Here is a 1,153,433-nt window from a genome sequence, read left to right as displayed (position 1 = left end):
TGACTGACAAAATATGGTAAAATACATTAGAAAAATAACTAAACTATTTCTAAATCTACTTTATAAAAAACTTTCCATAAGAAGTGAGGTTTAATAAAAAAACCCAGCAATTGAGACTGTTAATACCAAAATAAAGTGTCTGTAGGAAAGACTTAATCAATTTGTTTAAAACTATCTGGCAGCTTCAGTTAACAACTGGACCTTGGGCGTCCTCGTGTCATTTCTGTACGCATATATTGTCCACAATTGTGCCATCAGTAGTTCAATAAAAATTTCACCTTGAACCCAGCGCTGTATTTTAGTGGGAAACACACTTAAAACATCAATGGGCACAAAGACAATATTCCCATTTGGTTTACACAGCCAGCAAGGGGAAGATCTGGCTCAGTCAGTTCAGACAAAATGATTAACTACCTGTGTAGTAATGACATTATAAGTAATTTTTTAAAAAAATACCATAATACCATGTGTAATTTGCCTCTGCCCAAAGAAAAGTCTGAAAATTACTGTTAAGCACTTAACTCCTCCTGATTTTCCACAGGAATTATATTTAGCTTAGCCCCTTTGATTCTGTGTTTTTCTTTCCCTGTGTTGAGGTTTATTGCCAGCTGCTTGGCTTCCTTTGCCTCTAATTCCAGGCTATTAGTGCCCTTATCCCAGTGCTGGAGCAGCCACGTGATGATGTGCTCACCTGGAAGATGACTGGAATCTTTTTGCATATTCCACAGCTCTCTCAGTGATAAGGATCAGGTGGCCACTGCCTCATTTTTGAGTTTGACCTCTTCCTCCTCCTCATGATGGCCTTGCTTTGGAGTGTTCTGCCTGCTCCATTCCTTTCTCTTTCCCCTTCTCCATAGAAATTTCTTCTTTTACTAAACAAGCTGAGCTTCTCATCCAGTATTTCTTGTGTCCAGGGGTGACTGACACCAGCCTGAGCTGGTTCTCTGGTTCAGGTGCAGTGGAATTCCCAGGGTGACAACATAGTTTTTTCCAGATTTTTTACTTATTTTTTCAGGATGCACTTGCTCAGGAGCAAAATTCCAAAACGCTGGAGATGCCAAGTGTGATAAGAGCTTGCCCATACTATCACCCACATCCTGCTGCTCACATCTATCCAGCCTCGAGACAGATCTCTAGGGGATGTTCTTAAAGAGTTCTTTAACCTTAAACAAGGCCTGGCACACACTCAGGGACATGGCAAAAGGCACATGCTGTTTGGAATATGCCAAAGATATTCAAAATTCTCTGTTTTAACCAGCCATGAAGGGAAGGGGAAGAGGAAGAAGAAAAGGAAGGTGAATGAGCAGGGTAAATTGTCCCTCCTTGTCCCCACAGATTGGCTCTCTGTGGAAAAAGGGTAAAGGGTGCAATTAATAATAGTTTCTGAGAGTTGATTCCAAGAGTACAGAGATGATGGCAGGTCTGGGTACAAACACCAGATTTGTCTGACAACCACCAATTTTCTGATATTGTGAGCCAGTGATACACAGCACAGCAAAATGATAACCTCAGCTTAGCCCTCAGAGACAGCAAACCTCACCATAGGGATGTTTATTTGTTTCAGAAAATATACACAGCATGAAATTATAAATAAAATAAAAATTAATAATAATGCCATAATAAAATATATAATAAAAGGAAGGTGCTGCACAACACAACTGTGAGAAAATATGCAGCAACTCTGAAAGCAAATAAATCAACATTCTGACCAGGGACTATTCAACTAATACAGTAAATGTTTGCACCTGCTGTGTTTTAACATGGTCAGATCAGTTGTTATCTAAGTCCTTTATGGTCCTAGTAGCTGTTGTGGATCAGAACAGTAAAAGTAAGATAATTTATGGGTTGAGATAAGAAAAGTTTATAGGAAGGAAAGGGAAGGTTTGGGAAGGGAAGGTTTGGGAAGGGAAGGTTTGGGAAGGGAAGGTTTGGGAAGGTTTGGGAAGGGAAGGGAAAGGACAATAGATAGATAGGTCCGGTGTATAGCACAAGCTCTGTGGTCTAGATTTTCAAGATTATTTTTTTTTGTGTTTATAATGATGAGCTACAGAGTTTGGATCTTGGTCTGACTGTCAAAGGAAAGAGAGAGCATTTTGATAAAATTCTGCTTGAAATATATATTTATCTCTTTCTAATGCATTTTAACGCACCTTGAACTTACTCAGATGGCTAATTAACATTTGCCAGGGAAAGTAATTAAGGGCTATTGGCTAGCTTTTATTTCTGCAGGCATAGAAATGAGTGGAATGTAAAGGAAGAGAAATAATTAAACAATATATTCACTCTCCTTCAGAGCCTTTGACTGGATATTGGAGGGTTCTCAATTTCTGTAGTCAAAATGACAGTAACAAAGATATCTGACCCACACCAGATTTTCTGCTACAAAAAATCTTGAATTATAGCTTTTATTACTTACTTCCATCCCTTGCTATGACGGTACCGTTTGATGCGCGGATCAGTGTAAGGACATCAGTGTATCACTGAGTTTCAACAAATGTATCATTCTGGAGTGTCCATCAGCCCAAAATAATGCTGTTGGGATCCATCTATTGCGGAAGCTGCATGATAGTATATAAAAGTGTTTAGGACTTTGGGATATTTATTTTCTAAAGAAAACAAGGGAGGATTTTTGTTTTGTTTTGTTTTGTTTTAAATTAAAAAGAACTTACTCCCATAATTTACTTCTAAATATCCATATATTAGCATCCAAATAGTAACAAATGGCAAACTGTAGCTGGAAGAGACTCCCATATCTTCTCTCTGTTCCATAAGAAGCAGAAAACTAACTTAGAGTACCTCTGTAAAACACTTCAAGTAAGTAATAATAACGTTTTGTCACTAAGATTGTTTTTTATTGTAGCCTGCACCACTGAAAATGCAGACATAAATCTTTTATAATGTTTATCCAAGTGACTGAGTTAAATATTCTTAAGCTCCTTAAACAGTAAATACTTTAACAATTGTCCATGGAGACTACTTCAGCCTCCAAGAGCAAGTTCCCAAAGTCCTCCTACACAGGGCAACAGGAGGAGAAAACACTCTGCTTAGCACTAGAAATACTCTTGTATGGAGTGTTTCTCTCCCATATCTCAGGAACAATGCCAAATTGCCCTTTGAACTCTCAAATTTATGAGCAACTCTTTCATGTTGCTTGAATAAGAGCAGACTTTAACATATTTGATTCTTGGCTTCACAATGTTAGGCATTAGCAGCTAACCTGAAATTAAATTAATTAACAAACAAGTCTTTCAGGTACAGAGTTCATCCTTCAATGAACCTCATCCTCAAAGTTTTACTCCCTTCAAAGATAGCTTAGCAACATTCCTAGGATTACAGCTAGATATCAGGCTCTTTTCCTGCATGTATAAATACAGGTTGTTATCTATATTTTCTTATACAGCAAAAGTGATGCCTTGTTAGACACTGACATCAGTGAAGACAAGATATTTCCTTATCCAAACTCATTGAATTTTTAGAGGCCTGGGAATTGCTTTCTAACCTGGGTGATTGAACTTTTCTTTTTTAGCTTTTAGAAAATATGTGTGATTCTCAATTAATTATTCAATGATAGGAAAAAGCATATAAGGTTTTTTACAGATAAGTTTAGGAAAAGTTTTCTTCTTTTTTTTCCCCTTTTCTTATCAATAGCTCCCAGGTTACACTAATTAATTGCTATTAAAATCTTCCATAATCTTTTAATATCTTCTACAGAGCCAGTATTTCTCCTTTTATTGAAAGGACTTAAAGTTTTGTCTTTATTGAGCTGCAGGACCTGGGAGGGGAGATGTTTATATGTGCTTTTTGAGACTTTTTGGGGATGTGGTGTTACATAAGCTGAATCTGTTACATGATATGAAGAGTCTTACAGTTTCCACATACACACTTTTGATTAAGCAATATCCTTTATAAAAAACTAATTATGGTTTCTCTTTCTTTGTTTTTGTGGCAAGCATAAGCTCAGTACAAGAAAAATCAAATTAAAAACTTCACCCTTCCTTAAAGGAATCCATTTCTCTGCCATCCAGGGGAAACCTATAAACTAGGACAAAATGGCATCATAAAATTAATTAAATTAATGGTTTGAAAGAGATTTCTGTACTAAAAATCTTCATACCATGTATTTCAGTGGTTTATGTGGTCCATGGGAGCATGTGAAGGTAAAATGTTCAACTCAGTATAGAAGGGGAAAACAAAGGGCAACTCCAAAAACAAAACAAAACAAAAAAAAGAGTTGGAATTGTCTGGTTCTTTTTGTACTACAACATGGTTAATTTTTGCAGAATTGTGTGACTAAAAGATGAAGAGATAAAGTTTGATGGTTATTTCCATATTGCTGACTGCACATGACTGCACACTGAGAAATCATTATCCCTCTGGCTTTTTGTTGTAGTTTTTTTTTCTTTTTTAAAGGAAAAGAAAAAATGTTTAACAGGAAAAACACAAAAGGAAAGTTGGATTTTGGATGTAAAGAAAACAAGGGGAATTCATAGTTTATGTTGTCTCAGTTTGAAGAGACTGGAATGTTTGCTAAAGAGGATGAGTTATGAGACAAACCAAACTCCTCTCTCTCAGCAATTGTAAATTCAAAATTAAGGGGCTTTAATCAAGGAAATGTGAAAAAAAAGAAGAAAGAAATAACAACCCTTTATTAAAAGATATATGTATACTGGCAAGAACAGTAACAGAACATGAGAGAACTAAACAATAGTCCTGTACCCAGAAGACCCCTTCAAACAAAAGAAAAAGTCTGAACACTTCTCTGTCCTTCAGCGCAGTTCCAATCACGGCCGGCAGGGGGCGCTGTTGGGTCACTGGAGGTGCAGAGCCTGCAGTGCTCTGTGTTGGCCTGCAGGGGGCGCTGTCGGGCTCTGGCGGTCACCGCGCGGGAAGGGGTCTGGGGGGTGGTCTCGGATCGCGGGAGAAACTGAAGAGAAAATGGGGACCCTTCCCCCAGTGGAAGAAAAGGGGAAAAGGAAAGCAGTCCACCCCCACAGGACTCCCTGTTGTTCTCAGATGACGGCACCTCAAGGCTCCTCCTTTTCTCCCAGCGAGCACAGACCTCTCCAATGAAGACACAGCAGACTCGAGCTGGAGACAAAGACAGCTACCCCATCTCCGTCCCAGAGAGAGAACCCAGCAAACTGACCTCTCCCTTCTGAGAAGAGCCAGCAAACCCCCTCCCCAAAAACTCCTCCCCTCTCCCCCCAGCCTCTGATGGGCCATCTGTTAGGAATGACCAGCTAGGTTCTTTTGTAATGCTAATCACCCTCCCTTTCCATTCAAACTCTGTCTCTCCTACAGTGGAGGCAGGAGGAAGAAAAATTCCCCCTCTTGGATTTCTAACCTATAACAATGTTCACTAAGAAGACTAACAGATGATAAGTACTGAATGTCTGACAGAGAAATGTGCAGCTCGTAACTTGCCTCATCTACACTAGTAAGGCGTATCTGTATGATGCTCTGTTATTTGACTTTATGACTGATGATGAAGTTTAATAATCGCAGTCCAGAGCAGGTTGCCAGTTTAAAACAATGTATAAGATTTTACCTCTAGCTTCTCTACATTCATATATTTTTCTCAGAAATAAAAAATCCTGAAAAAAAACAAGTAAAAACCTCTTCAGAATGAGAGAACCTAATGAAGAACTACCAGTAAAAATTTAATGTAGATAATGTCATGGTGAATGGCCTGTATATCAGAAGTTCTTTCCTCCCTTCCATGATGACTACCAGGATCTAAGCAAAAGCCTGAGTCCTGTTCTCAGACAAACAGTCCAGGCTAGACACATAAACAACTTCATTTCCAGCAATGCCATCTATTTTAGAGCTTGGTACAAAAATAGTGATCTTTATTATTCTTTATTATTATTCTTTAGGAAGAAGGTCACACAAAAAAACAAACCAAAACAAAAAACCTACCAAGCAAAAAAAAACCCCATGAAAATCAACTAAACAAACAAATAAAAAACAAAAACAAAAAGCCCCAAAACCACCAAACAAACAAAAACCTTAACCAAACAAATCAAAACAACCCAACAAAACCAACATGAAGCCACCCCAAACAAACAAACAAAACCCCAGAGAAACTTACATTTTAAATCACTTCTTTATGTAAAAACTTTAATGATTCCAGTTTCCTTGTTAAAGGTAATAGAAAATTTGGTAAATTTTATACTTTACTATTTATTATAGACAGAACTTAGCCAATGAAGATTTTTTACATTCTCTTCTGCCTTTTGTTCAATAAACAAAGCACAAACCCCTTAAGTATTTGTTTACATATTTCTTAAACTGTGTTTAGCATTCTCTCTGTACTATTTGACAGGACATAGCAAAGAACTTTAGAAATCATTCACCAAAAATACATTGATTAAACATATAAGACAGCTAGACAGGGAGAACGATGTTGATACTAATGCATGAATCTGTCACCATTTTCTTCTGTGAAAGGAAAGGTCTCTCAAAGGTTACAGCCAAATTTTCTGCTATAAGCTTCCTTCATATTTCAAAATATCATTCTGATGAGTAACATCCATGTGCTAGAAATAGCAAAAAAATTTGAGTTTCATTCTAAATTCAACCTAACAAGTTAAGGGTATTTCAAAGAAACCACCAACTGAGCATTAATACCACTTAATTTTGCACTAAATAAAAATATATGTCCTTTTAATGTGTCTTGCCAGATGCTTCTTTCAATTCAGTATTTGACAATATTTACAAGGTTTTTCCTCTTTCTGCCTTGTTCCAGTCCTCCTAATATTTTTACAATAAGTATCCATGAGAAGGTACTTTTGTGTTTCATTTAATGTCACTTCTGAGAGTCTCTGCTACACTGTTACACTGCAAAGATCTTTGCCTCGTCAGGAATCAATATCATTCCCATTTACTAAAAAAAAAAAAAAAAAAAAAAGAAAACAGAATAGCCACATAGAGGATCCATTTATTTTGCCCTTTTGCCCAGAGCAGGGTGATTTGGGAGCATGGTGCAGCACACTGATGCTTTTGACAACTATTGTGTAATTCTGCACAGAATATCCTGTGGGATATGTCACCTTGGACTGAACTATCAGTGCATCAGGAGCATGAGTGTTTGCCTCTGTTCGGATGTGGGATGTCTTCCTACTTTGAATTGCAGCATTTCCAGACCTCCTGAGGGGTCAGATGATGATGCAGCATTACTACACTTTTCACCCATGTATCCAATAATGACAGTTTGCCAGGAATTTGGAAGGAGCAGCCCGTTAAGGAGCTTTGTGGAAGAAGTTCTTGGAGTGCCAGGGCAGGCAGAAGGGAGAGGGAGAGTCACAGTCACTCCGTTTTTAACACAGCTCAAACACTTCCAGTCTGGGGACCTGGTAAAAGCAAAGTGAATCAGCTGAGAAGTAGCTCTAGGAAGGTATTACAGTGTATTTCAAGACTAAAACAAAAAAAGAGTGAACCGGAAGAGAACCAAGAATTATTTAAGATTGTCCTTGAGGGTACGTCTGTAATCAAGTTAATAACAGAGGAAATTGTAGGATGTGGCTCTGTAAATGTAACAGGGAAAGTCTGGGATACAAAGCTAAGTTCCCAGCCCCCAACTACTGTAAAATGTCTATAAGGAAAGAATTCTGCCTTTAAAACCAAAAAAACCCAATCCCAAATACCCAACAAGCAGCTAGTTAGGTACCCTAAAAAAATATGGCATTAACTTATTACCACCATCTAAAAGATTTCCATTTAAGAGACAGTTTTGTTAAATTATACAACTGGGAGACTGTAGAGTGGCACGTGTCTTTATGTAATAAAGAGTATATATGCTCTCCATGAGGTGGTAAAACAAAGAGGTTTATTTCAAATATGGCCCTGCTTTTATTCCTTAAAACCATGTGACTTCCTTGACCAATAGGGTTGTCTATATCGGCGCATGCTCCCTCAGGCACTCTCGCCCTGGTACATTTCCCCGTACCTTAGACACGCTCTCTACATCACCTACCTCTTAATTATTTAAGGAGGTCACGAAAACAGTGCAAAAACAACAGTGCAAATAATCAGAACAGTACTTTGTAAACCACCAAAGCTCGCAATGACCCAGCACATCACTTGCTTTGGCCTCTTATACTTCTATTGTAAACCTTTTAAAACTTTCTTATATTCCTAAAGGGTAGTGCAACTTGGAGAAATAACTTTATTAACCTAGGGGCCTTAGCCCAACCATGTATAAACTTATAACCTTTATTAATCTGAGGGTTTTTAAATAACTGGGGAGTTCAACTTTATTTAAGAAACAGGCTAAGCTTAGCAAAACTAAATTCTCTTAAAGTGACCTTGTGGTAGAGGTAATGTTATTTTTGAGATGTTTTGTGTCTTAATATTTGTCCAGTTCAAACAACTCTCTTATTTATTCACTCTTCTCATTCACCAACGGCCATCTTTCACTCACACTCACACATGCACAGATACTTTGCAGACTGCTTTTCACCACATTGGTTGTCCCTTAATGTAAACCTGAAACATAAACATAACTCTTTTATAACTTCTGCATTACTCTGGTTCCTGTTGCTGTGATTGTGTACCTAAATAGGGTTTTACACACCTGGAAGGAATCCACCTAAGTTCTTTTCCTGTAGCCACGCAGGCATAGCTTCTCCCCCAAGTCACAAGATCTAGGGGTCCCATCCACTGTCCCGAAATCAAATCTTTAACCATGACTGGTGGTTTGAGAGAGGCTGACGCCTGAGGTCTATGTTGCCTTTCATACTTACTTCTTTCAGCACTGTTACAATTTAAAAAATTGATAACATATGTGGCTTTCCACAGACGCTCTTGTGGGCTATACAGGTTCCCTCCTTTTTTCTGTCTAGCTAACATTTCTTTCAGTGTGCGGTGTGCTCTTTCTACAATTATTGTTAAAGGCAGAGTGTATAAAAGGAGAAACAATTCTTGTGTAGAGACTGGGAGTTCATGATGTACTGGAATGCAGTAGAACTGAATATATCAAGTTAAAGTTGTAGGAAGCATATATTTGATGTTGAAAGCTCGGTGTATCACAAAATGCCCTTCCTTCTTCAGAATAATTCAGGGGTTTTAACAATTTTTCTTAATCTTGTTATCCTATAAACTTATTTCCTGTATATAATGCTTTCATGGAAAAAGGGAAGATATTCACCACACAAAATAAAGGAGAATAAATATGAACCAATGAGCATTGTTTTACAAGGATAAAACAGATTTTAAAAAAATAAGAGATAAGATTTCATTATGCTGTGTGGGTTTATAGCCAACATGGAAGAATGTCTTTTGCTTTTATTTATGTATTGTATGTCTGCCAGAAACATCCTCAACTTTGTCCAGTGAAAACAGGCTATGATTTTCCACATTGTTTGCATTTGGTTTTAATTTGACTGAGTGCTCTGCACACATATGTGTTAGGATCATTTGTGTGTGGATTAAGAGATTACAAGATACAGGCATGTTAAGGGAGGTTATCAGCCAATTATCAATCAATCAATCAATCAATCAATCAGTCAATCAGCCTTTCAAAGAACAATAGAGATAAAAGGCTGGCAAATTACAGGTGTTGGTAAACACATATCCTCTATTCAACACATTTATTAGCTTTCTGCCTTTAAAAATTACTTAAGTAAAATCAGGTTTTTGCTCTTCATTATTCCAGCTAACTTCCATGGTGTTGAATGAAAATTAATTGCCTGTGCTTAAATTTCAAGGAAGTATTTTGACCTTTTTTTACTGGAATATCCATCTCTTATTTTGGGTTTTGGCTTGCTTGATTATTTGTAATAACAGATGTCTCTTTCTTGCAATCAAATGAAACAGCATTTTTAAGTTTCAGTGCTTGGAAAAAAAAAGGATGAAAGATGTTGTAAATGCCCTTACAGTTTAGGCGAAAAAACCCAAATGCGTTTTTCAATTTTTTAATTGAAGAGACTATCAAATTATCAAAGGTATCAAAGATGGGAGGAAATTGCTTTTTCATTGCCGTTGTGTATGATACTGCATGTTTTAAAAGACTGGTTTTTGCTTGGAGCAACCTGGTCTAGTGGCAGGTGTCCCTGCCCTTGGCAGAGGGTGGGACTGGATGATCTTTAACGTCCATTACAATCCAAAGTATTCCAGGATCAATGATTCTATGAAACAGAATCATATAAAGAGGAAATATTGTCTTAAAAGAGTGAGCTCAATGGGTAACTTTTTTAAGTTGATGGAAACGAGAGGTAATAAACCCAAAAAACAGGCTGCAAACTGGATGTATAAAACACCTGAAGTTCAACCAGAACATTAACTATGGAATCCAATAAATGCTGGTCATCTATATTGTTTTTGTTAGAGATTATATCAGCAACATTATGTGTAGTAGTTTAGTCTTTAAAATTGCTGGCTAAATGTTTATTTCTTGCAAGTCATCAAAGTGTTAATGTTAACATTTGCCCATGTCCTCTTTTGTCACTGTAGATAAAAACAGAGAGAAAGGTTCATTTTGCTTTTTCTACGACCAGTAACTCTATTTACCAAATGTATTACATTTCCTTTTCAAAAGCATCTGCATTAAACACCAATTAAAAAAAGAATTCCTTTGTAAGCAAAAGGACTAATTATGCTTAGTTTTCTGCATGTGTTGTGGGGTCTTTTTGTTGATTTGTGAAAATCAACTGCAGTGTCTGCATGATGCTCCATTCATGATGATCTCTGTCCTCTGCTATAAAGCCAGACTGCAGGACCAACAGGTCACTCCCTTCCAATAATTTATTATTTCTCTCCATATCACAGTATTTCAGTCTCCTTTAAATTTCCTCCCCCTTTTAATTTCTTTGGTCTTTGATGATATTTGTAGTTGCTTTCTGTGGCCCTTCAATTAAAAGGAGCCTATGATTTTTCTCCTGCTTCCCATGACAATATCTACATTTTTATTTTTATTTATTTTTTATTTTTTTCTTTTTCATGGAGAAAGACCTCCTTACCCTTACTCTGATTATTCTGCATCCTCCCACCAGTGTGAGAAATTGCTGACTAAATTATGTGTATGTTTTTCTGCCTGTGGAGAAAAAAAAAAACCTTTAGTTGGCAGCTGATCTTCCCAGTGTTCTAGGACAATCATCAGGTCTCAATCTGACGTTGGGGCGCCAATTAACGGATCTGTGTGCGAACTCTCTGCTGGTTTCCCCAGAGTGGAGCTCGGCCACGCTGCCCCCTTTGGCAGGGGGAGAAAAAGACCAAGCTTCCCTGGTGTGTTCCATGGCAGAAAGACCTTTAATCTTAAACTCGCGCGGTTTATATGAGTTCGGGGGGAGGGCAGGAAGGAGGGCTGTGATTGGGTCGAGGTACGGGGGGAGGGGAGTGGCTTGAGAGCCCACTGACCAATGGGAGATACGGGATGATCGTGTTCCAGTAACGGACAGGGATCTGGGGAGAGGCGGCGCAACAAAATCCACGATCGGGGGGGGGGGGGGGAGGGGAGACCGCATGGTTCTGAGTGGGGGGAGCCACATGGACCAGGGGAAGTACATAACTCAGGGAAAAACCAGTACAGTAAAAATGCAAGGAGTTGTTTTTTCTGCTTTGCTTGGTCTCAGGGAGCTGCCGCTGTAATGGGTCTGTTTCTAAAGCTGTTCTTTCCAGCTCTCATAGTCCTGCCGTTCACCCACATCAGACTGCAGAAGTTATTTTAAATTGTTGGAGAGAAAAGTCCCGGAGTTACTGTGGGAGCATGGTCTTCCAGAAGTCTCATACCCAACAAGAAAATGGAGTAAGAAATATGTGTTAAAGGAATATGTTTCAGCATCTTGTTGAAACAAACAACAGTACAAAAAAAACCACCAAAAAAACCCCAAAGCGAAACCCCAAACCAACCAAATCAACACACACACACACACACACACACACACGCACACACACAGAGCAAACGAACAAACAAACCAAACTACAAAAGGACTGAGGAATTTTGGAGGAATAAAACTTTGGGTGACTTCTGGGCACGATTTGGTGCCATTCAACTCCAGATTTTCTGAAACTTAACAAACAAATTCTGTGTTTGTAATCCAAAACAAATAGGCTAAACCATGTGATCTTTTTCTTCCAAAAACTGAAAGGAGTTTATTATTCAGAACATCATTTATACATGACAAATATAAAAATATTTACAAATACTGTGAACTAGAGAGATGCAGCAAATTTCCCTTGTACAGTTCAGCTTTGGGAGTCTGATATGGATCAGGTACGAGAGTAGTTTTTACTCTCTCTAATGAGCATATGTGTCATTGCACCTCGGTGTAATGGGGGCATTTTTCAACCTCATAACAAAATAACAGCATCTGTAGATCAAAATCATGGAATGGCTGGGGTCGGAAGGGATCTCTGGAGATCATCCAGTCCAACCTCCTGCCAAAGGCAGGGTCCCCTGGAGCGAGTGACAGAGAGATGTCTCCAGGTGGGTCTAGGATGTCTCCAGACAGGGATACTCAACACCCTCCCTGGGCAGCTGTTCCAGGCTCTGCCACCTCCATGGAAAGATGTTCTGCCTCATGTTGTGGGGGAACTTGTTGTGTTGAGTTTATTGCCATTGTTCCTCATCCTGTGCCTGGGCATCACTGAACAGAGTCTGGCACTATCCTTTGACATCCCTTGGGGATATTGGTGTGGATTGATGGGATCCCCTCTCAGTCTTCTCCTCTCCAGACTAACCAGCTCCCACACTCCCTGCTCATCAGAGAGATGCTCCAGACCCCTCATCATCTCCGTGGCCTCTGCTGGACCCTCTCCAGTGTCTCCTGGTCTTTCTTGAACTGTGGAGCCCAGAATTGGACACAACACTCTAGATGTGGGCTCACCTGGGCAGGCCAGAGGTGCAGGATCCCCTATCTGACCTGCTGGACATGCTTTACCTGATGAACCTCAGGATCCCATTGTCCCTCCTGGCCTCCAGGGCAGTGCCAGCTCATGGCCAGCTTGTCATCCACCAGGACCCCCAGGTCTTTCTCCACAGAGCTGCTTTGTAGTAGGTCATCCCCAACCTGTGCTGGTCCTTGGGCTCGTCCCTCCCCAGGTGCAGGACCTGCACTTGCCCTCCTTGAACCTCATTAGGTTTTTCTCCACCCAACTTGTCAGCCTGTCCAAGTCCCTCTGAATGACAACACAGCCTCCAGGTGGATCAGCTCCTGCCCCAGTTCTGTATCATCAGATATGATCAGATAAACAGAATGAATAAAACAAAGGACTGGTGGGTTGGGGCACTCCTTTTATCTCCAAGGACTTAAGTTGCCAGAAACAGGAATGATATGTGAGTCAACAAATAACATTTGTTATTCAAGCACGAGTCTTCTCTGCCCAGCTGATAGAATCTGACTTTTCTTCAGGCTCAAAGGCCATTTTTTTTTTGTTTTTTATTTCAAACAAAATATTCTTGTGTTACTCTGAGGACTATGAAAGTGAATTTAAACCTTGTCTGTGTTGAAGAAGCGGTTTTGACACAGAAAAAATCTGTGTGTAAGTGGGCCATTTTTTGGTTGTATGCATATATATGGTTGACATGCTGCATTTTAATCACCAACTTGTCAATGCTTAGTGATCAAGATCTTTTAAAGTATTTTTGTAAAGTGTATCTTTGGCTACTCTTGTCTGCTTCTGCTTTTTTTTTCCTCTCTCCTATTCCCACCATGAAAAGAAGGATTTTAAGAATTAATATTCTTTTCTCCATGGCTGCAGTGCTCTAATATTGTCTATTTAATTAACAGAGCTACAGAATCTTATTGTTCAATGGACATTATACACCATTACAGCCCTGGTGAATGAGTACACCAGATTTGTAAAAGTCAGTCTAATTTACAAAACACTAAAATATTTGACTCCTTATATTAAAACATAAGTTGACACATAATAAAATTCCATATTATATCCATCCGTAATTTATAATTGAATTTTATAGCAGGAATTAATCTTTCCTATTAGCTGACTGGAACCAAAAGAGTTGAAAGAAAACTATCTTTGTGAAAATTCTGATTCTTGAGTACATTTAAATATAAAACTTGTTTGCTATATATTCCTATACTTAAATATATGTCTGCTTTCTGAGTTTCTCTTTATTTCCTTTAGAGGAATTATTATTATTATTATTACTACTACTACTGCTACTGCTATTATTATTATTACCACAACTACTATTATTATGGTTATTAACATTATTTATATAATACTTTATATAATAATTTATATTATTATATTATATTATATTATATTATGTTATGTTATGTTATGTTATATTATATTATATTATATTATATTTATTATTAGTATCAGTATTATTAAAATACTGCAGCACCCTCCTGCTCCAAGGAGAAGTGAATTTTGCACCCCCAAAAAAGAGATGATGTTGCTGGTGCTCCAGGGCCTGTGAGAATACAAATGTCAGTCTAGGGTTGAAGGAGCTTTTAACTCAAACCATCCAATCCAACACAACTGACACCACAAACAGAGAGAGAATTGCATGTATATGTCTTATTTTTTCATAAAAAATTTTTTTATACTTATTCTTTTTCCCATTCAATTTGTTTCTCTACAGTAATTTGTGGCTTTGCCTGCAATCTTGAACTGGGAATTCTCCAGAGAAGGGCCTATTGCTGTTGCACCCGATCTTGTACAGCAGCTGCCTGGAAAATATGCTTTGACTGTCAGTAGAGATAAAATCAAGTGAAACAAAATGAAGATTTCTCAAAATGATCGTGAGAGCCAGAGTACTCACTGGAAAAGTGGAGTTCCCTGGTGGAAAGGAAACAGTCAAGATATTTAAATGATATACCAGAAACCCAGATGAAGAGGCTGCATTGCCTGAGCCAGAGCATGGGGCAGAATCTCAGCCTCTTGTGTCAGGCAAGTTTTCTGGCTGCTACACCGCTAACAACCTGAAAAGAAAAGAGGATCTCGTCTTCTTTAGATGAGTGTGTCCTTTTCCATCTCACAAAAAAATGTTCCACCAGTCAGGAAAAATGTTACCTTTCAGAAATTTAACTAGAACTAGCACATCTTCTTCCCTGTTAGTGTTTTTTTTAGAGATCTCTGTGTGATGAATATCAATTTCTAACACACAATTGCCAGGTCTTAACCTTAAGACAAAAACAGCAACAAGAACAAAATCAACCAACCCAATAAAAAAAAACCAACCACCAACCCAAGAACACTTAAGAATAATTTTATATGACAAAAAATTTTTGTCATACACTGAGGCAGCATGGCTCTGTCAGTTCACTGCAGTACCACAAAAAATTATTTCTAAAATCTCTCACATTGTCAAATTCCAACATGAATTACCTACAGACGGTCATGTTAGACTGCCAGGTATCAGCAGATGGAAGAAACAATGTTGGTTAGTTGTTCTTTTGATTCGTACAAAACTAATAATTGAAATCTGTCACATGTCTGTAATGTTGATTTGAAATGAATTCCACCACAAGAGATCAAGAGCCAAACCTCGTTGCTCTAATTATATTCCCTTATTTTGAAATCATGAGATTTTTGGCAAAGTTTGCAGTTGAGTCTTTGAGATGCAGATGGCACAATACCATTAAATACTTTATTGTGGTGTATTGTAATGGTTCCTCCCCTGGGTTCTGAAATTCTGTGTCGATGAGTTGTTACAACTAACTGTGCTGGAAGTTAGTGCTGAAAGTAAAACAAAGTAATTCCTAAAATTCCTAAAATCATGTTTCAGATCTTTTTTTCTCCCTCAGAGTAAAATAAATTAGCAACAACAACAACAAAAACCAAAAACCCCCCACCTCTTCTTATTTATTGCAAAGATATGCAACAGCGCACAATCTCAGACACGCTAAGAACTCCTTACAGCTTAAATGGTTGAAGCATATTCTTGCTAAGATGAAAATATGTTTTGTGGGTGTTTGAAATAAACTCTTTCACCAAGTTCATTCATGGTGTTCTCCTTAAAGTTCTAAGTAACAGTAGGATGCAGAGCTCAGTACAACATGTTTAACTTTGCAAAACAGCAACTTCAGCATTAAAACCAAAACAACACCTTGGTTGTTACAAATTTAATGTGGGAACTTCAGACTTGCCTCTGAAGAGCTGTATTTGGAATTTTATCAACTTTCTTCCAGCACAGCCCTTGTGCAGTTTGTAGAAATTCAGCCTGATTTGGTCAAGTCTTAGGAAAAACCAGGGAACTCTGATTTCTGAGACCGCAATACATATTGAAGAGAAGGAATTCTTGTGTCTTCTGCAAACCTGGATCACTGCACTGTGCTTCAGAGATGTGTCTGCAATGATTCAGGGTGGAAATATGTCCTGATATTGAGGCATGAGAGTCAAGGCCAGCTTTGTTAGAGATTTCAGAGTTGTTTGGCCCCTTTTCCCTAAACAGCTCTTTAGAAAGGTGTAAATGTTCCAACATTCCCACTGATGATGGTGATTTGGCTTTGCTGTAAAAGGCAGCACAAGAAAACCTGTGGGGAAGAACAATCTTCAATAGTCCAAGGCAGACACTGTGCAAGTGGAAAAAAAGGGAATTGTGGGCCAGTGGCGAGAGACAAACTGGAGAAGAGACGTGTATGTTAACTTGGTTCTGTAAGGAACTGAGGTCTGCTCAGATAGACAGTATCTCTTCCACTGACTGATTTCCTTTCATATTTGCATCTGGAATACGTAGGCCATGGAAGGCATGGGAACACAATATCTGAGATACCAGTCAGACTCCTCCTCACCGTGGAGTGGAAAAGCATTTTAAAAACTGATGTGGGTGGCAAAGTGTGGGAAGAAGCAGTGTCTCAGACACTCAGGTCCTCATCAACCTCTCACAAATGCAGGTACCCCATAGTCCTCTGGCCAAGGGATTTGAGCTCAGCTGAAAGCAGGCATATCTCAACATCACTGGCAGCATCACCACTCGTTGGCATAGAGGCCTAAGCAGAAATTTTGGGGGTCCGAGATGTCTTTCTGGACATCCCCCAGTTTGGGATCCCCAGAGGTTTGGGGAACCTTTTCACCCCTGATTTGGGGGTCACAGAAGTTTTTGGAGACCCTTTCCCCCCCACATCCCCAGTTTGAGATTGCCAGAGGTTGAGGGACCCTTTCCACCCGTAATTTAGGGGTCCCAGGTGTTTCAGGGGAAAATTTGCAGCCCCAGTTTGAGGGCCTTGGTGTCTTGTAAGACACTTCACCCCCCATTTGCGGTTTCCAGGTGGTTTTGGAGACCCTTTTTGCCCACATTTGGAAGGTCTCAGGATTTCAGAGATCCTTTTACCGGTAATTTTGGGATCCAATATGTTTTTAGGAACCCTTTTCCTTCCCAGGTTGGTGTCCTGGAGGATTAGGGACCCCCTTCAACCCCAATTTGGGTTTAGGGAACCCTTTTCATGCCCAATTTAGGTGTCCTGGGGGGTTGGGGAATGATTTTCATCCCCACTTTTGGGGTTCCAGTTTGGCACATGACTTTACCTTTTAACCTTAATTTCAGCCACACAGAGGAGTGACATTAATCCTTAGCTCAGATTTCTGACGTACTTACAAAATGGAGGTGCAGGAAATAAATAAGGCGGTTTTATTACAAGCAGGGGTTTCCATGGGTACCTCGTATCAAGATACCTAGAAGCCATTTTGTTTGAAGACTTAGGGAGCCATTTTGTGGTCGAGGACTGCTGAAAGAATCCACAAATCTAAATTCCTTTCACAAATGGGCAGGGAATAATTTCAGCTGAAATTAATTAGTTCCTGGTTCCGCAGCCTCAGTGGTGTCCTAAAGGCTTTATATAACAAAACATGGGAGTACCTTGTTTCAGGGTTTGTGCTCACACCTTACCCTGTGGACCCTTCTCCTCTTTTATGTTCTTGTGGGCATTACAAGTTCATCTTATGGGAATAAAAGGATTAATTTTAAAACACTCTCAGACATTTAGACAGGGTTCTTTAATGTAGTCCTCTGTAGACAGTAAAGGTCTGTTTTCAAAATAAAAGAAAGGTAATCAAAACCAACTATGACACTGATTTTGTTGGCTTATTTCTATAAATAGTAACAAAAAAAAGTCTGTCCTGCAAAAGACTGAAGGAAAAAATACTTTTTTTCTTTTTTTTTTTTAATGGAGTTTGAGTGTTTCCTTGTGTTGCACATCCTCTCTCCCTTTCCTGTGATGGAATATTACATGACAATGCTTTTGAACCAGAGAAGTTTGAGGGAAGCAGGATCTTCCACAAAACCCACGTTTACTTTAACAGGAAACCTTTCATGTTCAAGAAGTGGGGGATCAGGCTGTGTTTGGGAAGAGATGAAAGAACGGATTGGTCCCATTTTTAGAGGCAGTGTCAACCCAAAGAATAATTCTGGCAGCGCTGCTGCCCTGGTGACAGACAGATGCATTATCACTACTTTTCTCAAATACACAGCAAAGGCTCGCAGAATCAGAGCAGCCGGTTGTGGTGACAAATCCCCCAAGAACAAAGTGCATATTATTAGAAAACATTACGGGGAGTTCTGCAGCGTGCAGCAACGGATTTTATAGCCCTAATTATAACGGAGGTGGCAATATAATCTCTGCCTGTGCGCCTTGCTCTCTGAACCCGTCCTGATCTCTCTTTAAAAAGGCTCCAATCTGGCCAGTGCTGTGATGGCAGGTGGTGATAAAGCTAATCTCCTAAACAAAGCCCGTATCCAAGATACCCTAAAGGTGTTACAGGGTAATTGGCAGGTTACACTTACCCTGTCTAGATGACAGTTAAAATCAGCAAGAGCTTGGCAAACAGTAAGGATTAGCTCTTACTCTGTCTCTGCTGCAGCACAGGTGGGAGTTACTTGGTTCATCTTTTGTGTAACAAGTGTTAGACCTGATGTCATTACTATTGAACATTAACCATTATTCTGTTTCTTATGCTAAAAACATCTTCATGTCACACTTTCAGATCTGTTATTCTTGTTCCTTCACTGATGGCACTTTATATAAGGGCACTGTGGCTGCCTATATTTCTAATGGATATAATTTTTTTCTGTTTAATATACTGCAGGACTTCAAAGGGTTAATTTGAGCATGTGAGGCAAGATAGAAAATAATGCAGGAAAAATAAGCTACTCACCAAAGAAAGATGGAGGAAAACACTAGGGACATTAGCAGCCATGGAATAGCTCTTTCCCAGTTGAAAATATTGGGGGTTTGCCTTAGATAAATAGCAGCTGATCTGTCTCTCCACTCTATCTCTTCTACTCCGGAAGGTCAATAGGGATCCTTAGCCTAAGGGAGGGATGTTGCAGATCCCCACGGCAGTCCCCATGGTCCCTTGTCTGGTAATTCTGTTAAGCAGAAATTCCTGATTAAAAGTGCTTAAAAAGTGTTGATCATTTAGATGTAAGAACAAAAAAATGGGTGCACAGGAGTTCTTGACCCTGAGTGACTAGTAAACAAATAAAATAAATATTTGGGTAGAAAAATGCAGCTAAGTAAAATTCAGCAGAAATTGTCCTGAAGAGTGGAAACAGTTTGGAAAATGAAAAGTAGTCTTCATGTCCTATGTTCACACTATGGATGGCAAAAAAAGGAAGATAGGATTATTAAGGGTTAATATCTGGCAGCTCTTGAGCCCACTTTGGTCTAAAATTCCAAGACATAAAGTACATCATGAATTCAGATGACTGAAGGAAGAATTTTGCCTTGCAGTTAAATATAAAAAAAACCAAATATAAAAAAGTGTTTATGTATTGAGTACAAATATTAATGTTGATATAAAAGGTGAGAATGTCAGCTTCAGCTGCAATGGTTTGTGCCATCCCAATCCCATCTTGTCCATATTTCAGCAAAGTGCCTTTACTGTTGGGAACACAATAAGGATTTGCAGACATGTAACAGAATAAGGGAAAGAGAACTGTCAGGATGCCTTTGGTCTTGGGGTTTCCCCCATAAAAATGATGTTTGCATACCTATAGTATTTACAAAGGACAGTCACAAGGCATGTTTTCCTGCTGTCAATGACGCTATTGCTTCAAGAAAAGCATACTCTAGAAATGGCAAATATACACTCTTTCTGGACTTGAGAGGACAATGAAGGATGTCGGGTCAGCTTCTTCACTGAGAAGGTCAGGTCAGGGACTGGCCACTGTAGAAGGAGAGTGCTGGGAGATGCTGCAACCACAACAACCCTGATGACAATATTGGCTATGCAGCACTGAAGAACTGCAAGCCCACAGGACAACAGTGAAGGAATTATTGGGTGAAACCCAGGCTAGAACAGTAAGTAGCACAGTTTGGCTTATACATATCATGAAATCCACACTAAGAAAACCTAGGTACAAGTCATTACTACATTTGATTTGTGAGGGACAGTCTGCACCTCGGAGCCATCCTCACAGCGCTGAACTGGAGCTGGGTGATGTGTTGCCCTGTGCTAAGTAAAGCAAACGGCATAGAAGGAAAGTGTCAGATGAAGGAGACCTCCTGCAGCAGCCCCCAGCCAAGGTCCTTCCAGGAACACAGGAGAACAAGCAGGAGGAAGCAGCACATAAAGAGAAGCTCAGCACAGTGTGGCAGCAAGAAAGTTGCAGGAACAGTCTTATTACTATGAGGTGGGGAAATGGATTTTATTGAATAAAACTGACTGAAAATCTGAAAACAAAACCACATTGCACTTTAGGTAAGAACCAGACATAAAAGCCTTTTGTTGTTTCATCCCTTTTGGCTGAATAAACAATGCCTGGCTTTGAAGAAAGTATTACTGTGTCATTTTAATCAGCTGCACAGGGCTCTCAACGGAAAAAGGCTTCCCAGTACGGAGTGTAGTTAGGCCCTTTAGATTTATCCTAATTGGAGGAATAAAGAGGGTGCATTACAGGATTATTCCCTCAAGAAAAATAAAAAAAAACCAGGCAAGTCTGCCACTTGGGGGTGCAGGCATGCTGGGCTGCCACAGCAGCTATAGTGCAGCTTGCCTTGCAATTATGACAGCTGGATTCTTGGTTGTAAAACAGAGATAAGCAGTAAAATTAGCACTGCTGTGGAGAAACGATGCATTAATATCAGGAGGTTTGTTAAGGCTTCCTAAATTTCCACTATCTCTGTATTGACAGCAAAGCAACCCTCGGGGAGAAATAAAAGTATTTTCCTTCCAGACAGCAGTTCTTCAGGGAGATCTCTGACATGGACACTAACATGTAAAATCCAAGTTGCTGTGGAGGTAGTGATGCAATCGTAGGCATGACTGCAGCCCACGTGAGTGCTGCCAGGTGAATTTTCCACATTATAGTGAAGACGGTGGAAGTTTTGGTGGATGTTACAAGCTACTGAGTGTCCACAGAGAAACACTGGTTTGCAGCCTGTGAAAAAGTATCTTCTCCACCGGCGTGGGCTGAATTAATGTAGAGGAGATTTTTTTTCCCTTTATCTGTCCTAACTGGATGGATAATTCTGCAGTGCCCCACCACTGCTGGCTGAGGGCCACTGGAGAGGCCTGTGCCCTCATGAAGGGTGCAGTGCACACTTGCTGTGTGCACCACTGGTCTGCACGCAAGCAGAAAATGCTCTGGGATTCTGGATGTCAAATGCTTTTTATGAAGGTGTGTTATTTCTGTTAATTTCATAGTTTAACCAGCGCAAAAAAGCCTGATCCTTTTAAATCTTTACTGACAATGCAGTGTGTTGAAATCAAAACACTTTCAATGTCAAAGAAAAATGCGATTAATTGCTAGCTGAGTTGTAAAACCAGAGCTTTAGGGAAGGGCTATCACCCTGCCACTGACAGGCGTTTAATGGCAGACAAAGGGGTTGCAAAATGAAATGCTGGAATTACTTTGAGGTGCCAGCCAAAATAACCAACAGATCAAACGACTTAACGGGTCGTTTCCACTCCTAATTTCACGATCTCTCTTCTTGTTGTCATGCAACCAGCCCACAGCTTCTGCCGAAATGCTTCTTAACAACGCAGTGCTGTTCAGTACATCCTTCTCACTCGGCAATTGCATTATATCTTAATATAATATTAATTTGGGGTCTTTTGCTGTGAGGGAATGTAGAGCAGATGCAAATTACAGACGTAAAATGTCTGAAGAGATTTTTGATGACCACTGGGCAATTAGTTTTGGTTTGGTTTTTTTTTTTTTCACTCTTGTAGCTCCATATACCCACCTAGGGAAAAGAGATAAGAATAAAAAAGTGCATAGTGGTCTGACAGCAGACCTTCCCGTCCTCCCCTTGCACTACTTCTGAAATTTCACCACGTCTTGCATTTTTGCTTTAACTTCCTCTCAGTAACGGGCAGGACAGCATCCTACCGGGGGAGGGAGAGGAGTGAAAGAATAGACATCTTCTGGGTCTAGTGGAAAGTGTCCCTGCACACGGGATGTGATGACTTTTGAGGTTCCTTCCAACTCGAACCATTTCATGACTGTGATTCTATCCAAGCTCCCTGTCTAGATGTTCAGGAAGAGTTTTAAGCTGAGACAGTGCATGACTTGGACAGCACCTACGGGACATCTGTGGAGGGCAAAACACCTCCGTGGAAGGCAAAACACCTGTGTGGAGGGTAAAACACCTGCGTGAACCTCATAGAAGAGGGCAGGTACCCGCAGGGACTAAGCCACGGGAGGGGAACTCCAAGGATACAGGGAGCACAAACAGGGCGCTGCGGGAGCATCCGCGCGATGAGCCAGGGGTTCCCATCCCTATCCGGGCGCTCCATTCCGCATCCCTCACCCCACATCCCACATCCCACGTCCCACACCGCATCGCGGGCGGGGAGCGGCCGGGGTGTGTCCCGCGGCACCGCCCCTAGGAGGAGGAGGAGAAGGAGGGAGAGGAGGAGGAGGAGACAGGGCCATGCTGGCGGCGCGGCGGCACCTGGCGGGCGCGCAGAGCGGGCGGGCGGCGGGACGGGCTGCGCGCCGCGCATAGGGCGCTGAAAGCGGCCGTGGGAGCGTAGCGGAGGCTGCACTGGGCCGGGGAACCTGGACCCTCCCTTAGCATCCTCGCAGCGCAGCGCCGGGCGGAGGCACCGCTCTCATCCCTCGGCAAAGGCGGCGGAGAGGAGGAGGAAGAGGAGAAAGATGAGCCGCGCGGTGCTGGCCTGGTTGGCGCTCTGCGGGAGCCTGGCGGCGCCGCGCCCCGCCCGAGGTGAGCGCCCGGGGGCCGCCGGGGATGGAGCGGGCACGGACCGGGGATTGGGGTCACACCGGAGCTTCCGCAAAGTCCGAGTGCAAGTGCGGGGAGGCGGCTCAGAGCCGACTACCGCCCTCTGTTCTCTCCTTTTTTTTTCTCTGTAGATAAGTATGGGGTTTTTTTTAAATATCTGCGTTTGAAACACAAGCCGGAGGAAGATCCATCCTCAGATGCGTTCTGGTTTTGAAACTATGCTTAAATAGAGGGGAAAGAAACGGCGTGAGAGCTTAAATCTTCCCAGCCTCTAGTCTGGATTACGTTTAATATCCGCAGAGCTCTCCACGTCTCTTTTTCCCTTCCTCCCCTCGCCAACCCTCCCCAGTCACCAGTCTTCATTGTAAATTTGGAGGCTGTTGAGCTCCAAGACACATATCCAGCAAACCGCGGAACACTTTGCGAACACGTTCGGGGGCTTCAGCATCTCGTCAGCAGCGAGTAGCTCTTGCCAGGCGACCCTTTTGCTGCCTCCTAATTAGGGCATCTCCACCTAAAACACCAACGGCGCCTTCTGGGTGTCTCACCCCCTTCCAGGGGAAAAAAAAAAAAAAAAAAAAGAATTAGAAAGCCAACCCTAACCCAGAAAGATAACTTTAGAGCTCTTGGGATTTCTCTTTATTATTTATAATAATTAGTTAGTGCGGGCTATGAGGGTTTTCCCTCCTCGCATTAAAAAAGTTGTAGGAGCTCATCTTGCGACGAGCTGATGGAGGGGGTGTGAGACCGGTCCCCCCGCAGCAGAAGGGGCCGCCTGGGGCGGTGGGCGATCACGCACTGCCCATTCCGTCGCATCACAGAATCAGTTAGGTTGGAAAAGACCTCTGACATCATCTAGTCCAACCTATGACTCCCGCTCGGACACCTGCTAAGGAAGGGGCTGGGCTGGGCTCCGGGACCACCCTGGGTTCCCTCGGAACGATCAAGGGTCCTCTCCTGTCCCCTGCGTCCCTCCGCGGGGCCTTTTCCTCCTCTGCGACCTCCGAGCGTCTCTTTGTGCCGCGGATGTTCTGTCCCTCCCTGGGATTCTACCCGGCTTGGAGACCTTTTTATCCTCCCACTTGTACCTTTCCCGAGCTTAGAAGAACAACTGTTGTCCTAATGAATATTCCCATTGACTTTAAACCTGCTCCCCTCACTTTTTTTTTTTTTTTTAATGAAACCAGTGTATCAGTAAAGCTGAATATTTTATTAGACCTTAAATTCTCAAAATCCGATAACATTCATACAGTTACCGTGAGCACGTGATAGCTTATGCAATGTGTCCTTGTACCTGCAGATTATTCCCCAAAGTCTTTTTTTTTTTTTTTTTAAACAAAAGATAGCTCTGTGTGCCACGAAGTCTAGACTTGTCATAAGTGCTTTGCATCGGGCTTCTGTAGGACTGTAGTTCACATCTGGGACATTTTCTCATTAAATTCTACAGTTTGTCACGGTTTTAGGTAACTTCAGAACAGAGAGAACTTAATAGATTTTCTAGCAGGAGTGAAATAGGAAGGAAAAAAATCCATTTGCTCTGTGATTGCTTAAGCTTTTCAGTTGAAGGTTTGTCCTTGGCTCTTCAAATGAAACAGAAGAAAATTATACAGTCTTTTCTTTCTGCTGAAACAGAGCAAAATGTTGCTTGACAGGTCTGATATACTGGGTTAATTTTGCAGGCTGTCATAACGTTTACTTTTAATAGATCCTTTGAAAGTTACAATGACTCTGTAAGTCAAAACTCTTTAGAAAGCAGGTTTTGAACAATACAAAACTTGCCTATACATTGTTTCAACATCACTTACTGGCGAACCCATTAATGTAATAATGGTGTACGATGAAAATCTGTGGAAGTGCAGTGGCTGGTTCTTCCCCACCCTTTGGGGTAAATTCCAAGTGCAGATCAAAGTTAAGTCATAGACTTCATTACTGACGTGCATTTCAAGCCTACTGTTAAAGAACAATACCAACTGCTTTTTTTGTTGGGGCTTTGCAAAGTAATGATGGAAGTCAAAATCCTATTTACTCATAATGTCTTAAAAACATCTTTTGCTTTTTGTGTTTGGTACAAATACATAGTATATCAGCAAGTCTGGGGTTTTTTTGTCTTGTTGTTTTTAAGGGAGAGAGAAGGATGAGAAAATTGAGAGATAATGATGATGTTGAAAAAGTCATCTTAATGGGAGACTGTAATTTTCTTCTTCCTGGCCAGTCTAATAAATTTGCAATCTCATGCACTGTAACAGGAGCCTGATCTTCAGAGGTGTTTATATGCAAGTACATGATGAAACCGGGCTTCAAGGGTGCAGTGACTTCTACCCCTTAGTTTGCAAGACAGCTGTAGGTGCATTTTTAATAAGCAATGTCCTTTTACAAATATTTCAAAACAGCTGTAAGCTTTTGCATTTATTGTTGTTGCTGTTGTTCCTTGGTCAAATTTGAACGAGAACCACTCTGGTGTTCTGCTCTGCAGTGGATGAGACAGAAACTACCAGGGTGAGTACATAGACTACAAGAGATTATTTCAGGTGGAAAAAATGTAGTGTATCTCATGTACTGTAATACAGGTTCCTTAATCCCCACCATGTATTATTTTTAGGGACAAATAAGCCAATACCTTTCAGAACAGTCAGTAAATATTGCGATCAAAGGAAAGGAAAACATAATTTAAAACCGATGGCTGTTTCAGTCTCCAGATTTACCTCAGGCCATAGGGTAAGCTGATCAGCTATGGTAATGATGCTATGGTAAGTACACAGAAAATCAGTATATCCCATGTCTTGGTGATAAATGGCTTTGCAACAGGACCTTCTGAAAAATTACCATTTGAGTCATCTTTATAGTGAAGCTGATCCCTAAGTTGTATCATCCTTTTCCACTTAGCAGGCTGCTGAATTTTTATGTGTGCTGTGTCTAAAAATGGTGTTGACATTGCCAAAACCAGTCAAGCCTAGTTCTTTATTTTATGTCTGTGTCCTGTCAGCCCAAGACAAATACTTTGCAACTTGGAAGGAGCAGTTTCAAAGATGTTGCTTTTTCTCCATTTCAGTGGGAACCTTCACTCTCTCTGAGGTTTAGAAGTTTCTATAAAGCCTCTTTCTGCAGCTGGAATGAGCTGCAAAGAGTAAGAGTGCTGGAAAATGAGAGGTAAACTGTGGCTTTGTTCTCATGTAACTATACTAAAAGGCTGAAAAGATCACAGAGGCTTTTAAAGACCAAGATTCTTCTGTTTTACTAAGTGTCTTTGCATCTTTGGACAGCAATTGCTTCACCACAAACTGCTGACAGTGTGACCCTGCATAATGATTTTCACTGTTCTTTTAACAAATTACATTTGTATTCAAATTGATTTTCCATGACTGCTTGTATAGCCTCCAGAAAGCGTATAGAGGATATACTATTGCATTCTGTACGTGTCTGGTCAGCCCAGGACAGAATTTGGTGTCAAGCCATGCATTATTATAACTGGAATTAATAGTTTTGGTATTATTAGTTAGGTTTTTTTATTTGTCCAGCTACCTGTTTCACTACCCTTTATGTCCTTATCCTTTATGTCTTTTTTCAAGGGGTACACTTCATACAAGATTGTGTATCAATGGCAGCATAGTGAAAAGGGGTACTGTCTTATCTTCCCTCCTCCACATTTTTCCAGTTATCATCAGGTTCAAAATCAAGGAAATGATACACTTTGAAAATTATTTCAAAAAACAATGACCTTCTATTAAGAGGGTGATTTTTATGCCTTAAATTAACTGTTTATGCAGCACGTGTCCATACAACAGCAGTAAAAAATTCACACCCTGATACCCTTTCAGAGTGAAGATGTCCGGGGAAGTGGAGTTTAAGAAACTACAAGAGTCAGGAGATAAGTCTATGTTATTCTGAAATTTACTGTGAGTCACATAGGAATTAGTATGTTACTTTTTTAATCCTCTTGTGTTCTTAGATGTTTCACACTCAGGTAAGCCACAGAGCCAGGAGTATTTGTGGAATCTCAACGGATGGTTAGTGTTGTATTAGAAGCAAGATTAGATATTAGAAAGAAATTCTTGGCTTGAGGGTGGTAAGGCCTTGGCACAGGTTGCCCAGAGAAGCTGTGGCTGTCCCATCCCTGAAAGTGTCCAAGTCCAGGTGGGATGGGGCTTGGAGCAACCTGGGCTAGTGGAAGGTGTCCCTGCCCATGGCAAGGGTTGGAATGAGTTGATCTTTAAGGTCCCTCACAACCCAACCCATTCTATGATTATGTAATTCTATGATACTGGGCTTGTTTGTAGCACACTTGAAGCCCAGATTGAGTTTGAATAAATATGAGTTGAACAACAAACGGGTATTAATTTATTTCAACTTTCAAAACATGTTCACAGTGAAAATACAGTGAAACCTTAGTCAGATGATCCGTTAGAAAATAAAAGATGAGTTAAAAAAAGATTCAAACCCAAAGAAGAGTTGTAAGAACATCAACATCTGCAAAATTAAAACCTCTGGAAAATGCTGTCTTATACTGGACGACCTACACACAGTTTTCACTTAAAGTTAAGGGGAGAACCTAGGGGAAAGGCAACAGGACCCTAAAGTCAGTGTGTTTTGTCAACCTGAGGAATAAGTGATGATGGGTCTAGGTTATTATCTTTATAGAAGACTTGGATCTTATGTTTAAGGGAGAACTACTTACAGTGTGTAGTGACAGCAGGGTACGGCTGATTTTCTAACAATATGTGTAGACGGTTGAGCAGCTTTTGTCCATTTGCATTGCAGGACCAGAGCATGGGTCTATCCAAAAACAGTAGCGCAGTTGTGGACCAGGGTGCTCTGAGAGCAAGGATTTGAACTGTCACGTGGTATCCCACAAATCTGGAGGCACAGAACCTGCACCATCTCCTCATGCTCTGAGGTTTTATCAAATCCCAATCTTGCTGCTGTGGGAATATACCGGATATATTTGCAGGGTTTTCCTGTTTGTTTTTTTGTGGGGGTTTTCTTCCCTCTAATTAGCAAGCTGTGTTACCTTTCATCACAGCGGGGGTGCTCTTATACTTTAAGTTTTAAAAGCTGAGAAATGAAGCAAACTATGATTATCTAATAAAGTCTCCAGCTAATCTAGCTAATATGTCATGTGTGTGAATGCATTATCATGTGAAACACACCTGAAAACATCTTAATTTTACATAATGTGTAGTGGCTGTCTGCATACATACTGTATTTTGAGTATATTTTCACTTTAGAGAGTTATATCCAATTATTTGCCTCACATCTGGTCTGATACTTAGAAGTTTTAGTAATAAGATCTCTTCATCCTGTGAACTCAGCTTGCAGAGCTCTGTATTTCAACTAAAAATCAGTTTTATATACAACAAAAGTATAGTTATATACAACCGAAAAGAGCTTTGGTTTTTTTTGAGAATAACGATAGTATTCCTCACTCTGCTCCCTTAAAACTTTTTAATAAGGGACCATTTGTAGGCAAAAAATTGAGTGTTGTTTGTTTGTTTGTTTGTTTGTTTTTAAGGCATAGATAGATGTAAGAATTTGGTTAAGTTGTCTGAAAATAGAGAAGAAAGTACTAGTTCATCTGTGCCGTTTAAATAGAGAATCCTGGACTATCTAAGCTCATCCACCTGCAGCAGCAGAACATCAAATTTTCAGTTTTGAGAAGTTACAATTTATAAACACAATATTTAAAACAGCCAGCTGGAAGTGTGCAGATGACAGCAGGGAGGAGCAGCGGATGGATAAGCAGGATCAGGCAGATCAGCGCTCCTGGAGCAGAGCCAGGGCTGGGTCCTTGGCACATCCTGTCAGGAAACCAAAGGAGCAAAAAACGTGTGCATTGTGTGAAACCCTGGAGACCACAGGGAGCAGGGGAGGGAGCCAGACCTCCCCCAGGGGAGATAGGAGATTGGATATGTTGGATGTGGGATGCTCTCTGTTGTCTCTGGTCCCAGGTGGGTGTGTGGAAGTCTGGGGTCAGATCCAGAGGCACAACCCACCCAGGATGCAGTGTCTGCATCAAGTGATGACTCTTGGTTAAAGCTACTGAGAAAACTTCTAACAAGAAAATACTTTTATCAGAACACTATAATTCTGTACATGCAAGAGTTTAAGCAGTCAACAGTACCTTGCCCACATGGAACGTGGAATGCACGTGTTGACTATTAAAGTGTTTTGTACCATGAATTTGAACCTGAGAGTTCCAAATTTTTAATTTAAATACAGAGCAGGAGTTCTTTTTTAGTGTTTTTGCAGATAACATTCTTTTGTTCTTCTTGTCCCTCTCCACTTGCAATCTTTTGAGTATTCTGGTAATAGTAACTTTTTGACAGACAAAAAAACCTTGAAAGAGATGACTGCTTTGCCAATTTTTAGCTACAGTAATTTTATTTGCTGTGTAAGTAGGCTGACAAAATTTCTACAAAAACTGCTTTTTTTTCTTATCATTGTCAAGATGCTGTGTCAACCTGCGTAATTATGGAGAGCTCTGACAGCAGTGTATAAATAACAGTAATTTCTGCCATCTGATTACCCATGTCTTGGGTTTCTGCAATTGTGAAGCTACAACAGACAACACAAGAAATACTTTTGGATAGGACTTGCACACACCAAGCATGAGCATGAAAAATAAGAAATAGGAGATGTTCGATTTATTTTTTGTTTAGCATTTACTTCTTTCAATCTGTCCCTCCCTCATCTACAACGACTTCTGTCACTGCTGGTTATTGAGTCCACCATCACCAAATTTGCAGATGACACTAAGTTGGGGCAGAGTGTTGATCAGCTGGAAGGCAGGAGGGCTCTGCAGAGGGACCTGGATAGGTTGGAGAGTTGGGCTGATTCCAGTGGGATGAGGTGCAACAAGGCCAAGTGCTGAGTCCTGCACTTTGGCCACAACAACCCCCTGCAGTGCTACAGGCTGGGGACAGAGTGGCTGGAGAGCAGCCAGGCAGAAAAGGACCTGGGAGTTTGGATTGACAGGAAGCTGAACATGAGCCAGCAGTGTGCCCAAGTGGCCAAGAAGGCCAATGGCATCCTGGCCTGGATCAGGAACACTGTTGGCCAGCAGGACCAGGGAAGTGATTCTTCCCCTGTACTCAGCGTTGGTGAGGCCACACCTGGAGTGCTGTGTCCAGTTCTGGGCCCCTCAGTTCAGGAAGGATATTGAGGTGCTGGAGCAGGTCCAGAGAAGAGCAACTAGGCTGGTGAAGGGACTTGAGCACAAGTCCTATGAGGAGAGGCTGAGGGAGCTGGGGCTGTTCAGCCCAGAGAAGAGGAGTCTCAGGGGAGACCTCATCACTCTCTACAACTCCCTGAAAGGAGATTGTAGCCAGGTGAGGGTTGGTCTCTTTTCCGAGGCAATTATCAGCAAGACAAGAGGGCATGGTCTTAACCTGTGTCAGGGGAGGTTTAGGTTAGATGTTAGAAAGAATTTCTTTAGAGGGAGGGTAATCAAGCATTGGAATGGGCTGCCCAGGGAAGTGGTGGATTCTCCATCCCTGAAGGTTTTTAAGATGAGACTGGATGTGGCACTGAGTGCCATGGTCTAGCAACCGCAGCGGTAGTGGATCAAATGTTGGACTTGATGATCTCAGAGGTCCCTTCCAACCCAGCTGATTCTGTGATTCTATGATCATTGCATACAACCAGACCCTTTAATCCAAGTTTCCTCCCTAATTATTCTCTGTTACAGTCCTATAGACCACAGCGCTTTAATTTCTTTGTCAGTTGTTTTTGGTTTTCTGTTTTTCTAGTTAATTATTATTATGTTTCTAGACAGTGTGTTCTAGACAGGGCTCCAAAATGTATTTTTTTTTTTTTTTACTCCTTTTTCAGCTCAGGCTTTTGAAATACAGATGGAGAAAATATTATATGCAATGTAATTTGTCAGACTCCTTACTTGTGTGAGGAATTGCACAGGATTGCCTCACAAGGTTTTTTCTAGGTTAAAAAGTAAGACCTACTAGCTGATTGCTTTCGGATACTATTCTGGAACTGTTTTAAACCCACAGAATGCTGTTTATTTGAACAATTTCAAGGGAATATTAGATTAATACTGTGAACAGTGTACAGTGTGGATGGAGGAATGATGTATTGTTGTCACAGGAGGTAGCTAAAATGACCTAGAGTTCTCTTCCATGGTGTGTTTTAAATATGTTCCTTCAATGATGATTTTGTCTAATTTCTTTGATGTCTTTTTTTATGGCTTAGCTTCTGACCTGTACAAAATTATGCATCAATTATAGATAGTCCTCCAGGATAAAGAGGAACCTTTTAAACAATGGCCTTTATTTTCCTGGTTGTGATCAAGCCCATTCTATTCTAGCATCTTCGCTGTCTTCACCAGACTTCTCTTAAAACTGGTGTCCTTATTCAGGTATATTTTGCTTTCAGAAGTTTCTCTTAGAAATGCTGTGTTTTTGTACTGTTCTTCAACACTATGATTCCTTCCTATGGCAGTTTTACTTAACCTTAAACTCTTCTCCAAATGTGGGTCTTGTAGTTCAGCCCATCACTGAAGTCATAATAAAAAAGAAAAAGAGGTAACTGAAGAAATGTCAGGCATACTTGACAATGCAGTGTCAGATGTATCCCTTCTTTTGTGAAATCCTTTAAGAAGAAAAAAATAATCAAAGCGACATTCTGAATGAGAATTCTGAAATCAGCTGGAATAAAGTGTGATTGACTATGCATATTGACTTAACGTTAATACTACATCTGTATGGCTTTACACAGCAAGAGCAGGGATCACTCCAGTATGCCTCAATGTCTTTCACTGTATATGAATAATTACATACAAATACGCATTTAAAATCATTGAATCATGGAAGCACAGATTGATTTGGGTTGGAAGGGACCTTAAAGCCCATCCAGATCCCTGCCACCTTCCACTATCCCAGGCAGGGATAGTGGCAGGGACACCTTCCACTATCCCAGGTTGCAGCAAGTTCTGTCCAACTTGACCTTGGACACTTCCAGGGATGAGGCAGCCACAGCTTCTCTGAGCAACCTGTGCCAGAGCCTCCCCAACCTCACAGGGAAGAGTTTCTCTCTGCCAGTTTGAAACCAAAATGCTGAGTTGTGAATAAAATTGGAAAAGTAAAAGGTGCAGCTCTGACATGTGGCTCAGAACATCTTGGACACAGAGGAGTGAAACAAGTGTCTGATCTATAGTAAAATTCCTAAATCTCCAAATTCTTTTACTGCCAGACGTGGCTGAGATGAGTAGCTATGCCCTGTAAGATCTGACACTATGGCCAAGCCCATCTAATTCCTTTGCCAATGACTTCCCCCAGATTTCAACACTGCTGATGGTCTTATGCAAAGCAGTAAAATTTCCTGGTATTTTATCTTGTTGGGATAACTCAGGTCAGGACCAGCCAAGTGTCACTGATGGTGCAAGGGAAAGGAAGTGGGGACAGGGAGGAGGGAGTGGACTGGACAGCGCTGTTGGACACCAGATGTGTCCTCACCTGGTTCCCTCAGAGAAGAGGAGTTACAGATAGTTTTCTCAGTGACAGTTTTACACATGTTTTTCCAAGGAATAGATTTCTGGACTGACCCTAAGGCATGGAATGCCAGATTTCTTCCTGCCTTGTGTAGAGCTCTGTATGTCCCACTGTGAAAATACGCTGAGAGTTCAGATCCATGAGTATCCATGGGTTCTTGTCTGCATTTCCTTGGAGGGATGAAGGCAGAGGAGCAAATTCTGTATTTCTTCAGCCATCTCCCAGTCCTGAGTGGCCATCTTCCCATCCTGGGGCAGATTCAGTGTTGGTTAACTAACCTAGTAGGTTATTTTGTTGAGGACAGATTACTGTGTTTTCCTTCCCTAAGTATTTTGCTGCAAATATTCATCCAGTGGATAAAGATCCCTCCTGGGCCTTGCAAAGCAGAGGAGGCTCCAGAGCTCCTGTGTACTCTCAGTGGAACAGGAGGAGCTGCCTGTCTTAGAAATTCTGCTCTGGCTTATTTCTAAGCACGAAAACTGCTTTAAAAGTACTGGTGAGTCAATGTGGTTCTGGCTCCTCCACTCAGACCAGCTGAAGGCTTACCAGGAAGAAAGAATAAGCGAAATGAGTAAAATTATTGCATGCTTCAGTTACTTCAGGAGGATAAAAAGAAAACTCTTCAAAATGTCTGAGGCTAGTGATTGACTAATTTTGACCAATTAGTTTTTTGTTTGTTTTTATTTTTGTTTTGTTGTTTTTGTTTATTTGTTTTTCCTAATAAATATTTTTAAAAAAATTTCCTGTAAAAGCAATAAATAATTAAAAATAGGTACACTGGTTCCTTTTCCAGCAGTAATGAGTTGTGGTTATGGCATTAATACTTGTAGAAAAACCTTAACAGAGTTTTAAATGCTAACAGAGTTTTAAATACTAAGTATAAATTTCCTTTTGAGGCAGAGGAGGGAAGGAGGACTATTCCAAAACTGTATCGCAACTTCACTGGAATAAGGCTCACTGAGCTTTAATTATAATAATTGTTCTGAACTTTTTTTGTAGTTATTGTCTTTAGAGAGGCAACATTTACAGAGGTGAAGAATTGTAGCAAAAAAACATTTTTCATTCTTTAATGATTTTTGAGTTTCAAGAAGCTCCACTTTCACCCTATGAATGGTCCAGTCTGGCAGATAATCATGAAGCCTTGTGCTAGCATCTTTCATAACAATCTTTTGTCTCTTGGGTCACATCAAGCTTTTTTGTGTTGTTGTCCCCCACCTTATATTCTTGACATGTCTGTACGCCCCAGACTATACAACCTGAAATCTGAAAACAAAGCTCAATGCATCACTGGAAAAAGGCATCTACTTTTAAGAGGAATAATGAGATTTGATGACTTATGTCTGCTAAAATCTGTAGTATTAGATCCCCTGTAGTGCCAGCTCAAGCACAGCAACTGCTTGCATATACATCTCATTGTGTGTGAGAGAGAGAAGCGTTAGAATAGTGGAAATATTTACAAAAAGAGTTGCAGGTCTCTCATAAACAGGGAATCATCTGGAACTGCTGCTTCAGGAGAACCCTGTTAATGCCATTCAGTATTATTCTCAGTCATTACTGTACATGCAGGAGATCCTAATTTCTTTTTCATTTTCAAAATGATGTGCAAGAAGCTCTTAAAATTGAAATTGCAAGTGCCCAATCTGTTTATAGCATAGTATATGTCTTCTGTAACGGTTGCCTTCTGAAGCCAGCTGGCAGCTGGCTTCTGGAGCTTGTAGAAAGAGATAAGAATCTGAATAGCCCCCTTGTAATCCAGGAGGGAACAGTTAGCAACCTGCTGAGTCACTTGGATCCCCACAAGTCTATGGGATCAGATGGGATCCACCCAAGAGTGATGAGGGAGCTGGCGGAAGAGCTCGCCAAGCCACTCTCCATAATTTACCAACAGTGCTGGCTCACTGGGGAGGTCCCAGATGATTGGAAGTTCGTGAATGTCATGCCAATCCACAAAAAGGGCCAGAAGGACCTGGGAAACTACAGGCCTGTCAGCCTGACCTCAGTGCCTGGCAAGGTTATGGAGCAGATCATCCTAAGTGCAATCACACAGCACCTTCAGGATGGACTCAGGCAGCATGGGTTTAGGAAGGGCAGGTCCTGTCTGACCAACCTGATCTCCTTTTATGGTCAGGTGACCCACCTGGTGGATGAGGGAAAGGCTGTGGATGTGTCTACCTGGATTTCAGCAAAGCCTTTGACACCATCTCCCACAGCACACTCCTGGAAAAGCTGCAGCCCATGGTTTGGACAGGGGCCCTCTGTGCTGGGTTAGGAACTGGCTGCAGGGCCGGGCCCAGAGAGTGCTGGTGAACGGTGCTGCATCCAGTCGGCAGCTGGTCACTAGTGGTGTCCCCCAGGGATCGGTGTTGGGCCCAGTCCTGTTTAACATCTTTATTGATGATTTAGATGAGGGGATTGAGTCCGTCATCAGCAAATTTGCAGATGACACCAAGCTGGGGGGGAGTGTCGATCAGCTGGAAGGTAGAAGGGCTCTGCAGAGGGACCTGGACAGGCTGGAGAGTTGGATATTGGGAAGAAATTCTTTACAGAGAGGGTAATCAGGCATTGGAATGGGCTGCCCAGGGAAGTGATGGATTCTCTGTCCCTGGAGGTTTTCAAGATGAGACTGGATGTGGCACTTAGTGCCATGGTCTAGTAATCACGGCGGTGTTGGATCAAGGGTTGGACTTGATGATCTCGGAGGTCCTTTCCAACCCAGCTGATTCTATGATTCTATGACTAATTTTTAAAAACCTTTAATATAATATAGGATCTCAGAACAAATTTTCTGTAGAAAAAGCAGTTTTGGAAAGGGTCTAGTTTTGCTCTGCCCCATTTTTCTGTTAAGATACAGAAGAAAAACTACTGAGGATTTTAGACATATTACACCTGTTCTTTGAATTTCTAGTAGATTACAGGCTGCAGTGTATGTCTGCTGAAATTGGTCTTATGAAAGGTGCCGCTTCAAAACTGATGTGGTTTAAAAATAAAACACTTAGTTCTTTTGACTAGTACCCTCCCTGAATCACCCTTGCTCTTTAGCTTCACCTGGAGTTTGGGCTTTGGGGAACAGCCAGAGGTTAGCACCATTCCACAGGTAGACATCATTCCACATGTAAACATCCTTCTACCAGTGACTGAGGAAGGAATGGGGTCATTCCTGTGCCATGTGCTTCCTATTGCTGTAAGGGGAAAAAGGAGAGTATTCAGTCTTGATGCTCTCTAAGGAACAGCAGAACCCTTATTTTCCTGGTGGAAATGAGGACTTTGAAGAAATTACACCTCTGTAGAATTTGTAGTGTATTGTCAATGCTGTTCTCGGAGCAGCATGGATGTGTCACCACCTGATCCTGTCAGATCTCGTGGTAGTCTGGTTATAAACAGCAGTGCATGAATTGTACAAGGATGTATTATCTAGGGAGGATGAGTCATTACTGTACTACCATGTAATATTTTTGTTGGTTTTTGGCTTTTTCTAACACATCTCTGAGTACTAACATAGGGCAGGTCATTATATAGTATTTACATTCTGCAATATCCATCAAAAAGTGAAGAGTGATGGGGATGTTTGCAGGTTTCTGCATTCAGTACAGCTATCTCAGGCTGTCAAAAAATTTCCAGGGAATGTTTTCCTGCATTAAAAATAAATATATTTATCCTTGGTATCTCTGTAGTGATCTAGTTTGTTTAGCACTAACTACCTTGAATTTTTAGACTACATCTACTGTTGTCTGGGAGAGTAAAGAATAAATTTATTTATTTATTCACATATTTTGTGGGAAGAGGTGTAATTCTCTTGTGTTTGGCTGGATTTTTTTTGTTTCTTGGAGCCTGAGGTTTTCATGAGGTCCTAATTTCACCCTTTGCACAAAGGCTTTATATGGAGTTTTTATTTTGTCCAGGAACTCTTTAGATAATTGAAAGCCTTCTAATAATTCTGAACATTAACAGTGTTACAAGTCATAATGGCCAAGAACTAGAGTTAGCTGCAGCTGCAGTACATTCAGGGCAGGAAATACAGACAAAAGGCTCCACTGTGTCAAACATGGTGTTATTTGAAACTGTTTTCAGGTTTCAGCTTTATGTTATACCTTAACCCGGTGCTTCTTTTCTCTGGACTATTATTTTATCTCTTTTCATTTTATTTTCTTTTTCCATTTGTAAATTGAACTGACTTGGACTTGGGGATTTTTGATTTTTCAGTTGATGGTTCGAAGACCAAAGGCCCTGGTACGTGTTAATCCAAACTTGATATTGAAAGTAGGTCGTTTTTCAGATATAATTTTTTAAGGAATATGGATTTTTGTGTCTTCTCTTGATTTTAATAATGCAAAGACACCTCTTTTGAATACAGCAGAATAACTTTACCCCAAAGCTGTCCCTAGATTAATGTCTGCAGCTTTGCCAAAACTATTATCTGTATTGCAAGCTGTCACTTCACGTCCAAACTAAGTTATTAAATCTTCAGATCAGATGTGCAATTTTTTATTACTATAAACATAGTTTAGGATTTTATAGTTTTAGAGAACCTTCAGAAAAAAAAAAACAACCAGATGTATTATAGCCTACTGGAGAATGGGATAAAACCTATCTGAAATTTTGGGCTGTTAGATTACATATTCAGGTTTGGATTCGTGTCTCTCGTGCGAAAACAGAGATGAAAAACTGCCAGCACTGCATTAGGTGTGTTGTGCCTTAATAACTGAGAATCTCTTTTTGATCCTATCTGGGCCCCTTAATCTGGGTTGCTTGTTAGCAATTATATAAAATATTTATCAACTTTTTCTAACACAAAGTGGCCAAGTCGTCCTTTTGCAACATACCTGTTCAGTAACACTGTATCCAAAATGAACTCCACCGTCTTTCAAATGTAAGTGTTGCAGAAGGCTGTTTTCTCCTGCAAGAATATTTATATGTTGATGTGCCAAACAAGTCTGGCTCTGGCATGGGCTGGACCATCTTCCCTGGAACACCAGAGACCTCGAAGGAGGATGCTGCTGCCTCAGCCTTCGGCTGTAGAGATGCCCAGGGTGGGGGCAGTGGTGCCTGTCAGGATGTGCTGTGTGACAAACAGGAGACTGACAGGGTCTTGCAAAGACCCCACAAAGCCAACAGCTCACTGCAAATGAGGAGAGAAGTCTAAGGCACAATCCCCAAATGAGCTGTAATTAGAAACTTCCATGATGGGGGAGGCTGGAAACTCATAATTTCTGATGGAGGAGGCTGGAAACTTATCATTTCTGATGTCACATCTCAGCTCTCTTCCCCACATCTGGTTTTTCAGTTACAGGTACTAACCAGGTGAGAGAGCAAAGGGGAAAAAAAAAGAAGGAGGGTGATAGTTAAAGAAGACTTCCCTGCAGGAAACAAAGACAGGGTGATGTCTTGTCTGGGGCACTTAAGTTTAGGGTGGTGCAAGGAGACTGTGGTCAGTGATGCTATTGGGATGGTCTGACAGAGAAAATGTGGGGTGGTGTGGCAGTGGGTGTGGAAGGAACTAACCACTCATAGTGGCAGAGTCCTCCCCAGCCAGGCCTTTGTGCTTAGAGAGGTGGGCCAAGGAGAGAAATAACCAGCACTGGGTGAGCATCAAGCTGGGGTGGCTGAGACAACCTCACCCTGGGCCACTGGGCCAGTGGCTGCATCCAAGGGTGCTGGGAGCTGGACAGTGCCTTTGCAGAGAGGGACATTTGGAACCTCTGGGAGGTCCAGGGAGGACCCCCGTGACCAAAGAAAGGCAAGTGTTGCATCCGTATCCCATGAAGTCAGAAAGGCTGGCTGAAGGAGGAAGCTCCAGGCTAATTAACCTTGCTTGGTTCCTGGGAGAATCATGGAGCATATTTCTAGGAATGTGATGGGCAAGGTACCTGGGAGCTTTCAGCGTGGGTTTATTGGGGTAAATCACACCCAACCTGCCTGAGGGCCTTCTGGGAAGAAATGGCTGGGGTGAGGATGGGAGGAGAGCAGTGGATGTTGTGCACTCAGCCCCTCTGAGTGCACTGGTGTTTGTGTTTTTGATGCCCAGTTTAGGAAAGGCCTGAGTAACTGGGGGTGAGGTCAGGGAGACCATGTGGGGACTGGCTCCCCTGCCCTGCACACAGAGGAGACCTGTGGGACCAGGGCTGTATCATGGACGGGGCAGGTTCAGGGGCAAAATGCAGCTCCCACTGCCTGCAGAAGGGGGAGGTTGAGGAGACAGAGGCAGACTCCTCACAGCAGTGCATGGCAGGAGAGTGAGAATCACTTTCTCTGTAGATATGATGCTTACTGGGGGTGAGGATGAAGACTCATGCCCCTCATAACCCCCATTTCGAGTGTCTGTGTGAGCTTAAAGCATTGTTCAACTGCCTTATGAAGAATAGTCTCTCCTTTCAACGTAAAGAATAGGATTGCATTTCATATAGATGCTGGCAAAAAAAAATTTAAGACATACAAGGTGCATCCGGTGTTTTTTTGGTTTTGTTTGCTCATTTGCTTTTTAATTGTTGCTTATCATTAATAAAGTTGGCTAAGCAACATTAAACAAGCTGTGATTTTCAGTTTTGTGGGGTTTTTTGTTTTGCAGTTTTCGCTTTATCATCTTGGGCTGGCAGCAAGAACCCCAAAACAAAAGATTTACTTGCATTATTAACTTTCCTTTATGTTTGTTTATGAAATACAAGTGAAAAAAAAAAACCACTGGGTAGCAATATGTGGAGATTCTTCTTGAACGTTTTTCTCCTGGAGGTGGTAATATTAGAAATATCCACGTTCCAGACTGGTACAGAAAACCATGGCCTTCAAGCACATTAGAATGAAGTTATGAGCCTGCATTTTAAAATGCAATGTGGGTTCGGCTCAAGAGACCTCGGATGAAAACCTCCTGCTGAGGTTTATAGATTTAAGATTCAGTGATCATGCTAAGAGTTTAACAACTCTGCTTATATGAGTGTTAAGGGAAGAAGTTAAAATGAACTGAAATGGCGATTCATTTTGGTTACACTCTGGGGGAAGAGCAGACACTTTCTAATAATTAATTATCTAATTTAAAATGTCCCTATTTCTTGACTGAGGTAAGAAATGAGGTATTTTGTGTAATAAAGCAGCTGATCTTTAAAACTAATGGAAAGTGCTGTTATACTTTTCACAAAACCTATGGGCACTTTAGTTCACTGGGCTCTGCCTCGAGAAATTAGTTTCAAGCAAATTAGCCAGTAAAATGAATGTACCCTGCACCGGTCTATTAATGAAAGCAGTATGTAAACATGGCTGATCACTATATGGCAGAATCTGCATAAGAAGATAAATAAAAATATGCATAAATTTAATGGTCCTGATTACTGACCATTGATCATGAGTTATGTTTCCCTTAGTTCAGTCTGAAATGCTTCTTTTGTTTGAAAAATGAGAATGTGTAGGTTCAATAAGCCAGGCAGTTTTCATTGCCTCTGATTGCCTTCATTACATATTGAGAGCATTCAATAGGACTTAGAATTTTTAAAAAAAAGGTGTAATTTTGCAATTTTGGATTTTGGAAAATATGCTCTGAGACATACCATTTCACCTTTTATCCCAAAAAGCCATCAGCTAAGGATTGCATTCAGGATTAATGCTCAGATTTCTGCATTTCCCTCTAATGCTCACACAAGGATTCTCTCCCAGAAAAATGTGCAACAGGCTAAGAGTCCCAAATGTCATGACCCATTTGGTAGGGGGCATGATGTTAGTTATAAATTCTCATCAGCTTGAACAAAGACACCAGTCCATGTATCAGGGAACTCTCATGCTTTATGATATAGTTACATTCTCTCTGGCAATTAGACACTATTTAGTCTCAAAAGTGCTGGCTATCAAACCCTTAAATTTTACAAGCTCCAGCAAGGTCCAACTCCTGCAACGAACTTCAAGTAACAATAGCTCTCAGCTTTTACAACTTTGACAAGCTCCTAATCCTCTTAACAAACTTTTGGTATGGAGTAAGAGGTAGAGTATGAGAGCTGCACTTTGCCCAGACAGAGTAAGACAGGAGAAAGATAAAGTGGAAAAGAAAAAGAGAAAGAGAAGGAGAAAAAGAGAGAAAGAGAAAGAGAAAGAAGGAGAAGAAGAAAGAGAAAAAGAGAAAGAGATCTGTCTAATTCTGTTCTCACGGTGACTAGGGACATACTGGCTGGTACCACAGCATTGTGTTAACGAACCACACAGAAAAATGAAAGAATCTCAAACATTGTAGCCTCAGGATAAAAGAAAATGTTGCTTGGGCAGCAATGGAGCCTAATGAAATAAGAGGCTGTGATGGTCAAAGTGGTCATAGTGATCTCCTGGTGTAACTAAAGGTCAGGGATACCATGTGACACAGGGAGCTTTAAGGATGAGTTTTGAGAAGATGAAAGGCAGCTTTGTTGAATTTCTTTTTTTGCTCAGTCCTGTAGAAAAAAATAAAATGGCAGAATACCTTTGTGGAAATAGTGATAGCAGAGTCTCAGAGGAAAGGAGCCACAGAGGTAGAAGTAACTTAAGGTTATTTATGCTTTTTTCTCCATATCTTGGTGTCAGCAGTTGCTGTTTACAGAAGTAGCCCTGCTTGCTTCTGGTTGAAAGCCAGAGTTCTGTAGCATCTCTGTCCTCCACCAGCTGAGAGTCTGGCTGCAGATTTTTGACAAAAATAGCACCTTAAAGCAACTGCTGCTCCTTTCCTCTGTTTTCTTTTATGGCTCTGAGTTGTGCAAAGTTCTAATACATGCAAGGAAGTAATGTTTTGCCAGTGTCTGCTTCCCATGGTTATTTGTGCAGTACCATTTCTGAGCATCTGTCTAACTCATAGGTAATAAAAAACCCCAAAATTATAAACAAACACTGTGTTCAAATAATTTCATGTAACCTTAAAAAAAGGGACTGGAAATAGGTTGAATAGCTGTAGAGCATCAAGGAGTAGTATAATAAAGACAAGATGCACTCGAGTATGATGATATTGGGAAGTCTTACTGTATGAGTAATGTTTCAGGCAACTAGATATGATATTCACTAATATCAGCTTGCCTGGAGAGTTTCCTGCTTGGGCTACATTCCCTGTGTTTTTTATATGGCTCTCTGTATGCTAGCTTCTTGGTCTTCTAGTAAGGTTACAGCTGAACTTGCTGTAACTCAAGTGCCAGGATACATTTGCCTGTGTCATTCTTAGAAATTAGCAAAGGTGAATTTTGATTTAACAGTAGATGAGAGGAAAGCTGTGGCTTGTCATTAAATTTCTGGATTCTTTCTACTCATAAAAAGCTGATTTTATCAGTAAATACACTGCTTAAAAAAGTCTTACTTTTTCAAACATGTTTTGGGCAAATTGTGTGACTACTCTACATTCTCATGGAGCAGGAGGGAGCAACCTCTTTTTGAGGTCATCTGTATTTCTGATCAGAAATCAGGATTGTGTTCGTATTAGGGAGGGTTCGAAACATACCGAATCTTGAAACCATGACACCGTTAAAAGCTTAACAAAAACCAATATTTATTACCAAGAGGTGGCCAACAAAATGAACAAACCCAAAAGGGAGGAAGGAGGAGAGAAATAAGCCCCCAGCACGACCTCCCCAGTTACCCAGCTGTTGCCCATAAAGTTATCTTACTGACCTAGCATACCTATAATTACCCATAGCAGAAGCTGCATCCTTGGAGAGTCAGTAAGTTCACAAATTGGCAGGCGGCCCTGCCAAAAGGCAACGTTGTCCTTGAGGTAAAGCTAGCTCTCTTCCAAGAAAGAGCTATCTGCTTTTTGTACAATTAACTGAGTGACCACAACCTCCCAGGTGTGGCCAGCACCGCCCTGCCAGAGGCCCTCAGTTTCACCTCCTTGGTTATGTAAGTGCATCTCTTCTGCGCACGCGTGGCTTTCCCTGTGCCTGCGTACTGTACTCAGGGGGGTCTTTTCCAAATGAGTCTGGGGGCGTCCTTCATCCTCCTCCTCCTCAATCCTCCTTCAAGTGACCTTGGAAGACAATTAGCCAATCACAGAACACCAATTAAAAGAGTTTACACAAGAAGCTCTCTTCAAGGACAATTTTCCCATTTATCAGTGCTTGTTTTCCCATAACTTGGCAGGGAAAGAGCAAAACTTTCACAGGTGGTGGGGCCAAACACAGACTAAAAGTATCAGCATAATTAGTCCCTGATACAGTGTTCATAGGAATTTCACTAAGGTTATTGAAGCCATGCATTTCAATAAAGAAAAGAGAAATACAACCTTTGGTTCATCCAGAAGAAGGAACTTTCTCCTCCTTCTTTTTGAGTTTCTGGTGATGTTCCTCCCAAGCCACCAAAGTCAGTAAATCCAAGTAAAACCACCAAATTGCTAGATACATGTGACAGTTCCAAGATTAACTCCTGAAGGGGTTGTTTCTTGATCACCAAGACCTACCTACAGCTTTCAAATATTTGTCCTTCAAAGTCAGAGGTTTCAAACACACTCCATTGATTTCAGCTGTTTTATAGTAATTTTTAAGCCATTTCCTATTTCTTTCATTCACTTCATAGCTACTGAAGTTTTTAGGAGCAAGAAAATAAATCATGCTGATTACAGGCTTCCATTAAACAGAAATAGTAATTTTGTGCACTAGAATTACAAGCATTTTTTCATGTGAAGATACTTAGATGTATATGTTGGGTCAGCTTAAAATTTGCAATTAGAAGGACTGAGTAACATAATAGAAGAGTTTCTTGAAGCAAATGAATTTCCAGACTTCCACAGCTATCTGTTGAAGAAAATGAATATATATAGTATGTATTTTCTTACAAAAAGATGAAACTGTTGCTCCTCATAAAAGGCAGAGAGAGAGAGAGCAAAGAAAAGATGAGAATTCATATTGGATGTGCCATGAGAATTGGGGTATTCCTGAATGTAGTGCCTAGAATAAAAAATCTTACTGTCTCTCACTAAGGTCTTAGTGACTATCAAGGTTGCAACTTTGAATATTCCTCAAGTGATACAAACCTATGAAAATTACTAATATCTGAGTGTATTTAATCCTAAAGATAAGCACATATATTCCTTCTCATATTTATGAAAAAACACTCAGTCACTCCAGTATTCCCCTTGTTGTTTTTTGAGATGGAAGATGAACTTTTGACTGCACTTCAGCAGTGGCTTTTTTGACTTGACAGTTCCCCAAGTTCAGCAGTGATGTGGAGATCTGAGATGGGGAGGAAGTGTTTTCTTTCACTAGTGTTGTCACAAGAGGATTTAAATCATCTGACACAATTTCAGTTGAGGACTATTCCGGTGGAAAAACCCAAGGACAGCAGAATCATCAAAATGATAGACTAGGATAGAGAAGTCAAAGGGAAAAGAGAACTTAATAGCATAGACAACAACAGAATCATTTTGAGCATTTAAAGAGTAAATCAAATGCTTTCTAACCAAATGCAGTTCCTTAAAATGTGTACACTGGGGGTTTTTTTGACTTTAACCAGAAAGAAATTTTAGCTACATGTTACAAATACATATTTGAGGATGAAACTAAATCTGTTAAGAAAAAGAAACTAACATCACCAAATGAGTATATAAATAAATTCAATAGGAAATGAATCTGTAAACAAATTTGATGAGTCTGTACTTTAGACCTCCTGTAGCACCTCCCTATATTACAGTGAATAGCTTCCTCATGTTCATTAACAGCAGGAGACGGGGATCAATGTTATGCAGCTTTTACAGATTTTAGGAAAAGTAAGGACGTTTCACTTGTCAGGTGTGACTGCTTGTAAAAGTGGACTCTTGCCTGAATAAAAGTCAACTCAAACTGAAGCATTCACACCAGGGTAATTGGTGAAAATGCCCTTTCCCTTATCCTGGGACTCCAGATATTTGTTTGCATCTGGGAATACTTTTTGTTTTGTATTCTTAGAGTATTTTTCATGATGAAGACCTATTTCATGAATAGTAAAGTATTTTGACAGCTCATTACCCAGAGCAATAGATATGCACAAAACTTCCTGTGGCTCCCTGTGGTCTGTTAAGGGACTGTAGGTTCATTCACTTTGTATATAATTTCGATACCATGGGGTCAAATTTTCAAGAGTATAAACTCTTGGATCTCCTTATACAAGTTGCATTTCTTGCTCCTCCTAACTCTAGTGCCTTGTGCAATATCCAGCTTCTTCACAGAGAATTCGGTGGTTTTGAACTCAAGATACTGGTGTAGATATGTGAAAGTGCAAGAGGAGTGAAACAAAGTCAAAAAACCCTTTTCTTGACAGACTTTGCCAAAAGTCTGCACAAAGAGATTAACTACAGATGGTAGGAATTTTTGGTCACTATTTGAGGTTAGTACTGGCTACCCAGCACATGTTGCACTGTGATGCCATGTGGTGGTACACCTGCACCACACCAACACAACTTGAACTGCCCTGCCCTTGCTCTTTTCAGGGCTAGTGTGGATTTTCTTGCTATTGGATTTACATGAGAAACTCTGAGCAGCACAGACCTTCTCTAAATATTTTCTGATGTGTTAAATTAAAATTGTCCAATGAAAACAGGAAAATAAACTGGGAAGTATAAATAGCATTTTCTGTCTCTTAACTACATGTAACTACTGCCATTATCTAGTAACATCTGGGCAAATATTTGTTTATATTCAGCTTGCTCTTTGACTTATGCACAACTTGCCTGTTAGTTAGCCAATGACATGGAAGATACCAATACTGCAGGGTGGTCACGTCTGCAAACAGTCTGTGTGGAGCAGGTCTTTACTTAAAACAGAGAGCTGGTGTGTCATGGGAAGTTTTGAGGCAGTTAGATTTCTTGAGTTTGCTGTGTTTTTTTTAAAAGAAATCAAGGTGTGTGTGAAGACATATGCACACAAGAGTGGATGAAACTCTTCATTACACACGTTGAGATGGAAAACTCAAATTTGTCACAGAGAAACAGCCTCACACAGGGTTGTGTCATCTGCAAAAAGCGTCCCAGTGTTGCTCTTAGCCTGGGGCTCTGCCAAAAGGCACAGAACACTGTCAAGATTTTGTGTTCTGTAGTTTCTGCTCTCTTGTCCCTTTTCTTCCTTTTTCCCAGGTTCCTTCTCATCACATGAACATACACACCATTGGCTTAGTAATGAAATGTGAAGGGTGTTAACTGGGACAGATGGAGCTGGAATAGCATCCTGGGAGGAAATTTGAAAGCTGCCCTTTTGCCAAGTGCTTATAAGCCATGAATCAGCAGAGGGGAGAGAGGGTCATAAAAAGATCACCAGACTCTTTTATCTGTGTAAAATCAGAGATGCTTGTCATGTTATCGAACAGCCAAGTGTTTGCTGTTAAATCCTAGAGTGTTTTGCAAGGTATTGTGTACTTAGAAACTGTACCACCATATAAAATATCTAAATGGAACTGGCCATTTTTATGTAAAATGACCTTTTTCTTGTTTCTTTTAATTATCCATTTAGTAAATACTATTTTTTTTCCTGTTTACAGCCATGTTCATGATGAAAAAATTAAATTTCACAGTTACTGCAGATTGGTTTCTTAATTTAGAAAAAAAATATTTAATCTAATAAATGCTAGTTTGAATTATTTAGTTCTTCATAATGGAGCAATAATTTTGTCTTTTTGAACTCACTGTCTTGGTTTTGCCCTTTCAATAAACTGATAGTCTTGGTCACCTGGGGTTGAGATGTTAAAAACTGTGAGGAATTTCATAATCTGACCATCCTTCTCACACAGTTCTTCGGTAACATGTGAGAGCAAGTGAAGCAAATAAAGTAAAGACTCAGTAAAATTTTCCACTTTCAAGCATGTGGGATTTCTTGGTGGTTTTTTATGATGGAAATCACAAAGTGAATTTTAGTTATTCCTGTTAGTCATGTCTGAAGCAGAAATATTGTTTTAGACATTCTAAGTAACTGATGAGTAAGCTAAATAAGTAGGTTTTTAAAGTGTAAACTCTCTAAGCATTATTGTGTACAGTATTCCAGGCTGTGATAATGGGTTTGGCAGAGCATCTTTGTCTATTTTACAGGTTTTGGTGTGCATATGGAGGATGGTAATGGAAATTACTCTATTCAGTGATTGCCTTGTGTCAAACTTCAGGTCTTTCCTGTGCATTCTGCCATTTTGTTTGGACAGAGTGAAATTACTGTGGGAGCCAGAATTTTAGGAAAAGTACAAAGTGTCTTGAGCTGCTTTGCCATCAGTCCTTAGATTAAAAGGTAAGCCATGCTTAGAAGTTTTAAGTAACTCACGTGCCTTTTTCTCTACTCCTTTGCAGTTGTAGAGGTAACAATTGTCCATACCCAGATGGGTTGTTTATGAGCCAAAAAAACCTGTGAATGTGTGCCCTTGATCAAAATCAACAGGTTTAGGGAAGATTGGGAAGGTGTAAAAGGCATATGTATTACATTAAGCTGAACATGACATGGGTGAGTTGTGGACACCTTGAGCAGAGCAAGTCCATGTTCTCTGTAATGTAAAATAAGGGCTGTAGTACCTGCGCTGGATATATTTCTCATACATGGCTACCAGCTGCCTGATTAAGTTTTCTGGGTTTTGGTTGTTTGGTTTAGTTGGTTGATTGTTTTTGTTTTGTTTTGCTGGAGGGGAGCTGGGAGGTTTGTTTTGTTTGTTTTTTTTAACCATAATTTTTGATGCACAATAAATACAAGCTTAGGGTTTTTGGTTCCACATCTGACCTTCCCACCTCTGGCGTAAATGGTGCTCTGATAGACCTGCTCCTTTTGCCAGTGTGTCACATAAATTGTGTATCATTTGCTCTATTTAACAGAAATACGTTCATTCCTTCGTTTGATTTGGTTAAAATGTTTACTGACTAGTAATGCAGCAGTTCCTAAGCTGAGTATTAGTAATCATCGAAGTAATATGCAAAAACCTTTTCCAATTTTCAGACTGTTAAGTATGAATAATTTACATACAGGCAGTCAGTAGTGGTAATGGGTCCCTTCCACAGATTATTCTGTGATTCTGTAAAAGAAACATGCAGGGTAAACATCAGGAAAGAACAGTGGTTGAAATTAATCAGAATGTGGTGTTGGTTTTTCCCCACTCTTATTTTCATGTTTGCGGTAAGCTCTTTGCTCCTCTGTGTGTGCTTAAATTCACTTTTTATCGGTGACCATGACTGTTTGTAATGGTCCAGATGTGAGCTAAGTGAGATCTTCAGCATTATACTGAGGTTTTTCCACTTCTACCAGAAATATTTCACCTAATACCACCTCAACATGCCAGTTACCTTCTTCATGGAGTAAAACCAGCATGGATCATATGATAGATTAATACGATTGACTAGCTCTTTGAGCGTGCAGCTCAGAGGGACATATTAATCCCAACATATTGAGAACTGGCATGTTGCTTTTGTAAATGCTGTCTTATCTGTATTACTACATTGAGTCCATCCAATTATTCCTCTGCTATGCTAGTGTGCCTCGGTTTTGGTAGCATTCCCAAGCTTTGTACCACCAGCAGAGTTGCAAATGGAAACACTAAAAGACCTATTCAATGACAAGTTTCAGAAACAATGCGTCTCTTTGCTGGAGTTACTCTTTTCAGGGTGCTCATTATCCATGCAAAGTCTAGATTCACCTTGCATTGTCTTTGCTAATGATGCTGACAGGAGGCCCTGCTAGCACAGAGCTGGTGGATATAAGTCTTCCAGCATGTTGCGCAAAGAGCAGCAGGTGCAATTAAATTATATGGAGAACAGGGATGTAGTTGACCTGTTGCGATAATGATGTATTTCTGTGTCTGTTGTAAAGATGATGGGTTTAGACATGCATTAGACTCATTACAATTTCACTGCACAGCATCTGAGTCCAGTAAAGTGACACTTCTAATTAAGCTGGGAGGCATGGGCAGGATGTCTGTTGTCATAAATGCTGGCACACCTGTGATAGGTGGAATGTGTGAGGCAAAGCTGAGGATTGCTGATGACTCTGGGAGAGTCATATTCATGACATATGACTGTGTCTCCAGGTGTCCAGTGCAATTATGGCATCAGCCTCAGAATTGGTAGAAAAAAAAAGCAAAAGGGCAACACAGATGTGCTCATAAATGCTGTTGTCATCTACATTTTTGTAGATTATAATAGGTATTACTATAAAGAAAATTATAACAAATGCATGTGCGGTGACGATTACATTGTAGATTTGGTCATCACCTAAAAGGGTTCCTGGTTGTCCTAGTTCTGCTCGAATGAGGAGACTTAGGGCTGTGCCAATTATACCAGCTCATGCACTGAAAATAAGGTAAAGTGTGCCGATATCTTTGTGATTGGTAGAGAATAGTCAACGGTTGATGAAAGTCATAGGTAAGATGGCTGAGTGTTGAAGCGTTAGGCTGTAGTCCTTTTTACAGAGGTTTGATTCCTCTTCTTATCGATTCTCCATCAGAGACAGTTCCAAGGCTTGATGTCAGAAGAAGCCTTTTGATTCATCTCTGAAAAGACTGGCAGGTTGAGAAAATCTGCTTCTGGTCATTTTAATAAAAATGAAGGGTGGGTATTAAGAATTCTTGTACAACCCTTGACTGGCACCTAACAGACCACTGACAGAGAGCTGTTAACCAGCCACAGTATTTGTTTTGAGCTTACATGGACTTCAGTTGCTTCCTTTAGATATCAACAGCATATCCCCTTCCATTCAAATAACTGTATCATTTCAGATATCATTTTGTGAGCAATAAATGTGAATAGATTATCTAGCTTCCCCCCTCTATTTTTAACCAACTTTTAATGTATTTCTGTGTTGCCACTGTAAATCACATTTGGCTTGTCAGAAAGGGTTCTTAAAATATTTTAAATACTTCTGTAAAAACTTTTCTAATTATGTATTTTTATTGCAAGAACGGATTTTAAACTGCTACTGGTATTTAGCGTATTTATAAAGTGGGCTGCCTGATAACTGATGATGTATACTTGGGCTGCATATTTTGGCATGGGGATGGGATAACGTGTGAAATAAATTATCTAGAGCCATATACTTTCACAAAACTCCTAAGAAGGTAAGTATTTTGAATTTCTTAATATCCGACTAAGTAAATTGATGTGTATTTAAAAATTAGTTTAATTAAATGGCATATATCTTTTTGGTTAGAAAAGCAGAAAAATAAAGTCCTTGGAAATAAGAGATGTGCAGGGGTGCCTGACCAGTCATACTGAAGTAAGGTTCTATTTATGCCTGGGAAGGAAAACATGCAAGAGGAGCTGTAGATCTGAGGTCTAGACATTTGTGTGGACAAGGGATGTTGCACAAGGCACGGAACCAACTCTGTCCACATTGCCCTTTCCTTTTCACTTGAGAACTTTCAAGAGTAGCTTTAGTCTGTATAATCATAAAAATATGTCCAATTTCCCCATCCTTCTTTCATCCTTCAGGAAGAAGAGCTATACCTGACAGGACTATATAGGTTATATATTTAGGTTTACTGGCAGTTTAGCCCTGGGGGAAGAGAGAGTTGGAAGGTAGAGATGAACAGTATAGGAAGAGAGGGCACATCTTTCTGTAGTGTGCTCTGAAACAAAAGGGAACATCAAAACTGTTTTTTCCCCAGCTTGTATTTGATAGAGGGAAACCAAGAGAGAGTCCTCCTTATTAGCAGGGAGATGTGCCAGGTCTGTGTGAAATAAATTTCTGCCTTTGAAACCTTCAGAGAAATTGTGCAATAAAGGAAAAGCCCTTTCAAAAAGTCGGAGCTGGGTTCGAGCTACTTCTCAAATTTAAGTAGAACCTATTAATCTATTGAAAGAATAGTTCACTTGTAAGGAGCCCATAGTGATATTTGTACCTTCCTCCCTCCTCCTGCTGTTCACTGTCACTTTTATATAACTCAGATAATACTTCTTGCTTGGTCATAGTGATAATGGTGCTTCATTAGACTTGGTCATAAATAGGGTTAAGAACATAAAATACAAAACTTTCTCCTTCACAGTAAAGAGGATCATGACCACACTGGGGACAAAGTCCTTCCCAAACAGGTCTTGTGATGAATAATATTTCCCGCTGGAATGGGAATGAGAAAAAGTATCATTTGGAACTCTGAGAATAGTTTTAACTATCGTTCTGTTAACTTTAAATTTGTTTTCTGATAAAGAATGCAATTACTTACTATCAGTGACTGCAGTGGGAATCAGAGTTTAAAAATTCACTTTATTATTTTAAAAGGCTCTGATAAATAGACAAAGGTTGCTTTATTTTCTCTTCCTGAACTGCTGAAGTTAATAGCAAATGCCTTCACACAATTAGCAGATTAATAATCAAGTCTCTGTGTTTGCATAACAACCTACTGCTGTTTTATCCACAAAGAAAAAAGTTCTCCCAGAGACTCCAGACAGACAAATATTTATCTTAGCATCAAGGGATGTGAGTATAAGAGCATAGAGAATAGGGAAAGACTGTTGTGTGTCTCATCATGCTGAGGAGTTCTCCTCACATAAACTTTTATAGCAATAGCTCTTATAGATCAATCTGAAATGGGTGAAATTGCCCATGCTTGGAGTTATCTGGGAATACCTATTACAATTAAACTCATGATGGATGTGCAGTGGACAAACTGCAAGCTGTAGCAGTGGAAGTGATAAGTTATCTCTTAAAAGTGAATGCAGTGAGGATTTCAGGAAGGTGATGTGCTGTGAAGAAGGAAAAATGATATTTAGATAAAGTAATCATGAGAGAGTCTGGCTGCTTCATGAGTAAGTGTCAATCAAAACCACATTCTGTTCTCAGATGGCAATGCAGAGTGTTGACATAGCTGTTATCCATTCAGATGTAGCACGTACCACTCTGTCTTACTAATTTCCAAGGGATGCAGCGAGCTTCCAAGATAAAAATGAGAATATGTATGACAATCCAAGAAGTATCTCAGCTGAGAAGGTGTCAATTTTAGAATAAAACTAAAGACACAACAGTGTCAACCAGGATGAATTTCCTCTCTTTGACTGGTGTAAGACTCAGGATTGAAAGGGTTTCTTGTATACTTTGGTACTACCACTACTACCAAAAAAATCAGTTTGCTGTCTCTGCAAGGGAAAACTTGAGCATAGATTTCCTTGAAAAAGAAAAGGTGTGCAAAACATACAGAAAAAATGTCATTTGCTTAGTGCAGATAGGAAAGAGGGAAAAAATAGTAGATATCTGGAAGCTTAAGGTGTGGTTTCCAACATAGATTTTGTGATAACCTCTAAGGGAGAGGACAAGTGTTCCTTTGCAAATGCACTTCTTTCTAAAAAACCCAGCAGGCAAGGGCAGAGCAGGTAATCTGAGGGGAAAAAAGCTAACAAAGCATTTTTCTTTCCTCCAAGGATTTTGCTAATGTCTGTTTCTCTTGAATTAGATGTTTAAGGATTCAGTCAGGGAGATAGAGAGATTCTACTCTTACTCAGTATTCTTTCTTCCCCTGCACTGCTGAGACCTTTTTTGTTTGTGTCCCCTCATCATTTTGTCTCTGGTGACAGGAGGTGCCCAGACAGGAACATGAGAATGACCACAGTGGTTTGTCGTCAGTTTTTAAAATCAGCTTACCTTGCAAACACCGTCTTTTTTCTATTCTTTGTGTTCTTTTTTTCCTGTGCCTTTTCTCGTCTGTGTAAACAGCAGCTCTGCCCATCCTACCTGGTAATCCAGGACAAGGGAAAACAAGAAGGACAGAAGCAGTCTTCTTGGGGAATCAGCAGGAATGGATCTGAACACTTACTTTCCTGGACTTACTCTCCAAAGGGGTAGTTTTGGGTGATTCAGTGTTTAACCCACAATGTGGACAACTGTGTAGAGATTTCAGAATTTTTTAGGGCATAGAGAAGTGGGAAGGGGGTCAAGCAAGGCACTACTGACTTTGATGAGAATTCTGTTTCCAATTCACATCTTGAGACCATAACAACTGCAAGATTCAAGAGATTTGGGAAGTGCTCACAGAAATTTTTACTTAATACTTTTTTTAATCTGCCGTTCATGAATTTTTCATCACACAGAACCGAGGATATGACTTAAATACAGAAGAAGATTTCTAACAATATCGTTATTCAGATGACACATTTTTAAAAAGCAGATGTATTGCAGTTAAGCTCGTATTCTTGAAGAGCCAGCAGTGTTAAATGTTCACAGTAAGAACTTGAGAGGGAAAATTTATATGACAAGTAGGGAGTTCATGGGTGGATACAGTCACAAGTACAGTTTTGACCACCACAAGACAGAATTTAAATTTCTGGAAGTGGTGTCTTAATCCTAAAATCAAGACTTAAATGTCCTGGAAGACTCATTTTGAAAGACAGTTAAGCTATCGCATGTGCTTGAAAGTGTTGTGATAAAAATATGTGTTAAGAGCTCAGAAGCTATTTAGACACAATTAAGTGGCAAACACTAAGACCATTTTTATGGTTTGAAATTTTTACATTTTCTTTCTCTTACTTTCAGCTACTAACATGTGAGGAAATTTTAATTAATTTGTCATATGTGGTCATATGCCCCACATTAAATATTTGTTACCAGGAGTAGCTAAAAACCTCAGAGCTCCTAAGCCCAGAATTTTCTAATCCTTGACTTGTTGTACCTGTCTTAAATTGATACCCCAAAGAAATAGGATTTATATCCCAAAGACATGATTCAGCATCACGTAGTTCCTTCTTTTCTCAGTCTGGTGGAAGTCTCTTATCGGTGTTCTGTGAGCATCTGTTGGTACAACAGCAACACTTTTGAAGCTCTTAAAATGGAAACTGGATCTCCCAGAAGACACAATCAGTACAGATAGCAAAATATAACCTAATAAAGTATGTAATCAAATTTTTACCTAAAATAGACTGCAGTTTCTTAGAAAACTGGAAGCACTCATCGGTACTTTTCTGTCCAAATTTCAAAGGTGACAGAAATTGATCCAAAGCACTAACATTTTTACAACTTCATTTCTGAAGAACACCTTAAATATCCTATCTGTTTGGATTTAGCATCTTGATATTAAGGTGCTTGGCAACAGATTTGAAGTTGCAAAGAAAAGGCAGAAAACACAGGGTGGTTGTGTGTGGAAATTTAAAAAAAGATATATCTGAGCCTCTACTCTACTGATCTTCCAACTGAGGAAGATTTTTAGAATCGAATAAAGGTAATATCCTGGGGTACATGAGGAAGAATGTGACCAGCAGGTCAGGTAGGGGATCCTGCCCCTCTGGCCTGCCCGGGTGAGGCCACATCTGGAGTGTTGTGTTCAGTTCTAGGCTCCACAGTTCAAGAAAGAGCAGGAGATACTGGATAGGGTCCAGCAGAGGCCACAGAGATGATAAGGGGTCTGGAGCATCTTCCTGATGAACAGAGACTGCAGGAGCTGGGCCGTGTTAGTTTGGAGAGGAGAAGACTGAGAGGGGATCCCATCAATCCACACCAATATCCCCAAGAGATGTCAAAGTATGGTGCCAGACTCTGCCCAGAGATAGGACGAGGAGCAAAGGCCATAAACTCAAACACAACAAGTTCCCCCACAACATGAGGTAGAACTTCTTTCAGTGGAGGTAGCAGAGCCTGGAACAGCTGCCCAGGGAGGGTGTGGAGTCTCCTTATCTGGAGACATTCCAGACCAACCTGAACACATTCCTGTGTCACCTGCTTTGGATGACCCTGCCTAGGCAGGGAGTTGGACTGGGTGACCTCCAGAGGTCCCTTCCAACCCCAGCTAGTCTGTAATTCTGTAAATTCAGGCTATCGACTTTGTCAAATGCTGGCTGAGAAACCTGAAATCATCTGGCTTTATTCTACCAAGGGGTTGTTCTCCTTACGTGTCCCCACACACTTAGGACCGGTCTTGAGCTTTACGGCTCTTATGTGCTGGTTTGTCCTTCTGCTGCCCAGTAAGTGCTGTCTTGCACTTACTACAGTGTTTTAATTGATTACTCATTCTTCCTACCCACCCATTCTGATTCCTTGTTGGGTTTTGTGGCTGTTTTTTGATGTTTGGGGATATTTTGTTTCTTTTGTTTGTTTGGGGGTTGTTTTTGTTTTATTTTGCTTTCTTTTTGGTTTTTTGGGGGTTTTTTTTTGACTGGTGTTGCTGATATGAGTGACAGTAAGACCAAGGAAGAATAAACGATAATGATTTCACTATCAAGTATTGGACTGCTACCCGCTGTTCACTGGGTGTGATGCGGACTAACCTTCCTCTCTCTAAAATCTTCTCTCCCAAAAGGAATGTGGAGTGCTCCTGGATGGCTTGTTATTTCTGCAGGAGACAGAAATACTGTAAAATTGACTTACTTTCTTTCCAGGAGAAGCATTTTTTCAAATATGTCCTTAACTGTACTGAAATAGGATGATTAGGAGAAAATGGATGAGGGACCAGTGAATCCACTATCAGTGTAATTCCAAAGAAATGACTGTGGCACAGAAACTCCTTTGTGTTGCATATCTGTTGAACTCAAGGCATATTACATTGGAATTAATGTCACCAATGCATCAATGATTTCATCTAAATTCAGTTTTATATTGTTGTCTGCTTATATCTTCATGTTTATGTGTTTTCTTACAAATGACAGATTGAAAGATTGAAGTTAAATCATATCCAGCTGTTTGATTTGTATTTGTCTATACTTTGACCAGTCATCTGAAGACTGTTATGGAAAGTCAAAACATTGAAAAATATTTTATTGACCACACTGATAAAAATAAGAGTTCAGCACAGAAGTATTGTTTATTTTTTGACTTTATAACACATAGTTCCTCTAGCAAGTACTGCCATCTCAATGCTGTTCCTGAATGTATGGTTTGGCTTTCTTATGCCATTTGTATCCTGTTGTTGCTGCAAGGTAGAAAAAGTTGTATGCACAATATAATCATCAAATAAATGGATTTTTTAGATTGCTGTAACTGCAGACTTATTTTGACTGGTAAGAATAACCCTGAAAAGTCTCCTGAAAAGTCAAAGCAATGTTGCAAATATAGAGTGACATAGCTCTGAATCTGCACTTTTGAGAAGGTCAGACATCTCAGAATTTTATCAAGTAGGAACTTCTGGAGAGAGATACAGGTATCTGTCTTGAATCTTAGAATTCTGCTCATACTGCAATGATCTTTAGGAGTTTCTGTTGGTAAAAGAAGTTTTTGTTTACTTTTGCGGCCATACTCTTTGATAGTAGTTACTTAAAAAAATGCATGAACCTGAAAGTCAGGCAAACCAATGTGAGATTTAAAAGGAAATAATCCATTTTAAAAGCTTTTCTAAATGACAGCAATAACAATAATTAAAAATTGTGCATCAGGGAAGCTATTCCAAGGCTTTGTCCTTCCTTAGTCCTTCCTGAGGTAGAGTTGTTACACCATTTAAGTCTCCAAATATCCCTGAATAATGCATAGTTCAAAAAAGGACTTAGTAGGAATTGCATTTACACATAGATGCAGTTTTATCCACTAAGGTAAAATGATGTTGTGCATACATTTTATGAATATTTGTCTGTTTTTAAAGCTGAAAAATTGACACAGAATACAATCCAGCTGAGTATCTGCTAATTAAGCTGATTTATGAAAGCCTGGAAAGCTCCTAGGGAGAAGCTGGTTAGAAGTTGTAGAAAACTAAAAATAGAGAAGTGAGTCCAATCTCATATCCTTAACATAGGTATGGATAGTCACTGGTTCCATATGACTCATGAATTTTGATTAGGGTACATAATTATTACACCTTAGTTTGAAATATTCAAGCTTGTACAAGTTTAGCAGATTTGTTGTTTTAAATGCAATGTAGCATTTTAAGGCATGTAACATAAGTACATTTCATATGCTAATATTTGTATGTCATTCAGGAATTGCTGCTAGAGATATTTGAAAAATAATTTCTCCACAATCATTACTTGTAATGGCTGAATTTTATTTCAAATATGCTTTTTCACATTAAGGTAGTAAGAAAATGTTTAGTATCAAGTTAAGATTAAATTTTCTTTTTGTTTGCTCTCACAAAGTTGTCACCCAGGATTTTATGATGGATTGGGTCATACTTGTGTGTACCCTTTTTACTTCTATCTTGCTGTTTTTCACCAGTATTCTCGGTGGAATCTAGTCACTTCCCAAAAAAGAAACATTTTTCAAATATGGTTTATTTATAGGTAATATATAAACAGATAGCATTTAGTTTTCCTTTTGTCAATGCTGTTGCATATCTAAAAATTAAAAAAGGAGTTCTTATTTATTTGGTACCCATCTCAGAGTTAATATTTAGATCTTCAGTTACTTAAGTTTTTGTATATTTTTTCTTTTATTTCCTATGGAGCATATTCACACAAAAGTAGCAATTTAATCTCTAGTACAAAACAACAAGTACAGTTTACATATTCAATATTTGCTGAGCACCTGGGACCTAATTTCACATTACAGTGCAGTGTTTGCCTACCTGTATGCAGCTGCCTTAAGTTAGTTACACAAATGAAGGCAGCTGCTCTAATAAACGTTAGTTTTCTAACTAAAGCAAAATAAAAGCAGACAAAATTGAATCAAGGGAAAGTTTTTGTAATCTTTCATTGTGTATCTGACAGCATAGTTATGCACGGATTTGGTGCAATTCATGGAATCACAGAATCCCAGAATGGTTTGAGTTGGAAGGGACCTTAAATATCATCTTGTTCTACCCACTGCCATGGGCAGGGGCACCTTCCACCGGACCAGATTGCTCCAAGCCCTGTCCAAGCTGGCCATGGACAATTCATTATTGTAGCTTCAGAACTAAATAATTTTTAAAGGCTCACAAAAACCTTTTGGCCCAGAGTAAGTGATGATTTTTGGCTTTTTTGGATGTTTTTTATGAGCGAGGCTGTCACAGACAGAATGCTAGGCTCTACTCTGAGTTTAGTTCTGCCAGAAGATTCTGTGCAAATTGTCGGATTTACTCTAAGGTTCTGGAAATAAGCTTTTGTTAATTGAAGTGTTTACACCCAAACAAACAAACAGAAAACACCACAAAACCCCCAAAACAAAACAAACAATCAAAAAACCCCACCAAAACGAAAACAAACAAAAAAGAACCCCCCCCAAAACCAAATGGAAATATATCTAAGTTACAGTAGATAAATCAGTTGAATTTTGCAGCTGTTTTTGGTTGCAAAATTTAATTGAGGACAGAACATAGCCAAAGAATTAGCTGCAAACATGATAGCAAAGACTTTTGAGGTTAGGTGAGATGGGTAGCATTCCTACCTCTCTTACTATTTTCACTAAGTGAGAATTTTCCTCAGTTCCACCAGAAGGCAACTTTAAATGGGTGTAATCTTTCAGGTTGTCTGGTGAACTGGGAGAATTTGAAATAGTACTAGATTCTAAGATTTAGGAGGCCTTTGTTTGTGGAGAATTGCTCTCCAACAAAGTTACATATGTTAAGGTTTGTTGGGTGAGAAATCATATATTTAAAATTACCTCATAAACCATCTAAAGAGGAGGGTGAGGTCAGAAAGTCAGGCATGATCCTGAGCATCCAGATCTATATTAATATATTAATTGATTAATGCTTTTTTAGCTCTTGTGATGACACATAAAAAAACTTCAGATCAATTCCTTATTTTGCGGAAATATATTTCATATCTTGAAAGAATTGTTGGAGTTTTCAGATGGAGTTAAATGCAGTTCTCCCTTCTCCACTGAATTTCAGAACAATGATCTTCGACAACTATTTCCAGAGTTTCTTTGAACTGCTTTAATCCGTGCTTTGGTGACGGTTTCAAAGACGTGATGAGGCACTTCTAATGAGAAAATCTGCATAATTCCATAATGCATTTTTTAAAATGGTGAGTGCCCATACCAAAATAATAAAAGTCAGTGAATAACATCTGTGGATTGTCCTGCATGAAATTGTGCAAAGTCCTGATGTTCTGACTGTGGCAAATTTTTTCCTTCCATTGAGGTGTAGCACTGTCACAGAGATGGATTCTGCTGCTTTTGAGTTTCTTTGTTGGGTTTTTTTCTTTAGTTTTGGTTTACTTTGTTGGGGAGGTGTTTGTTTTGGAAAAAGACACTTTAATGGTGAATTAATATTAATCACCTATTAGTTTGGGAAGTTTTTCAGAAGGTATTTTGTCCAGTGTACTTGCAGGCTCCATTTACATTCCAGTCAGCCTGTGGAAGTCTTTAGATAGCAAAAAAATCCCATGAAGTGGTATTTACAGCAGACATTTCAAAATAAATGCTGTATCATAGCATGAATATACAGTATTTGTATTCATGTGAGTAAGCTGACTTCATAAGTAAAGACACAGATGCCTGAAATTCACTGTAGGGAAATAGCTTTGCGAAGGGGAAGATACAAACTTCAAAGCAAGGTGGCACTAAACCAGGCTGATTTAAATGTCAGGTGCACAATCATAAAATCCAATCTCTAAGTTTGAAGCCTCGTCAAAACCTCATTAACTTTAATGAGACTTATAACACACATTCGAGGAGACAGACTGTAGGGTTGAGGCTCAAATTAATATAGAGTTGTTGTATGACAACTTACTAATAACATTAATCTTTCTGCAACCTATTCTGACTGGGTATTATGTGGAGGAGACAGGACTTCATTCTTTTTTTCTGGGGGAATTTTTACCATGCATCTGATTGCCTGGGGAAAATGTGTCAGATTAACTCCTTTGGGCCTGTGGAGTTGCCTGTCTGTATCTATCTATCCGTGTGTGTAATTCCATGGGCTTTGTTTGCCACAGAAAACATATGTCCCATGAAATGAGTTTCCTCCTCCTGTCAGTGCTGGCTCAGTCAGCTGGACCCCTCTTTATGATGTGTTTTGCCAAAAGCTAAATGTGTGTTTTCAAACAAAAATCAGGACTTAAGAACTGAGTAGAAACCTGCACATTAATTGTGTAATGTATGTCATGAACCAAAGTAACTCAGCCGAAACCAGCACAATGTAACATACGAAACGAGGTGATTGAATGAAGGCTTCTACTTCAGCTTTCTGTAAAATGAGATCTATTTTTTTTTACTAAAAGTCAAGTTTTTTATATAGAAAGTCAGCCTGCCTGATGTATTTTAATACTGTCTATTTTTACTTGCCACTTTATCAACCATACTCTTCCAAGGAAGGTAGGTGGAAGCGTGGTCACTACAAGTGGGGAAACAGAGAGGATGAACAAAACTTCTAAATTATATTTTGGATATAGATGAAAATAGCAGAATATAATTACAATATTATAATTTTTCCCCAGAAACTCTAGTAATATTTTGTACAAGTTTCGAGCTGGCTTCCCGCCAAGTCCCCTGAAACTCGACAACAAGGACCCGCCTCCCAGAGACGGAAAAGAAAAAAAAGAAACAAAGCAGCCAAAGTTATAGCAAATATATATATATATATATATATATATATATATATATATATATATATATATTTTACATATAAGACAGATACACAAAAGGAGAATACCACACACTGGGGGGGGGGGGGAAAGGGAAGGGAGAAGGACAAAAAGGGGCAAGGACTGAACAAGTCAAACAGCCAGCCGAAGGCAAACTAGCAAAAATCTCACCACTTCCCTTCGAACAGGCAGGATGGCCAGACACGGTCCTAGGCTCTCCCCTCACGCGTGGCAGATAACGGCAGTCACTGTAGGCCTCGGCTCCAGATAAGCCCGACTGAAACAGGGACCCACCGTTCTTGAACCTCGCCGGAGAGGAAGAGAGAGAACTCTCTTATCAATGCCTTATTTATACCCTAGGTTACGTAAAGGAATAGCATGGAATGCTTCCTTGGTCACCTTCCTAGTTCCTTCCTGGTTACAAGCTGGTTTCCAGGAAGGCCTAGACTGAAACCATCACATATTTGCAGGATAATTCTTAACTCCGTATCATCAATCCCAAAGTGCCTTTTGTAACTTTACAGTGAACTAAAATATGGACCCTATAAGGATCATCAGTATAAGACTTAGAAGTCTGGATGTGATCAACTTAAAAATTCTCCCAGTTTTTCCTTAGAGTTTTGTTTTGGAACCTCTGGTTCAAAATGAGAATTGCTAAGCTGAGTAAGCAATCAGTGCGACTGTCAGTTATTTAATTTTAGTTCAAGCATTCCTTTTTTTTTTTTTTTTTTTTAATTCCCAACTCATTTTTTTTCCTAGTCATTGACTGGAATGGTGATTATTTGTATTTTTCAATCTGAAGAGAGGAAGAAGTGTGTTCTGTCCTCCTTTAATGCAGTTTCAGCAGTGTATTTGCATTACATGTTTCACATGGCTTCTAAATTTTAAAAAAGATAATCATTGTAAATAATTAATTGCTGGCCTGTTGTAAAGCAATTAATAAGAAGCAGGCACCCAGGAATATCTCTGTGTTGTGAGTGTCACTTCTTGCTGGTAACCGTAACTGATGCTGTATGACATTCCCGTATTTGTTACTTAATGGGGATGGATGAGCTCTTAGATAAATTATATTTGTGATTGCTTGTTTGAGTCCTTAGGCCCTTAGAAAACACACCAAGTAAGTTTCAGAAATAATTTTTCTTTTCTACAAAAAATTAATACCCTTTTAACTTTAGGAGTTTGGGCTGGGTTTTTTTTTTCCTGCCCCTTTGGTACATGGCTGCTGTCACACTGCTGCTTCTTTCTGTGTTTAATTAGCACCAGGAAAGTTCAGTCCCTACATAATCCATTGTACATCACCAATTTTTCTGGTAAAAACTGAATATTGTAATAGAATGGCATTGTCTACATTAGTGTTTTTGAAAAAACATAAGTTTTTCTACACCATGACTCAAGCTTAAGTCACATTGTACTTTCCTCCTATTGAAAAGCAGAGCCTTTTAATGCACCTTCGATTTTCTTTAATTTCTTGATTGTGCTTATGATCATCTCTGTTTTCCAAATTCACATATGAGCTATGAATTTAATTTTTATGAAGCCTACTACTTGAGAAGGACACTTAGTTCCTTGCTTGTATTGAGGTACTTAAAGAAAACAGTAAAACCTCTAAAATTTGGGACAAAGACTCTTGGTGGTGCTGTGTGGGAGCACAGTCAACACAGCAGGCTCTCATTGTTTTGCATAACAAAGAATTGAGTCATGTCTGTAGTTCAGTTTTGGCAAAGTAGTGTTTGGAAGTTGCTGTGCTTGTTTGTTTGATAATTGCATTTTCTTACGATGTGGCATGAGTGCGGTGGGATTTTTTTTCATCCAGCTGCACCACTTTCCAGTTCTTTAAAACAAGGAGTTTGGCTGAAGGAGACAGTTAAGATAGGCTCATCCCAAAACTTATGATAAATTTATACTAATGCAAAAGCTTTCAGTGGTAGAATCATGTGTGAAAAAAATATAATATAAAGGTCTAATATTGTTGTTTAGAAGTATATCTAGGGTAAGTGGACTGAGAAGAAACGGATACCATTCTGGATTCCTACCTGTCTTTTGGGCTAGATGGCACTGGACTGACAATAAAAGAGCTGCATATTAACATTAGTAGTTCACATACTTTGGGTATGATGGATTATCAGCAAGAATCATTCAAATGCAATGCATAACTGAGGTTAGATCATTTCTTTATGTGTTTTCAGAAAAAAACAAACAAACAAACAAAAAACCAACCAACAAACCAAACCAAACCAAACCAAACCCAAAACAAAAACAAACAAGTAAACAAAAACCAAACTCAAACTCTGTGCAAAATCATATAGTTTGAGAGCTCTACACCTGTATCCACAAAATGCCATTGGGTGTGTTATGGAGAATTTCAAGGATTAGGAGCTTGTAAGAAACAGTTTGAATAGCTTAAAAATGTAGTTAATGCTGTGCAATCCTCTCACACAGCAGGCTTTCATGTCAGCCCTGGAGAGTTATGAATTTCATCATAAATTACCATGATTCATCATACTAATCATATTTCATCATAAATTGCCATGATTGTTCATTATTTCAGATGTAGGTTATATGTTTTCTGGACTTCACTGGAGATGCAATTACTTACAGACCGTCAGTTGTCACGCCCTATTGTATTAATGATAAATGAAATTTTGGAGTCATTGCAGTGATTTGTTTTTACACTGGCTACTCTTTGTAGAAAACTAAGAGATTGCAAGTCCCCATAGCCTAAATCAAAGCCAGATGTTTGCATCATAAAGGATCTTACTCGAATAGCTTAGACACAAGGCCAACGTTTCTACATTCTCAGAAGCCATATAAATATTTAAATACTATTCCAGTATCAGTTATGTCTCACAGTGATGAAGTTTCTTGTAAAATACAATCTACTGATTGAAATGGTAAATTGGTTAGTTTCCTTGAAAATTAAACTAGCAATGTATTTATTTGCATAATTACAAATAAATATATATAATTATACATTTTATAAATGCAGTGTATTTATAATACAGGTAAATAACCGCTCTTTTGATTGCTGTGACAGTTTGTGTTTTTTACATACCAAGGGTGATTTTCATTTAATGAATTTCCCAACAAGGTCATCTAACTAAATTTCCAGCTAAAATCATCTCACTAAAATTTCTTCCACCACTTGTTGCCATGTTGAGTTGGAATTAATAACAACATCAACACAAGTTCCCCGTGAGACATTCTGTTGGGTTTTTTTCCTAAAACCACAATGTAGTAATGATAACTTAATGTCAAGTTTAGAGGACAAACCCTGTTTTCCAGATCATTTCCATGCAGGACATTATACTGACTGTGCATGAGATACACCAAGCAATACTGAATTGAAAACAGAAAAATTCAGCAGCTGAATTAATATTATATTTATGTTGTGTTGTAGCAACATTCATAGCTGTGCCAACACAAGATCTCAGAACAAGCTACCAGTCCCCAGTATTGGCTTCTCCCACACGCTTCTGTGTAATACACCGGTAGTTTCATTTTTTACTTTTTTTTTTAAATAATCTTCATTGACCTTTTAAAGGAACGGACAGAACAACATGATCTGATCGCAAAAAGCAAACACTTCGGAATCTATCCTTAATTGTGGGTCAGATAATCTTTTTTGATTTTTGCCATGGAGAGGGTGATAATAACAGCAAAACTGTTAGATGACTGAAAATCTCTTTGTACTCAGAGTTTTGGTTATCTAGTGTTATCTTTTACTGCCTTCTGCTTTTTTCCCCCCCTTTTAATTTCTATGTGCTTGAAGAAAAATTGAAATCTGAGATAGGACTAGAGATGAAGGAGATGTGTTATGGGGGAAAATGATTCTGTTGGCTCATGACATGAGGAGTATACAAGGATTATTTAAATAGGATTTTTCATAGTTTAATGTTCTGTCTGGCAAGTGTTGTTGGAGGGACTGAAAATAATGACCAGGTGAGTTATTTACATGGTAGTTATTTACAATAAATATGTGCTTTGTTACACTAGTGAACATCTCATTTTCTTTGTAAGTTTGAAGAGAATGAGTTCAGTTATTTTCCTCATACCACATTTATTCCTCAATCAACACTTTCTGGTGACATTGATGTGATTTTTCACATTGTATTTTGATATAGAACAGGTGAAAATCAAGGTATGGGTAAGTATGGAAGGTATATATATCTTTTTACATTCTGAAAGAAAAAAAACCAAGGATTTATATTGCAGACTGAAAAAGCATTCTCCTTGCGTTTTTCATAATTGAATAAACATCCTATTTACTTAATTAAACCAACAGTCTGTGGCTTGTAGGTATGTAATTAAGGAATCACTAACCAGTCAGCAGTGCATCCCCATTTTTTTTTTATTTTTTTAATCCCTTTGGCCTTGAAGTGTAAAGTAACAAGAGGCTTATGAATCTATCATGTATAATTAGCACGTCCTGAATGTGAATAACTTTTTTCACCATCTAACATAAAAATGCATCCCATGGGATTCGTGATTACTGAAAGAAAGTCTCACAACAGCATTGTTATTAAAAAAAAACAGTTTCAAGAGAATCTCACAAACTCTGTAGTCTGTTTTTAGTCTCTTGAATAAGCAGCACAAACATAGGCACTGACTTCTCAGTGCATTTCATATTTAGAAACTAAAATTATCATGAGTTCTCACATTTTTTTATTTTTTTAACATACTAATCATGAAATTCCAGGAGACCCCAGAGGAGAAAATGTTATTTCACACCTACTACCTTCTACTTGACAATGAGAGGTGTCAACATTTAGTTCTCTGTAAAGGCGTTCCTCTGGTTGCTGGTGGCTTGACAGAGTGCTACTCATGGCCCGGGGGCTGGAATGTCTCCTCTGCATCCCTGTGGAAGGCTGGGCAGTAGCAGACACAGAATCAGCCACTGCTCTGCTGGAGTTTCTCCCAGCATAATTTTTTTAGTGTCAGTTATCACACATTTATATGGAATATATTCTCAGATTGCTGCCTATTTACTACATGGGAGTAGAGCATTGCAGATTAAATATGGTGTGGAATTCTCTCTCAGAAGGGGGAATTAGATAGGAAGATCTTAGAAATTCAGAACAAACTCTTTGTGGAAACACCAGTGTTGTAAAATGAATAACCAAAGGGCAAGGTCCTTGTTGGATTCAAGCTTGAATTTTGCATTTGGTTAATTTTGGCATTCTAAATCCACTTTGGAGTATTGCAGGCAGTGTGAGCTGTGCTGCTGACACACCACCTGCCTGTTCTCTGTGGTTCCTATTTGGGCTGCTGGGAGTTAAGAAAGCAAAGAGAAGAGCAGGACACAGGGACAAAGATGAGGAAACAAGTGTGTTCTCTCCAAGCAGCCTCAGATACAAGGAGAGACATATGCTTTATTTTTGATGATGCTGTTAATGACTAATCTATAATATTGCTTATCAATTTGTTACTCCAGTACTACTTTTGGTTTTGTAAAGTGAAGTTCATAATACAGTCCAGCTTAAAATAAGCAGAACATTTCAGGTAGACAACTACTTTCTACCTAATAGGAGGGTGGAGCCAGGTGGGGGTCACGCTCTGCTCCCGGGGAACAAGGGACAGGATGAGAGGAAACAGCCTCAAGTTGTGCCAGGGAAAGGTCAGGTTGGACATCAGGAGGAATTTCTTGCTGGAAAGAGCTGTCAGGCAATGGTAGGGGCTACCCAGGGAGGTGGTGGAGTCCCCATCCCTGGAGGTGTCTAAGGAACTACAAAACATGGCACTCAATGCTCTAGGCTGGTTGACAAAGTGGGGATCAGGCACAGGCTGGACTCAGTTGGCTGGGAGGCCTTTTCCAACCTTATTGATTTTGGGATTCTGTGAAATATGTTGGCCGTGTGGACATTTAAATCAAGTCTTGGCACATCCTGATAGTTTTGTTTATTTAAAAAGAAAAAGAGAGGGAATGCAGGGAAATGAGGGGAAAAGTTTGTTCCTTAATACGCATGAGCACATTCCTGTGTCCAAACACCTAGGGAAGGTAGTGGCATTACCTAAAGGGCTTGAATGCAAAAAGGATAATAAGTACTAAATTTCTGCAGAATTATGAATTTCAGGACTAAAATTAACTATGTGTATATAGAAGTGACTTGGGAGTACCTGTAATCCTGGTTCCCACATAATTTGGTGTCCAAGACCTGGAGCACAAAGCCTGCAAGACACTCAATTCAGTGAGGCTGCTTAGTCTTGGAAGAGACCCTTTGATGCACGTGTAACAGGCTGTGCTTTAAGTCAGGTAAATCTTTAAAATGTTAGGATTATTATAACCCTTCTCATTCAGCAGATCTGGAAGTGGAAGTTAAAATTTAAGAATCATTTATCTGGCCATTCTATGCCCAATTGCCAAGGCCTCTAAACTTGTTGAAGTGTTTTTTCTGAAAGGCTGAACTCCAGACTTTCCTAAAACTGTATCTCAAATAGCATTCTTTGAATAGCCAACTAGCATAATATATGCTTGATTGTTGTTGTTGGTATTTTTGTCTTTTTTTATTTTATTTTATTTTCTCTGCATTCTTAGCAATTGATAAGATCTTTTTTCCTGTGTGGATTGCAGCAGGGCAGTAGTCCATATAAATGTGCCTTGCTATGGAGAAGAATGGGAAGGTATTGTATTTTCCCCTTACCTTTCTTAATAAAAAAAGAAAAAAAAAAAAAGCAAAAAAAAGGCAAAAAAGCGGGGGGGGGGAGAAGACAAAAAAAAAAAAGCCTAATAATCCCCAATCAAGAAACAAACCAAAACCACCCACTACTAATGAAAACGCCCCCTCAAAAAAAAAAAAAGGCAACAAATCAAAATCAAAATAAAACAAACAACTAAAAAACCCCAAATTAAATAAACCCAACTGACAAAAAAACCTCAAAAAATTTGTTAATACTGCCAAAGAACAATAGTAAAGTTCAGTCATCATAGTTTAACCAAAAAACTTCACTTTCTTGGGTTGAAATGAGGACACACATTAGAGGTGTTCTCAATGGTGCCCTGTGATCTCCTTTCCTTATGGCTACTGACATATTTTGGTTTTGTTCTGCCCCAAGAAATGGCCTGCTTAGATTCTCTGCTGTAGTCTGTCATTGAACAGATGATTGTTAAGCTTCTGTATTATGCTCACCTGAATTCTAGACCTGAATGTTAACAGTGAAGAGCAGGCAGAACACAAAACAAAACAAACCCCAAGCTAACAGAAAACATCCAGGCATTTGCCAAATTTGCTTAGAAAGGAAAAAAAACCACAATTAAATCTCATTAAAATCTATGGGTTTCATTAGCAAAAGTCCTTAATACACTGTTACAAGAGAAATGTAGGGAGTGTCCCTTCATTATAACAGCAGCAGGAAAAACTGGATAAAGAATTGTGCAATCATAGAATCTGATACCACAGAAAGGGGATTTTTGATGTGCACAGAACCTATGTCACTCATAAAAAAATAGGTTCATTATATAGAACCAGGCATAATGCTATCGCAGCCTCTACTGCTTAATTCTTGATTCTCCTTGATATAGCTTGGGTACATCACCTATCTTGGGTATATCAGAGGTTTATCAGCTCTTGGACAATGCATGGTACTGATTGGAAGACAGTGAGATTTGAAGACTTGGTGTCGGAAAAATCCTTCCTTTCAATTTATGAAACAGTAAAAAATACTTGCAGGACAAGGAAAATTGCAGCAAGAAATCCTTTATTGCAGCGCTGGATGCAATCCCAAGTCACATGGCCTGGAAAGCACATGTGGTTTGAAAAACGCACTCTTTTTGTACCCTCTAGATTACATAAGATGTTAAATATTCAACAGGTAACAGGTATTTTACCTTAAAAGGTAATTTTTCGAATTCGGGAGGGGGTGGCACCCTCCCTCCTGATTGATTGATGATGCACCGCCCTGTACGTGTACAGGGAGCTCTCTCTGCACACAAAGGCCAGCCACGTGGCCAGGGTATATTTTCCATTTTTATATTTTCTCCCTGTCCTGACCACGACGTTTTCCTGGAGTCAGGCCCAGATGGGCCTTTCACCTTACAGTCTCCATGAGGCACCCAAAAAAACCTTGGAATTAAATGAAAGAAAAGTCCTGCCACCCTCTGTTTTTCCACTAAAATTATTTTGCTTATAGTAAAACCAGGTTATTTATTTCTCATATTGGTAATAGACAAAACTGGATGAGTCACCTATGGGGACTCATTAATGGGCCTCATTACGTTTTGGTAGATTTTTTTTGTTGTTTTGGGGGGTTTTTTTTGTTTGTTTGGTTTGGTTTTAGGATGGCCAAAAGCAGAGATGTGTTTGCTGTTTCCACACATCATTTTTTTCTGTTTACTCACGTTTCTATTGCGGCAAGATCAGGGGTTCTTACAAAAAAAAAATCCCAAACAAACAACACCAATTAAAAAAAAAAAAAAACAAAAAAACCCAAAACAACCCAAACCCCCAAAAACCTAAGCAAACAAACACAAATCCATAAGCTTTGGACCTGATCTCTTAAAAAGTATCTGGTTTCTTTAAGACCAGGTATCTGGCGCATTTGTGAGGAAGAGGATGATTATGGAGGTACTGATAATTTTGCAGTTAAAAACAGAAGCAGTGCAGTACCCCAGAAACTAAAATTTCATGCGACTTAGATTTCATGCTGGTGAATAGATAAGCATTTCCAGAAATGCTTACAGCTATGATTTTCAACCAGTGATTTTGACTATTAGCACAGAGATCTCTACTAATGATAAATATTATGGTTTCTATGTTGTTGTTTTTTTAAACTACTTTCATCGTGGGTTTTAATCTAATTTATATGCTAATATGTTTTATCTGAGAAGTCCTGTTGTCTTCACTGCACTTCTGATGGTGAAACCTACCAAATTTACTTCATGCTTGCTTTTCTTTATTCATTTATAGCATGTTTCAATAGGACTGCAGTGGAGTGAAGTAGTGCCTGGCTTTGATCAATAATGACCCAAGATGCTTTCTATTGTCATGCCTTGTAGATTACTTTCAATTGTTGAGCTTTTCAGACAGTGTAGGCTTCCTTGGCAGCTGCTGAAAGGAAAATATTCATGTCTCATTGTCTTCCTTTCAGTCACATACCAGGGTAGTTGTATAAAGAAGAACAAGGTTGCAAAATGCTGAAATTGTTGTCTTGAACTCTCTGCAATATCCCGATACTTCAAATGCAGCTTTCATAAACTAAATCACTTTATTTTTGAATAATATAGGAGGAGAATTCAGTAAATACCTTTGTCCAGTGTAATAAACGCCTGACTCCTTTTAGGGGTATTTTGTTTAAAGTTTATTTATTGGTTTCCCTAAATTGTCTTTCATACCTCTTTTTAGTTAGAGGAAGACTAGCAGGAGCTATTTGCAGCAGTTTTTGGCTTAGTAACCTGTCAATTAGGAATACTACTGAGATAAAATTGATATGCCACTAGAACACTCTAAATGGCTCGAGAGTAGATGGTTCTTAAAAATAAAAGCTTTGAACTTCATAGCAAGAAAGTTGTAGCAGATAAGTAGCAAGTAGAAAATCATAAAAGGCTGTACACGACTTGAAAAACACTACTGACTGAAGCTGAAATAATAATAAAAAAATCAATCTGGCTAAAAAGTGAAGAACTAATCAGAAAAATATGAGAAATAGGAAATGTGGTTTAAACATTGCTGGACTGAAAAATGAGACAGGAAATTGGAGGAGAGGACAGAAGCTATACCGTGAGGAAATTAAATCCTAAGAAATTGTCTTAAAAATTGTTTTGGTGGTTAAATTAAGCGATGGAGAAAAAAATTCAAATACAGATGCTGTTGACAATATTGGACAGGAATAACACCATCAAATTAATGGATTTAATTTGGCCTGGCACATGCAGGTAGCCTTTGGATTTAAACTGATTCTGCTGATCTTTTTAAAAGCTCTTGTATAACAGCTCCTGACATAGCACCAGGATACTGATCCAGCTTTCTGGAAGAGTTTTTTACTTTTTAACTTCTCTGGGAGATTTATTAGTCCTTAAAACCTGCAGGAGCGCCAAGTGTTGTGCAAATAATACTTTTATCATCCAGGATGTTCAGCACTGCTCTGCATTATGTACTCCTTCTCTTTGCCAGTAATGAGGCAGGATCATCAGGGGGAGCAGTGCCTGGGTATTGCTTGCTACAGGGCTAGTGCCAAACCAGGGAGAGAAAACTGAATTTAGAGCAAGGATAATGTCCCAGCCCCACAGTGGTGACTAACTCTGGGTGGAACTGTCTCATGGCAGGCAGTGGTCTGGGCCAGCTCAGTGAAAAAATGTGTTTTCAGAAAGTTAGTTTGAGGTCAAGGATATCAAAGCAGAGAAATGGCAGCAGTTAACCCATTGTGATTCTGATTCACGGGTCCTAGAAATACAGAAGCCTGCACAGGGCTAAGGACAATAATTTGACCTTGGGAAGGGGAACGACCAGCATCTATTTAAAAAAATAAATATCTAAGCCTGTACTGAAACAAATAAAAAGCTCCAGTAGCAAACACACAGCTACAGCATGCTCAAAATAACAGGTGATTCTCTTAATGAAGGTCACAAATAGAGGGAAAAACAAAGGAATTCCCCAATGAGCCTCTGGGTTGTCATTAACACCTTCATTTGAGAAGAAATATGTTGAATTCCAGGCTCCAATATTATAATCTATTTATCAGTCTTTATTATTGTAGTGCCTTTGTTCATCAAGATCAGGCTGCAGAAATCTATTTGTGCAGTCACAATAACTCCTTTATGTGTTCTGGTGGTGAATAATGAGGCTTCTCTAATCACCTGGTTGTGTTTGGTTAAAGAGAGAAAGAAAACTGAATAAAGTTAATTCTATGAACACATGGGAAATAAGCTGAAGTACAAGGACAGTAAGAAGTATGAGCTTGGTGGTGATTATATAATCATGGAATGGTTTGAGTTGGAAGGGACCTTAAAGATCATCCAGTTCCACCCCCTGCCATGGGCAGGGACACCTTCCATTAGTCCAAGTTGCTTCAAGCCCTGTCCAAACTGGCCTTGGACACTTCCAGGAATGGGGCAGCCACAGTTTCTATGGACAACCTGTGCCAGGGTCTCACCACCCTCACAGACAAGAATTTCTTTCCAATATCCCATCTAACCCTGCCCTCTGGCAGTGTGTAGCCATTCTTCCTTGTCCTGTCACTCCAGGCCCTTGTAAATAGTCTCTCTCCACCTTTCCTGTAGCCCCTTCAGGTCCTGGAAGGCCACAATTAGGTCACCCTGGAGCCTTCTCTTCTCCAGGCTGAACAATCCCAACTCTCCCAGCCTTTCCTCACAGCAAAGCTGCTCCATCCTCCTCATCATCTTGGTGCCTCCTCTGGACTCGCTCCAGCAGCTCCATGTCCTTGCTGTGCTGGGCCCCCAGGGCTGGAGGCAGCTCTGCAGGTGGGGTCTCACCTGAGGGGGCAGAGGGGCAGAATCCCCCCCTGCTCTCCTGCCCCCACTGTGGGATCAGCCCAGGGCATGGGAGGTTTCTGTGCTGGGCCGTGTCCAGCCTCTCCCCCACCAGCACCCTTAAATCCTTCTCCCCAGGGCTGCTCCATCTGATCATCTCCAGCCTGGATTGATCCCGGGGATTGCCCTGATCCAGGGGCAGCACCAGTCCTTGGCCTTGTTAAACCTTATGAGATTTCCAGAGGCCACTTCTGGAGCTTTTCCAGGTCCCTCTGGATGGCCCTGTCCTTCAGGTGTGTCACTGCACCCTCAGCTTGGGGTCACCTGCAAACCTGCTGAGGGAGCTCTCAGTCTCCTCATCTATGATCTTGGCCCATTATGTGGAACCTGTCTGGGGAACTCACAGAGCTTTACACTTGTATACAAAAGCACATCGTCCCCAAAGTGTGCCCTTCTACATTCAAGCCTTATGCTTTTATGTACTTTATCTGCTTAGTTTCTGTAGGTGCCTGAGCAAAAGGATTTATGATGAATTTAAAGAGAGTATTTTAAGGTACCTTATCTATAACAGTGATAGCATGTGAGAGAGAGAAATTGTCCTCATTAGAAGGCAAGCTTTACTTCTCAGGAGCATGCCACAAACAGTTTTTGTGTCTGTACATGTTGATTTGCTGAAACTGGAAGTCTTCATAGATGTATAATGCTTCAGTTTTTATTAGGAAGTGTTTTATTATCAGTGTCAGAAACTCAAATGTGTCACTACAAAGTGTACTGAATTTTCGTTAGAAATCTTATGTAAATTTGAGATTAATTAATTTTTATTTTTGTAGAAATAATTACCATAAATATTTACTGATAATTAGACAATAAACTCAAGTACAATTGTGAATGGTATATTTGAAAGTGTTGACGCTCAAGCTCTTTCAAATAATGATATTTCTGTATTTTACAAGTTTAAACACTCTTTAGAGATAAAATCTAGAAATACTATTTATTAAAACTTAAACTAGTGCTCTTATCTGAATTATTCCTTTTTTTTTTTAAATCTCAGTTTACTGTTCTACAGCAATCCAATGGCCTGAGCATCCTTACACAGCAGTATTCTAATACTTTGTTTTTAAATGTAATAAATTTAAACTACTTATATCTCAGACTTAATTGAGAAGTAAAATCATCATTCTTTCATCTTTTCAGCTGGAAGGGCTTTAAAGTTTTACAAAGCAAAGTGATTTTTCAATGATTTTTTTCCATTCCTATCAGAAACTGTTCTCAAATGAAGTCTTCTGACAGAAAAGATATTCATGTCCATAAGTGTTTTCCATTCTGGATCCTTAAACTACATTTAGTTGTGTTATATAATTTGATTTTGTATACTTTACATTTTGTATATTTTGATCTATGTTACAAGCATATGTATGTACACATGATACGCATGTTGTATGACTGTGGTGCTAATATGTAAATCCATGTAAAGTCCTCATTCTTACTCTTAAAAATTTACTGTCCTCTGTTGTGGCATCCCATGTTCACAAATTATAGGAATGTGGAAAAGATCAGAAGGCATTAATATACAGTGCCAAAGGTTTATGGCTTTATTTTTATCTATTAAGCTGTAATCACCTTCCTCCCTTTGTTCCTCTACACTGCATGAAAAAAAGGAATTAACTTGCATTGTGGGTCTTTTGAGTTTTTTTTGTTTGTTCTTTTTTTTAAATAGATTAGATTTATTTATGTATATGTATTCATAATATCCAGTATTTTCAGCTCCTTTTTAGTATTTTTCCCTTCCTTTGGGATTTACTTTCTACTTAGTCCTGTGTTTTAAAAATACATACTGTGCATGCAGACTCAGGACTCTATTAAGTGTGCAAGAACAGCAATTGAATTTCAAACAATACAGTGTGGGCATTCTATACAAACTTAACCATGTTAACATTGCATTACACTAGTTACAACTACATGATATTATCTAGATGCAGTTAAGAAAGAAAAGCTGCAGATAAACCAAAAAAAACCCCAAAATAGATAGGTTAGGTAAACCCACCTTGTGTTTCTTCCCACTAGTAAGACAGCGTGGGAAACCAGCTTTCTTTCCAGGTCTCCTCCAGGCATGCTGTGGCATCTGGGGTGTATCTGGGATGTTGAAGGGCAGGTAAGTGACTTGGCCTTGAGATTAGAAGCAGTTATAATGCACTTCACTCTTCCAGATAGATATTTTGCAATGGCAGATGAGAACCTCTCTAAGAATGTTTTTCTGTATTCAGAAGCTGAAAGAGGAGAGTTATTTAGCTTACTAGTCAAGGATCTGTATGTATCATTATTAAAATAACTGTTAAGATCCTCTTACATTAAGTGTACTAAAAGCATCACAATCTCAGTCACTCTGTGAACATCTTTAATTTATACTGTTCTCTGCCAGACTTTATCCTTTTTCATTCTTTTTCAATTACTGTTCCCAGCTCTTCATTTTCAAATATTGTCCATAAGTAGCAGCAAGGGCATACAAGCTGCTACCCACATTTGTTTAGCTTTAGTTTACAATTTACAACAGATAAACAAAAATTAAATTAAAAACTACTGCCAAGAATGCGGTTTGTTACTGCAGTGTGGCCACAGTGAGATGGAATTTGTCATAATCCAATTTACCACCTTGGCTAAATCCTTGTTTTAGATGTCTGTGTGTCACATGCTGCTGTACAGATTATAGAATCTATACAGGAGTCTCTATATGTGTGAAAGTTTCAGATTTTATTCTGCTTGTAGAACAAGGTGAAAGCAATAACGTAAAAATTGCGTCTGTCCTTTCCAGAGACTCTTAGCAGAAATGACCTAAAGGATTTTCATCATTCATCCACATGGGATGCTTACATGCTACTGCCAGCTGCATTGTCCAGAATAAACAGAATCACTTCTTTACTGTAGCTGATAGCTGTAATGTCCTTATTATTTAATATCCCTCACAGGAGGGGCACATATCTGCAGGGCCTGATTAATTCTGAGTGTGATCAGTAGAATCACCTTCCTATAAAGCCAGAAAGTAAATTATGAAAATCAAAAATACTGTTTTACCTTCTCAAGTGACATATCTTTTTTGATGGTGACAGGACTTTGGTGGTGATGGATCTTAGTATCCATGGGGCCAAAAATGCATGAAATAAATGCAACAAGTCTGGGTAATTATAACAAGGGAAAGTTACAGAATATTTTGCTTTATTCTCTTTAGCTGCAGGGTTTGGTGTAAGAGAAGACGTCATTTTAGAGGGTGTCTGTGTGGGAAAGCATGTTCAGTGCTGGTGTGTTTGGTAAAATGGTCATCTCATGTGTTGGTGGGCTTTGGAAAGGAATCCTTTGGTTGCCTCCACATCCTACACTTGCTTTATTCCTACCTGCAGAGGGATTTGGATTTGGAGGAGCTTGATTTAATCCCAAGGACTCAACCTAGAAGTTGAGCTTAAGTGGAGACCCTAATGCTTACTGAGCCTTCTCAACTAATACCAGGTCATCATGGCACCTTTAGGATCACATGGAGGGAAACGATTAAATCTGAAGCAAAATCCACAGATTTCACATAGTGTAGATTCATAAACTGTGTTTTGGATTCAGAACCATTTCTTCAATAGTGTTGGCATCTGTTGTAAGAAAATATCACCAAAGAAGCTAATTAAGAGTGGATATCCAAAAATAGAAGTAACTAGAGGTCAGTGAATACTTTTCAAAGTGTAGTGAGAATATGTTTAGAATTTGTGTTCTACGGTATTTCATTTTGGTGAAGATAGAAGGGTATAATGAAACATAATCAGAGTTTTGAAAACTGTTAATGATGACTTTTTAATTGCTCAGCTCTGAAATTTGGATTTGCTTAGGATGGGAAAAGATAAATTCACCAGTGTTGAGACTAATAATTGCCTAGCAACCAGTCAATGGGTACATCCAATATAGGGAATACAAAGGTAGAACAAACCAAACTCATTTCCATATATATGAAGTACATATAAATATGTAAGTATGAATATATATGTGTGTTTATGTATAAACATAGACACACACTCTGGTGCTTCCCAGTTGCTAACCTCAAATGCTGTGGAGCATAAAAAAAGAGGAATGGAAAGGAAAACTGTGGATGAAAATTGGGAATATTTATTTAAAATTGATAATTCCACAATAAGCATTTGGGTTCTGTTTTAAATAATTTTGTTTCTCTGATGAAGCAAAGGTAGAAACTGGAGAATAACTGTCAAGATCAGTATGAATATGTGTATGAATGCTTTCAGGACAAGAAGGATGGGAAGGTCATAAACTTTAAGATTGTTAATTTTAAAGGACACTCTTTGGACTGTGATGCTGATTAGACTGGGTGTGGATTGTTTCTCTGTGGAAAACAGAGGATGGGCTAGAGAGAAGCTGCCCTGCATCTGAGTTCTTCCCTGATCAGGGGTTTGAGGCATTTCCAGAGCCTTGGGAACCATGAGTACTTTAAGTAAAGATTTAGGAAAAGATGATGACCAAAAGCTTAATGTAGATTAAGTCAAATAAGAAATCTAGATTTCTATATGGACCACCTGGTCTGGATATAGAGGTGGAGCCTACTAAGAGCTAGCAGAGAAGCATGGAGAAGTCCAGCAGATTTTTGGCAGAAACCAGTAAAACTGTTTCAGGAGATCTGCAAAGCTTAGTAATTCTTGCAATAAATGTAAATATTTTATTAACTGAGAAACTTCAAGGGAACAACATAATGCTAAAATCTCCTGACCACCTTTAAAAGCAAAGGACAAGTGACAGGAAATGATGTTTACATCCTGACTCAGAATCTCTTTTGAAAGATTTAATTGAATGAAACAAATTAATGACAGTTTAGCCTAAGTGCCTTGTGCAAGAAGTCTCAATTTAAACTCTTATTCTTTCCTTTTCATAACCTCCTTTCATCCCACAGACCTGAACAGATGCAGAAACTCAGGTTTACCCACCTGAGTGTTAGCAAGTGGCAAATAACAATGTAAACAGAGGTGATGTCTGTGACAGCCATAAATCAAAGGAGTACCTGCAAGGAGTGCCTGGGTAATTTTTTGCCAGCTTTGCTGAGCATGCGGAGAGAAAAGATGTGGGAGACTGTGTTGATGGGAACTGGGGTATCTTCATTAAAGGCATTTATTAGCTCTCTCCCTTCTCGTGTGGGAAGTATCACTGCTGGTGGTGGGTGCTGGTGTGTCACTGGTACCGTCAGCTGATCAATCAGAGGGGGAATATATCTCTTTTTCCTTTGATAATGCAGTGTCTAGTCTGGTGACAGCTTCTCCCCAAATCCACATGACAGCATGAGCATGAAAGATTTCCCACAAGCTGTAAAAATACTCAGAAGTGTGTTATATAACCACACCCCCGCCCTTTAATCGTTTTTGATCCATTTTATACTAATAAAGATGTGAGATGACAGGAATACTTCATCTTTTTTTTTTTTTCCCTACAGAGCCTGTTGGCATAGAAATGAACTCTCTATAACCCATGAAAGAAAGAAGAGTTTACTTTTTAAGCTGTTTTCTGTTTCTAGTTGTGTTTCATATTGTCAAATATCAGATACTATAAAAATCTGTAACAGCAGGTTGAAGTGCAGTGGCCTACTGCACTTTCACATTCAAATGAATAAACTAGCTCATACTGTAGACCTTTGGAAAGGGAAGAGATTATATTTTTTTAAGTCAAAAGGGGATTTATTATAATAGAAATTAATCTCTGCAGATATTATTTTAGAGCTCTATTCTAACTCTTAAAATGGAGACACATTTTTACAGTATTGTACTATAAGATTAAATCCAAAGCTTAAGTCAGCATTTCATCTTCACCCAGGATTAATGTTTCAGCCCAGTTCCAGAGTGGGATACAAATGATAATTCTCTGCTTAGAATAATCTGATTTTCTTTTCATGCTATCAGATCAGGGTTTGAGAAGTCAGCTGGTGCATCCCCTCAGATTACAAGACCAGAAGTAAAAATTAGAGAAATTTTTTGCACCTAGTTTACACAAGCACTTTTCAGTTCTCCACCACAACTACAAGCTACAGCTTATTCAAGCACATACAGTCTCTTGTGATCTTAGAGGCTTTCAGAAGTAACTACTTTGATTTTTGTGAGACTTGTGATAAAATCATGAACTTCTTACTCCAAGATTAACAATCTCATGTAGTTTTTCTTTCCAATTCATGGGTAGACATTAAGGATTGATGTTACCTGTTCATGCATTTTCTAAAACCGTTTAAACAGTGTGCCATTATTATTCTAGTTAGCAAGTTTGCTGAACTTTTTACCTGCATAGTAAGCAAATCAGCCTAGAAAACAAGCAGAAGGAAGTGTAGATGAGCTATTGGTATATAGAAACTTTGTTTTTCAAATAATAAGGGAGATAATTTAATTATTCCAACCATCTTTTTAACTTAGGAAAAAACAAATTAGCTGTCTCATCATAAAATCTGAAAAATCCAGCTTACAAATTTCTTTAAAAGAACCTAAGAACTCATTTGTTTCTATGTTCACATTTTGCATCTCTTCACAGGTACATATTCAACATGATTAATGGTTCTTCTTCTAAGCAGTAGTTTAGCTGTGGAGAAACATGTTTGAACTTGGGCACTGGACAGATGATTCTGTAAATCAAAAAACTAGTAAAGCTCTCTTCCTGAAAATTGATTTTAATGTGAAACTGCTACAGGTAGCAAGTACTTTCTCAGTCTTCTGCAGAAGTTTAGGTGCTCTTCTGGGCTTCATAACTGAGGCTCATTTTTACTGTCTCTAGACCAGATTTGACTGGCTGTTTTCAAGGCTGTTCTTTGATGCCACCTGGAGATTTCTTCTTTGGAACTAGTTTTATCCTCATGAAAGGGAATGGTTATTATTTTTATTTCTCTTGAAAGAGCTTTAAAAATAAGCCTTATTTCCATTAGCCATGTAGAAAATTGAATGAAAGTATAGCTGCTTTTTAGATAGGAATGATGGTCCACCTCTTCCCTTCAATGGTGAAACCAAATGCCTGAACTTTATAACACACATCACACAGCTTACCAGTAAAGAGCATTGTGTCTGCCTAAAAACTTGTGTGGCTAACATCCTAAACTCATGTCATTATGTTTGCAAGTACAATACCAGTGCATTTAGCTGAGTATCAGCTACTGTAAATTTCACTGCCTCATTATGCAATGCATATTAAGTGTATTCATATTTATATTAATGTACATTATATGAAAGCAGAAATAGGGTCGAATGTTTTCCATGTACACTTTCTGTTTCATGCAACGTTCTCTGTTTTTGAATTATGTAAGCAAATCTGGCCCGAACACCTGAATGGTCTTTCTTCAGTCACTTCTTTCCTTACAGTTTTGAAATGTTGTGAATCCACAGGACTCTTTAAAGATGTTTCTTTCTTTGTTATCATGTCTGTAGTGGTTTGGACTTTGTTTTTCCCCCAGAGGCTAAGAGAAGTGGTAGACCCCAAGGGGTGGAAACCCCTGGAAGTTTTGAAATTCTGTCCAATGGGCGCTCCTGCAGAAATGTAAACATATCACAAGCTCACCGGAAGAGATGAGTTGTAGTTTGTGTTGTTGGAGAGATGGCCATGTTGTAGAGCCACGAGGTAGGGACTCTGAGCCCCTTGGGGCCTTTGGCCCCCTCCCAGACCCGGCTGGGGGGCTGCAGGGACCTGGAACAGCATAAAGCTGGGCTAGGTGCCTGTAGTTATGCCGGGAGATGTTTTCTCCATGGGCGCAGAGCAGCAGCCGACGCTGACCAGAGAAACGGTGGCAGAGAGCCAGAGATAAAAACCTGAACTGGAGGAGCAGCAGAAACAACATGCAGCACCGGAGAGAAGACTCCTGGAAAGGGAGGAGAAAGAGAGCCAGCAGCTGAGAGACAGAGTTTGGGGTAAGACTGTACCAGCCCCCCAAAACTCCTTTGAGATCCCTCTGAGGAAAGAGGGAGATGGACTCCTATTAAGGAGAAGAGTTTTAGACATGCAGCACCGGAGAGAGAGAGGAGCTAAGAAGCTCAGAGCGTCCCGGAGCTGGACCGGGACGGCCAGACGGAATGCAGGGGGAGTTGACCTTGGCTCCCCCCTCACACTGCTGCCACGGTGGCAGCCTGAGAACAGGGCACAGAGGCCCTGCAAGAGATACCAGACCGTCACGAAGACCCCCCTGTGTCTTCGTGATATGACGTGGTGAAACGACCTTGTCTGGGGTTACGAAGCCCACGGAAGACCCCTTTGCCTGCGTCAAGGGGGCCGAGGGAGTTTTGGATACCTCCTTCATGAGTGCTGGCAGAAAGCCAGCTATCAGCTGCTGCATGTGGAGAAGACAGACAGAACCTGCTGCCTTAGAAGATGCTGCTGCTTAAGGACTGGAAGGGATCTGTCCTTCTTTCCCTCCTGGACTTTTATTTGGAGGGGAGAAGAGATCTAATCCATTGTAAATACATATGTCATGGTAGAGATAGTTGTGATCGTGTGTATAATGTGATATGGTATTTATTTGTACAGTCATTGTAATATATTCCCTTTTCCCCATTCGGAGTCTGGTGTGTTTTTGTCTGGAAAAACCCATCTCACATTAGGTTGAGATGTGGGAGGGGGAATGAAGCTAGGGAATTGGATTTTGGGGCTATCTCAAACCATGACAATGTCGTTGTCTCGAGCAGATGTTTCTTACAGCAACACTTCTGCCAGAAATCCTAGTAGTTATCATTCTAGGTGTTATAAGATAGCTGAGGGAATTTTTTTTCATATTTTTCATTGACAAATATTAGTGAACTGCAAATGAATTAGTGTACAGTAATGGTAGCTGGCTGTTCTCTGTACTTTTACAACAAGGAGTGCTTCGTGAAAATGCAAGTGGTTGTGGGATGGAACTTCTCTCTTTACCCAGTGCATCTTCTTCAGCCTTCATACTACAAAAATTGTTTCCATAAACTGTGAATTTCTGATCTTGACAAGGATTGATGGGCTAACTGTTAACATCTTGGTGTGCTGCATTATTTATATGGAAGACTTGAGTTCCTTTTTTTCAGGTTGTCCTTTGCTGTCAAGTAAAGGATTGCATTCCTCAGTTAAGAATCATACAATTTTTGTGGCATTTTGTAGGACAAAATAATATGTTATATAAAAGCTTAAAGTTCAACAAAGACTGGGTTTACAGTTTTTCCCAGCTCCTCACCATTGCTTGCTTGTGGAAAGAAGTAATTCAGTATTTTATTGAAAAGGATGTGGTTTAAGAGTGGTTATGTGAAGGTACATCATGGAGTCAAATGGACTTAAAGAACAGTTCTTCTCCAAGTGCTTCTATAAAAGAGATTCAGGTTCATTGATTGTGTTATTCACTAAGGACAAAAACATTGTGGTCTTAAAAAAAATTCTAGTTGTTATTAGAGAGCATTTTATTTGAGTTTTGCTGTATAGTTTTTCCTGAGTTTGGAGAACTGTGGGGGGGAGTGTCTTAATTAAAATTCTAATTTTTGAGTATGTGTGGATCTCCACTTTAATTTTATTCTTTTTGTCATGCTCTTTTTATTCTTAACCAATTGCTGTTTCCAAAGAGAGGATGAACAATTCACTCGAGGATTTATTTGACTTAAGAAGTTCTGAAGAAATAAACAATGTGAGGAAAAATACTAATTAAAAAAAAAATCCCCCAAATTTAGTATACTCTGATCCTGGGAATGTTTTGTCTGCCCCTCAATACTTGAGCCTTGAAAACAGCCAGTCAAATCTGGTCTAGAGACAGTAAAAATGAGCCTCAGTTATGAAGGTCTGTGATAATGCAGATTGCATTTCTGGCTGTCTCATATTGGCCTTTTTAGCCACCAGTGCGTTTGTAACAAACATGGGTAGAGCCCTTCCCAAATCTTCGTTTGTGAAGCCTAGCCATGAGTGAGTGAGTGAGTCCATGAATTATGTCATCAAAAAGGAGGAAAAGTGTATGTATATACATACATAATTTAATCTATAAAATAAACTTCATATATAACATTGATTCAAAGCAAGCATTCCCTAAAAGAGGTAAATTCAAAGTGGTTATGAGTTCTACCAGTCCGGGGGCAAAAAGGTGAGGGTGCGTGAGTTCATCCTTCACTGACTCTGCTCCACAAGTCCCTGCACTGACTCTCAGTAGCTTTGATGCAATGAGGTTTTACTGTCTGAGAATTTCCCAGGGATGACATGAAGGCAGCAATAGCTGTAGCACATGGTTTATGACAGTCTTGAGACACACTTTTACACTTGAGTAGCCACTTAATGAAAAGTGAAGGGTTAGTCAGACATAGGAAAGAAAAAGTATGAAATATTGTTTTTATTTGACACTTTCATCTTACTGGACTCCTTTCAGAGTGTCTTAATTATGTACAATAATAATTTTTATTTTTTATTTTTATTTTTAATAATTGAGTTTCTTTTAGAGTGTTTGTTTAATTTACAGAAATTTGTCAAATTACACAGTCTGTTACACAAATAGCACATTGCCTATCACTGCGGAAAGTCATCAGCACAGAGCACAGTTCTGTAAGAGCTACTGTAAAGGATATATTTCTTTGTGTTTATTTTATTCTTCCATTCACAATGGTTCTCATGTGAAATTCTAAAACCATTGTTGTGTTAAAAGCTGTGTTGCATTTTAATGGTAACAAATCCCTTCATCGGTTGTGTTAAGACAAAGTGCACCCATATAAGCTCTTCTTATTAAGAACAGCCTTCAAAATCAAAATCTGTTCATCAAACTCAGGGAAATGTGTAACAAATTAATTTCAATATTTCAACATGAACATCCTCTCAATAGGCACAAAATGTAGATCAAGGGGAATATTGTTGATTCAAAGATGATATTTATTTTGTTCAGCACAATTTCACAGACATTAAGTTATATGTAAGGGAGATAATATTTTCTGTGATTTTTTACTAATTTAAGTATCAAAATTTGCACAGCCTCATACCTTGTCTTAACTAGAATTGTGCAGCTTCTCATTTTTCTGACTGCAACATATTTGATTTCATACCATAGTGTATTTTAACCATTCCCTCTTTAGTCCTGTTTAGCATAGTGAGACAGGCCAGGCAATTTTTTTTTGTTGAATCCTTTTGTCCCTTGTGTTTTCTTCCTTTTTTTGTCCCATTGTGTTTAGATGTGTGCTGTATTCATATTGTTTCTGTAACATGATATAATTGTATTATAAAAATTATGCCCATGAATGACAATCCGAGGTGGTGTGTCTAAAGATCAGTTAGTGCAGTTATTTCCTGAACAAGGAAATAAATGACTGTTGACAGAGGACAGCCTCTGCTTTATTAGTCCCAAACTGCAGGTCAGGTCACTTTATTTCAGACTGAAAAAGCCAGCATGGATTTTCAGAAAAATTAAAACTACACAATTAAGTGTGCACACTTTGGTCATTGTAGGAGATTTCAGTTTCTGGAAATATAGTGGAAAACAGAGTATGCAATCTGCTTGTCAATTAATATAAAATTTACAAATGGAAAAAGTATTTGTCTTTTTATCTTCCTTTTTTTCTTTTTTTTCTTTCTCAATAGCATAATTAAAATCAGAAGGACACTGAATTGGGAAATACGTAGCAAATATGTCCTCTCTCATTTTAATCAGAATATCCATATGGATTTGCATAATAAGTGTTCCTGCTCCAGATGCTGGTTAGTTTATTAATTTAATTAGAGGTATGGGAATATAGTTGTCGGAGCATTTGTTTGATATTATCTGTTCTTTCACAACCAAATGTCTAAGCCCCATAAAGGAATAAACAAGCATCCTTTGCTACCTCAATGATGCAACAAAAGGAGAAAATGAAAAGTCTTGACTTATTTAGATTTAGTTAGGAAGACAAATAATGTCTGATCCTCAGACAGGTAATGTTTTATGTCATTTACTATTTTCAGATAGCTTTGCTTCTCCGTCAGCTGGGCAGTCTTCAAGACAAAACTGTTAATTCCAAGTACGTAAGCACATTACAATTCTCTGTCTCACAAGGGCAGATTAAAGCAGACAAATTAAAATTAAATAAAACTAAAAGTAACCCAGAACAACTAAAGTTTTTTGCAACTGATGCATAGAATTTGTAAAGGCAGTTTCATATGTCAGTTGCATTTCTCAAGTGATTGTTAAAATTGAAGCACTAATCTGAAGTTTATGTGCCTGAAAGATGTTGAAATACTGAGTTCCCTTACTACCACTATAGTCCAAAACATGCTATACTGTCAGTACTACTCACATAAACAAGGGAATTTTTCTAACTCTTTTCAGTTACATGGCTAAAGGACTGGCAACTTTTCAATTTAAAAAGCATGCAAAATAATGTACTTATTTTTTAAAAATTACCAGATCTTTCTTTAAGATGCATTTACTGCACAAATTAGTAGTATTTCTAAAAGCAATGCTGAGCAATTGAGAGTACAAATTTGTCTTCTAAAACGAAGTTTGAGTTAAATAAAAATGCATCTAAATATATGTTTGATTATCTAAGAAAAAGCATTAAATTGAAACTGAGCAAAGTCTAGGGCATTCTTTAGGATTAATTCCACTTATCCTATTGGTGTGAGGATTCAGTCCTGCATTTCTTTGTATTTGTAGAATTTTAAAGCAACTCTGTGATGCATCTTTAAGGATTTGCATCTGTTGATTACTTTGATGCTAATTGAACAACTGATGTGAAACATAGCTTTGTTTCTTTTTATTTTTTTTTCTGATTCTGCAGTCAAAATGGATTATGGAATAACTTGTCAGACTTCTCTGGGACATGGAGAGCATTGCTGAGGGGCACTGAGGGACTGTGGCTTCTCAGGTTCTTTTGCCTCCATCCCTGCAATGGAGTTGGTGGGTCTGCTGGCCTGAATTCAGTGACTGATATGAATCAAAGCTGTGCCACTGAGTTTCTTCAGGGTGTGTAAATGTGGAGCACATGGTGATGTAGCCACAGCCACAGTTGTTTGCTCACAAACCAGGTGATAAGCCAATAGCCTGAACTGAAATCACCTCTCAGCTTTACAATGAAGAGAAGTAAAATTCTGGGTAAATTCCTTTCCGAGGCTATATACATGCCTTTACACAAGAGAAAGCAAAAGATTACCTTTTGCCATTGTATTTGTAAATGAATAGCTGTCATTGAGTCTAAGGGAATCAAATTTTATGAAATGGAAGACTAGGGAAAGATGATTACACAGAGGTGTGCTGTTAAATAAATATAAAATTGGATTAGCCAGAAGTTATTCAAGGGACATGGAGTTTCTCATTCCTTTCTCTTTTTGGCTACAAGTAATCTGCCATATGTGGAGCTTGTGCATAACTTTTGGTGACTTTTATAACAAGAACCTTATTTTTTCTTCCCCTTTATCCCACAGCAGATGTGTGTGACTCCAACCCCTGCCAGAATGGTGGCATCTGTCTGTCAGGGCTGAGTGATGATTTCTACTCCTGTGAGTGTCCTGAGGGTTTCACAGACCCGAACTGCTCTAGCCTTGTGGAGGTTGGTAAGTGAAAACTTTAAACTCTGAAATAGTTGTTTTAAATACTCCATTAATCTGTGACTGCCCAACCAGTGATCACATCCATGGCATTTTCTATGGCAATGGGTTCATTACATTATTTGTTTAACCTTACATCTGCATCATAGATATCTACATAATAATCAACAAGCAGTTAAAACAGCATTTGAGACTATCTGTAGAATTCAGGAAAGTTCAGTGCTCTACTTCACAAAAAGATCATAGTGGTGCCCCATAGATACTCCTATGTATCCTCCTGCAGCCAATGGCTATTTAAAGTGCCATTTCTGATAGTTTTATGCCAATGTCCAGAGTAAAGATTAATTACTTAAACACGAGAAGTGACAGCAACAGCACAGGAGAAAACAGAATAACACTTAGTAGACACTTGTTTGAATTTCAAAACAGTTACCCATCTGGAGGCTGTAATTAATCATTAGATGAGTCCATAGAGTGCAAGGCAAAGGTACAGAAATTCTGTGATGTGCATTTGACTCAGAGTAAACCTAAATATGAGTGGTAGCTCCAAAACACCTGGCAGGTCAGGTGTTTTCTTAAGAAAACTTAAATCAAAATTTAAGGAAAAGATGGTAGACAGATCATTGCAAGTTGACTGAATTCTTATATTATCCCAAAGATGTATGTGGAGCAAAATGCTTAAAATGTCACAGCTGGGCTCAGCACCTCTCTAAGGTTGCAACTGTCCTAAATCCATGTGGTTCTCATTTTTTGATAAATAAATAAAGTCTACACAGGCACAACCTGAATATGATGCTCTGAGGATTAAGTATATCTCTATCATGAGAGACAGCAAGCAGAACTCAGTCCAGGAACCCAGGGTTATTCTGTTTATGGGTTTTTTTGGGGGTTTCTTTTCTAAAAATGATGCTACCACTGTACTGAGAGTGAATTCTAAGTCTCCGCAATGCAATTTTAAGGAAGTTTGGATTTAGTTTGATTTGCCTGAAGATAAGCTTTCTACAAACAAATGGAATTAATTCCTGTGATTGGCCAACTTTTGTCAGACACCACTGCACTTTTTTCTGTCTCTAAAATGTCTTTGTAGCTGGTTACTATCTAACATTTGAATTGCACAAGAAAGTGCTTGTTCCCTTAGTGCAGCCATACAAGAAGCCAGAAGATACTGCAAGAAAATCCCGTTTTGCATCCCTTTCCCTATCATTTTTATGAGTGCTTGAAGTGCCTGAAATTATCCTACAGGTGTAGGTCATGCTACCTTAAAATGGCCTTGACATGGTTTTACTTCAGGAAACTTTTGGATTTATTGTGTGCTTGGTTGGCAGGAAATTGCATTGCACTTAACTGGGAGGATGGCATGAGTGAATCTCAGATAAAAGGGTACTGTGAGAGCTGCCACCGTAATTAACAAAGGAGTATTAACAGGGCTTTAAAAAATACACATATACTTGACTAAAATCTTAAGCACTTCAGCGAAAACTCAGTTTGGTAAACAGAGTAAAGCATAAGTAAACACATTGACAGTATGTGGTAATCACAGCACTTACACAGGCAGTATGTTGCATTTCTAGTTTGAAATCCATAGGGAATATCTACTGAAAAAGACTGGTTAAGTAAAGAACTTACTAATATTTCTATATTAACTAAAATCCAAAGTGTTGATGTTGCTTCTATTTGTCTTGTGTGATTATGCTACATGTATGGATTCACAGTCTAGCCTCGTTAAAAACTTTAAAAATAAGTTTTGAAATATTTTCTTACTTTTAGTAAAAGGATATTCAGCATTATGTTCCCCTAGGGAGTCATATAAGTCATTGAAAAAAATGGTGTTTTAAGATAATATTTTGATTTTTTCCTATGAAAATCATGATGATAAATGTAAGCTATTAGTAAATTATACTCTGTTAATTGAAACATGGGAGTGTTTCAAGTAAAATAACCTGTTGAAAGGTGGGTCTGTGAGGAGTCCAGGAGTGCCAGATCCTGAGTGATCACTTTTAACTAGGAGTATTTATTGGATGAAAGATTTAAGAAGGAATGCTCTCAAAGCAAAGTGTTCTCATTAGAGACTCCACTACTGGACTCTATTCAGCCCTGGTGACAGGATATAATGTTGATCTCTGGACACCAGCTGGAAAGTCACAAATTTTCAAGGGACATACCTTAAAATATGAGGATTTCACAGTAAAAGACAACAGGGATTAATTAATGCATTACTCATGCAGTAATGTGGGTAAATAAAAGGAATCCCATTCAGATAGGAAGTTATGAATTCATGTAAAGGCTGAATAGATTAACAAAGACTAAAGACAGTTTGGGAGCTGTATGAATATTTCAAAGTTTGAAAATGTAGCTCTCCTTTGCTATCTTAATAGAACTAAGATTTAAAATAATCTGGCCTGATCATAATACCTTATTTCAGTCTGAGAATATTAATTATTGCTGTTTTTTTACACATTTATCAATGAAAAATCATGAGTTTTCTGCCATACTCCATATTTTCTGATCCTGTAACTTTGAGTGTATCTAAAACAACCAAAATTTTTGTAAAATGTTTGTCATAGTAATTTGTATGTTTGAAATTGCTAATCCTATTCTGATCCTACTCTTTCTCTAACATCAACTCCACCTTATTTCCTATGTTTTCTTATATTATATACTGTACCTAGTCATGCTAAAGGAGTTGAGATCAGGCGTCAGATCTGTAATATCACCTTATTTGTGCAGCCAGGTCATTTCAGTGGTCAGTGTATCCTAACAGATTCTAAATATCTGACAAACCAACAGAGAATAAGACAGAGGCAGATCGGAAAATGTACATTGTAGTTCTTTTTAGTGTAGCACATCCTCCAGCAAGGTAGAAAGGGATTTAGCTGAACAGGTAAGAGTAAAAGGTTATTATATCAAGCATCCCAAATAGCAGGATGTTTCCCAAAGATAATGAGAATGCTATGGCTTGAGTTAACTCTTTAGCAAACATCTATGTAGATATATGGAAGCATTAATTTTAAACTAGATTGAAAAAGATTTTCAGTTATTTAACATTAGCATTGAAATGCATTACAGAGAAGTTGACAGACTTTACATCCTTTAAGTAACTCGTGAGTAATTCTCAGGAATTGTGTAAATTAGAGAAATACCATAAACAACAACCGTTACAGACAATTAGAAGTCTTTAATTAATATTGTTTAAAAAAACTCTTAATGTGCTTCCTGATCATCATGGGTAGTTGATGAAGGAAAAACAGCTTAGCCATGGACAGCACATGGGGGGAGCAATGATGATGTGTCTGTAAACATTGAAATTATATGGGTGGAAGGTTTTTTGACATAGAAATTATTCCAGTTTTGTTTAGTGTGTGCACAGGGGAAAACGGGGACAGAAATACATGATCGATGATGAAAAAATAGCAGCTAAGTTTAGTGTACTGTAAGGTTACTAGAGCTCAGACCATAAGTGATGATGTTGTTCACTTTTGAAAAATAAGCGTCTTAAAATCACTCAGTTTTGATCTCCCAAATCTGAAATTCAGTAACTATCTGAGAGAATAAACTGGCAAGCATGTTTGGTTTGTGTAAGTGGAGAAATAAATTATGGAAAACGACAAGGAGGGTAGAGGAGCCATGAGCATGTTAGAGAAGAGGTGGGAACGCTCTCCCAAGCCAAATAGGCTGTTGGTGTCCTTTTGGAAAGTGTCTGTGCCTTTTACATCAACTCTCAGTACTTGCTGAGAGGAACTTGTTGTTGAAAAGCATGGTAAAAATGTCTGTGTGCATTTTAGAAGGATGGAAAGGCAAGTTAATGATCTTATAAAATGCAGGGAACGTGGGTCTAAGTGCAGCTGAGTGAAGGGAGGAGAGCTGAAAGGTGAAACAGAGATGCCAGCTGATATCTTTATTTTGCCAAATGATTAAGAAGTGATTGTGGGTTCCTTGTTTATCATATTGCAGTGTTTCCCGTATCAGTTTATTCTTTCCAAAATCCAAAGGAAACTGTTTCTTTGACAGCTGCTCTCTCTGAGCCAGAGACGCAGGAATCAAAGGAGTGCCTCCCTTTTCATGCTGCTAAATAAAAATTCAGTGAGATGGATTAGACCCAGAGTGCTCTGATCTGCTTGCTTTGTGTCTTTGTTTATACAACCCAACTCTCTGTTTTTGCTGTCCTGACCTCTACACTGACAGGAAAAGGGCTTCTGAAAAAAATTAGTACAGATAAAATTCCTGTCATTTGTTTCCAGTCAGTATTGCAGATTCTTTTTAATGCTATGAGCAGAAATGACTGAGTGATTTCAAAGATTTTTTTTAGTCTTAAAATACGTGATTTTTCTTAAAGAAGGAGGGTTGCTTGCACCACATACTGAACATATGTACTAATGGATTTTCTAAGGTGGAATTAGTGAAACCAAACCATTCTAACAAAAGACTTCTAATAACTTCTTGTCTGTCATGTGAAGCTGGTGTGGAATTGATATGAAAGTAGCTGCTTTACTTCTAAATTAGGCAGTCTGAAATAATGCAAATTAAAGCACTGGCTCACAAAATCAGAGTAGTTGAAGATGTGAGGTACTCTGGGAGGTCTGTAGTCTAACCCCCCTTCTCCATGGATGATCCAGGGGTGCAGGTTTCTCAGTGCCATGTGCAGTTGTGTTCTGAATATTGCCAAGGATGGAGACTTTGCAGCTCGTCATGGCAATCTGTGCCAGTGTTTAATCACCTGCACAGTGAAAAAAGCAAGGAAACAGCAGACAGACCCAAAACACCCAAATAAGTTTAAGAGGAGTTTTGTGAAATTTAGTTTCTTCTCATTGTCTCTTGTGCTGTCACTATGGTAGCACTGAGAAGTCCTGGGCTCTGTCATCTTTATTTCTGTGAGACTTTTCTTCCCACGCTTGACAGTCTGACTTCAGAGAAATAACCACATCACCTAGCCTGTTGGCAATGTTCTCCCTAGTAGAATACAGTCCTAGGTGCAGATTGACCAGGATATTGGAAAATAGAGTTTGGACTCCAGATTTCTGCATCTGTTAATGTGTGATGTCACCCAAATTGACTACATTTATTTCTATAGCGACAGAATCTAGGTAAAGACTTATTCACCACCTTTCTTACTGTCAACAGGGAGATTTTATTATAAGGCTGTGAGTTCTTCTTCAGTGAAGTGTCATGCTCCACTCTTGATTTATTATTTGGAAAAACAGAAAAGGAGATGACTTTCTGTTTGCTTATATTTTTATTCTTAAAGATTGTTTCAGTGGTTCTATTGGTAAAAAAAAGGTACATCATCAGCTTGGTGAGGTGGACCTGTGTTTATTTGAACTGAGGAGGAATAATCAGGTTTCATGGTCAAAGGTTGGTCTCTTCTGGGAAAAGAGTGAGAGGGAGTGGTAGAGGAGGGATTGAAAAAAACAAACTTTTTCCTGCTGGACTCTCTCTGTGGTGTTTGTTTCAATTCTGTGCTGATTCTGTCTTTCTTTGTGGGCAAAGCACGAAAGCGTGAGTGGTTCCAGTTCTGAGCAATGAAAGTAAAGTGGAGCCCTATCAGTATGGCACCCAATTAAAATGGTTTTGTGTGAATCTGATTTCTGGTTTTGTGTTTCTGGTGGGAAATATGCCCAAGGTATTGAAAACCACTTCTGTGTTACTTTCGTTATGATTAGATTCTGCAGTATGAATATGGACTGGTAATATTCCTCCTAGTAAGTCTATAGCAGTTGAACATTCAGTATGTTGAGGGCATTTCTCAGTATTCTATTCTGAAGCCTATAGCCTATAGTTTCACATTTCTGTTATAGAAGTGTTTTATGTGGAATTAGCTACGAACCACATATTTTAAATAGAATTTATCACATAATCAAGATGTTCTTAAAGGTTATGAAATGCTGTTAAAAGCAATCAATACAAAATAATAAAAATAATTTGATTAATTAAGCCCTAATTTTTAGTTTCCGAGTAGCCTGAAGAGTGCATAATGCACAGAAATTTAAATTGAGTAATCTGAATGCATGCAAGCAGAATGGCTTAATAAATGACATTGAATGCATTGCAGAAAATGTTGTAAATCATAATTCTGCAATGTTTCTGCCAAAACAATTGCCTTTGGTGTTGATTGCCTGTAAATCTGTTGGGAAAACAAGGCCTCAAGTCACAATTAGTGAGACTGGTTCAATAATGTGTATTCATAGAATCACAGAACCCCAGGTTGGAAGGTACCTCAAGGATCATTTGGTCCAAACTTTTCTAGCAAAAGCTCTGTCTAGACAAGATGACCCAGAACCCTCTCCAGTTGAATCTTAAAAGTGTCCCATGTTGGGGAATCCAGCACTTTCTCAGGAGATTATTCCAATGGTTGATTGTTCTCTTGGCAAAAATTTTCCTCCTGTGTTCAACCACAGGCTGCCTAGGAGTTATCTGTACCCATGACCCCTCATCTTTTCCACGTGATTCTTTGTAAAAGGGAGTCTCCATCTTCTTTGTAGCCACACTTTGAACAGTGGAACATGGTGGTGAGGTCTCCCCTCAGCCTTCTTTTCCCAAGGCTGAACAAACCCAGGTCTCTCAGCCTTTCCTCACATGTCAGACTTCTCAGCCTCAGATCATCTTCATGGCCCCTCTCTGGACCCTGTCCAGCCCATTCGCATCTCCTTTCCACAGCAGAGACCAAATCTGAACACACTATTTCAGGTGTGACCCAACAAACAATGATTAGAGTGGGATAATGATTTCTTTATCTCTGCTGAGGATGCCCTTATTGGTGACTCTGTGTGAAAGTTCCTTCTCCATCTTTCTGGGCTTTTTCTCCAATATGTTCTTCTGTCTTTTGTCCTGGAGGAGCCCAGAACTGCAGATGTGTCTCATCAGTGCTAAGCAGAGGGAAGGATCACCTGCTTTGACCTCCTGGCAATGCTCTGCCTTGTGCAGCCCAAAATGTCATTGGCAATTGAAAAAAAAAAAAAAAAGGTGATTAATACACTCTTAAGTTTAATCAGATTATGTCTTTCATAGAGCATTTTGAAATACATGACATACCTTAAAAGCCTACATGATACCATTGATCTTGATATGACCATACACAGTGTTTGTAGGTAGTGAGAAGTTTAATATTTTAATGAAAAATAGCCCGTCAAATAAACCCTGTGCTGAAATTCATATAATATTTCTTATTTTTTTCCATTTACAAATTTGTTATTTGAAAGTACAAACTGGCAAGGAATGAGCAGTTCCAGTCACGCACTGGAGTGTTTGACAAAGGAGCAGTGAAACACACTAAAGGAGATTTTATGCATTTTTATGCATCTAATTAAAAGGACAAATGGAAAGCATCCAGCCTCTTGTTGCCAGGCCTACTGATCAGGATGAGGCCTTGCAAAGATAAACAGGGTCTGTGAGCACCCGTTTATTTGCAAAACATCTCCAGCCCCTGCTTTCAATCGGAGAGATGAAGGACTAAGTAGTACATCATGTTTTGATTAAGAGCTCCAACACTGCATTTCCATTGGGTTTTGCCGTACTTTGTAGGGTGAAAAAGAGACAGAGGAAAGCAGAGGAAGGAATAGGAATTAAAAAAAAAAAAAAGAATAATTTTCCTAGGAATCTGATGTATTTGTGGCCTTATATATTTTAAACCAGCTTCAAAAAAAAGGTAGGTAGAATAAACCAGTTGTGTTTTGCTGGATCTGCCAGTGAAATAGGCGGCATATAAAAACCTGGAGAGCTTATATTGACAGACAAGGGAAATTGCTCTTTGGATAGGTGCTCTTAATGTTGTCTGGAAAGAGAACATGTGAATAATTAAACCACTTTGAAAGAGTGAGGTCTTGGTGGGCAGCAGCTGTAGCAGATTGAAACAGCAGAGTACATGACATGCCAAAGTCTAATGAAATAAATATTCTGGTACACAACTACATGCACATTTCACAACCACAAGTGCCTCTGAAGTGGTCCAGGTGCCTGTGAGACTCTCTGACACAGCTGCTGGGCTGTTTGTAGTGATGTTCCATGGTGTGTTGGCTTTGTACTTCAGTATCCCTTTCCTGGTGTTTAAAATAGGTCTCTCACCACCTTTATTATTGTTATTGTTACTATTGTTACTATTATATTTTACTGTTATTATTAAGAATAAAAACAACAATAATAGAAATATTATTGATGTTATGGTTATTGTGATCATCATAATACTATTATTTTTTTAAATAAACATGGAAAACACACATATTTTATTATTACTAATTGGTTTTTAGTGCCCTTCAGACAGTTTCTTATATTAGACTTATTTTTGTATGTTTGCCACTATCTTTGCAAAATATTAAAATAAGAGTTTCATATATCTTGTCTGACTCTAAAGAAATGAAGCATTGCAAGACTTTTTATACTTTTAAAATACACTGCTCATTAAGAATTAATAATTCTTGATGATTAGGGATAATTAAGTATCATCATGCTCAGCAATTAATTACTCTTCTTTTTTTGCCAGCAGTGGGGTGATAGTTATAGTTTCTTTTTCTTTAGTTTCTTGGCTAATGTTAAGTAACTGGTTTTGGTGTTTTTGAAGAGACCAGACAACATAATTTGCTCATAAAATTTAGACTTAAGAAATATTCTTAAAGTTCTGCTCCTGTTTATGTTCCTGTTTTATATAACATAGTATTCTCCTGGATTTTTGTGTAGAAGGATGTGACTGAACAGCACGGAAGCTACTTACGAAAATAAAAATTCCAGAAGGAAGCTGATTCTTTAGCTGAAAAGGCAAATTGGTCTTTAATGAGTATTAATTCTGGCAACCTAGGAGATTCAGATTAGAAGATTTTAGTCTTAGGGAAAAATTATCAGATCAAAAACTTGCTGGCGTTCAGGCTAATACAAGTTCTAAATGCAGTTTCCAGAATAAAAGAAAAAAAATTAAAAGCTGAATATTGAAACCAGAGACAGATGGACATTATTGTTTTTTCTTTCTTTTCCCCTTTAAGTTCTTTTCCAGCTTTTTTTTTTTTTAAACTATTTATATAAAGGGATCATTAAGCTGAGCAAAATTCATCATGATTTAGAATCACTTCTGCTTACCTTTTTCTCTCCATGTATGTTTACTTGTTTTTAAATGATTGTAATGGTTTGAGAGCCCCAAAATCCAATTCTCGAGTCCAAGCCCCCTTCCCTCATCTCAACCCAGTGTGAGATGGGTTCTCCAGACAACACACGAGACTCAATATGGGGGGAAGGAATTATATTACAACGACTGTACAAATAAATATTATAATACATCAAATACAATCTTAACTATCTTTTCTATGATAAAGCAGTATTTTCAATGGATCAAATCTCTTCTCCCTCCAAATAAAAGTCCAGGAGGGAAGAAGGAAGAGATCCTTTCCACTCTCAGAGCAGCAGTGTCTCTAGAGTAGCAGTCTCTCTCTCTCTCCCATGCAGCAGCTGTGGCTGGATTTTTTATCATTACACGGGAGGGAGGCCTCCAAGCCCCTCTCAGCCCTTTGACTCCAGGTGAGGGTCTTTCTCTTCCGTGGGCTGCGTTCACCAGGACAAAGGTTGCTTCACCACGTCATATCAACGAAGTGCAGAAGCCTTTCTGACGGTCCTTATCCTCAGGGGATTCAAACTCCCTTGCAGAGCTCCCGTGCTCTGATCTCAGGCTGCTAGCTTAGCAGCAACAGGGGGGGCAAAGCCCTCCCCTGCATTCCGTTCTGGCCATCCGGTCCAGCTCCAGGATGGAGCTTCTCAGCTCCTCTCTCTGCAGTGCATGCTGCATTTTAGGACTTCCACCCAGTAGGAGTTCACCCCCTCCTCTTTAGGAGGGATCTCAAAAGGAGTTTGGGGGTTTTGGTTTTCAGTTCTTACCCCACAGCTCTGTCCATAGAGATTAGTTCTGCTCTGTGCCAGCTCTCTTTCTCTCTCTCTCTCCTTGCAGGAGTTCTCTCTGTGTTGCTGCATGCCTGTCTTTGCTGCTTGTTCTTATCTCTTCTGGCTCTCTGCCATAGCCTCCGGTCAGTGCTGTTTCTGCCACTGCTCCTTCTGCCCACTCACAGTGGAGAAAACTCCTTCAGCTTTCTAGCTACAGATACTTAGCCCAGCCTAACACTGTTCCAAGTCCCTGTAGCCCCCCAGCCGGGGGCTGGGGGGGGGGCATAGCCCCTTCTCCTCGTGGCTTTACAAGATGACCACAAGGGGGGCTCCTGCCTCTTCTCCTCATGGCTTTACAAGATGGCCACTCTTCTCCAACAACTACTACAACTACCTTCTTTTCCAGTCTGGGTGATATGTTTATATTTTGCAGAAGCGCTCATTGGCTCAACCCTAAGGGACACCACCCCCTGGGGGGTTACCACTGTATAACTCCAGGGGGGAAACTGTTTTTTCCCCCACCACAGTGATGAATTAAGGAAATATTTCTTTGATCCTAAAAACAGATGCAATAGTTCATAAATCCTTTTTATTTTCTCCAGTAACAAAAATACTTATGTTCAGAAGTAGGAGAATGAGAGTGCCCAAATGTTTCTCTGAATAAATTTAGTATTTCTAACTGGGAAAAGTTTCTATGAGTATCGCAGAAATTTCTTTCCAGGGTGTAACTGTGTGATCTGATGCTTTCCTATGCTTATCACTTTTTGATTTAAAATCTCTGTTAAGTCATTTGCTTAAGGGTCTTTGCTGTTCATCATCCAGATGCAAAATTCCTTTAAGCATTTAAAACAGTGTAGAATAATTTATCTACTTTCTTATATTTTTTTTTCTGTGCAGTTCCAGCATACTAAATGATTTTTTTTTTAGATTTTAAACTGGAATATATAAAACTAGTATTATCTTGAACAAACATACCTTATTCTTAAGTATGCTGAAGAATGAGAACTGTTGGTTGAAGTGAGCACAACTCTGAATGTACAAGAATTGAGTGGCACACACCAAAAGAGTTTTTTACTTTTTTCAGCATATGATTCAGTTGTTCACAGAATACCATTTTACTTAGGTAAGGGAAATAACTAGATGTTTTAGTTCCTAATTGGTTTGGTTTGTTGTTTTTTAATTTTTTCTTTATTTTTCTCTGCCCAATGTAAGTGTAATCACAGGACCTGCATAATAAGTTTGTGGGTTTACCTAGTAAATTAACTGGGATGGTTGTTTGGGGTGAAAAGACACTATATGCCATGTGCTCATCTTCCTATACCCTCACGACTGCTGGATAATGAGGACCTAAGTGAAATGCTGACTATATGAGGCATATGAATAATTTAATTTAGAGATAATGGGAGTTTTTTAGGTTTTTTCACAGATGTACAGCTTTCTCCAATTTGATGATGCTATAAAATAAGGTTTAAGAGTTATTAATTTATATTTATATTATATTAGTGACCAAATTTATTAAGGCATCAGGTTTTATGCTGAATTATGGTTGCAGAATGAGTATTTCACATGTATTTCTTGAGCTGAACACCTGCTTGAGAATTGCTATTGCACCATGAGTTAGAAGAGTAAATATATTATTTCTAATGTTAGAAGAAAACAAGCAATGAGATTGAAATTAATATTTCAGCTGGTCCTCTGTGGTTATATCTGTAATATTAGAATACTGATTTGAGGTAAAAACTTTCCAGTCATCCATACCATCTTCATTTTGATACCACTGTAAGTCAGGCCATTCTGAAGTCTGGAAAAGCATGTGCAAGGGGTGGTTGATTTGGACATAATCTTAGATTTTTTGTCTCTGAAACTAGGAAAAGAATGAGGTAGAATTTAGGCTTCATGATTTGGTGAAATCACACTTCAGATTCCTTGGTATTTATGATTCTATTCAGTTTATGTGTTGCTTCATGCATAATTGGTGCAAATATGTGTATTTTCACTCTTCTGATCTATGTTTTCGACAGAAATCTAATTCAAATATGCATGAACACATGCAGGGTTTTGGTTTTACAAATGGATAGGTACAAGACATGCATATACAATCTCTTTGTTTATCTGTCCGTATCCATGGACAGATAAATTACTGAATGGTTGGGGTTGGAAGGGACCTTAAAGATCATCTTATTTTATCCCCCTTCCATGGGCAGGGACACCTTCCACTAGTTGTTCCAAGCCCTGTCGAATCTGGCCTTGGACATTTCCAGGGATGGGACAGCCACGGCTTCTCTGGGCAACCTATACGAGGGCCTCACCACCCTTACAGCCAATAAATTCTTCCCTAATATCTAATATGAACCCACTCTCTGTCAGTCTGAATCGATATTCTCCCTCCATCTTTCATGTCAGTTCCTTTCAGGTACTGGAAGGTCACAATTAGCTCACCCCAAGGCCTTCTCTTCTCCAGGCTGAATAATACCAATTCTCTCAGCCTTAATGATGTCCTACACTTATTTCCTAAGGAACTAACAGGGCTGGTCAAAATATCCTGGAATACTTGTGTTTGCCATACAAGCATTTTCTGCATAGACTACGGGATACAAATGCTGAGACTTCAAATCCCCATGGAGATGTTTCAAGTATTGTGTTTCAATCTGAGTAATGCTTTTTTTTATTCCTTTTAACCACCAAAAAGATCATGGGTTGCAGTTATTTATCCTGTGTAGCATTCCACCCTCTGGATGGTAGGGTTGGGAGTGATGCACCTGTGCATGGATTCAGAGCTTCAGAGGGAAAGTCCAGGATATCCGTAAATTCCTGAGTCCTTTCTCTAAATCCCAGCCAGTACCTTTTGTAGTTCCTCATAGCTTTGAACAGCAATAACTATTTGGCTTCTGTTGACTGTGTTCGCTCAACTGGTCTTTCTAGCTGCAAGTGTAGGGAAAATTAGAGAGAAAAGAACAGCTGCTGCTGTGGTAACTGCCTTAGAATTAATTTTTCTTCTAAACATACTTAGCAGTTTTCATGGAGTCTGGTGCCTTCCATGATGTAAACAGAAACAAGAGAGAAGTTCCTCATTTGTAGGAAATGCCTTGGTCTCATTTCCAGCCTAGTCTGGAAGCAACTTCAGCTTTAAATGCATATTTATTGCTATGAATCAACAATTAATGTGTTTTATAAACCAGACCAACAAAAAAACCCACAAAAAAAAGTAAGATAAAAAGTGTGTTAGTCCCCAGACTGTCAGATGTATTGTAACAAAAGCCATCAATGGGGAAGTGCCAAGAAAGGAAGATCCTGAGGAAAAAGTAAGATGTTATTAGAAATGTACCAGAACAGAAGAACTGAGATCTTCTATGTCCAGTTCTTCTAGGTTGTGATAGTAACATATATATTCATTAAAAAATGTTTGTTTCCTAGTTTTTTTATCTCTTAAAGTAACTAGAGATTTAGAAAGGGTGAAAAGCTCAGTTCCAACAACTTGCACTTAATTAAGATGACAACCTAAAGTGAGTACTATAGGGCTCAGTAGAATATACTTGTCTAAGTATTAATGTTGTTTAAAAGGCACCATAATACCTGAACCATGCCATTCTCAGATCTTCAAAACCATTTTTTTGTATTCAGTTCACACAAAAAACCAGTTCTTATGGTAGATGAGTCCTTCCTTTACATTAACCATTTTTCTCATGTTGGGACAATATGAACTAAAAACATTCCTACTGAGGCAGTTTTCATCGTTAGTAAGGAATCTGTGCTACACAGATACACCTGAGAAAAGGTTCTGAGGAGTTGTTGCAGCCCTGTGTTATTACAAGATCTGCATAGGCACAGGCAGTGATGAGATCAAGGCTTGTAACAGGATCATGATTGTGGATCAAGATTAAAGCCCCAAAAAAACAGGAAGAAAAACATTTTTTAAGAGCTAAATCTCAGTGTATTATATTCCTGTTATCTAGAAATATAAAGCAGCATACCCATTTCTGGCAAATTCAATTTGAGTTGGCAACAAATTTTATTTTTTAAACAAAAAACGTTCTTGAAGGTGTTCCTTAGTTTCTCCATTTGCAAGAGGAGGGCAGTAAGGGTGTGAAAAAACATGAAGATAGAGACATGTCAACATACTTAAGTACAAATATGCTCTTGCTGGAATTGAGAGAAAGAGGCATGTCTTGATTAAAAATTCCTATTACTTTCCTCACCTTCTTAGGCAGGTCAACTTTTTAATCATCAGTTATTCATTATGAACAGTCTAATGAGGACAGAATTTAGTCCTTTAAGATTAATTTTTGCAGATAAGAAAACTGTCAGTGTCACTTGATTTAGTCAAAAATATGACTGAATGGGCTGTAATTTATAAGGGGAACAATGGCAGTCATAAAAAAGAAAATATTTAATTTTAGATTCTGTTTTTTCTGGCATGAAATAAGAAACATCTGCAGGAGTCATTAGCTTGTAACTGAACAATACATTAGCCTAAGTCAGCAACAAAAACGAGCAGTGGATTAACTTTGTCCTCACTAGTGGTGTCTTTGGGGTCAGCCTTGGTTACATTAAAACAACATATCCTGACCAACGCAACATAAACAAAGTAAATAAATATATCAGGTCCTTCTGAAACATCAGTATGTTCATCACTTGCCCTCTCAAGGTGGAAGAAGGGACCTAAACACTTCCAAAGAATCAGTAATTCAAAATGAAATAGAATAATTATATTTCAAGTATTGTAGCTGAATATATGAATGCCCAAAGACCATGAAATAAAAAGTTTACTAAAATAAAGAGTGTGAATATTAAACTAACAGGCTATGAATCTTGATACTGCTTAGAATTGGGATGTGTTAAGCATTTCTTTCGTGCATCTCAGTTAAATACAGAAAGAATTAAATTATACAGTTTTTCTCTGGCCTTGCAGAAATCAAACTGATGGAAATACTTTAGGAGAAATATCTGATCCTTGCTTAGCAAAAATATATATTAAAACTACAATAATCTAGTTAATCAGCATTGAATTAAATGGGGTATTTTTTATATAATTTCATTTTCCACTTAATTTAATTTCATACTCTGTAACAAATAGTGTTGCATCTGTTTCTCATGAACTTTGTTCATTCAAAAGTGGTCCATAGTGGCTGCACTGTTCTGCTTTGACTTGGGAGCCCTAAATCTCAGCCCTGTTTGTTGCCTTTCTTTGCAAAGTTTCTTGTCTACTTCAGCTCTGTAGGGCTGATTGTTCTGTGAGACGTGGTGTTGGCAGAAGCCTTTGTCCAAGAAGAAAACTACATTTTCTTTGCTAAAGTCACTTATCTTGGTGTGACAGGTCTACCTGGAACCTGAGAAGTCTATAGGTGAAGTGGGGGAGGAGATGGGACTTGTGGGTCAAGACTCAATAAATCTACTTTGTTTGCACCTCTACAGTCTTCACAACCATATTTGAATAGTAAAGAGACAATTTAGCTTTATAAACACTGGATTTTTTTTTTTATGTCATTACCCAGTGTGGCAACAGTCTGTCTGGTGAGAACTGGAGCAGCAAAGAGGATGTGATTAATAGAAAACCAGAGTGCAGTACAGTGAAACATAACAGCAAGGGCCTACCTGGTGAGATCAAAGTGATGAAGGGAACCTGAATAAAAGGCATCAAAACAACCTAATAAAGCAGCTCAGCAGCATCACAAGAGAAGGGGAGGGAACTGATTCCACAGCTCAAAAGAAACTCCAGGAAAATTAAGTTTCTTGCGGTTTAGTGAGTGGTGTGAGTGATCTGTAGGATTGTGTCATCTGTAGGACTGTGTCATCTGCAGGACCACAAATTTCCACTCTTTGGGAGTACAGAAAACTCTTAGGCTGCAGATGGGTTCCCAAACCCTTTGTCAGGGCAAAATGGTGATAGAGGGGCTGAAAATACAGGTGCCATTCTTCAGGGAAAGAAGAACAAGTTAAAAAAAATCTTAAAAAATAATCTATCTGCCCTTTAACAGGTGTTCAGGGTTCATTATTCACAAGCATGCAACTTGAATAGAGTTAAATTTCTGACTGGCTATGAGGATTCATCAACATTAGGACCAGAATACGGCCATTAGGAAGTGCAGTTTGACCTCTGTAAATCCCAGAATGTCATCACACCCAAATATTGCTGCAGGCAGCCCAAAGAGCCCAATAAATCTTCGCTTTCTCAGGGAACTTACAAGTGGGATACACCCAGAAAGAAGAGAGGATTTCAGAGTAGGGAGTTTGATGAGGTGAGAGAAGCCCAACTGAAATAGTTGGTAGTCTCTACTCTAAAAGTAACTGGAAAATTGTTTAGATTATGCATATTTCAGAGTATTTTTTCCCTGACCCTTTATATGGCTACCTCTGTAGTACAATATACAGTTACAACTTCATGTAGAGAAGTCACTTCATATGTTGAGGTGGATGTCTCCAATTTACTGAACTTTGTTATCTTTACCAGCATAATATGTTCAAAAAAAAAAGGGGCAGCTTTTCAGCATGGTGTTTATTTTCTATATATAAATTCTGCCCAGGTGCTGCTCTGTTTATGTTTTCATCACCTGAGTGACAGAATTCTCTACCCCTTATTTCTTATTATATCTAGTGTTTCCTCTTCTGGCAACATTTGTCTTTAATTTTTTTTCTTTCTTCAGTATTTTCAAGCTTCTGCTGAAATGTAGACACAAGAACTGGTTACTTTAATACAGTCTGGTTTAGCGGCATGACAGGAAACACCAAAATAATTTTATATGTTCATTTTTAAAACCAAATATTAGCAATGGCTGTTATCCAGTTATTATAGTGTGCCCCAAATGAAATTGGATGAGAAATTTTAATTTCTCCAGTACCATTGATCATCTTCAACCCATAAGTATAATTTTATTGCAGAATAGCAGCAGGTGACAGGCTCATACTTCTGAGTGGTGATGCAGACTACAGGATGTGTATGGAAAGCTGATTAGAATTACCCTTTAAAGGCTTCAGACAGCCTAAGAAAGGGAAAAGAACTTTAAAAGGCGAAGGAGAAGAAACATGGCCAGAAAGCATTTTGATTTTGTTGTTTCCTTGTTTCCAGTTTGCTGGTTCAGTTTCTAGTGTATAACATATTTCCTCCTTAATGTTATTAGGAAGGAAACATCATCTGCTATTTCTTGGATTTTACCAAGTTGCTCAGTCCCCTGTCACTTTTTAAGTTGCCTGATAAATCAGGTATAAGATTATTAGAAGAAAAAGAAAGCTCATTAATTTGAGCTGAGGAAGACAAAAGCTTCTGGCAGTTAAAAAAAAAAAAAAAAAAAAGAGGAAAAAAAAATAATCCCTCTCCTGTGACCTGACTGACCAGGTTGATGCACAGTAGCCAAACACAAACCAGCAACTATAAGACCTCACCCAAATTTGTGGGGCCACAGATGAAACAAAGATTGAAGATGTTTTGGAAAACAACTAGAAAGAACCTCACAAATCTCTTTGCTCATTGAGGTTTGTGTTTCGTGTGGCAAAATTGTAGCAAAATTTACATTTACATAATTTTCTGCTGGGAAAACTTGACCTAATTACATAGGAATTAATTATCCTGGAGCTGTAAGCTCAAATTTTGTCCTGACTAGACTACACTTTAGTGATATCAGTGGATATCTGCAATATATAGGTCTTAATTGTCTGTCCCTGAGTGGTGTGAGGGGACATTTGAATAATTCTCAAACTGCAAGATAGTACAGTAAAAGAAACACAGCCAGTGGAAGGTAAATATAAATGTGTATTTTACTGATTTATTCCAGGTCAGCAGGAGACAATAAATTCAGTCAGTCACTTTTGCATTTATGAAATGGATCTTATGTAAAGAGCTTTGTGTGGCACAAAGAATCAAGAAGAAGATACATAAGGGGAGGAAATTCAGTCAAATACCGGCTATTTTGCTTTAGCAATAAGACACTTTGCTCTTTCAGCCTACACAGAGTAGGAGTATTTGCTTCTAAGTTATGTGCATGTATTTTTTTAAATCTATACCATGTCACTGTGTCTTTTTAATGCAGAGTCATGGATAAAATTCACTAGATTACAACATGGAATATTTATGAAGCAGAAGGATTTGCTCACCAGATGAATATTTCATGACTACTATATTTTATGTCTTATTTCTTCAACATATCTTGTACTTAGTCACAATAATCTTCGATGTAGAGTGTGATTGCAGAATGCTGCACATAGTGATTAACACAGACTTTAAAATACATGGTTTAAGGTAAATTTTAATATTCTAATTTTATGTTCTAATGCATTTTCTTAAGAGGATTATTTTCTGTTGGGTGAAGTCATCATAAAATTCCTGGTGAAAAAAGGTTTTGGAGGGGGGAAAAATTAGTGTTGTTTGGGATTAGTTTTTGACTTTTTGTCTTTAATTTAAGTCTTTGTTAGATTTAAATAACTCCAATGACTTAGTAAGTCAGTATTTCATGTTAACATTAATAATGCTGTATAAAGTTGAGCAATTGACAATGCAATAAAATTGCATCTGTTAGCATTTAGATCACCCATCTCTGAACCTGAACTTTTCTTTGCATGAATATTAACTGGAAAATGCCACAGGGGCCATGCAAATTATTCATGCGTTCATGTTAAATTCAGAAGGAATTTTTAACTTTAAAAACAAAACATATCTTTGACCTAAAAAGTAACAGAAGAAAAGTTTACCATAAAAATTTAGGAAAATATTTAGGAAAATATATTACTGAATTTCGCTTTAATTTTTGTGAGACAGTGTTTGTTGATGCCTAATTTTGAATTTTTTAAAAAAATATTCCAAGTGTTAAAAAATGGTCAAATTTTTATTTTGTTTCTTGAAAGGATTGAAATTAAGATGAGATGTTTCACTACAAGCATGGAAATTTTTGATTGATCCAAATACAAATAATTTCACTTCTGCTTAATATATGCTGGTTTATATATATACATATATATAAATATATATATAGATAAATAGGGGGAAAAAACCCAGGAAAACAAAAAACAAAAGATTATTCTTCAGGTTCTGTCTTGAAGCAGTTAATGATGGAGAAGAAAAGCTAGTAATTTCTTTTTTGTTAGTGTACCTAATTGTAATGAAAATCAATCCAGTTCCATTCCAGGTTTTCTTAAATATGTGATATCTGCCTGTCATTTTCCCAGATCTCCAGTATCACACACTTAGAGCACTCAAATGTATTTACCTTGAATGTTAGAGATTATTCCATCACTGTATTTATAATTAGTCATTTAAATGTAGCATATTTCAATAATCATATAATCAGAGAATGGTTTGGGTTGGAAGAGACCTTAAAGGTCATCCATTTCCAACTCCCTGCCTGTCCAGCACTTTGACAGCCCAACAAAAAAGTGCCACGTCAGCAGATAAGAGGTAAGATTATGGGTTTTCATAGAATCACAGAATTATCAAGGTTGGAAAAGATCTCCAGTATCATCAAACCTGATCTATTACTGAACACCACCATGCTCACCAAACCACAGCACTAAGTCCACATCTACTGATTTTTTGAACACTTTCGGGGATGATGAGTCCACTTCTGTCCTGGGTTGCCTGTTCTGATGCTTAACCACTATTTTGGTGGAGAAATTTTTCCTGATATCCAACCTTACCCTCCTTTGGTGCAACTTGAGGCCATTTCCCCTTTGACTTGCTTTTTGCCACCTGGGAAAGTTGCTTTGTACTCAGTGGTTCATCTTCCTTTGTGCATCCTGCATTTCCTGTATGCCTTTTTATGAAAACAAGGCATTACAGAATGCAGGAGCAAGGATAAAAGTGTTGATTGTAACTATTTTGACCTGAAACATCCCAAGTAAAAAGCATTTCCAACATTTCCAGTGCCAAGAACAGATTATAAGGGTGGCAATCCTTGTTTTTGTTGTGGGCTGCAGTGGAGATGGAGATGTGTGGAAGTACTCTAAGAGGTTTTGCCATCTGTTTGCAGAAAGGAAGAGGGGAAAATGAAAAGGAATGAAAGGCAGAATTTTAGCACAGCTCACCAAGAGCCCAACAGCTCTTATTTCTCTTGGCAGGAGGTGCTGGTTGGGAATGTTTCCGAAATGCATTCACCACAGAGGGTGCTGAGCATCCTTTGACAGCGCAAAACCCTATACGGAAAATGAATAAATCTGCTCTGAGGAATGTATGGGAAAGTAGGGGTGAGGTGGGTCTCAGAAAAATCCATATACTGGAGATGAAAAAAAAATTCTTAAAAAAAAAATAAAAAGCTCAAAATCAATAGGCCTAACTCCTACATTAATGAAAACTGAAAGGCATGGAGGAGCACCAGAGTGCTGACTGATGACTGCTGTGAAAATGTTTCTTTCGGGGTGAATTCAGAGGCTGATAAACTGTTGACTTCTAGTGGCTTTATTCACTAAACAAGAAAAATCAGTGTAAATTATCTTCACTTGTTCATGAGAAAAAGCCTTGAGTATTCAATTTTTAATTATTTTCTGAAAAATTAGGAATGGTATGTAGATAACAAATTAAGGGCTAGGAACATAGCATTTCTGAAAAGAATAAAGAAATCTCACACCTGGTGTGATTTTTTACCTCCTATCACAGTGTTATCTCTTGCCTTGTTTGCATATAGCAAAGTCATGTTAGTGTCAACAAAACGTCTCCTTTTACACTTGTGTTTAGGCATGTTTCCCTTTTGGAAATTTCTGTTCGTCGAATTACAGTTGTCAGCAAAGAAGTTGGTGTGCTAAATGCACAGCAATTTGTACAACCTGCCTCAGGTTTAAAGTAAACACTCTTCATCAATCATATTTTAGGGCAGAACAGTGTGCTAGTTTTGGAGAGGTCCAGGTTCAATAGACCTCTGCAGATATCCTTAGACAAATTGATATACGACCCATTGTCACTGTTGTTAACAGAGTTATGTGTTAATAAATTCTTTGAGATCTAGATAAGGGCAGTGTTTTATTGAAACTGGATATTATTGACCCTGTTTTGCCACAGTCTACATCACACATATTTTTCAACACACATTTTTCAATACTAAGCAATAATGGATTCAGATGTATTTAGGTATTTATTGTGATTGTACTGGAGTTAAATATAAAACCAGTATTAGATGCAAAGGTCATAGGATCTCCTTTTGTTTCTGTCCAATTAAAAAGAGATTGAAGTGAATACTGGTGTGTCTGTTATTCCTCAAATGTATTCCAGTCCCCAAACTTTGCCTTAGCAATGAAAATACTGTCATTAATTTGAAAATATCTGCTTTGCTTTTCTTACACCAGGACTCAAGTCTTCTCTTTGCCACGTCTGTGTTCATGCCCTGTACTTTTATGGTGGGGTATTTTTTTCATTCCTGAAGTCACCAAAAAATGATTAAAACATCCACTGCATCAGAGCATTATGTCTCCCTGCATGGGACTCCTTAGACACCACATCTCTCATTTTACCTGCCATCTGCTCCTCTGAATTCTCCTCTTGACACAATATGCCATTTACAGTTGAAGTTTCCCATGATGAATGTTGTGTTGCATGGAAATCACCTTGGTTAAGCAGAATGCAGGCCCTCAGTCATGCTGAACTGAGTACTACAGACTTGGATTTAGGGGAAAAAAAGAAGTTAATTCCTTTGTAGGGCCTGTGAATGAAGTGAGTAATTTGCACTGAGAACTGTATGTCCTTGATTCTATGCAGTTTTATTTATTATGCTGCATTTTCTATGAAACAGTGACTATTAAGTGCTTTCCATTTTGTCTGGTAGCAATCTAAAGGCTTTTCGTATCATGACTCAATGATCTTAGAGGTCTTTCCCAGTCTTAAGGATTCTGTGATAAAGTTGTGGCCTTCTAGATGGTTTATATAGCTTCATTCCCCAGAAAGGATGGCAGAACGATCTTTACAACTGGTAAATTAGAGAGTTTGACAAAATCCCTGAAATCACTGAAAGTTGCAGGATACATATTTATCCTGAAATCTTAGTATTTGAAATCCATTGGGTTTTCCTGTGTGTTTATTGAACTTCTCAGTTATGTATTCCCACGAGGCAAGATGGGCAGTCTAGGTGCAATTCGTTGGCAGCAGGAACAGATGGTTGAAGTCATTCTGGGGTGAAATAAGAACAGATAGTGTCACAGAAAGTTCAGGTATTAAAGCTGCCATCTGATGTTAAGGGCTGCAGGTTTATTTAACTGCAATTTTCTGATTCACTTTGAGCATTTTTTTATTGTCTTTTAACTTATACTGTTGGATGTTGGATATTGGAGGATCAAGTGGTGTGGTAGTAAGCACTTGGGTACAGATCAAGTCTTCAGTGAGAGAGCTAATCCAGACTCTAGCACCAGTCAATAACCAGACTCAAACACTCTGTGAGCATCTGAGTGGGGATTTTATGGTATTTTATTTCCCAAGTGGGAGAATATCCATAAAATAAAAGAAAATATTATCATCATTATTACTTTGCAGTGTGGTATATGATGTTACTTTAAAATTCTCCATTCATATAAGAATAGCTAGTAAAATTTTCCCTAGAACACACAAAAACAATAAAGAGAAAAAGCTTCAGGCAACTGACTGAAATGTGAAAATATAAAATTGCTTGACTTGAAAGGTAAAGTTTTCTACGTATAACTAAGGGTATATCTCAGGTAGGTTTTCACATCCATAAGTGTAACAGACACTAGCAGGTACCTACTTCCATAAGTATATTTTACTGCTTTTTTTAGCATTTAATTTTAAGAGCATGCATTTGATTGATGGAGAATGTTCTTCGGCATTTAAAGAAACAAAAGTTACTGTACACTGATTTATAGTCTTATTCATTCAGCTATCTGAGTACACTCATTTTGGGGTGTAAAAGTTCTAGGACATTTTCTCATTACACTCTCCTCTCTTTTGTGACATTCACATCTTCTCACACACAGCATATGTGTGTGAGTCTGTGTAAAACTGTGTGATATTTCAAGTCATGGCAGACTACTCCTGGCTTCAGAATTACAACTTTTAGTACTATCATGTCTTTGGCAGCACATGAATCCTTGTCAAGAACTGCAACTGACTAAGAACTCAGGAATTGCTTTAAAGCTAAATAATTTTTTACACTCTTTTCCTTATGAAGGCCATCCTGCCAAATAGTAGGTTCAGAGGGCCACTCCACTGACTGCCTTGTTCTACAGGGGTGTAAACATGAACGCACTTACAAAAAAAAATCATTATCTAATCTTGTCTTCTGCAAAATGCAGACTTTCACCTAAATAAACCTTTTATTTCATGTTTAAACATGTCCTCATTCAGCACGGGGCCCCGATGCTTAAAAAAAAAAAAAAGAAGACTAATGAGAATGAATTAGACCGCCCTTATTGGCTTTTCTAACACTGTCATTTTAAGATATTAGTATTCTAGATTTTAATAATACCTGAAGTTTTGCTCAGATACCAACTTCTTATTAAAAATTTTATTTTTTGAAATAAAACAATGAAGAAAGAGTAAGTTTTTCATAGGCTTTGAGTTGATGTAAACCCATGAAGAGTGATACAATTCCTCTACTAAGTTCCACAGGCCTAATTCGGATTTCTTAATTAATATACGTGTTTTCCATATAACATCTGTCACCCAGGCAGAGTTTTATCAGTTCATAGTGAATTATCTGTCACATGCATTAGAGCGGTTCCTGGTGTGTTCTTCTTGTTTTGTTTTTATTTGTTTGGTTTTGTTGTTTTGTCATTTAGGTTTTGTCTAAGTTTAACAAAATCACAACTTTGAAATTAAGAGGCTTCAAGTGAAAGTATGGAAAAGGAAGAGAACAGCTCTTTATTAACAAACTCAAATAAACAACAAATGGTGCAACCAAAACTTTCAAAAGAAACAAAACAAAGTCCTAATTGCCCCAAGAGGAAAGAAGCCCACAGCAAACCTGGGAGCTGAGGATAAATTGTCCTCGGCAGCTCAATAGCTGCTCGCAGCCACGTGAGCAATCAGCAAAAAAAGGAGGCGGCCCCTCTCCTAACTCCCCCCATCCTGGAAGAAACAGACTGAGGGGAGAGGGGGCAACACCGGGAAAAAATTCCAGCATCTATTGTCAAACCTATGACAGGTTTTTGGTTTTGGTTTGGTTTGGGATGGGTTGGGTTTTTTTGGTCTATTTTTTTGGGACTTTTGTGTGTATTTTTTGTTTTGTTTTATTTTGTTTCTCAAGCATAATTGCAAGCACAACCTGGCCAGCTGAAGACAGAAGGTGACAACCCTGTTCCAAGGCCCTCTGAATGCTGCAGGTTGTCAAATGGGGAGCAAGTGAAGAGACAGTCTTGTTAAACACATATTTTCAATGAAACATCTGTAGCATTAAAATCACACCCTTAATGACTGATGTTGAATCTTTATAGGAAGTCAATCAAGTCAGTCTTTCTGGCATTGCAGGCCCCCTGAGATTCTGAGATTTGATGATGAGCAGCATATAATTCATTTTCGATGTCACATGCAGAAAAAATGTTACTTGTTCTTGGATCTTGCTGTTCATTTGGGTAATATTATAGAGCTCTTGCCTAGACTTTCCCATAGAGATGGTGCCATATATCTAAGTTTATTCTTTTATATATGAGACTTACATTTTATTTGAATGCTAAAGGCAAACATATTGCACATTAATATAAAATTAACGTAAGCTTCAATATAACACAAAACTAATGTAATATGTCATAAGATATAACATAGTACGGGAGGATGTTATTAATGCTTCAAATTTCTTTTTTTTTTTTTCCCCAGGCCCATCAAGGCTTCTACCACAGTAAGAGAAATAATCAGGAATCTGGCATAGATATTCAGATACTACTCAAGCATTGCTTTCCTGTATTATCTCTCTTAAGCTAATATTGGGTGATATGTGTCCTGGTATAGGCTTTGCAAACTTGCCCGTGTCTTCATGGCTTTTTTCCTCTCACTAATGTCATGCAGTATTATTCACCTCTAAGGAAAAAAAGATCAGCTTTTCCCAAGTGAAAATCAGATTTTCCCTAAGAAGATAAAATCTAATGTTTCTGCTGCCATATGTCTTATTATATTTTGTCAATGATGCATTAAAAGGGGAAGAAATATGATGTCAAAAATGCGTTGAAGCTTCAGAGAAGTTTACATTTTAAGGTCACGCAGTGCTGTTATGAGACTTGATGATGCCTGTGACTGTTTGGGGCACTTTTTTATTAAATAAGTGCCTACTCTGTGTGAATCTCACCTCTCTGAGGTCAAGAGGAAAACACCAGGCTGATGGGGATCCACCACCCACCACAGTGAATCACTAGCCTGTGCCATCCCACTTGCTCAAGGCAGTTCCAGCTTACTCCCTCTCCACTCCTCTGGAACGAGTAAAAAGTAAAATACAGATAATTACTATGGAGATGAATGGCTTTTAAAAGTAACTTAATGCTTTAAATCACTGCTGATGGAAAAAAAAAGTAATGTTGCGTAGGAAATTTTTGGTGTGGTAGTTTAATATATTTCCTTAATGAATGGAAAACAAAGTGCTGACATTGCATTTGAGCTGGTATGATATAACAAAACCAGTGTATTTTCTGAGCATTCAATAGCTTTCTGAAGGCTGTTTTTTTAAACACGGTTTCTAAAGCTATGGGAAATGAAAATATCCTGTTACATAAAGCAAGAGATTAAGTTAATTTGATTTTTTATAAAAGTTTGTATTAAGTATGAACAAGTTCATAACTGCATTTTCATATCTGTTTTTGATATCCATATTTAATTTCTGTCTGGAGTTAAGAAATATGGTATTGACAAGAGAACTTGGGCTTTTGCAAAAGCAGTTCTCAGCAGCTCAGACAAGAAAAGAACATAGCCTATTCCTGAAAGACCTCAAACCAACAATTAAATAGCCAATATAAATTAAATAAACAGAAAAGTGACATTATTTGCTTAGCTGTCTTGGCATCTGAGCAATTTATTCAGCTGAGATTCAGCTATACTGTTTTATTTAGATGTGTACCTAATCACAGAGTGGTCCCTCTGAAACAACCATCACAGTAGTAACAGAATTCAGCTTTGAATTGCTAATGCTGGTTTTCATCCCGAAAATTAAGTCTAAGAATATTATTCAAATAGCGGTCTGAAGAAAATGGTTCCTGGAATGAATATTCTTTGTATAATTAGGCAGTTTTGTTTAACCAGTTTTAATGCACAGTCTCTAGTAGTTTGAATTATTTGCTGTTCAAGCAGCAGTAGAGCTTGCAACTAATACAGATTTGGAGCATTTGTAAAATTTAATAATGGAACTTCCAACTTTCATGTTCTGTTCTGTTCTGTTTGTGTAGTCCTCCCTTCCAGTGGCACCTTGACAAATTACAACCTACTTTATTTACTTAGTTTGTAGTTTGTTTATTTGTGGGTGAGTGCCAGGATTACAAAACCTGGAAAGAGCGGCTTTAGAAACGCGTCCATCACAGTGGCAGCTCCCTGGGACCGAGCAAAGCAGAAAAACAACCACTACTTGTGTTTTATTGTACGGTCTTTCCCTGAGTTATGTATTTACCCGGTCTGCGTGGCCCCTCCCCCACTTGGAACCATATTGTCTCCCCTCCCCGAATACAGCCCTGTCTCTGCTCAAACAGGATTGGCCGTCTCCCCAGTCCTGAGCTTATTATGGGACCTTGGTCCTTCTGTTTCCCCTATTGGTTAGTGGAGCCCTCAAGTCACTCCCGTTCCTCCGGACCGTTGCCCAATCACATTCCTCCTTCTAGCCCTTCCCCCGAGACAATATAAGCTGTGGGACTTCTGAATAAAGGACTTTTTGCCCCGGAACTCAGAGAAGGAACTTGGTCACTCTTTCCTCCCGCCAAGAGGAACAGCGTGGCCAAGATTAATCTGAGGAACCACGGGCAGGGAGTTGCCTGCAATCAAATTCTGTTATTTATTTACTTCAGATTCTGTTGTTCTGAGATTCAAATATTCAGGTGTGGGGGTTTTTTGTTTATTTGTTCTGTGTCTGTGTAATCAGCTGTCATGTTGTTGAATTAAAGATTATCTGATTGGTTCTATTTAAAAACAGTAGGACAGTATTTTTCCTTCTTTCTTGAATTGTCTTGAAATTCTACTACCACAAACAGATTTTACTTAAATTCAGCAGTTACACTGTAAAAAAAAACTTGCTGAAAGCTTAATGTGATCTTTACATACACTGCATAACGGATTAATCTAGTTTCCGAATACACATTCAAACATTAAATAAGGAGTTACAAAAGCGAAGGCTTAGCTAAGCGTCCTATTTAGGCCATTTTAGATTATGTACTTCATAATGTTGTGTTGTTGTGTACCCTTCTTCATGGTTTATCTGAACACCAAGCTTTAGAAATAAAAATCACCTATTTGTCTCAGCTAGAGACAAGATACTTGGCTGGTGCTTTAGACAGTAATTTATGATTTTGTCTTGATTAGACTTGACAGTCCACAAAAGGACACCATGCTACTCTGCATTAGGAATAACTGATGTGTTCAGTGTTAGTCACCTCATACAGTTGCATATATAGAATATTGTACTGAATTAACCAAGATTTATTACTGGTCTCAAACACAGTTGACAAATTCTCAGTAAAAAGAGGGAAAGTCTTCCTGATCCTGTCCTGGTTCCTCCCTGCACAATAGATGGGGGTGATAGTGAAGGAAAAGAAATTAGTTTACCAAGCATTGTGGTGGTCTTTGAGAAAATGTTTGAAATCTTTATCCATGCCAAGTGCAAGCTTGAGGGCTGTCAGGATGGGTCAGTGTTTGTCATGGCTGTGGGAGTATGGTTTGAATTGATTCTGCAAGAAATCAAGGAGAAGGAGCTTCCATTGCCACTGGTAGAAGGTGTTTGTTAAAAGAGAAAAGAAATAAAAGTATGGATACACGTGTTTAATATCTCAAGGGGGCCTCTATATCTTATCTATGGAGAGTTCTCTCACCTCCAGGTTCTCTTATAGTATGCAAGTGAGAAACACTTGAACGTGGCTTTTGCTGTCACAGAGAAATTTGCAAGACTGTGAAAAGAATGTTTTTGTGATGCATGTGTACACAAAACATCCTGACTACAGGAAGGAAAAGAACTCGGTCACTGACCTACTTTTAAAATGCAGTTTTACCGTGAACATGCTTGTTCCCTTCTTTTGAATGTGCTGGTTATAGATAGTTATCTACCCATAAAAGGGAAAGGTATGAAGATATGGATTTTTATCACTTTCCACAGACAGCTGGAATGGAGAGTCCAGTGGGTAACTGTGTCCCTGACACACCCCCCTCCCACCTCAAAACTGCCTCTTTTGCTCCCTAACTACTCAATTTCAGAATCAGTAATTCATTGCTGTCACCACCCCATCGTGGTTGCCAAGGACCTGAAGGGAACAGAAGGGGTGTGGAATGGAGAGAATAAAATTTTTTATAATACCTACTTATATTAAAAAACATAAATAATATAACAATTAAAACTATATGATTTCTTCATTTGTATTTCTCTCTCTCTCTCTTTTCTTCCTGTCTCTTCCCTTTCCCTTCCTTGTCCCTGGCACCCTTTCCATCCCTGACGCCTTTTTGCACAGCCTCAATTGAAGAGGAACCAACCTCATCAGGTATGAATAATTTATATTACATCTGGCTCACAGTAAACATTTCTTGAGAAGCACCTTTATTATAAATCATTTTAAACAGGTTTACTTCATGTATAACATGCTAAATAGACATATCAGATTTGGGTTCTTTCTTCTTCTGTCTGGTCCCACTTCCTTTTGTCTTTTTTCTCCTCAATTTGAGAAGAGCAGGAGATATTCTCCTCCAGTAGCAATTAAAAATCTTCTCAACTTCCTTCCTTTTTGTCTCTTCTTTGGTTAAGCTGGCATATTCACTGGGCTTCAGACAACAAAACAGGTCAAAGGCAATCAGGAATTAAAAAAAAAAAAAACCAAACAGGTTTTTTGTTTTGTTTTGCTTGTGGGTTTTTTTTGTTTGATTGGTTGGTGGGTTACGGGTTTTTTGTTTGCCATTTTTGTTTTATTTTCTAGCATTAGTTTTTCACCTGTCTTTATCCTGGGGAAACTCAGCCATCCGCATGACCCCTCAAAACTGACATCCTTAAAAGATAATAGGGAAAAAACCAGTGAGGGAGGGGAAGGACAGCAGATGCAGGAGCATCCTGCTCAAAGAAAACATTCTCCAAATGATGGCTTGGGTATCTGCTCAGAGAACTTTTATTTCCATTGACAAGCTGCCAAGGAGTGGGAATGGTTGCCATCAAAGCCATAAAAATTAGTTTAGGAGCTCCTCAAGACTCACAAACATGTAGTGTTTATTCTAGAGTGAAGATTTACTATTTCTAATTAATTGGCAATCCATTAGCTGGGGAGTATTTAAAGGAAAAAAGAAGACAATGCACCAAACAAGAATGCCACTGAGCAGCTTAACGTTTTTGAAACAGCATTGAGTTGTACAAACTCAGTGAGTTAAAACATCAAATAAATGGGGAATCACTTTACAGTGGCTTGTTAAAAGAAGGAAAGGCCCCCAGAGGGCCAAAAGAGAAAAAGTAAGACAAGTGAATGAGGAGATGAAGATGGCAAGGAAGGACTGAACATTGTTTACATGCTAACCTACAATGGGGGAGCAATATAAATAATTAGGGTAGAGCAGAGAATAATAAATGAAAGGATGGAGAGCAAAGCGAAGAGTAGGATATGAGAGAGGGAGAATAGTGAAGATTAGCACTGAATACAGAAAGAAGCAAAAGAGAGCTTTTAACACAAGTGTAGCAGAGGAATGAGCAGGAACCAGGATTGAGATGAGAAAAAAACCACTGTGAAACCGGGAAAGGGAGAATTTGGGGAAGAACTGAGGAGCACTAACACAACCCCATGGACCACACATTATAATTTCTGAGCATCAGCTTTCAACTATACATTTCTTGAGAGATCTGTCAGTCTTGAAATTTCTATGGAAAATATCTGAGTAGAAACCTATTGCAGCTGTTCAATAGAAGTGCCAGTCAAAAAAGGAGATGTTTTTGCACAGAAAAGAGCAAAAAACCCAGCCTTTTTCCCTTTATGGAGGTGATTTAAATGCACATACTTCTTAGAGATAGAGTTGCTATGGTTGTGTGTTGTAAAGCCATCATTTCTGTTGTGATTAGTGGATCATCTCACGAAGGCATGGCCTCCGTCTCTGCATTTTGAACATCAGTGATGTTTTTCTGAAAGCCCATAACTGTGAGCTGGCCAAGCTAACCAGACAGATCAGCTGAAAATGGGTAAATGGAGGGAAGTGGAATTCTTAAGACAGCCACTTGAATTCCACTACAGATATCATCTATTCTAGGAGATAAATCTATGAATAAAGTACAACCTAATATTAATTTCTGTCTTAAAATTTTAGAAACAGTACTAGCTCTTCAGATGCTTAATAATTTATAGTTTCTATTGATTTTGCTATTAGATGTTGCTGAGTTGAAAGTAACAGATCAGTGCATTCTTACAGGATTGTTTTAACACAACTTATTTCTCAGTTTGTATTGACATTTACAAAACTGTGTGTTCTGCTTAAAGCACATTCCTCTTCCTCAGAGTTGAAAGGCAGCCATACAGTCTGGAATTTGTAGGCATGCTGAAAAATAAATAGAAACTGCATCCAAAGCCTCATGCACTTACCTAGAGACTTCCACAGTAATTTCAGGGGGATGTGCCTGGTACAGGCCGTTCTACCAAATACTAGATTTTGCTCTTTTCCAAAAGAAATTTTAAAGAAGAGCAGAAAGTTTCCTCCAGTTTCTGAAATGTATCTGAGTATTATTCATACACATATTTTTCCAAACAATGCCTTTACTTATGAAAGAACATGAGTTGGGACAAATTGCAGCAAATAGCTTTACGAAGACTATGAATATTATTTCTGCATCTTATGAATATTATAAACTTTTAATTGACCTGTCATCAGGATCAAAACTAGAATTACTTTTCCTATTTTATCAGAGGGGTAGAACAATGTTATTTTGCATACTCTGCTCTTTTTGATGGTGTCCAGCTGCTCTGACAACATCATCCAGGAGGAATCTTGTAGAAGTGAAGTTACTAAAATTTTACTCTGTGTTGTAGGCACTAGATTGAAGTTTACTATTGAAGGTTACTATTGAAGGTCACTAATCCTGTAATAATAAATGCCCTGTGGTTCTCTATAGAAATGATATTTCACAGGATATTTCCATCAGAATGTTTCAGTCTAATTAACTGTAATTATAACCCATCAAATGTGTTTCATCCAAGATGCTTTTTAACAAAAGATAAACAGAGGAGCTTTTCAGATGATCCTCATCGTTTCAACAAGGTTTTCCTTAGTATTTCTTCTGCATAAGCATTGGTCTAGACATCTTTTTCCAATGTAGTCTTTTACAGTGTGAGTTTAATATTGTTTTAAATTAATTTAGTTGTTGTAGAGGTTAAGGATTCAATATATGACAGAAACTTCTTTTTTGAAGACTTTACTTAAAAATAATCCCTACAAAGACCTTGTGGCACAGTATGTAGGTGTATGTATGTGTATGGACAGCTGCATTGAATATCTCCAACCAGTTTATTTTTTCCCTTTAAAAATAATATGACTCTTCTACAATTCCCTGTGATATTTAATCTGTTCCCTTTTTATTTAGAATTTCAACTTTTATATAAAAGTTACTATAGCATGTCTTTCCTGAATAAGGAAGTAACAAGGGATGATAGACAATCCCTTTTGAAACCCAACAAAAGCTGAAAATGCCTTGAGACTTCAACTGGAAAAATCTCTAGAATGAAGTCTAATTCAGAAAAGAAAATTAAAGGAATTTCAGAAAGGCATTAGAATGGAAAAGCACAGTACCAGAAGTTTCAGGATAAAAGTTGTACCAGACATAACACTTGAGAGTTATCAAGGTTATGAAAAATAGATGTCTAAAAATTTTAAGTGCCCACTCTCCTTACTCTAGGAGCATGATATGAACTAATATCTGAAATAAAAATTACTTATAAGTTATGTGTTTTGTTTTGTTTCTGTTAGAAAAACTCCAGGTTTCTTTATTGTTTTGCTTTTTCCCTGGATTTCTTGTCTTTAAGAAGCCTTTTAAAGAAGGGCACCACAGTGTATTGTCTTAGTGTTTCTCTTGGAACCTACTTACAGAATAAAAAAAACTATGGTTTGGAGAAAGAAAAATACATTGAAAAAGATGAAAAATTAAAAGTAGTTATAAATTACTTTGGTCAATAGGTACTTCAAAGCTGACTTACTGAACAGAGGCTTTGATTCTTATGAATTATTCTTATGAGGGCATTTCTCATTATATTCTTGGTTCCTCAGAAATAACTTTCTTCCTGGGACATGGTGAGTTTAAAAAAACCCAAACAAACCAACAAGTAAAAACAAATAAAAAATTGAATTTATATTATAAAAATGTTATAAAATAGCCACAGTTTTGGCAAAAAAAGTGCTTTTTCTTTTTCTAAATATCCTTCTATTTAAAAATTCACTGAATTATCATTTTAAAACACTGGACATAATATTATTAAAATCCTGGGTTTTACCTTGTACTGGTTTAATTTCACTTTGATATTCATAATATCAAATTTTTATGGGTTTGTTTTTCCATAACTATTTGTGATGGAAGTTAGAATGGTTCTACTTGGCACCATTCTAGATAGCTTTATATTGGACAGTTTAAAATAATTTTATATTAGATAGTTTGGAAAATGAGTAGGTTTTAATGGGATATTGGGAAGAAATTCTTGGCTGTGAGGGTGGTGAGGCCCTGGCACAGGTTGCCCAGAGAAGCTGTGGCTGCCCCATCCCTGGAAGTGTTCAAGGTCAGGTTGGACAGGGCTTGGAGCAGCTTGGGGTAGTGGAAGGTGTCCCTGCCCATGGCACAGGGTGAGGCTGGATGATCTAGGACCTTCTGGGATTCTATGATTCAAATATTCAATAGGTCTTTTTCTTGAACAGATTAATATTGTAGCCAATTTTTCATTGTCTTTCCTTCCTCCATGTCAGAAAATGTTTTTACCGTTTGTTGCTGCACTGCTCACCAAAAGGCAGATAAGATCCATTTGGTTAAAGTTCTGGACATGAGTCAGTGATTCTCAGAGTCACATTATGACTTCAAATGACAGCATTTGAGATCTTACTGACATTGATGTTTACACAGGAATTATCCATATATCCTTGTATAATAACTATACCATATGTATGCTCTACAAATACTCAACTGATTGTGAGTTTGAAACTAGATTTCTTCCTGAAAATAATGTCATTTATAATGGCCTTTATTGACTGTAAAAAAAGTTGAAATTAGAATTTCTTTAATGATTACTGTGATGGTTTTTGGAGCCAGGTGATCTTGAAGGTCCCTTCCAAGCCAAACCATTCTGTGGTTATCAGAAAAGAAAAACAACAAACCAGATTTTGTTTATAAGTCATTGAAATGAAAATTAAAAAGAAAAAACCTACACATGAAATACTTAATCTGCTTTCTGTGTCACCTTCAAAACGTCAAGGATGCATCCTGTTCAGTCTCAAGGACTTCAGTTTTCTGCCCACTGTAGAAGCGTTGTGGTTTTGTGGCAGCTGTCTCTTGGGTCACAGTGATTTTGCTGTGGTGTGCAAAGCTATTTCTATTTAACACATTTCGAAGAGGAAAATCATCCTTCAGAATTATTCCAAGGGAAAGGATCTGCCATTCTCCCAGAGTTTGTAGCAGGGACTTGCTCTCTTGCTGAACTTGGTTTACGTATTTGTAGCAATTCAAATTCCTCTTCTTCTTCTTCTTCTTGAAGTGCATATTCTGTTTTTTTTTCAGTGCCTGAATCTAACTTGTTAATTACTTTTCCATCTATTTCAAGCAAAATATAGACTAAATCAGAAAATTATATGGATGTGGATGTGGTCTATCTAGACTTCAGCAAGGCCTTTGACACTGTCTCCCATAATATACTCCTGGAAAAGCTGGTAGCCCATGACTTGGACAAGTGTATCCTCTCCTGGATTAGGAGCTGGCTGGAGGGTCGGGCCCAGAGAGTGCTGGTGAATGGAGCTGCATCCAGCTGGGGGCCGGTCACTAGTGGTGTTCCCCAGGGGTCTGTGTTGGGTCCAGTCCTGTTTAACATCTTTATTGATGATTTAGATGAGGGGATTGAGTCATCATCAGCAAATTTGCAGATGACACCAAATTGGGAGGGAGTGTCGACCTGCTGGAAGGCAGGAGGGATCTGGATAGACTTGAGAGATGAGCTGATTCCAATGGGATGAAGTTCAATAAAGCCAAGTGCCGGGTCCTGCACTTAGGCCACAACAACCCCCTGCAGTGCTACAGGCTGGGGACAGAGTGGCTGGAGAGCAGCCAGGCAGAAAGGGACCTGGGGGTGCTGATTGACAGGAAGCTCAACATGAGCCAACAGAGTGCCCAGGTGGCCAAGAAGGCCAATGGGATCTTGTGCTGTATCAAAAATAGCGTGGCCAGCAGGAGCAGGGAAGTGATCCTTCCCCTGTACTCTGCGTTGGTGAGGCCACGCCTTGAGTATTGTGTTCAGTTCTGGGCCCCTCAGTTCAGAAAGGATATTGAGGTGCTGGAGCGGGTCCAGAGAAGAGCAACAAGGCTGGTGAAGGGACTGGAGCATAAGTCCTATGGGGAGAGGCTGAGGGAGCTGGGGTTGTTCAGCCTGGAGAAGAGGAGGCTCAGAGGTGACCTCATCACCGTCTATAACTACCTGAAGGGAAGTTCTGGCCAGGTAGGGGTTGGTCTCTTCTCTCAGGCACTCAGCAATAGGACAAGGGGGCACGGGCTCAAGCTCCACCAGGGGAAATTTAAGTTGGATATCAGGAGAAAATTCTTTACAGAGAGAGTGATCAGGCATTGGAATGGGCTGCCCAGAGAGGTGGTGGATTCACCATCCCTGGAGATTTTTAAACGCAGATTGGACGTGGCACTGAGTGCCATGATCTAGTAAATGGACTGGATTTGGACCAAGGGTTGGACTCGATGATCTCAGAGGTCTTTTCCAACCCAATCGATTCTATGATTCTATGATTCTATATAAAGGTCATATTAAATCCTATTTTGATGGAAATGAGGCATATGCAGTAAATATATTCTGGATGCCAGGTGGTACTGAGGGCCATTAGAGTAGCATGTTGCATTTAAAACCAAGAAATCTTGCTTAGGTCAGAAATGGAAATTAATTAGTATTTTCAGCATATCCCTTAGTGAATGTCTGTCCAAAGATCATAAAAACAACAGTTTGGCTAAATGGCTCTACTTCTTTTCAAGATTGACAAAAAGGGAGCTAGGAGGTTAAGGTTAGCCTGCAGTGCTGGCAGATGTCTGAGGAACTCATACATGTGTTTTTTTCCATAATCTGCATAGTTTTTGAGAGTTATATTTTTGGTAGGTATAAAATATTTATCCTAGTGTACAAATAAAAGTGGAAGATAATACAGTATCCCGCAAGATAGAAACTGCTTTATGTCGTTGAATTTTTCTTTGGATTTCTTTTCACTTTCTCACCTGAATTTTGAGACACATGTTTTCTAAGATGAAGTTTTTCATACCAGGCATCTGCCTCAGACTGAACTTAGCTCAGATCAAGGCCCGGCTGGATGGTGGTCCAAGCACTCTGGTCTAGTGGAAGGTGTCCCTGCCACAGCAGGGAGTTGGAACTGGATGAGCTTTAAAATCCCTTTCAGCCCAAACCATCCTGTGGTTCCATGATTCTCTTAAACCATCTGTACATAATATTTATTGATACCAGATCTATATCACAGGTTAGCTTTACTTAGGTGCTTTTCCATCTGGAAGCAGTGTTCCCCAAGCAGAGGCTTTGCAGGTGCCTGGACCTTGTTAGGACAGACAAAAAGAGGGGAAATAGCAGTTTGAGAGACATGATTAAAGAAATTAGAGATTAATATTTGATGTGTATTGCTTCATCCTCTGAAGATGGAGAAGGAATAGGCAAGATGAACAAACTGCTGTTCCTGTTGCTGTAGGGATCTAAGTGTACTCTGCTGCTCCTTGAGTTGCCTGTGCTTCTAAGAAGACTACAGGAGAATTAGGACAAAAAAGCACCTCTTTTTTTTTGAGCACAATTTTTTGGACGTGTTCAAGAAATGATTGGATATGGCACTCAGTACTCTGGGTTGGGTGACAAGGTGGAGATCAGTCACAGGTTGGACTTGATGGTCTGGGAAGACTTTTCCAACCTAAATCATTCTGTAATTCCGTGAAAAGGCTAAGCATGGCAGAGAACAGATAACAAGTTACAAGTTACAGGACAGATTTTCCTCTGAGAAGTGTTGCAAACTGAGACAAGAAGTTCCTGGGGAAGGAAGTTAACAGGCAAAAAAATGGGATCAGTGAGTTGAGTATGAGCACAGAGGGGAGTGAGTCTGAAGATGTGCAAACAGAGAGAGAGGCAGCAGTGGATTATCTGCATGGATCTGGCTGCCATTACGAGTGTTGTTTCCTTCACATCATCCATTAATTTTTTGTCCCTTCTTCCAGCACATCGATGCTTTCTTCCTCTCTCCTCTGTGCCTGTGTTAGCACCTGTGTTGAGCTACATCAGGTTTCTGTTCCAGTTGGAAGTACCGCATCCGTAATGCAATTTCTCTGATAGAGCCAGTGTTCATTTGGTTTAGCATCTTGATCTATCTTGCTGTGAAGTCAAGTGTTTGTGCGCTCAGTGGAAAAGGGAGTTTGGTGGAAATGTGTGGTGAAAGTTAGAGTGAAGAAAAAAAACTCAACAGCCATCTTTGGTGAGATGCTATAATTAAATTGGATTGAAGCACTCAAAGATTCCCATCCAGGAATTAGATGTGTGGGAAGTGAAATAAAAAAAGGCAAATACTAATGAAAGCAAACCAAAGAAGAGTGGTGGTTGGTTGGGGATTTAGAAGCAGGTTAACAAGCTTGATGAAAAGGACTCTAGTCAAGAAATAACATCACAAAGAGGCTTATTTTGTGCTTACGTTAAAGTCTTATGACCGTCTTAAAAGCTTTAGATTGAATGTAAAAACAAAGAGTAGTGAGGAAGAAATTTTATTCCTTTACAATACAAATTTAAGTGGTTTTTAGTTACTAAGGCTTTGTGTTGCACATCAATTCAGGAGGCTATGGATGTATTTAATAATGATCCATTTGTGGAATGACTGGTTCTGCACCAAGATAGTACATGATAGCAAAGTTAAAAGCTGTAAATTAAGTGTGCTCTTAAAGATGCTAAGTATGTTTTTCATATGTTTGTCATATTTTTGGACAGCAAACCAAACCCTTCCATGACAGATGTTTTAATCCAAATAATAATATTAATTACTGTAAGGTTTTAGTGGTAGAATATATGTTTATGAGTGTTAGTTTTGGCATACATACGGATTTGAAATCCTCACTATTGGCAGTTGTGCATTTGGCACTAAATTGTGACAGAAATGTTTGGGCAGTAGTCTTATTTTTGGAAGGCTGAACAGCAACAGCATGCATAGATGTCATCTCATTCTGATTTCCTCTTCAAGAGTGAAGAGTCCAATTTATGTCAGTCTTTGCAGCCAAAGAAAAGAAACACAAACTTGTAGAGGATGAGTCATCCCAGTAAGCTAGATATTTAAAACAAAAAGAGCAATTATTCCCTACATGTAGTTATTTCTCTACATGTAGATGTAGTGTATGGCTATAGGAGTGTGTTTGGTTAATGTCAACTAGGAAGAAATTCAGAATTTAAGTGAATCTCCTTTTCTGGTTTCTCTGGGAAGGACTACAAGTGAGTCTTGAATTTGTGTGGCCCAGTATTGTGGTGTCTGTGCACATATGAGTATGCACATATTTATGATTTGTATCCTGAGGTTTCTGGATCTCACTTTTTGTATAGCTGCTGCTTTCTCATATTTACAATCTGGTTTTCCTCACATTAGTTTGTGGTATCTCCTTTCATTATATATATTTAGCATGTTGATTGTTCTGTGCTTCAAAGTTTTTGAGCCTACAGAAATATGGATCCTTGTAGAGTTGTACTGTTGGTTGCTAAAGATCAGGGTGCTAATAATTCTGGTTATATTAAATAAACAAGAGTGGCTGTGATGAGGTTTCCTGAAATTTAATGGTTTTGAGATGGGAGTTGTATACTCTTGGTGCTGACTACTTCAACATAAGATTTGTAGATTCTGAGCAAAGTGAACCAGTATGGATCTTGCAAAAACCCTTGGTATGGCTGCTGTGCTCCAGTGTCATGTTTGAAGAAGGGTACCAGAAAAGCCTTAAATTGAGAATATGATAAAATCAATTAAAAAAATTAGAAAATTAATCAGGTTAGAAATTAATGTAAAGATTTAAGTATTGCGAGCTCATGTTTTGTGCTGTCCAGTGCAATAAGCAAGATAAGAAAAGAAACGAAGCCCAGTATTTTAAACCAAATTGTCACTGTATGTTATCACTATTATTGTTCCCTATGCTATGAAGTTAAACAGCAGGACGAATGGGAAACCTCCCTCTCTAATAACTCCCTTGGGAATGCCTCTATTGCATAAGCTCTACAGTTTTGTGTTTGGGCTGACATTCTGAAACAGCCAAGAAAACCTTTAATGATAAGTTTAATCATGTGTCTTGTATGTTTGTTCTGGCACCTTTTTCTAACATTTCATATCTCTTGTCATTAAATAAATTTATTTTTTATCTATAACTGTTGTCTAGTAAAAAACAAGCAAATGCACAAAAATCTACTCTGATCCCTGAAAAAAAAAAAAAAGAGAGAATTCTTATAACCATACCTTTCCAGTAATTCATATTTTGTCAGGGTATTAAAAGAACTTATGCATATGCCTAAGCTTGAGCAGATTGGATAACTGCTAAAGCAAGTACAGAGGAAGTGCCAAGGAAAGCTCTCTGCAGGTGGCAAAGTAGAGACAGCATGGCTGAACTGAGAGAATGTGATACTTCAGTTAAATTCAGTCTCCTTTGAGACTGATTGTATAATCAGGGAAAGATGTGAATTCAGGATCATTTTCTGGTGTGGGTTCATACGTTGCAAGAGAGCTGTGAGAAGCAAAGGTTTGTAGCACATCTTATTGAACCAGCTGGTAGGTGAAATTCATAAACATCAGAAAAAATGGATAAATATCAGACAAAAGAGTATTTCTTCATGTCTGAAGCAGCAGTATTTTATTGATCATGATCATGGATATTCGTAATACCTTACATTGGTGTGGATTTTTAGTGCATCAAAGCCCAGGAATGTTGTAGCTGGCAGATAATGGAGTTATCTGCAAGGGGAATTAAGCACTCTGGAGGACCAAGAGCAGGGTTTAGAGTAGCTTTGACATGGGCTGTTTTCTTCCATCTGGTCTAGGTTATGAATCTCTGCCTCATCAACTGCTGATCTCGTGCCCAGTTCTCATCGAAATGAGTTTCCCCCTGCACTGCACCATGTTTTACTGCTCTTCTGCCTATTTCTAATGCTCCCAAGTAAAAAAATCCCTGCTATCCCAAACTGTTTTGAGTCTTTCACCAGTCTGTACTGATCCATGAGAAACCAGCTGAACTCTGGGAGTATCACTGTGGTTTTGAGAAGATCTTTAAGTCTGTTTTTGTTTTCCACTGAAAGTCTTTTAAGATAAACAGTGCTTTACCTCAGAGCATGAATGTCCATTATAGGCTGAAAGAAAGAAGGACATCTGGCATTCAGCTGTCTTCTGAGGTATTGTGTTTCATTTCATCACATCTATACAATTGTAGTAATCAAAAATATTATTTTGGAAACAACTTTTTTTTCCACCTATATAAAACTGTTACCTTCATTAGTCTTCCTTACAAATAAATACTATGAGACTTCAAAACAAAGTCATAGCAAAATAATTTGCATAAGATCCACTGAACTGCAAAGTAACAAAATGCTAAATGGAAACTATCAGTATGACTAGAGGTAAAGAAAAGGGCAAAAGCTTTCACAGTCCTGTGCAGAAATATATTTTCTTTACTTATTTAAGACAAAACTTCCACTGGCCACCGTGGAGTTTGTGTCTGTGTGACAACTGTTGTGATAAAAGTAATAATTATTAAAATGTAGCATGTTCCCATGAATGTCCAGTTATCTATTGTTTAAAAAAAATGTTAAAATGAATTCTACCTTTATATACTTTAGAAGTTATTTGAATCGTGTGAAATAAGCTGAGAAATAACTTGGAATTCATAAGTTTTATTGGAATGGCTATCTGCAATGAATGAGCCATAGCTCAGGAACAAAAAGGTCTGGATAGAGATTTATATGTTCAATTTGCCTGCAGCACCATATTTCAACATTTACTTGCAAAGCATGAATTAACACTCCACAGTAATACTACAAGTCAGTGTTACAGTTATTCATGAATTTCATTAGTTTCAACTTTTCAACAGTATTTCATCCTGTTAAAATTGCAGAACAGTTTATTTATTAATATACTCCAAGGGAAAGAGAGACAGCATTTCAATATCAGATTCTTAATTTTTCCATGTTGACCTGGAATTTCTCAATTTTCATTTTTTAATCTTGCCTCCTAAGTAAGAAAAAAATCTTTCTACTTTTTTTTTTCCCCCCCGCAAAACAGTGGGTACTGGGTATTTTTTTTTTGAAAAAATGCAAATCAATGATCCTGTCAGGTGTGCATTCTGCTTTAACCTCCCATGAGCAGGGGGAGGGGCAGAAGATGTAAAGCAATGTATTTATCATCAAGTCTTGTTCCCAGCTAAAATTTTGATAGCAGAATACAGATAATATGTCAGGAAATTCCAAATAAAGAACTTGCCTCAAAATGTTTAATTCATGTACCTAGGTTTGTTTTCATAGCATCTCCTACTGGTCTTATTCCTCATCATTCAAAACCCAGCTGCATATCCACATTTTTCAAGCAGACATCCTTCTCTGTGCCTGACTCCATTCCATAACCAGATGACTAATATTATGGGTCCCCTCCCCTTTCAGGAACCATGTCCAGCTACCAACTTGACTAGATTAGAGAGACAATATTAGCATGCACTCAGATCATCCATCCTGCGGTGAGGGGAAGTTACTCATGCCTAGTTCATGTCCTCATCTTCTGGAGTCGCTCAGGTGAATAATGCCATCATTATACCTGCGCACAGATCCCTGCATCTTGCAAACCAGGGGACAGATGGATGTGCCTGATGAGCTACACAGCTGACAGTGGGCACCAGAAAAGACTGTGTGGCTCCAGAGGAGCTCTGCCATGCCATTCCCTAAAGGAATATATTAGTGGCCTTGGGAATGCTGCAACTTATGCCCCAGCCCTTGCACAAGGCTCTGTTGAAGGCAGAATTTACCTGTGCAGAGAACTGTACTTGGACTTGTTATTACAAACTATTACCTTGTGTGCAAATAACACAAATTGTCATTTTAAATTGAAGCATTGTATATCAGAAACTACCAATCTCCAGTATTGCTGAACAGAAATTGTTACCAGTACCCACTAAAACAGGTCAGTATTTTCACCCAGGTACAACTAACTCAATGAGGACCATATTAATCAGGAACAATTAACTTATATTTGTGCTGTGGATGTTGCTGGTGCTAAGGAAACAGATATCTTCCAGTCTGAAGGCTCATGAATGCAAACATGGGTTGTGATTTTTAAATTGGGATTCTTAGTCAGCGTGTGGCTTTCTGAGTTGACAAGAGACAGATATGAAGCAAGAATGGGAGATGAGAAGAAAAGAGAACAATGATCTACCTCAGACAGAAGTAGGAGTTAGAGAATAGTGACAGAATCTGGAATTCAGAGGGATTTATGGTTAGATTTTTACATTAAATTGGAAGGTTTTGATGACAGATTGGGAAAAAGATGGAACAGGAAAGAATATATTTCCTCTGTCCTACATCCTCAGGGAAATAAATGACTGGAGTGTAAGTCTTGTCTATTTCCTTTGGTTTCTGCTGTGGACAACTTTATGCCCATTTGGGCTATATATATTTCACATTTAGTGATTCTCTTTCATCACTTTTTAATAGTATTTCATATCCTAAGGATAATCACCCTCTGAGATTCTCTTCTGCTGTTTCTGTGTCATTAATGCAACATTAGTAATTAGGACCTGACTCATACAAATATGAATAGCCTAAGTTTAGGCTGTTGCATTTTTTAGTTCCTGCTGGAGTGCTCATCAAGAGGACTAACTGGATTTTAATCTATTTGCTGTTATAATTAAGGTTCACATAGGCTTTGTAGGTTTTTTCTGTTTTCCAGTAATTAGCAGAACATGATGAAAAAGAATGGAAAGTCCTGATCATTGGCAGTTTATAGTGCAGTGAAACAATGGACTCTGACACCTTCATATACGATGACAAGAATTATAAAGATAAAAACAGCACTGTTGCACAGAAATCCAATTAGCATTGAGATTCTGCGTTAGGCACCAAACTGTGTATAATTTCCTTATTGCTGGGTCTGTTTTACTTAAACAAAATACCAGTGCAATAAACAGAGATATGAATTTGTTTCAATCACATAGAAAATGGATTTTGAGAGTTTATTTTCATGTAGAATCTGTAGACGTTAGGGTTGTCAGGGCTGCTTTTTTGAACTGAATCTCTCAAACATCCCACCTGAAAACTGTAATATTTCTCTCAATGTTCCAACATTAAAAATTCAAGTCTTTGAAATTCTTCAGCAAAGTTTTTTACAAAATGAAAGATTCTCTGTATTTGGACAGTTGATTTTTCAGAAACAACTGAAAAATGAGTTTGCAAAATATTTCTAACTTAAGTTGGAAAATTAAGCTGGCTTTAACAATGGTACAAAGTGAAAAACAAAAAATGGAGTGCAACAACCAATCTGCCACACTTGGGTCAGCAAGAGCAAAAGTCATGACAGAAATAGGATCATCTAGGAAAAAAAATAATGATGCTGCTGCCTGAGTGTAAAGCTAGAGCAGGAGAAGGAAAAGGCCCTGAACCCGTATTTTCTGTAAACAGAGCAAGTATTCTCTGGGGAGGTAAAATCCTCCTGTGGAAGGTGATGCACAGATGCAGAATAAGTCACACAATAACTTGTTAAGGAGATTTGTGAGAGAGCTGGTGGGGTAAGAATACTGTGGGCATTATTCAGAAACATATATTTAGGTGACAAAGGGTATAAAGAGGTGAAAAACAGCTTTGAAGACGAGGAAGGAAAGTTCTCAGGTTTGGAAGCTGAGGAGTATGGGGAGAAATAATGAGAGGCAACTTGGGGAAAATGTCTTGTAGTGCATTGAACTCTTTCTCCTGCTTTTAGAGAATTGCCATGTCTCATCCTCTGTGGTATTACTACACCGCCTGCTACACTGACCGTGCCTCAAATTTGGGTATAATCTGCCTTTCTCAATCAATGACAGAGTAAGGTGAGAAACTTAAGACTATTGAGGAAGGCACTGTGCAGTCATCAAGTTTAAACTGCATCTTTTCAGAAAATATTCTAGTTATTCAGTTAAAAAAAAAAGGTTGGGAGATGGCTGGACAATCATCCTAAATTTCTTCCCTGTAACAGAATTCTACAGAGTAGAATTAGAAGGGAATGTGCAGAAGTGACCTAAAGCATTTTGCACTCAAGGGGTGAACCTTAGCTTTTGCTGCATCCAGATAAAGACACCTTGATCATTATAATCAGCACACTCCATTTCCTGTATTAAAAACAAGATAAATATTTAATCACAGAGCAATTAAGTCTGGATTGGTGCCATTAGTTTATAATGGGTAGACAGAATCTAATACGATACTAATTCACTTATGAGCCAGGCTGAATAGATTTATTTATTTATTTATTTTTGTTTCCAAAGCTGGTATCTTGAGAATGTTAATGAGATAACAGTTTTTGTAGCTGCTAATTGTTTTACTGCTTACATGCATTAACTGGAATAACATATAGCTATCAGTTAATGTTATCAATATTCCACATAAACTATGAATGGTGTTCTGCAGTGCCTACTGTTAAAATAACCAAACAAAAAGCAAGCTGTAGGTCTAATACATATTTATTGACACAAAGTACATTCGTATTCTAATAGTAAAATAGAATCAATGGTAGCAAATTCGAAAAGGAAATCATGCAAAATACACTGATGCGTAGGAGCTACTGTGGCTTGGTTTATTCCTTTATCTCTTTGTTTCACAAATATTCAAGTTTACTGGACAAGCAAGAATATAACGTTTTCAGAAGATTTGAGGGACGAGATAGTTCAAAATACATCAAGTTCAACTTCCATGGGTTTTAGTTAAACCAAGAGACTCCTTTATTTTCTTAGAACCATGTCATGATGCACCAGTATAACTGGAGCCGGGCCCTAAAATGTTTGGATGTTTATTTAAGAAAGAACAAATAGTGCACTACAGCATATTCAATCGTTGCTGCAGATGCTTCACCCTTAAGTGGTAGAATAAGCATATTTTCTGGAAGACATTTTCCTGATTGCAGTGCCTTCTGGCAGAAGGTCAATAGCACATCTGCTGGGAACATGTTCTTCCAATGCCCTCAAAGCTGTGCCCTACAAAGCAGGCAGCTGAAATGTGGTGAATAAATATGCTGTGCTTTGGACAAGAAGAGTGGTCTTGGACAATGGTAGTTTTCTTCTATATGCAGGTGAAATCTACAAAATACCTAAGCAGAAGCTTAGTCTTAACCACAAAGGTGGTGCAGAGGCTCAAGGTGCAGGTACAGGTGGGACCTGACTCCTGCACTGCATTGCTGGAATGGATCTGTGTCGTTGTGTGCTTGAATGTATAGGCAAGATGAGATATAAGCGCGTGTCTTGGTATGATTTATTGATCCCCAGAGCTCAGCAGATGCAAGATCATTTCTGTCAAGTTGTTAAAATAGTCTCTGAAGCATCACAACTCCCACGCAGGAACACAGCTGGGGGCATTCAGAACCAGCCCCTGTGTCAGGTAAAGCCTTCACTACAAAGCTGAATTATTAGACAAAGTAGTAAATGTGGGGAAGATCAGAGACCCTCACAAGCTTTTGTTATATTCCTGCCCTTTATGTGCAATAAAGCAGTTTTCTGTTAGAACCTGTGGGAACATTCCTGCTGAATTTGAATGTGTCTCTGTGGAAGACAGTCTCTTTTGAATAGGATTATGTTGTATTTTGGATTTGTGTCTGCTGAAGTGTGAATTCCATAATCTCACATTTGAAAGGGCAGACCTTTCAAAAATTCATTTTGAGTTTTTAAAAGGGTGATGAGGAAAGAAAAAGGTCAATATACTTCGGAAAAAAGGTGGCCTATCATCTGTGCGTATATAAGTGGTATGATTTTTAACAGTGTGAAAAAAACATACATGTTAGAAAATTATGTCAAATATAAAGACTCAGAGCTTAGGCTCATCTCAAGTATTTATGAGATATCTAGTGCAGATTTTCACTCATTCCCATTGCAGGGCCCTTCATCTTTGTTGTCAGGGTGCAGGAACTGATAAGCAGAAGGGGTAGAGTGTTGGATTACCTGGACACTGAGCTTAATTCAGTGTGATAATCCTTAACTTCTTCCTCATGGGAAGCCTGGGCCATTCTAGCTCCAGCAGCAGGGAGGCTAATTCTGGCTGCTTTTGCACATATTGATTTCAAAATACAGGAGCTCTTGCTGAGTTGAGTGATCTCTGTCACAGCCTATTTTGAAGAATTTTCTTTGTCAGAGGGAGCATCTAAAGAATCATGTATGATCAGAACATAGAGGAAAACTTCAAACTACTGATGCTATGTGAGAGCTCTCTGATGAAGATTCAAACTTATCAGTGGGAGGAAAACACCTTCTATGACATTTGTGTAAAGCCAAGAGGGACTTCAGATAAGCTAGTGCTACAAAGGCAAGCAGCTACAGAGTGGTTTTGTTTAAAATGAAAACCAAAATAATTTGATACTTTTTATTAGTTTGATGATAACTCCCAATATTTGTTTTGATGGCATTTGTAGCTTATTATATCATGAGAGTAACATTATCTATTAGTCCTACTTCAGTACTATTCCACAAAATAAATGAAGCAATTAGCTCTGTTGTTAACAGTATCTTCATCTTGATGTATATCAAGGTCAATATCAAATTTAGTATTTTTCATAAAAGTTGCATTATTTCTATATGAAGAGAAAATGGATAGATAAATACTATCAAAAGTGTTAACATTTCTATTTCACTGTCTAATTTTACTTTTAAAAAATGTAGTGATTTTGCATGTTTTACTCCATTGGAGTACATATTTCTTTTTTTTTCTCTCTTTATATTTTTCATATTCATTTAACTTGACTTAGTAAGAAATGATCGGCTTTTATGTTTGATCACCTTCCTGTTTTAGCTCACTTTCAGTTACGGGGAATAACACTAGGAGGAAGATGTGATTGATGTAGATTTCTTGTTTAATAACATCCTCTGAAACTGCCTGGTGTTTTTGAATGTCTTCAAAGCATCAGCAGATTTTATATTTAGCAAAAAAAAAAAAAAAAAGCTTATACTGTTTGTTAGAAGCATGAGAAATGGGTTATTTTACAGATGACTATCACTGAACTGGTTTCTTTGCTTTCCTGGCTTTTTTTGCTAAAAGCAAACTAATGGTTTCTCTCAAATATGTAATTTGCACTTCAGTATTGCATGATACAAGATTTTCTTATAAAATTGACCGTACTCGTCAGAGAAGAAAATAGATAACATGATTCTGTCTTAAGCCACTTTGCAACTCTATTGAGGATGTATTTTTTGATTCATACATCTATAAAATCTCAGAGGTTTTTGATGAGAACATCTAAAATTTAAAACCTGCTATGCTGTAAGTTAACTTTCAATATTTTTTTCAAAAACAGCATGAGATTTCAACTGAATAAGAGAATGATGTATTTTGGACTCCACTTATTATGTTGGCTAATACCTCTGGAAATGAACAAAGTACTGAAAAGAACAGCGAAAGTGAATAGATCTATTACTTTGAGTGCACAATTAATCTTGCTGACATTATTTTATATGAACACAGATAAAAATGCCTGGAAACCATACCATTGAATTCCTTTGCTCATTAATATTGATCAAATGCTGTTCTCTTTGTGTTGGAAGCCACTTAAAGATTACCTGTTAAAGTATTGCAACACTATTGATTTTAAAAACCCAGTCCCTGAAGTCCACTGTTGTTCAAAATTATTTGACAGGTTTGAATTCTTCTTTTGTTGGTTTATTTGAAGGGGTTTTTTGTGTTCTTGGGTTTTTTGTGTGGTTTTGGTTTTTTCTTTTTGGTTGTTGTTGTTGTCTAAAAAAAAAAGGATGGGTTTGTACTTGCTGCTATAGACCTGAGTAAGAGAAAACATTAATCAGATGGTGAGGCAATTAATTATACTGCACTCAATACCATGTTGTTTAAAAGCCTACATATCCCTATGGAAGCTAACTGGAACCCCTCATATCTGGAAGCTGTGGCTAGACCTTACATACCATTTTGGGGTCTTAAATGGAATAATGGCAGGATTAGGGCCCAAATCCTTCAGGACAGTCAAAGCTGCAGAACTTGTATCAGGGATCTTGTACACTCAGTTAAAAAAAAAATAAATCATATGTTTGGGTGTTCATGCAATTTAAATATTCTGAAGATGTGTGAACTGAGAGGCTAGTTCTCTGGAGAATTAGGAGAAACAAGGTAGGATGATACAAGCTTTTTAATTTTCAATCATTGCTTTAGAACACAGATCAGTCTAACCCATGTCCTTATTAATAAATGAATGTTAACTACTGAAAGTTAGGTGATTGTTTTTTATTAATTTCAGTACATTTAATGAAGATGTTTTGTTGCTCTAAAAATAATTTTTGAACTACCAGTTTCTATTAACAACAACAATAAAAGGAAACAAAAATACCTAAAGCAAAATACTTAACATTGACATTGAAAATAATGTTATTATTTATCTATAACCAAATAACAACCATAATTAGGGGAAAAAAAGTCCATATTGTTGCTGTGGGGTTTTTTTTCCAGAAGGAAGGCATCATAGAAGACAAACATTAGTTAAAAATACTGTCATGCACCAGTATACTTATTACTGTGCACCTCAAATGACCTTTTAAGCCTTTGTACTTTGGACTGATCTGAAAAAATGCAAAATATAAAGAAAATCAATGGAAGTAGGCTGAACACGTACTTAACAAGCTGTATGGACAAAGCAGCAAGCAAAATGAAAAAGTAATCATTAAAAGATTTGTTGTTCTTGGAAGATTAGAGATCTGCTTGCATAGAAACTATTAATATATGAGGCTACCTGCACCTACTCCCCAAATTGCAGCACTGTGATAGGGGCTTGAAAAAAATCACACAGTTTATAATCATTGGGAGACAAAAAGTACAGATTATGGAATATGATTTTTCCCAAAATATTCTGAAGGAGAAAGACCATGAACAGAAGCAGTGATAATTGAAACACACAAGCCTTCCTAGACCTGATGATATATGTTGTCTAGAATTAAGAATGTAGTGTACCATTACTTTTAAAGTGTAATGCAGAATGTGGATGGAGAAAGGCGAAACAGGCAGCAGCCAGGGTGCTTGTTTTCATCTTCATGATTTTTGCCCTTTTTAACTACCAGCTGCATTTGGAATAAACTGCTGTATATTCGTGTCCCCTGTTTTTTGAGTTCAGTGAGACATATCCTGTGTTTAATGATGTAAGCAAAGCATAAATTCTTCAGGGATGTGTCTTGGCTGATGACATAACTTGTAATAGAAATGTGCACCTGGATGTCAGCAACAGCACTGGCAATTATAACTTGGGAATATACCGTCATTCAGTTAATTTTTATCTTCTGCAAATTAATATTTTCTTGGAGAGTGTGGTTTTCACTAATGTAATGTTTGATGAATGCTGCTGCTATGAACATCTCTCAGCCCACAATTTGTAACTGAAAACATGAACTAATCAGCAGACCTTCAGAAACACTAAACTTACAGCTCTTTTAAATTTAAATCACTCAATTCAATCATTCATTGGTTCAATATGATGAAGTGTTGGGTCACAACATATAACCGCATGGAACACTCCAGGTAGGGAAAGAGGGGCTGGAAAGCTGGAAAAGGCCCTGGGGTGCTGGTGACAGCAGCTGGACATGAGCCCAGGTGTGCCCAGGTGGGCAAGAAGCCAATGGTCCCTGAGCTGTCCCAGCCATGGTGTGTCACAGGCCCAGGGCAGTGCCTGTCCCTGTGCTGGGCAGTGCTGGGGACACACCTCGAGTGGTGGGGGCAGTTCTGGGCCCCTCAGACAAGAGAGACATTGAGGGGCTGGAGTGTGTCCAGGGAAGGGAACAGAGCTGGGGAAGGGTTTGGAGCACCAGGAGTGGCTGATGGAGCTGGGGAGGCTCAGCCTAGAGAAAAGGAGGCTCAGGGGGGACCTTCTCATTCTCTGCAACTCCCTGACAGGAGGGTGGAGCCAGGGAGGGGTTGGGCTCTGCTCCCAGGGAACACGGGACAGGACAAAGGGAAATGGCCTCCAGCTTTGCCAGGGGAGGGTCAGGTTGGACATTAGGAGGAATTTCTTGCTGGAAAGGGCTGTCAGGCATTGGAAAGGGCTGCCCAGAGAGATGGTGGAGTCGCCATCCCTGGAGATGTCAAAGGAATGACTGGACATTGCACTCAGTGTTCTGTGCTGGGTGACAAGGTGGGGATCAGGCACAGGATAGACTTGATGGGCTGGGAGGGCTTTTCCAATCTCAGTGATTTCATGACTCTGTGATTCTGTAATTCCCATTGCTGATTTTCAGTAAATTATGTCATAGAATTCTTTTCTGTTTTGTTGGGGTTTTGGTTTTGTTGTTTTGGTTTTTTTTTTTTTAAATAAGTAAGCAGTTGAATGATTATGAGATTGCATTTCAATAAGCAATGAGTACCATCTTTCTGTGTGTATTGCAAAGGTTGCAAATAACATACTTTATATTGAATTCACAAATCTTTTCACACACAGACTTGTACATGAGGTTTTCTAATCAATGATTGCCAGTTTTTTGTAAAATGAGATTGGAAAAAAAAAATCACCAAAATGCCAAGTGTTTTCTCCTGGTAAGAGTCATATTGCAGGTGATATTAATAAGATAATAAAATGTAAAAAGCTTGTAGCATGTGCTGTTAAATGAGTAAACTTTAGACCTCAGGCCAAAAAATTCTGTTATTTAAAGGTATTTAAGGTTATAGCAATTGTAAACCTAACAAATTAGATCTCACTGCTGAAATTGTATGTATCCTAGCATGTGATTTGCTGGGGAAAAAGAATATTTAGTCAGTAGAGCTTTTTGAAATCATCTTGATGTGGATGTGCTACAAAAGCACTTAGTGGAAAAGGAATAGCTGGTTTAGTAGCTGCAAAGTGCTGGCCCAGATCATCACATATTCAGAAAGTCACCCAAAGCCATAGCAAAAATCTCCTCAGACTACTAACTTGCAATGTAGGGATCATTCAGGGACATTGTACATATCACTCTGTACATGATAAGCATGTTTGATTAATACCTATCTCCTCAGTGGTGTAAAAGTTAGAATGCCCGCTATCTTTAATAGGAGAGCAAGATTTAACTTCTCTATCTCCTGTCTTCTCTTACATTAAAAAATAATGCTGTGATTAATGAGTAATGATATGCTTCATATTTTTTCTTGTTCATAAAAATCTGTGCTGGCAAGTTATCTGAAGTAAGTGAAGGGAGTGTTTTAACTGGGTTAGTGGAATGATGATGATGATGATGATGATGGAATATAAAGCTATCCATAAGGCATTTTATTTCTTTAATGAATGCTTATAAATGACTGAAATTATTATGCTTGTTACTATGTGTGTATACATTTTTCTCTTTTTTATTCCCCCCTCTCTTAGGACCCTGCATTCCTAATCCATGTCATAATGGTGGGATATGTGAAATTAGTGAAGCATACCGAGGCGACACATTCATAGGATATGTTTGTAAATGTCCAGAGGGATTTAACGGGATTCACTGCCAGCACAGTAAGTTCCACATGGTAAATTTTATTGTATTTATAGATAGGAACTTTTTTATTGTCTGTTAAGGATTAACATGGAATCTGATTTTCTGAAGTATATCAAACTTTACCCTTTATATTGTGAGTCAGCTAATACCACTAAATACTACTGCTGCCTTCAGAAAATGACCTACCTACCTGCTGGACACAACAGTGCATAATTTGCTATGCATACTTTAGAGCACAGCAACAACAAAGTAAACACATTTTACATGGATTTAATGGAAAAGCATATTTGAAATAGTAGAGATCTCTTATCTCAATATTGTTTGTGGGTTTGCTTTGATTAATGCTAGACAAAAAGAAGAAAGAAATGCTGAAAAGAAATTTCTGAATAAATAGATCTTCTAGATCTTTCTTTACCTATGTCTTTATAATTAATTAAGAAATGTTTTAACTCGCAACACTTAAATTCAAAGATAGAAGCACTAGGTTTAAATTGAATGTACATTTAATCCTGTCTACAACAGAGTTTCTAGATCTCTTTCTAATCCTTACCACTTATTTGAAGAGTATTTCTTGTTTTTAGGTGAGAATCCTAGACTAACAGTGTGTAGCTACAGAACTGAAAAGCAACCATACAGGAAAAGAAATCTCGAGTGTGCTGGATTTGGCTGGAGCAGACTTAAGTTCCTTCACAGTAGCTGGTGTGGGGTTGGGTTTTGAATTTATGCTGGAAACAGCATTGCTAGTTCAGGGATGTTTTAGTTACTACTTGGTAGTGCTTCCACAGAGTCTGCTTCTCACACCATCCCACCAGTGATCAAAACCAGTTAGTAAGAGAGTTCATCTGCAAGTGACTGATCAGGTCACATACTAACCTATAAATATAACCTGCATTATCTGTCAGTTGAATAGAACCTGGGGGGTTTTCCATATGCAAGACTCATTTAGAATAAGTGCTTGCCTAAGGAGAGACTCACAAGCCAAATTTTTGGGGGTTTATTTTGTGCATGAGTTGGTTTTTTAACTAAGAGCAGCGTAGTTCTTAAAATCTCAAATTATTGCTGCATTTGGAAGCCAACCATTACTCAGAAGATAAAAACTCAAGTAAAACTCAAGAATCCAATTCCATTTGCATGTGAAAGATTAGTTCACTCATTCAGATCAGGGTGAGTAAGTACTGAATCCAGCCTATCTGTATTAATTGCTCCATTTAGATACTTGTCTATAATTTGGAGTGTCAGGGACTAATGCAGTCCAGCTCAACTAACTACTTAATGCTCATTATGTCCCTTAAATACCCAATGGAAAGTGTCCCCAAAGACATTCAATTTCATTAACTTTGGTCACTCTCTCAGTTAATTACATAGGTAATGTAGGCAGTTCCACTGAGTTAATCTCGTGAAAATATTATGGAGTGATTTTATCATAGTTGTTTCCTGGGTCACCAGTATCCTTTCAAAAATATTGAGATATGTAACAGTTAGCAAATGATCCTGGTAATCAGCAAAGTGTATTTATATCAGCTTCAGAACAAAGTAAAGCTCTCACACAACTGATCCAAGCTCACTGAGGGGAGACCAGAACCCATGGAGGCAGCTAAAGAAATTTGAGAGAAGACAAGTTTAATGTGAACAATTACTCTTTGAGGGACAATGAAAATCAGCCCTTTTCAGAAAATCTGATTTAAGATCTGGTAATAAATCAGATGCACTATGTAGGTATTCAGAGGCTCCCTAAGGATGTGAGCTGTGAGAAGCAGCCAAGGAGGTCTCAAAATCAGGGAGAATTATGGAATTTTCAGTGGTGGACTTAATATGACTCTTTTATGTTATATCACTTTAGCTCTATTCACAGAATTCCTTTGATACAAATTCCTCAGCTTCATAAAGTTTGGTAATTCAATTCTGAGCTCACTGTAAATCATGTAAGAAGTCTGTCGAATTTATCATAAAACGATAAATTAAAATTACTTCATTGCATGGCACGTCTCTTCTTCTACACATCAAGAATTCCAAAAATCACATTATCATTCTCTTGAACAAGGCTTTTTATCTTGGATTTCTTCATATCTAATGTTATGTTGTGAAATCAATTAAGGTAGGTGATTGATTTTGCAGGAGACATATTCCCAAAGCTATTATTTTATTATTCACTTCAACAAACATCCTGTCAATATTTCTGAGATTTTTTGACCTCCTACCCATGTAAATAATTAATATGTGAATTGTAAAAGAGATCATTAGCAATTTCACATATTCTTGATTTAATACAAAACTGATATTAATTGGCAATGGTTGTCTGAAAAGACTCTGATTATCCAGTGGCAAAAAAACCCACAACTTCCCATTTCAAAGCTTATAAAGTAACCAGGATTTGGAGAGGAAAGTCTACCTCAGGTAAAAACCTGGGCAGGTTTGAAACCTAGGCAGGAGGTTGGGACTAGACAATCTTTAAAGTGTCTTACAACCCAAACCCAAAACATCCTCTGATTCTATATTAAAGCAGCCTAGAACAAGACAAAGTCCATGGTAATACCCTGAAGAATGAAATGGACATTTTTTTCCAGAGGAAATAAAAAATAAATCCAGAACACTGAAAGATACATACAATATGCATTCTTGTGATTATCAGACAGAGATTGCCAGCTGGAAAAAGGAGGAAATTGAAACATTAGTCACAGTATATATTGCTGGCTGCCACTCTACTAGTTGAGATGACAGAGATCCTACTAGGAAAATTCAAGTTTGAAACAATAAAGAGTTCAGATTTAGTGGTTTGATTTGCATGTGGGTTTATATTCTGAGGATCATTAACTCTGTCAGACATAACTAAATGGCTTGCACTCCAAGAATAAAGGTTATTAATCAAACACATTTAAGAATGTAAACAAACCGTTCCCAATGTTTGTACTGAGTTCTCTGCTTCCTACCACCACATCATAGATGGCCTGTGATATTCACATCTGCTACACAAATGTGTTGGGAAACTGCACAGGTGGAGGCCATGTGGCAGAGCACCCACTCACATTTTGATTGTGTGTTGAGGCATCATCCCAACTATTCATAAGACAGTTGCTTTTAACTGGAAAGGCCAGTGGCCATAATATTTCAACCAGTTGACATGATGCATCATCTACAGCTTCAGCTCTACCAGCAAAGTCAAACCATAGAATCATTGAATCTCCTGAATTTGAAGGGACTCAAAGAATTATCAAGTCCAACTCCTAGCCCTGCACAGGACACCCCAACAATCCCACCCTGCCCCTGAGAGCATTGTCCAAACAATTCTTGAGCTCTAGCAGCTTTGGGGCCATGACCACTGCCCTGTGGGGCCTGTTTAGTGTCCCACCACCTTCTGGGGGAAGAACCTTTTCCTGAGATCCAACCTGAACCTTCCCTGACACAGCTCCAGACGTTCTCTGGGGTCCCGGCACTGCTTTCCAGCACCTTATCGCTAGCCTGTCCGCAGACCTAGGCTTGCTCCTCCCTGGTGCAGAATTATAGTGACCATAGTGACTTTTCAGGAAGAAATATATGTGGAGAAGGTGCAGAAAGTCCCGTGATGTGGAATTTGTGTGTTGCAGTGGCTGAGTGCTCCTGCCAAACCATTCCTCGCTGCGGTGTGGCGGTACAGCACTCCAGAAACAATTCCCCACAGATGGTGTTCATACAGTCTTATTTTGAAGGCTAAAATCAATTGTTATCTCACACAGATACAGTTTGTTCCAAGCCAGCCATCACAAGAGCCAAGTGGGCAAATTTAATGTACTGGGCTGCGTGCAGTTGCACCACACCAGGTGTTCATCCCATGCCTCTGTTGATAAACACTTACTATGGTTTCTCCATTAGAAAGAGTTGTCTGTTTGGGGCAGTGTAAATTTAACTCAGGTGTTCCTTTTTATTTTGGGGAGAGTGAGGGTAATTTTCGTAGAAATTAGCTCTATGCATAGTTTTAACAAGTTATATTATCAATAAGGTATTTGATAGTAATATCAAATTACTACTATTTGAGTAGTAATAAACTGTATAATATAGTAGAAAGTTACATATGTAAGTAACTAGGAAGCTTGTTCCTGTAAGCATTGTAGAGATGAAGTCTGAAAACTATTCTTATGTTTGACCAGGAGCTCAGATAAGAAATGAAGGAGGAAGGAGGTACATCGATCTTTTGGGAACCTTCTAGAATTTTGCTTAATTTAAATGTGAGAGAAGTGGGTAATTTGAAAGACACCTAAGGGAGATCACCAATAAAGAATAAAACAAGCAAATAGCCATCAAAGGCTATTGGAAGAAAAGTCAGTAAAATGTTCCTAAAATAGAAGTTGTGTAAAGGGACTAAAATAGAAGTTGTGTAACAGTGCAGGAGCACAGTAAATGTTTGCCCCATTCACAAAAGAAAAAAAAAAATTTTGTGGAACTGCCTGGAAAAAACAAAGGCTCTAATGAGGTAAAAAAATTATGGGTTTGTCAATTGAAAACAGAGAAAATTTTGTTCATGAATCTTCCTATGGCAAATGTGTGGTGAGATTGAGCAACAGTGACAACAATTTTGGGGCTATTGGAAAAGGATGTCTGTTTTCCTTCCGGTCCAAATAAATATCTTGTTAAGAGCAGTAGGCGATTGAGCTGAGGTTACATAAAGCCTAGAGAGGAAAAAGATTAAACCTTAGGTAAGAGAACAATATTGGATACGTCTCAGAAGGGGTCATGAAAAGGTGGGGCATAACTTGCCCCCTACTTGGAAGATTCTATTTCATTCAGTAAGAACCAGAGATTGGCTTAAACTCACAGGTTGGAAGTATAATATCCGTGCCAATTTTCTTTCACTCTTCTTAGCATTTGATTGTATAGCACTGTTTAGTCTTTTTATTCATACACTCTTCAAATAGCTTTTTTTCTTGATGAACTACTAATCTTAAAAATTTTCTCATGCATTGCATTGAGTTTCACAGTCTAATTTTGCAGCAGATTAAAAAATATCCCTTTTCAATTTCAAACCTGCTGTCTTTCAGCTTCTTTAAACATTTCAGTCATTGTCTGTTATAAGATGAGAAGAAAAGCAGATTTTGAATACCTTCTGTACACTGCTTATTATCTTGCAGACATTTGTCATGCAGTCTCTTACTTCTACGCAACTAATTAAAATTGTTGCCTTTTCTGTTTCACATGATAGTTTTTCTCATACTTTTAAATGGTTTCTTGGTGTCATTCTCAAAATCTTTTTTGTTCTGTAGTGTATTTTGCTGCGACAATGACCTGTCCTAAAAATAAAGCAGTATCATTTATTTGTTACAAGATTCTTACAGTGCTTTCTATATTTTTCATGTGGCATTTTTTGCAAGTTGCTTTATTATATTTCTTTTTTTTCCGTATTTTAACCAGAACTGGATATATAGCTGAGGTTTTTATTAAGCAGCCTTTGGTGATGGCTAACTTTCTTTCATAAGGTGTAATAGTGGGAGGAAATAGACCTTCCAGATTGCTTTTACGTTTTATGGGGATATTGAGCAGAGGGCTGTATTTCTTATGACACACTGACTGAACTATTTAATGAATTGTGCTTTTAAGAAGATGTATGTTTGTATGGTTAATAAGTCACTTAGGTTGTCAATAGTCATTATAAACTTCTTTTGTAGGTGGGTCCCATTAATTAATTACTATAGTCCTTAAGGATTAGTATTTTTTTTTATGATGGAAAGAAATTAATGTTCTAAAAATACAGAAATTACTGTTTGATTTTGGAGGAAATTAAATTCATTCATATTCTGCATTAAAAAGGTAGCAGATGAAGATACTTTGCACATACAAACTTATATTGAATAAATAATGAGTCCATTTCAAATTCAATAATGGTTATCCAGTTGTAATGTCTACATCATGCTTTCTTCCTTTTATAAGATAAATATTGTAATGACTTGCTGAAGGTACACTGAGTCCCAAGCAATTGATAAACCATACTAGAGACATGGATGGTTAGAGGAAGAACACATGAAAACTGCGGCTGGACAAAGTATCTGTTTTGCTTCTTCCCACTTTTTTTTGCCCATTTAGGTGGACACAGAAACTTATAAGACAGTTGCAGCTATTGTGGTGCTTTAGGATAACACAGCCACCCCACAATTTTAAAGAGAGAACTGCTTTCAGTCCCTGTTTTGCCCATAGGTTTTTTACAGATATTCCTGTGAAAAAGATAATGAAGATAAATTAAATCTTGAAATTAAATCTTGAAATGAAATCTCACTGTTTAATGAGAAAACACTCATCATTTAGAATTTTGTCGCACAGTGGCGTAGTCTGATCCATCTGTGTAGGAAGCAGCTGTTAGAGAAAAAAAAAAGAGGAGATTTGTAATTCAGATTTTTTTCTTGTTAGTGTAAGAACTATTGTGCTCAACCATCCCTATGTATAGTTGTGTCAAGGACATGGAACTAAAACATTATATTTGTGTTAGGAATTCATGCTGGCTTAAGGCTGTGCAGTACCCTGATACTGTTTAGAATATTGATATCTCCACTGTTTTGTTGAACTAGCTAAAAATCCTATGACTGACTTATTGTTTGGAACTTGAACAATTCACATGGCAATTTTTCTGAAAAATGAAAGAAAACAAATTGAGTCATCAGAGGTTGTTTTTATACCACAGACCAAGTGAGAAGTTTGAAAAAGCCAAAGAACTTTTTAGAAGGAAGATCCAGAGGTACATTCAGTAGTGTAGCTACTCCTTTGAAGTTATAAGCGGTATTTTTTCATGTGGATACACTTTTATGATCAAGTGTTATACAGAGGTAGAGAAGGATATTGCATCAGACTCACTGCCTGTGTGTGCAAAACCTGAAAAAACACTGCTTGGGCCTGAAGCTCAATATAATGAGATAATACTCTAATATACACTAGTCTGCATTACAAATGAATCCCTTCGTATTCATAGAATATCTCAAGAAAACTCATAGTCCTGTCACATTTGTATATGAATACCCAGGATAATCTCCTGGATTGCATTTATTCTGATGTATTAAATAATATACAATTATTTCTGTAGGTCATCTGGATGAGTGTTTTAGTTTGAATCAGGAGTGTATTTTTTAAAAAAAAAAAATCTCTTGATCATCTCCACTTACAGTGCTTTGCTTTGTGTGACAGCAGTCTGAGAGCACAAGAACCAGATCCCTTTGGATTAAAATAATCTAAAAGAAAACAGTCTGGCAGTCTAAAATTCCGAGGACTTGACATACTAGAAATTTATATAAAACATTCCAGTGGGCAAATGGGCGTTTTGTAATCTCGTCAGGTTTCATTTTACCTTCTACGAAAGGCAGTAAGGTGGCGTCTGGCTCTGAAAATGTATTCTATGTTATCCTTTCATGTACCTAGCAGAGCTTTTTACGTTTACAGTCATTACTCTCATGAAGTTTTTAGAGTTTACTTAAAAGCAATATTCTTTTCCATACCAGCAGTTTTCATTGTTAGAGAGAAATTAATCTGCTCTCTTCTCATCTTTTCTATTTGTTTTGTCAGTGATACTTAATATTTAAGGGAGCTTCAGAATAATACTGCAAAGGCATACACCAAAATTAGGAAAAGAGTGAAACGTGAAAAAAGCCTTTGCCCAAATCTAAAATGAGGAGTTTACAATGCTTAGTTCTGGTTTCAGTGCTCTAACAGAGAAAAAACTTCCTCTTATTTCTCAGCAAAAATGGAGATTTTTACAGAAATTGTAGCACCCACAGCTCTAGATTATAGTACAGATTATGAGTGTAGACTGGAAGGCAAATCCTTAGCTGCTAAACATAGTTGTGGAAAATGCACAGACCTGTTTGGATAGGTCTTATTTGATGTGATCGTCAAGCAAAGGTGGCATTGTCTGGATCAGCTGCCATAAATACAAACTCCAGTTCTAAGACATGTTTTTGGTGCAGGGCATATAACTCTCTGTCAAACATGAAGAACGACCTGAGTGCATGTGCCCTGAGATAATAGAGCTGTCAGATGACATTGACCAACTTGTAGTTTGCCAGATCTTTTCTCTTGTTCTTCTGCATATACTATAAACAAGTGTATGAATATTTGGACTAAGGATATATGTATGGTTATAATTAACATAGTGATTTCTATAGTGAATAACAGATGTTCAGTTAATCTTTTATTAGGCCATCCATTCATTATTAATCCATTCTCCTGTTTACAGTGCTAGTTGTTCCTGTGATCAAATCTAACAAGATTCATTAAGTGTAAAACATGAATATATTTATCAGCAACTATGAGTGTGAATTTGAAAGTTATTAGCAGAGAGTAGGAGTTACCTTTATGTAGTACATGTATGTGCACTTATGCAATGTAACGGCACTGGAGTCCCACAGACAACTTTTTATGATAGTTTAAATGGGATTTATATAGATGGGCCATAATTGAATATACTTCACCCTGTGTATGTCAAATACAGACATGTAAACAAATATAACCATCTGTTGTCAGCATTTTAGAACATCCAGAATCATATCCTCCAAGACTTGTTGGTCTAAAAACATTTTTAAAAACATGTGCCATGACTGTTTACTCACATGAAAATAATGTAACCCTACACTCACTCTATTTTGAAATGCATAAGCAACTGCATTTTGAAAGAATACAGTGATTTGGGGTTATGTGAAGGAAAATAATGTTAATTTACTGATTTAGGTTCAGACTTGCTCAGAAAATAATTGGACTTCTTGCCACGTGCCCACCTACACTATTTTAACAAATCAATCATTAGAGATTACAGTCTAATGCCGGATAATTGAAGCTTACTTGTGAAGCTGAGGTTTTTGGAGCATTGTTTGTAATGAAAAATGATTCACAAGTTGATTCATCTTCTAGTAAGATTTTTTTTTCAACTAGAGTTTAAAAATTATTTGTCAAATGCTTGTTATGTAAATAGACAATTACTTTAATAAGGTTAATTGGAAACATTAGGAATAGTCATCCTGAAGATATGCTTCTACAGTGTAAAACTAAATGGTAAGCTACTCAGTGGAATGACGGTTTTCATATCAGTATTCATTAAAAGTAATTAAAAATGAAAAATCTGATTCAATTTATATTAAAACTTCTAAAGTACCAACTCTTCTAAAACTAATAAGAAAAGGGCTTGGCTATGTTATGCCAAAATTATATTAGATTTAAATTTCAACAGATGAAAAGCCATTAAATATGCTTTTAAACAGGTAAATAGAACATCAGGAAATACTGACGTAGTCCAGTGTTGGAAGTGTGACTCTACAGAGAAAATTGTAATAACTTTTCAGCAGCTATAACAAAAACAAAAATATTTTGCAAGGCAGGCTGTAGACACCTATGCAGAGTGGAACTTCTCTGCATCATCTATTTTAAGAGTTTTCAAAACTGAAATAGGGATAGAAAATATCTAAAAATACAAAAAAAAAGGTATGAAAATAATGTCACAAATATCACTGTGAATGCCACATGATACTGTTGCAAAGATTCTTGTAAAGCCCCTAGCCTATTTAAAATCCTCTGAAGTAAAGAAGCACCTTTATATTCTCTCTAGAAGCTTCCATTAGACTGTGACGAAATTGATCTCATAATTCTTTTACTAATTTTCTATTAGTTTCTAGGTAAAACAATTGAAAATAATTTTTTAGCCTAATAATGCTCTCTTGATGGAAAACCACCTTACAAAAGTGTGCATAGCACATAAAGGATTAAAGACATGTATGGGATTGATATATAAACTTTACAGTGTAAAGGTTGCCCCTGTACTTTCCTCTCACAGAGGCTAATGATGTTATTACCTTTTTTACTGGCCTTATTTTAAAGTGGACAATTATTCTGCAAAATACTTAATCGTGCTTTATTCTTGATTTTTTTTAAATTAGTTAATCTTCGCATTCTGAAAACTGTGGTTATAGTTACTACTGTATAGAAATGTACTCACTCCAAAACTTTAAATTTAGTTTTGAATTTTTCTTTAAATGAGGGTTGTGTAGGCAAAGTGCCACTGCAGAACACAAAGAAAGGTGGGGAAATGTTATAGGTAATAAATCTATTTTAAACTGTGATTTTATAGATAGACGCCACAACTCATTCACTGAAACTATCATGGCTGGGCTTCGCGAACGAAGATTTAGGAAGGCTCTATCCACATTTGCTACAAGCACGCTGGTGGCTTATGAGGCCAATATGAGATAGACATATCTGATTGCAAAAGGCACAGCAGAAAGACTCCTTAGATGGTGTATCCAGCAGGATACGATTCTTTCTGCGCTGTCTTTTCTCCTCGAGAGTGATCCTGCGTGTGTTCTCAAAGGAGACAGCTGCGTTATAGATGGTGTGTCTCCAGACCTCCCGATTGGAGGCCAGAGAAGACCCGTTATGATGATCAATATGGCCAAGGCTGAGATGTTGTTTCAGGGAGTCCTTGTATCTTTTCTTCGGGGCTCCTCTCTTGCGACAGCCGGTGGCAAGTTCACCGTAAAGCAAGACACTGAAACTATACCAGATTAACATAGAAGAGAAATGTAAATTATAGGTGGAAAAGATGATAAATTAGCTGTTGGAAAAAGAAGTCATAATAAAAAATGCTTTGTCAATAATAAAAAATGGTTTGTCAAAATTAAAGTTTTTACTTGCCACATTAAATTTAAGAAAGTGTCAATTAAAAAAAAAAACAAACAACAACAAAAAAAAAAAACCTTCAAAATACTTTTTCCTTTTCAGTTTCTCAGAACCTCTGATTTCTTATGAATCAAATTAAACAGAATTATAGATATATATTCCAGTTTCTCTTGAAACAAGTTGACCTAACTATATTTCAGAAATACTAGGATGGGAAACAACAATGGATTGTTAGAAGGTAGCAATATTTTTTTATTTTTTTAAGAAGGCTAGTTTCATAGGCATACTTAAAAATGTGTAAATTAGTCTATAAAAGCCTAAAAGGAGATAAAATTGTTTGAAAAAAATGATGTAAGAATGCTTAAGAGGCTGTTTCTGAAGGAACTCTAGATAGGAGCAATTGAATTTTGTCCAAAGTTATTTTTGTTATGTATTTAGGTGTTAATGTATATTGCTGATTACAAAGGTGTCTCAAACACTCATGCACCATCAAGGAAAAAAATCTGAATTATGTCCAGGAATTATTTTTATTTCCAATGTTCATTTAATTAGAATGTTTCTTTTGAGTTCAGAACACAGCTTTAGGAACTCTCTTATCTGACTTACTCTCTTCCTAATAGAATCACAGAATAGTTTGGGTTGAAAGAGACCTTAAAGCTCATCCCATTCTACCCCCACCATGTGCTGGGATACCTTCCACTAGACCAGGTTGGTCCAAGACCTGTCCAACCTGGCCTTCCAGGGATGGGGCAGCCACAGTTTCTCTGGACAACCTGTGCCAGAGCCTCAGCACCCTCACAGACAAGAATTTCTTCCCAGTATCCCATCTAACTCTGCCTTCTGTCAATGTGAAGCCATTCCCCCTTGTCCTCTCACTCTAGGCCCTTCTAAATAGTCTCTCTCTGTCTTCCTTGTAGCTCCTTCAGGTCCTGGAAGGCCACAGTCAGGTCACCCTGGAGCCTTCTCTTCTCCAGGCTGAACAATCCCAACTCTCCCAGCCTTTCCTCACAGCAAAGCTGCTCCATCCCCCTCATCATCTTGATGCCTCCTCTGGACTCGCTCCAGCAGCTCCATGTCCTTGCTGTGCTGGGCCCCCAGGGCTGGAGGCAACTCTGCAGGTGGGGTCTCACCTGAGGGGGCAGAGGGGCAGAATCCCCCCCTACCCTGCTGCCCTCACTCTGGGATCAGCCCAGGGCACGGGAGGTTTCCGTCCTGGGCCATGTCCAGCCTCTTCCCCACCAGCATCCCCAAGTCCTCCTCTCCTGAGCTGCTCTACCTGCTCATCCCCAGCCTGGATTGATCTCGGGGGTTGCTCTGACTCAGGTGCAGCACCAGCCTTTGGCCTTGTTAAACCTCATGAGATTTGCAGAGGCCACTTCTGGAGCTTGTTCAGGTCCCTCTGGATGGCCTCATCCTTCATGTATGTCACTGCACCCTCAGCTTGGGGTCACCTGCAAACCTGCTGAGGGTGCCCTTGATCCCTTTGTCTGTGTCATTAACATAGATATTAAATAATACTGGTCCTCGTACAGGCTCCTGAAGGACACCAGTTGTCACTGAAGTCCACTGGGACTCTGAACCATTGACCACAACCCTCTGGATGTGACCAGCTAACCAATTCCTCATCCACCTACATGGAATCCATTCTTTCAATTTAGAAAAGGATGTTGTGGGGCACTGTGTCAAAGGCTTCACGGAAGTCCAGATAAATGACATCTATTGCCCATCCCTTGTCCACTGAATGTTTCAGGAAGAATTCTAGTAGATAACCTCATGATGGAGTACTCTGGAGGATATTTACCACAGGATCTTGTACCAAATGCTCGCAGGTCGAGGAAAACTATACGTAGAATTATTAGAGTAGGGGTATTGCAATGTTTAGCCTCTAAGGGTGGGGAGCAAGAGGTTTGTACTTTTTTGTATCAAGTGTAAAACTATTCTCATTTTGAAGATCAGATAATAAGGATATCTGAACCATGAGTTCCTTCAGTATGACATTATACTTCAAGTTTCCTGCAGGTTTTTTGGCACAGTGTTTTCAGAGCCTACTGTGGTCAGGAAACTACCTTTGAAAAAGCAATCAAATCACTGAATTGTAAGAGATGTCTGTGTTGTGTTGAATGTGCATTGAATACATCCAGATCAGATTTAATAATATGTACTAACTTCACATATTTCACAGGAATATGCCCCGGTTCTTTTTAAATGTTTCATGTCGGGATTGAGCCAGTAATATACTAATGCTTGTCTTTCTATAATCCTGGTTAAATCAAGGAACAATAAATCTGAAGTATTGTTTACACGAATTACAGATAAACACTTATTCAGAAGTAAGGTTAGAAACTTTCTTCAACTTATACTTAAAAAGCGTAAAATAAATTATCATGTTAATTACTTATATTTTCCATATCTTTTAGTCAGAAATTTGAAGGTTGTCATGCAAATTTTTTTCTGATGATTTTTTATTCTGTTTAAATACATTTATTTACTTATTATCTTTTGAGAAAAAACCACCAAGTTTAACCTCCTTTAGGAGACCTTTACGATTTAGGTGGGTTTTAATAATCTATAGGAATATGAGAGAGAATGCTTTCATTGTTTTTTTTGTTTTGTAAATAATTTAACACAATCCTCCTACTCTTATAGAAGATATGTCCTTCTATACATGAATTGCTGTAATCTTTCAAATTTTTCATATCACTGAGTAGCTCGCTCTTAAGATAGTCATATTAAATTTTGTTGTTTCTCTTGAGTCAGAATAGAACCAATATAGTTTATATTTTTTTAATGGAGCTTTATCATTTAATGTTTCGTAAAAATATTAAAACTGGTACAAATAATAAAAACATAATATGTAAGCTGACTTTCATGGTATTTAATAGGAAATTAATAATGGAAAATTTGACTGTCGGAAAGCTCAAGTTTAAATAATAACAGGTTATTACGAAGTTCTGCAAGCAACATTTTGTGTGACCTTACTGAGATAGGACTTATTCATGTAAATAACTTAAATCATTGAGGATCTATATGCAATAAAGAAAAAACACCTAGAATGCTTTTTTAAAATCAATTGAGAGCCATCAAGCATCTCTGAGAGTAGTCCAGACTAAACTCCAACTAAAAGATAATTATTGCATGCTACCTGTTTCTCCACCTTATACCACACCAGTTTCCAGAGATATTTGAACATATTGTTAGTTATCAACAAATTTATTTTGAAGTAGAACCAGATAGGGAAGTTTTCTGGTTTTCTTTAAGAATATTAAAATTTGGGGGATAGGAGGGAGTGTCAAGTTTCTCAGATTATGACTTGATCTTTATCCAGTGTACGGTTGTGGGTCCCCACAGAAGCCAGTTAAGATACAGAGGTATCTGTATTCTATATGCTAAATTGACTTTATTTTGGGGAAAAAAATATTTGCAATGTTAGTAAAGCATAAAAGTTATGTTTAACCAGTGTTTTCTTTAACGACCATGCTGACTTCCAGTAAGGACTCCTGAAGTTAAAAGCTGTATGTATGATGGGTCAACAATTCTATCCTATAGAGGACTGACTTAAAACATGAGTAAGAGCTGAGAGAAGCAGACCATGTTGATCCAGAAGCCAAAAAGAGTACCAAAATCAAAGAATAAGGAAAGAATGTGCTTGTTAGCAGGAGGGAACATCAGGAAGTCTGTACTGCAAGAGGCAGTCCTGGATCAGAAACAAGCATCCAGATGGCAGGAACTGGGAATTTGGGCTGAGTAAAGGACAAGCAAGCAGGGGACAGGAACAAGGCACTGTTGTGTATTTGCAGCCAAAACACAGGATGTGTTGGAAAAAAAACCCACGCGGGTAAATTGAGCTTATTGGTCTCTTCATTATAAAAAGTCAGGTTTATACCAAGTAGCTTGCTAAAGAACCTAAATGACCGTAAGTAAAAGTTAAAAGTTTTATTATAACAGTTACATAATTTACATGCTCATTCCATGTGGGATAATTTTTCAGGAAAACACATATGACTGTATTGAATAGGTAAAGTCCAAAATTAGTGTTAAATATTTCTAATTATATTACATTTGTGAGTACAGTAGTAGGTTTTATTTATGTTATATTAAATACTTAGAGGATATATTAAATATATATACATAGAGGATATATTAAATATATATACATATAGAATCCATCAAAGGAAGACAAAAGGACAGAAATCTGCCTCTTGATGATTCTCAATCACTTTGTGATATAGCCAAGTTCTCTGTTACTTTCCGAGTTTCTGGCAGTATATTTGTGTTTCAGGGTGCACCACAGCTGTGCCTCAGATAGAAGTGTCCTTAATGGCTTTGTAATTATGGATTGATCTTAGGAGACAGGAAATGTAAATTTAACCCTCTTCAGCATAAAAAGAAACCTCAGCATAGCCTTTACTTCCTAATCATTTCTCTTAGCTCTTCAAGCTGTTATTCGAGGAACAATCTGTTTTCAGAAAATCATCAATGTTTCCTTTTTCCTGGATCAAATCAATCTCAGAATCCACCTTCTGTACAGAAATCTTGGGGGTTTGGGCATGGGGGTGGGGGTTTTATAGTTTGGAGTTCTTTTGAGTTTTCTTTTACCTTCTTTTTAAAATTTTTTTCTTTTTTTTTTCTGATTGTTTGAGATTTGGGTTCTTTTTATCTAACCTGGACCCCACTTAGAAATCAAGACTTTACCTCTTAACGAGTCTATTTCACTCAGTATTTCTCCGTTACCTAGCTGCCTCTGTGAGGAACTCTGATTTCTCTGGCAATACATAGCTCTCTGTGTTTTAGTTACTGCAATGTATTAGATTTTTACCTGAACAACACTTCAAAATCTGATCTGAATCTGCCCTGAACTAAAACCAAACCTTGTGTCTCAGTTTGAAGAGATTGGAATGTTTGTTAAAGAGGATGAGTTATGAGACAGACCAAACTCCTCTCTCTCAGCAACTGTAAATTCAAAATTAGGGGCTTTAATCGAGGAATTGTGGAAAAAACAACCCTATATTAAAAGATATATGTATGTTGGCAAGAACAGTAACAGAACACACAAAAAACCTAGACAATAGTCCTGCACCCCCCAAAAAAGTCCCCTTCAAACAAAAGAAAAAGTCTGAATACTTCTCTGTCCTTCAGCGCAGTTCTAATCGCGGCCGGCAGGGGGCGCTGTTGGGTCACTGGAGGTGCAGAGCCTGCAGTTCTCTGTGACATATTTGTTTGAACTAATTGGGCTGAAGTTTCTGAAGTTACTGGGAAAAAATCATTGTTGGAGCCAAATAACAAATATAGTAATGGAAAATTTCCATATTTCTCCACTGATCATTGCTAGTTACTCCATGGGGATGAAATATGAGGATTACTTTGAGAGTACTGGTACTTCCAGTTCATTTTATTTTCTCCATCACCACACAGACAGTATGAAATATTCTGGAAACCGGTGTATTTTCTCCTACATATTTCAAAATGCAAATTAGGGGGGAAAAAAAACCAACTCAAGAAGATATTATCTTTACACAGAAAAGCTTGTAAGAGGATAAATTACCACCTGTATCTCACCAAGGAAGAGATAGTTCATATGTTCATATAATGTTTTTTAGTTCCCTGTGACCTTGATATTTTTTTCCCCACAAATATATTAGCCTATATTAAAATTATTAATAAGCTAATAAAAATGTAAGGCTAATGGGCTTTGCTTAAAAAGGCAAATAGGAAGCTGAAGAATCTTATTAAATTTTATAAATACATATGAAGAATTTAATTTAGAACTTAGCAGATCTCTTCTTCAGTCATTTCCCTTGGCAGATTTTATTTCTTGCACTCTAAGCTATTACTCCTCTTCTTCCTTTTTAATTGACAGAAATTCAGCTAACTCTAATTTTTTATTAAGCCATAATATCATATCTTTATAAGCAAGAAATATTAAAACATTCAGAGACTAAAAAGAAGCTCAGAGATAAGTTGCCATCATCAATTTTGGTATAAAAATCTGAATTTTTTCCAGTTCAAACAATTGGAACTAGCCTTCATATTTAGCTGAAGTTCTGTTTCTGCATTTCTGTTCACAGAAATGGGAAGCTAATCCTATCGAGTGTATTAAAACATTGAGGTTTTGAACATACATGATTAGTAAATGAAAAAAAAATCAAATTGAAAGTACAAACGTTACATGCTCAAACTACCAGAAATGAAGCAACTTTGTTGACACAATTGAATTCTGCTTCTTCTGCACAAGCTGAAATGTATAAGATTTAGACATTTTTTTAACATTTTCTTTAGTTTTTGTGTGTGTAGCACAAACTTGATTTACATTTTAAGGACTGAAGCAACACAACAACACAACAACAAGGATTATGACTTCAATTCATAGGGCATTTTGCTCACCTAGTATCTACTATATTATCTACCATATCATCTACCATATTGCAAGTATTTAACAGCAACAGTGCAGCCCTTTGAGGCAATGATGTATAAAATCCTTACAACTGTTTCTACTCCATGCAGAATAAATGCAGAGGCTGAGGATTTTATTTATGGTATGGCATTATCCTTCACTCTGCTTATTTATGGTAACTGAAAAATACCATATCACATTTGAAAGAATCTTATATTACACTTCAAGTTTACTACACTGAAGAACACCAGGACAGTGTTATTTTCGCAGTGTTTCACAAAGTGTGCTTGAAGAGAGAAACTCAAGTGAAATTACCCACCTTTTCTGTCTTTTGAACTTAACGAAATTTGCAAGCTTCTAGATGGAGTTATTAGTTTCAATTTGCCCACCAACTCATGCACAGAAAGGAAATTTTTTAGACAGTTAAACAACTTTGTCAATTACACGTTTAATGAATTAAGATGAACTGAGAGACATTCTTAACTGGCATCTGTTGATAAAGAAGTAGCTACACTTCTTGAAGTTGGAGGGGTCACTACTAATTAATCCATTAGAACTACTGAAGTTTGTCTTTTTAAGGCCAAACTGTGACTTTTGCCCTCATATCCTCTTGGCAGTTACAGTGGAAATCCCTGAGCAAAACACTAAATTATATTGTATAATGGGACACAATAAAGCTTTCTTTTTTAGTTCTTTCAAACATGTGCTTACCGTTTTTACCTTTTCTCTGTTAATGCTGACATTATCCCATGTACCTCGTGCAGATGTGAATGAATGTGAATCTGAACCCTGCAAGAATGGCGGAATCTGTACAGATCTTGTTGCCAACTATTCCTGTGAATGCCCAGGTGAATTTATGGGAAGAAACTGTCAACAGAGTAAGTACAGCATATTTGTAAATTCTATGTAATAAAATTAAATATAATATTTTATTTTTGCAGAAGAAACTTTAATATACTATGGAAATATGGAAATATTTCTCTACATTACAAATGCAGAATACTCAAAATAGCCATCTTGGTTTTTTCAAAATGGAGAGAAATTCAGAGACCTAATCTGAATTCAAGTAAAGCATCTGATATTGTGGAAACATTTGCAAAATGAAAAATCATTATCTAAAGTCAAAGAAGGAGGATTAAATAGTGTAAAGTAGAAAAATTCCAACAAGGGATTCACCGAATATCCTGGCTTCAACAGTAATTATTAGCAGATATCAACAAATGTAAGAACAGGGCCAAAATATAAATTATTTTTTCTGACATGTCTATAGTCTCTGAAATTTGGACCATTCATTTATGGAGAAATCATTTATGGAGTTCCTCCAGGATCTGTCCTGGGACAAATCTCATATGATTTTACGGTAACATTGACTCTCACTGCACCATAAAGGTCTGATTCCTAAAGTTGTTACTACAAAGTTCTTCATGTGTGATAGACTAGGTAATCTTGAAGACCAGAAATAACAGACATAGAATAAACTGCCATGGAATGAAATGTTATATACCTTAAAAGTTAATAACAGATTTTGAGTTTGAAATACTGTAAAGAAGAAAAAAATGTTAGAAGTTGAATACTAAACAAATTAAACCACAACAAAACTGAAAAATATGATTCCTTTTCCTGTGTTCACTTTGTGGATGTATGGGAGAAAAGGAAGACAAAAACAGGATGGAGAAATAACCACAAATGGCAAGATGTGAGCTTTTTTTAAGTAGCTTCAATGAATTCCCAGATTTGCATACCACAGAAAAAAAAAAAAAATATTTGAGGCCCTAAACATAATGTGTACATAGTCCTAGAGAGAAACAGAAGATTAGGATTTGCTTTGAGTAGTTCAGGGATCTCTATGTCTACCTGAAAGAGTTTGTAAAAAAAATGAACATCTATTAAAGTTTTCTTCAAAATTTGCTGTTGAAGCAATTCATACGTTTCCTTACTAGGTGCAACTGAATTGCCATTTGGAATTCTACCAGGAATCTCATCCATCTCTTCAGAGTTTATCCCTTCTATATTTTGGCTGCATCATGAACATTGCTCAGATAATAGATCACATAAATCCAATCTCCTGTTATGCTAGAAACGAGGAAGGCAGAGCTGTTACTTGAAGTGATCATTGCATTTTCTGAAACATCAACTATTATTTTATATTTCTAATTTTTTTATAGATGTATATGTAAAAATAATTTCATGCATGGAGTTTCGTATCTTATATATTATACTGAATTTGGGTTTTTTTGTGTGTGTGCATATATATATATAGACACACACATATTCCTGTTTTTGAGAGAATATAACAGAAAGTGTATATGTACAAAAAGTAGAAATTTCAAGTTTATTGAAACTGTGAAAGAATTCTGCTATTGAATTACAAAATGTATGTCTACATATTTCTATTTTTGAAAGAAAATTTTCTGTAATTCAAAATATCAACTCAAAATACTGATTTTGTAATTGAAAACACAGCTACCTACAATCTGTCTTTCTGAGTCATACTTTGGAAGAATTATACTGGCACAAATATATATGTATATACAATATACATATGTATGGTCTTTCTGGAGATAATTCTGTAGAGAAATGCTGGCAACTGTGACCCAGCACTCCATTGTCTACCACATGCAAACACCTGTTTGTACGGGTTGTAATCACTGAGCTGCCCATGTTCAGGAAAGTTAACACATTTGCACTAACACTATGGCACGGCTTCCAAGATTTTAGTTAATTCATCTACTTTTAGGGTAGTTTTAGCACAGCTAGCATTAAAAAGGGAGACTTGTGGGTTTATGCCACCACTATAATTGTGCACTATACCATTTTCTATGTCAGGGCTTGTAAATATCCTATTTTTTCCCATTAGAAATTTGGATATGTCATCATACTTAATTATGTAATTACAAGTAGTTATTACACATTATAATTACGCCATTAGAGTTTTACACATATTTACAGTAATCATATAATTAAATACTGTTATGCTAATTATGTAAATTACTGACTGCTGTCTCAGAATTACCTCACAAAGCTCAAAGATTGCTAAGCCACATCATAGAATATGTAAAACATCCTACATCTAGAATAAAAAAGGAAAAAATGCATCGTGCAAACTGCATTTTCTAATAGTTTGTCTAGTTTAGTATAGCCCAAATACCAGTGCTTTGTAATAATGACTTGTCATGTTACTCAATAGCTTCCAGTAGTTTATGCCAGACTGTTTTTCCTAGTGCTCCTGCTAAGTTTTCCCTCTTTTTTTTTTTTAATTCTACGCTTTACTTCCACCATTTAATTCCTTTTAGCTAATCTTCTAAATAGTTCCCTTCCATTTTATCTCACATGTGGCACTTTTCAGGTGTGAGACAACCGTTTTGTTACACTCAGGTCCTGAGACCCTTGTGGGATATCCACCCAAAATCCTTCTGATTAGTCCCAGGACCTGAAATAAGAGGGAAAGGCTTGATTGCTTGATTGCTTTCCTTCCTTCTTTCTTTCTTTCTTTCCTCCTTTCCTTCTTTCTCTCTTACTTTTGTTTTCTTTCTTTCTTCCTTCCTTCCTTTCTCGCTTCCTTTCCTTCTTCCTTTCCTTCTTCCTTTCCTTCTTCCTTTCTTTCTTCCTTTCCTTCTTCCTTTCCTTCTTCCTTTCTTTCTTCCTTTCCTTCTTCCTTTCCTTCTTCCTTTCTTTCTTCCTTTCTTTCTTCCTTCCTTCCTTTCTTTCTTCCTTTCCTTCTTCCTTTCCTTCTTCCTTCCTTCCTTTCTCTCTTCCTTTCCTTCTTCCTTTCTTTCTTTCTTCCTTTCTCAGTTCGTTTCCTTCTTCCTTTCCTTCCTTTCCTTCCTTCTTTTCCTTCTTCTGTCCCTTCTTTCTTTCTTTTTTCCTTCTTTCTTTCCTTCCTCTTTCTTCCTTTCCTTCTTCCTTTCCTTCTTCCTTCCTTCCTTCCTTCCATCCTTGATACAGCTGTCTTTAGCAATTCAGGCATAAATTCTCATTGCTGGAAAGCAGGGGATGAGACAAAATCAAAGTGGAGTGTGAGACCACCGACAGCCTCAAAACATACTCAGCCGTTCTGGAATAAGCTTATCACCCTTTTAAGAGATACTTCACAGGATATCTGGTCTCCACAGAATTTGCCTGCAAATGTTTAGTAAACATGGAATGGGAAGAGAGCACCTTTCCCCATCCTCTGAATGCAAAATCTAAACTGTATTAATTCAATATTACTTCCCACATTTCTCAAGGCCTCAGCATTTCCTTAATGCAGCTGCATCTCCTTCTGTTCTTCCACTCCCTGAACTAATTTCTTGCCTCTGTGGTGAATTTAAGCCATCAGTTATGATTATCTCCATTCCTTAGTTCTGGATTATCCATAAATAAAGTATTGCTTTCAAGACAGATTCTCCTGGGGCTGGAGTTTTTGTTTTGTGGATCACAGAATTTTCTTACAAGCAACAGGGGGCCACTTTCATCAATGTCAGGCTGTTTGCCTCATTCGATGCAGATCTGTATTGTTAAAATCTCCCATGAGTAACATGGGTACTGAATTGCAGTAATATGTGAGCAGTTCCACAGGTAATTTTTGATCACTTTTTTTTTCTTTTTCTTTTTCTTTTTTTTTTTTTTATTATTTCTTTTATTCTAACAGATTGTACTATACAGTGGACACCCTATAGTATCATTACTGTGCATTTTGGAGCTTGTGGTTTGCTAGATGCCAAGACTTGCTGCCATTAAAAAATATGGCAAACTTTCTCATGCTTTTTTCTTTAAAGATCTAGATCAGAATACTAACTGTAAATATTTTTTTTTACATATGCTATGGCCCCTTCACCTCCTTTTCTATGTATTCAACATGTCCATATGTAGAAGGATACTGAATTCAAAGCATATGCACCAATTTATTTGTCTAGCATGTCAGAAATCATGCTAAGCAGTGTACCTCCACCTTATTTTCACACTATGAAACACTTTACCTGCCAGGAATCAGCACAGACTCAAGTTCCCTAAATTACTGATCACTGTTACAACCTCTTTGAATGAGATTTAGGATGACCAAATTTTCCTATAGCTTAAAATATCAGTTTGACTAATTCTGTGAATAATGCAATATGAAGTTTGGCTTTAAGCATATTGTTGATTGTTTGGAACATCTGCCAGTTTTATGAGCTGAAATACTGGTGTTATATATAAAGTTGGAAACGGCTGTAAACCAAAACTGGACACAGAATGAAAAAAACTGGCCCAGGGAAAAAATAATTAAAAAAAAAAAGGTAATTAATGACACACTGATACTGGGCTGGTACAAAAGAATGGCAGGGGACAGAGGCTGGGCATGAAATCAAGACTCAACAGCAGTTAAAGAATGTTAATTTGGCTGTGGTCTAATCAAGAGAGTAGAAAGTGTTCTTAATTCATATTTAAGGCAAAGAGAAGAGTTTGTTTTAGTTTTCACATTTTTCCTGCTTTATTTTGCTTTAAAGATCATAAAATTTAAAAGCTAGAATTGTCAGCTCACTCACCAAGTGTACAACATATAAAAATTCAGTAAATATGTATATTCATGTTTATCCTTATTTAGATGACAAATTTAGGACTTCCATGGAAAAATTAAGGAGATTTTATAGGTCTGCATGTATTACAAACTGTGGAGAAAATATTTTTTTTTAGTTAATGTCCGACAAAAGGAAGAATGGAAAAAAATTTGTGCCTAAAAGAATTGTGTCCATTTAATACAAAGCTAATAGTAATACTTGATTTGTGAGCTCCCTGGATTACAGAAATATCTCAGAACAGAAATATATCAGAAATACACCTTGAAAGTGCAGGAGGAAAAACTTTCACATGTCTAATCTGACTTTAGGCCATGTAATTCAACTCAATCTTGGTAATTTGTCCTTTTTTGAACATGTTATAAGAATAAAACCAAAAATTATTTAAGAAGTTAAATTAATGCTGAAAGAGATGCTAAATATCAGTAGTAAGAATGAAGTACATATTTATATAAATTTTTAATTATATGCATTTATATTTTTTATTTTATATATTTATATATTTTAATGCGCATTACATATTATATATTATATATGTTATATCGTATCTATAATATAATATATATATTTTATTTTATGTGTATTTATATATTTAATGTATATAATTTTTAAACTATTTTTAATTATATTTAATATATTTTAAAATATTTAATATATTTTAATTATTTTAGCTAGTCATAGATGGAACACAGTTTCTGTATTTGCATTGGACAAAACCCATCTTGAATCCCTTACTGAAAATGATGAGTTTTGCTGAGTCTGCACTATTTTGTGAATGTTGTCTGTCAGGCATTTTAGTGTAGTGTGTTGGTGTGGAAGTACCAAGAGGCAAAAAATACTATAGAAATGACATAACACATTGTTAACACTGAAATGTTCTCCCAGGCATTTCAATGACCTAGTGGGAAATATTAATTAAAGTTTTAACATTTCTAATATTGAGTCTTCAAACAAAGCAGACTTCAGCTCTCCTGTTGCAGACCATCTCTGTCCAGGCATCCCATGCAAGGCACAAGGTTGGGCTCAGCAGATCAGAATTGTAGTTCTTTCTTTCAGCAAGAACGGGAAAATGAGACTAATCTCTCAGTGTTTGATGTTAAAACAAAGTCCTCAACCCTGAGCCTTTGGGTGCATTTTCATCTTGCTGCAGTAGTACTGCACAGTAGTGTCTCCCTTTGAAAACTAATTTCTCAATATCTTGTTTTGATTAGGCAGTGGAGGACTCAATATTTGCTGAACACGCCTGAGAGAATCTCGTAAAATACTCAGGCAAGCCCTTAAGGTCCAACACGAATATTTTACACATTTAAATGTCTCCAAACTGCATGAATCATCAAGTGTAATAGTAGATTTTGGGTTGTGTCAATAACCAAAATATTAACTCAACCCTGTATTGTTGACTTTAGCTTGAACCACATTGTTGTAACAACTTTCTTTCTACAAATCTGCTTTTCTCAGGGTTTGTGTCATCCTTGCCTCACAGTATCCCTCAGTTACCCTCAGTAAAGAGGAGCCAGGAATTCCTTCCACCTGTCTTCCACTTGTCTGTTCCTGCTACTGAGGAAGCAGCATGACCCTACCTTTTCAGGAACATAGAATCATAGACATTCACAAAAAACATAGCACTTATCTGATAAATATTATCCACTGTTCCTTTGTTGGGAGAATTTTTATGTGCATTTTTATGTGTGGCAAAGCCTGTGACAATGAATATTTCAGCATTTCTAAGCCCTGAAAGAAAAATTACAGCACACAATTATTATTCTCAAAGTAGCCTCTAAAGCTCTTAAGTTCCTGTCATGGTCAATAATTCGCATTCTTTTTTTTATGTCCTCACAGAAATGAAAATAATTTGCAGGTAAGGGATTGGTACTATAAAAGAAATAAAGGCCAGCCTGTAGAAGCAAGCTCAAAACAAATCATAGCTTTTTATGACTGAAAATCACTTAGAAGTATGGAATGAAAAAGCACTGATAACTATAATACATTAAAAGGGTATATATTACATATAAATATGTAAGGATATATTAAATATATAATTTACAGCTTCAGTAGGTTTAACAAAGGTTGCAATAGCCAAACCGCAGGACTATTTTTTCTGTTTTGGCTACTGGTAAAATTGGGAAATACTTTATTTCAAGACTTATTGTTTATATGACTTAGGTTACTTATTTCAAAATAAAATCATGGATGGTGGTTGGCCAGATGAGTCAGCCTGGTCTAGTCTGCTGCTTCCCTTTGGTGGACATAGGAATGAGCAATGAGAATAAAATCATCTTTAGGGCTGTACAAACTCCTCATAATGGAATTGTCTTGAGGTTTGCAGCAAACCAGGCACAGAGTAGAATTCTGAGTGAATATGGCATAAGCCTTGCAGAAGTTGGAAGTTTGAAAGTTGACTCACTCTTTGGAGTTTCATTTAGTCTTGGAATCCAAGCCAAGCTGAGAGAGATGAAAAATCCGTGTGAACTAAAGAAAGAAAAAAAAAAACAGAACAAAACACAGTTACATTAGCCCTAAATGAAATAAAATCTCCAGGCTCAGCACAGCTCTCCCACCTGCAGTTTTCAGAAGAAGTAAATGTAATATGTTCAGTGATCAGCTTCCCACTGAGGGATGATTCGCAGCTTCTGCTGCTTTGGACAGACGGAAGGTCCGGCAGAGCTCCCGTTGCTGGTGCGGTGACATGTGAGATGCGTGGGAGGGGAGAACTGGTGCTGAGAGGTCATGGCTATTTTAGTCCCCAGCCACCACCATGATCATTTGTTGCATCCCATTAGAGGATCCGAGGACTTGCAAGGAGATGAGCAGGTCCAAAAAATTCAGTGGCAATGCAACAGGGAGAGAGAAAGGCTATGCAGTGTTTTGGTCATGATGATTATAAACAGGGACTCAGAAAAGTACAAGTGACTTTTTTAAAGGAATTAGAGTTAAAACTTTAAAAATTCATAACTATGATAGACTATTTTGTCAAGAAGAGCTGACTGAATTACTCTTGATTTGATTTTCCTTTGTATTGGTGATTGTTTTCTTGTATTAATGCTAAATGTCTTGTATTAATGCTAAGTGCTCTTAATGCAGTGTAGTTAGAAATTTTCTTTAGAGAAAAATATCGCACAAAACTTTTACCCTTTTGAACTGATGGGTACATTAATATCCATTACTGACTCAGCAAAACCTGTTCGTTAGACCTCACCCATAAACATGATTTTCCTTTGTCAGCAAATCTGTATATTTGATAGTAACATTGCATGCCTTAACTGAAGATCAGTTTCAGTGCGTAGTTTGTAATATAATATATCTAATATAGAATATTATCATTTTAATAATATCAATTTCCATTTATGCTCCTGTTGCTGAAGCCTAATTTTGTAATTACTCTGTTCCTATTTTTACGCAATTCAATTTTATCTGTCTACATTTTCAAATTTTATCCTTAGGTGTAGCAGAATAACTTTTTGTGTTGTAATTAATTATGTCAAAGTTAGATAAAGGCAAATAATGCTGGGAAAGTTATAACTTTGAAAGCAAATTTGAATCTTCATGTCCACTATCAGAAAATAGGATTCTTTCTTCTTCTTCAGTGTTCCTGAAAAATGTCCTTGTTCTTCTGCAGGAGTAAAAGTCCATACAGGAAGCTGATTAGGAGTTTTATTGTGATTGCTGAAATCTTTTCCTCTTCTTTTCTTACTCCCTGGTCCTTCCACAATTTCTTTCATAATACATTTCTCTTCTCCATCAGGTGAAAATTTGAGTAAGTATAGGGTTTGGTCCCTTTTTAACCATAGGAATTTTTTTGCCTTGATAAAAAATATCAGGTGGAAAATCCTCAAGAATTAAATTTCTTTCCCAAAGCACACTATGGAATCTGCTCAGCCTCATCTCTGCTGAATGTAGGGTGAGTCTTCCACTGAGTTCTCTACAGGTGAGATGAGGCACAGGTTGCATGATATCCTTTAAAAGCTGTGCTTTAGCCTTAGACATAAAATGGGATTTATTCATGAAGTGTGGTGTGTTTGCCCCCTTTGGCTAGGTTACATTTCTCTAGCATTAATTACACATTGATTTAAATATTGAAACACTATTTTCATGGGGGTTTAATTAGCGGTTAGTGAGGAAGAGCCCTCATTTCAGACACTTTTTGCACTTTTTTTTAACTGTGGGGTTTGATTCAAACGTGGAAGGCCTTTAGTCATCACCTACACTAGTGATATTGGTGTCACCTTTGCTACAGCTGCAAAGTTTAAGGAGAATCAGACCCCAAGGAATTTCACTTGGGGTTAGTGGGCAGGGAGTTTGACAAGATAGGCAGTATGAAAAATTGGAGAAAAGTAATTTTTCTGAAGAGCAAAAGCGGTACCTGCCAACTGTGCCCATTTGTAAAAAATGTAATGCAGAGGAGTGTTTCCTCTCCGGAAAGCTGAGATGTCACTGTCCTGCTCTGTGATTGGAGGAGGGGCCTGAGGAAAACCAGATTCCAGACTCTGATAGAACTGGCTTTTTTACACACCTCCAGATTGAGAGTCACAGCCAAGGATTCCCAGTGCCCTGGGAGCTGGGGCAGGAACAACATGATTCCAGATTTGATCAGGGAAGGAAGGAATTTCCTTCTCTAACAGTTTTGTTCACTTAAACTTTACAGGTCCTGAAAGACACATAAACCTTCAGCTCAAGCTCCTCCATGTTCCAAACTTCAGTTCATCCTTTGCCATCTTGTTTAATGCAAATAAATGCCTGCTGAAGAGGTACTGTAGTTATGTGCTCATAGTCCTCCTCCTCAATGTCAGTTTTGCCGGAGATTAGGTCCTCCTACAAAAGACAAGACCTTTTGAGAAACAAATTTCCCTGCTCTGTCAATTCTATTGCAGATGAATTAGCAAATCGGCATCCAACATTACAATGCTGTAGTCCAGGTTAAGACAAAAGGATTGGAAACCACAAGAAATTTACCTAGTGAGGCTTAGACAAGAAAGACATTAGGAATTTTCAGGGATCATGTGAGCTTTTTGCACTGGCACTGAGAATTCTTGGGGTTTTAAACTGTAATGTTTAATTTTTTTTAACATAAAGTTTTTTGATACGTCATTATGGATAAATAATATCTATTATAAATAATGCTGCTATTGCTACTTTATAGAATCAAAAGAACCAAACAGCTTGGCTATGGTAATTGCACTGCAATTTTGTCTTGTGCAGTTTTATTTGGAATTTCGTAATGCAGACATTGTCAGCAGAATAAGGTCTCCTGGATTCAGCCATCAGAGTTTAATGAATTAAGGAGAATTAATGCAGAGAGTTGCACCTATTTATTTATTACTGACAGGTAGCTTCCATTTGCCTTTTGTTATAATATTTATTAATAGTTGTCTTTACATAGTTATAAAAGAAAGTTGCAAAGTCAATCTGTACTTCTTCAAACATCTAGGCCCTTTGTAAATTAGATGAGAAGACTTTTTCCACAATAAGTTCAAATATTTATTCATGCACTACTTGTGCAAGAAAAATGCTAAATTATTTGGATTTGTCTGACTACATGATATTCTCTAAAACCTTCCACCTCTTCTCCAAACACCTGAAATGAAAAAGTCATGGTTATCTAGTGCCTCTGTTGACCTTGTTTATTTTATTTCAGGAAAGGGGGTATTATTTCTTTATTTGTCAGCTTAGAAATACAACTCTCTTTGTGGTAATCCCCTGATTTTTTTTTTCTATTATATAGTATAATATTAAATTATTGGATAAATAGTTTTCCTATAGAACTCCAAAAGACTATAAACAGTACTAAAAGGAAATGCTCTCTGAAATAGTAGCTTTTTAATGTTTAGTTTCTATTCTAATTAAATTGCTGTATGTATTCATTATGTATGTAGAGTGTTTTCTTGGGGAGTTTGTTTTTAAATAGGCTATTTACCTGACTAATCTGATTCTTAGTTAAATTCTACTACCATGTTAGTGGTAATTTCTTAAGAGCATAAAACCCCATTGTATTAGGTCAGATAGTCCAACAATTTGGTTGGCTTAACCTTTGACTGCAGTATTGACAAACATATTTTAACAGGAATATTAAAGGTATATCTCTCATCAGTCTCTTTAGCATCATCCATGAAACTATTGTGCCTGAATCTTTTTGAACCCTTGGGTGCTGTATCTGTCTCAAGAATGCTCCAGAAGATCACTAGCCACTGTGCAAAGATCTACTTTCTTTCACATGGGTTAAGCAGATTTCCTACGAATTTCTGTGCATGCCTCCTAATTTCAGTAGTGTGATGAACAGTTCTATATTCACCTTTTCTTATGCTTATGTAAAGTTCAGTTGTATCCCTCCTCAGCCAACTTCAAAAATCCTAGGATCTTACTTCCTTCTCATGCTTTTTCCCTTTAATCATTTGAACTGCCATGCTCTACACTTTCTTTAGCTCCACATCTTTTTGGGGTGCAGAGACCTGAACTACACATTGTGTGTGGTCACACCCACATTTCATATACCTGTAAAATAACACTCCTATACCTTGTCCTCAGTGTCTAAATTTTTATTAGTTTTTTTGTCTGCCACTGCATTTTGAGCCAATTACTTCAGAGAGCTGATGATGGTGACTCTGAGAGCTCTTCTTGCAGTTGTAATGGCCACTTACAAGTTCAATACAGCATGGGAACATTTTAGAGATTTTTTTTTGATAAGTGCTGTATCTTCCATTTGTGTGCATTTCATCCTGAAAAGCCAGTTTGTGTTCTTTAATTAGACTTCTGTCTATAGCAGGGCCTCTCCCTTATGCCCTGGCAAGAGCTTTTCTTGTGGAACCTTATCAAATGCTTTCTCAAAATCAAATATGCTATTTCCACTGTATTTCCTTTATCCCTCTGCATATTGTCTCCATTAAAGAACTTCATCAGCTTGGGAAGAACTACTGTTTACAGGGGACATGTTGGCTCTTTTTAAAGTTTTTCTTAGGTTCTTAGTGATCTTAATTATAGAAGTTTCAGCTTACAAGGTGACAAGTGGACTCACTTGCCTGTAGTTTCCCCAATGCACCCTAGAGCTGTTTTTTTGGAGATGAGAATGGGGCACTGATCTATCAGGAGAGCTCTGTAGTCCCGAAATCCATCTGCTTCATCTAGGCACAATTCTTGAAAACACCATGCCATGAAATAACCTCACCAATAGAAAAATTCGTTAAAAAAAAAAAAGTCTGAAGGAAGTCTGAAATACTTTTTCTTCCATTGTTTTGGAGGGTTCAGGAGTATGAGGGGGTTGTGTTGTTTGTTTTTTTTTTCATTTCAGACTACCTAAGAGTTGCCTAATGTCCTAGTTAAAACAGCTAGGACCAGTTCATCACTGGATGGGTGTAACCCAAAACTGTGTATTCTATAGCCTTCCATGCCATTTTCCAGAAATTGTTATCAATAGACCATTTACACCCTCTGCCCAGAGCAGCCTGACTCCTCAGGCTATAAACTAGGTGTTAAGAGGCCTGCAAGATGGGAGGATGCCTCCCGTCCTCACACCCTTTGTGGAACTTCCCGCCCTGAGGGAAGTACTGGGCATTCCTGCCTGAACTGGATGATATATAATCTTGGAGCCTTGGGACTTTTTTAACCACTCGTGGGATCCAGAGGAAGACTGCAGATCACCGCTCTCAACCAGACTGCAGACCAGTACTCTCAACCAGACTGCAATCACCACTCTTGACCAGACTGCAACAGCACTCTCACCAACAGGTTTTCCCCTCTCCTTTTACTTTGGACTTAGGGGGCCAACAAACACCACTCTGTTCATGCCCCAGGGTGCTGGGTTATACATTTGGATTTTGTGGGTTAAAAGCAGTTGTTTCTCTGTATAATCGTACTTATCGTATTATTTTATTAAATTGTTATTCTGGTTTATAATCTCTCTTTTGAGTTGGGTTCATTTCCCCTGCTGGTTTACCTTTAAACCAGCACACCTAATTTTTTTTCAGTCTGTGTCTTCATCATGGAGCTTGCAGAGTAAAGGCCAAAATTTAATTTTATGACCTTACTATAAAAGTATGACGACAAGGTTTGATAATAGAAGCACATGATAATCACTTAGTAGTAATGGCACTCTTGAGAAGTAGAACATAACATCCAATTTCTTTGTATTTGATTTATTCTGATAGCCGTTGCTTACACACATGTTGACCAGTGTGATAACAGAATAATGCGTTGCTGTTGGTGGAGATGCTACCTTAGCACAAAAAGCATTTAATCTTTTTGGACATGTAAGAAAATAGGTGGCGTTTCTTCCCATTACTATCTGAAAAGCTGTCTTCTGTTGCATGAAACATAATTAATTACTTCATTTTCATGTCACCTCCTGCAGACCTGAAGCTTAACACAACATCATTTGAAAAGTTTACTTGTCTGGAAGTGTCTGTGTGTTCATTAGCTGCTACTGCTGCGAATTGGTGAAGATGTTGCCTTTGACATACATTATTTTATGTGAACGCATGAAACAAGATTAATCATATCCTTCACCTCAGTGCTGCAATACCACACTGGCTACTGACTGGTTTTAAGTCATACTTCAGAAATCAAAATGTTAATAGGTCAAGAAGATCCATTTTGTTTTGTTTTAAATCTGTGAAGCAAACTTGTGGAGATAAATGCCTCCTGTTAATCAGATTTCAGAGCTGAATGGCTTTATAAATTTAAGAGATCTCGGTGAAAATGTGTTTTTTCATTCTGTAGTTAGAAGTCACCTTGAAGTTACAAACCTTGTGACTTTCATTTTTATCTAGTAATAGACAAAAACTGTCTGAAATAGTCCCTGGCACTGTGTATTCTCCAAGTCTACTGAAGTTAAAAAAAAAATTAAAAAGGGGTTTGCAAATTCCATTTTATGGTTTCATTTTGCATTGTGATGGACTAGAAAGAGGAACGCATTGTCTGTTGCCTTGTCTCAGTTGCCTTGTCTCAATGGAAATGCTGATTAATTCCTTCAGTAGGAATGAAAGCATTAGAATCATAGAATCATAGAATCGATTGGGTTGGAAAAGACCTCCAAGATCATCAAGTCCAACCCCTGATCCAACTCCAATTACTATATCATGGCACTAAGGGCCATGTCCAATCTCTTTTTAAAAACCTCCAGGGATGGTGAATCCACCACCTCTCTGGGTAGGCCGTTCAAATGCCTGATAACCCTCTCTGTAAAAATTTCTTCCTAACATCTAACCTAAACCTCCCCTGGCAGAGCTTGAGCCCATGTCCCCTTGTCCTATTGTTGGTTGCCTGGGAGAAGAGACCAACCCCCGCCTGGCTATAACCTCCCTTCAGGTAGTTGAAGAGAGTGATTAGGTCGCCTCTAAGCCTTCTCTTCTCCAGACTAAACAACCCCAGCTCCCTCAGCCTCTCCTCATAGGACTTGTGCTCAAGTCCCTTCACCAGCCTAGTTGCTCTTCTCTGGACCCGCTCCAGCACCTCAATATCCTTTCTGAACTGAGGGGCCCAGAACTGAACACAATACTGAGGTGTGGCCTCACCAGTGCAGAGTACAGGGGAAGGATCACTTCCCTGCTCCTGTTGGCCACACTGTTCCTGATCCAGGCCAGGATCCCATTGGCCTTCTTGGCCACCTGGGCACACTGCTGGCTCATGTTCAGCTTCCTGTCAATCAGCACCCCCAGGTCCCTTTCCGCCTGACTGCTCTCCAGCCACTCTGTCCTCATCCCGTAGCACTGCAGGAGGTTGTTGTGGCCAAAGTGGAGGACCCGGCACTTGGCCTTGTTGAACTTCATTCCATTGGAGTCAGCCCATCTCTCAAGTCTATCCAGATCCCTCTGCAGAGCCCTCTTGCCTTCCGGCAGGTCGACACTCCCTCCCAACTTGGTGTCATCTGCAAATTTGCTGATGATGGACTCAATCTCCTCATCTAAATCATTGATAAAGATGTTAAAAAGGACTGGGCCCAGCATTGACCCCTGGGGAACACCACTGGTGACCGGCCACCAACTGGATGCAGCACCGCTCACCGCCACTCTCTGGGCCCGGCCCTCAAGCCAGTTCCTAACCCAGCACAGAGTGCCCCTGTCCAAGCCATGGGCTGCAGCTTTTCCAGGAGTATGCTATGGGAGACAGTGTCAAAGGCTTTGCTGAAGTCCAGATAGACCACATCCACAGCCTTTCCCTCATCCACCAGGTGGGTCACCTGATCGTAAAAGGAGATCAAGTTGGTCAAACAGGATCTGCCCCTCCTAAACCCACGTTGGCTGGGTCTGATCCCTTGTCCATCCTGTAGCTGCTGTGTGATTTCACACAGGATAATCTGCTCCATAACTCTGCCAGGCACCAAGGTCAGGCTGACAGGCCTGTAGTTACTCGGGTCAGCCTTGCAGCCTTTTTTTATGGATTGGGGTGATATTTGCCAACTTCCAATCATATGGGACCTCCCCAGTGAGCCAGGATTGTTGGAAGATGATGGAGAGCGGCTTGGCAAGCTCTTCTACCAGCTCCCTCATTACCCTAGGATGGATCCCATCTGGTCCCATAGACTTGTGAGGATACAGATGACTCAGTAAGTCACTAACTATTTCCTCCTGGAATACAAGGGGACTATTTGGTTTCCTGTCTCTGTCTACCAGCTCATTGATTTGGTCTTGCCTGTAGGATTAGTCTTCAGGACAACAATTAACATGAGTTGCTACCACCAAGTTGCTTAATACTTCTCAGATCAAATATTGGATTGTGGAAAAAAAGAAAGGACCTACATGGAGTAAGCAAACAATGTGATCAGCTGCAGAATGACTGAAATAACCAGTAGCTAAAGCATACTACATTACGACCACCAGGATTCTCCATAAAATGAGGTGCTGAATACCAAGCCCAAAGCACCAAAGCACCACCACACTTAAACTAGAGATTTTTAATTATGGGTAATGGTCTGATTAACTAAACCAGATTTGTAGCTCATGTGAATGCAGTATTACACCATCACTTTTGAGCAGTGATGATTTTAAGTTCATTTTATGTGTCTACAGAGTTTGAAACTTTAAAAACTTAGTTTTCCATATACAGCTCTTGCATAACTTGGAATTATTTCCAAGTGAAAATCTGCTTCTGTGCAGGAGGATTTAGGCTTTGGTTGTATTTAAAAGTGATGTTTTAACAGATGATATAAGAAGCAATAGCTGGTAGCAGAGGAAAAAAAAACTGTTATGATCTCAAGAGCAGATGAGATAGCAGTGAGAACATGCTTGGCCAAAAAAAAAAAAAAGGAGATCAATACATTAAAAAAATGAGTTTGTAGGAATATACCTCTCGTGTCTGTGTCACCTCCAGCTGTAATCAGTGCTGGTGTGCTGTAATCAGTGCTGTTGGACTGAAGCAGAGCCATGACACAGTTAATTGCATTATGATCTGAGATACATGACTGTCCTTCACAATACCTCCACAAAATATGTGTACAAGAATGACTGAAGTAAAATGACTGCATGTACAAAGCCAAGCCAGTACTTCAACTGCCTTCAGATTTCAGCTCTTCTTCAGTCTGTCGTGGTGTAAGTTCACACATATGATCTACACACATATGCAAAGACAGCATCTTCTGGCAAAATGAAAAGTCTCTTTGGGCCTCTACCTTCTGCTATGAAGATGTAATTCCTACAATTAGAACAACTTCTACTTCTTAAAATATACCAAGTATCCATGCAGCTATCAGCAAAAATTTGATGCGTTATAGGAAAACAAGTAGAATTTTTTGTTTGTCAGGTATCATTCTAACAAACTTGGACAAGTTGGGACTGAACTATATGAATATATGAATATATGAATATATTCATATTTAGATTTATGCTAAAAAGTTGGGACTGCGAGCACATCTGTATAACATGTTCTGCTTACTCACGGAACCCAAGGAAAAAAAAACCCAGAAAAAACCCAAACAACAAAACAAAACAGAATAACAACAACAACAGCAAAACCACCAAATAAACCAAACAAAAAAAGTTCCTACAAATAAAAGCAACCCTGTTTTCTTGTGTTCACATTTCCCATTTTAAAATCTTTCCGGAAAGCCCAAGTATGCTAATTGTCTAGTAAATCTGGCTTTTCAGAAAAATAAATGATCATGTCTTTTTAAAGCAATGTTTTCAAAACTCATTGGATTCACTTCAATTAATTTTAGCCTCTCAAACCAAGGCTCTAAATTGAAGATGGTGCTCCAGGTTTATTCTTGTTTAGTAGATACAAAAAGCTGATTATATCTGTGTTAGATGCTTTCTAAAGAAAGGCTGAAATAATTAAAATTGTGGTTTAGATTTGTGTATTACCTCCCACAGATATCAAGCAGAGCCTGAGCAGTTAGTTTGGCGTAGATAAGGAGCTTTTAGGTGGCTGAAGCTGGGTTGCATGGATTGTATTCCTTATGGTTGCTTTGCTCAATTAACTATTGCTCAGTTTAAACACTTTGGAATAATGTTCTTTTTAAGGTGAAAAGAGATGTTGATAAGAAAAAAAGATAAGAGTATACACAGAAAACTAAGGGATATTAAAAAAAATCTAGAGTTACAGATTTATGCTTAAAATACACTGTGGAGTCACAAACATATCATCTCATTTTACTACACTGTTATACTAATGAAAGAATTCCACTGCATGTATAAAAAGAAACCTTTATGAATCTTTGCCATGATTTTCTTTTTCCACCCTAATAAAAGTGCATGACCTATCAATTAATTCTGTCTTTTAAACAGGGCTTCAAGCCTTGATCCTTAAAGCTGCTTTACATGAATATAAGGTTATATCTACATCAAATGGCTTCTAGGAACAAGATCTAAATGCAGATATCTGAATTTCCAGTTACTAAAAAGTTAGATGTGTTGTAGAACAAGATGGAAACAGCTTAGAGACCATAAGAGCAGCTGTTTCTGTGTAGTCAGATTTAAATAACAGTTGTTTGCATGCAGTTTGTGTCCAGTATTGTGGATATAGCTCATATTTAGCACATCACTTCAGCAATATATTGTAGGATATTCCCATCTTTTTCCTTCTTTCTGAAGAACATGTAATGTAGAATTCATAGTAATATAGAATTCATATTAGTACCACTGGTAATTTTTAAGCAATTTCAATGAACACATCTTGCAACAAGTAATATTATGATTTCTAGAAACAGTTGGTGTTCTTAAAGGGGGAAAAAAAACAAACAGTGCCAAACCACAAAGACAGAAAGAACATCTCTAGGCAGCAAAATAAGAACTGCCTCTTGAAAAGCACATACTCTTCTCCTGGCAAATGAAGATGCTCATTATCGGGCAGGCTGGCGGGAATACTAATTACACTGGTGCTGTAATCCCACTGATTCCTATTGTAGACCTCCTACAAAAATGAAGATTGTCTTTCAGTGTGACTATATCTTGCTGTTTCAGTCTCACTTCCAAGACAAGGTTTGGGTTTGGGTTTTGTTTTTTTCCAGAGCTGCTTTTTCTAACAGGCAGGTTTAACAGGGAGCAATCATTGAGCATATGGATGCATGTGTCATGAGCTACCTTCAAAACGGTTGTAGCTGTTTAGCTACTTTAGGTTAAAATCATGATTTTTTGTAGTAGTGCTGCTTTATGTCAAAAAAAAATCAAAAACAAACAAGTCCTTTAGAGTGAACTTAGGGGTAGGAGAGGATACGCTACATTTTCCACATAGGTAAGCTTTTGTTTTTGTTACATGCTCCATAAACAACAACAAAAAAGAAACCTACACATCACTAAAGACATGTGAATGTAAATATAAAACCAAGAAACTTTGAAAGAAGTTGTCTGCAGCTCTCCTGAAGTCAGGCTAAACTTTCTCAGAACACTGTGTCTAAATAACAAATTTCCTAAAAGAGCTGGAAAGCTGTTGAGTTTTCTTGTATTCTTTGAAGAAATACTTCTCTCCATACCTAGGGAGGGGAGAAGTGCATGGCCAGTACAGGGTTCAGCAGCAGCAAATAAAGGAGATTATTTTTAAATCCAGTTGGTTCCTAATTTTGTTTTTAAATGCCTACGTTGTGCTTAAATTGTTAATTGGCTGTAGCCTGTGCCATAACCATTTGTAATCATTAGAAATAAAGGTGGTAATTAATAGATCCACAGCTACCCAAATCTCCTCCACTCATAGGACTCTGCCCATGTCCAGATCCACTAAAAAATCAGAATTCAGAATCACATATCTTGTCATGTCATTGCAACCTAAGATAAAAATAATAATAATTAGTTACTCTTATGTGGCGATTAGGAGCTCTGGTTTCTGTGTCTGTCATCCCTGAAGTGTGTAAGTATGGCAATTACTTTACAGGGTGACTTGAAAACTACTATGAATTTACCTTCTATAATATGAATGCAGTTTCATTCTTGTGAGGAGGTTTGGTTTTTTCAGTGTTGCCCCATAATTTCTTTTATTCAGATTAATTTTAGTAGTAATTAAGTGACTATGAGTTATGTCGATGGTTAATGTCAATACTCCAACATGGTAGAAATGTTATTTTTCACAGTGCCAACTTTAAAGGTCAAAATAATTTTTCACATAAAGATTGAAGTATTTCTCTATGAGAGTTCAGAAGCAGAGTTTGGGAAATTAAAGTCCTCACTACAAAATAATTTTTTTTCTTGCAAAAATTCATATTTGCTGCTTAGCAACAAAATAAAATAAAGGTAATGTGTATCAGTAAATTGTTGAATGCTGGGTTATGCCTCCAGCTAGCCAGTAACCCACAGAGCAAGGAGAATTGTGATAGTTCACAGCTGGTGCTACATCATGTGCTTGGTCTAAGTTGTGACTTTTTGGCATCCCCCAGGTAAATCAGAGAGTAGGACAGGAGACACATACTCTAAGCTATTTTAAGAGGACATTTTTGTCCACATTCAGAGAATCAGGACAAGAAATAACAAATGAAGTAAGAAGGATTCAGGTTGGATTTACTCAAACACCAAATGGGGTTGTTGAATGTTCACTACTGGATCATTTCAAAAAAAGGTATTCAGTAAACATTTGTCAGAATGGTGTGGCTGTAATGTAATTCATGTTTCTTTGGATAGAGACTTTTCCAGATGGTTTGATGCTGTGGTTTTCTCAGACAGGGACACACAAACAGCGTGTGTTCATTCTGTGAGTCTTCTCAGGCCAGCTCCATTAAAAGCATTTTGAACATGCCTGAGGATGATGACAGTAACATTAACATGACAGAGCTCAACACAAAAACAATCACTTCATATAGAAATACTTAAAAAATTGTGATTTTTCTGATTACAGCTTTGCAGATATGAGGTTTTAGATGTACCCTTCTTTTTGAGCATAGAAATAACCATGCTTGGTCTGGTGACAGTCCAAGAGTCCTGTCTTAGACAGTGATCAGAAGTGAATGCTTGATGAATGAGTGTAAGAACATGGACAAGCATCAAGTAATGATTCTCTCATTGTGTTTTCCCAGCTTCAAGTAGTCTTCGGTTTAAGTAGTCTTCAGTTTCTTCAGAAGCTGTATCTTCCTTTAATTTTACTCCTGTTGTATAGGTCCCTTTTTCAACTGTGCTGTAGGTTGCAGTTCCCCAACATTAATCCCTGTGCGTTTTGGTGGGGAATTTGCAATCCTATCCATCCTACTCAAAGAGCAGAATGGAGAAATTACCAAACTAGAACTAAGCAAATCAGTCCTGAATAATGACCGTCTTATTTCAATCACAACATTGTTTAAAAAAGACATAATCTGCTTTTGCTGTCTGAGCTATCATCTCCATATGTTTTTGTTCTATGTTGGAGACATAATTTTTTTTGCACACTTACTCAAGGTAGAAAATCCCTCTGAATGTCCATCAGAGGGAGGTGAATCCCAGTGTGAGAAAATGCTTATGGACAGAAAGCTGAAGTCTCTGTGTGAATGATACAGAAGAAATAGGTTAAAGACTAGATTGTATGTTTAGTTTATGCAGCATTAATTTATATATCAGCATTAATTAATGCAATGTCTGTGGTCATGAGTAATCCCATTGTTCAGTGGTAAAGTTAGCAACTAGGAACTGTCATGTTACTAAAAGTCTGTATCCAATCATCTCCCTGCAAAAGCACTTTACTTAGGATTTATAAAAAAGATTTTAGCATTATCACGTCATGGTTGTGAAAAAACAAGCCCTGCAAGAACATCCTATTGCATATTGGTGGGCACTTTGATAACAGACTGTTAATTCCATATCTATATCCACCTACCCAACTCCTAAGAGTCAAACTCACTGTTAAGTGAGAACAGCTATCCTTGACAGAACAAACTGGGAGAGGATGTGTGCATCCTTGCAGGAGGAACAAGAAGAAAAAGGAGGCTGGGATGGCATGGTGGGGGCAGCATGAATTACTGTTGTACCAGAGGTCATCTGTAATCCCATTCTCAAAAGCTGCATTCAACACCGTCACCAGGCCGTGCCAAGCACAGCCAGAGTAGTCTCATTCCAGAAAACTAGGTGCTGGGAGGAAGGCATGATTGCAGATGTCTAAAGAAGATTTGTTTTCCACCTGCCTTCAATTTTGCATCTGTTTGTTTTGGTGATATTGGCTAGAGGCAGACCAACTGAGGGAATGAAAAGCAATATATTCTTGCTGCAAAATCAGGCATGTTTCACCATCAGTAATGAGAAGTCTTTTCATTCTGTTTGCAGAGGCATAATCCTCACATTTTCAAGCAATTTTTAAACCATTTGGAGGTTTTGCTTAGTTTGTGGACTGACATAAATGTAAAAGTTCAAATTGAACATACTCATGTTTACCCAGCACTTTCTGCTTATTATCTCTTAATGTAGTAACTCTTTATCATAAAAGGCTTTGTCTTTTCACAATAAAGAGAGAGATTCAATGACTTATTTCCCTATTTCAATTTTCTCCTGAGGAGATATCAATGTAAAACTGTAAGCTGACTGTCATCTTCTGCTTCCTTTTACACCAATATTATTGTTCAACCGGAGGGATTTATTGTTGTCAGAGATCAGAGTGGAAGCATAGAACTCATCCTCTGTCTGGGGAGCTGTTTGATTCCTATACTCTCAGCCTACAAGTGAAATCTGGACTAACAATCAATTTTTTGTAGTTCCAAATGGTACATGATGTTTCTAGACCTAATTAAGTTTGATATTGTATAAGAATCCTTCAAGGCAAGTTTATAACCATTGCTGTCTTCATGTGAGTTGGTGGGGAATCTTAGGAGAACTGGAAAGATTCACTTTTCCTATGTTATTAACTTTTCCCATGTTATTAGCTTTTCCCATCATTCTCTGGCTCCACTCACATTCACTTAGTTGTTGGTATCTTTGCATTCTGTTACCTCCATGGACAGTGAGGTTTTATGGATATAGGATATAAAGTAAATTGTGTTTGATGAGAACAGGAGAAGCCTTAAAGGGATTTTATTTAGTGCATAAGAGTAACAGTCACTGTAGGATTAAAACCAGTATTACATGAGTTAGTATCTTGCTTTTTAATGACACTTAAACAAAAGTTCCAGATGACAAAATCTTCCTTGTGAATCTGTATAATGAACCTGTCAGGCAGCTTTTTATTGCTTTTTAATTTATTTTTTTTAATCTTTCTTGCATCAAGTGTATTGTCATACCCCAGTGTGTCAGCATTAACTAATAAAAATGGGCTTTTTTATTTAGTAACTAATGTTGACCAGTCTAAATTGCACACTGTAGTGATACTATTGTTTGTCAAGCTGTCATGATTTTTGTTAAATGAACTATGGATTTATTAGAAGCAGGGATATAACAATAAAATATAATCCAGCTGTACTTGCTTAAAATGTGCATCTCAGTTTTCCTTAAAAAAGAAACAATCTGAAAAAGCTGTTGTTGCTTGTTTTCTTCATTGTTAGTGGTCAATGGCGTATCACAGCTCTTAAACACTTAAAGAAATAATTGATACCTTAACTTGAAGAAAAGTATTGTTTGTGTCTGAAATTTAATATCTTATGCAGAAACTAGTCTGTAGCCAGTCCTTTATAGATAAAACATTTGATGGAACCAGAGATAAGTCATTCATCTGAGAGTTTTCAGGAAAGGTGAATTTCTTGCGAATTTAAAGAGTAGTAGCCCCATTAGAATTTTTATAAGAAGAAAGAATGACTTGCTAATCTAGTGCAGTATTTGGAAGAAATTAATGAGCATATGGCTAAGAGAAGTCCATTTGCTGTGGTATTTGACTATCCAAAAATGTGTTCAATATTTCATTTTAACTGATAAAATAAAGTAAATTGAAAGGTTTTCTTGTTGAATACTGTCTGATTCAAATAAAGACCTAAAGGGTGAGTAAAGGGGCAGGTATAACAGTGGTAGAGCTTACTCACAGTATCCTAATAAAACTTCTGCTGAAGTCCCGGCTGTTGAATAAATTTTAAAAATACCAAAAAGTTCTGATTTAAGAAATGTACTTATAATTATAATATTGTTTAGAAATTATTATCCAGTCTTGTACTTCCTACACATCACATGTTGTAATGCCTGAACTGAACACCAAAATATCTCTAACGTGGTGGTTGTAACTTTTAAGAGTGATAAATTTTGTGTTTAACTCACATTGAAAAAGTCACAAACATGACAAACCATGACTGGAGCTGCAATGAAAATAAGGAGCTTGTACAATAAAGTGCCTATTCCCTGAAGGTAGAGATTTGCTTTGAATTTCAGGAATAATCCTCTTAATGATAAGGAAGATAAACACTTCTGAGCATATATGGTCAAAGTAAGAGTTAAGTGCTGTACTTGGTAATTAAACTGCCTTCAATTTGGAAAGGAAAATTCAACTTTCTCTTGTAAGGATTTCACACGTTTCAAAAAACTTTTAATGCATCTCAAACAAGAGATGTACTAACACACCTAACACCTAACACACCTAACACCTTCAACATGTCTCCTTTTTAATGTCCCCTTGGAGACCTCTCCTGCTTTCTTACATCTCTATTTTTTAATAATTATCAATCTATGACTGCAGCTGTTAAGGGTGGTTAATTTCATACATGTATCCTGTGTGCGTTGTGAGCTGCACATACACATAGACACATCCGTGTGCATTTCTTTTCCATTTTGGAATAGCAAAGGTATTTTAATAAGTAAATATAGGAAACTTTTGAAGATATGCACTTTCCTTAAAAATCTAAAGTTATTTACCTCTGACTTGCAAGCAGATATAGCAGTTCATATACCAAAGAATTTTATTCTGCTTCAATGGAAATATTTCAGAGGCAGAGCTAAGACTTGGAATAGGTCTTTCAGTTCTTAAGTAACAGCATGATGAAAATACAATGAAGAATGATGCTTTTCCAACATATATGGGCTTTTTGAATACATTCCATATTGAGCCTGCCTGTGCTGGTGACAAAGGATTTGTTTTCTTGTGGCACTACTGCATGCCTGGCACAGCAATGGGAGAGAGCTGTGTGTTGTCATGTTCTGAGCACCGTTATTAGTCAAGTGCTGGATGCAAAGCCTTTGTTGTTGGCTGATAAAGAAGAGTAGATTCTAGCCCAGCTTCATGGAATGTTAAAAATATGTGTGAAATCATAGTGTGGTGCAAGTCAGTCGTTAATTTCAGTGGGGCCAGGATTTCATTTAGGGATATCCTGGAAGTTTTATCCAGGCTTTGCGTGGAAGGATCACACCCTGAACCCCACCCTTATGGGAGGTTTGGTTTACCTTTTTTCAAAGCACCAGCAAGTGCTTGTTCATGGCACTTCCTCCACAATCAGCTTAAAACTTCAGTTTAGTTTATATTTTTCTCCATCATCAGTGACACACAGTACCTGGGGACTGTGCTACCAGTGGCTCCCTGCACTGTCTCCCTGGCAAGAGGAGCAAATTGCAAGAGTCACTTTTTCTTCTCTGTGCCTTTAAATTAATGAGGAATTAAATTATTTGTGACTTTCTGCCCACGTGGGCATTTCAGAGTTCATTCTTGGGTACTACTTGAGGTGAAACACTGCAAGGTTCCTGAGAAGATCTGAAATGTGGGTAAACATCTGTCATGTGGTACCAAAAATTGACAAAGTGTAGTTGACCTACAAAGCAGAAGATCTTTTGGACAACAGACAAATATTGGCTGCCAGAATAATTCCCGAATTTACCTTCTCTTTAGATTCTGCATTGGAATTGAGTAAAGAAAAATCTCATTTACTTGGAACTGGTTGGGGGTGTTGAACAGTAAATAGACTGACAATAAATTTGTATACAATGAATTTTCAACATTTTCTCAGTTTGGATTGTTCACAATAACTGAGTGTTTTTCTTCCTGTACTCGAGTGGCTTCAGAAAACAATGTTAGCAGAATTATCTTGATTTTCTAAAATCTTATGTCTACAAGTATTTCTGGTGAATAAATTAATGATGAATACCACACATGAAATTATGAACACCGGGACATTACAGTCAAGTACACACTTAGTGGTTGCTGATTAAATGTATAAGACCGTTAAATATTTTTGGTGTAACTGAACAATAATGTGTCTAGTTTCCTATTTCTAAAAAAACCCAGCAATAACAATTTGTGGTATGTTGGCTAAATGCTAACCTCTGGGACAAGAGCAGCAATATGGAACTTGGCAGTAATTGCAGAATTTCAAATTTGCTTTTAGCAATCATTTCAATATTTGAATCTGAGGATTGTTTTTTTTAATTGTGTCCACAAAACTCAAACTCTCAACTCTTCAGATAGAGCAAACTAAAAGCTTAATCCATTACATTAATTTTACAAGGAGAACAGTTAATTAATTACCAGAAGTATTTTTTCCTTTTTTTTTTTTAATTTCTACAAAAACAAGATTAGTTGAGTATTTTAAATTCCTTCTAAGCTGCGTTTGGCATGACTTTTTGGATCTATTTCTATGATATTGCAATTACAGCCACTTGGGGCTCAGAAGAGCGGATCATTTGAGTTGCATTCATTTCTTTTTTCCTTTTGCATTTGCAGGATGCTCTGGCCCACTAGGGATAGAAGGAGGGATTGTGTCAAACCAACAAATCACTGCATCATCCACCCATCGAGCTCTTTTTGGCCTCCAGAAATGGTACCCATACTATGCACGGCTTAATAAGAAGGGTCTTGTGAATGCCTGGACTGCTGCAGAGAATGACAGATGGCCATGGATTCAGGTAACAGATGGAGCTGAGGGGGAAAAAAATCTCCTTGACTCAATTGCCAGTGTCACTTAAGAAACTGATGAAGACAAGTGGTTAATGAACGGGTAGATTCTTATTCACTGTCAGAAACATGGCCTAGGCTAAAAGGGACTATTTAGTTGCAAAACAGTGATAATCTTGATTTTACAAAAGCACAAATCTTTTTATTTAAAAATGTGCATGTGTTCCTTTGTGGTTCTAAACTGTGGAAAGCAGGTTTATAAAGGCTGCTTTCAAAGAAGCTACTTTCCACAGATGTTACATTTCGTAGTTGGGTCCTTAGAAGCACATCACAGCAATATCTCACAGTGGAGATGTTTTGACATGTGCAGTCTTCTGTGGGCATCTTTCTAGAGAGCTTTAATGTGGTTTTGGCTGTACCAGAGCCTGCAGGAAGAGCTGGTCCTCTCTGGTGAGCTGCTCTGGGCACATAGGTTAAGTATCATCTGCATCGTAATGGAAGTAACAAGAAGTGTTTTAATTAAGGCTGGAACAGCTGTTAGTTCAGCCACATCCATGGGGCTGAAAATACAGATTTTCTCATTCCCACTCAAGGATGTTATTGCTGGAATGATTCAAATGGCAGTGCCCTCATTGTGAACTGGATTTCTCTGCGCCCAACAAATGATTTCAGTGGAAGCAGTGAATATGAGGTCCTGTGGCAGTATTTTAATGAAGATAATAATTATCTAGTGATTGCTGTAGCTCTTTGCTTTTATGAGGTTTTCATGATATATGAATTGGCCTAAGCTTTGGCAATTTCAGTTGTTGGTTAATAAAGGTTAGTAAGTTAGATACTTAAGGGAAAACCTTTTGCATTAATTGGAATAGTCAATACGTGAAGAGGATGCTTCCCTTCCAGTGAACATAGGATTTAGCTAAACATGGTATTTGAGCATCTTGTCTGTCAGCACTGAGTTGAACTGTCCATAATGTCCCTCAGGTGTGTCAGACACACTCTACTCCAAGTTACCTTTGTGAGCATGTCATAATATTTGTCACATTCAAGTTTTTGTCCTGACTACGACTCATGATTTTTCCTGAGCGGCTCTGGGGAAAAAGCACAAGGGATTACCTGTTCATTTTTCTCGTTTGGAGAGCAGACACAAAGTGCTGTTTGATGAAGTTTTCTGGAACTGGGGTGATGAGAGTGCTGAATTTTGTCAGTTCTGGAAAACGAAGCCAGTGTTACTATTTGTTATTTATTGCAGAGTGAAAACACAAAGGCCCTTCAATGTATCTTAAGTCAGTTTTCATCCGTAAAGGCCAGAGGGATTAGGAAGTCTAAAATTTATACATTGAGAAAGAACTGGAAAAAGTAAGTCTAAGGGACTCAGACAGAATTATTTCTGCAGGAGCAGAAAGCTAATGTGACTTTAATGGATAATGAAAATGTCAGCATTACAGTAGCTTTTGGGCTTCTTTAGAGAATGGGCTTTATTAAATGAGCTGGGGAAAAAAATTAAAAATCATTTAGTACTGAACGCCTAGACACATCTTTTTCTGGGAGATGAGCTGGATGGGCATGTCTGATGGTCTCATGCTTCTACTGATGTTTGCACTTGTCAAAGCCACAACCCACAGTGGAGGCAGCTCCCAGACCCCTGTGCAGGTGTGTACCCAAACCAGACTTGGGTCTGCCTTGGGCTCTGCTCCCAGGAAAATCTTCCCTTTCCTCTTACCTCGGAGGGACATTGGGCTGATGGAGAAAATGTGTCTATAAATCTCAGCCCAGGGCATCAGATCTGAACAATTTGTTCTTTTTTTTTTTGAGTCAATGAATCAAATCTAAGTAATTCCTATCCCATACAGGTTATTCTGTAATTTTGACAACTATAGTGTGTAAGGATTTTCTAGAAGCGTTAAGTGATATGATTAATGTATTCTAAGCAACAAGCCAACAAGCAGTTCCTTCTTTTTCTTCTCACTTTTCTTGCATAATAAACTTGGTCTATAATTTTCACAAAACCTGCCAAAATTTTTTTTTTTTTTTTTTTTTTTTTTTTTTTTAGTTCACAGCAAAATTAAAAGTAGTCTGTAATTTCAGAAGAGAGCTTTAAATCTTAACAGGATTTCTTTCTTTCCATTTCTGAAGACTTTTCTCTTTAAAACACCTGGGACCATAAAATATGGAATTTTTAGGGGAATTATACTTGCAGGGAAAAAAGTGCTTTTTAGTGTTCTGCAGGAACCCTGTTTTGATTTGGCAAGGGAACAGAGCTCCACACACTCACACTTTATGCACTGCATAGTAATTCTTTACATCAGAGAACTGTTCTTCAAGCATAAAATGAGCTCTAAGAGGCAAAAACTGCCTGACCCTTATGTGGATGAACAGTTTCTGTTGAGGGAAGAGGAGAAGCAGAAATCCTACAACTTGTTTTTGCACAGGTTCTGTGGTAGCCAGGGAGACACTTCATCAACGTTTGTGGAGGGTTGCAAAACAATCAACCCGCTCTTGATTTGGGCTAAATTACCAGCTACCTTCCTTCTGGTCTGGTGGGAGAAAAAACCTCTGACAAGTACCTACTTGAGTTTTTACTTTATGCTGTCACCAGCTCCTCCCCAGACCCTACTGTGAGCAGCCTGCACATGACAGTGCAGGCTCCCAGTGACAAAGAAGCTGGTCCAAAGGAAAGCATGAAAAATGGTGTGAATGTTTGGCAGAGATAAAGTGGGAAAAGTTACAAAATCAGAAAGTCTCTTTTTGGGAAATGTAAATGAACATTTAGCTTAGTGAACCTGAAGCAATAACCTGTTCTTGTAGTTTCCAATGCTAGATAAATTCTAGGGGAAACTGTGTATAATTGGCAAAGTCAGGCAATGTATGATTATGTGCAGGTCTGTAGCTATTTTTGCCTTGATCCATCATTATCAATTTTCTTTATCATTTAATTTCTTTATTTATATGCAGCCTGGCAAATAAAAGGTTTGAGTGCTTTGCTTATAACTCACTTGTAATGAGTGCATAGCTTTTTTGCTCTAATCTTTCAGGTGTCTGATATACATGAATTAGTATTCAATTTCATTTTCCTGCATTCTCCCAATGAACTGAAAATTGAAATTGCCATTTTAAATTTACACTCTCAGTATGTAATTAGTAATGGCACTACAATGCTTGTAATTGGCTTGTGATTTAAAGGGTCAATGTCCATGTTTTTGAAAGAAAATTAAAGTCAGTCATACCTGCCTTTTAAAGTTCTGCTGGCCTCTGTTTCTCCTCACAATTTGGCTGGAATAAAACAGCACCTGTGTACTGCTTACCACTTTCTTAGTGGTATTAAAATCCCATGCTTTTATTGATGCCAATATTTTACCCCCAAAAAGGCACGAACAGAAAAACTGCTTAGAGACAAAGTTTGTAGCCTTAAGTAGCGAGGTATGTTTATTTCACGGGCCTCCAGAGTGCCCAGGGAACGGTCAGGTTGTCCTGGAAAAACCGCTCCACCTTCCCGGTGAAATTACAGGATTTTTTACAATTTTTACGAGTGATTGCAACATATTTACATACATATTCATATAATTGCAACATCTAGTTATAATATTCATGATAGGCGGAGTCTAGGCAGAGTCTGTGGTGTGGTCTTCAATTTGGGGAGAATCTAGGAGGGTCGTTCCTGTTCTTCATCCTTATGAGCCCCTGGCCCAGCCTCCATCATCTTCATGAACTTTTCAACTTTCTTGGTTTTGGCAGACTCCATGGTGAATTTTGCAAGATTCTTGGACCCAAGCCCCCATTTTGCCCCTTATCTTACTTAAGTTAGATGTGTGTGCATTCTTCCAGTGTACGGTACCACCTAATCTCTAAGTTCTGGCAGTACATCCTAGCTAAGTATTGGCAAATTCTTTGTGCTCTTGTTTATACCTATATTCTGATATTAATGCTCTACCTGCTTTCTAGGCCTTGTCTGGCTTCATTATTTTTCATTACTTTGTCCTGAAATATAACCAAAATGATCACTTTACCTTGTCCAGTAATGAGTCGTTTTTGTCAACTCTTTTTTTAAAAACAGCATCTTCTCTTTTCTCTTTTATCCTTTTGCATTTGTGGCTTTAAAATGCATTGGTTTGTTTCATCCTGATTTCACTTCATCCCTACTTATTCCTTGCACACATCTTTATTTTTATATTAATATTTATTTTTATTTAAGGCAGTATGAATCAGAATAGATATCTCCATGGTCAGGATTGTTGATTCTGTTATGTCTGTATCATATCCAAAATCATGAATCATGAAGAGGATCCCTGCCTATAGGGTGGGTTTTTTTGTTTGTTTTGGGTTTTTTTAAGAGACTACCACCTCTTCTTTTTAAGTATTTTGTAGTCTTTTGGACATGGAAATTGTTTTTACAAGGTGTTAACCCACAGCCACCGCAGATTTGAGCACACCCTACATTTAGAGAATATTAAGGAAATGCACTTACTACAGTGTACCCTGCCATTGTGTAAGAGATGTGATTGAACACCTGAACTGTTGTGGGAGACTGTTGGATACAAATGTTAGTTATTAAATAGAATAATAAGAAATCTATTTTGTTATCTTTCATTAAAATAGAATAAACTCTTTCTCTAGAGACATCAGTGTGATTATGAATGGGTTTTTAAATAAAATATTCAAACATTTATTTTATTATTTTGATAAGTAGAAGGACTCATTTACAAAACAGCTGGACTGCTCGGTTTGGCTGCAGAATCAAAAAGGGGAAGTAAAGTTAGTTCAGGTTGAGTAGTTAGCTTTTTTCCTCTAGTTTTTATTGAATACAAGAATATCCAAAATAATTGAGTTTGGGATTTTTTTTCTCCTCCAAGAATTCATCCCTTTCCAGGTCTATTTCACATTTTTGTTCTTTTCCAGGGTCAGTTAATAAAAACAGGTGATCTGGGATGGAAAGGAATCTACTCCAGCAGCTTCAAGGCAAAATATTTCTAAAACTTTTGCCTAATTTAGAATTACTTTATTTAGTGTTTTGTTGTTATTGTTTTTGGTTTTGTTGTTTTTCTGTTTAGTTGGTTTCTTTTTTGGTTTTGTTTTTTTGACGTGATTACTATCAACAATTTTTTAAAAAAAGCCTAAATATCCTGTAATATTATTTCTGGTTGGTAGATTTATATTTTTATTCTCTCTTATTTTGGTTTTTACACAACTGTTTCCACACCACTTTTGGTTTCAATTCCACTTCTGGTGCTCAGCCTCACAATTTTTGGGGCTTGCAGTCCCATGGTATAATTAGATCTGTGACTATGAATATCACCAACCTAATCATAACTAGTGTAACACAAAAAAAAAGGTACTTGTAATAGAAACTTTCTAAGTTCCATCATTGTTACCCTCAAGCAGGAAACCATAAAGTACTGGGTGTTTTTTTAATCTAAAAAAAAGGCAAGGAAAAAAAGATTAACAGCTTCCTCATCAAGAGCTTCCAAAGAGCAAGTATACACCAGGTGATAGCCATTTGCTAATGAAATGATAAAACCGAAAATACACAGAGGTCTTGCAAAACATTCATTCAGACATCTGTTGATGAGAGCTCTAAGCAAGCTGCCATCTGTCAAACCATTCATTTTGTCAAAGTTCATTTCTGTGTTCATGAGTACTGTTGTATCAGCCTCCAAAAATACCTGTTGTCACAGCTTGAATGTTTAATATTACTTAATATAGCTCTCGTCTTGGTATAATGTGGCCAGTGAACCTTATGACACACAATGTCAGAGTCATTGTGTATGGTGATGCCCACCACATAGGAAGACTTCACCTGCTAAGTTAGACACTGAAAAAACTGTTAAAAGTTTTTTGTCAATACTCCAATATTTGACTTAATATCATTGAAGAATTTCCTTGGAGGATATTGAAGAGTGTCAGTAAGTCCCTGAAAGCCCTTGACAGTAGAGAACAGAAACTAATAATGCAAGTGAAGTTGACTTCTCTCAAAACTATCTGTGCAAGTTTAGAGCTGGCTTGCCGCCAAGTCTCCAAAACTCAACAACAGAGCCTGGCTTCCCAGAGAGGGGAAAAAAAAAAATCAAACAGCCGAGCCATAGCAATATATATATATTACATATAAAATAGATATATACAGTGAGAATACTATGTACCTATAACCCCAGAAACCCCAAATAGCTTCCTGAAAGGGAAGAGGGGAACGGAGAAGGGAAAAAAAGGACAAAAAAAGGATGGAAAGGGACAGAAACAAAACAGGTATGCACAATCTAAAAACCCAGTAACCAGCAGACTACCATCATGGCTGGGCTTCCCAAACGAAGATTTGGGAAGGCTCTATCCACATTTGTTACAGGCACGTTGGTGACTTATGAGGCCAATACGAGATAGACGTATCCGATTGCAAAAGGCACAGCAGAAAGACTCTTTAGATGGTATATTCTGCAGAACGCGGTTCTTTCTGCGTTGCCTTTTCTCCTCGAGAGTGATCCTGCGTGTGTTCTCAAAGGAGACAGCTGCGTTATAGATGGTGTGTCAACAGGCCTCCCGATTTGAGGCCAGAGTAGACCAGTTATGTTGATCAATATGGCCAAGGCTGAGATGTTGTTTCAGGGAGTCCTTGTATCTTTTCTTCGGGTGACTAAAGAACTGGCAAAATCTCATCACTTCTCTTGAGAAAGCAGGACAGCCAGACCGCGGCCCAGCACTCTTCCCTTATGCGTGGCAGACAACAGCAGTTGATACGGGCCTCAACTTCAGATAAGCAAGACCATGTAGAGACCTACCGTTCTTGAACCTTGCCAGAAGAGAAGAGAGCGAGCTCTCTTATTTATACCCCGGGTTATGTAAAGGAATAGCATGGAACACTTCCTTGGTCACTACCCTTGTTCCTTCCTGGTTACAAGCTGGTCTCCAGGAAGGCCTAGGATGAAAACTATGACTCTATCCCATCTTTGAACTGCAGGAGTTAGAAGAGGTGGTCAGCTAACCAAAGCCTGCCATAGATTCAGTGACTTCACTGAACTCAATACCAATGCCTGCTCTCAGCATCTGCACACTTAGCTTACAGGCCAAAAATATAATTTATGTACTCAAAGAAGGAGAGAAAACAAAAAGGATGGGGAACCTATTTCTTAGTGTAATCATCCATAAACTCCCTGGAGTCCTATATCTTGATATCTATTTCATATCATATCTCCCAGTTTCATTCCTCGTACACACAAATGCCCATGCACAGACGTATTCAAACAACTTTTGATTGAAGTTTCAGGTACACAAAATCAGTCAGTTCAGAATCAGCATCCCCATTGCAACCGAGATTTGATGCTGTTGTGAACACATCCATCACGTGCTCTGTCAGCTCTCCTTAATTACTCCCTGTAATGTGGATGAAGGGCTGAAGCAACAGGACCTTTAAACACATTATTTCCTGCATCTGTGACACCATCCATTTCAGCTAAATACTTTTTTTTTCCCCACATTTGCCATCCTGATATTAAAAACAACCAAACCAGAAAGTGGTAACACACTGAAATGAACAAATGTGTCTCCACCTGGTTTCTTGCATCAGTAAAAACAGATGCCCCAACACGTATGTGGTGGTGCTGTATGAGGATCAGAGTCCCCCTGTTTTGGGGACAGGATCTAAATCTGAAAAATGATACCATGTTGATAGATGATAGTCAAACAGGTCATCTTCTAAACACTCCCTTTCAAAACTGGCTGAGCAAAGGGTCCTCACTCTTAGTTACTTTCCTGCTAGACTTGACTTCTAGAAAAATGCTGTTTCAAGCTACCTCATTGTAGCTTAGGTTCAGGAAACAAAAGTTCAAGAAAAAGTTAAATCATATGACAGTATATTAGAATTTTTTTTTTTTTGGTGCGGTACAAGACATCTATATACAGAATCCCAGAATGGATCAGGCTGGAAGGGACCACCTCCCTGCTTCAGCAGAGTCATCCCTGATCTGCTGGAAATTCTCTTCCCAATGCACCCCAACATCCCACTGGCCTTCTTAGCCATAAGGACATGTGGCTGGACAGGGACAGTTGGTTGTCCACCAGGACCCTGAGGTCCTTCTCTGTAAAGTAAACTCATGCTCTTGGCCTCCCCTGGAAATGGCAGCATGTGTTTGTCATCTCAAAGACCACTTAATTTCAGTCAATCATCAGTTCTACGGACTGAAAAATAGGAGCATATTTTAGTCTTGCACTCTTAGAACATTCTTCTTCCATGAGTGGTTAAGATAAAAAGACATTGTTCAGACCTTGAGTCTTTCAAAGAGACTTTTCAAAAATTGTCTATCACAAAACCAAGAAATGTTTCATGTTTTCAATCTAATCTTTTCCCTGACAATTTCTGTAGAAAGACTTTTGAGGAAAAATGCATAGAGAAATAAGGGAAGTCTCATGGAAGGGTAACTTTTAGTTATAGACAATAGACAGAGAAATTAATTTCTTTTGTCCTTTAATTCTTAATTTCAAAAGACAATGAAAAATATTTTATGAGTATGTTTGTCATTATTCAACAAATACTCAGCCAAGTACTTTCACTAGATTCAGGAGACATTCATCATTTGAGCCAACCTTTTGTGTTCTGTAACATCTGAGGATGGAGAAATTGTTTGAGTGGCATAATCTTTTAATCCATCACAAAACCATCTGTCCCCTGTGTGCTTACTGATCTAACTTGTCACTTCTCTTGTGTCCATCTCAAACCTTGGCCTCTCTCCCTGCACAACCAGTCTCATAGCAACTAACAGATTATTCTCAAAGATGGCAATATATGTGGGAAGGATTGTTTTCATACACTCCTGCTTTGCCACTTGTCTTTCTCCCACAAATTTTGTCGTGTTGTGGGCACAGTCTTAACAGTCCTAATTATGTGTAGCATTCCCATCTCAGTCAGAAGTACTAATTACATCTGCAACTTCAAGATCCTCTATAAACTGACAACCAAAAAACCCAACAGTGACTAGAAAAGACACCTGCAGATATATGGGAAAAGCAAAAGGGTGGCATGGACAAGGATAATAGGCTGCTGTGGTGGCCAGGCTCATTGGAAAAGACAATTTTAAATAGGTAAACATTCATTAGGATGACTTTGACCATGGAAAAAAGGGAGTAAAGTTGTGTATTTTAATACAGGTTGTGCACCATTTGGGAGCACTATCATCACTTGCTGAGTTTATTCTGGTTGAGGAACTAAGTAGTTTCCCACTGTGTTGAGATAAGCTGGGTATGTGCAATGCTGTCTCACAGTAGGGATCTTACATGGACAGGGAACTCTGAACTCCTGCATGTTCCCTGCTATTTTAGTTTTTGCTTTAGCCCCCATCTTTCAAAACTAAAGCAGATAATTTCTTCATCTGTGCAACAGACTTGTCATTTTCTGGCACATTTCCTCCTTACTTACCATCTGCTTACTTACCCGAGGGACATGGAGGGGTTCAGTCTGAGGAAAAGGAGGTTCAGAGGGGCCCTATTCTTTAAGATTCTTTAAGAGGAACTGACTCTTTTAGAAGTCTTCTAGACATTTTGAGGAAATTCTTTCCAGAAGACATTAGCATTCCAGAGACAGGAAGAGTATTCACAAGTTCAAAGTATATGAAGAAATTAATTATAGCAGTAAATGACCTTGGTGTTTCTTAGCTAAGCTTAGATTTCAGATAGTTATTATTCATTTAATCAATACATTGGATGTCTTTTCAAACATTAATAATTCTATAATTCTATGATTTCTTGGTCTAAGAAGGTCCATAGGACCTAGATGAAGCCCAGTGAAATCAGATTTGGAAGTTTTTTCAGTTGTCCATTTTAGCTTTGAGAGAAGGTGTTATTTGTCACCAGAGTTGTTAGCAGAACGCATCTGCCAAAGTGCCATAAAAGTAGATGGAAAGTATGTTAGATAAAGTACTTCTGATATTTAAAATTATTGCACAACCATTTTCATTGTGATTTTAATATTGTACCTCATGAATTCACTTCTTTTCCCTGAAGAAGGGGGGTTTCATGTAGCATTAAAAGAAAAGTATCCGTTTGTTTCTGTGACCTGAGTCTGACATCCTGTCTTCTAAATCCTATTGATCAAAGCTATTTTACAAGGGGAAATACATACAGATATTTTCAGACATTCTTATTTACATATTCTTGGACTGATTCTTTAAGAAGTATTATAGACATTCTTGGGAAATTCTTTCCAGGAGACATTAGCATGCCAAAGACAAGAAGAGTATTCATAAGTTAAAATTATATGAAGAAACTAATACTAGCGATAAACGACCTTGGTGTTTCTTAGTTGTCCTTAAATTTTAGATAGTTAATACTCATTTAATCAATATCTTGTAAATAACATGAAATTTTACAGGGCTATAAACCTCTAAAAGACAAGAGATTGATTATGGGCCTCTTCTTGAGATGACAGTCTCCACATGCCAGTATTTGAATAATTCATGTCATCCAGTTAATTGCATTCATAACAACTACCTTTGGGGACTAAAATAATGGCTTAATAGTAAGAAGCAATGGACTAAGCAGTTTTTATTCTGTCTAATTATGTAAGCTCTCTGAGGCATAAATTGAAAGTTCTCAACAAAAGCTAAATGAAATAGGTGTTTTTTGATAATTCCCATAACATATGTTCCTCCACATTAGCATTGCATGGGCCAAAAATCTTTGTATTTTTCTTTTCCATACAAGCAGGGTTTAACCTATATTCTGATCTTTTCACAGAGAGACAAATTAAATTAGTGGGTCAATTTGTGTCTCTGATTCAGCATGCCTAATTGGAAGTATGTAAATAAGTCTTACTGAAGATGGCAAAGGTGATGAGTGGCTTTTAGGGGGTTGACTGGGGCTGAGATGTGGTTGAGTACAGTAAAGTTGTGAGAATGTTTGTTGTTACCTTGAGGTATGACAGACTGAAAACACCACCATCAGGAGGATGAGTTTGCAGAGGATCTAATAGCAAAGTTATGAAAAGGCTTTGCTGGACCCACGTCCAATTAAATGAGACAAAATCGTTTGGGATCAGAAACTTTTCTTTAAAGTATTTATATATTAAGTATATATATTATAAATATACACAGTATTTATATAAAGTAAATATATATTAAAGTATTTAATTTGTTTTTCCTCAGGTACAATTCTACAGTCGCATTAGGAATTATTATTTGTAGCAAATGACCCTGTTAGTTCTCCTAGGCTATTAGAAGTCAATACTTTACATTGCAATGCGAATATTAAAAAGGTAAAACATGTTGGCTTTTCTCCATGCAACTGTCCTCCTTCCAGTATGTCAGCAACAACTGTGGTGCTACCATGGATAAATCACTGTGTTAGCTGAGCTGGGCGCTAGTTAAAACATGCATCACTGCCACTGTACTGACTGCGTTAATGCTCTCAACTAAATTCAGAGCAGCTCTGCTGACAGTGTTGATTAGGAGAGTATCAAAAAGCCACAAACAGGCAAGATAGATGAATACCTTGTGCTCGAGTGTCAGCAGGACTTTGCAACAGGGGAGTCAATAGTAAGTGACCTGCTGCTACCTCCCCACTCCTTATCACGTACAAGTCCAGCTCTGCAGCTCCTAACGTGGCATTAGGGTGAAACAGCAACATTCAGCCCTGTTCAGGGGCTCCAGAGCTTGGAGATTGAAAAGGAAGCATGAGAGGGAGCTTTAAGACACACTGAATTTCCCAATATTGAAGGAATTTTCTCAGGTTGTTCCTGTCCTGAGTTTATTATAAACATTTCTATTGGCAAGTGTCCCTATATTTCACCACAAAATGCTTCCATGGGTGCATTCTATCTAACCTTGTCAGAATTATGACTTTAAAAAAAAAAGGAGACAAAAAAATTAAACTTCAATCCTTCAAAAACTGATGAGATCATCAGGGAAAGGTTGTTTTAATGCCAGTATAACCTTGATTTCTTATTCAACCTTATTTTTGTATGAGTAATGGTGAGTAGCAGTAAAAATATATTTACTTTGTGCTAGAAAAGATGGCGAAATATTTATGGCAATGCTATTCTATCTCATAACTGAAACAGGTAAACACCCTAGTTCTCCATAAAATGCATTCTGTTTATGAATCTAAAACTACATTTTAAGTCTCAAAGACCCAAGATTTCATGAAGGTTTTAATTTGAGCATTTCTAGCAAGCTTGCTCTTAAGGATTACTTCAGACAAGCCTGTTTCATATGAAGTGTTAGTGGTGTTGTTACTAACAGCGTGATAACAAATGAGGGAAAAATGGTTATGTATTCTGTACAGGCACATCAGATAGGGTGTCTTCCTAGAGGCACTCTGTCTTCTCATCCCTCTTCTCTCCATTACGTAATCATATAGATAAGAGAGGTGCAACTGGGTGTTTTTTTTATTTTTTTTTGTCAAGTATATAGCTTCTGCAAACTGAATATATTGATATTTGATCACAAATTGAAGAGGGGGATGAACATCTTCCACCTGTCCTGTCCCTAATCCCTACTGTTCCGTTTAATTCACATATTATGACAGTGAATTTTGTCTTTTTTTTTTACAGTTCTGAGGTTTGTTAAGAACACTGAGAAGTTATTTATGGTCTCTGTTTTGTGGACCCCTTTGTACTCTTTAGAGAAAACAAGCTCCCACATTTAGTCCCAGCTACAAGTCAAGCTGCACACACAAATACAGAGTTGCAGGACTGGCTCTGAATTGCCTTTGAAAATGGTGCATTGCAGTCAAAAACATTACTATACCATTGAAAATTCGCTAATAGATAATTAATCCTGTAGAATCAGTGCTGACAGCAGTAAACATGGCTCACTGGTTACTTTTTCTCCTCCTTTTGGGAAAGGCCATGACTCTGTAACCTGCTGGGATTGTCAAAGTTGTCTAATCACTGAGTTGGGAGGATTGGGCTGGCTGAAAGGAACGAGATTTGAAGAAATTTCAGGGACTTCTTAAATTAATGGGAGTTGATTTTATTCCCCAGTTCTTGGGCACACCCTGCACTCTTGGGTGAATTAGGTCCCGTGGAAGTTACTGGGTGCAGGAGACTCCTCTGAGCTGTTGCTGAACAGGGGTCCATGAACAGAGGTCAAGTGTCAAGTCCAAATTCATTGCTCTCAAAATAACCCTAAATTTTAAGTAGGGCTGATAAAAGTGATCAGAGTCTTTTTTTTTCTTTCTTTTTTATTTTCTTTCAGTAGATTCTTCAAATGTCTATGCAAGTATCTTCTTCTTGCAATGTCTTTACTGTGCATTACTGCCTGAATTACTGGGGTAAACCTCTCAAAACACTATTGATCTTCCATCATCCTTGATTTTTGTCCTGTTCATTTAGGTAATGATAAAGGATCCTTAATAAGTAAATAAGCTATTACCTTTTCTGAAAAGATATGTTAAGCTCTTATTCTTGTCCTGGTGACTTTCACCTCTTTGTTTTAAAACACAGTCACCTGTGTAATTAAAATATATGACTTTCTATCCCAGATCTGAATCCACAAAGCAGAGCTTTCTGAACTGTTTTTCTTCACAATGGCCACAGGAAAACAACTTTGGAAAGCTTTCACTGCTAAAAGAGGTAGTTCATATTTCTTCACAGCTTCCTACTGAAGTACATTAAGTAAGGAAGATTTCATCACCTACTTCATTGTAGTCATTGCCACAGTTGTAAATATTGCAATTTTTGCTGTGCTCTGGCTTGAAAAATTTAAAACACATAAAAGAACCCAAAGGGACAATTAATTCCTGGTGTATCCGTATGCACTGAAAGGAGCTACCAGAGCTACCACGAACGTGAGATTAGTCTAGTGGGGACTTCTATATAAGCAAGCCAAAGGTATCTGGAAGCATTTCACACACCCCCTTCACTGGGATTTTCCTTGGAGGATGGGTACTGATCAAGAATTCCTGTGAAAAGAAAGATTCTCTTTGTATGTTTATCCAGATGAATATTAAATGATTATTTAAAAATTAGATTTTTTTTCTTTCATTTTCATGATTATCTGGCCAAATCTTCCCTTCATTCAGTGTGACTTTTTTTTTTTAGAGTTTCAACTACAGTGTGAAATTCTTTGACAGATTACTTTTGGGTGGGTTTTTTCGTTGTTGTTTTGCTTCTGAAGTGCAGTGGTTTATTTGTTGTGCATTGGATGGAGACTGGAGTGTGGAAAGGAGCCAATGTGGGAATAGATCATCCAGTTGTTAAAGCCATGGTTTCATTACAAAATTACTCTCTATGGGTAAACAAGGGGGAAAAGAATCCCCATAAGTTCTCATCCGAAAAAACTCCCCAAGATTATCATCTGGAAAAAGAAAAGTTTGTGGTTAATATGAAAGAATATTAGTTAAATGCATCACTGGATCAAATAAAATTTATTTGGTGTTGCGTGATACCTTCCTTTTCCCATTAAGTGAAATGTGAAGTTACTATCAGTCAGCAAATAATCAATGGCTGGTTTCTGTTTGAGTGTGCTTTCTAATTTATTTTTGGAGATGATATTCACTTCATTATTAGCAATTTTGTAAATACATGAAAAATTGGTCTACTTACCTATTTATTAATATTCTGAAATTCCATATAGAGAGTGAAATATGCATAAGAGACTTCCATAAATCTTTAACTGTTTACTATTCCATGTTAAATATATATTTTTATGTAGTTATGGGACTGATAGTCTCTATAGCTGTCCTTTTACAAATATAACATATTTGTTTGGGTTTGCTTTCCCCCCTGGGAGACCAGTAACTAGGGAAAAGAACGTTTCCAAGACTATAAAAAGTCATGGATCTTTTCTAATTTATACCTGTCTAGAATCCTGGCATGAGTCCATTCTCCTCACTAGAACTGAAAATATTCCTCAGCTTTCCCTAGTCTGTGTGGGAAAGATCCTGTAAAAAAATCCGATCAGTTTTTCAGAAGGTTTATGAGTGTTTATTAATTTCTTATGGGGAGAGCTATGGTAAAACTACACCAAAAGCCAACTATTTCAGAAAAGCAGCAGAGAAATAGCCAGACTTCCTCCCGTTTCCCACTGTGTGCACAGTGAGATATTGAAACACTGAAGTCTGGTAATCTTGCATCCTTAATAGAGGTTAGATTATATTGCCAAGGGGAAGAAAGTCTTCAGACCACACTGCAAAGAATAAAGAGGTTAAGGTGTTTGGACAGCAGATACCTGATCTGTCTCCAAGTCCCCATCTACCTGTGCTGGGACTGCTATTCCAAACAGTGGTGATTGCACAGGGCCAGCTTCACTAATTGGGGAGCAGAGATAAGACTCATTTGGAGGAGGATGTTTGGACATTTGGAGTGCTAATGTTGTTCAATCATTATTTACCTGGGCGTCGCTCCCGCGGTTCTCGCGCGGCCGCGGGGTCGCTCCCGCGGTTCTCGCGCGGCCGCGGGGTCGCTCCCGCGGTTCTCGCGCGGCCGCGGGGTCGCTCCCGCGGTTCTCGCGCGGCCGCGGGGTCGCTCCCGCGGTTCTCGCGCGGCCGCGGGGTCGCTCCCGCGGTTCTCGCGCGGCCGCGGGGTCGCTCCCGCGGTTCTCGCGCGGCCGCGGGGTCGCTCCCGCGGTTCTCGCGCGGCCGCGGGGTCGCTCCCGCGGTTCTCGCGCGGCCGCGGGGTCGCTCCCGCGGTTCTCGCGCGGCCGCGGGGTCGCTCCCGCGGTTCTCGCGCGGCCGCGGGGTCGCTCCCGCGGTTCTCGCGCGGCCGCGGGGTCGCTCCCGCGGTTCTCGCGCGGCCGCGGGGTCGCTCCCGCGGTTCTCGCGCGGCCGCGGGGTCGCTCCCGCGGTTCTCGCGCGGCCGCGGGGTCGCTCCCGCGGTTCTCGCGCGGCCGCGGGGTCGCTCCCGCGGTTCTCGCGCGGCCGCGGGGTCGCTCCCGCGGTTCTCGCGCGGCCGCGGGGTCGCTCCCGCGGTTCTCGCGCGGCCGCGGGGTCGCTCCCGCGGTTCTCGCGCGGCCGCGGGGTCGCTCCCGCGGTTCTCGCGCGGCCGCGGGGTCGCTCCCGCGGTTCTCGCGCGGCCGCGGGGTCGCTCCCGCGGTTCTCGCGCGGCCGCGGGGTCGCTCCCGCGGTTCTCGCGCGGCCGCGGGGTCGCTCCCGCGGTTCTCGCGCGGCCGCGGGGTCGCTCCCGCGGTTCTCGCGCGGCCGCGGGGTCGCTCCCGCGGTTCTCGCGCGGCCGCGGGGTCGCTCCCGCGGTTCTCGCGCGGCCGCGGGGTCGCTCCCGCGGTTCTCGCGCGGCCGCGGGGTCGCTCCCGCGGTTCTCGCGCGGCCGCGGGGTCGCTCCCGCGGTTCTCGCGCGGCCGCGGGGTCGCTCCCGCGGTTCTCGCGCGGCCGCGGGGTCGCTCCCGCGGTTCTCGCGCGGCCGCGGGGTCGCTCCCGCGGTTCTCGCGCGGCCGCGGGGTCGCTCCCGCGGTTCTCGCGCGGCCGCGGGGTCGCTCCCGCGGTTCTCGCGCGGCCGCGGGGTCGCTCCCGCGGTTCTCGCGCGGCCGCGGGGTCGCTCCCGCGGTTCTCGCGCGGCCGCGGGGTCGCTCCCGCGGTTCTCGCGCGGCCGCGGGGTCGCTCCCGCGGTTCTCGCGCGGCCGCGGGGTCGCTCCCGCGGTTCTCGCGCGGCCGCGGGGTCGCTCCCGCGGTTCTCGCGCGGCCGCGGGGCCGCCCCGGGGTCCCGCGCGGGGCCGCCCCGGGGTCCCGCGCGGGGCCGCCCCGGGGTCCCGCGCGGGGCCGCCCCGGGGTCCCGCGCGGGGCCGCCCCGGGGTCCCGCGCGGGGCCGCCCCGGGGTCCCGCGCGGGGCCGCCCCGGGGTCCCGCGCGGGGCCGCCCCCGGTCCCCTCCCCCCCCAGCGGGAAAGGAGAGAGGGAGCTTCGCCGGCGTGACCTTGTGCCCTCGTGCGAAAGGAGAGAGGAGAATTGAAGCCTCGGAATACACAGAGGTTTGCCGGTCTGGTTTGGGGAGGGGGGGGTAACAAGGAGGCTGTAGGGGTCCTCGGACTGGAGGGTGGTCAGGCAAGTAGTGCGTGGGAAGATATGAGGAAACACGGTGGGGGGAGGACAAGATCAGAGTGGATAATAGTTTCCTCTGGGGCTTGGAGATCTTGGTCGGGCTGGGGCCTAGAGAGGGCCTCGAGCCCTAGATGGGTATGGTGGCCAGAACAGTTTCGCTCGTTTGTTTGTTTTTGGTTCACCCGTGGCTACTGCCCAGGTTTGGTATGTCCTGGATTTATCTGTTACATCCTGTAAGGTTGGTCAGGACAAAGGGCTGATCCCGGGTGCTTCCCTGGGATTGAATATAGACAGATGGCAGAAAACTAGGTAGTGTAAGACTTGGCCTAATCGTTTTCAATAGTAAGAATGCAACCTGTATACCCCTATGTGGTTGCGAGCTACGCTGGCGATGGTACATGCCTTTGGTAGGGTCGCCCATGCCAGACAGGTCAAAACTATAGGGTCAGATACAATAAATCTGTGGGTAGGATGAGCTCATTAGCCTTCTGGCAGTCATCCTAGGAGAAGGACAACTCTAATCCCAAACCCGGGCAGATGGAGCTCGCTTAGCCCTGTAAGGCCATCCATCTAAGAGAAGGTCACTCTAATCAAACCTACATCCTGAGGACCTCACTGCCACCGTCCAAGCTCGCTCGGCCCTGGCAGATGAACCTCAGGACTAAAGGGTGGGTTCAGTTCCGCGCATACTGCATCTCACCTAAAAAATCCATTGCGCAGGCTTGAAGGCTTTACCCGCATGCAAAAAGTCCTGTAGCGACGGGCGAGGGTCGAAACGGCAGGTGAAAGATGCACTGGGAGCCGCAGACTCAACCCTGCATGCAGGCGGTTCAGGATATTGGTCATTTGAGACTGACCGGAGATGACAGTCTCTTGAGGCAGCACCCTGAACGACCAAGCAGCCTTTCCAAGGACAGCACTGCTTGCTCCACTCGGAGAGGGGCCTAGAAAAGGTGGCCTAAACAAAGCTCATCTCCACTTTCACCCGGTTGGTTAACCGCAGACCAACGGGCATCTTCCTCCAATGCGGTCGCACAAAGAAAAGTCAAAGGCACGCACCTGCCTCCAAAGGTGTACCTAAATTAACTCTAGCATGTTGGAACATCAGAACCATGCTCGATTCTGCAGATAGCGGACGTCCTGAGCGTCGGTCTGCCCTAATTGCCCATGAGCTGGCTCGTCTCAACATCGACATTGCCGCTCTCAGTGAAGTTCGCCTTCATGAAGAAGGCAGCCTCAGAGAACATGGTGCCGGTTACACACTCTTTTGGTCAGGCAAGCCCAGAACCGAAAAACACCTCTCAGGAGTCGGCTTCATGATCAAAAACTCTATTGTTCCTAAACTCGAAAATCTGCCGACAGGTCACTCTGACCGCATTATCTCCCTACGCCTTCCACTAAACAACAAGCAACATGTTGTCATCTTTAGTATATACGCCCCAACTCTCCAAGCTGACCCTGCTGAAAAAGATAAATTTTACACTGACCTGCGCCTCCTTACCCAAAAGGTCCCTGCAGACGATAAGATCATTATCCTTGGTGATTTCAACGCCAGAGTAGGCAAGAATTTTGAAGCTTGGAAAGGTGTATTAGGCAAGCATGGTGTTGGAAACTGCAATGATAATGGTCGACTTCTGCTAGAATTCTGTGCAGAGCAACAACTCACCATCACTAATACTATCTTTCAGCAGAAAGATAGTCTGAAGACAACCTGGATGCACCCCCGTTCTAAGCATTGGCACCTCATCGATTATGTCCTGGTGCGACGGAGAGATGTCCGCGATGTCCACCATACCCGCGTGATGCCCAGCGCAGAATGCCAAACAGACCATCGGCTGGTGCGCTGTAAACTCAATTTCAAGATCAAAATCAAACCAAAAAGGGGCAGCATCCCAAGGAGAAAACTCCAAGTTAACAATCTCCAATCAGCCACAGTAAGAGATAGTTTCCAGGCAAACCTTCAAACTAAGCTCGATAACATTCCCAAAAATTCTGCAGATTCCTCTCCTGAAACAATCTGGCATCATATTAAAAACAGCATCCTGCAATCCTCCGAAGAATCCTTAGGGTTCTCCCTCAAGAAGAACAAGGATTGGTTTGACGAAAACAACCAAGAAATCCAAGACTTGTTGAGGAAGAAGAGAACCGCCCACCAAGCACACCTTGCACTGCCATCCTGTCACGCAAGAAAAGCAGCCTTTCGTCTCGCATGCAGCAAGCTCCAACAGAAACTCCGTGACATCCAGAACAAATGGTGGATTGACCTAGCTGAAAAAACTCAATTATGCGCAGATACAGGTGATCACAAAGGCTTCTATGAGGCCTTGAAAACAGCATACGGGCCTACATACCAGGTACAAAGCCCTCTACTCAGCGCTGATGGTCAAACACTTCTGACAGATAAAACCTCCATTCTGAATCGATGGTCTGAACACTTTCAGACTCTTTTCAGTACCAACCGCACAGTCCAAGACTCAGCAATTCAGTCCATCACACAACAACCAGTAAAGTATGAATTGGATACTGCCCCCACTTTAGGAGAAACCCTCAAGGCCATACAGCAGGTGAAAATTGGCAAGGCAGCTGGGATTGATGGAATTCCACCTGAAATCTGGAAACATGGGGGCCCTGCACTCCACACCAAATTCCATGAGTTCGTGGTGCGCTGTTGGGAACTCGGCGAACTACCATCTGACCTTCGTGATGCAGTCATCATCACCTTGTATAAGAAGAAAGGAATTAAATCTGACTGCTCAAACTATCGTGGTATTACTCTGCTCTCCATTGCTGGCAAAATCCTGGCAAGAATACTCTTGAACAGACTAATACCCACTATAGCAGTAGGTATCCTTCCTGAAAGTCAGTGTGGTTTCAGAGCCAACAGGAGCACCACAGACATGGTATTTGTCCTCAGACAACTGCAAGAGAAGTGTAGGGAACAGAACAAAGGTCTTTATGTAACCTTTGTCGACCTCACTAAGGCTTTTGACACTGTGAGCAGAAAAGGTCTGTGGCAGATTTTGGAACGTTTAGGTTGTCCCCCTAAATTCCTCAAAATGATCATCTCACTCCATGAGGATCAGCATGGCCAAGTCAGATATGGCAACACACTTTCTGAGCCCTTTTTAATTAAGAATGGTGTGAAACAAGGCTGCGTTCTCGCTCCTACCCTATTCACCGTCTTCTTTAGCATGATGCTCCAAAGGGCCACAGCAGACCTCAATGATCAGGACGGTATCTACATTCGATACCGTACTGATGGAAGTCTATTCAATCTAAGGCGACTGAAGGCCCACACTAAGACCTTAAACCATCTTGTCCGGGAGCTGCTTTATGCTGATGACGCCGCCCTTGTTGCCCACACAGAAGCAGCTCTGCAGCGTTTAACATCCTGCTTTGCAGATGCTGCTGAGCTCTTTGGGCTGGAAGTCAGCTTAAAGAAGACAGAGGTCCTCCATCAGCCTGCACCTCAGGATGTCCCCCATCATCCTCACATCACCATTGGTCAATCAGAGCTCAAATCAGTCCAACAGTTTAATTACCTCGGTAGCCTCATCTCCTCAGACGGTAAGATTGACGGAGAGATAGACAACAGATTAGCAAAGGCATATAGTGCTTTTGGAAAACTCCATAAAAGAGTATGGCGTAATAAACACTTGAAGAAAAGCACCAAGATCAGTGTTTACAAAGCCATAGTGTTGTCTACTCTCTTATATGGATCTGAATCATGGGTCATCTACCGCCACCACCTGCGTCTCTTAGAACGCTTCCATCAACGCTGCCTCCGTACAATTCTAAACATCCACTGGTCAGACTATGTCACCAACACATCTGTTCTAGAGCAAGCAGCTATCACAAGTATTGAGGCCATGCTGATGAGAACACAGCTGCGTTGGGCAGGTCATGTCTCCAGGATGAAGGACCACCGCCTCCCTAAGATCTTGCTTTACGGTGAACTTGCCACTGGCTGCCGCATGAGAGGAGCCCCGAAGAAAAGATACAAGGACTCCCTGAAACAACATCTCAGCCTTGGCCATATTGATCACCATAACTGGTCTACTCTGGCCTCAAATCGGGAGGCCTGGAGACACACCATCTATAACGCAGCTGATGCCTTTGAGAAAGCACGCAGGATCACCCTCGAGGAAAAAAGGCAACGCAGAAAGAACCGTGTATTGCAGAATACACCATCTAAGGAGTCTTTCTGCTGTGCCTTTTGCAATCGGATATGTCTGTCACGGATTGGCCTCATAAGCCACCAGCGCGCCTGTAGCAAATGTGGATAGAGCCTTCCCAAATCTTCGTTCGCGAAGCCCAGCCATGAATGCATGAATTTACCTGGGCCCAGTTGTTTGCTCTCCAGTATTTGCATTCACCTCCTCTTATCACACACCTTCACTCAGCTCTCATGACGTGACAGCTCTTTGTTAAGCTTTATTTGGTGCAAAAGTTGCAGATCTCAGCTGCCCACCAGGGGTAGAAGTGCAGCTGCCACAAATTGGCTCCATCACAGGGACGAGACTGACGGTGACAACATTTTTTGTTTTGAATACCACATTCTGAACTTTTGGGGAATATAGTTGACTTTCCATGTCCATAGGTGGATAAAGAAGTCAAAATTAAGGTTGGTGGAATACTGTTGAACTCTTCATTTGTTGATTCTGAACATCTTTATTTTGTCCTTCAAAGTATTGCCATCAGCTCAGACAAGTACACAGGGCATGTTCACATCCACTGATTGATATTTTGCTATTGACTGTTTTAGGATTAGCATTACAACCTTGATCTGTAGATATATGAATTTTCAGTGAGAATCAAGAAAAAGTATACTTCTTTGCTTTCAGAACTTCCATGTATCTTCACCGTCACAAAGAAATTTTGCCTGAATTTAACTTAGGATCTTTTGTATGGTATTGTAAATTGGCTTCTAATAGATCAGAAGATGCAGCCTTTGGTAAATTATCACTTTATTGCATTTACTTTTCAGGAAGGAAATATATATAGCAATATCCCAGTAATTCACCAATAATATTCTGTATAACCACAATATATGTATATATATGTGTGCACACATACACATGGAATAAGCATAGTCCAGGCTTTTAGTTCAGTTTTTTCCATTCATTGTGTGCATTTGTGCATCAAATTAATGAAAGACAAAAGGAATTAATGCAAGTATAAAAGCAGTAATTTAAATGCTACAGCTATGCTTTTTTCTGTCATTTAAGAAAGGAAAGAAAAGAAGATTCAAAGGAATCAAGGATCAGAATTGTGCCTCTCAGATGCTTAGTGATGGAAATGTACTGTTATTTCAGATAAACCTGCAGAAGAAGATGCGAGTCACTGGAGTTATAACTCAAGGTGCCAAGAGGCTTGGGAGTCCAGAATACGTAAAATCTTATAAAATTGCATACAGTAATGATGGGAATTCTTGGACAATGTACAAAGTAAAAGGCACAAAGGAAGATATGGTAAGATTATGTCATCTGTATCTGAATATCTATTATGTTTTAGCTGCCTTTAGAAGTATGAGGTGTCAGTGTTACATAAGCCTAATTGCCTGGAAGCATGATATAGGATTCATTATCATTATTTTTCTCTGAATTAAAAAAAAAAATAGCATCAACAAATTTACATTTTCTGTTTGGTAAGAATTTCTTATACTTTAATTGATGGTTTTATAAATACTATTTCCCCAAGCTAGAATAATCCTGTTTATTACACTTAACTGATTTTCATTTTAATTAGTTTACCAGTAATTACTCATTACTCTGTTTTCAATTTAGTTTTATTACAATGGCAGATTAGTGTTAACCCTTGAAAACGTAGAACCCATTCATCAATGCTAATCTCTATGCTGCACAAACAGTATCATCCAGTGGGATGTGTGTGTATACAGTTTACAGTTACCAATTATTTTTGATGGAGTCGTGCATACAAAGGAGCAAAAAAAACCCTTTACTGTGTAAGCTTACGTAGAACTACTGCACTGTGAAGCATTGCACATAGCTTCTCTATTAGGAAATTAAAATGCTGTGTGAGGAGGTATATAATGAGGGAAGAAAACACAGTACAAGGATATCTGGTTAGAGTGAGGAGTGAATAGAAGAATGCTGATAGGTTTAATTCAGGCCCCCCCTGTGATCAGTGGGAGGGTTACAGTCACTTCAGTGAGAGCTGGATCAGGTTCTTGAACTCGAGGGGGAAAAAAATAAATGCCAATCAGCATAAATAATTGCAGGCTAGATTGAATTGAGACTATTTAATACACTAATTAGAGAAGAAGGCATAATTTAGTTGCATTAATAGCTTCAGCTTCTGGGACTGACAAGATAGAAGCCCTGGTTCAAAGGTGTCATGATGTGACCCAAAGGCAGGACAGTTTGCTTAAAAATTTGTATCAGGCGCTAGAGATGCTGAAACAGCTGCTATTTGGGAAAAGCTTGCAGGGGCAGTCAAAACAGACGCTTTTGAGGCATGAAAATTAACTGAACGTCCATCAATCCTCCTGGCATGTTTTTGTGAGTGTGCTATTTCGTCACAGGTGTTCCGTGGGAATGTGGACAACAACACCCCTTACACCAACTCCTTCACCCCACCCATCAAGTCCCAGTACATTCGGCTGTACCCTCAGGTGTGCCGGAGGCACTGCACACTGAGAATGGAGCTCCTGGGCTGTGAACTCACAGGTGGGGTTCCTGCAGTCGTCAAGCACCGGGCAGGTCTAAACTGTGCACTCGTTTTGTCCCCAGTGAAACGTAGTTTCGTTTGTGCCTGAGTTTGTCCACACAGTTACTCACCTCTTTTTGTGTGCATTATACAACCAGTAACACTTAGCTAAGCGATGTCAGTGACAACAGTAGGGCAGTAATAGTAGTAAGGCAATGTTGTGTCAACCTAATAACACTTGGTAAATTTTTCTGTGCACCTCCAGTCATACGTGACCTAGGCAAGCTCATTTATGACAGTTTTAGTGAGTGTCAATGGATATCAGTACTCGTAGTGCGCCACACTGAGCAGACCATGAGACAGGGAGTCTCTAACTCAGAGGCGCACTCAGCACAGCCTAAACTAAGGGTTGAAAATGGTTCCTGAGACTCTAGAGCTGGTTGTACAGTGGAGCAGCAGGGATCGAGCCTGACGTGGGTAATTCCTCCTCGCTTCTGGGTTACACCACCAATGCGCTCTGTGACACCCTCCAGGGGACAAACATGCTTCCACTGCCTTCCAGGACCACTCAAAGTGCAACAAGAACCATTTGACTGGGCTGCTTTAATCAAGATTTCAGTTTGGATTTGTTCTGTGGATTTAGCAGGAGCAGGGATTGCGTCTTGCAGCTAAAAGTAATGAACAATTGGAGCCAATATAAACCCTCTTAAGATTCGTAGTGTGGGTCTGAAATGTAAAGCCTGACCTCCAGCCACTCTCTACATGAACCATGTTCTCTTACAAATTCAGTAAAGCATGTAAATTTTTTATATTTTTCAAGAGATAAACCTTTTACTGGTAGGAACACTCCACTGAATTCATTTAGGAATGATTTTTTATGTGGCTGCCTGCTTATTGTACAAACAATAGTCATCCAGTTCACGAATGATACATCAAAACAGCTGGAGTTAAATAATTCTCAGTCCTCTAGTGGCATCAAAACCAGATTCAGAAATGAAAAGTTAATACATTAATCTCAGTGTAGCCCTTTTCCAATACAGATAGGTTTAAAAGTAAATAGAAATTTCTGTCTAGCTGCTTTAGTCTATTAGATTTATTTTTTTTATGTCTTCCATTTCTGGAACCACAATTTAGAGTAAGTCCTTGCCAGAATGACCAGGAATTGTTTTGCTCAAAGAACTGTGAAAGCCACTGCAGTGAATTCATTTCAGTGGTGTCCTAACAGTTTCAAGGTCATCATTTCTTAAAACTGTGGGCAGCCAGCGCTCAGCAGAACAATTTCAGCCTTACTGAAAGAAGAGTAGAATTATAGAGACTAATTTGCTCATAATTCCAGGTGGTCTGTCTTGGACAGAAAAGCATTTTGAGAGCTCTGGCTTCTTTAACATGTCGTGGTGTTAGAGGAGAGGGTCACTGCTGAACAGAGGGAGACTTGAAACACCAGATCATCATAAAAACTAATTCTTTTTTTAGGACAAACTTCAGCAAAATATTCAATACAATCTGCTTTAGTCTCATAAATAGATTTACTCACGAGGACCCACAGTCAGACCTTATTGAAAACCACAATCAATGCTAGTGGAGTTGGCCATCAATAAATTAGACATTAATTTTCATGGCCTTGTGTTCCTGCCTCGCTTGTGTTTTGCACATCTCTGTGTCCTAAATTCCCTTCCCTACACAGAGTATTGATGTGAGGAGAGAAACAGATCACAGCTACTGTTTATTAGAATGCCTTTATTCATTAAGCTGTTATTAACAGCTGCAGCATGAAGCTGCTGTTTTAAAAACAGATCACTGTTCGCACAACACAGTTGCTTACTCATGGATTCAGTCACAAATTCAAACATCCATGTTCATGCAAGCAGTCCCTACCAAATGCTATTGATAATCATGTCTGTTAGTGCCTATGCACCAATTCAGCCAACTCTTGGTGGTTTGGCTTTCTCAATTCTTGCAGAGGTATGTTGGTCCCCAGAACTTGAACATCCTTGTGACACCCACAGCATCTCCTGAGTGTGTAACTTTCATCTTCTTTGGGCATGTTGTTCCCTGGTAACTATTTCTCTGTCTTGACAGTATTTATAGGTACCATTTACACAAAGCTCACACAAAAGGGGACTTCGTAACACCTGCATTTAATACCACATTCCCCTTTCCTTGTTTGTCCTCAGCACTATCTAGTCTGAAAAGGAATCCTATGGTCATTATATCAAGGCCAGGTTGGATGGGACTGCCTTGGCAGGGGGGTTGGAACTGGATGAGCTTTAGGATCCGTTCCAAGCCAGGCCATTCTGTGATTCATTAACATGAAGAAAAACTGTAAAATCTCTCAATTTTTAGAAAAGAAAAATATCACAGTATTAATCAAAACAAATTCACCTTTGCCCTCAAATAATTGACATATGCTGCTTTTGCCAATACTATGTGAATTTTTGTCCAAGATGAGATGTATGCAGACCTTTGCAAGCACATCCCTCTGTGAGCTTGCCTTCATTGCATTGAATATTTAAGATTTCCTTCGAGGGTTTGAGCTTTCTTGAAAGAAGAGCTAGATTAAGGTCATGGTACAGAATTCAGGCTGAAGAGTAAAAGATTGTACCCTTGGGAGAGTCAACAATCCACACACTACAAAATTGAAAGAATTGAATTCTTTCAATTTTCAGATGCTAATCCACACTCATCCTCATTAATCCCCTGCTTCTGTTTCCCCAAGCCAGACCACATAAGAAGTATAATAAGCTATACCTAGATAGAATTAAACATACAGAGGTATCAGGTATTATTTATCACAGATGGAGACATCCAAAGCATCTCAAACATTCTTAGCTAAGATGCTCCACTGGGCATAAGCCATAAGTATGTCTGCATGAGCTCTCACAAACTTTAACAGGTGACAAAAATGTGAGTGGAAATTGAATTGTCATGTCACAGGGACATGGCAAAGCAAATTGAAAGATGTCCTGGGAAAACATGAGCATTATTGTAATTGCATTTCTGTGAGATATGACTGTCTGTAGACACAAAGTAGACCATCCAAATTGTCATTGTCTACTGCTGTTGAAGTTGGGAAAAGACAGGGTGTGCTGTTGCTCTCTGTGACACAGCACCAAGGCATTTTACTACCATGTGCATCATGTTTGTCTCTTCTGGTTCCTGTTGCTCTTCTCACTTTCTCCTGTTACCTTTAACAACTGTCTTCCCACTCCCTCTGGGGCCACAGAGGAGGCAGGCAAGGGTAAAATCCCATTAATTCATGCACGCATGCACAGGCAGACACAGCTGTTGGTTCATAGATCAATAATAGTGCTCAGAAAAGATAGAACTATTTTTGATGGTTTGGGCCAGCACTGAAACACAACTTTGACAGCCCCTGTTTTTGTGTCAGGAGCCTCCTTCAGGTTCCTGGGATGAAACATCTCTGCTGACAGCCCTTGTGATCCTGGAGTGATACTTCAGAATTTAATAATAAGGAAAGTCCTTCTCTAAAGCAATAAATTAGCCTGTCTCATTTGTATTATCAATTGCTCCCTCCCACTCCCAGGAAAATTGTTTTGTTGTTGTTTTGAACTAGGCAGTCCATTCTACAGACAAGGCTGTGTAATTTCATTTGTGCACTGAGAATCAGTTCTGAAAGACTGTTTTTTTAAAAAAAAAGTTAACTTCGTTTTCTCACATTTCTAATTTCTTTGTTTGACTTTTTAAAAAATTTAATACAAAACATCAATATTCAAAATTTAAATACAGGATATACTGCATTAAAGATATTAACATAATGTTAACATTATGTGTCTCTAGTAATCTGTATTTGCTCCTGCTGTTAGCCGCCTACGAAGGGCCTATGGACTTAAATTCCTGATTGAATCTCTTCATAATTCCACTTAATTCCGTGTATTAAACCTATGGGAGAAACACAATGTAGAGTCTTTGACTACTGGGGCAGGAAGGAAATGAGAAAACAGATTTTTTTTTTTCTGTTTTCATGGAGAACAGAGAAAGGAGAAGCCTAAGATCAATATTTTGCTACAACCAAAATAATTCAATTATGTGGGACGTCCACAAACAAATAAGCCATTAACTCTTGATTTCTCTTAAGTTATAATTTCCAACTATTCTTCATCCTTCACAGTTGTTTTTCTGTGGCCTTCTGCTCCTTCAGTAGGTTTTTGTGCTTTCTAGAATTTTAACCAGATGTCAAGTAATTTAGAAGTGTAAAAAATCTCAGTATTGTTAACATTTTACTTCAGCAGTAAAAAAAAATTAATATTTCTTCAGTAGACAAACACATGGTTGAAGCAGGGTGACATAAAAGCATGAGAAAATCAAGCTGAACAAGGGGAACAATAGGAAGCTGCTGGATGGGAAAATAAAAGCAAGATAAGCAGAGACAAAATTGTCTTTTCAGTTTGTTTGTCTTCATAAATTTGTGCCAGGATAAGATAAGTTGAATTCTCTATCTTAGTTTTGACTCACCCAAGCAATTGTTGAAATAAAGTGCCTCAATTTGGCTATTTTTCATTTATTTGTTTCTTCAACAATAGTCTTGATTAAATCCTTTTCTTGGAGAACTGCAGGGTTTTTTTCCACAACAGAAAAATCTAAACCACTCGCAGAGATAAGTAGATAGTGCCCCTGACCTTATCTTGCTGTTGCAGGTTGCTCTGAGCCCCTAGGGATGAAATCAGGACACATACAGGACTTTCAAATCACTGCCTCCAGTGTTTTCCGTACGCTCAACATGGACATGTTTGCTTGGGAGCCCAGGAAAGCCCGGCTGGACAAGCAAGGCAAGGTTAACGCCTGGACCTCGGGCCACAACGACCAGTCACAGTGGCTGCAGGTAAAGTTTCATGCGCATTTTCCCAAATATTTGTCTCCTTTGTGTTTCAGGTATGGGGACGGTTCTCTGGTTTAGGGTTATATCCATATTCTTCTGTTTCTGAGTGTAACCATCCTAACTCTGCCACATATAGGAAGCCCAATTGATCTTCATGTCTCTGATACCACAGTTGCAGAAAACACTGCTGGGGGAATGCCTCTACTCTCCCCAGCAGCCACAAATTTTCCTTTTTTAATGAACAAAAACAGTTGTTGCAGATCTGTTTCAATGAATTTTCCTCTTTTGTTGAGAGGCACTAATTTTCTTTTCTTCCCTTCTGTCCTTCCAAAGCTCCTTGGAAAAGCGTGTTTACTTTCAGCTTTTCGCACCCTAGCAAATCCTGCTCATAGAAATTATCTGTGTCTAACTGAGGCTGCTCAAAACCACCTCCTGACACGACTGGGGCCAGAAAGGCTGATTCAGCACACAAATTCATTATAAAACTGTGCATGGGGTTGTTTTCAGCCCAAGAGTGATTTATACAAGTCACTAATGTGAGAAATTGCAATAAATCACTGGTGTGGAAGCCTATTTGACCAGTCAGTGACACATTTACATTTTTTGAACTGTGGAAGATGGCAGTGTTTTCAGTCAGCTGCCAGTTTGCAGTGCAGTTCTCGGTGGGAAGCCTCAATAGCACTAGACATGGCTACAAATCCCTTGCAATCTTTCCACATATAAATTATGACATATTAGCTTTTCTACCTACAGTTGCTAAGCAAGTCAGGAACACTATTACTATTTTTTTTCTCCCAAGTTTACAACATTTTGCAGAGAGGAAGCAGCAGTTGCCTCGTCTGTCTAACTGAAGATCCTGGAATTTACCAAAAGCTTTTTTTAGAGCAGCTTGTTGAAACAGCAGTTAGCAACTTCTGAAGAGAAGGAAAAATTTATTTTTGTGTTTTATGGTGGAAAAGCAGATGAAATTATTCTCCACATGAAAGAGAGACAGTTGTCTCATATTTAGCCTCATCAGGGAAACCAAGGGTGTACAGAGACTCGACAGAAATTTCCTGCTGTGTGTTCTTGCTCCTATGGGTAACAGTGGGTTTTTAATTAAGTACAGATGGCAAGGGCCTGTAGAGTTAATCCTTATATTCTAAAATTCTTCATACTGTTCTAAGTCTTGCTATATTTGAATTAGTCTGAACCTGCAAATTTAATCTGAGCACTTGCACAGTCTCTTTGTGTCCTTGAAGTGTCAGGAATACTACTTATTTTCTGGTCAAAAAGAAAGCTGTGAAGAAATACTCATCTCTTAGTTAATTTGTTATATGGCTGTGTACTCAGTTCAGTAACTTTGCAGGAATATGAGCAATTTACCTTTTCCTGAAGATCATTCTGCATAATGATAATTCAGAGGATCCTAACACTTCTTTGAAAAAAAAACAAACCCCAAAAGATGCTAAAACTACTTGTTTTTTCAGTGCTTAAGCTGGTCATTAGCTTCTACTGTAGGCTGCTTATTCTCAATTTAGTCCATGGGTAAAGATGGTCTCACATGCTTCAAGTGTAAGTAATGATTCTATAACAGAGACGTGTCTATCATTTGAATTCATCGGTTCCTTTTTGTTCTCTTTGTTGGTAGTTCTCTGTTTTTTTGTTTGTTTGGGTGGTTTTTTTTTCCTTAAAACACAGTGGTTTGTATTACAACCTTTTAACACATTGACTGCAAATTTATCATCATGCTGTTTCTACAGAGTTTGATCAAAACACATCTGTAAGAAAAAGGAGGTGGAAGCAAACTTATCTGTATGCCCTGTTCCCTCAGTCATTACATATTGCAAGGAATTAGCCCAGTAGTGATTCCATGGTATCCTAAAATAGGCTTAAAATAAGGCATTTAACCCAGATTTCTGGATTTTGCTAAAGTAGCTGGCCTAGTAATATGATATTTACTGTGTTAGCTTTCCATGCCTTTTGAATGTTCTCCACATGTCTTTCTTGGTTTATATTTTATAATTTTAACTAGAAAGACTATAAAGTTGGATAAAAGCCTACTGACTGCCTTTAAAATTACTGTTGTGTTATGTGGACAGCTTGAAAAGATCTGTTCTCACTAACAATTTTTGGGAGATATCCTTGCCTAAATGTCTCTGCTATCTATTATTCCTCTGTTTAAAAGCTGACATATATCTCAGGGCACCTGCTGTGATAATGGTTGCTGAGAGGTGATGTTTGCGTCATGCTTAAATGCCACTTGCACTAGAGATAAATTCTTCTCTGTCATGAGTTGCGGTTGTTTTACTCAGTTTTCTGCCAAAAAGGAAAACTCTGAGTCCTCCATGTATTTTAAAATGAAGCTATTAGCAAGCAGGCTTTTTGTTTTAAAGTAGTTTGGGTTGATGCATTCATAATTTAGCTTCCAAGGCAGGAATATGAAGTATTTTGTGTCTCCATGCACAGACTGTGCATTTTCAGGTACAAGAAGAATACTCGCCTGTATTGGTGCTGCAGTTGTTGAAAATCTGTTTTGACCCAGGCTCTGCAAATTCCAGATTCCCTCGACTATACTCCTTTACCCCAAACACTATCACTAGTGATGGAAGAAAGTATTTTTTTGATGTGAAGGGAAAGTGAAATAAATGAGATGACCAAAATGGTAGCTCAGTTGTAAACTGGGGATGAATTCCCCCACATGCTTCCTCAAAGACACTCTTGTTCTTCTTTTAAAGATGATGCTGCTAGTTTTTGGAGTGCTTAGAGTCCTTCTGGGCACAATCCAGGACTGTTATTCCATGTAGTTACCTCACTCCCCATTTCTTCAGTATTTGACATGAAAGGAAGTGTTACAGAACTTTCTACCTTAAGCCCAAAAATGAGGCACTGAGTCTATAAAGATTATTGAAAATAAATGCTACTAATCTTTCAGATGCTTGGAGACTGCTCTTGTAAATGGATTTTTGCCATTCCATATCTCATTTTCCTAGCCCAGACTGTCATCCAAAAGAGTTAACATTTTCCTCCAAACCCATATCCACTCTACTATTAATTTTCTTCTCCCCCCCCTCCACCATCTTCTTTACATATTTTTTTTGTGTGTTATCCTAGTCCCAACTTTACAATAGTACAACGGTTTTGTTGTAGTTTATCTTAAAACTGGTGATATGGTGGGGTTTTTGAGGGCAACAGCAACATCATGATCTAATGTTTCTCCTGCTGATTGTGTGTGATGGGATCAGCTAAGCACTGTTAAGAGAAAAAAACAATTGCTGATAAAGATAACAGATTGTTTGAAAATGGGCAAAGCAACCGTCATACCTACTCATTTTAAAAATGTTATGATTGCCAGCAGTATAATAGATTTGGGTTGGGTATTTTCCTGCCAACCTAAACTCCAGTATTAGACAATATTACTGAGATTTTTTTATCTACGCCATTGGAAAAGAATTGTCTCAGTGCTGCAATCAAATTAGTCTTTCAGTTTAATACACAACCATCTTTTTTCACATCAAAATGCCTCTTGTTTGAAAACAAAGGCAAAATTATATTCCAAATAATTATCCTCTTTTTGTTATACATTTACGAAGCCATCTTTATCATGCCATCATTGGATCTACTCATGTTCATTTTCTATCACTTATTTACAGTGTTTAAGCTTCTAAGTGATCAAATGAGAAGGTTGTTAAAATGCTGAGCCAGACCCAGCTTCTTGTCAGTTTGTTTTGGGTTTTTTAGAGAGGACTTTACAGGACTGGAAATGGGTCTTTACTCTGTCAGCCACAGAGAGAGATGGACAATTATTTTAAGCTAGGACACAAATTTTTGAAGGAGGAAAGTTACAGAAGGTGAATATTTCCTTTTTTAACTATTGGAAGAGAAGGTTATTTTTCATCTACTATTGGTTAGCTGAGCTTATTTTAATGACAGGTGTTAGCTCTGTGCCTAAAAAAATTGTTTCCTCTTTCTCATGGTATTTGGTTCTTGTCTGTTACTGCACCTGACTCTTTTTCCTCCTTTTTGCTGCATTAACCGTATTTTGCTGTTTATTCATAAAGAATTTTAGAGGTTTTTTATATAGGAAATCACTATATTGATTCCTAAATTATGAAAACAACTCCTAATGAGAAAATTCTGTGGATTGTTTAATTATCTTTTGAATTGTGTCATTAGCAAAGCACATATTACTACCAGTACTGTTTAAAGTAGTCAAATAAGTGATTTAAGTCTGGCCACCAGCTTAAATTGTTTTAACGCACTGTAGTGGGTGACCCTGGCCAGATGCCAGGAACCTACTAAAGGCACTCTCTCGCTCTCTCTCTCTGCAACCGGACAGAGGAGAAAGAAAAAAAATCAACTAAGGATTCATGAGTTGAGATAACAGCTGGGAGAGGTCAGTTACTGATTACTTCATGGGCAAAACAGACTCGAAGTAGGGATAGTACTTAAATTTATTGCTAACAGGATAAGAGCCAAAGACTGAGAAATAGTCTTAAAAAACACCTTCTCCCTCCTCCCCCTCAGCAGTGCAGGGGGACTGGGAATGGGGGTTATGGTCAGTTGTTGTTTCTGCCGCTGCTCAGGTAGAGGAGTCCTTCCCCTGCTCCAGTGGGGTCCCTTCCATGGGAGACAGTCCTTGATGGACCTCTCCAGCGTGAGTCCATCCCTCAGGCAACAGTTCTTCCCAAACTGCTGTCCCATGGGTCACTCCTCCATGGGGTGCAGTCCTTCATGAATGAGCTGCTCCACCGTGGGTCCCCCATAAGGGCCACAAGTCCTACCATGAAAAACCTGCTCCAGTGTGGGCTTCCCTCTCCACAGGCTGAAGGTCTCCAGCAGGACCCTGCTGCATCTTGGGCCTCCCATGAGATCACAGCCTCCTTCCTGCATCCACCTGCTCCAGCATGGGCTCCTCCGTGGGCTGCAGGTGGGTCTCTGCACCCCAATGGTCCTCCATGGGCTGCAGGGGCACAGCTGCTCCACCATGGGCTGCACCACGGGCTGCAGGGGCCTGGAGCACCTCCTGCCCCTCCTTCTGCACTGACCTTGGTGTCTACATTGTTGTTCCCGTGTTCTCACTCCGCTCTTCCCTGGCTGGAATTCTTTCTGCTCAACAACCTTATGTTCTTAAATATGTTATCACAGAGGCGTTACTATTACTCCTGATTGGCTCGGCCTTGGCCAGTGGCAGGAAGTCCATCCTGGAGCCGGCTGGCATTGGCTCCACAGGACCAGGGAAGCTTCTAGCAGCTTCTAACAGAAGCTACCCCTGTAGCCCCCCCGGCTACCAAAACCCAGCCACAGAAACCCACTACATCCCTACACTCTGGAGGGAAAAAAGAAAAACAAACAAACAAACAACAACAGGAAAAAAAATCAACAACAAAAAAGCCCTCCAGAAAATGCTTAACAACAACTTAATTAAATATTGACTTGGAAGACAGAAAATTGGAATAGGATGAAATGTTCATTTAAGACCAATCTAGTAATTAACATGATGAGGTAATTGTATGACTTCTTGCTTGGACTGCTAAGACATTCATCCTGACTAGTCTTGGGAAGATACAGTGTTCTGTAGGAGATGTGAACTTAGATTTTAAACGAAGGACATGTATTTCTCTGCAGCTTCAATAAACCGCAGCCATCACCAACAGGTCAGGAAAGGAATCTGTGTCTATTAGTGGAACAGCAATAAAAGTTGTCTGGTTTTTTATCAGAATTTCTCACAATTTTAATATTCTCAGACTTCAGATGACAGAAGGGAAGTTGTGCAGAAATCGGCCTCCCTTTGTGCTTTTTACTGGAATACAGAAAGATATTTACAGTCAACAGTGGTCCTGTTACCTCTTCACTGCAAAATCACCTTCCTTTTCTTCCTGTCCTTGGCAAGGCAGCTATCATTTCTTCTTGAAGGATTTAATTTGGGTCCTTGGTTTGAGTAGTTTCACAGGGTGATACTCTATTAACAATCTGATAGTTCACAGGATACAGCAACACCTCAAGGCAGATTGGGAAAAAATTATTGATACTTTAGTATTTTCTTTCCCATATTTTGCCAGAAACTCACTATAGATAAATTTTCTTATTAAAAGAAACCTGTAGTGGAATAAGTTAGTAATGGTCAAAGAGTTCTGAGTCAGACAAAAGCAGATAAAAAGTGATGCCCACTTCTAAACTTCACACTGCTGAATTTACTGATTTTGCACTACCTAGGCTAGAATGCCAAACAGGTCTCTTCATTCACTTCTTCACTTGCCAATAAACCATAGACTTAATTTTGAAACTAGATGGTCACTATTTGTTTTTAAGACAGCATGCAGCTCAAGATGATCAGCAAGCTTTTTTTCATCTTTTTTTTTAATTCTCTGCATATTGCCAATGTGTTTTTAAGACTACTAACAAAAACATATTTTACAGAAGTTGTATGCCTACTCTCAGTTATCTTCCAGCAGCATTTGATGGCCATTTCAGAGGTCACACTTTAACCCTATTTTTCCCCCTAAATCATTTCAAGTTAAATACATTATTCACATTAATAATGTAACTAAATTATGCATTTCAGCATTGCCCTTTCTAAATTGCTTTTGACTTTGCAAAGCTTTCTTCTGCAATTCATTTTATGGAAATGTTTATAGTAGTAATTGAATTTAAGCCCTGAAATTAAATAAGACAGCATAAAATCTTGAGTTATTTTGCCTTTTCAATGCTTTATTTAGGCTGTATTTTATCATTTAGGTAGCAAAGTCTGGAGCCTCAGTAGAATCATTGATTTTACTCTGGCAAAATACAAAGAGATTATTAGAAGGACAGGCAGACTACAAGAGCTCTTTGTTGCAAGATGTCCAGGAAACAGGTATAAGATAAATAGAGTATCTCTATATCCTGTGATCAAAATTTGTATGATGTCACCTTCATAGAATCGTAGAATTGTCAAGGTTGGAAAAGACTTTTAAGATCATCAAGTACAACTATCGACCCAGCACTTCCACTAAACCATGGACAGGTACAAAGGAAGGACCCTATCTCACCTGTAAATTAGCTGTGGTTAAGATTTTGTGGGAGGAAAATGTTGTATTGCACAAAGTCTGTTCATTGGATTATATTCCGTACTCTTTCTGTTAAGCCCTCAGTAAAATCTAAGGAGCTGAACCAGTGCTTCAGAACCACTCTTTGAGACATAAGAAATTCATCATCACTAAGAAAAATTACTTGAGAAGTTTCCATAAACAGGAAACTAGCTCTAAAGAATTGCAAGAGGATACTGTCAGTTTCCTTACTGACTTGTAGTTTTTCTCTGTGTATCACTCCCCTGCAAATGTCAGTTAAATTGAGTAATGACCCATTTCCTATTACAATAACAGGTTTTGATCTCACTCTAGAAAATCTGAGAGTGTAAGCAAAAAGTCCCTGGTTTTTCTGAACTTTGATGTACACAGGATCTGAGTTTGAAGTGAGTTTTTTTGTTGCTGTGTATTTACAGTGGAAATTTTGATATTGCTTGATGCCCGTAGCAGCATCTTCTGAGAACACCACCCATGAAATTTTAATGGAAAGACATTAGTTTTCCACTGTTTTAAATGCCTGCCTGTTTTACCAAGCTATCATTTTCACTGGTTTGTAATAATGTTCTGTGTCTATTTTTGAAATTAAAGTGTATTTTCCTTGTCCTTCCTTAAAGTAATGAAATGGCTACAAAATTGTCTAGGTAGGAATATAGAAGAAAAAAGTGTGCAAATCTGTTTCTTATTCATGCCCTTTTCTTCCATGGCAATGTTTCAAAATAGCACCTACTTTTTCCTAATAAAAATGCTTGTTTTCATAGCTACCTCTGAATTAGTTTTAGACTCAAGCACAAGTGGTCACAGTTGTTTCCTTACAATACTTTGAGTCTTGACAAGAAAAAAGGATGACAAAGAAAATACAGATGATGGAGAGAAGCGAGGCAATCTTGTCAAGATCAAGTATCTTTAAGTAGCAAAAAATACTTGATGGAAGCACAGATGAGGCAAAAGTCAGTGCACGGTGAGAGTGAAACAATGGAGTGGAACTGAATCTAGTTTTGTTTTCCAAGAGCTTGGTGCTTTATTAACCAGAATATGATATTTTATTAGCCCTGAGCTTTTTTTCCCAAATATTACTTCTTGACTAAGCAAGATACTTAATATTTTCTTCAAGTAGCTGTCAAGATCTTGTAAGTAAAATATACAAAAGTCAAGGAAAGCTATTCTTCACTGAATAAGACTCAATTCTGCATTCTTTTTATGCTACTTTGAGAACAAAAGTGAAGCTTTATTGTGAGATCCTAGTTGACTTTTTCAACTAGGATTTTTTTCAACTAGACTTTTTTCTTCACTTTTTCTGTTTCCTACATAAAGTACATAGAAACAGATTGGTTCCTAGCATGGCAAATGGGGAACAGAGGTTGTATCTTTTAGCTAAGTAAATAATGAAATTAAGACTTAAACACAAAGAAGGAGTGGTGGCAAAGGAACTTCAGATTAATCCAAATTAGAAAGCAATAAACTACATTGCAGGCTTCTTCAGAGGAGGGGAAAATGTGCTTAACCAGGCTGACATTTGCTCAGCGGTAAGCAGAAAAATTGAACACTTTATCTCAGCACATTAAAATAAATCTGAACATTTCTTTTGCTGTTTCTGAATCTTAACCTACTCGTTGGTTTCATCATGTGTTTTTCCCTAATAGCACCCTATTCATAGTCTAGTTTTGGTCCCCGCAGAATATTTGTCTTTTTTTTTAGTTTTGGATTCCATGTTAACTCAGATGTGTCTGGACAGCAACGTTCTGTGCGAGACTCTCTTTCCAATCTACTTAATATCATTCATCCTACTCCATTCTCAAATAACGAAAGAGCAGTTTCCCTGTCAGAAACCATGACATGAAAGACAAATCTGAGCAGAGGAGGTGAGAAATAATCTGAAAGGGAAACCTCCACAGACATGAAAACATTGTAACTAAACATTTCTCCAATTATCTGGGTCTTGTTCATGAGCACCTTGAGACTTGTAATATACAGTATCAAAACAGGCTTTCATCAGGACATTCCTACTGTTTTTTGGGCTTGTGTCTCTGTGTAAATCTACTCGGTCAATCAACAGGCATAAAGACAGAAATGGAGGCAATTTTATTCAGAACAGAGCAATATTTTTTAATCTATAATTCATATGTGACATTAGGACAAAGCTGAGGAGATACCTGAGTTGGCAGTGTTTATTCTTAAATTTGATAGTTTTCTTTAAAACAAGACAGAAAATAAGTTATTTTAAAGGAATACATGCTTGAAAAGTTGGTCCTTGGGATTACAAGAACTTCCTGCTTAATTATGTGCTATACATAACCAAGGCTTAATTGCTTTTGTTGTTGGAGTGATCTCCTTGGAAGCTTCATGTTTAATTAACCACAAGATGTATTAATTCTATTTCAAGCCAGCCTTTCTTTGTTGTATAATTAAGTAGAAAAATATTTTCACAATTAGAAATTAATTCTATATATAGATAGTGAAAAGAAAACACCTTCATAAAGAAAACACAGATCTGCATTTTCCAATGGCAAAAGTAAAAATATTTAGGCCCATCTTAATGAGTCATCCTTGTTAAGAGGTAACGAGACTTATAACTGTCTTCAGCTAAGGAGCCTTAAGAAAAACCTAACAGAATGCTTTTTGAAGACCTTGTGGTTAATGAACTCCCTTCCAGTGCCTAAAGAAGCTACAAGAGAGCTAGAGAGGGACTTTGGACAAGGGATGGAGTGACAGGATAAGGGGGAATGGTTTCCCACTACCAGAGGGCAGGGTTGGATGGGATATTGTGAAAGAATTATTGTCTGTGAGAGTGGTGAGGTCCTGGCACATGTTGCCCAGAGAAGCTGTGGCTGCCCCTGGAATCCCTGGAAGTGTCCAAGGCCAGGTTGGACAGGGCTTGGAGCAACCTGGGATAGTGGAAGGTGACTATTGATAGAGGGTTGCATGGTGATTAAAAAAAACAAATTGCACATTCATTTTGCTCCTTAGACAAGCTTACCTGCTTCTTTCCTGCAGGTCTGCCTCCACTGGGAGGACCACTTTACTCAAAATACACCTTAGAGCTGCTGTAAAACAGCTGCCTCTTTAGTTATTACCTTAACCATTTTTCACGGCATCTGCTCCCAAACCGTTTGTTCTTTTCACATCCCCCAAATGTACACACATATAAATTGCAGGACCACAGTAGGATTTGCTTTGTGTTCTGAAATACATCAGAGGGGTTGTTTTTTATTTGAGAGGAGCTTAGAAGTCTTGTTTTCCAAGGTTCACAGTAATAATTCAGTCCTAGAGAGTCTTTGGATATTAAAGATTAAATCTCTCTTTTATGAGAATTTAAGAGTTATTTGGGAGTTATTAAGAGAGTCTTAACATTACTCCCTTTATTGTCTTTATTCCCCACCCTACTGTATGCAATTTTGTGTTGCTAAGGGAATCTGATTCTACATATATGAGCAACATGATCTTTTTTTGTAATTCTAATGTAATTTTCCATTTAAAATATATACCATAGACAAAATACAAGAGAATGAAGGAAGGGTCTTTTAAGAATTTTGCATGTCTGAGTTACTTTATATCTCTGCAGATGCACATTTTTTTCCACTATAATTTTTTCGATTTTCTGATTGCATTGCACTCTTCTGGTAAAATGTCATAAAAAGTTATCTGTTTTTAGTTTCAATGAAACAATAATGACACCCTCTATTACAGCAAGAGAGGATGGGTAGAGAAGGACCTCAGCACTGTAATTTTTTGACCCTCTGAAAAGTTAAATTTCAAGTGGAATAATAGCATTCAGGGGAAAATGGAGCAATTGGAAATAAATGCTGTCATGTTGAGTAACATCCACCGCTGTGGATTTAAAAAAAAAATCTGTCATCTATTATGGTATCTCACTTGGAAGGTGGAAATTGTGGCTAACCAATTTGCATTGCAGTCCTCCCACATTGCAGGAGTCTTTCCTTTTCATTTTGGCTAAAACACGAACTGGATTGTGGGAAAATTTTATTTCTTCCATTAAAAGATATAAGCAAGTTAAACTTTAATATGCAAGAAAATAAATGAAAACATTAAAATTAATTATTCAAATGTAATCTGTTCCTTAGTTTTACAGAGACCTGTAAATCTCATTTTAGCATGGCACTTGAGCCATTTAGTCAATGTGGTCTTTAAAACTGAAATAGAGACTCTGCGAGGAGCTTTCTAGACAATTTGATCATCTGTCACCTTGCGTTGTGTCATCGCATTATTTCACAGATTAAAGCGAAGTGCATAAAAAGAAATTCAATGCCATGACTCTAAAAAGGCATCGCTTGTAAAAATACATATCTCTTTGCTGAGCTGCACTTGATTCTAGCTGTCATGTAGCAGGGGTTAAAACAAAAAGGCAGGCAGTTTGGTCGTTTTGTTACATTAATTAGTTTATCACACCATCTTCAGGGTCACATTGCTGCGGGAGCTATTTTGGAGGATTTTTACAGCTCAGGAACTGCCATTAACTAACACATTACAAAAAATGTTGGGCTTTTTACAGAAAGGTCAATATTCAACATAAACAATGTCTACTATTAGCAGAGGTAGAAGTAGCCAGCTAGTGTGTGTTCACGTGTTGGGTTTTTTTCGTTCTCAGTCAGGTCTTCTAAGTTTCCTGTATGTATCATAACAAAAAAAATCAGGAAAGAATACGGAATAAGAGTTGGTTTGGAATGCAGTATGCAGCATTTCTCACAATATAAGAATTATGTGGGGTCACAGGAGATTAGCAGGTAGAGTTTTATACAAATAAAAGAGAGTATATTCACATTAAGAGCTAGCATTGAGCTCACTACAGTGCTGATAGTCCACGCCACCAGCCACCTACAGCCTCTATGAACTCAGGATTTAGGAATTTCATGCTTTCTGCTCCTTCTTTTCTTCTCTGTACTGCCTGTAAGTCAATAATGAGACACTGCCTGTTGTGCATGGATAGGAGAAGTACAACAGGAACTAGAGAATATCAACAGTCAGGTTTTAGGGGTTGGTTTTACACAGCCCATGACAGACCAGAGAAACTCCAGCAAATGATTCTGTGGCTGTGAGAAGATGATTTGAATTCATGGGGAGACTGGACACGATTTCATCCAGTTCTGATAGGAAGAGACCCATTAGAAAAATTGCTAAATGGACAGAATAATTGAGGCTCAAGAAACTCCCTTATCTGAAAAATGAATGAAGAATACATGTGTATATACATATATGTATGTATATGTATATATGTGTGTATATATATGTATGAATGAATAATGTTTGTATGAATATATACGTGTGTGTGTGTATATATATATACATTTATACATATATATATATATACACACATTTATCCATATATTTTGCCTTTTGTATTTTTTGTTTGGTTGGGTTTTTTTAGATGTCTGTGCAATTCCATTGTTAGCAGAATTGATTTCAAAAATACCTCTTTCATTTAGCTGGAAGTAAGTACTCAGTGTATCAGACCAAATCTGAGGCACATGTGTAGTCTCGACAATCAAAACAGTTTTCTCCACTGTGCTGGCATAATGGGATTGACTCTGGAATAATGTCACAAAACTAATTTTTGGATGCCACTCAAGTTTTATAGAACATTCAGGTTTATTTCTGCAACATCATATCCTGCAACTGTTGCTCTGGTTTTCGGTGGGATGTTTCCTGGTTTATAATCCTGTAAAAAGCTCATTTTTGTATGATTCTTTACTGTGCACAGGTGTGGCTGCATTTTTCATAAATCTCTTTAGCCAAATCTAAAGAAATTATTGGCATTCCACCTCCCTAGTCTCACTTAAACAGAGTCAAAGAGCAATTGCTTGTTTCCTGAAATGCCTCTGGGAGATAAAAAATGAATATCCTGTTGTGTCCATTGACTCTGCTGGGTTGACGTGGTTAGCTTTGTTTAGGTCCTTACCTTTAAGAAAAAAAGTCTCCCCCCAACTTACCATTCAGTATTTTTACTTGAAGTCATTTTAATATAACTATTCAACTGATTTTTTTTTTGTTATTTTTAAGCTAATAACCCAAAATATATCCCTACACAATAATTTCAGTGTTAAGAATGGTATTGGGCCACCATCATACCATGTCTTGAAGTTAACTCATGCCTTTTCCAGTTATCCCTTGGGAAATGGAGAAAATCCAGGGCCTGGAAATCAGATAACCTGGTTGTGTGGACAGATAGCACGAGGTATTTGGAACTTGATTTTAGCAGATCTACTGTTTTCATCCACATCACTGAACTAAAAAGGTCCCTCGGGCACTGGCCAGTGGACAAAGAGGGTGATAAATACCTGACAAGGGACTTCCTTATATCTTATAAATCCTCTGTGTTTATGTCTTCCTCTTTGGATGTCTACATACTTCCTTTCAAGCTCTGTGCTGTATTTTCTGTTATATAGCCGAAATACCTTCACCATACAATGAATTACATACATAGCAATTAAGCAAGTAGTCAGGAGAGTGACACATTTATTGTTATTACCTAATTAGTTTCATTATCAATATTTCTAAACTTTTAAATTACCATTATGTGTGCTGGTGACAAATGACCTTTACAATATTCTTTCTGTTACTAAGCAAAACTGCACAGAGGGGTTTACACTTCATAAAGGAACAGAAAATTATTGTGCAAATTGACAAAAGGTAGTTTTTCACAGAAGAATTTGGAAGTGCTTCTGATGGTCAGTGAAATTTTAAAAGTACTGTCAGCAGCTTTTTATACAAATGATGTTAGTGTTCAGCCTGTTTTAAATTATTATACTATTAAATTGAATTATTAGGGAATAGGCAAGATGCTGATAACAAGCTATGTACAAAAAGCTTAATTTACTGCAACATCCAAACATGTTTGCAGCACATTGATGAGTAAATAACCAAGGCATAGACCGTAACTGGCTATATCCACTATAAATGTTAGCAGGGGAACAAAATAGGGAGTTAAAACTGAATCCTCAACTCATGGTCTGCAAGAGTTTCTTGGTATCAAAACCACCAAATTCACCTGTTTGTTACATGTAAAATGTGTTTGTCAGAACACAGTGTACAGATAAGGATGACACACAGGATTTAGTGTTGGATTACAAGCATCACAGGAAGCATAGCTGAGTGTATTCAGAAACGTGAGCACTGTAGCAAGGTACTTAAGGGTAACTTCACGCAAAGAGAGCTTCAGTATTTTTTTTGTGAGAGCTCACAGGAGTCTCTTGCTTGTACAGAAGCTGAAAGATTTTCCACTCTGTTCAAGATGAAAGAGCTTTGTACTAGCTGAAGCTTTCAGTAAGTAAGAAAAATGAGTGATTTGAGCTAAGATGTTGTAAGGAAACCCTAAACGCTTGACACTGCATCATAACAATACAGACTGCTCTGAGGGAACATTATAGGGAACATGAGAAGCATTGGGAAACTGGCATAGAAATAAGAACTTGTCCACCCACCAAAGAGCAAGTGTTTCTGCACTGTTTGTTCTTGTCATCACCTGAAGGAAGAGGAAATGTTGCCTGTAAGACATACTTTTTCTAGGTCTGGTTTCCCCCTCACCACCCTGTGATGGTTCACTTTGTACAGTGGCTCAATGGATACTGCATGGATGCAGCAAATTAATATTTGAATGCCTGTTTAGATAACTTACTTTATAACTTTATATTTTCCTCATATTTCTTTTGTGCTAATTGTTGTACAGGTTTCCAAATTAGTACATATTTGTGCAATTATACATTTTTACAAATTTCATAGAATCATGGAATCACAGAATGGTTTGGGTTGGAAGGGACCTTAAAGATCACGTCATCCCACACCCATGCCATGGGCAGGAACACCTTCCACTATCTCAGGTTGCTCCAAGCCCTGTCCAACCTGGTCTTGAACACTTCCAGGCAAAACAATTATCAATTAAAATTACATGTATATATAAAAATAATGACAGGTTAAATATTTCTGCAAGTGTTTGAAGGTTTGGGGTTTTTAAATTATCATTATCATGTATTTTCATTTTATTTTCACTGAGTTTCATACATATTTAACATGAAATGTGTTGCAAGACCTGAAGAGCTGCACTTGATTAGCTGCATCACAAGAGCTGAAATGTTGACTATTGTTTCTGCAGAATCCACCTGAAGCCCTATATGGTGTTCAGACTCATTGATCTGAAGCAGCACTTTAGATTGGATGGTACATTGCAGTCATGCACTGGTCATACTGCCAGAATAAAAATTAAATCAGAATTACCCTGGGGTGGTAATGTCACTAATGGTGTCTGGATTTCTTTCCAAATTCATGGGGAGATTTGGCTCAATAGCTGTAATCCACACCTTTCCACTGCTGTCTACTATGCTAAAATTGTGGGATTTAGCAAGCTGATAAGGGTATCCTGAGATGCATATTGATTTTATAATGTAAGTATGTCACTTTCAAGAAAAAAAAGGCAGGATCTTTTAAACATTTTTCCAATTTCCTGTGGCACAGGTGCCAGACTCATGTTAACTTAGAAGTTAAGTGAGCTGTACTACAGAAATATCCAGTACAGCCTGACTACCTTGAAAAATAATTCATATTAAGAGAACTGTGGTGTCTTGAAACAGATAATTGTGTTGTCAACATCCCAATTTAATTTTCTTGTGCATGTTTTATCCCCTTAAAAGGATAAAGGTTTGCATTTTACACATCTTTACCAACTGTCCTTTTGCCTCCCATCACTTCATCCATCTCAGTGATGCTGACATTTGGTGCGGATTTGTGTCAGTCAAAACTTTAAATATTCTGTATCCATATCCATTTAGCATTTATACATCAAAAGAGGGGCAAAATTATGAAACCAGAGAAGTTTCAGCACTAACTACTCCGACACAAGTAATTTTAATATCAGGCAAACCAATTGCAGCATGTTACATCATAATTTATTTCCCTTTGTATTTAGGTTTGTTACTTTAATGATCAAATGCAGTCGTATGTATTTAATCTCTGGCTGTGTCAACATATTTCTAATCTATGTTTAAATTCAAGTGAGTGCTTTAATAATCAGATCTCTGTGGGATAGTTTATGCTGATGAGCATATTATAAGTTAAATTTGAAGCAGTAAGTCAAAAATAGTGAATAGCACTTTAAAAATGCTTTCCTTTAAGAAGTATTCTGCTGGTTTTACTCTTCAGGGATAAAAAAAAAAAATCACATTTTATTTTTTAACATAACTAAGCAGACTGCAATATGGACAAAGAGGGCTAGGATTTTGCACAGCTACCTTTCATTAGTAAAATAGTTTTGGAAACAAATTATTAAACAAACAGTCTGATGAGAATACTCCTAATCGAGCAGCTGTAGGAAGCTTAACCTTCATAGTTTTTGCCAGTAACTGGTGGTGTAGCTGCTGCAACAGCTCCCAGCCTTGTTCCAGGCAGTGGAACAAGAGAAGCGCAAGGCTAATTTGTGTGCTTTTGGGAACTGGGAGTGGGACACAATGTATTCCCCTTTGCAGCCTGTGAAAACCACACTAATTTAAGCTTTGCAAAAGGCAGAAAATGGTTCATGTCTCATGGTTCCTTGCAACCTAAAGCATAGTTGATATAGGTACAACTTTGAAGTGCTACTGTTTCTAGTTTGCAATGGATGAATTGCAATTTCTTAGAATTGGTCTGGCAGCACATCAGCTAAACTTGGATTGTGTATATAGCTATGAATCTTGTTTGCTTGCATGCAAAAATACCTTTAGAAAAACTAGGGTGTAGTTTAGTAAAGGTAACATTAGTAGCATTTAGGAAGAGAAAACCATATGTCACATTGCTTCGTATCGATTTGATATCCTGTTTAGAAAAGGCTCAGCTCCTGAAGTTTGTCCAGATAAAAATACATATATTACAGAGCTCTATGTTAATGTAGTACATAAAAAGTACTGGCAAGTCTCATCTCATTTATTTTAATTCAGGGTTTCTCCTCAGAAAGGTTAGTTCCGTATTTCTCCAGGATCATTACATTTCATCTGCTGTATAGAAATAAACCTGACTCCTCTGATATGCTGCCTGAGAAATTATGCACAAATAAAACACGGTGTTCCATATGCAATATACTTCTTAACAGTTGTGGTGGTAAATTTAAGATGCACGGAATGTAACTTATGTGTAACAGTGCACTTCTCAACAGTCTAAAGGCAATTTCAGTGCCCAGTTAAAATTTATGGAGTCTTCTTTGTATTATTTTGACCTAAAATATGTGTGTTAAGTTTCAGAAAAGTCAGTATACTTGTTTATAAGAGTAAGGACATGTAAACTGGCACAGGAATCAGTGATAAAAGAAGGCTATTCCTATAATATTCCAAAAATATTTAAGAAAGTGGTGATGTGCATAATAAATAGCATATCACTTGCATGCATCAGTGAGAATGCAGCTGGGGCAAGGTTTATAGAGAAAATAGATATTCCTTATGTGGCCAACTGATATGTTTTCTGTGATAAACAGGTAGATCATGTTCTTAATTTGGCAAGTATCCCCTGCTTTCAGGGATACAGGACCTGGATAGAGAGAGTTGGGCTGATTCCAAAGGGATGAAGTTCAACAAGGCCAAGTGCCGGGTCCTCCACTTTGGCCACAACAACCTCCTGCAGCGCTACAGGATGAGGACAGAGTGGCTGGAGAGCAGTCAGGCGGAAAGGGACCTGGGGGTGCTGACTGACAGGAAGCTGAACATGAGCCAGCAGTGTGCCCAGGTGGCCAAGAGGGCCAATGGCATCTTGGCCTGCATCAGGAACAGTGTGGCCAACAGGAGCAGGGAAGTGATTCTTCCCCTGCACTCAGCGCTGGTGAGGCCACACCTGGAGTGCTGTGTCCAGTTCTGGGCCCCTCAGTTCAGGAAGGATATTGAGGTGCTGGAGCAGGTCCAGAGAAGAGCAACAAGGCTGGTGAAGGGACTTGAGCACAAGTCCTGTGAGGAGAGGCTGAGGGAGCTGGGGTTGTTCAGCCTGGAGAAGAGGAGGCTCAGAGGAGACATCATCACTCTCTACAACTCCCTGAAAGGAGGTTGTAGCCAGATGGGGGTTGGTCTCTTCTCCCAGGCAGCTATCAGTAAGACAAGAGGGCATGGTCTTAAGCTGTGCCAGGGGAAGTTTAAATTAGATGTTAGGAAGAAATTCTTTACAGAGAGGGTAATCAAGCATTGGAATGGGCTGCCCAAGGAAGTGGTGGATTCTCCATCCCTGAAGGTTTTTAAGATGAGACTGGATGTGGCACTGAGTGCCATGGTCTAGTAACCATGGCGATAGTGGATCAAGGGTTGGACTTGATGATCTCACAGGTCCCTTCCAACCTGGTTGATTCTATGATTCCTGGTGGGCTAGTACAGGGCTAAGTTTATCCTATTGCTCGTAGATTTGCTTTGAAGGACTTTCAAATGTAGGTCAAAAATGAAAATAATTGAGGAAATGGAGAAATGGAGCTGCACTGACAGGTGATTGTTGGCTTCTAGTAATATTGAGCTGTAAACTCACAGAATGGCTTGGACTTGTCAGGGGAGGTGTCACCTGTCTGCTCAGGGCTAGAAACTGCCTTTGTGGATGTTCTCCAGAAGGTGTTTTCCACAGTGAAGCTCTATGGCTCAATTATTGATCCTAGTACTGGAAAATACAGAAATAGTTAAAAAGCTTGTGCCTATGCACAAGTATTCATCCAGAACTTACAGGAGGAAACATCACTTCAGAATAAAAACAAAAAAAATAATTTAAATGCATGTTTTTAACATTTCTCATGGCTTTGGCAAAAAATATTAGGGACTTAATATCTTCCAAAATGTCCTTGGCACCAAAATGAAACTGGAACTTCTCATGCTATGGATGTAAGCTCTTTTCTATAGCTGCCCCAGATACATCAGGCACACCATCCTACAGAATTTTATTCCCATTTTTTCATAGTGTCTCCTAGACTTTGATTTCCTCTACTGTAAGAAATTAACTTTTCCTACTTGCTTTCAACAACGTTTTTCTTTTTAAAACTTGCTCTTCTTCTTCTATGTATTTTCACAGATCTCACATAAATTTATCATAAATACATTTATACTCCTATATGTATATACATATATATAAATACATTTAAAAATCCCTATCTATTTCTCCCTGGCATAGGGACACAGAGTGCTGTGTTAGGGATTAGTCTTAGTGTGCAAATAGTTTAGAAAATTGATGGAAAACTGAATTAAGGTATATTCTGGGGAGAAAGCACAACGAGCAACTTCTCAGATTAGGAAAACCATTAAGAAAAAATTGCCTAAGTTTTACATATGTATTTCTGCATATTTAAGTATATATACCTGTGTGTTTGCACCTGTATCTATAGATATAGATTAGAAATAAATAGGAATATTTTTATAGTAGTCCACCCTGCATGAGTCATTTGTGTAGTGTCAGGACAAAACTGTGTTCCCTGTACCACTCACATCTGTGATGTTTTGAGCTGTAGACAGCTCAAGAGTCTTTACAGGGTACTCTTCCCACCTGCTGTCAAGAGTAGGTGCCATCTTACAACGTTCCAAACAAAAGCTCTTTCAAAAACCCTGCAGGTGTAAAGACCCCAATTGGCTTCTGTGCAATCAAAATACAGTCAGACTGCTGCTTGCAGATAATTTCACTGCCATCCCAGTCAATGAAGCTTTCTGTGAGATGTCCCAAGAAAATGGAAGGGATCATTTGGGGGATTTTTTTATTTCCTTTCTAAAAAGCCACTGTCCATTTCAAATGTGAGTTATTTATACACAGAAAATGAATCTGCTTTTCTTTCAGGTTCTGTTTTGGAGTTGAGTGTGCCATCAAAAATGGAAGTAGGGAATGCAGAAAAGATAATTTTAAAAGCATGAGTGTTCCTCTCTGATTTAACCTCTGACTTTTATGCTCTTGTGCATACAACCTGATTGCATACAACCTGATTACTAATTCTGGAAATACTGATAATTAGTATATCATCATGTTTTTGTTTGTTGTTAATTTAGAAATTATTTGCTTGCTCTGCAATATTACAAATAAAACCACTACTTTGAACAGGCTATTCAATTTGTATTGAGAAAAGAATGCTTTTTTGTAATAGATACTTTCTCTGTTTTGCCAGTCTTCCCTGTTTCTCTTGTTCAGAATATGGACCATTTACCATGAAAAGTCACAAAGTACTTCTAAATCAGGGTAAACCTTAAGGGTATATAGAGTCATGGAATCATTTAGGTTGGAAAAGAGATCTGAGATCATTGAGTCCAACAATTCCCCCAGCACTGTCAAGGCCACCACTGACCCATGTCCTCAGGTGTGACATCTACACAGCTTTTAAATCCCTCCAGGGATGGAGACTCCATCCCTGTCCTGGGCAGCCCTTTCAGGGAAGAAATTTTTCCTTCTATCTAATCTAAACCTCCCCTGTTGTTAAAACCAGAAGTATCTGTAGGAAAAATCTTTATCTGTCTCGTGAGTGGCTTTGCAGCTTAAAAGGACTGAAATACCCAACTCAGTAGTCTTGGAGGATGATCTGTATTTTGGGATGAGACTCCTGGTCCATGATAGAAGAGGTCAAGTTCACTTCTTGTGAACTCAGGAACTCTAATGCATGTACCTGTGCACCTGTAGCCAGGGTTTTTGCTGAAGCTTATGGGGATAACTCCATTAGCACAAGTGCAGGAGGTTAACCAGCCCCTTTTTGTGTGTGTTTTGTGCCTAAAACAAAGACACCATTTAATCCCAGCTGAAACACAGTGCAGTGCTTGCTCCAAGCAGAACATCCACCCTCAATTCCACAAAGCCCTTAAAGCTGATTAGTTTAACGTGACATTTGGGGAAAACACAGCAGTTATATTCCCTTTGGAAGGCAAGGTAGGCAGCAAGACCTTTCTGCAAAGACTTGCTGGGAATCAGTCAGTGAGGAAAAATATTAAAGAAGCTGCTGCTCAAAATATATGAATTTTCTATTAATGCCTGTGCTTTTTGAAATACAGTTTTCTGTGAGAAAAACAAACATTTTCACTATTGGATGCCGTAGCAAATTTGAAAATTATGTTTTTTCATTGAGCCATCTGATATAAGCACAATAATCTGCTTCAAGTCAAGAATTATTGCTGATTTGTGTTATAGTAATAGAGGTATATTTTCTGCTGCCTACAGAGCAAATACTTAGGGAACAGTTCACTCCATGGAGCTGCAATGCATGAGTGCGAAACATCTACTTAAAGGCAGTAAAGAAAATATAACTTTTTACTTGAATTCTTGATGAAAAACACTCCTTATCAGACAGTCTGCTACAACAAAAAAACCAAAGATCTTTTGTTTCTGTCTGCCAGACAGTGTAGTTCTTTGCTTTCTACTAGAAGTTAATCTACATTCAGACATGTTTTTATTTGGACTTTTTGCTGGTACGTGCAATTGGTAGATATTCAAATTTATTTCTCTGAGTTATACATCTAAAATAAAATTTTAACCCCCCACAGATGAAAGTGGATGTGTCACAACATTTCCCACGTGCTTCAAAGTTGACTGAAAAATTCTGGTTTTGAAAATTTTGATTGACTGAAATATTTGCTTTTCAAAATGGTGCAGATTCCTTGATGGTAAACACTGGGTTTTAGTAAATTAGATTTACACCCACCTGGCAGAGCAAGGGCTGCAGGAACCATTTAAAAGATTAATCTTTGAGAAGGCAACACTAAGAACATGAGAGAAAAACAAATAAAGGGAAGAAATGCCTGATGGATCTGCAAGAAAAATGCATTACCCAGAGCTGAAAATATGTTTTTTTTCAGATTTCTTAAAGCTATGATTTCATAGACTTCTCTGTGTGTTGCTGTTAAAAACTTTTAAGATTTCAACTTTGTTAATAATTTATCATCTCCTATCTTTTTGCTGTTTTACAGCAGAGCACACCTCACTCTCTGTAGTGTGTACAGTTCCTTGTGAGCTGTACCAGGTGTCAGTAGGGGTTGGGTGGGTATGTGCAAATATAGAATTTGCAAATACTCTGCTTCAGATATTAGTTTCTTTGGGATCCAGCCTTGTTTATTTTTAGGACGCAGTTATGTTTTTGCAAGGATTTTTTATGCCTTTGCAGCCATAGCTATACATTTCTCTTTTGCTGTCTTTGTTTCAAAAAAAACCCCAGTTGTATTCTTCTTTTTCAAAAATGTTAGTTGTTGCAATTAGTTTTAGCCAAAATACTCCTGAGGAATCTTTGGCACTCATCATATATTGAAAAATAAATGGGTTTTACTAGTGTGCTCGGTGAGAACATGGCCTATAATTTGCTGTTACCTAAATCTTTATTATGTTAAACGTAGAAAGCAGCAATGATGATTGGAACATACATATAGTTATTTATACTGGAAATGGTGGTAATGTTGTTTCATATCTCCAACAGCAACTTTCAGGTGTCATCTCAATGATGACATCCCTATAGCCATTAACAACCTTTGAGTCCATTCTATGTATTCCAGAAGGGCTTTTAGAGGCTTTATATGTAGGAACTTGCTCCAGGTTGTGTTTAAGTTGTAAAAAACACAGTCTCTTTTTTTTCTATAACCCTGAAAGTGGTTAGACCAGTGTTCTTTGTGTGGACTTTTTATGTGTGTTCTTTTTATGTTTCGTCATGGGTTAGAGTGCAAAAAGAGTGTTTTAATTTTACAAAACAGAAGAAAAAATAATTTTAAAAACAATATCCAGGGCTAATATGAGTTATAGGGGCCATTCATAGTCAATCAGTTCTCTTCCTAATGAAAATGGTCTACTGAGGCATAAGCAGAGATACTTAATTCCAAAATAGACATAACTTCAAACACTATGCTCCATGTCCACAAACCTCCCCTCTTCTGTGTTGTTTCCTTTTTCAGACTTAGAAAAGTCCAGATAAGCTTAGGTAGTTACTTGTCTCCATTGATTTACCTTGTTGCCTTTGCACTAAAGCACCCCTTTGATTAATTATTCAATAATACAAAGAACGGAATAGCCGTCATTTCTATAAAAAATTACAAATCTTTCAACAGTCTCTTCTCATTTGTATGAAAAGAGATGAAAAACATTCTAAGTGAAAATGCAGCATTTTAGGTTTTGCCATGAAATTCAAGATACTTCGGAGTTCATATTTTTACTTTTATACCTGTCCTTCTGAAAATGAAAAACGTTATAGATAATTTTGAACTTCCAATAGAAATGCATTCTACTATTGAAATGGTCAATCACAAAACTTAGTTTTGTGAAAACTAACATTCACATTGCAGAGATTTTTTATCACTTCTGAATACTAAAGCTCTGGTCACAGATCAGCTTTATTTAATATTTAATTCAATATAGTGCAGTTTGAATTAACTGCTAGAACATCAGTGGGTTCCAGTTCAAAATTTTGGGTTGAACTGTTTGGAAGTTAATTCAATCCAAGTTTCTTGTTGAAAATTCCTGTGATAAGTCCCAGTTAATCAGTTTTTGTGGAACTTCCGTCATGAAGCTTTAGAATGGAATTTATATTAAAAGTGGTAATAAAAGTTATTCAGTTGTTACTTTTATCTGGAACATTTAGAAGTCCATTCTCATGGACCTTCTTTTTTTCATTACCTGGAACAGAAAGTGCACCTGGGCCAGTCAGACCTAATGGCCAACGTGTTAATCAGCTCTTTGAAAAAAACTTCTTCACCTTTCATCTCTCATGATATTGAGGTTTTACTGTTTCGTTTGGGTTGGGTTTTTTAGCTGATTTTTTTTTTTTGCTTGCTTGCTTGCTTGCTTGTTTGTTTTGTTTTGGAGAGAGTTGGTGGTTTTGCTTGTTTAGTTGCTTGGTTTTTGTTTTTCTTATGTGGATTTATTTATTTATTTATTTATTTCTGACAGTATATAGTGACTTCTTTATTTTCTTTTTAACTCTAGGGAACAGGAAAATATTTTACCATTTAACTCCAGGCCTTGCCAACAGTTTTAGCAGAGCATTAATCCCATAAATCAGTCATGCCTTGTGCTCTCCACAGGCTCTGCAGTTGGTGAACAGCAGATAAGCCCTTACAGGGTGTTCTGAAAGCCAGGGAAATACATCTGTGTCAGATCAAAGGCGGAGCTGAGTTCCAGGGTTGGATCTGTCCTGCCAGTAGCCCAGTCTTGTTTTGACCAGAGGTCTGTTTGTGAAGCTTGGTAATAGGGGCTCCAGGGTGTCCTTTTGACTAATAACAGATAATCTTTCTTATGTCCTGCAGAATGAAGATTAATAGACCTTTTAATTGTATTCAAGCAAGTACATTATGAGATTATCACCTCAGAAGTGCCAAGCCATTTAGCCTAAAAGGGAAAAGAAACCTGATTTCTTCTGTAAACCTGGAAAAATACTTTTCTAGCTAAAAAAAACCAAAACAAATTTCTATACTGTAGTGCACTGATTTTGTGCATTTCTGCTGGTTATTAACAGTGTATCACTGGAATTAAAAGCTTGTCCTAACATTTCAGAGGGGAACACACAATGAAAAAAAAAATTAAACTTAGCAGTTTCCTGTTGTTTCCAAAGTCTAGTATCACAATGTTGACATTTTTAGCTTACAGCTACAGCAGCACAGCTGTATGAAACAAGTTGTCACGGTTTGAGAGCCCCAAAATCCAATTCCCTAGTCCAAACCCCCAACAACTCAACCCGGTGTGAGATGGTTTTTCCAGACACCACACGAGACTCAAAATGGGGGAAAGGGATTATATATTACAATGACTGTACAAAATAAATACTACAATACATCTTAGCTATCTCTACCATGACATAAAAGTATTTACAATGGATCAAATCTCTTCTCCCCTCCAAATAAAAGTCCAGGAGGGAAGATGGAAAGATCCTTTCCACTCTCAGAGCAGCAATGGCTCTAAGGCAGCAGGTTCTCTGTCTCTCTCTTCTATGCAGCAGCTGTAGCTGGATCTCTGCCAGCACTCACGAGGGGGTATCCAAGCCCTCTCGACCACTCGTCTTCAAGCGAGGGTCTTCTTCCATGGGCTGTGTTGACCCGGACACGGTCGTCTCACCACCGTCATATCAATGAAACTCAGGGGTCTTCGTGACGGTCATTATCTTCAGGGGATTCAAGCCCCTTTGCAGAGCTCTGTGCTCTGCCTCAAGCAGCAGGGGGGCCAAGGTCACCCCCTCCATATTCCTTCTCTGAGCTTTTCAGCTCTTTTCTGCAGTGCTGCTGCAGTTTTAGGACTTCCATTCAGTAGGAGTCCATTCTCTCCACTTAGGAAAGGTCACAAAAGGAGTTTGGCGGTTTTTGATTCAGTTCTTACCCCAGAACTCTGTCTCTGTCTGTAGAGCTTAGTCTTGCTCGCTCTCTCTGCTGCTGGCTCTCCTTCTCTCTCGACCAACTCTGTGTCTTCCTTGACTGCATGCTGTTTGCTGCTCCTTATCTCTTCTGGCTCTCTGCCACCGCTCTCTGGACGCTGCTCCTGCTGCTTCTTACAGTGGAGAAAACTTCTTAAGCTTTCTAGCTAAAGGTACTTAGCCCAGTTTTACACTGTTCCAAGTCCCTGTAGCCCCCAGCCGGGGCTGGGGAGGGCCACAGCCCCCCAGGGGGGCTCCTGCCCTTTCTCCTCGTGGCCTCAGAACATGGCCACCTCTCTCAACAAAAACTACAACTACTTTCTTCTCCAGTCTAAGTGTGATATGTTTATATTTTGCAAAAGGGTTCATTGGCTAAAAATCTTCAAGGGTCACCACCCCCTGGGGATTTACCATTTTATAACTTCAGGGGGAAAAACTGTTTCCCCTCACCACACAGGTTATGCATAACCTGTGAGAGATGGGCAAAGTCATTCCTAAAAAGAATGGCTGAATGATGCTGTCTTGGCTGCATTTCCTGTGAAAGTAAGAGTTATGCAGTCAGAGCTTTTACAGCCAAGGAAGAACTTTCAGCCTTAACCCCTCTTATCTTCTAGGCAGATTTAACTTTTCTTACAGGCAGGTTTTTGTTAGTATTTCAACAGTGCAGTAGTTATATTAATTATGAGTTGCTTTACAGCATCTTGTGTGCAAGCCTGTCTCCAGTTTATTTGTTGATCTACAGCCCAGATACTCATAGATTATTGGGACATTTTTATTTGCTCCAGAAAATATTTGCATCATTATTAATTGCCTGAGAAAAAAAAACCAACCAGGTAAATAATGAACTTCCATATTGCCAGTATTATTTTTCAATTTAAAAACCAAAATGAGCTGATCATGTGTAGGTGAGCCCATTTATGATCCCAACATTTTTACGAAGATATCTACTAGCCCTCCAATAAAAAGTGTCACATTATCCTCCCTACTGAAGACCGAACAGAAGTTCCAGTATTTCATTTGTAGGGAAGGATTTTTGTTTTCCCAGACATTGCATCACCACCCTTTGATTTCAGCTTAAAACCCATAATCTGCCAAAACCCCAAGACAAATGAAACCAGAGTTACCTATATTTCTCCTGGCTGGTTTTTGAAGCATTGTTATAAAATGTTAACTTACTCTTCACATTTCTGGCTATTAAATGTCATTCTGAAATTTACTGTTAAATAACCCACATCTTCCCTGCTTATATTCCAAATTTTCTTCTCTCTATTTTAGTCAGTATTTTCCTGCTCTTTTACCCACTCCAACATTCAAGGTTCCCTGCAGGGGTCCTTAAAAGAAAATTAAGGAATCTGCACTGGGACTGAGCCCACAGAACTGGTACACAGTAAATCTTACTGATAAATTTCCTCATCCACTTGAGATATATTTTAGTAAAATAAGGAGAGGTAACAAAATTATCTTGCTCTTCTCTATGTCTGAAGAGAGTAGAACATGCCCATCTAGCATCTCAGCATATTCCTTACTCATATATTAGAGGAGAGAAAAGCAAAAAAGTAAAAAGCTAATTTTTTTTACTATTGTAATTGTTCTTTTCTGTTTTATTTTTACCTTTACTCATAGCCAACACATTTGATCAAAACTTCTCACTATTATTGTCAGCACAGCAAGAACTACTCTAAATTAGGTCTTCAAGAAATTACACTCCTGAAAGCTACTTCTTACTGTCATCCATTTTTATGCAATTTTTTTATTTCAAGGGCAATTTTTTGCAATTTTTTCTTTTGTTTTTTTACTGCTATGTAGAGAACTGAATGTAAATTAATTTTTTTTCCCATTACCTTATCTATTTCTATTCATAACTAGGTACTGGGATTAGTGAATTGCACTGCACTGCTGGTAATAGTGTTTGACAGAAAAGCAGCAGAACACCATCAGCATGTTGTGTCAGGAACTACTCATGATCTATTCATATTTTTTTCTCTCTGCTTTATTTTAATGGCTAAGTATTGTTCTGTCCTTGGCTTTTCCATAAGAAAATTGATTGACCTAAAACAGACCATTGTTCCAGATTTTGTCAAGTATTGGAGTTTACTAATGCAGCTCAAAGGCTTCTTTTAGCTCCACCAGATGTCTAGACCTGCTTAATCACTGGTAATTTAATTTTTTAAATTTTAAAAATTAAATGTTTAAATCCTCTAGCATTCTCAAGGACTGATAAGCTTTGAATATTTCATAGCAGACAGAGAGATTGATGCTGTTTTATTAGTGGTGCAGTCAACTATGACATTTCTACAAAAATCCTCTAATCATATTTACAGTGAAAATACTTCTGTGCATAGATGTGAAATATTCAGTGTTAGGAGGGAAGGTTGTAGATTTAATCATCACTGATGTTGTAATTTCAAAATTCTGAATTTTCTTTTACTTCAGACCTGACCAAGCCTGGTACTACCATTTCCCTTGGGAATATTGGTACTCCCTGATAAGTTGTGAGAGTTACCAAGACCCATAGGAGTTATTCTGGTTTGCAGGATGAGTATGAAAACAGTATTATCTTGTGTGAGCTGCAGGCAGGATTTACCAGGGTGCTGACACAACCTCAGAATCTCAGCGCCTTGAGGTCACATAGGAAATGGACGACGATTCCCCTAGGCATTTTTGAAAATCCAGACCTTAAGGCTAAAATTTTCATTTTGCCTTTTTTTTTTCATTGAAATATCAATGAAATATGATTTTTCAGGGCTTAGTAAAATGTAGTAATGAAAACTTGCTCTGAAAGAAGCAAATACTGCTCTAAAAATGGCCACATGGTTATCATATACATCTGATTTGACTGAATTTTTACTAAAATGATGAAAAAATCCTATAGCAATTCAACTGAGGTTTTTCCCTCCTTTTCCTGTAATATCTATATAACAGAGATAACTAAGTATATAAATAAATTAATGAAGGATTCACACAATCTGTACTCTTTAAGAAGTAGCTGCTACTCAAGAAGTTGCTTGCGGAAATCGAGTGACTTGTCAGCTTATTTTCAGCATATTGGCCTAAGAGATATTTTTTATGGTCCATGAAGATTTCAAACAGGGTTCACTCTCCAATTTATCACTTTTAAATTGAATTGGAGACAGCTGATGGCACATGGTATTCTTTTAACTTATTTCTTTAGTGCAGTTACTGCAGCCATAAAGTCATTCAGAGGGAAAAACAATTAAGAGTAATAAGAAAATAGGAGCAGTATTTATTATCTTACCCTAAAGGACTAGAGACATTAAGAATATAGAGACACAGTGTTAAAATCATGCTGAAGGTCTAATCTTAAATGAAAAAAAAAGCCAGGAAAACACATACCACATTTTTAAAGAATAAAAAGAATGACACTCCAGTCTTATTTTATCTGAAAACAACCCATCTCTACCTGGGTTCATGAGAAGTTTAATTTTAAACATATGCTAGCTAATACAGACCCAATTAAATGCAAATAAATATTATTTTATTTTATTTTATTTATTTTACCTAGAAAGCATTAAAATCCTGTATAGTAGAATATTGAACAAAATGCTTCTTGCTATCAAATTATTATGGTTTCTTCTAGAATAATTCCTTTTGTCTCATACTTAATTTCTTCTTGTAATTTTTTCAGGTTACATTAATAAATATTTACCCTAGTAGTGTATATTTAGGTGACTATACTAAAAAAGCCTTCCTATGTAAGAAGTTGTGATGAAAATTATATTTCTCTACAAGGAGCATATAGTTGCTTGGGGTTTTTTTTCCTTCAAAGTTTTTAGATGAAATTAGCCATATAATTGTTTGGGTTGGCTTTGCCTTTGATGCTTTTGTTTTTAATATGAGCATTTGGAAAACAGCCTGAAATGCTGAGCTCCACAGTTTGCAAACAAGAAATGCTGCTGAAACATTGTTAGAAACATATATATGTTGCACATCTGCAGGAAGCCTTACTGTGCCATCACTGATTTTCCTGTATCTCCAGAGTCTGGGCATGGAGGAGAATGTAAAGTACCTCCATCTGATGCAATAAGACAAGGAGAGTTGCCTTTCTGGCCTTTATGATGCAGACACTGCAATCCTGCCCCTCCTTTTCTTAGGCTTGGGTGCAGGTGGCAACTCTCTGAGTGCACCAGTTTGCCCTTTGAAAAATCAAGGGAATCACGAGGTCTTAAATGAACAGTGAATAACCTGCTCAGCACAGGTTGTTTACCTGTTAAGTACATTGGACTCTCTTGGTGGGATTCAGGTGCCCATCCATAACTCCCTGCCATTATCTTCAGCATCCCAAAACATCTCAGACCTCATTGCAAGACCAGCATATGTGATCTTGATGATCTGGACCTTGGTGAATTAGCAGCTGGAGACTAGGCCAATCTTCTTTTTTTTCAATTTCTTAAGGGTGAGACACTCAATTTCTTAAGGGTAAGAGCCTTAAGCCACCAACAGTTTTCCCACTTTGTGTTGGACCAGGTTTTTTATTTTTGATCCTGGTGCTTTTCTATTGGCCAAGTACAGTACAGCTACCCAGAATTCATCAATGTTATCTGACAAGTGATTTAAAAAAAAAAAACAGTCTACAAAATCAGAAAGGTAAAATAAAATAAAACCTGGTGAAAAAATGGCACCTCTAAAATAACAGAGAAGCTGAGCATAGAATTAGCTGTACTGGAAGCAGCAACATAATTATCTGTATAAGGAGAGGAGTAAAATGAGCATTTTAAATAATCCTAAAATGAAGAGATGAACAGCTGAAGGTCGAGTGAGCCATTTCACCATTATCTTCACTGTGAAATAGGGTCTGGTGCTCTCTGTATACTTGGGGTCCTTTCTTCTGCTGTTGCTGCCCTGTAAGTGTCCAAGGCCAGGTTGGACCAGGCTTGGAGCAACCTGGTCTAGTGGAAGGTGTCCCTGCCCATGGCAGGGAGTTGGAAAGGGATGAGTTTTAAGTTCCCTTCCAACCCAGCCTTCTGGGATTCTATGACCTTATCTAACCCCCCCATTAATGTGTGAGGTCATGGAGACTTCTGCCATTTGTGCCTTCTTGAGGCTCGTCTACTCCTAAGCCAGAATTGCAGCATGGCTCTCTGTTTCCAGGAGAGACTGTGTGAGCTGTCTGGTTCTTCACCTTCCACACATGACCTCATGAAAGATGCTCATTTCTTCTCCTGGGTCCTGTCCACACATGGCTTATTATTCATGTGCTCTCCTAGACTACAAGTCTGATGACAAGCAGCTGAGGGAGCTGGGGGGGCTCAGTCTGGAGAAAAGGAGTCTCAGGGGGCATCTTCTCACTCTCCACAACTCCCTGATGGGAGGGTGGAGGTGGGGGGGGGGGCTGGGGCAGGGGCGGGCAGGCTCTGCTCCCAAGGAACAGGGGACAGGACCAGAGAAAACAACCTCAAGTTGTGCCAGGGGAGGGTCATGTTGGATCAGGGAAAAATTCTTCACTGAAAGGGTGGTAAAGTGCTGGAACAAGAGTTCACCATCCTGGAGGGATTTAAAAGCTATGTAGCTGTGGTGCTTAGGGACATGGTTTAGTGGTGGACTTGGCAGTGTTAGGTTACTGTTTGTACTCAGAGTTCTGTTAGTTATGGTTTATTAGCTCTGGACTAGGCAAGGCTTGCATGTGACTGTTTCCATAATCATGGAATTGCAAGACATTTTGGGTGGAAAGGGACCATCCAGTCCCGCCCACTGCCATGAGCAGGGACAATTTCCACTATCCCAGGCTGCTCCGAGCCCTGCCCAATCTGGCCTTGGACACTTCCAGGCCAGGGATGGGACAGTCACAGCTTCTCTGGGCAACAGAAGGGTCATTCCTCCTGATCCAGAAGACCTATTTCCAGTACAAGTACTCATCACTACAAATCTAACTGCACAGACACGGGATTCATGCTGCACATCCAGGCAGTGGTTCGTTAAAAATGTTTCATAGTCAGGTGGATTTATCTTTGTACATTTTTTAAATTAATTCTCCTCCAAATCACACAGAATCATCCGTAATATCTGAAACAAGGTGGGAAAAGGGAATAGTTATAGCCTGAGAGGGTTCTTTCAGACACAAGATGTTAAACTGCGTTTTGATCAGCTCCTTGTAGAAATGTACATTAACTGTAAACCATGGTTCTTCTTGTAAGCAGGTAATGATCCTATCAGTTGCAGACTAATTGCCCCTACCTTGTTCTAAATTCTGCTGCACTGAAAAACCCAGAGTCACATTCTAATCCTAATCACATTCAGCTTTGAAGAATACATAGTGGTTGTGTGTTAATTCAGCTTCTCTCCCCAGTAATTTGTTTGATTGTCTGTTACTTGCAATCTGCACTAACTGAATCAATGTGCTCTGTGTCCTGATGGGAAGTTATGACTTTCATTTAAGCTACTTTAATGCAGATGTTTTGCCTACAAATGGTGTAAATTCTTCTCACCTTTCTGTTCTATAGTTTCAATGCACAGAATGAAAAAAAGCATGTTAACCATTTGTAGAAGGTAATAAAGCAACAGAGCAAAAACTGTATTTATTTAATACTGGGTTAATAATGATCTTTGTGGCTTGAAAGTGTCACATCAGCTTATGAATAAATAAGTAAATAAGGGTGCTTAAATATGAGAAGGAGAAGGTGGTGCTATATCCCTTATTCTGTTCCTCCATCTCCAGTAACAGGTATTGTCTGTATTGTCAAGACCAGGAACAGAGTCTATCTTTTCATACTATTTTTTTCTTTCACATTTTTTTTAATATAATACACACACACATATATTCTACATAGTCCTATATAAGTCTTTTTGAAAAACACTGAGCATATGCTAAATTACCTTCCAGCTTCCCACATAATTTTCCTGAACAAGAGAAAATTGTTCAGGAAAGTACAAGGCCAATGGATACGTCCTATAAGCACAAAACAATCATTAGTAGGACATTTTTATTAACACTAGATCATGTGATAATAGAGATTTATTGTGATTTTACCTTTGGAATCCCCTGAATCTTAATGAGATTTTTTTTTCTCCCTGTTCTGAATTTCAATGAGAAATACTCCAAGTGTCATGGCCATGTTAAATATTTGTGAAAATCTTCCAGCTTACTTTCAGCATTTTAAAAATAAACAACTGGTTTTGTGGAGGCATTTTTTCAAGTTAACAGAAGAGACATTTACTTTTAGCACAAGAAGCATTCTCTGCTAAAAAGAGGTTACACTTGTAAAATGCTAATGTCTAAATTATTTATAAAGAGAATCTGAAGTTGACTTTCAAATGTTTAGTTCAAAAGCTGCCTGAAAGTGTTGACCAATTAGTGATTTCTTACCAGATCAGGCTGGGGTTGGGGTTTTTTTGGAAAAACAGACTATTCATTTAAACTCCAAAATATTTGGAAGGAAGGTCTGGAAACCTGATGTTTATTAATTCATGAAAGACTTATACTAATTAGCAGTGTTCATTTCCCAGAGACATATTTAGGCTGCAGAACCAAGCCCTGCTGCACTCCTTATAGAAAGAAAGAAGTCCTATCAGGCCATCCATAAAAGCATCCAAAACTGACTACTGCTCTGAGAGAGTTCTTCTCTCTCTCTCTCCATTGAACAAAGAGAACACAGAAAGAGTTTTGCCTCCCAAAGATACTTTCCTCATATCCTAGGCTGCTTTCCCGAGCAACAGTGCTGCTACCAGAGGGCAATAAATTAGTTAATTCTGGTAAAACCAAAATTCTTGAGACATCTGTGGACACTGACATTTTCTGGTTAAGGTTGTGGTATCTCAGTATTCAATATTTTTAAGTTACTTCTTTTCTTAAAAGGATTTACTACTCATTATTTTCTACTCTTTGGTCAAATGTTGGGATCTCTGTCTGATTTCTCCAAAGAGTCATTTTTTCCTCCTCTGTTCTTATAAATGCACTCTTACACTTTTCTGTGTTTTCTTCTTTATAGCATCATAGAATCACAGAATGGTTTGGATTGGAGGGACCTTAAAGCTCATCCCATTCCACCCTCTGTCATGGACAGGGACACCTTCCACCAGATCAGGCTGCTTCCAAAAAATCCAACACTGGATCTTCAGCATTTGGATCAGTCAGAGATTTTTAATTTCTTCACATTCTCTTTTTAGTATTTTTTTTCTGTATAAACATATTAATCTTCTTGTCAAGGAATTTAGCCCTCCTCTCATTTTTCTGTAATATTTGTACTGTTAGTCTCTCTTGCCAGATTTAATGGACAATATTAAAAATGCCAGCTGCTTCACAACCATTTATTGTTTGAAATAAATCTACCTTTTTTTTTTCTTTTTTTTTATTGGCTTGCCACATTTCTAGGGGACACAGAAGGAAACCTAAGTTATACTCTCACATTTCAAGAAAATGTCAGTGTTGATAGGGAATTCAACTCTTCATTCTTCCTCTGAAAATACATTAATAGGTCAATTTACTTATGTTATTGTATTCTTTTCCTTGATCATTTTAATCCAAGGCATCTGGCCCAAATCTGTTATATTCAGTTTTGGTTCTGGCTCAAAAAAAACTGATTACAGATTGGCTCACCCACACGAAAGGCACTTGGAAGATAAGATTTTATTAGGGTTTAGGATTCCTGCCTTGCATTTTTAAAAGTCTTGTGCTAAGATTACAAAATAAAGAACTCAAAAAAAAAAAAAAATTGAAAATCAAGGAATGAGAAAGTTTGAGGTCTTGAGATAAAAAAGAAAGAAAAGCATAAAGAAAGATGAAATTTCAGCAGGAAAAGAAGAATGATAGTAAATATTTTAAAAACCTTAGTAAAGCATGGGCTCTGGGTCTGTAAAGGAAATTGAAAGGCACTTGGGAAATCTGATTATTGGGAGCATGTGGGAACACTTTTTAGCTACACATCATTCCCAGTGGTGCTCGCTGTTTTGTTGGGAGCGTGTATGACACTCAACACACTAGAAAGTGGCATGAGGTTAGCTCTGTTGCGCCGTTAGGAACTAAAAACAATAAGTACAAAAAAATGAAAAACTAAATAAATTGGTTGACTTAGAGCTTGGAGGAGGAAAATTACTGTCTGTGGGAGAGCCATGGTGAGAGCTGCACCATTTTGCTTTGGTTTGGTGTAAGGTCAGACTGCAAACAGAAGCTGTTCTAATGACATTCTCCTCTATTTTGTTTATTTCTGTTCCATTCAGGTCGACCTGCTTGTTCCTACAAAAATCACTGGGATCATTACCCAGGGAGCTAAAGATTTTGGTCATGTCCAGTTTGTGGGATCCTACAAGCTTGCCTACAGCAATGATGGGGAGCACTGGAAAATATACCAAGATGAGAAGCAGAAGAAGGATAAGGTAAAGCACAGACAAAATTGGTATTTGGGTTGTGTTGACCCCTCAGTCTGTAGGTTATCGCACACTGCCTTGTTTATGGGGTTCCATTTGCATGGGATCGCACAGATAAAAGTCAAGGTGGATAAAAAAAGAATCATATAACACCATGACATTCACAGTGCAGCAATATTACACCTATCAGTGCAATGCACCTGACTTAATGCTATTAAATATGGGACATAAAACTTTGCAGTTCTCCATTTATTGGAATTATTTCTTTATTTAACTCCAAAGGGGAAGGTGTGTAAATAGCAGTATATTTGTATATTCAGAAACAGTGTTTGAGTGCAAATTTTAGTAACCATGCACTATTTTCAGTATTTTTTTGTGAAGCACATCTTTAGTGTACCTCATTACCTGTAGCCATTTTGGACTGATTTTCTCGAAATTAATGGGTTTCAAATAACCAATGAAAATATTATTTTTATTACACTGTAAAATGAATAAAAGCATTTTAAAAAGTTTCACAACTTCCTTTGCCAATGTTTAATGAGCAGCATAGGGAAAGTATAGGTCTGCTGATTGATTTACCTGGAAACATTTAACTTTCCTTTCCTTATTCATTAATTTGCTTTAAACTGCATAACACTTTCATACTGCAAGTACCTCAATTCACAATATCATGTGTTAAGAAAAATATTACAGCATATGCATCACTTAAGGGAAAGTTAAGCAAGCTGACAAAATGTGAATTATTTATTAGTTATCTTAGTGGGGTTATGTCTTATTGAAACAGGAGGTACATTTATTGAAATACCAGATGGCTGATATGTCTGATAACTTCTCAAATCTGGGTATTCAGGTTGATAAATGTTCCCATTTGCACTTGTATTTTTTAATATAAGCAAAGATTCTTCAGAAAAAAAAAATCATATCCACAACATTGGTCAATTAAATTAATTTAAGTAGTGAGAAAGCTTTTGGTATGTATTGACATGTGTTGTGTGAGTACAAAGAGATCTAATGATAAGGGTTTAGACCACTGCACCTTCTAAATTTCTCTGATTTTAAAAGATTGATCAAATATATACCTATTTATTGGGTGAAAGTGTCCTAAATTACTGGGTTAAATATGTACATAGCTGTATGTCCTGTCTGCATTGTCAAGTTATGTTTGTAAGATTATCACCCAAAGATGATGGGTGCCTGATCTGTAAAGTCCCACTTAAGAGCCAAATGTCAAGTCACTGTGGTTTTAACTCACACTGACATTTTTCCCTGTGAAATTCTAAGGCGTTTTAATATGGAAAACCAAATCAGTTGTTTTAGCCAGGACTTTCAGTTTAGAAGGTCCTGACACTGATGATTATTGATGTCTCTGATATAATTGGTTATCAGATAAAAATTGAAAACAAACAGCTCACCTTTCATAGGAATTCCATAAATACATTCAATATAAATGACAGTCACTTCAGTGCTTTGTTCACATCCTATTTTAACTCCCTGTAATTTAAAAAGAGAAGGGAATGTTCTACTGTGAAAGAAATGTCTTCTCCAAGCCAAACTTTTGTTAGTGAACTATTGCACTCATTTTATTGTAAAGGAAAACATGCATCCAAGTCCCCGGTGATAAATACAGTCACAACCAAATCTAAAAGAAAATGCACTCTGACTTAACACCACTGTTCCAGTCTACACTAGTTTGTACCATTTCCCAAAACAACTAAATTCTTTTGTTTTCATCACCATCTGTGTTGTTAACTACTATACACATATTCTGTTAGGAACAATGGAAAACTCTTAATCATTCTCCCATTAAAACACATCACATCCTATATTAATTAACATCCCTAAGAGTAAAATAGATGCACATTGTTATGATTCTTTAACAGATCAAGAGCAATTAACAGCAGAATAAGACCAAATACACTTTGCTGGAAAGTAGAAGTTAGCATTCCTGAATCTAAATTTGTACAAAGTAAAGAAAGATCATTTAGTAAGAGTCAAGACCTAGGTCTTTGATACAGAAACACAAATCTACAACATCTTTTCTATTTTTAATTTTTCCCATATCACAAAAGTCTGAAAAAGTCAAAAGTCTGATGGCAGACATTACAGAAGTGAGTGAATTTGGGAAATAAGTCTGTTCAATTCTAGAGCTAAGGCTTAATTCAATTATTTGTCCTTGACCTCATATAAGACTCATATCCTGCACTATTCTCCATCAGATTATTATTTAATATGTTCACAGAAACAGATATTGATGAAAATTCTACAATGTAAACAGTCAACTCCAGTGTTTAAATATCCTTAAAGGTGGAAAGTGGCTTATCCCCCTCACACCAGCCCTGCCCTCAGAGGACAGAAAAGACTGATTTTATCTCAATTTTTCCAGTTTGTTTTGGCTGGAATACTTTAACCTATTTTTTCTTAGTTTGTTCTTGGGGAAAAATCAATCTTTTTTCTTTCAGTCTTCCCTCAAAGTGTTTATTTTCTCAACATCAGATCATTATTTTGTATTCTGATTGGAGCAGCTTTTCCTGAAGTGTGTTTTCACAAACTTGGTGCAATCTTTAGCACAGAAGTACTGCCTGTTCCATCATTCTCCATAACCTGTGACATTGGTTATGACTTCCTAAGGTTTGGCTTGCTACTCATCATTATTAAATTGCAATATTGTTCTTTCTCCAGTTTGCCAAGACCACTCCGAATTTTGATCTCACCTTTTGAAATGGGAACAAGCTTGATCACATCTGTATTCCTAGCAAGTAAATCAATTTCCATTGTCCATTTCATTACTGAGAGTACATAAATTTCCTTGGCCAGGGGAAAGGAGCCCATTAAACCCAGCAAACCCTCCTAGTCTGACACCAAACCACAACAATGCTGTTGCTCACCCATGAGAATCAGGGGAGAAATAGCATCACTGGTCCTATCTGACAGTGTCATCTTCACACAGGATCCACAACAATTTCCTTATCTTAAGGTGAGACACAAGATTTGTTCCCAAATGCAGGAACACTGTAGAAGAAACCAAGTTTTTGCAGCAAAGTGAAACTGTTGTGAAATGTTTCAACTGTATTCAAGAGATAGAGAAGGGAGGTAAAAGGTAGATACTGACAACTATCAAAAACAGCAAGCATAAATTATTCATACTTCACCCTTATTAGCTTCTATTTATTAACTGAACGTCTTGATTTGTTCTATGACGGATAGAATGTACAGATTCTTTATTTCTTCTGCAGGTGATTTACTCATTCTATACTCATCCTGTCATCCTTGTATAATCATCCAAAAATTTTAGAGAAAGGTGGTTCCAAAACATTTCAGGAAAAGGAAGACAGGACGGAAGAAAAAAAAAAACCAACCAAAAACAAACAACCAAAAACCTTATTTTTAAAGTCCCAGACACAGAAATTAGGGAGATATTCATAGGCTGGCAGTAATGACTTGTGGATGAATATTGTGATTTTAATGCATTTAAGTGAGAGCTTAGAACTTAAAACTGTCTGGTGCTGAGCATCTCACTATTCCTCAGTTTATAGGATGAGTCCTACATATCAAGAGATCTCACTGAATTCCTGAGGCTGTTCCCTTTTCCCTCTTCGTCATTTGTGATGTGATTTTACAAAGGAAAAAAAGTATTGGTCTCTTGTATTTTACTGTGTAAAATACAATATGTTGTATCTTGTATATATCTTTGTATAAATATATAAAATATTGTATCTTGCACACTGTGTGCAGCCTGTGTCTTTGATCAGTCTGTAACAAAATAGTGGTTTAGAGGAGAAGTAAATACAGTGTTCAGTTTTCTTCTTTGCACCATTTCAAATGGAAAAGCTGCTCCAAGAACAACGTCCCCTCCAGCTCCTGTTTGGCTTCTGCTGTTTTAATGGCCAGTCATTTCATTTCACATCTGTGCTGAATTTCTGTGAGTACAGACAAAAGTTTTACTGGCGCATAAAAAAAAATATATAACTTTAGAAAATGAAGCCTTTCTCATTCATTTTAAATGGTTTGATTGAGTTGCCTGGAAAAATATGAAAGCTTTACCTGTTGCCTCCAAGAAGTAAAATGAACTATGTTGCAGGCTGTCTAAAATATATTTTAGAAACAGGACCAGAGCTAATAGCTATCTTATTTTTCTCAACTAGAGGTCAGTAGCTCACTATGCTTCCAATGCTAAGGACATCCAACCCAAATCTGACCTTTTTTTTTTTTAAATTCACATTCCACATGTGATTTATAAATTGCACATCCTGCTGCAGGTAACTCAAGGCCAGCCGCAGTGTCAAATGGCATTTCAAAGGCTGTTTTTTACAGGAAGATGAGAACATTTGAAAGTAGCCTAAAGGAGTCTGGCAGTCTGCATCATTGTCAGTCATCATCAGCCATCAACAGTGCAATTAGCTACAGGTAGACAATATCCAGTATGCAAATGGCCACTGGATTTGGGTACAGAATGATGGAATTAGTTATAAGTTGTATGCTTTTGTATGTGCATTATATTGCCAGAGAAATAAAAGACAGGAACCTACTTACAAATGGAAAGTTAGATCATGTCAGATTAAAAAGTCTTCCTGCTAGATTTGCTAATGGTTTTTCTGATGTTGTTTAATTATTTAATACCTGGTTTACACTGGTAGATTTCATTCCTACATATAATCTACATACTTGGCACAGGTAAAGAGCTTTTGTTTTAGTAATATTATTATTGTTACTATTTAATACTATTATTTACAGTAATACTTGTAATTTCTATTCTAAGTGACTTTTTTCTGCACTGGTTTAAATTGCAAATGAATTCTATTATTTTCAGCAGTATTAAGATGATTTCTGTCAGATGACAACCTTGTTATACTCATTCTAGGTATCTGTCTCCCTCATACCACACCAAGAGCAGAGGGCAGACAAAATGCTCATATAAACAGTCTACCTTAATTTCTGGGGGGACGCTGATCTTCAAAATATTTCTCTTTTTGACTTTGAACCTCCTATAAACTATGAACAGTGGACTAAATTCCCATTTTATTACCATCAGTACATCGATTAAATGGGAAAGATAGGAAGAATGTGATAATATGTTTCATAAGTTTAAAGGTTTTATCTGCTTGTATCTATTCTGAACCTCAAGAAATAATAAAGGTCATGTAATATATAATCATGTGTATCATATATAAATACACTTTATATATAACAACAGAGGGAAAGGATGAGTTTTTTCTTCTCTTAATCACTCCAAAATACACGTGCACACACTTACATGAGTGTGTTTATATATCTATATATGTCTATTAAAAAATCCTTCACCAGTCTTTTACTGTGGAAAGCATCTTCCAAGGGATGTAATATCCCTATAAACAGTAGCTCTGTTTCTGGTGAGGAATCAACACCTCTTTCGCTTTGTGTAGTCCACCTGTGGAAAGGTGGTGAAAAGGTCACTCCACCAGCAGCCAAAAATTTCAAAGTAACTAATTGGACTCCTCAAATCTGCAGATTCCTTCCCTTGCTTAAGCAAGTCTTCTTTGGTGAATAGTAATCAAATATAAAATGTTACTAAAGTAAAAGGAATATGGCTGTCAGAAATTGCTTTTCATGCAAATTCTTTTTAGATTTTAAATGAATAATGTCCCCTTTATTTATATGAACACTGAGATGTTCTGCACTGAAGTAAACTCCAAAGTCAGGTGAGACACTTTATAAAACATTCTTCTTCTAATATGGGCAGGATTAACTGCTCCATGAGATGTTTAAAATATTCTGCTCAGAGTGAAAAATATGGTTAAGCTAAAGCAGACAACATAGTGACTTTACCATCTCAGAACTCATTATTCAGTCTCAACTCAGCCATTATTATAAATAGCAGGAACCAGTAACACTACGGGTGATGAAGACATTTCATGTAAATACAAGTTTCTGTGAGATATGAGCTCCAGAAAGGCTGTCTGTGGAGAATCAGGCTCTCTGAATTTTCATCCTCTGTGAACATCCATTGGCACAGCGCCACAGGCTATTTCACGCGCTACAGCCACCTATTAACAGGTCCTGTGGATGTACCCTAAATACAAGTTTGGAGCAAACCAAACATCAGTGGTGATTAATTCCACTTTTCTCAATCTGGTAGTCTTCAGATATTTTTCCTAAATTATTCTGTCTTAAAACATAGAATAGTTTTCTTTTTTAAATTCTAACCAACTTAACATCGTCAGTATTTGGATTTACTGCTGATGCCATAAAACAGTTCTGTTGAAAAATCTCAGTGAATGTTTGAAGTCAAGACATTCAAATTGTTTGTCAGACACAAGTATAAACAAGAATTGCTTATAATTCAGAATTATTTTTTTTTTTTGCAGAGAGTATCAGTACCTATTTTCCAGGTTTTCATTCTCTTTTGCATAAAATGATCATGAATTAAGTTATCACATTTAAAAGCACAACAGATGCATTTTCTACATTTTTTTTTTAGTAACAGCTGCAAGAGACTAAACTACAGAGGAACTACACATGGATGTGGGGTCTGTATCTGTAAAATTGCTGCAGCTGCTGAGTAAATGTTTTAGCAAGTTACACCTTTTAAATATGCAGACTGACATAAATAGATATAGCCAGTATAAAATCTGTAACATTCTACAACAGAAGTGTCAAAAAACAGGAGCTTTTTAGTCCATTTTTACCAAAAAAATGCACCTTGCAATGTGCAGAGTCGCTGGCTGGGAGGAGGCTGAAGCTCTGTCCAAAGGAAGGAACATCCTGTAGCAGATACAGAAAATTTAAATAGTAGGGCTGTTATGCTTCCCTGGTGCACTTTCCCAGCTTTTGGCTTTTTTTTTTTTAATCTGTGTCCTTACTAGCCCCTGCTGGCTTTGCCCCTCACAATTTATCTGATCTTTAACAGAGGTTAAAGGCTGTGAGAGTTGTGCCACAGTTTAATTATGTGTTGAATGGGGAGCTGTGACCTTTGGGTGGCCCAGGATGACCCTACTGTCATTACAAGAGGACAGTGCAATATTACCTACTTTCTATTTTCCTCACACCACTTAGGGTTTTATAGACATCTATAATATTTCCTTTCAGGCTGAAGGGACTTATCTGTTTAATAATTTGCAAAAGGACATTCTTCAGTGCTTGTGGCTGTCTTGATGCTTCTCTCTATTTATTTACCATTTGGGATAAGGCAGGAGCAGATCTGCACCAACACAGAGCTCAAAATGAAGATTTTTCGCTGGCTTTATGCTCTTACGCATTAATAACTCACATTCTGTACTTTATTCAGTCACCTTCTTTTTTTCTTTTTTTTTTTTTTTTTGTCAGTGAGCATATTTTTACATACAGCTATATGTTGTAATTCAAACATCAGCTTTTCGAATGTTGGTAAATCATTACAGCCTTCAGAGGTAGTGTATCCTGAAAAAAACTACTCAGAAACAAATTTGAGGAGTGGTCATTGAGAGGTACCAGCTCTTCAAGAGCTTTCAATTGCTTAGGTGGTTTATTTAGAGTTGACTGTTTGGGCATAAAGCAACATAAAGTTACTTTTGGCTACACAAATAGCTTTTTTTTGATGTCAGATGTCATGTTTTGTCCTTAGTCCTCCCTGCTCTTTCCAAGTTCCTTCACTCCATTAGTGAATTGAGGCTGAAACAAAATAAAAAGTGACAAATTTTTTTTTTCTATGAGAAATTTGCCATTTGGCCACAGCAAAAAAATCCAGTACGTTTGTCTTAGAATGTTATATATCGGCTGATCACATTGGCCGATGCTGACAAAGTTTCCCTCTCTTTCTGGTAAATTTGTTTCCCTGAAATCTGTTTTCTGATCTAGCACATTTAGTTATTCCCTGAAACCAGATTTGAATATTGAGGGAAAGTGAATCGCATATTTGCATAAAAGTAACCTCTGAAACCGATGAGTTTGAATTCAAGTGGTAATGAAGTTATGTATAAACTAAAAATAAAATTTAGTTCTTGTTTTCCTGCTGTAAGTAAATTATATAATCCTATCTTCTTCAGGTGAATTTGTTGCTGGGCTTGCATTACGTAATTTTATTCATTTTGCATAGCTATATTATGATATGAATACTGGGGCTGTAAAGAGATTCTCCTGGTAAACCACTTTTTTTTTTTTTCTAAGCCTTCATTTAAATGCTATCTTTGAAATGCATCTTCCATAGGGGGAATGAAGTAGTGAATAAAATTAGTTTCCAGTAGTTCTACAGCAAGAACTGTCTGTATTTATGCATTGTTTATCATCTAGCTTGGTAAAAAATATCAACAAATATATCACATGCATGTGCAAGAAGTCACATATATATAAAAAAGCTATTTTTAAGCTTTCCAAGCTGGGGATGCTGGGGGGTTGCCGCTCCGTAATTTCAATAATGAGCTTACTGCCTTTTATTGTATGCTACAAATGAAACTCAACTTCAGGTGCAACCTTGTTAGCTCAGACTCCAGCTGATTTATGCAATCAACACTGTACTCAGGCAGAAAACAATTTTTTCTGTGGTAAATACATATTTTTTCTCCTTAGAGTCACAACACTGGTGTTTCTGCAGTCAGTCTCTCTGCAATTTTATCCATCTTATCTGAACTGCTACATATTTTAATGCTCCCATCTCCATGTTAGTGAGATGCCAGACAAGAAGAGGAATTCATCACTTGTGAAAGAGCATCACTAATGGAGGGCACATGTTTCATTTGGGGTGCTAAATTTATAACACTGGAAGGAGGCTTCCAAAATTCAAATAAGACGTGCAGCATAGAGATCAGAAGCTGTGTAAACATGTTACAAAAGGGCTAAAATAGTAGATCAGCCTCTTCTGAACTCAAACTCTAACATTTTCCCAAGAACTTCTAGGAAAGTTGTAATTCTGCATTAATTCAGTCGTATAAGCACACCTCCAGGAGGTCCATATATTCTTCTCTGCATGGTGCAAACAACAGCCATTTGTTTCAAGTTAAAAAGCCACCAGACTCAGTTTTTACCAATGAGAAGTGAATTGGCTGACATTTTAAGAGAATGAACACTTTCCATAAAAACTGAAAATTACCCAAGGGGATAATCTGATCATTTTGCCAAAAATTGGTGTTATGGCCTTTGAATTTAAATAGTATCTGTCAGGGGGAAAAAATCTGGCACTGATTTAACACAGACAGAAGTTTGGGAACTCATGTGTTGCTTAAGCAATACTAGTGGAAATAAGATCATAGCATGCGCTGTACTGTGATAGGATTTTTTAATTTGATCACAACCAAATCCCCTTAATTCATCTGCTGACTTTTGCTTGACATGAGAAGAGTATCCTTGATAATCACCAACTTTACAAAGGCTTTGTGTAGTTACATCCATTCATAAGTGATACAATAAATTTCTTCTTAATTTTAATTATTGTTATTTTCTTGGAAACAATAACATGATCTCCTGAGATTAATTTGAGATGATACAAATGCCAAGTAGAAAGACATTTAATTTTTTAAATGTTAATGAATTTTATGCAAATTTTGGGGCCAGGCCCTGAGTGTTGGCAGTAGATTAAGCTTTGAATCAAGGAGGGGCAGGCACTGATCTCTTCTCTGTGGCGACCAGTGACAGGATCCAAGGGAATGGCCTGAAGTTGTGTAAGGGGAGGGTTAGGTTGGATAACATGGAAAGAGTTCTTCCCTCAGAGGGTGGTTGGGCCTGAACAGGCTCCCCAGGGCAATGATCACAGCATCAAGGCTGACAGAGCTCAAGAAGTGTTCAGGTGATACTCTGGGTCACATGGGGTAACTCTTTGGGATGGTCCTGTGCAGGGCTGAGGGTTGGACTTCATGATCCTTGTGGGTTCCTTCCAACTCAGAATATTCTGAGATTCTGTGAATCAAAAGCTTGTATCTGCCACAGTGTGTCATTACATGCCATTGAATCTCAAAGTCTTAGTAAAGGCAGGTGCTCTTTGCAGCATCACTTCATAGAATCACAGGCTTGGATTGGAAGGGACCTTAAAGCTCATCCAGTCCCACCCTGTGCTATGGGCAGCGACATCTTACATTAGCCTAGGTTGCTCCAAGCCCCGTCCAACCTGGCCTTAGACACTTTCAGGGTTGGGGCAGCCACAGCTTTTCTGGGCAACCTGTGCCAGGGCGTCACCATCCCCACAGGGAAGAATTCCTTCCTAATATCCCATCTAAACCTTGTCTCTGTCTGTTTAAAACTTAAGTTCAATGCACAGATGATAAAAGTTGATTGCAGAGCAATGCCCATGGGTGCATCAGGGGCTATTCCTCAGCCCACGCACTCCTAAATCTCCTTGTTGCCTCCCTTCAGGTGTTCCAGGGGAACTTTGACAATGACACACACCGCAAGAACGTCATCGACCCACCGATCCACGCGCGGCACGTGCGGATCCTGCCTTGGTCATGGTACGGCCGGATCACACTGCGGTCAGAGCTGCTGGGCTGCACAGCCGAGAACTGAGAGGGTCCCACTGCCACCGAGGGTCCCTCTGTGGAGGAAACAGTGCAAAGCCTGTAGGATGCTGAGTCGGTGTTCCATGAACCAAGTGCTCGCTCATTTTATGGTAGGCCGCTAACTGTCTTTCGCACGGAGGTCTAAGCCTGCCCTTTAAGTGATCCAATCCAATTTTGTCCTTGAAATCTGTTAGTCTTATCCCTTCTGCTGTGGAATTATCTTCCTAGTTTTCCTTTGAGTTGTTCACACCAGTTGAAATGTATTAAGGGAAAAAAACCAACCAAACAGCAGCATCCTTTTTACAAGGGAAGAGAAATGGTGTGACGACTCTTATTTGCAGCTTTAGGAACATTGGGCTGACGAGTTCTCCATAAATCATACTGTCATCTTACTTGCAAAAAGTGATACTGCAGCTTTTAGCAATAAGTTTACTTGGGGATGACTGCATTATAGTAATTGTGCCTATCAAACACTGTCAGTACTTATGATATATATTTTGGAAGATACTCCTTGGTACTGCAGAGCGCAGTACCTGTGGTGTTACAAGCTACCTTTCATCACTTTCATCTGGACAGCAGAGTCCATGCACTTAGAGTGTTTTCCTGATTAGCCCCATTTTCCTCCTCTATTTTGCATGCTATAGAACATGACCTCCATCTTTTCTGTTTAGTATCACTGCTGAGGTTGTTTTCCTTGTCAGAGGTCACCTGTTTGCATATGTAACCAAATCTGCTCTCAGTGTATTATGAAATTAATGAATTTGCCAAAGTTTCTTCAATTTTGCTTGAGATGTGCTTTTTCAAGGAGGCAGAAATGAGACACCATGCTACTTGTGGTGTCTCATCTTCGGTGCCCATATAGGTAAAGGCACACGGTGCATCAGAAATACCATTTCATTACTTGCCCAGGGGTGACCACACAGCCCTAGACAAAGCTGCCCGCCTAGTTACTGCTTTTCAGAATCCCCCTGAATTTCTGTGAGGAGGAAAATGTGGTGAAGGAACCAGCCGCTAAAAGACACACAAGAGGAATGACTCCCTTAATTCCAGGAAAACGCTCTCCGTGTGCTCTTCTTAAGGTCACAGCCTTCCTCCCAGAAGGCGAGAGGTGTCATAGGAGTGCGTAGAAAACCTTGGCCCTTGTCACCCTCCACTCCTACAAAAGTTCTTTCAGACACACACCAGTGAGCCACATGAGGAGGTTGGTTTCTACCATGCCTCACCATGCCCCATCTACAGAAATGCTTTGCACATGCTATGCTGTTTTAGCAGTGTTATAGCAACCCCATTTTAAAATTTTAGTAGCTTTTAGAAGAAAAAATGGAGCAGCAGTGGGGGTGTTCTCCCTTATGACTCAGTTTCCCCTGTTGATGGAGGTAACAATGCCAAGCTTTGAAGAGCAATCCGAGTTTCCTTAGAATAAAGTGTTCTGTGACTATGTCAAAGTATCACCTAAGTCTAAAAAAAAAAAAAAAAAATCCTGAGACAATGGGCCAGGGACCTTTTTATTTCTTACTTGAAATAACAGCATTTGTGATTACTGCCAACCTTTTAATTTCATAACATGCTGACATGGAGAGAGAGAATGAGAGGAAGAGAGAGAGAGAGATGCAGCTGCATGTTTTAGCAAATGTCACTGGACTTATCCTTTTTGTCACTGTTACATTCTCACCAAAATTCTGAAGTATGAACCTGGGCATTGCTTCCCAGGCCAACAGCTAGCTGGCCCACAGTCTGCAAAGTGCAAAGTTTACCTTGGACACAAAATGGTTTGGATTTCAAAAAAAACTGCATTTAATCACACATTCTCCACCACAGACTAAATATATATTATCCATTGAACTGTGAAAGACTCCAGAATAGCAGCCAGGAATTTTACATACAAGAATTGGGGATATATTGGTGGCGGTTTTCTGATAGTGTCATTTAAACTGTCACATTTTAGCGAACAGAACACCCTGCCTCTATAAAATGACTTAATCCTTAAACTGTATTTATACAAGTATTTATTTTATAAGGCTTAGACATTTAAAGACTTCTAAAGAAGAGTCCTGTAAAGGTAAAAGTATGTGTAAGAAATGTTGAGGTCCTGTGCAACACTGCTAAGTTTGTTCTTTATTTTTTACTTTGTGCTGCATAACAAAAGCCACTAGACTGTTACTGTCTTGTTTGTGACTGTGTTAACAGCATTCCTTAATGATGTATATATGGAGTGGTCTTCAAGCATAATGAGCGATTTTAAAGAGAAAGTCAATCATGGTGGTGCTTCTAACCAGCAAAAAAATCTGAATAATGGAGGACAAGTTTATCCCCAAATTACCTACTGCCCCATTTTTGCACTTTAAGCTCTAAGAAAAAATAATAATAAAAAAAATTAGTAATATATATCTCTTAAAGGCACACACCATTCTTAAAGAGATTCAAAGGCATTTTCCTATTATGGGAGAGTAATTGACCCTGAATTTAATTACAGATATGAAGAATAACATGTAGCTATTTCTCTAGTCGACTGTATCCAAAAAACAGAAGGCCATTTCAGAAAATTAGGCTCCCTCATTTAACGACTTGTTAAATGTTACTGTTATTTTGAAATGTTTTTTCTGTCTTCTTAAGTGATTTGTTTGTTTGTTTGTTTGTTTTATCCTTTGTGACTTCAGTTTTGGTTTTGAATTAGTCTTTCTTCATTTAGTAATTTAATTGTTATCCCTTCATCTGCATGTACAGTTGTCATGGTATGTAACATAGTAATTTTATTTTGTATTAATTTAGTGTTGAATATTTTCATCCTGATGTCCTGTGCCAGCTCTCACCTACCAGCAAACTTCACATCCTACATACCTTGTGATAACACTCTGTGATAATTTACAAAAGAATCATACGTGTGATCCCCTTACAATTTCAACCTACGTGACATTATTCCTCAGCTACCAAAAAGCTTTCTTGGAATGGCATTGTGCAGCCATAGTACCAAATCTACTTACTCCCAGTGCCAGCAGCCTAAGTCTGAAATAACTCTTGGTTTACATGAAATACTTGAGATTTAGCACAACAGATAAGAATTAGATTATGGTCCAAAATAAAGCTTTTTCCCTTCAATTTTATTTTGTGTCCTAGGTGAGCAGAACACCATTGCCATAGGAGACAAGTTATAAATTAACATGGCTGTTCTCTCCCAGTTAAAGTAACCAGCATCACAAAACCAGAGGTGCAGGATAGTGTATGTCCCTTTAAGAGGGGCTGGAGAAATGCTCTGAGGTGATCCTTGACTTCTGCATTAGTTGTAACAATGATATTGAACAAGACTAAAAATGTTTTCCTAATTAAATTTCACCCCGAACCAGTTAAGTATTTGTAGGTAGGCTTCACCTTTATGTAGCTGGGTAATGTGCTACGTTTATAGCCTGGGAAATAAAGCTCTGTTTTATCTGTGTTAGAGGCTCATCACGTTAACTGGCTCCGGTTTTGGGGTTGACTTTCTCTTTTGGAATGGCTGCATACAAATTAAGTCTCAGTTTTGAAGACTTAAGGATGAGTGTATCTTTGCTATACAACAAATATGAACTATAATATTCAGTGCTGGCTTCTGATGTGTCAGTAAGTACAGAAGTATCTCGGACACAATGATCTTTGAAACCTTTCAAGCTGTGTGATATTCAAGTGGTTTTGTATATACTTAAATCACGTGGAGCAATGTAAAACCAGTACGACCTTGTCTAGTCTTCAAACTTAACAATAAAACTTTTGAAAAATGAGGTCGTTTTTTGAAGCACTTATGTTGCAATACCTTGAAGGAGATACAACTTAGCATCACTGGCTGCAAATGCAGAGTAGAGATACAACGTGGCATTTTCCTGGATTCATTAGTGGGGTCTTTGCGGTAGGTAAGTTTGTTTCTTGAAAAAATCAACGGTGGTGCTGTGCTCACTTCAATGGGTTCCCTTTGTTCTTCCACATAAAAGAGCAAAGGTTTCACTGAGCCTAAAAATACTTTTTCCCCCCCCCCGTCTTACTTCTCTCTGAATGAGCACCAGAAATGTAAAGTGACAATTTCATTTCCTGTAAGTCAAATTTTCGGGTATTCATCAGTCGTTATCCTCTCTTCTCCACTCCTGCATAGGCAAATTAATTTCTGAGAAGACAAAGAAGAGCTGCAGCCCAAACCTGCTATGAGATGCCAAAATAGTGATGGTTCTTGCTCATGCCTCTACCTCTCTTCTCTTTTATTTGCTGTGCAGCCTGCTTCCCAAAATTTCCTAGGCTAGTTAACTATGTCATTTCAATTTCTGAAGAAGCCTAGCAGTTAAAGTGGTACATGGAAAGGCATTCATGCCCAAATTTAAATAGGTTTTTTTTGCTTGTTTGTTTGTTTGTTTGTTTGTTTTTTACTTAAAGGAGATGGAGCTTCAGTGGTTGACTCCTGGAATAAGCCCATACATATACATACTTGTACCCTTTCACTAAAAATGGTCTTTTAGAGACAAAAACCCCTCACAACCATGCACTGGTGACAGTGTCTGCCAACACTCAAAACAGCATATTGTCTTTCTACAGAAGAGTCACAGAACTGCAGTTTTTCCAACTTCTGACAGTAATAAAAATAAAAAAATAACACTGCACACACAAAAAAGAAAAGGAGTACTTTTGGAGAATGATGGATGAATATTAGCACTTCAGCCATAAATTTCTGAAAATATGCGTCTTGAACCTTTCTGACCTTTAATTGTAAATTATGACTGTTTCATGAAACATGGGGAGTTTTCCTGAAGAATTGAAAAGTGGGTTTTCCTCTCATTCTCCATAACGTATAACCCCAGGAATTCTAGAGGAGACAATGAGAGAAAATAATTAGTAATTCTCTTCAGAATAGCAACTATTTATCAATGCCCACCCTCACATACCTGCTGCTAATGAGCTCAAGGGATTGACATGCATATCAACACTCTACATCATTGCGAAAGAAGTAGTCCTTGATGCTTCTGTGGTAAACACAATGGCACTTGCTTTGTACCTTAGATTCAAACAGCAGGAGACCAGTCTGTTCACTTAGTGATCACTAAGTGACCTGTGATCACTTCCTAAGAGCAAAATGGATAAAAAGAGAAGGTAATTTTAAAATAGGACTATCTGGGAAGCATCATCTCCTCGGATGGTAAGATTGATGGAGAGAGAGATAACAGGTTAGCAAAGGCATATGGTGCTTTTGGAAAACTCCATAAAAGAGTTTGGTGTAATAAACACTTGAAGAAAAGTACAACGATCAGTGTTTACAGAGCCATAGTGCTGTCTACTCTTTTATATGGGTCTGAATCATGGGTCATCTACCGCCACCACCTGCAACTCCTAGAACTCTTCCATTAATGCTGTCTCCGCACAATCCTAAACATCCACTGGTCAGATTATGTGACCAATACATCTGTTCTAGAACAAGCAGCAGTCACAAGTATTGAGGCCATGTTACTGAGAACACAGCTGCGTTGGGCAGGACATGTCTCAAGGATGAAGGACTACCACCTCCCTAAGATCCTGCTCTATGGCGAATTTGCCACTGGCTGCCGCAAGAGAGGAGCCCCGAAAAGGAGATACAAGGACTCCCTGAAACAACATCTCAGCCTTGGCCATATTGATCAACATCACTGGTCTACTCTGGCCTCCAATTGGGAGACAGGGAGACACACTATTCATAACGCTGCTGCTTCTTTTGAGAACGCATGCAGGATCATTCTCAAGGAGAAAAGACAATGCAGAAAGAATCGTGTCTTGCAGAATATACCATCTAAGTAGTCCTTCTGCTGTGCCTTTTGCAACTGGACCTGTCTATCTCATATTGGCCTTTTTAGCCATCAGTGTGCTTGTAGCAAGAATGGATAGAATCCTTCTCAAGTCTTCATTCGCAAAGCCTAGCCATGAATGAATGAATGAAAATAGAAGATAATTTTACTGATCCAACGTCTTTTTAATTTGCATAATTTTCTTAATAGAGAGATACTTTAGGATGCAAAAGACTGCTCTAGATTAAGAATATAAAAAAAAAAAGATTTGCAAAAAGCTTTGTTGTGCAACATTATAATTACATTTATTGCAAATTATCTTTCAATGATGCATGTATCAGTGCCAGGTGAGCTGTAAATGTATATATATTTAAATTCCTCTGAATGTAAGAACATGGAGACAAGTCTTGGTCTCGCTGATGGGTTGTGGTTATTTGAGGCCACACATTGGACACATCAGGTCAGCAGGCACATTTCTGACTACATGAAGGAAATCAGCCCTCAAAAGATGGTAGGAAAGGTCACTAACCATTTGCATTCAACTGAAAAATCAAAAGCAGACTAAATGAACATTTTAAGATGTGTTTGTTTTCCAGGATGCTGTGAGAGGTCGGTAGGAGTTGTGGAGAAATATATTGCCTCGGCCACGATAAATGCAATCAAGTACAAAAACTGCTGGACATAAAATATGTATGTGATCCATTGAAGTGGGATAAAAGGCCCCTTAAAAAGTGATACATGTTATTTTCTTGTGAAAGTGTCAGATAATGATTTAGACACCATAGACCGATGCACAATGGACTTGTACAAGGTCTGGCTGGGACTGATTTATCCTTCTAAAGTTTCTGGGGAAGGGGAACCTCAATCCATTCCACTCTGACCATTTTGATGCCAGTGCCAGTAAGAGATGCGCAGAGCCTGAGCAGGGTTGATAGATCAGCAGGAGAGCACCTGAAGGGGATTCCCCAAGGGACAAGGGAATTCCAGCCACTCTGGTCAGTGAAACGGCTTCAGTGGGGACCCAAACTAAATGTCCCTATGATGACACATGGGGAGTGGGGAATAAACAAGAGGAGATGGAGATATGTGCACATCTGCAGAGCTTTGACTTTACTGGCACCACAGAGATGTGGTGTGGTGGCTCCTGCAACTGGAGTGTTGGAATGAAAGGACACAGGCTCTTTAGGAGGGACAAGAAAGGGAGACAAAGGAGGGGGTGTCACCCTATACGCCAGAGACAAGCTGGAGCTGGTTCATGGAGCTGTACCTGGGGATGGAGGAGGAGCTGACTGAGAGCTTGTGGGTCAGGAATAAAGGGAGGGCAAGGACAGGGATATGCTGCAGACTGCGGGAAATCTGAGTAGATGACACCCTCTATAGACAGGAGCAGCCTCATATTCACAAGCCTTGGTCTTCATGGAAGTCTTAATCCACCCCAGTATAGAATCATGGAATCATAGGTTGAGAGGAACCTTAAATCCCATCCAGTTCCACTTCCTGCCATGGGCAGGGACACCTTCCACTAGCCCAGGTTGCTCTAAGAGCCATCCAAGGGTCTTGGACACTTCTACGGATGGGCCAGCCACAGCTTTTTTGGGCAACCAGTGTCAGGGCCTCACCACCCTCACAGGGAAGAGTTTCTTCTCAACATCTAATTTAAACCTACCAGGAGTGGCTGGTGAGGAATATGAAGCTCAAGGGCAGCTTGGGCTGCAGGGACAACAAAATGGTGAAGTTCAAGACCCTCAGGGAGGAGGGCCTGTGTGAATGGACAAGGAGCTCCTGGACCAACTCAAAACAAAAAAAGAAAGCCTGTAGAGAGTGAAACAATCACAGGTAACCTGGGAAAAACACAGAGAAGTTGTCCAGGCAGCCAGGATCAGGTTAGGAAAGCTAAAATCCTGGTAGAATCAAATCTGTCCAGGGACATTAAAGGCAATAAGAAAAGTTTCTATAGGTATGTTGTTGGTAAAAGGAAAACCAATGAAAATTTGGCTCCACTCTGGAAGAAAGCAAGAGGTTCAGGATACGGAGAAGGCTGAGGTACTCAAAATTTTTTTGCCTCGGTCTTCACCAAGAAGTGCTCCAATTATGCTACCTGAGTTGCAGAAGGTGAAGGCAGGGACCGAAGAACTATGTACTTGAGGCCATTTAAGGAATCTGAAGGTGCACAAGTTCATAGGATCTGATAGGATGCAGGTTGTGAGGAAACTAGCAAACTAAGACACTATCCATCATATCTGAGAAGTCATGGCAGTCTAGTAAACATCCCACTGCCTGGAAAAGAGGAAACATGCCGCGGTCTGAAGGGAGGATGGGACCGTGACACTGCATGGGTCCGGGACACTGCAAGTGTCTGGGACACAAAGGTGGGATGCAGGTAGAATCCTCTATTCATGCGTGCATGCAGTCTTTTATCAGCTTGGGAGGGGAAAGGGCCAGAACATAGGGCAGAGCACGAGACAGACAAGTGGGGGGACAAACCAGGATAGGGACACGGGCAAAAGGGGGAGGAGCGGGGGAAACAGGGAGCAGGCAAACTCATGGCAAGCCTGGGCATGTCCAGGCTGTGCACTGTGTAGTGGAAATACAATGAAACCACATAATAACAGTAAAGTCCATATAATAACTGTAAGGTCCATATAATAAAATCCTGTCAATTGCTGTATGTTTTTCTCCATGCCTGGAACTGTTCCCATCACAGAAACGAATCTGTCATTTTTAAAAACGGAATTAAAGAAGACCCAGGGAACTACAGGGTGGTCAATCTCACCAGTGTACCTGGAATGAAAGAGCAGATCCTCCTGGAAACTATGCTGAGGTACTTGGAAAATAAGGATGTGATTTGTGACAGCTTCACAAGACTTCACTGAGGGCACATAGTGCCTCAGAAATTTGGTGGCTTTCTACAGTGGGGTTACAGCATTTGTGAACAAGGGAAGAGCAACTGATGTAATTTTCATCTCCCTATTCTCTACCCTTTCCTGCCTGTGGAAGAGAGTGAGTCAGCAGCTGTATGGGGCTTGGCTGATGTTTGTAGTCAACTCAACACAACTTTAAATGCAAAACATACGTTATTTTGGCACCCAGAATTATGCACACTGAGAAATAATCTGTCTGAATCTTCCCTCCTCACTTTTTACATCTGTTCTATTTTTCTCTCAAAGGATGTGCCTTTGCTATTTTTGACTTAGAGAAATTTCTTTATTACATGTGACTCATGTTAATAAAACAGATTCACAGCTTCTTCAGAAAAGACACTAGTGGAGAATTTTTTACTAAGCAAATAAAGCATGCATTGCTTATATAAATATAGTGTGTGTATATATTTATATAAATATATATATGTGTGTGCACTTTCTACATGTCAGTGCCATATATGTCATATTACATCTGGGAATACAGAGAACAAAGAGGAGCATTCCAAGGATGGTAAATAGGCTCATCAACCTAATCTAGCTCTTCTTCTTATGTATGCCAATATAATTTTCTTCCATTTAAGCAAAAATAAGTAGAGATGAGGGGAAGGGTGCTTGTTTGTAGGTATTTTATTTATGTCCCTGGTTTGTTTACCAGAGAATCAAAGAATAGTTTGACTGGGAGGGAACCTTTAAAGGTTATCCAGTCCAGCCTCCTGCCATGAGCAAGGACATCTTGAACTAGATCAGGCTGGTAAGAGTTTTGTCCAACCAACCTTTTCAAAGATGGTGCAGCCACCATCTCTCTCTGACCAACCCCTTTCAGTGTTTAACCACCCTCATTGTATAAAACTTCAGGCTTATATCTAATATAAATTGACCTTCTTTCAGTTTAAAACCATTGCCCCTTGTCCAGTCACACCAGGCCCTGCTAAAAAGTTTGTCCACAGATATCTTGGTTTAGAGGCTCACAGGGAAGTGATGTTTTTTCCACATGGAAACAGGCAGTAGTGCTTGAAAGTCAGAAGTGCTTCCTTGTTTTAAAGCCATTTTTCCCTTTACTGAGAGATTTGCAAGTGGTTCATTAAAAAAAGCTATCATTGCCCAGTGACCAGAATAAGTAAGAAGGCTTTCTTGTTCACAAAGACATTCAGGAGTCCGAGTGGCTTCCAGAAGAATCTGACCCTATATTTATACAATACACATATATAGCACATCACTCACCATCTGCATTGGCTCCTCCACCTTTCCCATTCCTTTCCAGTTTCTGAGACTTAACAGAAAGTGTTGTTCAGCTGTGGGAATGAGACCCATCTATTCACAAATGACTTTTCACTGAAAACATGTTTTAACCATAACGGTTGCATTCCCTAAATATTTCTGGGAGTCAGAAACCAGACTTCCAAACCAGAGCAGCCCAAGAAGAAGGTGTGATGAGGTTGGAAGGAAAATTTGCCCTGTCCCAGTGCAACAGCTGAGCTGACTGAATGGCTTGCACAGTTTACATCTGTAAACACAGAGTGAGGAACAGAAATGGCTCAGTAAACATGTCCTAGTTAATCCGTCTGTGGCATAAAAGACTTCACTTCAACTGAAACCGCTTGAGCATTTTTAAACATTCAGCAATCTTTTCCCCAGCCCCTACCACAGGCATTTGCAGTTAATTTCTTCTCCAATGGGTTGCTTTCTGTTTGTATTCGTGTCTGCCAAGCATTTAGACTGCCTGAATGGACTAATACACTCCTGAAGTCAGATAATGGACTGCCAAAAGTCCACAACAAGCTGTCGAGTGTTGCTCTACTATTCTCATTGTACTAAATAGAAGGGCTGCTTGAAACATCCTTGATGCCACCAGCCCAGTAAATGGTCAGTCAACACCTTGACGTCAAGCAACAGTTTCACAAAACTAAGGACCTTGTTTAGGCTGAAGGAAAGTGAAATGTGTGAATAATGTTCCAGTATAGGAGGTGCTGCAATTTCTGATGGGTGCCATGCTCCTTTAAGGCACACATGCAACAGCTCTGTACCACCAGGGGTCAAATGAACACTCCCTGGTTCTCACCTGACATCTTTCACAAATGATGGTGAAATTGTCTTGCACTGCCCTGTAAAAACCTCCACTGGTACACAGTTTGTTGTTTAACTACTGAGGAATCTGACAGAGCTGCCTTTTTTCTCTTACTGTGAGGTCTCTGTACATAGTGATGATCTTTTTGTTTGTATTCCAATGTCACAATGAATCAACTGAAAGTATTGACACTTTTGCAGACCAGACCATTTCCTGAAATGCAGCAAAGCACTGTTTTGATGGAACAACAGGCAAAGACTTATTAGGATTGCTTTACTGCCTCAAGACAGTCTGGATTTGCTTTCCTAGCCAGTGTAACATGACTTCAGACCAGGGAACATTGAGGAGAATCACTTTGATAACCATCCCTTCTTATCTTCTTCCCCAAATAAGAGTCCTTCCCTTTAGCTCCACAGTAGAATGGTGATGGGCCAGGCCTGATCCCAGTAGATCTTACACAGATCCTTGTGCTTGCACTTTAACAATGGAGAAAGGAGAGGTTCCAGCTGTCCTTCCCCGGCTGTGCAGCAGTAACTGAGCTCCCATCAGTAGGAGTCCAGGCAGAGATTTTAGGACCAAGTAAGCAGTGCTGGTAAAGTCACTCTGAGGATGACTCCAACTCCCACTTTGCCTCAGAATCTCTGACACGGCCCATGATGTAGACTTACCATTCTCTCTGTGGTTCAGAGCACACAGAAACTGAAGGTGGAAGGAGACGAGGGGAGGATTGGATGGCCCCTGCATGCATCTGTTTCAACCATGAGGCTCTATGAACTATGAGCATCACTGCCAAAAATAGCATGGGCAGAGTCAGCATCTCCCGTTCAAAAATGCTGCTTCAAGTTTATGCAGCAGCAAATTTGGTTTTACCAATTTTTATCCAAGTTACTGGGACTGAATATTCATTGTAGAGGGACAGGAAGGGAAAAGGGTAGATATTAATCTGAACTAAATTTCCCAGGACTTCTGTGACTCTCCAGGTTTTCCAGTCTCTGAGAAGTGTACTCTGGCTTTGAACAGTTGTGTTACCCTTAACTAACTTAAACAAAATTAATTTTATACTCAACCTCCTTGGAAGACTAATTCATATGACACAAGTCTGGCTAAAATAATTTCAAATGTCGATGTTGTCTTAATACACATCTCAACTATTCTACAGGGGCTTCTTCTTTATCTGTTTTCATTGTGAGATAATCTGAATACATGCAGTGGAATTGGTTGCTTTGAGAATAGGAAAGATCATTCCTGTGAATACTAATTCACAGCTTTTATTAACCCAAAGTTAAGGGGTGGAGGAGTAGAAGGAAGAGAAAAAAGTGAATGTGCAAGCCAGAATCTGAGATTTATTTGAGAAGAAGGAGGTAAGAGGCATTTTTTTCTCTGTGATCTAAGGGCAGCACAGCACCACAGATGTGTGTGCATATGTGATGGACTTTAATCACAGGTGGGTGCACAGATTTGCATGAGACTCCTGCACAGACTGCACTGTGCAGAAGCAGAAACAGCTGCATGACTGGCATCCTTGCCTGCATCTTCACCATTACCTTTTTTCTATTCCTATTGCACTGAAGTCTCTTAACTAATTATGCAGGATCTTAGCCTGCTGTGTGATACTGTTACCTTAGTCATAATTGCAAATGAGACACGAGATCTCAGCTGCACTGCTCCTTACAGGGGCACTACATCTTTGTCTCGTGCTAATTATTCCTTGCAGCTGACAATGAAACAAAGACCAGAGAGATAATTTTCAGTATAATGAAAAATCAGTATATGCTAATACGTTCTGTGTTACTTTGCTTATTTACCTAGGAAGTGCTGTTTGGTTTTGCAATGTGAATCCTTAAAAAAAAAGCAGTCAATAGATACATGGTGAGAACACAAGACACAAAGAAAACCATCAGATTTGTTTGCAAACCAGAGAGAGGACTTTCCATAAGCTGTTCTCAGGGAAGGTGGCAACTGAGCACGAGCTTTTTAAGGGGTTTTCTCCCATGTCCCTATGGCTTTGATGATGCCTCTTTCTTTCCACAGTATGTGGCACAGAATGGGCAGGTGTGTGACTGACCCAACAGAGAGCAAGGGGGATGGAGGCACACTCACAACACCCTTCCTAATCCTCCTCAAGAGCCATGACAGAGGGAAGAGGGAAATCTGCCCTGGAGGGAGATGACTACCCCTTCTCTCTGCAGAGGGCCCAAATGGAGCACCCCAAGGGCACTGGGGAGACCCCAACCAAAACCCTGACAACACAGCAAAATAGATCCCCTGGTGTCAGTGAAGCTGTGAGCAGATTCAGCCCATCACATGAGGAAAGAGGACTTATGAGTTATTCCTCCATTGTGGTACCTGCCTTGGTCTCATGAGTGAAGAGTGCAAGTCACCATCTAAAATTCAACTGATTCTGAAATACAGTCAAATATGTATTTTGCACATCTGTAGGTGTTCCTTTTGCTTGGACTTCACCATCAAGCTCAGCCTTTCTCTGCTTGTGCATTGTTTAGATCAGGATTTTTGCCACACCTAGGACGCGCTCATAGACATACAGGTCTTTTTCCACTAGCCTCTGCAGTGCCATCAGCTCTGTGTTCACCTGTGGATAGAGTGGTCTCTTTTGTCCCACTTGTTTTCTGTCCTCATTCCATTAGCTTGTATCTCAAATTCAGTACATGCTGAAGTGTTTTAATGTGTTGTGGTCCCTAAATAGTGTTTGTTGATCCTAATCCAAATTAAGCAGGAATTAAGGAAGTGGAACTATTAGGTATCACCTTATAGCAGCCTTACAGCACCTAAAAGGATCCTGGAGAATCACAGTGGTACACAGTGATTGAATAAGGGGGGATTTGCCTTAAAATGAAGAAGAGTAGATTTAGATTATAAATTAGGAAGAAAGTCTTTGGTGTAAAGGTGGTGAGGCCCTGGCACAGGTTTCCCAGAGAGATTATAGACTCCCCATCCCTGGAAGTGTCCAAGGCCAGGTTGGACAGGGCTTGGAGCAACCTGGTCTAGTGGAAGGTGCCCCTGCCCATGGCAGTGGGTGGTACAAGATAATATTGAAGGTCCCTTCCAACCAAACAATTCTGAGATTCTGTGATTCTAGAACCATATTTTTTCCTGAGAATATTGCCTTGGAGTGATGCATCATTCAAATGTACTAATAAAAAATAAAACATGTATCTAATTCAGATCTTTCTTTCACTTTCTGTGATGTAGTTTAAATTCATAAAGTCTAACATTTTCCAGTCAGATATTATGCAGACAGCTAACACTATTAATTCAGAGGGTGACTCTTACGGTTTTGTGGAATGCCATGTGATGTTTCAGGACAAGGTTTACTCAGTCCCTCTTATCGAAGTCATTCCTATTCTTCCATCCTTATGCAGCCATATTTTGAGAGAGAAGAAAAATTAATGTGATAAATGAAGAAAACAATTACCATCAGGAGAGAGGTTATGCCTTATCCTCGCAGTCTGAAGGAAGACAAGGAATGCTGAACCCTAGTTTTTTGTAGCTTGAGTCTGTAATCGAGGCAGTATTTTGTTCTTTATAAGATATGTGAAATGCAGCTCATAAAATTATGTTCATTATTTGAAAATAAGAAAAGAAGTAAAGAAATAGTCAACGCACAATGAAAAGCACTTAAAAACATCTTCTCAAGGTTAATTTCTATAGGCAAAGTTTTATAAGATTAATAATAGAAACTAGGGGAAAAATAAGTTCAGATTATTATATTCCTCTTCTAATCATTATTATTAATCAAATCATTTTCAGAGGTGTCTGGGTATTTCACATAAAAATACTGAAGACTTCTTTGGAGAAAGTATGTGTTCAACATGAACTCTTTTCCCCTTGTTTCAAATATATTTTTAATACAACCAAGTGCTACTCCATTTCAGTAAATTCAAGCTCTACCTAAATAATAATGAAGTGTATATTTTATTTTTTGACTATTTTAGTCTGTACACAATTTATTGTTCTGGAGTCACGAGGAAAAACCCTCCTCAGAAGAGAAGCTTAACCCAGAAACAATCAGCATTTGTTACACTTCATTATTTCCAATACTACATTTTTTTTTAATTATTAAATATTGAAGTATTCCCACATGGCTGGCTGAAAACATTTCCCTTCAAAGTGTAGAAAATGTCTAGCATCATTTGCTTAATATTTTCATGCACAGTTGCATGTGAGGGAACATGATTCAGGATGGGAACAGTTCTGGGCGTGGAGAGAAGCGTGCAGTGATTGGCAGGACTTTGTCATGTGGACTTTGCTGTTATTATGTGGTTTTGTTGTGTTCACACTACACAGTGCACAGCCTGGACAAGCTGAGTTTGCCCCCACTCCTCCCCCTTTTGCCAGTGTCCCTATGCTGGTTTGTCCCTTTGCTTGTCGGTCTCATGCTCCGCCCTACATTCTGGCTCGTTCCGCTCCCGAGTGGATAAAAGGAGAGTGGGCACGCCTGAATAAAGAACTCTGCTTGAACCCTTCCTTGTGTTCTGTCCCCCCTTTGGACCGCGTCAGCCGCACTTTCACAAATACAGGCATAAACTCAGGGGGGAGGCAGGGCCAGAAACTCCTCTGTCATGAAATGGACAATTTGTGAAGGCTGTGGGACTCTCAGAAAAATAGGGACCTATTAAGCAAATTAAACTTTAGGCTGGTGATTAGGAAAATGTTCTCAGCACCCAGACTGGTTGGTCCATGTGGGCACGACAAGTTCCAGATATGGAGGTGGAAATTGAAGACTTTATTGGCCATGTTACCAACTGGTTGGTTTGAGTTTGGGCAGGACACAAATGTCACACCAAAAGGAAGAAAAGTCAATCCACACAGGACAGGTAGCTTCTTTGTTGTGCTGAGGGCTCCATGGGTAAGAAAAATGTACATCTGCCTTGCGTCAGTAGGCCCTGATTTACATGGCAGAATATACCACCTAAGGAGTCTTTCTGCTGTGCCTTTTGCAACCAGACGTGTCTATCTCATATTGGCCTTTTTAGCCACCAACGCGCTTGCAACAAACGTGGGTAGTGCCCTTTCCAAATCTTTGTTCGCAAAGCCTAGCCATGATGATGATGATGACATGGCAGGTGTAATTACTGATGAAAAGTAGTTAAGCTATTTTACTTCAGAGAGTTTCATTCTAAGGCAAATCCAGCTACATCCCAAGTGGCTGCCAATTCATACCTCAGAGTGCATGACAGAGAGTGTGTTTCATTCTCCTGAGGTGTGTGGCACTGCCAGGCTCTATGAGGCAGGAGGCAGGATGCCATTATACTTAGCTTGGGCTGGCAGTAGTCAGTGACCCAGGCTTTCTCAGAAGTCCTACAGCTTAAGAAACACAAATTTACCTCCCTTGACCTTCTCTGCAGCTGCCAGACTGAACAGCAGTTTTAAAAACATAAATTAACTTAGTGACTCCTTCAAAACAGAAGTAATTCAGGAAGTACAACAATGGATAACTGCTTCCTCAAAACCTCAAGTCATCAAACAAATGCACAGGAGACTTTTAATTCAATGGTTTTTATAACATGATTTAACTAATATAATAGAGACTCGAGCCAGGTCATTTCAAACACAAGTAATCCAGTCTGAAGGTGAGTACTAAAAAAAAAAAATTAGCACAAAATCAAATTTCCTCATGGAAAGGGAGTGCATAGGTTGTGAAGTCAACAACAAGAACATGTACCAATTTAGTGAACATCACAGTTGTCTGAGAGATCTATGGATTCTAAATTTGTGAAGAGTTTGGACTGATAGATATGTGTCACCTTAGATGCACAACTATAAACCCTTTTATTAAATAGTATTAAGAAGGCAAAGGTGTAAATGCTGACTCTGGCTAACTTACCTGTTTTAGACAATGTATGTCGACCTTCAGGCTTTTCCTAATTAATGGAAGGTTTTGAAATGAATAGCTTATAAGCACTTAACTTTATATACGTGGCATTGCCCAAATATAGTCACAAACAGTGAGACTATAAATCTTATTTAAACAGGCTGTATAAAAAAACTGAGTAGCTCAAGGTTAATACTGCAAAACAAGTATGTTTGTTCTTTACAAGAGCTTCCTTCAAAAATATCCATATTAACATATAAATTTTTCACCTCTGTCTTAGGACAACACAGTCTTGGAAATGGCAGGTTTGGGAGGCAAATTATGGGTTTGCTGACAACACTATCACCCTGACCCCGGTGACAAACCACACCCAAAGTACAATGGGCAGGCAAAGAGAAGTGACCTTCATGCATAATGCAGGGTCCTGACACACATCTACAGCCCCTGTGGCTGCAAGCTCCCAGTTACACCTGGAATTCCTAAAATACCAGCTGGAACTTCCATCGGCTCAAAGGAAATGTGGTTTTGCCATTGAGTTGCTGTGGGAGCCATGAGAGACTGGGACTGATGTGTACCTGTCAAAATGCCACGATAGCAATGCACAGCCTCTGGCATTGGTTTAAGAAAAACTGAGCTTCTCTCAGTGTTTTAATAGTATTGAGTTTGATAGTCCCTTAACTTGGAACAGTTTTACATCAGGTTCTAACTAAGCAGGCTTCACTGGCATTATTTTAATGTTGTGCTGATATTTTCCTTCTGATATTTCCCTTTTCCAGACACAAAATGGCCATGTGGACAGCAGAGGAAAGAATAAAGGCAGGTTTATGTTTGTTTGCTTTTGTTTTATCGAAATTGAATTTCTGGTTTGGAGAATGGGTTAGTTTTGCTTGATCTTTCCTACCTAATGTTGAGGGTAATTGCTAAATATGTTTACCTTGAAATCTTTATGGTATTAGAGTTCACTTTGCTTTATTCTCCCCAGCCCCTAAAGACAAGGAGCTCAGAAGACACACTGTGCACTGCTTGTTCTTTGACAAAGAAATGATGCAGCACAGCTTGAATGAGACTACTGGAAGAGATGCAATTCAAGAGATCCTTTCAATTGTCAATATGATCTCCTTTTACATGAATACATTATGCTTTTAAAATCTTTTTGGGAGATAAGCGTATAATTTAGAACTATAGGCAAGTAGAGGTGGAGAAAAATAAAAATAAAAGGGATGAGGGGAATGCTGGAATTTCAATACAGTGGGATTTTGAATAGTAATTATATGGATATGATTGCAATGATATGAATTCATTAGATGAATGGTTTTATCACTAAAATTATTCTATAGATGATGAATAAGTCTACGACATGAGGGTAAAAGATATGGCTCTCCAGTTCATTCATCCATGTAAAGTCATTTACATCTTTGTATTCTCTGTCACGTGCTTTATATTTTCCATTCTCAAAGGGAGCATCTTTCTTTCAGTAATTTTTTTCTGCATTCTGGACAAGATACAAAAATGCCAGAGCATATTTTAGCCAAAGCAATAGAAAGAGAAAAGGTCCTGCCTGCACAAAGCAGTTGCAATCATAAAGTGTATTTATTTGGATTCAGTAAAAGTCTTTTAAGACTGGGAAGGATTTGCAGGATGGCTTCTGTTTTCTGCTGGAGCTCATCATAGCACGTGGCATCATGTTTTTTCAGGTACAAAGGAGGACTGGAGGTGGTAAAAGACCTTGAGGGTGTTTGCCTGCAGGTTTAACCTTGTCATTGTGCCAGGCTGTTGAACTTCTGCAAACCTACTGAAAGGCTTAAGTGCATCAGTAACAATGCTGAAAAATTATGCACTTTTCTGTAAAACCCTTTTCACCTTATCATGATGAAGGATGAAGTAAAAATCTAGATATTTTGACAGCTTTCTTGTCCCACAAAAATTATGTCCCTGCTGTTGATGACAGTGAACCATGTCCCTTGCCCCTTGCCGAGCTTCTTAAAATTAAAACCACTTTTCACTTCACACTTTGTTAGTAGTTTTGGTAGTATGTCAGCACAGAATCAGGTGTAAAGCTCCTCTGTTATCCTGTTGCAGCATGAAAATGGAAAGGCTGTTGGCCATGATTGTTTTCTACAACTTGAATATCTGGGTGCAACAAATCTAAGGAACAGTGTTGACAGATCCTCAGATGATGAGAAATAACCCTACTTTGGTGAAATTATTCTTGGGTGTGCAGGTGCCTCCCTAGCTACTGGCAATGGGGACAGAAGAAAGACTGAGGTTAACAAAACTGATTACATAAGGAATTCAAGATGGAAAGAGAAGTGAACATTGAATCACGAAGGTAATGATCCCATGGGCAGCACAGTGAGTGCAGTGGGGGGAGACTCGGTTTTGATGTCAGCCACACAACACCAGAAATGATTCACCACCTCTCTTTTTGTAATTCCTTCTTTAATGAGTAGGACCCAATTTATATATTATACACTCATGTAAATCACCTGTCTGTCCATCTGTCTGAATCTCCATCCAGCTCAAACCTGTTTTTCCTTTGTTGTTACTCACTGTAAGCTGTCCTTAAGGCTTCCATTGAAGCAGAACATCTCTGGGTAAATCGATATATTTTAAGGATGAGCCTTCATGCAAGTGACACTAATTATCATGACATAACAAAACTGTATCATTAAACCACCTGACCATACATTCTGTACTGTTTTATATTCCATCATCCTCCGAGTGCTTCTGCTGGTTCCAGTGGGTGGGTTGTTTCTGTTTTCCTCACTGTTCCCAACAGATAAAATTAAACTGTCTCAGTCTGAGAAAAATTATAAAATCTGCAGTAATGAATAATCAGTCCTTTCAGACAGAAGCAGCTGTGGAGACATTTTAAAAGCTTTTAAAAAATTGTCACTTGCCAACTGTGGTGACTTGCTTTACACACAGAGGAACCAGCAAAGTATACCTGCTCTGTTTTCACATATAATCCCATGAGATGGGTTTTGTCAGAAGCAGAGGATTACTTTTAGCTTTATTGTCAGAGCCAAAGACAAGGCTTCAATATTACAAAGGAGAGGGTAGTTTTCACTGATGGCACTGCGCTAATTGCTGTCAAAGTCGTGTTTTTGACAGACAGAAGTAGCTTCAGAAGGAAAATAAACATGAAACCATTTACCTATTGATAAATTGCTGCTAAGCCAGAAGGTTTACGTACTTTGGACAGCACCCTCCAGCCACTGGGAGGGCTTTGCAACGTAATATCACAAAAATATTTGCTGTATAAATATAAGGGAGAAAAAAAATTGCATAGAACCTTATAAGGGAACACAGTGCATATTTTTGTGTTTGACAATAAGTATTAATCCTTTTGATATCCCAATAGCAACCTTCCAACATCCCAGAACACTACTGTTTATCATGGTATTTTTATTGATCCTCTGGTAATTTTCTCTTCGTGATTTTCCCAACTGACCTGAATTATATTTTTCAGGGCAAATCTTAAGAGCTATTGTATGAAATGCTTCACTAAAGTCTTTACATACAATCATATGATACACTTCTTTGCATTATTGAATTGTGTACTTGCTAATGCACACCTTTCCTCATTTTTTTTTCATGCCAATTGTCCATCTGTGACTAATCATCCACTACAAACTAGAGATTAAAAAACCCACTGTCCTGATAAATTTCAAAAATCGCCTCAAAAGGACAACATCAGTCAAATGAAAGCAGGTAATTTCCTTTTCTTAAAGGCTGAGCACATGAAATAATTCTCATTTAATGTCACGTAGCTATCTTTCTGTGCAACCACCTAGTTATACACTCTACCTCAGGCTCACCCATACTGTGACCACAGGTGAGGTTACATCAAAAAGTGAAAGAAGGCAGGGTTAGATGGGATACTGGGGAGGAATTCTTGGCTGTGAGGGTGGTAAGGCCCTGGCACAGGTTGTCCAGAGAAGCTGTGGCTGCCTGATCTCTGGAAGTGTCTAAGGCCAGGTTGGATGGAGCTTGGAGCTTGCAGGGATAGTGGGAGGTGACCCTGTCCATCGAAGGGGGGTGGAATGGGATGATTATCTGTAAGGTGTTGTTTTAAGAGACTGCAGAGAAAAAAAAGACTCCCGGTCAATTTTGTGTAGGAGATAAGACAAAGAGAGTAGGTCCTTTAATCTCAGGCCTGAGGCCCGGGGAATACACATGACCCTCATGCCCATGTCCAGGAGGTTCCACAATTTAAGGTATTATCCCAACCAATCCCAGATCTATCCACCCCCCCCAGATCCTCCCCCTGGCACATCCCTCTATAAATTGAGTTAGGGGCTCTGGGACCCCCTCTTCCCCATCTTCTTCTTCGTCACAGCACATCCAGTCCTTGGAGCTCCTCCAAAGTTCTGAGTTTTGAAGGATGCTTTGACTATGATGTATCTTGTTGTTCAAGCCAGGTTGCAAATGTTCTTAAACAGAAAGAAGGTCTACCTTGAGGGAAGTCTGAACAAGATAAGGAATTTAGAGAGATTGATAAGGAATGGGGTAACTACTATGTTAAGGGTAAGGGATATAATACAGATACATTAAAATCTACGTTCACTACACAACTACTTCTAAAATCTACAAAAGTTAAAAAAGCCAAAAAGCTCTGAGGCATCAGTGTCCCTTCCAGCCCAAACCTGGTTACATAGCTACCTCTGGAAAACAACTTCTTCTCTGCTGCAGGTTTTTCACCAGGTCTGGCATTAATAACCATCATTAGATTTCATAAACAAATCAGAAATATTCAAACAATTATTTATGGCTTCCTGCATGCTGAGTAAGGTGAAATATAACCTTTCAAAGGAAATAATAACTGGCATCTTCAAGACTGGGCTGGCCAGGGCATAGTAGGGAACAGATCTGCCAAAAATATAAATGGACTGAAGGTCTCAACAAATATGACTTGTATTTTAAGCCTATAAGTCTTCGGGTTTCTTCTCATCATGCAGGTGACTGTCTTTATCCATGTCTCTGAGTAGAAACAAAGAAGAAATCCTTATTGTTATTTTACTGATTTTTTTCTCCAAGCATTTCCAAAGAGCATTTCACTGAATGTACTGAGCATCGACACAACAGAAAGTGACCAATGTTTTCTGGATTGCCATGTTCAGTTTTGAGCTCCTTGGCTCCCTGGAGGTAATTAATCACTAACAGTGTCTCACTGTGATGTGCCTGAAATTCATGAGGATTCATCACCAAAGTGATATTGCTGCTGTGAAAACACCCTAGGAGATACTACATAAATTCATTTTTATGCAGTGTCTTTATCGCCAGGAAAACAAACACAAAACAAACAAAATAATCCAGGCCCAAACTCCCGTGTCTTCACAGAACACTGAATGTCAAGAGTTTAAACTTCTTCAGAAGTTTCTGAATTTGCATTCTTCAAAAGCCACTTGCAGATATTCAATATAATGTATTTATCAGCCCATGTGAACTACTTCAGCAGATATAAAGAAATTGCCTATTATGTACCAACTTACAAGTTCATTTCACATTAGTCTGTGATTTATACCATGTAGCTTTAGTGGGATGGCAGAATAGAAGGAAAAAAATTATGAGATTCAAGCTTTAAAATGTATTATGAAAGGGACCAAACTAATAGTAGTTAAAAGATGACTTTAAAAATATCTTCCAGTCGCTATGCAAAGAAAAATTGAGATATAAAAAGAAGTATAATTGTAGTCTTTCATTTTAAACTTGATTGCCCCTTGTTTACATTCTCCTCCAAAAACCAACATATTCACTCTTTATTCTCATGACAGCTAACAGTAAAAGGACAGGAAAGTTGATATTATTATTGCTCATTGCTCAGAAAATTGCAATGTCTTGACAATTCAGAGTTTTCAGAATTTCAGGGTTTTTTTCTGTAATAATACAATAGCTGTGAAAAGCAATGCTTTTGTTATCCTGGTCAAATCTGAAAATGCACAGCTGTACAGCATAAAGAGAATACTGTTAATAACACCAATGATTAACTTGCCCATGTCAATGTGACCAACAATGTTGTTCTTTTGAAATCTCACATTTCCCATATATCTTGTCCTTCACAAACTTGTTTACCATAGAAAGTTGCCAGGAACACAATCCATTACTCCCCTCATTTATTCCAGATTTTGCCATTTTTGTACACATTTTTATCTCTCACACAAGCAGCAATTACACTACATCATATTAAATTCTGTTAAACTGATATCATCAACTGTGCAAAAAAAAAAAAAAAAACAACATTAGCAGAGGCCACTGGTTAAATCTTAGAGGCTGTAAAATGTGTATGCATATATGAAAAAGTAAATGTATTGTGGAATATTTCTAATGGAATATTTCACTAAAGAATAACTATTTGTCTTGTTGTATTTGGGATCTGATAAAACACTAGAACAAATCCCCTATCTTTGTTAATAAGGACTTTTAAACACTAGTAGATATTTTCTGCTACTACATTCCTTCTCCCTGAGCTTCTATGTTATCTGTTTCTCTTTGGCCAGACATGTAAAATTTTCAGGCTAAAGGGATATAATACATAATTTTAAATGTCTATGACCAAACCAGTGGATACGGATTTCAGTCTGTTTTCCACTGTAACACAAAAAGAAACACAAGATGCCGTTATTTATAAGCACTTCAAATAGGTAATGCTGTATTCACAACATACATCCTCTGCAAGCAAATTTCTGGGCTGACAAATGCCTCAGTCTTTTGGTGGTCAACAACACAGGAATAAATTCCACTCAACTCTTGTGCATAGGAGAATATCCTTAATTTTCAGATGCTCGTTGGAGCACTCAAAATCCTTAGGAAGAAAACCTACCCCTTACAAATATATTTAATTTTTTTTCCTCAAGGAGGAATATGGAGGAAAAGATCCCTTTCACTTACATGGCGTCATTAAATAAAAATATACATGACTTATCTTCTACAAATTACTATATGCAAAAGATGCAATAGCAATTTTGAATTATTAAGATTAAGATTAAGATTAATTACTAGGACTTGATAACAAAACAGGAAGCATGACTCTAAAAAAAGTTGCCTGTAGGCATTAGTATTTTCCATTTTCCAGCAAATCATAACAATAAAAATATTAATTACATCTTAATTTTTTTTTAAATAAACAAACACCAGGGAACAACACATTTTTTAAGGCCCCTTCCGACTCAAACCATTCTGTGATTCTATGATTCTGTAAGAAACAAAGTTGCTGGGACTTTACCAGGTAATTCCATTCTTCTATAGAAACAGAAGGAATAATTTTGCATTATGGGGTGTTTCCCACAAGTTCAGGAATCACTCTGTTACTGCTGGTTGGGAACTGGTGTGGTTTTCAAGCCCAGTTACCTCAGCAGATCCAAGTGTCTTCACAGGATGTGTATCTTTCACAGAGGTGCATCTTAGAGAAGTTGTGCAGAAAATTCTGTAAGTCCAGCTTGGGGGGATAAAGTTTGAATTAAACATAACTATACCCCTCTAGGCACAGAAGTATCAGCTACAACTTCCTGAGGCAATAATTAATATTAAATTAATGCATAATAAAAATTCATTTTTATTAATGAATAGCACATTAAGCAGGCATTAATATTACATTAATTTTAGATTTTAAAAATCAGATAATATAAAACTTAAGAATGTGACCTCTCCTTTATTTCTTTACAGAGGTCTGTGTGACCTTAAACAAAAAATAAAGCATTTGAGGAAGAGGAAATATAATGTTCCAAGGAGACTACAACTGACCATTTTTAGACAAAAGTCAAGAATCACGGATAGACACTGAAAGAATAGTAGTGTAGTTAATGATAAAAAGCATTTTTTCTAGTAATTTTTGGTAAAATTTGTTTTCTGAAAATCATGGAAAATCAAGGTGATTTGAGAAACCTCCAAAACCACCAAGGAGTTTGCTGTATGGTAATGGGCAATAGTACAATAAAAATCCAGCCCAGTATTAAGGTAGTTTAATGGATTAATGATAGAGCTCAGCAATCACTTTTAGAAAAAAATTGTGGATTTTTCCTCTGTAAGAATAAAATGTGGCTCAATGCGGTTGTGTGTCTTGGCTCATCAATAGCAGTGCAGTGGAGCAGAGGATCCAACTAACTGACCAATAAGGACCATGGAAAGAAGGACCAAGAAAACTATAAATGCACTCAGCATCCTCAGCAATGCTTATGAAAGAAAAATACTAAAAAAGGAAAAAAAAGATAGAAAAGTAAAAAGGTAATAAAAGATATCAAAAAAGCAACAGCAATTGTGAAGTAGCAAATAATATATCAATTAATTTGGATCACCTGGTGGTTCACACAGTGTGCATTACGTCTCATCCAAAGGCAGGAAACATCTCCAGCAACAAAGTGACCTTGTAGCAGACCTGTGGGTCCTGTTACCTGTAGAGCACAGCCATTATTCTGGAAGCCCAGAGGGGCAAACAGTGCCTAGCCTGATGAATAAGCAAGAAAAACAAAAATTGTGTGAGAAGGAAAAAATTTTTTTAGCTCCGTGTGTGACTATGTGTTCGAATCAGCCTTGCTGCAAAAACGTATGATTGGGAAAATGATTGAATAGTCTGGAAATGATTGAGATAATTGCAACATGGAAAGCACAGTTTGAATGGGCTTGCTGCTAAATGGTGTTTAAATGAAGGCTTAAAAAAGGCTTGATGATAGTTTGAATTTAAAAAAGTGAAAAGTATATTTTTGAAAGAGAAGGACCCAGAAGCCTACTGTAAAAGAATATTCCATTGGTGAAAAAAGCAAAATAAACAAATACAAGAAGGAGAAAGGGACAATGATGAAATTATAGTATTTAAGTACTTGGAAATATGGAAATGTTGAAAATATAGAAATGTTACCATTCTTTCACAAATATACATATTCGGAATATTTCTGCAGACTTCCGAAATGCTGATTGCAGTGTAAATAATAAATGTGCGTAATTAAGAGAGTCCAACCTGCTCTTAGCTCTGCAAAGTCACACATGAGCCATTTGGCAGGACAATACCACAGTATGAACTGGAATAAGGGTTTCAAATGTGGGGTTTGTTATGTAGCTTTTGAAAAAAACAAGCCAGAATTGTAAGCCCATATAAAGCTGCGGTTGGAAGTTTTTCATAGCCATGAAATGGGTTAGAAGTTCCTCTGACCTTCTTGAGATTTGATCTTTGAAATATACATCATTTTAAAACAAGGACATGGGACTTCTACTCTTTCATAAGTTATTCCAAAGTACTCTACTTAAGCTCTGTTTTACAGTTGCTAAACACCAAATCTATTTGAGTCAGACAAAATTTGCCCTGTATGACTTCTGTACTGAAGTTGAGGAGCTTCTTACAGAAAGGTTTTTAGTGCAGTCAACCAAAAAGAAACATAATTGGCTTGTAAATAACCACTTTTTTTATGAACTATAGCGTGACATGACCAGTTGCACTCCCATCACATGCAGCAGAATTTGAAATACACAATGCTGTAGCATCTCACAGTTCACCTCATTTACTAGATTTTCAAGTGCAATTTTATGTTTCTTTATTACAGCTGGGAACCATAGTTCTTCACAAGAAAAAAAAAAAAAGAAGAAAAAAAAGAAAAATAGAATAGAAAAATAAAAAAAATATATGAGCTATATGAACGCTGGCATCACTCAGCATTCACTGAAGTCAATAACATTTCCAGTGGGAGCAGTCTAAGGCCAGTACTTAGTGCTTTCAAAAACCTTCTTCTCAACTATATGTATTTTCTTTTCCTTCTATTTTTTTTAATTAACCATATTTAACCATGTCCTATGCAAGTTGTTTTTTTTTTCCTCTGAAAAGTCAATACAGTAAAGGCACAGAGAAAATTGCACTGCATTCTAAAGCATATTTTGTAGAGTTTACCTTAGTATGACAGCTGAGATTTTTAGGCTTAGCCAAAAAAAGGAAAGGCATGAAAGCAGGAGCTCTTTTTCTTACAACTATCAATTGTATAGAGTATATAAACTCTACAAAAATACCTTCTAAGCTACTAGAAAATAATCTCAATATATAACTTCTCCTACAAGAGATCATTCCTTTAAATGAGATGTTTTGATATATTTTATGCAAAAAAAATAAGGTGGTATAATTTTCTTTATTTGTAATCAAACCTCATGCTCACAACAGCCACATAAGTAATCAGGAAAAAATTGCAGGCAATTTTTTGAGGGGTATGAATGCAATAATGTGTTCCTTTATCACATGGGAATATCCTTCTTCCCACCACCAATTCCCAACCCCAAAAAAAACACTCCAAAACTCCCAACACATAAACAAAGCAGCTAAAATAACGTTAATTGAACTAGTGGTCATAAAATTAACTACTGGGGGAGACAGACTGTGTGGATTCCACTCCCATATTCCAGTATGCCCAGTACATTTAAAAGCAGGACTTATATGAGTATTTAAGAAGCTAAAAAGTAGGAATGAATAAATCAACACTTTTTATTAAGTTTAAGTACCAGGACAGACAAGGAAGCAACTTCTACTACTGAGATGTTTCACTAAAAATTTTTCTCCTGGGAACTAAGAAAATATCTTCATCAAACCAATATTTAAATAATTTTGAGGGGTTTCTCTTCATGAATGAGAGAAAGAATATACACAAAAAAAGAAAAATTATTGTGGGACATGCATGCAACCCCAATGAGGATTTCTAGGAGTTGAGAGTTTTCCTTGAAGTTAAGCCATAAAGCATGAAATCAATAAAGAATTGTTAAGTACTGGTCGTGTACTGAATTCACCAACCGAACAAAAGCTTCATTGCATCACAGAATACATGTGGGACCTTAGCTAAGACCAGGTACACTATAATGTTTCCATTACCTTAGGAATATTTGGTTACAGGAAAAGATAATAGCACAGCACACCTGAGATTGGAGAGAGTAGAAACTGAAAAGCAGCAAAACTACACCAGTGAAAGTGATGTTGGCTGCCCATGGGGACGACTACAGGATCCCACTGATGGAAACTTTTTCAGAAATTATTTACTTGAAAAAAATTAATTTTCAGTTATCTTTCTGATAATACCTTTTCAATTTTATAAGAAATAACACATTGTTATCAAAATATGTACATATTTATCTATATGTGTTTAGTTATCCACCCTGCTTTTTACAGGCACCAAACAATAATACAATTGAAGACACTTTAAGCTATTTATGAGCTTTAAACGGCTGAAATATGCTGAGCTTAGATGAATAACAAACTGATTTTCTAATGGTTGCAGCCCATGTGTTACTAAAACCACAGTTAATTCTGTATTTTATTTAGAAGGCTGTGTTGTGAGGCATTCTTCCACTGTCTCCAGGGAGTTGGCCAATCACACCGTGGGAATATGAGGACATTCAGATGCCAATTCATCACTCCTTCATGCTCCCAGAAAATGTTCCAGTTCTGAGCTACTCGATATCGAACCATTTAGTCCTGCCCCTGCCCCCTTTCTACTGCTGGTTTCCAGCAGTAGAATCCCAATCTGACACAGGTAACTTCATAACAGGTGAGCATGTCCTTGCAGTTCTGCCCTTCATAGTTAAGAAAATGTTATGACTTGAATCAAAATACACTTTTGTGGATGTGATGCAGTCTCTGGAGGCTGATGAGTTGGGAAGAGTCATGGAAACACTCATGGAGACATCATTTACAGTGGTTCATGTGCATGTGGTCCATGCACAGTGGTCCATGTGCAGCATCTCATACCTGGAGGACTCCAGAAGCCAGGAGGCATTTTAAGAGGCAACATTATTAAGATATTTTATTGTTGCACTGTAGCAGGAACACCTTGCCAAGATGTACTTTCCCCAAAGCTCTCTTACATGCCAAAATCCTCAGCTGTCAAAATCTAAAGCTTTTCATTTGAAACCTGGTGCAATTTTATTATTTATGTGTTATTGACACAAACTTCTTCACCATCTCACTCTCACACCTGGGAGCCCTAAGTGAAGTGGACTCAGTTTAGTTTAAAAATAAATTTATAAAATGAGTTAATAACAAAAGATATCTACAAAACAAAATCACATCATAACTGATGTGGTAATAGTATAGTAGTCAAAAAAAGTAGTCCATTTTCCAGCTGCACCTGATCCTGTGGAATCCGGATATCCAAATACCTTTCACGCCTAAGTCTCTGCATTCTCTGTGGTCTTAATCATGACCTCTGGAGCATTCCATGATTTTTAAACTCAAGCAGCCACAATTCAACCTCAGACTCAAACCATGTAATAGTGCCATGTTGTGGCACCAACTGGCACTCAGACACCAATTTCAAGTTTGCCACAGTGTGGTTAACACCTATTTTCTCCTACTGTTTAGGGTCTTCCTCTTCCCTCTCTGTACTCTTCCCCTCTCTCCTTGTTCTCTCTTCTGCCCAAAAATGAAAGGGGAAGGGGAAGAGGTAGAAGGTGGAACTGTTTCATTTAACCATCACCATGTCAGGGGAAAAGAAGCAGTATCTTCTTCCTACGAAAAATATAGAGTTATTCTTTGATTACAGACTGAAATCTCATAACTTTTTTGCCGTGAGGCATGAAACTCATCCTGTCAAAAGAATAGAACCTTTAGTTACTAAATATTTATTTCAGTGGCAATGTTCTGTGAAGCTCAGATTGAGTGCTGCTCCCAGGCCTTTTCCTCTTTATTGATCACATTAACACTTTTAACACTCCGCCTCTGTAAATGGTCACCAGGGACCATCTATTCAATGCCTTTGCATTGAGCAGCATTATGTTTGCACATGTATAAATCAGATGAACTGTCTTTATTCAGCTGGGCTCACAGATCCTTGAATGAACTCTCCAGGCAAAAGAAGTGGGGTTTTTCTGCCTTTCCCAGAGCAATTTTAAAATCTCCCTAGGACCTGCTGAATATCTTGTTTCAGGCCTATCAAGAAATTAAAAGAAAGGATGTAGATCACATCTCCTGGAGCAAAAAGTTGTGCTCAACACAGCTGCTTGCCAGGAAATATGTCTTTTTAAATGGAGGTAGATTAAATACTTTCAATAGAAGGAAATTTTATGGAGCAAAGTCTTTTCACACACATATCAGTAAGGATGAAAAAGTTTAAGGAAGATTGGAAAGACAGATTTCCTTAGTCTGCCTTAAGGTGTGAGTTTCTCATGGTCAGATTTAGCGTGAGCTGTGAGCAAAAGTGTTGCACGAACCACAGCAAAGCCTCAACCCTGGCTTTCCTGTGTATACGACCTATATGTGTCCTAACCACCAGTGTGTAAAGACTCAGAATAATTTTGAACAAATGCCACCAGAAATGTACTTGTCTCTCAAAAATGGACTTTTGAGACAAGTTGGACCTGATTGGATTTTTTAACAAGAAAGTTGGCAAGAGTTTGCACTGTGACATCCACATGGTTGTCTTGGATCATCTCAGGGCCCACGGGATGGCACTGTGCCACAGAAGATGCAATCACTCTGAAGATGCTAAAATGAATGTTGGATAGTACAATTTAGTAACTTCTCTTTATAAAGGGAATAATTGCCATTTTAGATATCAAAGAGAAAGAATTGTTTTCTTGAGTGATAATGCTTTTGCCTTCCTTTTAGTGCTCATGCATTGAGTTGAATATAATAACTTTTTGTCACCTAATGTGATAAAAAATATTATTCAATATGATAGACCACTTTTTATTCATTGTTCTTGGCAAGGAATATTTAAATTAAAACAATAGGGACTTAAAGCTGTGAGAGAAATACATACACAAAATAAATTTTAGAAAGTGTCACAAGGCTGGGCAATAGTTTGAAACTCTGTAAAACAGTAAATTAAGTGGTTTGTACAGAAGTCAGGATTTTGTGCTCAAAAGGCTGGCCTACAAATTGTACGGGTTAAAGACATGTTATAAAAACACTTATTCCTATAATAGCCAACAGCCAACTCAACCCATTTCTTTATTTCCCTATAAATGCGATTTCCAAGATCTGGTTTTTGTTACAAAGCAGAGCAAAACAAAACTATCTGGAACCTGTTCAGATAAATTAAGCCTCATGATAAGAGGGAGTTCCGAACCTTCCTTGAGAAAGTCCTCATGAATTTAATATGCCCATATAATCTCTGCACAAATGTGCTGCTGCTTTCATGAAGACTAAATACCTCAGGAAATGCTTGGGATGCTGCTCTCCAACATGTGTTATCATGCCTGGCCCCTATCAAGATTATTCTCCTTGAAACTTTCAAAACAGCTTCTTCATCATTTTACAGACCACCCATATGGGCTTATTTGGAACATCAAATGCAATTCAAGTCACTTCCAGTCAAAAAAAAGGTAAGCTTCAGTTGGACCTGTATAGAACAGGACTACCAGAAGGATAACAGGAATGTATAATTATCCCTGTGGGAATAACAAAAGTACATTTGAAACCCAAAAACTAAAGGAAATATGATTAATCACTTACAGAAAGTAGATGTCAACTGAGAATGGGGTAAGGCTTTTGCTTTCCTTATTAATTTGTCTTTATCTTAATCCAAAAGTTTTCTCACTTTTAACTTTGTAATTCTCTCCCCCATCCCAGCACGGGGGAGTGAGGGAGCGACTGAGTTACCTTCTAGTGTTAAATCACAACAAATAGAAAAGTAACACAGAAATTTAGGTACAGATTTTAGAAAGGGCATTTGGGAGCAAGAAACCTACACTTCAGGAAAATGGTTTGATAAATTCATGTGCAGAAGTGACAGCAGTAAATACATTCTGCACCTTTAAATGTAATCATAATACGTTTGTAAGGTATTCACCATTAAATTTTCACATTATAGGTTCCTGATAACTGTCTTTAGGATCATGGAACAATTTTCTCTTTTCAATAACAAATTCTAGGAATTTTTCAGTACCAAGACCATACTTAGGCTTTGATTGTATCTTTGGTTGTGCTGCTGCAATTCCCCAGTTTGAGAAGCTTTTCTCCTGTTTCACTCCTGTGCCTCATTTATGCACTCAGAATTATTCTGTTCAACAACTTTTGTGATCAGGAAGAAATTCCCAGTATTAGAATACATCATTTTGGACATTTCTGTCTTGCTCTGCAGTTTGTTTCCTCTCTCTCTCCTAGTATTGCCTTGAATTTTTAAGGCCTTCAGACTTTATCATTTGCTATTTTTACATAGTGTATGGTTTGAGGATGTTTGTGGCAGAAAGAATGTTCTTTAAAAGCATTGCAATTTTATTTTTGACTTTATTACCAATGAATTAATACCTGCAGTAATGAGGAATGTGACTTGGTGCCTTTACATTACATTCCTCTTTGGAAATAGCCAAAACTTAATTTAACTTTTCTGTAGCACCAACATACTGTTCCTCACAAGACTCCTGAGATTCCTCAGGTACAACCTCTGTGGACTAAGCAGGCCAATTTACTCATGTGTATGCTTTCCATTCCTTCCTTTAAATCCAATCAGATGTTCTCCTCACCCAGTTTTATGTTTATTTCCCAGCTGCTCCCTCTTGTTATTAATGCCAGGGAGGAGTCCCAGCCATGAACCATCATTACAGTGCTCAGAACTAATCAAATACCAAACAAAAAAGGCATCCTGAAAAGCAGAAATTACTGTAACTTTCTATCTAGAGTTTTATCACAAACTGCTGTTCATCTGTGAACATCAGCAAAAATTTGAGAAGAAAGCAAGTGTTCATTCGCTACCACTTGGCCATAAATCTCTACCACCCGTAGGAGAGCATTCCCCTTCAAAATTCATAAGACACAACAAAACCAACTCTGCATTCCACTTTGGTGTAGAGTTTTCCAAAAATCCTGGAAAAAGGAAGTTTCCATAGACAGAAATGCAAAAGTCCAGATCGTGTCTATGTGGAGAGTCCTCAGGTCATTCTTAGACACCTCATATCTTTTATAAAGAGCTTTCTTTATGTGGCAGGAACAATGATCTCTCTCCCATTAACTTGAAACTCAAAGCTGGTGGTGCCTAATGAGGCCATAATTAATTAATTTAGTGAATATTTATGAACGAGGAGGCTAAATAAGAAAGTTACAAGCAAAAAGCAAACTGCTGCAAAACAAGTACCTGAATTCTTAACTACAGGGGAGCTGTTCAACTTCATCCACCTCCATCTGTTATCCTTCCTTCATGACCTCCAAGAGATCTCCTCTTTTTTTCCCCTTTTCTTTTATTCTATTAAGCAAAAATTGTTAACAAGACTCCATACCATGCAAAACAAACACATCTTTTTTTTTTTTTTTTTTTTTTTTTTCTGATGAGTCTGCAGGGTAGGTTCCTCTATTTTTTCATGGTATTTTAATCTTCATTTCCCATCTTGTTTGTTCTTAGCTTTTCTCTCCATTGAGCTTGTTGCCCCAAATTTTAAAGCTGTGAACATCTGATTATATTTTACTGGGTTTGTCATGGGGAAATAGAAGAAAAATGGGTTTCTATGGATACTTTAACTTCTTTCCCAAAAACAATTTGCATCTGCAGGGCCTTGCCTTTGCCACAGTAGGAACCACACTCTTGTTTTACATCATCTCATAGCTATTCACTCCTGACCTCCCATCCATAGTAGCCAAGGTTGAATGAAGGTGCCTCTCTTTGTGCTGCTGATTAACTGGGAGGAGTAAGAAAACAGAGATCTATCCATTTGCATAAAATGGAGGTGATAAATACAAACCAATAAAATTTAGGTTATTCTCAGAACTCCATCACATGGGGTAGGATTTAATTCCCTTTTCAGTGAAAACAGCCCAATTGCTATGTGAGAATCTAATCAGGATTATATCCCTAATTACAGATCTAGCTGGGATAAGTTACACTTAAAATTTTGTAATGGCAAAAAAAAAAAGTAATTCAGTTAAAAAATCAAGAGTAAAATCAAGAGTTTGTTATTAGGATCATAATAGCCTAATAAAAGAGCTGTTATTATATTTGTCTTATATAATATATAAGAAATTATATATTTCTTATCTAATTATTATAGATAAGAAATGGGATAAAAAAGTAAAAGAAAATAAATAGTAATTAAAAAAAAATAATAATCCCCAATAAAAACAATACAGTTAAAATTTTATACACATTTCTAGATTCCACCTCTTTTCCCAGCTGTTTGCTCATATTTTCACCACTTCCCGGAGTCCTGAAATGAGATCTTCAGTCTGGCAAGGAGCACAGCAAACTGTCAGCATCCCAGTCCTTCACTTGGAGCAGATTCAAGATGGTGAGACTTTCTTTTTCCTTACTCTAGGATCTGGTTGGGGGTTATTTTATATTTGTTTGTGTGCTTTGGTCTTTCTTCATTAGTGTGTAAGTCACATTACATCCAGATTTACAATACACATGGGGACTTTCGCAAAATAAATAGTTGTTCTTTGTTCACTTGTTACCCCAAAAAAGCTGACTTTACCTGGTCTGCACTTGTTTAACTGATGAGTGATGAATTGTTTAAACCCATAAGCTCTCCAGTGTGCCTGTGCCCATGACTGCTCCTCTACTTCACATCCCCATTTCTCAAGAGCTCTACAATCATATCAGGGCTGTATTTCTCTAAACCACATCACCATCTCAGTCAAAAGTATTTCATTCTACAGAGAATAATGGCCTGTTACAGTTATCTACATAAACATTCTGGTTGTATTACACAAAGACTTTAAAAAACTAAAATAAATTAGGTATAGTCATCTATAGAAAAATTACTGATGCAGCCATACCACAAAAAAACAAAGCTCCAGGCAGTCCAGGAAAGGTTCAGACAAGATTAGCCTAAGAAGCCTTAGTCTTGAGGCCTTGCAGTAGATAGACCACTTCATTTTTCAAGGCTGCCAGTCTTCCACTGCCTCCAGCACTGCATCAATTCCTCTGCAAAATGCATATACCATTGTGAAGCTGGTGAATGTGTAGATAATGACAGCTTATCTCATAAATTCTACTATTCGTAAGGAAAACATATCGTGAGAAATCTAACCTTTATTTTGAAAAAGTGTTTAGTTAATTGCACTGCAAAGAATCACCTCTGCATTTTGACTGAAAGTGTAGAACAAGGGGTAAGACACAGTCACAACCAGGAACTAATGAATCAGACTGCCAGAGCTCAGGGAAAATTTGGACAGTGCTCTCAGGCACATGATGGGATAGTTGGGGTGGCCTGTGCAGGGCCAGGAGTTGGACTCAATGATCCTTGTAGGTCCCTTCCAGCTACAGATATTCTGTGATTCTATGGGACACAAATATGCTGCAACCAGGAGTCTTTGTGAATTTGAGTCTCCCTAGCAAAGCAAGAATCTTTCAGCAAATATGGTTGCAGCTCTTGCTTTTTGTTTTACCCGACCTTGACAAAGCAGCAGATACTTTTGCGCTAAAGGCAAAAGAAAATTCCACTTGTTCCAAGAATGAAAGATTAAACACACAGTTTAATGTGTGTTTAATGAAAGATTCTCCTTGCCCTGAGTAAGATTAAAGAAATGACATAAAGTGAATTTTTTTCAGAATTTAAGATCTAAAACCAAAATCCTGAAGACATAGCTCATCTCTAATTATCTCGAAGAAACCTAATGTTGGCCAGATTGGATATCATTAAAATGCAATAAACACACAGCCTTAATTAGGCTGCAGATCTTGAGCATCTTCTTCAGTCTCACCTGCCACTCGGGGCAATGTGTCCTCCCAGGTGATGTAGAAGAAAACCCTCCTAATGAAGAGGACTTTCCCAGTGAAACTGAGATGAATTTTGCTATCAGATTTGTCTGGAAAAGAGCATCATAATGATGAAATAAAATAGTGGATTTTGAGCTTCCCAAAATTTTGCAGTCAACATTTTTATGAATGCCACCATTTATGACTTTTCATTTTGAAACCCTTATTTTTTACTGAAAGCTGAACAAAGTGGTGAATAAAAGATTATATAACCCAAAAACTACATACCTTTTTCTATTTGAGAAAATATTAATATTTCAGATTGAACTAATTTATTAATTTTTGTTACTTAATTCACCAAAAAGCTGGAAAAAGACTGTTTTATTTTTTCCGGTATTAAAATTGTATCAAGTTTTAAACCCATTCACAAAATCTAAAAAGCTTATTGATTTTTGATGTTTTCTCAAGTAACAAACCACATGTTCTACTTGCTGTTTCCTCTTGTTCCCATGTTTCACCTATATTTTTTTCTCTGTAGTGATGTGATTACACATAAATCTGATGTGCTAGTGAAGTTAATTGCCTAAAGCCTTACAAGCTCAGATGATTCCATGTATATTCACCAATCTGTGCATTAAGAGTAGCATTTACATGGTATTAATGCATCATCTACTGATGATAGAGTGATAACACAGTATGGGCAACACCGTATTTTGGAAATATGCCTCTGTATCAGCAGCTAATGTTACATCAGACAGATTTACATTAGCAGAAGGCTAGCAAATTCAAACAGTAATCAAATTAACTATCAAGCCCATGGGTTATGGGCAATCCTGTTGTGGTGTGTTTACACTCAGTAGAGGCCTTGGTGAGTGAAGTAGTTCATTAAAGACAGACTCCATCCTAAGTGGGAGGCTCCAACGTGGAGAGATGATGCCAGATGGATGTGGCTCATTACAGGAACTTGGTCCTATCTCTAACAAGCTTGAATCCATCCTGTCATCTCTTGGGCACACAAGCAGAGTGGAGGCAGGAATCCTAGCCAAGTACGGCTGGCTAATAAGGTATGTAATTGCCTTGTTTCTTTGCATTTGCTTTCCAAAATCTAGCAACTATGTTGTTTACTTTGTCCTTTAGTAGTTTAAAATTAATTTTGCTTCTCATCAGAACCTTGTGTTGTGTTCAGAGTGATTTAACTGAAGGCAAAACATAGACCCTTGGCCAGCGGTGCCTCTCACATGTTCTGGTACCCAGTGTCTAGGCATCAATCTACTGAGCTGCAAGGGCCTGATACAAGGTGCTGCCCATGAGTCTTCAACAGTAGAGAGGAGAGGAAACCCCCTTTATGAAATGCTGTAGCCTGCAACAGACAAGGAAGCTAAGTGTATCAGTTTGGCCTGGCTCTCCTGCCAAGTCCAAGCTGTCTCCCCCCTCCGCTCTCTCCAAGCGAGGAAAAAAAAACGAATCACAAGAAAAAAACTGAAAGAAGTTCAAATGAAACAGGATTATATCAAATATGTATATATTACATATATTTACAATTATATATACAATTTGAATATGTTATACACAACAGGGAGCCCCCAAGGGGGAAAAAGGTTAAAGGGAGGGGGAAGAAGGGATAAAAGAACTAAAAACAAATATCCTCCAAATATACCCATTCTTATAGAGCTGTGGACGGCAGGAGTTCAGAAACAAACACAGATGATCAGTATGATCAGTGATGCCCAATTTATTATTTAAATGACTTAACTTTTATACAGTTTAGTTTGTTCCGGTACATGCTTACAAAAAGGTGATTGGATAGCTCAGTCTGTGCACACATCTCATGCTTTCAGTTTATTGGATCTGAAGCTCTGTCCACGCAGCCTAAGATCATACTTGGCATGCAAAGTCCCTTCTATTGATCCGCCCTTAGGGGTTTTCCAAGATCTTGCAGGTGTACCTTAATCTCCAGTTTCTCAAGGCTTTCTTACTATAAACATACTATTTTCTCAAACCTTATAACTAAACACACAGCTAACGAATATAAGCATTGCATAGTTTCACACAGCCTGTAAGTATAAACATCACAGCTTGCAGCTTCTAAAGTAATGTCAAGCAAGGCCTACAAAATGCAGGAAAAATTGTTCAGTCTTGCTCTCCCAACATAGAGCTAGTGAAGAAATACAAGAAACAAATTAAACACTTCCCTGAACAGGACAGTAGAACTGTGTGAGGCAGCAGCCAACTCCCCCACGCCTCCTGGAGAGACTGGAGATAACAGCAGGTCTGAGCAGCAGGCCCTGGCCCATACAAGCAAAGACCGTCTTGCGGAGAGTCGTCTTCAGCCGCCAGAAGAGAGAAGAGAGCGAACTCTCTTATCTGCGCCTTTTTATATGTTGTCTTATGGAGAGGAATGATATGGAATACTTCCTTAGATCTCTGACCCCATTGCTAAGGAAGGCCTAAAAAAATCCAAAAAACCAACCCATGTTCAAATATCAGTTTATGGCAATCACCCTGTCAAATTCCTGTGTTCTGAGAGTCACCTGTTCCACAGAATCACAAAATGGTTTGGGTACACAGGGATTTGGGAAGGGGGACAGCTGACCCCAACTGACCACAGGGATACTCCATATGGCTCCATGCTCAGCACATAGAGCTGGAGGAAGGGGTGCTTGTCTTCCCAAGTCATGTGACCTAGACCAACCTTCCTGGGATGGCTGAACACCTACCTGACTGTGGAAAGTGGGGAAGGGATTCTTTGCTTTGCTTGCTTGTACAAACAGCTTTTGGTCTACCTATCAAGCTGTCCTTAGCTCAACCCATAAGTTTTATCACTTTTACCTTTTTCTCCTCCATCGCACTGTGGGGAGTGAGCAAGAGGCTGCAGGGAGCTTGGCTGCCTTCTGAGGTTAATCCACAACATAGTTCCAACCTCCCTGCCATGGGCAGGGATGTTTCTTCTGAAGCACATCTGGTTAAGGAGAGGACATGGTGGTGCATTCCCTTCCCCGCTCCTGATCTGCACTATGATCTCAGAACTGCTCGTTAGGCTCAGCTTTGCGAAACAGCATCTGGGCTGAGCTCCTCTTGAGCTTATTAGAAACACTGTTCCCAGGAACTTGATGCCTTAAGCCCCTATTAGTTTTTATTTTTTTAATTTTTGTAATCTTTGTACGTTTTATAAGTAGATTTTAAAAGCAGCAGCCCTCACTCCCTTTCCCTGTCATACAAGTAGTTTAAACATTCCTTAACCCTCTTACCCCATTCTATGCTCCCCGTATCAAATCTACCCCTGAATTCACTGGCAATGTTTAGTCTCTTGTCAAGTCAAGGCCTATACTGTTTAGAGAACACCCATATCTAGGCCTGAACAACAGAACAGAGTCAAGAACTAGGTGACTATGTGCTCTGAAGATGGTGATGGTGATGAAAAGGTGGCCCCGAAATACACTCCAGACTCAATTCTAAAGGGGTGGACCCGGGGCAGACCAGAGCAAAGGCTACAGGTTGGACACACTTGGGATTGGACAGATAGCATTATAAAATGTAACATCCCAGGCACAGCTGTGCACACGTCTTGTAACATCTGTTGCCTTGGCACAATTAAACCCTTTCCTTATCTCACCCCTAATTAACTGCTCCTGAGTTTTTTTTCTTTAGCACTGGCAGAGCAGGCATCAAACTGGTGCTGTTTTAATGAGCTCCTGTTTTTTAACGAACATCCTTGGAAAGTTATTTTTCTTGCCTGAATAACAACCCAAATGGAATAACAGTTTTTGTTATTGAACTTTCAAAGGCAGTCACCGACCTGAATTGAGGCCAGGATGGAAAATTTTTATGATTAAAGCCCACTCTTGTGACCCTATAAACAGGGGTCAAAAATGAGACCTTTGAGCTCTCCTGGAGGACCTGGCAACAACAGTGACGCCTCAAGGCTTAACTCTTCACCTGCTGAGAAGGTGCAAAAGCACCAGTGAGTCCTTCATTGAATTCAAGAGCAGTTTTTCACAGGTATATACCTTGTATACACCTTTAGGTCTGTGAGACTGCAAGTGTGATTATGCCATACCAAATGTACAATGAATGTCACTCTCCTGGATTCTTAAGCACTTCAGATTTGTTAAGTCAGGCCTGCAAGTAAGTTACCGTTGTGCTGTAGTAAATTTTGTATGAATCCTTTGTTAAATTGTTTAACTTAAGCTATTGATTAAGTGCTCTTAAGTACTGTCAAACCTTTAGGTTACACTGTTGTACAAATCCTAGGCTCAGTTTAGCAAGGAGGGTTGTGCTGGTTTAAAAGTTAACCAGCAGGGGAAATGAACTCAACTCAAAAGAGAGATTATAAATCAGAATAACAATTTAATAAAATAATACAATAAGTACGATTATACAGACAAGCAATTTGGTTTTAGCCCACAAAACCCGAATTTATAACCCAGCACCCTGGGGCATGAACAAAGTGGTGTTTCTTGCCCCCCTCCCCCCCCGGGTCCAAAGTAAAGGGAGAGGGGAAAAAAACCTGCTGGTGGGAGAGCTGTTGCAGTCTGGTCAAAAGTGGTGATTGCAGTCCAGTTGAGGGTGGTGAGCTGCAGTCTGGTTGAGAGCAGTGAGCTGCAGTCTTCCTCTGGATCCCACGAGTGGTAAAAAGGTTCCAAAACTCCAAGTTTATATATTCTCCAGTTCAGGCAGGAGTGCTCAGTCCTTCCCTCAGAGTGGGGAATTCCATAAAAGGGTGTGAGGACAGGAACATTTACAGGCCTCTACTGCTAACAATTTCTGGGAAATGGCATGGAAGGCTATAGAATACACAGTTTTGGGTTACACCCATACCATGATGAACTGGTCTCAGCTGTCCTAACTAGGGCAAGCGTCTACTCTGAACCTTGTGATTCAACAGGATTGTCTTATTCCTTTTTATCCTCGCTCTTTCTGCCCTTACCCTTTTCTCCCTCCCAGCCTCCAAACAGATAATTTTTGGTTGATTTTGTGTTTAGATTGATTGATTTTAGGTTTCTGCTTGCTGTTTCTCTGTGTGCTTTAACCGCCTAGTAAGTAAGAGAATGAACCTTGCTAGTGAACTTTGTCATGCTCTCACTTTTATATTAAACCCACTTTTATCAATATGTTTGATTCTTTAGCTGACCTTAAAAGAGCCTTATTTGCAAAAATTTCTCTGCTCAGCACTGAAGGAGAGGACTCAGTCACTTGGGATTTCCCTCTAGGCAGAATCATAGACTTGTAGAATAGTTTGGGTTACAAGGGACCTTAAAGATCATCTAATTCCCATGATATGTTGGAAGACGTCACCTAAAAATTGTATGTGGTAACACTCAGCAACTGAAGGAACATTTTTTTTGTAATTTAACATACAATATCTACTCTTCTCAGAAGCAGAGAGGTAAAGGGTGGGCACTGCTAGGAATTAAGTTTTAATTTTTTTGGGGGGAAGCAAAAGGACACCAAATATCACTACTTTGCCAGAAGGTAGAAGGGTAGCAGAGAACACATGGCACATCCAAGCTGGTTAGATGTTTTTCTCAATTAACAATAACTTTTTAAGTGCCAATTATGTATCAGACTACATAGCTGCAATGAAAAACTAGGAGAAATCCTTCTGCTTTCAAGCTTTACTCTGACTCTACAGCAATCGTTCTTCTTTGCACTTTTCATTGTACCAACTACCATCTGCTAAACACACTCCAGCTATTCCACTAAAATCAGGACCTTGTTAACTGAGGACAGCAGATTCACTCTAGTGTTGAAATGGTTAATATCACAAGAAAAAGCAAAAAAAAAAAATCTGATTTGGCAGAGAGCTGTAAAGCAAAGCAAGTAGAATTATTGTCATTTAAATTTTATATCCCATTGGAACAACTATTTAGTGCAGAATCTGCTTCAGACATAGGGATTATTAGAGTCTAGTTAAAAATAATTATGGGAAGAACTGAGAGCAAAACTAATTCCTGGAGACAGAGTACATATTATTGTAGCCACTGCACTGATAAATATGAATCTGATAATCTTATGATTAAAACGTGCTCAAGCGGACCCTGGTAAAATCAGCTGCAACAGATTTAAAGAAAATTTAGATGTAGAAAAATGTAAAAGTGAAAAGGGCTTTTCACAAATAAGTGCCCCATTAGAAGACCAAAGGAATGCATTGGCACTAGGAGCTTACATGAAATCACTTTGGCCGCTGTGTCCTGATTTCTACAAGTGCTGTGATTCTCCACATTTTTTCCTTACTTTCTTTATAGTTTTTTCCTTTTTTTCTTTTTTTTCTGTGAGGAAAAAGAGAAAATCTGACACAACTTTAGCTAAGCTATTTTGGAGTAATATAAAAGCTCTGACTTAGGCTGACAAATGACCTCCCTGTAGGGATCTCTTTCTCTGCACAAAATTTGCCATTGAAAAATATTGTAATCAGACATGGTGGTGATTCTATTGGAATAAGCTTATTCATTCCTGTTGGCTGTCAAGCAAGTTTCTGCATGAATCATTTATCAAAAAATCAATAGGAGGCTTTTGAACATCATTTTTCCTGAAAATGTACAGAAATACCTAAGCTTCATAAATGTATTGATGTGTGTCCCTGTGTGTTGAGGTGAGTGAAATGAAACTGTGGCTGGACAATGAAAAATGATAAGAAGCTCTAAAGTTCCCTTAGAGGAGATCCCTGTGTAGCAAGGAAATCCTAGGAAAAACTTTCCATTAAGGAGGGACAGGTCTGTGGAGATTTCCCAAAGCAATGAAACAAATAAATGAGCAAAATTACTTCCTGAAATGTGAAATGTAAGATAACTGTGGTGACAAAAAATGAATAAAAAATACTCCAGGAATTTCTAAAACTCAGATTCATCCAGAGAAAAGAGGAATCCTCATCATGTCCTAGTCTTACTGGATTCCCTGTTTGAGCAGCTGCTAAAGACCAGGGTCAAAACAAGGGATATGTGCGAGACTTTTTTTTTAATGTTTTAGACTTATTAAATGTTTTATGTATAAGACAATAAAGGAGAATTTGTGTAATTTAAATATATGTTAACAAAGTCTAGTTGTGTAGACAGAAATAAGTAAAAAAAATTAGCATTCATAGTATGTATATGTAGATACATTTGCTCCATAAGACTCTTCGATATTCAAAAAGGCATCTGGAATCAAAAGTTCTCATCATTTTCTTTAAGCTGCCACCACTCTTCAGCTGCCCAGAGCTGACATTTCAAAGATCACAGGAATCTGTGCTGATTCCTACAGCTTGGTTCTGCAACCATGACAGGTTTTTAACCCCAGCCCACAGAAGGACTTTGGCCACAGGGCTATTTTGACAATACTGATTTTAGTTATTGTTGAGGCTTACCAAAAAATCTGTTTGATAAAAGCAGATGGGAGTACATCAAATAAATACCCTTAAATGGGTAGTGGTGCCATCTATGCATTAAAAAAATGGTGATTTAACACATGCAAACTAGGTGTGCAAAGAAAGAAAGGAGATCTCATCACATTCCTTTCTAATGGTGTGTAGGGAAAGGCTCTCCATTTCCAGGCACTTGGCAGGGGGACAAAGTTTCACAGGAGACCTCACCTTGGGCAAATTATGCATTTTGCCTGAATTTGAGGCTCTGTCAAAGTTTCAAAGAAAGCAGCGGAGAGATATGCATCCCAGTATTTTCACCTTGTATGCTGAGTTCTTTTCCATCCGTGGATGATAAATGATCACAGACATTTCATTCAGTTTGCTGGCTGAGAACTGTGAAATGTGGTGTGTCAGTAAGAGAGAGAACATTTCTGAAATGACACAGATTCAGATCTGCTTAAGTATTTGGAGAACTTAAAAAGTTCTCTGATATCAGCAACTTTATTATTTTCTAAGTTCTAACTATAACATATGAATGTGTATTGGATGGACAGATGGAGAAAAAGACAGCTGTGATCTCTATATAAGATTATAAGAGATAAAGGTAGGTCAAAATAAAGTTATGATGTTTGCAAGGAGGAGTGCTGAAACAAAAAAGGAGTAGCATGGTCTATCTGTAGTAGAAGATGTCAGAATAAAGCCATTTGTTTCAGCGTGACTGATAAAAAGACAAGGAATCACACACATGAAAACTAAAAAGGAAGTTAATGGAGGTTCAAGAAACATTTTTCAGGCAGGGAATCTTAGTACTCCAGCTTGCATTCAGGAGCAAATTGTGAGACAAAAAGATATGTGGTAATTCAAGAAAGAGATATGTCATGCTGTTATGCTGATTACTGGATAGATTTATGATATAAACTTCACAAATTAGAGTATATAGAGTGGAGAGGCGGAATAAATATTCTTTCTAAAACTTAATCACCTTCTAACATGGCAAAGCTACAAGGTGATTCTACAGAGACCAAAAAAGTAATCTGCAAAAGCATTACTTTTTTTTTTTTTTTTTACTTTATTTATTTGAAGAATAAGCCTAATAAGAGGAAATTGTGGTATTCAAAACCATCTGAGACCACAAAAACATAGTATTAGCAGAGTAAATTACTCTCCTGTTCAAGCTGCCAAAAGCAATTAAGCCTGTATGTAGAAACAAAATCACAAGATTAAATCAATATGTTTTCCTCATGTTTGTGGAGAAAAGATAATTTATTAGAATAGCAGGTCCCATCTATACTAATGTACCATTCAGTATCTGACATCATCTCTTCATCTCTGAAATGAACACCAGCTCATAATATTCACTTACACACCTTTTAATTACTTCACTTTGTAGCCAGAGAATGGAAGGCTAACTCATTAACCTTCTTTGTCTTTCAAGAAGGTTGTTAATGTTTATGCCTACTTGCAGTTATTCACACAGGCTGCAGAGGTATCTATTAGCAAACCTGGTCAGCTGCAAGTTCTCTTTCAATGCTTAATATATTCAGCAATCTGTTCATCCTGATTCAAACCCATACTCTGGTTTTATCAGTAAATAGAATTTCTATAAATTATTTTTTCCTGTTTCTAGGTGTGAAGCAGTTTTTGCAAATGCTAAAACTGTTCTATAAGTTGCTTTGTTGATGGCAGAAGATTAAAAAAGGACCTGATAAACAACAATACAGACCAATGATTTAAAACTGAGACATTCCACTTGTATCAAGCATTTTTCTTGACTTATGAGCAATGACTCCTTTTTAATGCTTTGTTAGTGCCTTCCTAAGGCAGAAGCATCAATGTGCCAGGAAGAAAAGAGGAACAGATTTTCTGGATCATTGTGCAATTTTTCAAAGTCAGCATTACAGGACTAGATAAAGACAAAGAAACCTGAATTAGAGAAGAATCATCAGAAAGCAATATTCTATTTTGCTCAGGAATTTTAGTTTATTTTCCTTTAAAAAGATATAGAAAAAGAAGAGAACCTTGAGGTATAAATTTCTCTAGAAATTTAAAACATCTTTGCAGGTTGAAGATGCACTAAGTTTAGTTGTATCATGGATGTGAAGAAAAAGAATCAGAATTTTTGTCATACTCCCCCACCTCCAAAAAGAAAAGTGCACAGCCATTGAGAGGCAGCCACAGAGGACTGTGACTGCATCCAGTTTTGGCAAGTAGCCGGGATAAGCACAAGAGAACAATTCTGCACCTCAAAGGAAGCTTTAAGTGATAACAGGTTAAAACCTTCTCTATCTAATCAGTTATTTAAATACTACTAATTACCCGGGTTATTGCCTAGCTCAACACCTATAATTTGAGGGTCCTAAATCTTATAAAGTACAAAGGGTCATTTTATACTCAGATCAGTGATTTTTATGTGCTTGCAGGTTGCACAAATGGACTCCAAGGAAAGCTTATGTAGTGGTTTAGATTTTGTTTTCCCCCAGAGGCTAAGAGAAGTGGTAGACCCCAAGGGGTGGAAACTCCTGGAAGTTTTGAAATTCTGTCCAATGGGCACTCCTGCAAAAAAATGTAAACATATCACAAGCTCACCGGAAGAGATGAGTTGTAGTTTGGTTGTTGTGGAGAGGTGGCCATGTTGTAGAGCCACGAGGTAGGGGCTCTGAGCCCCTTGGGGCCTCTGGCCCCCTCCCAGCCCCGGCTGGGGGGATTGCAGAGACTTGGAACAGTCTTAGACTGGGCTAAGCGTCTGTAGTTATGCCGGGAGATGTTTTCTCCATTGGCGCAGAGCAGCAGCCATCACTGACCAGAGAAACGGTGGCAGAGAGCCAGGACAGATAAGGACTGAACCAAACAGCAACAAAGACATGCAGCACCAGAGAAAGGACTCCTGGAAGGAGAGCAGGGAAAAAGAGAGCCAGCAGCTGAGAGACAGAGTTCTGGGGGTAAGACTGTACCAGCCTCCCAAACTCCCTTGGAGACCCTCTTGGAAAAGAGGGAGATGGACTCCTATTAAGGAGAAGAGTTTTAGACATGCAGCACCGGAGAGAGAGGAGCTAAGAAGCTCAAAAGACGTCTCGGAGCTGGACCGGGACGGCCAGATGGAATGCGGGGGGAGTTGACCTTGGCTCCCCCCTCGCACTGCTGCCACGGTGGCAGCCTGAGAGACAGGGCACAAAGGCCCTGCAAGAGATACCAGACCGTCACGAAGACCCCCCTGTGTCTTCGTGATATGACGTGGTGATACGACCTTGTCTGGGGTTACGAAGCCCACGGAAGACCCCTTTGCCTGCGTCAAGGGGGCCGAGGGAGTTTTGGATACCTCCTTCGTGAGTGCTGGCAGAAAGCCAGCTATCAGCTGCTGCATGTGGAGAAGACAGACAGAACCTGCTGCCTTAGAAGATGCTGCTGCTTAAGGACTGGAAGGGATCTGTCCTTCTTTCCCTCCTGGACTTTTATTTGGAGGGGAGAAGAGATCTGATCCATTGTAAATACTATATGTCATGGTAGAGATAGTTGTGATCGTGTGTATAATGTGATATGGTATCTATTTGTACAGTCATTGTAATATATTCCCTTTCCCCCACTTTGAGTCTGGTGTGTTTTGTCTGGAAAAAACCCATCTCACATTAGGTTGAGATGTGGGAGGGGGAATGGAGCTAGAGAATTGGATTTTGGGGCTATTTCAAACCATGACAGCTTACAAGTTTACAACTTCTAAACCTTAAAAAGAGGCTACACAATGAATATCTAAATTGCATGTTTATGAAATCACAGTTTCATATTTTAAGAAAGCTTCAAGCAGAGGAAAACAGCCTGAAGCCAGGAATGCGGCAATTAAAGTGTGTGGTAGAAATGTTAATTGGAAGTTCTTATGCAGGAGGGCAGAAGGAAACTACCTAAGTGAACTGCCATAAGGCCAAACCAGTAATTCTGCATTAGTCTTTCTACCTGCCTCTTTGACACCCATCTGCACCCTGTGTATGGTCCCATCTGCTGTACCTGTACATCTGCTCACGCACCTGAGCAAGTCTGCCATATGGGATCTCCTTGCTCTGAAAAAAATAGTCCTTTTCTTATTTATCCCAAAATAAACTTTGCTGACTGCTAATTCCATGGCCTAGCTTGCCACATGATGGTACAAGAAGTTGGACAGGTGCAGAAATTAAAGACCTTGGAAAAAAAAAAGAAGAAATTTTTTATGTTGATTCTCATATTACCTCTGCAAAACAGAGCCTAAGAAATGAGGGAGCTGAACTCTCATTGGGAGAGAATAAAAACTTTTGTCATTTCATTCCAGTGTGGAGAAACAGCTGGAGACTGAGAGCACCAGCACCAACAACCACATTTAATAAAAGCAGCAGGAAGATTTGGGTTGGGAACTGAGGGTGTACAAGAGCCCTGGGGCTGTTTGCAGGAACTCATCAGCCACCCTCACAAGACAGGTGAGGTTGTGGACCAAGGGAGACAGAAAGGTAAGACTAATAGTGGTCTCTGTTTTTGTAATATCAGCAACATTCTTCCATTTTTTATCAAAGGCTTTTCACAGAAAATTCAGAGAGGCAAAGACTGGCATTTTCTGGAAGCAGTAAAAGTTTAAGGGACAATCCACCAGTGATGACAAAGACTCAAGAATAAAAAGGTAACAAAAGCTTCCAGGATAAGATTCAAAGACAAACTCCTAAACATCTGGAGATCTTAATGTTCCCAGGTGACTGTGTTATCATCACACAGGCTTAGGGTGGTGTAACCCCAAGTACTCTCGAAAGGATGCAGGAGTGAATCAGCCTTAAAGCCTGAGCCTCTCAAAAGGATGGGCCCACTTTAGGTTCTGTATTTTATTGTTGCTATGAGGAAATTTATCATTTTCCATCATCCCAGCACCATATGCAATCAAATATTAATGATTAAAATTGGTGTTCTGCATTATTCACAGCAGGCAGCAATACCTATCACAACGCCAGTAGCAGTAAAAGCAAACCACAAGGAAAACTAAATATCTTATAATATTTTCAGGGCAAAAATAAAATTCAGACCATGTAAGATAGCAGAAAGTCCAGGAAAATCCAATGGGGTGTTACCAAGCCATAGAGAGCTCAAGAGAAAGCTGACAAGGATGCAACTCATTAACTTGATGCCCTTCGAGAACCAGGAAAGAAATTCTGTTCCACAACCAGCTCAGAAATAAAAAACTAATCCCCAAATTAATGCTAAGGACAATGGAGAGAGAATCAACCAGGATAGCACAGTGGTATACTCCAGGAGGTGGGGATGTTAACAAATACAGCAGGACCCAGTCCAAGTTGGTTTTACTAGACTGTCAGATGTTGTAGGGTACTTGTCGGAGGCCTTGGTCTGTAGGGGAAGAAAGACATGCAACACACACACACTAGGATGATGAGACACTAGCATGAGCCAGAGAGATGTCTGCCTGCACAGCGCAGCAGGCAGTTTTTTTATTCAGTTCTCTAACTTCTATTTTCCCACACATATATAAACATATTCTTACAACAACATCCAGGAATGCGACACCTGCACTCAGCCACACAGCTCAAGGCTGTGTCCATGGGAACTATCTAATTAGCTCCACTGCTCTCATGGAAAACGGCCCAACACTTTATAATATTCCAAAACCCTCAAACTTCAGTTGTGGGGCTGTGACTTCGCCCCACAGTCAGACTCTTATTCCAGCTGTGGCCATGTAGTATGTGGAGATCACAGAGGCTTATGATGTAACTCATTTCACTTTTGGCTGATGAACTTTGATTTAATTGGCTGCGAGTTATACCAAAGGACCTTTCTGCAGTAGCCTGTAGTGAGATTCCACTCACTGCAATCACTGCTGTGACCTTATGCCTAGTCACAAAGAAAATTCATGTTCTGTAATGCCTCTTTGAATCAAAGTGTCAGGATTTAAAAGTTTTGCATCCTGTAGGGAGGGTTAAAAAGGTAGAACTAAGTAATGACACTTCACTAGTACTTGTTTATAAACGTTGTACCATGTATCACTCCCTTGATTATTTCTAGATTCAAAAGCTTTGCTCAAAACCCTTGACACAGGACTTCTTTTCCTTGGGGATATCACAGTGCCTTCTCTACTTGTGTTTTAGCTTTTTTTTTTCCCTATATCCATGTGGGAATCTCATCTCTCCTTTCACAGGTGCACATGCTTCCACCTGTGTTCTGGCTCTGCTTTCCACTTTAGCATTCACCAAGGAATAATTTAGTAATCCAGAAAAACAGGTAAAAACTTTCCTCTTGAATGTGAGCGTGATTTCTTCATCAGTCTGATTATGGTGGGGAATTTTCCCTGCTCCCCCCATTTTTTGTTTATTTATTTATTTATTTATTACTTATTCATCATCATGGCTAGGCTTCACAAATGAAGACTTGGGAAGGGCTCTACCCATGTTTGTTACAAGCACACTGGTGGCTAAAAAGGCCAATATGAGATAGACAGGTCCAGTTGCAAAAGGCACAGCAGAAGGACTACTTAGATGGTATATTCTGCAAGACACGATTCTTTCTGTGTTGTCTTTTCTCCTCAAGAGTGAACCTGCTTGGATTCTCAAAGGAAGCAGCAGTGTTATAGATGGTGTGTCTCCAGACCTCCCGATTGGAGGTCAGAGTAGACCAGTTATGTTGATCAATATGGCCAAGGCTGAGATGTTGTTTCAGGGAGTCCTTGTATCTTCTCTTCGGGGCTCCTCTCTTGCGGCAGCCAGTGGCAAGTTCACCATAAAGCAGGATCTTAGGGAGGCGGTGGTCCTTCATCCTTGAGACGTGTCCTGCCCAGCGCAGCTGTGTTCTCAGCAACATGGCCTCAACACTCGTAACCGCTGCCTTTTCAAGAACAGACGTATTGGTCACATAATCTGACCAGTGGATGTTTAGGATTGTATGGAGACAGCATTAATGGAAGTGTTCTAGGAGTTGCAGGTGGTGGCAGTAGATGACCCATGATTCGGATCCATATAAAAGGCTAGACAACACTATGGCTCTGTAAACACTGACCTTTGTACTTCAAGTGTTTATTTCGCCAAACTCTTTTATGGAGTTTTCCAAAAGCACTATATGCCTTTGCTAACCTGTTGACTATATCTCTGTCAGTCTTACTGTCCAAGGAGATGAGGTTGCCTAGGTAATTAAACTGCTGGACTGACCTGAGCTCTGATTGGCCAATGGTGATATGGGGATGATGGAAGACTTCCTGAGGTGCTGGTTGATAGAGAACTTCTGTCTTCTTTAAGTTGACTTCCAGACCAAAAAGCTCAGCAGCCTCTGCAAAGCAGGAGGTTAAACACTGCAGAGCTGTTTCTGTGTGGGTGACAAGGGCGGCGTCATCAGCGTAAAACAACTCACGGACAAGATGGTTTAAGGTCTTGGTGTGGGCCTTCAGTCGCCTTAGGTTGAACAGGCTTCCATCACTACGGTATCGAATGTAGATACCGTCTTGATCAGCGAGGTCTGCTGTGGCCCTTTGGAGCATCATGTTGAAAAAGATTGTGAATAGAGCTGGTGCAAGAACACAGCTTTGTTTCACACCACTAGTTATTAGAAAGGGCTCAGAAAGTGCATCGCCATATCTGACTTGGCCATGCTGATCCACATGAAGTAAGATATCATTTTAAGGAACCTAGGGGGACACCCTAAAAGTTCCAAAATCTGCCAGAGACCTTTTCTGCTCACAGTATCGAAAGCCTTGGTGAGATCAACAAGCTAAAGCATGTTAATAGGTGAAAGTGCTCTCAAAGACAGAGTCAGAATTCAAAATTATATCCACAAAGAAGTTCTTCAAAATCCAGGAAGGAATTCAGCCTGGCAGAGGACCCTGAATTCACAAGTACCAAATGGGGGTTAAGCAACCACCATGAGTCAAAGCGGCAGAAAAGGTCCTGGGAGTTGGCAGAGCACCAATTTAAAATTATGTTATATATTAACAGTGCATTGATTTACAGAAGATATAGAAAACAATTACTCTGCTCTACAGTCATTAGCAAGTTCTCAGAGGGAATGTTGGCTGTTGTATCATGCATTAAATGTGATGCCTTAAGGTCTATCTGTTTTTTTGATTTTTCTAATTTTTATAAGCTCTATAAGAAGTTATATAGTAGAAGTAGATTTAGAAGCAGCAGCATTTCATTCCCTTTCCCTTAGCACAGAAACTCTCCAACTCTATTACCCCATTCTATGTTCCCCATATCAATTCTGCCCCCTGAATTCCAGTAGAAATGTTTAGTCTCTCTTTAAGATAGGCCTATTCTGTTTAGAGAACACTTGTACCTTGGCCTAAACCGCAGAGTATAGTGAAAATTTGGGTAACTATGTGCCCCCTGTACCCCGAAGAAGATGAAGATTGATGAAGAGAAGGTCTCAAAAAGCCCCCAGCCCTAATTCCCAGGGGGCGGGATGGGGGTGGATCAAGGCAAAAGCCACAGGGAGGGAAAACCTTGGATTGGACAGACAATATTATAAGTTGTAACATCTGTACAGGGAGAGGTGCATACAACTTGTAATCTTATGCCTAGGCACAAATTAAAACCCTTTCCTTATCTCACCTTCAAAACTAATTTGCCTTGGAGTTTTTTCTCCCTGAATTTTCTTTTAGGCATCAAAGGAGAGGCAGACACATCTCAGAACATGAACCACTACACTGTGGCGGGGAAATACCTGTCTGAGGAGGCTTAAATAACTTTAGCTAATCTCAGTGTATGGGAATAGGCTGTATGCCTCCTTGAACTCATTCTCAGCCCTTTGTAGACTTGAAATTACACACTGTAAATTTAAAAAGACTAAAGGTGGAAAGAAATGTCATAGAATCATAGAATCATAGAATCATAGAATCGATTGGGTTGGAAAAGACCTCCGAGATCATCGAGTCCAACCCTTGGTCCAAATCCAGTCCATTTACTAGATCATGGCACTCAGTGCCACGTCCAATCTGCGTTTAAAAATCTCCAGGGATGGTGAATCCACCACCTCTCTGGGCAGCCCATTCCAATGCCTGATCACTCTCTCTGTAAAGAATTTTCTCCTGACATCCAACTTAAATTTCCCCTGGCAGAGCTTAAGCCCGTGTCCCCTTGTCCTATTGCTGAGTGCCTGAGAGAAGAGACCAACCCCCACCTGGCTAGAACTTCCCTTCAGGTAGTTATAGATGGTGATGAGGTCACCTCTGAGCCTCCTCTTCTCCAGGCTAAACAACCCCAGCTCCCTCAGCCTCTCCCCATAGGACTTATGCTCCAGTCCCTTCACCAGCCTTGTTGCTCTTCTCTGGACCCGCTCCAGCACCTCAGTATCCTTTCTGAACTGAGGGGCCCAGAACTGAACACAATACTCAAGGTGTGGCCTCACCAACGCAGAGTACAGGGGAAGGATCACTTCCCTGCTCCTGCTGGCCACACTATTTTTGATACGGGACAAGATCCCATTGGCCTTCTTGGCCACCTGGGCACACTGTTGGCTCATGTTGAGCTTCCTGTCAATTAGTACCCCCAGGTCCCTTTCATAGAATCATAGAATCGATTGGGTTGGAAAAGACCTCCGAGATCATCGAGTCCAACCCTTGGTCCAAATCCAGTCCATTTACCAGATCATGGCACTCAGTGCCACGTCCAATCTGCGTTTAAAAATCTCCAGGGATGGTGAATCCACCACCTCTCTGGGCAGCCCATTCCAATGCCTGATCACTCTCTCTGTAAAGAATTTTCTCCTGATATCCAACTTAAATTTCCCCTGGCGGAGCTTAAGCCCGTGCCCCCTTGTCCTATTGCTGAGTGCCTGAGAGAAGAGACCAACCCCCACCTGGCTAGAACTTCCCTTCAGGTAGTTATAGACGGTGATGAGGTCACCTCTGAGCCTCCTCTTCTCCAGGCTAAACAACCCCAGCTCCCTCAGCCTCTCCCCATAGGACTTATGCTCCAGTCCCTTCACCAGCCTTGTTGCTCTTCTCTGGACCCGCTCCAGCACCTCAATATCCTTTCTGAACTGAGGGGCCCAGAACTGAACACAATACTCAAGGTGTGGCCTCACCAACGCAGAGTACAGGGGTAGGATCACTTCCCTGCTCCTGCTGGCCACACTATTTTTGATACAGGACAAGATCCCATTGGCCTTCTTGGCCACCTGGGCACACTGTTGGCTCATGTTGAGCTTCCTGTCAATTAGTACCCCCAGGTCCCTTTCTGCCTGGCTGCTCTTCAGCCACTCTGTGCCCAGCCTGTAGCGCTGCATGGGGTTGTTGTGGCCAAAGTGCAGGACCCGGCACTTGGCTTTATTGAACTTCATCCCATTGGAATCAGCCCATCTCTCAAGTCTATCCAGATCCCTCTGCAGAGCCCTCCTGCCTTCCAGCAGGTCGACACTCCCTCCCAATTTAGTGTCATCAGCAAATTTGCTGATGATACACTCAATCCCCTCATCTAAATCATCAATAAAGATGTTAAACAGGACTGGGCCCAACACTGATCCCTGGGGAACACCACTGGTGACCGGCCGCCAGCTGGATGCAGCTCCATTCACCAGCACTCTCTGGGCCCGACCCTCCAGCCAGTTCCTAATCCAGGAGAGGGTATACTTGTCCAAGCCATGTCCTTACCAAACAGTGTTTTAGCCATGGCTCCACTGCTTCAGGATCAAGCCTTGGCAGCTGCCAATTCATATCAGTGGAGATACTTCAAAGAAAATTGAAAGTATCTACAGACTGTCTTCAGCTCTAGTCAGAAAGCACTCATGCCTTAATGCTTTAGGTAAGATGCCAGTTTCTTCTGTTTCACCATTCACTGGGGTGGGGTAGCTGCAAGGCTCGAGTGAATTTATTTTTCTTGCCTTCAGTGGGGACTCTGTGAGTTTTCTGACTGCTATGAAGAGGCCTTTTATGACTACAGTGGCTGAAGCATGTATTTATTTGGTGTTGGGAGAATTCCTTTTGCCAGGTATGTATAGCTGAGTTCTAGAGGAGCACAGTTTATCACATAAAATCTGAATAAACACATACTAAAAGTGTTTTGGTGTTCTGCACTAACTGAATTTTGCTGCATGTTCTTTAAGGAAACCCCTGACACTGAAGTATGTTTGGTCAGCCTTGGAGAACAGTATGAGAACAAATTCATTACTGATTAAGAGCTATACATACAGTCTTTGATAATGAAGGTCATACAGGTTTTTCAAAAAAAGAGAAAGCTCAAACTATGGGGGGAAATTGACCTCACCTTAGAAAAATAATTTTAAAAAGGCCTAAATCAGACTCAAACAGTTATTTCAGAAATGTCATTTTTACCAATTTATTTCCTTTTTACTTAAGCTGAAATAAGAGCCTGGCTATTTAAGTATCAACAAGAATGAGTGTTATTCCAGGCCATTATTCTCATCTTGATGCAGAAGACTTAATCATTCAATCATAATGATAAATGCCCATTAGCTGCTGCAAAAATCACACCACACACCAGAAAAGTGTGTGACCTCCATATGCAGTTTGAATGAATTTATTCTGATCAGCTTTAATCAACTATCAAATTAATTCATAGTGTTTAGAGTAGTATTATTGAGCTCCTGGAAACAAAGTTCACTGAACAATGTCACATAGTCATTGCCTTCTGAAACATAATGAAAACTAAAGTGCTAGGAAATATGGTTATAACAGGGATGGAAGTTGACACTTTCCTCACCGAAAAAAAAAAAAAAAAAAAAAAAAGCAGCACAAACATACAAATCTCCTCTTTATTATCTGGAGCAAGATTTTGGCTTGAAATTCAATGCCAGAGGCTGTCTGTTTTCTGCTGTATGTTCCTCCCAGCCTGCAGGGTGGACCATGGAGAAGCTTCATGTTTACATTCCCAGAGCAGGTAACACAGCTGAGCTGATCTGACAGCAGAGGTTAGTGAAGGAGGATGTTTAGTCCTGATACAATTCATCACAACCAGGGCAAGAAATGTCTAAGAAAGGCATGAAGAGCCCCCTTATGTAAGAGGTGATGCAAAACTCCTTTTCCATGTAACTTGGTCTGCTGAACTGTAGGTTCATTTAAATCTGCAAGCTTAATTGTTCCATGTAGGAAGAGGAGTGGTGACACATCAGGAAACCTTTCAGAAATAATGTGTCAAAAGACGTCCTTGGGATAATGTTACCTTCTCACATTTTCTGAATGTTGCTATTCAAGAAACTGCTTAAGTATCTTGCCTATTTGTTCCAGGAAAGCAAAAATGAATACTTGAATGTTGCTATTCAAGAAACTACTTAAGTATCTTGCCTATTTGTTCCAGGAAAGCAAAAATGTTTCATTGGATCACACTCATTTTCTGGGTTTAGCCAGAATTCTTTTTTTGCCTTTTTTTTTTTTCTCTCTTGGTGCAGCACAATATTTTAGCCCTAATCCAGCCCATCACCTCACAGAGCTGATTTTTCCAAGGTTACCTTTGAGGTTCCTCAGTGGCTGAGTGGATTGTTAAAGTAGGACTGCCACATCACAGGGTAGGAAGTTTTATCTATAGCGCAACATGGCCAGCAAGCTCCAGTTTTTCCCATAGACTGGAAACTCAGGAACACTGTCAAGATATGACATTTTTTGTCACATTTACCTTTGCAATGTCAGTTCATGCCCAGATTTGAGCACAGGAGAAAGAATGGGATTTTGTTAGAGTTTTTCCTCATTTTAACTCTGCTTGATGTGAAAGTACAGATTCATACACACAGCTACACGCCATTTGGAGATGAAATATTTTTCATCAACCCGAAAAGCAGGAAGTTTCTGAAAAGTGTCATAATTTTTCAAATCTGTCAATAGAGAGCATAGTACATCTGATATAAGACCTCGCCTTGTGCGTTTGTCACGATGAAAACAGCAACAGGTCCTCAGGGGACCTTCTTGGTATGTTCAGGTCCCCTTTGCCCAGGGATGAATTAGTGCATTTAAAGGAGAGAACAGAGGCTGCTTTCTGAGGTTTAGGCCTTACTTTGTTCTTGGCCACAGCTCAGCTCACAGAAAGCATCATTCACATGCACAGACACTCACAGGCGCAGGTTTATGATTAATCCCACAGTAGTGTGTTCATACCTCTCCAACCAAAATGGCCCCTTTGTGGAACCTGATGAATTCAAACAAGGCGACAGTATATTCAGGGCAGGGGTTTTTTTGACTACTGGGTAAAAAGTTCAAATCCAGCTCCAAACTGAAGGATGACTTAAGTTTCATGTTTGGACTTTCTGAAAATTTTCTCTAAAAACAGTATGTGTGAGAGAGTACAGTGTACAGGAAAAAGTGATTACTGAAGACGAGAAGGTAAAGAAGGAGCACATCCAAGAATTCTTAATGCATTTGCACTTCTTTTCATAATAGCACATGAAATGTCACTTGAGCTCAGCATGTAATTGTTCTTTACCTCCCCTATGTCTTGTGGCAACATTCCCTTCAGCACTTCACTTTTGTTATTTCTAAGCTTAAAATGTACCAGCACCAGTAATTGCCTAAAATTTGGTGCAGATATCATATGGCACTGTACAAATTTATTATGGTGAAACGACAAATTGGAATTAAAAGCTCTAGGCAGCCCTAAATCAAGGCTGCAGTATTTCTTCTCTGAGCACCAGGCACAGAGTGGGGAGGAACTTCCCAGCCACTTGTCAGTGCTGATCTGCACGAGGCTGCTTTTCCCACCCCTGGCCTGGGCCTTACCACAGTGCATTTAAGCTGCTGGTAAATTTCCTGGCCCCACCCCAAACCTCTTCTTTCCCTGCCTCTGGATGAGAGTTGTTCTGCCCTGGATACAACAGGACTACTCCCTGGACATCCTAAACCCCTGCTCTGTGGAGCAAGGTTTGTTACTTCTCATCCTGCAACCCTGGACAATCAGCTCAAAGGTACCTGAGACTCAGAGACATCACAGTGGAACTCATTGATAGCGGAACTAAGAGTAAGACAACTGTGATAGTTTTACTGTGTGAAGCTTGTTATTGATAAGTTCATCATCCAAACCCTGTAGAGTTTGGAAATTTTTAGTGTTTGTTCTTGACAACTGAAAAGTTACTGCAGTGTGGCTGCCATGATTTGCACTCCTCCTACAAACAACCGTGGATTTATACACCACTATACATCTTTAATTATGATGCTGAAGGGAAATGGATTATACAAGTATTTCAGTGAATATACACATCTTCACCAATCATTTTCATATTGTGAACTCTGCTAAGATAATTATTGTTGTGATTAATGAGCTGCTAACTTAAGACCAGAGGTGTCAGTTCTTGAAAGAAAAAGAACAAAACAATGACAGTGACAATTCATACTTTGCATACATTTATGAATATATAAATTGACTCTGAGAAAGAACAGAAGTGGAGAAGCACTGGATGGTGTATGAAATGCACTAAGAATCATGAAACATTATTCTTCAGTGTTGCAAATGAATGACTAAATGCATAAATAGTTCTTTTAGTGTCAGTAGAAAGTTTGTAACTTAGGTGAAGCTGCAGCAGTTGCTGAAAGAGATTTTTGAATTAGGGCATAAGGATCTTTAGTCACAGAAAAAGTTATTGCTGAACATCAGTAACAAAGGCTTGTTCTGAGCCTCAATTTGTATCTCCTCTAAAAATAGCAGGTTGAATTTTATTTAGTTTCCCACAGAGCTTCTATACATTCAGGGCAATGCCATAGAGTGACACCAGTTTATTAATATCTGAGCACAAAGCAGTTCTGTCAGTTCAGCCTGTGCTTTCTGAGACAGGTAGACACTGACTTGTAAGAGGCTGGCAGAAGAGTCAGATTCACTTCTCAGCAATCCCATTTAGTAACCATGACAGCTCCAGTTTAGGGAGAAGACTGTAAGGATCACAGCCACGTTTTGCTGCTCTTTTTCACAGACAAGTCCTATTGAATTCAGGGGAAGGTTAGTACCTGGAAAGACTGTAGATCTCAATTCTCTTTGATTAATCTCTCACAAGCACTTGTAGTCAAACTAATCTCTGCTATAACAAGTGTATCCTTGCTCCCGTGTGGATATCCCACTGATTTTTTCAGGATGCCTGTGTGCAAAAAGCTAGTATGGCTTAGCCTAAAATAACTGTGAACAACTTCACTTCTCACACTTTTTATTCTGGGACTCTCTGAAGGAAAAACTGTGTGCTTCTCTTAGGTGGTGATTCTGCACTGGTGGTGGTGGATTGGATTCCATGGGCTTCTGTGCCACTTCTCTCCAGGTTCAGCTGAGATGAAATGACAACAAAAAAGCTGGGATGTTGCTGTGTCTTTTTGATCCTATCATACTGAGCTGGTGCTTGTGTGCTACGCACAGCTGGCAGGATGAAGCACTGGCCTTGTGGCCATCAGGGACATTGTTTTACAGCTACAACCAGAGCTGACACTTGGCTATTCTAGAATCAGACCAAAAGAAGAAAGAGGGAAAAAATCACCATATGAGGATTTTTTTCACAATATTTGTTAAATGCAGGTTAGCTTTTTGTCTGGTATAAAATCTGTAAAGTTATATTTACACTATAAATGTTTTACTAAAAGCCCTCAGGATCCTCCACTGATTTTAGTAATTTCTGGAGGACCATTATCCATAATTATCTGGATTCCTAAAAACACCAAGAGGCACATGAGAGGGTCTACAAAAGCTACATGCTGTTTAGCTACCTTTAAAGGACTTCCAGTAGGCACTAAGATAAAACTTCAGAAGTCTGAAGACCTTTGTGAGGGAGGTCACAACCTTAAAGTGATGCTGAGGCTGAATCTCCCCAGAAGCAGCAGGTGAAGATCAGAGGAGATCAAAGGTTGTAACTAAGTGACCAAGCATCTCAAGTTATTTACCTGAATTGTTTGTGATTACTCGACTCTTTCACTCTGAAAAGAGACTTTTATTCTTTATCTGTCGAAGTTCTGGGTACTTGGGCTTTGTCTCAATTAAAGATCAATTCCTGTAAGTTTCATTGATTTATTATTTTCAGCAGTTTTCTTTCTTTCAACTAGCAGATGTTGAAAACAACATTCCACTATTATACAGATTGACTTGATTGGCAATATTTTTCCCTACCTATCAAAATACATTAAGGAAACATAAAAGAAAAAATCACCACCTCTTTATCTCTGTGCATCTGCAGAAAGTTGAAAGAAAATGATGAATGGCAAAATGTGAGAGCAAAGGTTCCCAAAATGAAGGAAGTGGCGTGATTATGTTCTGTATTTTAAATTAGAAGTAACTACTCTGAATACATAAGTAATCAGACATCCATTTATATCCTGGTTAGGATCTGAAGTTTTATTAATTGCAGTGGAATCACACACAAAATGAAGACTTCCTCCAAAAAGCCAGGCTCATTCAAAGAAGAACTTGATGACAATATTTTCCATATTAAAGTCCTGGCCACGGCTAAATTATCATGGATAAACATACATATATTTAAACAGAGAAAGGATACACTCTTTTAGTCTAAAAACTGAGCCACAGAAAAACCACCAGGATGAATACTGATTATTCATATGAATCATTAGTCAAACAGAGGTGAGAATGAAAAAAATGTGAGTCACTATTTCTATTTATAATGTTCAGGTTTACGTGGCATTTCTAAAGGCCTTTTTGTCACACCCAATTGCTTCATGTTGTTAGAAATAGAGATGAAAACTAGATCAAAGGACAGTCTGTGTTGCTACTACTCACCTAGTAAACATCCAGTCTCCTTTTCCTTTCAGTCATATTTTTTTTTTTACGCTAAGTAAATCTGTGCTGATTCCTGTGTTTTTCCCATTTAGGTCATTACATGATTTCCACTGGAGGATGCGCCAAAATGAAGACAAATACAAGATGGATATTCAGCAAATCTGGATGAAGCACTGAATGTCTCCTAATTCACTGAAAAAAAAAGAGTTCTACATTTTATCACTTCATGAGGCCACCTATAATTTATATGTTCTATAATATACATTTTATGAGACTATTTCATATTCAAGAGAAACATGTACTTCTTATGACGAGTTATACAGTGTGATCATTGCAGCAGTTAAGCTGTAGGAAAAGTGGATTAAAAATAACAGACGCTGCTAAGCCATGTTAGCAAGGAATATGGTTTTTAACTTGAATCTTATAGAGGTGCAGTATTTCTTCCTTGTAATCCTGCCTGAAGTTTGCAGAGGATGATTCATTCTCCACTCACCCATTTTTGCCATAGTCACTTTTTTTTTCCAATTACAAATCCCACATAGCTTATGCAGGAACTTGGGAGAATCTAGAAAATAAATCTGCACTATGAGGAAGACAGAAATAGTAGAAAAATTGAGCTCACAATAACAACAAAACACTCATTAAGTGACAAGCCAGACCTCGACTGCATCTTCATTCACCGCTCTGACAGTGTGGATGTCTTTTAAAATAAAAAAGTGTGCATAACTGATGTCCTCAGCTGCAGCAAAAATTTTTCTATTTAACAAAACTCCTTTGAGTTCATGCTCAGCATGTGCCCTTAACAAAAGCAGTCTCAAAATGACCCTTCCACAGTTCTCATCTTGATAATTTTATTGTTTGCTACCCTCTGCTGGCTTTTTTTTCTTTGTCACATTAAACAGAAGCTGCTGATTTTCACTATGTTAGCTGTTTGTGAGGTGACTAATAAAGTTCATCAAATTATTTCAACTCCACCGGCATGGACAGGGATTTTCATCTAGATCATCAGTTTTTGGTGAAATCTCTAAAAGCCATGAACTCTCAGGAATGTATCTATTAAATTTGCTCAGCTCTCCTCTGCAGTGCATATTCATTGAGTCTAGTGCTTAAATACAGCAACTATGCCCATTTTTCTGATTTCTTGAGTAAAATCACAAAACCCCTCCACATATTTCCCCATCATTTCAATGAGAGCTCTATGTGCCTTTGATCTCCACATTCCTCTGAAATGTTTTTCTCATTCATAATTTGTATGGATCTTGGAGGGGGGCAGGAAGGGGAAGTGGACATCTTATAGAAAATAGTGGACACGTGCTAGAAAATCTTATAGCAAACAGACCTTTCCATGCAAAACTGCAGAGGGAAAACATAGTTTGTTTTGGAGGTGAGAATTATGAGAATTGAAAAGAGAGCTCGAATTCAACATTCCTCTGGAAGAAGAAAACGCCTTATAAGCTGAGGAGGACTTTTATGGACTCTTTAAGAATATGTGATTCAAGTTTTATGTTGTGTTTCATATTTTACTGTATAATTCCCCATATTCTGTGCTTTAAGTTCTTGTACTTTCCTTTATCCCTCATGGCCATGAACCCTGTTTTCCCATTGGCTAGTTTTTACGGCATTGCAGTGGTTTTCCCTTTATGGTTTCACCACACCCTTGTTGTGCATACTCTGCCCTTGCTCCTCCCCTGTTCCACCCTCATTCCAGCATGTTCTGGTCCTACCCTATATAAGGCAGAAGCAATTTTCAATAAAGGTTCTTTGGGCATTCTTCTCACCATCACCCTGAAGTGTGCAGACCCTCATTTTTTCCACCTCTGGCAAGTTTGCAGTTGCAAATACATCACACTTGAAATCACAGGTAAAATCATTTCTCTGTAGTATGTGGCTGTTCTCAGAAAATTGTGTTCAGTCCTGATGCTCTCATTGTCAAGAAGAGTTGTAAATTTGAGAGAGGTCAGTGCAAAGCCACTGACATGATTAAAGTGGGCTAGAGGCACTGACTTATGAAGGAAGATGAAAATATTTAAATAAACATGGTCTGGCTGTGGAATGCTTTAAAGGCATCAAGATAACCATTAACAAATAGCTGAAGGATATGAAAACTAAGCAGAGAAAAGAGATATCCCAGGTAGCACAAAGGAGAATAGCCAAAAATAATAAGATGAAAATTAAGAAAGGAAAAATCTAAGCCACATGTCTGGATAAATTCCTGGAAGTAGAATGCATCACTCCATGGAGCACTCCCTTGGGTGTAATGGAAATCCTATGGGCTGAGACAAATAAAGTTGGAGAGACAAAACTGGAGTGTCTGTACAATGGGTTTAACCCTGTCTTTACAGAGAGGGAGGCCAAAATGTACAAATAGGTCTTTACCAACTCTAATATATCTGAATTACTGCTGAGATAACTCAGCTGTTAATGCCATTCCATCATGAATGAATCCTGCTTGTGACTTGCAGAAAAAGTGTGGAGTCTGTAAGCAGTGTGGCTTCAGACTGCAGAAGTTCATGGCAGATGGACCTGCCACAGGACAGACACACAGTCCTGGCTTGTTTAGATCTTTGGAGACCCCAGAGATTATCAGTCTTCACACAACCCTACCGACTTTTTAGGGCTAACAGTCATGGAGCAACTGTGGACAAACTGATGAAGACTTTAAATCTTCATGAGTAAAATCTTCAGGAGCAAAAGAGGATGTGCCTGGAACAAATTTCATGTAAGATAACTCTTCCTGTGGTCATTGAGAAAACCTGAGCTGGAAAGTGTCTACTGCTTCTTCTTCCATTTAATCCCAGTAAGGAGAGAAATGTAATCAGAGCATTTTCTGTTTGAGGGGCAGTCATAATTTTATGAAGGCTAAGCAGGAAAAAACCTTTCAGTTTTTGTGTTTTCAGCTGCAGTCACTGACATCTCTGGCTGCAACAGTTTTTATCCTTTTGGGAGGTTTCATGTGCTCCAAGGATGCAACTATAACCTGACGTGATAGATAGGCTGATGGTGCTGGGACTCCCCTGCCTGTGGAAGGGTAGGCAGTCCTCACAGCACCAAGATAAAGATTATTGTATAAACTGATGCCTGCTCATTCAAACAGGCCAAATCTCAGACCTTAACTTTATTTTTAAATTGTTCCACATTAAAAGAATAAGCGACTAATGAGAAAGACTTTTAAGGAGAGTTAATGTGTCTGATAAATAAAATTTCTTATTGATATTAATTATAATAACCTTTCTCAATTTGCATTTTTTTCTGAGACTGTTTCCCCAATTGTATTACATGTGTATAACATCAGTTTTGGCAAATCAACTATAAAAACTCTCTAGTCTGAAACCCTTGTACCTGAAATTTCAGATAGAGAATACTTTTTGTTCCAAAATTCAACATTTTCTATTCTGTTTACTTTGGTTCACTTTAGCCCTTATCAATCCCCCTTTCTGTAACAAATCAAAGCTAATCTCTCCCTCAAATGCAGAGCTTCTGGAATAATATAGGCAGGATTAGAGACAAAGATGTATACAGTCATGGAATCACAGAAAGTTTTGGATTGAAGGGATCCTTAAAAATCATCTAGTCCAATACTCCCTGCCGTGAGCAAGAACACCTTCCACTAGTCCAGGTTGCTCCAAGCCCCATCCAACTGGCCTTGGACACTTCCAGGGATGGGGCAGCCATTTTCTGTGTGTCACCATCATCATCATTATAAAATTCATTCCTTATGTCTAACCTAAATCTCCCCTATTTCAGTTTAAAACCATTACCCCTTGTCCTGTCACTATAAGCCCTGCTAAAATGTCTATTTCCATCTCTCTTATAAGCCCTTTTAGACACTGGAAGGGGCTACAAAGTTACCTCAAAGCCTTCTCTTCTCCAGGCTGAACAATCCCAACTCTCCCAACATTTCCTCACAGCAGAGCTGCTCCATCCCTCTGATCATCTTGGTGCCTCCTCTGGACTCGCTCCAGCAGCTTCATGTCCTTGCTGTGCTGGGCCCCCAGACCTGGAGGCAGCTCTGCAGGTGAGGTCTCACTTGAGGAGGCAGAGAGGCAGAATTCCCCCCTCCCTTGATCTTCTGCCCTCTCTGCTGGGGATGAGCCCAGGTTGGTTTTCTGGGCTGCAAGTGAGTGCTAATAGCTCATGCCCAAGTTTTCATTTGCCAGTGTCCCCAGTCCTTCTCGCCAGGGCTGTTTTCCATTCTTCCCCCAGCTTGTACTGGCATTGGGGATTGCCCTGACCCAGGGGCGGGACCTTGTACTCAGAGTTTAAAGGTACAGGAAGATGAAGTCACTTCAATGGAAACAACGGACAAAGCATTTGTGATTTTGGGGTCATGGGACTCAAACACTCAGATTTACGCAGAAGCGTAACTCCCAGTGTTTCCAGTCGTGTTATGTCCTTAGAAAAGTCTGACATCCGTGAACTGCCTAAGTTCAGGTGTGCAGCCTGTTTCAGTGTGAGAATTTGAGAATTAATCTCCCAAATCCCAACTCCCTGATGGAGCCACTGGGCTTCCCTCTCTTCATAATGAAAGACTGTCTTGATCTGAGTCCCAAAATGTTCCTTTTAGTTTCCTTATTATGCATTATGACTGTCAAATTAAATTTTTATATCAATTATGTGAGATGAATTGTAGTCTCCTGGTTACAATGACCATTTGTGCTATGATCAGCTCAATCCCTACTCACTTTTCGACAGGATATCTGTTTTGAAAGCAACACATTTCAAATGCAGAATCACAGAACCAAAGGGGAGAGGGGAAAATGGCAATCTGCCAATTGGATTTAAAGAAAAAAAAAATGAAAACCCTTATCTGTTATGTACTGAAGTCATTATCTGTTTTACAGCTATAAAAAGTACATTAAAATGTTCCAGCGTGCTCATAGCAGGGTCACGATTTGTTGGTGCCTGAGAGGCCAGCACAGAGCAGTCTAACAGGTGTTTAGGTCAGGGTGAAATACGACATCCATGTTCCCACTTAGGAGCAGGTACCAGCTCTGGATGATTTGCCAAATGCGGATCTATTTGCAAGGTTTCGGTTTGACAGATAAATGGCTCATCCGAGATTTTTGAGTGCTAGGGCATCTAAGAGATTGTGCCATTTATGGTGCTTTCTGCAACCTAGAGGCATTTGCCAGCTTTTCTGGCATTTTAGCAAACTGAGTTTGCCTTGGGTTTCTCAAATACTGAGATCTGTACACATCTTCAAAGCAGAAACCGAGAAGAGTAAAGAGAAAATGCAGAGTCCCACAAATTTCCCAGAAGTTATGCACAATGAAACTCTCCCAGAGTAAAAGGCAGAATAAAAAGATAATGAGATCATGCAAAAACCAACAAATTAATTAAAATTTTATATGTTCAGTATAGATTAAGTTTTAAACTTTCAGTCCTGGTGCATATAAGTTCACAAAATCTACTCCCCCACAGACTGATCAGATTCCCAGTCATTTAAGTCTCCTGCCTCTTAAATCTAACACCCTGAATGCAAGGTGGGAAGCTTTGAAAAACATGAAACACCATTTAGATTAGAAAGTACAATTCAACACTTAGTGGAAACCTACAACAAAGTATTTGAATATGCATATAGAATATCTGTTGCTATAGTGCAACGTGTCCATGAAATGAAGATTTCTTTCTATTCCTAAAAGGAACTGGCTTGGTAATAAGAAAAAGATGACATTTGTAATGTCACACGGTCATTTGCCATCATGTTGGGGCATCGATCTCTTGCTGAAAGAGCAAATTATCAACTACAAAGGACAGCTTTGTTTTGATATTTTTTAAATTAAAAATTTCAAAGTAGTGATGAGTATTAGGCTTACTTCCTAAACTTTCTGTGAAGAACAACCCAGTGAGGGCTTTTTTTAATCTCTGCTTTCATTTGGAGTTATTGGTAGATGATCGGTAAATAAACTCAAGTATCAGCTCCCAGGAAAAATTACATCGAGCCCAGTGTATTAAATACCTCAGTTACACAAGCAGAGTTAGGAAAAAAAGGGAGAAAAAAACTTCTCAGTCATGATCTTGGTTTTTATTTTAGGGGCTTATGAACCCTGTTCAGTGCCATACGAACCACCAAAGCCCTCTGAGTCCTATCATCCAATCAGAAATTTTATCTGTCTCACTGTCCCTCCACCCAGACCATCACGGCCCAGCTTGGATGCGAGAACAGCGACAGTGCAAGGCCCTTTTCCCAGCCCAGGCACAGGACACCCACTGCTCTCTGCTCCTCCTCAGCCCAGCTATTTCTTCCCAGAAGGCCCTCGGGTGGGTCAGGTTTGATGTGCCCTCTATAAATCCACATTGACAGCTCCAAATGACCCTTCTCCATATGCCCAGAAATATGTTCCACAGCTTTCACGTGGACTGAGACAAGGCTGATCAGCACAGTTTCACACATCATCCTTACTGCCTTTTTGGAAGACAGAGGCAATATGTGCTTCTCTATAGTCGCTGGGGACATCCTTGGATCTCCATGACTTCCCAGAGGTTCCACATGTCTCTCCCTGCACAGACACTGGTCTACTCCTAGCGCCCTTGGATGCAGCCCATCACATCCCACTGGCCCAGGGTGAGGTTGTCTCAGCCACCCCACCTCGATGCTCACCCAGTCCTGGTTATTCCTCTCCTTGACCCACCTCTCCAAGCACAGAGGCTTGGCTAGGGAGAACTGAGGCAAAGGCAGGGTCTGACATTGTCTTTGTGGATGGCCAGGTGCATCAAATCTGTGTCTCTCCAGTTTGGAGATGGGTTGCCCAGGGAGGTTGTTGATACCCCAACCCTGCCACTGTTCTAACCCAAGCTGGGTAAGGCCTTGAGCAACCTGGTCTAGTGGGAGGTGCCCCTGCCCATGGCAGGTAGATTTGGGACCAGATGATCTTTAAGGTCCCTTCTAACCCCTTAAAATTCTATGATTCTATGAATCTGTGATTTAATACCTCTGCCTTCTGTGCATGTTGTCATATTCAATCAATTAACATCTTAATCACAGCATCAATAACCGAGCTACAGAACAAATGAGACTGCAGCATGTTTATTTCTCCCTCAGAAACAGAGGTTAATAATAATTAAATATTTTTTAATTAAGGAAACTGATTTTGGGATGGAGGTGTGTTAGTCTCATTACTGGAAATAGAGTAACAGTACAAAGATACCCACTAAAACCACTAAATGGAGAAGATATAGATCTGAATAATTTCTGAACAATTCTTATCTTCAGTTTACTGTATCTTGCATCATTTGAGATGTTATTCCTTAACTAGTACCCTTGTATATTTGTCACATACTCACTGAGCTGCAATTGCGGAGCAAAGCTGCCTGAGCCTGACAGGAACTATGGAATTGGTGAGCACCAAAGGCACTGCTTCATGTACCCCTGAAATAATTCTATTAACCTCTCATTTCAGAACAGTTGATACTTGGCCTGGCTGAGTGAGCCAAAACTATTTATGAACTGAGTTCAGTGATATTCTTATAAAGCAACAGCTGGGTTGCTGCAAGACCAGCTGAGCAATCAGCCAGTTCTGACCGAAATTTAAAGCCACGCTCATCAGCACATCTGGAGCAAGAATCTCTGATATGCTGGAGTTGGAAACTTTCAAAGTTTAGAGACTATCGGCCTTTCTATTCAGGTCATGAGGGGAATCTTGAAGAGAAGATTCCACTGTTACTACTACCACCACCACAACAACAACTACTACTACTACTACTACTACAACTACTACTGCTAGCATTCATTACTTGTTACTTAGATTTCCTGGATCAAGAGCAAGCTTTAGGTTTCCGCTCAGGTGAGGTGATATTAATATCACCTTTTTCTAGTCACTGGTATTTTGGGACAGTTCATCTACTTCATATGTTACTTTTTTTCATTGATTCAATTTTAAAATATATTTTTTTTTTACTTTGAAATAGTCCTGAAGTTGTCTTTCCACTGTCATTTCTTTTCCTCCACTGTAACACTTAAACCCTACTTATTTGCAATGTCCCCGTTATAAATTTAAAACAACACTTTTTCATGGAGAATAAGCCTTCATATCTGTAGAAGTTTAATTACTTCATTTTATGTCACTTGACTGACTTTTCTGAATATAATTTTTTTTATGCTGTAAACAAATTCAAACTTGGGGCTAGCAGTACTTTTAATGTCATCCTGGCATGACAAATTCAAAGTAATTGAATTTGTTGCAACTGACAGTTAGCATGATACGACATTTGCCATGATGTGTCAGCACTACTTTATCTGCCTAATAGAGCTTCTGATCTTCAGATTACAGCAGTTGCTTCTTACTATTGATACAACTGCCTTCCATGCACAGCCTACCATGTACAATCCAATAAACATTTATAAATACTAATTCCACTTTTCCTTTGTTAAGGGCACAAAACTGCTTGCTCAAAACACAGAAAGGCACAAATAACTTGTCTCGAGGTGATTGCTCGATGCTGATTTCTGTAGTCATTTTGAAACATCAGAGGAACATTTTTCCCCCCTGTGCTTGCCATTTGCTCTGTAAACTGGTGTGTTCTTGTCCCTCCCTGACCTCCTCTCTGCCCCCAGGTCTTTATCTGTTATCTTCATTAGGATCTCTTTGTTTTCTAACAGCACCGGCAAGAAAAGATACACTGCTGCTGCTCTATGAGGTCTTTAAGGAGTATCAAGTACATTGTCAAGGTAGAAAGACAAACTGGGAAGTCTTCGGTGTGTTTTCACTTGGGAAATCGAGGACAATGAGAGACTCCAGGGGCACATCCGCCAGAAGACTTACAGAAAGAAAGTATACTAACTCCACGACAACAGGTCACTGAAACCACCAGACTGGGACAAACAGCAGAAATAAACCTCTTCTCCCCTTCCACTCCTTGAAGGTATGTGCAGGGAAAGGAATCTGTGTGAGATGAAGTGTTCCAGAACTGTAAACAGCACTGGATGTCTCGCCTTTGGTTCCTCCTGCAGTGAAGATGGAGCAAGTCCAAAACTACAACTAGCTGAGGTGGATCAGTTTCCATGGGGTGTGCAGTTTCCATCTCTAATCCTTGGCAGTATCTACTGCGTTGGCAAAGGTGCACAAATTTCAGGGAGAGAACAAAGTTCTCCCTGGCCGAATGAAAAATGCTTATGATTTTAGGCAGTCATCCTCACCATAATGGGATGCTCCCAAATGATAAGAAGGAAAAAGTTCACATTTTTCCTCTCTGTATTGATCACCAATGACTTACAAATTTAGCTTTTGTCCTCAATATGTAAGGACACAATTCTGCCACACGTGTTCTCTGTGAAATTATTGCTCACAAAGAATTCCCAGACTGAAATATTTAGTGCCTTTAATGACTAATTCTTGATAATATGGGTAGAACTAGATCATCTTGAAGGCCTTTTCCAACCTGAACGATTCTATGACTGTCCTGTGAATTTTCCAAAGAATTAACTGTGTGTAGAAACATATCTCTAAGTGTGATGCAGAAAGTCTGAGCACAGAATAGTCTTTGCTCAAATCAGTCCGTCAAGCTCCTTGCCAATATTCCTGGTAAACTCCTAACAATAAAACATATATTAAGTAATAGACTAAAAAATATAATAAGTTATAGATTAAGAAATAGCCCTACAATAAGCACTCAGTAATAGGTACCATGGCAAACTAATGCACCATACACCTAAATACTACACTTAAATACTGAAAGACTCAGCCTTGTTATGGCTGAGGATGGATAATCCTCACAAGCATTCTGAAGAGCAGTATAAATATTTCTCATTATCTCTAGGTTTGACATCATTTTTTAACAGTGCAACAGCCTTATTAAGCTGAATCTCCCTTGTTTTTTTTCTGAGACACCCACCACTACAAAAACAGCAGGAGGGAACTGTGTTTCCTCTAAGTCTAAACACTGTACAGAGTTAACAGGAAACAAGAGACAGCGAAGAGATTTAGTATAAAGGGAGATGGCTCTTTCCTTTTCATGTGGACCATAGTGTTGTCAGCCAAACATCAGATCATCCTGATTTCCCTGCTCCAGAGTATATTAAGACATTTACCAAGAAAAATCTCTTCTTTCATTTTAGGTAACTATCAGCTGCTTCAGTTTGCATTAATGTATTTTCCGTGTGCTTTATAAAAGCTTCTTTTCTAATTATCTTTCTTCTTGGGGAAAAAAAAAAAAAGAAAAAGAGAAGACCGGCCCATGAGTAGACACCATGTTGGAGAACTCCTGGGTGTTTGTCATCTTTTCATGTCACTGAGTATCCCTTAGTTCTCCTGCAAGAGAAGGACAGAGTCTGAGCTCTCTGCATTGCTCCATCTTTTGTTTTTTTTTTTATACTATTGCCACAATTGCTCTACACATTCAATAATGCAATTTTTTTTCCTTTGTTTCAAGCTTTCTTAATAAGAAAAACTCTCTGACATCTCAAATAATGTGCTTTGCGCTTGAATCTTTATTTAAGACAGGATTACTTTAATATATAGATTTTTTCTTTCACTTTCATTTATGATAGGGCTATGAGAGTTAATACTTGTTCAAGCTTTAAGCACTATTTTTATGTAATGAAAACAAGGGTATAAATAAAAATAAAATCAGCTGTCATTTCTCACCTTAAAACCAAAAAAAAAAAAAAAAAAAAAAAAAAGGGTAGTCATCAAATACGAGGCTTCTGTACCTATAGAATACCTGTATTCCCTGACATTCTGGAATTCCTGAAGAATTAAGCACAGGAATAAAGATAATGCATCTATACATGTAACAGTAACACTGAAATTTCAGTATTGTTCTATGCAGTTTTCCTAATATAACCCACTGCCTTCTTTGCTTCTTTGACCACCATTGCACACTGAGCAGATGTTCTCATTGAGCTTTCTCCAGTGAGGCTCATGTCTTCCCCCAGAGTCATTACAGCTAATTTATAACCCATCAAGGTATATGAAAAATTCAGATGGTTCCTCCCAGTGTTAAGAGGTCTTCCAGAAGCAATGCCTTTGGAATTCATCTGAGAACAGAACTGACATTATCTGATATTTCAGTGCCACATTGCCAGCAGCTGTTTAATATTTTCATATATGCCATTTGCCCTCATTAGAACATTAGGCTTACACTTTTATGGTCTAATTACATAGGCTTATGTTTTGATTTTTTAATATTTCAAGGTAGTCATTCTCCCATAGGATCTGTTCTATTACTAAACTGATGTCACTTCAGTACCTTCCTACAAACTAAAACTGAGACATTTAAAGTGCTGTAACAAATTCTGAAGTAATTCCAAAGAAAGAAACCAAAGTACTTAGTTTCTGGCAAATCACAGATATACTGAAGTCTAGCTATCAAGACAAATATTGGAAACTATAGCATGAGCCACATGAGGTCATGTAGGGTTCTTCTAAATTAATGAAGGCAAAAGGGGTATTTATGAAGTAAACAGTCATCCCCATGAGAATAATTGTCTCAGTTTAACGAGACAGAAGAGTTTGCTAAGGATGGCAGGATATCAGGAAAACCAAACTCCTCCCTCTAAGCAATTGTAACTCTGAAATTAAGAGGCTCCAGTGGAAAAGGTGTGAAAAAGAAAAATAACAGCTCTTTACAAAAGAATATACGTGTACAGGTAACACAGCAAAAGAAAACAACAGTCCCGCTCCCAAACTCCCACCGAAACCACTCCCGTCCTTTTCGCCTTCCGGCGCAGTTTCTGACCGCGGCCAGCAGGGGGCGCTGCTGGGCCCTGGCCCCGCGCCTGTGGGGCCCGGCGGGGGCGGCGGCCGGGCGGGCCCACGGAGGGGGAAGGGGGAAGGGAGGAGGGGAAGGGGGAGGGCGATTCCTCCTGTGCACTCGCTCTGTTAAAGGCTCTGGCTGGAACTCCCGTTCCTCGTCAGCGGGTGTAAACTGCCACTGGCACGGAGAAGGAGGAGTTGGGGGGGAGGAACAGCCCTTCCCCTCAAAAGTTCCTCTGCAGATTGGTACCGGCTTTTCCGATGAAATCCGAGGCAGGTCCGGGCCGTGGGCAGAACAGGGCGTGAGGGAACGGAGGCGAGCCGGGGCCAAAAGCAGGATGACCCGCAGAGCTCTTTCTCTTCACACACACCCTCCCTAAGTCCGGCACAAAAGTGAAGTCTCCTCCCCAGAGGAAGGAAAAAAAATAAGAAATAAAAAATAAAAACAAAAGCTCACCTCCCCCCACAGTCTACTGAAGCCATTAGCTTGGAATGTGGGGCTTTTGTGTGTGTGCTCACTCTAGCCATCTCCTCCCGCCGGCAGCCTCTCCAGCAGCCCTTCTGCTCTCACCTTTCTTTCACAGTAGTAAAGGGGAAAAAAAATTCCAAGCAGGGTTCTTTTTTTTTTTTTCTTTAAAACAAGAAAACCTATGTCAATGATGAAAGAAGGATTCCCAGGAATGGTTTTGGGAGAGCTGATGAGCATGTGTAACACAAAATCTAGAGTCTGGGAGATGGGAGATGACAGGCAGGCTCCTAGCAGAGCTCAGCAGGTTGGAAAAGGATTTCTTGGCTGATAATTCGTCATATTTTGTGTAATGGGGAAAGAGGTCAAGGTTGGTGCTCAGTGAAAGCTGAAGAAGGGCATAGTGTCCAGTTAAAAAATATGGCCTCAATTCACTGGGTTTCCACTCCCCATAACCACTCAATGTTAGTCCAGTGGCCGATGCTTTCAGGTTAAAAAAATTCAGTTTCCTTCTGTGACTGTGAGAGAAAAAACACTGGAGCTCTGTCCTTCTTGTCATATCCATTCCATGGATAATAATTAAACATAAATGATTAAACATCCACCAGAAAAACACCAGCATTCAGATGTTTCACCCGAATACTGGGTGAGTCAGGCAAGTTTTCTATCTTTCAGTGACAACCACTAAAACTGGAAAATGAAGGCAGATTCACACCTGGCTCTGTGCTATGTGCATAGGTGGAACTGGTTTTATCAATGCACTGTGATTGTTCTGACACTGTAATGCTCCTCTTTTCCATGAAATACTTTAGCAGTTGGTGAGAACAGACATGTGACTTGTGTCTGCTGTGGTGAGAACACTTGTCTGAGAGGTGTGAAAGCTTAATTATTTATTCAAAGCAGTAGGGCTTCATGGGAGACTTGAGAAGATTGTTCTCCCTCCTCTCCCCTCTCTCTCCAAAGCACATTACAGATATTCATCAGGGAAATGCAGATTCACATCCTTCAGGGAATAAGAGAACTCCATCTGAGCAGTTCCTCTAACCCAGCAGCACTCTGGTTATAAGTGGCACCTCCACCTGATGACTTCAACCCACATTTCTTTCTTATTTTTATAAGACATATTTGCACTCCATAAAGTTGTTTTGAGAATACAGAGCTTTTTTCTCCAAGAAAAAAAGTGACAGATTATGTCTTCATTTACCATGACTTGTTTTTTGCTCTCATACCCATGCAGCGCTACAGGCTGGGGACAGAGTGGCTGGAGAGCAGCCAGGCAGAAAGGGACCTGGGGGTACTAATTGACAGGAAGCTCAACATGAGCCAACAGTGTGCCCAGGTGGCCAAGAAGGCCAATGGGATCTTGTGCTGTATCAAAAATAGTGTGGCCAGCAGGAGCAGGGAAGTGATCCTTCCCCTGTACTCTGCGTTGGTGAGGCCACACCTTGAGTATTGTGTTCAGTTCTGGGCCCCTCAGTTCAGAAAGGATATTGAGGTGCTGGAGCGGGTCCAGAGAGGAGCAACAAGGCTGGTGAAGGGACTGGAGCATAAGTCCTATGGGGAGAGGCTGAGGGAGCTGGGGTTGTTTAGCCTGGAGAAGAGGAGGCTCAGAGGTGACCTCATCACCATCTTTAACTACCTGAAGGGAAGTTCTAGCCAGGTGGGGGTTGGTCTCTTCTCTCAGGCACTCAGCAATAGGACAAGGGGGCACGGGCTTAAGCTGCGCCAGGGGAAATTTAAGTTGGATATCAGGAGAAAATTCTTTACAGAGAGAGTGATCAGGCATTGGAATGGGCTGCCCAGAGAGGTGGTGGATTCACCATCCCTGGAGATTTTTAAACGCAGATTGGACGTGGCACTGAGTGCCATGATCTAGTAAATGGACTGGATTTGGACCAAGGGTTGGACTCGATGATCTCGGAGGTCTTTTCCAACCCAATCAACTCTATGATTCTATGATTCTCTATGATAAGAAGTCAAATTTAACCCTACCACTACTCTTTCTTCTTCTACCCTCTCCCATTAAACTAGCAGAACTGTCTGCAGTTTTATTAATCACAATTAAAATCTGCTAAAATATATAGAATTTACAATCAAAAATAATTTTTAAGGATAGAAAAAAAGACACTTTGTAAACTCCATGTTATCTACATGAAGCAGATCAACAACAGGGAGCAAACAAGTGGTTGTTCTGGGTTCAACTGTGAAAGTATAGGGGGAAAAAAGTGGACCCAGAGTTTTTGCAATCCAAGTAACTGCAAAGAATAATTCTAGGATCTGCAGAAAAAGTCATGGAGGATGCCTGTGAAAAGCCTTAAGGTATGCAAACATTAAACACCATTTTTAACGGCAATTTGCATTACATACTCCTTCTATTCAATTTGTACACAAAATGTTAGTAAAGTGACAGCATGTGCAGAGGGAGAAGGGAAAAGGGGGGGTAACTTCAGCACTGTATCAATTATTTAGTAACCACTAAAGGGAACAAAAGAGAGAAGGGGAAATGGTAGGAAAATCTCTCTGACTGATAGTGAAGTGCATCATGTTTGTTGCTCATTAGTATTTCTCATCATACCCTCCAGGGTGAACCTAAGACAGCACCCAAACTTGGAAAAGCCTCAAACATTATTGTCTAAAATTTGCTATCTGACATAAAGCAGGAGCTTAACTGCAGCTTTGAATTTCTAGAAGGAGTATTCCAGGCACTTGTAGTTAGACAGAGATGATGTCCACCCACACAGATACCCATGCCAGGGATGGACATGTAGCACTGTCTCAGAACACCCTTCTTCAGATGTTGGAAGAAGTTTAATTACAGAGTTCCCTCCTAACCATTATTACCTCCACAACTGCACAGAGAGCTTTTTGCTGGTTAACATGATCAGCTCAACTAACAATGAGTCCTCAGAAGGTGCAGCTGAATGAGCTTCCCATCACACTGCAGGGTGGCTGCATCTTCACATCCATCCACGAGTTCACAAAAGCAGCACTTAATTTCACTTACTTCAAACTCTTGCTTCCCCTCGAATTTTTCAAAATGCATCCGTTCCCTCAGAGTTCACTTTGCTAATTCCCCTCCAAAGAAAGCCATGGGACTGAAATGGAACAGACAATTCTGCTTAAGAATAAGCATTTCTCACCATTCACCAGGTAAAGTCACCTTCAAACAGCTTATCTCTTGAGAAAATAGCACACCTGTTAGGAAGTCTATGTTGGCTTTCAGCTGTAGCACCCAGCCCTCTTTTGATCTTTCCTTTTTTAAATCAAGTCATTCTTAATTTCTTACCTATAGACCACAAATTTCTCATAATACATAGTCCAGACTAGATAATTTCCATAGGACAAACATTTTCTGATATACAGAGATATTAGATATTGTGTTTTCTTAGCTAAGGTGTCAATTTGGTAGATTTTCTTTAAGTGCATTTAAGGCCATGCTTTGGAACTTTTATTCAGACTGAGTTTCTCATTCTGTGAAAGCACTAAGTTCATTTTCTTGTGAAATAATTTTTTCAGAATGTGAACCTGTGTACCCAGCAAAAAGGGTAGATATCATTAAAAAAAAAAAAGGGGGAATACCAATCTAATCTTATCAACCCTGTACCAATTGCTGGTTTTGCCTTGAAAGAGTGGAAACCAAATTTACAACATTTTATTTCCTTGGATACTTAAAAATGACAACAGCAGTTTGCCCAATACCTTAAAAAAAACCCCACCATATGAAGAGGGGACATTTTATTCAAGATTAAATGGTAAAGGCAAGTTCCAAATCAATACTGTAGGTCCACAAATAAAACACAGGTTAAAAGTAGGCAGCTAAATTCAAGACCAGATGCTCTAGGTGCCAAATTCTACCTTCTCATACCACCCTTCTCAAGCCAGGACCCTCATTATGACTTTCTACTGCCTAATTTAAGTATCCTGAGGGATCCCCTTTTGGATCACATCACAGAACTTACCAGTAAATCTATAAAGGGTGCATTTCACTCATTATGTATTCTCAGGTTTCTGCCTGGCAGAAGAAACAGCTGCCTCTCTCTTTACTGTGAATCAGCATCAAATTGTGCACACATAGGTGCACTTCCCTGTATATTCAATGTTATAACTTTCTAAGCACACTGTACAAGAAGTTAAGTGGATTCAGAAGCACAAACTTGTTTTTAATGAAGAAATAATTAGATAAATCTGCAGAACACTCAAACATTTTAGATTATGTGTGCAAAAGTACCAGGTTTTTTTGCTGCTTGGGATCTGATCTGCCCATAAAATTCAATAATCCTGCTGCACACAGTACCTCATAAACACCTCTTTTTTAAAAAGCATAATTTTCTGGTTCTCTTAAAATGGAAATTAATAAAGGACTTCTTTAGTAACCTAGGATTTTTTTCTTTTTTTCATTAAGGCTCATCCTTAATATTGGAAAGCCGCCACCAAGATCAGCAAGTATTCTGCCTAAGGGAGGCAGGAGAATTTTATTTTATTTTATTTTTATATTAAAGGAATGTGTAGAATATAAAATTCAATATCCAGAAACCTATTTCTTTCAAACTGAGTTTCTGTCCAGTGAATTGAACAGATGCCTTGATCTGCATGGCTCAAAGTTTGCTGACATGCAAAAAATAAAGTAATATTTAAAGTATTCACAAAATACTTAGAATAGTAAGAGTTTACTGTGACCATGAAATTTTTTCACTGCTGGAAAGAATTCACAAATTGCTTCAGTGATGTTTTCCTGTTGTAAAGGCACCCATAGAAAATGCTGAAAGGACTGAAAAACCAACTGTTTAATCTCTGTTGGTATTATCCAATAATATCAAGCACAAAGAATTGGACAAAAATAGAATATACATATGATATAATATTACATTCCTGAAAACTAGTATATGGCACAGCAAAGAGCTAAAGAAGTTTCTTTTAAAGACTATGACATGTTTCACAGAACACTTCACTGGTGAGGACAGAAATACTGTCAGATTTATCAAAAGACGTGCACACACATGCACATAGCAATTATTTTTAAAAGTACAAATAAGACAAAAATAAAAAATGCCTTTTAAGGTATTTAAGGAAGGTATTTAGGTATGAAAACATCACTTTGATTATTCACTTCACTTCCTGACATAAGGCAGTAAAAGACCAACTTTTTTGTTTGTTTGTTTTGGTACAGTTTTTTAAAATCTAAGCAGTTATTACAGCTTATTCTGACTGGTCAGCTAAGCCAGTTATTTGCCTGCTGCTTTTGGTGAATGGTTAGTGGTGAAACTTGAAAGGAGCAAAGGCTCTGAAGATAGGATACCCTTTCCAAATACCTCTTTATAGATCAGAGGAAGGGTCCCTGTGTCTGGAGTTGTGAAGGGATATATTCTGAACTTCTGTTTTAGTTTGAATCCTCCACAAATGACAGAACCCCCTCTATTCATTCTGTCTTTTGGCCAGCAAGTCTTCATCACATTTTTTTTTATTTTACCATTTTTCATGTGTTTACCTCTGCTTCCCTTCTTCTAGATTTTCTACAGAGCAGTAATGGATCCTTTAAATCAGATAAATCCTCATGTTGCTAAGAATATATTTGCATTTGTTGCAAAAATATGAGGAAAGCTGGGCTAAACCAAAAGGCTTTTACTATGTAGGGCTCAACTTTAAGTAATGTAGCACAGCTCTCGACTATAAAACTTCAACATTCCAAAAACATTTGGTTCCCCTCATATGAATGGTTTCATAGATTATAACTCAGAATTTATGCAGGTCAAGTTAATTTCAACCCCAGTGAATAGGATTTTTTCTCCCATCTAAATTGTTTTTCTTAAATAACCATCCTCATTTAAAAAAGGAAAAATTCTTCAAATCTGGTCTCTTTAAGATTCTGTTTCTAACTACATTCAAAAGACATATTTCCATATGAAAAGGTAATCGTTTTCTTATTATATTGATTTTCTACTTACAGTAACTGCAAAGATTTTCAGTCTTCCTAAAAAGAAGGATCAAAGTCAACATATTTTTTATAACCTGATGAATATTTTCCACACTGAATCATTCAAGAAATGAAAAATAACACTCTATAACATTTAAAATCACAGTGAGAATACACTCCAATGTACAAGTGCTGCACTTCAAAATATTTAAAATTATTGAGTTCTTGGCAGCCATAGCTTACATGTGTATATGTTTAATGTCTGTTTAATCTCTGACAGAGATTCCACTTCAAAATACTCTACCAGATAGGAATCAAAAGATGGTATCATAAATGATTTGCTGCATCTTGTCAAAAGTTAGACAAGCTTTTGTTCCCTGTGGCAATTTTTCCAAAGAATAAGTAAACAGGAAATGAGAATAACTACATCCAGATTTCTGTCTTGCATTGGTAGGTACAGCTGTGCTGATGAAGCCCTGCAAGGAGGACTGGCAAAATTATCTGTATGGGCATATACATCCTGAAATAATAAGTATTAATTCTACCACTTTTAGAAAATACTACGAAAGCCACACATACAGGTAAAAAAAAATACTACCATCAAAAAAGGAGCATTCTGTTACAACAGAACAGAAGGACAGAAACCTTCCTGCAGAACACGATTTAATAGACTCAAAAGACAAAGTGACTCCTTTCTTTTTAGAGAACCATGCAATCCATAACTTTCCAACAGCAGTACAAATAAGTTCCACAAGCTGCTGTGCAAGACAGCGGACATGGAATTGCCAAAAAGACTCAAAAAGTCACTGCTACACCACTACCCCCAAAATGCCCCAATCAGTTCTTTAAAACAGAGATACAAGTGGCTCTCGCATTCTTCTCTTTCACCAGCTCATGACAATCCATCAGACTGTTTGGAGGAAATATTCCTTTGTATCTAGGACACAAAAACATTAGTAGACTTCAAGACAATAGTCAAAAGAAGAGCCCTTTAAATGATGCAAATGGCAAAACCTCTGAAATTTATTTCTCTCTCATAAAATACTTTTGAAAGATTAACACCTCTTATTAAGCAGTGCTTAAATGAGGAAGTGATATCAGTGCTTTGCATGGTTATTAAAAGATACCCTAGCTATAACTGAAGCCAGAGAACTACAATCAAGATGATCCTTATTAAAATAAACAAATGAGATTTGATAGAATATTAATTTAAGCCTAAATACCAACAATGTCATGCTGTCAGCAAATGAAATATATTAACTGAAAACTGTTGCATTTGATTTAAGGCCCTATCATGCAAAATGAGAAAAGAGGTCACCCTGGACCTTCAGGGAATCTGTTCTTACAGAAATTTTAATTTTGTTCACAACCCCTGTGAAGGGAAAATAATGAACTGCCTTGCTCAGAGATGTGAGAGGTGTACCAGTCACACACCAACAGCATTACAGTTCATATTAGCTCATCTACCTATGCAAAATATTCAGCTAAAAGTGCAGTGATGATTGGGACTAGATAGTGTGCTCCTTTACTCATACTGGAAATCCTATTTCAGTGGAAATGCTCATCTGAGCAAGTATTAATTTTCCTTTTCCCTGAATAAGTGCTATACCATACCGTTCTCCTGTTTGAGTCAGATGCAGAAGGAATGGGTTTTGTGTATTTTAAGTGTAATAAAATAACTCCTTACAGAGCATGAAAGCTGTAAAATAAGGTAGGGTGAGCCATACACTCTTTAAAAGACTCTCTGGATCAGTTGCTGACAGCAACTTGTAAGTGCAGAGCCTTTTGGATGCAGTTTGGATACCAAAAATATTCACCCATCCAAACCTTGTATTGCATCTGAAAACCCAGGCTATGACGTGCAAACAAAAAGTGTGTGACACAGTTTCAGTCACACACATTTCTAGGCCAGTTGGCCTCAGAGCATGACCAAGAAGCCTGAAGGCTCTGCCTCTGGACATCAGCTGGTCTTTTGCCCTGGTGTGCACCATCTGCTTGACAGCCAAGTTGTTCTGGCTACTGGCTCCTGCATGGACTCTGTGGTCCAAACTCCTCCAAAGCTAAAATTCTTGGAGGCACTACTATTTTAATTCAACTTCCCACATTTCCCCAAGCCTCAGAAAACACCACTTAGCAGCACAAAACAAATGCACTGCAAAGTGGCAACCTTTGCAGCACCATCCTAGTTCAGAACAGGTCCCAGCACAAGTCAGGGCTAAATATCAGTTACCCAAGGTCACTGGAATGGTCTCTACCTGCAAAACATATACTTTGAAATGTGCCATTGGGAAGCTGGGCTGCCTCTTTTTTATATTTGTGCAACCAGCTGATTGGAAGTTGCACTGAGGTTGCACAGAGGACATTTTGAAGACTGGCCAAAATCTTTTCTTCAGCCCTTCAATGCTGCTTGGGAGGACAAATAGGCAAGCAAAGAAACCTATTGCTAGTGGCTTGGACAGCCTGGTGGTAATAAAAAGTGTCTTCTCCTGTATGAATAATTTGAGAGATGACAGCACAGTCAGGAATTGTGCCTGAGTTTAGCAGTGTTTTGTTGGTAACGGTTCAACACTCAATAAAATCTGCCTTAGTTTTCCATGTAAGAAGGCCACTTCTCAGGCTCACTTTTTCTGTTTTTGAGAACTCTACAATGGCCTGAAATCATCTCTTTCATGAAAATACCGAAGATCAGTCATGTTCCTACTTACTGAAAAGTGTTATCTAGTTTGTGTGGAAGAGTACCTGACATGAGATATTCATCACACAGAGAGAAATCACTGACTTTCCAACAGCCACAGTGGACATTCATTGACTATTTCTGAGGGTCAGTTGACACTGGAGTCGTATGTATTATTTTAACAAATGAGAGTGGTAAAAGCAAATCAAGTCATATACAGGAAATGATGATTTTTCTTTCAGCTTAAAGGCAATCTGAAAAAAATCAGCATTTAAGATGACTAAGTTGGTAGTTTGGCTTTAAAAGTATCTTATCCACTACTGAACTTGCTGTTCAAAGATTACCTTCAGTATTTTTCTTATAATTTCCTAAGGCATATTTCAAGGGTTGGGTTGGGGTGTTTTTCTATCTAATGGAGTAAAACTGCTTATTTCTGGGGTGTGCAGTGCAGGAACACTTGTGACACCAGTGAGATCTGCAGAAGGTATAGTGTAAGTGCAAAGTATTTTGATAACTTGCACGCTGGTGGCAGAAAGTTTCCTGCTTCTGCTTATTAATGACACTACAAAGTCTTATTTCTTGTCTTCCTACTTTTCTTCCCTCTTTGCTGCATCTTGTCAAAAGTTAGACAAGCTTTTGTTCCCTGTGGCAATTTTTCCAAAGAATAAGTAAACATCCCACTCTAATTCTGTCCCACCAACTCATTTTCAGGGTCTATATGGAAAACAGAAACATAATTAAGAGTAAAACTTGCAGAGCTTACAGAAGATGAGAAAAGAAAAAACAACCCACTTTTGTTCTGGTATGTGGAAGAGGCACAACTACTTGTGAGATACAGTATTAACAGCAAAAGGATTCTCAGAGAACCTTGGACATGGCCCAAGTTGCTAATAAGTCAAATCAAATTTCAAGGCAAGGATAACGTAGTTCAAAAGAAAAAAGTCAATGAATATTCTGGAGAGAAATGTGTAAAGATTTTGTGATGAAGTGCTAAGTCAAAAGTGCATTTATATGAAAATTATTCTCCTGATACAACCAGGCAAAATGAAGACCATGCAAATTTTGCAGAGCCAATACATCCACCTCCAGAGAAAGTGATGCTTTTTTTTTTTTTGGTGTTCCATTTCTTAAGTGGTAGAAATGAGAATATTGTAAAAAAGAAAAGGTTATGTAGCCAGGAGTATTAAACAGCTATGACTGCCTCACTGAAACAACTAGTCTGAATAAAACAGCTTCGAAGTGTAAAAAGCCCAACTTGTAAAAAGAAAGAGAAAACACTGTAGACTGAGAATCTATAAATAATCTCAACTGGAAAGCTGGCATTCAGCAGGCATAAAATAATTTCCTTTATTTTCAGTCAGCTTGGAAAAGTAGTGGGGGGGTTATTATGTATATTTTTAGTGGATGTTCCTTAATTTTTCACTGTACTTGTATTTCTCTTCAGAGGATTTGGGGTTTTTTTCAGTAAAAAATTTGCATGAGTGTGTAGGCATTGTTTGGTTTGTTTGGTTTGTTTTGGTTTTTTTGTTGTTGGTTTTTTGTTTGTTGGTTTGGTTTTGGGGGGTTTTGTTGTGGTTTTTTTGTTTGTTTGTTTGTTGCTTTTTTTTTTTTAAGAGTATGTTCTGCTGTTTTTTTCCTGTAGATTTCTGTAGCTTGGTACCAGTGAGTCATCAGCATCCATCGTACTGAATTTTCCAAGTGGAGGAAGTACACAACGCACATTTTTCATCCTATTATTAGCTTTCACCTTACGTCTTCTTCCTCACTGGGATCAGGTGTGCTTCATTTCTGCTGCCAGGCTGAGTCCTTCTCTTTTTCTGGATTCAGACTGAGGAACTCCCTGCAAATAAAAGTCATGGTGAGTGACCACAAACAGAACTGAGGCAGTGTCTGAGGTGCCTTTGGGACCAGTGTCACTTAGCAGATCCATTACTGATCTGGAAGATACATGTAAGAAGAATGATAGTGAAATTTGAAGAAGACTGGAAATAAAAGAGCACTAAGAACCAAAAAGTTGTGCAAGAAGAATGGACTATGCATTTCTCATAGGCCAGTAATCTTGCAGAAAGATGTCCCTGGCACTGTTTCCTAACACCTGATTTTTTGGCAAATCCTAAATGGACTACATTGCAACAGTGAGGAACCCTAATTTTTATATCAGTTATGTATGTTTATTGTTTTAAACCCTTCTCTCCCTCCAAAAAAAACCCCAGACAGGCACCAACTACTGAGATTTGAAAATTTCTAAGAAGGATTTCAGGATGGCATGACTTTTACGAGCTTTAAAAGAAAGAACTGAACAACCCAAAATCCAGCAAGTGATAAACCTGTTAAAAACAAAACCCTGAAACTATTCCTCTCTTGCTTTTTAGGTTTATAAGAAGACTGTGTTTTAGCTGCTGTTTTCCCAGTATCCTTATCCTCAAATCCTGGAAAATAGCCAATTTTAAGTGGCACCAGTGGGAATTTTCAAATTCCTTTCTACAGCAGTCCAATGCAACATGAATCATTACTTTCACTTTTGCAGAAAATGCCATCTTTGCATCCATGTTAAAAACTGAAAATTCAAAATCTTTCATACAATGATACTGAATGTTCTTTTTTTTTTTTTTGTTACCATGGTCTGAGGTGCCAGGAATAATAATCAGCAGGCCTATGAAGTTGATCATCATGACAGTGTCCCCAGGTAAAAGCAAAATGTAATATCTGTTCATCTTGTCTGACCTGGGTTTAAGCAAACAGCTTTCATTCTGCACTGTTTCATGGTCAGATACCAGGAGGGGAAAAATATTAAAATCTAAAGTGTGCTTGTGTAGTGGTTTGAACCAGGTTTTCCCCCTGAAGCTAAGAAAACCACCAGGCATGGTGACCCCTGGAAGTTTTGAAGTTTTGTCCAATCTGCACTCCTGCGAAATGTAAACATACCACAAGCAAACGGAAGAGAAGGTTAGTTGTAGTTGGGTTGTAGAAGTGGTAGCCATGTTCTGAGGCCACGAGGAGCAGAGAGCAGAAGCCCCCTGGGGGTGCTTTGTCCCCCCAGCCCCCAGCGGGGGCCTGCGGGGACCTGGAACAGCATAAAGCTGGGCTAGGTGTCTGCAGGTGAGAGCTAAGAAAGTTTTCTCCACTGTGAGTGAGCAGAGACAGAGCAGTGGCAGAAGCAGCGTCCAGAGACTCTGGCTAAGAGCCAGGACAGATAAGAACTGAACCAAACAGCAAACGGCATGCACTGCAGAGAGGACTCCTGGAAGGAGAGCCGAGAAAAGAGAGTCAGCAGCAGAGCTACAGAGTTTTGGGGGTAAGAACTGAACCAGACCCCCCAAAACTCCTTTGAGACCTCCGAGAAAGGAGGGAGATGGACTCCTATTAAGGAGAGGAGTCTTGGACATGCAGCACTAGAGACAGAGAGGAGCTGAGAAGCTCAAAAGCGTCCTGAAGCTGGACCGGGACGGAGAGGAATGCAGAGGAGGGTGACCTTGGCCTTCCCCCGCCCTCGCCACTGCTGCCAAGGTAGCAGCCTGAGACAGAGCACAGGAGCTCTGGTAGAACTCTTGAGGCAAAGGCTTGCAACTGAATGCTGCCCAAGATGTTCTGACTCAGGGGTGAACCCCTGAGGAAGGGACTTTCACGAAGATGCCCCTGCACTTTGTGATATGACCGTGGTGAAGCGAGTTTTGTCCCTGCTGACAGTCCACAGGTGAGGCCTTCGCTTGGAGTCGAAGGAGAGCCAAGAGGGGTGAAAGGAGACCCCCTTGTGTCTTGAAGACCCTTTGTTTGGAGACGACAGGCCAAGGGGCTTGGAGATCCCCTTGTGTGTATTGAAAAGAGATTCAGCTCCAACTGCTGCATGGAAGACATGGAGAACCTGCTGCCTTAGAAGATGCTGCTGCTCAGAGTAGAGACTAGAAGGGATCTGTCCTTCTTCCCTCCTGGACTTTTATTTGGAGGGGAGAAGAGATCTGATCCATTGTAAATACTTATGTCATGGTAGAGATAGTTGAGATCGTGTGTATAATGTATTATAATATTTATTTATTTGTACAGTCATTGTAATATATTCCCTTTCCCCATTTTTAGTCTCGTGCTTTGTCTGGAAAACCACATCTTATACTAGGTTGAGATGGGGGAGGGGGCTTAGACTAGGGAATTAGATTTTGGGGATCTCAAACCATGACATATTTGGTAGCAGAGGATGGTTTCAAACCATCGAGATAAAAAAGAGGCAAATAAACATCCTTGATCACTATTATATATAATGGTTACTGAGTGCTTCCCAGGGATGATTGATGTGCATGGAGCAGTGGTCTGCATGTGGAGCAGCTGGAGTTAAACTGCATATTTCTCTAAAACCCTCCACAGGATTGATACAGAAACACCACTATCAAGATATGCAAATTAGGCCCCCAAATCTGACAGAACCATATGAAATCACTTTTTTTTTAACCTTTGTTGAAGGCCAATCAGGCAAGTTGCAGTGCACTAGCTCATGCTGTGCTGTGCAGAGCTTCTGGTTTTAACCCAAAATTCCTGCAGAATCATGTCTGTCTCATCAAACAAAACTCACAATTAACATTTTGCTTGTTTCAAACCTACATCTTTGCTCAACAGAATGACAACATTTCACTATGACTTAATACATGGAAACACACTTATTGCCCCAAAACAGTGTTCATCTTGCTCAGCATCTTGCTCAGCAATATTCAGTCTTGGGAGCCTGAAGGATGACTATGGAAAAAGCTTCCATTCATATATCCTCTTGGTATCCAGGAACCAGCAGCTCAACACTGTTCTAATAACTAGTCTTCAAACCACGCTAAGGTGCCAGAATTAATTTTAAGATACACCAGAAGGCTTTATGATAATACTCTTATGATGTTTCATCCTCTTAGTTTACCTGCACCTGACATATAACTGGGGAAAAAATGAAACCCCAGAACTGTAAAAAATTTATGAGAACCCAAAACTGTGAAAAAAAAGTACAATGAGAACCCACACAGGTTCACTTTGTGGGACATTTTTGTTCTTTCTTTGGGTTTACTATGTCTAATAAACCAAAAATAGGGCCCCTAAACCAAAGATAGGGCTCCTCAAAGACCAACCCCACACCACAGGGCGTTGGTGTAGAAGAGCTGGGAGTCTCTCAGCTCAAACCCGCTACACGTAAAACAAATAAACAACCTGAAGGAAAGAGGGATGGGGAAATAAATACCAAAAAAAACCAATGGCAGGTGGAAAAACTCGGCGAAATGCCCGTTTCGGGTCACTTTCGCACCGCTGCCAGTGCGGGGGGCGGGTCCAGCTTTTCCCAGGGGCATCCCAGGGTATACCACCATGACTGGGAGGGATAGAGGAGGGAGAAGGGCCCAGAAGAGGGGACCAGATGGGGCCACCGGTCTCCTCTATGTCCCCGGTGTCCTCTCAACGCTGTGCTGAGGTGCTGAGGTACCGCGCCCCGCATCCCTCCCGCGTCCCCCCCCGCCGCATCCTCCCCGCCCGCGGGGCCCCGCCGGCTCCTCCTGACGCCGAGGGTGTGTTTTTTCTCGCCGTGCCCCATCAAAGCCCCCTCTGTTATTGAAATATGAGGCCGTTTCCTTCCCGGCAGGGAGGGAGCGAGACCGACGGGGTGGGCCGGGCACCGCCGCCCCGAAGAAACGTCCCTTTGTGAGGGGCAGGAGGGGCCGGTGCCGCCCCACCCGGGGGCTCAGGTGCACCCCCCGAGCTCTAGCCCCGGCTCCGAGGGGTGTGGGCAACTCTCCACCGACCACCGGGGTGCCCCAGCACGGAAGGATGCAATCCGGGAATGGGCACCCAGCCCAAAAATCCTCCCCGTGACCACCAGTACTTCCCTGTTTTACACCGGGGAAATGCATTGCACGTCTTTTTTTTTTTTTTTTTTTTTTTTTTTTTTTTTTCCCCACTTTTATTGATAGCCACAAACCCTGATATTTCTTTCTCTCAGGCACTCAGTATTCTCTACTCCCCATTCTCCTGGGTTTTTTTACAATTTTTTGTAATTCACACAAGTGCATTACAGAAGGAAATAATAGGTTAAAATTAAATGAAAGTGCTTGTTTTAATATGGAATATGTCAACAGAGATGGTATTTTTGGGACTGTCCTGTGCAAGGTCATGATCCCTGTGGGTCCCTTCCAGCTCAGGATATTCCACGATTCCAGGCAGAGGCCTGTTTATTTGCTTGGGGCTTGTTTTGTTTGTGTTTTATTTTTCCTTCCAGTGGCATGTGCTGTGAAGTAGCCGCTGAGACACAGCAGTGGTGACCCCTGCTCAGTGACACCGCCGAAACTGATGTCCCTTCAAATGTGCTTTTGCACCAGGATGTGTCAGGCTCTGGCATTTCCTGATCGAGGAGGATTGATGGGCTGCAGCCTCCTTTTGATGGTGCAGGCTGAGAGTTTGACACCAACAATGATAAAAGCTTAGCAGGGTCCAGACTGAAAAATTATGTTGGAGAGTTGCAGTGGGTGTGACACAGTTACATTCTTCTGTTTAGAGGGGGGAAGGATAAAATTAATCCACAAGACTAAATTGCCTGGGCTACCTGTGTTTTTTAATGTAGCAGATTTTAAAGGTTTAGAATTCCACATACATTTCCTACTGTTTGGAAATGAGGCATCAAAAACCCTATTTTTTTCAAGTGAAGGAAAGTGACACGTGCTTTAAATAAAAACATTATTTGAGCCCAATTTGCCAACCTGTAGTACATCATTAAGGTCTGGCCTTTTTTTTCCCCTTTTCCTTTCAACTATTGTTGTTTGATTTGGGGTTTGGTTTTTGGTCAGTTGCTTTTTTAAATAAGACACATTTATAGGTACAACAATGTCAGTACCTTTTGCCTACAGTCGTAAGAGGGGAGACTCAATCCTCATGCTTTTCATTCCATGGCATTTAGGGAGCTAAAGCCACATAATGCATGGGGTTTAGCAGACTTTTTTGGGGTTGTGTGTTTCATGATGTGAAATGGACACCAATCCAGAAATTTTTGATGCTGGAGCAACACTTTGGCCTGAGGCGGTGTTCAGAAATTGCATAAAGACTCAGAGCCAACAGTTGCCTGACATTAGGAAGTAGTGATATCAGTGCCCTGAGCAAGGTGTGGTCTGTATTTGGGGTGTAACAAGAGAAGCTGGGTTTGTTTCCTGGATTAATAATTCGATTGGAAATTGGGGATAAAAGAAAAACAGACTGGGATCCTGTTGGGTCCAGCTGTGTCCTCCCCACTGCACACCCCCTTCATGCATCACTTTCTCCCTATCTGAAACCAAGTTTCCACCTTCAAAGTTAATGCGGGGTGGAGAGGGTGTGAATAGGGAGCGGGGGCAGGGAATGAGCAGAGGCAAGTGGTCAGAAGTATCATGTTTCTCAGGGTGTCACACACCCTAAATCCCTAAATTCAATGATCCCTTCATGAGGAACACTACCAACTTCTTTTTTTTTCTCCTTCCTTTTTAATTCCTTCCTCCTCCCCACCCTTTTTTTATGTGTTTTGTTTGTTTGTTTGTTTGTTTGGGGGTTTTTTGTTTGTTGGTTGGTTGTTTTTTTTTTTTAGCTCCATGTAGTTTTTAGCTCGGGACTTGTGTGCATACCGAGAAGCTTTTTTAGGTGTGGATCTAAGAGGGCTGGACCTAAGGGGTGAGGACAGAGATCTGGAGGGAGAGGGCAGCGCGCTGGGGCGGGGGTGGCTGAGTGTGGGTTTGTGAAAGAGAGGGAAACGGCATGTGTGGGTTTATTTTTTCCTCCCATTCCTGGGTTCTGAAGGAAGCACATTGAGCTGTAATTAAGAGATCTTGGAGGCGTACTTAACTCATGACGTGTTGCTTTTCTTTTCCTCTCGGTGAGAAAGTGGCTCTCTCTTCCCTGAATCAGGTCCTCTGCCACCCAGAGCCACAAAGAGACACTCGGGACATAGACACACACACGCATACACTGACTTAAGGTGAGCTCCAAAAACTTTCTCCGCACTTCGCTGCCCTCCGTCCCAAACTGCTGGAGAGTTCTGAGAGCATCTCAAGTCGGGAGCTCTGCGCAAGGTAAAAAAAAAAGAAAATCAACAAACTAACCAAACTTTTGGAAAAGTTTGTTACTCCTTTGCTTCTCTAAGTCGGATGGGGATCCAGTGAGCAGAGCCCGTGGCATCAACTGCAGGGCTGCACTGGAGGGATTTTTGAGCGATCTGATTTGGCAGCTGAGGCGGGGGGCGATGGTGAAAGACGGATTGAAACTGGGTACCTTCAGTGTCTTTGACTTTAAGCGCTCTGTATTACCAAAGGAGAGATCAAATTGCAGCTGCAGATTCCGACTGAAAGACAAAAGCTGTGTACCTTTTTTTTTTTTTTTCCTTACGTATTTCTCCATCCATTCAGGTGCTTTTAGAAATTTTTAGGATGTAGGAAAAAGAGGATGGTAGACTGAACAAACATTTCACAGACTGGAAGTAGGTCTGCACAAAGTACTGCCCATCCCGTTCGAATAAGAAGATTTTGATAAGATGTGATATGTTGCATGCTGATGTCATGTTTGGCTATTTACTGTCAGAGAAAGCCTGAATAACATTTGGCACAGGTTTCTGTACTATCTCCACTCACCAAGAAAGTTTGATGCTGCAGCATTTAACATGTGTAGCTGCACATTAGCTGATCCATGGCTGTGGGAATTGTATCATTTTACTGTTTGTTTGGGTTTTGGGGTCAAACACATAAAAAGTTGTCATTCTAAATGTTTTTCATGGCAAAACTACTTGTGTGGTAGGTATAGATAGAAAGAGCTGGAAAGCATTTGTGTATTTGAATCAAGGAGATTTATTGCTATTTGTATGTAATTAGTGAGGGTTTAATTACTGCTGGGATCTTCCAGGGCAGAAAGTGCTGCCATGTAAATGGCTGTGTGATGTCATGTAAATGATATAACACCTCTAGGAGGCTCTGGGAACCTAGCAATGTGTCCAAGAGAATCATATGGGTAATTAACAGCAATGAGTTCATATTAATTGCTACCAAGGCTGTTTTAGTGCCTAAATGTGGAAAGAAGCAATCTGGGAAGGGTCCTGTTTTGTTAGGGAAATATTGCTAGAAATATTTATGATGTGGTAGCTGAGAACACAGATGCAGTGAGGCTGTGTAACTATGGATACACACCCTCTCCATAAACACAGTATCTAGAGGCAGGTTATTTTCAGCATGTGGAGAAATTTATCATAAGCAGGAAAATTATCCTTAGCTCCTGTGAAGAGGGAACCAGGAGTCTGTAGCCTCGTGTTAAGGCATGTCATACAGGATGCTAAATCTTTGTGCTGCACAGAGATAGCTCATGCTTCCTTGGATTTTCATATCCAGTGAAGCCTATAAAGCATAGCTAAGTCAAGTTTCTCGGGGTGTGTTATCTGAGAATCCAATCCTCGTATATTTATGGGTATTACATTTGGTGTCAAGGTGAAAGGGAAGAACACAGAATGTAGAAAGGAACAGAAAGAAAGTGAGGGGAAAATATCGATTTGTGATACTTTCCAATGCAGTGGTTAGAGCAAAGTAGGGACAGAAGTATAGAAAACAGCTTTTTCAAGTTAAACAAAAATAAAAGTCAGCGTAATAATCAAGACATTGCCAGTCTGCACTGAAATTGTGCCAAAAGGCCTGTCTTCCTAATGAGAATCCTGAATGTCTAGGCAGATTCCATTAAGAAACACCAAAAAAGCCCTGTGTCATTATGAAGAAAAGTATCATCCACAGAAATGTCCTCTTCAGAGAATTACACTGACAGTGTAAATCACAGCAAAGCATCCTTTCACTATAAACATAGCAGGTTCAGTTTCCCCTCAGCTTCAGTGAGCATGGTTAAAACAACCTACTAAAAAAACCAACCAATCAACCAAGAAAAACCCAAAAACAAAACAAACAAACAAACAAAAAAACCTAAAGTTTTGAGGCAGGGGGAGAAGAGGTTTCAGAACCTCTTGAGGCAGAGTGGAGAGTTTTCTGTTGCGTGGTGGAGTGCATTTTATTTTTAAAGTTTGTAATAATGGTACGAAGAGCTTTTTCTACTGCAAGTCCCCCGCCTTTCTGATTTTATGCTCATATGTGACTAAAAGTAATATTTTTACTCCACAACCTGGAGCCAAAAGAACCATTATCAATACTTAATGAAGTTGTTCAACTTCCCTGCCCCTCAGTAAAAGCCTGGAAATAATATGGACCACTCTTTAAAAAGTGTTTTTAGGATCTTCAAGTGAAGAGAGACTTTGCAATTGCTTATATTTAAAAATATTAAAGGTTTTCCAATTCACTGCAAGGATTAAAGTGTGAGAACCAAAATTAATATTTTCTGCTTTTCATTTGCCTTTTCACTGAAGCAGTACTTAAACTATCTTTGCAAGTTGAAGTATTTTGCATTTCTGTTTCATTGTAAACCTGACAGTGTATTTCATTGCTTAAAACTCTATGGAAATTAAATTTTTTTGGGGAAAAAAAAAGTTATTTTCATATGACAAGCTGCTTCTGTTGGTTGTGAGGAAGTATTAGACATTCTGTCTCTGCTGTTAGTAACTGTAGTATACAGTGCTGCACTTGAAAAGGGAGTTTGTAACTTGTAGGTAACAAAATGTTCTTTGGGGGAAAAAAATAAAAAAGCCTGAATATACTTAGGATTTCAATCAATCGTGTTTAAGGAAGATTAGAGGAAACAGCTGGCTAAACAAATATTAGGTGTAGAGTGGATGCAGTGGTATAAATTAATAATGCAGTTCTTTATCTGCTGTATGAATGGGAGGTTTTGTGGAGATAAGGCAATTTAACACGGTCACCACATGCCACCTAGTGGATATTGACGAGTCTTTTGGCAGATTTTTCTATTATTCACAACATCTGTAACTAATTCAGGTGCTATTTAACTGTAAGTGATTAGTTTTTTCGGGTTTACTATTAAAAAAATTATCAGCTGGGTTTTTTGTTTTCTGGTTTTCATTTTAATAGATTTTTACGGGAGGTTATTTCTGCTTTTTAAGTGCCCATTAGACCAGACAAAATCAGTTCATCTTTTATTTATAATTTGCCACTAACATCTATTTCCAAAGACTTGTTAAATCACTCAGTGATAAATATCCACAACTTAGCACTTGGTTGGATGTACTGAGCTGTTGTTGCAAAAGTGGAAGGATGTCTGTACAAATATTTTGTCAGCAGAAGTTTTGTTCAGCAGTCAGGATTTCAAAGCTCCTTCCAGAAAAAACTCTTTTATTACTTAGAATGTGCTTTTGTTAACCCCACTTTTGTTTTATCCCTGAATATTTTGTCAATGATAGCCATGGATAAAGAAAATGTTGTATTATTTCTGATGGCTTATAAAAGGTCATAAACCCTCCCCATCTTTTTCCCCACCTGCCATTTATCTCCACCTCCTTCAGACATTGCACACACTCACAGCTTAGACTGTCCTTTCTCTTTATTAGGCAAAGGAAAATTGCCTTTTTTTTTTTTCCCACTGGATTGTTTATTTGCTGGTGGATCTTCAGGTGCTGTCATTTCTTATATCTCTAAAAAGAATCCCATCAAATTACAGAGTTTTAAGCAGGCAAACATGCATTTGGACATACTTTGTGATCAGCTTACATGCTTCTACTTCCTAAGCTTTTTTAAAATGTCACCATCACCACAGCTTCCACTGCAGTCATACTCTGGGTAGCCAATGTAGGAGATGAATCCATGGTTCTGACACCACATTTTTCAAGTAGGTGCCACAATGGCTACTGAAGCAAAGAAATACTAAAATACATGTCGAATTCAAGCTTCCCCTGATTTTCATCATTGAACAGATTTTCATCATTTAACAGTCAATCAAATGGCAACATTACACTTAGCAGAACAAACAGTTTCTATGTCCTGCTCATTCTCTTAGCTTTGAAAGCATTTCTTTTTTTCTTTTAATTAGGACAGCAGAATTGATGTCTTAAACAGTATCAATAGCTCTGAAAACAAATATTTAATACGTGCATTAAGAAGTCACACAGCAGTTACCTGCACTGATTCTCTGAAAACTTTTCTCAAGGTTTACACAACATTACCATAGGAGGTTGTTAACACGAGGCACAAAGTATCAGATAAAGTGAGGGAAATCTACTTTTCCATTAATCAGGCAAAGTTTATGAATTAAAGTCTAGGAAGGTAAAATACCAAAGCAGCAAATGGGCTAATTGGCTGGATTCTCTGCTTCATAGGTGACTTACCTGTCTTTTTAGCTCTGATACTGTGAATCACAAGAGGTGCTAATGCAGAGAGATGCAAACTGTGTTAATGAGAGTCTTTGCAAGGCCTCAGATTCTCTCCTAGGACAAATCTTCCCAGTGGTGTCACTGGCACACAATGACACTACCACTTCCTAAAGCAGGGCACATCAGGGCAAAATCTGCATCCTTAATTGTCTGGCATAATAGAAATAAAATCATGAGGCCAGAAAAATGTCCCTGGACATATATAACTCTTGCTTTGAAAAATGTCATTTTGGCATTTGTCTAATGGCAGGAGACCATTATCTTGAGAGAGCTTTCCATTAATAATATCTCCTAATTACCTTAAAATGCTTGCAGTCTAAAGGAACATATGGGCAACCGAGACAGGTTAGACTGGAAATGTGTCTGATAGAAATCTAAGTGGTAGAAGACAAGCTACTCCAGTGTAGAAAGAAGGAAAAGTGAGAATCATGGAATGGTTTGGGTTGGAAGGGGCCTGAAAGGTCATCAAGATCCAACATCTATGTCAAGGAGTTACTTAGATATAGTTCAGATTTGGGTTTGATCAATTTTGTTCTGTGTTTTTGGGAGTGGATATATTAAGTTTGGGGAGTTTTTGGCTTTTTTTTTCTTTTTATTTTTTCTGCATGTCATATGTTAATTTGCACTGCTTATGTCATGATATCTGGTAACTCGTCATCTAAATTGTATCAATAAGTACTAGTGAATTATATCATGAGATATACTTACATCTATTGTGATTAACATTTTTTTATGTCCAGAATTCCTTTCCTGCATTAATGCCTACACATACGCAGAAGTGGCAGTCTCTGTGCATCTGTGGGTATCTATAAGTACTGCATTTTAATGTAGGTTCAGCTCTGATCAAATCAGACAATAAATCTCACTACACTGTGAGATTCTGATCTAGGTAAACAATATATAAGCAACTTTACTAACATCAGTAATTCAGTGAAATCAATAGCAACTCAAACAGGCCTCGGTGAATAAAACTATTTATCTATTTGCATCCATAATATCAAATGTTTGATCAAAAAGCAATGCATAAAGCTCCTAACCTGCAAATCTCTTTAGCTTTACAGTGATGTCAATAGAGCATTAAGTGCACATTCACTAAGAATAGAGGAATCAAGACCTGCCCCTATGGAATCTCTAGGCAGAAGTAGGTGATTAATGTAAGAAAAAAAATGACATTAATTGCTAAAATAGCTTCCCAAACTCTCCAATCAAAACTGAATGACTACCTATCTATTCATTAACATTTGGGAAAATACGTCCAAAATATTTATGTGATTATTATTTTCTTTTCCATACATATATTTTCGAGCAAAAAAAAGAAACCCATCCCTGAGTTACATAAAAATAATACAGCCTGGAAATAGAAAAAGCACCTTGAAAAATATGAAAACATTGTAGTGTTGGGCCCAACCAAGAGAACTATATCATAGAAAGATAATGTTGCAGTAGGTGTGGTGGTTCTTTTACTGAAATTGCAGTGATACTTGTGGTGCAACTATAACAGACCATAACGGTGCCACCACTCTCTGATCACACTGCTTGTGGCTTAAGGTAATTTTTTTAACAGCCAAAGTGATGTACATGCAGCAGTGAAGGTCTGCATTTTTAATTTCTTGCATAATCTGAAAGATTTATCTGCACGTTGTTATTTTCAAACTAAGTTTCCAGATTTCCAAATGTCTGAAGCAAAATGTAAAGTCTTACTAAGTGTTTGTAACTTGTTTCTCTAATGGCTTTGATTATACAGACATAAAATGAGTGGGGCAAAGCATGACAGCTTCTATTAGCAAATCTTTCAAGCAGGCACATTTTTTTTTTTTTTGGTTTGATTATTTTGTTCAGATGTTGTTGAATATATTCTTTGATTGGTTTCATTGGAACAGATTTTCACTGGTGCACTTCAAATACAGTTGGACTTAATGATCTTAAAGGTGTTTTCCAACCTGAATAATTCCAAGAATGTATTAATGCAGTGACTGTGTATTTGTCTGGTTGTGGATGTTGTGGTGTGCCTGGTCACAGGTATCATGCCATGTTGCTCTAATGTACTTTGGGGATTTAATGGTCATCTCTGTGAGCCAAGAACCAAGGAGAGACAATAAAAGTGTTGATATATCAAAGGGTTTCTAGATTTTGCCCAGCAATTATAGATGCAATCAGTGTAGCCAATGAATGGGTTGTTGCTTCCCGTTTCCAGGCATTTCACTCTGTTTTCCCTCATGGGCAGGCTGAGAGAAGCAGCCTCCATATATGTTTTTTTTAATGTAAGTTCAGCTCTGATCAAATCAGATAGTAAGAAAAACTTTCAAATCCGGTAGGCCATTCTCCAGCAGGATGGGAGAATAATAGTGGCCACTTTAACATCCTCATAAACAAGCCAGGGTGATATTGTCTTGATTAAAGTAGTATGACATGTTTTCAAAACTGATTAGGAAACAAATAGCTCACTGTGGAAACAGAAGCTCATTTTAAATAGCATTTTGCCAGGACTAGTCAGCATTGATACTCTCAAGGTTTTCATTAGTAACTTGGATAAGTGGATAGAAAGTATGCATAGGTTTTTAGAAAATGCAAAGTAGGAAGGGACTTTGAAGTTAAAATTTTTTTGCCAGACTGGAGAAAAAAATAGGGGAAAAAGTTTAAAAAACCAGAATGTGGTAAACTGTGGCAGAAATAAAACAACCCACAAAGATGTTTTGGCATCTAAAGAAGCAGAAGAGTGTTTAACAAAATCCGAAGAGGTTAATGAGTGTTCACAATTTGTGGGTCAAGACGGTAACACTTCCTTCTTGAACGTAGAGATTCAAATACATTATCTCTGCAGACACAGTTCAGTCCAGTCTGACTTCAAAACTCACCTGGGTGCACGGAACTTGGCAATTACTTATTTTCAATCATGTACTGCAAATCTGAGGCAGAAGCAGCATCCTTGCCTATGCATATCACTGTTCTGAGGGATAGCTGATAAAAACTTTAGATTTACTGTTTCTCAAGACATATCAAGCAGCAAAAAAATATGCAGAGAGTCGTGAGATAACTTCGCTTGAATAGAACTTAGCAAAGGAATAACGAGCATCTATCAGTAAATTAAACTACCACACTTATGGAAAAGTGTCAAGAGAAAGCACAGACATTTATTTCCAGACCAGGCGACGTAGATCTTGTAAGGGTGACCTCTATTTGGTGCATCTGATGATTGATGGAGATTCTGTTGTTTTATCTGAGGAATGCTGGTTCAGGACTGCACCATGACTGAATTACTGCAATCAGTTTGTTTCCTGACATTGTACTGGGGAAATGTACTTTATTTCTAGCTGATTATGTGTTTCTTCAAAACTGTATTTATTTCTGTGACTTGTAGTTTGCAAAATAATCATGTCAGAGAACAACCCTCCTTCTGCAATGATATTCATTGACTCTTTATTATTACTTCAGAAACTGCTATGGAACTTTGATTTATAGGTTTTATGGCTTTTTAAAATATATATATGTATATTAGTACCAACTGTCCAGTTTATATTGAGTTTCCCACTTAAAAGGAAACCAAAATCATATAGATATAAGTGTAGAAATGGTGACCACATGTTGGAGGGCAAGAGCTCACCTTATAAACATCCAAAGAGAGGGAGGTAGGTGTCTCTAATGTGAAAGCACACCATCTTTTAAGTTCCTTTGATACCAAATAGCCAATTTAGCATATTTTTTATGTCAGGCTTGAATATTCCCTAAACTGTCACCCCAAGTTGTCAGAAATCCAGAATCTTGGTTCAATAAATCTTAGCTCTTTGTTTATGCCACCCAATTAAATGTTTTCAAGTTCAGTTTAAATGTTCAAATAAGTATGAGCAAAAGGAAAATTAAACACTCTGCTTGTCAACAGATGTAACTTTTTATTCTCATGTTTTTAGGATGCATGTTGTCATTTTAGGAAATCGTGAAAAAGGCAATTCTGATTCTCTGTGGGTACATAAACTCTTCCCAGACTTCAGTAAGTACAATAGAGCACACAGGAAATACCTGTGGGTTTACCTCAAGGAGAATTTGGTTCACACTCCTCTGTCGTGGAAGCTTAAATATGGCAGATGGCCTAGAAAGCATAACAGTCTACTCTTACAATTCCCACAACGTTTTTTGGGTTTGTTTTATTAGGTCATCAGTTTTGGAGTCATAATTTTAGATAACAGTCTTGACTCCCAGTAAGAAAATCTTTTGACCTTTGTGCTTATAATGGAAAGCTTGAATATGTGAACTGCAGAGGCAAGTTAGAGAGAATAAAGAAGAAAAAAGGAGAAGATATTACAGAATTATGCCAAACCTCCAGTCTAGCATCATTCCCTGTTGCCTTTTGAGGAAAAAGGAAGAACAAAAATACTAGGAAAAAAGGAGTGAAGTTAAACTAAATTGCACTAATTGCTTTTCCTGACACAAGAACAGAGAGTAGGAAGCTCCACTCTTCTGTGCAGGGTAGCTACTGCTGTAAAATGTTGAACAGGCCTCCTAGAACTGTGTTTAGCTGAAGGAAGCAAAGAAAGACAGCATACAGAAAACATGAGACTCATTTACACTGTGTTTTTCAATTGAGTCTTCAATTTCCTATCATGCAGCCCTTAATTGCTCTTGGCTTTGACCTTTAATGCAATTCTCCAGCACTAAACTGATCAGCATCTCTAGATTGACTCAGGAAGCTGTGGCTGCATCATGGATGATTCAGTGCTAGAAGAGCCTTTTGAATCGCTATCTTTCATCTCAAAATGACCTAAGATATATCCATATAGTGCATTGCTTGGACAGTGAGGAATGAGCCAAGAAATTTGCCTGTGATGCTGACCTTTGCTTTACTCTTTCTCAAATAAAATCACAGTAGGAGATAGCCAAAGGTCCACAGGCACAAAATAGACCATTACCAACAAGTTAGTGTTTGTTGTATGCTTGTGATACAGTTTGTCATTTCACTGCTGCAGGAATTCTGGTGTGATTACAAGTCAGGCAACTCTATTGAAAAGCTGAAGACCAGCACCTCACTGCTTATATCTCGCTGCCACTCAAACTGATAACTTCTCAGTTCATAATGGAGTGCCCACAGAGGACTTCCAGGGAATCACTATTGCCATCTTAGTTCCTTTCTGTTTCAAGGGGAGAACTATGCTTGCTGTATTAGCAGAGAATACATCACAACATTGATTTGAGGTTGAGGCACCTGAAAACAAATAATAATTGTTATCTTTTAATTATGTATTACTTGCAACATGGAAGAAAGCATTGCTGAGCAGTTAGAACATTTTACTGTAAAGATATTTCACTGTGGATTATAATGAAGTCCAGAGGAACGGCGTGAAGAGTCCATATCAATCATTGACCATTGCTCAGTTGATACAATATCACTGTTTTTATGCAAGCTCAGAGTTCCAACAGGATTTATGAGTTTTACTGAATCACAGCAAGCCAGTCACTGAGCCCAGAGCAACAATTCCACTAGAAGCTGGAATAATTCTCAGCACTCATATTGATTTGGGGCTGCCATTGTCCACAGTACTTCAAATAGTGATTATTCCAAATAGAGAAGAGATGTTAAAAGTAAATGTGATTAAAATAAAATAATCTAGGCTGCTGAGAGTACTGGGAATTCTGAACGTTAAAAAAAAAAAAAGGAAAAGGTATTAATTTGCCCCAGAAACTTTCCAACTCACTTCTAGAAAAAAAAAAAAAAAACCAAAAAAACCTACACAGAGAAGATGTAAAAACAACAATAAAACCTACAAAAAATGCCTACAGCTTGTCACTTATAAACGACACATTTTAGTGATCGAAGTTATAACTAAAAAAATACATGTAGTAATAGAAATTATATATGGAAATTTATGCAACTTTTTTCAATGCAATGGAATCCCTGATATTCACCTTGTTTAAGATACATTGAATGTCAATGCCATGCATTTACTTTACAATGATATAAATATCTGCACAAGTAGAAGACAAATAAAAATCTGGTCAAAAAGTTTTGAGCAATGAGGTTATTGTTCTATCTGAAGAAGACAAAAAAAGACAGCTCTGGCCCATGCTTTGTTGAAAATAATCATACAACTTTCCATTATTTACTTTTCCAAAGGTTAATACAGCAGCCTAAAAATGTTAAATAATTAAAGTGAAGGTTGTCGATGGTAATGTCTTCTGACCATTGACTCAGAGGCCAATAACATTCATTTTGATTTCTTAACTTCATTTTCCTTTTAAAGTATCTCTAGCTTCTGAAATTGTTAATTTATAATTTTGTAGACATAATTGCAATACTTTTAGGTACATTTATTCAGAGCAGGTAAAATTATTCCATATATTGACCAACAACATCATCTAGCCTGTCAATGTGTCTTGTAGCACATCCCCTCTCCTTGAGTTGGATGGATTGCCACTGTTTGTAAAGGGTTCAGTTACCAGAACACATGATCTCCTCTGCACCAAGGTATTGGAAAGTGGCTAATCCAAGACAAAGAAAAAAAATTCAAGACCAAGCAAAACCTGGAAAGCCACTGCATTGGAAATATACCTCACATCATCACCCATGTCAACTCTTCATTTCCCTCTTATTCAGCCCAGTTGGTGCGATGCCTCTCGTATTTATTTCATAAGGATTATGGGGGCCAGGGCGCCATTATTCACACTGTTAATTGCACCCCCAAGTTACTTTGGTATTAGTACACTATGCTCACATTTTAAGCTACTTATTGCATAAAGAAGATACTAGGGATTTTAGATAATCTTGTGTATTCAAGGTTTTAGCATGAGTACATTTCTGACTTTGGAGTTTCTGTTGGAGGAAAGCCAGGGTGAACTTGGACATACAGCTGAAAAAGATGCTTTCAGAATCATGATGTCTGTCTGATCTTATCCTTGTTGTGGGCAGATATGGTGATGGTCTTTAGGGTCCTTTCCAATCCAAACCATCCTATGTGTGATTCTATGATTCTCTCTACCTGTTCACTGTAGTTCATTTAGGGGAACTGAATGATTCTGCAGAAGCTATTACCCATGAAAGTGTTAATGGTGTTGTATTTAAAGAGGAATTGCTACACTTCTGACACTATACTTAACTTCTTTGAAACAAATAGGAGCTGTGAGCTTCCCTGAGAGAAGCTTTTCCAGGCACAACATTGCAGGTTCCTCCAGGGACCACAGAGGTTCTTTCCACAAGCTCATATTTAGCAGGTTTTCTTCAGAACCATGAAAATAATTTGTAGTTCTTGCAAATCACTTCTCATCCCTACCTCTTAATTAGCATTACAGAGATAGCAACTTGCATGAAGCCATTTGATACAAGTGGATGTGAATTTAAAATTATACATATATTTATATTTTTTTAATAAAAACACATTCAACAGTTTCAAAGCAAGGAGAAATCTTCTGGGTGTTTCTTGTACACATCCATTGTGCAGAGAATTCTGCCTGTGCCAATATGCACAGATGGTGACAGACTCAGTTTGCAGTATCTGTGCAGTGACTGTGTCCTGTACACTGCTGAGAGGTATTGTACAGTCACCACGAGACTCAAGCAACAGACCAGCAAGGAACACTTTGACAGAAAGCATTTTCAGGTCAGGGTGTTTTCTCGTCTACCCTGCACTGCTGAAGATGTTTCTCAGATTTATAGCATAACACTGCAGTAAGATGTGGATGTGTCTTCTGGAATTAATAACTTTGCTTCAGTGACCGAGAAGTAGAGATGATGTTGTTTAACCACTCCTCTTGCCTGCTAAAAATCAAATATTTATCTTTGACAGTACCCACTACTCTGTTTTGCCAGTGCCAAAAAGTTGGGTCACTTTTCCTTTTTTCTGATGGCCAGCAAAAGGAAAAGTGGGCCTGCACAGTTACTATTGTCTTTTTCTTTATCCTTGTAAAACATTGAGAACCAGAATTCTCAAATGCCTTCATATGCTTCAGAAAGGTTTACCTTAGTTTTGTTGGGGTTTGAGTTTTTTCCCTGGTTGTTTTTTGTTTGTGGGTTGTTGTTTTGGGTTTGGTTTTTTTTTTTTGGGGGGGGGCTTGGGGGAGAATTTCTTGTATTTTGGTCTGGAATTTTGGGGAGGGATTTTTTTATATTTTTTGATTTTGTTAATTTCTTTTACATAGGTTTTTGGGGGGTATTTTTTCAGGTAGTAGCATTGTCCTAGGTGTTCTAGAACATTTAGAGGATCTATTTCTAGATGTCCTAGAGAACACTAGATAGTTTGATTTTATCCTTTTATATTCTGACCATACAAACACAAGGAAGGGGAATTTTGAAGCTGGAGGGGAACACACAGGTGGAAAGATAATAGAAAAAATTTAAAACTTTTCACTGAGGAAATGAAATCTTCTGAGGAAAGGTAAAAAAATATCACTTTAGATAAAATCACAATTGACTGAGAAAGTGCAGATGCTTAGAAGTTTGAAGTGAGCACAGAGAGGTTAGATACTGGATCATAGTCCTGGGAGTTCTTTCTTCCTGAGATTTACTGCTTGTTATGCCATGGCACAGCAGGGAGCTGCAGGATGTCCTCCCTGAGCAGCAAGTGAGACCTTTCACTGCAAACACATCTTTTATCCCCAGATTGAATAACAAGACAGAAAATAGTTTCTTACAGGATTTTATTTAAAGATAAATAAATGCTAAATAAATGTTAAAATTTATGAAGAATTATAAAGAAAGAAATCAGCTGAAGTCCAAATATCACTTCTGAATTCAGAGCACACAAGGAAAGTCTGTGTTGTAGTCCAGGTGCTGCTATTTATAGCTTATACATTCAGAGTTTACACTAGAAATGAGTTTATAATGGAAAATATTTCAAGTTATGTGTGCCAGTACCTTTTTTCCAACGAAATCTAATTTGAGACATTTAAACAGAGGTGTTTGGAGCAGAAGACTAGTGGGAAGCACTTTTTTTTTCTTCTTTTCTCATGACCAATTTGAAATCCTTCAGAAAATATGTGTGCCAGTCCTTTTATAGTAATAATGAGGGGGATTTCTTGGCTTTTAAATAGCACCTGACTTTAGAGCCTTTGATATCCCAGTTGCAAAATAGAGGTCACCCACTAACTCACACAGTAATTGTGAGGAACTGCTCACAGACACAGCATTCTAGTTTTGGTTTTCTCCTTTTGCTCTCAAGGGATGTGACCTGTTGCAACCATTTAGACCATAACTAGAACTGAAGTCCCAACCAGATCCTCAGCCAAAAACTGTTCCCCTCAGCTCCTCGCCCCCATTCTTGGAGAAAAAAAAAAAAGAACTTCTTTTTTTTGCTGCAATTTCTGTCCCCTTCCCATGGAAGAGAAGGTATCACATTCCTTTAATTGATTTTCACTGCAGCACATCTGAGAAGCTGTGACTCCCTGAGACTAAAATGCCTCTGGTATGTAACGGCAGGAATTGTGTTCCTCTTGACACTGACAAAGATCAAAGATAAATGCCTCGAGTTAGTCTAGAAGTGCAAGGCAAATGGTCCTCACTCTACATTTGTGTAAAGCAGATCCATGACTATACCTCAAAAGCTGCGAAGTGTAAATTTCAGATTAAAACAGCAGGGTTCAAAGGCATTAGTTCTGTATAGTGTAATCTCTTAGTGGCATGTTGGAGGTGCAAAATTTATCTTCATTAAATGCAGGGTTTATATGAATGCTTTTATGTCTATGTCAGCTTTAATTAGAGCACTGATCTGATATTTAGGAAGAGACTTCTACTGTCTACAGCCTTTTCAGGGAGACTGAGTTATTAAAGATCTCATCTATTATATTTATTTTTCTCAGATTATTTCATTTTGATGCTCAAGAAACTGCTTTTTAAACAGTATAGATTCCTCAAATTAACCAAAAGAAAAGGGTGTTTTCAAAGATTGCTATCATGTGACAGCAAATGAAAACATATTTTTTAATGTGCTAATGTCAATGACATTTTCTTTACTAATACTTTTTGCTGTATTAGCAGCTATGGCCCCTAAAATGAGAAACTTCTCCCTTTGGATGTGTGGTTCCTGTGAGAGTGTTAAAATAGCTGTTCTACATGAATAACCCATTTTAGAAACAGATTAACCACCAAATAAGTATGAAGGAGGGGTGGGCATAGAGGTTGCATCTGGGACCTGCTCATGCCCATCCTGTGAGATTCCATTCCCAGAGAACAGCAAGTTAATATTTTGTGAATATTAATTTTTTTAATGTCTTGAGGATTCAAGAGAGAAAAAGAGAGACAAATTGTTTCATTGAAGGTTTCATGTTCTGTAATTTCTCTCCTTGTCTCGAATAGACATCTCTGGAAAGAGGATGACAAAATTTCTGCAAAATAGGTAGTCTTATCAGCTTTTACTGGTGCAACCATGTCAACCAAAAACACATCTTGCTTTGTCAGAGTGTGTTCAACAGTCAGAATTTGAATAATGGTCATCCACATATACGTATATATACATATACACACACATATATATAAAAATATGTGTGTATATATACACAAATAGCAATGCATATGTGCAGTGGAGCACATTAGAAGGGTTTCAGCTTTTTTCCTGTTATATCTTAGGCAGAGTATCTGCTCTCCAGTTCACAGTAGTAGCATCCACTGCTGCGGTAAGTACCCCATTGTGGCCAAAATAGATGGAAGTTCCTGGGCTGGTTCGAGCAAAGCAGCTTGGCAGGTTTTTCTCCAAGACAGCTATGGGTGCAGGAGAGTAGGACTTAGGGTCTGTAGTTGCTCCACAGGTCATTGGTACCATGGCACAAGTGCAAAAAACCTGTGCTTTTTATAATAAGAGCTCACTTTCCTCACCAGCTGCTACCAATTATGCTTTGGGAGGCTTCCCCCCCCCCTTACAGCTATCCCTACACTAGGACTGACCTGTCAGCATTGCTCTACCCATCTAACTAAATCAACAAACCTTCTTTAGTGTAGATTAAACTTAATTAAGGATTAGCACAGCTCCCAGTCTCTTGTTTGGCAGCCCTCAGGCTGAGAGGTGGAGCTCTGCTAGGGTTAGTTTATGGAGGCCTCCACAGGGATAGGTTTGGGAATTTGGGGCTCTTTTTCTTTTAACTTCTGCTATTTGACTCTTTAAAAACCCTGCCCTGGCAAAACAGCCTGGAGAACAGCATTTATGCTGCGAGCCTTGACATTTGGATGTAAGTGGATCAGTGCATTTGGCCTCTGAAAAAGAAATGAAACTGAGCTGACCCCACAAGATTTAAACTCCGGGTAAGTGAGAGATCCTAGAATAGTGTCCTATGCCCTGTATGCTCTGCATTTTATATAGCTCAGGAAATTTCTACATGTCACTGAGATGAAAGCTGGCTTAAGTAGAAGCCAGTAACTCAATTTATTTGATAATTTATAGTCCCAGTCGAAAATCACAATCCTAACTTCAAAAAGCAGTAAGGAAATGTTAAACCTTGCTGATGCACAGATCCCTCATGGTCTGACAAATACTTAGGGTAGGTGATGCTGCATATGGTGGAGAAAAATTACAACTGTTCCATAGTTCAGTCTGTGGAGCATTTGAGAAGAAATGAGAAGAAATATCAACTTTCCAAGGCAATCCTCAATAGATCTTCCTGTTCTCTTTTCTTCCCTGTGGGGCAGTGAAGGCTTAGCAGCAACAATCCTACTATTAGCACATCAAAGGGAAAACCAATCCTTTTTCCATTATCAGCACTTTGGGGCAGGGAATGTCCCCTCAGACAGTTTTGGAGATGCCCTGTTTCCCCTGCTTTTCAGTCCTTCACCACAGGCCAGTTTTAACACCCCTGTTTGCAGTCAGTGAAACTTATTATGGAAATTTTCCAGTTGCCTCTGAGACACATACTTGTGTGAAAGTATCAGTGAAGATTTAGTGACTGAAAAAAAAAGAACTTGAGAAGGGCCAAACTGTGTCAAGGTAAAAGTTTGCCTTGCCCTCTGTCCAGTGATCACCTGCACTAATTGCTCAGGGAAAGAATATATGTTTAAAAATAAAAAGTAAAAATGGGCAGGAAGAGTGTAAAATTATCTTGTGTTTCCAGTACCTTTGTAAGAGATCCCTGTTTGTGGTACAGGACTGTTCCCACCACCCTCCAGAGTGTGGCAGGAGTCCTTGTTTTAGCAGCACAGCTTCACCTCATGGGTGAGGGTGTGGGTTGGATGACGCTGTCTGGAGGGTGTTCAAAGGTGCTATTGAAATAATGTCTGTGGGGCTGAAATACCCTGCATAATCCCGAGGACATTAAAACACAAAAAAAAGCCCTGCATTTATTCTGGATGACTGTAGAATTGCTGATCCCTGTAATTAACTTGGTTGAGTGGAACACTGAAAAAAGGAGGTGAATCCTATTCATTTAAATTGACATCTTTGAAACCCCATTGATTTTCAGCCTACCAGTGTTGTGGGCATTCTTGTTGTTGACTAAGCAAGGATATGGCCTTGTCTGGCTTAAACAAATCCATACAATCTCCTTCTTAACTGAGCTTTCCAATTCAGAGATTGTCAAGAAAACCTGTTGGTTTTTTTTTTCTGAAACCTGCACAGGTTTACTTTACTTGAAAGAAAAGACCATAAGCCAGCAGATATTGCTGGCAGCCAAAAATAAGTCTTAGAACAGTTCAGTTAACAATTACGCGGATTTTTTTTTAAATTATCTTCTGTTTCATGTCATATACCTATGAATTAAAACCAATCCTTAGACTTTGGTTCTCTCAGTCTCTATATTAGTATGTACTAAACTCAACTATCTCCTGTCTGTGGCTTTCCATACGTTCTTTTTCTTAATGTATACGTTATTTTTCTGATGCAGAATGTAAGTATTTCCTAGATATAGAACTTCAGTCACATCTTCCTACATCTGAACTTAAAATACAACGTACTTTTGTTATTGTACTCGGTACACTAAACTACACAAGTAAACTGCACACTCTGCAAGCTCCTTTGCTTACACAGCCTAAGAGAGTTTTGTTAACCATGATATGCTGCATCATGATTTTATCAAGCAGTTGCAAATTATTCAGTTGATCTTAATTCTCTGTTTTACATTTTCTGAAATTTCCTCAAGCCCTTGTGCTTTTTCATTATGAGGGCATTAAACCAGGGAAAAGTGTTTGGAGGACCTCCTGCATTCTTTTTCATGTTTTGTCTTTGATTTACAAGTATGTGTTAAAATTATCTTTATTTTCACAACTTAACATCTCAAATCACTCTCAGTGGTCCAGAGTGGGGATGGAACTGCCATTTTGCTTGCTTTCTACCAAACCCCTGCAATGTGAGGGCTGACTTCTTCCCATTTTGCACATAACCACTGCAGCAGACAGAGAGAAACCTTCTGTATGACTAAGCATTTCAAGAGGCAGACCATTAAGTCAGCCACATGTGTCTCTATTTCATTTGCAGATATTTAATGACCTGTATCAGGCAGAACGGTGTTGCTATTAGAGCGTGGAGTCCATTTAGGAAATTACTGGAGTCAGATAACCGTCAGAGTATTAAAAGCTGCTTTGAGGTATCTCTTGTAAGAAGTCCCAGTGATGAGAAAGGTGCTTTGCTACCAGTGCTGAGTGTTACTGGGAGCATGTTGGTAGCTGTATGTGGATCAATAGGAAGCCCCATCTGATTGTATTGAATCATATCATTAATAGCAGGAAGCAGGAGAGTCTGTGCCTGTCATAACAGGGAAGGAAAAAATTCTGCTTGAGATAAGAATTGATTAACCTACTTATATTAAGGCTTTTGCCAAAAACTAGGTATCCAAGAACAAAAAAAAGGGATCCCCTGTGTCATAATCTAGTCCTCTCCTATCCACGTTCCACTTCATCCCAGGCAGTTTTTCAGAGAGCAAGTTATGATTTAAAACTAGCTGTGTTTCTTTCCTCCATGCTAAAATGTGATTTAAAACTTGCTGTGTTTTTTTCCGTCATACTAAAATGTCTTCATGGAGGCTGTGACATTTTTCTACAGCTTAAAATCATGTAATTTCCAGTCTGAACTTATTTACAGCCCCACTAGTTCTGTTCCCAAATCTTAGCTGAAATGTTCTTTTCCTCCTCTGACATTTACTCTGATGTATTTATAGAGAGCAACTATATCCCTCCTCAGCTGTATTTTGCCAGACTAACCGAGACAAGCTCTTTTGGTCTGTTTTTGTAAAATGGGTTTTCATTTTGTCTGATTGCCCTAACAAACCCTTACCTGGATGTGTCATATTCTGAGCTACTCCCTTCTGATCCCAGGGGACCAGGGATGTGGGCAGAATGCCTGAAGATGTTGCCAGTGACATGGACTGGGAAAAGAGATTGTCAAGGTGATGGAGATATACAGTAGTCAGCCCAGCTCTTTGTTGCACTCTGGCAGCCCTGTTGCCAAAATTTCCATTTTCTGTTGCAGTCTTTCTGGAGACCATCAACCCAACCATCCACTTATTTTATGATTCGCTTCCTCGAACTCATCTGGTGATGCTCTGGGGTATAAATTTTGAGGTTTAGCACAACTGTGCCATCCACATTTTTTAAAAATCTTTGTCTCCTTTTATAATAGTCTCTTCCTTCTCTATCCTAAATAATAATTTCCCATTTTGCCTCTTCCTCTTGAATCCAATAAATGTCTTTTTCTGGTTCTGTTGCTGTTAAATTCCTTAGTTCAAAGTGCAGCACTGAAATCACTGTAAGTCAATATCTGCAACTGGTAGATGTGCAGTCTGGACCTTTGAATGTAGAGTAATTTTTGGCACCTTTTTACATCTGACTGACCAAGGGTGTCATGCAAGTCTCTGTTATCATTACTGCAAAACAGAAAACAATATTTTATTTGCTTTTAATAAATGATCGAGTGCATTTTTGAACTCAAAACAAAAAGTGGTTTTCAGACAATAGTTTGAATTTGTTGTATTCTCACTATTGTTGGTTGTCTTGAAAATCAAAACCAAATCAAACAAAAAGTGTATGCATAAGACTGAAGTGACATCATTTAGTTTCATTAAAGTTTGAAAGGGTTGCCTTTATTTAGAAAGATTTTTTTTTACAAATACACACAATCTTAAAAAAGTTCACGTGTTCTCAATAGAATTCAACTAATGAGATGTTAACTAAACAATCATATGACTCATCTGTTTTTCCAATGTTCTTAGGCTTAAGATATTGCAATGAAAAGATATTTAAGAAAAACGTGAGGAAACGTGTTACAAGTAGATATCTGCATGTTTATCTGTGTGTATAGATGTGGACAGCCATCACAGGGAGCTTCAGAATGTGAAAATGTGTGCTGTTTTTTAGTGATGGCCTTATGAAGTCCCCTTCTGATCTAGACACTTACATATCTCATTACAGCAATGTGGCAGCTCCTTTCAATTGTAAATATATTCATTTCCACAGTACCCTTTGAGCAACAGAAAATATGGTCATGGTGTCACTGACAGTGAGCTTAGAAATAGAAAACCAACCCTTTCCACCACTTCCACATTCCCTTCAAAGTCCTACACAAGGGGTAGAGCGGGCAGAGTTGAACCCATGTCACACAAAGTCTGAACTCATGGCATGACCTCTAGACCTTCCCCTTCTTTAGAATAACTGATCTCAGTAGCAAGTATGTTTTGCCATTGATTGCAGATAAATTCAGTTAAAGTATTGCTGAAAGAATTGTGCTTTTACAAGTGATCTCCATATGGCTTTGATCTGGCTACACCTGCAGCCAATTCTTTGTGAAGAAATATCCAAAGAAAACTTATGTATCATTGCAGTAAGAAGCAGATGTTTGATGAAAACGGTGCTGTTGTAAAATTAAAGTGTTTACCTTCTTAGAGACAATGATTCAACAGGGACTTACACTGGCAACGTGGAACAGCAATTTAAAAATATGCAGAACATTATATCTCTGCTATTATTTCTTGAGGAAACTGAATAACTTGTTAAAACTCATTCTCAATGAGATTAAAAGTGCAAACAGGGCAATTCTCAGATGACAAAAAAAAAAGAGGGAGGACAGGACCAGGTTCTCATGGCTGGCTGGGCAAGGAGTCCTGTTTTATGCTTTGCACCAGGATCCATGACAAAAATGTTATACTTCCGGTAATTCCTTACAGCAGACTGGCACCAGCACCCACTCAGGAAGTCTGGCAGTGCATCTGTTCTCTCCCAGAGTGGCATCCTTAAAGGATATGAAAGCACTGTTAATGTTTTTAATTTTAATTTTTATATTGCTGGTACCGTCCTCTTAGCTGGCAAAAGGGAATGAGAACTCCATCAAATTTAATGTGGGACAGTCACAATGGAGATGTTGCACCTCCCCCTGATAAAACAAATATCATCTGACCTATTCCATAGCTCATATTGTTATCATTTCATGGACTGTTTCCTAGCATTACCATCCCTATAACTTTAAATATATTTCCTGAGCGAAACGTCTAAAGACTAAATTTTAAGGGGCAATTAGATCATTTGGTTTGAATGACTTATCAAAAAGCTTGAATAAGTTTAAAAACCACCTGCCTGCAGTGACATGGAATTTCTACACTGAGTATCAGTAGGTGATTTTCCTAGCTTCTCTTGAATTCATTCTTTTTTGCCATATTTACAGAAAAGAAACTTTTCTTTGTCCTTATAGGAAGGGTTGTGTTTGGGGCTGATTTTGTTTTTCATGTGCAATAACAGATTTTCCGCCAAGTTTGTACATGTACTTGATAGAAATTGGAGGAGACTTAGATTGTGTAGATGCATCTTTTATGTCTGCTTCAAAACATCATCATATTTTAAGTGGCTGAGAGCATGGAAGGTCTCTTGGGGGAGACACGGCTTGAGTTACAGGAAGGATGAGCAACCATTCACTGCAGAGAATTATGAAGTAAGTTTACTAGTTTAAAAACCTGTTTCTTGTCATCCTGGGCCCTGCATCTGAGAGAGATTAGAGGCAACAAATGTAGTACTGTTTTGGTGCTTAGTAATGCGAATGTCCTAGAGCCTCTCTGCCCAAATGTCCCAGCCTGAATTAATTAAATGTGAAAATGATCCTAATTAAATAAATGTCAAAAAGCCAACTCACTTGGGTTGGCTTTGGGTAAATTCTTTGCTTTTTCTCTGTACACAAAAACCTCAAAAATTCTGTCTGACTGATTTAAAATGGTGCTTAGATTGGACTAAACATTCAGTTAAGAGCATGAAATCTAGCACTACAGGTTTAGATACAGAAGGTAGTTCAAATTCCCAAAAACAGGAAAAAGAAGATACAGTAAACAAGTTAAAAAACCAGATTTTAAGAACCTAACTAATTATATAAACTGCATGAGATTTATTTTTTCAATTATCTAAAGAAGACAGGCATCCAGCTTTCATTTACCTTTGGTAGAGTGACAGAACACTAGAAATTTAAAATGTTTGTGTCCCTGTAGAAATCCAAGGATCACAAAAAGAATGGGTAGAACTGGAAGCGTCAATAAGGGTGAAAGTTAGAGAAGCAGAAAAAAACCCTGGCAGAACTTTCCCAAAGTGGGTGGCCTTGCAGAAATTATGCAGGGCACTGGGAAATATAACTCTCACCAAGAAAGTATCTTGAAGAAGAGTTTTAGGTGATAGTAATGGACCCAGAAAGCAGCAAGGGCCTGATGAAAAGCCAGTTTTGCAAATATGACCGAAAGGCAAGAAAAACGGAAGAGGGAGATCAAGTTATATAGTTCATTATTTAAAAAAACAAAAACCAAAACCAAAAAATCAAAATCAAAACCAAAGAATTGAATAAACAAAACTCCAACAAAACTAAGAAAGAAAACTACTCCAAGAACTGAGTAGTCAGTACTCCATCAGGGAGTCCTTACAGCACATTTTCTGTACTCCTGTTTGTATCCAACCTAGAGTACCAAATTTTCTAGCCTTTAGTCCTAAAGCCAGACCACATGACCTTGGCTATACCCTATGAATAAAGTCAAAAGTACTGTTACCCTCCTGCATCTGGAATAAATTTCATATCTAATGCAAGGCAGACACTTCAAAAACCATAAAGACATTTTCTTTCTCTCTACAAGCAATTTATCAGCATTCTTCCCAGGGAATTAATAGTCTGCAGGGGGTTTCAAATGCCTTTGAATGGTCATGCTTCTTTTGCACTGAGCTGTTCTGCCCTGGGTTAGAGAACTACTCTGACAACCTGCTCTCCAGACAGCAGCTGTCTGGACTTTGGATGGCCCCAAGTCTCACACAGCCTCACAAATTTCCAAATTACCTTAATTAATGAAGTGTCATGGGAGGAGCCCTTGAAAAGCCAGCTATAAGTCATTCTAATAGAGAATGTAGACATCATCATTCTCATGCTACCAGTTGTTCTTTCTTCTTGCCGTAGCATCAGCAAAATTTCCTATGTGGGAACCCTTCAGCTTACGGACCAGCCTGCTGGATCTGTCTTGCCTTAATTCCATCAGGCTGGGGGACTCTTTCACCAAGAAAAACTTGTTTTCCTAGCAAAATGAGTGAAAAACAGAATCCAGAGTAGATGGTGTAAGGGCAATCGTGACAAGAAGTGTATTTTCTTTTGATTTTGTGAACTGAGTATCTTACTTTTATCTTTGGAGAATGGAAGATCTTTGAAGGAGATAGGAGTAGTTACTCAAAGACAAAAATTATTAGACAAAAGGTATCCTGGGTCAGTTAAACACACACCTACCTTCCACCTACCACATTGGTTAGATATAAACTGACCTTAACAACAGTTTGGACTCCTAGTGAAAAGTAAATGTTTCACTTACAGACACAATAACTTAAGTGTCCACAATCTGTAGCCAAATTCCATTCTTATGGTTTGACTCAGCTGCCTCAAAACCCAGGTGTTTATCCTTGTCTCTGAAGTATGATCTTTAAGAGACTTGGGACAGACCAGAAATCTGTTTGATCAGCTAGATTGAAGTATTTTTCTCCAACTTCCCGGTTTTAGGAAAAGCTTTTGAAGAGAGTGAGTACTGCCTAGACTGGTCCTCCTACTATTGTGTTATCTACCATCAGTGTCTAAAGGCAAGAGACCCTTCATTACTGCAGCTGGCTCCATCTCCCTGAAAATACACATATTTTATTTCATTAGCATTAATTTCTCTCTGCTTAATGCCAGTTCTCAGGTGGATCAGAGCTCCACAGAGAGTGGGCCTGTAAAGGCTTATATTATACAGTAGGTTTGTGCATGGATGTGAATAGCCCAAAGATTTGGGGGCTGTTTCAATTATCAAAAGTGATTTTACTGATTCTGTTGCTTGGTTTAGATATCATTGCTCCCTGCCTTTACTGGCTTTATGAGTTAGATAAAATCCATTCTATGACAGTATCAGCAGCTGGAACATAGGAGGTGATGGTTGTACCACCATATCCTCTTGTGCCATTGTGAGTTCAGGCAGTGAAAAGTCCTTTCTTCTCAGGGGAACAAGCATCACATATATTAATATATTAGTATGTATATAAGACAAAATTAACTCCTGTGAACAAAGGCATTCCACAACAAAGGCTATTAACTACTACCAGAGAGAGAATATTGAGTTAGGTGGACATTGTCTTCACACAGTGGATTCTCTCATATTCTGTAGCCAGAGAGTAGTTGCAGGAGTAAATAAGAAATATTTTATTAAGAACAGACATTGGTATGTAATGCTATTTTTCAGTATTCTGCCTTTCAGAGAAATGCCTGTCCCTTATGCAGTTGAATTACCTCATGGCATTCTGTTAATTTTTGGAACGTTATGTTAAATAATATTTAACATAAACACAAACATTGGTGTTTTACAACCTTTTAGTTTTGCCAGTAGTAGATGAATTATGACTGGGTAAGTGTGACAAAATGGTAGTTACTGTCAAAATTTCAAATTGTGTGCGAGAATGGAGAGTTCTTTAGAATTTAAACACTGAAGGTACAGTGACCTTGAACACTTCCCTGAGCCTTGAAGTCTCCCTTTAAAAACCACTTCTCAGCTTCTATGTGTCCCTGTCCAGAGAGACAGCAGATTCATAAACTGCAGTAATTGAAACTAGTGTGAATTTCTTAAGTATGACTAATCATTACCATTTCTTACAAAAAAAAAAAAAAATCATTCTTCCAGCCAAGATTTTATTAATTTTAATATGGAAACATCCACACCTATCATGTCTCCCCTGAGGTCTTCCCAGACTGCTGCAGAAATGGAGCTTTGGCTAGAACTGAGGATGTGAATTCCTATGGCTAATTGCTTTTTGGATAATCCACAAAACACCAGGGGTCAGATTCTTGGCCTGGTAAAGTGTCTCTGGCTTGATGCCGTGGCTCCCATTGTGAGGAATCCCAGGAGAAGAGTGGTACAAGGTTGTAACTCACATCAGATACACATATTTTCTCAGCTGCTGTTGCACTTGGCATAATCTGTGCCTATTAACAAATCTAAAGCACCACCATCTTGGGTATATTGCTCCAGAAAAACCACAGAATCAAATGTGTCAGTCTGTAACCATAAGGTTGATTTTGTCCATATCTGTGGCATGAACGGTATAAAACTGTCCAGCCACATCTAGGATATTTGAGGAAAAGGAAAAACAGATCTTCAAGTCATCACTGACCTATCACTCATCCTGCCTGTGTGATGCTGTCACATAAACTCTGTAGAGTAACAGGGTATTTGCTTGAAGGTACAGGTAAATATCACTGAAAGGTATATCCTGCTGCCCTCAGCGCATCACACTCAACCTGAAACTATTTGTTCTGACAATCACCCCCTGATGGTGCTACATGGAGGAATTTCCCCCATGAGGGAGACTTTGACAAGGAAGGGAGGCATATGTGGATTTCTCCATCCATGTAACCAGGAGGCAAATCTTACTCCTCAACAGAGCTTCACTCCCTGTGCATTTAGAGCTTGGTGGAGATGGAGATGCCGTCTCCAAGAAAGGTCATATAATATGGTTATGTGACTATTTCTTTTCACTACTGCCACAGAAAAGAGCAGGTTTATGGTGAGAGGTAGAAGCCAAGTGTTAATGAGCAGTTAAAGCTCTCCCAGGGCAGTTCTGCAGAGCCCCTGTGGGCTTTGCTCCTACTCACTGGGCCCAGGAGAGAAAGAATTAGATAGGTAAATTAGATAGATATTAGTCAACAGCCAAAAAACATAGACCCCAAACCCAAAGCATTTTTGACTCTTGGAGGAAATACATGTGTGGCTGGTATGGGGTTTGTGAGTGACAGAGCAGTGTGTCTTTACCCCAGCATGTCCTGCCCTCCCAAGCAGCCAGGCCAACAGTCCCTAGTGCAGGAGGAACACCCAGCTGCCTTTGTGTGACCCTTCAGACAGCCCAGGCTCGTTCTGGTGTGCTCTAGAGGGAGCCACATATGTCCTTGCTCTCCAGAATGGAGGTCACCAGCCTCTCAAGCTTTCCAGGAAAGAGGGAGTGGCCTTAAGTTACTGAGCGTGGACTACCTGGAAAACAGTGTGCAGGCAGCACTTGTGCTGCCTCTAGACACTCCACAGAAAGGATTAAGGGATGCTGAATTGGCTTTGATCTCCCTCCCAAACTGGTTTTGAAGAAATGGAAGGGCAGGCAAGTAACAGGCATGTTCTGATATGAAAAAAATGGCAATGACATTTCTGCATTTCAGTCTGTAGTAGGGGTTGGTTCATATTACAGTATTTGGATCTAGACTTGAAACAATTCACTGCTTGTGTCTGTCTGGGGACAGGGACTGTTTGTGAAGCTCACACCTTGAACCTGGTTTTGGCTGAGTACCCTGCGCATTTTATGTGTTTCTAAATCTGATAGAGAAAATGGGGGGAATATTATCTCTGCATTAGAAAGTATATTAATAATGCTGCCATTATCTGATGATTGGGGGAAAAAAAACCCTAGTCTCTTGAAAGGCAAAGCTGGGAAATAGCTCTCTTTTATTTCAAGAAATAAGAGTAATGAAACGTATAGCTATAAAACACACAGCAGTCCAAACCCTCTACATAAAACCAACCTCTTGTATTTTATGCCTCCTTTTCTATATCAGGTCTTCATTTGCCTAATTACTTCTCAGAGGCTGGCAGAGATTTTCCCTGCAGCGCTGAGCTCTGCTGACTGCAGAGACCCTACCTGGCACGCTAAGTTAGTGCGTCAGCATTCTAGGTAGAAATGAATGAGAAATCAATCAGGGCAACTGCAGTGGCAGCATATACAACACTAACCTAACCCAACTTTGTGCATGGTTTCAAACATTTCATTGTGTAACTTAGGCATCTTTTAAGATGGTAAATGGATCTGAAATAAAATGGATCTTTCTAGTCAGCCTAATAAATGTTTTGTCATTTTACTACTTAGTTCAAGCAACCTTGCCACCCTGACAGTTAAGTTAAATTGCAGCCTTGATTGAATTGCCAAATCCTACAAGAAGGTTGTTTTAATCTTGAAAGTCTATCACCAGCAAATTACATCATGCAGTGGATATAGATACAGTGATACAGCTTTGATTGTTTTAATTGTATGTTCAGACCAGGTCTAGAGTAGGTCTGGAAAAGCAAAAGTACACCAGAACCTGTTTTGAAATGCAGATACTGCTCAGGTATGGTCTTGCAAGGAGTTTGGTTTAGGAATATTTGTCTGTGCACTCTCATTTTTTTGTGCTGTATTTCTGCACAGGCAGAGTTAAATATGGATTGCCAGTTTCATTTGATTAAAGTCCACAATAAAAAGTCTAACCTTCACACCCAAAAAATTAGCAGATGTTCTAACAATCTTAGCTGAGTGGGTTAAATACCTTACAAACCCTCATAAGATCACTGCTCTAACAAATTGTGCAGTGCAATACTGCAAAGGTTTCCAAAAATTCACAAGCCTCCCCTTATGTGATGCCCTTACAGTGAAGAAGATTCTTTTGGCTTTAAAGATGAAGAATCTACTTTTTCTGGTGCTGATTTCTGTCTGCTGGGCTGAACCTCATCCTGACAAGTCTAGTCTGGAGCATGAACGAGTTGTTCACATTCAAGGTAAGGAAACACATGAGAAAATACCAGTATCTTCATGTTGTTGAGGGAGACAGAATAATATGCTTAATGATTCATTATTTATTATTTTTTTATGCTGCCACACTGTTTTTAAGTATTATTATTGCTGATGACCAAACCTTTTCTTTTCTGGTACTGTTGCATTATTTTTACTCCTAAGGAAAGTAAAAAAAAATGAAAATTGCACTGTTTAATAGCACTTAGTCAAAACCTTGCAAATATTAGTGAGTAAAGTACAGCATGATTTAAGACAAAGGCAAAAAGCATGCATCCTAAAGTAACAAGGAACTGCAGTGGGTTGAAATACTTAAGTTTATTGGGAAGTAGATTTGATTTTAAGACATCTGCCATACATAGTTCTTCACAGTACAGAAATTTATTGCTGTGTATTATTTAAAAAGGCTCAGCACATTTGAGATCGTATTTTCACAATTTAAACCAAAAAAAAAAAGTAACTTACCCCAATAGAAATGTGCCTTTCCTCATACCTTTAATTCACACTAAATATTATCCTGGCCTCCTGCACAATCCTGTTTGGTTCATGTTTGAATCCCAGAGCTTATAGCTGTAGCAGGATTTGAGTCTGCAGCAAAATGCAGCTGTTTTTTAAAGTCCCAGCTTCAGTCACTGAGGGTCATCCTCTATAAGAAAAAATAGGGGGTTTATGCTGTTAGGACAGGCAGAATGAATAGAATTTTCCTGCTTTCACTCCTGTGTTTCTCAGGGCTGGTTTAAATAAATTCTGCAAAATTAAGAAGCACAGAATTATTGTTCCCCCCCCTCCCTCTCTCTTCAAAATTTGATTCTTTCTCTCAACAGCTGGCAAATTTTGTTATTTGAGTGTTTGTGGAAATATGAATTACCAAGGTCGAGCAGGTTACTGGGGAAGGCTGAGCATTTAAAAGTTCACAGGAAAGTCATAGAAGTTAAAGCTACCCTGCACTTATTAAAATAAGCGCTGGCATTGTCAAGGTCAAACAAGGAATAAAAAGGAGCTGCCTTCCCTCTGAGTAAACTCTCAGGATGAAGGTCAAATGAATGTCTTAGATCAAAATGAAGACATACAACTGTTGTGAGATGATGAACATTTGATCCCCAGGGCAAATTTCAAATTAGACATCAATCTCTAATAAACATACATTTTACCTTTCCTTTGTATAATGCAGCTTCTCTTCTCTGAACTTTATCTCTTTTGGAGGGTTAACTTAGTGGACTAGTCAGCAGTTCAGTGTAATTCACAAGTCATACATTCACTTATCAGCAACTCTTCAGCATGTGTACAGTGCAAGTGCCAAATAGTTCAAAACTGACAGAAGTTTCAAGATGGACCTTTCTCCTGGTCCATGGAAACTCACCTGTACCTCAGGAGTTTCTTCTTACAAGGAAAGCTGGATAAAGCCTTAAATTTGGGCTCTACCATAAGCTTTGTACATCGTCGAGTTCAGGCTCTGAAATACACAGACCACAAATCAGAGAGAAAAAAGCTGCCTGGGACTTGCCATTTTCACATGTAATTTTTGTTATTCCTCTCTGCATTGTGGAATTCCATCAGGGTTGGGATTCCTCCCTCCCCAAAGCTGCATAAACACAATATTCTACACCTGGAAATGGGCTGGAGATCAGGGAACACTGTGGAACATATGTGTTGTAGCTTCATACAAAAGGTATTTTTTATCACATTAACAAGTCTGGTATCCCTCTCCTCATCTGAAATCCAAGAGATGTGTAGCTAGTCTACTCCTGGATTGCATGCCTGGGAATACCTTGGAATTACAAAAGGTGTGGGTGAATGTTGTGTAGTTAATTCCTACATAGAAATCAAAGAGATTTCTGGAGGCAGTGAAGGAAACTCTCTTATATTCCCCATTCTTTACCTCATGTAATCTCCTGCAGGCTAAGTTTAATTTCATAAAAAAGGTTGATTCAGATCTCCTGACTGCACTCGGCTTTTCTGGTATGAAAAATACTCTCCTAATTCTCCACGTTTATTGTATGGCCTTATGCTTCCCCTACTGTTGTTCTTTAGCTGCAAATAACACTTTGTCTTCTTTGATGTTCACTTTAAAATATTAATAACACCATATCCTAACAGCTATCGTTTGAGTATACTTTTTCAAATTCTTCTCTAAGTGTATAACCTCCAGATTACAATTATAATTTGATATTGTGACCTGAAAATGTTAGCAGTTCATCTCTACACTGGTTCTTATTCAAATCCATATTCCTTGGGTGCACCCAGCCAGGATTTTATTCCAAATAAAATCTTTGGCTGCCTTTAGTATTTTTGTTTTCCGGATAACAATGCATTGTTCTTCAGACCTTGGATCAAATTTGCATTCTTCCCACCTGCACTGCAATGCTGGTTAGTAATCTCTTGTGATAGACAGTATTTAGCAGTCAATGTCCCTCACTGTCACTTGCAACTAACAAGCAGAAGCTTTATATCAACAAGTCTTCATACTGGGGCTTAAAAATCTAGACTACACATTTCGCGTTAAATGTTATCATACTTTTTTCACCCTTCTTTCTTCAGACTTTCTAAATATCCACTCCCTTCCCTTCGGTGTTGTTTAATATGCTATGTGAAAATTTAATTAATTCAATAGTCACGATTATTTTTTAAGGTAAAATTAGTGGAAATATTAAAGACTCAGATATTATACAGGAGACAGTCCACTGGCCTTTTTCATGTATTGTCCATTATCACCCTGAGCTGCAGGCAACTGATATATCACATTTCCCTGGACTTATACATTTATTTTTAGTATATAGCTGATATCAAACTAGTCTGACACCCCTTGGTAAGTATCTACTGCATTTTATCCCTCTTTCTAGTACTTTGTATCTGTTCTTCAACAATTTCCCTTCAAAGATTGTTCTAAGGCCCTGAATGCTGTTAAAGTTGGACTAATCAAATTGTTAATAGTTGAATTACTTTTCTTACATGTATTTGTTATTTTACTGCCATGTAGAAATATATGGTACTGTCTTAAAGTGACAGATGAGGTCATACCTCTACCACCAGGTCTACTTACCCCAATTTGCTGTCCCTCCATTACTGTTAAAAACTCCTCCCATCTCTCTCAAACTTAGCATTTGTGAGTCAGAATGAACTGCTTTATAGACTGTATTGTTTTACCTCCCAGCTTTTCACAATATTCCTTTCAGCTCATTTCCTCTGGCCCAATTGCTTTGTTTCTATCTTCTTCTTCTTTGGTTTTATTCCAATACTGAGGACAAAGTTTATAAAAATATCTTAAGGTGCATTTTATCTCACCTGTGACTTGATTTTCCTTGCTGAAGCCAGTGGTGGATTTCATGGTTTTGGTCAGGCTGCTCTGTTATCCCAGGCTGCCTGACCATATCTCCTTCCTCTGGTAGTTTGTCTGGATAAAAAAATCATTCTAGTTTCACTTTTTTTAGATAAAAAAGTGAGAGTACTGAATTTAAAGAAGATGTGTTGTCCCCCTCACCCCAGAAAAACTCTGTGTGCCTTAGGGGGATACCAGTTCCACTCTTTAGAAAAAGTCATAATTATAAATGAAGAAATCGTTCGGTGAATGAAAAAATGGGATTAAAGTATCCCCTATCTACTTAAATGCCCACAACAAGAAAACACTGCTCTAAGCATATCAGTGCGATTAGAGACTCATATTTTCTTTTGAAGACAAGGTTTTTGGAGGACTCTGTGACACTTGAGAGAGGACAACTCTTCCCAGTGCTCACTTTGTGTATCTCCCTAAACTATTCATGGTGCCACTTGCTGACCAATTACCCAAAGAGGCAGAATACCCTTCACAGATAAGAGCATTCCTTCTGTGTGTAGCTGCTCTGCAACATAAGCAAAGTTGACCAAGACATTGCACTAATTGCTAAGTCAATTACCTGAGGTGAGCCAGAGCCTAGAAATTACTCCAGTTTTTTCTGGTTTTAGAAATACAACAAGAAAGGGCGGCGATGAGAACACAAAGTTTGGTTTGAGAAGGATCAACATTTAAAATTTTAGCTTTTCTCTGGATATGAGACATTTGTATTATGCAGCGTTTCTTTACCTTTGAGATACAAGAATGCATCCCTTTGCCTATCAAGACCTCTGCACACACCAAAAAAGTGTGCCCACATGGAATGGATGGAAAACTTTCTAATACCACCCTATTGAAACAAACAATCCCAAAACACACACACACACACAAACAAAAAGGTAAATCAAATAATCAATAAAAAAGGAAAAATAATTGATTAACTTGTTCTGCATTATAATGAGCCCACTTCCCTTTTTACAAAACAGGCCAGCACCAACAGAGAGAAAGAAGCTTCATAGACTTTCTAGACTAGCCAAAAAAAAAAAACATGATAAGAGATTAAATGCACTATTAAAATGACCTCTTACACTAATTCTTGTCTTCCCAAGTTTTATGCTTTTCCACTTTCCTTTAGGCTTCCTTCCTTTGGCCCAGATTTCTGCATTTTTCCTTTCTTCAATGATTTTGTCTGTCACTTCTTTCCATTTTCTTGCCTTTATCTTTTCCACTTAAAATTTCTTCATAGTTTTGTTGCCATTCAGGACTGTTTAGGTAATGCCATGATCCATTGTGCTTTCTCTTCTTGTAACTGAGCTGCTCCTTTGACATCCAGACATCATGTTTTGCTCTACAGATTGTGGTCTGTTGCACCAGCAGGTGATAGAAATGACAGCAAAGAGCAGCCTCACCTCCTATTTTCATAGCGCTTTTATTAAAGGCATTCAGGATTTCATGTTCAGGATCAGTCCTTAAGCAATAGGTATGAGGATATTTGGGTTGTAAAATATTATTACAGCAGCAAAACTATTTACATGAAGCATAAATTTAAATTATTAATTTGCCTTTACTTGTTTCATCAGTCTAATTCCATATTTTATATATATATATATATATATATATAATTTAAAGTTAATTAAAGAACTGGAAAACCTCCTCAGCATTTATGTGTAATATTTTGGTTTTGTCAGTCTTAATGCCACCCCTGAAGATTTACTCCTGTGCGGAGACATTATCATGATTTCTGTTCTGTTCTGCTCTATGAGCCCTGATCTTCATGAAATTTATCTATACCAAAGCAAAACATACTTAAATTTTATTAGAGGTAGTAATTTAGAGGAGCTGAAGTTTGTTATTTCCCTGATGGGTTTATGTGCTCTTAGGTCTCCCAGAAACATAAACTTGAGTTAATATGGCCTCTTTAACAGTTCCTCCCAACTTGTTACTCAAATTGAGTAGGTGGAATCTGCTTAAAAATGTTTTATCTCAATCTTGTAATGTCTTTGTTATAAAGACAGATTTCTTCTCCGCCATTTATAAAACAGGTATTTTTAGCTGTACTATTATTTGGAAACTGAAGTTTTTAACTAAGATTTATCTAATATCTCTCTTACCAATTAAACTTAAAAGGAATGTGTAGGGAGTATTCTGTCCTGTCAGATTAGAGGTAAGAATACGGAATTTGGAGCCTGTTTTTTTTTTTTCTCATGGCACAATCAAAATGACATTAATCCTTGAGCCAAAAAAGAACAACTTTTACTAGTTTTACAGATGATATACAAAAGTTCTTACATCTTTTTTTCCCAAAAACAACAGTAAAAAGTTAGTTAGTTAAAACACAGATAGAAAAAATGTGCGAGAAGTATGTGGAAAAAAGTGTGTGTGTAATTCTTCCTCATGTTCTTCCCTCAGGATTCTCTGAATAATAGATCCATATACAACAATATCAATAATGCGCTTTCTTTAGATATTATAGCAAGTGGGAATTATTGTTATCACATAAATTATTTATGGCTGTTACGTAAGCATGTTAGGATCACAAGATGCCAGTGCTATGGGAAGAGTGAGGATATTTTAGCGTGAGAGTTGTGCTCAAGACCCTGGTAACACCACAGGAAAGCAAGAAACAACTCTGTGTTTATTTAAGGTAGAATGGCAAACAATATTATCAACCTAAGGGCTTGCTAACAGTGGGAACCTTTAGGCAATACATTATCTGACTAAACACATCTATGATGTGACCTTATGATTTTTTTTCCCCTGTAAAAATGCGTGTCTTGTTCTCTACCACCACTTTTTAAGTTGTTCCATTAAAATGTGGGAATAATCAAGTTTCGTAGCCAGGTCAGCATAAGCTTGTGGACATTACTGGTGGATAAAGTGGATAAGGCTATTTGCCAAGGGTTGTGGTGTGACCCATTCCCTCTGCCCCACACTGTGTTCTTGGCCTTACAAACCTGACTCGCTATCCTTCTTGAGTACAGAAGCCAGTTAAGAGGGAAAAATTAAAAAAGGAAAAAGAAGAAAACTGCACGGCAAAGAAAAACCCAAACCCAAACCAAAACCAACCCGCTCAAACAATAATAAAAAAACCTGGCACAACCCAAAAGTCACCACTGAAAAGACAAAAAAAAATATCTTAAAATGTGTCCAGCACTAAAATTTGGAACTAAACCAATAAGCCAAGGAAATAGAAAGGGAGAGGATAGAACAGGTGGACAGTTTGCTGCTGCAGTGCCTCATTACTTAAGGCTGTAAGATACTCTTTCACCTGCAGTATATACCTGTTTGATTTGGCACCACTGAGTTACAAAGGAAGTTTTTAAGTAACTTTTCATCTGTGGGACACAGTTTTTCCCTGGGAAAGCAGCTCCCAGAGTTGCGTGTTATCCTGCACAGCTGGACATCTTCTACAGCTTGGACAAGCTCTCTTTTAGCTGGCTTGGCTGTATCTGGATTATGCTGCCTTCGTCATCCATCTAATCGTACCACAAGAATTAACTAAAGGCCACAGCCTGTCAGAATCCATAGTAGGGAAGCAGGAGTGGAAAAAATACAGCAAATTAGTCACGAGTGGTGCCTAGTCCTGTTTTAACAGCTTAGTTATTGCCTGTCTTACAATGCAAAATACACCTGGAAGGGTGAAAGCCCGACCTGGGAAACCTTTCTCATCCTGCTTCTGCCCTTGGAGCTGAAACCAGAGCCAATCACCAGGCTGTTGCCACCTCTGGTTCCCAAGAGAAGGAGCAGCTGGAAGTTTTGTAGGACCGTTTGTCCACCCTCTGAGGCTCTGAAGTGGCCAAGCCAGTGATCTGCCTTGTCTCCAGCAAGGATCCAAACCATCCTGTTGTAGACAGCTCCTGTTAAACAGGTTAAAACCTCTTTAATTTGGGGTTTTCAGAGCTTACAGTTGTTTGGCCATTCACCTTATAAATTCTCTGATGCTACTTCTAGGGAAAAAGAACTGTTATCTTCTTCATGTGACATGCTAGACTTTGTGACAACACTCATGTGTCCCATGCCTTCCTTCTTGTTGTCTTTGTTTAGATATTCCTGCCATTTAGAAGCAAAAATAATTTTATTCAGGAGGCAGAGACTTGTCAGAAACACCATGAGGAAATCAGTCAGGGAGCTACTCTGACAACCCTTCAAAAAAGTGTTAACTCCATCTTCCATGACCAGATCACAACAAATCAGTTCTCATTGTATTAAGGATCCCAGGAAGTAGGAGTCATTACTCATTTGAGCTGACTTTCACAGCAGTAAGCCAGAGAGCTGCATCCAGAGTGCTAAACATATTGTAAATTAAGAGATTCTGTTTTGCTCTGTCTTTGGTTTGTTGTGATTTGATGTTTTGGGTTTTTTTAATTCATCAATTCCAGGAAGACCGAGACCATTCTTTTTGCCACACCCCCAAAAATGTGCAGTTAGGTCAATTTGGCCCTGCTTCTGACTGGCTACGGCACAGTAAAGACCTCTTGGCCTCTTGCCAAACCCCAATCATCTAATTTTTAATCCTGAATCCCTGCTGTTTGCGTATCCTCTAGCCCAAACAGAAGCTATGCATCATTCCCCAGTCTGATATTTTCTTTGCCTCGAAAGCCAGAGATTCTTCCTCTCCTCCTACATCTGGGAGCAGCAACAATATAATTTTCTGCCAGAAGGGCACATCATCTCATTTTGTGTAAAAAAGAACTGGCTTTTAGAACACTCGAGGGCGCAGGCATATTTCAACTGTTGCATCTCCCTTGGAGTCTCCAGGGACTTGAGAGATGATCTGCAATGAGAAAAGCCGGGTTTCTCTCTCCTTTCCCAGGTTGTCATCAGGTAATGGCTGCTGCAAAGGGCCAGAAGAGCTGGGAAACACCACCCCGTTAGGATCCTGACAATGGAATCAGAGATGACAGTGCTCTAGGCAGATCTCCACGCCTTGCTGGCAGAGGAGAGCTGTTGTTAGAAAGACAGAGCATTAGCAGCCTGAGTCAGACTCTCCCTCCTGCTAATATGTATTAATTTGACCATTCCAGTATGAAAGACCCGACATAGTTGAGCTCTTATTCGGATTTCTCGGTAATAAGCACCCCAAAGCATAACATTTCTCCTCCCAAGGTGTACAGGAGTCTGTGGAATGTCTTTGTCCCCAAGGAAACAGGAAAATTCACAGAAAAACTGTGCTGGCTGTCTTCACTTTCCTCCTTCTCCTCCTTCTGTGTAAACTGTTGGTAACACTTTCCATGGTGTCTTGCCTCACCTCTCTCCTTGAATGCTTTCCTCTGAAAGGGGGAAGATGGGTTATTGGAGCAGTCCTAAGCCTCTGGGAAGAAAGGCAGTGGGAAAGAACACCAGTTATATGTGGCTGCAGGGAATCTGCTCTGCAGCAATGATTTTTCACTAGGCGGAAGGCCACTCATCCTGGTAAAACACCTTTCAGTGCTCCAGCTTGTTCATTCTTGAGGAAGCTGGGGCCTTGTCCCACACAGGCAGTAGAAATGCTCCTGACACAGCACCTCCTGACAAAGAGCTATACCTTTGTCATACCTACTTTTCCTTAAGCAGGTGCACATTTGGACACAGAAAGATTGTCTTTGCAATTATCACTCCTGAATGTGTTTGTATAACCATAAAATACTGCATTACCCTGGTGTCCCCTCTGCTACTTGGTGTAGTTAGTGTGGACAGGGAGTGAAATCCATCTGAGGCTGCAATTTAGGTGAATATATTATTCAGCTGCAGACCTGTCAACAAGGCTCAGAAGCCTGGGACTGTCTGGAGATACTTATGAGCTACAGATCTGAACATCTCCCTTTAACCCCTGCAGCTGTGGACACACCAGCAGAAAATTGCTGCTGGCCTTCACAGGATCATTCTCTCAGCGGCCTCTGCTTCTGGGAGCTTATCCCAAATGTTTTTTCCTGAATTTAGAGAGAGACAGACTGAACGTCAGAGCCAGGAATCACGTTTCTAAGCAGTTATACTTACTTGCTGAAGGCACATGGGGGATTGCAAAGTCTTTCTTCACAACCTGTTAACGCAGACTGTTTCCCCAGTGAGCTGATTCATTGCTGGTTTCAGTCAATGTCTCAGTGGTCGAGGGCAGCAACACCAACAGAATCACTGAGCTTGCTGAATCAGTTTTGCAAACTTTGCATGAGTTGAAAGGCAAGAGTTACCAAAAGTTCCCACTTTTGGACACTTTTGCTGACTGCCATATGAAATCTGCATTTCCCAGAGTTTTCCCTGTAAAAACCCCAGAGACTCAGGATTGGAAGCGAGCACCTGCTCCAGCTGACTGTCATAAGTGTAATAATTTCACAGAGCAACATCTGCTGTAGTGACCTAGTAGGGAGAAGGAAAGCAGGAAGTCTGGGGTGAGAAGAAGAGCCAGAGCCAGACAGTTAAATACAGGTTTGAGTGAAAAGCGAGATCAAAATATCAGAGATAAAATAGTGATGAGTAGGAAGGAAATCAGAAAAAACAGATGAGGAAAAACCAAGTGAGATGATGAAGAAAGTGGGCAACAGAGGATCAGATTTTACATTTGAAGATAAACTGAACTTCCTTACTCTGGTCAGAAGAGGAAATCATGCTCAAGAGTTAGAATAAAATACAAATAGAAAATGTCTAAAATTTTTATTTAAGAATTATGCTGACACTTTTCATCAATATAAATAGTGTTGTTTGGTACTGCGATGGTTTTTCTGATTTATGAGTGGGATTCACTGCATCCCAGACTGTGAGGAGGTTTATATGCTGTTGCCTGACTAAGCTGAGTCCATGGAGAAAAATTAAATAATGAAAAAAAATATACAGCATTGAGACACAGCTCTTGAACAACCCACAGGAAAACACGGAAAGTTTGTGTGGAGCCTTTTATGGATGATGACATTCATCCATCAGCTATACAACTCTGTAAATATATTTACACAACTCCATCTTCATGACTGTGGGGTGTATAGGATGTCCTCTGCCTGTGTGGGGTGGGCACAGACATATTTACAGCTAAGTAAATAATTATTTACAACTGCTTTACCCACACTTCTACTGCATAGGTAGAAAATGACTCCAGACCTAATGACCCTGCAGACCTAATGTATAACATAGCTGATGATTTTTATGGCATTGATCACAGCCATTTTGTAAAAGGAAAACTAATTCTTGGGGGGGGTGTTTTCCCTTGTTCTTCTCCTTGAATCCCAGCAGAAAATGGACCCCGTCTACTTGTGGTAGCAGAACAAGCCAAAATCTTCTCTCATCGGGGTGGCAATATCACACTGCCATGTAAATTCTACCATGAACACACATCAACAGCTGGCTCAGAAGCCCACAAAATCCGGGTCAAGTGGACCAAACTCACCTATGATTACCTCAAGGAACTGGATGTTTTTGTGGCCATGGGGCACCACAGGAAGAGCTACGGGAGCTACCACGGGAGGGTGTTCCTGAGGGAGAGCAGTGAGAATGATGCCTCCCTTGTAATCACAAACATAATGCTGGAGGACTACGGGAGGTACAAGTGTGAGGTGATTGAGGGACTGGAGGATGACACGGCAGTGGTAACTCTGAATCTGGAAGGTAGGTACCACCTGAGTTATACCCTACGTCAGATTTACACTGTGTTAAATACCTGATTTATTATTTTTTTTCTCCTTGTTCTGATGATATTGTATTATCAGTGATAACAGCAAGCTGAGGAGCAGAATTCACTATGCTCTGGGGAATCAGCCCATGACAACAATCATAAATTAGAAGAACATTAGAGCTGCTCTAACTTATGCAAGCCTACAGCATATTCAGCTTCCAGTGAGACTTTTTGTAAGAGGAGCCAAAAAAGAATGAGCAAACATAGTGTGAAGAACTCCACGTGTTTTTAATTTGCTCCTGTCATTTTGTAGAAGTCACTGGATCTTTTTACCTAGGCAAAATTACATTAAATTTTCCCCTAATGGTGATTTTACAAAACTTCAGGACATTTTAAATTATCAAGCAAATACAAATCTTTCTTGCAAAGATGAAAAAGTAGTTATCCAGAGACAAGCAGAACAAGCCAAAATCTTCTCTCATCGGGGTGGCAATATCACACTGCCACCCCGGTTTTGGGGTTTTTCCATCCTTGCACTGATGCAAAATAGATCTGTATTGTCTGTCAAGACAACTCCTACGTGTAGTCTCTAGGCATTTCCCTCAGCAATATTCTTGAAAACAGTAGAGCATAAATCATTTGAAAAATTAGGGAAATAGGTTCAAAGAGGACCAAAAATTTAACTTGTCTTCCTTCTTGTGAAATTCAGGTAAGTGTTATGTGTTTCAATGTATATAAATGTGTTTCACCTTTTTTTTCCCCAAAGCACTGCATTTAACACAGGAGTAAACTACAAGTTTCATGAAGACACATCACTTATACTTACCTTGCCAGAGGGATCCTTATAGAAAAGGAAAGGAGAGCTTGGTACAAATGCTAGTGCACACACAAGAAATCTGTATCTGAAAGGCAATATTTGATTGATTATAGAGTAAGAAAGAAATGAGGAATCTTTACTGCATAGAATAAGGCCAGTGAAAAAAAAAAGGAGACCTTCTACCCTTTTTACTGGTGGTCTTTTGTAATACAGCACCAGCCCATTGGATACAAGGTCAGGGTCCCTCCTCCGAAATAAGAAATTCATAAGGATAGGAGGAATGATATTTCTTCAGCCAAGTATGTCCCAATCTACATTCAAAGGAAAATTTATGTATTTTAACTAGTGTCTGGCTAACACAAGATTTAAAAGATTTTTGTCAGACATGTGAAAGATGTATGACTGTTCCTTTCTGACATTATGGAGTGATGTTTCTTACACTGGCAGGAACATCTCCTTTGCAAAACCTCATGGTAAAACTTAACCTTTCAAGTGAGATAAGAGCAGGGAGAGTGTCAGTCCTGCTTATGTCAACTAAATCCAGTGATTCTGGGTCTATAGTACACTGCAGTTTCCTAATAAAATGGTGAGTATTAAAATGTACTAATATTACAATGGATATATATATAGCTGATGGAATATATCCCTCTGTTTGCATGGCACTGTGCTTATTTTTTTAACTCATCTGCACCTTTACATAGTGCTGGCATCAAATACATTAATTTAACGTATTTGAGCAAATTTGAACAAAAATTAAAATATATATCAGCCCATTCCAACATTCTATGTCTGCTGTAAATAATCAGGTTAATCTCACAGTGGAAGGATTTGCATCAATAGCCTGATGTCCTGAGATGTTGGCCTTAAGGATGTTAATTGACAGCAACACAATGCCATTTACATATAGGAATGCCCACTAGCAGTGCAGAGCAGCTGATGACTCCCATGTGAGGTCCCTGTACAAGCAGCACAGCTTTGGCTTGATGGAAGCATGTTCATGTATCAATATGAAAATTGTTGATCTCTACCTCACTGGACCTTTTTTCTTCTCCCCCTGTTGTGGTGCTTTATTCTTACTAGATTTGAAGGCCTTCTGGGGTTGTCATTAAATTAACTGTTCAAAATAGCTAAGTACATTTAGCTTTGAAAAAATGTTGGAATTAGATCCAATCTGTGTTTGTCACATTTTTGTTGTATGTTTTCTTCACTGTTATTTAATACAGAATACAGAATTTCCTCCTCCCCCCCACTTCTGAGGCAGTGCTGCCTACCAGCAAAAGTTCAGAACTAGAATTCACTGCAGTTTTACACAACCAGTAGCTTTAAGAACAATTCAGTCATGCCACGATTATCATCCTGCTTGTAGCCTGAAGTACAAGGACTGATCTAAGTGCAGGAGGGTTGGGCTGGGCCCAAGAGCTGCAAGTGTCAAGTACTGCAGAAAGCAGAACATTCTCTGCATTGACCTCCTCACCAAAGCCATTTTCTCTCTGAAATGGTCTTTCTCCTCTCCTACACATAAAAAAAATGGATCATGAGTTTTACACTCTCTGTTAAATATTCTGAAAGTCAAATACTTCACAAATTAAAAGGTCTCCAAGGGCAGGCATTCCTGTCAAGAGTCATAAGGAAAGAAAGAATTCTCAGCTTACATTACATTTCATTTATGATGATGTTTTACTGTCCTACACTAAATTTTCTTTATGTTAATGCTTTTCTAGTTTACTTTCTTGCGAATGCTTGGCACTGTAATGAATCTCACTACATCACAGTGGTATGTCTGGCTTCTCAGGCACATGAAAGCTCCAGCACTGGCTCTCGGGTGTATTCCTCAGGCACAGGTTGAGTGTATTGTTCCTTCATGAGATCCATGGGAGAGGTGACAAAGAAAGCGATACAAAGCTAAACTGCTAAAGGCAAATTTTTATTCTATTAAACATTTTTTAATAGTTTCTGTCTTCAGAGAGAGGTGATGACTGAACACACTAAGATTGCAATACAGGCTATAAAATAATTACTTTTTACATCCACACTGACAGAAATATGAAGATCTAGATAGAGTCTTCAAAACCTCTGTAGAAAGCATATTCTAGATAGAAGTTAACTGTTTGTGTAGCTCTCCATGAACCAAAACCCATCAGCATTTATGATCTTGCTTAGAGGTATGTTAGCCTTTATATCCAAGGGAGAAAAAAAAAAGGCATCCCTTTCAAAACCAGGCTTTGTAGTTCGAAATAGCTCAAACAAATCCATAAGCTTCATAAAAACAAATTTTTACAAACTGTCAAAACAGTCATTTTCTAAAGTAGTGATTTGGTCTTCAGGTCACTAAAGCAAGGGGGAATTCAAAGCTGAAGCCAATATGAAACCAACCCCGTGCTCTCAAGAGCTGGAAAAATCAGATTTAGCCTAATGCTGTATGTTGTATTTGTTTCTTCTGTGTGTTGCTGTTACATTCATGCACAAAAAACATTCTCTGGGTGATAATCTGTTCTACTCTGTTGAAAAACTGGTTTTATGAGACACACTTTGTTGATCCCTAGAATGGAGCAAAAACTCTTGCAAAAACCAGCTGGGGGTTGACAAGAGTAAGTCATGACAGACTGACAGTAATTTCTTCTGTGACAGGGTAACAAGTCCTTGCAGACACAGCTGTGTTTGCACATGCTGTGGGAAATCGTCCTTGAAAGATGCAGGAGAAATAAAATTTCAAAAAATTATCAGGAAATGATGACCCAAAAGGAAAATGCTGAAAAAATTAGGGCTAATATTAGCCCAAGAAGAGCAAGGGAAGACAACAATCTTCAAATTTTGATAAAGGCTGTAGAAACATAAGGGAATAATATGCCTTAGGCCAGACGAGTCTAGTTCCAATGCTTTTATATGTCAGAAATAAGCAACTCACTGACAGCATGGTTATGGGATGCTGTGGGCCTCAGGGACAGTATTTCAACCCTCAGTTTCGTTTTTAGGGAGCTTGATACCTGCTGACAGCTGGCAGCCCACCCTGTAGCTGAGTAATCAGACATCTGACAGCCCTGACAGGCAAGAAAATGGAGACAGTCTCCTCGAAAATGAGGGACTTAATAGTTTTTACAGAATTTTAGGAATCTAGCATGGAAAAATTTTGCCATTGAGTGTATGATCCTGCCAGCATAAAACTGTACCCTACAGTATAGTATATAGCAAACCCTACTGTTACCCCTTGTTTACACTGGCTACAAGAAAACTTACTTTTCTGCTCAGGCTAGAACTCAAGGAAGCCCATTTCTTTACCCTGGCTGTGGAAATACCTTTCCCCCTCCCCCCCCATATGGATCAACAGAAATTTCTGTTATTTTGTCCTGCATGTCAATACTCTTAAAACTGCTAATTGTGTGTGGTGTTGGCTTAATAGACACCTATAAATTGTTACAGGAGTTGAGCTTTCTAAGGTCCTTGCACTGACAGTGTGTCTGAAGCAACTGAGTAATTGCACCAAGTTTTAGGGGTTACCTGCATAGAAGACTCTGAAATACAAATGACTTACAGAGGACACACAAATATGTTACCCAAAAACCACAGTAGCTGGAGCAAAGTTGTAGGTTTGTGCACTTGAATGTAAGGCATTCATGGAAATACAGGCATTCCTACGGGGAGGATAAGCTGTACATCCAATTTTTATGTTCTGATTTGGTTGAAATCCTAATTTCCACTACAATATTAATTTTCTGAACTACAGTTGCTTTGTCACAGGTGCCTCCAGCAAGCATCACCTATCCCTCCTCTTTCACTAACAGATTTATTCTACTTTGAGTTGATGTGTCTCATCTTTATTTATCTTCCTGTTTCTTTTTGGAGTTAAGGAGGTCTTTCCCTAGAGCACCATAGGTTTGCGAGAGAAGCCCATACTTTACCATACCCACTCAGGCTCCACATGTCACTCAGCTGCTTCCTTGAGGAAGGGAGAGGAATCACAAAGGTCAGGTTAAAGCTCCTCAGCTCCCTCTTCCCACGAACTAACCAGATTTTAACCTTCTGGTGCTAGAGGATTTGTCTTCCTCCATTTTTTAAACTGAGTTTGTTAGCATTTGGGCATGAGTGTTTTGTCTAGTGGCAGAACAAAGGGCTGGAGTCAGGAGTTTAGATTCAGTCTGCACTTTAGGGAACTATAACAAGCTGTGGAACAGCTTTTGTCCATTCAGGAACAGGTGGGATGGATTATCCCTTGATGGGTTTGCAAGATCCAAGACTGAACAAGGCGCCCTGTAGTTAACAAAAGTTCAGCACTGATAAAGTGTAAGGAAGGGAAGATGAACAGTAAGATCTAACCATGAATTTCAGCTAGGTTTCATAGGGGAATGAAAGGGAAAAAAATTAACAAAAAAGGCAAGATCATGCAAAGCTGCACAAAACACACACACAGTCAATTTTCCTCTGCAAAATTGCCCATGGCCACCTCCAGCTGTAGAGTGAAATTAATGCTAATCAGTTGCAGGTTTGTACTGCAGATGAACTCAAACAAAAAACGGGCTTCTATGCTGTCTACTCAAATATAACCCAAAGCTAATATTACAGTTTAATGCATATTTATGTTATGAAAACATCACATCTCAAACTGTCAAACCCAGATTTGTAACACCTTTATATACATGCTTAACCCCTTTTAAAAAGTTGTTTGGGAAATCTTAAGGAATCCAATCTGTTTAAATAGTTTTCAATTAATTCTTGCTCAGTTTTTAGAAGTATGCAAGCTTATATCTTGATTAAAAATTACCCACCTCTGCTGATTTTAGTGGGTTTTTTACATGTATATGCAAATCAGACACATGTACTGTACAAGGAATTGGTTGTCTGAGGAAATGTAGTTCTGGAAAAATAGTAAGTATTGGATTTCCAATAAAGTATTAAAGCTTTGACTCCTATGACATTTGCTAAATTTTTATTATAGCCAGTGATATTTCTGTCTACTAGCACTGAGGAAGAGGGAATAAATTTTTTTATACAGATGAAGGAAAAAACAGAGATCCAGAAAAATATGGAACATCTTCAGCTTCTTGTTTATGAAGCTACAGTTGACACACATGTTGTGTTACATTACATTCATGCTTTACAGCTCAGAACAGCTCATAACTGAAACGCCCTTTAACGAAGGATTTACAAAAGGAAAAGGCTGAAGCAGACTATTTAGCTAATTGCTGAAGGAGAGTAAAATATTGTTTATTAGTACCCTGCCAAGTTTACATTTGCATGCTTTATTTTCTTGGACCAAGTCCCTGAGGTTTAGCAATAACATAGATTTTTATCAAAAATAACACTTCTTGGACAATAGAGGGGTGAGGGAGAGAAGAGAAAGAAAGTGGACTTTAAGATATTGGTGGAATAGACACGGAGATGGGTTTGAACGTCTGGAAAGAAGAGTGGCTTCATGCCATGGTGAAAACCCTGTGTGACCACAGTGTAATTTCTCTGTCCTACTCCTCACTGCCCGAAGGACAAGGAAAATGTCATAGGCACGAGGATTCATCAGCAGGGAGAAAGCAAAAATAAAGATATGTTTATACCAGTGTAAAGTTTTTGGCTCATGTGTTACCTTGTCTTCAGTCCCTCTACATCCTACAGCACTTAGTTCTACTTAGAGGTTTGAGGATAAGCAATTCTGAGCTGGATCTTCTCTGATACCATTTTATTTTGGTGTATTATGAGACTGGGCTAAAGCCAACTGTAAAATTTAGATCTGGGTTAAGTTTCTAAACCCTGTCAAAGATTAAAGGTGTCTGATCCAAACCTTTGTTTCAAGTCTTTCTCTTCTCTTTTATCAAAGCCATCTGGGGAGGTGGTTCCTCAGTGTTTCCTGAAACATCTTTCCAAGAAGTAATGTTTAACTTCAGATCTTTTTTATAAAACAAGCAGAAAATATACTGTAGAAAATCTGTCAGATAAGAGCAATGTCTGTGATAAGATGTTACTTCCAAAGCAATTCTAAAGCATTTCCCATGTCCTCTTGGATGTCCTCTGTTGTGAGAAGGTCTCTCCGCCATACCTGTCTGAAATGCCTCAGCAATAATGAGCATCAGAAAGGGCTCTGTGATGGCCTGTGGCTGGTCCTCCAGGATGGAAGGAAGCATTTGTCAGGTCCACAAGCAAAAAGACAACTGTCTTGAAATTCTCAGGAAATATTCACAAGGGCACATGCCAAGAACAGAACACAGCACTCTTTTATGTCGATCAAAACATTTCATTTTAATGTTTATGAGTAAAAAGAAATAATTCATAGAAATAGTTCAACAATTTCTTTTTTATTTTTGTTTTTAAATGACTACTAGGAAATCCCCAAATCCCATTAAAAAAAAAATTAAAATTAAAAGTATAATGATAAAAAAGTAGAACAAGGCTAGGGTTTAATTGATTTTTTAAAATGAGACTTTTATCTTGCAAGGGATAAACTGGAATTTTCTGACAAAAAAAGAAATGTAGTTGCAAAATTCCATCCTGCTCTGCTCCTCTTTAAGCGCTGTGAGAGCATGAGGGTGAGATTACTGTGTGACAGCAAAACTGGGGATGGGAGCAGTGTCCAGACCTGGAACAGTTCCCACTGGGAAAGGAATGGGGCTGTGGGGAGATGAGCCAGCTAGGTGAGGCAGCATCCCTATTCCCTTCCCAAACCCAACGCTGATGTGCTGCTGACAGAGTGTTTTCCCCTAGCAATCACTACAGTCCTGTAGTTTAAACTCCATGGAGTTTAACCTTTAAATTCTCCTTCTGGTGGCTGTAAAACCTGTTTCCTCTTACAGTGCCTAGTGATGCTCCCTCCTTCCCCCCACTACAGGTGTGGTGTTCCCTTACTCCCCACGGCTGGGGCGGTACAACCTGAATTTCTACGAGGCTCAGCGGGCGTGTATGGAGCAGGACTCCGTCATCGCCTCCTTTGACCAGCTCTATGACGCTTGGAGGTCGGGGCTGGACTGGTGCAACGCTGGCTGGCTTAGTGATGGATCTGTGCAGTACCCCATCACCAAGCCCCGGGAGCCCTGTGGAGGGAAGAACACAGTGCCTGGGGTCAGGAATTACGGGTTCTGGGACAAGGAAAAAAGCCGATATGACGTTTTCTGCTTCACTTCCAACTTCAACGGTAAGAGCTTTCTTCACCCCCACCTCACAAATGACTCTTTCTGTGCTTAGGCAAGAAAGTCTGCTGGCAGAGAGTGGTATTTGATTTGTCAGAGTTTATGTTGCGCTTGGAAGATATTGCTGTTGAATTTACGGGGACACATGTGCAGAGTAAAGTCCTCTTTGCCCCGTGCTCACGTAGGTCATTTTTACAACTCAAGACTTGTACTGGCAGGAGTGCCTAATATTTCCACTTTCACCTCATTAAAATTTATATGTACCCTTTCAGTGTTGATAAGTGCCCAGTTTAATTCAGTTAAAGTGATGAAGAAACCTGCAGTTCATTAATTCAACTTTCCTGTTGAGTTCAATTACAATTCAACTCATATTGCTTAAATATATCCTCAAAACAAAATTCTAACCATCACTTCATCTGTACTGCAGTGTCAGGCAGCTCCTGCTCATGTACTAGGTCTAATATGACTAATACTTCCTTATCAGAAAACCTATTTCTAGCTTTATTCCTTAATAATTTAGGTTCTTAATCTTAGCACGTTGCCAAAACCCCATTCACTTTTGCTCTGAGGTTGGACTGCTGTAAACCTTATTTTAACAACTGCAAGCTTCTTTTGCTGTTAGTAGATGTTACTTTATGTATGAAATGAAATTAAATGGTTTGCTCTCAGCTTGCTAGCATTTCAGGTTTTATCTAGTGGCTGGAAAGGATTTAGAGAGCATTGCTGTAACTGAGAGCAAGGCTGCAAGCACACATGCATAAGGAGTCTACAATCCTCTACAGCATCCTACTTGTGGATAATTCCTACACAAATTTGCGTATGTTTGGCTTGCAGCCCACCCAGACCATGGGACATGGCTTTTTTTTTTTTTGTTTATGCACAGATTTCTTATCCACAGTGAAGCAGTTTTGTCCTAGAGCATAGCAAAAAATAAACATAAGCCTTACTTTCAGAAGATATCTCTAGTGCTAAGTCTGCTCCACTCTCTCTCTCTCAAAAAAAAAAAGAAAATCCTGAAGCCAACAATATTAAATTAGGCTGGAAGTGATCTGAAACAAAAGTTTAGCTGATTTTTATCATGCTGCATCATTCCATGAGATATTCGCTCTGTTTTTTCTTCCTTCATTTATCCAAGGTGAAATCCTGCATGAACTCATCTTTTATATGCAGATTTAACCCTGTGGTATATAAATAACTAAGGAATAAATAATCAGGGAAAAATAATTAAAATAAGCTGTCTGCACTGTTTATAATGCTTGTGACTACTGCTCACCACCCTTTTACACACTAGAAGCTGGACAGTGCCTCTTAAGGAAAGAGAAGTATAATTTCTGGGGGGAAAAAAAAAAGAAAAAGAAGTACTGACATAAATATTGTCTGTGCAATGACACAACAAGAAGAGAGAAAGAGGGAGAAAGAGGAATGAGGTGAGGATAAGGTATAAGATAGGAGGATAATCAAAGACAAGACACTGAAATGAATTTCAACCTTGGTAAGTTTGTTAGACTGATGTGCAAGACAGAACACTACACAGCAATAGGGTGAGATAGCTCTCTCCCTCTCTCTCTCTCCCCCTCTTTCTCTCCCTCTATCTCTTAATATGTATATGTATATATATGTGTGTGTGTGTGTGTGTGTGCATGTTCCCCACAACTCAATGCCATATCACTCTCAAGAAATCAGCAGAAAATCTGGACTTCTGCTTCTCTCAGCATCCATTTCCTTCACTCACCATATCACATTGTCCTCACACATCCCTGCTATGCTCTTCACTATTCATGTCCCAAGCTCACCTCAGAACCTAAAGTTAACCCAGCCACGCTCTGAAAAACCTCAGCTCCCTATTTTCAGCTCAGCACTTCAAATAGCTTAAACATGTGTTTAATGGCATGTGTTGCCTTTCTCAGTGTAAAGAGAAAAGCTGTATAATAACCCATTTTGCCACTGGGTTGGAATTGCCAGTTTTCAAAAATAGTGGCTACAGGCAAAAAAAGCTATTTCTGCAATACCCAATATCGATTCTCACAGCTCAGGAACAGCCAAGGAAAATGAGAATTAATCAGAAGACCCTGCATTCTCAGCAGTGGCAGTGACTGCTGGACTCTCCTGAATGTATGAAACAGAGGAGCCTTCAGCTTTATGTAAGGGAGCTGGGAAAATCCCAAGGTCCCTAGGATCAGGGAAGTGAAAGATGAGCTCAAAAAAAGTGTTAATTGTGAGAGCTTCTATAAAAAAAAAAAAAAAAAAAAAAAAAAAAATGTAGTCAAGTGAGGTTTAGATTTCTGTTAATTGGGTTCTTTTTAGGGGAAAGAAATCCCCCAAAAACCTTATGATCTCAGGGATCATTAAAATAAAATAAATAAAAAAGAAGGGTTCCATTCTAAATAATTCAGCAGTAAAACTAAAAAAATCTTTGTCTGAAATGCATGCAAAGCTTGTTTTTTACCTGAAGAAGAAAGGTAAAAAAGAAAATCTATATTTAGCCATTAAGATAATTAAATGAAACTGTAGTCATCAATGCAATGAATTCAAATTCAGGCTCAGCATTTTCACTCTGGAGCTGTTGGATCCCCTCTGTGATGAGCTGGATACACAAAACCAGGCTGATTAAAAAGTTTCACCATTAATGAAAAATTCTACTTACATTTCTGTTACCTGCACGGGGAAATTGTTTGAGCAAAACTTGTTTACAATATAATATAAAATAATATTTTTATTTTATGATATTACCCTCTACAGTGTCTTTTCTTAAACTAAGGCAAATGCAATACTTGTACATTCTTTTTCTGCCTGTATAATTGGTTTATACTCAAATTTTTCTGTTGTTTCATAGAAGACTCGTTCGTGTTCTCTGCCCAAAACCAGGAAAATGTTTCACGCCCTTTATATCTAGTAGTACCAGCAATTTACCAGTTTATAAGAATATTTAGAGACGTGTTTCACCAAACAATGCAAAGAATAACATTTAACCTAATGTTATTTATGAAATCCATCAAAATATTGTGAAATAACATGATTTTTTTTCTGCCTGCATTGGATGGCAATGTTTCCCCATCTGTTTTTACATGCCTTTTGTTAATAAAGGCTGTTGAAAATGAATATACACAGCTGGGAAGTATCTAACTTAACTGTGAAAATTCCAAAATTGGAACTCTCAAATTCCAAATTGGAATTTCTTGGTGTCTGAGGACTCAGCTCTGCTCCCTTACAGACAGTTTCTCCTTCTCTTGTCCTTCACAGTGAGAGCCACTTTAGTTCATGTTGCCTTTAGAAAAGCTGAAGGTTCCTGACAACCTGCCATGGTCCAAAGTTTTGCCAAGGCTGCAGACTACCCTAATTTATTTTCTTGCCTTATCCCAAAGAATGGGGGTGCTCCCCTTCCATACAGTTTGGGGGAATAAATGCAGATGAATCCTTTTGTTACAGTCTTCTCCAGAGAGCCTAAAAGGCATAGGAAAAGCAATATATAATGGAAGAGCTGAGTGCTTATTCTTTGTTTAGTTTCAAAGCGCGTCTGAAGGAGAACAGCTGTTTTTTTTGAAGGAAAAACCATGAGACTGTTTTGCCCTGAAAAGTGCTAAATGAGCTAAATGAAAACATATTTATCAACTCCTTTCTAATTAAGCACTTTCAAAGAAAAAAAACATAAGGTACAAGTAGAGATTGCATCACACTTTCTGCTCATTAACATGCATTTTGTTATATACTTTGCACACAGAAACATGGTTCATAATTGATCGTCCATCAGCTCTAGGAGATCCAAGTAAAAATCTCATGTTGACAGGGAATACAAGGAATAAATTTTAGGGATTATGTTAAAAGCACCTGTTTATTACAGTAATTCATGCTAAACACCTCTGCCATTTAAATGGGAGAAAGGTGTGGGAAGTCCTACCTGCATAATTCTCATTTTACCATTGCAGAGTGTTTTATCACTGGGAACATGTAGCCTTTGTTCCAAAAAAGAGAAACAAACCCAAAATAAAATTACATACCCTTTGTTAGAAGTGGATGCTCCTGAGTTGGTATTGGAGCACTTAATAAAATAATATTCCCACATATTTAATTCAAAACCAGCTGTCTGAGATGAACACTGGATATCAAAATACTCATCAGATCTTAACCTTGATTCTTATTTTCATAAGAAAAACTGACTAATAAATCTCTCAATTTAGAGCTGAGCTTGGAGAAATTTCCAAGGATGGATCATCCCTCAAAATCCCACAGTAACAAGGGTGTGGGGTATTTAGGTCAATTGCTGGTGTTTTCCTCTTTAAGCTGTTCTGCTACATGCAAAAAGCTTAAAATAGCTATTCTAGGAGGTTTGAGGGATACCTCTGCCCCATGAGTTGGTTGTGAGAAGAAAAAACAAGCAATCCCATCCTCTGTTGGAGTGACCCAACTATGAGGTATTAATGAGAGAGAGAGGCAGCTAATTCCTCCCTCTCCTTCCACAGCAATTAATAGATACTAAGATTGAACAGTTAGGAGCTCTTGTCACTGGTTGTCAGGAGGCAAACTGCAAATCTGTATGGAGTTTACTAAAGGAGTAATCTGGATACACACTGTACTCTTGTAGGGTTTGCTATTAAATTTCTCTTATTTAAGAAAGGGGCAGCGTATTAGAGTTTTTATTATTGGTGTCATATATCAAAAGCCAGACCTCGCTGCAAATCCCTAGGAAATTACATTCCATGGACATATGGTTTGAAGAGGAACTAAGTAAGCTAGGTGAAGTTTACATACTATCAGTCTAGATCCCTCTTCCCCGAAGTCTGAAATTCTGTTTGTTTTGGGGAAACCTCTTAATAGCATATCAGTAGCAGTTTTCCACTTAATATTGTTTTTACCTCATAAATGCTCTCAACTTGCCGAGATGGAGTTGAGAAAGTGTTTTACAAAGGGATAGATTATCTGTTCTCAATGTAGAAATACTGTAGATATTGTCTCTGACAGCAATGAATTTTTTTTAAAATTTCTCCTCTGCCACAGCTGCAATGTAAATACCTTTTGTTAAAATGTTCTTGTCTTGGTATACAATTTCCAACCCTTAGACAAAGTTAATTCCATTGTCTTTGTATTGTCATCTGACCAGAATTTTTTTCACTTAGGAAAAAAAAAACAACCTGTGTGTTTTTTACAGGAATCTGAAGCTTACACAACTCTTAGCTTGCTCACCACTTTTTTTGTCACTAAGAAGTAATCTCAAACTGAGCAGAGTTTTGTGCATTTGCCTGGGTTTTACCATTCAGAAAAAGGATCTTGTTCTGGAGTACATTCTTAATTAAGAAGTAGAGAGTGTGCTCTGGAATTAGAAGATCCCCACATGAATAAAATCCTTCTTTTTTTCATCTAACTTGCCTCTTCAGAAACAGATTGAAAAGTAGTGAATTTATGTGGAAATTATTATGCCTTCAAAAAACCCCACTATTCCTCTGCAATCCACTTTGCGTCAAATCAGTGATGATAAATAACCCCAAGTATAATCAATGAAATGCTTACAGTGAATGTTTATTGCCTTGATAAATGAAATCAATATTATTGCTGCTTATGGATTAGTAGGGGAGACTTCCTTCTTGAGCTTTATTTGCTGATATATATTTTCATTACCTTGAGACAGAGGCACATTTTCCTTATCAGCACTATCAGTTCAGTGCTGTGTTAGAGTGAGCATGTACCCTTTGGTGCTTAAAGAGAAACAGAACTGCAGAACTGCTCATGAAATCTTTCAACAGCCATGATTTTGCTCTAGCACAGGCTCAAACTCTCCTTCTGAGAAGCTGTTCAATACCCTGGCCCTTTTAGAGAAAAAAAAATTGTGCTTGTTTTTCGTCAGAAACAAGGTCACCACCCTGTCAGAGAGCAAATGACATGTGTTGCCTCCAGCCACCCACCCTCAAAAGCTAACAAAGGCTGAATCTTGCTGCCAAGAGGAAAACTCACAAGTTTTTTTGCTATTTTAAACTATTGCTGGGATCATAACATAGACCTGCACTGCTTTGGGTATTTCTGATTTGCCTCTCTGACAGTAAAATACAACTGTAGGAGATCAGCTCTCCCTGAAAGCTACAGGGTTCCTCAGATGCTTCACTGCACTGTCATTGTCATCATGTTAGTAAAAGCATCTGGTACTATAAAGTTATATGAAGAGCAGGGTCCCTCTGCCAAATCTCGCCATCCTTCTTCCCTGATATTTTTCTTCCTGTTTTTCTACCTCTGAGGATGAAAATTAGAGAATCAGAGAATGGTTTGGGTCAGAAGGGACCTTAAAGCTCATCCTCCGCCATGGGCAGGGCCAATTCCTACTAGACCAGGTCACTCAGAGCCCCATCCAACCTGGCCTTGAACACTTCCAGGGATGGACAGTTCAGTTACCACTGGGCACAAGTACAGGTGGGGATGCCATACTTTGATATCAGCAGAAATACACATAGTCTACATTTTTTTTTCAAATGGTCTGTTTTCTGTACCAAGGTTGGTTTTTTTGCTTTTTCTTTTTTGTACTCCTGGTACTTATCAACTCACCATAAAAAATAATCATGGCATTTTTAACAGTGCAGAATCCAAACAGCACAGTCCAAAATCAAGCACTGTTTGACATGATTCTTCAGTGGAATATCTTCAATTCTCCTCAAAATTCACCATTGCATTATCAACATCACTGTACTCACAGAATTGTTGCCTAAAATCAGCTCTTAAAGAGACCTCTAAGACCCAGTTTGTGAGTTTTAGAAGTCAGGCTTTCTTTATTTCGGTGTACTGGGTGCACTGGCAATCATTTTGCCAAATTCATGATATGTCAGCATTACATGATTATTCATTTTTGTTCCCCACATTCCTGTTACATATTCATGACATTTCCCAACACTTATTAGCATATATACACGTATAGGGTCTCTGAGGGGCTTCATTGAGGGTTTCTGGTGGCCGTTTCTGTCTGGAGCCCCCAGAATTCTAAGTTTGGGGGCCAACATTAAGTTCTTAGACCAATTCTTAAGTTCTAAGAGTAAATTAACTCTTAAGTTCTAAAACAGATTTATCTTCTTTAAGATAATACCCTTGGTTATAGAGCAACTTGGTGTTGCTTGGCTGCTTTAGTTCCCTTCTTCATTGTTTCTTTACTTTACTTGACTGGTTTCTTTAAATCACTTGTCTCAGCTATACATAATTTTCCATGGTACAATCTGTTGCAAAAAATATTAGTTCTTGTTACATCTCCAAACCCAGATATCAGAATCATTGAGTCATTGACTCATTAACTCATTCAGACTCATTGAGATCACCAAACCCAACCTTCCCACCGCCAACAGCTCCAATAATGCCTTAAGATATTAAGATTTGTAGCATATAGGTTTTTAATATAGTTGTATTATAGTTTCTGACACTTTAAAATAGTGGTTAACAGCTTCTAAACCCCTTTTCTCAAGCTTTGTGCCAAATTCTCAGAATTCTTCAAGTTTTTGTTTAACATTCTTTTCAAGGAAAAAGATTTTAATGATTACAACTTGTCTGGTGTGCTGGTTTAAAAAGTTAACCAGCAGGGGAAATGAACTCAACTCAAAAGAGAGATTATAAGTCAGAATAACACTTTATTAAAATAATACAATAAGTACAATTATACAGACAAACAATTGGTCTTAACCCACAAAAACCCAAATGTATAACCCAGCACCCTGGGGCATGAACAAAGTGGTGTTTCTTGGGCCCCCCCCTGAGTCCAAAATAAAGGGAGAGGGGGGAAAAACCTGCTGGTGGGAGAGCTGTTGCAGTCTGGTCAAAAGTGGTGATTGCAGTCCAATTGAGGGTGGTGGTCTCAGTCTGTTTGAGAGTGGTGAGCTGCAGTCAGGTTGAGAGCAGTGAGCTGCAGTCTTCCTCTGGATCCCACGAGTGGTAGAAAGGTTCTGAAACTCCAGGTTTATATATTCTCCAGTTCAGGCAGGAATGGTCAATCCTTCCCTCAGAGCAGGGAATTCCATAAAAGGGTATGAGGATGCTCAGAGCGGGGAATTCCATAAAAGAGTATGAGGACAGGAACACCCCCCCACCTCGCAGCCCCCCCCCCCCCCCCGACAACAGTTTCTGGGAAATGGCATGGAGGGCCATAGAATACACAGTTTTGGGCTACACCCATCCAGCGATGAATCAGTCCCAGCTGTCCTAACTAGAACATCTGGGAACGGACATGTACCTAGAAGGACATAATGAGATATCATTGTAGTTAAAGCAACCTAGAAGGCCTGGAAAGCTTGGAGGAGATCCAAAGAAGACTGAAGAGGATGATGGTGGAGAAGGAAGGGGTCTTGAGACCTCCAGCTTGATTCCAGGGAGGGGCAGACCTGAGGGAGGTTCTAGGGGCAGACAATTCTCGGACTAGATGTATCCATTAGATATGATAATTAATTAGTGTTATAAAATTGTAGAAGCCCTATGCTGTATCATGGCATTATCTCTTTCCCTTCTTCCCCCCTGCCAGGCCGTTTTTACTACCTGATCCACCCGATCAAGCTGACGTACGATGAGGCGGTGCAGGCGTGCCTGAAGGACGGGGCCCAGATCGCAAAGGTGGGGCAGATCTTCGCTGCCTGGAAGCTGCTGGGGTACGACCGGTGCGACGCGGGTTGGCTGGCAGACGGCAGTGTGCGCTACCCCATCTCCCGGCCCCGCAAGCGCTGCAGCCCCAGCGAGGCTGCCGTGCGCTTCGTCGGCTTCCCTGACAAGAAGCACAAGCTGTACGGGGTCTACTGCTTCAGGGCCTACAACTGAGAGATATAAAAACCCCTAGAGCATGTAAAAGTCTTTAAAAAGTCATCAGGAATGTGTTTGAAAGATTTTTCTTTTTCAGTATGAACTCATGCAAGTTTGCCAAAACTGTGATAAACTTCTTTTACTTATTGTAAAGAGTTGTTTTCATAAACCCAACCCAATAATCCGTTTGGTTATTTAGTTTGGTTTTTTGGGGGTTTTTTGGGGGGTTTTTTTTGGTTTATTTGTTTGTTTGTTGATTTTTTTAATTTTAGTGGTTTTGTAAAATTATCATTCCATAGATATTTTAAATTAATATAATTTAACAGAAGCTCTAGGTAAGGAACTTTTAAATTCAAATTCTTTACAACTACGTCATCCCAACAAAATTTCTTTTTTTTTTTTTTTTTTGTGAATGGGGCATGCAATAGAGCTTGAACAATTGCTAGGGCACAATTATGGAGTGTAAGGCTACTCAAAGCAGAAGCTTTTAAAAGCACAGACCTTACATATTTGTACCAGTTTGAGAAACACTGCAAATTGATTATATCAGGAATTTTAATGTAAGATAATCTTTCTGTTAAAGGGGATCAGTGAGGTTTCGCAAAGAAACCTCACAAAAATATACGTTAGCAAATAACTGTTTTCACTGGTTCACATGGGAACAACAGAGAGTATAACAAAAGCAGCTAAAACAGTCCTCCAAAATAGGACTAGTTTTACAATTTAAAATCTTGCCTTTCTGAAAAATAAGCTCGTGGTCCCATATATAGGAAGAAGCACAATTAGTTCTCCTGAACGTATCAATTGTGGTTTTGTTGTGTATAAATAAATGAGTGAATAATAACTAATGAGAAAACCCTGTTTTCTTCTTAACTTCAATTAAAGATGCCTGAGAAGTGTTGTATTACCTTTGAGTAGCTTTACCGAGCTATTTTTAAACTCTTAAAGGCCGTTTGCTAAGTAGCATAATAGCATTTACTCAGGGCAGTTGTATAAATGAACTGCTGGACAGAGAAATTGTAAACTTTAGCAGCTTGGTTTTACATTAGCCTTTGAAATGTTATTGTCTTAATGGAAGCACATTACAATATTTAATATTTCTTAGTTATTTACATGTCATGAGAAATAAAAATTAGAAAACAAATATTTAAGTCTGAAACCAAGACTATTAAATAAAACCTGAAACAGACATCAAGTTTTAGAAGAGAAACACTTCATTTTCTCACATCTTATTTCTATCTAAAGAGTACATTTGTTTTTTAAACTACCAGTGAAAAATAAAAATAGTATTACTAGTCCTGAATTATTTAGTTAGTCCTCCTTAGAGTTAATGAAAAATAAAACTATTGAAATGCTTCTTTTCACTAAATTTGCAGTAGTGGAAGATGTTTACCTATATCTGCCAGTGTCAGAGATAAACACTCACTCTGCATGGTGCCTAGGATTTTCAGAGCTGCCTAAAGTAGTAGGTCCTCCCTAAATACCAGTTTGAGGGAATTTGGATTTCTAATGCAAACCCATTTTTCAATGCAGCAATTCTTGGTGCTCAACTTCAGATACCTTAATGCAACCAGTTTTTCAGAGAGCAGGTGCTCAAGGCTTTCTGAAAATTTACTCCACTTACAATGTCTCAAGCTGGATATAAAAAAAAAAAAAAAACCAAAAAAAAACAACAAAGAGGCCACTGACTGAAAGTATCTTGGTCTTGGGTAAATCTCTTAAGCAGTTTTTGATGTTCTCTATCCAGTATTGGTTCTACCACTTAAAAATGGAGAACTCTTTTTCCTACTCTATGCTTGCTGACTGTAAAGATTTCAGAGGACCAACGTTTGTATTCACGCAAAGTTTTATAGCTGCCCATTGTTTCCATAATTAAATGAGAATATAATGGTATTTATCCAAGTAGGACACAATCTGTATGCTGTCATGAATGGTTTGGTGTAGTTATTTTCCCATGGATGTGAGCAAATAAATCTCTTTCCCAGAGTAGTTGTGGTCCTGTTTTAACACACTGTGAACAAACCAGGAGCAACATATGGAAAGGAGCCACAGAGCAAGAGACACTTCATTGGAGTTCATTCCCATCGAGCTCAGAGGCAAATTTCCATCCTTCTGAGGACATTTGCATCCTCTGTGGATATTTCCTCACATTGCACAGATGGAGCAACCTCAGTGCCAAACCCCCAATTTTTGTAATCCACTAGGAATTGGATTGCCTTGAAACACTGTCCTTTAGCTATAAATAGACTTACGATAGGTTAAGCCCCCCAAACCATGTAATCTTTTTTTTGAACAGCCATTTTTTAAATTGGTGTCCACTTCACACATTTTCTCAGGCCATTCAGAACCTTTTCTGAACCCTTTAGAGAAACAAATGGAAGAGGAAAGAGAAATGTCAAATATCCAACCAGGATATTGAATGGGATTTGCAGGAGTGGACTATGGCCATGAGGAATACATGTTATTCCCACATCCAACCTTCAGAGAATTGGAAAAAAGACACAGATTATTTCATAGTTCTTTTCTGAAGCTTGGACAGGGAGGTTGTGGGATGGGAAAAGCTGTAAGGAATGTCCCAGTAGTTACCCCAGCTAGATCCAGAGTTGCTGTAAAGAGGGGAGCCTTCTACAGTTGGCTCTATCCTCCCCAAAGTCCTGCTGGGTCTGGAGGAGGCTGCATGGTTTACTTATTGCACAGAGGTGAAGAGACCCTCATGAAATTTATTTTTTTTCTTATTTTTTTACCTCTCCAGGGAAAACTCTTGCAGGGTTTTTCACCCAGACACATCTTCTTTTTTTTTTTTTTTTTTTTTTTTTTTTTTAGCAGGACTGGGGATTATATTTTGCCTGCATTAAAAAAAGAAAAAAAAAAAAACAACACTAAAATTAAATATACACACCCAACCCCCTTAGTGGGGCTGGCTGAAGTGCCCTCACTGCTAGACCAAAGGCACTGCAGAAAAGGCAATTTCAGCCTTTCAACAAACTCTGTAACACTCTGGAGATGGCTGGTCAGGTCTTAAAATCACAGCAATCTCAGGCTTGCTCTAGCTTAATGCTTTCTGTGTCCACACCTTCCCGGGGCTGCCGCTGTGACGGCCCGACGCATAGCATCCCCCTCAAAACTTACCCTTGCTTTGTGCACCCCCCAAAAAAACTCCAGGCTGGTGGCTGAGCAGGCTCTGCACCACCCAGGTGATCCCTCCCCAGCTTGGCAGCACAAGGGTTTAGGTCTGCAGAGAGGCGCTGAGCTGGTGTGTGTGTGTGATCACAGAAATGGCCAATTTTATTTTATTTAAAGCCTGTAAAGTCCGCGTCAGATGATGTTGCTTGTAGGAATCATGTGTCTGTGTACAGAGTCACAGCTTGTGAACTCACATCATGTTGCTTAGGAGGAGCTCAGTAGTTCTAATCTGGGACCAGACCAGGCTAGGTTTAGGTCTGTGTGTTGATATACAGCATTACATATTGTTATAACACATACGGCTAATTGAATAATTTGATGAAAATATGTTTGTACGAGGAAAAAAATAAGCATGAAAAAATAATTAGTAATGTAAGCAGGCATATAAAAATAAAAATGTATATGATTACCTGAGAAGCGGGCACACATAGACAAAAAAAAGACACGAGTTATATTTATTTTTTACAGCTACTGACTCCATTTCCTTTTGTAATGTCAAATGTCAGGATGTTTTTCTTATTTTGGACTAAGCTAGCTAGGTGCTTGAATAAGAACTTCAAAAAGCAGCTTAAGAACTGGATAAAGTCTGTGCTATTTTATGTTAATGAGAGAATATCGTTAGTATCATGTTCTCTGTCATTATCTTCTATTTCTCAATGTATCAAAATTTTAATGCCCATGAATTAACAACAATTAAATCATGTTCTTCTTTTCAGTGTGATGATTGCTCCTTATTGACTGACCATTCTTCTACTTCTGTCCCAGAAAATACTAAAAGCAAAGGAATAGGTCAAAGTATGAAAATATTTACCTTGCCATAGTAAACAATATAATTACAAGACTAAGAGGGATGGGGGGGGTGGGGGAAGACTACACTATGAATATGATTTACAAAGAAAATAAAGAAATATGTCTTCCAAATCCTTTGCTTTAGGCTTCTTTGAAGCATTTTTAAGATAGAAATGCAAGTACCAATTTCTTCTTTGTGTTCTCTGCCATCTTCTAAAATAAAATAAAACATAAGTAAGGAAGGCATGTTTTTAAATTATTATTTTTACTGTTATGGCTGATGTTACACTGTATATGCATCACTGGAAATTGGATGTAGAACAGTGTTTCATGTATGGGAAAATTTATTATAACCTTCAAGACTTGGAATTTGAAACTCAACAAAAATCACTCTTTGTAATGTGAAACATTACAAACAAGAAAGATTTCCAGTGTCAAGCAAAGAATTAATTATTCAAAGCACTGGGCCAACTTTTGGGCTTCTTTAATCACACTATTTCTGCATTCTTTTATTGATCTGTGCCGGACAGTTAACCCAGAAAGTTATCTGCACTGCATCACTTCACTGGGAAATACTAATATTGCAGAAGGCTTCCATGTATTGGCCATGCTTAAAAACAGGGGGAAAAGAGCTTTGGAAAATTTGTCACTCAGAATAAGGGAAATTCATGTTATCATTAATGCATGGTTGAGAAGATCAACCTTCATTTTCCAGCAATTTAGTTAAAACAATTCCAAAACTATTATGATTTTCACTTCACAACGTTACTAAAACCGCCTCTGGTAGAAACAGTCATTCAATAATTACAATTTTAATTAATAATAGCGGCTTCCATTCAATGACATCTCACTGTTCAAAACAGAGTCACTGTTGCCATGCCTGGAAGTGGCTGGATGTAAGAATTGATGGAACTACCTCAAAGCAAGAAATGTGTAGATTTTCACCTAAATACTTAGCAAATGAAGTAGTATCTGCCATCTTCTTTAACCATTCACTCATTTAATCAAGAATGATACCAGCAGCTTTCTGTTCAACAAAAAAGTTGGTCTTCTTGTAGGTTTTAAGTTGATTCTTACACATTTTTTAGCCATTTTCTCCCTTTTTCAATTACAAAAGATGAACAAATATTCTATGGAGCAGTAAAATTGCAATTCCAGGTAATTTGCTATATAAAAAAGACAAGATTTCCCTGGGTTGCAAACTAAAAATAAGAACAAAAAACCCCCAAAATTAACAAAAACCGCCTCAAAACAAAACCAACCTCCCCCCCCCCCCAACACACACAAACCATATTAGTTTTAAGAGAAAGACAAGGTAAACTGATGAAAAGTAATTACTGCTGAAAATGACAACAACTACTGAAACATAATTACTCCTCTTCCCATGCTAGGAATAGGGATGGTCCCTTTCAAACAGGGATGTCCTGGAAAGTTCTTTAAGAAGAAAAAGGGTTTGTTGTATTTTGCCTAATAATCACGAAGACACAGGTCTAACTATATAATTAAAAAAAACCCAACAGATTTATAACAAGGGTTTGGAAGGAATTTCTTCTTCTTCTTTACTAAGCCTCAATCTAGAATTGGAAATTCTCATTAAAATCTTTTGAGTATTTTTCCCTTTATTTTTTTTTTAATCTGAGAATGTCTCAATGTCTCAATCCATGAAGCCACAATAGAGTAAAGCCCATCTATTCCTTCAATATTGTGCCAGAGGCAAGCAATTGTTTTTTCTAATAATAACAGCCCTAATAGGGGCCTCAGCTAATGCATTATGTACTGGTATATTTTCCAGTGTGTCCAGTGGGTATTTAATGGATTCAATTTTTTTATTTTTTAAATGACACCAAACAAACCCAAAATGGCATGTCCTGATACTGTTTGAATAAGAACAATCTGGGTTTTACCCTTTACTTTAAAGATGCATTGTAAGGCACTTCAGCTCCTTCCTTCCTACACTGATGTTCATTTGCTTCCACGCATGATGCTATTGGCTTTTTGCTCAATTTCATCCTGATTTCTTTAATGGATAGATGAAAATCAAGTTTCTTGTTTTCTTTTATGTATAAAAATATTAGGTTTAAAAGTTTTTGCTTCCAACAAATACAAGATAGACAAATTGAGAAGTCTTCTTTCACCAGAACAGGCTTTTGAATCCGTGTCTACCATTAATTAAAAAAATCACAGCATAAATTTATATTCTGTCTTAGCAAACATGACCCATAAGTGACTGTTCCCTTTCCTGACTTTCAAGGATGTTCTTTATAATGTTTTAGTTCTTTGCTGTGTTTATTTTCACCAGAAACAAGAAAACCACACCATGCAAAAACCAGAGGGAGAGGATGACAGGAAGAACCCAACAACATTTCTGTCATGTTGACTTTCATATTTATGTTATTTATGGTCTCTAGTGGAAAAAAACACTTAAACTGATCACTTGACCCTGCTTAGCTCTTCCTTGAACTTAAACATCTGCTAGTCAAGGATTTCTAAACTTGTGAATATTACAAAAATAAGAGTGATTTCTTTATTTAGATGACAGTTTAAATGCTGTGCACACAGGCTGAGGTCACCCACATATGTAAATTAAGAAAACCACTGCTACTAATTGGAGGTTATGAATGTATCTTCTGATCACCTCCACTTCTTGCCTTCTGGCCTGTTTTATTTGGTAGTTTTGGTGGGTGTGATTTAGGTTCCCTTTGGAAGAAACTAAATTTGAAGTTCAGGGTGAGATGGAAATCAAATGCTTCCCATCCAGGAAGGGAATCCTGAACCACTGCTAAAGCCTTTGAACAGACACCTTTGAACCACATCTATAGTATGCATTTTTGTTTCTGGGTCCAAAATAAAATTCAACCTGATGAGAAAAACCCTATAACAGGTTTGAGAGTGGCTTTCAGGCTTGTCAGTGTCCCAACCCAATAACACCAAACTGCAATCACCCTGTTTTCATCAAGTCATTATTACAACCTAATCAGCTCTCAAAGGTCCAAGTGATCTGGTTTCTGTCCATCCATCACAGGAAGCCAACAATACATTGCTTTGTTTGGTGATCAGTGTAGCACAGCATTATCAGCATGCACCGAGTGTTGCTTTTGGGCAAGGCCACTTAATATTTTATGCTGTTACTGGCTGCAATCAGGTATAGCTGAGCTGTACTGCATCATCTTGCCTCAGGGTAGTTTTTTTGGGATATTTAGTTTTGGAAAAATGCAGTACTCTCTGCATCTACATTCTATAGTAATATCTTCAACTTTATTACACCAAGAGGTAACATCCCAATGCACAAGCATATTCTCAAAAAAACACAGACCTATGAAAAAGGTCTTCAATTCCCACAGCTTCTCCAAACATCAAATTGTCTCGAGGATAGTTATCATAAAAGGAGTGCATCACGGATTGCACCAGGAAAAACTGTCTTTCCCATTTTTTTAAAACATAACCTTCAAGGCTGAATACTTCCAGAAAAATTGGAATCTACATTCATAAATTTCAAAAAATAGCATAAGTCGCTATCTTCTCTTGAAAAAGGAAAATGATTTGTAGTTAAATCCTAAACAAAACAAAACAAAATGCTCTACAGAAAAAGAACACTTATAGCACTTCTTTATAATATTTCTTAATCACAATTAACATTACTTATAGAGGTGTTCATCCTCCCAATGCATTTTACAAGACTAAAGTTTCTGCGTTGATCCAGAAAATAAATTATTTTGATCATTTTCAGCCAAGCTTATGACAAAGTCTTTAAAAAGGCTTTGCTTGGCTCTGTGTAAGCTACAGTAGCAATGCAATAATCAATCATGCAAGGTTAACTGTACATGGAATTCAGTCAGGCTGTAAGGGGGGAAATTTTTATTTCTTACAGACCAGTAGATTTTTTTAAAAACTTTATTTTATTTTAGTTGGATTTATTATTACACATATGGTAGATCAAGAAACACATCAGTTATCAAATGCTGAAGAGAAAAGCTCTTAGACAGCTTCATTAACAAAAAAATTAGATAAAATATCTGACATAAATCTATTTGTTAGGTTTGGATACAGATAAATTATGGTTTTACTTAAAGTACAACTAAAGCAAATGGAGTTGCAATGAACAGTGAGGATGAAGTATTTCCTCATCCTAAATTTTTTCAAAACCTCATGGCCATAGGAGAATAAATTTTAAAAAACCTTATCTGAAAGAGAGACAACAAGCCATTCAGCCCAGAAAAAGCTCCGTCGCTTGATTTGGTGCTAAAAGGTAACTTAATTTTTCGGGTTTTTTTCCTAAAAATCCTGTGCCAAGAAAAAGGGAGCAAAGAGTCAGAGGGACAATCACTCTGCACTGAGGGGACAAGGGTAGAGATGGATGGGCACATTCATGCATGCACATATTGCTAGTGCTGGGGCTCTCTGCCCAGCCACTGTACTTGGACAGAAGGCCAAGGGAACATTTTCCAGTCGGAAGAGAAGGCCATGGCCAATCAGCAATTCATATCTACTCTCTCATTGCTTTTTAAACTTCATTTTCATTACAAATTAGGCAATTATTTCAGCCCAGCTTCAACACAGTAGTCCATTTAAGTCGCATCCTAAAACATAAGTACTTTTGTAAAAGTCTTTGCCCAAATCATATTTAGCAGACTAAAAATTATATCCAGAAATGTGACTTAGATTTATGAACAAGAATTCTGAGATCAAGTATCTAAGCAGCACTGCAGAATATTTCCATAATGGCAGGGACCAAAAGTCCACATTAATAAATCCTCCACATTTCCGAAATGCAAAATAATGATTTATTAATGGGAAGTCTTTAGTAAAAACTTGTTGCAATGATTTGTCTTAAAGCTGTGACTTTGCTCTGGTGTTTAAAGATTCCCTATCCATTTGGTAAGTGCCTATTTATAAACATTAAAAATGTAAAGCAGTGTGTATATTTAATTGTTTCTTTCTCTGAAGCTGACCTAACTTACTGAGGGAAACCAAAGAAACTCAAAGGCAAGGACTCTGAGGTATCTCTGCCCCACCAAACTGTATTCCTGCACAAATTACTCACATTTTTAAACATTGATGCAACCAAGGAAGTTGCCAGCCAGATTGGAGAAAGTCAGCAGATGAACTCGAGAGACATTGTGACAGTCACATTTCACTGCCCAGTTGTCCAGCAATAGCCCCAGAGTCAAACTTTTCTCCCCAGTCACTCCTATCAGAGAATCCTTTGGGTCCTGGACGGACCACAGATTTTTTTGAACCAGAAAAGTATTCAAGATGTTAAGTCCTCAAAAAGTAATTTTAATGAACTAAATTTAAAACAACAACAACAGCAACAACAACAACAAAACCCAAAAAAACCAAACCAAACCAAACCAAACCAAAAAAAGAAAAAAAAAAAAAAAAAAAAAAAAAAAAAAAAAAAACCACCAACGAAACCTTCAGGTCTTCCAGGCTGGCATTGCATTTCAGCCTGCTTCCAGGAGCCACGGTGGGGGATGTTGTTTTTCGTGTGTTGTTTCATGGCAGTGCAACCTCTCACTCTGCACAGAGAAGTTGAACAGAGACCTTCAAACAAAACAAAAGATGCTGCCTCCTTTTGGGATGACATTATGAACATCCCAGTGCTGTTGTAGCTCACGGAGAGCGCAGATAGGGACAGATGCTTTAGGGCTCGCTGACAGCCGCTAATTGGTTAATTACACAGAGCAATTAGGGGCTGACTGGTGGCAGATACGCTGAACTGCGGTTTCCTAACAGGGAGAGCACACAGGATAACTGCAAAGTGGTACTTTCCTACAGATTAGGGGGACCGGGGAATTTAGAGAGAGGCTGGTGTTGCCCAGTCCTTCCCAGTCATCCAAAACCAACTGGGTAGAGGAGGAGAACTGGGAGAAACGTGCCAGATTGCTGGAAACCAACACCTCTCATATCATAAAGCTGTGGGCTTTGTTAGACCTTTTCCTACAGTTTTTCTTTAATTGTCTAAAGCATTAAAATTTTTGTCATTGTATTAAATACATAAAATAATATTTAATTTAATTTAATTTGCCTCTGGCCTGCACTTACAAAGCTTCTGGCCTAACTCTTCCGTGATGTGTCTACCCCATAGAACCAGCATCAAAATAGTGACGACAGTTGTAATGACGATGACAGAGTGAGAAGAGATGCCTTTAATTCTTTACTCCTTAGTAATTCCTTTACTTCTCAAGAGCTTAACCAGGAACAGCTCCTGATAAGTCACTGTGAGGACATCATACTCATGGTAATACAGTGAAATGCAAGTTTCCTTGCACAACAAAGACAAATTTCACTGTTTTTAAAGGGTGCCTCTGTTCACTTTCAGGTTAAAATTCATTAGCTTTGTGTTCTCGTTTTCAAGTTGGGAGAAAATCGATTTAAGTAGGTAGCCAAGCAATCAGCTGCTATCATTTATAAATTAAACTGGAAAGGTCCTATAGGACACCTCCCATTTCTTGCAAAAATCAGTCTTTTCTTGACTTTCTGTGTTTGTGACAGGGTGAGTGGGGCACTAGGAAAGGAGAATGGAGTCTCGAGGGTTACCTGCAGCAGGAGGGCAGGTAAAACCTGGGCCTGTGATGCTGGGCAGGTACCTGACACAAAGAGAGGAACTAATAGCAAAGCCGGTCCACCCATGTGGAGTTAAGTAGGGTAAATCCAGGGCAGGGAGGCCAGCAGTCAGTGTTTGCAAACCTCAGCTCTGTGTTTATAGAACAGTGAAGTCTCTAACTGAGGCACTTGGGGATGAGGCACTTGGGGATGGGTCACAGGATAATTATGACTTTTAACCTAAACCAGCACGGGGAAAAACAGGTACAGGTCTAAATCTGGTGCTCAGCTCAGCACTGTTCCCCAAGTACCCAGTTCCCAGTTTAGACCTATTCCTGGTTTTTCCCTTTGCTGAGTTAGGAGGGGACAGCACTGCCAAGAGCTGGTCCATCTGCAGCAAGCCCAAATCTTTAATCTTCTTACAAAAGACCTCTTTATTTTTGAAAAAGGTGCTTGTCCTATGATCCCTTATACATCCCCTTTTTGTCTGTGATGCTATGTATTTTTTCCCCCCTCAGATAGGGTGTCCTTTCACTATTCTTCTGCTTTTCAGTGAGGAGGTAGAAAAGGACAGCAGACTTATTTAATGTGCTCTCCCGAGGCAGTAAAGCATTTCCTCCTCTCCTTTTCCAGTGCCTGGTGAGTAACAGAGACAGTTTGTGAAGATTTAGTCAAAAAACTTCAGGGTTTTCTGTAGGGCTATTTGTTTGACTCAAAACCCACCATTTATGCCAAGCCCATGACATCGTGCCCAGAGCCAACAGTTTAATGGAAATTGTTTCAAGTTTTTATTTCCTGCCACAGGCTTTCTGAAGCACTCTCAGAATTTTCCCTTCAGGTTCAGCTAAAGCTGTTCTGTACAAATATTTATGTAAGGGTGTGAAGGGGGAATCACCTTCCGCACTCCACCCAACAAAAATGTTGGAAAAAATGATGCATTTTTGGTAGTCCATTTCAAACATTTGGACAAGGGTAATCTTTGACTGTACTTTACTGACTTTCTGGCTGGCATCCCTAGCAGTCTTTGCCAAAATCAAAAAATAGAGAAAATATTATATTTTTTAGAAGCAAAGGGAGAAAACATTTTCTATGATTCCTTAATTTTTACTTTTTTTTCACCTAAGTTTCAATGTACAGCTATCTGTAAAAGTATATCTTCTGCTCAGGAAGTTGGATCTAGACATGAGGAAAACACTACCTCAATCAATTAAAAGAGAAATGCCTTTCAATGATGTTTCCAAACCGGAAAAATAAAATAGGCTGATTCAGTAACATGCTACAGGGATTCCTTTTTGCCTGTTTCTTTCTGATTTCTCAGAAGAACACACGGAGTGAGAACTCATCATTAGGGGCTACTGGGCTAAGTGTCTTTTCTGGTAGGGGAAGAGAAACCAGAGGCCAGTTTTGCACATATTTTCACTTGAGCTCTGGGGAGTTCAGGATCCTGACATTTCTGTCTCCATACTTAACTCTTAAACCTGTTTTACCCTTTACTTTTTTTAATTTTAAAGCATCACATTGGGTTGACTTCAGCTGGCTCTTATTCTGACATTTAACCAGAGGAGTAACAGAGTCCCAGTAGCTGCTCCAGTCTCTCCTACCAGACCTGTCCAACATTTTTCACCCACAGGGAGAGGGAGAGACACATGCATTGAGCAAAAGAATGAATGAAAACTGAGTTAGGATGTGCTATTTAATTCCTACACTTCATTTATTGGCTTAATTTCCTTTTGAACTCGCACAGCTAAAACTCAATGCCAGTTCATACCCATAATGAGTTTAGATCGGTACTTAAGAACTCACTTTGGACACATTTGGAACTCCTGTTATGTTAAGTTTATATTGAATTAGTGACTGAATTCCAGTGTAAAAAGTAATTACAATGAAAACCTGGCAGTACGAAACCAGAGTTTCAAAGCAAAATTTCACAAAAGAGACTGTTCATTCTTCCTAACTCATCCATAAAAATAAATATTATGTAAAAAAAAATTCTAATATTGTTTCAATCAGGTTGAGACCCATCAGTTTGATGGAATTTGTCATTTGTGGAAGTTCTCCATCAGTTTGAATTAATTTCCTAGCCTTCAAATCAAGACCAGATGACTTCTTAACAAACAGCACTTCACAAATAATTGGGATAGAACTGGAAGTCACTAGATGAAATTTACAGTTTTGTGGAGTCCAAATTCTACAAGGATGATAATGGAAACTGTCCATTCTGGATTGAAAAGAGTCCCCTGGCCCTAATGGCCTTCAAGAAGGAATTGGGTATTTGTCAGCTGACATTTTTCTGACCAGCTCTGGAGCTTTCCAGCCCTGTCTGGTATCCCCAAAGACCAAGGGCAAAATACAGTGGAAATCTGTCAGGATTGGGCAAGAAGAAAGGGCCTCAATGACAAGTAAGGTCTGCAGGGTAAAGTGACCACATTAGAACAAACAGTGTAACTTCATTACTGTTCTAAAAGTTCCAAAATAAAAGTCTAATTCACCCAAGCTGCATCCATGTTGCCATTACTAGTATGGGCATTTTGGGAATAGGTGTTTCTTTGCAATGACATTTCTTTTTCTACCTGCCTCAGGTGTCCTGCTGTACAGAGAAAACCTGAGCTGGCACAGTCAGAAAGGGCAAAAAAAAAAAAAGAAGCCAGGTTGGGATGGGGGTGAAGACTCATAAGTCAGCTTGTTTCATTAAAAACAAAACAAAACAGAACAAAAAACTCCAAACCAATCAAAACAAACAAACAAATAAACCCCCACAAGAAATAAAAAAGCTATTTCTGTTTTCAGGAATAATTAAACTTTTCGAACTCCAAATTTCTCTCTCCCCTCCTTCCCCTTTTGGGAATTTGTCATAAGGGGGGGAAAGGATTCCCATAACTTCTCCAGTCCATTAAGAAGTATATGTTTGCTACAAACTCATCTGTTTGATGGCATCTCCAGATTTGTTATGCTGATTCTTGAACAGCCTTGGAAGGACTTGGAAGTGAGTGTACACATTTTTATCTCCCCTGGCTGCAGAGGATGTTCCTCATTTCCCTACTGGAGCACGCTCATGCAGAGGTTTGTGCTCCAGGCTGCACAGGGGGGTTGAGCAATGTCCAAGCCTTTTCCAAGGAAAAGAGGGAGGAGGAAAGGGACAACAAAAGCATGCATTTCACAGCATGAGGAGCACAGCTGAGGTACCCTCACAGCTAATTTTACAATGGCCATTTGTCACCAACTTGTCCTTATGTCAAATTTAATCATTTTACCTCAAATTAGAAACAAACATAGCCAAATATTTCCATGTGATTTTTCAAGGGCATATTTTTCCTGCACAATGGGCATAATTTTGTGCAGAAATATCCTTGTGGAGCAACACAGCCTCATGCTAGGAGGGCTGGTCCTGAAGAGAGACAGGGCTCATTGCCTGTGATGGAGCATCCTGCTAATGAAGCAAGTCCCAAATGAGTTGTGCCTCCACAAAGTGCTATGTCTTTGTCTCTGAGGGCCCACCACCCTGCACTAACTCAGAGATCTTGCACAACCTCGTGCTGTGCAGTACAGCCAGAGTGCAGAAAATAAACACAAAATTTAAAAACCAAACAATCCAGGGTAACTTGTCAGCAGTTTGCACAACAACGTCCCTAAAGGCAAATTCAATGCAGTAAAGCAGAGTTTCCTTGCCCTGGTGCATCCAGTCCACAAGTTTGGTTCCTTTGTGAATGAACAGAGGTGCTTCCCAGCATCTGGTTAGTATGGATTTACCTTACACAAAACACTGTGAGTCCTCTAAATATTTTTATTTAGACGTAGGATGTGACACACATCACTGTCAGATATCTGACACAGAGTGTAAGAAGTCTTGAGCACAAACGGCAGCAAAATATGTCATTGTGTGGGACAACCACGTGTCTACCAAGGTCTCAGCTGAACCCCAAATGATTCACTGCACTGTGTGTGTGGCTCAGTTTTTGTTGGCACCTGCATTTGGCTGAATGTTTCAGCTCAGTAGATCATTTGATGAAAAAAGGGCAGTGTAAGTCATCTCAGGATTGTAACAAAGAAAATGAGAGGGAAAGCCAAGGAATCTTTAACTTTTCACATCTTTGAGTTAAAAACTACAGAGCTCTTGACTCTGAAGTAACAGCTGCTGTGATGCCACTCGCAAAAAATGCAGCAGCATTTAAGAATTGGGCACCTGTCCAATGAAGGTAGCAAAGACCACCCATTTGTGGAAGAAAACTTGAAGCCTTGGAAATTCAGCAGTTTCCTGTTACTAATACCATCAAATCAAGTGCATTCATGTGTCTTATCTTCTATCAAGTGACTGAAGAACAAAATAAGATAAAGAAATCGATGTTCTCCTGATCAGCACAACATCAAGAGTTTGGGAGATAAAGCCAAACCATTGTCCTGAGAAGGGTAGAATCTCCTTTTTAAATGTTTAAATACTTTGTGCTCTGTTAACAGCACTGCTGACAGGGCCTGCAAAGACATCGTAATAAGTTTACTTAAGAAAAAAATTCAAGACCTTTGAAGCAGAAGTGGTATTTGTTTTGAACAAGTCTCGTGTTGGTCACGCTTCCAGGTTTCACCTGCTCTTTTATCGTACTCAGCCTCAAAACGGATGTGTCTGACTGGTCCAGTCAGTGAACTGACATGCAGAGGACAAGGGACACCAGCTGTCAAGTTACTTCCACGTCTCCTAAGTTTGTCCTGATGATATAAAACAAGATGGTTTATTGTCTAAGTCCTTTAAACTCTTTAGAAGTCACAAATCAGAGTCAAGATTGCTGCTTTAATTACAAATATCCTCAAGGTTTAATGATGTATGGCCAAGGACTTTCTGAAAGCCACACAGTCCCAGGTTTCTTTGGTATTTTATGGCCATGAATTTGGAAGGACTCCAGGTCCTGTCCTGGTCACCTCCCTCACCTTGCTCCTGGGAAAGACACGGGGATCCAGAAAGATTCTTCACTAAGTCCCCCAGCATCATATAGATTTTCCTGAAAGGGTATTTCCCCTGTTCTAACCTGAAATACTCCATTCAAAACTCAGCAAAAAGACCTCTTTAAGAAGTTGGGGGATGTCTGCAACACAACACACGCTCCAGTACTGCCACAGCAACAATTTCCTCCCCTACCAAAAACATCAGGATCCACTGCTCCTCTGCCAAATATTTCCAGGTTAGGTCACAGTGTTGTGCTTTAATCTGCACAAACATAATGAAAAAAATAACAAGGGCCAATATACAAAAAACACAGAACAAATACCCCCCAAAACACATCACAGAAAATTAATACTTCCTGTTGCAAAATTTCAAACACTGTCTATTCCTCTCGAGTTTTGAAGGCTCTGAAGAAAGCTGTCAGTGAAATGACAAGCAATAAATTTCATTGGAAGCCACCCAATAAACGCTTCACTTTGGATTGATTTTTTTGTGAGTGCCTGCCACTCCATCAGCAAATCTTCCCTCTTTCCATGTGGTATCTCCTGGAATGCAGAAGCATGGTTAGTGCGGGCAGTTCGGATGGTTTTTTTCTGAATTCAAGTATTTTATTCAGCACAAAATGCTGTGTCATCTTACACACCTCATTTCTGTACCTTTTGTGTGTGTCACATGTGAAATGCATATAATTTTGCCCTGCTTCATCTGGTTTGTTATCACATGTTCAATAATCCATAGCCACTCTGCTTTGCTAAGATATATGAGGTTCAGGATGGTAGGTACAAATTATCTGCTAAGAAACTTGGAAACTGATTTTTTGCACTTGAGTGTGAAAGGGAAGTTTCGAGAGGGCCCTTTGGATCTCAGATTTCAGAAGGAGGATCAAGGGCCATTCAGAAACCAGAAGAAACTCATAAATCAGACAGAAGAGGACTTTGGGCCCACAGAGGCGAGAAAAGAGAGATCACTAAATCCTTCATCTTAAATGTTGACTTAGCCTGGTTGACTGGACACCTCAAGACAAACTACCTGGCATCTTTTGAAGAGACAGTCCTACTGCTTACTGTTTCTTGCCAAATCAGCAGCTTTTGTCTGCATCTCAGCTGGAGTTCACAGCTGTGGTCACACAAGTCGTGGAAGTATCTTATCCAAATATTTGTTTCATAGTTTAGCACTTTGTACAATGCCTGAGAGTACCCTTTGCTGCTGAGCTTTCAGCTCCACTGCCACACAGTATTGCCAGGCAGAAATCAGAAGTATCTTCCATTGAATTCTCTGCTTGTTCAATTCTTTGACCCATCAATGTATTTCAAGCTGTGTTTTCTTTACTGCTGGATGGGACTGGAAAATAGCCGTGGCCCACAGCACCTCTGCTGTGGTCACAGTATGAGGCTGAGATCTGCTCATCAGGGTTTGGGGAAACACTACTGACCTCCCAGGGCACCTGGTTTTTTCCAGGGTGAACTCTACAAGGTCTTGGACTGTGCAGATCTCTCCTAATTGGTTGTGAAAGCTGCTGTTTCCAACAGAGAACAAGTCTGGTGTGTGAAGCTCAGGACTGTGACCAGGGAGAGAAGCCCACAGGAGCACAGCCACATCTTCCCCATCACCACCTCCTGCCCCCACTTTTTAATGAGAAACAGCCAATGCTTCTCATTACTTGAGTTTCCTTTTACATGTACTCCTACAATGCTGTCCAGTTTTGAACAGTTATAAATGCACTTCTTTACTGTTTGAACTGAATTTTGCCTCTTTGACCCACCATCTCCAGGACTGGAAAAGGATCTGAGCTTGTGTTAATTAAATTACAAAAAAAAAAAAAAAACAAACAACAACCAAACCAAAACCAAGCAACACTCACAGACACACAAAAGGAATCTAATGAAAATATCTTCCAGCCATTTTACAGTAAACAAAGTTTAGATAAATAAATTTCACTCTGGAAGAGATTTCATCTAGAAAAAGTAAACTTTGTCTCCAGGACACTGGTGCATTTGACATGCCCAGAATTTGGGTTTGATCCTTAGCACTACTCCAAACCTTCAGTCAATGAAAAGTAGATGGAAAGCTGACTTGGATTGCATTAAAGACATTGCTCTTGCAGAAGGTGTGCAAATAACTACACATTTCCCACTCTTTGTCTGTTCGACCAATTTTGAGCAGAGATTTTGAGGATTGTTGAAATGCAGCACAGACTGATGATTTTGTTGCTCTTGCAAGCTAAAACACCAAAAAAGCCACTTCTCAGAGCAGACCCAGTATAAAGTGAAGTATCCTGATTCACTTTCCACGGAAATATTTTATTCTACAAAAGCACTGCTTTTGATACTTTTTTGGAGACATGTTTTTAGAAGAAATAAGAACACATGTGAAAGTTGCAGAGGTCTGTATCACTGACAGAAGAAACTATACAGATGCCATTGTTGATAATTTTTGTTCTAAGCTGCCTTCATGCCACTTTATTTGGGTAAAATATTGCATTTTTTCTAAATTAGGGTTTGTTTCTGACTTGTCCAATTGTCTCAGTTTGAAGTGACTGGAATGTTTGCTAAAGAGGATGAGTTATGACACAGACCAAACTCCTCTCTCTCAGCAATTGTAAATTCAAAAATTAAGGGGCTTTATTTGAGGAAGTGTGGAAAAAAAGAAGAAATAACAACCCTTTATTAAAAGATATATGTATATTGGCAAGAACAGTAACAGAACATAAAAACAACTAGACAATAGTCCTGTACCAGAAGTCCCCTTCAAACAAAAGAAAAAGTCTGAACACTTCTCTGTCCTTCAGCGCAGTTCCAATCACGGCCGGCAGGGGGCGCTGTTGGGTCACTGGAGGTGCAGAGCCTGCAGTGCTCTGTGTTGGCCTGCAGGGGGCGCTGTCGGGCTCTGGCGGTCACCGCGCGGGAAGGGGTCTGGGGGGGGTCTGGGATCAAGGGAGAAACTGAAGAGAAAATGGAGACCCTTCCCCCAGTGGAAGAAAAGGGGAAAAGGAAAGCAGTCCACCCCCAACGGAACTCACTGTTGTTCCCAGATGACGGTGTCTCAAGGCTCCTCTTCTCTCTCCCTCAGTGGGCACAGAGCTCTCCAATGAAAACACAGTAGGCTCCGGCTGGAGTCACGAGGCAGTGTGCAAAGCCAGCCGAGACCAGTGATCCGGCTTCACCAGGGCGAGAAGCCAGAAAAACAGGCCTCTAGGCCTTTTCCCCAAATGCACCCACACAGACCCCCGTCTCCATCCCAGAGAGAGCTCAGCAGTCTGACCTGTCCTGTGTGAGGGCGGCCAGCAACCCCCCGTGAGCCGGGCCAGCTACCGAAATCCCAAACTCCTTCCCCCCCCTCACTCCAGCCTTCGATGGGCCATTAGCTAGGAATGTGGCCGTGCTGGCTAGACTTTTTGTAAAGCTAATTGACTCCCTTCCCCTTTCCCTATTTGAACTTCATTCTTCCCACAGACGAGCAGGGGAAGAAAAATTCTACTCCTGGGATTTATAGCCTATAACACCAATTTGCTGCCATACTGAGGAAAAAGTCAATATTGAGGTTTAAACAAATTCTGGAGCAAGGATGGGGGTAGGTGTGCTAAAAAGAAGATATGAAGAGAACAGGGAAGAAAAAATGTGTCCTCCAAACAGAAGGATATCATCAAAATATTAATAACTTGAAGTCAAGAAAAATAATTAAAGCATAACTCTGGAGAAGAGGAAGAAGAGAAAGCAATTGCTTTGTTTCTAATATTGGACAATTTTTTGGTACTGATTAATAGTAGGTTGCATCCAATTGGGTTTCAGTCAAGGGTTTCCAAGCCCAAATGGGGTTTCAATCATGTGACCAGACAGCTCACTAAATCAATACATGATTTTAGTTTGTTTTTTTTAAATTCTAGATATAAGGAAAACTTTTTTTACGCAATTAAATGAATGAGCAGATTCCTTTAATTTCTTCAGCATAAGATGGAAAAAGCTAAGCACAACCAAGCCATTATTCACACTGAGAGTCAGATTTGCTGAGTGATAGAGTTCCAAGCTGATCCTCAGGCTGATCCCATCCCACCTGGGCACAAACAGAAACACGCAGAACAGCACTGGCCAGCTCTCAACAACTTATGAAAAGGCTTTTTCTCTCCTAACCCAGCAACAGTCCGTCACTCCGTGGCTATGCTCATTCCAAGGCTGGATTCTGGTTGGGACCACAGGAGAAAACAGCCCTCCCCTGGTTGGCTTTGCCATTGGTACCTGAGCCCATGGCCACCATGTCGCAGTTCCACTGCCAATGGCTCTGTGGAAAGTTTTGTTACAAGATGGAAGAAGTTCATCCCCAGCTCCCTCAGAAGCAGCACCACTGGCACTCAGGGGACCAGCTTTTCCAGGATGAGGAATAAAACCAGTATTTGGGTGAGGAATAACTGGTAAATCCTGCAGAATGCCATGAGCAAGTAGATGGAGCATTAACTCCAAGGCGATATTGTAATAACCTTTGAGCACTGGTTGTGTATGGGTTGTTTCCTTTCTTTATGACTACTTGAATCAGCCCCATTTAAGATGTCACTGAATTAACTAAATTAGTGAATTAATGAATTAGCTAAAAATTAAAAAGATAATTTCCATGCTACTCAAAACACTCCAAAATCTTGGGCGATCATAGAAGAAGACAATTGCGAGAGTATAGCTCTCCAAACTTAGACCTTTCAAAAAAGATCATTTAGTTATAAACCAAATAGAAAGGTCCTTCTGCTTCCATTGATCCACCCTGAACTCTACCACTGCCCTTTCACACTGATAGCTTTATTCCACTCCACACAGTGCACAATTCCCAGGCACTTGTATCATGACACACTGGCTATGAATTATTTATTTGATTAAAAAGCTGACATTACTTGGCAAATAAATACCTCTGCAGTAATGGATCTGAGTGCAGACTCTCCGCTGGTATTCCTGGAGAGAGCTTGGCTGCGCTGTCCCCCTTTTGGCAGGAGGAGAGAGAGACCAAGCTTCCCCGGGTGTCCCGTGGTGAAAAGACTCTTAATCTTAAACTCGCGTGGTTTATATGGGTTCGGGCGGAGGGCAAGAAGGAGGGCTGTGATTCGGTTGAGGTACAGAGGGAAGGGAGTGGCCTGAGAACCCACTGACCAATGGGAGATACAGGAGAACCGCGTTCCAGTAACCAAGACAGGGATATGGGGAGAGGCGGGGACAACAGGAGTCTGTAATTGGGGAGGGGAGACAACACTGTTCCGAGTAGGGGGGCTGCGTGGACTGGGGGAAGTACATAACTCAGGGAAAACCCATACAATAAAAACACAAGTAGTTATTTTTCTGCTTCGCTCGGTCCCGGGAAGCTGCCACCGTAATGGGCCTGTTTCTAAAGCTGTTCTTTCCCAGTCTCGTAATCCAGCTGGTCACCCACACTTCAGGGCACTGAGGCAAGAGACATTACTGCCTAGACGTTTCATGTGACATCATAACTCAGGAATAAACTTTGTAATGCATGGACACAGAGTCCTGTAGCAAGGAAAACAAATCCCAGCTCCTCCCAGTGATGCCCAGCAACAGGACAGGAAGCCATTGACAGATACCTACCTAAGCAAAAGAAAGCACTATTTTATTGTCAAACATCAGGTGTCCCAAGAGGCTATAAAGTCTCCCTACATGGACATACTCAAAACTCCTGGTCAGCTTGTTCTGCCTTTGAGCAGGGAGGTTTGCACTGGGTGATCTCCAGAGGAGCCTTCCATCTTCAGCTGTCCTGTGATTCCAAGAAAATGAAGGTGTAACAGTACCACACTTCCAACAAGACATCACATAAATACAAACTCCTCTGCTTTGCTTTCTTTCATTGCATATTCCTCTTTGAGTAATTAAACCACACTATCTACAAGGCAACATCTCGTTCTTCCCCCAGAAACCAACTAACTGCAAAAAGTCATGATAGTTTAAGATTTTAACTATTCCAGTCACAATTTTCTACATAATTCATGACCATATGATATTTATCTCTCTATTGATGATTCGAGTAACAAAGTATATGAATTTAAAGCCACAGGTTCTGTGTTCCAGGCATAAATTAATAATTTAGAATGATTACTCAGTAATAAAAGCAGCCAGACTGCAGATGAAACTGTAGTGGGCACTGGGCAACTGTAGTGATTTTAATAGAAATAAGAGACATCGTTGATAGATGTAACAAGACACAGTTGTCCCCCTACCGCAAAAAGTCCCCAAAGATTAAACGATAAAAGGATTGCAAATGTGATTTGTAGAATTCTGCATAATTTGGGGAAAGTTTAAGGCTCATACTTTGAAGATCAAATTTTAACTAATAAACTACTGAACTTGGCATCCAGGAAAAAGAAAACTTATCAAAAATGAGATACAAACCCAAACTTTCACTGTTCTGGTCATTATATATATAATGTGGCATGAGAACTGAGGATATTAATGAAATGAGAAGATGAATAGTCAAAAATGAGTCAGACAGCTCTCTGTGTAAAGAGAAAGTATGTGATTTATCTGAAGGAACTAGTGCAGTTTTGGGTTAATTTGAATTTCCCCTCATGGTCCTTGCAATTGTAACAAGAGATGGAATTTCTACAGCAACTTCTACCAACAATCCCCAATATTTGAAAACACAATTTTAAGTAATATTCACCTGCAAATGGCAGTCTACTCTCTTCAGAGTACACTAAGAACAACTAAATTAAAACAGAGTCACTTTGAAGTCTAGAGGTCTGGAAAGAAAGTGCTCAAACCTCAGTTGATGGTCCTGTGACAGGAATATAAGATTATATTCTCCTTAGAATAACTTGTGAAATGAATTGGTTTTATTTTCTATAGCACCTGACATTCATAGTGCCACTGGTCTATCACAAGTTAACCCGAGGCTGCTGCTGAAAGAAGTGAAAATAAAGTAAAAAGGGAAGAAAAAGAATCTTTCCTTAGATGCTGTTTCCCCTCGCAATAACCCTCCTCTATGTGACATCTAGTGTTCGTTTACTCAAAGGACAAGCCAGTGTGAAGCAAAGGAAAGAAAGAGAAAGAGCCTGGAATCATCCAAGTCATCCCAACCGTGCCACCCGGGGGGGGGGGTGGGTGGAGGAAGGTGCATCGTTATGATACAATTATTTGATAACAGGTATGAAATTGCTTTACCTGTTCTAGCGAGATCATTACTAGTAATGGACCTGAAACGAATTAACCCAGTTTATTTCATTTAAAGGATGAATAAAACAGCCTTTCTCAGGTGTTCTCTGGGTAGTGCATGAGGTGGGTTCACAACCAGAAATCAGTTAAGGAAATAAACTTCACTGAGTGAGCTTTAGTGCTCTACAGAGTTACTGACATTTGTAATCTCAGTCCTTGTCAGTGGACAGGTCATATAAATAAAGCACAGAGGAGAGGCTTTTCAGAGGGTCCTGAAACAATTATAAGGAAAAAAGCTGGACAGTACTTGCGTCCCTCAATCCTCTTGATACTATTGTAAACCCACTCTCAGCTTTGTAACTTCTTTGGAATCCCAACTTTATCAGGGAAAACACAAAATCCTCAAGAGCCTTTCTTGTTGACTGGATGATAGGAAAAAGAAATATGCTTTTAAACATGTGGTTTGTAGTTTCCATTTAAAACAGTATTTGTGGCTTAAGATTAAATTTGCCTTTTTTGCCAAGCCTGTCAGCGAATGTAACAAAAGGCAAAGGTTATAGGAAGGTAGAGGATTTTTCATTCCTTTAACTGATCTAGTTGAGAAAATGACATTTTTACAGGGAAGGGGAAAATGGAAACCCTTAAATCCTCTGTTACAAGAGGAAAACCGAGAAAGAGCTGCTGGGAGTGCAGTGCTTTCTTTTTTCCCCTTAAACTGCAGATGTCTGACTTGAATCTGCATATCACCACATTTTTGCAGTCCATCCATACATAAAAAGTATCTTGCACTGCACCACAGCTACACATCCCTGAAGAAAGCTGTCGTAAAGTCCAAGGATATTCGTACTCCATGCAGGAGGAAACACACAGCACATTTTCTCTGTAAAAAAGCAGAAAAAAACATCAATTCACAGGCCACATGAGGTCACTTTTTCTCATTAACTGGAAACAACAGATGGAGTACTGGAGACAGTTTTGGCCGGGAGCTGCCAGAAACCAAATCAGGTTATCAGAGAGGCACCTGGAATTGCAGAGGACTGTAACTAATCACAGAGCTCATAAAAATAGCTCTGCCCATACTCAGCTACTCACAGGGAATAAAACTCCAGAGGAGTAGCAGGGAATCAGATACCTGGGAAGCTGATTTAGAAAGTCTTGGCTTATAAAGCACTGATATTTTGATTCAAAACCCACCACCACAGTCTGCATGATTAAAAAAAGATAACATAACAACCCCAATATCAGTGGACACTAATCCTTAGGTAGGATCTGTTAAATTACAAATCCCTATAAATCTCTCTCAGGTGACACATCACAGAAACTCATTTCTCCTCCTTTTCCCTTAAATCACCTACTGAAATCCTTAACCACACTTGCCTTTTTATGCCTGAAAGGGAAAGGCTTTGTGTGTGCTTTCTGTAAAGCTCTTTAAGTTTGACAAAACAGCCCTTAAATGGATCTTGTGCTTCTTCAGTAAAATACATAGGGAAGAAGGAAATAAAAGCTGATGTTTCAGGAGTGTTGTTGTACAAGGACAGGCTAATAGCTGAGAGCTTTATATGCTGCACAGTGTTTGTTGCTGAAGAGGAGGCAAACATTGCACCCTCTCACTTCAAGGTTAAATCTTAAAACTGGTCCTAATATGGTCAGAAATGCCAGATTTCTCTTGAAGCAATCAACATATGAAGGGGTGGGGAAACAGTATTTTCACTGAAAACACATATTTTAACATTCCCATTAGTGTTTCTTTCTTTTATAAGGGACATGCATTGCAACCATGAAGACTCGAATAGCACAGGAAAAAATATGGGTTTTTTTCCTTTCAGTTCAAGAAATTTTAACAGGAGTCACAATGAAAAATATGATAAAGAGCACTGGATTTTCCAAAGTTAGTTCACCATAAGATTACTAATAAAACACATAGAACATCTACTTTATGTCCCAATATTGACTTTTTGATGTGTCTGTGCCTGCGAAGCTCTTTTTTTCAGTATCCCATGGAGGCATCAGATTCAACTCTTACACCACAGGCCCTGTAATATTTCTGGGTTCCCCAATCATTCAACTATACAGAATTCATCAAAATGCAAAAATGTTCAGCCTGGTAGTTTCCAAGCAAAACCTAAAGCAAAAACAGAAACGAAACAAAAACGACCAACCAAAAAAAAAACCTGAACAAACAAACCAACCAAAAAAACAAAACAAAACAAAACAAAACAAAACAAAAAAAAAGGAATTATTAGCATTCCAGCATTTCCAAGGTTAGAAATGAATTTTTTAAATATGACAAGTTTAAAACAGAAGGCTGAGACAATCATCATGACACCAGAGTCCTCTGAGCCATGTGTGATGCAATGCTGAAGCCTGGAAGAAGGATAGAAAATTAGCAAATAATGCATAGAAAATCTGGCTGTGAGGGTGTTTGGAAAACCCAAGCGCTGGAGGTTAATAAAGGATTTGCAGACACACAGGTGATGCAGGATCTCTCTTCCTTTCCCAAAGTCCTCTCTAAGGTGGGGTCCAGCAGCTGGGGAGATTCCTTGTGTTACTTGTAAGCCTTAAAAACTAAAAATTGGCCTCTGCTTGCAGCAAACAGAGTTTTCTCATTATACACTTTCAGCCTGAAAATTTGGTCTTGCAGATACTCATGTTTTGCAGCTTCAACTCTACCATTCTGAACATGCTCCTGAACACACAGAGAAGCAAATCACGCACATTTCACAGGGGGTTTTTTAAGTTGTCTTTGGCTTTGTATTGGCAAACGTTGCCTCTGGGCCTAATGCTAATCATACTGCAAAATCAGGTACTGTGTGATGATAATAAATTTGAGCAAAGCCTCACATCCCAAGTGTACTGAACTATTTTCTGTTGGAAATTAGTTTGCACAAGCCCAAATCTAAATGAAGAGTGAGTGTGTGGAGACTTAAATTCTTGTAAGAGCAAGTTCTTTATGTTCATGCACTTCCTCATGATGTTTGAATGCAGGTATTTCCATTCAGAATGATGCTATAAAAGTATGTCTTGTTGGCATTGCTTGATAAGCAATGAATATATTTATTTACTTCTTTTATACTTGTTTATTATATAATAAACAATTAATACACTTACTTTGTAATCTATCATCTTTTTTTCTTTCTGACTCTGACCCATGTCAGATCAGATTATATAAAACTAGTAATGATACAAAACTGACATTGTAGCCACCCAAAGCAATTCTTTCAATAGCTGAACAGCAATATAAATTATTACTGACCAAAAATATGTGCTGTAAATTTGTAAAGCAGCTTACAATTTGGCCCTTCCTTGATTAGTCCCCAGCAACCAAAACTCTCTCAGTTACTAGGGAATCCATCATGAAGAAGAACAATTTTTTGAGGTGAGGAATTCTCCCTAATGGTATAAAATATTTCCTCTGTTCAGGTAATTTTTCTCATTTTGAGATTTTGGGGAAAAAAAAAGTCCTGATTAGTTTTCCCTTTTTTCATTACTTTTCAAGGCTTTTTTCTCCTGCTTTTGAACTTTCACAAAGCAATTGCACTTTTAAATAAATAATACAGAGAAGGAAATAAAGCTTTTTCACCTCCAACTCCCCTAATGACAGTATCTCAGATGTTAGGCAGCTGCAGGACAGGTTCTAAGCAGAGAGATACAGCCCCGTAAAATGCAAAAATTTCCATTCTGCTACTGTCACCCATTGCTAGCTGTTTCATCCACAGCTGTTTTGCCCTGGGCCATAACTATATAGATTTAATTTTTTGACACGTGTGAAGTTGAAGAAGCCCATAATCATTAATAAAATCCAGGTAGTCCAATTCTCCTTGGAGTTTATCTCATTCTTGAGCGTGGAGAGGCTGATCTTGGAAGGAGATTTACTAATATCCACCAAAACTTAATCCCAGATAATGATTTTATTTGTAATATTTCTCTAGTGTCTTGTTCTCCCTCTTTACCCATTCATGCAACAGATACGTATCTATTTGTAATGTTTGTGCTAAAACTGATGCTTTTCCACATTGTTAAGGAAAGACTGAATAAAACGCCTCCTTGTGGTTGCATTCTATAATTTCATAGAAAAGAGAATTTGGTTGGAAATTACCTCTAAGCTAATTGAATTCAAGCCAGCACTGCCAAGCTCACCACTAAAACATGTCCCTGGTCGCCACATTACATATTTTTTTAACACTTCCAGGGATGGTAACTCCACCACTGCCCTGGGCAGCCTGTGAGAGTGCCTGACCACCCTTTCAGTAAAGAAATTTTTCCTATTATCCAATTTAAACATCCCATAAGCAACAGAGCAAAACAGAGAAAAATGGGTTTCCTTCACCACAAAATGTGGGTTGAGGGAAAAGGGATGCAGGGGTTTGCATTAGGTCTTGGTGATGTTGTGCTCCAAGGCTAAAAGCATGGGAATAGCTCCCAAAGGTGACTCCAAAACTTCGCAAAGTATAAGTGCCCACCCAACAAGCTGTGCAGGTAGGTCAAGCTCTAAATGTACCTGCCATAAAACAGCTTAGAGGTGTGAAACTGGGTATTTCACATCCAAATTCAAGTGGGTATCAGTCCCTTGATTTAGGAAGCTTCTTTTTTCCTCTTAACTGTATAATTAAATCCTGATTTATTAATTCATGTTCTGGCCCAGGTTTCAAAGATGTTTAATTACCTCTGCAAAACCAGGTTACTATAAATCACTGCAAAGGATTCCTTCTCCACCTGGTCTAGTGGAAGATGTCTCTGTCCATTGCAGGGTTTGTAACATAATGAGCTTTAAGATCTTTTCCAACCCAAACCATTCTGTTATTCTATCATTCTATGAATGTAACTGAAAAAAGGTGAACTTGATTTCTCCCGTTCTAAGAATGGAACATGCCTTTTACTCCAGATTGGATCTGTGTGAAATAAGTACTTTACCTATTTTGAGAACAAAGGTAACAAAGTGAGATTAAGGCTACTAAATATTTGCGCTTTGTCTTTACTCTGGGAGAGATTCTTCTTACTATCATGATGATCAATTATATTTAAAAAAAATTGTCAACATTTATTAATTTATGGAGGTTGGAGACCATTAATTAAAGAAACACACTTCTTGGTGAGGTCAAATGATACCTGTTGATCTATATTGGGATAGGAGGTTTAACTCTTCACTGTGAATGGTCAGGGTAGGATATTACCATTGTCACATCTGAAGATACACAGGTCTCAAAAACATCTATTATAAAGAAATATATCATAAAAAGTAAAGATATGACATTTCACTGCTACTAAGACTGTTGCTTACGTAAATAGTAATACAGCACAGGTGAGAAAGGAAAGTAGTTTTTTGCTACACAAAATTCACTTGTTTCCCTTTTGTGATCTGTACTCAGCATCCACTGAGCACAAGTTGAAAATTTACAGCCAGAAAGGATTATTGCTTATGTGATGTGAGATCAGCTGGAGCCATGTATACATTGGCTATCACAAAAAATATATTTGGGCCAAGATCCAAAGAGGTGTCTCTGCTTTGAGGAATTCACAGAAGTCATCGGGCAGACCTGGTTTTTCAGGTGCAGATGGCACCATACTCTTGTTAAGAAGATAAGGTAAGTGAAGGAAAATAAAACAATGTGTTAATGGATTTCTGTGATTTTATTAATCTCTCCTTTGGAAAATACTTTCTCTTTCTAAGGTTTTTTCTGATGTTGTTACTTGTGCCTTGGACTCCCTATATTGAACCTATGAAAACACATATCTCTGATTTTTTTATCCCTGAAAAGTAAATATTTACTATATACAACTATAAAACTATGTCCTAAAAGGTAAAAGTAGTGTAATTCTTTGTGCAGTCACATGTTAGTATCCAGTACGCTGCCAATCTCGAAAGACTTTTGTAGACTAAACTTCAGGTTTTTCCTTAGCTTTTGTATCTGGAATCTCTTTTTCAGGAAGAATCTCCCCCTCCACTCCCAAGAGCAGCATAAAGTGATGCTGGACATCCAAAGCTCTTATCTTTAGAAGTCATTCCACTCCATTAGTATGTTAATGTCACTTCAACTTGAAAAATCCCTGTGTCAATGCTGCCTGTCACTCTAAACTCAAATGTTTGGCTTACAAATGCAAACAGCTGTTCCTAACAATTTTCAATGACTAGAGAGCGATGGGAAGTGTAGCCCACTAGCACAAACACAGGCTAAAAGGCCTGTCTTAAATAAGGCCTTGAAGGATTGAAGTAGCTTTTTAAAAATAATAAAACACCTGTCACCATAGAATGCAGACAAAAACTAACACAAAGTGCACACACATTTAGGCCAGGTTATCAAAAACAGAATAGTGTATGTTTTGTATCATATGTAGCTGCTGTACTGGTTTGTGTTTGCTGCGAATATTACTGTCTGATTGGTCTAAATCCATTGGTATAAATTCAAATTCCTCCCTAATACAAAGCTAACCTAGAATGATTTTCCATTTTCAAATCAATACTCTTTTACTTTTCCTCTCATAATTCTTTTGAAATTCACCAAAATCCACAGGTTTTGTTAATAGAGCATGGGTTCCCATGGAAATGCACTTTTGGGGAGACACAGGGCCTGTTACCCTGCCATGTACTAAAAAAGTCCATGTACTTTGGGTTTTTTGATCCTTGGTAATCCAAGAATTCTTTTGATTCCTGGATTTTGAATCCTTGGTAAAGATTTGAGCAAATCTGGAAGCTGTCATTGTTTAAGCAGCAGTGGAGGAAGAATTGGGGCTCCAGGGAATCAAAAGGATCCCTCATTCAGCAAGCAAACAGCAGTCAGCAACATCTGGTGCTTCTTGCTGCCTTACTAAGCTTATTAAGAATATATGTTTTGACAAAGATGTAGCACATGGTTGAGCCCAAGGTTTGTTCTAACCTGAAGAGAGCAAACTGGGATCCTGCTGCCATTGGAATTAAATCTTCCATTACATGCTTAGAAAAGTCACTTCTCTTTTTTTTTTTTTTTTTTTAATGTGAAAGAACAGGGTCTTCAGTGAACACAAATTCCTCTCTCAGGTCTGCTGCAGATCTTTTTGTGTGACCTCTGCCAAATCACTTAGGAACAAGATGTATGATTATCACCCCAAAGACTATAAAAAACACAGGACCAAAACTCCTGCCATTCTCCTGCTAGTGAAGAAAACTATACCATTTATTCCCTTTTCCAAATGGATTACCCTCCTGTCTTAATACGGACTTTTGGTGCCGTGCATTTCTCATCACTCCATGATGTCACTTCCAGAGCCTTTAATTACTCATCATCCTGTGGCATCTATGCAGGATGCATCGGTATTTGCCTTCCTTTCATCTTCTCCACTCTTCCAACCACCACAGAAATTCAGCTACAGGACCATTCTCATCTTGAATCCATTTCTTCTAGCTCCGGGCAGCTGGCAATCTAGAGGCATTCTGGTGGTGAGTCCACTCCTGCCTTTGCAATAAATTCCTCACTAACATACCTCAAGGTTCCATTTCTCTGTTTTATCTGCATTCACACAGCAGCAGAGCCTCTGCAGCAGTTATAGCCAATGGCTTCCCCACTTGAAAATATTTGCTATGAAAAACAAAATTTGCCAACAAATTGCACTTTACAAGATCTTAAGCTTCCTTCCAGTTCTACTGGTGAAGTTTTCAAATGATGCACCTTTTTCTGGGTGATATTTCTGTCTTTACTTCTGGGGTCCACCATGCCTGATGTGGCCTTCAAGCTTTTGTCCATGCTTTATCCAAACATTATTTTCAGGAAAATCAGGGTGCTCATAGAGTCCTACACATGTTTCTGCTTACAATCAGTAATAGAGTTGTATATTTTCTCTGGAAAAAAGAATGCATTCATCTTTTTGCACCAGCTGTTGCATTTTCTCTTCCCACTGCCCAGGGACTGTCTCTGCATATGCTCAGAGCAGAGATGTTGCCTCTAGAAATGAAGACATCTCTCCTAAGAACGTGTCACAGACATAGATCTTAACTATAGCCACAGATTGAACCTCAGTGTTCTTCCAGCCACTGCCCTGGCAAAGCAATTTCTTACTGAAAACTCCTCTTGGCAGCACATCCTTTCAGCTGGCAGCCTCTTACGAGCTCACCTGCACCTTGCTGGCCTAGCTGCTGCAATTCCTGGGACTTGTGTCTCCTCCTATTGTTGTTCCTCCATCCCTAGTAGCTGATGAGTTATGATGTCTCAGGCAAGGGGTCCCACAGAAACCAAAGTATATCCATGAGTTCTGCCATCAGGGAGCTATCTTTTTCTCTGTTGTTTCAAAGAGTTTGTGCATCTTTTTGGGTGTAGCTGGAATTCATGAATGTTTCCACTGACCCGCATCTCCTCTTGCTACTTAAAAGCTCTCCCAGAAGAGTAGGCCTGACTTACTCCTGCCCTGTGTGGTGTGAATCTGTGCAGGATTTGAGCCCCGTGCCCTGGGGTGCACACCAGCAGTCAAATACTGTCAATATCTGCAGGGACAGGAACACATTCAGAGCAGAAACTGTTACTCTCAGGGATTTTCATTGGCTCACAAAATGCAAAATCAGTGTTCAAGTCATGGAATCATGGAATCATTGAATGGTTTGGGTTTGAAGACACCTTAATGATCATCCAGTCCCACCCCCTGTCATGAGCAGGTATACCTTCCACTACCCCAAGTAGCTCCAAGTCCCGTCTAACCTGGCCTTGGTTACTTCCAGGGATGGGGCAGCCACACCTTCTCTGAGTAACCTGTGGCAAGGCCTCTCCACTCTCACAGGGAATGTTCTCAATATTCCATCTAACCCTGCTCTCTGGCAGTGAGAAACCATTCCCCCTGTCCTGTCACTCCAGGCCCTTGTGAGATCTCTAGTTCTCTATTCTCTCTACTCCAATTCCACTACACTTCCACAGACTGGAGTTCAGAGATGTTCTACGTAAAGGAATCATGGCCCTCATGGTGGAATTGCCTGGGATTCACAGCAGAGCCAACTCTGTGACATGAGGGTGTGCTTTTTGCAGGGAGTTGGTACTGGAACACTTTGGAGTTTACACCACAATTAGAAAAAGGCTCCAGAGCTGAATAAATTACCATTCTCTGTCTAAATAAACAAGCATGGGTGACAGGGATTTTTAGCTTTTGTTGTTGTTGTTGTTGTTTTTAATAAGGAATGTTGTCAGTCTTATTTTATTATGCATAATAGAAGGTGGTGAAAAAAAATCGATATAAGCTCTGAATCTAACCTAATTAAAACTACAAACACAATGTTATTTGAATGACTTACAACATTGTTTAAATCCAACAAGTAGACAAGAAAACAACAAATCTATGCAGGGGTTTTTATACATATGGTGAAGAAAACTTGCAAAGTGTTAAAATATATTTTCTGTTCTGTATGTTTCTGGTACGAGGAAGTGATGTGTGGATTACTGTATAGTTATGAACAGAGCCTTGACTTTTACAAGCAATAATCAGCTTCAAAACATACAATGTATATCTAAAAATATCCCCTAAAGCTGCTCATACAAAGTCAAATCCAGCACCTACTAAAGTTCAGCCAGCCGACTCTTTGACTGGGCGCTTGACCAGGCCCATGGTAATTGTGAAGTACCTGACAGTCTAATTGTATTCATATGAAAAAAATCACATTGCATAGATTTAAACAGGAAGACATGCAATAACAAGACAAGTCACAGTATAGCAAAAAACCTTGTTTCTTTGGTGAAACAAAAGCATATATAAAAGTTACAAAGATTTTAGACTTTCATTCACAAAAAAAAACCCCAGACATTCACATTATACACTATACAAGATAATAATATAAATAGAAAAAAGTATTATGTGCATTGTTTGGGGGCAAAGGGTGGGCAATGAACCAGCCAACTGTGTTGAACACATGAGGGTTGAGCAGCCACTGCCTTTTCCTAAGGGATGTTGTCTGAACTGTGATCCCAGTTCCCAACCTATGGCCTGGTCACTCCATGGGCAGCTCTGCCATGTTAGCCGGCTTTCAGCTCTTATCCTTTCCTTTCCAACCTTTTTCATTACAACCCCACATGAACACAAAGGTGTCAACCTCACATCTGTGTGTATTTGTCATGTTGCTTTAAAAGGTACATCTTAAGGAACTTACTGCTCTTCATTTTCATTTTTTTTCCTTTTTTCCCTTTTTTTTTTTTTTTTTTTTTTTTTTTTTAAATCTCGTGCCCAAAGGTGTGCAAGGCACTTGGCAGGAATAACAGTCCCTTCTGTGGAGAGATCATTCCAAATGTTAACTTCTACTTCACTGTACACATCAAGGCCAGTTATCGCACTAACCAGAGTAAGAAACCATAACAGAAAACTCCTACCTACACACTGCACCAGCTACAACCTAATCATCTCTCTGTGCACACACTTCTCTCTAGAAAGCCAAGATCCTGATTCTTCTGTAAGTCACACAGTTCTCACTCATTTAAACTGCAAAACAAATGATCCTGTTGAGCAGGAATTTTGCTCTCTGGGGAAAATAGCAAGTTGAACTGAAAGATGGTTCCAAAAGCGGAGCTCAGGGGCTAATACTGCACTGGCGAGCTCTTTCAATCTTCTTTGTATGGGTAAAATAACATCCAATAAATTAAATCAGTATGGCTTACTTCATTTATTTATGTACGCTTCACAGCTGCAGCATTCATACACAAACATTCATTACTTTATAAAAAGGTTAAAAAATGGTTATATATACAAAATTATTTACTTTTTTGATTTTTGCTTGTTTTTTACAAAAAAAAAATCCCCCAAATACCAGGTCTACCTCCATTTTTGGAATGCAGAGACCTGTAATATAGACCTTGTGGTTAATGTCGTGAAAGTAATTTTTTTCCTTTCTTTTTTTCCTGTTTTTTTTTTTCTTATCCAAAAAAAAAAAAAAGTAGCCTTGGTTGATAAAGTTAATGTATTAGCACTTGGAATTTTACAGGCTCTCCCTGTCATACAAAACTCCTCCACGCAGTCCTTTCTCATGAGTGGTGAAGCTGGAATGGAGAGCAGAAAAAAATGTTCCATATTGCAGTCCCTAGTTCATGCCTCATGCCACTTTTATGTGCTCTGTCTAAACTTTGCATCTCATGGGCACAAACTGTACCTTGGATGGGAATTGGCACAGTTCTCATTAAAAAAAAAAAAAGTCATGTAACTTGTGTGTTTATCTTCACCTGATAACAGCAAATTTCAGTCAGTGAAGTCATTATTTCAACCATTTCCAGCCTAGGTAAACAACATAAAAACAACGTCATAAATGACAAGACCTCTGAGGTCGTTCTAACCATAAATATGCCTGAAATTAGTGTGACTTTTCATTTTATATACACGATTTTAAAAACAACACACAAACAACATTAAAATCATCTTATTTACATTTTCATTGGTGCTAAAATCGAGCTGTTTAAATATTGCAGAAGGCTGGTACATATCATTAAAATGGTCCACACCGATGGCATATAGAAAACTAATAATCTTTACAGGCTGGAAATGGTTTCCTTTTATCCCCATAAGCACTTCTCCTCTTTTATTTATTTATTTATTTATTTCTTAAATTTTATGATAAACACCATATCTTTTTTTATTTTTTTGCAAAAACACATTGTGAATACTGCAGTCCATAGTTTTCAAAACAAGTTGATAATACTCCTATAAGTGATAGAAAAGGCACAGGAAGTTATGACTTTGGCTGAAATGGTGGAGATCCCCCGTTCACCATTTAGCTCTCAGCGCCTTGAGTCCTGCCACGTCCTCATCCAGCGGTGGTAGTGCTTCGACGAATTTAGTGATGTTCCCTTCCCCAGTGAGGAGTGTTTGTAGTAGTATTTCTTAGAGTAAGTCCTTTGGTATGTGGATGCTGCAGTGAGAAGGAGGAAATTAAAAAAAAAAAAGGGAAATTAGTTTAAAGTTCTTTAATTGACTACATTTCATGACACAGGTCTGTTAATTCTTGGTTAATTAGAGAGTTATGCTATGACTGCTATGACTATGAGTGCGATGACTGTGTTACAGGCAGGAGAAGCATCTCTTACACACAGTGGCAGAAAAAATCGTTAGTGATATTAGGAACCTGTTGATTCCAGAAATTATAACAGTGTTATTGTTTATTTTTAAAGAATCTCAGTGCCTTCTGTAAAGACAGAAAGGAAATATTTTCATTAATATTTTAGTAGTTTTGGAGGGTTGGTGTTCTTTCCTGTGGACAGAGCGAGCAGTGCTGCTGTCATAATCTTTCATACCACATTTGCTCTTCTCTTATTACTTATTAATTACTCATTACTTATTGATCATAAATTATCCTACTGTTTCTGGTCTGGCACCGTTTTGGTTTCAAAGAACTCACGATTCATGCAGGTAATTTTGGGCATGTCCCATCTTCCATTCCCTTGGCATCGGATGGTTGGGATGTGGCGCTGGATGAAACCGTCTTTGCAATGGTATCTGATGAGGGAGTTGATCTCGTAGCGAGGCTTCATCTTTCCAAAGGTCTTGGCGTTTTCCACAACAGGAGGTTGACCACAAGCAACTTGAAGGAAGAGAGAACAACACCCAAAACATCACCCTGCAAACCCACTTTGAGCTGGGACTGCCCTCTGAGCCCTAGCTAAGGGAACGGGTCAAGGGACCTCAGTCAGACCCCTAAGAGGCACATCCAGACAAGGACAGGGGGGTCAGTATTTCCTGTAGTTCTCCAGTCTTGTAGACCAAACACAGTAGTGATGTAGATTGGAAAATGGCAGATATTGTAGTTAGTATCCCCTTTCTGGTTTAAATTGTGATGTAAATTAGAGCCAAAATTGTTGGCACAGTCACACAAAGAAGGGATTTTTCAAAAGCCTGAAAACCAGTGAAGTTACTACAGGCATTTAAAAAAAAAAAGTCTCATTTTCAATATTTCTCATGTCTTCCTCAATGACACTATTTAAAAGGACTTAAAACTGAATCCACCAAGGCCCAGAGAACACGTTAATACAAAGTTTTGAATGCCAGTTTAGAGAATTATGCTTTTTGTCACTGGAAAGTTTGTACCTGTTGCTTTCTTGCAGGTGTAGGTCAGGTGATAATTGCATGGTACATCATTCCACTGCCCATTCTCGTGCCAGATTATAACAACACAGTCTTCTCCAGCAGAAAAGAAGCTGTCTGGCTGGTTTGGTCTCCAGTTCTCATATTGCTGCAGAGAGGTGAAGCAAAACCATGATCCCCAGTGCTGGAGAACATTCACATTCCATTTAACAGAAGTGCAACTTTGGTGAACAGCAATCTCAATTGTTTGATTGAGGCTGGACTAAATAAAGCTAGATTTATGAAATGCTCCCAGTCTATTAACAGGTTTTCTCGATGGGAAAAAAATATTCTGGTCTAACACCTCATTTACTGTAAACTGATGTCAGGTGAACAAAACAAAGAGACACAATTCAGCACAAGCAAAACCAGATCCTAAGTGTGTCAAAACTACTCTTTCCTACATAGACAGACATGAAGTAGAATGCTAGGAAATACAGTAAATAGCCCATAACCCTCATTAGTCCATATCTACAAAGTGGTAAATCACAGACTGGCTTTTTAGACTCAGATTATTTATTCTCTGACCTCATTTAATGAAGTCACTCAATGAGATGACGTGCAGAATTAGGTGAAACATAAGTGAATGTTTCCCCAGACCATCCCAGACTGATGTTTCCATTAAAAATGCTAGGTGGCAGACTGAGCACAGACAGCAGCCTTTCGGCCTTAGAAATGGGGATTCAAATACTGCCCTCTGCAGAAGAGCTGACTTCAGGTATCTACGAACATATATACAAATAAGAGCAGAAAGTGGCAAACTGGTTTTAGAAGTAGAAATCCGGTTGTTGGTATGTGCAAAACAAAAACAAAAACAAAAAAAATCCCACAGAAGAATCTTCAAATGGCTGTAAAATATCTGCACAATGTCTTTTTTGGATGAAAATTTGGGAGGATTCAGTCTGTTTTTTCAATCAATCAGGAGGAAAAATAGCAACATAGGGAGTGTCACACCAACTGAAACCTGTGCATCAGTCCTTGTCAGGGACATACAACTTCCTCCCCTAGCAGTCAGTAGAGGTGGCATAATCCTGATCCCTTTTCTCCCCTAACCTTGTTCCCAAACAAAGCACAGTAATTTGAGATTTGCACAGAGCAAAGTGAGAGAAGATTTGGAAACCATTCCTAGAGATTTTCGTTGGGATTTCTGTTGTCTGACTCTGAGAAGAATTTAATGAAGGATAAAAATAGATATCTGTAAGAGCTGGAATTCACATAAATGCCAGACATTAACCAGGCAGCTAGCCCTTGTATGGTCAAAATTACACAGTTTCTAGAGTGCTTATATTTTCCTCAGTGCTTACATCCTTCTGTCTAGAGCTGGCCTATATAAATGTCATAAAAGTTTAGCTTTCTATTTTTTTAACTTAATTACATAACCCCCATTCACTGCCTGGGTGAACACATTTTAAAAATAAAGTTAACATGCCCCACACAAGTAGTATTTACCTTCCAATGAATCAAACTACGAAAAAATAAATTAGTTAAGTACTTAACATTTTCCTGCCATGTGTCATCTTACTCATCACAGGTTTTAATTATCCAGGCAGTTTAACCATCACAGTCTAAATAAATTTGTTCTGCACTGAGTTTATTACCTCTAATAAACTTCCCCCTTTTTATGTGGAACTAACTTAATTCCATCTTGACTTTCCAGTGTTTAACAATTCTAAACTACAATGAACACTAACTCATTTACCCAGGTCCAGAATCCATTTGCTTTCAAGAACATGCACAGGCACACAAAAATTGAGGAAAGCAGTAAGTCTAATGGTAGAAAATCTGATCAATAATTGAGAGCAAAGGAAAGGCTGCAACAAGCTGTTTCTTGTGGAAATGACACCAGAGAGCTGTTTGCTTCAGCAGGAATTGGAGTGTGGGAATGGAGGATATTTGATGGCTATTGGGGGCGTGTGAGCTGGAGGCGCTCCCACCCTCAGCACACAGACTCCATATGCTCTTGCCTCAGCAAAACGACTCCAAAATATGCATTTGCTTTGCTGGCAGGGCTGCAGTGTAATGGCAAAGGATTATATCTGGGCCCTGTGGCTTGTTTAAGAATGTCTAATATCCTCCAGCATAACTTGCTATTACCTCACATCTGATATCATAATTGCACAGATTTATTTTGGCTGAGGACCTCTGATTTTTGCCTAGGTTTAGTGCCAGAATTGCTTAGCAGAGGAAGTTCCAGACTTCTGAATTGCTTTCTTAGGTCTCCACCCAGATCTTCTGTAGTTTTTCAACTCCTTATTTAGCCACTGATAATGGGACAATGATACAAAGAGATTCTCCCTGCTTGAGTGGAATAAACAGCTAGACAAATAAACTAATATTTTGCTTTCCTTTTATGGATTAGATCTTTGCAGGATCATAAGCGTGGTTCTGATTTTCACTTACACTAGTGTAACTCAGGTGTTACTGGACCATGTCCAGTAAATATATATCAGCAAAAGAATTAATGGGAAGAAACCCTTGGCAACGCTCTTAGGTTTTGAGTCTATCTAGTTTTGTCTTATGAATGATACAACTAGGTTAATATGCTAAAGAAAAGCTGATACCACCCTTTTAGTCCTCAGCAGAAATACTTACACCGGGTGATTGCACAGTGACCTAAAAGCTATCACTACCCTGGCTTTTAAGCAGCTTTACTACAACATTTTTTTCTCTGGATTAAAATATAAAGTACTTCCAGACTGCACATTTTTGGACATATAACCTTAATTATGTACATGACTCAAAATCAGAGAGGTTGGCTCAAGACATTTTTCTCCTGCAGGCTGTGGAGAGGCAAAGCAACAATGGAATGACAGAATGGTTTGTGTTGGGAGGGACCTTAAAGCCCATCTTGTTCCCTACCCTGCCATGGATAGGGACACCTTCCACTACCCAAGCCTCATCCAATCTGCCCTTGATTAAGCCTCAGGCTCAGACAGACACTACTGTACCAGCCACTCTGCAAAGCTTTCAGCACCCACAGTGGCAGGAAAATTGGGGCTTTTTCGTAAAAGCCTAAGGTTTCTCTGTAAACTCGTAACTGCAGAACCTAGCCCTGGGGACAGGATTTTGATTCCTGTTACCTCCATTTGGTCCTTGGGGAATCAGTAGTCTGTCTTGCCACCATTTCAGGCTAAAAATTGGAGCTCTTGTTATGCTCTTTATGTCTTTAATTATTCTGTAATAATTAATCTTCCTTGTAGATTTTTTTCTTACTGTTGTTGAAATCAAAGCCTACACTGTCACATTGGATTTACTTGTTCCAGCTTTCTCTGCTAAAGGGCCCTGAAAATTTTCCTGCAGGCAGAGAGTGGATGATCCACGACTTAGAGATGGAACTGAGCTGGAATTCAGCTCTTCAGACTTTCTGCGTTGCATTAGACAATGCACTTGGCTGGCCATTCCCAGTCCATGAAGTGGACTCACAGGGGGAGTTTGGATAGAATGGTTACAAAAGCCCGTGAGGGCATTTTTTTTAAGTTCCACATTTTTGGGAAGGATTTCCTTATATGGCATGGCATTAAGTCACAGCCATGTGGTGTGACAGGCTAGCTTGTCACACAAATCGAGCTAAAGAAGCCAGGATTACAGCAAGAGCTGTAAAGTAGAAAACTTTATTAGCTAGTCACTACTTATTCTCATTCAGATGGCCGCTAATTAAAGAGGAGCATAATCTTCCCATAATGAACAAGATCTCACCTTGAGGGAGATTTGTTATTTAAATTCTCAGATAAGCAACCTTCCTTGACAGACTCATTTCCTTAATAATGGGTAATCCACTCAGTTCCATCAGGTGTTTGCACTGCCAAGGTGAATCTGGGAGTAAGCAGAAGCTCAGCTTTGTGACACTCCAGAAATTTCAGCCATTCCTTTATCTCCAAAAGGCCCATCAAGTGGCTGAGATAATCACTTGGATTTTGCATTCCAAAACATTTAACAAGCGCTGAGTTTAATGAAAGACAATAAAATAAAGTACTGGTGCAAACAAAATTTTACTGCTTGACCTCAGTATTGTGTAAAGACCAATAATTTACCTGAAATACTCCTATTTAGATTTACAGGTTAAGGCTTTTGCCTTTGCCTTTCTGGGCAAAGGAAGCTTGTCTTCAGCATGTTTAGATAACCTTAAAGTACAAATAAAACTGTCTTGGCATTTCTTGGCACTTGTTATTGTGATTTTTATTTTCTTTCATTCTGGCTGCTTCCCTATCTTATTCCTTCTTAATGCAAGACTAATGAGGCAAATTTAAAAAAACAACAAACAACAGTGAGAGATGTAGGGATTGGCTGAGTGGGAACTACCTGTGCCATTTCATCTGAAAGTGAAGCAGCATTTCCTGCCTGGTATTTATGACTAAGCCGAGACCACCACTGCAAACCTCATTGGCCATCATCCTTTTTTTTGTTGCTATAACAGGAATACACTTTTTTGTTTTTTTTCTTCACAATAGCAGACAAAGTCTTAGAAATCTTTATCAGGAAATCCCCTGAAAGAGACCCTCACTGTGGAGGTTCTGCTATGATTGAATATCTCAACTAAAAGTTATATCTCACTTTCAGACAGTCCTGGTAATTACTCAGTGGCTGAACTTCGGCAAGATCAGCTTAAGGTTACAATGAGTACATAGACTCCTCATTTGTGGCTCATGCTATTATAGAGCACTGCTGCTGTTACATGAGATATTTGGAAAGTTTGAACAGGATTGAATTTTCTCTAAAAAAAAAAAAATCAAACATATTTCTATGAAGATTTGGCAATGTCTGAAATACTTAACGTCACCTGGTATTTAAATGCATTTATACATTGGGAAAGACAGGAAACTACCTTATAGTGTAGACTCTGTTTCACTAAAGTTCACCCCAGTCCTGCAAAGAATTTTTCTATTTAATTTTATGAATGGGAGCAGTCTGACAGAACTCACCAGAAGAATTCTTGAGACTAAAAATTCCATTCAGTGACTGCTTAAGCACGTACCTTGATTTAGAGGCATAGGTGGTGCCTTAAACTCTGCAGGGAAGATCAGATGCCTGAGAGAGGGACGAAGTTAAGGGTATGTGTAAACCTTTGCTGGGAGAAACTCAAATCAATTTGAAGACAACTGCTGTATTTAAACTTATCTACAAGTACACACCAAAATCACATGTCATGATCCTGATGATTTTTTAGGTCATAGTTGAATAGCTTCCCTCTACCTCTTAATCTGAGTTTTGTTTGCATAGGATTTGGGAAACTGGCAGGGCTTGGCCCAGGCAAGAACCCAACACTCGCCATGACTGAGTCACACTGTGAGCAAGACAAACTCCTGAGAAGAGCTTTGCTAAGGACTTTTGCAAAAGATTTCACTTGAAAGGGTTGGGGTTTTTTGGTAACAGAGAGATGGGATGTATTGAAAAACTCTCTGAGTCCTATGTAGCAGCTTGCAAAAAAAAAGGGACTCTGGAAAACATACACTCGTGTGTATCTATGGATATCCAGAAGCAGTGATTGCAGATTGAATAAGCAGGAATAATGCAAAAATAAATACTTTGGGAAAGAAATGTAATAAATAGGAGTTAAACTAGTGAAAAAACGCCAGCTGATGAAGCTGAAATATAAAAGAACTGTCAATTCTACATTTTGGGAGGAGCCAATTGTGAGGTGGAGCAGATAACCAGTTGACTTTTTTTAAAATAATACCACAGTATGACATTTTTTCCATGAAAAGTGGAAAACAGTGAGCATGGCGATAAACCCCCACTAGGTGACACTGTCTACTCATTGCTGAGTCCAAATACTCACTGGAGTACTCCAAAATTATAATTATTCAGAAAAGACACCTCTTTTATTAACTCGTTCAAAGCTAAGTGAACCCATGGACTTTTATCTGCTCTGTATCATGGTTTTGCTGATTTTTTTTTTAGAGTAATAGCTTTAAACATGGTTCATACACTGTACAGTTCAATTTTGAGGGTATGCTATGTGTGCTGGGCTTTTGGAAGTCACTTCAGTAAGAGAATTCACTTCAAAAGTAAGTGGCAAAGAGCTGGTGAAGTTCTCTTGGTACTGGGCACATGTTTTACTGTGGAGGAAAGGTATGGTAGGGTGGTAAGTGTTGGTTGGTGTAATGTTCTTTGGGAGTCACACTGACATAATTATACGTTCCCAAGTTGTATAGGGTGTGACTTATTCTTTTTGTGCACAGCTACCAGGAGAGCCACGGGGAAAAAAAATTTATGTCATTTATGTCAACAATTACTGCAAATTTGAAGCTGCTCAAGATTTTTAGCCCAGAGCCAACAATTATAAGGCTCTGAAGTAACTGCTGACCCCCTTGACAAAAACAAGATAAAACCCCACTTTGTCCAAGAGGACCTCCTATACTGCCTACAGCATCCTGGACCGAAAATATACCTGTCATTAATAACATTATATAGTTCTCCTCCATTTGAGTGCAGGTCAAATGAGCATCTTAAAAAGAGGCCGTAATGACTGACTGCAGCACAGAACCAAAACATTTGGTAGGTTTAAATTCTCCTTCTCCAAGGACCCTGTGGGACACGGGTACAATGAGCTTTTTGTTTGCAGCTGACTACAGCACTTTTTTAGTTTGTTTGCTTTATTTAACCCACAGAGGCAGGCTCCTTCCCTACAATACTCTGTGCCTTTTTGAAGGGGTTTTTTTTGTGTTTGTGTTCAATGAAGTTACTCTTTCTGAGAGAGGGGTGCGGTTACAGATTTTTTTTTTCTCAAGTTAAAGCTTTCTGATTCACCAGCCAGTGAAGGAGGGAAAAGAGAAGGCTTTGTTTTCACCAGAACTAAACTTCTGGTTGTTTTCTTTTTTCTTTTTTTTTTTTTTTTTAAACGTAGCTACCTAACACTGACAATCTGAGCACCAGCTTTGCAGAACACAAAGCATAAGTGCTCCTGTGATGAAGGGAAGGAAAACCAGCTCAGGTTCTCTAGGCAGCTTTAAAAGTGGCAATATGCCCCATTACTTCCCTGGCTGGCAGCACTCTCCCAGTGACAGACAATCTGGCCACAGACACTGGCCAGTTCCTTGTTGCAGCACTAATCTTATGTAATGGGGGTGAGCTCACCACCCTGCAAAGTTCTAATTATCAGCAGCATTTTCCAGAGGATGTGAATAACCCCGCTTGTGAGGCACCACCCCAAGTAGCCATATGGGCTTAATCCATAACATGAATAACTCCTTCTCTGCTGTGCCTGTTCACAAGGGTCCTTAGCAGGGAAAACCTAGCCGTCTAAATACAAAGGGGAAGCTGCCAAAAGCAACACTAGATTTTTCTTTCTTTTTTTTTTTCTTTTTTTTTTTTCTGTTTGGATGGGTGTGCTTTACAGCTGTAAAAGTTGGTATTCACAGGCCTAAGTGAACTATTTAAATTCAATTTTGCCAAGGGATCTTTCCCAGTGTCACATTTTCTTCTCTTTCCCTTTGATCAATTATTAAATGTCTCCACTGATGATGTAAGTTTTGGTGTTTTGTAGTTTGTATTGCATCACATTTAAAGTATAAAAAGATACAAATAGCATGGACAAATTTCTCTGTCCACATAGTTGTGACTGTTTAGGTCTCTGTGTTTTTCCCAAAGTTGTTTTTATTGCTCAGTGCTTTCCATGATAATTGTGGGATGAAGATTGCCAATGATACAACCTTAAAGAGTTGTTCACTATTCAAGAAATGCTGGGAACAAAGTCTACAGGAAAGTGCAAGAATAATTTTGATTCTGTAGTTTTCTAAATGCAAATGAAGACAATATTTAGCCATTTTCACTCCAGTGCAGAATATAAATCAGAGGAAAACTAATGTTTCTCCCAAACCAAGAGCCAACAGAACAGCCCTGTAACTACCCTGCAACAGAAGGAAAGAAGAGCTAACAAAATATGCTCTTAAAAATACTATAAAATTCTCTTCTGCCTCTTCAGTCTATCACTGTAATCATACCTGAAATGGCTTGAGCAGAAATTGGCTTGATTTTCAGTAAATAACAAAGGTCTAAAAATGTTGGGGTGTTGCGAGTTCTCTGAACACACTTCAGTACCTGCTCTCACTGCCTTCACCTCTGAGACAAATTATCTGAACTCAGGGACTGAGCAGATAAGCCAAAGTTTTCAGTTTACAAATTCCCTTCCTGCTGCTCCACACAATTTTGGATGCTGCTCCCAGTCCAAGCCCATGACTGTGGCAGTGGCCCTTGATCTCCAGCTCTCAGTGAACTTGCTCCACATGTGAGGATCCCTGAGATTTCCTGAAAGAACATTCATTTTTTTATGTTGTACTAACACAGCTGCCATTAGCTTCTTTCCCTTTATACAAAAAGGGAATGACTTATGCTGCCAAAGTGGTTCATCAGCTCCAGAACATGAATCCACCTCTCCCAACTATCAGAAACATTGAAAAATTATTTCTTTCCTAAACAGGAAAAAAAAAAAAAAAAAAAGGAGAGAATTAAAAGAAAGACAGCAGAAACATGCTGGGACAAATTTCTTCCTGCCATGGGGATACAGTACAGCAAATCAGAACAAATCAGATACGTGGGAGTGGCCAATGGATCCCACAGCTTAGTATAATTATAGCTTATTTTATTCTGCTTATTGGCCTTGGCTAAGCTCCAAGCTTAGCCAAGGAGCTCTTTGAAGATATGCTCTGACCTTAACCAAGAAGCTCCCAATTTTAATTTTTTTTTAAGAATCTACAAAAAAGACAAATATAAGCAGATTGGTCTGACCAATGAAATCCAGTATAATGATGTATCAGTTACCTGGAAAGCAATTTCTTTATGAAAAAGTACCGCCTGGACTGACAATTAGACTTGAATGCATGAGAGGTATGACACAACTACATTATTCATGTAATTTTTCACTTCTCAAGCCCAGTCTGTGTTTGGGATTTAGTGGATAAAGAATGTTGAAAAAGTGTGTTTTACCAGCATATGGTGAGACTTCATCTACACCACTCAGCTCCTTGCACAAGATTATGTCACTTTGCCTTAAAGGCAGGAAACTGCTAAGCAGTTTTAAATAAAAAAAATCATCAACAACAAAAACCCAAATCAAAACCCAAAACACTTTACAGTTAAGAAATAAACCTGCCAAAACACCCTAAAAATACCCAGATAATGATGCATTAGGCGCTTCAGTGAGGTAGATCTAAAAGCCTCTTCAAATTCTCTCTGCAGTAGCAGATCTGCAATACTGTGATTTAGGAGTGGACCAGTGGATAATTTTTTTTGTCTTAAAATTTTTTTTGAATGGAAAACAGGTAGACTCAATGCAGATATGGACAAAAGTCATGTGGGCCAAGAAGTATTAAATACTATTTCTTGCTTTCTCACTGAATCTGTACTTGCTTCATTATTCAAGACACCAACATTTTTCTTGGGGAATTCTGAGAATCAGAGCATGTATTTACTCTTCATTTATTCCAAGACTTGTTTTCTGTCATCATTTTTGTTCAGCATAATTCCAGTTGATGCATAAAAAGCATGCACAGGAATAGAGGGGCTTTTTTGACTGCTGCTGGTTTTGATGAATTGCTAACAGCTAGTACTTTCTAGAGGGGTTAAAAAGAATGAATTCCAAAATATCAAGGGTGTCTGATTATTTTTTTCCACTACTATGCAACTAAACAAAAATTTTCAGTAGATCTGTGAGCCTGTCAAAGGTACTCTACATTCAGTGTACGTTTCCCAGTGAGAACCTTAATTCTATATTCTCATATACATGCTTTGTCCCACTATCATATTTAATGGTGGCTGGCATTTGGCCTCAGTTAAAAGGAAAAAAAAGGAAAAACAGAAACAGGTATAAGCTGAAAATGTCAAAAAATTACTGATTTCCCTCCACTGAGCTCATTGGTTGAAATACCTTTTAGGGGTAAAGTTAAAAAAAAAAAAAAAGGAAATGTATTTGGGTATTTGATCCCTTTTCCAGAAATTACTAAACAAATACATGCCACCTGGCAAAAGAGTTCCTGTCTATGTTCTGCGTATTCCAGTTGGTTTCCTCATGTTTGTGGCAAAGGAGTGATGCAAACCTTGTTCCATAATCTTCAGTAATGGCGCCTGTGGTTCAAGGATTCACAATTCCAGGGGCTTTTTTTTTTTGTTTGTTTAAGAAAGAAAACTCATATGAAAGAGAAATCACTAAAATTTATCACAGTATGGCGTAAACAATTCCGTCCATAACATGTTTTGCTGCTGCTGCTGTTGTTGTCAGTTTGCTTTTTCTTTGAAGAAAGAAAGCATCAGAACAGTGTGGGGTTTTTTTCAATCCAAAACCTCATAAAATCGTGTAATCATGATTTGTGGATTAAGTCAAGATCTTATTGGAGAAAATTCAAAGTAATATCAAGATAAAGATGAAAGTACATAAACTTGTAGATGCCCAACCAGTTTTCTGATAGTATCTTCAAGAAAACTATTATCATGGGGACCCTCAACAGAATTGACAAATTTTCCCTTATGCCAGAAGTGTTAAACAGAATTGTAGATAGAGAAGAATATTTTGGAGAGCACATCAAGCTGGGAAACAAATTTAGAAACAGATGAAGTACAGATGCATCCTGATATGTAAAACATATGAAGGCTATTTAGGCTTTGACTGTAGGGAAAACCCATCCCTAAACTCAGAAATTGAAGTTACAACCTGAGTGTTGATGTAATAAGTCTGATTTTTATGATCACAAATTGTACTAATGCATTTAACACTATCATGAATACTACTCAGCTGCAACTACATAAAAGAGGCAATTTTTTTACCTACATAGTATTCAAATTCATTGCAAATTTAGAACATCATCAGGGAAATACATTTGATGCATATATTTAATTAGGTCATCATTTCTGTTAATCATTAGAGAGGTTATAAATCACTATAACCAGAACTGTGATTAGAAAGTATGAGAAATGAGTTAAAAGCCAGGACAAAGGAACAAATGAGGCAGTTGGTCAGCGCCACAGGATGCAGAATCCATATGGAATAAATTACGAGGGAAATCTATTGAAGCAGTGAACATAATTGATTTCAAGAGACACCTAAATTGTTTCTGAAGGAAGAGACAGAGGGAAGTTGTTAAAACTGAAAGAAAAAGAAAGTGAGATAAAAAAAGATCAATCAAAACAGAAATCTGTTGGACAGATGCTCTTATTCTGTTCCTAGAAAATCTTAATTTCTTAAAATTGAAAATTACAGTAAAAATATAACACCACATTTGGTCAGTAGCCTGAATTAAGAAGTAGGATCTCAGTTCTAATTTCAATTTTAATTTGCCTGCCTTGCCCCAGGTGTCTTTCTACATAAGTTGCAGCAACACATGCACATATGTGTCCACAGGCTTTCTGATTTCAAAATTCACAACTGGAAAACAAAATAATAAACATAACTAGTTTGGGGGTTTTTCCTTAATGTAATTTTCTTCAATGGGTGCTAAATAGCAATAATTCACCTGCCTCTTCTACAAAAGAGATGGGCTTGAGTTGGAAAGAGCTTGATCACATTCTGCAATCACCAGCTTTTTGATTCTCCTTCTGCTGATTCTCCTTCTTGTTTTAAGGCAGAAAGAGGTATCAACAGCATCCTAAAATGTTATGGGTGAATTATTGGTTGCAGGCCCACTGAACCACCTCAGAATGGCTATTTCTCCACCCCAGCTGTAGAGCTGCCACATAGAACAGGCTCCAGCAATACCTGGGAGGCTCCTTTGTGCACTCCAGAGACCCAGCAAATGCAACAGCTTGAATGCCAGATCCTCACCCAAAAAATGCATCCTGCTCCATGTACAGATGGTCGGGGAACTGCTACACATGCCCTTGTGTAAGACAAGAAGTGCCCAAAACAGCTCCACCAGAGACCCTTAAATTACTACTCTTTGAAATCCTTGAGATTTCTCACACATACAAAAATAGGAAGTAAGAACAAGACTTCGGAACTAAACCACAAAATATTAGTTATCCCAAAGTGATTTCACTGGCTGTTTGCTTAGGTCCATATTTGGTGGCAGCTTGTTTTTTTTTTCTCCACACAACTTCTCTCCTTGCTGGTGGGAATTTGCTAAGCTACCAGAAAAAGAAATGGATGAGTGATTTCATTTCAAAGGCATCTTACCAGTGGGCTACCATCAGTCCAGCGGAAATCACGCTCAAACATCTTGTCATTGAGGCCAATCCACTGGTAGTCGTGCCCAATACCTAGGGAACCAGAAGGGTATTTTCATTAAGCTTCCCATAAATGGAACAGATTTCACCAAAGAAAATAATTTTACACAGACATGAATCAGACATCCTGTCCTTAAGATTCTTCTACTCATTACGCAAACAACTGTTTTACAGACCCTTTGTCAGTTTTGTTTTGTTTTGTTTTAAATTTGGAATGTCTATAAAAATGCAGATTCTCATCTAACATTCTTAAACAACCCTGTCTCTTCACTTCTGCTGGTGTTTCAAGGGAAACAGAATTAGTTTTCTACCTGAGCGCATATGAGGGGGAGAAAAAAAAAGGCAAATAAAATATTAAAATAACAAAATCATGTATTATAATCTACATTTTTCAAGTTTTGGTACGGCTGTGACCTGTGTTGTATAGACTGAGCAACACAACACAGTGAGACTATTTCTGTATGCCAAACTAATACAATATATGATGGTGTGGGCATTGATATCATGTGCACCAAAAGATCTTAAGCCTCCAGAAAAATAATATTTCAAGAATTTCCAGTGTCAACATTAAAGTTCCTATCTTCTTCCCCCCATCAAAAAGTGCCCTCTTCTCCCCCAAAAAAGTATTTTCTATGCAACAAAAAATAACTTAATAGTGACAGGGAACTTGTAAGAAGTAAACATTAAGAACACAAAGTGTGCCTTTTAAACACACTAAAAGTATATTTTAAGATGGAGTTGTAAAAGCTGAGTAGTCAGCAGGGTATTTCGCCAGCTCTGAATCCTCAGTGACCAGAGTCATGGAATATCCTGAGTGGGAAGGGACCCACAAGGATCATCCAGTCCTGGCCCTACATAGGACCATCCCCAAGAGTAACACAATGTGCCTGAGAGGATCATCCAAATGCTCCTTGAGCTCTGCAGACTTGGTGCTGTGACTGCTGCCCTGGGGAGCCTGTTCAGTGTCCGACCACCCTCCAGAGGAAGAACCTTTTCCTGACATTCAACCTAAGCCTGCCCTGACACAACTTCAGGCATCCCCTGGGGTCCTGTCCCTGCTCACACAGAGCAGAGATCAGAGCTGCCTCGCTGGAGGATCTGCAGGCCCCCATGAGGTCTTTATATCCTTCTTAAACTTTACCCCCCCCAAAGCTGGAGGCAGAGGAGCCCTCGGAAGAGGCACATACGGTTGACGAAGATCTGCTCCTCATGGGACAGGATGCTGGTCAGATGAGCCCCCTGGAGCCGACACTCCCGCTCTGCCGTGTCCCACGTGCGCCGGTGCGCGAAGTACTTGTAGCACTGCCCCTGGAACTTGTGCCAGCCATAGTCACAGGTCTCTGTGTCTGTGGCAAACAAATAAACAACTTCTCTGTCAGTGGGTAAGAAACATAGGGAAGTTTTGTGCAAGCTGATGGATTTTCTGTAGGGCAAAGCTCCAAGAAAAACACCCACCTTTTAAGTAGTACAAAAGCAAACATTCATCCATGAGACCTCATTTGCAGATAGTTCTGTTTACCCAGTTTCAGTAAAAGCTGCAAGAATACTACTTATCTAAGGAGTATAACTGCAACTGGAAACTTTGTGAGTTTCCACTGATGGAACTAGGCTCTGTTTGGGCCATCTCAAGAGAACATCATCCATCACTCTGGATGAACGAAGTGCCTGGATGTTCAACTGCGGTTATTCTACATCTCATCTGAGTTTTCTGAGCCTGTATATGTGAATGAGAATTTTTACTTGCAAGGACAAACAGTTCTTTGAGTTAATGTACTGAATTACTGAATTACTCTCGGAAGAAAATTATGAATGAAAATAATACAAAGGAAAATTACTGTGATTGTTCAGCCCACAGAAGCAAAGACGCAATATTGTCTTTCTGAACTTACACTTCCAAATGCTGCCCCAAAACCTATCTTCCTTGACAAAATCTAACTTAATAAACTTTAGGCATTAGCTTCTTGGGAAGATTGCAAAGCAAAGAAATTGTACGTTGTCTGTGCTTCTCTGAGGCATAGTGCTGATAAGAAAGAATCACAGACAGGAGTTCACACCAGCCAGTATGTCCTTCCATCTAAAGAGAAATAAACTTGAACCTTGGAACAGGAACAACCTGTAGATTTGATGTTAATTATTTTCTTAAGTTAGGCAGCTGTAAACAGAGTAGATGGCAATAAACTGCACCTTTTTGGTTCCAAGTTTGCTGAATGAATCACAGAAAAAAGTCAACATTAATAAGAGGGACAAAACAAATGTGATGTCTGAATGTATCTGAGCTGTGCTTGAGAACAACAGCAACTTGCCACTGATAAGAGAGAGTTTTAGGGAGGAGTGGGAGAAACAACAGGGAAAACACAGACAGTTTTGAGCTATGACAGACAAAATGGCATCATAAAGGACACTTCAGCACAAGATTACAGCCTGTTCCAACCACAGCTATCTCACCCTGAGGGGGCTCAGTGGCAGGATGCTGAAGAACAGAATCACAAAACCTGACTTCCCACATCGCACCCACCCACCAGGAATTTGCCCCTTCCCACCAAGTTTTATCAATCCCTGAACAAAACTGTGTCTGAAAGCAACTCTCTGGCCTTTCCAGAGGTACAAAGGCGTCCTGGGTATGAAACTGGATTTCTTATTTTCAGTAAGTCAATATAGTCAATGGTCAATAACAAGCTTTGGTCAAAAGGGCTCTTTTTGCATTAGTACAGAAACAGCCAATTATTGCAGAACATGCCAAGGACAGATGACTGAAAATGCCTTAACTAAGACATTACTTAGCTTTGAGATGCTACCACAACTGTAGAATAGTTTTTCGCAACCCCAGTCGGGTTCTCAATTCATAGCAGGAAGAGGCCACTCACATTCTGAAGCAGAAAAGTGTCTAATTTTATGAAAAAAATTTAAATTCCTCATAACAGAAACTACACTTTTAGGTGTATATAAATGGACTTAAAAGTGCAAATATATCACATCAAAGGCTTACTATAATTCCTCTGAAACTGGTAACACAGCAGTCATTGTCTTAGGAATTTGGTACCAAAATAATTTCCCGAAAGTCATTAGTACTGACATAAATATAATGAATGCAAAGGCATAATAAAGTTTACACTGGTTATCTTCCTTTTATTTTCAGAAAGTTGAACTGTAGGAAACTGCTTGTGCCTTGAGTAATCTCAGTTACGAAAAAAGAAATGTAATCTACACTACCAACTTGCTAGATTTTTTTATCTTTTCCCTCTTTGTATTCTGTGTGAGGTACAGGATGTAGACACATCTTTAATCTCTGATATCTAGGTAATTTTAAAGCTTAGTCTGCTTTTGGCCTTCTAGAACATTTCTTTAACCACACGAGGCTGACTAACAGTCCTATGTCCTTTGTGAAAGCTCTCCAGGTTTTATTATTTATCTTGTTCAGGGACTCCTTTGTCCCACAGGAAACAAGTCAGATAATAACAAGTAGGTTTGCATGCTGAGAAAAACATGGCCAGAGAGGATTTCCACGTTATTCTAATCAAGCCCTCCCTGACCTCTCCTAGGGAAGGAGTGAAGAATTTGAGAGAAGATCTGCTGAAAGACAGGTAGAGGAGGTAAAGAGCCCTGAAAAAAAAAAAACCTGAGAGGACTGTGTTCAGAAAATAAGATACAATGGCCTGAGTATCAATCATAAATAACACAACTTCTCTTCTTAAGACAGAAAGTGTCAAACAGTGACCAGAGTGCTCTTTATTTAAGTGCATGCACTGCAATGCACATCCAACTCCTCCCTCCTATACAAAATAGTACATTGCCTTCCAAAAGAGAAATGTTAAATAACTTCTTCTGCCCCTGTTGGTAACCCAAAAATCTAGAAAAGCAGAAAAAGACAGGACTGATGGCCATAAAATACATAATGTTCGCACATGAAGGAGAAGAGGGTATTTCTGTTTGGAGTTGGTGAGTGGTCGGGGTTTGTTTTTTTTTTTCTTGTTTTTTGCTTTTGGTTTGTTGGGTTTTTTTTTTGTTTGGGGTAGTTGAGTTGGTTTTTGTTGTTGTTGTTGCTTTTTTTTATTTTTGAGAGGAGAGGTTGATGAGAAAAGGGGAAAAATGAACAAGGAAAGGAAGATTCAGGAGGGCAGAGGATGAAAAATGCAAAACCAGCCAAGTAAAAATGTGGGGACTGTTTCGTCCCTGCACTCATCAACATCTTTGTCCTCAGCTCACGTAACTTACCAGACAAAGAGAGCTGCAAGGCTGACAGAGAGGTAAGGGTTCCATATGGGTATAAACTTTTAGTGCCTTTACTGAACCAGTAAAGCCTAATTGCAGGTGGCTGTAAATTTTCTGACTCAGTCACCTGCAAGTAGAGTAGGTGCAAGCACTTACTCCACATTCATTGTGTACTAAGCCAGGGAGGCAATCACAGGTCTCTGTAACCTTATCCCAGAATGTGATGGAAAGACTTAAACACTCATATTTATGGTGTTTTGAAAATTGTCTCACTAGCGTTAAGATTTATGACAATTTACGGGAGTATTTGGGTGATGTGTGCAAGGAGTTATTTTCGCAGTTTCGTCCCTCTGTAGCTGCAATTGTACATGTGTGACAACATCTCTAAACTCTGCATTAAAAAAAGAGTTGTCTGTAGGTTTAATACATAGAAAAGTACTGCTTTTTCAATAGCTGCAGTAATCTGCTGACAATAGGTCCCTTGTCTTTAAAGAAATACCATAAGGGGCTTAAAGAAAATAAAGACTGACACAGGTACTAGAACATAATGAGAGTCTTACTCAGCTGTGAATTTTATCTATGACTCTCTGCCTTCAGCTAATGAACAAATGCCAGAGGCTCATTAGCCCACACTTCTTGAGGAGAAACCCATTTTTCTCGTAAATATTCAAAATAATCCCTTCTCAGCTGAAAGACATCAGTAAGAGACCATCTGTTTTCAGAAAGTATCTTTGCACTAAGCCCTTCTCAACTACTTCAATCCCCAGCTACCAAGTCCTAGGAACAAAGTGAATTAAATAAGACTGGAGTAATCACAGACACTGGAATGATGAACTTGGGTTATTAAAAAAACCATTGTTCCTAATATGATAATTAAGAAAACCCAGTTGTCTTTTCTTCGAAACCTGGAAGAGAACAGCTGGTTGTACCATCCTGAGGAGCCTCATCCTGTACAAACAGGTGTTTTGGGGATATTTATGCATTTTAAGTGATGTTCAGATGTCACCAAGTGTCATGCAGAACGTGCATCTGTACTTTGAAAAGATACAGGTGGTGGGCAAAACAGGGTCTAAGAGAGGTACTCCACTCACTTTTGATCTCATCTGAACCAGAAGTGATGCTACCTGACTGAGCTAACAATCTAGTTTAAAAGTGAACAACTTCAGCTGCTCTGTTTATAAGACAACTTTAGCTCTCTTCAGGAAGATGTTCCTGGGCTCAGACTGTTGAACTGTTTCCACCTGGCAAAAAAAGGGGTGCCAGGGAGCCAGTCCCATGGCTGAGTCTCAGGACTGATTTCCCTCATCCAGACTGGACCTCCCAGAAGGTTCCTCTCACTCCTACCATCCCAAGCTCCCTGATATGCAGCTGTGATGTCCCCCACTCACATCCCCTCCAAATGCTGACACAGGCACGACACCTCAACTGGAGATCCCTTAGAATTGAGCAGTCTCACAGGGGCATCTGGGTGAAATTCTGAGCTCTGCGTTTCTTTCTGCACCAGTGGTGCAGATGTGATGGAATCACCTCCTACTTTTTGAGCCTCATTTCCAGAGGAAGCCCATGCTCCCTTCTCCTGTTCCCTGGCCCCCCATGGCATTTTGAATGCTCAGGAGTGTGCCTAAGAAAGCCCTTCAGCTTGACTTTTTTTTTTTTTTAAGTTTTATAAAATGAATATTATATTTGAAGGGAAAAAAAATAATGAAATAAAATCTCAGTGTATTTTTCTGTGAGCACCATCTTTTCTGTGGCACCGAGGCAACACATTCTATCATCCTGGCTGGTCTTTAAATCTAGTGAGGTCAGGACTGGTGCCTTGAAATAAAGCCTGCTTGTCAGACAACCATGTCTGAATCACCAACACAGTTTTATTTTGTCTGGTGGAGCGGAAATTTGGCACTAAAACCTTTTCCCAAATCCCAAACCACTGCAGGACTTTAAGCAGAGGAAATTTAAATTCCAAAGCTGAGAGAGCACAGCTCTGGTTCTGATTGACAAACTAGGAAATGTTCCCATTTACCACCTGAAATGCACTCTCAGGTCATAAAAAGGAGCTTAAAGCTACCATGGTACTCAGAGCCACTCACTGCTATGGATTTGCTGGAATGAAGGGGAGGAGGAAGGGAGTGAGAATATTTATTTCTTTTGTTGTGAAAACACTGTCAATTTATAATTTGGGACACAAGATTCAGGAAGTCGTCTCAAGTTGCAAGGTTAGCCAGACTACTGAAAAAGGTTAAACCTTGAAAAGTACTGGTCAGGTCTGAGATTTTTCAGCTCTGACAAACAAATCTCTATAAATTGAGCTGGAAGAGTTTGCAAACTGCTTTTCACTGAAGCTGAGAAACAAACATGAAAATACACAACACTAATTAAACAGATCCAAAGGTTTAGTTCATTCGCCTGTGACCAAAAATATTCAACTGAAGAAAAAGAAAAAAATATTTTCGTGAGCTGAGCAAGTACATTTTAATACACCATTTCTTTTCCCATGGAAATGCCTTCATTAATTTTATTAACAGAATAGATTTTGCTACCCTAGTCCTCCTCCTACATATTGAGTAAGCATCTCATACTATAAATGTTTCTTGTAAATACAGTGGCATTTCTTGCAGAGAACTTTCTAACAATTACAGAGACATGGGTATTTAACCTTATTTCATCTGCCCAGTTTAGAAAGCCTCTTACAACTTACTTGTATAAGTAACTTACTTGTATAACTATAAATCCTCTACCTACTTTGGCTGAAATAACTACAGAACAAGTAATTTTGAAAATTCTGGGATAAAGCTGTCAAATCTATGGCTCCCAGTGGATGAATACATAATCTGAATTATTCAGTAGAGTATTCCTACATGACTGATGTTTATTGGAGGTGAAGGGTTCTGATATGTCTTACAGTGTGCGTAATTTTTTAAGACAGAAACTCAGTCAGTTTAGGAGGCTTTGCCTAGTTACTCCAGAAGGGTGTTGGAATGGAAAAGGACAAGCTCCATCACCACAGGCTGAAGAACACACCTTACCTTGCTCACAAAGAGCACCTATGTAGCTTGGCAGGCACAGGCAGGTGAAGGTATTGAGGCCATCAATGCATGTGGCTCCGTTCCTGCACGGGTTGGACTGGCACTCATCAACATCTGCAGCAAAAAGATAAGAGTGGTTTTACAACCCACCCAGCTCCCAGAAGGTAAATGCTCTTCAGCCTTAGTCACACTGGTGACTGGGACTTGTTCAGCACAGAAGAATAAAACACTGTGCAAGATCCAAGTGGTCACTGTGTGGATGAGAAGAAATGCTGCACCATGCAGCATTTTCCTGTGCTGGTGGAAAATTTCACTTTTATATGTGACCACAGCACAAAAACTCTCATTAAGCACTGAGGACCTCAAATATCTTCATGAAACTCAAATATTGGAAATCTTATCACGTAGCATCAAACACACTGCTAATTTCAGCCTGCAAATCAGCAGGCACTGGCTTGTTGTTGACTTGCATTTCTCATTTCTTCCTTGTCTAATCTTATCAAGATGAGGACAAAGCACCATAAAGGCCATATCACTTAATGACCAGTCAGATAGTAGCAGTCTTGCACAATAAATAAGTAACAATTTCTGTCCCCCACTCCTCCAAGGCTAAAACATCTTGTCTTCACCTTTTAAACTGGAGCACTAGTTCATTTAAAGTAATTACTTTGTACATGTATTCATATAGTTTATAAGCTAGTCTATCTTTTCATAAAGATCATATGATGATTTCTAATGAGTTCTGTTTCTCTGAAACAATCACAACTTAAACTTTAATGCAGATTTTGTAAACATCTCAGTCCAAAGTGAATTGCTGGTAATGATTCACTCATTGAAACATAAGACAGAAGGTAGATATATCTACAAACCAAAAAACAACAACTAGGAATAATTGTTGCATCATGAGGAGGGCTTTTTTTAAAAATATTTCTATTTTAAAATATACTCTGTTCAAATTTTTGCTAGGTCTTACTTGGTCCAGTCATTTGGAAAGATCTCGAGGTAATATTTTAGGCTTTGTATACAGAATATCCCTGAATACAAGGGCTAAAAATGCTGAGGTTTCCTTTCTTAGGTATCACAAAACCTATTTCTACATGGCAATGGTCTGTGGAGAGTCACACTCCAATTTTTGGATAAGCCTCTAAAAGTGCTAGAGGACACAAAGTGCACAGATCCTTATTTTATAATTATTATACCTGACCTATGTTTTGCAACCAGGGGATGCCATATTCCTTGACAAAGATTTAAGATGCAGCATCTAAAATGTGATCTCTACCATTAATGAACTAGTGAAATACCAAACTCATCAGGATGAGCTAGGAAAGCAGAGAACAATATTAACTATTTTTTAAATCACATACGAAACACAAATTTGTCTTACAGAACACAAATAAAACCATATTAATCCTGACAGCTATGCTGCAGTGATTTCTTCAACCTTTGGGTGGAGTTGAGTTTTTTTCTCCCAACCTATATATGATGAGTTAAACTCATTTTTTTTCTTTCCAATTTGGCAGGCAACTGTGTAACAGACAAATCCATGGTATTTATCAGGGAATGATAAATAGTCTAAATTATCTCTGCACTAAACAGCCAACCTACCACTTTTACCATATTTTGGTTAGATTTCTGGAAGAAAAACTGGTTATTTTACACTGTACAGGTGAGTCTCTGGAAATCCACAGTCACAGCAGGTACTCATGGATGTCACAGGCAGCTTGAAGAGGTCCTCAGGTAGAGTTGTCACAAAAATACCAATCTATACCAAATATGCATATGATTACCATAATATTTACAATTTCCTGGGAAAAAAAATATCAGACTGGCATTCAGTACTCATCTTCCCAGTCACTTTTAAGATAAATTTATTTTACCAGCCTTCCAAATAATTACTCCAGGCTCTTAGAGAACTATCCCAAATATTAATGCTTGTTTTGTTTTATTTAGGTATTTTTTAACTTAGTGTTCTGAATTTGAGTTCCTGCACAGCTCTCTCAACCTTTCTGTGCACATATCAGTGCACTTTATGGCGAGAGAGATAAGAGAGGACCTCCTCTATTTTATTGCTCTTAAGGGACTCACTGCAGAATTTTTCAAATGTCTGTTTATTCTTCAACTTCAAAACTCAGCACTTGTGCAGATCTCATGTATGAAAACTTTTCTTAGGCTTCATCTTACCTAATTCACACTGCTCTCCACTGAAACCTGGAAGACAGGTACAGATGTAGAACGAACCACGAGAGTAGCAGGTGCCACCGTTGAGGCAGGGGTTGCTCTTGCAGGGATCTTGGCCTGTTAAACAAGTAGAAAAAAATGAATTTGACTCCACAGTTTCAAGGAAATAGTATATTTTCAATTTTTTGGAAGAAAAAAAATCTTCATTGCTGCATTGATGGTGCAGTTTTACTGTGATTACAGAAACTATTAACACTGGAAGTAAGATAGTTTTGTAAAACAGCAAAGCTTGTATTCAGGCATCACCATATTTTAACTTTAACAACAAAATATGGCATTTACTAAGAACTAATACAAATTATTTTTAGAATTATGCTTTTTCACAGCAATTTGCACTGTATTTGGCAGTCATGATACTCTAAGGATTTAGTTTGCATGACATGACGCTTAATTATAGCTGAAAACAGTTAAACATATGCACAATGAATGAGAAATGCTTTTCTTTTGAACAGGGTTAGTTTATGCAGAATGACAGGGTACACAGAACATACTACTGGCTGCTGTTGGTTCAGGTCTTTCTTTTATCTAATCAAACAATGCCTGCAAAGTCTTTCTTAGAAATACATTTGAAGAACAAAAATAAAGATACTGAGTACATTTGTAACTGAACTAAAAAGTCAGAGAAAAGCTTACCTGATATGAAATCCTTGGTTGTTACAGGAGTTATCATTTAAATAGCTTTTCCTTGCAGAACTTTATGCCTTCTAGTGGTGTTTATTTCCACTGAGTTTAGATACCTAGGTATTTTCATTTGAGTTCATGCCTAGGAGAACTCATTCACACAAACAAGTGCACACTAAACCATTTCTAAGTGTTAACTTCTCAGAGTTAGAGGGAAATCCTGAGGACAGTCCTTCTAGGGTACAAAAATAAAGCCCTGGCTTTGAAAATTTACGAAATGGTTCAGAGATTTCTGTAAACCAGAGAAGTGAGAAAAATTAAGATTTCTGATTATATTTTCCACAAAAAAAAATCTGATTATGGTCAATGGAAAAAAAAAAAAGGTAAATAGCATCTATTTTACCCTTGCAAACCGGACATTCGGTCTTCCTAAAGTACCAAGTTCCCTGTCTAGTCATAGGAATGCAGAAAGTCCAGCTGAAAGCCTCCTGAGGAAACTCCCATGTACATAAGTTTGGGAATATAACTAAATAATTAGGGATTTCACCTTGGAGGTTTTGAAAAGGATCTGATAATATCCATACAAGAGGGTGTTTGTTTTAGGACTGCTTCACTGAATGTCACAAATGTAGGGCTGCTAATGATGTTTATTGTGTGCTTGCTGTCGCTTTGTCCTACTGCAGACTGGATATTTTGCCAGTAAACATTTTCAAGTTGACAGCTACCTGGATTGTTTGAGGAAAAATAATACAAACCCCTATAAAATTAAGCCCATTCTTTACTCAGCTATATCCAGACAAAAATTTGGATTGAAGTTACAATACTCATAGAGACCCTACCTGCATCATCCATGTATTTGGTGAAATGGTGCCTAATAACCATCATGAAAAAAACCTGTGTGGCAAGTGATGTCTAATAAAAAGTTCTGTAATTTTTAAGAGGCAGACACTTTATCAACCAGTTAAAGCTACAGATAGGCTGAAAACAAGGTCTTGTTTCTTTCTTGTGTGGAAAGTTATCCTGTAGGTTAGGAGGTGCTAATTTTTGTGAAAATTCTGATCTTAAAATGTGCATGAGGGTTTCTTTTTAAGTCAACTGCAAGATGTTAAGAACAACTCTACCTGCAAACCAGTTTTATGAGTACTATCTTCACACTAGCACAGAAGAGCTATCAGACAAATTATCTGCTTGAAATTGGAAAATTTAATAATTACAGCAGAATTCTCTACCACAACCAATGTTACTTTCCTGCCTTCTAGAATTGGCTTGTTACCTCAAGTCTGATCCAGAGCTCCATGATGCAAACACTCATGAAGAGCTACTGGGCTGGAGTTTGGGAACCCCCATCCTCCTCCACTCTGCACGGGTTACACCCACGCTAATCTCACAGCTGGAGAGTCCCAAGAGCTGATGTTATTTCACAGGATGCTCTGGTAGTCACACCTCTCACCAGAGCTAAGACAACACTTTTACAGGTGTAAACACACGTAACACAGTGATCATATTTGGGAGTTACCTGGGATTTGTACTGCTGTTCCTTCAACTGAACCCACACTGGTGCCAATCACAAAATCTGATCCATTAGTGACTTCAGGAAGGGAAAATGAGGAGGTTACAACTTCAACAGTGTTTGGCTCCTCAGAGCTCATTGTGTACTGTTCATTCTGGTAGGGACGGTTGCCAGGAGCAATGCCGTGTGTTGCAATGTTAGAAGAAATTGTTGTGATCTCCCCTCGACCAAACAAAGCTGATTGTGTTTCTGTGCTTCCTTCCAGAAGTTGGGAAGGTGAAGTCAGCTTTGTAACTGCTCCCTGGTCGCGTTTAAATCCTTCACTTTCAATGCTGTTGGGTGAGTTCGGTGTGGAAACGAGTAAGGGGTTCTCTCTCTTAGTTGTCCTGTCTTCTTCCTGGTGGGAATTACTCACTCTCCCCGAGAAAGCTTCAACTTTTGCTGTGCTAACTTTTGGGGCATCTGTGCTCACTCCTTCTCCAAAATTCAGAAAAGCAGTAGGCAAGACATGTGTTGATGAAGAATCTCCAGAAACTGTAGATTCTTCCTCAACAGAAAAATCAGTGACAGGGGTTTCTGTCTCCTCTGTCCTGCCTGTTACCAGCCTGCCAAAGCGAGGAGTACTTTCCATAGCTGTGCTTTCTGGGAAAGACTCAGGAGAAAGCTCCAGCAGAGAAGACTCTGTTGTGTCGAGAAGGTCTGTAGTACGGGGTTTGTATGTTGCTGCAATATCAGAACTAACCTCTTTGAAGGATCCTTCTGATGAATGATTGGGCTGATCTGAATCCTTTGTTGATGATGATGATGTACTTGGAATGATTACCTCAGGATACTCAGACACTCCATTAGCTAAATGAACAGTTACTGAGGATGTAGGAGTTTGAGGGATAGAATGAAAACTCTCAGAATCTGTTTCCTCATACTCTGCTGATGCTGACTTTGTGTTTATGTATACCACGGTGTGATTTTTTGCATTTTTGCTCGGTGATACAGTCACGACCTGGGATGCATGCTGTGTGGTGACAATACTCAACTCAAGCAAGTCAGTTGTCACAGGCTTTTCTAGCTCAGTAGCTAAAACTGTTGTAAGGGAAGGAACCACAGGCTGATAATCGGTTGGTTCTTCTTGGCCCATTCCAGAAAAGTCAGACACAGAGATTGTTTCACTTGGATCTGCTATTACTCTGTTGTTTGCTGAAGTATTTGGCTCATAGCTGTCTTCTGTGCTGGTGGTTACAACATGTTTAGACTCATAGGGCACCTGAGGGATTCCCAGAGATGGTACTGTAGGAAGGAAAATGCTCAGTTCAGAGAGTTCAGTAGTGGGGAGAGTTTCTGTTGCAACATTCATGGCATTCCCTGAACCCAAATCCATATCATCTGGTTTTGGTCTGTGCCCAGCTGTTACCGATTCTCTGCTTGGTGGACTGGAAGTAATCAAAGAAAGACTATCACTGGATTGAAGGGTCTTCTCTTTGGTTATGGAAAATTTGGGTGTTGAATCATATTTCTCTCCTTTAGCTGTCATACTATCATCATCACTGCCATATGTTGACTGTGTAACAGGATTTGGCATTGTCTGCACACTTATTATATCTTCAGGCATTGATTTTGAGTGATCCATGTCTATAATTGTTGTGTCTTCTGATGGGATTTGAAATCTCTCTTCAATTAGAATGATGTCACCATAAACAGAAACGTTCAATAAAGTGCTTTTTTTGTCATCAATCATGGGAATAATTTTCTCATCTATCCCCGTGTCGCTTGCTAGTTCTTCTGATGTAGCTGCCTTTGGATGAACAGTAGATGGATTTGACACAATCTCTGTTTCTTCAGTAAAAAGGGATGCTTGTCCTGTGATCACAGTCTGTGACCCATCTGTCAGTGCCTCTGTAGTCATAACTTTGGAATAAATATGCCCAGGAGCACTAGATGAAGCATTTAGTTCTGCTTTTGATACCGGGGGTATTGACAGATGAGTAAACTTGTCAGAAGAAGATGAATCCAAAACAGAAACCCAGCCAGATCCTTCTCCAGAGCTTTCAGGTAATGCTCTGCCTGGCATTTTTGTTGTTGATGTTACAAGACATTCGTCTGCTTGAGGATTGGGAGTTCCATTCAGTATAACAGACCCAGGAGTTACTCCACCTTTAATCACAAAATGTGAAGTTTCCTCTCGTGAAACAGCTTTAGAAGTAGCTGTTGTCCTATCTGTTTCATTTTCTCCTCTCCTATAACTAGTTTCCCGATTCTGAGGTTCTTCAGTTGCCACAAAATAATGGGTCATCTCTTCCATCTGTTTGGAGATGAAGCTCTTGGAGCTGACTTCCGTTAAAGCTGGGAAACTGGGGAACACAGAGGTGGGGAATTGGTCTCCAGTTTCTGAGAGCAGCTCAGTCACAGCATTTGAAACTTCTTCATTAACTTCAGTGTTTGCTTGGGTGCTTCCTCTTTCAAAGTCTTGTGTCTTTACAGTTGAAAGTTCAGGTCCCATGTTTGCAGGATGAGAAGTTGGAGGACTCTTGATTCCTTTAACAACAAATGGCACTATAGAAGGAATTACATCAAGGTCATCTCCTGATCCCTGTCCTGAAAATAATGGATCATTAATGAACTCATTATTTGATTGTTTTTCTTCCTGAGATGTCAGCAATGTTCTGGGAATATCTTTTGTAGGGAAAATGTTTTGCATCAACTTCTTCTCTTGTTCTATATCTGTAACTGGAGAGCTTATGTATTTTCTTTCAATCCTTATAGGTTCAGTTACTCTGTCATCATTAAATGGCAAAAGTACTTTCTGAACAGGTTTGGTTTCTAATTCCTTTTCTTCTGAATGACTGACAATCGGAACATTTGAAAATTCCAGATGTTCATGGGTAGCCTGTGTACTTTTAAAGAATGGGTCTGTTGCTGCTTTTTCTTCAGAAGATTCCATAGCTTTTGGCAAAATTTCCCTTGGCCTGTCTTCCCCAGAATACAAATCTTCTACCAAAGGAATCTTCATTGAAAAAGTTCTCACTGTCAATTCATCAGTGGTTTTCTCGTCCATTCTCAGGTCAGTTACAGTTTCCATGGTGGTTTCGTCAAGTTCAGGACTTGTGACTGTCTCATCAGGGTTAGTGGTGAAGGCAAGATTCACAGATGATGTGCTGACAACATTGTGATTGTCATGCTTCTCCCATGTTTCTGGGCTCCCAGTAGGTGAAAATTCTGTTTTTGCAAATGATCCAAAGAATGTGTCTGGTTCTCCAGACCCCTGATTAGTGAGTGAGAAACGATCCCCAAGTATTTCTTCAGTAGGTCCATTAAACATCAGTTTTGTGGTGCTACTGTCGTCTTTGAATTCTTCTCCAGAGCCACGCTCAATCAAGAGAATCTTGCCCAGTGAGGCAGCAGAAGAACCAAATCTTGCATTTTTGCTTTCTATGGATTCAGCTACTTCTTTTCCACTGCCAGTACCACGTGTCACCACATTGTCATGAGGGCTGTTATGAACCATGGATTCTGGAGATGGCGTGACTTCACCTGATTCTGAACCTTCTGTTTTAATTCCTGGTGCAGTATGAGGTCTTACCTCCTTTATAGAACCAAATATTATGTAAGAAGGAGCTGTGTAGGTTGGTTCTGTTCCCATGTTTTGTTCTCCTGGCTTTCTTGTACTAAACACATCCAAGGATGCCTCACTTGCTCCTCCAGACCCCTCTGTCAAGCCATCTGACCCAGTACTTGAAACTGTTACTGCAAATTCACCTGTTCTTGCATGTTTCCCATATTCTGTTGTTGCATCCTTTGGGGAAGCATCATCTGTGTTGTAAACTTTTCCTTCATGCTTTTCAGTATATGTTTCAGTGACAGGCCTTAATGGAACTGAAGTCAAAGTAGCAGACTGAATGATAAGGTCTATGTCACCAGAACCTGGACCAAAAAATGGGGAGTCAGTACTTACCACTTTTCTTGTGGGACTCCCTGCAAATAAGTCTGCTGGTTCTTCTGCTGATCCTTCATTTATAAAAAGCTCCTTGTCTCTCAAGAAAGGAATGGAGGTGACCTTTTTGGTTTCAGAACTTATGGTACCTGGTACTCTTTTACTGGGTAAGCTGGGCTCCTGAATTAAAATTCTGACTTCACTTGTAGTGCTCTCAGATTCATTCAACTCCAAATTTCCCTCTGCAGCAGTAGCTGAATTTTGGTGACCTGAGTAAAGAGTGGTCTGTATTTCCTTTTCATCATCAATATTTTTTTCAGTTACATGAGAGATAGAAACTACTTTTTTTGTAATAAACTCAGACACAGAATTGGTGGCAACAGGTGCTTCAGGACTTTGATCAAAAGCAGAATAATGAGTTATACCCCTGAGCAAAGCAGAGGTGATTCCTGAGGCAGTTACAGAAACTTCTGTTGGCATTACTGTGCCAGAGCCCAAAGAAATACCTTGCATTGAAAGTGTTTCTGTTACTGCTATTTCCCCTGTTGTTACAGTGATGTCTTCTTTTTCATCCCCAGAGCCTTCCAGAATCATAAAAGAAGCAGCACTCATCTCAGGCTTTGCTGTAGCATTTGTTTCCAGAATATTATCGACAGAGGAATTTGCACTAAGTTTAGCAGTTGATTCATAATGACCTCCTGGAGCAGAGGTTGCCTCTTCTGGAATAGGGTCAGTCACACTTTCATGTGCTGTGGCAGGAATAAAAACTGCATCCAGAGAAGAAGTTACAGCAGAACTTTCCACAGTAAATGCATCAGGAACAGAAGTTACACCAGAATTTTTTTTGTCATCTTCCTTTCTTGACATTGTCACAACTTCTAAGGCAAAAGTGGATAGATCAGACTCCATGGAGCCATCTCCAGAAGATTCAGTAGTATCCAAAAGCAAGTTTTTGGCACCCTTAGTAGAGCTCTCCTCATTTCCATGCCATGTTATGAACTCTTTATTGTTTTGCAGAGACTGCTTGTGTGAAGAAGTAATGGCTATTGATTTATCTGTTGTGACAACTTCTGACTCACCACTATAGACAGGCTCTAACATTGCAACATCTGCTGTTGGCTGAGTACCTTCAAACACCCCTGTCACTTCTCCAGCTTTGCTTGGTTGCATAGTACCAGAAGCTTCAGATTCAGATATTATAAATGTGTTTGTTTCATTGATTTGAGCAAAGGTTAAATTTTTGGAATGTGCAACACTTTCAATTTTGTCACTTCTCGCTTCCTCAGCCTTTGTGCTCTTAGGGGCACTGGTAACCTGCTGCTTCCCATTGATGAATTGCAAAGCTGGAGGAGCTGTAACGTCAGTAGTATTTTCACAGTCTTCCTCTTCCTCAAATTCTATATAGTTTGGAAAGAAAGGATCCAATATTAGAAATTCAGACGAATCCTGCACAGAGTCTGAGGTACAGGGTTCGGTCTGAGCTGACTCTGCATCAATGTGGGTCTCATCTATTGCATGGGGGAGCACGTGGCGATTGAACAGATCCAAAAATTCATTCACCGGATGATCTGCAAAAAAAAGAGAGCTTTTCATAATCCCTGAGTGACAGCAATAGTTGTGCATTACAGTACACACATGAAGTACAAGCAACCTGTCAGAGAAAAAAAAACAAAAACAAAAAACAAAAAAGCCTTCAAAATTAAACAATTTTTTTAAATTCAGTGTGTTCTTCTGTTGACACAAAGTTAAACTCAGCCATGATGTGTGACTTTCTAGTTGAAGCCTTTCTGCATATTGAACACAATAATTATTTAGTGCTGTTGATTGTCATATGTATTTGACCCCAAACCCACACCCAAGTCACGTTGTCCTATTCAGGAGAGATGAGAAATGGACAAGATGAAAATAATTTTTTAGACCAACCTGTTGTAACTGCTTCCATGGATTTAGACACCAACTGACCTTTACCAAAAACTAAAGTTAGACAAAGCTAAGCAAGGTAAAGTTTAAAATAAAATAGGACATACAGGCGATACCTATGCATCTCCATTATTGCTTAGCATAGAGTAACTCAATTACTAGGAACACCATAAAAACTACATCAATTCCTCTGTTCATTAGACTTGGACCCTAGGTCAGTGAATGAAGTATTGCTTTACAAAGTGACTGCTATTTGGAATTTTAAAGCATTATGAAGCAAATATGAAAAAAAATCACAGATTCAAGAATCAAGCACCACTCAGCATAACATGAGTAAAGTCCAGTAATTGTCTTCTGGTTACCACTCACTCCAAGGTATTTACACACTCCCACAGGTTGCAAACATCTCGGATTTTTTTCTAAGTGGCTAAGCAGAAAAGGAGGAAGAAAGAAGATCTAAGAAGGCAAGATTTTAGCTGCAGAAAGCCTCATGAATTCCTCTAATATTCATGATCCCAAACTCCATAGACACTTTTTAAACTTGCCCTTTCAGCACAAACATTACTGCAAGCCTTCTGTTCCAGACAATAGACGCTACCCCCGTTAAAACGAAATCAAATAAATAAGTAAAGAAATAATTTTTTTTTAAAAAAAGAATACAACAGACTTAGTAAAAAAAACAAAAATATCCACATTTCAACCTTGTCCAAGTGACTCTGAATTGGAAACCTTGAGCTGAAATCTTATTCTATGAGAATTTCTTTCTTCTGAATCTATCTTTATAATCATTTTGTCCTCTGCAAAATTACTTTTTGCAGCTGGGGCACCCAATGGAGCTTTGTCCACATCTGCCAGAGATGATCTGAACTAATTAATGGCACTCCTGCCTTACTGTGTTGTCTGCATTGACTGATCCTCAAAATATATTTACAGAATATGACAGAGCTCATTTTTTTTAAGCAAAACTTCCCCATTAAAACTATTTATAAGATATAGAACAATGAGAACCTGAGTCAAGGTACTTCACTGTTTCAAAGTAATTCCCCTACCTGTGAAGATCATTTAACCTCTATGACTACTGAGTCATTAGAGAAAGAGTCTTCAGGTGATCATTCTGGAAAAGAATGTATTAAGTCACATTAAACTGACACACAGCACCGCGAAAGGCTTGTGATTCCATGGCTTGGGCTGTTCTGTGTGTGGATATTGACAGCAACTTGGTTTTGAAAAGGTCACTCCAACTCCATTGAGAATTAATGTCCTAATATCTTATGCTGTATTTACAGCTAAACTCATAAGTGTTACTGAGTCTTATCTTTGCTAAACCTCCAGCTGAAGAATAGAGAAAATAAATCACCTTCAGCATTATTTATTTCAATCACAGTGTTCCATTTGTACAGCACTAAGCTCAGCACTCCCAGTGCTATGAAATAAAGGTTGTTTTTAACCTCAATTCTGCCTGGCTGTTCTACGTTGCCCCAGTGAAACCTGGTGTTTACTTTGTGCCATGACAGCTGTATTAGATGACTACAGAACTGAGATTTCTTCTTGCTTCCCTCACCTGCACTTTTTGGGAGTTATTTTATGCAATGCCTGTAAAGGAAGAATTTCTTTCTCCAATAAATTGAAAATATTTACAGAGGCTGCCCGAAACCACAGAAAAATAAAGTTTTGTTTGAGCTTCCCTAGATCTCTGTGAAAAGCAAGAATTTGGTAATCTGTCCAAGACTGGCAATATGACTTCAAGTGTTTAACAACATCACTTGCAGAATCCACAAATTATAACAAACAGCACCACCAGTCATATTGAGAAAACATGTTTTCATAAAAGTAGAAGCTCTAAACAACACAGAATTGAATACCATCCTTTAGAAATTGTGAAAAAATATGTGGAAATTCAATAAGCAAAAGAATAGCCAGGCAAAGCTACCATGGAGCTCTGATAGTTTCTGATTCTCAGTAATTTTGCTAAGAAGTAACCGTACCCACACATAGGACCAGAAAACTACACCTAAAATGTGCATGGGCAAGAAAGATGTCTTGTACTGCATACACAGCTGAGGGAAGAATATGTACAAATAACCTGGCATATAGACTAGTGTGCCATAAAGATCAATTATAATTTCATACACAGCAGTTGAGTTTGTATGACAAAGCCTGTAGCATGCTTTTGCACAGAACTGTACATTAAAAGAAATAAATTAAAGCCTGGATGGGGCTGTGTAGGCTATAATTTGTAGGAGGGTGCTCTGACTAACAAGTTCTGACCAGCGGTGTAGTATTTTTGCAGCAGTGCACACCTGAGAGTCCTTCAAATTACTGACTCACGGGAAGTCATTTATGGTAGGTAATAAATTTAGTGAGTAACATCTGTTCCAAATTCACCTAGAAGACACACACAAATTCTTACATATGCAGAGATCTCTATCAGACCCTACTTTTACTTTGTTAGCTTTTTCAAGATCTCACATGCCACAAAGATCCACATAAAAGAACGTTAGCTAAAAGTATGGTGTTCCAATAATAAACTTTCAGGAGGCTCTGTCATTAAATAATAAGTGTCTTTGGGGATTTTGTATTTTCTTTTTCCCCAAGGCAAAAATAACCAGCTTTTAGGAAGATCATGTTGCCTCTTCCAGCTGCAGGTAAAGACACACAGACCAAAGACTACTAAAAAGAGATGAAATTAGGACTTTAAGGGAAAGGAGTTCAGCTACTAAACATGTTTATCAATAGCTCACACGTTGTCATGCAAAACCAGGCAAAAGAAGTACTTGTTCAACTTGTGCAAGTTGTAACTGACTCCAAGAAAAGGAAAGTAAAAACAAGTAGCTAAAAAGGAGTGAAGCCAACGGTTGTCAGCTCAGAGAGCTAATCCAAACAAGCCCTGAGGAAGATTTATCAGTAAAACCTCTTTTTTTGAGGGAAGTGATGAAGTATGCACTGGAATAGAGATGGAATGGATAGATGGATGAGTGTATATGCAGCATAGATTGTTTCTTAGTCCATCTGTCTAGATGTTTTAAATTACCTCTATGGAATAGGCATGTACCTCAACAACGGTAGCTGTGAAGTGGAAATCCCTCTAGCTACAGGGTGCTTTTTAAACTGCTACTACAAAAAAACCACAGAGCCACTGCCCGAGGTGGCACCAGTTTTCATTACAACCCTACTTCTAATCAGTCACAACTGGTTCCAAACCCACTCCAGTTTTTCAGTGGATCAAAGAGAAAAATTCCCTCTCTGCTCCTGATGCACAAGCCGACTCCTGTATACATCCAAATATGTATCATGCAGTAATATTTTCTCTTCAGAAGACTTAATATTCTACAGAGAGCTTTTCCAAGACTATTTTTTGAGGGGGCAGGCAGTAAAAAGCATTTTTCTCTCTCCAAAGCAATCAGATAAGCAGCTGAAGAAGAATTAGCAGGGAATTAAATATAAAACATGCTCTGATGTTTTCCAAACTTTCAAAACACAAAATATTTCATTCAGTAGACATGGATTTAGAGCAATTTTGTGACAGTCTCATTAAAAAGGAGACTGTTAGCATCTAACCTGGCATCCTGCAGATAACAGAATTTCATCTGCAGATTTCAGCAGTTTGTTTGTTTATTGCTTCAGAGCAACATGCTGAGTTTGTGAGCAATACCAGAGTTCAGTCTTTTATAGAAGGGTTAGAGGTCTGATAAACCCATGAAATTCACAGAAAGGGTCACAAAATGTTCTGTGGACTTTAAATCAGGTCCTGTATTTTGATTAGAATAGAGCTAAATAGAAAAAAAAAAGATTTTATGAATAAGAACAAAACTATTTTGGACTGCTCATTTGAAAAAGTATTTCATTGCACAATGTGATAAATGTGATACTATCAAAAAATCTGTTATATTCACTACAAAGAACCCATAGTCACAAGACAGGGTTGCATGAAAGATCAAAACAGTTTGCATTAGTCAAATTATTTCCTGCACTTGATAATCAGAAGTTTATTTTTTGGCTTCAATAGAATTATATACAAGTGAATTAAAACTAAAATGTAATTAATATTATCGTTGGATTGAGGAAAGACTTAAACAGCTTTATGTCATATTCTGCCTCCCCTGAAGTTGGCTCTGCCAGGGACCAGATTTGCAGTCTGGGTGGACTCGAGCAGTTTTATGACTATGCTTTGCTGAAAGTCCTCCAGCAAAAAAACCCCAGCTTCGACCAATTCCACAGGAATGTGCCAGTCTTGTTGAATATATTTTGTTTTAAAGGCATATTTAGGAGGTAAAAAAGGTGATTTGACAAGCTGTTCCCATACAAAAAAAACCAAACAAACAAACAAAAAACCCCCAAACCTTCAAATTTAGTGGGGTTTTTCCCCCTTAAAATATTAAATTGGAACAGAAAACTTCAATTTTACAGAAATAAACCAATTTGATAACATCTTTAGGGCTGTTCCATAGAAAAAGGTTTTTTTTAAATGTTCTTCTTTTCATCTCATTTCAAAAGAAACAAGATTTTGAAATATGGACATTTCCTGCTGAAGCAAAATTTCAAGTGTCAGCCTCTGGTACATGCAATTCCTCCAACTTGTGCCATCTTGTAGCATCATTAACCTACCTAAGCACAGTCAAAGTGCAACAGTGCTCCAGGCATATCCCATCTCCCCTTCAGGAAAAGGTGGGAATACTGCCAAGGAGATAGTCTAAGGCGTTAAAGAAACATGGCTACTAATATATATACCTAAGTTAAAAAACCAAACCAAACAAACAAACAAAATGAACAACAAACAAAAACAAACACAAAAAAGTCCACTAAGAAAGGTCCAGAAAAATTAAATTTTTGATACTTTTAATCCTTCTACTCATGTTAACATGACTACTATATATGATGAGGTGTAGTAAAACCCAGTTTTTGATTACTGCTCAATCTAAGTAAACAAAAGATTTTATTTAGTTCACTTTAAAATGTCTCCCAGTTGGCTCTGTATTCCTAAAATTTTTGATAAATTTGGCTCCCTTTACAACTGCTTAAGGTTGTAGGGCAGGTTTCAATAGTTTGGGGATTGGATTGGGTTTTTTTTAGACTTCTAAATTTTATCAAAATTTATGGCTTTGTTATCCCTCTGAGAGTCAAAAGAGACAAATGCATTTTAGATAGATAGATAGATAGATAGATAGATAGATAGATAGATACATAGATGCATAGATAGATACATACATACATAAACACACACACACACATATAAATTTACCTTGCATAAAAATTTCAATGACTCAGGTAAACTTCTGGAAGAAAATCATTGTAAAGGGTGATTTTTGCACAGCTGGCTGAGTAGAAGTTGAAAGAAATTCAAGGTGGGTGGTCAGCCTTGCCTACTGAAATTCACTTATCCAGTCATCTGCTTCACCATATTTGGGGGTTTCCTTGCAAAATACAGCCCTGCTGGAAACCTGAGCATCAATTTCTGGCATGTTGCTAAATTGCAGCCTTTTTTACAGCCACACCAGTCCCCCCAGGCTCCATCCTAATGGAGTTTTTGGCTATGACCACAGGCACCTGTGGAAAGTGGAGGTCACTGTGGTGAAAAACTGCTCTTCACAAGGCTTTTGGGATCCATGGATGTGCTCACACGTCCCTACCAAACTTTAGAGTGATAGACATGATGATGCAGAAACCATGTCAGAAACAAACTTTTCTATTTCAAGAGCATCTCATGAAGACTTCTGGCAATCCTTGGTGTTTCCCTCAGCCTCATGGCTTCCTTCGTTCCTCCCCCTCAGGCTGAGGGAAATGTCAAGTTGTTAAAAATTGCAGTGTCAAGGATAAGCCCCAGCAAGGGCTAACTTAAACCTTCCCTGGCACAATTCTAAAGCTCCGTAGGACTAAACAACCCAAACCCAAGCAACTGACACGCAGTAAATCATTTTCCTCCAGGTGGAATCACAAACAAAGCAAGGAGATGGACTGTGCAGCTGCACAGTGTCTGATCAGCTGGTGTGTCTGGGTGTGCACAGGGGGAAGTCCAACTCGAAAGGGAAGGGAGAAGGGGAAAGGGGGAAGGGAAGGGAAAGTTGGGAAGGGAAAGTTGGGAAGGGAAGGTTTGGGAAGGGAAGGTTTGGGAAAGTTTGGGAGGGTTTGAGAAGGGAAGGTTTGGGAAGGTTTGGGAAGATTTGGGAAGATTTGGGAAGGTTTAGTGTTTGCACAAGCCCACTCTTCGTGAAGCCAACACTCAAAATCACACTATTTGGCTGCAGTCCCTGCTTCTTTGGGAGAGTTATTAATCATGTAGCAACATATAATCATTTGTCATAGCAAATCTATTTTTTTAAGCTTAATTTTTCTTCGGTGAAATACCACTAAAGCTTTGCTGGAATAGTTCATTGAGGCCCAAAACACCCTTGTCCTAGACCCATCTGCTTCTTCAAAAATATTTGAGTTGCTACAGCAGTGTCAGTGATAACTCAAACTATTAGAGGATCTTCATGACATCTTAAAGTCAAATATATCTTAGAATACATAATTAGGGTGGTTATATACACAAATATTGACATATATGGCACATGGATTTTTGCACATAGATCTGAGTCTTCTGCTTTTCAACTATTACTCAGAAGACACAGGGTGGATTCAGTAATTGCAATTTTAATGGCGTATTATTAACATCACCCTTTGACTTCTGAAAATAATAAAAAACACAAAATGTTTTAAATTTAGCTATAGGGGTTAGGAAATGAGATTGCTTTGGGTATTAAGAAACCAAAGCAACCCAGGGATAAACCAGATTCTCAGTTAAACCAGCATAAGGCTGCAAAAAACCCACTGCTGCAGACGGAATAACACAAGTGTGACTCTCTTTCAGACACAATTCCGTATAATGCATACAGAACATGAGCTTCTTTTTAGCCATATAATCACACGCATTTTGCTTTTAAAAACAGAACTTTTTTCATCCAAGGTTAGTTTTTTTCCCCTTGGCAAAACTGAAATATTTGCTTTGAAAAAATATTTATTTATTTTCAGAAACACTTAGGATTTTTTTAAAAAAGACCTTTTTGTTGGACAATACCTGAGAACAAAGGTTTTCAGTCAACTGCAGATGAAAATAGATGCCTAGCTGTGGTAAGCCCAGGACACCAGTAAAAATCAGCAGAGGGGGAGGTATTTTTGACTATGAACCCATTAGCACAAACTCCATCCTGTACTAAAATGATGACATGACTACAGAATTTGTTTACTTTTGAGAAGTTCTGTATGTGGACAGAATAAACTGAAAAATGTATGTGAGTCAAGAAGTCAAAAAATTCAATTAAAGTATAAACAAATATATGTTTGAGTAACATTTTGGGTTAATCCTTGCCTGTCAGTTGGACTAAGTGTCCACAGCATTTCCAAAGGACTCATGAATTTTGCTTTTAATGCTCAATATTTGGCTAAACACATCACTGGAACTCCCTACAAGTCCTTTTACTGGAGTAGTAAATATACAAGTAACCCCAGAATCATTTTAATCATCACTTCCAAGAAAGGAAAAAAATGTTTTAGACAAATGCCACAATAAAATATGATCAAAAATCCCTATGCTGCTCTTTGTGCATATAGGCATATTGTTTCTTGCTACTTTGGAAAAAAAAATAAAATTCCTCAGACACGGAAATTCTTGTCCTAATGCCAAAAAACCTCCCCCTAAAACTATGGAACTCTTGTTTGATGAAGTATTGCATGAAAAATCCAAGATTTTGGTTGAAAGTTAGAAAATAATGTTTCTTATGCAATCTTTGAGCTAATGCTCGGTATCAAAAAGTTAATGAAGTGCAGCAGAGGTAACACCAAAGCATGGAAGATAAGATCCCTCCTGACCAGGAATAAAATTCCAACTACATTTCTCCTCCTCAGGAAGTAGAGAGTTTTCACACTGAATTCTCCTCATTTAAGCAAAAATAGTAACACACCACTGGTCAGAAAAGTCCTAATTCAATGAGCAGTCAAAAAAAAAAAAAGACTTACTCCATAGAAAACGATCAATAACTTCAGTGGCATGTTCCCAAAGGAAATAGAAAACATGCAGCAAATATTTTGCACGCATTCTCACTTGTGCCAGGAAAAAATCCACAAGTATCCTGAAAGACACTACGGGGTATTTTGTATATCATTGATTAAATTTATCACCCAACCACTTCCAAAAAGAGGGAGATAGAAAAAGACTGGCTGGATTAGCAAGGATTAATTCAATCAGTAAATCTTAAAAGGTGAGAAGAACAACTGCAAAAAAAAAAAAAAAAAACAAAGACCACTGAAAACTACATACTCAGAAAGTTACAGTCTGGATACACTCAGAAAACTTTGGTGCAGAAAACCACTTTCCTAAAAAAAAAATTAATTCATGTTGCATCACCATGTAAAAGAGAGCTCATCTTTTCTGCATTAGGAATTCTTAAGGCTTTCTCCACGTGCAAACAAAACTTCTAAAAGGATTCCTGTTCCTTAAAACAAAAGTATGAAAAACCACATTGTACCTATGACTAAAAATCCTTCATTTCTCTCATGAATAAACAAAGAGCTATAAGAAAGCAAGAAATGTGTAATCCCTATGTCTAAATCTGAGATGTTTCCTTGGATACAGTGCAAAAACAGCAGGGAATGTGTAGGCATCCTCTGAACAGTGTTTAATGTGAGGGCACTGTTCCTTGGAGGTCTAGAAAGGAATGTGGAAAAAGAAATTATCGTTCTATAATAAGACTTCAGGAAGAGCCAGAAATAGTGGCCTGAAGATCACTTATTAATTCAGTCTTAGCTTCTTGTGAAACTTTCTAAGTATCAGGTTTCAGCTCTGTTGGATATGGGGCTGGGTTTTTGGTTTTTTTGTTTTTTTTTTTTTCATTTTCCTTTGTTTTGGAAAAAGGAGAAGTGTGCAAAAAGCTTGAATTTACTACAATTACCTGTTTATTAGATCTTGCTTTCATACAGGGCATCATTGCTGTTGTATTTTAAGTATGATTTATATGAGATGGTGTACAACCTATTTTAAAAAGCCCTCCACAGCACCGGTGAAAAACAAGTGTTCTAATATAGAAAAACTCCTACTGGTTGAATTAATCAATGGTTCTACCAGCTTGGGTTAAAGGTGTGACTCAAATGTGGTCTAAAGAAAAATAATCGTAATCATAAATAATCATAAAAAAATGATGATCCAGGAGCATCAAAAATGTTATAAAGACATTCTGATACCTACTATCCTCACATCCCCACAGCAATTCTGCCCTCAATCACCTCATTGGAATTACTATGGTGTAATTACCCTTGGGAAGATGATATCAGAATCTGGCCATCTTAGTTGGAGTTTAACACTTCAGTTGCTTGAGACACAACAAGAGGAATGTGGCTGTCCCTGTGACAGGTTTTGTGAGTAACATGGAGAGTCTGGTCATTCAGGACATGAAAATTACTTCAATGCCTGTCGGACACTGATAAACCTGTTTCGTTTGAAAATTAGAGTTAATAAGGAGACAAGCCCAGCCCTCCATTAAACATATAGGAGATTTTATGTTTAAAAAGATGGGAAATTGGCTCAGCCCACATGAGGCCACTCTTACTATTGCTTCAACGTCCCACTAGAAATGAATTCAGGTCAGCCTATAGCATCTTTCCTCACGGTAAACCTTGATTTGAAGTAGGTTCTATGAATAAACAATAGCCTTTCAGTAGCACATGCTCTTCATTTGAGGAAAAAACAAATGGTAATTTCAGCAAGTAAAACACCAAGTCTCCTCTCCTTCAGCAGAAGTTTCTCTAACACTGTAAGTACTGCTTGTACTTTTTGAAAAGTACACCAATAATTGCACCTAGCCCATGTGTGTACACCACAAAGTATGATATCCAGACAGATTATTTTCCATAGGACATACATAAAATAATTTAAGAGAGAACAATGTGGGTACAGGTGCAGACAGACCCATGCTCCAAGCTTTTGAGTTGTCTCAATTGGACATGAGGAGCTGTCTGGAAATGGCATTTTGAGCCACACTTCTCCTGTCCCTTCACATCCTCATCTGCTCTAGTCATCCCAACACCCTCAGCCCCCAGGACAGAGCCAGAGTCTCTCCTCCCAGCATGGTACCAGTGCATTCCCACTCTCTCACACACATCCCCCTCAGAAGTGAGCAAAATGAAGGCTGAAAAAAGGGGACGTGGTTATTCTTTATGACTGAACAGAGAAACAAAAGTACCAAGGGATAAGTGTCAGGAAGAAAAAAGACCTATTCAAGCTAAAGACAATGCTGGCAAGAATAAACACGGGTATAAACTGGCCAAGAAGCAATTCAGGCTAGATGTTAGAATCAGGCTTAAAGAGAGCCATGACGGTCTTTGACAGTCCTCCAGAAGGAACTGTGAAGACAACAGGATTAAAAGAATTTTAAGGCAAGGCCTAAGATGGACCTGAAAAGACTCCATTCTACCTTCTTTGTTAAGGTTTATAACTATGACTCATTACCATTCTACATTTCATTCAAATTTCACATGCCCTCTCACATTGCTAAGGCAGAAATATGCATGTCAGAGAATTACATGTCAAAATACAAAGGTTTGTAACTTCTTTCCATAAAATTTCACATCTACAAAGCACAAGTTCCTGCAATTTCATTCTCTTCAAAGCTGGAAGGGACAAGAAACCAGACAGAGCTGATGTGAGTCCCAGGGTTCAATAAGCACTTTGAAACACATTTCCCTAAGTAAAGACTTAGTAAAGACTTTTAAATGTCTCCAAAAAATGCAGGTGTGCAAATTACTCCTGATACAGATGGGAGTTATGTTTCCAGCATCCCCTCAACCACTGTTAAACAACACCCCCACAAGCATTTTTCAGCTCATAAAAGCTTTATGAGCTGAAAAGTTTCTTCAGGTTTGGGTTTGGGTATTTTTTTTTCTTTTTTTCCAGCTGCTAACCTAATACCTTCCAGCACCAGCATCAGTCCTCACCACCACAACACACGAAGCTATGAGAATACAACAGGGCACAAGTTGGCAAGTTTTGCATCCTCGCAGTGAAAGACTAACTTCTCTGTCACCTCTGATGACATGGAAAGCTGTTCAGGTGGTAACACCTCACAGTGCAGGGGATATTTTTCTTTCTCACTTCCACAATATGGTCATAATCCCAAGGGAATAGCCTCCAGTTCCACCCAAGCAGATGAAAGTCCCAAGCTCCTTCCATTATGAAACATGTCCTTTTTGTGGCACAAAAAGAGACATTTCCCCGTGTACAAATATATTTTCCCCATTAATTGAAACACCTGCCCATGTGCCACAGGCTGTCAGAGAAAACACATCTTATTACCCTCATTAATTTGTGCACCTGTCTTACACTTGACCACATGGAATTGCAAGGATTGATTGTACAATACATTTCCTCAGTGAAAACTGCTGTGTTCTTACACAAATAAGCAGCTTAATCTATTCAGCTGTGTGTTCTTTCTTATCAGCACTTGAAGGCATTTTCCAGAATTTAAGCTAATGAGCTTGACCTTCCACCAGGACTCCAAATTACTTCTGTTTCCAGGGTATTTATTTTTTTAATCTAAAAGTAACTGAAATTTCCTTTATGAAAGTTTTAATTGATTGCAAGGATACATTTTGAAGGCCAGGAGTATAGCTATTTACCTCTTGGATAAGGAAAGTAGTCCTCTAGGAGAAACTCTTTCTGGTCTAATAAATGTAAGGGCTTAATATGCTAAAGAAATGAAAATATTTAATATTAAGTTTCAGTTCTATATTGTGCACTTCATACTAAGGAGGATGTGTGTCTAAGACAGACTAATATCCTTGCCACCATATTTAAATCAATTTAACCCAGTCAACATTCAACAACTATCCAGTGCAGCTTGAGTCTACAGCAATAATGAGGAATAATATATCCCCCACATTCCATACATCCATAACATATTCCATACACCAGTAGCACATTCTAGGCAAAAACTTGAAAGCGCCTCAGCAAAGTTGGTGCCAGTTTAGGGAGGGTTTGAGAATGAGAAGAAAGGCACAAAAAAAAATCCTTCCTACTTCTCCCTCTACCTGTGCATGGCCACAGGTGGACTCACCGGAGCCAGTGCTGCTCCCCCACACTCCACAGGAGGTAGGACACACACCAAGAGCAAAGGGGCCCCTATTCTCCATGAGATACACTCTGTCCTGCTTGCTGGAAACTGCTAAATTGTCTGCAACCCTCAAAAATCCACCCATTTACTGAGACCCTTCGCTCCCACGTGGAATATAAAACACTGCTCCTGACTAAGAAAGCCTAATAGCACCTCCATGAAGCACTTAAATATTATTATGCCTGAGCTACAGATGGCAAATGGAGCTGCAGAGAGCAATATTCAGCTGTGCTGGTGTAACAGCAAGTTTTTGCTGTAATTGAGCGACACGGCTGATAGGAAACAAACCCCGGTGCTGAATTTCTGTTCCACCATGAAACTGTTCCTCCTGGTAAAAGTTGGATAACAAGGAGGGGAAGAAAGAGGGGGAAAATTAATCTCATAAATGCTTCCAGCACTTGTGCATACACAGAAATGAAATTATTATATTAATTTATACGCAATACCATCTATACTGCATTATTATTCCTATTTGAAATAGTTGTTTTTTGAAGGGCTTTGGAAAGCAAGCTATCTTTTCTCAGGAGGCACTTTTGGACTCTTGACTCAAAGATCAAGAAGACCTTTGCATATAACATTCACTAATTAATTTTAAGAATGCTATATTACCTTGAAACACGACAAAGGAGGAAAAACCTTTGTTTTATGAGAGAGATGCAAGGATGAAAACCGTATTTCTAGTTCTCATCCAGCTGAGAATAAAAAGCCAGAGGTACAGTTTATGTAGTTCCTTATGAATGAGGAGCAATTCTCAAATAAAGAGTGATGGAATACGAAGTTAGACCATGTCCTAGTGAAAAGCATATATAGTAATATTTGCCAAATTTGCTCCTCTTCACCACTTCCTATACACATTTTCTTCAGCACAAAGAAAAGTTTATGGACTGAGGAACAATGAAGCGAAAATGAGCTTGACAGGATTTTTCAGATGCAGGCTTTCATTTCTGTAGAAACAAAAGAAAACACCAATCCAAATTCTCGAACAGAATAAATCTTTGGCCTCTCTGACTTAAATTGTGGTAAGTAAGTAGGTATAGGGTGTCTTTTCTTTGTGGAAACATAAGTGGTGGAATTCTCACTGATGGTGTCTGAAAACAGAAAAATAAAGAAAACTTCATTTTAACCTTGCACTGGATACAGGAAGTTCCCTATGTTTACAGAGAACACAAATAGTGCCATATTGAGACTTTAATAATATTTCAAGAAAATAAGGGGTTTTTTCTGTGCTCATAGACTAAATAATTTTTAAAGGTAGATTTTTTTAAGGATGTATAATTTAGGTCTGCTTAAAAAGATGCTGACACATAAGCACATATGTAGATGGGAAATGTATGCACAGTTTTGAAAGTTTGTGAAGATGAAGAAAACAAATCCTGGAGAAAGTTTCGCCTAAAGACCTGATCACCCAAGGGAAAAGCAAGAGTAGTTATGAAGAGGATTAAAGTATTGATCCACTGTCCCTTAGATAATCCATTTTGAACTAAATCCTGATTTAATGAATCACAGTACACACATAATTCTGGAAAAAAAAAAGTGTAAAATAAGACTGCCCTTGATGTATATGCAGAGAAATCCTACATCCACATCCTTCCAAATCATCCTCCTTCTCTCCATCTCCTTGGAATATGCAGCTGCCCAGTACAACCCTGTGGTGGTTTGGGCTAGGCCTTCCTTGGTGACCAGTTTGTTACCAAGGAAGGGTCCAGATTTACCCAGTATTCCCTACGATTTTTACATAAGCCAGACTATAAGAAGAAAGGAGGAGAGGCCTTCTCTTTCTTTCCTTCCGGCGGCTTGGAGGTGCAGGTTCCCTGCTGTTGAGTCTGCCGGGTTGGGGAGCGAGGCCTGGTTAGGCCTTGTCGGCCTTGGGAGACAGAGGTTGCCGGCGATCATTCTGGAGCAACTCTCGGTTGTCCCAGGAGAGTAGTGAGCTATTTTCTTTGCTAACTCTTTTAGTTGTTAGATATTGGGTCACCAATTGGGATATATATATATTTTATTTTAGTTTTTGTTCCCTTCCCCTTCTCCCTTCCCTTTTCCCTTGTGAAATTATATATTTTAATTGTATATAAGTGTAAATATATTTATATATCTCACTGTGGTTGTCTCTCTCTCGTTTCGGGTTTTCTTAGTTTTTTTTTTTTCTCCCTCTTCTCCCTGAGGTTTGGGGGGTGGGGGGGACTTCTGGTGGTAAGGTTTGGAGACTTGGCAGGGAGCCAGCTTCAAACCATATCAAACCCACTCTCCCTTTTACAATAAACCATAGTATAGATAAAAAATCTAACAGGAAAAACACTACACAGTGCAACTATTCATTTTTAAGTCAAATTAATCAAATTTCCATGGGTACAAAAGTATTTATCATGTGGCTTAACTCTAGTCTTCAGAAGTTCCCCTTCTGCTCTGACTTACAGGACTTGTCTCACTTCAAGACACTGATAACACATAAAGCTTCAGACAAAATAATGATAATATACCACAGAAACAAAAGGAGCGTTTAAATGTTAAGACAACAGAACTATCATTTTCTGAAATAGAAGGTTGTTGATATAATTTGTGCAGATTTACAACTTGTAAATATAAAGTGGGATAAAAAGCATCAAGTGAATAAAGATACAAAAACACTGCATGAAAAGTCCAGCCAGGATATGGCATATCTCAAGGGAACCACCGCTGATTTTTAATTTCTGAATGGAACTTTACCAAGCCCAAACCTGACAAAATCATCCAAGACTCCCATAAATTATGGATTCTGCTGGATGAGTTCTTTAGAGAACCAGTTAGAAAACAGTTTCTTACATAACCATTCAAAAGCAGTGCATGTGGTTAAGGTATATAAGACATAGGATCCATTTTTACTGTCTTCCTTAAAAAAAAAAATATTATGCAGCTATAAAATAATTAAACAGAATAAAACATTTAACCTAACAACATTCTGTGCTTTGTCCTGCTTGTCAGTTCTTTTACATTTCATTTTAAAAAATAAGGTTTTACCAAGACCTTACCTACTACTTAAATAGTAGTCAGTTAACAGGCTTCTTTATTGTGAAATTGCATAGCCTTCAGCTATTGCATTATGGAGATATAATCAACATAAAACCCAGCAGTTCATTACTACTTTAGAAGTTTCTGTTCTGGATACCCATGGAATTGAAGCTACATACACATGTACAGAACCATCAGCCAAAAAATGAGGCAGAATTAAAAATTATGTCAATTTGCATCACATATTCTCTAAAACCAATTTTAAAAAATACCATGATATGATACAAAAAACATGAAAAAAAAAACCCTTTCCCCAAATCACAGGAGGCAGTATAGTGCTTTAACCATTTTTTAGCTGACTCCACTGTACATGGCATTGTTAATTGCTACAGACTAATGGAATGTTAAAATAATCTGGCACTTTGTTTAGGACTAGTAATGCATGGAATGGAAACCGTGAAATTAAAATGCTTGTTTCACAGATAGCTGAAGTTAAATCAGTGACTTGACAATGTTAAATAAGAAAACTAGACTATAGCCATCATGACTTTTAAGAGAAAATACCAGAGTTTCATATTCATTCTTACATAGAAATTAATCTTACTGCAAAGCAAATGTAACATACATTTGTGAGGGCTTTTTATTGGATAGGAAAATAGACCTACCAATATTCAGTAAGTTGCTGTCTAGATAAAACTGGTACTTTGCATCCTTCAGTGATCCAAGCAACATCTCCAATATATCCTAAAGGACACCTCTTTTTTATGACAAACTGTCCATTCTGGTGGACTGCAGGTCTAAAAGGCAAAATCTTACCTGTGTCATTGCCTGTGATTTGAATAACATACATTCTTATGTCATTGTCAGGGTGTGAAGTAGAAGGAGACACCTCCCGATGTTGCAAAGCCTCTGTGGCCTCCTCCACCCTGGGTGGTGCTGTTGGCCATACCACTGCCGTGGCTGTGGATGCTGTGAAATATTCCTTGTCGATCTCCGGCTCTGACGTCTTTCCTGTCAGATCCTCATCAGCAGTGGCTTTACTGGGAGAAACAGACTCATCAATGATGATGATGTCATGGCTGGTTACCTCCTCTTCTTCCTCAGGGATGATACGAGGGGACTTTTGAGTGACCAAATGTTTGGATGCCAATGTGGGCTGAGTTTTGTCTACAGCACTAGTGGAACGTGTTACACCGGTGAGGACTGTAGCCTTATCTGTTGCAGTAGCTGCAAATACTGGCTTGATTTCTTCAGGTTCCTCAGTCATTCCTGAACCTTCTGTGGTTTGGCTTGGAGAAGCTCCCAAGGTCAGATGAGTGATGCTTTCCACAGTGGAACGGCCTGTCAGCACTGTATGAGGGGGCAACACAGGTTCCCAGGTCACTGCATCCCTGTCTACTTCCCTGCTGGGAGTTCCTTGGCTTTCCTGGGCACCAGCTGTCATGGGCATTACCTCAGTGACCTTCTGCTCTTCATCAGTAGCAGTTTCAGCTTTTGGAGACACTGTGAGGTGCAAGGTCCTGGTGCTGGTTTCATCAGGTCCCAGAACTCCTCCATGGTCTGTGAACTCTACTGCAGGCACTGGTACTTCTGTTTCTGGGTATATCTCATCATAGGCTGAACCTGTCTCATCCTGCTTCTCATTAACAGGTGTTGGAGATGATTCAGATCCTGGTGATGTCCTTTGTTCATGTGGTTGGACAGATGTCACAGATAAGGTTGACTCTCTGGCAGTTCCTGGCTCATCTTGATCTTTTGTGGAGGCTTCCTCTGGGAACACCTCCCTGTGTTTTGCAGTTGTTTCTGATGCTTCTGTATGAAAGATACCATCAAAAGGAGTCTGATCAGTAACTGGCATATCTCTAATGACCTCACTCTCTACAGTAACTGGAACTAGGGAAGCATCATGTTCTTTCCATGGGATTGCAGTATCTACCTCTGTTACATCTGTAAATACAATAGTTCCATTTGTCCCTGATGTTTCATCTCCTTCATGCTCAGTTACCCCTACAGTTGTGGCCATAGCACTTGGCCATACGTTTGAGGAGCTAAAGGACCCTGTTGTTGCACTACTTTCTTCCACCGGTATTTTGGATACTGTGGTCATTTCCAAATCCAAAGAGCTGCTTGTGTGGGAGACACCTGTAGTATGTCTACTCTGACCAAAATCAGTTGATACCACTTCTTCATCATTCGTGGTCTCCCCTGGCTCCATGCTTGTCTCAGTTTCATCTGTAACTGCTGAAATTGGAGCTCCTGGGTGCACTGTATATTCTGCAGTCTGCCCTGAAAATGCTGTAGGCTCCATTCCAGAGACACCCTCCTCTGTACCTAACTCAAGGATTCCCTCAGTGTGAGATGACTCCTCTGTCATATACCCCTGATATTCATCTGTTGGCAGCCATGTTTCAGGAGCTGGAGGAGCCTGTGTGAATTTCTCCCTTACAGAACATCCCTCAGACTCTGCTGCAGCACAGGGAGGGATGATGGCTGTGGCAAGAGGGGTCTTAATGTCCGTTGTTCTCATTTCTGGCTCCTTTGTTTTTCCCTGCTCCTCTGAAAAGGCTGATGCTTCCATCTGCTGAGATGAAGAGATAACAAGTTTGCTTTCTCCCAGGCTTGGTGGGGGATCAGTGCTTCCTGAGGCAGCCTCACATTCTGTTTGACCAACACATGATACAGAAAAGGATACAGGTGTCCCAGGTGACAGGGTAGGCTGCACATCTCTCAGGTCCTCTCTGCTTCCTTGGGCCGATGCCTCACTATCAAATGCCATTGCAGAACTAAATTTAACAAGTGGTGTTGACCCACTTGCTGAAGAAAATTGTCCAGTGGTTACTGCATGTTCATCTAAGAGTGTCTCTGATGCAGCAAACTGTTCTGATTCTGGGACACTACCTGTAGCCGTGCCAGAAACTCTGTCAGGCACAACAGTGTATGTGCTCTCACTGCCCTCCCCCTCTGCAGTAAGATCATATTGATCAGTGAGCAAAGCTTTAGGGATTACAACAGTTGTAAGTTTCTTGTCAGATTTTGCCTCCATTGACTTTTTGGTGGGTTCTCGTGTTGAGTGGGCACCATGATACACATTCTCTTTTGTTAGTGAAAGTGAAGTCCCTGACCTGGGAGACTCTTTCCGGGAAGTCAGTAACAAGCTATCTGTAGCTGTCATCACAGGGCCCACTTCTATTTGCTCAGTTTGATTATCAACATCATGTTTTTGTGCGTCTCCTGTGTCAGCATCTTCCCAAAAACCAGTAGAACTCTTATCTACAGCTGTGCTATCCTGAAAAATTACAGAGGTCAAGAAAGCGTCCTCAATGCTTTCAGACCTACCTTGTTCCTCAGGCAGTTCTGCTTCAGAGTAAGTGTGGTCCAGCTCCAAAGCTGCAGATGTGCTCTCTGTTAGCTTGGGGAAAACATATTCAGTCCTTCCCAGTGTATAGTAAGTGCTTATTTCGCCATCTGTAACAGTCTGAGGTAGAAGGGTGGTTAACTGAATGTTCTCCATAAGCACCTCCATCTCCCTTTTTTCTTCAGCCAGTTCAGTAGTCATTTCTGTGTCTTCCTCACTCTCAGGGGTTGTTTCCTCCCAGTCAGGGGCCTCTGTTTGGGTGTCAGGCACTTCAGTAATCGGAGTCTCAAAGACAGGAGGTTTGAAGGTAACTTCAGCAAGTAGCGATTTCACGCTGTCAGTTTTCAGAGATGTCACGGGCTCAAAAGTTGTAGGCTGTGTTGTGACTTTTTTACCTTAAAAAAAGGGGGGGGGGAAGAGTTAAGGAATCATTCAATCAGAACACAAATGACTGTTACATTAATTCAGTTTGAGCATTCCCAACAAAAACTAAATGCCACACTGAGAAATAAGTGTAAAGGTAAAAGGCTTTAGATAGTTGCTAAGAGCTTTGAATGACACACAATAACACAATATTAAGGTGCAGAACATCTAACTCAAAGTCAGATGAAGTGAGAAGAGTAGCAGTATTCTCCATATTTTTTTACTTATGTAATTACTTCTGGGAGTCCTTGTGCTACATGAGTACCCATCAGAGAGCTCAATGCTGATCTGGGAATATAAAACTTTATTTCATGATATCACGAGTGAGTGGAGCTGCAAACCTATGGGTTTTCTTCAAAGTTTGCTGCAGCATCCAACCCAAATGCATAAAGGGACTGTAAAATTGCTTTAGTTTATTTTCAGCCATAATTACAAATTGCAAAAAGGAAACCTCACTGGAGTGAGAGAGTGGCTAATCAGTAGGATCAAGCATGCCATCAAAAAGTACTGCATTTAAATTCTGCTGAGAGAAATTTATTATGGGGAAAGGTGAGAATGGTAAACCAGCCATTAAGATCATAAACTTAATACTATAATGATGTTGATCTTTCGAAAACACTTCAAAGATCTGAAGTGTTCTGAAACTACTCCACACACAGAAATGCTTCTATGGGAGTGCTGGACATGAAAAGGCAGAGTGTTGAACCCTCTGGATGGTGGCCAGAGTAAGGGGTTAGCTGTCCTAGACCCACAGGAGACACAAAGGAAGGTCCTTCAGTGAACCAAATTGAGATGTTTTAAAGAATCTTGTTGCCTCGCTCCTTGTCCACTCCTTCTATCCCAGATTTCCATTACTATCTGAGGAGGAAATGTGTGCCAGCACTGCGAGGCCTGTCAGCAGATTTTAAATTCCTGAAAAAGGTAAGTCTGTGCTCTGAAAACAGGTTTTACTTAGGAAAAGTCCAGGGTGGGAACATCTTCCTTCTGCCAGTCTTCCAGATCAGGAATCTTCAGAGGGGCAATAGGAGCACTCAGGTGGAAGATGTGAATGTCTTAAATAAGTGCTGTTAATTGCTAAGTGACTGAGAGCCAAAAGCCTTATAAGGATTCAAATAAAGAGTAAAATATAGTCTCTAAATCACACTAAGCATATGAAGAATGTTTTAAACAGGTCATGTGTACGAGGACTCACTGCTTACCAGACAGACACAACTACACTACAACTTCTTGAAAAACAAAATATTGTTCAGCTTCTAAGGGAGCAAAGAACTCTATTCCAGTCACAGGCAGAAATCAGAATAATTCCACTGTTTTACAATTTATACTCAAGCATAAGGAGCATGTATGCACAAATCAGTTCTTTTCACACACCCGTGACTCATTAAGTGTCCCATTGACAACTGTAGATATGAATTCCACACATGTAAGTCAGAGTCACACAAATATTTGTTTAGTTTCATGCACCAAGCTTTGAAAATGTCACCTTTGCAAGAGACCTGCTTGATTTACCCTAGAGTAGAAAGGCTTGCCAGAGAAAAAAGAGTTGATATTTCAACTTTTATGCATGAGAAGTGAAAGTGAAAAGGAAATTATGAGGGTAGGAAAATATGACATTGCTATGTTTAGAAGTGGTGGTGGTCTTTGCCAGCAGAAAGGAGAATGGATTATTATCCCTACTATATGTTAAATCTTGTTGTGGTTTTACAAAGAAGACTTAGCTACTTATATAGAGAGATTTATTTTTCTCCCCAGTAAATAAAAACATTCAGTTGAGCAAAAAGGAGTAAAATTGTTGAAATCCCACCAAGCAAAAGCACAGCCTTAAGACAAGAGATTTTTGTGTTTTGGGGTTCTACCACCTCAAGTGGATCTTTGTTGTTTTCAATGCCGATGTGATTCAAGTACGAGATGGCGCTTCCAAGAATCAAGAAATCCTTGCAATTTTCCCCCCCCCCCCCCGCTTGTGTGAGGCTGGTTTAAACCACACAAGTTTTATTTCACAGCTAGGGAGCAAAGGGTGTACACAAGTGCTGTGTGCTACTGTAGCTCTTAAAATTTCTACCAAAGAATTCACCAATTTTTTTTTCTTTAACAGCTATTTTTTTATGGCAAAATGGAAAGGAAACAGCCCAGTCTCAAACTCTCTCTTGTAATCATGGGATCAGTTTCCTTAATGCAGATGGAATTGGTTTTGCAGCCAACACAAACGCTCATTCAGACCCCAGTTGCCATACTCTAAGTGACTATCAAGTTCACTGTTTGAAGGAATATGAAAATGTAATACCCTCTCACAAAGCTAGAAAATGAGGGCATGGGAACAGACTTTAAAACCTGCAGAAAAAAAAAGGTAACTTTATTTCATCACTACTGGGAAGTTGTGTATACTTACTCACAGCCACTTATGTTGCTTCCAAATTTCCAAGAAATGCTTGTAAGTCCCAAAAGTTCACATACTTATGCCTGAGATGCAGTTTTTTATTGTTCATGACTCATATTTGCCAATTATTTAACAAAATAGGTGTATATTTATTATGCAAACCTGAAAAAACACTGAGTGCATTTTATTTGCTTATATTAAGAAATGGATAAATAAATATTAGATTTATATAGTAGTAAGAGGCAAGCCCACATTTGCTAAGAGATTATCAATAAACAGCCAAATTTTCTCCCATGGAAACTGTGTGCAGTTCAACTCTGGTTAAAATCAACTACAGGACCTCTAAAATCACTTTGTCATAAACATGACATGTAAGTTTTTTTCATAGAGGTTTGCAAACTTATTTGAGTGAATAAAAAAAATTGTGCTGCTTCAATAAGAAATCTGTCAGTGTTATATTTTTTTTTCTGTGGGAAAAGAAAAACAAAACAAAGAGGAGGTTGCTTTTTTAATAAGCAACATGAGTTTGAACGCTGTCTGCTCCATCCAGATGTTTTGCATTACTGTGCTCATTGCCACATGCGTGCAATGTGCTATCTCCTTTGTCCTCCTCCTGATTCAAGACATGAGGCAGATTTTCCTAATAAATTTCATGAACATATTAGCAGCAAGAAAGCAAATTATCTCACCAACAGCTGCTCATATCAAAGACTGTCTTTTCTTTCTTTTTTTTAATCGAGTCCTTTTATACTGAACAACTTGCATGAAGATGATTTTGGAAGGACTACATGACTTTGCAGAGATACTACATTTTTTTCTCTGCATTTATTTATTTTATGCTTTTATTGTATATAGTTTTCTTCCTCTGTTGTTTAAATAAGGATTCAAAATAATGAATCAATATTAAAACAATATTTTTTCAAGGAAATCAAGCTGCCCAACTTTAGACAGGGTTTTACTTCGCAATTACCAAGTAAGGATTTTAATACGTTCTGTGCTGTTTAATAATAATTTCAAGATATATAGGTGTACTTTCTGGAGGAGTAATGCTTATCTTTAAGACTATAAATATACTATGATTTATATATATGCTTTTTCAACATTACCAATTCTAAAAAATCTTTACTCATATACTTTAACTTGAACCACTTGAGCAGTTTTTCTGCACTCAGAAATATTGTTTGCATGTTTACATTCAGGTATGTTCCTAAAAACCTGGCAGAAGAATATAGACCCCATAGACAAAGATTGCTCTGAGTCATTGCCAACAGCCAAAACAACAAAAATTGTTTTAAGTGGGAACAAAACATGAAAATAGTGAATTCTTCATGTGAATTATAGACAAAATAAATTATTAGAAAATAACAGTCAAAAATAATAGTTTAATATCTTCCAGCCCAATTTGAGTATGATGCCTATGCAGAAATCTTCTCTGCTTAGTTTTTATGTATTTTTTTGTGTTAATTTGTTGAGTTTGTTCTGTGTGTCTGTCCCTTCCCTGCTACCAACCCTAGCAGAGAGGACAGTCTTGAATGTTCCCCTGACTCCAAGAGTTTTGCTAACTGGAGTTTAAACTACTGGCAGAACCTTCCAAACTGGACAAGTCTAAGATTAAGAACAGATTAAAAAACAAAAATAAAATAAAAGAAAAGAAAAGAAAAGAAAACAAAATCAAACAAAATAAAATAGTGCTCTGAGTTACAGACTGAGCAAGAAACCTCTGATTATGGTACCGACTCAGTACCTGCTCCTTCACGCCTTTCCAGAAGCAGGTTGGTGCACAGGGAATGTGGAATTGTGTTCATAAATAGTGAGACCTTTGGTAGAATAACAAGAATCCAAAATCTGACCCTGCAGCTGTACGAATTTCTCTCTAACTCCAGGTGTATACTTCCACTTACCTACACTGTGTTTTTTGATGTCAAATCAAAAGCCAAATGTAATGGGAAAAATATGAAAATCTAAATGCAGTGTCCATTGCACAAAATATGTGCAATATCAGAGAAAAACCAGTAGGATTCTTATAAAAATACAAATTTGGAAGCTATCAGTCTATCTTATCTGTAAGAAAAAGACTTATAACGAACAGTCATGCATTCTCTTCACACCATTGCCCAAGGCCTTTTCTTCCAGCTAACAAAACAGCAGAGGCAGCAGCTCTTTTAGCTCTAGTGAACACAAACACTCTTAAGTAAAACCACTTGCTGTTTCATAACATCTGAAGTCAGATTGTTAAAGGGGAAAAGATATGTTATCTCCTGGTTTCCCCACATGCAAGTATAGTTCTGTGAACGAATTATAACCTGCCAATCTACCCACAAAGGAACAATAGCAAAAAAACCCAACATTTCTCTTTCCTCATTATTTATAATAAAACTGCCAAAGAGGACAAAAAAAAAAAAAAAAAAAAAAAAAAAAAAGAATAAACCAGCAGGCCCCTTTAGTCAGCTCTTTCTAATTAAATCTGTATCCCAGCACCAAATCAAAGCAACAATCTTTGCTTCATGATTGCAAAAAAACAATTGAAGGACAAAAAGAGCCAAGATTGTCACTTGAGGAAGAATTGACAGCAAAATTCTTGCTGCTTTGCTTTCCCCACCTGGTGTGAAAGGAGCAAAATCACCCCTAGTGGTGTCCAGTCCCTGCAGCACAACCAATTTATCTTTGCTGCCCATGAACACCTAAAGGGATGAATCTTTTGCTTCTTCACCTTATTGCTCCTAATCCTGTCCTTGTTACCTGACCCATTCAATGACCTGAGGGAACAAAAGGAAAATGCCTCCAGACGTGTCTTCTTCTCTTTCCTCTCTCCCTCTGGCCAAAACATTTGCATTTAGAGGTTACTCTTAAAGCACCCAGTTTTGAGTCACTCAGATAAAAGCAAGTTCACTTGCTCTGGCAGAACTCCTCAAGCGCCACCTCCTGAGGCTCCCAGCAGTTGCTCCACACATGTCAGTTAGATTGATAAATTGGGTTTTCTGTGTTCCTACATTTAAAAGCTCAAGCTGCACCTGACCACCTCCTTCTCAGGGTGAGGTACTAGAGAGGTGTTATAGCACAGTCGTTTGAAGTGGATTGAGATTTTTCTTGCCATTTTCAGCATGGTTTGACTGACTTCTCAAAATCCCAAGGCAGAGTGAGGTGAGAAACCTGCAGTGAGCTGTCAATGTACACAGCCTCTGTGCCTGTTGCTATGAACTCAGCAGGGACCTGCAGGGACTTATTAGTCCCACACCTAGTTCAAGGTATTACTGTGGATCTCTATATATGCAACTATAACTGCATATCTGACAGAAGCACAGAGATTTGCCTTCTTAGGAAAGTAATAAAGGGCTGGAGAGTTGTTATGGTTGATGCTACCTGTCTCAGTAAGGTGGCTTAATCTCCTTGCATACCTTCACCTTCACAGAGGGGAAAGGCAGCTAGAGCAGAGCCAACAGCCTTGTACACACTGTGGTCAGTGCCATGACCTCAAGGTGCTTGTCTGTTCAAAGGCATCTGCCCATTCTGATACTGGGTTGTGAAATGGTGGAGCACACTGGCTTTATTATGCCCGCATTCTACTACCTTTCATATAAGATAAAACTTCTCCTTTTGGTTTTCTTCCTCTCTTCAGGTCAGCAATTTTGCTCCCTGGGTATCACCATCACACCCTAGGTCTTCACTGTTCTGTGGTTATTTCCAAGCTGATCAGAAATCCACAGATCCCCTGTAATGCAGTTCCTGACATCAGGCTGGAAACAACTCCCTCATCCAGGAAATAGCTGGGACACGCAGCTACTGACAGTTGCTGCGGAGAAGAACAGGACTGCCCAGTTATTCAAAGTTTTCCAGGCTAAGTCACATGCAGGAAAAGGGAAGACAAAGTTTCTTTTGCCAGCTATTGAGCTGTGCTTAAGAGTCTTATCCTTCCTGCTGCCAGACAAGTGGAGCACTGTGGATGATTCCTGAGGCTCTGCCTGCAATTGTGGTGGCTCTTCCTGTAGGACCTCTTGAAACTGAGGCTACATATTATGGAGATCATCATTCCATATATTTCTTCTATAAAATCATGTTCTGATTTTGAGCTTTAGGTGGATGAAGTATCAAAGCCAGAGGCCCTCAGTCCCAAATAGTTGTTAGCTTGGATACACCCTTGATGATACTGTGTTGGAACAATCAGAACAACATGAACTCCATTCCCAATGAACACACATGGCAATATCATCCTAGAACTGGAATTTCACAATCCACAGCTAAAATTAAGCCATGGTGCCAAACCAAAGTGGTATAACCAAAGAGAAACAATAAAGGTGTGCGAAACTGAGTCAAAACAAAAGAGCAAAATGTCAGAGGAAAATGGGACAAATCCAGAGCGAAACGATCAACACATGTTTTGAGTCAAGTAAAAAAGTGTTTTGCTGAAAGGTTTGCCAAGATCAATACAGGTCTGTGAAACAGTTCGTAAATCAGTGTTACTCAGCAAAATGGGGATTTACATATCAAAAATTCAATGACTTCTGTGTACAAAGCTCATCAAGTTCAGTTTTGTTGCAGGTATGTAAGGAAAAAAAACCTTGCATACATTTTGATTAGTGCATTTCTGGAGTGCAATTTGTCCTGCAGATGTTGTAGGACAAAGTGGCCCATCCAAAGTCAGCTGAAGTCTAATTTCTACTCAGACCAGTGAATTAGGTCTGGAAAGACTGGGAGGCTGAGGGATTGGATTAAACAAATACACTATAGCTTTAGGCAAGAAGTATTAAATAGGTACATATTAAAGAGGATTTTTTTATCATAAAATGCTTTAACCTCTTAAAAATTAACATAGGTGCTCAGCACAATTGTTCTACTTTTTTCTAAAAAAAAAATTACATTAATATATATTACAAGTCCTATATGTTAACACTTGAAAAACCTTCTCTCTGATGATGCCTCCAAGGAGCTGCAAGTACTTAATCATATGTCTAACATGAATCTTTTTCAGGCCTCATCAGATACAAGATTAGTTATCTCTCAGGAAAAAAAAAAAAAAAAAGTCTGGCAAAAGCCTTGGAGGGATGAAATTAAACACACAGATGTTTCAGAAGCTCAGAGCCGTGTGGCTTCTGCAGAGTGAAAAGCACTTGTGATCAAAGAGATGAAGTTTTCAGGTTTTCTAACAAGACTTTCTGATTTTAAATCATGTGTTATTAGTCTGGGCCGCTCTTATTTTCATAAAGTCAAGACACTTCATACCATGTAATTTTGTAACCAAAACACTGCTGAAGTTAAAATCCTGAACTTAACTGTGCTTTTAAAAGTTGCCCAGGTTGGCTGCTTTACTGAAACTAGTGCATATAATTTTTAAATTGAATTTACTTCCTGGATCTATTGTATATTTTAATAAATATGATTCCTTTCTAAAAAGTAAGCAAAATGTTCAAAATATGGATTGAAGTTTCTTTCAACTGCAAATTAAAATTAATATTTTGAGATTTTTTCCACCAAAGAGTCCTTCAATCACAGAATAGGGGTGAAGAGTTTAAGCTAGGATGAAGGAGGAGATATTCCCCTTCTTAAATACATGTTTTGTCTTTGTGATGACTAATACAGGTGCCTGGTTTGCCACAAATCTGTTGTGGTATGACTGGGAGTTCAGGTGAGGAGGGAAACAGCAGTGTAATGTGAGACACATAATTAAGGGCTATGAGCACTGAATTGGGGTTATAGGGAAAGCCAAGGGCTTTGGGAGCATAGTTTTGTTGTCAGGCACTGTGGAAATCTCTCTGTAAAAGCTTCACATTGACCTAAAAGCAGCCAGAGCTGGGGAATGGTGGGGTTTGTGATGGACTAACGCACCAAAACTTTGAAACAGAGATAATGAGAAGCTTTGGAAGACACTTCTAGACAAAAGATGGTTTGAAACAAAGACTTTAAATTCAAGCCTTCTGCTCTCACGCAGGACCATTTTTTTCACCCTCTCCCTTTTTCTGCCCCAAGAGAGGGACTGGTTCCAAGGCTCCAGTAGGAGAGAGTGACTCACTCCAAAGCCACTGCATCAGGCAGCTGCTGGAGATGTGGAGGACCACAATGCCGGGAACTGAGTCTCATTACTCACCACATGCATAAATCTTTTAGCAAAAGCAGTGAGGAGTCACAGCTGGTTTCTGTGGGGTCCCAAGCACCTTCTGAGAGGGGGAGACAACTTTCAGTAACTTCTGAAATATGCAATAGACAGGCTCCCTGAAGGAGGGTACAGCATTACACTCCTGCATTTCCTTATGTAAAACCAGATGTATGGCAAAACCTGAGTCATGTAGCTAGGGGTGTTTAATTAATTCTGATGTAATGTTGCTTGTAATTAAAGTTGCTAGAGAGCAGCTCACTCTTTATCAAATTGTATTGGTCCTGTTTAGTCTTATTGTGTCTCATAAAAGGGTTGATAGTTCTACACTGTCTACTTCCTGGGCTGCAAAGTGATGAAATATTTATTCTTCACATATCAAGGGCAAGAGTTTGCAGAAAAGGCAACAATCCCATACTTAATCAAGGGTTTTTTTAGAACAAATTGTCTGTTACTAAAATTTGCTAACTAAAACTGCTGGGAACAACATTGTAAAGGCACACGCTGCTTGAAAGGGGTGAAATTCCCAAAAACAAACAGTAAGTTGGAATTTGTCCTAACTAAAGACTAGGTTACAGGCAAAATTTCCAGTTCCTATTCCAGTCTTTTAGAGGGACTGATGAAATTCACCCCCATTAAAGACTGTTTTATCTGCAAGAGTTTAAACAGACCATAAACAATTTCGAGGAGGAACAGAAGCAGTGATATGACAAAACTCTGTTCTGCAGAATTGAGCACAGACCCCTGAACTTAACTAAGTCCTTTTTCCTGTGTGCAGTTCCCTTGAAGTCCATTAGTACTACTTTCACATGCAAAGTTTTAGAACATCATACCCACAAATTATAAAGGAAAATTAAAAAAACAAAACAGTGCCTGAGAACAGCCAGACTGCAACAGATGTTGGGATTTCCTATCAAACAGTTCATAAATAGGTCTTCAGTTCCTGAGCTAGAAAGATCAGCAGCTGCAGTTGGTTCACCATCCACAAAAATGGGGACAGTACCAACTGCACATTTCAGGCAGTTCTGAGTTGGAGGCACAGGACTGAGTCCAAAAAACCAAGATATTCATAGTTACAACCAAGCTCTGCACTTTTAACTCAGCACAATGTTAATGTCAGTTGTGCTATTTGCAACCACAGGAACTTCCTTGAGCAGAGAGGCCTGTAGGAAAATTGCTGGGCTCTCCAACCTCCCTGTGCTGCTGAGGGAAGTAGGAGATTCAGCTGGGAAACTGGTGAAGTTTTGGGACAACAGGAGCCTGTGCAGGGATAGGATGCAGCATAATAGCAGAGCCAGGGAGCGATCACTGGAGATAGATGAGGTTGCAGGGGAATATTGAATCTCAAAGGAAAGCTGAGAGGTGTGGAGGACATCTGGTTTAGACTGATGCAGTCTACCATGTGACTGTGGCAAGTGCTTGATGTGCCTCTGAAAACACCAGGAGGGAAACAAGCAGCACTAAGAAAGGTAATTTAGACAATTCACGGGGACTGAGCAAGTAAGAGAAATATTATGACGGGATAAAGTGTCTGGGATCCAGAGATAGCCCCAAAATCAGAGGCATCTCAGAGACCTGAAAGTGACCAGGCTTGTACACAGCCTGTTAACAACCTCTCCTACTGCCATTCCTGGAGACAGAATACCAAGTTAGATGACAGTCATTCACCTGGTCAAGTAGGACATTTCTGTTTTTATCACAGAATCAGAGAATAGCTGGGGTTGGAAGGGACCTCTGGAGATTATCCAGTCCAACCTCCCTGCCAAGGCAGGGTCACCTGCAGAAGGTGACATAGGAACATCTCCAGGTGGGGTTTTGAATGTCTGATATGTCTTGTGTCCACTGACATGACACAAGTATATCAGGTTGCACTCAGACATCAAAAAATGGAGCATCCACAGACTCAGGGTGACTATGGGCATGTGAAAACACTGCTCAGGCTGACATCTTACCTTAAAACCTTGCCTGTCTTCATCTGCCAGCATTACTTTATGATGTTTGCTTTAGTTTGGCTTTTCTCTTTTTGGTAAAGCAGTAGTGATAAAACCAATTCTTTTAAAAAAACACATGTGCACAGCAAGAACCAAAATAAAACAAATATTTAAAGAAAACAGGGTAAGCACAACAAAAATAATGACTGAAAAAAACCTGCTTACGTTCATAGCAGTAGGCATCAAACTTGCTATGTGGGTAAGGGAAGCCTGTCTGGTTCTCATAGCGATACAGGGTTCTCACCCCAAGCAACCCTCCTCCGCACTGGGGCCGTGCCACGGAGGCCGGGTAGCGCACACTGCCATCCGCCAGCCACCCGTAGTCACACTGGTCAAAACCATTCCTCCAGGCCACGTACAGGTTCCCCACAGAGGCCAGAACACCCCCTCTTTCTTTGCAAAGCTCCTTGGCTTCCTCGAAGGTGAACTTCTCAGGGGCTGAGACATGAACCACTTCATCTAGGGGAAGAAAAGAGAAATAACAAACACCGTCAACTCAGCTTAGTTCTCCTCTTCCAGTCAATATCTGCAAGGTTGGATTTTTTTCCCAAATATGTTTTTCCTTGAAAGAAAAAAAAAAATCAGCTAGTTGGAAACCAAATGTCCCACATTTGATTTTGAAAATTAACCTACCTCAAAGCACGAGCATTTGTAAGCAAACTTCATGTCACAAAGTGCACGGTGGTTGGACACTGAGTCTCTCCCTCAGTTCCTGAAGCTTTGTTAGACTTTGTTAGACTCCTCTGTTAAGCTTTGCAACTCAATTGAGCTAATTAGGCCCAGCTCAACACAGTTTACTTTCTCTGTAGAACAAATCTTTTACATTTGCAAGCATCTTACCTAATCATTTAATCATCACTAGAATCTCACTTGAGACACCCCCTCAAAAACAAAACAGGCAAATGTTCTGCTGTTCCAGAGTAGCTTCTAGGGTCAGATTTCTGCCAGTCTTCACCTTGCTCCACAGGGAAACACAGGTGGGGAAATACAACAGATATGTTTCATATACAAAGCCCTTTTTGTGTGAAGAAAAGCTGAATTAGTCTAGAATGTTTTTAGTATTGTTTAGCTTCCATGGACTAACAGTTTGTGAGTAATAGCCGTTCAGCTTGAAACTGAAACAAAGCGAATAGCATGTGTGATATTTTACTTCCAAGCTAAATCACCCTTATGCAGTTGTCTAGGTTGCCTCATTCACCCAAGCACTATAAAAAAAAAATAAAAAATCAAGCCTCTAATGTTCATGTCCTGGGAATGAAGCAATAAACTGACTCTTTCCCAGTTTTTGCTCAGACTTCAAATGGAAATGATGAGACCTAAAATCAGTATTTTCAAATCAACAGTGTAAAATTCAAAATATTTTTTACAAGACAGCAGTTCCCTTCCTCAGATGGAGTAGGCCAGAACACAGCAGCCAGTGTTGCAGGAGACCACTGCTTTTTCATACTGATCATGCAATCTCTCCTAGCCCTGCACTAGTCTGAAGGGAACCCAGAAAAATGCAGACAGAAACTACATCACCCCGAGCAGTTCTATTCACATCAATATTACACTTGTTTGGGGACTGAAAGGAATGTAAGTGTGAAAGGAGGCAAAGTGCCAAATTTCTTTTTCTTCCCAGGTAGAAACTCTTGATTTGTTATTACAGCTGTAATTCCAATTCCATAGTGTAAGTTTCTTTATACATGTTGTGTGGAGCTCCCAGCTCAGAGGTAAAGGGCCAGAACATATCTATGGGAGAGGGACAGATAAGGAAAGCAAGGAACCATTAATCCTCAAAAGCACCAGAATACTTCATTCAGCTCTTCAGACTACACAGACAATGAACTCTTCTTTTTATTAAACCATTTTGCAGAAGGCAGCTTTTTCTGCATCTGCATACCAGCTCTGGTGTCATGGCCAGCACAGAATGATGGATACAGTTATCCCACAATCCTGTCCCAGCACCAGTATCATGGAACAATGGGGGGAAGACCTCTCCATAGCAGGCCCATTCTGCTCTGAGGAAGATCACTGATCCTCTCTCACAGCAGCTATGATGTTTATGAAAATTAGCAGTTACAATGCAATTAAATTGAAATTATACAGCAGTTATCAGTCCAATTAGATAAGAAAATGAGACAAATAAAGAAGAACAATGAATTGTCATGATTTCTAGATGAAAAAATGGATCAAAACCAAAATAATGTCAGACAATCTGACAACATTCTTTCTGGGAGAAACTCACTGAATAGACAGGAAAATGAGTAAACATGAAAGATTACTAGAAAAGAAATTTTTCCATCAGCTGATCTGGCTCACTGGCTCCGAGTGTCACTTGTGCATAATGTCATTAATGTGGGTGTTATTTATTCCTCTGAGCTGTCATCTGTACTCAGTTAAGGCAAATAAACTTAGGGAATGGTCATGTCTTTCTGTAAGATTTCAAGATACAAGGTTCTTTAAGAGAGGTCACTCTGCAGAGGAATTACTTATCTAAATTGCACAACAGCATTTCTGTATGGAAGTCTGCCTCAAATTTGCCTTGGGGTTTGCCTGTATATGTAATATTGATAATCCTGGACATTTAAAAGATGGGTGGCATATCTTTCTTTGTATTGAATCTATTCTATTGACCCCGCACATATTTATTTTGTTCATCTCTTAAAAGTCATCAGCTGGCATACAGATACTATCTTTGTCAACGGCTGTTTTACAAAAAAAAAAAAAAAAAATCATAAAACCCCCATGTGTCTAAGGCAAAATGTATCCTAACCAGAACAATCCAATTAGTGAAATCCAAAGTTTTTGCCACCTAACTGGTATATTAAAGAATTTGTGCCAATAAACTCACAAAGAAGGCAAAAAGGCAGCAGAGGAATCAGTAAAATTCCATCATATACCAAGTAAATATTCATTTATTTCATGAATTCTAGAGATAAGATAAAGCATAAAGATGGTACCTTAAACATGGTACCTTGCAATTGCTCTAGTTAAAAAGCATTTTTCATTGATTTCCACAATTATTATTTTTTTATAAATCAAGTAAAGTGCAAAAGTCAGATTCCAAATAGCAGCCATTTACTCTAGGAGTTATGGCTCCACAATTTGTCTATCCAGTCTGAAAATAAATTGAAGTTCTGTGTGATTGAGTGTGCACTTAATGCGCATAATAATTGTTGGAATGAGATGTGAAAAATAAAGCAAGAGTTTAATAAGGGCCTTGCTTGCTATATAAATCCAGAAACACTTAGAAGTGGTCATGCAATCTTCTAAAAACACCTTACCATAAAAAAAGTCTTATTTTTTTCTTGAGTGCATTCACTTCCAGTACATGACTGAAACATCCTGACTCCTTCAAAGTACCAAAGAGAAAAAGACTCAAAACTTGAACAGAAGCTTCTTTTAAAGTGCAAGAAAAATAATGCTGAGGCTAATAAAACTTATTTAATCCATGAAATCTCTAAAATTTGCTCCTATTTTTGAAAGCACAGCAAGTTCTACATTTAGCAGAGGGACTGATCCTGTCACACTCTCACAAGTGTTTTTGTTATAGTGACTGAAAGCACCTCAATTTCACAGCCAAAACACTGAAAACAAGGAAATTAAGAGAGAAAATTTTTCTGTTTGATAAACAAATGACATAGCCACAGCACCAAGCAGGGCAGATCCAGTTCTGTGCCTGTTAAAGGCAATGTTTTTATAGCTGGAGTTCACTACAAGTAACTGAACAATATTACTCAGATAAACCCCAGGGCTTAGACCAGCAGATGAGGAAAAACCAGCCCTGCAGTACCAGGAGGCAAAATGGAGAACATGACAAGGTTTAGACTGCAGACAATAATGCAGGGTATTTTTGCTGGCTCCTATCTAAAACCAAGCTCCAGGCTGATGGACCAGTCTCAGCCATCACAGCACTTGAAGAATCCCCAAGATTTTCCTGTCATGTCTGCTTGTTTTGCTTGGTTAAAAGAGACACCTGATGAAATTCATGCTTTTTCCATCTCTTTCCAATACATTAGGGCAGAAAAAGAAGCCAAGTTTTCCTTTGGAAGACAGAAACTGATTCACTACAATCCCTAAGGAAAAAGTTTAATATCTACAGGCTTATCAGCCAGTTTTACAGCAAGTTTCATCCCTTTGATTCACTTACTCTCTCCCATCAGGAGGAGTCTCGCTGAGTTGGGTGTGTTTTTCAAATATGAATTTCATGAATCATACATCTTAAAAGCAAGATGGGAAGCGAGGCAGGCTCAAACCATGGCCAGGGTCAACACGTACTGACCGAGGTAGACATCATGAACCTGGATGCAAACCTTTCAGCGCAGACCTTGCTAGTAATGTTTTTTTTCCACAGATGAAGTCAAAATCAAGGGATTAGTGGGCTTCTACCTCCTATAGGACACTTGTGAGCCTGACTATGTGGCACTCTCCTCCCAGAGCAAAGCATCATCTCCACAGCTTTGCTTAGCACAGTGCCAGGCACAGGAAAATGAACCACAAGTCCCTTGTGGAAATTAAGGAATTACATGCAAGTCTGCAACAAAAGCTTTACAGAATGATCCTCCGAAACCGCAGAGAAGTTCAGGAGGTAACCTGTGAATCTCTGGCCAGATGCTTTTAACATTTTTTTGACCAACTGCTGTGGATGGTAACTGATGAAGCACCTGTGCAGAGTCCTTGCTATTTCTCACTCCATGTGAAGGGAATGAACACATAAGGTTTGCAATATTTTTAGTCTCTTTCCCTGTTTTGTTCTCTAAGAAGCCTTTATTAGTGCATGGTTTAACGGTGAATGTAGTGGTGGTGCTGGGTTGGTGGTCAGACTTGATCTTAAAGATCTTTTCCAGCCTTAGTGATTCTATGATTCTGTGATTATTACTGTCCCATCTGGAATTTGGTGTTCACAAGCTTCATCTTGTACTTGGGTGCTCAGATTCCACAACCTTCACTACCTTCAGTGTCAACTAAAGAAAGACATTAAAATATCCAGAGGGATATTAAAGACACGAAAATCTAATCATTTCTGTAAATGGAAATGCTTAACTCTCACAGTTTTAAATAAAAACAGCCCAAACAAAGTTCCAGTGCTTTTTCATCTTAGCTCCTTGGTGGAGTTCTTATTTGACGAGAAGAAACATTATCTTCCCACTAAGAATTTGGCAGCTCTCGTTTTTTTTAATGTGTCTATGTTGAACTCCAGACTTGTTCATTAGCTGCTTCTGAGAGATGGTGGAACCCACCAAGTTTCATAAAGCAAAGATGCCCTTTTGGGGGTATTAGAGCTCCAGGGTTCCGTGCCTGCAGTAGCAGACCAGGATGCCCTGGGTCAGTTATGAAAGATGTCTCAAACTGACAAAATATCATCTTTTCTGGCGTTATATAGAGCATTCCAAGGACATTTTCCCACCTGCGGCTGTAACCTGCTGTTTCTTCTCCTCATAAATGTTTGGTCACAGCCACATGGTTGGCAGGTCAAAGCTCAAGCAGTGATGAGGCAGTGCCATCATGACTTTTACTCAGAAACGTGGAATCTGCTCAAAACTTCATTTCTAGGACACTATCAAGTGTGCAAAGAAGCAGAAATACCATGAGCACTTTGGGGACTAAAGCATTCACCCTTGCACCTTCAGGACCACATGTCCCAAGAAATTCCATTTCCTCCTCCTCTCTTTCTCTGCTGTCTGTGTTCTCTGACACACCAGAGTAATAAAGAGGTGTCCTTAAAAAAGGCACTAATTAATAGGAAACACCTTTTAGGAATGGAAAATCACAAACCTCTAAGAAGTTTGGTTCAGCCTTAAAGCAGAAGGCTAGACAAGGTGAAGAAGCCTTTTTTTTTCCTCCAAGTGAGTCGATTCCTTTTGATACATATCAGCAATGATTTAATTAAACTCTCCTGAATGCCTTGAGTCTATTCTGTGCAAACCTGTAGGCTGAACAGGAATCCTCTTGAGAACCCTTGGATCCATGAACCCTGCATGAGGTCACACAATCCTAGGCTGGATAAGTCTCCTGGATAAGCTAATGCAAAGGCTGTGACTCTACCACAGGCCCTGAACTAGAAAGAAAAAAAAAGGTTCTCTTCTCTGTGTCCCACTTTTAAAATCTAATCCAATTGCTGCAGCAGAATCAGAATGGATTCCAGAGAGGATCTTTAGCTGCCCCAAACACAGAAACAACATCTCACCTGAAGCCGTATTTTAGACTATGACATCTTTAATTATTATTATCAGTCCCACAGAAATTTCCATGACTGTGGCAAAATCGCATGAGGGTAGGTGGAAAGTATTCAAAGGACATCTGGTTTTGTTTCTTGTTTTTATTCCGTGTGCTCACTGTAGGGGGTAAATGGTGCAATGGAAGGGAAGCTGTATAATCTTCCCCACAGACACCCCGAAATAGCTTTCTTAGCGTGAGTCCCCATCTGCATACGTTATAGGTTTGTTAGGCAGATATGGGTTCTCGTGGCTTTGGCCAGGAGACAATCCTGACAGGCTAGTTTGTGCCTTGGCTCAGCACCAGACACCCCAAGGCCCTCACTTGGCATTTTGTCTCTGTCCCTGACACCACAGCACTGTCAAATGAACCACACACCCCCTTTGTCTGAGGGCAGGATGGAAACTCTTCCTTCCCCAAAACCCACCTCTGTCCAAGGGATTATTCCATGGATATTGGTGCTGACACTGCTTCGGCTGGAGGTGTTCAGAGAATCTCAAGAGTTAAACTGAAACCTCTGCAGCTCAATCACTTTACGTTAAACTCTTTAATAGCAAGTCATCTCCTGCAGTTAAAAGTATCCTAAATGTTTCTGTTAATGAAGGATGTAGATCAGTTTGCAATAAGACACCACGCTCAGCACCCTTTTAATATTTTGACTCCAGATTCCCATTTTTATCACTAGGAACACAGAAATTTTAAATCCTTCCCATAATTATTCTTCTGAGAATTTTAGCAAAGCTCAATATTTAAATTAGGATTTTACAGCCTTTAATCTCTCTGGCTTTCCTCAGAACAAGGAAATGGTAAGAGTTAGCCTAGATAACTGGTTTTAATTTAAGCTAATCATTTGTGCTTCAAGGAGAAATCCACGTCTCTGGCTAACTTCATGATTTTATATGGCTAGAAAGGAATAAAACTGAAATGGAGTTGCTCCTACAAATCCTCAGTGCAAATACCAAAATTAGTACTGTAAATTCAAGGCACATTTACTTTGAAATGTATTGCAAGAATTCCTACCACCATTTATGGCCTTCTGAGTAACACACAAATAGCAGCCAACAGACCAATAATTGTTCAATGGCTTCCATCCTCACAATGGACCAGATTTTAGATATCATTAATCAAGCACCATCTTATTCCATGAATAGTCATTCCAATGATACAGACTCTCCAAATAAGGACCTATTTAATGCAAGTAAGTCTAATAGTTTTGATATTGAACAAGAACAGGCTATGCAAATATAAGCTTTCAAATTTGCATGGAAAAAGTCATATTTAAGCCTTGTTCTACAGTATCCTCAGTGCCATGGATGTCCTTTGTTATGAGTTAAGTGTTGGGAGTGCTCATTACAAGAGAAAGGTCGTACCTTGCAGAATCAGCCTTTGATGGACAGGGCAACCAGGAATTTGACATATGCTTAAATTTTTAACTGCAAGTTTTCCACCAGCACTGCAATCTAGTTTAGTGCAACCTTCACCTTGTAGGAACTTCACTGACATTTTGTCTAAATGTCTGTCTTCTGTGGGTGAGTGGCAGTGAATTATAAACTCATTAATGTTTCGTGACTGCTATCAAGCTCTTCATTCGAAATTAACCTTTTTTCTCACAGAAACTGCTTCTGTTGTACAGAAAAAGCCACCTTGGCTCCTTAGTCCCAACTTAAAAGAGAGTCTGGCTCAGAGGCTCACATTTCTGTGAAGGCACTGAGGAATAATTTATCCTTCACTATTTCATGATGTGTCTTCCTAACAAGCACCTGTTTATCTTCATCCACACAGAGTAATTTAACCTCTCTGCATCCCACTATAACATGCCTACACCACTCCTGTATCCCATATCTGTAAACAATCGCTCCTTCTGGAAATCACAGAAGTTCTTTCCACACTCCAGATCACTTGAAAACTTCTGAGAAAATAGGAAAAAAAATGTAATCACACACATGAAAAAAGGAAAACAAACAAACCAGTGGAGAAAAAAGGGGGGAGTATTTTTGGCTAAATATTATAATAATCTAGCATTAAAATTGATCAATAAATGAATGTTCTTATTGCTACCTGAGTTCATAGACCAAATATTCCCTATATTCTGTCCTGGATTATATTTCTTAAATGCTGAATGTTTCATATCCAAGCAGATCACTTTACCACAGTACATTTGATAGGCCACAACAACAGGCATATGCTTAAGCAAACCATCACCCACAACAATAGGACAGAAATTTAAGTGTATCCAGAGAGGAAATCCAGCTCAGAAGTCTTGGTAAATGAAATTTTATAATGAGGAAGAACCAATCAATACCCATGAGAAACTGAAAATCTATGCATATGCATCTTCACCCAAAGACTGTGCAAAGACTGCACAGTCATTGTAATTACTTTGAGCCTCGCAGCCTGTTTCCAGATTGTTCCATGCAGAGACCATAAGCTTCAGTGAAAAATGCTTCAGTTTTTTGGCTTATTTTAATTTTTATTTTGGAAAGCTTAGTGGGAATATTTGACCCTGAGAAATTGCTGGCTCACAAGCATCCAGGATGGGCTTCTCTGTATTAAGTTACACTCCTCTGTTCTTAAAGAAGGAAAGGATCAAAGAACTGCCCTTCATCCAGGAATGAAACAGATTAGTCAAAAGGTCTTTTTGTAAAGTAGGAAAGACCCAAACTGAATTTAACACTCTTGGATCAGAAGTGATTCAGAATTCAATCCCATCAAGGACTGATGGAGGATCAAATGTTACGAACTGTAGATGTCCAGGAGTGCTGCTCACTAACATATATAAATGGGACATAACTAAAATTAAGGCAATGAAGAGAACTAACAAAATTCTGTCACTTAATTTTCAGATTTCTCAAGTTTATATATTTTTTGAGGCTTTGCAAGACTTGTATTACTTGTACTTTATAACTCTCCAAGCTGAACATAACTTTGGCCAGATCTTCAGCTGCTAAAAGAAAAACATTTTTTTATTTCAGTGACTAAGGCATCTACAAATCATCAGCAGGAGAAAACTTTGCATGATCTAAGCTATTCCTTCTCTAAGACAGATTACAAACACTGAGCACCTTCATTTTGCAATTGCTTGCTGCAAATATATGTACAGAAGCCATGAGTGATTTATTGTTCTGCTGCCTGCAAGAGCACCAAATGAAATGTATAACTGTCAAGGATCTTCCCAAAAGATATTTAATTAGGAACTATCAGGGTTTCTTTAGAAAGGAACAGTGAAACTGGTATGGAATATAAACTCGCAAAGGCAGAAGAAGTGTGACACTCTCAGATCATTGTGGTAAATTGAAAATTTTCTGCATTTACATTTTAATTCTATGTATTTAACTACTCATAGTAATGTCTAAGCATAAGGATATTTGATGCCTGGAGTGTATCTATGGGCCCACTGAAAAGATATAGTTAAATTCACTTCCAGAAGGGAGATTATAAGAAATTATTACATCATCACACCTGTAGTATGGAGATTTGTTCACATGGGCTAAACTGCTTTATTACAGAAAAATTTACCATATTTTTCTCTTTACCATCAAACCCTTTCTTGAATAAGGACTGATCATAGATCCCAACAATGGATCACAAGATACCACAGGGTCCACAACATGATCCGTAGCTCACAGTCACCATGTGGTAGAATCATGATCACCCTCATGAGCCCCTTAAAGAGTAGATTTTCGAAAGACTATAGTTCTACTGTGAAGTGGCAGAGAGTTTTACTAAAGGAGGTCCAGACTTCTCACTAGAAAGTTTTTTTTTCTTGTTCCTTTTTGATGCTAAAATGCCCCCCCTCAAAAAAGATATTATTCAAATTAGATGGCAACTCGATACCTGCTTAATTTTATGTCATAAACACATAAAAAACTTGTTTACATACTCTATGAACTATAATACAGCCAGCACATGTACTATGTCTACCTTTATATATATATATATATATATTTATACACAGTTTCTCAAACATTAAATGTGTTTCTATGAAAATACTTCTATAACATTCAAAAAACCACAAGATGCTTCAACAGCAATTTTTGTGAGATCTGCTGCACTAACTATAGCAGCTTTAACCCTGACTGTCTCTTTGCAGGGTCCACATTTGCCTTTAATTAAGACCTACCAGACCACAAACTGTAGGTTTGCTCCATTCAGCGATTGCCTGCAGATCCAAGGCAGCCAAAACTTATTTTAAATGGGATTTCCTATTTCTTTGCCCTTCCACATGAGGATCTGCAGCCCAGATCCCATGAGTTTTGCAGACCCATCCTACCTTCCATGTGCTCCACGTAGCAATACACATCGTAAGTCTCGTTGGGGAAGCGGCGCCCATATGTTCTGACTCCTTTCTTTCCCATCTTATCTCCAAAGCAGCCAACTCTTGGATGTCTAATTGGATACCTGGAATGCAGCACAGTTAGATTTATTAATAGGGCAAGTCAGCAGTTTAAGCCTGCCCAGTCAAAGCATATAAATTTTGGGAAAGTGTGTCAGCAGAATGTTTAAATGCCTCACCTCACAGTCTGGTCAGACACCCAGCCAGCATCACACTGCTCAAACCCATCCTCATAGGCTGCTTTCAGTTGCTCTGGGCTTGCCATCACAGCACCGTTGTCCCGACAGGTCTGGTGAGCCTGTGTGAAATTCAAGGTGTACCTGCTGGTCGCTGCACGGTAGTGAAATACAACACCTGAAAAAAACCCAAAATTTTTTGTTGGTGACATGTTTTCTGTTGTTCCTGCAGCCATCATTGTGCTGTAACTCTGCCTAGACGTTGTTAGAATGCTGAAACAGATGGGTAGAATAAAAATAGTAAAAGGCTAAAAGATATATTTGATATAAATGATGTTCCCCCTCTAGTGGTTGGTACCAATAATGATACAATGCCCCCAAAAATTGTGCTTTTGAAGCACATTGGTTAGCCTGATCTAGTTCTATAATCTGTTCCTAATGCGTCAAAGCTTACTACAAATACTAAATTTATAAATATGTGGCTTTTAGTCAATTTTTCATAACCACCTTTTCCTGCACATGATATGAATGATACAGACAAAACAAGGTGTGCTTTTATTTGGGTTTTTTCTAGTTCTGGAAAGCGACTTGACAACTTCAGCTGGATGTTTTGAGATGAGGCCTACAGTTAAGATAGTTTTGGTTAAGACGGGATCTGTCTAGAAGCCACATTCTGCTTTCTACATACACATAATTCCCACTGAATTTGACAACAGCTGAAACAAACCAAAAAGGGAACCGAAGTGGCAGGAAACAGCAATTCTACCTTGCAAAACCACTTCCCCCTATTACCACTGTCTTTTACGGCTTACTATCAAAGGAGTGTCCCCTGATTGTCTCTTAAAAATAACATCCAACCTCACTTATTGCACTCTAAATACTTCAGAAAGCATTGCAACACCATAAAACACCCACAGAATGACAACAAAACAAGCAAAGAAAAAAGAAAAAGCCTAAACCATAAAATGTTCCTTTTCTCTGATGAATTCACTGGAGTACTTCATGATGAGGCAATAATATACTGTAAGACAGTTTGCAAAAGTGGTGACATTTTAGCAATAATGATTTTTAAAGTATTTGTTATTAGAGCATTGTTGAAAGATGGAAAATGTCTGCTAATTTACAAGTAAAAAGAAATATGGGTCACTTAGTGAAACGATGCAAGAGGTTGCAACACATTTAGAAATTCTTTTCTCTTGCAGACAAATTCAGTAAAATTTTACCCCTTATCAAAGATCTACACATGGCCAATAAATGGAAAATATACATTTTTAATCTTGTTGTGATGGAATAAGGAATTAAAACAGAAAATTTTATATGAGAACTACTCACAAATAGGTTAAACCTTGGCCATCAGACATAAATTTCATCAAAGCTACTTGCAGAGAAACAGGAAATGAAAGAGGAAATGGTGGGAATCCCCATATTATTACATCATTTGATGTGGAGTCACACACCAACTGCAGCCACTAACTGGAAATTTGCAGACCACGAGCATCCCTCTAAAATGCCTTTTCTGAGCCACTGACAAAACCTACCACAAAGAGTTTCTTCTGAGCAGTGATGTAATTTCACCTTTGAATGGACCCACAAGTTGTTTGGCAGCAGGGACAAGCAAAGAATACACCCTGAAAAATTATGGCTGTGTTTGCATCACTAAATTAAGTATCCCAGGTGAGAGATTTGGTCATTAAGGGTGTTAAATTGCTAAATTAGTTCGCTGCATTATTTGGCCCAGGCCCCATGACACTGTTCCAAGGAGTTTCTTAGCCAATTTCAGCAACTAGCAGAGAACAGGGACAGCTTCCAAAGGGCATCTTCATCTGCTGCTGGGAGCCAAAGGAGCGTGTCAGGGTGGATGGGGGCCACATTGCTCCAGATAGCCTTGTTGCAGAACAAGTCAGGGAAGAGAAAATAATCACATTTGGCATCTAAAATCTTAAAATAACAAAAAATATTCTTTGGAGGTTATTTTTTTTAAAGATACTGTCTGCACTAAAATATTTATTTTAATATATTCAGAATTTAGTAACATGGGCTGACACTTTGAGGAAAATACCTGTTGGTATAAGTGAGCATTGCTGTATCAGTAGTACAATAATAAGTAAAAACAAAAGTTCAGGTGACCTGTTTGGTGTTCTGAGTCTAAAAGTAAAAAATGGGCAACTATTGCAGAGCTCACAATGGAAGCAGATAAAACATTTACCCTGAATCACAACTACAACCCATAATAATATTCACAAGCTGAGCATCTGCCTTTACTCCATATTATTGTTGAATATGCACAGACTTTTTAAAACTTTCCTTTTTTTGGGAAACACTGGTGTTTCTGTAATAGATGTTTGGTACCAACCCTGTAACTCAGAGTCAAACCAGAAACATCCAAGTATGTGAAGCAATTTTTCTATTCGGTTTTAATGTTAATTAAAATGTATCTTGTATTAATTTAGATTAATTGCCTGTTTTTTTTTCTTTTCCCAAGGTTGCTTAACTGATACTACACGACTTCAGCTGGGCACAAGAGCCCTGATTCTCAGTACAACCACAAAAACTTTCACTACCTTAGCAGGGGATGGCAACATATTTCTCTGAAGTTACACTTTTAAAAAAGAAAGCTTCCTGCTGCTTAAATATATGAGTACATTCTCCATAACCAGCCATCTCACCTCTCAATTCTTCTATATTGGAAGTAACCACTGCCATTCCTAGCTGATATGTACTTGGGATATCCCTGTGACACCTGAATAAGTCAGGACTAAAGAGTTAATATCCCCACCAATTTATAGTGGATTTTGCAGTGAGCTAAGAGCCTTCGGTCAATTGTAAATCCTGGAAAGGAACTCGGAGAATGCTTTGTTCTCCTCAGCCTGATCCTAAAGGTAAACTTCACCTATTCTTAAGAGCTGGAGGCTCTTCCATTTCCATGGAGGAGGAGCTGATGGACATGAAAGAGCCTCCAAGATGAATGGGAAGGAGGAGGTCACTATGCATAAGCCTGTGCAACAGCTGCAATAATTAGAAGACCCCCTGGGGCTAAGAAGATTAAAGTGCAGGGCTTTCATTGTTTCAGTTAGACAGAGAGAGGGGCAAAACCCATTGTCCCAGCCTTTGCACTTTAAAACATTTGTAAAGGTTTTTTTTTTTTTTAATTCCCCTTTTGTCTATTTCCTCCCTGAAATAAAAAAGGCAAGGAAGGAGTTGTCCTAGGAACAAATAAAGCAACTGGAAAGCAGACTAGAACAGTATAATGTTGTCACTGAACATCTGGCAAACAAAGTCAGCGTAATTACAGGAAGGAGTAGCAGCAAGGAAGAGCACTCACAGGGACATAATTTGTAGCATCCAAAATTCACTTCTGTCAGAGCAAGAGTGAATGGCTTTTAATCATTTATCTCGTGTCTTAGATCAGAAAATGAAAATGTAAAGTATTTAACTTTTAACAAACCAGAGTTTCCATGGGTTAAAGCCCAGTTTTGTGTTTCCGCACCTCTAGGTTGCAACTTTCCTGTAGTACTTGACAGGGTATGGTGCACCAAAACCTTGTGAAACAGCAGGGGAAGTTAGTTTATTAGCTCCTGGTATGTCTAATAAATTACAGTTCACTCTCAGCAGTGAGCTCAGGCTGCTGCCACATGCGGTGTTGGATGTGGCCACATAAAGCCTGAATTTCAGAAGTTGTCTCATACAGCAAAGAGAGAAAAGCAGAAAAGTTATGATGGCAGAGGTTGTTATTCTGTTAATTTTTGCCTTTAAGTGTTGGACACCGTGGTGCAGACTCCCAAAATAAGCCCCAGCCCACTGACAAAACTGCCACGCAGTTTGATGACTTTCCTTGCCTTTAATGCAGAACAAAACTTACATCACAAATACACCCCAAAATAGAGGTTACAGGACTGAGCACTGTATGAAAGGAAGGAACAGGGCAGGGTTTTCAGCTTCCCGCATGAATAATTCATGTATGTCCCTCATTTGAGGTTTTCCACTCATCTTCTGACCCCTGTCTTAGCGTTTGGCAGCCTGAGGAGCAGGCTTGCCCTGCATCAGCAGGAGCTGCCTTGCCAAGCCTTGGGGAACTCACTGTGAGGAGAGAAAGTGCTTTCCAAGCCCTCTGCCCTGTACCTCCTGCCCTGTAAGGATAGAGATTCCTGGCACTAACTGTGTCTTTATTACCTAGAAATAAATTTCTCTCTCCCATCCTTCAGTGGTGGCTACCAGTTGTGCCCTTCCCTTCCCAGGGAGATATCTTAAAAATGCAGAAGCCCACAATAATTTAGTCAGAAAGGAAGCATAGAAGTTCAACATCAAGGGGAGGTGAGGTTTCAAGACAGGTAAGCCTAACAGATTAAATAAAAACATCTCTTCAAACACTTAAGAGTTAAAGCAGGGGAGTTCTTGTGGAGGGAACAGATTAATTAGGTTGTCAACATATCTCTCAGGGCTAACAGCACCTTTGAGTGGAAGCATTCCCACATGGAAACAACTTTCATTAATTATTATTATAATGTTTGTAAGAAAGATGAGTTTGCATAAACATGAAAATGTGAATTGCCATCTACCCTGCTTCCCTAATTGCTGCTTCTTTCCATTAACAGGATCAGTATTTTAAGCCTAGGATTTTCTTTACTGGCTTTAAAAAGAAAACAGAAAAAAAATTGGGGGAAAAAGTCCCTCAGATTTGCAGCAGAATCAAACAGAAACAACCAAAATGAGGCCCATGAAAACAGTGGACTCCCAAAAAATCAGTAAGAAAAGAAAAAAGTGCTCTCGCTTTTGGGAAAAAAGTATTTACTGACAAGTTGTGACAAAAGAGTGAGAAAACTGGAAGAATCCCATTTGCCAGTTTGATCTCTTTAAATCAAATTATCTCCAAGGAAGATAACAAAAATTCAGCTCAATGAGTTCTTCATTCAGATTTAGTTTTTTTTAATTACACTGGGTCATACATGCTATTTTTTGTTGTCCAATATCATAGCATCACATAAAACAAGAATTTAATTAAATATTCAATTATGTTCCAGGATAAAGAGTAGCATCCCATTTCACTTCTAGGTCAGCTTTTTACAAGGTAGGTCAAAAATATTTTATACAAGTGGACTTCATTACAACTAGAGAGAAGGAATAAATGTGGACATGGAAAGGTACAGCAATACTTTTTAGAGAATCCGTTCTGGGATTCAACTCACCAAAGCTGGCTTTGCTAAAGGTTAGAAGCCAAGTCTAAAATTGTCACCTGTAAATCTCTCAAATCAGTCACCAGGGATATGGAATGGCAGAGAGCTCATCTCACCCAAGAACATTCAAAAACCGTGAGGCCAAGGTCTCCCAATGGGAGACAGTTTGATCTGTGGGTTTAGTAACATTAAGAAACGTTGGAAGAAAATCTCAAAGCATTGTAGAGAAATGAAATTACAAAACCTGACAAAGGAAGATTTGCTCCTGAGACAAGGGGAAGATTTCAGAGGAACATGCACAAAAGGCAGAGAAGAAAATACATGGAAGAAAAAATGAGTGTGAATTACTTATTCTGGAGTATTGGAGTTTGATGACCCTAGTGGGTCCCTTCCAACTCAAAATGTTCTGTGATTCTACATTTCTCTTCTTGTAAGAAGCTGAAGCATCTTAACATCGTGATGCTGTTGGATCCATTCTGAATACCAAATATCCTTGTCTGAGAGGCTGATGTAATTACAGCAACAACCAGGGTGTGAGGAAAGCACTTCCCACAATTAGAAATAGGAAAGGGTGTATCCAGTGGGACAAAACTGCCCCTCCATGGGCACCATCCCCTGGATCATGGACAGCTCTGCAGATGCAATTAACAGGCAGGGCAGATATCTGGCTGCCCTGGGACTTCCTGCGTGGGCTAAAATTGTTTCCCCTCCTCACTCTCTTACACTCTCACCAACTGCAAAATGAAAAATAGCAACACTGATTTCAGATGTGGAATATGGGAAGCACCTAATCCATGTGAATGGGTGTTCCCACTTGATTTTGGGATTATTAAAGGCAGGCAGCACAGCACATAGTGTGGGGACTCGCAGTGCTGAACAAATGAGTTCAAGGGGCCCAAAATGTCCTTCTACTCCTACTTTGCTACGACTTTCCTGTCACCCTTTGGAAGCTTTTACCTGCCAAAAAAAAAAAAAATGTAGCAGAAATATGCAATGCAGAAAAAAAGGCAAAGAGGGTGATGAGAAATGTATCTTCCTTGTGAATAATAACTAAGGTAACCAGCTGTGGTTAAGGGGTGGCTTAACCTGTAGTCCAGCTCTAGATATTAAAAATCCACAGACATTCCAAAAACAAATGGAATAAACCATATCTGCTCAGGACTGAATACTATAAAGCCTCTGTGTGAGTAATTCCATGGGTGACAAGTCTCTGACAGTAATAGAGTAAATATTTAGGTTTGCCCTTTGATATAATCTATTGTTGCTTTCATTGGAACAGGACACTTGGACAGCGAGATCTTTAGTTTGAAATGGTACAGACACAAGTTTGTTGTTAATCACATATGATTATGACTTTTCAGAATTTCAGAAGTTCATTTGGCATCTAAAAGAGCAAATTAACTGGATACTGGCATGCAAATTATCAAATTCATCAGTTGTGATAGCTAAGCAGAAAGAAAAATTAGATGCACAAATACACAGAACTTTTGTAGATGGTCTTGGGCTTGAGGCTCAGGCAAAAAAATAATTAGGCATTAAAAACTTTACGTTCAATGCCTAATACCAACTATTCATCTTGTACAGCTTGACTGAAGAAATTCTATATGCTACATAGAAAGCTACTCTTCCTCAGAAATCCCATTTTTAGTTCACAATACATTCCATCACTGGTAAAATTCATTTGCTTGATGGACAGTGTGTTCAGCAGCAGTTTTATATACCCAGCATACCTAAAGGATAGAAATAGCAATTACAATAATTTTATTCAAATTAGCTCTCGCAGATACCTATTATGTTACTAGCAAAGGTTAATTTGAAAAACAAGCAGGCCAGCTGTCTAAGCTTATCCCTCTGGCTTCATTGATGCTCGATTGTGCTTTTTGTTTGAAGGTTTAAAATTAGGGAATGTCCATAAAACAAATTGAGATCCTGAGCCTAATAAATCTATTATCATGGCAAAAGAAGAATTACATCTACTTCAGAACAATGCTGATACTTTTGGCTTACTTCATGTGAGCATAAAATGTGCAAAATAACAAAAGTGATGATAAATTTGCCAGGACTTCATGAGTCACCCTGCAAGCAACAGCCCCAGCTCCACCCAGGAGAGCTGACCAAAGCACAGTGCTGAAACTGCCCTCAGCTCTGGAATTACCTCAGTTGACATGGAAATACCCCACGAAGGACAGGCAGTACAGAGTTCACAAAGAGAGTGTACAGGAGATCACGTGTCTTCAACTGATATCACTTTGGGGTGCAGATTCAAAAAGGCAACACAATGGAGATAATTTACTTTTTGGACTAATGGTTTTTGTTTTCACACTTACAAGCTGAAATCATAAGAAACCATAAAGCCTCACTGAAAAGGGGGCAGAAGATTTGAGCATCAACATTCACAAGAAATTCTTATAAGTCTGATAAATGACATTTGTTTACACAACATTGTAGAAAATTGAGAATGGATGTTATTTTTCATTTGGGTTAAGACCTAGCTTCTTCCTCTCCTGAAATTTTAACATTAAAGCAATCATGGAAAAGAACAGTCACAGAAAGAAAATAGAGCATGTGAAATTTTCTTTGAATTGAAAACATAAAAGTAATCAGTTCATCACTTTGCAGTGTTTTTCCAGGAGCACTAACTACAAAAGCTGAATAACATCAGATATTTTATTGTAGTAAACATCTACTGCTCCTGGATATAGATACATAGTCAAGGGAGCACTTGAAGAGGAGTAAGGAATGCCAGATACATTTGCTACTAAAAAGTAATGTTCAAACCAGGATCCCTTTTGCTTTTTTCATTAGGACCAACAATTTATGAGGTTATGCAGGCATTAGTGGCAACATTGATTTATTTCATTTCCAAATTAAGACTACACCTTCAAATCCTTTTATTGAACCTATGGCAACAGACTGTTCACGTTAGGTAAGGCATATTGGAAGAACAATGCAGTGTTAAGCTCACCAAAAAAATCTAAGCCAAAGCCATAATTTCCAGCAGCAGATATTAATGCTTGTTTTAGGATCTAGTCATTTGAGTAAATATTGGACTTCCAAAAAACACAGAACTGCAAAGGAGTGCAAGGCAGGGTCCAAACCAAGGCTTCTGCGAGCAGATCTGTCCACATAGCACATTGTTCTAAGTACACACAGTAAACCTGGGTCCAGAATTTGCCTATGCATGGCACAGAGCCTGGGCTAATACATCCTGAGCGCAGTCTGTTAGCTCAGACTTGGTGACAAACTGACAAGGCTGTACAGCACTAGGCTCTGGGGCAGCCTCTGTGCTGTACTTGCTTTGCTGGTTAAGTGGCTCCTGAGAGAAAAACACTTATAGATCAGATATTCCTTTTACCACTATTTTTTACATAATCCCCTGCAGCTCCAGACTGGGGCAGAGGGGCTGAAAAGCTGGAAAAGGCCCTGAGAGTGCTGTCCCTGTGCTGGGCACTGCTGGGGCCACACCTCGAGTGCTGGGGCCCCTCAGATAAGAGAGACATTGAGGGGCTGGCGCACTGAGGGAACAGAGCTGGGAAAGGGTCTCGAGTACCAGGAGTGGCTGAGGGAGCTGGGGAGGCTCAGCCTGGAGAAAAAGGGGGCTCAGGGAGGAAGTTCTCAGTCTCTGCCACAACCTGATGGCAGGATGGAGCCAGGTGAGGATTGCTCTTTTCTCCAAGGGAACACGGGACTGGATGAGAAGAAGAGGCTTCAGGTTGTGTCAGGAAAGGTTTAGGTTAGATATGAGGAAATACACCTTCCCTGAAAGGGTTGTCAGGCATTGGCACAGGCTTCTCAGGAAAGTGGGGGAGCCACTATCTCTGGAAGTGTTCAAAAAAATGCATGGATTTGGCATTTGGAGACATGGTTTAGTGAGTGAACATGGCAGTGCTGGGTTAATGGTTGGACTTGATAATCTTAGAGGTCTTCTCCAACCTCAATAATTCTATGATTTTGAAAGTCCTGTCTCTTCTGTCTCTCTACAAGCAGACTTCTCCCCCTCAAAATTGTGGAGGCTATTTCCTACAGTGATGGCAAGCAAACTGTTATCACTGGACACTCCACATCCAGCAAACCCCTCCACTAATTGTTTTCCTGCAGCTTCTGTCAGATGAGTTTCCCTCTGCCTACACAACCTTTACCACTGCGTGAAAAGCAACTTTCTTTGTGCTTGACATTCCTGCCGCAGAAAGAGTGGTTCTGATGGCAACATGGTTTAGTACATCAAGATGGGCCAACCACAGCTTCAGCTGCAAGACTGTCGCTTCTTCTCATTCTACGCAAACAAGGGCAAATTGCTGAAGATGCTCCTTTAAATACTCCCTAGTTCTGTGTTAATTACTAAGTTTTACTAATTTAACCAGAATTAGTGTTGGTTACAAATGAAACAGACAAGTCCTTACCCTCAACAGCCAGTGAGACAATCCCTTGTGTATCCTCCACCCCGTACATGACGTCGCAGCGATAGACCCCAGCATCACTTGCACGCAGCTTCGAGAAGGTCAGCGAGGCGTCACCCGTCTCTTCTGAGTGAGCTGGGACAGACACTCTGTCCTTGTAGCTCTGACCTATCTTGATGTTGCCGTTCTGGGCCACCAGGACAGTGGTTTCTTTCGCGTCTTTCCTGCTTTTATCCAGTTCCACCTTTGACCACTTGATCCGGAGGTACTCAGCTGCATAGCTGGAGGCTATGGTGGGGGTGGTTGAGAAGAAGCATGGCAGCACTGAAGTCCCAGAGAGAGAACCCTTCACCACGGTTTTTTTTTCTGCTTTAACTAGGAAAAGAGGAGAGAGGGAGGAGAGAAAGGAGAAATCACATTAATGAAATGGGAAACAAATATATTTTGTTGTTATTTAATGATTTGCTTGCATAAGACCTGAAACACCTGAACCTTAGCTAATTTGACTGGTTAGGATAAGATAAAAAAGAGTTTTTACCAGTCTTAGACTGCTGCTGGAGCCCTTTTCTCTTTGGGCAAATTTAATTCTGGTTTATTTTCTCTATTTATTACAGTTACCAAGTTATTGACTTTTGGAAACTGGTCTGAAATTTCAGGTGACAGTTGAACTGCAAGGGCTGTTTCTTCAATTGCCAGGAAGAAGATCACACTGAGTGAAAGATGAGTTATCTCTCACCTGTTGCTGACCAAAACAATATGTATATGGGAGCTTACTGGTGTTTACACCTTGCCTTTCCTCTCAGCAGCTTGTTCATGTGCTCCTGTCCTCAGAGGAAAGCACAGCCCATGACTTTGCCCACATGATATCCCCGACTCCTCTATTCTTCTAGGGGTTAACTCTTTTTATTGCAGATGTGCTGAAACAAAAGACTTTTCAATGAGATTCCCCCAAATAGTCACTCTTTCAAAGTTGTTTCCTTGTAGCCTCAGGGCCTTTAACACATTGCAGAAATTAATTATCTCAGGATGTTAAGCAAAGAAGGAAGTAAAGCACGGAGAAGGTCCCTGCTTGGCTTAGACTTGATGTGATAGGACCTTTATCATTTTTATGACATCTCCAGCTGCAAACATTTTGCAAACACTTCCATCTGACAGTATCCCGAGGGAGAAATTGACTACTGTTCATCCAACCCGCACACAGCAATTTGAAAGAGGATTTCTGATGGATTTACTTTTTTATGCACTGTTATTTCATCATACATGGCTTAATGAACATTAAAAGCTGATGCACAACAGAATCTATTTCACCTCTTTCACTGTCCTGCACTCTAACATTTTTTGAAAGGTGGAACTTGGTCATCATTGTGGTGAACTAGGAGTCATAAAGTTTAGAAGTATAATAAATTAATATACTAGACACCAACAAAGTGATACATAAAGTAGGAGACACCACTACATGAAAATTATCTAGCTATTTATCTATAATAAAAATATAATCTCTCCATCTCTCTGTAAAGAGTAGAGGATTGGGGGAGGGAGGAAAATTAAAGAAGAGGAAAAGAGAAAGAGAAAAAGAGATTTTTTACCTTTCTTTAAAAAGAATGCAAAAAAAAGGAAGAAAAATATAAAATTGCTTAAGTTGATTATTTTAACAAAGACAGACTACTTTATACAGGATAAAGTATTACATAACAGTATTATCTAAAAAGGTTCAATAAAAGAATCACAGCTTGATGCCCAAGCATTTCAATAATAAAGCACTAACCAGAAAAAGAGAAAAATTATCTGATACAGGGGATCCCCAGAATGGAAGTACTCAGGTCTTTTCCATCCAGCCTCCCTAATTAGAATTCTTTGGGAACACAATTCAGATAGAGTCAAGATGATGGCATCAAAACTGATTAGATCAGAGACTTTTTAAATCACCTTTAATTTCTGAAATTTCCCTGAGTTACAGTAGGTTAGAGATAAAGAAGCAGAATGAACTCTCAGTTCTATCAGTTGTGATGGAATTACTGCCAAATTTCACAGGTGGAAGATTAAAATCAGTCTCAAAATATTTAGTATTTATTATAATCTCTTATTATCTATAGACATTACAGGAAATTTCTTCTTAAATGAAGAATGACCTAGTTATAATTATTCTGACTGACAGAATTTCAACAAACATTTGAGAACATTGTTTCTGATTATGAGTGAACCGCAATATCAGCGCTGAACCCTGAGGAAATTTTCTCTCTTTAAAACCTTCATATCAGCTAACTGTAACCCTGGGCAAATAACACATATCCTAATGACATGCAAACTAGATCCAGTCTAAATTGTTTTACATCCCAGAACAGGAGACTGTAGCTACAGACACCGTTCTCTAACTCCAGAAAGCACCACAGAAAAAAACCCTATTTGTTTTGATGAGAGGAGGGAAGAAAGAGAAGAAGGAAGAGAAGAAGGAAGAGAAGAAGGAGAAGGAAAAGGAGGAGAAGGAGAAAGGAGGAGAAGGACAAAGAAGAAGGAGAAGCAGAAGCTTTTCCCTACTAAAAAAAAAACCAAACCTATTTGTCTAATATGATATTTGAAATATAAGATTAATTGATGTCCTGCACAGTTGTGAAAAGTCTGATTTCTAGCAGCAGTCCAAATTAGTTAATCTAGCAGAATTTACTGACCAGTGCAGAAAGCATCAATGTCTTATAATAATCCATATAGTCCTTTTTTTCCTTTTAGCATTTTCCCTATGGTATACTCCATGTCATCCACTATCAATGGTATGTGATAGACTATTTCTTAGAAGGGATACAGAGGGCAAAAGTATGACCAAAACATTAAGTAACTCTTTGTAAATTGGAAAACAAGCTCAGAAAATCAAGTATTTGCCAATATTAATACCAAGTTTCCACCTTATGTAGGACCTAGAATACTTATGACATCTGTACTCTTAAGAAGAGAATGGTTTTGAAAATATTTTGCTTGCTGGCAATGAATATAAGCATTTTCCTCAGTTGCTGACTAACTGGTATCACTCAGGCATAATTAATTTATTAGAGAAAATGCACAGACAATAAAGGAATAAAACACACAGCTACACCCAAATTACCTGGCCACAACACTTATTTTGGCAGAACTCCCAGCAAAGTCAATGAGGGAGTTGTACAAGACGGTGGGACTAGAGTTGGTGCAGTTGTATTTCAGGCAGATCCTGGAGGTAATGTGCCTCACACATTGGGGATTTTTGTTGTCATGCTTCCATGGTTCCTCCCAGTCCACTATTCCAGCTGCAAAGTCAACTTATCCTACCAGTGACACATAGCTTGATAATTTCCTTTGGAGGTGGAATCAAGGACTTCTTGCTTAAGGACAAAGCCTCTTTCTCTAGAATTTGTACATTTCTTCTGTGGTAAATGTTACAAAATTCTTAAAGTGTGAATCCAAGGAGATAAAAAAAATTACAGAATTCTGCCCTTCTGTTTCACATTAGCCATAATGACCAGACTGGTAGGTCTGCAATGGACAAGGAGTCTGAAGAAAAGAATGCCCTACATGAAGTGACACTGCTTAGAGGAGTGATTTTGCTACATAATTAAGCTTAATTGAAGTGATGTTGCTACTGACTATGCAGACAAATCTCACATGCTTAAAAAATAAAAGATTCTGTTTATTTTTAGCTAAATTTATGAGGAAAAAAAAATTGCATCTCATTTTTCAGTTCGTCAACAACCTGCCTAGACATATGGTATATTGCCCTGCCTAGCAGCGGAGATAGAAAGGATCAATAAAATTATGTGTTTTCTTAATCCAACCACTAGCACTGAGCCTAACAGAAGTCTTTTCATTAACCACAAATCTCTTAATGAAGATAATGATGAATTAAATTGAGTGCACCGCTTACACAAACTCGTATGAAACTGACAGCAGAAGCAAAGGACTGAGGCCCAACAAAAAACCTCAGGGAGTCTTTTACTAGTTGGTTTGTGGTCTAAACAAGAAGAATAAGAGAAGGAGGCATAGAGTGATGGAGAACTACTTTTATAGTCTGCAGGAAAGTCACAGGAAGCCAGGCAAATATAAATCTCAGCTGCAGAATTCAACATAACTTATGCAGACATTATAGACACGAACACATGTAGTTTATAGCACCCATGACACAAACATGATCACACAAACTGATGTTTACACTGGCATGTTGTTTATATATTTTTGAAAGAATGTACCACATGCTACAATCTAGGGGATTTCTGCTGCCTTCTGGATTACAGAGCTTTCACAAAAGGGTGCTCACCCATGGCATGGCAAATAGACACTTAAAACAGGTAAGGAAAACTCCAGTATAATCACAGGCTCCAGCTCGTAAACTACAATACCCTAACACCAGTTCAAAGTGAGTAAATGCCATATCAGCAGCAGGCACAAACCTTGATGGTGAACTTCTGTCATTAATCCTTCACCTGTACCCAAGCAAAAAAAGGTCTCACAGAGGGACAGTCACGGAACCCAGAACCTTAAACTCCATTTCCTGCTGCCTCTTGACACACATCTGAGAATTCAAAGTCTTAAAGAACCCATGCAAGGCCATTCTCAACCTCAAAGGAAAAACACTTTTGTTACTACATAAAATCTAAGGAGAATGCTGTGCAAACACTGCAGGTATTTATGAATGTGACCATTCAAAAAGATGAGGGTGAAAAGCAAAGGCAGGAATAGTGCTGAACTGTGGGAATTTGTGTCTCACAAAAGATTTTAAGGCTTCAATTTTGTGTTCAAATTAAGGATTTGAAAAGAAGAGGTTGAAACTCAAGATGTCTAACACTTCAAAATGCTGAGATGTATTTTTAGAGTATTTTCAAACAAAAGAAACAGCTGCACATATAAAGATTCTGTAAGTCTTCTAACATTCATCCTTAAAAATATTATTACACAAACTGACTGACATTTCTGCAAAAGAGAAGAATGAGAGTTGATCTCCGAGACTCTTTGGGATCATTAATTGAACCAATTTATGAAAAAGGAAATTTTTTACTCTTTGTCTTCCTCACCATGGCCATACTTTGAATTTGTTTAAGTCTCTCTATGGTAAAAGAATGCTCTTCAAAAATAAACCCCACAAAGTTCACAGTGTGTTCTAGGAAAGTCAAGGTTAAAAATTCTCTCAAAAATTTTGGGCAAATAAGGATGGGTCGCAACCTGGTTTACATTCCAAAGAAGTCCTTACTGGGACATTCATCTAGAACTTTCTTAAGGACCAAAAATTCTACTCTGGAGATAACAGGAGCTTTTAAGAAGTAATAAAAAGTGGAGTAAGTTAGGGGATATCTAGAGATGCCCTGCTATTCCAGGGATGAAGAATCCCCAGCTTCTCTGGGTGACTTGTGCCACTGTCTCACCACCCTTACTGTAAAATATTTCTTCCTTATATCCAATCTAAACCTATTCTCTTTCAGTCTAAAACTGTTGTCCCTTGTCCTGCTCTAGTAAGAAACCTGCTTGAGGTAAAAATCAACTTTTTTTTTAGTTAGCTCCACTAAGCATAACAGTCTTCTCCTTTATCTTTCAGGACTGCCTAAAGATTTTGCTAGTACCAGTGTTCAAGCCAGACAGAAAGAAAAAAAAAAAGAGTAAATTTGATTTTCCCAAAGGCTAAATTCAGCTTGAGAAGTTCCTGGAAAGAGGGGGAAAAGAAAATAAAGAAAGATCTCGTTTTGAAACTTGGGAAAGCTGTTATCCCAATTTTGTGAGCCTGCAGCAACTGTAGGTATGTTGTTCTTACTGACTCAAAATTTCAAATAACCATGGCAACCACACATGAATACACACTCTTTGTAATTGCCAGGAGAAGTAGTAAGGGCTCTTTCCTTTCCACTTAAACTGCAGACCTGCAGCTGCCCTGACACATCCTTGCTCCAGACCCCAGCAGCTAAGTCCTGGGAAACACACCACCAATTGGATTAATTGATTTTAATGAATGGTTCTGGGTACAACAGACTTACCTTTAGGTAGCATATATGTCATAACTAATGTAGAGCACATCCATAAGATACTTTTTATACTTAACAACATCTTGACCTAAAAATAAAGAACAAAAGGATAAGTTGTTAGTGTTGCATTGTGCTCTTAACAAGTGTTGTAACTCAGTATATTAGTGTTTGTCACTGATATCAGAAATGGTCCTTCCTGCTTCCTGGGTGTCTCCCTTCGATAATTTATGAAGGAAATTTGTTATAATGACAATGTGCCCCTGTGGAATGTAGATCTATAATGAGTTTCAGGTGATTGAGTCCAGAGGGATATTCAGACACATCAGTTTCATTTGAATTTGCTTCTCATTCCCTTTACAGGCTCCACCTTTAACAACTGAAGGGTTCTCCACATGTATCATATGTACAGAACAATAATTGCATCTTCATAATAGTATTTCTCCATTTCTATTTCAGTTCATAGTTACACACACCAGACCTGTAAACCTCTCAAAAATTTCAAAAGCATGCTGACAATAGCATTACAAACCCCACAGACACCAATAACTATTAGGGGTTTGTAAGTCCCTCATCCCTAGGTACCATCCAGACATCAGAAGAAATAACTTTCAGCAGCAGTTTTCCAAACCCTGCCATTGAAAAAGTTTTATCACAAAACCCTGATAATTGCTGTCAAAATATGCTACTTGGGTTCCTCACTTGGCCAAGTAGCCTGACTGACAGTTTTCTCCTGTCCAAGAGAGATTACTCAAAGTTGAGCTGCTCTAAGGATCAGTGTAGCAGAGATTTACAACACAGAGATATGTCTGTGTTATAACTATGGAACCTGCATTGCACAAATGTATAACAGAAAACATTAATACATTTAAAAATCTTCACAAGTGATAGTGAACATGACAGCAAGACACACAGAAAGACATCTCCAGAAAACTGCTGTTGACATCCTCAACCTCAGGACAGTTCTCTCCACAGCTCACAGCTGCACCCCATAGGCCCATACTTCACACAAGTCTTTGTGAGCTGCTGTATGTTCTGTAACATCTGAGCAGTTTGGAAAAGACACAAAACATCCCAAACCTAGCCTTTCCAATGAGCCAAGCTAAAAATTCCCACCCGCCAGGGCTGAAAACCCCAAAGACCTTCATTCCCTATACATGGATGGCCAGAGCCAGATGGTTGCACTAGGAAACATCTGCTACAGCGTATTCCCAGGGCGTGGAGGAAGAAATGCAGCTGCTTTCCACAGATCTGGCTGTGCGCTGCCAAGGACACCCCATCTCTGCCTCAGCCATTCAGGAGGGCTGAGTGTACAGTGTGATATCACTTATTTTGCAACATGAACTCCATGGAATTTGCGCTTCTCATGTCCAAAACAAGAACCAGGGACATCTTTGACTTCATTCAGTTTAAGCCCTATCTGCCATAAAACTTTTTCTGAAGACCCTAACACACAACCCCAACACCCAGACAGTTTCATGTCTCCGTACACTTACATAAGCCAACCTGCATGTGAAGAAAATAAAGTGGCTATTTAATAGCTAGTCTTAAAATTCTATACTGTGCTCTGATATAAATTCCCTGTAGAAGGTTGCTGTGAGTGAGGAGGTTGCACAAATTCAGAGCTGCAGACATTAAAGTCCTTTAAATGCAACAGACCAGCTCTGAAATGCAGATAGTCACATTTGCTGAGATAAACACTTAAATGATCCTCATTATTACACAATAATTAAAGAATAGAGAGGTCAGTCTGAGCCTACACAGACTAGAAGGCCCTTCAAGCAATGCTTGTATCCTGAAGCTGCTGGAAGCCCCAAGCACCAAACCGGTCCCTACACTAACATAAGCTCTCTGAAGAGAGGACAGAAAGAAGACTGACAGAATTCTCCACCTCCCAAGATGGTGGGTGATGGACCTCCCTGCAGGACAATGTGAAAGATCGGGCTTCTGTGAAAGCTGAGTGGCTCCAAACCTTCTTTAGAGATTTTCTGTCCTCATGTGCTCTCGTGTGTCACACATTGGCTACACCAGCAGCAAAACAAAAAATCCTGAACAGAATGTTTACAAGTTTAGCTTTCCATATTTACCCCCATGCTTTCTCTTCCTCCTCCTCCCCCCAAAGGCAACCTCGGCTTTTGGGACCAGAAACCAGGAGAATCAAAGACAATGGCCAAGAAAAAGAATAAAGTATTTTCTTTTTCCAGGACATGGGTTGCATGTTGCATCCATCTCCTGCTCCATTGTCCTGGCTCTGATCTGGAGTTCCTGGACACCTGACACATGCCAATGGAAGCCCGTTGCCCTTGGAAGCTTGTTGCAATACTGTCATGACACAACTGATTCCAGGTTTGGCAAAGACAAACCCTACTGCTCCGCTCCCAGTCACTAAACACAACATGCACACCCACAGTGATGTGTGAAAACAGAGGCAGCTGTGGAAGGACAATTTTTGAGGTATCCATGGGAACAGAAGAGAGCACTTGTGGCTGTGATGGTTCTAAGCTTTTTATTGAGCAGAGCAGGAATTACACCTGCTGCACCAAGAGCTCGGATGGCTCCAAAAAACTGCACTGTTTGAGCACCGAGATTAATATGAGACATCTGCCAAAAATCCCCACCTGTCTATTGGAACACCACTTCTTGACTTTTTATAAATCTTCCTTATCCTGAAATGCTTACTGGAGCAATGAAAAACCCTGGGGGAATGATCTGATTTCCAACCCGCAGGCTCAGGAGAGTGATTCCCAAACAACCCTCCACAACTGAGGGTTGGTTGTCACATTATGGTCCTTGGTGGGCTCCCATAAATAATCCTGGGTTACCGAGTGCTGTTCCCCTACAGCTGCCAGAATGAGATGTGCAATTACTCCTGCCACCCTCTCCAAACATGCAGACCATAACAGCAGCACGCCGCTCAGTCCCCCAGGGCAACCCAGCTTAGGGGAAAGCGGAGCTTTGCAGACCTGGTGCCAAAAATCCTCCCCAGGAGCCACAGGCAAGGCAGAGGCTGTGACTTACACCTTGCATCCCAATTCCCCTTCAGTGCTGCCCATATTTCCAGGACACTGGCCTGTGGCTGCTCCTGCCTCCTCCCCTTTTGCTGGCAGAGGATGCAGCTGACTGTGTTCCCTTGCAGCCTCCTAAGCAAAATCCCTACTCTAAAACTGGTTTGTGTTTCCCATTCCTGCACTCTACAGCTCACGTAAGTCTGCTGCCTTACTGCCATACTGCCTCTAAGTCCACAGTAATTAGCCAAAATCCTTCTAAACTTACGTTTTCCACAGGCATTTTTTTTTTCCCTTGGTGTCACTACACCCAGAGTAAAAGAAATCCATAACACTATGAGAAAAGCTTGCCAGCTAAAGCTGCAAGACTTGAGTAAGTGCTTAATTTCCACCTTCTATTAAAAAAAAGTATCTCACTTACCATGACCAAACTTGGGTTGCCTGCTGACTGGTTTCCAACTGGACTGATTCACTTTATTAGGAGCTACCACAGGTAGATGGATCCACAGTGAGAATTTGCACTGCATTTTTAAATGGGATGCAACCCTGAGCGCAGCATCTTTTAACCAAAAGTTGCCAAAGTCCTTGTCAAACTTCACATTTTTAAAAACTTGTAGTGGGGGTTCTCTCTGTGGGGACAGAGCATGTCTCCTATTTTTGCAGGCACTGCTACCTTCCTTTACTACAGCAAAAACTCATAGGAGCAGTAAGTTCTGACCAAATTCCAGCTTGTGTTTAGTTTACAATGTAAGCTTGATCTCACACCAGTGCTACTTTAATTTAACCAGGTGGGAGAACATCATGTCTCTGTTTCTGTTTAAAACTCCAGGTTCAGAAAGACAGTGAATTGTCCTGGTGTGGAACAGACTAAAGTTCACCATCCAAAAACTACTCCCATTTTTTCTGAAGCTGGGACAGTGAGGAATTAGCTGCTTTGATGGAGGTAACACTGTCTCAAGCCTCCAACTCCTCAGGTCACACTGAAGTTGATTCAGCACATGCTCCGCAGCTGCACTGTGAATGCTGAATGTGTTTCTTAAACACATAAAAAGCAGCCTCTGCCCATCGACCCTCATAGTGAAAGTCAAAAGGATATAAAAAACTAAAAGAAAAAATAAAAATAGGAGGGAGGAACCCAACAGAATCTAGTGCTGGACAAGTGAAGGAAGGTTGCTGCTCATAGTAATGGGTAAAACAGCAAATTACAACTTCCCAGTGGAATCCCAATAAGCTGGAAACAACCAGAACAACTCTTGATACCTCCCAAGCTCTGAAACTTCACAGCTTCCATCCTTTCTCAAACATGCACACATCCTGCACTTTCTTTTGCTTCTGCAGCCCTTTGATCCTTTTACACTGCCTGTTTATTGCTGACATGTATCCACCTCACCATTAACGCTGCTTAATTAACTTTGCCAGTTTCACCATGTCTATGCTACATGATTAATTAGCCCACTGTGCTGCCATATGGTGCATCAGCCTGCATCTGATTCATTAGCAACCTCTGCTTGGCCTGTTATCACTTGGAAAGGTCCTCCTAAGGCCTTGCAGAAGGTCTTGGGGGGGCTACTGCATCATCCCTTCCTCACCACCTTCTGCAGCTGGGGGGGGAAATCTTCCACACTGAAGCCTCACTAGCCAGAGTGCTGGCTCTAGCCTGGGGCACAGATAGGAAAAGTGAGCAGAGCACAGTGTGTTCTGGTGGTCCTCCCTGTGGCAGTGCTGCCTCAGGACATCCCTCCCAGTCCCGTGCTCATTTATACCAGAAGTGGCTCCAGGCTCTGGTACAGCCATGCAGAGACATGCTGGAAAACTTCCAGAGGCAGCGTGTGGAGAGATAACCCAGAGTCTGGGAGCCTGTGGAGGAGCAATGAGCATACCTTGCTCCTCCCAGCACCACCCCAGTGCCAGCTCCAACTTCCGACTCCTGCTTTCCAAAGCCATTGAATATCCCAAGCTGCACCCATAAGGATCATTGATTGTAACTTCTGGCCCTGCACAGGACACCCCAAGAATCCCACCGTGTCCCTGAGACCATTGTCCAAATGCTTCTTGACCTCTGGCAGCCTTGAGGCTGGGACCGCTGCCTGGGGGGCCTGGTCCAGGAGAGCTGCAGACATCCCTTGCCCACCTGTCTTGAGCACCCACACTGGTGAAGGGAGCAAGAAGCACAGTCATGGATAAATGACACAAAGGTGCTGCTCGTGCTGCCATCACAGAGGCTCAGCTCCAGGACCAGCCTGTGGGCTGGGTGAGGGGCTCCTCGGTGAATCTTGGGGTCCATCCAGCATCAGTGCTGAACTCAAGGGAGGTTGAGGGTGCCCTGCTGCACCTTCTCCACAGCTCCAATCCCATCTGATGGCACTTAGGGGCCACCTGGAGCTGGGAAAGACCCCAGTTCCACATCACTGTCAAACACAGCCCTTCAGGTGCTGCCGGCTCCGCTGTCATAGAATCACAGAAGAGTTTGGGTTGGAAGAGACCTCAAAGATCATCCCATTCCACTCCCTGCCCTGGGCAGAGACACCTTCCACTACACCAGGTTGATACAAGACCCATCAAACCGAGCCTTGGACACTTCCAGGGATGGGGTACCCACAGCTACTCTGGGCAACCTGCACCAGGGCCTCACCAGCCTCACAGGGAAGAATTCCTTCCCAATATCCCATCTAACCCTGCCCTCTGTCAGTTGAAGCCATTCCCCCTTGTCCTTTCACTTCAGGCCCTTGTAAATAGTCTCTCTCCATGTTCTTGTAGTCCCTTCAGGCACTGTAAGGTCACAACTATGTCACCCCATATCCTTCTCTTCTCCAGGCTGAACAATCCCAATTCTCCCAGCCTTTCCTCACAGTAGAGCTGCTCCATCCCTCTGATCATCTTGGTGGCTCCTCTGGACTCGCCTCAACAGGTCCGTGTCTTTTTCTGCGCCCAGAACCCCAGAGCTGGATGAGGAGTGCGAGGAACACACCAAAACAGAGAAGCCACAGAGTTGTTTGTTTGTTTGTTTGTTTGTTTTCTTTTTTTTGTTCGAGAGTATTTCTTTTTAATTATTTTATTACGATGCTGATTTGGGGTTTGCGGTTTTTTTTTTTTTCGGGGGGATGGGGTGGGAATTTTCCCCTCACAAGGAGGAGTCCGGAGCCCTCGGGCGGGAAAGCAGCGGCCGCTGCGATGCCGCCATTGCCGCCGGGGGGCGCCGCGGTGCCGCCGCCGCGCCCGCCCCGTTCCTCGACAGCGGCCGCGCCCCCACACCGGGATCCCCAAACCTGGGATCCCTAAAACCGGGGCCCCCCAAACCGGCCCCGAGGACACCGAGCCCTGTCACAGCCACCTCCTGCCCCGGCTGCGCGCCCAGTGGGCTGCGGCATCGGGCCCGCCCCGTCCCGCGCCCCGCCGGCCTCTCCAGCTCCTCATGAGGGAGGAGGAAACTTCCTCTTTCGCTCCGGCTTGTTTAAGAAAAAAAAAAAAAAAAAAAGGCACAGAAATAAAGCCAATCCCTAAACCCACCCGACATTCATACTTTCCCATCCTGTGATGCGTCTCAAAGCTCACGCCTAAACTGAAAAAGGAAAAGGGAGGGAAAGGAGGAAGAGGAAGAAGGACGGTGAAAGGAGAGGCAAAGGGGAAAGAAGGATGGGAAAGAAAAAAGGGGGAAAGGAAAACAGGGAGGAAAAAGGGGGAAAGGGGAAGGGAAAAAAGGAAGGGAAAGGGAAAAAAAAGACAGAAAGGGAAAAAGGGAGGGAAGGGAAAAAAAGGAGGGGGAAGGAAAAAAGGGAAGGGAGGAGAAAAGGGGGGAAAGGAAAAAAGGGGGAAGGTCAAAAAAAGGGACGAAAAGAGGAAAAAAGGGGGGAAGGGGAAAAAGGGGGAGAAGGGGAAAAAAGGGAGGGAAGGATGGGGAAATAAATGGGTGGATAAAGGGGGAAAACAGTAGAGGGAAGGAGAAAAAAAGGAAAAAGCGAAAAAGAGGGGGAAAGGGGAAAGGGGAAAGGGGAAGGGGAGAAAAGGAAAAAAGGTGTAAAAGGGGAAAAAATGAGGGGGAGAAAGGGAGGGGAAACGGAGAAAAAAGGAGAAGAAAAAAGGGGGGAGGGAGAGAGGGAGGAAAGCGGAAAAAACGGGGGAAAGGGGTGAAAAAAAGGAGAAGTCGGGGGGGGGGGGGGGGGGAGGAGGAGGGAAGAAAAGGGAAAAAAAAAGAAAGAAAGAAAAGCCATCGGGGCTTACTCCCGAAAGCCGGTGCCGGGAGGGAGCGACGGAGAGGGGGTGGCCGAGAAGACGTGACCAGGGGGACAATGAAGGCCGGGACCGCCCTTTGTGTGGGGACGGGGTCGGGGGACGGAGGGAGCTGCAGAGGGTCCCATCTCTCCGCACATACACACACACTGCCCCCACTTCTTCCCGCCGTCCGAACTCCCTCAATTCCCTCCACGATGCTCTCACTTTTCCTTTGTAACACAAAGGCGAGATCCCCGGGAGCGGAGGGGGAAGACAGTGCCCGTGCCACAGAGAAGCTGGACGCGGGTCTAAGAGGGGGCGTTTTGCTCCATTGACCTCGCGATCCTCCTCCTCCTCCTCACCCACTGCCTCCCTTTCCGCAGTGAAAATGTGGCTCAGGGGGATACGCTGCTCTCCGGCTGCTCGGGAGAGAGATGCTCAGCACCTCAGCTCCGCTCTGCTCTGCGAGCAGCTTTCCAGGAACATCAGGAGAAGAGATTAAAAGGGAAAAAAAAAAAAAGGGGGGAGGGGGGAGATGGATGGGGAGAGCACACAGGAGCGGAGGAGACCGAGCACACGCTTTTCCCAGCGCTAGAAAAGCCGGTGGCTGAAGGGAAAGGTCCGTTCTGGTAGCTCCTGCCACACGGGCGCTTTGTGTACTTAACATCCAAACGGAGCAACTTCCTCCCGTCTCCCTCCCGAGTCCAAGGTGCGGCTCTGCCTTCCCAGCCATCCAAACCACCAGTACCAAACACTTCTGCCAGGGCTCCCACCCCAATGTCTTCTATTCCCTAGTTTTCTTTGTTCTCCTCCTTGCACTGGATTTCCTTTTTTTTTTTTTTTTTTTTTTTGTGGGTTCCCGAGCATCCCTCCTTCTCCTCTTCCCTGTGCGTGTCGTTGAACTTACCCCAGGTTGTTTAAATTCACCAATCATCGCTTATTTCCCTCCCGCTTAAGATTTGCAGTTCAAACTCTTTGTTGGTACAGCAGTAAAACAATTGTTTTAAATCCCACACTAAGTGTTTGCTGCCAATCATAGGTAAAGAAAAGGGGGGGGGGAGACAAAAAAAGTACAAAAACCAAGCCGCTATAAAAGAGTTATAGTTACCTTAAAAGGTAGGGTATTGCAGAGATCACAAAAAATCACAACGTGGTGGCTGGGCTAGTCCAGAGATCCCAGTGGCCGCATGAAAGAGTAAATCCCCTCGCTAGTGCTGGAAGGAGCCGGTGGATCCGGGGTCTCCCCTTCTCCCAGAGCTCGATCTTCCCTCCTTCCCTGCCCTCCCGCCAACGAGCACCTGACTCCCGGCTGCAGAGCCAGGACCGAGCTGTGGGCAAAGGGAGCTCGCCTGCAAGTTCAAATGCGAGCCTCAGCCACCCATCATTATTATATCGTTGTACCGTCAGCGCTGCAGAGGAGGGGCGCTGGCTCGGGGAGAGGAGGGTTCACAGGCTCTCCGAGAGCCTCCCTGCAATTTCCAAAGCTCCCGCAGCTGCTAGGCGCAGGAGAGCCCCCAGCGCCCGCCTGCACCGAGCGGGGCCCCCCTCTCCGCCCCCTCGGGGCGCCCCCTGCACCCCAGACCCGCAGCGGGACCCGCAGCCCGGTGCGGCGGGACGGGCACTAGCCATCCGGAGAGGGTGCACAGGGCGCATTGTTCCCCAATTAAACAATTAACCGAGAAAAGAATGCAGAGACCTCCTGTACCCTGGCTCCGGAAGCCGGTTGAAATGGGGGAAAGTGACTGGGACCGAAATCCTTTTTTTCCCCTCTTTGCCTCCCCAGTCTCAGCGGAGATTGCAATGAAAGAATATATTGGTGCTGGCTCCAAACTTCCCCTGCCAATACTAATTCACAGGCAGAATTGCATAGGCAGCCTCCTGAGCCAAGCTTCTCCACCCTAGCTTTATGAATCTCCAGCCATTTTTCTTTCTTTTTTGTGTGTGGTTTTTTTTTTTTTTTTTTAGATTAGACTCTGCTTTTGCTGTCCAAACCTCTCAGAGATGAAGTCATAAGCAGAATTCTAAACCACTCTTTTACAAGGGACTTTCACCAGTTAATAAAGGATCTTCTGTCCTCTCCAGGCAGCTCCTGTCCCAAAATGTTCCTGTCACAGTCTGTGGGAGACGCTTAAGGCACCCTCTCAAAACACTGGCAGGAGAGGTGCCTCTGGCATGTGCCTTCTCAGACCACTGGATGCCACAAGCCCCCCTCCTCCAGGAAGGTATAAAGCCCAAGCCAGAAAAGAAAACCCTGGAGGAATAGGTGTGTCTGATCACACTGCTCACACCTGGGCACGTCTTTGGCAGCCCCAGGTACAACTGGAAGAGGCAGAGGAGGAGTTTTCCTTCGGCACCTCTTGCTGTTACTGTTCCAGCTGGTCTGTCCCCAGACTTATGCTGACAGTGGATTTCAGACAATCCCAAAGCCCTCATTTCCAAAGACAGACCTCCATTGCCAAGTTAGAGGAGCTGCAGGTGGAAAGATGACAGACAAACAGGGGGAAATGGAGACCTGGAGGCTTAAACCAGACAAGGTTTGTGTGAGCTATGGCCTGGAGATGGAGTGCTGGGTGAAATGCTTATCTCACCTTGCAAAGCTTGTTGATCTTTCCACCTTGAATAGGGTGAACCCACATCTGGTTACTTGGGGTGCTGGAGAGAGGCTGCTCCCCTTCTCCCACGTGAAGACAGTGCAGGAGCCCTCTTCACCATTGCCAGCCCCCACCAGCACCAGTCCCTCCAATTCCCCGTGCATGGATGAGACCCTACCTGGCACATGTTCCTCCTGTGCACTGGTCTTGCCCCATGTTGGGATGCAGGTTTCTCAATCCTTGAACCTTGTGTGGTGGAAGAGCTGACAGAAATACAATTCTTTGCTTTCAAACAGGCACTAAAAAGAGTTGCAGGCACATTTTTGAGAGGGTTTGATACAAATTCACACAAAGGCTTTGCAGTTCCTGTTTTTGCCAGCCTGGCCTTCCCTGCCTAGCAGTGTCACTGCTGAGATGGTACACACTTCCTCTGCACAGTGTTGTGATGAAAGGAGAACACTTTACATGGAATCTCTCCCACATTGATTCAAACAAGCCTCTTCTGCTCTCCTAGACATAAGGGGTCTGTGTGAGACACACTTTTAAGGCACTGTTCCCTCTCCCTACACAGTCTTAGCCTCCTCAGGCTGCAGACAAACCCTTTGAGGATATGTGCATAAGGCAGGAAACTCTCTGGACTTCTCCTGTCCTTTGCACCAATTCTCTTTTCTGGATGAAGAAGTGGGAGACCATCCTGCCACCATCCCAATCCTCTGGAAAGGACAACAGGACATACCCCATAACATTGGGTATCTACCTATCTCCAGGCCACCCTCAAAGACAAATGATGAACTTGTAAATGACGAGGCATCACAGTCAAACTGAAGTTGCCCCTCTGTCCTTCACCATCCACCTCAACTTTCCAGCTTGTTCTCACTCACTCCTGCCTTGGCTTCAGGCAGGATGGGTGTCCTCCGATGGAGCAGAAGCCACCTCTGCAGCCCTCGTCTTGCTTCTCCATCATCTCTTCGCTCATGTCCGCCAGAGACAGAACAACTGCTCCTGGCAAAGGATGGGAAGAGATGGTTCTGCTGTCCCCACCCTGTGGAGATCCATGCTCTGCCAAAGAGCGTCTCCTTATAGCCGTGACTGCCCCGGGTGCTAGCAGCACAACCCCGAGTGGGGAAGTTGGACCTGTCTCTTCCCACCGGGACACACACTGTTCTGGGGGTCCAGCTGAATTGCTGACCAACCTTTCTGGGAATGAGGAGACAGCATGACCAGAAATTTGGGGTGGGGGTAGGGCAGGGTGGTAGGGGATGTTCTCTACCTACAGACACCTATAGACACCACCAAGAAGCAACGAGGAGTTAAACCCCAGGGCTAACCCAGCCTTGCTGCTGGCACATCTTTCTTTTCTTTTTCTTTTTGTTGTCGTTGTTGGTTTTGTTGGGTTTTTTTCCCCACAATAGAAAAGAAAATAGATTATTTTTCTAAAAAGAAAAGACCCTTCAACCCTTCCCTTTCCTCTCCCACCTCACGCCTGCCGGAGCCCTGATGAAAACTGACTGGCCAAGCTGCTGGATTACGGAGCTGGGAAGAAAGCAGAGGATGCAGAAACCACCCCCTTTCCCCCTTCCCATCCCCCCCCACCACCTTCCTCCTCCTCCTCTTCCTCCTCTCCCCCCGGAGGAGCTCCTGGAGCCCCCTTTCCAGAGGGGAAAAGCGAGGGGGGCACAAGGAGACGAGGCAGACGGGGAGCTCTGTGTTTCCCCCGTGCCCCCCACCCCTTCACTTCGCGGTGGGATGGGGGTTTCTGGGCAGGGGGGTGGGGGGCGATGCGGAGCGAGTGAAAGTGGTAGCAGGGCTTCCCTTTCCCTGTGCTCACCCACTCTGATGGGTTACACCAGAGACCCTCGGGGCTCTCAAGAAGGGCTGGGGAAAGTGAAGAGCTGATCAAGCTGCAAAAACAGACCTCTGCAATCTCCCGGTGTTTTTGTCCCACTTTATTTAACTCTCCCCGTCTTCCTCCAGAGCCAAGGTTTCTGCACTGAACCAAGAAACTGTCTAGAAAGGGGATCTCCTTTCCTCCTCTCAGAGAGACCACTCAGGCTGCCTCCACGGATTTTGTCAGAGGCCCAAAACATTGTCTGACTTACTGCGAATGTCAGATATTTTGCTTTGTAAATATTTTAGGAAAAGTAGAAACAGTAAACCTTTCCTCCAGCTGCCAAATATCTCCCATGACAAATCATTGTTTTCAGATGTTCAGATTTGTGTGAGAAAACCCAAGAAAAGGGAAAATGTTTAGGCTTTGTCTGCATCCTAAAGCAATATCACTGGAGAAAAAAAAATAATCCTGCTAGCTACATTGTAGTCCAGAGATGAAGAAAAAATTCTATTTTCATTACACACTTTTTAAGCATAGGTTTTATGTTACGGGCTCAACAATGACTATGATTTTAAATGTGAAACATAGACCCTAAATGGTTCTTTATGAGAAACCATTGTTTTGAAATATCTGAAATTAATTAGACCATGGCTACAGCCAATGTGCAAATATCAAACTGAACATCTGTGGAAAAAAAAAAGCTTCCCATCACTTGAAAGAATACTGTGAGTCTAAAACACAGTCTCTCAAGGAAAAACTAATTTGTCTAGCATAGGTTCTCTTAAGCCATCTTTTGTGGCTTCACAATCACCTTTTCTTTATCTTTTCTGTACTTGTTTCCTCCTTTTTTTTCTTCCTAAGCCACTGTATGTGAAAAACCTTACATAAAAGTAAAGGGAATAATTAATGTAATTTAGGTGCCAGCAGCACTAAGGTCAGTTTAAGCAAATCAAAGATCCTTGCAAAGTTATTCCACTTTTCAAGGCCACTAGATCTGAAGGTCCAGCTTCCCATTCCCATCTCCTTGTAAAGGGCTGTGCCATGCCGCATGTGCTGAAAAACAGTCCACTGACCCAATTTTCCCCTTTCAGAGGTACAGAACCATCGGCTGCTTCCTGATTCTGCAGTGGTTCAGTTATCTAAACCCCAGTGTGCTTTCAGAAACCACAAAATCTTTTGAAACAATAGACTTCTGCAAGTTCTTGGATTCCGTGTTTAAGAAAAGCTTTTCCCAGTCCTTCTCTTTCCTACTCTTTGAGTCAAATGTGTTTTCAGAGGCAAATTAAAACTCTTCAGAGGAGTCAATCTTAGCAGCAGCAGTAACCATAGCGTATACAACCACTTTCTCAAATGAAACACTTGATGGCTTATGTCAATGTTTCTTTTGTGGCAAAACCCTTCTCCACCTATTTTTGCTCCATGTTTCTTCAGTGGAGGGGAGAGCACTCAGCTATGAATAGAGTGTTTCATTTGGTAACAGAATAAGCCACAATTGATGGTTAGGTATTATTTCTGCATTAAATGTAATGATGCAGACACGGCATTATCTACTTTGAGATAATGTGTTTCCAGGACAGGGTTTATCAAGAGTAGGTCCAGGCTTTCAGCAGCACTGGGTGGTGGCAAAGACAATGGTATGTTTTCCTCCTGTGTTTCGGTGCTGCCTTCTTTTCTGCTGCAATGTTTCTGCTCTGACTCCAAGGATAAGAGGCCAGACTGGGATGTTTTTTGTTCCCATGGTTAATCCCCTCAAAACCTTTGTCAGAAGGCTCTGGTGGTGTTTGGTTCGGCCTGGTGTAAGCCAAAATATCAGGCTCTGTCTTCAAGTCAGGCTGAAAAAGCAGTCTGCATCACACAGCCAGATCTGACTCCTTGAAGAATAGATGCTTTGTAATTTTGGGCAGGAGTTGTCAGCGTGGGTAGGTCACCACCAAGGTCTTTCTCAGTGTTGATCCCTATGAGGACCAAACACAGGACAAGGCAAGAAAGGGGGAAAGAAACTAAGAAACTTATCAGCACAGGATGGCCTGAGCCATAGTCAAGTGTTGTTCTAATTCATAGTGTCCTGGGCTTCCTCTGATAAACTCCATCCTGGGCATGCATTATTTTTGTTTTGATAACTCCGTGGCTGGATCATAAGCTTTAGTGAAGAAGTAACACTGAGTAATCAAATGTGGGTTTGTTCTCTTGCTGTTACCAAAACAAATGAGTCTTTTGTACTCTTTTTAATTTATTTTTTTCCTTTATGATATGAAGGTACCACCATTGTGCAAAGAATAAACTCTCTGGGTCTGGTTCCACACTGACAGGGCAAACTCTTGAAATGGATTAAGAGAGATTTTCTTAACTAATCTCTTCTTCCTGGGCCTTCTCATCCTTGGCTAAAGGAATAACAAACATTCGCAACGCGATTAATCCAAAGCCCACTGAAGTCACTGGAAAGATCCTCCTGACTCCACAAGTGTCAGTCAACAGTTTCTTCTCCCTTGACGTGTGTGCACGGGAATCAAAGAAGTGATATAGATCAGAAAGACCCTAAAGAGTCAGGGAAAGGGAGCATTCAGGCTTTTTCATCATCTTCCATCGTGCAGGAAAATCTATATTTTTCTTTCCTGGAGACATATTTTTGCAGATCAAAACAGAAATGTGGAAACTTGGTAGCTGTTAGCAGGCAAGGAAAGATTAAAAGATTCATGTCTACAGGAAGAGTCATAACCCATCATGAGACAAAGAGTGTAAATAGGCTGAAAGAGCTGATCCAGGCCTATTCCTGGAATCTTATGTCTTTTGGCTGGCTCTCAGACATGGCCAGGATAGCATCTGTGATAACATCATTTAAAATAAGTAATAAACATATAAACAAACAAACACACAAAGTGGGCTAGTGGGGTCTGCAAATACTTCTTGCACAATTTGCAAGATTCTTGGAGTAGTAGTAAATATTTGTCTCCCAAAAAACTTATCACTAGGAAGTGATAATTTTTTTTCAGTGGGGAGAGGATGAGTACAAAAGCAGAGAGAAGTATTTGGTTATCCCCTGTTGAAAACTTTGCTCTGTTGAACGTTGCTCTGATTTTTAATGCTTTTCTATTATTATTTTTCTGAATGTCCTCTGTTTTTTTTATGCACTTTTAAATTTTTTATTTTGAAGACCTCAAAGCAGGAAACGTAGTACCTACAAAGCTCATTTTCCCTTAACATGGAACATGAATCACGATTGTAGCAGAGAAAAGTTTGGAAAGAAGAAGCAAATTCACCCGAAGACCCAAACAGCAAATAAAAATAATCAGTGACAGAAAAAAAAAAAACCAAAGACAGCTCCCCAGGTGAGCCCTGAAGGCCAGGCATCAGGCAGTGCTGCTAAAATGCCTCTGCAGACTAAACCAGGGCACTCTGCCCAAGGAGCGTCAAGCTCCATGTTTCCCCCACACCATCCCAAGCTCTCCTCTGTGACCAAGTATCCTCAGGGCTGTCACCCAGGATTCCTCATCAATTTTTGTGAAGACATATGACATTTTTATCCTCCATCTGCTGAAGGAAGGAAATATTACTGGTGTCCAGATATTCACTGAAAAGTTTTCTCTGTTGCAGTGAGCAGAGTCTCCCAGGATGAGGGAGAATGGGAACAATGTTAGTGTTCATAACACTGGCTGTAGGAGTTAAAAGATGTCCTTTTTACCATAAAATCAGACAGAAATAGCAGAAACTTTGTGACATTTTTCTGTACTAATGCAAGTGGACCTACTACTGCTGTTAGCCTGGTGCCAAAGTGCAACGGAAGGTCCTCTCTTCACCTGGCTGAGCACAGGCTTTCAGCAGACGGCCCCAGAGGGTGACATTTCTATGCCCAGAGTGCTTAGATAGTAGCTCCTGCTATCTCTTTGGAGTGGTGAGTTTGCAAACAGGGTCAGTGGTGTGCTCTGGAGCAGATAAGGAGCTCTCACACTGGGGGCACAAGCTCCCCTGAGATTCTGAAACCTGCTGCCATATGGATATTTTGTAATGGCTGCTGGTCCTCCCTGCTGGCTCTGTGAGCCAAGAAACATGGAGCTCTGTGGCACCATAAATATAGATAAACCACTTGCCTGGTATTTTATTTTGAGGGATGGGAGGGGGTCAGGTCTCTGCAGAATGGGAGATGATATGTTTTTTTTCTTGCTTCTGGCCTCAGCTACATCATTGCACATATCATTACAAGAAAAGCCATTTAAGAAGGAGCTGTTTAATCACCTTCTTATTTTTATTTTCTTCCTCTGGTTCAAATGCATAAGGCATACAGGAAGGCATGTTTTTTGAAAGTTTCCACTGTAACCAGTAGCATCCCCAGTTTCACAGCTTCTGTGTCTTGCCCATTACCAGAATTGTAGGATATTGCACTTTTTTAGGATACTGCACTTATTTGTGTTCAATGGGTCAAACAGCTCACCTTTCAAGATGGTTATGGCCAGGCTGCTACAACAAAGCTCTCTGAAGCACAGCAACCTCCCTCTCTTCCAGTTTTAGCACCGCAGACCCAGGACAGTCCAAGGAGAGAAATGGTCTCCCCGATGTGTTCCAGGGAGGCAGCTGTAAGCAGCTTGGGGTGGTAGGGTCTTCCTGCTTCTATGCTTCTATAAAAGCAAACCAGGAAATTTGAGAAGCCTTTGGGACAACAGAGACTGAGAATTGACTTGGCAGCAGCAAGGCAAAGCTCTCAGAGGGATGGTGTGGCCTGATGGCAGGAGCTGCTTTGCACAGCTGCCCAGGCAGAGGAAAAGGGGGCTAAGGAGCAGCAAGATGCCATGAAAACAGCAGAAATCAGGGGACAATCCAGCTGAAGGAGGATGAGTGTCAAAACAAACTCCACAGAGCAACAAAAGGCAGGGGGAAAATAAGTGTTTGTTTTTCTCCCTGTTTGCTTTTTAATGAAAGTGGGCAGGCGAGTGTTTGAGGGTTGTTAGCATTTCTTGCTAACCTGCAGCTGGCACATTTTTCACCCACTTCTGTCAGAATTTACTTGAGTTTGGTACTGAACACTGATCAGACTTTGCCCTTTGCTTTACTTAGGCTTGGAATTGCTTATACAGCAAACACTCTCTACTAAGTTTCTCATTAATCCACTTCTTTGTTGAGGTTTCCTACAGCAATTCCTATTTGGTAAACCAAACAGAATTAAGAGGAATGCATCTGCACTGAGAATATCCATCTTGAGTGTCTAGGACCTATTGTCCCAGTTAAATTAGACTAGGAGTCCTCCCCTGTTTGTCTGGAGCCACGATTCCCATTGGCACTTGATAAACCATTAATAGGCTGTATTATTCCGGGGTATTTAGCAGTTTTGGGACTACAGCAGTGCGGGATATGGGATGCAGGATGCGCTTCCGTGGCGCGGTCCACTAGGTGGCACTTCCCTTCTTACAAATTACAGTAATTAATGCGAACATCTGACACAGCTGATGAACATTGCCCACATTATTTAATCGGCTACAGAGGATGGAAGCTGATGCACAATATTTTGTTTTAAACACACAACTGGTGAATATTTTCTGCCTTGGCTTCTTATCTCTGCTCTTTTTTTTTTCAGATTCTCAGGGCTCACAATGATTTCTTTGCCTCTGTTGAAACTTCTCAGTCTCCTACATGTGTGTAAAGTTGGATCTCTTCCTCCAGAGATAGTCCTTGTTATTGAAAACAGACAATTTTCAGTCCCAATTCATTCCATCCTTGTTGCCTTGGTATCAGACTCCACCAATGCGACACGAAGAAAGGATAGGACAGGAAAGTCAATGTGGGCCTTCCAAGCTACTCCTTTCACAGCAACCACAGAGAAAATTTAAAATGAGAGAAAACTTCACAGCCCAGCCTAAGAAAATGTACACTTTCTTTATATATATATTAAAAAAAAAAAAAAAAAGGGTAGTACCAGGTTTTACTGTGGATTATATGACACTTCACTTTGTGCTTTAGGTTTCCATAAAGCCCGCTTTGGGTCAAACCAATTTTTTGGCAGAAAACCAGGCACAACTAAGAGCTTCATATAGCTTCCATCTGAAAACATAAATCAAGCAGCAGGCTCAAGGACAGCTCTGCCAAGGTTTTCTGAATCTCCTGGCCCCAGACAGTGGGGCTTTCAGTGGATGTAGCCTGATACACAGCACCGGCTATGGTATGAAGATATGTAGTTTGCTTGTTTTGCAGAATATCTGGGTGAGAGAAGAGAAAGTAAGATAAGTGAAATGTGGCTTTTTCCAGGGCCCAGGAGCTGCCCCCAGCTGCCCAGTTGTCGGTGAACAGTGCGCTCTTTTACGTAGCTTAGTGGAAGCATGTGGCATGCAAATGAAAAAAGGGGATGAAGGGATTTATACGTACATATGTTTTTAAAGTGTGCACCGATGTATTTATACTGTATCATCTGTGATGCAACCAGATATCCATTCATACCTGCACACTCCCATTGCCCCTTTTACTTCTTACCCATTCATCTTCGTTAGCTCCTTTTTTTTTTTTTTTTGTGAACTTATAGCTTTGGACTTTGCAAGATTCGATTTTGCCAAGACTTGCATGTTTTTTTTACCCAGCCCCTTCCCTCTGTGTTTAGCTCTGTTAGTTATTCTCATGCTGTCACATAAGAATTGAGAACTTTGTTTGCAGGGCAGGGTCTGTATATTTTTTCTATGGAGTGTATTGAGATGTTCAGTTTCACACAGGTACTTATGTTTTTTAAAAATCTAATGAGAAGACAAAATTCCTTGTTTGTAGAATCATGTGACAAGCTCTCACAGGCTTAAAGCAACACAAAAGGAGGCTCGAAAATTTGCTCACTTTGATGTAATTTTGATTTTGTGCTCCGAAAGTCTGGTGGCTTCTAGCAGAACTCTCCACATCACGTAACCTCTGCTCCCTGCAATCATTTCACTCCGATTCACAGAGGGCTGGATTGTTCCTGTCCCTGAGTATCCCCCAGGATTAATGCCTTTAAAAACTTCCCAACGTATTCCAGCCAATTCTGCTCCTTTCAGCATCTCACTGAAGACTTTCACTGCACCACTTTGTACCACAGATTCAATGCCTTATTAACAAACTCCAGTTATATCATGGCAGCCACACATTGCAATAGTGGCCTTATATGCAGCTCAGGTGTGCAAGATGGGGGGAGGGAATAAGGATAAATGCCCAGTGCAAAATGCTGGATGGATAAAAGGTGAGAGAATTTTTATACCTATAATATTTCAAAGTTGGCAAGAAAAAGCATGTTCCAGTTTGTGAATACAGGGATGAAGCCAAGGGATCCAGCATTGTTGAAATCCCTAGGAAGTGATCTGGGAACTGAATCAGCAGGCTCTCCAGAGAAGTGCCTTGGGGCCAGTGGAGGTCCTAGAGCCCTGTTAGCCCCTGGTAAACCTGGTGTACTTATCAGCAGCAACTGAAGAGATCTTTCTACGGAGCTTTGTTTCTCCTCGAAGAGTTTGTCCAGACTCTTCTGTTCATACATGTCTTCCTTGAATGTGTAACTGCTTCCTTCCAGGACCTCTCCTTTCCTTGAGCAAACACTCCCTCCTTTTGACCCAAAATCCAAGAAAATTCTGACTTTTGGGTGGTGTTGGAGGTCCCACACATCAATCTTCACTCTATCTCGTGCACTGGTGGAGAACAGGATCTGAGGTCATGTCAACATCTATTCTCACAGGATGGTTCTTCAAATCCCTGCTACCCCCTGAATGGCTGATTGTGTCCCAGGAGCACTCATCAGCAATAGTTCTGTTCCTGAAATCATAATCACTTCCAACAGCACAAGGGAGATTGAATCATGGGTGCTAATACTGCCGCTGCACATATCTGCTCGACAATTCTTTTTCCTCTTAATTAAATTACACAACTGTGAAACTAAAGAGAGGAGGAGCTGAACAGAGCACACACAGGAAGAAAAGATTTGTACATTCATTGCTTTGTGTTAAAACTTTGTGCAGAAGCTTTTGTTTTGATGTGGGAATGGAGTTAATTCCATCTCAACAAAGAAAGCTAAGCAAATAAAGCACTTTTCTTAAGCAGGGAAGTTGAGGAAATATTTAAACTCTTACATATTCTTTTACAGATAAATTAAGGAGCTAGATCAAAAACATCCCCAAGATATAAAATAATAATAAGCTATTCACTATGGTTAGGGTCATAATACCTGTGGGATATATAGGTGTCATCCATAAGAGTTCCCCAGCACTGTCCTGCTCTAGGAATGAATTAACTCTCCAACTATAGATGACCCTCAGGCCCTGAAAAGCTACAAAAATACTCATTAACTGAAAATAGACTGATAGTAACCTTCATTATATGGATAGAAATACCTTGCTTGGAAGCCTCGACATAATTTTTGCATAAGAATTAGTGGTTCATGCAGAAAAATAAGAGAAAAGTTCCAAATCAAGAAAATAATGGTTGTTTCTTTTGGTTTTCAGTATTCATTGGTTCATAGGAAGGTGCTCCTGCAACTACTCCCAAGGAGCCCTCACAGTCTTAACCACTGAATTTTTTTGATTTCCCAAAGAATTAAGGAGATTTTTAAGATTTAATTTGCAATTTTTGCTTGTGGGGTGCATATATGTAAACACATAGTTAGAACCTATCCATATACTTTTACCACATTTTCATTGTTTTTATTGCTGTTGTATTGGTTATTATTAGATTTTATTTTTTAGACTAGACCAACCCTTTGAATGAAGAAAATATTGGAGGTATTTTTATCTCTTGTTTCTTTTTAGAATATATACCTAGTCTGGAATCTTTTGACTTTCCTCAGGAATCTTCTGTCAAGCTTTGAAGAGCTTTATGCTCTGGCGTGTTCAGTTAAAAGGTCAAACAAAAGGAATATGTTGACAGTGTTTACGCTTCTACAAAAGGAAACCTGAAAGTATTTCAGTAGAAAAATGCTGTCTTTCCTAAATGCATGTTTTCATGGCCAGACATTTAAGCCTCCCCAGAAGCCTCCAATAAGCTGGTCACTTAATATCAAAATTAATTTAACAGACTCAGGTAGGACACCCAATTTGTGTGAGTTCATGCACCCACACATAAACCACAAACTCCACCTGTCAAGAGAATACCCTAGGTTTTGTTATTCTGTGACTATCACCCTTAGGAAAAAAAAAAAAAAAAAGAAAAGTATATTAACATTGATTTCAGGGGCTTAGTTCAGAGCTCTGAGTTTGCCAGATGAAAGCTGAGCCCTGGTTTGACTTGGGCTGGCTTTGAAGAAGGAAGAGATAAGGCAGTATTAATCTAAGTGAGCAGTTCTTTTTGCCTGAAGGGAGAGATCTGGAGCTCCTTCAGGAGGCCAGAGACCACCTGGGCATTCATCCTATTGGCCCACAAATCAATGTGTTAATAGTTTGTGTACAATAGCCTGTCAGAAAGAGCAGGAGGTACCTTTAGTGCTTCTACAAAACAGTCAGGAACCGATTTATTTTGTCCCCGGGACAGGAAAAGTAGATATTACTTTTAACTCAGAGCCATAGAGCCCTATGCAATAATTTCTTGATAATTTGTGTGATTAGATGTGGGTAATCATACAAATACAATTTTGTGTATACAGCTGAAGTGCTTTTTTGGATGGAAGATTATGAAAGGAAATTGATGTAAGTGCAGTTGCAGCAGCTTTGTGGACACAGCCAGTGTTGATGATTGATTCAGGAAAATTTTCACAATTTTAGACTGAAATTTTCACTTTGGGATGTGGAGCTGTGCATTGCCATCTGCTCAGAGGAGAGATAGGAGCAGATTCCAGAGACTCAAGCCACAGTGTTCATGCATGGACTGGCCCAAAACAGGTAAGGTCAAAGTGGAGAAGCTGTGACTCAAATGCACCAGCACCGCAATTCCTTGGTGTGTAGCATAAAGGACTTCAGTTCCACCACAGATCATGTGCCCTTCACAAGAATTTGATATTAGAGACCTTCTGCTTATGTATTACCCATATATTAACATTTCTGCCACCATGCACCCAGTCAGACAAGAATGTTTTTCATATTCCTAACTTGAAAAAGTGCTCCCACATACAGAGCAATTCCATTATTGGGTACCAGATAGCAAATGAAAGATCTTACAGAAAAGGACTTACTCAATGACCTATTCAGCTTAAAATTTGTACAGGCAGCCCCTTTTTTCAGAGCAACAGATACTCCATCAGAAATCAGACAAACTAAAAAAGAGTAGATATTTTAATATTGCAGCCATTTCTACTTTGGTATGAGGAATCATTCAATAAATCTTAACATTCATTCACAAAAACCTTTCCAATTACTCATCTCTCACTTATACGCATACTAGCATGAAATAGGTGACCTATCTCCATGGACAAAATCTAAGTGATAAATATTCAGTATCTTTGTACATCGTAAAAATACAGAAACTGATACGGTATAAAACACACCTCAGCAGTCTAACACAAAGAAATCAAGACCATATTTGTGCATACTTTGGTCATATTTATGCATACATAACCAGCGTTCTCTTCTCTTTGCACAACATGTGATTTCACCTTTATTCTTTGTCACGCCAAGTCTGTCCTGCAGACCCCTGGCATGACTTCATGGAGGTGCCACTCTCATGGCATGTTATGGCAAAGAAGTAAAAAGGCTGCCAAAAAAGGATGAGGGAAACAGCCCAGGTCCTGATGAGCAAAACCAGCCTTTAGAGATTCCTTCTCTGCAGGCTTTGAATGCTGAACATCAACACACAGGGGCTGAAGTTTCTGTTCTTTTCCCTTTTTATGCTGTGTTTTTATAATTAGCCTCACACACCACTTATGGTCAAGTGTTAGGTATACTTATGTAGAATGTCCATGAAACGAATAACACAAAGAGTTTAGTATGTATTGTTCAAAGAAGTGTTATTGCTATCTTTCTAACATCTATCATCTTCCACTGATTTACCATGAAAATGTAAAGCAAATGGTTTTGTTACACAAAGAGCTAGCACTTTCAGTTGCTGAAGAGTCATTTTAAAGCTGGAAATGTTATAAGCGGGGGACATTACAAATGAACATTTCAGTATTCTCTTTTCTAACCTGAAGAGGAAAATAAGTTCAGCAATCATAAATTTCCTCTTTCTATTGTTGTTAGAAATTTCTCTGCCTACAGCCCATTCAACAGCAATTCAGTTGTGATTCATGGTTATAAAGCCTAAATTATGACAAAAGGAGTCATAAATTGCAGGAATTATTTTACTTTAAAGATGATGGAGTATCTATGCTGACCAGAAGGCTTTTAATCTATAATATTTCTTAAATAAATATGCCTGAGCAACTAATCACTTGCTATTAGCACTCTCCTATGACCACTTTAACTAACACAACACTGTATCACTTAAATAAACTGGCAATATGCACAGGGTAGATTTATGGGCCTTAATTTCTCAGCTCACACTTGTCTCTCTTGTATGTAAAACAAATACCAGAATGTAGCTGTTGGCTGGTGTTTGTAGAATCCATTTGTTTCATATTTTGAGAGCAACTATAGTATTTGTCAGCCAGTTTTGCCTTGAATTTTTTGCATGGTAAAAAAAAGCAAACTCCTCCCCTCAAACCAACTAAACCCAATTAACTAAAAAGGTAACAGAAATGCCTTTGGATAATATGGTAGCACTGGAAATAGTTCTAAAATTTTCACAGTGTCATGTTATCCATATTGTTTTTTCAGTGGAAATGGTTATGGATAGTGCCAGAAAAAGTTCTGCAGCTCCACTGAGTTAAAGAGATCCTAGCTGGAATAAAAAAGGGGGTCCCAAGGAGAACCCTCCTAAGCCAAATTGGCAGATGTCCACTAGACAGAAGTCAAGTACCCAAATTCCAGTGGTTTGCCACCAAGAAGGTGCCCAAGCAGGTAACATTTAAACTGGTATAATAAACATGGGATATCCATCAACTGGTGTCAGTCAATGCAAGTTATACATCAGGATATTTAAAAAAAACCAACAACCTGTTTCAATATAAAAACAACAGATGAAAAGTTTAGCATGAAAAAACTTATTATTTGCTGATGGCAAAAGATTTAACTTTTAGGGCAATTCTTCATCAAAGATGGCCTCACATCTGCAGCAGTTTCTTTGCTTTGCCTTTCCTAAATATGTACAGAAGGCCTCAAGGGCAGAAGAGGCTGCCTGGGGAGGATGTGGAAAGGTCAACCTCTCATTGCTCTATTTGCGTAAATCCCAGCAGCTCCACTGGCACTTCCCTCCTGTTACCAGAGCTGAGGAGGGAACACATCCTTGTTTTTCAACTGCTGGTTGGAAACAAACAAAATAAAGGACAAATAGAAAAAACCCTTATTTCAGGCTCATCCAAAGTTTAGCACTTTCAATCAACTCAAAAATTACTTTGGCATTAAGCAGTGTGTTCTCAATCCTAAAAGAAAACTAATTTTGCTTTGGATTTAGACATTTAACTTGAAGACAACATGTAACAAAAATCTAGTCTAAATGGAAATCTCCAAAATAATCTGAAGTAGTGCTTGGACTCCCATTTTCTTACTGTTTCCATTTTTTCCTGGACTTTCTCAGATTTTTTTTTTAATAGGAAAAATGACTTGGCAAAAATCAAATCTGAATTTCTAGAATGTTTCGATGTCACCACATCTGTATGTTTCATAGAACATTTTCTACCCAGCTCTAATCTAATAATTGATGTCTTCTGGCATCTGTAGTAAATACAGCTCAAAAAAGGGTTATTTCCTATTAGTAACTAGTCCATCAGTTGGAAGAGAAAATAAACCCAATTTCCCTGTCTGATTGTAGGGCAGCATCTTCTCCAAGCAGCGTTTCACTCTTCTGTAATCACTGTTTTCCAGTTAAGTGGATTTATAGGGATGTGGCATGACATCAAAAACCTGGTGTGAACCTTCAACCTACAGGCAGACAGAGGTGGTACCTGAGAGAAATACTAAATAGAAGCTAAGAACATAAAAATAATTTCTAAATAGAAACGAAATAGCCTTTTACTCTGATTTAGGCTTTGTAAAATGTGGCTGTGTCTCAATAAAACTTGGATTTGGGATAGAAGTTACAAACCAGGAATACTGTCGTGGAAGGATCTGGTGGATGTTCAGGTTTGGATTAAATTTAGTGCTTGGACAATCTGAACTTTAATGCAGGTGACCCCCAGAGAATGCACATGGAGCTTGGTCATCTTTCCCAGGCACCTCAGGTACTCCAATTCTTGAGAGATTTCAACAGTATTTATACAAATTTATGCTAAAAAAAATCTCATATTTTGCAATGTTGACCCAATACCCAAGACATCTGATGCTTATCAGCCTGTTTTCCCAAATAAGAAGTGCAACTGGGTTTAAATTCAGGTACCTGTTGAGAAGGAGATTGAGGAGGATTAAAAGAGAAAAGAACCCAGTACCTAGTATTTTTATTAGCTGGAAGGGTACAGATAAGCTCTATTTTATCAGTGACTTAACTTGCCATATATTAACTGCAGCCATCAGTGATCTCTGCAAGTGAAAGAGTTGACTAAGATGGCAACCACATACACCCTCTTCCCTCACAAACACTTGTTTTAGGTATACACCAAATCTGATCAAAACCAAGCAAAAACACCCCTATCCCAAAAAAAAAAAAAAAAAGAACCAACAAAATCAGGACTATTTCCAGACCTGTTTTTTTAATATATATTTTCCAATATTTCTAGACTATTGCTGTGCCTCTAACACTTTAAATTATTGAAGGCATTGAGATAAGACCTTCCTACTCCGTGTAGGTCTGGGCTTGTTTTGTGAATCCAGAGTTAGGATTTATCTTTAAGAGGTCCATGTACAGTCAGTACCAGTCTGGGCAGCTGCTGTGGTCTAATTTGAGAGAGTAAAGATGTCCATGCAGTTACACTGAAATATGTGGTAGTTCAGCCTAGAAAAGCCATGCCTTTTCCCATTCCACATATCCCCTTCGCACCACCCTCTAAAAATAATTGCCTTGGTTCTGTAGGAAGTATTTCTGAAGAATCTAACTATTCACTTTTACTTAGTTTGTGTTTATTTTATGGAAAGCTACATGTTTTCAGGTCAGTGGTCAATGGAATTCTTTTCACAGCTGCCTCCTCCTGTTTATCTTTATCTGTCAGTAAAGTAAACTCTCTTCTAGTTGTTTAGAAATGAATGTATTCTGCAGTGCCGTGTCTGTGCTGCCCATGGCAGAGGATGGGCTGTCATGGAGTTACAGGAAGGTGTTCATGGCAAGGGGTTGGACCAGGTGGTCTCTAAAGTCCCTTTCAACCCAGATCATTCTGCAAGTCAGTGATAAGTAAAATAAATTCTGTTTATTAACTCGAATCTACCACGTTACAAATGGTATCTGAGTTAATTTCACACATCCCATTATCCAGGCTCTTTGTGCTGTCTTTCCTGCTACTCTCTGGAACTCTGATCCACCAGCACATGGAGAAGAGTCCTCCAGGAACAATTTCCATCACCTCCTACCCCCCCGGGCAGGCAAATTCACTGGATCTCATCGAAGTCTAAGTTGTTCCTTACACCTTTTGTGATCAGTGAATTTGTGTTGCAGTGTTTGGACTTCTGTCAGGTCTCTCCCTAAAGACTCTCCACTACGGTTGAAATATTCACAAAAAACCCCACCACCATTGAAGCAATATCCTTATATTTTGTGAGGAAAACAAGCAACTCACAGCATGTATGCTCCAGTCAGCTTTGCCTTTCCCAATCTAGGGGAAGAGCATCTTCGAAGGGCTAGATTCCTTCTTTTATTTGGCCACATGCTCTCACTGTTAACTATGTTCTTTTCATAACAACCCTACACTAACCATACATTATTAACCCCCAGAGACAGAAACTTCATTTTAACATTTTCCTGTAAGCACTGTGCAAACTCAGGTTATAATACTAATATCTTTTCCCCCTACCCCCTCTGCTTACACTTTAAGCATAAGGAGATGGTAAGTCAGCTTTGAAAAAAAGAAATAAAAACTCATCCAGTGAAGAACATCCAAATCTGAATTATTTTCTGGTAGAAAAGAGCGTGCAGGTGGTAAAACATCTGTTCTCTCTCTGGGCTTTAGATATCCAGCATTTGGCTTGGGCTCAGCAACTCCTCTCCCATATTTGTCCCTTACAGAAGGTAAGAGACTTACTTGTTGGACTCTCTATAGCATTTTTAAATTCAAAACAGAAAAGGAGATGCTTAAGCAGTAAAGGATAGCGTTATTTTCCAGAGTCTCTGCAATGAAAATTCCCCTCTAGATGAGGACTTTGGATTGTGTGAGGTTCTGTGACTTATCTGACAAAGAAACCAATGCCCTCGTTAGGTGTAACTCACACCTTGACTGATGGACCCAACGCAGTGATGTCTTTAAGAACAAAAAAACCCCAAAAGTTCTTTTGGCTCTTGTTCCTGCACTTTAGGGAAAAAAGTTTATATCAAGAGATCTCAGAAAATCCCATGATGTCTCCTAAGTCTCAAGCTGATGCCTGTCAGGGTGTAATTAACAGATGCAGACAGCCCCTATCTCAGCATGACTAAGCTGGTTTTACACCGGATAAGCACAAATTATATTTATTTTCATTTCACAACATATTCATAATTCTAATGAAATCATGTGAGATATGAACAGGAAACAAGGCACCATGACCAATCCTCCTCCCTCAGCTGTGGGGTCTGGTATTTCGATGGAGACAACAAAAAAGCAACTGCACAGCAACCACCTTCCCCACAGATCCAGCAATGGGCTGGCACAGGGAACAGGGCAGTGTCCAGAACAGTGAGTCCAGCAGGGCCAGGGCAGGGATTGTCCCTGTACTGGGCACTGCTGAGGCAGCTCCAGCGCTGTGTCCAGGTCTGGGCCCCTCAGGCACGAGACACATTGAGGGGCTGGAGCATGTCTAGGAAAGGGAATGGAATGGAGCTGGGGAAGGGTCTGGAGCACCAGGAGCAGCTGAGGGAGCTGGGGGAGTTCTGCCCAGAGAAAAGGACTGGGGCCGCTGGTGGTACCACAGGCTCCAGCCTGGGCTCTTTTGTTCTATAAATTAATATGTCAATCCCCTGTTTTTCAAGGCTTACCCCATTCCTCCAGAGCACAGCAAGGGAGATACCTTTTCATACATCAACCTAAACATCAGAGCCCTCCTGTCTCTGAAATGCCTCTGTTTTTCTCCTACTCTTCCACCTTAGCCATTTTTATGTACTTTAAAAGTACTGTTTTCCTTTAGAAAGCACGTAAGTCACACCCTTGCTCTCCTGAAGTCCGCACAAGGTTTACAGCTGACTACAGTGAGGTGAAGGCTTCACTTACACAGCCCCAGCAAAACTCTTGTCAAGTAATTTTGTGCCACAATGGAAAGCAATTCATTACGAAAGGGGCTAAAGCAAAAATCTAGCCAGGCAAATAAACATACCACTGTCAGTAGAATTTATTGAGACATTTTTGAGGCTCTCAAACGGATTTTGAGACAATTTTCTATTGAAATTGTAATCACAGGGCTGGGTGTGGAGTAACTTCTTATTTGGCAACTCAGCCCTGGTGAGAGGGAGGGCAAGTGTGTTACAATCACAAGCCATGAGGGAACAAAGGGGCTCAGGCCAGCCCTGCCGAGATGCCCCCCCCCCAGCTGTGAAATACAAATCACTATAAGGCAGTAAAAGCTGCCCAGAATGTGCCTGCCTCCACTTCAAACTGATTTTTAAAATTTCCTTCAAGTCAGTTATGTGCTAAGGAGAAGGGAGAGGATATGAAGAAGCTATTGAGAAACCTTGTGTATCTTCTCGTGCTGGTTAAGTTTAATTTCTTGAGTTTAATTGAACTGGAGTGATGAAACCAAACAAGGTCACCCTCCCACATCTCATTGTCTTGGGAAGTGCCAGTGGTTTTCATGCATCAAACTCTTGTCTGGGCTGCCTAACTTTGGGAGTTTAACTTCAGAGACGTCCCTCCCTGCAGGAGTCTCAAGCAAGTCTGCAAGTTTCATAGTGAAAGGTGCAGGTTTTCCTGCTCTTCAGGAGGAACATATGCCCACACACACCTCTGGTTATGCTTAATTAAGCAAATACACCTGCTGGAAGATGCAAAAACCTGATCTGAAGGCAGCTGAACCTACCATTGAAACTGGTGACAGCAAGAGGGAACGTCCTTACAGCACTTGGAGAAAATTGCTTGTTCCTCCTTACAAAACTGAAAGCAAAATCAAGATTAAAAAGAAAAACAAAACAAAAAGATTGCAAAACAACAGCTTATTTTGGTCTTAGAGAAGATCAATATTGAGCGGTTGAATAAATCATCATCCAGTTTGGCTGCTCAGCCTGGCTGAAGTCAAAGGGGAAGATACAATATTCCTGGGATTTGTCATGAGGAGGTTTGTCACATCTTCCAAAGGCATGCATGAGGGGGAATGAGGCAGGGCCAAGTGCTGGGCAGAAATTATTTCACCTCCTCCACATCTTTGCAGCATAAAACATCCCTCATCATAAATCAGCTCTGATTAATTTATTATGGATGTTTATGTTAAATGTCTCAATTGCTCTTTCGTTCTTGGGAATACACTCTTATTTTCATAGATATTTATTAGTGCAGCTTCTCTAGGTGGCAGATTTCACTTCCCATCTCTTCTGGTTTTGGCTCTGTGGAGAGAAGGATGGAGTCATAAAACTAAAACACACACAGACACAGGGAGCAGGGAGCAGGACACTGGCCCTTCCCTCCATCAATTGCAGAGAGACAATTTCAGGAGAAGTATAGCTGTGGAAGACATTATTTCCTTCAGTTCTGAACCTTGGTTATTCAATATCAGGGTTCTACTGCCCTTGTGAGGGCATGGAAATGCTACCAGAGAGCATTGCTGATACTTGCTTTCCTAATACAGCACGAAGTCAAAAGCTTGGGCACAGTATTTCACATTTGATACATTTTGAATGACTATTTAATATAAGTATTTCTTCACTTCTCTGGGTCCTCATTTCTTTCTGACATAAAAGCTCTCCCAAGTGTCTTTGTAAATTTGAGGTGAACTACTTCACTGCTCTCGAGGGTACAGAAGTCCTGTAAATGTATTTTACTACCTTTTCATATTTTATATGCAATTGAGTCTGGAGGACAGACCGATCTCCAGCCTTTTCTGTTCAGAACTCTGGCTTTTGGTTAAAATCAAAATCAATTTTTAAAAATCATCCTTCAACCACCTTGAAAGCCAAAGAGCATCTTGTAACATCTCAGAAAAAAAAGCAGAAGCTACATGAGAAAATTGCGGTAGGTGATTAAACTGATTAAATCCCGGGCTTAACTCTGGTCTCTCAGTCAATGCACTAGAAATGAGATGCACACATTCCAAATGATAATTAATTAAGCAGGAAAAGAAGGACAATATGACGTTATATATTTACTCAGAGCAACATAGGTACTACATGCTGTATTGATGACTATTACCTACAACAACAGTAGTTGCATAAAGCCAGATAATTAAATATGTACCTTCATGCCCTTCAGAAAGTACTGGAGTGGATGTCTATGTCTGGACATAAATTTTCCCATCAAATATTCCTCTGAGACTCCATTAAATAAACAACAGCTCTGTGTGGGGGAAGAAGATAATAAGGACAGCTTAAATATTAAAATGGTTTAATCTGTTTGTTTCCTAAGTAGGAACTGTTCTAGGAGGACTCATTGGTTTAAATCTCAGGAGAGGCAAAAAGCTAAAGACCATTTTTCAGTAATGTTGGTTTTAAAAATTCAGAGCGTTTCATTTTCCTAGCACTAGCAGATTAGTACTGATGAATCTTATGAATGAAATTGATTTTGGACTGTAATTATAATAGCAGGGAAATCATTTAATGGTCAGAGAAGGATGAAAATTCAGGTGTTGACCAACATTATACTGCAGATAAAAAAATTATACAGAGGATGACAGATCACCAAAAGGAAATTATTAGGAAAAAGATTTAATGAGAGAAGAAAAATATTTGGAAGAAAAATGATGAGAAGACTGATGGTTGATGAAAACCCTCTCCCAGCTGCTTCTCTTCCAGCAGAATAACCAGCTCCTGGACATTTTTCTCTACTAGAACTGCTCAGAAGATGTTCAAATATATCATCTTCAGCCTATAAGCAGCCTGGACATGTTTTTATTACCTTGTTTTCCTTCCTTTCCTTACTTCACTATTCCCACATTTTATTTTACCCACAAAACCGGAAGAAGTTTTGCCTTAAACATATAGCAGCATGTGAATTCCCATGTGTGAAGGCTTTTTCTACCCTCAAGCACCTCCAGGCTTCTAAATCAAAGTGCAGAAGCTGTCAAAGCCAGCTAGACTATACTAAATATTTCCAGAGAAAGACATTTATACACACAATAACAATATGTTACAGGTACAAAGTGAGGAAGAACAATATATCCAATACACACATAGACAGGAGTGTTTGCTTTTGGGAATAATAGTGAGAAGGTTAAAATAGTGATATAGATTGTCAAAACATGATCTCAAAATCAAAATAATGCTATCATCCCAAAGGCAACACTTTATAGAGCATTTCCTTAAGAAAAGAGGGAGGTTTTTTGGTTCAGAACCTTCTTTTTGCTGTCTTGAAAATAAATATTTTTAAGCTTTGCTTTTCAAGATTCATTGGATAAACCCAGACTTCTAATAATAAATTAGAATGTACATTATGTCTAAGAAGGTATAAAAATCTGGATGAGTCCAAACCTTTATTGAAAGATATGTTTTTCTTCCTGTAAAACAACTACATGTTTCATCTTCCCCAGAAGTACAGTTTAAAGTGATGAAAAGAAAAATTACCTGGGAAATCATTTGCAGAGTAATATCAAAGAGAAGTATTAATAAAGGATCTCTGAAATTTGATCTGTGTTTCCTAACTTTGGTTAATTTCCTGCCTTCAAAAACCCATTTGTGGGCATGTTTCTCTATTTTGTCTTTTGTCATCACTGAAATATTTTGAGTGGGGGAGAAGCAACTGAGTTCCCTTCCCAGACATCACAGGTTAGTTTGAAATGGATTTACCTGGTCAATGGGACCACGGGGTCTATTTCCATGCACTGGGATGAATGTGGTTGAGGATAAAGGAGACAAATGCACATCATGATGAATTTTCACTGATTTTCTGCAGCTTTGGCAACATTGCTCTCACATGATAAAAGACATACACAGAGTCTAAACTGGTTTTAAGACTGGTGGGTCATTCTTTTTCAAAGCCAATTGGAAAATGGAAACTTTATCTTCAGAAAACCAACAGCTTCTCACATAAATCTTCAGAAGGGAGGATTTCACTGACACTTCCCATAAGGCTGTGGACACTGTGTGCTGGTTTAAAGGTAAACCAGCAGGGGAAATGAACCCAACTCAAAAGAGAGATTATAAATCAGAATAACAATTTAATAAAATAATACAATAAGTACAATTATACAGACAAACAATTGCTTTTAACCCACAAAACCCAAATGTATAACCCAGCACCCTGGGGCATGAACAAAGTGGTGTTCTTTGGGCTCCCTGAGTTCAAAGTAAAAGGAGAGGGGAAAACCTGTTGGTGGGAGTGCTGTTGCAGTCTGGTCAAGAGTGGTGATTGCAGTCCGGTCGAGAGTGGTGGCTGCAGTCTGGTTGAGAGCGGTGATCTGCAGTATTCCTTCCCATGAGTGGTTAAAAAAAGTTCCAAGACTCCAAGATTATATATTCTCCAGTTTAGGCAGGAATGCCCAGTACTTCCCTCAGGGCAGGGAGTTCCACAATGGGTGTGAGGACAAGAGCACCCTCCCATCTCGCAGGCCTCTTAACACCTAGTTTGTAGCCTGAGGAGTCAGGCTGCTCTGGGCAGAGGGTGCAAATAGTCTATTGATAACAATTTCTGGAAAACGGCATGGAAGGCTATAGAATACACAGTTTTGGGTTACACCCAAACAGTGATGAACTGGTCCCAGCTGTTCTAACTAGGACACATCAACATATTGTGTGTAGATTTCCAGGGGAGGGAAGGTGTCCCTGTGAATAAAACCAGTCTCAGCTGATCGGAAACTGGCTCTGTACCACGACTGCCCTCACCAGACAACACACCTGTGCTCACACAGCCCAAGGTGTATAACACCCACCACGTAATTTTCTGTTCAAATGACTCTATAAATCTCAAAAAAGAAGAAAAAAAAGAGAAAATAATAAACACTCTGACAGACTTTATTACATCTGCCCATGGCGTGTAACATTTCCTATTTGTACAACAACATTTTGCCACTAGAAACCAACAGTGTCCTGAAAGCAGAGTTTTGTCAGATGTTCAGCTTCATTTACCTTCATTTTCTGCTGCAGGCACAATTAAACCAAGCTCTTCCACTTCGGGTTAAGTCATGGAACATATTCACTCCAAAACTGGAACCATACACGAGCTTTTGCTGAAAGCACTGTCAGATCAGCACTGGAAGATTTTGAATGGGTATATGAATAGGGCTTTTGTGGCCTTGCCACTTCTCAGGCACAAAGCCTTTTTAGCAAGCAAAATATTTTAGCCATTCTTATTTTTACTGTGTGATTTATAACACTGTCCCAAAGCCCTTCGTGAATTTAAAATGCTGCGACCATTTTTCCAGGGAGGAATGCTTAAATGTAATATTCCCAGACCCCTGTGCTCCTATAAGAGTCCATGATGCTGCAAATACTGACATGGGTGCTTTTAATAAATTATAGGATAGAATTTTGGCAGAATCAGAGCCTAAATAAGTGGCCATTTCAGAAACACCACGTAGGTGTTTTACCACAGACCTTTGCAAGCCACAGAGCACAGAAGACTTTAAAGACTGCCTTCATGCATTAACACATTTTGCTAACTCTGTCTTTACTCATAGTGTCTAAGCAAATAAGAACAAAATTGATGTCCTTTTAGAATGCATTTTATTTATTTCTTTTTAGAAACCACCTTAAGGAAAATGCTGAAGTATCAAAAATGACAATCTTTTTAAATGCTATGGGTTTCTACGGAAGCTTAAAATAGAGTCAATATCTACTTTAGAAGCACTTTACTTCCAAGAGCAAGAAAACCTTATAAGGCATTAATGCTGCAGAGAACCTTTGAATAAAAAGGTATTTCTTTGGATGCTTTGAATCAGAAGAGACTATTCTAAACCTGCATCTCGAACAAAGCTGAAGATGATTTTTCTGGATCATGTTTAGGCTGAGCTAAGAAAGGCGTGGCATGTAAGGTTAAGTACAGCAATAGCTTAAAGTCGGACATTCTCTGAGGACATCTGGAAAACCTGAACACAGTCAGCAGCCACTGACTGTAAGGATGCAAAAAACACCTCAGTGGTGCTCTCGCTTCCCATATACACTTGATAAAAAGTCTACACAGGGGATAAACTCATTTTTAAGACCATCACAAATCAGGTCTATCAGGGTCTACAAACTCATAGCGAAGAATGGGGACAAGTGCAATGCAAGAGGGTTTAGAGGGGTGTGCCACTGGAAACCACCTCAGAGCACAGATCTTGGCTCTACTCTACAAAGAAAGCCTTTAGTTTTACAGCTTATCTCTGGTAGAAGCACCAATCTCTGTCTCTCAGCTCACGTGTGGCTACATGTCGTCGAAGAGGTCCTCTGGCTCACAAGTGTTCTTCAGTGTTTCCAGGTTCCAATCCATAGAATGCTGGCCAGATGTCTTCTGTGAGCCCAGGTCAGGTCTGGAAATGTAAAGCAAAGGGATATGAAACAGATTTGGATAAAGATATAAATAATTCCAACATATACTTTGCCAAAGTAACCCTTCACAGTGAATTCTGAGCTTTTTGTTAAGTTTGCATTTAAGAGAAAAGTGGTTTTTGAAAGACCCAATCACTTGCAGAGACGGCAGTGGCAAAACAGATGAAATTCAGCTTACAAATGTCACAGCTTCAACTATGTCATCACAATTTTTTTTTTTTAAGACCCTGAGAATTTCACCCTGAGTTTCCACAGTGAGAGCGAGGGAGGACAGGAAAGATGCTGAAAACATGCCAAGAGCCCATGTGCCCTATTTCTCCTGTCTCTCCAGGACACCATTCCAGTAAGGCTCTGCCCTTATGCCTGGGAAGGTGAGGTATCCTGTGTTTCCAAAAATGGTGGCATTTGCAACAGCTTCTGATCCCTGTATTAATTTTATTATATTAATCTTATATGTATAGGCTGAATATACAAAAAATATGAATCCTGCACAGAAAACTTTACTTCTGTGAGCTTAGAGAATTATGAATCACAGGCATATGTGTTTTCAGTGACAAGACATTCCAGGTCAGCATCACTCCTTGCATTCAAAGTAAGACATGATCTCCCAATCTTGCCTCAGTCCTTTGCTGCAGGGAATTGGGGTAGGAAGCAGGAATCAGACCTGACATGCTTGTACTGCAGGTTTTGGAGTATTGCTGGCTGGAGTTTCATAAGGGTCGATGGCTTCATGACCAGGAATATTCCACTGGTGCAATCCTGATAATAGGTGAAAAAGTCATACATTCCCAAGGCCAACATGTCAGCCACCAGGATGGAAAGGACTGGACAGAGGTGGTGGAGAGTGTTGCTCTTACTCTCAAGTAAGGGTTTCCCTGTGAGGGCTCACAAATACAATCTTAATCTTCAGACTGATTCAAGCATTTATTTTGCCTTCAACCACTCCACGCTGCAGAGCCAACACAGCAAGTGAAATTCAGCAAGTTTTTAAATTTGGTTTCAAACTGATTCAGAGCCAAATTTTCCAAACCTCATCCCTAGAAATCTCCAGGTAGCAGAAGTCTCTATGAAACACTGTGATTTCAAGATGCAGTGAGCTTCTTAAGTCACCAGGCACTGCCTCACATGACTCACAGCCTCTCATACTTCCAGTTCCTTGACCCCTTGGAGGGTCAGAGCTCTCATTATGGACCTTCCTGCTGTGGATCTGGGGAATGAATTTCATTTTGTTCCCCTTGTGCTCCTGAGGAATCAGCAAAACCCCAGTAAATGCTGAGTCCTGGATGCTGTCACTTCCCAAGTGGTCTCGAGTATTCATAGGGGTTTCCTCATCACTCAATCCACCACCCCAGTTCTGCAAACCCCTCTAAATTCAATGTGTTGGTATATTCGGATTATGATAATTACTTTACCTGAAAGTCTAACTGGCTTTCTATCAGGACTCTTCCAAAATGTTCATCTTCAGGCCTGAGTAATTTGTGTCCAAACATTGTTTATTCTCTTTTTTGGTATGCAGTGAGATCTAGACAAATGTCTGTCTCACCAAAAGTCACTGGGATTAACTGTGAAACAGACCTGCCAGAACTGGATCCTCAGAGCACTCCACGCTGTTCTGATTGCCAGAAATCAACTTATTTCTGCCCTAATTTTAAAAAAATATATAGGCAGCACACCCCAACAAAGAGTTACATTAGAGTTCACTCAATGGAGCATTGAAGGCATGTTGTTCTTTTACTTTTCTGGGTCTATCCAAAGCATCAAGTCTCCAGTGAGAACAACATATGTAAATCACACAGTGTGGAGCCACACACTAATCATTTTAATTAATTCTGAAAGGTCTCATTAGCAAATAAATTAGGCTGTGAAGACCTCTGTACCGCCAAGGGATATTTGAGGTATGGGATCTTTTTTTGGTTTTTGGAGCATATGCTCATATATCATTAAAGCATTTAGGAATAAAAGACTTCTGAGACCCCACATTTGTTGACTATGACATTACACCTATTCAAGTATTTTTAGATTTGGACAGGTAAACCTCATGGTGCTTATGCAATGTCAACGAGCATTTCCTTCTCATTGGCTAAAATAACTGTTTTCAACACTATATTTGAGATCACACCCATAAGCCAAGTCATCGCTGAGTTTCAACATCACACAGTGAGAACTATTAAGCTTCTGTGTCCTTGTAACAACATGGTCCTCATTTAATCTCCAAAAGCTGTAACACCAGGCCTGTGAATAAACCCAACTGCATTACCAGAGTGGAAGCATTAGGCTCTTCACACAAAGATCACAAGAAAATTTTTGGTTTTAAGACTTGGTGATTCCTACTTGCATGGCAATTACTCACTGAGTGGCAACAGCTTGCTTTGTGCTGTGAAGTTATTTTGAATCTTAGATTCTCGGTGAGGCTGTGTTACCATACCCTGATGCATAACTGAGTTAATTTCTTCAAATTGCCACGAGTTGTATAGCCCTCTCTTGCCAAAAAGGCTGTAAGCAAGCTATTCTTCTTGAAAGTTTATTTTGCTGGATCTCTTTTTGAAGTCTTACCTTTTTGGTAAACTTAAAATCCATTAACACATCTGGAGAACTGCTGACTATAAGAGATCATTTCATATTTCCTGACATTTAGTTCATAAAATGAGACAGAGGACTAGATGCACAGCTGGTGTGAATCACTGGAGCACTAATAATGTCTGCGGAGCTCTGCTGACTTACACCAGATGAGATCCTGGCCCAAGAATTGGAAGAAAGTGGTTACATGACTTGATATTTCTTTCCACAGCTGAGTAAGAGCTGCAAGGAACAGAAGACATGAAACACTCTGGTGCCTTACAACACAGGAACTCGAAGCCATGCAAGGTGGTGGCTTTGCAGAGCAGCTACACAAATAAACACTTTTTTTCTGGAAAGATGAAGGATTCCTGCACTTTTCTATTCTTGTAGAGCCAGCTCCACATGTTGTGGTTATGATTCTACTCTAATTTTTGTCCTTGAGCAACTCCCTCAGGATTTGGAAAAAGAAATACCCTTGTAAATTAACATAGATATAAAGACTTTCCAAGAAACTTGAGTAATCTAGGAGGCATTCCTGTGCCCTTCAATCATTGCATTATTTTCCTCATTTTTTTAATTAAGTAAAATAATCAGTTCCAACCATAAGCTGGTATTTTTCTAAGAGGGGAGATCTCAGTTGCCACCAGTGGTTTAGGAAAAGGCTGAATTTCTCAGCATGTACATCTTACCTTATCTTGGTTTAATGGTTCACTTTTGTCATTTTGACATTTATCTTAATGAAGGCTTTATAATAACAGAGGATATAATCTGATATAGTGTTATAAGAATAGGTGACAGCAGCAGCTTATAGACAGAGAATTCATGGTCATTACAGCATTAACCTTAAGATTTTGAGGCATCTCAAACAGAAACTAAAGCTCATGGCCATAGGCAAAATCTTGGCCTTGAATAACCAGGATCCCGTGGTGCTCCCAGTGCTAGAGGGAGACATTCTGACTGGGCAAAAAGAGGAAAGTTAACCATAAAAAGAAAAAGAAATGGATAATGGAAGAGGGGAATAGCCTTTTAGATGCATTGAGAACACCATATGAAGACAGAGCTCTTTAAGGTGGAATACTAAAAGTGTAAGTAGACTAAATGGAAGCTACACGTGATTAAAAATATGATGGTATTCCCCTACACAAATATGCTACAATGACTATAAGATAAATTACGGAGGTATTTTTCTTTTTAATTCAATTTAGAATGGAAAAAGAAATTAAAATGTGTTACTTTTTGGCAGTATTAAGAGTATTCCGCTTGCCAATGTAGTCTAGGCTGGCATTTATTCCTAGAAATGATATGAAAACAAGCCCACATACTTCTAAAGGATTCTGCAAAATGTAAACCCCAGCAAGTCTTGAAGAACTTATTGGATACAATCAGCTTCATGACCTGAAATTACAGCTGAGGGACTTTTGCCTCAGTTAGTAAAGAAACTGAACTTCTTTTCTGCCAATTTTAATTGTCTGAAGAGAATGGTGGTGTCAGAGATCGTCGGAGCCCTACCTACACCTGGCCCCAAAACAAACTCACAGAAACTAGAGAAAAATACTCAAGAAATAGCTGAAGAGAATGATTCCTGAGGTGTCCACACATGGCATTTTCCTGTGCTCAGTGTACTGAGCAAACAGTCTAGTCTCAGTTAAGGGCACCAGACAGATAAAACCACCACCACCACCACTAATAATAATAATAACAATAATAACAACAATAACAATAATAATCTCGTTCAATTAGACAGTTAATGAAGAGTATTTTCAATGCAGAAACCACAAATTTAGTACTCAACCAGGGAATCAATGTTCCTTCATAAGATTCCTCAGCTGGCTGGAGGCCAATCTGCAACTGCACCTGCATCCATCACCACCCCTGCACAGTAGGACAAGTCTGGAATCCTCTCAATCAACACAACTTAAGTAAAAACTCCAAAAACCAGGAACATTGCTAAACACTGTCTTCAGCTCCTGCAAGCGACACTCTTCATGTTCTAGAACCAGACACCATCAATTGGGGATGATTTTGTTTTATACTTGTACAAGTTGTCTTTTTCTTTATGTATCCTTGGAGACCTTCTGAAGGAGGAAAGTGGGCTTGGAGTCCCTCAAACATCACATAAATGGACACACTGATTGCAGCAAGAGCAAACTCACAAACAAACCTGCTACATTGAGAAGACTCTCATGTATCTCTAAACGATATATCTTTTAATATTTGATATAACTTCCAATAACCACTCTAGATCAGCTCACAACACTACTAGTCATTAACTCTATTTATTTAGTCCTACAAAACAGGAGCTTTTTTAGGGACTTGTATCCTTTCACTTGCAAGTTCCCAATTAACTTCAGTTGGCATTGGGGCATGTCCTTATTTAAGAAGAACATTGTGGTTTAGTAATATAAATATAGTCCTAGATATTTCCATCTGATTGAACGTGTTTGCAGATGCTTACTAACAAAGATCTACTTAAAAATGTAATAATAGATGTCACCTATGAGGAAGAGTCAAAACCATGTTTGTTTTAGAGCAGTGGCACACATTTCTGTGGCTCATTTCCACTTAAACTCCTTCCTGCTTAAATAAACTAGACCACATGCATTTCTACTAACAGACTAACACCATTGCCTTCACTGTGGAAAAAAATCACAAATCTCCTAATCATAGCTATAAAAGTACAGAGTAAAGCAAAAACTAGGTTTGTTTAAGAATTTTGTCAAGGTCTTTCATAAATCCAGTGCATTGCACATTTATTGACAAATGTGAGGAGACATTTCTCACGGCCATTATCACATACACATTTATGCAACACCAGCACCAGCTAAACTGTGTTACAAACCTGTTCCACACTGCCAAATCCTGGAGCTGCTTGGTCTCCCTGACCCTTTCCTGTCCGCTCAAGGGGATCACAAACAATGCCCAGAGACCTAAGGGGGCCAATAAAAACTCCTGGACTTGTTTATCACACAGGAAATGTGAGTCCTTGTGCTGCCTCCAAGGGCAGAAAAGGCTAAGATGGCTGTTGCAGCAATGGATTGTGGAGGGAGGGGTTTTCCACCTCAAAATCTGATGACTGCCCATGGCAGCTACAACTGAAAATCAGGTTGAAACCAATCACAAAAGCAAGAGCATTTAACTGGAGAAAAACAGAGTTAAAGTATTTAGTTAAAAGTTTAAGTCTGTGCTTGCAAAGCTACCTGTACTACAGGCTCAGCCTTCAGCTCTCTGGGATCCATCCTTTGCATTTGCTGCTACACAGTGAAACCCCCCACTTCCCAAATTATTAACATTTAAATTATTCTGAAAGAAAAATGGATTAGTTCAGCGTTCATATGATGAAAGGTTCCCTCGGTACTAGACTAGGGTGCTCTGATATCTTTTTTAAATTACAAGCTATAGCTAAAAACATCCTTTTCTCAGATGGATGTAGGAGAATCCATGGACATAACCCAAAAAATGATCTTTTAAAAACTGCAAGTGAATTAAGCACATTCTTTTTCCCTGCTGAGTAGTTTGTACATGTACACCTAGGCACAACCAGGACCCTATTTCTGCCCAGATTACCTATTATCCACAGATCTGTTCAGTGGAATCATTCACTTTAATCAGCTTATTGCAGAAAACCACTTTGGGTCAGTAGAGCATGTGGATATCACTTAGGTATATGTTTTCTAATGGCAAAATGCACTCGGAGAGATAGAGCAGCGGTGAGTTCTTAATAAATCTGGGAGCAGTGACTTGAATAAACTGTGAGCAGGATTTAATTTACAAACTAAGGCAGAGCAGACAAAGTATAACAAGTTTCCCCTCCCCCCCCCCCAGTAGGTCTCTATTGAATTTAAAATTGTTTTAGCACTGAGAATGCCACTTTCCTTTCTGCTCCTAACTCCCATTCAACTCCTCCTTATGTTCCTCCTGACCCCTCCGCAGCTGCAGATCTGAATTAATTTGTATTTTTCTGAATTAAGAACAAACCTTTGACATTTAAGATGAAACCTCTGCCTTCAGTGATGCCTGAGAGCTGAAACCTATTCAAACAGCAATACCAAAACCAGGGGAAAACAAAACAAAACAAAACAAAAACCAACAAAAACCAACAAACAAACAAAAACCAAAACCAAAACAAAAAACCCAAACCAAAACAAAAAAACAAAACCAAAACCACAACAACAAAAAACACAAACCACCAAAAAACCAGAAGAGGACACAGCATATCCACCAAAAAACCAGAAGAGGACACAGCATATCCAGTCCATTGAAAACACAAGGAAAAATGGAAAAATAGGTACAGGTAGACTTTGGGGTGCATAAAGTAAATGAATATGAGCTGAGAAGACTTCCTAACTCACTAGTAATACCTTTTTTCACTCCAGATATGTGGTTTAAGATGCTTTAACAATCCTCCCTTTGAGAGCCCACCTATCAAAACATCTGTTTTGTGGAGTAAAGAAGCCACTCTCAAAATATATCTTCTACTATTACAAGAAACAGAAATATCTGCAGCTTCTGATGCAATTGCTATAAGATAGCCTGCTGAGGAAGCTTCAAAAGCCAGTTTTTCTCCTCCAAAACTTCAACAGGTCTCCATCCATTCGAGCTCTCAGGGTCTGCAGTAAGTACTTTACCAGGAGCATTTAACAGCAGACCAAATACCCAAGTCATTTCTTGTTGGGTAAATGATGCAAAGGAGTCTACAATACAAGATTTTTAAGAAAAGTTGTATCATCCTTAAACAAACAACAAACCCCTCACTAACCAAAAGGATAGGACTGTCCCTGCATGGTTTTCTTGTGAAAATTTTTATATAAAGTGGAGTTTTCTTCCTAATGAGCCCCTTTACTTTTTATTTCCACAAATAGTCAAATTCACAGAAAGAGTCTTCAGCCCTTAAATTTCAGAGATTTCAGAGCAGTTTGCATACAAGCTGTACCAGGAGCAAGGGACAGGCTCACCTCACTCATGCACACACAGATCTCTCCAGCATTATGGTGATGAAGGTCATGGGCTTAACTGCTGCCAAACCAGCACCAGTCACATCCCAGCTGAGATGATTTCCCTAAGGCCGGAAAGGAGGTGCACCCAGAATGGCCACCAGCCAGCTGTCTCAATTCCACAGCCCAAGCCAGACTTCACCTTCAGCTGTGATCTATTAGTACAAACCTGAAGTACCTTCACTCAAGTTTTCTCATACTGGTCTGGCTCAAAGAAGCATTCAAGCCACAAACATCATAAAATTTTAATACACAGAGAGGCCTAGAAATTGTCCTGGTGCTGCACCGCTGACAAATTGAGACAGTCTGCCTTCTTGTGAGTTTAAGAGCAGTGCTGTATTTTTAATCTTACAGATGCATTAAGAGAAAAGGGAACACCACACAGGTGGGCTACTGGGACTTTATTAGGAGAAGGCAGATGTCAATCAGAGTAGAATTTTCATGGTGTACATGTAAAAGAGATGCTGCCTGAGTAAAACAACCCAGGTGTACCACTGAAAACTGAATTACACCTGCATCTTGAGTTATTGACAACAAGTCCATTTCATGGAAAACCACCAGGTTTTATCCACCCTATAGTACTGGGAAACATTAAAAGAGTAATGCACATTTTTCAAGTACACTTCTTCACCTGATGTCTCAATTTTTTTCTTTCCAGAAGAGGAATCCATTTTCTGTTTTCATCTTTGGTATTGCTAATTGCAATACAATATTCAGGCAACAGTAATAGAAACTCCTTCTAAACGTGGTGGGAACCAATGAAAGCAATTACAGTGAGGGTTTGAGACTGTCAAACTGTCAAGTTTTGAGCTTAACATAATTCTTTGGAGTCTACCCTTTCTTTGTTGCAGAAGAAAAAGACTGCAGGCTGTTTTCTGCTGAGAATGCAGTGAGACCAAGCAAACAGACCATTTAACTGCAGAACACCGAAACACCACATAAACCACCAATAAAATTATAAATTTAAATAATAAATTGGATATTACTAGCCAAAAGGATATTACACACACGTAAGCCACTTATTTTCTGGGATTCTACAGGGCCCTGAGACCCTTGACGGGGTGGGAGTCAGGAAAAATTTCAAAGATCTAGAAGAGCGTTCATCTAAAATTTATCAATTGTTCCTCATTTTCTAGGCTGCGGACACGTTGCATTGAGGAGGAAATAATAAAATACTACAAAATGAGTCAACAGATTTAGCCTGAATACTGACATTTATCAGCAGAACATATTTTGCCTGAAGTTTTCCCTACAGCTGCTTGCAAAGGAAGCACTGATGCTGATGCTACACACAGACAGTGTCACAAAAGCTTTGCATCCCCAGATAAGGACATTTAACTGACTCTTCATATTGCTCAACAGCAATAGCTCAAAAGGCAGAAGAAAGAGTTGAAAGACAAGATATAAGGGGAAAAAAAGCCTCTTATTTGATTGCTAAAGCTGCTACAAAACCAGAGCAGTAAGAAACATACATGTTCCCAGACAGAATTTATATAGTAAGATGTTGTTTTTCTTCCTGTAAGCACCCTAGATCTATTCCTGGAACTACAAAAATAAGCAGATTCAGAAGGTTTGGAAGTAGACTGGAGGTTTATCAGAACCACCCAGTCCTCCTCTAGTCTTTAAACAGCAGAAAATCATGAAAGGAAATACCTCTTGTAAGATTTCTCTGTTACTGCTTTGAAAAACCAGAGAGGATAAAAACAGCCATCCCCCTTTTGCAGAGTGAGATTAAAAATGAGATAATACAAAAATCCAAATTCTTTTGAAGTTTGGATCAAAAAAAGGAATGAAGCCTCAGAGGCAGGGCCAGAGGAAGGGAAGTTACTGATTTATCATATTGAGTCATTCATCTTCAGCACTTCTGTGTGCTTATTACGTGTCAACAATCACAAATTAGACAACAGGAGTGTAATAAAACCAGACATTCCTAGAAAACTCTTCTTGCAGATGATGCTTAATTCAAAGGTGGGGTTTTTTTTTCTTTCAATCGTTGCCTGAAAAGACAAAAACTCCAGTTCAACTGTCTCTGGTGAGCAGTTCAGATCAATACAAGATGAATAGCCAGAATTAAATTGATAGAGAGAATGCTGAGCCCAAAGACACTTCTCTTTAAAGCAAAAAACCCCAGACAATTCAAATTCCCTCACAGGCACTGTCCTGCCTCACCAGAGCTGATTGGCCTCCACACAGCTTGAAGTTGATGAACCACTGTGCTGTTAAAAATGTCTTCATGATGATTAAATGCCTGTAGAATGATCAAAAACTGAAGTGTTACAAAGCTGGGTGAGGGAGAGAAACACTTGGGTGAAAGCATTTGGTGGCCAGGAGCAGTTTTTAAAAAGGTTATGTATACTGCAACTCCAGCAGAACCTCAAGTGGATGATGTATTTCCAAACATAAACCCCTGTAATGGAGAAGGGAGTTCCAGAGGCACTAAAGGGTTTGCTGGGTTAATGTGTTCACAGTGCTTCTTTGTGCTATGGGAAGTTTAAGATAATCTTTGGCCGGGGGTGGGGCTAGAGTTAGGGTAAGGGTTGGGGGTGGAGGGGATAAAATTAAATGAAAAGTCCAGTGTGGAATAAGCATGTTGTGGTGGCTGACCCCAGTGCCCACAAAAGCTACTCCATCACCCCTCTCCTCAGCTGGGCAGGGCAGAGACATCACCGGTGGTCTCTACCACTCCTTCCTTCTCAGGAACACTTTTTTCCCCCCCTTCCACAATCTGTTATCCCAGAGTTGTTACCACTGAGAAAAACCACACAGATAAGAATCCTGGTAAAGTTGTTGTTGCAAAAAAAGCACAATAAGTAAAGCACTTTGCATTAACAACTATTTTGCAAGGCCAAATTCCAACCCTGTCATTTAAGGGAGAAATAAAACAACCTTAAAAGAGAGATTTGGAAACAGATTTTTCCAACACATCTTGAAGGCAGTTTGCTAAGTGGCTGCCCAGTCATTCTTGCAGCCTCTGGCTCCAAGCACTCGTTTGCATCCTGCAATATCCAACCTCCATAAGAAATCCAAGGAAATACCTGTGGTCCACAGGCCTCCTGAACTTGTCCCTTATGTGACAGATACTCAGGGAGCTCTGCAGCATCAAAGGTGTATCTCAGAGCCTGGCAATCTCACTGTATCTGAAATTGGAGGCTATTGAGCAAATTTCAGGAGGATATGTCCTTGCCTATCCTCTTGGAATAATCTATGTCTATGAAGCCATGTATATAAATATAACTATGTGTAGGCAGTTAGGAATTGCTCAGCTATGTTTTTCAGCCAAATCAAAGATATACATTAAATATACGTCCATGTTAATTCTAAGAAACATTGGGAAACTAGGGCTTTGGGTACACAAACCAGTGACCTAATTACACTCATCCACATACAGTGTTTTTCCTACTCACAACAGATAAAATGCTTAGCAACCTTCACTGCTCTTCCTGAAATTTGTTGTGCAATGTTCCTGTCACCAGTGGTGCTCTGGTCTTTCTTAGGCGTGACTATTTCCGAGACTAAACCACATACATTCTCAGAAAGTCATGAGGTCTCTCTCAAATTTTAATTTCAGAGTTTAGGGAGGAGACATGAAAAAAGGCTTACGAATTAGAATAGTATGTGGCACTGTCCAGCACTGTCTGACACCTAATATTAATGAATACTGCAACACACTGCACCTGAAATGCAGATTATACTCTCCTGTGTATCCAAGCTTTTAAAAGTGTCCTCTCCAACACAGAACAAAGCCACTAAAATTTCCATTTAAAATACACCAGATATATATGACTGGTTTTTGGGGACTGTCTAATACATGACGGAAAGACAGATGTTGAATTTATATGTTTGCCAGACAAAATATATAGATAGTAAGCACCAACGTAAATTTGTTTTTGAAGAGCTTTGTGGGAGGGGAACAGATGAGTTGTTCTGTTTGCTGCTGGGACAGGACAGTGTTTATTCCCAGATTCTTCAGTTCCTGTCACAAAGCTAAACTGGTATTTCTGAGTGAATACACTAAAAACAGTCTAGAGGTAAATATTAAACCAATAACCACAAGGTGAATAAAGAGCATTTTTTGAGACAATCTTTTACTTAAGTCTGGTTGTTCAAGTACATTTATCACTCAGGCTTGTATTTCTGTGCTACTAGAAACTTAGTAGAAGAATCTAAAAAAAACCAAATCAAACATGTCTTGGATGTCAAAGAAGTATTTAATGAATTGGAGCAAGTCCTGAGATCTGGACAGCCATGGCTTCAAGTTAAATGGAAATTTCCAGCAGAACTACGGTTACCTCAATAAAAGACACATAAAAATAACTTTGCGTATGTTTCATCACAGCAATTCATCCTTACATTCTATTTTTCATCTTAAACACATAATTTAGGACAGAGAGGAGTGTATCTTGCTTTCTGTCAAGACAAACACCCTTGATATACAGCGCACAGAAAATAATCCAAAATGACAGAATTGATTTTGGAAAACGACACTCACTAACACGGTTAATGTTGAGTAACTGCAAGTTGGTACTTACCAGGTTTAGTTTGAACCATAAACTATTTCTTTGCTTATGGAATAATACTTTAACACTGTGGCAGATTTCATGCACAACCCCCCACCCCCTCATTTTAAAGATGTAACTATTTCCACAGAGCAGCAAACGATGTCGCATTGTACTGATGACATGGCAAGCAACACGTATTTTTAATTGACGAGATCACTGAAATAAAGACAGGCTGCACTTTGAGCTCAGTTGGGTTAATTAGCATTAATTTTCCATAAAGGTATCATGATAGTTATATTTGATTATTGATTATTTGATTTGATATATTTGATATATTGATATATTTGATTGTTTTAATTGATGCATTTCAGAGAGTAATTCAGGCTCTCCTGTCCACTGACAGCTCTCCACCCCTGACTTTTCCTACTTTTACCTCCCCTTGGATGCTATTTTCCACATTACAGCACACAAACAGCTGAGCCAGGATTACAAACTCCTCCAAATCCAGGGCCTGCCAAGAGTGTGAGAGCCCATCATGAAGAAGCAGTTCAGTGATCCAAGTTCCTGTTGCCTAATCGGTCCTCTCTCCCTGGCCAGGAGACAGTCATGCCTGTGCTGTGGTTTTCTAAAAAAAAAAAAAAACCCCAAACTACAAACCCCCCCATGAATTACATGGCAGCACAATGAACTATCAATTACTGACCCAATCTGCGATGCTGGAAACCAAATCCCAAAGAATCCGGTTAATCAAACGGAAGTCGTAGGTTGCAAATTTTATTGCTGTGTTTTTACTGGAACACAGTTTGCTCCTCCCAAAATCATCCACATTAACACAGTGCAGGGTCTGGAGCTGTTTAAACAAAGTCTCATCCCACAGCTCAACATTTCAGGGAAATCAGCCAAGTAATAAGACAAAGCATTTTCTTTAGGGTGTTGGAAAAGACCAGGAAAAGCTTTGAAAAATTAACTTCTGTCCATAAAGCCTTAAAACTTTGGAAATCAATCACATAGCATTTATTTTCTACATAATGAAAGGTATTTGTAATGAATTTTACAATTAAATGAATGAAAACTGCTATAAAATCTGTTAGGGACTGTCAAACCACTGTAAAAGAATTCACTGTTATGTCAAACCCACCATCAAATTTCTTGTGCATTTAGCCATAGGCATTAGAGGAGAAATAACACCTTAAGATGAAAGAAAACCTCCTCATTCAAAAGATAATGACTTAGTTTAACCTCGAGAGTGAAACATGGAGGCAATAAATTAGCCAGGGGGATCCAGGCAGCACAATGCACACATAGCAATGCAAACAGCACTTGGTTTTCATTGTTATTTTCCACACTGCATCGTGTTGGTGCATTGTTAAAACCACTGGAAGCAGAAAAAGCACACACTTGCATTCGTGTTGGCACAGGCAACGCCACAACGGATGAATTTATGGAATTTTCCTCCCGCCACTAGCCACAGCTTTCACAGAAGGAGCTTCAGAAAGGAAAGAATCTTTGGGTGCTTTCCAGCAAAGTTAAAGCTCTAGGAGAAACTTAGGCAACATCAAATCACAGCTGTAAAACAGCATCCCCTGGGAAGTCTGACATGGCTTTGCCTTCAAGCATCTCACCAAGCAAGGTTCCTACTCCCATAACCGGGGGAAGGTATGGAAAAAGACCTGTTCTGAGGACAATTACAACAGATTATGCCTCAGCAGCAATGTAGTTGGGTTGTTTCCTTTCCAGTGATTTTTTTTGGTGGGTTTTTTCATTGTTTTGGGGTTTTTTTCTGTTGTTGTTGGGTTTTTGGTTGGATTTTTTGTTTGTTTGTTTGTTTGTTTTTTCCTTAGCGGACAGACAAAAAATTCTCTCTTTTCCTTCTTTTCTAATACTTTAATGTTCTTGTTTGTTGTCAGGGGGGTCCCTTGCACCAATAGGTCTCAAACTTCCAAGCCCTCTCTGATGGCACTTGTTTCAAGTCAAGCTTTTTTCCAGTAATTCTGCATGCTGGGATGTGCAATGAATAAAATAAAAAAAAAAAAGGGTCTTTGGATGGAATCTCATTCATAATCCTACTGAAAGCAGGGCTCCTGGTAGCAGGAGCCTGTAGGAAGATTCAAAGAGGCAAAGGTACTCAGTTTAATATTGTAAAGAACTATAAATCACAGAATCCCAGGATATTTAGGGTTGGAAGGGACCTCTGGAGATCACCCAACCCAACCCCCTGCCCAGGCAGGGTTCCCTGGAGCAGGTGACACAGGGATGCGTCCAGGTGGGTCTGGGATGTCTCCAGACAGGGACACTCCACACTTCCCTGGGCAGCTGTTCTGCCACCTCCATGGAAAGAAGTTCTGCCTCATCTGAGGGGGAACTTCCGGTATTTTGGTTTATGGCCCTTGCTCCTTGTCCTGTCACTGGGCACCACTGAACAGAGTCTGGGACTATCCTCTGACACCCCTTGGGGATATTTGTGTGGATTGATGGGATCCCCTCTCAGTCTTCTCCTCTCCAGAGTTACCAGGCCCAGCTCCTGCAGTCTCTGCTCATCAGGGAGATGCTCCAGATCCCTCATCATCTTACATACTCCACAAGAGCTGGAAATCTGACTCCACAGAGGATATGGGTAGAAGTCTAAAGATTTAATTAAACAAAATGCTCAAAAATAAAGAAATAAGCAGACTTCTTTAAAAAATACACTCAGCTGTGTTGTCTTACAAAAGATGCACACGTGCTATGAAATGCTATGGTTGAAACTGGAAAAGCCACACAGCACATATCCTCTATGCACATTAATTATGTACTGGAAACACTGCAGGATTCCTTTTCCACAGCCCAAAGATGAGTTTTTCAATCAGAGCAGCCCATTTCAGCAGAAACTACTCCCTAACGTGGATGGAGACGTCATTCATCAAAATAAGTGTCATTTGAACTTAATGAAAACCCAACTTAGACTCTGTTCAGCTCAGCTGATCCCAAAACATTAGTGTGATTGCAAAAGACATAGAGAAAATGACATATGGAGAATGCCAATGGAGAACAAGCACTTTATCTGTAGAAATAATTTCTAAGAAAACAAGGTGCATGACAAGGAGGCAGGATGCCCTGACAATTGAAAGAGAAATCTGCCACAATTCAGTTCTTGCACATCTATTGAAAACAGATCTAAAGCTGCACTGGCCTTCTTGTATGCACAAACTAATTAATTTCTATATTTACACTGGTTTTCCAGAATATAGTATTAGATGTAAGGTAAATATACTGTATTTACCTTACAAAGGACTGTGAAGAGAAACAAGCTCTGTGAAATTTGCCAAACTAATCTATTTCCTCCAGAAGAACTCTTCCTCACTACTAATATTTTTGCAGCACACTGTTAAATTCAGCAAGAGATGCTGCTTCATTTTGCTCTGGAAATACCATTCTGCAAACCAATAAATATAACTGACAATTTCTTACTATATTATCCAAAAGCTCATATTCATTTCAAGCCATCTTTTCTAATCCCGTTCCTCATATTACATCCTCTGCTCCGTGTTGATACCCTTCAAGCCTTATCAAATGCTTCCTTTGTTGTCCTTTAGCCTACCAGTATGTACTTAACCTAAAATCATCCCTTATAAATCTGGGCTCCAAATACCTTTCCCATGTACGCTGCTCTTCTCTCCATCTCTCCACCTGTCAATATCCCTCTGCTAACGAGATTTCAGCATCCTCAGTGACAGAAGACCTCTGCTTATTAGACTAAAATTGAATTAGTCTTCATTGCTGTCAAATCACTATTCCAAATTCATGCCTAATTTGCTGTCATTTACTACATTTAAGTCTCTTCTGGCATTACTGCTTTCCCAAGGCCTCTCTCACTCACAGGAATCTGTGCCTCAAATTATTTTTCCCTTGATAGGCTTGTGCTAATTACTATTTTTAAAATGCTTTTAAAATGGAAAGCACTACATAAATATTAAGTATCCTTATCTGCAATGGGAAACATGATTATTGCCATCGTCATATAAACTTCACATTACACACTTTGTGCACTGTCCTTGGTCATGGGCACTTGATTTCCTAACTGAATAAATTAATGGGAAATATTTATGTGTGGGCTGTGTACACACAAGAGCCGCATCATGCACTGTATGTGTGACACACACAAAATACAGCCCAAACCACTCTGCTGTTTATGTATTTAATGTAAACAGAAGCTCAGTCCAGTTTGCAGCTTTGCAAATTGTATTTTACACCAACTTTCACTGTATAAACACTGTCTTGCTGAATTATTGACTACCTAGCAATGGCTGGTGCAGAGGATTTTCAGTACTGAATGAAATAATGTTTGGTATTAATCATTCAAAAAACAAAACAAACAAACCCCTCTCTATTTCCACTATCTGGAGTTTCCTGTATTTGACTTTAATGTGTATAATTTCAAATGCTCTGCTCCACAAAGATGTGGGATATATTTCTGTACAATTTAACACCTTCAGAACATGGCAGATGACGGTGTGCATCATCCCCTCCCACCAGAGGAGGTGATGTCCCATGGTGCCCTTGGGGCTCATGGTTCGGTTCGTGGCTGGTGGGTTGATGGCACAAAGCACAGGCCCGAGGGGATGATGAGCACTGGGCACACAAAGGGAAGAAACTGACCCAGAAAATTTGTTAAAGCAGGCATTAAATACGCTGGCAAGGGTTACTCTTCCAAAAGTGCTGCATTCTTGGTCTCGGTCCAATAAATCACTTACCATAGAAGCCAGTGGAATTACCCAGGGATTCGAAGGTTAAATCTGTGTTTACATGTTTTATTTGGTTGGGATCACAGCCACCACCCTCCAGGGCTCACCACTGCTCAGCCCAGGAGGTTTTTTTAAGTCTACAAATTTTTGCCTCAGGAAGCTCTGCGACAACTATTCCACAAGCCTTGCTCCAAAGGGATGGGGATGGCATATCTTCATTTTCACCTGTATTTTTTCCAATAAACCTATTTACTATGGGTCATGTTATGAGGCCTTTCACCACATTCTCTCTTTTTCTGGTGTCCCTCTACAAAGTTCAGACCAAAGAAAAAAAGCCAGCACTTAATCTTCTTAAAGACTGTAAGGAAGCCATTCTAAACAACCATCTAATGTTTTTGTGTGACAGCCTGTATTTGTTGAACTCTACTGGGTGGTGCCGAGCTCCTAAGTGACAGATCTGTTCCCACTGGTCCCTTCCACAGGTGGAAGTGGGTACACCTGTGTTTTACTTCCTAAACCACAGCTTCAGATAAAAAGAGTGCTTATTTTGGGGATTGTTTAGGCAGAGCAGCATACAACCAGAGCACCCATAATGCGACCACAAGACCCCAAAAAAAAGTGAGAATGAAGCCCCAACCTCATAAAAAATGTCTAGACTTTGGATAAAAAGTCACCAACGCTGGTGCTGCTGCTGGTTACTGAATTACCATGAAGACAAAGCTGTACACTAATGCCAGTCACATTCAGGGATGAGAAGCAGGCTGGAGACAATCCCTTCAGCCTTTTGCCCACAGCCCCCAGGATGCAGCCACGGGACCAGCTTCCCAGGTCCCACCCAACCTGCAGGTGATCCTCAACCCACATCCTTTCCCCATTCGAGCACATCTCACCTCCTGAGAGGCAGCTGGAGCACAGGAGGATCTGCAATATCACTGTCACGATTATTACTTTATTTATAATCGTTAACACCAGTCTGCTCAGCATCTCATTGAGCCACAAAGGCATCCCCTTGAAATAATTGACAAAACACCAGGATAAATTCAGTACAATCTTTGCAGAAACAAGGGAAACCTGAGGCGAATCAACAAAATGCAAACGCCACACTTTACTAGCTACAGATGGCTTATTTCAGGGGTACAGCACACTTTGTTGTAGTTTCTCTCTGTTAATTTGACTGTACAAATTCAACTTGCTTTAGTTTCTGCCCACTGAGACAACACTTTTAATTGACTGTTACCCTCCGTGCACTACAGTGTGGTAAAATTGCCTCAGATTTTGCTTTCTGGCACCAAGTAGATAAACTAACACAATGCTGCTTTGGAAAAAAAAGTTTCCTGTATTCACTCAATTACCCCCCCAAAAAAGCACAAGCAATTTTTATTTGTACTGCTATTCCTAGTAAAATGCAACTACAAAACCAGGAAGGTTAGTTTGCAAGGGATTTTTGTCAAATAGATGCTCGGGGTGATTCCAGCAAAGATGATGGAAAACTCACAGCCATTTTATAAAGGGGAAAACGTCACATAAAACAAATGTTTATCAGCAGTGATTACCTTCCCAAGTATTTCAGTAATGGGGGAAATATTTACCAAAAAAAGCCAATCCTAACATGAAAGAACAGCACCTGTTTCTGTTTCCACAAGTAGCAGGTTTAAAAGACATCAAAACTGGGACAGCCTTAAAGGAATTTTCCAAGATTCCATCCAGGAATGCCTCTTCTCTGGCTGAAAACCAGCTGGGCTCCTTGCTGAGCAATCTTTAATCAAATTGTCTGTGATAGAGAGAAATATTTAGGAGTACTAGGAAAAGAAAGTCAGATCCATTTACACTAGTGACCTAAGCAGAAGTTTGATTTGAGATTTAAAGGCAGAAAAAGTGAACAAATGCACAATTTCATTCTCATAGTCCAAGTTACGGAGGCATAAACAGATAAATGTGTCAGTAAAATCAATTTGCTTTTACTGCACACTAAGCTCTTATGAATGACCAACTTCTCACCACCACATTTCTTTTAAAGAATAATTTATTCCTAGTCAAAAATCCTGTATGCCAAGTTTCAGCACAGAATAAAATCTTTACAGTAGAGTTATACATTTTTTGAAAAGCGTGTTCTATGTAGTCACATACACTTAACTATTACAAGGGCAGCAGGTGTCACTGTGACAAATGATGTAAAGTTCAATTTAAACAGCAGAGAATCCACTGAAATACTTTGGAAACTGCCACAGGTCACTTAACATTTTATATGAAAAAAAAATTAAAAAAACTAATTCCCCTCCCTAACATTAATTTCCCCCCAAAAAGGCAAAACAAAGAAAATACAGACATAGATTCTTTGTAATTAACAGGACTGTAGTTTTACAGCCAAACATGGGACAAGAAGTGAAAAGTTAAAAAATTATACATTAGACAACATACATTGGTCTGTATGAGAACCGTGGCAATCTGCAAAATAGCTCAGGATACAAGAGCATGAGGTCAGCTGTTTTCAGTAGATAATTGTACATATAAGCATCCTTACCTCAGGGACAAAGCATGCAACAACACACAGGCATTTCTGGCAGTTTCAAAACAATTATATTTGCCTATCATGTTACCTAAACAAATACAGGAAGCATGGTCGCTAATCACAGTTATGATTTAAATATTAAGGGAGGGAAAAAATTATATTTTCTTTACTTCCCTCCTTCCACTTTCTTCTGCAAATCACGGTTTCCATAGCACTGTTTACAACACAATGGCCTCTTCCTCTCCTTGCTCAGACTCTCTGATGTCACAGAGCACTTTAACACCTACTTAACTTTAAACCCAGGGGATTCCTATAGGGGTGCCAAGGTGTAGGTGTTTTGCTCAGTTCAGGGGCAAAAAAGGGAAGAGACCACGAAGGAAAAGTAAAAAATGCAACATCTACTGGCTTAAGGACAATCTTCCTTTTCCTTTTAGACTGTCCTATATTAAGTGCTTTGATTTCCAGCATTACCTGCAGGTTTCACATGGGAATCCTGTTCCTCCTAAACCAGGCTTTGCTCAGGGTGGTACCTGGTAGCACTTGAGTCCTACCAATACTGTTGATCAATGGTTATTAATATTACTGAACAATATGTTACTCTACATATTCTTGCACCAAAAGTTTAGTCAAGGCCAGGTCGGACAGGGCTTGGAGCAACCTGGGATACTGAAAGGTGTCTCTGCCCATGGCAAGGTGTGGAATGACATGAGATTTAAGGTCCTTTCCAACCCAAACCATTCTGGGATTCTATGAATAATTCACCACACTGCTATTGGTGTCACTACCTGTCTGCAAAACAGCAAAAACAGCCATAAAAGCAGCAACTTTAACTCACAGGATTTGTAACAGTAAAAAAAAACCCCAATGAAACAGTACTAACTGCAAACATCAGAGATGATCAGCAGCACTGGCCAAACTTAACATGCAAACAAAAATATTCTGGGAGAAGGTTCAAATGGAAGTTTTACTTTTTTAGTTTTCTTTTAAGAAAAATACAGTCTGTGGAGAAATTGGGCGTGGGACTGGAAGTGGCCTGTTGTTTTTTTTTTTTGCTCCTTCCTCAGTTTACCCTCAGGAAGCAAAGCCCCTTTTGTCTCAGGCAGCCTCACCACCCTCCCCAGCAGTAGCTGCTGCTCCCGGCAGTTTGACCTCCCCATTCAAGGGGATCTGCAGGGAATGCTGGAACAATCAATCTCATCCACTCTGTCCCAGGAAGAGCCAGCAACCCATAGCTGTCAACAGTCCTGTCCTCAGCAGCTGCCTCTTTCACCTGTGCCTGCAGATAATAGATATTTAAGCTCTTCCTCTCCTTGAAATGAACATTTTAATCCCAAAAATATGCATATTATCTGTTAGACTTTTTTTTTGTCGTTTTTCTTTTTTTTGCTTCATCTTAACAACTCTGGCCTCGGTTCAACAATGCACTTAAGCATGTGCTTAGTTTTAAGTAGATGAATAGACCTGTTGAAAAAATGCTCCAGTTAAGCATAAAATTGATAATGTGTTTCAGTGTTTTGGATTAGGCTTTAATTGTAGGAAAAGTTTAAAGCCATATTGTATAACACTTAAACATCCACCCATAAGCAATTTATGCTTTCCTTTAAAAAAATAGATATAGTAATGCTCCCTGCAAGAACCAAAGTACAGTGTTAAGGATCACTAAGATGAAACCCATGTTATCTTGCAATGTGATAATCATACTGTAAAAAATGATCTGTGATTTTTATGCTAATCTTTGATGTCACACACAAAAGAGATTTTTTTTTTTTCATCAGCCTCTGAAACTCACATTATATACTATAGAAATACCAGTGCAGTCTAGGCTCTTTTTGGCTAACTCGTTCTGTTTTCCAATCACAAATACAGTAATTAATGTAATCACAATTCCAGACCACACTTGTCAGCATGTCTTACATGCTTTACAGTAGATCTGTCTTTTTTTAAAGAGGAAACCATAATTTCTTACAGCACTGTCTTCCTCATCTACTTAGAACAAGAAAAAACTGTGTTAGTTTTACTGTGAAATACTCCAAATAAATATTTTAAATGGCAAAAGAGCAAGCATAAGCATGCTTTTCCCCCTGCCTTTGATACTTAAGAATATCTTTCAGGATAAATTTAGCAAGAAATGAGATTTATCCTGTCGTCAGGACCCATGCAATCTTAACACCCACCACAGGGAATTTCACCTGGCCTTGTGCAACAAGGTGTCTCGCAGAAATCTTCACCCAAATCTGAAAATCTGAAGTGCCTTATTTAGCATGTGAGTGATACATGCTGCATAAGAAGATGAGCCCAGGGATGTGCAGGATAGTTATGCTTTTGCAAAGGAAGGGAATAGACAGGAAGGGGGATCTGTAATGAGGATCAGGGATAAATACAAACTGCTGATAACAAAGAATGAACTTCGGCACCAGATTGAATAAATATGAATTGGTCGTGAAACACTAAGCATATGACTGAAATCTAAGCACAAGGGGGACTGTGAAGCTCTGAAGTTGTGCAAGATGATTGGTAGCCTCCAGCTGCCTTAAAATCACCGAGTTCTGTGTCTCATTCCTGATGAGGTCCTGAGCAAGGCTCATCCTCTGTGCCAGTTACAGCAAAATATTTATGGGATAGCTGATAGAAAAAGCACACAGCAAGAGGAAGGGATTAAAAAGGCCAGAAGACATTTCTCTCTGCAGCTGTCAGTAGGAGGCTGCACACAGAAAAAAACACTCCAAGAAGTTTTTGCACTGCTTTTTTTTCTCAAGAGGCATGGATACAATGATACCTATTCAGTATCCTAAGCCTCAGAAAAACAGAGAATTATACTTTCCTGCCTCTATGTGCAGTTCTCTGTTCACATACATTGTTCAGCAGCAAATGAGACAGAGACAGAATATAGTTTCTGTGACAAAACAGAATTGTGTCTGTTGGGACCCCTGACGTGTTAGAAATACCAAACTTTTATTCATATCATCGATGTACTGGGACTTCTCAAAAGATAAAGAAAAATATTTTATCAGACTGAATCAATACTTGGACTTTCTCACCAAACACTGCAGTGCTTTATTGCTACAGGGCTGCCTGAGAGCTGTCATCTGAAACTACTGCCATCACATAAATCAATTTTTTTATTATTAATTACAAGAATTTTCCCTGCAGTTCCAGTGGGAACAGTGTTCATATATTGATCTCTTCTAAGGCACTTCCAGATGTGATCTAACTATCCTATTTTGCCACCTTTGCAAAGTTCCCACAAGTTGTTAAGAACCTCATTTCTACTCATCGGCTGTGCCCCTAAACTATCTGATTTCTCTCACCTGTTTTACAAAGGACTGTTCAGTATAGGAGACACCCAATGGTACCAGTTTTCCTTTATTTGTACCAGTCCAAACCAAGCAGAGCACTACAAAATCTGCCAAGGGTATGAGAGGAGCAACCTATGAAGATTAGACAGCCAGAGCTAAGGAATTTTTTAAGTGTATATCAATTAAAATATATTGATGCTAAGACTGCAAAGCAACCTCACCCACTGACTATTTTAAAATTCAGCCAGGTATAATATTTTTCCTTCTAAAATCAGATTGCATGGGAGCAAAGATAACACCATGTGGGCATCATTTGGATGAAAAAAAAATCCCAGAGGATGTTTCAATACATTTTCCATTAATGATTTTTGTCTCTATTGAACTCCAGATATACCAGATGTGACTGCATCAGTATCTTCCCCAGATGATAAAAAAGACAAGCTATTGCAGTCAGAAAGCAGTGAAGAAGAGATCCCTTTATTTTCTGTGCTCAGAAAGAAGCCAAATATAGTTTTGATAAATCCACAAGGTTGGTTGACTTAGATTTGAACCACGACCATGTGGATGAATATTGCCTGTGACCCTTAACGAGGTGCCACAGCAAAGCACAGTCACTGCAGAACAAGACCCCTCTTGACAGAGGATAAAATCAGACCGTTTGGACAAAGGGAAGCACAATAAAATCGAGTGATTCCATTAGTCACAGCCTCATATTTCATTAATGTTGTGGCTTGCATGACTGAGTAATTTTCATGTAAATAGGAAGGACTAACATCTTCATTTCACCCTGATTTATCTTGCATTGGTGTCCTTCCACCATTCTCTGCAATGAACTGTACTCTTAGTGGTGGGGAAAAGCAACTTGAATCTGGTGGAATCACTTGACATAGAACATTATCTTACCTGATTTAGGCTTGTCAAAGTACACTGAGCAACATTTATGAATGCTAACCCTGCAAGTAACAGGAGAGCAGCAGGAATAATCAACATAACTGCAAAAAGCCAAGACATTTATATGTAGTTTCCTGCACTGCAACAAAAAGACCTACACTACTCTATGACTTCAACAATATTATTCAAGAGATGATTAAAATTTCTCCTTCTACCTCTCCAGCCAAATGGATTTAGTAGATACCAGAGCATAATCATGTCTGGCAATTGGTGAGAGTTCTGAAAAATGACTATTTTTTATGCTGTGGTTTGATGAGCAAGCAGATTTTCATCTCTATGTATAAACTTGATTGTCTTAATGCAGTAAATCCTGTGCAAAATTGTTTGCTTGTCTTGGGACTTGGCAGTGATTTCTTGGGACTTGGCAGTGATTTCAAAATTTCCAAGTAAAATGGGTTTTGGTGTGTGATGCAAACTGCAAACTTCTCTTCGACAGCTTTTTTTTAGCTAAGTGACGTAACTACAAAAAAAAAAAAACACTAACTTTTGCTACATAACCATTCTCAGTAAACATTCAGGCAGGTCTAATTTACTTTTTTCCTTTGGCAATACATGAAATGAAGTGAAATGGTACGTCTTTGAAAGACGAATGCCTTGAATTGAAAGCGTTTTTATGAAGCTGCAGATGCAATAATGAGTTGAGTTTTCCACACCTGACTGCAGTGACATTAAGATGTCTGACCGTGAAAATGGGAAATTGCATAGAATACAGGAAGATTGATGGGCATCTGTTTTGAAGAGGATTTCTCCTTTGCTATAAATAGTTTGCCACAGACATGCAGCTGCAATTTTAACTCTTTCTCCATCTTTGGCTCTTCCACTCGTTTAGTTTTCATAGTAAATAAACCAGCTTTAGTTGCAACACTTTTTGTGGCCAGCATGGCACGGCTTCACCAAGAAGGAAGATGAATATGTGGTAGCTACAGCAATTCTTATTCTCTCCTCTATGCTCTGTCCTCCCTCACAAATTTATTGCAGCACTGAGACTGCATAACAACTACACAAAAGTGAGAGTTTCCAGCATAAAAGCATTACATATTTTTTTACATTTTGTTTTCTGATAACTAGAAAACCAGTAGGAACAGATGTTATAATTTGTTTACAACTACTGGGACAGTAGCATCAATATTAAGGTAACAGATTTTTTTATGTCAAGAATATGAACAATAGAGAAATCTACACTGAGTTAAGATGGTATCTTTCTGTAAAGTTACTTGGTAGGATAGGTCCTAAAACATGGGTTCAAACTCCAAAAGGCATAAATAAAATAGCCTTACCAGTGCATAAGGAAATTCATCCCTTATACTACCACTTAACACTTCTGAATGTGAGTTAAAATGAAAAAATAGCATTTCAAAAAGGACAATATGATTTCTCTCATCCTCCTCTTCTCTGTGTTGAGGCCTACGCTTCTCTTTATGCATCTCAATTCAAGACCAAATCTTGCAAACCTTTACTCCCAGGTGTAACACTTACTACACCAAGGAGTCCCACTGGAGTCTGAGGAAAATTGTTAGAGAAAAGAGTATCCCAGGAGACCACTTTAGACTGAAGAACGTAGACAGGGTGTTTGGAGGGCACTGCATAGTGAAAACAAAAAGAGTCTGATGTTTACCTTGGTTTTGTAGAGTCTTCCCAAGCACCAGCGTTGGATTTTATGAACTAAGAGAGGCAAATACAATCTTAGTTCAAAATGCATCAGGCCTGCTCCAGAAATTTCAGCTCTACATATTTAAGAGTAAAATAAAAATGCCTAACAATGTTATTGTTTTCCCTATTGACACACTCTCTTAATACAGTCTGCTACTTAGTCAACTGCTATTACAGCAGTTTTTAAAATCAACACTGCATTTTTGAAGCCACCACGTCTACCCATAAATAAAGGGAGATATTCTCACAGCAACTTAATGAACAACCAGTTCTGCAGTCTCTTGCAGTACAGATCTCGGATGGCTGGGTGAGAAAACACATGGCTTTTATTTCCAAATGCTTATCATGTCTCGTGAACCCAGACTTACCAAAACAGCACAAGGGCAGTAGAACACCTGAAACCAGGTTTCAGGTCCCTGTCACGATACTCTACAGTGAGAATTGCTTCTGTTGACATTTCAGTGGGTGACAACCTTTATAAAACATGGGTTTGTTTTCAAGCAGCTGGCCACAATTCCTCACCACACAGATCATCTTAGCAGCACATCTTCCATCACACTTATTGTTCACTGTGACATTTAAGGAACAGAGGACAGAGTGGAAACATATTTTAAGTGAAAACAAAGAATCATCTTGATGTTTTGGTAGAAGAGATGGAGAAGGGATATGTGGTATCACAGGCCCAGACAAGAGCTCTCCATACAAACATCATCTTTCTTGCAGCTGAAAAACCAACATTGTGCCACTGCTCGGGGTGTGAGGGCTCCCCACGCAGCACCAGGCATGTGTTACACCCACACAACTCATATTTAACCCAGTGACTCACTGAATCTTACAGACGGTTGTAGGTGAACAGAGTCTCTCTGTGCTTTAATGGCTCATAGGGAAAAACAGGCAAGAGAACGACAAAAATCATAGCATTCAGATAATGAAACAATTATCCACTTCAAAATAATGAAAAAAACACCTTTCATAAGGGAATTTTTTTCCTTTGTTTTTTTTTTTTTTTTACTCTGGAAATACACTAGTCTGTATCCCTTTTATCCTTCCCATCAGTTATTTTAAAGGCTACAGATGATTCTGATGTGAAACAAAATGAATATATGGGTATTTTACACAGAGAAGCCAGTTTAAAAATGCATAGCCTTATGCCTTGAGCCTCTAAAAACACTCTTAAAAATCAAACAATTCAATGCTTTTCATGTCAATCACATACAGAGGTCTCCAATGACTCTGAATTTTATGAGCTGTCACTCATTCCAATCCCAGAGGTACAACTACTAAATACAAATTTAATGACCCTAGAAAGTATGGTTAAATATTTTTATGTTACAAAAATGTAAATTTAAAGCACAAGAGTAACTGAAATTAAAGAAGAAAAAAAAAACACTGGCAATTTCTCCTTAACTAATATTTTTATACTGCATATGGGCAGTCTTTGTTCAAACTGAAATACACATTTTGGTCTCAGAGGGCTGCAATTATGTTCAAAGACATCTGCAGAAAGTAAGTGGCATCACCTTGAGACAATGAAGATTATAGATCATAATTCTTTATAAGACACAATTTCACTTGATTAATTGTATTTCAACTCTTAGGACAAACCAGAAAAATTTCTGTTGTCAAACTTTACTCACCAACTGACCACACTTTTCACAAAATTGGTAAAATTTAAGCTGCATTTTGCATTTACATTAAAGGTGGGGATAATCTGCAAAGTCTGTCCATTGCCCCAAAATTCAGTGTGCACCTGAGCTGCTTCACTGATGGAAAGATACCACTAGGAAGCCAAGTTAAATTACAGATATCAACTCTTGCTTTTCCAAGGGACTCACACAGTGAAGAAATGAAACATGAATTATGCTTTGTAGGGTGATGACCAAAGAAATTAAATAGTCCATCAGAAAAATAGAGGGAATGAATGGCTGTATCTACTGCCTCAATGAAAGTAACTTAATTGGGTACAGGTGTATAATATTGTGAAGAACTTATCACAGAACAGTTGGGTTAGAGGTTATTTAGTCCAACCCCCTGCCATGAGGATTATGTCTCCATTTGCCATGAATAGCACTGGAAGTGTCAGAAATTAAGCTAAAATGTGTTATCTCCTTGCCTCATTGTCCCAGGTGTTCTTAAAGTTCATTTGGAAGATCGAGGTCAGAGGATTCAGCTGACATCAATTAACACACTCACTCACTGATTTATATAAGTTAAAGCATCAGATCAAGTGAGGAAGTAGAAATAAAACAGACATTTAAGCCTTTTTTTATATTTAAGTCAAAATGTCCCATGTTACCAACATGACAACTCTAAAAATCAAATGCAGACTGACCTAAATATTGTTAACACCTGCACTTCACCTTCTAAGGTCCATCCTATGCATCTTTTGACATAAAAATATAAAATACTGGCATGAACCATCAGTGTTACACTACTCCTTAATACTTTACATGTAAAGGCATTGTTAGGAAGGTACAAAGCTGTTTTTAAATTCTTACACACTCATAAACAATGTTTGTATTATGAAACTAAGAAATAATCTACTTCTGAAGAGTTTTAAACTAATAAAACCTATGAGTAAAATAGGTAGCAATGATGACAAAACCAGAACCACAGCAGCTGGTATGGTTCCTCATATTCATGGAAATGCATTCCTGGATTTGATGGACATGATATTATGCCTGACAAGTGGGAGAGCTGGAGCTATTAAGAGTCACTTCCCAGCATGAACAGAAGAGGAAATAAAAATTTCTTGCCTACTGAAACATGTAATAACAAGTACTGACCAAGAACCTCACTTTCACAAAAGCAAGCAATATTTAGAAGTCAACTGTGCTGATTTTGTATATAAGTGCATTTTGCAGTTTGGGTGCATGCTGTAATTTAAGTATTTACAGCAGCCCTATTAATTATTAATTATACTCATTATGATACCTATTAATGAAAGTCTATCCAGTAACAAATCCACCAGATTAGTACAAGTGTTATTGCTTTTTTTGATAGCCTTAGATTGGAGTAGGTCCTACTGATTTCCTGATATGTAAATTTTATCCTTTTTCACTTGGCTTTTCTTACCCCATTCCCCCTCCTCAACCTAAAACAGATCTCTGCATGCCTTGGGAAGTGTGTGGAATATAGCACAGAAAGAGAAATTAAGGGAAAAAAAATCACTCTTTTTCAGATTTTGTATGGTTCTCATTGTACAATTTCATAAAGTGTGAATTGAATGGACACAGGCTTTATCCTTTAGTCTCCCTTCTCAGTCTTCTTTTGATACAAAAAATGAAAAAACCCACAAAATTTTGGGTGTACTTTACCATTTTATGGAGTAGGAAAGCATGTTCTTCTTAACTTTTGAATGTGGAACACAGCTCTGAGGAATGACCCAAATAGGGATTAAGGGAAAAGCACTAATATAACATGTAGGGAGATTTGTGGAAAACTTACTGATACCACCATAAAGAACAAGAACACCTCAGAGGAAATACATGTCTTGTCTTCTTGGTGTATGTCTGCTAAGATATGTTTTTCTCAGGGTACTATACTTGTATCACAAAACTTTGAAACATTAAAAGTAGTCTGAATCTGTACAACTTGTGTCTTTCCTGGACAGCATCAAAACAGTGTCACAGGAGCACAACCTAAGCTTGCCTAAATTCAGAAATATTACTCAAATAGCACCTCCAGATCCTTATCAATGTACACAATCAATTCCTTACCCAAACTCTTCAATTTCTTTCCTAATGTTTCAAGTTTTAAAAATTTGCAATTAATTAATTCTCCAACATTTATCTCTGCAAGTTTTTTCAAGTTATACTGACGGTTTAAAAAAACCCCACAGAGCAGTAATTTTGCTCACCAAAACTGCAATCCAGTCACTGCTGCCATAACACCTTGGGACAGTGAAACAAATGCTATTTATAATATCCAGTAGTAACCCAATATCATCACATATTCAAATAGATGCCTTCAGCTACAGCATTTCCCCAAAGCATTCAATCCTTTTAAAGACCCAGCTTTTGTGGCAGCAGGTTTAAAAAAATGTTCCTTCTACTTGATTAAGAGAATCATTTCATTCCCTAAGGGTATCAGATGTTACCTGTCAGGAGCAGAGACAAGAATTGAGCCTTGTTTCACAGAAGAAATATTAAAAACACCAGACAAAATCAGTGTCACTGCAGTGAGTTGATGAAATACGGCATTTCGGAAGCAGAGCTTTGGTTAAAAGCTGCTGGCTAAGGTTTAATCCAGGAAACAGCAAAAGCAACACAAACACACACACACACACACACAAAGACTGAAGAAATAAAAAAAAGGAAAAAAAAAAGAAAAAAGGGGGGGGAAAAGCAAGCTGCTTGGAAAGGCTTTTATGACTTGATAAAGGCTATCAGCAAGGGCTTGTGTGGGAGACAGAGTGGGAGTCACTCTGTCTAACCCCTCCAAACAGAAAGACTCTGCTGTTGGTTTTTACTCTCTGTCATAAGGTGAGGGCAGTAGCAGCAGGGGCCTTGTTCACACACCACAGGAAGAGACAAATCTGTTTATAATTATTATTATTTTTATGGGACCAGTAATTTAATGCCTGATAAGTAATTAAGAAAAAAAAATACAAGAAACAAATGAGGAATTCTGTCCATCCTGTGCTGTAGGTCTGGGGTTTCTGAGGGGGTGAAGAATGAGTCAGCTCATGACTCAAAGCCCCATCACGCAGGTGCAGGGGGAATTGAGAGGCACCTTCTGTCTTACCCTCAAAGTGGGTGATCTGGTCCCAGCAGTACTGTAATATTAGTCATCCCATGGCAATAAATCCATGGAACATTAAAAAATCTTTGCCATAAACACAGAAAGCCAAGGAAATAGGAAAAAAAAGAAAGATGAAAGAGCACAGGAGGAGAAACCATCCACACAAAAACAGTGGGTAGGGAACCTCTCCAGATCTGATCCCAGACTTTGAACCAGACCTGGATTACCTGTCAGCCTGGGTCTGGGTACACCAGATCTAAAACCTCACACTTGATGCTAAATTCAGCAAGCATCCTCACCTGCATCCTCACCCTGATTTCAGATCTCGTCAAGTGTTGGGTGTAAAGACTTGTCATTTCAGCATGGATCTTCATTAATTTTAAAAATACGATTGCTTCTATGACTTCACAGGTAAGGAAAGAACTGCAGAAGAGTGGGGAAAGCATAGTCTACCCATGGAGCTCAGCTGAAAGGCATTGGAAAAAACCAATCAGAAATTCACATGTTCCCAAGGAAAGGACCAGTGAAATGGAGCACGATTACAAAATGCCCCACTGCAGCCCCATGGCTTGTCTTCTGTGAATAATTTCGGTATTTTGGCAGGAACACAGGACAGTTTAATTTGCTTCTGCAGAATTTTGTTTACTTGCAGTTCCCTCACACCAATCAACAAGCTGCTTTGAGCCACCACTTCTAATGTTGTTAAAACATATACACAGACCTGGAAAGGATTTAGTGTATGGTTTCTCCATGGTTTTCCTCTTGAGGTCATATACAACTCAAAGACCTTACAGATTATAAAAATATCCTACATGAAATTACAGATTGAGACCTATCTGTATTAAAAAAAAAAAGTCAGGAAAATAATTAAATAAATAAATTAATTAAAAGCTTATAAATCTACACTGTTACCATGAGAGGAAAATAGCCCTTTATGCCAGGACTAAGTCACACAAGTAAATTTAAACTGTTTGCAAATGAATTTTTGATAGGGACAAAACTGTCAGTTCTAGAATTATTTGAAAAGCTGAAAAAAAATTTCCCACATTTTCAAGAAAAAAAGTCCTTGAATGGGTATCTAAACATGACAGTAAGATAAGACTGGAAACAAATGCACAGCTGCAGGGTGAAACTTACAAATTTAATTATGCATGATTGCTAACTATCAGCTTTGTTGCTGAAGTAGTATCATCATCACTAATAGGCAGAACAACAGTTTATCTAATTTTATGGTGCCTGTAGTGATGAAATTCTTTGCTGTGTGGTACTGAGTATGATTTTAAAAAAATTTAAAAAAGCATTCATTAGGAAAGAAAAAAATATACTTTCCAGAATAATTCCCAGTTTCAGAAATGCATCCAGTTATAATTTTCTCTTCATTCACACCCACTTGCTCTTTCCTTAATTCAAGGAGATACAAAGGAACTTTCTAAGAGTCAGAGTAAGTAAAAATAAATATTTGATGGAACTAAATGAAAGTACTGAATTTTCGATCCAGGATATACTAGACATTTTAGCCTAATTGTGTTAGTTACAGAGGAAAGTAAAAAATAATGTGAAAAAACCTTTTTATATTTTTCTTTTTAGAAAGGCAGGTTTTGTCTCCCAGACAAAGAAAAAACCCAAAAACAATAACCAAAAAAGAAAGCAAACAAAACAAAATTAATCACCTGGAAGAGATAAAAACCATCAGGATTTCTACTGCCCGCAATTTCAGATGAAACTCTATTGAGAGTGCTTAACTAGCAAAAGGAAAGGAAGGGCAATGCAAAAGCTGGAAAAAAGGAAATAGTCTGTTATCAAAGGACTATTAATTGCTCCCAAAGTAAGAGCAAGTGATGATCTCCTTCCTTTATTTACCCATACTTTCAGCTGTTTAATCAAAGAAATGTTGTGTTGGTTGTGCTGAAAGAAAACTGTACCTTTTGTTTCGGTGATTGCCCACTAGACCTTAAGGGCTTTCATTGGATCGGTTTTACAGCTCACTACTGCACTTCAGAGAGCCCAAGGAACAGCAGGCAGCTCCCAACGTCCCCTGCACCCTCAGCAAACAGGAACAGGGCTGTGCAGCATCACTCACTCTGTTCTATGGTTGGTACTGCTTAGTTGGTCCTTGCTACAATTATATATACATATATATATATAGTTATAGTCAATTCACTGCATCTGCAAATCTGACTTTCTGATTATACTTAGCTGTTAATATTCAAACCAACAGATCAAAAAATGCTAAAACCAAGCACCTTTCCACATGGAGGACACATATTATACATTTTGGGTGCTTGCATTCCCTGCCCTTCAAGCAAAGCAGTTTGACATGAGCCACAACTTCAGTGGCCCTCTTGCAGTTTGTACCTGTAAATAAAAAAAAACTGTTTTATTTTCTTACTGTCCTTAGACCCTCATTACGTTAAAATTTTGCCTTCAGTTCTAAAATGTACAAGAAGAAAAGATGAAAATGCACCTCCTGCTTTTATCCTTCACTCCCTGCATCCCTCTCATACAAAGCATGCTCTACCAAAGCCATGGAAGTATAAAAGTGTTAGGTTCTCTTTCCCCCTCAGAGCAGCAAGTTCTGTAATTTGCCTGCAGGCAGAATAGGAACAAGCAGCTTTTCAAGGTTTTTATGGCCTGAAAGAATTCTTGTAACAGCAGAATTACTTTGGAAGAAAATTTAACTCCTATTGGAGAGAGCAAAGATGTTCCAGATGATCTCTAGATAATATATAATGTATGCTGATTTTTCCCCCCTCTAAATTTGCTCTAGTCTGCCTTAAGACTTTCTCTACATTGAAAATGGAATATATCTAAGAATGGATATCACTACAGAATGTGTGTGTAGTGGCTGAAAAGAACCACAAGCACATTTCTCAGAGCATGTAAGACTTTATAGCTATTTCTGTCCGAGATGAGGCCTACACGAGTGAAGAAAACCTACAGTGATACTTGGCACCACAATTTTCTGTTCAAGACATTTTATGGTGCTGCAGATGTTAGAGGTTTATTTCTTTTCTTAAATGCTGACTGAAAGCAGTAAATCGTTCCCCCAGGAGTTTGCAAGCCAAGGCACATACAAGCATCCCAGAAAACATCTCACTGCATCCATAGGAATAAAACACGGTTAAAAATCCCGTTTTAAGAAGCTGATAAAGCTCATGCTTTACTGATCCCCACCAGAATTCTGGGATCTCAGTGAAACAAATACATGGAAAATGAGCAATTTATGAAAAACCTTTCAGCGCGACAGTGTCGGCTCCGGGTCAAACTCTGCTGTTTCATGTCCCCCAACTGAAGAGAGGAGCACGAAGATGAAAGGGGGGCAATCAGGCACACTAAAAGCTCTTGGCTGGCAGGGATGGGGCAGGATCACCACATCAGGAAGCAACAACAACACGAGCCATTGTATCCCAAACCTGTCCTGACAAAGGCGGCTCTGTCGCTCTATTTACTTTTCCCAGTTTGTCTTGCTTTGTGCCTTTGATAAACTGTCAGGATTAGTTCCTCCAAGGACTATATTCACCCCAAAAGCCTCTCTCTGCCAGCCTCACATATGGTACAGTTTCTTGTGCTTCAGAAGCCTGTAGTTCTCATAAGAGCTCTTCATGTTTTCCATAATAATTTAAATACTTTTCTCATTGTTTCTCCAGCTGTGCTGTGTACAGGTTGATCAGCACCACAAACCCTGCCCTATAACATTACTTCCCTTTAGCTGGTGCTGCAATCCTGTGGCTTAAACTGCAGAAATATTAAAAAATACAGATCAGATAGGTGAATGCCAAATATAGTACCAGTTCACACAGCAAACAGATAACTTTACTAATGTTACCCAGGCCCTGGAATAAAGCAAAGTTTAAATGAGATTGCTTTGGCTCCAAGCAAGAAAAATGCTCAAGTTTCTCAGCTCTAGAGAAGTGTTTTTTTAAAGCTGGTCAGGCTGAACTACCTCCCAGAAATTAACACTATCAGCAAGCTTATTGGATTAAAAAAAAATGTTTTTCAAAGGTCTTTGAATCAGCCTTTTCTATTTTTGAAACACCCAGGAAGAGCAACAGAAGAACAATTCCTCAGGTGGAGACTCCTGTGCTCTAAGAGCATCCTCAGGGTCTGAGTTTGTCTCCTCTGGAGCTGGGGAGACCTGGAGCACAAAAAGGGGTAATTGTGGAGTAAGAGTGTAACTCAGGGACTTGTGCAATACCACTTCTCTTTAAATTCATTTATTAACCAGCTTATTTTGCAATAATTTGCCTGCATAATCAAGCTTATAGCAAAGACTAGAATACAGGAACTGTTAATTCCAGAGTGACTAAGCCATCCACTTGCAAAGGCCAGAGAAAAAGGGGATAAAATGCATGTCTGAGAACGGGAAATGTCTCACACTGAGAGCACAGAGTGGCCTTTTTCTGAAGAATGATTAGCGCTCTGCAGCTGCCCTGACCTCATTATATTCACTCTGCTGAAATTCAAACTTCCTATTCTGACACTTTGTAAGGAAGGTGAAGGAAGAGGGTTTTTTAAACTTGCCAGTCATGGATGATTACACATCTTCCTTCCACTGATAGCATAGGGGAGATACATGACTAAACAGTGCTTTTGGTTTCCAAAATCCTCCCTCCTAGGAAGGCAGCTCCTGGCAAGCAGGTTTTATGTTGAGTAATTCCACCTGCCCATTTTCATTTGCCATCAACTCTGAGCTCCAGCAGCCACAGCTCAAACTGAGAAATCACCTCTGGCAAGCCTGCAGCAGATTACTGATAAATTGCTTTTCCTCCTATTAAGCAATTTTCAGCGCTTTATTTTGGTCAATTCAGCAGGTGACCATTCTCCCCAGGAAGGCACTGGGACCTGAAGAAACGAAGATGAAAGCTTTTTCTCCACAGAAAAATGTGGTACACTTTTAATTCATTAAGATCCTCATCTAACACCTCTAAAAACAATAGATTGGTCACAATGCTTTTTTAATGGGACTTATAGTGGATTGCTAGCAAGTACAAATTCAGAAATAATCCGTATTTAAGAACTCAAATGAGTACTTCCTCACAGCTGCACTTCAAGTATTGTTTGCCTGTCTTCAGCATTTTTGAGCATTTCTTGTTGTATTATTATGCTTTCACTAACCTAAAGCAGCAATGCAAATATTTATGCCCAGTTTAGTTCAAACTGGTGGATTCAGCAGGGCATCACAGGAGTTCTGACTTCTTCAACACACTCTAGCTCAACATATCACATTACAGCATCCTGTTCTGGATGTCACTAAAACTGTTCCCATTCACACCAAAAATGTAGCCTGTGTGTTTTAACACTGTGCCATAAAAACTATTCCCTTGGAAAGGAGACACATTCCCTTCCAAATCAAGAGTGGCTTCTGAAAAAGTGAAGTTTCTCAGCAGTGGAGTCTCCTAAGACCTACTGTTCTTGTCTCACAGTATCCCTGGATGCTGGGAGTTTTTCAGAAAGTCACACGACGCAGTGGATTCCTATCTTCTGTTGTTTCCATCTACCTCAATGGATGTCCCAGGCTAAAATCCAAATCAGGATGAAATTATGTTGTTGTCACTGCCTTTTGGGTTGACTTCAAGACTTTGCAGACTGCCCCTTTATGAAGTTATCTTCTGATAAAAGTTCTAATGGCTCCTGTGACCACAGGAAGAGAGATCAGTAATTCTATTTTCCATCATTATTCTTTCGCACTGGCAAACCAAATGAATTTTTGTTTCTCAAGCAAAAAACTCCATGCTATGCAAAAGAAATACAGTCAAAATTTTGCTTAGATTTTGCCCAGGGAAGTGGTTAGAGCACCATGGGTGACATTTAGACAACACTCTGAAGGACAGTGTGGGGTTGTTGGGGTGTTCTGCGCAGGGCCAGGGGTTGGACTCGATGATCCCCATGGGTCACTTCCAACTCAAGATATTCTGTAATTCTGTGACTCGGAACCACGAAAGATCTTTACCAAAACCCTGAAGGTTATCTAAGAACTGCCATCTTGTGATTTTGGTCGGATGGTTTTCTACATAGGAAAAAAATCACCTGTCAAAGTAAGTCCTGTGAAAGGTATAGTAAGAAATTTCAATTTCGACCCACAAAAGTAAAAATCTAGCAGATTGCTCCAGTCCCACGTAGTTGTGGCACTGCCCAACATAAGAGCTGCCTTCTGAAATAACGGAGGACTCACTCTGATAGAATTAGTGGTTTTAGGCTCACCTTTTTTCTGACTAAACTCTCAGAAAGGCAGACACACAATGACATAGTGTGATTAAAAACCAGGAAATTGGAGGCCCTATAGAAGGATTGTAGCAGGTGAGCCCACTGCAGTAGCTCAGTGTGCACCTGACTGATGAGGGTATAAACAAATCATTCAAAGGGTAAAAGCGGATCCTCCTCCAAATGATTTTTACAATTGATGAGACTGAGTGAGGAGGCTGCATCCATACACCAAAAAACATTTAGACTCAGTAACTATCCATACTCATCCATTTAATCGCACTATATTGATAAGTGTCTGTTAAAAAGAATTTTCCCCTGGTCCAAGTGATCCCCCTTCTACAGGCTCATGCTCTTGCTTGGAACTCTGTTAATTATGTATTTTATTCAGATAATGAGCTGTATGTGATTTTTTTATTACTAAAACAGCAAATGGATACATAAGAAATTTTCAGTCACTCTCTAGTTAGGGCTATAAAGGCATCTGTAAAATAGCTTTCCATCATTTAATATCATGAATAGTTGTATAGCATACTTGAATACATGGCACAATACAGATATCTTTAGTGCTTTTCTGAGAAACTATTTGTGTTTTCTAAATGCAAAGAGAGAATTGTAAACTGCAAACAGTTAACCTCCTGTGTTGGTTAGTAAGTCTAGGGACCACATGTCACATATGCAGTATTTATTACTCTATTCCCTGTATTTCAGAGGTAAGTGCATAAAGTAGCCAAAACACTACAGCAATTGTCAGACTGGGCTTTGGAGATTATGTAGAAGACAACTCCATTGATAGGAAAGAGACTATAAATAAAAACACATGATAGATCTCACTGATCTCATTGCCCTCTGAAAGCACAACTCATCAAGGTGTTTGAGAACATTTAGATGCCTTGTTTGAACAGCAATCCACTTCTGTCAGTAATTTGAATTTTAAATTTTTGCATTAGCTTCAGGGAAAAGCAGTGGATGTACTCAGCAGGCTGAAGGTATGAGGAAGAAGAGATAAACATTAAAATAGAAAAGCAAGGAAAAAAGTGTCTATTTCAAAGTGTGGGCTGTTAATTGATAGGTTATGAGCCAAAAAAGAAAGTGCATAAATATTCCAGTGATGGCTTTGCAGTTAAAAGTAAATGCAACTCAGAATTAAAAATGATTCTGACAGACTTTTTTTTTCAGTTGGAGATGAAAGGATTGACTGCCCTAAGTAAAAGACACAGATGGAGTGGATTACTTCCCTAGAGTTCACAGAATCATAGGATCCCAGAATGGGTGTGAAGGACCTTAAAGCTCATCCAGCCCACCCCCTGCCATGGGGAGGGAGACCTTCCACTAGACCAGGTTGCTCCAAGCCCTGTCCAGCGTGGCCTTGGACACTTCCAGGGATCAAGGGGCAGCCACAGCTTCTCTGGACAACCTCTGCCAGAGCCTGACCACCCTCACGGGGAGGAATTTCCTCCTAATACCCCATCTAAACCTCCTCTCCATCAGTTTGAAGCCATTCCCCCTTGTCCTGTCACTACAGTTTCCCCCCCAGTTTCCCTGTAGCCCCTTCAGACACTGGAAGGTGCTGTGAGGTCTCCAGGATGAACAGCCCTAACTTTCTCAGCCTAAAGTTTCCACTGACTCCTTAAATCATCTGATCATGAGTTTAACTGATAAGCAGGAAGAAAATAAGTCATAGTTCAGCTCCCTCTTCATTCCTTTGTCTCCTTCAACCAGAGAAAGCTCAGCCACCTGCCCCCTGAGACCAAAGCACTTCACAGGACAGTCTATAGTTTAAATAGGACAGCCACCTGCCTGAAATAGGCAGGAGCAGGAAGGAATTTTGCTGGGAAAAAGGAGGCTGGACTAAGTTTTCTGGTCTCCTCGCAGCACCAGAAAACATGACAATGCTCAAGGTGGACACTGTTCAAATTGTGCCACAACTTGTGACTTTGGGAATGTCCCCGTAGGCAAAGATTGGTGTGGTGGAACACCGACAGGTGCCTCTCTGGATTGGAAGGTATGACAGAAACTGGTGTGGGTAGACAAATGGTCAAGTCCAGCCACCGAGAGACACAACTTTAACTTTAGGAAAGCGGGAGGAAACCATTGGTCTCTGTACCTCCAAACTCTTGACAGTTTATTCATTCCAGTCTCTAAACAGACCAAGAATTTTCTGTGTCCTGTCTATATCCATGCACTGCTTATGTCTAATTAGGTTTTCTTCTGAAGTGCTTTTTAATAAAATTGAAGCTGCTGCTTAAGACCTTGTCACACATCTGCACCATCCTTGTGATGTCATTTCATTTATAATTAAACACTAGAGAGCTTTATCATGTGTCAATCATCATTCAGTCAGGAGGTTGTCCTATTTACCCAATTAAACAGGTATTTATTGTCAACATACTAAATTTTTTTTCCTTGAATACTTGCTTGGTGCTGAAGCCCTGCACCACTTCATTTAATTTGTGTACAACGGTATCTAGAGCAATATTCTTGTGAAATCAAAGAGTGTTAAAATAAAAAACAGGAGCTTCAGAGTTGGCATTGTTAAGGAATTCTCCTGTAAGCTTTGTATACAGATGGAATATGGAACTGCTATTGTATAGTTTTAATGTGGATTGCTCCTTTGGTTCCCTTTCAAGTTAATATAAATTTTATCACAATTTCTCTGACAGCTTAGTTACTGGAAGGAAAATTCATTTTGCTGAAAGATGAAGAAAAGTGAGAAAATAAATGTATTGAAAACAAGGTAAAATATGGAAGGAGAGTGAAAGAGTATAAATTAAAATTTTCCTGTTGCTGAGAATAAAAAGACAGAAGTCCAGAGAGTCCAATTGCTTGCACATTTATAATAAAACATTAATTTGTCAATTATATCCCAGTAATATCCTGTCCTGCAGCACAGATTCCTTCCTTGGCTAACTGAAAATTTATTTTGCTTGGTGCAAAACTGTCTTTGGGAATAACACCCACCAGTACAACACAAAAAACAACAATCCACCTTCTTCTCTAAGACCTGCAAATTATTCTGTGTTAATAGATCCATGATAACCCAAAAGCAGAATTAACATGTTAATAATGCCTGTAAGAACTTATAAAAGACTGAGGACCCTGCTTATGTTCTGTCACTCTCCTGACCTTCATTAATTTCTTCTACTCTACATAGTCTTAAGTATGAAGAATATCAGGCTTTCAAAACTAGAGTTCTTGTCATAGAAGCTTACAAATAATCTCAAATATTCACTTGGATTAATGCAGTTCAATTGTGTTTTGACACATTTAAGTCAATGACCTGTAAATTAATTATTCAATTACTGAAAATTATTGAAAAAAATGTTGAAAAAATTTGAGGGGGAAAAAAAGAAAAGAAATTATTGAAATCTCCAGATGAGCTTGGTCTACCAAGAGCCCACTTAGGTGTGTCCTGCAGAACCCTCATGTCAGACAGGATCTACCTTATCTTGGGCCAGACCTAAACCTGGGGTGAGGCAATTACCTGAATTAAGACATCATAAACATGATAGATTGGATTCTAAAACCTATTCCAGAATGCTATTGCTAAGGCTATGAGCTGCCTCAAGACAAAAAACTTGCAGCTGTGGATCTTATATTTTTGTTTCCATCAGCTAAACATTTAAGTGACATTGCTCAGAAAAACAATTTGATTTCTCTTTTCTTCCTCTTTTCTTCATATGTATTAAGTCAGTCACTTTCTGCTCTGGGAGACAGTGGAGACTGTGTTACATGAGACAATCTACCTTTGTAAGAACACACAATAGAGGAATAATATTTGGAGATGTCAGGTGACAGCAAGTTAACCTCCACACAGGTGCACCTTTATGCAGGCAGCATCAGGCTCTACCCCGACTCATTTTCCAAATTCCATGTCAAATTGGCTAAGTCCAACAACTGGAAAGTTTTCAAGATGAAAAGGCCTTGTTAACGTGACTCAGCCAAGAAATATATGTAAAAGCAGGGAACTCAATTACATCTAGAATGCTGGTGCCCTACTAAGGACAGCAGTTTCAGGTGTGACAGAAATTTTAAGGTTAATGGTTTGGAAGCACTAGTTGAGACTAAACTTTCTAATGCTCAGGTAATGGTGTTTAGAGAAACACCAGGTTAATGCTTAAAACTAAGTACTGTGCTTAAATATTACTGAAGATAGGAATGCCTAGTAAAAAAGTGAGGATGTGAAATGGAAATATGAACAGTCAGCTTAGATTCAAGATGGTTCAAGCAATTTGAAAGGCTTGCACAGGATATGCAAACTTACCTGGCCAGCAACATTCAAGCCTGTTTACCATCTGTAATCTTGATTATGAATTTTACTAATACAAATCTCCCTCAAATCAGCTTTTTCTTTCACTTGCATATTTCTCTTTTGGATAGGAAGATGTATTTTGGTTGATGTATCATGAAACTGAAATGGTGTCTGAAAATAACATGTATCATCATATTCAGTGTGACCTATCTACATAAGAGCTGGCTTTGCAAAGGGACCTCAGAAACAGAAAAGGTTAGAAATAATAAAGAAATATGTTGTATATTTTTAGCAAAGGAGAAAATGTCAAGTCACAGGAGTCAGTGAAGAGCTGGGTGTGGTATGCAAGGAACCATGAAAAAGAAGAGCGCCTGGCATAACAATATCTTAGGGTAACATGAAACACTGACTTTCTTTTTTTTTCTGAAATCTAGCCTAAGAAAAGGTTAGAACAGCACAAGGAAACATCTCAACCTTGCAAATAATTTCATTAGAGAAAATGTAAGCTGAGGATTGTGGTCTCTGGCAACATCCTGCACCAAGTCATCCTGAATAAACAGCCTAGCAAGCTGTTCCTCCTGTTCTCAGATGTGACAGTTGATTGGGTATTATCTGGAGCAGAAAAGGTGTAGATGTATATCAGGCATGCAGAAGGCAATAGTTGTTCTATACCTTTCAAGTCTTACACTGCAGAGGAGAAAGTAGGAAGACAAAGAGAAGACCAGAGGTCTTTCTTACACAAAAGAGCGAATAAAGGCTCATTTGGGCAACACTATATCCCTCTAACACTCAATTCCACCTCATCACAAACCCTCCAGATCTTACAACCCCATCCCCATTTATTTCAGTGCCCTGACATAATTTTTCTAAGCCTCCTGCTATTTTAACTTTTACCTTTGTTAGGTAATACTTAATTTAGTATTAATTTAATTCAGCCTGGTCAGCCACCACCTGGCCACAAACAGGACTCATTGGCCCAGACAACCCCTGCTGCTCCCAGATTTTGGAATGACAACAACTGCACCAAGGGGAAGTTGGACAAACTTGATATATCTTTAGATATATCTTCTCCCCTTGCTTCTCTCCCCCACCATTATCACTGGTTGGAGGATACTGGTTTGGACATTTTGCTTATATTAGCTCTGGGATTGCTCTGAATAACATGGATATAAAGTTAATGGTTTTATCTGTTTTTAAAACTTCGGAGTTCACAAAATATCCTGAAACATTTAGAGTCAATGGGTAACTCATCATATCCTGACAATATTTTATTTTTATTTGGACATCTTCTGTTTGCATCTTCAAACCTGTTTTTACTTGAACTGAAATAGTTGCTCAGACTCTATCACTTTGAATTTCGTCAATACAACTGGGTATATCTGATTTTTGTTTCATTTACCATCTTTAGTCAATACTGTAGCTACACAGATATACAACTAAAGGAGAGTATGTATACCAAGATATTCTTTCTTAACCTGGTGTTTCAGAATAGTTTAACAGTTGTATAGCACCTGAATAGATAAATAATTCTGTATCTGTGACAAACACCAAATCCAGTACGTTTACTATTGCAGAAATGTTTTCTTATTTATGGTGTATTTTAGCCTAAAGGACTGAGGATTTTCAGTATAAAAGACATAATTTTTCAGGATTGTTTATTAACAATAGAATTTTGTTCAGGTAGTTTAATAGTTATCCAGGGAGCAACTCCAGAGAGGCTAAAGCAATAACACTCTGGATGGTTCACATCACCACCAGAAACTAAATGACATGATTTATCATCACTTTACTTCAGTTTTACACTCGTGCAAGTTTAGGGTTTAGAGAGTTGTGGAGGAACATTGAATTGATGAATAATGTACCATTTTCCTCTCTGACTAAAAAATAACCCCTGCGAAAATATTCTGTAGTGTTTCTTAGAAATCTGGGGTGGGAAAGATCACCATGTGAACTAGGTGTTAGTAAGAGTTTTATACCTGTGGCCAAATAGTAATTCAGAAGCTGGTAATTTTAAATAGTATGTGGATAACTCCTCAATACTGGGGAAAAGAATCACCTGTTTCCAAACTCTCACAATTCAGTGAACACTCTGTGGGAACAGATGTTCTAAAACACAAACCAAATTTCTTTCAACATCTTTCTACAATTAGCAGCTTTTTAAACACATTATCTTCTCATGTTAAATACTTTCTTTACTCTATCTTTTCTAGATAAACCAAGGACAGAGGCACCATTTTTTAATTTAGCAGACAGGTCTCTTACTTTGATGTCAAATTCTCTTTCTGGTTTCTACATAAATGGTATATAAAATATTTATTTCCGTACTCTTTAATAATTAACAGCTTTTAAAAAAGTACATGAGAAATCTCATCTCTTTCTAGAATGAAACATACCCTCCTCAAACGGTAGTGTTTACACCCACATTTGTCCCTGTTCGTCAGTTTTAGTCCTTGTTACTGTGTTCATTCTAAACGTAGAAGATGAAAAATTTATGTCAATGGTTAGATTGACTACTCTTAGATTTTAATTCACCTTAGTACCTTGGTTAACATAATTTTGAAAAGAGAATCTAATTTGATTTCACTTCTGCTATTTAGTATTGACTCTGCTGCTGATTGTTTTTTCATACTGACCATTGTCTTTTGGTTTTATACCAAGTCCACTTATATGAGTTGACATGCAGTAAACAATCTGAAGAAAATACAAGCATGTAATTAATTTTAAAATTACTGGTTGTATGTACAAGCTTGAGTGATGCAACAGTGTCATGAAAATTGTTATGAATGGTTTGACAGATGAATAAAGTAAGGAATTATTTTAAGTGTTATTAAGTAATCAAGGAAGTGTGTCAGCAATACTGAATTTAAACAAGGATCATACTAATCTAATTCTGTACCTCCTGCAGCTTCTAATAAGCTCGTTTTTATCTATGCTCAAGTAGATTGAATGGTAGTTAAATTAATTTAAGAGAGACATGATTTGTGCAACTCTTTCTCTTATTGTACAAGTTTCTGAACTGATGCATAAGTATGTGCTATGTGCCCTCCCACAGATGGTAGAACCCATCAAAAAGGATCCTAATTAATGTCACGGTGAATTCTGACACAAGTTGACAGAAACAGATGAGTCCCTTCAACTGACCATGAAAGTGCATTTGCTCATTCTGCATGTATTAGTCACAGCATGTAAATTTATGAATATTTATCCATTCAGACCAGACTTGGGAATAGATCTAAATATTACTGGAAATTCATTGTCATGGGCTTCAAGTGCTTGATTTACTGCTTTGGGGGGAAATATATAGAAGTGGTAAATAGGAAAACAAATCCACAGTCAGTGCCTCTCACCATGGTCTCTCTCCTTTTTTCACTCAGAAACATGTCCAGTGTCACCTCTCACCCTTTTCTGTGCTCTGGACCTTTTCTTCCTCCTTCTCCAAGTCATTTTGAGAGATCAACTTACTTCATGAGGCAGAAACAGGATTAAAAGAAAATCAGCAGTACAAGCCTGCTTACTTGGGAGTCATTCCCCTTTTCCTCTGGTTTTGCCACAGATTTCAAGAATTCTGGAAAAGGAAATGTCCTGATATCTGTATTTCATTCCATTTCAACAGGATCCTTGTGCACCTCATACAGGAGATCTAGAAGGACAACTAAGTCTGATGCAGCATTTTTCATTGGCTGGATGTTGGTCTCCACAGTCAACAGTAATCAGCTAAAATTAAGCAGATGAAGAAAAATAGAAAATCTAGACACAGCCTTCACTGTTCGATGACTTATGTCTCCATTGGAAAAATAAGTTCTATGCACTTAGTTCTGTGGTTTTTAAGCAAAAGATTAAACACTTATTTTAGCACAAAGAAATTGAAAAGTCTTGCCAAATCGAAATGGTAGCTTTTTAGCCCTGCTTTGCTCAGGTGGGACATTTTGGATGAAAAAAAAGGATGATTCATTGGTAAAAAGTTAAGTGAAGAAAACGGACAAATACAAATAAAAATAAAAAGATTCATGCAGTGAATCTGAATTTTGAAAAGTGCACTGAACTGAGCAATCACCTCAATGGAGCAGGAGGATTTGCAGGAGCTTGTGAAATCTTTTCCCATATCCTGAGTTTCAGTGTATTTTTGTGTATGGGATTTTCTCCAGCTCATTTCCTGGGGTCCGTTATAATTTAAGGGATTACTGTTCCCCACAGACAGTTATGCTACATGGAATACTCAAATTTAATCCAGCAAAGACATATTTCATGATCAGTCTAAAGAAGAATAAAAACAGGTATTTAGGGCAGTTTATCTCATTAATATAGCCAAGCTTTCATCTCATTCTCTTCCATGCTATCTTTGACATCAGGGCTGAGCTGGCAAGTACGGCTACTTAGGCTTTCCATCAGCCTAATCTTAATCTCCTGCCAACAGCATAATGAAAATCTCAAGTATCTACATTACTTGGTTCTCCCTATTAAACATAATGTGAAAATAATTCCATCTGAAAAGATGGTTTAGGAAATGGAGGTTTAATTGACACCATCAAGAGCCCTTTAAAGAAGTGTGAGTAGAGAGAGTGCATGTTTGGCTCCTATCCTATACGCTAATAACAGGGATGCACGTGGAATTTCAAATATTGCCTTCTTTGTTGTTTTTAACGCAATCTCCTTTTCTCAACTTCCCACTAAAAGACTGAAAATACTGTAGCATGGTCTACTTCAAAAGCCAACAACTGTTCCAGCACTGCTGCTTAGCTCAACCACACACATCTTTCCTTCTTCTTACTGTAATTTACTCCTGAAGAGAAATTCTTTGGCCTCCACATCAAGACATCCCAGCCAGGATCACAAAACTGATGCTCAATGTGATAAATTAAACTATACTAACCCTCAATCTACCTAAGAGAAGCTTAAAATACAAAGTACAGGTCAAACATCACTCCAGTTTAAAACATTTGTTAGAAAGGCCAGGGAAGAACACCAGAAGTTTAGCAGAAAGGTAATGGAAGAAGGCACAGTTTCCATTTTTTAAGCTATCCTCTCGTAATCTCGCAGCCACCAGTCTCACTGAAATACATTATAGATGAATCATCGGAGACACATATCTCACCATATTTGTCACAGCAATAAAACCCTGCTCTAAAGAACATGCCCTGAGAAAACAGAGGGTACAGCCCTGTCAGTCTCACAGAGTAATAACTTCTCCATCAGCAGTCAATTATTGGGCTATTACCAGTGACAAAAATCAGTGAGATGTGCTACAAACTAGAGAGCTGAGAGACTTTCCTCAGGAGAAATTGCAGCCTTGGAGGTCAGCAGATAATGTTAATTTGTTCCTGCCCAGGGCTTTCAGTCTTCATATTTTCCCACCTTTCCCCGGGGTCAAGAGAAATGGTGTCTGTGGATAAAAATTCCTTGCACCTCCCACGGAAATAAATCACTCCTTCCCATGTGGATGGCGAAAGCCTAGTTCTCTGCTGCTCAGTTAAAACTAACACACACTGCACAGAGAGCCACCAAGAGAAAAACAACTAAAACAACTGCACTTTGCTGTATTTACTTCTGCCTTAGTCATTTCAGCTGAATATAGAATGACTCCAGAATTTTTCTTGCAACCACTTTTTTGCAAATATTTCATTTTTTGTACTATTTCTGCAATATTATAATCAAAAGGAAAGGAGGGAGGGAGGGAGGGAGGGAGGGAGGAAGGGAGGAAGGAAGGAAGGAAGGAAGGAAATAAAGAAGCCATCCCAAAGTATAAGAAAATGCTGAGCAAGCATGAAGTAGAATGCCTTGAGTATTTAATTTTTTTTTTTTGATACTGACATTAGAGTCTCTTCTAAGAGATTTTTTAACTTGCCTACATTTCAGTCTGAATGAGTTAACCATCAAAAACTTTCTAAACGCTGCATTCCATAAATTTATTATGGCAGGAATGAGTTAATCACCTCTGTACACAGACAGTGCACTGACTCACTGATACACCAGTGACTACAGTGTTTGTCACACCAAGTTCTCTCCTATTGCATTAAATAAATACAGTTAATGAATAAAAAAGTGACATGTCAACATGAACTCTTAAATATGTCCTTCTTTAAAAGGGAGGTAACTGTGGGGCAATCTATATATCCCCTCTGCAGCATAGAAGGTTATGGTATCATTTTCAGTGGGATCCAATTTTTCCCTGCTTAAACTTTTTTATAAGAAGAATTAGTTGTTGTGTGAGACAGAAAAAAACCCCATGTCTGTGTGTAACTCTCTGAGAATGCCCAGTTCTGATACAAATTTATGGTTTCTCCTACCTGAGTCATTGGTGGTGGCAAACCACACTTTAAATAAATGTTGCATTAGGATTTTAAAAATGTGAACCGCAAGCAGTAAATTAAACAAATGCAGAGAGAGGATCCCCAGAGAGCTCCTGGCTCACCACAGGCTCTGAGCGCTTTTAAGGGGGTGGAAGGTTATCAAAAGAAAGAAAAGTCCAGCTTATTACAGTACTGGGATGAAGACTCTAAAAACCTTTTGAAGGTACAGAAAGAGAGTATGAAAACTGAAAAAAAAAATCACATTTATCATTAACAAGCAAAAACTATGCAGCAGCCCCTTCTACCCACAATTACACACATGACTAACTTCAATCAGGCCCTGAAGTCAAGAACAAACACCGAGTTGTGAGGACTGTAACAATCGGGTTTAAAGTAAAAATTACATTCTCTGTTTGGCCTCCTCTGATGGAGCAATAGGTGGCAATGCAGGTGGCACAAAACACCCCCTGGCAACTCCTGGGACTTCCAAATATGCAGTCACCAGTCTCGGTATGGGTTTTTTTTATTTACTTGGATGCTGCTGATAACCCCCAAAATATGCTGAACCCTTTGAGCTCTCTGAAAAAGTAGCATTTATGTATAAAAGCAAATAACACCTGTTATTCTTCAGTCAATTGAACTAAAAGTACTTCCTAACACTTGCTTCTCAAAATTATGAAACAATTCCTGTATAATAACATCTTTTGGTTTTCTCTAGTCTTCATCTCAGGAGAATCCAGCACATTTACATCCATAATAATGTTTTTCCTGTATTTGAGATGCCTTCCCCCAAACCACTTCTGCCAATTGTATGTATATGTGTGTATATGTATATTATTACATAGTAGAGAAATTAGGAACACTATGGAGCAGCTGGAATGGATTATACTTTGAAATACATAGAGTAACTTACAGAAATTATCCAGGAAAGCCTTCCTCCTAGGAAATCCATGTGTGAATAAGGACCATAAAACTAGATCCTTTATTAGTAAAAAATGACAGACAGAAAAAAAAGGAAGGCTTTTGCTTTTCTTAACTCATTAAATAAAACCAATTTTGTTAAACCAAAGCAGAAAGATGGAATTTTTCCCTCGTGGAAGCAAAGTAAAAGCTGTAAGTTGCACTAGAAAGGGAGGCTTTTTCCTGATTTACTTTTTTTTTAGTTACAGAGGCTCCAGCTCTGTTCCACTGTACTCTGTGACTACAGACCGTGCTTAATTTTTAACATTATATAAAAAAATTTGCCATCCTCAGTAGGTACTGTCTACTCTCAAATAGGTTCAAATACTTTTAAAGTGAAGATATTATAGAAACATCCAATTATTTACAGGATTCAGGCTGAGGGGCCCTACACTTAAGCCTCTCTGTTGAATGCATATTCCACATGGCTAATGGTGTCATTCATATGCAGCCCGCAGAGAGATTTGGGTAATAAGCACAATTTCTAACTGTGGATTGTGAACACTCTCATTAATTTCTCCACTCCAATTATGAAATGCAAATTGTGAAAAGTAGAATTTGCATCTTAACTTGACTTATATATTATCTCTCCTTTGCACCTTAGGAAATTGCCATATATTAAGTTACAGTTAAAGCTGCATCAATACCATCACAGTTTACTAGAATCAGAATAATTTTATTTAACTTCTTGGCTCAATCATGTTTTGATTTGCAAGATCCATCCTTTGTCACATTTAAAATGTGTAAACTAAAAGCCACAGTTCAACTGTTATTAACTAAAAGTAACATCTGTCTGCCTAAGGAAGCATTTCCTTTCATTGAATATCAGATTTGAAAAACAACCTGCTAGAGAGCCGGATAAACCTCAAAATCTTGACAGTTCACTGACCAAGTAATCATCCTAACTTTCTGCTTTATCCTAAAGTATGTCTTTATTTCAGCAAATAATTAAACAGTTCATTTAGCAACCTTGTTCCACAAATCCTAGTTCACCTCTTTGCTGATCTCATGGCTACTTTCACTAAGCTTCATATTATCCAAAGCACATTGCCAAGTTTCATGAAAAATGTTGATTTAGCCCTTGAATAGATTGCCAATGTAATACTAGATGTCTATGTGGATAAACACAATTCAACTGCCTTTTCTGCCACCGCACCCACACACAAAGCATGAGAAAGGTAGCACTCCTTTTGCTCTAATTTCTATGTCAAACAGATCTTTATTTGCATTCTTCCGAGTGTTCTTGGTCATATCTAAGAATATATTTTCATTCCAAAGGACTAGAGAATTGCCACATAACTAGCAACAACATCCATAAATCTAAAATATTTGCACAAATAGAACCCTTTCAGTTTTCATGACTCAGTATTTACTTTAGATGCCTTTTATTTCAAGATAAATGCTACCTTCTTTGAATACTTTAAAATCTTATAAGAAATATGTAGAAGTTAAGGACATAATTTCTATGTAACAATGACTTGAAAAACTGTGGTTTTAAAAACAATCTGAAAGGCAAGGAGAAAAGAAAAACTTGGCTGATTCCTTTGAAGAAGAGGTATTTTTTTCGTCTGATTTAAGATCTTTCATCAGTCAATTTATGATGCAAAAACATAAACACAGTATTAGGCTCCTGATGTTTGGCTTGTGACAGCCCTGGTGAACATGAAATGATCACCAGTGATGTAACCAAAATTTCAAATGGAAAATAATTCTAAATAAGCTTTATTTGTTAAAGCAAGGACTGTTGGATATGGTTTTGTGCAACTGCACCTTATTTATAAAGCATTTACATTAGCATTTACATTAAAGAACCAACTCCTTCTGCAGGTCTATGCAGGAGTGTTCAGAAACAAGGGGTTGTTCGTGCATTTGCAAACGTGATCACAATCTGTCATTTGATCCTCCTGCCAAGCAGAAAAACCACGACACGCTTCCAAGGTCTGCACATCTACCATGTTTGTGATGGAGCCCTTCCAGAGGTGAAAGAATTCTGAGGTTAACTTCCCCCCCTGTCTCCCTGCCGCCCCAGCAGGCTGGGGTGGTTTGCTTGGAATTAGTAATTTTATTTTTTTGCTCAGTGACCCAATACTGGAAAACATTTCTGGGCAGGACCCCAACATCCTGTCAGCTTAAGATAAAGCCTTTTTGTACCACGTAGGATCTGGCATTCCATCAGCACAAATTACTGGAGAGGCTTCATAAAAAAGGAACACCTATATTTGTGAACTGGTGCTAATTCCACATCTCCCTACTTTTGACAGGCTGGAGAGAAGTGAAAATTATTAGCCAAGTAAATTGACTGAAAACTTGATTAGCAGCTGGCAAAAGACTGAAGATGAAGCTCAAAAACCCTCAAGGACGCTGGGAAAAATAATCAGAAAAGTGAAAATTCTTACGGTTCAGCTGTTGTAATTTTTCAGGTAAATGCAGAGATTTTGTATCTCCTTAGCTAACCAAAGAACAACCACTGCCACATAGTGCAAAGGGGAAAAAGGGGAATAGAGACTGACAGGATGGATGTTCCATATCCCAAGCTTTAAAATATAACTAATTATATTATAGCCCAGAAGAAGAGACACTCTTCAGGTTCAGCTGTGACTTGATCTGTAATCATATTAGAGCTTGATTGTATAAAAGAAAAACTTAACTGCTCTGTTTTTTTCTAAAATTTGCCCTACTTAAGGGAATTAAAACAAAAATATCAGTATTTTCTTAGTCATTCCCCTACACAGTGGAATACTCAGTCCAAGGCCTTTCTATACTCCTCTGCAATAATTTGCCTCCATAGGTTTGGCTTCAACAATCAATACTAAAAAAAAGTGAAACTGAGTTTCAGCCAAACACAGGCAGACTTTCAAAATTAAATGGACAACATACAATGGGGAATGGGTATTTTTCATTGCAATGTACTGTAAAAGAACAGAAAAAGTAGAATCTGATATTTTTCTACACCATTCTAAAAAATATAATTCTTAAACTAATAAAACAGAATTGTAAATTTAAACATTCCTAGTTGGCATCAAGCCACAATCTTCTACATCAAAATATAATAATAAAAGATAATTCTCTTGTTTATTTAAACAGAAATCTTTGCTAATCATGGGAAATGTCTTTGTAATACACTTGTGTTCCTATCGGTTTAAAGAGTTTGTTATCCATGGAATATTACAGACAAAAATGCTCTATAAGTATTTTCAAATATAATTTGCCATATATTTTAAAGAAATACCACTAACCATATTGCAGCTCTGAGGTAATACTCTGCATAACTAAGCACCTCCCAGACCACGTGAAAATATTTCCGGAAGTCAAAATTGACATAAGAAGAAAAATACCTACAAGTGCTACAAATTCTGACACTCATGTTTCCAAATGATTTTTTCTCCCCCATGATTTTATTTTCAAAAGAAATCCATTCTGGTCCATTAAACATGGTATTGTGAGTTGATTTCCACTGAAATTTCACAGGCAGAACCACAGGGTGATGAGGTTGGAAGAGACTTCTGGAGGTCACCAACCCCAACCATGATCAGTTGGGTTTGGAACACAACAAATCCTACGACTTCTTTAGGTTTAAAAACATTTAAATACATTTAAAAACTGCTTACTTTTCTTCAGGTGGTTGTTCTGCCTCATAAGCTGCCACCTTAGGCCCTGTCCCAGCAGGTTTTGCTGCCCTTTGTCTTCTCTTCCTTCTTGGAGCTGTGTCAGCAACACCTGGGCTCCCCAGGAGAGAGGAATCCCTTCGCTCCGGTGCTGCCAAAGGGAAAAAGGACAAAAGCTAAAAAGAACTCAAATACGAAACATCGCAAGACAATCCTTAAAATTTGGTTTCTTTAATTAAAACCTCTATACTGCTAAGATGGGCTCAGATCTGGGAGCAGTTTGTGTCAAAGCAGATGGCATAAAGGGAAATTCAAAGAGACTAAATTTAAGCTGGAAGAAAAGCTTCCCTTGATACCTCTTTGTAGTCAGTGGACAGCAAGAACTGGGTAATCTGTCTAGATTTTCACTGACTCCTTCGCTGAGGCTGAGTAAAGTAGGCTCTGTCCTTGTTCATTTACCTAAACTATGATTTCTTACCTGGTTCATATTTAACGTACCATGTACATTCATAAAATACGCATTATCCACACTTAAAACACAATGCCCTCTCTGCTTTGACGATTACCTCCTTGAAGCTCAAATCTCAAGAAAACCAGATCCTTCCTTCAGCCAACCCCCCCTAAAAAGCCGCTAGTAATGCACTAAGAAGTTACATAGATATTTTTATTCCAGCCATCAACATCTTGTAGCATATTTTCATTTGGTGTGCTTGCTTTAAAAATAAAATACTTAACTACTTATCATTTTCAAGACAATGATATCCATAACAGCACAAATTTCAACTGAAATACATTAAATAATAATGTGGTGACTGAGGCTGGTGCTGTTACGGTAACTTCCCTGATTATTACTTTCTGTGCAATTTAGAGAGGTTTAATCTTGACATGGATGAAAGATGCCACAATTTTGAGATTCAACACAAAAGGTTCTCACAGAAAGTAAATAACGAGTCCTGTTTCTTCATTCCTTTCACATCTACTGAAAGTGAAACAGGAGGATAACATACAACCCACAAGTGGCATTTTCAGGGTTTCTCAAAAAAAAACGTGCTTCTGACCAAGAACACTGCTAAATTAAACAGAGGCTCCAGTGCTTACAAAGAAGGACATCCTGAACATTTAATAATACTAAATATTTACCAGCATGCACTACACCACATCATAAGCTTACAGATATTTGTAGGGTGACAACAGGCATATTTCCAAAGCACAAGCTTAATTAACAAGTTTCAAAGTCCAGTACAGACAAGACGCATTCCCACAATAAATGCTGGAAAGGGTTAAACTATTGCCTAGTTCTCCACACTGAACTTTAACTAGATATGCTTACTTTTCCAGTGCTAAATGTTGAAAATATCTTCATGATAGTTACTGTTTATATGCAGCATGTTGGGGGTAGTATGTCTAACATCTGCACAAACACTATTTTATTTAGTCCAACACCACTGCCTAAAGTTGGCCTCTTCATAATTAATACATATAAAACAGTTTACTGTCAAGAGCCCAACAAACTTGAACAACTTAACTATTACTAGCTCTTATCCTTTTTGCTGTTCTCCTCCCACACTCTCTCCTTTGGCCAAGAAGTAGATCCAGAGGTTAACCTCATACACAAAACCTACATTATGCTGGTGTTAGATAAAAAATGTCTCTGTTGTGACTTGAGTAATATGCAATGGTGATCATGGCCCTCATGCTCAGCGTTGTTCTGTTGTTTAGATACAGAACAAAAACAATTTCAAAGAGAATTTTTTCTCTTCTTTCTACATAAGAATTTTTCTTTTAATATCACACAAAAGAAAAAAAGTTTCTCATTCAGACAGCCCAGAATGCAATCTTACGAACAGCAGCAGACTGGCTCACAGGTGACGACTGACCACCACAGGCTTGGGGCTTTTCGTTTTGTGTTTCATTTCTTTTAAGCCAAACTCCTTGTTAAAAGTGCTAATGAAAAGAGGGCATATACTTGAAGCATTAGCATAAGACTTTAAACACACACCCAGTACTGCTGCCCTAAAATAATTCCCATTAATGAGTTAATTTATAGTACTTGTGTAAAGGCCAAAGAAACCTTCAGCAAAATATTATTCATTGCTCAACACAAAATCATTGGGAAAAATGAGAAACAGTCTGAGATCCAAACCTAGTTTTTAATTCTGGAAATATTTTCTGTCTAAATTTCAGCATCATTTTAAGGAAGTAAAGTTCCTTTACTCCTCAGGAAATTAAATTTCTTACTTTTATATTATGTAATGCAATATGAATGATTATTACACCTTTGAGAAGAATACTAGTAGTTTAAATACAGACAAGAGTACTGTTTGATGAAAGCCTGCAGTTGAACCACCTAAAACAAGCACTGAACAAGAAAAGAAAATGCTCCCAATAGATAACATACCTTCTGCAGGTGAGAAACTGCAAGAAGCAAAATTGAGAAGAGAGTAAGAAAGGGAACTGTAACTCAAGTACTAAAAGATTATTTGTGCTAAGATTAAAGACTTTAAATAAAAATTCCTGCTGTATTTTTTTGCTGTTGTTTTGAAAAAAGTGATATTATTTGGTGGGCAGTGGGAGTCTTCAAATAAGATAGAATACTCTAGAAAATAACTGAAAACTAAAAATAACTATTGTTTGTTTGGAAGACTCCGGATGAAATTAAATCAATACAGTCCTACAATTGTTGGAGACCTGGAAACACAACAGGTCTTTAATATAGAAAATGCCAGGACTCATTCTCAAGGCATTTGGTAATATACCATCACCATCTCTGAAACTACAGGCATTCAAAATTAACTTCTGTAGCCTAGTTAAAGATGGGCAGTCCACCTAGATTTTAAAAGAGATTTCTGCATTATTTTACTTTGATATACAGGAGTCAATTGTTTAAAAAGAAATACCTGCCAATCTATCATATTCACTTTTCAGTTTGGAAAAAAAAGAAGACCCTATGCACCTTTATTCTCTGTGTATCACCACTTGTAATGAAAATTCTACAGTTTTGACTTGTCTAGGTAATAATGACAGTGCTGTCCTCACAAACAGGATCCATCTCAGTACAATAAAGGACTTAAACCAGCACTAAAAGTTTTGCCATAAAAAATGTATACAGAGAGCAAAGCAAGCAAAAAAATTAGTAGAAGGCTTCAAAATTTGAGCAATTTGATTGTCATCAATGACCCAGCTTCACACAGACACAATACATACCCTCGATGTCCAAATTGTGAAAGATGTACCACTGGCAAGAAAAAATGTTGCAATTCATGAGATTTTACCCACAGGAGACAGACATACCTTCCCTTCTCTTCACCTTGCTATCATATATTTAAGATATAACAAAGGATCCAGTGGATTCAAGGAACATTCATATTTTCAGCACAGAACATTCATATTTAGCTTTGCTCACAATAAAGAATGTTCACCTACAAAAACAAAAAACCCAAACTTTGGTTATCACTGGAATGGAAAAGGAAAGATTTATCAAGGACACAGGCATTCATCCTCAAGGAAAGCCTTTATTTAAAATTATCTCCTGTCTGGGAGATTTTATCAACAGCAGCACAGAACTGTCAATTTTAATTTCTCTCATGAATGAAAATTTAGCTTTTTTGTCACAGTAGTAAGGACTTATGAAAATTTGTTCAGATTTTCAGATATTAATGCTATCGTAGGTCCCCTAAACTTCTCTTAGAGCAGAATCTCCTGTTTGAATTCTGCCTAACTCCAGGCACTTTGTGTTGCTGCACAGAGTTAATCAACTGGACTTCCAAGTTCTGCTGTCTGCCTTTACTGAAGCTGATGATTTATCTTAAAATCAGCACCAGTGGCAGATAAACTAGGCCAAGAGGTGACAAAGTGGTCACAAAAACATCACCTGAAGAGCCCCAGAACTCCCTGTGACAGCTGTTCCCCAAGCTACCAGAGAAAGAAAAAAACAGAAAGGGAGCAGAACCCATCACTTTAATCCCTGACTGTAGTGTAATTTCAGCAATTAGGGGTTTTCTCAATCCCAGCCTAATTCCTGAGGGATCACCATGGCTGATAATAATTAGCATCTCTTTGACAGTCTCAGCAGAGCCTTCTAAATGAATGGGTATGGAAATTAACATCTCTCACTGGTGTAGGCAGTATTTGCAAAGTGGGATTAAGTCATGCTTGACAGGCAATTTAGGAAACACCACTTCTACCTAAAGTTATACTGTGTATACAGATTCTGGCCACAGTAAGGCATTTTTCATAAGATGCAGATCTATTTAGATCACTCAGAGATCACAAATTAAACACGAGTATTCACGGTTCGTGCATCTGCTTCAGTGAAAGTAACAGGAATATGCCACTATTATAATTTTAGGAAAACAGTTAGAACCCTTCTGCATTCCCTTTGTTCTGCCCTACTGTATATTTCACCCTTTGTATAAATTTGGGTTTATTGTACTGTAATTCCTGGGGCCGAAAGGTGGTTGAGACTGAAGTTCTATAAATTCTCTGACAGCAAGTTATTAACATTTATTTTTATAAAGAATATCTCCATGGGAAGTGTTTATGAAGACACATTTTAAAACAACTCCAGCAAAAAGTTTAGATCCAGCCACACAAAATTTATAAATTGTATTCAGTTCAGTAAGGAAGTTTACATTTCGCCCTGCTAGGCTGTATTACCACAGACTTTTCTATTTGCAAAGTCTATTTTTTCCTGATGTCACATTTTTCTAAAAGCTTTTTAAAGACAATACTTTAATAAAATTTTAAAAACAAACAAACAAAACCCAAAAACCAAACCAAAACAAAAACAAACACAACCCCCCCCAAAAAAACCCCCAAAACCAAACCAACCAACCAACCAAATCAAAATGAAAAAAATCAACTTATTTCAAACCTGCAGGGAAACTTATCATATTATAATATAAATCTTGTTGCCTTACAGTCTCCTTCTCAATGACTATTAAATGGAGACAACTCAGACGTTTATCTGTTGCCATCTCATACTGTCTTAAAACTAAATGGCAAAAAATATTAAGGTAAATTTGACAAGCGAATAATAATAAGTTTGGTCAGGAAGCATGAAAAAACCTTTTCATCTATCAAAATATGAAGGTAAAAAAACAATGCATTTTACATGTATCTGCACAGACTCTGAAGGCGCTCATTAATTTTAATCACCAAAGCCATGATCTGTAATAGAAATTCTTCTTTTACAAAATACCTCGATAAGGAAGATTTCAATGAACCATATCCACCTCATCAAATGAGACATTAATTTTCAATAATCCATAATAATGTGTTTTGCTGAAAATACTTTAGTAATGTCATAGTTCTAAAAAAGTCTCTTGTTATAAAAACTGCTAAAGATTATGATTTATAAGTAAAATCTTGAAGATCAGCACATATACACATATTATATATTTATAGTGTCTACAGCCCCTAAAAATTAGTTCCTGCCTTACAGCACAAACAGAAAGTGCTCAAATCTGTCCTGGCGTAGGTCAGGTGGAAGCTCCATTACAAAGAGGTGAAATTTTGCAATTTCAATTTTGGTATCTAAAATCTCCAACCATTGAAGTTGCTTTCCCTGTTTTATTTTCCACGGGTGCTTTGACAGAAGCAGTATCAAAGCTGGCGACTTAGGTGCTGAGGTGGTTTTTACTTAGCCACTCTTTTGGGGACGAGTTGGGCTGCTCACCAACAGCAAACTCCAGCTTTCCAATGATCCACTGCCACTCCAGATTTATTGCACACAGTTTTAGAAGTCTTTTTTGCACCTCTGACCCTCCAATCTTTTAGAAACTCTGTATTAAGGTTAATTTTTGTGTACCATGGTTGGATGCGCCGTCATCTAGAAAACCAGCACATCCAAATTCAGGCAACAGCACTAAAAAGGGTTAGATGAGCTCACTGTCTTGGGTGTGACTGTTCGCTGCAGTCATTCTCTGGATGTCGAATTTGGATCATCTGAACCACCCAGGGTGGAGGCAGGAGGCTCCTGGACAGCATTCCCAGGAGATGTGAAGCAGCATGCAGGTCAAGTAAACAAAACAACAAAACACACAGACAGAGGAACCAAAAACACAAAGCTTTGGAAAAAATTTCTGAGCTGTAATGTTTCAATTCAATGTGAGGTGGTGGAGTCCAAAGTAATTTCTCACCAGGCATGTAAAACATAAACCTCACTCCATCATTTTTGCTCTAATCAGTTTTTCTGCTGTCTCAGCTGATGTTGCTCAGCCCACCCAGCTGATCCAGGCCCTGGTACCAACAGGGGTGGCTTCCAAGGATCACCTCTAAGGTTGCCCGATATGTCACACAATTTTCATCATTATTACGTCTAACCTCTGATGGTGTGGATGTGGAGCCTGATGTTTGAAAATCAGCCCTAAAGAAGAAAGTCAGCAACCATAATTAACATTACTTACCAATTTCAGATAAGTGATTAAGTGATTATTTTGTTAACCTTTATGTAGTCATGGAATCACAAAATCACAGAATGATCTGGGTCATTCCACCCCCTGCCATGGACAGGGACACCTTCCACCAGCCCAGGTTGCTCCAAGCCCTGTCCCACCTGGCCATGGACACTTCCAGGGATGGGAATTTCACAACCTCTATAGGCAATAGTACCACTATTGAGAATGTGAAGGTAAAATAAAATATCTACTTATGAGCACTTTGAAACAGGGCTTCTCAATAAAGACTGAATTAAGACAGCAAGTATCAAACCCCTCAAACACAGAGTTGGAACTATAACTACTCCCATGGTAGCTTCTTCACTCAAAAGCAGTATCTGTCGGATGGAGAAATATATAAGGGTGACTGAAAAGATCCATAGACAACAAAACCTTTTGACTTTATTTAAATTTATTTTGACTTTCTGAGCCCAGGTGTGCCCAGGTGGGCAAGAGGCCAATGGTCCCTGTGCTGTCCCAGCCATGGTGTGTCACAGGTCCAGGGCAGTGCCCGTCCCTGAGCTGGGCAGTGCTGGGGACACACCTCGAGTGCTGGGGGCAGTTCTGAGCCCTTCAGACAAGAAAGACATTGAGGGATTGCAGCGTGTCCAGGGAAGGGAATGGAGTTGGGGAAGGGTTTGGAGCACCAGGAGTGGCTGAGGGAGCTGGAGGGGCTCAGCCTGGAGAAAAGGAGGCTCAGGGGGGACCTTCTTGTTCTCTGCAACTCCCTGACAGGAGGGTGGAGCCAGGGAGGGGTTGGGCTTTGCTCCCAGGGAACACGGGACAGGACAAGAGGAAACCGCCTCAAGCTGTGCCAGGAGAGGATCAGGCTGGACATCAGGAGGAATTTCTTCCTGGGAAGGGTGGTCAGGCATTGGAAGGGGCTGCCCAGGGAGGTGGTGGAGTCCCCATCCCTGAAGGTGTTCAAGGAATGACTGGACATGGCACTCAGTGCTCTGGGCTGGGTGACAAGGTGGGGATCGGGCATAGGGTGGACTCAATGAGCTGGGAGGGATTTTCCAAGCTCAATGATCCCGGGATTCTGTGACCTGTTCAATTTATTTTTTTATTTCTTTGGGTTGCCCTGGTGCTTGAAGAGCCTTTAGAGTAGCTGGTCTGTCTCCTGGAAATGCTCATAAAATCTGGTTCAGAGGATCACCATTTTGACACACAGTTTATTCACTAACCCCACAGGAATTATGAGGCCAGAGAGATCAGCCTCTATGTACTGAAGGCAGCCTCAAAAATCAAGTGTAAGCTGCACCCGCAACATCACCAACCCAGTGCCCTGGTGTTCCACCACAGTGTTCTGACACAGATGGAGCTCAGACACTTAGACCACAAAAATGATTTCTTTCTTCATTAAACAATCTCTGAGGAAATCAATACCGCTCAATGGAGGCCATGACTCATGACATCAAAATGTTTGATTTCATAATGATGGTAGTTTATGGTGGATAAATTAGTAATCTCTACCAATTATATTCTACATTCCATTTTTTGGATTACAGATATTTCTACTTCAGGCTGAGAAAACATTTCAGGTGGAAAAAATCTACAATATAAACCTATTTAAACAGGAATTTTGCTTGCCTGTATTTCACTACATATTTGTAAAGAAGCACAAAAGCTTTGAAACAAATACTACATTCTGATCAGAAGCTATTTTTCTGCTTATATTATTTACACAGGAACATATATATACAGTCCTGTTTGCTTTCTTTGAGAGAAAAGACAGATTTAAAGCTTTAAAAATAATCTACTCAGTGACATAAGCCCTCTGTCCTTTATCAACAACACAGCCAGCTACATTAAAAATGTCATTATGAGTGAACATACACAATTGATGATGGCACAGAGCATAATCCCTCAAAAGTTCACCGTCAAAGAACAAATGTTGAAAAAGCACTAAAGGCATAAAAGGGAAACGGAGCAGCTTGTACATCACTAATATTATCAGAAGCAGTCAAGAGGGGCTACTTGCTCAGAAAGTCACCTTTTATCTGTAGTTCCCCAATTTTAATTCTGTCTGTGGCTGCAGTAACTAAAAGTCACCATTACAGGTGGCTGCTTTCTAATTAGAGTGAAGTGATTTAATTTCTTATTATTCTTACATTCAGGGAATATTTGTTACTTGCTGATATTCAGGAAAGACTTGGGTAGCTACACATGGATAAAATCTTCTGGAATCTACAGATGCAGGAGTGAAGTTCAATCATTTTTTTCTTAATGCCACAATCTTCTGACATCTAGTATTATGAGTAGTTTCCTAAGGATCAAAGTTACCCAACACACAGAACCTTGCAGTGCAATGAGGGGGGCATGGGATCTGTTCCTCATCCTACTGATTTTGATAAATATCCACACTTTGGTTCCCTGTGTGCAAACCTCAGAAAAGCCCAAGATTTGCCTCAGCATCCTCCAGGCTTCAGTGATAATCACCAAAAATTTGGGGTGAAGCCTGTAAGAATTTGTACTGCCTTCTTTTCCACCCACTCTTCTTTCCTTTCCCTGCCTTTAGCAAACTTAGAGACCCACTGAGTATATTGTGGTTGACTGGTCAAAGCAGATCATCACCCAGAAAGTCACTACACAAGGTCCTTGACAGAGTTATAACACAGTTAAAACCCCTTCCTTCTCAAAGACTCTTCCACGAGAAGCTCGTGCCCTTTCCAAATAATCTTGCTGCAGAAGGGATTTTTGGAATATTTATATTTTACTTTTTGTATGCATACACCTTATTCTCCCCCCTCCTGAAATTTAACAGGGTTTAGATCCTTTAATTCTATTGTATATTTTTTAATTTTCTATAACCAGCTGATACAGTTCAAACTTGGTCATGCATTTCCCTACATTTGGTGTGAAATGAGGAAGTTGACCTGAGGACTCACATGTCATTCACTAGGAACAAAGTTCCATTTACACCATTATCTCTCTGGATCCATTTATTTATCTTGAAATTAATATAAAGCCTCCACTAAATAAAAGACATACCACAAATATTATCCACAAATTGCTGTCAGCTACTTGGTTTTTTTTTTTCCATGTAGTGTTCCTAAAAGGCTTTTCATGCTGTGAATTTAAAGACAGCTTTTAAGATGTCATTATGGCATGTCTTTATATACAGCTGCCATTAAGGTCTTTATAATGGATTCAGAAATGATGAACATAAAAGATGCCTGTGTCTCAGTCAGAAATGACAGTAATGTTTTTATGGCAGATGCACGGGAACAATCTCGATCAACATCACGGGATAATTTTGCTTTGGAAAATGCTACAGGTAGTTTTGGCTCTTCTAAGAGGTTCTGGGAATATACTTAAGGAACTTTAAAGATCTCAGTAAGTACTCTGAGAGCAGCAACACATTAATATTTATTATAACACTGAGCAACGAATGTGAAATCTGATCATGTACAGGACATTAATATACGATGAACAAAAAATTATCAATTGGAATCAAGAAGTTAGTTTAATTTCTCTTTAGATGCTTTTTAACACTCACAGAGACACATAAACAAAACAATTTTTATTCTTTATTTATTATTCATTGTGGATTGATTGTAAAACTTGTGGTAAGATCCCAGACCTGTGTTTAAAGTCTGACCTGTGTTGCTTTTCCTCTCCAGGCCCCTGGACTTCTGCAGGGCTCTCTTGGTCAGGCTGAAACTGCAGTGAGACAGGACCTTAGCTTCAGAAGATAAAACCTACACCATTGAAACATGTACAAAATACCTGGATACTGACAAGCTGGAGATACTCAGGGCAATTTTAGAGGGCAGTGGTGAGGGTGAATGGCAAAAGACCATGGTCCCAAGTTAATCAAGACGACAGAGATGCACAGCCAGGATGTGGGATGAACAAATTGTGTGGTGTGACGGGGAATGTCACAGCAAGACTCGTTATACAGACCTGGCTTTGCTCTCCTGGGATCCACTGACTCTGGGACAGTCTTTCCATATGGCAGAAACTCCACTCCTCAGTAAGAAAAAACAGGATCACACCCTAAGCTGTGCTAATGTTCCATGTTTCCTTCTCCAGCAAATGTCCCTGCGAGTCACCAGGGTCAAGAGGCACCAGAGAAATTCTTTATTAAAATGGGGATGACAGCGTTTTGATCACCTAAATCCACTTCACAACACAAAACCTAAATGTTCAAGCCCAGGAAACATGCTATTTTCTCATGATAAAGTGTCTTACTACTAAGCTTTACTGATATGCAGACTAGACCTCTGCAGGGGGCAGCTGCCTGAGGAATTACTGAAGGGTAGAACACAGCTTGCACTGGCAAAGCTTGATGCAATTCCTCTCCATCAATATGCAGTGATTCTGAAAAAGGATTGATATCTATATAAAGGGATACTTTATCATTGCTTAATATTTTATGCAAGCTCAAAATAACCATGTGGAAGAAAAAAGACATTTAAAGTATTTTGCAATTTCATTACACTGGGCAACTCTCATGCCCCTTTACCATCAAAAATTCATTTAAATTATTAAGGGTCTGTGGAAATTTTAAACACTTCCTGACACTTCTCCAAAACAACAGCTACTGTAATGGTACTGTTTGATTATAAAAGGTAATACAGTCTCCCTGTGACTAAATAAAGCTTAGAGAAAATGGGACTTAAATACAAAGAGTGTAAATACACACTCCTTTCCCCACCACAACACAACAGACTGATTTAGTCTGAAAAGAGTTTTTCCTTTGGCACATTCCTTCAGGAAAAAATATCAAGGGATGATCACTGTGATACAAACTACATACTAAATTGCAGGATGAAATACTATAAAAACAGGATGTCTTCAAAGAAAGAATGTTAGTGGGTTATTTCCAGAAAAATTTGCTGAAGATGTTGGAAAGTATGAAAGATTTTATGACATTCACTGAAGACTAAAGAGAAAAAAAAGGTGTTTCAGGCTACAAAGACCTAGAGAATTAAGCTCACTTGCAGCAAAAGCAGAATAAGGTCACTGGGTTAAGCAGCTGATGTGTGAGATGGCAGAAAGCCATAATAATGTTCTATAACCAGAAAATATTGTATAGTTTGATTTTTCACTCTTTCCAAGAAAAAAAGAAATGTACAATAGATAATCCCAGTATGACATTTTCTCAAATTAAAGGCTCCATCTTATAAGTACTCCAGCTATCCTAAATAGTGTTATCTTTGACAGCTTGATCCTTAGAAAAAACAATGTTGGTATTATCTAATGCTGGAATTTTTGCCTTTAACTAATATTGTTTCTAACCATCAAAACACTTGTCTAAAAAGATGTTTAAGAACCTGTCATTTTCTTTTATTGGAATGGATTAATCATTATTATACTAGTATACCTAACTAAAAAAAAAAAAAGAAAAAAAATTAGATCACAGAGAGTTCCAAATAAGACATTTTAAAAAATGTCAGAATAAAGTTCAAAAACACAGAAAGATGCATCTAATCTTTGTCCATGCTTTCCCTGGGGTGCACAACACCCTCTTTGTTGGTCAACAAAAAACACATTAAAACATCCAGGACTGGGCACAAAATGCTGATGTGAATAACGGCTGCTCAGATGAGTAACACTTTTATTACATATTCAGAACTGAACACTCTGGCTAGAGTAAACCAGAGCAGCCCCTCTGGAAGTCAATGGAGCCATAATGAATTATGCCAATTGAGAATTCAGAGTATTATTCTGGGGTGGTTTGCTGGTGAAATACACAAAACAAAGCAAAAAGGATAATTGCATGCTGGGCATGAACACAGCCTTTTCAAAGTGTATTTCCTGAAAAGGCAAATGAATAATATCACTCCCTGAGAAACACCTGGAATCCTTCTTGACCATTTCTTCTCTAGTAAAATCTCTACATACTAGTTGTGTAGTTTTTTGTTAAATTATACAAAACAGTCTTACAGACTGTTTTCCTCTCCCACAAGCTCTGGATTAGCAGGAAAAAAAGCACCACCATGACTATCCTACAAAATATCCATTTTTAACTCATTAGCACACGATACCTACCCCAGAATGTGAAATTCTATTTGATACAAGAAAGCTTTCCCAAACTTGGAAAAGCTGATGAGAGTTTGGGAAGGACATTCCTGGATGCCACAATGGGCTCCAAGTCCCTGGACTCCCTTTAACCGACATGGTCAGGTAACAAGGCAGTCATTCCAGAGCCTCTTGTTTTGGTAGTATAAAAAGGAAAATGCCATGCACCTTTATTGGAATCCTCACCACAAAAATGCTTCCTCTAAAACCATTTCTAATGATAACAACTATTTTAACTAATAACAACTGTGTTGATCTAGTTATCCAAAGGTATCTAAGAAAAATAAAGCCACCTCCTGTCTCCCAGACATGGATTTTAAAGTTCATCAGGCCCGTGTGCCACAAGGGGATGATTTATTGCAAGATGCAAATTAAAATATCAGTGTATTTCTGAATGGGAACAGCAGCAGCACAGTCCAGCCTGAGCAACTCGGGGGCACAAAAAAAAAAAAAAAAAAAGCTCACAAAAGAGCTACAAAATCCCTAATCTGTACCATGAATTTAATACATTATCCCCCACCAGAAGACAGGAACTGTGGGTTCACCCCTTGCCCCACTAAGGCACATCTCCCTGTGCCCATTCCTTTCACTCCAGCTGAACAGAGACTTGCTGGAGGACACTCTCCTGCCCAGGAAGAATTTACCAGAGAGTTATTTTAAAGCAACTTTACATTGTTCATGCAGAGAAAATTCTCCTCAGTAGAGTAAACATACAACCTTAGGGCTTTAGAAAACTATTTAATGTGTTTTAGCCATAAAATATAAATATCTCCTGCAAGTGCCAGCTTATCTGGATTCTCAGAGCAGCTCTTCAATGTTTGTGTCACTTCAAAAAATGGAGGAAGGTTGGCACAGTTGGCCTTTCTCTGCACACAAAAATACCTCCAATGCACATAAAAGTACTTACAATGGCTGCATTTCTTCCATCGTTAGTTATCCTGTCTTGGGGATAAGCAGGGAAGCAATAAACCATCTCCTCTTCTGAGCTGTCCAAAACTTAACAACAAATATCTTCTTGAAAGTCCAGCATGGGGGCTGAGCTCTTTTCCCACATAAGAGACATGAAAAGAGGAAACAGCCTCAAGTTGCTCCAGGGGAGTTTTAGATTGGATATAAGGAATAATTTCCTCACAGAAAGGGTTATCAAGCACTGGAACAGGCTTCCCAGGGCACCGGTGGAATCACCATCCCTGGAAGTGTTCCAAAAATGTATGGATTTGGTGTTTAGGGACAAGGCAGTGCTGGGTTAAGTCTTGGACTCAATGACATTAGAGGTCTTTTCCAGCCTCAGTGGTTCTGTGTTTCCATATTTTGATGATTCTATGAGGTGGACAAGTCCCTCCTTCTCTCAGGATACAGTGAGAATGATGCTTGTTCCCAATGTAACACGATTTTCTGCATATTATTTTCTCAGACTACCAAAACTTAACTATGCCACAAAGCTAATCAGGAAATTCTCAGACATTAAAACGGCTTTTTGATGTTCACATGCCTAGATAGTAGGTATCATAGGTTTCAAAAGAGATGTTGGAATTTTTTGCCTAGCGTCCCGTTTTTCCCATCACACCCCACCCCCTCAGTTTGTTTCTTCCGGGATGGGGGAGTCAGGAGGGAGTGGGGGACGGAGCGAAGCCGCATGCGCTGGGTACCACGGCAGCGGGAAAAGGGGAAGGTTCCCTGGAAGCGCGGTGGTGGGGGACCAGGTTGGGGAGTCTTTTGTCCGGGCCCCCCCCGGACACAGCGGGAGGGGGAGGTGGAGGCGGGCAGTGTCGGCCGCCTCCTTTTCTTTCCTGAGAGGAAGCGTTGTTTGTTTTTTTTCCCCACAGGACACCTCGAAGAGAGAGACCAGCCCATCTCAGAGCGAGCTATTCTGCCTCCGGGAGTGCCTGTGGGAAAAAAGAGCCTTTCACTGCTGGCTGTGAAGCCGCCGGCGGCTGCGAGCACACGTGGCTGCGAGCAGCTGTCCAACTGCCGGGACAGTCCTGCCTCCCTCCCTCCCTTCCCTCCCCCGCCCCAGGTCGCCACGGGTTTCTCCCCCCCCCACCTGGGGAATTGGGACTTTGTTTTGTTTCTTCTGAAAGTTTTTGATTGCACCATTTGTTGTTTATTCAGATTTTGTTAATAAAAATCTATTCTTTTCCTTTTCCACACTTCCACTTGAAGTTTCTTAATTTCTGAATTGTAATCTTGTTAAACTAAGACAGTAGGTTTTTTCATTAGGCAGCTCCTGAACCCAGTGTTGCAACTGAGCAAAGAACAAACCATCAGTAAGCAGTACAACAGCCTAAAAAGTGATATAATTCACTCACACAAGAGCACAAACCAAAGGCCAGTCACAGTTTTGACCTTGCTGGTGCTTTGTGAAAATGACTGACATCAATCTCATGATCCAAATATCTTAAAGGTGTCATGAAAGCACTCATAGCCCTTAAAAATTCTCCAGTAGGAATCTTCTAATCCCTGCCCTGTTCCACAGGAAAGGCTCCTGAGATGTTAGGACTCGAGAAAGAGATCTGATTTAACCCTTGGTCTGATGCATTCAACGTCATCAGCCTACAGTAACTGAGGTCAGCTGCTCAATGTAATGGCTTGCTGTGCAAAACCTTTCATTTCTCTCTCTCAAAAAAAAATTAAATATTATCAGTTTAGGCACAGGCAGGTGGGAAATCAAAGATCACATTTCCATCATTTACAATCTGCCTCCATCTCTGAACACAGGGAAAAGACAGATGTATTCATGTCACAACTGCCAAAAATCTTTATGAAGTCCTTGGTGGGCAGAAGCACTTTTTACATTTCCCTAAAAGCTATAAGCCTCAATCATTTCTTGGAAATCTACACTAGGAGTTCCAGAAAGAAACACTTCTCTGTTCTCCAATTTGATGAAAAGTTAAAGCTAAGTACACAATTGGAGTTTATCCCTCCTGGGCACACAGAGAGGATGTGTATTTCATTTACTTCTGTATCTTGCATCTTGTGCTTGGTTAGGGATTTGTTAATATCCTCAGAGCTTACAAACACTTGGCAGAACACATTCCTAAATTTCACTGGTTAATGAGATAGTTTTAAACACAGGGGGACAGAAAAAAACAAAGTAAAAAAAAATAGGGCACATCATATGAAAAATTAATGACAGCACACTGAAATGACTGAAAATCCACTTAATCTAAAATTCTATCTGTATCTTACATCAGTCCAAAAAATGTCTTTTCTTTTAAAAACCAAAGTAGGTGACAATATTTGAGTTGACCATTTTGTTCAGCAGAACTGAAATCAAGTCGGGTGTAATTTACAAGCAGGTCCCAGTAAAGAACAAGCATCAACATGTTTTTCATCTCCTGCACAAAGGCTCATTTTTCAGGGAGCAGCCATGCAAAGAAGCAGCAGTGTTCTGCAGGGACGTTTATTAAGCACACCTTCTTTTGGAATGGGAGAGTGCCAGGAATTGTGACTCAGATTTGCTGTTGTCAAATGAGGAAATGATGGAACTCAGTCTTCAGGCTGCCTGCAATCTGTCCTGGTCAGAGCCAAGGGTGAGCAAGGGACAGACCTTCCCAAAGAACAGGTGATGAACAGAGTGCTCTTCGTGCTCATTAGAACCTGGGAGCAGAGTTGGAATGAACTGCGGATGAGGATTCACCTTCGGATACAGGTGGAACTGGATGAGCTTTAAGGTCCCTTCCAATCCAAACTATTCTGTGATTCTATGATCTACAAACAATCCTGTTTTGTGAGTTTTGTGGGATTTTTAAAAAACAAATTAGCCAAGAAAATTACCTACTACCCCAATATCGGTGTCATGTTGTACACCTTTTACTGTTTTCTCTCCCATATCAAGGCAGTGTTCCTGAATATCCCAACAAAAAATGCTGTGAGTCTTTCACTTGCAGAAAAGAGGAGTCACTGGAAGCCACAAACAGAGTATCTTAGCAAAGGAAATCCAGTGGCTGACAACATGCAACTGCTTTGGCAAAACAGCATTCCCACGAGATTTTGCCATCTGCTGCTTACCGTCCAGCAGAGTGAGGTTCCCTGCCAGGTAACACAAAACCACACATTTTGCTCTCTGTTTCATTCACATTCCCCTCAGCATACACTGATCAGTGATGCAAGGAGCCAGTGTCTCACTTCTCAAGGATGTGTCCCAAATCTTATCACTTATGCTGTGAGACATGTTCCTTCCTGTCTCCCAGGCCACAGGGCAACTTCAGAAAGGTGACTAAGTGGTTTTATAATGTGCTTTCTCTCTTCACCTCTTGAACAAAAAATAAGAAGCAGTGAAACTTTTACCTTCATCAAAATTCTGAAAGTCTTCTTTGAATTAAACCGTTGCATATAAATTGTTCTGCAGGAGCAATGAGCTGCTAGTGAGCCATTTAGTTAATGATACCCTTCCCAAAACAGAATTTTATGCCTGACTGGAGAAGTTAATATTTGTTAAGGTGTAACGAAGTAAACTATCAAGCAAGAAGTACACAACAGCTTCATTTTATACTTAAAATGTCTCCTTTTTTTTTTTTTTTAATTACTTTGAAGTTTTCAGTGAAAATATATTCGTACTTCATGGAGATAGTGGGACAAAATTCAAATAGGCAATGCAGAGAGCCAAAATGCCAACATCACCCTCTGAGAGAACCCCTGGGCATTACAAATAGGTAAACCACTTTGTTCCACACAGTGTTTCTCAGCTCCTACCTCAAAGCCTTCAGACTGCCTCCTGTGTTTCCCAGGAAATTGCTGGCAATCAGATACTCCTGACCTGACCCTTCTCTCCCAGGAACCCAAGTAATGAGTATCCTTGTGAGAATCCAACACCTGGCTATAGATTAAAGAGCTATTTTTTTTCCTGGCTGAGACAACAGTTCACAGTATGGCTAATCCCCAACAAGCACTGTTTTTCCTTTATGGAATTGGAGATGCAGCTTGCAGGATCAGCAGAGGGAAATCTGGGGACTGTATAAGCAGGAACAATACTGTAGCCAGGTAATCTGTCCTGGAAGATCTGAAGTCTCAGCTGCGGGCGCAGAGCTGAGATGAGCCAAAGCACTGCTGGAAGATGTTCTCCTACAAGTTGAGTTTATTTCACCATTGAAAACAAATAGGTTCATTTAAGGGACAAAAATTAACTTACTGCCATGAATGGGTTAATTAATGACACGGTTGTGGGCAAAGAAAGGTGCAGAGTGAGAAGAGGATGAGGAAACCAGGTGGCAGGTATAAAAATGATGCAAAATGCTCCTTTCACTGGCAAAAAGGTGGCAGTGGTGAATACAAACCAGCATTTCACTGCCAAAAGCATATGTAACAGGGATTTGTGCAGTATCAGCAGATTCCTCTAGAAAACTACAGACCTCAGATCCCAGTAAGGAAAGTTACACCAACATTACACACTGGTGTTAAATGTAGCTTTATATTACATCGTGTCTCTCCTTATTTTCCTGAAATCTACATTCTTCCCACCCAGTTCCTGCTCCCCAACTCACATTGCCTGTTACTCCCCGCTCACACTGGTGTCTGAGGATGGACAAAACTGAACGCAACCACCTGCCCTGCAGAAGGACCAGCATAAGAGATTTCAGATTTTTGGTGTTGCTTGAACAGGTTACGCTCAATAACTTTCCAAGTTGTTGTCCAATTAATCAATTAAATCATGGAAATTACTTTGGTCACTCTTGAAATTTGATATTATCAGCTATCAGTTGCCAAAGAGGTGCTTACTAATTTTTGTGCTGAGAAAGTTTAATATTTTTATTAAATAAAAAATAAGGTCTCCTCTCAATCTAAAGAAAGGAATGGCCTGGCAGTAAATTGGGAGTCATTTGGAATCAGCATAGTAAACTGTTTTTCTGCCATGGCCATCAACACCGAAGACTAATCTATTTCGATTGTGGATTTCAAACATTTGAGGCAGTTGTTTGGTTGAGAGAGGCTAAGAAAAACTATTATGGAATAAATGGCAATTTTTAACTTTTATTATCTTCCCAATACATTCCAAAATACTGGTACATGCAAATGTATGCTTATATACCTTTTTTATTTTAATTATGCTGAAATCGGACACAACTGGTATCTACATAATAAGTTCTATATTTTAGTCCACATAAAAAAAAAAGCATTAAAAAAGGCATCCATTTTAATTTATAGTTAGATATCTAAATTTCTAGAACAGCAGGTACCAGCCGCTCACTGAGGAGTGAGGGCTCCTCTGTTGGCATGAGGAGTGATATTGTCCCTTTTTAAACGCGGACAGAATTGACAACGAGTTATAAATGAGCTAATAATGGCATTTTTATAAGCTACAAGGGAAGAAAAGTTTAGCGTTCTGACTATAGGGATACATTCTTGGGAAAGGTAAATTACTCGGTTTCAGTTTGTGAAGACTACAAAAGAGGTGATGAACAGTCCCAGGTGATCAAGATCACACCTTTTATCTGTTGCCTCACAGGAACAGGAGCAAAGCTGTCACCAGGTAAAAGGTTGTGAAATGGGGAGGAAATCTGCAGAAAGACTAATCCACCGTTGAGCATGTTTTTACTTAAATTTATTTAAAGAAAAGTTAGATCTTTAGCTTCTAAGAGAGGAGGGTTATACTTAGGATGCACAGACATGTTTCACCTTTTTATCTAAGTACACAGATTTCAGACAGAGATTTAGTTTAAGCACAGTGAAAATGAGGCCATTTTAGAACATACATTGCAAAATAATGGGAAGGGGGTTTTGCCCCCTGTTTTCCTAAATATATATGTAAAGCACTAGACCTCATGAATTGTCATTTTGCTTTTTACAGAGCACTAGAAGTTGTCCAGTTACCTGTGTCCCATTAAAGTAAAATAAAACAGACATAAAAAAAAAAAATACAATGAGGCATCTGTAATTATGAGGAAATACATTCTCTCTCTGATTCAGTATGTTGTGTTCTAGTCTCCACCCAGCTAGAAAAAGCAGAAATCAGAGTTTACGATACTTCTGATTTGGCAATATATCTGTTGTTACTTTTCATTTGCGCAGTAAGTAAAAAAACAACTAAGGGGATGCTGACGGCTCCAGTTTTGCAAGCATCTCCCCTCCATCTTTTAGAGGGTGTAACTTAATGTTTGACCTGCCTGAACATAGCTTTGTGACTGATGGCTCCTCTGTGAAATCACTTGGCCAGTGAAGGAGCATAAATCAACAAGCTCAGGTTAATCTTCAAAAACAAGCAGAACACAGCAAAATGCATGACAGAAACTGGAGCTACAGGTGCCATTTGCCTATCGTCTCCAAATTATTTTAAAGCCAATTCTTCCTTTCTAAGTTTTACAAATTTCTAATTTGCATAAAACTCCTATGCAGTGGTATGGAGATTGAGGAAAAGAATCCTTGAGGAGAGGCTTTCATGCTAAAGATAAAAAGGAACTTCTCAGCTTTCCAGTACAATGACTGACAAAAAAATACCCAAACTGCTTTCCAAGAAATGAGGCAACATTCCAAATGATTTCTGTGGAATTTATGTATCAGTCAGTGTTATTTAGTTTTTCTACTGAGTAAAGCAATTTTTTTTCCAATACATTTTTATCACCTCATCCCCACCCCTAATATCTTTAAGATTGATCCATGTGCTATTTTAAGAATAAAAGCTAAAGGACAAATAGGAAGCTGATTTTATGACACTCTCTTTTACTTAAGATAGATAAAAATAACATAAATATCCAATAAAATAAGCAGGATAGAAGAGAAGAGGAGGAGGAAATAAGTTAAAAAAAAAGACCCAAACAAAAAAAAGTTTACAGGAGTATTACATTCATGACTTTTAGAAGGAGCAAAGAGATTCTTGGCTTTGCTTCTTAATCAAAGACCTTTTAAAGGGTTAAAATAAAATGCTTTTCTATTCTTATTTTTATAATATAACGATTTTGACATTTCTTTAGGTGTAAAATCTGTTTCCAGTCAACTATTCACTGGGTTTGAAGAAACACAAAAAGAAAAGGGCTGCAGAAAGCAAATCCAGATAGGGAAATCAACTTTTAAATCTAGAGAAGACCCACCAGAGTCACAGGGTGAGAGAAAATTTCCAAGTTAAAAACAAGGATGTGTGCTTGCTTTAACCTGGGTAAGTAATAAATCAAGGGAGCAACCATAACGCAATCTTGAACAACCCAGCTTTCAATCAAGATAGGCTGTTTGCTGGAATGAGACATTGTAATACAGTTGGGAAGCAATTAGGATAATTATGACAGCGAATGTTACACAGGTGGCCAGATCAAATGTCCTTCCAGCATTTTGTCAGAGACAAAGCAACACTCCGACCTAACAAGTGGCAGCTTGTTCCCGTGCAGAAACAAACTGGGGTAGGTAAACAGCCTGTGGGAACTTCTGATAGCTTGACTCGCTATTAGCTCCAAGAAAACACACAGGAAAACATGAAGTGTAAGAAGAAAACCTACAAAATATTCAACTTCACATCAGAAGAGCTGTTACAAAACATGAAGCAGCCACCAGTTGTTCAGCAAATTTATCTGCAATGTGCTGCTCTCGTCTGCCAGAACCTGCAGGATCCAGGCTTTTTTGACTGCCACAGATAGGAGTCCTTTCCATAGCTGAAGATAAGGGATTTTATCCCAACGTTCAGGATTGTAGGAACATGCTATCATTCCCCTGCAGGAACCATTTTTTCTCAAGAACCAATACTACTTCTCTTTGATGAAAGGATACCTCTCCAAGAGCTCCTAAACTCAAGATCAACTCTTTAAGCTACAGCCATATTTTCCAGAGGGAAGGAAACACAAATGAGCTGTGTTACTTGAATGTGAATTATTTTGTTTTCAGTATATCATGAAGTATACTTAAATATTTTTGATAGTGAGAGAATTGGGATTGTTCAGCCTGGAGAAGGGAAGAGTTTGGGGTGACCTAATTCTGGCCTTCCAGTGCCTGAAGGGAGCCCACAAGAAAGATGGAGGGAGGCTATTTACAAGGGCCTGAAGTGATACAACAAGGGGGAATGGCTTCAACTGACAGAGGGTAGGGTTAGATTGGATACTGGGAAGGAATTCGTCCTGTGAGGGTGGTAAGGCACTGGCACAGGTTGTCCAGAGAAGCTGCCCCATCCTTGGAAGTGTCCAACGCCAGGTTGGAGGAACCTGGTCTAGTGGAACGATAAAGTTCATAATGAAGTTGTGTGACAGAGAGGTTTCCTTGGCAGGTTTACATCACATTGTGCACTGAATTCAGTAACTTCTATGATCCATAATACAAGTATTGAAGCATATTTTGGTATAAGAAGAATAATTATTGCTATTTCCTTTAATGACAAGAGACCCTAAAAGGGCCATTATGCTGGATACTGAACAGATTTAAAAGCCCAAGGACAAACAAAAGCACTGGAATGTGGATTACCCCACGAAGGTTGTTGATGACTGGCAGAGGTTTCCTCCTCACCTGATAAGTAGTTGCTCTTTAACTGTTTATTGCAGAAGGGGAGGGTGTAGGGGGGGTGGAACGGAGCAGGGCTGTCAGTGGCCCTGCTCCAGCACCACCAGTGCTGCAGTTTCACAACTGATGAGTTAACGTTCTCAACCAACAGGTGTCCAAATAGGTTCAGGAAGAAGAGAAAACAAAGAGTCTCACCAAATTAGTGCTGTTGTGAAGATGGTCAAGTTACACGTTTTATTTCCAAAGGAAACAAATATCTGCTCAGTGCGAAGTGTCTTTACTCACAGAATTTATGCCCAGCTCTGCTCTAATTAACCCCCCACCCTCTCAAAAGCATGGACAGTAAGAAGGTCTGTGCAGAGGTATAAGCAATCTTGATATTTTTCATAGTAAAATGTGAAAGTAGTACTTTATAAATCCCTCAGTGCAATATTCACATTAGGATTTTTAAAGGGACATGGAACATATTGGTATTTGCACTGTCAATATATTTTGACCATAGCACCTGGTACAACACAGAGGGAAAGCAGTTTGGCAACCACAAATATTTTACAGGCATCAAATCATAGGCTGGGGGGGATCAATGTTAAGTTTCAAGAAAAAAGGTATGTACAGCTTCAAGGGAAAGGAAAATGATATTATTTCTTGGGAAGAACCATTTCCAATTGTAGTTTGACAAAGAAAAAGAAATAATTTAAGACTAAAGTAAATTAAATGGCTAAATACTAAAACTTCTTAAAAACAGACTTTTAAAGATAAGCCTTCACAGATGGACCTTTACTGTACAGCACAATCAGGTGCTGTTACGACAGGCTTTTTTTTTATTATTATTAACTGTGATCAAAGCTTATTAACCAGCAGCATCAGGCCATCGGTGGATTGGACTACACAAGAGAGCTAATTAAACTTAAGGAGCCACAGACCCCTGAAGGCACAACACGCAATCCCCAAGGCAGGAATCTGATGAGGGGGATGAGAACATTTGCATAGTGAAGCAGTGGAAAGTGGAAAGGTGCTTGCTCTTATTTATTGTAGGCACAACAGTGAGTTTATTAGAGCGACTTCTGAATCTGTCCTCACCATCAAACATGCAGAAAAGTATGAGCACTGAATGTCTGAGGACTCACTTAATATGGAATATTTCCATACACATGGCAAGAAACACAGATCATAAAATTTACTTAATCCAACAGGCTAGATCATGAGGTGATTCCTTACCCCAAGGAGCACTAACTTCCACCAATTATAATGTGAAATACATCTAAGGAACTCAGGGACAAGAGAAACTAAAATAGAGAGGATGCAAGCTGAGTAGAAATGGGTGCCCAGTAGCCTTGTTTTGCCTACAGGCAGCCACATATAGTAAGCATTATAACTGGAAATAACAATAATACATTGTAAAATAATTCCTTCCATTGCTTATCTCCCATCTGCTACCTTATTCTTCACACATCTATTACAGGTTGCAGTATTTAAATCTTTCCCTGCAGCTTCATCACATACTTGGGAAGAGGAATAATATTCTCTTTTCTGGTCACTTTCCAAACACTGTGAAGAGAGAAACTTTTTCCCTCCATCTACCTTTCCAGCTGCTGGGAAGGAACCAGAAGAGTTTATCCAATCCTTATTCCTGTTTAAAAAACTTTCTGACGTGTGGATCACTAAAGTATTTTTCAGCTAAAAAGAGGGTCTAATTTGTAGGGCAAAGACATGAGTGCCAATCACAATATCAAATGATATTTTATTAGTCTGATAATCTTATTGTCATTTTAGGATCTCTGGGAGGACTCAGCAGCAATAAAATTCAGCAGAGAGGAGAAGAAAAAGGAATCAGTGGCAGCTGGGTTACGTTCTGGATTGTCCTTAAACAAGAATACTTAAAGAATACTTTAATTACTTAGTTAAATTAATTACTTAAAGAGTAAGTGTTTCTGAATTTTAAAATGACAGAAACATCTTGCACCAGTGTGGTGGCATCATGCTAAGTCACCCAGTCACTCTTGTGGACTAAGAGAAATATAGTAATGGCCACTTTTAGCCATTCTTTTTTAGCCTCTTAAAATAAAAACAGGTCCAGTTGGCAACAGCACATGAAAAGAGCAACAGTCTCATTCCACTCAAAACCTCTGTGACATTTCCAAGCCTGCTCCAGTTGGTGAAAATTTGTTGATGTCCCAGTAGGGAAAAAACCAACTACTACCTGGTTTTGGTGACTCAGACAGAATCGTACCAACCCTGGACCAAAACAATAACAATCCAAACCAAAAGCAACTTCCCACTCTCCCAAGAAACATTCCTAACACCCCGTTCATGAAGAACAGTAGAAGGATTTCCTTCATCTCCTCCTTCCTCTCTCAAACAGGAGCTCACAGGCATTTACAAGGATCTGACACATCATCTGTAGCTGCTGCATAAGTATTTATTAAACTGCAGTGAAAGCTGGGATTGTGTGTCTTTTTCAATCTCACATTCACAATCCTAACAAATATTTCATATAAATTTCACCCCATGCTCATGGCTCAGTGGGCAAAGCTGTTGTATGGAATGACATACAGTGTTATTTATAAATGTAATACTGTTTCTAAAAGTTTTACTTCTCATACACATCAGCTGTTTTTCTGAGCGCTTTAATATACTTATTAATTCAATTTTAGTTTTTTCTTTTACAATACAAAGCATTAACTACATCTCTGTGTAGATTAGAGACAAAACCTGACATGTTTCAGTTGATCTTGGCTTTAAGCTATGAAGCAGAAACTGCTGTCAAAAAGCAAACCCTAAATCACCTACAAATAGTACTGTAAATGCCAAAACCCCTAAAATTTTAAGTAAATTTTTAGGTTACACTTTATCTGCTACCGTAAGGAGGAAGCTTCTACTCTTATCACAACATTATTGTCCCTATCTTGGTAACATGTACATTTTTCTTCAAACCTGGATGTCCAAACTTAGCACTGCATCAAGGAGCTCTTGGTGAGTCCCCACCTGGGGAAGGTGATGGCAGTCCCTGGAGATAATCCCAGCTTTAGGTGGCAGAAGGAGCTACACTAAGCCCAGCTGGAGATATTGTTGGTTTTCCCAAGTGAATTGTAAAAGGACTGAAAATCATGGCATTACACTGTGTTAGTTTGTTTTGCTCATAGTTGGTGTATCACAAAATGCAAACTGGTTTAAATAAATCACCCTCAATTTCACACTCCAAAGATACCAGGACTGATAACTCTCCATTTGTATTTTAAGACAAACAGACAGGCTCATCTGAAAATGTATTTATCTCATGTTATGTTAATTTCCATGTTCTAATTTCTTGAATAAAACATTGTGAAACACGATATCTTATGCAAGTCATTCACTAGTTGACCAGACAGCTGGGAATCTCATCACAGATGAAACAAGTCCCAGTTTTCAGGCTCTAGTTTCTGCTCCTTTACAAAGATTGCGATTAATCATTCTTACACTTTTTCTTAATATTTTTCTTCCTTGGGTCCTGTTCCAATCTTTGAATCAGATCTACACCAGACTAATAATTTAATTTTATTATAAAAAAATACCATTTAATTTTCTTGTAGTATCTGTAGGCTTTTTTTCCAAAACCACTGGAATGCCTTCAGTGCCCCAAAAATTAAGGAAGGAAAACAATTATTGACGGTTAAGCAAAATCTTCAGAGTTTTAAACTCTGTAGTTCAACATATCCTGAGTAGGTGACTGATTTTACAACATCTGTGTTTCACAGCTTCTGTTTCACATCCTCCTTAGTTGACAGAACGGAACCAAGGTTATGACGGAACTACCCCTAGTGTTCACCTCTAAACGCAAACTAAATCACCTGGTGAACACCACTGCTTTTTCAACTCCCAGTGAATTGTTTGGACGTGCACATGTGGAAATGCACTCTTACTATGCATATATGGGCATATACCCACCTGTCTTCACTTCCCTCCAAAGAAGTTATTTAATTATGATCTCCTCTCTTGATTGTGGGTTTCACCAATATCTACTAAAATGAACTCAAAGATCTTTTAATTCTTACTGACTCCTGCATTCCACACAATGAAACTCCAAGTCCAAAAGGAAAATCAATTTCATGTTTGACTAAGAGATAGGAAAACTAAGGTAATCAGAAAAAAAAACCAAATAAAATCTGTATTATCTTTTATGTCTTACAGTCCTTAATGTTTAATGTATCTATAAGCTTCATTTATCCACTCATTCCACTCATCCCTGAATCACTGTTTTCTCCATGGAGACATGGTCTGCCTCAGACTTCTTTTTGCATCTGAAAATCCTAGGCTAGACTTCAGATACTCAGCGCATATCTGTGCTTTTCTATTGTTCATTGAAAGAGAAAACTGTGCACATAGGGGGAGCATCACCCGACCTAAGTGATGCTCATTGTGCAGGTGCAACAATGCCATTACCTTGAAAAACTTTTATTGAGTTACCCAAAGGATTAAGTTTACAGTTTTCATATTATTTGCAAATTTTGCTGCTGGAAGAGCTCTACAGTCAGGACAAAATACTAACTATTGCAGCCCTCAAAGGCAAAAGAAAACACATTTTTGTTTACAACGCAAATTAAAACACAGTTGCTATATTTTCCTATTACACTGATCAGTCCACAATTGGCTGAGCAGGGCAGTGGGGGCTGTTTTCATCTTTAAAAGCATGTATAACAAAAACTCATTCACTGAACTAGTTAAGTCCCCCTGAATCTAGAAAAAGACTCAACATCTTCCACTTTTCCTTGCCTTTTCACAAAACAAAGTATTTCTCACCTTGTCATCTGAAATGACCAACCAACATTTGAAAGCAAAAATTTCTGAAAAGCACAGAACAACAATAAATGATGTCTTTCCATTATTTCAATTTTCTCCATTTGCCTGAAAGCTCTGCTTAATTGATATTACCCCAGAAAGCCCTCAACAAACAGGCTCATAGGAGTGACAAAGCTGTTTATCACTGGTATCAGGGTCTTGGACACTCCTGGTTCCCAGGTATGCACAGAAAACTGGTGGTTTACAAAAACACAGTGTTGTCTTGATTACCTTTACCTACAGTGGAAATAAAAAGCTCCAGTGAGAGAATCCACAGAAATATATATATGTATATACACACACACACACACACACACACATATATACACACACACACATATAACCATATAGCAACTATCAATGCAGGTTTGAAACTTATTTGTCCTGTATATTCCTATTAGTTTGTCAAAAACTTGCCAAAATTCTGATTCATGGTATCTGGTATTGTAGAATGGGCCATCGCTGTATCCCACACACTTTACAAGACTCTAGTCCTGGAAAGATTTGTCAAATTAAGTTTCACGAGCATCTTCACAAGACCAAAAATTCACTGACAAATTAAAGTGAATTCTGCTATAAATACATTTCTATTCCATTTACACACACAGCTCTTTTTATAGCTGTTAAACCTCCTCTCTTTCCATCTTTTTAAACACTATTGAAACTGTCAGGAACTACATTTTACACTTTATCAATCATTGCGCACACATCATGATTCCCAGAATTTCAAATGGAACTGTTGATGGTTCAGGTACTGTTAGACTGTCATTAGTTTTGCAAAGTGTGCAATTTGTCATTTTGGAAGAAGTGACAGTGCCTTCACTTGCGCAATATGCTTTTAAACCTCCTCTCTCTAATTTGAAAATGGCAGTATTATCCTCTGCTTCAAGAGAGGTGTTTTTAAGGCTTGCAGGTTGGCTTGTCACAGAGCAGTCTGTCAGGTAGTATTTTACCTTCCTTAAGGTTTATTCACATAAAGCCTGTTTGTTATATCACACAAAGACAATACTTTCTGTCTTACCTGATGGTAATGAGGCCCGTGTTAAACTTTCACTTTCCTCATCAGTGCTGGCATCATAGTCATTTTCCCTCTTTATAACCATCTGAGTAGTAGTTATATCATCCCTAGAAAACATTAAAAAAATTGAAAAAAATTAGATATTTTTGTTTCCCAAAGGAATCAAATAATTCAGAGAGAATGTATATGAAAATTACCACCTACGGAAATGGCAGGGACACACTATGAATGGAAATCAGCTGCAGCCCCACAGAAAACAGGACAGATTCACTGGATGTTTAGTTACAGCATCCAGAGCAATATGCTGCTATTTGCAGGGGTGCCAGGAAGAATCCTTCTCTCCCACTACTAACAGCATTGTTATGGATAACCCAACTAACTCTCAGCCAGGAAGAACTGTCACTCCCTGTTAGGGCCAAAGGAATGCAAACTAAACTAAACTAAAATATGCACCAGGTAAGATACCAAGAAAGCCAAGAAATGTAAGGAATACCTGGTACATTTGGCATCTGCTGCAGATTCTTTGGCTTCATTCAGCAACTTCTGTAAGTTTCTTATCTTTGCCTTCTTCTCATTCAGCACCAGAATAAAACGGTTATAAAGATCTGCCTCCAGCTTCTCTTTAGCCTCCACACATTTTTCCAGCCTGCAATGTAAAATTAACTATTACACTAATTCTTCTTAAAATAATTTGCTGTTTCCTGGAAGAAAATTCTGTAGTGAGGTCAGACTTCCTCTTACAGGAATCTCCATTCCAAATCACGCAGTACCAGTCCAGCACCTTGTGTCTGAAACAGCAGCTTTTCTTTTTCCCCCCTCAGAAAAGTGAAATGAACTTTGCTACCAAAAGGGGAAAGTTTCCAAATGTGAACATTTCTCTTCATGCCTTTTTTTTTTATGGGTTCCTGCACAGCTCCAACTAAAATTTAAATAGGCAAGTGTTCTTTATTTTCACTACTGAATCACCATAGTTGGTATACCTTGGCAGGATACACATAATGAGATTATAAATATATATGATTAGCTTGACAGGTCTCAAATTTGGACTACACAGTCTGATGTAAAATATATTTGAAGAGGAGGGAAAAAAATCCCCAAACATAAAAATGTTTAAAAGCACTTAATTAGTATCTTCAGAGTAAAATATTCTTCATGTTTTTTAAGAAGTTTAATATGCACCTGTGAATAAGTCAATGTCAATAAAATGAAGCACATTGGAAATATAAAATTAAGAACACGGATGTATAATATCTCATAAGCAAAGAAAAACTGGAATACAAGCAAACATGAGCCCAAGAAATGACTTGTAGCAAATGCAATTCCATATTTGTTTCCTATATTTTATAACATTTTAATCCTTGCGTTGAGCCACAAACATTTTTTTAGCTGTGTACACAACAAGCAAATAAACACCTTGATAATCTTGCTGATCATGGTAAATATAGCAAATAGTCAAACTTATAAACATTCTTTTCACCAATCTGTGCAAGGCTGGTAAGAAAAGCTTAGGAGGCTTATTTTGTTATTAAACCCAAAAATGTAACAGATTTAAAAAAATACTCAGTTATAAAGTAAGATATTTCAACAGACTTCCTACATAAATACTAATCAATTTGTTCACAGATCAAAACCATATAGCATGTAAGAAGAAAGGCAGTAGCAAAAAAAAATTAAATCTAATGAAATATTAAGTCTACTGTGCAATGCTTAAGGGATATGCTTGATAGTTGATAAATAATTCATCTAATTTAAATGCAAATAGCAGAACATCATTACCATATGGATCAGTTCAATAATGCCTAAATGAAAGATCATATGTACTAATCAACTACCAGGAGACTTTCCACCTACAAAAGGGAAGTTAACTGTTTAGTGGGAAACAAATAGACAACTCACAAAGAATTATAAACCCTAATAAAGGACCCAGAAGAGCCTGGACATGCTCAACACTAATTGTGCCTGTATACCTAAAAATTGGGTGAAAAAAAGCATTTTGTCTAAATATGCTAATCCTGTCTGTATCAAATCCTATAGAACAGTCCCCTCTCCCACAGAAACCAGCAAAAGTGATCACTGCTGTGCCTGTATTTTGCCAAGCCACTGGTTTGTGTTGGAGCAGTTGGGGTTGGTTCAGACAGTTACATTAAGAAATTTTGCTCATTTGGCCAAAAAAAGTGCCATATTAAGATAATTTCAGTGAGGCCCTTGAATCCTGCAAAGACATCCACTGATGAAAATCCACGTAAACGGAAACTTCCAGTGAAGTAAAGCTAATGCTGCCTGTACTGTAAGTAGTATAGTACAGGAACCAATGGCAATTCTAGACAATTTCTTCAGTCTCTGGAGCAAAAAATTAGCATCTTGAAATATATATACCAACTGTATGCATAGATTAGAGTATTAACTCTTCCTTGTGCACAAAACCTATTAGTTGTATGCCATCAGTTAATCTTTGATTGCTTTCATTTACAGGAACACATTTTTTTGTTTTTCTCTTTTTAAAGTTATGCACATACAAACAGATTCACCAGACACAGGTATGACATTAATTTGGCACAGCATACGATCAGTATAAATCAGTATTACAGTAATGCTGTATTTGCAAGTTATGAGCCTTTAAAATATACTATTATATGGCATATCTGGTACTTGAAAACAGAGCAGTGAAAAAGCAACAATCCTTTGCCACTTAGGAACAGGGATGCATTAATTATGTAGGTGGGGTGGCTCTGTGGAGCCTTTAGGATTCACTGAATCACCTGAATTACGTGACCACCAAGCAGAGCTGTCTGGGTTTCATTCCAATACCTCACAGACTACAAATACAAAATTTAATTGCAATTCACCACATGCCTGTGTGTGATTTGTCTTCCTGAAATACCATCTCCCCAGGCCAAAGAGAGGAACTGCTCATCTCAAAGACAACTTTTGAGCATGGTAAAATAAATGAAGGTTAATGGCTGGATTGGTGTTTTCCATTTTGTGTATCCTCAGATCTCTCTGCTGTGTGAGCACAATGCTTTTAATGTGCCAAAAGCACCTAGGTTGACAGGCATCAAAAGGCTTGCACAGCCCACTGAAACCAACCCCTATGACGAATAATAAATTGAGAAAACCAAGTTCTTTTAAGTGCTGCCTCAATGCAGAGCAATCACACACAATTCAGAGAGGTCAACGTGAACTGTGTAACTTACTGGCACTTATTTATTAGTGGCATTGTCCACAATCCAACACTAAGAAAAAAAGAATTCAACATCTCTGTTATTCACCCTTGTTCTCAGGGCTCTAAAATAATTCCTGGATCTCACGGCACTGCTTCATTGCATTTCAGAGTCACGCTTCCCACAACACTGGCAATGGTATGGAATCCTGATGAGCTAATGCTGAAGAGTCAGTTTCAAGCACCCAAGTACCTAGCTTGCATTTTTATAAGCTATTTGTGGTTTAAATATACTGTCACTGTAGTTGACCACAACATAAATAAGAGTTATTTTGAATTTGGCTTGTCTACACCAATTTCAGACGTCTGAAAAAAAAACACATACCATGCCCAAATCAGAAATTTAATTGTTATTGTTCAAGGGATTATTTTGCTACAGATTATTACAATTAATAACAGGGTTGTTCCAACCCCTGTCCAACCTGGCCTTGAACCATCTATATGAAATATGAACAACAGCTATTTTGCTCTGATATTTTAACTCATCTATCCCTGAGGTAAGTATGCACACACACTCATCCCCAGGCACCCACTTGCTCACAAAACCTCTGTGATGGTCAAGAAAATTGGAGCAGGGAAATGGAAACGGGATGATAGAACTACTCCATCCAATGCCCCATGGTCAACCAGAATAAAACCAACCCTCAGAAGTGTGCCTGCTATGTTTTAATTCTAATGAAATCCTGAGAAAAGAGACTTTGAGCATAGGGAATGCAAGGCTTGAGGCTGTGGAGTTGATATGCTTGAGCTCCAGGCGAGGCGGGAGCACAATTCTCCACATCACGTGCTTTACATTTGATGTTTTACCACTCAACAACACGAGTGATACAGAATGTAAATCCTGAAATCCTGCCTGCTGAACAAAGGCAGGCAGAGCTTTGTTCAGCTCTGAGAAACTGGGTCCTGCTTTTGGAGCCAAAAGAGCAAAGAGTAGACTGGGCTGTGGCAAAAAGAATTTTAAAAACCCAATCCAACCAAACCAAAGAAAAAACCCAAACCAAAAAAATAAGACCCGCTGTTTGGGTGAAAATTATTTTAAAATTATTTTTCTTCTCCGTTTATTAGACATGGCCAAAGACTGGTGACCATAAAACCTTCAGAGTTCATTTTGAAAACCCATGTTTCATCTATTCAAACTATAAGCACACCAAAGAAATCCACCAGCTTTCACAGCTTCTGAGAGCAAAGTTTGTCTGGCAACTGTGATTTCTTTTTTCTTTTTTTTCCACCTATTCTTTGGGGTTACCCGGTAAAAGTGCCACCCCACCATGGAAATTGATACAAGCACTAATGCCTCTTACATATCAGCATGTAATGCAGTACTGGTTATACAATACACTATTGTTCAATTACACTGTTAAGCACTAAAACACTACTTAGGGAGGCCCTATGCCTGTCAGGGATACTGTCAGGAGAAATTGTTACTCTTTTTAATGAAAGGGAAAGAAAACCATAAGTCTCTTTTTCAAGGTAAATTAATGCCAATTAGCTACATTCTTTCATCAATCTTCCTAAATGTGTTTTTTTTTAAAGTAAAGCTATAGAAAAACAAGATAAATCTCTTGACTTCTCTGTGCTAAGAGTTTTATGGTGAAACGAGCGCAGATTCCTTCACTATAGAGTGACAGACAATTCAGATCATAAATGCAACAGCAATTATAAAAATCTCTTGCAAAATACTGGCATTTTTTCCCATAATACCACACTAGTTTTCCAACTCTGGCTGCTTCCACAAGGCAAACAGATTGAAGCAATGGCAACTTATTTCCCACTCAAAAGTGTAAATAATTTAAACTGCTAGTGCTAAGAATTATAAAAAAATAACATTAAGGAAAAAGCTTCCTAATGAAAGTGAAGAGGATTCAATAGAAATTAAGTGTTTGTTTGTTTTTAACTCATAAAGCTAAAACCAACTTTAACTGCAAATTTGTAATACTAGTTGTATCCTTGACAAAGAAGATTTACAGCTACATGGGCTGGGGGCAACTGAGCTTGAAACACCTTCCAAGTGCATAAAAACTTGTGTTCACCTTGTGAAACTCACCTCTTCTCTGCATCACTCCAGTTGCTGAAAAGCCTTTCATTTTCTCTCTGCAGGTGCTCATTTTTGGCCTGCAGTTTTCCCAGGCTGTCCAGGCAGTAACCAATGAGCTCCTTCACCACCTTGGCTGGACTTGGGACTTCCTGCAGCTTCACAGAGCCAAGTCTGAACTAGGACACAAGGACAGAGTGTGTTATCCCAACCGCACAGGAAGGATCGGAAAACTTTGCTCCAATAAATTTTAATACTTAACAGTCACTTTGTCATACAGAGAATTGAGAAATGTGGAATAATCTACATGCCAATTATTTGCAGAGGTGATGAGGGGTCTGGAGCATCTCCTTGATGAACAGAGACTGTGAGAGCTGGGCCTAGTAACTCTGGAGAGGAGAAGACTGAGAGGGGATCCCATCAATCCACACCAATACCCCCAAGGGCTGTCAGAGGATGGTTCCAGACTCTGTTCAGTGGTGCCCAGTGACAGGACAAGGAGCAATGGTCATAAACCAAAACACGACAAGTGCCCCTTCAGCATGAGGCAGAACTTCTTTCCATGGACATGGCAGAGCCCAGAACAGCTGCCCAGGGAGGGTGTGGAGTGTCCCTGCCTGGAAACATTCCAAACCCATCTGAACAAGTTCTTGTGTCACCTGCTCCAGGTGATCATGCCTGGGAAGGGGGTTGGACTGGATGATCTCCAGAGGTCCCTTCCAGCCCCAAATATCCTGGCATTCTGTGGTTTATACAGATAATATCTAAAATCTAATCAGCAAGTTGTCACCTCCAAGGTTCAGACAGCAAGTTCTTAACAATAAAGAGTCCTTCAATTAAATAGGTAGCCTTGTTAATTCTGTGAGATTAAAAGACAGGATCTATAATGAACTATTGTATTTCTTCAGCAGTAGGGATGTTGTTCAGGGTACACAAGAGGACTGAACAGATTTGTTCTGCTGTGTCTGGGAAAAACAACAGAAAACTGTTGGTTTTGTTATGATTTTTTATGGCTCAGCCATACATACAAACCAGCACCAGCTGAACTATAAGTGTGCAAAGCTGGGTGAAGATACCGAAATACCCAACATGGCAGTTTGGGGCAATGGGAGAAGGATATTGAGGCTGCTTCAAGAGGGTCACACATGCTATCTGAGGAAAAGCAAATCAGAAATGAAGGGCCTGGCTTTGGTGCTCTGGAATGGGCAGAGGATGGGGAATCTGAGCTACCTCAGGGCACACTTCTGCAGCTGATAAAGCCTACACAACACTCATGGGGCTTTCTGAGCCTCGCCACATCCAGGAGCACCACTGTCTGACTTGGCAGAAAACTGAGGGAGCAGCTCCTGAGAAATGCAGAGGTGGGCTGGATGACACAACCCAGATTTTGGCCAGCTCTAAACCACAATACAAGCAGAACTTTTGGGGAAAAAAGGTATTTAAATTACTTGGCTTCCACTGGAAATGCCTGCAGAAACATCGAGTTAGTGAGGGGTACATAGAAGGAGAAGGGGTCCTCTTTTGCATCTTGTAATTATCAAAAAGACTGACATAAAATTTGACAGAAGCATTGCATTTCCCTATGAATAGAACTATTACTCATATTTTCAACTTGAATACACAGCAATAACATCTTAAAATATATAAAAATGTAAGTGGTACATGCTAGGGGAGAGTTCAACCTGTGTTGTGGCTCCTCACCTATTAAAATCAGAAATGCCATTTCATTCCTTTTTCACCTCTTTTTGCTTGGGAAGGCAAGGAGAATAACTAAAAAAGACATCATTAAAAAAAAAGGCATATTGTTTGTTAACACCTTTTTAATAGCAAATTTCACTAACACAAAGTTTTGCTGAAAAAGGCCTGGTAACATAACTGCACACAAAGATTTCAAAGGCATTGTTTGAAACAAGTAACAGTCCTTCAAGTTGGATCTTTTATCTGTGGAAGTCTCTGCCAACAACACATGATACCATCATGACCTTCTCCAGCAAGGTCAGTCTATTAGAAAATGTGACAAACCCAAAGGTTTAATTTCCAATTAACCATATATCTTTCCTGCAAACTCACATGTGCTGTCTCTAACGTGTTGTTGTCTTTAGCTGACATACATCTGATGGCTGCAGATGAAAAGATGCTTTCAATTTATTTTTGAAAATTAGATTACATTATCAGTGACCCACAGATTGGCGTGTATTCCCTGAATCACACTTGCTGTCTGACAGCATTAACAAAGGTGGCCATTTGCATAAAGGAAACTGTTTTTCATCACTTGCAAGCCACCACCACACTATTTGGATAAAGGCTTCACAGCACACTTGAATACTTCCCACAGAAATAGAGAGGCACAGTAGCAGAGATAAAACAGCCACACAATCTCCTACTTGTACTGTGAAGGAAATAGCAAGGAGAGTACATCACTTTTGTCTTATGATTTAATATAATCAACTGAGACAAGGTATTAAACAAATACGTTTAAATGGGACAAATAATCACAGTTTTCTCTGCACAAAAGAACAAAATATGCATAATCCTAAAAAATGGGTTTAAGTGAGTAGCAACAGATTTCAGCTGAAAGCCTGACACCACTGCCAACTAAAATCACACCAAACAAAAATCAGACATTTCAAAAGCAATTGTAATTATAAACCAGAGACACAGAGAATTTTAGTTGCCCATCTTCCTCGCTGTCCAAGTCCAACACTGACAGTCTTTAGTCTTTAATTCAGTCTTTATGCAAAGCAATTGACTATTATCTACTTTCTTACAATAAACTTCATTGTTCTGTTTTCTGTGTCTCAGACACTGCATGGACCATTTCAGTTCTCGTACGTATTGCTTAGTTTTTCCTTGCAACTAAACCAAGAAACAGCCTAGTTATTTGTCCTTCATCACCAAAACCACAGTAGTGACACCGAAAACAATTCTAGGAAAATTCAGTAGAAGTGGTTGAAGATCAGGATACCATAACAAAGAGTTAACTGGGTGGGATATCAAGGTAAACAGACCTTGCTCACTGCAGGAGTGAAAGAAAACATCATTAACACTTTACTGAGCTAATCTGACACACAAGGTGTCTTTAGTTTGGATCATGTTTCCAAGGTGATTTTGTAAATTTTTAATGGTAAATTTTAATTTTTTGTCAGTTTTGTAATTCCTGCACGTTGCTGCTCCCCAGATCAATTTAAATTTCTCACCATTCTTACAGTTGCTGTGGCTTCCTGGCTCTGTATCATCTGCAGATGTAACTAATGTGCCTTCTGCTTCCTCTTTCAGATCATTCAAGGAAACATTATGTAAAACACTGAAGCACTAAACACTTCATTTATACAGACAAGGAGCAGCTCTGCTAGAGGTCCCAGGGGACACCACACTGACTGTGACTGACACACTGCTCCCCTTCAATAGCTGTTCTATTGTTTGTGGGGATTTATTTTAAATTGTTATTTTTTTAAAGACATACAAAGATGAACACAGACAGACTTCGAAAACTGTGTTCCAATAATCAGAAATCACAGTCAACATGTATCACTGGACCATATTTTAAACTTAAGAAATAAAACCAAGAATTAGAAGCTTATGACAAAAATGTCCTTTTCCCATCACCTCTCACCCTGCCCATCTTCTACAGATGAAGAAAGCAGTGACCTCAACCATAAGACACAAAAGATTTCAGAAGGAACTGAAAAGCTTCTTTAGTAATTTTTCTTCTACTTACTTATGCTTACAGGAATATATTTTCCTTCACATAGGAAAATAAAAGTTATTGAAATATGAGACAACACACATTTTTCACAGAAAACTCCGAAGCTGTATGAAAACTACTTCATTCTATAGAGACATTAAAATTGAATTTTGAATTAAATATTATGTATCTGCTATATAATCTTTGCATTACTACATTGCACTAAAAATGAGATTTATCATATCCAAGGCAAAAATTACCAGAGGTTATGCACTGAAAGGAGGAGCCATTCACACAGCAATGCCTGCACACTCTGAAGAATCTGAAGCTAAATACTAACAGTGAGCTAATTTCCAATAACAACAATTTTTCATTGTGACAAACTAGTCTAGAATTAAAAAAAAAAATCATGCTGGAAACTCTTATTTCATGTGCTTTGCTGGTCATGATCTCTCTCTATATTACTTAAGTATCCTAACAATCCTTTCGAACAATGTTTTTTTAATACAAAATATATTTAAGGAATTCTGTACTTCCACAAGGTAGAGAAAATATTTAGACAGATTTGTCATTTCTTTTCCTGGCAGGATAGATACAGTGTTTTTGTATATGTATATATCTATATCTATATATCTATATATATACATGTATATATGTATGCGTGTTTTTTATATATATATATATATACACATATATATACACTGTGTGCATGTGTGTGTCTCTTCTATTAAATCCTAACCTATAATATTTCACTTTTTCCTTCTCTGCTTTGAAAATTAATTAACAATTAATTTTTAGAGAGATCACACTTACAGGTACTTAGGTCTGATTTTGAAATGAAGATATTCCTAGTGTGTGAACTCACTGATGGAGCTCTAATTGTACAAGTCAACCTACAGCCTGTAACAGAATCACCTCTAACTCACCTCACTCAACTTCCACCTTTCCTGCCCCTAAATAGGACTCAGACATCCCTGTGCTTTGTTTCCAAGATGGTATTTCAAGCTGTATTAGCACACTTAGGAACACCTACATCCTTGCAGACAGAAGCTGCCTCTTGCAAGGAATTGCCTAAGCAACATCCTTTCACCAGGGAAATATTAAAGGAGAATCTGAGGGGAAAACAAAAACTTTGGAGCAGCCCACCAGCCTGGAGCAGCTGCTTCATGCCCGCCTGGCTCTGTGGGGACCCACAGTTTGTAAAAGCAGCTATGGCCCCTGCAATGAAGCAGAAAAACCCTGCAGACCCAAACAACAACAAATTTTTTTTGTCATCGCCCTGTCCCAAGCACAGAATCCCAGAATGTTAAGGGTTGGAAGGGACCTTAAAGCTTATCCAGTGCCACCCCATGCCATGGGCAGGGACACCTTCCACTATCCCAGGTTGCTCCAAGCCCTGTCCAACCTGGCCTTGGACACTTCCAGGGATGGGGCAACCTGTGCCAGGGCCTCCCCATCCTCACAGGCAGGAATTTTTCCTTCATATCTTATCTAAATCTGCTCTCTGTCAGTTTGAACCCATCCCCCTTGTCCTGTCACTCCAGTTCCTGATAAACAGTCCTTCTCCAGCTTCCCTGTAGCCCCTTCAGATCTTGGAAGGTGCTGTGGGGTCTCCACACAACCTTCTCTTCTCCAGGCTGAACAACCTCAACTCTCCCATGTCTACATAGGGAGATGCCCTTTATCAATTTCATAGCCTCCTCTGAACTTGCTCCAACAATTCCAAGGCTCCAACTCCTCTTCTGCACTAGGAGGGAGTGACGCTAGCAGGGACATTCTGATGGCAGAGTTCAGCCGTGGTCCTTCCACGCTGCTACTAGAGCAGATTCAACAGGGTCTTTGGGAACAAGAGAAGATGGAGGAGCAACCATGGTGTTTTTAAGGAATAAAAGTCTTAAAGTTTAAAACTGTATGTTTTCTGTACTCAAACTCCATCATCTCCAGAGTCAAACCAAACAAAATGCTTTACTCACCTGTTTTATCGACGCTTACACAAATTTACACTTGGAACTGCCCTGCCAGGAGAAGATAATAAAAGCTGTACAGATGAACTATCCTGAAATTACCCACCAATGCCCTTGCGTACTGTTGGTACTGAAACTACAGAGTTAGGGATCAGCCATAACACTCAGGACAGCACTGAATGTGTTTATTCAAATTATTTAAATTGAAATTAACTTAATTCACCCTCACACGTAAGATACAGCAACTTTCTTTTCTCAGCTGAGAGCTGTGGCTCTTGAAAGGCAGATATTCTGTGATTTCCAGAATCAGCTTTGCTACTGCCAGTTAAATATCAGCTACCTCTTCTATTCCACATACACACAGACTCTGAAATAAGGTAGAATCAATACTTTGATAAAAGTAAGTTTTCACTACAAAAATAAACAAGTATTTTAAAGAGGAAAATGTTAATGAAAATTCATTAACAGGTTAAAGAATATGACCTACAAATGAATGATGCTGACACTTACACAAAGAAAGTATTGTTACAAGCTTGAATCTGGAAAGCATTATACCATTTTTATTTCTTAAGTCAATCAGTGAGTGGTCTTGAGTTTTTAAAGCTGTGCCACTATTATCACCAGGGAAATCATTCAACAGTAACTATGACATACCTGGGTGTGGTAATGAAATCAGTACACTAGACTTGCACAATACAGTGATGACAACGTGAAAGCAGAAGTTGCTTTTCTAACAGCAAACTCTAGGAAGCTAGAAAATATTACAAAGTACCATGGAAGCCAAGAAATCTGTCCAGTTACATCAGACAGTATAAAAATATGATCAGCAACTACAAAAAAACGAGTTTAAGATAAAAATCCTGCCTTTCTACACTCCTTGCCTTTCCCTCCTGAAATGTTATTCATGAGTAAAGTATTACTTCATCCTTAAAAAAACCCAACCAAAAACAAAACAACAAACTTCCTTTTTGACGAAGGCATTACATCTATCCCAGAGCAAAACAGCTGACATAAGTGATTGCTGTTTTTCTCAGATTTTTACTACAGGCTGCAGAAACCTTCCACACAAATTGCCATCATGTTAGCTCCATATCCACTGGAAATGAAATTCCACCTGGTTTCACTAGTTTGTGTCAGTGGTTCCCAAGTATTTTTGGAGAGTGCTCCACTGTTTCTCACACTGTCAAACCCGCCTAATTCTCGGAACTGTGGGCCCCTCAAGGTTTGCAGTGCAAGGAGGCTACACCTGTATAGTAAAATGAGGAGGAACTAGGAACATCATCAGGTGGTAGAACATACTAATTACTGTCCTCTGTCTGTGCCAGTGACCAATTCACCAAACACTTCACAGAAATACTGCAGGAGTTGGAGCATCCCAGGGACCACTTCCAAGAGTCACTTTGCATGCAGCCAGCCTCTTCTGGAGGCTACAGAGAGTTTAACAGCATGGACATAGACTCTTCCCCATCACTTGGCCTCTGTGTCTAGGAATATCCCCAGGCAATTTTAATTTACTTAATTTAATTCAGGTGCGGAGGTAACCCCAGTATCCAGTATTCTGTACACCCCAGTAACCCCAGTATTTGTTGCCGTGGTATTTTGGTGCTGAAGAAAGGGTTTATTTTGCCAAGGCTAAGATGTTACAAGACGCCCGCAGGCTGTGCCTGAGAGGTTACATTTTATAATACCATCCATCCAATCCCAGATGTGTCCACCCTGTGGCCTTTACTCTGGTCCGCCCCGGGTCCACCCCCTGAAAATGGGTCTGGGGTGTATTTCGGGACCCCCTATTCATCCCATCTTTGTCTTCATCAGAGCACAAAGGGTACATAGTTACCTAATTCTTGACCGTATTCTGTGGTTTAGGCCCTGATATGCTGTTCTGCCAACAATCTAGGCCTTGCCTTGACAAAAGACTAAACATCTCTGCTGTATTCAGAAGTAGGATTGATATAGGGAGCATAGAATGGGGTAAGAGGGTTAAGGAATGTATAAACAAGGGTACTGGAGAAAGGGAAAGGGACAAGGGACAAAGAAGAGAGGGGTTGCTGCTTTTAAAACCTACTTATAAAACTTACAAGTCTTACAAATATTAGAAAAATAAAAAACCATTAGGGGCTTAAGGCATCAATTCCATGTCCCTGGAGTACTGCTCCATGAGGTTTGCAGCAGGAGGCACTGTGTTACCAGATTAAGAAGGACCAAGGCACATTGCAGAAGGAAGTCTCAGGTTTCCTTTTCGATAGAAAAGGAAGCAGGTAGAAATAAGGATGAAGAAGACTCTGCACTTGCAAGTTATTCCTTCCATCCCTCATCAAGCTCAGCATGGGCCAAACTTCCCAACTGGAAGCAGACTCTGATCCTGAAAGGTCTTAAAAGAATTCTTGACTGGGGAGGAGGTTCTGGGGATGTCCAGTTCACATAAACCCTCTCATGAAGGAATTTAATTTTTTGAAAGAGTTTCTTAATCTCACCAGTCTAGCTGGAAAGCTGCTTGGGATATTTTTTCCTAATTGGCCTCCTAAAAACACACATGCCCAACTTGTATCCACCTCTTGGACAGACACCGTTCCCTAGCTTATAGCATGCTTCTCCCCCTCTCGTGTTCAGACTCCGTAATTTATAAATAAATAGATTTCTCAGTCAGTGTTTTTTCTTCTGAACTAAAGCTTAGTGTAGCTTTGGCTACATATATGTTAGTTTCTCTGTCCCTCATATCATACAGCCTTACTCCCAATTTCACCTTGCATTTCTTGACTGTGGGTAACCAGAACTATACATGTAATTTTTGAATATATACCACAACAAAGCAGACCATGAAAATTCACAGAAAACAGACATAGAACTTAATACTTATGATCTTCAAATGTCACGTAAGTCTATTTGCATGTTTCACTTCTTTCTTTAACCCTTCACGTTTACCCTGTGTAAAAATCACCAGGATACAGGGAGTATCTATATTTCAGGAGGCCTGGTTCTTCAGGCAGTTTTGGAATAAAGAATGGTAAAGGAAAATAGTAAGAACATCAGACAATTCTTAAATATCCACTAAAAAAAGAAAAAGTGAGCCATGTAGATAGGTAAGAGTACCAAGGACACCTACTAAGCAAGAAACTAACGGATTTCTTTCATGAATAGGCATTATATCTGTATGTCTTTCTTGAAAGCCTTTGGAAAACTTCCTTATTTAACCTTTACATTCCCTCAGAAATATCATATTTCACATATCTGCACAATCAGCTACTTCTGTGAAGCTTAATCCCACCCACACTGAAAGGGTCTTTAGCTACTGAATTTTGACAGCTGTGACATGGTTTGGTCAGGATCTACCCAGACTGTGATTCATGGCCTTAAAATGCTTTGCAACCATTTTCCCAAACTTACTTTAGAAACTCTGGCTCGTGAGATTACTCCCTCCTCCAACTTTAAACCTAAAGATATATATTTATACACACACACACACACATATAAATGTATGTATATATATACATACATGAGCCAAATTGTATCTTTGTAAAAAATGAGATACATACCCAAAAATGGCATGAACTGTCTAAAGTTGCAGAGCATTTGAACTACACCAATGCCCATGTCTCAAGGTGTTAAGCTACAGAAAGCTGATACTAATTTTCCCCTCAATTTTTTTTGACCACTGTGCAACTAAATCCCTTAAAATTAGAAATACACTGAACACTAAAATGCACTGCAGCAGTAATACTCAGCACCTGTAACATCAGGTATTCCTTCCATTTTTCTCTCCCAATAGTAATCAGATAAATTGTTCCATTTCACACCAAAAAAAAACCATTAAAAAACCCACAGAAACCTCCAAACAAACAAAAAAACGCATCAAAAAACCCAAGCAAAAAACCACACACACAACCAAAAAAAAAAAAACACCCCAAAAACCCCAAAACCTAACCAATTGGAGTAAAAAAGCCAAAGGTAAAAATCCATAAAAATCAGGTGCACTAATTAATTTCAGGTGAACTAGTTACTTTTCAGAATAATCACTACAGAATGGGAAACTATACAGTATAGTTCCACAAACAGTGATAACAGTGATGATTATGTGAAGAACAAGCCATTCGAGCTGTTTATGGAATTTGGGATGAAATTACTATTTCATCACACAAAAACTGCCAGGTTTGCATTTTATGCATACATCCAAATGTTTTATCTTCCTCTATGGTTCCTCTTTTATCATTCTCCTCTATACTTCAGGCAATACTGTCCATTCAACTCCCTGTTACCCCTCTGCCTCTGAAGTGACAAAGACAACTGAAGCAGGACGTCCTTAAAAGGTCTTTTATATTTTCATCTTTTTCTTCATTAGTTCAGTGTCTCCAGGCATGATCAGATACATCCCCACCTCACTGAGCAGGCAGCAGGTCTGTGAGCAATGGAACTACTGAAGGCTGGTTTCCTATGGTTATGACTCTTGTGCTGGATCCCCTCATGTCTAGAAAGGTGAGAAATCCAGTCAGAACTTTTCCCTTATTTAATGCCTTCATAACTCCTCTCTCCCATGCGGATTTGCTAGTGTCTAATAATATAGTTGATCTCATTCCACAGCTTTTTCCAAAGCAGGCATATGAATAGGGTCTCTCTTCTCTATCCAGGCACCTATTTCCATGAAACTAGAAGGAACCTGATATCTCTGAGCCCTCTACTCCTGTCAAATCTGTTTGAAATTGTCCAGGAGTTTCAAAAGTTACTGGGGGGAGAGGGGAGAAGGTAACAGACTGGCAGTCAGAAGAGGCACACAGCACAATCACATAAGCTTTGTTTCCTTAGGAAGCAGGGTAAAACACTTACACTCTTTATTATTTTTAAAACCTTCCCTAAATGAATTAGGAAACGAGCTTTACTTTCAGATCTAAACTTGTTTTCCTCCTTGTTTTTTTAATGTAACTTATAGTGTGGCAATAACACAATATACTCTAGACATAACATCTGGATTTGGGTCTTGGGGCTTAAATACATGAACAATTCACAGCTATGTTAATTTAGATTTCAGAGGGAAAGCCTTGTAAGACAGCTTAAATCAGATTTTATTTTCTACAGGCTAAGAACAGAACATGGGCCATTATCATAAAACAACTGGTACACAAACTTAATACATAGCAACTTACTTGTGTTTGAGGCTTGAGTCTCCCAAAAGTATGAGGAGGTCTGCCAAGGATTTTTAATTTAATCTGCTAGCTCTTTTTTTTTTTTTTTTCAAATATTCTGCATTTATGTTCAGATTTCCAAGTCAAAAATTATTCCAGAACAAAGCTGATTTAAGTAAGATGTTTAAAGTAGGAGTGTGAAGCTCTTTTCCTGAACAGTCACAAAGTATACGTAGCATGAAAATGAAACACTGAAAAACGCCCAATGCAAGCCTTTAAAAAACTACCAGAAAAGTTTCTACTAATTTTATGAAAGGTAGACCCACATAATCATGCTTCCAGCAAAAAAATCTCCAAAATAAAAGCAAGGCTTGCAGGAGTGTTTGTGATATTACTGTCAGTAAGGGTTCCAAGGTAACAAAATATAAATGATTAATACTTCCAAGATTAAAAAAACACCACCACATCATGTGCTGCATAATGGGAGTATTCTAAAACTACCTGTCAACTGATCCTGTTCCTACATGTGAAGCCCAGACTGGAGCTTTCTTTGAAAACTTTAATAAAACATAACTGAAATGTCTGGAGTAATAACTGTCAGATACAAAAACAACTTGTCTTGGGAGCTACTTCCCTTCTAACACTGACCTTTAGGTTTGGGAAGCAATGGAAACTATAAAGTGCTTCTTGAATACACCCTTGGAACTAACATGCCAACATTCTGCAGTAATCTGAGTCTGATTACCCTTAAATATGCTGTGAAGAGCTCTGGGATTGGACACTCATTTTTTTCTTTTCCTTGGAAAGTAAATGTATAACCACGTGAATAAGCATGAGATAATGCCTAGACCAAGGCAAAATACAAAAGTGTTCCCAACTAAGCACTACAAACAATTTTCCAGTGTGAGTAATAACACAGCATTTAGAACAACCATTTACTTGTTTGCAGGTTGGTATTTTGCCCTTTGTTTAAAAAAAAAAAAATTCCTTCCAGATGTTGACAGACACATGCTAAAACCTTTCAGATCCAAACTGCTTTCAGATCTAACTACTTAATAAAAACTTCAGTGAATGCAGTTATTCTGTCCCAGTCAAAGAAACCCAAGAGACTGAAGATTGTGCACCCAATCTGAGCAATCTGAACATCTGCATGTGATGTGGCCCATCCACAAAAATGGAAATAATCCATGCATCACAAGATATATGTACTGGATATGACAAAATTCCAATAAAGCCAAAGTTCCAAGCAGTGTTAAGTACACAGAAGGACATAAATACTTCTATAAATTATCAAGATATGAACAGCATTATTTCTTTCCATCCAAGAGTCTAAAGAAACAAACAAACAAAAAGCCAAAATCTTATTTTCACATAGAAAGAAAGAAAGAAGTACCAGCTTAGGTTCAGGAATGCAATGCATGTGAAATAAGCCTTACTATTTCCTCTCTGCCTAAAGTTCCTGTTCTTACTCTTCAACTTTATCACCAGGAAAAGATTTCTCCCACCCCGTAAGTTACTGCACAGATACGCCCAGAGTGAGATTCTACTCACAGAACCTAAGGTTTCCTACCCCTCCTCAATGAACCTCTTTTTTGCCTTCATGCAGGAATCTACTTTGTTGTAGCTGCTTTCATGACATTTTTATTTTAAGTAAGCCTGAAAAAAAATAAAAATAAAAGGAGTATTTCAAGAAATTCCTTGTAAAACACTGTCAGAGAGGGAGGAATTTAACAACCAAAACTTGTTTTAAACTATAAGGAGATAAAATTCTCTACTAATAGGAGGACAGAAATTTTTACAGGTAACAGAGATTGTCAGTTAGTTGGAGGTGGGTTGTGGCAGAGCATTTTTCCCGTTATTTTGTCACAAGAATACTCCCTTCAACCGCAGTAAAGTGTTTGTGTCCAGATGGCACCATCCTAACACAGGCCCATGAAGCAAACTCAGCTCTGACACGGAATTATGACATGGAATTATGACAGTTTAAGTTTGAACCTCTTATAGGTTCATGAGGAGGAGCAGTACATCTTTAACCCCAAACTCATGGGCCACATTTCATCCTTTAAGACATTTTTTCCAAAATGTCTGCAGGAACATTGCATGACTCCATCCAGAACTACAACTCCCAGCACTTGTTTGTCTTGTTTATGCTCTGGGAATGAAATTAAGGTTTGTCAAATCTGGCACTAACCAGACTCATTATGATAGAGGAGGATTTAAGACTAAGTACTACTGCTAAAAATATTACGTTACATTCTATTGTATTCTACCATGTAAGAATAATTAAAATATGACATTTTCACTCTGTAGGTCAAGGCCATTTCAGAGCACTAACTGATCACAGGTCATTTCTGAGGGACCAAATGTCATTTCACACACTGACTAATACAAGGTAATTACAAAGCTGATATGTCAGATCCATTCATGGCACTACAAACTCAACTCCAGACAGTAATTTTTCCATATAGATTACTAAAATGATAAAAGGCATCAAAAGCTTTGCATTCAAGAACCCTCACGAAGTTCTAATAATAATCAAAAATCTAATAATCAACTGAATTTATCTAAAGGAAAAAAAAATCCCTTATCTCCAATTCCTTACCTAATTCTTAAAATGAACACAATTATATAACACATGCCTTCTCAGGAAGATTTTTGCTGAGATCAAAAATTGGAGTGGATTCAATTAGAAAATATTTTCTCTGAAATCTTATAAATTCTCTTCTGCAAAAGAAATATAGTCCACAGATAAAAATGTTAGACCAATGTGGTTGCTAGCAACACAAACAAAACATTTATTTTTTTTTTAATTTCCCACGTAATACAATTTTCGAAAGTTGTCATTATGAAGTATTTAGAGAATCAATGTTTTCTTAAGCCAATCCTGGGAGAAGGAAACCATTTCTTTCTCACAACTAGGGTTCTACAGAGCACGACTGGCGACTTCAAGGGACAATGTGTTTTTATGACATATTAACATGGGGTGGCTCAGATAAGGCACCAAAAATAACCACATCACCAGGACCCACATCACTTTATTTCCACAGCACAACAGAGGCAAAAGTGACCCAGTGAAAAAGTGTCCTTTATTTTACAGAGTGATTGTCTGTTACATTCCTACATTTCATTTGCCTCATTTTTACATGCCAGCAAACCAGGGCAAAAGGGAGAAACTTTTGCTAAATCTTTATCCTACTAGTTCCTGAGTTGTCGATTGTGCATATCTGTTTTGGTTTTGTCCCTTTTTACCCCTTTACTACAAACTTATTCACTTTCTTATGAATCAGAAAATTCTGGGAGGGTTTTTTTGTTTGTTTGGCTTTGGTATTTGCTTTGTTACATTTTGATTTTTAAGCACCCACATAGCTCAAGCCTGCTATATTCCTTCATTTTCTTTTCTTCATTTTTCTATGCCAGCAAACCAGTGCAAAAGTGATTTTCTGAAATCTATAGCAATAAAAGTAGAAGAACTAAAACTCTTATGAAGCAGGAAGTGCCACAATTTTTTGTTTGCTTGTTTCATTGTTCAGTTTTGTTTTGGCTTTGCTTTGTTGTTGTTTGATTTTTAAGCACACACATTATCTTATTAAGAGGCTACAATAATATCTTACTAAGATAATAATAATGTTATCTTATTTACTATAGAATAGTAAAACACTAGCAGTGGAGTACCTCAAAGAAACTGTACTTGGGTCAGTGCTGTTTAACAAGGTCACAAAAAAAACCTCAATAAACTTATATTTCAGTTAGCAAAAAGTTGGAAAACAAGATACACAGCAGCAAATGCAAGCAACAGCCAAAGATGGAAGCTCGAAATGTCTCTCAGTGTCACATGTCAACCATCAGTTATTAGCATTAAAAAAATTACTATTCTAATATATAGGCAAAACAAGATCTAAAGAGACAACATGCCTGTGAAGAACCACTGGGAACTCAACCATTTTCAGGGCTGGGTTCTGATTTTGGTGACTTTGGTGATCTGTGTCCTGCGCAGGAAGACAATCCTACCTAGACAAATGTCCAACCTAGAGACCTGCATGCAGAGAAAACAGTAAAAAGCTTAACTTTATAACCTTTATTTAACTTATATCAATATTCCACTGTCAAAGGGACACTGCTCGGTGAGACCATGGAATGCCCTGAGTTCAACACGTCTGATATGTTCATGTAGGTTCTTTTTTGGCCAGGAAAAAGCAAGTATTTACGTGGTCTGAACTCTCCTCAGGCACACAGTTATCTCCAGGTTGCCAAATACAACTTCACTGAGGTTCTCAGCACTCTGCTTCACTGCATGGTCAGCCACAGGCCCGCAAAAACTTACTGGTTCCAGATAAAATCTAACACTATCCCTAGCTGAGGAAACAGAAAAGACCCACTGAAACTAACAAAATGATCACTAAAATTGCTTCCCATTAGAGTAACACGATGGTTTCCTTATGGATATACAAGGAAGACTTGCGAAACTGCTTCTTTAAGCAAATCCCATCTTGTGCACACAAAACAAGGATATGCAGGAAGAAACTTTGGAAAAGAAGCCATTTCACACTGTAGAACAGCTAGTTTAAACACAAGATATGATTATTTATCCTGAGCTGTAAGCTTAAGGGACCTGTGCTTTCAAGCCCTATGTAGCTGAGCTGGAATGAGCAGTAGCATGAAATAGCCCAAACTAGGAAGTAAATAGTGCAAAGTGACTATAACAGCCCACAAAAACACAAGCCAAAGATGAACCAGAGCAGCAACACAGCAGACTGGGACAGCTCTTCACTGCCAAATTCCAAGGTATACGAATTTATTAAAATAAAAAAGAAAATTAAAAAAAAGGAGGGGAGATTTTACTATCCTGTGCCTGAATTGCAAATTGAGGAATGTTATTTCATGTTTTGCAAGACCAGCATCCTGTAGTCAGTAGCCAACACCACTCAGACCAGCCTCAGAGTTTGCTGGATTTTTTTGGCTGACTAAGACTTAAACAATCACTAAAATAAACAAAAGTTAAGTAAGGATACTCAACATTGCTAGATAATTTCTTTCCCCTTACTTTTAGCTACTGGAAAGTGATGCTGGGTTATCACAGCAAATGTTCCTTGAAGGTAACATCAAGGAAAACAAGTAACTGCTATCCAAATTTCTGTTAATATTAATTACATCAGAGCACACTGAAATGTGCAAGAGCACATGTTTATTGTCTTTACTTTTTATCTCCTAACGTGCAACAATATGTTGGAAGTTAAAGCAACTATGCTAACTGAACATGGAGAGGAAATTTCCAAGAAGGAAAACATTCTGATAATCATTTCATCACCTTTGTGTGATGAAACCCACTTGCAAAGCTACCTTCCACAGCAAATTAAGGAACCTTCCCTGTTTAACCTTTCAAAATAAACTGGAAATACTTACGCTTTTACAATCTAGAATTATGACTTCAAAAACAAGTGCAATTTTCCATGCACCATCTGCCAGTCCTTGACTTCCAGCAAGCTCAGGTTCCTCAGAGACAGCAGACTAATCCAAAATACCAAACACCTGCACCAAGAACTAAAAATCAGTTACTTGCGAAACAAGTAGAACTGAGAACGAGTGTTAAAAAGGTTACTAGAAATTGCACAAAAGTGAAAAAATTAACAACACCTCTCCAATCAAGTTTTCACACTGTCATCCAAAAGGCTGTATCATCATCTGAGGACTTATGTTTGGAAGACAAAGGACAGCAAATTAAGCTATTTCAGCATTTCTCTAGGTAAATCTGAGCAGGATCTTAAGAGATGACATATAAGATACCTTAAGAACCAACATTTGTGTGTACAGAATCAACTACTGTTGATTAACAGTATTAAGTAACTACAGAAACAAGTCACAGTATCCACAGTTTCTCTTTCTTAAACCTGAAGTTAAGGGTAGTTACCCCAAAAAATCATAGTCATTGAGCACCTGTGTCACATCTGAACAAGTCTCATGTAGCCAGTTCTAAGAATGGAGTCATACTACCAACTGAATACATCTCTACAATCTGAATAATCACACCACCAACTGAATAAACGCTCTGTAGCTCTAACCATTACAGAGTATAACCAATATATCCAAGACAGGAAATAAGGCTGCTGTTTTCAGCTAAACAAAGTTTGAGGAACTAACTGATATCTTACTTTTGAACAAGTTTCACAGATTAATATTTCAGGGTAGCATTCCATAAAAATAACAGAACTGCACCTAAAATTGTGCAATTGCAAAACTGTTTTTAGGGACATTATTCTCTTTCCCCTACATTGTGAGGCAGGTCTCGTCAATGGAGAACAAAACATTTTTGTTATGGTCCTCCCAGGAGGAAAGACAGCTCTCTGCAGAACTGCAAGATAACACACGTCAAAAGGAGAAGAAATCATAACTACTACAAAAACAAATACTGTATTTCAAAACCCACTGGGAGGATCTGGTTGTGCAAGAAGTCAGAATAGTTAGTGCTCTTCAGTTCATTAATTGTAGCTAAGGATAGATATATTTATAAAAATGAGATAAGTTCTCTATCATGCCATGATTATTGCCTCGCTTTTCTAAACCAGTAATATCACTCTTATATACAAAGTTTCCTTTTCCTTTCCACTGGTTCTCAAGTTAAAAAATAGCAACTGAAAAGCAAACTCCAAGCAGGATAACTCATCTCACTTTCCTCCTTGATAAATTAGAAGCAATAGTTAAATATAACATTATATTTAAATAAGCTATAAGTAAAACAAACAATAACACAAATCCAACAACCTTCACTATGATGGTTGACTTGTCCAGAAATCAGTCACTTTCTGGCACAGAAGTAGGGAGGTTTCGAATGCTAGAGAAGTAGATGAAACAATTCCCCCTAGCTTAAGAACTTGAGCTCTACAGTTGCAATTCAACTGAAAAAGAAAACACTTCTCTGTTCAGAGGAAGACTTTCTACCTTTACAATTTTATTTTTTTTTTTTTTCTCCTTAAATTGGTTTCATACCATTTAGGACTGTGATTTTGCAAAGGACTCTTGGAGAGGGTGATGTCTGGATGGTTGAAATGTGGGGGTCTCACCAGTTAATTAACAGCAGTTCATGCTGTTCTGAACAGACAGGGCGCCTGTCCATGTCCTGTACATGGGGAAATCAGATGTTAGACAGATTCTGCCCTGCATCCAGGTCTGGAGTCCTCAGCACAAGGAGGACATGGAGTTGCTGGAGAGAGTCCAGAGGAGGCCACAGACATGATCCGAGGGCCGGACCACCTGTGCTCTGGAGCCAAGCTGGGAGAGCTTGGGGTGTTCACTTGGAGAAAAGAAGGTTCCAGGAAGACTTTAGAGCCCATTCCAGTACCTAAGGGGCTTAAAAAAGGGAAGGAGATGGATTTTTCACATGGCCAGGTAGCGACAGGACAAGGGTGAACGGTTTTAAACTAAAAGAGGAAAGATTTACATTGGATATTAGGAAGAAATTCCTCCCTGTGAGGGTGGTAAGGCCCTGGCACAGGTTTCCCAGAGAAGCAGTGGCTGCTCCATCCCTGGAAGTGTCCAAGGTCAGGTTGGACGGGGCTTAGAACAACCCAGGATAGTGGAAGGTGTCCCTGCCCACAGCAGCAGGGTGGAATTGGATGAACTTTAAGGTCCCTTCCAAACCAAACCATTCCAAGATTCCATGACTTCAAAGCAAGTCAATCAAGTAGTGAAAAGCAATGACTCACAAAACTAGAGACAATTTCATCCCATAGAGTGATGCAACATAACTCTTGTTTTTGTGAGGGAATTACAATTTTCCAGCATTAATATTTTAAGTCATGGCAACAGCCTGATTTTAGGAAAGGTTATCACATTAACTTCTGTGGAATTACCACATTATCACAACAAGCTTCTCTGCCACTCTGTCATCCCGTGGAATACTCAATCCACAGGTAACACCACCTCCCTTCCCTCCAAAACCAACACAAAAGGCTAACGCAATTAGCAGAGCATATGGGTTTAGAGTTCCATTTTCCATAACATCAATTAGCCTGTAGTTTTGATAGAATCAGCCCTACTTCAGAACAAATGCAGGTTTACAAAGACTTACAATAATATGTCAGGCATGGAAGAGTTTTTGATGTCAAGGACTCCGTTATATGTTTGGATGCAAGTTTAACAACAGCTGCTCCAGATTTAATGAAGGTAATACCGAAGGGACTGACATTTTCTGGATTTATTTATGGGAGCTTACAGAAAATGTTCAATATATACCAAAATATACATTGTTCAGAGACTTTCATGCTTGAGAGTGACACTTTCAATTTGATTCATAACGGCTATTTCACAAGGGCTTACAGGAAATAAAACTGTTTATTTTAATTGCATACAGCAAAAATGTTAGAAAAGAAAGATTTACGTTCTCTAGTGACACTGAATGTTTTGGGCTAATTTGTCATGGTTACCATGGACAGAAAATAAAGGAATATTATTCAAGCACTACTTCAATTCACAGACAACTTAAAGTATCAGCATATATACACAGTACTGTCAGTTATCTTTTTAATCTTTTATGTAACCTTACAGCACCTTTTAAATACAGCATAAACTACCTGTGGAAACTTATCATTTCACCTTTATTCTTCTTTTCCATTAACAGGGTTGTTTTTCACATTTCCTGGTAATGGAAAACAAAAATAAACTCTTGAATGTAACACAATTTTAACAGCAATTATACAATATTTAAAAGACTACATAACTTTCAACATCTGTATTGGTCAATGCTTTGAAAAGCAGTACCATTACCTGTAAATTCATACTTAGCCTGTAAAAATTTTAGCTTTTTCACTATACTGGCTTGTCTCTTCTAAATTTGTGATCACAGTGGTATCTGGTCACACATTACCAATTGTTATTGTGTTCAGTTACACGCTGCTTCAACTATTAGGGTGTTAACTGGTAAGATGACTGAATAAATGTCAGAATATTACAAATGCATTTTGTCTGGCTGCTGAAATACTTCAGTCTCAGCATAACAGCACCTATCCCCAAAACCTCTTCTTGTATATTCTGAGCTGCCAACTCTTCAGCAAACGAAAACACAAAATATCCCACACACACTCTGCCTTCACAGCAAAGGATAAATTTCAGGATAAACTTACTGCAATTGCAGTAAGTTTAATGATCTTGTGACAGTCTGAGAAACCATCATCTTTCAGCAGTTTCTTGGGCCTCACAAAGCATTCGAAAACTCAAATATTCTGCAAGTGTAGCCTTTGTTGTGCTTTTTTGCCACAAACCACTTTCACTGTGAACTAAATGGACATTTTTTCACTCACTTATCAGTACAGATGTGCATTTTCCTAAGTTGAAATTAGTTCTTTTAACTCAAAATACTTAAGAATTGTTGCCACTTCACCCTTTTTTTTAAGAAAAATTAACTTAGAATTAGATTTTAATTAAAAATTAAATGTTGTTCTCAGCTTCTGTTAGCTCTTTTCTGGCACCTGCATTAAAAAAAGACAATACCTGAGAGCAATTTCATTTCAATCTGAAACTGAACAGTTTTTGCAGTTTACAGCTGACTGACAAATCAGTTATTTAGACTATTTAATTTCAACGGTATAGAAATCATGATTACTTACCTCAAGTTATCTGAACAAGTATCTTGAGAGAGAAAGTAGCTCAAGATCCACACGTCTTCAAATCTCCCTCCAAAAGCACAAAATTGGATTAGAGAATACTAGACACTACTGAAAAGGGATATTAAGAAAGCACAGCATCCATTTTTTCTTGCATTTGGCAATGCTAATGAGAACTTCTCCAAATTTTGCTCACATTCTCCTCACTTTAGACTCAAAAATCCTCAACCTCCTTCTTCCTTCTTTGGGATTTGTCCTTTCTCATTTAAACATTGAAAATCTTCATAATTCAAAAAGAACCCTGAAGTAAGGAGCTAGTAATGGCATTGGAAGAACAAGATGTTTGTTGGTTTTCTCACATTAAACTTCAACATTAATGACCCATCCAAAAAAATCATAAGATGGATTCTTCATTATCCCAAAATCATAATACCAAGTTAAAATTAAAATCTGAGAATAAGTGTTAACCTTAATTAACTCTTATCTTTTTTTCTCCATATTATTTTCTATATTTTTGAGCTTTTAAAATGTGTATTTTTAAGGTTTTTCCCAAATGTTCACAATGGTGACTGTCAAAACTTAAGTGAAAGCTAAAACTCTTACTCAGATAGGCAACTGTGGTAGCTAGGCTCTAAATAAACTAATAATAATAACAAAAAGTCAGTAAAAATGTACCTGTTTCCCCTGCATATCTTGTCAATTATTGTTTAGGTTGGATGTCTCTCATACCAACCCTTCCTTTTCTTTAAAACACGACCTAAAGGGGTCTATATGGCACAGTAATAACAGAAACTCCACACAAAAAATCTGAAGCATAATTAAAAATTACACTTTGATCAACAGACAAGGGAAGTAGATTACAACCTCAACGAAGCTAAGCTGCACAATTAACATTATTTTGTACATTTTCCTTCTTCTCTGTAGCATTTAATTTCATAACAATTTTCCACACCAAAAATCATATGCAACCCCAACAAAGTTAACATTGTCCCCTTAGTCCTTAGAATGGCTTGAACCTATTTTTCACGTATAATAATCCAGTTAACAACATCAGAAATCCAGTCCTGTGTTTGTTAATTGACTTTCCATCACAAAATGGTAGCAGTCAGCAGCTTTAATCCAATTTGTAAATAACATCAGTTAAAAAAATTCTAATTAGTTTTCCTTTAATGTTACTGCTCAGCTTTCATTACTCTTTGCATTTAGTGGAGTTGAATGAAAAGTAAGAGTTACTAACAGCTTTCTTTTTAGTAGCAATCAGTTAATTAATGCCCTTTTTATGGGGCTGGCTCATATCACCACACTCACCACCACCCAGTGAGGTGACTCAGGGTACCAGGCAGCACCAGTGAATCACTGGATTTTCAGTGAAACTTTTATGATGCAGCTGAGACTTTTTCCTCAGCTTTTTCTGCCACTCCCAGTGGGTCACTCCCCCCTGACAAGGCAGAAAGACTCTTCTCAGAAATTATCGCCAGTGTGGAAGATTGTAGAAGAAGTCTCAGACTATTTAAATTCTAATTATTCAGCAGGCATCTGTTATTTCATTCTGCAGCACTCGTCTTTCCATTTGCCCAGCTACTGAGATTGTTCTCCTTGCAAGGCTGAGTTATAAAACAATTGTTGACCTAAAATTTTGGGTAAATTAAAAAAAACCAAAACAAACTCAAATTTTCAACCTTAACCAGGATACTTGAAGTGAGCTCACAGGACATGCATTTCTCTTATCCAGTGATATACAACCATCACTTGGATGTTTCTCCTTACACAAATGTATACTTTTTTCTTTTAAAGTTGATGTAAATACACAATACTTCCACTATTCATTCAGAACTAGCAACTGGTTCATACTGGATCTGTTATTTACAGCAGACAGACTTCAGGAGTTACACCCCATTTCAGACCCACCAAGACTCAGAGCACAGTACTGTGTCTGTGGTTCTTCAGTCAAGCCAAGAAGGAAGTAAAATGTAAGTTTGTATGAGCCTTAGTACCAAAGCTGAAAGAAACTTCTTTCAAGGAGAGATTGAAACTTCTATTCAATAAGACTGCTGACCTGCAGCAGAAATAGTTGGAGGACAAGCCCTTAAAGCAATTCCAATTCCCTAGAGATCAAATCCCTAGAGATCATTACAATTTAAAATAGTTGCTTTCCCCCAGATCAAAAGACTGTGCACCTTGTCCTGTCACACAAATCAGGAAACAAAAAGCAGTCTGGATAATAGGGGTCAAGATTACTTTATAATTAATCTGTGTCCCACTGCTCCTAAATTACCTATATGCTTACAGTGAGGGCTTACAGAGGTTCCTCTATTAGAATCATGGAATATCCTGAGTGGGAAGGGACTCTCGAGGATCATCCAGTCCAGCTCCTGGCCCTGCACAGGACAGACCCAAAAATCCCACTGTGTCCAGGAGAGCACTGAAGAAACATCAGCATCTGACCATATATCTACATTATATAGATGCCACAGGTGTTGCTGTGAGTTTCCTTATAAATAATAAAGCTACTGCAGATATGAGCCAAAGTCTTCCTCCTCATTACCCAGATCAGCAGGACCTTGATCCATCCAGGACAATGAATGGATATAGCCATGAAGAGAGGGATCAGTGCAGCATCTGAGCTATCTAAAGATTTGCCAAAAAATTATAAACACCAAATAAATCCTTTTTGAAAATTAGCATGGAGCATTTCCAAAATAGTCTACATTAGACAGCTACAATTACTTCAACTCACTGAAGCAAATTCTAAAAGGCTCTTCAAAAAAACAAATGGGAGTAAAAGCAGGGACAGAGCAGTGGTTTGGTGTTTGATGGCCAGCACCCAGAGCTGCACAGAAGTCCTTCATAACTCAGACTTGGTGAAAAGAGCAGTGCTTGCAAGCTTTTCCACTGCTATTGTCCAGTGGGTGAGTAACCAGCAGGAACCACCCTGTCCTCCCCACCTGCCAACTTAGGCTTCTCCTCAGCTCCAAAAACCATGTCTAAGGTTCATATGCATAGACTGAAGACAAAGCTTAACTACTTTTGTTTGCTTGTTTATGCACTTGGAGGAGAAAAAAAATAAACTGAAACAAGACAACATTTTCTCTTAGGTTTCTAAGGTCATCATGCTCCGTTTTAATTTAGTTATGCAATAATCTTAAATATTCACACAATATTTCTTAGCTTTATTGGATAAAAAGCAGACTGAGAAATATCAGACGTAATACAAATACTGCCACAAAGTAGCGATCACACTCTACAAAAGATAACTTTGTTAGATGAACTAACTGCTCGCATATTGTGAATTTTAGGGAGATTGCATTTTTTTCCCTTGTTTATTGTCTGGTTTCCAGAGCAATACATTGCCTGTTTGTTTTGACCATTACATGGAAAGCACATTTGTTAGAGGCACTACTTTCTCAGCTTTATATTGTACATGCTCTGATGGTCTCAGGCCAAGGAGGACGCAGGACTTTGAACACACAAAACCCAAAAGGATCCAAAATGAAATTCAGCCAATCCCAGTTTGAGAGAACCAAAATGTCAAACTACAGCTGCTCTGTCTTAATGAAGAGATTGTACTGCACAGCTTAACCCAGTCCTTCTCCCCTTCTTCCCCCAGGGAGGCTGGTGACCTCATGTAAGTTTATCTCACTAATATATGTATCTCACCAAGAAGTTTCCCGCTTTATGTCCTCCTTTTCCTCACTTGCATCTCCAACTTGCACACAAACCACTTCAGGAAAAAACAGCGTTTTACACAATTTTACAACTACACAAGTAACTCTGTTCACAGAACTGCCAACCAAAAAGTTTACTGGGAGAAAATAATCATTTGCTTTTCCAAGTGCCAAAAAGCATGCAAAATTCGCCAAGACAGAAAACATGTATATCCATTTAACATCCAATTTCTAAGTTTTGCTCTTTGCTCAAATCCCTCCAAGATGGAGAATTGCTTAGCAAAAACCAAGCCCAAATTCTCCTCAAACCCTTTCAGCAGGGCTCCTCTAAAGAAACTTTAACAGTTTTGAGCAACTTTTTCTGCTGAGTTCTAGATTTGCTCACTTGTTTTGAAGAGATCACATCATTCAAATTGCTTTCGCTATAAAAACAAGAAACTGCGCAGTTTCCTCGTCACCCATGGAAGGCACTCACACACTATTTGCTCTCTATGTCAAAGTGATACCACTTTTCTTCACCATGTAGATGATAAGCCTTAAAACTGATCTATGAATCAAGAGCCATATAACTGCCCAGCACTTCTGAAAATCTTTGGTTTCTGACACAGCTTTCATTCCTTGATTTCATTCTGCCTTATCTAATTCACCAAAAAGAAGGGGGAATGAAAAACTCAGAGCTTGCATGACAGATTCCTGTAAGTTTCAAAGGATAAAGACAATGAATAATATAAAATATTTAAAATACTATCAGAATTCACTGGTACTTTATTCTCTGAACACATTAAAACACAACACTGACACCTCATGAACATACAATCTGCAGGGATGTCTTCAGATTCCATGAGCAAACCTACCTGGAGACTTTCTACCTACAGTAGACATGAAATATGTACCATACTTATCTTAGTTGAACAACAGTACAAATGTAAGAATCACAGCCATTACTTATTTCACTGAGTCTTAAATCCTCAGACATTTCACGGGAAATAATTAAATCCAGCTTTGATGTAAAATATGGAAAACTCTTGATATGCTGCCTGAAAAAAAATCTGCTACAATATTCTTCATCCATACATTTCATGAACAATCCTTTTTTCCCCCACTTTTACATCAGTCCAAGTGATCTGGACTTTCTTTTCTTTGGAAATGAGTAACCATAGGAATGTAAAGCTTGATCCTCTCCTAAGACATTCTGAGATGGAGGGGTTTTTTTATGAAGGAAATTTACCAGCCAGAATTACATTCTCATTCTGTATTTTAGTATGTTTAGTAATATCCTCAGTATTTTAGCAGACTTGCCTTTTACTTTAATTCCAGACTGACATACAGCCCAGGCAGCTTCAGATTTCAACACGAAAAAGTGTGATTGGATACCCACTGCCTGCTGACAGAACAGTAGCACACTTTCAAGTCTTCCATAATTTCCCAAAGATTTAGCATTAAAACCAGACTTAAGCAAGCCAGGAATCAGTTCAGCCAATTCTTTTTTTGCTCTTGGACACCATTTATTGTAGGAGGATTATAATTTAAATGTGCTCTTTTATGTAATATCTTCCTTAGTAACTAATGGATTGTCTTTCTGACACAAATATTTTTGCTTTTCAGATTCAGAGGAGAAATACTAATGGAACATATTGGTCTGCTCTTAAGTGATGGCAACATTTTTTTCAGCATTATTCAGTAACAGAAACACAATAAGCCTAACAAGAACATAAGCCTAGCAAGCCTAGCACAACTCACAGAAAACTTTTTTTTTTAAAAAAAGCATTTCTGCTCATAATTTTGAGTTGTGGGTTTTTTTCTTTATATTACTCTTAATTTTTGTAAACACACTTTTCTTCTATCTTGTCTTTTGTATTTTTACATTCCCCCTTAAGCAAGAAAAGCCTCATTTAAATGTGCTTTCTTAAGTAAGAAACAATGAGACATTTGATCCCTTAAATGTTTTAAATCTTGTTGATATAGATCTGTGTACTTGATTCAACCATCTGTATGGTCTTTACTACTTTTCTAAAAGCAAGGCAGGATATAAATTAAATTAATCAAACAAGGATCAATCACATTTTATATCTGCATATAGGAAACCCACCATAATCTACACATACAGAACACACAGCTAAAGAAAAAAATCAAATATATTGGCTTTGTTACAAAAAAATAATCAAACTATTAATCTGCAGCATTATTAATTGAACCCCTTGCTTCTGTAATATTTTAATAGCTCACTTCACAGCAGCCATGTAAAAAAAGTTTCCTAACTTCTGGAGAGATGGGAAGACAGATATAAGGTTAGCTCTAAACTCCAAAAACTCCCATGCAGCAGACAAGCCTGCCGCCAAAAGTCCACAGATGGATGCCATATGAGCAGCTGTAACTGCGATAGTGAAGGGAAGCCATGGAAATTCCTTACTTGTAATGTCCTTGTGTAATTCCAAGGTGTAACATGCACCAAGTTGTTGTTTTAGCTGTTTTAATTTTCAGTTTGATCACTCTATAGCTATGCTGAGAAATAGACTTCAAGAAAGAAACTCAAAAAAGCAAGGTGACAGAAAATTAAAAAGTGAAAACAATGCAAAAGAGATGAACATTATAAATGGACCATGAGAGACAGAATCAGCTTTGAGATTTGTTTTTTTAACTCATTTTTTTTGCTAACAGAAGCTAGTGCAAATATGCAATTAAGTTTTTCTTTACAAATCAGGATACTAATTTCAATCACAGTGACTTTTTTTTTTTTAAGGAAAGAAACTGGCTTTCCATTCTGTACAGACTTAAGTCCCCAAGCTGCAAGTTATACGTGAATTAAGTCCTTTTGTCTTTTGATAATCAAAACTATGTGCGCAGAGAGCCAAGAAACAGCTTCTCTCACACTGCTAAATTGCATATGACTAATCCAGAGGAGTGTGGTGGAAAAGGGGATGGAAATCTGCCTGGGCTGAGTCACTGTGAAGACACAGTAAAGAATGATTGCTGTATAAATCTCAACCTATTGAGACATAAATTGGATGACCTAGTAGCCAGTTTTTAAAGCTTAGCACAAATATGAGAACCAAGCCCTCCCTTGATATTTTGCACTTCTCCTTTCAACAAATGAGACTTCTGAGCTGCATTGAGACATAATTTTCAGCTGATGAGGACACCACATAGCTGAAACCACCAAAATTTAGAGGCTTTAAACTGAAAAACTGCTACTTCAGCTCCATCTGATTGTTTGTTTCAACAGGATCCAACTAACAGACTGAACAATAAATAGCGTTTTTGAAAACCAAACTCACATGTAATTGTGTTTGGCACAGAAGTTAAAAGTTCCAGGTTCTTTTTCTTGGCTATTTGTTCTACCGCTATCTTAACTACTGCACATCACTCTCTCTGTCTCTCTCTCACCAATGTAAACTTTCTCATTTAACACTTGGAATAAGTAAAACAATTAACAAAAAAAGACAGATTGAAATTTTTCAGACAGAATTGTGTTCACGCAGTTTCCCTGAAGAGGAGGACAACAGGCACATAGGCCAATTTTAAGTCACCACATAGAGAAGACTAAGAAAAACTGATTTCAGGAAAAAACCAGCACTCTTACAGTGGAACTTTCAGCAAAAAGACACTTTATTTGTAGAGAAAAGTGTCCAAATGGAAATATCAAAACAGCACTATTATAAAACTATTTAATGTCTACTCCATTGCCTGCAACTGCTGACATCTCTACCATACCAATTACAATAGTGCATGAAGTAAAATAAAATAATACTGTCATAGGACATAAAATCCTCTGAAGCAATCCATTGAATGGTTTATCTACCAAGTGTTCTAAAATTAGTTTCCATGCCCATGGGAAAGACATGATGGAAATTCAAGATCTTGCCTATCTTCCATAGGTGTCAAGTTGATAACGAATGGAAAATTTAGGATCTGTGAGGCAGCTGTGCATCCGCAACCAATCAAAAGATAATCCTTGAAAACAAACATTGAGAGAAACCAGATCCTATCTCCTAAACAACCCTCCTCAGCCCACTTTTCTCACTCACTCACTTACTCACTTTTCTCCACTGAGGAGAGCGGCTGGGATGTGTAACAGAATGATCTCCCAACTTAAAGGCCCAACTTCAGGGCAAACCAAGAGTTCGCTCTGACCTCACTTGGGAAATTCTTGATTATTGCAAAAAAAAAAACCACTACTGGCTCAAATTTGTCTTAGTTACAACTTCATGTTTTATTGGTGCCTTGTTTTACAAAGTAAAAATGTATGTTCACTTCTCAAAACCTATGTTCCTTCAAAAAAAGGTCACAAAAGCTGTTTCAGAGCTTTAATGTAACTTTTCAAAACTTAGTTACAACTTCAGTTGTATTTCTGTAGAAACATCAGAGCATTTCAACTAATAATATCATTGCTGTGTTAATGCAAGAGGCAGGGTTTCTTTCTAAACTACCAACAGTCTGTAGCTTGGGTGTCAGCAACAGCCAATTTATGTTATCTGTCAGCAATAAGCTGGTTTACAGTACTACCCAAAAGCTCTAAGAACAAATACAATCTCCCTCTTGTGTTTCACAGTACTTTGAAAACAATAATTACCCAACATTCATTATGGATTCAAGCATCCATCACAGACTGCCACCACATAAACGTTACCTTTAGACCAGAAATTCATTTTTCTGAATTCTAAGAAAGAGGGAAAAAAATACACTTTCCCACAATTTCCCCTACATTTCTCACTACATATCTGAATTCTTAAGAAAAAATAAATTAAAAAATCAGAATTTCAGAATATTTCTTCCTCAGTTGCTATTTTAGCCTTAGAGCAAAACACATATTTGCTTCTCAAAACCAATGCATGTTGCTACCATCCTGAATTAAGTCTACAGAGAGCTCAATGTAGCCTGCTAAATCTGAGTTTTCCATCATGTAACTAATAAGTTGTACCATTTACTCTCTCAAAGAGCGTCTACGATGCAGACAACTTTCTCTTGATGGTCATTTCCTCTTCAAACAATAAGGCACAGAGATTTTATGTCACTCACCAAACTACTAAAACATTAACAGTTTTATGGAGAAATCCGTATGAATTTTTCAACAAGTAATTTTAAACAAATACATCTTTACCGTATGCAAATGTATTTTTTTCCAACATCATGATCCAGATTAAGCTTAAAGCTGCAGATGAAAGGAAAACACTCCTCAGTTGTGGAATCGATGTTAATTCTTAAAGCATCTGACCTAACATCTAGAGACTTTTTTTAATTATTTTTTTTTTAATTAAACTAGCTGCCATTTGTTGAATGACATCATTTTCCATGCCCAAGTATACAAACCACACATTTTTGTAATTGTCACTTACACAACCTGACGAGTCATTCATACACCATGAAATACATGTGTTTCTTCATGTAAACAGAGAACTAAAAATTAACTGAACTCTCAAACTGACTGATAACTGATTGTGCCCACAGTTTCATAAAGTTCTGAGATGAATCAAAACCAAGTATGTGGTCTGTGATAAATACAAACATTTCATTATATTCATTAATTAACATAATTATTAAGATAGTATTAATTTTAATTAATAATGTTAAAGAATAAACAAAATAAGAAAGAGAAAGCACATAACACAAGTGTCTTCTATTTACCTCTGAATTAGCTGTGCAATGACACAGAGAATCTCCAATTAAAAAATTACACTATAATGACACTTTAACATATGAAAGTTAATAGGTCCTGCAGGAGCAGTATTATAAACCCTGAGTACATGTCTGGATTGATCCACCATTAGACAGCTGGATTTTGACCAGTCTAAAGCCTTAAAATTGCAATAAAAAATAAGTTAAAAATCAGCTTCTAAAAAAAGTCTAAAAGGCAGATATAAAGTTTTAAAAGGCAGAAAGGTCCTGGATGGTTGTCTCAACCAGCTCTAAGAACACTGGGATTAACCAGCACAACTTTATCAAGCACTACAGAACTACCAGAAGAACTGAAAAGAGATATTTCCTCCCACACTGGTACTGACTTGCATAGGAAAAATCGCACAAGCAAACCCACAACAAAAGATCAACTTGTCAATATAAGATGTGTTGTTGAAGCAAAATGCCTTTAATTGGCATTAAAATTTACCAGAAAATTAAAAGAAACACACTAATGGTCTTTGAGATCCCTTCCAACCCTAACCATTCTATTATCTATGATAAATGCAGAAAATAAGATTGTGACTGATTGTATATTCGTGAATATATATCACAATACCTACTATATATGTATATATATACACATGTATCATGCATATCATACATATGTCATGAATATCATCTCTGAATGCATACATTTTCAGAATGCTACGTGTCACACTTCAGCTCCTGGCATTTACCAAGGGAGTTAACACCATCTCAAACATACCTGCATTCTCCACATGTTCTTTTAGTACCAGGCAAAAAAGTACCATCAAAAAGTTAGTGGAGCTTTATACACAATGAAGAAATTGTTCAAAAAAACCAATATATGCTTTTGTAATATGAATAAAGGCGTACAACAGATGTGAAATGGATTTGTGGATGTTTCTGTTTAGACAGACCTGGAAAAATGGAGTTTCCTAACAAATAAAAGATAGCAGGCAATTCCTATAGGCTTACAATTCTCCATGACCACTCTTGATTTGTTATTATTACCATGAAGCTCTTTAAACAACTCAGACTCTGAATAATACACACAAAAGTAAGAGAGATTATGGATAAAGGTACTAGTTCCAGAGATGTGGTACTCTCTGGAAGCTTGTTACCCTGAGCACGACATGATACAGTTAGGAAAAATATATGTGTAATTCTGTCATCCTACTGATTATGTATATTGCTTTTCCCAGCCTTTCCATAATAGTGGCCTTGATTAAAGACCATTGTTCAGGAAGGGGAGCACATGGATTTGCAGTTGGCATAAACATGCTGCAGTGACTAAACGATATTTGATGAACACATGCAGCTCTGGCATCAGACCAGAAAGAAACCACTGCATTCATGTTCTCTAAGTACTGTCTGACAAACTTGAGATAAACCACACAGCTTGGCTAGGATGAGCAAAACCTAGGAATACAACAACTGCTAGCCACAAGTCTTAAAACAAGCTAGTAATAAAAGTATATAAAAAAAAAGATGTTATAGTGTCAGTTTTTGACATTAGCTTGTCCAACAGAAGTTAAACCCAAAAATAGTCAAGTATCTGCCACCTTTGCCCTTGCATTTACATTTCTGGGTGGAATAGTACTCAGTTTTTATCAGACTCCAGAGATCCACCGCTCTGACTGAAAAAAATACAATGTCAAGAAAGTAAGAGTAGTATCTGTGACAATTATTTGCCACAAATCAAGATTCTTAGTGACTGTGAATACTCTCAGTCCTACCCTGTGATAAATATCATGTAACTTAAAAACTTGGCACTTTAGCCACAGAGGAAATAGTTGCTTTAGAAGAATTGGCATATGATTACATATTTGAGTTATATTAATAACATACAGGTATTACTCACACACTGAGAAGAAAATGTGCTAGTGTGAATAGAACAAAAAGCTGGACCTCAAAGCCTTAAAAAAAAACAAACACAAAAAAAAAACCCACAAAAAACTTAGATTTGTCAGAGAAAAATGCACCCAGAAAAACAAGGATTTGGGTTCCAAAAACCCAAAAAACCCAAACTAGTACCAGTTACATTTTGTATCCAACAAAAGAATTACCGCTAAATTTTTAATGAAATATCAGACATTACTTACAGCAGTGTCTGAGAGAAATAAAAAGATTAAAAAAAAAAAAAATCATCTTCTATGTAAGAGCTTTTCCATGGAATGATACTATCAAGAAACTTACTCTTGTACACTGTTTCTATCTCTCTGGGAAACATATTTCTGCAGGAGAACCATATTCATGATTTAGATGAAGAGAATCTTCCTGCCAAAAGATTTTTCCAGTGATACTAATACAGTTTAGAACAACTCTAAATGAATATTTGAATCACTAAAAAATTTCAAATATATGTGCAATATAGCTTCAAATTTTTAATCTCATATTGAAGACCCTTAGGCTTTGTCCTCGTGATAGTTCACTGAATCCATTTACAAAGATTTAAACATATGCATTCAATATTTTAGACTGCAAAAGGTTCTATTTTAGTGAATGTAAAAGCTAACAAAACACTACTATCCTGAGTTTGAGAGGTTTCCTGTACCTTTACAGGTAGACCTCCATGCTTCCTCTGGAGCTGTAAAGGAGTTCCTGAAAAGAAACACTGGTGGGATTCTTGTTGCTCTTCAGGTTCCGACTGATGTTCACCCTTACAGAAAATACAGGAGTAAAGTCTTGTAGTGAACTTTTAAAGTCCACACACAGTAATCTCTTTTCCAGAGCATCTACTGTCCTCTGTGATCTTCATTTGGGAGACTAAGGCTTGTAAATACGCCATGATTTAAAGATTTTCCTCATAAAAGGAAAGCATTTGCACTCAGTTGTACCAGTGAAAGTAAGTCTTGATTTGGAATGCACAGCAGGTGTGCCAAGAAGGGAAAATCTGAAGGAACCAAAAGGAAAGGAGGGGAAACAATACAATAACACCAGGGGGGAGAAAGGACAACTGACAATTTTTCTGTACTATCAAAATCTGTTATTTTATGAACACTTTATGGATACTTTTAATATATTTAGACTGTCACTGCACTTGTGAAATTAGAAATTACTCTTTATAAAGTCATTTATATTAGGCTTTAAAACAACTAAATTATCATTTTTGTTCAACTGGATAGTTCCAGTGAAATACACAAATCTTAACAGGAAGAGAGAAAATGAAGTATTTATTCATTGCTGTGTTTGATTCTTCCTTTTTTCAACTATCCCTCAGTTTTGAATGCATTTATTTTAAATTTATTTCTCCAAACCACTGCCTATTAGAAGCAGCAATCAAATGCCTGGACCATCAAATAGCTAAGCAAGGGAAATTAATTGCTTAATTCACCAGGATTTTTGTCAAATTTGCATACATACTAATATGGGGGGCAGAATACAAATTTTTTCAGAAAAGTTTTTTCTTACTACAGAAGCATGTCAAGTGTAGCTGCAAGATCCAAGGCAGCTACACATGAGGCAAGATGGGAAAAATCATGTAGCACTTAGAAGTCTGAGATTATGAAAAAGATAACACTTACTGTTTTTATTATATAATGCTCATTTGTAAAAAGTTACTTCTAAACTGGGCTTTGAAGAAACTTATCCAACTGTCCATTCTCAAATCCTGAGGTACATAGGTATAAGTGATATGGAAGAATCATTACTTTTACACTGACCTAAAGATTAATCATTTCATCTTTCTGTCTTCTCAGCTGAGCAGTTGGTCCAATTGCCTGGGAAATAACCTGAACTCTCAGTGAACTTTGTTAACCAAACAACATATCCTCAGAGGTCTGGAGCAAAGAAACTCTCCAAACCTTGAACCAAGACAGTTTGGACAGTGTAAAAGTGCCCTACCCATTCTACTCCTCTTATTCAGAACGCTGCAAGAAGTTTTGGTTAGAAGGAGCTTTTTCAGCTATTTTTAAACTTGTAATAAACTCACAATGAACTCACAGAACCGACCAAGGGAAAAGCAGCCACAGGAAACAGGAGAGACAAATAACAGCATCTCTTCCATCATCCTAATTAGCAACAGTACTGCATCTAAGGTGGAATTTGTTAAGCGCTTATCCTCCCTGTTTTCAAACTTCAGCGAAAGGCAAGGGAAAAAAGCCCCAGAGCCTGTCACATCACCGTAAAAAAAAGACACTGCCAGCACTCAAATAAATGTTTATCAAAGGCTATTTAGTCTATTTAATTGGCAGCCTTCAGGAAAAAAAAAAAGCTTGCCAGATTTACATTATTTATTATATGCAGAGTGACTCGCTAAAGTACTTGGAAAGGTTTACTTCCAAGTGGTCACCTACTTAGATCAAGCGTTAAATCACTGACTCTGTGGTGATGTTTGTTTAGGTGGCAGCAGTTGAGCTGGACCAGCCTCAATGGCCCCTCGCTGAGGCCTCCGTGTGTGTGGCCCTTTCTCACCGCAGCTGTCTCGACACACAATTCCCACTGTATATACCGAGACCATTGTTATTTTAATGTCACTCCGACAGCCGACACTGTGCCCTCACCACCCCATAAACAGCTCCTGAGGGCACAGCGCCCAAGGCCCTGCAGTAAAGCCACCTGTCAGGAGGAAGATAAATCATGAAACAGTCCCAATGTTCACAAAACACACCCCAATTTCCACAAAACACGTCCGAATGTCCACAAAACACCCCCCCCCCCATTTTTAAAGGCATAACATTTTAGGCACAGCTGCATCAGCCTGAGGCACAGCTAGAACCAGTATTTATAAAACTCAAGACATCATTTTATCTTCACCTGACCACCGTTTCAAAAAGATAAGTAAGAAAGCACTAAAGCCCTTATGGACTTCCCTTAAATTAGATTATTATTCTTATTCTGTTGTTTTTAACACTACATGAAACCGTGACACTACAAAATAAACACATTTCAGAGGATCTCACTTAAATCAGATTTCTGACTTGTGAGTTTTCCATCTATTTTAAAACAAAACCTATCAGCACTCATTCACTACATAAACCATCCATACACACAATTATTAAATATCAATCATTATAAAAATTATTTGGAGAGACAGGTTTGGTTTCATTCAGTCGAAATAGTGCAGGAGGTAAAAGCATTTATTTTTAAATATCTAATTTTGGTGGGAGACATCAGTTCAGGGAAGTACTTGCTCATCAACTAAACAACAGATGAATCAGGCACCTTACTAAGTCATCAAATATACTATACTGCCAATGCAGGATAATTAGAATGCATTTTCCACTCCTCTGTCCAGTCCCTTTTTAAGGGATACAATGGGGCTTCCACCACTTCCTCTGGAAAACACTTAGGCAGTAAAAAAAATTTCCACATCAAAAAATATTCCCCAGTAATATACTTATGTTTTCCTTTGCTTAACATCATTCCATTATTTTTATTTGCACTCCCATAGACCACCCAATGCAGTTTTGGCACATAATTAAATTTTAGGTAAGCAGAGCTTTAGCAACCTTTTCCAAAGGAGGTAAAAATTATTTCAAATATCACAGTTTGGTACAGCCATGAAAACAAAAAGTCAGTAGCTAGCACATTTTATCATCATCCAGGGACTACTACCAGTCATTAATCCAAAACTATTGATATTCTCTACCAGAAGACTGGAAAATGAATGTGTAACTGTATGACAAAAATGAAAAAAAAAAAAAAATTGAAAATAGAGTTATTCAGATTTATGCATCCTCTAAAACCCTGAAATTACATGCATATCTATAAATTATATAAAGAATACACATAAGAGTATTTCAAAAATCAGTAATCACCAAGCTCAAAGTTATGCTCAAGAAAATCAAGTGACACTGGTGGCACAGCTAACTTTCAGCCAATGAAGATTAAATTACTCATCTGTAATACTACAAATACTGCTTTTTAAGGCCTAAAAATTTTTAACACTCACTTCTGATGCACTACCATAGGAAAGCTTTTCTTTTTTATGACAAATTATATCTGTTTACTCAGTACTTATTCTGTACACAAAGCATTGCTGATGAAAAATTTCAAAATAATAGATAACTACATGAATTGATAAGCATTTTATAGCTCAAAGTGTAACAATACATTTAAGAATTTCTGGGATTTTTAACTAAAAAGCATTACCTCAATTATTAAATTTTAATAATAAATTAATTCTTAATTATCTTAAAGAATATTAATATCCTATTTATTCCTCATAGTTTGATAGAATTTTCTCACCCTTGCCCTGCAACGCATTATAATTTGTTTATAATATATGAAAAGAGAAGGAGAAAATATTCATAATGACTAAATAAAAGATGTAAAGACAAAATAAGTACTGACAGGAGATAAACACTGAATTGAAGTCCTGTTTAAGTTGCAGAGCAGTTTGTCTACACTTCCTCTGAGGTAAATGTACATTTAGGTGAATATCAGCCCCCTGGATGTACAGAGCCCAGGAAGATTAATTTCCTAATGTGATGCTGAAAGAGACAGATCACAAATACTTTCATAGATAATTTGCAAAACATTTGAAAACATATTCTATTACTCACGTGAAAGCTATTTCTATTCTTTAGTTCTATTACTTAATTTTATATAATTGCTTTGGCAATTTTATTTGTAGGCATTAGTTTAGTACCTGTGCTAAAACTTTCACCCAAGAAATGACATCTTTTCTAGAAACACTCTCTTGACACCCAAACCTAAAAGCATACATAACAATCAGGGCTCTTTGCATTTTCAGTTTCTTTGGCCAGATTATTTCCTAAATTGACATAAAAATGTTTTCATACGATTTAATTTCTCATAAACCTTCATTGATGGAAATGTGTATTATGTGAGCCCAGACACACAAAGATACTTTTGCTTATTAAAATATAGTATGTATTTAATCTGTCTTCTATTTAGAATATATTATGTGTGACACAGACAAGAAAACTAGGATTCTTAAACTTACTGCTTTCATTTTCTAAGTACAATTTGGCCCTAAACTTGCAATCCTGACCTAGATTCTGCGAACAGCACTCACAAACAACTCACAAGAAGCATCAAAAAGTGGTTTAGAGTCAATATGGCCTTGGGTAAATACATAGAAAAACTGATAACACAGACTGGAAGATTTGTATCACTTAACCTTTGGCATCTCAATAGTCAAACTGGGCTGAAATTTCCTATATTGCACAAGGAAAAAGGCATCTAATAAAATATAATAAAGAAAAGAGCACAAACTAGGAGGATTACCTTAAATTAGCTTCTTCCTCAGAAAAGTTTTAACAAGAAACCACAACCTGAAATAACCAAAAAGTGTCTACAGATACAGATTATAAGAAGATCCTTCTCACAGTTTGAGAGGAAAATTTAAACTTTTAACTACTTACAGAGCCATCTTTCAGACTTCTTTCATAGGAGAACTGACACACCACATTTTCATGATCTCTTGAAATCAGATAGTTGTATTTGCCAGCTGACTCTTCTCTAGTCACCAATGCTTTCTTCAGCTCTTCCACATACTTTTCCTTGTTCATTTCCATGTCAGCAGCCTCCCTGGAAATTTCTGCTTCAGACACTATCAGAAAGAAACATGTGAGGAATAAATACGCACATGTGTGTGAACATGCATATATCATACATATTATTATCCATATCACAATACACATATATTTTATATATATTTATATGGACATACAGACACACACTGACTAGATCATCTTTAAGGTCCTTTCCAACCCAAGCCATTCTATGATTCTCTGAAATATTAGGAAACTATTCTTTCCTTGGCATACATCAGTGTGCCAGTGTGCCATTTCCACTAATGGAAATGTAGCAGGAATACTGTGTTTTTCATAGGTATTAAGTTCTGTCCCTTTTTTTCCTGTCTGAAAATGGTTTATTGCTACTTGTCCTCAATTTTACTTGCCTAAAGTCACTCTGAAAAACATTAATCTTTCACCAAAGATAGACAGATATAAGCAAATTAAAGAGAGAATCTGTATATTGTAATTTAGGCTTTGATGTGCAGCCTACCAATACAGTATTTTAGATTGTTTACTTGATTAACGGAACTCTTTCCTTTTCTTTCCAACAATCTTCTGAGGAAGACTGCTCTGGATTGTCATTTACTCCTGCTTGCTCTTATTTTAACCATGAAATAAATGTTGTCAGAAAGGCTTAAGACTTCAACAAGACTTCTAGCATTTGCCCAGCATTTAAGAGAGTAAAAGACATTACTTCATGAAAGCCTTAAAACAAAAGAAAAAAAACCCAAACAAACCAAAACAAAAAAGCAAACAAAACCACCAAAAAACAACCCAAAACCCAACAAAATACATCCTTCACAGAACTGCAAGTATCCCACTCAAAAGCCCTATTAATAGTTGAATGTCTTCTCTATATAAATGCCTTTAAAAATAGTTTCATACCGAGACATAGAGTCTGTACATGTATTGAAATCACACTGACAGAAATAGAACAGCATTTCAACCAAACATGAGCCTCTTCAAATTGCCTCATTTTTCTCCAGTCTTCTCAACACAGTAGCTAAACTTATATTGTAAAGCAGTATGAATCAAACCAATCCATCATATAAAAATACAGCAAAGAGGCAAATGCATAATTATTTGCTATAAATAGTTATAGCCTCACACATTTCAGGATTTCTGGATTTGTTGTGCACCTGCAGGAATTTTAGCTTATTTTCACCAGTTTTTGAGGATTTTAGAGGACCCAGCATTGAAACCCTTGCCAGACAAAGACAAAATAAATAACATCCCCTGCCTTCACCTCATGCAACAAGTTGTTAATTTCAGAGGAGGTTACTGGATGGGTCAGGCATAATTTCACCTTTATAAATCCACACTGACTCCTCACTATCTTGTTCTTAGTATTTTTCAAAATGGTTTCAAGACTTTTCCTTCAACATCCTCTGGCTGACCAGACTCCAGTTGATTAAATCAATCCCCTTACCCTCCACAAAGATGGGAGAAATATTTCTTTCAGCCCTTAAAAATATCCCCTGAGAACCATTACTCTGCAATAGAAACAAACTGCTTTAGAGTTATAAGTGAAAAGAAAACAGGAAAAGAAAAAAAAAAAAGAAAGAATGGAAATACGCTCAATAAACACAAGTAAGTCAGCTTTTGTCACACTTAAGATGTGCAATGGCAAGCCTCCGGCAGTGTGAAGTCTGTCACAAAGTCTTCCATATTATTCTTAAGAGAAAATTCTTAAAAATTAGTATTTTCTGCTCCTCTCTTCTTTTAAGATACAAGAAGAAACCCGTCAAACTCATACAAGCCTAACATAAAGTAAAAGGACAAGGCAGGATACAAAGCATTTCATCAAATCTGCAACAACACAAACATTCAGCAGATATCAGAAAATGCAGAAATGTTATTATACGTAACGTCCTATTACATAATATCCTATACAGGATATAGGAGTGCTGCAGAACATGCATTAGAATAAATGACAAATAAAATAACCTCATAATCAGCATTTTCCAAGATTTTTAAAACTTATTTGAAGCATAAAATAAATGTTGTCAGAAAGGCTTAAGACTTCAACAATCGCCAGCTGTATCTTGATTTTTTTCAAAACTGAAAGCAGCACTTCTATTTTTCATATATAGAATGATACAGTGGAACTACTGTCAGGAAAAAGCTAAACCCACAAGCCAAGGAACAATTTCAGCTACACTCATCTTGCAGAGCTAACAATCTACATATAGCAAGAACCAAAACATTTTTATGAGGCAAAGAGGGGCAGAAAAAAGTAAGTTTGAAATACTCGCAAAAACAAGTGTTTGTCCAGAATAGTGATCTCAACACTGAGGATAACTTATGAAAACTTTTAATGAAAATAAGGAAGTTATAAAAACAATAGAGCACTGTGGGTTTTTTCTCCTGTGGTGCCTGTACAATGCTTCATGTTCCTTTATCTTATAAAACCAGCAGACCTGATCAATCATTAGAGAAACATGAAATGTATAAAACCATAGAGCTGCAGTCCTTTAACCCAATACGAAGCTTATACATTATATTATGTTGCATATTTTTGTGCTTCCCCTCCCCTCCAACATTTACTTTTTTTCTCCTCTTCTTAAATAGAACTCCTAACACTTTTCATCATCACATTAAATAGACAAAATCCATAAAAGACAACTCCATCAGCAACTTTCACTCACTTCCCGGTAGGTCTTGCCAAGCAAAATAATCCACAGCTTGAGAAACTGAGAAGGGATTTCCCACAGCAAGAATATTCTGGCCATTGCTTTCCCTCCTCCCAGTTTAGAACCTAAGTAGCTTCAAATGTGACGTAATAACTTTAAAAAGTGACCAAAAACAATGCTGGGTGTATGAAAATGCAGATCTGTGAGGTAGGAAAGGCTCTTGCACAAAAACATCAACTCCTAATGAAACTATTCAAGGGACTACAAATTCAGTAAGAATTCCTTAGAAATGGATCAGATCTTACAGAAGCAGAAGCACTCTCCTTTGGATGAGTACCCAGAGCTCAAGCTAAACTGTTGTGGGTCTCTTTCTTTCCTTTTAATAGAGTGAGGTCATCCTGCTTTCACTGGCCCTCTGTTTTGGGAAATGGATTATCTAGCCATTCTGCCAGATGCAGGAAGTTAACAAAATGAGAACTGTGTCTATGTATTCTTTCTATAGGCTTCCAGTTATAGGACATAGCTTTCACTTAGAAAAATAAGAATTGGCTTTCTGTGAATTTAAACTTAGAATTCAAAGTCATGTAAGAAAAATGAGAAGACCTTTTAAACAGAAAAATTAGTATGTACAATTAGTTAAGTATTTATCAGTGTTAATACCCTTCTTGTTATTTTAAAATATTAATTTCATTATTGTTAAACCAAGAAAGAAAAATCTTTCATGCCAGTCTACAGGGAATCAGGATTGGAATACATGTATTTGTCTTGTGTAGGAACTCCTGATCAATGATTTGTGTGAAATGTTAAAAGGAATATGGAAGAGCAGATTTAATTTATATGTAGACACATATACATACATATATCTATCTCTCTATATCTAAATCTCTGTATATATAAAGATCTCAGACCTACATGAACGCTTGACTTATGTAGGAGAAACTGGGCAAAAACAACACGCACTGGGCAAGGAGAAGAAAGGAAGCAACTACACAGACATATACTTTCATAATTCAGATATAGAGTCTAGAAAATATTTTTGCCCATAATATGCTGTAAAATATATAATTCTTTCCCACCCTTGAAATACTTTTGCCACTGAGAGAAGGGTTTTTGATCAAGTATTTGACAGATTTCTCAAGGAACACACAAATCTTTCCTTTTTTCTTTAGGTGTTAAAGAGAAAAGCATTCACATATGCAGAGATCCATCCTCTTATTCAGGTTTCTGAGTGGAGGAAAAAAAAATCCAACAGGCTATTTTTTATTTGATTCTTTTGATAACTTATTGTCCGTTCTCCTTCCCAAAAATTCACCTCAGTACCAAATATAATTACCTTCAATTATTAAGATTTTATGAAAACATTTCATAAACATCTTCAACTAAACACTTCATGAACTCTTAATTTGGAAATGGAACTTGCACCAACATTTGCTCAGGAATCTGGAGAAGATACATAAGTGATACTCCAGTATCACTCCAAGAAATTATATATTCTTGAGAAAACATTGCATATCCATGTCCTAAATCAATTAGCATTAGCTTTGACACTCCTTTTTCCAGATTTGAAAGTTCTCTGGTCATGTCCCAGTATATCATGAACCCCCCCTCTCCATTAGCAGGGACAGGTAACACCCATAAAATGGTTCTGTGATGCAAGCCATGGTCACTGTGGAGGACGAGGAAAACAAATGGAAAAGATTCCAGAAGTGGCGCGAGATTTACAGAAATTGAAGGACAATACAACAGAAAAAGACTTAATCTTAAAAACACATATGGATTGTTAATGCATGCTTTTTATTAATGTACCCCAGTTATTTCTATTGCATGGACATGTCCAGACTTGTTAGCTCCCTCATGTTCCTGTTCCTCACACTGATTGGCTAAGATTTGCCACAGTGTGGAGTAATTTGTTATTGGTCCCTGATTGTCTTATTTTCCCTCCTACCTTTCCTGGTTTATTGCCTGTTTTGTTTCCTCACCTGTGAGTCTCACGCTCCACCTACTTTTCCAGTACCTTCCCCCAGAACTCTATACAAGCCGGTGCATCCCCACAATAAACTTGCGGTAGCTCCAGACCTTCTACATTGTCAGAACCCCTTTGTGCTGTTGTCCTCCCAGCTACAAACCCAGACTATGGCAGGTCACAGTTTAAAAAGTGTTTAAAAAGAGTAATAAAACCAGTAATAATTTAAATTAAAATATTTTTTCTCTCTATCCATCATTACCTGTCCCAGCCCATGAGAACTGACCATCACTAAGAAGTATACTGAAGCCAGTGCCTAAATCCTTTTCCCATGATACTTGTAGGAAGTAGGTTGCTTCTGGATCAGAAACTAGATGAATTCTGTTCAGAATCTTCTCCATTTTCCCAGCACCTGTTTAAAAAGATAATCTTGTTATTTCCCATGGGGTGCTTAACAGCTTTACATAACTAGTATGGGAGTTGGAGGGGGAATATACAAACTTAAGCATGTTTGTAATTTTATTCAATTTTCTTTCAGTTTGTCAGAGATATTTACAAGCAGAAAACTGAACTATAATAAGTAGGGTTTAAAAGAACAGTGTCAACAATCACATATATTTGAATTAAGAATTCAAATTAAGAAGCTGTCAGAAATTACAATACACAAGCACTCTCCCCATGGCTCTGTTTTTAACTTGCCATCACCCAACGTACAGCACATTTAATATAATTCCAAGTAATCAATATTCATCTGGAAGAATATCACATGAAAGCTGCACAGAGTGCAGCAAATGGCAGCAACCCAGAGAAAATATTTTAAACAATGGGTGCAGTGGAAAACAAAATATATGATGTTATGGTGAATTTTTGCAAAGCAACTTGGCAACCTGTGCTTGACATAAGACCTTCTAAGAATTTAGAAGGTGTATATATATATAGTTTAATATATTATATATATATTTATATATAGTCTAATCTGACTGAGTGATGTGACTGGTAAAAGGCTACATGTTCACTCACACCCTAAAAACAGCATGTAAAAGCAGCAAAAACCCAACTGAGGTATTTAAACTGCATCTACTGAGTACAATGATGCTCAGACAAGTTGGGTACGAAATGCTCTATCAAGTTTTCCACCTAAAGTGTAGCAATAAATAACCATGATCAAGATCAGTTCAGGCCCTGAGGGGACTCTGTTCTTCAAGTGGTAGTAGAAGGAAGTTCATTCTTTGCTCATGGACACTGAGAGCCAAATCTAGATACAGATTTAACTACATGAGGCCTCACCAAAACTTGGCATTTTCATATTGGGAGGAACAGTTTTAACTGTAGTTGACTGTCTTGTGCCTGATTTGTCCAGCTCAGCACCCATCAATATTTGAAACTCATCCCAGACAAGTGCACAGTATTCAAAAGAAGCAAAATATGTAACACTTCGTTTTCAAGCATAAAGCTTTACTATTTACATCCATAAACCACCAGTGTGTTTACTACCACAGATGTCATACTCCAGCTTTCCATTCCCTGCAAATGCACCAGAAACTAAAATGTTACTCAAAAACAATATAGAAAAATTAGTTTGTGTCAAAAAAGAAAACAAACAGGTTTTCTATTTTCATCATCAAGCAAATGGCCACTTCCGAAAACCTACGGCATGTCTGTGCACCTCTAAGCAAGAAAAAAAATTAAATATTTGGGGCATGGACAACTGGAACAATGCCTTTGCAATTAGTGATTCTAGAAATACAGACATTATAAAGATTTGTAGGGCATTAAGTGGCTGGACATGGGTCAATAAAGAGCACAGGGAAGGAAAAACAAGTAATTGATAAAGCATGCTCAAGCACACAGACATGTATTTTCCTTTGCCTGTCAGATTCCCTTTTGGTTTTTGCTTATTCTGGAAAAATACAATGAAATATTTTCATAGAAGTCCTTCTCTGAAAGACAGTGTTTTTAAAAAGACTCCAATTACTCTTTTTTACTTAAAGATTGTAGCACACAACCCCGACAGACAGCACTCAAGGTAATGATGCATATATACAGTCCAATGGGGAGATTTTGCTTGTTTTATTTGATTCTTATGACAAAGCAGAGTATCATTCAGTGAAAACCACCTGCACCAGAGGCTTTGTTGTTAACACAGACTGTTTATAACAGAAAACAAAGCAACAGAGTTAAATTTTCTGTTTATATAAAGGCAATGAAGTGTCAGTCCTGAGTCAGAAAAACAGGTCAAGAGTCATACCGCAAAGAAATCTATTTATTTATTTATTTAAAGATGCACTAACAAGGTTTTTAAGGCCTGAGACTAAATTAATTTGATATAATAATATCCCATGACTTCACCTTCACACAACAGTATTTTACTGGAGAGATATGGAATAGGTAAAAATTAAGATTCTGTTTAGACAACATCCGTAAGCGGTCACCTACCAGTGTAATGGAAGAGCCTGTTAATAGAGCTGAGAAAGCCCCCCACACAACTTGTACACCTGTGGTAAAGCACAACCTCAATGAAAACACACTGAGGAGACACACACAAAGCAGAAGAATGTTTCAAAATAAATGCAAAATACAGTTTTCCTGCTTTTCCATGTTTTACTGTGTGTCTCTGAACAATTTTCCCAGACAGCATAAAATGAAGATACTTTCTCCCAGCTTTTATCTCCTCCAGTGTGCTCACTGACCTTTTGAAAGGAGTATTTCTTATTACTTCATGTTTAGAAACTGCCTCACTAAGCAGAGCTCAGCTTGGCTTCACATCCCCAAGCACTCAAGTGTTCCAACCCATCAGCAAAAGCTTAAGGGTTCTTGGCTGTATATAATGACTGTTACATACTTCTCTTCAAGAGGAGGAACAAACCCTCTTCGTGAAAATCAGTCTGACCAACACAGCACATAGAAACAACACTGCAAACAATAATATTGTACTTTACTGCTTTTGCAAAAACCTGTTTGTAAACTAAACAATAATGAAAACAACAAAAAAAATATTTCCTTTTCCACAAGCCTCCCAACAGTAAAACTCTTTCAGAGTTTAGTGTAGTGTTGAGTAAATGGATATACTGCATACAATTAAAGCATGAATACAGGAAAAAATAGCAAAGGAGCTACCTAACTACTTAGCAGCTAGCAATTACCACTATAGAAAATAAAAATACAGACATTAAAACAGAGCATATTCCTTACTAATTCACCATAAGGTGAATGCACTCATTCTCAAGGCAACAACAGATGTACACCACTGTATTTCCGAAACAAGAACTTCAGATGGAGGAATTTGGAAATTGGACATTCTACCTACATTCCAGTAACTCTATTTAACATCTTTAAAAGATGTCTTGCTCTATACTTCAAGAGCTGACACAAAACACTCTCCTCATAACTAATCCATCCCAATCCACCACCTACTCACTAAAATTCCCTCATCACCCCATCACTTTCCAACACACCAAGTGCACGTGACTCTTCACCGATCAACTACTTCCACCAAGTCAAAATTTCATGATGAAATAGAGCCAAAAATACAAAGTTGAAACTTTAGGACGTACTTTTCCTTTTGCATCTTTGTGTGGGAAGGTAGGAACTGTATTAATGCTCAAAATGGTTAAAAGAGCCACCTGAATTTTGTGAGTCTTACTATTTACCAGTCCAGCTGCTGGCAAAGATTGTCAAAAAACCATAAAATCATTGCATAAAAATAGATTATGTTTTTATTGCTACCCAATAAACTAAATTATTGAAATCAGACTCATTATTGCAGTCTAAAGAGCACCTCTGAATCCATTAGGCCAGAGGAGTACTTTCAAGTGCCACTCGATATTCACCAATGCCATGTCTGTGGGCTCTTTCCCTTCACTGTCTCAGTAAAATGGGAGCAGCCAGTACTTTCTTCCTTCGCTTGATTATGACAAAGAAAACCTGCACAACACTGATGTGCTAGGGCCATAAGAAAGCCAGTGTTTTACTCCTGAAGGGCACAGAGGGTCACACAGAACACCAGCACCTCACCATGCCAGAGCCAAGGACCCAAGACTTGCAGGTGGGAATAGTCAAGTCCCACCCCAAATCTGTAAATCAGAGGCTTTACTGAGGCCTTTGAATAGTTGGAGATTGAGCTGTTTATCTTTAGCACTTTGTCCCTTTGGTCTTTGGCTTCCATAATCTACATTAGGCAATGTTTCTTTCTGAGGAGAAATCACTTGTTGGCTGGTGCCTCTGCTCTCAGAACAAACACTGCACACAGGGGCTTCTGAATAAACAAGACACTTTTAAAACTGGTTTACAAAGGATTTTATATGTTGTTTTGGATAGCACTAAGCCCACACCAAAAGCCAGATCTTTCAGGCTGCTCCAACACAGCATCATTGATAATATTTTGAACTTCAGCACTTTATTTTTTTTTCCTCCAAGCAGACTAATGGCTTTTTTTTTCAAATTGCTTGGGTTGCAGGTGTTTCAAACCTCAGCAGCTACGCATGAAAGGCTACTTACAGACCAGAAAGAGCTACTATGTCTTTGAAAGGGAGCAATTAACTTAAGTGCTTTCTTATTAAGAAAAATGGGAGTTCAGAATAGAAGACCATACACTGCTATTAAAGCCTAAAGTTCGATCCCTTCTGACCAGAACAACTACTAACCAGAATCCAATAATCAGAAGGAAGTTAATAGTTAATTTATAATCAGAGAACAGGTGCTGTTCAGGAGATCCTACACATACTTACAAGTCAATAATTGTAGAGTTAAACCAATCAAGAAAAACTCAAGATTGCTTTTAAAGATTAAAACTAGCTATCACCATGTTTTCTAACAGGAGGAAATAAGATAATACCTATATTTATGCATATTTCCAGTTATATATTTCACAGAAATTGATATTCTCGCGTGTTAATTTAAAATTCCATTAACTCAAATACTTCAAGAGAAAGAGCATTAAAAGACCTGCCAAAAACTTCAACTCTGACTGCATTAATCTTAGAACTACTATTGATTCAATAGAGACTTCCTCTTCTTTCTTTTCTTTTTGAAAGAACACGATTGGGCCAACAAACATGAAGAAAACAATACAGCATCTTTCCTGTCCCATCTCACAAAAAGCTTCCCATCCCCTTGGCCACAATACTTGTCTGACACTGAAGAAAGCCTCAATAATAGCCTTCATCTGTAACTTAAAGATAAATCTGAATACCAAAGAAGAGAAGAAAAAATTAGAAAGAGCTCTTTTTTCTAATGAAATTTAGGGGGCTAAGGCATTTTTATATTACATACATCCTAAATTATATCTAGTGGTTCTTTTAAATTCACTCTATATTAAAAGCACAAGGATTACAATTTTGTCAATAATGCAGCTCTGTCTTGAAGATAAATGAACCAAAAATTGGTACTGGATGTAAAGCAGTGACTGAGCGGGTTTATAACTTTGTGCAGGAAAACGGGCCATTTTAAAAATTTGGTCCTACATGGCAATATTTGATCAAGAGATCATAGACTGAACTAAAGAATCAAGGCTCACATGGCTCATATTTGCACTGCTTCCTTCCCACTGTTTCATGGCAGCCACAAAAGGATTGGAAACATACACATACTTTTCTGTGCAATTGTTCCCTCCAAAAAAAACCAAAACCAAAACAAACAAAAAAAAGAACAAAAAAAAAAATCAGTCTTGAGCTTGTCAAACCCCATGGGACAGCAAGATATAGAAGATTTGCCACAAAAGATGTGGAATCCATGATAAGGAACAACCCCTGTCAGGCTTATTTACTGCAGTCACCAGCTGAAAAATGAGGAGAAACAGAAGGAAGCAGACAGTCAACAACCTTTATAGTACGAATCTTACTAAAAAGCCTTGATCTTAATTGTAGCCTGGAGGCAAAGCCCACCCTGGTGTCTTTCATCCCATTGAAGTCTCAGGCCTAACCCACTACCCACTCCAGGCATCCAGACTTGCCAAGTTTACTTATGAGCATCTACATTAAGCTGTAATAAGGTTAAAAAAAAAGGCCTTCAATGTATTAAAATAATTATACTAGTAAATACTGGGCAATTATACTAGTAAATACTAGCAAATAAGGGAATACCCAGATAGCTTTTTATAAAAGGGACAAACCTTTCTTTTTCACCCTTTTCTACCAATTCTTCCCAACGCTAACAGTTCAGTGTGCTGGCAAATCCTCACTTTCCAACATCCAAAGATAAACCAGGATACACTGTTATAAACCTGTAAACAATAAAATAAAAATAAAATAAAGTCATGCAATGAACACATTTACTGATGAAAAGGTTAATATTTGTGGCAAAGTTACTAAAACATGTGCATAGAAGGGAGCAAAGATGAAAGATAACAACCAGACCAGCTTCCAGAGGGCAGATCTGGGATGAAGAGTCAGCAGGCGTGTCTCAGAGAACCAGACTCCTCTTGCCTCTGGGAGACGCAAGTCCCAACAAATCCTTTATAACTCCACCCTGGCTTTCCAAGGTCCTACCAAAGCCAAGGGTGGTATAGTGCCTCCCCTTGAAAACCTTAGGCTATTTATTAATAAGATAAACGTGTCTCCAAAATAACTCACCTCCCCATTTAAATTAAAAAAAAAAATCAATATAAGCATATATCAATCTCCCCCATAATCTCTCTGAAAAGACAGCACTAAAAGTGTTATGAGTTTTGCAGATAAAAAGCAGAAAAAGGAAATTGTGCCAGATGCAACTTCTAAGCCCAACGTATTCAATCAGTAAAAACAAAGATATGACAATTTCAAGTATCCTAGACGTATTTTTAAAACATCTCTGCAGTGCTCAGTAATACAATATTATGTATTTGAAGACAGTACAGTTGAGGAATTTTTTAGGGGAGGGGAAAAAAAAAGCAGCATGTTTTAATCACCCTTTGTTCATCCAAAAATACTCCGATATGTATGGTTTTTTATGTATATTTGGATAACACAGTAGTCTGGTTGAGGTATCATCTGTTTTCCAAAACATTGCCTTCTTCAGGATTAAATATTATCAGGATATTCAATAGAAATCTGTTCCACAGACTTCCTTTGTTTTCTACTTTTTAGTCCCCACAGTATGATCTTGCTGTTTCTGTAAACACATTAAACTTAACATCACTGAGTGACAGATTCCACTAAAATCTGCCTTTTTCTTTTTTAATTTTTCAGTCTACTAAATTCAGTACTACTGAATCCACAGTAGCTCCATAGGCAAGAGTAATAAGTCTGAAACAAAGATAAATGAAACAAAGAAATCAGTGTGTCAGGTAAATACATATGGGCATAATTCTGCATGTAAGGTTTCTGAGGAGTTTTGAAAAATTGAGCCCAGTAACCTGGAAAAATAAGTTTCACCAAATGTAGCCACTTCAGTGGAACAAGGGCAGGTATAAATGAGAAGCCTTACACATCCTCCCACCTCTACACCTAAGACTTTTCAAAGAGATGGATTATTTTAATTTCACGTCCCTGTCAAATTAATAATAAAAAATGGGCTCAGGCTCTAAATTGCTTCATCTTGCTAAACTGTTTCCTAAGGCACTTTCTTTGAAGAAAATTCTGCATTACCCAGTCTTCATTTAACGAAAGTTTTATTATGTTTTTCTTTCCATTCACTATTTATCTACTGGAAAAAGGCAACATTGAGCTCCCTGAAAACAAAGAGCTCACACTACTTAAATTTATTAATTTAAAAATTGTAATTCACTTTGTTTTGTCTGACCCACATGGAAAAATAATTCACAAGATGTTCACAACAAACTGAGTTATTCACTTTCGATGCACTTAAATTTAAGTGCCACGTTTGTCACTTGGCATTGAACATTAATTACTTTTCTGATGGATTAGGCGGAGTTTGAAGATAAGGCAAAGAGACATATACACTGAATACCTATTTCACTTGTTTCCACAGGCACCACTTTAGCTTAGGCTTTGTGATAATGCACATTTAACCAACCAAATCAGGGCAGAAGCACCACTACACAAATCTCATAACCTCACTAAGCACTGAGCAAACAAGAACCTTTGTTCTAAGAAAAAAAAAAAATATATAGATATATATAAAAAAAATAAGGACACAGTTCCACAGAAAATTCAGTGGCCACTGAATTTAGACCCTGAGCCATCATTTATGAATCTATGAGCTTGTAGTGAATCAGAACTTCAAATAAAAGCCACATTCAGGGAGGAAAGAACCCACAAAGAGCTTCACAGGAGTCCCCTGTGCTTTCTGCATCTTAAGTTCTGTACATAAAAAATATAAAGCCTCTCCAGACACATCAGCTCACTGCTTTTCCAAGCAATTTTCATAACTCTTTCATGTGATAGTTCTTACTGTGGACTAGGAAAAAAAGGAAAAAAAAACAAACCAACAAAACCCTGCTCAAAAATTTAACCCTTTCCCAAGACACTTAATGCCAAGTGGGGAGTCTACTTCAGGAAACCAGTTTTTCAATATTAGTTTTGCCTCACATCTACTAAAGAATTCTTTAAATGAAATCTGCAGATGACACAGCAGGGGCACACCAGGGGAAAAATGCCACTGACACTTGAGCTGAGAGGGCAATTAAGCACTCATTAGGAAAATACAGCATAAAAGTGCTTTGACACTCTACCAGTTACACAGATCTTAAAATGTAAAGTCTGAAGCACCAGAGGGGTCTTAGAGTGCTGTGTTAAGGATGTAAGCCTGAGAACTCAATTAATGCAGGTATATGAGCATAAAAAAAACAAAAGTGTTCTGTGCACAAACCCTTTGTGCGCAAGAGTCACTTCTCCACGGCCCAAATAAACTGTTTCAGTGCAGTTTTAGGTAAAGTACTCCCACAATACATTTTCTTCTCTTTCAATGTTACAAGTTCCCCTTTTTTTTTTTTACCATCAAAAGGGCCAAAATCACAACATGAATCTGAAATTAATGAAATATATATATACAATATAAATTATATAAGTATATATACACACTATGCAAAATATACATATACTATACATATACTGTTAATATATACTTAAAAAATTCCTCCTCTACCTCTTTATTTGAAGAAAATTAAAAAATATTTTTAGGATAGTCAAGGTTAATAAAACAAATCTGTGGAACAGCCAAGATTTTAAAAAACGATGAAATACAAAGCACATTTTTCACCTATAGACTTTGACCAATACAGACGAGAAAAAAAAAACCCTTTTCTCTAATACTTCCTTCAGGAGATTTAAGTCAAATAGGTTCATTACCAAGACACACAGGATGCTTCACCTGGTTCCTTGCCTCTTATCTCCAAAAATAATTATGTCAGCTTTCACCAGAATTAACATTTCTGCCCAGGCCATGCTGGACTCTGCAAATTAATGACCAGTTTTTCAGTTGGGGTAATTTAATTTAATATAAGCCCACACAACACAGTTGGCTGCCTCCAAGGACTGTTGTATCTTTGCTCACTGGCTCAGCCCAGGCAAATCCCTCCTCAGGCTTTTGTGAGGTTTCCACCTCAGGCCTGACACAGCTGAAGGCATTTTGAAAGCCCCAGGCTCCCTCTTTCCTGTCCAGCTACTGTGCTGAAAAGGGTGGCCACTATAACCCCTTTGTAGACTTGTAAACAAACAATCCTTTTCATAATCATTAGAATAATTTTGAAAATACAATCAAAAAACCACCAAAACCAAAAACAAACAAACAAAAACAATTAAATGAAAAAACACCAAAAAACAAACCAAACAAACAAAAACAAATGCAGGCTGTGATAGGATATATAGCCTCACTCTTCCTCTAATTATTTCTGCCCCAAGATAGCCAGCAATTTGGCTGATGTCTAGGTCAAGGGCACAAGAGTTCTCAGTCTCTCTGCTCTTAAAATCACACAATATCGGTGTCCCTTTGTTACTATTTATTTCACAATCTCTGCTCAGTTGGAGGATACCCCTTCACAGAAAACTCAGCTGAGAGTCTGCAGAGAAGATGCAGAAATATCCAATATTTTTCCATGCTTTGCAAATTTGGCTAATTTAATCAAGAAATATTTTGGAAATCACTAGTCTGCCTTAAGAGACAGTAACACTGGAGGCCCTTGCCCAGGCAGACACATACAATGAACCTTTTTTTTTCCAACTTGGAACTTTTCCTGTAAGACGTGTTCTTCGTGTTGATCAGATTTGACACTGTTAGATCAGCAAACAACAGTAATTTGTTTTGTAATTATTTTCTACATTTTGCCTGAGCTTGTGTCAACATGGTACCAAACATAATTCAGTAACTCCTTTGTGTCTTGACATATCTTGGACACCAGTTCTTTATCATTACATTATCTGATACAACATTCCACTCATAATCTTCAAAATCACAGTAGGTTTTTACCACCTTCCCTTTTTTTCCACCTCATCTACAGAGATAAAGGAGGTGGGGAAGACTAAAATCCACAAAGACATCCTGATTATAATTAGTAGGAGTTGAAAGCCACTGTTTCTTAACCAAGGAAAAGGATAAAGCTCAAGTCAGGGATGGAACTAGAGCAAACTCCATTTTTGGTGGGAAAAAAATATCATTTCAAGACCCATTTAATAGCATTTTACAACAGCTGTCTAAATTAGACTCTTGGTTATCTAATGAAGTTAGTCCAGATCATAACTCATGCACATGATTTTATGTGTTCCACACAGAATCAACAAGCACCCCACATTTTTGCCAGATATATCAGTGAAGAAATCACAGCTGCTTCCTGTTAACCTTGAAGAATCAGATAATAACTGGAATCCCTGAAAACCTCACCCCAGACTCTGGGTGATTCCACCCACTCTTCAAGGACCTGTGTTGCTTTTTCATCTGGGGCTCCTGAGCTCTAAAATAACCCCTTAAAAAACAACCTCCACCTACTGCTAATCCCTAGGTGACAAGAGCGAGGGATTAAAATTTCTCATCCTCAAGTGGCACTGAAAGATAACAAGCACATCAGAAACAGGCACAGAGACAAAACAGCAAGTGACCCTGCAGGACTCGTGGCACATCCATGAGCACAATAATCTGCAAGGGATTTCACACAGGAGCTCACCAGAAACTATTGAAGTAGGAAAAAAGTATAAAAAATTTATCATATAGGGCATGTTTGTAAACAAAACTACACTAGAGGAACCTAGCTGACAACCTGAAAGGTTGTAGTGTGACCATGCACTGACAGCTGGACTCTCCTTGGACATCACAAGAAAAGTTTTTGAGTAGCTAATTCACATTTGAGCATCCAAAAGTGAATCGAAAAAGGCAAAACAACCAAGTTTTCTCCTTCCGTCTCAGAGACACATAGAAGAAAAGTTCAAAGGTATTATTGTCTCTAAAATCTTGGGTCATGGTGACCACCAGAGGTTGTCTACTAGTTACAGTCACAACTTCCTTCTCTTTAGAAATGTCCCTTAATGTGACATCATTCAAGCACTTTAATGTGAGGTTATCCTAGATAATAAAGCTGGGTTTAGAACTTACTGCATTTAGGGTTTTTTTTAATCCAAAGCCTTGACAGGTGATGACAAGAAACAGACCCAATGAATGTTAATTCACTAACAGAATAAGAAGTATCAGAAAAGGAGTAAGAAATATCAGAAAATACTGATGTATAACACATTACGAGAAAATGATCATATGTGTTGCTAATTACCTGTTAAATCAGTAGATGAATTTGCAAATTAATGTGCCTTCATAGTTACTAGAATTTAAACAATCTAGAGAAAAGTAAGAACAAATCCAAAATCAACATAGTGCCTGAAACCCACAAGTTAGAAAAGCAAGTTATGCGAGAAAATCCACACGAGAAATTCTGCATCTGCTTTTGCTGAAACATTATTTTCATTTTCAGCTTCTACATTTGATTTTGCTGAAAACATCCCAGTCACCTTTTTGGGGACTACAAATCTGAGATCAGAGAAATGTAAACTGTAGTGACCAAAGCTACTACTGCAAGTGAAGTTGCCCTGTAGGAGATATCAAGAGCATTTTAAGTGGGTTGTGTATGTGTCACTTGCCTTAAAATCCTCTGCTTTAATGGAACACTGCCTTGATTCCACTACAAAAACATATTTTATACACAAACTCTCAGCAGCTTCAGGAATAATGTCAAATGTTATCCCAAAATGTTATCCCAGAATGTTATTTTTAGGGTGAAAAATCTTTCCCCTGACGAAGGGAAAAAGCAAAACCTGTTCCACATTGAGCAGACAAACAAGAACAATTTGGTGCTGAAACACAGAGAGAACAGAGACATGAAAACCAAGGAATGCTTTTTGAGGTCTGTATGACTGGAAACCTAAGCTCTTTTAATTACTCTGTGTCTTCAGTCACCAAAAGAATACACCGTGTTCATGATGAGGACACAAAGCACCTTTAAGACAACAAATTCAAAAATTCTTGGAGAAATGCAATTACAGACAAGAGGATGAAAACTGCTGCAAGGGGAAAACAGAGAACAGGAGCCAAAATACAAGAGACCAGAGCAGACTGTGGTAGCCTCCAAAGCCAGCCTGGATTGTGCCTACGGAACAACAGAAGAAGAAAATATAAGAAGCTGCTAATTAAAAAAACTAGCCTCATTAAGGCGTTATTTATGTTATTAAGGCTTCGGCAGCACAGGGCTCACGCCCGCAGGGGCAGGAGGGCGAGGAGAGACCTCTACACCCCGAATACAACCACCAACAAAGCAAGCAACCAAAAAAACCACCAAAACCCCCACATTTTTGACGTTGAATAAAACACGTGGCTGCGGCGTGCCCGGAGGCGCAGGGCCGGGTGAGGGGTTACTGATCGCCGTTATAGCGTTATCCTGGCACGGGACAGCGGCGAACCCCGTGGATCATCCCGTGGATCACCGCTCGGATCCCCAATCCAGGTGCCACACGGCCCAATCCCCCCAAAGGGCAGGGCGGGACGCCGAACCTACCTCCCGCTCCACCGCTTCCGCCTGCGCCCCGGCAGCAAATCAGTGCCACGTCCGCCCCCTTCGTCCCGCCCCCCGCCTGCCACTGCGACCAATCGCAGCGCCTTCTTGCTCCATCAGCCAATGGCAATGGCGGCCCCGCCCCCAGGCTGTGAGGACGCGCTGTGCGCGGTTCCGCCCTGCGAGCAGGGCCGGACGGTGGTGTGGCGCGGAGCGGCGCTATGGTAAGCGTGGGTCCTGCTCCAGTCCTGGGTGATCGCGGGCCTTTCCCGCACGCCTGCCTCCGCACCGGCAACGCCGCATACCCACGGACCCCCTGGGCCTGGCGGCGCCACAGAGAGGCCGCTCACGCCGTAGGCCGGGGGCGCGGAGCGGCCCTGAGGCTTTGCCGGCTGTGAGGCGAAGCGGGCATTCGTCACGGTTCTGGGTGAAAAAAGACACGTTTTGTGTCTGTGCCGGCCCGTGCGGGGTAGGACAGGAGGATGTTTGTGTCTTTCACGAGCTCATGACGTCATGATGGTGGTGTAGGACGCAGGTGTGGTTGCGTGACGTCACGATGTGATCTGTGACGTCACGCAACTTGGGCAGTGAGCTGAACCCTGGCATTGGCTGCTTTCCTCGGTTCTGTGGGTACCGTCAGAGACCAAGGTTCATCTACTGTTGAGAACTGTTCATGGTCTATATAACTTATGTTTTTATATATATAAATATATATAAATTATAATTATATAAAAAGTAATATATAAATTATGTCATCAAATTATTATAATTATATATAAAATAATAACTAAATTACATAATGAAATTATATATAAAATAATAAAACAAATCTAAAGTATTATGCATATAAGTATATATTAATATATTTTGTATGTTTATAAATTTATACATGATTATATAAACACATGCTTATATGTGGTTATTTTATGTATAATCCATATATAAAATATACAGATCCATGTAAGTCTGTAATTAAACATATGGATATACTTATATATTTTAATATATATATTTATTTATATAAAAGCCATACACGTAAAGAGTATGTTTGTATATATATGTGTGTACTCATTATAAATGTGTGTATATGTATGTGTGCTCATTATATAGAGAGTTGGCCTAGAGGGACTTCGTTATTTATATTTTTCCTGCTTTTTTTCCCCATTCTGTGGACAGATAATACAAATGAGGGATTTGCATTTGTGTCATAGTTAAGAGCTGTGCAGTATATACTTTTTCTCAGGCAAGAAGAGTATTTATGTATGTATATAGGTATAATGTTTATACGAGTGGTTTAGATACATTATTTTAAAATTGAAAGGGAAACCAAAGGAATAACTGAGTCAAGATAAGTTTTCCCTGTGTAAAATTGAAGTTTGTATGTAACTTTGTTTTAATATGGGAGTTTTCAACATTTTTCTGATAATCACAGGATGGCTTAGGTTGGAAGAGGCCTTTAAGGATCCCCTGGTCCTCCCCTCCTATGGGCAGGGATCACGTTGTATTTCCTGTGTATTTATAGAAAAGATAAATATCTCTTGAACTTTCCTATAGCTCAGTGCAAAAACGAAAGGGTTCCTTTTTTTCCTTTCCTGTGCTCCAGACCTTGTCACCAGCAGGAAATTACTGGGTGTTGCTCACCTGAGCATTCCTTGGCAGATCTTTTAGATGAACCTGTTCTAATCTGTGTCTTCGAGCAGTGAACAAAGGGAGTTTTTTTGTGATAAGAGGCATAAATTATCTCAGGATATCTAAAACACACATGCAGAAAACAAGACATCCCTAGTCAGTGCCTTTAAAAGTAGATATACTGAATTATAACAGCACCTTTCTGTTGTTCATAGTGCCTTAAAGGGTTTGAGACGGTACAAAAAGGCAAGAGAACTCAGTGAGACATTTCTGTTTCTCACTTAAACTCTTAAATACAAGTATTTAATATTATTATTATCTTATATTGTTTATATGTTTATATGGGAATATATGGGTTTGCATTATATATAAAATATATATACAAATAATTAAAAAATAAATACTAATGCTCATCTCTAACAAGATTATGGCAAGTACATGAGATCTTCTGAGAATTACTTTCTCCACTTGTCCATGTTCCCTGTTCCTCTGTGGTGCTTCAAGGACCCTGAAGCAAAAGAATCTTCTAATGATTGATTTTCTCATGATTTTATGTTGAGGGAGGTGAAAATGAGGTTACTCAGACTTTGTGGAGTTTTAATTTCCTCAGGGGGAGCAACAACCCTCATGGCATATCCAGGATTTTGGGTTCTCCGTGGTGCCACCTCTGGTCTCATGGCTTTTTAGGGGAAAAAAAGACACTTTTAAGCTCACACTTGACTGTGAGGGAGAACACAGCTGCTCCTCTTCATAGCAAAAACGTGCAGTTGCAATCAAACAAAATTTGACGATGGAGAAAATTTTAATAGTTGCAGAAAACGTCACAAAAATGGCTCCTTCCCCCTCACCCTGTGGTTGGGCCTGGTCTTGGCCCCACATTACTGCCCAAAAAATCAGTTTGAGAAGTTTCCACAAGTACAAACATTTCTGTCATGATCTTTGTTGCTCTCTTAGGTTGGTGTTTATGGAAGGAATGGGAATTGCTCACAGAGCCAATTGTAAAAACATTCATTAGTAAATATTATTTCAAAGCAAGCTGTCGGATATAAGCATACCAGAACCCGAGACACTGTCCTGCAAAAAGAGCTCTCAGGCGTCTTCAAGTACAAAGTTTTGTGTTTGGCTTATTGAATATTACGAGAAGTAATCAATCCTGGTTCAGATTTCTTTCTGTCATGGCTGAAAGGTACATAGGTTTAAAAACATCTGCTGCATCTGATAGTCTCAAGGTGTCTTTGTGGTGTGAAAATATGTAACTTGAAGTGTTCGGTGTAGATATTTTTATCCTATAATTTCAGAGGAATATTTTACTTCTGTAATTGTAAAACAGAGGAAATTATTTCATCTGCCAAAGTGAGATGCATCTCTTGATCTCTTTTGGGAAGAGTAGGATGCAATGAGTCTGCTTTTACAGGTTTTCCCAGGAATGGCACTGGTTGTGAGAAACCATTTCTTTGCTGAACAATTAAATTTAATTACACAGTTTAATTTTCTGATTGTCTTGTGGCCATGGAAATAAAGTAGAAACTCCTGGAATTTTTTGAAAAATATTACCTGTCTTCCAGATGCTAAATATTCAAACCATGCACCCAAACTCTGCCAAAAAAGAGACCTGCAGAGAACCTGCCCAGTGCCATAGGACATCAGACACTTAACAGAGTCTTTCATGGCTTCTTGTCTAAGTATGTTCTTTCCTGATACAGAATTACTTGCTTTTCATGTTTTAGAGGGATAGTTCTATTATTAATGAAAAAAAAAGAAAAAGTAAATAGTATATATAAAGTATTTGTGGTTCTGTTTTTTAATTCTTAAGTAAATTAGAATATGTTTCTTTTTGAGAACTTAGACTTTCTCCCGTGTCCATGTGCACAGCGATGTAGCACCTTCCGTTATAAAATCATATTTTTTGCACACTGCTTTTGTTAGAATGAGGGTGTCACCTGATTCAAAATGTGCTTTATAATGATTCTTATGTCTTCCATTCACATACACAGCTTTTATAAGTTTACCCAGTAAATTTTGAGGTAAACTAAGCAGTGTGGTGGCAACTTCAGAAAGGAGAGCAGTGTGGGAGATGTCTTTTTTTTATATATGTATATAACTTTTTTCCTTCTGTTTCACTACACTTTAGAAATCTTTTATGGTTTTTAGGGAAGGAAAGGTGAAAGAGCTACAAATCAAGATTTACATCCTTTCAGAAAGCTCTGTGGCAATGACTGAATATGATCTGCACCATTGATAGTTACAGAAACTGCTAAGTATGTTCTCTTACTCTGGAGAACATACTTAGCTTTAGCATCCTAAATAGAAGGGTTATATAAAGTATTCCTTTTGTCTGATGGGGGAAGAGAGTGGAGAAAAAAAGCCTCTGTAAAATTGCAAACTATGTAATCTACAAAGGAGACCTAGGGGAAAAGACACTTTAAGTTTTTACTGACATATCTACCATAATTCTGTGGTTTTTGAGTAAATGTCTGGATATACACACCTTTGTGTTACATTGACCCTGATAAAAGAGGTTAATAATCACTTTGAGTTTTATTGTAAGACACTTTTATGAAATACTCTGTCTGCTAGAGGCTTATACCAAAAGTTCAATTTTCGAACAAGATAGTGGGGAAAAGAGGAAGGAATTCAAGTGAGTGGAATTTCACCATCGTCATCTTGAGGTGTCTTTTCACTGTTGTTCTTTGGATTTGAATTGCAATAAGAAACCTAAATGTGTTAAAATTAAAAGAGCTTTTATGGGAGAGGGCAACTGTTTCCATATGTTAATTAATTGTTTAAAGAGATGGCTAGTGTTTTAAATAGATATATTAGTCTTCAGTTGACTGAAGAGCTTACATGTCAGTTCCTACATGCTGGGCTTGCCATGTAAATTAGCCAATGTACTCCTTCAATAAATGCCTAGGGAAAAGATTCCTTACTACTCTAATCAAAGCTTAGCCTAAATTTTATGAGTCCAGAAATACATATTTTAGACAGAAATGTGAATGACGGTTAAACATTATGCTTAAATTCTTTGGAAACTCAATACTGAGGAGAATATGCTGTAAATCCAGAGTAAAACTTCATATTTGTGTTGGAACAATCAGTAACTGCAATTGACCAGTATTTGGATATTAATTAAGCACAAACCAGTTTTTTCTAAACACACTTTGCTTAGTTTTGTAGTGTAATTTTGCCTATAATCACTTCAAACTTAACTAATTTGCACTTTTTGTGTATTTTTATAGCCATAATTATCATGCCTCTTTTACAAATGCTCATTTTCCATTCATTTTTATCAGGCTGCATTTGGCAGCAGTGGTGAAAATAATTATTTTTTTAATAGGTTGGAAAATAATAAAATTAGATGCATGTTTTAATTACTTTTTAGCAATTACTTTGACTTCCAGGTTGTGAGTAGTCCCACATGTTTTATTTCCTGTTATTTTTTTTCAATATTATTCCCCTAAAAATTTGATTTCAACTGGGGAAATAAGAACTGAAGTGCCTAATGGAAACCCTAGATAATAAGCATTTTCCCTTTCAGCTTTGTGAGAACTTCATTAAAATTTAATAGATTGATTTCCCTTTTGTATGATGGGATTTTTATCAGCTCTTGCTTAACTACAGTTTAACTGCAGTGTGTGAGCTCTTGCTCACACCTTAATATGGGAAACCCAGTCATTTAGCTGCCTATCAGTATTTGTTTCTTCAGTCCCCGAACACTTTATCATCCATTAATTTTATAATATTAAGGAGGAAAACAGAAAATAAAACTGTTCTAGAAAGACTGAATGTTCTGCAGCATGTTACACAAATGAGGTTATACTTTCTTTAGAATATTCCAGTAATTTATCTGTGTTTGCCCACATAAATTGATTATTGTAATAGTAACCTCAGGACAAAGTTTAGCAATGGCTAAATGGCTTAATGGCGCTACAGTGGCCTCTCCTTTTGTAACACACATGAAATCATCATGGTCACGCTGCAATCAGAGACAGAATAATTTTGTAAATACTTTAAGTCTAGAGGAGATTAAACTTCAGTTTAGGTGTTAAGCCTATTGAGATGAACTGGGAGAGCTTTTATTTTAGGCTTCCTACCAGCCCAGTAGGACAAACAGCATGGGGTTTATGTTCTCCTGCATGTTTTATTTCTCTTGGAAGCATGGTATCAAGGAGTTTGTTTTAAACAAAAGTATATGAGGCAAGGGGAAAGTCAGCAGGGCCGTTGTGACACAGAGTTACAACAGAACTTACAATGTAATTTATTACAGTGCTACCCAAGAGTTGCCTCAGTAAATGCATCACTTGGTAACTCTAGTGTTGTCTGCAAGGACATGGAACAGAGCCATGTCTGCAGCAGAGAATGTTGGCATGATGGAGTGAATGACAACTGCAGAGGTGGAATAATTAGTGTCTTGTCCATGGGCTGTTATTTTCAGTGCAGAAACATGTTTAAAGTTAGCACATCCATTATGGCTGTTTCTGCTGAGGCTGAATATACATTCACCAGTGATCACTGAGAATTCAGTCAATGATCTGTGTCCTCTCAGTGAATTGAATTAAATATTCTTATAAAGTGCAAGAGCTGTTGATATCCAGAACTCTGAGCTGCTTCTTTTTCTTCTCTCTCTGCAAATGTAGTAAATTTAATGCTGAGTAAATCGGAGGAGGTGCAACATTGGCTAGAATGAGGTTAACAAGGCCTGTGTAAATGTTGTGGCCAATCACGATTCCCTTTTTCAGCCACATAAGTAATTTTTAACTTTGAATTGACAGTTATTAAAGTATATTAAACTTCATTTATAGTCAGATGGAAATACATTCAGATGTGCCTAGGTGTGCCATTTGGTTTCCAACTACTGTATATTCCCATTAGTATTTAATTTCATATATGCCACCACTGCTAATCCAAACACAATAAAACTTTCAGGAGTAATCATTCTTTTTGGTTTACTATATGGAGTTTTTACTAAGATCCATTATGATCAGGAAATAATATTAACATCTTTTTTTAAAGGTTTAATTTTGGAAGGATTTTGGGCATGTAGCTCCTCTCAGAGCTGAAGTCCACGTTCTTAAATTTCTAAAGACTTTGGAAAAAGCTTACTCTAGCACGTTCTTCAGGATACAAAGCTTCATTAGTGCTGCAGGTGAGGGGCATCAGGGGGCTGTGATTACTTAGGTAACACAGAGTGGAACCACTCAGGTGTTTCCACCATGTCAGAAATGTACCAAATGCAGATGCAGGGAATTTCAGCCTGTAAAATTAAAGCTTGCACTGTCTAAAACCAGAATAAAATACCAGTGCTGATTCTTTTCTGCATTCGAATGTGGGTCTTGGGAAGTGAGTTGTAGTTTCACCCACATGGGGACACAGCCTAAAAGACAGCATCAGTGTCTCCATGTACTGAGATTTCTTTGTAGTGGGAATGAAGCTCACAGGACCTACTTTAAGCCTAATTAATTACTTTTGGATCAGAGGAACCCAGTTGAAGTAAATAAACTGCAACCCATCTACATTACATTGTCCAAGTACCTCAGTTTGTGAATGCAGCGTTTTTTAAAAGGATTCTGAGCAATTTAAAACTCTCACAGCAGCTTTTAATTACACCAGTTGAAGCAGCCAGATATAAGTCACTGTTTTCCGTGAATTCAGCTGGGCTGTAAGAATTACTTGGGATGCAAAAAACAAAGCCAATCTAATTCAGGACTAAATTTTCATTTCCAGTTTAAAATTGTAGGCCAGTTTTAGCATACTCACTCGTGTCCAGATGTGCAGGTAAAGGTGTCATTCAGGGCAGGGTCCAGTGGAAGGGGGTCTGTAATTGTATGTCTGCAGGAACACGTGAGGACCTCAACAAAGAACAATTATACTCTGCCCCTGCTGATGGACTAAGCACACATTTCACGAGTATTCGTTTACAGTCCCTGCTGAAGGGGAAGCAAGTGTGCCCTGGTGCCATTTCCCTGTGTTGTGGTGCCCAGTGCCGCCCTGCGAAGCAGCTGCAGGAATTCCTGGGAACAGGGCTCTGTGAGATGTGCAGAGCAGCTGCCTGTCCCAGGAGACTGATCCAATTAATCAGTTGATAGGGAATATCTGGCTATGGTGAGGGGCAGCCATGTTCCCAGACCCTCAGGGTCCTGTGGGACAGAACAGGTCCCTCTACAGGGAATCCAGAGTTCCCTGGGTTCTGGAGCTGGCAAAACGTCCTGTCACCTACAAAGGCACAGGAGTCTGGTGATGATGGGCAGTGTTTTGTGCTTTGTGAATATACTCTCCATTATTTATGATGTGGCAGGACAGAAGTGATACCTAGTTAGGTTAAAATACTAAATTAAACATGATTTAAGCAAATGCTATGGCTCAGAAGAAGAGCAAGAAGCCTCATGTTTTGGGCCCAAGGGCTGATGCTGGGTGTTGGGTCACTGGTGTAATGTCCCCTCTCCATCATCCTAGAAATGCTGGATTTCAGGGATGCTGAAATCTCTCACACAGGGTGCAGAGGCAGAGTTGTTCTTTAAGCCTCTCTGTGATGCTCCTTTTAACATAGTGGCCTCTTGGACCCCGTTAAGTTGGATATTTAAATTAATCTGGATATCTAACCCTTTCTAATGCACTTATTCAGGCTGGCAGTTGTATGCATTTTATGTTTTTGCTTCATGGACTTCTAAATAAGCTAAAGTTTTTGGCCTTTTTTTTTTTGTTACAAGGTTTTTTGATATCAGAAGGGTTATGGATGTTCCAGTGGCTTTGCTTCTACTACACCATCTTGCTTGTCTCTCAGTTTTGCTGTTTGTGCCATACTGAACTGAAATATTGTGATGTTCCTTTATAATTCTCCTTAACTGTGTAGAGAAACTTGATTATCTGAGCTTCTAAACATTAGACTTTTGTGACGTAGGGAGAAAGCACGCATGCATCAACAGAGATGTGGCTCAGGCTGTGGAAATGAGGGCTCTGATGTGCTCTAAAATATGCTTGGAGAGGGAAACTGCAATGTAACAGCGCTTCCTAAGTGCTAAATATTTACCCTTAATTAAATACCACTTCTCAGCCATCTGGGTTGAGCCGTGCAAAAGTATGAGAAGTAAATTCATCAGAACTCCAGAACGAAGAGCGAATTTATTGTATTTGCTTTGACTTCTTTTTTTTTTTTTTTTTGGAGTTTACACTAAATTGGATTTGCAAATGGGGGAAGCAGAGTGAAGATAAAATAAAGCTTTTTAAAGTAAGCAATTGCCTTATTACCTGGTGCTGTTAAGCTGACTAAATGCCAGTTCAGACAGTTAAAAGAAACCCCAAAACCATAAAAAAAATTTTAAAAGTTTTTGATATGCAGTTGCTGCCTATTACTGATACTTTAAAATTTACTAAATTGCCAAGTATTGCATCAGTTTCTCAAGAATTATTGCTTCTTACTGCCACTAGGCAGATCAGTGTTTACTATCAAACAATAGGACTTTATTTCTCAATCCAAAGGCAATTGCTCCATTTGTCTAGCATTTTCCATGTAATTAGCACTTCTAAAAATGTATTTACAGTAAAGATGTTTTAAATCAAAAATCAAAATGTGATTTGAAAATAAAAGTAATCAGTTATTGTAGTTCAGATGGGCTTGACTGTGTTTCTATAAATCTATAAATTTGCCATGTCTTCATAAAGGGGTATATTAACAATCCTCCTACCTATTTCTTGTTGTTCTCTCTCTTGGCTGCCACTGGTTTACCACCAATTAGTCTTCATCTTCTGTACCACTGCCTTATTCTACTGATGCAAAGATTTTCTGGCTCATCGTCATTGTTCGTTTCATTTTTGGTTTTAATGGGTATTATCTAAGGGTTCACCTATTTTTTTCCAGTGAGGAAAGTTTTGTACTGCAAAGGTGTAATTTTTATCTTCTGATTTTCCTCCACAGTCTGCCATCTTCAACTTCCAGAGTCTGCTGACTGTAATCTTGCTGCTCATATGTACCTGTGCCTATATCAGATCCTTGGCTCCCAGCTTACTGGACAAAAATAAAACTGGGTATGTAGTCTGATAATTTTACAAATGCACAAGCTATGTGGTTTTAACTTTTTAGTACCTTCTGATGGTGTTTGTGATAATACAAATAGTATTTTGGAAAATTTCTCTCTTTGAAGTAAAAATCTTCATTTTGTACATTACAATAGAGTGCAATAAGGTATCTGCAAGCCCTTAGTTTTGATTGTATTGAAATAATTTATTAGCTAACTAACCTAAGTAGTGCTGCATTATTAATTTTCTGGGTTTAGTTGTTAGATGCTTCTTAAAGATACAGAAGTGAAATCCAGAAAGGAAACATTCTCCTACATGTGGCTATTGTTGCAATGATTTATTTTTGATCCTTAGGGTGGGTAAAAAAACAGCAGAAGCCGGCTTTTTGTTTGTTTTCAAGACGGGTGTTCTGGAGATACAAGTTTGAAACACAGCTTTAGCAATAATTTGTAACTAAAAAAACCCCTAAGAATATTTTTTAAAATAAGCAACACTATCCTTATATGCAGTCTGTTTAAATCATGGGTTTATATTGTCTAAGATGAAGGAATTTCTAGAAGAGTATTTAAAAGTTGCTACAAACCTAACCTATGTTTTTGTGTCCTTTGGACACTCTTAACTGTGATCAACAGAACTGTCATTTAATTGTGGTGGTTTTAAAGTAATTTTTGGGCTATTATGACATAGAAACCACTGAGGCTGTCCACAGTATTTCCGTAATACTTTCACCTGAGGTTGGTAGAAAGGAGATAGTATTTGTAGAAGTAGGACGTAATTCTAGCTGGAAATGTTCTAGGTGGAAAAACAGACAGGCTTTTGGGTGCTGGGTGTTTGACTTGTCCACTTTTTTCCATTAGATCATTTCCTGCTAAATAAAATTTTCCTTTTCCCTAAGTATCTCCTGTCACTTCTGCATTTAATTTTCAGAAGAATTCTCAAGTTTTAAGTAGACTCTTGTCACGAAGAAGTTTCAGTGTTTGTCTTCTGAAAACCTTTGTTGTAGTTAACCTCTGGAGTTGATGTTTTATCACTCACGTTGTTTTCTTTTAGCATCTTAAGATAACCAGAGTATGCCAGATTTTTTAAATTTGGGAGTTCTAACACGAAAACACTTGTGTCCTTTTATATGAAATTGCCACTGACAGAGTAGGTTTCTTTGGATAGAAGTAAAGATGGAAAGAAAGGATGACTTCATGAAGGACAGGGAGTGGGAGAGGGAGGGGAGTTTGGGTGTCTGCTGGTGGAAGATAACACAATAGTCAATGAGGTATACACAGTAAGAAGTAAGAATGTTTATTTTACTGATTAAAATTTTAGTGCTGTTCTTGGCAGGGAGTATTTCCTTTAATCTGGAGTTACTCTGTTTATTCTTGAGGCAAATCTGTCTGGAGCACAATAGAACTCTCTTCATAAAACGTTTCAAAGGGTGCTGACACAGTGGAGGAGTTGAGCGTTTGATCTGTAGGTTTGTATTTATATAGATGTTGGACATACTATTTTGTTTTATACATATATGTGTATGTAGACTGCTTTGTACTGGAAAATAAAACCTTGGCCTGGAAGCAATGAAATTTGTTTCCTGTGTGGTGGATGTTTACATGGAGCTCTATGCTGTTAAACCCCTGTCCCTCTCCTCTGACATATTCCATGCTCAGATGGAAACATCTAGACATATGGGATAAAACAAATTCTGGTGATATTTCATTTTACCACAGAGATGAGCTTACCTCATCATTCCTGCTTCAAATTAATGGCATTAAAAAAAAGTAGCAATAAAATATTAAAGTGACAGAGAGGAGGAATGTTGATAGTTATTCACTCTATTTCTGAGTGGTGACTTTGGTGAGGATTTAAATGAGTTGACAGTAAGTGAAGAAGCATTTTTCTGTTGGTTGAGAGACAGTGTTGTGATTTCACCCATCCTCTTAACACTGTATTTCATCCCCTTCACTTCTGCCAAAGTCTATCTGTTCCTACCAAGCTAAGCCAAATTTAAAAACTTCATTCTCCCTGACACGCCTTGAAGCGTTTCCATGTGCTTTGTCCTCTTTAAGCCTGAGAAAGCAAGTGGGGATTTACTGCTTCATGCTGACTAGGGGAGAATGTATACCACAACATAATTCCCTCCTCTCTGCTAGCCAGAAAGATGTGTTAGCTTATGTGCAGCAGAGATTCCCTTTGATTTTCCACAGACATTTCAGTGGGGTATCTCTCACACTCCCTCCTTGCAGTGGCACTGGGGTTGTCCTGGTGAACACGTGGCAGCTGCATTTTCCCAACATACACAGTTCAGCCGTCGAAGTCTAAGGCCCCACTAACTGCTCCTCAGCTTAATGGGGTTTTATTGATTTGGGTTTTATGCTCTCCAGACAACCAATGCCGCTTTCATGATCAGGGCTTTTAACATCTAACACTGAAAGCCAGGAATAGGCAGCAGCTTGTGCACATTTGGCTTGTGGCTGCCAGAAAACAGCAGGTGTGGAGGCCAGACTGATACACTTCACCTGCCTCCAAACAAGGATGGATAGGAACATGAAGAGGAGAGTAAGGAACAGTGCAATTACCTGGAGTGGTTGCTTCAGGAAGAATTATTTTGGAGGAGATTCATTCAAGGCAGCATCATTTCTGTAAAAAGTGAACAGATTTTGACTTGAAGAGCTGAGTGTTGTGAACCTGAGATGAAAACTAATGGAAAAATCCAGGGGAGCAGAAGGTCTGCACAGGGTTCTTCCACCAGTGTGAGCTCCCCAGTTCATCCAGACGATATTACTGTAGCTGTTTAGAAGGTCCTGATTTCAATCAGCCTCTGCTTAGCAGCAGGGTATGTGAACAAACAGATGTCCTGAGCTGTTCCAATGGCACACAAGCTTCTTAAAAAGGTGCTGTTGTCTGTGTGAAGGTTCGTCAGTCCCCCGTCAGTGACTTTAAGTTCATAAATTGTTAACTGCAGTAAGGGCACCTGATGAAACCCGTATTCCATTGTGTACCTACCACATCAGACATTTGTATTTTCATTGAGGGCTAGAAGCAATGTACACTACTTCAGTAATAACTTCACGTTGTTATATAGAGCCAAAAAAACCCCGAGAAAATGAAGCAAATACCCTTGCTGAGATTGCGAGGCAAATTCATTGTATTTAACTCTTCCTGAAAGAGTTAATATTCTTTTTCCCAGGCAAGGTTCTTCCATCGCACATGAAAGGAACAGTAATGTTTATTCCTTCCTGGGCACGCTTTTGAGAGATGGCAGCATGAGAAGCAGGGCTGTGGAAGTTTGTGTTGGTTTTGCAGCACACAATCTGTAAATTGCAATTTTACAGAGAGTAACAATATTTTTGAGAACCTGAAGTGCTACCCATGCAGTAATGTGGGGCTGTGTCTTTTGCTCCGTAAGATTTACGCATTAATGCCTTTCTACCTGTGTGCATCCTCGAAAAGTGCCTAGATGTCTTCAGATTTCCTGTACGACCTCTTAGCCTGGTGTAGTGGTTTGAACTAGGTTTTCCCCCTGCAGCTAAGAAAGTGGTAACCACCAGGGGTGGTAACCCCCAGGGGTGGTAACCCCTGGAAGTTTTGAAGTTTTGTCCAATCTGCGCTCCTGCAAAATGTAAACATACCACAAGCAAACGGAAGAGAAGGTTAGTTGTAGTTGGGTGGTAGAAGTGGTAGCCATGTTCTGACACCACAAGGAAAGGGGCTCTGAGCCCCTTGGGGCTCTGGCCCCCTCCCAGCCCCGGCTGGGGGGACTGCAGAGACTTGGAACAGTGTTAGACTGAGCTAAGTGTCTGTAGTTATGCTGGGAGATGTTTTCTCCACCGTGGGCAGCGGCAGGAGTAGCGACAGACCAACACTGACTGGAGAAATGGTGGCACAGGGCCAGAAGAGATAAGACAAAGCAACAGAGGCATGCAGCACCCCAGAGAGGACTCGTGGAAGGAGAGCCGAGAGAGTCAGCAGCAGAGCTACAGAGTTTTGGGGGTAAGAACTGAACCAGACCCCCCAAACTCCTTTGAGACCTCCGGAAAAGGAGGGACATGGAGTCCTGTTTTGGAGAGGAGTTTTGGACATGCAGCACCGGAGAGAGAGGGGAGCTAAGAAGCTCAGTCGTCCTGAGAGTTCAGCCAGGTGACCTTGGGGGCCCTCCCTTGCTGTAAGCTACAAAGAAGCTCACAGCCATCCTGAGGCAGGGCACAGAAGCTCTGCAAGGGGCTTTGAGTCTCCTGAAGATACCAGACCGCCACGAAGACCTCCTGTGTTTCGTGGTATGACCGTGGTGGAACGACCTTTGTCTGAGGTGAACGTAGCCCACGGAAGACCCCTCATTTGGAAACGACAGGGCCGAGGGGGATACCCCCCTCGTGAGTGCTGGCAGAAATCCAGCTATCAGCTGCTGCATGTGAAGAAGACAGATTGCTGCTGTAGAAGATACTCCTGCTTAGAGACTGGAAGGGATCTGTCCTTCTTCCCTCCTGGACTTTTATCTGGAGGGGAGAAGAGATCTGATCCATTGTAAATACTTATGTCATGGTAGAGATAGTTGAGATCGTGTGTATAATGTATTATAATACAATATTTATTTGTATAATCACTGTAATATATTCCCTTTCCCCCATTTGGAGTCCAGTGTGTTTTGTCTGGAAAAAAACCCATCTCACATTGGATTGAGATGTGACGGGGGCTAGGACTAGGGAATTAGATTTTGGGGATCTCAAACCATGACACCTGGAAAAGTGTGGTGCTCTACACGCGGTCGTTATTACTTCTGCTTGTGGAGCTACATAAAAGCAAAAAAAAAAGAGCTTTGGCTTTACAGAAATACAGTCAAAGCCACATAAGTATAAGCATATACATATGTATTTGGCTTGAGGTAAAACAATCTAAAGCCCAAATGAAAAAGCCTGTTTTCTAGAAATGGAAATGCTGAAATGCTGTTCATGATGAATTGGTCAGCAAGAGGTACATTGGATATAAAGCTTTTCACTTTGAAAACCTTGGTCACTTGCTGCCTCACTTGGTTCTCACCTGCCTGACACCCAGTCTTTATTTCAGAAGTAAAGGTGAGGCTGCTAAATGGAAAGAGAAAGAGATGTTTAAATAAACTGAGGCCATAAAAGAGACCATAAAATATGAAGTAGCACAGAAATTATATTTTAAAAGGTGCAGGATGTGTTGTCTACTGAAGATGCAGGAGCAAGGGACCCATTCCTACCTGTCTGCACTTAACCACATTAAAAATAGGCAATTGCCAGAGCCCAAGAAAGGGGAAGGACAGATAATCAAGCCATTGTCAGTGTGAGTTCAGAGCACTGTGGGAAAGCACTTGGAGAACTGCAGGTATAGTTAAAATCCCACAAATAACACAAAGTTACTGCTGATACATGTATCAGAAGAAGGAGGAAGAGTAATCAAGTTTCTTCTCTTTTTGCTCCATTAATCTGTAAATAAACAATATAGTTGAATCCAGGCATTTTTACTGTGTTGTAAGCAGACGTATGATGAAGGAAACCTTCCTGCAGACAAGCTTGGAACATTTTTGACCAACATTTATAAGGCTGAAAGCTGCTTTGTTGTTCAGGATGCCTCATAGTCTTCCCTTCTCCTCCTCAGATCCTAAAGCAGTCCCTGGCCTTGCTCCTATTGAGCAATAAGTGTGAGATTATTTTAGTTAGACAAAGAAATTGTAAGTAAAGGATTAAGAAGAAACCATAAGAATAGTTTTGTTACTGTTTTAACACAAGCATTCTATAACAGATTACACCTATGGGAAGAAAAATGCCTGCTAGAAAAGGCATTTTTATCCACTGTTTCTAAGGGAAATGCAAAAGAGAGACTACAAAGCATTGAATTTAAAGTACTTGGGTTTATCATCTCTCATACCTGCAGGAAAACTCACTTCAAAACCTTTAACACAAAAAGTTCCCCACATACAATGGTGTAGAGGTCTGTTGGTATTTCCTACTCCCACTATTTGTATGATTCTAGGATTTTTTGTTAACATAATTTTCTGTGTGCGGTACTTTAATGCAAAATTCTGATGAAATTAATCTGGAACGCAGACTGAGTTAAATGCATCTTGATTCTTCTTGCATGCAAAAAAACCCCACCTTGCTAGACTTCGGACTTTGCCTCTTGTGTAGTTCATAGCCTGTGCCCCTCTGTGGAGGTATCTGCTAGTTTCTGATGTCCAGAAGAGGGTCAAGTTGTCAGACCACTGTCAATTCAGATTGTTTTAGCACAGAAGAAAGAAAATCAGTGGACTTAGATTATTTTATTAAACCAAGAGCCTAATGAATTTATTTTGTCTTTACAGACTGTTGGGGATATTCTGGAAGTGCGCCAGGATTGGTAATTCTTTTTTTTTTTTTTTTTAAATCTTTAAGACCAGCAGTTTTTCTGGCATTATTTATTAGGTCAATGTTTCCCCGTAGCAATGAAATCCATATATACTCTTTGTCTTAAAAAATTGCAGTTTTACCTTCATGAAATAAGGGGGCCGGATATCACTGTCTTAGATCAGCATCATGGAAAGCCTGCATATTCTGATGTTAATTCATGTGTGTGGTGTTACATTTTCAGAAGTCTTTTGCACTTCTTGCCACGTGAAATAACCAGGGGGGTATTATTATTAACATACAAAGAAATTAATGATTCCTTATAAACTGCAGTCTATTTGGAATGCTAGTGGACTACTGAAAAAAAGCCAGATATTTATCTTACATTAATAAAAAGCTATGGAATTCATAATGCATTGAGGTTCTGTTTAAGCACAAGTGTATTTTTTTTCTCTCCTTTCTTTAGTCAGCTTCTGTGCACTTTTAAATTACAGAAAGCTGTTCATGTCAAGTGACATCTGCAGACAGGCTGATCAGCTCTGATTCCTGACATTTTCTCCTAACATTGGTTTTATATTTATTTTAATCCTTATCCTGAATTTATTTTGAGAGGGAAATTGGAATATGCAACAGAAGTTTAGACTCAACTTTTAAGGTATATCCAAGATTTTTAAAAATTACAAACCCATTATCAAAACAGTGCTGTTCAAATTGATTGTTAATGTAGAGTAGAAATTATGAGCTTGTAACTGTAAATCTTCTTACTTGTCATTAAACCTAAAGAAAACCTGTGTGATTCCCTTTTCTGCATTCCCAGGCTTTGAGAGGGGCATGACATACATTTTTTAATTTGTAAAAACAGTATTGATGCAAAAAAAGAGACCTGTTGTTAAAATGATTGCAGATATTGTCATATTTAGATAATAGACATAGCAGAACCAATTTTAGTGCTGTAATTGAAAGACACTGGGAAGATGGCAGATGTCAGAAATTAATTTTGAGCTATACCAGCAAAAACAAATGTAAAAATTGAGCTGCTTTAGGGTTTGTTCAAGGTTGAAGAGAATACCTTACCTCACCTTACCTTGCCATCTTCTTTGTATTCTTTTCTATTAGCTATATTTCTGTTAGAGCTTGCATCTAGAGTGGACAAATTTGACTTTCTTTTTTAGACTGAGAGGTGAAAATGGGCTTTGGGGACGATTCCTGTCATTTTGTTTGTGTTAATCACAAAGGCATGTACAAAGCGGAGGCTTCTAAAAATGAAAATATCTCCTGGTTTCCTTTACATTTAACATCTCTAGTATGTTTAAACAACCTTTTCACATGTGCATAAGATCTTAATCGCGGGGAAGTGGTTACATATTTACAGAGTTGTGCAAAATGACGTTTAATCCTGCCACATGGTGATTTCTCTTTTAAGAAAATTAGGAGCAGAAAAGTATAACCCATATGAATATTGTAATACCCTGAACCGTAGGAGTTGGACTTCCTCAAAATTTATTTTAAACAGATGTGAAACTGCAGACATTGGTTCTTTCAGTTATTTGAAGTTTAATTAAATATATGCCAGATCATGCCAACATCTTGTAATGTCACTGTGGCAGGCACTCCTGCTTTTGGGAGCTGTCACTGCAGCTATTTTATTTTTTCCTTTCTTTCTGTGGAAAGTTTGTTGCTCATGTATTTGAAGGTCCTGCTGGTAAAAATTTTTTTTCATGAGAATTGCACCTTGATGCTAAACTTGGAAGCCTTGGTATTCTTTTTTCTTTAATGGTTCTCTGAAAACTATGTCTTGAGATAAGATGGTTTATAGAGTAAGACAAAAGACCTGGCATAGCACAGGGAAATTGAATTTTGTTTAAAGCAAACAGTCCCAGCTCTGTCTTTGTGCTTCTGGATGTGTAAAAACAGGAATCTTCTCACTTTAAAGATAGATTGCAGTGTTAACACTTCCTGACAGTTCTGAGGGCTGGAAGTACCATCCAGTGTTGGTCTCTCCAGAGAGAAGTCGGTGGACCCATAAAGAATAAAGTTTAAGTAGAAGTGTAAAAACACTTGGCTAATAAAGTAGAGGAAGTGCTCATGTAAATAGGTACCAGTCTGGTTAACATTACTATTAACCCCTGACTGTGTTACAGTTCCCCACATAAGATTATTCCTCTTTTTTTCATAGTTTACTTGGTAAATAAGACACCTCTGTAACATTTTGTCCTGGACCAGATAGAGGGGAATAGATCTCTCATGGTTGCTTTTGACACCAAATATAAGTGGGCTAATGGAGTAAAGTTAACTTTCATCCATGGTGTGCCCTGGAAAAGCTGTGACACCAGTTTGAAACAGTCAGAAGTAGAGGTGTCTATGCAACTTCTGTGATCTTTTGACCATTTTTATCATGGAAATGTGTGGGCCAGACTGCCTCCACGTTCTTACAATGTTATATTCCTTTAACAAGTAAAAGAGACAAGCATCTGGCCGTCTTCCATAGACCAGGTTGCTCCAACCTGGCCCTGGACACTTCCAGAGATGGAGCAGCCACAGCTTCTCTGGGCAACCTGTGCCAGGGCCTCACCACCCTCACAGGGAACAATAATTTCTTCCTGATATCCAATCTAAACCTCCTCTCTTTGAGTTTAAAGCTATTCTTCCTTGTCCTGTCACTACATGCCCTTGTTTAAAGTCACTGTCTTAAAGCAAAGAGCTGCAACTCTGTCTTTATGTAGTAATATCCTACATTTGGGTTTTCCACTCCCATGCGTGTTCTTCCTGAACACACAACTGTACCTCTAATAGCATTTCTCCAGCCAGAAATGTTGAATGTGAACTTGCACATGCTGTAGCACAGTTAGCATGTTAGAGTAGGAGCAGCCTGGATCTATTTAGTCACTCCTGAATCTTTCTTTTGGGTTTTCCCCCTCCCAGGTGAGCGGAAGAGCCCCTACGTAGCCGTGTGCTGTGTTGTGATGGCCTTCAGCATCCTCTTCATGCAGTAGCACCTGGAGAGTGTCCCCTGCTGCCAAACAGCACAGTTTGGGAGAGCTCCTGGCAGGAAAAGATGGGAAAGTGTCACCAAGTCTCCTCCCACATGATGGACCCCCCGTCTTCCGGTGGACACCCCCTGAAACACACCATCGTGTGCAGTATTAGTGATCACAACCTAGATGACATGTGCTTGTTAATGTTGAGTCAGCACTGATGTAACTTTTGAAAGGGTATCTCTTCTAACCATAGCAATAAGGTCACCCTTGAAAGAATAAAGAACATTGTGATTTTAGCATGTGTTTATCAAAGTATTTTTATTTCTTGCTGTCTCAACAGTTCCTCTTGTTTTGCGAGTGACAGCCCTGCTCTCATTCTAAAAATACAACCTCCAACCTGTTATATTCAGCTATTTGTTTTTAAACATGTCAATATGAGTAAAAGCAGGGACAAAAACTGTAGGGATGTCTGATGAGCTGCTGAGAAGGCACAGATATGGGACTTGAGACACCTGGGCTTCTCTGTGTAAAATATCACATTTATTTATTTTTAGAGTTTTGGGTCTCAGGTAGATCAGTCCCCAGCTTTTTTCAAGATGGTGAGAAAAGAATTCTAAAGGCTCTGCTGCTGCTGTTGTGTGTAATAGAAGATTTCTAAATCAGCAAGATGAACAGTTAGCTGCAGATAAGGAAGTTGCATGTCACAATATTCTAAAGGTTGAAGAAAACAATTAGATTATACTCATTACTAATAGAGGTTAAATTACTTTTAGTAGTACATGCCATTAGCATTTATTTGTTAATTTTGCACACTTTCAGTGATCTAGTGACTTCTTTGACAATGCCTGATGGGTGTGAGCACATCAGACAGCTGTGACTTCATACTGACTGTGTCTGGGAGAGTTGTCTGTCAGCAGAATTTGTTGTCGTTCTTAGAAGGTTTGTGATCAGAGTGAACAAAGCTGACAGTAAAACACACTGAAAGGTATGTCAACTGTTGTCATTCTTGTTTGAGAAACTTGTTTTCATCAATCCAGATCACCCTGCAATTAGGAAAGAAGGCAATTATTAGTTAAGACCTTTGAATTGTCTCACATGTATCTGCATATCTAAGTTACCATCAGAATTACTCATCCAAAACTTTTCTACTCTGGAGTCAGGAAACATAGATGTCTCCAATTTAGGCCAAATAAATACCCCTGTCTGTAAACCAGGCAGGTTCAGAGGAATACAGAGCTGTAGGACAGTGACCATTCTCTGTACATATATAAGCTTTGAATTCTGCAGGAGATCTGGGGAGAGGCAAAATCTATTCCTGTAACTTCACCTGTGGATACTGCTCCAAACATGGCATCAAAGCAGCGCAATTTTGGATTTCAAAGGTACTAAACACGGGGAAGGGAAATTCCTGTGGCATCTTGGGTTTTGACTGTCAGGTGCATACACGTTCAAAATACGGAAAGAATCATCTGGTAACTTTTTATATTAAGCAGCTATATTCTAGTTATTACTACTTAAATAATGACATTTTTATGATATTCACACATTTCCAACTCATCCAACACTGTTCTAATTATCAGATGAATTCTTAATAATCTCTTGTGTTCAGGTGTGAATATCAGTGAAACAACACAAGGAAATTTTTTATTCTGAGAAACTGAAAACTATTGACATGGAGGCACTGTGTTGCAAAAACCTTACCTTCCCTGTTCACATTTTGTCATGTAAGAAGTTCAGACAAACAGGCATCTTCCTGTTTGTCATTTGCTGTTCAAACTTTAACAGTATTTCTTATACAGCAGTTCCTCATTGTGGCCTAAATGCACGTCGTTCATGGATACTTCCTAGTTTGGGATTTTTTTCATTTTCCCCTTTATAGGACATTTGCAGGTTATTCATAATGTCCTACCTACATTTTTGCTCAACAAAATTTTCTGAACATAGGATCTTTAAGCTGTGACAAACTGCAGTTGTTTTGAAATCACTGCTTCAGGCAGATGTTTGCCTCGGGCTTAGTTCTTTGTTTTCCAAAAGAATTTCTGTGAAGAAATTGATATGTCATCTCTTTTAGTAATATATGAATAAAATACTGTTTTCCCCAGTTAGAACCTTAAAACCATTTTGCTTTCTTTTTCTCATGCAAAAGAGAGATCAGAAACCAAGACTACCTGGATATTTGACCAAGGTGTAAATGCTATGATAAGGAAAGGGAAGGTATAACTTTGGGCACGTGTGCTTGATAAAGCCTTAGCACAAATCATCTTTGAACTCTAGGCTTGAACTCTGTAATTTTCAAAGAGCAATAAATAAGTTCCAAAAGAGCTCAGTCAGAAGAGGTGTTGGGGAAAATAGTCTTTCCTTGCACTGAGCCTTTGCTGTGAGTTCCAGACTGAGCAGAGAAGTGAAATGTTTACTACCAAATTATTTAGGTGCTAAAGTAGCCTAAAATGGCAGTTGCATGGTTGCAGAGTTTGACATAAGTTGATGAAGGAGATAAGGGCTGTCCTAGGTGACCAAGGAAACAGCAGCAGGAATTCCTGGCTGGGAGGCAGGAATTTGCAATCACAGCAAGTCTGTACACCTTCATCCTGTGTGGAGGTGCTGTGACTGAAGCTGTAGTTGTACCTACTACTGTGCAAAAGTATTTCCACGTTGGGACTACATCCTTTTACCTAAACCACATAATGGATATTGAAACAGAACAGGTTCTTTCTTGAATACACAGAGTAATTTATACCCTTGCATGTACTTGCTGTGGATTAATGTTATGTTAACTTCCATCCACATCTGCACTCTAAATCGCTCAAATTCAAAGCAGGGATTTGGGAAGGCTAAATTGGAAATCAGTTATAGCCATGTTGGGAAATGAGTAAAGCATGAGTAAGAGATGGAGTCACTGTAAAGGTCTGATACTCTGGAGAGACTGATAAGCAACTGGGCAGACGTAGCTTGTGGAGGAGGAAACAAAGTGGAATCCAAGAATGACTCGAATATTTCATGTTCTTGGAACAATGTTGTTCTTTGAATGCCCTTTCCACCTCCTTAACCACAGCCAGTGAGCAGCGGAAATACACTGTCACCAAGAGCTGAAGTTACGGTGTGGTGGAGAAAATAATTGCTCTGTTAGTGCTCTGAGGCTTTTATTCTTCCAGTTTGTTCATACTGGCATCAGTAGGAGAGCCCACTGTCTAATGCTTAGAAAGGGTCTTCATGATCCAGGGATTCCTTCTCCCCTTCTCCCTTTTCTGCCATAACTACTCTCTAGAGAAAAGAAATCAGAAAGAAAATAAAATCAGCATCTTCCTAATGATTTAAAATGCAAACCATGGTAAAAACCACCAGGAGCCAGGAAAGTGAGATCTAAACCTGCTTCTCATACTCACGCAGAGACTTTGCATTATCTCGTCAAAACATTCCCAGCTAAGGAAGGTTTTCCAATCTGGTTTTTTTTCCCCTTCCTTTTCTCTTGTTTTACTCGAGCATTGTTAATCATTCCATGCACAGTTGGTGAGTGCTTTCAACATCCATTGGGAGGCCCATATAGGTTCCACATGTATTTTTATGGCACTTGGCTAGCTAGAAGAGCAGTTTTCCTTCAGCTCATGTAATTCAATGTAATCATCATGCAGAATATGGAAGATACATCTACACACTGAAAAACAGGTTTTGAACGTGCAGCCTGAATTGTTTACTTGACTACAGGTCTTTTATTTTATATATAGCACCTTTTTTCATGATGCCCTGAGGGTATAAGGCAAAATGTGTGGAGAAATAGAGTCATTCTGCAAGACCTGCTAACAGCTGGGAAAAAAACACATTCTTTTAGGCAGGGAGGATCTTTCTCAGGTCCAACATGGACAATGTCACATAAAGAACTAACCTATACTCAGTATTTAATTTTTTGACTCTGTTTCACATCTGAAGGGCTTGTGTGCCCACAGGCACATCTATATTTTTCAGTTAATCAGTTTCTGACAGGATTTAATGAATCTCCAGAGGTTTTGCCTAAATTCCATGGCCTGTTCATTGGCTCATAGATCACGGGTACATGACCTGTCACTTCACAGTATACCCTTGTCTCTGTCTGTTTGACAGATGGAGCCCAAGCTCCTCTTATGAAACATCAACCAGGCTGAGCCTTCACTCAAGCTTCAGAGACTTTACAGGAAGATAGCCTTTAGCACTGCAGCTTGCTTATTTCCTCCTACTTTACCAGTAGCTGTAGGAAGATTGTCCAGCAATTCCTTAATCTGAATAAAAAACACCTTCCAAAAGAGTGTGTTATTAACTCACGTAATTCTACCTGGTGTGGGAGGGAGATACCAACATTTTCTCAAGGACTTGGGTATAAACATTTCCAATGACACAGCTACTCCTGCCAGCCCCTGATATGTCAGCAGAGAGGATAATCACTTAAGGAGTGAGAAAGTCACTAACTCCTCTGTCAAATTCAAAACTTTCTGTGAGAGCATCCCATGGTAACACATCGTTTCCGTTGCTTGAAAGGGCTCTTTGGAAGCTGTTCCACGGGAAAAGGGTTTCCCTCCAGCCCAGCTCTAAGTGGGAAGCACTCAGCGTCTGTGCCCAGCTGGAAGCATATCCAGCTGCCACAACATTTCAGTAAATTCCCATGTTTGTGTAGTTCAGCTGTAGACAAATTCACCAGTTTGTGTAGGCCCAATTAAACTATATGATCTCTTTTTCAATACAGTGTAAGCACACATAATCTAAACACCTCCTTGATGCCCTCTGCATCACCTATTTACATCATGCATAAATAGAGGAACCTATCACATCACTCATTCATGACAGCACTTACCTTTGACAAACTAGGTGATTAAAATACTGTATTTCCCCCTAAAGGAAGACCAGGAGGTTTTAAAGGGGTAAAATTCTATATGGTTTCATTTATTCTGGAAAATACTTGTTTTAAAACAAAAAAGACTTGTTTTTAAAGTGAAGTCAAGTCAGGTCAAAATATAAAAGTACCCTTTTAAATTCTAAAATCTTCACTTTATTCCTACATGCAAAAACTTAAATAACCTTTCAAGGCTAATGAGAACTCCAACCAAATGACAGATGTATTTGGACATAAATGTCACACCCAGTGGAATTAAAAGGAAATAAATAGTAATTTAACAGTGTTGGCAAGCTGCGTTTTTGACTGTGTAGCACCACCAGCATATTTTACATGTGTATCATAGTCATGAATAAGCCAGAGCAGACACACATTCACAGACCAGTTTTGATTTCCAATAAGGCTACATGCTCATTTTCTTTCCCCCACCCTTTTCAGCTAATAAGGGAGCCAAGGGAACAAACTGATCCTCGTCTCTTTGGAACAAATGTTACCTCCAGATTCTCACGATTTATCTTCACAGGCTGGTAAGACTCCAGGACACAGGGGAAAAAAAATCCTTTCCTAATGATAAGTTATTCCTGACATTTGAATTGCTTGTTATTTATTACAGACATAAAACCCTGATACCAAAGATGGCACTTAAAATTATCATCATCACTAATGATGTGCCTGGGGCTGGAGGGCTCGAGCTGAGCTCCCTGTTCAAGGGAGTTTTCTGAGCATGCTAAAATAGGCAGTAAGTTCTTTCCCACACCACTGCCATGCACAGAACATGTCCCTGCTTTCCAGGGAACGTGTTCTGACATCCATCTGATAGTTTAATGATATCCCTCTTTAAGAGACCAGAGGCACAGAAAAGATTTTTGTTTCTGGATTCATGGTGACTTCTGGAAGTAATAAGAATTGTTTCCTCCTCTTCACAAGGAAGAACAAACCCTTTGAATCTAGCTGCTGCAGGTCACAGCTTGATCGGTTTGTTTGACCATCTTCATATTCATGGAATCAGAAACACAGAATGGTTTGGGTTGGAAGGGAACTTAAAGCTCATCTAGTCCCACCCCCTGCCATGGGCAGGGACACCTTCCACTAGCCCAGGTTGCTCCAAGCCCCGTCCAGCCTGGCCTTGGACCCTTCCAGGGATGGAGCATCTACTGTTTCTCTGGGCCTCACCACCCTCACAGGGAACAATTTCACTTCCAGGGATAGGGAGTCCACAGTGTCCCTGAAAAACTCCTACTCAAATTTTCATGTTTGCTCTTCCAACCTTTCAGACTCCTTCCTTCCCTACTGACACATGGAAGGCTTTCTCCTTTGTCCAGTAGCAAACACAGTGACACAGATTTTGAAAGAAAACTTCCTCTAAGCAGTGCTCTTCTCTCGTTTACTGGTCTTAATGCAGGAAGAGTTGGTCTATAAAGTAGCATCATCCTGCTCTTCATTTCACATACATCCATAAAATTTTGCATATATGAACATATGTAGAAACTTCTTAACCAGGATATGTAGTGTGGTGTTGAAAATGGTGCCCCAATTTCTGCACAAAACTGAAGTCGTAGTTCTTCTGTGCCCTTTGGCACTGGGTGCTCCAGTCTGGTGTCAAAATTTCCTCCCCTTTCCCTCTCAAATTACAAAAAGGGTAACTGAGCTGATAAGCCCCAAAACTTTGGGGGAACCTAAACAGAGATATTTACCCAGCCACACCTGGGTAGATACCACACCTGGTTGCTTAGTCTATGTCTGCCAAGGAAGAGTGTTCTCTCTCCAGAAGCAGAAATACAGGATCTAATTAAAAAGGGAGGAAGACCCAACTGGTTAAGCTCTCTTCATCGTTCCTTCCCAGTTATCATCTATTTTCCACTCCTGTTTTTGTGCAGTTCTTTCCTAGCACAACACGCTGCAACCACGAGATCAAGGCTCTTCATGCATTTCCCTGTTTTTCCTTTCTGTAGATTTGAGGTAATGATCTTGCTGTCCTGCCGACCTGTTGGAATGATTCAATATGTGCTCACAAGAATCATAACAGTATAGGCTATTTCCTGAACTCCCTTTAGACCACTCATCCCACATTTGGAAAATATGTTTTAAAGGAAAAAAAGGACACAAGCCACAAAAGTGCTCCCCATTACAAGTTTATTGTATTTATTTAGTATGCCTTGGTGAGGGGCTCTGAGTTGTGCACAAACAAACAGATCCTGTTGCTCCTTGTCATGATAAAGTACAACATAATGCACAAAGAAGTGCTCCAGTGCCCCGATCTGAGTGCGAGAGTGGAAGCTCCATCCTCTTCACTTCCATTACAGAATAATTCACTGTTTTTGAGGACCTATTTATCAACTCCTTGACGAGCCCAGATTGTGTCCTAACAAGCCCAAAACCACCACCCCCCCTTCATCAGTATCAGGGTTCAGAATCCAGATGGAGAAGTAGGAAAACAAAAGAGCCTTTAGAGACCCATTTTACCACCATTGTAAACGATGTCTGACCATACAGTGCGTCTGCTGTACTCCATGTCCTGCAAGTGTTGATCTGAGTTGGTTATGCTCCGGACCTCCTTAACTTTAGCATTTTCCCCCACAGCTCTTCCTGAGGCATCTCAAGTTCATGGGGATGGTTTTGAAGTCAGTTTGCCAGTCCCTGATCGAGCACAGACTCTCTGCTTCAGAAAGAACAAAATACCTGGTGAAATTGAGAGCAAACAAAAACAAACAATGGCAAGGACTAGATTTTTATGCTGCTTCAGTTGCAGTCAAAGGGTAGGAGCAGTCCCCAGAGAGGAAGGGAGTATCCAAGGCTAAGGAACATGAAGGACCGTGTCTCCCCCAGAACTCACTGCCTCGTTTTCCAAACCATGGAATAGCAGCTGTGGGCTGGCAATATGCAGGGGGATACTGATAATACTGGGGATGTTATGCCCCAAACCTCGGGTCCAAAGCCTTCCCAATTGCTTCCTGATGTTTAGACATTGTACCTTTCACCTAAGCCCTGCCACAGCCAGGACAGCAAACTCTAGAGAACTTGCAGAGAGGTTTTTTATCAGTAGTGTGCACTAGTTCTGAACACGCAGTTTGAGTGACCTGGGAGACAGTATTTCAGAATTCTTTCAGCCCTGTGTAAAATTTCATGTGTTTAAAGCACAAATACCATAGCTTATAACTATGCCTGAAGTCAAGCAACACTTTGGAGGAAAAAAATCAGTGCTGGAAAACAACTTTAGTGAGAACATGAGGAAAAATGAGATTAGGTAACAACACTACCAAGCATGAAAATAGAAAATTAAATCCCATGGTTTTCTTACAGCTGTGGTGAGCATCAAGTTCTCTGTCTTAGAAACACAGAATGGCTTGGGGTGGAAGGGACCTTAAAGATCATCCCATTCCACCCCCCTACCATGGACAGGGACACCTCCCAGGTTGCTCCAAGCCCCATCCAACCTGGCCTTGGACACTTGCAGGGATAGGGCAGCCACAGCTTCTTTGGGCAACCTGTGCCAGGGCCTCACCATCCTCATAGGGAACAATTTCCTCCTAATATCTAATCTAAACCTACTCCCTGTCAGTTTGAAGCCATTCCCCTTGTCCTGTCACTCTAGGCCCCTTGTAAACAGTCTCTCTCCATCTTTATTGTGGGCTCCCTTTTGGGTGCTGGAAATAACATTTCTTATACACCTTCCAACCTCTTCAGGGAAAGCAGCAAGGTCCCATCCCTATTCAACCCAAATTCACTTCTGGAGCTGTTTCACCCATAACACTGAACAAGGTGCAGGACAGCTGAGAACATTCGTATGACAACACCTTTTTCCTATACCAACACAGGCAGCAGCACCATTTCATCTGCCAGTGCTGCTGAAGCTGCCTGAGGCCACAGATTTGGACAAAGGTAAGTGAAATCTGCTTAGACAATAATAAACCTGCAAATTTATACAATAGCAAGCCCCAAAGTTTAGCAGTAGGCATTTGGACTTTCTTTTTATCCCTCTAAATTCAGTTCTAGAAGCTACATTGCAACGTCTGATCCTTGGAAGTGACTGAGCAATTTCTACTGTAGTTCCTTTTATATTTAAAAAGACTCTATTTTTTTTTTTTTTTAACACTCAATCTTGAGCATTTTGAACATGGAATAATTCATTTTAAAACCACTTCTTTTTATAACATACCACTCTGTTGATGGGGGAACTGGCATAGAGACAAATAGAGACAAAGCAGGTTGGTTTAGTTTTCAACACCTTATGCGGTTCCAGTTCTAGAGGAGCCAGGACCTATTAGTTGTCACTAAGTAATAGTGACATTACATTCCCTAAATTGTATTTTTAGGGGGAGAGAGAGGGGTACATTTGCTGAAAGAGTGGGACCTACTCAGAGGTCTATCCAAGCTGATTGAAACTGACCTTAGTCCTTTAAACAACTATAACTCAAATACTTTAAAAGCTATTTTATCAATTTATCACAATTATAATTGAAATTACCAGGACTATGCTATTCTGCTATGCTGCTGCCACAGAATTTGTCCATTTCCACCTTCCAAGCTGTTATTTCTCTATTGTATTCCCACCTGGAACAAATTCAATAGGGATGTCTGAACAAGCTTTACTTCCAAAAGCTGTTGGTTTATTCTCATGAAGGCTTCATTCTTAGAAATAAGACCCTTATCAACACTTTCTATCTCAGAAAAAGCATTAGTACTCCCTATTTCAAAATAAAATATTTTAGAGGGAAAAGAAAACTTTTCAATGTAAATGCAAAGAAGAATACTGCTTCAAAATGTCTACAAAATTTACAGTTCACAAATGTGAGTGATACTACCAGATAATGCTCATTGTGAATGACAATAGAATTTTGTCCAACTGGACACTATCACTCTTCCAAAAGTGCTAACTAATCTTGGCTGTCCCTGTGATTTACAACACTGCTAATGAAAGTAGTTTAGTAACATGCCCTGGCAAACAAGAGCTTGTGCACTGGGAGAGGGAGAAATATCCTGGATTGGAGGGAAAGTATGTGCTTGCTGAAGGGAAGAAAGAGCACATCAACATAAAACACACAAATAGATTTAAAACACTGTGGATTTTCCTCTCTGTTTCTGAATATCCATTAGTGAGTATATAAATTAGACTCACTTGTACTGAGAATTAATGTAAAAACTGTTGATGTCTGAAATATCAAGACCCAAATAGGACTAAAATAGTTTTAAGTTGTATCTTGGGTCTCTCCTTCAACTGATCCGAAATTGTCCCAACATCACTCATGTCAGAGATGCCTTCTGAACCCACTTAGCCCCCTTTTTTCTGTTTTGTGACAACAATGCTCTATTTTGAGATAATAGTGCTCCATTATTTTTATACTTGGAAGCCTCTCTTTTCTCACAGTTCCTTTTTCATGTGCAACAATTCCAATAAATTGGATTATCACCAATTTATTCCTGCTGGATAGCTCACATAACACTACTTCTGCTAAATCTAATAGAAATAACACCTCACCTGAAATTGTCACACCTGTCATGTTATTTGCCCAGCATTTTCCTCCCTTTCTGATTATAAAACGAACAGCTATTGATTTGTACAAGGTAGATACTCAATATTGTTGCCTTTCTAGCTGTGACACTGGCGAAAGAATACTGGTTTGGTTTTCTCGAGAATTATTTTTTCTTGACCATTGTTTCTGGTTCTCTTGGCTCCTGCCTGGTTGCTCCATTCCACAAGCAGCCTGAAAGGTAGACACAAGGAAAGCTGTGAGGCCACAAGGGAAATCAAATGGCATAATTACAAATGACACAAACAGTAAATGAAAGTCTTTCTGTCCTTGGGCCTTTTACATTTATAAAGGCTTGGGTGACTGATTGAATCTGCAGAAGTTAAGTAGATCTGTTTCATAACAGTAAGAAAAGTGAAGAGACTAGAAAGAGGAGAATATTTCTCTTTCCTCTTACATCTGGTTGAAAAAGAGTATTTTTTTTAGGCAAGCATGAAAAAGGAAATAAAAGAGGACTTTTCCACTAAAAAGAGAGTATTATGGAAGGGGTAGGGAGTAAATCAAACCAGAAAAAGATGCTGCCAGCCTGCACAAATGTTATGGCTGATTGTCAAAATTCAATCAAGTAGGAGAACAAATACATGGCTGCTTGTCTCTAACGAGAGTCTGCAGTACTTAGCAGATGACAAAGCAAATGACCAGCTTGTCCTTCACTGTGGGTGAACTGTGATCCATAGAATTATGGGATCGAGGTTGGAAAAGACCTCCAAGATCATGGAGCCCAACCATTAACCCAGCACTGCCAAGAACAACACTAAACCATGTCACTCAGCACCATGTCTGCACGGCTTCCTTGTCCATACACAGGATAGAAGACGTCCCTGGTGCTGTGCAGCAGTAGAGATCAGGTAAAACAGCAAAACTTAAGGGGCACAGTCATTCTCTCAGCCCCCAAAAAATGTTGTTTCTGCTCTTTTCTTCTTTTAAACATCATCTGGAGAGGGTTCACATTCACGGCTCCCTCTGGTTCTTCAGCCCCCGGCTCTTTGCAAACAGCAAGCTGGCTGCCACATTGTGCATAACCAGTAAAAAAAGGCGGATTTGCACTCCATACAAAAGTCAATTAGCCTTTGTTCATCAAATGTCCTTTTGCTGCTAAAAGCTTTCATCACTTGCTTTTAGGTAATGAAGGACATGCAAACTGCAGTGCAACCTTACCAATCTCATGGAGAGCTTGAAAGACAGGTGCCCAGCTGTCTCTCAGAGACACACATGCAGAGAGGGACATGAATTATTTTGGAGGTGCTGTAGAGGTGCCTAAATTCTCACAAATTAAAACCTTTGCTAGCAATGTGGCAAAAGAACCAGATCCACAGGCTGGTTTGTTGTTCCCACATGACTGTGATAAGGCAATTTGGACAAAGCCCAGCCTCATGCTTAGATTTTAATTTTGTCAGGACAACAGAGTGGCTGTGCCACATTCCAGTTGCAAGATGAAGTGAAAAAAAAATATGTTGAAGAACATCTTAAGTCATAAGATATTCTTTGCCATGTTTTAAGGCAAGGTTAGATGGGCCTTGGAGCAACCTGGTCTAGAGAAAGGACCCCTTGACCATGGCAGGGGTTTAGAACAAGATGATCTTTAAGGTTCCCTTCTAATTCTGTGATTCATATCACATTTTCCTATCATAGACATTTACCTGGAGATCTGGCCATTAAAGCAAACAATTTCAGTGTTAAGAGTTCATACACATTTCTAAAGTTTTTAAACCATTATGTCTGTTTCGGTTGAAACTATGCACAAGCTTCAGATGAAGTGTAGACTATGAACCACATAAACCAGCATCTTCAGCAGACTGCAATGGACCTCAGAAAAAGCAGGACTTTGCCCTTCATTCATGGCAGGGTATTGGAATGAGATGATTTTTGAAGGCCCTTTCCAACCCAAAAAATTATGTGATTCAATTATATGACTCTTTAAACTTAATTTGCATCAGTATTGTGTTTGGCACTACCATTTCAGATTTTATTCCTCAGTTTAAAGACAATTTTTGAAGATATTTGTTAGCATCACAGCCACATCTGCATATGTCACAGCACTTGTGAAAATCCCCACCTGTGTGCCCCATCTGATCATTTAATTGATAAAAAGTGTAGTAGATACTACTATGGTTGGCTACCCTATGGCTCCATATGCCCCTATGTGATGCCCCATATGCAATAAAATTTCACTTGTTTGCTCCTTATGAATAAAACACTGAGTTCACTTTAAAATCTGACCCTTTTCGGTGTTTTTCTTCCCCCCTGCTTGATCTCTTTTGTTATCCTCTTCACAGAAAATGTGTTTAAAAGTTATGGTCATTTTTGCAAATCTGTTTGATTCAAGATTTTTGAAAATGCTAAATAAGACCATCTAGAAAATAAAGATCAATATAATCTGCAAAAGACATAAGGAAGGTCTCCAGCAGAAGAAGTTATCTTGGGTTAAGTGGAATTAATCCCAGCCAGAGACAACCACTGCCACTTTATAAGGCTGGGGCCAAACATGGACATTTGTGTAACAGAAACCACACAAGGCATCTGAAGCCAGGGCAGGTTTCTGATGAAACACTGTTTATGATTGAGGTGAAAAGAGCTGGATTTCTTCCTCTTCCTTTTTCTCATGGAAAAAGTTGCATTCTGAAGTGGACTTTGTTCTAAAGCAGAACACACCAGGTTGTGGGGAAAAATAATAAATATTTAAAAAAACCTCTCTATGACAGAATAATCTGAAAAATTTTGAGCAGCTGAAGAGATAGATAAAGCCAGAGACTTGGCAGTCTTGGATGGAGAATGGGTAAGCGTGGAGAAGTCTCACAGAATCAAGATTGCAAGTGGGAAAGGCAATTGTAGTGTAAAGGCCATTTATGTTTCATTAAGGAAACAGTCAGGAAAAATAACCCCACTACAATCAGTCCTTAGCCTCACTTTGATTAACCAAGGTAAAGTGCCTTGATGAGGAAAGTGGTAAGGAACAAGGTCCAAGTCCTAAGCAGAAGGAAGGCACAGCTTCATGTGCTTTTTCCTTATAACAAAGCCTAAAAAGAGTTCCAGACATACAAACTCATGAAGAACTCCCAGAAACCTTTTATACATTTGAAAGTAATTTTTCACAAATGTGCCCAAAGTCTGGGGAATGCAGGAAAATTGAGGCTTTTTGCCCCAGCTACAATCTACAGCCCTGTGTTTCAGAAGAAAAACGAAATTTGGAAGGAATGGAAATAACAGCTGAAGTGCCAGATTTCCTTGGAACAACAAATCCCCACTGGAACACAAACAAAGCTGCAGTGATTTGTGCTGCTGACATAAAAGGCTCCTCACCTAAGAGCGCCTAACAACCCCTTCCTCCCTGCAGCACAGAGCTGGCAGGAAATTCCAGATATCCAAGGAGCTGACCTCCCGAAATGAAAGCTGCCATTCAGAACCAGCTTGTGGAAGGTAACAGCACTGAAATTTAGCATCTGAGCAATACCTCTGTCATAAAAGCTTTTAGGTTTCATCTTGGTGGGATTTTGTCGTAGGACAACCAAAGTTCACATCTGGGATTCTGGAGTATTTTGTCAAATCTAAATGTATCAATATTCATTTTTGATTCTGATTTCAATTTTCTTGTGTCTATCAGAGGCATTTCTTATACAGGGAAATGCAGTAAGACTGGGATCACACTGTATTTGAAGAAATGTCCAGCATGCTTTATGCTTTTTTCTTTCCCTTTTTTTTTTTTTTTATAACCAGCCTTCCCAAGAGAAGATGAGTGTTGTAGTGATTCATGAACATCCACACAGCAAAGATTGGAAAAAAAACCCTGGTGTAACAAACCTGCAGATAATCCTGAACCCTAGAATTTCAGCTTGTTCTATTACCAGTATTTTCCTGGCCATTTTATTTATTTAAAATAATTTTCTCAATTATTTTCTCCAGTAAATCTTACTCCAAATGATATACAGGGAAAAACATTTTGGAGTGTAAATCACTATACCAAGCTTCAGGATATGGAGCTTTAGAGTAAATCCACCAATGATCTGTTCCTGGGGAGGAGTCTGAGTAGCAGTTTTCAGTCTTGTGGGAGTTAAAGTGGAAAATTATGTGATACCACCATTAGGACATATGTATCCAAAAATATTTGAGATTTATTCTGGGGAAAAGCTTTCCCAAAATAATGCAAGTTCATAGTAATTTCAGATGACAAAGGTGTCAGTCTCATGTACCAACACTGAAATCCATTTATAGTGTAGATTCACATGCTTAACTGCAGTAGTTGGTTGTTCTTAACTAGTGGGAAAACTACATGTACCTACCATTTTTTATTCATCTTGTCTAGTTCATCAGCCCCTTCAGCTTTAAAATCATAAAAGGTGGGGGTTTCTTTTTCCATGCCCTTACTAAAATTACAACTTATCTCTACTTTCCTGCTGCCTCCATCTAGTCATCTTATTAAAGAATTTTCCACATTGTCTGAAAAATGAAGTGGTAAAAATGTACAGAGAAATTAATCAAAGGTAAACAAAGGTATCTACAGCATGGAGCTGCTTTATGGTATTCTTAGGCTGTTTATTATGAAGCATATTTCCTGGTGAAGGAAACCTCTCTATCTAAAAGACAACTTGGAAGCACAGACAGGGAATGTAATCATGATTTCTGCTGTATCCTTTCAATGCACAATAAACCTTTTTAATTTTTAATACATTTTTAGATTATGTAAGACAAGAAAGAAAATATTTTTTAATAATTCATGTATAGAATATTTAAGTTTTCTGGCCAAAATTGCTAAAGCCTAATGTCAGATGTCAATGGCATGAACTCACACAGACATTCTTGGCTTTCTCAGCAATGACACAGCTTTCTCAGCCATGTATTGAGCAGCTATTAATTAATGCTAAGGTGTTAGTGGAAATGATTAGCACCAAACTTCTTATTGAATGTTTTTTAAGCAATAGGTAATATTTTTTTTAGCATTTTATCGGAGAAGAGTGGCTCAGCAATATGCATTACTACTGTGGCCATTGTGTCATGTGGACTGCTCTCCTGAGGGGTTTGAGAAGAGATCATGGCAGATCTAAGTCAAGCTCTAATCTAAGGCCAGATCTAACCTTTTTCTGGCCAAGATTTTAAAAAGACTGTTAAGAGTAAAAATGATATCATATGATGATTTGCTCTGTTATTTCAGACACGCAGGAACTCATGCTAGCAAAAGTAGTTGCGTGACTTCTGTCATTTCAAAATGTGAATCAACTTCAGATTTATTTTCTTTAATAACTGAAAATAAATAGTACTGTGCCATGATTTACCTTATTGCCACGAGCAAATTGAAACAGGATTTAAAACATAACATGTCAATATCCCAAACATGACATAATAGCAAACAAAAAAAAAAAGCCTTCTTTAAAGGGGAAACTGATTTTCTAGTGTACAGGAAAAATGCTAAAGGAGTTTTAACTGCAATTTTATTTTGTTTTTTGGACTGTCAGAAACTCTTTCACAGGACCTATCATAAGAGACTACTGATAAAAGCCTTGTGGGCACAAGGTGAAGGGCACAGCTCAGCCGTGGGTCAGGACCTGCCTGTGCAGTGGAGGAACAAGAGCATCCACAGACACAAGTGATAAGATTAACAGGGTCATTCGCAGGAGCCTTGTGCTGGAAGAGTTAGGCAGAAGATAAAATACAATTATTTACCTTAGCTGAATATAGTGATGCTTGCAGAAGACTTCTGAACGCCCAAATGCATGAGCAATAAAAGGTGTTCTGGGAGGCACTACCTGACCTACTCACAGACCTCACCATTCTGAGATACAGGAGATTGATTTCCTCCATATCTTCTTACTCACAGGAAATACGTCCACAACATTCATCCTTCCCTTATTTCTGAGCTCTTAAAAGGTTCCAAACCCTACAGGTGAACATCAGTATGCACATGGTGCACAAGAGTTACATTTTGGCCATCATTTTCCTGTGCATTTAGGTTTTTCCCAAGCAACTCTTACTTGATTCTCATCCAGCAATAGAAGGTATTTATACCTTCCTTTCGTTAGCCTAAATAACTTGCTCCTTTGGACCAGCTATTTTTTTCCCATTCTTGGCTCCAGCCCTCACCTCAGTGAGTATTATAATGTTTAGGAAAAGAAATCCAGCTGGTGGAACGAAGACTCTATACAAATTAAATGGGAAACTTGCAGCATGTCAGTTTTTTATCTAAATAGCATTTAAGTCTGGATTAAAAAACTACTATGGCTTCAAGATTTAATTTATAGGCACCTCTGACAAAAGACACTGAAAATTGTGAGGATATCTATTCTATCTCGAAGTACCTAAGACAGTATCAGCCTAAAACTAGGGGCATCTAATGGCTGGCATATGAGAGACATAAAAGTCTCCTGTTCTTGTTGCCTTCTCTTCAAGCTCATTTGTGCTTTACATGACATATCAGAGGCTGAAGCCTTCTGCATTCAGGAAATTTCTTTTCCCAAAATAAGTCCCTCAAGTCCTCTTTGGGTCTTCAAAGAATTTATTGGCATGAAAGAATCATAGAATCACAGAAGGGACCTTAAAACCCATCCCGTCCCACCCCCTGCCATGGGCGGGGACACCTTCCACTATCCCAGGTTTCTCCAAGCCCTGTCCAAAGTGGCCTTGAACACTTCCAGGGATGGGGCAGCCACAACCTCTCTGGGCAACATGTGCCAGGGCCTCACCACCCCCACAGCCAAGAATTTCTTTCCAATATCCCATCTAAACCTGCTCTTTTCCAGTTTAGACCCGTTTCCCCGTGTCCTAATCCAAACAAAGATGACCATCTTGCCCATTTTGAGCTTTGCCCAAAAAAGTTCTTTCGTGTGAGTCAAAACATGAAAGAACTATTTCATCTGGAAGGTTCTTAATGTTTTTTACAATACGTAATACCTAAATGGTAATTTGTAAAAATTATTCCCTGAATAGAAACTTTATTTCATCATCTATCAAGGTTTTAATATATAACAGCAGCTTCTTGAGGGTTTTGGGTTTTTTTCCATTCTTTCTCTGCCTTCTTTTTCTTCCTTGGCATAATAATGCTTGACAAGAAATCTAGAGAGAAAACTATAATTACATTATGTCTTTTTTATCTTTACTGGAATATAACATAACACTAAAAAATGTCTTCAAATCAGGTTTTAGAAAGTTAAAAAGAAAGGACTGTGAAGGAATTAGAAGACTCCCACAGAAGCTTTATAGGAAGTAGTGCCAATCACATATACATTGTTGGGTTTACATTAACAGTCCCTTTTACGCTGGTGGGAAATTCACACCACCATTTATTCCTAAAGTATAAAATCCTACACTGAGGGAAGGACAGGCATTTTCATGGAAAGCATCAGAGTTTCACCCAGAATGTGTGATATCTGTCAAAGGTATGTAATATTTGGAATTGCCTACGAAATTTCTTCCTCCCTTCCAACTGCCCACATGGGTTTCCATCAGCTCACTGGTTTTGGTACTAGATATGCCTGCTGTGAGCTAATTATGATCAGTAAGTGAATGCAAATGGTATTCTGTTCTGATTCAGTCAGCATGAAAACACTTTATGGCACAAGTATTACTGTCAGTGAGAATGGGAATTTTATTTCCCTTGAATTCTCTGTTGGTTCATTTTGGACTAGGCAACCCAAGAATAAATGGGATAGTAGCATGATTGGAAAAAAAAGTAACTAAAACTGAAAAAAACATGCAGCATTGGGCTGGCTCTTCTACTATTAGGGCTAAGGCTTTTATATTATATATATTATATGGTTTTATTCATATTTATGCATATAACTAGGCTCAGCTTGGCTATAAAGCACTTCACTGCTCCTGTTAACTTTCATGGTATGACAGGCATTACCTCTACAGAAATCAGCCACAAACTGATGTCTCCTACAGGCTTCTACACAAATCTAGTAGCGTTAGCTAATTTAATTCACAGAGATTGAGTTCTTTAATTTCTTACAGATCCAAGTGGCCACTAAAGTGGGAGATAACTCTTTCCAAATCTTCATGTCTTCTACAGACTCTTGGACTCCTCTGTACCAATGTATTTTCCAGTTCTGGGAACATCCAACACATGTGTTTGTGTGACAAGAAGATACCTCGGCAACTCATCCCTGTTTTCCAGTACCATCCCTCCCTTAGTTCTGAGATTCTGGGAAGAGCTATGAGTGGGAAAGGAAGTGGAAGAAATGAGAAAGTTTGAGGTGAATGATCTAATAACAATTAGAGAATCTTCCAGAATAAGAGTCAGATCCTTTATTCTGAAGAAAACTTATTCAAAGTCAGACAGAAGTGAATCTTTACCAGTATCAGAGGAGATCTTGGCAGGAGGAAGCCTCAAGCACCTAAAGGTACATCAATTCTGAACAATAAAGGCAAAACTTAGAAATTCAGTATTTATGCAGAGCAAGACTGATAATGTCTGCAAAACAAAAATGTCCCACCCACCTAACAAAAAATAATTTCCCAGCACTCAGAAGTATCACAGAATTTATTAAAAAAAGGAATGTCCACCTTTATTTAGGAAAAGTGCATAGATTTCCTATTTATCCTATTTATTTGAAGAGCTGCAACACAGAGAAGATGGATCAGTACTTTTTCTTCTTAAGGCAGTGCTGATACTTGTTAGAGTGAGTGTTCTCATTAGAGACTCACTTACTAAGCAAAAACAGAGAAAACCAGTGGTGTCATCTTTCCCATTCCCAGCTGTTGGTGTGCAAAGAGACACAGCACTGGAAGGCAAATGAACTGGAAACATTAACTGTTACACTGACATTCATGGCCATGTAATTTCTACAGGATATAAGAAATTATAATTTGTTTTTACTCCAGGCTTATCACAGAAAATTGATTCTCTCCTCAGTTTATCCAGAATAAGAGACAGCCTTAAGACAAAGGCATGCATTTGCCAAGACAATAAATAAATAATGTGCTTTTTGCTCTTTTTTGGAGGAATTAAAGCAAGGATTTCCCCTGTTGCAGGGGAATGTGGTGCCATGTGCAATAATCTGGTCACTGTAAAGACCATATCTGGTCCTAATTCCCAACCCAAAACCAGATGTTTCCAAGGCATGCTCCTGCTTCACTGGAGAAAAATAACACGGGGATTTCAGCTTCCATGTTTCAGCACCTCATCATGGCTGTTAGGGGGTGGTGAGGAGGATCTGGGAGCTGTCCTGCTGCCAGAGGCAGCCAAGGGGGTGATTACAGGAGGGTTGAAGCCATGGCTGCAAACCCAGCCCTCTCTGGGGCTGGGGCAGCTGTGCCTGACCCGAGGCCAGGGAGTCCCTCTCCCAGGGCATCCCATGAGGGACTTGACCCCCCTCCAGGCACCACCTGGCCCCTCTCACACAGATCAGGTTGTGGGAAGCTCCAGTCAAGCTCCAGCAATCTGGAGGGGCTGGACTTGCCAGTGGGGCAGAGCCTTACAAGGAGGCCACTGTGCTGGGGATCAGCCCCTCATCTCAAAAAAAAATTCTTGGCAGTTGGTTCTGTGGCTCCTTTCCCTGTCATGTCCCAACAGGTGCCCCCGGGGCACAGCCTCCAGGAGACCTCCAGGCTGGCCCCAGTCCAGATCTCCAGACCTTGCTTCTGCCTGGATAAATCCTGTCCCGTGTCCCATGACTCTCCTCTCTCTCTTCTCCTCTTCTCCTCTATTCTCTGAATTAGGATTGACCCTCCTGAACATATTTTCTTCTATAAGGATAATGTAGTGGTTCCCACCAAATAAATTATGGCTTAGTGACACCTTTCCCCAAAACTGGTGGAGGTGGATGGTTGGATTTGATGATCTTGAATGTACTTTTCAACCCTAATGATTCTGTGAAGGTGGAATACTGCTCTTTAGCGTGTACAAATACTTAAGCTCCCATATTGCTTCAGCAGAACAAAGAATTTTCAGAAAATATGTAAAATCTTTATACAAGTAAAGGCAGAATTGGGCATAAAAATCACTTCTTACACAGGAAGGAACCCAACTGTCAATGAGGAACTTGGATTATGAAGTTTCCAGAAAAACAAACAAACAAACAAACTAACAATAAGCAACAGAGCAATGCTGAAATGCATTTGGCTCCTTTTTCAGTGACAGAAACAATTTATAAATATCCCCCAAGGTCTGAATCACAGAGTCGTAAAACAGATGAAGAAAGTTGCAAAAATGGACAATTACGCTTGATGTTGGTACATGTCATGAAGGCATGCATCCTGTTGATCATATATGTGCACAAATACCTGTCATTTTGGAAGATCTCAGTTACGACATAAAGTCTCAGGCATGAAAAGTGCAGGACTCACCTGAGATTTAGCAGTTCTACATTAAATCAGGTGGGCACAGTCTTTCTCCAAAATGCAATAAGTTTGTTTGCTAAGCAGAATTTACAGAAGAAATAGAGATACTCACATGATACACAGTCACAAGGGCTTTTTGTACCAACAGGACGGATGCAGCCCACTTCTGTCTTGGGGTAAGACATATCTACAAAGATTGTTGTTCAAAACCATGAAAATCATGGATTGCTTCCATGAAATGTGTCAGCCTCTGACCAAAGGCTCAGAGGTACTAGAAAAAGATTAAGTGTACTAATTGTGGTTTGTCATTAAAGCTAAGTGGTTAAATTTTTTATTTTATTTTTTGGTAATTGCACTACCATAAAAAACTTTGAAGTCCCAGCTGGGTCAGGCTGGATTTTACTAAGGCCTGTAAAAGCAGTAGGACATCATCCTACTTAGCAGCTTACAGAAAACATTGTAAAGGACCAGAAAAATAACACTTTACAGAACTATTAATGGGAATCTAATGGAATCATAGAATCACAGAATGGTTTGGGTGGGAAGGACATTAAAGGACATTAAAGCTTATCTAGTTCCATCCACTGCCCTGTGAAGGGCAGGGACACCTTCCATTAACACAGGTTGCTCTAAGCCCTATCCAACCTGGCCTTGGGCACTTCCAGGGATGAGGCAGCCACAGCTTCTCTGGTCAGTGGCTTTTTTTTTAGCACAAGGATTTGTAAAATCCTCCGTTTGGCTCTAGATCAGACTGCTAAGTGCTACTGCTATTCCACCATCATTTCTGCTTTAATCTGAACTTCATCTAGTGAAGGAGAGAGGTGTTTATTGCCCTCCTGAACAAGTGATAGCACCTGCAAAACTCTCCCCGATGTACCTCATCACCAGCTCTCCTACAGGATAACAGGTTAAGTACTCACATCCTCATTAGAACAGACATTTGAGAGGTCCTGATTTAAATCACCCAGAATTTCACATCAGGTCCTGACCATGCTCACACAGATACAATAACGTGTGAGTTACAATCAAGTGATGGAAATTTTCTACAAAAGCAGAAATTCCCATCAAATACTCTGGCATATGAGATCTTTATTATAAATAATTTCTTATAAAACATAAGCTGTTATTCCATGTCACTGATAGCTGAGAGGTTAAGTTCTTGGAGGAAAAACTGTTTTTTCTTTAGGATCAGTTACTGGGAAGGAAAGTAGAAATAAAAAAAACCTCAAGCAAAAGCAGTTTAATAATTAAAAGAAATAAAAAGAAGCACAGTGGTCCACAAAAGTTACATGGTCATGCCTGTAGGAATCACGGCCTCTAATTCAGGACCTAAGCTGACCATGATACCTTCTCAGCACCCACCTGTGGCATCCCCTATACCTAGCTGGGCACACACAAGCACAAGCCTTGGCAGGACTTTTGCTGCTACAAGCTTCTTCAAGTACATGATTCTGGTTTCCTTGTCTTCTGCTACTCCATCTCTCTTCCTCCCATGGATAAACTGCCCTGAATTGCTCCTGTTTCATGCAGGATGCCACGCCAGCACACAGGAGACAGCCAGGTCTCCTTTGGGGCTGTAGGATGGAATTTATAACAAAAACCTGTACACACAGTGGGTGAGAATAACAAGCAAGCTGTTTTCTTGCTGGGCACTGCAGCCCACCCTCTGTTCTTCCTTCAACTTTTATGGCTGTTGACTCCTCTCCCCTGCTCTCCTGATTGTTCCCCACCACCACCAAGTCAACGCTGTGGAGTGAACAACTCCTGCCCTGCAAGCTTCTGTGCTCTGTCACAGGACTCAGGCAGCCCCTTGTCAGCAGAGTGCTGGAGAGCAAGCATTAAGTTATTAATCCTCACACTCCCCCCATGATATGGGCAGCTATCTTTATCCTTCTTTCACTGGGGGTGGAGGAGAACAGAAACCCTTCAAGATTAACCATTTCAACTCAAGGTCACAGGAAGCGGGGCCAGGCTGATCTCTTATTCTCACATTTTCAGGTCCTCCTGAAGGAGCCAGCAATGAGTCCTTGCAACCAGGGAACACTTTGATAGTCAGTGCTTGCACCCACACAGCAGTAAGCACAAGCATTACATTTATTTGAGAAGATATGGGAAAATCATGAAGACCCTTCTGCATTGCACAGGACATGGGAAAATCCTCAAGTCAAAATCCAAAATCTCCAGGTCTCGGCAGGTCAGACTTGGGCAGATGGTTTGTTTTGCCTCAGTTCAAGTTGGCAATGATGTTCACCACCAATAGAAAGCCAGAAAATGTTATCATGGCCAGGATGTGCTTTTGAAATGTTCTTGGATCCAAAGGGAAGTGAGCAGCCAAGGATGAGTCTCAGGATGTTGCTGTCGCCTTGCACCATCAGGGGCTACTCCACCCTTCTCCTGCACAACCACCTGCTAAAACAACCAGTTGAAACCACACCTGTAACATCAGAGAAGAGACCAGCAATGAGCAGAAATGTGAGAAAGTGTAATTCTGGAGACAGGAGAGACATGGACATGCATCACTTGTTTACAGAAATCAAATTGCTCAGTTTCTTTGTATCTGTGTTTTTTCTCACCTGTAAAACCAGCACGATTTTGGCACTTGTTTGTTGCTGTTGCAGACTTACTTTGCTACAATAGGATGTTCAAGAAGTTTAGATTTTATCCTTTCTCAAAACAAAAATGAAGTATCAAAACCTCTTCTTTCTGTGGTTGCAAAATGAAAGTTCTGTTTTATAGCCATGTCCAAAAATGAGCAACTGAAGTTTTCAAACTAATTGGAAGCACAGAATTAAGGCACCTTAGAACAATTTTGTCTTTGAAGAAGCAGGCAGGCAATCTTTCATGAAAGACTTCAGCAAAGACATTTGCCCCCTCCACCAAGATAGTCTGATGCAGTCCAGATGTTTGCTGTATGCTGGGTGTGTACCTTCTGCCTCTGATGAAGAAATCAATCCAGACGTCCTTGGGTTCCTTTCCTTTTACAGCTTAAGAGGATTTAAACCTGTTTTGTCCTGAACTGTCTACTCACATTATCATTAGGGATGGGCAAATCGCCATAGGAAGGAAAGGCTGGCGTAGGTCGGGACTGAAAGTTTGGTTACCTAGGCAAACTCAGCCAAAACACTCAGGAATTCAAAGGTTTTTAGCTAGGAAGAATATAATAAATGCATAGCTTTTAATTTCTGGTTTTGAAAAAAAACCACGACCTTTCTTATGTGCTTAGTCTGTGTTTTTATTCTGCATCCAAAAGCTAGAGGTACACAGCAAAGACAAAAGGTTATTCCCTGAATTTATTACAATACCATCATCATGTTAAATCCATTGCATGGCTGCATAAATCAGACATTTATATTTGACTGAAGAGAAACAATATTTATGTCACCAGACCCACTGAGTATATTGAAAATGAAATCATTAAAAAAAGCCCAAAAGTTTCTAATTCAACTACTAATTAGCATAGATAATTGTTCTTTTCTTTTCAGACCTATGGTAGCTTATGGTTTTGATCAAAACAAAGGAAATACACAAATAAATAGAAGATCTCTGATACTAAAATAGATTTTTCCTACATTTTGGATTAGTTGTGCAGTACATAGGCAGTGTCTGCTCTGTAGTAGCAAATCTGGTAGCATACACAATGATAAAGAGCTACCCAATCATTAGTAATAATCTTACTGTCACTGCTAATACCGTCAGCTGTGGTAGTAAGAACCTGCAGAAATTAGTGCAAAAACAGACAAGCCTTCAAGTCATGTTTCTGTGATTAAGAAACCATTCACGTGGGAAAGGAAGAAGAGCAAAACAATGAATAAATTACTTGCTTGGCATTTCATAGAGCCTCTAGAATTCCACAGTGACTGAATTATCACACATATAAGCAAGATAAGGAAATAAACCAGAGCAGGGTAGAAAAATTTATTCCTGGTGTCACTCAACACTCTTGAAAACAGTGTTTCATGAAGGATAAGTGCATGCTGTTTGACTGTATTGTGGAACACAAAGACCCACCCCACTCCTATGTTAATTCCTGTGTTATCCCATTAGTAGTGAAGGGGGGAACAAGAGAAAGGATGGGCAAGAGTATGTTCATCCAAGTGAGTGCCCTCGTAAGGTCACACTCTTGTTTGAAAGCTCTTGAAAATTGAGAGAGGTCCCTCGTGAGTGGCCAATTACAAAAGATACCAGAAGGACTCTCTGGAAAGCTACAAGATCACAGAATCACAGGATCATTTAGGCTGGAAAAGCCTCCCAGACCATCGAATCCATCCTGTGCCCAATCTCCACCTTGTCCACCAGTGCACAGCACTGAGTGCACAGTCCCAGAGCACAGTTGTTCCTCGGACACCTCCAGGGATGGGGACTCCACCACATCCCTGGGCAGCCCCTTCCAATGCCTGACCACCCCTTCCAGGGAGAAATTACTCCTGATGTCCAACCTGACCCTCCCTTGGCACAGCTTGAGGCCATTTCCCCTTGTCCTGTCCCTTGTTGCCTGGAAGCAGAGCCCGACCCCTACCTGGCTCCATACACAAACACAATGTAAGGACCTGTAACAGCCAGGCTTTCTCTGGAGAACCAAATATAGTAGAATCTCACCTTAAGTGAGAAATAGGTCACAAGAGATTACTGAGGAGAGCCCAATTTGATGGTTTTAACATTAACAGCAATTGCACAAAAACTGGAAGGTGGTTGTACCACTCCTCCAACACTAACCTTAATTTCTGTCCTAAAGGTATTGCGCACAGGTGAAGGATGTGTTGTCCTGGCTTAGTTCTATTAGGAAAAAATAAGTTGAAATAAGAAGAATATCCCCTAATGTCTGTCATCATAATAATATTGGCCATTGAAGGGAATGTAGACATGAATATAAAAAGGAAAATGCTCATTTTCACTGTGCAAGTAAGTGGAATGGATCAGAGATTAGAATAAAAGAATCATAAAAGTTGGAAAAGACTTCCAAGGTCATCAAGTCCAACCTTCAACAAAAAACACAGGGGGCAAATTAAGAGTCATATCCTCTACTGGGTCCAGTCACTGCCTCGTGATAAGACGTGGAAGCACACAGAGCCTCCTCCTCAAGTTTCCCTGTTCCCAAGGGTTCTATGGACAGTATGGATGCAAGCTGATACTACAAGAATTATTTCCAGAATGTTCTACCTGAAGTCCTACTAAAACCTCCTCCCAGTGACTCTGTTTGTCCTCCCTGGAGCATCTTCCCTTGTCCCAGGCAGATGTCCAGAGTCTGTGTGTGTGAGGAAGAGGGAAACAGGAACCATAAGGCAGCAGATGGTTCTATTCATTTAAGGGGAATCCCCAACCAGCTGTTTCCATCAACTTCCCATTGACAATGGCCAGAAAAAAAATAGAGCAGGGGACAGGATATATTAAAATGTTAACTGTAGGCTGTTATCTATGCTCTGTAATTATGAGTGTGATAGAAACTTGTGTGCTTTTCTCCATCCCATTGCTGGTCTCCCATGCCAACATGTACACAGCAGATTTTTGTATTTTAATCTTAAGCGTGTCACTGCTTACTTGCTGTCTTGAAAGTCAGATGCTGGGGTGGGAAACTAAGACAACCAGATGTTTTACTTTTCATGCTGAGGAAGTGAAATTAGAGATCATCTTTCTTAAGCTTTTTATGGAAGAAAGTTCAGAAATATAAGGAAAGCTATACTTTTTAACACTGCATGGTTTAAGCAACAAATTCAGTAGGTCTAAACACTGTTTAAAAAAAAATAAAAAAACATGAATAAATGATGTAGAAGGAGGGAGAACAGAAGGAAGAAAATGGAGTAAATAATGCCCTTTGTTCTCAGTTGTAACTTGAAAATTAATTATCTTCTTCATATAGGGTAGGTAAATCTCTACTAATTAAAAATTACCAATTTAAAGTCCAACAATGTTTATATTTAGAACAAAGATATCTACTTCTGACCTTCATAATCTGATACTTCAAGGCACCCACTGCTAACACACATACACAGCTTTTATTGCAAATTACCCAAATGTTGTGGCTAGCATCCTAAATACGTGAAAATACAAAAATCCCAGTATTTTTCTCAAGGACTCTTTTTTTTTAAGGCCTATCTGACAGCCTCTAAAAGGGCTGCTGCAGTGCCAAGGCAGAGAGAAGGCAGGGGTAGGAGGTTTTAGGCAAGTAGCCTGGAGTGGGAAGATTTCATGTGCTGCCAGCTCTTGGTAATCAGGCTGCACAAAGGAACATTCATGCCACAGCCCTATTCAGTTTCTCAGTGTTATCACAAATGAGAAATTAAACATTTTGCCTCACAATAGAATACATTGGCTGGCTTGCACCCACACTCCTTTAATTTCATTTGTGCTAGCAACAAAACTGTTTCTCATTTAGCTGCAGCTTCTTTCTCAGCTTTATCTCACTTCTTTCACATGTTGGATTAGGAGTGAATTCGTATTTAGAGGTTAACACTGGCTCTAGCCACAATGCCAGAATCAAGCACCATTCGACTCTGTGGCTGTTTGGATTTAAACTTTAGCCTGGATCTAACGTTTTTCAGTTGGCTCTTGTCTTTGAAAGAGCCCAAGATGAATCCCTGAAGCTGTAAACCTTTGGACTATTACAGGGCTGAAATATGAATCCATATCAAATTCACAGCTTGAGCTCATTTCTTGGAGGTAATGGAGAGACGCAGGAGTGAAGCCTCGTGTGTGTTTCCCATCACTCCTTACCCAGTGTCCCTGACACTAATTCATCCTCCATGTTTTCAGTTGGGATTTTGCGTATCTGGGTCTTTCTCAGGCCTCCAATTCAACTCCTGCCCAGAAATACTTCAATAAGAAAATCCAAAAGTGACACTACATTTGAACATTACCATCATTTTAGCCCTCTCCACTAAAAATGCAGGACCTGACAAGTACAAAACACAACCACTCTGGGTCTGCTCTTAAATCTTCTGGAATAATTGCTGGAATAATTGCTGCTCAGGGAGCAGCACAGGAGAGGTCCTGAGCTCCTGAAGAGGGTCATTCTTATGCACAGCAGGAATGGCAGCATATTTAACCAAACTGGAACCAGAGCAGGGCAAACAGAGTGCAGATTTTCCAAGCTCCCAATTCACTGCCTGCCTTGCTCAGTACAGAAAACTTAAATTTCCTTCTCCAAAACAATGCAACAATAAGTGTTAAAAATGCATATATCAGGAAGATAACAATCTATGGGTTCTTCTGTTTGTTTTACTTTTTATACAATTCATGCCACTTTTTCTTAAAAAAAGTACAATCTTTTTTTCCATAGATGATCTCTTACAGTCTGTTCCTACTGAAAAGAGAAAGAAAGAAAAAAACCCAACAAAATCAAAATCAAACCAAACCAAACCAAAAACCAAAGCCAAAAAGAAAAACAAAAACAAAAACAAAGATTTATGAAGCTGTTTTTCTCCCCTAGTGATGTAATTATGCAACATCAGCCCAAAGAAAAATTGTCAAAGGGAATGACTGGGAAAAAAATATTCTTTGGATCCCAGAGAAAATGCAGAAAGTTTTAACACTAAATGATGGCATTTCTTATTTCCTTTATTAAAGAAAGCATATTTCCCCTTACATTATATATTAAAAAAAATTATTTACCTAGAAATATATATTCACTGAGTAATTGGCCTGAACTGATTTAGATAATAATGAAGCCCTTTCTACATAAGTTCTTCTACTTGGTGTCTTAACCTCAGGTTCTCCTTTCTCTAACTACAGAGAGCTGTGGAATTTTGCTCCTTGAACCCGCCAAAATGGTTTCAATCAAGTATTTCTTAAAAAAGACAACACACATTGTTTCTTTCCAAGTTCCCATGCAAATTTATTTATTTTTTTTTTTAGATTACAAGGAAAATACAGAAATATTTTCTCCTTTTTTTTCTAGTACATGGGAAAAAAGGTTCACAAAGAAAGAACTTTGATGTTTCCATGTACCATTTTTTTGCTAAATACGGATTACACTTGTTTTTCAGGTTGCTCTACTGTGGCACAAGTGCCTATAAATTTGAACATAAGATGACATCGCACAGAATTCCTGGTTTCTCTGCCCATCAGGCTTGTTTGCTTTACCTAAGCACTAGCAGTTGGACAAGAAGGGGCCTCTGCAGCTAAAAGCTGCTGAAAAGGCAATCTCAGGGTAGGTTTTCTCACTTTTGCACAATCTGGAATTACAGTCATGAATCCAATTTTATTTCTTTTTAGAAAAGAAGCATCTCCAAAGTATTGCAAAGTGAATTGCACCAAAAAGGTATTTTTCGTTCCCATTTTGCTGAGTTATTTAGGAGTGACAACAATGATGGATGCATAACATTTTATTACTAACCTTGTAATGGAAGACCTTGGCACATCTCTACTAATTTTAATAAACTTCCAATTGAAGAAAAAGCTGAAAAGCAAGTCAAATTATTTACAAGCTACAGAATGAATTCCAGGATAGCTCAAAACTGATTCTTTCAGAGTTTGTTTCTCCAAAAATTACTTAACCTCAAAATTAGAGGTTTCTTTGCAGAAAAAAATTATAAATGCAAAAACTTTCTTAAAAACTGAAAATCACCTCTTGAACTGCTAATCCAGCAACTGATGCTGATTTCTTTGAATCATAGAATCATTAAGATTGGAAAAGGCCTCTAAGATCACTGAGTCCAAGTGTTAACCTAGCACTGCCATGTTCACCACTAAAACATGTCATTTAATGAAAAGTAATTTATATCTAATGATCTGCTGTTTTGGGGGGTAAGGGGGGATTTGCTAAAAAATTCTTGAGAAAGTGGTGTTTGATTAGGGTCATGTCATAAATCTAAGTCATAAGAAGTAGAGGGCACCTAGTGAATTTATCAGGAAAAATATATAAACTTTTTGGAAGAGCTAAAAAAAATCCCAAACACAAAAATATTTTTTTATTGTTCTGGTTTTGTTATACAGAATATTTATCTTGTGGTACTCACTGTCACAGGGTGTCATGGAGACCAAGAGCATGAGCAGTTTTAGAAGGGATTAGATGGATTGTTGGGGGTAAACCCATCAGTAGCTATTAGGGTATCTGCTTGAAATAACATATACACTGTAAACCGGTATCTCCTCTGCAGCAGCCTTTTATCAGAGGCAGACCCTGATGAGGGAATGGGAACGCTGGGCTCCAGACAGCCTCAGCAGAGCAGGCATTGAGGGCAAGAATCTGAGCCTGGTGGTTGTGCTCCAGCTGCTCTCAAAGGGATGACATCACTGCGGGGCACCACATCCCTTTTGACTGACACCCTACCCTCCCACATCAGCAAAACGAGACAAACTAAGGACACTGTGTGCCTGATCCCTCTCTGGGGGAGGCTACCAGGAGTCTGGAAGCAGCCAGTGAAAAGACCATGTAGGTTAATAATCAATGCACTCCAATGAGCCCAACACACAGCACCAGGACAACCAAGACCTGAGCCCTGGGAAGGGGACACCTAGGCTGTCTGTGGCTTTTCAAACCATCCTGAGCTGATCAGGTTCCCAGAAAGCTGCATGTAAGAAGGTCACATCATTTTCCTTCCTATCCCAAAGCTCAGTAAGCTGACCCCTCACCAGTTTTTTGGCACAGACCAAAAAACATGTCTCAGGTTTCCTAGTCGCTCTGTGGGTCCCTGTTGACATGAACACGCAGCAGGAGGCATCACTTGAAGCTCTAACCCAACTGGAGCTGCAATCCTTCCAGCTGTACATCAGTCTCTACGTGGGACACTCTACCCTACTTGAGAAAAGGTCCTGCTGTGCTGCTGTGCCTTTGGGTAAAAGGCAGCTCTTCTTGCTGCCTCTCGCCTCACAGAAAACTTCTCAAATGTGCCATCGCTGTCCTTCCCCCCCAAGCCTCCACCCAGAGCTCCACTGATCTGCCATTCAGCACCAGAGCATCACAACTGATGCACCAAAAGCAGGGTTAGGTACAGTTCCAAGAAAGTCCTGGAGACCACCAGCAATCCCCTCAGTGGTTTCCTGCTGGAAGTTTCTTTCCCAGCCCCATCTCTGCCTCTTCACTCTGAACAGGGCGGGAGAAGGCATCACATGCCCCTCTCTTGAGGACTGGCATGCTTTGCCTAACCCATTTAACTTCCAGTAGCCCTCCTGCTGGTGACAGCATGGGAACTGAGGCTGGCCAGGGGATGCTCTAATCTCAGCAGAATTACTCTAAACTTCAAAACTCATCAGATCAGCAGCAGCACTTTGTACCATTTTTCTTTTTGGGCACAGCATGAAAAAGCTGCATTACACTGTGTCACTTCCATATATAAAAGGGGTGGTAAAGACATACCTGGAGACGTTTTCTTCAGCTTTCAGGTTTGCTGTGTGCTCTGCCTACACTAAACCCCTTCAAAACCATTTTTGAATGTATCATTTCCCTAACTAATTGTACATTGTTTTTGAGGAAAAAGAAAACCATGAAAAAAACCCATACCAAAACAAACCCAAGTAACAAACCAACAAAACCCCTCACCCTTTTTTTTCTTTTTTTATTTAATACATGAATATGCATTCTGTCCTTTTCACAGATTTTAAAATTGAAATGTTTTGCAGTTAGTAGAATTTTGGGCCCTTAACTCTCCAGCTGAGATGCTGACTCATATGCACCCCTGTGACGTATTCCCCTTGATGAAGCAAAAACAAGTTTAAACCCATATGATAGGAATCTTGCAAGTCAGACTGACCAATGTAGCACAGCTCAGTCCTACGAGACGTTTGGTAATTCCACTGAAATTTGTGAAATACAAGGTTGCTTCATGTATCACTGGCTTTTGTCCCTCTGTAAATAAACATCCTGAAGTTCCTTGTGAAAAGCAACTATTTTGGCATCAAGCACTTGGATGATTATGGTACCTTTAACACAACAAAAATAATTTTGCTATGAAACTTATCCCTTACACCATTTCACCCAGCACAGGCATAAACTACACTTGGAAGACTGTGCTGAACAAATCAAAGGGTTTATAAAATCTTTAAATAAATTACTGATTTAATATGTAGGTTCATTATTGATTGAAGAAGGGAGTAATCATGACTCTGTAAAGAACTAAAAGATATAGATAGATATAGATAGATAGACAGAGAGATAGATAGATAGATAGATAGATAGATAGATAGATAGATAGATAGATAGATAGATGATAGATAGATAGATAGATAGATAGATAGATAGATAGATAGATAGATAGATAGATAGATACAAAGAATTCTTCCTCTTAAACATGTGTCTGTAAAATAGTAAATTTTTCTAATACTTCTAAAACCATTTTGACTTCTGTCCCCTACCATATTCTTTGACAAAGACCTCCACAGCTATGTTGGGCATGGTTCACTCCTACCAGTCTTCTATACATCTGTATCAATCTTTATAATCAGATGAAAAATACCTTAACAATAAACAGCAAGTGGGACAAATTGTTGTGGAAGCAACATGGACACAAGGATGCCACCTGGGCTGTTACATCAAGAACTGTGGCTGTTTAATCCAAATACAGCAAAGCAGAGGGTATAATTGCACTTAGAAGACAGACCCAATACAGCCCACTTCCTTTGCAGATTAAACACCGATTTTATGTTCTGATATCAAACATTTTGAGAGCTTCTCAGGGTCTTTTGGCTCCAAGAACACTGTGTGCCAAGCTATCAAACCAAATTAAAACTGGGAAGTTATTTAGTACCACTCAGTTGTGATTAAACATGTTCTCACCAACAAAAAGGTAGGGATTATAAACATTAATAAGATAATTTGATGATACAACTCCTCATTACTGTCAGAGTGACTAAAATTTCCACTATCAGGCTCCTGAGATAAAGGGAATGTCTTCCATTTAAATATATGCAATAGGACCCAAGATGTAGCACTTAAGAACCACCAGAAAAAGCTCTAAGCCCCAGACAAAGCTCTAAACCGGATAAATGTTGCCCAGGCCTAAATTCACAAGATCAGAATTGGAAACTCTTGAAGTTTACTGGGACTAACATGGAAGAGAGCGAAAGTAACTCCTCCTTGCATGTAATTTAAAAATAAAGCCAAATGCTTCCAGAGTTGCAGTTCTAGCAGTAGGCTCTATCACTCATTTCACCACAGCTCACAGGAATTTAAAACCTATAAAATTCATTGTTAACACTAGACTTCAGCTACTGTTCTGTATGAAAAGTGAATTTATTTGAAATACTCTCTTTAGGCAGCACCAGTTATACTGAATAATGTATCAAATACAATTAGATTCTTTTGTTTCCATTTTTTGAAAGAAAAAATTCAAATTTAAAAGATTTTAAGTACCTCATTCGTATTCATACTTTGCTTTCAATGTTTTTCTACAGAAAGTTGCCTGAAGGCTAAATTTTTTACTTTATGATTTTCAGGTAATGCACATTATTAAGACCAATGTTGAGTATCAAAGTTGCCCTGAAAAAGGCCTCTTTATTATACATCTTTATAATTTATTATGGTAGTGTTTTGATGATGTAAAGTTGCTTTAAGGACACTAGTGGTCCTATTAGTATTTTGTATTTTATTGCACTAATGTAAATGAGCCTCCAAAATGCAACTTGTTTTTATGTTTAAAGAATATGTAAAACCATAATCATATTTCAGATAACAGATCTGGAGATTTCTAAACAAGGCATTTATCTGATGGAAAATTATAGCCAACAAAGTGGACTATTTTTATTAGACAAGAAAGAAAAAAAAAGTTATTCCTATTTAGACGTGTTACATTAGTATGTTACAGCAAAGGCTTATGTGTTATAAAGATTTTTACCACTTTATGATTTAAATGATGAAATAATTAACAAGTCTAACTAAAAAAAAAAAAAGGAATTCAAAGGAAGGTAGCCAGAGGCAATTATTGTATTAGCAGTAATATACTCCTTTGAAAATAGAAAATCTACTTTTAAATGTCCTGTGGGCTGTGGATTTTCTTCTGATGTCAACAGAAGGACAGCAACTTTTCTTCTCTCTCTTTGAAGACACACAGTTCATCTCTGTCTTATCTGACACATAGTCATTATGCCTTTTACTAAAGTCAGTTCTTAGCTCCATGGGAGGTATTCAGCAGAGCTCCTGCTACGAGATAATAGCACCTTTCCTAGAAAAGTAACACTGAAAGAAAGGTGGGATTTACTATTCCCTAGAGAGATCTCTTCCTAAAAATTGCTTGGTGAAGCCAAACTCGTGCTTGCTCAGTTGAAGCCAAATCTATTTGCACAACAAATGTTTATGGTTTCCCCTGGTCATGTTCTAACATCTCGCTTTTGCCACCCACTAGGCTCATTTTACGTGGTGAATTTTCAGTAACACCCACTCCAGTGCAGATTCTACAGCCTGAGAGGAAGATTCTCGAGTGGAATAACAAAGAAAAGAGCACAATTGTTTAATCGCCCAACAAAACTCTTCCCACATTTATTCATATTGTGATAGTTTTTTCCTCCTCAGATATGAAGACAGAGCATTAGGTAGGCTATTCAAACAAAAATTGACAAAATTGCATATGCACAAGCAGAAAATATCATCGTATTGCCATGGAGATGAATCTCAACCTGCCACTTTACCTACTCTTCCCTTTGCATGTTTCTTATGCTGATGATAGATCTGTTCCTCTGGAAATTTACCGTCACCCAAGTCACTGAAGTTATCCATATCTATCTGTCCCAAGAAATTACTCGCAGCTTTGTCCTTGATCTGGTGTTAAGCAGACTAATGGACATTTCAGGGAGCCCAATTCCTTCCATATCTAAAACATAGGGTGAAGAAAGGGGGAAACGATATAGAAAATGTGTCTGTCCCCAAGGACAGACATCAGAGGGAGAAGGGCAACCTTCAGCAGCAGCTGAATGGTTGAATAAATAGTCCCATGTGCGTGGGAAAACTTTGCTTGCAATATCCCAACTTTTTTATGCTTCCTCCTACCTTACTCCCAATTCCCTCATTCCTTCACAGCTGTTGCCAGTGATCAGCACTCAAAACAAAGGCAAGAATTTTGGATAGACTGTCAGATGACAGGATTTCTAGTCTAGACGTAAGGAATTAAATCAAACTATTAAATGTTCTTGATAGCAAGAGTGAGTGTAATACCATTCTTCTCAAAATTAAAAGAAAAAAAAGCAAAATCAAACATTTAAAGTTACAATGAATTCATCTTGTGGTGGGTCACAAATCAAATAAGCAAGTTTAACTTTATAAAGAACTCCAAAATAACACCCACTTAATTACTCCTATCTTCCATTGCCCCTGCCTTTCCTTACCTCACCAGCAATGCTCCTGTGGAATCATTCCCTATTTTCAGGGGCTTATCAGGACAGACCAATGGTTTCCTCATCAAGTTCAGGCTGCAAATCTGACTCCCTGAATGGCTCCTGAGAGTCACTTGCAGTTGTTTACTTCAATAAATCTTTGAAAAGGAAAACAAAGATGCATTGTTTAAATGTGCACTGTCACTGTAGGAGTAAATAAGTGCGATTAATGTTTTGCTTTTAGAAATGTCTGGTTTCCATATCCAGAAAAACCTGGACTGTATCTGTTGTTCAGCTGAAATGTAATAATACAAATTGGTTATAAAGAAAGTTGTTTATACAAGTCTCTTTCCACCATTACTCCTTTCCTCTCTTCTCTGTTGTTACTTATTTTAAATTCTAGTTTAAGTGGATTAGATTTCATGCATAACCGGTAGGTGACTACACATTACCATCATGCCAGCTCCTGCTAGGACCTCACTGAAACCGGCTGTTAGCCACCTTTCGTCTTGACATACTAGAGACTTTATAACGTTTTCCTTTCTAAAATGATTAAGAAGGTATTCTTGTATGTTACATAAAATCTGTTAAAGGGTATTTCACAGCCAGAGCCTGGGTAGTATCAAATCACCTGCATGTTGCACGAACACAGTAAAATAACATCACCCAGACTACAAGGTCATGTGCTCAAAAACCAGCAAAGGTAGCCTTTAAAGCAGTCTGAGCCTCTGTTTAAAACAGTGTCATAATTAATAACAGCAGTCCATCTCCAGTCATTCAAGAAGCACTTCTGAAATGGTTCAGATCCAGGAGGAAAAAAGCAAGCTTGAAATATGACATCATATCTAAGTGTGCCATGAGTCACACCTTTTGAATCACCTAACCCCCTGTCTTGCGACTTCAGGAGAGAGAAGAGAGAAGGTAGAAAAGGAGAGGAGAGGAGAGGAGAGGGTCGGAGAGGAGAGGAGAGGGTCGGAGAGGGTCGGAGAGGAGAGGGTCGGAGAGGAGAGGGTCGGAGAGGGTCGGAGAGGGTCGGAGAGGGTCGGAGAGGAGAGGGTCGGAGAGGGTCGGAGAGGGTCGGAGAGGGTCGGAGAGGAGAGGGTCGGAGAGGGTCGGAGAGGAGAGGGTCGGAGAGGGTCGGAGAGGGTCGGAGAGGAGAGGGTCGGAGAGGAGAGGAGAGGGTCGGAGAGGAGAGGGTCGGAGAGGAGAGGGTCGGAGAGGGTCGGAGAGGGTCGGAGAGGGTCGGAGAGGGTCGGAGAGGAGAGGGTCGGAGAGGGTCGGAGAGGAGAGGGTCGGAGAGGAGAGGGTCGGAGAGGAGAGGGTCGGAGAGGGTCGGAGAGGGTCGGAGAGGGTCGGAGAGGAGAGGGTCGGAGAGGGTCGGAGAGGAGAGGGTCGGAGAGGAGAGGGTCGGAGAGGAGAGGGTCGGAGAGGAGAGGAGAGGAGAGGAGAGGAGAGGGTCGGAGAGGAGAGGAGAGGGTCGGAGAGGAGAGGGTCGGAGAGGAGAGGAGAGGAGAGGAGAGGGTCGGAGAGGAGAGGAGAGGGTCGGAGAGGAGAGGGTCGGAGAGGAGAGGAGAGGGTCGGAGAGGAGAGGGTCGGAGAGGGTCGGAGAGGAGAGGGTCGGAGAGGAGAGGAGAGGAGAGGAGAGGAGAGGAGAGGAGAGGAGAGGAGAGGAGAGGAGAGGAGAGGAGAGGAGAGGAGAGGAGAGGAGAGGAGAGGAGAGGAGAGGAGAGGAGAGGAGAGGAGAGGAGAGGAGAGGAGAGGAGAGGAGAGGAGAGGAGAGGGTCGGAGAGGAGAGGAGAGGAGAGGAGAGGAGAGGAGAGGAGAGGAGAGGAGAGGAGAGGAGAGGAGAGGAGAGGAGAGGGTCGGAGAGGAGAGGAGAGGAGAGGAGAGGGTCGGAGAGGAGAGGGTCGGAGAGGAGAGGAGAGGAGAGGAGAGGGTCGGAGAGGAGAGGAGAGGAGAGGAGAGGAGAGGAGAGGAGAGGAGAGGAGAGGAGAGGAGAGGAGAGGAGAGGAGAGGAGAGGAGAGGAGAGGAGAGGAGAGGAGAGGAGAGGAGAGGAGAGGAGAGGAGAGGAGAGGAGAGGAGAGGAGAGGAGAGGAGAGGAGAGGAGAGGAGAGGAGAGGAGAGGAGAGGAGAGGAGAGGAGAGGAGAGGAGAGGAGAGGAGAGGAGAGGAGAGGAGAGGAGAGGAGAGGAGAGGAGAGGAGAGGAGAGGAGAGGAGAGGAGAGGAGAGGAGAGGAGAGGAGAGGAGAGGAGAGGAGAGGAGAGGAGAGGAGAGGAGAGGAGAGGAGAGGAGAGGAGAGGAGAGGAGAGGGTCGGAGAGGAGAGGAGAGGGTCGGAGAGGAGAGGGTCGGAGAGGGTCGGAGAGGGTCGGAGAGGAGAGGAGAGGAGAGGAGAGGAGAGGAGAGGAGAGGAGAGGAGAGGAGAGGAGAGGAGAGGAGAGGAGAGGAGAGGAGAGGAGAGGAGAGGAGAGGAGAGGAGAGGAGAGGAGAGGAGAGGAGAGGAGAGGAGAGGAGAGGAGAGGAGAGGAGAGGAGAGGAGAGGAGAGGAGAGGAGAGGAGAGGAGAGGAGAGGAGAGGAGAGGAGAGGAGAGGAGAGGAGAGGAGAGGAGAGGAGAGGAGAGGAGAGGAGAGGAGAGGAGAGGAGAGGAGAGGAGAGGAGAGGAGAGGAGAGGAGAGGAGAGGAGAGGAGAGGAGAGGAGAGGAGAGGAGAGGAGAGGAGAGGAGAGGAGAGGAGAGGAGAGGAGAGGAGAGGAGAGGAGAGGAGAGGAGAGGAGAGGAGAGGAGAGGAGAGGAGAGGAGAGGAGAGGAGAGGAGAGGAGAGGAGAGGAGAGGAGAGGAGAGGAGAGGAGAGGAGAGGAGAGGAGAGGAGAGGAGAGGAGAGGAGAGGAGAGGAGAGGAGAGGAGAGGAGAGGAGAGGAGAGGAGAGGAGAGGAGAGGAGAGGAGAGGAGAGGAGAGGAGAGGAGAGGAGAGGAGAGGAGAGGAGAGGAGAGGAGAGGAGAGGAGAGGAGAGGAGAGGAGAGGAGAGGAGAGGAGAGGAGAGGAGAGGAGAGGAGAGGAGAGGAGAGGAGAGGAGAGGAGAGGAGAGGAGAGGAGAGGAGAGGGTCGGAGAGGAGAGGAGAGGAGAGGAGAGGAGAGGAGAGGAGAGGAGAGGAGAGGAGAGGAGAGGAGAGGAGAGGAGAGGAGAGGAGAGGAGAGGAGAGGAGAGGAGAGGAGAGGAGAGGAGAGGAGAGGAGAGGAGAGGAGAGGAGAGGAGAGGAGAGGAGAGGAGAGGAGAGGAGAGGAGAGGAGAGGAGAGGAGAGGAGAGGAGAGGAGAGGAGAGGAGAGGAGAGGAGAGGAGAGGAGAGGAGAGGAGAGGAGAGGAGAGGAGAGGAGAGGAGAGGAGAGGAGAGGAGAGGAGAGGAGAGGAGAGGAGAGGAGAGGAGAGGAGAGGCTTTCAGAAGAACGCACATCATAAAAGAATCTTTTGCTGCCAATGCTCAGATTGCTGGAACTTCTCAGAGAAAATTTGCCAGAATTCCTTCTAACAAGAGCAAAATAATTTGCTTTTGTTCATTCTTGTTTTTGGAAGGGAAAAAAAACAGAAACCAACCAGGTATTTTCCTCATAATTACAGTTAGCCGAAAGCGCACATCTCTCCTGGAATGTTGAAGTTCAAATGATTAATGTTCAGCAGAGTTCAAAGCAAAAGGGAACTGGAAGCAATGAAAATACAGACACCCTCACTGTGTGTGCTGCAGCAGGCTCTCTTTCAGTGTTGTGTCTTTTGCTTTTTACTTTTAGAGCAAGATTCTGGATGTTAGAAATTAACCACAGTTCACAAGAATTACCAAGATCTGGGCCTGTTGTAAGAGTAACATAGAAATGTCATCTGCTCTCCCCTGAGTGTGCAGAAGCTAAGTTTTCCAGAAACATCTTTCTTTGTCTGAAAAGTAGCATTTTTCTTAGATAGCATCTGAGCCTGTGTCTTTGATGCTGCATTCTCTGTTGTTTGGCTGAATGAACTCCCAAGGCCAAGTGTTTTTTAACTCATTTACTGAGGCCCTGGCATGCACTTACAGAAATATAACAAAGGGAATGTAATCTTTTTTAAAAAGACAGTACAAGGAGAAAAAATAGCCCCACTTCCACAGCCTTGCCCCCTCTTATCTCTGACAACATGTACAAGAGGATGCACCATAGCAGTGGAGAAACTGAGTGGGATTATTGTATTAAGGTTCTATTTATACCATGAGGTTCAGAAAGAACTCTCAGAGTTGCTGCCAGAGGAAGAGATGTTATAACATGTCCTTTGCATTACCAAGGTCTGTGAGCTCAAATTAAAATCCCTGCCATCGCATTTGCCTCTTGGCAGGTCTAATACATTGTGGATGTTTGCTGTGAGAATGCTTGTCAGGCATAAGGTTCCTGCTGCTACATTCCTGTATTCTATGGTAAATATACCGATATATTACCCAGGTAGCTCTGAAATAAAGAATTGTAGCAAACCAAATCATAAGAAGTAAAAAAAAAAAATTAGGCATTTTCAGCTTCCTTTCATTCTGCAGCATCCAACTCAATCCCTCTATAAGGATTTGATCTAAGAAGGTATAACATCATCCCAAAGAAGGGAATAACCTTCCCATTAACTCCAAATGTAAACACAGGTTCCAACTACATGTAGAATCAGAACTCTCAGTTTTAGACAGAAATCAAAATATATTATAAGCAATGTATTGTGAATAATACAACAGCCTGATTTCCAGATAGGAGCAAATAGTAGTTCAGGTATGAGTTCAATCTTCTTTGGTAATGTGGAAAGCACACCAAGCAAAATAAATCAAGGCCAGGCAATTATCCAATGTAAAACTTCACATAATGGAAAAAAAACAAGCTATAGCCATCCAAAAAACAAATTCTAGATCAATGAAATTTTATTGATATCTATAATATTCCAGAGATTACAAATATTCACAGTCATTTCAAGTGGTTTCCCATATAAAATTTGTTTCAATTTTCCATATAGAACTTACTTCAGAGTTACTGCTTTAGATTATGTTCGTCCATGGAGCCTCAATGAGAACCCATTGGAATAGTTTTCTGAACAGAAATATTTTTTTTTTTTTTTTGCATGGAAAAGACAAGAGACTTTTCTGTTGCATCTCAGTTTATTCTGATTGGAAAGAATAGTTATTAAAAATACAAAACTCCCATGGACTTAAATGTCTTGACTTTCTAGACACCATAAATCTCAAAGAAGGAAAGCACGGTCTCCCTCCAGGCAATGGGGCAATTGCAGACAATTTAGAAATCAGGACATTTTTTCATCATACTCAAATTATGAGTACCAGTGCACAAATCCACTGAAATTAGAAACATTATTTTAAATTTATGTTTAACTAGTAGGATTGATTTGCTTATTGAACTTCCCCCACCCTCTAGAAATAATAAATCCTTAAAAAACAGCTTGATGCTCAGGAATAAAGCTGAGTTTCCAAGTCAAAAAATAGGAATTTTTCACCTTTTTTTTCTCCCCATTTACTTGCAAATTCAGCAATAAAATTTATAAACAACACTGAAATACAATAAAGAAAAAAAACCACAAGTTCATTCTCACTTCCAACTTCACAGGCCAGAGTTGCAAGAATTTATTAAGCTGGCAGTCTTCTACACAGATTTCACTCTATTTGCTTTATATTCTGAAACAAGATTACCAGAATGGATTTTTTTCCTTTGCTTTTTGAAAGTTATCCTTGTCTTGTGAGTACCTTTGTGAGTCATTTCATGAGGAAGACTGTGGCATATACTGGGTGCTCAGAAACCTCTCTCTACAAACAGAAATTTATGCAAATTACTGTAGCCCTGGAGGGGGATCAAAGCATATGGAGTAAAGTAGCAGAAAAACTTCTTGGCTTCTAAAATCATCAGTTCAATAAGAACAACTAATTCAAACTGCAAGAGATATCTCCCACCAGCTAAATCATGGGGTTTTATTCCATAGCAACCAGATTAAAAACTGATTTTAGACTTATCCTAAGAAATTAACTACAATCACACTGGAGCAAAGTATCATATTGGGTCACTGTGGTTCAGTCTGTCTTGATTCCAACATTTAATTCCTTGGGTTAATGTAACCAACATTATCTATCCCTCCTCCTACCTTTGCAAAATAAAAAATAATCACTTAAAAGCAATATTCATGTGAAAATATCTTTTGGGAGGAATTCTGGTAAAGCTTCTAGTCTGATTTTTCATCCTGATTCAGCCTAAAATATTTTCCCAGATTGCAAGCTAACTCCCTCGTCCTATTGAACTGAGGATTTCAAATTAAGTGTTTCAGGGGTGGAGCAAACCGCAGAGCAAAAACTCACAAAGGCGTTTTAAAAGCCTAATTGTAAAAATATTATCTTTTAAACTTTTTTTTTTTCTGGTGACTCAGAGCAAATTCCACTCTTCTTTATGTAATCTATGACTCCCATTGAAGTCATGAACACGAGTGCTCAAGAGGGTGCTAACCAAAACTGTGGTGAAAGATATTGTTTGCAGAATTTGCAACACTAGTACATTTCATCCCTGATCAAAGACCAAAATAATCATTAGAATCTTTGTCATTTCCACTAAACTACTTCTCTGATAGTACTACAGGCACACAATAGGGAAAAAAACACCCCGCAGTCACAGGTGGGACATACAGCAAGTTTCCCTATGCATTTTAACACATTTATTAATTTAAATCTTGATTTCTCATGTCCTAGCTGGAAAAAAAAAAAAAATTAGAGAACAAACCAACAATCCACCCCTGCTTTTCTAGAGCCTAACTGACTGTGGCCTCCTTACCTGATCCGTCACTGTTGTGTTCCCTCAGCAAGAGGGTTTGACATCCCATCTTATTTGAGCAACCCTCAGTCTGGCTTGTACCTGAAAAAGACCCAAAATCTGAAGACTTTGAAGGGAGATGAGGCATACCTAAACAATTGGGATCTCTTAACACATATAGTTTCTTTTTTTTTTTTTAAAAATAAAGCAAAACAGAAATTACCACCTAAATATTAGACAGGGGTTCTTCCTATTCCTTTAAGATAACGATATTTAATCCTTCATGCCTCAGCCTCTTAAAAGACCATTAATCAGTAGGTTACAGACAACAAAGAGATAGGAACAGGGATGGAACCAAGAATGCTTTTCCAGGAACATGTCAGCCATCAGGCTGCAAAGCTGCAGATCCAGAGGGTCAGAGGAAATTCTGGTCCTGTGTTTTCCTTTGCAGAGTGATGAAACACCAGCATGGATGTGGAAAAGAGGGAACTCCTCCAGGTGAGGAAAAACTGAACTGACACCTCAGCTTCCTGTAGAAACTGAAGATATCTCCAACTCCTCCCCAATCTGTTATTTTTGCCTCTTTAGTCGCATGAGAGAAAAGAGCAGAAGTATAAAACCAAGGCAAGAGAACTTGGAACAGGCCACACCAATTTCATGATAAGGTGAATAGTCTCATAACCATTTTGATCTCACATTGGGCTCATCAGTAGTGCAAAGTGGACTAGGACAGCAATGACAGCAAGGAGTGATGCAAAGGGAGATCTTGAGATTCATCATTTCTGGTGAAACCTGGACTAGGTTACTACAGGGAGTTGCACGTTCCCTAGAACATTACTGCAGTCTCAGAGCATTCCAGCAAGCCGGTGGGTCCTGCCTTTCCCAGGACACAGCTCACATCCCAGGGACCAGTCTGGGATAGCGCCGACTGCTGCCTTGGACACGAGAGGGCTGGACAGGGGCAGGAGTGAAGCTTTGCCCTCCATGTTAAGGATAAGTCAGAGTTCAATTCCAGCATCTGATGACTCAGGGTGGAAGAAAACAGCTGGGAGTGATGAACTTCCTCAGGACAAGAAAGGTTTAGTGTGTTTGAACTCCTTTGCTCTGCTCACAGGACTACAAATCCATGAGATGAAGACAAGTGTGCAAAACCAGTCAGAGCCTCTGGTTGTTCCACAGGCAGGCAGGACTGAGAAGCATGACGCCATAAACAAAGTGGTTCCTGCATGACCTGCTTGTGCTTGGAAGTTGCTGTCCCATGATAAAATAATCCTCACGAACCCCATTTGCTCCCAGCTACATCACAAAAAAATCGACTTCCAGGAAAGAAAAAACAGAACTGAATGTCATATTTAGTTTAAAAGACTGAAGGTGCCACACAGACCCTATTTACACCTGTAATGCCCCAGTGCTCCCTTCCTGGGTTCTGGGGTTCTGGCATACTGTAGAGGCCACAGAATATAAAACAAAATATAGATAATCTTGCTGTGTGTTTCTACTGCAAGAAGCTTACTTCCAAATAAATCACATCTTAAGAGAAATACATCTAATGATGCCTCTATCACACTAGAACCTTAAAAGAAAAGTAAGTTCTGCTGCGTACACATGAGGAGCCACAGAAGCTGATGAAGCTGTTTAATTGCTCATATCCTAATTGTTTTTGTAGTAACCATCTGCAACCTACAACTCCAAGGAGCTACCACAGAAGAATAAGGCACTAATTATGAATGTGTAAAAGCCAGTTTGGAAATGCTTCAGAAGCAGAAATATTTCTTAATAAGCCACCTGTCAAAAGTTCAACAAATTACCTGAGATGGTAAAGAACACAAAGACCACTGTAGTTTTTAATGGGATCAAGCATTTCTTTGGCTACCTGGTGTTCCATCTGGATGTCACCAGTTTGTGCCTCTGTGTATTGTCCTAAAAGAATGTGACAATGGGTGAAAACAAGTTGTCACTTACACCCCTACAATCCCACTGACCTCATGTGCTTGTCATTGCATGGGTGTAACTGAGACAAAAATATGACCCATTATATGCTGGGCTCAGTGATTAAATTGACCTACCATACCAAAAAGGTCAGATTCCACCTACGGATTATGGAAACAAGCAAAGGTGAGTCAGTATCAATGCTTTTTTTTTTAATTATTTATTATTAAATTAAAAAATTAAAATATCTGTCATGAATGAATGTTAATCCTTCTTTTGCAAAGTTTACAACAAAAGTTTTAAAGATTCACACTTCTTTCTCTTTCATAATATTTATGTTGTTGGCTAACAAATTTGCAGTGCTAAAATTGGGAATTTTTTCAAATGTCAGAAGTTATAGAAAGGGGAATCAATTTGAAAAATAATTCTATATTTACTGATAGTGTCACACTAACCTGATTTTTGGTCTAATAGCCTACCTATGAACTAGAATTTTTCACTGAATGGGAGTATATCAGGAATAGCTGAAAGATACTTCATGTCAGTTTCGTGCTGAGGTGGGATAGAAGATCTGTGTCCATATAGTTTCAAAGAACAAATTTTATACTATAATGTGGTTTGATTTTAATTTAAACCATAGTGGAAGCCAATATTAAAACAATTCAGTGGTAAAATTTTCAGTTAAGGCTGAACATTGAAACTACCTGACACTTTTTTTTGAACTGCTGAAAGAGCAGCAGTGGCTCTCACTCAGAGTGTCCTTCAACAAGGGAGTGGAAGGCAGCAGTTACAATATGAGAAACTAAACCCTTCAAATTAAAAGTTGTACTGACATTAGAGAAAAATAAAACCACAATGTAAGGAAATCATAGAAAACACCAGTTCCAGAATCAAGCCAAACTTATTTTGAAGTTTTAGCTGGTATGTTGAAGACCAGTTACATCTTGGAGTGTTGGACCTTATTATCACAGTATCATAGAATAGTTAACATTGAAAAAGATCTCTAAGGTCACAAAGCCTAAACTTTGGCTGCGTAACTGCCACATCCACACTTTTTTTGAACACTTCCAGGAGTGGTGACTCCACCACTGCCCCAGGCAGCCTGCTCCAATGCTTAACCACTATTTTGGGGAAGAAATTTTTCCTGATATCTATGGCTTATTAATGTAATAAATAAATAAACCCATACGGACCCGACTGGTCGGGGGTTCGGCAACAAAATTCATTTATTCAAATGAGACAACAGCTTTTATATACACCTCAAAGCAACACGTGACTCCCTTGACCAATCACCAGGGATATCTCACTGCCAACGTACGTGGAGTACATTCCGGACTTCATTTCCCAGGATGCCTCATAGAGTATCCTTCCTAAAACCTAACTCCTACAAACCTGACTCCAACCAAAACCTACCCTGGTGCAGTTTGAGGCCATTTCTTCTTGTTGAGATTAAAGCAAAATTTGACTATGTTCAAAGACTGTGGAGAGTTGCTTAAGTTTTTTTCTGCTTCAAATCTCCCATGAAGAAATGAGAATTCAGGAGGACTAGGTGTGATCTGTCTAGTGTCAAATGCTGTCCTCTGTGCATGCTTTGTGATGGCAAACTGACAGAGTCGAGTGCTAAAAGCTCTCTAAAATAAGGAATTATCCCTCTAGAATGAAGGATCCTCCCTCTAAAATATGAATATGATGGAGTGTAAATGACACAACACTGAACTTAATTCTGCTGTCAGTGTGGCATCTCATCACAAGCACCATCTCCAATCAGTTCTGGGGGAAAAAGTTTGACCAACAGATAAGTAATTTCGCATTTCTTCTTTCTCGTAGTTGGACAGGGACCACCAAGGGGTGTCATTTTGATAAACATTTACACAAACTGTGTAACAATAAAAAGTAAGTTATACAGGTTTTATCTGAACAACCAAAAGCATATCCTATTTAATTATTTATTCTATTCTATTCTATTTAAACTTATTGAACATTTAAATATTCACAGGGTTTTTTTAATTTACTCTGAAATCCACAGTATTAAAGTTAATCTCAACTGGAGGGGTGTGGAAAAAGAGTAGTTCGGAAATGATCTGTTTAATTTCCATTTAACTAGTTAAAAAGTAAAATTAATCTCTTTTACTATATGAAGATCCCAGATGCTACTTTTCGTCTTAGCTTTAAAACTATGAAAACATTGCTGTTGCCTTAATCATAGCATCATGAACACAGCCCAGTGATAACCACATGGTATGGTTGGCTTTGAAGGTTTTTTTTCTAGACAAATAGAAGGTTTTTCTCTAGAAAAACTGAATTAGATACGTCACATTACACTCAGGGTTTGCCTCTATGAAACTCCTTTTAATCTACATAACTTACTGCAGTGCTTCAGTGTCAGAGACACTAGAGAAAGAAATTGGAATGAGGTCTATTAGGTCTTTGCACTGACCCTTACCTGCATTCTTTATTAGCTGTAACTATAGGAAATTTACTTTTAAATTTATATCATCATTCAGAGATATGTCTTCCATGGCTGGGCAAGACGTAACCTTTTGAAAAGCAAATTTTAAACTAACCATACCTAGTCCGTAGAAGAAATGCTGTATCAGAGCAAAAAACGTGTACCTCCACGTGTGGGAGGTGTGTCCAAGGCACAGGGGATGTGGAGCATGCGCTGACATAGGTAACCTCATTGGTCAAGAAGTCACATGGTGTTAAAGGATAAAACAGCGCCGATTTTAAAATAAACACTCTTTGTCTCACCACCTCACGAGGAGCGTACTGATTCTTTACCATGTAAAGTACCCACCACATTACATGCACGTTTTTTTACAAAGCACAGATTAGAGGGAAGGAATGTTGGACAAGAAACGCCCCTCCACCCCTGATTCCATGTATAAATCTATTGTAATTTCAAGTTTAAAACTCTAAGTACTTTTAGTTCTCTCTCTTCAATAGCAGCGAAATAGGAAGAATTACAAGGAACAGCAACAAGGCCAATTAAATGTTGGCATGACAAATAAATAACATTACAATTCTTGAAACTGGAAGAAAGCAACATAAGGCAACAGGAAGGTGACTGGCATCCATTTTATTGTGCCTGATGTTGAAAAATCATGTTTTTGAGAACAGCATGAAATGAACCTAATTGACTGTCAGGTTCAACAAATCAAAAAGAGATGAATGCTTACAAAATATGCAAACAAACTGCAACCCCTCGCCACAAGATACAGCATGGGCTGAAGGTTTACATGGACACGAGAAAGTAATATATTCCTGGAATTAAAAGAAAAAAGACAAACCAATACATAAAAAACTGGCACTACACTTGCTTTAGGAAGTGTCTGAAGCACAGGTGGCTGGAAGAACATTCTGGAGCAGGTGACCATCCATTTTCCACTGTTCTTTCTTTAAAAGTGATGTGATATTACCAAATGTCACTGGCCGATGCCGAGTACTAATCCAAATAGATCTGATCACTTTTGGTGAAGTGTTAGTTAACTACAGTGGATTTGTGCTCCGTTCTTCCCTATTATGAAAAAAAATGCAAAAACTTCCTCAATGCCAGATTTATCTAATGCACATTATTCTGTTCTTCACTGAGCAAATAAAGTCATCAGGCTTCCTCTTTTGGATATCCCCTGAAATCCTTTTAAGAACTAGGGTTGAATTAGCCAGTTTTCAGTTACTCTGGCTGTATCAGCTCAAAAAATGCAATCCTCAAGCTTTGTTAGAACATGTGAACACCATTTTACCTCTTCATACTACACCAGTTCTATCAGCACTTCATATTTGAGAAAGTCTTTTAATTAATCCTCTATAAAAAGGGTTTTGGTATTGAAATCCCCTCTCTTTTGCGTCTGAGCACACCTCTTGAGCTTCTATCAGCTCTATAAAATATTGATCCTAAAAACTCCTTAGAAGACTTGGACATACTGACCCTGGTGTATTCAAAGAAGGAATCTTTCTTAGATGTCCTGTTTATTTAAAGTTGTTCAGAGACTCTTGGTGATGTTCAGCTGCACCACTGCTCCTTGACAGTTATGTTCCCCAAATTCCCTTGCCCAGACCTGTGCCTAAATCTGTCCTTTTCTGGAAGGTTAAACTGACAAAGGAATCTAGAGTTTTTTTAAATCGGTGTGAGTTTACACAAGTCTCTTAAAAGGCACAGAAATGCAGAAATGCAGATGCAGGTGATCCATGATGATTCCTTGAGAAAGAATATGTCAAGCTCTAAATTTACTACTGTTTGCATGAGAGACCACCTACATTTTTCTATGTGCATACATTTCACAGGAGAGTAGAATAAACCTTAGTCTCTATCAGAGAGGAGCATAACCAGAGATGAGCATAACCTTGGACCAAACAAACAGACAGTCCCAAGGACTTTAATTAAATACATGCTGATATCCTTGAATCGCTGACCTGAGCATTCAAAAAATCATTTTCCCTCACTCAAATTGCTGCTAATTCCACTTTCTGAAAGTAGACTTTTACTTCTGCTGACCTCGAACTTCATTAGAGGAAAAGAAAACACAGGTTTAACACTAAGATACAGATTTGAAGGAATACAGTTTATTCTTTGCAGACAACAGCTTTGTTTTTACAGGCTGACATCAAAACATCTACAGCCAACCCCTCAGCCTTCCATTCCAATCTTAATTCAGCAGGCAAAAAGAGTTTGCTATGACATACTACTGATAGAACCATCAAAATATGTGCATCCAAGGGATGAGGACCCTGCCTGGGCTCCAGGGTCCATGGAGGAAACGAGAAGTGAGTAGGGAAGAGGTGAGCTGCACAGAGCCAGGCTCTCTCCCGCTTTCCTTCACTAGCTCATTGCCAGAACCCCTCCAAACAGACACACGATATTCCCAACAAGCTGACTTTCTCACAGCCTCAGAGAGCCTCAGCAGATAATCTCCACAGCCTCTTTCTACCTTTGTAATCTCCAAAGGATAACTGCAGGGTATAAAGTGAATATAATGACACCAAGTGCAATAAGAAACCCGCTCCTTATTTCAGTCACTGCCCCATGACTGCAGGCTGTTTACCACCATATTCTAAAGGTTTAGCTTAAAATGTTTGCAGTTATTTTATTTAGTCTCTTTGCAGACACGCATTTATTTGACTTTACTGCCAATTTCAAGCACAAGCACTTCAGCAGCACCTGCAAATGTGCTCACAGACCTTGGAGAGGGCACCACATGATGACTGTGAGTGCTTAAGTACATATTATCATTCATGTTAGTTTAAATGCATATATTCATATCCAGTTTTAGACACTTATCTTGCTTCAGTTAATATTGCCAGTAACCCATAAAGAAGAGGTGAAAAGAGGAAGACGTAGTATTGTCTGTAGGCTGACACACCATTTCATCTTAGTTATCACCAACCTTTTGTAATTTCCTCCAGCACAGTGAGTTCTTAGCTAATTCCTTGGACTTTTTACAGGTGCTGTGTCATCTGGCCTACAGGAGAAAGTGGGTCATAGCCAAGGTTTTAAGTACAAGACTTTTGGGATTACTTCCCTGTATAACAGACAATAAGGGGCAAAACTCAGATGAGCCTAAAGTATTAAAGCAGTAATGATGAAAACAAACATCAGTTATTTGTCTATGTCTATATATTACTTGTCATTTGTTTTCCACTTGAAGCTTTTTTTATAATTTGGTATTGTAGCACGTCCTGGTTACACAAGAGGAAGGATTCACAGCTGCTGGTAGGTGTGAAAAATAATTCCTTCCTAATTCCTCATTACTGCTTTACTTTTTGTAGACTCCAAAGCACTGTCAATCTGCAAACACAACAGACATAAAATTTATGTGTACACCATGACATGTCAGAGCAAATTCAGCCTCCAGATCTTTCACGCCTTTAGCTCATTAAGCATCATCTCTAGTGCTACTGAAACACTTTCTGAAAATTAAAATAACTCATTAAAAATTGTGCCCAATCATCAAAACACTGTTCTAGGGGTTTCAGTGCTCTCAAGCCACATTCTGTCCAATAAATTTGGTTGATGACAGATTAAAACTACGCTTTGGTATGTTTTACCATATTATTACTACAGGACCTAGTATTTGAGTCTAGTGTTCCTGCAATCATGACAGGTTTACTACAGTTTTCATGTAATAAACTAGGTGGGTATGATAACATCTGTATAGCTGCTGGAGTTATACTGCATTAAAACCCTAACCATGGTTTTATAATTTAAAAAAATATGGGTTTAGGCCAGTGTTTCATTGGGTTGCCTTGCTCAAATGTGCTCTCCATGGCAAAAGAGCAATTTCTTTTTCTTTTTTTTTCTCCGTTTCAGCTCCTGGTACTGTAATATGAAAAGGAAATAGTACATTCATTTACAACCACACAGGGCAATCTGCCAGAGGTTTTTCTGCTCACTCTCTCCAGAGTCCAGTTCCACTGGAAGGTGAATCTTCTTGTCTTAGACATGTTCCAGACAGGCATGGTTGCCTGCAAAATCCAGGGATGCTTAATGAGTGAGCTGTGCTTCCAAGAAACAGACAAAGGCTGGGAGCCTGGAACTGGCCGGTTTTCAGGTCTCTCACAGTGTTGCATCATCCTCAAGAAGCCTGCAGCAGAACTGGGATTACAGGCTGTGCTTGAGAGCTCCCATCTGCCAAAACAACGAGGGAAATATACAGAAAACATTTTAACCCATCGAAACCAGATGTTCCCATTCAGGCCTGCGCATTGTTCTACCTGTATTTCAAGATGAGGGAGATATTTCTGGATATATGGATTTACATGAATCCATGTATTTACATGAATATTTTCTTCACATTTACATGGATATCTTCTTTCCAGTTTGAAGAACTTATTCAGGCTTCTCTCCAATGCTCTGTATTGAGATTTGCAGGTATATGAACATATCTATTATATGTTGCAACATATATTCATTATATTTGGATGAACATAAAATAATGTATATTTATCATGAATACAGGATTGGTGTTCTAATCATGTTATGTTGCAGGGGCAAGCAAGAAATGAACTAACATTTGATGACCAAGAGAAAAGTGGAAATGCATGGCTGTACCTTAAATTAGCTTTAATCTTTTGCATCCCATGGCTTGAATGGAACAGCACAGTCAGGGTGGTGTGGGCATCAGGACAAGAACTCCAAAAACCTGTTCAGAAGGAGCAAGAGGCAGCTCCCAGGGAGAACAAGAAGGTGGGATGAGGCACAAAGCATCAGGAGGCTGATGGCACCCTATTGATGGGTTCCTCCACTTCTTCAGAGTCCTCTGCTCTTCCAGTGCTCTGGTAAATCTAGGAAATCTGGTCAAGTTCAGCTAGAAGGAATTACCTAGAGGAGCTTTTTGAGATAATTTTTGAGATTATTTCATGGACTATGAAACACCACCTAAGTGTTGGCTGATACTTTACATCCTTTAGGGGCTGTAATTACCACATTCTGAAACTGGATCTTCTCAACAATTTGCACTTCAGCAAACAGAAATTTTATCATCTGCCATGTTTGATGTGTTTGAGATAAATTCACCCTAGAGGGGAGACTCTGGTGGATACTTTCCAGCTGGTTTAGATATCACCTTTAGATATCACCTTTGTCTAAACAATCAAAGCAGAACATAAAAATGTAGCAAAATACAATATTGAAAAGAAGAGGAATCTATTTCAGAGTCTGAGAATAGAATTCAATCTTTGAGAAAATCCCAATACAAACTGGTTGAAATACTGGCATCTCTGAAATTGGTGACAAATCTCACTCTGCTGCACTGCCCTCACTAGTGTTCTAGTATTTAAAAGGAAAATTGATTTTCCTAGCTTCTCTATTGACATGATGCTGATAGGGTAATAAGGAACTATTCACATCCACCATACATACACTGTGTTCAGTCTTTTCAGTGTCAGAACTGCCTTTCATGACGAACAGGAGGGAGAAAGTGTCAATTGTTAATAAATTTCCTGGGCAAATTTATTTTACCTGCTGACATTTTGAGAAGCAACTCAATCCTCATACTTTAAAAATCCAACTGTGCCTGTGGGACATGACCAATTTGCATTAAATCATGAAGTCCTATTCTGGCTAGCAGAGGATAATGGCAATTTGCATTTGTGAAAATGGTTAAAGTCGTTTGGGTGATTAGGAACAAATGTTTAACGAATTGAGCTTTTCAAAGACCCTTCTGTATTCTCTCTAGGAGGGTTTCAGTTTGTGGTCCTACTGTGCCTAAGGAAAAGCTGAGTGTATGCAATACTATTCCTGACCTGTGTCCCATTCAAAAATGCAAGTGCTTTCTCCTACTTCGTGCTCTGCACACAAAGTTCCTGCTTTCCATGTGGAGCTTCTCACTTTTGTAGGTTTAAATCACCTCAGAATAAAGGCAAAGTGTTCTGTTAAAGAAGTGATCAGGCTCCCTAATGAACTGTGGTCTCCATAATAAAGCCAACATTACCACACAGTAATACTGACTGTATAAAGGTTATTTCCTACATCACATGAGGGAAAATGTGCTGTCTCAAGGCATGATATGAAATGGAAATTACTGCCAGTTATTAATAACATTTTAATATAAGTAATTATATTTATCTAATAATAATGCCATCTCAGTATTTTATGGAATATTTTACAAAATTTGTGAAAGCTTAATTATCAACAAAAAAGAGCCAAAAGGGTAGAATGAAAAAACTGGCTTCCCCCCAGCTCTGAAGAAGTATTACATCATACAACACCGTGATGATTTGAATTGCAGAACTACCACCCAGGTGGCCTTTCGTCCAAGGGATCAAAATCAACAACATAGTGGGAGAGCTGGGCTTGTGTCTAAAGGCAGGGAGATTCAGGACAGCAATGCCAACAAGAAAGCAGCTAAATGGGCATGTTCTCCCACAGATAACTCCAAAACAGGAACACAGTGGACTTCTTTGATAGGCTTTCTTCTTCAATACAGTGGAAAAAAACCTTGTGTTTGATTTTCTGTTTAACCTGTCTAGCCAATCCCCAATCAATAAACCCTTCATCAATAAAGCTACAAATGATAGCTTATATTTCACTGGTAGAGCTTTCTGCAGTGTGTAGCCTACCTTGAAAACAAAAGAGTGGCAGGAGATGTAGACAGATGTTCTTTTTGAGTGAAAGTGCACCAGGAGATTTGAGAGATCAATAAACATTTTCTTTCAAGATATTTTCAATGTTTTTACAATCAGTGTTGGGAGAGGGAAAAGAAAATCTTTATACATTTGAGGGACAGAATGTATTGACAGTGTCTTTTCATGCACTACTTCTGCCCTGGACCTGATGTGGTGGAGGGTGAAACATTCTGGCACCTAATAAAACTCATTCAGTTTCTCATGGACACAGCACATCGTAATTTAGAAACTTGGCAGGAAGGAAGTCCAAGTGCAACATCTTCAAAAGGCTGTGGCTTTAGTGAAAAGATAAGTGAACGAACTTGGCTTGAGTACAAATAAGAAATGCGTTCCTGGACTGAAGAGCTACAGCATTACCTTAACATTAGCACCAATTCTGCTTTTCCAGGAGAATTTTGTTTTGTTTTTTTTTTAATGTATAAGATCAAAAATCACAAATAAATTGTATTCCCTGTCAGTGGGTGAAAGTAATATCTCAAGCAGCTTTGCTCTCTGTGCAAAAGAATTGCTGCACTGTTGTACATTTCTGGTTTTGGTGAGTTAAAATTCAGATGCTGTGGTGGGTCTTTTATCTATACATCTCCAGCACTATGGTCTGGTTTTATTTCCTTGTTTTTCCTACATGTTTTTTTTTTTTTGGTCTTGTTAGTCCCACTGTTGTTTTTCAGAACTTTGCCAGTGAATACTTGGGGCCAAAACCAAAACAAAGACTTTGGGTTATAAATGGTGCTGCCTTTATGCAGAAGACATGAGAAAAACACACTTCATAAAATGCTTTTAGCACAGCATTTGCCTTCCCTCCTCCATCCCCTTACCCCCAAAAAGGACAGTGAATGGCTTGGCTGAGGGGTGTCCAAACTTAAAAGCAAGATTTTTCTTTCTCTTTCAGCGGTACTTTCTTTGTCCAGAATTCAGATCATGCATGAGATGGATGTTGCTGTAAAGGAGCAGTAACTGTCCTGTCAAGTTTGTCAAGTGTTTCTTTCTGTGCCACCTAATTTATTTTGCTACCAAAAAAAAAAAAAAGAAAAAAAAAAGAATGTTTTCTTTCAAAATCTGAAAAAAAATGTTTCTGGTGAAAATTTGTAACCATGCACATCAGCACTGTGAATTAGCTCACTGTGTTCCCCCCTTCTTGTCCCTGCCACCGAGTCAGCCTTTGCACTTCTAGCCCTTTTTCAAGGCCTGATGATTTTCAGAGATTTACAGCTTCTAAGGACTAGTTTGACACAATCACATAGATGTCAATTTTGACTTAGATCAGAGAAAACTCCATAGTTCAGTAGCCATAAGTTCAATTTCTCAGTAATGAGACAAAATTCATAGTTAAAAAAATGAGCATCTAAAAGACTCCAAATGTCTCTTCCCTCCAGAATGTGTCAAATCTGGGAATGGAAAACCTTGTGTGAAGCTGCAAACATATGCAGTATCTGATTTCACCAGGAATCTGAGTTACCTGTGCCAAGTTAAGTTACAGATTTTCATCTCATGCTTCGTAGGTATCATCAAAGAGCCAGTGGAAGTACTTACATTAAATATCTATAAAAAGTATTTAAATGTTATTTCATACCCACAGACCCACATGTCAGTCTTAGTTCTCATCCTTAGAAGTATAAAAACTGCCTGAAAATTCTTCAGGGCATCACTTCCATAAAGAGTTAAATGTGGTTGGGTTATGCCATCACCCAGAAAAAATTCCCAGAGGCCCTGTGCTTGATGTGGTCAAAATAACCACAGCTCTTTTACCATCGGAAGTAAAAATATGAACTTGTCCATCTTGTGTCTGGAAGAAAAAGGCAGTATTTTAGTGTTGGGGGTTTTTATTAGTGTAACTCTTTGTTCCCTCTCTGTATGAGGACCTGATAACACCCTGTGTTCTAGGCCACACCAAATTTCTGGACACAGTGCTATCAGGTAAAACTCCCATATAGTTTACTGGAGTTAAGATTTCACTTCTGGATGTTCCTGGCACCATTCCTCTTTTCTTCTTTTTTTTTTCCTTCCCAGTACACTACAAGACCAGAGTATCTGATGGCACCAAACATTAAAAGACTTTCCCACCTAATGGAACAAAAATCAGATATGGTGGTGGGATCACCTGAGGGAGCCATCAGCACAGATTACAGTCATGCTGAATTTGTTTGTTCTATTTCTTTTGACTGATTTATTTTATTGACGTGTCATTGTACGACTGTTGGTCAGTGGCCCACAAGTTGCCGCTCCAGTTGCAACCACTGAGCTACCGTTCAAACCTGGACTTTCTGAGATAAGTGGAATCTTGTCTATCAATTTAATAGCAGACACAGATCACAGTGCTTGTGTCACACAAAATATTCTCACAATCAGTGAATCATTTGCATTGCTGACTTTTCACTATAGGCTTGACTGTGCCAGAAATTTGCAGATAGTTGACTATGTATGTTTTGCTTTCCACGGTTGTTTTTTTTTTCTTTTTCCTTTTTAGAGTCTTTTCTCAGGAAGACCCAAACAGAAATAAAACACAAGGCACTGCAGGATCAGACTAAGTAACTACTAGCTTGATGAGTTAGATTGCTTGGGGGAGACTGTTATTCCTAGGGCTCAAATTGACATCTGCCAGGTCTCTCCTCCTCCCCCTACTTGGATCAGCTTCAAACAACAGTTTTTCCTGTGTCTAAGTAATCAAGGATTGTAAGATTAAAAAGCTTTAAAGTTGCCTCCAGCACAGGCTTACCTTGCTAAATCAGCACAGGCTAGAATGGACAGACTGAACTCCATGCAGGACTCTGTCCCATTCATGGAGGACTTCTGGGAATCCTTGGATGTTGGCTGACACTTTGCAGGATTGGATCAAAAATTACTAGAGTGATTAAGGAAAGACATGTTGATCATCTTATAGTGAAGAAACTCTTAGAAGGAGCTAAACTGAGTAAATAAAATAAAATATCATCCTCATCATACACTGGAAATCAGGCAAACTTTGCTTTTTCCAATATCATCTTATTTTTATGGTCTTTGAGGGGTTTGCAGCTGCCATCATCTCGCTGCACTCATAGAAACAGTGACTGGTTGGGGTGGGGATTAATTTGTGAAATAGTGAGAGGTGCTGGGTTTGATCCTCTTCGGCCTTTCACAGGGTCTCATTTCCCTGTCTAGGAACAGGAAAAGAACTTTTTCTGCTTTCTCTCTGCGGTGTAATGACTGTTAAGTTGCTTCTGCTTACGTTTTTCAATGCAGCAATGATGAAAGAGGGCTCAAGATCCTCCTTGTCTACCCTATAATGACGAGGGTGTTGGAAGCAGAGTATTGAATTCCCAGACTCAGTGTTTTTAGTCACCTGATTTCTTTCTGTAAAAAGTGTTCTATTCCTTTCTTTGAAAAACATCCTGTACCAGAATTGTTTTCCTGAGGTACTTATAAAACCAAAGAATTGTGCAAACTGAAAGTAAAATTGTGTAGTAAAACTCTTGAGGTAACACAAGTTCTAAATTAAAAAAAAAATTTGAAGAGTTGGTGTTCTTACACTATAATTCACTTGGCCTTGCTTCAGCCTCGTGCACTTTTATTTAGAGTTTATTACACTGAAAATAGGTGATCAATCTCCCAATGTTTTTAAATTATGATAAGTAGCCAAGTGAAATCTATGGGTATAATCATGAAGGTCTGTAATATAGGTGTAGTGAGTAAAGATGTTCTTCTCTCAGATTTAGAATGCATATTTACTTAAGTCATGACTAATAAACAGAGCTTTTATCATAGCTCTTAAATTTGACAAGGTTAACATTGCTTTTGAAGTCTTCATGTTGTGCATAAATATTTCTTCCATTCAATTTCCTAGTAGTTGTTAAGTACAAAGCCCTCAAAATCTGTTTCTTATTAGACTTGCAAAGTCTATATATTCTCCCTAACTAGGTTCAAGTTTCAGCTGTGTTGCACTGTAATTTGGGAGGGGTGGGGATGGTGTAATTGTGCTTTGAGTTTTTCTTTTTTTTTTCTGTGACCTTTTATTCATGTTAATGAGGAGATGAAAGAGTGAGAAAAAGGGAGAAAGAACAAGAGACAGGAAAGGAAGAGGAGAGAGAAAAGGAGACACAGGGATAGACTGAGAGAGAGCAAAGGGGGGGAAGGGGAGGGAGGGAAGGGGAGGGGAGGGAGGGAAGGGGAGGGGAGGGGGAGGAAGGGAAGAGAAGATTTGGGAAGGTTTGGGAAAGTTTGGGAAGGGAAGGTTTGGGAAGGTTTGGGAAGGGAAGGTCTGGGAAGGTTTGGGAAGGTTTGTTGGGAAGGTTTGGGAAGGGAAGGGAAGGGAAGGGAAAGGGAAAGGGAAAGGGAAAGGGAAAAAAAAACCAAAAAGGAAAATAAAAGGAAATAAAAAAAACTGAAGAGAAAATAAAAAAATAAAAATAAAAAAAAAGTAAATTAAAAGAAGGAGGGAGGGAGGAAGGAAGGAAGGAAATGAAAGAGAGAAAAAATGAGAGAGGAAACATTAATTTTTACTGTCATGGTATGAAAATAGCAGGAAAGAGCAATGAGCCCTGAATACAGGGACATACTATACTATACAAATAGCAGAGCTACAAAGAAGACAACTCCTTTTATGCCCTGGAACCCTGCTTTCTCTGCAGACCACCATATCTTCCCAGAGAGGAAAAAGGTAATAATTCAGAAATAAGTTGAATGAGGAGATTCAAAAGATATGCTCTATAAAGGTGTTGCAGCAGCTCAGCTGTTGTCCAGGGTGAATGGTTGAAATAAATTTTAGGAACAGGATGCTGTCTGAAGAGCTGTGATTAAAGAGAAATCTGTGTCAATAAGCTATAACAGAAGCAAGCAAAACAGACTAAGGGATTAAAAAATCTGAAGTAAAGAAATCTGAATTCTTATCTCAGTCTCACTTTTTAGTCTTAGTGTAGTTTTGATACCGTCATTCACCTTCTTTTAGGTGAGACCTATATTTACATTATTAAAAAAATGAAAGCATCAGGAAAAATAAAATAATGGTTCAGAAATTCCGTATTGGTTATAAGGGGGGGGAGGGGAAATAGCCTTTTCTCCCACATGACATTAGCATGTGTTCATTTACACAAACTCATCTGCATTTCCAAAATGCCAAGGGATGTAATTGAAAGAGAATCATCTTTTAGGAAGTGGATTTTGAGGTCAGCATTTCTAAAAATTCAAGCAAGTAAAAAAATTAAAGTCTCACAAACTTCCTAAACTGTGAAATATCATTGATCTTGTTTTTCTGCCAAATTGAGCTCAGTTCTGCTTCAAATATGTTTGTTGCATTAACAGACCTTGAGTTTCTGTTTCAGCATCACCAGGGTAAAACTGCAGCTCAGGTGTGTTGGCTCATGGTCACATATAAAATGAATAAAAAAGTGCATTAAAAAAATATAAAAATTCCACCTCATTCAAATTAGCCCTTATTTAATGCTTAGATTAGGAAGGAAACGATGGCATAGCCTAAGAGAAGAAAAAGAGTTTGGGACATCCTTCTGTACTTTTTTGGGAAATCCAAGCCAAGGAGAAGAATCTTCCAAGTGACAATACAAAAAAGCAAAATGAGCAATTCCATTTAACCCCAGATCTGAAGTTAGCTACATAAATGACCTGTTATACATTGTCAAACATCACCACAGAGACAGATCTCAAGCCTTCTGCATTACACAGTAAATTTGAATTAGGTCTCAGCTATAAGTGCTCCACTTCCATGAATATTTAAACCATCAAGAGCACATAACTTGAAAAAAAATAAACAAATAGCATGGGAAATCCACTGAAACAGATTGTCTGTCATTTTAGTTTTGTTCTATTTATTCTGTCTGTAGTTCAAACCTCATTTTTCTACGGCTTGCCAAACAAGTTTTGGGTTATAGCTTTGACTTCCTCAGCGTAAGAGGAAAGTTTCATTAGGGAAAAAAAACCCAACCCACTGTGATGTTTTTGAAGAGTATTGGAGCCATCTGTAAGGACAGAAAGTGTCACTGCACATTAAAGAGGTCAAGGATCAGGCCCTGAAGTTTTACAGATGCATTTCATTGCTTTGGTAGTTATTACGTTGTGACATTGCTGAATGTGATATTTCAGTTGAATAGAATACAATAATTAAAAGATCTTACTCAAAAAGTTAATGGAGTGAACTCTGGTAGCACCACAGCCGTATCTGTCATATTCTTCAAACAGAGCTGTTTCTCCTGTTTTCAGTGAAGTGATAATATGCCTTAGTGTTCTTCCTGGGCTCAGGCAATACAGCCCATGAGACAACCTGCAAAAAAAAACCCAAACAATAAAACCACAACTGCAAACCATTCCTTTAGCATGGATAAATAAGAGAAGGTGATGTATGTAACAATCAATTATTTCCATGACTGAAGAGGCAAACTTCAAGCTCAGATCTGAGCAGCCTAGTTAGTGGAAGATGTCCTTGCCCATGTCAGGGAGGTCAGAATGAGATAAGCTTTAAGTTCCCTCCCAAACCAAATCATTCCAGGACTTTGTGATTCCATCCATGATTTTCCAACACTCACAGCCTTGCAGAGCTGAGCTGAAGCTAGCAGGGGTGTTCTGAAAAACTAGCATAAAAAAAAAAAAAAAGGCCCTGATTTGTCTAAATATGAAAATTTAAGCATTTCCAATTCAAAATTCTCTTATTTAGTGTGTGCATGTGCTTGCCTGGCTATGCTCCAACTTCACCCAAACTGGAATTTAGGGGTCTGGCAGCTTTTAATTGAAGGTCTTTGGCTGCAGAAGTGTTAGGATGCTGTGCTGCTATGTGCCACAGACAGCAGCTCTGAATCTCTGACAGCACCGTGGCATCACACAACGAGTAATTACATTTGGACAGCCACTAGTGCAGTTCCTGAGGCCTCCTGCCTCATGATTTTCACGGTCATACACTTGAAGTAGAGGATATGTAATTTTCCTCATGGTTTAAAATGGAAAGTTATTTGATACCTCCTTCTTCTAAAAGGGAGTAAAAAATATGGGAGTGGTGAAGCTGTTGAGCACAGCCTCTTCCAGTCCACAACTGAGAACAGATTCCCAGTCTCTTTTGATAGTAGGAAAGCTCATTGAAGAAACAACTATCGTTTTTCATGGGGTCACCAAAGATAGGAGCAGCAACGAGCTGTAACCACAACTTCCAGAAGAGATTAATGGCAAGGGAGAGAGGAGGAAATCACCCTCTTCTCCACCAACTGTTGGCTGCCATCTGCTAGAAAGACTTGTGGGGCTGGAGGAGCCTTCTTCAGGCTCCTGCCTCTATCTAGGACGGATCCAAGCAAGGATCCTAAATAAGACTTGCAAAGAAAAGATACAATGTCTGCCTTCTTACTTGTCAAATTTTTTTCTGTGTTTGTGATCCTTTGCTCTCTGGTCCCAAACAATTTGGGATATTGAATCTGCAGATATAGCATGTAAGATTTTTGAGATATGGTAGGAAGAATGCAAAGAAAAGAGGGAAAGTTAAGGAAAATTGAGTGCTTTCTGAGGAGGATCAGCATTAGGAAGTGAAAGAAGGAGACAGAGGGAAGAGAAGAGGTGTTACAAGATAAGAAGAATAGATGAGGCAAGGGTAAGAGGTATCTTAAGAATCTTTTTAAAATAGTCTCTCAGAAGGAGTCTTCTGTGGAATTTGAGGAATGGTGCAACATAACATTTATAGCTCACTGAAAGGGTTGCAGGGTGCAGTTAGCTGTGGAGCAAGACTGTGGCAGGGCCAATTTCTTCCAGAACAAGCAGTGGTGCAGAGAACTGGAAAACTTACAGTTCAGTTTGCTGCCTACACAAGAGTTCTGAAAACGACATGTTTCAGCTTCCACCTCCTTCGCCCTTCCCATACAACCTGAGGTTGAGTTGTTCCAAGGGCCCCAACTACAATGTCACATTCTGTTACAGGAGAACGGTCCGTCGTATGTTGTCATACATTTTTAAATTGTTTATTTTGTGGTCAAAACCCTTGTTTACAATTTCAATATTTGCCCCAGAGCACTTACCAGATTTAAATGGGGTCAGGTTTTCCCCACTGTGCATGACTCCAAATGATGTCTGAGGAAATCTTTGGCCTCCAGCTGTTCCTCTTCTCAGTAACTTAAGTGATTCATAGAAGAGGACTCAGCAATACTGACATATTTCTTCATTCTTCTGTCAGACAAGGAGCCTTGATGCTTGTACAAGTCCTTGTGCTTGTCTTACCAGCCTTCAGATCACCACACAGCTGCTCTTGGACCCAGAGCCTTAAAATCCTGGGTAGAAAAATGCCAAAATTATGACATGTAATAGCCTTTCTTGTGGCTATTTAAACATATTACTTGAGTAAACCAACCATCCTACAACATAATTACAAGGCCACCTTCCAAGAATCTGCTAATGAATTGTTCCTCATCAGCTGATGATTTACTTTGCATGGCTTTTATTTAAATGTAGAATTGCTATTTTAAAGGAACAAGAGCGAAGTCATGCACTAAAGACCCCAGAGATCAGAGTCAAATGGAGAAGGCAGGAATTCCAGGTTCCCATCATTGCATTCATTCCTGTCTGTCTTCCTCAACCATTCCTTCTTGTTTCTATAAAAAATCTAAAATGTTCCTTTTCTATTTAGAAACTCCACTACAAGAAAATACTTGAAATGGCCACCTTATTTCCTTGAGAAGCAGGACTAAATTTAAAGAAGTCATTTTCCTCGTCACTGAAATTACTCTTCAGAAACACGAAGACCACAATTAGGCTTTGGAAGCCCAAGAAGAGCTCAGCACCAGCAACAGCAGGTGTGGGACATGCTCTCAGCTCACAGGGCTTTCCTTCACTAAACCTTTCATTGAACCATGGAAGATTTTCTCTTACGAGTATTATTTAAAGAACATTGAGAAAATAAAAAAGAAGATGGTAACCTGAGGATGCAAGGAGTGGGAAAAACACTTTTCTTCTCTTTCAGTTGTTCAGGTGGACCCTTGTGTCCTGATTTTTTGAAATCTCAGTGAAGTTTCGGGGAGGAAGGGGAAATCATGCTGCTGCTGTACTCTGCACACCCACTCCCATGATGCATCTGGTAGATCTTTCTTTGTGTTCTAAATGAGGAACTGTTTGCTCAAAAAATTCATCTGGTGACTGATATGTTCCTTCAATCAGAATTTTCATCCTTCTGTCAATTTAAATATATAAATTATTCCTCTGAGATTATGGCAGCTTTCATTTACTTAGTATTGCGATAAGCCATGTGCCCTCCAGCACTTGCATAACCTTTGTGGGGACCACAAAGCAGAGCATGGCTCAACACTGTGGTTTTATGAGATTTCTGCAGTGCATCAGCATGGGACAGGATCATGTTTTGACTGTGGGCTGCAGACCTCTGTGTTCTTCAAAAGACGACTTGCTTCACTCAAGGCATTGTTTTGTCTGTGTGTATGCACCTACACTGTGCAGGCATGGGGACCAGTCTCACAGGAAAGCTTCCAGTAAGCAGAGTGACCTTCCCAGGAAGTACTTGCAAGCCATTAAGAATACTAATGCAAAATCCACATTTTTCATAAAAACAAGTTCTGAGTCCTTTGTGATCTTCACACATGGCTTTCCAAGCTCCTTTTTCCACACCCTTTTAACTTACTGGCAGAGGAAATGAGACTTCTTATTTCAATATCTCTGTGTGTGTGTGCAAGATCCCTCACTTTGTTCCCACAGCCCTGGTGAATGTGTGCACAGAAGTAGCACAGTGACTCATGCCAGCCTCAATGACAACCTAGCTCTGCACAATGAAATGGTTAAATAATGAAGTCTGGGAGTAAACTCTGGCTGGAGACCAGAGCTAATAACTTCATTTGGCAAGATTATCCATGCCAGCAAGGAAGGCTGACTTTGTACTGTAAACAATTAACTGTGGTGATAAAGGATCTACCACATGTTATATTGCTGGCCAAGGAAGATGGGGGGAAGCAGAAATGGTCAGTGTCTTTCACTTAATTTGTTCTCTGCAGATTAATTATCTCTGAGTTTTGATGGATTTGTTTGCTTTATTAAAAAATAAGAGAACACACAGGAAAGGGAAGAAGTAGTGCATTCTGTGTCTCAGCAACCAATTTTTTTTTTTTTTGAGACTCTTCTGAGTCTCAAAGCAATATTTCAAATTGAATAAATGAACTTTATCTTCAAACAAAGAAAAATCCATGCAGTTTGTTTAATAACTGATGTTCAGGAACAATAGCAGGCACTTTTCCCAACATCTCAGCAAAGCGATGCATAAACATAGAAACTGATGGAGATTGAATATTGAATTATCCACTGATTTAAAGAAAGACCCTTATTGATACTACAGTAATGTCCTTCATAATTATTTAATGAAGAGGAAGGCTTATTCTTTTAAGAAAAAGAAAATATAATCCATATTTTGCTGTTATGGTCTTAGTAATGAGTTTTGACAAAGATTTAGTATCTGAGTTTCAGAATAGCTTTTTGATTTATAAAATTTCCTTATTTTACTGGGTTTTTACTCTTCTAGTATGTGCTAATTATTATTAGATACCAGTCTCAGCACTTCCTACTTTTATACTTCTTAAGCTATAGAATTAATTTCAAGTACATTATACCTAATTTAAACAAAGTCTGCCTGTTTTTCTCTGTGGAAGTTTGTCTAAAATATATAGTGAGTTGGAAACATCTTTCTTCAGAGGAATGAGTTCTAGGAGGAATTTAGGATGGGAATATTGAAGGGATATATATCTGAGCTTATGCAAAGCATGATACAACACAGCTCTTGTGACACCAGTACATCAGATTCAGCAACGAGGAGACTTTTCAGTCATTTTTAGTAGTAGTGTTCCATGGCTACTGTACTGCAACACCTAAGTTGGGATTCAGGATGAGAAACTCCCAAGACACATCCTGAAGGTCATTTAACTAAAAAGGGACATGAAGTGTTGCTCTGCTTTTAAAGAACACAGGAGCAGAGATCATTCCAAGTCTGTTCTCCCTGGCGTCACATGTGCTTCCCAAAAGTACAGCATATCTGCCTGTCCTGGCTGGTGCTGTGTCTCCACAGAAGAACTCAACTTCACAGGAGCTCATTCTCATTTTGTATCAGTTCTGGTGAAAATGTAAAGTGTGTGAGTTAATAAACCAGTGCTTTACACGTGAGATCATCAATGGGCCTGTAAGGAGAGCCAAAGATACTGAAACATTCCAAATGTGTCACCAAATGGAAGTCTGCTGCAGGTCACCAAGAAATCAGCAGGCTTAAAATATTTCCTGTAAACGGCCCTTTCTTTACTTTTCCTATCCCAAGTGCCCTGTGATCGGCTCATCTCTCTCTGCTTTTCCCAGCAGTGGTCTCAGGCATCCCAAATCATATAGGACTGGCCCCAGTTTACAATCCATCAACACCTCACCTTATCGAAGGCTCACATTCGAGAAGTGGTGACAGGCCAGAACAACATGCTGACACATTTCAGGCATTCCAGTCAGGAAACAAGGGGCATAAAAATAGACAATGCACCACCAGCAGTGCTAACCAACCGTGATTGTGGTGGGGCCAGCTGTTGGGAGCCACCAGCGAAAATACCTTTATGTGGGTTCAGCAATCAGATGACAATAGCTTTTAATCCAGCTGTGCTTGATGGTTTTTCTCGTGTGTTGGTATAGCCACTGCCTACAGCAGCCAGCACAGAAAGGACCAATAAACAGAAAGATTGCACTTATTTAGACACAAGCACAAGGTTTGTTCGAAACCTTTACAATTCCAATAGTTCCTTTTAATTAGAAAGATAAATTCTTCCATGTAACTCTGATGCATGGAGTGCACTGTAATGGAGACAATGTTTGGCTCGAAGGTGTGGTGCCTTCAGATGTGTAAGACAGGACAGAGATATCTGTTCTGTTTTGAAGTAAACCATGTAAGGACCACCATTACCTCATGGAAAGTATTGAAAACACTATTTAAAAGTACTTGTGTCCATATTACTCCTGTGCCAGAGCAAACCAGAGAAACCCCTCGAATCATTCCTGTCATTAAACTGTCTCACAACACATTTCCCAGACTGCTGAAAGAAGGTAGCATTTCCTTTAGACACCATATGTTGTGAAGTATTATAAATACATTGCAGAGCCCAGAATCAGGATCAGATTAGTCAGCTTGTGAAACAGTAGTGTTTTACTTTCTTGTCTCGTTTATTTGAGAGGTACTAAAGCCGATGTTGAAACCAATTTTTTCATGTATAAACATTCTGAAATACCACATGGAGTTCATCTTCAAAGGTATGCATTTCTCCAGCACACATGTACAGACAAGGTGCCAGAATGCAGCCGTGGCTTTGCCAGTCAAGCTACAATTTCCTGTTCCAAGTCTCTGCCTCTGAACTCGGGAGTGCTTGCAATTAAAGTGATCCCAGAAAAACAAGAGGATGAGAGCCTGCCCTCTGTCTCAAGTTTTCCCACAGAAATGAGTCAGAGGAGAGCACCCAAAACCAGCAAGCAGCTGCCTCCCCAGAAGTTTTGTGTAAACCTCTGACTAATAAACCCAATCCAGACTATGCCTAGTTAGTTGTTCTCCCCAACAGTTCACAAAAACGGGATACGATATCCTGGGAGACTGCAGTGGTGAGGAACATGGGCTCACAGAGCATCCTAGGGGTTCTCTGTTTCTCTTCCTGTGTTTTTATGGCAGTTTGAGGTGACCTCTTTTAAGACATAAATTATTTGCAAGAGTGCCACCAGTAGCTGCAGTGAGTGAGGTGTTGGGAGAGCTAAGACCCCTGATGTGCAGGTGAGAAGTGTGGCACTGGGAGTCTTGTCCTGGGGCTGGAGAGTCTCCTCTGTACCAAAACACGCAGCATCAATAAGCTCCAGCTGCTCTGAGCTCAAACCTTAAATAAGTATACTCACCTATAAAACTAAATAATGGAAATTTCTGCAGTGAGAAGGAAGGCAGTAGGTTATTGACAGGAGAAGCATCATTCAGGTCTACTTGTTTCTTAGGTTACCTGCAAATCTAAAATTGCATTTGGGTGATTTGCAAAATCCTTGCACTCTGCTGGAACAGAGAATTTATGTTTTCTTTGTTTTCCTTTTGCCCAGTGATTTGAAAATCTATCTCTCAAAAGGCAACACTGAATAAATCAGCGCATCCACCCTGTGCCTTATTAAGCACCAGTAAATGTCAATATTTTTTTTGCAAAGAAAAGGAAGAACACATTACAGGGAAAAATCTCCAGTGAAAATGGCACCTTTTTTTTCAGAAAACAAAAATTATTTTGGGCGTTAATTAGATATTAATTCATGACTGACAACAGAAATATTTTTATAGGGGTTTTATTTTCCTGGAGTTATTTTAAACAATTATTTGTTTTGTTTTCTTTTGCTTTTAGAGAAGAATATTTACCAGACATTTAGCATGGATAGAATGTATATTTCAAATATCCACAACTTTCTACTGCTTAAGGATTTAGCAAACAAGTGCAGCCAAGTGGGAAAGCAGAGGAAACACAGTTAATTTTGATGAGATATTACCTGATTTATTTTTAAATTCTACACTATGGGGACAGGAAAATTTTAACACTGGCAAAAAATTCAATAATCTACAAACCATATTATTCAGTAGAAGGCTGTTAGTTATTTACTTCATCATCTAAACTCAATGAATTAGCACTTCAAATTTTATGCTTACTGCTTTCTTCTGAAAATGTTTTCTTTGGGAGCCCAGTGTGTATGCATGTGTGCCTCTGTGGCAGTTTCCAGGTCCAACATTCCAATGATAAAAATATAGTCAGGAATCTGACTGGTAATTATTAATAGTTACAGTGTGTTATGCTTTCCAAATGAAGAAATGGTATGAGTTAAATTTCTGACATTCACAAGAAATCTCTTCCTGAAAACAGGAAGGATAGAAATCTGTCAAGTACATAATAAGTCGAAATTTTGCATCCTCAGAAAATTGGCATCTCACCTTCCTTTAGTTTAGGTAGACTCTGAAATTAAGCCATTAAGGTGGTCTTTAGGTTTAGTGATTTTTCAGTCAGAAAGATCAAATCAGAAAGAACAGCCTTCTTCTCTAAGTAGTAAAAGTGTCCACACAACTCTGAAGAAAAAGAGATTTAACTTGCTAAAAGTTCTAAAGCATGCATAAGGGATGTTTAAAAAAAACCAAAAAAAACCAAAAACAAAACAAAACAAAAAAACAAACAAAAACAAAACAAAACAAAACAAAACAAAAAAACCAAAAAAACCCAAAACAAAACAAAAACAAACAAAACAAAAAAAAACAAACAAAAAAAAAAAAAAAACCAAAAAAGAAACAAACAAACAAAAAAAAAAAAAAAAGAAAAATAGCTATTTTAGAACTAGATATCAATGCACCAGTGCCCCATCATTGAAACCTAAATTTGTCTGCCATAGGATGAAAACAAGTTGTGATCAGTGAGGCAAAGGGTATAAAAACAAACAGACTTTGAGAGCTCCTTTCTAGAAACTTGCAATAAACTGGAATGTTTAAGAGGTGGTCAAAGGAGCCTCCTGGAGTTCAGAAAGTCCAGACTTATCAGTGCTTGTCCAAGCTAACCCAAACCACTGCTGTCCATCACTAACAGTAAAGTGACTGACACCATTCATTAAAATTCTGCAGCAGTGATAATAAGCACCATCCAAGAAACTAGGATGTAACCCACAGAAAACAAACAAAAATTCCTGCTGGGAAGCATCTCAGCAATTTTTTCCTGTAAAGTGAGCTTGAAGAACAGTGGCATATTGTTATGTTAAAGTGCAGTTTAAATGCTATTCACTCATTCCACAAAACATAAAAAACACAGATACTGTAAACTGATGAAACTCATCAGTGCTGCTTACCAGGAGTGTGCTGGGTCTTGGCAGTGCTCAGGGTGCTGTACCATGGTCGATGGGGACCTCTTTCTCCTTAACAGCCTTCAGCTAATTAGTGTCATTTTGCAGAGCTTCAGCTCCCTGTGCACAAGTACATGGGCAAAAGACTGATCCAACCACAATTTTTCTAGCCTATACAACTCAAAATGTCAAAAAATCTAAACAGTGCCTTATGATTTATTTGTAAAATGATGATGATCTTGATGCACTAAGTCTTATCTCCTGGTCTGCCTTACTCATTTCTGTGTCCATTTCCATATCCTACATTTACCTGCTTTGGAGTTTCATGTCTCAGAGTGGGGATAGCAGTATAAAAATAAACTAGATGTTCATAAAATAGTAGTAGTAGTAGTAGTAGTAGTAGTAGTAGTAGTAGTAGTAGTAGTAGTAGTAGTAGTAGTGGTAGATGATGATTATTATTACTATCATTATTATTTTGTGTGTTGTCATCATCATCATTATTGGTATCATTATCATTATTATTATTATTATTTTAAATAATATTTTTTGTTATTATTAAATAATAACAACAACAACAAGAAGTACAACTGAGACAAATACATGAGACTGTTCTTCCCTTGTTTTGTGGAGAGGATATCCTGTCACTGCTTATTGTAAGCAACAGTAGGGGTAAAAATAACAACATTTGCATTTCTACTTTCAAGAGCAAAAGGAATCCTGGAGGATGGGAGGGTTGATTAGCCCTTTTTACCATCACTTTTCCTCACCAGCTCCAGGCCTAGATAAAAAAAGCTGATTTCAGAAGGTGAGGAGAGGAAGCTTCTTGCAGTTTACATCAGGTTTTATTGATCCTCCAAAATTAAACCGTAGGCTTCCAGGGGTTGCCTGCAGCCAACCAGGTAAAATTTCAGGAATACAATTACCTCTCCAAGCTACAGGCTCTCAAGGACCATTCTGATGCATCAGGTATCACAGACACTGATATGTGTGTATATTTGTGAAATAGATGATTCACAAAGAGCCATAGTTGTAAAATCCTATGAAACCACTATTGTCTAACTGCCACCCCAGTATTCCTCAAAATGGTGCATAACACTTGGATAAAGATTCCCTGCTGTGAATAATGCATAAGCAAAAGCACTACATTTTATATACATTTTTCAGGAAAACATTCTCAAAGAGTGCTCATGTTTCTCAAAGAGAATACAAACTTTTCCCTCCATGGTTCTCCTTTTGATAGATATTAATTATTTATAGAGTAAAAGATTAAATTATTAATGTTGAATAATACATATACATTACATAAAATGGATGGAAATTTTTAATGCATTTTTTGCCAATATTCATAATTAATATGGAAAAAGGGAAAGTAATGAATAAAGCGATTATTAGCTGATACCAAAGTAGTCAAACTGATCAAAACTTGCCTCAAAGGAGCCATGAGTGACTCTTTGGATACTGAGAAATGAGGTGATAAAAAAAGCAGAGAAATACAGTTTGAATTACTATAAAATTATGTACACTACAAACAGCAGCAAAACAAATGGTTGTGGAATTGTTGGTGATGCTTTTAGAGGGGATCAGTTCAATATTTGGCATAACTTGGAATGGCAGAAATTGCTAGAAAAGGAACAGAGAATCAAGGAGAGCCCATCATTAGGTTACTGAGCACCTGCACAAGTCTCACATGCCTTTTTAAAACCTCTCTTCACTTACTGGCCGAACTCAGAGTCAGAGGTCTAAAGCTGAGGACTTTTTATCTGACCCAGTATGGCCATTTTTCATTTATTATTATAAATTGTTATGGTATTCCTAATTTGCAGTGGAGAGGATCACCAGTTCCAAAATTTTCCATTTTTTTGATGAGTGGAACTTGCTATACTGTGCCAACAGACCAAGCACCTCATCCACTTCAACAACCTACAACAGCAGGTTCAGGTGTGATACAGTTGCATCTGGGTTTCTGTTCAGTTTTCCACATAAACTGAAAAGAAATCTAGAAAGTAGAGACCAATTCCAGGATCAGTAAATTGATCAGGGTTGATAAATAATTCCATAATTCACTATTATGCGTCAGTCTGTGGTTCATATTTTTCATTTGTTTGACCTAAATTATTATATACTGATCATTCATGATTTATTGAAATTTAAAAAAAAAAAAAAAAAGATACTCAAAGACAGTAACAACCATAGCAGGAAGATTTTATCTGGATTTATTTCTTATGATGTGTGGTAATTTATCGAGGGGTTTCTTGCTCTTCCCCAAAGTCATTTATTTTTCATGAATCTATTTAAAACAGCATTTCATTCATTGCTGCTGCATGTGCACTGCGTTTGAAGTAGATGTAATATGGACCACCATATTGTGACTACCTGAAAGTCAATATTAGATCGAAAGGCCTTTCCCACAAACTCGTTACTTTGGTTCTCATCTTTATTGCTGACACATTTCTTAAGGATTTAAAGAGAAAAGTTTTAAGAAATTATGATGATCATATATTTCAATAGTCTAGAATTCATTGTCAAAAAGGGAAGAGAATGTATAAGTAGAAGAGACAAAATAACTCAGATGAAACTGAAATACTGGATATTCCTAGATAATATTACAATCTGTATTAACTGTCTAGGTAGATTCAGAAACCAACTGCAAGAAAGCTAAGTTTACTGTAGGTTTCAGTGAGGTGATTGTCGGGAAATGGAAAGTCAGAGTTGTGGCTCTGACAATCAGAATAGAGAGTGTTTGTCTTATTAAGGCCCTTGATTCATTCCACACTCACAAGTCCCCAAGAAAGCACTGGTTCTTGCATTTTGCCCCTGCCACTTGTCAGGCCACATACCCTGAATAAACGAGGATGCAAATAGAGGAGTGCAGGCCTACAAGTTTGATGGGTTTGGGTTTTTTTTTAATGCAAGAGCCATAGGCCTTCTCTCTTGGGGGGGAAGATAAAAAGATAAAGGAAGATAAAAAAGGGAAAAGGTCCTTTTACAAACCATTTCATGACATTCAAACCTAAGGAAACATTAATGTTCCCTGTAGGTCATATCCAGCATAGAAAAGTACACTGTTCTATGCCCATTTAACAGAGCACACAATACCTTAATATATTGGCAGGACTGTTTTTTAAAATCTAGTTTTAAAAATAGCTCAGTCAACTCAGATTTGCAGTAAAGTAGGGAGTGGGTTTTTTTTCTTTTTCAAACAAGGGAGTGCAGAAAGGATTATTCTTCTACCAGCGCAGCCATGAAGCCATGCAGTCCAGAAAGAGGAGAGGCCTTTTAGATAGTAGATATGTCAAAGTCCTTGTCCCATTGCTCTCCCCAGGGTGAATCTGGGGTGGCACAGAGCAGAGCAGCAGGTTCCTGCACCTCTGAGATCACAGGGAGTAATTGCACTACAACAAACACAGCTTGATCTAAAAAAATTTAATGTTTCTTGTCGCTTTTCTTCTTATATACAAGCCCAAATGCGGGTTTATAGCACATAATACTGAAAAGTATGCTATTAGAAGATAAAGCAAGAGCTGAAAAGAAAGAAACAGCTGGTTTTTCAGGCCATTTCAGATTTTGTTGGAGGTAGCATGAAGAACAGACACAGATAGATTCAAGCAGTATCCAGCAGAAACTTGAGAGGGATTACTGACTTCCTCCACACCATGACATATATCAACTTAAGGCATATGGAATAAATCAGAGTAGACAGCATGGAGTTGGAACACACAGGAAAGTCAGTAACAAACCTGGAGGGTAGTCAGGGGTGCTTGGAAGCATGGGGACTGTTAGCAGCCAGCTCAACTGCTTTTCAGCTGAGTTGGGATTCAGTCAGTACTGGGCAGACCAAAGAACTGGCAAAAACAAAAGCAGTGTTGGTTTGCAGGCTACATAGTAGTTTAAGTTGTAATCATCATTCATTTCTGCCTCCTCCTTGGAGCAGCACATGCTATGGGATAAGGGTACTGGCAAAAGTAGCCAGCACATAAAGAAGGCAGTCTTTGCATTTGATCCATGATTTGGATATTTGTGGCACCCTTTGTGGCCTGACTCTGACACCATCTGCCTATGGCTGCTGAAAACCTTTAACATCCTAAAATCGTTGAATCCCAGAATGGTTTGGGTTCAGATGGACCTTAAAGCCCATCCAGTTCCACCCCCTGCCATGGGCAGGGACACCTTCCACTAGCCCAGGTTGCTCCAAGCCTCATCCAACTTGGCCTTGGACACTTCCAGGGATGGGGCATATATTATATTACAATTCATTTACAATATTACAATTCATATATAATTTAATTATAATCATCATATTATAAGGAGCTTGTAATTGAGGCAAGGTAAGAATGCAGGCAATTGTGCGCTATTGATGTGAACAGGACAGTGTAATTTTGTAAGTGGAAAAATAGGAATTGAGAAAAATTAATATGCAAATAAAATACACTTCTTATCTCTGACTTCTGATAGATTTGGGATGCCAATACTGAGCTCAGGAAAGGCGTAATATATTGTCTGTTGTAACACCAGGGAATCAGGAAGCATGGCACATCCCAAAGCTTCACAGTTCTACTCTGCGCTCTATTTCTGTGAATCCCAAAATCACGTGAGGCAGTTCATGCTGGCTTGAACCATAAAGGCTCTTATTTTCTGGTCATTTGAGATTTTGCACTGTTGCTTTTTCACTAACTTTTGATCTGTCACACTTGGTATTGTACCTTGCAAAAACAAGGATTTTAGGAAGGGCACACCTCTGGAGGGACAAGACTGGCCTCTTTTGTAGGAGTATCCATGTCTTCCATCCAGGCAGCATTTGCCATCTTCTTTTTTTCATCTCATTCACTGCAATGTACCTTTTTATTGCAGTAAAAGGAGTGAGGCTGCAAGGTCCCAAATTTTTGACGGATCCCAGGATGCAGTAGCTCAGAAGGGAACTTTTTAGGCAGGATAATCCTGAGTTACCTGGGGGCAAGTGGAGCAACAGTCTCTGATTTTCTGTTTTTTCATTCAGTTGGAAAGGATGAGGATATTCCTTAATTTCTACCCCTCTCCATCTCTCCCATTGCTGTCACAGGGCAGGCCATCCCCACAAGGATGAGCTTTCTACTTCCAGGAGAGTTTCATTAGGCCAAAAATATTGAATTCTCTATCACAGTCCTCATTCTGGAGCTATTGCATGCATTTGAGGAAAATGCATCTCTCTCTGCTTCACCTCTCTTGTGAAAAAGGGAGAGAGGAATGTAAAAATTAAAGTCTGAAAAGAAATAATCCCTACAAATATATCAAGGATTTTTTTTTCTCTGAGTACACAAAAGCACATTCTTGTGGGTGTCTTGTGGGTTCATGTATCAGTGCGGTCTCTTGGTTTTTAATTAATTTATTGGGAGTATGATGAGATAGGGGTTTCTCTGACAGACAGTAAGAGAAACCCAATATCCACATAACAAAGGACGCCCTTGCCTTCAACTTATTGGAGGTTTACACTTATTACACCACTTTTAAGAGGAAATGACAGAATAATCACTTTTTTAATTTTTCCTGCATATGGTCTCTTTTTTTAACTCCTATCAGTGCTACATGGACTATAACTTTCACAAATAATTTTCTCCTACAAATGTTCAAACACTTTCCTTAACTTATGTCCTGTTGTTGTAGGGTTTGGTGTTTTTATCCTTTCTCAACTGCATTTTGTGGCATCAGTCCTCCCAAAACCTCATTCAACCAGAACAGGCTGAACATCAAAACAGCTGATATTTTTACTTTACATTATTTTATTTGCGGTGCAACTGGTAATTTCATTTTCCTTTGGATTATTTCCATATTTTTATAATATGACTGAAGTAGAAAGGGAATATTTAAGCATTAGTAAAATTAATATCATAATACAAATCAGGAAAAGGTTTGGTTTGGGGTTTTTTTCAGTATGAAGTTACAAACTCCAGAACAAAAGATTACTGAATAAAGTGCAGACTCTGTATACATGTGACAGCAAAAGCATAATATTTCTGCTGGTCTTCAAGACAAATGGCGGTTAAAATATTTCTGATTCTGAGCAGTAATACGTTTCAGGATATGAATTGCTAAAATTTATGGGTTTAACTGTTCTTTAATTTCTCTTTTTTCTCTAGTTAAGGAACAGCAAGATTTTAACAAGAATTGGTTCTAGCCTGGGAAGCTTTAGCAGTTCATTAGACTATCTGGGAATCAATCCGTCTCCAAAGAGAGGATTCCAATTAGCTGGTTTCATTTTGGTTAGAGACTGTTGTTGTCTGGAGGGAAAGAATCACTAAGTCTCCCCCTCTTCAGCCCTCATTGTCTTTATTTTCAACTTTTTGGTACAGAAACTAATGCCACTCAATGCAATCCATGCTGTGTCCTGGCTGAAACCCTGATTTCTGTAACTAAGATACAATGGCAACAAAAAAAATCCCAATCCTTATTTTTCTGTTTCAAAAGTTTTGGGAAAGCAATAGGCCAAACTGTCAGATGACACGGAAAATGCGAATTACATCAGTTTTCACCATGGCCCAAATTCTGCTGCTCAGAGCACGAACTGTTCCTTATGCAAAAGTTGATATAAGGCACCCAGTTGAGACACTTCACTGAAGTCAGGGCTACACAGAACAGGAGAAGATGTACAGACCTCACTGCCACTTTCAATTTTCAAAATCATATGAAAATTCAAAATTCAAGATATTTTTCAAAATTTCTTCCACAATCTGCAGCTTGCAATGAGCTAAGCCCTGCAAATGGCAAAGAACAGTGTGCCCAATTGACTTATTAACTATTCTATGCCTTTCTTTCCTGATGACTTCCACAGATTAGTTGTGGGATCTTTTGAATAAAATTATTTTTTCCTTGTTAATGCACTGCAGCTACATTTGTAGAGATGTCACTGGACATCTACCTTATAGAGTACTGAAATAAGCATCTACCAACCACAAATAATTTCTATGCTAAAAAAAAAAAGTAGTGAAAACTAAAGTTATAGAAACACAGTTAAATAAATGCATCTCTTTACCCTCCACAAACCTAAAAATGCATCAGCCAGTAAGAAAGTACATTTTCACTGTCATCAAGCCTGTTAATTTTTAAATTCTAGGTGTACAGATCATTGTTCCTCCACACAAAGGGGTCTGCTTAAAGTAAAGCAAAGGCATTAGGACTTGTCTTTTAGCAACAGCCTCACCTCCTCCTCAAAAAAAAACCCAACAAAAAAGCGCCCAAATCTCCATGATAAACGTATTTGATTGTGGTCCTTGAAGAATTCTTTAAGGTAAAATAAATAAATCCTTTTAAAATATCATATCTTCCTTTAAATTATCATTTTTATACCATGCCCTAATTGCCATATCAGTTTTTTTTCCCTGCTGTCCTGTCTTGTTTGATTTATATAATTATACATATATATGTATACATATACTGCCAACAGTATCTCCTGCTTCATTTTGGCACCTGGGCAACTCCAGCTGAAGTGACAGGCTCCCACTTCAGGATATTCCAGGGCCTTCCTGTTGTGACATGCGAGTCTAGGGACTCATGGCTGCAAACATTTCTAGTGTGATAATGAAATGAAAAGAAACTGCTGATACATAAAAAAATTATTGTATTTGAGATTGTTCTCATTTCCATCACAAAGGGAGAACTTGCTTATATTTTAAACTGGGTTTATCTTTGGGAACATCTGCCCAGTGCACGGGGCATGCATGGATATGGTGTGTTAGCTCACAAACCCCCTTCCTTTATCACATATGTTAACACTAACTGGTCCAGAAAGGAGGAATGCCAGTAAGAAAGGGAACAAAGACCACTGTTTCCAAGAGATTTTGTTTGCAAACAACAGGCCCAGGGAAGGCATATGGGAGTGATACTCAGTTTAATTTGGGAATTCACACATCTGGACCCACCACTCAGGTCATAACAAACACAAATGGAAATGTTATTAAATCTAGATCACTCCTACAACTACAGTGCCTGTGAGATTCCCAATGTGCAGGATGCAACAGATAGAGCTGAGCATCCAGCCTGGTTACTCACAGTCAGGACCCACGAAGGAAAGACCTAGGTTAACTGAAAGATTCTATTAAACCCTGATAATTTGCACTAATAATGTCAAGCCTGCAGTTACCGTTCTTAGATAATGGCCACATCATGAAAGAGGAATCAATTACACACAAAACTAGAGTTCACTTGCAGAGTTCTTTTTTTTTCATTTTCTTGCATTTCTCATTTTTATTGTGATGAATGTGGTGGGTTTTTTCAATTGGATATTTGGGAAGTAGATATTAATATTCAGGCCTCAGACCTGACGTTTGTGGAAGCGTAACATCCTGATTGAAATTTAAGGTCTTATGACCAAAATCTGCTGAACTAGAGATCTTCACACTACCCCAAGTATTAATATATTATTCCACATGGATTATAAAACAAGTGAGAAGTACATGCCTGTGTCCTTTGCCCTACACAACTTCAAACTTTTTTGTACGTTTAAAGTTTTGTGTTTTAGAGGATTATTTAATCTTGTGACATAAAAATGCTTAACATTAAAAAATACATAATGTATTCATGAGAAAAATAAATGGACAGTAGCCACAGGATCCCTCCATGTTGCATCATGCCACCTCAAAGGGGTCACATAGATCCACAAAAAGGAAAGATATACATAAATGCAGAGGGATCCTGCAACTTGGTAAAGACATAAGCCTCCCCCATGAGAAACTAAACCAACAAAAGAATTAAATTCCTGATGACAAAGACCAAGATCCTTACAATCATAATCAAGAGCTGCTCAGCCAAAAGAAATGTCTAAAAATTTACTATTAGGAACAAAGTTCCGAGTTCCTTCATGACATAAAGATGGAGGGCATGAAGATATCGAAAAAAATTTGCTTCCATTGCACCCTTAGCTTTTTTACTCACCTTTTCATATGAGAACTTGTGCCATGCTGGGATTTATCATCCTTTTTAAAGCAAAAATTCTGTCTTGTTTCTCTGGACAAAAAGGCACACTTTGTAAAAAAGGGACATTCCCAGCAATCACTGTCAGACACGTGAGTCTGCAGGGAACTATGACTTCACTTGCAAACAAAAATGAAACTTCTGTCTGTTTTACTTATATAACCAGATGAGAGGTCAGGAAAAAAAAATCACTTGAAGGGACCATATAATGCTTTCAGACTGATTTCCAGACAGTGATGCATATGCTCATCTATCTACAAAAAAAGAATTGTTTTTTTAACAAAAATGACAGGAGTGTGTACATTGGATATGCCAGGAAAGGGGTGGGGTTTAGGATTTTTTTTTTCCCATTTGCCTTTATTATTTTTTCTATATTTTACTCCCTTTATTCTTACAGATATTTTCTTGGATTATTCTGGAACCCAAGCTTCAAGAAGCCCAAGTGATTCCTCCTGGTTTAATGATATTACTTTCTCCCTACTTGGAATACCATATGAAATACAAATTTGCTGTGAGAAGGTGTTGGGACCATGTTTCACTCAGAGCAGGTGTAAAAGAAAGTCTGATCTTAGTGTCGCATTTGAAGCAGACACATCCACTCACAGATCAGCAAGAAGAGGTGGTGTGAGGGACAAAAATCAACTGTAAAAGAGGGAGAAGGGGGGAGGAAGGAGCTATCCACTATGTTTTGGTGGATAAATGTATGTATATGTGATATTCATGGATACACATGAATGAGGAATAGAATCATAGGATAATTAAGGTTGTAAAAGGCCTCTAAGATCACCAAGTCCAACCTTTAACCCATCCCTGCCTTATCCAACACTAAACCATGTCCCTCAGCACCACAGCCATAAAATTCCTAAACATTTCCAGAGGCAGTCATTCCATCACTTCCCTGAGCAGCCTGTTTCACAACCCTCAACCTCCTTTCAGGGAGTTGTAGTGAGAAATAAATTCTCCCCAGGGACAACAAGTGCCAGTGTCTTATCTCTTGTCTGTACACCCTTGATTTCAATGCTGCCCCTCCTTTAGAGTCCTGTTGTATCAGGGCAGGAGCTGAAGCTCCTCATTTCCTTTCCAGGGTGCACCAGACCGTGCTCAGACCCTATCACTGCTCCCATAGGTGCCTTAGTTTCCTGCAGCTCCATCTTTTTCTCTTGTTATGGGATCTATTGTGCTGGCTTGCACAATCATAGAGCTGCCTTTGCTGTTCTCCCTGCCTTACTGCTGGTATTAAAATTCAGTGTGACAACAAAGGTAGAAAATTGTCAGCCTGGGACAAATAAAGATAATTATCTAGAAGGAGAATAGATTATCTGTACCAAAAAAACCCAAACCAAACCAAAAAATTAAAACCCAAACCAAACCAAAAAAAAAAAACCAAAGAAACCCAACTCAAACAAAAAAGAACCAACACAAAAAACCAGACAAACAAAACAAAACAAAACGGCAAAAAAAAGCCAAACCAAAACCAGAAAGCAAAAAAAATCTTAAAAACAACAACACCAACAAAAGAAAGAAAAAAAAATTAAAACAATTTTACCTGTTCCAGAAAATAAGAACAAAATAACTAAAGGTGCATTTTCTTTTTGTTGTGGCATCCCATTGTGATATCCTTGGCCCAAATAAGTGAACAGGAGAAGGCAGGCAGAGGGAAGGGTCACATACCACATGCAGACAGCACCCAGTTGTTGGGTTTCAGATGGTGACAGAGACACTGCTCTGATGTGCAGGGCACAGTAAACCCCTGGGCTGATGCTGAGGCTTCTGGAGGGGGTCTGTCCCACCCAGGTATAGGAGGATACTCTCCCTTGGCTTGTTTGCAGGAGGCAGTGACTCACCCAGGGAGCACCTGCCTTGCTCCCCTTAGAAACATCAGCAACAGTGCTGGCTGTTGCCATGGCTTTCACTATTTCACTACAACACTCGCTCATGAAAGATGTACGTAATCTGAATTGGGGTGAGAAAGGCCTTGCATTGTTTCCTGAGACTCGCCTGTCCCTGGGACAGAACCCACAGCTGTCATTTCTGGATTATGGCAGGAAGCTCCTGTCTAATTCAAAGCAGTGCCGTGTATTGACACAAAGCTCTCCTCACCTCTCCCCCCGCCAAGATGTCAGTTTTGCTCAGGATACTGGTCCTGCTGTCACTACAATGAAAACTGTGTCCTCCCTGGCACAATTTATCATGCAGGGTTCAGTGATGCAGTGTGCCAAGCAAGGAAGAAAAATGTAAAACCTTATCACCATGGTCTTTATTGACCAGTCATTCTGCTTTGTACTCATTTCCTCTTAATTCCCTGCAAGTATACATTGGCTCAAAATCAAAAGAAATAGTAAAAAAAAAAAATATACACTCTGGAATAATATATTATTCTATAGATGTTGATGGCACAATTATTTCTCTCCTGCTATAATAAAAAATATTTGTTAATAAAATCTGTTCCAGAAAAGTGGAGCATTGATCCATTATGCTGCTTGAATCCTAACAAATTAGCCTTTTTTTCTCCCCACAGAAAAATCAAGTTTTGCTGTAAGAGATCATCCTGAGAACCACTATTTACACACATTAAAGGAGAGGGGATGTTACACAAACACAATAGTAAAAATACTTGGCTTTGCCAATCCTATTTGGCCAAGAAAGAAGAAGCAAAGGATCACAACCAGAACATGCTGTACCCAGCTCTTGCTGGCTGATGATTCCCTACTATAAAATCAATCCATCCGATCTAATGGTCTCCCTCAGCCCTACAGCATCAGCCTGGAAATTGAAGCCCCTGGAATTAAGCCCAGTTAACTCCATCACTCAGCTGCACCAAGGGATGCACAGGAGAAAGCCATCACCTCTTTGTGCATTGTGGTGGGTGATCCCTGCAGAAGCAGCATGAGAGAGAGAAAAAATAATGCCCTTCTCAGTCCTGCTTTGCTTTCCCCCCCTTTTCTTCACCTCTAATACCCTCAACACCGGCAGGGCAGGCACTTCCTGTGGTAATTCCCAGGGTCAGAGCCTGTCCTGCATTTTTGCTGTGGAGCAAAAAGGCAACAGATCCTTGCTGCTGATCCCCTTTTGTCTCTCGGGGGCTAGACGTGGCAGGGGAGGCAATGCAGGGCGCCAGCACTCGGGGATAGGGTGACCTTGTCTCACCATTGCCCTCCAAGTGGCAAAACACCAACCCAGCCTTGCATGAGAACAGACATAAGAAAACAGTGAGGAATGGTTAAGTAAAGGTAAAACAAAGGCTTTTCTTCAGCTTTCATGAAACTTGCTTATCTAGGGCACAGTCTGGCCCCACAGTCATGTCAACCTTTCCCCAGAGGAAGTCTGGCAAGTTCTGTATTGTCAATTATGTCCTTTTTTGCCTTCAGCGAAGCCCTAAGGTAGAAACATAGACTGCTCCTTTTGTTACGTACCTTTTCCCAAGACGAAGTGCAGGACCTCCAGTAAGTGCAATAACATCAGGAAATAACCATTTTGCTGATTTGCCCTTGCTTGAAAATATTCTCACAGCTTTGCTACACAGAGGAAGAAGGAGGTGGTGGTGATTCAGGGAGAGGCCAAAGAGTAAGAGAATAAAATCTCTCAGGGAAGAAAGGAACTAAAGTCAGGAACAGAAAGAAGACTGTTATGCCACAAATATAAAATGTATAGTCACGTAAGCTCATAGGAAAGAAAATGAGAACTGACATCGCACAATGCTAGATTGATTAGGGAGGACTTGGAAGAGGACCAAGGTCTGGGAATGGCATGGGAAATAATTTCAAAGGAGAAAGAACCTCACGCTCTGCTGTGGGGTACGGCAGCAGTACAATAACACATGAGGAGGATGTTGGAGGGCTGCCACAGGCCCTGGGCTGAGGGGAAGCAAAAACATATGACACTGTGTGTGGTTATAGCAGATACCTGCATGGCCTGCATTGGTGATGTGAGGGATTTGGACCCTCAACTGCTTGAAAAGTGCCAAATTTGAGAGAACAAGGGTTGTCTTTCCCCTTGGCTCTCTGCCTCCTCCATGTTCAAGTACCTCCAGAGACTTCCTGCTGTGTCCACAGTGTGACAGCACAACAGTGAAATAGATATTGCCACACTTAATATATTCCTCTCTGATTTTTTTTTTAATGTATCCTTTTTCTCCTTCTGTCCAAGGGCTGGGATTATCATTACCCTTTCTCTGGTGTTATAGATACCTTTAATAACAACTTCATTCATTTCTCTGCACACGCACACCGAGCATCTATGCAACTCAGGTACATTCATAACACATAATCACAGCATTTCCCTGTTGGCAAGGCCAAGTTACCTTTCAAAATAATTTTGTCTCACGAGAATAAGGAGAGTATTTGAACAAGATTTCATGGAATCATAGAATGGCCTGGGTTAAAAGGGACCTTAAAACCCACCTCATTCCACCCCCCTGCCATGGGCAGGGACACCTTTCACTATCCCGGGTTGCTCCAAGCCTCGTCCAACTGGTCTTGGACACTTCCAGGGATGAGGAAGCCATGGCTTCTCAGGGTAACATGGGCCAGGGCCTCACCACCCTCACAGCCAAGAATTCCTTCCCAATATCCCGTCTAACCCTGCCTTCTGTCAGCATGAAGCCATTCCCCCTTTTCCTCTCTATCCAGGCCAGGGTAAATTGTCTCTCTCCATCTTTCTTGTGGGCTCCCTATTGCCACCTGAATCTCCAATAAATTCCAGCTTCCATAAAGTTCAATTTAAACATGAGATCATTACACTCAGTTTCAAGACAAGAAAAAGAAAGACTGACTTGTGAGCAGAAATATCCTTGGTATTCATAGTCATATTGAGAGTTCAGAGCACATTATACCTCTATAGATTGGGGAACACTCAGAGGGGAGCTCAAGCCAGCCTGTACAACACCAGTCATATGTTGGCATACTTCAGTAAAGAAGTAGCAAAATCCTGTTTGTTTAATAAAAAGGTGTTGTCAAACCCTCCCTCCAAGTGCCCCAACACTGTGCATGGGGAGCATGTTGGGCCCCACTCAGAGGGCAAATGTAGGTTATTTGAACATACCTTCAAACCGTGGCTTGGGTTTTTGATCCTTCAGAAGTCAAGAAAAATTGTCAAACAATTGGACTAAGGGTAAAAATATTGCTGAAGAAAAGCCAGCTGTACATCTATATTATTATTTTTTCTAACAATTGAAAGCATTCAATGAGGTTCTCAGTAGCTTCAAGGTTAATTCAGTAACAATTTTAATATAAAGAAAACACTAATTATGTTTACAGTAACTGAATGGGGTTCAAATAGCCAAATAATCTGGGCAAGTTGCCAAATAAACTTGAAAATCAACAGCCAGCAAATTTTACTTTAGTTATTTGGAACCAGAAAACTTTTGCAAACACTGGTCCTATTAAAAAACAAATCCAACTTAAAACCCTACATCAGCCAGTGCTTTAGAATATGATAATTTTTTCAGGTTTATTTTCCTAGGGGGAAATATATCTGGAGAAGCGCTGATAAATCTTCTCTAACTACCAATTGCAGATTCAAAATGAACCTCATTTGGCCTTGCAGAAATCCTTTTGTATTTGCTTTCCATTCTGAGTCTGTTTTTTATTTATCTTAGTGTGATTAAAATATAGCCATTCAAAACTCAGAGTTTCTACAAAGATTGTCACTATTCATCAGTTCAGGGTATGTTCACTGAAGAAATAATATTTTTCATGTATATTTTCTTTTTCTGTCAAATCCCGTTTGGCACCTGTGAAAGAAATGTCATATATTTGACACATGCTACACTGAAATCTTCACTTTCTGAACATTTGTGAGGTGGCAGATGTAAGGCTGGCCCAGGAGGGATGGGGCTTTCCTGTACAGATTTCAGAAAGGAGAGGGGATGAACCCCTTCTTGTTAAAAATAATTGATGGGTACAAAAATCTGGATTAAACTGGTTTTTGCCTTTGACTAACAGATTATTTTGCTTCAGGCTCCTTATGCTGGTTCACATAAGGCCCAACACTTAGAGATGAGCATGGATATGACCAAGGGAATGTCAGAGCAGGCTGGATCATGGTCCTTTATTCCTCATATAGTTATTTTTTTTCCTGCAGAAACCACCTCTGAGTGCAGCACGGTGTCCTGGGTCTTTATGGCACTGCTGCACTTTGGAAAATTAAGTTCATGGAGCATTTAAGAGATAAACTGTGGCCCTTTATTTTTCAGGAGACAGGAAACAACTCAAAGTGTGGCCTGTGTTATGAGCTCCATGTGAGCACAGCAACCACACAGGACAATGAGCAAATCATGTCGGCTTTACGGCTTCCAGGAATCAGCTGGGCTATCTCCTATCCCAGGGGCTTCCTTAACCTGGAGAAACCTGTGGTGAACAAGAGACAGACAGTCAGGAGCAAATCACAGACCTAGCCAGTCCTTGGCCTCCTTCTCCATTCAGACAAATTTTAAATGTAAAATAAATACTGAAGGAATCACTTGTCACCACAAATTATTCCTTTGAATGTTTACTGTTCATGCCAGCTCCCCTGGGGTTCTTCCCATTTAGAAACATCTTTAACAAGCAATCCCATAAAACATTGACCATTATTCCCCAAGAAGTTGTGCCTAGTGACTTGTTACACAGAAATATGTTTCCAATTTCGCTTTGAAATGTATTAGAAATGTATCAGTATTTTTTACATTAGCATTTAGTGCCATGTGGAAATGGCAATTATAAATTGCCACGAGCTGTACTTACAGCCTCCAGTTTAACTGTTTGGATGGTGCTTTTCAGCCCCTTTCTCTGGAAGATGGATTTGCTTGCTGCTTGCCTCAGCAATCCTCAGCAGGGATGGGGACTGCAATTATTTGACAGCAATTTTTTGAATAAAGCCCCAGCATTCATGAGGAGCAGTTCCAGATTTGCGTTTGTGGCTGGAACACAACAACTTGGATTTTCTGTGACATCAGGCTGTAATGCATTTGTGTTGTGAAACACCGATTTCCCTAAAGAAAACACACAGCTGTAGGTGCCCATCCTTTCTAGAAAAAAGCAAATCTTCAGGCTCTAAAGGCTGAGGTAAGTTTGTCTTATTCTGGCACCAGTTCCCAATGGGTCCCAGCCCATTTTGTCAGGCAGTTTGGGGAAAGATGCTGCAGGAGATGAAGGCCGACTGGTGGAGAAGCAGCTGGTGATGGCAGAGGAAACTGAACATTGACAGAAAGGCACAAGTACCAGGTCCAAAACGGTCCACACTTTGCTGAATTAAGGGGCAATAGCCTTTGATAATTATTTTGTAAACATTTGCTCATTATTTTTAAATTAACCATTGTAATATTTTTTGTGAGAACGGGGTCAACTACTCTCACTTTCCACAGTAATGGGTACTCCCTGTAAAAAAATATACTAAAAAGAGGAAATTATAGTGCCATATAATAAAGATTTCAGGTAAAAGGACTAACTTCAGGAAACAACAAAGGCCCTGAAGTGATGTTTCAGGAAAATATTTTAATTAAAAATTAACAATGGGACAAGGTGGGACCAAGAACATCAGAAGATTATGTCTGAAAGGACCTGAAAGAACTGAAGTGAACTTGAGAAAAATATGTCAAGCTGCAGTGGGATCTCTAAGAATGAGGCAAGCCATGAGATCACAGGCAAATAATGCCATTCCTAGGTGCTGTGATACATCAACTTCCGTGAAAGTGTCAAAATTATTCCCACTGGAAAGATTCTGAGGTCCATGCTGCGCTCATATGAACAACTTGTGAGGAACAGTGGAAGTGCAACTGAAGAACAAAACAGGTGACGCTCAGAGTCCAATGTCTCCACTGTACACCTTTCTGGGGTTTTAAAATTTCATTCTCTCAGACAAGCTCTGGTGTGGTCTTCTGAATTGGTTGCCAAGCACTTTTGTGAGACTGAGATGCTGTAAAGGTGCTGCTGGTCCCCATCCATCCAAAAGTTTTACCCACAAGTGATCCCTTCATGCACACCTTGATGTGTCTGGATCCTTCCTTGAAGCAAAACAAAGCACAGGACAGGGAGGTGGTTGGGCATTTCTTTTCAAAGGAGCCCTCCCCGTCTGGGCAGGAACACTGATGCAGCTGCTGATTCAAGAAGTCCTTCTCAGACCTGAGCTGTTAAGTGTTTATAAGCTGGCACTAAAAAAAAAAGATACAGGAGGTCTTCTGTCAATTTACTAAATCTCTGCTCACTCAAATAGACTCTGGCTTGTGAAGGTACTGGTGTGAATCAAACATTAATCTGTGAACACAGGGGTTGCTCATTTCACCCTATCTAGTTACTCTGTCTGGTAGCTTATGCAGAACTTTGTTTTTAAGAGACACAAGATGGCTATAGAAGAATTTAGACTGTTTTGGGGATCCAAACTGAAATTATAGGCCTGTCCCTTCAAATCTTACTGCTAAGCTTGGGAGCTTAATTCCCTAAGAGAGTGGTTGCTCTGGCCTTTCTCTGTCAAAGCACTCAGGCTACTGGGTGGCTTTACATCCTAGGAATGGTTCTCCTGTGCTCAGCAAACTCCTGGGGCTGGTACTGGGCACGCACCCCACTTTTGTAGTTGGCGTTGGCAGGATCAGCCTCAATTTATCTGAGGGTAAAGTTGTTTGAGGGGTGAGAAAGCACCGGAAAAGGATTTTGCTGTGACATTTCTAAAACACAGCAAAAACCTCCTTCCCCACTGGCTGGTAGTGCTATATTTGTGTTATCTCCAAGCCAATGCATTTCTCACTTACTGGAACTTTAACAGCTCATAAAAATAGAACTTCTGAACTCTCAGGAACCCTCTGGATGGTGCAGGCGATCAACATGCCTGCACCATAGCAGAGGTGTGAGGGCTCCTGGAGGTCAGTGTGACACTGCCTGGTGCAAGCAACAATCAAGATGAGCTATTGCATCCTCTAAATAAAACCAAATAAACAGCTACTGGAGATATAGGCAGCGAAAATCCACTCACTTGACATATGTTGTCTTCAGATAAAGCCAATGCTAAACAATAGGGATGCAGCCTTTTTTTCCCGGAAAACTCTGCCTGGCTTTGTCAGAAGCAAGATTTCATCCAAGGACTAAAGGACTGAACCTCCCAGATGCTTTTTGCATGGAGCTTTTATGGACTTCCGTGGGATCATTTAGAGCAGTGATGCTTGTAAGAGACTCAGAAATCATTCTGAACCAAGATAAATAAAAAAAAAACACATAGTTTCAGAAAGGCAAAGATGTGAAGAGATTCTCTTCTCCTGATCCACATGCATCAACTTCAAAGAGCTCTGTGCTGTCACACTGGGACGGGGAATAAGTGTGAGCACATCAGAGTTAGGATAAGAACTAGTACTTTACAATGGAAGGAATAATAGGCTGTTTATGCTCTGGGGACCAGTTTGCCAGAGTTTTGGGGGAAGTTGTTTCCTTTGAGCTGCAAAAAGCACGTACAGTATGGACAGGTCCACGCTGGGCTGGTTTGCAGTCTCAGCAGAATCCCTTGCAGGACAAGAGCAGAGCCAAATCCTTTCTCACCATGTTTGTAAATGGCTGGCAAGGACACAATGCCAGAATTAATAATACCCACTTCCCCACACAGTCTGAGCTCAATTAAACATGTTTGTAATTATCACTCCAGAATAAAGAAAAGAAAAAAAAAAACATACCAAAAACCTGTGACTGTGTAAAAGAAAGACTTTTTGATTTATGTTGCTGGCACGTGAAGTCCACACAATTTCAAAAGGTTTCAGCTTCTCAGGCCAAATAAATTGATGCTTCAGGGTCGGACTGTACAAATGCTGCTCCAGTGAGCAATACACACACCGACAATTTCTTCTGTATCAGGAGTATATCCATACTCATAAGGGCTTCCTCCTCAGAGGAACTTCAACAGCAAGGATGAAGTTCTTATTTTGCTATAGTTGTGTTAGCTCTGCTTTCAGGAGAAAAAAAAAAAAAAGGGGGGTCTTTTTATGCTTTGAAAATCTGAACCTGAGTGTGGAAAGTAAGTTCTTGCCTGCTGAAGGCATTTTGATTTTTCTAAGGTTGTTTTTGAAGTACAGAGCAGATAAGGGCCCTATCTGGAGCTGCAAGCCACTATAACACAGCACTTATCCAATGTCCAAGGTTATTAGCTTCAAAGTTCCCTCCAAAGGCAAACCCAAGCTTCCCAGATTTGACTAGCCAGGATTAAGCTGGTAAGAGGCTCAGCTTCCTTTCTTAGCTGCATCTTTCCTCCAAATTACAATAAAATAAGGTGTAGGGATAGGGAGGCAAAAATTAAAACTAAAAAAAAATTAATAAAAAGGACCATTTTACCAATAGCTGAAGTACATATCATAGAGGACTTGGGTGTAGGGTTTTTTAATTTTATTTATTTTGTTGATTCTGCCTTTCTGTGTAACCAGACTTTTCCTTGTACTACATCTGACTGCAGAGATCAGGAAGAAGAGTCCAACGGACTGATTAAAACATCCTCTTATCTCTTGTCCTCAGAGAAAATTTGCCTAGATACAGATGCACCTTTATGTGGGTGAAACTAGCAGGGAACTTATCATGCATTCCCTACAAAAAAAAAAATTTCTTAAAATCTTTCTTAAAAAATATGATGGCTGAAAAATCAAGTTTCTGAGCTATTTTTTAAATTATGCAATACCGAAAAATGCAAGGAAAGTGTGCCTAAGTAATACAGTGCAATGCTGCATAGAGGTACCAGTTATAGCTCTCTTTAATATGTGAATCAAAATAACCTCATGATCTGCCTGGGTGCTCTTCTTGGATGATGGTGCCTTACATCTTAATTCTTCTAACTGAAAGAATGCCACACAAATTTAATATAGAAGCTAATACAAAGAGAAGAAATCAGTCAGTGACTAACAATACATGAAATGTAATTTATACTTCTTTTTCCTTATGTAAATTATTAATGTACATTTCAGCCACCTGAAAAAATAATGTGCTTGCCAGCCATGGAACATTTTTTCTTTTTTTAAATCATATCAGAATAAAATGGGAAATTCTCATAAATCTGTGCAGCTAATAATGTCTACAATTTTTATTCTTTTTTCCACTGAGCAATGTAAAGCAGCAACCCTGGCAGTCACTAACTGAGGAGGTGATCTCATTCCTACGCCATTAAGAGTATTTAAATTTAAATTTAAGTTTGAAAGATCCACTTTAGTCTCCCTACTTAGAAAGGGGCAATCAGCCAACCTGGCTGCAGACCAAGAAATCAGCGTTTCTCTGCACAGACAGCTTCAGAAAGGACCATTTCAGATTTCAGCAACGAGTTTTCACAAACCAAGTAACTAAATCAAGGGCACTGAGAAGATAACTTGCTTCTAATACGATGTACAAGATTGCTCAGAGACATAATGGTCTTATAAGCGGAAGAGTAGAGGTTCAGACAAAATCCAAACAGACTGGAAAAATAAACAGGAGGAAGGTGGTTTGGCAGTGTAAAAGTCTGGATGACAAAAAATCAACTTGGTCACACAGCCCATTTCTTTGACAAAGTACAACCTAATTGGTTCTAAATATGCCAGTGAAAAGCAAAGCTGGCTGGGGATATTTAGATTCTATGGATATGACCAGGAATAACTTGGCTTTTACCTTCTAAAGTCAAGATTTTTTGTGCCTTGTAATTTCTGTTCTCCTTAATAAGACAATAAGTATCTGTATGGGGGGTTGTATAACATTATTTTACAGTTAGATGGCATGTAAACTAATTTGAAGATATTTTGTGGACTACAGCCTCCAGCTGTCAGGAAATGGGAGCAACAAAATTCCACCTCCCCCCAGAAAAAAACAAACCACCAAAACCAACCAAACAAAAAATCCCACAACTAGAAAAAAACCGCACCCAAAAAAACCCTCTTATTTTTTTTCCTGATCCTACTCACCTACCAGCCCAACCAGTTCTTGGTGAAATATTGTCATATCTGTGCAGTGCACAGCTGAGAATCCTGCTCAGCTGTAGCATAAGGTTCAGATGAAGGTTTCAGACTTTGAATTGCGGAAGCTTGTCCCACTCAAACAAAGTGAGCAGCTACTTCTGAAGGAAGAAACTGATAATAAGATAATAAGCTCATTCTTTTTTTTTCTTTTTTTTCTCTTTAAGCCTAGAAGCAAGAAGCCAAGAGCCTCATTGGCTTATGTCACATACACAACTGTTAAAAAAAGGACATTCTTTGCTAGTTTCACAACAGGATTAGATGAATAACATCATTACTTTGAAATAGTCAAGGACCATTCATGGCTATTTTTTTTTCCAACAAGTCACACTTGAAGTCAGAGTTAATAGTTAACTCACCCCCTGGGTCATGCACAGAATTTAAAAAAAAAAAGGACCCCAAAAAAAAAAACCGAAAAAAACCCCCTAAACCCAAACAAACAAAAAACCCAAAACAACAACAACAACAAAAAACTGCAAAAAACCCACAACACAAGATGCTTCAAGCAAGAGTCCAGGAGACTTTAAAAATTCCAAGAGATCTTAAAACTCCAAGAGACAAGACTTACACTCACCAGCTCTGTTCTGCTCATGGCTCTGTGTTCCCCTGGATTTACCAAAAACTGGGTGCCCAAAAGGTCAGGCTTGGGCTCTGCTTTTCAGGGTTCCTCAGAAACACAGCCAGGAACACCAAAACAGGAAGAAACATCATTAAGTATGACCATATTGCAGTCTGGTGGTATTTCCATGAAGTCATCAAACCCAATGATTTCATGTTCCTGCTTTCCTTGGGGTCAAATTTGGATTCTGTGTTTAGTCTGGGCATGAAACACCAGGAGAGACAGCAATGTAGTTGATCTGAAGTTAGTATTTGTAGTTAGACTTTTGCCACTTACACTAATATTTAATGGAGGTTGTTGCTCCACGTGCTTCTCCAGCATTGGAGGGGGATTTATTTATGTAGGGATGTGGAGAGGGACAAGTGATAAATTTGTCACGAAGAATTTGCAGAAGACAAAAAAGCTGTTTGTAGTTGTGATAAGAAGTCTGCTTTGAAAAAACAGAGACCATATGAAGTCCATTAAGGACTGGTGAACTGCACAAAAAAACAACAGCAACATCCTTTCCTGTCCCTCCTCGGAATATAAGTTTGCACAGTGCTTCAAAGGGACTTCAACAATAACGTAAGTGGGGCTCACGGTCAGGCACTTAAACCCATGTAGGGCAGGGGGAAGAGTGAAATGTGTTCTCTCTCAGTTAAACCTCCTATGCGCCTTATCTTATTTTCCCTCTCACAGTGTTTATTCAGCGTTCGTCCTCGGCCGAGGCAAGTTTGCAGCACATGAATGAATGAAGACGTCTTTGAAGTCGCTCTACTGAGCAAAATAGTTGAAGCCTTTCTTTGATAAGTTCGAAGGAACAGTGCCATTTGCTATTAGCACGTCTTTTACTGACATTGCTATTATGCCTGGAGAGAATTAGTCGTTTTGGGATGCAGGTTAGCAGCTCCCATTAAGGCTGATGATTCTGCAAACACAGTGCAAACACAGTATTTGGGAGGAAATGTGCTTAATGGTAATTGCCGCACATTTGCATGCACATTTAATCCAGAAAGTACTCAATATGGCTTTACAAACCTCACCTACACACCTGTTGTAAATGTAGAATCACTTTGTCAACAGCTGTTGTGCAGCCACCTCGAGGTGAAACACAGCAGCTGTGTAATGACACAAAGCAGCACCAAAGAGTGTGGCAGCAACCAGGAAAACTTATATTGCCTTATCTAGCTGAAATCATCAGGAGAATTCTAGGTGAGTAACATGTAAATTTCTGGAATTAAAAGTTGGCTTGAGCCAACTTGAGTCACTGGAGGTAACACTCCTACTGCTGCAGGGAAAGTGGCTTTTTAATCACGGCAATTTGCCTGAACCTGTTTTATGTGTCTGTGGAAAGACAGCATCTCCAACTGCAGTGTGATGGCTCACAGAGGCCAAGCCTGGATCTCTGCTGTATCAGACCAGAGTGCCACAGCACATGAATTTCTATGTTCTCCAGAGCTTTGTGCTCCCCTTTGGCTCCCAAGCTCTGAACCTTCCCCAGTGGGCAACAAGAGCAGATGGGACCACACAACAGGATAAAGGCAAAAATTTCACATAGATTTTAAAAGGGGATAAAAACCCAAGTGAATTATGTCAATGAGATGTAAGAGATTTGAAGCCTGATGATTTCACCATCACTAGGGGACGTGCTACCTCATACTGATGTGAAAGAAGAAATGGGCAAGTTGTTGTCAGGGGTTTCCTTGTCTTGGCTGTAGGAGTGAGAAATGTCACCCTTGGCTCTCCATGGCTCAAAGTTACCATGTGAAGCAAATGTGGGGAGACTTCCACAGCTGGAGGAGCCACTGAGGTTGAAACAGACTGAAAATACTTGCTTCCTGAATCATGGAAACGTAATAATCCTTTACTCAAGCTTTGAGAGTCTGGAAAAGTTTGGCATGTTTCCCATCAGTATGATCTCCTTGAAGAAAAAAGGAGGGAAGAGTGGGTTCCCATGCCATCTGTTGTCTTTCCTGCACGCCATAACCCTGATTCCCTGTTACTGACTGTGCCTAGACTTCACATTATCTTCACTCACTGCCTTGGGCTCATCCGCCTTCCTGCTGCAGGACAATAGTTCTTACTTGATAGTGGGGGCCCCCTACTAAATGGCAGCTGGTATTCTGGTCATAAATACCCACGTGGCCCTTCTGAACAGCTGTAAATGCCATTCCTGGATATCCTGGTTGGGGAGGCACCTCCAGGGCACACTGAGGAAGGTGCTGTGAGCATCATATTTTGCAATCTGGTTTTCCACTGCAGACCCCTTCACCCTACCCTGATAGAAAGTGTAGAATCCAAAACAAAAGACCATTTTGCCAAGGACAGGATCCTTCCCACTGGCAGAAAATTTTCCCTCAAAGTGTGATCTTCCCTTTCCTGCTGAGGAGGGAGGAGATGGCTGGAGCGAGAGTGGGCACCCATGTAGAGGGGTCAAGGTAGGTTGCAGCAACAACCCACCACAGGGCTGGGCTGGGGGCAGCCCAGGGAGGGTTTGTGCACTGCTTTGGCCCAGGAGTCACGTCAGCAAAAACAAAGTGGAAAAGAGCTGGCGAGCATGTGTTGTCAAGCACTTGTCTTCTGAGGGCTCCAGATGGGGACCACATGGAGCCTAAAGTAAAAGCGCAGCAAATGAACCTAATCCTCTAATTCTCTGCCTGCAGTGAAATGGGCTTTCACTGCTGCTCTCCTAATGAAAAAGTGAGTAAGCAGTCATCTGTCTAGGCCGCTCTTATTGCTTCTTATTGGCATAACTGGATCTTACCATGACTGGTTAAAGTAGCAGGGAGAAACAAATTACAGTCTATTTTCCGTCTGAAACAGAAATAAGAAACATATTTTTTGTTTGGGAGGATAGCAAGACACAGCTTTATTTTTTATTCTGGTTTTTTTGGGGGTACAAGTTTTGTTTTAAACAATTTTCCTGACATTTCTAATTACCTACCATAGCCCTTTGATCTCCCTGTAATCTTGTTATTAATTACTTCTTCAAATACAGCAGTAGTAGAAGCTTTTCATAAGACTTTTATTCTTCTTAGGACCTGATACAACTGCCATCAAAGTAAGTAAAAGTCTTTCAATCCACTTTAGACAAAAGGCCTTGCATATGGCTCTTTGTGAAAATGCATAATCCGCCACTAAAAGGAGGGCAGTCACTCCTCCATCTTTCTCCTTCTGTTGATTTTAGTGGAAGTGAATCAGCATAAGCACAGAAATCCTAAATACTAATAGAAAATAATAGTGTTCCTAATTTCAAATAAAGTACTGCCTGTTTCTCATGCTAAACACCATATACAACATCGCTTTCCTCACCAGCAGGACTGACAAATTCTTTGGTTTTTTAATGGCATGTCCTGGAAGATAATGAAAGGTCAGATTTCCACTTGCTGTTCACTGCTGTCTAGATTATACTGTGAAATGTACATGGAGGTGAGACCTTTTTGTTTGCTGACCATACAGCTGGAAATCATGGTCTGAATGTCCTGGACATTCATGGGTAAGTACAGAATTAATTACTACAATGTGTTTTTAAGTGTCTGATGAAATTACAGCACAAGGTTACTCTACTCATACTGTAGCTGCTATTATAATTACATATTTGATGCAAGGAGGGTTCAGACTAGGCTTCCATCAATGTTCTTTCATGAGGATTTCAACCTCTGTAGCTTGGTTTTTTACACAAATTATACTGTCATGGGAAAATTTTTATTCCAGGAGTTGTGGAGATAATGATCTCTTATTCATTGAACTGTTGAAATTCCAGTTAATCACACTGCTGCTGTGAAGGTCCCTTCTCCATCTCCTCCATCATTTTCCCCTAGGCTCTGAGGCTGCTGGCACTAGCTCAGTTTCAATCAGCCCCAGTCACACAGCCTCCCATCACAGATTCATGGAATCACAGGGTTGTGAAGGTAGGAAAAGACCTCTGGGATCACCATCCAACTGTCAACCCAGTACCACGATCACGTTTGTCTCTAAACCATGTCCCCAGGCGCCACATGCATATGTATTTTGAACACGTCTAGGGACAATGACTCCACCACTGCCCTGGGCAACCTATTCCAATGCACAACCACCTCTTCAGTGAAAATTTTTTTCCTTATATCCAACTTAAACCTCCACAGTGCAACTTGAGGCCATTGCCTCATGTCCTTGTCAATCATCACCTGGGAGCAGAGCCCGACCCCCCTCTGGCTCCACCCTCCCGTCAGGGAGTTGTAGAAAGTGAGAAGGTCTCCCCTGAGCCTCCTTTTCTCCAGGCTGATTTCCCCCAGATCCATCAGCCATTCCTGGTGCTCCAGATCTCTTCCCAGTTCCATTCCCTTCCCTGGACACGCTCCAGCCCCTCAACGTCTCTCTTGTCTGAGGGGCCCAGAACTGACCCCAGGATTGGAGATGCAAAGGGCAGAGACTCCAGTCCCAGAGTGGCAACCTCCCCAACCTCACTCTAGTTTATCCAGGTCATTCCCAAGCTGGACATCCCAAAACTGACCACTCATCCCCTTGCAAGGGATTTCCTGCACAGGGCAGGGCTTTGCATTTGTCCCTATTGACTTTGGTGTGACTCCTCTTACCCATTCCCCCAGTCAACTGTTTCAGTGGCAGCTCTGCCCAAAGGGCACTCCTTGTCTTCCCTGGTTTGGTGTTACCTGCAGACTCTATGGAGAGCACTCCACCATCTCCTCCAGGATATTGACAATGATTCTTCCTCTGATTTTAAACATCAGCACTCAGGTCAATGTTCACAGTTTTGGGAAGATAATACCAGCTGGAAGACAGACATTCAGAGATTTCATTGTCCATCCCATGGGGGAACTAACACTTAGTTTTTAAAAGTAAACAACAATTTATTCTCATTTTATCGCAAGCAAGGCAATTCCTCTACTGCTGTTTTGCCTCAAGTCTCATCTTTATCTCTTTCATTGACTTCCCAGCAAGGCTCATCAGTTGACTCTAAGTATCTCCAAGAGGGGAATATTCCCTTACCATAAAATGGTAGAATGGTTTGCGTTGGAAGGAACATTAAAGGTTGTTTAGTTCCAACTTCCTGCCATGGACAGGGACACTTTCCACCAACCCAGGTTGCTCCAAGCCCCATCCAACCTGGTCTTGGACACTTACAGGGAAGTGGAAGCCACAATTTCTTTGGGCTTATTTTGTCTTTTTTCATTACATATTTCTCCTCTGAAGCTTTTGCATCATCTCTGCTTCTTTCCTTTTCCTTCTCACCGGGATCTTTGGTTTCCTTCTTTTTCCTTAACTTCCTTTCCTTAACTGTTGTTGTCATCCTTCTTTACGACACATCTCATCCTTTCTGTCTCATTTTCCCTACCATTTTCTACCTCCCCATAGCTCTCCTCTTTTCCATAATTCCTATCTCCTCTTAATGGTACTTTTTTTCTTTCCTTAAGAACAGTTTTCCTTTTGCTACTGCTTCCCGCCTGCAGTCTTGGAAGAGACTTTGATTTTATCAAGTCAGGGCATTCCCAAATGTTATGACCTCTTCTTATCAGTGCAGCCATCAAACACAGGTAAGCAGCCAAGCCACGGCTGTATTTTGTGAGAATATAGACTCCCAAAGGCACTGTCAGGAGAAAAAATTCCATCGGGTTGCTCATTTGTCTTCATTTCAAAGCACTTGGATTTCAAGTTCAAAACCAAGTAACAGGCAAGGAGAACCTAAACCTTCATGAATTCTCTCCTGAGAGTTTTCAGAGTCTTTACTTTAGGACCACTTTTTCCTTGTTATGGGAATTGGTTTACTAAATTATTCAGTTGTTTCTGAAAGGCATGCTCTTGAATAACCCCACCCTCTTCAAAAGAGGGAGATATTATAAAAAATTCATAGATATCAAAACTTTAGACTGCAGCTCTGTAAGATTGAGTCCACAATGCAACTTCCTTTTAATCTATTAACCTCTTTCTAACCTATTCTATTTTAACCTATTAAAACCTATTTTGACCTATGACTTCAGAACCAAGATTAAAAAAAAAGATATTTTCACTACAGTTTTTGTAAAAACAGAATCACAGAATCATAGAATATTCTGAGTTGGAAGGGATCCATACAATTATCAAGTCCAAATCTTAGTCCTGCACAGGACACCCCAAGAAAACAAACACAACCTTTTTTTTAATCTTAATTTAAAAGCAAGTAAAAACCATAACTTAATCAAAATCCTGAAAAATCCTGATTAAGAAGAGTACTGTTTGTGTTGCAGAAGACTAGATAAGCTTAACAGAACTTACATGGCAAATTGGAACTGGTCTTATAAGAATAGTACTTCTAAGAGTTACACTTCAAAGAGAAATATTTTTCAAGAGCAAGTACAAAACAAACTTGTGAGAGACAGTCTTGTAATAAATGACACACAAAAAAAAATAATTCCACCAGATGAAGAAAACAGTGAAATTTTAAGCTCTATCAGACAAAAAATAAAGGTATTGCATAAGATTTTTTTTTAAAAAATCTGATCAAGTGATAGAAAAATGATGCGATTTTTACTTTTCTCCTGGGAATCATGTTAGAGGTCAGATTTCTTCTGGCAGAGCTGTTATCTGTAGAAAACTCAGTGTCTACCAACAGAGCCTCTGAGCTTCAAATGAGCATGATCTGGAATCTGAATATATCCACCTTTTTTAATGTGCTTGGGGTGTGGAAAAAGAAGAAAATAAATACATGGACAAATCCAAGTAATACAACAGGGGTTTGACTTAAAAAATATATAGTCAGTTTTAGATCAGATTTATAATGGTGGTTTCTGGTGAGATTTGTTTGTGCTTTGTGTGTGTGTGTTGGTGAGGATATACTGCTTTACGTGCATGTAAGCTTATAAGTTTATGTTGTACGTGCTGGATACTTAGTACACTATATTCATTTTGGCTTAAAATTTACTTCCAGGAGCAGATCCAATAAACTCTACTGGTTTGGGTTTCTTTTGGTTTTGGTTTGAGGTTTTGGGGGTTTTGTGGGTTTTTTGGGGGGTTTTTTGTTATTTTGATTTTGTGTGTGTGTGTGTGTGTTCTCTTCTGTAAGATTAGTTGCTAAATCTCACCATTTTTGTGGTTATTCTGGACTCTGATTAATTGTCCAATACCTCCTTACTTTGCCTCAAAGGAACATTTTCTATCCCTTGAAAAGAAAGGTGTTCATGACATCTCAGGTTTCCTTCATGTTCCTGGGGTTTGTTCACCAGCTTTCCAGATTCAGTGGAGGACACAATTTTGCCAAGAACTCTCTTCCCCGTGTCTTAATTAACAGTATCCTGCTCTCCAAGAGCTATCAGAAGTTGTTAACCAGACCTCTCCTCTAGGCACTGGAGCACAAACAAAATTTGGATGCACCCCAAGTCTGCTTCTTCTGTCCAACAAAGCTGCTTATTTACTTATTACAATTTAGATGAGTCAAAATCTTTCAGTCCACTTGTTATCCTTTTGCTTTGGCAGCACAGAATGATTTAATCTTTTTTTTCCTAGTAATTCTAGGCATAGGTGTTGTAGCATCTAAAGCTCAGTTTCTTTCCCTTTAATTCCTTCTCTAAAGCAATGTTTTAAAATAGCTTTTTCTTTTCTCTAAATGTTTTGCTCTAACAGCATAAGTCAAATCTGTTACACATATCTAAATTCTACATCCAGGAAGAGACAGTAAGAAATATTCATTGATTTTACTGATTCACAGTACTGCAGATGAGAACAATATTTAAACCAATACAGAAACAATGCCATGTATTCTAAGATTTGTCATTTTATGGACAAAGCAGATAAGGCAGGCAGATTTATGAGTGACTTCACAAACTTCCCTTCTGGCAGGGGAATCGTGGAGTTAATTTGGCTTAGCTATTAAGGCAGAGGAGCTTTATGTCTGCTATAACTTCTGCCAAATGGAAAGCCATGCTTAAAGCCTCTCCCTTGTCCAGGACTGTGGAGGGCTGCAAAGCATGTGCAGTTTTTATTGAACAAAGGGATATAGCTGGAAAAACTGAGGAAATTTTGGGCACCCAAGCCCCTCATCAGATTTGAAAGAGCTGCTAGGCACAGCTTCCTCTGGCTGACAGGCCCGTGTTTAGTTCCCAGCACAATTCTGTACCACCAAAGGGCAGAAGCACATTTGAGGATCTGTCTTCACTCATAACTGGTGCAGTTGGGGTTTAGTAGCAAATTATGTTGGGAAACAAAATGATTTTTTCAAACAAATCCACCAGTAGTGACCCATATAGTTTGTGTTAAAGGTAGAGAAGTCCTTTTAATCTGGGATTAAGTCTTTATTTAAGATATTTAATCTGAATTAAATCTTAATTTAATCTGGATCTCTTAGGCCAAGTGACTGCAGCTCTTGCACCCACCTCAAAGGAGCTTGTTGACAATGCTCAGCTTGGAGATCAACCAGGCTTTTACCTCCTTGGTGTGCATGGGGATGTCTACAAAATATCCCCATCCCTATCTATTTATTGGTTGAAAGACAGCAATTCTCCTACAACACTGTATTTTCCCAACCACATATTACATCTATTTTTTACCCCACTTGAGAGTAAGGATGCATTTTCAGATTTGTTGATGGACATTTCCGCAAGACCAGAATCACCTTTCCATGGAAGTTTTCCTTAGCCCCAACCAGATCCTTTCCATCCCCTGCTGATTTCTACAGAGACACCTCAAGGAACACAGCCTGGCCAGTCCCCTTCAACAAATATTTGTAAAAACATGTGATATTTTTACATCTGAGACTGCCAGATGGCATATAGAGTTCTTTTTTTTACTGTATTCAAAGAAGATTCTTTTGCCTTGGGGAATGGACTCGGTTTTCAGTACAATTTCTTCTGGCAGAGCACAGGCAGTCACCATGAAGATCCCACTGCAATCACAGTCAGCTCTTGGGACAGATACTTCCTTAGTAAAGGAAAACCTGTCTACAAGGAAGCCAAGACCATGTACACATTTTGATTTTTGAACTCCAAAATAATAATACTGATTATTTCTTACTGAGCATTTTGTGTAACACTTGCTGTTGCAAAAACATTGGTTAACTCAAATACTTTGTGTCTAAAACACCTTGTTTAGTGCTGAGATGACAGTTAAGAAGAAGCCAGAAAAGTCTTACTAGGAACCATTTATTAATAGTTCAGATGATCATGTCTGCAAACACTGCAAGTAATAAAATGTTCCTCTTTGGTGCAGAGAAAAAAGACTGTTCCTAGAAAACAGGCAACTTTTCCTAGAACGCAGTGATTCAAAGAATTTATGGAACATCATAAATAATTGCCTCTAAATATGCTCTGAGCATCAATCTGTGGAAACAGAGGTAATGCAATCTTTGCATAACAAAAGGAATGTCAAGAAAACCAGTAGAAACAATAGCAATGCCACCTAGCTGCTATCCAGGGTTTTTCATGGCAGGTTTCAAAGCACAGAAAGGCTAGGAATAAGAACAGAGAAAATAGTGAATATATTTCTTTTGTTCAATTAAATGAAGCCAAATAGAAATGTAAATCAGGGAGGGGGAAAATCAATTCAGGGTAAATGGAATATGTTATTATGCAAAAATGAAGAGTCTAATAAAATGAGATGTTTTATTTTATTTAGGAGCATTATGATACTTTTATTTTGCAGTCAAGTCTGAATGAAAATGCCATTTTCCAACTCAGAGTTTCATTTTACATCTTTACGGGGTAATTTGTAAGACTTCTACGTTTCCCTCCTGACATTTTCAAAAGAATTGGCTGAGAGTGTGTTTCTCATGGACCAACAGGTCAAACCATGTTCAAGGTTGCTTTGCCTTGTTTCCACAATTATAACTGCATTTACCTCCCCAGTGCCCTCAGGAGCCAGGAAAAATTTCTTTTCTCTCTGCGAAGTTCTATTGCCATTTTCCTCCTCCAGCAGCTGGTGGGGTGGATGGTCCCTGGCAAAGGGCAGAGATCCTGCATGCCATGACCTATCTCTAGAGGTATTTTCCAACCTTTTCCATGATTCTCTGGTTCCTGCTTTGCTGGTATACACAGAGCTAAAGGAGATGCCTTGTTTGAGGGCTAAAAAGAAATTCCTTCAAAGCCAAAGTGCCTGGTGCATTGGAAGGTTTTTATATCCCACTGCAGCAAAATGGACAACTCAATTCATTAATTCCTTCCTTTGGAGAGGCTTTTGAGATCTGGGGGTATCTCAGTTTGTTCCCATTCCCCACTTTTAATAGGTAGTAGTTTAGTACTTTGAGTTACCATTCAGGATGAAAATCACCATCCTGAGTTAATGCACTGTATTTAGGAGATGATAGGTGAAATTTAAAACCTGTGACGTCAGACTGTTATCTGACCTACTGGTCCCTTTTGAACTCAAAACCCAGGATTTAACAGGAATACTCCCCACGTTCCAGCATGAAAAACACGGTTATGTGGCAGACCCCATCCCATCCTAACTGGAAACAACAAGAGTCTGTACTTTCAGATTAAAGGACCTCCTACTTTAGTAATAAATCTAATAAAGGAAATTGATTAGTTCCTTGGCAGTGGCCAGACCTTAGGAGAGATGATGGTGCCCTCAGTGCTGGTAGGAGACCCATCACTCTGCACTATCCATAGCTTGCACAAAACCACCCTCATGTGTGAAGAGCCCCTGCTTAGCACTTTTTTGGCCCTTATCTGGAATGAATAGTTAATGTACTTGTCCCTCTTCAGCATACTTCCAAGATTATGAGAAACCCTCCCATGTTTAGAAGGTGCCAAAAGTCACATATGACACTGTGAAGGACGAGGAATCAGAATGGGGAAAATCTCAGAAGTGGAAAAGGATGTACAGTGATTGAACGGATTTTATGATGCAGACTTTATAGTTATTATGTACACACACATTGTATGTTCCCCCAGAATCTGTATCTTCCGGGCATATCCCGGCCTGTTCACCTCCCTGCTCCCCTGTTTCTCTGCTGATTGGCTGGAGGAGCTGCAGGGAGGAAACAGCCTCCATTCGCCCCTTCTCTCCCCGGTTCCTCCCACGTTCCTCCCTCTTTCGCCTGTGCCCCTATCCTGATTTGCTCCCCCGTTTGTCTGTCTGATACCCCACCCTGTGTTCTTGCCCTTTCCCTGCCTGAACCGATAAGAATCCTGCGCACGCCTGAATAAACCATTGTATTTGCACTCTTCCTCGTGTCCCATCCCCTCTTCGGACCGCGGCATGACACCACTACAGAGAAAACATGCAACGTGTCTTCACCTGGGAAGAAGCAATTTTGTGCTGACAGAGGGATGGTTGTCCTGCATTTCCCCACTACCTGCAACAAGATATAATACATGACACAGATGTTCCTAGGTTTGAAGATGGTAACACGTGCTCCTGTTATATTTCATATGTATGTGTTCATTCTGCGTGGAAGCATCATAAATGCGCGAGGAGATATATTGACTGCTAATAAACTTGACACTCCCGGGCAAAATTAATTCAAAATGGGTCTGATCTCTTGAAAAAGAATTAATAAGAAAACCTTATAAAGCAAAACCTGTGAAATTCGGGTGATGAGTATGTGTGGTCTCTACTTACACTGTGCATAGATACTCATTTTAAAATGCAGAGATAGGACCTGGTCCTGCGCATTAGTATTTTGAAAATCTGTTATTGGTATGAGTGGAGGGTCAAAGCATTTTGTAACCTAGTCTCTCTGACCTCCTGGGAGATCTGTGTACTGCCTCACTTTCAGTCCTACCCTCTGGTTTCCCATGTTATACACACCTTATCTCACTCCCAACATCCATTTTGCAGCCAAACAATTCATTTTCAGGCCAGAAAAACTGGAATTTTACAGGTGGGTGGCCCCAGGATCACATTTAGCCTGGCTTGGATAAAGAAGGTTATTTTAGGCATTACCTATCATTCAATCTAGAACATTGCAATGAGGATTTCTTTTTCATCAGAATGTAATAAAGATGGTAAAGAAAATTAAATATTTAGATTGATGTGAATTTCAGAATAGAACTGCAACCTAACAGAAAATATAAGCTATGAATAGCAATAGGACAGAGAACTTCTTTGGCATATTTAGGAGGTAAGAACAGACCTCCATTTGGGCCAGTCTTCAGGAATGGTTGTTACTGGATTCTCAATTTTATAAGAAATGTGCTAGATGTAACTTGCAAGGATATTGTGAGGAATAGGTCTTTTAACTTCCATCCTAATTACTGTGCTGCTGCTCCTTTAAAACCTTTTGTTCCCTAAAGCTTGGTGACCATGTTCCTGATCAAAAGGAAGTAATGTGATTTTTAAACCTGCAGAGCTGTCAAAAACTGGCAGTGTGGATAAATGCCCTGTAAATAGTATTTGATTTATATTAGATTTGTTTATTTTTATGGTGATGTGATTCAGCAATAAGGATACCATTTAAACCACAAATTGAAAAGATAAATATTAAAATGCGCAAGTTCTACAATGGGTATTTCTTTTCCATTTGAATTTTTCTTTCTTTGTTTTCCTCCCTTCCACTGCCAGGTCACTGCAATTCTGTATTTGAAATCAATAACTCAGAATTTTGCATTTCTACTAGCACACTGAATTAGGAAATTCTTCCATTTCCACATTTATGAAACTGGAATACTCAGACAACTTGCTTTACATCTTTGCTCACTGTGTGTTCAAGTGGGTTTAACATAATAAACAAAGGGTGTTATTTAGTTATGATTCACCAGTTCAAATCAATTATTGTTGGCTGCAATGAGGCCAACAAATGTGAGAAGAGTTGACAAAAAACCATGGATCTCATCTGCATGAATTTCCAATAACTTTGAGGTTATTTTGTTTGAAAAGGAAAAAAACCTCAGAACTGATAATTGCCTTAATCTCTGACTTCATTCATTTCAATTCAAAGTATTGCAATCAGTGCCCATTTGTCTCATTTTCAGTTTATACACTAGCTGACTGCTGATTGCTGATATGCTCTGTCTGGATTAATTAATTTTGTGGCCCAATAATTTACACTATGGATTTACAAAAATAGCATGCACATCTGGATAAACTCTTGGGAGAAATTACTTGCTCACACAATGCACATTTTCCACCTGCAGCACCTGTACTCACCAAGAATCTGAGTTCAGGATTGGAATAGCAGGAGTACTGATCCAAAGCTCATGAAATCCACTGTTTATATTACTATTTCAGTAAATTTATATTTATATTTATTTCAATAAATCAGGGACTTAATTACTTGAGAAGGGTTACACAGCATGGCGTTATGGGTTATAACATTTAATATTCTTGTGGCATTATCAGTGCATACAGTGGCATACAACATGTAAACTGCCCTAAGTGGTTCATAAATCTGTTAATTTATAAGTGATTAAGCTAAATAAATGTACAATGGAAAAATAAATATATTATTAGTGTCTTAGAGAAAACATCATTCCTCCAAATCTTGCCCCATGCAGTATTTTATCCATGGAGTGTCTTGCCATGTAAGACAGAGAGTGAAAGAGCACAATTGCCTTATAGTGTGATGGACCTGTCATGTGGAGGAGAGGGGGTTTTTTCCCTAAAAGCCAAGAAATCAATTGTCAATGTCAAATCACCCATCCGCAGCGTGACATTTGCATTGTGAGTGTCAGCACATCTTGGGGGGGACAAAGCAGCTCCTCACCCTTGGATCCCACAGCTGAATGTGGACAAATGTAATACTCAAGTATTGCTTTCATGATGAAATAAAAGGTACCTCACCCATGAAAGGGGATTATTATCTCTGCTGTAGAAGCGTGGCCCCTCGTTAAAATATCCATGGTCAAGTCCATCTCTTGTGAGATGGAGCAGTGAGAATTTCTTTTTGTCCCATAGCATTGTTCCAGTTGTCAGTGCCACATTTTAGTTTGGATCAGACTGTGGGAATTAGGAGTGAATCCAGTCAAATTCTCATGGAACTTTTACCCACCCTATTTTATCCTGTAATGTGGGATAAATAATAATAGTTCTTTTTTCCACACAACATTTTATGGATCACTAATGTTACTTTGCAGAAGCTAGTATTGCTTAGACTTATCTATATTTTAAAATCAGCCAAACATTTATTATACTGTGTGTTGAGGACCAAGAATTAGAATGGGAACGATTCCAGAAATGGAAAAATATGTATAGTGATTGAACGGACTTTGTGATGCAGACTTTACAGGTATTATGTATATACACATTGTATGTTTCCCCAGAATTTGTATCTCCTGGGCATGTCCCAGCTTGTTCATTCCCCTTCTCCGCTGTTTCTCTGCTGGGTAGCTGGAGAAGCTGCAGACAGGAGATAGCCCCCATTCGCCCTTTCCTCCCTCGCTCCCTCCTGTGCTCCTTCCCCTTTTGCCCGTGTCCCTATCCTGGTTTGTCCCCCCGCTTGTCTGTCTCATGCTCCGCCCCATCTTCTGGCCCTTTCCCCTCCCGAGCTGATAAGAAACCACGTGCGCGTTGGAATAAAGGATTTTACCTGCACTCCACCTTGTGCCATGGCCCCATCCTCTTTTCAGACCGCGGCAATTGTGAGTATTTGTTATTTTAAAAATCTGCTACCTAAAGAAGAAACATTATTCATAAAGGTCAAGTTGCAGGTTAAAAGCAAAACATTTTTTCATCTTATTATTTTATCTCAAGAAATCAAAATGTTGAAAGCATGTTTTCATTTCAAATTTTAAATTTTGAATTATTGTCTAATTATTGTTTAATAATTATTCAGATCTTGTGTCTCTTAATTGTTTTGGGGTTTTAGCTCACTACTTACCCTTAACTGAGGAAAGTTACCTGTACACTCGGAATTTATTAAATACTGTGGAAAATTCAGCCATTAAAGCATGGAGATGCTGAGCCCTTTGCTATCTATACCATTTGGAGTGAAAAGATACACCATGTCTTAGTTACCACCAATTAGTTAATGTCAAGTACATGGAGATAATACTTCAGTACCATAGATATTTCAATTAAAGAAGGGCATCCTGCTTCCCACATATGGTTGATATAAGTAAATGAAACTTAGGTTAAAATATAGCAGCAAAATTTATTAAAGATGTATATAAATTGCAAATAAGCAAAACAGTGCACTGGGCTGCTGGGGAGACCCCTTCTCCACACACAGCCAGCAAAGCAGTGGGCAAAAACAGTGATCTTTAGACTATTGTCAGTTCCCTTCCCATAGTCACTTGTTATCCTTCTATTGGATCCGAGTTCGCAAGTCTGGTTCTGGTTGGTTCTTTTGCAAGCTCGCTTTCAGTTGCCAGGTACTTTCCCTTCCATAGTTTTAGGTAATTCTTCGTCCTTGAAACTTAGTATGTGAGCCCCTCCAGATGTCCATCTTGGATCCTTTTTATCATCCTCGTACTTGACTCTTTGATCCTTGTCCTTCCCTTCGTTACTTTAAGCGTACACTTTTAGACAATATACAAAAGACTTATTCAGTAAGGCATAACAACTTGTTTTGTCAGCTTAAGAACTGCAGCTGCAGGACTATCAGCCTATAGTACTGACAGGTTAATTACCCATTTTGCAACTTACAGTCCTCTGGCCTTAACAGAACATTGATTACAATAATATATATATCTATAAATATAACATGCAATACTATTAAATGATTAAATTACTCTACTACAACTATTACTACTACTAATTTGATGAGTAAATTACTTTACTATACTTATTTGTTACATGGTCATACTGGACACTGGCTGACTCAATAATTTGTCCTATTTTGAGAGGTTCCATTTTATCCAGTCGTGCTGGAAATCAGGCAGTAATTTAAATGAGTGTAGATAAATCTTTTTGTTTCCTACAAGCACCGATGTGCAACAAAACCTGCTTGAAATAGAAAATTAACTAGGTCCAGAAAGCAACTGGCACATGTGCTTACACTTAACTCCATTAGAAAAGGAGGTCTCATTGAAACGGTCATGATGACTGATTATTAAAAGGAGCACAGTGAGAGGCACAGTTTGGTGTAGGAGTCCTTTTTTTAGGGATGGAAATTTGAGGGGATGAAGAAGACACATGGGAGAAGTTTGGGGTGGATCTGATTCCCATATTTGCTTTACAAATAAGCAGAAGCTCTATTTCCACAGGTAAACATCCATCCGAAGTGTCCAAGAGCTGCGAAGAATGCAAGGGCAGAAAAGAGCTCAAGAAGACAGCAAGATGTCTGGTATCCATGTCTTGTGTCCCCAGGCAGGATGCTGCCACAGGAGATGATCCTGTCCAAGATCGGTTGCTGCAAAAGGGAATGGAAAATGTAATATCTGCATTCCAAAATTCACCATCTACTCACCAAACTGGCAGTATAAATTACAGTATCCAAACCTTCTACCCATTCCTCTGTTTCCTTCAGGTAAATATATTTCCTGACATCTTGTCACATCTCTTCCACACTGTGAAGGATTTTACACTCACAGTTGTGCTAATCTGAATAGGTAGAGGTTTTATGTCTTTGTGAATAAGTTATAATAACTTTCAAAAGCATAGTAATCGAAAAAAAATACATGTTACTTGTAATGCTCCACACACAAAGTACCCTTTGGCAGAAGAACACATTAATTCATCAACATCCAAAGCATTATTTGTAAAAATACATCATTTCCCATATTGGATATCACTCACAGTTAGCTGCCTCTTGGCCAGCAATGTAAAAACACATCTCTCTGTTTGTAATTTTTTTTTGTATACATTCTTCTTCTACTTCAGCTGAGGGGAATTTAACATTTATGTTCCACGTTCTTCCATGAAGCCTTACCCCTTAATTCATATATGTTCTGACAACATAATTCAAGTGTTTTATTTTAACAAGGACTGTTTTCATTACACTGTTTGGGATTTGGTGGGAGAAACACACTTGGAGAGTTGTCTACCTCTTAAAAATGTAGCTAAAGGCCTTTAAGGTCCTGTGTTTCTTGGACCATAAAACTTGTCTGTGATGATTGAAATGAGAATTCTGTTTGACCTTTTGTGACTTAATTTCACGCTTCATTTCCACTGCTGCCACTACTTTACTTCAAAACTGTGGCCATATCTCTTGGATACAAGGGATCTGATGGATAGAGAGGTGACTGTCTGTTCTGTGTCCAGCCTCTCCTTCTACCTAAACCAATTACTCAGTTTTGATGCAAAACTGACCTTTTAATCATAGTTGTTTTCAATCTTCTTCTATTGGACTCCCTGTCTAACGGGGCCATATATGGCAAAATAACTTTGTTTACTCTTAAATTACCTTTCCCTCTGTTTTTTAATGACAGAACAACCATAGCCTATAAATGTATATTTTACATTATCTAAATATGCTAATTGATCTACTGGATATTTCTGTTAATTTTGCTCTTGATACTCTAGTTTCACTCATAAAGAGAGCAATGACTCACATCCTGGTGTATCCAACATGTACCTGTAATCAGTACCATCTGCCACTCCATGCTGTCTGTCACTACAGGAAAACAGGCTTTTTCTGTGTGCTTTTGTGCTTTACTTTTGAATAAGAAATGCCAGTTGGAATCAAACACCATTTATCCATAAATAAAATAATAATAAGTTAAAAAGTCTAAGAACATTAAGTGTGAACATTCTCCTAACACAGGTAGCACAAGTAGAGGTAAAGGCAAAGAGGACTGAAAGTCACTTGGGAGAGGAGGAAAAGTGATAAAACAATGAAATACACAGCTGTTTGAAAATATATGTATTTCTTATATTGACAACTTATGGGAAAGGTTCTGGAGATGAACCACTCCAGATCCAACAATAGCATGGGTTGGATGATGCCTTGCAAACAAGCAGTATCAAGAGCTCTCATGCAGGCTGCTGTCTTATTGCCTTTGTCTTAGTAGTCCCATTGTCTCCGAGCCAAAGCACCGTGCTAAAGTGTGTATGAACACATGTGGGACACACATTAATGGCTGATAAAATTACACTAATGTTTGACAAAATTCCATCCAGCAAGTCAGGCTCCACCCGAAGCCTGACCTGAGCAATTTTGAGCTCTGCATCAGGTTAATTTCTGTTTGGATAACGAAAGTGTGAAGAAAGGAAGGGCGACCATGATTATAAACACGTCCCTTGCAAGTCGGAAATTAGCAGAAATGTTTCTACAGCTCAAAAGTTTCCTGTTAGTTCAGCTGGTGGGAGCAGGCAAACCTTGGACTTCCCATGGGTTCCACACCACGGAAACCACTTGACTTCTGCTTAGTCAAAATCCATGGGATTTTGATCTGCAAGAGCAAAATCTCTGAGATTATCTGTTTAGTCAGACAAATACAACTGATTCCTTGTATATTGTATAGAATGATAATTACTTAAGCCAGCAGGGCTGTTCCTGGGGATGTATCACTTCCAAAATTCCTGAAAGATCATAGGTATGGTGAACCATAGTGACTTTGCAGATAGACAAAAAAAAAAAAAGGGAGAGAGAAATAATACAGCTCAGGGTCAGCAAAGGAATAGCAGATCCACAGAGGTGTTGGGTGGCAGATGTGCAGTGAGGAGGAGGACGACAAGCATGAGGAAGAAGGCAGCAGCAATAACACATCTCTTCAGCTGCTTGGTTGTTCATCTGGAGCTGCCAGCTCAACCCTGAGCTCTTCCAGGCAGACTTTGCCCTGCTCATCAGCAATGGTGATAATGATGCTTCACTCAGATTAAAATCCAATTATAGAAATAAAAATCACAGGCCTAACAAGACATGTTTGGTCTTATGGGTCAGTTACCTCCTTTTCCTCATTGTTCATTTACATGTAGTCTAATTAGGTCTTTCTGGGTGGGATCTTCCTGTCCCCAGTGAGGCAACATTAGCAAGGGATTCATACTGAGAAAAACCACAATTAGAATGCTTGTTAATCAAGTCACCAGTGTGTTTCACCTTGGCATGATGAGTTCCCCTGGCCAGCATAATTTAATTTAAAAACTGGCATATATAAGTAAATGCTACCTAAGTATCCTTTAAATCTCCAATAATGCACTTGGGAAAAGGTAATTGGTAACAAAACGTATTTTGGTCTGTACAGAAATCTTCATGAGCCCACTTAATTTTACTGGACTAATAAAGTTGAGTATGTCTTCTCTCACTGTCATTCCAATCTCGTGTTATTGTCCTGCTTAGACTACTGTCTTATCACTAAAAAAATTTGAAATACACTTTTAATTATAGAATAGCCTTAAAGTAAATAATATTATTTCCTTATATGTCTCTCCCTGGCAGTGTATATTTATTATTATTTACATTTTTAAGGAAGTGACTTTTGACTTTTTTTTAACAGCCATCATATCCTATCAGAAATGTCCCAGAATTTAAGACGAACAAAAAATTGCCAAGGTAAAACCAAAGAACTTCTCCTTTCTGCTATGTTCAGATTCAAAGTCTTCAATAAGAATGTATTTCACTGAGAAAAGCATTTCTTTATAATAGAAAGCAGAAGGGGATGTTAGAGATCAAAGGATATATTTTCAAATGCTGCCTCTTCCTCTAATGCAGATTTGGTGATTTGGTGTTTGGATTTATTACTTAGAGACTTTAAAGGGGCTCCAGTGCTACAGATAAATAATTTTTAAAACCAAACCAAACCAAGAAACAAAACCACTACACCAAAGGAAAGTGCTGAGGAGGTTTAGAAGTAACAGTAATGGCAAACTCTGAAGGTGAAGACATCAGTTATAATATTTCCATAATGCCAGGAGCTGACTTTTCACACCACTGAAGATATGAAAGGTGAGACTCAAAGTCTTAATTAAAACTGAGCATGGAACAAGCTTGAACCCAAGAGCCAGAACAATCCCCACCCTAGAAGAGTGTCCTGAGCAAGGGCAAATCACTGCTTTTCATTCCTCTCCACTCCTCTACACCATTGTGTGACTTACTGACTCTTTGGATGAAGTTAACTTCTTGTCAACCAGTCAACTTGAAGCAAGTAAGACAGGCTAACACTAAAGCCTAATGAGTACTTGCATTGTGTGTTACACAATATAAATATCTTTATAGTAATTTACAGTCTATAAAATAAAAAACATGGTTACAAAATTTCTTAGAAACACAGGCAAGAGACTGGAAGTAAAGGCATGTTTCAGCTGCTTACACCAAATTGCATTTGAAAGGTTCTTTTTAATGAATGAAACCTGAGAAAGCACATGGAATCCAGCTTCCTAGCTAAGGAGCCTGTGAAAAACACACCCTCAGCAAGACAGATGGACAGAGAAAAAGTCCATCCCTGGAGAATCAGAAGAACAAGACAAGAATACCTGTATTGCTGAATTGCAAGAGAACCCCCATCACACAGATCAGGAAGAGAAATGTTCTCTGATAAATGCAAAGATAATGGAAAGTCCACCCAGACTCTGGGAATCACTTTCAAATGATTAAAATGAAAATGTAGAAAACCACCATGACTACAACAAGAACACGTTGAGGTAAAGGCACACTACCCAGTCAACCCTTTATGAAGAATGATTTCAAAAGGGAATACAACATTAATGATGTACCATTTATCCTTCTGCCCAGTTATGGGAAACAGAGACAGCTATCAAAAGAAAAGGGCCACAGTGAACTTTAAGAAACAACTGTCTGGATTTAATCTGATTTTTTTTGGCTCTTGGACACCTCTTCAGTTCCCTTAGTGAAAAGGTTCAGAGAAAAAAGAGAGGTCGTTGACTGATGTGGTTTTATGGTCACTTTCTGCAGTCCCTGCTGCATCTGGAGAAATGAGAAAAATCACCAACTGGATCACACAGAACAACCTCATTCTCTACTTGTCCCTGGTAACTCATGAGTCTATTGCCTGGCTGACAAGTGATCTTTTCCTTGGTTTATTGCATTGTGTCTGCAATTCTCCCTGCAAGGCAGGTCAGTAACAGGGTACAAGATCCCGCTTCCATTGGGAATTAGATGCCAAGACAGAGCCTGCACTTTAATGTGTTCTAGCACTTTCAAATATAAAGAAGGCAACTACAAAACCCACAAGCACTTACAGCAAAGAAAAGAGCTTGTTTACAAGGTCAGAGCACAGAACAGCTCAGTGGGTGGAACGGCCCCTCAGCTTGGATTACTCCAGGAACGGAGTAAAAGCCCTGTTGTGAGCATTCAGGATGCATACCAGGTGTTCTTCCAGCCCTCCATGTCAGGGTTACCTGACTGATCCCATTTGATGGAGTTCTCATTAAATTGGTCACAGAGAACAGCACTGGAGGAACTTCCTGGAGTCCTTCCATCCCGAGTTTCCTGTGATTCTGTAATGCCCCTTCAAAAACCTCAAACAAGTCAGAACAGGAAGAATAGAAACAGACACGCGTTTGTTGACAAAACAATGCCTTAGTTTACCACGGATGTGGACTGAAAACAGGGGGCGGGGAGGAAGAAAAAGGGATCTTTAAGTAATATTTCTGATACTTTATCCCTCTCATGCTGTCAGACAGACCCCGTTCTGAAGTGTCCTGACAAACTCTGATCATCTTGAGCACCACAGGCCTTTCAGCAAGTTCTAACAATGGTGTCCTCATGTTAATTCTCAGTTTTGAAAGAATTTGAATATTTGGCACATCCTTGAATTAAACCCTTGCAGCTGAAAAGAAATAGTGTGAAGGTCAGACAGGTATTAACGCAGACAGTGCTGGAAAGCCTGTGCCACCTCTGGAAAACCTTCCCATGAATTTAATTACCCTCCCCCATTGCTGTCTCTAACAAGTGACTGGATCTGACTACTCTTAAATCTTTGGTGTCAGGCTGCTCATGGTCCTTGAATGCCTCTTGATGGTTCTGCAAGGCACAGGCATTTGCAGCTTCAATAAAATGACACGATCAAAAGAACATTAAGTGACAAGATAAGTAGTCCAGATAATAGCCTTTTGGCAATGCAGTTATGCTCAGCTGAAGCCCTTGAAACACAAGATTTCTGCACATCATCAGTTTATCTCAGGCATTACCACAGATATTGGTGGATGCTCAATGATTTTTATGAGTGTTCAAGGTCACTGTGCCACCCTGCATATTTCCAGCTTTCAAATGAAAAACTTTTCAGCAGGAGGCACTTCACCAGCCTTACTCCTCTCTCACGCAACATCAAGGCACACAAACAAAGCCTTTGTGACTGGAGAGTAACCCCAGTGATTTAGACACAGAGTGCATGACTTGTGGTTAGACTTAACAAGTATCTTTTGGAAAGTATCCACCCTAAGCTTTACATCCCAAACGACAGAGAATCTTCCAAAAGCCATGGCAAGATAATTCAATGGTGAAAATCAGTCATAAAAAAAGCTGTTTCTGCAGAAGACTAGATAAGTACTCTTTTAATTTGATTTTTTTCTATCTTCCCCTTTTAACTATGGGATATTATTATGCACTTGAATGCTTACGAAAGAACTTAAAGACCTTAATTATAGGCCGAAGGTGAACTGCCTTCTAAATTTCTCTTTGATGAGATAAATGCATGAATTCCTTAAATTTCTCAAGAGTAAAATTTTTTTACAGACCTCAAATCATCATCATTATTATGCCCTTACTGTCACTCTTTCTTATGTAAACACTCAGGGTTTTTTAAGAAATAGTTTTATTCTGCTCATCTTGTGCATGATCTGCATACCCTACCTACTTCAGGGTGTCATTTCCTTGCTTCAGTTGAGTTAAACTTCTTTGTGACATTGACAGTGGCTAGTTTCACAGATAAATCTGGATCAAAAAGTACTGTTATCTGCCCACACTGAAGAGATCAGACATTGTATTACTTTGCTTTTATTTTGCTCGTAGCTAATTGCATACCAATATAACCTTAGTTCTTGGCCTATTTAGGATAGTTCCTAGTTAACACAGGTCACAAAATATACCTGAAACACTGGGAAATGCTTTGGCTCATAGTCTGTGCTTGCATAGCCACTCCCCGAGAAGTAAGCAAATTAATTAAAGTTTGCTTGGGTGAAAAGCAGGTCAATCTTTAATGGCAAATATTGTCTTATAGAATTACCTTTTTTCCTTCAGGAACATCTGTCTTTCAGTGTACCTGTTATCGTATTTAAGCCTGGGGGTTGCACAGCACTATTTGAGCAACAGTGTTACCAAGGTCCTTTGGTCTGTCATCTTGATGGAGTGAGGGGATGGAGATCCCTGTGGCAGCAAAGGCACAAGGGTTATTAGTGTGTTAGAAACCACAGAAAGACCTGAGAATGGTCACACAAGAACTAGAGATTCTATCCTCCCCCAGAAAAGGCAGCAGGATGGATAACCCAGTTGGAGAGCATCTACACTACTGCAAGCAGCATGGGCAGCAAACAGAAGGAGATGGAAGAATTGCTGCAGCAATAAAACTAGGACATAGTTGTCATCATGGAAACATGGTGGGGTGGTGGGCACAACTTGAATGCTGCAGTGGATGGCCATAAACTCTGCAGAAGGGACGGGATTATATGGAGAGGCTGTGGCCCAGCCCTGTGTGCTGAGGAATTCCTCTATGGTCTGGAGTTTGGTGATGATGTTGGTAAAGTTGAAAATGCTTAAGAATGAGGGAAAGGCCAACAAGACAGATATCCTGGTAGGACTTTGTTACAGACCACCCAACCAGGATGAAGAGCCTGTTCAGTGTCTTTACTAATGATCTGGATGAGGGGAGCAAGCTCACAGATAACACCAAGTTGGGTGGGAGTGTTGATTTGCTGAGGGCAGGAAGAGTCTGCAGAGGGATCTGAACAGGCTGGATCTGTGGGATGAGGCCAGGAGAGACAACAAGTTCAAGTGCTGGGTCCTGCCCTTGGGTCACAGCAACCCCATGGAACACTCCAGATGGGGAAACGGGTTGGAAATCTGGAAAAGGCCCTGGGGGTGCTGGGGACAGTGGTTGGACATGAGCCCAGGTGTGCCCAGGTGGGCAAGAGGCCAATGGTCCCTGTGCTGTCCCAGCCATGGTGTGTCACAGGCCCAGGGCAGTGCCCGTCCCTGTGCTGGGCACTGCTGGGGACACACCTCGAGTGCTGGGGGCAGTTCTGGGCCCCTCAGACAAGAGAGACATTGACGGACTGGAGCGTGTCCAGGGAAGGGAACAGAGTTGGGGAATGGTTTGGAGCACCAGGAGTAGCTGAGGGAGCTGAGGAGGCTCAGCCTGGAGAAAAGGAGGCTCTTCTTGCTCTCTGCAACTCCCTGACAGGAGGGTGGAGCTTAGAGGGTAGTCAGGCTCTGCTTCTGGGGAACAAGGGACAGGATAAGAGGAAACAGCCTTGAGCTGTACCAATGGAGAGTCAGGTTGGATATAAGGAAAAATGTCCTAATGGAAAGTATGGTCATAGAATCATAGAATCATAGAATCGATTGGGTTGGAAAAGACCTCCGAGATCATCGAGTCCAACCCTTGGTCCAAATCCAGTCCATTTACTAGATCATGGCACTCAGTGCCACGTCCAATCTGCGTTTAAAAATCTCCAGGGATGGTGAATCCACCACCTCTCTGGGCAGCCCATTCCAATGCCTGATCACTCTCTCTGTAAAGAATTTTCTCCTGATATCCAACTTAAATTTCCCCTGGCGCAGCTTAAGCCCGTGCCCCCTTGTCCTATTGCTGAGTGCCTGAGAGAAGAGACCAACCCCCACCTGGCTAGAACTTCCCTTCAGGTAGTTATAGACGGTGATGAGGTCACCTCTGAGCCTACTCTTCTCCAGGCTAAACAACCCCAGCTCCCTCAGCCTCTCCCCATAGGACTTATGCTCCAGTCCCTTCACCAGCCTTGTTGCTCTTCTCTGGACCCGCTCCAGCACCTCAATATCCTTTCTGAACTGAGGGGCCCAGAACTGAACACAATACTCAAGGTGTGGCCTCACCAACGCAGAGTACAGGGGAAGGATCACTTCCCTGCTCCTGCTGGCCACGCTATTTTTGATACAGGACAAGATCCCATTGGCCTTCTTGGCCACCTGGGCACACTGTTGGCTCATGTTGAGCTTCCTGTCAATTAGTACCCCCAGGTCCCTTTCTGCCTGGCTGCTCTCCAGCCACTCTGTCCCCAGCCTGTAGCACTGCAGGGGGTTGTTGTGGCCAAAGTGCAGGACCCGGCACTTGGCTTTATTGAACTTCATCCCATTGGAATCAGCCCATCTCTCAAGTCTATCCAAGTCATGCATTGGAACAGGCTGCCCAGGACAGTATTGGAATCACAATCCCTGGAAGTGCTAAAAAAGATGTGGATCTGGCACTTGGGGACAAGGTTCATCAGTGAATATGGCAGTGTTGGTTTAGCGGCTGGACTCAGTGAGGTCTTTTCCAACCTGAGTGATTCCATGAGGTATGAATATTAAGTTGCCATAAAGAGAGGCATTAATGATGAAATATCATGAGTGTCTGCACACTATCCTTGAGAAAAACCTGATCTTGCCTTGCACCTCTAAGATCTATTGCTGTGTCAGTTGCTGTTACCTTCCTCAGGTTAAAAGGCAATCACTTGGGTGAAGGAATATGACCAAAAATTAAAGGATGGCTTTGTTCAAGAAGCTCTTCTATTTAGTCTGAGGGGAATTTTCATACAATGAGACAGTGAAGCATGACTCTATGGGTTATGTCATGTTCTATGAAGTCATCAGTGCCACTGAAGATATTGGAGGTGTGATAAAATAATGGAAGAATCTTGACAAATTTCTGTGGCTAAATAAACTCCAGATGTTAGCTGTTCATACCATCTCAGACAAGTATGTGCTGAAACAGTTGTCAGATAAAAGCAGAAGCTTGTTGCAGCTGGTAATATCCTTTGGTGAGATCAAGCTTCAGGAACACAATGGCACCATTCAGTGCAGGAATTACGTCATTTGTTGCTGGTGAGATACGGTGCTCTCTTCACAGTGATCTTTCTTTATTCAGTGTGCAGGAGGTTTTGGAGCTGTGCAAATTCATCTCCTCCCAAAAAACCTCTCCATTTCCTAAGACCCATGTAAAAGAGATTTCAGCAGAGTCCTGTTCCACACCTCCAGCTTCTGCTGTCCCATCCTGCTACAAAAAGTTGCTAAGGATCTATCACTGTTAATTTCTTCATCTGAAGGTAAAAACTCCTTATCACAGCAAAATGACATTCTGTGTGCCTTGACTTGTGTTTCTGTGTCATCATTTTTACATGCTTACTGCAGAGATTGTCCTTCCAATAGCTGATCTGGCAAAGGGAGCCTAAATCTTTGGGTTAAATTTTCCCCTTTGAGTTCCCTCTTTAGTCATCACTCTGTGTTGACCAAAGCAGTTTTTAACATCAACCTACTGTGAATATCTCTTAATTGGTTTTTACAACCTTCTTTCAAGAAAGAAACTCTATGAAGGAACTAAGTTTTTCTCATTTAAACAGTTATTTGTGCTACAGTATTTGCACTCCTATACAAAGTGGATTCATTGCTAATATTAAACCACTCTCACTTGAATGTACTTTAAATAACTAAATTGGGACCAACCTGCATCATGACAGACTTTTTTAACACATAGGACAAGGAGGCAAGATGTTACAGTAAGCTAACAGAGTATATAGATAATTTAATTATTTCAGGCAGCCTGGATGTGATGGATTCTACGAGGGGGCTGAGGGATTGTATAAGGAACCTTCTGAATCTTTATTTCCCAGAAAATTCACAGTCTGTGGGCAAAGACCCAGAAGAGGTGAAAAGGGCAAATGTAACGGAATAAAATGGAAGAGTGGGACAGGAAAAGAGAGGCACCAGATTAAACAGTCATGCTACATGTTCAACCTGGATGCCAGAAAAAAACCCAACACACTGATAAATAGACAACAGTTGTGTCTAGAGGAAACCAAGACAAATCAAATAAACTAGCTCTTGTCATTGTTCCATGAACTTTGCTACTCTTGGAAAAGATCATGACTTAATTATAGCTTTTAATGCCACTTCATAGAAGATTCTAAGCAAACTCCAGAAGCAAAAACTGCCAGAGATATTATCCTGCTGGGTTACTATTGGTAACCCCTCTTAAACTGAAAGAATCTCTCAAGTAAATTTTTACACACGTTTGTCAATATTTTAATCATTTGATTGCAATAATTTTCTTTTGATTGAAAGTATTTTCCTGAAGAAAATTGAAGAAGGTACAAAGTACACATATGAAATTTGCCCAAAATAATCCTCAAATGATTGTTGGTGAAAAGCAGTAAGATGAAAATTTTTTTAGTATTTTGAAAGAAAAAAGTAGGGCTTATACTTATCTTCGGCAGGAATGATCAACTGTACAAATAAAGGAACAGAGTTTGTGGTTGCAGATGAAGGAGTGTGGGATCAGATGGTGGCTCACAAGTTGAACATTCTGTAATAAAAATGAGTTAACACTGTCCTGGGTCACAATGGCTTTCATCCTGCAAAACATGTGAAATAGTCTTGTTGCTCTACTGGATGCCCTCAGCTGGAATTTTGTGCCCAGTTTTTGCACAGAACTTCAAGAAGCGGCTCTACTAAGGAGAATGAGAAGAGAAAAGAACAATCAGAGTTCTAAGAAGCATAACTTGAAAGGAAGGACTGAAATTCTAAATAATTGGTTTGAAATGTTTCATAGACATAATATCTTGGGAAAAGCCAAGACTCAGGAAGATCTAGAGCAAAACACCATGAATTTTCTTTTGAGTTCACTGCTAAAGAAGTTAAAAGGTCATGATCACAATCTCCACGTGGTGCTATAACAGAGTAAAAGCAGAGTATTTTTTATTGGGGTTATGCACTGGATGCTTGTCTTTTGGGTAGCAACCTGTAGCTTTTCAGAGTTTTTCGCATCATCACATGCCTACCACTCTGCCGTGCAATTATTTTATAGATAATTATTTCACTTTACAATTTTTTTTTAAAAATAGGAACATTGATATTTATTAGCAGAAGAACATTAATATATTCTCACAATGCCTTATCGTGGAATAAATGGGAAAAAATATATGTAGAATAGATAAGTATGCACACATGTAACAATGCGCGCTTTTTTTTTTCCCCCCATTTTTCTTCAGTTCCTCTTTGCATTCTGGTGTGGAACTTGATCTCTCTCTTTATTGTCATATTTTCCACTTTGGAACATCATGATCAGCCCAAACCTAAGCAAAGACAGTCAGGCAATTAACCATTTAGAAGACCCATCCCAACAGAGACTACAGGTTTTGAATACTCATCCCCATGTGTTTCTGCTGCCTTTAATTTCATGGAGCAACACCTTTTCATTTTCATCTTTCCAGCCTCTGATTCTGTGGTTAGATTTAGGTGCCTACACAAATGCATCTAACATTTAAAAGTATTCAAAAGTATATATTTATCCATAGATACCCCAGCTCTCCTCCACAGATGCTCCCAAGAGAGTAGGTGTCTCATAGGTCCTGTAACATATTTCTCAGCTTCAATCAAATGCCTCTTGACACTCAGAGGTGTCTAAAAGAGTATTGGAGAGATAGAATTAGGGACCTGAATCATTCTTATTGGTAGCACATTTTTAGCTGAAGAAGAGTTTTATTCAAGTCTTTTAATTTTTTTTATATCTCATTAAAAAAACCAAACAAACAAAAAACCAAACAAACCCCCCAAATAAACAAAAAACCCCACCCAACAAATCCATGATAATTTCATGAAATCTCAATTATGCACATTATTATTTGTAATAAAGGTATCACAACAGCACAGAGCAATAACACAAAACACCCTTCATGGAAGTCACTGTCATACATGAGGGGCATTTCAGCAACTGTTCATGTTCCTAAGGTCTCCACAGTACCAGATTGGGTAGATACATCAGAAATCATGGAAAGGTTTGGGTTGAAAGGGACCTTAAAGACCATCTTGTTCCAACCCCCCTGCCATGGGCAGGGACACTTTCCACTATCCCAGGTTGCTCCAAGCCCCGTCCAACCTGGCCTTGGACACTTCCAGAGATGGGGCAGCCACAGCTTCTCTGGGCAACCTGTGCCAGGGCCTCACCACCCTCACAGCCAAGAATTTCTTCCTAATATCCGATCTAAACCTACTCTCTGTCAGTGTGAATCCATTCCCCCTTGTCCTGCCACCCCAGGCCCTTGTAAAGAGTCTCCCTCTATGTTTCTTGTAGCCCCTTCACAGGCTGTAAGGCCACCCTGGAGCCTTCAGTCCTGTTTAATATCTTTATTGATGATCTGGATGAAGGGACTGAGTGTACCATTAGCAAATTTGCAGGTGACACCAAGCTGGGGGGGAGTGTTGATCTGCTGGAAGGCAGGAGGACTCTGCAGAGGGAGCCGGACAGACTGGAGAGTTTGGCTGATTCTAAAGGGATGAGGTTCAACAAGACCAAGTGCTGGGTCCTGCACTTTGGCCACAACAACCCCCTGTGGTGCTACAGGCTGGGCACAGAGTAGCTGGAGAGCAGCCAGGCAGAAAGGGACCTGGGAGTTTGGATTGACAGGAAGCTGAACATGAGCCAGCAGTGTGCCCAGGTGGCCAAGAAGGCCAATGGCATCCTGGCCTGGATCAGGAACAGTGTGGCCAGCAGGACCAGGGAAGTGATTCTGCCCCTGTACTCAGCGCTGGTGAGGCCACCCCTGGAGTGCTGTGTCCAGTTCTGGGCCCCTCAGTTCAGGAAGGATATTGAGGTGCTGGAGCAGGTCCAGAGAAGAGCAACAAGGCTGGTGAAGGGACTCGAGCACAAGTGCTGTGAGGAGAGGCTGAGGGAGCTGGGGTTGTTCAGCCTAGAGAAGAAGAGGCTCAGGGGAGACCTCATCACTCTCTATGACTCCCTGAAAGGAGGTTGTAGCCGGGTGGGCGTCGGTCTCTTCTCCCAAGCAAGCAGCAGTTCGACAAGAGGGCACAAAGTTAAACTGTGCCAAGGGAGGTTTAGGTTGGATATTAGGAAGAAATTTTTTAAGAGAGAGTAATCAGGCATTGGAATTGGCTGCCCAGGGAGGTGGCGGATTCACCATCTCTGGAGGTCTTTAAGATGGAATGTGGCACTTAGTGCCATGGTCTAGTAACCACAGCAGTGTTGGATTAAGGGATGGACTTGATGATCTTGGAGGTTTTTACTGACCCAGTTGATTGTATGATTGTATGACTGTATGGTTCTATGATTCTATGACTCTCTTCTCCAGGCTGAACAATCCCAACTTTCCCAGCCTTTCCTCACAGCAGAGCTGCTCCATCCTTCTGATCATCTTGGTGCCTCCTCTGGACTCGCTCCAGCAGCTCCATGTCCTTGCTGTTCTGGGCCTCCAGGGCTGGAGGTAGCTCTGCAGGTGGGATCTCACCTGAAGGTGCAGAGGGGCAGAATCCCCCCCTGCCCTGCTGCCCCCGCTGTGGGATCAGCCCAGGGCACAAGAGGTTTCTGTGCTGGGTCATGTCCAGCCTCTCCCCCATCAGTGCCTCCAAGTCCTTCTCTGCAGCGCTGCTCCATCTGCTCATTCCCAGCCTGGATTGATCCTGGGGGTTGCCCTGATCCAGGTACAAGACCAGCCCTTGGCCTTGGTAAACCTCAGGAGATTCCCAGCGGCCACTTCTGGAGCTTGTCCATGTCCCTCTGGATGGCCCCGTCCTTCAAGTGTGTCACTGCACCCTCAGCTTGGGGTCACCTGCAAACCTGCTGAAGGTCCCTCAGTCCCTCTATCTGTGTCATTAATGAAGATATTAAATCACACTGGTCCCGGTACAGACCCCTGAGGTTGTCACTGGTCACTCAGTGTCACTTGCAACTTGGCAAGCTGGCACGTGCTGAGCAACAATGAGCAAGTGGATTCAATCTGAAGTAAGTCTTGCTCAGCAGAGCACCTGCTCCTCCTCTCTTAATATTTCATGTTTGCTACACCCATTGCATTGAATTACACTCCTAATGGTACAGTCTTCAACTGGGGCTCAGCAAACTGTTTAAATGCTCCTATTTATTAAGTGGTTGCATCCCCTGTCATGGGTTATACACATATTGCAAATAGCATCATGAGAAGTCACCACACGGCTTTTTTCCTCCCAGAGGAAAGTACAGTAATTAACTTTTTGACTGAAGTCACCAAGAATAAGGATTTTAGAAAGGACATGCAGATGACTAAGTCATGTTCAGATGAGGACACTAAATAAAGTAATTATTCAAGGTGATATTGTCCAAGGTCAGCATTGAGGATGCTTTTAAGTAATTCATATCATCCTTTGATGACACCTAAGTGCTCTCCCTTCCCTACTCCTTATAGGTGCTGTGATCCTGGATTCAAAGGGGGTCAGTTCATTGACTTCTGCTTTCTCTTGAGGAGTTTTAGATTACAGAGACATCCAAACAGTCACTGAACATCTATAATCTATCTCAGTGTTATGTTTCTTGATCTTGTGAGGCTGGTAAGCCCTCACACAAAGCTGAGACCCCGAGGCTAAGTGTTACATTCTTGAGGACACACAAGCATCCTCTAATTCTTTGTACGATGGGTTGTAAATATTTCCTTTTCTGTTCTTACTCTTTCCAGCTGACAGCCACTGAATTAATTCCCATGGTTCATTATCTTGGTTGAGTAATCGCTGTTGATTTTAAGAGTGCAGAAGTTCTTCCACAATGTTCCCTAAAATTGCAGGTCAGGCTACTCAGCTATTCAAGCTCTGCATGTCTGATGCCCAGGAGAGATCAGCAAAGAAACCTTTTGCCCTCATACCACAAATCATTCTTCCAGGTCCTTCAGCAAACAAGACAATTTGATTTATAGCAATGAAGTGTATCAGAAGCAGAATCAGAGGCAAGGACTGTCAACAGCAGATATTGCCAGAACCAGAAGCCACTAATTGCACAGTGGTAAATTTGCTTTCAGAAGTCTGTCACAGTGCTCAGTGACTCCACAGATTGCTGAGTTGCAGTGGTAGTTGTACATAGCAACTACTTTTCCTGTTTAAATAAGCCACAAATGCCCAGAGACTGTATCAATAAATCACAGACAAGAACTGGGACTTCATTCAAGGTGCTATTTCTCATTCACAGCCAGCTTTTACTTGGCCTTTCATTTTATTTTTCTGCTAATATTTATTTCTCCTTACTTTCAATGTGGTCAATTTCTTTATTTGGTTTCCCACACAGACATCTCTCATACTTCTGCCAAAAAGCCTAGGTAAAAAAAGTGTTCTTTTTTCATTTGTGTTTAAATGACACTAACGAAGGCCCACAGTTGTGTCTGTATTTGTTAGCTACCTTGAGCAAAAAGGGAATTTATGGGTTTAATTTTAACTCTGCTTTTCAGTGTCACATTTTCCACTAATGCACTCTCTACAATGTCAGTATTTTTTAGTATATTTTTATGTTTTTTTCTAGACCAAGGAACAAACACTTGGATTTGCTCATGTTTGGCTGAGTCCTTCCAGAAAAAAACACTGCGCATCTTGCCATTTATTTGTGCCATTTTCTTTTTACCAGTTTCTAAACAGTTTCTCTGGTATGAAATAAGTCTCCATTTTCCTAACCATAGAGATCGTCTGTGAGTACAGGCTTTTTGCACCTTTGATTTCCACTGAAAACTTTCTTCTGCCTGAAATCATAGTCCCCAGTTTTAATAAAAAACTCTGAATTGATCAGCTGATATTTCTATGTTCGAAAATATAATAAAATTATTATATAGTAATAATTGATAATTACCAAAATGCTTGATAATAGAATTAAAATGTGCTAATAAGCATATTGATGGGTTTGAAAAAGGAAAAAGAGAAAGAGAGTCATGTAGTGAAAAGAAGGTTTTGTCAGAATACCACAGATAATTCTGTCAGTTTTATCTGATTGACAATAATAAAATAAATGAGGAATCAGAGGAATCAATACCTTTCATCTCTTGTAAATAGGGAGCAATAATACACATGTACCAATATAAGTTTTGATTTTTACTCTTACTGTGAAAATCACCTGCATAACTGTTATTCTTTAGCACTGTTCTGGGGAGTTCACACCTGATTCCTCTCCCCAAGAAAGACAGAAACCATGTTCCACTTTCTGCTGCTCCATGGGGTCCTCTGAGCCACAGCAAAGCTCAGAGCTGGCAGTGACCTCACAATATTAGTTGCTGCTATAGGCTGAAAAGCTGAATGGAAAGTCTGTGGAACTATGTTTAGAAGCACATATGTGAACCATGAACTCAAGCATCGCATAAATTTGGTCAAGGGGGTGGTAGGGGACAAACTTGGCAAGGGGTGAGACCCCTGAGCTGCAGTCTCAGGGTGCAAAATGTGTCCACCTGCAGGCTCCCTTGGAGGCGGCTTCCTCTGCAATAGCACCCTCTTAATCAGTCTCAGCCTTACTCATCTCCCTCTGGATGCTCCAGTCTTAGGAAGGTGAAATCCTCCAGGACATCCTTCCTGGACAGTGGGATCCTCAGCCTGACAGAGCTCCAACAGGTGAATATCCTGAATATCCTGGTGTGTAGTCCCTGCCTGAGGATGGGAGAGGCTCCCAGAAGGAGAGAGGTGGGCACCGTGGAAGTGGGAGAAGCATCAGAAAGGCAGTGGAATCACAGGAGACAAACAGTGCAATGGCCTTTTCATCTCAGCAGTGAAGGCAAAGCAGGGGAAAGCTGCTCCCAACACCAGGGAAATGAGAATCTGGACCCTCACTGCTAGCAGGGATCGACCAGATGAAAGGGAAAGGAGGCAGCAGCTGAAACAACAGGAGCAATGGGGGCGGAAAAGAGTGAAGGGGAAATGGAAACAAGGAGCAGAGGCTGCTGGAGCAGGCAGAAACAATTCAGGCTTTATTTCCTAAGCTTTGGGATCTGAGCTTTCTTCTCAGCAAAAAGGATTTATGGAAACAGGAATGAGCAATGCTCTGAGAGACTGCTTCAATGTGATGTATGTCAAAAACTAAAAGTTACGAAGTACCATCCTGTGCACAGCTCTTCTTAGTTACAGATCCTGTATCCTCCAGGTTTGTTTTTACCACGTTCACTATCCAAGGAAACAGGGCACACTCAGTACCTTTGTTTTCTGGGAGTTGTACTTTTGACAGTATTTTTATCGCTGAAGCTGTTAGTGCTGTAACTGAAAGTAAAATGTCAACTTTGTGGCACCAAGCTGGCTCAACTAATTGTTTGTGTCCAAGCAAAGTGCTTTTGGAAGTTTCCCGCTTGAAAATGGTTCATGATGTTTTCATAGTTTGCTTTTTTTTTTTTTTGAAAACTGAAGGGCGAGTTGCTTTCAGTTTCAGGTCTTCCCCCCCCCCCCCCCCCCCCCGTTTTATGATAATTTGGGTTTTGACAAATGTTATTTGGATGTTTGTGCCTGGTGAACACCTATAACCTTTTTTTTTCCCCCACAATTGCAGTCATATAAAGATTACAAGGCTCTCAGGTAAGCCTAATTTTTTTAGATCTCTAGTTTCTGGCTGCAGCCATTCCTCTGAATAGGAGTGGATTTAAACACCAGCCTTCAGGCTTTTCTGAAACACGGTATGACTATACTGAGTACCCTGATTTTTACCTAATAAATTTTTATCGTGTTACAAACTCCTCGACACAAAAAGCTCCTTAATGAGCAGCCAAGCAGTGTGAACAGTGACAATAAGTGATGACTAGGTGAGCAGACAAGGCAGAGCAGTAGCCTGACGGTCCTGTGGCTTATCAGACAGTGCTTTAGCCAAAAGCTTGATCTTACACTTATTAAGTAACATTTTTCACTCATTAAGGCACATCTTCCAGGAGCATCTGTGGCTGCTCTCCCCACACAGACCAACTGTTTTGGAACATCTCTGCCTGGATCTAGAATACTGCCACTATTACTGCCATTGGGATAACGTCTTTCCTCCCATCTGAGTTTCATTAGTTGACCCAACTGACACAGACACAAACATGCCACAGATATGAGCATGACATTCCCCAAATAATAATTTACAGAAGCTTTCATCATTTCCACCCCCTTAAACTGCTGAACTGACTGCTTTCAGTTTGTACTTCAAAGGCAGTTTTTAATTTTAAAGGTTTCTTTCAAAAAAAAAAAAAGCCAGTGGGATTACAACATAAACACATTGTATGTTAGAAATCCATTTGCAGAGGAAATAATATGCTATAAATCTTGAAAGATTTGATAAGAATCCAAAGCAGTCCCCGGTCTAGTTATAAATTCACTGTCTCACAATGACAAAATAGCTCACTCCACAACTTGCTCACAAACTACCCATTCTTGGAAAAATCTAAAGTAATGGCAGCTGGTAAAATAATTAGGATCATTCATACATAATTACAGTGCGCATCTGCAACTGTTCTACCACCATCAGACTACATAGTAGAGTATCCAGAAAACAGCTGGATTAAGTCTGCTCTCAACTCGTTTTTTAGGATGTGAAACTGACAGCAAAATTCCTCCAGCTTGATGAATTCTCCTGGGCATTTGGAGGTGGTCACAGAGGTAGCAGGAAGAGGAGGAAATATTTAATACCTTCAACCTAGTGTGGTGATAGTTACCTCCTGAACAACAAAAAAACAAAGTAAATCGTGTCTTTTAATAGCTTACTGTTTAAAAGAGAAAATATGATTAAACATCATCTTTGTCATTGCACTGGGCTCAGACTGGGCAATGCTCAGCTATCGTGTCTGACATGAGGTAGTGTAAGAGCATGAAGTGTAATTTACCTCATTCTGTCCCAGTTTCTGCCTTTTCCTCCAAGGAACCTTTGACAAGGGTGTCTTTCTAAGCAGACAAAAAGCTGCAGAAGCACTGACAGAATCCCGTCCTTGAAGAGCTCAGCTTCAGAAAGGAGGATGACAAAGCATGTAAGAAAACAGCCTTATGGACAAAGTCCTCAGAAGCATGGTCATATATCTCATTAATACACTGTTTTGTGTCACTTGTATTTTTCATATTTTCACTGGTGTTTCCTCCCCGCTACTCTCTGTGCACACCATGTTCCACACACATACCTGCTAGTGCTTGTTGTTATCCAGGTCTCTCTGCACACAACCATGTTCACCTCAAAATGGCAGCTCATGGGATGTGGTCTTTCCTGAGATCAGGAAGGGAAAGGCACAATCCATCCAACTTCAAACTATATTGCTCATTTGAAGATAGCTCCAAACACCACCTCTTGGAAATGTCCAATATGTTGTAAAAGTCACAGGCCCAGATGAGAGAACACTGACCAGAAACAAAATATTTTCCATAACTAAACCCTATACATCTTGTAAAAAATTCAACAATATTTTAGTAAGCAATAAGCAATCTCCCATTACTCTGTCCATCAAGAAGAGCAGCTGCTCACGGACCCACATACACACTCAGAAATATATTTTCAGACAGTCACAAGGGTGATAAGACAGCAAATACCAGAAATTGTGGAAAAAGAAGGTGGCAGTATCACATCATGACAAATACTAAAAAGACCAAAATATACCCATAATCCTAAGATGGGATATCCAACAGTCTGAAGCCCTGAAAATGTGTTGCTCAAGACCTTAGTATTAGCTGAAAAAGAAAAACAAACAAACCAACCAACCAACCAAACAAAGTCAACCAACCAACCAAACCAAAAAACCATCACCAAGAACCCCAAAACTCCGGGTTTTTGCTATGGGGTCTGATAACTACAGATTCCCTTCTCTTCTTAAGAAAATCCCCAAATATTAGGAGGAATGCAAACGGACATTTTGCATACTTCAATCTTATAAAGGAAGTCTACCCTGTATGTCTTACAAAGAAAACATTATACCTATTATAATTTTATTGACTTATACAGGAAAATGCTCAATATTATTTATATTCTAATTATTAGACTAAGGTGTCAAATTGATAAGATGAAGAGTGTTTGCCCTTTCTGCTTATCACATTAACGAAATATGGTTTTGAAAGTGGATTTTCTTTTCTTTTGCCTCTTTTCTTGAGGAATTGAGACATTTTCTGCATCACTAAGCTGTCTCTGGCACTAGAATTTCACAGTTACAGGAGGTAACTGGAAGCCTGTGACTCTTCCACGTTTTTGCAAATTGTAATTTAGAGCACAACAATAACAAAATTGCATTTTCTTCCTAACTGCACTCTCAGTAAACCTTTTTAAGAGATGTACCAGGGGGAAAAACAGGTATCTGAAGGTACTGCTACCTACTACTGTGAATATTTTGCCATCTACTACTATGGATACCTTTCCGACCACATCCACCAAGATTATTAACTTTCTAGACATGATTCCCATGTATGCTAAAAGCAGGTTCTCTCTCCAACAAGTACTAAAAATAAAGCTGCTTGGTTAGAAAATACAGTTTATCATTGCTGGAGATAGGTATCCTCTGTGGAGTGTTTTCGTTAAAGCTTCCTGAGTTCAAAACACATATGGGAGATTAATAACTCCTTTCCCATATGTCTCTCCTTTTCTCAAACTCAGTTTTTCTTTTCCCCAAGCAATAAATTATCTGTTCAGCCCCCTTAATAATCTGTTTCTCTGGTAAATAAAATATGCTGATAGCACCTTCTGAACACGGAGTACCTTAGGAATATGGAAAATTATGGAATGTGGAAAGTTGTCACACACTGTAAGAAAGGAATACAGAACAGCTACTGGAAAACTCTGCAAATGTGACTTTGAATGAAGTCAAGATACTAAAGACAATAACAATTAATTAGATCAATAAATGCAATTGGGCATCCAAGCTGATGAAATGTCATGTAATGTTATTTCTTATGGAAAAAGAGTATTATCTACAGCCAGAGGTGTTATGAGTACAGTATCAGTGATAAACATATGCAGCCTGGAATCCAAAGCAGAGTTTAGGTTGTTTTGTGGATGGACCAAAGAACCTGAAAAAGATTTGGAAATTAATGACAAAGCAGTATATCAAATAAGACAATTAATGGACGAACAAAGCCCAGAAAATTGCATTCTATGCTTTGGACACACTTCCTGCAGTGGGGAGAGTGTAATGCTGCTGAGATGCCTGTTTACCAGAAAAATGTAGAGCAACAATGTCCTGGACATAAAATTATACATTATTTTTGCCCTCTTACAAAAACTGTTGCTCAACTTACTTTCGCACTGGTTCCTTCAGTTATCAATCCTTATAATAGAAAAAAAGAACAATTTTAATCTTGGCAACTTTTTATTGCAGGTTATAAATATTTCTTGGAAGATCCTAACTCCAGTTTCTTTTGTACCCAGTTATAGAATAATAATGGCAAGGCAATTGGTCATGCATTTGCCTGTCATATTCACTGAAATGTCTCATTTCAGACTTGATCTTTTTGTCCCAGACAAAAAACCCCTCAAGTCTGTTAAGATCCAAGCAATACAATTACCAAGGATTTGGGTTGGGATTTTTTTAGCCCAATTTTTGCTATTTACAAGTTCAGTTTCTAGTCTAAACTACTTATCTAGACTCAATAGTCAGCAGTTACCAAAGGGGACAGACAGATAATATATTCCATTTTAAGATATATAAGTTGAAACACTTCCTGAAGGAACATGATGTTCTCCAAGAACAACAAGAGAGACCTCAACAAATTTAGTTTACATTAGATACTTATCTTTTGGACAACTAAAGCTCATTGAGATAATCCCATCAAAACTACCGAGTCATGACCCTTCCATGTGCATACATATATGAAACTCTCTTTCCATGAAGAAAAATCACAGGAAAAAACATTTAATCTCTCCTCTGTGGCCATATGTTTCCCTCTTAGAGTTGGCAACACAGTCCTTGGATTCTGACCTAACATGAGACTTGAAACAGAGGATTTTTGTCATGACTTCAGCACCAGGGAGCACAGGCTCAGCACCCTGTGTTTTGTGCCCACAATCTGCCCCAAAAGAGGTGCTGAAAGGGAGGAGGGAAGGAAACAATGGCAAAGTTATTTCTATGACAGAAATCGGGCACAGTACATGAGAACACAGTTACTGTTTAGATTTTGGCATGTCACAGTAAAAAAAAAAAGGTGGTGTTCTGGCAACAGGAGTACCGTGTAAGCATGAGGTGCTGGTGGCAGAAAGCAGAAGGAGGATGTTCTGAGAACTTATGATTTGGATCAGGCCTTTATTCTCTTTCCTTTTGTCTGAAAACACATGTGATATGTAGATGTATCTTATTACGGCCACACATTCAGCTATTGACTAATGCTTATTTTTACAACAAGGGAAACATCCGTCCATTTGCTGAGGTGAACATGAATATCTTGTTTTGTTTACAGATTAAAAAAAAAAAAAGAAAAGGAAAAGAAAAAATATCTTCCCCCCTGCCATCCAAGAAGAGAAAGGAGAATAAACAAACCTCCATATCCACTTTCAGGTTCATGCTGATCCTGGTACGTAAGAGGCTTCTTCAGGAACTGTGAACACTGTTCAGCATCTGCTCTGATGTGTTTGTGTGGGGCAGTAAGTTCATCTGAGTAGCCTGACAAAGGCAATAGCCTGAACTTCCTCTGAAGACAGCAGGAGCAGTGCTTGGTGTCTCCTGTTTGAAGTAAAAAACAATATAACAATAACACAAGAGCAAAACTTGTTCATTTTACTTTATCCATGAAATTCAGTGTCGAAGTGAATGTAGAATGCAAATGTGGCAAGTACCATTGTATAGGCTTAGCTCTCTTGATAGAAAAATAGGTTTAGAGAATTTCTACAACTCTAGTTAGAGATCCAATGGCCTCTGTCCCCCTGAAGCAGATATAAGTGAAAAGTTCACAAGAAAATTAAATTAAATTAAATTAAGAATTTGCACAAGTCTCTGCTTATCATTTCACATCAAGCTTAGCATTCTCAAATGCTAAAATGGTAAATGAAAATACTTTCATCTCTTTGGGCTGTAAGGGGGCTAAGAAGTTGTTGCTGTCCAGGACTGAACATACCCCAGGCCCAGGGGAAGGGTGACGATAACCAAGAAGAGATGCAGAAGGTGGGCATGAGAAGAAGCACCTCTGAGCTTTCAGTCAAGGAGCATGATAGAAGAGAGGAACCTCATGCCTGGAGCAGCTGGGACACTCACCCTGGGATGGGATAAACAGCAGTTGGTCCCAGTTTTACAAAATTTACAGTCCAATGGTAAATGGTTGGTAAATATTTAAACCAAACTTCAAGTGTTTAAATGTTGGTTTAAAAATTTACCAATATTTAAGTGTTGGTTTCCCTATATGGAGTCTCACTTTTCTTCCTGCTTCTCATACCTCACGTGTCTCCTTAAGCAGGGAAGGGGCACAGAGGTTTAGTTTGCAGGAAAATACTGTGAAGAGCAGAGGAAGCTTGGAGAGAAGAGTGTTTTCAAGTTCTGGTTCTGTGGAAACAAAATACACACTTGTTTCATGCCAGGAAATGTTTTTTGGTAAACAGAGACAGCTTGCAAGATTTCTGATAAGGGTACTTTTACTGTACAAAGCCTCTAAATTTGGTTCAGTGCATGTACCTCATTGTGCTGTTCCACAAACAAACTTTATGGAGGAAGAACGCATCTCACAGGGAACCTCTGCTATTATTGGATGTATCCACATGGTGCAAGTGGGAGGCATCCAAAAATTTACCTCTTTATTCCACGCTGGCTGCACAGTCTCTAAACATCATTAGGGGTTTTTAGAATTTATGGTACACTCTCCCTATTTATAAGTTCAAATGCCTTCATGCTGGCTATAAATTACATTAACTCTCCTGCAGCTAAACACTTTATTGAGTCAATTCCAAGCTCTTGTTGGGCAGTATCTCTGGAAAAAGGAAAAAAAAAAAGGAAATAAATAAAAAGGAAGCAAACCCCAGTTTCTCACTCTGCCATTAAAAAGCAAGAGTCTGCCCAGCAAAAAGCAAGAGTCAGCTTACATGAGAAACTTGGTCTCAATTAATTGCTGAGTAGTCTTGGCTCCGTTGACCCTCTTTCATTCAAGAGTTCAGTAGAGATGAAGGGGAAGTAGGGGAAGCACCAAGAAGCTGTTTTTAACAAGCTGTCCCAATAGTCCTTAGTCCTGCATCCAGGTACCTATGTCAGTAATGTGGCCTCTTTAAGACATCAGTGAAGAGCTGGCAGAGTAAAATAATTATCTGTCTTGTCTTCTGTCCTCCTAAGCTTTTATTTTCCTTAATACTCTCTTATGTAGATGTGAAGAGCTGATGTTAGCACCACAATAAAAATACTGGGACTATCTGCTATCAATCCAGACCACAGTTCGGGATGAGAGGCTAAAGAAGAAAACCTGAATGCCTGGATGCAGAGCTGGTTAATTGATGTATGTGGAGCAGCAGTAATTACAATCTGCCCGAATTGGTATTCAGAGGATTTATCCTCCACATTGCTCTTCTCTGCATGCTCCATGCGTTTGTTTTGCTGACTCTCAGGGACCACATGCATCTCCAAAAGCCTTAACTCACTTCCAAGGATGATTTTTCAACATTTCTCTGGGGATTGCAGGAACCCCCGTGGCATTGGGAGGACGGGGAGGTTGGTCTGTGGAACATTACAGGGGTGTATATGCAAGGTGGCTGCTCCAGCTACAGCCCTTAGAACAACCACAACAAAAAATTAAACATCACCATCACTCAGCTGTCACGCATTTGAAACAAATTTGGGACTGAATCATGAACTAAGGCAGCCTCAGCTGTGAATATCCTGATGAGGATCAGCAGCATCAGAACTGTAAACCTAGACTGTCGTCAGAGGAGCAGAAGGAGGAGATCCTTGGGTGTCTGATGCCTCACCAAAGCTTGAGAGCACTTTCCTGGAGCTGTTCTTCAGAATCTGGTGTCCAGAAACATATCCTAAGGCATCACCCACTCACTGTGGTGAACAGTTACTAGTTTTTAGAGGCAGAGCAGAAGGAAAATTCTGACCAAAGTGCTGGGAACAGTTACTGGAGATATTAGTGTCAGATTCACTGGATGAGAGTTTTAAACAATGATTTCATGGGATTTCAAAAACCTCAGCTCAACACACTGGCTTAGCCACAGGAGGAAAATGTCCAGCTGTGAAGGACCAGGAATCAGAATGGGGAAAATCTCAGAAGTGGAAAAAAATGTACAGTGATTGAAAGGACTTTATGATACAGACTTTACAGTTATTATGTATATACACATTGTATGCTTCCCCAGAATTTGTATTTCCTGGGCATGTTCAGGCTTGTCCGCTCCCCTGCTTTCCTGCGGATTGGCTGGAGAAGCTGCAGAGAGGGGACAGCCTCCATTCACCCCTTCTCTCCCCGGTTTCTCCCACGTTCCTCCCTCTTTTGCCTGTGTCCCTATCCTGGTTTGTCCCCCCACTTGTCTGTCTCATGCTCTGCCCTATGTTCTGGCCCTTTCCCCTCCCAAGCTGATAAAAGATCACGTGCATGCGTGAATAAAGCATTCTACCTGCATCCCACCTTTGTGTCCTGGACCCGTGCGGTACCACGGTCCCATCCTCCCCCCCTTTTGGACCACGGCATCCAGCACTCTCTAGCAGAACACTAAGTCTTTCACACAGGCACAGGCTATGAACCAAAACCAGTTTTGACAACTTTTTTAGCAAGTGAACCATCATTATGCTTACTTTTCAGCCAGCCTACAATAGGCCCATGTATGGTTAATAAAGGCCTTCAGCAAATTATACTACTCACGGTGGAAATACAGTTGCCGTTTGCCTGTGGCTGTATAGGTGTTGAGTTTGGATTTTCCACAGTGTGTTTAATCAAAACAAGCCAACACATTTACATACAGTAAATTCCTTGTCCCCGGGGGTCTTGATGCAGAAAAGAATGAAAGACCCGAGCACAGGCACTGCTGGAACCTTCTGGCTTGTTGGTGCAGCTCAAAGGGAAATAAATCATATTTGTCAAGGCTGCTGACAGTAAGCAGGAGCATACAGCATCAACACAAAGCTATCTTGTCCATCTAGAGGCAGGTTACAGCCCAGTCAGAGAATATTGATAAAATGGTTGAGTATTAAAGTTGCAGTTGATGTTGATGCAGGCTCTTACTGAGCATTCCATTCTGACCCTCAAGCTGAGGAAGGTGGCACAGTGTACATTAAAAAGGAAGAAAAGTAAACATGTAGGACCAAATGAGGGGGCAGACACACTGAAAACAACACAATAAAGCCAGGCATAACCATGTTTCCTTCTTTGGATAACAGTCCAAAAACTTCAGATACCCCAGGAAAAATGGCTGGATTTTCTTCTCCTAAGTAATAGTTCAGCTCTAATTGGGCTTCCAAATTAATTCTTACCAGTGTAGCCAGCATTAATTGCTGGTGAATCATCAATCATCCCATGTAATAAAAGGCTCATCCATGCATCTTTAAATCACTTGACGCAGTTTAAATCTCCCATCTGCTTTCATTCTTCTGCCTTCTAATGTCTCAGTCTCTTGCAGAGATCCAGTAGTTGAAATCAATTGTGTTCTTTCTATGGCACTATTTAGCCTGGTGGTTTCAGCTGATATGCTGCAGCCCCAGGCCTGGAAGTGTGTGGCAGGCTTAATTTTTTTAGCTTAGTAGTAAATTTTCATTGGTTGTGGAAGCTGTGAGTCACAAAATAAAATTACTTACACTTGGGGTGTTTGTACACTGTGATGAAGCTTTTGCAACAATCACAAGAGACACAGACATCCGGACTCCTTAACTCTGAGTGAGCTGCTGATAAAAACCAAAATGTTTCAAGAGCCACACTTTTTGTTCCTTTGTTTTAAAGACAGTCAAGGACCAATGAACATTTGAAAATATATCTCTGCCACCAGGAAAATAAGGTAACATATCAATATTTTGGTAAGATCTGTTGACAAAGTCTTCTACAAAGTCTGGACTTCAGCACAAAGAAAGTTTCTTTAATCCACTAGTGTTTGTGTCTTGATGCCTAGTGCTTCCAAAAGTAAACAGAGAAATCTTTGTTTAGTCTCAGTGTGGATCAAAAGATTTATTTTGCAGCAGGAAAGGACAGGTCTTATTAATCGTGGTCCCTGTGAGAGTGCAGTGATACCCTTCTGTCTTTCTGAACAGAGTAAAAGACATGTTTTTTGATTTCTTTTTACACTGGAAGAGGAGAGTGGATTAAAAAAGAAAGACTTGCTTCTTTCTTCCTGATTCCCTGAAAATGCTATCAAAACATGCTATTGTTAACAATTTATATTGGAAAAATCAGCTGTAATCAAGACCATATTTTCTTTGTGTACAAGACACATTCAACTGAGTGTTAACTGGGGAAGTGCTACATCTCCAGCTCTCCTGAGGCTGGCCTAAATCCATGAAATTTAAAGAGAGGTGCCCTTTGGCTGCTAGTTTCCTTATGGTGCCATAAAGAGTATAAAGGCGTGTCCTTAGGACAGAGGTTAACTTAGCCTGCTACTGAGACCCAATCCAATAGGAAATGTTTGGGAAGGTCATAAAGTCAGAGCAAGCACATCTCCCTTATATTGCCCAGCATAGTTCACTGACCTAGTTGTTCCTTGACTGGAAATTCTGTTCTCCCTGGATGGGGGTTTGTACAAATTCAGTAGATGCATTTGGAGCCTAATTGTCCTTTGGATGCCCATAATGTCCCATAGCACCATGTAACTGTGCACTATATAAACACTCATTTCTTTTGTCTTAAACTCCATGCCTGATAATTAATGGGATTAGTTTCTTGTTCTGGCTGCAAGTATGTTAATGCTGGCACAAGGGATGGCATGGGCAGGGTCAGTGAGGGGGAAACAGGACTGTCACCTTCAGAACCAGGGTGAATTTAGAGCCATTCAAGACAGTCCCAAAAACACAGGAAGCTGCTGTGACTCACTCAGTACAAGAAACTCTCTGAGTGTTTCCTCTGTGAGCACTGATACAAACAATTAATTTAACTTTCTGCCAGTCCTTATCTTCCCCAAGTGCTCCAATTATCCTTTCATCTTCCATTGCTCTTGCAGACAATTTGGAAGATATATATGTTTATAGAAAGCGGTTATTATTAATTTTTTTGCCTTTAAAAGTTCTTCCTTGAGACCTCTGTGTTCCTTTTTCTCTTTCTGTTTTGATGGAGGTTTCCCGTTAAGCTTACTTACTTACAATCTTTTCTAGTTTCCCTGGTTTTTTGCTGCATAAAATATATCTCTGTTTATTCCTGATAGACTGCCTTACCAAACAGCCTTGTTTAAACCATTATTGAATTGGTTTTTTCTTTCCAAAGTAGTCTTATTTGATTTATTTATAGAGTTGTGCTACACTGAACTGCTTTAAAAAATTTCAGGACCACCTGCAAGTATTTTGTTTATTCTTTTGGCCACTTTTTTCCACTTCTTCACCATTTTAACTCAAGTTATTTGCTTTTAGCTAACACTAGTGGTTGGTTTCAGGAAGCTATCATGTCTCGCGTCTAGGTTTTTCCATCATGTTTTGTTGTGACATTTATAATTTAAGAGATTTTCCATTCCTTATTTCAGAATCTGCAACTTGTTCAGAGTTTCTCCACCATTTAGTGCTTTGTGCATGTACCAATGCTGAGCAGTTCTTATAATCAGGCTCAAGGACCATGAAACCACTGAAAGAAAATTAAGTATCATGGATAACACAAGGAAGAACTTGTAATATCACAAGAGCGGAATAGTTTAAAAAGCACCCAACAAAGTTCAGTTGGCTTTTGCAGAGAAAAGCTGGTTAGGGATGAAACTTTCTCTGAAAACTCAAGGCCCTCAAACAATTTGGACCTGATCAGTGCCAGCTTTCCTTTTGGACAAGGATTCAGCTTTTCTCCCATCTTTTCAATCTTTCTCTCCCCTCTCTCATTGTGGGCACCCAATCAGCTCTTGGCTATTGCCAAATCTGAAAACTTTGGCCTGGGTTTTAAAGCCCATTACCCTTGAAAGGAGAAAAAGGTCCAATGCTGAGACAGAAGTGGTGCAATGGGAAGAAAAGGACTGGTGAAGTGCAAAGGTTCAATACCAAACCACTATAAATAACCATTGGAATCAGATCTTTTCCACACCATGACACACCTCTAGCTCGGTCACCTTTAAAAGAAAATCTAATATGAAATGGTCTTTCCTTTGAAGAAGGTGCTCTGTGTTCTGAGGTAGCTCATGTCCCATGCAGTGCATGAGCTGCTGTTGCAAAGGCCTTTTTTTTTTATTGAACAATAATGCATTGTAAACTCTAGCATAAAACTCCAGCTGTCCCTTTACACACTTGGCTTTCTGGCAATCATTCAATTTTTTTTTCCTCCTTGAACAGTCATAATTCATATACAGAGCCAGACACACACCCCTTTTTTTTTTCTCTAGCTTTGTCCTGGTTTTGGCTGCAGGGTCCTTTGGGCAAAATGGGTGAGGTTGGCTTTATGAGCTATAAAATGGCAGGATGTAAGGATTCACTTTGTTTTGATGTGTTAGTAGTATTTTACGGGTAAATGTGAAGAAAGCCATCTAATTGAGTTACTGGGAATAGTGCATGTGCCTGAAAAGGAGAAAATAGATCTTTAGTCTTTCATTCCTTCATGCATGGAGTGTGGGGTTGCTGAAGAGCTAGAACTCATTTGACTGACATGGTAATGTTCAATGAAGTGAGCAGTGAGCTCACTGCTCACTCCCTCCGAAGTATTGATGGTTAATCATCAGCAGCAATGAACATGTCACAAACAATAAATTCAACTGAATGATCATTTCAGTCAGAGATGGACACTCTGACCCTTTTTGCCAGAGCCATGGCTTTCCAGCTCCCCTGCCAACAGTGGAGTTAAGGTAATTTTGCAGCAAAAAAAGTGGAAGGAAGATCAAGCATGCAACAATGAGACTGAAAATCAGGGCTCTCCTTATATCATCCTCTGGGAAGTCTCAGTTCCTTATAAAGCATTTTATACTTCGTAGTTTGCCATGGGTAAAGCAGTCAAGACACATTTTTGGCTGAAGCAGTACTTGTGTTTGACTTGTGGTCCTCAAATAGGATTTTCTTTTTTATGTCCATTAAAATAAATTTTTAAAAAGTTAATCCAATGAACGGTAATTTAATAAAAGAGCATCCTTACTTCACTCCCTCACAAATAATTCTACTAAAGGCTAAAAACTAGATGAGTCAGTTGAAATTGCATAACACCTCCCAGAAAACATTCTGTTTGTTACAGAGCAGAAGCCAGACTGGAGAAGGTTTTAGACCACTTTATTTCACATTTGTTGTCTTTATGAGAAGCTGTTGTAATAAGACTTGTTCTCACTTTCAGGATGAAAACCATTCACAAGGGTTTATCTAACATGAGAAAGACTCTACCATGAGCTTCTGACTTACCCAGGACCACCTCACCTCCAGCTCCTCTGGATGTTCTTGGCATGAGGAGGAGATTAGGGATGAGGAAGAGGAGAGGACAAACCACACTGAAATCTGCTTGTGCAGCATCAGCACGTGGATCAAGAGAAGGTATTATCTGCTTCCCCAGCATTTAGAATCTGGGACCCACACATCCCTGAGATGAGGTGAAGGGACACCAGCTGCAGCCCCATGAGGGGACAGCCAGCTTTGCACCGTGCTGCCCCTGAGACAAAAAGCCCTGCTGGGTTGGTTGTCCAGATGCTACAAATCCCACAGTGCTACCAGGACCCACCAGAGCTCTGTGTCACTATCACTCAGATGTGGTTCAGTCACACCTAGGGAAACCTGGCCTAAAGCCTTCCAATAAGCCTTTCCCATCCTTTAGCAGCTGCTCCCACTTACTCTTACAACCATAGCATCTCTGCATGTACTTTAGATTCCGGCAGATACCCTTCTATTTTTTGGCATCCCTGAATTGCTTCCAAATTTCTTTTCTATTTAGTCTAATAGATGTAAAACATTATTTAGATTTTCACTCATAAAAATGACCAAAAGCAGCTGTATCTTCACAAGCTATTGGACGTCAACCAAACCTAAAGGTCATTCTGACATATACTAATGGGAATTAATTTCAGAACATAGTCCTCATTAAAAAAAAAGACTGCATTTCATCTTATCTGAAAGATCTACTTTTATATAGTTAAGCTAAAGCTTTTATCAGAATTTGTTAAGAAATTATTACTTCTAAAAAGAGTCAATTATTTTGAACTGCTGTAAAAGCAAACTGTAATTTGATGGAGAAGTACATCACAGAACTTTCCTGTATCTCTCTCCATGGGAGAGGTTGAAGACAACTCAGGGTTTGTGTTGGTGCACTACAAAGATATTAGAGGGGAGGAACCAGTGTTTTCCGGCCTCTTACGAACACCTGCTTCAGGGAACAATCCTGTAATTCCACCATCATCTTAGTTTGAGGGCAGGAAAACTGTCCTGTGCCTACACACACATTGCTGACTGACACTCAACCAACCATCCAAGGTTTTGCTGCCACTTGTGTAGAATAAATGTCATATTTCTGATGTTCTCCTTCATGTTTTGTCCATAGAGTACTTTCTTGACTAAGCCTTGAGTAAAATACAAGGCATCATTTTTTGCCCCCTTCAAAGTGAGGAGCATTTGTATAGTTTCCTTTACTGAGAATTTTCTTCCTGAATCAGTCAACTGAGACCCATCACAGTACCAAACTTTACCACCAGGTTATCCAACAAAGGAGGATGATCTCCCAGAAGAAAGTGGAATCCATGGCCCTACACAAAGCTTTGTTTCTGGTAACAGGGCTGAACAAGGCAATGTGAAAGGAGGGGCAGCTCCCCAGTCTGCAAACTGTCCCTTTCTGGTCACAGGCTCCCAATCCACCTGAAACTTCTCTTGAAGGAGTCCTGTGGAAGAAAGTTTCCAAAAGGCTGCCATGGTTTGCTGGTGCTGCTCCTTTGCGGGAGGGAAAAGCCCATGTAAACAGTTGCTTTATCTTCAACTCTGGGAGAGGCAGTTAGAACTAAGTGAGGATGTGGAGACTGAACCATCTGCAGCTTGTTTAACTATTCCCATTTTAAAGGTGAAAAATAGTTTCAACAAAACAGACATTAATAATAATCAATGTTGTACCAGAAATTTTTCTTTCTTTCTTTCTCTCTTTTTCTTTCTTTTTTTCTTTCTTTCTCTCTTTGCCTTTCTTTCTTTTCTTTTCTTTTCTTTCTTTCCTTCTTTCTTTCTTTTCTTTCTTTCTTTTTCTTTCTTTCTCTCTTTCTTTCCTTCTTTCTTTGTTTCCCTCTTTCCTACTTTCTTTTCTTCCTTCTTTCCTTCTTTCCTTCATTCTTTCTCTCTATGCATTTCAAATTTTCAGGTTTCGTAAGGTTTCCTAAATCTCCAGATTATGATTTTCCCTTTCCCTCACTGCTTCCAGGTGCCACTTATGAGGTAAAAGAGAGAAGATGAAAAGGTCAGGATATTAAAAAAAAAAAATCGCACAGATATTTTGTGACACTAATTCTGTTTTCGAAAAATAATGTATTACTTCTCAGTAACACTCATATTATTATATGTCCGTATGTTTGATTACCCATAACTGAAGAAAAATCACTCCCCCATTAATCAATTCAGCATTATTGTGGTTAAGTGTATCATTAATTTTTAGGCTGGAAGGGATTCCATTCTGTTCACATTTATACAATGCAGCTAATCCACACTGCAAACAGGAGACATTCAAAGAATCCCAACGGGTGTAGTGTTTACAAAGTGAGTAAATCCAGAATTTTCTTGATCACCAGCAACAGAAAATAAAGAAACCAGCCAAAATCACTAAGCCTTGAATTTACACCAACTTCTGTTTCCCCTGATTGCCACTGTATAACTCAGCTGGAAAGAAAGACAAAGCAAGATATTTGTGTATTATCTCAGACAGCTCTCAAAGTCATTGTAGAATTTGCCTAGTTAGCAATGATTCTCATTCAAGTGGTTTTGAAACTTGACAGACTTCCACTTTGGGTCACGTTTCCCAAGGCAGACCCAAAATGGGAATTTTCCAACTGTAGAACGCTCTGCCTGCCAGACCTGCTCCAGCTGTGGCTGCAACTGCCTGATAGGGACATGTGACAGGAGGATATCCCAGATAATGCCCACAAAAGCAGAAAACGACCATTCTCCATTTGGAGAAGATCTTGTCAGGATGGTGAGCTGTGTATGTCTCAGGAATATGCACATACAAGAAATATGAAGTATATGAATAGTATATATAAAAAATTATCAGTCGCTGAGCATTATTTTTTCTGGCTTGTCCTCTGTTGTCTCCAGCAATCAGCATTGTAGGGACTGAGATAACAGCTGCCCAGGTGCAGTGGTCTTAACCCACCTTTAAACTATATATGTCCCATGAATACATCTGTGCTGGTTTAAAGGTAAACCAGCAGGGGAAATGAACTCAACTCAAAAGAGAGATTATAAGTCAGAATAACAATTTAATAAAATAATACAATAAGTACAATTATACAGACAAACAATTGGTTTTAACCCACAAAACCCAAATATATAACCCAGCACCCTGGGGCATGAACAAAGTGGTGTTTCTTGCCCCCCCCCGCCCCCCCCCCCCGAGTCCAAAGTAAAAGGAGAGGGGAGAGAAACCTGCTGGTGGGAGAGCTGTTGCAGTCTGGTCAAAAGTGGTGATTGCAGTCCAGTCGAGGGTGGTGAGCTGCAGTCTGGTTGAGAGCAGTGAGCTGCAGTCTTCCTCTGGATCCCACGAGTGGTAAAAAGGTTCCAAAACTCCAAGTTTATATATTCTCCAGTTCAGGCAGGAATGGTCAGTCCTTCCCTCAGAGCAGGGAATTCCATAAAAGGGTGTGAGGATGCTCAGTCCTTCCCTCAGAGCGGGGAATTCCATAAAAGGGTATGAGGACAGGAACATCTACAGGCCTCTACTGCTAACAATTTCTGGGAAATGGCATGGAAGGCTATAGAATACACAGTTTTGGGTTACACCCATACCATGATGAACTGGTCTCATCTGTCCTAACTAGGACAACATCTCAGCCCTTAGACAATTCATTTCTACGTCTATCTTCCATAACATCCTGCACCAATGAGCTCAGTTTTTAGGGAGCCACCCAAAAAAATTGCCAAACCTTTTTTCCTGAGTGGTAATAACTGCATTAAGAGTATGTCTTTAGGGTGTGTATAGTGAGGGATTTTTCTATAGGTTGAATTTCATCAGGTTACCTACTAGCCAATCTTCAAAAATATTCCCAAAAATCTTTGCAAATATGTATAAATTCAGCTGTCCTGAAACAATTGCATATCAGCAAGTTATGTCACTTCTTGTTTCTTTCTCATACCATTTATGAATATACTGAAAAGCCTGGATCCCAGCACTGACGTTGAAAGACATTTTGAAAAGTTATTATGGACTTCTTTTTTTTCCTGTGTATCGATTCCTCAAGAAGATTTATGCTTTTAAATCTATTTCATAAGGAGATTTCATTCAGGGAGCAAAAGTTAAAGTAAAACATTTTCTTCCTCAATGAAGTTGAATGTGTTTGAAAATATTGAGCTTATTTTCACTGATAGGCAAAAACACCTTTGTCAAAGTGAAACAGCTTTGGAAATTTTAAACTGTTGTGTCATTTGTCTACTTAGTGTCTGTATTGGTCATTTTTATTAGACTCAGAATTCTGCAGAAATGGTATCTGAAGAGAGATCTTCCAAGCAGTCCAGCATCTGGAATTTTTTGAGATACTTGTGGAAAAAAGGTGACATACAACAGAGGAAACAACACAAAGAAATGAGACAGGTATGCAATTCAGTAAACAGACTAAGACATTTCCAAACTGTTGTCTGCTGATCATTGCTGGCCTTTAGGAGATTGCTAAATTACTGCAAATCCATATTAAAGTGTACTTCACTTATCTCCAGAGTGTTTTCAATTATATGTTTGATGACAAGGCTACACAATCTACATGAGAAATAATGGAAGTTTCCTCAAAAAGATTGGTTCCAAACCAGTCTCTCTCACATATGTTAAACCTGGAGCTGTTCTTGTAACTGAGAACAGACTTCAGCTCCATCATTAAGGCATAATCTGTCTGAGGAGGAAATCATTGAAGCCATTAAATAAGGACTCCAAAAAGCACACATATTGCTGTGTATTTGCCCAGTCACCATATTAGTATGATGCATGGTTTCTTGTAAGGTAGAAGCTTTTATAAAGTTTTTCAGCTTGCCTTTTTTTTTCCTCAGGCTGGTTCTCTATATAGTAAAACATAATGATCACCATCTACAGTCCAAAACCACATTTAGTCCATTAAGGCATAATATTACTGTATTTTTTTAAGTAATATGAGCATGGCTATAGTCTGGTGTTTTTCTCACAGTAAGAATTAAACAAATTCAACTAAAAAATTATTGGTACTCCTATTGAAATTCAAGTATTTGGTAAAACCTTGTGGTACATAAAGGAAGGTAACACCCTGACTGGTCACTGGAGCTCTTCCTACCTGAAAAAGACCAGATGTTTTACAAGGAGAGGCAGCAATAATTCTTGTTAAATTTTTGCATTCTCATGACTCTACAAGACTGGTGAATGCCCTAAAATGTACCTTCAGTAGTCCATGTGTTTTCACAGAATCTATCACAGGGTAAATAACATGAAAAATATATACATGCAAGTGATTTCAACAGAAAGAGAGAAGATTCATACTGGATATTGGGAAGGAATTCTTCCCTGTGAAGGTGCTGAGGCCCTGGCACAGGTTGCCCAGAGAAGCTGTGGCTGTCCCCTGGAGGTGTCCAAAGCCAGGTTGGATGGGCCTTGTAGCCACCTGGGATAGTAGAAGGTGTTCCAGGAAGTGGAATGAGATGAGCTTGAAGGTCCCTTTCAAACCAAATAATTCTGTGATTCTGCAATTTCAGCCAAGCCAGTAAAACCCAGGGCAACTCAGACAACGTTGATACTCTTTTAACAGCACAGATCACTCTGACAGGAGATACATCCAGCAAAACAACTGAAATGTGGAAATGTGAAACTCAGATTATAAGGCAGCACTCTTAATAATTCTGACCAGCCTCTAAACTGCAACCAGGCAGAATAATGTAAACTCTCAAGTAATTTAATCTGAAATATAGACTTGAAGAATTATATCCTTCGCACCAAGTCCTGTGTGTATATTCAGGGCTGACTTTCATGTGTCAGCAGAGCAAGCTCAGCACAGCAGAGTGCTGATGGGGTGCAGAATGCCATGTCTGTGAGGCCAATGTCACCGGCTGGTCTCTGTCACCAGGGCAGGAGGCGACCAAGGGCTGTGCTGAGGGAAGGGAAGACCACCTCGATGAGCCAGCCTAGCCTCTGCAGCTGCACAAGCAACAGGCTTCTCCCTGCTCCAGCCTCACAGCCCTAGGTCAGCAAAATTCATTTGCGCCCATGGTGCAGAAGGGCCTTGAACTGTCTCTGCATATGTTTGTGTTCAGATGGTGCTGTTCCTACAGCTGTGCTCCAGGAGCCCTCTGTGGCTCCCGTGAGATGGGTCCCACAAGGTCCCAGCTCACCCCTAAACAGGGGCTGGGGAAGGAACAGGAGCAACTTGGTTTGCAGTCCAAGCTGAGGGCTTGGGAAGGACCAAAACTCAGTAACTAATTATCTATCCCAGCACACATCTTTTCACTCTGTTGAAGAATCACCTATCTGCAGCCTGTGCAGTTCCTCCTCATTTTAAGAGGCTGGAAAATTTCCTTCCCCTCTATAATTCACTCAGTCCATAAAGCTAAAGGGAAAAAAATTAAAAAATCTCTATTGTCTTCACAGGACTACAAAACATGAAGAGGGGGGGAAAATGCTGCTCTACATTGGGACAGGGAAAGAGATATCAGTTAAAGAAAAAGCATATGTGGATGTTTTGGAGAAGAGGAGTTATATCAATTATATTGATAAATTAAACATAAATATGTTAGCAAACCCAGTAGTAAATCGTTATTTGCCATGTGTCTTTCATCCCAAGCGTTACAAAGGCTTTACAACTCATGAACAAACCTACACACCATCAGTTAAGAGTCTGGCTGGGATTTGGCAAAATTTGGCATTATAATGTGTCTTAACCAGTGGAAAATGTATCTCAGTTACATATACAGATTATATCAGACTGTAACTGGGCCAGTTTGTAAGAAAGTACTCAAATCTTCTACAACTATGGTGATTGTCTGAAATAAGTAGAAAACAAAACAATGTAAATAAATAGTAAAAGTATCAGATATAGATAAAATAACTGACTGTGTGAATAGGAGATGGGGGTGAGTGGCTGGAGATGACTGGTGTAGATAGGAGTTGGGGATTCTACAAATAAAGTAAAATGGCTTCAACAGTGTAAATCTCTACCATTTCCCCTTATATGCAGGAAATACACTTATATCTAGTCGCAGAAAATGTAGGCTAGGTAATGGGAAGCACCACAAGAGTCAGGTTGACCAAGGCCTAACATAAATTGACTAAGGATACTGTTTAATCTTCAACTCATTAGGATGTTAAAATGTGTTTAGACTAATGTTCCTGGAAAGAGTTTAAATATTGTTTAGATAACGGATTTTTCCCACTCAGATTTCATGCATAAAGCACACATTCCTTCTTTCTCTGGCTGAGGCTGGAAGGACAAGTTAGAGATCTTTTGGAAGATCCAAGGCATCTTCCAAAATCAGGTTTCACAGAAAACTTGCCTTCTGTGTGTTGAATATCAGCATTTCTGTGAAGAATTAATCCTTCCAATATATTCACATAAATAAAACAGCCTTTCAGGTTATTTCTGAGTGAGTGATGGAAAATAAACAGGCCAGAACATGGCTGAATAACAGTAGCAGAAGTTTAGAAAAATATTCTTTATTATTTTGCAGTGTTAAAGAGACTTTCTTTCTTTTTTTGTACTTCTTGACCTTTTACCAGGCGCCACCATGGGATGATACAGTCTATGAAACGCACTGTTTAGGAAACACAACAATGTAGAGCTACTCCACATGTGAACCTCAGCAGCAGCTACATCAATCAAGACTCTTATTCCTAGGTTATTTGTACTCCTCAGTGTTTAAAAGGAACTGGCCTCTGTGATTCTCAACACCCCAAGCACAAACAAAGCTGTAATAACTCACAACTTAATGAAAGCAAACTCTGTATAATACACACAGACCCTGAAACTTGCAGGGTCTTTCAAGAGAAAATCTGAGCTCAGCCAAAACACGCAGACAAAAGAACAGATTTAAATCCCTTCCAGACACAGAGGCATGAGACAGAAGATATGTTCTGTTTATTTAGCAAGCCAGAGCTGGAGTGAGGGCCCTCACAATACAATTAAAGTTGTAACAATAAAAACACAGCAAACCAAGTCTTGCAGCCCATGGAACACTAAGCCAGCAGTAGGATTATGGAACCTGAACACCCAGACATTTTAATACCTATGCCAGACAGAGTGCTGGATGATAATACTGACACAGTAAAACATGAGAAATCCAAAGCCAAGGAATAGATGGAAAAGCAAGGCTTCTCTGGTGAAACTGCTTCTCATTGAAGGCTTAACTCCCAGCTCCATGCAGAGCAGCCACCCATTTGAAGTCACCCTCAGTTCACATCCTACAGCACTTCCTCTTCCACAGGTGAGGAAATGCAACATTACACCATTCTTCTGCAGGAAAGGCACTGTATTCCTTGGATGATGTCAAGATTGACTCTGTGATGACAACATCCACTGGCAGCATGGTAAATACACCAGGAAGAGTTCACTGAAGCACATGTACAAGATGAGTGTGTGAAGACATTGCCCAAAAATATCTCCAAGAGAGTACTCAAGGCCCTCATGCAATAGCAACTCTGCTGCTGCGATGCGGGATTTTACCCGCAACCTTTTCTCAGAGCCCTCTGCTAAATCCAGAACTGGAAATTGAAAGCAACAACAAAAGCAGGACCTGACAAGGCTTAGAGTTAATGGGTAGCTAAGAGAAATTACAATAATGGTACTACATAATATACAAGGGATTTTTTTCCTCCAGCAATGTGAATCATAGAGAACAATGGAAAAAAATTATGTAGACAACAGTCATTTCAGAATTGTGCTGTCGTTGGTAGCTGAAAAGTGCCTGAAGAACAAGGATCTGATGGCAAACAAGTGTTTCAGATGTTGGATTTTATTTGCAGAAGCATGCAAGGACTGCATTTTGTACTGAGTCAGAGAGATTAACTCCAGAACAGCAACTGGCTTTCAGGGCACTCTCATAGGGTTGCTTCAAGTTCCCTTTTTAAAGATAAATGCCACAACCCCTCACTATTTGCATTTTGGCCTATTCTTGTCTTACTGTTGTATCTCACAAAAATTTACAGACAAAATGGGTCAAATCACATGGAAGAAGTTAAATGAGAGCAGAGAAAGCTGAGTGGTACTGTCTTCCACTCAAAAAGGAAGTATTTGAAAGACATATTTTTAAACAACATAGTAAAAAATGGAAACACAATGGATTTCTGATTGAAACCTTGGTTCTGGACATGGTTTCCTTGGCAACAGTACTAATTTAAAGGCTTTTTAACATTATAACACTATGTATGCAGAGACCTACTTTAAATGGCCCATATCTTGAGTTGGTCAGCTCAGAACTAGAAGCAAAACAAGTAATTTTCTTTAGTTCAGAGAGGTAGTGGAACCCAACAGTGATAGCAGCTGTTTTTCTCAATGACATTCATACTGAACTGAGGGCTCAGGTCAAGAGGATGTTATTTTGTCACCATCCCTGGATGTGTTCAAGGAATGACGGGACGTGGCACTCAGTGTTCTGGTCTGGTTAACAAGGTAGGGATTGGTCACAGGTTGGATTCAATGGGCTTGGAGTTCTTTTCCAATCTAAATAATTTCTGATTATGTGATCTTAGTCAGTTACAGGAGTCTCATGTCTCAGCTGTATTAAGGAAATATCACAGTGAGTGACTTGGAGGTTTGGTGGATGTTGGTTTGGGTGGTAATTGATCCCACCCCTGATTCCACAGACACGTAAAGCAGTGGAGGTGTTTGTGCTGAAGCAGGACAATGCTTAAAACACTCTGAGGGCAGTGAATCCCATCAGGATGAGTACAAACTCAGGAATCATTGGCACATTGCCCACTCTAGCAACTTGAGTAAACACTCATCACAAAACAATAAGTTCTGTGATTTTTTTTACTCTTGTTTTTCTTCAATTTCTTTCCGTGTTTTATGTTGACTTACTGCTGGAGACAGGTCCCGCAGAAGAAGTGGGACATGCTGTTAAGTGGAGCTCACATACAAGTCTGTGTTTGGAGTATCCAGCCCTCCACTGCTTTAATCAAAGACGAGAATTTCCTCTTCTCTACTGGTCAGCACCAGACCCGAGGAAGGTCTAAACCCTATGTGCCCAAGAGATCAAAAGAGCTCTTTCAAGAGGAAGAACAGTGGATAACTGTAAAGGAAGTTACAGCTGTTTGCCATTTAATGAAGTTAAATGCCTATGTAAATGTTTATAGACTCCAGGCTGGACTTAATTTTTTTGGAAGCAAGACTTTTGCAACATAATCATATACTCTGCTATTTTTTCCTGGTGGATTGTGAGTTATAAATAATTCCTTGTGATAATCTGCAAATGCTTCATGCATCTGAACATACTGAAACACCCTATTATCTGCCTAGTTCACATGAGCACTGCAGTGCTTTATTACTGAAAATAACCTTTATGCAAACCATTCACACTGACATGATTGGTTTGGGTTTTTAATGTCATATTTTTCCTTCACTCACAGACAAGTACTGTTTGAAAACAACAACAGTAATAACAAGGAATCCACTCACATTTCTGGGTAGGGTCCAAGCACTCCTTGTGGATTGAATAAATGGTTTCCTCTAAACAAGGCAAATTTTCAGTCTCTCATCTGGAAAATATTATGTGAGCAAAAGCTCAGGGTCAACTATTACCTGCCAGAGCTGAAACTGTTATGAGTTGATTTTTATTCCTTCAGGTCAGGGAGGAACAAACATACCTCAAAAAATAGAGGCTGAAATGGTCTTTGTTATCAGGTGAGTGTAAAAGTCAGAGGCAATTTACAAACCACTGTAGACACCTGTTCTAATTTAGTTAAATTTAGGGAAAAGGTTTTACCAAATGGGGTTTTTCCCTTCCTCCAGTCTCCAAACTGTGTATTCAGCCTAGAGAACTGAGTTCATATACACTAAACCCAAGCTGTCTTACAAAGAGACCTCCAAGAAACACTTACTGGCTCCCCTGCACCACTGCTCAGTGGCTTTTCTGAAGGCTTGCAGCTAGAAAGAGAATTTACATAATAGCTTTGAGATGAGAGGAATTTTATGCTTGAGGAATCATTGTGGACAGCAGACAGCACCAAGGTGTCTATAATTAAGTAATAATGGTATATGGTATCTGAGCAGAGATGACACTAAATTTCTTTCCATAAAAGGCTGATTAATCCCTGTTAGAGCTACTATAGAAAAATCAGATGGGTCTCTGTTTTTCCCATTATATCTCACTCTTGATTTCTCTCTTAAAACTTTTCTGCACTCTGCTTTGTCACAATTCCCCTGCCACTGTGTGTCAGAGCCCAGGAACTCTGCTTTTTGGGCAAGGGAAACAGTCCATCATTCATCTGCACTGGCTGCAGCAGTGAAGAATTGCTAGTTCCTACAGTGGCACTGGATATTAATGGCATCCTTGTAATAGAGAAGGGGAAGCAACTGGCTCCCAACACAGGCTGCATTGAAAGGGCTGCTGCAGCATTCACTCCTCAAAGGATGAAACATCCCTGAATGTCAATGGCCTCCATGCAGCCTCCACGAAGCCTCCACCCCTGTCTCAGCCACCTCCGGACAAGACAGTAGGGAAAACACTGCCCCAGCCTACAGACCTGGCTGGGCTCCATGTCCAGGCTCACCCTGACAAGCTGTCAGATCCATAAAATCCTTTGACCTGGAGCCCCCCACTAGAAGGTAGGAGAGTGGCACTGCCAGCCCTCTCTAAATTCAAGGCACAAAACTCTAAATGGCTTTCCCCGCGCTCACACGACCCAGTGCCAATCCCAAACAATCACCCCAACCCTGCAAAGACATGTTTCCCCTGACCCATCCCCCCTTGCCCTGTGAAACAAAACACCCCTGTTTCTCTTTCCATCAGACTGGGAGACTACAAGAGACATATTTAAACTCAGATAAAATAAAGGCATGTCCCTCATGGCCAGAGTGTAAGATGTCATTTAAATAAACTTTCACAAAAATCAGAAAGTGCCCTGCCATAAATGAGTGATTCTTAGCACAGCTGGTGATCAACAAACTCACTTCCTAATTAAGTGTAGGAGCGTAATGAGGAACAGGGAATCTTTTGTTTCACCAGCCCATGTGAACTCCAGCCACAAGTCCCCAGACTCTCCTAACTCCTGCATTCAGGGCTTGTAATTAGTACATAAGGAACCAGGTACTGCAGCAGCAGCCCCTAGGACAGTGGGCCTATTCACAGCCAGCCAGATGTGAGGAGCATTCAAAGGGCACCGACTGACTCACAGATTGCGTGGTGTTGCATGATACCATAATCTCTGGTTTCCAGCCCCACAATCAACAGGCACTGTCATTTTTAATGCATTCTAATTAGGTGGTAAGTCTTACAGAAAGGTTCAGAGCTACTGAGCTGGTGGATGCAGGGCAGGTTGGTCAGCATGCCTAATATTTCCTAAACTATCCCCAGCTTCATTAGCATCAGGGATATTCATGCCAGTATGATAAAAATTGGATCATGGTATGTGCAATTAAGGAGCTTTCAAATGTGCCTCTTTTAAACACCAGCACACAAAATAAAAGGAAAAATGGAAAAAATTACACACAGAAAAGCACCATGATGAGCAAAAGTGAACCTTCACATAAGGCATCGGTAAGCCTCCAAGGGAACCTCACTCAAATGTCCACATCTGTTATTCCTCTCTGAACAGCGAGCCTCTGTTCACTCACAGCTCCATCCCAAAAAGCCCAACCTCTGAGGCAGCAGGCGACATTCAGAGGTCAGGAGCCACTCTTACCTCCCTTTCAATGCTTCTTAGCTCAAGATTTTGGATGAGCTCAGAAGCCTCAGCTGGACAGGTACCCACCAGAAAAAGGGCATATCCCTTTCACCAGTGGTAGAAGGTAAAAAGTGATAATAACATATTTGACGAAGGAGCATTATTAGCACTATTTGGTGTAAACTGCTCCTCTGACAGCAGGAAAATGGATTCCTCCTGTGTCTGACAGTTTTACAGGCAAGACAAGGTGTGTGTTCAAAGCCCCTTTCCAGCCACACAACCAGCAGCTTTCTGGGTTTTTTCTTTTTTACTACATAAAATTTTTTTGTGCAATAATGCTGTGATGCAGCATTTAATGAGCAGATCAAATCCCATAAATGGTTTGCATGACCACTTGTATGAATACCTGTTCAGTACTGACATACAAAAAGATGTTACAAAAAGAAAGGTTTGTGAAGCTTGCACCCACCAGCTCTGGTCTGGGAGAACATGGGCATAGGGTTTAAAAGAGTAGCAAGTGAGCTAGTGGTAATTACTGAGAAATATTGACAAATTATGAACTGCAAACGAACCAACGTAACAAACAGGCTGAAGGGCCACAGGCTAGGACATGCTCTTACTAATAATTTGCTGGATTAGTTGGAATGTAATAATAAAATTCTCAAATAAAAATATCAAGTTTCCTTGTAAAATAGGAGAAAGACCAAAACTGGATGTGCTGAATGTAAACTGTACCTTTGGATTTAATTTTAATTAATGGTGAAATGGAGGTGTAAGGGAGAACACTTTCCAAATGTGTGCACATGCCAGATACCATCAAATGAAAAACCCTTTTTGAAGAAATAAATTCTCTATTCTTATGATGTTTTGCCGGAGCAGTCCTGTGCTTACACTTGCAGACAAGCAAGTTATTCATCCAGAAGCAATCTGCAAACTGTGAAGCATTATCGAGTTGTTCATTCACTCTCTTTCCTTTGCAGAGGAATGATCCTAATTAGGCTATCTCTGGAGGAATGTGATGATGAAATCCTTCCCCATCTGGTCCCTGCCTCTCAGCTGCCCAGAGATAAGTTACAGTGTCCCACCTCCTGCTATCCCAGGTTGGTCTGAATTGCAGGCACAGCACAGAGGTTCACAAACAAAAGGCTTTTCCAAACACCATCCCTGATATCCACATCTGGGTGAAGCCTGAGTAGGAAAGAATGACAAAAAAACTCCCAACTCCCATCCTGTGGCAAGGAGCATTTATCCTCTTAGCTGGGCATACCTGTGCCTCTAGCAGCTTTCCTCCAGCAATGACCTAACAATTAATAACACCAGTAGTAATGAGGGAAATGTGAAAATGGGGAAGACAGTTTTTTAAGTGGCATGTGATTACGTGTCCTCCACAAAATTAATAGCACTGGTTATTATGTGCTAGGGAACATCAGGCTTCACTCAGAGGCATTACACATCTATTTATCCTAGTCAGAATCAATGTGAGGAAAAGCAATGTGACATGGGCATTATAGGCTTTTTAGCAATACTGACACAGAGGGATTATTAATGAGCTACCCTCTGCTGCGTTTGACCTTGAAGCAGGCTGATGTTTGCTCTTAAGATGCTGGTTTGAATGTGTGAAAAGAGGTGGGCTGCAAGAGCTCATACACAGAATTTCAGGATCTGACCTTTTTTTCTCTGGAAGTTTTTTCTTCTGGCACAGTCACGTGTTCAATACATGGTAAAAGGAAAGGGGTGGGACAAGGAATTCCTATAAAATGAAGCAGACACATGTTTTTTTTTTAAATCAATGGGTCTCCACCACAGACTTTGACTGGTTTCCTTCTTGTCCCTTTCTACTTTTTTTCACATCACCTGTACCTGTGGTTCACACTGAATGGTTTTATTCTGTCCTGTCTCAATTTTTTTTTCCATTCTCTCCCAAAGTGGATTCTGAACTCTGAAAGGCTAGCATCCAGAACAAGCATGGCAATCATAGAATCATAGAATCATTAGGGTTGGCAAAGACCTCCGAGATTATCAAGTCCAACCGTAAACAGAACACCACCATGCCACTAAACCATAGCACTAAGTGCAGTGTCTACTTGTTTTCCAGGGGTGGTGTCTCCATCACTGCCCTGGGCAGCCAGTTCCAATGTTTAACCACTCTTTCAGTAAAGAATTTTTTCCTAGCATCCAATCCACTCAATTTATGCATTAGAAAAGCCAAAATAATTAAATATATAAAGCTTCCTTTGTGTTAACACCAGCACAGAAACCACAGACTTATGTCAATCAATGATTGATTTTTATTATCCTTAATATTACTGTTGAAGACTACTGCTCATTTTATAAGATTTTTGTCTTTCCCTGACCAGAGATTCTGAAGGCAATAGGAAAGTTCCATCCAAACTGCTTTGTTGTGCTGATATCACCCTCTAATGACTGTCCATCCAATGCTCTCTGGTCACGCGTAGCAAAAAGCTCTGTTTATCCACAGCAGATCAATGGATCTCAACCATTCCTGCGGAAAAGCCTTGATGCACAAAAAACAAGGAGAAGGAGACATCTCTGAGCTCACTTTGGGGTGTGTGCTGATAGGCAGTAGCTGAGAGAGAAGCTGTGGTTATTGCGATGTTAACAGATCTCTCTGCAAACCCATCTATTAGGAGGTCCTTATGTGATATGTGGGAATTAAGATAGGTGGAAAACAGCAAATACACACCAACAATAAATCTGGATTTTAATCAAAAACATACCTGGTGAAAGAAAGGAATGATTTCAGCTTGAAGAACTACATGCAACCCCAAACGAAGCTTTTTGAAATGAGCTAAATTTCAAGGATCAGACCAAGAAACTATCACACCATGTGAAGATAAAATCCATGTTGCAGGGTGAACCATAGCAAATCTGAACTAAACCCTTGTTTTTCCAAATTATGAATGCAATATAATTCTCTTTGCACGTGAAGAAAGCACAACTATGCTAGTCACCATTTCAGTTAATTTACTTAACATTGTATTATTCAAATCTCTTTTGTACAAGCTTTAAAAGCTCCATAGTCAGGAATGGGTTCTGGGAATTAAACATTAGCTCTTAAATGTAGTGATAAGAATTTATTGAACAGATTTCACAGCTGTCATTAGCAGGCAAATTCCAATAAAACTTGATTTAAGTTGTCACTAATTAACCATATTCAAAAATGACATATTTAAATGGGCATTTTTTGAATCCCAGTTAGAGACCAACTGCAGCCCCAGAAATATGCACACCTTCCACAAACCTAAGGCTTTATCTATTCCTCCTGAGATATCTCCAAATAAACTCATGGATTGTGTTCCAGCCCATCACCAGGCACAGATCCTACCCTGACCCTCAGAAATTTACCACCGATTGGTCAGATTAGCTCTTCCCATCACATCCGCTCAGTATCCTTCTCCTCCCTCTTCTGACTGCTGACCTCATCTTGCTTGAGGATGACACCCAGACCTACCCAATCAAGTAATTTTTGAAAATGAAGAGGGAAAATCCCTCCACAAACTGGACTTCTTTGTTAATTTTCACTCTTTATTACTAATAATTTAGTAATAAATAATTTACTACTAACACTTTAGTACTAATAATTTTGGGTCAGAGGCACTTTGCTGTAAAAAAGTTCACTTTTACACCTAATACCATAATATGACCCAAAAAAACCCCCAAACAAACAAACAAAAAACACACACACACAAAAGCAGAGAGGAAGGAAGAGGCATAGACGAGGAACAAAGTGATGGTTTAAGGTAAAATGAGCCATGAGTCAAGTAGAAGAAATTCTATTGGAAGGTTAACCTATACAGCTCTTCTCTGATCACAAGATTCCTAAAGTAGCTGCTGTGGAAAGAGAAGAGTGCTGTTACTAATACCTGATCAATTATTTGACTAGTCATAAATTAGTAATAAATAATACATTTATTATTTATTTTAATAAATACTTGATTAACCACTAATTAAACCAAAATATTGTTAGGTTTCAGTGATCCTGTTATCCATGCTAGTGAGTCACACTGAAGGCACCAGACTTTCCAGCAGAAAAAAGATGTCATTAAGGGGTGGGTTTTCATGAGCTCTTTATCAATTAATCAGCACCTTGAACAAGTTGATAGCACTGTAGATATAGATGCTGATCTGTCATATCCAATATTCAGACACATAGAGAGGTTAAGTCAGTGTTCAGGAAAGACCATAACAAAATGTTGTCCTGACAAAAAAATTTAACCCCCTCACAAACACGCACTGCCCTATTTCTTGTCCTAAGTCAGTTATGCACAGAACTCTGTAAGACCATGTGTTATCTGAGTATCTGCCCTTGAGATCGCAATCCTGAAACACTGTAGCATTTAAAGTGGAGATTTTAAAGTACAAACTAGCTCCCTGAATCTTCCAACTGCCTGCTACAAATCCTGAGGGAAACCCTTGTTTTTTCAGGCTGTTCCAGCTGTTTGAGTAGACAAAAGTGAAATGCAGCAGCACAGCTGGCATGGCATATCCTACTCTTAAATGACAAGTCATATCTTAACACGGTTTCAAACAGTTAACTGATTATGCATCCATGAAGCATCCGGTTCATGCCCATAGTAACAGCTACAGACCCCAAAATAATTGAATTAATGATTTTCTGAAGGCTCATGAGAAAGCATCTTTTCCCTCATGTCAAGACAACCAGATCCTTCCAGGTTTTTTACATTTCACACTTCCATCTCCCAAAAGATTCAGGGTTCAACATCTCCTCTCAAGTTAAGGAGTGGCCATTTTAATCAAAATGGTGCCTCAGAAATTATATTGTAGGAAATTCCCTAAATTCCATTTCCATTTAGGAAATTCTATTTCCATTTAGGAAATAGAATTTTAAGGAAGCACATGAAGCTCAGAAGTGCTCAGTGAGCTGGGACAAAACCTTCAGGCTCAGTCTCGGGGGCACGTGCAGGCTCTCAGCTCGTGGGAGGTTTCCTGAGTGATGACTTTCTGGATTGCCTCCCCTGTTTGGGGAGGGGTTTATGCTGAATCACTTCTCTGTTTATTTTTGAAGGGGGTCTCTGCTGACAACTCTGGAAGGTCTGTCAAGCCTCAGAGCAGGACTCAACTTCCACAGTTATTCCATTTTAAGATTAATGTGAACATATTGCAGAGTTCTTCAAGGATAGTATCAACAAAGTGACTACAGTTATAGCTATTCTAATACTCTTTATTCTATATTCCAATATTCTTCTAATACCAGAGAGGAGTGAGGAGAAAGAAGGCTGCTTTTTTTTCTAACAGATTCATCTTTTACTTGTTTTCAGCCTCATAATCGTACTGGTATTTGCCTCTTACTCTGTGTTCTCACAGAACATCCCTTCTAAGACATAAAAAAACATATTCATTACATAGCTTTTTATGCTGTGCTGCAGGCACAGGGAAATAACTTCTAAGAAACACCAGGAGGGTCCCCTTGCACAGAAGCTTTAGAATAAAATTAAGCCTTGAACTTCCGGCATCATTTTGAATGTACTTGCCAGTAAATAAATCAACATATAGACAGGTGCTGTTTCATATTAAAACTACTGCACAGTGTGAAGCATAAATCCTAACACTGATTAAGGTGAATGATCTTAATCATTAAATAATTTTTTAATTCCTCATGGGGCTAGAGTATAACTGAGGATGACAATGATAGGTCCATTGCGGCAAAAACTGCAGATAAATTATCCAAGCAGTTATTCAGGCAACACAACTAGTAAAAAATAGCTCTGTGCAGTTCTTTAAAACAACTTAAAAATCCTTTTGATACCTTAGTGTCCACATCACGCTGAGAGACCTTTTGGATGATGGGCTGTCTGATTATCTGAAGACAGAAGTGATGAAAACTCATAAGGAGCAAGAATTACCCTATTTCGTAGAATTAATTTTTAAGCATTTACGTTTCTACATTTGGCATTTGCTCATGTTGCTTTGTGGCTTTTAAGCACTCAAAGTAAGTGGGTTTGGAGATTTACATTATTCAGGAAAGGGAGCCAAGAAAATTTTGGTTCTGTAAGGGGAGGTAATAGAAGTACATTTTTATTCCTTGAGTTTGCTTTGAATGATAAAATCCACTTGTAGGAAGGGACATACATTATTGGAAGTCTCATCTTTCACAGGGAACATAAATCTGTGGTATTAAACATGTATGGTTATCAAATAGCTCATGTAACTCTGCATGGGCGCTGCAGTATTACACTGTCCTGGACCTATTATGCCTGAGGGGAAAAAAATAAAAATCCTTCATGTTTGGCTTCTTGAATTCTTCTATTAAAGAGCATCTGAGTGATCCCTGACAAGGGCCACAGTACATACCCTGAAACTGTGGCAGCACAGTGAGCCAAGTGCCCAACCATGTGCTTGCTCTTGATCTACTAAAGATGGGAGGTACCTCGGCTTTCACCTTTTTTAATGGTATTGCAGGATGCCTGGTACGAAAACCTCTCCTTTGTGGTCCTTCAGGGAGGTTGGCACATCTGGCAGGGTGGGATCACCTCTGGTGAGAGAAGAGTGGACACCAAGTTCTCATTCCACCTAACAGCAAGAGTTTGCATGTGTGGTGTTGGATTTGGGGTCCTTTTACAAACACAGTTGTGGGACAATATGGAAGAAAAAAGTAAAACAACTGAGCAAGTCACAGAGCTGGCTCAGAGCCAGGCTCACCAGAAGACTAAGAGAGTGATGGCAACCTTGTTTACAAACCTTTTTACTTCTGCACTGTCTTCCCCAGCTGCTCCAAGCTTAACACTGCTTAAAAAGATGGATGGTGCTACCTTTTTTTTTCTTTTCTTTTTAAATTCAAATAAATCCTGCCACTTTGTTCTTAAAAACCTTTTCTTAGGGAGTTTAATGCAAGGGAATGCTCTAAGCAGAACCATCTCAAGCCACAGATGTCATGCCAGGGATGCGGACTCGCAGCTGATCCAAAGAGGATCCCAATGAGAAAAAGCAATTATCTCCCTTTTACTGAACCTGTTTGAAACTGTGTCTCAAATAAATGAAAAGTAGAAATCTGTCCATTACAAATACCATCTTCATGTATCTTTAAACTCACAGTACGTATGTATTAGCTGGGGTACCAAGGGAAAACAACAGCAACACAAATCCAGCCATCTCCTTTCACAGTCCTGATTGATCCTTCCTCATAGCATTTCACTCCTCTATCACCTCTTTGCTATGTTAATTGCCATATCCATCAGCTGTCTCTGGTTTCTGAACATCAGCTTAAACTGAAGACCCTTTAGATGTTTTCCTATTTGAAGAGTTTATCTCTGCCAGGGAAAGAATTCAAAACACAGTACATTTGACTGCTTTAAATTGAGAATTACTTCATCCTGCACCTTTCCCTCTTGTTCCACACTCCAGTAGCCCTGGGCTGAAATTGTATGGCATTGATGAGAATGGTCTTACCACAGTCAAGTCAATAAAACAATTATTTCCACTGGGAGATGAATACTGGAATATTAAAGTTTTTATTACTTCTGGAAGAGTGAGTCCACGCTGTCTGTGTGGACTGAGAGTGCACACACACATGGATGGCTCCCTAAATAGGAACTGTTCCCTTAGGAGGGCTTTGCACACATGTCAAACCACTCCAAGTGGTATAGTCACATTTTGGAATGATTCCCTTGAGACATTTATTTTAAAAAATTCAAATGAGAGTACTATGTCAGGAATGGAGTGAGGCAGAGGTACTACAAAAACTGACCCACAGAGAATGTTACTCCCTACAAAGCTGGAATTCTGCCTTTCCTCTTGTGATAAAAGATGAAGTATGGACACAATTAACATTAGTTTGAAAAATAAGTGGAGCAATGTACAACAGGGGGAAGCATGACTTTGTGAGAAGGAGCATGAGGGAGACTTGGGCTCTGAATTAATTAATTAATTTTTTACTTGTGAATGTACTGATGGATGTAAAATGAGACTGGGGCTGACCTGTCCCAGGTGATAGTCTAACCTCTAGCCTGCATGCCACCTCTCCCTGTTTTTTTCCACCAAATTTCAACTGGAAAGTTGTGCTGTGAGCCAGTGTCACAAGGAGGCTACCAGAGCCCCTCTCTGCACCTTCACGCTGCTAAAACCATTGTCTTTGTTTCTCCTGGTCTCTGTCCCAAGATTGCAAAAAGCATATAGTTCTGCCAAGTATTCACCTTAGGTCCCATTCCTAAATGGCATTGATGCAAAATTAATATTCAGATGTTTATATTGTTTTACCTTCAAAAGGTAACTAGTGTTTCATCACCCATCCATCCATCCCTCTGTCCATCCACCCCTCCATCCATCTATCTATTCATCCAGTCTTCATCCTCTATTTGGATGAAGAAGCAAAGCCTGAATGTTGCATTGTCTCATCACTGTTTGCACAGCACATGGTAATAGCACAGCTCATGATGTTGCAAACAAGTTGGCTCATAAAAACAGGAGTTTTCAGTAGCTCAAGCCATTCTACCCCAAGATATGAATTAAGAGAACAATATAATGAGAGTATAACATAAACCACATAAACCAAATTCTAGTCCCTAGGCTGATAGTTATGAAAGGGGGCAGGCTTCTGAACTGGAAAAGAGACAACAGATTTGCTAAGGGTTGAAACAGAGTAGGGAAAAAAATAAGTGATAGATACTACAAGTTGTAAAAGAGCTAAAGTAGCTCTTTTGTCAACAAAGAACTTGGAAGACTAAGGTAGAAAAGAGTATTTCTCAGTCCTTTGAAGTGCTACATTTGATAGTTTCTTATCAACAGAGGTTGAACTTCAGGAAAGACAAGACCAGCATATGTGTGTTGTGACTGGCTCACAAGGTGACCCACCCTGAAAAGAGTCATTGTGCTGTGATTGTGCACAGAGACCACGCTGCTACCTGGAGAGACATAAAAACCAGACACCAAAGAAGAGCTGGTCATGCTGTGGAGAACATGTGATGCTAAACATGTATTTTTGTATCACATTTGAAGCCACAGAATCCATTAAAATGAGTAATAGCCTTGTACTCACTAATAAAGTGTTTAAACTGAATATTTTCATAGACCTATAGTCTCTAACTACACCAGTAACAGCACTCACAATTACAGTACCTGCAACTGAGGAAATACACTGAGTTTTAGGTGTTGCTTTAGAGACCCAGGATAATAAAACATGCAGGAAAATTCAACTAACAAATGCTTACAGCTGTCTGAGAAGTGTGCTCTGCTGAGTCTCAGCAAAGGAGAAAGTTGTTGTTCTTCTCTAGCTCTGAGGCCTACTTTCCATAATTTCTCCTTCCTGCTTCTGTGCAGGAATTTGTTTACTCTTTTCTGGAGTGTTGCTTCATATTACTGCCCCCAGGGAGTCTCTGTCACAGATGGAGAGATCCCCATCTTCATGCATGCAGCTGAAAATAAGCACCTAAAAGAATAGGACGTGGTGAATATAAGAACTATCACACAGAGAAGCTCATTTTTAAGCAAAATTTTCCATTTTCCTCAGAGAGGGGGGCAATTCTCTTTCTTGGTAAATGGAGTGGAGAGGTTACTGAGAAAAAGCTCAAGATTAATTCAAAGTTTTGTCTTGAATCCTAAAGCAGGAATCTCAAACAAAATATGTAACAAGATAAATTTCCTTTTTTTTTTCCTCCAGTGAAAAAAAATCCAACAATAACATCTCTTAATTAAATGCTGATGTTTTGCCTCCCTTTTTATTTACTGTGGTTTCTTGATTCTGGGGTATTTTGACTGCAGACAAATCTCCCGTTTATGGGATAAACTAAGTATCAAGGTTGTAATCAAGACACACCTACAGTCACTCTGTGCTTTGGTTGTCTTATGAAGACCAGGTGTATGTGTGTTCCCAAAGGACCAGGCACTAGTTCTGCTGCAGAGAAAACTGCAAAGATTTAGCTCATTCTTACAGTGACACGAGCTGACAGGACACAGTTAATTCCCTCCACTTTGGTCAAACACTTGTGGGGTTTTGCTGTTGGGCTGCACGTAGGTATTCCCAGGCAGTGTTCTGGGCAGAACAATCCTGGTTTGGGGAGCAGATCTAGGGTGCATTGTGTGCTCTGTCTGATTCTCTCATTTTTGGAGGGCACTGCACGTGGGAAGTAGGTTTGGAGCTCTGTGACCCAACCCTGACCACACATGACACACCAAGGGACACGGCCAGAGCCACTCCTGCCTCAGCAGCAGCCACAAACCCTCCTGCTGGAACCCTGAGCCCAGAGCCAGCCTCAATCCCTGACACTCTTGTGATTTTTGGTGAAACAAGGGGTCGACCATCTGAGACGCAGAGTTGACACAAAGCCACAAAAAGCTTGAAGTGCAGCATTAATTGTGTCACAGCCACTAAAAAAAAGCAGAAAAGGTATGAGAGCAGGGTGGTTTCAGAGCCCCATGTCTCTGTCACTGGTTTCAACCATGCTGCCATCCTGATGGACATCCTGACCATGGGCTATGTCACAAAAGAAATCATTTGAGGTTGTTTCATTTAGCTCAGGACAAGAGATGCTGTATTGCTCAGACATCTCAGGAAAGACAGCAGAAGGAAGTTTTCAGATGGTTAGTAATGTGCTTCATCCTACCTGTTACCTACATCTCAGGGGACCTAAGTGACCTTGGGACTGAGTGACAAATGAAACCTCATTTACCTTCATGCTGGAGACTCTGATGTGTGCCCAGGCTGTGTTGCACCAGTCTGGTTGCACAGAGTCTCAGCACAGTGTGGCATGCATTCTTCAAGCAAGGTGAAAAAAAAGATAGCCTGTGTGAACCTTTCACCAAAAAAATCCTCCATCTGAGTGAAAAAGTAAAGAGTGAATATCCTGACCACTAATTTAAGATTCCAAGCAGCAAAATCTTCCATTATTAATTATGAAGCTGCCTCCCCATTCATGTTTCCCAGAGGGCAGAGAAGGTGCTTGGCAGGTCCCAGCTGAGCTGTTGTTGGTGACCTGTCCCAGAGCAGCATTCTGGTGTCTGACACCTGCTCATCAATTTGGGACAACACAGAGCGTAAGGGACCTCCTGCACTGACTCAGCACTGGAAGCACAGACACCATGGGAAAATTCCACTGTGGTTGCCAACTCTGGCAATGAGTTTTATTATATGGATCACTATTCATTAAAATTTGGAGCAAGACCAGACAGATACAGATAGAAATGCCTTTTTTTTTTTTTTCATGGACTTGTTCCAAACCCGAGCTTTAGGTCACAATATATATCTTCTTACCAGCAGGTTCCCAAAGAAGAAGAATGGCTTACAACAGCTTTATAAAATTCAGCTGTTTAGAAAACTCAAATAATTCACCCCACCCCCAGAATCTACAGATAACAGCCCAAATAACATATGTTTTTTCACTAGTGACAATGCACAATAGGCAGAGATACCCAAGAATACACTGTGTAGTAGTTAATTTACAAGTGAACTTTTAAACCCAATTCTCTGCTTTGTTAGACAAGCTGAACACAGCTATTACACTACAGAATTACCGGATATCAAGTTATCCCAATGAAAATTGGTGTAGAACAGCAGAATGACAGATGTTCTTTCATGTGGAAGGTCTAACATGAAGCAAGAATAACTGCTAACTCCGTGTTTGAATGTTGAATTTCTTTTCCCAGATGTAGTAAGCAGAAATAGGAGCAACTGGAAGCCAGGAGAAAAGTAGTAATTTTATTTTTTTTTATATTTCATCTTTATTTTGGAGACCTTTACTACCTCTTTGTTAGTCTCATATGCTAGTTTAGGATTCCTACTCCCTGCAGGACAGTAAATAAGATTGAGACTTTTACACAGGACACCAAATAGTGATCAGATTAAGGAAAGAAGGTAAGAAATGATAGATTTGCCAATCCCTGGAACAGTCAGACATGAAGCTAAAAGGCTCATTAAGCACATTTCTCCAGAGAAAAGCGCAAACGCTTTAAAAGCACCAGGGTTTCAAGATAACTAATGTGTCTTTTTTTTTTTGTATGGGGAAAATCTCACAGCAATATTTAAATGCATGAGCTTCCCTGGCTCCTCATGCAGGGACCAGAGAGCACCAACCACTCCCCAGCTGCTCTCTCCACTTGTGCACTATGAAAGGGTTTAATGAGCCACAAAGTATGTTTTGCTCTCTTCATGGATCACAGGAGCAAAAGTTCTGGGGGTAAAAATGGCCTGTGTTGTTTCTGCTGCTATGAATTGGGCCCTCAGGGGTACATTTGTAGCGTGATGCATGTGGATTTGGCTGCTTGAGTCCCATTGATGTTGATGGGACTCATGCAGCTAAAACCCCAGGAAGGGCTTGGAAATGTGTCCCTGGGTGTCTGTAAAGCATCGTTGTCTTTTCAAATAAACTCACTGAGCCAGTCTGGTGGTGGTTCTCCTCGTGCAGATTTGAAGAGTGCACAGGAATGCCTGGAAATTCATGTTGCATCTTCCTCTCCAGTCATACTTCTCAGAAACTGAATGACCCAGTCATTTGGGTTAATGTAGTGAAAAATAGTATAAGAAATTATAAGAGATGATGCCTTGTCAAGTTCCTTCATATAGGTCAAATTCCCACGACTGGAAGTGTAACTCACTGTGGGTACAGCTTGAGAGTCACTCCAGAGGATCACAAAAAAACACAAGCTGAGACACAATAATGTCTGCACCCTCTCCTTCATTTCATGGGGAGTATGATAAAAACTGTCCTTTTGCAATGGATCAGCAAACTGAAATGTTTGACAGTAATCTGAATTTGAGTAGTCCCATTTAGCCTTGGGAAAAAAACCCAAAACTTAATCATTATTTACCTTGCCATTTAACGAGGAATTAAAGCTCAGCTACTTGTCCACTTTCCAGTTTACATCATAACCTATAATAACCAGAATACAAGACAGGTCAATAATACTTTCAGTGCTCATTGTGTGCTACTCCAAAGGGCCAACTATCTCAGGGAGACATATGTAAATGCTTAATATGGTCTCAGCTCTGTGAGTCCATCTTGTGTTTAAGATCAATTTAAGGTTTGCATGCAGTGCTAATACCTCAAAGTGGTTGAAAACAGACAAGTACTCAAAAAATCACATTTGAGGGAATAGTGAGCAGGATAGAGAGGGACGAAGAGGCAGTGATGCTGGTACTAGAATTGTGTGGGGATTTTAATTGCCCATTTGTCAAAGTAATATACATAGAAATATCCCCATGGGGTACACATAGTATGGAAGTATCTGTTCAAGCCTGCAGTGAAACAGCTCATTAGAACACCATGAGTATCTGTTACTGCTTCAAGGAGGAGTATAATTGCATATTAAAGCTGGAAGGGATCGTTTTCGGAAGAGAACAGGCAAGGTCTTTTTAAAGGAGAAGGGAAGTACCCAAAAGGATCTTCAGCTGATCACAAGGCAGGAGCAGAGGAGGGGGTTCCATTCCCTGTGACATTGGAATAGAAGGAGCAGAGACCACGACAGTGGATGGGGAGGCAGAGGGACTGGAAAGACCATCAAAGTCTCAGTTCAGCTGCACAAACACTTGGGATGTCAAGGGGGTTTCTGGCACCCTGATCCTTCCTTTTTTGCTGTCATTCCGTTTCAGCTTTCTTTGACATCCCACATCACATAAGCCGTAGAGGAGCAGTCAGGAGTTGAAGCCATGATTTCCCATTAAGCCAAGCTCAGAGCACGTGTGTTAGTTACCCAGGATGAGCTCAAATATTGGGAGTGCAGGAAGATCGACTGCTTTCTTAGACAGAAAAATCCTGCTTCAGTTTCAGGAAGCATAGAGATATATTTTAATCTGTAAATTGCCTTTACTTTCAGACTTCTCAAACATGAAGTGTTTAATTGTGAAATTTTATTGCTGTGTTAATGTAGTTTCCATCTCAGAATTACAAATAAAGTGCATATTTTGTCAAATAGTTGCCATTTTGGTCCCTCCCATTTTGTGTCTGCACAAACATTGATTTCTGTGATCATTTAATTCAGCTGGGGATCTGCCTTTAACATCACTTTAAAAAAAAGCAAAGATTACTTCCACTTAACCTAAATGACTTATGGCAGAGGTGGAAATGCGGTTACGAGGAAGGGAGGAAGGCAGGAAAACAAGGGGAGGGGAGGGGGTGGGAGGGGAGGGGGGGAGGGAAAGGGAAAGGGAAAGGGAGACTGTTGCCTGTTCCAGGTGGTAACGCACAGGATTTCCCCAAGTGAAAACATCCTAACCATGGCAATCTGATTCCCACAAACATTTTTACGTTTTTTAAAATCAGATTTTAAAGAAATCATTGTTTGTTCACTTGGACTGCTTAATTGTATTTTAATTTGGTAATTGAAAGCAGATATCCAGTATGTTAACTCCTCTACAAGCATAGCAAATATAGTGGAACAGGAGATGCATTTCTAAGCTCCAGACATATCTCAGAGGGAATTTCCAATTATTTCTCTGGTAGATGCCTAATTCATGTGATGTAAATTAATATTTATCCTTCAAAGGCAGGACTCTTTTATCTGGCAGTGGCTATAGTAATTCCTTAGGCATTTACTGAACAAAATTTGTCACTGTTTGCCTTTTGTTGCACACCTGAAGCTCAGAGCAGCAGAGCCAGAGGATGACTATGAGTCAGAAACCCTCAGAGTACACTCAAGACAAATGTCTGGAGTAACTGGGGTCAGATGCAGAGCTGCAGAAAACTCACACAGCATTTACATTTTGTTATGGTGTCAGCAAAAAAATATATCAAACTGAGGAATTTCAAAAGAGCTTTGCTCTGCGTTTGCTTACACGCAAACTGAAAGCTGTGTTTGGGACTAAACCCAGGAAGAATGGCTTATGTGAAGCCATGATAAGGTACACATTCTAGTGTGGCTTTTTCATCATAAGTTTGAAATATATCCCTATGAGAAAATTCCCAAATTCAAGGATACTTCACCTGTGAAGGTAACAGCATAATTTTTCCTCCCTTTTCACAGGTAACCTGGACAGCGATCATGATTCAGAGCAGAACCAGAGGGACATGTCCTTATGTCCTTCCCAGTACAATATGTCCACGTCTCCTCAAAACCCTCTCTCTGTATGCACCAATCTAGCTCCAAATAAATGCAGAATGGTGTAACCTGTGCTTTGTAAACAGGTTGTTTATTTGTGGTTGCACCCACCTACCAGCACAGGCAAAAGAGAGTTTCATCAAGTTGGCACTTCCTGGTTTTTTTCTCTGTTTCTTCCAAAACTTTACAAGCTCTCAGAGAAAGACTAAACCACTTGGAAACTTTGTGAGACTCTTCCAGAAGAGGTATAAGAGCACTATTATTCTTGGGCTGGCACAATAGTCCTGCAGTTTCTTTCCCCCTCCAAAGTGAGAGAATTGGTTTTGCATCCCAAAAACTTATTTCCTGTTCCAGCCCAATCTGAGAACACTGTAAATGGGACTACTTCGGTCATTACAGATGTTGCAATAATCTCCCTCTCAGTATTTCCAGTCAAAAAAGACAGATTGGTCTCCCCAGCATAGGTAGTGTGTGATCTTTACTGAAGTTAGAAAGGCAAAACAGAGAACTTTTAGAAAATATGGTTGAAGCAGCTTGTTGGATCAAAAGGCATGAGGTATTTGAACACATCCTCTTCTCACAAAAAGGGATAAAACCCATTCACCTTCTACTAAAATATGATTGTCCTATGGCAGAGAGAAACATTGTGTTTGTAGGGATTTTTCACTTTCCTAAATCTTAACCTTTTTTTTCATTATTAGCATTTTTAAAATTACTTAGTGCTATTGAATAAATAACTAATTTTCTTCATTACCAGTTGTTTACTTAGCTTGGGATTGTCATAGAAGTTCTTTTTGACCTTTTAAATCAGTCTTTCTAACCCTGTTCGGTTCTGATTTGGTAGAGAAATGGTAAATTTTAAAGTTCTGGCTCATGCTCTGTGTGTCTAATGGGTTTGACTAAACCTCCCACACTTCCTGTCAAAAATGGCTGTCCAGGGATGAATGAAGAAGTTCTTCCAAGGCCCTGATTTTATATTATCCCAGTATCAGTGCTAGAAAGGAGCATCACTGAGAAAGAACAGTTGTGAATAGATGGTTAATTTCTCCAAGTCTTTATAAAATAGCAGAAATATGTCTGAAAGACATGATATCTAGAAGATCACCATCACCAGTGAAGAGAAATAGGTGAGGGACTCCTGATCAAATGCTTTAAAAAAAAAAAAAAAGAAGAAGAAGAAGAAGTGGTAGAGAGGGAGGCCATTGTCACTGATTTGAAGAGTTATATTCAGATTTTGAGGTGACTTTGCCTCCTGTGTATTGTTGTCATTAACCTACTTCTTGTAATTTTGTCATGCAACATAGTTGGTGCCATATCAGGACAACTGAAGTTCTGTAAATAAATGTGAAGACCTAAGGAAGGTTAATTTGAATTTAATACTGGTCTTTAAGAAAAATTTCTCCCTTAAGCTGCAGGAAGTTTTGGGCTATGTCAGCTAACTTTCTTTAACCATTAGAAAATCAAAGTTACTAAAATGTGTTTACACTACTCAACTCAATCTGTCCAATCCAATGTTTTCTAAAGTGATTTCAGGAATAATCTTACCATGGAAGTTCCAGATTTGATGAACTATTTCATTGGTAATCTCTGCTGGAGAGGTGATGATGGCACATGGAGAAGACCAAGGGTGAGTAACCTCTTCTACCTGCACAACTGTTTTTCAGTAGTCATCAGTTTTTACCCTTATCTTTTCTTCTCAATATAAACATGAAGATGAGGATGCCCTGACATATTCTTTTTCTGTTCCACCCCTCCCCTGTGGGCATTTTAAATTATTTCAGGATGGAGAAACAAACCTTATCTTTTTTTCTTTCTGGCTAAACAGCAATATTTCCCCCTTCATCTCTTTATAAAACAAATGCCTAAAGTGGATGGCCTTAAAAGCTGAGCAACTATGCCAACAAAAAATAATACTATTTGGTTGTTTTGGTTTGGTTTGGGGTTTTTTTTCCTAGTTCAAATAAAGAGCCAAAATAGTCAAAACTAGAAATTCATATAAGCACCCAAAAGAAGTCAACAGGTAGAAATAAATGTTCCTCTCTAATTAGTGACACTGAAATGTATGTTGAAAATGTACTGTAATAAAATGCCAAAACTGCTTCTAAAACTATTTTTTAGCAGCTTTCCTGAATCTTTTCCAATGAATATTAATTGATAAAAATATATTACTTTTCCTTGAAGAATGTGCAGAGAAGGAGAAACAGTGGCAAGGTATAGTCTCTTCCAGCTGGAAATGACAGGGTTTGGGTTGGATTTTGTTGTTGCTGTTGTTTTCCAACTAACAAGATCTCCCATGCTTATTCTTACCCTTTCAGTGCCTGAGCCTTAAAACACCCAGCAGAATATCTGCATATCTCTCACCCCTTGCATTTCTATACATGGTTTATCCTGAACACTGAAAATGCTGGATTGAGGGAAAAATTGGTGCAGCTCTAGAAGCCTCCAGTGCTCAGGCTTTATCTGTGCCTCTACTTCTTTGTTCTAACAAATCCATTGTAATTCAGCTCAGAAAAGCTGGACGCAAAATTGTCCAGCACATTTTGTGTGGCTGTGTCTGCACAACTCCTGTTTGTTTCAAATATGAGGGGAAAACTATCATTGCAGGCTTTATGGGGAAGTGAAATGTGATCTATAAAAAGAGAAGAGATGAGGAAGAGATTCGTTTATGATAGGTTTTTTCTTTGTTGTTATTTGCTTTCGCAAATAATTTCAAATCGATGAAGGAAGGAAGCTAACATGGCCAAATCCCATTGGATTTGCTGCCTGAAGTCCACAGGGACCTCTGGACGCAGATGGATCAATTGCTGACATTGATACAGGTGTGTCAGTCAGGAAATACAGATACTTGCACATTAATATATATAAGACAGTATGACGGTTTAAAAGTAAACCGGTGGGAGAAATTAACTCAACAAGAGAGATTACAAGTCAGAGTTACAATTGACTAAAAAGATCATGATAAATACAATGATACAGAGAAAAACTGGTTTTAACTGCCAAAGACAGATGTATTACCCCTCACTTTGGGACAAGTGCAGAACAGTGTTCATTAGCCCCTGTGCTGAGCACCACGTGGCCCTCCAGGGTGCAAAGTAAAAGGAAAGGAAAACCTGTTGGTTCAGATGGTCGAAGTTCTGTTGAAGTGTTGATCACAATATTGTTGAGAGTGGCAGTCACAGTCCTGTTGGAGTTCTGGTCCTCCTCTGGATACTATGAGTTTTACTAGAAGTCCCCAAACTCTTTTATATGTGCTCAAGTTCAGGTGGGAATGCCCAATACCTCCCTCAGGGTAGGGAGTTTCACAATGGGTGATTTAATTCTGTGAGTCATGGGATATTTTTGGAATCTTTGATGGTCTAGGTGTTGCAGCTGCCTGTTATGCCAGTTCAAGGTGACCCATTAGCAGAGATGACCCTTCAGGCTGGGTGTGGTGTTAATGCCTTTCCAGAGGGGAGTTATCACAGCTGAGTCACTGGTGTGAAAACAAAAGAACACTCCCCTGCCTCACAGAGTTTCTTTAACACCCAGCTTGTAGCCTGAGATGTCAGGTGTGCCCTGGGCAGCTGCTGCAAACAATACATTTATTAACAGTCCATGAGAAATGACATGGAGGGTGTAGAATACAGAGTTTTGGTTATACCCACACAGTGATAAACTGGTCCCAACCCCTGTAACTAGAACAGACAGCAGATGCTTCACTTCCCTTCTGGCCTGGGAAAAAAAGTGTTCATCAGGCATTACATGGATCATTTTACAGTCCATCAAACTTTAAGATAAACTTCATCTGAAACCTGAAACTTTGTGGGTTTGCTCAGTGTGGACAGCTCAGGGGAGCCTGTGCACTGAGATGAGCCTTTCTCATTTCCCATGTCCCTTATGGAGAGAAACAAAAACACTCCCCAGCAGAACTTAACAGACTTGATACACATCCCAAAGCCCCCATTTCCTACTTCCACCACACAATGCCCACTTATCCCCTTACATAAGCAACATTTTGTTCCCCAACTCAAATCCAGGTGTTCAGATACCAGTTTCACAGATATTCAATTAACTTTTTTTTTTTACTTCTGGAAAACACCTTTTAACATACAGAAAGCTTCAGGTTGTACTACTGGGATAGGGGGATATAAAAATGATCTAAAGCTACAAGACCTCATCTCTGACAAAGAGAAGGTCCTATAGCAGCAACTCCAAACAGAATCAATATGAAAATAAGAATTTTTTTGGAGTTTGCAATGACATTTAAAAAACACCCACTAATTTACTTGGAAATTATTTGCAGCCTGGTTTAATTCATTTATGGATTTATTCAAGTGAGCAGCAATTTCTGAGAGCTGCAGTATTGTTATCCTGTCAAATTTCACAACATAAGAGCATTTACATGAGAAAAAAAAAAAAGGTTACCTCACCTCTGCTATTGGCACAAATTCAACCAAAGAAACCAGTATTCCCTACATAAACCGTACATTAAGTAGGAAGCTTTTGTCAATTCATCTGTCCACACAGCTTTCAAATTAGACTCCCTTAAATACTTGTATATGTCTCAGCTTCTCACTCACTTCTGACAGAAGGCATCACTAAACCTTCTCAAAGTGACTCTCTCTATTTCAGAGTCTGGCACACGTGAACATAAGACATTAGTGGAATAAATTCACAAAACAAAAGTTAAACCTGAATGATTAAATGTATTGTCAAAAGGGCGATTCCCACTATTTTACAATCCCAATTTCTAAAGCTGAACCCTTTAACCCAGTATTGCCCTTTTAAAAGTAACTGTTTCAGAAAACAACTGATAAACAGGTGTTAGGAATAAACTAAAAAAAAATTGTCATAAGCTTTCTGTCACCTTAAGTAAATGATATATTAAAAAAACCCTATACATCTGTTCTTATATTATTCTTTAGTGCATTTGCTCATCATAAATATTTTCATTAAGATTAACCAAGATTATTCTTCATTTCCTTGAAAATAATTAACCTAAACCTTATGGCTGGTAAGCTTCTTTTCAGAGTTGGTTTTGGAAAGAATGAAAGCACTTGAAACCTTTGGCAGCTTTACCTTGACTCATTCAAAGCTTTAGTACAACACAATGTCACATTGATTCCCCACCCCCCCCATCCCGCCATGGTCAAGACAAATTTACACTGATGTCAGCTGGAGTGTCTTCAGTCATCAGTTGACTTAAGACACTGTGTCCTTAGACTTGTAAATATTTTCAACCATGTCAGACAGGTGACTTTTAGAGCAAGTGGAAAACACCCAGTGTCACACACCAAAGTTCTTTCAGTCTAAAACTTAGACAGAGGAGATGGTGCTCTTATGATCTAGTAGCATGAGAGAGCTCAAAATACCTCATCTTCAAAACATCACCTGTCTACCTCCAGCTTTCTTTGCTTATGAAAGCCTTCTATAAGCTCTCAGCTTCCCAGTCAGCCAAGTCCGCAGGACAGTTTAGGAATTTAGGAGAAAAACTGATGTCAACCTTTCTGCAGTGGCCTTTCCTCCTGTGGTTGCATGTGGCCTAAGCAAGGATCACTCTGGGTGCTGGGTGCACCTTCCCTACCTGGGTGTGTTAACCACAAACAGAGCAGCTGAGCTTGGGACTGAACACTCCAAAAGATGCACACCCACGTACTCCTCCTTCCGTACTCCTCCTTCCCTCCTGGCTTTACTCTCCTCTGTAAATCAAGCAAGAAATAAACCAGACCCCCTCTGCCTTTCACTGTCAGTGCTGTGGATAATCCCCCTCTGGTAACAATCTATCTGGGCAATAATCAATCAAAGGGAGTAGATTACCAGCAGCAAGAAAATGCACCCCGACAAAAGACTTTTCCTTGCATCCTGTCTCCCAATCAGAAAGTTTTCAGAATAAGCACCTTGCCAGGCTAATTGCTGCCAAATGTAAGACAAACAGCTTGTTATCACAACCACCTCTCCTCCCTTTTAGGAGAGGGGATGCAATAAAAGCCTTAAGTATTACACAGAATGTGACATCGGTTTATTATTTTTGTTCCACACAAATGGGGATTTATCTCATTTCATACTAGCAGATACCACTATGAAAGACTCACATTTGGGGAAGAGGCAGGCCTGGGAAAAGTCTTGGTGAAGAAGTTATAGGAAGGCTAACAGGAAAAAAAAATGCCTCCTTTTATTTGCAAGCTGACAGATGCTGTGGCAGAACCTGGCTGTGACAAAAGGTAAGGATGAGGATGAGGAAAGGCTTCTGGGGTAGGGACAGGAGCTGGGGCTTGGAGATATCAGCCAACCAACCCACAGTGAGGAGTATTTCTGCCCATAAACTGCTGGAAGAGCCATGCTCAGTTGAGTAAAAAAAAAAACAGTAAGAAGAAAGAAAACACCACATTGAGTGTAACCAAATGTCCTCTCAGGCTCTGGTTGGGTAATTTCCTTCAGCGGGCATTGCCATAAAACAAAAGATGAATTCTGCTAATTAGCAAGGGCAAGTCAAAGGTGAAATCCTGATGTTAATTGAGTGAAGAACTGGCATATCTCCCCTGCAGTCCAGCAGACACAATCAGCAGCTGTGTGGCTGAAACTCCCCGAGTTGCCAGTGCTGTTACAACAGTGTTTATTGTGTACAGCAGCATTTGTAGCCTGGCTGCCCTAATGGGGCCTCAACACTTTGCCAACTACCCCACACAGCCTCTGGGTTGTGTGGCAACTCCTCCAGTGCCAAGATACCACAGAGATGAATAAAAATTCAGTCTATTGGGTTGGAACTACGTAGTGTCAAAGGTCCCTCCTAACCCAAGCCATTCTGTGATTCTGTGTCTTCTGTGAACAGTCCATCAGAATATTAAGAACAGTGAAAAGTGGAATTTACAGCTTCATAGCTATGTTAAAAATAATTAAAACAAGTACTCTGCTCCTATGTCTCTGAACTAATCCATCAGGAATTATACCCTTATTTCACACAGCCAGAGTCATTATTGCCCTTAATTTCATGTATTACTAATCAGAACATTCAGAAACATGGTATGTCTAATTTTTCTCTACTCTCATAATTTCCCATTTATGAACAAGGAGGAAAGTGGTTAAATATTATTGAGCAGACCTGTCATAAAGGAAATATCATTTTAATGCCTTCTGCACACTTCACATTCTACCTACCACCTTTCTGCCTCCACTCCCACTATGGAGGAGCCCTCACCAAACAGAAGGACAGGATTCATCTGTTCTAAGTCTTGCAACCCATTACCATCACCTTCTATATCAATTGATTAAAATAATTCAATCTATTTAGTATCTGACACAGTGTACTTTATAATATGTAGCTGGTCTGCTAATACTGAACAAAAAAGTGATACCTCATACCTATACGTTGCACCAATTTAGCCAACTATTGACGACAAACTTAATTTTGCAAACAGAAGAGCATCATTATTTATAATTTTACCCTCACATGGGAGGGTACTGGGAGAAACACGCTATTTTATAGCAAGTTATGGAGGAACTTTAAAGTAAAATGTTATAATTATAGTCCTTGTTACTGTGTGATTGATGAAGCCCAGAGCAGAGACTCCCCATATCAACTTTCCTAAACAAATAGTGTGAACATCCCTGGAGTCATCTTGGGAACTGGCATCTCTCTTGTATCCTGGGCTCCTTTGCATGTACACATTTCCTACAAACCCACAGTTTTTCTTTCTGTTACACAGGGACTAAGCGATATGAGGTGCAGTAGGTTGTGGTGTCCAGCTCATGAAAGCAACACACACCTGGACCAAAATACCGTGGCTGCCTGTGCAGATGTGGATTAAACCTGCAGCAGAATACTTGGCTTTTGTAAATATAAATTTAATTTCTTGAGAACCTTTCCCTTCTAATGAGCTCTTTTGAAGCTGATAAAATAATTTGCTTCAGCATGTTTTGTCCTGCCACAAAATAATATATAACCTATATATATATTAAAAAAAAAAAACAGAATCTCTGAAATCCATGATTTCTCTTTATTGTTTGCAACAAACATTTCTGCAGCTATTTTTGAATAATCTGCTCCTGCCAATACTAGTCACTATGCTGACAGAGAAATGGCTTTATCTCGTACAAAAATATCTGCCCCGTGAGCACAGCCAGCAGTGGCTTATCCTGTTGCTTACAGGTCACTACATATTTGGCCAGTGGGCTTCCTCTCCTGCAGGCTGAGCCCCCAGCAAAGCTTGGTTTGTGGTGATTAGTATTGTCTCTGTTCCTTCCCCTAAGCCTTGTGCAAGGCTTTCATAAAAGGTAATCCTTTGTTCAAACGCATTCTCACCTGCTCATGCTCCGGGAGAGAGTCAGACATATGCTGGTATCTCTTGCCTGAGACTTCAAATGGAAAGCAAAAACTGTATTTTAGAGATACATGTTTAATTAATACTGCAAACTCCTTGGATAATGCTGTTTTCAATTTAATGAACGGATTTCTTCCAGCTTTCATTTAATTTTAACAAAGACAATATCCCTCTTTGCACCTCCTGCTGTCAGTCTGTAGTCCCAGCCTGTCCCAAATTAACATTTCCTCCGGGGCCATGCTCTTCAAAAATCATGCAAAGATGTCCCTCTGTACATATACTTCCTTGAAAAAAGGAAAAAAATAAAGGCTATTTGCTTCTTTAGGGGCAAAGGCTCTGGAAGCAAAATAATTTGAACTAAGTCTTAGAAGGTTATTAAAAAAAATAAAACAAACAAACAATCAAGCAAAGCTTGCTGCAGATGGCTGGGAGCAGCACCTCATTTTTCATTATGGGGGGTGACTGATGACTTTATTTTTCTTGGCCTTGAGAAAGACCAAGCACTCCTGAAGCCATGTAAATATCCAGCTACATCTCAGTGCAAGATGAGCATATACATGAGAGGCTTTTCATCAGACACGTGCTGGCTGCTCCAAGGCTGAGATTCAAGGGGGGTGAGTGGAAGGAGGGGTAACAAAGTTCATGAGAACGTCTACAGCCGCTTCCATTCCCAAAGCAGTTCCTGCAAAATGTTGTTAACAAGGTATTTGCAATGCTTTTGGAGCAAAACATTCATGAACACAGGAACTGCTGCCCCATCTCATACCTTGTGGCCAATTTGAAGACAGGCGTGGCTGGCCCAGACCACCTACGGGGAAAGTTTATCTCTAACTCTCACTGGTGAAGGATGGGCCCAGGGTTTGGAGCACTGGGAATTCCCTTCTGGAGGACACAACCCTCTGCACCTTCCCCATGGCAGTTGTCTGGTCACAGCAGAAGCCATGAGCAGCTCCAGCAAGCAGGATGTGACCCTAAATCATCATTTCATGGAGCAGTTGCAAACAAGGCATTGAAAATGTATGTTGTTACCGCTAAATGATATCACAGCTGGTGAAGAGGTATTCTTCTCTGGTGGGCAGAAATGTCCCTCCTGACTAATTTCGTGGATCCCTGTTGTTCATTGTCTGGGTCAACTCAAGCTGTCTCTACAATCTGTGGTGTGAGCTTCACGTTACTCTTCTTTGTATAAAACATATAAAAACAAATGAAGAAAACATAATTACTAGCACGGGACACTTCTCTAATACTTTGTATATGCAAAAAGATATTTTTTGAATGGAGTGAAAAAATTTTATCTTGCGATTCCAAGTTAACATTCATTTTTCTTGAAAAGATGTGTCTGGGTCCCCTAGGCATCCCTGCAAAAAGCAACCTCTTTTTAAATGCAGTTGTAAAAATCAAATCTGAGTGCTTGGCAATCCTTTCTTCCTGAAATCCCAAGAAAAATCTTATCTGAATGTGAGGACAGGAATCAGAAGGCACTAAAAGAACAACTGCATGAACCTTTACAGCTAAATTTTGCAAAGTAGGGAAACGTAAATGTTCTCCTCACCAACTCTCAGGATACAGTACAAAATATACTTTCTCTCACATTTTTTCTAAGCATTAAATATTTTAGTCCAACAAAGCAGTTATTTGTTTTGCATAGATTCTCTTTTTAATCTCTTGGCTTTGTGTTCAGGAACACATAAGATAAAGACAGCTTTTAGTGTGAGTGACAGCATAGAAGATCCTAATTATACCTGGGGGAAAAACAGTTCCTGTCTTTGGATGAACAAAGTTTTTTAAAAGAGAAATTAAGTATGCTTAGGCTGAAAAGACAGATCTTCAAGGTTTTGGGTTTTTTTTAAAGAACACTGTGAAAACATTTTGAGACAAGGTACCTCTTTCATTAAACTCAGGTTTTTTCATTTTTCAAACTTAGTCAATTAGAAAAAAGAAATAGGAAAAAAAAAAGCAAATCCAAAAGTTTTCTTTTTAAAGGACAATATGCTTTGATAGTTCAAAAAATATTCTTTTAAGATATTTCAAAATTTAAAAATCCAATCCTTCTTTTAGGTAAAGTATCAATTTGCAGGCAAATCATCCTGTGGAAATCAACTTTTGGCACATAAATGATCATATGATTCTATTCTCAAGAGTAGAAGGACCATGGTGCCATAGTCCTCACTTCAGAAACAATTTATAATTTTTAATTATGTAAATAGTGCATAATCTGTGTGTATCTTTAATCCCTGTAGTGTTTTAACCCCACCGAGGAGCCAAGTCCCACATGACTCCTTTCTCATCACCCCATCAGAGGGATCAGAGAGAAAACTGGAAGAGCGAGAGATAAAGATACATTAATAGGGAAAGAAAAAGACACACACACAAACAAAGCAAAACAGGGAATTAATTCACTGTTTCCCAATGGCCAGCAGGTATTCAGCTATCTCCAGGACAGCCAGGCCCCTTCATGTGCAAGGATTACTTGGGAAGTCGAACAACATTCAAATGTACTCCCTCTTCCTTCCCTCCCCCACCCCCCAGTTTCTATGCTGAGCATGATATCACATGGTTTGGAATATCCTTTGGGTCAGTTGCAGTCCCCTATCCAGGCTGTGTCCCTCTCCAAATTCCCATGCAGCTCTAACTCCTTCACCAGTATGGCAGTACAAAAAGCAGAAAAGGCCTTGGCTCTTTGTAAAGCTCTGCTCAAAACCAACAAAAACATCTCTATATCATCAACCCTGTGTTCAGCACAAACCAAAAACACAACCCCATATCAGTCACTGGGAAGAAAATCAGCTCTACCCCAGCTAAAACTAGTACAATCCCACAAGCAGCTGCAGAGAGTTCCACCAGCCAAGTTCCACGGCTTGGCTTTCACTGTCCTAGATTTTACCAGCAAGGACCTATATTTTAAATGAGGAGCCACCCTCAGGTAGTAGAAATTGGTGCTTTCCTTTAAATGAGAAGAAACAAAAATTCCCCAGCGTGACAGGTGGGAAAGGAAAATAAAGTATGTTGTCTGTTCTAGGATCTTTGGGATCACAATCATGTTGGACCTTTCACTGAGGGTTTTGCAAACATGCATGAGAAGTTTCTTTACTAATAGTTATTTTACTAATAATCAATTCACTAATAATCTTCTTTACTAAGAATTATATTTTAGAATGCTTCTTGATCTAGATTCAGCAGGGCTGGCAAGAAAAGATATCCCAGTCAAGCCCAAAAACTTTTGCTATTAACATCTTCTTTGTCTTTCCTACAGTAATTCCTCTCATGTGTCCAGGGAACCACAGTGATCAAGTCATAAAGAAGATGAGTGTTAAGATGACAGGAGGATAATCTCACATAAGGGGCAGGGAAAAGGATGCAGACCATAGCCAGGAGCAGGAAGAAAAGAGGGAGGACCCATGACTGAAATCACATCAACAGCAGGAGGCATTTAACAGCATTGACAACCTAACACCAATAGTAATAAAAAAAAATTAGTGCTGCATCCCCATTTCCCTTTCCCCACAATATAACTCTTCTTCTGGCTTGGTATTTGAAAGCTGAGTTGTTTTGTTAGTAACCAGTAGAATGGTGAGAACTTAAACAAACCTGTTTGGTGAAAAAGCTTATTTGAAAAAAACAAAATTAAAAACAAAGAAAATTCTCAAGCTGAGAGACAAAAAGAGAGAAAGAGAGAATAATTAAAGTCAACTGAGAAGTCTCCAAGGAGAAAAAAAAAAGAAAAAGGAAGACTTAATTATTCACTAGTTTCTTTTCCTGGCATGTTTCTTGACTTGGCAAAGCTGGAAAATAGAAAGTTCCCAGCCAAAATATCAAATGTGCCTCATGTGGGCTCAGTGCTCGTAAAGCTATGCGAGTATCTTTTTCTCTCACTTTGATTGCGCAGCAAGATAAAATAATGGACTTAGCCAGATAAATCCTGGCAGCTGTCTGGAGGCTCAGTCTGGTGGGCAGAGTCCCTTGCAAGGAACCACAAGGGGCTTTTTCAACCTCCTTTTAGCCAAGAAAGTGACGACTTTTGAACTGGGTCTTTCTAGAGGACACTACTGACAGTCCCCAGGTCCACACACCATTTTGCAATGGTAAACTGTGCTTCTGAGGACATGGTTCTACCGAAGGATGTGCCACAGAGCTAAAAGCTATTCTGTTTCATGAAGGACGAAGCTTCTCTTTGTAACTTGAAAACACTGAGCTTTCTATACTGTCAGTCCTGTGATAGGACCATAAAAGGATATGAAGTTTAGCACAGAAATAGACTCCAGACGATATGGTACAATTTACCCATGAAAATACTGACCTTATCCCTTCAAATATGACGTAGAATTTATACATTTAAATCAGGATTGGATACTAGCTTTGAAAGAAGCTGGAGAGCCATACATGATAAATCTTCCAGATTTCTAGTTGCTGGGACTAGGGACAATATTTTCTGCCCAATTACTATGTATTTCTTCAATGAGATCTTTCTCAGATTCCATTTCATTTGGCTTATAATTTTTTTGTGACTTCACTTTGGTTTTTGCTAAGTTATGACAGGGAATATTTTAGACCATTACAGGTAAAAATAAATAAGGAATCCTTTGATATGTCTTTAGACTTGCAAAGAGCCGTATATCATTGTGACACTATGGCATAAACAAAAATATACTTTACAGCTAGTTACAACTAACTAACGTTAAAGCTCATCTCATTTCAACCCCCTGCCATGGGCAGGGACACCTTCCACTATCCCAGGTTACTCCAAGCCCCATCCAAACTGGCCTTAGACATTGTTTTACTGTCCTTGTGGGCGTCTGGAGCTTTTGTAGTCTGAAGACTACCCTGAAGAGAGTTTTCCTTCTGTATCTTTACAGGACTCCCTTGAGAGTAGCAGATAGATAATTTTCATAGATGATAATCCTGACATTTAGCAAAGCAGTCACCATGCAAGCATGTTGTGCTTAACTTGGCTGCTCAGTCTCTAATTCCAAGCTGGATCTCTCCATGAGGCAACAGCTCTGACCCTTCTGTGGTTTCTTGTCCCAGCTAGAACAGTTCAAGAATACTGTCTCCAAGATCCACAAAGAGATTTGGTGCAGAAATTACGAAAGAAAGCACTGAACTTCACCTTTTGAGGACCTCTCATGGATTATGATGCTGAGAACAGGGAGGAAATACCAGCTGCAGCCATGGCACTGCAGACAGACAGCTTTAAGACACAGAAAAAAGCTATACTATGGAGATTGCTGACAGTGCAGCCTGGCAAGGTTACATCAGACATGGCACCAGGCATGAGAATGAATCAAGCTTGGATGAATTAAGAAGGTTGTTCAGCACCATCAAAATGCCCCTGGAAGCACAACACACAGGCTCCTCCCTCCCTGGCCCAACTTTTTTATAGCCTTTCTTTTTTACTGGTCTGGCAAGTTGTGTGGGCACATTTGGTAAACATTCTAAATCACAAGAAACACTGGTCAAAGTGCTTTTCCCCACAATCAATAACGCCTTTGGTAATTATACTTGAAATTCTTTATAGAATACTTTTCCACCATTATTTGTGACTCTTCTTTATCCTCTATCATATGATTGTTTTATTGTAAGAACATGGGACTGCCCCATTATGCATAGCACCTCCCACCAACACTTGGCTTGAGATGGTTATTTTGTTCATATTTTCCTTTTATGTTTCTCAGTCTTCCCTGGCTTTTTTCCCTTGAACTCTGGGAACAATGATGGAACTGAAATGTGGAGAAGCTTAATGAAATATGAAATCTGGTGACAGAATAAGATGTGATAAAAAACAGTTTTTAAAACTTTCAATAATCCATTCTTCTAAAACTTCACAGTCCCACAAATGGGATGCAACATAGATTATCTGAAAAAGATCAGTCAAGAGAGAAACTGAATTGCTTTTGGAAGTGGATTAGAGCCTCATCTGTTTGCATTCTGCAGTAGAACATGGTTCTAACACCATGAAATGCTGAGTTTACCAGTTTTTCATTGCTTTTAAAAGAAATTCACAAGAAACATTGCATACATGGACAGAAGAAATACAAGAAAGATGCTTTAGCTGCTAGATGTGATGCCCTTAGGTTATAAATGAGACAACATTTGTAGGGAAGAGCAATGTCTTAAAATAGCTAAGATGGCCAGTTAACTTACATATCCAAAAGCTTTGCTCCTTTTTTCTGACTGAAATTGTTAATAACTCTTCACACAAACCCACTGCAGATGTAAATTTATCTCAGTCACCAAAAGATCTTGCCAGAAGGAGTAGGGTAGATTAACACCGTGATTTGTTTGTATCTTATGTCTAGATGACTTCACTCAGATGAAAACTGCAACACCAAACCCACAAATGCAGCAGAGTCAGCCTGATTCCCCTGAAATGTATGTCTCCTGTATGTTCAGGAGAAGCAAGAGTCAGTTGGAAGGGAAAATACATCAATACTCTGTTTCTTTGACCAAGCCTTGATTCTCTTTTTCCTTCCTGTTCTAGAAGCCCAGTATTCCAGTATTCCCACCACAAGCGAGAGAAGATGAATCCAGCTGTGACTTTTCTCACTCAGTAGAATTATCCAGCCTTAAAATATAAGACATGTGAGAAACCTTACAAGCTGAGAACACTGTAGACATTGAGAATTTGGGAGGGAAGGTATTTCCAAAAGAGGAGATAAAAGATGCAGGCAGTTATGGTCTGAGACTATTATTAAAGAAAAAAAAAAAAAAAAGAAGATAAAACCCAAACCTCACAATCAAACAAACAATAAACTCCAGGAAGAAGAGAGGTCCAACAGCAGATGAAGTCTGCGTCAATGTGTCTGTGAGCTGCCCGTACCAGCAGTGACACACAACAGCCTCTGCTTCTGCCCAGAAGCACAATGGGGAGACAACAATGAATTTGTCGGTTTTGCAGACTCCAATTAGAGATCGAGGGGCCCGCAAAGAGCTCCAGAAACAAGACAAAGGGACTTGTGCTGCTGCATGGGCCACATTCCTGGGTTTTGTCTGTATTTGAGTCCTTGGTAGGAACCTCCTGGAGCATTTACAGTGTAAGGGTGGCTGGAGAGGTGTCCTGACCAAGTTGTCAAAGCACAAATGTGGTGAGGTTTAGAATTTCCAGGTAAGGACCTGGATGTGATAAAACCCAGTTTTTAAGACTTTCAATAATCCATTCCTCTAAAGCTTCACAATCCCACAAATGGGGTGCAACATAGAGTTTCACTGCTAGTGAAACCTGGTTTTGGCACCATGGGATTTTTTGTACACTAGATTTAATGGGCCAAAACTCATCCCAAAGTGTTTTCACAGTTGTCAGTACAGTGTTGTTCCATCTCAGGTGAGCCCTCCAGAAAGGAATTCAACAAAGAGTTGTGCATTTTACCAGAAGTACCTCCGCCCCTGTGCTCAAGACTTAAACACTTAAAGTTAAAACAATGAATCACTACAAAACCAGTAAAACAAGAAAAATTTAGGCAGGATTTCTCCTGAGAACATTCTCTTAGATAGTTTCTTTGTATTCGTTCTGAGAAGCATAGGTACTTCCAAGCACAATCCTAGATCACTGAAAAAATAATTAAGAGAATTAAAAGATATTACAGTTTCCTTATGATAATGATGATAATTCTTGATACTTCTACCCAGGGACACCAACACATTAAGGAGCAAAACCAAATTCTATTGCCTAGGGCAGAACCTGTGGAAGGGAAGGTTTGTATTTGCTGTTTTCTCTTGAAAAAAAAAGGTATGTCTTTTCTTACTACGTTTTTCTTTCTGTATTTTTCCTTTCTATGCATTTTCCTTCCTATATTTTTTAAATATTGCTGTTCCTTCCTCTAAAACTTAAATTACAAAACGATTCAATGTTATAAATGACAGACCATACCGATTCTTCTAAATTTTTACGCATATTATTGTGTTAAAATTATGGCAAAAATTATTAATCCTTCCTTTCAGTAGAGTGTTACAAATACAGTTAAACCTAATATTTTTAAAATATATATATATTAAAGTCTGAAAACAATATTTTTTATGAAAGAGCATTTTTGATTAAAGAGTGCAGGCAGATTTCCTTAGCACTCTAAGAGGTTTTTTTTATTATTACACTTCTTTTTAACAGTGAATGTGTCACTCAGGAAGATTAAAATTGAATTTTCTTCAAGACAATTGCATTTCTGATGCTCTATGATGCTATCATGGAGAGGTCTAGAGCAGTGCTATAGTGTTAAACAAAAAGTATGCAAATTGCCTTGCCTAGACTGTGCTTGAAATTTTACATTGACCAAGCTATGGGTAGAAAAGTTCCATTTAATTGCAATTCCCATTGGTTAAATCACTCATCTCTTAGGTTTTCACCACAGAGTGTGTCTCTGAGAGGGCACTTTTACTTTGTTAACATCATCTTTAGCAGAAGGTCTCCATGCTCTTCCTTTCTGGGTGATGAGCCCTGACTTGTTCAAGACAAGGATGAACAGCAAAAATCCACCATAAAACCATCAAACACACACTTCCCTCCTCAGCAACAGCTTGTCTTCTGTGCAACATCTCTTTTGGGATCAGACCTTGCTGTGGGGTTCCTTCTCTGTGTATTTTGCTGAGGGCGAGTAATTTTATATATTTTTAATACCAATGTCGTCACTTTCCAGAGCATCCCCTGAATCAATCAACATTTCAGCAGAGCAGGGGGATATGAGCAGTCAGCTGCTCTGCTTTGGCTTTGAATTAACTCTCGCCCTGAGAGACTTTGTTCCTTCCAGGGAAATTCTCTAAAGTTCTTCAGGGAAGTTCTATAACTACAGAAAACTTCTTAAATATTTATACAAGATTATATTCCATTTACCCAATGTGCTACAAGTTGTTCAGCTACGTAGTTCATGCTTGTTTCTGAGAACAAGAATCAAGCTTACAATTAAATAGCAAGGACATTACCTGCTTTTCCTATATGGAAGAATACACAAACCGGAGCAGATATAGCAGGAATGGACTATGTAACATGATGTTATGTAAATACATGTTTTAAGGAATGGGATTAAAAGGCCCCTAGTTTGACTTCAAGATTAATTTTTACTTCAAACATACAATTTTGACTTCATTAATGGAGAGAGAAATTAGGCTCTCAGAAGAACAGGTTAATGCAAATATCATTCATATGTAACTTCTCTCTATCATTTTGAATTTCTATTTTCTTCATCCATAAGAAGATTTTATTCAGATTGAAACCAAAAAATCAATGAAACAAAAAAAAACACCCAAGCAAACGAACAAAAAGCAACTGAAAAACCACAGGAAATTGAATAACTGTACAGTAACTAAAATCCACCAGACTTATTCACCACAACCTCGTTCACACATTTATTCCCTGATTGCTCTTATACCTCCTTCCTGAGGGAGGAAGAACATTGAGTCAATGCTCTAAACATGCAAAAACTGGGATTTAATGAACCTTTATATGCACTTAATTAGACAACAGTTGCAAAACTAACCTGAAGATACAATGTTCAAAGCTTCAAATGCAGGGCTAAAATGCAGATAACATAATTTATACTGCCTCACTATAAAATATATACATAGTATATAAACTATATACTATTACACATACTATGTATTGTATTCTAAAAGTTATCTACTATAGTATGTATAGTTATACATTATAAATTGCATGTAAAATAAATATGAATTAATAAATGTAGAAACATAATAGCTAAAAATATTACATATAATATCTAAATACATAGTATTTTATTGTAATAGTAGTAGTATATTAGTAATTAATATTTAATACATAATATGTAAAATATAATAGGGAATATAAAATCCATTGTATTATATTGCATTGTAATAATTGTAGTCTGTAGCAAATGTGGATAGAGCCTTCCCAAATCTTTGTTTGCGAAGCCTAGCCATGACAATAATTGTAGTCCTATATGGCATTATGTTATACAGTATACATTATTATTATATATCTTATATTGTATGTAATATATTCTATATTATTTATTATGCATTATGTATTATATATTATATAAATAATGGGATTGTTCAATGTAGCCTGGAGGTCACAAATTCTCTGACAATCCATGGAACCCATTCTGTAGTGAAAATAATCTAAATTGCAGCTCAGCAGCACAAGGATGAAGTGAAAGCTCATCAAAGAGATCAAGTTGAGCTCATGCTGAAATGTTTTGTTGATATTTTTCCTTGGAAGGGAATAATGCTGTTAAACTTGAATGTGGAGTTCTGCAGAGGAATTTCAGAAGGACTGTACAATAACGCAAGGAAGAACCACCATCTGTGCTATAAAATCACACAGATCAGCTGCAGAATTTCAAGACATTACAGCATATATTCCCTCAGAGACAGAAGGCATCTGGCTCACAGAAGATCTCTCCTTTTGGTGCTCCATGGAGCTATGTAACACAGAAAGTAGTGGCACTCTGATCATGTTGGGTTCTGTAACTCAAACCTGAGCAGGCCTGGGCGGAGGCAGCGTATGAGTGAGGGAATGTGCTGCTCTTGCATCTCTGAGGCTGGACTCACACAACTGTAGAATTATTTAGGTTGGAAAGGCCCTCTCAGATCATCAAGTCCAACCATTAACCAAGCACTGCCAGTTCCTCCACTAAAAAGTCCTTAAACACCACATCTACACGGTTTTCAAATACTTCCAGGGGCAGCCCCTTCATTGTCTGACAGCCCTTCCACTGAAGAAACTCTTTCTTAACCAACCTGAGCCTCCCCTGGCACAGCTTTCTCTCATCCTGTCCCTTGTTCTCTGGGAACAGAGCCCAACTGTCCCCCAGCTCCACCTTCCTTTCAGGGAGTTGCAGAGAGTGAGAAAGTCACCCCTGAGCCTTCTTTTCTCCAGGCTGAGACCCTGCAGCTCCGTCAGCTGCTCCTGGTGCTCCAGACCCTTCCCCAGCTTCATTCCCTTCCCTGGGTATGCTCCAGCCCCTCAAAAGCCATGCGGATCTGTCCATCATTTCCAATGGACTTCAGTACATGATCTCCACCCTTCATCTGCTTTTGCACCCTGACTTCTACACCCAGTGCCTTGTGGAGCACACACAGCAGGTCAGTAGCCAAATTTAACAAGGAAAAATGAAACTTTTTGGTGTTTTCACCTTTATCTCTCCTTTCTAAGGAGAGGCCAGTGCTCTAACCCTCCCTCTGAGGCCACACTTCAGGCCAGCTTGCCGACTAGCTCAGGATGTCATATTATAAACCCATGCTGTGGTCCACTGAGGCATCAGCACTGGAGCAAATCCATTCCCCCCAAATCAATACCAAATCTCCTTCAGTTCCCATGACATGAGGTCAAGTGAAGGCAGAAAGCTTCAGAAAACTCCCTCCAGGATGTTTGTTCAGTCCGGGCACAATCCTAAGGTGTTAAAGAAGGTTTTATTTGGCTGGTGCTCAGCCAAATTCCTGTTTATATTGGGAACTCAGGATTTGTTGTACTCACAAAGAAAAATCTCAAGAACTAGGAGCAGAGATTGGTAATTCCTTTCATCTCATTCTTTCCATCACTACTGTGTCAGGAAAGACAACGAAAAGCAATGTACTCCTCAAATTATGTGTGCTTGGTAGCCTTATGCGAATTTGTTAATTTCATTTACCACCCTTGTAAATTATTGCAGTCTGGTATTAGAAAAGCGAAAGGGGAACTGATAGCCTACATAGGCTGAGCAGATTAGGCTAGTCTAAAGTCTGGGAAGGACACTATAAGAAATCAGGAAATATACCTTGAAAATAATAAAATTCTTAATGCTGAGCACTTTCACTCTGACCAAGGATCAGACTGTTTCAATAATTTATGTTATACCAGGGATAAAGTTGGCCTCAAAGTTCCTGGAATAAACTCTTAAATTAAAGGCACTTTCCAACTGGACAAAGTGGTAAGAAACACACTATAAAAAATAATATATTTTGACTGAGGAATGGACAAAATTACCTTAGACATCTCCTTCACAGTTAGTATACATTTTTTAACAGTACACTTAAAGCTTATCATTAACAGACTTAAGGTTTCCTTGGCAATTTGGGTTGAAAGTGATAAAGGCTGAAAACGAAATGCAATAGAAAGAACAAAAAAATACATATATCCACTAAAATTCAAGCTCTGTGCCTCTTGTGTGAACTGCTGCAGGGATAATTTATTCACACTGGTATTTTTTGTCAGTCAATGGCTTTGTACCACCACACCAGGCTACTTCACCCTGCTCAGCTCAGAGCTCTCTGACACCTGAATACGTGGAAAGGAAAGGAATCCCATCCCAACATCAGGAGCGACATCAGGATAGGTCAGTGCAGTTTGGGTTGTGCAGAACTGAGAAACTCCCTACACAGGAGGGGTTGGAGAGATCAGCTCTGCATCTCAACATACTGAACCCTGGAATCATAGAATTACAGAGTGGTTTGGGTTGGAAGGGACCTTAAATCTCATCCAGTCCCACCCCTGCCATGGGCAGGGATACCATCCGCTAGATCAGGTTACTCCAAGCAAGCTGCCTCCTCTGAGGATTGAGGAACACAGCCCTCAGCATCCTTTTTGGTGGGAGCAGACACTCCTCAGGGAACTGTGGCTACACCAAGCTGCAACTCACATCTGCTTCCTTGCAGAGCCACTTGTCATTTGTGCTCTGAAACAAAATGTCCCAATAAGAGTAAAATAATCCCCATGGAGTGGTCTGATTGCTGTTAAAGGCTTTAGGTGTGATGTGAGGCTTTCTTTAACTGTGTTTTTGAGTAGAATCATGGATTTAATCCCTTTTATTGCTGACTTCGGGGGGGGGGAACTCTAGTCTAGACTGCCCTCTAGTGCTGCGTGGATCCAGCTCCCAGGAATTCTGGCAGTCAATGGGTAACATGGTGTTACAGGCAGAGTCTTTTGGGTGTTGTATGAGCAGCAATCTGTCGGAGATGCCCTAATCAATGCCTTGCAGTGTCATTTCATTATTTAAATAGAATTTAAATTTACCTGGAGTGGTAGAAACGTTGCCTGTAAATACAGGGAAATGATTTAGAGGAACCAGGCTCTCCTTTTTTAATGTCCTGGTTTTGCAAGCTGACTCTCTACAGAAATCACAGATGTGGCCCCTGTTTGCTTAATGCAAACACAAATATATAATTTGCCCCCTACCCTTATGTCCAGGATGCCTTAACATTTGTGCACAAAAAAAAAAAAGTGATAGTGCTAAAAGTCTTACATATAATTCAGCCAGAATACATATCAATGAAAAGAAGATTTTGATCTACAATATCTTGAGGTTTCAGCACCAAGACTGCGGGTTTAGGAGCAAACAGATCTGCAGCTATGGCAGAGACAAGAATGGTAATGAAACTGGCTAGGTGGAGGGAAAAACTTTTAAAACCTGGAGACAAAAACACACCCATTGATAAATTAATCAGGAAAATTTGCATGTGAACAGCTCAGGTGAAAAATGCTTCTCTCAAGAAAAGGCCCTTCATTTCTGCTTTGTGAACTCATTTACATTGAATTATGGACATTTTTCATTTTATTCTTTCCTTATCACTATTTTAGATATTATTTAAATAAATATATTATTGCCAATTTCTGATTGTTGGTCTTTTTAATATAATGAAAAATGTACTTTCAGTAAACTAATGAACTCTGTGATCACTTCAGTGGTAGTTTCACTAGTGTTTTCATTATTTTTATACAATATTTAATATAAAGCCATATATATGTATATAGACATCAAATCCTTCTGAAAACAAAAACTGAATCCACTGCAAAGAATCTCAACTAAAATAAGCTTCAATATTTGATTTTTTAAGTAGGTTTTTGGACCATCTAGAGGAGGACAGATTGTCTCCAGCTTTTGCCAGGGAAGCAAACTAGTGCACGTAGTCTCTCATTCAGGGGGCTCTGCCTGCTCCAGCTCCTCTGCTCCTGTTTCAAGATCCACAACAACTATTTCTCCTTTTCATCAGCCAGACCAGTGAAACTCACACCAAAAACCTCTGTCTGACCTTGTTCTTATCCAAGAAATGAAATAATTTAAAATAGAACCTACCAACTTTGGTCTGTCCTCTGCATCTTTGGCAGAGTGGGTCCATGGGCAAGATCTCACTCAGGTGTCTCAGGCACAGTTTCTCTCCAATAGTATCCACTGTGACCCCAGACTACCCACAGTGTCCCAGCACTGACCCCCTCAGTGGGTCCCAGACTGCTCCCACACCCTGTGTGCAAATCAGTTCATATAGTCCCTGAAATGCCTTTGGGGCAAGCAAAGTTGGGCTACGTATTTCTTTCCAAACTCCTTTTGGCTGAAATTGGTTTAGGGGTGGTAACAGATGCAAATTTGAGGAGAAGGGAGAAGAACAGCCCCAGCAGCAGTGAAGCATAGCCTTCACTCAACACAACCACAGCAGGAGAAGTCGGCATGGCCAGGACACAGAACAGGGTCAACAGGAAGGATACAGACTAAAAAAAATCTACATCTGACTCCATCACCTGAAATCTCTTCGTCATCCATGGGGACAAATAAGTTCTTGTAACATAAATTCATCTAACCTGGCTTAGGGAAATGTAAGCACCACACCCATGCTTACATAGGTCAGCTGTACCTGGGCAAATCCTCTTCTGCCACAACAAGGCAGGGAGGAAAATACCAGGAGGTGGGAGTTGTGTGTTACCCCACATGTAAGAGTTTCCCTGTGGAAATGGATTCGTCATTTTCTTCATTAAGGACAGCAAGCCAGATAAATGAGCCCTCAGTAGACAAGGTACTTAAGCTGTTTCAGCTCTTCCATAGGAAACATTAATTTCCTCAGTCATTCTTCCATTTGCAGCAGCCAAGATACAGTGCTGGAGATATAACGTATACTAGACATGATATGTTATTTGGTGCTCCCGGTGTGTCTGAGCAGCAGAAAAATAAGGGCTTTCATCATCCTTCCTGTAAAACATCTCCTGCCGTGTAAGTAAAAGCCCCCTCTGTGTGCACACATGGCTTGTGCTGTTGGTCCTTCTGGAGAGGTACAAACTCCTTGCTGGTTACTTACACAGCTGCGGAAAATACTACAGAGAGGTGGCAAACCTGGGGATGGTCCCACCCACTACCTGCAGATTTCATTCTCACAGAACTGACACTGACAGCCCACCCACCGATTCCTACTGTTCTTTTCCCTTCAGATGTTTCTCCAACCTATGTTTTTACTTTTGTCCCCACAGAAACTCCACCCATCTTTCTTTTCAGACCTACACACACATGTCATTGAGCTTCTGAACTCTGGGGGTACGGAGGCACTTGCAGGACACAAACATCTTCCCAATGTTGAGAATCCCAAATGGTTGAAGTTCGCAAATGGTTGAAAATTCAATCACCTTCTAATCTAAGTTGATTCCAGATATCACTTACCACTAAATCTGAGAAAAACAAGAAAAAAATCATAATTTCCCCAGCACCAACATTAGCTATATAAAAATCTTGATTTAGGACCTCAGAGCATTTCCTGGAGCTCCACAAGGATTTTAAAAATAGCATTTTCTTTTTGTCATAGTCTTTGAAGACATCCTTTCACTGGGGTTTGTACAACCAAGAGGGCCAGGAATGTTCCCTTCCTTTAACATAAACGATGTTTCTGACCTCAGCATAAAATCTGGGAGCTGACTCTTTAATCCTCAAATTGACAATAATTCTAAAAACACTGACAAAACTACTGCCTTCTCCTCCCTTTTTATAGATCACACATCCCATAGAGAGTATGAAGGCCACTGACATGAGAGGTGCTTTAGAAAATTTTCAGAGCATGTTGCTGACTGGTTCTCTCATCCTGAAAGTAAGTAAAACACACTTTTCTGACTGCTTGTCACCATCCTTCTATGCCTCCTTTCCAGGAGGCATTTTCAAAGCAGACTTTTCTATTTCCCTGCCTATTTGTTTTATTGAATCTTAGGTCATTATTTGCATTTTCCTGCTTTCCTTGAGTGAAAGGCACATCCGAAGTCAGATTCTAAATAGTGGAGAATAAAATCAAGATCGAATTCCATATCTATGTTGCACATTGTGTTGAAATAACCACAGGGCTAATAGCAGCGTTATAAATGAACTAACCAAGATGAGCCAAAAGGCAGAAGAGATGAGGGGGAAAGAATCTATTAGTATTATCTTGAAACTTAATCTTGAATTTTGGCTGCACTTTTGTCAGGTTAATAGAATCAGATAAGGCTGTGAAAATACAGATAGTAATTAGCATCTTTAACTTGGGATAAATGGACAAGTAATTCAATACTGGAAATATATTCAGTTTTGTCTCTGTTTGTGCAGATTATGACAAAAGATTAACTATCTCTTAGGTTCCCCGGTTGCAATGTAGAACTATTTGTAATAATGGGAAGACTGTGCTATTTTATTTGTCAGAAAATAGTTATGTGGTTTCTCCTATGGTCAGATACAGTGATATTTCATATATAAGAAGTTCCTCTTTGATAAATCATGAAGCACTGTTGACTGCAAAATTCCTTTACACCCTGAATAAATCTCCATTTTGGCGACTATTGCCACAGCACTCATTTTTATATTCTTTGGGAAAAGAGGGAAGCCTTGCAAAGAAAACATTAGACAATTCATATACATATGAACATTTCATATATATATGTTATATATATATATATATATATATATATAAAAAAATATATTTCCTGCAGGGGGCCCCCTGGTGGTCTAGTGGTTAGGATGCAGCGCTCTCACCGCCGTAGCCCGGTTCGATTCCCGGTCAGGGAATCCCTCCAGGCAGATGGAGCTCATCAGCCCTGTAAGAGAAGGCCCCTCTAAACAAACCTACGTCCTGAGGACCTCACTGCCACCGTCTGAGCGTCGCTTGGCCCCAGCAGATGAACCTTAGGATTAAAGGGTGGGCTCAGTTCAGCACACACTGTGTCTCACCTAAAAAATCCACTGCGCAGGCTCGAAGGGTAATGACCTTTCCCAAATCTTCGTTCGCAAAGACTGGCCATACATAAATATTTCCTGCATTAAAAATCATTACTTGCAGCTCAGGAACTTCTGTGCCTCTCTTGAACATCCATCATTCCCATGAATTCAACTGCCATCTCTATGCGGGCTCCTTGTACATATTCTCTACTCTGGTTTGTCTCCTTTTGCCTAATTTGACAAGTGTAAACTGTTTTTTCTCATCTTGGGCTGCCTCTTTGACACCTCTTTGTGCAACTCCAGTTCCCACCTCCAGCAAAGCTCTGTCTTCTCCTCAGCCCATCTTTACTCTCTGATCTCCTGGTCATCCTGATAATTTTCAGACTGGGATCTCCAAGTCAGACACCATCCTACATCCTTTGGTGCTGAGGTTTTGGTGCTGAGGTTATGGCTGGCAAATAATTTCTCTGTTTACCCAAATGTTTTTCTCCTTAGTCTTGGGTGATGTTTTTCCGGGACACGAGATTTCAGTGATCTTGCTTCCCCATCAGACATGTTCATGCTGACCTGTGGGAATCACTCCTGCATCTCATTGCTTTCCCATTCTTTACAAGATGATGCTGCTTTTCCTTCTCTCTTGCAACCAGATCCATTATTTTAGGCTGGATTTGGTCATTGACTGTCTTATCCTGTCTTCTTTTCCACATGTGATGCTGAAGACTCTTCCACTTATGTCTGATACTGTTACATGATACTAAAAGCTGTTAAAACAGTAGACAAGGCCCAAATAACACCCACATTTAATTATTGTGCACAAATGATATATTTATTTGTATAGAAAGGAGACCTTTTCAGCTGCCAGTGACAAAATAGACTGACTTTTTCATTTGTGAAGTAGTTGTTTGGGTCTCCTCACCCTCAGATCCTCTTCCCGAATTTAAATATTAAAGGAAAACATTTGTTAAAGCAATTCAAATGGAGCTTTCTTGGTTTTTCAAGAAACACAACTTCAAAGTCATAATTCATCATTGATGAACCCTGTATCAGCTTTGGCCCTGTTCCACTGTGCTTTCCTGACATAAGAGTCAAAGAGCTGGGGGAAGGCAGGGGATTTTTATTTTAATTTTTGAAATGTTTATTTTTAGGTAAGCATCTTGAGTCAGCAGAAAGCAGAGGAATAGAAAGCTCACATATAAAAGAACGGTACATCTTGTTCTGCTTAATTCTTTCGGTGACCTTAAAGTTACCAACTTCATTTGTACCCTAAATAAAAGCACTATGTCTGTGGAAGTGCAATCCATAGAGACAAATCAAGGGAATGTTATGATACGCTGAAATCAAACCTGGAAAGTCCAGGTCTGATAACCACGGCCTGGACAGTCAGGATCTCAAAACTGCAGCATGACCTCATTGACAAGCCTCTCTGCTGCGAAGCGCTCAGCAGCAGTCACACCTCATTTATCTGCCCAGTTCCTGGCAAATCAGGCAGATGTTACAAAAAGAGAGGCTGCAGAGCAGCAGATGGTGGACGTGAAGCTGACAGATCTCTGAGGAGCCAAGCTGGTGGGCAATCAGCACAATGTGCAAGCAAGGCATTTTAGCAGACACAGACCTGACACCTGCAGGCAGCTAATCTGTCAGGCACTGCAGGAGTGGAAGCATCTCACACAAGGTGGATTTTGGAGGTCCTGGTGTGGTGGTGTCACACAGGCACAGGCTCCAGTAGTCCCCTGCCACCACCTGCCTTCACACATGAGTGCTGCTCTACCACCAAAGCCTGGTGGACAGCCCACAGCACTCCACGCATGTGCAAATATGGTGTCACTCTTCAGACCATGGGCATCTGGTTATGCCATTGAAGTGTGTGTTTGGTGCAATCACAGGTACACAGAGTGCATTAACTCTCTCTGGATTGGGCTGGTCCAGAACTGAGGAGCTGACCAAGGAGGTTGTGAGGGAATAAATTTTTCTGCTGCAAGGACAGATGGTGAAAACTGCAGTGATGGCTCTGTCAGCAAAGAAATGTCTATTTTATTAGTTTGTTCTCCCTGTGTTTGCTTCAACAACTTCATATGTCCGTATTCACATAGAATCATAGAATCATTAAGGTTGGAAAATGCCTCTAAGATCAACAAGTACAATTATTAATATAACCATCTCTCTTTTAAGCAGCTAAATTCCTTTTAGGCAGCATAAAAAAGGTAGCAAGAAAGCTCACAATATGGAGAGCTAAAGTTTTGATACATCTATTTACTGAAATGAAAATTTCAGTCAAAAACCTCAAGGATAGCTCTTTATCTGGTGTAGGTAATTATGGTTTAAGTAACTATAAAAGTTGATTTTAATATACTGTGTCATTTAAGGAACTGAACAACCAGGGATTGCAAGTGGGATGTGACTGAATATCAAGAATGAGATTTTGTGTGAACACAAGAAGAAATTTTACTGTGCCCTTAGCTCGAGTACCCAAAACTCTCTTCTAGAAGATATCAGTTTACTTCAAAGCAAAAAACTTAGAGCTAATGGTTTTGACGGTGCTTTCCCACAGCCTTGCTGCACAAAATAAAACTCAAGGAGTATTTCCTCAGAAGATTCCAGAGTTTGCAAAAGAAAACCTTTTGGATGTTTTGACAAAGCCTCGTTGTAAGGCAAGGAAAAGAAGGTTGGTCAATGTGAAACACAGAGAACATTTTTTCACAGCCCTCTTTGAGGCAGATGAAATGCATAAGTAGATTAACACCTGTGCATCCCTTCCCAAGAGGGAGCAGTTATGCAAAGGTGACACTAAAACCAGTGAAGGGTTCAGCATTACATTCAAGTTTTCCAGAAGTGACTGCTGGAAGACAGGAACAATAATGTTTTAAGAGGTTTATGAAAGGATCATTGTGCTGATGTTTCTCCACATTAAATCACACATTTATCAATGCATTTGTAGACCACAAAACATCCCCAAACTTCCAAGGCTTGCAGCCTGGAGTCTGCATGGTAAAATTTCAGTTCCCCAGGAGTCCACTTCACAGGATACCTTTTTTTTTTTTTGTTAAAGCAAATACACTGTTACATATTTTTCCTTCACAAAACAAAAGTGATTGTTGTCTCCATAAGACCCACAACGTTCACCTCAGGCACCAGGAGGTAGATGACAGTAGCCTGATTGTAAGAGCCTTTCACTACAGCAGAACATGCATCCATTGAGCTATGGAGTTCAGGGGCTTTTTTCAGCCTGCAGCATTCAATGGTTCACAGTCAATTTTGCTTGAAAATTCATGTACACATCTTAAGGTACGAAAATGTTTTGTTGGTTTGTTTTTTTTTTTCCAGGGGAAGTTGAGTGCTGAAAATCCAACCTGCTTAAAATAACTAAACCGAAATAAAAGTAATGATCGAAAGACCAAGCTCTTCAACAAATTAATTTTCTGTACAGTAGACCAGCAAACAATGTTTCATTTTTTACTTACCTGTATGTTCAGAGGCAAGAAAAAGAAAAAGAATCATCTCTCCTCAAGTCCAGTAACTTGGCACTGAAATTGCAGGAATAAAATAAAATTCAAGTAGCTGCATTCCTCCCCAAAGGCATCACTGTGCCCCTCATGCTTTAAATACAGATGTCAATGAGTCCATGCAGACCTAACCCCTTTCTGTCTGCTCCCTTTAAAACACCTTCTGGTTTACTGACCGTATTTAGACCCTTTGGCAGTCTATAAAAAGTGCTACATGATCTTAGCCACATTAAAACTGGTAAGAGTTATACTCTATTTCACACTCATGGTGGAAAAACCCTCATTTCCTATGGAGGGTTTTCAGAGGTGCCTGAGGGCTGGATCTACAAAGTGATTTTAAGATCCTAAGCCAAATTTCCAAGCAGAGCTGGTATCTACAAAGGGGTTGGATTCACAAAAGGGATTTTGAATCAACTTTTCAGCAGCTCACTCCTACCAGAACCCAAAGACCTGAATCTGGTGCTCTCATGTAGCAGAGAAGGAGCTGGTGACCATCACATACAGTGAGATAAAACCTGTGTATTAGTTAAAACCTTTTCGTAGTGCCCTGACCATTATTGACCAATAAATCTGTGGCTTTTGACAAATGAACAGCAGAGACCTGTGTTGTATGGCTAGGGCTGCCATAAATATACACAGACAATTCCCCCACTGTAATAATGGGAGGGGAAAGCACACGTTTATTTTAATCTGTGCTTTTTACTGGAGATGCCAAAAGAAGAATTCCACCATCATTCAAAAGTAAAATGCTGTTCAGAGCTCATGTCACTGAAAATGAGCTTTTGAACTTCCAACTGATGCAGTCCTCCCAGTGCAGGTTATGTTTACCAATGCCTCCAAATTCATCAGTTTCATAGTTAGCTAACAGTCTTTCCAAACCTTATAAACAGGGTTTTAACACCCCCTAAGACAAAACAAACCAGGTTTTGTGGAAAGGAAGTATTTATTTCTGTGCATTAATGAGAAGGGAAAAAAAATATCTAAAATTTACTTAGCTCAATAGGATTCAACAATTTAATGCAAATAACTTGCACCTCTCAGTCTTTTAACATCCATCAAGAATTATTTGTTTTAAAGAGTCTTAGCACAGCTTAACAGATAATTGTCCCACAGAGCACTGCTCTGAAAAAACGGGTTCCATTGCTCAGGTTCATCCTAAGAATCTCTCAGAATTCTAATGGAGGCTTCTGACTTTAAAACCCAGTCACTACAGGATGGGATTTCTCGACACAGAGGGGACATCAAGTGCAACCAGATGCCACAGTTCCCCTTAGATCCATATCATCCTGCAATCCCACTGTCCCCTGGGAATACAAGGGAGGGATTTATGTCCCTACCTTTGGTTGTGAGATAAATGACAACCTTAACGCACCTCTTTTTCTCTTCCTTAGCTCTGGAGGATATCTAAGGGGATTAGACCAGACACACAAGACAATAACGGAGTAGTGAAAAGTTGTAGTGTCCTGTGTTCTAGAGCCTTCCAGGACAACTAACTCTACATCTAGACGGTGATGAAGATTTTAGACAGGTTGAATAACTCTCTCCATGTAATTTCCTCTACACATTGTCTGGAAGGGGAGTTAGGGGCAAGATGCAAAGCTCCAGTAGAAGATTTTGATAGAGGTAAGACTAAGTATATTATGAGCTCACTGCTGTTTGAGGGTCTGCAGAGAGGAGCCAAAATAAACAGGAGCAAGGAGGTAAGAAGGACTCCAAGGGCAAGAGGAGAACAATCAGGGGTGGCCTGTCTCTGTTGGGCAGTTTGGGCAGGGAAAGATACAAAAGATGCTTCTTTGAAACACAAACAATGTTCTCAATCTTCCAGTGCCCTGTTCTGGCAGAACAGAGCCAGATGGCATCCCATAACAGCCAACCACAAAGCACCAGGTTTGCTATGAAACAGCATTGTGGAAAGCCACATATTTAATCAGAATGGTTACATTTTACGCTTTAATCGTCATAAACTCTAAAACCAAGAGATGAATTTTATTCAAATCTGCTGAATAACTCTGATTCCAAGAGCCATCAAGCAGTATCTTATGGAAGGGTTATTACTTTATGTGGCTTAAGGCCACAAAGAGTGGGGCAGTTTGGAGGTGTGAGAGCTTCTCAGATAGGCTTCCTTTCCTCCAAGGGATGAGTAATCAGGGTTCACATGACACCAAATTTAAAGAGTCATGAATTTAAAGTGCAAGATTACAATTGCACTGAAAACTCAGAGCTGTTTTCACCCAAAAACTTTTTCCCCTGTTTTCCCAGACCTGCCATTGAACAGGAGCGAGCCTAAAAGAACAGTTCTGCTCTGAGGCATACTGACTATGTAGCTGATACAGTTCTCCTGTCTGATCATCTGAAGGTTTTTATGAGTCAGCCAGAAAGATGTCAGCCCTGCAGGGAATAGAATGCATGCATTAATTTCTTTCATGCTTTCTCCTTCTCTATATAAGGGAATGGGAGCAAGAACCAGGCCTGTGTTGGTGGATGGGGAATTCAGCCCATGTCGCATCTGACAGCTACCGGAAGTTTAATAGGTTGAACCCTGACCTGTCTTCTGACCAGGCAACTCCAGAGATGTCAGACACACAAAAGCTTTGCTGCACTGGTGTAGAGTTTAACAACATTTTCTAAAAAATCCCTTCTTACAGGGATCAGCCCTTATGAAATTAACTAAAAAAAGGAAATTCACATACCAGAATAATGCTTGTTGTTTCATCTTGTGCATCAGTCAAGAATAAATCTGAGATAAAGCCACAAGAGTCATGAAGGCTTGCGTGCAATCACTGGAGTGTACCCCAAGCTCTACAAATGCCCTCTAGTTCACCTTTAATGTATTGAATTCCTGACCTGCCCCGGTCTGATTCTCAGCTGCAGATTTCCTTGACCTCTCAGTCACTTTGTCTCAGGCACTTTGTTTCTATTTGATGATGATGGAATTAATTTGGCCTGTGCGCTGAGATGCTTGCTTACTGGCTGGAACTCCAATGGCTTGAGAAAAATCCCACACAGCCTTGAACCTGAGCTCTCTCTTCATAAGATACACAACGGGAGAGTAGCAAAAATACATGTAAAAGGGAGAAAAGCAAAGAGCAGTGACAAATGCAAATCTGTCCAACAGAGGGAAGGCTTGGAGCCTCCTATAACTTGACCCATCATCTGTTTATAGTGTGTATGTCACTATAACACAATCCCAGTGAAGGGATTTATTAATTTCTGTGAAAAGATGTGGACCAGTTTCAATGTAATTTTCTACCATAGCTACTTCAGGAACACTTTTACATCCAGCTCTTCCCATTTAAATTTCACTTTCCTTCAACAAGTTGGGCAATTCAACTGTGCTGAAGATGTTGTATTTTGTTCTAAGATGTAGAGTAGTAATCAGTGGGGGTTTAGCTCCTTGTTTAGCATATTCAAAGCTGTTGTGCCCAGCTTGGATTTCTCAGTTCCCAGTGTCTATAGAACAGCACTGCTCAGAGTAACAGTCACAAAGCATGAATTGTCTGGAGAAGCTGTGGCTGCTTCAACCCTGGAAGTGTCCAAGGCCAGGTTGGACAGGGCTTGGAGCAACCTGGTCTAGTTGTCTAATTGTCCCTGTCCATGGCAAGGAGTGAAACAGGATCAGGTTTAAGGTCTCTCCCAACTCAAATCATTCTATGATTCTGTGCTTTGGATTTAGAGGAATTCCTCCTCAAACATCTCAGCAATCAGGGCTGCCCAACAAACTAAATATAGGTTGGTGCTGAGATCTGGGAAACAATTTGTCCTGGCTTTTGGAAGAGACAAAAAAACAGCAATCACTCTCTGGCTGAAAATGAAGAAGTGCAAATTAGTGTTCAAAGTTTGTTAAGTGTAATAACAGCTCTTCAGGAGCGTGGGGAAGGACACAGAATCACACAACTATTAAAACTGGAAAAGATCTCTGAGGCTATCGAGTCCAGTCACCAACTCATCACCACCACCTTGTTCACCACTAAACCGTGGCCTCAAGTGCCACATCCACGTGTTTTTTGAACACTTCCAGGCATGGTGACTCCACCACTGCCCTGGGCACCCTGTGTCAATATTTGACAACCTTTTCCATGAGGAAATTTTTCTTAATATCTACTCTAAATCTAAAGTGTTGAGAGTGAGGGCAATGTTGGTGAAATTATTGTTTGGACAACCTGCTGCTTTGCAGTAAGCAAATGGCACTGAAGTAAATTTAATGCCAAAGCAAGGTGAGATTTGTATTTAAGGTCACTCAAGCCAGGTAAATTGCTCCTATCCCATTGAGGATGATAGAGAATTGCCAGCAGACAGAGATATATCCAAATCTGCTGCTTCCAGCTGCAACAAAGACTTTATGCAGACATTTTCTTCAGTCTTCCTTGGATTTTGGATTTATATAAAGTTAAAAAAACAAACTGCAACTGAATCAAAACTGCTGCATTTCACACAGCTTCTAAGAAAGCTCTGGGGATTACAGCTTCCGTTCTATTTTGACACAGAACTTTATCTCAGAGCAGCTTCTTTAAAAAATAGTCTAAAGTTTGCTCAAGAAGCAACCAATGTTTTGATTCAACCAGTCTGAGCTTGAAACTAGAGTGTAAACTCAAGAAGTATATGTAGTTTCAGAGATCTCATATAAACGCTTCAAATGGATTTTTAATTGAACTCTCTTTATTCCCCCTCACTTCCTTGAGAAACAGACTATTTCATACTTCAGAAAGACAACAAAAAAAATAAGGCACTCGAGGTGTTCACAGCCACATTTTCAAAACTTGATAGGAAAAAAACATATTTCTGTCATATGTGTACACCTGATTTACTTGTAGCAAGAATTTTCACATGCAAAAATGCACGCCGTACACATGCCATCTGACTTTCTTCACCGTGAAAGCCATGGTGCACTTGGCTTCTGATGTTTTCTTTTCTTGTCCCTGGGACAAAGAATAACACAAAAATTATTCCTTCTCCACAGTCCCCTTCTGTAAAAAACAGGGATTTGGTTTCAGCTCCTGGTACTCGGGGATCTGGTACCTGGCACCCTGGTTTCGTGGAGAGCTCTGCTGTGATGGTGTGTGAGTTGAGTCATATCTGGTCATATATTATTCCTGTTTTATATTTACATGCTGCTGTACTGTAGGAGAAATTAATCACGCTGCATTTTGCAGAGATAAGCTAATCTAACCAAAGTCAATGTTTTAGCAGGCTTCAGAGGACAGCAGTAAATTATAACTGGATTTGATTAAGAGGTAATTAGCTGAACCTGTTTACCTTAACCTTTGATGGAACTATTGTTTTTACTAGAAGGAGAGTGTCATTAGATTGTGCCTGGGATGCAAGTTATGAAGCATACACCACTTCTCACTGTCCAATTTTCATCTGTTATTCAAGGAAGAGGTAGAAAGGTCAGGATCAGATTGCTATTGTACAATTCTCCAGAGACAAGAGCAGAAAGTTTCCTTGACAGAGATAAAATAAGCCATGAAGAACAGTAGTTTATTTTTCAGTAAGATGGAGGAGGAGTCAAAAGAACACGTCTATAGCCCTAGACAGATTTTTGCAATAATTCAACTGTCTCAGTAGATTTGAGAGTAATTTGAACTCATTGAGCATTTTGCAGAAACAGGGAAGATTAATGTAATATCGATTTTATGCAAACTGCAAAATAGCACAGCTGAGAAAAGAAGTGGCTGAATATTTTTTCTGCTGCACTGCATTTTCACAAATTATTTCTAAATGTATTCACTCAAGAGAATCTAAAAAACCATAGGAAACCAAGTCTTAAATTGCTTTATAGTAATTTAATTGACCCATTTAGATAACTTAGTTAAAATAAGGGTTTAGATCAGCCTGAACTCTTGGCTTATTCATATCATTCACCTAACTTGTAATCACATTTGAGAACTGTGTGGATTTCTGCTTCTTGCTTGAGGGAACATCAGCTTCATAACAGAGGAGAGATAAAGTAAATATGGTTGCTGCAGGACAAGAGGTAGCCTTGTTTGCAGTTTAACAGTTAAATATATACAGATTTAATTCCACAGTTTTGGTTCCTAGAACTACTCTAGAGGAGTGCTCACTTACACTCACACCAAACAGCTTTCACCAAGTCTGAAGTAGGGTGGTGATTTCAGATCACTCACTGCTCTCTCCTGCATCTGCAGCCACAGTTCTCTCCCATGAGTTCCCTTACACCCCAGAAAAACAAAGCAGATTTCAAGCAAGTCCACAAGGTCTCGCTCCAGCCAACCTGTTTCTGGGTGAGGAGAGACTGTTTTAAAGCATTACCCACACAGCAACCCTTTCTTTGCTTACCCCAAGACAGTTCAACCTCAAAGGTTCAGGGCCTGTTTTGCAAAAAGAAAGACAATTTCACAAACAGATCAGACATTTAAGGGGGGAAAAGATGCATCAGTTATACATATGCCCACATAAGGTCATAAAGCTCATAATTTAACTGCATTTTTATACCTGTAAACGATTGTTATTGCTTATCTTTATTTTAGCCTGAAGTGGCTAAAGCTGATCTTCCAGGTAGGTGTGAAAATGTCAGTGTTTCAAGCCACAGAAAGGGATTTATAGGCTAAAAATGGTCTATTAATGGTATATTGTTAAAGTGTCTTTGGAATAGAGCAACAGGTGCTCTGTTTTTTTCCATCCATAGGGATTTTGCCATATCACTAGTCAGATTTGCTCTTCAGCAGGGCCTTTGGACAGAGAGAGGGGAAACCACTGCAGATAATAAGTTAAATCCTTATTTATTGGGTGGTCTTCTCCTGTAAGTCAAAATATGAGCTAAAAGTGAGAGAGAAATTGTGTGTGTGCACATGCACAACTACACCTTCCAAGCAGAAAATAACTTGGTTTCCTCTCTAGGCAGAGCTGACTAAAAGAGACAACAAACAGTTTGGAGATCCTTTTTTTTTGCATTATAAAGGAACCTAGTTCACCTCACAAAGTAATTTTTTTCTGGAGATAAGAATTTCCCTTAACCCTAGGAATTGTTTTAAACATCAAAATAAAAAAAAGACTTATTCTGATCTTTCTAAAAGAACTAGAAATATTCATAACTCTCACGGGTGTCAGGTAAATGGCTGATATCTCACAGGCACTCTGTTCTCCTAATGAAGTGACATAAAAGTCGCTTGATATAAGCACAATATCTAGTTGCTGAAACACTGTGATTATAGTGATTCCTGTCAAATAAAATAAGCTTGTTTTTTCCTTGATGCAAGATTTTAGAAGGAGGGATCATCTTTTCAATATTGGGTTGGAGAGCACCCAGCTCAAAAGTGGTTTTGCCTCTGGCCACTACAGTTACACAAATGAAAACAATTAAATAGTTATAGTTCTATAATAGAGATACAGTGAAATTATGTCTTTGGTGTGCACTTTGCTATGACCAGACATAAAAAAATAACAGATATAAGTGCAAAGATAATACTATTCTCTTCCAACCCAAGAGATTAAATGAAATGATTGCTCCAAAACTTTTTTTTTTTTCATGAAGCAAAGCAATTAATTTTGACATCAGTTATATTTGGATAAAATTCTATGTTTTTGAAAGACTTTCCTAATTCCTGGCTTCTTTAGTTACTGAACAGAAAACCATGCCAGTATGATAATATTAATAAAGTCCATTAAAAATGGTCAAAGCTTGATATTCATCATAAACATAAATGTTTAGAAGCAGGAGGGTAGATCTCAACTAGAAAAAGTAGGGGTTTAAACATTTTTTAAAAAAATTGTATCGTTTACCTTAAGAATTTATGATTCAGTGTATTTACACTGGGTTTGATTAGTGGCACCTATTTTTTTTAGACTTTGTGGCTCAAATAAGGAGCTTTTCACTAATTTTGAAAGAAAAATTCCTACCAGGTTCAATAAGATAAATATACAAAAAATCTGGTAGTAACTACAGAAGTCAGAAATAGATGTTATGGGTTCAAGCCCCTGTGACTGTCTTCTCTTCATCCTCTGTGCAGGCAACTGAGCATTCAGGGCAGCAAAATTTACATATTATATCAGCAAAGTATTGTGAGATGACACATTTTAGCTCTTAATGAATGAAGCTTCCACTGCAAGCAGTAAGACATTTCATGCTGGTGCCCATTTTTTATGTGCACTCAGCTTCCATTTTTCAGTTAATATTGTTAATTATTCCTCACATTGGATGTGTAAAGAGCATTTGCTATTGTTCAGGTCCTTTACAGAACCACGTCGAAATTATTTCACATTTTCCCTCGCATCAGCAATTTTGTGCTGGCTTTCAAAATCCTTGGATGCTTTTATTATTAGACTCCTTTTTCTCTTTAAGTCAGATCCTTTAGACAAGATTAGTCAAGCCTAAATCTGTGCCACTGGCTTTCAGTGCCAGTTTCATGGGGATGTCTGGTTGCAGATTTGGGTTTTATATAGGTTTGCACTGCTGTTTTCCACCCGGGGTTAGGAATTCATGAGCCTTTTCTCTCATCTCTCCATTTTGTATGTACCGTGTTAAGGACGATTCATGAGACACCATCAGAAAAGTCCTTCTTATATCAAGATATATCACCAAATGCATTATTTTTCTCATTTCTAGAACAGTGACTTTCACGGTTTCAAGAACTTTGGACCGAAAAAAAACCACAGATCAATGCTCAGAATAAGATAATTTAATTTTAAAGCATTCTTAATACGTCTGGCCAAAAGGGTTTTGATATTTTACACACTGAAATGTAGGCACATCATAAGAGCATAAGAAAGTATAACATTACTCTGGCAAGGTAAAACCTGTCTGCTTCAGATGTGCACCAATTAAGGACCCTTTAATGGAGGAAAACCCGAAAAATAAAAGTGTGTGGTGTTGAGAAAAGTCATACTGGGCTGTGGATTTCCACCTGAAGTTTTCACAAGCCATGGACATGGCAGACAAGGTAAATTATTTATCCCAGTTCTTCAGCCTGTGTCCATTTTGGTGTTTTCCCAATCTGAGGTCCAGTTGACCTGCTATTGGAACTGGCTGTGCTGGTAATGACTCCTGAGGTGGCAGGAGATGGGTCCCAAGACTCCACAGGAGGGTGCCCATTGAATTTAGGCAGAGTCTGAAAGCACCTTTTGAGCCTGTAAAACCTGTGACCAGGTCTCAGAGAACCACAGAGACTCCTGTGGATGCTGTGGGAGAACAAGGGGAGTTGCAAGATGAATTGCACCCTGAAACAAGAATTGCTTTAGGCATTACCAAGCTTCAAGAGAAATCCTGATTACTCTTGTGGCTTCCTGGCTTCCAGTTCAGGCTGACCCTGCTGTCGGTTTAGTATTTGCTGTGGCAGCTGTCATGCTAAGCTGTCTCTCCATGTACACTTAGTTTCTGAGGGTGGGTTTCACCCCGCCCAATTTAACCCACTGAAAACTCATAGGCTTGCCTGAACCAGCAGCTTCTTCTCCCTCTGTGGTCACAGGGAAGAGGTATCCCATTCTCATGATTGATTCTTCCCATCCTAAGCCAGGGCTGCCATAAATCCCCTCCTGGAACTGTCTGCTTCTCTTCATAGGGCGTGAGAGGAGCTTCGAGGAGCAGAGAGACGAGACACCCAGCTCCCACACACTGCAGCTCAGCTCTGTGACCTCCCCTTGCATGCCATTAATGCCACATGGGAAGCATGGAATCACAAAATCATTCCGCTTGGAAAAGCCCTCAAAGATCATTGAGATCAACCACTCCCCCAGCACTGTCAAGGCCACCACCACTAACCCATGTCCCCAGGTGCCACTTCCGCATGTTTTGTGGACATTTCCAGGGATGGTGTCTCCACCACTGCCCTGGGCAGCCAGTTTTAATGCTTTACCACCATTTCAGTGAAGAAAATATCCAGTCTAAACCTCCTTTGACTCAACTTGAGGCCATTTCCTCCTGTCCTGTCATTTGATACCTGGGAGAAAAGACTGACCAGAAGGTATAAGGAAAGAGGAGGAATGAGCTCAGGGGGAAATATTTTCTCTCATGACCCTTCTCACCCCAGAAATGTCCTTAAAAATGTAGCAGTGGACAAGGTACCTTGTCCTGTGTTCCAGCTGTATGGAAAGTTGTGGCATTAAAACTAGATACCTTCTCTTAGCATATTCCTGTCTATCCCCTCCATATTGTTCTCCCACTGCCACTGTCCACTGTGTATCACATGTGAGCTGCCAACTGCTCTCACCCCACAGCAAAGCTCACCACAAGCAGGGAATGTGGGCCAGCAAACTGAGTACAGTCGACCCTGGCTGATGCTAATCATTCCAAACCTAGGCAATCTCTTATTGCATCTTGAAAATCACAATATTCTGCAGCAGTGCACTATGAAAACTTCAGAAAATCACTCAGCAAGCAGAAATTCATCTTTGAAAGCTTCTCATTTGCTAACAAAGAGAAGGTGAAATTATTTCAAAGACTTGTCAGATTAGTTTTGGGCTTGGTTTGAAGACAGCTTGTTCACAGACTGAGTTTTCTGGACTACTTTAAACAAATATGTTTTGTTTCCCAATGGCTTTCCTAGATGGAGAATTCAGAAATAACAATACTAATACTAATGGATGACACATTTTTAAGTAGCATGACATGTAGACATGTATTTGTGCTCAGGCACATTGCATAAATTGCATAAATGGAGTGAAGTTCTGATTAGGTATTTCAGTCCTTGAGTTTCAGAGGTGTTAGTCAGACTAATTCTCTAGTTTTAATTAAATTGCCATGAGAAATTTCATGGAGGCGGTTGGGAGCCTCTATTTAAAGACATGTTTTAATCTGTATTTCCAAGGCATTCTCTGTCCTAGCCTGGTCTCATGCACAGATAAAACCACTGAATTGCTAAATACGAATATTTGTGGGCTTTCAAGATTCTTTTCTTTTTTCCTCCAAACCTAACAGAAGAGAAAGCTGAGCAATGAGTTGGTAAGATTTTCTTTTTCTTTTCTCTTTTTTTTTTGTTAGCCCCCAAAAATATAAAGACTCAGCTGTAAGCATCTACCCATAGCTAAAATTTCTGAAAACCAGATCTGAGTCACATAGAAAAAATGCTTCTAATGGCAAATTTAGGGTGTTGTGTTCCACCACACCTAATGTCCCCTAACATTAATTTATTTCCCACCTATGTTCCTCCACATTCCTCTGAGCCATGTCCCTTCCCATGGGAAATATTCCTGTCTTTAGGAGCCACCACAGCATATCTCATGTCTCCCTCACCCTGTCTCAGTACAACCAGAGGAAAAGCCATCGTTCACAGATCGTTGTTGTCCACAGTTGTCCTGACTTACCACGAGAGCCCCAGTGGCCAGCAAACATCTGGATGTGAATGAGAACAGCTCAGGGGGGGCTTGACTTCCATCCAAGGCTGCATTTGTCCCTGCCCTGCCAAAGGGAAAACACAGCTCAGCTGGGCTCAAGAGTTAGCCAAAGGCTCCACTGGGGTTGTGTGGGCAGAACAAAGTGTCTAAAACAGGGTATTTTCAGGCTCCTCTGCTCCAAAGCTCCTCAGGGTGTGATCACAGAGAGCCCAGGGAGCAGATCGGGCTTCCTATGCCCCAATTAGCTATGACTTCCCTGCTGTAATGCACAGAGCCCTCTTGCTGCATGGAAAGACACTTCCTCACAGGGCCTGTTAAATTTACCCATTCTTGTGATGTTTTGTTGCTTTTTACAGAAATCACCTTCCAGACAGTAAAAAACAGGGCATTTACATTCTTCCCTATAAGACTTGGCTCTGTTACCAGTGTCAGCTGACCAAACTTCCAGGCAAAATTTGGGCCACATTCAGCTTTCTGTTCATGAGCAGATAGTGAAAGGACAAGGAGGAATGGCTTTAAACTAAGAGAGGAGAGATTTAGACTAAATCTTAGGAAGACGTCCTTGCCTGTGAGGGTGGCGAGGCTCTGGCACAGGTTGCCCAGAGAAACTGTGGCTGCTCCATCCCTGGAAGTGTCCAAGACCAAATTGGATGGGGCTTGGAGCAACCTGGGATAGTGGAAGGCGTCCCTGCCCATGGCACGGGATGGGACTGGATGGGCTTTAAGGTCGCTTCCAACCCAAACCATTCTATAATTCTATGATTCTTGTGGTATTTCTCTGCTGACAATGATTTGGTGGCACCATGGGGGGTTGGCACCAGCAAAGGGCCCACTTGGAGGGTGCTGAGAAGTTGGATTTCTGTGTGCACCCAATGTTACGACGGATCAGTGGGACGGGGGAGACCTACAGGCCTTAGGCTGCTAGCCCCATTACCTGCAAAGGTGAATACCCTTCCTCCCGCCCCCGCACGTGGCCGGCGACCCTGCAAGGAGCCCACACAAACCACCAGGGAGGGACGGACGAAAGAGGAAGTTTATTGTGGGGAAGGGGTTTATAAAGCTTTTAGGAGGGTCAAAAGGGGGCCAATCACAAGTTCAGGGGCACAGAAAAAACCAATCAGGTAAGGGGTCAACAGCCAACAGGAAGGGGTTAACAAGGACCAATGGGAAACACCTCAGAACACTTTCCCAGGACACCCTGTATGGGAGACAAGTCCCTCACAGGGGGTGTCGGGAAGAAGAAACAGTAGCCTTGCAGAAAATACAAAAAGCCATTTTGAAACCTGTTTAAACCACATTAAAAACTTCTGTTTCTATAACATTTGAGCTGTTTTCTTCTTTTTCTTCACTAGTCCATCTCTGACAGGACTTCTTCCATCCTGCATATGGCAAATCCATTGCCACGCCAATGCACACAGAAAGTGCCACATACAAAAATAATTGATAAAATAAAAAAAAATCAAGCAGGTTTCTTCAGTGTTGACACTCAAATCTGGTTCCCATGCCTTCTCTAAAAACAGCTCACTCATATTTGTTCAGAGGAGGTCCACAAGTCTGCCTTTGACAACATCCTGTTAGGGTTCTCTTACCACCCTGACAGCATCTCCTACTGCACATCCATCTGCAACTTAACCCCTCAAAATTGAGCTCTGATCTTCCTCTCCAACTCTTCCTCTTTCTCATCTGCTCATTTTCCAGCATTCCTGTGGGCGACTCCTCCACCTTCAAATGCTCAAGTCCACAACCTAAGCACAGTTGTCAGTCCACACTCTGCAGATCACACCCTTTGCCTGTTACCTTCAGTTTAAGAACATTGGAAGACTTAATCCTTCCTGCCCAGATCTTACTAAAGACTGTATCATCTTGAGGAATGTCTGCACACAGGGTTAGCACTAGTCAAGAATTGATTCCAAAGCAGGTGGCATAAGATCAGCTGTAGCCTGAAAACCATGTAATGGCATTTAAGGATGCTATGCCTCCTGAGAGACCTGAGTAACACAAGTTGTCTCCTGCCCAGACACCTATTACAGCTTTCCCTCTGTGACCAGTTACAGTGACACCAGATGTGTCACTGTAACTCACACTACTCATCTCCACCCAAAATATTGCTGGAGGCATGGTCTGCCAGCAACATCATCCTCTGCAGCCTCCTCCTCCCTTCATCAGGCACGAATGCCTTCTTGCAGCTGTCCTGCCTGCCATCTTGTCACACAGAGCAGGAAGGAGTAACTGGAATTATAAGTCAGACACACAACCCTCAGGAAAAAATATGGGACTGGCTTGGAAAACATGAAATTAACCACCAATTTTACATCCACGTTCTCTTTGCTTTGGCCCTCACACCATCCCTTGTCCAAAGTCCCTCTCTACCTCCCTTAGCGTCCCTTTAGGTAGGGGCTCCAAGGTCTCCCAGGAGCCTTCTCTTCTCTAGGATGAACACCCTGGCTCTCTCAGCCTTTTCTCACAATAACCAACATGGAAATTAAAACCAGTGGGTACTTTCAGTAGTTCCTTCATTTGCTATTTGAAGGATTAATGACAACTTTATTTGTTTATGAAGAGCTCCCATGCCTTCCTAAATTGTTAAGAAGGGTTTCTTTCCTTCGGTCCTGCCTCCCTTTTCCATCCGGTGCCTGGCACACAGGGCTGGTCAAGGGGCTGTCACTGCCTCAGTGTCAAATTGCAGTGAGTTTGCAGCTTTGGCTGTGAGCTCAGGCCGGAATCAGATGAGTTACTTCATTGCAGTTTCTCATGACATCCTGGTAATTAATGTCCCAGGTCTCACTCCATCTCCTCTCCGAGGAGCACAGCTCTTATTTAATTGTCTCATAATGTATACTCAAAATGAATACTTGTCTAATTGTCCCTAGGCAGATGCTTGGATGAAAGCCTGTGAGAAAGCATATAGGCTGTAACACTGAATAAAGGCCCACAAAGCACAATAAAGCACAAACTTGTAGCTCTTTGTTACTGTCTAATACTGTTAAAAAAGTAAATTAATTTCCTAGAGATACTCAAGTAACAAATTAACAATGAAATTTTGCTATATCCTCTGTTTCCTCACCCCCTCAACAAATACAGAATAAGATCTTGAGAAAGATTTCGTGGAATCATAGAGTTATTAAGGCTGAAAAAGATGTTTCTTTAGTGCAACAGCTTCCACAGGAAGGGATAAAGTTTCAAAGCACAGTGTGATGCTTGAGCTGTGCTACTGCAGTTTGTGGAGTAGCATTGTCATTTAAAGGTTTTTAATAAGCCAGTTAAAAAGCAAAAGTCACAACTGAGGTGAGTTACCAGACATTTGATGCCTGCAGTAGCAGTGGTATTTTACCAATAACCTCCAGCCATTGTGTCAAACCTGCAAATAAAGAATGTGCCTGTGGAAATCACACTGTATATTAAAACCTCATGAACACCAAAAATTGCCGTCAATTGTTCAATATTCAGTAGAATTCAAAATTATCCAAGAGTGTACTTGACATCTAAACTCCACCACAGCTCAAAAACTCAAGATCTTTCTCTTCCTCCAGTCAATAGATGCATTAGGGTTATAAGATCACTTATTTCTAGCTATCTTAGGTTGTTCAAACAAGTAGTGTTTCCATCATTTCAGTGCTACAAAGGGTCCTTCTGAACTGGCTTCTCTCTCTGCCTCCAATCCTATGCAAAATCTCCACCCAAGCCCACTCTTGACCCCTTAATTTTTGCAGTTGTGGGCAGAAACCTACAATAAAACTCCTAATACAAAATGCAAGATCAGACTAGAGACCATGATTAAATGCTGACAAATGCTTTTAGCCAAGTAAGAAAAATTCAAATTTTTCAATTTTTTGATTTATTTTTTTTCCTAACAGACATCTGAAAGTTTCACTTTTAAATGCCTGTTTGCTGTTGCTTTTCTTTTCTTTTTTTTTTTTTTGAGGGGGAGCCCGGAGAGGAGGTTACATTAAATATGTATAAAACTGCTGTTTAATCTAAAACAAATATTTTTTTCATTTCACTTGAAAAAATCAAATATATCTGGCTCAAATATATCCAGCCTCACACTCTCAAAAAAATTGTGTTTTCAGCTTTTCAGCCCATCTGTAGATATGAAAACCACCCATTGTTACAGTTCTTCACAGCAAAATCCAGCCTGAACTGTAGTCCCATCTCACAGCCATGGTTAACATCGAGAGTTTGGTATGCTCTCAGAATTACAGGATTGTCCCAGCTGATCCCTTCAAATCCTTGCATCAGTGATGTAGCTCAGCACAGCAGATGCTGCATCACAGAAATGGACAGAGTTTGGTTGTCCTGTTCCAAGTCTACAACTATGAACAAGTGCAGGTGACAGGAAAACCCGAATTGAGCCCAAAACTTGACACGTGATCCAGATTCTGGTATTGACTGATTGCACACTTGGAAACTCCTCTGGAGTAAAGATACAGCATGTCCAAATTGCAACAGGGCAGCAGCTTTGGGTGCTGCTACAGTGTAGAAATCAGACTTTCTTATACTGAATTATTTACAAATGTCTCATAATAGTCTACATACTAACAGGTTTGTAGTGGTTTACTTTTTTTCCTTTTCAAACTGCTTGAAAATCTTACGTATTTTCATATCGTACAGTTGAAGTAAATCTTTTAAAAGGTAAGTTTTTATTAAGGTGACCTCAGTAACTTTTCAAGGAATAAATGCTGTGCATAGTATTTAACATGAAAACAAAACTACTTGGCCAAGCAGTCTTCTAAAAATGGAGTAAAACTCATAAATTAAAAGATTTGTGGGTAATTCAAATGGCAGAAATATTATCCTGTCTGCAGTCTGCTATGAGATACTATGTATGTTCTGCTGGGAGTCAAACGAATTTAAAGAATAGAGTTTGTAACTTCATTTACTTCAGAATGCAGTTCATGCAGAGTGCACATGTAACATCCACTTACTATGATTTAAATGCCAAAAATGAGCTGTTACTGGGAAGTGGAAAGGTATGAGGGGGGGTTCTGTCCTCACCCAAAACAAGGATCTTGGCAGACATTTCTATTGCAGTTGTTTCCACATGTACTGGGAGCTAACAAGAAAACTCCAACCATTCCCTCAACAATTTGCAAATGATGAGATTTTGCTTCCTAAATATTAACATCTTGAGGTAAGCAACAAGATGCTGAGCAACATGGACAGAAGAAAACAGACGTTTTTATTTCTGAATATTGAGGATATGTTTGACTGTGACTCCACAATTCTGGTCTGCCTCTATAATACCTTTATCCCAGTCTCAAACTACCTCTTCATCAAAAAATTGCTATTGAAAGGGGATTTTTTTGAAAAGAAAATGCCATGGTCATGGAAGAGTCCCTTACACATAAAACTAACACAGATAATTTTTCATTTTTTTTCTCTGAAACAGGATACTTTTTGAGCTTTCTCTGATACATAAATTCCCTATAAAAATTTTCTAAAGGAAAAAAAATTTTGTGTTGTAAAGTACTGGAACAACATGGAGTGGGCAAACCTCAGATTCCTATGTTGATAGTGTGTCAATGAAGACATTCCTAGCAATCATTACAAAATTTAAAAAAAAAATTAAAATTAAAAAGTAGTGATGAAATCTTTGCCCTTCTGAAATGTATAGACAGTTGTACATGGTGTGCCAGAATGCTTCCTTAGGTCACCATAGAAACACATTAAATTGTAATGTCCCTTTCCTGAATATTAATTATGATTTTGCTTTTGATTTCATTAAAATTCAGAATGAAAATTTCAATTTTTTAGGGAAAAAAAGAGAGAGGGATATTTTAACTCAAGTCAGCTGCTGAACTTTTAAGGAACAAAGAAAATTGAATTTTTAATCTTTCAGCAAGTTGGAGTCTTTGTAAGGTTGCATACATCAGAAAAATACTGCTGCATAATAAACTGCTACAAGCATATTAACCTTGCAAATTAGGAAACAAAAGAGTCTTTTAAGATAAAGAAGAGAGATTTGCAAAACTACCATCTTTTTGTCCACATTAGAACTAGAGTTTTTTGGTCTTCTATGCTGCTGTTCTTGTCATAGAGGGAGGGGCCGTGGAGAGGAGCGTGTTGTCTTTTTTAATGAATTGTAGAAGCAGATTATTTAGGTAATCTAAATTATCTATAATGTCACTTAGACTTTAATTCAGATTTGTCTATTCTGAAGTTATCTAGAAGAATTTAGCCAATTAAAGCAGGTAGAGTTATAAGCCTACTTAAAACAGGTAAAGTTATACCTCTCTTCACTCTAGTTAGAAAGTCAATAATTCATCAGGAGACCAATATGTCCTCTTCTCTACTTTAAGATGTTTATGGAGTTGCACATACCGTAGTATTCTGATGGTCCCCAAATTCAGTGGCATAAAACAAACACTTTGAGAAAAAAATGTTAGCCTGTTTTTTTCCATGTGATACATATTTAATGTTTCAATAGATAATTTTTGTAGGAAAAATTTCTCAGGCAAAGTGAGACAACAGTAATGAGAGAAGTAGATGTTATGCTGTAAAGGGACTATATTTGGAAGTAAAGAGGTTTTCAAGAACATCTTTGAAGAAGGAATTGAAGAGTGGTAGAAAGAGTCATAAGAAGAGAAAAATATCTTATAAATATATATTATCAATTTATTTTATAAAATATATATTCATAATATATATTATAAATAGAGGCAACATTATTTCAATTTGCTGCGATGAGAGAACACTATGAAGAATTTTAGAAGACCTGAAAGAGCTACAGTTATACACCTGCCTGGCAGGTGAAAGACACACAAAACAATAGATACTGCAAGAAATAATGTCTCCTACAGCAAGAAAACCATTCATAAAAATATCTGGTGATGCTAAGGAGAGATCTGTGCAAATATCTTTTGAAATGTGCAGGGCCAGATATGTGTTTTTAAGGATATACAAAACAAATGTACGCAAAATAATAGGAAAGGGATTATGGAGTCCCTCAGTTAGTCAGTTGACTACAGTCAGTCATCTAAAATACTGGCTACTGTAAAAGATGCTGTAATGATAGAAGGGTCTCAAAAGAATGGCATAACAGCAATGAAAAGGCTTCCCTAAAAAAAGAAACTGGAAATATCTGGTGCAGTTATTTCAGAGAGGGTACTCAGACAAGATAAATGACACACATACTTCAAGACTGCGTTGACTGAGTCATTGCCTTGTGTTTTCTCAAAATAATTATGAAACAATAGACTATTCAGTGACCTGGCAGCAATAAATTAAAGGCTAAAATACTTTACTGTACGCAGTATAATAATAAAGCTGTGAAACTCATTGTCACAGGGCAGTATTGCAGCCCAAAACATACCACAGGTCCAAAATGCTTCCGGCTTCCTTCAAATTATATAAACATCTCAGCTGATACAAAAAGCAGTTAAGCCACTGTCTAAGAATTTGGAGTACTTTTATAACATTTTTAATTGGGCACATAGCTAATTGTGTATCTCTACACGTATAATATAAGCACTTAAGGTTAGATGGATGGCTAGGAGCAGAGCTGAGCCCATTATAATATTCCAGGCAAAATATTACATTTTTATTACACATTAGAATGAATACAATAGTGAAAACATGTTCTGAGTTAAAATTGAAGATAATAAGTATTGATGCTCTACATTCACCACGGCAGAGTGGTGAGTAATATAATGAGTATTATAATGAGTACTATACGGGGAAAGGACTTCGAGTAATAAAATTGTTAAGATTAATCAATTTATCCTAATTTTGTGTGCATGAACTCAAAGATGCCCAGATCTTAAGATCTACAATTGCATAATAAATTATAGTTAGGCTTGGGTGGGGGTTTTTTTTGAGGTTTTTTTTGTTCATTTTTTTGTTGTTGTTTTGGGGTTTCTTCTGTTTGTTTTTATTTGAACTAAAGATAGCTTGCAAGTATTCTGTTTGATTCTTTGGAAAATCACTAGCAAAATCTAAGCCAACTTTATTTTACTGGACATGCATAACTACACAGGCTTACTAATGAAAAATCATTTTGAAAGTGCATTTCTTCAACTTGGCCCTAGAAAACTCTTTTTATACATTCAAATGTTACCTTACACAGAGCTTCTCATAGACTGATTTCAAATTCACTGGTTTGGCAAAGTTAATTGCCAATATATTTATTCAGCAGAAAAGATGAGCAAATGGGTGCAATATATTATCAAAGAAAATTAATTTCCACTACAGGAAGCATTCCATGAAAATGTTGCAGTATTCACCTACATGATATTGAGCTGTCACCAAAACTGAATAATTGCAATAATTTTTGTCCAAGGGACCTCCCACTGGGAAATGCATCTTTCCATACTAATGAAGTCCAACACAAAGCCTGGACATTTGCATGTTAATGGAGCTTTGTACACGAGGCTGCTTATTCAGCATGTCAGGGACACTGAAAAGAAGATGTTAACAGAAACCTTTAGCCAGAATAAGGTAGGGTTAATTAGGACATATGGAATGGGATCTGAGTAACAAGGGACATTAAAACTAACCCTGTTTATCCAGCTGTAGCAGAACAAGGGAGAGGGGTCGGCAAAGCCCTTCTTTGACCCACACAAAGGCCTTTTCTGCCATGGGATTTAGGGGCAGTATTTTCCCACTGACACAACTCCACCAGTGGTGAGAAGCATTTGCATGAATGATATGATGTGTGTCCATCAGTCCTTTCATCCCTGGTCTAACTCTTCACAAAACCTATGACAGCCCCCATATGCTGCTGCTGGGCAGGAATGCTTCCAACAAGGTGAAAAAACCCAATCTATAAAAATAGCAGCAAGATATTTTTGGCAAAACAATATGAAATTCAGGTCAAATCTATAAATATATGTCCTGACCTGCACATTCCACAGGCATTTTTGATGTTAAAGCACTTGAGGAGACCTCGTTGGCAGCCAGGGACTCTAATTAAGAGCCTAAATCCATCCATGGGTCTTCCAGGAAATTTGGGAGGAGATAGTTGGAGGGCTATGACATGTAACCTAGTGCCAAAGTGAGAGAAAAAGGCAAAATAAAATGAAGAATAGGGCATCTCAGTCTTGTAGTAGAGCATATCACAATTAATTCTGTGATGATATTTCAGACTCCGTGTTTTAAGTTCGTTTCAGGACATGATGTAAAAAGAGCTTTTTCTGTCCTTTTAAATAGCTTGGGGAATCTTTTCTTATTCAACATTCTTTTCCCAAGTATTTTAAATATATTTATCCTTGCTAATTTCTGTGGATAATAATTTCACCCTACGATCACATAAGGAATCGTTCACCAGTATATCTATTGCTCAGTTGTCAGATTATTGCTGCCCTCTTTTCTCACAAGTTGATAATTGATTACTACAATCAAGGCAAGTTTTTTTCTCCTTAGTTTTGTATTTCATACTTGAATGTCAGACCTGGAGAAGGCTTTTTTTCATACCCTAAAGCTTGTTTCTTTTAGTACTCTACCAGTTGATGTAACAAAGACTACAGGTCCTCCCTATAAATTTTTTTTTCTAATCCTAGATCCTCCTAGCCACAACACTATTACTACCATATTTGAAAGCAGACTTTAAAAATGGCTGTTAAGTTCCTGTTTCTAACAGAAGAATTATGCTTTTCTTATCATTTGGTGCATCTGGAAAGGCATTTTATTTCGAAAAAAAGGTTTTATTTTCTCTTGTCTTTTTATTCTGGTGTGTGCCTCTAAATATGGAGTTTATTCAGTTTTAAGCAGAACTACATTTGACTGACTGATATGAAGCCTCTGCTTGCTCAGAGGCAATGTATCTGTCATCCTGGAGGAAGCAAAAGACAGAAGTGATAGTAGAATGAGGATATCAAGAGAGCTTCTGTGTTCCTTGAGCATAATGTCACTAAAAAGGAAAAGAAAAAAAAGTTATTGAACTGAAACATCAAATAGTCACAAGCATCTCTCTTTTCAGCATAGAACAATGGCTGCATAGTTCCACTTCAAAAAAAATTAAAAATTCTGCAGTGGATCAACAAACTTCTGCCGGGAATGAGCAAAGCTGTGAACATGCTGCTTCCAATGTTACATTGTACAAAGTACTGGAAGGCTCTGTGCTGTGATGCAAGGACTAACCATAGTGCCATCCACTGGGAATACTGATGTTATCTCTGCACAGAATATTTTCTGGGCTCAGGTCTGTTGAAATGCACCTATGCCGGACCAACTGAAATGACCTTTACACTGGAGAAACTGATGTGACATTGAATTATTACCATGTTATTATTATGACTATTGTATCAGTGTGGAGAATCAGCTGCTGAAACGTGTAAAAGAAAGTTTCTCCATTACTGAAAACTGCCTGTGTCATGGTGGGGAGGATGAAAGAGACAAAAACAGGGTAGAACAACTAAAAGGAGCAGTGCTCAGGCAAACTCCCATATAGGCACTGCAGCTTATGCAAAACAGGCTCAAAGCTGTCTCCAGCACAGCCCTACCTACCAGCCGCTATTTACAAGGCAACTACTTCAGAGGAACCAGAAGCCCCACTCCTTTTTAGAAAACCTTCTGTTCTTCCAAGAACGAAAGGCGTCTGTCATATGCTCCTCATGATGGTGGATGCCTCGGATTATTGCCAGCAGCAGAACAAAGGAGGCATTTTGCCCCAAGAATGAAAAAACAGTAAACTCACTCTTGTTTCTCCCTCTGCGAGGGGGGACATGTTTCTTTCTGATCTCCAATGGGAGAGAACCTGGCTCAAAACTTCAGCAACCCCAAAGCATGTGGCTACTTGAACATCAACAATTATGGCAGCCTTTGTGGGGAGCTCGTAACTCCAGGGTCGTGGTGATTTATTGGCAGCACTGACAGTTGCCTGGGTTGCTTGCCATGATACAGGCCAGTTGCACTCATGATAGATTGAGGTCTTCGAGGGGGAGTGGAATAGGTCCTGTCATATATCCTTCACCAGGTTTTCATTTGTCTGTGAGTTAGGGTTGTGGTAGCAGTAGGAAAAGGATCTCATCTGAATGTTTATTTTTCTAGCCTGAAGGGCTCTGTTTCTTAAACATGCATGTGTTTGACACCTGAAAGGGAGACATCATCATGAGGGATTTGTGAGTCGGCTCACTGACCTGGACTGCCAGTCAAATTTCGAAAGTAAAATCTAGAGCTTGTATGTTTTTTAAAAGAAAAAAAAAAAATACTAGACAGAGCACTACAGGTCTTTGAACAGCCACAAAGACAAGTCTTTGAAAACAGTGTGCCCACCACATGTGTACAATACCCCATGCAGCTCCTCCTCGCTCGCTGTTGAGTCTGTGTTCTCTGTTCAGCAGTGCAGAAACAGACAGGAAACCTCCAAAGAATGGATCCATATTACACCTCCACAGAAAATATCAACAGCACTACTTAGGATTTACAAAATCAGGTTCTTCACCTGCATATTTCTGATGGATAGAATGTTTCATTTTCCCCTCAGCCTCACACTCACACACAAACAGGTACAAACAGGTACCAGAATCCTTTCGGTCAAAGATCTTGGATGCAAGATCATGCCCAAAACTAGCACTCCTAAGATGCCACTCCCTTTATTTAGTGTCAGCTAAATAAATTCTATCATCTAGAGAGCCATTTTCTGAAAACAGACAACCTCAAACACTTTTAACTCATTCTGGTACATTATCTTGTACAAGCAATCTGCCATCCCCAAAATGTAAGTGGGAAGATGGTACATTCCGTAAACCAGCCTGCAAAAGCCAAATGAATATAGGACTCATGAAAATGGTGACGGCACTGCAGCCCAGGGCTTGGAAACAAGCAGTAGATGCAAAATGTGGATTTTGCATTGCACACATCTTTTAGTGAGTGGGTGCAAAGACGTGTGTGATGAACTTTCTGCAACCAGAGCCAGTGCAGAGGTGCTGTTGTCTCCTGGTGAGTGTCATGCTGTTGTTTTTGCTAAGACAAACCCTGAATCTGCAATATCCCAGTGAAACCCCTTCTGATGGCCCAAACAGCTGGAGAATACCCACAAAAACATCTCTCCACATGGCTTTGCTTCTTCTTGATCTTCCATCAGGATGACAAGGACTCATTAAAATCAGCCTCTTTTCCATGTAACTCTAATATCAACCCAGTGCTCCTCACTGTGTGTGTTTCACTCAATATTAATGACTCAATATTAATTGAGAATGAGTAGAGGAGAAGGGTGATTTCTCATTAACACCATCTGATACAGACACAAGGTGGTGAAGCCACTCCATGGTATTATCCAAACTTCTGTGTCCTTTCTGCAAAATGGTCAGTGTTTTCCTGAAAGGACCTCACAGACTGTTTGCATCTCTACAGCACTGGTAACTAAGCAAAATTAGTGTCCCCCAAAAACTTCCTGAGAACCACTGGAGGCCCTGAGAAACAGAAGGTCTCAGACAAATCTGGACCATTCTTGCTGAAAGCAGTTGAGATTCAGTCATGGCCTGTCACATATTTACAAACTAACTCAAGGATTTCTTTTTTGCTACTTAATTAGGCAATCAGGGAAATACGAAAACCAAGGCAGCCAAGTGTAAATAGGAATCCTTCAGGTACTGAAGGAGCTAATAAAGCCTTAACCTGCTCTCATTTGTATTTTATCAGATGAACAAAAAGGCAGAAAAAAATGACACACAGCTTAAGCATATGCTTCTAATTTTCTCAGAACTAGTGAATGGAAAGTACTGCTCTCTCATAAACCATTTCCATATTTATTCTGCAGTATGTAAGGTTAAAGGTGGGTCATGTTTCTGTGGCAACTATTGCGGAAAAAAATTCATTGTGCCATACTCTTATGTTAATTAAAACTTACAGCATAAAAACACCTCAAACAACTACTTCAATACATTTTTTTCAGTTATTTACTGCAAATTCAGGATTGAGTCAGTCATACAAGTCAAATCTTATCAGCAAAACCAAGAGAAAATCATATAAGGAGTCCCTCAAAGAAAGTCACATTTCTTAGTTCCCCCGTGACATGAGAAACATGAGTTAAAAGACTCTTTTTTATTTAAAACAACACAGCTATTAACAGAAATGGATATCCAAGACTTGCCATACAAAGCTCCAAAGTTGTTGATTTTTAGGTGAAGAGATTAACTTATAACACTGCCTTCTCAAATCTGTTCACCTTTATTTCAGAGAAATCAGAACAGCTGTTAAGGAATCTATTATCTTTCAGCTTGTTGGTTTAGGGGGTTTATTTCTTTCCTGAAACAAAGGAAAATCACATGGTACAATGCAAAATCTCTGTGCTTTATCCAGCGTCTCTGGTGGTTTGTGCCTTTTAACTGGTGGCCTGTTTTCCAGCAGATGAAAAACACCCAAACCTCTCAGCTGGTTACTCAGCTATTTCCATTGTCTACTGCCCTGCTCACAAAGCCACACTGTCCATACCTCCACTTCTAAAACAGTCAGCACTGGATGACAGATTTTAGCCTGACATGCTCTAATGGCTACAGAAATGTCAGTGAGAACAGATCAAGGAGAAGGTAGTTATTAGGGATACTTTCCTGTTTCATTTTTACAAACATATCCATTAAATCAGCCAATTTGTGAAATTATGTTTAAAACTCTGTATGTGTGTATTTTTTTGAGAATTTAGTACTCAGCAACTGATCCATATGAGCCTCGTTGCTCTCTCACATCACACAAATTCCTTACTTTTAATTTGCCATGCTAAGAAATTCTGCAGGCTGCTGTAGTTGATAGTTTCAGGGATCTGTATGATTTAATGTCTGTGATCCAGGTTGGTCTAATCTTTATGCAATGGTATCAGCAGTTAATATGCCAGATTTCATCATTTTCATACACATGGATTCAGGAAGCCTCTTCTTGCTTATACTGTCAGAGCAAGGAAAACATTGGGTTGAGGCTTTCCTGAGAGAATATCTACACCTTGCTAAGGGGAAACTGGATTTTCACACAGACCTATGGAAGACATGATTTTTGTGGATAAAACAGCTTCTTTTGTGGACAAAAAAAAAGTTCAAATACTAATAATATTTAATTCTCAATACCTCTATGAAGAAAAAGGGAACAGAAAGCATGTCCAGAGATTGAATGTTGTCTTTGATCTTCCTGGGGATCTTTTCCTTTTCTTTTGAAAGTCTCCCTCGAGACAAGGAACATTTACAAAACTGTAAATTCAGTACTGTAAATTCAGGATGTCATCCAGGAAAAACTCGAGCAGTTAGCTACCAGGAGCTACCCTCTTTGCAGCTCCAGACAGCAAGATGTCCCCATGCAGTTGATTTGCATTGGATATTTCATGCATTTCATATATGCTAAAGTAGGTGATCATCAGTTTCCAATGGCTTGTTTTGACCTTATTCAATGGAAAATGAGGTGCTATTTCTGGCGTGCTTATGAATCTACTGTTTACTCCTAAAGTTTTGCAAGAAAAGGGATAATAAATAGTTATTCACTTCCACTGAATAACTTTGTAGATTATGTGCTGAGGGCAGTAACAGCTGCTTCTTGTTACCAAAAAGGCCTCCTACCATGTGTACTGCTAAAACACCAAGCTAAGGTCAAGCTGAGTAGCAGGTTTTTTTCCCCCAACATTGTTTAAAAGCTTTTAAATAAAACCATATTAGAAATACATCACCTCTGGTAACTGATTTTCAAAAGAAAAGTCAGAAAAACTGTAAGGTTTTTCAAAATCTTCTTTGTTTCTGACTTGGAAGCCTTTTTCTTTTTTGTGTTAAAGGCTCCCTTTATGCTGCTAAACTCTGGAGATTTTGTCCTGCAGTTCTTGAAGCTTCTATTCATCTCCTGCTATATTGGTTGGTTTGTTTGGTTTTTTTTTTTACTCTACTCTGCATTTTCTTCACAAGAGCTGTATCATAATTCAGATAACTGTTCTGAAAATTTACACATTGCTAATTTTTCCTGCAATGCACACAGTAGGGTTTGCTCATTCCCATCCATGTGGTCCCAGGTCTGCTCCTGCTTGGCAAAGGCTGAATTTGGACAGGGAAGAGGTGGGCATCCCCAGAAAGCAGAGTTGACCCAAAATCAAGCAACAGAGCAGAAAAATCTTGATGCAAGCATCAAGATGCATCTTGATGCTCCTCCCTCAATGGATGGTTTGAGGAGGGATTTGCACCTACATGACCTTGCCCCCCACAGCAGTGGATCATTAATTCCCAGGTAGGATTGTGCAGCCACTTGGAACTAAGAATCACACTGCTGACAGAGGGTTCATCCCAAAAGACACAACATAAAATCACCTCTAACCTTGATTGGAGGTGGTCTCTGTTTTATTATCATTATTATTCTTCCTTTAATTTGAAAGGAATATGTTAAAATAAATCAATCCCTTGCACTAATTATAACAGAGAATGGGAAAGCTCTTTGTACTGATAGGAAAGAGAAAAATCTGAAGCCACGACTCTGGTGTGGTTTGTAATTACAAAGGATCTTCTGGAGGCTGCTAAAGTGCACGTAAGCAAATAGAGATTCTTAACAAAGCTGTCAATTAGTACCACTGCCTTATGACCTGTGATATTCTTCTTCCTAAGTTAAAATGCACTTAATACTGATATGGAACACAAAGGTGCACCGTTTTTCTCCCACTTTTTCCCAGTTGGTTCTCAAATGGGAGGAAGGAATAACAATTTTTATTGATAAAGCAGCAAACAGTTAGATATAACCACTACATGATCCTGTGATGCTGTTCTATGGAAAGAAAAAAACAAACAACCAGATAACTTTTTCACTCCTTATTTTTCTGCACTTCAGTTTCCAAACTGCCAAGCCTTCTGCCCTGCCCCAAATCTATGTAGTTATTGGTATAAAGCTGTAAAAAGTAGATAAGTTTATGAAATGTATGTTTAGATCATTAATTCTTCTATATTCAGTCAAAGTTGACTTGGTCTTCACTCTCAGAATTGGCTTTTCCTGGAAGAGATGACTACAGTAGAGACAGAGATGGGTTTGAAAGGGAACCACTTTTGCCTCTGTGAAACTCAGTTTCCAGCAGTACCATGGTATTTTTGTGTTCAGTCTTAGGTATCTCAGAGTTTTTGGTAAATAAATTTTCTGATTAAGTAAAATACAATAATAATTTTTAAAAAAGAAAGAAATATTGTGAACAAGTTCCATAAACTGTAAAGAAATTTAACCAAGTTACCATCATGCCACAACAGCTAGTGCAAAGTCTCTCTTCAAGCTCCCTGGCGTCTCTGAGGTGCTGAATGGTCATAGCATCCTTACAGAAACAGAAAAGCAGAGAAGATTCCTGCTACATTACCAACTTCTTGAGTTATCTGCATCTCCAGTAACTTCTATAGGACTTTCAGCAGTTACCATCATAATTTTTATTTGAATTCAAATTGTTCTGAACACAGCTCCAAACAGTTTAGTTCACCTAGCCATGACTAGGCTGGTAAGTTGTGATTTGGATTTGGATAACAAACAAAGGAGAGAAATAGGGTAGTTTGTTCTACTAGAATAAATTAATTTACGGGGGAAAAAAAAGAAAAACCTGCCATGTTAAGGAAGAACTGTCAGAAAGTCAACGTTTGAAGCCAGTGCAAAGATGAAATAATGATCCATGCTTTAATAGCACTAAGAAATATTTTTTTTAAACAATAACTGAATAAAAAATAGGATATTCCCTGGTGGTCAACAAATCTGGTTTGTGATAACACTCAGTCTAATGGAAAAAAAATGTGCAGTGTACTGTTTTTAATTGCAGAAGACTAAAGTTCTCTGGTATTGGTTTTGTACTCATCACTGTAAATCCCTGTCATCTCTACCATCAATTTTAACAGGAAAAAGGACTACAGATGGAAAGACGCACCAAAGTCTGGCCTTCAAAGCAGGCTGTAGCAAGGAATAGCCTCTTGTAGGATTCTGAAGTGATATCATTGTGTTTCTTGGCCTCCAACCATGGAGGACGTTAAGGTAAAAGTAACAATCACTATATTTAAAACAAAACATTAATAACATTTAGAGAACAAAACAGGTCCTTACATACAGAGATAATTACTTCTGACAAAGTTCTGAATGACAATGAAATTTCAAAGGTCTAGGAAAAGCAGAATGTTGTGCTAGAATTTAATAAGCACACACTTCATACCATGGGAAATCACAGTCTGGTTAGCGGGATTTTGATCTAAACAAAACATGTGAAAGGCTGATATGAGAGGTATCCACTTAGGAAGCAGCAGTGTGGTTAAAGAAAATGCCAATCTGTTGGTTTTATGGGAAATGCACCTTGCCAGGAAAAAAATGTTTCGTTTTGTTTTGGTTTCTGACATTATAACTATGACTGATAAAGTAAATATATTCACATTAAAAAAACAGGTGCACTACAGCAGTTGACTTACTGATCCATACTCAGGGTATGAAAACATGTGGTGCCTATTTTGTAGTAGCCACACCTTTGCAGCAGTGCCTAAACAGAGGATGTTTGGAAATCTATGAGGAGAAAACACTAAAATTCTCCTTAAAACACGTATCCACATATGATGTACCTTGTGGAATCCTAATCAGAAACATGCATTTACCTCTCATGCATTTACCTTATGCTGCAACAGACCTCCTCCCCCCTGCCTACACTTTGCATCCTACCCCAAAATTAAAGACCCATATATATTTAATTTTCTGGTATCATGAAAAGCCACTGGGAAAGAAAATAACAAAGCATAAAAATGGGTGGAAATCCAAGCCACAAACTGCAGTACATCCCTCACTGTGTAGTGAGCATGTCGAAGTAATTTCAAAAAAGTGGGGGAAAGGTTTGCAACATTGTTAAGAATTTTCATGGTCTAAATCTTATTTTCTTTTCTTCCCTGTGAAACTTCAACAGGAGGAAGGATCCTTTGAAAATTGCTAAGTACAGGCTGGAAAAATCAGCTGCACTGTGATGAATCAAGGTACCATAAATGTATCGCTGATCTATGTGGTTTGGAAATTCAATTAGAAGGAGATTACAAATCAATAATTCTTGCATCCCACAAAGCAAAATGTGTTTTCCTCTAAATATGCCCAGAGCACTCTTCATTTCTAGACATACCACAGCATTCAGTTCGTGCAGCATGAGAATACGGCTTTATTCCTGTTGTATGAACTGTACTACATTCATATTTTATGGACTCTCACCAGTCACTGGGTGTCTTTGAATCCCTCTGAATTTATTATGTGGAAATGAAATACTGCGCATGTAAATACTTATCCAAAGCAGACAAATAATTTAGTATTTTTTAATTTTACAGAATTATGAGACCTACAGAAAAATACTGTTATCAAGTAAAATCTGTAGATGGAATGGTTATAAATCAAGAATCTTGTTGTAAAATATAAAAAATTGACATAATAATTGTTAATTACTAGCATACTGTTACAGTCTTTATTCATGGCTGAGGTTGTTCTGAACTACACGTTTTCATGAAGATCTGCTCATTTCTTCTTTGAACCTGGAAATTATTTTCCCTAGATAAGCTGTGAAATTTTTTTTCCACCTGTCTTCACCTTCACAAAAAATATTCATCAGAAAACATTTTTTGCTGCTCAATTGGTGATTTCATTTTATTATTCAATACTTTAATTAACTATCTTTAGAGGTTTCAAATAGGATCCATAACTCTGGAAATACACACACTGCTGATTTATCTTGCCAAATTGAATTCCAGGGAGAGTTCGGAAGCAGGAAAATGTTAAATCAGGAAAAGTACCGGGAATTCAAATGAAATCAGAGAGAATAAGGTAAAACCTTTAGAAATATTTCTCACTCCCTTCACAACTGAGCAGTTCACTTTGAGAGAGAAACCACATAACTGCTGAGCAGAGACAGATAGGACTGTGGGAGGAAAATTAGAAAGCAGTGTTTCTTCAAAGTGCATCCCATGGCCAAAAATCAACGTATTTTCAATTAAAAAAAAATAGAATGTAGAAATAGTGAGTGGGGCACTGAGCTCAGTGCTGGGCCAAGTATTCCCAGATCCATAGGCAAAGTATGCAACATATCCCCTGGAAATAAAACAAGACTTTTCTTGTTTCAGTGGCTTTCCAGCTGGTGTTTTAAACCCATCTAGCACAAGTGATATCCACCATTCTCCCTGTTAACAAAAAGCTCTGTAAGGACTTCTGGCTGTGTTGGACACCTGAGAAAATGAACAGCATCCAAAAGAGATTGGTTTACCATGTTGTTAAACTTGGAGGGTATTTACAAGTAGACAAACTGACTTCTTTATCAGGCATGTTATAATGAATTTGGATACCTCCTTTCAGAGGTAACTTTGAGCTATGAGCTGCAGCCAGACATCACTGTTCAGTTTAATTCTTCCTTTCTGACCAGTGCAGAAACCTAATTTACTATGAAAAATGTGAGCTGCATGTGTTGCTGGTGAGAGTCCAGAACAGAAGACCAACTAAGGAGACCTTCCATCTCCTACCAATCAGTCATCATGGCCAGGCTTCATGAACGAAGAGTTGGGAAAAGTCTCTACCCACGTTTGCTACAAGCGCGTTGGTGGCTAAAAAGGCCAATACAAAACAGGCATGTCTGGTTGCAAAAGGCACAGCAGAAAGACTCCTTAGGTGGTAAATTCTGCAGGGCACAATTCTTTCTGCGTTGTCTTTTCTCCTCAAGGGTGATCCTGCGTGCTTCCTCAAAAGCATCAGCAGGGTTATAGATGGTGTGTCTCCAGAGGTCCCAAATAGAGGCCAGAGTAGACCAGTTATGATGATCAATATGGCCAAGGCTGAGATGTTGTTTCAGGGAGTCCTTGTATCTTCTCTTTGGGGTTCCTCTCATGTGGCAGCCAGTGGCAAGTTCACCATAGAGCAGGATCTTAGGGAGGCGGTGGTCCTTCATCCTTGAGACGTGTCCTGCCCAGCACAGCTGTGTTCTCAGCAACATGACCTCAATACTTGCGACTGCTGCTTGTTCTAGAACAGATGTATTGGTCACATAATCTGACCAGTGGATGTTTAGGATTGTACGAAGGCAGCGTTGATGGAAGCGTTCTGGGAGTTGCAGGTGGTGGTGGTAGATGACCCACAATTCGGATCCATATAAAAGAGTAGACAGTAGAATGGCTCTGTAAACACTGATCTTTGTACTTTTCTTCATGGAAAATACACTTTCTTTTAGATCTTTTAGAGGAAGTATATAAACAGTTACAGGTAGAAACGGGACATGAAATTAGATCTACACACAATAAAACCATGCAAAATCACCATGGGCTCTTCCTCCAAATTCTTTCCGAATGATAAAATCACATTCAAAACATATTGTCATTTTCTGTTTCTTTTTTTTTTTCTAGCAGACATAGAGCTAAACCTTCAGTTTCTTGAGCAGTTCTGATCATCTCTGAATTCCACAGGGCTTAGGATAATCTTTAACAACTAGAATGGATGAATGCTGCAAAGTCCAGAGCTTGCAATCCTCTCAGACAGCTGTTTGGGTTTTCAAACTAGCATGAATCTATAAAATTTCATTCCATTAATTAAAACCATTTTTCTCTCCCAAGAGCAATACAGTTTAAAAACTGAGGTTTTTCTGTCAATAACTTTGTGTAAATAATCTAGGTAATCCTGTATGTATTCCTTCAAAATGGCTGGACTACTATAAAAGTGAATTCTATTTATTTTAAGATGTGGATTTCTTTTCTTTTCTATCTCTACATGCTTTTATTGGAAAGTAGAGAATCATCCACACACTTCATTTTACTGCCCCATCATCATTCTACTACACTTTTTAATTTGTATATTGTATTGTCAGTAAGGAGTTCCTTTTCTTTTTTTTTTTTTTAAGGTAATCATTCACACAAAAAATATAAGCTCAAACATTTCGGTTCTAACTGAACTTTTAAACTCCATTATTATTCAGGTATGTTAGAAGTTAGGCAAACTGAATACACTCATTTCCAATTAAAAATGCCTTAGCATATTTAACTAAAAATTTAAAAAAAAATAAACAAAACAAAAACAAACTGAACAGAAACAAAACTCAGAAAAGCCAAACAACAACAAAAACTTAGGAGTACTGATAGCTTATGTGTTATAACAATAACCTCCCCACTGTTAGAAAAATCATTTTCTCCTTCTTCCAGGTCATCTGCAGATTGGATGAATGGTCCCACTGTATCACAAAGAGCTACAATTGATTTCTCACCTAAACTCCCTAAGCCAACGGAAAACCTGAAGACAAAGATCCCGAAAGAGTCAATATTTAGGCAGCACACTATGGAAACACAGGGATCAAGAAACTGCAATTCTCTGAAGGAGAGCCCAGAGTTCATCTCCTTGGCTGCATTTTCAGCCACGTCATCTATTTACCTTTCCTTTCAAGAGTTTTCAACAGATTATAGTTTAATTTAAAAAATCTAAGATGACATACAGCAAGAATTAGTTCTCTTTTTATGAAATGTAAAGGATTTGTAGAACAGTCTGCACGTGCAGGAGCTCTGAGCACCTTCCCTCTTTCTCCCTCCAGTCAGAAAAATACCACAGGTGTGGTCAAATTGTGAGCATCCACACCTTTCTCAAACTAACCAAAAGGCACTTTTCCTCTCTAAGGGGATATTTCTCTAGTGAAGAGCAATATTTTTGAAAATATAAAAAAAGTACTGGGTTTTAGAGTTATTTTTAGCCCTAGTAAATGGCATTTAAAACAGTAGTTTGTGTTTGTAAGGATGAACATTTATAAGACTCTATTCTGAAATTAAATCAATGGCATATTTCTCCACATGTCTATGAATCTGTTCTAGATGACTTGTTCAACACAAACACAGAATTCATTTGGTCTTGCCTTTCTTATTAAAAGGCATCTTATATTTTCAGAAGCTTGGACAAAGGATATTCCTGTGAAAGGAAATACATGCCTGTATCTGAATTTTGCAATTACATTTCTTCCCAGACTCTGAAATGTCAGTGTTAAAAGGACATAAAAGAACAAGTCAGCTTATTATTGAGTCCCACAAAATTGATTCATTAGTATGCATAAATTCTGCACAAACAGCTGAAAACTGTACAATTTTGGCTGTAAGGCACTAAATTATTAGGATCTTGGCATAACTCTCAAGTGTCTCATACAGAGTGACAGCATCATCAGAAGGATCAGGTGAAAGTTTCTGAATGTCTCGTAGGCTGAATTCCTGAAAACTCACCTGCCAGTGGTCCTGTGTTACCACTATACCATATACATGATCTACCACCATTTATTTTTTCTATCTATTCAAAATAATCCTAGATACCTTGACTGCATACAGTGGTCTGTACAGAAGTTTGTAAACTTGCACTAAAAAATAACTTCACTTCAGGTTTTGTCCAAACTGTAAATCTTGGATGAGGAGATGACTACAACTCACATAAACTCTTTTTAAACCCTTATCTCACTTGCATGAGGTTTAATCATATTCCTCTACTTCTGTGCTTCATGTCATCAGTGAAATGAAAATAACGACAGTAATAGAGAGAAGTGGTAACTTCCTCATGGTTGAGTGCAATCCTGAGAAAAATTTTTACAGAATCTTTAAATCCTTAGTATTACATGAAAGCACCATGTATCCACTAAAAAAATACACTGCACTAAGAAATCTTTAAAAATCACTCCGGTACATGCAACCATTAGCAGGTTTGTTTTGATTAATTAGAGTTATTATTCTACAAAAGCAATAACTCTGCACAACAAATGAAAACTTACATAAGCATTTCTCAGTAGGTAGCCCAGCAAAACCTGCATACATAAGTTTCTTAATTTATTTGAGCTAAGTAATAATGTATATTAAACTAAATTATAAGCTTAGACCATTCACACAAGGAAATTATTTTTTGCTGCAGACATCCTACAATCAGATTTTAAAACATTTTGCATGTTCAAGTCACAGATCTTGCAAAGATACTGGTGAAATTCTGAGGGTGGGTATTAAATCTTCTCTTCCAAGACCTTTGTTTTACCTTTGTTTCAGTTTGGTCCCAGGAAAAAGAAAAAAAAGGGGAGGGGTGATGGTGTATTTAGGAAAGACCTGATGTCACCAAAAAAAAACCAAAAACCCACCAAAACCAAAACAAAACCAAAACCAAACAAATAACTTTGATTCATGATGTAGTCTCAATGCTTTGTTTTGTGCCTGAATATTCCTACAGGGTTCATAATGAAGAGTATTCCTGACACGGAATTATGTAGGCTGGGGTGTCTGCAAAATTAGGAAGCAAAGAGCTCCAGCATTGAGAGGTCCCTTTCACGTTGCGCAACTTTATTCTCCCCTGGACAGCTGGGGCAAGAAAAAGGTAAAATTCCCAAGGAATGAAGACAGGGTCAGAGTAACAGCAGAAAAGTGGATTCAATATCAAGTAGCACTTTCAGATTCTTTTCTAGCTTAAGAAAATAATAAAGTGACTCTAATAAGATGAGTCTATCCCTTTTCAGGACTATATCACATCACAGGAAAGAAAATCAGAAACATTTGTCTGCCCAACACGAACACAAAATGAATGTAATGGCTTCCATTCCTCTGAAATGTATTTGATGCAGGAGACGAGAAAATACATTTAATTGGGGTTTTTTTGGGGGAGTGAATCAAAGCTTGGTGAGACAAGGTTCAGAGAAAAGCAGGAAGGGGGTCACAACATAAAAGTTTGTCTTAATGTTACACACCTGGTGTCAAAAAGATATTTTAGAAAGGTATATAACTCTCACTCATAGCTACAACTCTGATTAATCTCACTACAATAGCAACCAATGAAATAATATCTATCACAAATATGAAGCAATGCCTCTGAAACAGCTTTAACATCAGCTGGAAAACTCCCAGAAACTTAATATATGATGTTTGAAATATTTTTAAATTAAGTGTTGGCAGATACTGCATAAAAAAAGAGTTTCAAATCTGTAAAGCAAAATAATATATTTTTCTCCTGGTGACTACTGTGGCTTGAGAATAAAATCACTATAAGACCAAGAAGTTTTCAGCATTGGGGTGGAAGGGAATGGACCACCAACCAAAGCAACCTCAGCTCCAAGAATGAGAATAAAAAATGTCTGTACAAGGCAGGTACAACACAGAAAGTGACCAAAAAATTTAAGTAGAATCACAGTTTTAAAGAACATGTGTGACACGTTACAAAGGCACCATTTTTGTTGTGTTTATACCCAGTGTACTTACATGTAGGGGTGTGTGTAAACAAACATGCATATGTTTATTTCTGTATCTGCATATTCAAAAACACCAAATATGAGGGGCAGAGGAAAGGAAATGAGGGTCAGCTCACTAAGAGGTAGAAACAGCATCAGAAAAATGGCCAAAAACTTGCCTTTATGGCACCATATTGGAAATATTTCTTTGGAAAATCTGCTCTCCCACTTTCCACCACTCTTTTTGCAGCACTTTGTCAGAGGAGATACGAGGAATCTGAGATGACTGAGAATTTCAAAAAGGGAGTGAAGGTGAACATAACTTTTGCTCTCAGAAAAGCATCAAACAAACAAACAAACAAAACCCCACCAAAAAACCAGCAAAAACCCCAAACTGGATATAAGGACTGTTGATTCAAAAGAATTCAGAGCAGAAAGAAATGTGTAATTTATTGACAAAGCCACAAGTAGAAAATATTGATGAAACTGCAGGAAATGCATACTAAAAGGTTAAAGGTTAAAGGTTAAACCCTATTGCCTTTTCCTTCATTTTAGCACCTGTGTTTTAATGAGATTCTTGCAAAATATTAAGTATTTCACAAAATCTATACTACACAACTTTATTAAGGGAGTCATATTGGTCTCCAGTGGTTTTTTACTACTCTTAGTTACTATGTCATGCCTATTATTTTCAGGATACCCATTACATTAGAGGTCTTTGGAACATGCCAAAATAATAAAACATCTGAATGACCTCACTGGTTGAATACTTGAGAACACCTTGAAGTCTGCACACAAGTTACTGTACAAATCTCAGTATGAAGATGTTGAAGAGTAACAGATTACACAAGAAGCATTGGGTAAGAAGCAGCCTGGAAGGGATGTGAAATACACCTGACACTTCTTAAATAGGAGAAGGGAGTGTAAAATCATTTTCCTCTTTAATTCAGTTTATTCCCTAGGAAGTCATTACTTTAAGGAGTTTAATTACACTTGTGAGTAGCTGTCAGAATTGACTAGCTCTAGCTAACACTCATTCATGCTGAACATTACAGGTGGGTCTCTTACAGCAAGTTCCATCTTTTGCTCTATTGTACAATAGAAAATGTCCAATAAAAACATCACATCCATAGGAAATGAAGTGATAAACCCCAGTTTTGAGCTTGTACATCAAACATTCATCATTCTTGTGGCAAGCACATGAACAAAAGTGGCTGTCAGTACCTGTTGTTATTACAGACCTTAAAATATCTGGTAATGTTTAATGACTGAGTAATTTCATGAGCTTTTCTGCAACAGAGTAGGGTCCAGGCCACATTCGGCAGAAACAGAGACCTGATTTCTTTTCCATTGGTCTTCCCCTCCTGGAAAGTGAAATAACTATCAGCTTAGAAACTCTTACAGAACCCTTAGTCTTTGTGCCACCTCCATGGCTTGCACAGCTCCTGGTGGCAACTTTGGTGGGTGGAAGGGCAGGGACCCCTCTCAGATGCCAACTGCCAACCCAACCCCTCTGTGCTGCCCAAACCACCAACCCTGTGTGCCTGTCATCCTTCGCTGCCAGACAGAAACACTGAGATAAGCTTTCCCTGCAAAGAGCTGAGTTTCCTGTGTTATCCAACGAAGCTGGACTTAAGCAGTCCTGGCACTAAAATTCAGATTAACTCTCTCACATTATTATATTTATTTACTGTTTCCTGAGTTATTAATATAATAACCCTTCCCCGTTCAAAGCCACCACACACACGTCGAAAAAGCACAACTAAGCCCTCTCAAAATGGCCCATTTCCTATTGCTGTAACTGCACCTTCTCCCTGTGATTTCTGCAGTTTGCATAAGAAGATTAATTACATATGTACGTATTAGGGAAGGTACACGCACATTGCTTTTCCTCTTTGCTAATTCTTCACTGGTACCTGAGACATAAACTACCATAAAGTAAACACATTAATGTTAAAAAACAGGATCTCCAAGGTCCAGAGCACACTCACGTTGACCAACTCCAAAGATTTTTCGTGTTTGGCTCTCTCCGAGCTGTCGGACTTGGACAGTTGTGACACTGACTCTGTTTTCACTCCTACACCAACTCTCATTCCAAAAATTTTGAAACTTGTTGGAAATGTAATGATTTAACTCTTGCCAATTCCTGTGAAGTCGTTATCCGTCATGCAGCTGGGCAGAGGAAAGGATCGCCTCCCTCCCTTCCAGGTCATTCCAGTTTTAACGGGTTCACGTAGGCAGGAAATGTGATCCCCCAGCTGGGCTGGATCACTGTGGTTGTACTGGTTCCAGCATAATCCACATGAGCTGCACACAGAGAGCATTTATATGTACATTGCAACTGCAAATTATGTTTCAGTCTGATTTATCTTAGGTGATAAAGTCTAGCATCCAGAGGAATATCCAGCGATGAGCAGCAACCAACATTAAGGCCGTTTTTCAGTTATAAATCGAGAAAAGAATGTTTTTTCCCCAACTCCTCCTCCATTTTTTTGCAGGGTTTTGTACATCCTAGAGGTAAATCTTGAGCAAGCAGGGACAATGCACTAAAAACGTTTTCTCTTCCCAAGTAGTAGGTAAGTTAGTGAAGGTGAGTCCAATGCCTGTAGGAGAAAGAAAAATCATACCCACACTAACTTGCTTGCACTGCTGAGATGTAAAGCTTATTCACTGAGCAAGCAAACTGCATATCAATTAGTAAAGAACAGATTTTGATTTGTTTGATTTGTTTTAAACCTGCTGATTTTTCATTCCAGGTGTTCTCATTATTATTTCATTTATCTGTTGTAAAAAAATAAGAAGATAGTTGGGAATAGCTGAAGGAAAATATTTAATATCCCATTCCTCTATTTCTATTAGCAATAATCCTTTCCTAATAAATTAAAAGAAGGTATGCATGTTATCTATCTCCTTCATGTACGTAAGGAAAAGGTAGACTACTGGTGGCTTTGCTTAAAAAAATATCATGAGCTTCTTGTCCACCTGTAGATAAACTGTGTGCGTGTGTTGTACATTTATTTACATGTATGTACACATGTAACTTTATAAAATAATTAAGAAGTCATTTCCCATCCATGTACAGCAGGAATTTTACAATTACCCCTGTAAAGAAAGCTGTCCAGAAGTATTGTTGCAGGGCCAATAGCTCCAACATCTTAGATTTAGATGACAGAACATATCTGCCCTTTCAAATTGCATCTATTTGCAGCAAAGAGTGCCAAATGATAATATGCGAATCCTGATTCTGCTCTTATGTGGCCGATTTTATACCACACAAATTCAGATAGTATCAGTGTAACTTTCACATCAGCAAAACTGATGAGTAGAAAACAGAAATCATGCTGATTTCATAGGACTGAAAAGCAAAGTACAGCCCAAATGGTTGTAACCACCATTTTCAGACTGGTTACATGAGATTCACCTGCAAGCCAACATGCCAGTGTAGATTGTCAGAAGTTCTTATTAGAATGATAGAGCAGTCTTTGAATATTAACGTCACATTAATATACTAATAGGTAGGAAACATGCCTTTCTAAGATCAATAAATGGTTTCAGTTGGAAAAGACCATTCCAGCCCTCTGCCATGGGCAGGGACACCTTCCACCATGCCAGGGTGCTCCAAGACCCATCCAGCCTCGCCTTGGACTCTTCCAGGGATGAGGCAGCCACATCTTCTCTAGGCAACCTGTGCCAGGGCCTCACCACCCTCATAGGGAAGGATGCCTCATCCCTTCCCTCTAGCACGCCAAAAAATTACAATTGCCTGTAAAAATGAACTGAACTCATAATCAGGGAAATTGCAATTCACACATTCCAATTACCTATTAAAAAATCAGTTCCCTTTTGCCACCTATAATATGAGTTTTTGATGGGATTCTTTATCCTGTATGTACAGCTTAAGTTCATCTGTGCTCAAAGGTGCATTGTTACCGAAATTTATGAACCTTCAAAAGCCATTAGATCTTGCTTTGAGACATGCCTCATTTTTATGGGTGTTAAAGTGCTTTTTAAAGTGGGAACTGCAGATGCTTTACACATTTAATAAACTGATCTCTCCCAAGTTTTAATTTATGCTTTATTAAGTGGTGCTCCTGGCTCATGTAGTGCTCAGCCTCCACGCCTCTGCAGATTTGACTGGCTCCAGGTCAGCAGATCCTTCTCACTCCCTGTAGCACACTCCTGCTTTTCCTCCTCACAACAAACACATCATTGCAGAATTGGGATTGCAGGATGTCAAGGGGTTTGCACAGCAAAGCACAGGCATATCATTCCTGTTGCTGATGCACAGACTATGCAAATATATTTTTGAATATGTTTTAAATATTATAATATATTTATATATTTATTTATGTAATATATTTATATTTTATGTGTTGTTTATTATATATTTATATAAAATATTGTTATATGTTATAATTATTATGTTATATATTTTTATATATAAATATTATATAATATTTTAAATTCTGAAACAGGTAAGTCTGCCCGAGAAGAATAAAACACTTACTATTCTACTTCTGTACCCTCAGAAAGAGATAAAAAATGCAAGCTGAAGATGAATAAACTGGTGGCAAACTTTACAAACAGTAATTGTATATATTTTTTTTACTCTTATTTAAAACAGATACCTTATGTGTTCTAAAATACTTATAATTTTTCACTTACTTTCACTCAGTATTGATTAGATAATAACGATCAGGGGATATCTGTGCAATGAAAAAATCATTTTAATATACTCAATACAAAATTAGGGTAGTATATTACAGTGAGATTTTTAATAATAATAATTATTAACAATTTTTTAAAAAAATTAATCACCTGCAACAAAGTGCAAAGTGAAAAGCATTTTCAGGTAAGTGCAGGGCTGATGAGGCTGCAGGCATCTGGCAGATAGTCCTTGACTTTTACACCTTTCATACTGCATATGCTGATTCTCTCCATAAAACTGCAAAAAGTAACTTCTTACAGGTGACTTGGACTGCAGGAGTCTTGTCCAGCCCAAAAAAAGAAATAAACTTGAATTATTTAATTTTATTAAAAAAAAACCAAACCAAACTAAACCAAAAAAAAACCAACCAACCAACCAACCAAACAAACAAAAAAAAAAAAAAAACCAACACCAAAAAAAACTCGAAAAGTTCCAGGTAAGGTCCAGGTCAAGACTGACTTGCCCAGCCTTGTCTTCTACACAGTCCAACCACCTCAGGTTTATCTAGGAGAAAACAGTCAGCAATTTACATTTGATATCTTCCACCAAGGTCTTGACTTATTTCTTGCTTAGCCCAGCATAAATCAGGCAGAAAGGTCTTGGAACAGAATTATTTAATAGTTTTAAATCAGTAGAAAAGAGGAAGAAGAGATGTTTATTAAATAATAAATAGGCATTCTCAGATTTTCTTAAGACTATTATAGTGGAAGACAGGAAGAAAAACTCTTTACCGACATTAATATAACTTGTTATCTAGACAGAAAACATTACCAGTTTCCCCTTTTTGTCGGTTTGGATGTTTTGGGGGAGTTTTGGTTGTGGTGGGAGTTTTTTTGTATGGTTTTTTTTTTTGGGTTGGGTTGGGTGGGGTTTGGGGTTTTTTTTTGTTTCGAATATATTTTCAGAACTACTACTATAGTACACCATTCTTATTACCATATTACCTTCTAGCCTCAGATAATGTTATTTTTTCTCCCCCTCAAAATAGAAATCAAAATTATTCCCTGGAGTTTGCAGTAAAATGGGATGTTCTGCAGTTTCTCACTGAACGTTAAATCATCTCCAACCTGCACAGCCATGTAGCAGGTGTGTCATGCCCTTCATGCTGTCACATGAAAATGAGGAAAACTTATTTGCAAATCTCCAGAAAATAACAAAAAAGTAATCCTAATAATGCTTAATAACCAGGTATTGAGTCCAGCCCACCTCAGGGGAAAGGATACAGAACACAATACAGCTACTGAGTGCAGATTCCTCCTCAAAAATGATGACACTGAGTCCCACAAGGGGCTCATTTATCCAGACTTTCACCATCCTCAGATTTTCTGGAGCGATTTTCAGCTGTCATCATTTTCTGGCCCATGATGCACTGATAGCCTCTCCACCTCCGTAAGGTCTGTCTCTTCTCATATCACTCTCAATTTCTTTTTCCCGCACTGGAAGGCCAGTTGTAGAGGGCGTGTCCCAGGGATGCAGGGGGATGCATTCTGGGTCTTGAACTGCCCGGACAACATACTGACACACATGAGCAGTGTGTGCTCTGCTGTCATTGGCCAGGCAGGTCACATGCCCCTCCAAAGGGTATATAGAGGAGGCATTTTCCTTTAAATAAAGAGATTTGGCTGGTTGCCAACTGAGCTGCTGGGTCATGTTTTATTATAGTACATTAATAAGTCACAACCAGTGAAAACTTTAAAGTATCCTGGCCAGGATTATCTGCATTAAAGATAAATATCTCAGCCCAAGCAGTTTCCTAAACTGTAATTTATACTTTGATATATGCTTTGATAGTGGAAACTGAACGTTGGGATATCCTATCCCACCATCCTATTCCAGAGACTGACCTGCAAACTCATTAGAAAAATAGATTAAATGTCAGTAAACATGACTGTATTAAACAAAAAGACTCTTCTTTTTCGCAGTTCTTTTTCACCTTGGCGTAAAACCCATATTATTTAGTATTTTTCTGCATTTCTATCACTCCCTTGCCAACGAATCTTAAAATGTTGTGCAGACTTGATTTAATTAATCTTCACAAGCTTGTCTGAAACATAAATACTATCTTTTGAAGAAAATGACAGATTTATTAAAGTAGCACATACCATTTAATTCAAAATCTTCTTTTCCCATCCATAAAAACAGCAGCAAAGAAAAATGTCACCTTTACACTGGAGAGCGAACATGTGCAGGAAAAGGATTATCCTTGTTTACTGATGTGTTGTTGAATTCTCCACTTGCAGCTGAAAATTTTTCTAAGCACACTGTCAAAACTACATGGAGTTCCTCCTAACAAGGTGCAGATGGACACTGTGACGTGGGAGGGAAAGTGTAGGAAGTGACATTCATTACTGAGAAGGTCACATTCGAGTAATTTGGTCTCACTAAAATGAAGCCAAATGAAAATATAACTTGTCTTGTAATTAGGATTTGGTTTTTTCATTGTCTCTTCTTTAATTTCTGAATACATTTACTCCACTAGGTTGGAATTACTCTACCCACCACAGTCACTTTCATTCACAATCTGGCAAGCTGTGTAATTTTTTGCATAAAAGTTTTCATCACCAACCATTATTGTGGTAGTTTAAATCAGTCTCAAATATAACATTGGGCAATAAAGATGCCCAGAAAGTGGAATAAAGTCTCTTGGCACCTCTGAAAAATGTAACAACTAATTTGAAATCGTCATACTAAGTTCTTGAAGCTTTTCAAAACCTTTCCATGTTTCTTTGAGTTGAAGTTATTTTTCTTCCACAACAAATTCTACCTTTTCTTTCCTTTCATTAAAGGAGAAAAAACATCATCCACCTGTAACTTCAGCATTGCTGAAGCTTGGTTTAAAAGATAGTGAACTTCACCCCCCTGATGCCACTTAGCTGGCATCAGGTTGGCTAAGGAAAAACCCAAAGAAAGTAAATATTTTACTTTTCTTTCTTTTTGCCATCTATCTCAAGTCAAAGCCTCTGGTCCCCACATATACCTTACCAGAAGATTTTTTCATTATTGGAAGAGTAAGTCTCTTTCAGTGTCACATATACTTCTTGGTTGATATTATCCTGAAGTCTGCATATTAAATAACTCAAAGAAAATATTGATGTTCATATCAAATAGCTTTTAATGACTGTTTAACAAATTCCAAGTACTATTTATTCTTGTAACTCACTGCATCTCCCCAGATTTTAACAAACTTACAGCATTTTTCAAATTAAGCACTGAAGGGACAAGTAGCCTGTTGATTTTGGACTGCAAGGTGCCAGAGAGTTCTGAGAATTTAAAGGGCTTATGTTCTGAAACACAGGGGACAAATATTAGTCAAAGTTTTATATTTTGGACACTGCACATCCTATTCGAAGCAGACAGTAGGTTTGGGCTATCTGACCAGTAACAATCTCTACAAAATCTATAAGAAAGAACACAGCAAGTTATTATTGAATGTTATTATAAACAAAAGTGGTTTCATATTTATCATAGAATCACAGAATGGTTTGGGTTGGAAGGAACCTTAAAGCTCAACCAGTTCCAGCCAACAGCTCCATGTCCTTCCTGTCCTGGGGACCTCAGAGATGGACATGTCAAAGCAATGTATTGTGAAATTGATCAGTACAACATATCTCAGCAATTAAAAGTATTCAAAAGGGATGAGCAATAAAAATCACCCTTACTTGCCTAGACGGGACAGTTTCTGTTTAATAATAAATATGAAGCTTCAGGTACTAGGCAGAAAGAGCCCATTTATTGCATGTGGTAAAGAGGAAGTTTCATTTTTGCACAAGTTATTACAGAATTATTTGCCAGTTTGAGGTGTTGGGGAGCAGTGAGGTGGGAGCAGGAGGCTTTACCCTTTTTGTAGGGATAGGGAACAGTTAACCTTCCTTTGAGCATGGGCTGTCCATCCTTTTCTAAGCTCTCTTTTTTGAGAAAGTACTTTAAAAGACATATGCCTAACTTCACCTGTGCCTTCAAGGGTTTGAGTTTTGAGGCCAAAGACAGAAAACTGAGTCACAAGAGCTTTTGAATGTGAGTCTGGATAGCAAACCCTGCACTCTTCACTAACCTCCACTTCCAAATGCCATAATTTAGTCTTCAGTAAACACACTCAATACCAAAGAGAGAACCACTAGCAGAAGAATGAAAAAGCTTTAGATTTCACATACAGTATTTGTCACACTACAAAGTGAACCATAAATGTAATACAGATTTAGCACATCCACAGTGTTGTGCATGATTTGGTTACCAGGTAATGGAGGGTCTATAAAAAGAGCTCCTAAACACCCCAGTGCAGGGGCAGAAAGTTCATTGTGATAATCAAAGGGAAAAGTTGTTCCACAACAAAGAATAAATTCATTTTTTCTTGTGCCCCATGCATTTTCTGAAGATATTTTTGCACTCTAATTGTTCATTAATAGAGAGATTGCAAAACATAAAGGACACACTACGAAAATATATGCAATTATACTCTTTGAAAGAATCAAAACTTATAGCACGGGAAAAAAATTAAGTGTAAGTAACTTGAAAAGTCTTGTACAATGGTCCCAGGGAAGGAAGAGACTGTTCTCAGTCAGCTGTTTGGGCTCTTATCTCTTTAAAAACAAGGTGTTACACGTAGTAGTAGAAGAGAAATAAAACATGAACAATTCAGTCTGAAACTTTTAGAGGAAAAGAGGCTTGTGAGGACAGGATTTGACCATATCCCATCAAATTCGCAGGCTGTTTTCAGTGTTACTGAAGAAAGACACTCGGTGTCGTACGTGTCAGGTTAATTGCTTTTAGATACACATCTATCTCAAGTAGCCTTTATAATGCTATTTGATTTGAAGTACTCTTGAAGATTAATGGATTTATTAAGAATGATCTCTCCTTGATCTACAGTTCAGAACATAGAGCATCAATCTAAATATATTTTCTTTTCTTTCCAGTTCTGCTCAGCCTGCATGCTGGCCCACTGTCCTTGACCCTCTCCAGCTCCTGATTGTTCCTCAATTGTTAAATCATGTGATTTTAACAATAAATATTCCAGTTTTCTTAGTATTTCTCTTCACCCTTTGTCTTTTTAGTAGATCACTACTCTTCCCAAAATGATGAAAACTGAACCAGGTTGACTAATTTTCACTTGTCTTTCTGTTCCTGGAGTGTTCTCTATTCTCAGTTTTTCCCCACATCATCTGCACCCATAAATTTACCATTTTGACATCTCCAGGATGCTCTCAGAAGCTTCCACACCCTTCCCACAGCTGTCCAGGAGCTCAGATCTGCTCACAGTGCCTCCAACACATTCTGTCTAAATTTTCAGCAGCAAACTTAATAAAACCGGTATTATGGACCAGGAGGTTTCTTTTGTCCCCTGCACAATTATTTCATTTTGTTTCAACCCTCTTCAAAGAATGACAAGCCACTATTTTTGATGAAAATTGCCCAGCAGTGAGCAGCTAATTGGGGCCAAGTCCTCTACTTAACTTGTGAATGCCTCTGGCCCACTTCTAGACTTGGAGCAATTACTACAGATTTACAACATTTCTAAAGTGAGAGGTACAGTTGGTCTAGTAAATCCAGAAAGACATAAAACACTGAAAAATTACAAAATTGTCTCCATTTCAGTAAATTATGCTAACTTCAGGACTCCTAGCTGTGCTGAAAGAAGTGTGGAGCTCTATATACAACATCCACCAGTTTAGGGGGTTGTGCGTGATCTCCTTTTGATATCGGAGACTTAGCAATGGAAACACAAGAAAATGTTGTGGTACTCCACACAACAGACAAAGTAAGGTTTTGTGCCCTCCAGCTATGGTCTAGATCACATCAAATTTCCTCGACAACATCGTATCAAATGTGTTTTCTTTGTAAGCCCTTTCTGCTTAGGAGTGAAATTCTACCACCAGACTTTCCCCTCGACTTCAGTAGACTTCAATAGGAACAGTGTGTTCCCATCCAAAGCAAAATTTGACCCTTAAAATTCGTGCTGATTCTTTCCACATTTTGGAGAAAGCATTGATGCTGTCAAGAAAAGGGAAAAAAATAAAAAAGGTAAAATATAAGTACAGTTGCCAAGTTTTGCTAGAAAATTTAGCAGATTATAGTATGCAACAGCTTGTACAGGGTAGGTGTTAGAACTGTGAACAGGAATCACTACAAAATGAAAAGCAGGAAGAGAGTTTTTTGGGGAGGTGGGGGAAGCTAGGCTAACCAACCTAACAAAAATATTTAGCAAAATGTGTATTGCAGTGAGCTCCACACCCCCACAACAGGAATGCTGCTGGCAGTCAATACAGGTTTCCTCATGAAACCTTTGATACAGCAGTGCTACACGCAGAGGTTGTTTTATTGACTCATTCATCCTGGGAGCCCAGGTGGGAAATCTGATGGAAATTAATCATAGAGACACAGGATGATTTGGGTTGGAAGGGAAAGGGAGGTTGGAATGGGATGATCCTGAAGGCCCCTTTCCAACCCAAACCACTCTGTGGTTCTATAACATGGTTGTTGTACTCATCAAAGTGCTACTTTTAGTGTCTTCTGCTTAGGAAACCTCAGCAACTCTAAAAAACAAGGCTGATAAGGGGAAACGGTTTCCAGCAGAAGGCAAAACAGGGAGGGGAAAGAAAGTAAGTATGGGTCTCGATGCCTGCTCAGCTGGTGCTAAAGAAAAAACTCAGGAGCAGCTAACTGAGGGTGAGATAAGGAAAGGGTTTCCAAGGCAATAGACGTTACAAGATACGCACGCCCGCTGTGCTTGAGATGTTACATTTTATAATATTTGTCCAATCCCAAGTGTGTCCACTCTGTAGCCTTTGCTCTGGTCCGCCCTGGGTCCACCCCCTTAGAATTGAGTCTGGGGTGTATTTCAGGACTACCTCTTCATCACCATCACCATCTTCAGAGCACAAAGGGTACATAGTCACCTAGTTCTTGACTCTGTTCTGTTGTTGAGGCCTAGATATGGGTGTTCTCTAAACAGTATAGGCCTTGCCTTGACAAGGCCTCTAAACAGTATAGGCCTTACATTTCTACTGGATTCGGGGGTAGGATTGATATAGGGTGCATGGAATGGGGTAAGAGGGTTGAGGAATGTGTAAACTACTTGTGCTACAGGGTAAGGGAATGATGGCTGCTGCTTTTAAAATCTACTTCTACTACTTATAAAACTTACAAAAATTAGAAAAATAAAAAACTAATGGGGGCTTAAGGCATCAGTCTGGAAGAAAGCGAACAAAAAGAAAAAAGACAGGCTTCAACTCCTCAGGATGATGAAGTCCCAGCAGTATCAGACTAAACATAGAATCCCAAGATTTTATAGAAATAACGGCATCAGTGGCAAAATTTACCCCTTTCCCAACAAACTTCCCTTTGGTTACTACTGCAACAATTCTGTCCCTAATGAGGACACAAATGCACCATGCAACTTGTTATCAGGGTCTTGGCCAACATTATCTGCTGGTAAAGGTATGGCTGTCTTCTTTTTCCTAATAGGTAGGAACACACAGTGATTGGTTCAATTGTGTCTCATCTCACTCTGGTTTTGTACCAAATACAATTCTAAAATAATCCTTCAGTACTAACAGTTCATAGTTGCATTGATATTTCTTACTTTTTCATCATAAATTTTACAAACAACTTGTGCACAGTAGTTCTAGTTAATGTTTTGTTACCCTTGACAGTACTTCTAAAACTCCTCTTCCAAACTTCCCAGCATTTTCCTTCCCTTAAGCTCAGAAAAGTCCAAGTGATGTTCTGCAAAGAAGAGGGACCATTTGCAAGAGCAGTAAAAACAAGAGTCGGCAACCAACTGCCAGCAACAGAAGGAACCTATTCATATTCATAATTTGCCAACCCAAAAGGAGGGGGGGGAGGAGGGGGAAGTGCAGTTAGATTTGTAATGCCCTGGCAAATAACTGTTTGATTGTTATTTACAGGATGAGGAAGAGGGGGCTGGAGCTTTGTTACAGATACTCCGAAGTTTGTTGCTTTTCTCTCCTTTGAATCTCACTTACTTTTACATGTTGTCATTGTAGAAACTCACACACCAACAATCTGATAGCAAGCACATAGTTCTTTCAGGCAGCAACTGCTACAGCATTTTGTTGATACTCCCTAATAGCAGGAAATTTGTACATTTAAAAAAAATTCAACTTGGTTTCAAAGCCTGCTGTACTAAACATATCGGTTTATATGCTCAGTAGATTAAATAATGTGCCAGATACAGAGTATTGCTCCATGCAGACATCAAACCTCAGGCTACATTTTAATCAGAACCAAATCCTGCAACACCAACTGCACGGGAGGAGAGAAAAAAATTAACAACTTTCAAGCTAAAATTGCTCGTTCTTCCCATTGATGCCTTGTGCTTTAGGCTTATAAACTAACAATGATGTCAGTGCAGTCACTAAATTACCAAGTGAGAGAGAACTTCAAAACTCAGCAAGAGGCCTTTAGGAAAGGGATATAATTGCCAAATTAAAACTTCCACTTCTGTTCTCTCAGCCACAAAGAAAGCAGGATGCTTCAGCTCACTGGTCAAAATGCTTCCAAAAGAGAAGTGCTCAAAAAGAAAAATCAAAATACAGTAACAATAGATTCTGATATCTATATCTATTTCCATCTCCACTCAAAGAAGGCACTTAGGATCTTATTTCCCTGTGAAAGAGTTGGAACAATGATTTTAATTAGTCTATCCTTCAACCACAACAGAATAACATTTTTCAAGGATTTAAAATAAAACCACAACCCATCTAAAATTACAGCTTATCCAGCAAGAAATAATCTGAGACTACTGAACTGCAGCAAGAGAAGTCCAGAGCGAGTGTTAGAATTAGGATGGGAGAGGCAACACTGCTCCTGACACATGAGACTGTACAGTACAGAGAGGACAGAGTCTGCTCTTTTGGGGGAAAAATTGTCAATTTTGTCCACCTCTGATCCCATTTCATGTCTTTTCTATTTCATTTTTTTCTCCTGAGTAATTTAAGTTGTAACAACAACTGGCTCTAAGGAGTAGCAATTCATGCCAGAAAGATAACTCTGCAAAAAAAAAGAGAAAGAAAAAACCCAGCTCCTCTGATAAAAGACCAGGCCAAATACATGAAAATTTTGGCAGATGTGTGAAGAATAGGTCAAATTCATCTTAATGTAACAATAGTCTAGTTCACAAACATAACCACAGAAGAGAATATGAATCATTAATTTAAGCATAATGAGTAAAATGTGTTTTACTGGATTACAATTGATTCCATGGCATTTGAGATATTGGTGGGAGGAGTGTAGCTGTTTACTTCGGCTGAACGCCAGGTGTCCACCAAGGCCGCGCAGATCTCCCTCCACAAAGGGAAGATGAAAAAGAAGTGTAAAAACCCAGGGCTTACCAAGAAAGGTAGTTTTATATTTACTCAGAGATAGAAAACACTGTAAGCAACATGCATACAGAGAAGAACAATAAATAAAGATACTTCCCACAACCAGCGATCTTGTCCCCCCAAAGGAACTGCCCGAACTACTCTGCTCAGTACCCAGAAGCCCGGAAGAGAGAGCTCACTTCCTTCCCATCTGTTTATATATCCGAGCCGGCGTAACATGGTACAGAATATCTTATTGGCAGAATACACATCAAGTGACCTATCCTATTTCCGTTTTTCTTCTCAGGGAGGATAACAAACCCATTACAGGGGAGTGGGGGGAGCAAGTCCAGCACTCTTGATTTCATGATAATATGCATCCCTTTCACTAAAGACAAACACAACCATGTTTAAGGTTTTTGAATATTTGTTTATTCATGAACATGAGCACTGGTATGAAAGCCCAAGTGAGTATCCCCAAACTGTCACACCATGTCTTGGAAAAGCACCAGCCTGGACCTAGAATAAAATTTCACAGCAGCTCAACTTCCCCGGGAGGAGCCAATATTCCATATTCCAACACAGTCCCCTCTGGAGCCCAGGCACTGAGATACTCCACAGGAAAACAAAACCTTAGCTGTGAACGCGAGGTAATTGCAAACACAGACAGGCATTTTTTTCATTCACAGAGAAGCCTGGATCCTGTGGTTATGTCAGAAACAGTGAATCTTATAGGAATTAATTTCAGTACATTGTAATACTGCTTAAAAACAGGTTAAAAAATAACAATAATAAAAAACAAAGCCACAAGTGTAGATCAGCATTTTATCTAACCAGCTGCTAATGGTTTTGCTGCTCAGACAGGGTTAATCAGACATACAGAAAATTATTTTCTGGCACTTTTGAAAAGCTTCTTCTTTGTGGTGATTCCAACAATACAAAAGGTTTCAATTTTGCCGAGTTTATATTGGCCTAAAGAGTACTAGATTTTATTTTATCACACCCTGTGGGACATATTCTTTCAAAGTCTTTTTTAAGGCAGCTTAGAGCAAATCTAGCAGTCCAGTCTGCCTCTCATCTATAAACACTAGAACAAAGATTAATACAAAATCAAACAATGAAGTAGAAAGAAAAACTTAGAATAAGTACATTCTGTAATAACAGTATGAGTATTTATTTTTTACATGCTTTACAGGTTGGTTTTTGATCAGGATTAGACAGCTAGGAGCATGGTTAATTCTAAGGAATACTGGGCTAAAACAATCAGGCTGCCTCAGGAAAACACAACCAGAGCAGAGTTCCTGATATCCAGCGCCAAAATCCTGAAGGACGACATATGAAGAGTGTGGCAGGTGGGAAGCTTCTGTCATTGGGAAGATCCGGTAAGTCTTCACAAGGCTCCCCATGCCCATTCCCAGGCACTTTCTCAGACAAATTCTACACTGAGTCCCAGGTCTCTGTGGTTAAACTACTCCTAGTGGCTTAACAACAGCTTTGTGTTACCTGGAAAAGGCAAGGAAGTGTTGATGGCAGCAGAGCAATCAAAGCAAGAGGTCGATCCTACATTAGAATACAGCTCAAAAATCATCAATTTTATAATCACCTCGTGGTGGATTTATGTCTCAAAAGTATAATATAAAAACCCTGATATTCAAGATCTAAAGTCCACTCTAGAAGACAAGGTTATATGTGTATTTTGCAATAAGCTTATAGACTCCTACAAATATATTTTTAAATTACTGCTTTTTTACATATGCCTCTATTTAGAGATTAACCCCATAAAATTAATCAACTATAATGTTGGGAAGAAGCTGAACAATCATCGCAATTCCACATTTTCCACACACAGATATAAAGCCAACTGTATAAGAGCCCTCTAGGGAGATATTGAATATATTTTTGCCCTATAGGCAAATCCAAAATATAACTTTTCAGAAATCTGTTTAAAGCATTTTCTTCTGCATACAGTGGAGTTGCTTGAGATTTTAGTGAACAGCTTAATTGGGCAGTTATCCAAATGTATTAATTAGATTAAGATATTTATGGAGTAAATTTTATTCCTCCTTACTTAGTAAGTCATAAAAAGAGTAGAGAGTACTGCCCTGGTGTCACTGTGGTAGTGGTGGACTAAGAAATGCCAGGAGCCCTGTACAGCCACAGAATCTTGGGATATTTGGGGTTGAAGGGACCTCTGGAGATCACCCCATACAACCCTCTATCCAGGCAGGGTAACCTGGAGCAGGTGACACAGGGATGTGTCCAGGTGAGTCTGGGATGTCTCCAGACAGGGAGACTCCACACCCTCCCTGGGCAGCTGTTCCAGGCTCTGCCACATCCATGGAGAGAAGTTGTACCTCATGTTGAGAGGGAACTTTTGTTTGAGCTCATGGCCCTTGTTCCTTGTACTGTCACTGGGCACTGTTGAACAGAGTCTGGGACCATCCTCTGACACCCCCTGGGGATATTGGTGTGGATTGATGGGATCCCCTCTCAGTCTTCTCTCCAGACTAATCAGGCCCAGCTCATCAGAGAAATGCTCCAAACCCCTCACCATCTGTGTGGCCTCTGCTGGACCCTCTCCAGCAGCTCCTTGTCTTTCTTATCCTGAGGAACTGAACACATTATTTCAGATGAGGCCCCAGCAGGGCTGAGCAGAGGGGCAGGATCTCATCCCTGACCTGCTGGCCATGCTCTTCCTGATGCACCCCAGGATCCCATTGTCCCTCCTGGCCCCAAGGGCACTGCCAGCTCATGGCCAACTTGTCAGCCACCAGGACCCCTAGGTCCTTCTCCACAGGTCATCCCCAACCTGTGCTGGTCCTCGGGGTCATCCCTCCCCAGGTGCAGGACCTGCACTTGCCCTTGTTGCACCTCTTTAGGTTTCTCTCCACCCAACTCTTCAGCCTGTTCAGGTCCCTCTGAATGACAACACAGCCTTCAGGTGAATCAGCCCCTGCCCCAGTTCTATATCATCAGCAAACACTGAGAGTCCATTCCACCCACTGATAAACAAGTTGGATCAGGCTGGACCCAACACTGATCCCTGGGGAACATCACTGACTACAAGTCTCCAGTTGGACTCTGCTCTGCTAATCACAACCCTCTGAGCTCTGCCAGTTCTTGGTCCCCCTCACTGTCCATTCATCCAACCCACATTTCTTGACTAAGCACCAAAGGTGGGATGATGGGAGAGCAAAGTCACTCCATCCTCAGTCCTGAGCTCACCCCAGCCTCACACCTATCACCTGGTGCTTCACACCAGCAAATTTGAAATTAAAAAAAAAAATACTGTAGTGTTTTGTGAAATATGTTCCCTGATGCAGCATGTTTGATCAGCTGCCTGCCTTGCAGTACACTCTCCTAAACCACAGGGATCTCACTGGACAGGTGCAAAGGGTGTTATTTGTATATGAAAAGAGATTGCACACTCAAGATCAGAATTTGGGTTCCAGTCTCCACATAGGTTTCAGCTTCTGTTGACAACCAGGTGGAGGGAAACCAATGACAGAAAATCTGCAGCTGTGAAGATAGAGATCTAGACAGTCAGAAATAATGTTCTTTATGCCTCAGTTCTATCAAATTGCTGGAATTGCTGATCTTCAGCCTCAGAGATATCCATAATCAACTCCTTGAAGTATTATAAAGATATAAGAAGTAACGGGTGAAATGAAACCCTTTGCCTTTGTAAAGCCTAGAGAAGTATACATGAAAAAGAGGGCTCTTAAACTTTATAAGTCACATCAGAAGCCCACATTTCTGAAACATTAATTATTCCACAAAGAGAAAGAGGGTCTTTCAGGAATACATCCCACCTCCAGCTTTTTCCTGTTTCAGCTGGTGCTAAGACACTCTGGGATTTCATTTTTTTTTTAAAACGCTCCTCCAAGTTTATACTCATGGCTCTCCTGTATCCCTGGAACACACAGCAGTTATGGAACTGCTCATCTCCATGGATTCCCGAGGAGAATTTCTTCTCATAATGGCTTTTAATGTTTTGTTTTCTTAATATCATGTTGTAATTCCACAATCACCCTTTGGGCTCAATTAACATTTTCTGCACTTGGAATGGGGGACTCTGGCTGCTAGAAATGGACTCTGTCACCAGAACAACTAAAGAAGTGTAAGACAATAGACAGAAACGGTCCCCCCTTGTCCTTGACAATATGGCAGCCAGAAGAAATATGGCCCTCTGGGCTTAAGGAATAAGAATTTCTGCTGCACTGAAAGATGATAAGACAAGTGTAAGTGCTTTAAATAGGACTGGCATTAAATGGGCATCTTGATATTCAGCATTATGGGGCTGTATTGTTTATCTTTTGATGAATGAAGTTCTGTGTGAATGCATATCAGCTTCTAGATATTATTACAATGGTTTCTGTACCTGGTGGTTTTTTCAAGAAGATGCATCAATTTCTCACCCTCTTTGAAAATAATGAGTTACCATATGGAAAAAAATAAAAATTGTTCTTTCTATATCTATCTGCCTCCGAGAAAAGATAAAAGAGAAAAAAATTAAAAATATAATAATAAAAAACCCTTAGGATATTATTCCCAAAGAGAACTTATGTTACTGCTTTAGAAAATGCTTGGCTTTAACTACTTGCCTAACGGATCTGAGTGCTGCCCTCCGCTGATTTTCCCAGGGAGGGCTCAGTCTCGCTGTTCCCTTGCACAGGGGATAGAAAAACCAAACCTCCCGGGTGTCCTGTGGCAGAAAGAGCGTTTATTCTTCAAAACGCGCGGTTTATATGTGTTCAGGGGGAGGGCAGGAAGGAGAGCTGTGATTGGGTCGAGGTACGGGGGGAGGGGAGTGGCTTGGGAGCCCACTGACCAATGGGAGATATGGGATGATTGTGTCCAATAGATGATGAGGATTTGGGGAGAGGCGGGCACAGCAAAATCTGCCAATCAGGGGAAGGGGAGACAACATGGATGTGAGTGGGGGGGGCCACGTGGACCGGGGAAAACACATAACTCAGAGGGAAACTGTTACAGTAAAAACACAAGAAGCTGTTTTTTCTGCTTTGATCGATTCCGGGAAGCCGCCGCTGTGATGAGTCAGCTTCTAAAGCTGTTCCTTCCAGCTTTCATAATCCTGTCGTTCTCCCACAATTCCTCCATTTTTATTTATTTATGAAACATAAACTTGCACAGCACTGTGTGTTATGAGACCCTGGAAACATTTGGCTATGCACGGAAGAACACAGAGAAGGACTGCTAGTATGAATAAGCCTAAGAGTAGAAATAACAGAAATTTCTTCAGGGGCTGTCAGAGTCCCTTCAAGGAGAGCCAGCTAAACATGTCGTCCCAACTAACGTCATCAGACCCTAGGATTTGTTGTATGAGGGAATGGAGTTCATTTATATGGGACTGAATAGATTGAGAGTGGTCGGAGAAATTTAAGCAGCATAGCCCCTCAAATTCATAGCAGCCATGTCCATTAACTAGCAGTAGGAAATCAATGGCTGCTCTGTTCTGTAAGGTGGCTTTTTTAATCTGCTGTGAATCTAGTAGTAAGTCCTCTAGTGCCGCACTCATCGCATTAGCCTCCTTGGCTAACCAACATCCCATTTTCGTGAGCAGATCTAAGGCATGTGTTGTGCCAATGGCCAGAATTATTAAACCTCCCCAGAGATTCTTACTGTGGGACCAAAAGTGGAGGTCAGAATCGCAATTTTCAGTGAATTGTTGTAAATTCTGAGATTTGAAAAGGGGATGTTGCTTATCCAGGGGGTGAGGGAGTTGTTGAGAGGCTGTGTTTGTGGATGGTTTTTCGCTTCTTTTAAATCGCTGGACTGTGAGTCCAGTTGTTTCGAGTAGGAGGTGATGTCCTGTTTCATGATCGTTTTAAGGGGGCTAATAGCTAATGAATGAATTATCTTTGCAGGATTATAGAGTGATATCTGGCCTAATGTGCAAGGTCCCTCTACCGCTCCTTTAGGGATTACTTTCCACACCTGAAGTCCACAGAGGAGGAATACCCCCTTGGGGAGGGCAAAGGGTAGTGGGGGGTTCTCAATTTTTTCTTTACACCAGAATTCAAAGTTGGAATATGTTCCACTGGATGCTACATTAAACTGATTTTCACTTCTTCCCTCTGTTTTTGTATTGAAATAAAAACAGTGGGATGAGGGGAGGGTATCCAAAATTTGTAACTCTTCAGGGTAGTCATCTAGGTATAGTGGATCTGACTCGGTTTTTGGGGGTTGTGGGAAGCAGGACATAATTTGATTTCCAATTTTTTCCAGATCGTTGCACAGAGGGGAATACTGATTTTTAAATCCTGTCCATTTTTGAGAGGACCGGGGAACTGCAACTAAACATGTTTTTAGCAGGTTAGAAGGGTCTGAGACAGAGAGGCACAAGGAATCAATGTCTAAAGACTGAGCTAGGGAAGTCCACATGTTTCCAGGGTCTGCAACCACCCAGTCTGGCGGTGGAGGATTTGTGGGAGGAAACTGCTTCAAGGAGACAGCGAGATGGCTTAAGACGGCAAAAATAATGTAGATCATGATGGTACTTGGTCGCTGTGGTGCAATTTCACTAGACAAGAAGGGACCGACTTTGGACCAGAACCTGTGGAAACACAAGCATGCCCCCTTCCCCAGGTGATAAGAGGAACAGGGCCAACCCATTCACCTGTTATTACATCTTTATAAATAACTTTTGCATCAGTTCGGACTTGATTCCGGTGTGAATTGAAGTGTCTTTCTATGGGTGAGGTGTCCTGTTCTAACCTATTTAGGAAGTTGATGACATACAAGGCTTTATTTAACTTCTCTTGGGGTGTGAGCCTGATAGTTGTGTTTTGTTGTTTGGTTAACATGTTTTTTAGCGTGTGGTGGGCATGTTCTACTATAGCTTGGCTAGTCAGGGAATGGGGGATACCTGTGACGTGTAATTCCCCACATATTAAAAAATTCTTTTAATGATTGAGAGGTGTAGGCTGGGCCATTGTCAGTTTTCATGGTTTTGGGGATGCCGAGAATTGATACAGCATACATGAAGTGTTTTTTGACATCTCGAGCCTTTTCTCCTGATTGAGCTGTTGCTGCAACAGCACCAGAACATGTGTCGATAGACACATGAATATACTTTAATTTTCCAAAAGGTGCATAATGTGTTATATCTGACTGCCAGATGTCTAGTGGATTAATTCCACGAGGGTTTACTCCCTCCGGTGGTAGGGGAGTAAGTCTTTGGCAGTCTGGGCATGCAGAGAGAATGGTTCTAGTTTGAGAGAGTGTGAGGTTGAATATTTTTGTGAGGAATTTTATGTTCTGATGAAAGAAACTGTGGGACAGTTTTGCCTTTTCAAAATTATTTGGGACTACTGCAGTTTGTGCTAGGTGTCCTGTGTCAGCTATCTGATCTGCAACACGGTTTCCTTCTGCAATGGGCCCTGGGAGGGAAGTGTGAGAGTGGATGTGGATTATATGGAATTTGTGTCTGCGCTGATTAATTTCATACCATAGTGTTTTGAACATGTGAGCTAACTGTAATTGGGAGAGGTCCTTTATATAAGAGTTTTCAATTCGTCAGACCACTCCAACCACATAAGCCGAATCAGAAACAATATTCAAAGGCTCTGGAAACAGTTGAAATGCACATATTACTGCAGACAGCTCCGCTATCTGAGAGGAACCTCTTACCTTGTCCATGTCAAATACCCATTTCCCTGCTTTTTGCCAGGTGACTACTGCGTTAGACATCCTCCCAGATCCGTCTGTAAAAACCATTCTAGCATTCGTTAGCGGGAAAGGTGAATAGTTATTTGTTAGTTCTGGTTGAGTGAGAGACAGTAGCTGTAAAAAAGGGATAGGTGGAAAGTGTACTGAAAATTGACCCTTAAAATCAGCAATGGCTAACTGGAAATCGTCACTATGAATCAACAACTGGGTTAGTTGAACAGTAGACAGAGAAACATATATGATTTCTGGGTCCCTACCCAACAGTTCCCATAATCGCTGTCTACTTTTGTGACACACCTTGGAGAGCATTTCAGGGTATGTCGTAACTGATTTAGAAGACTGAAAGCTTAGAAAAACCCACTCCCATAACAGAAACTTCTTGCCTTTTAAATCTAATTGTCCTAGAACAGCATAGGGTTGCTTGATACTCTTAAAAATTACTAACACCACCAGTAACCCACACACTCTCCGCTTAGTCTGACATGCACTCAGTTTCTGATTTATGTCCTGTAACACTGCTCGGGCTTCTGGTGTCAGGTGTCGAGGAGATGTCAGGTCCGCCTCCCCTTTCAGAAGTTGGAATAGTGGTTTTAAAGAGTCTGTTGTTATACCTAGGAGAGGTCTAACCCAATTAATTAAACCTAGCAAGGATTGTAAGTCATTTAAGGTGTGGATGATGGAGGGTAAGGCAGTTTGAGGTTGAATTGTGGTGTTATTGATGTGATATCCTAGGTACTTCCATGGCATTGTTAATTGTTCTTTTTCCAGTGCAACTGCAAGGCTGTGTCTTGACACGAGGATTTGGGGAGAGGCGGGCACAGCAAAATCTACCAATCAGGGGAAGGGGAGACAACATGGATGTGAGTGGGGGGGGCCACGTGGACCGGGGAAAACACATAACTCAGAGGGAAACTGTTACAGTAAAAACGCAAGAAGCTGTTTTTTCTGCTTTGATCGATTCCGGGAAGCCGCCGCTGTGGTGAGTCTGCTTCTAAAGCTGTTCCTTCCAGCTTTCATAATTCCGTCGTTCTCCCACACCTGTCCTGTGCAAACATCTTCCTATGTAAAACAGAAATGGTTCAGATCCCATGGATACGGCTAAGTAGCTCTCAGGCACTATGAAAATATTTCAAATAATAGATTGACTTCTGTGAAAGAAATTTCAGTCTTCCAGGTTGTACATAGTAGAATGTTCCCAGGAAGAGTGATGGGGGAATATTATGGATGTTCCTGCTCTTTATCATAAAGGAACTGAAGTATTTGAGATGTCCCTTTCTACACAGGGAGAAGGGGCCAAGAGGAGAAAGCCCAGATACAGAGAAAGCAGGGATGTAACAAGTTAAGGAAGCACAGAGAGCAAATGTAATCCTGTTACTGCTGTTTTGTGTTTTCCAGAGAGCTTGTCCTCATTTCCCCCACAGACTCTGGGCTCAATGCTCCCTGGCTGAAATGACAACTTACAAGCACTCTCCAGGAAAGTCTTCTTGCACCAGTGAGAGGAAACCTGCACCTATACCTAGAACAAATAAAACAAAAAAACCCACTATATAAATACTTCTACATGGAGTTAATTCGTTATATACCACCAAAATTAAAAGCCAGGGTAAAAATAAGCCTCCAAACTCGAGTTGCATTGTATTTATAATGTGCAATGTGTAAGTTTCAGAGCTCAGAATCAATCCTATCTCAAAGAAGAGGGAGGAGATTAGAAGAATACCCTGTTTAGTCAAGTCATAGATAATGCTGCCAGTAACAGTTTTGGTACTTACTTCTTCGATGGGAATGGAAAGACAATGACATGTTACATTAATCATTTTTGTCAGTATTATCCTCAACACTTAGCTAAGCTCTCCCTGGAAGAACATGCTTTTTTTGTTACATCTCTATTCAGGAGAAGCAGGAAGTAATGAAAAGAAATAGAGGTCTAGAAATCATGACCTGAGAGAACAGAACATAAAACAATGAAGTTGTTCAGACCAGAGGAAACAGATGGGAGACACAGTAATACTCATCAAATAGAAAGCAGTAGAATGGGGATAGGAAAACAATCAGATTTCTCTATTTCCTGATGGATGTGACAAGAAGATATGTATTTGAAGTAAAGCAAAGAAGGTTCAGTAGGATAAAGCTTCGGCATTATAATGATCTTTCCTCCACTTGTAGCCCTGTGCTCTTTATTTCAATTAATACTTTGGATAGTCAGGTGGCATTGTAATAAAATACTACTTTCTTTTCACATAGTGTTTTCCTCTTGCACTTAGAAGAAAAGATCACACCTGAAAGTGTACATGTTGCATGCTAGGAGAGAACACATTGGAATACAGTTAAGGAAAAACAAGGACTGAACTTATTGAAGTGAATATTCCATATAATGCTGCCACATTCTGGCATCATCCTTGTGTGCTTTCTGCTCTTCTTTAGTTATAGGTGATACTGACTGCTTTTCAGAAGAGAAAAAAGAAGGGGGGTGTTGTTTAGATACCCATGGGTCTATTCAAAGAGAGGGTTGTAGCAAGTATAAGTGACTTTTTTGCATTTATCTAAACCTCTGAGCACATGTGCTGCACAGAATTAATCTGAATTCTTTCATGGGTTGTGATTTTTCAAACTGCATTTTCCTTTCCCTTTAACAGTCTTTCCAAACCATCTGAGAGTCTGTCATGGTTTGAGAGCTCCAAAATCCAATTCCCTAGTCCAAGCCCCCTCCCACATCTCAACCCAGTGTGAGGTGGATTTTCCAGACACCACACAAGACTCAAAATGGGGGGAAGGGATTATATATTACAATGACTGTACAAAATAATGCATTACACAATCTTAGCTATCTCTACCATGACATAAAAGTATTTACAATGGATCATATCTCTTCTCCTCTCCAAATAAAAGTCCAGGAGGGAAGAAGGAAAAGATCTTTTCCACTCTCAGAGCAGCATTCTCTCTAGGACAGCAGGCTCTCTTCTTCTCATGCAGCAGCTGTATTTGGATCTCTGTCAGTACACACGAGGGGTATCCAAGCCCTCGTGGCCCTTCATCTCCAAGCGAGGGTCTTCTCTTCCGTGGGCTGTGTAGCAGGGACAAAACTCACGTCACCACATCATATCATGGAGTGTAAGATCCCCATAAAGGTCCCTTCCTCTGGGGATTCACCCCTGAGTCAGAACATCTCGGGCAGCTTTCAGTTGAAGGCCTTTGCCTCAAGAGTTCTATCAGAGCTCCTGTGCTCTGTCTCAGGCTGCTAGCTTAGCTTGGCAGCAGCGGCGAGGGGGACCAAGGTCACCCCCTCCACATTCCTTTAATAGTCCCAGTACAGCTTTCCAGGACTCCTGAGCTTTTCAGCTCCTCTCTGCAGTGCTGTAGCACTTCAAGACTCTTTTAAGTAAGAGTTCATCATCCTCCTCTCTCTCTCTCGGAGTTCTCAGAGGGGTTTGGGGTGTTTCAGTTCTTACCCAAACTCTCTCTCTCTCTGTAGAGCATAGTTCTCTCTCTGCTGCTGGCTCTCTCTCGGCTCTCTCAGACAGCTCTGTGTCTTCCTGCTCGGCTGCAGGCTTGTTTCTGCTGCTTCTCCAGTTCAGTTCTTATCTGTTGGCTTTCAGCCATAGCCTCTGTTCACTGCTGTCTCTGCCACTGCTCCTGCTGCCCACTCAAGGTGGAGAAAACTCCTTCAGCTTTCTAGCTACAGGCACTTAGCCCAGTCTAACATTGTTCCAAGTCCCTGCAGCCCCCAGCCGGGGGCTGGGGGGCCCAGAGGCTCCAAGGGGCTCCAAACCCCTTCTTTGTGGCTCTACAACATGGCTACTTCTTCAACAACCACTACAACTACCTTCTCTTCCGTTCTGCTTGTGATATGTTTATATTTTGCAAAAGCGCTCATTGGGTAAAAACCTCAAGGGTCACCACCCCCTGGGGTTTTACCACTTTATAACTTCAGGGGGAAAACTGTTTCCCACCACCACAGAGTCAATCACTCTCTTTGCAACACAACATATAAAACGATGAAGGAAGGCCACAGGAGACAAAAATTCACCACTCTTTTTGGATTCTCCCCCCCGCCAGCAGCTGTGCTGGGCTAAAGGTGCAAGGAACAGAGGCATCCACAGCTCACACTTCCAGCCAGGAGAAGAAGTGTTGGAAGAAAAATAAGGAAGAAAAATAAATCCTTCCCCCACCTTCAAACTTGAGTGCCTTTTGATTTTTGGAGCACACCTGCCTTCTCTCAAAAAATAGGCTCTATGACTTCTAAGCAAAAGCAGACAAAATAAAAGAACAGAAAACAGTTATTGCTTGCTAGTAGATGAAAAAAAAATAAACTCTCTCATTGCTCTTTATTTTCACTTGTTATTTCTGTTTATCCAATAATATTTTTTTCATTTTTATTTCATTAGCAAATGCACAAAAGGAACAACTGCTTGGAGAAGAAGTGGCTCTCGAACATATCTTTAGCAAAAATCCTGAACAAGAAGCAGTACTTAAAGGTGTCCTGATCCAAAAGCTGCTTTATCAGGAAGTTGTAAACCTAAATCACATGGCCTTTTCTGATACTCTTCCTTAGAAGAAGACATAATAATTTATAGATAACCAGACAAAAGAAATTCCACCTTTTTATCATCAAATAACATTAGAATTTTGGATGTTTTTATCTTCTTTATTTAGGGAGGAAAGGTTGAATTTCACAGTCAAAAAAAAGCTAAAAAAAAATGCCAGATAAGTAGAAGCACATGTATTGTTCGCCACTCTTTTAACTTCAGCCATATTTCCCACAGTACTATGCTTTTGAACAAAACCAATGACCTAAAGCCCCAGGTTTGAGCCTCAAAACACATCTCATCAATTTTTAATTTTTTTCTTCTCCAGAACAATTCACACAGTGGAATTCATCTAAGATGAACTACTCCCAACAGAAACTTTCTGTTTCCACGTGTCAGTGAGGTTTCCCAAATCTGAATGCTCCTTTATTGCCATGGACAACACTTTATCCTTGCTGTCAGTGCAGACAGGTCAGACTCTTCCCCATCCCAATCCTGCTGCAGCATATGTGAACCAGCTGCACAGAGAGGAAGTAGGAGGAGCAAACACAGCTTTCAGGAGAATTTGTGTTTCCCTCTCCTAACCTGCACCATCTGCATCCCAAATCTCAGGATAACCTGTTGGATCCACAGTGCTCCCTGCTTTTATCTCCCTCTTTGGATCAGGGAGCCCTGAGTGAGATTTGGCCATCACCATTAGAATGACTGCTGATTAACTTAAAATGCTTAAATGGAGTCAGGAATGTCTTTTACAGTAATACAGACTCCAGTAAAGTGTTAATTTCAGTAAATTCCCAGCAGTGTGAATGGGTAAGGATTTATTCATCATAGTCTAAGAACAGGGATAAACAGGTGAAGTATAATACATATGCAAAGACCTTACCTCTTCTTATTTTAATAATACACCCATTGTCAAGGATGGAGTTTCCATAATTTCCCATGGGAAAAGTCAAAAGTCCTGGTCTGGACAGGAACACAACAATTAGAGTCAGAAATTTTCCGACCTAATTTTTTTCTGTCAGAAAAATGATGATTCCATGAAATCAGCATGCTCCCACAGAACATTCTGACTTTGTCAAATGCTTTGAAGGGAACCAGCTGCCTGGTTCCCTGCCAGCCTGCAGGCTTGCACAGTAGCCCACCTTGCAGGCAGCCAAGACACAACCCACAGTATTTAGAACTTCTCTGCTCTGCTCTGCTCACAGAGGCTTGGGAGATCCGCAGCCTAAACCTCCTGTGTGCACAGCAAAAAAGCATCCAGGTACCTGGGGCCACGGTTGAGGGGTTTTGTGCCGACTGGAAGTCCAGCATCAATATTGTTTTGAAGACAGGTTGTAATGGTTTTGAGTTTAGGCCTTCCTTCCTAGTCCCAAGAAGGAAGGAAGGAAATATTCCATCCTATCCCTTTACATAACCCAACATATAAATAGACGGAGAGAGAAGCCTCTTCTCTTTTCTTCCCTTCTGGCGAGGTTTGGAGACAGCAGACTCCCGCAAGGCCAGTCTCATTCCTGTGGGGGGAGTTGAGGCCTGGCCAGGCCTACGGGGCCTGTCGTTCCTGATGATCCGTGGTCTGGTAGCATGGTGGCGGCATTTGGGCAATTGTGCTATCTCAAGGAAAGTAGTAAGATATTCTTTTGCTAATTCTTTAGTTTGCTAGATCCTAAGGTTTTGGTGGGGTTTTTTTTAATTGTGTATATCTGTTTTGTTTTTGGTTTTTTGTCCTTCTTTTCCCCCTTCCTTTTCCCTTTCCCTTTTGGGATTGTATAAACTGTATATAACTGTAATATATGTAAATACATATATTTTAATATAGTTTGGCTAGTCTGGATCTTTTCATAGGTTTTTCCTCTTTTGCTCTTTGCCAGAGGTTTTTGTGCTGGGTCTCTGGGGACTTGACGGGGAGCCAAATCAAACTTAGTCAGAGGTGAAAGGAAATGTTCCACCCATGAAAAGTTTTAAAGTTTTATTCTAGCGTAGAGCTATTTTATCATCCTTGTTTTAGAATTGCCCTCTGAGCAGACACATTAAATGCCATCTGACATTGCATTACAGGAAGTCACTACCAGATATATCCCAGCTTGGACTGGGAGAGATACACTGAATTTATAAAAGGTAAATGGCATCACATTTATAAAAGATTCCAAGTTTCTTATAAAATGTAGGAGAGTGTTGGGGGAAACACACAAGAATCTGAAGGGTCAAAGTCTAACTGAGCAGGATTCTTCACTGATACTCACAAAGTGAACAAAGATGAGATCACAAAAAAAAACCAAACGAGAGAGAATTACTCAGAATTTTTCAAGAAATAAACCTTAGGGAGAGAGCACCATCTTGGTCAAAGAATAGGACTGAATTATTAGCAACAAAAAAGTCATCCAGTAAAATGTCTTGACTGAGCCTGTGATTTTTTGAGCTGTGCTTCAGGCTCTTCAAAGAGGAATCCCACAAGTGCTGAGCAAAGGCTCTGATGAAATCTGAGCAAGTGGAAATCTACTATCACAGAGTCTAGAGGAACTCGGAAGTAAATGGACACAGAAATACAGGAATTTCCCCTGTCTTCGAGCTGCAGTAGTTACTGGACAGTAAATGATGGTGTAATTAAAAAAAGTAAATGGAGTTCACCACTGGAAAGTAATTGCCACTTCATGTAAGGCAGACTTTCAATTTTACACATACTGCTAAATGGTAGCAGGAATCAGGGCTACTACCTGACCTAAAGAGCATCAGGCAAGACTTTTGCCTCCACAGCTCAGACTCAGGGATACATATCATCTTTACTATTTTTGCTTTAAAATAATAAAAAATAATAAATAAAAAGAAAAATCTGCAGTTTTTCTCCTAACAGGTTTTTAAATAGAGTCATTGAATCATTAAGTTTGGAAAAGACCTCTAAGATCAAATATTTGCAAGGTAAGAGAAAGCTTCACAATAGGAAGTGCTGATTGCCATGAAAAGCCATAAACAAGGAGCACTGCTGGGAAACTCAGTAAGGTACTAATGGATCTGGCACGGGGCCACCGGGTTTTCCCCCTCAGAACCGCGTGGCCCAGGGCCACCCCCGGGCCCGCGCAGGGCCACTCCCAGCAGGGCAAAGGAGACGGGGACCTTCGCCGGCATGGCTTTGCGCCCTCGTGGGAGAGGAGAGGGGAAGCCTCAGAGCACACAGAGGTTTGCCAGTCTGGTTTGGGGGAGAGGAAGGGTGCCAGGCAGGCCGTGGGGGTCCTCGGACTGGTGGGAAGGCGGGCAGGGCAGCCCTGCATGACGTGTCTCAGATAAGAGGTGCATGGGAAGATATGAGGTAACACGGTGGGGGGAGGATAAGGTGAGGGTGGATGATGGTTTCTTCTGGGGGGTTGGAGGTCCCGGCTGGGCTGGGACCTTGAGAGGTACTTGAGCCCCGTGTGGGTACGGGGTCTGGAACGGTTGATTTGTTTGTTTTTGGCTCACCTGCGGCTACTGCCCAGGTTTGGTATGTTCTGGATATATTTGTTACATCCTGAAAGGGTGGTCAGGACAAAGGGTTGTTCCTGGGTATTTCCTTGGGATTGAATATAGATAGGTGGCAGAAAAGTAAGAAGTGAAAGACCTGCCCTAATTGTTTTAATAGGAATGAAGCCTGTGTACCCCTATGTGGTTGCGAGCTATGCTGGCGGCAGTCATGCCTTCAGTAGGGTCACCCATGCCAGACAGGTCAAAACCGTAGGGCCAAATACAATACATCCTTGGGCAGGATGAGCTTGTTAGCCTTCTGGCAGTCATCCTAGGAGAAGGACAACTCTAATCCCAAACCGTGGCAGATGGAGCTCGCTTAGCCCTGTAAGGCCATCCATCTAAGAGAAGGTCACTCCAACTAAACCTACATCCTGAGGACCTCACTGCCACCATCCAAGCTTGCTCGGCCCCAGCAGATGAACCTTTAGGATTAAAGGATGGGTTCAGTTCTGTGTATACTGCGTCTCACCTAAAAAATCAATTGCACAGGCTTGAAGGCCTTACCCACATTTGCAAAGCCCTGTAGCGACAGACGAGGGGCGAAATGGCAGGTGAGAGGTGCACTGGAAGCCGCAGACCCAACCCCGCATGCAGGCAGTTCAGGATATTGGTCATTAGAGACTGACCGGAGATGACAGTCTCTTCGGGCAGCACCCTGAATGTCCAAGCAGCCTTTTCAAGGACAGCACTGCTTGCTCCACTCAGAGAAGGGCCTAGGAAAGGTGGCCTAAACAAAGGTCATCTCCCTCTTCACCTGGTTGGTTAACCATGGCCGACGGGCATCTTCTACTAATACAGTCACACAAAGATCAAAAGACAATGGCATACACCTGCCTCCAAAGGTGTACCCAAATTAACTCTAGCGTGCTGGAACATCAGAACCATGCTTCATTCTGTGAATAGTGGATGTCCTGAGTGTCGTTCTGCCCTAATTACCCATGAACTGTCATGTCTCAGCATCAACATTGCTGCTCTCAGTGAAGTTCGTCTCCATGAGGAAGGCAGCCTTAGAGAACATGGTGCTGGTTACACACTCTTTTGATCAGATAAACCCAGAACTGAAAGGCATCTCTCAGGAGCTGGCTTCATGATCAAAAACTCCATTGTTCCTAAACTCGAAAATCTGCCAACAGGTCACTCTGATTGAATTATCTCCTTACGCCTTCCACTACAACAAGCAACACGTTGTCGTCTGCCATGGCCCGCGGGGAAAGGGAATGGGGACCAGGCACTGCAAACCAGGGTCTTGACACAGCTGAGGTCTCGTGAAGCAATGCCAACTTTATTGAGGGAAGCAGCAACTTAAATAGGGTAAGTTCAGGGGGCGGACTCAGGCTAGGGGAGGAGCAAGAGACTGACAACCTAGGGAAACACTTGATAGGGCAACAGGGCACAGGTGGGAGGAGTTTGGGTGTCTCTGGGGAAATGGGCCAATAGGAGCTACCTCTGCACTGCAGCAAACCACAGCCAATCGCAGGCAGAGGAGGGGGAAAACATGAGGGGAGAGGAAGACAATATGGAGGACATAGATTTTTAAACAATAAACTGGGGTACATGGAACACAGCAACAAACTAGGGAAAACTGGGGTAAAAACAGTCAAGTCCAGGAAATGTCACATCTGGTGCGAGAATGTCCATTTCAGTAATACAGTGTCCTTTCTGGTGTAAAAGTGTCCATTCAGGGATCATAGATCCTTCTCCAGGCTTGGTATTTTTGCCATTCCGTCTCCTCTCCTCCAGCAGTCGTCTTTAGTATATATGCCCCAACTCTCCAAGCTGACCATGCTGAAAAAGATAAATTTTACACCAACCTGCACCACCTTACCCAAAAGGTTCCTGCAGATGATAAGATCATTATCCTTCGTGATTTCAACGCCAGAGTAGGCAAGAATTTTGAAGCCTGGAAAGGAATATTAGGCAAGCATGGTGTTGGAAACTGCAACAATAATGGTCACCTTCTGCTAGAATTCTGTGTGGAGCAACAGCTCACCATCACTAATACTACCTTTCAGCAAAAAAATAGTCTGAAGACAACCTGGATGCATCCCAGATCCAGACATTGGCACCTCATCAATTATGTCTTGGTGCAATGGAGAGATGTCCGCAATGTCCACCATACCTGCGTGATGCCTAGTGCAGAATGCCAAACAGACCATCGACTGGTGCACTGTAAACTTAACTTCAATCTTAAATTCAAACCTAAAAGGGGCAGTATCCCAAGGAGGAGACTCCAAGTTAACAATCTCCAATCAATGAGAGACAGTGAAAGACAGATTCCAGGCAAATTGTCAAACTAGGCTCGAAAACCATTCCATAGATTCTACAGATGCCTCTCCTGTACTTTGGCACCATATTAAAAACAGTATCCTGCAGTCCTCTGAAGAATCCTTAGGGTTGTCCTTCAAGAAGAACAAGGACTGGTTTGATGAAAACAATCAAGAGATCCAGGAATTGTTGAGGAAGAAGAGAACCAACCACCAAGCACACCTTGCACTACCATTCTGTCACGCAAGAAAAACAGCCTTTCGTCTTGCATGCAGCAAGCTCCAACAGAAACTCCATGACATCCAGAACAAGTGGTGGATCGATCTAGCTGAAAAAACTCAATTATGTGCAGATACGGGTGGTCACATAGGATTCTATGAGGCCCTGAAAACAGCATGCGGGCCTACATACCAAGTCCAAACCCCTCTACAGATAAAACCTCCATTCTGAATTGATGGTCTGAACACTTTCAGACTCTTTTCAGTACCAGCTGTGTAGTCCAAGACTCAGCTATTCAGTCCATCACACAACAACCAGTGAAGTATGAATTGGATACTGCCCCCCCTTCACTAAGGAGAAACCCTTAAGGCCATACAGCAGGTGAAAATTGGCAAGGCAGCTGGGGTTGATGGAATTCCACCTGAAGTCTGGAAACATGAGGGCCTTGCACTCCATGCTAAATTTCACGAGTTTGTGGTGTGCTGTTGGGAACTCAGCGAACTCCCATCAGACCTTCATGATGCAGTCATCATCACCTTGTATAAGAAGAAAGGAATTAAATCAGACTGTTCAAGTTACTGTGGTATTACTCTGCTCTCCATGGTTGGCAAAATCCTGGCAAGAATACTCTTGAACAGATTAATACCCGCTATAACAGAAGGAATTCTACCTGAAAGTCAGTGTGGTTTCAGAGCCAACAGGAGCACCACAGGCATGGTATTTGTTCTCAGACAACTGCAAGAGAAGTGTGGGGAACAGAACAAAGGTCTCTATGTAACCTTTGTTGACCTCACCAAGGCTTTCAATGCTGTGAGCAGAAAAGGTCTATGGCAGATTTTGGAACACTTAGGATGTCCCCCCAAGTTCCTTAAAATTATCATCTCACTCCATGAGGATCAGCATGGCCAAGTCAGATATGGCAATGCACTTTCTAAGCCCTTTCTAATAACCAATGGTGTGAAACAAGGCTGTGTTCTCGCACCGACCCTATTCACAGTCTTTTTTTTTCAGCATGATGCTCCAAAGGGCCACGGCAGACCTCGATGATCAGGACGGTATCTACATTCGATACCATACTGATGGAAGCCTATTCCACCTAAGGCAACCGAAGGCCCACACTAAGACCTTAAACCATCTTGTCTGGGAGCCGTTTTACGCTGATGACGCCGCCCTTGTCACCCACACAGAAGCAGCTCTGCAGCACTTAACATCCTGCTTTGCAGACGCTGCTGAGCTCTTTGGGCTGGAAGTCAGCTTAAAGAAGACAGAAGTTCTCTATCAACCAGCACCTCAGGAAGTCTTCCATCATCCCCATATCACCATTGCTGAATCAGAGATCAAATCAGTCCAGCAGTTTAATTACCTAGGTAGCCTCATCTCCTCGGATGGTAAGACTGACGGAGAGATAGACAACAGGTTAGCAAAGGCATACAGTGCCTTTGGAAAGCTTCATAAAAGAGTTTGGCGAATAAACATTTGAGGAAAAGTACAAAGATCAGTGTTTACAGAGCCATAGTGCTGTCTACTCTCTTATACGGATCTGAATAATGGGTCATCTACCGCCACCACCTACAACTCCTAGAACACTTCCATCAACGCTGTCTCTGCACAATCCTAAACATCCACTGATCGGATTATGTGACCAACACATCTGTTCTAGAACAAGCAGCAGTCACAAGTATTGAGGCCATGTTGCTGAGAACACAGCTGCGTTGGGCAGGACACGTCTCAAGGATGAAGGACCACCACCTCCCTAAGATCTTGCTTTATGGTGGACTTGCCACTGGCTGCCACATGAGAAGAGCCCTGAAGAGAAGATACAAGAACTCCCCGAAACAACATCTCAGCCTTGGCCATATTGATCATCATAACTGATCTGCTCTGGCCTCCAATCAGGAAGTCTGGAGACACACCATCTATAACGCTGCTGATGCTTTTGAGAACGCACGCAGGATCACCCTTGAGGAGAAAAGACAACGCAGAAAGAATCGTGTCTTGCAGAATATACCACCTAAGGAGTCTTTCTGCTGTACCTTTTGCAACTGGACGTGCTTATCTCGTATTGGCCTTTTTAGGCACCAACGTGCTTGTAACAAACATGGGTAGAGCCCTTCCCAAATCTTCATTCACGAAGCCTAGCCGTGATGATGACTAACGCATCTTCCCAGCCTACAAAACCTCCAGTAAGATGCAAGGACCAGTATTACAGAGTAAAGGGGCTAAAAGACTTCTCTTTTTAAAGACTAAAGCCAAGGTCGTTGAAAACCATTCTTATCCAGTAACTATTAAAGACATAATCATAGTTGCGCTGTGTTATGGAAATTACACACACACACCCCAGCAGAACGGGGCCCAGCTCTAGGTTTCTGATGAATTATTATGTAAATAGATTCTTCTATAAAAGTACTTGAGTATAAAAGTACTTGACCTCAAACAAAGAAATCCCTGGGCACTCGTTTCCTTAGAACCCAAGTTCCCCATCCCTCATAGGATAGTTTGGACCAGAGGAAACAATTGGGTCTGAGGTCTTCCTCTTCTTCATTGGGCCCTTCCACTGTCTCAGTTTGGGTCATCTCTTCTCTCTGAGGTGACAACTTTTTAATGAATGTGTCTTCCTTCTCTGGCTTGAACAGCTCTGGGGCCTCTTTTTGCTTGAGTTCACCACAACTGGGTGAAAGTTCAGTGCTTTCAGCCTGGGGCCTCAGCAAGTTTAGCTACGATGGGTAGCTGTAAGTAAGTTATGGGTAAGAAGGTTATGTTGAGCAAGTCCTGTGTAAGTGCTAAAAAAGTCACATACAAGTGCAAAACAAATCCTACATAAGTAGTGTACCAAATCACACAACAACTGAATAAAACATTGACAGACTTGAAGAACAAACAGCCTCAAATCTGAGGCCACAAGAAAAGGCACAGCCCAGAAACTGCTGTGTTGAAAAGAAAGCTTGTGAATTAATCATGTAAGCATACTAAAACATTATTAGTTTTGAACACTGAAGGTGAAAGAACATTTGTTCACCAAAGGTCAGTCTTCCAGCTCAGGGGGGAATTTTAAAGAACACGTGTTGGAAAATTTTCCTCAGTATTTGTGTTATTTCACCCCTGGGCATCATTTGCAGTGTAAAGCAATTAGTCTGGTAGCCAACGAGCATCCTGGCGTTGAAACCCTCCAGGAAAAGTCAGCATCACTTAAAGTAACAATACCTCACTGCTAGTTCTCACAAGTATTTACCTCTTATTGAAAAAAATAAAGTTATTCCAGGCTAGTAACTGAACGAGCCAGACTGATATAAAAACTACAGAACCACTGCTAGGAGAAAAAAGAGAACTGCAACTGTGAACCTTGAAACTATCACCTTTGGGAAGAGGGGGGAATTAATGACAACATTGTTTTAATGGGTGGAGAGCACTGTGAGCACATGTCTGGAGAAGAAGCCACTGACTAGCTTTTCTGAAACAAATTGCCAGTGTGAACAGGGCATCCCACGCCCAGCTGTGACTTTGCAGGGATTTCTGCAAAGGAAGTACTATCAGAGTGGCTGTGACAAAGGACGACGTGGTGAAATAACTAAGGAGAAAGTCTGATTGCCATCCAGCCACATTTTACTATTTCTTCAACTGTCAGTTTGAAAGGAAAGTTAACATAAAGTAGCTTTTTCTCATTTAGTTTTATATAATGGAGGCAATAGTAATCTCCTTGGAATTTGGTGCCTCTCCAATGTTTATCACATAATTTATCATCCAGATTTCCAACTTACAGAGATGTATAGTATGAAGCACAGCTGTTAAATCACCTTACTCTTCTGGCAGATATACTATTTATCGTGCATAAAAGGAGTCCAGTGGCTGATTTATTCAAATGGTTACATTAGTTACTTAATCTGACTGACAGGGAAAAGAAAAATGGCTCAAACTCTGATAAGCTACACTATATGAACGTTTCTAATTTGAATACATACTGAAAGTTATTTTTAAAACCAGTGTACTACTATGGAGCCTTTTTTTTTTTTTTTCCAAATATATGCTCCAGGCACTTGGGGGTTTTGCCCTTATAGTTTTATGAAGCATCCTTTACCATCCCAAAGAGACAGTTTCTGATTCCACTTTTATGGGACCAGAATTCTTAAGAGGAACTCTCCTGAGGATCCACTAAAATAATACACTTCGGGAGCATGGCTGGCCCATGCTGAGTTTTGCACACTTCCAGCTTCTGGAAGATGTCTTGAAGTTTTCCCTGAAGAAGTTGGATGCACATGCTGCCTATACCTTAGTATATGCAAATTAGCATACATACTGTATGTACATTGATTTATGGAGTTACTTGCATATTTGAATACAGCAAAAAACCATATAGGGACTGTGAAAAATTCTCTTTTGGTCTCATAACATACAGTATCGAGTACTCAGTGTTATACAGCAACTTCTCTGTGTAAAAGAACAGCATCTTCCCCTGCTCCCCACGGGAAAAAATCAGTGGCTTAGATATTTTGTGGACTGACACACTACTAGAAGAAGAAACCTCACATTTTCTTTTTCATAATATGGCAATCTGCCAGGTGCCATGTAGTTTTGCCTGATAACTGGGCAAAACTAGGGATTTTAATAGTTAGACTGCCTTAGAGCAGGATTTTCAGCACTAAATTATAAAACCAGTCTCCAAATCTGGGCTATTTAAACTGCAGATTCCTAGAACATGTAATCCCTGGAAGAAGAACAGAGAACAAAACCATGAACCTAAGCATTCACTGGTGGCACGGGGGTAGGTGAGGGAGAAATAAGGATCTGGAGAAGTTCACTGCCTCCATTCTCCACCTCCAGGTAAGTGCTACACCATCTCCACAAACCCCTCCAGCCTTCATGTGTCCCTATGGCCCAACCCTCCTCCTGCCTGGTTGCCACGTGGGGTGTATGAAGTAAATGCAAGGTCAATGCTGGTAGACATCAAAAGCTGGGAAACATAAAACTGAGATGTGAGGTATGTGGTGTGGAAGAGGGATTGCCTTGGAGGTGGTCCAAGGGAGCAAGGGCAGCAGGTTGGGGAAGGACTGGCAGGAAGATCAGCTGGACCAGGGACTCACTGTGGACCAAGGGCTTATTTCAGAGTACAGACTACATTGTATATCCAAGGAAGCCTGTATCCTTCAGGAAGATGCTTCCTGAAACTCAGAAGCAGAAAAAAAATTTGCAAAACAGGAGAAGATGGAGTAGCTTAGCTTGTTCTGCATAAGGCTTCTTGTTATAACAGCTCAATGGTCAAGAAAAGAGATGCAGAAATGCAGATAAACATGGAGCTGGTAAGACCTTCACACACTCACAGCCAAGTGTGAAGGACAGGTTGGGATGGACTGGCAGGCTCCTCCCAAGCTAAAATCTGTCTGTGGGCCTGTTTCATAACAAGAACAAGAGGAAAAGGCCTCAAGCTGCAACAGAGGATGTTCAGGTTGGACATCAGGAGGAATTTCTCCCTGGAAAGAATGGTCAGGCATTGGAAGGGGCTGCCCAGGGAGGTGGTGGAGTCCCCATCCCTGGAGGTGTCCAAGAAATGACTGGATGTGGCACTCAGTGCTCTGGGCTGGGTGACACGCTTGGGATTGGGTGCAGGGTGGACTTGATGGACCAGGGGGGCTTTTCCAACCTCAGTGATCCTATTATTCTGTTTTCAGAGCACTTTTCACCAAATTAAGAGCTCTGGAGCTAACAGAAATCTTTGAGTACTTGAGGTTTGGGTCAGTCCTCCCTAAGCTGAGGGCTACCCAAGTTTCTGCTCCCCATCTGTGATGTGGTAGGGGAGCTGAAAGCAGCATCCAAATTTCTACATAATAGGTAACATTGGGTGCCACAGAGACACAAAGTAAAAGAGATTCCATTTTAATAACTACAAGAAAAAAGCAGCCTATGGTAACCACTAAGTAATAAAACTGTCAAAATGTTGGAAAATAGACCAATGCTGTAATTTCTTTCACCATACCTTACAACATTTCATAGCACAGCCACAATTCCCATCTTGTTATAACAAAGGGTATAGTAGAGATTACAAAAATTTAGGAACTGCGTGACAATCTTTGCTGAACAGCAGATGCATTTGGGCTCTGTATCTATCATTTTCCCTGTTGTAGTTATCTAATAATCACCTCTGTGATAAAACAGTTCATGGTAACTGCAGCAAGCAGCTAAGGGGAAAGAATTATACAGTCAGGAAATGGGCAATAATCACTGAGGTGGCAGAAGAACCAGACTGTTAATATGGGATGGTAAACCTGCTAAAAAAATATCATACACAACTCTGATGCTGGGCTGTCTATGCCAGGAGGATGTGAACAGGATAACTGGATTGATTTGAGGCAAAGAAAACCAGGTTGGAGCATTAAGTACATTTTTCTCCAATAGAGCTGGGGGCCAGTGCACGTGTAGACAGATTATCCAAGCCCTGTTGCCAGGATGGAGAAAATCAGTGCAGGCTGCCCAGTCTTCTCTTTACAAGGCACTAAGTGACCAGGCTTGGACACTGACACACATGAGTTGCTGCCCTATCCTGGAGGCAGCTGTGAGATCTCCCATGTATGTCCCTTCACTCTTCGGTATGAAATAAAGACTTGAAATGAGCTTTCCAAGAATTATGAAAACAACAGATAGCCCAAAGTATGCAAGTACCAAGTTTTGTGGGTTGTGTTTGTCAAGGGAGAGGAAGTGCCGTGAAATGAGATGGGAAGCTGTTCCTTAAAGTTATTCAGTGACACTTTGAATCACAGAATCATAGAATCATTAATGTTGGAAAAGACCTCCAAGATCATCAAGCCTGATCTTCAACTGAACACCCCAGTGTCCTCTAAACTATTTAGTGAATTGCCAGTTTCATGGACAATGACTTGCCCACTTGCCTCGTGAGCCTGTTCCAGAATGACTTGAAGTCATTCTGAATTGCTTTTGCAATCATCATTTTGATATTTGATTTATAAATGGGAATAATATTCAGGAACAATAATCACACAACATCTCTGATACTTTTATATTTATTCTCTTGTATTTGCATTCACTTATTTTCTAAAACCATTCTAAAATAAACTTTTCAGAAGTGCTTTTTTATTAAAAGTAAAACTAAGGTTGCTAGAGGCAGTGGGGAGAAAACAAAAGCAAGGTAGCTGGAAATTGTGTAAGTGGTGGTTTAGGAATAGAATGATGAACAAGAACAATACACTTTTAAAAGAAGTGCAAAGCCCACGCAAAAAGCAGAGTCTGTTAAGTCCCCTTCTGTGTCCTATGAATTATTAACCTTGGCTCACTGCAAATTGGATCCCAACCAAATAAAATAATAAGCAGAGTTTCAGTCAAACCCTACATGCTAATAATGCTGAACCAAATGCTGAGAGAGATGTACAAATATAATCTATCATTGTGTAAGCCACTTTTGTTTCCTGATTTTTTTTTTTGCTTTTTCTTAAGGTGAATTTAATGCTTATGAATGTTTTCAGATTTATGACCCCAGACTGCTGTTTTCTGGCTTTTCTCTGTGCAGAAACAGACAAAGCACCTACCATTTAACTAATCAGCATGTAACATCCACTGAGGTGACTGGAAAACACAGCACAAAGAGCTACTCAAAGGCCAAGGAATCAAAAGTCCTGTGTACACTAAGATCACTCTGTTCCTCCTGCATGGACAACAGTTGAAAGAAGTTGTGGTTCATTATTAGAAAAGAGATTCCATAGCTTACAGCACCTCAGAGCTGAAAGAATTATTGTAGTTGAACGTATTTTCAAAAAGAAAATTAGAAGTTTGGTTACGGGCATGTAGAACAAGAGGCAGAATAAAGCACTGAGATTTTTGCCTCCTGATTTATGACCAGAGGAAAGAAAACAGTCAACACCACACATGTTCACAAGATGATCCTATCTTCAGAATTAACATTACTCAACCAATAAAAATGTAATGTGAAGCTTTGGTCCAGCCATGAAATGAAAGAGACTTGATCAACGATACCATCACTTAAAATAAAGTACATCTTCAATGGCTGTTCAGATCAGAAAGAAACCAGATGGAAGTTGTGAAAGAAAGACTAAGTCAGGCCAAAAAGTGATGAAGGAAACAAAAGCACCATGACAAATAATGTTCTTTGCTGACAAAGGAAATGCACGGTCACCTGCCTTCTGCAGATGTCAAGTGGTCCTTCACCAATGAAAAAACGTGTCAGACAAAAATAAAAAGGGGGTATAAAAGTTTTGAAAAAAGAAAGTGAAATGCAAATACAAATAACCCAAATATTACAAATAACTAATTGATGCATTGAGCAATCTCATTTTTATTAATTAAAAATTAATTAATTGGATAATTCCTGCTATCCATACAGTCACAGTAGGAAGACAAATCACCTACTTTTACACAGTGCAAGTGGTGTGGACTAGAAATACCTCTCTGGCACACAATACCATGCAACTGCTCAGCCAGATCTTGTTTTTTGAACCACAGGTGATGCTGCCCAAAGCAATACAAATGGCTCCAGAGCCATGGTGGTGTCCACCATCTAAATCCTGCACCTCTGCTTCTATCTGAATCTGCCGTAAACAACTAGTGCACATAAACTTGTCCTTTTAGCTATCGGGCCTGAAAATTATAGGAATAGGCCATTATTACAATAATTATGGAGAGCATTTTGGGAATTATCTTCCCTTTAATACAGACCCTCTCCTGCTGTGCTTCGGAGAGAGTGCACAGTTGCTGAACCTGGAAGGGTAAATCGACTTAAGGGAGAAATGACAGCTTATTCTTTAAAGGAAGAGACAGCCAGATTCAGTACACTGCTAATCTTTGTGATTTCAGGTTGCAGCTCTCATTTAGAGCAAGTTATAAAACAGATACCTGAAGAATTATGAAAGAAATTATTTCTTTCATAGCTTTAGAATTTTAAAAGAATTTACAGTGATTCTGTAACACATTTGTTTTACAGCATTTCAGAGACAAGAAGCCGAATCAACCTCATTACAGACAAAATTATTTCAGTGAGGAACTTAAACCTGTGTTTAGAACTCCAAATAACAAGAGTATGATGGTCACCTCCAAATAATCCTTGACTTAAATGCAAACCTTAGTCTCAGCTGCTTTAATAGCTCTATAACTCCAGCACAGCCAAGATTTTCCCCTGGAGTTTCATGATAATGTTTATTTCTTCTGGGAAAATAAACAAGACATCTACAATGATATCATAATTTTCCTAGTGCTGTGCTCTTTGGAGAGTGTCCTACCAGCTATAGCTGGATATAAAAAAGCCTAAATGAAACTTTGACATTGCTCATTAGAGAGAAACAGATTTGTACTTTCAGTTTGTTTGTAGTGTGTCCCAAAGAATAATCACCGAATGTAAAACAAGGACTGGAAAACAATAGGGGGAAGAGGAAAAGAAGGAAGGTTCAGTGCTCCTTGGAGAAGTCCCAGAACTCAGGCTGGCAGTGGCAACACATTGTTGTTGTTACTGCAGGTAACTACATGTCTTGTAGCATGTGCTAAACAGCATTTGACACAGAAACTGAAAACCATGAGGATGACTCTTCTCTTGGGTAAGTTAGTGGCCCAAATGCTATTTTGCAGCCTCAGTTAATTCCATTTGGTGTTTAATGCTGAGTGGGACTATAAAGCCTCTCTCCCAACCCCTTGCCAATTTATTTTGAAAAGTGTCTGACTGACAAGCCTGAAGAGCTCCTTCTGGTATTTTCCGTAAGTTTTTGAGATCACCTGTACTTTTTCAAGCTCTATGACTCCCAGCAGTGCATGGGCACAGTGCAACTTTCTCCAAATGAGATGTTCACCAAGTGCCCCAAGAAAAATGAGAACAGATTCCTCCTGCCCCCTGCTTTTCCTCCATTATATCAAAAACCTCTCCCATTTTTATTTTAAAAAGCTAGCTAAAAACTCCTTCAGAAAGCCACAGTATTATATTACCAATGCTCACCTGTACTGGGCTGCCCCTAGAAATGGACTTATGAAGCTCAGGGTATATTATATATGTATTTTAATTCATATAGCAATCTGGAAAATATTTTGACTACTGAATGTTAATTGCAAATTCAGTTGCCCTGTGCATAGTAGTCTAGGGTACTGTTACAAAGGGCAGGGACTTCTATAGAGGCCAACATTGTGTCTACATGAAGTTCTCCCAGCAGAGCAGAGACAGCAAGAAAATGGGGAGCTTAAGATGAAGGGGAGAACCATCAGAGAGCGGTGGTGTGTAGCCCTGGGGAGGAAATGAAAATCAGAGCTCAAGAACACAGGTTTGGTTCTCTGAGCACAGAAATTACCTGTTTCTACATTGTTAGGGTTAGGATTTGGAGGTTTTCTGGCTGCTGGCTTCCCGTGTTGAAGCAACCTGCAAGTTCCCAAATATTAACTAACATTTAAATCTGAAAGTCACAAGTACATCTGAAAGTCACAAGTACACCTTTACCTGACATCTGAAAAAGCAGGATCCAAGTATGGTCCTTTTTCTGGGTGCTATTGACAAGGTCAGATCTGAAAAATATTATATATATCTTCATGAAGAGCAGACAGGAAGTCAATGTCCTTACCAAGAAAAAACAATGCCATTTCATAAACAGCAGTATAAGGCCAACTTCCCCACATCAAAAATATAAGAGAAATTTCTACAGTAAGTTGGAAAGGCAGAAGAAAACACTGAGAAAGCCAACAACAAATAAAGCAGCAACATCTATTAAACAAGACTCCCATGACCCAAAGCAAATTTAAAGAGAGCAGGCGAGAATGCCCCTTTCACTCCATGAGCTTGTTCTTCCCTCTTATCCACCAAAAGAAATACTAAGTTCCCTTTTCTCTCTGACTTCAGGTTGCTGGAGTTAGATAAAAGCACGATGGTGACAAAAAACGTAATAGCAAGCAGATTTTGGAAATGTTTTTTATTCTGCAGTGGGCAGAAACCAAAACTTTTCAAAGCATTCAGGAGAAGCAAAAGGTATTTGTCCTGAATTAGAAAGTGGAAAGCCTGGGAGTGGACATTTATGCCACCCTTCTCTTCACAGCAGAGGCACAGAACTCTCCTGAGGCTAAAGACCTGCACTCCAGGATGAGGAATTTTCCTCCTTGCTTTTCCAGTGTACAACACACAGGTGTTCTGAGGAGCAGCCACTTCACCCCAGGCACCAAATGCTGCTCCAGAAACAACCTTAAGATGCAGAGATATCACCTTATTTGAACCACTTGCTCTTAATAATCCTTAAGCCCACCAAATTCAATTTCCATCTTTGGCCAAGACAAGCTAGGATCTCTTGGTAGCACAACAAATCACTGCTTTCCTGCCCAGCTTTCTCTAGCCTGTTTTCTCTCCTTAAAACCCTTTCCTCCTAATACGAGTAACATTCTTTCCTCAGATGTTTGATGGTTCCCTTCATTGCTTTTAGTAAATTTTTAATCTTAGTTCCACAAGACACTGTTTCCTGTAAGCAATACCATGGAACCATAGAATGTATTCTAACATTCCTTTAAGTTCATCAATATTTTACTGTTCACATTTTATAGCCTATATTCCCGTTTTTGCTTTCTCTTTTTTTCTCCTCCTTTACCATTTTCCTCATGTTATATGAAAGGAATCTCTCCTTATTTTTAACTTTCTTCTACATTTCAAAGAAGAAAAGTAAGGGTTCATTCACATCTGAGTTTCCAGTTACCTCCTGAAATCACATTTTATTGAATGTCACTTGTGGAACAAGGAGGATCAGCAGATTAGAGAGTCATTCAAGGATCAAATCTTATAAACTGCTGCCCCAGACATCCAAATGAACCTGTTGCTCAACTGTTGTGGTGACAAAAGGAGATTTTATCTTACTCAAATCAAGGGAAAGAGCAATAGGGCAGAGAAATTATGTCAACTATACTTTCCAAGCAGTATTACAATGAATTTAACTTCTGTTGTTCTTGTGACTCACTGTTGGGATGTTTGAACCAAAACAGTGCTGCATCAAGAGAATAAGCAGTTAGAAACAATAACAAACATATCGCAATTCAGGCAATTACTTAGGAAGGCATCATTTTTGACTTTGAAGTAAAAATTCTGCCCATGTATAATCTGCTTCACAAAAACAAAAGCAAACAAGCACGGGAAGTAACAGAATAATAGAGAGCATGTTCAAATGATCAGCTGAAATTTAGGTACACAAACATTGCTGAATTTTTTTTTTAATTTTTTTTTTTTTTAGATTATCAAACTGGGACAACAACAATCCATGCATATAATTTGGAAAAAAAAAAAAAAAAAAGCAAACCAAAAAACAAAAAACTAAAATATTCTTAAATACCCTAAATATGGCAATGGCCAGGAGCGCTCAACACAGGACATTGCGTTCCTCACTCCCTGTTTTTGTACCAACCATCCAGCACTCATGATAGTTGAGGTGGTCAAGGCAAGAAGGTGTCCCAGAAGCAGAATTTACTGACCTTGAGTCAGGAAAAAACCCCATCACCAGTTTACCTATTAAAACATAGAGGGGACAGCAGTAAAAGTGAGAAAAATAGGGGGGAAAAACCCTTCTGGCATATGATAAGTATCAGAAGAGAACAAGCAGGTTTTTGCAGCCAGCAGAACTTGGCACGCGGGAGCCAAAATTCTACCTAATCAAGTTATTGGGAAAGTTTTAAAGGGCCTCCTACAGTGACAGCCCTGATGGGAGTTATACCTTCGATCTAGGTCACATGCACCCAGGTGCAAGTATCAGCTTCCAACTGACTCACCAATGTTCCACCTGGAGGATTTTCATCCCTATCAATGATTTGGAAGTGAAAGTGTTGCCTTGTTTAGGATTTTATTTTTCACATGTCACTGTCAAGTGGGGCCTGTACTTGGAAAACAAGAAAAACTGAACCAGAATCAAGGTAACAGCCCAGAATGCCCATGTCTCAGGGAATAAAACACTGACAAATTCAAGTTATAATACTGTGATATCTTTTACAAACCCCTTCCTGACTCAGATCCCTCACGAACACTGCAGGCCTATCACGCCATCAGAGAACACCCTCCATTATAAATAGCTTCCCACTTCAAAGGCTAACAAATTACTTTGATGCACTTTTCAAGTCAGTGTTTTCAATTCTCCAGCATTTTTGCCTGATGGGAAATCATTAAATAGCTGGGAACACCTTGTTTGCATTTACAGCTGTTACCTCCGTGAGGAGGCATTGGCCCCTTTGCCCTCTAAGAAACCAGTATCAGTAGCACCCACAAGCATCAAACAAGCCCAAAGCAAACTAGTGATCCAAACAGCGCACATGCCTGTATTTTTCCAGGGAAAGCTCAGATTCTGTCTTGGAGATCACCAAATCAATGAAAAATTGTGACTAGGAGTTCTCTGTAATCCACAAAACAAAAGTGTCAGAAAGGAACAGTAACTGGCTATTAATCACATCTCTTTGATAACCCTGACCCTACTAAAGCACAGCATCTGTCTCATGTTTTTTATGGATGAGAGCCAGAGCTGGAATCAGGAAGCAACTATTTTACTACTCAGATGTTAACACAGCACAGCATGTTGACTTTATAACCACCCTATGAGCTCAGAGAATTTAATGGAACTGTCTTTCATTTTGGCTCAGTCCCATTTATTAATATTACCAGAGTGAGTAACTCATATGCTCATATATGCACTTAAGAGAGACATGTCTAGACAGACCCAGAAGTGCCTACTCTCTTTTCCACAAACAGGCAAAACCTGAAGCTTAGGACTAGCAAAGCTGGCATAGTTGTTTGAATCCACACTGGAAACATTCCCATTGTTCACTGTCAAGGTAGATACATGTGAACAGTAGCAGGCAAGGGCTTTCAATTGCAGACCAGATGGTAAAAATTAGTGGCATTTATGCCAACTGAGTGATTAGGGAGAGAGAGGAGTGATGATCAAAGAACTTGTATCACCAGAAATTAAAAAAAAAAATAAAATAAAACATAATTAATCATTACAGTACTTGAAAGTGGAATTAGCTACTAACTAGTAAATCCATCTAGGTTAGCAAAGCCGGCTACTACTTCTCGGTACCACTGTGGCTGCTGTTTGGCCAGCCATGGTCTGCATCCTTTATCACACAGTCAGGACTTAGTTGTCAGGGAGATTCAAAACATGTGCTCCACTGACAGCTCCTCCTTCTCCTGTGTGGAATTAATCCTTGTACCATTCTTGTTATTTCTGGCATTTTGTGTTGCAGGAACAAACTGTGCTTTGAGCAACCAACATGGACAAGACAGTTGTGGTGGACTTAAACAGTCAGTGAAGACAAATGGAGGTGAAAAAACTGGGAAAGAAAATGTATCAAAGCCCAAACTGATACTGATACTGAGTGAGAGAAGTACCTCTCACTCAGAGAAGCTGTGGCTGGCCCATTCCTGGAAATGTCCAAGGCCAGGTTAGATGGGTCTTGGAGCAACATGAGATAGTGGAAGGTGTCCCTGCCCATGGCAGGAGACTTCCCTTCGAATCCAGTCCATTCTGGGATTCTGTGAGTCTCTGATTCTATTCATCTTGTGTCAGCAAAGCTGAATGGAAACCAATGAGTTTGGTAAACTGAACTACCTCCCTAGGAAAGGGGAAAAAGGGGGCTCTTGCCCACCTGTCTTCTAAGAGGTGACTTGCTCCTTGTCCCCACTGGCAATCAAGGAACCTAAATAATAGTTGAGGTTCTTATCCTCCTTATGAGATAGCTAAACCTCAGATGTTAGAAATCCATGCTTAAACCTTGGTTCTTACTGTGAGCTTAAATAGACAGAAACCAAGTCTTCATAGGCCTGGACATCTGCAGGCTCACTGTACCATATTTTGAGAGTTTTTAATCAATTCATATGGGATTTAGTTGTTCATGCCTGAACATAATATGCCTATTAGAGTAAATTGGGGATTTGGGAAAACAAACACATCCTGCAAACACTTGAAACATGGCGAGCTCTTTCACCCATGATGCCTAATACATGATGCTTAAATTTCCCTGAACAGTTCTGTCTTTGTCTATCAGGGATATTGTCTGATTTCCTTGAGTTTCTTTTCTATGAAATAAACTTCACTAAATCTTTAACTAGCACAGCTGTAAGCCTGAAATATGCATTGTTTTGAACAGAGACAGGAGTAGACACCTGGGAATTTTGTACACTAATGTCGTTGTTGGGACGGACTACAACACATAATATTCAGCAAGAAAGTTTATTGGAAAGGATAGGAATAGCAGCAGCAGCCACGAGCTGCAATTTACAGCTTCTTAAGTACAGTTCTTTTGGTACACGTATATTACACAGATAGGTCAATTTAAACACACAAACTACAATTCTTACAGCTAATAGGTGGATTTTAGTTGGACCTTCTCAGTTCTACTTTCTCACAACATTTCTGTTGTGACACCTGTCCCTGTTTTCCTTTGATGTTTATATTTTTCTCAGTCACTCTGTTCAAAACAAGTCCTCATTCTCATGAGACAGTGTTCGCCGTTCCCACAGGACAGCTCTCTCCTGCTGCTCCTCTGCTCTCTCAGGATGCATCAGTACGCTGTCAGGACCAGGGCCTCCATTCTCAGCCAGTTTCTCGTTCCATACCAGGGGTCCCGCCCCAGGCAAGATTCCACACACACTAACACTTCTCCCTTTAAACTCCGCTCACATGAAGCTGACAATGCACTTCCATATGGTGCTAATTCCCAGATCAGAATTACTCTCCTGAATTGCAGTTATCCTATTTTAAATATGCACAACATTTAAACATGCGATTAATTTGAAGCATTTGTGGCTAGTGAACACTAAGCATTCTCCTGGGCCTGCTCTGAATGACAACTTTGTGAGAACAAGTGAGAAAATAAAGGAAGGAAGAAAGGAAGGGAGGGAGGGAGGGAGGGAGGAAGAAAGGGAGGGAGGGAGGGAGGGAGGGAGGAAGAAAGGGAGGGAGGGAGGGAGGGAGGGAGAAAAGGAAGGAAGGAAGGAAGGAAGGGAGGGAGGGAGGGAGGAAGGAAGGGAGGAAGAAAGGAGGGCGGGAGGGAGGAATGGAGGGAAGGAAGGAGGAAGGAAGCTCATGCAGTCTGTCAGCATCCAGTTTGACAGCACTCAGTCGTGCACCTCACCTGTCACCCCTCCAATGGCCAACTACTTGTCAGCAAAAGCTGTCTGGCAGGAGTGGGAATAAGAAGGCAGCTGGGCTTTTTTTTTTTTTTTTGCTTTTCAGTTCAGACAGGGGTATAATTATCCCAACATACATTCTGGAGTTCATTGTGGGCTTTTGTTCTCCCTCAGCAGAACCAGGCTCTGAATTCCTCATAAAGCCAAGTGGGGTCTAGAGTGGAAGAACACACACACAGATGAAAACCTTTGGCCGCACTGGAGGACCGCACTTTGAAATTATCAGAGTGCAATTAGCTGAAAGGAAATCAGGTAGGCAAAATGAAGTGTTTTAAACACTCCAAGGTATTTTTTCTAGCATTGATCTGTACAGAAAATCCTCAGGATGTTTGTCTGACTCACAACAAAAGGAAATATTGAAACACTGAAGAATTTTTTGGGGTGGAATGACCATCCCATGGGTACTTGTAGTAGAGGCGGAGATTTTAAGACAGTAGTGAAAGTGTCAGAGCTGAGGAGAACACAAATCCTGCTTTTAGAATCATAGAGTCATTAAGGTTGGAAACGACCTCTAAGATCATTGAGACCAATGATGAAGAAAGAAGGGCAGGAGACGATTTGTGAAATCTTAATGCATGTCCTGTGCAATTAGTCTTTGCATAGAGTGTGTTTTAATGAGGATAGATCTTTAATCTGTGAAGAGAAGGGTATTTTGGTGATTCACCAAGTCCTTGAAGTAAATGAGGATTTCCCTTACAAGAAAACCTGCTCAGAATCAGTCTGCCCCAAAGTAGATGGTTCCTCCTTTATTTGAAAGACAGCTTTAAAATATTAACTTGTGGCACTTGAAGACTTTCCACGGCACAGGCCTTTGTATGTTCTGATGAATACTCTGAGTACATGTTTTAAGTGCTAATGGACAAGCAAAATGAACATAAAGGCTTCAAACTCTGCAATTCCTAACTCACATCCATTTCCCCAAAGTCAACCCTCTTGACAGCTGCCTCAGCTGGCAACAAAACACATATAAATACAGGCACAGTTAATTTTGGGGTATCTCTGCTAATATTTACATATTCTGCCACCCGGTGTTTCAGCAGCACAGCTGTTTCCAGCTGATAACTCCCTGCCTCCAATCACAGTTTTACAGTTGTATTTCATGGGGGAATATATATAATCATGAAGATGATATGAGTGTCCTGCCTGGTTTATTAGCCTGTGCATCTCCAAGGACCATTTTGACATTCCAGATGTGCTGTGTGCTCAAGCAAATCTTCAGGGGCTTCAGGGACTAATGGATTTCAGAGCTGTCTTGTAATATATTTTTAATAAAATTGACAGTGTCCTTATTACAGGGATGCAACAGTAACAATGCCCAACCACCAGGGAGTGAGGAGTGACTGCCAGTCCCTAATCACACAGAGGGATGCAGATAGACAGGTAAATTAATAGACAGACAGATAGATATCCACAAAGGTACAGAGGTATATATGCAAAAGGAATTTCAGGAAACTATAGTTTGTTAGTGATCAGAAGTATCTAGAAGCACATAGAAAAGAGATGTCTTTTAGTTCCCCTTTCCCTCATAGGAGCCAAGACCTGCTTAAGAACCATTCACTACCAGTGAAACAGAGGCTGAATCCTCTTGTCACCTTGACACATTTGCAGGAGTGAGTGAGGTGCCATGGCTGTGAAAAACTGAGATTAATCCACCTCAGACGTTTCCCTCCCCTGTTTTCAGCCAGGTAGTTTTACCTGGTGAGATAAAGAGACTCTGCTTGACTGTTCCTGGAGGGCAAACAGACCCAGATCTGGTGTCACACTGCAAGGCTGATCCAGAGCACACCATAGCAAACCATTATGCTTGTGCATTGTCCCACCAGTTCCACTTTGGATGCCAAAGTGCTGGATAAAATTTTCCACAGAAGGCCCCAGAATCTTTCTGCCTTCTTCCTGTTTTTGAGAAGGGGAGCAACTGCCTGTGTGTGATCCCCACTGGATATTGCTTTGATGTGGAGCTCAGCTGAAGACATTATCACCATAAATGGTGATAACTCATTTATGCAGGAGCAGACAGTGAGCCTAGTGTGTTACCTACATCCATTGTCTTCTCAGATGTTGACATTTCATCTTTTTTTCACCATAAATCTTCCTCTTCTAAGTCAAACTGAGGAATTTCTTCTAAATAACAGAGCTCACAATTATACAACACAATTGGATTATAAAGCTGTCAGGCCCAGCTCTGCTCCCCAATCTCTATCCCTGTCAGCAGTGGCTGGCTGTGGAAATTTCAGCCTGAAAATCTGTCTGCTATTGAGCACATTTTTGTAAATCTGCAAAGGGAAAGGGAAGGAGGGAGAAGAGCATCACCACTTCTCTGTGGCCTATCTGGAGGCACAGACCAGGGCTATTAGAGCTTGAAATTAATTACCTTCCATGACATAAATTAAATTTTTGTGCTCCTTGGAGACTTGTGTGTTGGGTGGATGCTGATACATCATTTTTCAGCGGTAGATAGACTGTGATTTAATCATACATCACCACCCTGTCCAATGCATGATGGGTTTTCACTGTCAATGCACAGGTACTACTGTTGTGTTTGTTTTTCTTATTTGTAGATCAAACCACAGCTACCAACAGCCTGTGGAACTCAACCCCCACTTCAATAACTCAACTGCACAACTTAAAAGGTAAAGGGTGGGAGGGGTGGACATAAAGCCAACCCATCATCTACAGCCATCTGTAAACTCATCCCAGTACAAAACAGTAACTGGGAATGCACCACAGACAGAACTACAGTATAAACACACCTGCTTAGTGGATATAATCCATGGAGGATTTCAAAACAAAGCAGGAGACAACATTCAAGCTGTTGCATTTAAAAATCATTATTAAATGAACTACAATCCAAATAATCCATGTTTCCATTGAAGTGAAAACCCCCAAAAGTACAATGAAGTCAGAGGCACACAGTGACATATAAGACCCAGAAATTTTCTTGCTGTAATGGATTTGACAAGCACCAAATGCTTAAAAAGAAAAGTCACAATCTGTTACACAGGGCCAGGATAGGTGATTTGCTGAGTAAAAGTGTGTTATTAATTGCAAGACATTAAAGATTAATTTAAAACCTCAAGAGACTTGGTAGTCTTGTCAGAAGCATCTGTCCCAAATATTCTTTTTACAGGGCTGACCTTTGATTTTTTCTGATCTCTAGACTTAAAAGTGTCCAGTGCCAATGAGTCACTGCAAAAGTCTCTGGTTTTTGTGTGCAAATTTAAAATCTGGCAGTTTCAATATTTAATGCCTTCCTTTTTCTGTATTACATGAATGAGAGAATGATAGTTATCATCTCTTCTCCAAAACTGCTGGTCCTATTAAGACCTTTTACAATTTCTTTATTCACCCTCTTCTATCACAAACTATCTCAGCCTCTTCAGTCGCTCATCAGATACACATATTTCCATGTTCTCAAAAATCCTTTTCACTTTCTCCTCAACCACTTGTAATGCACTAAAATGTAGTCACTCTTGTCCCACAGCTGTGAACAGACCCTGAGACACAGGGGAAAAAATGCTGACAGACTTTGTGAATCACTATTCTTCTTTAACTCTGCCCAGTTTTGCTTGTATCTCCTCCAATAAATTTACTTGTCCTCTTCAGAAAACATCAATTGTCTTTGTCAGCGTAAGTTTTTCCACTGCAATGAACTGCAGGAATGTAGAGCTCCAGTATTTCTTTCTGTTAAGTTTGGGCATCTGATCTCATGGAGAGAGTTCTATTCATCTTTGTACATCAACACAATTGCACGATTATTTCATAGTAATCCTTTCTTGGGGAAAAAAATGGGCACATTCTTCTTGATTATTCACATGGGGTATGCCAGAGTGTAAAAAATAACTGTCCATTTTAGCAGGTTTTTCAGCAGCTGAAATGCAGCTGGAAAAACTAAACACATGTTAAACATCCATGTAAGAAGAGTGTTCCCTATATAATGGAATCACCGAATGGTATGGGTTCGAAGGAACTGTAAAGATCATCTGGTTCCAGCTTCTCCATCCTCCCTTTCTTCACTGAACAAACCTCCCATTCTGAGCTTCCTTTTGCAGATTGCATGATACCCTTTCCTCCTGAGCCCAAAATCCATAACCAAAAGACAAAGCATCTCCATACAGAATAAAAACCATTTCATTCACCCCTGTTGTGTAATTTTATTTTTTTTAAAAGCCCCCCCTATACAATCACAGCACCCTTGGCTGGAAGAGACTCTGTGTCTCCAGCCCAGCCTCCTACTCCAAGAGACATCACCAGCATTAGACCAACTCCAAAGTGGCTTTGACCTTCCACTTCTAAGCAATCCCCAGGGAAGATTTCTCTTGGTAACCCGATACAATTCTGCAAAGCCCTCCTGGAGGAGAAAACCTGTTTGAACCTAGCCCAGTATGTGGTGTTTGCTCCCCCTTATCTTTTCTGCCAGGGCTGCAGCTTTGGGGACACCCTCAGAAAACACCTTTAAATAAACATTTGCATTCCAGTTTTCCCAGTGCGATCTGGACATCCCTTGTCAGCGGATAGATGAGTGATCAACATCTGGAGCTGGGAAGTCACAACTGCTGCCTTTTGAAAATCCCAGTCTTTGCTCTAGTCACTATTTATGAGAGGAGTTGGGCTCTTAATTGCAGCATCTCCAAATGTAACATCACTGCCTTTCCCAATGCCATTCTTTCTCCATCAACAAACAACACAACAGTTTCTAAGCTAAAAGATCCAGAGCAGCTACAAAAACAAAACACTGACAAGTAAAACCACTAAAATAGATGTATAACCACACAGAGGGATTTTGACATGAAAGATGAAGCAGAAAAATAAATCTGGAAAAGGCTTTGGCAGAAAACTCATGGTTTGTTGTTTTGGGTTTTCTACCCCCACCTCACTCCCCTCCCTGCCTTTTTTTAATGACAATAAATTTTCCACAGGATTCAAGCCTGTGAAAAGTCTTCAGGCAAGCTCCTCAAATAGAATAGTCCCTGAAGTCTTGGAGGGGAGGGCGGGCGGGAAAAGAGGAAGAAAACAAAAACTCTTAAAACTCAATGGGTAGGGTTATTGCATTTTTCTTAGTGGCCAAATATGCTACTAACAGAAGAAAAAAATTGGTTTTCCTGGAGCCTGGAAGGAACCATGTTCATACATCTCTTGCTCCTTGTAGTCAGACCAGTGTGACAGATCTGTCTGTTTTCCAAATCCTCTTGGATTTACAGCGGATGAATAAGCGACTGCTTTTTGCTTTGCCTTTTGCTTTCTTGCAACCCTGAATCTCTTAAACCCTTTAATTAGTCTTTTAAAGGAAAACAAACCCACCTATTCTTCTGTTTGGATGATCCACCATCCACTGGTGGTTCTCTGAAGCCACCAGAGACCATGTCAGCTGCTGTCTGAGGCTTGGTGAGACCATTAATCTTCCCAAACATGATCCTCTTTTGAGAGTTGCAGGAATGCCAAATGTTTTCCTTACTCCCTGACAATTATGGCATATCATTCTTGCACTAATATGATGTAACACCCAGTTTTAAATGTCCCGAATACGCTGGATTTCAATTCTTTCCATACAGGTCCACTACAACCACCTCCACTTTCCTGTTTTCGTCCTATTTCTCCTGCTTAGATCCCTGTGTGCAATATGGAAAAACATGGAAGGTGACTTAATCTCCATTATAGCAGTGGCTGAAGGAAAGGCAGAACCGGCCAACATCAGCATGTAGTTGGCAGATTTAAGCTATTCTTGATGTCAGTTGAGTTTACCTCATCAGCAAAATAAAACCTTACTTAAAGGAAGACTGCTGTCCTCATCTTTACCTTCTTTCTTTTTATTACTTTAGTATGAAAGTCAACTGCAGAACAAAACATTTAAATACGTTATTAAAGGAACTGCCTTCAACTTTCACTGCCACCCCAAGCCACCAAAGTAAAACAAAGTGCCCAGTTCTGGTTTCATGTATCTTTTTCATTTTTGCAACTCCATTCAACAACTTTTTACAATTTGACTTATAAGCTAAAAATTACCTCCAAGAGCACACCAAAAAAAAAAAAAAAAAAAAACCAAAAAAAAAACCCACCACCACTAGAAAAAAGCTCAAAGTATTGGAAGGCCAATATCTCTAATTGAGGAACCTATCATGACAGTCCAACTCAACACCAAGCTCACTCAGATAGATGAGGTTTAGGTACAGCTATTCTGCTGTTATTCCATGTTCTGATAGTCCTCACTCTGATGTCTCCTGTAGCCATTTAGTTTCCATAAAACAGAAGCGTTGCTACCTATTAATCGTAAGGATAGGAATTCATTGACGTTTCCGACACATTTTAAATAGAAAAATGGAATATGGAAACAGATCTTGCTGTCAGTTGCAATTTTTGAGTTCAGAGTCAGTGAAACTACTGTCATCTATTTCAGCTTCAGCCCAAGAATGAGCAGAAACTCCCCCAGAATAGGTAGCTAAGTATTATTTTCACAGTTCGATATCATCTTACTTCACTTTCAACTTTCAGCTTCGGTCTAATTAATTCAGATTGGCATAAAACCAAAGAACGGGACAACCACAGAGGTTGTGTCACAGGACAAAACCCATGACCCTCAACACTTGTTCTTTGTCATTACTGTTACCCATAAATAGGCTTTTTTTCACTAAAGTGGTCGATAATCACACTGATATACAAAATCACATCAAGTAAAGAAATTAATTAGTTCCTGTGTCCCCTATTTGATGTATGTTATCCTTCATTTGCTATCAACATTCTGTTGTTTGAAGCAGGAATCTAGGATCCTGAATCCAGGATCACAGTGCCCTGTGATCCAGGATCCATCTATACAGGCAAGCTGTAGAGAGCTATGTCCATCAGAGTGGAAACAACTGGGTAAATGCAGTCAAATAAACAATCTTAGGTTATAATTGTTACTTAAGCAGAGATAAGAGCTCTGTTTTCTTAGGCACTGAAAAAGCACATAAGTGTCTCCCTCCAAAAAGCTGAATTATTCTAGTCAAGGAAGGACTATTTATTGACTTAACATTTATTTCTGATTTAACATGTGCCAAAAGACAGCAACTATGAACTGATTTAAGACAGCCCACAAAAGGCAATTGAATTAAGATCAGTACCTTCTGACTGGCTTAGCTGAGTTGGTTCAGCCTGTACATCCAGAGCTTTACCCTACAAAGTGTCACAGCAGCCAGCTCTTTAGCAAGGTAAAATATATTGCAGACTCATTTAAGATACCCAAGTTGTCCATTATTTGCGGGACCAGTTAAGAAAGATCCAAAGATGGATTTTCCTCTATCTCTTTGGATGTATTTTATCATAGAATCAGAGAACAGGCCAAGCTGGGAGGGTGATGTGTTTAACATCACCTAATCCAACCTGCTGAGGGACAGGCAGCCTCTATGAGATTATCCAGCACTCTGATCAATCACATCTTGAAAACCTGCAGTGACAAGGCATCCTCCCTTTGATCCTCTCTAGAGATGACCATCTCCTACCTAGAAACAACCTCCCTTAAAAGCCCAACCTATAGTGAGAAGAATCAGCAAGAAACTCCTGCAGTCTCTCTGGCCAGAAAGGTGTTCCCTTTCTTTGGGACCATGAAATCAGAGAAAAATTTTGGAGTTGTTTTTTGTCCGCCCAGAAAATTAAGTCTCAAAGCACCCAAGGTTAGAGAAATCCAAAGGGATATCAGAGATGCACCTTGAGCCAGTGCTGGGAAGATGTATCTTGGATTCATATCCAGGTGAGCACCTAGCTGTCCTTGGTTTGTCTTTGTTTATTTGTTTTGTTTTCTCTGTCTTTTGGAGCTGCTTAACTCCGAACAAAAACACAATGTGTTGGGTTATAGCCATGAGCTTACAAGCCTAGTAATGGGATTTCTTTTTTTTTTTTTTCTATGAGAGAAACCCACTTTGAATAACGAATAGTCCAGCCATTAGAGCATCTGCCAGGGATGCAGGAGCGCATTCAAATGAAATCCCTGAAAATGAGGATAGGAAGGGACTGGTCATTCCTGTTGATGTCCAAGCATTGTTATTTTCCAGCAGCACGCATACAGTCCCAGCTTGGTGATTTAAGCATGCTTTGAATATGGAGAGTTAGATATAATTGTGAAAGAGTGAGTAAAACCTACTCAAAGCACCTTCTAAATGTGTAATAGAAACCAGGATGTTTGCAGGATTCACTTGTGTCCCACTGACCCTCTAAAGAGTGCCTGCAGTTCAATACGGTGTATCAGGGCTTAATTAGACATTGATACTTTTGGTCTGTTTCGCCTAGCCACCTATGACAGTTTTGTATTTTTCCTGCCAAGTTATGAGAAAACAAGCACTGATAAATGGGAACTTCATCCTTGAAGGAAGAGTTTGGTACAAACTCTAATTAATTGGTGTCTTATTATTGGCTGACTGCCTTCCAAGGGCATTTGAAGGAGAAAGCAAAGAGGAGGAGGATGAAGTAAGCCCCCAGACTCATTTAGAAAACACCCCTGAGGTATAATGCGCAAGCGCGGGGGAAATTCCAAAATACCCACGCATGTGCAGAAGAGATGCCACTTGCATAACAGGGGGAGGGACTGAAGGCCTCTAGCTGGGTGGTGCTGGCCACACCTGCCCAGATAGACGTCACTAATTAATTGGATAGAAAGCAGATAGCTCATGCTGGAGAGAGGATAGAACAAAAAAATGCAAGCTTCACATCAAAGGACAACGTTGCCTTTTGCGGGGACGCCCACTATGTGTGAGCTCACGTCCGAGAACGCAGCTGCTACAGAAGATTTTTTGGCATTCGGAGTTGGTAAGATAACCTTGTAAGTGACACCTGAGTGAGTGGGGTGTCGTACTCCCTAATTTTCTCTTTCTCTCAGGTTCCTGTTTACTTGGCCACTTCTTTGTGATAAATATTACAAAGGTTTTTGAGGGGTTTTTTGAGCTTTCAACTGTGTTCTGGTTTCAATCTCAGCATCCTTCCAAACTCTCCCTATTACACATGGGTAGATCTGGACACCTGGAAAAGCAGAAAAGTACCATAAGGGGTGAGAATTTTATACTACTTTTAAAGGAAGGCAACACACAAGTTAAACCAGAGAAGGGAAAGGAGCAGGAGTTCAGCTCCATCCCAGGATATGGCTGGGACGAAACTGCCCTCTACACAGAGACAGCAGAGCTCTGGAGAGGCAGCATGAAGCCAGAGAGACACTGAAGGAGGACTCACATCGGCCTATCAGAGGATATTCTCATTCCCACCAGGCTGGGACCAGTCTGGTATGTCACAGGGATCAGGTTCCCTCTGCCACAGACATGGAGCCCAGTGCCACTTGGCAGGGATAACGGATCAGGCTGAGCCTGTGCACTGACACTGGCAGAAACCTGCTGCAGGCCCTGGGAAATAATAACCAAGTGATGCTCAGCCCCCTGAGCCCAACCACACTTACTGAGCCCTTTCAACACACATCCAGACAACTCTGGTGCATAAGGGAACAGGATCAGCTCGAAGCCCTCACAAACCCAAAGAGAAGAGATTCATTCATCTGAGAATTTCATTACAAAGGATAAATCTATTGGCCTGTACTTCTAATCACCACTTTTTTCAGTGACTTGCAGTCACATAGCAAGATTCCCAGCAGAGATAGAGATAACTTCAGGGCATTTTTGTGAGTTGTTGGAATTAACAAGGTTTCCATTTAACCCCAAACCCTTAAAGACTTTTCTAAAGTTTTGCTTCCTTGGCATGTCCAAGAGCCTCAGCTTTCACACAGTTGTTTAAACCCATCCCTGGTAAACCTGGAAGGGGCTCTCAAGAGAGATCTTTCCACACCTTCAGGCCATGGTTTTGCTCTCAGGGATACAGCAAAAACAGCAGCCACCTCTGCATACTGCAATATGTCCTAAGCCAGAACCACCTCTTCCATTATCAAGGAAAAACACTTATTTTTTGGGGTGTGTGACTGCTTCCCTGCTGCCATGGTGATGAAATCATGGGGTTGTAATTAATGGTACCACATTGAAAAGTCCTTCTCACTCAGATTTGGTGACTGCCAAAACCAGCCTCCTGAACCCCATCCAGAACTACTCTCTGAGATAATGAGGGCTGGGAAAAGAGGGGGTTTCCATATCAGCTTCCTTCCTTGCAAAACTGCTCAGGCTGATCTCTCACTGTCCTGATTTCTCACTGGTTCTTTTGAGCTTGGCCATGGCATTAATCTCACACCCCGAATAAATACTTACCAGTCCTCTGGAGGTTCTCCCACTCTCCAATGTAAAGCCCTTTCCAGACAAGGAGATATGGTTGTTTATTGACCATAGTTGGTTCACTTGGGAATTTAAAAATTCTTGCAACATACTCAATTAGCTTTGAAACAGTCATGTTACATTTTTTGTAACAATGACAAACTCCTTCCTGAGCAAAACAATGAGATGTCAGCATATTCACGATATTTCAACATTATATGGTAATCCATTTGTATCCACAGTGTTGTTCCTAGAAAAAAATAGTAGGCCAGCATAATGTAAGGAGTACTTTGATTTATTTCTCTTACTATTTTGCTTCTTTTTTTCTTTTTTTCTTTCTTCTTTTTCTTTTTTCTTCTTTTTTTTTTTTCCTTTTTTTTTCTTGTTAAAAATACTCCAGGGCACACCCTGCCTCAGTCTTGGTAATTCAGAAATGCGACCAATTTGCTTGTCAAGATGGGAGGTCAAAATAAGCAAAGAGACTATCCACAGTTCAGAAAGCACTGCCCTTCTTCTGGGAGCAGAACAACCTCAGCAGAGCTATGGATGTAAGCCTAGTCTTTTCTTCTGTATTCCAAACTGTTACCACCTTGCAGTTATTGCTCTGGACCTTAAATCCAGGAGACAGATTTATTTTCCCCAAAGTTTAGGAGGTATTCATATCCTCCAATTATAATCTGTTTGGCTGGTTACATTAAAACATGAAAGGGCATTATGAAAATTTGTTTAAAACCTGACTTCTACTTGGTACCTTAACTTACATAGAAGCAACAAATCCTACCAATTAACCCTCTATAATGTACCCATGAGCCAGCAAGAATTATCCATTGGAAACCTCTTTTGAAGAGCTCATTTGGGGAAACCTTTCCAGAGAGTCTTCAAAGAGAACGTCTGGGAGAAGATAATGATGAAAGGAAGGAAGGAAGGAAGGAAGCTCAGCTCAGCAATAGGAGCTGGATAACTCCTCCAAAAAGTTATTACTGATCTTTGCTTCCAGAAGAAAAAAGTTTAAACTTAACACTTTCACTTTACTGGTGCTTTGCTTTCCAGCACAGTTAAAAGGTAGTGACTGACTGAATGGCATGAAATCTTCTCACTTATCCACACCTCTGGAAAATATTCTGGGCTCTGCTTCCTTCCCTTCCCACATTTTCACGCTGTTATAATCTTTCCCATGTGTTCCAAAAAAACTGAAGGTCTCTTTGTATCTGGAGAGTAACCAAGTGCACACATGCCCTGATGATGTAAAGCCAGTCTATGTCCAAGGAAGACCTACCAGAATTCAGGAGCAACTCTTGTCAGCCCTTGGTTAAACATCTGCATTTATTCCTTCCTGATGAAAACCCCAGAAATCGAGTGTTTTATCTGAGTACCAGTGCACCAGCCCTTGCGCACTTGGAGCACCTCAGACCCTCTTCTCGCAGCTGTGGCCTGGGGCTGAGCCAAGAGCAGGAGCAGTGGCAGCCCAACACCTGTGAGAGAAGCTCCTGCCAGCAGGACTGGTGCTGGTGGCTTGGGAGACAGTTGTTCCTCGCAGTCCCACGGAAGCCTTGGTGCAAGGGACTTGTAGAGAGCTTTAAAGTGAGCTCCACTTGGCATAAGAGGTCTTCTGGGAATGAAACAGTGCAGCCTGGACTTGAGGGTTTTTTGGTGTGGTCCTGAGCTGCCACATGTAAAAGGGGTGTTCCTGGAGCTGTGATCTGTGTTTGCCAACACGTGTGAGAGAGCCAGGCTGCACATGCACACTAAGCAGGGTTAACTGAGCTTCCTACACCCCACGGCACCCACAGTTCTGGGAAAGCAGCCCTGAGCCTCCAGCTGGAAATGGAGCTGGTGATAAATGAGATCCTGGGATGGGAAATGTAAGGGCAATGCCCGTGCCTTTGCAAGCTCCTTTGAACTGTGGAGACATTTAGTTAGCATTTCAGGCACCATTTATTTCACTTGTATCTGTGGTTTTCTCTTCCTTTGTTTCTCCTTGCTAAGCATCACCCTTGCAGTTAAAATATGTTTCTGGGAGATTTAAAATCAGAAGAAATACAAGCACCTCTTAGAAAAAAAGGAGATGCTAAGGCCTCTTTGTTTTTACACTGGGTTCAATATTCTTGCAATCCCTCTCTTTCTCTGCTCTCTGAAATGAAGGAAAAAGAAAGGTAAAGAGGAAACTGCCTCATATTCCAAAGAGTAGGGTAAATCTACAACAACAAAGAGCCACAGTCACCACTCTCTTTCAAGAAGAACTTCGTCGCCTTTAGGTGCAAATCAAGGTTTTTCATCTCCGTATTGGTGAAAAAAACTTGCCCTCAGGCTGCAGAAACACTGTTATATACCCAAGTGGAATACATGGATGCTGAAATGGTCTGGTTTTATCCTAATTTAGGGGATGTGAAATGCAAGAAGTGTTTACAGCACAGGAATGATCCAGTGCTCTTTGTTTCTGTTTTCCCCAGACTCACTACTCAGAGCTAGACATGTGGGGCAGATTTCTAAATGTCTCTGGGTGCGGCCATCTTAGAAACCTCCATTTGTGGCAAAATCCCTTAAAGGAAACAGCAAAGGCCACAGTGCAAGGGAAGGTTGGCACCGTCCAGTGTTGCTCCATCCACTGGTCCAAGAATCTTCCCAAAAATCTGAATCCAATTTCCAGGATGCTGAATGGTGACAATGTACCAGCAGCTTCATAAGCTTTTTATTTTCCATTGAGAAACCCATTGGCTTGGGTTTTGGATGGGAATTAAAACAACCCAGCTCCCTCTCGCTGTTTGTTCATTGTTCACAGGCTGCTCCCCATTTGCCCTGTTCAACGAGCTATTGTTCTACGGAGGCACTGCAAACCTCTGTGAGCACAAACTCAAACCACATTGTAAACAGCACATGGCTTTGTTTAATCCAGAGCAAACCCCTGGGCTCAGCTGGAGAGGGAGGCACAGCAGAGTGACCTGCCTAGTTTATCTCTGCCTTTAGAGATTGCCCACTCAATTCTGGTCCCAGGACATTGTTTGTCCCTATTTATATTTTATTTTTGAAGACACAGCAGCATAAAATGCTTCACTGCACTGACTTGTCAGGGTTACAGGGATGTTCTAAGGGTTTCCTGCAATGGTTAAAGCATTATTGTCTTCTTGAGCTCTGCTAGCAAACACTCCCCTCCCTTCAAACGCAGGCTGCGGATGCCCTCTGCTGCCGTACTGGTGTCAGTTTGGGGGATTTTTGCTGTTTCTGCAGAGATTTTGCTGTTCCTGCAGAGATTGACCTACTCTAGGTATCGGTTTTGCTCCTAATAAACACTTGTGTCTTGTCAACAAGCTTTTGGAAATACTTTGCAACTAAGAAATCTCTTAACAGACAACAAAACAAACTGTTCATCACAGTTTGAACTGTAAATATTCTTTTTTTTAAAGAGGTAACTTGCTGTGTCAGTGCTTTAGCAGTTTCTACGTTTTCACGGAACAGGAGAGGAGGGCATCATAATAAAAAAAACAGTCATTAAATCTTCTAATTCCACTCAACTTTACGGACACCAGGCTGGAGAGGTCATTGCTCTGATGGTGGGAAAGAAACCACAGCAGCCAGAGGTGCCTTACTCAGAGGAATCACCCATCTGATCCCCAAAGCAATGGGGGGAAAAGTGTTAAAAAAGTTAATTTCTGTCTTCTCTGTGGATAAGCAAACCTCTCCAGCACTGAGCATGAATTTAGCATCTCTCTGCAGTAACTGGGGGAAGCTGGCTCTGTGGGATGATCCTGCAGCATTGTCACCCTTTTCAGTCTGAGCAGTTAACCAAAATCTGGGGAGAAATAATTGATGGAGAAATCAGATACTTCTCTGATGGATTCCTATTTTTCTGCAATGAATATACAAAGCCCTATTTCCCTTCCCCCATTGTGTTTGAACGGCAGGAGACAAGACTTTTCCATTAAAAACTCCAAAACTTCTTCCAGCTAGGACTCTTCCTGAAGACTGTTTCTCACCCTTTTCCTTCTGAATGCACTGCAAATGTGGATTTGGCTGTCTGAGGCCTCTCTCACTGGCTTTTCCACTCATATATCTGCATTGCTCTGAGAGCTCTGTGTCCCACACAGTCTTATGGGACAAATCCAAGGTCCATGCAGCTGCATTTGCCCTCAGTGTGGGCAGCCTGGCTGTTCATCAGCCCCACACCTGGCTTGCATCTCTCAGGTGTGTCCAGCTGCAATGGAAAAGAGCTCCCTCAAGGGACTTTTTTTCTCTTTCACCCTAACAAAAGATGTCTCTCTGCCTCCTCAGTGTGAGATCTCACTCCAATCCTAGGACCATATTCAAACAGGATGTGTGAAGAAACATTTTCTGTCAGTGTTTGGTCCTTGAAATATAGATTTCCTCTTGTTAGCAGGTACTAAATTAGAGGGCGATCGATAACCAGGTGGAGAAAGCAACCTGGAGAGATGATTCCTCCCTCCGTGCATAAAGAAATCTACCCTCACGGAAAAAAACACCCCACAAGATCTTAAAACAAAGCAGAATAAACAAACCTTCCCTCACTTCTGCATGCTACACATAGCAGTAAATTCAGTGCTTTCTGGAGGAGGTCACGGAGTCCATGTGCTAATGGGTTTTCTGCCTGAAGGTATTTACAGGGAGAGCATGTTTGATGGACAAGGGCCATCACGGGTGAAAACAGTTTGACAGTGCAGGAGATCAAAGAAGAGAGTGACCAGAGCAGCTCAGAGCCATGTCCTTTGAGGACATGTCACAGTAACTCAGGCACCACACACCTCTGGCAACGGCACTCAGTAAAGAATGATGCTGGAAGAAATGCAGCTGACAAGGGCTGACATAAGAACTGCGGCTCTGAGCAGAAAACAGTGGAGTGACGGAGGAAGGAGGAAGGAACAGGCATGTGTGGAGCCATGCCAGCATCATAAGGAAATTTGCAGCTCAGGAGATAGGTAAATTAAAAACAGACCTATAAGGAAACTGGGAAAATATTATAGGATTATGGAAAGCAATAAAGAATTCATCAAGCCTGTCCCTTTTATGATGATCCCTCACACTGCAAGATACACCTATTAAGAGCTGGTGAACAGGGCCACAAGAAAAAAGTGCACAAAGATGGTTTTTTGGTCTTTCAGAGCGTATGATTTGTATATTCTGACCATCATGCACTGGTTCTTAATATTCACATTATCTACCTATTTATCTGCCAGTCACCTGGAATTGCTTTGATCATCCTCTTTCATCCTGAGTCCCTGCACCTCCTTCTCCTGTCTGTGTCGTAAGAGGCTCCATCAGCAGAATTACAAATTGCAGTGAGCATTGGGACTCCACCTGCAAATGGCAATTCATAACTGTTTTCCAATCCCAGATGTTTGCTGAAGGTAAAGGCAGTGGTTTCTCCTAAGAAGAGATTTTAAAGTCTCATTTGTGAAGCCACACCATCATGCCCCATCCTTGGCCACATATCATGCAGTGATGGATACAGGAGCTGCTTTCCTGCAACGTGGAGCACTTATCCAATATCAATCTGTTTTTAAACCCCATTAAGCTGTCAGCCAAGCTTTTGCCAGGTGTGGAGCCTTGCATGCTTGAGTCCAGGCTTCAGTGCAACACAAACTTTCATCTGGACAAGCCAGTTTATTACTTCACTCCTCCATCCCCAGCACAGTGTGAAGCAGTGAAAACCACACAGTCCAAGGAGATGTCACTGTCACTCTCCATTTGGCACACGCAGTCTTCTTTTGTCATTGTTTGCAAAATGGTTGGTTTTGGTTTTTTTCGTTTTGTTTTTTTCCCCTTGCAATAAACTCTTGTAGCCGGTAACTTCCTTGTCTTTCTCATGTTTCCCCCCATAGTACAGGCATTGTTTCTCTCTTCCTCTCAGGCCACTCTGTTTCTCATTAGTCTTGTGTTCATCCCTTGCTTTAAACATGACAGCTAAGCTCCATTATTACACTTTCAGCTTTCATCATCACTTCTTCTCTGCTTTGTTGCTCCAGAATATGTCATAAGGGACAGTGTGAAAACTTGATCACCAGCTTCAGAGTGTGTGTTTTGGATGCTTCACCTCCCAACCTGCAAAAGTAAGGTGGATCAGATGTCTCAACCAAGATTGTTGATACTTCATCTGGAATTTGGGCCCTGGATGAGGGCACAGGTTCCTTTCCCACAGAAAGGAAGGCAGGGAGGAGGCAGCAGAGGTGCAGGCAAGAGGGATGCTCCCCCATGGGAGGGTGACAGCAGTTCAGACAGAGAGCCCTTGTCACATTTTCCAACATGCAGAATGAAAGCGACCCAAACGGAGAGGACAAGTGGCCAGTTGGAATCCTAAAACCATGACCAGGGAGGAATAATAACTGAGACAACCTGAGTGAAAGAGAAGAAACAGGTAAAATGCCCAACAAAAGATTTACAAAAACACTGGGGAAGGTGGTTTCCGCTGTTACTTTTCACACTACCCTGAAACTGGAACAGCCAGGAGTCCCTTTCTGTGTGCTGGTTCAGCCTTGCTTACAATGCATGGTGTGTCAGACAGGCTGTCTCCTTCTCTGCACCCTCACAGAGCTGCTGTGCTGATTCAGTCTGACAGGCATTTCATACAAGCATCCTCTTCCCATCACCAAGGATAACGCTGAGGAATGGGGCTCCAAGCAGGTTTTGACACTTGCTCCGTCACACAAATTTCTCAGGTTATCAATATTGACAGGAAGTCTTTCAAGTGTTTCCTGCTAGCATGAGATGCTACGGGGCAGCACCATAATTTTTCATGTGCAGGAGAATAAAGCTTGTGTGCAATTTATTAATATTACATAGTTATTTATACGCTTTAAAAATAAAAGCAGCCAGCTGCAATCTCCCACCAGCTGATTCTGAGACATCCCGGCCCCAGGCACATCTCAGACCCTACCCCCGACACTAAAGCTATCCCAAAGCACAGTGGATATGCAGATAATTTTCATGGAAGATCTCAAATGTGTAGTGAACAATCAAATCTTCATATTAGATTTCTTCCCTATCTTTTCTTCTTTCCAAAAGAAAGTAACTGCTGTAATGCCTGCTCGATTAGAAAACTGAAATCATCCAAATTTTGGAAAATTTAAGTTCCTCAAACTTTCTGATCCTTTTGAGATGTGAGAGGAAAGCTGGACAATGTTGCGGTTCACAGCAGGTCTGTCAGCAGCCTGGCACTTATTGACGAAGCAATAGACATAAACCAGATTACAGTATACCCCTGAAAGGAGGAGAACACACAGCATGTAGAGGAATGTGGGCAACTTTCAGAAAGGAAGAAGATGGAAGACAGAAATGGACTTCCTGTACTCTAGCTGGGTCATGATGACTCAACAAAAGCTGTGTCAGCATGAGTTTGCTATTTTGCAGCCAATCCTGATGTATTTATACATGAGAGCACCAATAGTAGATTGACATGTGTATGTCCTGATGTATGTGCACATGAAGGCACTAATAGTAAGTTAACATGTGTGTTGTGTGAAAAGTATAAATGTCTGCAACCTGTTGCAATAAAAATCTTCCAGCCTTCTTGCTATCCTGTCCCTGCTTTGGAAGAAAATTCTATGTTGCTTTGGCCATCTCAACATAACAGCGACAGGACAAGGAATTAATCAGAAAAACAACAAAACAAAAACATGTCAAAGTGCTATTCTCTCTGGAGTGTAGTTTGGTTTTTCTTTATAACTATGTGCTCCTATATTCACAGAGTCACAGAATAATTAAGGTTGAAGGAGACCTTAAAGATCATCCAGTCCAGTTTTCACTCCAGGACCACCATAATCACCCCTAAACCATGTCCCCAAGAGCCACATCCAGATGTCTCTGGAACACTTCCAGAGACAGTGACTCCACCACCTCCCTGGGCAACTTATTCAATGCCTGACCACTCTAGTAGTGAAAAAAAAAATTAGAATATGTAATCTGAATCTCACCTGATTATAGGGGAATATCCCTGGAGGGTGATGCAGCCCTGCTCCCACAGGATGTGAGCTCCTGATCAAAGTCTCATATTCTACAAATCCAGAGGATTACAATGAACTTCAGCTGAAGCCTTTTTGTAAACTACCCAAAGGATGGGAAAACCTTACCTGTGGGCTTCTAAATTTAGTCCAAGAAGAGATATCCCAGTTCTCCAGAACAAACTGAGAAGTGAACCTACTAAAACTCCAGCAGGTGCTGGATGAACTTCAGCTCTTTGGTAGACCTGGACCTCAGAACCAACCAGAGACATCATCTGGGGGGAAGGAGAAGAAGAGATGGCTGTAACACAGTCATAAACAGTCCTTCATTGCAGTGGCCAAAGCACATCCCCAATGGACAGTGGGCACCATGGGCAGTAAAAAACCACCCAAAGCCATTCTGGACTTCAGTGGCTGGAGAAAAAACCTTCCCATGGTAAGTCTTAAGTGGGTAGATTCTTAATTAAATGCTCAGTACACAGCCACATTTACCACACTATCCCACATACAGCTTGGTCTTGGAAAGGATTTACAGTTTGGAGCCTAAAAATAGTTTCAGTTCAATGATTCCTTTGTACCTTGTGGCTTTAATAACTGCAAGTTAATAAAGGATAACACAATTTTCCTTCAAAGGAGAAATTCAGGTCTGGTTTTAATCATTAGTTCAGTCTAGACCAAGAATATTGTCTGATTACCACCCAGATGGAGACAGCGCTAGGGTCACAGTCACGGAGGAGTGCAGGTGAACTTGGAACCACAATTTCCGCTCCTCTCCCTTCCCGCATCCAGCTTTTAAGCAGTCTGAGATGAAGGTTTCATTGCAAAATTGTAAATTCTTGAGTCATCCCATGCCAAAATTAAGCCAGCAAGCATAGTTTACAGCTTTCTGATCACAATCTTTTTCATTTGCCTGTGCAGCCAGAGAGGGACTGCACAAGCTGCATTCACCGTGTACTTGATTGTGAGCCAGTGACTGAGGCTTGTTTTCTCTGAATTTCTCTGAATCAAACACTCAAAGTGATTTTTAAGAAGGACAAAATTACCCAGAATGGAGAGAAGAACAATATTAATATTATGGGTGTACATAATTGATTTATAAAAATTAGTTGCTTTCACTTGGGTTCAGACCCCAGTCTAGCACAACATTTAGAGCACACACCTGCCTTTTAAATTCAGTAGGGTTCAATTCTGCCTTTTAACTTCAGTGGGATTCAACTATGTGCACATTTAAACCCAAAAATCATGCTGGTTCTTTCCCGACCATCATTTCTACTTCGTATAATTACCAGTGAAAGAAAAGGGAGTCTGCACCTGTCCACCTGGATCAGGCCCTGTCACAATGATAAATGTGTGAAATGATAAATAATTTTCCCACCTTTTTTCTTTTTCTAATCTAAGTCAAACATTCAGATTATGCATCTGCAATGACATGTACCAAAAAGTATATTTTCTGTTATTAAGGGGACCGTTATCTTTATGCCTTTTTTTTTCATAGAATCATATAATCAACCGGATTGGAAAAGACCTCCGAGATCAAGTCCAACCCTTGATCCAACACTGCCATGGTTACTAGACCGTGGCACTCAGTGCCACATCCAGTCTCATCTTAAAAACCTCCTGGGACGGTGAATCCACCACCTCTCTGGGCAGCCCATTCCAATGCCTCATTACTGTCTCTGTAAAAAATTCCATCCTAATATCCAACCTAAACCTCCCCTGGCACAGCTTAAGACTGTGTCCCCGTGTCCTACTGCTGGTTGCCTGGGAGAAGAGACTGACGCCCACCTGGCTACAACCTCCTTTCAGGGAGTCGTAGAAAGTGATGAGGTCTCCCGAGCCTCCTCTTCTCCAGGCTAAACAGCCCCAGTTCCCTCAGCCTCTCCTCATAGGACTTGTGCTCGAGTCCCTTCACCAGCCTTGTTGCTCTTCTCTGGACCTGCTCCAGCACCTCAATATCCTTCCTGAACTGAGGGGCCCAGAACAGGACACAGTACTCCAGGTGTGGCCTCACCAGCGCTGAGTGCAGGGGAAGAATCACTTCCCTGGTCCTGCTGGCCACACTGTTCCTGATCCAGGCCAGGATGCCATTGGCCTTCTTGGCCACCTGGGCACACTGCTGGCTCATGTTCAGCTTCCTGTCAATCCAAATTCCCAGGTCCCTTTCTGCCTGGCTGCTCTCCAGCCACTCTGTGCCCAGCCTGTAGCGCTGCAGGGGGTTGTTGTGGCCAAAGTGCAGGACCTGGCACTTGGCCTTGTTGAACCTCATCCCGTTGGAATCAGACCATCTCTCCAGCCTGTCCAGGTCCCTCTGCAGAGCCCTCCTGCCTTCCAGCAGATCAACACTTCCCCCCAGCTTGGTGTCATCTGCAAATTTGCTAATGGTACACTCATCTAAATCATCGATAAAGATATTAAACAGAACTGGGCCCAACACTGATTCCTGGGGGACACCACTAGTGACCGGCTGCCAACTGGATGCAGCCCCGTTCACCACCACTCTCTGGGCCCGGCCCTCCAGACAGTTCCCAACCCAGCAGAGAGTGCCCCTGTCCAAGCCATGGGCTGCTGCTTTTCCAGGAGTGTGCTGTGGGAGACGGTGTCAAAGGTTTTGCTGAAGTGCAGGTAGACACATCCACAGCCTTCCCCTCATCCACCAGGCAGGTCACCTGATCTTAAAAGGAGATCAGTTTGGTCAGACAGGACCTGCCCGTCCTAAACCCATCCTGGCTGGGTCTGATCCCTTGTCCATCCTGTAGGTGCTGTGTGATTGCACTTAGGATGATCTGCTCCATAACCTTGCCAGGCACTGAGGTCAGGCTGACAGGTCTGTATTTCCCGGATCCTCCTAGCTGCCCTTTTTGTGGATTGGTGTGACATTCACCAACTTCCAATCATCTGGGACCTCCCCAGTGAGCCAGGACTGTTGGTAGATGATGGAGAGTGGCTTGGCAAGCTCTTCCACCAGCTCCCTCATCACCCTAGGATGGATCCCATCTGGACCCATAAACTTGTGAGGATCCAAGTGGCTCAGCAGGTCTCTAACTGTTCCCTCTTGGATTACAGGGGAGCTATTTGGCTTCCTGTCTCTGTCTACCAGCTCTGGAGGCCAGTTGTCCTGAGAACAATCTGTCTTACTGTTGAAAACTGAGGCAAAGAAGGTGTCAAGTACCTCAGCCTTTACCTCATCTTTGGTGACTATGTTCCCCCCTATGTCCAACCAAGAATGGAAGTTTTCCTTGCCCCTTCTTTTGCTACTGATGTATTTGTAGAATCACTTCTTGTTATCCCTAACAGGAGTGGCTAGATTGAGTTCAAATTGTGTCTTTGTCTCTCTAATTTTCTTTCTACATGAACTAACTATATTCCTTAACTCTTCATGAGTAGCCAGCCCTTTCATCCACATTTGGTAAGCTCTCTTTTTTCTCCTAATTTCCTTCAAAATCTCCCTGTTCAGCCAGGCTGGCCGTCTTCCCCACTAGCTCACCTTTTGGCACACTGGGACAGCCTGCTTCTGCGCTATCAAGATTTGTTTCTTGAAGCATGTCCACCTCTCCTGGACTCCTTTGTTTTCAAGGGCTGTTTCCCAAGGTAACCTCTGAATCAGCCTTCTGAGTAGGCTGAAATCTGCCCTCCAGAAGTCCAGAGTAGAAGTTTTATTGATGGCCTTCTTTGCATCCCTGAGTATTGAAATCTCTATCATTTCATGATCACTGTGCCCCAGACGGCCTCTGACCACCACATCTCCCACCAGCCCCTCTCTGTTTGCGAGCAGCAGGTCTAGCAGGGCCCCACCCCTGGTAGGTTCATTTACCAGCTGAAGCAGGAAATTGTCCTCTATACACTCTAGGAATCTTCTAGACTGCCTCTTCTCCCCTGTGTTGAGTTCCCAGCAGACATCCAGCAGGTTAAAGTTGCCCATGAGGACAAGGGCTGGTGATTTTGAGATATCCACCAGCTGCCTGTAGAATAATTCATCACCCTCATCATCCTGTTTGGGTGGTCTGTAACAGACTCCCACCAGGATATCAGCCTTGTTGGCCTTCCCCCTGATTCTGATCCACAGGCACTCAACCTTGTTGTTACTGACTTCAAGTTCTACAGAGTCAAGAGACTCTCTAACATACAGAGCCACCCCTCCACCTCTCCTACCTTGTCTATCCCTTCTGAAGAGCTTGTAGCCACCCATGGCAGCACTCCAGTCAGGTGAGTCATCCCACCACATTTCTGTGATGGTGACTACAGCACAGCTTTCCTGCTGCACGATGGCTTCCAGCTCCTATTGTCTGTCACCCACACTGCGTGCATTGGTGTACATGCACTTGAGCTGGGCTGCTGATTTCACTTCTAACTCTGGCTTTCACCCTCAGGCTCATCTGTGGAGAGCCTGGTTTCAACCTCTTCCCCCTTCAAACCTAGTTTAAAGCCCTCCTGATCAGCCCCAACAACTTACAGCCTGGAGTCCTTTTGCCCTTGCTAGACAGATGAAGCCCACCTGATTCTAGCAGGCTTGGTACCATAGAATTTGCCCCATGGTTAAAAAAAAAACAAAATTCTGCTGGTGGCACCAATTCTTTAGCCACCTATTGATGACTTTTCCTACTCCTCTCCTCATTCATCCCTGCTACTGCAATTTTGCAATGTAAATCTCTACTTTTCCAATGGACACCAGACATTTCTAATTTAAAAAAAAAAAAAAAAAGGAAAAGAAAGCACTGAACTTTACATAGAGAAGCATTAAATTAAAAGCATGAGTCAGAAGAACTCGAAAGAGAGAATGCATGCTGCTTGACCTGGTTCACTTGTCAGACCTTATCCCTCATCAAAAGTGGTTTTCACAAAGACAGTCAGCAGGCTTTACCTACAATCATTTCTCTTTCCTTGTTTGTTTTTTTTTTTTTGGGGGGGGGTAATAAATATGGTCCAGAGTTCTTAGTTTGGAAAAAAAATACTAATTTTAACAAAATCAAATCTTGGGTATGTAAATATATGAAAAAGAAAGAAAGGAAAAAGGAAAAGGGAAAAGAAAAGGGAAGATTTGGGAAGGTTTGGGAAGGGAAGGTTCGGGAAGGGAAGGTTCGGGAAGGTTCGGGAAGGTTCGGGAAGGGAAGGTTCGGGAAGGTTCGGGAAGGGAAGGTTCGGGAAGGTTCGGGAAGGGAAGGTTCGGGAAGGGAAGGGAAGGGAAGGGAAGGGAAGGGAAGGGAAGGGAAGGGAAGGGAAGGGAAGGGAAGGGAAGGGAAGGGAAGGGAAGGGAAGGGAAGGGAAGGGAAGGGAAGGGAAGGGAAGGGAAGGGAAGGGAAGGGAAGGGAAGGGAAGGGAAGGGAAGGGAAGGGAAGGGAAGGGAAGGGAAGGGAAGGGAAGGGAAGGGAAGGGAAGGGAAGGGAAGGGAAGGGAAGGGAAGGGAAGGGAAGGGAATCACACAAACAGAAATGTGATGCAAACCATAAAATACTTTCATATTCTGAGATATAACTGAGAGGCTGTAGAATTGCACCTTCCTGTAATTATAATGCTTCATGAAATTTTGATGGAAAATATTATGATTAAAGAAAAGGAGGGAGGAAAGCATGTTCTACAACACTGATATGATGATATTTCTTTAGCTTCAGTTAGAATGAGTAAAACTAGGAACAGTGCTATGGAAATGTCACAGTTCAGGCATGTACCACAGTATGACATTTTATATTACCAAAACGAAACATAATTCTGACTGACCACACTGATCCTCTCACAAAGTCAGTGATCAATGCTGCAAACATAATCGCAATCAGTAGCAGAACAATGATGTCTATTCTACAGATTATGAAGGGAAAAAAAATTGGAAAAAAATTTCTTCTACTGTGGAACTTCCCTTCATGCTCAGCAAAGAACTTTTACCTGCATTGAAATTAAATTACATCCTCATATTTGATCACTTACAGGATAGGACATTCCATTCAGCACTGGCCAGACTTTGCTGCCTTTGAAATCTATAGGCACCACTGGGGACAACCAGAACAACAAAGAGACCTTCTGAAAACCTGTCCTCATGGCACTGAATGATGAAGGCATGATCTTCTTCTCAATAGAGAAAGGCAAATTTAAGCTTAGTTCATTATGTGCAAAAAGGAAAGAGAGAAAACAACTCTTCTAGAGAAAAATAAGACAAGAGTGACAGTCTTTCTAGTGTAAGGATGCATCCCTCTTGGGATGTAGCATTTCAATGTGTCATTCAGATGTAGCAACCTCCACTCTCACACTGTCTCTCTTATTCTCCTCCTCCTCCTGCCTTTGCCACTGTGCTGCGCTTTGTCATCTTCCTTGTGCTCTGAGACAAAATCGTTTCACCTGTGGCCACATCTAGTTAATCCTTAAACTCATCAAGTAAAATCCTACCCTTAGACTTGTCCCATGCATTTTCTTCTCTTTTTTGGTTTCTATAGTTAAAGGACAGAGGCCTTATTTCTGCCAAATCTAACACCACCCTTCTTTAGTCAAGACATCATCTCTTCATTTTGACCTAAAATTATTGCTGACTCTTTTCAATCCCTCTTTAACCTTTGCTTTCCCTGCACTTCCCTCCAAAGGGATGATCCATCCAAGTAGATCTCAACCCTTTGCCAGGGACTGGGAGCTCTACGCTGGGCAGCAGCTTTGCTTTAAAGCTCCGGAATTGCCTCTGTTCAAGTTCTCCACCTCATCCACTCACCTTTGAGGGCCTTAACAGCTGCCACTGCTTGAAACCGTGAACCCTCCTTGGACACCTGATTTTTGTCAGAATGAAGGTCACAGCCATTTCCAGACATGTGAAAAGTTTCTCCGCTTCCATGGGACGTGAACTACATCCCCAAACAATTATTTGGGGAACCTCATCTGTATACACTGGCCCCTGCAGCTGTCAACTGCCCAGGTGCTCTGCTTGTCCTGGTTAGATGCAGATACTCCTCTTCCATCACAGCACTTTAACCCCGAAAGTCTCTTCAGTCCTTATTTATCACCCCAGATCCACCAGTTAGGTGGATGGCATGGCTTCCACCAGCAGGGACAAAAGCCCACATGCACAATCTGTTATGCTTAGGAGACACCAAATAGCTCCATCCTAGAACACCAGAAGAACTGCTACAACAGAATTGCACATTCCACAGTAAGGATTTTAATAAAACTGTGCAATCTGAGAGGTGGTGCCTGGCTGGAACAAAGAAAACATCAGATGGGAGTCACTTGCTCAGGCATCTGTTCCATTGATTAGTACCTCAGACCTTCCTTGCCATCAAAGTCATGAGGAGAAGGGAAATGCAGTCCTCTGGCACATCAGGCGAGGGATCCAGGAGGCAGGTAAGCCATTAATGCTCTTTTATTAAACAGGGATGAACCCTTATCTGGAACAGCCTTTGCAGATGAGCCATCTGTGTTCAAAGAGGAGCTGAAACTGGGACGGGAAACTGACTGGATTGCTGGGACAACTGGGGAGGACAGAGTGCCCTCACAGAAGATATGGGAAAGGCTTGCTAGCATATCAAAGCACCAGAGGGAGCAGGATTGATCTCTAAAAATACACCAGTGGGTAAACCCTGTGGAGGAAGGATGGCTATCAAGCAAGAATAGCATCACTGGCACAGTAACAAAAGTGTATAAAGCTCGTAGTATTCTACAACTTCCTCCCGAGGGACAGTGGAGGGGCAGGTACTATGAGAAATAAATAATCCAGTTTCATTATAAGCGAATTGATTTAAGTGGAAAGCAGGGGGTGTTGGGATTTATTTCTCCTCTTTCATTTAATTTCAGGAATTTTAGGCACCTCGTGGAGATTGTAAGGTGAAAGGCCTTGTCAGGCCTTGACACCAAGGGAATGTCATGGTCGGGGTAGGATAAAATATATAAAAATGGAAAATATACCCTGGCCACGTGGCTGGCCTTTGTGTACAGAGGGACGTCATCAATCAATCAGGACGGAGGGTGACACCCCCTCCTGAATTCAAAAAATTACCTTTTAAGGTAAAATACCTGTTACCTGTTGAATAATCAACATCTTAGGTGGCCAAGGGTAAAAAAGAGCGCTTTTTTTCAAACCACGTGTGCTTTTCCAGGCGTGTGGCTTGGGATTGCACCCAGCACTGCAATAAAGGATTTCTTGCTGCAATTTTCCTTGTCCTGCAAGTATTTTTTTGCCGTTTCATAAATTGAAAGCAGAGATTTTTCTCACAGTACCGATCTCTACTCTGTGTGACCAGTGACAGGATCCAGGGAACAACTGATGCTGGGTCAGGAGAGGTTTAGGTTGGATATCAGAAAAAGGCTCTTACCACAGAGAATGGTTGGGCACTGAATAGGCTCCCCAGGGCAGTGGTGACAGTCCCAAGGCTGCCAGAGCTCAAGGAGCGTTTCAACAACACTCTCAGGGACAGGGTGGGATTGTTGGGGTGTCCTGGGCAAGGCCAGGGGTTAGACTGGATGATCCTGGTGGGCCCCTTCCCACTCAGGATATTCTAGTCCAGTCTAGTCTAGTCTAGTCTAGTCTAGTCTAGTCTACAAATGTTATTGTACTTAAAATCTGATGGCTTACATACCCAGAGACAATAAGGGGCAGAAATTAGGGAATTTTAAATAGGCGTTTATCAAATGAATCATAATTAGACTATGACAATGGTCTGAGCTTGATATCCTCTTTTTTTCTTGCTTTAGTCCTTTTTTACCTTGACCCCTATCGACCACATTATATTATTTTAAAATCCTTCATTTATTCAGGACTTGTTCAGATCAAGTCCAGATGGTTTTACCTGAGTGCACTAGAAAGGTCTGTGCACCCACCTCCTTGAAAGAACTTCTGTGCACCTAATTTTCCATAATCCTATGTGGAATTGCTGCACTCCACATTATTTCATAATAATAAAAAAAAATAAAAATTATATTTTCACAAGGGATGTGGCAATTAATGCTCCTGTTTAACTCAGGGGCTCTCTTCACTCTGCAAAGCTGGGTGGTGGGGCAGCAAGGTCAGGGAAACCTAACTAACCCTTCTCTCCTCAATCTTCCAAGGAGTCCTGGAAAAGTTACAGGGGAATATAATAAAGACACTGGAGAGGGAAATTCATACAAGGTATGGCAGATCACTCTGATGCAGTACATCTTAATTTCCAGCTCCCTGTGACAGCAAGAGCAAGGTTGAGAGCAAGAGCTGTAAAGTAAAATTATACTACTGAGGCAAGGGATAATCCATCTCCTGCTAAACACACCACCTGTCTACCACTGATATCAGTAGGAGTGAAATCGTGTCCTAGTTACAGGGGCCAGTTTATAGGTGTGTGGGTATAACCAAAACTGTGTATTCTACGCCCTCTGTGTAATTTCTGACGGATTGTTAATAATGGATCATTTGCAGCAGCTGCCCAGGGCACACCTGACACCTCAGGCTACAAGCTGGGTGCTAAAGAAACCCTGCGAGTGGTGTTTCTTTGTCTTCACACTAATAACTGTGATAACAGCTGTTATAACTCCGTGTGACAACTCCTGTGATAACTGTGAGACATTAGCACCTTCACACCCAGCATGAGGAGTCATCTCTGCTAATGGGCCATACTGGACTGCCATAATAGGCAGCTGTCAGGACCTAGACCATCAAAGACTCCAATAATATCCCATGACTCACAGAGTTAAATCACCCATTGTGAAACTCCCTGCACTGGGTGAGGTACTGGGCATTCCCACCTGAACCTGACCATATATAATCTTGGGGTTTGGGGACTTCTGGTACCACTCATCAGAGCCAGAGGAGGACTAGAACTTCAACAGGACTGCCACTCTTGACAAGACTGTGATCATCATTTCAACAGAACTGTGACCATCTGAACCAACAGGTTTTCCTTTCCTTTTACTTTGCACCCAGGGGGCCACATGCTGCTCAGCACGGGGATTGACAAACACCGTTCTGTTCTTGTCCCAGGGTGCTGGGTTATATGTCTGTTTGTTGGGGGTGAAAACCAGTTTTTCTCTGTATCACTGCATTTATTGTAATCTTTTTTTAGTAAATTGTGACTCTGACTTGTAATCTCTCTTGAGTTGGGTTCATTTTTCCTGCGGGTTTACTTCTAAACCAGCACAAATCAGATCTGCAATTTGTGGGAATATCCAGAAAACACAGTATACTGCCAAACAGGCTCAGTGTTAGGTACAGACCCGAAGAAGAAGAATCACTCCAGCAACATCTCCTGAGATCTTTGTAATCACTCTGTGGAAGTATTATTTGGATTTGCTCCTCTCAGGATCTGTTCTCCTATGGCCTCTCCTGCTTCCCACATCTGTGTAAGACAGCTGGCTGTCCTGCCTTCCACCACTTAACACTGTGTAAGAGGCACAGAATAATCCATCCCAGCTCTATATTCCAGAACTGAGGACTTCTGAACTGTTCAACAGCTCTGAAACTCAAAGAAGAGTGTCAGGAGCTGTAAGTAATTTTCCAGCATTACATATGCTGCCTTCGATATGTCATAAAACTGCTGATAATTGAATTCCCAAAGGCATTGTTTTCAGAGCAGTTGGGAATCAAACTCTTCAAACAAATAATGATTTTCTCATGTTTGCCCCTGAAGGAACGTGATTCTGTAGGTCTGAAGGGTTCTGGGCTATTCCCAAAGCTGCAGATGTGGCTCCTCAAACAGCGTAGGCACTTAGGTGGCATGTGTTTCCAGGTGGATGCACAGGACTTAACAGCAGGGAAAAGGTGCAGGAGTGCAGGTTTACAAAGATAAAGGATCAGACCCTAAGACAACTGCTCAAGCTGTTTTTTCCCAGTCAAACCTGGCTGGAAAGCAGGAATCAGCCCTGTAGGGTTACCAGGTCTGCACTCCCTTTGTATTCTCACCTGCAAATATTTTCTCTGCTGTTTCTCTCTCTGGCTGACACTCACCTCTGCAGTCAGACATGGTCTCTGCTGGGCTTGGCTTTCACAGCCCAGTCCTTCAGCTGGCCTTTTGGACAGTTTCAACCCAAGCTTCAAACTCTTTATGGCCAGTTATTTCCCAGACATCTGCCTGTATGGATCATCATTTTTGAGTCCAGGGAAGAGAACAAAGTGGGGAAGGGTGTAGAGGGTAAGTCCTGTGAGGAGCAGCTGAGGGAGCTGGGGGGGCTCAGCCTGGAGAAAAGGAGGCTCAGGGGTGGACCTTCTCGCTCTCTGCAACTGACAGGATGGTGGAGCCGGGGGGGAGGGCGGGATGGGTCTCTGCTCCCAGAGAACAAGGGACAGGATGAGAGGAAAAGGCCTCAAGCTGTGCCAGGGGATGTTCAGGTTGGACATCAGGGGGAATTCCTTCCTGGAAAGGGTAGTCAGGCATTGAAAGGGCCTGCCCAGGGAGGTGGTGGAGTCCATCCTGGAGGTGTCCAAGGAACAACTGGTTGTGGCACTCAGTGCTCTGGGCTGGGTGACAAGTTTGGGATCGGGCACAGGTTGGACTCAAGGATCCCAAAGGTCTTTTCCAACCTCAATGATCATGTGATTCTGTGATTTGGGTAGCTGCCACCTGCCAAAGAAAACTTTCACCACAGCAATCCTTGTTTTCCAGGCACTGGAAAGCCTCTTGGAATCTGACAGAGGACCCAATTCAGATTTTTGCAGGTGTAGAACAAAAACTCACAAGCAGAAACTCCTTTCTCCTTAACTTACTGTAGATGAATTTTATGATGCAACACTAGAGCCAGGAACGTGAATGTCACTTTCTGCAGTCACATCCTTTTACACCCCTGCATTACCTTGTGCCTTTGTGAACCACACATATGAATCTATTACACAAATAAATTCAGCTGACTTGCCTTGAGAGATGTTGCCCTGATATTCTGCCAAGGGACCGCATGTCCATAGATCAAGGGGTTTATTTGAGAAAACATTATTTGTTTGGTGTCTTCATCTCTGAATAAAATTTGTCGTGCCATCATATTTCCTCCTCCTGTTTGGATTTCCATGCTAAATAGTTTTGTTTTTTTTAAAGTTCTCCTCATGTGTTTCCTCTTCCCCAGGCACTGGATAGTTTCCATTGCCATACTCCTGACCCCTTCTGCCAAACAACAGCCTCCTTTAATCTCTCTTCCAGTGAGACACAGTCATCTGTCACAAGGCTTTCAGAATATGAGGAGGAAAAAGATTTCCCACATCTTTAATTGGGATCAAGTCAGGATTGCAGACTTGATTGCAGACTTCTCTCCAAGCATCTGCATCCACTTGCTAAATAGATTGCCTTCACCAGGCTGGCAATGCTCATCACAGCCAGCCCTGCCCTGCCCCTCTCCTGGAAGAGGAAGAACTGCCTGAGGCTTGTGATTCACATCATCTCTGTGCAGGACGATGGGAAATCACATCTGACAGCCACAAGGAACCAAGAGGGGAAGGGCAGACCCCCAAGGAATAAATCTATGGGAGGGCAGGCAGTAGCAGTGCTCAGGCTTGTCAAATATAAAACCTCTCAGAGTTCAGAAAAGGTTGGGAGGAGAAGAAGGAGGGGGAGGAGAAGATGGGGGGGGGGGGGGGGGGACAGAAGGGGAAGAATTCCGCGCTGTCCTGTGAGGTGGTCCAGCAAAGAGTGGACTTTGGGGTACTCAATTGTCACTGCTGAGCAGCCATGAAAAGGGTCAGGCAGGAATTGTATGACAAGGACACAAGTACAAATCAACAGAAGGAAGGGTCTCACCAGCTGCCTGTGTGGCAGGAGAGAAACAGGAGCAAGATGCTCCTGGAGCTAATTAAGGGAGCTCTCTGCACAAGGCAGATGCCAATCTTCCTGAGTGACAGCCAGAAGGCAAAGAACATATGGCAAGAAACCAAGCTGAACAAGAGAAGAGATGGAGTGAGATGGGCAGAGAGAAAAAAATGCAGCTTCCCAGCAAACAAGGAGAGTCTCCTCTCCCTGGCAGAGAGCACAGGACCCCTCAGAGGTACCACAGGGCACAGACTGCTGGGACCACCACAGGTGTTACCTAATCCCAGACTCCCTTTTATCCACCACTGGGACACAGACCACTTCTCTGACCACCCACGCCAACTCCAAAGCCCTCTGGAGAGATCCCCACTGGCTTTTCCAGTGTTTCCGTCAGATTCCTCTATTTTAAATGAGTACCTGGCCAGAACTGGTAAGAATTAATAAGGCAAAGCAGCACATCCAGCAGTTAAAATTATTTACATGCCAGCTGAGAGTCTGTCTCAACAGACCAGAGTGTTAAGCACAGCCAAGCAAAGTCTCTTTATAAGGCAGTATATATTTTGTTGTTTTGGTTTTTTTCTAAAAACAGATGCAACAAAGGCAGTCACACAGTTGCTGTGACAGAGGGAAAGTCTGGGATTGATGGAAAAAGGCAGCAATGGGTTGGCAGCAGGTTTTGCCTGGGCAGGGAATGAAGGGGTCTTTAGCCTTACCAAGAGACAAGGCTGATATGTGAAAACAAACATTTTAAAATAAAATCCTGTTAACCACAAGAAGCCACTGTGAATATGCATGAACACTGCGCCTACAAGATAGGCTGAAAACACCTAACTGCTCAGATTCCTTCGTGGATTTCTGTTCCAGTGTGTTGGACTGAAAAGATAAGACTAGTAATAAGTTCATCTCCCGATGAAATACTTGAAAGCTGCCTATTTTTTTCCAGAGGTGTTGCTTCAGATAATCAGGAGAGGCTGACAGAGGATGTTTTCAAGCATTTTGTTTTGTCAGTTCCTTCTCTGTCTCTCATTTGAACCATCAGAAGAGAGAAAATGTTTTGCTTCTGTGGCAAAGAGCCCCTGTTTGTCTCTTTGAAAGTGTTTATGTTCAGAGTTAAGGAAAAAAGCAACATGAAAATGTCCTGAAAATTTTAAATAAAATAAATTTCTTATGAATAAAAATTATAAATAAATCATTTATTTATAAATGAGAAAGTGGTGGTGCGTCTGAATTTCCAATGCTAATTTCAGCAGCAATTTCATTAGCTTGTAAATAAACTTTAGAGTAGTGTTACAGTGAGAACACAATTGTGATCAGAGAATATGATATTTTACCAGATGCACCCTCCACTCAAGGAATGAATATTTTCTGGAAACCTTGAAGAACACCATGGAAAATCTATTCTGTATATCAGCAAGTAGTTTTAAAGAAATTATTAACAGCTTATTTGGTTCTAAGATCCTCTGAAGAGCAGCTCATACTAAAAAGCCTACTGCTTATTTCTGATCAAGACTTCAAACTCTCAGAATTGACCAGCCCTGTTGTCCTGGGGTGAAAGAACAGCTGAGTAGGTTTTCACAAGATATGTTAAAATGTCTTTAAAATGGGTTTGCACATTGTTAGTGTCTCTATTAGACTGATTACTCTCTGTAAGCTTAAAATAATGATAACTTTAATTTCTACCAGAAATTCTACCATGAAACTGGCAGTATTAGGTTGGAGCTAAGAGCCAGCAGCAGCACATGAGGTTTTTGTTCTCCATAACTCTTCTTAGAGTTACTACCTGCATTTCCTTTGAAATTCTCAGTGTGTTCTAGAAGAAATTTGTAATGGCGGGGCCCTTGTGTAACAAGGAATGATCTGCTCCTTGTGGTGGTGTAATCAAAGAGGCTTTATTTCAAACTTGCGCTCCCTTTTATCCTTACATATCATGTGACTTTCTTAACCAACCAGTTTACTAACTCTGGGGCATGCTCTCTTGGCTCTGTACCTGGGCACATCCTTTGTGCCTTTAGACATGCCTCCCACAGAAATTAAAATTTATTCATTCAGAACAATTCAGACATTAGGCCTCCTAATGGACCACACACACACACACAAAAAAAACCCAAAATACCAACAAAACAAAACAAAACAAAAAAGAAAAAAAAACCACAAAACAACCACAAAATTACAAACATTTACTCACTTCTGTGTTTGAAAGGATAAAAGAAAAATTAATGAAATCCCAGCTTCAAGACTAGACCCTGCACATCTTGGACGCAAAATGAGAGTTCCCATTGAAATATCTTCTTAGCCATTACCCAAAGAAACAAACTCAAATATGCATTCAGGCACTACTGGAGTACAATGCCACAGCTACTTCCACACCAGTTCCTACCAGGGATTTATGTAACTCACTAAGCAGATTTTCAGGAGAACTGAAGATTTCCTGACCACTTCAATTACATGAAGAATCTGCCTACATGAAGAATTTCCACTCGGTGGTGACCCATTAATCTTTCCAATAATATAAAATGTGTAATTCTGCATCTTCTTAATTTTCACTGTAGAGTTTTGCAGAATTTAGGAGCCTTCATGGTACATCCTGGGGACTACAGTCTCAAGGGACTTTGCAGAGCATCAGTTGTTTTGTGAGAGTGTTTATATAAACCATTTCAAATCCTTAAAAATTCCCAGCTGGCACTGCAGGCACCAGCCCCAATACCAAAGGGATCCAGAAGATGAACTGCAGGATTTAAGACCCTTCCTTGTGTTAAGACTCTTCCATTTCAAACAGATTGGAAATGGAAGAACATCAATACTGAGGGTGTGCTTATTTAGGAATAGGTTTAAGGATTTCCACCTGTGGTAGTTTGGTCTAGGCCTTCCTTGGTGACCAGTTTGTAACCAAGGAAGTGCCCGGATTTACCCAGTATTCCCTACGACTTTTACGTAAGCCAGGGTATAAGAAGAAAGGAGGAGAGGCCTTCGCCCTCTCTTTTTCCTTCCGGTGGCTTTGGAGGTGCGGGTTTCCCTGCTGTTGAGTCTGCCGTGTTGGGGAGCGAGGCCTGGTAAGGCCTTGCCGACCTTGGGAGGCAGAGGTTGCCGGCAGTCGCTCCAGCGTGACTCTCCGTTGTCCCAAGGAGAGTAGTAAGATATTCTTTGCTAATTCTTTTAGTTGCTAGATCTTGGGCTATTGATCAGGATATATATTTTTTATTCTGGTTTTGTTCCTTTTTTGTCCCTTCCCCCTGCCCTTTCCCTTTTCCTTGTGAAATTGTATATATATTTCAATTGTATATAACTGTAATATAAGTATAAATATATTTATATATATTGCTTTAGCTGTCTCTCTCTCGTTTTGGTTCTCTTGGGGTTTTTTTCCCTCTTCTCCTTGAGGTTTGGGGGGGACACACACACTTCTTGTGGTAGGGTTTGGAGACTTGGCAGGGAGCCAGCTTCAAACCAAATTCTTTTCACTGATGAGGGGGAGGACTTGTCATGACTCCACACTCCATTTCACAGCCCATGATTTCAGACTGGTTGAATGTGGGATTTTTCAAGGAGTAAAGACAAAACTGTCCCTTTCCTTTTGGCTTCACATTTCTGAAGTCAGGGGTGTAATTGGGACAGAGCTTTTCAGTCTCCTGAAGAGCCTTGATTAATATTTTGTGACAGAAAACTACAGCTGGGAGAGAAAAACCTGCTCTTTGTTGATAAAACACTGAAAATTCAAGTTCTGTGCCCTTTTCACTGCAAAGACCAGCTTTAGCTGGAAGAAAACAATAACAAATCATGTCCAGGGCTGAAAATAATTTTTGTTTGTTTGTTTGTTTGTTTTTGTTGGGGAGGGGGTGCATTTTTGGGGTGGGGGTATTATTTTGGGGTTTTTTTTGGTGAGGGAAGCCTGATAATAAATTCCTTCCATTGCAGACACATAGAAATGGCAGAAAAGCTGTAGACTGGCTCCTGGACACCTGAGAGGCAACTCAATAGCCTAAGAGGCATCATGAGGCCAAATAAAAAGTGTTGCTGCTCTTTCTGTAGCCCTGGTCCATCCACTTCAGCTTCAAGCCAAAGCCAGGAGACAGGAAAGTAAAGGTCTGCAATGAACAAGTAGCTTATGTTAATATGCAAAAGCTCAGTAGGATGCGTTGAAGAAAAAAACCCATCTTTTATTTGGAAAACTTCCTTTTTGAGTTTCCAAAAATCAATATTCCTTTACATTCCCAAGCAGCAGCACTTACCTGCAAACAGGCAAAGTGATTACTTCCAATAACCAATTAAAATCTTTAGGCAGCCAGCACAGGGCAGGCTGATGTACCAAAATCATAAAACTGACCCAGAAAAAGCACTCAGAACTAGGCAGATGTAAAATGTTCAGAAGGGCTGTTCCAAAATTTACAGGGATTGAAACTCTTTGTCAGGCTTCAAACACAGTGTGAGTCATGAGTAAATTTACACACCACTGACTCAGAAGAAACAAATTACATTTTCTGACATATGATGTCAGCTTGAAGAAATAAAAGTGCAAAAATGTAGATACAAGGTTTAGCAGTTTCTTCTGATTTCTTTCAGACTGTGTCCTGTAACATCAACTAAAGCCTGTATTTTTACATCAAACAAACTAAGGGGTGATTTAGGAACCAATAAATCAGATTTAAGATCTACCATACACCAGTTAAATGCAATGTCACAAGGGTTACAAGAAGTGGAGAACAATTCAAGGGATATTCAATAATGGTGAAGAACAGACCTACCCTGGTAAATGCTTTCTGAGCTCCTGGGGACAGTTTCTGAAATGCAATGTTGCATCCAGCCTTTTGAAAATCAACAATTAAAAAAAAAATCAATGACAGAACTAACACTTGCTACAGCAAGAATCAGTATTTCAAGAAGGGCAGGGAAACACCACCATTTATAAACTTGAAGGAAAGAAATAAACCTATTTCTTCTGGCTACCTGGAATTCAGTGTTACTTACCAGCAAGTGGACTCATGGTTTTTGTCCCTGTATCCACAGTGGCCTTGGCTCTGATCATTCCTTGTGCAGTTTTAATCAATACTATGCCAAAAGTCCACCACTTCAGTTCAAACATCAGTCTTTAATGTATTGCCTGAAAATCCAATTTGCTGCCAATGTAAAGTTGCCTAATATTGGTGTGAAGGGCAATTATATAAAACTTTAACAGCAGCTGAAATGTATGAGAAATAAATGTATTCATTTGTTCAATTCTTTGTTATCACAGCGAGAGCTACATAATAGTCTGCGAAATTTTTCCTGTTTCATTTAAACTGAGACTCTTCCCTTTGAGTTTAAGTGGGAGTGGATGGGGCCCTGAATTTGAAACGCTGAATCAGTTTTGAAGAGATGATATAAGGATTTTGTTTGAATGAACACATATATGTTGAAAAGGTTGCTTGGTGTCATGCAAAAATGAAATAATGCAGCATGTGGACCATGTAAAAAAAGCTTATCTTTTATTAATGAGTCTGTTAGTACCAAGGTAGCTTATTTCTGTAGCACACAAATAATTTTAACTTGAATTTTCTTCTTTCAGGACTAGGGCAATGGACTGTCCCTGTTGCTCCAAAATGTGCATTTGATAAGGATTGCTTGGTTCACAGAAAATACAGCTTAGTGGGAATGCAAAGCCACACATTTTCATCTTTTTCAACCATGGGTGCTTGCCTTTATACATGGCACAAGGAGACAGAAACTGCAATTATGATCAATTTTTTTCTTCTGGTGCTTTTTCCACTAATGCACCATTAACTCTTTACAAACATAAGGTTCATCATTCCAGTCCTATGATGAGCACTGTATTTCCTGTCTAATTCAATTAGTGGGTTTATCCTTTCTGACTCTTGCTGGCACTTGAGTAGTTTGTGATAATACAGGGGATACATGGAGGAGTAGAGTCACCTTCCACTACCATGAAAGACTGCAACATTAAAAGTCACAGCAGAGATAAGATAACTACTACCTATGCACCTTGTCCCAGTGGATCCTGGGGATAATACCAGTTGTGTCATAGTTTAGGAGAAGCTGATAAAAGGAAACAAATTTTATTTTTCTTGGCAATTTTTTTTACTTTTACCTCTCCTTTTCATTTTTTTCACTCTGTTTTATTCTAAAGTTTGCCTTGTAAATCAGCAGGTACAAATTCCTATCTTTTGGTCAGGTGTCTTCCTGCTGAAAGGGCCACACACATCATTAAAGTCTGCGCCAAAAAAACCTGAACTGTTACACACTGCAGGTTTGCAGTGATGAGTCTCTCAAGCACAAAGCCAGCAGATATTCACCCTCAAAGTCAAGAGAACACAGTTGGGTTGGAAAAGGACATGATGATTGAGGGATATGACTGGAGGGTATCTCTCTTATTCCCAGTCTCAGAGTTGTAAGAATCTCTCACAGCAACAGGGCTAATTTTGCCCATTTAAAACATGCAAGAAAATGACAGGTAAGAATTACCCTGACAGCACCACCAGACAGTAACTAGAAGGATAAATGACCTTTGTGGGAGGAAGAAGTGCCTTTGTGTCCTAGAGAACACAAGGTTCAGGAAGCGCTGCCGTGCTTGGCTCAGCAGGGTGAGCATTTCACACCAGTGACTGACAGTCATTTTGACAGGCTGCCACTGACTGGTGTCAGGTTTTAATTTCCCAACCCCTAGGGCATGACAGCACTGCTCTCCAGACCACGGGGAGCATCACCTATTTAGCACTGGCATCCTGAACTCTCTCTAACAACTGCCAACATCTGTCCCCACTGGGTGCAAGCAGAGGGCACCAAGCTGGAGAGTGTTTTGCCACTCAGCAGGGAATACCCTGGTTTTGATTTGCACCTTCTCTTGTTAACCTCACTCAGGTTCCCAGGCATTCATTGTTTCGCTTGTTTCCTTTATGAAACAAATGACAGTTTGGCAGCAGCTGCCCACAGGCAGCTGTGGTAAGTCCTTACTTCTGGTTATGTGTTTTCCCTCTGAAGTACTTCCCTAAATCAACCAACTGATTTGGGTTCCACCTGTGTGTCACTGCTGATGGCTCAGCAATATTTAATTGGTACCTTTCACCTTAATGATGCATCTCCAGCATCACTTATTGAGAATCTCCAGAATCTCTATTTCAAACTGCATAAACTTCAACAAACCAGGAAATATTCAGGAATGCCTACCTAATAATTAGGAGATCTTTAGACACCTCTCAAGGTGTTTAAAAACCACTGCAGTATAGTTTACAAAGACTACAAACAACTAATTAGTTCTATTATCTAAAATTAAACAGGCATAAAACATGCCTGCTAAATCTGTATCTGTAGAAGACTTTCTAACATAGTATTACTTACTATTACATAGTATTACTTATAACCTAAAAGCACTATAGTTGGTATGTTACTGTGCTCTTCCTTACTAGAAATCAGGGCCAAATCATGGCTAATTTGGAGTTCCCAAACTTTGCCTCTAATGGAAGAAAGGACAAGTTTGAGGACCACCGTGTTCTAAATGCTCAGACAGAGCACTGAAAATCATGTCACAGTACCTTTTTCACTGCTAAGGAGTTTCCTCCGCTTTGCTTATATAGATTTTGAATTATAGCACTGGTTACCCCCATTCAGGTAAAATTCACAAGGGAGACTGATGGGATTTCATAGGAAAGAAATTAACCTTGAATTACAGGGTATAATGCTCATAATCCCTCTTCTGGCGTGCAGTTGAGCCAGGAAGTTAAGGGTAAGCCTTTGACCAGATGTCTGGTGCTCTCCCACTGGATCCTCAGAGTAAGCCTCCAGCTCAGACACAGGGAAGTATCAGGATGCTGCTGTTCTGGAGCCATCACTGCGGATAAAAACACAGCTTAAGTGGCTCTGAAGGAAAAGGAGTTTATGACGACTAAGAGGAGGGGATGTAATTTGGAAAATAAAAGGAAAGCACATCCTGAGAAAGAAATTTATGATATTTTGTCAAGACACAGAGGAAATACAAAATGAGGAAATATCTCGCCTTCTGAAAGAACAAGCTAAGAGATTTACTTCTATATCTATCTATCTATATATAGATACATATATATTTAGTATCTTTATTTGATTTCAAAGTCTTCATTACTGATTCTCTCTTCAAGACCTTGTAAGCAGGATGAAAAGCTATGCATTTTGGCTTTTTGCTACAGGAATAAAGTCCCATAACATGAATCTCTTATTCACAATGAAATTTTTTTTTATCTCAGCTTGTTTCCCAAGGCGTCTTTAAGATGATGATCAACCAGTTAAACAGTCTGTTACCTACTTTTCCTTTCATCAGCTGGTGAAAGACCTGCGCCAACTACACACAACAGTGCCAGCAGAAGAAAATACCTCTTGTTTCACTTAGATGCACATTGCTAAATATAGATTTTACCAAACTGCTTGTTTCTAAGTTCATAGGACTCATTCCCACTGTTTCTCAGTGGCTCCTTCTCATCTCCCATGTCGTTGTCTTTCATCTGTGCAAAATAGGCAGTAGAAGCTTTGCACTCATGGTGCCTGTCAAGGGATTTGAGGTGGATCAGCATGTGAAGGGCATAGGCAAGGACCAGCAGCAGGATCAGGGACATCACCAGCCCCATCAGTATTGCTGGAGAGAAGAAGGATGCACAGTCCTTTGCATAGGCAAAATGTCCTTCCTGGATGTTAAAACCTTGGATCTACGAGGGGAACAAGAGAGCTCGTGTTAAATGAGGTGCTTGTGTTCCTGATGGCAGTAAGAATTTCTAATTTAATACCTGCACATTGCAAATTTGTACCTCCCCGTGCTGGCTGGAGTTAATGCTCAGAGTTTTTCCAGGTCAGTCTTCTAGAAACCACTAGCTATTCTAATCCTCTCTGCTCTGCTGCCCAAAGGATCTGTAGTTGTGTTTGAAACAAAATCTTCTCTTGATGGCCCACAATATTTAATTGATGCCTTTCACCTTAACGGTGCACCTCCAGCATCACTTGTTGAGGGTCCTCAGAGTCTCTGTTTCAAACTGCATAAACTTCAATGCAACAAACCAGGAAATATTTTGAAATGCCTATCCTAGAATTAGGTTTTCCTCACCAGATCCATGTGTGTGGTATTTGGTAGCAAACCAACTACACTACAGGAAGCTGCATCCAACTATGGAAAACACCAACAATTTTTACTTGTGGCTTCAGCTCTAATATGAAGTTTACGACACTGGCATTCAGGGAATTGTGCCTGGTCCACTAAATCAGCCCATGGGCATTTATCACATGGTGAGAAAAGGGGACCAGCTTTCCTCCTCAATTCCCTTTTTCAGCTCTTCATGCCCTATGACTTAGGTATGTAAAAGCAAGACGTTCTAGTCCAGCCATCTGAGGCTCCCTCATTGCCAAACACAGAAAACTTGGCACTTTTAGAAGATTATTAATCTCATCCTAAAATAAGGACTTAAGACGAGTCAGAGGAATTATCCACTAGCTTTAGAGGCAGGCTGGGGTGACTATAATCAGGCCACAGGGTTAAAATTCGTAGGCATCAAAAGTTAAGTGAGATGAATTCTGTACCTGGTGTCTGATGCTGTTACTGATGCCGCGTTTAACAGCTCTGCTCAGAAAGATGGAACACTGGAAGTTAAATTCACCCCCCACACTAAAGGGAACACAAGCAGAAGACTACAGAAAATCTATACAGCCCTTAATTTCCTTTGCTAGGGAGATAAAGAGAATAATTTAAGTCCTCATTTCAATTTTGTGTTCCATGGAAATCCCACAGACTGTACATAGAAGGTCATTATATTTCCTTGTCAGCAAATGGCCAAAACTTCCCCATCAATCTACCTACAGGATCCCTTGGGCCTAATTCCATGACATTACCTGGAAATCAATAAAAGTGACTTCCCAGAGCTGTGAGAGGTCATTTGCAGAGCTGGGAATGAGGAGAGCATCGTATCTCTCCAGGCTGCTCACATGGTCGCAGTGGTAGGAGTAAGTCGCCGGCGCATGGATTCGGGTCGCATTGAACGTCGCCTGCACCGAGTGGTTGTAGAGCAGCTGCAGCCTGTGCAGGCTGAACCAGTTCTGAACAGATAGCTGGTAATAGCTGGTGGTCAGCAAGAACCTGGAAACATTGTGTGGGAAGAGAGGTGAATAGGAAAACAAGTCAAAGGGTTCCACCTGTTGAATTTGCACATTGAACAACCTTAGGAGACTCAACTGGCATCACCAATTTATATCTGTGTGAGCTCTGGATCCTTCCACTGAGTCTGGAAAGCGAGGAAGAGCTTTCCATGGAGGTGGCAGAGCCCTGTAACAGCTGCCCAGGGAGGGTGTGGAGTCTCTCTCTGGAGACATCCCAGACCCACCTGGACATGTTACCGTGTCACCTGCTCCAGGTGACCCTGCCAGGGCAGGGAGTTGGACCGGGTCATCTCCAGAGGTCCCTTCCAATGCTAAAAATTCTGTGTTTTGAGGTTGTTCATTATTGCAACTGAAGGAATTTGCTCCTTGTTACTTGTTCTCCCACACAGTAAGAGGATTTTGAGGGATTTTTAATAAATGGCTGAGCAAAATATATCCAACACTGGTTGTAGTAGGTTTGTTTCCTTTTTCTGGGAGGAAACATAGGATAAGTCACCTGATTCATATTGACTTGGAAGATATTCCATACCATGTTACATCAGCTCAGATATAAAAAGGGGAGAAGGAAGCAGCTCACTCTCTTCCATGATAGCTATCCGGCAGATGGCTGCTCCTTGGAGGAGAGAGAAAGAGCACTTTGCTTATGGCAGGAAGTAGAATTTTACTGTTAATTTCCTTTGTCTATGTTTTTGTGGTGTTATTAGGGTTTTTTTCCTTTTTTCTGTGTAAATATAAAACTGCCTTTCTTGGTAAATCCCGGGTTTTTACGTTTTTTTTCATCTCCCTTTTCCCTCTGGATGGGGGGAGACCTGCGCAGCCTCGGTGGACATCTGGCATTCAGCCAAAATAAACTACCACACTGGTATTGTACTTCCATCCAAGATATGGAAAGTTAATTAACAAGAAATGCTGTTTTTTCTGTCACCAAGAAGTAAACATAAACCAGGTCACAGTCTGATGTCTGAACAGCCCACACTATCAGTTCTTGACATAAAATTCCCAAGAAAAATGTAGTAAATCACCAAAGTTTAGCTAAAATCTCAGACATAGGAAGATTCTATACAAAAGAGATGACGCAAATTTTTCTCATTAATAGAAAAGCCAACAAAGGAGAAAAAATGACTTAGAACAAGGCAGGCAAATGACAGACACACTGAGTGCAGGTGTGACAATTATACAATCAACAATTTCTATCACATTATTTTTGCTTAAACAAATTAACTTTAATTCCACAAGCAACTGCATAACAATGTATATTAGCCTGTTTTTTATTATCTGGTTGGGGGTTTTGCCATATAAACTTACCTGATAACTAGTCCCTTTAGATTGCCAATGTCCCCAAACTTCAGAGAAAGCCTAGGTCAAAAAGCAAGTTACATCAGGCTAGGAAAAAAATTCAGAAGTCTTCAGAGAGAAAAGCAGCACAAAAGATTAAACTCAGTTATACCTGGAGCCTTTTGCTCAGTATATCCTTAAAGTCAGTGGGGAAAAAAACCTGGAAGGATTAAATTTTCCTCCATTGAAATCTACTAGTTCACCTGCAGTTTGGAACGAGGTCCAAACTGTCCAGAAAGAGTATAAATGCATGTTTAACTTCCAGCACAATTAAATCCCACTGCTTTCCACATCAGTTGGTAATTAGTTCAGTCGATCTCTGTTCTCCTTCTCAAGCCATGTTGTCTCAGTCAGCTATCACCTCTGTATGTCATCAGAAAGTGTAAATACACACATTATTCTCATCTTTTTAAATACCAGAGCATAAAAAACACAGATATCACTGGAGTCCAAAGTCCACATATGCACATCATTAGAGCCACATAAATACCCTGACTGTGAGGCAGCTCTATAAAGGTCACCTGCAGTGAGTATGGGCACCTGAAATTTACTAAATTAATCTATCAGCTTAATTAATGCACTGTAGCAATACATAACGAAGTGGAATATATTGTTTCATCACTTAACACTAATATTTTGCCTCTTAAAACCTGTACAGAGATTCTCATTGTTCACATAAGACAAAAACAAAACACAGCAGAAACATGCAGCATCTGAAAGACTTCCAAAATTAAAGCTGAAGAATATATTTTAAAAAACTAAACAAAACAAAACAAAAAACTTCACACAAAATAAAACTAAATAAAAACCCCCAACAAACACACAAAAAAAATCCCCAAACAAACAGCTAGCTCTATGATTTCATAGGAGATCTAGACTTCAAGACTTCTTGCACCTTGACTAACACTGGTCCAATAAGCCAGGACACTGAATCCAGATTATTCCTTTCTTTATTACAAAGGGAAATCATAATAGCTGAGGATTAGCCACTGGCAAATACAGCATTCAACTAAGAAAAAAACGCAGGTTGGATCATTATATTCCTATAGCAAACAAATATGTGTTCAGTGTCTAATATTTTTTCCTGGCTCCAGCTACTTTACACTGATTACACAGCATAAATCAGCTTGAAAGACAATACAGAGACTTGTCTTAACAATGAAAGCTAGAGAAGAGAGAATTCTGAGGGATTTTTTCTGATGTGTGAAAAACTGGGCAATCTACCATGTGAGGACTGGGCCATCAACTTGCTTAATTTAGGTTGATTCTTAAAACTGAGATTACAGAGCAACATTCAAGCAAGCTCTTCCCTTTCTTCTCTGTCACCTACACTGTTTCAACCACAGACCCAAATCACAAGAGAATCATAATCATACATTATCTCCCTCCCAGACAGAGTCAGGGCAAGCCCTAATTTCTTAGAAATCTGTATTTACAAAATGAAGCCTCTACAGTAGTAAGACTACAGAGGTACCCGTGACAGACAGGGAGACAGAGTAACCTGCTTGTCTAACAGTCTCCAAATATCAGCTCCAGAAGGAGTTCGCAGACCACAAAAAAACATTGTCCTTCTGATTTTCCAGGTCTTACGAAAAACTATAAAACTATTCTTTGAGTTTTGAAACCCTTCATTTTGCATTCTATTACATTGCAATAATTACTAATCAGAGCAAGATTATTTCCAAATTGTAGACCAGAAGAGAAGACAGAATGTTTGTTATTACTTTTTATTTCTAAAATAACTTTATTCCATTCTCTACCTCTGCCTGTTTTGACAGGCAGAGGGTAGGGAGAACTAATGGAATAGTTCACATGTTGATGGAACTGCTGCATTGGTTCACATGCTGATGACATAATATTCAGACTGCCTTCGTTGAATATTATGATACTACACGCTAAAGTCCTTGTTTCTTTTTCAATTTTACTTTTAGTTTTCAGGCATTTCTCAGTAAAATTTCTGTGCACCTTGGGTTATCCTTTGCAGCTGTGTGATCAGAAAGAGTTAATACTTTCTAGGGAAACATATTTAGCTGTACAGGTGAAATGCCATATAGGACTAAATACAGACCCACATCCTGTGCAGTACTGCTGGCACACCTCCTGTAAAGGGGTGAGTAGTCATGCACAGCCCAAAGGCCCCATATTCAGCATAGAACCCACTCTTCAGCCTCCCAAGCAATTGTCTAAAACAGCTGGAAACTAAACAGATCAACAGCTGGAGCCTCACAGGCCCTAAGAGCAAAGCTGGCTGGCCCCAAGGAGTGACCATACCACTGCAACAGCTGAGTACACCCATGTGTCCCATGAAAGGCTGGCTTTAAAGGATATAACCCTTGCTGCTGCAATGGCAGGACATTTAGGAAAGAGCCCCGGGGCTCTACAAGGTCAGTTTTCCTTCAGTATGTACTTCCTAGACTTGTAGGAAGACTTCCTAGGCACCAGTTCCACTGGTGTAGCAGAATTCCACCTTACATTGCACTGTCTTCACTGCAGTTTGAGTCTCCAACATCCACTGTGGCATGGACACCAAATGTCTTCTCTGTCAAGTCCAGCTGAGTGTGGTTTTCAAGCCTGATCATGATCCTCTTGGCCCAGAAAAGGATGCAGGGGATGCCATTGACCGTGACATTGAGGGGGCTGTGGTGGCTGTGGGAGAACTGCCTCCAGAATGCTCCTTCCCACTGCCCTTCCCTGCTGAAGTTGTGGCTGACAACCTGAGGAACCACACAAAAGATGGCTATCAGAAGGTGTGCATTTCAGGATTTGCTCTCCATCCTACCAGAATAAATGAGGTTGTTTACCTGGGACACCAGTAAGAAGTACTTCAACACACTGAAAAGGACTCAGTTTGGGCCAAGGACACAGCCTACCATGCTGAAAGCACATTAGGCAGCTGTCCAGGTGAAAGAAATGCCCAAGTTTACATTTGCCTGCAGGTAGTTTGGCTCCCAATTGCTTTAAAATCAGGAAAATACCTGCTGCAGAACAGGATGGCTCAAGTGTGGATCCCTGCCCTTACAAAATCAGTTACAGGGTTAAAACCCGGGGACTGCAGCTTCCATGTCATCTGGAAACACTAGAAAAATGCTACCCCTTGTAAGCCAAAATTTCATTGCAAAAAGACAATTTGGCTGTCAGGCAACATAATTTGAGACAGTGACTTAGAGCTCTGAAAGAACTTGAAAATTTAACTGCCATTTCCAGATTTCAAACTCAAATTTCCAGACACCAGCTTTGCCCCACTAATGCATGTCCTATCTGAATAGGGTAACACACACAATGTCTGCATGGCTGGTTTTTCCATGTCATATGATTTACCAAGTTCAAATCATGTACAAAAACAAGAGAGGTTTTCTGAGTCCCAGTCATAAACAACGTCTTACCAGGCTCCAGAAGAGACACAGTTAAGCCCCAAAGCTTTGTCTTGGCTTAAAGAGAGATTTGTTGGTTTTTTTTTTTGGTGCTGTTCAGATTAGAAAATCATGTCTCTCAGCTCAGATCCTGAAAGATCCCTTTTGATATTGGACCTTACACATGGCACAAGGGTGCTTTAGGATTAAAATTAGTAAGTACTGACAGCAACAAGCTGAAAGCCAGGTCAGAAGATGTGATAAGTGACTATGACTGTGTTCATATAAATGATAAGGCTGTCTTCTCAGAAGTACAGGTGAGGGAGATTTAATCAACATGTTACTTACGGCAGAGTGCATCACTTTTGGTGAGCTTCTTTTGGTAAGGAAGCCTTTTATGGTCAGTTTTTGACAAGACCTATTGCCTGGTCCCATGAAAAACTCCCACCAAAAATATGAAGTTTTGCTACAGCTGTTCATTTAGTACCAAGTGATATAAGCACAAGACTGGCCACAGCAGTCAAATGTCACTGTACGGGATATGGATATAAGGATTTGGTTCTTTCAGAAAGACCATGTGCCCAAATCCATGACAGTCAGCATCAGCAACCTGAATCTGAAGTCTCATCTCACTCCTCAGAAAAGCAGAGGACACCTTGTACAGCAGGCAGTGAATCAGTACCATATCACAATGATTTAGACAGTTTTGGCAGCTGCTTCTTGTAAACAATGTAAAAAGAGTTTAATTCAGCAATGTAAATTAAAAGATCTAAATGTGCTATGAAAAGACTCTACAGATCCATTACCTGTGCAATTGCCACTTGACTGACATTCAATTTTGGCTTCACACCACCTTCGTAATGTTGATCTGCAGAAGAAAGAGTGTTATCAGCATTATTAGTATATTATAAACACCCAGTCATTTATAAAGGCATAATTTTTGCACGTTCTTATGCAAACAATAATTATCCCTGCACAAAATGTTTATGTGAGAATAGCTGATTCTGTCTTGGAAAATACTTGACTTGTTCCAAATATTACCTTCATTACATGTATTTTCTAGTTTACCTTACTCATTCAACAAGGTTCCTCTTCTTTTCATTGAACATCTGGAAGGAACTCCAGTGCCCCAAAATTACAAGATTCAGTCTACATCTGCATTTATTCATCCCAAACACAGCAAAAGCTGCTTGTTTTCTTCGTACAGCAAACTCTGTCATCAAAGAGTGTGTGCTGAATTGAACAACAAAAGCGTCTTAATTGTGAGTGGGAAGTTCTTTCCCTGCACCACCAGAGATAGGAAGATGTGACAAACAATCTGATGGCCCAACTGCTTGCCAGGAGAGCGAAGTTTCACAAGGACAGGTCATTTCATGGACATTCTCAAAGTTCTATCCTTCAAAAATTTAATCCTGTTTTCATTTGGTTAAAAAGAGTGAATGCTTCTGTCTTCCCCATTCTCTCTGCATCTGAGTTGGACAGCAAATTAGTATTTTAAAACAGGCAAATCCTTTAAAGGGTGTTTTTTAACAGGGGATATGCTTTAACAACACATGTGACAGAAGAGTCACTAAGGCCAGCAGAAGCAACATCTGGGAATAAAATCTTTTACAGCCACACTAACAGAACTAGTATCTAGGAGTTCAGCCCACTGAAAGGCTTACCATTTCTCTGCAGAGAATCTTGATCTGAGAATTCATGTGAACTAGAAGAGAGGAGAAAAATACTTATTTTACAGCATCTGGATTTAAAGTCTGCAGCAAGTTTACTGGGGACAACACCTATTACTACTTTGTTCCATAAAACATTCAAAATGTAACGCAGGTCCTTGGCTTGGAAATATAACAGGAACAAGGCAAATTAATCCAAAACTGCTGAGCCCAGGCTAAAAATGCCTAATTTTCAGAGATCCCTTGGGTGGATTAGCCCTGACAGGCTTTCCCATACCCATATCACATTGACAAAAGGCTTCTCTCTTGTCCTATTTTCTCTTGTCCTGTTCCATGGCACACCAGTTCTGGGTTAGAGACAGAATCAGTTCCAGCCCACAGGCAGAGAACACAAGCACCCTGCACCACCCTTGTTCCACAGTGAGAGTCAGAAGCAACATGTTTAATTCCCTCAGGATAGATCATATGCAATGGGCTAACATGTCTTAAGCCCAGAATTACAGCCATTTGAAGACAGCTCCTGAACGGTTCCAAGCAATAACAAATGTCACAGAGTCAACTGGAAGGTAGGGTGTGGGCAAAGCACATCTAAAATGTCAACTACCAGGCTCATGAAATTTTCAACATTTGATGTTCTTCTTAGTGTAAATCTCCAGCTGCTGGGGTCAGACCTGCCCCACAGCCACTAAACATGGAAATACATTTCCATCTTCTTCCCTTGCGTTGTTTCCTGCTGCTTTTCCAACCTACCACAGGAGCAAAATTCTTGAAAATATATACCTCAAGACCAGCATCTAAAGACTAGGAATATGACCAGTTTTCGGTATTTGTGAGCAAATTGTACTGTAAAGTATTGGAATTGCAAAGTCAAGACTTGGCATTCCTGGGGAGTCTCTGGACAGCTGGGTGAATTCACTCCCCGCCAGATTCTGGGTAGGGGGATCTGTGTTACCCACTAGCAGGAGTGATCCCAACCTAATTTCCATCACACCTTCCTTAATGGCAGACAAATACGAGTCCAAACAACATGGGATGGCATAGAGCCCTCCCTGCTTTCTGTCAAGCTGGAAGAACCTTATAAAGATCTTATGTTAAAACAACATCTCTGTGGGTGACACTGTTTAAAATTAATCTGGCAGGTTTATTTACAGGTTTATTCATTCAACTTTCAGAGTGGGTCCCACTTTCTCCCAGTGCTCTTTCAGTGCCAGGGTTTGTGCTGGAATCAGTACTTCAAGATGCTGGAAGCTGCTCATGCCAACAGCTCTCAGAGATGGGTGGAGATACCAGATTTTGACACACAGGTAACAAAAGATGTGGCCATAATGGACCAAACCTTGCTTTCTTGCTCAGATAAAACTCTCTCTTGGGTTGTTTTATGATTAGGAACATTTTTGTAATTTGATGCATCCCTTTTTGTCTTTTCTAATCTTTTTTCATGACAGATCGTGCCTTTGGGCTGGAACGGGCAAATGTGGGAGAATTTTTTGCACGGTAAGAGCTACAAAAACGAGGCACGCCAAAAGGAAACTAATGAAAATTATTTAGTTATACTAACTTTAGTTATATTTACTTGCATTGTACCTATGTATATCTAGTTATGCTTAGTTATACTTTTAACTCCTCCCTATATGCATAGTTGAACTCCCATAGCTCATTCCTCCAGTTTGGAAATCACAAACTAAAACACTGGAGTGGGAGAAGATTGGTGTAAAATTGTGCAATTCATTTCATTCCTGAACTGGACTTAAAGGTTTTCATGCTGCTCTGGGAAGAGGAAGGGTTAATTTGGGGGTTGTGATTAAAAAAATCTGAAAAACTCCTGGCTGCTCCACATCCCACAGCCACTCTGGAATCATAGAATCATAGAATCAGCAGGGTTGGAAGGGACCTCTGCGATCATCAAGTCCAACCCTTGATCCACTACCACTGTGGTTACTAGACCGTGGCACTAAGTGCCACATCCAGTCTCTTTTTAAAAATTTCCAGGGGCGGAGAATCCACCACTTCCCTGGGCAGCCCATTCCAATGTCTGACCACCCTCTCTGGAAAGAAATTCTTTCTAATATCCAACCTAAACCTCCCCTGGCACAACTTGAGACCATGCCCTCTTGTCTTGCTGATAGTTGTCTGGGAGAAGAGACCAACCCCCACCTGGCTGCAACCTCCTTTCAGGGAGTTGTAGAGAGTGAGGAGGTCTCCCCTGAGCCTCCACTTCTCCAGGCTGAACAGCCCCAGCTCCCTCAGCCTCTCCTCATAGGACTTGTGCTCCAGTCCCTTCACCAGCCTAGTTGCCCTCCTCTGGACCTGCTCCAGCATCTCAATATCCTTCCTGAACTGAGGGGCCCAGAACTGGACACAGTACTTGAGGTGTGGCCTCACCAGCGCTGAGTACAGGAAGAGACGAGTCTCTGTTTTTAGCATAAAGATACTGACACAGACGAATGTGCACAGCTGATGAAATATTCATGTTTTCATGAGGAAATGCAGCACAGAGAGTGACCCGGGAACCACCACGAAGTGCCACAGCATGACAGACACCATAAGGCTGCAAGGGAAGCACCTCTGGCTTGGTCCTCCTGTTAATTACTCTGTTAATTTGCAGTCCTTTCCTCCTGCACAATGCATGGAGCTCTGTTAGAGGAAGGAAATCCATCATTCCACATCACCGGGGCACAGCCAGTCTGTGGCTGGCAGAGCCAAGGATCACGTCCTGGTGTCTGGGCAAGCCCAGGCTGCTGTCGATGTTATGGGATCTGTCAGCTGCTTCTGACACCCACAGCCCCGAGGTGTCATGGGTTTGTGATCCATGACAGGGATGGGTGGCTGCCCATGTCCATCATGATGTCACATCAGCAGCTTTCCCAAGGAAAAGGCAAGCTGGGGAATTCACAAGTGATCCCTGGCACCCAAAGCCCTTTCATCCTCAGCTAGAGCACGTTTCACAGAACAGAAGTATTGAAAGCAAAAAACGCAAAAATTTTTTAAAAATACATATTCCCTTTTAATTATAAAATGTTCATTACATGTACAAGAGATAGGAAACTAGCTAGCATTTACTCTCCATTGCAAAACTGACAGCAAATCATTTTTAGCACACTGAATTAAAGAATAGCTTTTCAAATTTATCATTTTTTTAATCAGACACTCTTACCGTGACACTTCAAATTCAATTGCTCACAGGGTGTACATTGCAATATTTTTCCTTAGCAATTCGTAAATAACTGGCCCAGATAACACCTAGGCATGTAGGTTGTATGTTGAACTTACCATACCAAGTATGTTAGGAACCCACATGAAATTGGATTAGCCCTAATACAAAGCACTGGAATGACTAATCACTATGTAAAACCCAATTAAATAAGATTATAAGCATAAAGAAGTGTAAATTCCCTCTTATCAGATGACATTATCCATCTACATAAGATAACCAAGTCTGGCTTGTTTGTCCAAAAAAATTTATAAAGACTCCAGCTCTTGAGGACTTCCATGTAAACAGTGTTTTCTCTGCTCAGATGAGCCACAGGAATAATCCTGGCACTCAACACTGGTTGAGTGTGGACGCCACAGGAAGTTTTCACGTCATTTTCACTCTTCTACTCTTCCTATTACTGCTCTGATAAACTGCACCAGATGGGAAAATGTACTCCACCTCTAAAGAAACAGTATTTCTATTACTTCAGAGTCATCTTTCTACTACTAATATTGCCCAGCTGCAGAATTCCTTACTGGCTGCTGAACTAGTTTCAGCTAATTTATGAGGCATTTAATTGGAAAATAACACGTGAACATTCAAATGCGCTAAAAACAAAGTCATGACAAAAAGTGACAAGCACCTGGTGGCAATGCACTGGTTGTGCAAGGGACACTTGCCATAGGGAATTTCAAGGAAGTTATGGACATTAAAAATGTGTAAACCTGGGACACCATGTTCAGGGAAAGAGCTAGTCTCCTCTAAGAAAAATCCTGGCAAAAAAATGTTACTGAGTTTTAAATGCCTCTGTGTAAGTCCTATCAACCAGAAATATCTACAAAACCACACAACTCTTATAGTCTTCTAATGTGAGTTTTGACACAGGGAGACAGATTTACATAACTATTTTACAATGCACTGATTACTGAGTTTGATCTGCAGTTTAATGGATGCCCAGCTAGGACCGGATCAGAACAAGATACTTAAGCTTTCTTTTTTGATACAAAAAACCCCAAACCTCTGAGGTCATAGAACCTAGCAAATTAACACTGTGCATGCACAATCCCACCTCCAATGAGGCAAAATCCCCATTTAATTCACTGGGATCCAGGTCACAACTTCTTCTGTTAATACTTATTGTAAAAAAGTTCATTGTAAAAAAATGCTCTCTCTTATATTCTGGTCTGGTTGCAAAAAAAAGAATGCAGAATTATGCTAAGAGGAACAGTGAGGGAGCTGAAAACTGGCAGAGGAGAACAGCAAGTGAGCTATTTAGATGAAAACATATTGTAGTATTTATCGGTAACTGACTACCAGATCTCTTAATACAAGCTTAAGCAAATTACCACATGTCCTTCTTGCCTTAAATGAACAGATTTTACTGCCAGCTGCAACCTCCATCAGCATATTTGTTCTGTGTGTTACTGGTGACTCCGGGCATGATTCAACTCATACAGCTCAGGTTGTTTTCACTTTCATAAGACTTGGCTCTATGAAGTCCCCTCTTTCCCCTGCTATGATTTGGGCTTATTATTTGTATTTCATTAGAGACTGAAACATCACTATTGACAATAAACGCAAATCTCCAGTAATTCTGTAAGTTCCTTTGCAATATTGAATTCACGCTTCAAATATCCATTCTACACCACTAGAATATTTTAGCACCTTAGTTTTCACACCCTTGCTGTTATTCTATTTATAACTTCATTTTCACACAGACCAGGGAAAGTCAGTATGAGAGTCATTAAAATGTAATGAAATGTAAGATAGATGCACAGAAACCACTCATTTTAAAGCCACGTTTATAAAATTGCTTTAAAGTTACATATTTAATTCACCATGTGTTTCAAAATAATTAATTTCTGTATTACCCCTAGGTGCTTTTAAACCTGAAAGGAAATTATAACCACGTCCTGACACTCCAAACTGTGACTGAATCTACTTCCATAGAGCACAAATGACAGCATTTAAAACCTGGGCTCGCTCAAGTTTGTCACCACACACCCAGTCACTGACCTGTTCCCTGACGTCAGAGTCGTTTGCTCCACGGACACCCCGGATCCCACACACAGGAACAGCAGCAAGAACCTCAGGGCAGCGTTTCGTTCCATTGGGAAGGGAGGCAGTGGCTCCACACGCAGCACATCTGCGGCTTTGGTCCAGCTCTGCCGCGTGATGGGGGAGGATCCACCACCGGAGAAATCCTCCGTGTGCTGGGATTTCTCCCCAAGGCAAACACCTGGCACGTTCCAGCTGCCCTATGAATGAATGAGCACACAACCCGGGGAAAGTGCGCCGGGACTGAGCTGCTTGTTAAGAAAAAAAAAGAATACAATCAGATGGGCTCTGAAATCACACTGCAGAGCATTCCTCATCTGTACTTAACCCTCGCCTCAGAGAAAGGGTAAGGTGCTGCCTACAAACAGCTCTGAAACTTCTCCTTCTATATGATAATCAGAGGAAGAACTACATGTATTTTCAAGACTTACAATACCTTATATTAGTAACCATACAGATGTGAAGGCATATATTGCAAGCTTTGAAGTCAAACATTTGGAAGCAATTTTCTTTTCTTCAGCACTATTTCAGTTTGTGTGTGTGTTTAGCTTTCTGGCTCAATTGTTTTTATACTCAGAACCACAAAATGGTTTGGGTTGTGAGGAACCTTAAAGATCACCTCATTCCAAAACCCTTAAATATCAGGGAGGACACAGTCATATACCAATCTATAGGTATTTATATACCCAGACATCTACTTCCTCCTTGCTACCTGCTGATGTGATCACCACTGAAGCCTCACTTTGCTAACTAGGAGTTCCTGTCTGTTGCATTCTAGATATCAGAAAAAGATTGGGGCTTTAGCATCATAGCTATTAGGAAGGATTTGCCATCTTAATTCATTTCTCCCTCTGGGATACAGAGGGTATATCCGCTAATCTTAAAAACCTCCCAGCAGCTTGTCCTCAGCAGTACTGCTTCTATCCAATTTAAGAAGGAATAAAGATACTTATGTGAGAATCCTAGATTGAAAAATGGGATGAGGGAATGCGGGATTAAGCAAGAACCACCTGAAAATAACCTCCGGATTTTCTGTGAAGTACCATGAATGTATGATGCTAAACTTTGAACAGTTACTCCAGTAAGGAGACAGGGCTCAGAGGAAAATTTCAAGAGGCAGAAGTGTCACACACTCCTAAAAACTGTGAAGTCATTGATGTCACAGTCCTGTTCAATGCCTCAGTATTCCTCACTCCTAAATAAGTGGGGGGAAAAGGCACTCATCATCAACAAAATGAAAAATAATGTCAGTTTGCTCAGAACCAAAGGAGGGATTTGCAGACAATCAAGAAAACAAGTAACACCAAACTGCTAACACAGGTTAAACCAGAATAAATCAGTGGAAAATATACTGATTTCCTCAGTAAACATTAATCATCATTATCATGGCTGGGCTTCGCGAACAAAGATTTGGGAAGGACTCTACCCACATTTGCTACAAGCACGCTGGTGGCTAAAAAGGCCAATACGAGATAGACAAGTTCGGTTGCAAAAGGCACAGCAGAAAGACTCCTTAGGTGGTATCGGCAAGACATGATTCTTTCTGTGTTGTCTTTTCTCCTTGAGAATGATTTTGCGTGCTTTCTCAAAGGCATCAGCAGCATTATGGATAGTGTGTCTCCAGACCTCCGAATTGGAAGCCAGAATAGACCAGCAACGAAGATCAATGCAAGGCTGAGATGTTGTTTCAGGGAGTCCTTGCATCTTTTCTTTGGGGTTCCTCTCTTGCGGCAGCCAGTGGTAAGTTCACCATAAAGCAGGATCTTAGGGAGGCGGTGGTCCTTCATCCTGGAGACGTGTCCTGCCCAGCACAGCTGTGTTCTCAGCAACATGACCTCAATACTCGTAACTGCTGCTTGTTCTAGAACAGATGTGTTGGTCACATAATCTGACCAGTGGATGTTTAGGATTGTACGGAGGCAGCGTTGATGGAAGCATTCTAGGAGTCGCAGGTGGTGGCGGTAAATGACCCATGATTCAGATCCGTATAAGAGAGCAGACAGCACAATGGCTCTGTAAACACTGATCTTGGTGCTTTTCTTCAGGTGTTTATTTCACCAAACTCTTATACGGAACTTTCCAAAAGCTCTCTATGCCTTTTCTAACCTGTTGTCTATCTCTCCATCAATCTTACCATCCAAGGAGATGATGCTACCTAGGTAATTAAACTGCTGGACTGATTTGATCTCTGATTCGCCAATGGTGACATGGGGAAGACTTCCTGAGATGCAGGTTGAATACATTAATACAATGGGTGCTGATACTAAATCATTCACCAGCAATCTTCTGAAATAATGGTAGAAGGAAAGAAAAGTCTTTTCTTGCCTCTTGACACTTGCCAATAATAATAATAGCAACAATAATATTAAACATTTGATACAGCTCTTAAAGATGCTCACCACCTTGTCACCCAGCCCAGAACACTGAGTGCCACGTCCTTGGACACCTTCAGGGATGGGGACTCCCCCAACTCCCTGGGCAGCCCCTTCCAATGCCTGACCATCTTTCCAGGAAAAACTTCCTCCTGACCTTCCCTTGGCACAGCTTGAGGCCGTTTCCTCTTGTCCTGTCACCACAGTTAAGTTACAGCCTACAATGGCAGGCTATGGCAGGCTAAAAGGGGCCAGTATTCCACATAAGAGGATTAAACTGCTGTTTATCATTTCTTTGTTGTTCATTTAGCACTGAGGCAGCTCAGACATTTCCTCCAGCAAGAAGGAGGCACAGCAGATCTTACTGTACTTTAAACACTGCTCCTTTTTTTGGGATCTACCTCTCAGAAAAGATAATTATACTCACTTCAAAGCGATTATATTCAGCATGGAGGCTCACAGCTTGGTGAAGGTTGTGAGCATTGGCTCTTCGGGCACACAAACTCTTTTCCAGTGGTTTGTAGTCACCTTCAGCTCACATGTCAGGCCACCATGAGTTGAGCAGCTTTCTATATTAACATGTCTCAAGCAACATGTGAGTTATCAGACACCTTACAAGTGTCAGCACTGAATGTATCACTCACCTTTTCAGCCTGAGTCATCGTTGTTCCTCTGATTCAGACCTACTCACAGAGCATTGACAGTGAAACAGAACCGTGGTCAGAAAATTCACCTTAAAACATAAAGCTTTTCTCAGCTCGAACAAAATCCTCTCTCTGGGCAACTGATTGGGCCAAAAAGCCTTTCAGCTTTCTTCTTGGGTGGGATGCAGAAATTAATCCTGTTAAAATTCTTTCCTGCTTCCCTGTGAGGGTGGGGAGGCCCTGGCAAAGGTTGCTCAGAGAAGCTGTAGCTGCCCCATCCCTGGAAGTGTCCAAGCCCAGGTTGGATGGGGCTTGGAGCAACCCGTGATAATGGAAGGTGTCCCTGCCCATGGCTTTAAGGTCCCTTCCAACCCAAATCATTCTGAGATTCTAGTTCCCTTCTATTCCCTGTGCCCTTCACAATATCCCCAAAGGATTCCATCCTAGTCTGAGAAACCTCCATACAGACTCCAGGCCTAACTTCATCTTCAAGGAAGGAACAGGGGGAAAACTGCACAAAAAAAACCCAAAACCAAAAACAAACACCCACAAATGTAAAGCTCAGTCTGTTCAGGACTCAGCTGTCTTTCGTCATGCAGTACCACAGGACACCAGGTATCAGATCCCACAGGGAAGATCAGATTATACTGAGAGTTTTAAGATAAGTGGTGGGATTTTTGGTGGATTTATCTGCTTGGCCAACTGAAACATTTAATTTTAGAAGTGCTTATCCAGCAGTGCTGGTGTTCTCCAGAGCAAACAGCCCTTTTCCATACAGCTGCCCACAGATAACCTCGTTTCAACCCCCTGCCATGGGCAAGGACACCTTCCAGGAACATGTCTTGTGGCCACCTGTGCTAGCACATCTCAGCCATTGTGTTTAACTATTATTGTTATTGTTATTATTATATTAGTGTTAGTATTATTAATAGTTATTACTGTTGTTGTTGTTATTATTAAGAACCACAACAACTTTATTTCCATTATTAAACTGCTCTTATCTCAACCCACAGGTCTTTTTTGTCCAAATTCATTCCCCATTCCACCAGGATGGGCAGGGCAGTGAGCAGGAGGCTGTGTGGTGTTTAATTACCATCTGGGGTTAAACCAGAACATGATGGAATGAAGAAAAGGTGTCTTAAAAGTGCCCCAAAGTCCTCATAAAGTTTGAAATACATCATTTTCCTTCCTTCCAGTCAGCTTTTAAGTATTCCTAATATTCCTAACACTGAAAAGCAAAGCTGCAGCATTTTTACAATATAAACTTCCTTGTTTTCAAAATCACCAAACAGCAACAGCATTCCGACATTGGAACTGCATCTTCAAGAGCTGCTCTTTATAATAGTAATGTTTTCTCCTAAAATTGTTGGTGGGCTTTACAGTTTTTGTTTGGGGTTGGTTGGTTTCTTTTTTTCTTTGAGGGGAGTGTGTGTTGGGGGATGGTTTTCATTTTTTTAAATTAGTTATTCTATACAGATTGCATGTAAAACCAGTCCTACCTGAACACACAAAATATGTATTTTCTATTTAAGCTGTGAGCACAGGATGTCTTAATAAAGATGTATTAAGGTCTAATTGCTGTCCCTTCACAGTAATTCCAAAAAGGGGAAGGAATGTTCAGGACTCAGATTAGTGCAGTTCGGCAGCATGGACTACCAGCAACTTTCAAAATCAGTAAAGATGATCTGGTTTATGTTATAGGACTTCACTTTGGTGCAGATCCACCGGAGGACTCACAGGCAATGCAGCATTTTAAGCTGGGATGCCCCATCCCTGGAAGTGTCCAAGGCCAGGTTGGATGGGGCTTGGAGCAACCTGGGATAGTGAAAGGTGTCCCTGCCCATGGCAGAGGGTGGGACTGATAGGTCTGAGGTCCTTCCAACCCAGACCATTCTAGGAATCTATGAAAAGCTGGAAATAAGACTCATAGAGTCATTTAGGCTGGAAAAGCGCTCTCAGACCATTGACTCTTACCATTCCTCAGCACTGCCAAGGCGACCACTAACCCACATCTCCAAGTGCTACGTCCACAAGGCTTTTAAATCCCTCCAGGGATAGGGACTCTCCCCCTGCTCTGGGCAGCTGTGCTAGGGATAGACAACCCAACCTAAACCTCCCCTGGTGCAACTTGAGGACATTTCCCCTTGTCCTGTTGCTTTTTACCTGCAAGGAGACTCTGACTCCCACGTCATGGTGGTCTTTTCAGGCAGAGATCAATCATCAGCAGTCCCTCTCTGTGGGTCGGACACTGGTTCCCCTGGTACAGCTAACAAGATAAAACCAGGCCCAACCTCGACTCGTCCTTGTGAGCAAGTAAGGACAAAACAAGCTGTGGTACCATCCCAAACGACCACTAGAGACCCCATCCCGAACATGTGCAATAAGCCCCATGCAATTAATTAATTAACATATGGATAAGGCCTTTTGGAACAGGCGTGAACTCCTGAGACTGTAAACACATATTCATGGAACAAATTATACATAAGCTGCAGAAGCGCATCTCGGTGTGGACGACAGGCAGGGAGGTGCTCCCGGGGATAAAGTAATGATTTTTTTTAAGCTCAAACTGGTCTCAAAGTTTTCTCTCCCGGTTCTAAGTCAAAACGGGACTCGAACGCCGCGGGGAGGGAGGGGCAAGTCGTGCCCGTCCGCCCGATTGGGTCTAGAACCCGCGGCCTCCACGTCCGGCCAGGCCGCCCGACACGGTGCCGGTCGGCGTGTTTCCGTCAGGCGCGGCGCGGGCAGCCCGCGGCAGGTCCTAGCGGGCGCGGCTATAGGCGGCGGTCGCGGACCCTCCTCCCTCTTTTCTCGCTCGGCGGCTGAAGGGAGAGGATGGGTGAGCGCGGGGAGCGAGGCCGAGGCTGCGGGCGGGCTTGGGGCTGGGTTTGGGGCTGGGGATCCCAGGGAGGGTCTGCGGGGCTCTGCACTCCCCGCCCGCCCGCAGCCGAGTGGGTGCTGTGCGGACAGCGCTGAGAGCGGTGGGGCCGCGGCCGCCATTACCCGCCGCATGTCCGCCACTGCGTCACACGGCCTGGCCCGCCTCACCCTCCTTCTCCTCACCATCCTCCCTTCTCCTCACCTCCTGCAGGGAAGTGCCGAGGCCTCCGCACGGCTCGGAAGCTGCGCAGCCATCGCCGCGACCAGAAGTGGCACGACAAGCAATACAAGAAGGCGCACCTGGGCACGGCATTGAAGGCCAACCCCTTCGGCGGCGCCTCCCACGCTAAGGGCATCGTCCTCGAGAAAGTGTGGGTGCACAGACGGGCTCGGGGTCCACAGCCCCTAGGATGGGGGTACAGAGTCTCTGGGATAAGGGTCCAGCATCCTGGAATTGGGCGCTGAGACCCCTGGGATGGGGCTCTAGAACCCCCTGGATGCAGCTCCTGTCCTGAGATGGGAAAAACCAGAATTAATTTATGTTTAATTTTAAGATTAGAGGAAAAAACGGGAATTTCTTTCAAAAATTGGTAAAAAATAGGGATATTAAGCAAAAATTAAGGGGAAAATATGTTTTTATTGGAAAGAATTGGAGAAAAATTAGAATTTTCCCAAAAGTGGGGGGAAATGGGGAACTTAGTCAAAGCTTAAAGAAAAAGCGCCTTTTTTTCATAAATTGAGAAAAATCAGGGTTTTGGCACAACATTAAGAAAAACTGCATGTCTTGTGTCAAAGATCCTACCTACTTCTGGGAGATTTTTTTGCCTTTAATAATTTGAAGCCTCATGGGGATGCTGCAAGTGCTCTCTTTTTTGACCAGTGTTTTCTAGTTTTTGGGAGGTTTTCCCCTCTTTTATGCTTTTTCAGGATTTTACTGAATTAGTATTAGTCTGTAGGTGATTAAAATTTTACTCTGCATAGGAAGTGGTGGTCTATATATTGATATATGTTAAATATATTTATTATAGATAATACATTATATAATGATACATGGGGTTTTTATTTAGTCATTAAATATTCTATATTCATATATTGAGTGGCTCTAACCAGCTCAGAGTTTCTGAAGTACAGAATGAGCTTACACTGAACACAAAGGAAAGCAGTAATTTGTGGGTGTGTAACAAACCTTCTGGTCCATCAAACATGGGGTTTTTCTGACTTATTTCCATTGCAGTGGAGTAGAAGCCAAGCAGCCCAACTCTGCCATCAGGAAATGTGTCAGGGTCCAGCTGATTAAGAACGGCAAAAAAATCACAGCCTTTGTCCCCAATGATGGCTGCCTGAACTTCATTGAGGTAATTAATTTAGAAGTTGTATTTTGCAGTGGAAAATAAAAGACTCTGTTAATTCATATTTAATGTGTGCAAGTTTGATCTGGGGTGGTTAGACAAGGACAGTGTGGAGCGTAGCCCTTATTGAGGGTGGTTAATCCCAGATTTGTGCACGGATCTGATATTTGTGCTCCCCATGCCCCGGTTTTGGTTTTTGCAGGAGAACGATGAGGTGCTGGTGGCTGGGTTCGGGCGCAAGGGCCATGCCGTTGGGGACATCCCAGGGGTCCGCTTCAAGGTGGTCAAGGTGGCCAATGTGTCCCTGCTGGCGTTGTACAAGGGCAAGAAGGAGAGACCAAGATCATAAACCCATGTCTTGACAAGATGGTCAATAAAAAATCCTTTGTTCTGAATGACTTCTGTGCTTCTTACTGAGGGGGGCTGGAGGCAGTCATAAAACTCTACCCATAGAAACCAAATTTACATTTATTTCTACATCTGGCCAAAAAAACCCACCCCAAACCCTGATGTTTCTCTGGGACTACTGAATTCATCAGGAATCAAAACATCCCTTGGAGCAAGCTGAGAGGGAGGAGAAACTCCATGGATTTTAATGCATAATTGTGAAAAATGTGAGCCTTCCCCACATCAAAAATGGTCACTGGGAGTGCTAGAAATGGTGTTCGTGGCAGCAGTTCTGGTCCCTTGCTAGGTTTGAGTCCTGAAGGGATTATTGAATCACACATCCAGCCTTGGCCCGCACAATTTCGCCCAGTGTTGAGCACAAATTAACAGGTTTTTTTTTAGGCAAGGCTGCCCGATTTGAAGGCACCCATTCAGTGCACTCTCAGCATGTTACTGCTGTGCAGTCAGGCTGGGCTTTCTGCCTTCTTACTTAGACAAAATACATAAAAACCATTTTTTTGGGTTTTTTTCAGTGCAGTAAAGCCTCAAAATATGTGACTGAAGTCAGAGTGAACAATTCTGTTGTTGCCATCACAGTTCATCTGTGTATTAACCAAAAGGTTCAATTGCTTCAATTAGTGTTCATTTATATAGAAATTTATATGAAAATTCAATAACTTCGATGAAAATGGAGTAACAATCTAAGAACAGGTTCAGGGTCTTTGCTGACATTTGTGTAGCAAAAGGGCTGCCAGTAAAATTCCTTGGCGGGGGGAACAGAATGGTCACTGTCAACCCTTCTTCCAAAGAGGAAGATTCAAAGGGAGCTAGAGCAGCTTCCCAAAGTCAGGCGCTGACATGATGTCATGTCGCCACTAGATGTCGCGACTAGTACAAGGAGGGGAAAAGCCAAAACCGAAAAAGGTTTGAGCTAAAAAAGTTGTGGACTTGAAACAAAAGAAATCTTCAAAATCGGGAAATTCACCATGTGCACACCCAAACTGCGGCTCCACAGAGGAAAGAGAGGTTTGGGGGTGAACTCACCTGGAATACTGGGGCAGGAACAGGGAAGAGCACAGGTTTGGTTGAATTTGGGTCTTTTTCTCTTTTTTTAACAAAATTCTACCAAATCCAGCTCTCATGCCCTGTGGAGCCACAGCCACAAAGCCGAGTTTTCCAGCTGGAAGGTTTCCTTGGTGCTGGTGGGGGAAAGGCTGGACACAGCCCAGCACAGAACCCCCCCATGCCCTGGCCTGATCCCACAGTGGGGGCAGCAGGGCAGGGGGGGATTCTGCCCCTCTGCCCCCTCAGGTGAAACCCCACCTGCAGAGCTGCCTCCAGCCCTGGGGGCCCAGCACAGCAAGGACATGGAGCTGCTGGAGCGAGTCCAGAGGAGATGCCAAGATGATCAGAGGGATGGAGCAGCTCTGCTGTGAGGAAAGGCTGGGAGAGTTGGGATTGTTCAGCCTGGAGAACAGAAGCTTTGGGGTGACCTTACAGTGCCTAAAGTGGCTAAGGAACATGGAGACTGTTTACAAGGGCCTGGAGTGACAGGACAAAGGGGAATGGCTTCCAACTGTCAGAGGGCAGGATTAGATGGGATATTGGAAGGAATTCTTCCCTGTGAGGGTGGGGAGGCCCTGGCAAAGGTTGCCCAGAGAAGCTGTGGCTGCCCCATCCTTGGAAGTGTCCAAGGGCCAGGTTGGACAGGGCTTGGAGAAACCTAGGATAGTGGGAGGTGTCCCTGCCCATGGCAGGGGGTGGGACGGGATGAGTTTTAAGGTCCCTTCCAACCCAAACTAGCCTGGGATTCTGTGATTGTTTCAGTGCTCAGGAATAAGTTGTGTTGTCTGGACACTGCAGAAAGAAGTCAGAGGAAGACGAGCTGAGCAAAACTTCATCATCACGTCACTATTAGAGGGGGTTTAGGCCTAATAAATATGTGCTACATAACCCATATCCTCTAAAACGGAGAGGAATCCATCCATAAAGATCAGAGAAGACAAGCAACTCATGCAATAGACACCGCTGTCCCCATTCCTTCTTCATCAGCAAAGCTAATTAATATTTTCTAATAATAAAGCAGTTGGAAAATCATTTGACACTAGCAATACCTGACTGAAAAATAACATTACTGCAGGAAAAGATGCAGTTTTCCAACGGGCTTGAAGAAAAAGAAAGTATCCTCTAAATCCATCCTCTGCTCAAACACAGCAGTAAAATCCTATCTTGCCTTAAGCTGAATTCATCTTCAGTAGGTGACACCTACAACAAGCTCTGAAGTAGTGGAGAGAAAGATTTCTCATGGTTCAGGATTTTTTAAGATTTTAATATAATCCAGAACGCAGAGATAACAGGTATGACACCTTCCTGAGCACTTAATATAGGGTTAGTTTTGCAGCTGTGAGCTTCAGGTAGGGGTTTTTTTTAATTCTAGGTGGTAAGAATTTACTGCTAAAAAATACTCTAAGCTCACTGAAACACTTTTAAAGCCCATGTTACTAAAAACAGGCACAGATACTCATACACACACTGTTCTCTAGAAGAGAGAATTTTTGAGGAAACAATTTTAAGTTCACCATTCAGAGGGAAGAGCAAACATCCTTTCTTTGTGCTGGAATTGAATTTACATGTATGTAATATAAACACAGATGTCCAAACAAACTCATGAAACCATCACCACAGCAAACAGGGAGGAAAAAAAGTTACTGAGACAGTTTTGGTGAAATTCATGGAGTTGCAACAAGAATTGATTACATCACTGTACTTAGTGATGTGTAACTAACTAGTTTAACATTTACTGCATGGAAAGGAATGTTCCTGTTAGTAACCAAAACCAACCAACCTCAAACCTCCTGGCAGGAGGTTGAATTCTTACCTGGTCATGCTGACACAAATGAAGGATTATGTAGGTAAGTGAGCAGCTGCATTACACAGGAAAGCACATTTTTTGGCTTAAGTGAATATATAAAAATAATATTTCTTGCTGATTCCTGTAACCAAGGGTTACAAGAGTCTGTTCTCTTAAAAGAAATCCCCAGAAGCAAAGGTTCTCAATGTATCTTCCCAGATTAGCAAAGATGAGCAACTGAGCAAATGTACAAAACTCTGGAACTGGAAGTTTTCTCTTCATAAGCAGATAATGCATGTAGACAAAACCCAAGTTCAGATGTAAGAATATTCAGCAGATTTGCTAAGTAAAATCACAAAACATTGCCACAATTCACTTGATTTAAAAAAATTTAAAAAATCAGAATTTTGGTACACAAAAATTCTGTTAAAAATATCCTAAGTCATCAAAGCATAAATGTAAAACGGTAAATTGGGTCCCTACCTACCAATTACCTACTTCAGCCATTAAAAAGGAGACATCCAAACAGGATCTCTTCTCAATCACAAATATTTATGTTATCCTGTATTTCTTCCTCTGTCTAAGCTCAGTGTATCTGTAACTCAGCTGAATTTTGGTTTTCTAGGGAAATTTCAGAGAAACATTGCTGCTGATGATGACATTGCTCTGTTACCTTGTTGTTTATGCTGTTAAGAGGTTTAGAATCATTGAGAATGGTCATTGAGACTTTTTCCATGTAAAAGAAAAAATATTTACTTCCCTCCATATACAAATTCCACTTTTTGAAGGCTGGTGCTCCCACTCCTCTGTTCCAGGGTATCACAAATGAAGATCACAGAGCACAGAAGAACATTTAACAGCTCTTAAAACTGCTGTTATCTGGTTTTTGTTGGTTTTTCCTCCTGTCTAAGTCTCACTGAAATTTAAAAGTGGGCCACTGATGCAATTACCAAGCATGTGTTATCAGAAGTGTTAAAAAAAGCAATTTAGCTGTTGGCTGCATTTTATAAATCTCACATGGAAAAATGGCTTTTTCAGGTTGTTATGATCCAGAACAAGATAAATGACGTGCTTTCATTATTAATTCCAAATGACTGGCAAAAGAATTCCACACCAATGGAATTTTACAGACTGCACTCTGTATTTCTTGTCCAATAAAGACACATGATGTAAGTTTAAAGCCTAGAATCTGGAACCTGATGCATACCAGGTTCCCAGCCCTCATGTGGCACACACCGGGCTCTGGCTGCAAGTGACACATTGCTGAACATGTAAAGTAAAACCTGTGGTTCCATTCCAGGGCTCTGTTTTACACTACAAATAAAATGGGATGGGAAGAGATGCCAGGATGGGTTGTGTGGAAGTTACTTGCAATGTGGTTTTCAGTGGCAGCACCACCATGCAACTCCTCAAACAGCAGGGTAGGGAATAAACCTGTGAACAGCCAGGAGTACAATGAGAAACACTAATTGAGTGGAACAGTCACTCCCACAGGGAATGGCAGAGCTTCCTCTGCAGGCCATAGAAGAGCCAGATGTTCCCACACAGCTGCATCAGCCACCTGAACTCCAGAACTGAAGGTGCTCACTCACAGGGAGGCTCCAAGTTCCCTGTTTGTTACAATCCCGATCCTGTTTGTTCCCTGCAATATTCTCAGAGAAGTGTTTCTCAGTCCCAGGATGAGGATTTTGTGTGGTGTGGAACATGAGGGGGTCCATCCATCAGGCTGTGGTGCAGAAGGTGGTTCAGTCTCAGCCCATGCACTGGGTGCCACAAGCTCACACCATGTCCCACAGGCACTTTGCTGTGTATGTTTTGCATTTGCCACCTCACAGGTTTTCTAGAGATACTTTTTAGTAGATCCAAACCCAGCAACTCCACCCTGTATCAAGGAACCACAGGCTTGTGCCTCTCTGTGCAGCCTCTCCAAGGCCACAAGCACAGGAGGTGGTAGAAAAACGACTTCAAGGGCCAATGCAGTCACAAGGGAGTTCAGGTCTTGGTGGTGCTGCAGAGGTGTTGCCACAACTGCAGCCAACATTTAAGTCTTCCACTGTAATCAGTGGCCACTTCTTGCCAAAGAAAGAGCCATGAACAATCGTTTCCACACTGGCATTGTCTACCAGCCAGGAAGGATCCCTTTGACTTCATCCTGAGGGAAGCCTGCAGCAGCTCACCATCACCTGTCCTTCAGTTCAGAGCTCTGGAGAGGAAACATCAATCACAAAAAAAAAAAGAGATTAAATTGAAATCCTTGCAGCAGTTATGCCAGATCACACCACCAACTGCACTTTCACACACCTGAGGAAGACCACAGGACATCAGGGGCCTCCTGGCATTCACAGAGGGTGTCAGCAATGTCCAAGCACTTCTCTCTCAGCACAAATTCTCATTGCAAAATAAGGAAGGTAAGCAAAATACTGGAAGGTGAGTCCTGGAAGTGAACTGGCCCAAGAGCTCCAAAGGAGAAGGTAATGGTTCTGGCAGTTATCCATCAGATCTTTCTAACAGGAGGATGGGAGAGGAAAAGGTGGTTTCATTTTCTCTTACCTTTCAGCTGAATCAGTGCTTGAATTCTGCTCAGGTGCTACTTTTGCATAACTCAGAGGCACACTGAGACCCACAACTGGGCCTACAGTACTGAGCCACAGAATAATGTAATTTTTGTGCCTAGGGGAAAAAAAAAAACCACAAAAAAGCATCATAAATATATTATTCCAACTTTTTCTGAATTGCAGACAGACTCAACAGTCAAAACTTCAGATTACTTCCTTCACTTTATCAATAGCAAATATATTTTAACTTTCTGTGACAACACAGAAACTTTTAGACCAAGGAGGTTGTTTTGGCCGTTTTCACTCCTCAGCTGATTTACTTTACCTGCACTGCACAAAGCCTTGCAAGGCCCAGCAGTGCCTCTCGCCTGTTGTGCTTCTCACCTGTTGTGTTTCCATGGGCCAGTCAGCACAGTGGAGATGAATTCATTAGTTCTGCAGGGGTGCAGAACAAAAAAGGGCTGCCCAAGGATGGGGTGCTCCTAGGAGGGAAGATCAGCTGCTTTATTATGGAAGGAAAAAAACAGAAAATACACACCACATGCATTTGGAAAAGACAGAGCAGGGTCCAATTAATCCCTGATGCACCTTTTCTCACTTCAGAATCTAACCCACATTGCTCTTCCACTGATCATCATGACAAATTAAGATATACTATATATATTGTACGCTAATTAATATATATTCTTCCCTCTTAAAAGGGAAATAAGATCACCAACCAGAATGTGCCACTATTTTAGTTAACATGTAGTGGTTTGCAAAAGTGACTCAAGTTACTGAAGCAGCATTGCCTGAATGCAAGGAGGCAAAGCTACTGTGTAAACGAGAGTTGTCTGATCAAGTGTAATACATAAAACCAATCCTCTCAGTAGAAAAGCGCTTCAACAGCCTTGAGCCCTTGTGTCTTCTCAGACTGGTGCTGGGAAGTATTTTTTTATTTTTATATATGTAATTTTTTTATTATATATATTTTTATTTTTAAATTTTTATCTATATTGCATTTATGCTCTGGCACAGATTTCCCTTGTCCAGCTGCAGCCAGACTCCCTGAGTTCTGTGGTGGCATTTTACCTTAGCACATAGTAAATTTCTGGCACAGAAGAGAACATGCAAAGTCTTCGTGCCACACAGGAGAAAATCTTTCTCCAACCCCTCGCTTAGAAACAAAACCCAAATCCTAACCTGTCATCTTCAGCAGGTAGGGCATCTTTAATACTATTAACTACTGAACTATTGATACTATTAACAATTAAACTATTAGAGCTGAAGGACATTTGGTTCTTATGCTGAAAATATACTCGTGAGGATCAATCATTTTATGTCTAAGAGAAAAAAACTTCAAGAAGCTTCAGGATATACAAAAAAATAATATTCAAAAAGCTTTGTTTTACACCACAAACAAATAATCTGCACAAGAATACTACCATCTACTGTTGGTAAAAGTGAATTGTTGATGCAGTTTTCCATTGAGAAAAACTGCTAGTTTGAATTAAAAAATCCTTTTCATTATCTCCTAGCTCAAACCAGCTTAGGTCTCCAAATGATTCCAGAGAATATACAGATTGTGCCAATGGTATTTCTTAAAGATAATAAAAAAATATATAGTTGACAATATTTACAAAACTGTTAAGCAAAGGAAAAAAAAAGTAAATTGTGCAAAAATGTCAGCAAATTCCCTTACACAGAGTGTAAAAAGGCAGCACACACGCCCAAAAAGAACAAAGAATGTAACCTGAGCTTTAAGTGATTTAGCACTCTGAACAAGGCATAAAGATAATTCCCAAAGCTGAATATTAATCCTGAAGTTATCCCAACCTGCCCCCTCATATTTGATTCCATCTTGCACTTCTTGCTTCAGCAAATCACTAGCAAGTGACACATGGAGGTTGACTTGACTTTTCAAAACAGCTTATTAAATTTACATTCTACATCTTTCTTCTTTCAGTTCTTCCTCCTCTCACAACTTGACAACAGTGACACTGAAAAAACTCCCAAACTCGAGAGTTCTATGTTATTCCAAAGACAGGAAAATGTCACACACTGACAGGAAAACCACAAAAGCACAGGAGTTTAAAAGAAATACTGAGCCAATACCCATTAAGGAGGAGCCTCTAAAAAGGGAAAAGGCTGAGGCAGGGAAGAAGAGCTTGTTGAGCACCAGGGAAACACTCTGAGAGCATCAGCTCTGACTCAGTCAAATCCTGAATTCCAAATCCTGTACATAATGGCAACCCCGCGAGGCTTTAATGTACGCTCAAGGTTAAATCACTGACACAGCAGCACTGAGGAGGAAACACTGGGCAGGTGCCAATAAAAATGCAGGAGTTATCAAAGCCCTGGATGATTTCAGAATTGGTAACAGGCTGCAGAGCCTGCTCAGGTTTGGTCCGGGCTTGACCAGCCAGGGCTCGTTATTATACAACACCTGGACAGGCAACTGCCACTCAAAGTGCCATTAATTACTGCCCTGAGAGAGGGTTGGGTGTCTGCAGAGGGATGAACCCCAAGTCCTTCCCAAACACCATAAAAAATGTGAAAATGAACAAAAGTTTGTGCTGCATCAGCTTCATGAGCATATTTAATACCTACTGCAGTCACCTGGTGGAACTATGACACTCCACGTGCAGTGAAATGTATCCTGGGCAAAATACTAGGGCAGCAATAATACCCTTCATCTACGCTGATCTGTGGGCCAGACACATGAAAACTATAAAGTCCTACTGGGACTTTATGCAAAAAAAAAACCCAGTACAAACAGTAGAAGAGAATCCTCCCATTTTTAGTTTACAATTAATCTTTTTCCAATCGGTGATGTAGCAGTGTAGGGTGCTACAACTCCATTCCCACAAGTATTCTCTGCACTGTACTGCAAGAACTCATTTGCAGGTTGCCCACAACTCTTCTGGGCAGTAATACACTGACAGACAGTTTATCTGAAATCAGCAGCATTATTCTCCTGGATCTGTCTATGATTTTGGATCTATCTACCTGTGAGGATGATTCATAACTCTGCTTGCTCAGCACTGCATGCTGGAGTCCATCACATATCTGCATATCCCTCTGAGTCTGACCCAGCTTTGATAGGAAATGAATATTTTTAAAGGCAGGAACTAATTCTGTTGAGTTTGAAAGCCCAAAATGTTGTTTCATTTATTTTCTGTAGAAAGACTTCTTTACTAGGTGACTTCTAGATGTGTAAAGAGATTCTGTACCAGTTCCTGTAGCTGTTACCTCAACTCCTCCGATAAAAAAAAAACAACTTGCAAGAGAGAGATGGATGAGAGACATGAAATGTTTCATTGGGCAGTTTGAAAATGAATTACAGAATCACAGGCTAGTTTGGGTTGGAAGAGACCTCAAAGTCCATCCAGTCCCACGCTCCTCCACAGGCAGGGACACCTTCCACTATCCCAGGTTGCTCCAAGCCCTGTCCAACCTGGCCTTGGATGCTTCCAGGGATGGGGTAGCTACAGCTTCTCTGGGAAACCCATTCCGGTCCCTCACTACCCATCTAGGGAACGATTTCTTCCCAATATCCCATCTAACCCTGCCCTCTGACAGCACAGCATTCCCTGTTCCCCAGCTGTGCAGGTACAACCCTCCATGCACAGGTGGTGAGTAGGGAAATGTCAAGACGTGAATCTCAACAGTAGCAAAGACTGGGCAGCTCCCAAGTACAAGTCTAATTAAGACTAAAACTTCTGTCAGACTGGATTACATCATTTTATCAAGCAGTCTCCACATCAGATTTAAACCAAAAATAAACATCACTTCAGGTAACAGGTCATTGTGTGTAGTATCCTGCTCTCCTCCCCCAGCCAGCAGGAGTTTTGTTGTCAGTACATCTCCTGTAACAGCACCATTTATTTTCTCTGTCATAACTGCAGCTCTTCCAGAGGTAATGGCTTCTGTGCCATTTTCTCCAGTGCTACATTAAACTGCCTTCGAGCATCCATCACAACATTTATGGTCTCTCCGTTGATGATAGTGCAAGGGATTTGCGCCCGAAACTGCCTCTGTCCTGATCTGGTTTGCATGATGCTGCTTTGCAAAAATAAATCTGTGGAGGGGAGTCAAAAATTTCATGCAGGATACTACTAGCAAACACCACAGCCTGTGTCAATTGATGTCAGATATTTTCCCAGCAGTTCTCACAGTCCTAGTCATCAGATCAGAAAAAGAAGGCATAATTAATAAAATCTGTCCCTGTAATCTCTTCCATGTAGCAAAAGGAAACAGTGATGTAATGAATACAGAGGATGCAAGCTTTTCCCTTTTTCCCAATTTTTGACCACATTTACTGAAGCAAATGTCTTGAGTAAAAATTCTTCTCTCAAGATTATACCCTAACTAATTTATGTTCTTGAATTCACGGTCTGTCATCTTCTTTTTCTTTCCTTATTTTTAAATACATCAATAATAACTTACTTGTCAATAAAATCCAACTCTACACAATCAGAAATAAGGTAGCAAGATTTTTCTCTTCAGACTGACCCTGTGTCTCACAACCAGAAGCGTAACTGCATGCTGGGAACTTAAAATATGTTGAACTTGAGGGATTTTCCTCTATAACAGAATTACTTCAATGGAAACTGTTAGCATGGAATCAGTACGTTGCAGATGCAACATTAAGGAACTGTAATTATAATCCTCCTGGAAGGTGTAAATAATAGTAATAAAGCTGTTGATAGCATACTAATTGTATAGGGCTTCTCCATCCTACTGACAGGGTTACTGGGGAGAAATCCTTCCCTGGGAAGGTAGTGAGGGACTTTTCTGGATTTTCCAGAGAAGCTGTGCCTGCCTCATCCCTGAAAGTGTCCAAGGCTAGGCTGGATGGGGCTTGGAGCAACCGGGGATAGTGGAAGGTGTCCCTACCTATGCCAGGGGGTAGAACCAGATTGACTTTGAAGTCCCTTCCAACCCAAACCACTCTGAGATTCTCTGATCTGGGACAGGTAACTTACTTACAGTCACCTTGATTTCAATTTACAAGCAGAAGCCAAGCCATCCTACTGGAATTACTGAGGAATGTTTCTCTAACTTTGCCATAAAATCCAGAGAACCCATAAAATCCAGTAGCTGAAGATGGAATAACCTCCTTCTGCCTGCGACAGCTGCTGAAGAATGACTGTGAAAGTGCAACTACCACTGTTCTGTATTTTCTTAGACAATCAAAATAAATCTGCAACAGCTCCGAGCAAGGCAAAACTTGAAGGGATCCTGATCAGACAAAAAAGTGCAAACCAGATCAAAAAAAAGCAAATTGCTGTCATTACTAAACCTCTCTTTGGCAGAAGAGGCTGCAGAGTGATTGGATTTACACCCTTTGCAGACAAGCAGTTGCAATTGCCCTGATGATTTAATGTCTCTGTTCCACATGAGTTCCCACAGATAGACCAACCAACTTTAGTGACAAATTTCTATTCATACCTTTACTACCACCAACCCCACATGGTCAATTAAGCTGGATCCTACCCTTCTTTCATCAAATACAAAGCCCATGCTGAAAAGGCAATTAAATGGCTACATTTTTCTGAGGAAAATAAAGGTGCTTTTGCAGGTCCTACAACACAGAACCATAAGGACACTTAACACAGCCAGAATTTCTTTTGAGATGAACCACACCTACCAATTTGTACCTGCTTCTTCAAATCTATCATGGATTGCAACAAAGGTCCCTTCCAACACAAACCATTCTGTGACTCTATAATTCAAATTCTGTCCCCCAAATTTGCCTGATTCTAGAATATTTACAGTTTTGAAGAGGTGGTAATACATTCTTTACATTTTATAGCTTTATTATTTTTAAAGGTATTGAATAGCTAACAAAGGAAAGGCAGGAGAGGTAATGCAGGACAAGCAAAACAGTAATCAAGAATAGCCACCGCAGCTGATCTATAATTATATATTTTATACATACATAATAAGGTTTGAATCATTAAGAACAAGAAGATGCGATACTCAGGCAAAACTATGCTTTTAAAGCTTAACAGGCTTTTTTAAAGCTTTAAAGCTTCTCACAAGCACATAACTTGTGCATTTAGGATTCTTCAAGAAAACTGTACAGTTAAAAATTGGCAGGTCCGTAGTTACATTGTCAAGAACTGGCATCTCAGCCATTTTCCTATGAAAATAAGCAGATGATTCTTCCTCCGTGCTTGCCAAAATAAGATAAATTCAGTTGTCACCATTTTAGTTATGTAGCATATAGTCTTAATTAATTACTATTTAAAATCTGTTCTTAAGTTATGAGATTCATCCAAGGTGCAAAATGGAATGATCCAACAAGCTGTGGAAGTACGGAAAAGACACTGGAGACAGATTTCCTACCCTGATTAAAAAATGATAATTTAAGGAAAACAAAAAATCCATAGTGGCATTTGACAAATCTGCCCTGAAAGGGTTCATTTTAGAATCCCAGGAATCCCAATGGTCCCTCCAGCAGCACATCCCATCTCCAACAGCAGCAGTTGGAAAGGCTGTTCTGAGAGAACACAACTCTGTGTTTCACTCCCCTCATACTGCTCCAGCATATCTGCACCGAGAATGGTGGAGGACACTCCTGACAGGTCATTTTGCATCCATTTATGGACAAGTAGTCTCATGAATTTGTCTAACTGCTTTTGAACTGCTCATACAATCTGCTTCACCACTTGAGAGCCCAGGTGCTCAGATATAAATGGCTTTCTGTTAGCACAGGTACCTAACTTCCATTTAAGTGGCACTTAAAATGTTTTTGTAAATAAAATTAAAAAATAGTTTGCACTGCCTTTTGGTCATTTCAGTTGCCTCCCAAATGGAGCTGAATGTGCCATATATGATATCCACTTCTTTCATGTTGTGCAATCTATATTGTGTATTTCAGAATTTTTAACAAAAACATTCAGTAAGGGGGAATGTTCAGTAACCAGCTTCATTTTCCAGCAGTGAACTATCAGAGGTCATGGCAGTGGGAAGACACAAGGGCAATCCACCTTAGCGCACAAGGAGAGATGCTGGACCAGGCATACAGTAAGTTGCTGTTACAACTTATACCACAAAATCTCTGTTTGGAAACATCTGTGGATGCAGAACCACTGCTACATAAGTTACCTGTAAATGCTAGGCATTTTCTACAGAATGGGAAATAATCAAGAGAACCAATACTACTACACTGTCATTCATTTAATTGATTATGTACCTGTGTGGAAAATATTACTGAACCTTCATTTCAGAAAAACTGATCAACTCAAGTAACAATAGTACCAGGCCTTGAAGTTATTGGACTAGGTTTTATGTCCATGAAGTCTTACTGGGAAAAGCAAGATTACACTGTAGGGCAGCTAAACATTATTAGTTAATGCCTAGTTTTAAAATAAAACCTGCTTGCTAGCTTGTACAGTACTACAGTTTGGTTTAAACCCCAGAAGTTCAACATATCATAGAAAATTTTAGTGGGAAATAAATATCCACCCAGCTTTCCCACCCCTAGGTCTTCTCCCTGTCAAACAGCTTTCCAGTCTGCACTGAAAGACTCCCTTTTCTCAGGAAGTTGTACTAATAATTTTCCAAAAATATTAGCAGGGGATCCATAGCAACTGTTGATATGACTCAAAATGATTTAAGAGCGGTCTTAGCAACCTTCTGTTAAGATATACTGTATACAGCCTTCCCCACTTAGCAAAATCCCACAATATGGCAAGAAAGATTTGTATGTCTAAGAATAGTGACCTACACACATTTTTCAAAATTATTTAAATCCTCCCTATCACATTTCCAGCAAGATGTGCCTCTACAACACTATGTCAGTGTGTTCTGTTCAGAGTTTTGATTCTTTCTCCTTTTTTAAAATCACACTATTAACATCCCTGCCATTTTAGAAATAATGTTTATTGATTTTTCTGTTAACACTGCTATAAATTAAGTGATGTAATGGACAGGATTACTGAAGTACTATAAAGAACATGTCTTCCAGATTCTTAACTCCTGACTGAAAAAGAGCAGACTCTGGATTAATACAGAGATAGTGCAGTTCCGTGCTGTGACTTGGGTAGTTTAGGTTGGTTGATGACTTTTTATATGACAGAGCAGACATATAACAGATTACATTACAGCTACCTGCTAAGTATCAAATGACAGATGAAAAAACACCTCATTCAGATTAAACTGAGAAATAAATGCTTGAGAAAAAAAACAGATGCAAAATTCCCGATCACTTGCTATTCCGAGACTTAAGATACAGTCAGTGTCAGAATGGTCTGAATTACTTTTTCTGTGCTAAACCAGTAAAATGCTGGTTTATTGTTGGCAAGCCCAGAGCCAAGGTATGACACATGAAATGTGCTCCCTCCCATGGCTGTTGATAACAGAAGTAACCATGTCTGAGCAGTGCTGGTTAAAGAGGAGGGGAGGGATGGATGGACATGTGCTCTGGAACTTCCATTTCCTCTGGAATCCTGACTCACAGGATTTTAGACTATTTAGACAGTTTTATAGACTCTTTCTGTAGGATCTTCAAGCCACCGAACTTTTGTTCTGTTTTATTGGTTAGTTTTTCAACCTTTGAGCCTCCTGTAATAACAAAGTTCGATTTCTACCCTTGGATGTTTGATTTTACATTCCATCATCACCAAGCATTGATTAAGCCTTAGCACACACACCTGATTGTGTTTATGACTTTGTTTTCTCAGGGAAAGGTCAGACTTTATGACAACATGACTCTGTTAAAAACAAAACTGTTGGTGATACTTAGTACTGACTGCGATCAGGTTCATTTATCAGCTTTTAAAATTCTCCTGCCAGTTTGCTTCCACTCAGAAAAAAAATCAATGAAGACACAGATTAGCACGAGTAACAAGAATTAAAATTAATAAAATAAATAAACTCAGCTTCATCATAGTCTTAGAAATGCATTTTTCTCTGAGTGTTGTCCCTCCCCCTGTTGAGGTCCTTCTACTTTGTATGCACTTCTATAAATATTCATCAGGGCAAAGAAAGGATGAAAAATTAATGTATTTCCAACTTCCACAGCAAAGACCCAAACAACACCACACAGTCTGAAGACAGAAACTCTAGCTACAACCACAGAGTCACTTTCTGCTGTTTCACATCTACCACTCATCCTCAGAGATTTCCAAAATGACAAAAAGGTCAAATGTAGCCTTTATAGATTAACTAAACATTACTTAACCTTGTTTTTTAAATTCATGGTTGTTACACCAAGCACATGTGATAAAATATGTTTCACCTTTATAATTGTGAAGATTTTTCCCATTTGTCTCATTTCTGTTCTCTATTCTCTGTTCTTTGTTTTTCAACCTTTTTCCTATTCATGTGGATGTTTTTTTCTTTCAAATTGCCTCATCATTTAGCATTTGGTCATGGTCCTTTCTGCCTGCTGCCTTTTTAACTGGGTTATTATACCTCGATATTTATGTGGATATTACATACAGAAGGATATTACATACATACAGTATGTTTGAGCTGTTGAGACAATGCCACTATGTATTTGTGCATAACTTATACAAATACATGTAATATATATGTATAAATGTAATGTAATACATATATGTAAATATATGTTATATATATGCAATATATATATGTATACCCTTATATAGTATAAATAAGATTGGTATTATATTTTATATTATATTTTTATATTATATTTAAATAACTAATATAACTAAGTAAAATAAATACCTAACACTAAAACCACCCATCAAGTTGTAAGTAAGCTGTTCAGGAGAAAGGCATGCAATATCTGCAATTCCACTTCTGAATCTCTGTAAAAAGAAGTTAAAATCCACAGTTGGTAATATTTCTGGAAGGCAACATTAATCCATAAATACTCCTTAATTTTCCTGTCATTGCGGAATTAAGCTACTTCCAGCTCACACAGACCTTACCAGGTGTGCTAAATTGATGTCATTATAAGCCATCAGGAAACACCCACAGAGACCTGTAGCAACATTTAGAAGTTTTGTTAAACAGCTGTGTGTTCTAATTGATTTGTATTCTTTAAAACAGCTAAAGCAAGCTATCACCGGATGTAGAGAAGGGATGACTGAAGGCACCAGGGAGATTTACCTCAGAAGAAAGCCAATCACAGGAACTTCATTTGAGCATTTTAAGGTTATTACTAGAGGAAGTGCAATTAAATCATCACCATTTATCAATTATCATTATAAAATACTATGCAACCTTATCATGTTAATTTATTTATGAGAAGGTAACTGACTTCTGATTTTTCCAATAATCTAGTCAGTAAAAATATTCAAAGATGCTTTCTCTGAAAATGAGCATGACTTTCTAGAATAATGAAGTCCAAATTTTACCTAAAATTCAGTAAATGCCAAATACCTACATTCTTTGGAGTTCAGGCAATGTCTCAGCTCCTGATCTCATATACATTTTACCACAGAGAGTATAAGCCAAAACACAGTTGTATCAGAAATGTGCACAGACATGGCACCTGCATTTCATAAAACACATTGGAATAAAGGTCCCAAATGATTAGTGTAAGATTCTGGATCTGGAAGGACAAAAAACCCAGACAGTAAGCCTTTCTTTTCCTAATCTGCAATCAAAGGACAAATCAGCCCTAGTTAAAAGCTAAGTAATATGTGTGGGCAATGGTAAGCTCCGTTTTTCCTCCCAGTGGTGGAGTGCTTATACCATTTAAAATCTGTATCTGTTTTGGATTAAAACCTTAAACCTTTTCTCTGTGCTGTTCATGTGTACTGAGTGTTCAAGTCTGATTTGATGAGCCTGCCCAGTGACTTGTATTGTAGAATCTGTGTCCCTGCAGGCAAAGCCTAACCCACATAACAAAATGGGTCAGCAGAGAAGCAGAGAGGGGAAGCTCCGTATTGCAATTCAGAGCCCTGATTCATCTGAGGGGGGAAAAGTTCTCTTTTTCTTGTAGACTTAACTCTTGCTTTGATCTGAGGCTTGCAGGCTAGTGCTTACAGTGTGTTTTTATTATCTTCCATAATCTCCTTATTTCAACAGAAAGTCACATTCTGCTGCTATAACTTTGCTAAATTTCTCCAAAATGTTCTTTTTTTCCTCTTAGCTCCTGTTTGTCACTGGATTCACAGTGGCTGAACTGCCTCTGGAGAGGTGTCACAGAGACAGGTTCATCTCTTCACACGTTTTGCCACCCAAAAACCCCGTTTCTGCAAAAATTTGTGTGTATACTTCTTACACAAAACTCCAATTATTAGACGCAGGACAGTTTTTACTTTACTGTCCCTTAAGAGGCAAAAATAACCCCCCTATGAGAGTGACCTGTTTTTCCTTTTGGCTTCCACCACTCTGATTTTACACATTCTGAACATACTGTTTATGCCTTTTTCTCACTAGTGTCACATCATTACATCATTTTATTAAAATCTAATTTTCTCATCTTCATTCATAGACAAGCCAGGTAACTAATGCTTTATGTAAAAGTGTGTATTACAAGAATCTGCCAACTCTCAACTGGAATTCAGACATGCACAGCAAATACCAGAAAAACAATGTTTGTCATAATATAAATAATAGTCCATGGCTGCAAAAAACAAAAATGCTGTTCATGTTCCCACTGTAGATGGCTGAGTACCATGTACAAGTAGGCATCCTGTAATTAAACCGTATTATTTTAATTAGGGGAACACCTGTAGAACTCAGTGGAAGTCACATCCCCGTTGTGTCAGCTGCTGTGGCAAGAGACCCGGAAAAAGCTAAAACAAAAAAATTAAGGAAGGAAAGGAGAGGGGTAAAGGACACATTGGTATTTTGGTCTGATGGGAAAAAAAATTCACACCTGGAGAGTCTCTAGTCTTTGTCCAAACTTGCACTGGGGAGCTGGAGTAACAGGGAAGAGATCAGAGCAACCAAGTCAGCTCTGAACCATGTTTCACAATCAGATTGCAATAACTTATTGTTTGATGAGAGACCAACTTTCTCTCATTCAGTCCCGAGGATTGCAAGTCTATTTAAAACTGAAAATGACACACATTATTTTTTGGTAATTTGATTACAAGACAACGCGTGAAGTGTTACAATAATATATTTTACTTACATAAATAAGTCTACTTTTGTATTAACCCAAATCCACAATTACTCAGAAATCGCCTGAATTTTTACAGATGGGCGTTGGAAGAGTATTCTAAATGTGAGACACTGTCAAACTAAGCCTTAAATATATATCCTTTCAAAACCAGAACTGAAACTATTGCTGGTAACTGGCTAAGCACAGAGTTAGACTTGTGTCTGTGTGCGCACCTGTATGCATATATATTTATGTATTTATTTTTATATTTATATTTATTACTTGTGTCCAGGGAAGGAATAAGGCCATTGAGGAGTCTCAGGCATATACTGCATTCCCAAGTTTTGTAAAGGACCAGTGGATCCTCACCTGCTGTGTGATGGTGTCCCAGGGCCCCTCCTGCAGACGATCCTGGTAACACGCATGAACACTTCCCCATATTTCCTCCAGAGTTAAAGGTCTTCCATCTGCGATGGGGAGAAACAACCACGCCCAGCCAAAGCTCTTAAGCATATCTTTAATATTCAATAGCAAAATAGCAAAACTAAAGCTAATTTTGTAAAATAAAAGTTTGGATGAGATTAATTTAAAACCACAAAATAACACCATGAAGAGTTATCTAGTGCATAAGTACGTCCAATTAATAGTGAGAGAGTGGAAAAATCTGAGGAGCAAAATTCTGCAGATAAAAGTTTGCTGCATTTTCGTAACCTACAGGCCCTTAATTTTTTTCTTGAGCTCCATTTATATGGTATTGTTGCATCAGATTTTTACCTGTGACACTGGAATTATGCCAAGATATTAGTGTCAACTACTTAGAAAATAAGCATGTCAATTTTTAATGAGCATTTGTTTATGGCAAACAGAGTATTTTGATACACTTTCAATAAGTAGCTTCATCTTGGCATTTATCAGGTGTCAGAAATCATCATCCTCTGACAAATAGTTTTATTCTACTGACATTTGCATGTCTGTAAAATGAAAAAGAGTTATTCACACAATTAACATTTGAATGCCATGTTTAGACATAAGTTCCAACCAGCTGCCTACTGTCTCTCTTTTATTTTCTGCATATATATTTATAAAAAAGCACCAAGTTCTGAACTTATAGCAAAATCATGTGGCAATTAAAGTTATCTGAGAGGGTAACAGCATATTAACCAGCTATTCCATGGCATCCTCATGGACATGAGACTTGTTAGACCATCATGTCCACTGTCTTATGATGAAGATACCAGAGCTGCACTGGAGATGGTTTGCTAATACTAAGAAATTTGTATTAGCAAATACTAATTTTTCTAAATTCTAATGTAATTAACTTTAGAAGGATATATTTATGCTCAGATCACCTGTGTGTAGGTAACAGAAGATGCCATGCATACCTGCAATTCCGTTTTCAACCTGCAGAGTAAGTCCAAGTGTAAAATCTAGAATAACACATCCTAATGCAACATTTGATTTGGCACTCCACATTTTGTTCTGTACACCTTCCCTTGTGAACTTTTATAGTAACACCTGAGCAAATTCAGATTGTACAGGTGGAATGGATTACTCTGACTCTGTTAATCTCGTTTATAGAAGTAATCAAATATTATTGAAGCATTAACCATATTATAGGTAAAACTGAGTTTTGTGTTTACCGTGCAGCAAATCCAGTTCTTTCTCAAGCTCCCAGACTTGCCCAAAACACAGACCTGTATTCTCTGGGCACTTTTAGACCCATTTTTCCAGGGCTGCCAGCACTCTCACGTGTTTAGCAGCCCTGTTGCAGATTCTTGCTACCCACTGAGACTCCTAATATCCATGTGGGCTGGCAGAGCAGTCAGTAATTGTTGCTGCTGGCAACAAGGGGGCCACTGTGGCACCTTCTGAGCCAACAGCCTCTTGGCTTTGTGCCTCATTCTTCCCCGTGATGGAGCTGAACTCAGGAAGTTCAGCCAGAAAGAGGAAGAAACAGCAGCACCAAGCCAAGAGAAGTGGCAGGAGAGGAAGGCAGAGGCTCCCGATTCACCATCATTACATGTACTCATCACTTATCCACGAGGACACAGCTTGCTCCATGTCCCAAGGCTCATCCCAAGCCTAGCTGGGATAGTTTTATTATTAAACTGTTTAGACCACAACAAACTTTTCTGAGAAAAGCTTCTCGATGGCCCTTTTGGGGTTAATCATGTCACCACAGACGAGTTGCAGCTCTCAGCTGGTATCTTAATTCTTGCAAAGACTGGAAATTCTTTAGGCAGGCAAATTCCACATATATTCTCAGAGAAAATTTTGAGGCTTCCCAAGTTGCTGTATTCTGTTTTCTTGATGTTTACGGAGGGCTTTGAACAATTTCTGAGATTCCCAATTTAAAGTTTTTAATAATTTTAAAACTTTTAGTAATTTAGCAATTTCTGAGATTCCCAATTTAAAGTTTTTAATCATTTCTGACATTCTCAATTAAAGGGATTTTTTACAGTTTTGAGTGAAATGGTGCACAAAATTGTTTTGAGGCATCATTCTGACACATTTTATAAAAAAACAATCTTAAGAAACTTGCCAAAAGAGAAATAACACCATTACAGCTAAAGGGAATATCAAATCATACAAATTATTCAATCTCATTTATGTCCAAAACCACAATAAAACCAGTTCTTACGGGACATGGTCAGATACAGAGCAGCTGTATTTCTGAGAAAGGACATGGTGGTTACACGCTTCTGAGTTCAGGGAGTAAATCTGCATTCTGGAAAGTGCTTCAGCCAGGCCCAGTATGATTATGAATACGGAAAGTCATGCCTTCAGGGTTAGAGGAAGTTACACCACTTCAGAAGCTCACTCTCCCTAACCACTGATTAGCATGGTTTTTGTTGGCAGGGATTTAGCTATATGTCACAGAGCTAGACAGATTTTGAACAGATCAGCCTCAAAACCCAATTCCTTCTCTCTTTCCTAGAGGAGTAAGGCTGAAGCCCTTACTGACTCCCACTAGTTCTGCTCTTTCTTTTCAGTATTTAGACAGCATTCATGATGATTCCTTTAACTTTTCAGGAAAAACAAGAAGTGCGAGATAAGCCATTATTTTCTTAGCAGGCAAGGTAATTCCTGAATGGTGCCTGTGCTCACCTGTGATTGTGTGGTTGCTACCTCACTCTGGTTTTTTAATCTATGACAAGAGGTTTTTGAATGTATGGCTTCAGATGAAGGATGGTTCAGGAAAAGACGAAAGTTCCTTGGCCTCTTAAAGACTAAGAAAAGAGGTGAATACTCTGCTGATTAAAGAAAGCTTACTGGACCTAGCCCAGCCCATCCGGCCGATGCCAGCATTGAAGAGGAAGGATAATTGCCTACACCATCTGTCTCTAAGAGGGCTAATTGCTGACATCACATATCAGCAGGGGTGATGTCAGCAGGGGTTCATGCATTTCTTCAACTACCTACCTGATAGTCCCAAAAGCCAGAGAAAGGAAGAGAGGCTCCTATTTCTGGAAGGTATGGCAGGCATAAGGCTGATTTTGGGGAAAGGAGCCTCTGAGGTATTGGAACCACTGCCTTGAGCTCCTGACACAGACTGTGACTTGAGGAAGTCTGAATTTAGGAATATATGCCACGTGGGGAAGCATCATGAGATAGTGAAAAATGTTTCTTATGTGTATACACGTAGCCTAAAAATATCTTCTTGGCATCCTAAAATGTTCCCAAGCATCTTTCCAGACACGCTCATCACACTTTAATCATTATTTTCAACTGAAGTATTTGTCCTTGCACAGAACAAGATCTTCCCTGTAAATCTACACGCAGAGACTACCAAGAAGTTTAGATGTGTCTCAGAATGTTTAAGTTCTGCTGCAATTAAAATTTCAAACCTTACCTTACACCACCTTACGTATCAAACTTCATCTCAAAAAAAAAAAGAGGTCTATACATGAATTCCAGAAAATAAGCTATTTCATCCAACTTAGACAGCAGCAAGGATAAGGACACAATGCAACTTTTTCCCTTCTGCAGGAAGAAGTGATCTGTAGCAGTTGAACATAACTGGTAGAAGAGAGGAGTGAAAACTGGATGTCTTCACTGACACAAGCTCCTAAAGATGCCAACCAAGCTGAAAATGACAGGAAAATCCCCCCAGTAACTCTACAGGGAGCCTTTTTCCTAGGAGGGACTGTGAGAGACCAAGTCAATGGGAACTGGACTCACATACAGTGGGAAAAAGGTAGGATTTCATCATTCGAGAAGAGTTTGTCAAGAGTCTGGCAGATTTGCACAGGTAGCATCAGCTGCTGTTAGAACACACAAAGTGAGGAAGTGAATACGACAAAACTACTCCATCAGGTTGAACAGAATTATTATTATTATTATTATTATTATTATTATTATTATTATTATTATTATTATTATTATTATTATTATTATTATTATCATCATCATCATCATCATCTAGGTGTAATGGCCATTAAACACACTGCCAGGGAGGAAGCAGAGTTTTGCATTCAGGAGTCTCCTGCTCCTGGGGAAGGCAAGACTGGACAGGGCTGTGGAAATCCTGGAAGGATTATAGCTCAGCTCCACCCCCTGCAACAGCTCTAATTAACATCAGGATCAGTATAAACAGGATTCAAGGGAAATCATGAACAGCTCACAAGACATTGGTGAGGAATTGATTCTGTTACCTAATTTACAAATAATGGTAGGAATTTAGACTGGGAAATTGACGAAGCTGTCTGGAAAATTCTTCCTTGATTATTTCAGATGAGGAACGCAGTGAGTACTGCTCGTTGTCTCAGAAACAAGGTGAGGAGTCTATCACATGAAGACTATTACCTCAAAGGAAAAAAATCTCAGGGCATTACCTTGAATTTTCCTCATATCAGGTTTGGGACAAGATAAAACATACACTGCTCAGGTATCTCAAGAGATTGTGAGCAACTGTCACCTACACAGTCCCAAAAACTCCATGTTGGGACCTTCAGACAGCACAGCACAAGCAGGCAAACAACATGTGGGGAAGACAGAATTTCAAAGGTAAGCTATCCGTAATTAAAATCAGAGAGTACTTGCTGAAAACATTGTAGGAAACGCACTTATTGCCACCATTGTGTATCCTTCTCTCTTCAAGAGTCAGGTATACTTAAACGTTAAAAGAGAACCCAGGTGACTTCAGGAAGTATCCAAAAAAAGCCCTTGCTCTCCATTGTAAAAGGTTCCCAAGAAGTGTTTTAAAAGGTAATTGTACTTGCAGAAACAATTACGATTCTGTACTGCAAGGGGAGCTGTTTGCACATAATACCATGATTGTGCATTAGATCATCCACTGGCTCCTGTAATACCCACTTCCAGCTATAAGGAGTCATGTTTCAACACCTCCGATTCCCTGATGCTGACAAGCTAAACAACTGGTTTTGTCTCCATGAGCTCTTCTCTGGTGATTAACTGCTTATGGTGAATACTAATTATATGAAAGTACAGTACAGTAGAGATAGTGTCCTACTTCCTCTACCTGCAGTGTCTCCATCCTCTTCTTGTAGAGACAGTGAACTATTAATTCAGCAAAAAATGAAGAAAATTACATTTTTCAGGACCACAAATAGGTTAACCCATCTCTCACAGCAAAACTTCCTTTGTCTTCCTGTCTGCACAACAAGTTTAAAGGCAAAACACTGCACATTTGTAAAAGCCTGTAATAAAACTAGAAATAAATTTGCAGCAGGATGTGTGCAAATGAGTTCTGTTGGTGGTAAAGGCAGAGCAATGTCCCCAATTCCCCATGTCCCAGTCTGAAAATTTACCCCAAATTATCCATTCCTGAAACTGCACCTCAGACTAAAATCTTTCCACCAGGGAGTCTATGAGAATTTGTTCTCCAATTTTGAATGTGAAGTGCCTTTCAAAATGCCAACACTGCAAAATTAGAAACCATTAAACAATATAAGGCAGAGAGTGATTAAATCTACCAAACACATTCAAAGCAGCTTAAGCTACTTTTTAATTAAAAAAGAAAAGATATCACTGGCAACATTCAGACATCTTTATCTAGATAAAGGTAAGATATTATTCAAAACACAAAAGATGTTGATCACTGAATCATTTAGGTCTGAAAAGACTTCTAAAATTGAGTCCAAGCCGTAACCCAGCATGGCCATGTTCAGCACTAAATCCTGTCCCCAAGTGCCACATCCACACGTTTTTTGAACATTTCCAGGGATGGTGACTTCACCACTGCCCCGGGCAGCATGTACCAGTGCTGGACACAGACTTTGGGCAGTGAGGAACAGAGCACAGCCAATGCCACAGTGTGATCACTCTGTTTGCTGATTAAATAAGTGACACAAACAGCAGCCTTAGGTAACAAGATGCATATTTCAGGAAGGAAAGATGATCAGTTAGTGCCTCCAGAGCCAGTTTAAATACAAAAACTCAATACCATATTGGTATTATTTTATTTTCCCTTAAGCAGCAAATTTAAACAGAAAACAGCATACAATTTTAAAGACACATTTCGACCCCAACCTTTTGACTCAAATTCAGGCTCCAAAGAAACACACAAGCTCTGTGATTATGCCCACTTACTGCATGGCCCAATTCAAACGTGCTGCATTAAGTTTCTGCAGTCATTTCAAGAACAGGAACAAGAAAAATGACCGGCAGTTTTAGTCAACCACAGGCAAGATGCCAAGAGCCAAAGTTCAGCCTCCCTCAGGCTGAGATAATATCATCTATTCCATGGTCCTGAAGCTCTGTGTTACAAAATTTACTGGAGAGCAGCCTCATCTCTTACTTTCTTATTTTACACATCTGTTCCTCACTTTAACACAAGAATTCATGTTTTTAACATCTACTGCATCCCACATATTTAATACACAATTGGTCGGTCTTACCTAAAAAGCATGCCCTGAAATAAAGCACAGGTACTTGGTAGCTGCTGGAGTACAAGACATGATACTCATAGCGAATCACTTCTTCTGTTGTACAAACTCCAGCTACTTGAGAATCATCCAAAGACTCCTAAAACAACAAAAATGAACAGGACAATACATCAACTTTTGCATTTGCATCAAGGGAAATTATCACAAATTCAATAAATGCACAGAGCAGAAATAATGGCAACCACCCCTTTCACAGCAGTACTCATGTAAATTCCCAAAGGAATTTTTCAACACTAGCAAGAAAACCACTGAAGTCCAAAACCTTCAAAAGACTTCTTACATACTAACTTCCACAAACTGTGAACTACATGTAACCATTTCCAGAACTGAGATCTTTCTAAAAGAAGATCTGAAATCTCTGAAAATCTTTATGACACAGTGTGGGAAGATGGCTGGGGTTAAAAATTAGAGGAGACTAAGGGTAAAATGCAGATGCATCTCCCTGGATGGAAACACAAAGGTTCCCTATAATGATAAGCATCTGCTAAAGGGGATGGAAGAGAGGGTGAGGCCTCACTTTTTATGGCCTCACTCCATAAAAATCCCTGCAGGGATGGGAACATGGGGGCACTTTTTAGTTCAAACACCACATAGTACCTGTCAACCAAGAGACAGACATGAAGATGCTCTGCAGCTGAGCCAACAATTATACTGAATCCCTGGAAGCCAAGATGTGACCACGCCCATTAAGCATGTGAAGTGAGTTTACATCAATCAGAGATAAAGTATTCATAGAAGCAGCTGGGTTGGAAGGGACCTCCGAGATCATCAAGTCCAACCCTTGATCCACTACGAGACCATGGCACTAAGTGCCACATCCAGTGTTCTCTTAAAAACCTCCAGGGACGGAGAATCCACTACTTCCCTGGGCAGCCCATTCCAATGTCTGACCATCCTCTCTGTAAAGAAATTCTTTCTAATATCTAACCTAAACCTCCCCTGGCACAGCTTAAGACCGTGCCCTCTTGTCTTGCTGATAGTTGTCTCGGAAAAGAGACCAACCCCCACCTGGCTACAACCTCCTTTCAGGTATTAATGACTGAAGTCACTCAAGCTCCACCTAACCTAAAGAAATAGTATAGAAGTAAGCTGAGGATAGGAGGAAAATTGAGGAAGATTCCACTGAAATTGCTGGCATATGTTGTCTTCCCCCCTATAGGGGCCTACTGGGTAAGAAACATACTCTATGTGCACTGAATGCTGTTTCTAGGATTAGAGCTTGTGCTTGCTTTAAAGGATATTAGATTGCTTTAAACTCATTTCTGCAGTCAGACACTACCACTGATGACTTTGAACCTTATTAACCTATCCCAATTTGTATTAATAAACAGTGGTATTCCATAAACTGTTAGAGTGAGTCCTTCACAGCTGCTAGCAGTTGCCAGTGGTGGTTAACAGGCTGGGAAGATCCACTGAGGGGTCTCCACACAGTTGCCTGAGCCCCTCCTGAAAAGGGCAGTCAAATCACCCTCCAACCCTGTGAATCTGTTCAGTGAAGGGTCCCCTCACGGGACACTGACAGACTGATTGGGCACAGGAGTCTCAGCTGTCCTGGGGCTCCAACAGACAAATAAAGCACTGAGGATCAAGAAAATCTCCCACACACCAAGGGTTGGGTAGACCCCCCTCCTTTTCACATGACACACAGTAACTGGCACAGTAAAGTTACTACAGCTGCATCTCTCTTTGTTACATTTAGTATAGACCATTTTAAAACTGTATCCTTAAATAATCTGATTTTGTTTGCCAAAAAGACAAATCAAATGCATCCACCAAAAATTCTCTGATCTACTTTCTTTAAAGGCTTTTTGCCAGGGGTTGTTTTTGTTAATAATGCTTCTAAAACTGAGATTATTTTTTTTTACCTGTTAATGTATATTTATAGTGTAAAGTAGTAAAGTTATAGTAGACTTGAACTAAATCGTAAGAGATGGAACTAACTGCATTGACATATACCCCAATTGCAGCACAGGCTTCATAACATTTCAAATTAATATTCAAACAGTGCTAAGCACTAAGTTGTTTGGACTTTTCTAAAAACTGTCATTACTCAATGACTCTGAAAACGGAACCATTAAATTAATAACGCCATTAAGAGTAAATGTTAGAACAAACTTTCCAAGAAGACCCTATGGGTGTGGACTTGTTCGGTGCTCAAACTCCCAGATTTACATGCATGAACTAAGCAACCATAATGCCCCACAGGTTGGGTGTGCATTTCACAACTTGGCTACTGCCAAGCAACTCTGAATATTGGCTTATGGTCTCTATCCAAGCAAAATTAAAAAAAAAAGATTGAACAGAAAACAAGAAACAGCATCCTCTGAACACTATGCTGGCTTAACACACAAGAAATTTAAAGCTATTTTGCATTTTTATCTCGCATCCTCACGCAACTCAGCGATGGATCGATCTATAAGGAAATATAAAAACTGATAAACTGTAACACCCAAAATATTTTCAGGGTTTTTTTCTGGTGTGATTTTCCACAGTTTTAGAGTATTTGAAAACCAGATGCTGCTGAGGCAAATGGATAGAAGTTCGGAAATGGAAAGCCCAGAGCCTGGGAAGCTGCAGACCAAGGAACTGAAGGTACATTTTTGGACACTAAATGAGAAGCTCACAGATGGTCACAGAACAGAAGTTTCCTGGGAAATTCTACATGGCTGCAGGAATGGTTGATTTTAGCTTATCAGGGAACAGGCATCTAAAGCACTGAAAGGGAACATTAAAAAAAGTGCTCTCTGTGTTAACCTAGTTTTCAAAGCTGCATGTGAAGAGATACTGAAGACAACGTGCCAGAAGGGACAGTGGTGATTTCTGTACCTGACTTCACTGGCCAGGTAAGGTCAGGTCTGATATGCCCAGCTCCCATGTACATGTGTAACTGACTAAGGAAGTCTTTTCCTCCTCACATCAATCATACCCGCTGTTAGATACAAAATACACCTTAAAAAATTATATATCTTGAGGAAGATATAAATTGCTTCTTTACAGTATGCTGAATTGCCTTTAAAGTTGATCAGGGCTTCAGTGAGAACAGCAAAAGAAAGACCCAAAAGCAGCCCAAAAAGCTGCAAAAAAAAAAAAAAAAAGCAGCCTGTGGAAAAAAGAAAATAAAATTAAAATAATGCAGCTACAGATTGGCTTTCACGTGTTTAGGGGTGGGGAAGAGAAAGAGTCTGTACCCAGGACTGATACTACATTAAAATTCACAAAACCCACTCAGACCAACCTCCTGGAATCAACATCATGCTGCTTCTCAGGCATTAATGTTTCATCAGATATCATGGCCTTGCCTATTGCTTAGTCACCAGCTTGCCCTGCCCTTAAAGGTACTTCTGGAAATGGCAAAACTACCTGTTCATGTATTCAATATTATTGTTCTAGAAAAAAAAAAAAAAGCTGCATGTATGCATTGCTTTAAGGGTAAAATGGCTAATTTGTGACTATTTTAGATCTGCATACAAAGGCAGACAGCTGAATCCTTCTTAGGGCTACTCTAATCCTCTTTCCTCTCAGTAAACAGCAATTTCCAATTTTCTGACAATAAAAAGACACATCGCTGATGTGCAATCCTGTACTTTACAGTCTCTGTAAGTAAAACACACAGTATTTTTGCTGGGAAAGTACAATTTGTAGCCTAAAAGTTTAGATGGTATCTCTCTGGCTGATGAGATGAACTTTGCTGATGAGATGAATAAAAGGAGTACAGTCATTTTAGGTGATCTTTGGAACATCTAAAAATCTATGCATGGCTGAACAGAGCTAGGGAGCCCCAGAGAGTTTTATATCAGCCCAAAAGATTTGGCTTTCAGTATTTAACCAACTACTGATAAAGCCATAAATATAAAACACAGGTGTAACTTATTAAAAAAAAACCAAAACACACACAGCTTAATTTTTACATGTCATGATAGCGTATTATATTTTTTACTGGTATAATTCTTCTAGTTCCCTTTCCTTTTATATATTATTGTCCTAACTCTTTTTTTGAGCTAATGCTGAATTATTTTAGTTACCACATTAGACAATACAAAAATCAATTTTAAATTTGGAAGATTTCATAACTGCTGCAAAACACTCATATACGTACACACACCATAAAAAAAATTCATAATTTTGCTTAGAAGTTGTAAAGACAAAACAAACGTATCTGCCTTAAAAAAAAAAGTAATTTCAAACCTTAACAAAAAAGGTGTTTTAACCAAATTGCAATAATTAAAAATGCTATGAAGAAATTTATTTCTCTTTTTGTTTTGTTTCTGCTCTTGATGAAGAAGGCAAGTTTAAAACCCCTGGCGACAGGTTAATTTGACAGCAGGACAGTTGTGTGTTTGGATCCTCCTTGGTGGCACCTGTGCTCTGCAGGCTGAGAAGCAGCGGGAAGGTGTGGGTTAAGGAGATCATGAAGGAACGGCAAGGCAGGCAGGGTAAACTGGGAAAGTGACAAAATTACCTAATAAAATGGGGATTTTTCCCTGCTAACACCAAACATTTCCCTATCTCCACCTCACCTGCTGAGCCAGACTTCCTTGCTCAGCCCAAATCCTCTTTGAAATGAAGAAGCAGATCCTTTTCTGGGGAAAAGCTAAGAGAATTGGTTTTAAAGAACAGCACATTTCTCCTGGATCTCAAGTCACTGTTGACATCTATCCCATTTCCATGTCCCTCATCTCCTTTCCTGCTGCCTTGACCCCTGTTTACTCCTGCTGCAAGCCAGGCTCCAGGGAGATTCTCCTGCAGGATTGGGAAGAGGTGACGCAGGCACAGCTACTGGTACTGCTGGTTTCGGTGTGAGGAGGAGAAAAACGAGATGCAGCCCAGATTAGTAAGCAAATTTGACTCCATTGCTTGGAATGCATTTACACTTAATTTCATGTCAGCCTCTAAAGCTGAAAACAAATGTATGGCTGCTCCTTTCCTCAGAGACAAAGAGCTGCCATTGAAATACAGGAGCTCTCAGGGAGCAGGTCCTCTCTCCATTTCACACTCCCCCCTTGGCAAACAGGGAGATCTGAACACAAAAACTGAATGGTAGGACAGTGCTCAGAGAGAATTAAATCAGAGCTTAGTGCGGAGGGTGTGGCTGTATGGTGAGATTGTATCTACACTCTTTATTCCTCCTGGGTGTTCCCCACATGCTTTCAGACCGTGCCCCACTTTCTTGCCTGCAGCCCCCACGGGTCTAGTCTCTGCAGGTCATTTTGCTGCAGGTTTTGGTCCCCCCTGTGCAGAATCTCAAGTCATCACACTCACTTACACAGACCTTGAACCTCCAGATCTGATTCTGCCTTTCCCTCCACTTTTCCATTCACTATGTTCAAATTTACAGGCTCTAATCAAAATTAGTGCAGTGTACCACGGCCTGTAAAAATTTAAGTGTAATATGACTGGTGTACAAAAGACTTCACCCCTAGTTGCATCATTTTTATACATGTTGATAAATTGCTCCTTTATGTGAAATATACGTAGGGAATCCAACAACTTCGAGTGCTGCCATCATCAGTGACAGATGAGGCAACATGAGGATAACAGAAGTGGTCTGAAGCATAACAAAGTTATCTTATGGATTTATTTTCTGTGTGCAGCTACAAAATCCTCCCCACTGTCCTGGACTTATTGCATTTCAGTCAAACAAGTGAAGAACCTGGTTAAACACTCAATAACAGAGAAAGAAAGTGGCCCTAAAATAATTTGGTGATGCCTGAAATACCATGTTAAAAGAGCCTTCTTTTGAAAGACACAGTTATCTTGAAAAGCCCCTATGTTACCAATAGAAAAATTCAGAGGTGAGTTAAGGCAAACAGCTAATTGATCCCTGAAATATGTCATTTTCCAAAGGGAAGTCTTCTGACTGAATTCAGCACTTTGACACTGTGAAAGCATCCAGCCATTATTAGGATGACTATTTCTCAGAAAAAAATTTCTCCACACACAATCTTTTGTCATTCAAGGCATACCAAAACCAATACTTCCACACCAAAAAGACATGGCACATAAAACTGCAGTAGTTCCTCATGCATTAACAATCATTTCTAACAGCTGGAAATTAGATTTGTCTTTTGATTGCCTCAAAACCACTATCACAACTGAAAGCAAAGTCTTTTCAAGGAAAAGAAGCAATGGACCATGAAAACAGAACAGTTGTGAATTTTGTCTTCACATAAAGGTAGTGAATTGCTACAAAATCACTCTTCATTCTTCCCAGGTTGTCACATATAAAATGCAGAATTTCATGGCTTTTCTCCTTCCCCCAGAAAAAACATTTTCTCTTCTTTTAATGTAGAGAATGTAAGAGTCTTCTGAACAGAGCTGAAGCACCAAGGCACACTAGGAAACCTCTTCTGGTGGGAACAAGAGCAAAGCTGGGAGGAGAGGCAAGGAAATCAAAGGAGCCAGAGGAACACAGCCCAGTTGTTGAGGGAGGATGGACTAACCTGGACCACCTGAAATTCCCAAAAAGAAGGTCCACCTGAAGCTATGGACACACACCTTGCAGAGGATCACAGCAGCCTCACCTGCAACCCGTAGGGATTCAATTACTTCCACAACCTCCTACCAATATTCTCTGCCACTGTTACTCCTTGGAATTAGGAATTTATAGTGGTCCTTCTTCCCATGTGGGGAGATAAGAAGCAATTGGGAGATGGTGGTACCTGTACTCTCTCTTTTTTGCCACTTGCCTTTCAGTCAGAATCACAGAACTTGAGGCTGGAATAGCCCTCCCAGCCCACAAAGTCCAACCTGTGCCCAATCTCCACCTTGTCACCCAGCCCAGAGCACTGAGTGCCATGCCCAGTCATTTCCTAGACACCTCCAGGGATGGGGACTCCACCACCTCCCTGGGCAGCCCCTTCCAATGCCTGACCACCCTTTCCAGGGAGAAACTCCTCCTGATGTTCAACCTGACCCTTCCCTGGCACAGCTTGAGGCTGTTTCCTCTTGTCCTGTCCTTTGTTCCCTGGCAGCAGAGCCCGACACTCCCCTCCCCAGCTTCCCCCTCCTGGCAGGGAGTTGCAGAGAGCAAGAAAGTCCCCCCTGAGCCTCCTTTTGAAGGATTTTCGCATCATTTTTTCATTATCTTGCATTTGTATAAATTGAAGTAAGTTACTACTTGAGGTTAAGTACTATTCCACAAGATTATTCTTTCTTTTGAACTGAAGTGCTTCCAGGACGGGGATCTGTGCTTCACAATACACAAAAAAAAGAAAAAAAAAACCTGCTATGCCATAAGACAACACTAGCAGTTCAGCTGCATTTTAGGTCAGCTTTATTATTTCAGAAGAACAAGGATTATTATTTCTTCTTTGAGAATCTCAGCAGCAACCCAGTTTTCACCACGCTTAATTCAACGGGGAGACTGACAGCAAATGCCTACAAACCTTTACTTTTTAGAAGACAAACTCAAATCTTCATTAATTTCTCAGGTGGGAAACTGTATGAAAATGATGCCAAGACTGACAGTGTTTAACAGTAATTCAAATGAAAAACTTACAGATAGAAATGCTCAAATCGTCACAAAATCTGGCGTTGTAAAAACAAGAAATTTGAAATTAAGGGTTACAATTAGAAGTGGCTGCACTAGAGCCCACCCAGGACACTGTAAGGGAACAGCTGTGACACTGGGACAGTGACTTACTGTAGGAAACATAATACTTGGATGCTGCCCACTTTAAAAAAGAAATAGCATCCAATTAAGTTAATATCTGTCAAAATGATACAACTTGAAAGTTACCTGAGATGCCAATCTAAGCTTATCCGTAGACTACATCATATAAGCACAACAATAAGAAGCAACAATCATAAACGATGTGGCTGAATTACAACTGGCTTATTTGGATACGGGAGATCCAATTATATTACCTATATGTTAAGGCTAAAGTACATATGCTAACTCCCTTATTAAGAAAGCAGAAAGATGGCACTAAATCATAATTATCTATTTCAACTTTAAAATAATCTCAATTCAAAATTTTAGCTATCACTCAAAATAATTACTGATTTACTCAAAATAATTGTGAAATTACTCCTAAAATCTAAAAAAAACCCCCAAACCTCAATGTAATCTACACAAACAAAACCAGTAGCACATTAGGATCCAACGATTTCTTTTCGGAAATGTGTAAGTATAATAAATATATACTTTAAATGGAACAGGGGCAGACCCTACTGAGTCAAGTAAGTTCAGCTTTCGCCCACTCTGAAAAACTGTTAATTGTATTCATATATGATGCATTACAGATGCACTCATGTTTTACTCTCCAATCACTGTTACAAAGGAAATGCAAAGCTCTGAACTCAGACCAGGGTAGGTCAAAAAGCCTGTCAGGTAACTTTTTAAACAAAACACTGTAAGAATATTCTAAATATTAACAACTATTATGTTATCAAATGTCACTGATCACAAACAGACCGAATGTACATTGGAGAGATTCACAGTGGTTGGAAAGTATTGAATTACTTCCTTTACTAGTGTGATCTCAAATGAAAATTGCCACAGTGTATTGCATGATATTGTTAATTTCCAGGGATGCGGTATATAATAGATCTCAACACAAATTTAACCATTTGAAATTTGCTTTACAATTCTTTAAAGCCATGTAGAAAATCTGCACATTTTTGTCTGTAATGAACCTTCTAACAGCCCCTAATCTTCATTTAAACTGTTTTACTTGACCAGAAAGCCCAGTACAGAATTAGCAATACCTCAAAATTTCCACTGCTGTATGTGGTGGAAAACACGTGTAATGGTCAACACCATCACACAAATACAATGAGCTGACAACATCACTGTGGCAGGAGGTTTAAAAACACCAAGAAATGGTACAACTGTATATAACTACACTTGGCCAAGCTCATGTACAGAGTTACTACAGAAATTTTACACCTATGCAAAATCCACATAATGGCTGAGCAATTAAATAAATCAATTTAGCTTATCTCAGGGAATTATTCTTTCAGTTGAATTGCTCAGTACAAGGTGGAGGACCTGAAGAGACTGTTCTGCATAAAACTGTTCAATAACCATACATAATTTTTCCTTCAAACTTTTTAAATAACGTTTGTAAAACACTTCAAGCAATTAGCAAATAGTTCCAAAAAGATGTTCAAACTTGACATCCCACAGGACGGGAAACAAGAGGCAAGGGAAGAGCTCATAATTGTACACATGTGCAGAGGAAGAGCCAGATATTCACTGACTCGCGATGTTTTATCTGCTCTCATTTCCCTCAAAAGCTGCTCCACAGCCACTGGAGTTAATTTTCAGTTTTATTGAGGTATCTCGGCGGCTATTTCATCCCCTTGTCCCCATTCACAGCTAACTGAAATCATAGCTAAGATGGTGAAGTATGCAATTGGTTAAATTGCTCTTGCTTTTCAAAACCCAGATATTCCAAGTGTCCCGAAGGCATTTAATTCCAAAACAGGAAGCTGAAGAGCAGAGCACTCAATAATTCTAATCATGTGCAGATCTCTTGGAAAGTATTTCCCTAAACATTTGCTGAAAGAACCTTTTATTGTACTGTGTGCTGCTGCCTGTACCCCAAACAGGGTCCCACAGTAAGACAGTTGCTACTTAAAATTGTCTCTGGTTACGTAAAGGAATCAATCTAGAGGCGACCAAGACCATGGTTTCCTAAATATTGAACTTCAGCCATGTGCAAAACGAAGGAAGCTGGGAGAGAAAAAGCAACTAAAAATACATTAATATATTTTTACCATCTTATTACAACAACTTTATTCATAAGGCAGAGGCTATGAATGGTAGTGTGCACCAAAATCAAAGACACAATTTAATTGATTTTTTTCTTAACTCTGCTTTATAGGTTTCTGCAACTCAACTGCAATCCCTGAAGGAATAATTTCAGAGTGAGGGCCTGGTGTCTGTATGATATTTCAAACAGTACTGTTAAGTTCCCTGTTCCACAGTGTTTCAGGTAAAGGAAGAACTCTGAGCTTGTGACTTTGTCAAGTCTGGAAGTAACACATGAGCAGATCATGAACTTATGGCTGCAGGAAGCAATTCCCAAGTATCAGGGTCTTTCATATGCTGAATTCTAGAGGACTCTGTCCAGTTTACAGAAAAAAGGCAACTTTTTTTTAATTTTATTTCAATGTGCATATTTCCACAAACATTTGCATACCTAATTTTTTTTTTACAGCAGACTTCTTTCCCAGAGGACTCCACTTTGGATTTTGTGAAATCATAGAATCCTTTAGGTTGGAAAAGACCTTTATGACCATCAAGCCCAGCCATTAACCAGGATGTTTCATTGTTGATAGGCATTCAAACAAAACTGGCCTCTCTCAACAAAGAGACACCATAGTGTCTTTTTGTTTACATGTTTACAGTCATCTCTAGTACAGTTAGTGGTTTAAAACAAGAAATCAGGAGAAAAGTGTTGGGAGAGATTTGCTTGTTCCCCAAACAGAGAAAAAAGCACAGGTGAAGAAATAGTATAATATAAATAAAATTTTAAAAAAAATTACCGCAGGAAACAATGTTTCTAATATTGGCAAGACTAATTTTTTCTTAGATGCAACACTTGAATTATTTCTTCTACCAAAAAACCCCTGAATTAACAAATAAAAATATTTTTATGTAGATTAATGAAGTTTTAAGATAATTACAGGATAGCTGCTTGTGTAAAATAAATCAGACTCAAAGATTTCAGTTACATACAAGTACAAATACACACAGATAGGTGCATACATGATATTAAGCTTATTTGACTGCTGGGCCTTGCTCGAGCTCTCAAAAAGAACAAACTGCAAGCCACCAAATCAGGTGAGAATCTCAGACTGGTGGAGATCACTGACATTTTAATGCCTGGGACAGAAAATCAGAGTGTGCTCTGCTTTCTAGGATCAGCCAGGAATTTTACAAGTTAGAGAAGTGGAGTTTTGTATTTTACAACAGGTCTTTGTATGATGGACAGGGAAATGTGTCCTGTCCTGCAACATCCAGGTGATCATAGAACAGTATTCCATGGGTCACTCCTTTTCTGAGTATCTGTCGAGAGAAACTGTTCATGATAAGCCTTTCTAAACATATGCTTAAAGATTAAAATATTTGAGAAATTAAGGGAGATAATGAGTTAAGGCAGAAAAAATAAAATGGTTAAGGACTGGAATTTGGAAAAGGCCTTAATTTATTTAAATCAGAGATACTAACACTGCTTACAATTTACATTCTGAACCACTGGGAAAAAAAAAAGTAGGATAAAGCTACAGTTCTGAGTGAATCATCACATCACAAAGGATACCAAGAGCATGCAAAAAAAACCCTACAGAGAATAGAAAAGAGGTATGGCAAACAAAAAAAGCTACGTTTGAAGGAGAAAGTAAGAACTGCCAGAATTCAAGCTGGAGGCAAGAGAAACGAGAACCATTTTTTAAGGAAAGAATAATGAAATATAAAGAGCTATGCAGAAACTGGATTAATACTTAACATTGGTTTGTCAAAGAATGAGAAAGACAAACAAATCTGATATCCTGTCCTGATAAGATAATTAAATTAGTGGAAAAGGAAATGCAGGAGATTCAGTCTGGCTGAATGCAGCAAAATGTTTGATAGTGGGCCAAATGGGAAGTGGTTCTTTAAACTGGAGAAGATGGGGGTTGTGTTCAAAATGTAATGCATAAGGAAGTGGTAAAGGGGAGAGAATAATGGGATGTGCTGAAAGGAGAATAATTGACCAGGAGACAGTCGACTGGTGAAGGGCCTCCAAAACTGGACTGTACAGTAATCTTAGTTACAATATTCCTTAACAACCTCAACACAAAAGCAAGTGATTGTTGACCAATTTCGCTGATGGCACAAAGCTGGGAAGCACAGTCAATAGAGCGGGAGATGAAAACTGTGACAGAAAATGGGGTTTATAACACACCAGGATTGCCCACAGCTGATCTCAGCTCTGCTCTCCCTGCCTGTCACACAGGTATCAACAGTCCCAGCAAAACACTAGATAAATGTCCCTCATTCTCCTGCTGCCATCAGGGATCCCCCCACACTTCACAGACCTCATTGCCTCAGCCACAATTTACACACAGGAAAGAGAGCTTGAAATGCTGAGATTTGACCAAATACTGCCATTTCCATTCCATGCGAAAATCCGGTATTTTAACATTTGCCCTTTTTCTGTCATCAACACAGAAGTTCAATATGAGCACTTTTCACACAACAGAAACCCTCTGGTTTGAGACGGTAAATATGAAAATACAAAATGTCAGAATTTCCAAATTAAAGTGTGCCATGTAGATTCACTCAGAATCAGCAGGACATTCAGATAATCCTGGCAGTGAGCATTAGGGCACAGGGCAGCAGTGGGCAAAAATCTAAAAAACACAGCTCTGCTGGGCAATGCAGCCCATTGTTGACCTGTCACTAAAAAAAAAAAAATAAAAAAAATCCAGAAAAGTTTTAGATGTTGCCACATTTTCGGTAGGATTAAACTGATCCTAGATTAACTACTTAATTTGTCTAATCAGAAAACTAAATTCCTGAAGAAAATCTGAGTTTGCAGAAGAAATTTTCTTAACACCTTCACTGCTACCACAATATCCATACAGCACTAAGCAAAATAAAAGTTTTTTAAATGACTGCAATTATAACTCTGAAAAAAAAAAAAAGAAAAAGAAAGCCAGTTAATAGTCAAAGAAAATCAATTTCATATTGATAGAATAAAACATGTAAAATTAAGTTACCCATTTTTCTTGGGTTTGTTGTTGCCCAATTTTAAGATGCAAAAGGAATATAGACCACTGGACTAACGCTTATATATTGTTCTGTTGTGAAATAAAGCCTGTTCTAACTTTCAAGTACAGGTTGATCATTTGTAACATAAATATCGAACAGCTCTGTCCTGAGGTTTTTAACCCTTACAAACAATCTTCGCTTTTACGATTTTTTTTTTAAGCTCCACCATGTTTGCTTATTCTACAGTTCCACCCTTAAAAAGAATTAGGCAAAATTTTCAGCAACAAGCCCAAGATGACCAAGATACAACAGGGAAAGGCAAGATCCTAAATAGATCTATTTGTTTTTCTACTTCAACATGGGACTAATTGAAACATGACAATGCAATGTAAATGTAATTAATTCAATGTGAAGTTCTTGCCTTAGTGGTTTTATTGAGTATTTTCACAGGGTTTTGCAATACAAAGTGACATTACAGAGTTAGCTGCATATTCTGCATCAACATTACTTTTACATTTTGTTTTGTTTACTCCTACCCCCTACAAACATGAGCTACTCTGTGAAAACTGAGACAGAAAAGTGAAGAGCCGTGATCGAACTTACAAAGACAATTCACAACAGAGTAAAATTTAGTTATTCTGATTCCTACTGCCAAAATGCTGAGTATTTCCAAGCATTCAAAACAACAATTAGCAGCCTTACGGCGCACTATTTCAGCCACATAACTTCAAAACCAGTTCTGTTCAAAACAAGGGATGGCAGTAAAGTACACAACTTATATTTTAGATATCTTTGTTTTCAAACTCAAACATTCCAAAATGAAGATCAAATATCATCAGGCTGCAACTGTTCGGCGCTAAAATACCAAGGTAAGTCCTTTCAGTAAATGTTTATTTTTAAAATTGAAAACGGTAAAAACCATGCTCAGATGCTCATCACAAGTCAGGAAAATCTTTATCACAGGACAACATTAACATAACCATGTTTCAGAAAACCTTATAATACACCCTGGGATCTTCACAGCTTTATCAACAGCAAAAACTACGCTTTGAAACAATCTAACAAATAACTTATCAAAGAATAATAACTCTCTGTTCTAAATACCTAAGTTTAAAAACAAAATCACTGCCAAATAGTTCTGTGAGCTATTAGACAATATTCTTTCAAAAGCTGGATGCCTCTATGTCAGCAAGAATTAAATTTCATTTTCAGCAACCTTGAGGAACAAAATGCAATAATACTTGAAACTGGCTACGTCAAAATCTGGGAATTTCTTCAGATGGTGCAAGACTTTTATTGGATATAACCACAGAAAACAATAAGACTCCGTCTGTAAAAGTAATCTTATCATGCCACTAAGTAACTTCCAGCATAAATCTAGATAACAGAACTTGATGCCAGAGAAGCAACAGCAGATGCAAGATTTGTTTATATCTTTAACTTGAAAATAAAATTTAAATAATAAATAAAATTTAAATAAATAAAATAAAATTTATCTGGTAGGGTTAACACTTGCACAAATTTGTCTTCTATTCAAATAAGCATTAATCACAGAAGTAGGTGCTGAAAGCATACTTAAAACATATCTGAACATATTCTTTTCCCACATGTTCCTCTGCAGTACAAAATACCAATCCTTTATATAGTCTTTGGAGGAAAGATGAACATGGGAAAGAAAAAAGTGAATTTTGTAGTTAGAAAAACTAAAAATACATATATTTCCTTAAAATTATGTATGTGTGTGTAAAATGGGGCTGGAATCAGCTTTCCAAACCAGATTGACCAGCTACAGTGTACTTGCTTTGTTACATTCTACCCTGATTCTATAGAATTTCTGTGGCTTTCATCACTTTTACATCAGGTGCTCTGAAAATAACTAACTTTTCCTGGTTTATCTCTTAATCACACAGGCATTGAAGGAATCGTTGATATTGAGTAGAATACATAGAACTAGGCTAAATTTGGAATGTGCAAAGAAAAAATCAGATGTTAGAAAGAAATATGTAACTTTGCTAACCAAAAATAGAAAGAAAATAGTGATATTTAATTCTTTGTTGTGGAGATAAGCTTCATGAAAACATGAAAAGGCATTTGGGAAGGTAAAAAAAGTCATTGGAGATTTTATTTCGGTTTTAAGGCAGAAAGTTTGACTCTGCTGAGTTGTAAATCTTTAGTGTGACTTTTTCAATGCCCATTCTGTTTTACATTCACACTTCCCTACTCTTATACAGATCCTTGTCTCTGATACTTCACACAGTAATTTCTTCAGCCCCCATGAACTTGTTCTTTAGAAAAAAACCAGTGCAATCACTTATTTACCTGTGCACAAAAGCAAACAATTATACTGTCTGCTCTGAGCCTTGTCACTTCCATGAAGAAACGTGACAGTGTTCATATTATTGCTACTGATTGCCAATCACAATTGGGAACTGAGTTTCTCAGATAAAATTAACCTTAAAAAGAGCACTTTAATATTAGATTTTCTCATATAAAACTATAATTCTATCATTAGGATTAGCTTTTCTTTTCCCCCCAGTATAAACTTGAACTAAGGCAGTGACTGTAGAGATGCTGCAAGAGTGTTTTCCTATCAGTCAGCAGCTGACACCAGGTGCACAGGGACCCCTCCAGTTGGCAGGACTCCTGCAGAGCTCCAGGAAATCCCACCCTTCTCTCAGGTTCTATGTCCCTGCTGCTTCCCTAAAACATACTTCCTTGGAGAAGTCTGTCTGTCAGTTCTGCTCATTTGTAACACCAGACTGACTTACAAATGAAAACACACTGCCCAGGAAAGGAAAATACTGTGCTCTTGGTAACAAAGTTGGAAACAAGATTACCAGGAAAAAGGTAAAAATCTAAAGCTATGAATAATCTAGAATTGTGTGTCATTAAAAATGGCATTTTTAACCACCAGAGTGTTTCTCTGCTTCAAGTACCCCTTGGCTACAAAGGTGAAATAAGTAACTAACCTCGTAGCATCCTCCCTTTAAGCCATCAGGACATGAAGGAAAAAATTCCAGCAAAATTCAAATGAAAACAGAACCTCGGAGACAGGTTTTAAAAGAATAAAACCTGAGATATTTTGGGGATCACACATTCTCAAAATCAGATCCCAGACTTTCAGGACCCCTTATCTGGACCAGAAATGAAAATCCCTCTGACAGAGACAGATAAAGATGAGCATCCTGTTTCACAAAGGAAAATATTCATTCTTGAGCAAACTCCACTCCAATTTCCTTGCCCTCCAAGCAGCTTGCAAAATATTATTTTACTTATAAACAAAGGCATTAACCCTAAACACACTTCTTTCACTAGAGTCATGGATAACACAAAATGAACAGTGACCTACGAAATAGGAAGCAAAGGGACCTTCTGAGTTACTAAGTTCAGTATCTCATTACCACAGGTATCAAACATCATATGATGCCTTTTACTAAATTTATATGGTTTTATTTGCAAATTCACTGACTTCAGGATACTGTTACTCCTTTTGGAAAGCTATTTCAGTATCTCACTTCTAGTGGTTCTAGTGTAGGTTTATCCAGGGTCAGTTTATAACTGTAAATTCTAATGCCAACATTTTACTTCAGTTTAAGTAGCTTTCTTTTCCATTCCCTGGCATTTCAAACCTTCTTCCCCCAAAATGTATTAACAGAGATAAATCATATTTCCTTTCAGGATTTCTTTTTTGTCCTAGGCTAAACAAGACGAATTCTTATGGTCCTTTCCCCTAAGACAGGCTTTTCCCAATCACCATAAAAAATCTACTATTTTTTTTTTAATTCTTTTTTTTTTTGAGTGGGAGTAATTGAAATTAAACATACAACACAACAGGTGAGTCCTCAACATCCTTATTATATAATATCAATTTCAGCTGAGAGCAACACCCAGATAGAACCTAAACCTTCACAGTAATGCTACCATTAACTAAAACATCCATTTATTTCTCCTCCTCAGTCACTTCCAACTCATGAGCCATGAGCTTCAGAAACAGAATTACCTTAGCTTTACTCTCCAAGTACATGATGTTATACTTTGCACCACTAGATTTCATCCTGTTTCTGTTATGCCAATCCTCAAGGTCCTCTGGTTCTCTCCACAGGAATTTCTTGCCTTCTGCTGTATTGACAATGCCTCCAGATATTTTGCCACAGCAAATTTAATTAATCTTCCCCTACTCCCTGTACTACAACTATTACTTAAAATACGTAAGATTTGTCCGAGGCTGAATTTTTGTGGTATTATCACATAGCTTTGTTTTCCTGTGTGCTATTTTAAATAAGTTTTATTAAATTCTATATGGACCAGAAGCACTGAATTTTCTTCCTCCAGTAAATCAGTTATTCTGCCAAATGATAGGTAACAGTTCAATACTTCCCCTACCTCCTGTAACATCATCTCACATTCCATCCTATTTCCATTTTCAACCTTTTACTTATCTATTCTTTAAGAATTTCTTCAAAAGCTTGAATAACACTAATGCCAGGCTAAAAAACCTATAGCTTTTTGCCTTTTGAAATAAAAAAGAAAAAAACCAACATTTTTCTGATACCTGACATAAATTCTAGGGTAGAAGTTCTCTCCTACTTTCTATTTCATGATCTCCTCTCAAATTTTGTTTCCCCCTTGATCAAAGCAATTACTGCCTACGTACACCCCCATTCTCATTAGCCATCCTCCTTCTCTGAAATCACCCTTATTGAAAATAGGAATTTATTTCCATTTACCTTATAAAGAGAATAAAATACAGTTTTGTCTGCAATCTTTTCCCTGGGCTTGCTTCTCTTCCTTTAATATTTTTATATGCAGGGTTAAAGAACCTTTTGACATTTGTCTCAGCATCTTTTCAGACCTATTTTCAAGATATAAAGCAGGTTGCCTTTTTGGAAATATTTGTATTTGAAAAGCCTAAGCTATACTTTTCCCCTATTCCTAGGTGTTACTTTATTTTCCTAATGATTTGCTACAATGGCTGCTTTTCAGACTATCCAGCACATTCTACTGAAAGAAGTCAAAGCATGCTTCAGTCAAAACTATTAAATATCTTTCAGAAAGTAATATTTGTCCTTTGGAAATCAAGAAAAATAAACACTTAAGTTGTTCATCTATTTGTTTTACATAGAATCAATTAATGATTCATCCACTCAAGCCTCTTTTCTAAGACCAGCTATTCTGTAATTCTTACTACGTGCTAAAACCAAATTTGAAGGAGTTTCAGGTTTCGCTCATTAAGAAACATGATTGCTGAGACAAAGCCATCAACTGTTACATACAAAAGACTCTTACCATTTTAGAAATAATACCAGAATAGTAATTAAATTTAGTAATGCCATAGTTATCAACAAGCCACTTGCAACAGACTAGTGGGGGAAAATAATTCTACAAGTCTGCTTCAAATCCTATTAGTGACACACTCAAAACTTGTTGTTTCAACTGTTCTTTTAACCTAGAAAGTCATGAATCTTCCAGAACTGATTTCTAGTTCCACTACAAATATTTTTCCTAACCTATTTTTTGAGAGATGTGTTGAAGAGGTTTTCTGTATTCTTATTATTTAAGAATAAATATTTTATTCCAGCACCAGCTGAATATAATTGTACCTACTCTACAGTCAGAGATAAGAAATTTTTTAATACCTGTTCTTCAATATTGGTAGGGGAAGATTTGAGAGAAAAAATTGGACAGGGGAAAAAAAAGGCAAGGAAAACCCACCACTTATGGGTTTTTGATGCTGAAAATGAAACTATTTGTCATCTCACTTCTGTCATTCTGAAACTACACTAAAAAAAGGCTCTAAATTACTAGAATGGGTTCATCCCTTTCCTTACAAAAGTGTTGCATCAGCCACTTCCCTCCTACTCTTCACACTTCTTTCTATTTATCTATGTATGACGACATATTATTAATAAGTTCAGCTCCAAGTGTCAAGTGTTCAGTTTTTAATAATTACTATTTAAAAAATTTCAAGGCACTTGATTTTGATTTGATTTGCTTAAGCACTTTGTTGTATTACTCATGCACAGCTATTAAATGTTCTTCAATCACTAAAGAAAACTGATTATGCTTTTTAATTACATATTATTTACATCTTTGAAGTGTGCTGTCCTTTATGAAGGACTTCACACATACAAGCGAACAACTCATCACAGCAAGATTCCCAGATCTGACTGAAAAAAGAGTCACTGGAACACCTACAACAGGTGTTTACACACAGTGAGGAGATCTGTGATCAAGGCCTGCCTTTGAAAAACAGCAGGTAAAAGTGAATTCTCAGAAATAGTTTAAAATATCAATGTACAAAATTTGCTAATACCAGGTAAATAAAATAGTTTGAGGACACCTTCCAGATAATCAGGCATACTAGACTACAACAGAGATTTCATTTGAAGATAATGAAGTACATTAACTGAAAGACATCAGTAATCACCCCTTGCATGTTATTATTCTGTTTTTCCAATATTTCTGTCACAGTATTATCTCAGCAGTTTTCAGAAAGAAGACATTAAAAAAAAGGACATTAAACCTAGTTATTTTTGGAGGTATTTCTAGAGATGAGTTTGAAAAACAATTCTGTAATGAGACTCCCCTGTGGCAGCAGAATGGTCTTTTCATGCAGAGACAAAGAAAATCAGTAATGTTGGCAGAACAGGTGAAAAACCTGGAGCAGTAAATAAAGCATAATACCACAGATGTGGTTAACAATGGTGAAAAAACACCTTGACTAGGTATTCTTACTGTTCACAGACATTCAAATCTGCTATTCACAGGGACAGATTCTCTATAAGCTAAAGGTATAATGGGCTTCACCAAAGAATGCAAAATCTTAATATCCATATACTTTGTATATTCTGCCAGGAATATAAGAGTGCCTTTACCCACATTTAATCAAATGCACTCTCTGTCTTCCCAAAGCACAGGTACTTGAGGACAGAGAAGAAAAAAACACCAATAGCAAAAAACTTTTATTTATGCAGGCATAGTTCTTTAATCAATTCATATTTATTTTTTCGTATTGCATCAAATTCACATGACAAAACATTTTGAGATTGCTCATCAAGTTGCTTGTTAAATATTGTACACCCAGAATTACCTGGAATTACTTTGAAATGTTTTGTTTGGATGATTTTTCTTACCTTCAGATTTGCATCTTGTAGCCAACTGAGTGTGAGGTCCAAGGAAGGGCTTTTCCTTCAGCTGAGACACCTTTCTCATGTGCATTCTCTGGCATACACAAAGTTACCTCAGGCAGAGAACTTTCATGGCCTCTCCTCCACTCAGCCATTTAATTCCACTTAGGAGCTTAATTATTTCTAAAAACCTCTGCCTTGCTCCAATGTGATTATGATCACTGCACTGACGGAAGAATTTCTGAGCAGGGGCAAGGGCACAGACAAACACACATCACAGGAAAACAGATCAAAACAGGTTTTCTAACACAACCTAAAGGAGAGTATTATACCTTGCTAACTCCTGGTATAGCAGACCTTTTCCAGACTCATCTTTCCCATGTTTAACATTTTTCTTAGAATTCGAATTTGTGCAGTTATGGTTTACACAAAACCTACGTCTTTGATGTTAAATGGCAAATGAGTTTCTATCCTTCTAAAATGTGGGGGAAAAAAAATGAGGAACAGGAAAATAAGATCTAACATTAACAGACAGCAAGTAGAAATATTTAAAAAGTTAGAAACTCATGAGAGTGTCTACCATTTAACTGGATTGTATTTAATTGGATGCAATTGTAATTTTTTTTTAAGCTAAATATTTTCAGTTAACACCAGACCATGGCATCAAAATTTTGATTCAATGATCTCTTCAATTTTTCGTTATCTGCATTTCTATATCTTAATCACTGGACTACTTAAACATACATTAAGCACACATTAGAGCACATGCTGTGACATGGCTGAAACTCAAAAGGAGATATTTAAATATATTCCATGCATCCTATCTGAGGTTAAGGATTACACATGGGAAGCTTTTTTCTGTTCTTGTCTTCGTTCTTGCAATCCCATGTAACTTCTCAAGACAATTAACTTTTCCTGAGCTTCTAAATCTTGGACAAAACCTTCAAAATCAGAGACTCTCATTCACATTAGCATCTTCCTATTTCAGTGCCCATGTGGCCTGATTTTCCAAAGCATCTTGTACTCAGAAGCTTCTCCTAAAGAGCCCAAAGATCCACCACTGCCAAGTATCAAGTCAGTTTAGGCCCTGTCACAACTCCAGGAAATACTAAAAATTGTAGGGCCCACATACCAATGTTTAATTCTTCTGGCACGCCTCACTTCTAAAATGATCAGTATAACATGCCAACATCCCAAAAGTGTGGATTTGGCTGAGCATATAGGAGGGAAAGCAAAGATTTCACAAGCTGAAGCACTAATGAAGCTGGAAGACAGCACTTGGTTTGCTTAAGCCACACACTTAATTCAGATTCATTAGTTCAGATTCAGGGCTGAAGTTTTAGCTTGTCTGGTGAAGAAATAACTGGTTTTGCAGGTCTCCATGATCATCTATCCAGAACATATCTGGACCATAGCTGCTGCCTACACTCAAACAGACTAAGATCTTTATTTACTCAAAAGCACAAAAAATATGGCAAACAACTTCAAGAGCAAACTGTGGTGACAGACAGTCTCTTAAGTGATCTCTAGAGCATTTCTAAAGGAAATGAGGCAAAAAACAGACACAAGCACTGGCTTTCCCATATATCTGCCTATATGAGCTAAGCTTTCATGCTAAAAACCCTTGATACTGAAACCTCTTAATAGGAGACCTGGTGGTTGGTATTTCAGTCACTGCACCTGCAGCACACAGGCATGGAACACAGTGACAGATCCCACGAACAACTACCAAAGCCACATCGCTACAGGGAGCACCAAATCCTTCAAGAAAAAAAATGGAAAAGACAAAGTCACATACTATAGCACCTAAAGTTTCCATATCGCCAAAATTAACATTTCCAAGGCCATCTCAACTCACCTCCCTGTTCCTCACACTTTCTGAAAGCAACACAAGATTTACATAAATTCATACGGTTATATGACATTCAACTGAAATGGGCAGAATGCTGGGAATTCCTGTAATACTTTCAGGAAAACTATTACTAAGTTAATTTTCCTGCTCACTACTGCTGAACTGAAAAGATTAATATAAATTCTGGGACAACAGAATATATCTTACGTGATGGCTAACTTGACTAACTTGTCTTGCTAACTTGGCTAACTTGTGTCTTACAAACACATCACCAAAGACTCTTGCTGCATGAACAATATTATTTCAGATGTTCAAGGAGGACCAAGAGTTGGACATTTTTAATTGGTTTGCGCCCAGAAGTTATATATCAACTCCTTTATCTCATGTTCTGTCAATAAGAAATAAGTGTCCTGCCTGTGTCTTCACTTGCTTTAGTTCATTAAACCATTCCTCCTTCTCAGAGTGACACCTTCAAGTCAGTGGCTTTCTCACAGTCCTGAAAATTAACCAGTCCAGATGCAACAAAGAAAATAACTACAGAGATTCTAAGAAAAGTAGGAAAACTAAGGCTGAGATGTTAGCTAACACAAGCCAGGGAATTTAAAACGGAAATTGAAACTTCAGCCTAAGATAGACATTTTGGCACAGATGTCACACGATTTTCCTTTAACTATTGTCAGTCAAGATCCTCGCTCCTGGGACTACACCTTCACAGTACATTCCAAATATATACAACATGCAGAGAGGCTTTGAAATTTGATGATATTTGCATTTGGACTGACATCTTCTTATAATATGTTTGACACTGAGCACTTCTGTAACAAAGAACAGAGCTGTTTTCAACCCAAGTCTTTTCCAAAGAATAATGGGCAACTACACAAGAATGAATAAGTGAACAGTTTGCCACAGCAATGAATGACTCCGAAAACAGCAAGTTTGCAGGCACCAGATGGAAGAAGAACATTATTGCAATTCCTGCATCCCATTGTGTTACAGCCAACAGAGCCGTTAACGCTTTCTGGTGATTTCTGAAAGCTTTATAATGTGCTTTCCTTTGAAGGTGTTTTTCTTGTGCCCTGTCAGTCTGCAAGCTAGGTTCAGCTGTCTGGGAAAGAAATTTCACTGGCAAGCTACCAAATAGGGAAAAACACAAAATACAGATGAAACGCTAATGATTGTATTACAAAAATCACTAGATGGACACAAAGCTTACGTTACAAATTATGACCTACAGCTCAAGTCTTTTGTCTCTTACAAGCCTTTCTCTCTTCCCTACTAGACAGGTCTGCCTTTCTGCATATCTTAGTTGATCACTTATCCCAGAAAAATGTCTGCCTCATGGTCCCAAGGAGTTCTTACACTTTATTGTTTTTCTCTTCAGAAAGCAAACTTAAATCTTATTTAGTCTATGACTTTACGTCATTCTCCACAATTCAGAGCAAAGCAGTGGGAAAAGATGCTTGAGTCAATTCAAACTACTCATTTTCATTGCTACCACCACAGACCATCATGAGAAAGCCACCCAATAAGCGAAATACTCACAGTCATAGACAGCCATTTATGCCAAGAGGTGTGTGTTTCCCATTCTCAAACATTTCAACAACTGTCCCCTTTGCTTAGGATGTGCTCCCAGTATCTTGTACACAGCACAAGTGTATGTCTCATTTAAAATGTCAGTGAGCATGTCTAAGTGCTGTCTGAACTAGACCCTGGCAAACCAGGGCAAAGAGATTGCACAACATTAACAAGCTGAATTAAAAGTGAAAAAACCCTGCCACTTATTAAAGATCTATGGTGTTGCTCATTCAGGAAAACATCTGTATTTCATATAAATTCAAAGAACCAAATTCATTTCTGCTGTAAACTAAAACGATAATTTTGAAATTGGGGTGTTCATAATCACATTAGTATCAAATTTTAACACTCTGCATCAGCAACATGGTGCTGATGAAAAAGACTTATTTTATATACATATTTTATATACAGCTACATTTTTGAAGTAGTTTTAGTAAAGTCTTGACTCCTACAAGGGAAGAAAGCAGTGTCTCCTCATTGTGCATTGGTCTATGTGGGGAAAGGCAAGTTATTTTCACAACAAAATATTTTGTAACTCTACAAGTATTTTCCTGCACCACAAGTTCCTAAATCTCAATGAACTTCAATGTTACTTAGTTATATCTAGAAAGGACTTGACCTCAAAATCATACACTGATTATACTGTTCTTGAGGAATGCCCCATTCTGATCTCAAGAAGAAGCTAAATCACCATATTTACAATATTAATAAAAATATTAATATAATTTTATTCAATTTTATAAATAAATCATAGTAATGACAAATCCATCAGTGGCTGCTTTTTATTGATAAGTCTAATACATAAGTTTTGTGGTATAGAAAACCTTAGCATGCAGGGAGGAAGGGGAGGAAAGTATGAAACTGCATCTTTTTCCACAGCAGAAAATCATAACCATTGTTTGTGACAAAGGGGAGAAAAGGCTTTTTTTTTTTGTATCTTGAGAGGTCAGAGACAATGATGGTCCTGGGAAGGAAACAAAACTCACAGACCTCACAGCTAAAAGTACAATAACCATGAGTTTTCCACAAAGCAGCAACATATGGAAGTCTGGACATTTTGCCTGTTTCTCAGAAAGCCACTTGGAGACCCTAAATCTGCAGTATCCACCCCAAGTCAACATGACCTGTGTGCTGCTGGAGAACAATTCAAACATACTAGGAGATAACCATATGACACTGCTACAAACACAGGCATTTGGCCAAAATAAAAGTATTGCTCCAATACAGATGGGCATTGTCTCTAGAAAATTAAAGCATCATACTGATCCAGTACGATTTAAATTAAAAGACACAAAGGTAGGTATGTGCGCAAGACTGGAAACGTGAAGTATTTTGAAGTTCATCATTAAAAGTATATTAAAAGTATATTAAAAATATAATAATTGATAAGATTGTGATTTTTTTTGCCAAAACTGTATTTTTCAAATGCTTCTGACACTAGCTCATGAACAAGAAACATGACACTGTAGTGTTTGTCAATAATTCTTTAACACAAAGGAAACTGCATTTTATATACCTCAGTGATTAAACAGCTCTGAACAACTACCACCAACAGGTATCATGTTCTACTCAATTCTGAAGTGTTCATTTGAATATTAAAATGCATGCAATTTAGGGAATTTAGATCCTCCCAGACCCTTCATTCCCATTATCCTCAGGCACACAGCACCACTTAGGAAATGCCACACTGGTACTGTTACAACACCCATTAGTTTCAAGATATAAATAATATAATATTTATTATATGGTGTGGGCACACATGCCAACATAAGCCTTGTTGGTTTGGCCATCACTTCAGTATCTCTTCTACTCATGGCAGCTCATTTGAACATTTTTTGGAGGAGAAAAAAAAAGGGGCAAGGAGGGAGTGAAAAATACAACAAACAAAAAATGTCTTTTTTTTACAACCGTCTTTCTTATTAGGACCACAGCAGTAATATTTTTAAATTGAAAACAGAAAAGCAGATTTAATTTCTTGCAAGCCCTTCCACTGATAAAACTGTGGAAGCTGGGATCTCTGGATGTTTTGCCCAGGTATTAAGGCATGCCAAGCATCAAAACATTTGATAAAAGAGTACCAAGACCTGCAAAAAAGCACATTACCTCAGAAAATTGAGAAGGAAAGCACACAGCCTGGGCAGGTGATTGTGTGGCCTATATATCTCTGATACTGCTGCTTTACATGCTATCACACACAGTTTTGAGGTAAATCAACATAATTTACTGGGTAAAGACAGCTGCTGTTGAAGTCTACTCTGGCACAATTTTTTAAAGTTATTTTTTACAATCTCATAATAATGACAATGTATTAAAAAGGCACACATACAAAAAAGAAAGAATGTACATTTATGAAATTAAATCACACTTGAATTATTTAACTAAATTTTAACTTGAAGAATTAGAAAAGTTTAAATACTTCAGTCTGATTTTGGTCTCGTCTAGATGCACTAAACCTACCCACACAGATTTCCCAAAACAACTGAAAAAAATGCACTAAACGGAAAAAAAACCCAACAATACTTCTTTTTATTATCTATAACACAGAATCACCAAGTCAAATGGATGAGCTTATAAATAATTTTGTCACTGGTATTACCGGCATCCCAAAGTTCAGATTCTGGGAAAACCGTCTTCCCTTCCCACAGCCTCAGTGTGTGCTCCACAGGAAATAAAGGTTTATTTACTGCAGAAGAAAGACATTCTGCTGGGATTACGTCATGCCTTCAACCACTGCAACTCCAACTAAACTGTCACGTTCAGTTACCAAACCTGAATTCGAGCATCTTTTCCTGTGTCTGATGTAGCATTTTTTTGCTAATATCAAGCGACAGCTCTGAATACCAAGATAGTAGATAAACAGTTGAAATCACTAACATCTAAATGAAAAAGAAATCACTTTTGGAGGCCCTACAATGTGCTCCTTCAGCTCTCCCAAAAGCTTCATAATTAATTTATATACTTGCTTTGATATCATTCCTAAGGTTTGCAAAAACTTATTAGGGGGTAAAACAGAACAGCAATCAAAGAATGTGCAAGATAGAGAATTCCGATTAGGGTCCCACCACCCACAATGACAGCCAAGCCAACAGTACGTCATCAAAGCTGTTGGAAACTAAATGTAGCTACTGCTAACAAGGTTTGCCAGGATTCCAGAGTGAAATGCAGAAAATGATCCACAAAGATCTGTGTATGGGAGACAAAAACTCCCCATGTCTCCGAACTTTATGGGAGAGAAATACTTGGCCTTTTCCGTGAAGACTGAGGCATCCCATCACACGGGAGCCCAAAAGCAGGACAGGTCTGAGATTCACACATTTTCTGTCACCACAGCACTCTTTCTTTCCTAGGTTTCTCCAGCTTCAGGAAGGGGTGTAATGTCTATGCCAAAGTTTCCTCCAGCTTTGATTTTCCAAACAATGTCACTATTTTGCCAAGCCTTTTCATGTAGAAAACAGTTAATAAAGCCCACAACAGAATATTTTCTTGTGGTTTAAATGTATTAATCTGAAAATGGAATTAGCCTAATTCCATTTTAAGATTAATACATTTTCAAGCAAAATCACAAGGACCTTCGCTGCATTTTGCAACACAAATTAGATCTCCTTAGAATAAGTGGTTTGTTTATCTTTTACATCAAAAATATGGGTTTACTGTCTGACGTGGCATTTGAAAAGGTCTCTGGTACACGAGCAACTCCACTGCTCTTAAGTTTGGGTCATTCACTACAAACTGATGTTTTAGGTAAGTATGTAATACTTGATTTTCCCCCTCTTTACTAAGGTCCTTTCATTATTTCCTGCAGCGAGTGCTGGATTCTATTAAACATTTTTCTCCTTAAGCACTGTTTGCTGGGTCTTCATTTCACATGTTTTAACCATCCAATAAATACCATGGTTTTGCAAATGTTTACACTGAGTTCATCTTATTTACTTTTGCACAAAAAAAAAGGGGAGTAGTTCTTAATTCTAAAAATACTGAACTTGTTTAGAGAAAAAAATTATTAATAATTGCTAAGAATTTTAATTTTCTAGTTGTTACAAACTGAAAAGCACAGCTGAACAGCAAACCATGGTACTACGAAGCTTAAGGAAGATGTTAGACTTGTTCCCACATTCCCCATAGAGCAGATCTTCACCAACTCTAATGAACATCTTCCAGCAACGTTGGAGCCCAAGTTTAGCAAACACATAACTTCATCAACGTGTTCGTTGGGGTTCAGTGCTCATGTTCCAAAGGCAACATGAGGTATCAACAGACCTTCAACATTCCCAGCCTGCCCACTCCTTCATAAAGTGGCAATGGCTCCAGCTCCAGGAATGGTTCCATGCTGACTCACTTCTTCTGCAATACCCAGAAGAGCTAAGACAAACCACACACTGAGAATTATTGCTTCCCTTGGGCTATTTGAACAACAAACAAAAAGAATGCATAAAGTGAATCCAGACTTTCCCAATTTACTCTTTAAGCTCTCTGAGGCAGGAGGACTATTCTCATTTTGAATTCTGCACATTATTTGTCACCTTATCAGCAACTCACACAATAGTATATGTAACTGCTCTGTCCTTGCTATAGAAGATGACACAATCCCCTGTTCACTGATACAGACCCTGACAGATCCCCTGGAAGGACAGATTTGACTTGGATCAAGAAAAGAATACATACTGAAGATGGTTGTGTATGGTGGTTACACCAGATTTATGCTGCCTGTGGAAAAGTACAGATGACACTCCTCTGGCACAAAGTCAGGACAGCTCAGAAAGACAACAACTGATTCAATAAAAATTTAACCAGGACAAAATGGCAACTTAAAAATCTTCAAATGGCACTGTGTCTTTGTGTCTGTCCCTCGCTTTGCATCTCAGGCTATTTTTATTCTATTGGAAGAGACTCTAAAAGGTTTATGACTCTTCAGCTCGTATTCAAGGGACTGATCTTAGAAGAACATCCACCAACTTGGTCTAAAGTTCGTTTATCATCAGTTACATGTCATTAGTAGTTTCTGTTTACAAATCAGGACGTTAAAATAAATATATTGATTTAACTAAACCCACAAAAAAGCAGAGAATGGTGTTCCAGAGGAACAGTCTCAGTTCTTTTCTAGGAAGATGAAAAGGAAATGGAAAGGAAGGGTCTGCCTAAGACAGGATCCCCAGGCACCTGGTTAGATAACCAGCTTGACAGCTCAGTGACTGCCAAGTATAAAAAGACAAACTTCCTTAAACTGTTTTTGAGCTGCTACTTTACAAAATACAATCCTCAACTAAGTATAACCTTCATCATCAAAGCGAAATCTCAGCCTCCGTGAAATCACCAGCAAAAATTACCACTGCTTTTACTCAGCTGAGATCCACATTTTGTTGTATGAGGCTCACATGACAAAATGCAGGCATTTACACTCTGGTTAACCACCCAGCTCCCCTTGATCATCCCCAAAGGAAAATAGACACTCATCTTCTCCAAGAGAAGACACCCAAAATAGGTCGACTGATTTATATCCAAAAATGCTTTTTTATCTCCTCAGGCTGAAACAAAGTTTTAAGTGACAAGCTCTATATCGCAGATATCTAAAATAAGCAGAAAGGAACCCACATAGAATTTTATTCTTGGTTTTCAAATGAAAACATAACTTGTGTCAATGGAACCAAGCACACAATACAGACTGCTCTGTGGAAAACACATTTATTCATCACTCCTTCACCAGGAAGTCTCCAGACCTTTAGATACCAGAGAATGACATGGAAACTGGGAAATGCTAACTGTCCACAGTGATCAATGAGTTGAAATAGACTTTTCAAATAATTTGATCAGGGTTCCTGTAGATCCCAAAAGATTAGCACATTTTTGATCCTGTGATAACTTATAATGGGATTTCTATTCGAATAAAGCTACTTCAGCTGTTCTGTGTATTTTATGTATTGTATCATTAGGTTTCAGTATCTCTTCACAGATGAAAAATGAACAGAACAATAATAATTTTACCTCTCTGCAGTTTCAACATCTTAACTGTACTCCTCACTATGACAGGATACACTTGATGATTTATTCTACACCACCTACCCCCTGAGGTGTCTTGGATTCAATTATTTACACAGGAGTTAAATCCTCACTGTGGATAACTTTCCCAAAATTCCACCCAACTTCAAAAATCTGTCCTCTGATTTTCCCCATATCTGCCAAAACTAACATTCTATTGGTAACCTCTGAACTGGATTCCCAGGATCAGGAGAGGAAAGTCTTGTGGTCTCTACGTCATATACCACAGTACATTTTTTTCCTTGGATTTTTGTCAACGCTGGTTGTTTCTAACAATGGATATTGATTACTCAGATCTTCATTTCCTTGTTTTTCCTTTCTTATTGTTTCTAGCTAATTATGTTACCTAAAACTATGCATCATATCCGCCACCACACCTTGGAGGAGATCAGATTAGACAGATGGAAGTATTCCAGTAAGACACAAACAACAGAGCTACAATATAGAAAAATCAAGATCAATAACAGTAATTCTAGAACTGAAAATTGTGAAACATGCAAACATCAGAAAATGGCCATGTTTTTTCCAAAATAAATTAAAATTCTTATCTAGATCCTCTTTAAGCTTCAAATATGTAACAATAAGATGTATGAATCTTCTGAGGAAAAAAAGAAAAAGCTAAATATTGAATGCACATAACCAGAGGAAACTTTTCCAATTTCTATCATGACCACAACTTTGGCTAGTCATCAGACCATCATTTCAATAACTCAATCAAATAAACTGCAGTAATTCCATAATACCATGTTATTTATGGATGCAATGTGCATTAAAAAGAAAAAAAGCCTATTTAAATAACAGAATGTTATAGTGGAACGAGACTCAAGCATTCAAGAGCTGTGAAAAAGAACATGCATCTTACATAGGAAGTACTGTGCTTGAGAAAATTATTTATCCCCCCTACAGTCACCATTTCCATCTTTCTTCTTAAACACACAGTTTTACTTTACGTATACATAGCAAATTTCATTTTCCAACTTATTGGTGTGATTTTCCCATTTGATAGATTAAATAACTTTAACAGTCCACTTACCCCTCAGCTCAGTAAAGAATATGCAAATGACATCATCTATATAGGGCAGTGAATGTTTTGGAGAAGAAACTAATTTTTTTTTTCTTATGGTCTTACAACCTTCACAATTTTCTAAGACCTTTCTCCTGCTTCACTCTTCATCTTTAGAGCTGCTACATGACAAGTACAAAGGCTCGTTCTCAAAGAGGGACCTTCCACCCCGCTGATTACCATGGTTCAAAACAAAGAAATCTTTCAAAATATTTCAAGAGGTAATTATTAATATCAAGATCTTGATAAATCACAGAGTTGGGTCTGGAATCTTATTTCAGTGTATCGTTTAGTGTTATATTTCAGTATATTTAAGACTCCATTTCAGTTTTTAATAGGCTCTGAAGTCTTTTTTGTGTTATGACTTTTCTATAGCTGACACCTTCTTTTCCAGAAGAAGGACTCAACAGCTTTTTACAGCATGTTCTTTTAAAATGCACTCTGTAATGAAGACCTGATTCATTATTAAAAAAAAAAAAAGTCACAATCATCAAAAGCAATTTTGAATACAAAGAGTAATCTGTTCTTACAAGTCAGGACTGAAGTATACAAACACTGTTGTTAGTGACAATTAAGTAACAACCCCTGAAGCATTGACATCAGCCTTCTTTTTAAGAAATACTAGAATTTAAATTAAAGGAAAACTTAAAAATGCTTCAGCTGTCCGTTAGATGACTTACACATGTACCCCTCTTTACAGTACAAACTGAAACCTGTGAGTGAGCTCAAAAACCAGCAGAAACAACTACATCAAGACTAACAGACAGCATGATTGTTTTAAGTGCCGTTTCCTTCAGAAACCAGGCCAAAAGAATACTCATTTCAGACCAGAAATGCCTGAAATGTACCAGTCTCTGTAGGAAAAAAAAAAGAAATCAGAGTGCTGATGAAAAGAGAAAAGGAACTGCAGAAAAAGGTAACTGGAAAGTACACCACATCCATCTATTCAACAGTTTATAATATATAGAATACATTGTTCTCAGTCAATTATAATCCAAGATTTATTTTCATATTAATGGTAACAAACCATAACAAGGGAGGGAGTTTCTATCATTTATATCCTGATTAGTCAATAACCTGGAGGTTTAATGCAGAATCAAACAAGCAAATAATTATTCAGATCAGTCCAACTAGAGTTTAATGAACAGTTTTAATTTTCTGGAAGAAAGAAGTTTATTCTCCTTCAAGAACACCAAATCTGTTTTATTTCCTGCCACCAGTTTCAAACAATTGCTCAATATTTTAAGTTAGTTCCACAGTAGACAACTATACACTGAATATAAAAGTTTTATACACAATATATATATGCGGTAAATAGCACTTCAAATGAATTTTATTTTCATTTTCCTTTTAATTTTTACTTCTAAGATAACTAAATCTTGATGCTTAAGCTTTTTCTACACACAGAAAAACATCTGAATAAGTTGTATTAATTAGTATCCTACAACTGTAAGAAAACTAATTAAAAAACACTGTAACTTGAGATTTGAAGTCTTTTTGGAAGGACTTACTAGCATAGTACTTTTTAAATTTCATTATTTATTTTATAAACATAGAAGTCTAAAATCTGTACTTACTTCAACATGTGCAAGTAACGTTTCTTCAATGTTATCATTGGTTTTCTCCCTGAGATCTTGTGCGATGTGTCTATTTCTTACCTGGAAATGTGTTTTACTAAGATAACCATCACCAAGGTCCTGTGTTCAGAAAAAAAAAAGAAAAAAAAAATTTCTGTAATCAAAATGCTAAATGCCATCAATGTTCTAGAAAATAAACAGAGCATGGTATTTAGGCACAAGCTCCAGGTCTTTTTATAGGCACTGATGACTGCACTGCTCCTCAGCATCTTCTAACAGGTAGTGTGCTGGTTTAAAGGTAAACCAGCAGGGGAAATGAACCTAACTCAAAAGAGATTATAAGTAAGAATAACAATTTAATAAAAATAATACAATGAATACAATTACACAGACAAACAATTGGTTTTAACCCACATAACCCAGCACCCCATCCTGGGGCATGAACAGAGTGGTGTTCGTTGGGCCTCCCCTCCCTGTGCTGAGCCCCACGTGGTCCCCCTGAGTCCAAAAAGTAAAAGGAGAGGGAAAACCTGTTGGTGAGAGTTCTGGTTGCAGTCCAGTCAAGGCTGGTGATCGCAGTCCGGTTGGGAGTGCTGTTGCAGTCTGGTCAAGAGTGGTGACTGCAGTCTGGTTGAGAGAGGTGGTCGCAGTCTGGTCAAGGGTAGTGGTCTCAGTCTGGTTGAGAATGGTGGTCACAGTCTAGTCCAAGTTCCAGTCCTTCCCTGGATCCCACAAGTGGTACAGAAGTCCCAGACTCCAAGATAACGTATCCTCAGGTTCAGGCAGGAATGCCCAGTACCTCCCTCAGGTCGAGGAGTTCCACAATGGGTGTGAAGACAGGAGCATCCTCCTATCTCACAGGCCTCTTAACATCCAGCTTATAGCCTGAGGGGTCAGGCGTGCTCTGGGCAGCTGCTGTAAATGGTTTATTAACAGTTTCTGGGAAATGGCATGGAAGGGTATAGAATATACAGTTTTGGGTTACACCCACACAGTGATGAGCTGGTCTCAGCTGTTCTAACTAGGACAGGTAGTTTATACCAGTCCTTGGTGTTAGAGGAAGTCAAAGACCTGGACAGCAAAAATAAAGTTTAATATAGCTATTAATGGAAAAAGACAACTGCTCCCTGGGGATCAGGATGAGTGCCAAAGAACTGGAAGATGATGCACTGGGGTCATTAAGAGATGAGCAGCTATTAATCATTTTGACCTATTTCAACCAATGCATTCATGCCAGTATTAACTGCCCAACTCTTGCTAGATTGGGTTTGTTCTGTTTCATCCTCTAACTTTACAGAGCCCTGAAAATACAAATCAAAACAAAACCACCTCAGAACTTATGTGTGCAGAGTCACAATTTGTTCCTTTCTCTTGAACACCTCTGAAGGACAAATGTAAGAAAAAGCAGACCAAGCTTTGCCTTCTCCTAGTTCCCTTTTTATCATTCTGCTTCCCAGGCACTATGGTCTAGAGTTCTAAGGGGCCCTTGTGCAACAGCAGAGTGGTAGGAGAAGGGTTTGGGAGCTTTCCCCGCCCTTGCTGGTCTGACTACCCGCACACAAATATAAGCACATTATTTTTGTTAATTAGAAGCAAAAGGAGAGAAAATGTTTAGTAACAGAGCCCTTCAAAAAGCATATACAGAACACAAAGAACAGTAGTTGCACATTAAGAACTTACTTCTCAAAGGAAACAAATAAATTGGGGGTTTATTAGCTGTTTCATTACATTTTATTTTAGACAAACACAGACAGCATATGCACAATATCTGATGAAAAAGGATTCTATTCCAAACAGTCTCACTACAAAATTCATTAATGTAGCACTAAACTACTAGACAAGACTGCAATTTAAATATAATTTAACTCTTTGGTCAATCTGTTGTTGCTGACACAGTTTATTCCGTGTATTCTGACCTTTAAACCAACATAGGTTTTATACTGACACACTGGTTCTCTCTTTTCCAGGACACTTTATGTACCTCCAAAAACTGCTGTGGGCTACTTGTTCACTTTGCTTTGATCAAGTTTCACACATTAAAAAAGATAATGCTCTCTACATGTATTTTTCCACAAATTTTTAAGCATGAATAACATTATAGGCAGTTTATATATACATATATATATTTTTATATATATATATTTATATATATATATATATTTATATATACATATACAGACATATTACATTTCTCACAACTTCTCCTACTGCATGCCTTATTTTCTCAATAAATCTCATCAAGAACATGAATACACAAAACTTTCTGGATGTTCTGGCTGCAGAGCCAACTGCAGCCTGTGCAATGATGAATCCAGCACACAGAGAACAGTGATAGAAAAACTACCTTGGTAACACACTTCTCTCACTCTCAACACCCTCTCAAGTGTCTGCTTGTGGAGCTCCCTATGAGTAAAGATACCTGCACAGGTATTTATCCCACCAAGAGCAGAAAAAAGTGCTTCAGCCTCCCACAGAGGTGAAATGCCCCAAGGCACAATGAGCTTTGCCAGAGAAAGGTTGGATGGAGTCTTCACCTCCCTAAACCAGTTCTTCCCATCAACAGAATGGAGTCAAACTCCACATCCATGAAAAAAACTATATGGATAGCTGGAGACATGGAGCTGGCAGTCTCTGTGTCTTATAGCTGTATGTCACAGAACAAAGAGGAGGAGGCAGGAGAGAAGCATCCCTCCTGTACTTTATACATTTCTGCCCCCATAAATAAATCAATGCTTTAGGAAGGACCTTGATCCCACTAACGTGGAAAGAGAGTCCATTTCTACTCCATCTGTGAGTACCACAGGCAGAAGGGAATTAATACAGCTTTTGGTATGATTACCTAGATTAACATGGCTAAATACGAAACAAACACAAAGCAGAAAGCAAATAGGGCCTTGTTTGCTTTAGTTAAATCTCAGCCTTCACAGCCAAGATTTAACCATCCACGCCTAACAACAGCACCCAATTTTAACTCCATCAGCTTCTGCAGTAGAGGTGCTCTTGGCTTTTTTACAGTTTTCTTAGTGTGGAAAAAAAACAAACCAAACCAAACCAAAACACTCCAGATTATAAAAATAACATCATTTAGAACATTTCACTTACAGCTATAAATACAGGGTTCTGCTTGGGCCATGTGAGCTTATGCCACAAGAGCCAGCTCCACACAAACAATGAGTATTTCATCACTTAAATTTAATCTCCACATAAAACACGGGAACACAGGAACACAGTTCTATGAGCCTAGTTTACTTGTGTGGTCTTACTGCTATCAATGGGTCTATTCATGGAGCATGGAATGAGGAATGGAATCCAAGTGCATTACATCAGCAAAATTAAGAGTGTCCCAAACTACCCACAATACATACATCAGTAAAAAAAAAAGGGGGGGGCAAAAAGACAGTGAGACATCTTGTTCAGGAAAAGCTTTCTTCCCAGGCTACATACTGTAGATGGATGGTCTCCACAGTCAGGTTTTTATCACACACTGAAATCACAGAGTCATCAACTTGGCCCATTAAAAAAAAAAAAAACAACAAAAAAACAAATCCTCTTAGTATTTTTTTATATGAGAACAAAAATCTATCTCATTCTGCTACTTCCAGCAAAGCTTCTTATTTCACAGAAAGTTCAGACTCTGACCCATGTACTAAACTCCCAAGAGTCTCAGAGCATCTTTCTTTGTTGAATAAATCCTCACAAATATAGCCCTGGACTAAAATGTAAAGTTTCAAATGGTTTTCTGCAAGAAAAGGTGCATTGTAACACTTGGTTAATATTTGCACTTTTTAAAAAACTCCTAAACAGAACAAACCTAAGTCCAAAATCTTGCTTCCTACTGAAACTGTGATCATCCGTGATGCAAGGGTTACAACTGTTAATGTACAGTTACTTATGTAGAAATGATGGCACACATTGGAAAAAGCATGATTTTTCTCCCCAAAATTCATGAAAGTATGGGAAACCACTAAAGCCATTAAACTTCAAAATAAATTAAAAAAGGTAGAGTAGTAATTTTTCTGCAATAGAATACACAGACAAACCTAGATGCTGGAGAAACCCAGCATGTATCAATACATCTTTATATACTCTATCAGTACACCTTTAAACACTATAATACATATTATATAGTGGCTAATTCATGTAATTATTCACCTATTTCTGTAACTATTCACATTAGTTTGACCTCATCCCAAGCAAAAATAACAGAAGTCATACGGAATTCAGTAAATAAAGAGATACATACAGTAAATGTAATTTTTTAAAGAAAACAGAATTTGTCAGGGTAATTTAAAAATACATGTTTGATTCATAAACACAGAAGTTGGAAAACTACATGCTCAGAATTCCCAAAGATATCTGTTGATTCTATGAGTGAAAATTAAAAAGAATAAAATAATCCCACACTGATCTGAGACATACTAAAGGATAAAAAAATTATTAATTCAAAGATCTCAAATGTAACTTTAAAAATGGGGAAATAATCATAAAAGAAGTGATTCTAATGGGATCCTGTGGGACTACTATTAGCCCTCTGCTATTTAAAATTTTGATTAATGACCTAGAAACAACATGTAATTGTTATTGGAGAGGTTTGAAAATTATGGGGAAGCAGCAAATAATGAGAATTGAACATTGACACTGACAGATTCTTCTGGTTGCTGTATGCAACTGACAGGTATTTTTACAAAAATACTAAGCCACAGATCTAGAACAAAGACTATGTGCTAATTCAGCTTAAAGGACTGAAGTGAACCTTGGATATAAAACCACGGGCAGTTGCCCAGAGTAGGAAGGTTTGAATTTCACAGTGATACCACATTCATTGTCTAGTTCTGTCCAAAGTTGAAAATGGACTTTTATATCCTGGACAGGACTCAGAGACCTACAACCCTATTCAATACATGCACTGGCCTAAACCCTCATGTCAACCATCCATGCACTATTTTAGTCTTGGACCTGCTGTGCAAAAAAATGCCAATTATTTCACATGTTGCTAAAGGATGTTCCAGCTTGTGGTGGTTGTCAACAGCTCAAAAAGGCCATCAAGGGTACCTAAAAGTTAACACCATAATTATTTTACCTTGCTAGTTCTCCACTCCCAGCCATCTCCTATCTGCTGTGAATGCTTAACAAATTCTTCACAGTGCTGCTTGAATCTTTTTTCTTCCAAAAAGAAATCTTCTTCACCTGCCATGCTACAGGGTATCTGCAGAGCAAACTGAATGTTAGCACTGGCAGACAAAAAAAAAACCTAAAAAATTTCAATTTATAGCAACTGAACAATAAAACAACAAGGCACGGGCAAAGAAAATGTATTGCTTTAAGTAAAACAAAGACACATTTCTTCAAGCACATTAAGGAATCATGGCTATGCAGAACAGCTGAGGGGGGAAGAGACCTTTGGAGGTTGCCTAGTCCATTTCCCCTGCTTACAGCAGTGTCAACTACAGCAGTTTCCTCAGGATCATTTCTGTTTGGCTTTTGATTATCTCCAAGGATAGAGATGTCACAGCCTCTCTAGGAAACCTGTTCCAGTGCTCCATTATCATAGCAGTAAATATTTTTTCTTCTGTTTGACTAAAAACATTTATCAGTTTGTGCTCATTGCATCTTGTGCTGCCGCTCCGTGGTATTGAAAAAAGTCTGGCTCCATCATCTTTCTTCCCTCCCACCATGTATTCACAGACATTTATAAGATCTCACTGATCATTCTCTCCTCCCAGCTGAAGAGTCTCACCTCTCCCAACCTTGCCTTGTATGTCACACACTCTTAATCAGCTTCAGGGTCCAGTATGGTGGTGTCTTTCCTCTACTGGGGAGCCTAGACCTGCAGTTTTAACATGTATTTCCTTAGCAGTGCAGTTCAGGAGGCAACCAGGAACCTGAATCTACCTCTGGGCTACTTCCATAGGCCTAACACCTTCTCCTTGGAGAAACAACAATTTAACAACTCTACTATATGATGGCCATCAGAGTCCAGCTGAAGCCGTTCCAGGTCATACCAGCAGTATAGCTGCCACCATTCCAAAAGTGTGGCTTCAAACCCTTCCCTACCCTTCAAATGGATCCCTCACAACATCTTAAAGATAAACACTTTCTCAGAAAACGTAGTCATTTTTACTTTCCTCCTTCCCCATTTCAATAAGGATGTGTCATGAATAGAGCTAGCACTGCAGCATCACATACAAATCATGGAATGACAGAATAGTTTGGATTGGGAGGGATTTTAAAGCTCATCCACTCCCACCCACTGCCATGGGCAGGGACACCTTCCACTATCCCAGACTGCTCCAAGCCCTGTCCAAGCTGGCCTTGGATACTTCCAGGAACAGAGCATCCACAGATGCTTCAGACCTCTCATCATCTCTGTGGCCTCTGCTGGACCCTCTCCAGCAGCTCCTGGTCTTTCTTGTCCTGAGGAACTAGACACATTGTTCCAGATGTGGCCCTACTAGGGCTGAGCAGAGGGGTAGGATCCCCTCTCTGATTTGCTGTCCACACTCCTCCTGATGCACCCCAGGATCCCACTGTCCCTCCTATACACCAGCATACCTGTGTAACAGACTTGTACAGCACAGCACACCACCCTTTCTCAGACCATCCCAAAGGAACAGTTCAGGAAAGACCAGGAGATACTGGAGAGGGTCCAGCAGAGGCCACAGAGATGATGAGGGGTCTGGAACATCTCCCTGATGAACACAGATTGCAGGAGCTGGGCCTGGTTAGTCTGGAGAGGAGAAGACTTAGAGGGGATCCCATCAAACCACACCAATATCCCCAAGGGATGTCTCAAGATGATCCCAGACTCTGTTCAGTGATGCCCAGGGACAGCAGCAAAGGCCATAAACTCAAACACAACAAGTTCCCCCTTAGAATGAGGCAGAACTTCTTTCCATGGAGGTGGCAGCACCTGGAACAGCTGCCCAGGGTGGGTGTTGAGTCTCCCTTGTCTGAAGACATCTCAGACCCACCTGGACACGTCCCTGTGTCATCTGCTCCAGATGACCCTGCCTGGGCTGGGGTTGGACTGGATGATCTCCAGAGGTTCCTTCTAACATTAAAAATCCTGGGATTCTGTGAAAGAGCCACGGGCAGACCCGAGTGCGTCCGTCCCACTCGGACACGGGCCTCGCCAGCCGCTGGAGGCCAGGCCAGCACCGGACAGGCTCTTCCTCCTTCTCCTCGGCCTTCCCGCTCCCGGGACGACCCTCGCGGCCCCGCGGACGGGATGGGGCAGAGCGGGAGAGGCAGAGGGAGGTGGCTGGAGCGGGAGGGACGACCCGCGCTTCACCGCCCCCGCATACCGTGCGCTCCTCCTCTTTCCCTTTTCCTCCTCTTTTCCTCCTCCTCCTCCTCCCGCTGGCCCCGTTCCGTCCCGCGCGCATGCGCGTCCCCGCGGGCAGGGCGAAGGGGGAGGGAGGAGGCCGCGCGTGCGCAGAGCAGGGATGTGGGGGACGGGAAATCGGGAACGGGGGGATGGGGGGCTCCGGGCGATGGAGGGGCTGGTGGGTTTGACTGGGATAAGGGGGAAAGAGGGGTAGAGGGGGATGAGGGATGAGGGGCTGCAGGACCTGAGGGGGCGGCGGGGGATGAGGGGACTGAAGGGTATAAGTGGGATGTGGGAATGAGGGGGATCTGGGGTTGAGGGGGATGAGAAACCTGAGAGGGTGGCAGGGGATGAGGGGGCTGTGGGACTGAGGGTGCTACGAGGGATTAGGAGACTAAAGGGATGAGGGGGTTGTGAAGCTGAGAGGCATGAGGAGGGGTGGCAGGGTGTGAAGATCACGAGGGGAATGAGGGTGATGAAGGACCTGAGGGGGATGTGGGGAATCAAGGGGATGAGCAGCTCAGGGACTTTGAGGGGCTGCAGAGGATGAGGGGGGTCTGGGGCTGGGGAGGTACAAGAAGGCAGCGGGGATGAGGGGGATAAGCTGGATATGAGGGATTATGAGAGGTCTGTGGGAATGAGGGAGCTACAAGGGATAAGGAGACTGAAGGGATGAGGGGGAATGCAGAGATGAGGGGGTGTCAGGAGCTGAGGGGGATGAAGGTCATAAGCAGGGTGAGGGTCCTGCCTGCCCCAGCCCAGTTGTTCCCAGTGTGAGGCACTGCGAGGGGCAGGTTCCCAGACAGCCCCTGGAAAAGCCCTCCCTGTTGCCCAGCTCTGCTGTCAGCCTCCTCCAGCCCCCCAAAAATGTGAGCCCAGCTCAGCTCAGCCCAGGCTGTTCTTCCAGGAGCTCAGCAATGCCATTGTTCATCTAAACATTGATCACTTTCACAGGCTTAGTTACCTTCCTCTCCCCATAGGATAAATATATAAATCTTACTTTTTGAGGAGGGGGAAGTGGGAAGTTAAAATGGCCGTGCGGTCACCTGACCATTGTGTCGTCTCATGCTCCTTTCTCAGCTGTTTCCAGAAGATGCCCAATAGTATTTTAGTATTCCCTCCACTACCCAGATCATTGTCTCTGTAACTCCCTGTAGATCTGAGAGTTTGGTAGGTGTGCCAAAGTTGGTTTGCTACACAAATGCTGGGAGAATTATTTTTAAATTTATGAGTCTATTAAACAATACATTTTTCACTGGTAAAGTCTTGTCTGGTACGACTAAGCTTTCCAAACTGCAGTGGGTGCAGGGTGCACTATGTTGGGATAGATGTAAAGTGTTTGTTTGACCTATTTAGCTCTAAACTGCCATTTTAAATGGTTTCATGACTGTTAACAGTATACCGGAGCTACCCCATCAGTGTGGAGACCACACTGCTCAGGGAGAGCCTCCATATGCAAGTGGTGGGTTGTGATGTGACATTCTCCAACTGTGCCTTTCCTAATTTCCTTGTGATTTACTGCGTGTGGAGAGCTCATGAGGGACCAAGTTTTGGTAGGTTTTTTTCTGGAATATTCCTGAAATATACCATTTCTCTTTCTTCTTAAAATTCCTGTTAGCATCCAAGTCTTTCAAATATGTACCTTAATTCATATTTAAAGATGATTTTCGCTACTCCAAATCAATTAAATGTTCTATTTAAGTTTGCAGTTTTTAACATAAGGTATAAATAAGCTGAGTTTTGCTTCGTTAAGTTATTCTGGAGAATTATTAATGGCATGATGTGCCCCCATAGTTAGTATTTTGACTGCATATATCATCTTTAAAAGCAGCTGCCTAGATTGAGTGATGCCATTATAACTACAGGGTGTGATGCTGTAGCTATTTTTTAATCACCAGAATTAATTATTGGTCTCATTCTTCACCGTTTATTTTAAATGTTGGTGTTTTGAAATTTGGTGAGTAAAACACCATGTTGTCACCCAGCCCTGAGTTTTGAGGGAGAATTTCTGCATTGTGGAGTGTAGTCTCTAAGCCATTTTTTTGCTAGCAGAAAATACCTGTGGTATTGAAAAAATGTCACATAATGTGCATTGCCTTGGAAGCTACAGCTCCTGATTTCTAATTTTAGCTTTGTTACTGTCTCTCTGGATTTTCTTAGGGAAGAATTGCTGGGTTTGAGCCACAGTTCATATAAAAAGTGGCTGATGGGCCACTCATGATGCCCTGGTGTTGCATTGGAGTCGGCAAAGGAGTTGCCATGGCTGAAAAAAATCAGGCTGATGGGATTCATGGTATGTTCTTGTAGCACCTGGTATCAGCTTGGTCATCTCCAGTACCGTTGCCAGGGCACTGCAGTTGGTTGCAGTGAGTGCCTCTTGATATCAAGGGAAATGCATTTGCTGTAGTTCTAAAATTACTAGATAAGAAGTCCCAAAATGGGGGGTTCTCCCCTTTCTCTTCCTCCTTTTACCTGAATAAATGTCTCAGGTTTCCGTTTCGTCTTTGCCATACAAAAGCATAAACAGTCCTGGTCCTCTTGTCACTATTAGATGTTTATGTACTTAAATGCATAAAAGGTTATCAGACCATTTTGTTTTCTTCTAAGCATATTAATATGTATTTAGAATATATATTTTTATATATCATCATTGATTAATGGTGATGAATGACCAAAATCATTGATACAAGTATAAAAATTTTGTCAAATGTTAGAAAAATTATCATTTTTGAGAATAAACTATATTTGTCATAGGAACTTTGTTGACTGGTGTATTAGGGAAGGTTCGAAACATACTGACGCTTGCAAACCAAGACACCATTGAAAGCTCAATAAAACAGATATTTATTACATAGAAGTGGCTGAAATAAACTGGCACCTGGGAGAAAGAGAAAACCAAAGAGGAAATATGACACCCTACTCACTTAGGTGCCATTTACGGGATGATCTTACCCACTCCAGATACTATAAAATCCTCTGCAGCAGCTGCGTTTTCCGGAGGGTTAGCAGGCTCCCATGATAGCAGGCGTCCTCGCTAAAGGCAACTTGATCCTTCGTGTAGAGCAAGCCCACCACACACGGAAAACCTGTCTGCTTTTATACAATCCATTGAGCACCTCTGCCCGGGAAGGTGTGGCCAGTACCGCCCCGCCAGAGGTTCCCAATCCCACCCTCTTGGTTATGTAAGTTCATCCCTTCAGCACATGCGTGAGAACTTCGGAAATCCCCCGACGCACGCGCAGTATGCTTTAGGGGTCTTTTCTAATTGAGTTGGGGGTCGAGCCTTCCTCCCTTCCTCTTCGATTCCTCCTTCAAATGCCCTTGGCAGACAATGAACCAATAGTAGAACACCAATTAAAATGGTTTATACAGAAGTTCTCCCTCCAAGGACGAATTCACTGTTTTATCAGTGAACTTGGCAGGGAGAATATAAACTAATACAGGTGGCTGGGGCCAAACACAGACCAAAAAATATCAACATTCCAGCTACAACTGGGAACTTTAGAATTGGACTAAATAAAGATCATGGAGAATAATCCTTTATCAGCCAGACTGAATGATCTCTGAAAGGTCTTTTTCATCTCTTCATCCTGCTCTTTCGTCCCAGGAAACACAATTTCATTCCAAGCCCATTGATCAGTCAGGCAGTTCAGGCAGCACTCTACTCTCCAAAGGAAAATGGTGACATTACAGCTCTTGGAGTGACAGAATTAACACAATATACATCCAATTCCACGAATTCCCCCTCAATGTGGCTCCTCTTCTGAGCCATTCACAGTAATCCTAATGCTGTTTCTTACATTTTGTTCTTTGATTACTCTTAATTTCTGATGCTGAGTGCTGTTGCTAGAAAAAATGATACAATAATCTGTTCCTGTCAGTACCTGGGTTGCAAAAGTTTGTGATAAAAGAATATTGCCAGACAGGCCAACTCAGAAATAATGGGGTAATCAAAGCAAAATGCTGATGAAAACACCTTGTGAGGCTGTTGGACAGCATGTTCAAATCCATTCACTTGTGCTGTAACACGAAGTTCCTTCATTTGCCGTACTAATATGTAATAAGAGTTAAAAGTAAAATACTGTGCATTCTCCTGCTTTGTTTGTTCAGAGAGTTGAAATTCTAACCCCTGACAGAACTTGGTGAGTGGAGAGTTACTCTTTCCAAATTGTTAACAAACCCTATTTTACTGTAATCACTGTAATACCACCATGCTCCTATGAAATACACAGGGAGTGTTATTTTTCCTTTTGCTGGCAGAAAAGGAGGAACCTGTTGAAGGCTGTGATGACTGCTCAGCCAGTGAATGGAGCTGAATTTTGTTGACACATGGTCTGTGCCTTCAACTGTTCGTGCTCTTGAGCCCTGTGACTGTGCTGAGAGAAAGCTCAAAAGGAAATAAACTGAGAAGTACACAAACAGCATTCATTTTTCATGAGGGTTTTTCACTCCAGCAGCAAACACTTCCAACCAGCACTGAAGGAAGTACTGCCACTATGCAGCAGTTGTTGCCACCTTCTGCTTTTAGCAGTTTTCCCTACTTTTTTCTTTTTATATAAAAGTTTAATAATTTTTTCAGGATTTGGATCATTTTTTCATCTGTTTTGTATTCTCTTTCTGTCACTCTTAATTCACGTTCCTTTCTTGTTTTCCTTAATTTTTTTGTCTCCTATTAGCCCAATACATATGAAACTCAACTTCAGACTCTATAGTAAATAGAAATAATTGTAATAAATGAGTTCTTATCTTTCTCTCTTGTTTTACTAAACCAGCACAGCAAATCCTTATTAAACCAGCAAACCTACACTACCACTGTCCAGTTTGCTAAAACCAGATAAGTCAGAAACCAATCAGTGCGTGAAATACTTTTGTAAGTAGATCAGAACTAGGATTAATTTTACTGAAATAACATAAATAAAGCCTGATGCTAAGATCCATGGTAAATTACTCGTCTGCAGAATTCTGCTACTTGAGGAGACTGATCCAATTGAAGAATGAGAGGGAATTTTTGGATGAAAATGACAGATTGATGTTGTTGTTGTTGTAAAATGAAGTAATTCAACCACAGAAACCATCCAGAAGCCAAACAAGAAGTAACATAAGCCCTAGCGGACAACACTTAATATTACTGATTATTACTGCCAAAATTGTAGGTGAATTCCTCATTACAAGGCAAATACTTTTGAACAAATGAATAGTAATGAGAATTTGAATTCCACCAAAATGCATAAAACACTAAACAAACACTGTTTTTTAATGAATCTAGTAGAAGTCGTAACACAAGTCTGACACCTACTCAGATCCTGTAAATTTGGAGTAAATATCTGACCAACATGAAGCTGCTAAAGAATTGACAAACTTCCCCTCATGGTCGGTTTAACACACACCAATTGAAATAATCCCTTCAGGGCTGTTCTCCAGTCCATACCAAACACTTTTCCTGCATTGGATCCCCTTCAGAACACTTGACACATAGCCAACACCACCACGAGAGGCATGCCTGTTAAGAAGTATTAATGTATAGGTTTTTTAATAGTTTTTATTTATAGTATATGTAGTGCAGGTTGTGTGCCAGCAAGTTTGACTTAACACATGTTATTGCTGCCACAGCACTGTGTGCACACAGCATCCTGCACACTAGGGATAGATGGAATCTGTGTGTTTGGTCTCAGGATTTCTGGGGATCATCATAGGTGTCTTTCCAGGAGGTAAGATTTGGTTTCATTTTCCTTTGTAAACCCTGTTTTCCCCATTGCATGTGACATCAAAGTAGTGAGACCTAGTGCTTTAGCTCATAGTCAAACCTTCCAAGTACAGACATTACACATGGAGTGTAATCACTCCCTGTCATTTGAGTAACAACTAATTTCCCTTATTGAAGACCATGAGATCTTTCTCTAACTGCTTAGGTCCCAAGAGGAAATACCAGTTCCATACCTGGCAGTAGAGCAGCACAACTGCAGCCTGCTTTTGGCATGCTGAAGACACGCCAGAGCTGTGAAAATAACTCCTAGTGTCAGCTGGGTGAAAGCTGTGGGAGAGGTTATAATGGGTTTAGGGGAATCTGGGAGGGTATTAGGTGTGTCTGTGGCAACTGCAAGGGTGGGTATCATGGATTTGGGTGGGTCTGGAGGGGGTTATGGGGAGTTTGGGGGAGCTATAGGGAGGTTATCATGAGTTTGGGGGGTCTGAGAGGGACTGAGGGGCACAGAGGGGTTTTGGGGGGGTTCTGGGGTGTTATTAAAGATTGGGGAGCGGGGGGGGTCTGGTGGGGGCTCTAAGGAGGTTATGGGGGTGTCTGAGGGGGGATGGGGTGCACAGGGGAGTTCTGGGAGGGCTCTGGGGTCTTGTGGATTTGGAAGGGGTTTGTGGGGATCTGGAGGGGGCTATAGGGGACTTTGGGGGTACTGGGGGTTATGGATTTAAGGGGATCTGGGAGGGTTTGTAGGCGGGCTATAGAGGAGCTATGAGGGTTTAAGGGGTCTAGGAGGTCTATAGGGGTTATCATGGACTTTCAGGGGGCTCAGGGAGTACAGGGGAGTCTGGGGGACTTCTGGGGTGTTATCATAGATTATGGGGGTACAGGGGATTATAGGAGGCTTTGGTGGGCTTATCGGGGGCTATAGGGGATAATGGGAAATTATCATGGATTTGGGGGCATCTGAGGGGACTCAGGAGTGGTCTGGGTGGTTATAGGGGGTTTATTAATTGGAGGGTGCTCTGGAGGGTTCAAGGGCTATAGGGTTGTTATCATGGATTTGTGGAGTCTGGGGAGGCTATAGGAGGGGTTATCATGGGGGGTGGGTGGGGTCTGAGGGGGCTATTGGGGCTAGGAGAGGTTATGATGTGGCTCTGGGCTTGTGTACCCTAAAAAACACCCACTGGGCTACAGACCTGGACCTACAACACCGAAAGTAAACTGCTTTGTGCTATCAGAAAGTATGCCTGTAACACTAGTGTGAGTTTATGAACAGCAGATTAGAGGGGCTTCTGTAAGAAACCTACAGGTTTACTTAGAAAAAAATTGCTGTTAAGTATCTCTGAAGTACAGGTGCATAGCCTGGTAATGGTCTCTCTGTGGCCACTTCAAAACCACTTTTTAAAATGTGAGCTAAATGGGTGCAGAAACACGGTAACCTAGAACATGGGATACTCAGTGCTCCTTCAGGTCTGTCCTCCCTGAAGAACTTTTAACATTTTATTGCTCTCCAGTGTTCCTAATGCAAAAGCCCTGTGTTTTATTCTCCTCACCAACATAAGATCATGGCCTCAAACTTAACATTTTTAACACACCTCTTTGTCCCATTTGTTAATGATAAGTTTCCTTTAAACCATAGGAAGGACCTGCTGTTTAAAATGGGCAGGTGAGCATGAGCTAAAATGTCACCTCTATATTAGGCTTCACCAAATTCTCTGCTAAATCACGTAACTTTATGTATGACACTCATCCTTATTTGGACAAGGCCAAGGACTCTTTTTCATTCTTTTGCATTAGAGGTTTTTTTGCAGTCTCGGTACTCTTTCTCCCCTAATACTCACCTTGGAATTTCTTACTTCCAGCCTACCACTCCCAAATGCAGTGACCCATTTGACCAAATTCACCCTAGCACAAGGGGCTGTTACTCCACTTGGTTCACCGAAGTACTTACCTACAACACAGTTACACCACGATGGAACATTTCAGGCATAGAAAGGGTAGGGGTTATCCAAACCACTTCCAGTCCCCAGCTCCAATCATTGTGCAGCGTTTTCACCAGGTAAATAATACGGCAAGAATCAAAGGCAGTCAGGAAGACTAGAGAATGAGAGCAATTTGTCACTGAAATTTGAATGATTTATTTAATAACACTGTGAAATAGCACACTTTAGCTTCAGCAGCTCATCAGTGTGAGCTCCCCTAATCTGTGCATGGCACTGACAGCTCCTTAACTCCTTAACATAACAATGGAATCCAGGGGCCAAACTTACCTCTGGTGTAACTGCTGGAGTCAGGGAAGGCATGTCAGAATTAATTTAGTCCAGCAATTACTCCGCATTATCTGGAGCAATGGTGGGGCTGCAACACCTGAAGAATGACAAACCCAGGACTCAAACTAAATCACACTTAGGAAACAGATTTCTCTTCCTAGGAATTTTCACAGGAACAGCTAAATTCGAGAAACAAAGCCAAAATAAGATGTAAATTTAAACGGTGGGTCCCTTAGGTATAATGTATACATCTGTATGTGATTTGTAGAGGCCAGAAAGGTGGTTATTCTGTGGGTAACAATAGTGGAATGTGCCCCCAAGGACCAATACAAAAGAGACCCACCCAGCAGCAGCGGATCTGGAGCGTGTTTTCCCAGCCCTGTTTCTTTGTCTGCCCTCCAGCAGGTTTACACAAATCCAGGTCACTTTCTGCTTAATCCCCTTTATCCCGGCACTTGGTAACTTCTCCTGTCCCCTTACCTGCTCACAGTCAAACAGCATGGCTTTATGGATAGATGTATTTTGTTCATGCAAAAAAACATATCCATGTATGCTTTCAACAACACTGACAACTATTGTCTGTCTGGTAAATTATCTTGCTTTTTTCAGGAGAATGTCTACACACAGAAGTGGCTGAAAGCACTGGATAGCACCTTGGCAGATGACAGCTCGTTCCCAGTATCCAGAAGTTGAGGAACAGCTGCTCTATCCTGTTTTATCAACTGGAGGATGAGTGGGGGCTAACGGTGAGGGCAGTGCCACCCATTTCCAGCTCACATCTACTTCCACCTCTGCCTCTACTCTCTCTGTTACCTTTGGCAGGTCACTGGCTACTTACTACTGTTGTCACCTACCTGTGGAATGAGGATGAGGAGGATAATGGAATAGGTGTTTTGAAGATCAGTTCAATAGTACTTAAGGCCCTTTCAGACTCTCAAGTGAAAGCATGGGTGCATAGAAAATCAAAGCATAATTATTATGAAAACATACAGTATTGTTCGGAGGAAAAGGGAAGCGAAGGTAGGATGATGAGATAATCAGACCACTGGAACTGAAGGTTTTTGAGACATGACATTAAGTAAGTAAAAAGAAGCACATTTAATTGAGCTTAGGGAGGGTTTTCCTAGCAAGCAACATTCATTTTCATCATTATTTCTTTTTTCATGTAATCTCTAAAGTTGGAAAATCCTCTAAGATCTTTGAGTCCAACCACTAACCCAGCACCACTGTGTTCACCACTAAACCAAGACCCCAGGTGCCACAATACTGGTATCTGAAACAAGATGTGGGATGTTGCAGTTTGACTGGAAATAAGAAGCTGTAAAATAGTGTTTTAAGGGCCCAATCCTTTAACTATATTCACCAAATCAGCAAATACAACATTAACAAGGTAAGTCCAGATTTAGATCCCTAATGCTTTGGTTATGTGATCAGATTGGTTATGTGATGAGATAAAGGCTTACTGGAGCCAGTATGAGTTTATTATAATTGTGAGGCTTTTTTAAAGTATTATATAATAGAAAAGCACCGGAAGATTTACCATATTTGGATTTATTAGAGATAAAATGTCCAAACTAACCCACTTTGCCCTCAATTCCCCTGGCGGCTCCTAAGGATCCAATCTTACTTCTGTAACCAGTGTTCCTTTTCAGAGAACGTTTAGTACTTCACAAAATGGAGTATCTACAACTCAATCCAGAAAAGGCTAAAGGGGTGATATTTATAAATCTCACATTGACACAAATCAAATCAACCATAACTGTTCTGCGAGTGATGTAGTCAGACATAAATGAGATACAACATTAGGAGTGTGGAAGTCATAATAACCTACATTTCATTTCTTGAACTTTGTCTCCTTGTTTGGATTCCACAGTATCATGAACATTCCAGTAGCAGCCGTCTTGTTGGGGTTTCTATTTATAGCATACTCTCTCCTCATTGGCTGCCCCTCCATGTTACTTCCAATGAGGCAGTAATTAGGCTCTTAAAGCAGAATTCATATATCCTTAATAATTTAATTTAGATAAAAAATTTACCCAATATTCTTTCAAAAGACAATAATTTTTTTTTTAATAACTCTTTGGTACACTGTGAAAGAGGATGCATTTCTAAATGTTCCTCTTTTACATTTTCTCCTGTTTTTCTCTTATGTATTTGGGGGCTAACAGCCACCATCTCCACAAATTTCAGATTTCACACATGCACATATTTAGCCATAAGGCAATTTTGAACTTTCAAAATTAAGCACCCAGCTATTCCCTGTAGGATAGAAGATTTCTTTTGCATTCTAAATAATTTCTGTCTTTATAGCCGAACTACTTAGCTCTGTGTAGACTCAGGCTTTCCACTGAACTGGAGAGATACAGGTTTGAAGGAGGGACTGTTATATGGATAAGGATGGCTGTGTCAAAAGAGTTACAGGAAACCATTCAGCATCCAAGTGGAAACCAGTAACCAGTGGTTTTCCTCAAGGGATCGTTCTGGACCAGTTTAATATTAGGACCTACAAGAAGGGTGGAGAGGGACTTTGGACAAGGGCCTGGAGTGACAGGACACAGGGAATGGCTTCAAACTGCCAGAGGGTAGGGTTAGATGGGATATTGGGAAGAAATTCCTGGCTGTAAGGGCAGTGAAGCCCTGGCACATGTTACCCAGAGAAGCTCTGGCTGCCCCATCCCTGGAAGTGTCCAAGCCCAGGTTGGACAGGGCTTGGAGCAACCTGGTACAGTGGAAGGTGTCCCTGCCCATGGCAGGGGATGGAACAAGACGAGCTTTGATGACCTTTAATGTCCTTTCCCCCCTGTGCCAGTGTGGAATTTCTCAATTCTACAATTTTAAAGGAAAAAATCAAAATCAAGAAATATTCAACAACCTTAACGTGATCACACTGCCAGTGCAGCCCTTGGTGCAGCTCTCAGTACTGCGGCCAATGCTGTTAGAAACACCAACAGTGGCGATATTTCCTCCTTACCATCTCTTGTCTGATATATACTTGGGCAACAGTTAATAACCTCAGAGCATAGTTCTTGCTTGGTAACAGCCTACACCAATGTGCTCCTCACTAGACCCTGCCTGCAGGAGCTATGGTGTCCCTGCTCACGGAAGGGGTTTGAAAAGCTTAAAAAGGAGTGGGTAGGGGTTTGAATATCAAAGCTGAGTGTTTCTTTCCTCTGACTATTCAGAATGTTTTTTTCATTGTGGAAACTTACTCTGAAATTACCTTTTCAGTGTGTGGGAATCAGACAGATAGCAATTTTGAGAATGTCTTGAGGGAGCAAGGTGATTTGAGTCATGAGACTCATAAGCCTTGTAATTACTGTAATTATGAGACCATACCTCTACAGGTAAGAACTCATAAGTAAAAATATTAGCATGACCATTTAAGAAGCTCAGTAATTCATCCCAGGGCATGTGGTTACAGTGCAGTGCTTAACATAAACTTCATGAGTGCTGGCACTTGGCCACCTCTGAAGCATCTATCCATCCTGCAAGTGTGGGTCCCTTTGTCCCCTTCTATTTGTATGCAGTCTTTTAAAGAGGAATCTACAGCATCTATAGTTATAGCTGGTCAAACCTTACCAGGCGTTGTAAACATCATTTGTCCTGTGGCTTTATAAAGTAGTGGAAACAATGAAGTATTCTTGCTCAGACAGATTTCACTCAGAGAAATCCATATGGGCTTAAAAGGAACCCCACAAATGGAATTTTCTGTCCTACATGACAGGGGTACATTTCTGTACCCCAACTCTGACCTGTTGCCTGATGGGATGGATGAGCAAGAAAAGCTCAGCAGTAGGAGGAAAAGCCTCTTTCCTAATCATTCTGCACTCTTTTTTTTTTTTTTTTTTTTTTGGTCTGGTTTATTTACTCAGCACTTCAGTGCCAGGTTATGCCTTCTGTCAGTGTGAACAACAACATCACACACCTTCTCAATGAGAGAAGTTTGTTAGTAAGGAGGGAGTGTCTCATCGAGCAGACATGCTGAGGCAGAGAGTGAGAAAACACAGGATCATTAGATGGGATATTGTTAATATTCTTCAAAGTTTATATCCATGAGCTATGGCACAAAATGCCAGCCATGAAGTGATGGTATCATGTGGAAACTGTGGGTGATTGTTTTGATCACAGCACATACAATATTTCTGGAAGGTGTGTGCAGGACAAGTTAGTACGAATCATAGCTTGTTTGGAGCTTTATTTATATTCATTTCCCCTGAGTTTTACTCTCACTGGAGAACACCTTCATTGTTCACCATTTACATTTATGATGCTAACAAACATATTTGATCATCCATTGTGGTTTTCCCATTTCAGGGTCATATTTTTGCTTGGAATTTGAAGTGTTCTAGTCACATGAAGTTACTCCTCTGCACTAAAATCACTTTTGGTATCAATCAGTTTCACTTACAGCTGAAATTAATTATTTAAAACTTTATCGATGAGGAGTCAGGTATAACATTCTCAATCCAATTAAAACATGCTTAAAAAATTAAAACAAGCTGCAGTTTTCAATCAAATACAAAACCACTGCACCTGTCTTCCCAAAACCCACCATGCAAAGCAAAAACAGCCTCATAACCTTTGCATTATTTCTGCCTTTGTATTTATACTGATCTTGCATTAAAAGGTTGCAATAGCTACTTTCCAGGTAAGGTAAGAATTTGGTCTTTGAGATAAACATGTTTTTATGCAGTTTTTCTCCTCTGATCTTTTTAGTTTCTGTGTAATAAATGAATCCTCCTAAAATTTTACATCCTTTCTCATTTCCAGATATGTTTTTAAGGAGATTTTTTTTAAAGTGTATGTGTATATACATGCATAAAATTAAGACCCTGAATTGCACTGTTTTGAAAATAGGCTGAAAATTCTTTTTGTTTTTATTTTTGGTTGAACTTGGAGAAGTGTCCTTTAGTATTTTAGAAAGACTCCTGAGGGATTAAAATACATAGGCTTGTTTCTTTGGGCACTTTTATGTTTATTATTTCTTTGTTTCCATAAAGTGGGCATTTTCCAGAACTTTAGGTGACCTTCCCTCTAGCAAAGGGGCCTGCTGAAGAGCAACATTGGTATCAGCAACACTACCAGTATTTTATACACACTGTAAATAAAAGAATACATCCAAATATTATTGTACTTGCAAAGCCAAGTACTCAAAAGTCTCAGAACACAGGATTTAGCTTCAATTCGTCCATCTTAAAAATTCCGGTGTGGTAATCAGTGACTCAAAGGTATGGTTCTTGCCCATGTTTTTGGGGCACAGACTAGATGAAATTCTTTTAATGAGCAGCTGTGTATTTTTTATGCTTTTTAATCAGTCTCTAATGTGTTGCTGATAGCCTTATTTACTGTTCTGATGTTAAACCCTGTTTGGAAAACAGGATTACTAATTTTCTTTTTAGGAGTGTAACATGAAGAAAGCACCCCACTTTGTCAGAGGAACTTCTGGGGCAGTGCCACCCTATGCTGTTTGCACAGAAGAAAACCAGAAATATCCAATTTGGTGTGCCCAGGACTTCAGTTTTCCTCAGAAACGCCAAGGACAGCCACAGGTGAAAATGTCTGTCACCGCGGGAAGAGGTTGGCTCAAAATCTTCTCCATGGGAACAGGGATGAAGATGTTGGGTAAATTAGAACCATTCTGGGAATGAACTGCAGTAGCTCCTTTGCCCCAGAGCTTTGGGATGAGCTCAGGGGAGGGGGTGCTGCCAGGACCTGGGCTCTGTCCCAGAGGTGGAGGGAGCATTTCCATTGTCACTTTGGGAGCAGTTTTGTCCTTCCCAACCTCTCTGAACTGCTCACTGACTACCTCCTCATCATTTCTGTAACCCAAAGACTTTAGCTTCAGGATCCAACATCAGGAAGTTGCTTTTCTGGTGCTGGCACAAGAAAAATATGGGCTTGTTGCAGAGGTGGAACCTGGGTCCCTCAGGAGCCACTATCTTATTTCTGTCCTCCTTTCCATGCAAGAAGAAACTTCCTAACACACCAAGAGGGCTTTTCCTTCTATGAAAAGGACAAGAATGTCTAACTATTCCCTTAAAAAAAAAAAATCTTAAAGGAACTGATTTACACTTTTTTTCCTCCTCTACCTTTCTTCAGACAAAAGAATAAGGTTGCCCAAACATTCTCTTTCTCACACCCTCTTTTAAAAAAGAGCAGGAACTAGCTCTGCTCTGGTTTCACTTCTTCCCCCTTGGCTCCCAGAAGCCAGCCACTGGTCATTACTCCCTGCTCAGTTCTTTAGAGGGAATATAACTGCACAGCTGAGTAACCTGCTGCTCTAACACTGGCTGCAGGCTCCCAGGCTCACATCATTCCAGTTTACAAAAGCACATTTATAGAATATTTTCAAAGATCTGTGCAAGCCTGATGATGTTACAGCCAAAAATACTGATACCAAGACTTAACAGTGTAACACTCACTTTAACCATTTCCCCAAAAAACATTAAAGACATGTGAAATAGTATCTGGGCATCGGAAACTGCTGGAGCATTTTTGTACTAACACCACAATATTAAGCTTGTTTGTTAGCCGAGCTCCCTATCCTTGTCTGATCAAACTCAGCTCTTTGATGGCAGATTTAATCTTTCTCATCATCAGCCCAAATGCTTTTAATTCTGAGGCACATTTAATGAAAAAGGTTAACCTTACATAAGGACTATCAGATACAGGCTTGTGCAGATACTACTGGCCTCCTCTACTCTGCATTTCAGATCGACATCATTAGTGGGACATAAATACAGACTTCAGTTTCATATTTTCATATTCACTCAGTTTTCATAGCCACATTTTAGAGAGCCACTGTTAAATACACATTTCAGGTGTTTATGTTTTCTTGTTGTATATACTAAAGAACACTAAATGGGCATTTGGCACATTATTTAAGTAATTTCCTAAAATTGTAAATTCTGCCACAAGAAGGAAAGATTTAAGATTTTGTCTGCAGGGGTAGCTTAAATACTCTGCCATGACTCATAACAAGAAGATTGGTAGCCACTGTACCAATAAATAAAGTGGTGCGATAGCTAAAATAATTCAAAAAACAATAATTATAAATTAGAAGAAAAAAATTCAGCAATTGTTCCTTCTAGGCTAAGAAATTTCTCTAATAATTGGAGAAATTTTTTTTCAGACAAAAACAAAGTACGCATTGAGTATTTATTATAGTTTAATCAATTAGGAACTGTTTAGCTGTTTATCCAGACCTCATTAATCTAGTTTTCAGCACCTTCATTTCCAAGCCTAAGCATTATTCATGTTTTAGCTAAATATAAAATCAGCACACCCTCCCATATCATGCCTTCATTAGCACTCTGCTGCTAAACATGTAAAAACATGACAGACATCACAGACCAGATTCCAACTTCAGGCAAGGTGTTCTCGGGTTAAAACTGGCATCAACACCAATGTGAAATTACTCCTGCACAGAACATCACAGAGATGGTTATCAACTGCAGTGGAAAAGAACAAAAAGTTACCACAAAAATTTCAGAAAAACATGAATTTCATCCGCATTGGCCATGTTTTCCAAATTGTTTACTCTTCTCCCCTTTCACTATTATTAGTCTTTCTGATTATTTGTACTACCATAGTATTTTTAGAAAATTGATCCTGTATCCATGGGATCTCTGGGACTTTGTCACCAACTTCACTGGAAGCAGTTGAAGGATCCTGCGAAGATTCCTCATGTTGATGGACTTTGATTTTTACCATTCTGCCCAGATATCACACCAATCTCTTTGCAAGTAGTAAGTGCTGCTTCTGGATTAGAAATAACACACAAGATGCACTTAGAAGGCAGTGAAAAGAAAAGTAATCTTTGTGTAAAATATGGAACTGATTATAGCTCTGGTTAGATTTAGAAAAACCCTTCTGCTGCACCAGATTTGTCTTTACTCTCATGCAACACCTTCCCTACATGTGCCTTATCACTAAACATGCATGAAACAAACCCTGCAGGACATGCTTTTATATATAATAGTTAATATTATATATATATGTAATATATGTTTATATAATGTTATGTAAATATATAAATTATATATATAACATGCTATACATATAATTGGGTCTTCGTTCTAAGAAGAGTTAAATGCATGGCTTTATTAAACACTGAATCAAAAATCAAAACATTCAAAATATTCAAAAAATTAAAGATATTATTTAAACAGTGCTGATAACAGAAATACTAAATGAGAAAAAGGTGTGCACTTAAAGGCTAACTATGGACAAGAACAAGAAAATCATGGTTACTGTGCTCTGGTCAACCTTGTGTGAACTCACTCCTACTGGACCTGATGACCAGCTTCTGTTAACATTGTTATAAACTGAATTACTTTGTAATTCAGATATGTATGCATAATCTATATAATATTACATATAGATAGTATATAGATTTTTTTGTAACATCACTCTTTAAAGTGTTGTTACAAAACATCACATCTTCAGAGTGATGTTAGACTGCAATGGGAACACACAAACCAAGAGTACAGGAGACAAACTGCCACACTGAGGGTACCTTTTATTCCCCACACTTTTATTTTTTCTGTTTACCTGGAGTTGGACTAAATTTACCAAAATTTATCATGGAATCTGTGTGACTAATTCTAAGAAAATTTGAGTATTGGTCTAGTTCAGTATCCTGTGTCTCATGTGTATGAAGAGCAAATTTCTCTCTTCTGTTTATGTGCCCGTGCACATTGTGTTATTTTAAAACAGGTTTTAAAATAAAGCTTCTTTGAAATAAACATTTTGGAATAAACATAAAAAAATTAAAACCTGTAACTGACATGTGACTTTTAAAATGTGGCAGAAAGTTCCATGAAAATATATAGTTAACAACCCAATATCCCCAGCTCCACATATCTGCTGTACTTGGGCCCTACTCTGGCCCTACTCTAAGGCATCTGACACCAGCACTTGCAGATTAATTTATAATTTAACTTACAAGCAATTGAGTCCAGAGTTTTCACATGGACTCTCTCACTCATGACCTCTCCATGTTAGAGGTTACATGGACCTCTCGCTTAAAGAGTGGGCAATCAACACTGGAGAAAAGCACAATTAATAAGGTAAAATTATCACAAAAACATGAAACTGAGCATATTTCAAACACGTTCAGACACTCATTCATTATTTTTCTCAGTCAAACAGCAATTTTTGAAGATTTTAAGAGCTATGCATGGTTTGCATTGCTGGTATAATTGATTATGTTTAGAAGTAAAGAAAATTACGTGGTTGTATCTTATCTGGAAAACTTGTCCTCAAACACTGTTCTGATGTCTCACCTGCATCCCACACCTAGCAGAAAAGCAAATGGTGGATAAAGGAAAATAGCACAATCATCTTAGGCACTAACAATATTTTCCAGAGAGTTTACAGGAGGATAGTAAGATTTTTCCTAAAGGGCAGAAAAAGATCTCTGCTTTTTGGCCAACAGTGATCTTTCATTTGTAGAGTCATAATTTTTATTAAAACCCCCAAAACACAGTTATTCACCAGTTGCAATCAAATTAAGCTTAGAGGAAATTAAAATGCCTCTGATCACCCCAAAATAAGAAGGTTTTTATGGATCTGAGAAGTCACATGCAAGTATTCCCACTCTACTGAAAGGGAAAAACATTCTTTGCTGGTTTAAAATAAATATCCCTCTATCAATCTATAACACATGTGCTCAAGATTTCTTTTCATGGTTAGTACAGAATATAAAACTATTATTTCATTCAAAGAGTTGATCAGGATGAGTTGCATGTTGTTCACAGCAAGTGAGGCTGATTGTCCTGCTCGGTCTCTCAATCACTGGTTGCCCTCACCCAGCCCTCTAAACAGCGCTCCTCCTCCTCCTCACACCTTCTCCCCCAACACACAAACACCACGCTCCTGTTCCTTTCAACATCCACCCCCTCAGAGTTCCTTTTCTCTTTCAGGTATGCTTGGGAGGACTGAACCGCTGCTACATCTGCATCGGCATCAGACGAGCTCGCTGTGGAGGGATGCTCGGCTTCGGCTGGGAACATGCAGGTATGCCTGCGTGCTTCCAGCTCACTGAGCTGCAAATCACGAAGTAAATGAGAGGGAGGGAAAACAGCCATTGCCACTGGCTCCAGGAATTCTGGCTCTGCCTTCCCGTTCCCTCCCTCAGCCGTGACCTCGAAGTGTGCCCGGCCACAGCTTTAGGGTCTGGCTGTTCCTGAGGGGTCAGGGCTGCGCATGTGGAATGTGTGTGTTGAGCCCTGCAAAGAGTTAATCCTCCTTCCACAAAGTCCTCGGAGGGCCCGAAGCCAACAGAAAACCACCACCCCCTGAAGCCCCCTGCAACTCGCGAGCCCTTCAGAATGTGTGGAAACAACTTCAGACGTGAGCGGGAAGCAGCACAAGCCCCAGGCCTGTCCGAGGCTACAGGTGTGGGCACACCTCACACCTCACGTGTGTGCCTCGGTATCCCTCGGCATCCCCCAGCCCTGCCCGGCTGCCAGGGTGCAAGGACGGGCATTTTGGGCACCTCTCTTTGTTCCAAAGTTGGCCCCACCGCTGGAGAGGATTCCTCTAATGAAACCCCTCTTCCCTCACCCCAGGTGACACAGCCCAGGGACACTTGTCCCTTTTGACGTGTATCAAACAACAACAACAAAAGATGAAACCCCAAAAAAAACCCACAACTAATGGGCGAAGTGGTGCTGGAAGCTGGTCCCCGCTTCACCCCCAGCGGGTCCCGCACAGCCCAAGCTCGGCACCCCCGCACAGGACCCCCGGGACACCCTCCACAGCCGCACCCCGCGGGGCCGGCGGCCTACGGGCAGAGCCTGACAAAGTTGCTGTCGGCGGCAGCGCCTGTGTCAGCACAACTTCAGCGGGAGGAGACCCGCGCCAGCCGCGCCGGGCGGCGGCGGGAGGCGGCACGGGGACGGAACAGCAAATGCTATTCAGCCCCAGCAGTTTCAAGCCGCCCATGCTGGGGAATTACTGGAGTCGAGCTACGGGCTCTGAGCGCCGGCTCCGGGTGTGTGTGAGAGCGAGTGCGGGAGCGTGTGCGGGTGTGCGGGAGCTCCGGGCACCGCTCGCCCGCCCCCGCCCGGGTACGGGCATGGGGTCACCGCGGGGGGCAAAGGAAGGTGCACACAACTTTTTCCCAAAAAACTTCCCCCTCTTAATGTGTGTGTGTGTGTGTGTGTGTGTGTATGTGTGCGCGCCCCCCCCGGTTGTTCTCTCAGAATTTGAACTTGTATTAAAAAAATTAATAACAATAAAAAATAAACAGCAGCAGAACCCGAGCGCGCCCCGTTCTGGGGCAGGGCTGACAGCCGGGGTCAAGAAACAGCTGCTGGAGTTAATGTCTCTTCCTCCCACTTCGTCTGATGGCAGTGCCCGGCCAAGGCGAAGTGGGAGCGGGAGCGATGCTACTGTTCCAGCTTCAGCTCCAGCTCCGGCTCCGGCCCGAGGGAGGCAGAAGGGGCCGGGGGGCAGCGACCTCCCGAAGGTGGGGGTTCATGTCTCCCCTGTGACCCTCCCCATCTGCCTGGCGGGCGCGGGGAAGGCGCTGCGGCTGCCAGCCAGGGCTGATTCACGCTGCAGATGCTGCCCGGGGAGGCTCAGGGGTCCCTTCGGGGTCTGCCCACCCTTACGGTCCCCGCCCGGGACCGCAGACCAGCCACCCGGCCCCTTCCCAGGTGAAGGGCCCTGTGCTGATGTGCGTGGCAGTGGTTGGCAGAGGGTGGGCGGCTGTGCCGGCCCTCCTCAAACATACAGCACTTCGGGTCCCAGAAGTGGTTTGCTGGGTACATGATCAGAGGTATGTTTTTATCTTAAAGAATGCCCAGTACCCAACAATTCCCACTGACTCAGCTGCTTGGTTCCTGCCTGAAATGGAAGGACTCACCTTTGAGCTCCTGTTTTTAAAGAAGTCGGGCAGTATTTTGGTTTTTGAGGGAGCAGTAACACGTGTCACTCTTATTTTTCCAACTACAGATGAGGCTGTCCCTCAGCTCACAGTTGGGGCACATCAGATCCTCCCTGCTATCAGCAGCGTCACATTTGTAACAAACGGCAATATCCCAATATCCATCACCACATCGGGACTTCCATGACACATTCTACCATGTTGTGACACAGCTTCATTGTGTGAAGGTGCTGCATCAACTGTTTGATATCTCTGGAATATTTATGCCTTCACCATTGCCACAGAGAATCCGCCTGTTCATAAATAAAATAAATGCAGCCGGAGTACTATTGACATCCTGCAAGTGTGGCTTGCAAGAGGCTCATTAAAACCAGAGCTGTCCAGTAAGGCCTGCTGTCTCCTGGCAAGCTGGCCTATTTAATTTCTTCCTTAATTCCCTGTCCAGGATGGTTCTCTATTCCAGCCTATTGGTTTGTATAGTTTGGTGAACTCCACTCCCTCTGCTGATTTTTCCAGCCTGGTCCACCCTGCTCCTTCTGCTGTTTCTCCACACAGCTCTTTACCCAACTCCACGACTTGCTGCTAATTAATGCCTGATTTTTTGCTGTCTAAAGAAGATAGCCCTTTGATTAGACATACACACACACATATACGAACTTTAACTCTTCTCTTTCTGCAGAATAAGTGACATGAAATCCAGTTGCTGAAAGATCAGCTAAGAATTCCCATGGGGTTTAGTGAGACTGGGGTTTCACATGTGGTACCTAGAATTATTGACTTTAACACTGGCTCATCAAACAGTTTGCCCTAATTCAGCCTTCCTACTTCACATCCATTGTTACCCTAATTCAGATTTCCTGTTAAATTCTGTAATTCTGATGAAACAAAAATATGCATATTTTGTTTAGGGCTTTTCTGAGCCAAATCCTTGCTACTGCAACCCATAAAAGACTGACTTATGTTTATCTTTCCAAGTTTTTCTACAGTCTCAGGAGAATTAACTTGTTTGGTCTTGCTGTTTAGAGACTTACTTCAAGTTGCAGCTCATAAGAATCAGCTCCTTGGCTTTTTCAGCCATCTTCTTTTTTTTCACTCAAATAGCTTCTAAGCATTACCCAGTCTGTGTCCAAGGTTTTCTCATGCACAAATAACATGGAACTTGGAAAAGTATCAGGAGTTCAGACATGGAAGAATTTGATTTAGAAGCTCCAAGAAGGTCTCCCAAGATTTCCAAAAGTCATGAAGGTCATGAGAAGAAATCGTCCACTGCTAAGCATAAGGACCCTTTTCAAGTCTCTTTTTTAGTGTGGGGAGGTGGGGTTTCTGAGCTTCTATGAGTTAATCATAAATAAAAATAAATCATTGTAAGATACTGTTTCCAAAAAATATATGATCTTGTTGATGCACTGGCAGGGTCCAGGCAGCATTCTGGAGAGTCTGCATAAGGATCGCTCTGTCCTGACTTGCCATGCTAATGCTGATTTCATGGTTTATTGCAGAAAAAAAAAATACTGCAAGTTTCTGCTCCCACTGTTTGATACAAAAAGAGAGTGGAACAGTCACCACCAATGAAAGAAAACATTTTATCAAACCTCATGATTTTAGGTGAGAGAACACATTGCCACAACAGATAACTGAGGTCAAGCAGTTTCCAAGCTACAAAATAAATCATTTTTTTATGAGCAGCAAGAACATTCAAAACCAGAAAGTTAAACTAAAGTAAACATATACAGAAGTATATATAAAAAGGTTCCAAATCTTCACTCAATCTGAGAATAAACAAGTCAGATATGGACAGATAGGCAGATCACTGCACATCTTTACTGATGGTTCCTTGAACTTTTATTAGAAACATCTGATTCGGGTGACTACCAAAACAGATTAAAGAACCGGAGAGAACAGGAGACCTAATCCCTGAATGATACACCTATGTTTGTTTTGAACTGGGGAGAAATTGCAAATTAATGAGTTGTTTCAATCTGTGGGGTCACTTTCATCTGCTGCAAGGTACCCACCATGAAGACATACTCTTCCAATTACATTGGTGCACGTGACTTGGGTTTCTCAAGCTGAGAGACTGATATTAACCCACTGTTCTTCCACCAAAACATCCGTTCATGTAGCAGACCCTTGTCTCACAAACTTGGCTTTTTGCTGGCTGGGAGGAGTCATTCTGCTCTGCTTTGGGGCAGTAATAGTCTGGCTTCCCCTGGAACATTGTGTTAGGCCAGGTTGCCTTGGGACAGGAAGACATGGACAAGCGGCTGCGAGCTGATCTGGGATGTGAATTTGCTACAATTCCTGATTTTCCAGCAACTCAGAACTTAAACTGGTGTCCTGGGAGGTTTGTCTCCTGCTGACCTCGGTTCCATCATTCCATGCAGTGGTTGAAGTCTCGTCAGCGCTCTTGGACACTAATTAATCCTTGGCATGGGCTGATAACGGCACAGGTTGGCCACAGGGTGTTTCACCCTCCCACTCTTCTGAGCCTGTCCCCAGGAAGAGATGGGCAGAAAGGGCCGAGTAACTGTACTGAGTGGGTGAGTGGAGATGGTTTTACACCACCTGAGGAACCTCGGCCCTGCACAACCCCACCCCATGTGTTCTTTCAGTGTTTTGAGCCTCCCTCCTCATCCCCATCCCTTGTTCCTGTGCCGCCCATTGCATTGTGCTGGCACAGCTGTTTTTGTGGCTGTGAGTGGCCCAGAGGTGGGAATAAGCAGCTGGAGGGGTGGGAGAGCTGCTTATGCCACGGAAGGTGCTCAGGAGCGAGGACCCTCTGGCTTTTAGGTCACACCCGAGCCACCCACCTATTTTCCTGCAGGTTTGGTGGTTGCAGCATCCCAGATGCCATGGTAGGTAAATGTTGGCTTATTTGTGGCGATTGCTATGTATCAGGTTTCAACAGAAACATAAAATCAACTAGAAGCAGTGAAAAACAGCCACAGCAGCAATTAGGCATGTGATCATCCTAGAGAGTTGGAAAATCGTGCTTCAGTAGAGCCCAAGGAGAGAGAAAGCAAATCCTTCCACAGGAATATGATGTGCTTTAGCTTTTACTAAGTGATGGCAATTATCACTGGCATTAAAATAGATTATTTTGATATTTCTTTCACGTGATTTTGTAACAGGGAGAGTTCTGCATTATAAACAACGTCTTCTGCTACTCTTAAAAACATCACCACTCTGTAGCTAGTAATGTTCTGGAAAAACAAAACAGAGCAGAAAATAGGAACCTGTCTTCCAAAATTTTGGAAAATTTCCTGAGAAAGTTCTAAAACCAGCCTCTGTCATCTACTGAAAAAAAAATATTAATGAAAGTTCCTCTTAATATTTGATCCAGAGAAAGTGCTTAACGGGCTTTCAGAAGACAAAGATTCTTATGCAGCTGATGATTCAAAGGAATCAAAGTATGCTTTTTTTCCCCTTTCTTTACAAACATCTGGTGGAAAATGTGCTTTCACAAGATGCTGAAAGGCTCTCCTAAATCCCCCCAAATTTTCCCTAACAGCTCCTCTGAGTATCTCCGGAGCTTCAGTAACCCAGGGAATTTTAATATTATTAAATAGCAGAAAATTTCACATTTTGCATGACTTCATCAAAACTGGGCCTTATTTTAACAAGCATTTGGAAAACCACCTTTCAATTTAGCCTCTAGTTTAGCCTGCTATTTTATGTATTTTTCAGCAGAGTTCTTGATGACTTCTGCTAACAGCATATTATTTTAAAGGACTTTTTGTAATTATCTCTCTTTGCAAATACCAGAAAAACTTAAAGGGAAAAAGCAATGTCTACCTTTGAAAACATAGAAAAAAGGCAATGTCAGAATTCATGATTTTTCACACACCTGGCAATGGTTGTGGCAGGTCAAAATAGTGCCACTGAGGAAGTTCAGCTCAAAGGCCTACAAGAGGAGTATCTGGGGATGTTTATGGTGGGGCTAGTGGAGGGACAAACAGAAGGATGAAGCCACCTACTCAATATCTTATGATTCTGCATAGCAAAAACTGGGGAGATTAACAGGAACGGCTGAAAGTCTCTGTGCACAATCAAAACTGCAAGTTAATTGGCATAGCAGGCACTCGTTCAGGTAATTTACCTGACTAGAATATTAATACAGAAGAGTATAACTTGCTCTGAAAGGGTGGGGTGGGCAAAGCAGAGTGTTTTCTTAAATATCAAGACTATACTACAATTGTCCTAAGGCCCAGGGTGGGAAAGAAAATAGAAGGATTGCAAGTTTGTGGGTGAAAGTAACAGGAAAAATCAAGGGCAGTGTCACAGCTTTGTGTGCCACTGAAGCAGGAAGATGAAGTGAATGATGCTTTTGTAAACTGATAGAACTGTGTGAAAGTGCTAGAACCTGGTGAAATGCAGAAATTTAACTGTTCTGGACATGTCGTGGGAACCCAGGAAAACAGGAGACAAATCAGCTCAAGGTTTGAAGCAAAACAAAACCAATGGGCATCAAGAAGTCATTTATTCAATAAAAACACAGAGTTGTAAAGATTTTTTGGGAAACAGGTCTGAGATATCCAATAGATTTGACAGTTCCTTTAAAAAACTGTATTAAAGGCAGAACCGTAAACTCTGCCAATGTAGAAGCATGTTAAGAAATGAATGTAGCTAAATCAGGAGTTTTTCAATGGCTTAAAACACATGAAGAGAGTATAGGAAGTTGAAAATTAGGTCAAACTGCAAAAAAAAAAAAAGGGTATAAAAATGTGGGGATAAATTAAAGGGGCCATGACAAAAAAAATTTACATATAACTAGGTAATTTACATAGAACTAGGTATTCTAAAGGAACTGTAGTAGGAAGAAGGAAATCAAGGAAGAAAGTCATAGGCCAATTAAATAGAATATTTACAGGCTTCTAAAAGACAACAAAGGGAGAAGCAGCAGCCAAAATCAGTTTGTCAAGAGCAGACTATGTCAAACCAAACCAATTTTGCTCCATGACAGAGTAACAGGCATCAAGAATAGGAATGAGCTGTAGACTTGGTATCTCTTGGGCTTCAGTGGGTTTGTGTCACTGTGCCACAGAGGTCTTGCATGCAAGGCAGGGAAACATGAAATTACTAATGAGCTTCCTGAAAATGTGTTTTGAGGTATCACAGGTTCATTATTAAAGTAGAAACGGGTTATTGAATGGGGTCACACACTGGGGGGGGTTTCTGGTCTAATACTATAGAACAGTTTTTAGTAATGACTTAGTTAGTAGAATATAAAAAGTTTCTTTCATCTGAAGATAACAGCAAGTGGAGGTCATGGTCAAGGATAGGGTGATAATTCAAAATTTTGTTGAAAAATTCTGAAAACCAGGTTGAAAGTCAACTAGTAACTTCAAAATTACACTGCGAGGAAGGACAGAGGGTAAGGACAGACTTTGTACTGCAGGAAAAAACACTGGAGCTGTAGTAACCCAAGGTTTAACAAGGCCCAAAAGCATCAGAGTGTTATAAGAAGAGGTGGACATTATTCAGGGATATAGAGGAAAAGATGGAGATAAGCATGGTATGAGACTTTAAATGCCTAAAAAGTAGCTGTGAAACTACCTCCACTCTGTCATTTTTCTTTGGGTTAATATAATCACAAAGCATTGTAGTAACTGGATCAAACCCTTTCCAGACCTGCCACAGACCAATGAGTGCTGCAAGTTGACATTTTAGAAGTTGTATAGTCTTTTCTCCCCACTCATAGATTTCAAGGTTTTAATAATTTTACCTAAACAAATGCAGAAATTTTATTTAATCTGGTTTTATTAGTCTCAGATGAGTGCTGCAGATCTCTAGATCTCATTGACTGTGGTACATATACTAATAAATAGAAAACTGATGAGCTTTAGGCCTCCCTCCTTGTGTTCCTTCCTCTCTCTGGTCAACAACGCCACCAATGAACTGATAGAAACAGAGACTTTCACATCACTATCTGCCTGTCTGTTGCAGAGTATAAAACATACGGATAGGCTAGAGAGCTGGATGAGGTGCTGAAAAAAATGTCCAGGTGCAGGGAATGCATGAAAGGACAAAAGCATGTTTGCTGTTAAGAAATCTGATTTTTCATATTTGGTATTTGTGATACTTTACTGAGGTCCAGCATTAAAAGGCATTTAATCACTGGCATCCACAAAACAATATATGACTTAAATTATTTGAGCAAAGGCATTTCCCACAAATATTTAGTCTGTTACCTTTCTTGAGCCAGGTAGTAGCTGAAGTTTGTAATCCTGCAAGTTTTGTCTGCAAGGAGAGAAACAGATGCAGGAGCTGTCAGCTCTGACATGATCCACTTTATTTACCAAGAGTGTACACAAGATGAATGAAAAAAACCCTATTGTTTCTTTGCCTTTTTTTTTTTTCAGAGTTTGTGATGCTGTGCCTGGTGTTTTCTTGCTCACAGCTTCCCTGCCCTTTTGTTTGTTGCATTCCTAGGCAGGAAAACAAAAACCAAGGATTTCTAGTCCCCAACCTCCATCATTCCCTGCATTACATCAGCTCCAGTGTGGCCTTACCACAGATCCTTGTTCCTCAGAGTGGTCTCTATTGTTTAAATTACCTGATTGCACAGCCACAATCAGTGATTTTAACAGCTTTTTTACATTTGGATCACGTGGAAGATACCTCCTGGACTGATGGGGTTCAGCTGTGCTGAAACAAACCAGTAGCACCATGTGTTGCCTGCACTGAGAAGCATCTCACAAGTATTCACAACAATTATGGGGAAAGCATTGGGAATTGTGGGGGTTCAGGCAGATACACCTGCAGTGTTTGCCCTGGGCCTGATCCAAACCTCTCTGAAGTCTATTGAAATATCCCCACCGATGTTAGTGGGCTTTGGATGGGGACCAAGGCTGCTCCAGAGACCTTCCTCTGGCAGTGCTCCCATTGAAGTCAACGAGATTATTCCCTGGCATAATAGACCTCACCGTCAGGAAGATTTTAATGATATTCAACCTGCATCTTCCATGCCTTCTGATCACCCCATTATTCCTAGTTATGGCTCGTTATCTTCCTTTTCCAGGAACCCAATCCTAACCTCCTTAGTCAGGCACAATTCATGCCAGCTCCAATGAAGGATGCAGGATTTCACTGATACCTTAATATTCAGAGACTGCTGCAATGCCCTCCTGTGATGCCATCACACAAGGAAAAAAACACATGGTATTTTTGGCTACAGAGACCATGGAGCTGAGGCTATGACCATACTGAAGAAAAATTAAACGACTTGCCAGTACAATTTCAAGACATAAAGCAATATGAATTTTTAAATAACTTTTGATCTTATAAAAACATTTTATCATCTTTCTATCAGATGAACATTCTCATAGCTGTGTAAAAATCCATAGCAAAATTATTGGGAGTAGTTTTCTTTGGTTAAGAACTCAACATTTGTGGTTTTGAATAGCTTTATAATTTGGAGTGGACAAGACAGATAACGAAATACTTCTTTCTCCACAATCATTTATTATATATAATTTTGCCTTTCTGGATGGTTGGACTGGAACCCATCCTAAATTACCAATAGTTAAATACTTCTGATATGTACTAGAAATGGTAATTTCCTATAGAATTGTATTAAAAACTTGTATTTTATTTAGAATTGAAACATTACATATCTCCTATGGTGTTGGGACAAGAGTCCTCTCTTTGTGTGTGATTTTGCAGCAATGGGCATGCAATGACAGGGGTTTTGTCGCAGTAAAGTAACACTAAGGATAATATTTATAGTAGATAAAATAATAATACCAGGTAAAAGGAAGTGTGTATGGACATTACACAGTACATATTAAATACCCAAAAATATGTTACCATCCCCAACACCTTGGGCTTCCTTACTTTGTTCTGAAGAAATGGCATGAATTCCTCCAGCATGGATACTTGGGACTCCCTAGTGAGGACATGATTTTTCCAGTTAGGAATGTCAGTGATGGCAAACCACTTTTTTTCCTCTACGTGCTCGATTTCACCCTTTTTTTTCATATCTCAGTGATTAGTCATTGTAGATTTACATGTGCATTCCCTTTGCTATTAGTTATATTCACTTTTCGGTAACTGCCCAGACATCACATACATTAAGAATTAAAAATGTAAGATATTATTGCTGCTCTGTGTCCATCATTGTGGCCCTGACTTGCCCTGCCTACCCTAATGTTACACTGGATTATGGCAAACGGAGCTCTCTGAACCACTCCCTTAATGAGATAAACAAAAACACCCTCATGTTTGTGCAGTTATGGAATTGTTCTCACTGAAATTCAGTGTATTCCAGAGCTTATGAGCCCATCCAGCCTGCTTCAATACAGCGTTCTGTCCATGGGAGCAGACTTGGGTTAGTTTTTAAGTGAAATTAGACAGTCACATTAACCATTGTTTGAATATCTACTCTTTATTCTAAACACAGTCTTTTGTGACATATAGTAAAAACTGTCCAGTTAAATTTAGACATATTTGAAAAGCAACTGGTTTTGTAGCCAGTGTGACATGAACACCATTTTTATCTGATATTACATGGATATCACAGAATAAATGTTGGGCTGCCAGCATCTCCTACTGCCATTAACCTTCTTTTCCTCATTAATAACCGACCTGGAGCTGTAAGAGCCACCCATGAGTTCAAGCAAACCAACCAATCCCCTTTCCCAGGCTTTGAGGCTGAGCAGAGTGAGAGAGATATACATCTGCTGCAAAATATTTGGCTCACTCCTGCAGAATTCATTACTTCTCCAATAAATGCAACATGGCATTTCAACATGTTTGTATTGTGACTTCACTAGTTTTTGTTATGTATTTGAAATATAATGATTCTCGATAATAGTTCATGGCAGAGTTATTTTTAAAATGTATAATAGTGACAGCATTCAGACATTCAGACATTTACAGTCCACAGACAACAGCTTTTTACTGCATCTTTTTGGTTTCACCTACTTAGCCATTCCATCCCTAATAGAATAACCTAATCCATGCATACCAAAAGCACTGTTAATATCCCAGACCTGGAAAATTAGCCAAAAATCCACAGAAAGATAAGCATAATAGAACACTGGTGATTAACGTGTACATTTAGCATAATGGATCCCAGCATCAACATCTCCTGTACATTCTTCCCAATTCAGACCAGTTTTGTACATCTCAATGGTGGTGGTTATATCTGATGAAACAGCAGAGCTACAGCAAAGAAACAATGTACAAAGAATGTTTGTAATATGAAAATGGTGTTCAGGTTTTTAATACACTGTAATTGACCGTACTGATTTTTTTTTTTTCTGTGAAAAGATAATTTGGTTTGAAAATCGTGCAGTACTTAAATAATGTAATTTTGATAATGACAGTGAAATATAATTTCTGTAAGGCAAGTGAATCACAAACTTTTTCTCATTCAAATTAAGTGTGTAATATGTCTGAATGCTGTCACTATTATACATTTTAAAAATAACTCTGCCATGAACTATTATTGAGTATCATTATATTTCAAATACATAACAAAAACTAGTGAAGTCACAATACAAACATGTTTGAAATGCCATGTTGCATTTATTGGAGAAGTAATGAATCCTGCAGGAGTGAGCCAGACTTCTTCTTCTAGACATTTTATCACAGTTTTTTTAAAGAGCTGAACCTTCCCCATGTTAAGCTGAAAACTGAAATTGAGATAGGCTTTGACCTTCCAAAGATAAACATGAATTCCTATGGGTAGTCAAGGTTCCTGTTGTTTCTTGTGTTGTGCCAGGCTTTGGAGACAGAGGACTTTGATCTATTAAGGGTGAAATTGCACTATTGGTAAAAATGGTCTTTATTTGTGCCGTCCATCTTGAGACTGCAGAGGAAGCGGCATCACTCCACTTCTGGGAGACCTTAAGGGAAGTTGGATGCACGGAGAGGTCAGAATGCAAGAAGGTGTCTGAAGGTGCCTGTAAGTTAGTACCTCAGTTAGGTTTTTTATATCTAATATTTCTGCCTTTTTTTTTTTTTTTCTCGGGGCTCCCTCCTCCACCCCCTCACTGGAGACCCACACGTTCCTACTCCTGCTTCTCAGAGAAAAGGCTCCTGGAGGAGGCTCGTGCTATCTCCACACACACTTTGATGTTTATAACTGATGGGGCTCCTCTCTTTGCAGCTGGGAAGTGGAGAGGAGCAGAGAAGCTGCACCACATCACGGGGGTCACTGTGTAAACTGAGGTTGAGTGTCGGGTGGATGATGAGTTGGTTGTGCCCCCTTTGATCTGTGCTCACATCCGACCGCTGCACGGATCAGCCCTTTGTCCAAGGCTGCTGAAGACACTGGGCATCCTCTGCTCTTTCCTCCAATGTGTGTTTAAAGTGGAACATATATATGTAATGTTCCCTTATGCTGCTCTGTTCCACTCCCAATGGTATATTTTATATATTGCAAATTTTACTCCTTACCAAAAATACATCATCCTGGAAGCAAACTGAGTCAAGTGTTGTCAATGTGCCCGTAATTCCTTTGCAATTGTGTGAGGTGTGAAATTCGCTCAACTGTTCTCACTGGAAGATCTGAAGGGTGGGAGATAAAAAAATTAATTTCTGCCAAGTGGGCAAGGACAAATATAGATTATGTATATCTTATTTCTCTGGAACGAAGATGGAGGAGTTGTGCTTCCAAGAGACATCCTCAGAAGAAAAAGGAAAGGAACTAGGACAAATATTTTCTTTCCTTTTTCATCATATATATGATAGATGCAAAGAGACAGTAACAGTTTATTACACCAAAAGGTAAAATAAATGGTTGATTCAGCTAAATTGAAGTTCAAATTAGAAAAAAATATGCAGAATGTCCATGGTACAAACTTCTTAAAACAAGGTATTTCTCTAACTCATAAAGAAAACCAGAAATAACATTTTTTGTGGTGGATGGATGATCTTTTTGATTTTTTTAAAATGGTTTAAAGACAATTTTACTCTCTACTTGAAAATTATGATCCAGTCATAAAAGCAGGCATTCATAATGAGAAATTTAGTTATGAATGAAAGCTGGGATTCACAATAAAACATCCATTGGTGTTGGTGATTTTTTGCCTCTCAGTCATTACCTGAGTGTGGCACTAGGAGGCAATCTGCTATTAGAGGTGTCATCCCTCAGATATCAAAGTCTGGGAGTATCGAGGTATTTCAGCACCAAATGGTACCGTTTATGACCAGTTTTTTATGTGTCATTACAACCATCACCTTGTCTTCCATCTGCTGTTATACAATGGCAGATTATGGTGATTAAAAATACCTTCCTGAGACTCTGGTCACACTTTTGGCCAATAATTCCAATTTCTAATATCCCAAATAAAGGAGTGAGGTTTAAGTGATGTGATATTTAGACTCAGGTGGTGACAGGGTTGTCACAGCCAACCGCCTGAGTTGACAAGACACAGGTGTTCCCAGGTACACCCATAAGCAAACCAGCTCAGATAACCTGTACCAGGAATATTTATACACCTCTTTCTGCTGTGGACTCTTCTAGGGCAGAAAGCAGCCAAAAAGGGGCTGGTGTTAAAAACCAATAGTTTGAATTCAGGTACAAAGGCAAGTGCCATTTCAGCTCTTCCTGGATGTTGACTGCTTGACTTTGCTGTCTTACCTCATCTTATTTTGATAAAAGTTCTTTTGTTGTTGTTTGGGAGCAAATGTATATTTACACACTTTTATTAATTCTGTAAAGTACTTGGAAGTTCTGAAAGAACCAAGACAGAGTTGGAAACATGGTTTTAAAAATGCTCTCACAAGTGTTTACTAAGACAGAAAGTTGAATTTGACTTGGAGCACTTGTTTGTGCTCCTTTTGTTTTCTTTATGTGAATATTTTAGCTAATAGGTTTACTGTTAGGATTGTTTATGGGAATGGCACATTTTAAGCAAATATTTCAAAAAATTTTCATGTATATTTTAGACTGGCAAAGGCAAATGCTTTCACTAGAAATCTAATTGTAAGCTTTACTGTTTACAGTATATGCTTTATTACACAGTCATTAAATCAGAAAGTATGTCTATGGACACGTGGGTTTATGTTCAGTAAGGAACTACTAACTCGTGGGTTAAACAGCAGCAGCTACACAAAAGACATCAATGACTCTCAAGAATTCTAGATATTAAGTACCTTCATTTATTTATACATTTAAAAATGTATAAATCCCCAGACCTTTCCATTCCCTCTGACACTGCTCTTTGCATAAGCCACTATTAAAGTCTGTGTTCCAAGTGCTGGGATGTGTTGTGGTATCTTTGGGCAGATCAAACAATACAAGAAAATAGATAATGCAGTTTCCAGACAAAACAGAGACTTTTGAACTGGGACCATGACAGAATAAAAACTCACAATAAATTCATTGTTAGTCTGCTTAATGCAATTCTTCATCTGCAAATTCTCTTGCAGCTTTGAGATCTTATCTGGCATCTTGACTTTTAAAACCACTCCCTTCACACTTTGGAAAAAAATAATAATTCTATTTGTGTGTCTGTAAAATAAACATAATTAACATAGGTGGTATATGGAATTAACACTGCCTGTAAGCAAAGAGCTTCACAATTAAATCACAGATTTGGTGCTATGCAGGTTGAAAACACGAGCTTGGCTCAGCAGACAGTGATTTTTTTCCAGGGTCCATAGATTGTCGTTCTATGCCTTGTGTCAGCACAACTGCATCAGGAACTTCACCACTTGCATCAGCTCACATTAATATAATTTTTAAGACAAAATGGTCCTTGATATGACACTGCCACCCATCAACAGAAACAATTGTGCCATGGAATGTTAATATGAAAGTTTATATATTACCGTTTGTTTTTAATAATTTTTCCAATGGAAACAACTACTGTTTCAGTGAGTCATTTTATTTTCTTGCATTTCCTGGCAAGTGCTGCAGGACTGTTTAAGGAATAGAAAAACAAGCTGGCTGCAGCTCAGCAGAGAGGCTGATTCCATGGGCTGTGCTAGGTGGAGAATGCCATTTAAACCAGTGGTCTGGACTGGGCATACAAGATGGGTTGCCTTTTTCAGCTTCTAAACTATGCCCTCTTGTACTGAAACACTGTAAAACAACATTAATTAAGACTTCAAATTCAAACCAGAGCTCTCAGGGAACATATATATTTCCAGATCATTCAACATTATGTAATACTTGAAATATTGAAGCTTTCTTACAAAAGGGAAGTAATGGAAAATGTCATCATGTTGGTGTATTTTGGGAAATACATCAGATTTTGTTAATAGTTTGGAGAAAATTTTAAACTGAGGAATACAAATCTAGTTCTAATAACTACCCTATCAAGTATATGTCAGGGGGAAAAAATTAATTTCAAGCTTTTATAAATTATTATATGTCAGGGGGAAAAAAATTCATTACAAGCTTTTATAAATTATTTTTGGCCCAGTTTAATGCATTTGTCATTGGCCACTGTGACTTAGGACAGTAAACATTTTCACTGTTATATCTTTTCAGAAAGAAGCAAAACATTCTGACCCAAAATTGATAGGTGGTGTTACTCTGTTCGGATCTTAACAAGAATAAGAAATTTTTTTCTTTCAGCTCTACTCTGCTCATCTGGTCTATATTTCCACCTAAACTGGACAAATTCTGCAGCCATTTAAATCCACCCAACCCTGTTGACCTCAACCATACTCTTATCCTGATTTACAGCCTCATTAGGATTTTAATGATGTAAATGGAAGTAGAGTTTGCTCCTAAATCTTGGAGAGCATGCTCACCTCTGTGTGCAGGATGTGCCTCAAACAGGGAATGCACAGCTAAAACTTGGCAGGCCAGGCCTGAGGTAGAGGGTGGATTTCTTTTTTTAAAGCTGAGCTCCTACCTTTCACCAGATAAGCAGTGGCACATTCCCGTGTATCTTGTAAAATCTTTAACAGTCCTACACATGCATGTACAAGTGTAGCACTGTTTTTACAAGATAGACTACAATTCCTTCTCACATATCTTTGTGATGAGGGAATTGAGTCATTAGTCTAAATATATTTGGGGGTATTGAAGCTGCAAGATGGCAGGAAGACCAGGCACTTCCCAGCTTCTGGTACCTGTGGAACAAACCCGGGTCCTGCCATAAAATCTCTAAACATGTGGCAAATAAGAAAGGACAGAGGGGCTTTATCTATCTATTTATCACCTATCTATCTATCTGTCTATCTGTCTATCTGTCTGTCTGTCTGTCTCTCTCTCTATCTATCTATCTATCCATACGTCTTGCCTTAAAGCTTGTTCCAGAGCTCAGAAAAGCATAATTCTCATTAACATCAGCGGCCCGAATCAGTTCCTGAAAAAGAAAACACAGTGTATCACTTTCAGTATCTTCTATAAATTTAAGCCAGACAACCTTTGTGACTTCTAACACGCTCTATATTAAACAGTGCTCTGAAAGATTTAATATTTATATTACACAAATCCCGCTGTGTTTAAATTGTTTAAAAGTGCCATAACCAGCATGTTTACTCTGCCCCAATGCTCGCTGTAGCTCAGATGTGTAACTCCTCATAGAGACTCATGTTACCCAAAATCATTCTCCTCCCACCCTAAAAACTGCACCAGAAAAAAACATTTGCCAGAACTTGCTCCAGAAGGCTCATTTCCATATAGCTGTCTCTTAAATAAAAAACTAGGAAAGCAGAATGATGGGGGATCAGAATGACCCTGGGCCATTGGTTTGATATGTTGAGACTGGAGTTTACTCAGCCATTGCCCTTCCAATGCCAATAAATTGTATGTTATATATCATTAATGGAGAATGATATATAGTTTTATATGCATAAAAGAATGATATATAATAATGCCCCCTCTATGGCTGGGGTGATGCCTGACCAGGGACACAAACTCACAAGATTATTAGTGCAAGATCAGGCTGTGCATCACATGGACAGGTCCAAATAATTCTGCCCAAGAGAAGAGAGTTAATAATTTCTTCCTTCTATTAAATTAGGGCTGTTTGGGTTTTGAGTTTATTTTAAAACACATTGAAGCTTGATGACTTTTAGTCACAGGTGAAGTGCTGCAGAGTCAAGAGGCAGAAGGATTTTTAAAGATCTTACATAACTTCAGCGATATTTTTAAGCATATTAATTGGCAGGTGCTGCACACAACACGGCGATGACTTTCTGAAAGTACAAACCTGACCCTTGAGTACAGCAATTTTATTTTGTGGCTTCTATAAACAACCAGATTCATCACCTGTAAAATCGAAGAAGGTGGTACTCATTTTTAGACGGAAGTAATCAGGTAGAAGCTTTGCTCCCCAAAACAAAATGAAGCTGTGAATAGACCAAATCAAGAAGGGAACATGATCAAATTAGGCAGTTTATAAATATACAGTGCACAGGAATACAGCAAGCCTGTGGGTGGTGGGCAGCCCCATCACTCACCTGCCTGTGGATCTCACAGCTGGAAAAGGCTGTGGAAAGAGGTGGAAAAAATGCAAGAGTTTAATAATAGTGCTATGAGTCGCTGCATTTTATTAATTTTCACTCTTTTGCCGGGTGCAGCCTTAACACGAACACAGAGAAACCCTCAGCTCACACGGGAGTGGGAGGAATCGGGTGCTGTTACACCTCACCTTGAAGGTGACAGGCAGGGCTGTGCAATACCCATGTTTATGCATTATTACTCAGAAACCTGCTTTAGTAGGCTTAGGGTTTTGGTATTTTTTTTTTTCCCCTGGATATCTTAATTCTGCTGATGCAAAGCGCGAGTGAAATTACAGGTGCCCATCTGCGGTGCAGGATGCTGATAAACAACTCGCCACTTCGCAGTGGCTGGTCACATCTGGAGCCTTTTGGGATGCAAAAAGTAGTGGAGGATTATTGCAAAACTTCGAGGCACTTGCGTTTGCCATAACTTTTGTTTTTAACCTAAATTTGTAGTTCCCCTCTCCCCTTAGAGGATTTTACTTATTATTTATTTTATATTATACTTATTTAGCTAACCAGCTAAGTCAGCAGCGAAGCAGAGAGTCAGACCTATAGCTCTTGTCAGGAAACTTTTCCAGTTTGACCTTAGACTGAGACAGGCTGGTATAAAACCATGGATCAGTGGATTCTGTTCCATTAATTCCAGCATATTTTAAAACTCCACAACCCTCAGTCCCCAACTCTGACTGAGTTAGCGTACAGTGTTCGACACCACTGTTCCATCAGAAAAAAAAAGGCATGATAAATTTGAATTTTTTCCCACCTTTAAGTTGCCATAATACTTCCATAACAGAAAATCAACACACAAATAGAGATGGATAGATGGATCCACAGTACAGACTGTGAAGTCTGTACGGATGGTGGAGTCCCTCACTCTGGCATTTTCTTCTTTGTATAGTTATTCCTGTATGGAATAGGTGGATTTAACATCCAGTTTGATGCAGTCTTCTACCATTTTCAAAGCACTCAGTTAGCCTGTCTTGAAAAAAATCCCTGCTACAATTCAAGAGGCTGTAATGAACTAACATCTATTTATAATATTATTTGCCATTTCTATTTGCCAGCGTGTGCACAGAAACACAAAGGGGGCTCGAGGAAAGTTTCACCCTTTGCGTTCCTCGCACACATTTTGAAATCCTTGCAAAATTTCCATCAGGTCACTGTAGCAATAATTATGCATGTATGCAGTTAATGTTCCCTGACTGCTTCTGATCCGCTGTGTCTGTTCCCTTTCTGTGCTCTCCTGTGGAGATCATACAGGCAGGATGGAACACACAGACTGGTCAGAACTCCACACCCTGGAAAATCTCTAAACCCTGCTCCTGGAGGAAATATTTTAACCAATGCAAAATAATAATTTACAAGAAAAAAAAAAAACCAAAACACAAAACCCCAACCCTAAATGCTCATCTGCACATTTATTCCCCACCCCCCCAACATTTAGTACGTGTTGTGTTGGAAATATCTGAAATGGCTTTGATGTATTTTCTGTGATTATCCACAATTTCCTGTTATGTAAGGTATCTCTCAGGAGACTTCAGACTCAAGAATAGGTTGCACTGGGAATTATCACTAAGATCTGGCTCAATATGGCTTTTTAGTTCATTGAGCATTGCTGTTGTGCAGAGCACTGTATTTTTCCTATACTGCTTAGTCTGTTTATATAAAATACTCACTCTGAAACCGAGAATGCTCCAAATTCATCCTCTTATGGCACATGTGATCTTTCATGAGAATCCAATTAAACACAGGGGGGGGTTGCGCTTTTTTGCTTAAGAGAAGATATTGTCAAGTTGGGTCTGGCTTTCTTCCCCTCCTGTTTGAAGGTCAGTGATCATTTAGGACAGATTTCTATCATGCATTTCAGATGCTAAGGCAGTGTCTGTATCAGGAGACAGGCCATAATTTATCAGTGAATCTCCAGTTGTTCTCCAACTCCTTCCTGGTGAGGAGGTGCAGAGAAGCCTGGTTTCATTAAAGCTCCCACTTGATGATGGTAAACAGCTATTTTAGTCTTCAATTCTACACACTAATCCTGACCCACCTGCACATTGACGGTTGTGGGAAGAGAACTGGTCCTTCTTCCCCTTGACCATGTGCTGATGTCACCTTTGGGAACTACCTTGGGAAGAAGCTGGACATGTGCCTTCAAGGGAGCTCCTCCATCCAAGCATAAGACCATCTTTCTTCCACTTCCATGTGTTTATTGTACCACCTTCTCACATTCACACCTGGCAGTTTGTGGTCTCTTACTGTCCTTTTACAGCTGCTGCATTCCAAGTCTGGTCCTCTCCCAGTTTCATCCTGGTGTACTCCTCTTGTCTGTGTTTACAAATGTACATGCTTTTACAAAGAATTATCTGCATATCCAGGGCTTTTCCCCCCATTGTTTCCCACACCTTCTTGCCTTTCTTGACATCTTCTACACACAAAATATCATGAGACAACTCCTTCCCAGCTCCATGGCTCAGTGCAGAAATACCTATGGCATTCAGATCTCACCAGTAAAATGTTTTAAGAGATATTTAAACTGTTAAATGAGTCAAATGTATTAAGTTTTTATTAACCAAGCTGGCTAATAACACACAGATTTCCTTTGTGATTTTTTGCCCTACCTACCTGCAGACAACAGGGACCCACTTAAGCTCTAGTTTTAGTCTCTCTCCCTGCATTCCAAAAGGAAACAAACTTTCACATTCAGTCAAAATCAACTGAAAAAACTGTACTTCTGGCCAAGACACACATGCAAACAGAACAAAAACAAGATGTGGACGCCTTGCTGCACCTTCAGGGGAACCAGGCACCTGTGTTGTTGTGTTGTTGGCCAGTGCCACCCACCCTGTTACATCAGATCTGACACACCGTTACATCAGATCTGACCTCTCCAAGGAGTCTTTCATGATCCTGGCTGCCATGGCTTTGATCCAGAACTCTCCCAGCAAAGCCTGGCTCAACAGTGGCTCCAGTGGCATCCTGCACTGTCAGCAAGCAGGGAGCAAGAACCACCAGGATTTACAGCTCTCCGAATCCTGCTGATTCATGGGCACAGCCAGAATTGAATTGTGCCATATCAGTGCTATTCATAGCCCTTCCACCTCTGGAGCAGTCTGCAATATTTCTGAAGACACTGCTGCTGGTCACAGGGGCTGAACGTCACCTGTGCAGCTCCCTCACCACACAGGACCAGAAATCACCACCAGTTTCTCACCCACAACTTTACTCTGGTTCACAGTTGGGATTTTGCTGTGGAAATGTGGTGCCTGGGTAATTTACTGTATGGTATCCAGATTTATGTATGGATTTAAGAACAAATATATAAAAATTGAAGGCTGCTGTTCAACCAAAATGCATTTTGGGTTGGTGTGGTGCAGGAACTGCATCCCAGACAATGAAATTCCGTGTTACTATTCACTGCAGGAGCTCCAGAGCTGGATGCCCAGGTGCTCCACTTGACCCTCAAGTCTTTTCTGACTGTGGCTGTGGTACCTCTATGGACTGGTAAATGATATAATGACCATGGTTAAAGGAGGAGGATACAAGGGTTAACAAGCTGTTGGCATTTCTCCTCTGCTTTGTGGTCTGCAGAGGGAACTTTGTGGAGTGCTCAAAACAACCCCAGGCTAATTAAGCACATTTGGGAGTCCTTACCAGGAGGGAATCTAAACTTAGGCACAGAAGATTTATAGCAAAATGGGGATCGCTCTGGAAACACGTGGTTGCAAAGAGTTCACTGATACTGCTACTGTGACAGGGAAACAAAGATCTCTATGGCTTCCCAGCCCCATCCCCAGGAGGGGAGCCTGGGACTGATTGTCAGCACGGGGGTTGAGAGCCCACACCTACGAGCAGCTGGAAGGGGACATTTTAGACTACAGTATTTTACTTAGCCCTTCAGCTCCAAACAAACCCTTTTTTGGGTACCTGTGTTCCACCTTTACCAAATGGATCCCACCCAGTTTACTTAACACTTCGAGCAATTAAACTGCAGTGCAATTAGTGCTGGTGTTGTGATTGTTCAGGCAGGATCAGGGCTGAGTTGTGCTAAGCTCTTCCAGACGGGTAGATAAAAGTCTCTGATCCACAAAGTAGACAAGGCATTAGTAGAAATACAAGAGATAAAGCTGAAAAAACAAAAGAAAGCCTTGACAGCAGCTCATGCTTGTCCAGGCTGAGGGGCTGGTACAGAGAAGGGGGCAAGGAAAGGTGGCTCTGCTTGGCCTCACAGAGCACTAACGGCCATCACAGTCACTATCAAAGTTAGAGGAAATTGCATCCATTTTACTGTTGAAACGTACAAAACATACAAAGCTTTCTCAGCATCCATAAAAAGTTAAATATATTAGAAAACAGAGGACATGAGCTTGCTGTTGTTCTTCAGCCTCAACTTGTATTGCTTTCAGTGGCGATTTCACCTCAATAAAGACAGAAGGACCCAGGCACAATGTTTTTAATTACTAGTGGCATTTCTAAGCCTTCTGTGGTCAGCGCCCAATCCAAAAAGTGACTTCACTTTTGACTCTGGCAGTATGGATGCTCTGTGCAGGAGATATGCTGCAAACTAGTTTCCATCCTGCTTCAATAATAGATTCATGATCCAAAAAGGAACTTAAAACACTTTACTTCGATATTCAGACTTGAAGCTTTCCCTCTGCAAAGGGTTTTATAACCCAGCCATAAAAGACTGCCTTTGAAAGTTGGCTTAAAAGGTCCTAGGAAAGCTGTGGATTTTTAGATTTGAAGCTTCCAGTACTTAACTGTTGAACAAGAAATAAACAAATTGGCAGCTTGCATGACCAAATCTGCCCTGACCAGGTGAAATGAGTTAGAATAGAGTCAACTTTGCATAGCCAAAAGGTCCGGTATGCTTTGATGCAGAAACTCTTTCAGCTGTGTTTCCTGCAAGGTGAAACAGGTGGAGATGGATGTTGCTGGGATGAGGGTCTGTGGAGCACAATCCCTGGCCCTTACCTGTGGGGCAAGGGCACACAGAACAAGAGGGGAAGGACAGAGTGCCAGAAATGTAAAGAAAGAACCAGAATGAACACTGAGATCTGTTTTCTGCTTGGCAGACAGCCAGGAGAAATATTTCTGTACTGGATGGATAAGGGCTCCTCTTCTGCTGAGGTGTAACCAAACCCCACTGAGACTCCTATGAGTTTTCAAGGAATTGGCAGGGGCCAGGGGAGCCTACATGGAAAAAAACCCAGTTTTTATCCAAATGGGATGTAGATGTTCTCATGGATGAGCTCTTTACCATTTTCTTCAAGAACATTGTTGGATGTTCACTGTTAGGAGTTTTCCCTTTACTTCAATGATTTATTTATATTATTGATTTCCACCCAGTTTGCCTAGTTATACCATTTTCTCTGCAGTCAGCTATTCTGTATAAACCCCAAGGATCCACCTTTCCCTCAGGAAGCTCCTACTGGAGTCAGCTGCAGTATCCCTGAATGGTAAAAGCCATTTGCGTTTGTATTCTCATGGCCTCTAAATGCTGGTGCCTTGCCAAACTCCCATGGTTGCCTTTTAACCAAGCTATTTTTAATATATATATATGTATATATATATATAAACCAGAAATTCTATCACATCATTGTCTGGAGATTTTGCTTTGTTCCTTCTCTGAAATTACCTTTTGTTTGTCAATAGTTTTTCTCAGGGTGATGCCTTCAGAAGATGTGAAACCACAGCAGAACATTTTATGTAATGGTGTAGTGTCTCTTTTCCTTGACATGCAGGAACAAACCAGTCTTAGGATAGTTTGGAATTTGAAAAGGGCTTTGATGAGAGTCCTTAATGCATGTACTGCTCAGAGAAGAGAATTCCTAGGACTTGCTGGGAACTTGAGCACTAAACCCAGGATTCATAAAAGATTATTTCTGTAGAAAAAAAATTGCTGACAAATAGAATAGTGGGACAGAAATCAAAATTTAACTTGAAAGGGGTTTAAAAAGAGGGAATACAATGTGTATTATTGAGTGAGGGAGGAAATTCCTTAAGGATGAGCCAGGTGTGTTGCTGCATGCAGGAGGGAACGTGCCCACAGCCTGCCTTGCCTGCTCCTCTCCAAACATGCTTGGTCAGCAGCTGCTCCTTCCCTGACAGGTCCTGGGAAGCAAAGTGATGGTCTCTGATTTGCAATCAAGCAATTCCTCAGTGACTTGGAGAGCCATTATATCCATACCCAGACACACAGGCAGCCCTTCTGTGGAAAAATGGGTACATAATTGTATAATCATTTCTATGGTGACGAGTGAGAACATAACTTTGAGACATTCAGAATAATAATGTGCCTAAGCAAGGGCATATTTTAAAACCCGCTGCTTGTACATGAAAAGGTCCTGCGCAACTTCTGGCAGTCAGGAGAGACAGTCTGCCATAAACCTCCTCACAGCAGCCTGGAAATTAATTTCCAGAAACACAACTGACTATGGAGCAATGTTAGCAGTAGTTTTTTGCTGAGCCTTTTGTGGTAAACAACATTGTCAGCCGAGCAAGGAGTGACTGCACTTCAAAATGAAGAGCCAGCCCTACAGGCAAGTGTGGAAACACTGCTCCAGCATCCTTCAGTCTGGGTTACACTGACGCCTGAATCCCCACACCAAGAGCAGAACAGGAGAATTTTACATGCAGTACTCACTCAGGTTCATCTGTTTGCCTGAACTGCTTCTGAAAAATAAGTCCTAAAGTATTTCCAATAAGTCAGTTTAAAGATGGGCTTCAAGCCCGCTGTCAACAGATAATAACAGTTTACAATCAGTAAACAAATGCTTTTGGTAACTTGGGTCTGAGTGTGAGACTTCCTTGGGAAGTCCAGTTGACTGGATTCAAATTCAAATTGGAAGACAAGAACCAAAACATATATATATATATATATATATAATTTTCAGGGTAAGATGTGTCAGGTTATTCTTAAAAGGAATAGGAAAAGGAATAGAAAGGAAAGAAATAGAAACAAATATGAACGAATGGAGTGAATGTTGCCTTCCCTAAGTTTTGTTCCTGTATGAACTTTCCTCAAGGATTTTGAGAGAAAAGAGAATATCATCACAAAACATTTTAACAGCTTCAGGAGATAGTAAGGTGTGTGAAACATGTTGCCCATTCCTATGCTTTTTGCTTTGGCCTGGTCATTTTAGCTCAAGTCTTGACATGGCTGGCTCCTAATGTTAACTGAAACAACAAATATAGCACATATCTTAAAGTCTAATGTGCTTTTCATTAAGTAAGACTTTCTCTCTGTTTCAGATAGCTTGGACAGTGTCACTAAACTTGTCAGATTCCCCTTCTGTTTCTTATAAACTCACACAATACTGTTGAGTTAGGCTTCATACTGATGCAGAGAAACATCCAGATCCATCCAAAAGATTGTTTACATTGACATCTGAGGGGATGGAAAACAAATTATGACATTTGTATTTGTGTTAGGAGCCAGATACTGCTGGAAACATGGAAATCAGAAAAACATTCTGATTGGATGCTTGCATTTGTAAATCCATTTTTAATTTTTAAGCAGACCTAATCTGGGAACCTTAAAACAGTTTATTAGTGTCCTACTGCTCTGACTTCCATCTGGTCCAAGTACTTCTCGAATGAGAAGACTGTTGGGGAATGATTTTGAAGATCTGTATATATGCGGTAGATTCACTGGAAGGGGTTAAGAGAAAGATTTTCTTCATAGTTTCCCTCATGTCCTTCCAAAGACTGCAAGTTTGTTGTTTCTTTGTTCCTTAGCAATAATTCCTAGTCCTACACTGTCCCAAATGGTCCTGGTTTCAATGGGAAACATGATCAGACAAACACGATCAGACCTGCTACGTCTGAATTTAGAGTGTATTGTTTCCCCAGACACGGCAAGCACCAATGGAGGTGAAAGGGGAGTCAAAGAAGGCAGTGAAAGAGAAAAAAAAAAAGTCCAACTGGAAAAAAAGAAGATATTTCTTAACATTGATTTTAAAGAACCAGCATGCAAGGAGAAAGAGAAATATAATCTAAAACAGCCTCTCCTTATTATTGTGTATTTCTTTGCAGGATTAATTTGTCATTTCCATTAACATGAAAGTTACCTTTAATACTGACAGCTTTTAAAAAAAAGGCTGTGTTTGTCAGGATTGAATACACTCAAACCACAGAATCAAATCGAGAACAATTCTCAGGAGCAGCCACTGACTGAGGATGGAAAAGTGGAGTGTTTGGGAAGTCACATCACTGCCTACTCCTCATTCCCCTGAAGGCAACAAGAAACCAGGGCCAAACTCTTTAAAGAATGGTAGTCTTACAAAAGGAAGTGAAATGGCTCCCTGATTCCTTGGTTTTCCAGGCAACTGAGAGATCTTCTCCAAGTGAAACATTTTTATGCCCACAGTAATAGATAACACTTTTTCCATTCTAAGGTGGGACACTTCAGGCTTACAAGAAATTTGAACACACTGAATGCTTAAAACCTGAGGTATGACCCAGATTTTTGCCAAGAACACATAGAATAATGTGTTCTTGAGAACCACAAATATACATCTCACCAGTCTGGCATGTCAACATGCTGGAAAAGGCTCAATATTGGAACTGACTGAAAAATGGCATCAGAAAGACCAGCCACACCGGGAAATTAAGATGGTCTCTTTAAGAGAAGGCTCACAATCAGACAGAGATGCCAGTCTCAGGACTTCTACAAGGGTTTTGTGCTGGGCAAAGAGTAATAACAAACTAAAGAACTTTTGGCATTTCAACTTTATTGAAAAAGGGTAAAAAGGAACCACCTCTGGATATTGTAAAACTCACAAATAAATTCTTTACAGCTGCATGAGGAAAGATAACAATGAGAGCCTGATATTTCATTCCTAGCACAGTAAAAAATCCTATTATAGCCAATGCAGTTATGGGTGCACCAGCTGTATTCTAGGAATTCTATATAACTCCTGCCTGTTTCTGAACCAAAACCCCTGAGGCCAGTGTGCAAGATCAAAAAGCCCCTCTCTTCCATACAGATGCCTTTCCACATCCCTGGTTTGTTGGCCAGTGTCTGGAATTAAGTTGCCATAATGAGACATGATGCCCTCCCAGTCCACAGAGGAGGTTTTCCAGACCTGCCTTCCTGCCCTGCATCTTGTCTGGTAGCAACAGTCACATAAAAAATGCATGTCTTCCTTCCTCACTGAAATCCATATCTTGGGATGCATTAGTCAGACATATCTTGTGCTGCTGGAAGGATGTTTTGGAGTTGTTTAGTTTTGTTTTTCTTTTAAGAGCAGAAGAAAATGAAGGGAAAAAATAGGAAAGGAAAGGAAAGGAAATGGAAGAAATGAAAATATCTCTGCTTCTCAAGGTCACTTTTAAATCACCAAGGGAAAAAGGCTACCACAGGTCAGGAGGCGAGCGTCACAAAGCTGGGCTATAAATTTTAACCATAAAAGAAGGATATTTTAAATAACACAATTTGCCTTAAATTTCAAGCTCCTCCCTCCTCAGATATCCTAGGAAAACAACATGCCAGGCAGTAAGAATATGGAGAACGCAACAGGAGAGAACCAATGGGAGAAGGCTCTGCTTGTTACACAGCCCTAAGGCATCTTTGTTCTCTTGTTCAGGACCCGGTTTTGTAACAGTCCCTGTTCCAGCCACTCGGACCAGGGCTTGGTTCTCCTCATAGACCCACAGTACCACATTTTTTTGGACAGAAAGATCACCCGGGGAGAAACCAAGTGGCTTTAGCCCTGAGAGCCACACTCTGCCTGTGTAAACAGATCTCTCACAAGAGGTCAGAGGAGCTCATTCAGTTCAGCTCCCTAAATACCAACACTGGACTTAGACATGGGAAGCACAGCTCAGACACCGGCAGAGAAGTCACCAGCAAAGGCTTTTGTTCAAATATACAATTTACATGCATAAATGGAGAAGAAGAAAGCCTTTTGGAGCTCTCAGTTGAGTCCCACGGCTTCTGTGGGCTCTCAACAGGCTCTAACATCCCTTTGCATGCCAAGAGCTCCTTTGTGCTAGAAAGCCCAAAAAGGGTTAACTTTATGTTTACCTTAGATCTAGAGACCCTGCTTTGGGGTTGTCTTCTCTTATCCATCATACTGGATTTTCAGCAGTTGGCTTAAATGAAGAAGTGTCCTTTAATGTAAAAAAGTGGTGATGTGCTAAACCTCAGGAATTAATTTCAATTTCTT

The 1,153,433-nt window shown here is 39.6% G+C and overlaps 9 protein-coding genes and 10 long non-coding RNA genes across 33 annotated transcripts; 10 read left to right on the top strand and 9 right to left on the bottom strand.

Moving 5' to 3' along the window:
• Nucleotides 1-6,920: 6,920 nt before the first annotated feature.
• LOC135406997 (uncharacterized) lies at nt 6,921-11,365 on the bottom strand. Its single transcript, XR_010426623.1, has 2 exons — nt 11,053-11,365; nt 6,921-7,352 (listed from the first exon to the last, which is right to left on the bottom strand). It is a non-coding gene; the product is annotated as an uncharacterized LOC135406997 (long non-coding RNA).
• Nucleotides 11,366-22,777: 11,412 nt separating this feature from the next.
• On the top strand, nt 22,778-256,469 carry EDIL3 (EGF like repeats and discoidin domains 3). Of its 3 annotated transcripts, none has more exons than XM_064642241.1 (11): nt 22,795-23,081; nt 84,649-84,774; nt 113,158-113,187; nt 135,440-135,568; nt 153,318-153,431; nt 179,013-179,194; nt 201,456-201,611; nt 202,685-202,829; nt 207,465-207,649; nt 242,135-242,290; nt 252,575-256,469. In XM_064642241.1, exons 1-11 carry the CDS (start codon nt 23,015-23,017, stop codon nt 252,722-252,724), a joined length of 1,440 nt encoding a protein of 479 aa, XP_064498311.1. In that variant the 5' UTR covers nt 22,795-23,014; the 3' UTR covers nt 252,725-256,469. The 3 variants fall into 3 exon arrangements, with proteins under 3 accessions (XP_064498312.1, XP_064498311.1, XP_064498310.1); XM_064642240.1 differs by having other exon boundaries at nt 22,796-23,081; nt 84,646-84,774; XM_064642242.1 differs by lacking the exon at nt 113,158-113,187 and having other exon boundaries at nt 22,778-23,081; nt 84,646-84,774.
• Nucleotides 166,252-168,019, bottom strand: LOC135407258 (uncharacterized). Its single transcript, XM_064642145.1, is given in 3 exon segments — nt 166,252-167,264; nt 167,267-167,638; nt 167,641-168,019. Coding segments are annotated over 3 exon segments (870 nt in total). The 3' UTR covers nt 166,252-167,145.
• On the top strand, nt 231,249-232,030 carry LOC135407316 (uncharacterized). Its single transcript, XR_010426809.1, has 3 exons — nt 231,249-231,339; nt 231,547-231,786; nt 231,867-232,030. It is a non-coding gene; the product is annotated as an uncharacterized LOC135407316 (long non-coding RNA).
• An 84,071-nt stretch (nt 256,470-340,540) lies between the features above and the next one.
• HAPLN1 (hyaluronan and proteoglycan link protein 1) lies at nt 340,541-395,588 on the top strand. Its single transcript, XM_064641260.1, has 5 exons — nt 340,541-340,665; nt 367,692-367,817; nt 378,335-378,706; nt 386,339-386,641; nt 395,110-395,588. Exons 2-5 carry the CDS (start codon nt 367,718-367,720, stop codon nt 395,397-395,399), a joined length of 1,065 nt encoding a protein of 354 aa, XP_064497330.1. The 5' UTR covers nt 340,541-340,665; nt 367,692-367,717; the 3' UTR covers nt 395,400-395,588.
• A 31,604-nt stretch (nt 395,589-427,192) lies between these two features.
• Nucleotides 427,193-524,815, bottom strand: VCAN (versican). Its single transcript, XM_064642488.1, has 15 exons — nt 524,522-524,815; nt 516,215-516,290; nt 510,237-510,608; nt 500,669-500,843; nt 500,427-500,554; nt 490,124-490,417; nt 476,544-479,477; nt 454,767-460,253; nt 452,573-452,686; nt 450,392-450,505; nt 444,347-444,505; nt 443,110-443,192; nt 430,974-431,118; nt 430,288-430,470; nt 427,193-429,801 (listed from the first exon to the last, which is right to left on the bottom strand). The coding sequence occupies exons 2-15, from the start codon at nt 516,282-516,284 to the stop codon at nt 429,671-429,673; spliced, it is 10,389 nt and encodes a 3,462-aa protein (XP_064498558.1). The 5' UTR covers nt 516,285-516,290; nt 524,522-524,815; the 3' UTR covers nt 427,193-429,670.
• On the top strand, nt 491,935-503,318 carry LOC135407451 (uncharacterized). The gene is made up of 2 exons (XR_010426879.1): nt 491,935-494,658; nt 503,148-503,318. It is a non-coding gene; the product is annotated as an uncharacterized LOC135407451 (long non-coding RNA).
• A 23,354-nt stretch (nt 524,816-548,169) lies between the features above and the next one.
• XRCC4 (X-ray repair cross complementing 4) lies at nt 548,170-689,379 on the bottom strand. 7 transcript variants are annotated; one of them, XM_064643264.1, is made up of 10 exons: nt 689,333-689,350; nt 682,538-682,648; nt 676,691-676,840; nt 671,677-671,864; nt 666,900-667,004; nt 634,697-634,863; nt 629,926-630,078; nt 629,436-629,539; nt 601,725-601,872; nt 548,170-550,478 (listed from the first exon to the last, which is right to left on the bottom strand). In XM_064643264.1, exons 3-10 carry the CDS (start codon nt 676,827-676,829, stop codon nt 550,373-550,375), a joined length of 1,110 nt encoding a protein of 369 aa, XP_064499334.1. In that variant the 5' UTR covers nt 676,830-676,840; nt 682,538-682,648; nt 689,333-689,350; the 3' UTR covers nt 548,170-550,372. The 7 variants fall into 7 exon arrangements, with proteins under 7 accessions (XP_064499334.1, XP_064499337.1, XP_064499333.1 ...); XM_064643267.1 differs by lacking the exon at nt 689,333-689,350 and adding an exon at nt 689,126-689,310 and having other exon boundaries at nt 676,715-676,840; XM_064643263.1 differs by lacking the exon at nt 689,333-689,350 and adding an exon at nt 689,126-689,308.
• LOC135407867 (uncharacterized) lies at nt 557,283-567,882 on the bottom strand. Its single transcript, XR_010427058.1, has 3 exons — nt 566,175-567,882; nt 565,056-565,168; nt 557,283-564,641 (listed from the first exon to the last, which is right to left on the bottom strand). It is a non-coding gene; the product is annotated as an uncharacterized LOC135407867 (long non-coding RNA).
• LOC135407866 (uncharacterized) lies at nt 615,009-616,338 on the top strand. Its single transcript, XR_010427057.1, has 2 exons — nt 615,009-615,891; nt 616,015-616,338. It is a non-coding gene; the product is annotated as an uncharacterized LOC135407866 (long non-coding RNA).
• Nucleotides 617,128-1,044,404, top strand: RPS23 (ribosomal protein S23). 2 transcript variants are annotated; one of them, XM_064643273.1, is made up of 4 exons: nt 617,128-617,133; nt 1,042,872-1,043,031; nt 1,043,895-1,044,015; nt 1,044,212-1,044,404. In XM_064643273.1, the coding sequence occupies exons 1-4, from the start codon at nt 617,130-617,132 to the stop codon at nt 1,044,356-1,044,358; spliced, it is 432 nt and encodes a 143-aa protein (XP_064499343.1). In that variant the 5' UTR covers nt 617,128-617,129; the 3' UTR covers nt 1,044,359-1,044,404. The 2 variants fall into 2 exon arrangements, with proteins under 2 accessions (XP_064499343.1, XP_064499342.1); XM_064643272.1 differs by lacking the exon at nt 617,128-617,133 and adding an exon at nt 1,042,515-1,042,619.
• TMEM167A (transmembrane protein 167A) lies at nt 689,438-708,574 on the top strand. The gene is given in 5 exon segments (XM_064643274.1): nt 689,438-689,530; nt 689,533-689,553; nt 698,868-698,977; nt 705,279-705,313; nt 708,223-708,574. Coding segments are annotated over 5 exon segments (315 nt in total). The 5' UTR covers nt 689,438-689,452; the 3' UTR covers nt 708,294-708,574.
• On the top strand, nt 722,362-732,147 carry LOC135407865 (uncharacterized). The gene is made up of 2 exons (XR_010427056.1): nt 722,362-726,994; nt 730,932-732,147. It is a non-coding gene; the product is annotated as an uncharacterized LOC135407865 (long non-coding RNA).
• On the bottom strand, nt 756,434-764,090 carry LOC135406545 (uncharacterized). Its single transcript, XR_010426329.1, has 2 exons — nt 758,939-764,090; nt 756,434-758,515 (listed from the first exon to the last, which is right to left on the bottom strand). It is a non-coding gene; the product is annotated as an uncharacterized LOC135406545 (long non-coding RNA).
• On the bottom strand, nt 765,421-776,068 carry LOC135406544 (uncharacterized). The gene is made up of 3 exons (XR_010426328.1): nt 775,816-776,068; nt 768,987-769,235; nt 765,421-767,257 (listed from the first exon to the last, which is right to left on the bottom strand). It is a non-coding gene; the product is annotated as an uncharacterized LOC135406544 (long non-coding RNA).
• Nucleotides 958,470-959,232, top strand: LOC135407213 (uncharacterized). The gene is made up of 2 exons (XR_010426761.1): nt 958,470-958,598; nt 959,015-959,232. It is a non-coding gene; the product is annotated as an uncharacterized LOC135407213 (long non-coding RNA).
• Nucleotides 1,020,509-1,038,450, bottom strand: LOC135407862 (V-type proton ATPase subunit S1-like protein). The gene is made up of 7 exons (XM_064643270.1): nt 1,036,726-1,038,450; nt 1,031,511-1,031,551; nt 1,030,653-1,030,714; nt 1,028,969-1,029,210; nt 1,026,467-1,026,517; nt 1,024,898-1,025,141; nt 1,020,509-1,023,726 (listed from the first exon to the last, which is right to left on the bottom strand). Exons 1-7 carry the CDS (start codon nt 1,036,818-1,036,820, stop codon nt 1,023,424-1,023,426), a joined length of 1,038 nt encoding a protein of 345 aa, XP_064499340.1. The 5' UTR covers nt 1,036,821-1,038,450; the 3' UTR covers nt 1,020,509-1,023,423.
• Nucleotides 1,035,832-1,037,066, top strand: LOC135407868 (uncharacterized). Its single transcript, XR_010427059.1, has 3 exons — nt 1,035,832-1,035,972; nt 1,036,085-1,036,171; nt 1,036,587-1,037,066. It is a non-coding gene; the product is annotated as an uncharacterized LOC135407868 (long non-coding RNA).
• On the bottom strand, nt 1,043,658-1,108,083 carry ATG10 (autophagy related 10). 6 transcript variants are annotated; one of them, XR_010427052.1, is made up of 9 exons: nt 1,107,631-1,108,083; nt 1,105,740-1,105,865; nt 1,100,660-1,100,779; nt 1,068,682-1,068,808; nt 1,062,191-1,062,288; nt 1,050,187-1,050,284; nt 1,049,798-1,049,917; nt 1,049,549-1,049,704; nt 1,043,658-1,049,450 (listed from the first exon to the last, which is right to left on the bottom strand). XR_010427052.1 is itself a non-coding variant. In XM_064643261.1 (8 exons), exons 1-8 carry the CDS (start codon nt 1,108,042-1,108,044, stop codon nt 1,049,438-1,049,440), a joined length of 1,116 nt encoding a protein of 371 aa, XP_064499331.1. In that variant the 5' UTR covers nt 1,108,045-1,108,083; the 3' UTR covers nt 1,043,658-1,049,437. The 6 variants fall into 6 exon arrangements, 2 of the variants coding, with proteins under 2 accessions (XP_064499331.1, XP_064499332.1); XR_010427053.1 differs by having other exon boundaries at nt 1,049,549-1,049,635; XR_010427055.1 differs by having other exon boundaries at nt 1,107,964-1,108,083.
• Between the last annotated feature and the right edge of the window lie 45,350 nt (nt 1,108,084-1,153,433).

This window comes from Pseudopipra pipra, chromosome Z (genome assembly GCF_036250125.1).
Source record: "Pseudopipra pipra isolate bDixPip1 chromosome Z, bDixPip1.hap1, whole genome shotgun sequence".
Classification (NCBI taxonomy): Eukaryota; Metazoa; Chordata; class Aves; order Passeriformes; family Pipridae; genus Pseudopipra; species Pseudopipra pipra.
Note: the sequence above shows the minus strand (reverse complement) of the source record. Positions and strands in the feature narration are given on the sequence as shown.

Coding starts and splice junctions, on each gene's coding strand:
- LOC135407862 (XM_064643270.1), bottom strand. CDS start 1,036,820: ATGGAACGAAACGCTGCCCTGAGGTTCTTGCTGCTGTTCCTGTGTGTG. Junction 1,031,552..1,036,725: donor ACTCTGACGTCAGGGAACAG/GTCAGTGACTGG, acceptor CCTCTCTTCTAG/TTCACATGAATTCTCAGATC. Junction 1,030,715..1,031,510: donor AGATTCTCTGCAGAGAAATG/GTAAGCCTTTCA, acceptor TTTCTTCTGCAG/ATCAACATTACGAAGGTGGT.
- VCAN (XM_064642488.1), bottom strand. CDS start 516,284: ATGTTGTTAAGTATAAAAAGTATCTTATGGATGTGCTCTACATTAGTT. Junction 510,609..516,214: donor GACATATATGCTACCTAAAG/GTAAGTCTGTTG, acceptor CTCTTTTCCTAG/TTAAAGCAGAAAAAAAAACC. Junction 479,478..490,123: donor TGATGCCTACTGCTATGAAC/GTAAGCAGGTTT, acceptor CCTTTTTTTAAG/GTAAAAAAGTCACAACACAG.
- EDIL3 (XM_064642240.1), top strand. CDS start 23,015: ATGAGCCGCGCGGTGCTGGCCTGGTTGGCGCTCTGCGGGAGCCTGGCG. Junction 135,569..153,317: donor CGGGATTCACTGCCAGCACA/GTAAGTTCCACA, acceptor TACCTCGTGCAG/ATGTGAATGAATGTGAATCT. Junction 201,612..202,684: donor AAGGCACAAAGGAAGATATG/GTAAGATTATGT, acceptor ATTTCGTCACAG/GTGTTCCGTGGGAATGTGGA.
- HAPLN1 (XM_064641260.1), top strand. CDS start 367,718: ATGAAGAATCTACTTTTTCTGGTGCTGATTTCTGTCTGCTGGGCTGAA. Junction 367,818..378,334: donor ACGAGTTGTTCACATTCAAG/GTAAGGAAACAC, acceptor GAATCCCAGCAG/AAAATGGACCCCGTCTACTT. Junction 378,707..386,338: donor GGTAACTCTGAATCTGGAAG/GTAGGTACCACC, acceptor CCCCCACTACAG/GTGTGGTGTTCCCTTACTCC.
- ATG10 (XM_064643261.1), bottom strand. CDS start 1,108,044: ATGCGCGCGGGACGGAACGGGGCCAGCGGGAGGAGGAGGAGGAGGAAA. Junction 1,100,780..1,105,739: donor GGGAGTGGAGAACTAGCAAG/GTAAAATAATTA, acceptor TTCTGAACACAG/GACCTTGGTGATGGTTATCT. Junction 1,050,285..1,062,190: donor GGGACACCATCACACAGCAG/GTGAGGATCCAC, acceptor CTTCCCTCCTAG/GAGCACCCCATCCTTGGGCA.
- RPS23 (XM_064643273.1), top strand. Junction 1,043,032..1,043,894: donor GGCATCGTCCTCGAGAAAGT/GTGGGTGCACAG, acceptor TTTCCATTGCAG/TGGAGTAGAAGCCAAGCAGC. Junction 1,044,016..1,044,211: donor GCTGCCTGAACTTCATTGAG/GTAATTAATTTA, acceptor TGGTTTTTGCAG/GAGAACGATGAGGTGCTGGT.
- XRCC4 (XM_064643266.1), bottom strand. CDS start 676,829: ATGGAGAAGATTCTGAACAGAATTCATCTAGTTTCTGATCCAGAAGCA. Junction 671,865..676,690: donor GTTCTCATGGGCTGGGACAG/GTAATGATGGAT, acceptor TCTTTCTGATAG/TGTCTGAAGCAGAAATTTCC. Junction 634,864..666,899: donor ATGGAGGTCTACCTGTAAAG/GTACAGGAAACC, acceptor CTTGTGTCCTAG/TTCAGACTTGGCTCTGTGAA.